This window comes from Pleurodeles waltl, chromosome 11 (genome assembly GCF_031143425.1).
Source record: "Pleurodeles waltl isolate 20211129_DDA chromosome 11, aPleWal1.hap1.20221129, whole genome shotgun sequence".
NCBI classification, from domain to species: domain Eukaryota; kingdom Metazoa; phylum Chordata; class Amphibia; order Caudata; family Salamandridae; genus Pleurodeles; species Pleurodeles waltl.
This window is the reverse complement of record NC_090450.1, coordinates 205,961,997-207,115,429: the sequence shown is the minus strand read 5'-3', so window position 1 is coordinate 207,115,429 and position 1,153,433 is coordinate 205,961,997. Positions and strand designations below refer to the sequence as shown.

The following is a 1,153,433-nucleotide window of genomic DNA, read 5'->3' as shown; positions in this document are numbered from 1 at the left end:
ACCATTCCGAATGGCAAGCACATATTGAGAATTGTATGTTTATCCTGAGGTCCCGTATGGGGAAAAACTGCTTGCAGCTCATTTATTTTTTGAGCTAACCTAAACGGAATTTCCTCCCTCTTGGTAGGTACCTTACCCATGATCGAATGTGCAGCAGCCGGGATAATGCCTGACGTAACTGCATGTGGTTGCACTGGGGCAGCACGTGCTGGGTTAGTATTTAATGTTTTCATAACAAACTGTACTAACAGTCTGTATATTGTCGTGAGCGCTATATATAGGCAGCGAACCTCAGCTACTGCTAAGGTTGCTACATCAGGGTGTGGTGCATATTTGGCCAATAAATGCCCGGTCGGGCCATCACTGCTCAGAGGACCTAACCTAACATGTAATATTTTATGTGGTAGGGCCCCATCAAGCCAGTTATTATGGTCTTGATAAGATAAAGGTATTTCTAGATATGCATAAGCTCTGTATTGTGCACGTGCATTTGCAGGTGTGTAGTGATGAAATGTATTTGTGTTCCCATCTGCTGCTGAAAAGGTGACCCAAGAATAAAAAATGTCTGTTCTGTAGGTTGGATGTACCACGACAACAAAAGTGACCAGGCCCCCTTGGGCCATTAGACCATTTGCCAATAAATGTGCAGTGAGGGGAGGTTGCCTATTTACTGCAATTGCTACCCGTTGTAGGCTCACCATATTAATGGTAGATATGTGTTCAGAGATAAGGACACCAAGTGGGGATTGGTCCTTTTAAGGTTCAAGCTTGAACTACCTACAGCTCAAGATAGGTATTACCTATTTAGCTGAGGAGGAAATCCTCAGTACCATGGATGTCTTCGTATATAGTATTGAGGTGTCTTTAGCTTTTAATGAGACAGAGATACTTAGGAGGATCCGAAAATGAGTGCCTGACCAAAGGTTGGCAGTGCCATGTCGCATAGGTTCCTATTATGCTAATGAGGCTACTGGATTTGGGCATCAGGATCAGATGGATTGTGGGTACTAAGTATGATTCCACGCCACATGACACCTAACCCAGGTTTTGCGGCTAACTAGCAGTGCCTCATCTCTCGCCGAGATGATTGTGGCAACCGGGCGCATGACAAGAAAGACTCCTCAGGGGAATCGTGGTCAATCAGATTTCATCCCTTTCTCTCAGTTAACAAATTCTCAGATAGGCAAAGACAACAGAGGCAGAATATAGTGCAATAAGAATTTATTGAAGTAACTGCATCTTAGATAAAAAAGCATGCATAGCTAGGATGATAAAACACAATAACAACAAGCATGTGACTAAAAGAATAAAAAACAAAAACAGTCCTACCATACTGTCACTAGGAGTGATCTATATTTCTCCTACCTACACTATGTTTGAGCACAGCGTAATAAGCCTAATCTGCCATTCGGGTTTCCCCCTGGGAGTACATCATCCCTCATACTTGGAAGAAGGAGCCTGTAGTCTAGAGAGACACCATCCCCGTGTGGATCAGGGGTTCGTCTGACTAAGCATGTAGCTGTAGCGAAGCAGTCTGCGATCAGCATTGAGTCATGGTCATCTGGATGGAATCTCCCGCTCAGTGCCAAAAATTAACGCCACCCCAGTGGTGGCATTAGTATGGCAAAACAAGGAGGAATGCTTTTATTCCCCCTCATTTTTTGCCTTTTTCTATGGGTGCTGCATTCTGCAGTCCACATAGAAAAAGCAAAATGACATGGACGATTGTTAACATGCAGGAAGGTGTCCCTTCCTGCACATAAATAATCATTCCAAATGACGCTTTGGTACTTCTATGTGTGCTGCATTTTGCACACATAGAAGTGCCAAATCGCCCTTATAGATTGTTTATGTGCAGGAAGGGACACCTTACTGCACATAAACAATCTATCCCCTAAACGCAGACACCCTTGCACTATGGTACAAGGATGCCTGTGTTGGCGCTAGGCAGCTTAATTCAGCACCAGCGCAGGGGGAAACGCACTGGTGTGCCGTACTCCTCTAAATACAGCCCACCCCTCTGTTTCAAAAGCGGTGCAGGGCGGCGCTACTATTTTTGGCACAGCACCAAGCTGTGCCAATTTTGCGTAAATCTGGGCCTAAAGGTGTTTGTACTAACTTTTGATTAATAAGGATTTCATTCCTAGTTAGAGATTGCTCATAAATTGTACTGTAGTGGTAAAGCAATAAAAAAATCAACCTATATATGTTTTTGTACACACTTTTTTTGTGTGCAAATTCATCACAAGACGAAAATATGGACAAACAGTCCACCATGTTGGGCTTCTTTAGCAAAGTGCATGAAAGGGTTAACACGTACTAAACATTCAGAACTAGACTTAAAAAAGTAAAATATGAAAGGTATGTTTTAAAAGAGGATTACAAGACTCAAAATTGAAAGGGAAAACATGCACTGTAGGTGTGTGTGAACCGTGAACCTGTGAAAGTTGAGAGCAACGTAAAGATACTCTATAGGAAAGGTTTTGGTAAATTATTAGGCTGGATTGTATGTGCTTAGATGGTAAGATTTGTTCTTTAAACTAATACTGAGTCAGATCTGTAGTACAAGACTGAGAAGCATACTTAAACACACTGGGCCCAATTACGACCTTGCCAGTCTTAAGGCTGCCAGGGTCGCGGTGGCAGTCTGACTGCCATAGAGACGTGGCCCAACCACTTTTGCGGCAGTCTACCGCCACATTATGACCACAGCGGTCATGCCGTGTTGGACCACCAGCTCTGCTAGGACACCGCGTCCTGATGGCCTGGCGGTCCTGTAGTCCTAATCTGCCAGGACAGTGTTGTAAGCAGCACTGCCCTGGGGATTACGACCCCATCTCTGCTAGCGGTTACCTGGCGGAGTCCATGGCGGAGACAGAGTGCAGGGTACCCCAGGGGGGCGCCTGCACTGCCCATGCACTTGGCATGGACAGTGCAGGGGCCCCCCTGGCCAACCCCATTGCGAAGTTCACTGTCTGCTGAAGTGCAAAGCCACAGTTTCTCAAGTGGATAACATTCTCCACTGGTCTCTGGAGGGGGCTTTGTGCCCAGAGTGCTTCATCCTGCCAAGGACTGAGGTAGTGGGTGCCTTTCTCCACTGGTTCTGGAGGGGGCTTTGTGCCCAGAGTGCTTCATCATGCCAAGGACAGAAGTAATGAATGTGATACTCCACTGGGTCTGGAGGGAGCTTTGTGCCCAGATTGATTCATCCTGCCAATGACTGAGGTAGTGGATGCCTTTCTCCACTGGTTCTGGAGGGGGCTTTGTGCCCAGAGTGCTTCATCCTTCCAAGGACTGAGGTAGTGGATGTATCTCTCCACTGGTTCTGGAGGGGGCTTTGTGCCCAGAGTGCTTCATCCTGCCAAGGACAGAGGTAGTGGATGTGATACTCCACTGGATCTGGAGTGTGCTTTGTGCCCAGAGTGCTTCATCCTGCCAAGGACTGAGGTAGTGGATGCCTTTCTCCATTGGTTCTGGAGGGGACTTTGTGCCCAGAGTGCTTCATCCTGCCAAGGACAGAAGTAATGGATGTGATACTCCACTGGTTCTGGAGGGGGCTTTGTGCCCAGAGTGATTCATCATGCCAAGGACTGAGGTAGTGGATGCCTTTCTCCACTGGTTCTGGAGGGGGCATGGTGCCCCGAGTGCTTCATCCTGCCAAGGACTGAGGTAGTGGATGTATCTCTCCACTGGTTATGGAGGGGGCATGGTGCCCAGAGTGCTTCATCCTGCCAAGGACTGAGGTAGTGGATGCCTTTCTCCACTGGTTCTGGAGGGGGCTTTTGCCCAGAATGCTTCATTCTGCCCGTGGCGGCCTCAGTAGCGTCAAAATCATTGGCGCTCACTGGCCTGCGGTGCTGCTGGCAGCGGTGTCTTGGCCAGCGGTGCTGCTGGCAGAGGTGTCCTGGGCAGCAGTTCTGTTGGCGGCGGTGTCCTGGGCAGCGGTGCTGCCGGCAGCAGTGTCCTGGGCAGTGGTTCTGCTGGCTGCGGTGTCCTGGGCAGCGGGGATGGTGGAGGCAGTGTCCTGGACAGCGGTGCTGCTTGCGGCGGTGTCCTGGGCAGCGGGGCTGGTGGCGGTCTTGTCCGCCGTGCAGATCTTCCCAGACTTGCCAGTTTTACTGTGCCCCTTCCCTATCTTGGATGGTGGTGCAGCTGTCTCCACACCCCCAACTGTACCCCTGGGAGTGGCTTTGGTGGCTGATTTCTTTCCCCTCTCCCGCTGGGCACTGGCCAACTTTTTATGCTTTACAGGTGAGGGACTATCCGTGCTCTTGCTCCTTGCCACACTGTCTGCTCTGCTGCCTGACGCACTCCAGAAGCCGGTTACTACTGGCACCACTGTTCCCGCAGATGTGGTGGCTGAGGTTCTCGGTTGGGACCTGGAGAGTCGGGCCCTAGGAGACTGAAGGGGTGGGGGAGGTGAGGGAAAGAGGTCAAGGTTGGACAGGAAAAGTTTCTTAGGAACACTGGGACGGGTAGATGGAGGGGGTTTGGGAGTGGAGGAAGAGGTAGTGGATGTAGGAGGTGTACGTTTGGTGACTTTGGGTGAAGGTGCATGGGCTGGAGGCTGTCGTGAGGTGGATGGCTGTTGGGTGGGTGTGTGGCTGCGTTTGTGTACCTTGGGAGGTGGCCTCACAGACACACTGGGAGAGGACACAGGGGACGTGTGAATGGTAGTGGGGGTGGTGACTGCACGTGAGTGTGGTGTGGTGGTGGGTGTGCTGGTGATGGACGTAGTGGCTGAGGATGTAGTGCATGCAGGTGTGAGTGGAGACGAGACAGGGAGGGAGGAGGGAGACGAGGAGGAGGGGGACACAGGGGACGCAGTGGATGTTGGTGTGTCTGCATGTGTGTGATGCTTGCGTGAGTGCCTGTGGGATGTGTGGTGCTTATGTTTGCCAGAGCTTCCCTTGTGTTTTGAGGTGTGTGCATGCTGGTCTGATGGTGTTCTTGGGATAGGCTGAGGTACAGGGGTTTGGGTCTGGGTGGAGGAAGTTGGAGGGGGGAGGCTAGAGACAGGGACAATGGCTGACATCTGTGCTGAGGCCAGAGTCTGAAAAGCTCGCCGGTGGGCTGCCTGACCAGAGTGAATGCACTCCAGGTATGCATTGGTTTGTTGCAACTGCCTCTCTTCACCCTTGATGGCATTCAAAATGGTAGACTGCCCAACAGTGAGGGACCTGAGGAGGTCAATGGCCCCTCAATGAGGGCAGCAGGGGTGACAGCGGCAGGGGCTCAGGTGCCTGGGGCGAAGGAGATGCCCACCCTCCTGGTTGAGCCACGGGGCAAACGCTGAGGGGCTGCTGGGAGGGCAGTGCTGGTAGGGGGTGGCGGCTGTACCTGTAGATGCGGGGGACACAGATGGGCCCGCCACCGCAAGGGAGCTCCCATCAGAGGAGGAGTCTGTGTCGCTGGTCTCAGCTCCTGTCCCCGCCGTGGAGCTCCCCTCGCCCTCCGTCCCACTGGTAAATTCAGACTCCGCAGTGTCGCCCTCCAGGGCCATGTGGGTTGAAGCTCCCTCCTGCTCCGATGCCACTGCTCCTCCTCCTGATGATACTAATGCACACAAGAACAGGGAGACCACAAAAAGGGGGGGAAGACAGAAGAAAGACATTGAGTGCATGCAATACCGCTACCATTGGCAGACACTACAGGCACAGAAGCCCCCTGCACTACGCCGTGCACTTGGAGTTCCCTATTCAATCCCATGGACATGGGTTACAAGGCTATGCCCGATTGCAGCACACATGGATGTCACAGGAGCCTGACTAGGTGTAGTTGGCACTGTACACAGGTGGGGTGGGGTGCCACATGGCCTGCCTTAAGAAGAGTCCTTGCCTACTAAACTCCCCCTGGCCTAGGGAAACCCACAGCCCACCTCCCCCACCCAGACAACTCCAATGCACGCTGAATCGGCAGAATGAGAGTGTACTCACCCCCTTGTGGCTGCTGTGATGCCCTCAAGCACCCATCGAACTCCGGGTACGCCACCACCAGGATCCTGAACATCAGGGGGGTCATGGTGCGACGGGCACCCTCCCACATTGGGAGGCCATCCCCAGCTGGGCCTCCGCCGTCTTCTTGCTCCAGCGGCGAATGTCCTCTCATCTTTTCCGGCAGTGGGTGCTCCGTCTGTGATAGACCCCCAGGGTCCGGACTTCCTTGGCGATGGCACACCAAATGTCCTTCTTCTGGTGGGTGCTGACCTACAGGAATAGTACAGGGGAAAAAGAGAAGTTATTACCGTCCACACCGTCACAGTAATTGGCCCGCATCCCTACCCTTGCCATGACGCACATGCACTCACCGTCGTTTCATGCATGCCTCATTCTCACCCCCCCTATCTTTCATCCACAACACTCCACACAGGCATTGCCCATACAGCATGCTCACAGTGTACTTACCTGTTTGTCTGGAGGACCGTAGAGTAGCGTGTACTGGGGGAGGACCCCATCCACGAGTTTCTCCAACTCCTCCGTGCTGAACGTAGAGGCCCTTTCCCCAGACACACAAGCCATTGTCTCTTCCAGACTGAGGTCACAGCAGCACTTGCAGTGTAGGTCCTCTCCTGTCGAAGATCAGGTATCAAGTGATTGAACAGAGAGAAAATGGCGGTCACGTCCGTGGCGGTGCGTACCGTCACCGCTGGCGTACATCGTCATTGGCTCCTGGGGCCCATAGGGTCCAATGTTAATCAATGCAGGATTGCGCCGTGGTCTTCGACCGCCTACCGCGACGGTGTACAACGCCAGCGCAGTTACCTCATATCCCATTGTCCCACTTTACAGGTCAGGCAGCTGCCATTTCATGGGCCCACATGGCATTTTTTGGACTGCATCACACATATCTAGGCCTTGCCTAAACACTCATACAGGCATATGTCGATTTGCTAATATTTCAGAGTAAGCTGTGTTAATGTACCTCACAGTTGGTTGGCTCTCTGCTTGCTGTTCTCCTCCATAGGCACCGTCTGGTGGGGTATGTGAGGAGATGGCAGCATCCTCCGGTGTACAGACCGCTGGTGGACCTGTCAACAATGGAGGAGCGACATGTGATCATCACCTACAGACTTGATCGTGCCACAATCCATGAACTGTGTGCCCAGTTGGAGCCAGACCTGATGTCAGCTATCCGCCATCCCACAGGAATCCCCCCTCAAGTGCAGGTGCTATCAGTACTCCATTTCCTAGCAAGTGGGTCATTTCAAACTACAGTGGCCATAGCATCAGGGATGTCCCAGCCTATGTTTTCCAACGTGTTGTCCAGAGTGTTGTCTGCCCTGCTGAAACACATGCGGAGCTACATCGTTTTCCCTCAGGTGGAGGATTTGCCTACAGTGAAAGGTGATTTCTATGCCCTGGAACATATCCCCAACATCATAGGTGCAATTGATGGGACACATGTGGCCTTGGTACCCCCCGCAGGAGTGAACAGGTGTACAGAAACCGGAAGAGTTACCATTCCATGAATGTGCAGATGGTGTGTTTGGCAGACCAGTACATCTCCCATGTGAATGCCAAATTCCCTGGCTCAGTGCATGACGCTTAAATTTTGAGAAATAGCAGCATCCCTTATGTGATGGGGCAACTCCAGAGGCACCGTGGGTGGCTATTAGGTGAGGACATGGACCCAATACAGTGTGAATAGTTGTCTGGGTGTGTACCTATGAGTTAGTGTGTGTCTAACAGTTGTCCCTCGGCATTTGCAGGTGACTCTGGTTTCCCCAACCTGTCATGGCTACTGACCCCATTCAGGAATCCCAGGACAAGGGCAGAGGAACGCTACAATGAGTCCCATGGGCGAACTAGGAGGGTTGTAGAGAGTACCTTCGGCCTCCTGAAGACCAGGTTCTGGTGCCTCCATATGACAGGTGGTTCCCTCTTCTACTCACCAAAGAAGGTGTGCCAGATCATCGTGGCCTGCTGTATGCTTCACAACTTGGCTTTGCGACGACAGGTGCCTTTTCTGCAGTAGGATGGTCCAGATGGAGGTGTTGTGGCAGCTGTGGAGCCTGTGGACAGTGAAGACGAGGAAGCAGAAGAAGAGGACATAGACAACAGGAACACGGTGATCCTGCAATACTTCCAGTGAGACACAGGTAAGAAGACAACACAGCCTGCTACATCTGATTTAATTCTACTACCTCTCTGTCAGAGTCACCAGATCCTCGGGGTTTGCGCACGTTCCCAACACGTCCTCTAATGAACAACTCCAAGACTCTGATAGACAATTCACGGAGACTGTGAGAGTTCAAGAGGGGAAGAGGGGATTAGGAAGGGTACTGCTGGGAAGGAGACCTTTAATGGGAAAAAAGGTTAGAACACACAATATAACCTGAAGTAAATATTAATAAACATAGTCAAATTAGTCAAAATATGAGCAATCTTGAATTACAGTTTTAAAAATGAACGGATTTTGTGATGATCAGATACCTGTAATGGAATCAAGATTAATTTGAAATAAAACTTTTCTTATTTAAGCATGAATTAGGATAACAAGAATATGCATAATAGGAGCATATAATATTGCATCTAGAACTTCTGATCCTATATATATTTTCCTTGAAATGTTTTTAACACAGATTACACTCTTAAAACACTAGAGAAGAAATATTTTTCAATGGGTTCAATAGTTCAAGAAATATTTACAATACTCGTCAACTCGAATTGTACCAAGCAATTATCCTGGAATGGTAATATGCAGTTCACAACATAAATAAACTCTGGTAAAAAATTGCATGTCCTGCCGACTTGAATACCACCATGCAAAGTCAAGAAATGGTTGCACAATAAATAGCGACAGGTTTTGAAATTATTTTAAATTGAATTATACATCGTGCCACTTCAAAACCTTCTTTTAAATGTCAATAAATAGTAACACACAATGTACCACAAGCTTTTAAAGCTTCATAAACCGCGCCTCTTGCCGATTCGTGATCAATCATGTATGTGTCAATAAATGCCAGCGCGCAATGCAACTCAAGATTTCAAAGCTTTTCAAACGAATCGCGCCTCCTGCTGATTTGTAAACCTCAACGCGTATGTTAATAAACGCTGGCGCGCAATGTAACATGAGTTTCAAAACTATAAACGAATCGCGCTTCTTGCCGATTCATAAACATTCATGTACACACTTTAACAAAAATACTCGAGTGCACTTTTTATGACTATGACCTTAAAACAAATTGTTAACATAAATAAACAATCAGATCTTAGAATGAGATAATTCTAGATAAAATAAACAGTATTGGGAATAAACCCAACTACCGTCTTACCACCCAGGAACAAGATGCACCAATGTAGATTTCAAAGCAGAACTGGGAGATCAAAAAGGCCACTGGAACTGAAGTTCTGGAAATAGCTGCTCTTCTGCACTGGAACCTCTGAATAGTGAGCACTGGGAGTTGGGCTGACTCTCCTTATATAGAGTCTTGGCCCAGCCCAGAACCACGCCCAGGCATGTTGCAGGGAAAGTCTCTGGAAGGCCCTGGAAAGAGGCCACACCCTAACCCACTCTGAAAACCTGTAGCAATACCTTGCAAAGAAACAGTATTTGTAAACATATTAAGAATAAGTGTTTAGGATTGAACTCTGCAATGCAAAAGGGTAAAATACAACATATCAGCACAATGCATGAATCATGTTATTTTGAAAGTGATGTTTTTTTGCATTTTTTGACGCCAATAGAGCGCGTACAATTCTGGTGTTGACACTCTCATCTGTCTGTCATTTTCACCCAGTGTATGGTCACTGAGTTGTCACTTTCCCTTACGATTTCACAGATGTGGGTCCCACTGTGTGACATCTGGTTTGTTTCCCCATGGACTAGAGCTGTGTGACATAGGTATGTTGACATTACATTTGATATAGCATTTTGCCACTGTTATTGCAAATACTAATTTTCGAAAGCACAGACTGACTCCAGATTTCTTTTGATTTAAGGGTGTTTATTTAAGCGCTCAATAGTGGAGGGGTTGTAAATGGTCAGGGGTGATGGTGGAGGAATTTCCATGGCAGAGTCCAGTCTATTAGTCTCACAGGTGCATTGTGCAAAGGGGCAGAGGAAGTGGAGCAGGGGCAGTTTAAGTATGGACAGGGTGACAAAGTGGGACAGAAGGATGACAATCAGGGTGGTCTCATTTCTTGGCGGGGGTCTTGGAATTGTTCTCTGTCTTTGTCCTGGATCTCAGGGACCGTTTGCGGGGTGGTTCTCCATCTGCAGGGGGTGGGGTGCTGGTGTGGTGTTCCTGTGGCGGTGCCTCCTGTCCACTAGCGCCGGCGAAGGTGGTGGGCAGTTCATCATCTAGGCTAGTGTCAGGGGCCCCTTGTTGTGCCACAGTGTCCCTCCTGGTGTTCACGAGTTCCTTCAGCACCCATACTATGGTGCCCAGGGTGGAATTGATGGATTTGAGTTCCTCCCTGAAGCCCAAATACTGTTCCTCCTGCAGCCGCTGGGTCTCCTGAAACGTGGCCAGTACCGTTGCCATCGTCTCATGGGAATGGTGGTAGGCTCCCATGATGTTGGAGAGGGCCTTGTGGAGAGTGGGTTCCCTGGGCCTGTCCTCCCCCTGTCGCACAGCAGCCCTCCCAGTTCCCCTGTGTTCCTGTGCCTCTGTCCCCTGAACCGTGTGCCCACTACCACTGCCCCCAAGTCCCTGGTGTTGTTGGGGTGGTGGGTTAGCCTGGGTTCCCTGTAGTGGTGAACACACTACTGATTGACGTGTCCTGGGGACAGAGGTATGGGCCCGCTGGGTGGGTGCTGTGCTGGTGTTTCCAGAGCGGGGAAGCTCTGTAGTGGCTTGTGCCAGTGTGAGGGGAACTGACTGTCCCGAGGTCCCAGATGGATCCAATTGGACAGAGCTGCTGTCATCACTGTGGGCCTCTTCTGTGGATGGAGTGGACATATCTGGACCCTCCTGTCCGGTGACTTTGGGTAGGGGTCCTGCAGGGGTGTAAAGACATGATTATTGCATCTGTGTGTGCCATGGTGTGCAATGGGTGGGTGACCCTGTACCCCAGTGCTTGCATTCCTGTGTAGGACCTTGTGTGATAATGGTTTAGGGGGTGTATGGGTTTGTGTAGTGGCCATGCATTGGTGATGGGTGTCCATCCATGCTTTGGTGTTACATGCAGCGCTTGGGTTTGGGATGTGTCGTTTGTGATATTGGGACATTTGTGAGGTGTTGGAGTGATGGGGGTGAGGGTGAGGGTGGGAGTATGTGATACCATGCAGGTAGGGTGGGGGATAAGGTAGTAAAGATTTGCCTTACCAGAGTCCATTCCTCCAGCTACTCCTGCGAGGCCCTCAGGATGCAGTATAGCCAAGACCTGCTCCTCCCATGTTGTTAGTGGTGGGGGAGGAGGTGGGAGTCCGCCGCCATTCCTCTGTATCGCGATGTGGTGTCTTGAGACCACGGAACGCACCTTCCCCCGTAGGTCGTTCAACCTCTTCCTGATGTTATCCCGTGTTCTGGGGTGCTGTCCCACTGCGTTGACCCTGTCCACGATTCTTTGCCATAGCTCCATCTTCATAGCGATGGTGGTGCGCTGCACCTGTGATCCGAATAGCTGTGGCTCTACCCGGATGATTTCCTCCACCATGACCCTGAGCTCCTCCTCAGAGAACCTGGGGTGTCTTTGCAGTGCATGGGGTGGTATGGGTGAAGTGTGGGGTGGTGTGTGTTGTGATGTGTGGGGTGATATTTAGAGGTGTGTTTTTGAGGTGCATGGATGTTGTGTGAGTGATGGTGTGGAGTGCCTGTGGATGCTAGTTTGTAGATGGTGGTGTCTCTCTCTGGCCCTCAGTCCCAATTGTTGACGTAAGGGTTTGTGGGTGTGTGTTTTATATTGTATTGGGTGTGTGGAAGTGGTGTGTGTATGTGTATCAGGTGTGTGTATTTGTCCAATGTGGTTGTGTTTTGTAAATGTGTGTGTATTTTGAGCACGGCAGTGTGTCGCCAATGGAATACCGCGGTTGAAAGACTGCCGCTTGGATTCGTGGGTCGTGATGGTGTGGGCGTATTCCTGTTGGCGTAACGGTGGAGGTTTTGTTATTGCCAGTTTATCACTGACATTTGGTGTGGAGTACTTGTGTGGGTGTCTGGATTTTGGAGGATTCCAAACTGTGGGTCATAATGACCGTGACGGAATTCCGCGGCGGTGTGTTGGTGGTCTTCTGCACGGCGGTAAGTGGCTTTTACCGCCAATGTTGTAATGACCCCCCATATCTGGTACAAAATAATATTTACTATAAAATGTGTATGATCTTCAAGATATTGCACATATGGAGGACGTCACACCTACATGAAGAGGTCAAATTGAAGAGATAGATCAATCCAGATCTGGAGAAATGAATGAACAGTACTGTATTGATCCTCTACATTCCAAAGAGATTATTGGAGATGCTATTGATCTCTTTCTGATGAAAGAAGCAAAAGCAGCTCCCCTAAGTGTGTTGGAGAAAGGCTTAGAAGCACGCTGTTATACACATATGTTTCCTTCTGGAGTAGGTGGTAGGTAGGATGACTGGCCTATACAAATACCAGCAGCAGAGTACAGATCAACTAGACTTTACTGAGAGGACCCTAGATGTCGCCAGTGTATTCCCTATATATTTCATCTACTATTTGAGAGCGACTTGTCTGGCTTATCTAATGCAACTAATCACATTCTGAAACAGGGGTGAATATTCAGAATCTGACAGCAATGGCGTTTGTTGAAACATTTCAGGGAAGATATGAAAATCTGGAATAAAACTTGATTAATTTGATGGCATGTCAACCAGGTACCAGCGAGTTTAGAGACTGTCGTCATGGTGAGCTGAAATACATGTTAAGAAACCTAGGAACACCTACCTGGTTTCTAACATCAGTTGTGCTGAGTATGCATGGGATGATCTCCGCGATTTCTTACGAGAAGCATATTCCAATATAAAAGACATCCATTTGAAGACGCCAGGAAAACTCTGCTCATTGGACCCAGCAAACATTTGCAGATATTTTAAGCACAGATTTGAAGCAATTGTGGCTTTCATCTGCAACAAAACAAATTCTCCTCTTGGCTAAGTGACTCATTTATTTTGAAGCACAAAGTACCAAGCTAAAGGTGCTCCACGCATTCATATGCTGTTATGAGTAAAGGATGCCCCAAAGTTTGGAACGGACACTGATAAGTGTCTCTTGTCTTTCATAGAAATGTATGTAACATGCACCATCAAAAAAAAACTGCTGACAAGGGATTGAGACAACAAGTTCTACAGTTTCAAAATCATAGGTGCGGTAAACACCGTCATTGAAAATATAAATCAAAAGCAAAATTTTACATGATATGTCGTTTTGGATTCCCACGACCTGTCATCCCAGATGGAATAGTGAACAGCTTTTTGTTAACAGTGAGACACACCCTAACAAGGAAATCACCAAAATACATACAGCCTCAAAAGAACAGAAGCATCAAAATATATAATTGACCACAACTCTGTTATTCTGAACATGTGGAATGCAAGTATGAAATGTGTTGAAGATAGCTCCATTGCTGTTGATTGCTATGTGACTTCTTATATAACAACGTCAGTGAAGACAGAGATGAAAAGGTGTGGGAGGAGAATTCTGAAGAAAAGATTCTTACCAAGAAATTGCACAGTTTCCATTTGAAAGTGCTTTCTCACAAGGAAATTTGATTTTATGACTGCACAGATAGGTTGAGCTTGGCAAGTTTGCTCTCCAATTCTAGAGGAATAGTGTGGGTAAGTCTAAGCCTTGAAAGCAGTCGTAAAGAGTATTGAGGTCTTTCCCAGAAATACAACACCTTGCTGATTTGACCACAACAGTACAGACATTCTAAAGACTAACTTGCTGGATACATGCTAACCAAGAAGGAGTCCCCATCTTGAAAACATGTATCTCTACAAAGTACTTCAGAATTATCCATAGAGAACAAATATAACTGAAAACAGACGAAGGAAGATTTGCATTCATTGGAGGTGACGGTTGTTTGGTGAGACACAACAAAGGACATTTAATCAACCACAGAAATCTTAGCTGGTAAACTCAAGAGAGACTAGAGTTTTTCTACTTGACACTTTTGCAACTGTTCAAGCCATGCCATACTGAATCATATTTACTTGAGGACTATGATGTTATAAAGACTCAATCAACAATGTGTAAGACAATATTTAGTGTTCTGTGTTTCCAATGTACTTGCAGATGTTGAAAGATGAGACTGAACAGGAAGAAAACACTGCTGCTGAGATAGCCAGGGAGAGTTTACAAAGCAGCTAAAGTTCTGCATCTGCAAATCCAGATCTTCTTGGAGAACCAGAAATTCAAAATGAAACATCAATAGCTATGAATGAGGTAGAGAGTACAATGCAACAAGGACGAGAGAAAACCATGGATTCCAAACAGTTAGTGGGACAGCTGAACAATGAACACAGAGAAATTTACAATGAAGTTAAAGATAACATAGAGCATGGATTTCTCCACGAGAAAAAGCAATGTGATTGTTCTTCATATAAATAAATATTACTATACATCAGTGGACAAGCTGGCACTGACAAAAGCTGTCTAATAAAGTTCTCACCTGTTATCTACAGAAGGCTACAGATTTAGATTTGTCATGTGCAGTAATAGCACCAACAGGATTAGCTGCACCTAACTTTAAAGGAATGAATCTACATTGACTACTAGTGCTACTTGTTGAATATGACTATAAATTGGAATATCAGACATTATCGGGTGACACTTGTCATGAGGTATCAAGAGTTGTGAATAAACCGAAGCTTTTAATCATTGATGAAGTCAGCATGGTATTGAACATAATGCTTGCATTCATACATTTAAGGATACAGCAGATTATAAGAACAAACTATGATGTACTTTTTGGAGGAAAGCATTTAATTGTGTTTGGTGACCTACTCCAACTTACCCCTATAAAAGGACAACCTGTTTTCAAAACACTTTTGCATAATGAAACAATACATTCCTTTGGAAGTATTGGGAATGTGAATATTTGGTTAAATTTTTGAACAAAGAATTAGTGAAGAATATGTGCCAAGCATCTGATCTGACATATGGAGATAAACTGGAGGACATGAGAGTGGGAGTGCTCACAAAAGAGGGAAAATGTGCTTTAGAAAGGCTCCTCATCAAGAGTCTATTCCCATCTAACGTTACAGCACCAGCACTAATGTTCGATTTCATTAAAGATGACAGATCATTAGTTTGTTTAATGGCAACACTTCAAGAGTGCTCAAACTGTAATGAAAAATTACTACAACTGGAGAAAAAAGAGATTTTGGAAATTACAGATATTGATAAAATGGAACATTAGGGAGTCACACTACTACTGGCAGGTAAACTACAATCAAAATTGGATTCTATAGAGGAATCAGTATCCAAGACAGCAGAATTCGGAAAGCATTTATGTGTCTGTAAAAATTTTGAATTTATTTTGCAATGTAATTTAAATAATGAAGAAGGCTTAGTAAATGGTGTAATGGGTAAAGTTATTGATTTCATTCATTTTCCCAACAGAGTTGAGGTTGAATATTTATCTATACATTTTGATCAGATAGACAATGTGAAAAAGATTGCCCAATGTATTGTACGGTTTTTGCTTATTAAAGGCATATATCAGGCAGCAACAGCTCCCACTCTCTCTAGTATATGCTGAAACCATACACATACCACAATGTTTAAGTGTAGATGCAGCTTTAGTTAATTTTGAAAGTTCTGTATTCATAGAAGGAATGTCATATGTAGCATTTCCGTGAATTAGAACATTGTCCGGTTTGTTTTTGGTTAACTTCGATGAGAAGAAAGTTAGTGCTGATACAAGCAATGTAAGGGAGTACAATCAGTTAAGGACTCTATACACTGCTCATTTAGGCCAGTACACTATTTGTGAGAAATGGATAATCTGTCATAAGCGGAAGATTACAAAACAGTTTACAGACCGTCAAGAACAGAAAATGCAGAAGGATAATACAGATGGTGCTAAGTAGAGAACATTGGAAAATGACAGTGAAATTGTAGGTCACCAGTTGAAAAAACAGTTCAGGTGTCAACTGCTATGCGAATGTTGTTCTCAGTTTATTGTTCCTTTTACCACATGTAGTAAATCAAATTGAACAAAATTCAGATAAGAGAATGCGTTCTGTACTAAATAATGTGCTGCAGCTTTTAATGGATGACAGAAGTCTAATACATTCTGCTTCAGGAATCTGACATCGTTTGAATACATGTATCAGATCAATAACATTTACTCTGAACACTCAACAAGATGCACATAGATTTTTTATGGACATCCTTGGAGGCTTGGAATAAGAATAGGTAAATGTTGATGATTTATTTGAGGTGAGTTACAAATGGAACCATGAATGTGAAAACTGCTCTTTCACATCTAGCACTGTAATCGATTCGGAATGATTTATCTAGGTTAAAGTTACCAGATTCTAAAACTCTGCCTTTTGACAATTTTTACAGAAATCCTACTCAAAATATGACATGCCCAAACTGCAGATCAGATGTATCTACATTTTTTGTACAAACACCTGGAAAATAACTTACAGTAATGCTACAACGATGCAGCGTTAGAAACTCAGATTACAAACTGGACAATTATCAGTTTCAGGAAGAACATTAACTACTTTGGCAATCATCTTTAATGAAGGAGTTAATGCAACCTCCGGATACTACACTGCCTATTTTTGGAGTGAAAATGGATGGACAGAATGCAATAACATCAACCTAAAATAAGAACAAAAACCTCTATTCGAACTACTGAAGTTGTATCTCTTCTTTCTTTAACCAGAGATCTGAGGAAGAATTCTGGTTAAAGAACTTGCACACAGTTTTGTATCTTCATGGTTCTCCTCTTTTTTAGACATTATTCAGCCTGTGAAGGCTTATGTTTTTTAACAAGATCTTCCAAAATCAAGCATCCTTGTATGTACCAGAAGGAGTTAATATAACAAGACAATAAAAAACTCTCTAATTAAAGTCTGAAATTGGACGGACATACTCCAATTACAGAAGTCTTCAGTTGAAACCAAAAACTGCCTTCAAAATTACATATTTGTCACCTTTTGTTTCTCCAACCAAACTTCAACGTCTTGATTGTGGATCAAAAGTACTGCCTGGGATTGTCGATAACACAAATCATTACTAGTTTAGACATAATTTGGGGTACTAGGGATGATGTTTGCAAAAGGTTCTCTAAAACTGAAGAATGATTCACCTTTATTTGTCAAATTGTACAAGACATATTTATATGAATAATACGTTTAAGATATGGTTGCTTTGATTACTGTAGTAAGTCTAGAAAATCACATATTAATGAACCACAGTGAGTGCAATGCATAGTATCACTTATTTGTAGTGATCTACTGTGCAGGTTGTTTTTTTTAAAAATCCATTGATTGGTTTTCCCCACTGTTCGAAGATGATTCTTTATAGAGACCATTGTTCACAATGGCAAAATATAAAAACAGAGAATAGCAAATAAGTGAAAATGATATTTTTACTACATTGTCATACAGTCTTACAGTTGAAGGAATGTGTATTGTTATGTTTGTGTAACTTTGAAGACTAAATACTAACATATCTTTATATTATTTTTTAATAGCAGCTGCAGATTACTGTTGTTAGATTTCTCAAAACACTTCTTGAACCACAGACGTATTGCTTAGAGATATGCATGGACAGTGTTTTTAAAGATAAAGTGCTCTTGCCAGACCTTCCCATGTCTCTCTTTCACCAAACTTCCAACTTAAACATTCGGTGTAATATAGGGGTTTTTCAGGTAGCCACACAACAACATACTCAATCATTCATGCACTTATTTATGCAGACATCCACACGGCCAATCACTTACCTACGCAGCCTCTCACAGAAGCAGTCTCTTGGTGATATAGACACTCACATACCTTATATTTCACTCATAGAATAGTTCACACCCCCACCCATTCACTAAAACAGCCTCTGACACGACCATTCACTCACTCATAATGCACTCATCCACCCTCTCAAACACTGATACAGTCCTTCAGAATCCCACTCACTCACATATACTCTCACTGTCACTCCCACGCTCTCACGTGTACAGGTACTCATACACCGTTTGACTAACCTATACAACCACTTACACAGCCACTAACTCACCCACACACCCACTCACACAAGCACTCACCCAGACAGTCACTCACACTAGCACTCACTCACCCTTAGAGTCCCTCACACAGACACTCACTTTCCCATACATACACTCATACAACCATTCACTCACCAATACAACCACTCACACAGCCATTCACTCACCTATAGAGCTACTCACTCTTTCACACACCCACTAACAGCAGTCACTCACCCAAACAGGCACTCACACAGGCATTAACTCAGCCATACATGCACTCATGCGCTCACTTTTGCATTTAGTCATACACTCAGTAACTTACCAATACACTACTCATGCACTTACTTATACACACACTCATGCACTCAGTCAATCACCCATATATAACTCTCACACACTCACTCACCCATACACCACTCATGTGCTCACTCAATCACCCAGACAGCACTCATGCACTCAGTCACTCACCCATGTACGCACTCAATCACCCATACAGCACTCATGCACTCATACTCTCAGTCAATCATCCATACACCACATATGCACTCATTTACTGACACATACATGCACTGATGTCCTCAGCCAATCACCCATACATGCACTCACACACTGACTCAATCAACCATACTCAACTCATACACTCACTCACTCATGCACTCACTCGCCCATTCATGCACTTATGCACTCAATCACCCATACACCACTCATGCACTCACTTACACATTCATGCACTCATACACTCAGTCAATTACCCATACATGCACTCACTCAATCACACATACACCACTCATACACTCACTACATGCACTCTTTCAGTCACCCATGCACCACTCACACACTCACTCACTCACCCAAACAGCCACTCATGTACCCACTCACTCACTCATCCAGCCGTTCATGCAACCACTCACTCACCCATACGTGCATTCAATTACACATCCATACATGCACTCATACACTCAGCCAATCACCCACACACCCCTCATGCACTCAGTCACTTACCCATACATGCACTCATTCAATCACCCAAACACCATTCATGCACTCATACTCTCATTCAATCTCCCATACACCACATATGCACTCACTTACTCACACATACATGCACTGATGTCCTCAGGCAATCACCCATACATGCACTCACACACTGACTCAATCACCCATACACTACTCATACACTCACTCACTCATACATGCATTCTTGCACTTACTCACTCAACCATACACACACGCATACACTCTTTCAGTCACCTATGCACCACTCATGCACTCACTCACTCACCCATATATGCACTCAAAGTACTCACTCACCCATAGAGCCATTCATGCACCCACTCACCCATACATGCACTCATGCACTCACTTACTCAAACATACATGCACTTAGTCAGTCACCCATACACCACTTATGCACTCAGTCACTCACCCATACATGCACTCTTACACTCAGTCAATCACCCATGCAGCATTCACCAACTCACTCACTCTTACATGCACACATACACTCACTCAGTCACCCATACACCACTCGTGCACTCACTTGCTCACACATTCATGCACTAACACAGTCAATCGCCAATATATGCACTCATGCACTCACTCACACATACATGCTCTCACTCACTCTCCCATACACACACTCATACACTCTTTCAGTCACCCATGCCCCACTCATGCACTGACTCACCCATACATGCACTTATTTACCCACTTACTCACCCTTAGAGCCATTCATGCACCCACTTACTCACCCATTCATGCACCCACTTACTCACTTACTCACCCATACATGCATTCATACACTGTCAGTCACACATACATGCACTCATGCACTCATTTATTCACCCATAAAGCCCTCATGCAGTCACTCTCTCGCCTAACCATGCACTCATACCCTGAGTCAATCACCCATACGCCTCTCATTCACTCACTTTCTCACACATACAAACACTCATACACTCAATCACCCATACATGCACCTATGCACTCACTTACCCATATATGCACTCACTCGCCCATACATGCACTCATACCCTCAATCACCCATACACCACTTGTATACCTATTCACTTACTCACTCATACATGCACTCATACACTCAATCAATCACCCATATATTCGCTCAAGAAACTCAATTACTTGCCCATATATGCACTCATGCACTTACTCATTAACTCATACATGTACTCATACACTCATTCAGTCAGCCATGCACCACTCACACACTCACTCACTCATACATTCAATGATACACTCTGTCAATTACCTATATATAACTCATACATTCATTCATTCACCCATATACCACTCATACACTCACTTTCTCACCCATACACCACTCACACGCTCACTCACTCATAAAAGCACTCATGTATTCAGTCACTCACCCATACATGCACTCATACACTCACTCACCCATACACCACTCATGCAATCCTCAGTACACCACTCGTATACTAACATATACACCAACACACTCACTGATGCACTCAGTCAATCATCCAGACACCATATATACAATTACTCACTTATCCATACACACACACTCATGCACACAGTCAGTCACCCATACACTATTCATGTACTCACTCGCTCACCCATACATACACTCATACTCATTCATGTCAGTCATGCACCACGCACTCACTCAGACACTCATACATCTACTCTGTCAGTCACCCATACATCATTCATACATTAACTCACTCACCCATACACCACTCATACACCCACTCTCTCACCCATACACCACTTACACACTTACTCATACACTCATGCATTCACTTACTCACCCATACACGCACTCATACACTCACTCACTGACTCATTCATCTACTCATACTGTCAATCACCCATATACCAGTGATGCACTCACTCAATCACCCATGCACCACTCATACACTCACTCACTCATACACACACTCTTGCACTCAGTCACACACCCATGCATGCTCTCAGTCATTCATCCGTACACAGTCATGCACTTATTTAGTCACCCATACATGCAGTCTTTCTTACATATATACAAATATACAGCTTATCTTTTTTTTAACCGTGATAGGCTGTTCTGAGAAGAACCAATTTTTTCCTTTTTTCTAGAGCTGTATTTTTTATTTTTTGTTTCTTTTAACTTTATGTATTTTTTTTGTATTTTTTGTGAAATAAAATGACAAGGATGTAGCGTCAAAAACAGTCCAAAAATTGGATTAAATTATAGCAAAAAGTAACAGGTGTTTAGTCTTGCTGAATCCAAAATAACATTTACACACTGCTCACTGGCTGTGAGGGTGGTGTTATGGTCAAGGCAATAAGTTCCACTCTCCTTAACTCCGGTGACATTATTGGCCTCTGCTTCTACACTTCTCCTGGCACTCTCTCTGCAGCCGCAGGTGGTGCAGCCCTGGAGGTGGAAGGTTGCTGTCCATCTTTCTCTTTCTGTGCCCTTCTAAAATTACTTTTATGATATAGTTTTTAAGTGGCAGAACATATAAGTTGTACCACATGAATATTTCTTGGCACTGCAACGCAAGAGAGTTTGATTGCACAATGTGCTCTTCACCAATGTTGGCACTGTTTTTGATTCACCTGATGGTATGGTGAAGTCCATACCATACTTTGTTTTTTAGCTAGTGGTTCCTCATCAAGAGAGTCTCCTGCTGCAGCCGGTAACTCCTGCTCCTCAGCCTCACTATGGAGTTCCTCCTCCTCTTCACTTCTCCCTGTTGCCATTTTATTTTATAAAAAATAACAAACAATATAATCCAACACAGTTCTGCACTTTGAAGTATGAGGGATCTCCAAGAATGATCCTAACAGCAAGTGGAATCTTCAAGAAGGAAGAAACATGTGGGAACTTCCTTTGAGGGTGAATGGAAATTGCCTCTTCCAATTCCATTTGCTTGTTTACAAGTCATATGATTGTCGCAAACACCGATGTCATTGTGCATAGCGATGTCGTCACAAACACTGAAATATACTTTAAGAGTGTTTAATAATAAAATTAGTTACAGAAATATGAGTTTCCATATTCTATTAAAAACTATGGATGTCAAGTAATAATTAGAAAATGTTTATATATGTGTATCACACTTTTAAAAAACACGCTAAGGTCGCGATTAACCGCATCACTGGAAACTACGTACCGCAATGCCCATGGTCGTCGCAAACAAAGGCATCATCGTGAACGATGGTGTCATCACAGAAATGGCCATTAAAGTTAAAAAATGTTTTAATAATATGCAACTGAATCTCTGAGCAGGCAATACCACCGTCTCCATGTGTTAAAGGGGAATGTCACAACAGAAACTTACATAAGGGTGATATGTGGAACACCCTTCATAACTTCAACAATGTCAAAATGTCCATGGCTCAAGTTACATTAGTAGAGCATTGCTACAACATCCACTCTCACACACATACATCCAATCACAGACTCACTCACTCAGGCAGTAAAACACTCATACACTTATTCACACTTCCACTAAGAGACTCATGCACCCACTCAAAGACCCAATGAGACACTCATGCACCCACTCACGCACCCATTCAGGCACTCATACACCCACTCATAGACCCACTCAGAGACTCATGTTCAGTCACAGACTCCTTCAGGCCCTCACACACCCACTTACAGACCCACTCAAAGACCTACTCAAATGCTCACACACACACTCAGAGCCTCCCTCAGACACTCATGCATCCTCTCACACACCTACTCAGACACTGATGCATCCACTCAGAGGCCCACTCAGCCATTCATGCACCCACTCACAGACCCACTCAAACCCTCACGTACCCACTCACAGATCCTCTCATACACTAATGCACCCACTCACAAAGCCATTCAGACACTGATGCACCCCTTCACAGACCACCTACTCAGAGACTCATGCATTCACACATACAGCAAGTCAAACTCATGCACCCACTCACAGACTCACTGACAGACTCATGCACTCACTCACAGACCTACTCAGAGACTTATGCACCCATTCACAGACCCACAAAAAATCTCATACACTTATTGACAGATCCATACACCTACTCTTACATCCACTTACCAATCTATACAAGCAGTCCCACCCCCATTTTAAAACCATACAGATTATAGTTACAAAATGCAATGTAAATATACTTAAAAAAACAAAGGTTACACGGTTGTCATAGTTATGAAATGGAATTTAAAAAAACATGAACATTCACTGAAAAAAACAAAGGTTACAGGGATATTATAGTTAGGAAATAGAATTTAACAAAAACGTATAAATTCACTGATGACACCAAAGGTTACGGGGACATAATTGTTAGGAAACAGAATTTAAAAAAACTTAGAAATTCACTGAAAAACCCAAAGGATACAGTGATGATATAGTTAGGAAATAGAGTAAAGAAAACCTTAGAAATTCCCTAAACGACACAAAGGTTAAAGAAACAATATAGTTAGACTCACATTTCATTCATACAAAACCAGTGAAAATCAACAGTTATAGTTACCTGAGCTAACTATAACTTGTGCCCTCATAATACACTGCTTGTGACCTCACATCGCTCATGACATGGTCAGTGACATCCCTGATGACATCACTTACAGGTAGTACATTTACCATTGAAATGGCCACAAAACTTACACTGACATCCAGTTTTACTAAAAATTCTATATAACACACAATCATAATGTGTGGAAATCGTATTTCAGTAAATAGGTATAATTTGTTCATCTTCAAAAAAAGTGTCTCGCTTAGAGCCTATTCAAATATTTGTTCCATCATACTTCAGAATTACAAAAAGTACTTTGTTTGTTCTTCCATAAATGCTTATATTTTTCAATATTTGTAAAGTTCATTTACATGTATTTACATTTTGCTACATGATAGATAAATACTGACATTCTGCAACCTTTACTTTCACTCCTTGTACCCCATAAAGATTGTCAGGTAGTTCACTTTACAAAATCCTCTCACTTTGGTTTAGATAAAAAAAATTTAACACCAAACTCCACAATAAAAATAGCAAGCAGCAATTTGAAGACATAGCCTGACATCTCACGTCTATCTTTCAATACAACCCAAATGTGACAAGATATTAAAATATTATTCCAGACAAAACAAATGCATTCCTAGGTAGGAGGCAATAAAAGAGCTTCCCCTTCTTACCAGTGGTGGCCTATTCTTCAAATGTGCTCCCCTGCATTCTTCCTGAAGGAAGACACAAATGCATACAGTGTGGACCACAAGGACATTCTTTCCCACATACTACTAATACTTTATATTGTATCACTGAGCCGCACTCTGCAATTCCTTCCCGTGCAAACTAAAGTGGTTGCAGCACCAGCCATATTCTTGGATAATTTTGGGAAGGCTGTGCAAGTGGAGACAAAAGGATACATTTGGGGTGGTGTCCCCTAATATCTGAGACGCCTCATAAGCCTTTAGAAGTGCATCGCAAAACTCACAGGTAGTATTGAAATAATGATGACGATGATGATAATAATAATAATATTATTAATAGTAATACTATTAATAATAATAGTAATAAGAAATTATGTATACTGTTCTATCAAGTACGTGGATGAAATAAATTATTATAACCCAATAGAAATTACGCCTGTTGTATCGTCCTCGGAGTCATGAAAGGCTCAATCTACAAAGCTAGCGTTCTAACCTCTCATCTGAAAGTGTTATTCGAAATTGAGCATTTTACCATTAAAATCGTCACAGAAATGGGTAGGTTTGTCTTAACTGTCCCTGACGCGGCAAGGTACTAAATGCCATTAAACATTTCTCAAAACGACTTCCTTTCACACGAAAGTGGCATAATTTATTGGTATAAAAGATCAACAAATATGTTTTTAATGCTAACAGCGTGCGAAACCTGGGTAGAGTTATTTCTGTTAAACAGCAGTTTGAAAGGTAGTGGGCCTTATTTAGAAGAGGTGGAAACCAAAATTGCGTTTATTTCGCAGTTTCCTTCTAATGAGAATTTAAATCTTGAGTGGGTTCTGGAAATCAGCAAAAATCTGGCATGCGAAATACCACCAGCCCGACAACATTTGCATCTATAACTTGCAACAAACCGGGCGACAGAACTGCATCTGCCGAATTTAGATTGCAAAATCCACAATGGAATTGGTGTCGTTGTGAAATGGCAATGCTATTGTGCATTACATGGTGCACAAGAGAGTAAGTAATGCTTCAAATAGCATAAACGATTATGGTATTTTTTTTATGGCACATAGATGTTAGTGTGCTATTGACTAACCCAGGGGCACTAGTTGGAAATGTGTCCTGGCACAGTAGTGAAAACTCTTATTTTATTGTTGGCTTAGGATTTTGCTATTTTCATCACTGGTCACGGGGAAGCGCATTGCTGCCGGGACCTTGCCGGGACCTTGATTGAAGGGCAGGAGCCCTTTAAATTACTTTCGCGTCCCGCCGTCGCGGGAAGCGCGTTGCTGCCGGGACCTTGCCGGGACCTTGATTGAAGGGCAGGAGCCCTTTAAATTACTTTCGCGCTCCCACTGTGCGGGCGGCGCCCGGGCGAAGCCCGGGCCAAGGGCGGGCCCGTCCTTCGCCCGTCATCAACCGGAAGAGGCCGGGCTGGGCCCCCCCCTAACGTCTACTCCTTCCGCCTGTGGTAATTCCATCTGGGTGCTGTGTCAGATACTGTGTGAGTCTGTTATTAAATATGGGGAAAAGAAAGACTAATGTTCAGAAGGGGGAAGCCGGGTCCAGCTCCCTTCAGTCCTCCATTACTAGTTATTTATCTTCTGTGATGGGGGCCATTGAATCTGAACTTGAACACGTAGAAGAAAGGATTGGGGCTGTTCAAAGTACTGTTCAACACCCCCCCTTGGAACCTATTGTTCACATTTCCACCTTTCCAAGAACTGGTCCTTTATCACTGATTTCGCCTCTGAATACCAGTCAGTTGGGCGTCGATATACTCCCCACTACCGACCGAATCAATACTTCTCCCTTTTTAGCTACTCCTCCTCTTGAAAGCTCTTGCTCTCAGGCCGATTCTCCTCCTTTGAAGAAGAGGAGAGCCGGGAAAAAGCCCAATAACACAAAAAAGGCCCTGGGCTCCAAAAAGAAACTACCTACCTTCCCGGCCCAAAGTGACCAACCCCCAATCTCCCTGGTCTCCTTCCCCGAATGCCCTCTGAGTAAGGATGCTCCTGAAGATTGTTCTAGTTTTATTGACCAGACACTCAAATCCTTTTGCACAACTCTAGAGGCAAAAATTACCACTCTGATCGCTAGGAAGCTTGATTGCTTTTGTAATGACGTGACCAGGTTTTTATCTAGTTTTTTAAAACCAGGTCCTTAATGTACGGGAATACATCATAGCCCTGAACCAGCCCATCAATCCACTCCTCCCTCTACTTTGGTACCCCAAGGTGTAAGTAATTCTTCGCTTGATCCACAAGCCGTCTCTGGTCAAGGAACTCATGTTGACAACCCTGTATTAGGGCCGACAAGGGAAGTTTATTCCTCTAGGACACATGACAAAGGTCCAAATAAACTTACTAACCATGCAGACTTTTTACATTTACCACCTGCCTGCAATCCGTACGTTCTGGTTCTCTCAAATGTTCCTCCTCTGGAGTGCTCCAAACAAGAAGATACCCACTCCCTAATTAGAAAAGCTGGTCACTGGTTGAACTCCAATTTCAAACCTAATTGTTTACATAATGATAAGATTCTCATGGCCCGAAGAGTGAGGAGGGTAGGATATTCCAAGGTATTGGAGGAGGGAGACTATGTCGTTTTAAATTTTGCTAATCCTCGTTCAGTAGACCTTTTTTTGACCAATTTGGGCCACTGTAATATGTCAACTAACAGGATTCAAATACATCCCCTGTGTCATTTTTACGACCCTGTGCTCCTACCAAACCGCACTGTCACTAATTCAAGTATTTACAGACCAGACCCAGAAAGGCTTCATTTACAGGTTACTATACCCTCTAGCAACCGGTTCTCGACTCTTAGTCACCTTGACGAGAACGATTGACTATCGGTGATCCACCCCTGTTCTTCTAACATGGAGAGACCGAAGGCTGGGAACGTCGACGTTGAATGTACCTGGGACACAGGAAAGCCTGAATTGGATCTGAAAGTTCCTATAAATACTAAAGTTCTACTGTCATGTCCTGTGTCTAGACCATTAACTCTGCTTAGCTGGAACATAGCAGGGCTGCGATCCAAATCTGACAATTCGGACTGGAAGAGCTTTATTTCCTCCTACGATATAATTTGTCTACAGGAGACCTGGTCCAAAGATACGTTCCTTCTGAACGGTTTCACCTCTCTGTGTCAGCCAGCACTAACCTCCCAAATGGGGAGAGCTAGTGGCGGCCTTTTAGTTCTTGTCTCCGTACATCTTCCGCTTTTAAATGTGTCTTTAATCTGGTCTTCCCTTTATTTTATGGTTGTCTTGGTCTCTATTAGTGGCCTAAAGGATATCCTAATTTTAAATTTTTACAATAACATCCCTCGGGGCCTCCTTATGGGTCATCTGGAAGAGGTAACGGACCTCATAGATTCTTCACATGTTTTGCAGAATAGTGATCTAATTATTATCTGGGTGGGCGATTTCAATACTCCTCTGTGCAGCAAAGAACACATGGACCTGTGTGCCTTTCCTGCTGAGGGCAGAGAGTCAGTAATTCATTTTAACCATACATCTGAAGGAGATGCCTTAAACCTTTTTAGTTGTAAATTTGATCTGGTTCATGTCACCGAGAAATTGGCCCCCGACGCCTGTAATACACCAACCTTTACAGGGAATTTGAGGGGGAGCATTATCGACTTCATACTTATCAGCTCCTCTGATTTTTATGTAATTCAAGAATTTAAGATTACGCCTCATTGTGCGAGCGATCATAACCCCCTTTGCATTATATTGGACCTAAAAAAATTCCAGGCACCCAAGAATAAAAGCTTGAGCGCTGCTACTGTTTATAATCCAAATTGTGGCATACGTCTAAAATGGGACAAAATAGATCCAAAAATTTTTAACCAGGAAATTGTAAGAAGTAGGTTTGACTCGATTCATATGTGTTTGTCCCAGCAGTTAGATTCTGACCGCATAGTGCGTGAATTTGAATCTTTAAGCACTGACATCTCACGCGCCCTGGCGGTGGACAGGCCCGCGAAAGGGCCGGTGGCCCACAGATGGTTCGATTCTGCATGCTCATCTGCCCACAAAAAACTCAAAGATGCACTTAAAGCAGTTCCTCTCTCCCGTCAATTAGTTAAAATAGCCAGAGCCGATTATAAGGCTGCCATTGACAAACGGAAATCAGAAATTAGGTCTAGGGCCTGGGGCGAACTTTTGGCTGCATCTGAGCAGAAGGATACTTCTAAATTCTGGAAAGTGATAAATCACTCTTACTTTTCTGGTAACCACTCTTTGGCCAATGACTGTCTTATTGCTGAGGACGTCTGGTTAACTCATTTTAGGAAAGTCTTCTGTTCAGGAACTTATGAGAATTCGCATGTAAATCCTTCTGCACTTTTTATTTTAGACTCCAAAACTAAGGCCCCAAACATTATTTTTGACCTCTATGAGGTCAAAAATGCCATTGATAGATCAAGGCAGGGAAAAGTTCCTGGCCCCGATGGGGTTCCCGCTGATCTTTTTAAATCAGAAATTGATCTTTGGGGTCCGTTAGTTACAAATGTGTTGAATAGTGTGGTAAATAGTAACGTGCCCCTCTCATGGAAATCAGCTTTTATTGTTCCTATCTTCAAAAAAGGAAATAGACAAGATCCTTCTTGTTACAGACCAATTTCTCTTATCGATTAGACGGCAAAGATTTTAGGTAGCGTGATCCTGTCCCGTTTAGAAGATTGGGTGTCCGAGGCCCAGATTTTATCCCCTATTCAATTTGGTTTCAGTCCTGGTGTAGGCACAGTTGAGCAAGTCTTAAACTTGCAGCTGATACTCAGCAAATACGTGACAGTCAAAAAAGAGTCTATTCACATGGCTTTCATTGATCTAACCAGTGCCTTTGATATGGTTAATAGGTCAAAGTTATGGCAAATTTTGGAAGCCTTAGGCTGCGATGCGCCTCTATTGGAGCTTATTAAACGCCTACACACAGACCTAACGATTTCTGTTCAGGCCGGCTCACCTGGGCAGAGAACCTCCCCCATCCCGTCAACTAGGGGTGTAAGGCAGGGATGTATCTTAGCCCCTTTTCTTTTTCTGATTTACATTAATGGGCTCTATGATTCACTGTTAAAATATGCAAAGGACATACCGAAGATGGGCCAGAGACAACTTCCAGTTTTATTATATGCTGACGATGCAGTTTTAATTGCTCGTACTGCAAACGGTTTACAGGGACCACTGGATGCATTTTATGATTTTATGTTGAACCTTGATCTGAAAGTAAATTACCCCAAGACTTTCGTTATGACTTGTAGCCCACGCAATACAAAGTCTAAACAATTTACTATGGGAGGGCACACTCTTATTAAGGTCAAATAATTTTGTTATCTAGGCATGTACATGAGTTCTTCCTTGTCCTGGAAGACACACATTCATTTTAAGCTCCAACAGCTGATAAGGAACAACAAAGCAATTTTTCGCTTTTCAAATAAATTAGGTCACAGACCCCCTGCACAGTTGAAAACTCTTTATAATTCCAAATGCACTGCATCAGTCCTTTATGGGGCAGGCGTCTGGGGCTATAATAAAATACCGTCTCTTCAGAGTGTTGAAAATAAATTCCTGCGCAGATTATTGTTGGTTCCAAAATGCACCGCAAATATAATCTGCCATGAAGAACTTGGTCAGTGCTATTTGGAGGACAGGGTCTTTATGGCCCCCCTACTGCTCTGGATCAGATGTTGGTCAACCCCTACGGCAAGTTTGGTCCAAGACTGTATCTCTGATTGTCTACAATTGGAAAATTCAAATAGGATTCCCTGGCTTATGTTCCTGCAAAACTCTTTTGAGAACCTAGGGCTTGGATACATGTTTGATGATCCTCATTTGTTAACCACAAACTCTAGGTCTGTTTTGAAGTCTACTTACTCCAAGCACATATCAGAGCAGAGATTTTATAGTTCCCTGAAATTGAAATCTTTTGATTCCTACTCTCGGATTGTGACTGTTCCATGCCTTGAACCCTATTTGACTTGGTTTTCAAGTTTTAGAATAATTTCTTTTTTAACACTTTTTAGACTTAGGGGGTGATTCTAACTCTGCCGCCCGCCGAAGTTCCCCCACCAAAATACCGCTCCGCGGTCGAAAGACCGCTGAGGGTATTTTGGGATTTGCCCTGGGCTGGCGGGCGGCCGCCAAAAGGCCGCCCGCCAGCCCAGGGCAAATCAACCTTCCCACTAAGATGCCGGCTCAGAATTGAGCCGGCGGAGTGGGAAGGTGCGACGGGTGCAGTTGCACCCGTCGCGTATTTCAGTGTCTGCTAGGCAGACACTGAAATAATTTGTGGGGCCCTCTTACGGGGGCCCCTGCCGTGCCCATGCCATTGGCATGGGCACGGCAGGGGCCCCCAGGGGCCCCGCGGCACCCCCTACCGCCATCCTGTTCCTGGCGGCGAACCGCCAGGAACAGGATGGCGGCAGGGGGTGTCAGAATCCCCAATGGCGGCGCAGCAAGCTGCGCCGCCATGGGGGATTCTAAGGGCAGCGGTAAACCGGCGGGAGACAGCCGGTTTACCCTTTCTGACCGCGGCCAAACCGCCGCGGTCAGAATGCCCTGCGGGGCACCGCCGGTCTGTCGGCGGTGCTCCCGCCGACCCTGGCCCCGGCGGTCTGAGACCGCCGGGGTTAGAATGAGGGCCTTAATCTAATTCATTTTAAGGTAGCTTTCCCCGAACCATGTTTCTGGAAAAAGGACTTACCACTTTGTCCCTGTGACTCCAAATCAACTCAGAGCACTTTGCACTTTTTTCTTTTTTGCCCTTTATATGCTGCTCCTAGAGGGGCCTTTATTTTACCCACGTTACGCCTTCTTAGACCCATTCATTATAAGGAAGCCCTACTATATCTTCAGAGATTGCCTGATATTCAAATTTGTCATCATGTATTAGACTTTGTCACAGCTTCTTTAAGAATTAGGAAAAGGCCTACTCCTTTTTAAAAAAAAATTATGTACGTATAGTATATCATTTTAAAGCTAATATTTGTACTTTTCTGACTTTGTGATTTTTAATCATGTCTAGTATATTTATCTATGTATGTCAAGGGGTTTCAGATTGGATGCTTATGTGGTGTTTTCAGCAATGGTTTTAAGTTTTATTTTATACTATTTATAGATCGGTAAATGTGTCTTGGTTTGTACTTTTATGGCAATTGCCGAATAAAGTAATTTGACTGACTGACACTGGTCACGCTGCATCAGATAGGACTTCCACACGAGGCAGCATGAATATATGCCCCCAGCTGCCAAGTTTCCAGTTTCTTAATTAGTGACATTTCCACATTTTTAATGGTTTTATGTGTGACCTTTCTTTGTAATATGTGTGACACTTTGAGTGACACTTTATTACCAGGAAAACAAAGTAGGAAAGTCAGGCATTATCCATTTTTCCAATAAATATTATGGGTCTTTTAAATCCCGATGAGAATGAGAAGTCAAACGATAACAACAAGGTTTGCACTTGCAAACTCGAGATTATCTGGATTATTGTGGTCACTGCTCCCTTACTCTTCACCTCCCTTACTCTTTAAAACGTGCATTGTTCACTTAAAATTCACAAGGCACACCGGGGTCTTATCCTTCAGTAAAGTGATATCAGCAAGATAAAAGATTGATGAAAAATGTCTGACTTCTCTGGAATATTTAAATTTTAAATAAGATAATAAAAAGACACACTTGTGACATGGGCATATAAGTATACCAAATGATGTTCATGCACCTCGTAATGGAGCTCGTAATATTATAAAAGTTTAATATTGTTATTATAAAGCTGTGTATTTGAGCATGTGTTTTATAAAGACTTTGACCACAGGAGCAGTAAAGTTGAAGAGTAGGCTTCTTACCTGTACAACATCATGATTACTTTGGCAGCTGCTCACATATGGTTCTGTGGCAGGCCATGTCGCACGTAGTGCGACTATAGGGTGGACAGCTTTCTAGCGTCGCTCCCCTGTCCGTTAGAAAAATGGTCTAGAGGGGCCTCCGTACTCGTGGAGGGTGGTCCACCTCTGGTTTATGGCCCCCAAGGTGTAAGGAGGGAGGAGTTCGACCCCCCCCCACCCACCCTACAGCAGGAGAAAATAAGGCCGGGAGGCGTGCATAGTAGAAGAGAAGGTCATACATGTGAAACACGAGGATAACATGCCTTTCTTTACAGGAAACTTACAAACCGTCGCAAAGCAGAGTTACAGGGCGATCCTAAAGCTTTAAAATTGATTAAAAGGCCTCCAGATGGTGATTCCTGGAGCCAAAGATATTCCTCAGGGAACTGGGAGCCTTTACGGCGGGGCTTGGGATGACGCGGCGGCGCTCCTTAATCCCGCAAGGGACAGTTGGAATCCTGAGCAACTGTGGAGACTGGCCGGGGTCTCACTCTGACTTGTCAGGAGCATGACAAACTAATAAAGTGGTAAACCACAATAAAGGAACGAGCTGGAAGATGCTAAGCACGTTGGTGCAGAGAACACCAGATGGAACAGCTCTAGCTTTCTCAGGATGGGTGTCGGCCAATATTAATAAACTCATCTCCGACACCGGGATCGCCCGTAAGCTAACCCTACCTGTGTAATCAATAAACTTGCGACATATTATACCCACAAATATTGTCCTGGCATTATTATGTTGCGTGCATGGTATTGTGACAAAACGCTAATTTTACTCACCCTAAAGGGCTAGGGGTAGCAGCGTTATGTGCTGGGGCCCCTATCTGGAGGGGAGAGGGTGTTTGCCTTGGAGCTCTAAATCATCAGCATTTGTGATCTAGAATCCAGGGGTCAGGCGGGATTAGTGGGTTGTATGGGAAGGAGTCTGGTGGAGGGTGTTCAGTGTCTCTCCTCAGCACTTTCTTGGTTCAGGAGTATCAGAGCCACTGCTGGGGAAGGCAACAGGGAGGCTGCACAGCACACGTGGGTGTCAATAAATAACAAATGGCTTTATTGCACTCAAAAAGTCGTCGCTAGCCCAGTGCTCTCCAGCGGGGCAGAGAGTCTGTCGGATTAATCCCAGGTGTAACTAAAAGACCTTCGTCTGTCAGTTTCATGCAGTGGAGGAAGAAGGAACTTTACAGGGAAAGTTGTATTTGCTCACTTTAGCCCTGCCAAGTGCAACACAGATGTGTGATAATGTCAAGTCCAGCACATATATTACTAATATACAGAGACTAACTCGAGATGCATGGTACATGACAGGGCTGTATGCCAGTTTGGCAACCAAGTTATTTACACATTTCTTTTATAGCTACTTGGGGACAGATTTACTCAGCTTTCAGGCAATGCAGCAAGGGAATTGGCTGCACTGTGTTGCAGGAAAGTTAGAAGAAATACTCCATATCTACTAAAATATTGTATATGTCTGCTCTCTCGTTGGTCTAGTGCACTTTTGGCAGCCCAACATCAACGCAGGAACCCTTGTGCCATGGGGCACGGGTGCCTGCATTTCATTCAGGAATGTTTTTCAGCAAGAAGGGATACCCCTCTGCATAAAAACAATCCTTAGAGGCTTGTTCTTCTTTGTATGTGTGCCGCAGAATGCCGCACACATGGAAAGAGAAAGCAATGAGAAGACAGGAATATATTTCCCCTTGTTGCGCCAAGAGTGAGTAGGGGCACCATTTCGCATAAACATAGGTTTACCGACTTTAAAAAATCTGGGTTTGCATCAAAATACATGAGTGGATGCACAGGATCCACCCATGTTTCACCTCCCTGATGCAGGGAGGGGCTGCATTGCGTTACTTTGTGGGTGAAAAGTGATGCAAGTCCACCAAAATATTGACTTGCGTGGCTTTGTAAATGTCCCTTAAGCATTGGCATTGTCTTGTGTCAACTTGCGTAACACAAATAAATGATTTGCTACAACAGAGAAATTCTTCTCTAGAAATCTACAACATACCTTACAGTATTAAACTTGTGGCCTTAATTACTGATTGGCAGATTTGGTACACTATCAAAACATGGCAGATAACTCGGTCATCTTATTATAAGTGCCATAGGCTTTAATGCACTTGTGATATGGTCGAGAGGACATCTGCCTCATTTGTGATGATTTATCCCACCACAAAACTCTAAATAAGGCCCTAGATCGTTAGACCTTTTCAGGATTGCCTATCTATCCCTATTTTCTGCCTGTTTTCTTGGGGTAGAACTACAAGTTAATGTCGCTGAAAAAGGTTGGGTTCACTGCTGCGCTCCGTGCAATTTGGGGCAGTGTTGAGGTGAAGCCATATGCACTGTTTCCTAGAGAAGGTAATTTATTAACAGGGTGATAAGTAAACTTGAAATAACACCAAACCTTCCTGCACATACAGCAATAGGTCAGTAAATGATACACATTCAATCAGTATGATTTGACATTTTACATGGTGCAAAAACCTTAGAGAAAATGATGTTCTAAGGAGCGCCTAAGATATATTCAAACCATAACACGCACCCTTTTGCACAGGGACCTTTTACAAAACAATTTAAAATAAAATAAACAAACAGAAATAGAAAGCTATAGAAGCTAAGATCCCAACATTATACGGAACAATAACAACTTATTTAGAAAATAAACATAATATACACTCTTCCTGTGGAGGCCTGCCAACAGAAACCATCCGCTTTGTATGTTACCAACTGGGTCAGGTGGTTAGCCATGTTTTTATTCTATGAGCAACTTTTATGATTCACATTATATGGTTGAAAAAACTGGTCATTTGTATCCACCCCGCCTATGTACTTACTGCAATCAAGTATCTAGGTATGCTTGTGGACTACTGGATGTCTGCCAAATGACCTCAAGCCGTGACCAGAGAAGTGCTCACCCGTTGAAGTGGGTGCAAATACTTCCAGCCTATCTGAAATTTTAACAGCAATTAGCTTGTTGCAATGCACAACACTGTGCTGTACTTTTTGGTGCTTCTTTAAAGCAAGCTCATGAGGGAATTCTTTGTGGTGCTTTCAAATTGTACCGCAAGCCACAGTGCCTGCTTTGGACAGTTTGCTGAACAGTTGAAATCCTGCATAGAAATCATCTATGTAAAGGCTTTAACCTTTATGAAGGTGTGGTTACACAAGCTCCCAAACATTCTTCAAATTGATCTGTAATATGAAAGGCCAACCTGCAGATTTTCTTTCAGAGTCCTTTCCTGTATGTACTTTCAGCCTGTATACATAAATGGTGGAGCTCTCACACAGCATCTACATTCTTGATGCTGTACTGGGCTCTTTTGGTTGGTGTGTACCCCCCGAACAGCAGCTGCACATTGTATAGGATCAACAACTTGTCAACTGCTATATTCATCCCAGGAATATAAATCTCTGTAAACCTGACAGCAAAATGCTCCAGGACAGGCTGAATTTTGAACAGTTTGTCATGGTCTGATGGTCTTGGGGCAATGCTATAGAATTATAACTGAAATGAAGCAAAAAACCTGTCTCTGCTGATAAGCTGTGTCGAGCGCAGTGATGCCCAAACTGTATGAATAGACCAGTAGGAGTGTACAGTTAGTTTGAGCACCATTCCCATGTACACTGTAAGGCCCAGAATTTGTTTTCAACTCCCCTTGTAAAGTAAAAGTCCACTGGTGTGCCTTAGAATGAGACCCACAAGTGCCTCCATGCTCCCTCAGAAACTGTTTGGCACACAAATTAGTTTAGCACACAATTTCCTCCAAGAAGTCAACATCCTGAAAAAGATTTAAGTAGTCAATAGGCACAAAATGTAGTATTGACTTTACAACAAGCTACTGCAGTGAATGGGGTAATTTGTGGATGAAATGAATTGAGGGGGCAGACAAGTGAGCACTCTCACTGTGCTTGCTCGACGCAACACCTGCCTGCAGTCCTGGTTGGACTACTCTGCCACAGTCTCTCAGCTGCTCAATTTGTGTTTGAGGATCACTGGAAGATGGGTCATCATTGAGTGGAATTCCACCAACTGAAAAATCACTTCTAGATTCTGCTCCATGACCCTCTCCCTCAGCTGCTGTCTTAGTATCAGAACCTGCCTCAGAGCTCACCTACATTATTTGAATTAGGGCTTGGGAAGCAGTCATCCACTAACACTCTATTGCTGTTAACTGCCTACAATGTTCCTTCTTAAATACTATGTCCTAGGTAGCATGCAGAGGTACTTGTAGAAATTAGGTACTTTTTGAAATGATGTGGGTGTGTCTATGTGTGTGTATGTGTGTGTGTGAGAGAGAGAGAAAGAGATGAGCTGAAAGTGAGAGTGCAATGCTATACAAATGAGTGTGTAGTGATGCATTTTTGTTCTGTGATACAAAGATGTTCTCCAAAGAAGCTAAGGGAGACAATTAAGAAAAAATACTACAACTTGCAACATACAATTAGGCGTCATATTGCTATAGTTGTCCCTGGCATGGAAAGTAACTATTTGGTGTGAGGACATTCTTCTTGTGAAAGAGCAGTACGCAGGTTACTCATGTAGGAAGCTGGCTCTGTATATACTATATCAAAGTGAGATATAGTGTGCACAGAGTCCAGGGGTTCCCCAGAGGCTTGACAGAGGCATTATAGATAATACTAACGCTCTATTTGTGGTAGTGTGGTCGAGCAGTTAGGCTTATCAGAGGGTAGTGTTGAGCATTTGTTGTACACACACAAGCAATAGAAGAAAAACACACTCAGGGGGTCATTCTGACCCCGGCGGTCATGGACCGCCGGGGCCAGGGTTGGAGGGAGCACTGCCAACAGGCTGGCGGTGCTCCACAGGGTATTCTGACCGCAGCGGTTCAGCCGCGGCCAGAAAGGGAAAACCGGCGGTCTCCCGCTGCCCTGGGAATCCCCCATGGCGGCGCAGCTTGCTGCGCCGCCATGGGGGATTCTGACACCCCATACCGCCATCCTGTTCCTGGCGGTTCGCCCGCCTGGAACAGGATGGCGGTATGGGGTGTCGTGGGGCCCCTGGGTGCCCCTGCAGTGCCCATGCCAATGGCATGGGCACTGCAGGGGCCCCCGTAAGAGGGCCCCACTTTGTATTTCAGTGTCTGCCTTGCAGACACTGAAATACGCGACGGGTGCCACTGCACCCGTCGCACCTTCCCACTCCGCCGGCTCAATTCTGAGCCGGCGTCCACGTGGGAAGGATGATTTGCACTGGGCTGGCGGGCGGCCTTTTGGCGGTCGCCCGCCAGCCCAGTGCAAATCCCAAAATACCCTCAGCGGTCATTCGACCGCGGAGCGGTATTTTGGAGGGGGGAACTCTGGTGGGCGGCCTCCGCCGCCCGCCAGGGTGAGAATCACCCCCTCAATGACTTTACTCCAGACCAATAGGTTTTTATATAGAAAAATATATTTTGTTAATTTATTTCTAGAACCACGCAATTCAGTTGGGAAACATCCTTTTTTATGACTTTTTTTTTACGAAGGTCGTGGTTAACGAAAGCGCAACAACGCTTTTTTTAACCACGACTTCGGTTTTTTGTGCCTTAACTACGTATGTCCTGAACAACGAACATGCGTGGTTAAGGTACAAAGAAGGGACTTGGCGAAGGTAAGTGGTGGGTTTAGGTGTTGGGGAGGGGGTGGGGGGTCAGGGGGTTTTAGGTTTTGGGGTGGGGTTGGGGGGGTGGGGCGTTTTTGGTTTGGGGGAGTGGGTGGGGGGTCACGGGGTTTTAGGTTTTAGGGTGGGGTTGGGGGGTGGGGCGTTTTTGGTTTTGGGGAGTGGGTGGGGGGTCAGGGGGTTTTAGGTTTTGGGGTGGGGTTGGAGGGGTGGGTCGTTTTTAGTTTTGGGGAGTGGGTGGGGGGTCAGGGGTTTTTAGGTTTTAGGGTGGGGTTGGGGGGTGGGGCGTTTTGGTTTTGGGGAGTGGGTGGGGGGTCATGGGGTTTTTCGGTTTTGGGGTGGGTTTGGGGGGGTGGGGCGTTTTTGGTTTTGGGGAGTGGGTGGGGTGTCAGGGGGTTTTAGGTTTTGGGGTGGGGTTGGGGGGGTGGGGTGAGGGATGTAGGGTGAATGGTGCCTATTGCTAATGATTTTATCAGGAATGCCTTTACAACGAAATATCGTTGTTAAGGCATTCGTGGTAAAATCATTAGTAGTAGCAACGAGGTCGGTAGTAGTTGTTTTTGCAGTCGTTGTTTCGTCGTATATTCAATTCAGTTTGCAGGTAAGTACATAAAATGAAACATTCTGTGCATAGATATAATCAGGTCTTTGAATGGACTCGATAATTCACAAAGGCACTCACCCCATGTGGTCCTTAAAATGGCAAAAAGCTATTTTAAAAATGGACACATTTCAATTTTCAACAGTTCCTGGGGGAAGAAAAGGTTGAACAGTTTACAGGTAAGTTCTCAACTTACAGTTCCTATCTCCGGGTTTTAGGTAGTCCGTCACTGGGGGTTCAAATTAACCCCAAACATCCACCACCAGCAACACGGGGCAGGTCAGGTGCAAAGGTCAAAGAGGAACCAAATTAACGTTGGCTCCTATGGAGACGGGGGTACTCTAAATCTGGTCAGCCAGCAGGTAAGTACCCGTGACTCAGAGGGCAGACCAGGGGGGTTTAGAAGTGCACTGGAGGGGCCCCAAGTAGGCACCAAACACACACCCTCAGCGGCACAGGGGCGGCCGGGTGCAGGGTGCCAACAGGATGTCAGGTATGCAATGCAGGTCTATGGAGGGATCTTGGGGGTTACTCAGAGGCTGCAGGCGAGATCCGGGGGAAGGGGGGTTGTCTTGGGCACACCACTGGTCAGACAGGGCAGAGGGCCACCGCCTACTGGTCGATGCTGCACCAGGGGTCAGGTTCTCCAAGGCCTGGGTACTGCGGGTGCAGTGTTTCCTTTAGGCATCTTCATCCGGAGCTCGTGGTCAGGAAGGTCCTCTGGATTCAATCTGCAGGCATAGTTATGGGGGGTTGGAGGGGTCAACCCAGGGTGGGCTCTTGGTTGCAATTGCCTGGGGACCCTTTCTTGCTGGGTGGACCACCTGGACATGGGCAGTGGGTGTCGGGTGCACAGGTGTCAGGACTCAAGCATCCAGAGTGAGGTGGGAGTCCTTGGTAGAAAGTTTCTTTGCGACATTGTCCTCGGGAGTTCTTGGTCCTTTTTGGTGCAGGGCAGTCCTCTGGAGTTGGCAGAGGTCACTGGGGCCACTGGACGCGTCGCTGTTCTTTTTGCAGGTTTTTTGAAGCAAGAGACAGGCCGATAGGGCTGGGTCCAAAGCAGTTGCCGTCTTCTTTCTTCTCTGCTGGGGTTTTCAGCTTAGCAATCCTTCTTCTTCTCATAGGTCGCCAGGAATATGGTGAGCTGGGTTCAGGGAGGCCCTTAAATTGTAGATTTAGGGGCGTGTTAGGGTCAGGGGACAGTAGCCAATGGCTACTGTCCCTGAGGGTGGCTACACCCCCCTTGTGCCCACTCCCTTTGGGGGAGGTGGGCACATTACTATCCCTATTGGTCCCTGTCCTCCAAACCAAGATGGAGGATTCTGCAGGGAGGGGGTCACCTCAGCTCTGGACACCTTAGGGGTGGTCCTGGCTAAGGTGATCACTCCTCCCTGTTTTCCCAAATTTTCGTGCCGGACTTGCAGCCAAAAGTGGGGCTTTGTCTGGGGGGCATGCATCTCCACTAGCATGAGTGCCCTGGGGCACTGTAATCTGAGGCTTGAGCCTTTGAGGCTCACCGCCAGGTGTTACTGTTCCTGCAGGGGGAGGTGTGAAGCACCTCCACCCAGGACAGGCTATGTTTCTGACCGTAGAGTGCACAAAGGCACTCACCCCATGTGGTCAGAAACTCGTCTGAAAGTGGCAGGCTGGCACAGACCGGTCAGTCCTACATTAGCAGTTCGGGCTAACATACAGGTGGCATCATTAAGATGCACTCTGTGTGCATTTTTCAATAAATCCTACGCTGGCATCAGTGTGGGTGTATTGTGCTGAGAAGTTTCATACCAAACTTCCCAGTATTCAGTGAAGCCATTCTGGTGCTGTGGAGTTCGTAATGACAAACTTTCAGACCATATACTCAATATGGCTTCCCTGCACTTACACTGTCTAAGAATGGACTTAGACACTGTAGGGTCATATTGCTCATGCAGCTATGCCCTCACCTGTGGTATAGTACACCCTGCCTTTGGGCTGTAAGGCCTGCTAGAGGGATGACTTACCTATGCCACAGGCAGTGGTTTGTGGGCATGGCACCCTGAGAGGAGTGTCATCTCGACTTTGTCTTTTTCTCCCCAGCAGCACACACAAGCTGCAAGGCAGTGTGTATGTGCTGAGCGTGGGGTCCCCAGGGTGGCATAATATCTGCTGCAGCCCTTAGAGACCTTCCCTGGCCACAGAGCCCCTGGTACCATGGGTACCTTTTACAAGGGAATTAACTCTGTGCAAGCTCTGGACATCCTGTTACGCACTCATTTTAGTTAGAATAAAAAACTCATATGCTATAATTGAACACAAGTTCTTCACAAGTAAAAGACAACAGAGAGCCACATAGGGCCCATAGGGTGAACAGAAAGGTAATCAAATGTTTTCTATGTATAAAAAACATATTATACAAAATAAAATCGCCCACTTGGCTAGAGGATTGAAAATGATGCAGGCCATATAATGGTGAAATGCGTACTATATCTATGGGTATGAGAGCTTTGTAGTTTGTGTGATCATTGAGTTCTCTGGGCTAGATTTATCAAGGGCTTGCATCATCAAGGTGACAGAAGGGCAACACAAGCACCTAAGTGAGATTTACCATGAATGACAAGTAAATCTGTAGTAACGCAAGGCAGCATAAGTCACTGCCTTGCTTTATTCTGCCTCGGAAGGCGATCCATGTGTGAAGCATGGGTGTCCTCATCCATCCATTCATGGTTTATGGTGCTTACCCATATCTACTAACACTAGTATAATACTGTTTCTATTGTTGAGTCACTCATGAATGTCTTGGATATGATGCTCACAGGGCTAACTGAAGACTACATCATAATGTGGGGGGGGGGGTTAACTACAGTATAGACCATGTTCCATCTCTAACGACTGTGTGTGGAGCACAGGATAACAAATCTTGTAACCTCTCACATTTTGATTACAAACCTTGTGGCGACAAATTGAACAAGCTATTGAAGACTCAGGACCTTGAACTTACTATAGATTTGGCTCCCGTTGAAACCCATAAACAGATAACATAAACAGGCAAGGGAAATGGCTCCCTGATTGATTTTATTGAATTATCTAAGACATGGCCCAGGAAGGTGTGCACGTTTTTTGTCATAAAGAGCCCCATAAGCGATCACAACCCACTGGAACTTAGATGATGGCATTTCCAACTACTCCATCAAGCTGGTGGACTTCCGACTTATGTATTTAGATCAATAGTGGCTAAACCTCCATCTGCTTCGACAGAGTGGGGTGCTGCCAACGCTGCAGACTCCAAATGCTGGTTAACAGTACTACGTCCCCCTCAGGGTGGCTGAAGTGTGGCAAGAATTTTTATGTTTCACAGCCATGCTGCTGTTGGTCTGGTGGTGGACTCCTGATGGCAGGAGTCTGCTGCAGGACCCACTCAACATTGTACAATGGCTGTGGCTATTGGGAGAATGCTAGCAGCATACACTAGATGTAGCTTGGCCAATTGTGAACACCTGCAAACCACACTATAAAACATACTCCATTTCAGACCATGATCCTTTGCTATTCCACTGCAGAATACCATTTTGCTGCTGAATTTGCCACTCAGCAGTCGGGTTATTGTTTCCTCCCTCTGTTCATTTTTAATTTGTTTCATTTTTTAATTTTTTTATCAACTTGTGGGCCATGGTTTCATTTATTTTGAGTTCCTCACTATGGCAGGGAGGAGGGCTCCATGTTTTACAGAGGGGGAATTGTCAGTCATGGTGGATGAAATCATCAGAGTAGATCCCCAATTGTTTAAAGCCAAGTACAAAATACAACCTTTTCTTAGAAAAGACAAATGTGGGCCAGAATAGTTGCCAGAGTGAATGCTGTAGCAAACAACCTGTGCACACAGGAGGACATTGGGAAGAGATGGAACAACCTGTAAGGGAGAGTGCATCACCTGGAGGCCCAGAGGACTGGTGGTGAATCACCTAGCCCCCTATTACAACTTTTTCTCTGGGAGGAGAAGGTCTTACAGATCCTACATCCTGAAGGCTTGACTGGAATCCCTGGTGGAGTGGAGACTGGCCAGTAATACTTCTCAATGGCTCAAGAAACAGAAATGTAGTGTTTGCTCTTAAGTTAGCTGTTGATAATGTGTTTTCCACCTTTGTAAAACCTATACACCCAAATTTAAATTTAGCAAGTCTGATATCATCAAAGTAGTAGCAGCATGGTACTATCTCCCGTTTCAGTACCAGGCAATATGTGTGGTCAATATGTGTGTTGTTCTTCATTGATCATTTTTTGCATTTGCTTATTTGTTTGTCTGAATGTATTTTGTTCTACGTAAGATGACAGTTCCAAACTCCATCTATTAGAGCACAAAGATATGGTGATTGTAAGTGTGTCTTCAGCTCTCAACATACTTCACCCTTGCTATTCTTTTGTATATGTGTGTACATCTACACAGCATATATTTCAATAGGAAAAGGAATGTTCAAATAACATTTTCCAGAGTGATGGTAATGTTAGGTTGAAATGACTACAACTACCATTTTTGTTTAAGATGCAGCTGTAAACTAAGGTCAGAATACAGAGTATGGTTGTCAATCATAATGACATAATTAAGTCCCATCATATGTCAATCAGGATGCACAGAGAGAATTACAGGAGTAAGCGGTTCACAGCTTTTAACCCACCCTGACAACATAATAACAAATGAACAATCATGTGATGTGAACAGTTATTATTAGTAATCAACCTGATGTGGATCCCGGGCTTAGTGTAAAGTCGGGTTAAAACCCCTATCAATGACAATGAGGTAGGTGAGGGGTCACATTGGGAACATCATGGGTCAGGGGGGTTGGGTAAGTTCTGAGTGGTAATCAGGTATTTCCTGATGCAGTGTCTGGTGTCACAAAGTGAGCGTAACAAGGTTTCCCAATCTGCTCCACAATAGGACATTTCCGGAGGGCCCTACTCTCTTCTCACCGTAGAGCTACTGTATTTGCCCGACTCCATTTGAGTGTCACTGCTCGCCACTGAGCTGTGCTGGGTAGTATCTGGGATTTCCAGTGCATAGTTATAAGTCTGTGGGCCAATAGAAGCACCGGGTCAGTGAACCGATTACTGGCTCTAGCAGATGGTCATTTTCGATAGAGGCCGAGTAGTGACCCCTCCATCAAGTGCAGGTTAGAGCGCCTAGTGACCCATTTTATTTCATTATGTATGTGTGCCCAATAGTCTACTACTGCAAAGCAGTCCCAGAACATATGTTTTATGTCAGCCCCTAGTTGTTGACATCGCGGGCATTTTGACGGAGAGTCGAACATGCGAGAGAGGGAAGCGGGCGTGAGATATGCTCAATGTAGAATGTTTTGCTGGACATACTGAAACTTTGTATTGTGCAAAACTGGCCTAGGGAATTCTCTCTCTACCCAGATCTCTTCGGGTTGCTACCAGGGGATCCTGTTTGGTTTGTGCAAATGCTCGGGCTAGCCATGTGACTAATTTGTGCCTATCAGGTGTATCAAATGTACTAATGGATGGAGATCTGGTTCAGTGTCAGTGATGCCCCATAGGTGGAGTGCTTCTGGTAATAGATGGACGTGTGCTAGAAAATGTCCGGCAAGTAACCCATACGCTTCCTAAAGTTGCTTATATTTCAGGAGGGTGTTCTCCTGAAAAAAAAGCCTCCATTGTGTCTACTCCCGCCACCAACCACATGCGTAGTCCAAAACCCTTTGCTAACAGGAGAGTAGCAGCGTCGCAAAGGATTCTGTCCAGCCAGACATGTAAGTCATGGGCAGCCAAATAATATAAATAATCAACCGTATTCGGGTATAGGGACCTGCAGCAGTCTAGGAGCGGCCAATGTCGGAGCCACTGTGAAAAATAGTTGGTGGACGATATCACTGGGAAGGTCAGAAGTGGGGGGTGCGAGCAATCTAATTGTGTGACTAGTATGCAGTGAAAGTCCCCCCCAGTATCCAAGAGATGTGGGCCCAGTGTATCAGTACTGTGGAGAGTTTAGAGAAAAAGGCAGACTGCGCTACACTAGGTTCATATACACTACCTAACAATACTGCCTTGCCATCCAGGAGATCCTCTACTAACACATATCGCCTTCAGGATCAATATCCGTTGAGAGGATGATGGAAGGAAAGCCCTAGGTGGACCCAGATCAAGGTCCTGTGTGCAAAGCCTGAGTACGTGGTACAGCATCAGTGACTTTGCCAGTTCTGTAATCAAATCTCCTTCCCTCCTGCCACATGGGTTTCCTGGAGGAAGGCAATCTGTACACCCTTTCATCTCAGGTATTGCTGCACTGCGTGCCTTTTGCAAGTGGTGCCCATCCCCTGAATGTTCCACGTTATTAGGTTAATTATTGCCTTGTGATTGAAGGTACAAATGATGGGCATAGCCCTGTGGCCCCCACCCACAGTGCAAAGCTTGTGTGAGATCCAAAAAATAAAAGGTTGTTATCACGTCACATGTTCTAACAGTTTGATTAACTTGCCTGCTGCAGTTTTTCGCTTCACTCCTGGGAAGGATGCTCTACGGTGCTGCACTGACAGAGTGTAGTCCTGTAAGAGATATACTTTATTGTCCTCATGATGGAGTGAGAATGTCATCTGGGCTTCTTGCAGGAGGGTCTCTTTGTCCCCATATTTCAGTATACGTGTGATTACAGGTCTTGGGGGAACCCTGGGGGTGGACGATGAGCTGGTACTCTGTGAGCACGTTGCACCAGCAAGAATGCCGACAGTTGGGTTGGGGCCACCTTTTGCACCAGCCATTGCTCAAATTACGATGTGGGGTCAGAGCCCTCTGCACCTTCTGGAAAACCCACAATGCAGATCTTATTTAGATGAGATCTCTCTTCTGAGTCTTAAGTTCTAGCCTCCAGCTCCTGTACTCTAGTCATGAGGGATCGTGTCTATCCTTCCAGCTCCTTGACTGTTGGGTCACAGGGTGGAGTTCGGTGACATCATGTTCCACCTGGGTGACCCTGCCTGACAATTTCTGTTGATCTTTTTGGAGAAGCCCAAGTTCTAGTGCCATTGTATCTTCCTTAGTGCTTAGTTCTTGCTTAGTGGCAGTTATGGCCTCCATTATTTGGTTTAGTTTGGTATCTGCGGTAGGTGACATCTCCGGCGAGGTGGGGGAGGATGAAGGACTTCAAAGTCTGGAGGGTTCGTATTGCTGAGATGCTGTGATGGAGGCCGAGTCTGCCCCTATGTCCCATAGCTTTACGGTTTGGTAAAACTGCTCAGTGATGCTCAAATGCCAGGGCCTGGCATTGCAAGTACTTGCTGTGTCTGTTGCAGGGCGCCCCAATGCGCATGGGAATCCAGGCCGGTGTCCGCAGGATAATGCAGCAGGACAGTGGTGCTGCGCTGTGTAACAAGCTCAGTGCCAAGTCGTGCAAAAAGCTAGACTGGGAACAGAATAGTTGCGTCTTCGCCATATTGTGCCATGGGAGGATGGTCAATCCTAGGTCTCCTCTCCACTGGTGAGGGAGGGGGTCAATCAGCTCCCCCTTTTGTATGCAGCGTATATATATCACAGGGGCCACAATGCAGTTTGTGGGGGGATGCAGGCCTCAGACGTTGCTGTCTAGAGGGGGGTGGAAAGAGAGGAATGTCACCCCAAGGAGTCATTTATAGAATAGCACTGCATCCAGCAGCAGGAGAGAGGAGGGGAAGGGCCCTTATTTCCAAGGTGTGTCCCAAGGTGTGTCTGATCTGCAGCTGAGAGGGCCTCGGTCCAAAGGCCTCAGGGAGGAGAAAGCAGAATACGTCACAGAAAGAGAGGAGAAGGGGGCCCAAGTTGGTGCTGCATGAGAAGTGCTAGGAACACTCCTCCACTTTACGAGCCTCAATCACGCTCCCATTGATGTGCTTATGATGGGGCTAGTAGCAGCGCCGCTCATCCCAATGGCGTAGATGGTCCTCTGGGTCCCCCTGTCTCCTTACCGCTTGCTGGCGTTCTGCGAAGAGCAAACTGGGTTCCATGCATTATTGTCAGGGAGACCAGATCCTCGGGGCCTGCGCACGTTCCCAACATGTCCACCACTAGACAGCTCCAAAGCTCCGATAGAAATATGACAGAGCCTGAGAGAGTCCAAGTGGGGGAAAAGGGGATTAGAAGGGAACAGCTAGGAAGACCTGTAGGAAGCAAAAGGTTAAACAACACAATATCAAGATATAATCACATTGACTTTCAATAGACTATGGTACTAAGAGTTCTCATACTGTAACCATGGATAACCTAAGAAGTGACTATAACTAGACCTCAAGAAATCTGGGTACCTGGAAAAAATCAAGAATGGGTTAATACAATGTTTCATATGAGCTTTTCATGAAATATCACATACTGCTCAGAAATACCATAACCTTCTAGAATAATGTTTCAGAACAAACATTGCATTTTTACATGAGGACAGACGGCTATCTGAAATCTTCCCTGGAAAACAATAGGAATTGTACTAGGGACTTAATGTGCACAAAGAATGTCACATTTTGAATTTAGCATCTTCACAGAAAAAAACACTACACACCAAAGTTTTAATTGCCATGAAATTGTCGCGCACACTGTTGCCGATCTGAACGTCAAGATTTACATGCTGGAAATTAATCGCGCACTCTGCCGATTCGAACAAAAATATGCAAATGCCATGAAATGATCGCGCACACTGTTTCCGATCTGAACATCAAGTTTTACATGCTAGAAATGAATCACGCACACTGCTGATTCGAAAAAGAATATGCAAATACCATGAAATGATCGCGCACACTGTTGCCGATCTGAACATCAAGTTTTACATGCTGGAAATGAATCGGGCACACTGCCGATTCGAACAAGAATATCCAAATGCCATGAAATGATCGCGCACACTGTTGCTGATCTGAACACCAGGGTTTACATGAGAGCAATGAATCGCGCACTCTGAAAGTTTCGTAAGTAGGCCCAAAATTCGAGAGTCTTTGAGAACGGGGTCGGGGGCCCAGCCCGACCTCCGCCTTACCGCCTTGCTCAAGGGTCACCAATATAATGCGGGGCAGGCCTGGAACATGAAGGTAGGCCTCCAGAACAGGAGCTCAGGAAGTTGCTGCTGCTCTGCACCGGGACCTCTGAATAGAGAGCACGTGAAGCTGGGCCGGCTCCCTTATATAGAGTCTGGCCCGGCACACAAACCACACCCAGTCATGCTGCAGGGAAAGCTTCTAGAAGGTCCTAGAAAGGGACTACACCCTAACACACTCAGTAAGCCTGCAGTAATACCTTGCAAATGAACAGTTATTGCCAACATCATTAATAGTGTTTTTCAAGGTTAAACTCTGCAATGCAAAAGGTTAACATACTGCATATAAACACAATGCATGAATTATGCTCTTGCATAAAGGCTGGGTTTTTGCATTTTTGTCACCCGTAGAGCGCACACTGTCATGATGTTGATTATTATGCAGTCTGAAGGTTCGTAGTGACCAGTACACCGATCCGTGCGGGTCACACGATCACCATACATTCGCGGCCCGGAGCGTGCTAGCTCGGGCTTCCAGACCCCAGACAGGAAGCCCGCCCCATCTGACTTCTGCTGTGTTTAAAGGCCGCAATTCTCGGTGTATGGCCTCCCCAATATGTTCTGCTTCGGGGCACACTCTCGCCACACAACCTGGGGCAAGGGAGGACAGGAAGTTCCACAGCTTCATGGGTCGGCCGTCGGAGTGATCTCAAAGCTGGTCTGCCATCTTGCACAACTGGCCATGCCCCCTCATGACTACAACTACCATGACGCCTTGTTTCTGTATCTGGAAACCATATGTGCACTGTGATGTTTCTCATCCTACTCCCTACCTATTCCTAAAAAATTCCACCACAGACTAATATGCTCATCACATTACAAGTTGTTCTGACAGAGAATGTAATATTATGTAAAGATATACTTAAACTCATGCGAAGAAGTGGTCAATGACATCTTGATATAAGTCAATTTTGTCCTCTTCACCACTGTCATCTTCATTTGCCATCTCAACATTCTCACCCGGTGGCTTTTCATGGTCTCCATCCTCTGTGATGTATGGGATGTTCTGTCGCAGGGCTATGTTGCGCAACATGCAACAGACTGGTGGTTTGGCACACCTTATCAGGTGAGTAGAGAAGGGCTCCATTGGCCTTATCCTGATAGTCAAATCTGGCCTTAAGGAGCCCAAAAGCCACTGGCCTCACTGAAGCCGACTTCCCCATTGTTGGATTCATCAGTGGTGCTAACAACCATGGTCAGCTAGGATAAGCTAAGTCTCCTATATGAAAGTAAAAAATATATTGAGCAATAAACTCTCATCTTATTGTTCATTCCTAAACTATAAATAAAGCAAAAAATCCTATTGTCATATTGTACTTACAAACAAACCAGGCCTTCTCAGGTCCAAGTTGTGACATTTGCAGGGGTATGCTGTTGTTCTGTAGTACAAAGGCTCATGTGTTGACCCTGGTAAATGGGTACACATGCTTGAGATGTACAAATCTGGTAAGAAGACAACTTATACTTTGACTGAATGGAAGTTCTTCGATTGCAGTAGACCTGTTCCCTGGCGTGTGCTGGCACCAAGGTAATACGTGTGCCATCAATTGTTCCAACACATGTTGTATGGCACCAAAAGCATAAAAATCTCCCTTCACATTTGCAAAATCCTCATGTTGTGGAAACTGGATCAAGCTGTTGATGTGTCTCATCATTGAAGAAAGGACTTCTTGTAGCACATCACTGTGGGTTGGTTGTAACATGCCGCCAGATACTGGCACAGTGTACTGGAAGGATCCTATGGCCACACAATGGAGTACTGTCATGAGTTTCACTACTGGTGTTATTGCTGTGGGATTCCTATTGTGAGGCAGAAGATCTGGTTCCAGCCGATGACATAAATCCAGAATAGTTTGCCTATTGAATCTGATTTTTTTAAATATTGTCTCTTTCTTCTATGGTGGCAAGGTCTGGAAAAGGTCTGAACAGATGAAGCTGTTGCCTTATACCTGTCCCTGGGTTCACATGTTTGCATTTAAGAAAAATAAATTTTCACTTAAAACGGTCATACAATACTTTGATAATCAACACACATCTCATATCTTTGTAAAATTGCAAATATTTTTGTGGCATATATGTACTCATCATTTTTTTTAATTGGTGTTGCAACTTAGAATAACATTTTTTTTACATGGCTGTTTTTTTTAAAAATAATGTATAAATAATACATTTGAACTGTATTATTTACACATTATCTTTTTAAATATTTTTTTCTAAAAATTCTGTCAACGGAATTAAAACATACACCATGTCACTATCAATTTTAAAAACAATAACGCATTACATTATAATGTGTTACATTTATAAAAAAACAGTGTTGTACATATTTTGCATTAGTAAGCAAACTAGCCACCATTTTCAGTGGTGGTGACGCACTTAATATTTCAAAATAAACTGGTTCACAACCAAAATTGCCGGCGACCTGACCTTACCATCAGAACATTGCCAATCCGATGACCATCAGTGGAAGTTGACGACGTAGTAGGTGTAATGCCCCATGACAGACACAACCATAAGCTAACGTGTGTGACAGCAATGCATGAAAGCCAATGGCTGTGTCTGTATTCGTCAACTACCACGTACAGCATGTATGCAGCGTTAGGAAAATAGCTCACTTGCCTTCTAACAGTGCAGCCAACCACACTGCCACCAGTCCTGCTGCTGTTATCCACCTCTGGGAGCGAGGATGCAGGGCAAAGCAGGTGAAAGAGCCCCTAACTTCTCCACTGAGAAGTTGAAACTCCTCACCACAGAGGTTCTGTCCCTGTAAAGCCAGCTGCATAGGAACCCAGAGGAACAGAGACAAGTTTGAATGGGAAATGTATTTCTAAATAACTTTTTCTTTCAAATACACAGGCTAATTTGCCTCTTTTAGTTCCTGGGTGAAGTGTTGTCACTGGAGTGTAGTCAACTCAATAATTTGGCTGGGAACATAATTATATAATTTACAAATCACATGCCTCCTACTTACAATGGCCAGTAGGCACTGTACCATAAGTATAAGTGAAAACAACAGCCATATGTTTAAATGAGAGAAATGTCAAGTGCAAGAAAAACTTTCAAGTTATGTACTTGCCAAAATAATTTTTTTCACTTTAAGTTTATCCCATTTTCAGAAAAAATTTGTATCTGTATTTTTTACCCATTTAATAGTGCCACATATGATCGATCAGTCAATCAGTGATTTCTAACGTACGGCTAATCACCTGTAGGGTCTCAAGGCGCTGTTTGCGGCCATGCTGCTCAATCGAAGAGCCAGGTCTTAAGGTCCTTCCTGCTTCAGTGATGTGGCCTCCCTGGGTTTCAGAGGTAGTGTGTTCCATGTCTGGGCTGCAAGGCAGGAGAAGGATTTTCCTCCTGATGTGCTTTTCCGGATCTTGGGAATGGCTGCGAGGCCGAGCTGGGAAGAACAGAGATGTCTATTGGGTACATAGAAGGCGAGGCAGTGGTTGAGGTATGCTGGTCCCATATTGTGCAGTGCCTTGTAGGTGTGGAAAAGGAGTGTGTGTGTGATGCACTTGTTGACTGGGAGCCAGTGTAGGTTTCTGAGGTGGGAGGAGATGTGGTTGTATCGGGGGATGTCCAGGATGAATCTAGATGCTGCATTCCGGATTCTTTGTATTCTTGATTTTAGTTTCTTGGTGATGCCGGCATAGAGTATGTTGCTGGAGTCCAGTTTGCTAGTGACAAATGTGTGGGTGACTGTCTTCCTTGTGTCGGAAGGGATCCACTTGAAAATCTTTCAAAGGATTCGGAGGGTGTGGAAGCATGACGATGAGACAGAGTGGACTTGGTTGGTCATGGGTAAAGAGGAGTCTAGGATAATGCCCAGATTGCGTGTGTGGGCTGTGGAAGCGGGGGCATTTCCCAGTGGAGTAGGCCACCAGGAGTTGTTGCAGGTGGAAGGGGTGGAGCTGGTTACGAGGATCTCCATCTTGTCTGAGTTGAGTTTGAGGCAGCTGGCTTCCATCCAGGCGGCGACTGCTCTCATCCCATTATGGAAATTTCTCTTGGCCTTTGCAGGGTCATCGGACAGGAAGAGAATCAGTTGGGTATCATCGGCGTACAAGACTATGTTTAGCCCGTCTTGTTTGATGATCTTGGCTAGTGGGGTCATGTAGATGTTGAAAAGCATGGGGCTGAGTGATGATCCTTGGGGCACGCTGCAGCATGTGTCTTTGGGTTCTGACATGATTGGTGGTAGTCTGCCACTCTGTGTTCTTCTGATGAGGAAGGACCTGACCCATTCCAGTGCTTTATCTTGGATGCCGGCGTTGTGTAGTCTGGCGCAGAGTGTGGAATGGGAGACGGTGTCAAATGCAGCAGAGAGGTCGAGGAGGATGAGTGCGCCGTGCGTCTGTGATCTTGTATGGTGTGTATGTCTTCGGTGGCTGCTAGGAGTGCTGTTTCAGTGCTGTTGCTGTGGCTGAATCTGGATTGGGATGGGTCTAGGATGTGGTGTGTCTCGAGGAATTCCGAGAGTTGCTGGTTGACAGTCTTTACTGGGAAAGGGAGCAGAGAGATGGGGCTGTATTTTTTCTGCTATCTCGGGCAGGCGGTTGGTTTCTTGAGCAGCGGGTTGATTTCGGCGTGCTTCCAGTCTGATGGGTAGGTATGGGGAAAGTAATGTCTTGTGCTGCAAGTACATATGACATAGGCTCTCAGTCACCCATACACGTCTTTCCCATTCCTATACACACACACTTGTTCATACATCACCAAAAACCATGCTATTATTGACATGCATATTTCCATACTGCCGTTGGTCACTGTATGTGGTTCAAAGCATTGCATCAGACTCTAAAACATTAGGCATTAAGCCAATGTAGCTGTGCATTGGTGTGTGTGCTAATAATGGACAAGTAGTCTTTAGTAGCTCACAATTATTTGTACTGCTCAGAAGTAGCTCCCACTACAGGAAATGTTTCAGATCCCGACTTAGATGATGTTTGTGGCCTGGATTTGTAACATGAGGACATTGAAAGTGTTGAGGGTAATCAGCGGTCACTACAAATTAGCATTTCCTAGGAAAATTAAAATGCTGATAAATAACTGTACTAACTTTTTAGAAATGCTTGTGAGAGATGTTACAAAAGTGTGTCACAGAAATACAGACAAAGTAAACCCCACAAAACATATTTTTCTTTCTTTTTTGATATCCATACAAGTCAACACCCATCAGGAGGAGGAGATATGAAAAAGGCCATCTCCAAGAAGATGCAAATCCTGGGGGTCTACAAGCGGCACAGGATTCACTTTCACTAGAGATGGAGGACCTATGACGCCGAACCCACAAGTCAAGTGAAGTCCAGCTCAGCCAGTCCTCCCAATGTGGCAAGCGCTTGTGCCAAACCCTAACCCCACCCTAATGCGGTGACCTATTCGGACCTTGATGGACAGTTCGGAGCCCAACAGCAGCATCAAAGGGGTAAGTGAGTTTATTGACTGGTTATTATCACCTAACTATTTTTTGTTACAGCACTGATTTATGGGATCACCATAAAGGTTACACACATCCAAGGTACAAGAGGATTTGTGGAAGCTGTAAGTTTTGCATAGGGTATGTGATGATGTGTTTTGTGTATTGATTTGTGATAAATGATGCCACTAGATTCCTTATCACAACCAAAGCACTGTTTTGAGCAGACATATGCATGTCTAAGAACAAAAAGCTACCTGTTTTTGTCTGTGTTATGAGGGACAGTTGTACCACACAAGCCCCAATTGAGGGTTCTGTAACGTGTGATGCTCTATCACAATTGTGAGTAGGTAATGTTGGCCCAATTACAGGTGACATGACATACAATGCACGTATGATACAATGTATGTTTCTGATTTCACATTGATGAGTTGTTATTTTAATCAAACAATACTAAGCATCCGGTCAAAAATGATGAGGAACATGAGTAAAATGGCAACATTTCTAGCAAAGACAGTTGATAAAAATATTTTCACTGTAAGATTCAAGTCAGTTCATGTTGACTGTAGCAGATTGGCATGAAGCCTTACTCCTTCACAAATGTGCATGTAGGCCAGTCTATTTCCACAAACATGAATTTAGTAGGCAAACATTCCTAATTGAAACCGACAGGAATGTGTACACATTGGTGACAGAGTTAACCGTACCCCAAACAACATTTTGTGTCCTTTGTTATGTCCATATGCTGAATCAACATTAGAGGAACGGGGTTATTGAAAGGGACTCCTGCAGATGGACAATGTGCATGGTACAATCTTTTTTTGCTTGATATTTAATTGTGTGACATGAGTTCACGATTCAAAACAACCTATCTGACCTATTGAGAGGTAATGAACAATTCCATGAGAAATTTGAGGTGTTTAAGAGAAATGATATAAATTGAGATGGGAGTAATGATGGTAATTTGCAAACCTGTGAGCAAATGGGTCCATGATATGTTCCCAAAATGCATGGAGTAATTGTGAAGTACACCTAAGTTTTACCACCTTGCAGCAGGTGAAACAATAAGTGTGAAATGTTTCCTTAATGTACCTCATGAAAATGTTTCATTTGGACAGATGTACTAAAATGTTGTCTGTGACTTTTCAGCATAATCAGGAGCAGGCTAAGGAAACATTGGCATGAAAGCAGGGAATCAGCTTGCCACTGTGTTTTGGGTGTAGAAATGTCAGACATGGACAGACACAGTGGCATGGAGGGTGAGGGGACTGGCAAAGAGGCAACCAGCTCTACATCTTTTTTGAAGGTCTCCACAGAAGACTAGTCCCTAGTGGTGGCAGACCCGACAGGACCTATACCATCTCCAACTACCCACATTCCCTTCTCCACAATCCCTCTTGCTCCCTCCACCATTTATCAATCCCACCTCTCTAAAAGGGGTGGCACCTCCTCTGCTGCAGGTACCTCACCCCTTGCCACTGCCACCCCAGCTGTGCTCAGTAAAGAGGCTATTGACCTCTTATGCAGTATCTCTGTAAGCCAGACAGCTATTCTGAATGTCATCTAGAGGCTTAGTTGCCAAATGCAACAGATTGTTGCTTTCCTGGACGCCTTTCATAGTTCCATGTCTGGCATGTAGAGATCGCTTGAAAAGATAGCCCCTGCACTGACAACTGCCTCCTAATCAGCCCCACCTTGTGCCCCTACTTGTGTCCCTTCATCATCCCAAATCCCACCTCCCACCGAAATCCCAAGGACACTCACCTCCTTGCATGCACCCACTACAAGAGACAAAACCAGCACTACCACACATAAACACAAACACACCACAAAACACAAGCATGCACCTATCCAACAGACACACACTACTGACGCTCTGCCCACAGGCACCACAACACCCACCACCACTACCACAACACCCACTACCACAGACACAACCACCACACCAACAACACCCAGCACCACAGACACAACCACTACAACACCCACCACCACAAACACAACCACCACATCCACACGCACAACACCCACCCCCCACCACCACAGACATATGAACCCCCAACCACCACCACACCGCAACCACCAGCACAGTCACAAACACCACAACAACATCCACATCTAGATCACGCTCATCCAAACATACACAGTCACACGCACAAACATACTCGCAAAACAACACCCACCAGACGCACAAGCACACAATCACCTGAATACAGTGCACCTACAACAGCACACACATCCAAACATACACACTCTCAGAAAAGCCCACACCCCAACACCCACCACACATAAATGCACAAACTCCACACACCTCCCATGACACACACACCGAAACATACACCACATACACCAGACCCACTTTAACCTGCACAACAGACCCACATACAACACCCACTCCAGCTCCCGCTACCTCCCATTCCCTATCCTCCACCACCTCTGTATCCCCTTCTCCTCCACCCACCTTTACTGAATACCTGGCCATGACCCCAAAGAAGTCCAAACCCACCCCTCCCGCAAAACATCATGGAGGTGCCTGTTCTGTCCACTAGATGCCCCTTACTAAGTAGGTTGTACTAGGCAATGTCCTTAGGAAGCAGGTTCTGGGCCTGAAGCCCACAGGTTCATTCATTGACACTATGGACAATTCAGTTTTTTAAATTTATTTGATTTACTAAGGAGGAATGTGTCTCATACTTTGATTACATTTAATTTCTTTTCACTAACTTTGTCCTGGCATTATTTTTAAATTATTAGTAATTGATTGCTGACAATGTTATGGATGCAGATATGAGTAACATGACATTATATTTATTTCTAACAGTGACAAACACTCAGCCCATATTGATACTTTTTTAGCGCCTCATTTGCGCCGCTTTTTGACGCAAAAGCAGCACAAACTTACAAAATACAATTGTATTTTGTAAGTTTGCGCCATTTTTGCATAAAAAAATAACGCAAATGCGGTGCTAAAAAGTATAAATATGGGTCAAAGTTTTTATTTTTGGCATACATTAATATTGGTCATTTGTGATGGACATGTTAATTTGTGTGCAAGCTTTCATCATGCTATCATGCTACTGGACACTTACACCAAGATTAAACATGTGCATATTTGTGTAACTTGTGAATAAAGATGTGTTTATTTTAAAATGATAAGTGTTAATAATAAACACATGCTTTACAAATGGTAAATAACACTTTTAAGTTAAACGAAATCTAATGGTTAACAGAAATTGCAAAAAGAAGGGGAAATGTGACATTCATGCATTTATGACTTATTTGAAGTTAAGAGGTGACATTGGTTGTATATTTTGTGTAAACTCACTTGTGTTGTGATATTGCATTTATGTAGTTCTGATGATTTGTACTCTTTATGTATATGATATGGTAGTTTAGGGAAAATTATTATACACACCTGTATGAACACATTTCGAAATAGGGATTCATGTAACGTTTTGTACAGGTGTCCATTGGAACAAAAGCAGTTAGCACCAAATTGGTGAGTATTAATAATATATAAAGGTGTGTTCCTTTACTCTTTTAAAACTACCACATTACACACATATTCATTGCACATCATTCTACTATTGCTTTCAAGATTTTTTTAAACATGCACGAGTCCAGAGCTAATGTACACAGACAATTCTGATGGCAACAGGTAAAACAGTCGCTTTCGTTCATTCTGGCAGCAACAGGGTTGATTCGCTTTGTGGTCCAGTATCAGCAGCAAAGTCAGGACTTGTGCGATCAGGTCAATGGCAGCAAGTGAAGTGGACAAAAGAGAAAATGGTAAGTTTCATAATTTTATCCCTTATAATCCGCCAACTCAGGTGTGGTGATTTAGCCACCACAGTTGTATCAGAGGGAAGGCACATCTTGATAGCAGTCGCTGCTTGCTTCGCTCATAAGGAGTGGGGCGGGTGTGGCGCACAGGTGGGTGGGGGGTCTAACATTTAATAAAAGAAAACAAAAATGAACACTTACCTCCCCTGACAATTGACCTTTTCAAAAGTAATTTGACATTCTGGGCTCCAATCTTGGTGAATGTGCTTCAAAGTGCAATTATTATTGGTCTCCCCAAATGCTAGTCCAGGGAAATAATCATCCCTATTTTTAAAAAGGAAGATAGGGATGGGATGGGAATTTAAAAATATAAATAATTTACTTTTAATGGTCATCTATTTATTTATTATAAATTAATTATCCAATAAATTATTATGATTTATGTTAATTGTTTATTTGTGTCTTTTTGAATATATTTTGTTAATTGAAATATATAATTGTGTTCTAACTATAAGTAATTTAAAAAAATCTATTTCATTTGTTTATATTTTTGTTAAACAATATAGTATTAATATTGTCAATGTACTATAATTCATTATGTTGTATTATGTATTAAAATACTTTTAATAAATTATGTGAACTGTTGTTAGATGTATTTTTTTGAAGTCTTAGATCCACACTCTTGTTGATGGATGGACTGCCGCACACTGGGCGATCCGACTGCCCCATCACAACCCTGGCGGGCAGACCTGCCATGGGACCGCTGTCCCTGCCGGTAACATGGTTGCTGATGGCATGATGACGGTCAGAGTTGTACTCAGCAAGGGCAGCACTGAACTCAGTGCCACCTGGATGATTACAATTCCCCTCACCTCCAGGCTTTCCATGGCGGTTTCGTCAACATGGAAAGGCTGGTGGTGAGGGTGTGATGGGGGCCACAGGGATTCCCCTGCACTGCCCATGAACATGGCATGGGCAGTGCAGGGCCCCCTCTGCCCAGCAACATCGGAATGTGCAATGACTGCTTTGCAGACAGTGCACATTTCGATGCTGCTGGTTGGCCCCCCTCTGCCCAGCAACATCGGAATGTGCAATGACTGCTTTGCAGACAGTGTACATTTCGATGCTGCTGGTTGGCCCTCTCTGTGCTACGAGATAGCACTTGGCTCCTTTAAGGGAGCAGCGTGCTATCTCGTAGAACTGCTCCTGCTGGTCTGACCGGCAGTACACTGTATTGCAAACATTGTAATAGGATGGGGGGAAGCCACCGACATGGCAGAGCCATCCTATCATGAGTTGGACGATCCTGCAGTGGGACCACCTAACCCATTATGAGGCCGTAACCCCTTAACTACTGTAACTTGGATTGGAGCTGGAAAAGTAAATCTAACTCTCGGAAATCCAAAACGTTCCCTACTGTTCCTTAGGCAGAAGTGTGACTAGTAATTCAAACCCCTCCAAAATCCAGCTCTTTTCCTGCTGTAGCTTTGAAAGGAGCATGAATAGTAAAACTAACCCCTCCGTAATCCTATGTTTCCCTATTGCTACTGATAACGCGTCCTTCTATGTTAATTTATACACATTAGTACTCGTTTTAGGCCAATGAATCTTGTGACCCAGTGGTGAGACACCGTAGGTCGAGATAACTGATCAATATGTCAAGCAATATATCAATAATGTCATCAATATTTACCATCACAATGCACTTTACTTTAGATAAAGACATTAATCAAATTGTCGGCGCAACCATGGCCTTTCAGCCATGAATAACCACACCTTTGATAGAATTTTATGAATTTTATTCCCTATTGATTACAATCTACGAGCAGATGAGTTAATCTCAATACCAGGAAGCATAAGAGCATAGTCACGATATGGCAACTGTGATAAGATTTCATTAATGCAAGAATCACAAACATAAGAACATAACACAGCGTGAACATAGATCAGAATACAGTGAATATCATATATGTCTCAGTTCAGCATAGCGTAACGTCAGTCATTTGTCTATTTGCGTCAGTCGAAATGGACTCCTGTCCTAATCACTAATTAGCATCAGCATGTTGGGCTTCATGCAAAAACAATTTAGAACACCAATTTAGAAAACATCTAACTATGGTCTCTATCAAAATGAGCAGTTGGTACCTAGAAAGGAAAAGCAAACAGACAAGTTACAAATTGCATTGTCATAATTACCCTCCAAGGATTAGGTCAGCACACAGGATCAGTCTTCGTCTTCAGGACATCAGTCAAAACGCCATCGGTCTAAACTTTGTCTAAAGGACAGGGGACACTTCCCTCATAAGGAGAAGTGTAAAGGGGCAGTCTATGGGTGAGGATGGTTTAATGAGTCTCAAAGTCACCAAACAGAGTGACAGAGTTTCTGGATAAAATCAATAGCGTTCCCTACCTAGTTCTTCTGACCCTTCTGTGACATGGGTTTTTATCCCTTTTTCATAATACCTTCCCCCAAAATTCTATTGGACATTTGCTATACCCTACTATCTTTAACCTATCAAATTATACATTAGGTAATTCGAATTGTCACCCCCGATAATTTATAACACTTTGATTGGTCTTCATAATTGACGTCTTCGGAGGTGGCTCATCCGGGGGTTACTTCACTCCTTGGCACGTCTTCTTGGGTCATGAGTTCCTTTGTCCATGGTTTAAACGTCTTTGTACATTACATTAATCTACATTTGTTTCAACTTTCTATATAAACTCATACTAAAGCAGCAAGCGTGCGGATGAGAACAGAATTTGTACTGATACATTGGGATGAGGAAAAGAACATTTGCAGGGTCATGGCCCTTTGCGAGTCAGCACGCTGAAAAACAGAAAAATGCTTTTAATATGAGAGCTAGGCAGCTAAACCCCACAGCTCGCGCTAATTTAAGGCCTATGAGATTTTCAATATAAATGCAATATCATAATCGTTAATATAACTTGATTAACCATAGCATTAATGATTCTATTAATGAGTTATTAGTTCGCATATATATTGGTAGCCAAACACATTATAATCATAATTCAAATGCACGTTTAAGCAAAATCACTATCATTATCGTTTTTTATGCAACATCGTTAAGCATTGATATGAGCATTTCATTTTAATATATGTTATTTAAACTACGCTCTCTCACTGCTTAGACTCGATTGGGGATTAGTAAATCTAACCACTCTAAAGCCCAAAACCTTCCCTACTGTTGCTTAGACTGGAGTGGGAACCATTAATCTAACCTCTCAGAAGACCAACTCTTTCCCTACTGTTTCATAGATTGGTGTGGAAAAGATCAATCTGACCTCTCTGAAGGTCACTGCTTTCCCTACTGTTGCTTATAGAGGAAATAGTAAATGTAACCCCTCCGACTTCCAACACCTTTCTTACCATTGCATAATTATGCATGTATATTATTTTTGCTCACACATAGTATTTATGAATTGAATTATACTGCTATCCTTGTGACATGGTAAGGTGTATATAACAAAAGAACCTACATAATATTATGAATATAAAAATATAACATAAAGAATTAACAAAAATATGAATTAAATAACTTACCACCCTATCCCCCTACACCAGAGGTCTCCAAACTTTTTAATGCCGTGCCCCCCCAGTTGAAAAATAAAAATCATTGGGCCCCGGCTCAGAATTTTTCACAATTATTTTATAAAAATGGCGATGTTTAAATATATCTAAATCTATTTAAACATTGCAGTTAATTCCTGTTACCTTTTTAAAACTGCAATAACATGCTTCTGCTTAAAACAAAGGACTGTTATCTGTATAATATTTATTTTGGGCAGAGTCTGGGGCCCCCCCTGGGATCACTTCAGGCCCCCCTAGGGGGGCCCGCCCCCCAGTTTGAAGACCTCTGCCCTACACCTTACTACTAAAATGTAAATTATTAATTAAACTTAAAAAAATATGTTAAAAAAATGATTCAAGAAATACGGCTACCTGGGTATCTCCTTTAATAACAAACTGTGCTGGCGAGACTAAGTTGACAAGGCAGCTAGCATTTTACAGCAGTCCGCCAATGCCATTTGTGGCTCAAGCACAAGATCGGCTGCCACTCACTGAGTGTGGTTCTAAAGTATATAAGCAAAAAGGTGTGGCAGCAGCAATCTACGGTGCTGAATTCTGGGGGAATGGTAACAGCAAACAACTCAGAACGATGGAAAACTCTTGAGATCATTACTACACCTCAGCCTTAGCACACGCTTCATCCTTTATGTTTGGAATGAGGCATGGTCCCCATTTCTGACATCATTGCCCTAGCCTTGGTCTTGTATTTACTGCGCTTAAATTGTAATCGCCATGGAGAGCCATAGTTGAGCGCAATACTTCAAGTATCTGACATAGGAAGAATTCATCATAATCCGTGGGCAAACAATGTAAGAAATTGCTTGATGACTCTTCGCCTTGAGCATCCCTGGTCAGTACCAGCTCACACCTCCAGTGCCACTTCTACTATTGTGACAGAAGTACTTTAAAATATAAAATTCAAGGCGCTCATCAGACTTGCACGCACGTCCAGTTTAACCCACAATTAAGTACACAAAGCATACCTTGGTTGACCCCGACCTCTTTGACTGTGAATGGGTGGCTAGGAGACTATAGCACAGTTTATAGTATTTTGCATGGAAAGCAAATATTTACGCACTAAATGATTTATTACATTGTTATAACAGTGTTTGGTCACATTCTGCACAGTGGCATTAGCACTGTACCCCAGGTCAGAATGCCGAATTGTCTATGAGTCCATGGCAAGTTACACCATGGGAGCCTGGTTCGTGACAAAAAAATAACAGAGAGCTTTCTTGACGGTCCTTGATTAGCCATGTTCACACTAAATCGGAGTCTGTTTTTACAGTTTAAATTGATGTACTTGTATATTGATTGTTTATTTTAACATGTTATTTTAAAATAATATGGCATAGATATGCAACATAAAAGACTGACCTGACCTCAATAATTTATTCTTCAATTCATAAAATATCAATAAATTAATTTTCCCTGATATGTTAACATCATTAATAACCAATTAAATAATTAAATTACATTAGTAAACTAATTAACATTACAAAATACATCATAACCTAATTAACTTCCCACCTTATCACCTACAATCCCAACAAACGCAATCACCTGAACCTCAAATCTAAATTACAAATTAAATGTAAAAAATAAACATTAATAAGGCACAATTTATAGTTAAATAAAGAAATAAGAATTAATAAATTATTAAATGTACATATTTAAATAATTTCATGAACAAATTAATTATTAAAAGATGAATACTAATAATAATGTAATTCATTTCCCACCATATTACCTTACAAACCCAACAAACACCTAGTAATGAACTTAAAAATATAAATAACACACAAATTCACAAACTATTAAACCAAATGTAACAATTAAACTAATACTAACAATTAAACTTATGGCCTAATTACAAGTTTGGAGGTCGGACCCCCAGAAAGCCATGTTGGCGGTCCCGAAAAGACCACCATGTTAGCGGTCTCCCATAAAGCCCTATTACACATTATAAAGGCAGGATCGCAAACCACCAACCAAAAAAGGCATTCAGGCAGCTGCGCAGAGACCTGGAAATAGGTGGTACAAATTCCTGCACCGACAGCCCCGCAACCGACCTTATTACAAGTCCAAAGTCACAGTGGCGTGAATCAATGGCCGTCAGCCAATGACTGTCCAAACCACGGCAGTCCACGGTCACCAAAGTAATATGCAACTGCACACTAGATGAATTTGAAAACAACACACATTGCAACACTCAACACACTTGCAAATCACACTATAAAACACACCCCTTCACACACCATAATCCTTTGCGTCTACAAGGCAAAATACACAAGCAACAGCAATCTATTTACCACACAGGACAGATACTAAGCACCACTTTTTTCACCATCCCATTTAACACCCTGCACATGCTTTTGTCCAGTCACACCCTATTGCACTACCTCTCTTTAGTGAGTCACTTGTAATACACTTTTTTTAATTCCACCATGGCACGTATTAAAAATCCCAGTTTCACCGATGAAGAGCTAACATTCATGGTGGATGAAATCATTAAAGTAGAGCCACAATTGTTCAGAGCCCAAGTCCAGCACACTCCTATCAGCAGGAAAATGAAAATGTGGGAGAGGATCGTCAAAAGAGTGAATGCTGTTGGCACCAACCTACGCACAAAGGACAACATCAGGAAGAGGTGGAATGACCTCAGGGGCAAGGTCCATTCCCTGGTCTCCCGGCACCATCTGCAGGCAAAGAAGACTGGCGGTGGCCCTCCCAGTGCCCAATTACAACTCCTCCCCTGGGAGAAGGTGGACTTGGTCTTCCTGCTTCCTGAGGAATTCATAGGGAAGTGGAGTCTAGTAAGTCACATCAAGAAAAATGTCACCAAAATGTTATGTCATACATGCTCACTGCCCACCTTGTGCCACCTACCCTGTTACTCCACTCACCAGCCCAGTGTCCTCTGCTCCAAAGACCTTTGTTAGTCAACTCCCAATTGATGTGTACTCACCTGGGAGTATAACATTTATATGCTGTGTGTAGTACAGGGACTGCCATGATGGCTAAGGCCAGGAGGCTCTGTAACTGGTACTCCACCGAGCCTGCCCAGTGCCCTCAGCAATAGAGACCCCTGATTGTCAACTCCCAATTGAAGTGCACTCAGCTGGGAGGATACCATTTCTAATCTGTGTGTAGTGCAGGGAATGACATGACTGCTAAGGCCTGAATGATCTGTTACTGTTATTCCACTCAGCCAGCCCAGTGACCTCTGCAACAAAGACCCCTGTTTGTCAACTTTCAATTGAAGTGTTATGACCTGGGAGGATGCCATTTGCACAGTGTGTGTAGTGCAGGGAATTACTTGACTGCCAATGCCAAGGGGCCCTATTCCCAGAACACGAACACATTGTCCTCTCGCCCAAGGACCCCTGTGATGACTCCAAAATGAAATATACTCACCTGGGGGGATAACATTTGTACAGTGTGTGTAGTACAGGGAGTCACGTGACTGCCAATGGAAGGAGACCCTGTTCCTAGAAAACCAAACACCAACGCAGTATCCTCCTGTCCAAGGACCCCTGTGTCTCAACTCTCTATTGAAGTGTACTCACCTGGGAGGATACCATTTGTACAGTGTGTGTAGTACAGGGAGTTACATGACTGCCGATGCCAGGAGGCCCTTTTCCTAGAAAACAAAACGTCAACACAGTGTTCTCTTGTCCAAGGACTCCTGTGTCCCAACTCTCTGCTGAAGTGCACTCACCTGGGAGGATAACATTTCTATACTATGTGTAGTACAGGGACTGACAAGACTGCTAAGGCCAGGAGGCTCTGTTACTGTTAACCGACTCAGCTAGCTCAATATCCTCTGCAACGTATACGCCTGTTTGTCAAATCCCAATTTAAGTATACTCACCTGGGAGGATACCATTTGTACAGTGTGTGCAGTACAGAGCGTTACATGACTACAACTCACAGGAGGCTCTCTTACTGTCACTCCAACCACCAGGCCAGAGTCCTCTTTTCAAAAGAGGCTTGTTTGGAAAATCACAAAAGAAGTGTTCTCACCTGGGGGGTGATATTTCTCAAGTGTATGAAGTAGAGGGAGTGACATGACTGCTAAGGCCAAGAGGCTCTGTCTCTCCAACTCCAAACACAAGCCCAGTGTATACCTGCCCAAATACCCCTGTTCGCTAACTCACAACGGACATGTAATCTCCAGGGAGGATCACACTTCTCTAGTGTTAGGGACTAGCTGGAGTGACCTGCAAGTAAAGCACAATGGGCCATGTTTTGCTAACTCCAATCACCAGCCGAGTGTACACTTCGCCCCAATGCATCTGTTAGTGAACTCTCAAAGGAGGTTTACTCACCTGGGAGGATACTATTTGTCTAGTGCTGAAACTAGGGGAGTGACCTGAATGCAACTACCAGGATACACTGTTCAAGTAACTCCAAATAGCAGAACAGTGGTCTCTTGTCCAAATATCCTAGCCTCATTACTCTCAAATCATGTTTAGTCACCTGGGAGGGGCCAAGATACAGAGCATGCCAAACTCAGGGATGTGGCTGGCCACCTATCTCTATCTTGAACTGTTAAGCTATGTTGAAACTATTGAGGACAGGAAGAACAGCTCACACAGTGTGCAACATAAATAATCAACAAGGCTTCAAGATGAATCACCAGAATGGCATTGGCTGCAGACACATTCACAATGCACAGACAACATAATGACTCCAGTCATATATACAACAAACCCCTGGTTTGGCCTGCATAACATTCAACTAGGCCTCAAAATGGTTAAAGCCACATTGTGCCCAGTCACTGTTTTGCCTGCACTGCTGGCAAGATGTAAATCTCTGCTCATCCTCCCAAGTGCTAATGAATTGCTAAATTCAGCATGGGTACCCTTCACAATAGGATCACCTTCAAATCAACAAACTTTGTCCACTTCCTATGTCAGAAGAGCAGCAGATACCTGCCAATGTCACAACTCTTAAATGCCCACATGAAGATGTCGGGGTGAAGGTACCTGTACAAAGACAACACAGGGAGCATAGATTTGAAAACATACCTATTAAACAAATCACATAGCAAGCATCTGGAAATGAAGGTACATTGCAATGAGACTAACACTAACAAAGCAACTGCATCAAGATGGGGATAAGTCAGAGGCTAAACTTAAAGCACCCTTTGCCTCAATAATGCTGAATATCAGCTCTCCAGTCTAGTGGCAAGATACTCAACTCCACACATTCTGACAACTACAGTCCTTTGTACAGTAACAGTCATTACATCACATGACATACTTACATTCAAGAAAATTAGTTATTAATGAAATCTTCCCACAGCTCCTTCTTCTTCACCACTATCATCCTCCCTTGGCATTTCAGGAGGCTCCACCGGTGGCACTGCAGGCAGCCCCTAATCTGGGATGTAAGGGATGTTCCTCCCAAGATCAATGTAATGGAGCCTGCAGCAGGCCTCAAAGATCTTACACAGTTTCCTGGGTGAGTAGAAGAGAGCTCCACTAGCCCGGTCTAGACACCTTAATCTGGCCTTCAGGAGCCCAAAAGCCCGCTCCACCACCCTCCTTGTTCTTACATGGGCCTAAATGAAGTGGACTTCCCCTGGCGTAGTTGGATTCCTCAGCGGCGTCAAAAACCAAGGACGGTTTGGATATGCTGAGTCTCCAGTTAAGGAATGGGACATATGTGCAACAATGAGTACCTCTCATCAGTAAATCCTCACCAGACATTGCACTCACACAAACAGGACAGATGTGACTTACCAACCAACCAGGCCCTCTCTGGGTACAGTTGTGACATCGGCACCTGGATTTTGCTGTTCCGCATAATGAAGGCATCATGGACTGAGCTTGGGAAGCGGGCACAGACATTTGAAATGTAGAGGTCCGCCAAACATATAACTTGGACATTGATAAAATGTATGTTTTTCTATTGCGATATACTTGTTCATTGGTATTCGGTACAACCCAGCCAACATGTGTGCCATTGATAGCCCCACCACATGTAGGATGCGTGCAAAACCATAAAGGTCAGCCTTCACCTGGGCTAAATCCCCACATCAGGGAAACTGGATGTATCAGCCCAGGTGTTTCAACATTGCTAAGAGGACATCTCTCAACACCATACTGAACATAGAATGGGACACACCACCAGTTTGGGCCACTTTATGTTGGAAGCACCCTGTGGCTAGGAAGTGCAACACTGACATGACTTGTACAATGGGTGGTATGCTGTTTGGATTACTAATAGCTGGCATCAGATCTGGCTCCAACTGATGACATAGATCCAATAATGTTTGCCAATTCAGACGATACAGCCTGAAAGTCTGGCAGTGGATGGTAGATTGGTGGTTGTCGCAATCTCCCTCTCCATTGGTTCCTAAATATGTCAGGAAATGAGTTCTGACATTAGTTATTGTGTCCACAGCAACATACATGAGGCATGTCAAGGTTAACATGTGGCAAGACAATTTATAAGGGCTAACATGGCAAACAGTACACATCACAGCTGTTAATAACACAAGGTTGAAATGTTACCCCCTTGGTTTGCCACACATGTACACAACATATATTCAGACTTAAATCTGAAATGTCCATTACAAATGTCCCTTGGAATGTGACTGGATGTCCTGAGCACAAAAATGACCATTGACAGGGGTAGACTGTTCCCCACTGTGAATTGCCATCTTTGCCCCGCAACATACAACAATGGTGTTTGAGTAGTAGAACCTACATGACAAGACAAGATGAGCAGATCTTTGTGCAAAAAACATTTTCTTAGTTGTGACGCAGTGTTAGTAACCCAATCCTGAAATTCATGCCACTAAAATGGTGCCTGCCTGACTTACCCCACTAGACATTTGGAACCACCCGCGACTGTTGGTGAAAGTCGTCATGGCGGTAGGCAGTTGCAACTGCGGTGTACAAAGCCATAGGCTAATGTTGTTACCAGTGGCGGTCAGTGGCCAATAGCTGTCTCTGCTGGCTGTGATGACCGTGTACTTGGCGGACGTGACCACCATTTTCTACAAAATCCCTCACTTGACTCATGAATGCTGCCAGCAAGACCTCCATTACTGAGCTGCTGTGAATCGTCTCTGGGAGAAACCGTGCCATATCCAGCAGGTGATAGGGCATCTGCCTTCTCACCACAGGAGTTGGAGAGGCTGGTGACTGAGGCACTACCCTGCATGGACAGCTCTATGGTGCATTAGAGGAGCAGGTAAATACCTCATGTGCACAGTTTTCTCTGTACTTCATCATCTTTCCATCCTCACAGGCTAGAATGTGCCCATGTGTGGCAAATTGAATACTAATGTTTCTGTAGGTGCAGTCTGTGTGACATAAACGGGAGAGTCAATGTGCATATACTGGTGACCAGTGGCACATGTTGAGTTCATTCACATTGTGGTGTGTACGTTCATTGTGTTCCATGATCCACCTTGTGTTGGATGCACATAACTAGGGGAGGTGACATTACAGCCATCCACTCACATCTCCTTCATCATGAATGTTACATATGTGAGGCTGCATGTATGTGCATGACAGCATGATCTGAGTATGCATCTTGTTTTTGTCAGTTGTGAGTAATGTGAGCTATGTATATTTTGCCACAGATATTTCTTTGCACATCTGCCCTTGCTAGACTGTTGTTTGTAAGGCATGTCATCACTCTCTCTTTGCCATAAATGGTTGCCACACACACCACATGCCAATTTACTGATGTCTACATGATGTACTGTTATGAATGGAGGTGATGGGAATGCAGAATCAAGTAGGTTCTGTCTGCTCAGCCTGCAGAGACCAGGGCCTGTCACATGTATCTCCCAGTGTGGGTCCCAGTCTAAGCTGTGATAGAGTCTCTGTGGCTATGCAACTGTGGCACTGTGCCCACTCCTTGTACACAAGCTGATACTGTCATGTGGCAAATATGAGGCTCTGTTGTAGAATGATGACCAGAATGCCTCATTCCTTTGATCAGATTGTTAATGGGTACAGGGGTGGTTTACTGATCTGTGACAGATGTGCACTTAGTATCATTGTCAATGTGTGTCTCTGACTCCTGAAAGGTACCTTACTCCCACAGCCCTGTTGTCACCTTCAGACAGGTCATATTTGTCCTGTGCAGGCTTACTGCATAAATGACAGTCCCACAGTGCAGACAGTCTGTTGATTCCTGGGAGCCCATGGTATGTGACTCAGTAGCTTGGTTACATAGCAGGAACTGGTCAACGCATGCCTTTCTTTGTTGGATGCCATCTCCGTAGGATGAACACAAATGCCAAAAAGCGTGTTCTGTAGTACAGGTAAATATCACAGAACCCCAACTCCTGAAGTGGCATGAGTCTGCACTGGTTATTGCATTTGTCCACATACATTTTGTGCCCACTATGCCAGTCCTTTGATTGTTACCCATGTGTGATGTTCTAGTGTGTACACTGGCAGTAGCCTGTAGGTACTGTATGCAGAGAGTCATTCTTACAGTGTGTGAATGTGCTGGTCCATTCATGCCTAAGGAGTCTTCCTTGCAGATGCCACAGAGGTGTTATTTGTCTCATAGTGGCTTACATCTCAATAAGGTTGCTAGGGCACATCCCACAAGCCTATCTAGTCATTGTAGGATCTGAGCAGAGTGGTGGGTTGGTCTGTAGATTGGCAAATGTATGTCTTGAGTCATGACCCTGCACTTATTGACTTGTATGTGTCACCATTGGGGACTACTGACGATATGGGAAAGTTCTAGCTTGATGTAACTGACCTGTATATGACTGAACTATTTGTGATATTTGTGATCATGATCTCTTGATTTGTTCTTTGCATCCATGCAGGTTAATGCCCATCAAAAGAAGGAGATATGGAGAGCCATCACAAAAAAGGTGCGGACCCTGGGGGCCCACAGCCGTTGGAGTGCCCACTGCAGAAAGAGGTTGGATGACCTGAGATTCTGGGCCCAGAAGATCACGGAGGCCCAGCTGGGGCTGTGCTCCTAACACGGCTTGGATACCAGTGGGACTATGACCCCCCCAATAGTCCACATTCTGGCAGTAGCCTATTCAGAGCTTGATGGGAATTTGAGGGCAGCACAGAGGCCACAAGGGGGTGACTCCAGGGCATATTCCTGCCTGTCCTGTTGCCAAGTGATTAAGATTCTGACTGCTCCCCTTGACTATTAGGGATGTGCCATGTGTCACACAGTAGAGGAGAGATTTTTTGATGTGCCTTGTCTGTTGGACCAGGGACCTAGGAAAAAACTGGGTGGAATCCTCACACCACTTGCTCTGAAAAGACCACATGTGGCTGTGTGCAGTTATCAATAATATACTGTTTGTTGTTGTAGTGTGTGTAATTTCTATGCAACAGACCACTACCCCCTGTTCCAGCCCACAGGTAAGTAGGTGATGGATCACTGTACTCGTGCCATGTGTCTGTGTAAATGTGTATGTTGGCATCTGCCACCCAGCAGCTTTTTACCTCACAGTATGACAGTTGCAGGTACCTCACTGCAGTCTGTTATGTGAAGATGTCCAACATACATGTGACAGGGCATACATTGTTCTTTGTGTGCAGCTATAGAGCACTACTTTCCCTTGGTAAGTGGGGCATGTCAATTGACATGAATAATGTGCCATCATTGTTGGCAACATTCCTTGTGACTTTATATCAACATGTGGCCCTTCTCTTTAGGAAACATTTGTAAGCTGCAGTTTCATGCATGGTTTCCGTATGTTGATGGGATGATGTCTGTGGGGCATATTTATACTCCGTTTGCGCCGAATTTGCGTCGTTTTTTTCGACGCAAATTCGACGCAAAACTAACTCCATATTTATACTTTGGCGTTAGACGCGTCTAGCGCCAAAGTTCATGGAGTTAGCGTCATTTTTTTGCGTGAACACCTTCCTTGCGTTAATTATATGAAAGGTAGGCGTTCCCGTCTTAAAAAATGACTCTCAGGCATGTGCGTGGTATTTATACTCCCGGGCAAAAATCACGCCCGGGAGTGGGCGGGGCAAAAAACCCTGCATTTGCGCCTCTTTTTAACGCCTGGGTCAGGGCAGGCGTTAAGGGACCTGTGGGCTCAGAATGAGCCCAGAGGTGCCCTCCCCTGCCCCCAGGGACCCCCCCTGCCACCCTTGCCCACCCCAGGAGGACACCCAAGTATGGAGGGACCCATCCCAGGGAAGAAAAGGTAAGTTGTGGTAAGTATTTTTTTTTTTTTTTTTTGTGGCATAGGGGGGCCTGATTTGTGCCCCCCTACATGCCACTATGCCCAATGACCATGCCCAGGGGACAGAAGTCACCTGGGCATGGGCATTGGGCAAGGGGGCATGACTCCTGTCTTTGCTAAGACAGGAGTCATGTTAATGGCGCCTGGGCGCCAAAACAAAATGGCACAAATCGGGTTAAGACGTTTTTTTTTTGCCTCAGCCTGACTTGCCCCATTTTTGGACACCCAAACGCCATTTTTCCCTACGCCGGCGCTGCCTGGTGTACGTGGTTTTTTTTCACGCACACCAGGCAGCGCCGGTCGGCTAGCGCCGGCTAACGCCATTCAATAAATACGGCGCCCGCATGGCGCTTCAGAATGGCGTTAGCCGGCGCTAATTTATTTATTTATTTATCAAAAAGTATAAATATGGCCCTGTGTTCCCTCACCTTTCTGTGCATAGCAAACTGTTTGTGGAAGAGTACATTTACAATGGGGGTACATTTCATGTTGTTCCATTGCTGGCTGGCACCTTCCCTCATGCTGCATACATGTCATTTGGCATGTACTGCTGCAGTAGTAATAAGGAACATGGCATGTGGGCCTAGAGTTTTTATCCACAGAGTGAATATCTTTGAGCTTGATGTGGCATTATGTGGAAAAATGCACTGCACATGTGTAAAGGTTAAGGTATTTGCCCGGACTGTTGGCATGCATCATGGAGTTACTTGCAGTTATATTTTAAACATAGGTGTTTGGATAAAGGCATACATCCACAGACAGACATCTGCCTTTGTATGACCATGATGGGGATGGTGATGTAACTTCCCATTGGGAAACATGATGTGGGCCTACTGCAAGTCCTTGCTACTTCTGTGTCTATCCAAAATGCAAAGGACTGATTGCTTCTACTGATGCACTAAGAGTATGTCATTATAAGGGGTGCCAGACATTAATCGTGATTACCCTGGGGCTTCCTAATTCCTTGCGTTGTGTTTTTGGGGACATCTCTCCCTGACATATTGGACATGATGTCTACAGTGTTCATTTACATGCCACATATGTGGCTTAACTGTACAACACTGATACTGCCTCCTTGACAAAAACCACTTGGTCAAGTGAAAAGTGTTGATATTTTCCCAGTGTGACATGGGTATTTCCATGTCACCTTCTCCAGGCTATTGTACTTTTGGCATCAACATGGCTGAAATTTGGAGCATCATTTCTTATTGTAGGGTTATAATATATGTGATAGATGGATGTGCGCATGCCCTTGTGTGGGATCTGTGGGAATAGACTTTGCACTGGCCTACATTTGTGTGCCAACAGGTAACTGAGGTCTGCTCCATGGGACAACGCTTTGTGGGTGATGGTGTCTCCAAATTGTGACTGCACAACTTCAGCCATGCAATTGTAGTTGTCTGAGATCCTTTTTTCCTGTGGGCAGCTGTTAACAGTTCAGATAGCATGCATGCATATGTATGGCCCATGTATGAATCAATTAAGTGGAGTTTGCTGCTGGGGCCTATTTGACATCATGATTATGTTTGCTAATCAGAGCTGTTGTTCAAGTGTGTTCATGGACATGTTATGACCCTATTCCTCTTTGTCTTTGCCGCATCAGCACATGCAAGCCAAGGCTTGGGGCAGAGCCAAGTGGTGAAGCATCTGGCAATGAGACGTAGGGTCAAGACACAACTGACACAGAGGGACCCAGTGGGCCGGAGGGCGAGGGGAGTGCCATGGGATAGACCAGAATATCCTCATCCTCATCATTTGATTCCTCCTCCAGTGGCAACTTTCTAGTGGTGGAGGACCCATCGGAGAATCCATCAGTTCCATCATTGTCCACCACCCCTGTTCTATTACCACCCCCCTGTTGCTCTCCACCCAGTTGCTCATGCCCGCTCACTCAAGAGGGTGGCTGTCTCTTTTGCACATGCACCTCTGCCCTAGCCCCTGTTACCCCTGCTTCTGTCAGTGAGGAGGCTATTGACCTTCTAAGAAGTATCCCTGTGGGTCAAACAGCCATTGTAAATGCCATCCAGGGACTGGCAACACAACTCCAGGAAAGCAACGCATTCATGGTGCAATGTCTGGCCTACAGAAATATTTTCAGGCTCTGGCCTCCTCACTGACGCAGCCAGTCACCCCCACCTTCTGTCCCCCTTCCACCTCCCTCTTCCCACTCCAAATTCCCCCTTCTCCTTCCTACCCAAAGCACACAGGGAGTTCCGCAGACATCCACCTCAACAGCCAAGAGGAGCACACACAAACTGAAGCAGCACAAAACACACTGGCATGCACACAAACAACAACCACCCAAAGACACAGATACAGCAGCAGTCACAACTTCACTTGACACCCCACCACTCTCAGCATCACATAATCCAAATCCAGTATACCCACAGGCACCACACCAATAGTCAGTGACACACCCACCACAACCATTAACTCCACATCCACCATACCTGCAGTCATCACCCGAACAGCCAAAAACCCACCCACAGACTCCTTCCCTGAATATTCCTTGCATCCCCATCCCAATTGTGCAAGTACTGTGTGCATAGTACTCTTTGTATATTTATCTCTCTGTGTATTGGGCATGCCATTTTGCTTGCTTTGTGCTGTGATGTGTGCGATGTGTGTGTCTATTGCAGAGCTGTTTCATGGGGGTGTTTGTGTTACATGACACATTGATTCATATGTGTGTTGTATGTGATGACAGTCCCTGGCCTTTGTGGAATGTGAGTGTATAAGTTTTTTTTGTATATGTGACTTTTGTGTGTTGTTGGTAATGTGTGGGTGAATGTTTTGAATGTTGTGTACCCTTTACTGTTCCTGTGGCAGAGATGTGTGGCCGTGTGTTTTTGTGTAGTGTTGCAGTGCATTGTGAGTGAGCTGCCCAAAGAGGGGTTATTGTGACTGTTTGGGACTGAGTACAGGATGTGACTTGTACTTGACATGTATTTGGTGCCCGTGGCTTGCCCACTTATGATGTGGATGACGGCGATATGATCTGTTATATGTTCTGATACGGGTATGTGTGTGTATGTATGGTCGGTGACGCCCATGGCTGCGTTGATTTTGTGCACCTTCGAGGATCACCAGAAGCGACAGAACAAGTGCGATGGGCTCCATGGTGGCATTGGATGAGTAATGCTGCCTGCAGGTGAGTGTCTCCCTTTATACTGTCTGTGTACGCCTTCTGAGATGGGGTGGTTGGACCGCCACTGTCACATTGGTGGTGTGCAACCTTGTATTATGTCCGGTGGAAACACTTGCTCCGCCGGCCTGCCAGTGAAGCCTTGTGACCATGTTGGTTTGTGCTGCCTAGCGGTGCCAGCAGAACCACGGCGGTCTTGGCTCCATAGGCCTGCTTGACTCTTAATACGACGATCCGACCGCCAACCTGACGGCAGTCTGACTCCCACCATGGTGGTTGAAGGACCACCAAACTTGTAATGAGGCCATTAACTTAATTACTAATCTATACTAAATACATTTTTTTTAAAACATTTATTACCACTATGTTAAAGTAACCACAAATAAATACAACAATATTCTTTAACCCCTTCACTACCAGGCCTTTCCCCCCTCATGTGCTAAGCCTTTTTTTGGCTGTTTGGGGCAGTTCGCGCTTAGGCCCTCATAACATTTTGTCCACATAAGCTACCCACACCAAATTGCATCCTTTTTTCCAACATCCTAGGGATTCTAGGGGTACCCAGACTTTGTGGGTTCCCCCGAAGGAGACCAAGAAATTTGCCAAAAAACTGCGAAAATGTAATTTTTTAAAACAAAAAGGGGGGAAAAGGGCTGCAGATGAAGGCTTGTGGTGTTTTGTCCCTGAAAATGGCATCAACAAAGGGTTTGCTGTGCTCAAATCACCATCTTCCCAGCTTTCAGGAACAGGTAGACTTGAATCAGAAAACCCAATTTTTCAAAACAATCACTGCTCCGGGACAAATTTCCTACCACCCAACATTCCCCTCAGTCTCCTGGTAAAAATGATACCTCACTTGTGTAGGTGGGCCAAGTGCCTGTGACAGGGAAGAGCCAACAACATGTGGAAATTGAGGGGGAACCAAACCGGGTCCAAAAGGGCAGTTTAAAAAAAAAACATTTTTAGGCTGACAAGTACAGCAGAATTGTTATTGGTATAGATGAGACAACGCTGGGTGGTAGGATTTTTGTGGATTCCTGCAGATTCTGGAAGGTTCCATCACAAAAATGTGGGAAAAATGTGTGATTTCCAGCAAAGTTGGAGGTTTGCAGGGCATTGTGGGTAAGAAAATGGTGCGGGTGCATGTGAAGCACACAACCCTGGAATCAACCAGATGTTTAGTATTCAGATGTGTCTAGGTCTTGTGGATTTTTTTACATGGCAGCGTCCCAAAGTCCAAAAAGTGCAGCCCTCACCATTCCAAGTGGGACGATTTTAAGAATTAGCCAAGCTCTCATGGCCCAAATGTAAAGCCAAAACCCAAAATAATCAAACGTCCTCTTGCTTGCAGTGGGAGAAGATGTTTCAGTGTGCTAGGGGAGAGCTGAAAGACTTTGGTTTTCATCCCTTCCCTTTCCAAAAGGATTCCAATTCATACCACATGAATTTACTGGGATGAGGTATTAATTGAACCATCTATAACAGTCATTGCTTTTTAGACATTTGTTTGAAGGAAATTGTGCTGAAAATGAATAATGCAATCACCATTTTCTCCAAATTATCTTGGAGAGGGAAACCCTTCAAAACTCCTGGGAAGTGTCTGACTTAGTTGACGTACCGTGAAAGTACTGAAATATTCATGACTGCCCTTTCAGTATTTATGTGAAAATGTGCTGTAAAATTCATTATTTAATTCATTAATCCGCTCGCACACACACCCGTACATCCACACATAATCCACCACTCACCAACTCATAGACAAAACCCATGCATGTCCACTGTCCACTTACTCATTGACTATTCACTCATCTTTCCTAAATTAGTCCTGATTAAGGAGAAGAAATATATTTATTTCTCATAGTTTTTTCCTCTTCCTGCAGCACACATAGACCAAGGAAAAAGCCTCAGAGGATTGTTTTTGTGCAGGGAGGTGTGCTTTCCTTGATGGATATAGTAGGCTGACCCCTTGCCCCATGCTGTATACTGTGGCAAATGTAACACCAATGTGAATGACAATTGAACAGGCCAATGAATGAGGAGGACTGACTGAAAGCCATGTTATGTGTGTATAAGTATATGTAGCTTAACTATGAATTTACAAGAGGCTGGTGAGACAGCTAGAGCTGTATCTATTCAAAACCTAAAAATTATTATGCCACTAAAAGTGTGGAAGAGAAACCCACAGATAGATGTAGAAAAACATGGTCTCCCATATCTAATGAACATAGGTTTACAAGTGGTAGGCCCAGAGAATACAAGCATAACAATAACCACAAGAGGGCCCTGCACTCCAGCTTAAAAGCATAAGGCTCCAGCTAAAAGTGATTTAAAAAGAATATGATATGTTCAACTGGGTTTATGGATTTAAGCACCAAGGAAAAACAGGGCCTGATTACGACTTTGGTGGTCTAAGGCCGCCATGGCGGCTGCAGGCCAACCGCTGCCATGTTGGTGGTCCAACCACCGTATTAAGATACATGCGGTTGCATGGTGAAAGACTGCAGCTGTCCCACCGACACCGCCAGCGATATTAGACCACAACAGTGGTGAAATAGGCCAATACGTCTGTCGGAGGGCGGCCGCCATTGTTCCCACTGGAACAATCATGATGTTGCTTTTCGCTAACATGACTGTGGCGTCCAACCACCACATCTGAGCAGGTGGAAATGGAGGGATATAAGGCAGAAACTCACCTGCAGGCAGCGTCACCCATCCTGTGCTGCCATAGCCGGTGCATCACATCCTGCTGCTGCTTGTGCTGCTTGAGGGTGCACAAAATCAACGCTGCCATGGACACAACCTACGGTAAGCCAAACACCTACCCGTTTCCTCTAAATATACAGAAAATCGACGGGCTGCCATTAACCCAGTACGTTGGCTGTGCTCTGTGGCCCAAATATACTTTGTGTGCCCCAGATAGGAGTTGTACATCACGTATGAGCCTATCACAGCCCCATGGTGACCCCTTTGGTCAGGTCACTAACACTGCACCACCACACGCTACAAAACTCGATATGCGTGCACATCCCAGTTTCAGGGATAGTGATGTGTCCATAACATTGTGCCACACAACAGCAACTCCTCGCCAATTTCACATCTAAAAATTGAAGTGACACCCTCACATTGTCCACATGCCATGGCCTGTTGTGACATAACATATACATCTGTATGGATGTGTCATTAAAACCAAACACACCTTCCCTGCAAAATCCTTGTCATGAACTCACACCTATCACCCACATTGCAAGAGAATGTAAGGTAAATGGGATGCACAATAATTTGTGTGACAATCATCCAAAGCTCACAATTTAAACTATCCCTGCAGAAGAGGTATGGCGGCATCAGGGGGACTCCAGGAAGTCTGCTGCCCTGAGGCACATTTCACTTTGCACGTGCCTCAAAACCATTAGTTTCACAGGAACTGTGGTTTGATTAATATCAGGGACAACCAATAATATAACCAAGTGTCATGCCCATGTGGCAAATGTGTAAGTGCAAGTCTAGAAACCAAATACAGCAGTAACAGCATGGGTCACACATTTAGATAAAGTAGGTGTAAGGTACACACATTAAATTGGACACATGTCCCTTCAAATGTATAGGAAGGTAGCACAATTGAGCACCCTCCATGTGTAGAAAAACAAACATCAAGCGTGCACACATAATACGAATGTCCAATCTATATGAGGGGAAAAAAGTAAGCCAATAGATGTTGACATTGGCCAAGCAAAGATGAAATGCATATCATATGAAACACCCCCAATGCAATTCCACCCCAATCGGATTACAGCCCACATATCCATCCATCAAACATTTCCCCTTGTCCTGGGTGACTCCAGGACTGGTTCCTAAGTCAGATCTTACAAACACAACTGTAGTCATATATCACAAATTATTCAAGAACAACATAAAGGTAGAAAAGTAATGGCAGGAACAATGTGTAGCAAAACAACCAACTGATGTTTATTTTAATAACTACAAAAATGGAGAAAAGGCCCATGGCCAGGGGCATCGAGTGGGCATTCCAGGCACCTCATTGTAACCTTTGGGTGGTGTTGGATCAGGATTGGAATGGGTGGGTTTCGTCTTGGGATGGGTGGTCATCACTTTGGGAGGAGTAGACTTCTTTTTGGGCTTGGTAGGGGTATTGCTTGTTTCAGGGAGGTCAGGTGTCACTGGGGAGGATTGAAAGTAGAAGGGATTGGTAGGTGAGTGGGTAGGGTCCTTTTTCCTTTCAGAGGGGGGCTCACTTGTACAATAGACCTGTACTGTACAAACAAAACTTATGGAAAGGTGGCAACTGACCTGTGGTAGTAAGGGGCCTGTCATAAGTCAATGACACACATTGCCAATGAGGGTCAATGGAAATAAGTACCAGGTCAGGTAGTTACCTCAGTCCCCCCTCCTAATGTGGTCAATGTAAAAACCTTCAGGCCACATCTTGCTTCTGAAGACTCATTCTGGCCACAACCAAGGACCTGCAGGACTACACAGGGTGGGCCCTGTGCCTCAGTTGCATATCCACAGTTACTGTGCACCAGCCTGGTTTATGTCCCATACTGTGAAAAGGCTTTTACAGGCATTGCCCTCTTCAGGCTAAGCATAGAGAACCTACATGAACATCATAGTTCCATCACTTCACTGCATGACAGAACATCCTGTGTCCATCCTATATGTGAGTACAGGGTTGTGTGGCAACCTGAAGGGCTCAGTGAGTTTAACATTGTTCTCATATGACAGTTTGCCAAGGCCTGATCTGTGGGACTTTACACATTGCTAACAACATGCTCAACTGACTCAAAAAGTATACATACACAGCTCATACTGTAATGCAAATACATTCACTGTGTCATTTACCATAATCAGATTCATCATTGTTTGGCTGTAAAGTTTACTTGCATATATAGATGAATGTAACTGAAGGAGGATCTAGGGCTTATCACACATCACACAACACAGTGGTCATCAACATATGTAATGCCCCCAATATGTAGATTCTCCTACACCAACATCAGTGTAGTGTGTTTCTGGTCACAAATACCAATTAACCACAGTGCACTGTACTCTGCCAGTGACTGTATTTTTGGCGGTCAGAATATACTTTACAATATCAAACGGCACAAGAGGAGCCGATTTGTGTTTTATGTACACATATATGTTGTAGACTCATGTCTAGATGACCATGATGATGTGTAATGGGTGTAATGTATTCCCAGTCAGTAATGTTGTGTCCCATGACTTTGGCCTTACTCATCAGATATGTTGGTCTGGACACAGTAATGCTTCAGCTAATTTCATTCCACAAATAGGTACCCTGGGAGAGGGAGGATGTGACAACCTACAGCCTACCTTCCATTTCCAAACCTCCAACCATGGAAGATTAAAGCAGTTCCATCTAAACAGGCAAACAATCAAAGATCTATGTTGTCAGTTGGAGCCAGATCTCATGGCTCAAAACAATAATCCAACACATGTACCACCCATTGTGAAACTCATGGCAGTATTACACTTCCTGCCGACAGGATCATTTCAATGTACAGTGGCTATATCCAGTGGTATGTCACAACCTATGTTCAGTGGTGTTTTAAAAGATGTGCTATTGGCAATGATGAAGTACGCTGACATCTATATCAGGTTCCCCAGATGCCAGAATTTAGCAAATGTGAAGGTTGACTTCTAAGGATTTGGTTACATCCCACATGTTGTGGGAGCCATTAATGGCACCTATATTGCATAGGTGCCACTGCATGCCAGAGAACAAGTCTGTCGCAACAGGAAGCACCGCCATTCTATCAACATGCAAGTTGCCTGCTTGTGAGATCAGTACATTTCAAATGTCTGTGCCCGATACCCAGGTTCAGCCCATGATTCCTTTGTTATGCGGAACAGCACCATACCCCAGCTGATGTCACAGCTGCAACCGGAGAAGGACTGGCTTGTTGGTAAGTTACATCTGTTGTGATCTTGTGTGTGCAATGTCAGATGCTACAATCAGGAAGTGGGTGACTCATTGTAGCACTTATGTCTCACTACAAATTGTCCTTGGTTGTTAACACCGTTGAGGAATCCAAGTACCCCAGGGGAAGTCCGGTTTAAAGAGGCCCATGGAAAAACAAGGGGGCCAGATGAGTAGGCTTTTGGGCTCCTGAAGGCCAGATTTTGCTGTCTGGACATAACTAGGGGAGCCCTCATCCACTCACCCAGGAAGGTGTGTCAAATCACTGTGGTGTGTTGCATGCTCCATAACATTGCCCTGCCAAGGAACATCCCTTAAATCCCAGAGGAGGGAGAGTATGCAGTGCCACTGGATGAGAATCTGGAAATGCCAAATGAAGATGATAGTGGTGAAGAGGAAGGAGCTGACTTGCGATAAGATCTCATCAACAGCTTCTTCTCATGAGTGTAGGTGTGGCACAAGATGTCATGACTTTGACTGTACAATAAACTCTTGTTGGGATGATGTGAGGAATATATTTTTTGGAAATGTTTGGAAGCTGAAGCTCTGGCAAATACTGGCCAAGTCTGATGAGGAAGCTTTTGACAAAATCACATTTTGGAGATGTTGCTTTGTTTCTGTGAGATTTATAACATGGACTGTGTTCTCCAGACGTTTGCTGTGTGAATTGTGTCATATGGATGGTTTCATAATTATACTCCTTGTTTTTGAGTTTGTGCAGGTACCTTCATCATGACATCTTCTTCGGGACATTTCTGAGTTGTGACATTGGCAGGTATATGATGCTGTTCGAGCACACAAAGTAGACATGGATTGCTCCTGGGAATGTATGTCAAAGATATTGAGTGTACAAGACCTGTGTCAAGACAGCTTGCACAGCACAGGCGAACATGCATTGGAAAAGCAAGCAATGCGTTGATTCCTTACTCGCAAGTGAGGCCGTGTGTTGATTCTTACTCTCCCTAGTAAGAGATGCATTGGTTTCCAAACCAGCAGCCTCGGACCCGTGCTGCTTTATTTTTGCATATTCCAGGTACTTTGTGTTAAAACCACACATATGGATTAAGTTTCTTTTTACTTTAAAAATTCATATCTTTGCTGTTGAATGTTGGATTTTTGTCATTTTGGCCTTGTTTGAATTTAATAAATAACGGCTATTTTTCTAAACTGGTGTGGAGTCCTTTTGTGGTATTTTTACTGTGTTACGAAGTGTGTGTTGGTACAATTACTTTACACATTAACTCTGAGATAAGCCTGACTGCTTGTGCAAAGATACCAAGGGGGTGAGCAGGAGTAATCTGAGCGCTATATTTCTCTTACCCTGACTAGAGTGAGGGCCCCTGCTTGGACAGGATGTAAACTGACTGCCAACTAGAAAACCCCATTTCTAACATTGTATGATTGTTATCTGGAAATGTGTATTTTATGTGCTTTGATTATTTTTCGCAATTAATTGAGTTTGTTCTTTGAGCTTTTGGTGAGTGAAGTTTAGACTTTTAATATAAGTAATTCATATATTATTTTTTATATCAGTCATATTTATGATTGGATTTTTATTTCATATTTTGAACTGTTGAAATAAATTATTATGGGGGTTATTCTAACTTTGGAGGAGGTGTTAATCTGTCCCAAAAGTGACGGAAAAGTGACGGATTTACCACCAGCCGTATTACGAGTCCATTATATCCTATGGAACTCGTAATACGGCTGGTGGTATATCCGTCACTTTACCGTCACTTTTGGGACGGATTAACACTCCTCCAAAGTTAGAATAACCCCCTATGTTTGTTATATATATAACAAAATGATTTGTCATGATGGTTAAGATTATGTTATATTTTTTGGGAGTTTTGTAGGTTAGTATTTATTTTATGATAATATACCTTTGGCTATTTTGATAAGTAATTTACTCCTTTGTTGTTTATGACGAGTTTGACTTTAAATTGTAGCATGTTGTAAATTCTTTTGGTTTGGTTGCTAAGTTTAGGGGCAATTAAGGTTACAGATTGCTCCATTTGCAGTTGTATGTAGCTTTGCTCTTTTAGTAATGCTTCTATACTTTTATAGAGTGTTGGTTAGGTTCTGCTTAGTGTGTATTAGACGGAATTGTGCCATCCTTCCACTGTGTTGTTTGTTTTAGTTTCCATTGGGAATGTGTTGTCATAGACATTCTACCATGGTATTTGGAATTTGGGTTGGCGTCTGTGCCCCGAGCAATGCAGTCTGCCAACCCAAGTATTTTCAAAATAATCTATTACAGGGCTTAATTAATGTTCATTTTGTTGGTAAAAAGGACTTTCTATTAGTAAACTGTAGTGGTTAGCTACCTCTGTGGGAAGGACATAGGATAAGGCTATTGCTATAATTTTTTTATTTCGAAGGTAAATTGACTGTTTGTGGCACATTCTACACTTATTGCAGATTATTGGTGGTCTCTCCATATGCTTTGATTGAAATGGTAGTAACGGCTGTGTGGGGGTGTTAGAAATGGTGTCTCTGGTTGGCAGTCAGTTTGCACTCTGTCAAAGCAGAGACCCTAACTCAAGTTAGGGTAAGGGAGATACACGGCTCAGATATCCCCTGCTCACCCCCTTTCTAGCCTGGCACAAGCAGTCAGGCTTATCTCAGAGGCAATGTGTAAAGTATTTGTAATACAGTGAAAACACCACAAAAGTGACACAACACCAGTTTAGAAAAATAGCAAATATTTTTCTGAATCAAACGACACCAAATGACAAAATCCAACATACACTCGCAAAGTTATGAATTTCTAAAGTTAAAAAGAGTCTTGATCCTTAGAAGTAAATGGATGCGTTGTTTTTATACAAAGTACCTGCTTTGCATAAAAGATAAAGCAGCACAGGTGAGCGTGGGTCGGAAAAGTCAGCAATGCACTGATTCCTGATTCGCAAGTCAGGCCGTGAGTTGTTTCTTCTCCGGTCGGGTAGGTGATAGGTCATTTTTCTATCCTGCAGAAGAGTGAGACGTCAATTTCTGGATCCACGCAGGCTCAACGTGGTTTTGACGCCCTCCAACGATGCGTGTGAAATCGTGGAGCATGGTGGTAAAGGGCCACTCTACGTGGGTAATGCATCAATTTTGGCAGCCGCAAGCGGGTGTTGCGTCGATTTCCCAGCTGCGATGCAGGTGGTGCGTCAATGTTTCAGCCGTGAAGCAGTCACTGCATCAATTTTTCTCCTGCTCAGCTCCGGTTCATAGACTTCATCCTTGGTTCCACCAGTTTCTCCTTTCAAGCGCCTAGCATTAGGATAGGGCAGCACTTGGTAGGGTAGGAGTCTCAGCAAGAGAGTCCCGGTGCTGGCAGAGAAAGTCTTTGATGGCCCTGAGACTACAAAACAGTAGTCCAAGCCCTCCAAGCCCTCGGAAACACATCACAAGCAGGAAAACCCAACAAAGTCCAGTCTTAGTCCTTTCTTATTCCTTTCTCAGTTAGAAGCAGCAACTGAAGGCCGACCTAGCAAAGCACACTACATGCAAAGGAACAGTGCTCCTCCTCCAGCTCTTCATCTATTCTCCGTGGCAGAGGTCCCTCTTGATCCAGAAGTAAACTAAAAGTCTGGGGTTTTGGGTCCACTACTTATACCCATTTCGGCCTTTGAAGTAGACAAGCTTCAAAGGAAAGTATCTGTTGTTCACAGGATCCTGCATTGCCCAGGCCCGGCCACAGACACACCCCAGGGGGACTGAAGACTGCATTGTGTGAGGACAGGCACAGCCCTTTCAGGTGTAAGTGTCAGCTCCTCCCTCCCCACTCCACTCAGGAGACTCATTGGGATATGCAGGACACTCCTCAGCTCCCTTTTTGTCCCTGTGTAGAGGGAATTGACAAACAGCCCAACTGTTAGTGTGACCCAGACATGGATTCCACAGGCAGAGGCACAGAATGGTTAAGCAAGAATATGCCCACTTTTTAAGCATGGCATTTTCAAACTGACAATCTAAAAAACAACTTTACCAAGAAATGTATTTTTAAATTGTGAGTTAACAGACCCTAAACGCCACATCTTTGTCTGCTCCCAATGGGAAACTGCACTCAGAAGATATTTCAAGGCCGTCCCTATGTTCACCTATGGGAGACATAGACCTTAGTGAAAATAGTGCAATAGTGAAAAACAAATTTGGCAGTATTTCACTATCAGGACTTGTAAAGCACATCCATACATGTCCTACCTTTTAAGTACACTGTACCCTGCCCATGGGGCTACCTCAGTCCTACCTTAGGGGTGACTTGCATGCAGTTATAGGGAAGGTTTGGGCCTGGAAAGTGGGTACACTTGCTAGGTCGAATTGGCAGTTTAAAACTGCACCCACAGACACTGCAGTGGCAGGTCTGAGCCATGTTTACAGGGCTACTCGTGGGTGGCACAATCAGTGCTGCAGGCCCACTAGTAGCATTCGATTTAAAGGCCCTGGGCACCTTTGGTGCACTCTGCTAGTGACATACTAGTATATCAAATATGCCAATCATGGAAAAGCCAATTAGAGTTACAATTTACACAGAGAGCACTTCCACTTTAGTACTTGTCAGCAGTGTTAAAGTGACCAGAGTACCAAAACCAGAAAAAAACAAAGTCCAGCACACAGTCAACAACACAGGAGCAAAGACAAAAAGACGACTGGGAAATCACGCTAAGGATGTCAGGTCTAGCAGGGGGTAAAGTTTTAAAATGGTTTGAATCATGGCTTGTTCAAAGTCTATGATTATTTTCAGTGAGTAGTAGTTATTTGCTTTATGTTTAATATGGATTAGGAATTTGAAGTGAGTCCTACTTTATTCTTTTGGTAATATGGCATATATAAAAGGAATATGTGTGTTTTGAAACTGACCATGTATGTGTATATCTGAGTGAATTGTTTGGGACACATTTTGAAGGTCCAAGCCATCATCCAGGTTTGACAATGGCTTAGTTTTAGTAAGTTATCTGCTGTAGAAAAAATTAGAATTCATCTATCACTGTTTTGGTTGACATATATCAGGCAGCATTCCTCAGTATGTGTGGTATTTAAGTGTTCAAGTAGTTCTATATCTTGGTATCTTCTAGGATTAGATGGGTATTGCTAGTCCCTTTATTAATTTGTGCAATTAAATGTTTTAAAGTGAACACAGGTGATGCTTGGCCTGTGACTTTAAGGAATATGGGCCTCATTAGGAGACCCCAGTGTTGACGGTCCAAAAAAAAGACAGCTATTTTGGATTGTCAAACACAGAACAGAACACAGGAAGGACCGCTGACCCCCCAACCAAAAATGGCAGACCGTCAGTGGCCCGGAGGCCCGGAAATAGGCTGTTTGAACGTCAGCACTGACAGACCCATGTCCAACCACGGATCGTAGTACAAGTCCAAAGTCGCAGTGTTGGGCACCCATGGTGGTCAGCCAATTGCGTTCTGAACGACGGCGGTTTGTGGTTACCAAGTAAAACACAATGGTTGGAATCGCCAACATTTCCACACTCAACACACCTGCAAAGGACAATATAAAACACACCCCTTCACACACCACAATCCTCTTCATTTTCACAGCAAGACCCAGCATTACAGAGTGACTTTTTCGCACACACTGCACAGAAACTAGGCACTGTTTTCTGTTTTTCACCATCCCATACAACACCCTGCACACACTTTTGTCCAATCACACCTCTTGGCACTATTCCTCTTTAGTGAGTCACTGTCACGTGTAACATTGTAATTTATTTCACCATGGCATGCATTAAACATCCCCGTTTCACTGGTGAAGAGTTAAGACTCATGGTGGATGAACAAGCCACAAATGTTTGGAGCCCACGTACAGCACACTACTCTCAGTAGGAAAATGGAAATGTGGAACAGAATAGTTAACAGTCAATGCTGTAGGCACCACCCTGCCCACAAGGGAGGACATCAGGCAGAAGTGGAACAACCTCATGGGCATTATCTGTTTCATGGTCTCCAGGCACTAGCTGCACATTAAGAAGACTGGTGGTGGCCCTCCCACTACCCCATTACAGCTCTTTCCCTGGGAGGAGAAGGTCTTGGCCAACTTGCATCCGGAGGGCTTGACAGGAATACATTGGAGAGTGGAGACTGGTAAGTCACAACAAGACAAATGTCACCAAAATGCCATGTCATGCATGCTCACTGCTCACCTTGTGCTATCTTCACTGTCATTCCACTCACCAGCCCAGTGTCCACTTGCTCAAAGACCCCTGTCTGGTATCTCACAATTGAAGTAGACTCAACTGGGAGAAAAATATCTCTTTATAGTCTTTGTAGTACAGGGTCTAATATGACTGCAGCTCCTGGCAGGCACTGTTTCTGTAACTCCAAACATCGGAACAGTGGTCACTTCTCCAAATACCCTTGTGTGTAAAGCCCCAATTGTGGTGTACTCACCTAGAAGGATTTGTATATTGTGTGTTGTACAGGGACTGACATGACTGCTATGTCTAGGAGGCATTGTTATTGTCACTACACTCAGCCAGCCCTGTGTCCTCTGCTCAAATACCCTTGTTAGTCAACTCCCAATTGAAGTGGACTAACCTGGGATGATAACATTTGTCAAGTGTGTGTAGTACATGGACTGTTTCTGTAACTCCAAACACCAGAACAGTGCTCACTTGCACAAATACATCTGTTACTGAACTCTCAAAGGGTGCCCTCACTAGGGGGAGAACATTGGTCAGAGGGTGTAGTAAAGTGAGTGACATGACTTCCACTTATAGCAGGCCCAGTATCTGTAACTCCAAACACCTGCAAAGTGTTCTCTTCTCTAAAGACCCTTGTTTGTCAATTCCCAAATGAAGCTTACTCACCTGGAGGAATAACATGTGTCAAGTATTGAGGATTAGTGAGAGTGGCAGGACTACAACTCACACCAGGCACTGTTCATCCAACTCCAAATACCAGCCCAGTGTTCTCCCCTCAAAAGACCCCTGTGTCTTAACTCTCAATTGAAGTGTATTCAACTGGGATGATAGCATTTTTAAAGTGTGTGTACTACAGGGAGTTACATGACTGCAACTCACAGGAGCCTCTCTAACTGTCACTTCAACCACCAGTCCAGTGTCCTCTTCTCAAAAGACTCTTGTTTGGAAAATCGCAAAGGAAGTGTACTCACCTTGGGGGATGAAATTTCTCAAATGTATGAAGTAGAGGGAGTTACACGACTGCTAAGGCCAGTAGGCTCTATCTCTCCAACTCAAAACACAAACCTAAATTCCCTTGTATGTTAGCTCACAATGGAAGATTACTCTCCTGGGTGGATCACATTTGTCTAGTGTTGGGAGCTAGTTGGAGTGACCTGAATGTACAGCCCAATGGGCCCTGTGTTGCTAACTCCAGTCAACAGCACAGTGTGCACTTGCCCCAATGTATCTGTTAGTGAACACACAAAGAAAATTTACTCTCCTGGAAGGATCACATTTGTCTAGTGTTTAGAATTAGGGGAGTGACCTGAATGCAACTACCAGGAGGCATGGTTCACGTGACTCCAAATAGCAGAACATTGGTCAATAGTCTTATGATATGTTTACTCACCAAGAAGGGACCAAGATACAGATCATGCTCAACTCTGAGATGTGGCTGGCCACCTATCTCAATCATGAACTGCTAAGCCAAGATGAAACTATTGAGGACAGGAAGGACAGCTCACAAAGTGTGCAACATAAATGATCCTCAAGGCCTCAAGATGCAACATCAGAAAGGAGTTGGCTGCAAACACATTCACAATGCACTGACCACATGATGACTATAATCACATATACAACAAAGTCCTGGGTCAGCCTGCATAACATTCCACTCGGCCTCAAAATGCTCAAAGTCACATCCTGCCCAGCCACTGTTTTGGCTGCACTGCTGGCAAGATGCAAATCTCTGCCCATCCTCCAAAGTGCTTATGAACTGCTAAATTAAGCAGCTGCTTGACCTAAATGGAATTGGCATGCTTCACTAATATTAGCTCAATACAACCAATACCATGGGTACCTGTCACAATAGGATAACCTGCAAATCAAATATGTATACAGGCTTTGCAAAATGTCACTGTAAACATTTGGAGGTAGATGTCACAATGCCACCTCTAACCCTGTATCTTTCACATCAACAGGCCGAGCTGCCACTGGGCACACAGAGGCTATAAATGAGACTGCCACTATCCCCATGGATGAAGCCCTCAGTGATGATGATGAAACTACTGGAAGTCTAGACATGGAAGATGGTTCTGGCCCATCTGGAAAATCTGGTCAGACCCCTACAGTGAGTCTCACGGTGCCCACATCAGGACCTACCATCCCGGTTGCCTCGACCTCACAGGCAGCCATTCGCCCCCACCAACCTCTGTGCCAAGGATAGTGGCAACCATCATGTGACCCCCAGGCCAGGATCCTACGTCACAGCAAAACACTGCAGACAATGATGAGCCTGGAACCAGTATTGGGGGCACCCAGTGTCAAGGGCACAGGACCGTGGGGATAGGGTGCATTAGAGGGATGCTGTGGGCTACCGGGGTGGGGCCACTGGGGATGCTCCTGGGCAGGACTCCACCAGCCAAGTCTTGGGGGTCTACTAGGAGTCCCAAGGAGTGATGGGCCAGGTAATGACCGAACTCCGGGAGATAAAGCAGCTGAAGAGGAACTTCCATAGGAATATGCTTCAACACTGGAGGCCACTAATACCAATCTGGCTTCCCAAAGAAGGTTGTTGAGGGATATTAGCAGTACCCCGATCAGGGATCATCAGCAACACTCTACCCCTCCCTTTGGCGCACTGGAAGGGAGCCCCTCCCAGGGGAAGAACCCGCCACAGACACCCCTGCCTCTTTAGCAGCAGCTCACCCCCCAAGCAAGTGGGGACATCCAGCTAAGAATCAAGGATGTGCAGATGGCCAGACACCAACCACAGCCAGCAACTGACCTCTTCCTGAAAGAGCAACTTTATGTGCCACATATTCACTGTGTTGACTGTCCTTCAACCACATTCTATTTCCTATGGGAGGAATACACAGGACTTTGGACTTCCAATGTTGTGGCATCTACAACAATGATTTCTTCCACTATGACTGAACCCTTCATTATTCTCTTCCGTCATGCCCCTTATTTTTATTCTATGCACAAATACACAATAAATACCACCTATCCCAAAGTTTGTGTCTGCTTGCTTCTGTTTCAATTGTTGCTATTTAAGACCATGTGAACCTAATGATGAAGACACAAGACACTAGTCCAAGGAGGGATGTGTTGCAGGTACAGTGTCTTGCTAAGGATTACAACCAACACATACAAACACATTGGTACAAGTGTCTGCTCACACCAAACATTTCATTTCCCTATATACTATATTTGCAGACTGTCATAGCCAAGAATGTCTGGCTCATATTGTAGCAGGGTAGATATACGGAGGTATAGTCCTCCAGACCACTAAAGGAAGGCCCTTGTCAGACATTGTCCTGTAGAATAGGCAAACAGAGAAGTGGATGATTTCACCAGCTTGAGCCTTATCACCAACCAAAACCAGGTAACCCCACATCACGTACACAAAGATAAAGACAGAGGCAGTACAACAGTCCCTGATTACAGGTCCATCATAATCCAATGAGCATGCATGTGGTGGTATGACACAAACATAGGTCAGTGTTATGGCACAGGCACTGTGGCCTGCAATGATAAAACATATCTACAGCTATATACAGGTTACATAAGAAGAGTGTTTAGCCTATGTGAAGGGTGAATGGCTCAATTTCACTTGATGACAACATATTTCATGGCCACATGATCAAACACATGAAGCAGTCCATCCACCACAGCACACTAAACAATTACAATGTGCACTTCAGCCCTTCCACCCACACACTTTCCAAGCTGGCTTAGCACATGTCTGTGACTCAAATTACCTGGAACAATCCTTGTCCACTTCCTATGTTGGAACAGCATCATATACCTGCCAATGTCACAACTCTGAAATGCACACATGAGGATATCGAGATAATGGTACCTGTACAAAGACAACACAAGGAGCATAGATTTGAAAACATGCCTATTACACAAAATACATAGCAATCATCTGGAAATGAACTTAAATTGCAATGAGACTGACACAAACAAAGCAGCTACATCAAGGTGAAGATATGTCAGAGGCTAACCCTTCAAACACCCTTTGGCTGAATATTGCTGAGCATTGGCTCTCCAGTGTTATGCCAAAATACTCTACTCTGCATATTCTGACAACTACAGTTCTTCGTACAGTCACAGTCATCACATCATATGACATACTTACACTCATGAAAAGTAGTTGTTGATGAGATCTTCCCGAACGTCAGCTCCTTTCTCTTCACCACTGTCATCCTCACTTCGCATTTCAGGAGGATCAGCCGGTGGCACTGCAGGCTGCCCCACCTCAGGGATGGATGGGAAGCTTTTCCTTAGGGCAATGTTGTGGAGCATGCAGCAGGACACAATGATCTTACACACTTTTCTGGGTGAGTAAGGGAGGGTTCCACCAGTCCGGTCCAGTCGCCTAAACCTGGCCTTCAGAAGCCCAAAAGACTGCTCCACTACCCACGTTGTTCCTAAATGGGAAACTCATTGAAGCGGGCTTCCCCTGGCATAGTTGGATTCCTCAGTGGTGTTAACAACCAAGGACGGTTGGATATGCTGAGCCTCTTGTTAAGAAATGGCACATATGTGCCACAATGAGTGCCTCTAATAAAAAAATTCTCACCAGACATTGCACACACACAAACAGGACAGGTTTGACTTACCAACCAGCCAGGCCCTTTCTGGGTACAGTCGAACCGGCTGGGGATCGTGCAGGGCCGCATAAATAAAACATCATTGACTGAACCCAGAAAACGGGCACACACATGTGAAATGTATAGGTTCAGCATACATACAACTTGGAAGTTGATGGAATGAAAGTTCTTTCTGTTGAGGTATACTTGTTCATTGGCATGTGTTATGACCAAGCCATTATGTATACCACATTGGCATGCATGCAAAACCATAAAAGTCAGCCTTCACATGGACAAAAATCCCCATGTCGGGGAAACTGGATGTAGCTGTCCAGGTGTTTCATCATTGCTGAGAGGACATCCTTCAACATCAGACTGAATATAGGTTGGAACACACCATCAGTTTTGCCCGCTGTATGTTTGATGGACCCTGTGGCTAGGAAGTACAACATTGACCTGACTTGTACAATGGGTGATATTCTGTTTGGATTACTAATAGTTGGCATCAGATCCGACTCCAACTGACAACATATATCCACTATTGTTTGCCGAATTAGATGATCCAGGAGTGTATGTGTCTTTCGTCCATGGTCTGATGGTCTGGCAGTGGACGGTAGACTGGTTGTCGCATCTTCCCTCTCCCTTGGTACATACATATGACAGGAAATGAGCTCTGACATTAGTCATTGTGTCTACAGCAACATATATGATGCATGTTAAGGTTAACATTGACAAGACAATTTATAAGAGATGGACATGGCAACACATCACAGCTAATAATGACACTAGGGTCACGTTACCCCATTGGTTTGTATCTGGACCTCAATGAAAAATTTGCATTGCAAATGTCACTCAGAATGAGGTTGGATTTTCCGAGCACAAAAACTACTTTGACGTTTGGGTAGACTGTGCCCCACTGTAAATTGGCATCTGTGCCCTGCAACATACTACAACGGTGTTTGAGTAGTAGGACCTACATGACAATACAAGATGAGCAGATGTGCAAAACAACATGTTCTCAGGTGTGTCGCAGAGTTAAAAACCCAATACCGCTTTTCATGCCACTACATTGGCACCTGCCTGACCTACTCCATGGGAAATTGGGAACGGCCCGCAGCCACCGGTGGAAGTCGTCTTGCCGGTAGGCGGTTGCAACCCTAGAGGACACAGCCACAGGCTAACATTGCTGCCAGTGGTGGTCGCGGGCTAATGGCTATTCCGCCGGCTGTGACGACCGTGTTTGTGGTGAACGTGACAACCATGTTTAGCAAAATCCCTCACTTGACTCCTGACACTACTGCCAGCAACACCTCCACTACCAAGCTGCTGTGTACTGCCTCTGGGAGCAATTATGCCATGTCCAGCAGGTAATACAGCCCCTTCCTTCTCACCATAGGAGTAGGAAAGGCTGGTGACTGAGGTCCTACCCCTGTATGAGCAGCTCTGTGGGGCACCAGAGGAGCAGGTAAGTGCCACATGTGTGTAGTTTTCTCTGTACTACATCATCCTTTTCCTCTTCACAGGCTAGAATGTGCCCATGTGTGGCATATCGAATACTCATGTGCCTATAGGTGCAGTCTTTGTGTTATCAATGGGAGGATCAATGTGCATGTATTGGTGGCCAGTGCCACGTGTTGAGTTCATTCACATTGTGGTGTGTCTGTTTATTGTGTTCACTGATCAACTTTGTGTTGGATGCACAATAACTAGGTGAGGTGACATTACAGCCATCCAATGTCACCTCTTTCCTCATGAATGTTGTTTATGTGAGACAACATGTATGTGCATGACAGCATGAGCTGTGTATGCATCTTGTGTGTCAGTTGTGAGTAATGTGAGATATGTGTATATTGCGACAGAGATTTCTTCACACATCTGCCCTTGCTAGACTGTTGTTTGTAAGGCATGTCATCACTCTCCGTGCCCTCCCGGTTGCCACAAACACCACATGTCATGCATGGAAGTGTTTGGAATGGAGTGTCCTGTAGGTTCAGTCTGATCATCCTGCAGAGACCAGGGCCTGTCACATGAATCTTTGACAGATGCGCACTTTGCATAATTTTCAGTGTGTCTCTGACTCCTGACAGGTCCCTTACTCCCACAACCCTGTTGTCACCTTCAAACAGGTCATATTTGTCCTGTGCAGGCTCATTGCAAAAATTACATTTCCACAGTGCAGACAGTGGGTTGATACCTGGGAGACCATGCTACGTGACTCAGTAGCTTGATCACATAGCAGAAACTGGGCAATGCATGCCTTTGTTTATTGGGTGCTATCTATGTGGAATGGACACACACATGTCCAAAAGCGTGTTCTGTGGCACAGACACATACCTCTGAACCCCACCCCCTGAAGTGGCTTGAGTCTGAATTTGTTATAGCAATTGTCCACACATGGACATGGTAGACACTTTCTGTACCCAACATGCCAGTCTTTTCATTGTTACCCATGTGTGATGCTTGAGTTTGTTCTCTGCCAGTAGCCAGTAGGGACTGTATGCAGAGAGCCATTCTCATAGTGTGAATTTTTTGGTCCATTCCTGCCTAAGGAGTCTACTTTTCAGAAGCCACAGAGGTGTGATGTGTCTCATAGTGGCTCATAACTCAGTCAGGTTGCTAGAGCACGTTCAACAAGATGACAGTAAGCCTGCTTGGTAATTATAGGGCCTGAGCAGGGTGGTGGGTTCGTCTGCAGATTGGGAAATGTATATCTTTAGTCATGTCCCTCTACTTATTGGCTTGTATGTGTGACACAATTGGGGAGTAATGACAAAATTGGAACGTTCTATCTTAATGTAACTGACTTGTGTGTGACTGAACCATTTGTGATGAAAATTGTTATTGTGACCTCTTGATGTTTCTTTTGCATCCATGCAAGTCAATACCGATCAAAAGAAAGGGATATGGAAAGCCATCGCCAAGAAGGTGCCGACCCTGGGGGTGCACAGCCAGTGGAGCGCCCACTGCATAAAGAGATGGGAGGACCTGAAACGTTGGGCCTGGAAGATTGCAGATGCCCACCTGGGACTGTCCTCCCAATGTGGGCGCAATGCCCATCGGACCATCACCCCCCTAACGGCCTGCATTCTGTTGGTGGCCTATCTGTAGCTTGATGGGCATTTGAGGGCAGCGTGGCAGCCACAAGGAGGGGAGTACAGGGCATATTTGTGCCTGTCATGTTGCCAAATTATTGAGTGAGGATCTAACTGCTTCCCCTGACAATTAGGGATGAGGCATGTGTCACACAGTAGAGAAGAGATTTTTTGTGTTGACATGTCATGTGTTTTGTACTGATGGGGCTTGCCTGTTGGACCAGGGACCTAGGAGAAAGCTGGGTGAAAACCTCACACCAATTGCTCTGAAAGGAACACGTATGGCTGTGTACAGTTATCAATCAAATACAGTTTGTGTGTATTTTCTATTCAGCAGACCACAACTCCTCAGTGTTCCAGGCCAGAGGTAAGTAGGCAGCGGATCACTGTCCTTAGCCATGTGTTTGTTTTGTGTAAATGTGTATAATGGCATCTGCCTCCCAGAATCCTGTTTTTTCTTAGTGCATGTTGGTTGCTGGTGTCTCACTGCAGTCTGTTATGTGAACGTACCTAACACATGTGACAGGGCTTACTAAGTTCTATGTTTGCAGCAATAGATCACTAATTTCCCTTGGTAAATTGGGAATGTCAATTGACATGAATCATGTGCTTTCATTTTTGCCAACATTCCTTGTGCCTACATGTCAGCATGTGTCCCTTTCTCTTTTGTAAGCTGCAGTTTCTTGCATGGTCTACCTATGTTGATAGGATTATGTCTGTATTTCCTCACATGCGTGTGCATGGCAAGCTGTTTGTGGAATAGTACATTTACAGTGGGGGTACATTCCATGTTGTGCCACATACTGGAGTGTGTCACCATTATTTATCGGCTGACACATTGGCTGACACATTACCTAATGCGTCATAGCATGTAATTTGGCATTCACAACTGCAGTAGCAATGAGGGACATGACTGGTAGGCCTATAGTTTTTAGCCGCTATGTGAATATCTATGACCTTTATGTGGCATCTGCTGGAAAATTGCCCTGCATTTGTGTAAAGGTTACGATATGTGCCCTGATTGTTGCCATGCATCACTGAGTGACTTGCAGTTATGTTTTAGACTCATGTTTGGGTGCAGGCATTCATCCACTGACAGACGTCTGGATTTGCATGACAAGATGGGGACGGTGATGTAGCTTCCCAATGGGCAACATGTTGTGAGCCTTCTACAAGTCCTTGCAACTTCTGTGTCTCATGTAAGGACTAATGGCTTCTACTGATGCACTCAGAGTATCTCATTGTAAGGGGTGCCAGACATTAGTGGTGATTATCCTGGGTCTTCTCCATGGGGCAGAGCTTTTAGGGTGATGAGGTCTCCTAGTTGTTGAATGGCTGTAGTGATTGCACAGCTTCAGCCATGCAATTGTAGGTGTGTGAGATCCATATATTCCTGTGGGCAACTGTTGATAAATCAAATAGCATGCATGCATATGGTATGGCACATGATTAGGCCACTTAGGTGGAGTGTATATCTGGGGCCTACTTGACATCATGGTAATATCTGCTAATCAGAGCTGTTGTTCAAGTATGATCATGGACATTTGATGACCCTATTCCTCTTTGTATTGGCAGCATCAGCATCTGGCCACGGGACCTTGGGTCAAGACACCACGGACACAGAGGGACCCAGTGGTCCGAAGGGTGAGGGGAGTGCTCCAGTGGCCACTCTCTAGTGGTGATGGATCCATTGTTGGATACCCCTGTACCATCTTTGACTGCCACCCCACTTCTATCTCTGCTCTCCCTTTTGCTCCCTACCAAGTTGGCCATGCCTACTCACCCAAGAGGGTGGGTGTCTGCTTTGCCGCAGTCACCTCTGCCCTAGCCCCTTTTACCCCTTTTGCCCTCAATGAGGAGGCTACTGACCTATGTCAGTCATTGTGAATGCCCCGAGGATTAGAAAGTCAGTTACAACAGACTAATGCATTCCTGGAAGGAATTCATGGTGCAATGTCTGGCCTACAGAGGTGTTTTCAGGCTCTGGCCTCCTCACTGAGAGCAGCCAGTCACCCCCCACCTTCCATTCCCCATCCAGCTCCCTCTTCCCATTCCAAATCCGCCATCCCCTACGTACCCAAATCACACACACAGATCTGCAGGCATTCACATCAACAGCCATGAGGAGCACACAAAAACGCTAGCACCAGAAAAACACACAGACACAAACAACAGCCACCCACAGACACAACAACACTCACAACTCCCCTGCCCACCGCCAGCATTGCACACACCACATCCAGCATACCCACAGGAAACACATATCAACAGTCAGTGAAACACCCACCACACCTATCATACCTGCAGACACCACCCCAGCAGACCTGCAGACATCCACCACAAGCACCACACCTGCAGACACCACAACTACAGATACACAGACATCCACTACATCCAGTCAACATGCAGTCACCACCCCAAAAGCCACACAAACATCCACCACTCTCACATCCCAAGCACCTCCACCTCCCAGTCCCCCAAGACACCCAAAAGCACTCGCTCACCCCCCAACAGACACCCACCACACACAAGCATACCTCCCAGAAGCATGCACCCATGACATCCACACCAACATAGCCTAGGACCACCCCCTCAATCTCAAAATCCCGACCCCCTTCTGATGGCCACCCCCATGTCTTTTAGAAATTATTTTTATTTGATCTTAACCTTTGCCCTGTTTCCTACACCCCCGTCCAAAACCCAGGAGGCTCCCACCCACCTCCCAGGTCATCCCTTCCACCTCCTAGGCCTCCCTTGACCCTCCTGCAAGCACCCATACCTCTTCCCCCAAGAAGAAGCCCAATCCTCACAAGAAGAAGACCACCCCCTCCCAAGCCCAACTCCAAACCCCCTCCCAAAACTGCCCCCTCCTCCCCCAGATAATCCCTGTGGTGCCTGTCTGCCTCCCTGATGCCCCTTCAAACAGAGGTTCCATGGAAGTTAACAAGCCAAGTCGGAGCACAGTGATGTGCATGAACATGTGCTTATGGGATGGCCAATGGCCTTGGACAATTTCTATTTTCTTTGCTATTAAACCCAATCAGTGAGTTTTCTTTGTGTATACATTTGTCTTGCAATTCCTTTTCTACCTTACTGTTGTTCCTGAGTGACTTGTGTTGTGTGGCTACAGTTGTGTGTGTTTGAGTCTGCTTACTGCTCCGTATGCTGTTGTTTGCAGTATCTGACTTTGCGGGCAGTGCCGGTGTCCCCCCAAGAGAAGGATATATGTTGAGTGTATGGACATGTGTTAATGCAACGGTGATGTAATGGCATTGTGTACTGTTTGCTGTGGTAAGTATTTCATCTTATGTTTTCCAATGGTGTTGAACTTGTCCCCCTGATATGGCTTATATATTCATCTGTTATGTGTCAGCTTGTATTTTGTTTGTGCAGACTTGGAGATATGCATGTTAGATGTGACAACAGTCCCTCACCTGTGTGGAATGTGAGTGTGTGAGTTGTGTTGGTAGATGTGATGCTTGTGTGTTGTTGGTGATGTGTGTGATAATGCCGTGCATCCTTCACTGTCCCTGTGACTGCGATGCGTGGCTGTGAGTTGTTTTGTTGTGTTGCAGTGCAGTGAGAGTGAGCAGCCCAAAGGGGGCGTATTGTGACTGTAAATGTGTCCGTCTTGATGTATGTTTCAGACTGTGTACGGGATGTGACTTGTACTTGGTGCCCATGGCGTGCTCCCCATATGATATGGACCACTGTGCTCCAATCTCTTTTTGAGTTTTCTGATACAGCTAGGTGTGTGTGTACTTACAGTCGGTGGCATCCACAGCAGCATTGGTTTCGCGCACCTTTGAGGATTATCAGCAGTGGCAGGACATATAGGATGGGCTCCATGGTGGCAGCAGATAAGTGAGGCTGCCTGCAGTTGAGTGTCTCCCTTTATACTGTCCGTTTCCACATTCTGAGATGTGATGGTTGGACCGCTACAGTCACATTGATGGTGTGCAACCTCGTAAAATGTCCGGGGGAAACAGGTTACTCCGGCCTGCTGGTGCAGCCTCGTGACTGTAGCGGTCTTTGCTGCCTGGTGGTGCCGGCGGAATCGCGGTAGTCCTTGCTCCATAGGCCTGCATGACTTGTAATATGGCAGTCTGACCGCCACCATGGCGGTCGAGGGACAACCAAACTCGTAATGAGGACCTCTATCTTTTATGATCATGGTTGTGGAAGCTAGTATTTCCTATAACCTGCAATACCTCTTTTCTATTTTTGTCACATTTGGGGGGTCGTTGTGTTCCCTTACATTACTTACAAGATCATGTTTTGTAGTGGCACTCCCATAGCATTCATTTGAATAATATTTGAAATATTTCCAATTAACATATTCCATTAATTGAATTTCTTAGTTGTAGGTGTAGCCCATGTGACATTCAATGCTTTCATTTCTGGGATGTGATGTATCTTGCTCTTTCTGTCAATGTGTCTGAAAGTAGTGTGATAGTATAAATAATTACAACTGTAAAAGTTTGATATGTTTGTTATTTTCATATAAATGTAGGCAACTATTTTTATAGTTAAAATGTATGTTCTTCTTAGATATTTCACACTTTTTGCAGCTTTTCCAATGAGAATGTTGTAATGTGAGTCAAGTGTTTTTTCAGTTTCATTTAAAATGTTTATTTGTTGGTAGTTTTTAGAGGATTGTAAAAATGCATACATACCTATTTTTGTGCTTTTTCTGGTTTGTGATTGGTACTGTTATTTGACAGGTTAGCAGTTTTCAAAGTTACAGTATATTTTAGTAAGATATGTAAAGAGATGGAAGATGGAGAGTGTTTTGTTAATCATTTGCTATTCACTTTAATAACACCTAAGTTTTAGTTTAAGTATAAGTTTTACTTTACAAGGCAGGTGTCCAGATGTGTATATTCCTTTTTTAAGAGTTTGGTCTGAGAATTCTGCAGTTTCCTTATCTTGCAGCTTTTGTCATTTTTTTAACTATTTGGGTGATGAAATTTGTGTGGCTTTTATATTGTTGATTTAATTGTTTGTTTGATTTTATTGGTTAAGTTTGTTTCTAGTTTGAATTTATAGATTAGTTTAATTTCAGTTTTCATTTTTTATCAATTACGTCCATCTATTGTAAATGCCAATTTAGGTTTTATTTCTAATGTTTAACAGGTAGTTCAATAGTTTTGAATATTAATTTATTTATATATATATTTGTTGATATTTATATTGTTGGTTAAATGTTTGTGATATATGTAAATAATTAATTTTGCTTATATTGTTACGTATTTCGTTAAATATTTGGGGTGAATTATAATTATTTTGGTGATGTAATATAATTTTTTTATTTAGATGTGTATATATTGTTTAATGTTTACTGTAAGTATTTGTTTAACATAAAAAGTAGTTTTTTATGCTTACTATTGATATACCTATATTGGCGATAATATTGTACTCAATATTGTGTAAGGCAATATTTTTACATATCATATGTTTATTTAACGGTGTCAATATTTGTGTTTCTGATATATGCGTTTTCTATATAGGTAAAATTCTATTTTTTTAACAATGATATTTATGTTCTCAAGATCTGTGGCTTTGTTAGTTAAGTTTTGGAAGACAATATTTTTGTTAGCGATTATTATTTTCTGATTTTTGGGGGTTTTGATATTGTATGCATTGATATTGTGTCGGTGATCCCTCCAAGGCTCAGTTATATGACCTCCTTTGTAAGCTGTAGGGACACAATCTTGGACAAGTAACGTAGGCTCTTACCTGGTAAGGCCCACAAAGTGGCTTTGCAAAGACGACATTGACTCTTCTCCAGAGCCTCAATCTCCCCTTCCGGAGCCTTAGCTAAACTGCAAACAGAGAGAGATTAAAACCTAGGAAGAAGGACCATTCTGGAATATGTTCTCCTGATAATAGCTGTCGACCTTAAAAGAAAAGTAGAAAGGCTTGTTAGTTCTATAACACTTCTTTCTATCATGTTCATCCCTTTTACCACATATGTGATTGGTTAAATAACTACTATGATCTCAACCTGAGATGCAGCTGACAAGGGAATTAGGCCTTAAAGGTGTGTGTTGGTATTTGGATACTTTTTGGCAACCACTAATATCTGAACCTAGTTGTCGAGCTGTGGTCATATCTGAATGTCATGGAATGCTAGAACACATAAACAGTAGTTAAAATTAATCTGGTTACCACAAACACACAACAGTTCAAATACAAATCATGTAACCACCATTGCAATCATTACTTATTAAGAAATATGTTTCCACTTTGTTGTGTTGCTTCGCACCATATAAATTAAACAACCATAATTTTTTCCAGTTTGTAAACCTTCAATGCAGGTTATTGTCTTTGCATCACGTCCGTGACTCCCATGCATTAATTAACAGTTTTTCTGTACTGAAAGTCTCACTCCCACTTTATAACTTCAAGGTGGGTTTTATTAGTGTTGTGCAGCTGCATTGTAAATAGTGCGTTATGCCCTCTTAAGAGAGTTAGGCTACAATGTAGATTGTTAAACAATGTGTGCTTCTTGGTTGGGTATCTTTTTCAGTGTTGAACTTCCTAGGAATTTATCTTTTGTACTTTTCCTTCTTTTTTGCAGGTTTGGGATGAGTCACTGTGGATGGCTGCTCCGAGTGACTACCTGCTACTCCTGGAAGGACAGCATCCTCTTTTCTCTGGTAAGCAGGTCGGAAACTTTGCTCCGGGTGAGACAGGAACGGCAAAGCATGCGATTGAGATTAGACCAGGTTTAAAATAGGCCTGTGTCTCGTTTGGTGCCTCATTGAGCTGGGCCTTCATAAGGGGCGTGGTTACGCAGAAGTTTATACAAGCAGGCATGTGGGCGCTAAACCAGTGCATCAAGCTGTTCTTGCAATTCCAATTGTCATCATAATAAGCCTAATAACCATGAATACATGTCTATAGCATTTTATATAAAATTATACAGGCTCTGCTTCATATACACTTTAGTTTTCTATGGTTACCACATGTGTGATACTCAGGGAATACAGCTAATAAAATGATGTCTTATCAATGCCGTCAGGGGCATGATTCGAATCTCGTGCATGATACTGGGTGAATAGCAATCGCGATAGGGAAGGCCATGACACACAACAAACTGCAAATTGAAATGACTTTCCCTGCAGTGCCCACCTGACCAGTAACAACTAGACCTGAACTTTACCCTGCCGGTGGACTCTGCTGCCATCTCTTGATCCCAATTGTTGTTCATGTGGCCCTGAACCGTTGTTGGTGCCTTACTGGACTATCACCCCTAAAAATGTATGAATTAGAACATTTTTGGATTCCAAGACCTCCGGAGGACTGGGACAAACCTGCCAAGTTGATCCTCCAAAGGCGCAACCTTGCTGGGCTTAAGAAATAGGTTTCCCCCACTGGGATTTCTCAACAGCAGCAAATCCAGGAAGGTATCTGAGCTAAAGAAGCCCTGTGCCTCATCATTCAAAACGTGCAGTCATGCTCCACTGGATGATTCAGCACTGAATGGTTTTCATTTCCAATTTTGCGACTGGGTCCCAAGGTAAAAGATCTGACCGGGTTGAACCTGATTGGTGCATCCAACCTGAGCTTCATCATGGTCAGCCTGAAATCACACGTAGATACAAATCTACCATAACCAGTTGACTCACCTTGGTGCTTAGGTGGTTATCTTACTATTTTTTACTTAAATCATATAAAATGTATATCTATGCAGGCCCCATATTGGATTTTTGTCATTTTTGTGTCATTTCATTCATTTAATTATTCTCTAGTTTTATAAATTGTTGTCTTGTGTTTTTTACTTTTTAACTGTTTTGGTGTTTCTGAATGCCATTGTCAGCTAATACAATGCTAACATCATCTGTGTTGTGGCAAGTTGACACCATAACATTGTCCTCTGATAGACTTACAAACATCCCTATAACTCACACGAACAGTGTGACACACTATCCAAACTAGACAGCATAAAAAAACTTCACCAGGAACTCACCACACTCATCAAACTTTGTCCAAGCAAAGATGGACCACGTCCATAAAAGTGCTATAGGACCAAACATGTCAGAGCCTGGAGACAGGGAAAGTCTGTCAGCCAGGAGCTGTCCAGAAGCCAGAAAACAGAAGGCAGTGATGGCTAGAAAAGCAAATTCAGCAGGTCACTATCAGGACCAAGGCTTGAACTGGTGCGATCTTATAAATACTTTTTAATTATGATTCATTCCTACTTAAGTTGTTCAAACTGTCAATTTGAAATCATCTATTCATGTATCTATGTACACATTTATATGTGTATTTTTTTGAATTAGTTTATTTGTTAACTTACAATAGCACTTTATTCAAAGCACATAAAAATGTAACAGACCGGTATGAAAAGATGACCAAAACGTTTGATACTCACATCTGATTGCACGTTCACATAAAATGTTCCCTTGCCTGTCTTTTAAAGACAGCCAGATAAGAGAATGTTTTAATGGGTACTGGTTGTTCATTCCTTAATTTAGGGGGCTAGGTGCCTGATGAACAAAGTGACTTTATGGCCAAAAAAGTTACATGTAAGGCTTTACCACTATAGATGGGCTTTCTTAAATGTACAAAACCAAACTGTAATTCTGTATCACATTATCGAATCGCCATTTGGGTTTCAGGCAAATTACATAACCAGTACTTGGAAGAGGCGTTGTTTCCAAATTCTGCTTCTTTAACTGATGTTTTGAGAATGAAATTAATTCACAAAACTTTATTATTTTACCATCAAATCTAAATTGGTGGTATCCATCCGCAAACGGAAAAGGATCTTTAAGGGTCTCTTTCCCTTTTGTGAAGTTGTTTTTCTTTTCGGAATACAGGCTGCTTAAAACACAACTATTGCTTTGCTTAAAAACCATCACAGTCATGATGGTCTGATGATCTCAGCATGCTATCATGCTTGTGACTCTAACCAATGGTAATGGGTCTCAATTTGTGACCTACCTAATACATAACAATTAAGTAGGTTGAATGACAACACACTACGAATCAGTATTTTGTGAAACAACCTATTAATACATAGATTGATTCACAAAACACAAATCTATTCGGTCGACACTGGTGTGCAAGTTTTATCCACTTTCACTAAATCCAGTTTAGTAGTTTTCTAATAAGAAATTACACATTGAAAATTGTGTACTTGATGGAATATATGACTTCTTCTTAGGAATCATTGTGGTCACTCCCAAGAAGAGAAAAGGAGTGAAGTCGAGACAAAGCACAAGGCGGGCAAGGAACAGTAAAAAGGTATAGTCTAGCAGGGCGCAAAGCAGTGTGCGGCTGTAAAGAAAACAAGAGACCAAAAAAAGGTAGCACCAAAGAATGAAGACATATACAGATGATGCACAGAACCTGACATTGACATTGTTACATTAAAGGGTAGTCAGCCAAGGTGATGACATTAAGAAATATTGCTGCAATTAGGAAGAGATGAAATATGCCAAATACAGGCATCTTGAATAATTTGAAGTGAATCTTTTAAGGAGATCCACTTTTAAGGAATGATCAAGGCAATAGTGTACCAAGTTTTGCAACAACAATATGATACTAGTGACGGATAAAAAGGTTTGATTTAGCAACTGCCGAGGTCTGTCCAGGAAAATATAGCGATTCATTACAAGATTATGAGCATAAAGTGCAAACGTAGCTGATAGGAGGAAAGAGGATAGAGGGTAGGAGAGACAGTGAAGAGAAAGTTGAAAAAGAAAATCGCCTATTTCATATTGAGTTTAAGGAAACCAGAAGACATCCACTCTACGCACTGATGTAAACTCAAAAGTAAGAGAAAGAAAGGCTTATTTGCGAGTCATCAGCTTAGAAGGGAGCCCCCATTCCTAGTAATAAAATTATAGAAAAAGCGGCATCATGTGTAGTGAGCACAGTCAGAGACCTTAAACCGGCTACAAGGATCCCAAATTGAATCAGAAGAGGAAACAGAGTTCTTAAAATAGGCAGTTGCAACACAAACTACTGACAATGCTCTAAGTGGTCAAATTAGTTCCTCGCAACTTAGCTTTTACCATGAGTGATTTTTAAAAGCCATCAAGAAAGTTATGGTAGGAATGTTTATTGTACGATATATTGTTTGAACTATGATGACTTTTAATTACATTGGTTCTATGTTGTCATGTTTTTTATGGATTATATAAGCTCAAAACATTTTGTTATAATTAAAAAAAAATTTGCTCTACAAATAAGAAGAAGGAAACCCAGATTACTGAGGGAAACAGACATAAGAACAAACTTTTCATAAGTTCCAAAACTTCATTCATTCTAGCCGCGGCTTCTTCCCATCATTGAAATAGGTTTTCAGGACAGTTTTGTCCTCTAGGTTCTCACCTTGCAGAGTGGAAGTAGTAGGTGTAATCCCTTTTACCCACTCCTTGACGAAAAGCAGGATGGTTTTGCTTCTGTCCTTGGTCATCCCTGCCGTGCTGAATGCTGTAATGTTATTAGTGAGCCCAGGATATCCCCTTTGTCCAAGTATAAAGGGGGATAGAGTGTATTTGTTCATACTTTCTGATGTCTGTAAATGTCATGAGAGAAAACATTGGCGGGCCAGGCAAGCTTTTTAAACAAATTTCAGTATTATTAAAAAAAGAGATTTTTAAAACAAACTCAAGACCATTGAAAAATGCAGTGAATAATATATTCCCCACACCACTTTCACTAGTTTGTAATGCCTCCTGATGCTGCCAAACATTTGAAAATACTAAAAATATAATTTAAGCAAAATGTGGGTTTTTTCTACAGCCCACCTTTCTCAGTGTTGGGGAGGGACATTTCAAGTATTTAACAAACTGCCTTGAAAAGGGCAGGGAAGGAATTTTTTTCACCCCTCCCCTAAACTCACCCAAGGGTTTGGATGTGTTTTATTTGACTGAGCCCTAGCCTTGCCCATGGGTAGAGTGTGTTCTTTGGCTGCTGCTGGGCTCGCACTGTGGTAAGGGGGGGGGGGAGTTTTCACCAAACCCACCTTGACCAAGAGCTTGGGTCCTCTGTATAGTTACTCCCCTGCATTGCCTGAAGGTAGGGGATATAGTCATTCCTCCCCAACCTTTTCCAAAGGAAGGAGATTTGTTCCAAAGGTGAGGCAGTATACTTCTAAACATTTAGGGGCAGCTAACAGTTGCATTGGTATCAATGGCACATTTGCAAAGAAGCAAGTGGGCAACTGTTAGCTGATTGGGTCATCCATGGCGCATCAAATGATGCAGACTACAACATAATATTCTTAATTATGAAGAGGAGTATTGGCAACTGTGAGTTACCCTGGCCTTCTATGGATTGTGGGTTGTGGTGAGCCATGGAGGACATGGCAGTTGTCCCGGAACCTTGTTTGAAATTGGGAACGGGCCCCGGGCATCTGTGAGGTGTCTCAGTCCTTCTTGGCTTGACAAACGTTGTGGGCCACAAAGGAATGCGACAGGGGTCATAAGGAGATTTGCCCATTCCTGACTATGGATAAGGCAGGTTCAAAGCCACAAAATTCCCCCTCCTTCTTCTAGGTACAGCAAGGGGCATTTAAGCAAAGACAAGGGGAGCAAGAAAAGACCTGGTAAGTCATAGCAGAATCTCTCTTAGATTTTGTTTTTAAATTCCCCTCTTGGTATTTATAATTCTGATTGAATACGTATAGCGCTTACTCCGCCTGACGAGGCGTAGGAGTGCTTTATGGTGAGTAACACTCTACTTTGAACCTAAGGTTAGCGGTTAGTCCTGTGGTTATTGTTGGTTATTGTAATTAGTCATGTGCTCTCAAGGAAAAAACATTCCATGCATTTACTTTGTGATAGATTATTTTAACCCCCTCGCTGCCAGGCCTTTTCCCCCCAGGTGCCAAGCCTTTTTTTGGCTGTTTGGGGCAGTTCACACTTAGGCTCTCATAACTTTTTGGCCACATAAGCTACCCATGCCAAATTTGCGTCATTTTTGTCCAACATCCTAGGGTTTCTAGAGGTACCCATACTTTGTAGGTTCCTTTGAAGGAGACCAAGAAATTAGGCAAAAACAGGGGAAATTTCATTTTTTTTAAAAACAAATGGGAAAAAAGGGCTGTAGAAGAAGGCTTGTGATTTTGTCCCTGAAAATGGCATCAACAAAGGGTTTGCAGCACTAAAATCACCATCTTCTCAGCTTTCAGGAACAGGCAGACTGGAATCGTAAAACCACATTTTTCAACACAATTGTGGCATTTTACTGCGACATACCCTATTTTTACTATTTTTTCTGCTTTCAGCATCCTTCCAGTTAGTGACAGAAATGGGTATGAAACCAATGTTGGATCCCAGAAAGCTAAACATTTCTAAAACGTAGACAAAATTCTGAATTTAGCAAGGGTCATTTGTGTAGATCCTACAAGGGTTTCCTACAGAAAATAACAGCTGAAATGAAAAAATATTAATTGAAAAGTGCCTAGCTGTAGATTTTGGCCTCTAGCTCAGCCGGAACCTAGGGAAACCTACCAAACCTGCGCATTTTTTAAAACTAGACACATAGGGGAATCAAACATGGGATGACATGTGGGGTTCTCACCAGGTTATGTTACCCAGAATCCCTTGCAAACCTCAAAATTTGGCCAAAAAAACACTTTCTCCTCACATTTTGGTGACATAATGTTCTGCGGTCTGAGAGGAGCCACAAATTTCCTTCCACATAGAGTTGCGCCAAGTCTCCCGATAAAAATGGTACCTCACTTGTGTGGGTAGGCCTGGTGTCCACACAGGAAATGCCCCTAAACACAATGTGGACACATCACATTTTTTAAAAGAAAACAGAGATGTTTTTTGCAAAGTGCCTAGCTATGGATTTTGGCCTCTAGCTCAGCCGGCACCTAGGGAAACCTACCAAACCTACGCATTTCTGAAAACTAGGCACCTAAGGGAATCCAAGATTTGGTGACTTGTGGGGCTCTCACCTGGTTCTGTTACCCAGAATCCTTTGCAAACCTCAAAATTTGGCCATAAAAACAAGTTTTCCTCAAATTTCGGTGACATAACATTCTGGAATCTGAGAGGAGCCACAAATTTCCTTGCACCCAGCGTCCTCCCAAGTCTCCCGATAAAAATAGTACCTCACTTGTGTGGGTAAGCCTAGTGCCCGTGACAGGAAATGCCCCAAAACACAACGTGGACACATCACATTTTCCCAAAGAAAGCAGAGCAGTTTTTTGCAAAGTGCCTAGCTGTAGATTTTGGCCTCTAGCTCAGCCGGCACCTAGGGAAATCTACCAAACCAGTACATTTGTGAAACCTAGACACCTAGGGGAATCCAATATGGGGTGACTTGTGGGTCTCTCACCAGATTCTGTTACCCAGAATCCTTTGCAAACCTCAAAATATGGCTAAAAAAACACTTTTTCCTCACATTTCGGTGACTGAAAGTTCTGAAATCTGAGAGGAGCCACAAATTTACTTCTAACCAGCGTTCTCCCAAGTCCCCCAATAAAAATAGTACCTCACTTGTGTGGGTAAGCCTAGTGCCCGTGACAGGAAATGCCCCAAAACACAACGTGGACACATCACATTTTCCCAACGAAAACAGAGCTGTTTTTTGCAAAGTGCCTAGCTGTGGATTTTGGCCTCTAGCTCAGCCGGCACCTAGGGAAATCTACCAAACCAGTACATTTTTTAAACCTAGACACCTAGGGGAATCCAATATGGGGTGACTTGTGGGTCTTTCACCAGATTCTGTTACCCAGAATCCTTTGCAAACCTCAAAATTTGGCTAACAAAACACTTTTTCCTCACATTTCGGTGACATAACGTTCTGGAATCTGAGAGGAGCCACACATTTCCTTCCACCCAGTGTTCCCCGAAGGCCCCCGATAAAAATGGTACCTCACTTGTGTGGGGAGGCCTAGTGCCCACGACAGGAAATGCCCCAAAACACAATGTGGACACATCACATTTTCCCAAAGAAAACGGAGCTGTTTTTTTCAAAGTGCTTAGCTGTGAATTTTGGCCTCTAGCTCAGCTGGCACCTAGGGAATCCTACCAAACCTTTAATTTTTTTAAACCTAGACACCTAGGAGAATCCAAGATGAGGTGACATGTGGGACTCTCACCAGGTTCTGTTACCCAGAATCCTTTGCAAACCTCAAAAGTTGGCTAAAAAAACACTTTTTCCTCACATTTCAGTGACGGAAAGTTCTGAAATCTGAGAGGAGCCACAAATTTACTTCCAACCAGCGTTTCCCCAAGTCTCCCAATAAAAAATGGTACCTCACTTGTGTGGGTAGGCCTAGTGCCCGCAACAGGAAATGCCCCAAAACACAATGTGGACACATCACATTTTCCCAAAGAAAACAGACCTGTTTTTTGAAAAGTGCCTAGCTGTGGATTTTGGCCTCTAGCTCAGCCGGCACCAAGGGAAACGAACCAAACCTGCGCATTTTTGAAAACTAGACACCTAGGGGAATCCAAGATGGGGTGATTTGTGGGGCTCTCACCAGGTTCTGTTACCCAGAATCCTTTGCAAACCTCAAACTTTGGCTAAAAAAACACTTTTTCCTCACATATCGGTGACAGAAAGTTCTGGAATCTGAGAGGAGCACCAGATGTCCTTCCACCCAGCATTCCCCCTAGTCTCCCAATAAAAATGATACCTCACTTGTGTGTGTGGCCCAGGTGCCTGCAACAGAAAAATGCCAAAAACCTGTAGAGATTGAGGGGTTAGCACAGCGAGTTGATAAGCACATATTTTTCTTTTATACATCTTTTGGACTGAGTCTGCTTTGAGGACCCACACAAGTGACGTATCATTTTACTTGGGAGACTGTGGAGAATGCCGGAGTGGTGATCCTACTAAGAAAAGTGAGGAAAATATGCGTTTTAAGCAAATTTTGAGGTTTGCAGAGGAGTCTAGGTAAGAAAATGTTGGGGGATCCAGGCAAGCACACCTCCTTGGACTCCTTGGGGTGTCTAGTTTTTAAAAATGTTTGCGTTTGGTAGGTTTACCTAGATGAAGGCCGCACCCGGGACCAAAAACATAGGTGCCCCCCCAAACACAGGTAGTTTTGCAATAGATCATTTTGATGTGTCCAGGTACTTATGTGATGTTCCAAACACTAAAATTGTGAAAAGAAACGTATTTAGGTTATGTTAAAAAGACCCCTCACCCACCAACCAAGTTGGTGGGATGTTTCATCATCGGGGTCCCACCCAAGACACCTAGCACGTCACGAGTGTGCTGCGACACCTGATTACAGCGGAGCAGGTTTTGTTGTTTTTACCACAGATACTGGTTGGATTTGGCATGAGGGTGAGTTATGGTTCAGTAGATCAAATTTTATTAACAAGAGATTTCACAAAAATGAAATGCACTGTTAATAACTGAAAGGCCAAAAAACTGAACCAATGACTCACAGCTCGTCAGCCTTAAAGCCACAACAAGGCACCAACCGCTTTACAGTCCTTCCACACACCTTTCATACATGACATGCACAAGACCATTCATGCCGCCAGCCACGAGCCCAGCACATTACAACACTCGCATCGACAGACAGCGCCACTCAAGAGCCCATCACTTACATACGCCCTCATGCCTGATATAACAATCACACCAGCTGATGGGAGTGTGTTGCAGTAGCCAACAGCAAGTCAATATTTACACCGCCAGCCAAGTGCCACCCCACGCACACTGCCAGCCAAGCGCCACCCCACTCACACCGCCAGCCAAGCACCACCCCACTCACACTGTTAGCTAAGCGCCACCCTATGCACACCGCCAGCCAAGCGCCACCCTATGCACACCACCAGCCAAGCGCCACCCCACACACACCACCAGTCAAGTGGCACCCCACATACATCGCCAGCCAAGCGCCACCCCACGCACACCTCCAGCCAAGCACCACCCCACGCACACCACCAGCCAAGCACCACCCCCACATACACCACCAGCCAGGCACCACTCCACACACACCACCAGCCAAGTGCCACGCCACGTACACCGCCATCACTTTTTTTTGTTTTTAAACAACAAAGAAACCACTAATTATAAATAAGTAAAAACCTACAAACACAAAAGCTCTAACTGAATACATGACAGTAATGACAACCGTGAAACTGAACATATGAAAATATACAACGGCAGTTTACGCTCACGGTATTTCCCAATAATTCTTCTGTGTGTGGTAGCTCCTGAAACAGCCATCCACACACAGGGCCGGCTTTGAAGGACAATCAGGGCAGTACATCCTAGTCTGCTTCCTGATACCTCTTCGAGCACAGACTCTACATCTCTTAGCATGAAGTATTTTTGGGCCGAGGGAGGAATGTGCTCAGCAAAGTGACAATCTTTCAATCTAGCCACATCCTCCACCACTGCTTCTCTAGGAACACTTGCCTGTTCAGCACAACGAGGCTCGCTATGATTGACTCCTGAAATTTCACAAATGTCATTCTTGATTCTGGAGAACTACCCTTGAACACAACAAAAGCATTCAAAGTTGCCAAGTGGAACAGGTGAACCGCTAATTTCTTATACCAAACATACAAATTACGAGCAGCAGTGTGAGGTTCCAACTTCTGATCTACTCTATCAACACCACCCTTGTGCTTTTGTAGACCAAAATGCACACAGGTTTGCTCACTTCAGCAACTTGACCCCAAACAGTCACAGGTGAAGTACTCTCATCATGGATGGTAGTTAGCATATACACATCCCTCCTGTCTACAAATTTTAGAGCTAGCATATCATCATTCCACAAGGCACTGCACTGTCCCTTCTCAAGTTTTTTACAGACAAGCTCTCTTGGATAGCCTTTCCGAATAGAGCAGATTGTGCCACAAGCAACAGTGTCCATTCTGAACAACTCCTTGAACAACTGAACTCCAGTGTAGAAGTTATCTACATATAAATGGTGACGTTTGTTAAATAGTCGTCTACCAAGTTCCCACACAATTTTCTCACTAACTCCAAATGTGGGTGGACACCCAGAAGTGGTCAACACTGGAAACCCTACCAGTGTAGACCCGGAAATTATAAACCTATTCTGTACTGCTTTCAGATAGCTTATACAATGTAATTCCATACCGTGCCTTCTTGCTAGGAATGTACTGCCTAAAAACCAAACGACCCTTGAACAGGACCAAAGACTCATCTACAGATATTTCTTTGCCTGGAACATAGATCTCTGAAAAACGATTTACCAAATGATTAAGGACAGGTCTAATCTTAAAAAGACGGTCAGAATCCGGGTGATCTCATGGCAAGGCTAAAGCATTATGTACAAAATACAACATCCGAAGAAGCTCATACCGGTTCCGACTCATGATTGCTGGAAATATAGCAGTTTCCATCAAGGGACTAGTAGATCAATATGAAGACAGTGATGGCTTCCTTATCAGCCCTATCAAAAAAGTTAAACCAAAGAACTTTTTCAACTCTTCCAGATTTGTGGGAATCCACCGGCTAGCTCTAGTGTGTGGCCTTAGTCTGGCAGCGTTGTCCCTCAACTACTGCTCTGCATACCAATTAGTCTGCTCAACAATCTCTTCCAAAAATATATCGTCCATAAACAACTCAAAAAAGTTGCCAGGCAAAAAGTTTTCCATAGTAACTCGACACCCTCGGAAACCAGTAAGCGCAGGCAATTGTGGCTGCTCCATGTTTGGTGCAACCCACATGTCGGGCCTTCCAATGGAAAGCCTTTCAGCCCCTGGCTGCTGCACCATTGGCACATCAGTGTCCTCCTCTAAAACAGGCACTTAATCAGCACTGAGAGTGGCTTCATCATCAGATGATTCCTCTCTGACAGAGAATTCACTTCCAGAATCTTTCACTTCCTCCTCTGCCTCAGGTGCAGAGTCAGTCCCATATTCGTGGTCAGAAGACGACTCAAAAAGCACACCAACAACCTGCTCAGCAGTCATCCTACAGCTAGCCATGATCCTTCCTACAAAAAGGAACTGAACAAATGCACCACCAACAACCAGCACTGTGTAATATATGTAACAAACAACGTGTAGCTTTAACACTAAGAGTTATAAACTCAAAAACTATACCGCTCATTTGCCTGAAAAAGCTTGACTTACCAGCAGCTACTCTGCACAGCCACAGCAATCACCAATGATACCTCACTAAAAAGAAAAAAAAGAAAATTACACATAAGACAACACAATAATCATTGTGCATAAATCTAAGGACAATTTCACACACGATCCTGCATTCAGTACACCACCTACAAACATGTAATTTATGCATGGCAACAATACTCCTTTGGAGTATATTTATTTACTTACCTCAAACATGCAACTACGCAAACCGCAAGACAACCACTGCCAAAACTGCAACAAGCCATAGCAAAGGAAGCAAGAGCTATGAACTAAAACAAAAAGGAGAAGCAAACTGTTATTATCATAAATGTAAATACTTCACCAGTTGAAAAACACCCCACCACCAACCATTTTTAAATTTCCCCTGGTGTCTAGTGTTCTCTGCTTGGGGGCAGATGGGCCTAAAACAAAAATAGGCCAATCTGCCTCCAAAGGTGGCAGAAATGCCATAGCATAGATTGCCCCCTTCGGGGGGCGACCCTTGCCCATGGGGCCACCCCCCCCACACAAAGCACACACATGATCCCTGGCTCTAAGTGGATTCTGCCCCCATTGGGGACAGATGGGCTATCTGCCCCAAAGAGGGTCAGAACTGCCCAATAGTGCTTTTTGCCCCTTGGGGGCAACCCTTACCCAAGGGGGCACCCCCCAACACAAAAAAAACAAAAGAAAGAAAAAAGAAAAAATCCCTGGCGTCTTCATGGTTTCTGCCACCCCGGGGGCAGAAGGGCCCAAGAAAAATAGGCCAATCTGTCCCCAAGGGGGGCACAAATGTCCTAGATTATGTTGCCCCCTTTGGAGGCAACCTCGACACACACACACACACACGATCCCTGGTGCTAAGTGGACTCTGCCCCCGTAGGGGGCAGATGGGCCTAAAACAAATAGGCCAATCTGCCACCAAGGGGAGCAGAACGGCCCAATAGTGCTTTTTGCCCCTTGGGGGTGACCCTTGCCCAGGGGCACGACCCAAACTCAGAAAGAAACAAAAGAAAGAAAACAAAAAAAAAAAAACTTGCGTCTTTACGGTCTCTGCCCCCCTGGGGGCAGAAGGACTTAAACAAAATAGGCCAATCGGTCCCCAAGGGGGGCAGAAATGGCATAGATTATATTGCCCCCTTTGTGGGGCAAACCTTGCCCGAGGGGCCTCCCCCCCAACACAAAGCACACACACACGATCCCTGGCGCTAAGTGGATTCTACCGCTCCTTGAGGCAGATGGGCCAAAAAAAAATAGGCCAATCTGCCCACAAAGGGGGCAGAAATGGCATAGATTATATTGGCACCTTTGGGGGTGGCAACCCTTGCCCAAGGGGGCCACCCCCCCACAGAAAGCACACACACAATCCCTGGCACTAAGTGGACTTTGCCCCCCTTGGGGGCAGATGGGCCTAAAGAAAATAGGCCGAACTTCCTGAAGGGGGGCAGAACTGCCCAATAGTGCTTTTTGCCCCTTGGGGGCGACCCTTGCCCAAGGGACTGCCCCCAACACAAAAAAATCAGCCAAAAAAAAATCCCTGGTTTCTAGTGGCTTTCTTCCCCCCTTGGGGGCAGATCGGCCTAAAAATAAAAGGCCGATCCACCCCCAAGGGGGGCAGAAACAGCATAAAATACATTGCCCCCCAAGGAGAATGACCCTTGCCTAATGGGTCGCTCTCTCACACTGCAAACACACATGCACACGCACTAATTCCCTGATGTGATCAGGCAGCAGGAATGCTAAAAGAGACACTGAGGGAAAGGAAAACCCTTTCCTTTCCCCCAATGCCTCTTTTACAGGGATCCCCCCCCCGCCCAGAGGTGAAACATACCTCCTTTCCTCTGGACGCGCTGGAAGCAAATGGCATCCAGTGCGTCTTTGCCCCCTTTCATGATGTCATTGGGGGGGTCAGGGGTGGAAGGGGAAACGATTCCCCTTCCAACCCTGATCTGGGGGAGTGGGGGACGGCCCTCTGGGGGAGCACTAGCACTTCCCCCAAGGGCCGGTACACGGATGTAATGGTTACATCCGTGGTACCTGAGAGGTGCTGCTACGGACGTATCCATTATATCTGTGGCGTACAAGGGGTTAATACCAGTTATGTGAGATCATTAGTTGGGGCTATGTGGTTTCAGATTTATGATTGGTGAGATGGATATGTTGGTGGAGATTAGGTAATGTTAGGTAGGAGGGATTGAGTTTTAAAGAAGGAGAGGTTGTGATCTATGCAGTGAGGTGTGGGAAAATTGCAGTTCTAATAAAAGGGATTAGGGCAGAAAGGCGTGAGACTGGATGGAGGCTAATCTCAGGAAGAGAAGGCATGCAGAGGATGGAATAAGAGAAGGGGGTCTCTCTGAAGAAAGGAAGAAGAGGAATCAAAGGAGGGGAATCAAGTGGGAGTTAGTCAAGGTAAATGTTTCATACTGGGTTTAAGGAGTATAGTGAGAGATTTTTTTCTGAGATAGAAAGCAACCAGATGCAAGCTGTAGAAAGAAACATCATCCCACACAAAGGGCTTGTCTGCAGAACAGCGTAGAGAAGCAGTTGAAAAGGGAAGCCACCCCAAAGCACTTCCATCTCTTATGTGTGATTGCATTCAACTACATAATTAAATATTTCTAAGAGGTAATCACCCAATATATCACTGTGAAAATACACATCAGAATCGAATAAGCAGCTACAGGGAAATGCACTATGAGGTAAAAGCAAAGCCTTAACAGCTGAAAAGACAAATAGAGACCCATTTACTATTTTTTCTTGATTACCACACATAAATTACTTGCAAACATGAGAGTTCAGACTCTGTCAAAGTTTCGAAATGTGAAAGAAATACACTTTTTCGAATTTTTAAGAGACTTTATCATATGTTATGTGATTTGTTGTATGATTTACATAGCAAATATTTTCAAGACTCAACACGTCAGACTCTAAGATTCAAGCCAGATACTTCGCTCGGCTCTGGCTCAGCTCATCAAACTCCAAGCAAAAGGCAGGTATATACCTCACTTAAACGTGTCCTCCTGAAGAGAAAAATAAATACACTGTGCTATTTAGTAGCTTAACACACAACAACTAAGTTTGATGGTCTCCAGCTGCCAGAAGCCATCTTACCTCTGTCCTTGAAGAGACTTGAAGCAGCATCCACCTACCTAGGCACTCATGGGCATTTGGGACCACATGTACAAAACATTTTTGCAGTCAGAAAGGCTGATTGGGCCTTTTCTGGCACTAAAAAGTACTTTTAGGTGTGTACAAAACCCAATTTGCAATTCTGTAACATGTTACCGAATCACAATTTTTCTTTGTGATTTGGTATTTTGAATGGGTGTGTTTAAGGCATCCCTTCCAAATACCACATCTGAATGGGATGTATGGATGTTCTGTGACCAATTTACGGTCGCAAAACATTCATATTTTACTGACTTCTAGCAGGAGGTGGTAACCCATTCGTGAAAGGGAAGAATGGAAAAAAAATATATTTTTACGAGCAGGCTGTGGTCCCTACTCTTAAAAAATCTAACTTCAAGGTTTCATTTTTTTCTTTTTAAAAGCATCCCATTTTCCTGCAAGGAAAATGGGCTGCATTTGCATTTAAAAAATATAAAAACGATTGCTTAATCAAAAAGGAATCACAGACATGGTGGTCTGCTGACGTCAGCAGGCCACCATCCCTATGATGGCTGCGATTTCTAATGAATCACAAATTGTGATCACCCTCATTAATATGCATGAGGTAGGACTATTTGCAACTCACTAGGAATCGCTAATGATACTCAAAAGAATTTCAAACATTAGGAATACCGATTTCCTAACTGCAATTCAGAGAGAATCGCAATTAGGAAATCAGTATTCATAATGTTAGTACATGTGGCCCTTGGCTCTCACTTTCCACAATGTACTGCCCTCAGACAAAATATTGCTTCCCCCTTGAATCCTGTACTGGATCAGCCCTTGGACCTTCATTGGTGTTCTTCTTTGCCCCTGGCTCTCTTCTTGCACACTGCACTGAACCTGTACACTCTCCTGTGCTCCCAGGCTCTGCATTCTTATGGGAGGTAGAAATGTCTCTAAAAGCAAATGGAGAAAACTGAATCATAAGCCAATGTAGGTAGACTGTGTTGTCCTAAGTATATTTGGGGCCCTGGGCAAGACATATTTGGGGGGCCCTTGTTGGCATCAACTCTGAATTTTATTACCTATTTTCTGCTAGATGAAGCCCACATAATACAAGCAAACTTGCAGAAATGGGTAGGTAGATAGGTAACTTTATTGCATGATTACATAAAATCGTTGCACAAAATACAATAAAACACATATAAAACGCATGTAAAATACAACTGTAACTCACGATTACATATATGTTGCACACTATGGGGCACAGAGAATAAAGGAATCCATGATGAAGGGACACAAAATATGGTGTAAAACAATAATGTTTACAACCGATATTAACTGCCACCTATAACTTACTGGCCTCTTTATCAAGCCCATCAGCACAAGATACTTAAACAAGGCGACTTATCATGTGTTATCATAAAATTCTAAAATCACAAAAGTGAAAGTGCACATGCCTACACAAGTATTCCCATCCATATTTCACCTCCTGTGATGAATCAAAAGAAATACATAGATTGTCTTTATCTGTCAACTCATTTTCCCTAAATAGTGGCTTCTCATATGCAATCTTGAGAATCTGGGATCACGGCAAATAAAGTGCAAGTATATGAGCAGTACTTATCGTCCAGACTCCCAAGTAGGGCAAATATTGCAGAATATATCCTATCTGCCTGGCCATTGGCCTTATTGCAGTGGAGCTATGCCAAGATTGAATAATTATCATATTGCACATTGACATGTTTATCTAAAATTCATTAAAATTACATGACATAGTGAACCACAGTAGAATTTCATTAATATTACATATATTATCTTAAACAAGTTAAAACAGACTATGAAGTAAAGGGAGGTAGAATTTAAAAGCTGAAGCCCCAAGACATAACTGCAGAACCAGAGCATTAAGACCACAACTGGGTAAAATAAAATTGTGTATGAAGGTAAAAGCAAGATAAGACAGAATGTGAAGAAGGAAGTGGTAAAACTTGAAAGTGAAAGTCCTGTGACGTGTCTGCAGCATCAAAGCCTTAAACAAAGAGACCAAAGACAATGATAGGTAAAATAAGATTAACATGCAGGTAGACGCCAATTCAACAGGAGAGTTTCTTTTTGGGCCAAACCACCCCTGTTTGTTCTCACCCTTTGCTGGCCGTATGCAAGCTGTAAAGCCTTTCCCACTCTGGTGAAGAATTTCACAAGGCAGGCCAGTTCCATAGGGGCCACTGCAATAAATATGTAATTTAAAGCTTCTTTGCATGTTCTCAGGCCATATTTAAAAAATAAGGGTTTTAGTAATTGACGTCTCTCCAAGCATGGACAGCAACATACAAGATGTATTGATTCAGTATGGTATTTACACAGGGTACATTCTTGCAAATAGCCCTGCAAGGACTTCCAAATGCATCTATAGTCCCAGGCAGGGAGAGTTAACAGACTCATTTGCAAGATGCTCTGGAACGCGTGAGCACCCAATGCTGCTTTCATATACAGTGGCCATTAGTGGGTGCGTAAGACTCGGCAAGGCCCTCAGCTCTGCTTATATTCCGGATTGTGGCAATGTCTCTTTCCCTTGATACTTGTACCCCCATTTCTTTCAAGGTCTTTTTTAGCAGAGGCATCGTTATAAGAGAATCTGTTACATAGGAGAGAGCCAAGTTAAAGGATTCCTCAGCACCCCTGAGATAGGTGGCTCAATTACTGGATTCATCTTTAAAGACTGCTTTCAAGGACCCCCTCAAACTGTTGGTTTTGGCCCTACAAACACAATGGAAGAGCTTAATTATGTCCATTTTACATTTTATATCCATTCTTACTATGTTAAATTCCAGGTATATCCCAGCCTGCCTGGTTGGTCTGGGAATCTGAAATATACTTTTATAGGCTCTCACCTGACAGTTCTCCAGGGGTGTTATAAGCCTCCAGGGCTAAGCAAGGTGTCCATAGGAAATTGCAGGTAGTAGTTTTGCCTTATTAACTCTCCTGATTTCCTCTGATGTCAGTGATTTGAGCCGGTGGTAGAGTTTTGTTAAAGCATATCTAGTTCATTCTGCTTTAGCTGTCAACGCCGCTACCTGATTTGAAGTTATCCCCATCCAGACTCCGAGATAATGATACTTATTTCCATCTCTATTTTTAAGAGGCCAAGTTTCCAATCTCTATGGTGTTTTTTGGCTTGGTGTCCAAAGACCAGAACCTTGGTTTTGGTTGTATTTGCCCTTAATGCGTTTTTTTTCTCGTTATAGCTGTGTAGTATGTCCAGGCTCCTTTTCAACCATATCTGACTCCCGGCAAGCAAGACCAGGTAATCAGCATGCTGGATTATGGGGAGCACAGTCTGACCGAGTTTTGGGGGAAATGTGTTTCCTCTGAGCAACTCCGCACCCAGGTCAGCAGTATACAGATTAAAAAGAGTGGGGGCGATGACACAGCCTTAGTACAGATTTTCTTGGTTACATGTGTGTCTGTGATCTTGATTCGCACCCAAGTGTCAGAGTATTCTGCGAATATATAGATGCTAGCAATTTTCTTGTTATCCCCCAGTGGCCAGTTTCTTCCAGAAAATATGGCACACAACACCATCAAAAACTACTATATTCTATAAAACAAGCAAAAAGCTACTGAGCTGATGATTTCAGTGCTTTCTGACCAAGGTACAAAAGAGCAAGAACATTGTCTAAGGTGGAGGAGCAAGGTCTGAAGCCAGTCTGGTATGTGGGTATGATGTTATTTTCGGTACTCAAATTTTCAAGCTTTTGAAGCAATACCCTTGCTAACGCCTTGCCATCCACATCTAATAGGGCTATTAGCCTATGATTTCCCAGTAGAGTGATGTCAGCTTTTTTGTAGATTGGATGCAATATTGATCCTTTCCAGGCCTGCGGGACCGCAGAGTAATGTAAATGATCATTAAATAGAGTGGTCAAAGGCTCAACCCACAAATCTTGGTCATCTCTGAAAATGCTCCGCGGAAGGCCATTCGGTCCAGGACCCCCATCGCATATAATGCTGCTGAGTACCACTTTCACTGATGTGGCTGTGACAATTAATGTTGTGTTATCTACACCCTCTAACTCATGTTGCAACCCAGAGGTGCTGTGGGCATCAACATACTCTAGATCAGTGGTCTCCAAATGTTTTAATGCTGAGCCCCCCCATTTGAAAAATACAGATCATTGGGCGTCCTCAAAACTTTCCACTATTATTTTATAAAGATGGCAATATTTAAATATGTCTAGACCTATTTAAACATTTCTATTATGTATTGTTACCTTTTAAAAAATGCAATAACATGCTTCTGCTTAAAACAAAGCCCTGTTTAACGCTTCTTTTGGCCAGTGCCTGGCTTTCCCCCTGGAATAACTTGAGGTCCCCCTAGGGGGCCCCACCCCTCAGTTTGAAGACTTCTGCTCTAGATCTGCATAAGTATTTCCCACTTGGCTTTCTCATTCACAGGAAGAAATCAGGCAGACCTTATTTACAGATGCATGTAGCAAAGAGTTGACATAGTCCCAAAATTCTATGCTTTTGCTTGGTGCCAACAGTGCACATAATCGGTTCCAGCATTCTTCAGTCTCCTTTAGCTTCGATTTCCATTTTATTTGCTTATACTCTTTCCTTAACTGCCTTCTAAGAGCTTCCATTGCAGGGGATTTATTCCTCCTGTATCACATTTCTATTTGCCTGCATTTCCTTTTGCTCTGTAAATATTCCCTGGATGCTAAAGAACTGTCAACTTTTCGCCTTTTACTCCTTATGTACCCATTCTGCCCTGGGCCGCAAAGAGTGACGTGTAGGTTCTTGATCATGTTTTCCCACTGGCCGGTGATCCGACCTGCCCGAGTTTTAAGATTTAATGGACCATTTGCCTGCTTCCATAGATCATATTTTGCTGTGCAAGCCTTGCTCCATCTGATGCGTTTTGTCAAGGGGCATAAGCTGGCTGATAACTGCTGTCCATTTGTCTTGTAGGACTGATGTCTTACTGCACCAAGCTCGATTTCTATTACCACAGGATTATGATCACTTTCAAATCTGTTGATCACCTTGTGACTTAGACATCTGCATATCATTACTAAGCTTAGAAAGATATAATCTAATCTGGAGATATTTCTGGAACGTCGGAATGAGTGTAACCACTACTGTGTCACTACAATTGGTTGTTCTCAGCTCGAATTCCTTAAAAAAGATTTCTAGGGCTAATCTTACGGGGTCTCCTGGATGCTCCATCTCCTGGCCAAGGTAGCAGATGTTGAAATCTCCTGCAATCATGTATTCGTGATCGGGGTGATTGTATAAAAATTCCTTCAGTAGGGACAAAATTGCATTAACCTTTGCCTGTGTTTTTATATACAAATTAATCACTGATATTCACTTTAACAGCTAAATATAATTTGACAGATGTTGCAAGACCTCCCGTATGTCTTCCAAACAGGTTTTTTCTTTTGTGCAGAGGTCTGAGTTGTTATGAAGCTTGGTATGGTTAATGGCTCCACCAAACAAGTTTCCTGAAGGCACACAATATCTGCATTATTTCCAAAGCCCTCAATGCTGGAACTAGCGATGAGGGAAGCCAGGCCAGCCACTTTCCAACTAATTATCTTGATCACATTTTTTGGATTGTGTGGTGGGAGACCTTTGTGATTAAAAATGCGTTTTCCCTTGGGTGGTCAAAGCTGCAGGAAGCCAGTCCCAGTCCCGCCCGCCTCACTCGCTATGATTGTTTCTTTCAATAGTGAGTTGAATATCTCTTGTGTTCCTTGTCAACTGTATTGACATTTGTTTTATCCACCCTCAATGGTTTTATCATCAGAGTTCCTCTCCGGGCACTAAATGGTTTTTTGAGTGTGCATAGTAATTGATTTCCCATAGACAGAAGTCGGGGTATCATTCTGTCTCTGGTTTGCTGATTTGTATGCCCCTGCTTTCCAGCAGCCCCCCATATTCAGATATTCTATCGACAATGCGCTGATCAGTCAATGTTGTCAATGTAGATTCTCTCTGGCTGATCCATGCAGAAATGTTGAAATTTATTGTTGAGAAGTCCCCTGTTGTAAGATTCGCAAGTGATGGTATATGGTGCAGCAGCTGCAGAATATTTTACCTGTTAAGTATATTCATAGCCCCTGTGATGCATATAGAGGGGTAAATATTATTGCCGGATGTTCAGTGTTTTCCTGAAGATTTACAATATTTATGTTTAGTTTCCCATTGTGCTCCTGCTCATGCTCTGATCCATGTGTGACAGGATTTTCTCGAGTAGTTATACAAAGAGGTAATTGGTAGTTTCGTTCTTTACTCAGAGCTTGCTCCTGGCCCATCAATGTTACCTCTGTGGGTGGAGTTACTTCTTGTGTGGGTTTATGTTCCTGATAGTCACATTTTTGCTTAGGCTGCTTTAATATAGAGGGACTTGCATTAGTCACCTCTGCAGTCCTTTCAGTTGTAACCCCAGCAAGTGGTTATTGGAGTCAAGTGTGGTTTCTTCGTGGCTTGGTCGCTGATTAGGGGATATCAGCATACTCTCTCCCTCGTGTTTTTGTGTCATGTTAGCTCTCCATTGTTAGCATGGATGTTTTTTGGGGGCATGCCTTCTGAGTTACCCCCTATGGAGCTCCTCTTTCCCTCCAGGCCAAGCTGATGTATATTGAGGATTTCCTCTTAGGGGTAGCACCTTCCATAAGTTCAACACTGCCCCTCGGTCTCAGGGAGCAGCTCTTGGCCATACACAATCTCTGACTCTCCAGTCTGTTAGGGTGCTTGGTTTGTCGTTAGAATTAAATCATCAATTTCCTTATCGCAGCCCTTGACCTTAGGTCGGGCCGTTGACACGAACAAAAGCACCTGGCTGGTGTTTGCTGTATGCCCTGCCAACTGAGAATTGTGGCCAATTTCCACATTATTGACAGTTCGAAATTTGTAATCTCCTTCACCGGCCAGTTATTCCTCGATTGACGGGGCAATGGGTGCTTGTGAGCAGATAGTGAGTACAGAAACAGAAGACGATCTCTGCTGGAAAATTGGGTAGGTCTCAAGCTGTACTGACATATTACCAGATGCATTTGCAACTTTCCCATTACGACTCAGTCTATTGCTTTCTTAATAACTTTGAGTGATTTTTTCATTTTTTTCTTTTGTCTTCTTGTTAGTTGTAACTGTTGATTATTCCCAATATCAGGCTCAAGTGGTGACTTGGAAGTTACTTCCAGACCTTGCTCTTTTGTGCTGTTTTCAACAATGATAGTGCCTGGAGAGATGTTCAGCATCGAATGTGCAGTAATAGATGGCCTGTTACTTAATTCCATCTCCCTGCCTCCTTCCTTATCCTCTGTGAATGTGAAAGATCCCCCTTTACTGGTTGGTTTGCTAAGTACTATATCCTGCTGCTTTTTTCCAGGCGTCCGACAGCTAGGCTTTTTATTAGTTTCATCAGCTATTTTGCAATGATGGATGAGTCTAGTTAAGAAATCTGGCAGGGTCGATAGCTTGTCTATTATTTCATCATTGCTGCTCCCCTCCACCGTATTGCCATCTTTCCCTCTGTTGTCCCACCAGATTAGCTTTCCGCTTAGTGAATTTAATTTGTTATCTAGCATGAGTACACTTTGAGCCAGCATGTGGGTTAGTTCTAGATGGATCTCCATTTTGTGTGACTGCCGAGTGAGTGTTTTAACTGCGGCTAAGAGAGAGGTGTTAATGGGACTTATAATACAGTCTGATCGGTCCGCTTCCCCCAACCCCTCTCGGGTGAATTTCCTCTGCTGTGTCCTCCCCGGAGGCCCCCCTAGATTCTGCTTCTCGGCCTTGCTCTCCTAAGCTTGTTTCTTGCAATGAACAGCCTCCGTGTGCTAATGTAGTGAGCATGACCTGGGGACCTTCCTTTACACGTTGTAGGGGGGTAGAGCAAAACCGACTATTGCCAAAGGTCTCTTGTGCGTAGGTTTGCACTGGCTGAGATTGCACTGTCCAAAGGACCTCTACCTCTATTTGAATTTGTTCTTACTTGAGGATGCAGCCTACCCCCCCCCATTCAACTGCCGAGATGTCGTCACCATGGGAGCAATTCTGGTTGCCTCGGTACTGCAGTGTATTTCCGTTGGGCTGGTGTTGATGCTAGATCTGTTATAATTGCTGTGGTGACTGCTCCTGCTTCTCCCAAAGCAGTATCTGCCAGTGCTATCACTACCCCACTTGTTGAAGCATCCAGGCTAGAGCCATTAGCGCAGCTAGCAAAACCTTGTGCTTGCTCAATTTGTGTTGGCATATTTAATGGATTTAGTTCCAAGATCAGAGTGGGAGGAGCTATCAGTGTGACTTGATTGCCCATGGGTTTAGTAGATTCCCTTACCCCACTCCTCACTCTTGTAAAGTAGTTGTGATTATATACTTTGTTAGAGTTCGAAACCTTACGCTTGGGATCTGACTTGGGATCTCTCTGGTCCTTGAGCCCATATACCGGAAGCTGACCTGCCTCCACATCCAGCGTGTTGTCATGCCATTGTGACTCTTAAGTTCTGTAAGTTCTGTGGAGCTAGCCAAGGCCCTCGTGGAGCTTGCAGGACTTGTGGGGTATCTACTCTCTTGGAGGTCACCTTCATCTTCCTTACCAGCTCCCATATTGAGCATGTTGGACCAGTCGAACTACCTAGTCCGTTATCCCTGAGCTGAGACTGTTATGTTGCTGCGAGTTGTCTCTTCAACTTGCTGCAAACCCTACGTATGGAGAAAATGTTATGAGCCGGTTTCCAGTTGCCCCCCGAATATTTTGAGAGCCTTTTGTTCTTTCCAATTTTTCAGTTTTTTTCTGTGTCCTTTGTGTCTCAGGTACCAGCCTCATGAATTCAAGACTCCAAGGGGACTTAATGTTGATGATTGACGTATCATTGACATTGTGGCATCAGCCTTCTGCTCCAGCTCCTGTTCCAGGGGAGGCGTAAACCAACTTTGCACAGGGTTTTGCACAGGGCTTTTACTCATGAATTTTGCACAGGACATATGCCCAAAAGTCCAACGAGGAGTCTTGTGTGAGATGTTACTTGATGTTGCTTTCTTGTTTCGGTGCTTGATTTCTTTCTTAAATGTTTGCCTTGCTTTTTGCCGGCGTTCTTTGGATTAGAAGAATATTGTATTTGGATAATAATGAACAATTTGTCTGCTTGTCCACTTGCCCACTTGCCACATACCACCAGCACTAGTCAAGCACCGCCTCACCCCCTGACATTCTGCTTCACTGCTTCACCTCAGGCGGGGGTATACAAGCACACTCAAGGCAATGTTTCATGCAATTGACTACTTGCAATGCTGCTGTCCTGAAGTCCTGAAGGGTCCTAAAAAAGGGCTCTAGCAAAGTCAATTGGCCCTTTGTGGCTCCTGTGGCTCCTGTGGCTTATGTAAACACGATGGCTGACCACGGTGCTCCACTGTGCCCTACTCCCTGTGCCCCCTCTGCTCCCTTTCTACCAGCCAGCTGTCCAGCTGTCCTGCCATACAGATTCCAAAGCAGGCCTCAAGGACCTCAACGGGACCTCAAAAGGACCTCAACAGGCCCCCCAGGGTTCAGCGGGGTCAACAAGGGGCGAAACGAAGCTGTGCCGTACTGGGGTGCTCAACGGGGTCACCCTGTTCAATGTGGTGGGCCCAAGGCAGAAGCTGCGTAGAGCGGCATGCTCAGAGCCCACTGGACTCGGAGCAGGACTCACTGCCCCAATGAACTTGTTATGGGCTCTGCGGGCTTGGAACTCAGCTCAACCGGGCACTGCCACCCATGCCAACACCTCCCTCAGGCCACGGGGGTACAAGGACACGGGACGGCTGGAAAAGAAGTAGAGCCACCAAACCATCTGATGTCAGCTTCCACTCCTGCCTCCACTCCGCTGCTTCGCTCCACTCGGCTGCTCTGCCACTCTGACATAAACTCCGCCCACTGTCCTCCGGCTTCCGGCTGGTCAAAGGAAGTGACTAAGGAGGAGCTCCATGCAATTCTGCAAATAAAGCCTAGAGAAAGACTTTACCGCCTCCTCCAGCTTGTGGGCTTTCTTCTGCGTGCTTCCTTTTTGTTGATCAAGTTCACTCTGAATGGCATGAACTGAAAACATTGAGCCTCGTACGTTTTCAGTAGTGGCCAGTGTGTTTGAGGAGGGCTAAACGCTGGAGAATTGGTCCGTGTGGCTAATAAATTCGAATTAATGGTTTTCACAGCCCTGACAATGTGAAATCATCTTCACAAAATATCTGACGGCCGTCAGATAAGATAAGATAAGATACTAAGTAATTCTGTAATTTCTTATTCCAGCCAAAGCTCTTAGCCAACTGGTACCCTTCCTTGAGTGTCCTGTTAAATCGTTCCACCATTCCATTGGTTTCAGGATGGCATAAGGCTGATTTTTTATGTACCACCCGATATGATGCCAGAAACTTTTCTACTTCTCTGGAACACAACTGCACTCCATTATCAGTTAATAAGATGGTAGGAATACCTTTTCTCCCTTGAAAGGCCACCTACAAACCAGCTAACTGCTCCTGAGTTGATATCTGACAAATACACAACTTCAGGCCACCTCATGAGCAAGTCCACTGCTGCAAAAAAATAAGGCTTAGCCCTCTCCCCTCTCAACGGACCCATTAGATCCAGAGCTATCTCTTGCCACGGTCCTCTCAGGAGCTCTCTACAAGTCATGGCCAGGCACCCGGTTTTGTGTATTTTGCCACTTTCCCTGTACTCTGTGTACTCCCAGATTTTCCTTTCAGTTTCAATGTCCAAACCCGGCCACCAAAAGTCAGATCTAACTCTCTCTTTAGTTTTGCTCACTCCTAAGTGACCTTCATTTTAAAAAAAAAATATTTTTTATTCACATTTTATCGTGGGTTAAATACAAACAATAATATGACTCAACAGTTTCTTGTCGTATTTTTTGCCAACGTTACTTGCTTCCACAGTGCACATTTGTATTTGCCATTTATCTTATCTATGTTACCTTGTCTCTATGAGTGTGTTTCGCTGTTCCACGTTCTCTGTCATGTGCTTGAGTGTAGCTTCTCCAGAAACCTCTGTCTTGTGATATGCTATCCCCCCTCTCCTTTCAATTGTCTTAACCAAACTCTTAACAACCTATTAACATGATGGCACGCGTGGGAGCATGCTAAGGATAGTTGCTGTAAGATGTGGGGCAGGCTCGTACCAGGGAGGAGGCCCGGCTCTCCTTACCATCTACATCCCTGCTTTGCCTCTCAGTGCATGTCTGGGGTCTCCCTGGTGTGTCCTGTTACTCTCCGGGCCCGATCGGTGAGGGGTCTGAGGGGGTCTATATCTCGGTCTGATTTCTTATTATATCTCTCCCTTCTGTCGTGGCCCTGTCCTTCCCTCTCTACTCGCTTGTCCCAACCCGTAATACGTGTCCTCTGTTTCTCATTATCAGGTCTCACTTGTCAACTGTCACCTTCTCTGCTTCTTCATCTCCCTTGACTATTTGTTCCCACTTCATCAGTATTTCTTCCCATGTCGGCGCAATGGGTGTTAGTCGTATGCCCTGCGCTTCTTCAATTTTAAGGGCTTGTAGCTCGGCTCTGGCCCATTTCAGCCCGTCGCGTCTCCATTCACTCAAAGAGGGGCTCCTGGGTGACACCCAGCCAAGTGCTATTAATTTCCTAAATAGTACCAGTGCCAGATCCAGGAAGCATTCCTTTATCTTCCCCACTACTAATCCTGTTTTCAGGCCTAGGAGGCACACAGCTGGAGTTTGGGTTACCTCGATCTCGAGCAACTCTTTCAGTTCAGATACCACCACTCCCCAGCCCCTCCGAATGTCAGGGCAGTGCCACACCATGTGGTCAAAGTCAGCGTCCACCTCATTACATTTAGGGCATACCTTGGGAGTTCCTCCGTATATTAAAGTCAATCTATGTGGGGTAAGGTACGTCCTATGTAAGTAGTTGAATTGGGTATATCTTAGTCGTGTGTTCCTTGATACGCCCCGTGGGTATGCTATTCCCTTCCTCCATTCCGAGTCCGTGAGATCCCTACCCAAAGCCCTCTCCCATCTCTCCCTTTGGGGTTGTTGTGGGTCCAGTACACTTTCGACCTGTGTCTTGTATAACTTCATTATTAAGTGAGTGTCATCTCCTGCTGTCAACAGTAGGTGCAGTACTTGGTGTGTGGCCGGTTCCGCGTTTACCGTGTCCCAGTGCTTCATTAAATTATGTGTTAGTCTCTGGTACAGGAGAAACTGTCCACTCGGTAACCCACCATTTTCCATCAAATCCGTGAATGTCCTCAAAACCCCGTTGATAAAGAGGTCCCCAATTGTCTCTACTCCTACTTTCACCCATGTGCCTAGTCCGGCTCCCTTTCGGTCCCCGCCCTTCGATTCCAACACGAGTACCGATAATGGTATTCCAGGCGAGTAAGCCGGTCCTACACCCACCCATCGTGTATATCTCCTCCAGCAGACCAGTGCCACGTTCGTCATTCTACTTTTTTCTTGTGGTTCCACCTTCCGGTGTATCATCTGTGCTGTGATGTCATCTCGGCTCATTTCGCCGCTCGTGACACATCTGTCCAGTCAGCTTCCTCCTGCCATCCACCTGGAGACCCACTGTAACTGGCACGCCAAGTAGTAGGATTCAAAGTCTGGGACACCAAGTCCACCCTCTAGAGTTGGCCTGCAGAGTATTGCTAGCGCTGTGCGCCTTCGACCTCCGTCCCATGCCAGTTCCCTGAGCAAGGCATTCAACTCCCTGAACCACGATGCCGGGATTGTCACTGGGAGGTTAACAAAATAGTAAAGGAAGCGGGGTAACATGACCATCTTAGATAGCGATATCCTGGCCATTATAGGTAGTTTCAACGTCAGCCAGAACCTAACTGAGGTCCGAAGGGAAGAGAGTGCCCTTCCCAGGTTCCCACCTCGAAGATCTTTAACATGGTGGTACACCTGTACCCCGAAGTATTTGATGGTTTGTGGAGCCCACACCATATCCCTAGGGCATGAGGATGGGCGGGCCAACCTTGCTGTGATAGGGAAGACAAACGTTTTGCTCCTGTTAAGTCGAAGCCCCGACATATTCCCGAAGCAGTCCAATATTTGCAGTGCCCAGGGCAGTCCCGTCTCCCCGTCCCCAAGATAAATCAGGACACCGTCTGCATAAAGTGAGATTAAGTGCACAGTTTGTCCCCATTCTACCCCCCTGCCCGCTCCTTCCATCCGAAATTGTGCCGCCAAGGGCTCAATAGCCAGGGCAAATAATAATAGTGACAGTGGACAACCCTGCCTGGTGCCTCTATGTATGGGATAGGGTTCTGAGATCGTCTTTCCAGTTCTTACTCGTGCCAGTGTGGATGTATATAACAGGTCCACCCATCTCACCCAATCTTCCCCTAGCCCCATCCTAAGCATCACTGTTCGTAAATAGTCTCATCTGACTGAGTCAAAGGCTTTCTCAAAGTCAATAGCTATTAGCGCACCAGTTGGGGGTCGTTCCGTATTTGGCATCTGCAATATGGCAAAGAGGTGTCTGAGGTTCAGTGACGTGCTACTGTTAGGGACAAACCCATTCTAGTCCACGTGGATCAGCCTTGATATATGCTGGAGCAATCGATTAGCCAGGACTTTGCTGAGGATTTTAAAATCGCTATTCAGCATGGATAGCGGGCGAAAATCAGTGACTGATGCCTCGCCTGATTTCAATTTGGGTAGGGGCACCACCAGTGCCTCTCTGAGAGAGTCCGGCAGTCGTCCGGCGCGCATTGCTTCTGCATATAGTTCTACCAGCTCGGGCGCCAACAGTGTCATGTATTTTTTGTAAAAGTCCATTGGGAGACCATCTGTGCCAGTGCCTTCCCAGGGTTCAGCTGTGTGATAGCCTCCCTTACCTCTTCTATTGTCACCGGTCCCCCCAGTTCGTCCCTCCCTTCGTGCACCAGTACAGCCAGTGGGAGCGGTCGTAGAAATGTATCTAGTCGCCCTTCCTCTATCTGGTTGGGGCTCCGGTACAAGTATGTATAATAATCCCTAAAGGCGTCCTTTATAGGGCCTGGTCTGAATCTATGCTCGCCTTTCGTATCCCGAATGCTCACGATGGGGGATCCCTCCCCTCCCGGTCTTACCAGCCAGGCTAACAGCTTACCTGCCCTCTTCAGTTTGTATCGATGCTAAATATTTCTGTGAGGAGTGGCACCTGAGCTGTTCTTCTACCTGGGAATGGGTCCTCCTTGCCTGCATATATTCTTTCTGGTTCGGTGTGCCTTGGCTCCCTGCCTTTTCTGCCTCATGTATGGTTACCTCTAATTTGGTTAGTTTGCGCTCTAAGGTGCGTTTAAGACCCACCGTTTGCCCTATATAGTAACCTCTTTTCGCTACCTTAAGTGTTTACCACTCTATATGCCTAGTAGTGGCTGACCCTTTATTAATTTTAATGTGGTCTGTCAGGAATTAACGTGTAGCGCCTCCTTGTAGGCTTGGTCTTCAAGTGCGGCAGGTGTTCATCTCCATAATGGTATGGCGGGCCTATCCTCTACCACTCTCCAGTTGAGTAATAGGGGATTGTGGTCAGATATTGTGCATCCCAAGTATTCAGAGTGGGTCATTCCCCGTGCTAGGGCAGCTGAGCACACCACTCTGTCTATCCTGGTGTATATGTGGTGTAGCCCTGAATAATATGAGTAATCCCTGTCCTCTGGGTGCTGTTCATGCCAGACGTCAATCAGTTCCCAGTCATGCATCCATTCCCTAAGTTTTTGGGCTACTTTATGGACCGCTGCTCCGGGTAATGGCGGGATGGAGTGGTCCAAATCTATGTTCGTTATGCTATTGAAGTCCCCCCCAGCAGTAACTCCCCGTGCTGCTGGCATGTGAGACGGCTCAACAAGCGCTGCATAAAGGGAATCTGGTCCTGATTGGGGGCGTAAATACTTCCCAGCACCAATGGGGTCCCTTGGAGTTTCCCTTCCACCAATACAAACCTACCCTCCTGATCAATGTCAGTATAGACCACCTAAAAGGGGACACCTGCCCGCACCCAAACCAGTGCCCCCCTCGCATATGCAGCGTATTTAGTAGCGAACACCTGCCCTCTCCATCTACGCCTTAGCTTTTCCACTTCTGCTGCTGTCAGGTGGGTTTCCTGTAGCATTGCTGCATGTATGCCTCTCCTCTTTAGATAAGATAGTATTCTGTGACCCCATCCCTCTGATGTTCCACGTTAGAAAACTATAGTCTGTCATTTAAAAGCATCAAAGAGGGTCAGCCTAACCTACCACCCCCGGTACCCCACATCCCTCCATCCGTTATTCTTGGTTGCTCAGTTATACTCTATTGCCCACAGGTGCCATCAAAACTTAAAATTTAAAATCCCAACTCCCCCTCCCCAGGGCACCTCCGAAAATGTAGGTAGCCCAAATAACCAGTGCAACAGTACAACTTTGTCATCAAAGTGAATATAGTTCTCGTCAGTCTAACTGAGTGGACGAGAAGCCGGCAGGGGGGTGGGTCCATGCCCGTTGGGGCCTTCTAAGTACTCCGTGTGCCCCATCACCAGACTAGGTCGAATGCAGTTACCCCAAGTCATCTGCTGTTTGCGGAGTCACCCTCGGAGGTCGCCCGGACCAGCCGGAGCCCTCCGCTGATGAAGATGTTGTGCCATCTGAGTCTCTCTCGTTGCTCCCTGTAGAGGATGCTTCTCTGCCCATAGCAGCCGCCACCCTCAAGGCTTCTGTCCTCTCAGACCCCCTCTGTGATTTTGTTGTTCCGGACCGGAGGCGGGTCCGGCGACACTGCCCCCGGGAAGCTCCCTGCGTCACTCTCTCGGTGTTGTCCGATTTCGTAGGCCGCCCTGCTCGTCCTCCACGATTCTCTATCCACTCCCATGCCGCCTCTGGATTCTGGAAGAATGTGGTCTTGTCCTCTGTGATCACTCTCAATCTTGCTGGAAAAAGGAGAGAGTACTGGATCCCTTCCTTTCTGAGGGCTCTCTTCACCACCATGAATGACGCTCTCCTAAGTTGGATGTCCATGGTAAAATCTGGAAAAAGAGTTACTTCTCCATTCGCCACCTTAAATAGTCCCGCCTCTCTGGCTCTCTGGAGCAGAATGTCTCTGTCTTTGTAGTGGAGCAACCTGGCGACCACTGCGCGGGGTGGCCTTCCTGGCGCCAGGGGTCTGGAGGGGACTTGGTGTGCCCTCTCTAACATAAAGAATGGTGTCAATTGTCCCGGTGCCTCCACAGTGCACAGCCATTCCTCAAGAAATTCTAGCATATTTGTGCCTTCTGCTCCTTCCGGGAGCCCTACCACTCTTACATTGTTCCTTCAATTCCTTTCCTCCGCATCTTCTGCCCTGCGCTCCAGGCGCATCACTCTGTCTGTGAGGCTCAGTACCGTGGCTTCTAGGTCTTTTTGTCTTGGTGTAATGTCTGCAAGTGGGGTCTCCATTTCCTTGACTCTATCAACAAGTTTCTGGTAATCCGCACGCAGGAGGCCCATTTCCACGGCCACCTGATTGATGTCATGCTTCAAGGTTGCTTTTGTGTCCTCAATTGCACCCAGTATTTTATCTAGGGCATCTTGTACTTTGGTTTGTGTGAGGTCTCGCAGGTCCCCTCCACCGTGATCAGCGTTAGTGATACGCTCCATTGCTTTACTCCCGCGCCGGCCCTTAGAGGTCATCAGCCCAGAGTGCCCCGGAGCCCGGGATCTTAACAGTGCTTGAAGCAACAGCCACACCTCCGCTGGACCCTTTTACCTCTAGATCCAGTGCCTTCAGTTCAGGTTCTTTTACTAGTGTGGCAGTGCCGGTAAATCCTCCAATGGTTACCCCAGTTGTTCATGCAAAACGTGTTCTCGAGTTTGCACTGTCCCATCATGTAGGCCCCCCGGGTCCGGACATGCCCCCTTCCAGGAATTGACGCCAGGTGCAGCCTAGGCCCAACTCTGCTTCGCACTCGATGAACTTGTCGTCTACGGGGCCCCCCTAACCTGGCATATAGCCTAATGTCTTCTCCGATGTCTTGTTGGTGTGCCCCATCAGCTATTCTCAACTTGTAGCTGAGTCTAGGCCTCGCAGTAAAGTCAGATTCATAGAGGGCCCTTCCCAGGTGTCCAGTTCCTCTTACCCCGGTGCACGCGGGATCTAGTAGGGCCCGAGATGTTTGGGGGCCTCCGCTCTTCTTCACTAGTGAAAAGTCCGGGTCAGGCAGGCCCAGCGCCAATCGCACGGTCCACCTGGGCAGGACTCCGCCTCCACCGCTTGGGCGGAGCGCAGCACGCCGCTCCCCTGTCCGCAGGTCCCAACTGAACCTGCTGCTCCTCCTCTCGGAGCGATGCGCCCTCTCCCCCTATCAAGGGGACGTGCAGCCAGCGCAGCCCCTCCTCAGTTCCGCAGCACAGCGTCTCCTCACCGTCACCAAGGAGACCAGCACTCGAGCCCCGCCTCCATTTTCTTCCTGGGCCCCAGTCGCGACGCTCCACAGCTCTCCTCCCGAGGGGTTCACACAAAACATGTTCTCAAGTTTGCACTGTCCCTTTGTTGAGGCCCTCCAGGCCCGGATATGACCTCTTCCAAGAATTGGCGCTAGGCCCCGCTCCGCTTCGCACTCGACAATCTCGTCGTCCACTGGGCCCCTATTATCTTTGCAGAGAGCCTAATGTCTTCTCCAATGTTTGGTTGGTGTGCCCCATCTGCTGCTCTCAATTTGTAGCTGAGTCTAGGCCTCACGGTGAAGTCGGATTCATAGGGGGCTCTTCCCGGGTGCCCGACTTGTCTCACCCCGGCACTTGTGGGAGCCAGCAGGGCCAGAAGTGTTCGGGGGCCTCCGCTCTTCCTCTCTGGTGAAAAATCTGGGTCCTGCAGGCCCAGCGCCGACCGCCTCCACCGCTCCGTCAGAGCGTAGCACGCCGCTCCCCAAGCTCACAGGGGCCGACCGCGCCCTCTGCTCCTCCACCCAGAGCTATGCGCCTCCTTCCCCTATCAAGTGGGCCCGCGAAGCCGACGCTGCTCCTCCTCAGCTCCGCGGCGTCACCAGAGAGACCGGCACTCGAGCCCCCGGCTCCAGTTTCTTTCTGGGCCCCGGCCGTGACGCTCCACAGCTCACCTCCTGAGGGGTCCCGGCGAACGGGAATCCCTCCCGCTCACTATTCTCTATTCCAGTGACCCCCGATGCACAGCACTCCGCGGGGTGGTCAAGGGATGGGGTTCGTTTTTGCGGATAATTAATAGGCCCCTCGGGAGCTGATGTATTAAGCGGCCGCCATCTTGCCCGGCCCAGCCACGCCCCCACTCCTAAGTGACCTTCATGAGCCATATTGATGCCTCTACTTCTCATACTCACAGGAACAACCAGACAATTGCCCCTAAACACTAACCAATCATGCACAGAAATTTCATCCCTAACCATCAAAAAATGAATAATCTCACCAATGAGTTTGCTTTTAACAGGCCACCCATTCACAGTATAAGGAATGATGGTCATCAAAATTGCACCATTCTTCACCACTGTTTTCCACTCTTATTTGCAGATAGCACCAACCACCCTGACACACACACTCTCTTCCACTCATATTGTATTATCCAAATTTCCATATCCATCATCAGTACATTCTGTGACTAATGTTGACAGTCCACAGTGCAATTTTATGCATAGGAACATACTCAACAAAGAATGTGTATTCCTGTATTTCCACCACCCATTTTCGAATTCTAGCTGACACACTATCTAACCCTTTTTGAAGAAGATTTCCTTTAGAGGCTTTTGATCAGTTATTACAGTAAATTACCTTCCCAAGATTGAAATATTTGAGGTTTTTTTAATTGACAAGCTCACTGCAGGGCTTCTTTCTCAATTACTGAGTAATTGTGCTCTGCCCCTCTCAATGCACATGAGTAGTGTGCTCCTCTCCGTCCTCAAGTTGAAGAAGAGCACCCAGACCCTTGTTTTTGGCATCAGTGACCACCTTGGTAAGTCTGTGTTCCTTGAACGCTTTTAAAATAGGAGCCTTCTGTAGTTTATTCTTTATGGATTCGGACTCCTTTTGACATCCATCACTCCAATGGAACTCTACACCTTCCTTGCACAAACTCATCTCTACAGTTTTACTAGACTTTTTTTTATACTCTTCCTGTAAAACTTTGCCATGCCCAAAAAGGACACAAATTCATCTTTTTTCTTAGGAGGACACAGCTTACATGTGGTTTTAACCAGCTCTGACTTGAGTTTGACTCCTGCAGGCTTGATAGTATTACCCAACTATGGTATTTCAGATTTTCTGGGTAAACATTTCTCTACATTTAACATCAAACCAACAACTCTCAATTTACAGAAAACAGAAAACATTCTCTTATTGTGTTCTTCCCAGTTGTTCCCATAAATGAGCACAGTGTCCTGGAAACACTGTACCCCTTCCAAATTTCCAAGCACTGACACCATTAACCACTTGAATCCGGAAGGCAAAACAGCGTCCTCAGAAATATAAAAACACTTATGCTCATAGGTGTTATAAAAGCAGTATGATTTTGAAACTCTGGATGCAATTTGATCTGATGATAGGTGGATGTGAAACTCCGTGTGGTGAAAAATCTCACATCACATACAGCGTACATCATTTCTGAAATGTCAGGTAATGGGAACTTGTCCACTATCACTTATTTGTTCAGCCCGCTTAAATCTACGCAAAGACAAATAGTGTCTGACAGTTTTTTCCACTGGGGTTATAATACCAGCTAGCTCTAATCTCTCTAGTTCCTTACTTACATGTTGTTGTATACTTTGTGGTATTTTCCTGACTTTAGGTGAAACCGGTACAGCATCTGGCCTAAGTTTGATGTAATGCTGGTATTTACTGACACATCCTATGTTCTTTAAGAACACCTCTGGGAATTCACTTGCAAAGACTGTACAGCCATTTATTATTTGCCTAACTCCCACCTGTGGTTGTGCATGTGGATCCAGAAAAACACCTAAATCTTTCTGGTGAGGCCATCCCAAGATGTTATCACCCCTGCATGCTACGTATACTCTTGCAGGTTAATTATCCCTTGATATTCCACAGTGCTGATAAAATAGCCCTGTATCTTGATTTACTGCCCTTCATACCTCCTGGCATAATATCCATGCTGCAGAGATTGTTTTCAATAAATATTTTCTTAAAAACAACATTATCTATAATGATTAGTCTTGAACAAGAGTCAAACAACATGTTAATATCAACATCGCTTACACTGACATTACCTGCTGGATTGTCTGATGCCTTGATTTCAACTTTTCCCTCATTGATATTTACAACATATTTATGTCGAACCACTTTAACTCCACTGTATTTATACATGCCCACTTTGGGGCTACCCATTTTTTCATCTTGACAGAAATTGAACTTAAAACACCAGCAACATTTTATGAACTGACCTTTTCCCCCCACACTTATGACATGCCATCTTCAATGCAGGACATCCACTGTTATGAGCTAAATTCCCCATTTGCCCACATCTGAAACATCTTCCTCTAAATCCATCTCAGATTTGATTTCAACATTAGTTACAGGTCTTGTTTCAACTGCTTTTACCACTTCTTCCACTGTGTCACTTTTGCATAATTTAAGCATGTGTTCCACCCTTTTTGCAGTGGCCAATACATCACTCAAAGGTAGACTATTTTTAGCCATAATTCCTCTCTAATGCAATCACATTTACAATGAAGTAGGAATGGGTCTCTGATGCAGTCTTCAAAAAATGCACTAAATTTGCAGGTGCATGCCAACTTTCTCAAGCTTGTAACATATTTCTCTACAATGTAATCATCTTTCTCTGCTCGTCTTCCAAAATGATATCTCTCTAAAATAGTAGTTTTACGAGGTAAGTAATGATTATCCAGTTTCTTGATGACCACTTCAAATTCATTTAGTCCTTGCTCTTCATATGGACTACATTTGGGTAAATGTTCTGAAACATCTTGTCCCTCTGCCCTACAAGTGTGCATTAAAAGCCCTAATTTCCATTCCACATTTAAGCTTTTACTGCAAACCCTTGCATAACTGTAAAACACGTTCTTCCATTTTGTGCCATTTCATTGGGAGAATCTCCACGGCTGATAAGGAAAAATGGTGGAGTAACATTATGCATTGTTCAAAACGATATTATAGAAATATTTTTACATTCAATTTTAACTGTTCCAACAGTATTCCACCACATATTTGAATATTAAACACAGTTGGAGCTACGGCACAACAACTTGACAGAAAGAGTAGAAACTTTGAGATTTGTTTTCTTTTTCAAGAGTTTGGTAAATCATTGATCACTGCGCTGCTAAAGAGAGACACCTTGTCACTACTGAACACGACTTAGTGGAAAAGTCTGAATATCCTAAAGTACATACCTATTTTATTCTCCACCAACTGAAATTACAACTTTGAAATCAAATGCACTTCCAGGATGGCGGCCCCCTATACAAATGCCTGAAAGTCTTCACTTTAATACTTAAATTATAATTGAGGATTCCCAAATGACTGACCTGGGTTAGCCACGAGGCACTCGATCCTTTAAAATGGCCACCAGACCTCCAACAATGAGTAAATCATATGAGCTCCAAGCCTGTCCTATTTTTGGAACGCCTGCCTATTTAAAATTATTGATTATAATCTTCTGTTATGTGTTGACTCCTGCACTGTTCACTTTAAGATGTCTCCTCCTCCTGTGGTGTTGGTATGACAGCGTCTCACCTAATTAAGGGCCTGATTATGAAATTAGCGGTCTGACCACCAGACTGCCAATACAGCAGTGGGAAAGATGCTGCTAAGCCGGCGGCTTCCCCACCACTGTATAATGATGTTCCTGCTGGGTCAGATGACAGAGACAGCGCAGCGGCATTGGCTGCGGCTCTAAGGAAGAGCCGAAGCCAATGCTGATGCACTGTCTGGACTGGCAGCACAGTCAGAATGTGTGCTGCTTCCATTTTAGACAGTGCATATTCTGCCTGTGCTGACATGGGGGCCTCAGCACTGCCCATGACGTGGACACGGGTGGTGCAAGGGCCACCCTGTGGCCCTGTCTCTACCATTCCACAAGCCTTTTCATGGTGGTGTCACCTACATGAAAAGGCTGACGGAAAGGCAAGTCATGATGTGTGCGGCAGTGCTAACATCAGCACTGCCGTGTATTACCGTGGCTTTCCACATCGTTTACATGTCAGGATCCAAGATCCTGGTGGTCTTGTGGAGGCCGCATCATAATCTGGCAGTTGGACCACAAAGGATGCAGTAGACAGACCACCACCACATATATGATGGCCCTAGGACCACTGTACTCATAATCGGGCCCTAAATGTCTTATGCTTGTGTATGCCACATGTGCAAAACAGACACCTTAACTGATTTCACAAAAAGCTTAAATGAGCACTGCAGTTCTACCAGCTCACCTGACAGCATTCAGCAAGCGCCAGTTATGTAACATTGATCTCAATGCTGCGGTCCCACCATAGATTGAACTGCTCCACCACACAGCTGTTCAGATACAGGCACAAATCAAAATGTTGATCTCAGTGATGCGGTCCCACTAGAAATTAAACTGCTCCACCGCACAGCTCTTCAGTCTTCAGTACTGGCACAGCTCTCCTTTTGGTGAGTTGGGGCAGACATCCCATCCTTGACACCAGTGTAACAAAATAACGAGTGGCATACACAAGAGTTTATGTAAGAAGACACAGGTTTGTTGCTGCCCCATCGACAGCTGAGAGCAACTCACAGCTCTGTTTAAATTCCCTCTAGCGTTCCAACATGTTCAACTTAGAACACGCTATGACTCACAATGGTTACTCATGTGAGCTATAGTCAATACCACAGAGAGGTGACATAAGATATCAAGATATCTTCATTGAAGGGACATGGATGTATGCGCATCCTAGGATGGAGAGTGATCTGTGAGCTTCGATATTACCTGTATTTTTACCAATAATGTTAGCCAATTTTGGGCATTTTGGCTCTTCCTGGAGTGCAGTATTAAAAATTGTACCTGCAGACCCTGAGTGCTTTCCTGTTGCTGGTGGCTGTACTCTCTACAGATTCATGTCAGGAGACTGTGTGGGAGAAGGGCTTGCCTGAAGAAAGGAGGTGGGCTTTCAACTTTAGTGCTATTCTTAAAAGTTCTGCCTTTCACGTATTTTACAATTCTAAAAGACATTTTCCCTTGACAATGACAGGCTGATTGTGACTCTTTTTTTGCTTTCAGTCAACTGAATTTACTTTTTCATATTTAAGCCTCAAATTAACAGTTACCTTTCATAACTAGCTTTCCCTATGTTGAAATCAGAAATGGATGTTACCCTACATACTTCCAGTAAACTGAAGCAAATTACTTCACTACCTCCTACTAAATCTGAGTCACAGGAAGAGTCAGTGAGAAAAAGTCGAGAAGAGATTCAAGCTATTTGTACTAACTCTGATGCTATTTGCTCTTATAATAAACAAATTCAAAGAGATTTAGCAGACTTGTCAATGAAAGTCTCTGATAATGTGATTAAAATTTGTGTTAATACGGCTGCAATAGCTCAATTGGCACCTCAAATTACACACATTGTGCCTCTGAAACATACGCCTTTCCGTTTAGAAAATAGAAATCGCCAATATAACTAGTCCATCTTTAACTTGCCAGAGAACACTGAAGGTCAGAACTGCAGAGCATATTTGGAAAACCTATTACCATCCTTACTGAAATTAAAATTCTCAGAGAAATTTGAAATGGATCTGGCGCATCTTGTACCCTCACAAGCCTAACCAGTTTAAACAGCATCAAGTCATATTCAAAGTGCTGCAATAACACCAACTCATTATAAGCAAAGCAGTCAGAGAAATTCCATCATTAATGATGGAAGGCAATAAAATGTATACGCATCAGGACTTTGCAAACAAAATGATAGCTCTACATAAACAGTTTCCTGATGTGCGCCCACAGTTTAGTGATGCAGAAATCAAACAAATATGAACTATTTGACCCTTCAGTCATGGGAATAAGGAAAATTATTTATCTTAGTATTTTTCTTCATCTGCATATCTGGTTGCATGCTTGAATCGTCATGCTCCATTTGCGATGGATTCTCAGTTTCTGTACTCAACACATGAGTTTCAGCCATCTTGCTTTTATAACCATGTATTATTTCTCCAGCAGGTATCTTGTTGCTCTGTTTCCACTTGGATTGCACCTTTCCTGTCTCAATGTTTCAATGAATGTTCTCTTCCCCTAGGGATATATCTGTTTTGTCTGTCTTGTTTTGCTGGTTATTATATATGGGTTACATCCTATCTTCCTCCTTTTTGCCACTTTCAGTCTTCCAACTTCTTATCTCTAATTTCATACTTCTTTCTGTTACAATGGCAGTACCTATACTTTAAATGTGGCTTTTTAAATGTTAAAGGCGTTTGTTCTCCAGTAAAGGTAAGGAAACATTTTGACTATTTACACAAATGTCAAGTTGATGTATGTTTTTTACAAGAAACACACATTGATGATAATATTATTGCTTATATTTAAAAAATTTGGATTGATAATATTTTGATATGGAGTTTGGTGGATGCGGTTACTCTGTCACAAACATGACGGGTATCCCAACCGCCGTATAACAATTCCATTATATTCCATGGAAATCATAATACAGCAGACAGGATCTTCGTCACGACCCATCCACCAAACTCCAAATCAGGCCCATAGTTTCATCACCTGCACAGGGATGTAAAAATGGTGTGGCTTTATTTTTCTCTCTGAAGTTACAAGCTATCAATTTGCACTGCAAATATGCTACTGATGGTTGTTACGTGTATGTTCAAACATTAGTTTACAAATACCCCCTCCATTTCCTTAATATCTATGCACCTACACAAGGTAATTCTAATTTTTAGAAAACAGTTTCTTCAGAAACTTTTCTTTTTGAAAGTGTACCTCTTTTCATAGAAGAAGACTTTAATATGATATCTGATACACTTTTCGGTAGAATTTTGAATGTGAAATTCTGTCCCCCAAGGTCACATACTCAGTTGAAAGCATTCCTAAAAATAATAAATTAATTGACACTCTATCACCCCACTGGTAAGGACTTCACTTTTCATTCTAATGCTCATTTTACATATTCCTGATCGCCTGTTTACTTTCCTCTAGAAACTTATGCCACTCAATCACCAATCCTAAAATAGAAACCCATAGCTGGTTGATACCATGCTTTAATCTCGTTTGACTTAACCTTCAAGGACATTTCCAAACATACCCCTCAATGGAAGATGAACACTGACATTGCATTAGCAGTAGCAAACAGAAACAAATTGTTATCTGCTATATCTGAATACTTACATAATAATCAGCCAGAGGATACTTCTCACATCACTCATTGGGATGCTTTTAATGCTTACATGAGAGGAGTAGCTCATATTATTATGGTACATGAGAATAAAAATGTCAACTTAACACTTAGGTGGTCATTATGACACTGGCGGTCATCTGACCGCCATGCCGGCAATGGCGGTCCTACTGCTGCAAGGCCGGCGGTAATAACTGCCAAATTATGACCAAAGTAGTGATTCCTCCCAGAGACAGCCAATGTCACCCCAAAAGCCAGTGTGGTATGACCACTGAACATGGCGGTAGCACTCTCCAGGCAGGTGGAAGACAAGGATCTGCCCACCATATCATGACATAGCAGACTGCCAGGATTTTCGGGGGCATTAGCAGCGACACCAAAAGCCTGGCGGAAACACATCATATAAAAGGAAACACTCATCTCCAGGGACACAGAGGAGTCAGCAGCCGCCATGGCACCAGAACTGGAAGTCTTCCCGATGCTGCACCACGCGATGGCAGGCCAGGAACACCAACGCTGAGGAAGATGCCGACGATGAGTACAGCCGCCCAGTACACCAGGGAGGGTGGAGGGGAGAGTGACACACACACATGCACAACACACATCATATACACATACCACATACCCAGGACCATCTGCAGAGAAATCCCACACCAATATAATCCAGAAGGAAAGAAAGCCAGGACACATGCGTTTGGTCTAATCACTGTAATACTTTGGGTATAGCGACCTCAAGATTGTAAATACAAATATTTAGAGGTAGGGCCATGGGCCAGACCAAGTGAATCACAATGCCACAAGGCAAAGTCCAAGGCTCAACTTTACTCCTGACAGCTCAGTCACTCCACTGGGCAGGGGCATCATGGTAATGGGAGACAGGCACCTGGGGGGGAAGGGGTGGTGGGGGGTTTCTTTTTCGCAGGGGGGGTCCTTGGGCTTGGGTTTGGGATGGGGCGGGTCCTTGCCCTTCTGGCTTGGGGGCAGAGGACTGGCCTTGGGACGGGGGGCTGGAGTGCCACCCTTCTTCAACTTAGAGGCAGGAGTATACTTAGGGGGCAGAACAGGAAGCAGTTTGGAGCTAGAGGTACTGGGCTGGGGTGGTGGGACATTCTTTTTTACTGGCAGGACGGGGGTGGGGTAGGGAAAAGGTCAAGGTGGGAAAGGAAAAGCTGCTTAAGACTGGTGGGGCAGGATGTGGGAGGAGGTACGGGAGTGGAGGTAGAGGGAGTGGTTGTAGGAGTAGGAGGTGTGCTGGACTTGGGTGCAGGTACATGGACAATGTGCATGTGTGAGGTGGATGGCTTTTGGGGATCTGAGTGGGAGTGTTTGTGTGTCTTTGGAGGGGGCAGACAGGGTGGGGGAGGACAAACAGGACATGTGGATGGATGTTGTGGTAATGTCTGCAAGTGAGGTGGGTGTGCTGCATGAGGTGGTGATGGTGGTAGTGGTGACTGCATATGTGTTGTGTAGGGTGCATGTCTGCGTGCCTGCTGTTGTGGTGACTGTGGGCAAGGCTGTGCAGGTGGCAGGATCTGGGACTATTGATGCTGTGCATGCAGTAGTGTGTGCTGATGTGACTGTGGGAGGAGGAGGAGGAGGAGAGGGGGCCAGTGGAGGCAGTGGCTGATGTTGTGGGTGCATCTGTGTGTTGGCTGTGTGTGTGCTTGTGGACTAAAGTGTGGTACCTGTGTTTGTCTGTGCGAGTCCTGTCTGTTGTTTTGGGTGCATGCTTGTCAGAATGTGTGCGTGCGATGGGTTGGAGGAGAGGAGACAGGAACTGGGAAGAGGTAGTTGGAGGGAGGACGGAAGAAACAAGGACACCGGCTGCCATCAGATAGGAGGCCAGAGCCTGAAACGATCTCTGTAGGGCCATTAAGCCACTGTAAATGCCCTCAGGAAGGCATTTCATTGCTGCAACTGGTATGCCAGCCCCTGGATGGCATTCACTATGGTTGACTGCCCTACAGAGATGGATCTCAGAAGGTCAATAGCTTCCTCACTGAAGGCATCAGGGCTGACTAGGGCAGGGACTGAGGTACCTGGGGCAAAGGAGATGCCCACCCTCCTGGGTGAGTGAGCACGGCAACTTGGTGGGGGGCTACTGGGAGGGGGTGCTGGTACAGGGGTGGCAAAGATGAAGTTGCTGGGGTGGTCCCAGAGGGGTCCGCCACCACCAGAGAGCTTCCATCAGAGGAGGAATTTGAGTCAGTTGTATCATCCTGTCCCACCGTGGTACTCTCCTCACCGTCGGTCCCACTGGTCCTCTCGGCGTCGGTGGACTCTGCCTCCTCGGTCCCATGGGCTGCAGCTCCCTCACTCACCGGTGCCCCTACTCCTTCGCAAGCTGATGCTAATGCACACATGGACAGGATGATAAAAAGCAGGTGGGAGAACAGGAGCACAGGGTGCATTACGGCACTAACAGCACAGATGGCATACACATCACTATCGATCACTGCGACTAAGAATGGGCAATATGGACCACAGTGGCATGCCATTGGCTAGGTACTACAGGAGGTAGGACCCAAACACTTCCATCTGCACTACTACTTGGACCAACTAAGCCCTGTCTGCCATGGAAATCTAGCAACCTAGCGAATCAAAACATGCATACCACCTACATGCCTAAGCAGGCCCGCCCAGCAATGTCTAAACTGGCATATTGGGGCATCCACTGACTAGAAGCCTGCATCCAAATCCCATGCCAGGCAACAAATGATGAATGTCACACACACTGTACACACCCCCTTGTGGCTGCTGTGATGCCATGCGGGCCATTAGGGGGGTCATGCTCCGATGGGCACCCCTCCCTCGTTGGGATGACGTCCCCAGCTGGGCCTCCACGGTCTTCCGGGCCCAGCATCTCATGTCCTCCCACCGTTTCCTGCAGTGGGTGCTCCACCGGCTATGGATCCTCAGGGTCCGCACGTCCTTGGTGATGGCATACCACATCTCCTCACTGATGGGCGCTGACCTGCACAGAGAACATAGTCAGAGGGAAACCATGAAATATACAATCCAGCCTCTCACACATATGGCCTACATACTGCATTTGCCCCTCATCAAGCACACATATGACCCATACCTCTTCATTCACATTGCCTGCAGCCATACCCCCCAAATGACACACTGCCAGCACACACATACATCTACATGCAGCCATGTTGCATGCAACGTACCCATGATGTACTCACCTGTTGGTCTGGAGGCCCATACAACTGCCCATACAGGGGTCGGACCCCATCCACGAGCCTCTCCAATTCCTCAGACGTGACAGCTGGGGCCCTTTCCCCTGTTGCACAGCCATGGCAGGTTCCAGACACAGGTTACAGTAGCACACGCAGTGGAGGTGTAGTCCAGTGGAAAGTCAGGAATCAAGTGAATTAGTAGGAAGAAACTGGCGGTCACGTCCTCGCGGCGAACACCATCACCGGCAGCTTTGATCAACATTGGTTCCTATACTCCATAGAGCCCCATGTTAGCCAATGAGGAATTGCACGGCGGTGCAGACCGCCTTCTGCCATGACATGACGCATAATGCTGGGGAAGTGAGGTCACTTCCACCGGCCCCTACACACAGGACAGGTGGTTGCCATTTCTTACTGCTAGTACTCATGTATTGAATTTAAAAGTGCATCATTGGTGTTGACTGAACACACCTAGACAATTTGGTGTCCAACATACATACATGCTCTGTGTACCCTGATGTTCTGTGCCCATAGGTCCTGTTGTCACACCCTTTTTATTTTTGGCTCACTTTGGTACCAACCACTGCAGAGGTGTACAGACCCCTTTTGGACTTGGCTACACTGGAGGACAGGCACACCATACTCACCTATCACAGAGCTGTGTGCACAATTGGAGCCTGATCTTCTAACTGCTATCCGTTGCACCACAGTTATTCCCCCTCTTGTGCAGGTACTATCAGTGCTCCATTTCCTGGCAACAGGTTGTTTCCAGGTGACTGTGGGCTTGGCTGCAGGAATGTTACAGCCAATGTTCTCTATTGTGCTCGGAAGGGTTTTGGCTGTCTTGCTCAAACACATGTGCAGCTGCATTGCATTCCCCCAGGTTGATGATTTTCCCACTGTGAACTCTGGATTCTATGCAATGGGACGCATACCACATGTGATTTGGGCCATTGATGGGACCCATATTGCCTTAGTCCCTCCCAGGGCCAATGAACAGGTGTACATAAACAGGAAGAGTTTCCTCTCTCTCAATGTCCAGATGGTGTGCCTTGCTGACCATTACATCTCCCACACCACTGCCAAGCATCCTGGATCTGTGCACCATGCCTTTGTCCTGAGGAATAGCAGCATCCCACAGCTGATGGCACAACTTCTGAGGCACAGAGTGTGGATCATAGGTGAGCTTGACTTCCCACCCAATGTATGTTTGTGTATGCCTAAAGGAGTCATACCCTATGCCATTGTGCAAGGCTAATATTTGTCCCTCACTTCTTCCAGGTGACTCTGGCTACCCAAACCTGTCCTGGCTCTTGACCCCTGTTAGAGAAACAGGGCTGAGGTACAATTATGCTCATGGGTGTACCAGGAGGATTGTTGAACGGACCTTCAGTCTCCTGAAGGCCAGGTTCAGGTGCCTCCATCTGTCAGGTGGATCCCTATGCTACTCCCCTGAGAAGGTCTGCAAGATTGTTGTGGTGTGCTGCATGCTGCACAATTTGGCCCTCAGACGCCATGTGCCCTATCTGCAGGAGGAGGGGGTGAAAATGCACCTGTGGCAGCAGTGGACACTGAGGAGGAGGAAGAGGAGGAGGATGTGGACAACATTCAGCAGTACTTCCAATGACATTCAGGTAAGACTGTTGAACTCTACATTTCTCCATATCAGTGTTGTGCTGTGTGGCTGTAGTATAATGCCAGTCACTACCTTTGCCTCCCAACTGACTGTCACCCATGCCTAACCCTACTGCAGATGTTGGTATGGTTACAACAGTGTAATGCTGTGAAGTGTATAGACTGCTGAGACACATATGTAGGATCTATTCACACATTACAGGACATTTGCACAGGATCATGCAGTTCAATACAGTTCAATACATTGTACAGTTCTTTCAGATAAAGCACCATTATTCAAGTTGTGTCCAAGGGTGTTTATTTATAAACCAGGTATACAATGCAAAGTGCAATAGGGTGGCGTGATGGTTGGGAAAGGTGTAGTGGGCCAGTCTGTTTGTAGCACAGGTCCAGTGTCCAAGGGGCCATGGGAAGAGGAGCAATGGCAGTTCAAAGTGAACAAGGTGACACAGTGGAACACAAGGGGGACATTCTGGAGGGGCTCATTTCCTATCTCTGGTCTTGGCAACTGTCTCTGGTGTCTGTCTGGGTCGCAGGGACCATTTGCGGGGTGGTTCACCTTCTGCAGGGGGAGTGGTGCTGGTGTCCTGTGAGTCCTGTGGCAGGGCCTCCTGTCCACTAGCTGCAGCAGATGTGGAGGGCTGGTCAGTACACTGGGGTCCGCTGGTGTGCTGTGTACTTACGCATGATGTTGGCCATGTCACCCAGCACCCCTACAGTGGAGGCCATGGTGGTATTTAAGGCCTGCAATTGCTGTATGACCTCCTGGTGGTATTCCCCTGCAGACACTGGTTCTCCTGCATGATGTTGAAGACCTGACCAATCCACTCCTAGGACTGTTGGTATGCCCCCAGGACTATTGTGAGTACCTCCTGGGCAGTGGGTTCCCTGGGCCTGTCCTCCCTCTGGCGCACAGCTGTTCTCTGAATCTCCCTGGCCCCCTGTGCCTGTGTACCCTGAATGGTGCGCCCACTACCACTGACACCAGGACCCTCATTGTCTTGCCTGTGTGGTGTGGACTCGGGTCCCTGTACAGGTGGGCACACTACTGATTGATGTGTCCTGGGGACAGAGGTCTGGGGACGTTAGCTGGCTGATGTGGTATTTGATTCAGGGGGGGCTGTAGTGGACTACCTGTGAGGTGGGGTAGCTGACTGACCAGTCGTCCCAAATGGGCCAGGGAGTTCACCAGATCCAGACCTCCTGAATTGCTATCATCACTAGGGGCATCTTCTGGTGGGGGACAGGGTAGCCGTGGCACCTCCTCACCGCTGACACTGGCTGGGGCACCTGTGGGGATGTAAGTGATATGTTAGGGTACTTGTCTGTGATATATTACACATTTCGACATTTCCCAATGATATTGGTGTTGTCCTCCAAGCTTTGGTAGTGTGTGGTGATAGATTATGGGATTGGTAGTTCTACATGCTGTGCATGCATTGGTGGTGGGTGTGCATGCAGAGCTGGAAGGGATGTGCTTGCAGTGTGTATGACATGCAGGGGTTGACATTTAGGTGTGGTAATTGGGGTGGAGCACTGTGTGAGATGAAGTGGGGTGAAGGGAGTCAGGATGAGGCGTTGAGATGGCATACAGTTATGAGGGGGGAGGGTAATAGGTTGTAAATGGTGACTCACCAGTGTCCAGACTTCCAGCTACTCCAGTGAGTCCCTCAAGATGCAGTATTGCCTCCCATGCTGTCAGCTATGAGGGAGGAGGTGGGGATCCACCACCAGTCCTCCTGATGTCGAACTGGTGCCTTGCTACAATGGAACGCACCTTCCCCCCGTAGGTCATTCCACCTCTTCCTTATGTTGTCCCTTGTGCGTGGATGTTGCCCCACAGCGTCCATTTTGTCCACGATTCTTCGCCATAGCTCCATATACCTGGCGATGGAGATGTGCTGTACCTGTGCTCCAAACAGATGTGGCTCTACCCTGACTATTTCTTCCACCATGACCCGCAACACCTCATCAATGAAACAGGGGTGCCTTTGTGGGGACATGGGTGTTGAGTGGTGTGTGTGTTGTGCAGAGGATGATGTGTGATGTGGTGGGGTGTGTGGTGTGTGGTGCGTGACGGTTGTATGGGTTGTTGTGGTATGTCTGTGCAATTGTCTATGGGATTAATGTGACAAGAAGTGGCGGTCTTCTCGTGTTTGCAACAGTTTATGGGTGTTGTGTGGGGGTATTTTATAGTGCCGTTGGTGGGGGTGTGTGTAATTGTGTCAGGTTTGTGTTTTTTTGTTCTGGCCAATCTTGTATTGTTTTGTATTTGGGTAGCCATTCCCGTTTTAGCGGTGTGCACCGCCAATGGTTTACCTCCGTTGAATGTCCGCTGTAATGATTCGTGGGTCATTATTAGGAGGGTGTTGTTCTGGTGGCGTAACGGTATGGGTGCCTGTTCTGACAGTTTATTGCGTTCAGTGGCTCTGGCAGATTAGTGGTTGTGGCTAGTTTCTGTCGGGTTTGTGTGTGTACCCAAGGGTAGGTCGCTCCCCCTGCCGCTGCAGCTCCTCCAGGTTCCTGAGTTCCTGAGACCCACCTCACAGTAAGTACCCCCCCACCTCCCAACCCCTCGCTCTGCCCTGCGCTACTCACCCTCTCTCCTGCTCCTGCTTCTTTTCTTCTTTTCTTCTTCTCTGTTCTTCTGTTCTTCCTCCTCGCTTCTCATCTGTAATCTTCTTCTGTACTCTTCTTTCCCCCGTCTTCACTCTACTTCTCTTCTTCCTCATCTTCTTCTGTGGTCTTCTGCCCTCTGTTCTTCGTTTTCTGTATCTTCTTCTGTATCTTCTTCTGTATCTTCTTCTGTGTTCTTCTGTGTTCTTCTGTGTTCTTCCGGTCTTCCTTTCTTCTCTCCTTCCGGTCTTCTGATCTTCCTTTCTTCTCTCCTTCCGGTCTTCTGTTCTTCTGTTCTTCTTGTCTTCTGTTCTTCTTGTCTTCTTGTCTTCTGTTCTTCTTGTCTTCTGACTTCGGCTCTTCTGCCTCCTCCGTCCTCTTCTCCCCGCGCCTGCCCTCCTGCTCCTGCCTCATCCCCCTCCCCCACTCGCATCCCCCTCTCTATCTCCCCTATCTAACCCGTTCACTATCTACCTCCCCCACTCCTCCTATCTACCTATCTCTCTATCTCTCTATCCCACTATCTAACTCCCTCACTCTCCACCTCCTCCTATCTTCCTATCTCTCTATCTATTTCCCTATCTATCGATTTCCCTATCTATTTTCTCTATCTATTTCTCTATCTCTCCCCCCCTCCCTCACCCCCTCTATTACCTATCTTCCTATCCTCTCACTCTACCTCTCACCCTCACCCACCTCTACAACCCCCCCTCCCCTATCTTCTCAACCCTACTCCTATCTTTCTCCCCTATCTCCTATACCTCCTAACACTCAACCCCCTCCACCCTTAAACCCCCCTCCCCCAGCTCTTCTCACTCTACCTGTCCCCCCCTCCCTCGCGCTTTCCCGCCGCGACCTCCTGCACGCCCCCGCCCCCCAGCTCCCATTCGCCCCCACCTGACCCCTCCCCCCTCCTACCTCATATGGCGGCCGCTGCGCGACAGTGGTAGCGGCCCTTGACCCAAGGGTAGGTCGCTCCCCCTGCCGCTGCAGCTCCTCCAGGTTCCTGAGTTCCTGAGACCCACCTCACAGTAAGTACCCCCCCACCTCCCAGCCCCTCGCTCTGCCCTGCGCTACTCACCCTCTCTCCTGCTTCTTTTCTTCTTTTCTTCTTCTCTGTTCTTCTGTTCTTCCTCCTCGCTCCTCGTCTGTAATCTTCTTCTGTACTCTTCTTTCCCCCGTCTTCACTCTACTTCTCTTCTTCCTCATCTTCTTCTGTGGTCTTCTGCCCTCTGTTCTTCGTTTTCTGTATCTTCTTCTGTATCTTCTTCTGTGTTCTTCTGTGTTCTTCTGTGTTCTTCCGGTCTTCCTTTCTTCTCTCCTTCCGGTCTTCTGATCTTCCTTTCTTCTCTCCTTCCGGTCTTCTGTTCTTCTGTTCTTCTGTTCTTCTGTTCTTCTTGTCTTCTGTTCTTCTTGTCTTCTTGTCTTCTGCTCTTCTTGTCTTCTGACTTCGGCTCTTCTGCCTCCTCCGTCCTCTTCTCCCCGCGCCTGCCCTCCTGCTCCTGCCTCATACCCCTCCCCCACTCGCATCCCCCTCTCTATCTCCCCTATCTAACCCGTTCACTATCTACCTCCCCCACTCCTCCTATCTACCTATCTCTCTATCTCTCTATCCCACTATCTAACTCCCTCACTCTCCACCTCCTCCTATCTTCCTATCTCTCTATCTATTTCCCTATCTATCGATTTCCCTATCTATTTTCTCTATCTATTTCTCTATCTCTCCCCCCCTCCCTCACCCCCTCTATTACCTATCTTCCTATCCTCTCACTCTACCTCTCACCCTCACCCACCTCTACAACCCCCCCTCCCCTAGCTTCTCAACCCTACTCCTATCTTTCTCCCCTATCTCCTAAACCTCCTAACACTCACCCCCCTCCACCCTTAAACCCCCCTCCCCCAGCTCTTCTCACTCTACCTGTCCCCCCTCCCTCGCGCTTTCCCGCCGCGACCTCCTGCACGCCCCCGCCCCCCAGCTCCCATTCGCCCCCACCTGACCCCTCCCCCCCCTCCTACCTCATATGGCGGCCGCTGCGCGACTGCGCAGTGGGCGCGCCGGAGGCACGCCAGAGGCAAGCCCGTCTGCGCCCGTCCGCGCCCGTCCGCGCCTGTCCCGCGCCCAGCGCCACGACCCCTGGACCCCAGCTCTCCCAAGCCCCGCTGACCCGCTACGACCCCACCACCCTCCACGCCCTCACCCAGGACGCTCCAACACTTGCTTCCAAGCTCACCCCAAACGCACCCATGGACCCTTCGCCTGCAACTCCTGCAAACGCACCTTCCACCACGCAACAACCATGACCACCAGCCCACGCGCCATCAACCAACTCAAGTGCATCCTAGTCAATGCTCGCTCCGTCCACAAACACGCCGTTGAACTCTGGGACCTCCTGGACTCCATAGCACCGGACGTCGCCTTCATCACGGAGACCTAGATGAACGCCTCCTCGGCCCCTGACATCGCCACTGCCATCCCCGAAGGCTACAAGATCTCCAGAAAAGACCGCACCAACCAGGTAGGAGGAGGTATCGCCATCGTCTTCAAAGACTCCATCAGCGTCACCACCTCCACCGAAGACACCCCTCTTGCCGCTGAACACCTGCATTTTCAGATTCGCACCGATCCGAGGACCACCCTCAGAGGATCCCTCATCTACCGTCCTCCCGGGCCACGCACCCCTTTCAGCGACGCCATCGCCGACTTCATCTCCCCGCACGCCCTCGCCTCGCCGGACTACATCCTCCTAGGTGACCTCAACTTCCATCTGGAACAAAACAACGACCCCAACACCACCACCCTGCTCGACAACCTCGCCAACCTCGGCCTCAAACAACTGGTGAACACCGCCACCCACATCGCCGGACACACGCTTGACCCCATCTTCTCCGCCAGCAAACACGTCTTCTTCAGCCACGCCTCCGCCCTACACTGGACCGACCACAGCTGCGTCCACTTCACATTCCGACACGAGACCCGCCACCTCCGCACCCAACCCATCCCTCGTCGACAGTGGAACAAGATCCCCGAAGAGCAACTCTTCTCCGCACTTGCCGCCAACCAACCCACCCTCACCACCGACCCCAACGACGCAGCCCTCAACCTCACAAACTGGATCTCCAACTGCGCAGACATCCTTGCTCCCCTCAAACGCATGCATCGACAGACCAACACCAAAAAACCTCTCTGGTTCTCTGACACCCTCAAAGAATCAAAGAAAACTTGTCGCGCCCTTGAGAAAGCCTGGCGCAAGGACCGCACCGCTGACAACATGACTGCCCTCAAGAACGCTACCCGCGAACACCACCACCTGATCCGCGCCGCCAAAAGGAACTTTTTCACCGACAGACTGGACAAAAACAGACACAACAGCAGAGAACTCTTCAGCATCGTCAAGGAGTTCTCCAACCCCAGCGCCAACGCCGTCACACCCTCACAGGATCTGTGCGAATCCCTCGCCACATTCTTCCATCGCAAGATTAGCGACCTCCACGACAGCTTCGGACACCAGACCCAACCAAACACCACCGAACCGGCATCTACGGCCATCACCCTCAACAACTGGTCCCACATCAACACGGAAGAAACCAAATCCATCATGAACTCTATCCACTCCGGCGCCCCTTCGGACCCCTGCCCACACTTCATCTTTAACAAAGCCGACGACATCATCGCCCCGCACCTCCAGACCGTCATCAACTCTTCTTTTTCTTCTGCTACCTTCCCCGAATGCTGGAAACACGCCGAAGTCAACGCCCTACTAAAGAAACCTACGGCTGACCCGAGCGACCTGAAAAACTTCCGCCCCATCTCTCTTCTGCCTTTCCCAGCCAAAGTAATAGAGAAGACCGTCAACAAACAGCTGACCACCTTCCTGGAAGACAACAACCTGCTCGACCCCTCACAAACCGGATTCCGAACCAACCACAGCACTGAAACCGCCCTCATCTCAGTCACTGACGACATCAGAACCCTGATGGACAACGGTGAAACAGTCGCCCTCATTCTGCTCGACCTCTCGGTTGCCTTTGACACCGTCTGTCACCGCACCCTAATCACCCGCCTCCGCTCCACCGGAATCCAAGGCCAGGCCCTGGACTGGATCGCCTCCTTCCTCTCAAACCGCTCCCAAAGAGTTTACCTCCCTCCGTTTCGCTCAGAACCCACCGAGATCATCTGCGGCGTACCCCAAGGCTCATCACTCAGCCCGACACTCTTCAATGTCTACATGAGCCCCCTCGCCAACATCGTACGCAAGCACGACATCATCATCACCTCCTACGCCGACGACACGCAACTTATACTCTCCCTCACCAAGGACCCCGCCAGCGCCAAGGCCAACCTACAAGAGGGTATGAAGGACGTCGCAGATTGGATGAGGCTTAGCCGCCTAAAGCTGAACTCTGAAAAAACGGAAGTCCTCATCCTCGGCAACACCCCGTCCGCCTGGGACGACTCCTGGTGGCCCACAGCCCTCGGCACCGCACCGACCCACGCAGACCACGCCCGCAACCTCGGCTTCATCTTGGACCCTCTTCTCACCATGACCAAGCAAGTCAACGCCGTGTCCTCCGCCTGCTTCCTCACCCTCCGCATGCTCCGCAAGATCTTCCGCTGGATCCCCGCCGACACCAGAAAAAACGTGACCCACGCCCTCGTCACGAGCCGCCTGCACTACGGCAACACCCTCTACGCCGGGACCACAGCCAAACTCCAAAATCGCCTGCAACGCATTCAAAACGCCTCGGCCCGCCTCATCCTCGACATACCCCGCAGCAGCCACATCTCCGCACACCTGAGACACCTGCACTGGCTCCCAGTCAGCAAAAGGATCACCTTCCGACTTCTCACCCACGCACACAAAGCCCTCCACGACAAGGGACCGGAATACCTCAACAGACGCCTCAGCTTCTATGTCCCCACCCACCTCCTCCGCTCCTCTGGCCTCGCACTCGCTGCTGTCCCTCGCATCCGCCGCTCCACGGCGGGTGGGAGATCTTTCTCCTTCCTGGCGGCCAAGACCTGGAACTCCCTCCCCACCAGCCTCAGGACCACCCAGGACCACTCCGCTTTCCGGAGACTCCTAAAGACCTGGCTGTTCGAGCAGCGATAACCCCCCCTTTTTCCCCTAGCGCCTTGTGACCCGCACGGGTGAGTAGCGCGCTTTATAAATGTTAATGATTTGATTTGTATGTGTCATAATCTGGCGGACGAATGTTCGTCTCTGCGGTGGTATGTTGGTGGCAGTCATCGTAGAAGTATTCGGTATTTACCGCCAATGTTATAATGAGGGCCTTAATACCTTAGAAAAACAAATTTTCAAAACTGAAAAGCTGTTCTTGTCATTTTTGGACATTCAAATAAAAACACAATTACGAAATTTGCCCTATGAGTATAATACTTTGCATACTAAAAGAGTAGGTCTTTTTTTGTTAAACAATTAATTTTCAATTCACTGCTAACAAATCTGGCTGCATATTTGATGATTATGTATGAATCAAAGAGGATAAAAAACAGATACATGCTACATGTAATACAGATGGATATTTATTTATTCCTGCCACGGAAATTAGTACTCAATTTCAGAACTTTTATTTACACCTTTACAATGAACACTCAGATATTCATTATTCTTCATTAGATAATGTCCTACTCAGTTGCAATGTACCATCCTTATCAACCTCGGATAGGACTACTTGATGCTATTTTTACTATAGAAGAGGCGTTAAATGCTATTAGATCTCCTAATGCTAAAAAGCACCAGGGTCTGATGGTATTCCAGCAAAATTCTACAAAAGCCTTTACAAATTAACTCTCCCCTCTCCTATTATCACTCCTTCAGGAATTGTTGCATACAGCTTCTGTGGAAGGTTTGTTTAATGAAACAGCAATAATTGTTCTTCCTAAACCAGAAAAAGATCCTACATTACTAATTATCACCCTGTTTCACTCATCAATCAGGATTGTAAACTATATGGCACAATTGGAAATGTGTATTTAGAATTATGCAAAAAATCTGTTTTGGCGATACTTTTATTACAATTGTTTAACCTTTGTATAGTTCGCCCATAGCAACTATTTTTGTTAACTGCATTACTTCCACCTCTTTTCAATTATTTAGAGGCACAAGACATGGATACCCTATTTCTTCTTTACTTTTTGTATTGGCAATTAAACCCCTTTTAATTCATATTGGTTCTTCTTGTTAAGTCACAGGGATCACCATCAATAATATAGGGCCAGACGTATCAAAGCTTTTTGCATTCGCAATCGGTGTGAACAGCCGTTTGCGAATGCAAAAATGCCCTTCAGTATGTATGAAAGGCATTCCCTATGCAATTTGAAGGAATCGCTAAAATAGCGATTCCTTAAAATTGCGACCCCGTTTAGAGAATCGCAAATTGCAATTCTCTAAATAAGAAATCGCAAATAAGGAATCCTTATTTGCGATTTCTTAAGCACATGTATCAAGCTTTTCCTTAATGTGAATTGGGCATTAAGGAATCGCAATTACCACCAAATACAATTTGGTGGTAACCATGTGCAAATTTAAAAAATGCATTAAAAATGCATTTTTTAAATTGACATGTAACAACCATATGCCCCTTTGGCATGTGTGCACCTTACATGTCCTAAAATAATTTTTGGGAGTGCAGCAGAGGGGGCCTTTGGCCCCCAGCACCCTGGGGTTTCCATTTCCGAAATTGAGAATTCCAGTTAGGAAAAAAAATTGCAAATATGGACCTACAGGCCCATAGGTGCGAATAGGGTCAGAATCGCTGTTTGCGATTCGGTAATAGCATTTGCGATTTTTAAGAAATCGCTATTACTGATTCACAAATATGATACATTCCATTTTGCGACACTGAAATAGCGATTTCTTAACAATCGCTATTTGAGAATCATAAAATTGATTCTTGATACATCTGGCCCATAGTTCTTAACCCCTTTAGTGTGGGCGTCAGCCACTGGCCAACGCCTGCACTACCTCCCTGGTGCGGTTCACGACCAGTGGCCGACACCGGGGAGGATTTTCTTTTCTTTTTTTTTAGCCCTGGGAGACACAGAAGAGCTTCCGTGTCTCCCCCCACCCCCCACCCGCCCCTTTGTGACATCGACGTCACATTGTTGTTTTCCCCATCGGAGCAGGAAGCAGCCGTAGGGCCGCTTCCTGCTCCGATGGGGAAAACGGCCACAAACGGCCTTCCCCACATTCGGGAAGGCCTCGTATGAAAGGAGAGACTCTCCCCTTTCATATGAGGCCTTCCTGAATGCATTTCCTGGCCCCCGATCTCAGCACAGCTGCGATCGGGGGCCAGGAAACGCCACTAGATGCCATGGATTTCACTTGGGGTTGTCGGCCCCCCTAGGAAAACGGGCTGCCCCCCCCACCCCCCCCAGGTCCATATTTGTAAAATTCTAATTTTTTTTTAAAAAAATAAGGAAATTGACAGGGTGTCGCCCATAGGCAGGGCGACCCCCTGTGGGGCCATATTTTTCAGTTTCAATGTAAAAGGCCCCCTGGGGGGGCGCGATCGCGCCACCCCCAGGGGCTAATTTAAAAATAAAAAAAATAACAAAATTGACAGGGGGTCGCCCATAGGCAGGGCGACCCCCTGTGGGGGCAAATTTTCTTTTTAGTAGTTGTAGGGTTTCCCTGGGGGCCATTTTGGTCCCAAGTAAACCCTACAACTACCCAAAAAAAATACATATATATATAGATATATCAATCCATGTAGATAGATATGTCTATCTACATGGATATATCTATAGATAGATCTATATATATATATTTATAGATCTACATATATATGTATATATATATATATATATATCTATAGATATATCCATGTAGATAGATATATCTATATAGAGATCTATCTATAATAGAGATCTATCTATCTATATATATATATATATGTATATATATATATACTGTATGTATATATATATATATCACTTTTGTAAGTGCATGTGCGGTTTCCCTGGAGGCTGCAATTGGCCCCGAGGAAAACCAGACCCACATATAAAAGTGATCTATATATATATCATATATATATAAATATATATATATATTTGCCAATTTGCCACCAGTTGTTTTGCAGTTGCAGCTTGTGTCTTCAAAGCAGTGCACATACTTCAACTGACGCATTTCATCTGTAGCTTTTAGGCAGCAATAAAAAAGTCAAGTAAGTCTTGTCATTATGTTTCTGCTACAAAAGGATCAGACTTTTGTCTAGTGGCAGTTTTAGTGCCATAAAGAAGCGCAGAAGGTTTATATGACTACTGCAAAGAGCAAATCTGTATTTTAAGTAAATAGCTGAGTACGTTAGTAAAGTCAGCCACTACCTGCGCTATAATACAAATGAAATGCATGTGCGGGGTGGATATGGAGAAATGAAGAGCCCGTTTGCTGGGTGGTAATGACGGAATCCGAGGAGGAGGACATGGGAGTGGGAGCACCAATAATGATTGTTGGACTGGGCGCAGGAGGTGCTAAAGACTGTGACGAATGGAATGTGACAAGGTGTTTGAGTGTCTTGAAAGAATGTGCTGATTGAGGGAAGAAGCGCAGGTAAGGTGGCCTCTACTGTTGCACGTATCACACACACACACAAGCAATTTTGTGACTGTCTATGTAGGCTAGTGTTTTAGAGCAACAGTTTAGCCAATAGCAGAGATGGCATCTTGATGGATGACTGCTGCTGACGTCACTCTGGTTATAGAGGACAGCTCTGACATAGGATCAGAGACTGAGACAGCAGATACTGAGACAGCATCTGAGGGATAGGACAATGGCATAGACTCTGGGAGTGATTTTTCAGTTGGAGGAGTCCCATTGGATAACTCCTTCCAGTAAATTGTGAGGGAGGTGATGAGGGCAGTCTTGTTGTCCCTTTTCAAGCACAGTCTGTGCAACAAGGCAATAGTGGGTTAGCCCAACCCAGAGAGCAGATCAATGCTGGGGCAAGCACAGAGAGGGTGCTCTCTTGGGAGCTCCCCAATTTAGTTCAGCCCCGAATTCCACTGCCCAAATTGTATTGTGGAGATATAAAAATTATCTATCACAAAACAAACTGGTTTTGTAAGGCAGGCACCTGTGTTTTTGGTCCTGGGTTCGGCGGCTATATAGGGAAACATACTAAACCCAAATATTTCTGGAAACTAGACATCCGGGGGAGTCCACAGAGGTGTGACTTGTGTGGATTCCCCAAAGTTTTCTTACCCAGAATACCCTGCAAAGCTGAAATGTTGAATAAAAACTCAATTTGTCTTGCATTTCTGTCACACAAACTACAGGAATATGCTGTGATCTACAAAATTCCTACCACCCAGTGATTCCTCACCTGTCCTGATAAAAACACTGCCCCACTTGAGTGCCTATCCCTAGTGCCTGCATAAGGAATGGATCACCACAGGGTCAACAGTTGCCTTATGTAAGTACCAACATTGACCGTTGTGTAATCTATTCCTGTCACGGGCACTAGGCCTACCCACACAAGTGAGGTACCATTTTTATTGGGAGATTTGGGGGAATGCTGGGTGGAAGGACATTTGTGGCTCCTCTCAGATTCCAGAACTTTCTGTCACCTAAATGTGAGAAAAAAGTGTTTTTTTGGCCACATTTTGAGGTTTGCAAAGGATTCTGGGTAACAGAACCTGATCAGAGCCCCACAAGTCACCCCATCTTGGATTCCCCTAGGTGTCTAGTTTTCAAAACTGTGCAGTGTTTGCTAGGTTTCCCTAGGTGCCTGCTGAGCTAGAGGCCAAAATCCACAGCTAGGCAATTTGCAAAAAACAGCTCTGTTTTCTTTGTCAAAATGTGATGTGTCCACGTTGTGTTTTGGGGCATTTCCTGTCGCGGGCACTAGGCCTACCCCCACAAGTGAGGTATCATTTTTATCGGGACACTTGGGGGAACGCTGGGTGGAAGGAAATTTGTGGCTCCTCTCAGATTCCAGAACTTTCTGTCACCGAAATGTGAGGAAAAAGTGTTTTGTTGGTCACATTTTGAGGTTTGCAAAGGATTCTGGGTAACAGAACCTGATCAGAGCCCCACAAGTCACCCCATCTTGGATTCCCCTAGGTGTCTAGTTTTCAAAACTGTGCAGGTTTGCTAGGTTTCCCTAGCTGCCTGCTGAGCTGGAGGCCAAAATCCACAGCTAGGCACTTTGCAAAAAACAGCTCTGTTTTCTTTGTCAAAATGTGATGTGTCCATGTTGTGTTTTGGGGCATTTCCTGTCGCGGGCACTAGGCCTACCCCCACAAGTGAGGTATAATTTTTATCGGGAGACTTGGGGCAACACTGGGTGGAAGGAAATGTGTGGCTCCTCTCAGATTCCAGAACTTTCTGTCACCGAAATGTGAGGAAAAGGTGTTTTTTTGGCCACATTTTGAGGTTTGCAAAGGATTCTGGGTAACAGAACCCGATCAGAGCCCCACAAGTCAGCCCATCCTGGATTCCCCTAGGTGTCTAGTTTTAAAAAATGTGCAAGTTTTTTAGGTTTCCCTAGGTGCCGGCTGAGCTAGAGGCCAAAATCTACAGCTAGGCACTTCTCAAACAACACATCAGATTTCAATGTAAAAATGTGATGTGTCCATGTTGCCTTTCCTGTTGCGTGCATTAGGCCTACCCACGCAAGTGAGGTACCATTTGTATCGGGAGACTTGGGGGAACACAGAATAGTACAACAAGTGTTATTGCCCCTTGTCTTTCTCTACATTTTTTCCTTCCAAATGTAAGACAGTGTGTAAAAAAGACGTCTATTTGAGAAATGGCCTGTAATTCACATGCTAGTATGGGCACCCCGGAATTCAGAGATGGGCAAATAACCACTGCTGTTCAGTACCCTATCTTATGCCCATTTTGGAAATACAAAGGTTTTCTTGATACCTATTTTTCACTCTATATTTCAGCAAATGAATTGCTGTATACCCGGTATAGAATGAAAACCCATTGCAGGTTGCAGCTCATTTATTGGCTCTGGGTACCTAGGGATCTTGATGAACCTACAAGCCATATATATCCCTGCAACCAGAATAGTCCAGCACACGTAACCGTATATTACTTAAAGAAATCTGACATTGCAGGAAAAAGTTACAGAGTAAAACGCTGATAAAAATTGCTGTTTTTTTCAGCTCAATTTCAATAAAAAAAATTCAGCTGTTATTTTCCGTAGGGAAACCTTGTAGGATCTACACAAATGACCCCTTGCTGAATTCAGAATTATGTCTACTTTTCAGAAATACTTAGCTCTCTGGGATCCAGTATTGATTTCACACCCATTCCTGTCACTAACTGGAAGGAGGCTGAAAGCACCAAAAATAGTAAAAATGGGGTATGTCCCAGTAAAATGCCAAAATTGTGTTGAAAAATTTGGTTTTCTGATTCAAGTCTGCCTGTTCCTGAAAGCTGGGAAGATGGTGATTGTAGCACCACAAACCTTTTGTTGATGCCATTTTCAGGGAAAACAACACAAGCCTTCTTCAGCAGCCCTTTTTTCCCATTTAAAAAAAAAAAAAAAAAAAATTATGTGTATTTTGGCTAATTTCTTGGTCTCCTCCAGGGGAACCCAGAAACTCTGGGTACCTTTAGAATCCCTAGGATGTTGGAAAAAAGGACGCAAATTTGGCGTGGATAGCTTATGTGGACAAAAAGTTATGAAGGCCTAAGCGCAAACTACCCGAAATAGCCAAAAAAGGGCTCAGCACTGGGGGGGGGGGAAAGGCGCAGCAGCTAAGAGGTTAAAGTTTTTGTGTATGCAGGCGATGTGCTGTTATATGTTAAGAAACCTATGCATACTATTCCTATTAAATTAGCTATCATTGGTGGCTATGTAATATTTACTTTAAACATATTTTTTACAGCTATGTTACATGCCATGGGCATTTTTTGGAATAACACAGCTATTAAATATCTTGGTATTTAGTTTGGAAATACAATAAAAAAATACAGTTGATTTCGATTTGCGAGAGTTACAGCGATTGGTGTTGTAAATGACAATGTCTTTTTATTTATGTGTTTTGGTTTGGAGTGTATGGTAAGTATGTGGAGTGGAGTGGAAATCTGTAGATTGTATTTAATTGTTACTTGTGGAATTGTGTGGTATGGAGTATTTATGTAGTGGACTTATGTGGCATGGTGAATATATATGGGTGATAGCTGTATAGAATAGATAGAAAGGAAGTTCTAGAGGGATATGTAGTTTATTTAGAAACTGGTGCAAGCTTCCCTCATACAGAAGGTACAAAGCAAGCTTCCCTCATACAGAAGGGACAATGCAAGCTTCACTCACACGGATGGTACAATGCAAGCTTCCCTTAAAGTGAAGGTACAATGCAAGGTTCCCACACAGAGAATGTACCATACAAGCTTTCCTCACATACAGCAGATGCAGTACAGGCAGCAGCAGTGCATGCTTCCCTCATACACAGCAGATACAGCACAGGCAGCAGTGCATGCTCCCTCACAGAGAAGGTACTATGCAAGCTTCCATCACAGGGAAGGTACAATGCAAGCTTCCCTCACAGGGAAGGTGCAATGCAACCTACAATGCAGGCTTCCCTCAAAGGGAGGGTACAATGCAAGCTCCCCTCAAAGGGAAGGTACAATGCAAGCTTCGCTCACAAAGAAGGTACAATGCAAGCTTCCCTCACACAGAAAGTACAATGCAAGCTTCCCTCACACAGAAGGTACAATTCAAGCGTCCCTTACACAGAAGGTACAATTCAAGCATCCCTCACACAGATGGTACAATGCAAGTGCCCCTCAAAGAGAAGGTACAATGCAAGCTTCCCTCATAGAGAAGGTACAATGCAAGCTTCCCTCACAGAGAAGGTAATATGCAAGCTTCCTTCGCACACAGCAGATACAGTAGAGGCAGCAGCAGTGTAAGCTTCCCTCTCACACAGCAGATACAGTACAGGCAGCAGTGCAATCTTACATCACACACAGCAGATACAGCACAGGCAGCAGCAGTTCAAGCTTCCCTCACACATATACAGCACAGCAGCAATGCAAGCTTCTCCCTCACACAGAGCAGATACAGCACAGGCAGCAGCAGTGCAAGCTTCCCTCACCCACAGCAGATACAGCACAGCTGCTGTGCAACCTTCCCTCACACACAGCACAGATGCAGCACAGCAGCAGTGCAAGCTTCCCTCACACACAGCAAATACAGCACAGGCAGCATCAGGGCAAGCTTTCCGCACACACAGCAGACACAGCACAGGCAGCAGTGCAAGCTTCCCTCAGACACAGCAGATACAGCACAGCAGCAGTGCTGCACTCGGGACTTGCAAGCAAAAAAATCAGGGCTTGATGAAATGTTCTTAATCCTTTAGTGTTAAAAATATTGTATAGGCCCAGCGGGAATGTTGTAATGGGGACCGCGGGAGTGTGGCCGCATTGGTGGCTGCACGGCGGTTACAGCTTCCGCCCGCCAATGTTGTAATGACCCCCTTAATGTTTAAGGATATATCACAACACTACCTGAAATGATTCAGGGCCAAATAACATAATATGTCACTTCCTGTAACATTATTTAACTCAAAGGGTGTATGATGTCACATCTGCTACCCCTAGCATTTTGTTGAATTGACGTCTACGCACTGGTTATTAGCTAGACTTTTGAATTAGTAACCTCTATTGGCCAGTTTTCTGCATTGTGAGTTTTTAACTTCAGGCCCCCTCCATGAGTAAGCCTTGGACTGCTCAACCTCACCACTCTGAGGTCACAGACTAAAAGGTTTTGTTGAAGCTCACTGTTATGCTCATTAGTTAGGTAAGCACCAGGACACAATTTGTAACAGGCACTTTTTGTCAAAATCCAAATTTAGTATCCTGTTTGCCCTGGAATTCCTGAGAAGTTCACACAGTAACAAGGTAACAGGTTGTGAGGGTTTGTGTGTTTTTACAAACTCCGTTAGAGGGGCACATGGAACCCAACTATGGTATGGATCAAAAATTGCAGGCTTTGTGATCATGGGCTGAAATGTTAGCTCTTGTTTTGTGTCTATGTAGAGGGTTGGGAGACACGAGCGTAAAACACTTGAGAAAGCATTAGCAATGTCTGGGCATTTACACCTGCAATGAGGGTGCATTCACAAGTCAAGTTGGAGACTGGGGTCTGCTGCTAAGAGGAACAATATTAAAATGAATATATCTTATGCTTAACACCTATATTGTTTGTAAACGTAACTGTGATTAACTATATATTTAGGTTTTGTAATTCAGGCCCAGCTCCATATAGCAGAGATTTTCTTATATAGTTTTTTTTGTAAATGTAAGTTAATCAGAAAACACCACAATACTAAGTTGTTATATTGCAGTGCATCACTAAGCGAAAAAAATACATACACACATTTATTACGGGCTGCCACTTGAGAAAATAAAATATGCAGTATTGACATATCACTTGAAAATGTATAGTGCTTTGAAGTACTTATAATAAGAGGCTGATGTGCCAGAGGTGTATCTAGGGTGACTCATTTTGGGCCATGCCAACACTAAATTAGTGAGTGCTCACTCTCTCACCTCTATGAGGCACTGTGCATGGTCAGTTCACCTGAGGCATAAGGACCAAAAGAAAGCACAAGAGAGATGGAGAAAGAACAAGGGAAGCAGGTTGACATTTCATAAATGCATTCACCATGGAGATTTGCAGTTTCTTCCATAAAATGGTAGCGTTTAAGTCTTGTTGGTATATGCATAAAACAATTTATTATTCTCAATAGAGTTTCAGGTTTTACAGTTCCATGCCATAGTAATTCATCCATTTCAGGTTTCTCCTTGCAATCTTGACATTGTCGTTCTGATAATTAAAAGAGGTCCCTAGGACTGCAACTGCCAAATACCAAAGAGAAAATATTGCACTGGATGAGTTACATACCTGGAACTGGGAAACTGGAGCGTTCTAGAAATATTGGCTTTGAAAGCAACTTCTAAGATTTTTGTCTTGACTGCACCAACAGACATGTCAAATTCTGACCAAAGTTCAGAAATGTCAACATCTGATTTAGCTCCAACGGGCCCAACTGCTAGTGTTGCCATGTCATTTGTGACACATTCAATCAGTTGATATTTTATCTACAACACTCTTAACTGTGGCATTCATAATTTAATATTTCCCATGGGCCTATGTGTACTTTCATACAAAGTGCATTTGATTAAGTCAGAGACCAACTGAAGGTGTCACACAGGACGTTAGGTCACCTGTTAAATATGGACTGCGTGCCACTCACCATAGTGTATTTTGCTCCTGATTTTGGAGCAAACCGGTATCTACGGACCTGAACCATTTGAAAGCCCAGTGACGCAATTCGAAGGATTGAAAAAGAGGATATTAGGATAATTTTAAAAATGTACTGCAACTTCCCATTAAGTCCAGCTTTTGCATTTGTACAGTACGGTAGTGGGTGTTTTATTTAGTGCCCTTCAAAAGATAGTTTTTAGAGAAGTAAAACATTTAAATACAATAAGAAATCACCCTTTGCTTGCAGTGGATGTGGGGTTAAATCAAAAACGTTTTAAGCTGTGGGCTGAATGGGCACTTGCCATGGGCCTCCACCTTTAAAGGGCCCCACTGAGAAGGTGGGCCCCTGTCCAACCTCTGTCTATTTGTGTATCTCATTCTCTTCTTGAATCACCATTGTCATTCTGGGAATTTTTGAGGTCCCAGGCAGGACATAATTGAGCTGTTTTATGTGTTCCCACTTTTGAACGTTTAATGTATACATTAGGAAGGATAGGCATTGTATGGGATTCAATTAGCGTAAAACAGGTAATAAAATTCAACATTGCTCCAAACAGGGAGCTTCAAAATTTGTCATGCCGGGGCCCCAAATATTACACTTGGTTAAATGGCCCTGAGTGTTAACAATAACCTTGCACACGTAGATCAAAATTAACAAGGTCTGGTGGCATGTGACTTCAAGTCACCAGACGTTTTGTTTCGAGGTTTGTACTTTTAATTACTAGCGCATTCTGGGAGTTGTAGTCTTGGTTAATTTCAACTGGACTAGAGTACCTGAAAAGATTTGTCAAAGGCTTGGACTGGGAAAGTGGTATGATGTGACATGAAGTAATCTGGAAACTGTCGTCCTTGTCCGACCTGATAAGGGGACATGGCTACTCTATTGCTTTATTCCCTAACAACGATAGCGTGTGACCACAGACCATTCTGAGGAAACTACATGGTAACAGTTTCAAAACAGAAATGTTTAGCTCCTGTGATGCTTCGGTGGAGGAGGGGGGTTGCTAAAAATGTTTAGAGGCCCAGTTTCAATTAAGCTTCAGAAAACAGAGGTAAAAAGAACCTTATGCGTGAATACTCCCACCTTCATATTGGAAAATCGGCTTGTGATTGTTCAATTTTTGTGAAAATGATAAGAGTCAATCTACGGCAAAACTGTGTTGCATCTATTGCCTCTTGTTTTGAAAGAAATGTGTGTGTGTGTGTGTGTGTGTGTGGCCTGCAGGCTCTGCCATGGACTTTATTGGACCCAATGGGTCTCCCTGTGTGCTGATTATCACAGGACGTCATTTTGGGACTTTAGGGGAGAAGGAAATCGGATTGTGTTTCAGTGCCAACATTATCACACTTCCTTTGATTGCACAGAGACAGTGGCAGGAGGAGGAGAAGGCCCAGAGGGGCGGGCCTCTTTATCAAAAAGTCCTGCGACCCTAGGTGTGGTGCGACAATGTCCAGGTGATAAGGAGCGAGGGGTGACAGCAAGCCTTATAATTGTTATCATCTGCTTCACGCTCTTCTAGCAAAGAAACACTCCATCCATTTGCAGACATTGCCTATGGAAATGTTACATCAAAACTAATCACACCAATTAAAATCAGCTTTTGTGCACAGGGAGAGAGAGGGCGCAATAGGCAAGTTGGAGGCTGGAGCAAAACTGATTCCCCTCACACACTCACACACTCACACACACACGAGAGCAATGAGACACAAAAATATGCCACATAAAGATATTTGTACTTTTTAAATCAATTCTGCAGCCCCTTTCATCGGTTAATTTAACGTCAACTGTTTTATATTTTATGTCCCCCCCCTCTCTCTCTGCTTCCTGAGATTGATTTAGACTCGAGGTGGAGGCATGAGCTATGTATCCTGATCCCTGCCTTGAGGGGTTTTGAAGCCCTGGAGCAACTATTCTCTCTGTATTTGGTTCTCTCTACCTTGGCCAAGCTATTGCATTTCTCCCTGGCGTGGAGAGCAGATAAGTGCCCAGCTTTCTCCTGTTTGTTGTTATTATATATATATATATTGCTCTGTGATGGTTTACACTAGGGACTTTTGGGGCGCAGCTCTGCTGCTTTTAAGCAAGTGCCAGCAGCAGCAGACGCTTAGCAAATGTCTCTCCGTCTCACTGATCATCACTTCCTTGTGAAAGAAAACAAACACTCTCACGAACACACCGGATGCAGAGACACAAGATGAAAAATAAAGTAAGTAACACTACACCAGGGGTTGAAACAGGCCTCCCAGAAAACAGCCTCTAACATTTTACCTCGATCTTTGAAACCATAGCATATGTAACCAGAAAATAAAATAATTTACAACCCTGATTAGAGAAACTGACTATAGCCACTTTAAACATCCAGCGCTCTGGTTAAATGGTCTTTGCCTACGGAAAAAGTAGTCCTAACCAGATGCTACATAGGCACAAGTGGAAGGGTACAAGTACTAGGGCCATGCTCCAGGGGAGTGTGCAACTGAGGAAAAGGCGGGACAAATAGCAAGAATTGACCACTAGCAAGCAAGGATTTGTTAAGAACACTGAAACAAACCAATGAAAAAGCAGAGAGCCCACAAAGAAATATATAAGTATATACTAAAGTATATACAAGAGGACGTACGCTTACGCTCAACCTAAAAATGACTCACTGAAATTATGAAAAAGTAGATAAATGGGCTTCCCTCAACCTATCATGGTGGGGGAGATTGAGACAATTAAAATGGTAATAGCTTGCAAAGCGTTATATCTATCATCAATATTGCCTGCAAATATTCCTTCTTCTTTTTTACAAATATTAAAAAAATCCTTTGCTAATTGTATTTGGAATAACAGGAATTCATGTATCAAATTCAAGCATTTACTAGCTGCAAAATTAGAAATGGGTCTTGATGTTCCAGATTTTAAGAAATATCATACCTGCGTTTTATCTCTGCAAAGTGTTTGATGGTTTTCTAGTTTGAATATTCACATAACAACATTGTAGTGTTGTCCATTTACCCACCATTTTTGCATTGGATCTTAAAAAAGCAAAGTTTTCTTCTCCAATTCTCAAAACTTCTAAAAATTATATGTTAAGTCTGGATGCAACTTTCGATAGTCGAATTCTATTATCTAAGAAGGATTTTTTATGCAGTAATCATTTGGATATACTAAGTACCCCGGTCTCTTGTTGGGACAAATTGACTCATGTTGGCATATGTTATATCTAAGATATTTTCCATAGTTTTATGTGTTTATCCTTTTCTGATTTACAATCTAAATATCAAATACCTGATTTGAATACCATAGATAGGTAATATTGTGTAGTGTGTTTATTAATGCTTACAATAGTTCTATAGCAGATTCTCAGGGTTCAGGTATGGAGCTGTTCTTTGGTGTGCATACACTCACCTGTCATATTGCTTCTAAAACATGTGAACAAATTAACTTTTGCAGACTCTGTCGATTTATTAAAGATATGTGCATTGTGGAATCCCATTTTACATAACTATTATTCTCTGCAAACATCGAACAAATCTGGTCAGGCATTATTTCAAATCAGTTTCCATTCTCTATTTGCCAGGCCAATGCTTTTTTATTAAATAATTGTTACTGTACACCTGTTGAGCTGTATAATGTAAAATTAATTATAAACCTGATTGTTGGAATTGTAAAACTGAACTAGGTTCATTCAAACACGATGTGTGAATGTCCAGCGACATGTAGCTATTGGTCTGAGGTTTGGTGTATAATCTCTAAACTTTTTAATATTGATCATTCCATAATCAAAATGGAATTGAATTTTCATTCAATAAGAATAAGCAGTTGCTCATATCACATCATCAATTTGGAAGGCTTTAAATATTTTTCTTAATAATAGCTAATTGCATATATTAATTTGTTGCATTAGATAGTAATTTATTATCCAAATACTTGTTTTATTCCTCTTTCTGTTTTAAAGATTATATACTATGATAATGTTGTTTAGCATTTTCTTTGTTCTTCTTTAAGATTTACAATAAGTTGTATGACTCTTTGCTGTTTTTTTATGTTTGACTCTATGTTCTTATACCACAAAACTCAATAAAATTATTTTAAACTGACAAGATGTTTCCATTGTGGCATGCTTTATATAAAAAGTAGATAAACAGAAAACTGCAGCATTTTGCATAAGGGCACCAGAGAGAAGGATGACTGCTGATGGCTGGAGTTGAGGAATCAGAGAGTCGCTGACAGTGCACCCACACACTTGCAAATTCTTAATGTGTTTGCATCCAAAATTCATGGATAGTGATGTGTTTTCTATGTTATAACACGGCAGCAGCTCACAAACACTATAGCAAGTAATCTTTGTAACCCCCTTCCCATTTCTCCTATGTGAGGTCCTGTTTCGATGTAAAAGAAACTGGCTATAGATGCTGCATGTTGTGGAAAGACAAACATTTCGCTGCAACATGTCTGTAATAGACTCCATACATCAGCCGCATTAAAATAAATTAAAGGAAAATGTATTTGAAACAATCTGTTTAAGACGTATTCCAGGCCATCGGGGCAAGTCAAGACTGCATAACAGAGCTTGCTCTTTCAGCGGACCCCATGAAAGGTTGGGACCCTGGACCCACTTTGACCATGCCTTAAAAACGCCTCTGCATAAACTCTTTAATATCCTACCGCTGTTTTCCTTAAAGGTCTTCCTTAAATGGCTAAGTGCTAGCTGTGGGAAGAGTCGAGGTAAAAAACGAACCCCCCTCCATCCCTTAGGCAGGATGTGTGAGGTGAAAAAAATAACTTCCCTGCCTTTGGATAAGGAAAGCGTTTTTTGTGTGTTTTTTTTAGGAGCAGGACACGATATTTCTTCGTGGCTGCTTGGTTAATGCCAGAGAGATTTGCCAGAGAGATTTTCACAAATCTTTGAAAACTAAGATGTGGCTACAAACTGTCCTGTTCAGGCCATGACTGGTAGGTGTGTGGTGCCGTTTTTTTTTTCTTTTTTGTTTGACTTGCTCCCCAACTTGTCTAAGAGGCCATGGAAGGATCAGCAGAAGTACTTTGGCACATGTCCAGCAATTCATGAATATTATTGCACCAGCTTTCCCGCGGTTTTCCTCTAGAAGTTTGCATACACTGAAAGGATGTGATGTAGAATATCTTGAATGTTTGGGAACTTGGTGCGTATGTGTGCAAAAGCACTGGATGGTGTTGTTTTTTCTAATAGCATCAAAACAGCTGGCTACTCGGTCTAGAAAGAAATCATTTTTTGCCATTAGTCCCTAAATACCCTAATACGTCCATGGTTCAAAATAATGTTAAGGGAGCGGGATGCTTCAGCCCATGAATTGCTGCAATAATCTGTGTCATATTTTGAACGAAGGAAAAGAACACCATTTTGCGTTACGTTTTGAGTCTACAGTTTTTTAAATAATCTGAGGGATCACTGGAAAAACTGGTGTAGTGTAATCATGAACGTCAATTCACCAAAATTGTCTTATTCACACGCTTACACATACACACTCATGCGCATTCTCACACAGACACACTGTCACCCGCAAGCACGCACACAGCCTATATTTGAATACAAGATTTTGTGACTTACCTTCTCTGCCAGCGAGTGTCATATTTCATGCTAACTGTACTCCAATTTGTATTAAACTAATACTGAATATTACAACATTATTCAGTATTAGTGTAATATAAAATTGACAAAAAACAAGGGAAGCGACTCCACCAACCGATGACAAATAGGAGGGGCTGTCCTTTTGTTCCTGGCACTGACTTTGCGATTTCTCGTGACCCCTGGCTCTGAGGCCAGGGCTCAAAAGAGACAAGACACCACTTAATGACGTCCATGAAATTAATTCATTGTTTTGCTGTGCCACTGTTGGGCGGTACTGCGGGTGACAGAGAGCTGTACCTTTACATCGACATCTGACTGCTTGTGCGGCGCGAGCAGAATCACATGCCAAGCAAAGGTAATTGCATGTAGGGATACCTGCTGCCTCGCCAGTCAAGCCCACTTGCGTTCTGGATAGCTTTTCCTGGAACCGTGGCTATAGAAATAAAAGAAGGCGTAAGCAGCGTTTAGTGGGGATGATTTTGGGCATGAAATACCTCTGAATGGCGTGCTTATCTTGAGCGCGGATCTGGATAGGATAACACTATAGTCATTCAGTTCGTGGAAGTGGGGTGGTTTTCCACTAAACGCTCGAATTGTCGAATGCGTCACTCGCAGCTATCTTCAACGTCATTCTGTTGCCAACTTGGCCTTTAGTCTAGAGCAGTTTCGCAAAAGCCACGAATGGAACCAGAACGGCCTTGACTCGGGTGCTCGGCCCTCTTACCGAAAAAAATTTCAGTAAGCAGCAGGGATTCACCGGGATATGGTATGGGCCAGCTCAAGCCTGTCTTCAATGCCACTGAATACGTTAATCATTCTCAGTGATCTCAGACTAGCGAAGGATGCTGCCTGGAAAAATAAACATTGCGTTAAGGGTAAATCGCATCCTGAAATTAATAAAAGGCATATAGAGGCTTGATTTAAAGGCCCAACCTTTAATTTATTTGCTTTTTAAAGATTCCCACCAGAAGCAGTGCGATCTGGTTATGTGTTTTGTTTGTTGATGACAGCGAAACTGAGTAGGTTGGGTGCTGTCTGAATAATACTATAGATCACAAATTAATATGTTGACAGGACAGGCATAGCCTTTCATGTTTCTGGGGTTGATGCAATGGTTATAATCTGGGGAAGATATCATTAGGTAAAATATCCACTAACATGACATTAGGCCATGAGTGTCCATTCTGGGTCGAGGGGAGCTGGACCCATATATTCAGGATAGTCATATAACAATTACTTACACATAATGAGTTTAAATGGAACTCATTTAACCCATTGGCTGCTAAGGCTTTCCCCCCTAGAATGCTAATCCCTTTTTTTGCTATTTGGGAATTTAGGGCCAGATGTAGCAAGCAGTTTTGCCCATTCTGTGTCCATGGGAAAATGTGTTCGTACATATGGCCCTTAGTGCTACACCTTCATTACTTTTTTCCATGTAAGTTATCAACACCAAATTTGCGTCCTTTTTTCCCAACATCCTGGGCATCCTAAAGGTATGCAGGGTTTGTGGTTTCCTCTGGAGTGGACAAAACAATAGCCAAAATAGAGCTAAATTTGGGGTTTTTTTTGCAAAAAAAATGAAAAAATTGCTCCGCAAGAAAGCATGTTTTTTCTCTCCTAAAAATAGTACAACACAAGTTTTGCTGTGCATGGATCAGCATCTTCCCAGCTTTCAGGAGCACACATAGTTGTACCAAAGAAACCTTTTTGTTTTACCACAGTTTTTCATTTTTCTATAAGTTAGTCCATTTTTCCTAATTTAAGTGGTTCCAATCGACTTTCAGTTTAAAGGTGGAAACAGGTAGAAAACATATGTGTTCACTGAAAGCTATACATTTGTATAAAGTAGACAACATTCTGTATTCAAAAAGGGCTCATTTGTGTAGATTCCTCAAGGTTTACTTGAAGGAAACCTAGGCCCATGTTTAAGAAAAGTGGGGCTTCATTACATGAAGCGTCACTTTTCTTGAGCCCCATTGCACCTCCCTAATGCCACCTACTGTGCGCCATATTAATGATTTGTCGCACCATGGAGTACGTTAGGGTCAATAGCGTCATAATATCTGACGCTGTTGTGGTACTTTGCAGGACTAGTGCCAAAAAGTTTGGTGCTAATCCTGCAAAGTACATAGAGGCCCATTATAAGCAATGGTGTGCCTCAATTTAATGCCTGCACTGAGTAGGCATTAAAAATGGCAAGAAAAATGGTGCAGTGGAATCTGATAGACTTCTCTCCGCAAATTTTCTGGGACTCCTAAAGGAGGAACACCCCCATTGCATACATTATAACTGGCTCAGGCATATTGTGGCGCAAGGGTTTACAAAGTGGCGCAATGCTTGCATTTGTAAATTTGGTGCAGCATTTTTGCCAGCCTAATGCCATATTAGCATAAACAAATATATGCTAATGTGGCTCTAGGTGGCGATAGGTCCTTCTTAAATTTAGACCTAACTGTTGAAATAAGAAAAATATTGAAATTAGTAGAATAAAGCAGCCATTCGTGACTGCACTTTCATATGTACTCTTCGAGTCATGATGAGGGATTTACAATACTGTACTTCCACTAGAGCCTTCTGGTTGTGGTGATATTTAGAGTTTGTAGGTTCTCCAAGAACCTGAAGTACCAGGAGCCAAACACTGAGCCTCACCTAACAGTAAATTTTCATTGCGTACAGACTTTGGAGCAATTCATATGATAAAATAAAAAAAATAAAAAATGGGTGTGAAGGAAAGCTATGAATTTCTGAAATGTACACAATATACTGCGTTTAGTACAGTGAATTGAACTGAATTTTGGGTTAGCCGTACTAGTGTGTGCTTTAAATCGTATTTTGACAAATGTTTCTTTCTTGCACACTGGCTTACGTTTAGAAGCCAAAAAATTCAGAAAAATCCAGTTGGTAATAACAAGTGTTCTACTATTCTGTGTTCCCACAAGTCTACTGATAAAAACAGTACCACACTTGTGTAGCTGGGCCTACAGCCTGAGGCACAAAGTGTCCCAAACACAAACACAACATGAAGACATCATGTTTCACCCTGGCAAAATCCACACAGAATCCACACATTTCTTACAATGTGAGTAGCTGTGGAGTTTAGCCGTAGTTTAGCCGACACCTTGGGAAACCCACTCAACCCATACATTTCTAAAAACTAGACACCAGGGAAAGTCAAGGGTGGTGTGACTTGGGTGGCTCTCACTAGATTTTCTTACCCAGAAGCTCTTGCAAACCTCAAAATTTGGCAAAAAGCACATATTTTCTTCATATTTGTGTGAGTGAAAGTACTGTGATCTGTAGGTAAATACTAACCATCCAGCACACCCCTATGTCTCCCACTGATACTTCTGTGTAGGAAAACCTTGTGGGGCCCACACAAGGCACACCACTATGGGGTTCCTAGAGTCAAGATTATAAAATATCTGGGGATGGTATGGTTTCCCTAGAGACATTGTACACCTTGGCAATAAATGTCAGAAAAGTCAAATATTACTGCACTCCCACCCACACACACATGCTGGGGGATTTGGCGCAAGGGTGAGTGATAAATTCACAATGTGAATTTTATTTAAAAAAATGAGTTCACAAAAATGGAAGCACAGAAATCACTGTTAATAAGATAATTGAAAAAAGTCCTAAAAATGTTCGATCTGCCCCTGGGGAGACAGAAAACCCAGGACATGTGGGGGGCATTATGGGGAGCAACCCTTTCCCAAAGGACCACTCCCCAGTGAGGGGAAAATGCCACTGAGGATTGTTTTTATAACGCAAGGTGTAACACAGGCACCCCTGCACCATGGTTCAAGGGTGTCTGCGTTGGTGCTATGCAGCACTCTCTGAGTCAGCGCAGAGAGAAAGCAGGAATGTGACATATCTTAATAACCATTGCACATTCCTGCTTTCTTCAGTTGACACAGCACAGCAAGTTGTCTTGCTGTGTTGTATCCAATGCTAGTAAATCTGGGCCTAGGAGTTTAGTTGAGAACTCAGGAATCAATTTAGGTTTAGGACAGGCAGGTTTGTTAGCTCTGACTCTACTGTAGAGCTGTGTCTCACTTGCCTGTAGCTCAAGCGCTCCGCATGAGTCTATGGAAGCAGCATGCTTTTACCCACCCACTAGTGAATTAGACACCTCAGATGCATTTGACGCAGCAGGTGCTCATACAGTGCTTCTAGGATCTCTGGCATGAGATGCCAGGACTCTGTGTCCATCTCCCAGCTCAGACTGGCCCGCTATCATTGTTGTTTTGTTTTATGCTAAGAGATCTTGAGGCCTTCAATCTGTGATACATCTGCGGCATATTTGATGAGGTATTGTCTTTTGGGTGACTTGACCTGCTGTGTGCACCTTAAGCCTGCAGCAGGCAATTGACTCCCCCACCGTCACTAAGTTTGCCTGCCCAGGGGAGGCAGGGGGTGGACGGGTGGCAAAATGGCAGGATGGTTGCTGGTGGTATTGGCAGCTGCAGAGTCTGCCAAGATGTAGCTGCTCTTAAGTTGCAAAATATGAAAGGCAAAGCTTGTGACGCTAGGCATAATAGGGCACAATTAAGTGCACCTCTGTATTCGAGTTGGAGTACCTGAGGTCACTCCTCCCAATTCAGATATTTTGGACCCTGCAAATACTTCGGAGGATACTTTTGATTATGTATACAGGCCTTGAAATTTTTTTTAAAGGCACTTAAAGCACTTTAAAAAAAACATGTTTAAGCACTTTTTAAGCATTTTTTAATTACGTTAAGGAGCTTCTAAGTACCAAAGTGATTCAAATATTGTTGAAGTAACTTGACAGATTTTATATCAAGCTGGTATTTCTTTGCAGTGGGAGGAGGTAGTAGCTGCCAACCTTGTACTAAAAGCTGAAGGGGTGGAGGAGGCAGATTCTGCATTAATACAGTACTAAGACTAAAACTGCCAGCTTTGTTGATGGAGAGATCTAATTATCAGTACTTCGTTGCTCGAGTTTTGTGTTGCTAAGAGAAGCTGTCTTAACAATATTTAGAATTACAGTGTATAAAAAGAGACTTTCAAATAAGTCAGAGAAATAAGAGGAGCTTAAAAGATTAGATTTTATTAAAATTGTTTGCTGCTAAAAGAAAAACTGTAGGACTTTACTTCCTAAAAGAAGTGAGAACACAAGGCCTGCTAGGAAAAAATTAAAGGAAAAGGAAGGAAGGATGGATTTATTTGTTGGAGAAGAAATAGGTACTTTAAAATAGTTGAGGCACTACAACTGAGTGCTTCTGACTCCCTGTCAGTTGCTTCAATTACCTGCTCCATAAATCATTTTTTAAAAGTGAATTTTAAATAAAATATTGAATCAGACTACTAAATCTACCCTTAGGGGCTGATTGTGAGATTAGTAGTCGTAAAAACCAGACGGCCCACTCCCGATGGGGAGACCGCCACGGTGCTGGCGGTCTCGCTACCATCTCCGATCCGAGTTTTCCTCTGGGATGACCGGCGGAAACCAAAGTTTTGTGCGTCGGCATTGGAGTCAGCTCCACATGGAGCAGAGTCCAATGCCGTCACACAGGGGGCCTCCCTAGCACCCTCGGAATGCACACTGTTTGCACAGCAGATAGTGCACGTTCCGGCGGTTCCTGGGAAGGGGGGGCTGCACTGCCCATGCTGTGGGCCTGTGCAGTGAAGGGGCCCCCTGTGGTCACCTGCAGTTGTTATCCGCCAGTCTTCTCATGGCGGTTGAAGCACCGTTAAAAGGCTGGCGGAGAACATGATTGTAATCAGCACGGCGCTGCTGACTACAGCGTTGTCGTGGCTGATTACACCACGACCGCCATCATTCCGACAGGATCAAAGATCCTGATGGAGATGGCGGTCTTTTGGTAGCCAGAGCGCCAGTGTTGTAATGTAGTTATTAGACCACCACAGCAGCGGTGGTCCGGCTGCCAGCAAGAGACTGGCAGTCTTGAGACTGCCAGACTCATAATGGAGCCCTTAATTTGAAAATTAGCAATCCTGGAACTGTGTCTTCAGGAAAGGATGAGCTTTTATATCAAACAAATCTATCTTTGAATCAATCAGTGAATCAATCCCCAAACTCCCAAGTAAGATTCTCTGACTAGTTAAGCGATTATAGTCTGCATTTTGACCCTTTGGAACCTTGGTTTGTCATCATCACCCTGGATTCAATTTGAGTGTTGTAAGAAATTGAATTATTAGTTGTGCAAGATGCGAGGCGAGCACAAGTAATAGGTCCATAATTTTCTCCTTATTGGGTACCAAGTACCTCATTAACACCTTAATTCCCTCAGAGCAGCAATAAGAGCAATCCAAGGACTATTAAGAGGACGTGGTGTGGGCTGGTAATCACCATTGCCTGGAATGCAATAACACAAAACAATTGTTTGTCCAGTCAGTGCATTATTTTGAAAAAAAGAAAAGCACATTTATTACACACATACAGACACTCCTAAATTCTGTGCATTGATTGACAAATACATACATAAGGTAGATGGAATCATCTTTGGGGACATTCTGAAACAACACTCAAGTCCCAATGGGTCATGAACTCCAAAATCACAATACGCTCAACTATACCAGATAGAACATCACAATATGAGGATTGCATTTTAAATAAAACATGTCTATTAGTTTTGCCAAGGGGTCACCACATCCTGAAGAATTACAGATTTATAAGCCTTATAGATTTGGGCTCAAAGGTGTTTTCAATTCTCCTATTGCTCAACATACTGGTATAGGTGAACTGATACCAGTCGAACAAGGTGGCTTTAAGACCAGTTATTTGAGATTAGATCATTCCTTCAATTTACTGTTGACAGCAAAGAACCTAATGGAAACTTGGCGTAATATGGTTTGTTGTTTTGTTGACTTCAAGGCTGCATTTGATTGTGAAATTCTCTGGGAGCAGGTAAAGAAACTGAACATTTCACTAGGTCTGTTAACAATTTCTGAATGAATCACACAACTGAATTCATCTTGAGTCAAATCAAATCAAGACGGCTTGCTTTTTAAAAAATGTTTTGTTAAAAATGGTTTACTCCAAGGTTGTATACTGGCCCAACTCTATTTTCCATTTATTTAAGAGATTTACCCACATCCCTATTAAGTGTCCATGCATTCACACCCAAAATGGGAGGCAGACGCAGATAACATGGTTATTATGGATGTAAGTGAGTTAGGGTTACAGAGGAAACATGATGCTTTCCAAATATTGTAAAGAAAAACAAATAACAATAAATATGGAAAATGCAAAAACAATAGTGTTTGGGATTAAAAATAAAAAGAATCAGTGGTTAGTCAATAACTTAGGAGTAGAGAAAGTTACGCCATAGAAATATCTTGGTATACATTTCACAACAAATTTAGTTTGGAAATTGCATTTGGAAACTGTCAGATCCTGAGCGTTACCAAGAATGGTAGTAATATCCAAGTGTTTTAGTGACTATGGAGTACTCTATTTACATTGAATCTTGCAAACATTTAAGACCATTCTACAAACAAAATATGTATATGGCCACAGGCCGATGGAAAGGCCCTACCCGCCCATCAAATAATGAAGCACTAGACTGCCATCAGTCCTGGGGCAGGAACCACCGCCACGCAAAGCCAGGCGAAAATGAACCAAATATAAGGAAACACTCACCGGAGGCTCACACAACACGCCAAAGCAGACATGGATAGAGTTGCAAATCATGCCCGTCCTGCTCCTTGCCATATACCTCCATGACCGAGACCACCGTCGAAGATGACGACGGTAAGTACCGCAACCTACAAAACAAGGGAAGAAAGGGCACAGTTACATACCCACCTACTCCACCCACCCCGCAAAACACCCACAATCCCTCACAACAGCACAAGCCATACACCCCAGAGCATGAGGTACTTACCTGACACAAGGCCAAGACAACCTGCCCAAAGTACACACATGTGTACAACACCCCCCCCCCCACAAAGAAACGATGAACCATGGATCCAGAGTGTGCCAGAACCAACACTAGCCACATAAACTTTTTATTAAGCTCCTGGAGCAACAGAAGTCCAACAGCAGGCCAATGGCCAGTCCATAGTTCAAAGTCCGATGGGCCCAAATGGCCCAAACTTGACTCCCACAAGTGCAAATGGTACTCCACCTCAAAGGGGCAACAATGGGGCATCCAGACACCTCAGGGAACAGGGGCAGGGGGTGGTGGGGGTGGAGACTTATGACTTGGGGGGGCTTGGCTTTACGTTTGTGAGGTGGAGGGGGCTTGGCTCTGGTATTTGAAGCTGGTGGATCAGCCTTGGACTGGCGTGTGGCAGATGTTTCTGGGCCAGCACGGGGTCTCTTGCTCACGGGGGAGTAGCACGGGAATGGGAAGGGTGGACAGGGGCGGGCTGTGACGTGGGAGGAGTGGACAGGGCAAGGAGGTGGGCACATTTAGGGATGAGATGGGGTGGGCCAGTGTGTTCAAATATGTCAACACGGGATAGGAAATGTTTTTTAGGGGCAATTGGGGTGGACCTGGAGGAAGGGGTGGGAGTGGAGGTAGAGGGAGTGGTTGTGACAGGTGTAGGTGTGCGTGACGTGGGTGCAGGTGACTGTACAGTATGCTGAGGTGTGGTGGATGTGTCTTGGGTGGGTGTTCTGTAATGTTTGAGTGTCTTGGGAGGAGGGGGGTGGATACAGTGGGACAAGACAGGCTGATAGTGTAAATGTATGTTGTCTGTGTGTCTGCAAGTTTGGTGAGTGTGCTGCGTGTGCCAACCAAAGTCGTTTTGGTGAGTTCAGGTGTGGTGTATGGGGTGCATGAATGGATGTCTGATTTTGTGGCAAGTGCCACACAGGGGTCAGCAGCAGTGAATGAGGGTGCAGTGCCTTTGAGTGTGCATGTAGAGGTGACAGACAGGGAGGCAGAGAGGTGCACACACTGTGGGAAGTGGATGTTGGTGTGTGTGCCTTTGTATGTTGGCTGTGTGTATGCCTGTGGTGGCAAGTGTGGTGCTTGTGTTTTTCAGTGTGCTTCTTGTGTGTTGAGGTGTGTGCATGGCTGTCAGAATGTGTGCTTGGGACGGGTGAAGGGAGTGGGGTGCTGGAAGGGGTAGAGGTGGTTGGAGGGGGAATGAATGACCAGGGACACTGGCTGCCATCAAAGAGGAGGCCAGAGCCTGAAAAGATCTCTGTAGGCCAGACACAGCACTGAAAATGCATTGACAATGGTTGTCTGCCCTACAGAGGTCAATAGCCTCTTCCGTGAGGGCAACATGGCTGACTGGGGCAGGGGATGATGTGCCTGGGGCGAGCGGGCATGGGCAACTCAGTGGGGAGCAAATGGGAGGGCAGCGATGGTATGGGGGGTGGCGGTAGATGACACAGAATGGGTGGGCCCACTAGGGTCCGCCAAAGCCAGGGAGCTCCCATCAGAGGAGGATTCAGAGTCACTACCTTCAGTGGTAGTTGCCTCCCCCATAGTACTTTCCTCACCCTCCAACCCACTGGTCCCCTTGGCGTCGCTCGACTCTGCCTCTGTGGAACCGTGGGCCACTGCATCTCACACTCCGGTGCCACAGCTCCCTCGCCAGATGATGCTGATGTACACAGACAACACAAGAGAACAGGGATGGGGAGAGAAAACAGGAGAGACACTTGTAAATAGCTTAATGGAGGTACGTAACTGGTCCACACATACACCGCCCTGAAAATATTCCACCATGCAGCACCTACCGCTATACATATGGCTACTCCCCTGACTATTGGCCACAGTCCTGCTCTACAACCATTTCCTACAGCACAGAGGGACCTGAAGTACTGCAGACCTGTCCCTTACAACCTGACTTCACATGGGGGCCATTATGTAAAATGACATCAGTCAGAGTCCCTGCCAATAGACAGCATACATACTACAGCACACTCACACATCCATCAAGGAGGCATACAATGGTTTCTGTACTCACCCCCTTGTGTCTGCTGTGCAGCCTTCAAGCGTCCATCCAGGTCCGGATACGCCACCGCCAGAATGCAGCGCATTAGGGGGGTAAGGGCCCGACGGGCACCCCTTCCTTGTTGGGAGGACTTCCCCCAGCTGGGCCTCGCAGGTCTTCCTCGCCCAACGCTGCAGGTCCTCCCACTGCTTCCTGCAGACGGTGCTCTGCCGGTTGTAGACCCCCAGGGTCCGCACCTCCCTGGCAATGGCATGCCAGAGTCACCTCTTCTGATGGACGCTGACCTATATGGGACACACAGAAAAAGTAACACAGAGGTCAGACAATGGCCATAACATACAGCTGACTATACGTCCCCTATGGGACGGACACTCACAACAAGAGCAGCAGGACCTCACACATGCAGCAGTCATGAATCCCACAACTGTACAGTGTCAAACGTGCACACATGATTACAGCCATCTACCACCATTACACACATCCATGACCCCCAATCCACCTACTCGCCTGTACCTCTGGTTGACCATAGAGCTTGGCCTACAGTGGTAGGACCCCGTCCATGAGCTTGTCCAGCTCCTCGTTGGTGAAGGCCGGATCCCTTTTCCCTGCCACTCGTGCCATTTCCAGGACCAGAGTCAGGACACACCAGCACATACAGTGGAGTACCTGCATGGACGTAATCCAGGAGTCAAGGGGGTGACAAGATGGTGTACGCTCCACTGCGGTGTGCACCGTCACCACTGCGGCAATCATGATACGCTAATATTCCCCACTGACAGCCATGTTAACCAATGAATGGTCGCACGGCGTTGAACACCGCCTTACACTATTACGCAAACCGCTAGCGGTATGAGGTCACTTCCAATACAACATTTCTGGATTACAGGGGGCAGACAATTTGGCCATTACTACGCAGTTATTAATTTCTCATTTGCCCCATGCAGGCCCTATTGTCCCCAACCTCTATAGGCATGAAAAAATATATATTTACTTACCACAACAGTCCTGATGTATCATTGAGGACGTCACTCCAGTTTAACATCCTACCATGCATATGTGTCATCGACTTGTATGCCAGCAGTGCTGAATATTTAACATGTTGGACAGATGTATGTGTTTTCCTCACATGTGTTCTCAACTCCTCCGTGGTACAGACACATGTGGCGAGGGAGGGACTCATCGGTGTACAGGCCACTTGTTGATTTGGGGACCATGGTGGAGCGTCACATCATTATCAATTACAGACTCAACCGTGCTACTATTCATGAATTTTGTGCATTACTGGATTCAGCACTGAGCCCGGCTAATCGGAATCAGCATGCCATCCCTACTGAAGTGCAAGTGCTCTCTGCACTCCATTTCCTGCCCGCAGGCTCATTTCAAGTGAAAGTGGGCATGGGTGCAGGTTTTTCACAGCCAATGTTTAGCATTATACTATCCAGATTCCTGAATGCATTTGTACGACACCTCCAGTCCTATGTGAGGTTTTCCCAAAGTGCTGACCTCCCTGCCAACAAGTCAGACTTCTATGCCTTTGCCAACATTCCCCATATGATAGGTGCCATAGATGGAACCCACATACCTCTCATCCCCCTAAGAGTAAGTGAACAGGTGTATAGAAACAGGAAGAACTTTCACTCCATGAACATTCAATTGGTGGGTACTGCAGACCAGTACATCTCAAATGTGAATGAAATGTTCCCTGATCAGTCCATGATTCCTTTGTGCTGGGGAACAGCAGTGTGCCACACAAGACGGAACAACTACAAGGGGACAGAGGATGGATCATAGGTAAATGTGTCTCACACTTTTTGGCACATAGCAGACAGTCAGGCTGTCTGCAACTGAGGGTTGTCAGTGACAGTCCTGTTTTGCCCCCTTTTGCAGGTGATTCTGGATACCCCAACATGCGTTGGCTCCTGTCACCAGTGTGGAATCCCAGGGCAGACGCAGAGAGGAATGACAGTGAGGCCCATGGACATACTAGGAGGGTGATAGAGCGCACAATAGGTCTCCTGAAGGCTAGAATCTGTTGCCTCCATATCTCTGGGGTTTCCCTGGCCTATGAGCCTGAAACGGTGTGTAGAATAGTGGTGGCCAGCTGCATGCTGCACAACATGGCTGTGAGGAAATCTATCCCCCTACTGGAGGAGGAGGGTGCTGTATATCCAGACCAGCTTCCTGTGAGATGGGATGAGAGTGATGGTGATGATGAGGAGGGGGAAGATGTACACTCCAGGAACCAACTGATCCTGGAGTGATACTATTTGATCATGTTGCTGTCTATGCAGCATACTGTTGGTATGCCTTATCCTCAATGGGGGTGTTGGGTCTATATACATTGTCACTGTGACCAGGTTTGCATGTCCTCCATAATACCAATAGTTCTTTACCCAACATAAAAAGTGGACTATTATTCAACAGTGGTGGTATAAATATTTCAGATAAAAGAAACTGAAAAGAATACCTTTAGAAATTGACTACTCGCTTGGGTTGTAATGAATGGAATTGTAACAGAAAATGGTTACAAATCAGTTGTCAAAAGGTGCTATAAAAAACCTAAAAATGAAACCAAGAAATAAGATAGATAGAGACAGTTAGGTAAACAACTGATGCACATATGTTAATATCAAAGTGCAACCCCACACTAGGAGTGTAAAAACACCAAAGTTAAAAAAAATATTATAAAAACAGACCATATTAGAAGCTCCTATATAGGAATGCAATATTTGTTACCAAGAAAAACGAACAATTATCAATGGATACTTACAGCTGAAAGAATGATTCTGTTAAGAGAAAACAAACCAAGAGTACAAGGACTGCATATATATGTCTCAAGGGAATGTTTACAATGTAGCAAACATATCAGAGGAGGTCGGTCAAATTGAAAGAGGTCCTGGAGATAGAAAAAACAAAAGCTAAAAAGTAAGAATATCAACATTCAAACTAGATGGAAGTGGAGGATATGGAATACAGTAACATAAATTATGTAAACCTATAGTCCCCCAGCAACACTCAGCCAGGGTATCTCATCATTCAACCCCAAAATATATGTGCCTAGTTTGAACACCAATCGTTGTTCAACTTGTAGAAGTGTTTTAGTTGGTGACTGTACAACTTCCAAGACAATCCACCAAAGATCGTCAGGAGTATGTTTGGCTTCCAGATATTGAATGCTAAGTTTCGTGGTCAAACGGCCACAGCGAATATTACTCCTGTGTTCATTGATTCTAATCTTGACTGGTCTCGACGTCATCCCTATATAGCGTAATCCACATGGACAACGGATCATGTAAATGCAGTTAGTTGTATTGCAGTTAGTGTGTCTGGTCAGATTCCACAATTGGTTCCAGTGTGATCATCTTCGTACGCTTTAACACTCCTAGTGTGGGGTTGCACTTTGATATTAACATATGTGCATCAGTTGTTTACCTAACTGTCTCTATCTATCTTATGTCTTGGTTTCACCTCTAGGTTTTTTATAGCACCGTTTGACAACTGATTTGTAACCATTTTCTGTTACAATTCCACTCGTTACAATCCAAGCGAGTGGTCAATTTCCAAAGGTATTCATTTCAGTTTCTTTTATTTTAAATATTTATACCAACACTGTTGACTAATAGTCCACTTTTTATGTCGGGTAAAGAAGTTTCGGTAATATAGAGGACAGCCTAGGACTCTGAACGGCTTAGTCCGTTTTCTGGCTTTATTTTTTCCCGGTGAGGTCATTTCCCCCTCAGCATTTGCGATTGTACGGCTTAATCTAGCACGTCCTTTATTTCCGGATTCACTGCGTCTTTCAGTTACATCGCGGTGATCGAGAAGTTCGTCGCAATAACATTTTTTCTGTGCCGGTGCATCGATTGGTATTGTTAACAAATAGTTTGTTTGCCCTAGATTACTTAAAGGGCTTATTTTATCGGCAACAACGAACGGGCAATAACTTTTTTTTAAACTACGATCGGCACATTATGTAATGCACTTTTTGACTTTGTTACTTTGAGCTGTTCCGTAAATAGGACATTTTCTATTATTACGCACGATTAGAATTGAGACTACTGGGTACTTGTTTTGCTTTTGTAATTTCATCAACATCGAAGTTACGTGTCATTTGTCCTTGGGCATATACCTCTTCTCCTTTTTGCAGAAACATGGCATGTTGCCTTAATGGTCTCAATTAGGAGATAGCATGACTCCAGACTAGGGGGTAAGCCTTCCTTTCTCAATTTTTGTATTTGTTGGAAGTTCTCTTCTTTTCCCATAGAAGTGCAGTTCAGATCTCGGTCTTATTTTATATTTTATATTATTATATATATGTATTGAATTTTTCTTTTTGTCACAGTCTTATACATATTCTAAGACAATAATGTGTACTATTAACAGAGTGTCACAGTGTTGTTTTGATTCCAGGTCTGGGAGATATACAAGAGTTTAGTGAATTATTGAGTGAGTAGATCCTCACTATTTTGATTCCTGTGCATTAACATTATTTGTTTTGTTGTTTAATGGAGAAGATTGTATATAGTTTTGAAGAAGCGCCAAGAGATCTGTTTAGACGAATGTAGGCACGAAACATGTTGACTTATTGTGTGGTGTCAGAGACAATATTCGTAACCACATTTTTGTAAGAGTTAAGGGCCATTACTTCGCTTGTACACTCTTGATGTTTTTAATCTTGACCAACATCCTCTGACACTAATTAAAAGAAGTTCTCGAGGAGGGTTGAGTCAATTTTAGTTTGCTATTTTGTTTTCTCTCCATGGTTTTGTTTGTTTTCCCCAGAAGTTTGGCCCAGTGACCCCATTGAGGGTCCCATCAGACATTGCAGTGCCAGTCTGGCATGGAACAAGCCTGATGATGATATCTGAGGGCCTTTGCTTCTGATGTTATTTTCTTTCAGACTATTTTGGAATTTTTTGGGAACAGTGTACCTTTTTGAGTAACATGTTATGAGTTCGGAGGACGTACACTGAACCAGCCAACCTCTGTGTCCCCTTTTTTTTGTGTGAGTTTCAAACTTGCCAATGTGTGCAATTCTTACTGTTGGGTTCCATTGCTGGCCGTGGGGGTCTGTATCGCCAATGGTTGTTTGACTTCCACTGACCGCTGCAGTGATTTGTGCATCATTCTTTGGAGGTCGGGGAGTTTTTGTGCTCAGCGGTGGTGGGGTGGGATGTCCTGCATTTTCGCCGACCAGGTCCTGGCAGTGACTGGTGGCTGGGAAAGTTTTGACGGAATCACAGTTTTGCATCTTTATATGGCGGGATTCGGTTCACCACCAATGGAGGGTTTCTGTTAATCATCGCCACAGCGGAGAACAGTGTTTACTGCCATGTTCATAATGACCCCCTCAGTGTTTGAATAGACTTTTGAGTTGTCCACGGTACAAGCGATAAGGGTAGAAACAAGATTGTTTTCCCGATACTTTATATCTATTTTATATCTATGAAATTGTTGCTGAAGGACTGGAATAGATTACTTTTAGATTGAGTAGATAAAATTGCTTAATATTTTAAAGGGGAGCTTTTAATCATCAGTCTGAAGTGGGCAGAGAGCATAAGAGGACAGATAAAAATATAATTGATATGCTGTTTTTGGATTCTCTCTCGCTAGAACTTGCTGTTACAATTTTATGCTCAGATTTCAATATGAAAACTGAAGTTTTGTCCGAAGAATATGATTTAAAACATTTACATTTAAAGGATTCAGTTTCACACCTGATTGATTCATTGTGTAATGATGAAGTGTTTCTTTATATCGCCAGCAGACCGGATCAAGGTAGGAGACTTGGAGTTTTAAAATATAGTTTAGGTATAAACCTAATAGTTGTTTGCACTGAGCTCACTAGGGAATTTGGAAGGCAAGAGGATGGTGCAAATGTGTTACTAGCATGAAATGTTCTAATGTAAGTGGATAAGAATAGGGAAAGGATAGATTTATAAAACTCATTTTATTTAAGCATGATATAACAAAACTTCAGAGAATATTGAGATTAATGGCTTCTATGCATTCCTTGGAAGGAGTAACTATGATTAGGAAGTTCCCATAAATTGTGGAACAGAAAAATAGTAAAGATGTATTCATTTGATCAAATTGTAAAACATGTTAAATGTTAGATTTTTAAATTGTAAGTAATGAATATTGAATTGTAAATGTTCTAATGTTTTATAATGAATATTGTTTTAGTTTAATAAACTACAGTCCAAATAAACTCACTCTTGACTGACTGACTGACTGTCTGACTTACGGTTAGTGTTGACAATTTTCCACTCAACTCTCCGTACAAGGTATTTCTGCCCAAATGTATTGGTCCACTGTAATAATGTTTCATAACGGCCACTGAATACCAAGTTGTTCTTATTACATGTGCCTGTCACCCTTATCTTGTCTAGTGTCCAAATTAGATGCATGATTTATATATTGACAGAAAGGGCACTTCGTCACAATGGCAACAGAGTTCCCTTCCCACCAATATAGTGGTCCATCTGCCACATTTACATGCAGGCAGACCTTAAGGTTAATCACAGTGGACACTACTCTGTCTCATCAGTGATTAATTCCCTCTGACGGCCTTTTGGAGTATGGCCATCGAAGAAGTGGCTCCACATCTGCCCACCTGATTTAGAGTTGTGGACATGGACATGTAGTCATTTGTTACTGTTCCCCATTGCCAGGTAAAATATGTCAGTGAGGAACAGTAAAACCATGCTAATGCTCTCCTCACATGGGAGAAGCCTCCAAAGGCAAAAGGGGCATTATTATAATTTCTTTTCAAGAAGAAAATTCATACAGTAAATCGTGACCGTGGCTTCTGCTAATGCCTTTATAAATGACTGCTTGCTTGGCAGTCATTTATACATATGCGGGCGGAGTAGTCTCGACCTGGCAGATGTAAAATCCTCCACCAGAATACTCTGTTCCCTAGAATATAAATCAGGCCCTAATTGTCTTGATGTTTTTTTTGTCCTTGCCATGTTTACTTATCCAAAATTTGAAGATACTATTGAAGCTGTCATAGAATATTGCTGAATAATTGTACACTAGTGGCATAGATTTACACACACTGACATCAATAAAGGTTTTTTAATGCCATTTTTTGGAAATTCAAGGAATCCAGGGGGAAGAGATAGAAAAATGTTAGAAATCATTAATGAAAGGAAGCAAGGAAGTCACAAATCTAAATGTTGCCAAGTTAACCAAGACTAAGTAGCATCTTTCACCTTCCACTTGGCCAACAAAGAAAAAGATGATTTTCTAAATCCCAAACAGCATACTTAGAAGGGAGGAAGAAATCCTTGATGCCTTTAGCATACATACAATGGTGAAAGTAACAGTATAATTCTGTGAATGAAAAAGATGTATCCAACATGAAAGGCTAACCAGAAATGCAATAAAAACAATGTAATCTCTCAGCATTCCTGACTCTCCATAGGTAACTTTGGTGATCCATAAAGGCATATGCAGGACAGTGATATTAGGGTAGGAATTCTGATTCTGCATGTCCCGATAAATACACATAAAGATCATTGCCCAGCTAGGCTTACTACTAAAAAGCACATTTTATTTTACATGTATGAAAGTACATATTTTAAGACAGAACAAATAAGAAGGTAGTTACTACTTCTCAGCAGGGATAGAACCACAAACCTTATTCTAGAGCTTTGCAAATATAATATTGCAAAACAGAAAGATCAGCAAAATCGAAATTATGTTTTATACTGCTCACGATCCATGAGGAGTAATAGCAGATCATTTTATTTTCCTCGTGCAACCACTGGGACCACTTCAGGTGCATAAATGATAATTCAGGCAATGGATAGCTAATGTATAACTAGGCTGCTCTCATATTTCTGCTGGAAAGACAGGTTGATAGGTTAAATCTACATTTATTACATCTATGATTTGAAGGCTATGAGCTAAAATCCTATCTAGGCCTACTTTGCTGTCCATCCTTTCGAGCTCCATCAATTAAATACCAAACACTTAGAAAATGGTAGCTGTTTAACAGGTTTACAAATGATACAGGTCTGAATTGAAGGCTGTTTATTACTTGTACTAGATTTACATGCAGCTGAGGGTTCATGACAACGCAGAGTGGGGCTGCGAGAGTGCTGTGGCAATCACACTCACATCCCAACAGTCCTTCACCCAAAAGTGAGCTTGGAATCTGAACCACTAAACCGGGAAATAGTCTCAAGTACAGTAGTCCTTCATTTTAGGGTTCATGTGCTGGTAGGAGGCTTTGAAAGGAAACTGTTCAGGAGATCAGTTGAAGTTGCAAAAAGGTACAGCAATGTTCAGGATTCCAATGGTTTCCTACATTTGGCACAACCATAGCAGTTCTAATCTTTATCGTCCTGTATGTCATTAACAGACTTTCGCTGTCTGCAGTAGGCCTCAAAGCTCCTATGATATAGATCCTGAAGCCATTCTGCACATGTTCTGTGCCAGCTACAACTCTTAGTGGCTTCTAGGCAGGCTGTGTTCTTCGGCTATCCTACATAGAGCACTCGACAAGGAGGGTACTTGTGCTATATATCAAAGTATTGTATTTCATCTCTGAGCAATTCAGTACCGCACTCTCCTGGCAGTGCGTTGAGAAGGGGCATCTGCTTCAATGTTCCTTTAATGTCAGGCTTAGGAGGGACAGCAACCTGTCATCCTGGTACAGCATTCTCCTCTTAGCTAGTGAAAAAGATCTTCAGGTAAAGTCAAGATAAAGGGTGGACACCTGTAGGATGTTCCACCTTAATATTGACTCAAAAATATTGTGCAATATTAGTACTATTTCCAAAATATTGTGGGATTCGGAACATCATAGGACATAATGTTACAGGTAAGAATGCTGCGTTTTTTAACGTTACATTTTTTTGTGCTTATAGTGTTGTAATTTAATTTTACCGTAAGCAATGTGTTTTTTCTTTATTTTTCTAAGCTATATTTGTATATGTTTTGAATTTGAATTTTTGTTAGTGTTATATGTATTTATTTTGTTAATGTAAGCTTCATATGATTTAGAAGGTTTGTATTAATTTGTAAATTTAATAATAATATGTTATAGTATTTTTTATGTAAGCTAATTCATATTTTAAAACTTTTAAACTGTAGAATGTTTTAGATTTTTGAGGTTGTTGGGTTTGTCAGAATTGGTGGGGTGTGTTTTCAAAATAAACTAACTAATTGTGTAATTTATTATTTGATTAATCATTAATAAATTAATCTATTAATTAGGTAAATCATTTCTTTAACATTGTTATGATTTGAAATGGGAGGTTAAGTTTGCTGGGGATTATGGGAGGAAGTTTAAATTCTGAAATAGTGATTTGTATGTTTTATTGACAAAAAAATGGAGAATTAAAGGCCACATGTACAAATGTTTGGATTTGCGATTTTCTAATTGCGATTCCAAGTGAATCACAATTAGGGAATCGCAATTCCAAATGTAAGAAAATCCACCGAGTTTCTTTTGCAATTCCCGATGGGTCGCAAATAGACCTGCCTCATTAATATTAATGATGTAGATCTCAATTTGCATCCCAGCTGGAATTGCAAAAATCACAGGGATGGTGGCCTGCTGGTGTCAGAAGACCATCATGTCTGTGATTGCTTTTAAATAAAGCAATTCCTTTTTAAACGCAGCCCGTTTTCCTTAAAGGAAAACATGCTGCGTTTAAAAAGAGAGAAAATTCAACATTTTAGTTTCGTTTTTGAAGAGTGGGACCACTGCCTGCTCTTAAAAAACGTATTTGCATGCGTTCACAAAGGGGTCTCTTGGAGACCCCTTCCCCTTTGCGAATGGTTTAGCACCAATTTGAAATTGGTGCTAACTGTGATTGTCTTGCAACCGCATTCACGGTCACGAAACAATCATACATACCATTTAGATTCAGTATTAGAAAGGGACACCCTGAGTAGGCTCTTTCCTAATACCGAATCTCAAAACCCAAAGTGCGACTCGGTAACAAGTTACCGAATTGCAGTTTGGGCCTTGTACATTCCAAAAAGCATGTTTCTAGTCGCAAACGGGCCGATTCTGAGGATCTGCATAAGTGCATATAGGTAAGTATAGAATTACTATTCTTAACTTCACATCTATACCACTTGAAGATATGTATAACATAGAGGTACATATATGTTGTGTTAAGTTAAGTAGACCTATACTTATATAGACTTACCTTCACAATATTTTGCTCCTCAATATTTATCTCAGAATTTTCTGGTAGCATGATATTGTGGAGTCACTATTCAGGTGGAATACCAAATGACTGACATATCCCTTCATTTAGTGACATTATAGTGACAATCCACACAAAGGGGGTTATTACAACTTTGGAGGAGGTGTTAATCCGTCCCAAAAGTGACGGTAAAGTGACGGATATACCACCAGCCGTATTACGAGTTCCATAGGATATAATGGACTCGTAATTCGGCTGGTGGTATATCCGTCACTTTACCGTCACTTTTGGTACAGATTAACACCTCCTCCAAAGTTGTAATAACCCCCAAAGTATTTTTTTCTTTGAGGATGTATCCTGTACCTGGAGCTAGAAAAAGAGTGACAATTCATGTGTTTTGGTCTCCAGAAGAACTCTAATGGCCTCATTACGAGGCTGGCAGTCCTAGAACTGCCAGGTCCGCTCTGGTGGTTGGACTGCGGCGACTGTGGCAGTCAGACCGCCACATTACAAGATTTGTGGGCAGACCCGTCTAAAGAATGTTGTCCCCGCCAGGATCACAGGAGCACAGTTAAGCCTGACTGGACTGAAATAAGTAATTGTAAGCATAATAAAAATTATTGTTCAGCTGATTATTTACATAGAATCCAGGACAGTTTTCAGAGATACTATGGGATAGTCCAACATGGAGGGCATGATTAGGATGCTGTAAGTGCTGCTTCTGTTGAGGGATTGTTGGCTAAGTAATACGAGAAGCTCAGAATGATCTGCATTGGTTGACAAAAGGATTAGCTTAGTTGCAAGACTCTGGGCTGCATTACGACCCTGGCAGTCTAATGACCGCCAGGATCACAGTGGCGGTTGAACTGCCACCAAAGCGGCGGTCTGAGCACCATATTACTGCCAGCACTGCCAGATTTTGTCTACATAACGGTCTGGCAGTGCTGGTGACCCTATTCCGCTAGATCAGTGATGCAAGCAGCACTGCCCTGGGGATTACGACCCCCTTCTCTGCCAGCGATTGCATGGTGGTGACTCCGCCATGAAAAGGCTGGTGGAGACGGGTTGCCGGGTGCCCCGGGGGGACCTCTGCACTGCCCATAAACTTGGTATGGGCAGTGTGGGGGCCACCCTGGCCAGTCCCACCACAATGTTCACCGTCTGCTTTGCAGACGGTGAACATTGCAACGGGTGCTGGTGCACCCTATGCACTACCACATTTCCGCCAGCTCTATTATAAGCTGGAGGCAATGCTGTAGGCCATTTCCCGCTGGGCCAGCAGGTGGAAATTGTGTTTCCGCCCTCTGACTCAGCGGGATACTCGTATTGGCCCGGCCACAATGGTAGCAACCTACCTGTCGGGACTTTGGCGGAAGGGCTTTTCCTCCTGCCAAAGTCATAATAAGCCCCTCTGTGTAGTCACACAAAGAGAGGAAAGAGGAATCAAATGAGGAAAGGTTAATATCGTAACAGATGCAATCGTTTCAACAAACTGTAAGAAGGAGGCTTAGGGGAGGTCTATATCAGTCAAATGAAAGAGATGGTCAAAAAAGAGGAATAGAAATCAGGATGAGGGGTAAAGTCAGGGAGAAGTGGCTCCCCCAAAAGGTTCAGGTTTCAGTTGCAGACGGCTAAGTCATTGGAAACTTGATTGATCTGTTTTGAGTGTGAATGTGTCTATCCAAGAAGCTTAAGCCAAGTATACCCAGATTTTTCAGGCTCAGTATTCTAATATCTAAAGTACTATTGTCCTTATTAACTAAAGTGGCCCTTATGTGAAATGTGTGATGAACAAAAACCCACTTTATGCCTCATTGATACTGGTGTTAGACAAACTGCTTTAAAGACCTCTGCATTCCCCTTTTGTGCCTCTATCAGGCATGTCCATAGATGCTGCTAGCATGTCTAATCAGTGAGTATCCCATTACATTACTTATCACATGTCCATTACTCTAACTCCCATTACTAATTAATCTGCCTTCTTGTTAAGTCCTACTTCTCTTATATTGTTAACCTTTCATATTTGATCATGTATTGCCTAACAAAGGCTCTAAGCTTCAAAAGAAAATAATTCACTCCAGAATGATCGATATTTAGGTCACATCATCTCTGCTGGTGAAAGGCATTTAACAGGAGATCAAATTGTAGCTGTTTGTAAGTTAACAAGAACCCCCCAACATTTTGTAGGAAGTGATGTGTTGTGTAAACCAAGCTGTGTTGTGTATCGTACTAGTGAATATTCCTGTCTCAAATTTAAAAAAATTGTGAAAAACTAAGAGGCATATTTAAGAGCAACTAGCGTCATCTACCGACACATTAGCATAATTTTGTTACACTAATGTTTCGTTAGATGGCCAAAATTCCTGCGCTATATTTACAAAGTGGTGCAGTGCATGCATTAAACCCAAGCTTAACACCATGGTAGCTATGGTACAGAGCAGACAGGGTTAGTTTAGAGGCAATGTATAAAGCATTTAAGCGGTGCTGAAACAGTGATAATGCCTTAACACAAGAAAAACCCCAAACCAATTTTGACATGTAGAGAACATTTAAATGAATACAATGAAACCAAAGCTACAGAAATCTAATAAAGGGACCCAAAGTTATGAACTTTTCCAGACTATTAAACATAGTGCCAAAAAGCTTTAGACCCCTACTGTGGCAGTCATGTGGTTGTGCTTGACTGGTACCAAGGTGCGATTTAAGGCTGATGATGATGGAGTCAGATACAGAGACTCAATCAGGTCAGAAGTTTTACCTTCAGACTTAGGGCCCGATTTAGAATTTGAGGGAAGGCTTACTCCATCACATAGTGGCGGATATCCTGTACACTGTATTATGATTTCCATAGGATATCATGGAACCATAATATGTAGGTGGAATATCCATCACATTTGTAACAGAGAAACCCCTTCCACCAAACTCTAAATCAGGCCCCTGGTCTCTAAAAAAGAAGTCAAAAATCATATTCCAGGCAACGCAGCAGACTGAGGCCAAGGAGAGCTTCAGGATGTTGGATAGCCATTGGACCGAAGTCCAAATGAAGCCACTGACTTTTTATGGTAGAGGTCAGAGTATGAGAAGCTTGTATTTCGGGTCTAGAATCCTCCCATGGCAAAGGGAGCATTACTTTTATCTTTTCAAAAAGAAAATCCCAGGTAGCGTCTTTTCAATGCAGCCCCGTACCAAAAAGTAAAATACATTGACAGGAACCATTGTGATAGCAGCTCCTGCCCATACCTTTATAAATAACCACAGAGTAGGCAGTCATTATTGTAAATCTGGCAGGCGAAGTCCTCTGTGTCTGGCAGATGTAAAGTACTTCGCCAGGTCAAAGGAGAAAACTCCATCCGTTATAAAATGGGTGAATGTATGGGAATGTCCATGTACCACCCGTGGAACACCTACCACAAGGAAGTGTAACGCGACGCAACTCAAGCCACTGCATTGCATTCCATTTTAAAAAAAAGCAATGCAAGGCCATGCAAATCGGCCTTTGCAGAGTTTTGTAACTCTAACTTGAAATTAGCATTTTGGCCATGCCAGAAAGTTGCACCACCACAATGCATAATGTATGTAAATCTGGACCTCAATATTTACCTAAGTATACAAATATAGATAGATAACATACAAAGTAGTTTTCAAGAATTGCACAAAATAAGTGATGTTTTTACTGTAGATGGATATAGTCTAATGTAACGGTTACAAGACATATTGTGAGGTTTTAGAATAAAAATTTATGAAATTGCAGTGGTAACTTATGGTATATTGATCTTACTGTCCATATTAGTTAGCATTTGTGTGTGCACTATTTATCACCTCACAAATATAAAAAGTACATGCTGTTCGGACACTCATACTTTCCCTGAACGTGAGGATAGTGTAAATAGTTTAGCTAATAGTAAGGAGATAAGATGTAAATATGATTTTATGAAGTATGAAGTCACTAGACTAATGTTAATTCGTTTTTTTGAAAGTTTACACAAAATCACAAAAGTTGAGCACGAGGGAGGAGTTGAGAATAGAACATTTCAATTAACCCATTTCCACGATTTCAGACACAATTGTAAGCATGGTGTGTTTACTATATTAATGATTATTGATTCTGGTGCACGAAGAATCGTTCTCATGTTGACAGCAATAAGTGGGAATTTCTATTATGTTTTACTTCTTTATCATTTTGAAGGGTGATATACCGGAATCAAGCATCCTCCTTCCTCCACTGAATTGTGCACTGTTTTAAACTTCTGCCCATTAGATGTTCATATTGTGCATTATTAGAAACACTGTCAGTTAAATATGCATATTTACGTAGGTAGCATTGCAACATTGAGATGGTTAGTAACCAGAGATACCCACAACTCAACCTTTGATTTAAACAGGTCACCTGGTACTCCATTTGGGCCTGGTGCTTTATTAGTCAGCAAGGTCATATTGGAATCTCTCATTTCCTCCCTATCAAACCTAAAGTTGATTTGTACCAATTGATGATTTATGGAGGAAGTGGGTTAAGGATCATCGTAGATGGATTCGAAATGCCTAACCCAAACAACTGGAGGAATGTGTGAACTCAACAAGGATCTGGGACGGGTGTAAATTAAGAGTAAATTTATGACCTTCCAACACAAGCCACTATCTCACGGGTGGGTGAGTTTATCACACGCTTCCCTACGCAAATGCTGTTTCCTTTCCTTTTTGGCTAGTGTATATAATGACCTACACCTGGAAGCTCAGGTGGGATCTCTAGTGTTAGATTTAAGAGCCCTCTTCAGCTCTCAATGTGCTTTGTTACAAGAATGGTCAGACCACCTTCATGGTGGGGGGTTCTCGCATTACCTTGCCTCTGTAATATTACTTTAACATCCCTACATATATGACTAAATGAGGGCAAAATCACACTGTCAAGAGCTCCTGCTTCCAAACAAACCCCAAACTCCTCTGCACTTTGCCAGAATAATTAGAAATAAAAATAATTTGGCTTTATCATGGCCCACTTTATTCTTTGAAGTTGATCCTTTAGAGATGGCAGGCCATCATACTTGGGGGTCTTAGTATTGGGCTCAGAGTGCTATTCAGACATGGCTAACAAAGTAATGTAGCCATTTTGGCTATCCCACTGCACCATGAATTCCTTAAGTAAATGAAGTAAGCCTAAAGAAACAGCAATAAAATCTATTACTGTTTCCTTGCCTTTGCCTGTGAAAATCGGTATACTCTTTGTCTCATCTACATTCAGGTCTGATTCAGGTAAGGTTAAGATATCCAAGTTAAAATCAGCTAACAGCGATTTCATCAAATCTCCCTTCTTGGAGTTCAAGCTTCACAAAAGTATAAGCTAAAACCTCCGATCAGCATCATGTCAACAGAGTCATCTCTAATGCCTTAAAAGAAACCTTTGAGTGATATAACATGAGTGTCTTTATCTAAGATAAATTTAGAATTATAAAAATTAAAAATGAGCAAGTTGCCCATAGGCTTAAACCTAAGTAGCAGAGAAGCTAAATACTGAGAACCAGTATCCACAGACCCAATATGACAGTTCAGTCTTGGTGCTGTTAAAATTAGCAAACCACATTTAGCCCTCCAGTGCATCACTGGAGTTGCTGGGACATAATAAGAACTGTTACCGTCCAACACAAATATGCTTTCCACATCCCACGTTTCCTGTAAACAGACTACATGGAACTCTTTATGAAAACTACACCACTGCCTGTCCTCCAACTTAATTCCTAGCCCAGCTTTGTTGCAAATAAGAACTCTGAATAAACTTGTGTCAGCCAAAGGAAATATAGAGACCGGAGGGTCAGGGGGAGCGCTAGTTCCTATTGAATACAGTGAGTCTTCGGAATCTAAATCGTTCGGAAGCTCAAATCTATTAGTAGTAGTAATGGAACCCATGACCCTCCCAACAGCCCTTACCAGTGGGTACTCCCTATGTATAAATCTCTCAGCTTGGGAGGGCTTTGCTAGGGATATATTTAAAAACCCTAAGGTAATACCACAAGGCCTGAGGCCTTATTTGTGTGGTGGGCTAAGTCCTTCAAAAATTACCAACTACAGAGGCATTATTAAAATTCACCACCACACAATCCTCCCCAGAAACATTAACATCCCTACTCACATATGTAACCCTTCTGACTATGTTTATATGATTCTAAAGGGGCAGTCCCCCAGTCTTGCATTGATGTAGCCGATGTGTAAGCGTGTTCTTCAGCTGTATAAAGCTTTGACTCCCTCTATTTTCATGTGGCAGCCCACAGTGGCCAACACCAATACAAAAGGGGTTGCTGCTGGTGGTAAATCCAAGATTAGAGCATCAAATTAAATGCTTCATCGTTATTCTGTTCACTCTCCACTAGAATGGGGTGTGTTGTACATCAAATGCAAAACAAAGTATGTTCTTGCATTCAAAATCGTGCGCGAATGGCACCATGCAGTTCGCATGAGCACAGACATCTTGTTTTTTAGTCTTTTCATGGTGCTGGGCCTGTTTTTAGAATCCTTCTATATCTTTTCAATCCTCTGCCCTCCTAATTAATCTACCCTTCATTTTTAATTATTGTATTAGTGTGTGTTTTTTTGTCTGTGTATTTTACATTTTTGTGTCTGTGTACTTTACAGTTTTCAAAACTTTTTTTGTGTTTTCAAGACTTTTTGTATTTTTGTTTATTTTTCGCATTCCTTCCTTCCTTCCTTCCGTCCTTCCTTCCTTTTCCTGCTTCTCTTCATTTTCTTTACCCCACCCCATCAAGCGCCATGGCTGAACAAGCAGGGGAGTGGTTGCGCCAGGCCCTCTAGTCAGCCAGCAGAAGCAGTCACCTACCTTGTGGGCGGCGACGCAATCAAGGGGTGCAGTCCTGGCACATCTTTTGTGAGGGAGAGGTGCAGCACTGTTTTTTTATGTGCAAGGCCCCCTCCCTCCATGGTGTCAGCAGACCTGGCACCAGGTACCCCCTGCAGGAGTGTCAGCAGCTCTGGAGGAGGGTGTGCAGGTGTGTGCACCCCACCAGTGAGGTCTAGCACACCACCCAGCAGCTGATGAACTGGTCGGTAGATATCCTCAACTGTGAGCAGGACCAGCTCAACCTGCTAGGGGTGGCGATTCCGGGGTTCGGTGAGTATTAATTCTCTTATTTGTTGTGTTTGTGCTCTACAATGCTAACTTTTTTCTCTGCATAGCATGTTGCTCACACTCAGAGGTAAGGTATGTTTAGTTTTCATTAAGACTATTATTATGTGATCCAGTTTCAGCTAGGCAGGTGCTCAGCGCTACCTAATCATACTCATCGGCACTCGCTTTGGCTGATCATTTAAGAAGCAGTGCATTGCAATGCAGACTCCTCTGTCTTCTTGTGATCATAGTGAATTAGTGATATCAGTGAGTTAGTGTTCTCTGTGACATTTATCTATGTAACTCGCACAGTCCCAACCAATTTCACACTGTATAGTACAGGTAGTATGCATCTATGCAACACAAAAAAGAGAGAATCATTTGGCCCATCCTAGGGGTTGAGAAATGAGAATGGAACCAAAGATTATTCATTGAAATGCATTAGTTCCAAGTCTACTTTTTGTAAGGGAAACTTGGAATAGGGATTTTAGGATTAGTTAAGCCAATTTAACAATAGTCAATACTGGTACCATAGGCGATCTGATTTAGATAAGTACAATGTTACTGTGTTTGCCTGTTATGATAATTTTGTGGAAATGTACCACTAACCTATTTTTTATCTTCTTTATTTCTTACATCAGCACCCAGTTGCACCCAAGGGCAAGATGAGAGGCAGTGCCAAGATGGGTATGGGAAGAACTAGGGAGTAGGAGGTGCCGACCACCAGCGCCACTGCCAAGGGCTGTGCTCATCCCAGCAAGTCCTATTATTTATTATAATTTTCCTAACTTTTACCTCTGCCCACTATTATATTACTTTTTATTTTGTCTTGTTTATTTTTTATATGGTTTCCTTTTTTTCCAATTCCCCTATCCAATGTTTAATTCCTGTTTTCCCTGCATTATCTTTTTCTGTCTTTTATTGACCATTATTATGTCACCCCTTTATTGCGCTTCAATTATTCTGAGTCCTCATCATGGTAGGCTATAGCTCTTCCCCTCCATTCCGAAATGTTTTTGCTTGGCTTGACTATCTAAAGTGGTATTTTTGATACCGCAGTGGTAAACGAACTGTAGTGATGTATTGTAATTGTTTTTTTAATTAAAAACATTAAGGGGAGGCATATCTCACATCGAAAAAATTTATAATGTCTTTTTCTAGCCACACAGAGTGCAACAGGCTTGTCAGGTGCCACTGCAGAAGCAGAAGGAACAGGGGGAGAAGCAGTGGCAGGGACAGGTGGTGGTAAGTCAAATTGCTTGCTTATAGACAATTACTATAATACTCACTAGCTACAAGGGCCTCGTTGTGAACCCCCCATTACCAGCTGCAGTGGTAGTTGCGTTATGGCCTCTTCTATCTGCAACTAAGCAAAAACTCACATAATGTACACTGAAAATGATGCCTTGATAAAAACAGAAAAGATCAGAAGGTTAAAAGAAAGGATGGCTGAAATGAATGAAAGGAAAGGATGTGTAGTTGGGTAAAAGGATGGGTGTGTGAGTATTCGTTAAATGGATGGATGGGTGAAAGGATGATTGAAAGAAAGGGTGGATAATGAATTTAGAATTTTGGTGAAAGGCTGGATGAGAAAAAACAAAGTTTAAATCATGGTTACTATGGGTGTGTGTAATAGGAAGAATGAAAGGAAGATTGAATAGTTGCTTGGATGAATAAACAAAGGAGCTCTTCTGGAAAGGGGCATGCTGCTCACCTACATCGCTTACTTTATTTTATGGTTATCAAGGCTATGGTTTACAGTGGGGGTATTTTAATTTGTGTTCTAATCCCCTGACTCATTGTGTTTATTAGGTGAGGCAGATCTGTATCCCACCATCATCATTCATCAACCACTTCCCTGCCCATGGCATTTCACCAACCATGGCTAAAGAAATGCAGTATGGTTCAATTTGTGACTGCATTGTTGGCTGTACAATGTGTGTCTGCCTCAGTTAAAGCAGCATTTGCAAAGTTTTCAATACATTGCAAACCAAACACTCAAGGTGTGTTTCCCTTCACCGACTCAGTCACCTCTTAGTACTTCACTCCTTTATTCTCTCCCAAGTTCTTCCATCCCAGCCTAACAAAAAAATGAAAAATACATTTTTGCCATTTGCCATCCTTTTATGGTCATGTGAAGTGTTTCCAAATATATTTCATGGCTGCCGATAACAGATTTATTTGAAGCCTGTTCATATTATTCCCTTTAGACTTTCATCTATACAGTGACCGAATAAGCCAAAGTTTAGGCAAATGATGAAATGATGATCAGTGACACCCCTCTATTCTGTAGCTAAAGCTCCAACTACCCACCGAATCCCTCTGCCTTACCCAGCAGTAGCATAAGTCAAGTTTCCTTTCTTTTCACAGCAAATTAATTTGCTGTAAATAATTTGTGGTTGTTGGTGAGGCCAGTGAATAAAGTGGTAATTGTATGTGCCTGATTTGATTTGAAGTCTGGAGCAAGGGATACCCTGTGATGAACATGCCAAATACATTCTATATATCCCGTTCCTTTCCTTATAGTACAGTGCATTGTTTTCCCCACTGTCTACTTACGGCAGGGAGGATAATATATCTGCATTTTATACATGACATGTGTGACGTATCTTATTTATTATTCATCTGACTCTTTTGAGTCAGGATAGAAACAAAGGGAAAGGCATTTGAAGAAGAGCAGGGCCATCGAATTAAAGATGGATAATTGTCAACTACAGCTGTCCCAGCTGTAGATAGTAGCAAAGTACCTGAATCACCAACAAGCATGCACCCATTAATATGGCACAACAACTTGTATTCCATAGTGCATAATGCAATACTCATAAATGAGAGGTAATTGATTTTTATTTTTCCACTAAAAGTGTGTGTTCAGTTATTAGAAAAGCCTTTAAAAGAAAAAATCAAGTTATTGTTTTTTTTTTAAATCAGGTGTTATTCTGCCTTAATTCTTTTCTACCAGACAGTCAGTGATTTTTATATGAGGCATGTGTGGGTAAACAAATTAAATTGCCCATGTGACTCTCCTACTCATAATCACATCAATTTCCAATGTTGTTAGGTGACTAGCAATGTACTTCTATTGTGCCACCTACTACTTACTTTGAAAGAAGTGTTTGCGCAGAGCATTGTTTACAATTCGTCTTTTTTATTTTTGTTTTTCTCAATATAGCTATTCCTGCTTGTCAACCGGCACCGCCCACCAGGCAGGAGATAGTGGCCCGTGTGTGGCTGCAGAGGTTGGAGACTATACAGGCTGAATACTGGCATCTGGTGGACCTGGAGGATGAAGAGGCAGAAATAGCTGTCTCTGACCAGGACCCAGTTCAGAAGCACACCAGCCCCATCCTCCAGCCTCCTGGCCATTACATCACCAGTGCCGCCGCTAGCTGTCCGGGGACCTGACTGCCATTGCTACCACTCCCTCCCACTCAGACAGGCAATTCCAGGTTTGTGTCCAAAACCAGCTCGACCACATTGAAAGTCGGCTAGGGAGCATAGAGCAGAGCCTGGACCAACTCTAGACCCATATGGCCAATGCCCTCTTTTTTGTTTTGGTGTGTGGGATTTATTGTAGGTAGAGAGGGTGGGGAGGGATTTGAAACTGTGTGTCACTATGGACTATCAGTGGATATTTTGGGGACTGGGCCATTTGTTTGGGGAGAGGGGTGGGCCTGTTGTGGGTGGAAAGGGAGGGCTTTCTATTAGTTAAAAATAAAAAGGGGATATTTTACTTCATTTATGCCTCAAATGTTTATTTGTGTTTGGTGTTTTAGTTTGCACTGCTGTTTTTAGTGTAGCCTGCTTTTTTAATCTGCTAAAAATGTGCATTTTATTTACTTATACCTTTGCTCTACTGCCCTCTGTAACTATATTGACCACTAGAGGATGATTGCCATTGCCTACAAAAACCTAGATACACACAAACAACATCTTCTTCCTTAGAAGTTAATTACTAACTAAACGAGTTCACTTGAATCCATTGTACTTCTTTTACCTGAATAGATGAAGTGAGGACTAATACGAACCTCAGTCTTCTTACTCGAGGGTTTTTCCCACGGTTGCATCTTAAGGGGGTGGAAGTAGTAGTAGCAGGCTAGTGTGCTAACAGGGAAACACAAGGTGCCACTCCCACTATACGATCTCCAACTGCAAGATTAATCAAAGGGTAATCCATCACTGTCAACTAGATTGAAAGAAAAACGAGAGTTAGTGGGTCATATATTACATAATAACTTTATGAAGACTGAGACCAGACTACTACAATTAGTGTTTTTGAAACACAACAAAAAAGACTTGATATGATAATAAAAACTAGCAATACCAGTTTCTTCTGAGCAATGGGGAACAAGTATTTGAGAACTAAACTAAATCCTCGAGTCAGAATAAGTTGGCTCAGAGTTGGGAGAGGTTGGACAAGTTTTAGAGTTTATGCAACAAACAACAGAAGTCCTTAATGATGATGTTGATTGGGCCGGTGTGGAATATTGCTCAGGTAATAGAAGTTCATACACTGAGTTGGTGTCACTTCTACCACATCTGCCCCAGAAGGTCCGTGATTCATTTATGGTGTACAATTAAGTCACACCTCAATAAATCACATAGCCCTTGGGAAGAGAGTTAGGGGCTCAATCAATGCTAGGCAGACAGTGAAAAGCAGGCTGGGGACCTGTTAGGGACAGGACACCCGTTCCCGCCAGCCTGTTCCTGGCGGTAAAAACCGCCAGAAACAGGCTGGCGGGAAGGGGGTCAGAATCCCCATGGCGGCGCTGCTTGCAGCGCCGCCATGGAGGATTCGCCCAACCGGGGGAAATCCGGCGGGAAACCGCCAGACCCGGTTTAAAGCTGCGGTCGGAATGGGCAATGAAGCACCGCCAGCCTGTTGGCGGTGCTTCAGTTGTCCGTGGCCCTGGCGGTCTTGGACCGCCAGGGTCAGAATGACCCCCAGGGTCTTGGACTTGGATTGTGGTGGTGCTGTAGATGTGGAAGTGCTGCTTCCAGGTTCCTCCCTGGAGATGGTGTGGCAGGTACATGTCTCCTCAAAAAGGTTGCGATCGGCACACCACTGGTGGAAATTTGTTTCTTCTCACTGACTGCTTCCGTGGGAGCAACTTTCTTTGGGGCCAATTTAAAGCTGTCAGTTGGCAGTGGCACTAAACTACACAAGCGGAAGAGATTTTAGGACTTTTCTGTACTGGCCTTCTCTTTGGCAGTACTACAGATGATATGACATCTCTTTTCTTGTGTACCTAAATTCAACCAAGCATGAAAAACATGTAGTTAGTGAAACTTGGCATTGTTGCAGGTTGAAATAGTACACACAAAAGCAATATTAGTGTTGTTGGTTACTTGTGTAATACATATCAATTTAATCAAATGTAAAGCTAAACCACATCACCACACCATAAAATGTAATTTCAAATCAGGCAGCACAGCATGCAGATATAGCTATTTGCCTTATCTCTATCTGTTTTGAGGGAGACAGCTGTGGTAGTCAGAGAGAGGTGTGTGGTTAAATAGAGTATTCCTTAAAAAAACCTATGGCGGCAAGGTGGTCCAGGGGAAATGGAGTAATCATTCAAAAATTAATTATGCTGCTGATTTGTGTGCAGTGCACTGCAGCCAGTGTGTCCAAGAGGAAATGGAATTATTATACAGCTAAAGAAACCGAATGGTGTAGTGCAGCTGCGCATATTTGGTGGATGGATGGATCGAGGAATGGATGTAGTTGGATGGATGGATCAAGGCAAAATGCAGAATTAAATAAAATGAAATAAAACATTTTAAAAAATAGATTTCTTTAAAAAAAAATACAATTAAAATAAAAAAACAAGAAGTTAAAAAAATAAATTTGCAAATAAAGTAAAAAATTAAATAAAGGTTTAAATTAAAAAATAGAATAAAAAAGTGAAATAATGAAATTAAATAAAAAAATTAAATATAAACTTGAAATAAACAAATAATAAATAGTGAATGATGTTTGTAAGTTAGCCTATGGCAAAGGCACACTGGATAGATGCACGAAACGGCTGCCTGTAATATGGTAAAACAACAGTAAGGAGCAACGTGGCACAAAGAACTCATGCAAGCCTATGGCAAAAGGACACTGACAGGATGGACAAAAATGGCCACCTGCCACAAGGTCAAACAATAGGGAGCAAGGAGGCATGGGGAACAAAGAACACAGGCAAGCCTATGTCAAAGAGACACTGGCTGGATGCAGAAAATAGCCACCAGCCACATGGTCAAACAACAACTGCGAACAAGGAGGCATGGAGAACAAAGACTAAATGCAAACCTGTGGACATAGACTACACAAAATGGCCCCTGGCCACACATCCTGGAGAACAAAGACACAGGTGGACGATGACAAACACAGACACTGTCCATAACGAGGCATGGTGATAACACTAAAGAAAACACTAACATTAATTCAGCAATGCACGAAATTTAACTGAGCTATAACATTTTCACAACAACAGTACACATCCTCCTATTCCATCAAATATTACCACATAACATATGTGCCTTTTGCAAAAAAAATAAAAAATGCAAATAATAGCCAACTTTTTTTATTGAATCCAATGCCACCCCTGCCCTAAATTAAGTTTCAAAAACCTATAGCACTGAAATATTTATTTCATGCACAGATGACCACTAGTATTAGGCCTACTGGCTAGATAGCCCTTTGCAAATCCAGGCCACATAGAAAAATAATATAGCAAATGTTACAAACATGTAGACAAGGACAGCCGTGGAACAATTTTCCTTTGCAAAAGATGAAAAATCAATGAAATGCAAAATAAATAACTAGGCCCTTACTTAAATTCCAGGCCATCTACCACTGTACATTTTTTTTACTCAAATTAAAGTACAAAGAAATACTGGTGCATGCCCAAGCAAACAAACAATGCCCTTATTCAATAGTTTTGGAACTTACTTGCGTGATTCAGAAAAACAAAGTCCTTAAATTAAAAGGTATACCATGAGACAAAGAGACTGATCCTTTCACCTGGAAATCCAAGTAAAAATTAACCGGGAGATGGATAAAGCACTGGGAGGAGCCTGCTGGATGGGAACAGGAAGTTGGAGTATCTGGGGCACTTCCTTCTTGTTTGAAAAAAAGAGAAAAAATGCTTCTCAATCTAAAAAAACAACTTGAAGGGTCCATTGGAGTAGAGAATCCACTCCAAAAACTACTTTTTGACTAGATTTAGATGTATCTTGTGTAGAAAATCTACTCTAGGTGCGTTTGCAAGCGGGACTGTTTTGGCCACTGTAGCAAACAGAAGCAGTGCGGGTAAAGCAAAGTCTCATGCACATGCCCAGAGAGAGTGCTACCAAACGCAAAATCGTGTGCGTTAGCTCACTAGTGGCCCTAGAGTATCCTGGTGCTCATGAGAGAGCACCAAAATCCGACCTCACGCACATGAACGAACTCTGCTCCTTGCCTGATTGCGGAATTCAGGAACATCATTTTGTAACCACTTTTAAATGTTTTAACCAGTTTAATAAAGACAATGATTACATTATACATTTTTCTTTTAATAAACTAGTGTTTTTATGTTGTTTTTAGATATACATAATAAAATATATTATAGCTGTGTTTGAGCACTTGTCTCTGTAAAGTGTTGTCCTTGGATGTTTTTGTTTAGAAAGTGTAGGACTTTGTCAGCTAGTTTGGCTTCCTAGTATAGTTCACTAGTGTCCAAAATCTACATTTGAATGTGGCTCTTGGACTGGTATCTGTGTTCAGAATTGTGCATGCATCCAACCCAAGCATCTTCAAAACAGTCTAAGAAGGGTAAGTTTTCCTTATTTGCGTGATAGAATGGTGATTCTAATAGTATGTCACAATGTGTTGTATTCTCTGTTGGTGGTACCCATGGTAGAGCAATTAGATTTTTTATTCAGAAGGCAAACTGAATATTGGTAGAGTAGGCAATATCTAGTACAGATTTTTGGAGATGTCTACATAAGGCTTGGTTGATATAGAAATAATTAGCTTGTTTTTCTGTGTGAGGATATATTTAAATCATTGTTCAGTTTGTTTCTTCAATCTTAGGATAAATATTTGTTATGGGTAGTGTAAAAAAGTGGATTTTTAGTCGTTGTGAGACCTCACCAAGCAATAAGGACTCTATTCTGTATCAGGACCAATTAGTTTACTTTGATTTCAATCTTAGCCCAGACCAGTGTTGATGTGGCACACAGCAGTCAGGATTAACTAAATATAAAACAAGTGTAAAGCATTAATCAAAATCAAAATAGTTAATAAGTAAGGAACACTGCAAAACAAAAACCCGGCTTCAATTTATAAAAGATAGCAAATATTTTTATCTTCAACTAGATATCAAAATGACAAAAATCTAATGAAGGAAATAGGATGTATGATTTTTTTCATGTTTTCATAAATCGCGGCAATTCACTCAAAAAGTTGAACAAATCACTGCTGTTCACGTATATTGGTAGCCTATGAGCCTTGAACATAAGGGTCCAGGTCAAAGTCAGACTTTGAAGCTGACACTGATTGACCACCAGTCAGATGCAGGGGCCATAACCGATGTGGAAAAAATTCCAATGGGCCATCCTAGCCACTCTTGTATCATTTCCTGGGGGACTGGCACCAAACAATCTCACAATGCATCTTTCTTCCCAAATCCAATATATAAGAACCTTTCTTCCCTTGGTCAGAGCTATAGGCACACCTCAGAGGAGCGCCTAGCATAATGAGCAACTCCCTCTAGTAACCCAGTCTGCAACAGCCCTGGGCCACCTGTCAGGAGGAGGTTAAGCCTCCTCCCACTAACAGGCCCTTTGTTCCCTGGCCCAGCGTGCCATTAACACCTCCTAGCAGAAGGGCAGCAAGCTGTCTCAGGTGGCAACTGCTGCAGATAATCAGAAACACCTATTAGAAGTTTGGGGCAAGGAAGTGGTGACTTTCTAAAGTCACCTTCATATTAACAGTTTACTTTAAATCTGACTTTAGCAGATTATCAGGTTCCATGTATCATTTAATTTGATAACTTAAAATGCTATACTTGGTGGTTCCAAATGAAAGGTAGTACTTAGTAGCTGGGTTTGTTAATGTCATAGTAGCCAAAGGGGCTTCCAGCCTTGCTACAGTTTTCACTGTCAGGACACGTAAAACATGTCTTTATTTTTAAAATTGTGTACCCTGACTTATGGGCATTTAGGCCCACATTATGAGAATGGCGGTCTAAGCTGCCTACACCCGCGGTGACGGCCACCAAAAGACCACAGGCGGTACAATAGCAGCCGTTGGGCTGGAGATTGTTATCTCCGGCCCAGCGGCTGCTACCACCATAGCGTTAGGAACGGTAAATTGGTGGGTTGGCTACAGCCAACCCGCCAATGTCATAATGTGGCGGTATGTACCGCCAGCCTGTTAGTGGGACTTCTGCCACATTATCACCTACCGCCGGGGTCATAATGACGACCTTAATTACTATTTTAGGGGTGAATTTAAAAAATAAAGTTTGGACTTAGCAAAAGGGCTATTTTGCCATGTTGAGTTGGCAGTTTGAAAGCTACCTGACTAGGTGACAGTGACAGATCTAGAGCAATGTTTTCACTATGTCACTGAAGTGCTGGCATTGTACGTGCTGCAGTCCACTAGTGCCATATAAGTCACAAGCCATGGGTACACCTTGTACCATATACTAGGGACGTCTAAATATCTCAATGCAGAAGTAGCCAATTGTAAATACACTTTGAAGGGTCAGAGCACCAGCACCGTGCCCTAGTAAAAATTGCCTTTTTTATTTTATTATTTTTGGAGATTTTTCACACAGAATTAAATACACAAAAATGAGAAATCAGTGACATAAATCAAGATGTTTCTGGTACAGTAATTACAGGCAAATACACAGAGAAAGAAATACAGAACATAGCCATCATTAAAAAACAATTGGCATAGCAGTAACTATAAGACTAGACTAGCACATTTAAATTTCAAATAGTCAGAACCAGGACCAATCCTTTAAATAAAAATGTACAATTTAAGGAGATATCCAGTCTGGGCTCAGCAATCCCCAGTGGATAATTATACAATGGTTTCTAAATCCGCATTTCACATTTCATCTCTGTATCCATCCAACTTTGCAGTGGAGCCCAAATCCGTTCCCCCTTTTTCCTTGCCCATTTTCCTTTCCGGGCATATAAGCTGTTCTCTAGGTTATACATTTCCAAGATACGAGCCAACCATTGATTAAAAGTATGGGGCAAGGATCCAACCAAGCTTCGGCTAGACATATACGAACTACCACCAAAGCAACAAATGTGAAGAGCTGACCAAATTCCAGAAACACCCCATCATGAACCCCTTAGCTAAGGGGTCAAAGTCATATCTAAGGAGAGAGCTGTGTTCATAGAACCAGTAATCTCTCCCTTGACTGGGTCTAAAGCAGAACAGGTACTAAACATGTGCAATAAATTTGCCTCCAGATTTTGACACCTGAGACAACACGTACCAGCACACTCTCCCCATTTAACAGACTTACTGGGGTGTAATACATGTCAAAAAGAGTTTTAAAATGTTGTGCCAACAGGCCGCCAACAGCAGTAGTGTGCGTCCAATTTCAAATGAATCATAGAAGCAGGAATCAGTGGTATCTAGATTTTTTGCAATTTAAAATCCTGTGCGTCCAAGTCATCCTGAAAATCACCAAATAAAAACTCAGAGATGGAAATAATTGTGCAGTTGGACGCCTTTGCTACAACGTCCATCAATGATAGACTTACCATCTCACTGGACCCGTTCCTTATTTAAAAAAAAAAAATCCCAGACCTGCAAATGTCAATAGAAGTCACATTTATCTAGCCCATAGTCCTGCTGCAATTCTTCAAGTGTACTTATAGTGAGCCCATCATAAAATCCCACAGCTTCCGCAGGCCATGGAAACCATTCCTAGCATCCTCCCCAATAAGCAATTCGTTGGTAAGGGGAATACCCTCTGCCCCATGACAATATCCTACTGACCCACCAAAGAGAGACCTCATATATTGTAAGGCGGCAGCCCATTCATAAAATCTGAAATTGGGGACAGCCCATCCACCTCTCCCTCTAGGAAGAGTCAAACATTTCAGCGATCTCCTGGCTTTTGTATATGACCAAACAACCCTGGTAGCTAATTGTCCATAAATTTAAACCATCAGGTTCCAAACTCAAAAGAAATTGCCTGGAATAAATAAAGCAACTTAGGCAACAGAAGCATCTTTATACCATTACATCACCTGATAATGGACAAATGCAGGTTATCCATCCTCCTCGGGTCTATTTTGGATTTGGATAATATCAGCATGAGATTACTCTCAACTAAATGATCAAGATCTGCTGTAATGTTAAAAGCAAGATACACTGCCTCTCTTATTGTTAAGCCCTGCACATTCTGTACAAACTGATTGGACACTCTCTGAGTTTTGCAGGGGTTCAGGGAATAACCTGAGTTCCTGCCTAAAATGGTTGCCTCATTTACAATCTGCTGTACCGTTTAGATTGGTTTGGGGCAACTACTGCCAGATCGTAGGTATATGCTAAGACTATAGTTCTTTTGTCAGAATGTAGCATGAGGCTAATCAGAGAATTCGATCCCAATTGCCTAACCAGTGGGTCAATATATAGGGCAAACAATAGAGGGGAGCACAGGCAGCCCTGTCTAGCTCCTGCTGAAATCTTAATAAAATCAGATTATCCCCCCATTATTTGAAGGCAGGCTGTAGGATTCTGATGGACCAACTGAATTGCAGTGATAAACCCTACTCCAATTCCAAACCATTTCATTAGAGCCCATAAATAGTTCCAAGCCACCCCATCAAATATTTTTTCAGCATCTAACAGGATCAGGACCATGGGTTTCTCTGAAATCTTGGCTGCATCAAGAAACGGAAATACCCCATGGACATGGTCCGTAGTTCCCTTTGCTGGAATAAACCTGTGTTGCCATGGAGAGACCACTTTGTCAATTATACCACCCAGCATTGCTAGAGTTTAGTATCACTATTAATGAGAGTAATAGGGTGATACGACTGTGGAGGCTTACCCTTCTTCAGAAATACAATGATGTAAGTTGAGGCCCAAGATTCTGAGATGTATTTCCCTGTTTGAACCTGAAGAAGCTGATCCATCATCACATTATGCAAGGTCTCAAAAAATACTTTATAAAATTCTAACGGGATCTTATTTGTCCCCATAGCCTTTCCTGACAGTAATGCCCTAAGTGCAGCGTAAATCCCTTCCCAGCTTGTGGGAGCAGTGATAAACAGTTTGTCCTCAGGCCCAGCTTTACAGCAGGAAATTAAAACTAAATATTTCTCAATCTCTATATCTGCCGTATCTGCACTATTTGCACTAGTGTCTTCCACAGAGTATAATGACTCATAAGAATCCCGAAACACCTTGAGAATACCGTCAGCATCCGTCACCGAGTCTCCACCCCATCTACAATTTCAGTTATTTCTCCCTGCAAACTTTTCTGCCTAGTACAGAGGGCAAGCAGATGTCCTACTCTCTCACTGACGTCATAGCACTTCTTTCTGTGAGCAAAGAACGTTTCTGTTGCCCTATTGGCAGCCACCCTCTTAACAGCAGCATTAACTACAGCCAACTTAACTGTACCAGTCTTAGATAGCCCACCCAGTGATATAATCAAAAAGCTGGGCTTCAGCTTCTCCATTTCCCCATAAAGCTTTTCAAAAGGTTGTTTCTCGTTCTTTTGACATTTCAGACTGAAACTGATTGTTTCTCCTTGTATTTCAGCCTAAAGAGCATCCCAGATCACCCCCGTGGAAGCACTACCGTGGTTATATTATAGAAATTCCAGGAGCCACTCCATCACATGCCTAATTTACTATTGATTGGAGAATAACCCCTTTTCGAAAGTCAAAGTGGGCTGAAACACAACTCGCCTCTTACTTATTATCTCCATAACTAGAGGATTATGGTCAGACATGACCCTTGGATATTTCTCGATACATGTCCCTTGCCTTAAGCTACAGGATACAAATGAATAGTCCAGACGGGCATGTTTTTTATGAGGGGAAGAAATAAAGTATAGCCAGGGTCAGATGGTTTGTTTTTATGTCAGACATCCACTAAACCATGATTATTCACAAGATGATGCAGAGCCCGGAAGACTCAAGGCTTCCAGCAGTGATAGCTACTAACATTAGTATTACTGTCTTCAGTCTACAGAAGCCCCCCTGACAGGTTAATATTCAGATCCCCACATAGTTCAAGAGGAGCTGTCCATAAGGCTACTTCATTATTTAGCCAGTTATACAAAGTGGGATCGTCCAGATTAGGTCCGTAAACTGAGCACAGTGTCATTACTTGCCCACACTTTGACATTTGGCCAGAGGGAGATTGCCTCACCACCTTGAAAATTCCCCAAAATAATATAGCCACCCCTGAGTATTTGTTTCTTGAGTAGTACAACCCCCCAGCTTTAAACAAATGATTCTAGTACTGCTCTCTTTGAACCAGCAATATGTGTCTTTTGTAGACAGAGAATATATGCATGAAGAACCTTTAGATTAAGATGTTTGGCAGTATTCTATCTTTTAGTCCCACCATTAGGCTCCCATATGTTAACTGAAGCAATATGCAGCTTCAAAATATATGCTATACAGAAGGATAAACCTACCAGCCTGCCTCAATAATGCCAACATGATAATATTATAAATTATATCACCTAGAACTTCCAGCATCAATAGTGCCTTAGTGCTGCTTTAAAAAAGTGAATTTTTGTGTAAGGGTGGTGGACAAGATTTTAAAATGGTGTCCATTAACCAGATAGTGCATTGTGTCAAGTTTAGTATGTTATTTGTTGTGCGTAACATGGTAAGAATGAATGTCTCCATTGTATGAGTGTTCTTAAGTAGTCATGAATAGCTATCTTCTCAAATCTCTCTGGGGTTCTTGTGGCTTGCCTTACATTTTTCTGATTCTAGTAATGAGCTTTTTTAAATTTTGCATTCAGGGCAACTGTCCCATTACTTACTCTAGAGTGTTAGGAAAGTGGACTCTAATGTATGATACAATAGCGAGTTACAAATCCATCATAAACCAGTATGCTTCTATAAAAAAGGCCCTGACGATGTGCTAAACATCTGAAAAAAACTATTTATAAAAAAAATCATAGAGTAGTGGAAAATTAAGAAACTACAATTCTCAAAATGTGTTTCGGTGATAGTTAACGGCAACTCCCATGTTCAAAAGATGTAGAAAATTGCATGTGCAAACTAAAATCAACTGGAAACAGGTTACCAGAAGGAAGATATAAAAGCACACCTAACATCCATTTCAAACTCATCCACAATGTACTTAGAGGTGGTGAGGACGAGCGCACTGATTTGGCTGGCCTTGTTGAAGATGTGGTGGGGGCAAGGGTCAGTTGGGGAGCCTGAGTGGATGGAGCTCATGGTTTTGCCGATTTCTTCGTCGTTGGTGGGGATCCAGGTGTTCAGTAGGTTGGTGTGGCAGGGTGTAGTAGTGTTGGTGGGGGCTGACGATGTGAAGCTGTCATGTATGTCTGCGATTTTGCAGTGGAAGTAGTTGGAGAGGGAGTTGCAGAGGTCTTGGGAGTGTGGAGGGTCGATGGTGCAGGATTTCAGTTTGGTGAGTTCCTTGATGATGGCAAAAAGTTCCTTGCTGTTGTGAGTGTTGTTGTCAATGCGTTCTTTGTAGAAGGACCATTTGGTGGTCCGGATGAGTTGGTGGTGTTTGCGCATGGCTGTTTTGAGGACAGAGAAGTTGCTCGTTGAGGGTTCTTGGCCCTGTTTGATCAGATAAAAGAGGAGGTGCATGCTTGATAGAGGCTAAGCAAGGCAGTCATATTTAGTTATGGAGTTGAAGCCTATGCTTGTGAGGCAAACTGAACGTAGTTACCTTATCCAAGTGCATGACCATGTTTTGTGCTCAGATGTCTCCTAGCACTAGGGAGTTCAAGACCCTATTGCAGCAGTAGGAGGCATGTCTTGGAGTGTCCTTACCATGGTATTTATACATTATGTGGATCCATGAAATTAAGGATCAATATGTATCTAACACTTTTCCAAGTATCCCAAGTGATTTATAGAGAACAAAAGTGCAATTTTACCATGTTGCACATTTTTCTAATGTTCTCAAATGTATAGATGGTATACATATACTTACATGCCCCACTCCGCTACAGAGTATTTATATAGAAATAGGAAAAAACATCCAGGCGGTGTGCAATGCAGATCACATTATTATTATAGTCATTGCTGCTCACTGTCCAGAGAGTACACATGACTCAGTCTTGTTTCATCATTATCCTCTGTACAATTGGCTTGGAAGGGGAGACATTGGTCATATTTATTTGCTAGGTGAGTATCACATTCCATAGTGTCTTGGCACCCATCCAAAAAATGTTGTACATATTACTTACACCCATGTTTGTATGTTTCAGGTATTGTCTCTTATGATAATTAAAAGAGTGGATTGATGGATCTGGGCTATGTGTGAGCCTTTAACGAGTTCCTAGATATAAATTATTTTAAATCCAGAGAATTCACAGAAAAATCCACACTGGAATTCTATACAAGACAAGGTTTACAGTACAAACCATGAAGTTTTATTACAATTTAAGAATCATTACAGAAGACAAACAAATGGTTAGTTAATCAATTCAAAATGCTCAAAATGCTAAAATAAAATGTAAATTGGAATTTCGAAGTGGGAACTGAGTACTAATCTAGACAATAGCCAGAGTCATATACAGTCAGTCACAAAGGAAATAAAAACGCATATTTTCATGAGGACTGCTCAATAAGACAGAAAAGAAGAAGCATGAGTAATATTTTAAGTACAGATCAATAAACAGGCTAATGTGGATCCTGCTCTCTAAGGGGACCAGGAAAGGATTTTAAGCAAATATTCAAGTGCTACAGTAATAAAGGCTTGACATGAAGTTATCTCTAGGGAGAGCAAGAGACAATCTCCCAAATGGAGAATTTTAATACACTTTGCATACTAGAAGCTATGGAAGATGATTCTGATGAGAAAGGGGTCTCTTTCCCTATTATCATACACCTGGACAAGACATTTGCCACAGTGGCCGGGACTATTGAATCTTCCAGTCATCATTAATTAAAATGTATCCGAAAACATGAAGACCCTGCACCCAAGAGGTTGGTCCTTTAAGGTAGATATGAGTTACTCAGGAACTGCAGAACAACACTTTATCAACATTTAAGATCATTTAATTAGATGGAAGTCAATAATGAGAGCTGGATTATGTTTCAAAATCTTTATTGAGTCTTTTAGTTATTTTATTAGCAATTCATAAAATTCTCTATACAATTACAGAACAATGCATGAAGCATGTTCCATAAAATCTAATTCCTATTCTAAACTAATTTAGAATGAAAAGAAAACATCAACAGAGCCCATAAAGAGCTCTATCCTCAAGAGATGAAAGCAGAAATGCTGTTAGAGAACTTCCCATAAAGAGAGGTTCAAGAAACTCAGAAAAGTCTCAATCAGCATAAATTCAGAAAATAATTAAGTAGCTCCCAGAGTGAATCTGAGATGCATCAACAAAGAGTATAAGTCAGAATGTATCTGAGTCAAAGTGCTCTCAAGAAAGTCTAGGATAGGGACTCTCACCTCGTATGTCCTCCTCTCCTCGTCTAGCCTGGGAACACGCATTTATACAATTTTGAAAGGTAACAAGTTTTGCAAGTCTTACAGAGATAACTTCTGATCTCAGCCAATGAGATGACAATGTCTTCATGGGAACAGGACAGCTTCTGTTAATTTTGCAAGTTTAACAAAAAAACTCCTAAACACAAGATACATTTAACTATTCTATGCTACATTATAAATATTTTACTCTTTAAGACAAAAACAAGTCAAGGTAAGTACAATACAGTCCATAATGCGATCACTGGCATTCTCATAACATTCAAGGACAGAGCGTACTCATAAAGAAACAGGTTTTTAAGGTTAATCTAACATTGCAGTATTTTTACATGGGTCAAATGGATGAAAAAGCTAAGACCTAACACTCTCTTTATTCATTCAACTGTTGCTATGAGACATTTGCGCCATGAAAAGATATACACTTAAGACCATGACACAGGTCAGAGCTAACAAAGAGGAAAGAGATAAAAAATGAAAAGTATATGTTTATCAGCAGTTTAAACTAAATACATATTTCTGTGCAAGCTTCAAGGACAAAGCCACGTTTATGTGCAGTAATTGGTTAGGGCTACAAAACATCTTGTACAGATTAATGATTATTACTAGCAAAAAACGTTGCCACACAATGTTCCTGTGGCAGAGGGCAGCGCACCTTAAAATACGATAATTATTTCTGAGGCAAGGTAGTAGCATAATATAAAGAATAATAACACAAAACTAAATTCTTTAATCGAAAATAACATTTACTGTTTTCACAGGTATTTTTCAGCATCTGAAAATTAAGAATAGTAATGGTTGACAGTGGATCCAATTCAAAATAAAATGTTAGGTTTTTTTAAATTCTAAAACACTAGTGATCTAAACCCAAGTTTGTGTTATGATCCTATTTTGGTGAGTTGACTCAGGGCCTCATTACGACTTTGGTGGTCGAACTAGCTGACCACCAAAGGTGCGGGGAGGAGGCCACCAGCCTTACCCCAGTCCCATTATGATGTTTCCACCGGACAGACTGGTGGAAACATCGTATTACAATGTTTCTGCTGGTTAGCCCAGTGGAAACAGTGCCACTCCATTTGCATTGGGTCCTTTAAGGGAGCCGAGCCCAATGCCAGTGCACAACAGCACCCTCAGAATGCACACTGCCTGCAGCACAGACAGTGCTCATTTCGAAGGTGGTGCTGGCAGGGGGGCCCCTTTACTGCCATGGATAGGCTGGCGGAAAGTTGACTTGTGATCATCACAAGGGCACCGCTGTGGCTGACCACGACTATTACCGCCGCCACCCCATTGGGGTCCATGATCCCAGAGGTGGCGGCGGTCCAACCACCAGGGTTGTAATCTGGCAGTCAGACCGTCAGGAGTGCAGCAGTTCCAACCGCAATTTTAGTGGTCGCAAGATCGCCAAACTCGTAATAAGGCCCTCAGTCTTTAAACTTGAAGAGCACACATTGAAATTAAACTCCCTAGAGAGCAACCAAATTAATGAAGACAACTGTCAGAGTGGTATTGTTTTCACCTTTGTACTTCTCTATCTTCTGCTTGACCTCAAAATAGTGTTTTCACTACATCAGAAATGTTAATTACCTGGTGTGTCATGGAGTTGAAGCCACTATGCATGTTTTTGTAATCAACCCACATATGTGTTAGTTCAAAAAATGCCTTGTGTTGTTTTTTTCTTAATTACAAGCATAGCATTTTCTAGCTTTCAGAAATTTTGTGGCAGAGATGGTTGCGTGCACCATTCAAGATGGTTCCCGGACTTCAAGCCTCCCGGTTGGCTCTGGCAGAATCCGATAAACACAGCATATTAACCTGATGTCACCTCTTTCGGTCCCTAGAATTTAAATTTGGAAGGTGGGCCCCTTACATTTAAGCATTTTATATGTTCCTAGCGTGCATTGTAAACAATCAGCATTTTGAATCACCTGACAGGAATTAATGAGATAACACAGCAACAGGAAATAATTACCTCTGCAAACTCAGAGGTATCAGCATAATCACATGCCTATTATTATTTTATACTAATGTGAACTTGTAGCAGCACTATATAAATATCTGGCAGACTCAGCTGAAAACATCAGATGGCGAACCACTTACTTTGTTTAGAGGCAATAGACAAGTTTTTCCTCTTCTGTGGGACGCTCCATAGTCTCATAATAATAACACTCTGAGGTTCTCTTACTTGTTCTCAATAGTAACTATTGTCCTGTGGATGCATACTCATATTGATCCTTGTTCTTTCCAAAGCGATGAATTTAGCGCATGCAGTAGGCTCTATTTCTCCATTAGAACCAGAGCCTCTTTTCGCAGGAATACTAATTCTTAATGTAGTCACTTGTGTTACAGAGCAACAGGGTAAGCAGCATTATGAGAACCACATCTTGTACTGAGACGCTCTTGCAATGTAAATAATTAAAGAGAGCCGATACAACAGTTTTGATGACCAATTCTCCTATATAGGTAGATCTTTGAAGCAGAAAAATAAAGTCATATCTATCCTCTCCTCTACCAAGCACATCACTCATCATCAGGCTGTCACCTGAACCTGGTCCCTAAGACCCTGTCAGTCCTAATGGAAAGCCCAACCGAACTAGGAACAGGGTTTCTTCCTTTAAAGTCTGGTGCTCTGCCAAAAGAATCATCTGCTTCACTCAAGTGATACTAGAAAGAGTCAGAATCACCTCCTAAATCACCTCCTTTCACTCAGGAAGACGTTGTGGAAGAAAACAGGGCTTTTAAACTTTTAGTTGTGGAAATAAATGGTTGTCTCTTATGTATTGAGGAGAAATTGTCCACTCATGACCAGCGTATCACAGTAATCGAGCAGAGGATTAGTGATATAGAAGATTTATTTCCTGATGTAGCCTTGCTGACAAAGGAAATTAATCTACTCAAATGGACCATTGATGATTTGGAAAACAGAAATAGGAGAAATAACTTACACCTATATGGAATTCCGGAGAATTCAGAAGGATCCAATATTATCTAGTTTTTGCAACAGATAACTACTGCAAGATCAAAGCCTTCTTAATATTCAAAGAGCACTTTGCCCAGGTCCTAAACCATTGGCTACTGTTTCTAACACTAGACAAGAAGCGTCATAATTCTTTTTATAGAGCACGCTGATTTAATGCGCATTCTCTCTGCTGCCAAGCAAGCAAATTCCTTCCAATGGTCTGGTCATAAGATTTTCCTCTCCCAGGATGTTTCTAAAGCAACAGCTGCAAGGAGGAAACACTTTCTTGAATTTCAACCACAACTAAAATCAATGAATTTACAATATGGTTTGATTCACTCTTGTTTTTTAGAACCACATAAAAGGGGACTTTTTACCTCTTTGAGGATCCAGCTTAATTGCATGACTTTCTTCGTCAGCCTTGACTCGAGGATATGTAGATTAGAGCTGCAGCTAAAACATAATTGTCACTCTTGTCACATTTATTTGCTTATCTGGCCCATCTAATGTTTTCTTCTTTTTGTGTTGTATTGTGTCTCTCTTGACTAGATACTCTGTTTTGACCTTTTGTTTCTTGTGTTCTTCCCATTGCTTTTCAGCCCCAGAGTATAATATGGAGTATGTCTTCTGCCGTTGTTTAGCTAGCCCATTGCTATTTTATGCTGATCCCTCTGCATCCTATGCCTTGTTGTTTCTGATAAGTTGATTAATACATTTTAATCCTTCCACTTACCAATTACTTGTTTAATGTTGCCATTATGTTTCTAGCCTGTGTCGTTCAACCTAAGAACTTTTTCTAAGTATTTCTTCTAAATGGTTACACATTTTATTTATTTTCCTTGTTCGTCAGGGTCGGGTCTGGGCCCATCCTTTCTGGTACTCCACACTTTCTACATCCTTTGGGATATTCCTCTTCTACCGTATGCTAACAATGCAACTAAGGTTCTTTCCTCCTGTGTTACTTTTTTGTTTGCCCTGTTGTTTGGGATCCTATTACCCCTTCTCCCTTTTCTCTCTATCTTTTTCTTTCACTCTATATCTCCTTTCAACTTTTTCTTTCACTACTGAAACTTCCTTTGTTGAAGTTAATGACGCCTGTATACTTTTTGATGTACATTGATGATTTCTTCTGGACAACACAAGATAAAATACTTACCATAACAAACAGTACACCATGCCATGACACCACCATTGCATTTCCAAAGAGTCAACATATACCCTTCTCCTGGAGGACACCAGCACTGCCCACAAAGTCAGATACTAAAAACAACACCAAATGAATCGCAAGCAGGCTGAAACACTCGCAACTGTAGGCAGACAGCACAAGCCACTCAGGAACAACATTGAGGTACAAAAAGGAATTGCACGACAAACGTATGTCCAAAACAAAACAACTGTTTGGATTTATTAACTTCAAAGCCAAAATGTCCAAAGCCATTGGCCAGTCCATGGTCAATCGACAATGCTCTCACTTGACTCCAAGCGGTCAGGGAACCTCCACAGGAAGGGGCATCAAGTGGGCAGGCAGGTACCTCAGGGATCATCTTTGAGGGGGGGGGTTGATTTGGGAGGGGTGGGTTTGGTCTTGGGTTTGGGAGGGATGGACTGCTTTTTGGGTGCGGTGGACTTCTTCATGAGGGGGAGTGGTATGGGTGCTCGTAGGGGGGCAGCCGTGACACGAGGAGGACTTGGAGGTGGAAGGGAAACATTTGAGGTGGGTCAGGGCCTCTTGGGTTTTGGATGGGGTGGAGGGAACAGGGGAAAGGTCAAGGTTAAACAAAAAACGTTCTTAGGGACATGGGGACGGTCAGCAGAAGGGGGTGGGGAGTTGAAGGTCGAGGGAGTGGTTGTCTGCTGTGTCGGGCTCAATGTCGTGGGTCCATGAGTGTGGAAGGTATGCTTGTGTTTGGGTGGTATCGGTTGCATGAGTGAGTGAGTGTATTTGTGTTTCTTGGGTGGCTGGGAGGTAGTGGTGCTAGGGGACGGAGTGGTGGATGTGTGTGTTTGTCTGTTGGGGTGATGCCTGCAGTAATCCTGGATGTGGTGGCCGTCTGAGTGTCTGTTGGAGCAGTATCTGCGTCTAGGGTGGGTGTGGTGGATGTCCGTGTGTCTGTTGGTATGGTGTCTGCGGGCATGCTGGGTGTGGTGGGTGTGTCACTGACTGTTGTGGTGGAGCCTGTGAGTATGCTGGATGTCATGTGTGTTACGCTGGGGGTGGTGGGGCTGTCTGGAGAAGTGGTGACTGATGTGTTTGTGGGTGTCTATTGTTTGCTTACATGCAGGTGTTTTTTGTGGTGCTTGTATCTGTGTGTGCTGCTCTTGTGTGTTGAGGTGGGTGGGTGGGTGCTGATTGGCCTGTGTGCTTTTGGTAGGTAGGGGAAAGGGACATTTGGATTGGGAAGAGGGAGGTAGAGGGGGAACGGAAGGTGGGGGATGACTGGGTGCAGTCAGTGTGGGGGCCAGAGGCTGAAAATATCTCTGCAGGCCAAACATTGCACCATCAATGCCTACCTGGACTGCATTTGTCTGGTGGAACTGGGTTGCCAATCCCTGGATTGCATTCACAATGTCTATCTGACCCACAAAGATACTTCTCAGGTGGCCAATGGCTCCTTACCAAAGGCAGCCAGGGTAACAGGGACTGGAGCGAATGTACCTGTTGCAAATGAGATGCCCACCCTCGTGGATGAACGGGAACTGCCAACTGAGTGAGGAGCAATAGAGAGGGTGGTGATAGAACGGGGGTGGTGGACAAAGATGGTACGTGGAAGCCCTGATGGGTCCACCACCACTAGTGAGTATCCACTAGTGGAAGAATCAGATGATGAAGAGGATGTTCTGGTCTTCCCCGCAGTTCTCCCCTCCAGGCCTCTGTGTCATGGTGTCTTGAACTGAGGCCCCATGGCCAGATGCTTCCCCACTCGGCTGTGCCCTGTCTCCTTTGCTTGCCAGTGCTGATGCTGCAAATTCAAAGGGAAATAAGGTCATCACATTTCCATGGTCACACTTGAACAAAAGCTCTGATTAGCAAACATCACCATGATGTCAAGTAGGCCCCAGCAATAAACACCCCTGCAGTGGCCCATACATGTGCCATACCATATGCAAGCATGCCATCTGATCTGTCAACCGTTGCCCACAGGAAAATCAAGATCTCACACAACTACAATTTCATGAAGTTGTGAAATCACAGCAAACATTCAACAAGTAGGAGACCTCGTCAGCTTTAAAGGTTTGCCCCATGAAGCAATACATATATACAATAGTAGACCAAAACCAACTGCATTCTCACAGATCCCACACAAGATCATTCACACATCTATTTGTCACATACATAATGACTCAACAATAAGAAATGATTCTCCAAAATCCTGCCATGCTGATGACAAATATACAATACCCTGGAGAAGGTGACATGGAAATACTTATGTCACACTGGAAGCAGTTCCACTATGCACACTTCACCAAGTGATATTTGTCCCAATAGATTCATGGAGGTAGTACTAATGTTGCTCAGATAGGCCACACATATGGCATGGAAATGGACACTGTAGACATCATGTGCAATATGTCAGGGAGAGATGTCCCAAAAATCCACAGAACAATGAATCAGCAAGTCCCTTACAATGACATACTCTGAGTGCATCAGTAGGCACCATTAGTCACTTGGATGTTGAGGGCTGAGATTTACAAGTACTAGTTGAAGGCCCTCAAAATGTTGCCTATTTGGAAGCTACATCACTGTCTCCATTATGGTCATGCAGACCCAGATGTCTGCCTGTGGATGAATGCTTGTACCCAAACACATGGGATTTAAACATAACTGCAAGTCATTCCATGATGCATGCCAACAGTCAAGTCACAAACCTTACGCATTACACATGTGCAGTGCACTTTGCTACATGCTTCCACATCAATGGCATAGAAATGCACATTGTGGCTCAAAACTCAAGGCCCACCTGTCATGTCTCTCATTGCTACTGCAGTTGGACATGTCAAATTACATGCTACGATGCCTGAGTGAATGTGTTAGCTAATAAACAACGGTGACACACTCCTGTATGTGGCACAACATGACATTTACCTCTATTGTAAATGTCTTATTCCATACACAGGTTTCCATTAACATATATGTGAGGGAATACAGACATCATCCCATCAATATAGGTGGACCATGCATGAAATAGCAGCTTACAAATGTTTTTGCTAATGAGAAGGGGGCATGTCCTGGCATGTAGGTACAAGGAATTGTGGGAACAGTGAAGGCACATAAATCATGCCAATGGACATTCCCCACTTACCAATGGAAAGTATTGATTTGTAGTTGTACCCAAAATACAATGTAGGCTCTGTTGCATGTATGATAGCCATCTTCACATTACAGACTGCAGTGAGTAACCAGCACTTGTCATACGCTGTAGACAACTAGGCTCTGGGTGGCAGATACCAATATCTCATTTACCCAGGCACATAGCTGAGGACAGTGATTCATCATTTACTTACCTTTGTCCTGTAACTTTGAGGAGTAGTGGTCTGTATAGAAGTTACACACACTACAACAACAAACAGCACTTGATTGATCAGTGTACACAGCCATATGTCATCCGTGGAGAGCAAGTGGCTTGTAAATTGTACACAGTTGTGCCCTAGGTCTCTGGGCCAAAAGGCAAGGCACATTAGTATTCAACAGATGACATGTCTATGCAATCACTCATCTACTATGTGACACATGGCTTATCCCTAATTGTCAGAGGGAGCTATCAGAACCTAACACATTCACTTGGCAGTGTGGCAGGCATGAACATGTCCTGTACTCACCCCCCTGTGGCTGCTGTGCTGTCCTCAAACGTCCATCAAGCTCTGGGTAGGCCACAGCCAGAATGTGGTCCATTAGGCGGATGATGGTCAAACGGGCGCCACGCCCACATTGGGAGAACAGCCCCAGCTGGAACTCAGCAATTTTCCAGGCCCATCATCTCAAGTCCTCCCACCTTTTTCTGCAGTGGGTGCTGCACCGGTTGAGGACCACCAGGGTCCGCACCTTCTGAATGATGGCTCTCCATTGTGCCTTCTTGTGATGGGCGTTGACCTGCACAGATGCAAAAGACAAATCAAGAGATCATAATCACAAGTTTCATCACAAATGGTTGAGTCACATACATGTCAGTAAGATCAAGCTAAGACTTTTCCATTTGTCAATACTCCCCAAGTGTGGCACGCACAAGCCAATGGGACATGACTACAGACATAAATATTTTCATCTGCAGACTAACCCACTATTCTGCTCATGGCCTACAGTGACTAAGCAAGCTTATTGACATCCATTAGCCCATGGTCTAGCAATCTGTACTGTGATGTGAGCCACAATGAAACACTACACATCAATGTGGCCTCTGAAGGGTACACTCCTTAGGCACACTCTGTGAGAATGACCCACTGCATACAGTCCCTACGGGCAAATGCCAGAGTACAAACTCTAACATTACATATGAGTAACAATGTGGGGACTGGCATGGTAGGTACAGAAAGTGTCTTCCCTGACCATGTTTGGACATGTGAACATGTGGACTAAAAAATGCAGACCTATGCCACTTCAGGGGGTGGGGTTCTGCGGTATGTACCGCAAAACACTCCATTGGACATATGTGGTCATCCTACTGAGATGGTATCCAACAAATAAAGGCATTCATTGTACAGCTTCTGCTATGTTACCAAGCTACTGACCCGCATACAATAGACTGCCAGGAATCAACACACTTTCGGCACTGTGGGACTGTCAGTTATGCAATACTCCTGTACAGGACATATATGCCCTGTGGGAAGTTGACAACAGAGCTGTGGGAGTAAGGGACCTGTCATGAGTGTAAGACACACACTGACAATTTTGCTAAGTGCAAGTATGGACTAAATTATTGCTTTACCTCTGTACCAATTCCTAATCTAATCAAAGGCCTGAGGGCAGGTTTTGCCACCAGAGCCTTATATTGGCCACATGACATGATCTTCTGGTGTACAAGGAGTGAGCACAGTGCCACAGTTGCATAGCCACAGGGACAGGCCCTGGTATCTGCAGGCTGAGATGACAGAACCTACATGACACTCCATTCCCATCACTTCCATGCATGACAGTATATCATGTAGCCAACAGCAATTAGGCATGTGGTGTGTCTGTCAACGTTAAGGGCAGAGTCACTCATGATATGCCTTCCACACAACAGTTTAGCAAGGGCATATGTGGTTTGAAAGATCTATGGCACTATACACATTGCTTGCGTGACTCTCAAATGAGTCACACCATGCATATTCAGCACATGCTGCCATACACATACATGTTGTCTGACTGATATTTACAACAATCATGAGGAAAGAGATGTCAGTGTCTAGCAGCAATATCTCCTTGCCTGGTTATGTGCATCCAAAACAAGGATGATCTAGGACCCCAAAAACTTCACACAACACATTGTGACTGAACTTAACATGTGCCACTGGCAACCAGTACCTGCACATGGTCCATCCCATTGATGCCCCTCAGACTGCTAAAACAGGCACATGAATAGTCAAAGTGGCACACACAGGCACATTCTAGCCTGTGAGGAGGGAAAGGATGGTAAAGAACAGAGAATATTGTGTACTTGAAGGACTTACCTGATCCTCTGGTGAGCCATAGAGCTGTTCATACAGAGGTAGGACCTCACTCACTAGTTTCTCCAGCTTCGCTGGAGGGAAGGCAGGGGCCCTATCACCTGCTGGATATGGCATGATTGCTTCCAGAGGCGGCACACAACAGCTCAGGTCATTGTGGTCTTGCTGGTAGCAGTGTCAGGAGTCAAGTAAGTGAATCTGTAGAACATAGTGGTCATGTCCGCCACATACGCGGTCGTTACTCTCGGCGGACACAGCCATTGGCCTGTGACCACCACTAGCAACAACATTTGCCCATGGCTGTATCCACCACAGTTACAATTGTCTACTGCCATGATGACTTCTGCCAGCAGTGGCGGGCAGTTCCTAATGTCCACAGGAGCTTGAAGTGCTGTATTGGGATACATAAACTGCATCACACCTGTAAAAATTGATTTTTGACCTCACAAACAGGCTTATCCTCTCTTGTCATATAGGTCCTACTATTCAAACGCCATTGTAGTATGTTCCAGGGCACACATGGCATTTAACACTGTGGAACAGTCCACCACCACCATTGGTCATTTTGATGGTAGGGATATCCAGTCACATTTTGAGGGGCAATGGTGCTGAACATCTTTGAGTTTGGTCCATATGCATGTTGTGACCACATGTGTGGAAAACCATGGTGGCCACATGTGACCCTTGTGTTCTTTGCAGCTGTGATGTGTACTGGTTGCCATGTCCAACCATTCAGAAATGCCTTGTCACATTATGTCATTGACATGCATCATGTATGTTGCTGTGGACACATTGACTAATGTTAGAAACCATATCTTTCCACACATCCAGGGAGTGGGAGGATGCGACAACCTCCTGACTACCGTCCACTGCAAGACCTTCAGACCATGGAAGAAATACACATCATCCTGTTGTACCGTCTGAATAGGCAAACAATAGTGGACTTATGTCATTAGTTGGAGCCAGATCTGATGCAAGCTATTAGTTATCCAACCAGCATGCCACCCATTGTACAAGTCATGTCAGTATTGCCCTTTATAGCCACAGGGGCATTCCAACATACAGTGACCCGACCTATGTTCAGTCTGGTGTTGAAGAATGTCGTCTTAGCAGTATTGAAACAACTGGACAGCTATAGCCAGTTTCCCTGCCATGAGGATTTATCCCATGTGAAGGCTGATCTTTATGGTTTTGCATGTAGCCCACATGTGGTGGGGGCCATTAATGGCACACATGTTGGCTTGACCCCACCGTAGGCCAATGAACAAGTATATCACAACAGAAAGAACTTCCGTTCCATCAACATGCAAGTTGTCTGTTTGGCAGATCTTTACATTTCACAGGTCTGTGCCCATTATCCAGGTTCAGCAAATGATTCCTTCATAATGCTGAACAGCACCATACCCCAGCTGATGTCACAACTGTACCAGGGAAGGCCTGGGAGATTGGTAAGACACATCTGTCCTTTTTGTGTGTCTGCAATGTCTGGTGCTAAAATCATGAACTGAGTGATTCATTGTTGCACATATGTCCCATTATTTAACAGGAGAATTTGCATATCCAAACCGTCCTTGGTTGTTGACGCCAATAAGGAATGAAAATAAGCCAGGGGAAGTCTGCTTTAATGAGGCCCATGGAAGAGCAAGGCAGATAGTGGGGCGGGCTTTTGGGCTCCTGGAAGCCAGATTTAGGTGTCTAGACCGGACTGGTGGAGCCCTCCTCTACTCACCTGTCATATCACTGTGGCATGCTGCATACTCCACAACATTGCTTTGCGGAGGAATGTCCCAGAGGAAGGAGAGCCTGCAGTGCCATCGCGTGAGCCGCCTGAAATGCAAAGTGAGAATGACAGTGGTGAAGAGGAAGGTGCTGACTTGCGGGAAGATCTCATCAGCAGCTACTCTTTATGAGCATATGTCATGTGATGTAATTACTGTGACTGTACAATGAACTGTAGGTTTGAGAATGTGTGGAGTCGAGTGTTTTAGCAACAACTAGGAATCTGATACTCTGCAATATTCATCCAAAGGTTGCTTGAAGATGCTGCTTTGTTTGTGCCAGTCTCATTGCAAAGTAATTTCAAGTCCAGTTGCTTGTTATGTGATTTGTGTAATAGGTATGGTTCCAAGCCTATACTCCTTCTTTTTTCTTTGTACAGGTACCTTCACCATGACATCCTCATGTGGGCATTTCAGAGTTGTGACATTGGCAGGTATCTGATGTTGTTCTGACATACAAAGTGTATATGGATTGTTCCAGGTAATTTAGGTCATAGATGTGGGGTGTATTAGAACTGTTACAAGGCCGCTTGAACAGTGTTTTTGTGGAAGGGCAGAAGTGCACATTTGGCTTGTTTATTGTGCTGTGTTGGGCCGATTGCATGAGGTGTGTCATCATGTGGGCACGAAATATGTAGTCAACAATTGTGAGCAAGGCATTCACCCTTCACATTGGCTAAAAACTATTCTTGTATGACTTGTATGTAGCTGTAGATGCGGGCCACAGTGCCTGTGCCACATCAGTGACATATGTTTGTGGCATACCACCAGATGCATGGTCATTGAATAATGATGGGCATGTGATTGGGGATCATTGTATTGCCATCTGTCTGTATCTTGGCTTATGTGATAATGGATTACTTTGGTGTGGTATGTGATAAGTCTCAAGCCACTGACATCACCCACTTTAAGACTTGTGTATTCTACAGGATAATGTCTGACGAAGCACTCCCTTCTGTGGTGTGGGGGGCTGTTCCCTCGGAATATGTACTTTGACTCAGTATGAGTCACACCTTCTATGTCACAAAGGCCCAGACATATGGACAGCTTATGTGCTGTACACTGGAATAAAATGTTTGTTGTGACCAGACCCTTGTACTGATTTGTTTGTGTTTAATTATTATCCTGAGTAGGACACAGTGTTTCTGTGACATGTCCCTCCTTGTACAAGTAAGTCATGTTTTCATCATATGGTTCACATGGTCTTACATATCTACATAGTGAAATGTTGAAATTAAGCAAGCAGACTATGAGTTTGTGATGGATGAATTTATTCCAGTGCTGATTCAGTTCATCAAATCTGGACAGTGAAAAAGAAAAGCAATAAAGGGAGGGTTCAGTCATGATGAATTAAATCATTGGAGTAGATGCCACTCCATTGGGAGTCCAAAGTCCAGAGTACTCCTCCCATTGGAACTGGTGGGTAATTCAGGATCAGTCAACAGAGTGAATGTGTGGCACACAAAGGAGCTCCTTTAGGAAGAGGTCACTTGCTGGCAGTGGTGGGTGTCTTGCCATCCGCACCTCCTGGATTCTTTGCCAGATGCCGCCACTTGGGTGGTGGCGTGGGGATCTGCTGCTACTGAGGCAAGGGTGCCTGTGTCTTGCTCCTCTGGCAGGGCCTTCCTTCCAGTGGCTGGAACTGATGAAGAAGGATCTGGTGTTAATGCACCAAAGGAAGAGGTAGAGTGGTGTTGTAGAGCCCTGCTCAGGTTGTTGTTAATGTCCCTCATTACCCTCTTAGGGAGGCCATGTTGACATTGTGAACTACCCACTGGGCACGCATATGCCTATGGATTTCCCTCTGTAGCTGCTTTATTTTCCAGAGTTCGGACAAGACCTGGCCCATCACACCTTGGGACTTCTGATAGACCCCACAAGACCTGGCTGATGGTGTCCTGGCCAGGAGAAGCGCCAATGGTCTCACCCCACTGGCCCACAATATCCCTCCCATGCATCCTACCCCATGACCCTGTGCCCTTGCCACAGGGGCCCTCTCCCACTGGGTCATGGGCCCTCATTGTTGGAAGTGTTGCCTTGCAACTCAGGATCCAGGACTGGGGGCACAAGATTGTTGACATTGTGCTCAAAACACAGGTTGAAGGTGAATGGTTACCTGTGATGTGGAAGCAACCAGTCTAGGAGGCGTTGATTGTGGCCGCAGTGAGACTCACTGGCGGTGTCTGGCCAGGTTACCCAAATGGGCCAGAACCATCTTCCACATCCAGACGTCCAGGAGTGTCTTCTTCACTGAGGGCTTCATCCATGGGGATAGTGGTGGTCTCTTCTTTGGCCTCTGTGTGCCCAGTGGCAGCTCAACCTATTGATGTGAAAGATACAAATGTCACTGGTTGTATTGTGACATCTACCTCCAACAATTTAGTGTTACATTAAGCACAGACCTTGTACAGAGATATTTTGCAGTTAATCTTACTGTGGCAAGTAGCCATGATATTGGTTGAATTGACCTAACATTTGTGAAGCATGCCAATTCCATCTAAGTCAAGAAGCAGTTAAATTTGTGCAGATCATTACCCCTTGGAAGGATGGCCCGAGAATGCCATCTTGCCGCTAGTGCAGGTAACACAGTGGCTAGGCAAGATATGTCTTTGGCCATTTTGAGGCCTAGTTGATTGTTATGCAGGCAGACCCAGGACTTTGTTGATTATGTGACTAGAGTCATCTTGTGCCCGTTTATTTATTTAAATTTTTTTTATTTGCGGGCAAATCAACCTTACATCTTAAATACAATTACTCATTATTTACAGCAAAACCCTAGGAGAGAAGAAACAAAGTCAAAAGCAGGCTGAAGAAAAAGAAAAAAGAAGAAAAAAAAAAGGAGGAAAACAAAAAGGGGTAAGCCGAAAAAAAAATCAAAAAACCCTCTCCTGGGTCTTCTACAGAGCTTTCCATACAATACAAAACCTCTCACATCCTTCCACCTGCAGATACCAATCTTAACTGAGGCAAAACACCTAAGATACAGCTGCAGAACTAACCCGTTTCTTCTCCCATCCCGAATACCAAAAATGTCCAGGAGGTAACGATTGCGCTTGAGGTCAGGAAGCAAGATCAGCATAAATAAACAATGGTACGATCTAATGCCCCTGGATCACACAGTAATATTTTCCAACCACTTAGTCAGTGCTGACCAGATCCATTCCCTTTGGAGCCACCCCACGTAAAGCCCTTAGCCAGCATATAGTACAAATTAAATAGCGTCTTATAGTGTTGGGTTTTTAGACTAGCTGAAAAAAAGTATTTTCTGCCATCTACAGTGACTCTTCCAGCCATACCCCTTCTTTACCAAGACGCATACCCCATTTTTCATTCTGGAGAGAGAGATCATGGTTCTGAATGTCTACTAATAAATTATAGAGTACTCCTATCCTATTCCTACGCCTAATTGCTTCTATTATCGAAATCTTATTCATAGGGCAGTTATTGGTTTCAGCAATAGAGAGAATCCCAGACTTGTAAAAACTTGAAAAAATGGTTCAGAGGCAAATTGTACTGGGCTTGTAATTCAGTAAATGATTTAAGTAGGGTGTTGGCATATAAATTGCCAATCATAGTTATCCCTTGCTGTCTCCAGATATCCAAAACGGGGCTTTGAAAAACAGAGGGAAGGAGTAGCAAAGCAGACAAAGGAGTATAAAAGTTAATCCGCCCGTATGCATCTGCCGTTTTAGCTGCACTCATATCGTGTAAGCAGCCTGTAAAACCTTACATCTTGTTTTTTTAAAGTAGCTAGGTTCTATATATTTCAGGAACCAACCTTTAGCCTTAAAGCCGAGCATAATTTCATAAAAAGAAGACTCTGCATAGTTACACCCATTTGTTTCTCCAGTAATGAATATATTTATGTGTTGCAAAAAGCACACATAATAATATAGTGTGAAATTGGGGACCGCCCATCTTGGGAGAGTCATATATCTCAGAGTCCTTCTGGGTTTGGGGTAACCCCACAAGAAGCTGATACCAATTGCCTCTACCTTGGCCAGCCAGCCTCTAGTAAACTCTACGGGAATGGATGGGAAAAGATATAAGCACTCATTACAACCCTGGTGGACGGCGGTAATTTGGGGAAAGGTACTACCAACAGGCTGTCGGTACCTTTTTTCCAAATTATGACATTGGCGGTTTGGCTCGAGCCAAACCGCCAATGTACCACTCTGTCCGCCAGGGTGGTAACAGCCTCTGGGCTGGAGACTACGGTCTCCAGCCAGGCGACCGTCACAATCCCACCCTCAGGATTATGACCCCGCCTACCACCATGGTTTTCGTGGCATGCGTACTGCCACGAAAACCATGGCGGTAGGCATTATAAGTGCCAGGGAATTCCTTCCCTGGCACTGATAGGGGTCTCCCCTGCCCCCTCTCCCTCCGCCTCCCCAGAGTCCTCCCCCAGCCTACCCCTCTCTCTCCCGACCCCCTGACATCCATACACCCACACGCGCACACATACACACTCATACACACATGCATACCCACATCCACCCACCCACGCATGCACACATACATACCCACACCCCGCAACACACACTAACATACATTGTCGCACACAAGCACTCACAACACACAACATACACGTACACTCACATTCATTCATTCACACACACATTCCACGTGACTTACACCCGCATGCACGCATACAAAAACAGACACACACACCCCACACACAACACCCCCACACACGCACACAACACCCTCACCCCCTCTCCTCTCGGAGATCCCGACTTACCTGCTTGCAGGAGGTCCTCCAGCAGGAGACGGGATGCGGCGCTGCTGCCAGCAGCATCGTCCGCCACCAAAACACCGCCAGGCGGTATCATGGCTCATGATACGGTAGGCGGTGTTTTGCTGGTGTGGCGCTACGGCTGGCAGCAGCACCACCTTACCGCCATCTGCCGACATGACCGTCAATGGAATACCGCCAGCCTTCTGGTGGTATTCCGTCGACGGTCAAAATGCAGTTGGCGGCTGGTAGCCACAGCAACGGTATGTTGGCGCCCATCGCCGTGGCGGTAGGTGGCATTTACAGCCAAAGAGATAATGAGGACCACAGTACCTTGGTCAAAATACTCATTTTTAATACATTGCAACAACATAGAAGAGGAAGGTTTAAGTGATTAATTCTATCTAAATCCCTTTTAATTTCAGCCAACAACATATTTTTCTCTACTAACTGATCTAAGGAGGAAGTGACTCTGATCCTCGGATATACACATCAGATACAACTTGCTTGTCCCGAAAGGTAGTTTGGCTTGAGCAAATGACCCGAGTCTTATCCTTATTTAATTTACAACCAGCGTATTTTCCAAACAACTTAGTCAGCCTTTCAATTTCATTGACAGCTCCCTCTGGGTCAGTTGTGGTCACTGACACATCATCAGCATAGGCAAAGACCTTATAGCTCTCTCTGTAGTGAACAACTGGCATATTATCTGTACACTCCTCCAGTTTGATTAGAAAGGGGTCTATACACAGTAGGAACAAAAACAGTGAGCAGGGACAACCCTGCCAGTTCCTCTAGAAGTAGATATTAAGTAAGATTCTGAGCCTGCTAAACACACCTGGGCAGTGGGGGCCTTGTTCATAGCTTTGATAGCTGTTGAAAACCTACCCCAATCCCCTTCCATTTCAAAACCTCCCATAGAAAAGCCCAAGAAACACGATTGAATGCCTTCTCAGCATCTAGTAAAATCAAGCCATATGATGTTTGATGTACTGCCACAAGATCAAACAGGGAAGTAATTCTTCTAATATGGTCAACTGCCCCACTGCCTGGAATAAACCTGTGCTCCCTTTTGAATACTAAAGGAGAAATAACCCTTGCCAGCCTGCTTGCTAGGATCTTGGCATATATTTTCCTGTCACAGTTCAGCAATGATATTGGTCTGTACGACCAAGGAGAACATGGAGGCCTCTCCTTTTTCTTAAAAACTACTATGCTAGCTACTTCCCAAGACAGTGGGATCTGATCTTGATGGGCCGCTAAGAAGGTTAATAACATATAATTCCACAGTTCTTGCAAGAGTGCCTTAAAGAACCCAAGTGGAAGGGCATCTGGCTCAGGTGCCTTTCCTGAAGCTAAAGAAATTGTGGCTTCAATTATTTCTTCCGATGAGATTGGAGTTTCCAATAGATATTGCTCCTCCTGACTAAGCCTACACAATTTTAACCCTCCCCAAAACTCCACAGCGTCCCTGTAGCTACCAGCTGCTTGTTCTAAATAATTGGAATATAACTCCTCATAGAAATCTCTAAAAACTTTCAAGATCTCCTTTGGTTTTTCCAACATGCATCCATGAGAATCCTTAATGGCTTCTATGTCCCTGCCTAACCCTCTTTGCCGTATTCGCCTTGCTAAAATGTTTCCTGTGGTCTCCCCATATTCATAACATTCAGTCCTAAACGTTTGATATTTGACTGCTGCTGCCTTACTAAGATGCTGATTAACCTTTGATTTCAATGCAGGTTGCTCAGCCTGAATTGTACTGGCTTCTCCCCCCTTCATTATACTTTGCATCAATTTCCCCTCAGCCTGCATAAGATCTTGATACAAACTCCTGACCTCTGCCTCCCTCAACAGATGTAAGCTAAAACTCAGAGTCTCCCCTCTGTTCCTAGCTTTTGATGCATCCCATGCTGTTCCCAGAGCAGCAGTGTTTCTATTATCATCTAAAAATTGTTTTAGCCAGACACGCATATGGTTTAAATAGCCTGGCTCAGCTAATAACTTTTTTTTCAAATTTCCACCTTGACAAGGCCTGAAAAATCCAGTTATCAGTATAACCAACAATAGTGGATTATGGTCTGATAAAATTCAAGGGGAAAGTTCTCTCTCCGCTTCAGAGGCTAGAGCTACTGAGGTAAAAAAATAGTCAAGGCGTACCAGTTTATTGTGAGGGGAGGAATAATATGTATAAACCAGGGTCCGGAGCTTTAAGTTTTTCCCAGACATCAATAAGAGCATGGTCTTTTATCAACCTTCTTATGGCCCTGAATACCTTGGGTTTACGTCCCTGATAGCTGCCAGCCGCTGTTAGACCCTCATTAACTTCAAGGTGGATGTTAAGATCCCCACAGATTACTAAAGGAAGTGACCATGAAGCTAATTCCAAGTTTAAAGCATCAAATACTTCAGCCTCATCGAAAGTTGATCTGTAGATGACCCAGCGACCATCTTTATCCAGCAAAAAGAAGCCTGGAATAGAAATAGAACTCTTAGCCAGAACTGCCATCCCGACGGTTGTCACTGTCTGCTGTGTGCAGGCTAAAAGTGTCAACCCTAAATCCTTTAGCACTTCCTGCCTTCCCCAAGGACTATAAGTGTCTTGTATACAGACAAAATCAGCTTGCACTGATTTTAAGCCTGTTGCCACCTACCTTCTCATTTTGGGGTTATTCAGACCACAAATATTGATGGAACATATTTGTACCTTATGACTCATGTGTTTGCTTCTGCATATCCATTATCCCCTCTGCCTTATTCTTACCTGCTTGTCCCTAAAGGGTTATCATCCATTGCCTTTTGCTAAATATTCTTCCTAAGGACACAAACAAACCAACTTGCCTGTACACACAAATTTGCCTGCTAACCTTGACCTTCTTTAACCCATACCTCCCCCTTAACCTCCTCTTACCGTCCCATGCTCCTACCCTACCCCACACTGTCTCCCTACCACCAACTCCCCACCCTTTGCCTCAGTTTCAACCCCTGCCACCCAATAGAGGACACAGGACCCAACAGGTCCCTCCCATGATAGATTCATGCTCCCCCCTTTTCTAGTCCCCCTGCACAATACCTTTTATTTTGTATTCATTTATATCAAAACAGTGCGCCTCATGTCAAACAATACCCTCACCCCCATAAAGTGCCACATGCTAATAACGTCAGTATGGTTAAATGAAAAACTTCACATGTCCCAACTTCCACCAAGCCTGTCTGCTATCAAAGTGAGTCCAGAAACTCTTTGGCCTTCACTTTGGAGAGAAAATAGTACGTCCTGTCATTAGCAACCAACTTCAACTTAGCTGGGTTCATCAAAAAGACTTGAGCCCCCTTATTCTGTAATGGTGAGATTAGTTGATGAAGTCTCCATATTTTCTCCACAGTGGCGTGACAAAAATCTGGTCTAGCAAAAAGGGTCTCCTCCCGTTCCTCCATGATACTTTGATGTTTCATTTGCAAAGAGATTGTCCCTGTAGCAGCTATGGAGTTAGCTGGAGTGTTTATACCCCCAAAGCCAGGGGGTGGAAGAGTAGTCCCAGTGCAAATCTTTAGGTGCCATAGATGTTTGATGAAGGCTAGGTGAGCACTGACAAAGGCTTCTCCTTTTTCTCTTTTACATGACAGTGGCAGCTTTGGAGTATTCTGGTTTGTCTGACCCCTTCATCCACTCAGAGCTTTTGCTTTTACCTTCACCAGGCGGTAGTTGTCTCAGAGCCAGCCTCCGACCAAGAGTTTTTCCAAACCCAAATTTTTCCCTCATCAGGGTATAAGTCTTCATCCTAGTCCAGCTAGATTGATCTGACAAGGGGAAAAATGTATCTCCCATATCTTTGTCCAGACCTAGCTTGGGGGGTCAGCTTCCCCTTAACCGTAGTTTCTTTGTTTCCCTGCTGCACTTACTTATATCAAGTCATGAACCCCACCTGGGGCCTTGGTCAGAGCTTCTTTAGAAACAGTGTCACTGTTCGCCCCAAACCCCTACACCCATCCTGTTCAACATTTGTGAGTGCTACCACAGAAGAGGTTAAGGTTGAGGTGGTAGGGCAGTCCCTTGATCCTTGGGAGACCTCCTTATGTGCTCCAGGGCCCTTGCTTTTATCCACATTATTCATCATGCTTATGTTTGACTTCAAAGTTGTGGTGCTACCTGCTACCTCCCCTGTTGCTCTGCATTAGGTAGATGAGACAGACTCAGATCTAGTTGTTGGTTTTTCTTTAAAAACTTTGTAAGTGGTGTGACAGCATGCTTTGTGATTATTGCTTCCTTTACCTTTTTTGGGCCCACCTGAGCCCCGGATATCCGCTCTCACGGTTTTGTATTCTTTGGAACCACCAGAGCCGCGAGCCTTCTCACGCTTCGCTGCTAACCTAGAAAGAGCCAACTTCGATCCTCTTGCAGGCATCCATGCAGCATGTCATCTGAGATAGGCAGTGAAACAATGTAGCAAGGATGCAACGGGATGCACTGAAAGATTAAGGAGGCAGCGCAGCTGGGGAGAGCTCCCTCGCAGCAGTCGCCAGTCCCAGTTAGCAGACCTGCTGGCTCCGAGCACGTAGATCACGTCAATAATGAGTACTGATTCGCGACAGATATGTAGCGGGCGAGAGTCAGGAGCTGAGGATCTGGGCCGAACAAGGAGAGCACCGACTGGTCATCTCAGACGGCTGCCATCTTGTAGATCTAGGTTTCTCCTGAAGTCATCATGTACCTAGTGCAGTGTGAATGTGTCTGCTGCCAATCCAATTCTGGTGATGCATCTTGAGGCATTTGGGATCATTGTTTTACACAATGGGGTAAGCTGTCCTTTCTGTCCTCAATAGTTTCATCTTGGGTTCGCTGGTCAAGATGGAGCTAGCTGGCCAGACACATCTCAGGGATGAACAGGATCTGTATCTTTGTCCTTCCCAGGTGAGTAAACTTCATTAGAGAATTAAGACACTGTGGCATTTGGGCATGAGAACACTGGGCTTGTGTTTTGAATTGGAGAGACAGAGCCTCCTGGCCTTGGCAGTCATGTCAGTCCCTCTATGTCATCCTCCCAGGTAAGTACAATTCATGTGTGATTTCCCAAACATGAGTCTTTGGAGAAGAGGACACTGTGCTGGTGCTTGGAGTGACAGTAAGAGAGCATACTGGGAGTTGCAGTCATGTAACTCAATGTACTACACTCACTATCCATATGGTTTCCTCTCAGGTGAGTACACTTCAATTGAGAGTTAAGACACAGTGGTCCTTGGACAAGAGAACACTGTGCTGGTGTTTGGAGTTACAGGTAAAGGGCCTGCTGGGAGTTGCAACCATGTAAATCCAGGTACGACACATATCATCCTCCCAGGAGAGTACACTTCAATTAAGAGTTACCAAACAAGGGTATTTGGAAAAGTGACCACCAGTCCAGTGGTTGGAGTTACAAAAACAGGGCCTTCTGGGTGTTGTAGTCAGGTCACTCTCTCTACTCAGCAATACATGACAAATGTTATCCCCACAGGTGAGTAAACATCATGGGGGAAATAACAAACAGGGTTCTTTGGAAAAGAGAGCACTGTGCTGTTGTCTGTAGTTACAGGAACGGGGCATGCTGGGAGTTGCAGTCAGGTCACGTTCACTACTCCCCAATGCTTGACAAATGGTATCCCCACAGGTGTGTAAACTTCGTTTGGGAATTGACAAACATTGGTCTTTGAAGAAGGGAACACTGTGCAGGTGTTTGGAGTTAGAGAAAAAGCACATCCTTGGAGTTGTAGTCAGGTCAGTCACACTACTACCCAATGCTTGACAAATGGTATTCCCTCAGGTGAGTACACTTCATTTGAGAATTGACAAACCAGCGTTTTTGTTGAAGAGAACACTATGCCGGTGTTTTGAGTTAGGGAAACAGTGCCTCCTGGGGGTTGCAGTCAGGTCATGCTCACTACTCCCCAATGCTTGACAAATGGTATCCCCCCCAGGTGAGTAAATGTTTTGGGAATTGACCAACAGTAATCTTTGGACAAGAGAACACTGGGCTGGTGGTTGGAGAGACAGAAACAGGGCCTGCTGTGAGTTGTAGTCATGTAACTCCCTCTACTACACACACTATACAAATGATTTCCTCCCAGGTGAGTCTACCTCAACTGAGAGTTCACAAACAATGGCATTTGGACAAGAGAACACTGGGCTGATGGTTGGTTTTACAGACACAGGGCCTTCCTGGCCTTAGTAGTCAGGTCACTCTCGCTACTTCCCACATTTGTCAAATGGTATCCTCCCAGCTCAGTATACCTAAATTGTGAGTTGGCAGACAGTGGTCTTTGGACAAGTGACCACTGTTCTGGTGTTTGGAGTTGCTGAAATGGTGCCTCCTCTGAGTTGCAGTCATGTCACTCTCTGTAGTAAACACGCTTGACCAATGTTCTCCGCCCAGGTGAGTCCATTTCAATTGAGAGATGTATTGTTACATATGACCACTGTGCTAGGGTTTGTAATTCCAGGAATAGTGCCTCCTGGGAGTTGCTGTCAGGTCACTCTCTCTACGTCCTACACTTGAGAAATTGTATCATTCCAGGTGAGTGAAGTTCATTTGTGATTTGCCAAACAGGGGCATGTGGACAAGTGACCACTGGTTTGGTGTTTGGAGTTGTAGAACAGTGCCTGCTGGGAGTTGTAGTCATGTCAGTCCCTGTACTACACACACTGTGCAAATGTCATCTCCCCACATGAGTATGCTTCAAATGCCAGTTGCACAATAGAGGTCTTTGGACTGGTGAGCACTGGGCTGAACAGTAAACGAGGCAAAAGGTAAGCTATAAGCATGCATGACATAGCATTCTGGTGACATTTTTAGTGTTGTGACTTACCAGACTCCACTGCCCCAGGTATTCCTGTCAAGCCCTCAGGATGCAGGATGACCAGGGTCTTCTCCTCCCAGGGAAAGAGATATAATGGGGCACTGGGAGAGCAATTTCCAGTCGTCTTGGCCTGCAGCTGGTGTCTTGAGACCAGGGAATGGACCTTGAGGTCGTTCCAACTCTTCCTAATCTCCTCCTTTGTGCGCAGGGTGATGCCTACAGCATTCACTCCATCAACGATCCTGTCCCACATTTCCATTTTCCTACAGAGTGGAGTATGCTGGACTTGTGCTCCAAGCAATTGCTGCTCTACTCTTATGATTTCATCCACCATGACTTTTAACTCATCCTCAGGAAAATGGGGATTTTTTTAACATGACATGGTGGAAAAAGGTGTGTCAGTGACTTATTAAAGAGGGTAAGTGCAAAAGGGTGATACTCGACAGAAGTGTGTGCAGGGTGTTCTATGGGATGGTGAAAAAAAGGTGTGCCTAATCTATGCAGTGTTTTGAAAATAATGTGCTCTTGCTTCTGTGCCTGGCATTGATAATGTAAAGGATTGTAGTGTGTGAAGGGAGGTCTTTTATAGTGTCCTTTGCAAGTGTGTCCAGTGTGGCAATGTGTGTCAGCTCTGTTGTTTTCAAATTCATCCAATGTGTAGTTTGGTGAACACAGACCGCCGTGGTTTGGCTGATCACCACGGGTGTCCACCACAGTGACTGTGTGCTTGTAATATAGTCAGTGGATGGTAACAGTGATGTCGGCGCTGGAGGTCGGACCACCTATTTCCAGCCCTCCATGCTGCTGCTGGCCTGCTTTTTTTGATTGGCAGTCGGCCGTCTTGCCAGTGTAACTCATAATGGAACGGTCTGAAAGACTGCCAACATGGCGGTCTTTTCAGGGCCACCAACATGGTAGTCTGGAGGGTCCAACCGCCAAACTCGTAATGAGTCCCTTAATTCTAACATGGATGCTCCTTTTTCTAAAATTACTAAACTGAAGCAGAGCTGGTCTCTCTTATTTTTAGCTGGGTGAGGCTGCCTCAACACAATTAAAATGATGATTCTTCCAGTCATCCATTTCTTTCTTATGATGCTATCTCTCAAAATTCCTGGTGAATATTTCATTGCTATTGATAAGCTTTCATCAAAATTTATGTGGAACTGGAAAACATCTAGGGGGTTATTACAACTTTGGAGGAGGTGTTAATCCGTCCCAAATGTGAAAGATATACCACCAGCCGTATTACGAGTTCCATAGGATATAATGGGCTCGTAATACGGCTGGTGGTATATCCGTCACTTTACCGTCACTTTTGGGACGGATTAACACCTCCTCCAAAGTTGTAATAACCCCCCTAGTGTTTCTCTAAATCGCCTGAAACTACCAAAATATTCAGGAGGTGTCAACTTCCCTATTTTCTCCCTTCATCATACAGCATTTAGTATTAAACAATGTCAAGGATGTTTTCAGAACTATCTGGAGCCTCAATCCAAATTATGGTGTCAGTTGGAATTAGCTTTGATCTCATAATCACATCTTCCTCGTCTCAACAAGCTAAATACTGGATACCTTTAGTGATTTTATACTTATGTTCTCTTTTTAACCCTTAGTTTATAGCCCACCTCTCCTTAAAAAAGCAATTTATACGGAGCCCTATCTGGTATAACATGCATCTCTTGAAAAAAGGAAAACTGCTATTTTGGTGTAATTGGCTGAATAAGGGTATTTTTATAGTTTCTCAATTAATTCTCCCTAACTTTGTAGATTGTCCCTTCAATACTCTCTCCTCCTCTTTTAATCCTTCTCCCAACTGCCAATATCATATTTTAGAATCTTTGCTCACAGACACTAGCAGCCCTTTCATCCTCCTCCATTCAAGGACTTGACACACAGGTGGTCATTACAACCCTGGCAGACGGTGTTAAAGGTGCGGAAATACCGCAAACAGGCCGGCGGACAAAAAAAGGGAATTACGACCCTGGCGGAAATCGCCAACAAAGACAGCCACTTTAACACACCGCCCGCCACGGCGGTACAGACAAACAGCCTTGCGGTCACCGCCAACAGACAGGCGGGAGACAATGTACCGCCCACACTATCACAACACACCAATCTGCCACCTTTTCCGGGGCGGATTCTCCGTGGATAAAAACACGGCGGAAACAGCTTTTGCTATGGAAAAACGCTCACCTGAACACACTCCACGGGGAACGACGACTCCATGGAGCCGGAACTCCAAATCCTACCTGCCCTTGTCTTTCTGCTCCTCTACGACCAACAGCGACGTAGGCGCAGAAGATACCGGTGAGTACTGCATCTACGACACGGGGTAAGAGGGGAGGCAAAAGTTAGGGGGACACCCACCAAACACCCCCACCCTCGCATATCACAACATACACACCAATGCAGTCAAAAATATCACAGTAACAACCCACAATCCCCCCGGAAGAATGCAAAGACAAAGCGAATTGCGGTCAAACATTGTAATGTGCCAATATACATGTCATACAAAAATATACTGGTATATATCTCTAAATCACTCATAATTATATATACAATACAAGAAGTAGTGCAGATATGTACAAAACAATGTCCGTGCACCAACAGTCTAAAAATGCATGGGCGAGGCCCACAATAGATACCTGCCCAAAATCGGAGAGAACACTGCCGGGGCATCAGATAGAAACACTACAGGCACCTCAGGGGGAAGGGAAGGGGGGGCACCTCAGCCGGATGAATGCAAAGCCAGATCCACGACGGGGCTCCATGCCCACTGTACCATCCTGGGGAGTGCAAAGCCACAGTCTCATGAGTCTTTACAGTGGGTGGTTTGCCCACTATGCCATCCTGGGGAGTGCAAAGCCACAGTCTCACAAGTCTTTACAGTGGGTGGTTTGGCCACTGTCCCATCTTGGGGAGTGCAAAGCCACAGTCTCACAAGTCTTTACAGTGGGTGGGTTGCCCACTGTGCCATCCTGGGGAATGCAAAGCCACAGTCTCACAAGTCGTTACAGTGGGTGGTTTGCCCACTGTGCCATCCTGGGGAATGCAAAGCCACATTTTCGCAAGTCGATGCAGTTCTCTACTGGTACTGGGTGGGACTGGTGCCCAGACTGGATGAGTCTCCCAGTGAAAGTTCATGTCCTGTCACTGTCCCAGCTGCACATGGGATAAGGATGCCTGATGTGGCGGTACATTCATTCCTACACGGTGCATGCCCTGTTCAGCGGTCTTCACCATGGCGGTCTTTGCCCTGTTCAGCGGTCTTCACCATGGCGGTCTTTGCCCTGTTCAGCGGTCTTCACCATGGCGGTCTTTGCCCTGTTCAGAGGTCTTCACCATGGCGGTCTTTGCCCTGTTCAGCGGTCTTCACCATGGCGGTCTTTGCCCTGTTCAGCGGTCTTCACCATGGCGGTCTTTGCCCTGTTCAGCGGTCTTCACCATGGCGGTCATTGCCCTGTTCAGCGGTCTTCACCATGGCGGTCTTTGCCCTGTTCAGCGGTCTTCACCATGGCGGTCTTTGCCCTGTTCAGCGGTCTTCACCATGGCAGTCTTTGCCCTGTTCAGCGGTCTTCACCATGGCAGTCTTTGCCCTGTTCAGCGGTCTTCACCATGGCGGTCTATGGACTGTTCAGCGGTGCTTTGCCATGGCGGTCTTTTCCCTGTTCAGCGGTCTTCACCATGGCAGTCTTTGTCCTATTCAGCAATGCTTAGCCATGGCAGTCTTTGCCCTGTTCAGCGGTCTTCACCATGGCAGTCTTTGCCCTGTTCAGCGGTGCTTAGCCAAGGCGGTCTATGGGCTGTTCAGCGGTGCTCTGACATGGCGGTCTATGGACTGTTCAGCGGTGCTCTGACATGGCGGTTCGGATACCGACATTGGTGTGTGGCATGACGAACTCCACACTGGACATTGGTGTGTGGCATGACGAACTCCACAGTGGACATTGGTGTGTGGCTTGACGTTCCATCATTGCCCAGTGGGGCTGTGGGATCCTGGTCCCGCCTGGGCTGTGACTCTGGCGGTGGTCTCCTGGCCAGTAACATTACTTGGGCCCTCCTGGGCAGTGACTCTGGCGGTGGTCTCCTGACCAGTAACGATACTTGGGCCCTCCTGGGCAGTGACTCCGGCGGTGGCGGTGGTCTCCTGACCAGTAACGATACTTAGGCCCTCCTGGGCTGTGACTCTGGCGGTGGTCTCCTGACCAGTAAAGATACTTGGGCCCTCCTGGGCTGTGACTCCGGCGGTGGCGGTGGTCTCCTGACCAGTAACGATACTTGGGCCCTCCTGGGCTGTGACTCTGGCGGTGGCGGTGGTCTCCTGACCAGTAACGATACTTGGGCCCTCCTGGGCTGTGACTCTGGCGGTGGTCTCCTGACCAGTAACGATATTTGGGCCCTCCTGGGCTGTGACTCCGGCGGTGGCGGTGGTCTCCTGACCAGTAACGATACTTGGGCCCTCTTGGGCTGTGACTCCGGCGGTGGCGGTGGTCTCCTGACCAGTAACGATACTTGGGCCCTCCTGGGCTGTGACTCTGGCGGTGGTCTCCTGACCAGTAACGATACTTGGGCCCTCCTGGGCTGTGACTCCGGCGGTGGTCTCCTGACCAGTAACGATACTTGGGCCCTCCTGGGCAGTGACTCTGGTGGTGGTCTCCTGACCAGTAACAATATTTGGGCCCTCCTGGGCTGTGACTCCGGTGGTGGCGTTGGTCTCCTGACCAGTGACGATACTTGGGCCCTCCGGGGCTGTGACTCTGGCGGTGGTCTCCTGACCAGTAACGATACTTGGGCCCTCCTGGGCTGTGACTCTGGCGTTGGTTGCCTGACCAGTAATGATACTTGGGCCCTCCTGGGCTGTGACTCTGGCAGTGGTCTCCTGACCAGTAACGATACCTGGGCCCTCCTGGGCTGTGACTCAGGCGGTGGCGGTGGTCTCCTGACCAGTAACGATACTTGGGCCCTCCTGGGCTGTGACTCCGGCGGTGGTCTCCTGACCAGTAACGATAATTGGACCCTCCTGGGCTGTGACTCTGGCGGTGGTCTCCTGACCAGTAACGATACTTGGGCCCTCCTGGGCTGTGACTCTGGCGGTGGTCTCCTGACCAGTAACGATACTTGGGCCCTTCTGGGCTGTGACTCCGGCGGTGGCGGTGGTCTCCTGACCAGTAACGGTACTTAGGCCCTCCTGGGCTGTGACTCTGCCGGTGGTCTCCTGACCAGTAAAGATACTTGGGCCCTCCTGGGCTGTGACTCCGGCAGTGGCGGTGGTCTCCTGACCAGTAACGATACTTGGGCCCTCCTGGGCTGTGACTCCGGCGGTCGCGGTGGTCTCCAGACCAGTAACGATACTTGGGCCCTCCTGGGCTGTGACTCTGGCGGTGGTCTCCTGACCAGTAACGATACTTGGGCCCTCCTGGGCTGTGACTCCGGCGGTGGCAGTGGTCTCCTGACCAGTAACGATACTTGGGCCCTCCTGGGCTGTGACTCCGGCGGTGGCGGTGGTCTCCTGACCAGTAACTATACTTGGGCCCTCCTGGGCTGTGACTCTGGCGGTGGTCTCCTGACCAGTAACGATACTTGGGCCCTCCTGGGCTGTGACTCTGGCGGTGGTCTCCTGACCAGTAACGATACTTGGGCCCTCCTGGGCTGTGACTCTGGCGGTGGCGGTGGTCTCCTGACCAGTACCGATACTTGGGCCCTCCTGGGCAGTGACTCTGGCGGTGGTCTCCTGACCAGTAACGATACTTGGGCCCTCCTGGGCTGTGACTCCGGCGGTGGCGGTGGTCTCCTGACCAGTAACGATACTTGGGCCCTCCTGTGCTGTGACTCTGGCAGTGGTCTCCTGACCAGTAACGATACTTGGGCCCTCCTGGGCTGTGACTCTGGTGGTGGTCTCCTGACCAGTAATGATACTTGGGCCCTCCTGGGCTGTGACTCTGGCAGTGGTCTCCTGACCAGTAACAATACTTGGGCCCTCCTCGGCTGTGACTCCGGCGATGGCCTCCTGACCAGTAACGATACTTGGGCCCTCCTGGGCTGTGACTCTGGGGGTGGTCTCCTGACCAGTAACGATACTTGGGCCCTCCTGGGCTGTGACTCTGGCGGTGGCGGTGGTGTCCTGACCAGTAACGATACTTGGGCCCTCCTGGGCTGTGACTCCGGCGGTGGCGGTGGTCTCTGGACCAGTAACGATACTTGGGCCCTCCTGGGCAGTGACTCTGGCGGTGGTCTCCTGACCAGTAACGATACTTGGGCCCTCCTGGGCTGTGGCTCCGGCGGTGGCAGTGGTCTCCTGACCAGTAACGATACGTGGGCCCTCTTGGGCTGTGACTCTGGCGGTGGTCTCCTGACCAGTGACGATACTTGGGCCCTCCTGGGCTGTGACTCTGGCGGTGGTCTCCTGACCAGTGACGTTACTTGTGCCCTCCTGGGCTGTGACTCCGGCGGTGGTCTCCTGACCAGTAACGATACTTAGGCCCTCCTGGGCTGTGACTCTGGCGGTGGTCTCCTGACCAGTAACGATACTTGGGCCCTCCTGGGCTGTGACTCTGGCGGGGGTCTCCTGACCAGTGAAGATGGTACTGGCGGTTGTGTCAGGACCGCCGGAAATGATGGCACACTTCTCCGCCGTGACACTCACAACAGGCTGGGGAGACTTCCTCAGGACCTTCCCCACCTTCTTTGGAGTTACAGCTGAGTCACCAATCGCCTTGGATCCCATTTCAGTTGTTGTCCCACCAGGAGTCTTGACACGGTCCCGTCGTCCACTCTCCAATTTCAGAGCCTTTACAGGGGGTGGTCTGACAGTGCCTTGGCTCCGGGTCCTACTGCCTGCCCTGGTGGACGGTGCACTCCAAAAACCTGGAACACGCACCACTGGTACTGGAGGCTTTTTGGCTGAGGCGCTACGACGGGACTGATGAATTGGAGGGGGGGTGGGGGCAAAAAGGTCAATTTGACATAGGGACAGTTTCTGACGGACACTGGGATGGGTAGCTGGAGGGGGTCTGGGAGTGGAGGAAGAGGAGGTGGTTGTAGGAGGTGTCACTTTAGGTGTTTTGGGTGCAGGTGCAGGTATTGGAGACTGTCGTGAGGTGGATGGATGTTGGGTGAGTGATTGCCGGCGTTTGTGTACTTTGGGAGGGGGCGTCACAGACACACTGGGAGAGGACACAGGGTTCGTGTAAATGGCAGTGTAGGTGGTGAGTGCAGGTGAGCGGCTTGGGGTGCTGGGTGTCCTGGTGCGAGTCCTAGTGCCTGTAGATATGGTGCATGCAGGTGTGTGTGTAGACGACACTGGGAGGGAGGAGGGAGAAGAGGAGGAGGGGGACAAAGTGGAGACAGTGGATGTTGCTGTGTCTGTATGGGTGTGATGCTTGTGTGAGTGCCTGTGGTGTGTGTGGTGCCTATGTTTGCTTGAACCACTTTTGGGTGTTGACTTGTGTGCATGCTGGTCTGTAGGTGTGCTTGGGATGGGATGGGGTACAGGGGATTGGGTCTGGGTGGAGGAAGTTGGAAGGGGGAGGCTGGACCCAGGGACAATGGCTGCCATCAGTGCTGAGGCCAGAGATTGCAGGGTTCGCTGAAGGGCAGCCTGACCAGAATGAATGCCCTCCAGGAATGCATTACCACGTTGCAACTCTCGTTTTACACTCTGGATGGCATTCACAATGGTAGACTGCCCAACAGTGAGTGACCTGAGGAGGTTAATGGCCTCCTCACTGAGGGCAGCAGGGGTGACTGGGGCAGGGCCTGAGGTGCCTGGGGTGAAGGTGATGCCCACCCTCCTGGGTGAGCGGGCACGGGGCCAACGCTGAGGGGCTGTTGGGAGGGCGGGGCTGGTAGGGGAGGTGGCGGCTGTACCTGTAGAAGTGGGGTGCACAGATGGTGCTCACATCGGCGGACGAGTCAGTGTCGCTGGTTGGTGATCCTGTGGCCGACGTGAAGCTCCCCTCGCCCTCCGTCCCACTGGTGCATTCAGAGTCTGTGGTGTGGCCCTCCATGGCCATGTGGGATGCAGCTCCCTCGTGCTCCGGTGCCACTGTACCTCCGCCTGATGATGCTGATGTACAAAAGGACAGGGAGAGCAGGAAAAGGGGGGGAGACAGAAGAAAGAGAGTTTTAGTGCATGGCATACCGCTACCGTTGGTGGACAAGACAGACGCAGCAGCCCCATGCATTACACCGTGCTCCTGGCCTCTGCACATGCAATTTCTGGGATATGGCCTATATGGCAATGGTAGAAATCTGCGCACATGGATGGCAAAGGGGCAACTATACCTCAACTTGCCACTCTTCTGAGCTGGGGTAGAGTGCCACATGGCCTATATTACGGAGGGGCCTTGCCTACCTAACTCGCCCTGGCCTAGGGACACCCACAACCCACCTCCCCCACCCAGACCCCTCCACTGCACGCAAAGTCCGCTGAATGAGGTTGTACTCACCCCCTTGTGTCTGCTGTGATGTCCTTAAGCGCCCATCCAACTCCGGGTAGGCCACCGCCAGGATCCGGAACATCAGGGGGATCATGGTGCGATGGGCACCCCTCCCACGTTGGGAGGCCATCCCCAGCTGAGCCTCTGCCGTCTTCTTGCTGCAGCGGCGAATGTCCTCCTATCTCTTCCGGCAGTGGGTGCCCCGTCTCTGGTGGGCCCCCAGGGTCCGGACTTCCTTGGCGATGGCACGCCAAATGTCCCTCTTCTGGTAGGCGCTGACCTACATGACATGCACAAGGAAAGAGGAACAGTCATTACCTACTGCACCGTCAATGTGAGTGGCCGCCTCCCAACTCTGGCCATGTGGCCCATTCATCCCTATGCATTTCTGTTCTTAGAACTCTGCCCCCTTACCTCTCCCACCCAGCCCTGTCCACCCAGGCCTAGCCCATCCAATGTGCTCCCTGTGTACTGACCTGTTGGTCTGGAGGACCGTAGAGTAGCATGTACTGGGGGAGGACCCCATCCACAAGTTTCTCCAACTCCTGTGCAGTGAAGGCAGGGGCCCTTTCCCCAGACGCAGCAGCCATCGTCGCTTCCAGACCGAGGTCACAGCAGCACTAGCAGTGTAGGTCCTCTCCTGTCGAAGGTCAGGTATCTAGTGACTGAACAGATAGAAAATGGTGGTGACGTCCGCGGCGATGACGTCCGCGGCGGGGCGCATCATCACCGGCGGCGCACCTGTTCATTGGCTCCTGGGACCCATAGGGTCCAATGTTAACCAATGCAGCATTGCGCAGCGGTCTACGACCGCCTACCGCGACGGTGTCCAACGCCAGCGCAGTTACCCCACAATTCCATTGTCCCAGTTTAGAGGTCAGGCAGCCGCCATTTGAGGGGCCCACATGGCTTCATTTACTACTGCGTCACACATACCGAGGCCTACACTCAAAACATATCCAAGAAGGGTTAATTGTCTGTTGTAGTCTTGTGTGTGACTGTGGGTATATACCTGGAGGAATGGTGACTGTTTCTTCGCTGTTGTCCTTCTTAGGCACGTCAGTTTGGACATATTGGAAGATGGCGGAATCCGCCGGTGTACTGACCGCTGGTGGACCTGTTGACAATGGAAGAGAGACATTTGATCGTGACCTACCGGTTTGACCGTGCCACAATCCAGCAACTATGTACCCAGTTGGAGCCAGACCTGATGTCACCAATCCGCCATCCGACTGGAATCCCCCCTGACGTGCAGGTGCTGTCAGTGCTCCATTTCCTTGCAAGTGGGTCATTTCAGACTACTGTGGCCATGGCATCAGGGATGTCCCAGCCTATGTTTTCCAACGTTTTGTCCAGAGTGTTGTTTGCCCTGCTGAAACACGTAAGGAGATACATCATTTTCCCTGAGGTGGAGGATTTGCCTACAGTTAAAGGTGACTTCTATGCCCTTGGACATATCCCCAACGTCATAGGTGCCATTGATGGGACCCATGTAGCTCTGGTCCCCCCCGCAGGAGTGAACAGGTGTACAGGAACAGGAAGAGTTATCATTCGATGAATGTCCAGATGGTCTGTTTGGCAGACCAGTACATCTTGCAGGTAAATGCTATGTTCCCTGGCTCTGTGCATGACGCCTACATCCTGCGGAATAGCAGCATCCCTGATATGATGGGTGAACTCCAGAGGCACCGGGTGTGGCTATTGGGGGACTCTGGTTACCCCAACCTGTCCTGGCTATTGACCCCAGTGAGGAATCCCAGGACCAGGGCAGAGGAACGGTACAATGAGGCCCATGGGCGGACTAGGAGGGTGATCGAACGCACCTTCGGCCTCCTGAAGGCCAGGTTCAGGTGCCTCCATATGACAGGTGGATCCCTATTCTACTCACCGAAGAAGGTGTGCGACATCATCACATGCTCCATAATTTGGCATTGCGACGCCAGGTGCCTTTTCTGCAGGAGGATGATCCAGATGACAGTGTTGTAGCAGCGGTGGAGCCTGTGGAGCCTGTGGACAGTGATGAGGATGAAGCTGAGGAAGAAGAAAACGACAACAGGGAGCCAGTCATACAGCAATATTTCCAGTGAGACACAGGTGAGTACATTTTCTGGTTTAACATTACATTAACTTTCACACGTCTACCTCTATCCTGTACCTACATTTCACTCACTATTTGTTAACTGAGTTGTCCCCTTCCATTTCAGTTTCACAACTGTGGTAACCTACGTGTCAACAGCTTGCACTCTTGAAGGGCTTGTGATGTGTGACATTGGTATGTTGGCCTTCCAATGGGTAACCCTTTTTGACACTGTAATTGACAATACAAAGTTCAAAATCATAGACTGACTCCAGTTTTATTAGTGTTTCAAGAGTGTTTATTGAAGTGCATAAAAATGAAGGGGGGTTGTGAAATGGGGATGGGTTATGGTGGAAGAATGTCCATGGCAGAGTCCAGTCTATTAGTCTCACAGGTACATTGCACATCTGGGCATTGGAAGTGGAGCTGGGGCAGTTCCAATCTGGACAGGGTAACAAAGTGGGACAGTGGGGGGACAATCAGGGTAGTCTTATTTCCTGGCGGGGGTCTTGCCATCTTGCTCTGTCCTGTTCCTGGATCTCAGGGACCGCTTTCGTGGTGGTTGTCTGTCTGCAGGGGGTGGGGTACTGGTGTGGTGGTCCTTTGGCGGGGCGTCCTGTCCACTAGCGCCGGCGGAGGTGGTGGGCATTTCATCGTCGTGGCTAGTGTCTGGGGCCCCTTGGAGTGCCACAGTGTCCCTCAAGGTCTTTTGAATGTCCGTCAGCACCCCTACGATGGTGCCCAGGGCGGGGCCGATGGTCCTGAGCTCCTCCCTGAACCCCAAATACTGCTCCTCCTGCAGACGCAGGGTCTCCTGCAACTTGTCCAGGACCGTTGCCATCATCTCCTGGGAGTGGTGGTATGCTCCCATGATGGAGGAGAGGGCCTCGTTGAGAGTTGGTTCCCTTGGCCTGTCCTCCCTCTGTCGCACAGCAGCCCTCCCAGTTCCCCCATGTTCCTGTGCCTCCGTCCTCTGGACCGTGTGCCCACTACCACTGCCCCCAGGTCCCTGTTGTTGTTGGGGTGGTGGGTTACCCTGGGTGCCCTGTAGTGGTGGACACACCGCTGATTGACCTGTCCTGGGGACAGAGGTATGGGCCTGCTGGGTGGGTGCTGTGCTGGTGTTACCAGAGGGTGGCAGCTCGGTGTTGGGCTGTGTCCTGAGACCCACGATGGTCCGGGCTGGTCATCAAGATCCAGTAGGGCAGAGCTGCTTTCGTCACTGTTGGGCCTCTTCTGGGGGTGGAGTGGTGTTGTCTGGACCCTCTGGTGTGGTGACGTTCCTTCGGGTTCCTGCGGGGGTATAAGTACATGATTATTGCATGTCTGTGTTTCATGGTGTGCAATGGTTGGGTGTGCGTGTACACCAGTGCAGGGATTCCTGTGTGGGGGCTTGTGTGCTGATGGTTGGGGGGTGTTCTGGCTCTGTGCAGTGGGCATGCTTTAGTGATGGGTATCCATGCTTAGTTGTGTCATGCAGGTCTTGGTGTTGGGATGGGTGTTTTGTGTTATGGGTACATTAGTGAGGAGTTGGGGTGATAGGGGAGGGTGTGAGGGTGGGGGTGTGTGATAGCATGCAGGTAGGGTGGGGGATATGATAGTTAAGATTTGACTTACCAGTGTCCGTTCCTCCAACGACTCCTCCGAGGCCCTCAGGATGCAAGATGGACAAGACTTGCTCCTCCCATGTTGTTAGTTGTGGGGGAGGAGGTGGGGGTCCGTCACCAGTCCCCTGTACCGCAATGTTGTGCCTGGATACCGTGGAACGCACCTTCCCCCGTAGGTCGTTCCACCTCTTCCTGATGTCCTCCCTATTTCTTGGGTGCTGTCCCACAGCGTTGACCCTGTCCACTATTCTTTGCCATAGCTCCATCTTCCTGGCTATGGATGTGTGCTGTACCTGTGAGCCAAATAGCTGTGGCTCTACCCGTAGGATTTCCTCCACCATGACACTGAGCTCCTCCTCGGAGAAGCGGGGGTGTCTTTGGCGTGACATGGGGTGGTGTGTGTGATGTGTGGGGTGGTGTATGTGGTGATGAGTGTGGTGAGTGTAGTGGTATGTGGTGTTTTGTGCATGGATGTTGTGTGGGTGATGGTGCAGTGTGCCTCTGTGTGATGGGGTTCTCTATTCTGTGCTGTCTCTCTATGGCCTTCTCTCTAATTTTGGGTCGTAGGGGTTTGTGGGTGATGTAGATGTGTGTTTTATATTGTGTTGGATGTGTGGGAGTGGTGTGTGTATGTGTATCAGGTGTGTGTATTTGGATTTGTCCAATGTGGCGGTGTTTTGGAGCTGTGTGTGTATTTTGAGCGCAGCGGTGTGTACCGCCAATGGAATACCGCGGTTGAAAGACCGCCGCGTGGATTAATGGGTCGTAATGGCATTGGCATGTTTCTGTTGGCGTGGAGGTGGAGGATTTGTTTCCGCATGTTTATCGCTGAACTTTGGTGTGGCGGTATTGTGTGGGTGTCTGAATTTCGGCGGATTCCGTGATGTGTGTCATAATAGCTGTGGCGGGCTCCCGCCGCGGCGGCGGTGTATTGGCGGTCTTCTGCACGACAGTAAGTGCCTTTTACCGCCAATGTTGTAATGACCCCCACAGTCTCCCCCTAGCTCTATCACAAATCCCTCCAAAGCAGCATTAATATAGGAAACAGTGGCAATTCTTCTGGCAGAAAGACCTTAATTCAAAATGGAACTACTATGGAAATCTGACTTACTTTTTAGTTCGCCTACATCCACATGACAGAAAATATGGGACAAGGTCCACTCCACTACACACCCAGCCAACCTCACTCAAAAATGACATTTCTTCTATAGTAGACTTTATTACACTCCAGCACATCTTTTTAAACTAACATTACTTAAAACAGATACCTGTTGGCATTGTGCTACTACTCCTGATATAACATTCACATGTTCTTTTTATGTCCTAACCTTTCTCAATTTTAGGAGCATGCATGGTCAAAGATAGGAGATATCTTGGGTAATCATACTGCAGTCTCCATAAATGTATTATTTTTAGATGGTTTGAGCACTTTATGGCCTCCCAATAAAAGGTCTCACAAACTAATCGACTTACACATGGTGATTGCTTACCAGGTGATTACTACCAATTGGAAATCGACAGACAATATTACTTATAAACAATGATGGAACTTGGTCTGTCACAACCATCGCTTGGATCATTGTAATCTACTTCGTACATCTATATCAGATAAACGAGAAAAATTGTGAGAACCATTAAAAAATGCTTTATTCTGTTGCAAATAATACTACTTAAAGACTTAAGTTTTAACCCCTTCGCTGCCAGGCCTTTTCCCCCTCCTGTGCCAGGCCTTTTTTTGCCTATTTGGGGCAGTTCGCGCTTAGGCCCTCATAACTTTTTGTCCACATAAGCTAACCAAGCCAAATTTGCGTCCTTTTTTTCCAACATCCTAGGGATTCTAGAGGTACCCAGACTTTGTGGGTTCCCCTGAAGGAGGCCAAGAAATTGGCCAAAATACAGTGAAAATTTCGTTTTTTTCAAAAAAATTGGAAAAAGTGGCTGCAGAAGAAGGCTTGTGGTTTTTCCCCTGAAAATGGAATCAACAAAGGGTTTGCGGTGCTAAACTCAGCAGCTTCCCAGCTTTCAGGAACAGGCAGACTTGAATCAGAAAACCCAATTTTTCAACACAATTTTGGCATTTTACTGGGGCATACCCCATTTGTGCAATTTTTTGTGCTTTCAGCCTCCTTCCAGTCAGTGACAGGAATGGTCATGAAACCAATGCTCGATCCCAGAAACCTAAACATTTCTGAAAAGTAGACAAAATTCTGAATTCAGCAAGGGGTCATTTGTGTAGATCCTACAAGGGTTTCCTACAGAAAATAACAGCTGAAAAAGAAAAATATTGAAATTGAGGTGAAAAAAACATCAATTTTTCTCTACGTTTTACTCTGTAACTTTTCCCTGCAATGTCAGATTATCGAAAGCAATATACCGTTACGTCTGCTGGACTCCTCTGGTTGCGGGGATATATAGGGTTTGTAGGTTCATCAAGAACCCGAGGAACCCAGAGCCAATAAATGAGCTGCACCCTGCAGTGCGTTTTCATTCTATACCGGGTATACAGCAATTCATTTGCTGAAATCTAAGGAGTAAAAAATTGCTATCAAGAAAACCTTTGCATTTCCAAAAAGGGCACAAGATAAGGTGTTGAGGAGCAGTGGTTATTTGCACATCTCTGAATTCCGGGGTGACCATAGTAGCACGTGAATTACAGGGAATTTCTCAAATAGATGTCTTTTTTACACACACTCCTATATTTGGAAGGAAAAAATGTAGAGAAAGACAAGGGGCAATAGTACTTGTTTTGCTAATCTATGTTCCCCCAAGTCTCCCGATAAAAATGGTACCTCACTTGTGTGGGTAGGCCTAGCACCCGCGACAGGATATGCCCCAAAACACAACGTGGACACATCACAGAAAACAGAGCTGTTTTTAGCAAAGTGACTACCTGTAGATTTTGTCCTCTAGCTCAGCCGCCACCTAGGGAACCCTACCAAATCTGTGCATTTCTGAAAACTAGAGACCTAGGGGAATCCAAGGAGGGGTGACTTGTGTGGCTCGGACCAGGTTCTGTTACCCAGAATCCTTTGCAAACCTCACAATTTGGCTAAAAAAACACATGTTCCTCACATTTCTGTGGCAGAAAGTTCTGGAATCTGAGAGGAGCCACAAATTTCCTTCCACCCAGCGTTCCCCCACGTCTCCCGATAAAAATGATACCTCACTTGTGTGGGTAGGCCTAGCACCCGCGACAGGATATGCCCCAAAACACAACGTGGACACATCACAGAAAACAGAGCTGTTTTTAGCAAAGTGACTACCTGTAGATTTTGGCCTCTAGCTCAGCCGCCACCTAGGGAAACCTACCAAACCTGTGCATTTCTGAAAACTAGAGACCTAGGGGAATCCAAGGAGGGGTGACTTGTGTGGCTCGGACCAGGTTCTGTTACCCAGAATCCTTTGCAAACCTCAAAATTTGGCTAAAAAAACACATGTTCCTCACATTTCTGTGCAGAAAGTTCTGGAATCTGAGAGGAGCCACAAATTTCCTTCCACCCAGCGTTCCCCCACGTCTCCCGATAAAAATGATACCTCACTTGTGTGGGTAGGCCTAGCGCCCGCGACAGGATATGCCCCAAAACACAACGTGGACATATCACAGAAAACAGAGCTGTTTTTAGCAAAGTGACTACCTGTAGATTTTGGCCTCTAGCTCAGCCGCCACCTAGGGAAACCTACCAAACCTGTGCATTTCTGAAAACTAGAGACCGAGGGGAATCCAAGGAGGGGTGACTTGCGGGGCTCGGACCAGGTTCTGTTACCCAGAATCCTTTGCAAACCTCAAAATTTGGCTTAAAAAAACACATGTTCCTCACATTTCTGTGGCAGAAAGTTCTGGAATCTGAGAGGAGCCACAAATTTCCTTCCACCCAGCGTTCCCCCACATCTCCCGATAAAAATGATACGTCACTTGTGTGGGTAGGCCTAGCGCCCGCGACAGGATATGCCCCAAAACACAACGTGGACATATCACAGAAAACAGAGCTGTTTTTAGCAAAGTGACTACCTGTAGATTTTGGCCTCTAGCTCAGCCGCCACCTAGGGAAACCTACCAAACCTGTGCATTTCTGAAAACTAGAGACCTAGGGGAATCCAAGGAGGGGTGACTTGCGGGGCTCGGACCAGGTTCTGTTACCCAGAATCCTTTGCAAATCTCAAAATTTGGCTAAAAAAACACATGTTCCTCACATTTCTGTGGCAGAAAGTTCTGGAATCTGAGAGGAGCCACAAATTTCCTTCCACCCAGCGTTCCCCCACGTCTCCCGATAAAAATGATACCTCACTTGTGTGGGTAGGCCTAGCGCCCGCGACAGGATATGCCCCAGAACACAACGTGGACATATCACAGAAAACAGAGCTGTTTTTAGCAAAGTGACTACCTGTAGATTTTGGCCTCTAGCTCAGCCGCCACCTAGGGAAACCTACCAAACCTGTGCATTTCTGAAAACTAGAGACCTAGGGGAATCCAAGGAGGGGTGACATGCGGGGCTCGGACCAGGTTCTGTTACCCACAATCCTTTGCAAACCTCAAAATTTGGCTAAAAAAACACATGTTCCTCACATTTCTGTGGCAGAAAGTTCTGGAATCTGAGAGGAGCCACAAATTTCCTTCCACCCAGCGTTCCCCCACGTCTCCCGATAAAAATTATACCTCACTTGTGTGGGTAGGCCTAGCGTCCGCGACAGGATATGCCCCAAAACACAACGTGGACATATCACAGAAAACAGAGCTGTTTTTAGCAAAGTGACTACCTGTAGATTTTGGCCTCTAGCTCAGCCGCCACCTAGGGAAACCTACCAAACCTGTGCATTTCTGAAAACTAGAGACCTAGGGGAATCCAAGGAGGGGTGACTTGCGGGGCTCGGACCAGGTTCTGTTACCCAGAATCCTTTGCAAATCTCAGAATTTGGCTAAAAAAACACATGTTCCTCACATTTCTGTGGCAGAAAGTTCTGGAATCTGAGAGGAGCCACAAATTTCCTTCCACCCAGCGTTCCCCCACGTCTCCCGATAAAAATGATACCTCACTTGTGTGAGTAGGCCTAGCGCCCGCGACAGGATATGCCCCAAAACACAACGTGGACATATCACAGAAAACAGAGCTGTTTTTAGCAAAGTGACTACCTGTAGATTTTGGCCTCTAGCTCAGCCGCCACCTAGGGAAACCTACCAAACCTGTGCATTTCTGAAAACTAGAGACCTAGGTGAATCCAAGGAGGGGTGACTTGTGTGGCTCGGACCAGGTTCTGTTACCCAGAATCCTTTGCAAACCTCAAAATTTGGCTAAAAAAACACATGTTCCTCACATTTCTGTGGCAGAAAGTTCTGGAATCTGAGAGGAGCCACAAATTTCCTTCCACCCAGCGTTCCCCCACGTCTCCCGATAAAAATGATACCTCACTTGTGTGGGTAGGCCTAGCGCCCGCGACAGGATATGCCCCAAAACACAACGTGGACACATCAAAGAAAACAGAGCTGTTTTTAGCAAAGTGACTACCTGGAGATTTTGGCCTCTAGCTCAGCCGGCACCTAGGGAAACCTACCAAACCTGTACATTTCTGAAAACTAGAGACCTAGGGGAATCCAAGGAGGGGTGACTTGTGTGGCTCGGACCAGGTTCTGTTACCCAGAATCCTTTGCAAACCTCAAAATTTGGCTAAAAAAACACATGTCCCTCACATTTCTGTGGCAGAAAGTTCTGGAATCTGAGAGGAGCTACAAATTTCCTTCCACCCAGCGTTCCCCCAAGTCTCCCGATAAAAATGATACCTCACTTGCGTGGGTAGGCCTAGCGCCGGCGACAGGAAACACCCCAAAGCGCAACGTGGACACATCCTAAATTTTGGAAAAAAACAGAGGTGTTTTTTGCGAAGTGCCTACCTGTAGATTTTGGCCTCTAGCTCAGCCGCCACCTAGGGAAACCTACCAAACCTGTGCATTTCTGAAAACTAGAGACCTAGGGGAATCCAAGGAGGGGTGACTTGCGGGGCTCGGACCAGGTTCTGTTACCCAGAATCCTTTGCAAATCTCAAAATTTGGCTAAAAAAACACATGTTCCTCACATTTCTGTGGCAGAAAGTTCTGGAATCTGAGAGGAGCCACAAATTTCCTTCCACCCAGCGTTCCCCCACGTCTCCCGATAAAAATGATACCTCACTTGTGTGGGTAGGCCTAGCGCCCGCGACAGGATATGCCCCAGAACACAACGTGGACATATCACAGAAAACAGAGCTGTTTTTAGCAAAGTGACTACCTGTAGATTTTGGCCTCTAGCTCAGCCGCCACCTAGGGAAACCTACCAAACCTGTGCATTTCTGAAAACTAGAGACCTAGGGGAATCCAAGGAGGGGTGACATGCGGGGCTCGGACCAGGTTCTGTTACCCACAATCCTTTGCAAACCTCAAAATTTGGCTAAAAAAACACATGTTCCTCACATTTCTGTGGCAGAAAGTTCTGGAATCTGAGAGGAGCCACAAATTTCCTTCCACCCAGCGTTCCCCCACGTCTCCCGATAAAAATTATACCTCACTTGTGTGGGTAGGCCTAGCGTCCGCGACAGGATATGCCCCAAAACACAACGTGGACATATCACAGAAAACAGAGCTGTTTTTAGCAAAGTGACTACCTGTAGATTTTGGCCTCTAGCTCAGCCGCCACCTAGGGAAACCTACCAAACCTGTGCATTTCTGAAAACTAGAGACCTAGGGGAATCCAAGGAGGGGTGACTTGCGGGGCTCGGACCAGGTTCTGTTACCCAGAATCCTTTGCAAATCTCAGAATTTGGCTAAAAAAACACATGTTCCTCACATTTCTGTGGCAGAAAGTTCTGGAATCTGAGAGGAGCCACAAATTTCCTTCCACCCAGCGTTCCCCCACGTCTCCCGATAAAAATGATACCTCACTTGTGTGAGTAGGCCTAGCGCCCGCGACAGGATATGCCCCAAAACACAACGTGGACATATCACAGAAAACAGAGCTGTTTTTAGCAAAGTGACTACCTGTAGATTTTGGCCTCTAGCTCAGCCGCCACCTAGGGAAACCTACCAAACCTGTGCATTTCTGAAAACTAGAGACCTAGGTGAATCCAAGGAGGGGTGACTTGTGTGGCTCGGACCAGGTTCTGTTACCCAGAATCCTTTGCAAACCTCAAAATTTGGCTAAAAAAACACATGTTCCTCACATTTCTGTGGCAGAAAGTTCTGGAATCTGAGAGGAGCCACAAATTTCCTTCCACCCAGCGTTCCCCCACGTCTCCCGATAAAAATGATACCTCACTTGTGTGGGTAGGCCTAGCGCCCGCGACAGGATATGCCCCAAAACACAACGTGGACACATCAAAGAAAACAGAGCTGTTTTTAGCAAAGTGACTACCTGGAGATTTTGGCCTCTAGCTCAGCCGGCACCTAGGGAAACCTACCAAACCTGTACATTTCTGAAAACTAGAGACCTAGGGGAATCCAAGGAGGGGTGACTTGTGTGGCTCGGACCAGGTTCTGTTACCCAGAATCCTTTGCAAACCTCAAAATTTGGCTAAAAAAACACATGTCCCTCACATTTCTGTGGCAGAAAGTTCTGGAATCTGAGAGGAGCTACAAATTTCCTTCCACCCAGCGTTCCCCCAAGTCTCCCGATAAAAATGATACCTCACTTGCGTGGGTAGGCCTAGCGCCGGCGACAGGAAACACCCCAAAGCGCAACGTGGACACATCCTAAATTTTGGAAAAAAACAGAGGTGTTTTTTGCGAAGTGCCTACCTGTAGATTTTGGCCTCTAGCTCAGCCGGCACCTAGGGAAACCTACCAAACCTGTGCATTTCTGAAAACTAGAGACCTAGGGGAATCCAAGGAGGGGTGACTTGCGGGGCTCGGACCAGGTTCTGTTACCCAGAATCCTTTGCAAACCTCAAAATTTGGCTAAAAAAACACATGTCCCTCACATTTCTGTGGCAGAAAGTTCTGGAATCTGAGAGGAGCTACAAATTTCCTTCCACCCAGCGTTCCCCCAAGTCTCCCGATAAAAATGATACCTCACTTGCGTGGGTAGGCCTAGCGCCGGCGACAGGAAACACCCCAAAGCGCAACGTGGACACATCCTAAATTTTGGAAAAAAACAGAGGTGTTTTTTGCGAAGTGCCTACCTGTAGATTTTGGCCTCTAGCTTAGCCGGCACCTAGGGAAACCTACCAAACCTGTGCATTTCTGAAAACTAGAGACCTAGGGGAATCCAAGGAGGGGTGACTTGCGGGGCTCGGACCAGGTTCTGTTACCCAGAATCCTTTGCAAACCTCAAAATTTGGCTAAAAATACACATGTTACTCACATTTCTGTGGCAGAAAGTTCTGGAATCTGAGAGGAGCCACAAATTTCCTTCTACCCAGCGTTCCCCCAAGTCTCCCGATAAAAATGATACCTCACTTGTGTGGGTAGGACTAGCGCCCACGAAAGGAAAGGGCCCAAAACACAACGTGGACACATCACATTTTTTTATAAAAAGCAGTGCCTACCTGTGGATTTTGGCCTGTAGCTCAGCCGACACCTGAGGAAACCTAGCAAACCAGTGCATTTTTTAAAACTAGAAACCCAGGGGAATCCAAGATGGGGTGACTTGCGGGGCTCTGACCAGGTTATGTTACCCAGAATCCTTTGCAAACATCAAAATTTGGCCCAAAAAACACTTTTTCCTCTCATTTCGGTGACAGAAAGTTCTGGAATCTGAGAGGAGCCACAAATTTCCTTCCACCCAGCGTTCCCCTAAGTCTCTCGATAAAAATGGTATATCACTTCTGTGGGTAGGCCTAGCGGCCACAAAAGGAAATGGCCCAAAACACAACGTGGACACAACATATTTTTTCACAGAAAACAGAGGTGTTTTTTGCAAGGTGCCTACCTGTGGTGTTTGGCCTGTAGCTCAGCCGGCCCCAGGGGGGGGGGGCAGAAATGCCCTAAAATAAATTTGCCCCCCCAACCCCCACCCTCCCCCGTCGGGAGCGACCCTTGCCTACGGGGTCGCTCCCCCTGCGTGACATTGGCACCAAAAAACAAATCCCCGGTGCCTAGTGGTTTCTGCCCCCTTGGGGGCAGGTTGACCTAAACTCAGCCAATCTGCCCCCAAGGGGGGCAGAAATGGCCTAAATACAATTTGTCCCCCAGAGGAGCGACTTTTGCCTGATGGGTCGCTCCCCATCTCTAAAAAAAAAAAAAAAAGAAAAAAAAAAAAATTCCCCTGGCGCCTAGAGGTTTCTGTCGCCCCCCACCCCCGGGGGCAGATCGGCCTAATAATAGGCCGATCTGCCCCCCGGGGGGGCAGAAATGGCCTAAAATAAATTTGCCCCCCCAACACCCACCCCCCCCCGGGAGCGACCCTTGCCTACGGGGTCGCTCCCCCTGCGTGACATTGGCGCCAAAAAACAAATCCCCGGTGCCTAGTGGTTTCTGCCCCCTTGGGGGCAGATTGACCTAAAATTGGCCAATCTGCCCCCAGGGGGGCAGAAATGGTCTAAATACAATTTGCCCCCCCAGGGGAGCGACCCTTGCCTGATGGGTCGCTCCCCATCTCTAAAAAAAGAAACAACAACAAAAAAAAAAAACACAAAAAGAAAAATTCCCCTGGCGCCTAGAGGTTTCTGCCCCCCCCACCGGGGGCAGATCGGCCTAATAATAGGCCGATCTGCCCCCCGGGGGGGCAGAAATGGCCTAAAATAAATTTGCCCCCCCAACACCCACCCCCCCCCCGGGAGCGACCCTTGCCTACGGGGTCGCTCCCCCTGCGTGACATTGGCGCCAAAAAACAAATCCCCGGTGCCTAGTGGTTTCTGCCCCCTTGGGGGCAGATTGACCTAAAATTGGCCAATCTGCCCCCAGGGGGGCAGAAATGGTCTAAATACAATTTGCCCCCCCAGGGGAGCGACCCTTGCCTGATGGGTCGCTCCCCATCTCTAAAAAAAGAAACAAAAAAAAAAAAAAAAACACAAAAAAAAAATTGCCCTGGTGCCTAGAGTGTTCTGCCCCCCCCCCCGGGGGCAGTTCGGCCTAATAATAGGCCGATCTGTCCCCCGGGGGGGCAGAAATGGCCTAAAATAAATTTGACCCCCCAACCCCCACCCCCCCCCCGGGAGCGACCCTTGCCTACGGGGTCGCTCCCCCTGCGTGACATTGGCGCCAAAAAACAAATCCCCGGTGCCTAGTGGTTTCTGCCCCCTTGGGGGCAGATTGACCTAAAATTGGCCAATCTGCCCCCAGGGGGGCAGAAATGGTCTAAATACAATTTGCCCCCCCCAGGGGAGCGACCCTTGCCTGATGGGTCGCTCCCCATCTCTAAAAAAAGAAACAACAAAAAAAAAAAACACAAAAAAAAAATTGCCCTGGTGCCTAGAGTGTTCTGCCCCCGCCCCCGGGGGCAGTTCGGCCTAATAATAGGCCGATCTGTCCCCCGGGGGGGCAGAAATGGCCTAAAATAAATTTGCCCCCCCAACCCCCACCCCCCCCCGGGAGCGACCCTTGCCTACGGGGTCACTCCCCCTGCGTGACATTGGCGCCAAAAAACAAATCCCCGGTGCCTAGTGGTTTCTGCCCCCTTGGGGGCAGATTGACCTAAAATTGGCCAATCTGCCCCCAGGGGGGCAGAAATGGCCAAAATACAATTTGCCCCCCCAGGGGAGCGACCCTTGCCTGATGGGTCGCTCCCCATCTCTAAAAAAAGAAACAACAAAAAAAAAACACACAAAAAAAAAATTGCCCTGGCGCCTAGAGTGTTCTGCCCCCCCCCCCGGGGGGCAGTTTGGCCTAATAATAGGCCGATCTGTCCCCCGGGGGGGCAGAAATGGCCTAAAATAAATTTGCCCCCCAACCCCCACCCCCCCCCCCCGGGAGCGACCCTTGCCTACGGGGTCGCTCCCCCTGCGTGACATTGGCGCCAAAAAACAAATCCCCGGTGCCTAGTGGTTTCTGCCCCCTTGGAGGCAGATTGACCTAAAATTGGCCAATCTGCCCCCAGGGGGGCAGAAATGGTCTAAATACAATTTGCCCCCCCAGGGGAGCGACCCTTGCCTGATGGGTCGCTCCCCATCTCTAAAAAAAGAAACAAAAAAAAAAAAAACCACACAAAAAAAATTGCCCTGGCGCCTAGAGTGTTCTGCCCCCCCCCCGGGGGCAGTTCGGCCTAATAATAGGCCGATCTGTCCCCCGGGGGGGCAGAAATGGCCTAAAATAAATTTGCCCCCCCAACCCCCACCCCCCCCCGGGAGCGACCCTTGCCTACGGGGTCGCTCCCCCTGCGTGACATTGGGGCCAAAAAACAAATCCCCGGTGCCTAGTGATTTCTGCCCCCTTGGGGGCAGATTGACCTAAAATTGGCCAATCTGCCCCCAGGGGGGCAGAAATGGTCTAAATACAATTTGCCCCCCCAGGGGAGCGACCCTTGCCTGATGGGTCGCTCCCCATCTCTAAAAAAAGAAACAAAAAAAAAAAAAAAACACACAAAAAAAATTGCCCTGGCGCCTAGAGTGTTCTGCCCCCCCCCCGGGGGCAGTTCGGCCTAATAATAGGCCGATCTGTCCCCCGGGGGGGTAGAAATGGCCTAAAATAAATTTGCCCCCCACAACCCCCACCCCCCCCCCCAGGGAGCGACCCTTGCCTACGGGGTCGCTCCCCCTGCGTGACATTGGCGCCAAAAAACAAATCCCCGGTGCCTAGTGGTTTCTGCCCCCTTGGAGGCAGATTGACCTAAAATTGGCCAATCTGCCCCCAGGGGGGCAGAAATGGTCTAAATACAATTTGCCCCCCCAGGGGAGCGACCCTTGCCTGATGGGTCGCTCCCCATCTCTAAAAAAAGAAACAAAAAAAAAAAAAAACACAAAAAAAAAATTGCCCTGGCGCCTAGAGTGTTCTGCCCCCCCCCCCCGGGGGCAGTTCGGCCTAATAATAGGCCGATCTGTCCCCCGGGGGGGCAGAAATGGCCTAAAATAAATTTGCCCCCCCAACCCCCACCCCCCCCCCGGGAGCGACCCTTGCCTACGGGGTCGCTCCCCCTGCGTGACATTGGGGCCAAAAAACAAATCCCCGCTGCCTAGTGATTTCTGCCCCCTTGGGGGCAGATTGACCTAAAATTGGCCAATCTGCCCCCAGGGGGGCAGAAATGGTCTAAATACAATTTGCCCCCCCAGGGGAGCGACCCTTGCCTGATGGGTCGCTCCCCATCTCTAAAAAAAAAAAAAGAACAAAAAAAAAAAACACAAAAAAAAAATTTGCCCTGGCGCCTAGAGGTTTCTTCCCCCCCTGGGGGCAGATCGGCCTAATAATAGGCCGATCTGCCCCCAGGGGGGGGCAGAAAAGGCTTTCCCAAAAAATTGCCCCCCCTGGGAGCGACCCTTGCCAAAGGGGTCGCTTTGTTGCGTGACATTCACGCGCAAAAACAAACTCCCTGGTGTCTAATGGTTTCTGCCCCCCTTGGGGGCAGATTGGCCTTATCAAAATAAGGGGGGCAGAAATGGCCTAAATATATATTGCCCCGTAGGGGAGCGACCCTTGCCTAAGGGATCGCTCCCCACCTAAAAAAAAAGAATTCATCAAAAAAAAAAAAAAAAAGGTCCCGGGTGCCTAGAGGTTTCTGCCCCCCCTGGGGGCAGATCGGCCTAATAATAGGCCAATCTGCCCCCAGGGGGGGCAGAAAAGGCCTTCCTAAAAAAATGCCCCCCTGGGAGCGACCCTTGCCCAAGGGGTCGCTCCCTTTTGCCAATTTCAAGAAAAAAAAATAAAATCCGGCTTTTGAAACCTGTGAGAGACTTCAAAGGGAAGGAAATACATTTCCTTCCCTTTGAAGCCTCTCGGGGCCTCCCCCATGTGATTGAAAAAGAAATGCAAAAGCATTTCTTTTTCAATCGCGCTGGAAGCTCTGCTTCCAGCGCGATGGGGGAGACCCTGTGACTAATCAGCGCGCGCTCGCGTGCTGACGTCACAGGGGGGGTTGGGGTGGTCGGGGGTGGGAGGGGAAGGGCTTCCCCTTCCATCCCTGACTTGGGGGGGTGGGGGGGAACCCCACAGAGGGAGCGCTCCCTCTGGTCTCTGTGCACAGGACGTAATGGTTACGTCCTGGGCACAGCAGCACTGTGCCTCAGGACGTAACCATTACGTCCTGGGCACAGAAGGGGTTAATATATTACATACATTCTATTGGTTGGTTAGTCATCCATGGATGTTTTCACCATGCAATATTTATCTTATTTTCTAAATATTGTTTCAGGAAGGTTTGTCTTTTATCTTTAACTGCACTACGTATGCCTTCTTTCTCCTCTTTTTCCCTCCTTTACATACCCAAAATTTATAAAAATTGTATCTGAAACATAACAATTATGTTCCATACATTTCTATTAAAAATAAATGGCCGTGCAAGTGGAACATGCACTTCTGTTCATCTACAAGGCCCTTCATGCATTATGTGTGTACTATATTACACAGCACAAGGAATTTTCAATGCAATAATGTTAATTTAGAGGTATGAATTTATATGAATATGTGTGTTTTTCACATATAATTAACTTTGTATTTTTTTATATTTACCCCTCTACGTACTTTAATGCTACCTTATGTGTTGTTATGACCAAAGGAGCAGAAGTGTCATTGTGACTGATGCCTGTTATTGCCTCTTTGCTGAAATGTTTAGGCAATCATTTCATCCATTGGGGTGAGTGTGCCTGTAGCCTCCACTCTGCTCTTCTTCTCCCCATAACTCATTTTAATGAAAACTCAAATCATTGCAACAATTTAAAATTTCCTCTGCGGGCCTGTTTGCCACTCCCACACAGCTGATGCAGTTTCTAATAGTACCCATATTACTCTTTGGTGGCTCTGGTACATAGAAAGATGACTTTAAAAGATTGCCATTCTTAGCAACATATTTTCCACCAGAAATTCCAATTTAGCATCACTGCCAACACCTAGAAGACCACAACCTCCTGGACCCCTCCCTATCTGGATTTCAAGCTAACCACTGCACTGAGAAAACCCCTGATTGCAGCCACAGATGACAGAGCCCTCCTGCACCACGGAGAAAGAGCAGCCCTGATCCTCCTAGACCTGTCCATCACATTTTACATAGTCTCCCACCATATCCTGATCAGCAGACTCTACCACATCAGCATTCAAGAAAACTCCCTCAAATAGATCGCCTGATACCTCACCAGCAGAAACCAAAGGATCATTGTCCCACCATTCACCTCAGAGTCCAAGAAGATGATCTGTGGAGTCCCTCAAGGATTGTCCCTCAGCTTGTCCCTTTTTAGCACCTACATGACTCCCCTGGCCGTCACCATCAGATCACATGGACTCAGCAACATCTCCTACGCCGACAACACACAGCTCATCCTCTCATTGTCTGAAGATCCCTCCACCACAAGAGCTAACCTTAACAGATGCATGATGAATATAGTGGACTGGATGAAGGACAACTGTCTCAAACTCAACACCGACAAAATGGAAGTCCTCAACTTTGGGAACAACACCTCTCCATAGACTGACACATGGTGGCTCACAGAGGTTTGCACCCCCCTGCCCCAACAGACCCACAACCTCAGCATCATCCTGGATAGCAAGCTACAGTATCTATGAAGAAACAAGTCTCATCCACCTGCTTCCACACCCTTCGCGTGCTCCGCAGGGTCTTCAAGTGGCTCCCAGCAGACACCAGAAGAACTGTCGTCAGGCCCTCATCACAAGCAGACTGTTTTACGGAAACAGGCTCTATGTAGGAATCACAGGATGCCTCCTGAAGAGACACCAGACAATACAGAACTCAGCAGCAAGACTCGTACTCACCCTACCCAGAAGAACCCACATCACATGCCATCTCAAAAATCTACACTGGCTCCTGATTTGGAAGAGATGCCAGTTCAAGATGCTAACCCATGACTTCAAGGCCCTGCACAATGAAGGACCACTATACATCAGCAAACACCTGACCTTCCACCAGCCAACCAGACAACTCTGATCAGCTTTTCTCTTCCTCGCAGACACACCATGGATCCAGCGGGCCAAAACCAGAGAATGCTTCTTCTCGCACCAGGCAGCCAAGGCTTGGAACAATGTCCCCCTGCACCTCAGGACCACACCGTCACTCCAGTGACTTAGAAAAGAACTAAGTACCTGGATGTTTGAATGCTCACTCTCCCACACAGGAGCCTACAGCTCCAGTGCCTCTAGACCCTCATGGGAGAATTGCTGTGCTCTTTAATTGTTTGATTGATTGATCTATGCTTCCTTTTACAAGCCTCATCTTCAGTTGGCGCATGACTTGACATATTTCAAGGTTTATGTCAGTTGAGTGAAAAGATCCAGACCTCAGATTATCTCTTCTCTAACACTGCATCTGACTCAATACCTGGTTAGCTGATGATATCAGCAAATGCTGGTCTGATATTCTAATTTACAACTTTTACCAAACTGCTAATTGAGATTGAGATTCAGGATTGTGCAACTGCAAATCATAACGATTTAGTATAGTGATTCACATTTTGTGAGTCATTATTTTTCACATATTTTGAACTGGTGATTTAGACTTACATACATTCGAGCTGTGATATTATAAATAATATTCCTGTTAGTGTTGAATAAGTAGCACTAACTTTTAAGTTAGGAACCAGTTACATTCTATGTCAGGGTGATGATGGTGCTCTTTGGGAATCTCAACAATGTCATTAATGGTAGATGCTTGAAAATAACAGCCATTGGAGTATTCGTTTGTGCACTTCCAATGGGTATTTTCATTGGTATTACTCTCTAAATGTATGTATGTGTTACCCATACGGCTTAGTAGATGTCTCCCTTTCTGAGAGCTTGTAGACATAGTACGGGTGGACGTTTTAGTATCTGGAATTATGTAAATATGACAAATAAAAATGTATAGGTTTCATTTTAAAACTATAAAGGGTCGTAAGGTAAAAACTAATTAATTAATAGCATGCAGCATTTTTTATTTATAATCTTCATTTTTTACTTGGTTTTGGATTGTGCAGAATTATACATGTTTTCTCCTTTTTTGAAATTGGTTGTCTAGTTTTCTCACTTTCAGTTCCGTATAGGGAAATATAGGTTTCTTTAGTTTTGGCTATAATTAGGTTAGGTTTTGAAATAACAGTGCTTTAGGTTATTTTGTTGTTGTATGACAAACTTAGTATTATACAGGAAGTAATGTGCTTCCCTGTCTTGAATGATGGTATAAATGCTTACTGGCTTTCCCTTTAGCAGCGTGATGGTCTCCTATCTGTGCAACAGGTTGCGTTTTTTGTCTTCATTATTTATACTCCTCTTGAGATAGTTGTGTTTTCTTATTGTGTAACATTTTTGCTTTTGAATTCAGTTCAGTGGGTTAAATTTATAGTTTGGTGTTATTTTTATATATTAACTTATATTGGAAGGCAGTAAATAAAGGGGCAGATTTAAGAGCTCCTAGCGCCTCCCTGTGCAACACTGGTGTCATTTTTTTAATGCTCATGTGACCCAACGAGGCCAAAGTTGCTGAGTCAAATTTGCAAAGTGGCGCAATGCATGCATTGCACCACTTTGTAACCCTTTGCGCTACATTATGCCTGCGCCTGTTAGGGGGGCCGAAAAAATGACTCAAAGAAATCTAAAAGATTTCTTTGCGTCATTTTTTGGGGCATTTTTAATGTCTGTTGAGAGCAGGCATTAAAAGGAGGCACACCATTGTTTACAATGGGCTTCAATAGTTTTTTTTTGCACTAATCCTGCAAAGCTCTGAACTAGCGTCAAAAATGTTGCCGCTAGTTCCCTAACTACTGCCATAGTGCACCGTATCTTAGATACGGCACACACATAGTGGCGTTAGGGGGGTCGCTAAATGGGTGCAGAGCCACTATTCTTAAATCAGTCCCAAAGTGTTATTTTTACTGTTCTAATAATTAAGGGCCAGATGTAGAAATCTTTTTGCACGTCGCAAACAGCGAATTTCGCTGTTTGCGACGTGTATAAAGCACATCGCAATGCACAAACCTCGTTTTGCGATTCGGTAACCTGGTTACCGAATCGCAAAACGGGTTTGCGTGTCGCAATCAGGAAGGGGTGTTCCCTTCGGAATTGCGAGTCGCAGTGCAATGCAGGATTGGTTTGTGACCACGAACGCGGTCGCAAACCAATCGCAATTTGCACCCTTTTCCAATGGGTGGTAACCCATTCGCAAAAGGGAAGGGGTCCCCACGGGACCCCATCCCCGATGTGAATGGCACTGCAAACATTTTTTCAGAGCAGGCAGTGGTCCTATGGACCACTGCCTGCTCTGAAAAAATTAAACGAAAACGTTTCATTTTTCGTTTTTGTAATGCATCTCGTTTTACTTTAAGGAAACCGGGCTGCATTACAAAAAAAAAATGCTTTATTAAAAAGCAGTCACAGACATGGTGGTCTGCTGTCCGCAGCAGGCCACCATCCTTGTGAGGGCCGCCATTCGCAAGGGGGTCGCAATTTGCGACCCACCTCATGATTGTCCATGAGGTGGACATTTGCGACCCCCTTGCGAATCGCAGATGGTGTCAGGGACACCATCCAACATTCAGATTCACGACTCGCAAATTGCGAGTTTCTCTGACTTGCAATTTGCGGGTCGCAATTCTAAATGTTGCTACATCTGGCCCTTGATCATTTGATAAATGTGCATTTTATTTCATGTTGTATTACGTAATTGTGTAATTTAAAAAAAATATTTGTAAAAATGTTAATGTAGTGGATATGTTTGTTATCAATATTTTGGATGTTTTACATGAGGTGCTTTGTGTTATCAATATCTTGAAATTCGATATTTTTATTTTCCAACTAATTTGTTTTTTGCCTTTTTTTCACAACAAATTTTATTAGGTTTTGCATACCTACATGGCCAGATTGTCCAGGGTGACATATCGAATGATGAATGCAAAATACCAGGTATGTAGAATAAAAGAACAGATAAGGAGTAATAAAAGAAAACCAACCACTTGCCCAGACCAACCCACTCTTCCCCACCACTCTCCACAGATTGACAGTGTAACTGCCAGTATTTAGTTCCTAGAAGTCGGGTTCCTATCCCCATCCCCCAAGCCATATCTATGAAGGTCCTTGTCAATCTCAGAGTCATGAGTGCCTATTGGTTCTAATACAATGTCTCTATAGTCTGCCCATCTTTGCCAAATTTTGTAGTGCTTCTGAAGCCAGTCTGATAGACAGCTACTTCCAGTCCAATGCTGTGGTCCATGCCTCTTTTCCAGTGCTTAGTTTGAGCCAGTGGTTTCCGGGGGGGGGGGCACCAATACTTATTTGTGTGGACTGGCACTTATTACTCAACATCAGACACTCCCTGAGACCAACAGAGGGAAAAACAAACAAAACAAACAACAGAGGAAGAGAAATACATAAAATCCATCACCAAGGGAGAAAGCAGACACCCTGTAGAGTGGGATTATGGGGGATGGAGTGCCTGGCAGTGAACTGAAGAAGCCTGAGGTGGATTCAGGACTGCAAACCCTTGCTATTCGTGGCTCTGACATGTTATAGTGCCAGCCACGCGGTTTGAGCAGGTCTTTGAGTACCAGCACTTATGAATTTACAAATAAAGCACTGCTCTATTACCACCAGTTGAGGCGGATTTTCTTCCTTCCATGTCCTAGCTATATCCCATTTGGCAAGAGTAAGACCCAAGAATAGAAGTGTGCATTTGTAACTATTGCCCCAAATATCTTCTATGGTGTTGGGGAGGATCATTTTTGGATCCCTTGGTATGACCCCTGAAAGGACCTTGCCCAAACAGGAGAGGACACTCCACCAGAACCCATCCAGGGCCGTACAGATCACCAACGAATATAAGAAGGTACCATCTGACCTTCCACAACAAAGACATATAGGGAAGACCACAAGACCCATGTGCCACAGTTAGGAGTGTGTGTAGTAGGCCCTGTGCCGGTATTTAAAGTGAATAAGGTGGAGGCGGGCTGAAACTGCAGCCTTCCTGGGTGCCCTTGGTGCCTCTGTTCGGTTGTTGCTGTCTAGTGTGTCTCGGTCCCTCTCCCAAGCCGCCTGAAGTGTTGGAACGGTGTTAATGTTGTTGGTGACTAAGGCTTGATAAATGTTGGTAATTTTATGGGATTCCAGAACACCCAGAATGAGTTTTCCATCAAGGGGATTTAAGTCTGGGTGGGTTGTGATGTGCTGTATGTATGAGGTGAGAATGTGGCGGAGTTGGAGGTAGCAGATAAATTGACTATGGTGTAGTTGATATTCTACCTATAAGTCTTGGTATGATTTCACGCTGTGCCCTGCATCATGTCCCCCAAAGTTGAGATCTCTATGGTGACCCATTTCGGGAAGCCCTCAAGTTAAGATACCTTGTGCAGCAGATGTCCCTGCCAAAGTGGTGTCTGCTCCGTCAGCTTCCCCCACCCCCCCATGCCTCATAGAGAACTCGTCCAGAGTTCCAGAACCACCAGGGTTGCAGGTGGTAGGGATCCTACACCACCTCATCGTATAAATATGTAGTTATGAGTATTATTCATTGCCTACTTCTCCAGTCATTCTTCCATACCAACAGTTGGTGTGATGTGGTGTACTAAAGAAAATACCACCTGCAGCAATACCCCCCCAATACATAGACAGGAAACACATCTTGAGGGACACACCAGCTGCTCAACCCCCCAAAGGAAGCCCCCAAGAATGGAGTTCATCTGCCTGACCTGAGCCTGGGGAATGGAATTTGAGTGGTTCTGTAATAGCTACAATAATGTGGGAAGGGACATCCTTTTAAAAATTGCTGATCTCCTCGTCAAGGACAACAGGAGAAAGGAGCAGGTGTTAACCTCAGCTCTTACCTGGGCCAAGGTCAGGAACAGGTTTCTATCCCATGATAAAGTCGGGTCTGGGGACACCAATAGTCCAAAGTATTTAAACCCCCCGGTTGCGAGGGTCAGACCTGGCTCACACTCGGTGGGTCCACCATACCCATTACCTGGGAAGATGTTGGATTTGGCATCATTCATATAGAGGCCAATGTCTCCCCAAATACAAGCATGAATTGCATGAGGCGGGCCCCATAGTCTCTGGTCCAGCAAGGAAGTAGAGACTATTGTCAGCATAAAGGGTGATTCTATCAAAGAGTCTGGAAACCCACTTGAATCCCTGCATCTGAGCAGCTATCCTGACCCATGCCATCAGGGGCTCCATGGCTAACGTAAACAACAGCTGGGAGAGAGGGCATCCCTGCCTTGTCCCCCTGTGAATCCGGTAAGGTTCTGACATGGCACCTGCCACCCTGACAACCGCCGACAATTCTGTTTACAAGACCCATACAGATGAGTTTTCTGGCGTTTTGAATAACAATATTTTTGTAGTCAGTATGTTTGTTATTTTCATGGTTGTACTTGATGTTGTGTCAAACAATTGTCTGAAGAGCCACTAAGTATCTCTGTGGGGGGCACTAGGAGGCAGCAATGGTCTTTTAAAATTTGCAGCACTTTAAAAAGTCATAACCTCCACCAACCTGAGCAGATAGCACCTGTGTAAGCCCTTTCTACATTGCTTACACTGCTATGATGAGAGGCAGGGAATGGCCTCATAGATTTTATTGGAAAGAGATGTCCAGACATCACTAGATGAGATAACCTGCTGCTTGCCAGATCTAGGATCACAGCTTAGCAGGAAAACTGATGATCTGCAGACAGAGCTCTCAGAAAGTTAAAGGTCATCTACAGAAATTTGTACACATCAGGTCTGAAAATCACAGTTTCAAATTCACTGGAAGTCAGGGCTCAGAATTTCTTCTTGTAAGGGTTGAAAAGATTAGAACCACAATAATAGTGGGTTCCACTGAACTGTTTATTTGTGAAGTTCATGATATAAATAGTCTTTGCTACTAAATAAGATATGATCTGCTGATTATACTTCTATGAACCCCAAATATTTCTCTTGCATCCCGTTGTCTTGGTCTCCAGTTACTTTGATGTCTTCTGATACCCTCCATTTTCTCAATGACCAGTTGACTTTTATTGAGTACCCTCCTCAGAACTTTACATCCCAGAATGTTATGCCAGAGTATATTACCCCTCCCCCCTAATTTTGACCTGGAGGTATGAGCCATCAGAATGCTATGACAATAATAATAAAGGAAATAAAGAGGCTTAAGTAAGACATTGGATACGTATGTGAATGAAATCCACTTCTGTCAGGAGTGGCCAAGGATAGAAAAGTTCTTTCAGAATCCTGAGTGTAGGTCATTGTGGGTCAGGATGGCCTTATTAACAGTCTGAAAGAAAGTATGATGATTCTTAAATGGATTCCTGCACTGCAGGCATATGCGTCAGCTTACGGAGCACTGTTTTTTCTTTTCTTCCCTTTCTATAACTTTTGCTCGGTTCCCTTTATCCATAAGACCACCACCCTAACAGCCCTTAGCCAACTATACAACCGTTTTCTTCTGTCTCCATCCAGAGAAAACTGTCTAGGCTGGGAGGCATTTAATATTCCTTCATCAGTCTTGTGTCTACGCTTCTGAATAGGATTAGGTGGTAAGAAGTGTTCCACTGTTTCTGTGCTCCAATGTTTCTCTTTCAGAACAAGAGTGGGACGGGATTGGGCACAGGGATAAAGAAGATGAGGAGTATCAGTTACTTGAGCATACATGAAGAAAGATGAAGAGGGAGGAGCTAGCCAACTGATACACACACAAATACCAAGAAAACTAAATTTGTTACCTACTCATCTTTTCTCAAACTTGTAAAAGGGTTTGTATTCTACAAGTTTATCTCAGGGGGTTGTTTCAGGTATCACATCACTAGAAAATGTGAATTGTGTGGGTGGCAGCTGGATCCAGGAACTCTTAGTTGAGTGTGGCAGTGTCTGTGCTGGAGTTTAGTGGTGTGGTTCACATATGTGACATGTTGCACCACTTTTCCAAAGGTATTGTGATAAATGCAATTCAATCAGATAGTTTTACCCATATTTCAAATGTTTTTGCAGACTTTTACCTAGCTGCCAGTGCTGGAAATCAAAAATGATTTTTACCACTCACCAGAGAAATGCATTGCTTTCATTCATGTTGCTGAGTTGCTTTCCTGTTGAATTACTTTGGCATCATTTAGTTGCCAAATATCCCCTTGTCCCCCCACACCCAAATATTAAGCAGACAATAGTTAGTTATGTCATCCTACAGAGCAAAAATGATCCTATGAAAATATGCAATGCAAGAGGGCTGCTCGAGAAGGCTGTTAATGATCTGGATTCCTGGGAAGCCGATGCATTTTATATTTTTGGTCAATTCATGAAGCTGATCACAAAAATACTGTTCGTAGGCACATTATAAGTCCATAAAAAACAATATACTTGCCCATTCTCATACTGAAAAAAAATAAAAAATAGGCTGATCAGAAAACAGTTGATCTCCTTCTCAAAGGAAAGAGATAGACACCTGTCTCTTTTCAAAAGGAGAATAAGTCACCTAAAGGCAGGTCAAAAAAAGTAGAATGTAGATTTTTGGTTGGTTGAGTGAAGAGAAGCTGCTTCTAGAAATAATGTACAAAGATTTTGAGAGATAGACACAGATTGTTGTGGACCTAGAGTAAGGTTCCAGTCTTCCCCAATGGGATCAGATAGTAGGGGCAGGTTTATTTTCACAGTATATGCAGAAAATGTAGGAACCAAGGGGCATATTTATACTCCATTTGCTCTGAATTTGTATCAGTTTTTTTAATGAAAATTGGGTGCAAAACTGACTCCATATTTATATTTTGAGGTTAGACACTTCTAATGTAAAAATATTGGTGTTTGCACCATTTTGTAGAAGCATGAACCTAGCTTGCATCAATGAGATACAAGGTATGCGTTCCCATCTAAAAATGCTGCTAATCCCATAGCCCCATATTTATCCCCCATGCTAAAATGACACACGGGTGGGAGGGGGGGCTAAATAACGGTGCAAAACGTGGGTCAGAGAAGGCTTTAGGGGACCTGTAGACTCATTTCCATGGTTAAACACCACAGGTGCCCTCCTCAAGCCCCAGGAGCACCCCCATCCACACCAGAGGGGCACCGGAGGATGGGGGCACCCATCACAAGTAAGTAGGGTAATTATAGGTAAGTATTTTCTTTTTTTAATTAAAGTGCCACCGGGGCCTAACTTGGGGCCCCCTGCATGGCACAGGGTGCAATGGCCATGCCCAGGGAGTACTGGTGCCATGTGCTGGCCATTGGGGTGGTGGGCATGACTCCTGTCTTTTCTAAGACAAGAGTCATGTGGTATGGGTGGATTTGCATCAGAAAATGATGCTAGGCTGGTCAGAGGCATTTCTTTTGCCTCTAACCAGCCTAATGTCATTTTTTGGTGCAAAACCCCCTTCTCCCATACTGCCGCAACCTCCCAGCTAACGTCATTTTTTTAACATTAGCCCTCCCTTTGCACCGGCTTGCACCATGCCATAAATATGGTGCCCAGCTGATGCTCAGGAATGGTGCAAGCCAGTGCTAAACTTTAGTTTAGTAACTAGGTAACTTTGCACCCAACCTTCACCAGGTGAAGGTTAGACATATAGGTGACTTATAAGTTACTTAAGTGCAGGGGTAAATGGCTGTGAAATAACGTGGACGTTATTCACTCAGGCTGCAGTGGGAGGCCTGTGTAAGAATTGTTAGAGCTCCCTATGGGTGGCAAAATAAATGCTGCAGCCCATAGTGATCTCCTGGAACCCCAATACCTCAGTACTAGGGAATTATAAGGGTGTTCCAGTATGCCAATGTGAATTGGTGAGATTGGTCACTAGCCTGTTAGTGACAATTTGGAAAGCAAAGAGAGCATAACCACTGAGGTTCTGGTTAGCAGAGCCTCAGTGAGACAGTTAGTCATCACACAGGGAACACATACAGGGCACACTTATGAGCACTGGGGTCCTGGCTGGCAGGGTCCCAGTGACACATACACTAAAACAACATATATACAGTGAAATATGGGGGTAACAGGCCAGGCAAGATGGTACTTTCCTACACAACCCCCCCAAACGAAGGACAATAAGACTAGCCATGACCTGATGAGTCTTCATTGTCTAAGTGGAAATATCTGGAGAGTCCATCTGCATTGGAGTGGGTACTCCTAGGTCTATGTTCCACTGTATAGTCCATTCCCTGTAGAGATATGGACCACCTCAACAATTTATGGTTTTCATCTTTCATTTGTTTTAGCCAAAGTAGAGGTTTGTGGTCTGTCTGAACAATGAAGTGAGTGCCAAACAGGTGTGGCCTCAACTTCTTCAGTGCCCAGACCACAGCAAAGGCCTCCCTCTCTATGGCAGACCAACGCTTTTCTCTAGGGGTCAACCTCCTGCTGATAAAAGCAACAGGTTGATCCTGGCCCTCCGAGTTGAGTTGTGATAAGACTGCCCCTACCCCTAATTCAGATGCATCAGTTTGAACAATGAATTTCTTGGAGTAACATGGGCTTTTTAGGACAGGTGCAGTGCACATGGCCTGTTTCAGCTCCTCAAAAGCTTTCTGACAGCTAGCTGTCCACAATACCTTCTTAGGCATTTTCTTGGAAGTGAGATCATTAAGTGGGGCTGCAATGGAGCCATAGTTTTTAACGAATCTCCTGTAATACCCAGTGAGGCCTAAGAAGGCTCTCACCTGGGTCTGAGTTGTAGGGAGAACCCAATCCATGATTGTTTGGATTTTCCCCTGAAGTGGTGCAATCTGTTCTTCACCTACCAGGTGTCCCAGATAAACCACTTTCCCCTGCCCTATCTGGCACTTTGAAGCCTTGATAGTGAGGCCTGCCTTTTGCAGGGCCTCCAAAACTTTCCACAGGTGGACCAGGTGATCATCCCAGGTAGAGCTAAAGACAGCTATATCGTCCAGGTATGCTGCACTAAAAGCCTCCAACCCTTGCAGGACTGTATTCACCAACCTCTGAAAAGTGGCAGGTGCATTTTTCAAACCAAAGGGCATTACTGTGAATTGGTAGTGCCCTCCAATAGTCGAAAATGCAGTTTTTGCTTTAGCATCCTCTGATAACTTGATCTGCCAATACCCTGCAGTCAAATCAAAGGTGCTTAGATACTTGGCAGATGCCAGTGTATCTATGAGCTCATCTGCCCTGGGTATAGGGTGAGCATCAGTTTTAGTTACCTGGTTGATACCTCTGTAATCTACACAAAACCTCATCTCTCTTTTCCCATCTTTTGAGTGAGGCTTTGGTACAAGCACCACAGGAGAGGCCCATGGGCTTTCAGAATGTTCAACCACTCCTAGTTCAAGCATTTTCTGAACTTCTTGTTTTATGCAGTCCCTGACATGGTCAGGCTGCCTAAAGATTTTACTTTTGACAGGCATGCTGTCTCCAGTATCTATTGTGTGCTCACACCAAGATGTGGTGCCTGGCACATAGGAAAAGAGTTCAGAAAACTGACCTAGGACATTTATGCAGATGTCCTTCTGCTCAGCAGTAAGACAGTCTGCCAAAACTACACCTTCCACTAGAGCATCTTGTTCTGTGGACGAGAAGAGATCAGGGAGAGGGTCACTCTCTTCTTCCTGTCCTTCATTGGTGCCTTGAGCAGGGTGAGATCAGCCCTGTCATAGTAGGGTTTTAGGCGATTGACATGGAGCACCCTAAGGGGACTCCTGGTAGTGCCCAGGTCAACCAAGTAGGTGACCTCGCCCTTCTTTTCAACAATGAGATGGGGTCCACTCCATTTGTCTTGGAGTGCTCTTGGGGCCACAGGCTCCAATACCCACACCTTCTGTCCTGGTTGGTACTGAATCAGAAGAGCCTTCTGGTCATGCCATTGCTTTTGGAGCTCTTGGCTGGCCTGAAGGTTTTTGCTGGCCTTTTTCATGTACTCAGCCATTCTGGATCTTAGGCCGAGTACATAGTCCACTATGTTTTGCTTAGGAGCTTTTAAAGGTTGTTCCCAACCCTCCTTTACAAGTGTTAGGGGACCTCTTACAGGGTGCCCAAAGAGGAGTTCAAAGGGGCTGAAGCCCACTCCTTTCTGGGGTACCTCCCTGTAAGCAAAAAGGAGGCAAGGTAACAGGACATCCCATCTCCTCCTGAGTTTTTCAGGGAGTCCCATTATCATCCCTTTGAGAGTTTTATTAAACCTCTCTACCAGTCCATTTGTTTGTGGATGATAAGGTGTGGTGAATTTGTATGTTACACCACATTCCTTCCACATGGCCTTCAAGTATGCAGACATAAAGTTGCTACCCCTGTCTGATACAACCTCTTTTGGAAAACCCACCCTGGAAAAGATTCCCAGGAGGGCTTTTGCCACTGCAGGTGCTGTAGTGGTCCTTAGTGGAATTGCTTCAGGATATCTTGTGGCATGGTCCACTACCACCAAGATAAACCTATTGCCTGAAGCAGTAGGAGGGTCAAGGGAGCCAACTATGTCAACCCCTACCCTTTCAAAGGGAACCCCAACCACAGGCAGTAGAATAAGGGGAGCCTTTGGAGTGCCACCAGTCTTGCCACTGACTTGGCAGGTCACTCAAGACTTACAAAAATCTTTTGTGTCCTCTGACATCCTGGGCCAGTGAAACAGGGGGACAAGCCTTTCCCATGTTTTAATCTGACCCAAATGTCCAGCCAAGGGAATGTTGTGTGCCAGAGTTAGGAGGAACTCTCTGTACTGCAGGGGAATGACCAATCTCCTGGCTGCTCCAGGTTTTGGATCCCTTGCCTCTGTGTACAAGAGGTTGTCCTCCCAGTAAACTCTATGTGAGTCACTGACATCCCCATTTTGCTGTTTGACAGCTTGCTGTCTGAGACCCTCTAATGTGGGACAGGTTTGCTGTGCCACACTCAGCTTCTCCCTGGCAGGCCCCCCTCCACCCAAATGCTCAGCAGTGTCTGCTGCCAGCTCCTCTGGTGAAGGTTCTGCACAGGGGGGAAATTCTTCTTCCTCAGAAGTTGAATCATCTGTAGAGGGAGGGATAGTGGGTAGGGATTTACCCTTACTAACCCTAGTTTTAGGGAGCACTTGGTCCATTGTTCCAGGATCCAAGTCACCCTGTCCTTTTTGCTTTTTGGCCTGAGCCCTTGTAAAAGCAAAAATATGCCCAGGAATGCCCAGCATTGCTGCATGAGCCTCCAACTCCACTTCTGCCCAAGCTGATGTCTCTAAATCATTCCCTAATAGACAGTCTACAGGTAAATCTGCGGCAACCACAACTTTCTTTGGACCAGTAACCCCCCCCCCAGTTACATAAATAACACCAAGGCTTTTTGATTTGATTAGAAGAGGATTTGGACCCACCACCCCCACCAGAGTGTTTTTGTGGGCCTGATGAAGACTCATTTTTAGATTTGTCCCCCCATCCTTCTTCTTGCCATCCTTGTCACCCCCAGTATGGACCTTTCTGTTCACTCTTGTTCTTGTTCTGACCCATTTGTCTGCCTTATTTCCCAATTTTTGGGGAGAGGTCAGAATTGAGTCTACTAGATATTGGTGTAACAAATCAGACACACAGTTATTCAGAATATGCTCTCTCAGGATTAGATTGTACAGGCTTTCATAGTCAGAAACTTTACTGCCATGTAACCACCCCTCCAAGGCCTTCACTGAATAGTCAACAAAGTCTACCCAGTCTTGTGAGGACTCTTTTCTGGTTTCTCTGAACTTAATCCTGTATTGCTCAGTGGTTAAGCCAAATCCATCCAAGAGTGCATCCTTCAAAACTGCAAAATTATTGGCATCACTTTCTCTAACAGTAAGGAGCCTATCCCTACCCTTTCCATTGAAAGATAGCCATAGGATAGCAGCCCACTGCCTTTGAGGGACCCCCTGTACCATACAGGCCCTCTCAAGTGCAGCAAACCACTTGTTAATGTCATCCCCGTCCTTGTAAGGGGGAACTATCTTATGCAGATTCCTGGAATCATGCTCTCTCACAGGATTGCTATCAGGAATACTGCTTCTGCCACCATGGGGTCCAACCCCCAACCTCTGTCTCTCCTTCTCTAAGTCTAGGGATTCCCTGTCTAGAGCCAGCTGTTGCTGTTTAAGCTTCAACCTGGTCTCTTCCACTCTCAACTTGTTGAGTTCCCTTTCTAACATGTTGTCATCAGGGTGGGTGGGTTGGGAATGTTTTGACACAGAAGAAATATTGGAATGAACAGAGGGAGACCTGTCCCTAACAGCTTGCACTCTAACAACCTGGCCTTCAGGAACAAAAACATCCCTACTATGATGAGAGCTTCTATTACTACCAGCATTGCTAGGTGGTCTGCTAAAGGGCAGATTTGGAAGAGAACCCTGTACACCTACCTCAAGGGGCTCCCCTGAGTCAGAGTGTGAGCTATCTACTAACTTCTCAGATGAAGTTCCACCCTGGGACTTATCATTCTCTATGAGCATGTTAAACAGAAATTCTCTAGAAGGGTTCTTTCCTACCACTAAACCTCTATCAATGCAGAGACTCCTTAAAGTTAAGATTGTCATATGTTGTATTGACCATTTTAAGAGAAGTTCCTACATCAGACATGATAGAAGAAGGTTTAGAGACAGTGAGTAGAGAGAAAAAGTTTCAGGACTTTTTAAAGAACAGAAAAAAAACTTTTTCAAACTTTTTGAAACTTTTAGAAAGTTTAGTAGTACTTTTCAGCACTTAGCAGAAAGTGTAAGAGAAGAAAAGCAAAACGTTTTGGTTAGGTGTACATACACTGAACTTGTTCTGTATATTTTTCTCTTATGAAAAGTACAATATGACAAAGTGGTAAGTAGTTACAAGTACTTATCCCACCGCTGCACAGCCAATGTAGGAGGCTGGCCTGGCTTGTAGTGGGTACCAGAGGTACTTACACCTTGTGCCAGGTCCAGTTATCCCTTATTAGTGTAGAAGAGGTGTTTCTAGCAGCTTAGGCTGATAGAAGGTAGCCATAGCAGAGCAGCTTAGGCTGAACTAGAAGACATGCAAAGCTCCTACTATACCACCGGTGTCATATGCACAATATCATAAGAAAACACAATACACAGATATATTAAAAATAAAGGTACTTTATTTTTATGACAATATGCCAAAAGTATCTCAGTGAGTACCCTCAGTATGAGGATGCCAAATATACACAAGATATATGTACACAATACCAAAAATATGCAGTAATAGCAAAAGGAAGTAATGCAAGCAGTGTAAAGTTATAGTAGATTGCAATAGGAGCACATAGATATAGGGGCAACACAAACCATATACTCCAAAAGTGGAATGTGAACCACGAATGGACCCCTAACCTATGTGAGCTTGTAGAGGGCCGCTGGGACTGTAAGAAAACAGTGAGGTTTAGAAAAATAGCCCACCCCAAGACCCTGTAAGGTAGGTGTAAAGTGCACCTACAACCCCCAGAGAGCACAGAAGTCGTGATAGGGGGATTCTGCAAGGAAAACCAACACCAGCAAAGCAACAACAGTGGATTTCCGGACCTGAGTACCTGTAAGAGAAGGGGACCAAGTCCAAGAGTCGTGACAATGTCGAGAGTTGGCAAATGCTCAGGAAATGCCAGCTGAGGGTGCAAGGAAGCTGCCACCGGATGGGAGAAGCTTGGTGCTTTGCAAGAACGAAGAGGACTAGGAACTTCCCCTTTGGAGGATGGATGTCCCACGTCGTGAAGAAGCTTGCAGAGGTATTCCCATGCAGAAAGACCGCAAACAAGTCTTGCTAGCTGCAAGGGTCACAGTTAGGGTTTTTGTACGCTGCTGTGGCCCAGGAGGGACCAGGATGTCACCACTTGGATGGGGAGACAGAGGGGGCACCCAGCAAGTCAGGGAGTCCTCACAGAAGCAGGCAGCACCCACAGAAGTACCGGAACAGGCACTTGGAAGAGGAGTGAACCAGAGTCCACCCGAAGTCAGAAAAGGGAGTCCCACGACACCGGAGGAAAACTCAGAAGGTTGTGCACTGCAGGTTAGAGTGTCAGGGACCCAGGCTTGGCTGTGCACAAAGGAAATCCTGGAAGAGTGCACAGGAGCCGGAGCAGCTGCAAATCACGCGGTACCCAGCAATGCAGTCTAGCGTGGGGAGGCAAGGACTTACCTCCACCAAACTTGGACTGAAGAGTCACTGGACTGTGGGAGTCACTTGGACACAGTTGCTGAGTTCCAGGGACCACGCTCGTCGTGCTGAGAGGGGACCCAGAGGACCGGTGATGTAGTCTTTTGTTGCCTGCGGTTGCAGGGGGAAGATTCCGTCGACCCACTGGAGATTTCTTCAGAGCTCCTGGTGCAGAAAGGAGGCAGGCTACCCCTAGAGCATGCACCACCAGGAAACAGTCGAGAAAGCCGTCGGGATGAAGCGATACAAGGTTGCAGTAGTCGTCTTTGCTACTTTGTTGCGGTTTTGCAGGCGTCCTGAGCAGTCAGCGGTCGATCCTTTGGCAGAAGTTGAAGAGGGAGATGCAGAGGAACTCTGGGGAGCTCTTGCATTCGGTATCTGAAGAATTCCCCAAAGCAGACACACTAAATTGCTAGAAAAGGAGGTTTGGCTACCTAGGAAGGAGGATAGGCTGGTAACACAGGTAAGAGCCTATCAGAAGGAGTCTCTGATGTCACCTGCTGACACTGGCCACTCAGAGCAGTCCAGTGTGCCAGCACACCTCTGAATCCAAGATGGCAGAGGTCTGGGGCACGCTGGAGGAGCTCTTGGCACCTCCCCTGGGAGGTGCAGGTCAGGGGAGTGGTCACTCCCCTTTCCTTTGTCCAGTTTCACACCAGAGCAGGGCTGGGGGATCCCTGAACCGGTGTAGACTGGTTTATGCAACGATGGGCACCATCTGTGCCCATCAAAGCATTTCCAGAGGCTGGGGGAGGCTACTCCTCCCCAGCCCTGACACCTTTTTCCAAAGGGAGAGGGTGTAACACCCTTTCTCTGAGGAAGTCCTTTGTTCTGCCTTCCTGGGCCAGGTCTGGCTGGACCCCAAGAGGGCAGAAACCTGTCTGAGGGGTTGGCAGCAGCAGCAGCTGCAGTAAAACCCCGGGAAAGGCAGTTTGGGAGTACCCAGGTCTGTGCTAGAGACTCAGGGGATCTAGAATTGTCTCCCCAATGCCAGAATGGCATTGGGGTGACAATTCCATGATCTTAGACATGTTACATGGCCATGTTCGGAGTTACCATTGTGACGCTATACATAGGTAGTGACCTATGTATAGTGCACGCGTGAAATGGTGTCCCCGCACTCACAAAGTCTGGGGAATTTGCCCTGAACGATGTGGGGGCACCCTGGCTAGTGCCAGGGTGCCCACACACTAAGTAACTTTGCACCCAACCATCACCAGGTGAAGGTTAGACATATAGGTGTCTTATAAGTTACTTAAGTGCAGTGGTAAATGGCTGTGAAATAACGTGGACGTTATTTCACTCAGGCTGCAGTGGCAGGCCTGTGTAAGAATTGTCAGAGCTCCCTATGGGTGGCAAAAGAAATGCTGCAGCCCACAGGGATCTCCTGGAACCCCAATACCCTGGGTACCTCAGTACCAGATACTAGGGAATTATAAGGGTGTTCCAGTATGCCAATGTGAATTGGTGAAATTGGTCACTAGCCTGTTAGTGACAATTTGGAAAGCAGAGAGAGCATAACCACTGAGGTTCTGGTTATCAGAGCCTCAGTGAGACAGTTAGTCATCACACAGGGAACACATACAGGGCACACTTATGAGCACTGGGGCCCTGGCTGGCAGGGTCCCAGTGACACATACACTAAAACAACATATATACAGTAAAATATGGGGGTAACATGCCAGGCAAGATGGTACTTTCCTACAGTTACATCCAGTCAGAATGCCCCCTCTCTGAGAAGATCAAGGCCTTGATCCTCACCATGCGCTCTTGGGGCCATATTTATACTTTTTGACGCAAAACTGCACTAACGCAGTTTTGCGTCAAAAAAGTTAACGCGGGCTAACCCCATTCCAACGCGCCAGCCGGGCGGCATATTTATGGAATGACGCTAGCCGGCGCTGCTGCCTGGTGAGCGTAAAAGAAAATGACGCGAACCGGGCAGCGCTGGCGTAGGGAATAATGGGGGTTGTGCGTCAAAAAATGGTGCAAGTCAGGTTAGTGTCAAAAATGTTGACGCTAACCTGACTCGCGTCATTTGATGACGCACAACCACCATGGAAATGACTCCTGTCTTAGCAAAGACAGGAGTCATGCCCCACTGCCCAATGGCCATGCCCAGGGGACTTCTGTCCCCTGGGCATTGCCATTGGGCACAGTGGCATGTAGGGGGGCCCAAGTTTGGCCCCCCTATGCCACTTAAAAAAATACTTACCTCTACTTACCTGTAATTACCTGAGATGGGTCCCCACATCCATGGGTGTCCTCCAGAGGTGGGCGAGGGTGGCAGGGGGTGTCCCTGGGGGCATGGGAGGGCCCCTCTGGGCTCCTGCCGAGCCCACAGATCCCTTAGCGCCTGCCCTGACCAGGCATTAAAAAATGACGCAAATGCGGCTGCGCGTCATTTTTTGAGGCCAGCCCCCTCCTGTGCGTCATTTTTGCACGGGAGTTTAAATAAGGCGCAAATGCCTTAGAGTCCTTTTTAGCGTGGAAACGCCTACCCTGCATCTCATTAACGCAAGGTAGGTGTCCACGGTAAAAAAATGACGCAAACTCCAAGAATTTTGACGCTAGACGGGTCTAGCATCAAAGTATAAATATGGAGTTAGCTTTGCGTCAGATTTGCGTAAAAAAAACTACGCAAATCCAGCGCAAACAGAGTATAAATAAGCCCTTAGTCTGGAAAGGCTCTGATAAGGTGCAGATTTCAGTAATAAAAAAAGAGGTTAAACTCTGGGCTAGGTTGTTATTTCCAGTCTTTGAACATTGTTATGTTAAGGCCACAGTCCCCTCACCATGGACCGGAAGTACCATTGACCATCCTTACAAAAAGGGTGATCATAGGTTACCTGTAAATTATTGACAAATCGCCCTGTTAGATGATGTAGGCAAGATCTTCAGTAGGTGTTTACTGGCCTGGCTTAATACCAGGGTGGAAGATAATAAAATCATACCCTTAGAACAGACGGGTTTTAGGAAAAATCATGGGACCCTAGAAAGGGTAACAGCTATGCTGCTAATTAATGAAAACTATGTGAGTAATAGAGTCTCTCCTATATATGCCACGTTCATCGGCTTCTCCATGGCTTTTGATAAAGTGGATCGCCCAACACTATGGAAGAAGTTGACTTTACTGCATTTAATTGTCACCCTCCACTCAACAACCTGGTGCCAAGTTTTGTAAGAGGGGTGATCTGAGGTTATCTGAGAGATTCCCGACCACAAATGGCCTAAAGCAATGGTGCTTACTTGCACTATTATGCAGGAGGAGCTGATGGCCGCCTCCCTTACCTGACCCTGGTTGCTGGATGACAACGTCAGCTTGGGGGACTGCACCCAGAGGGTCAGGTTGCCCACGGATTGAGGCGAGGTGCCTCCAACAACCATTGAAACTTTGCCTGGACCCCTGATGGGATTGTTCCTTGCATTCTGCACCCCGGTACAGCTAGAACAGCAAAGTCTTCCTTCAGACGCGCCCATGAAATTTGCGGGACACCTTCAAACAGCCTCGCAACCCAGGGCACCGTGAAGTCCCAGACATTCCTAGGACACACTGTGTCCCACTTCACTCCTGGAAGAACAACCTAGTGGGGGATTGTAGTACAGCAATACCCCAGGGTAGCAAAGGGGCGATACTGGGCAAGGGCAGATTTGGTGCAAGGAAAAGGAAAAAAATGGATACCAACAGTATGTCCAAACACCCACAAGGGAACATCTCTCGGTCTCCACATGGCCCTGTCATGGGTTCTACAGAGTCTGACAAGTTGGAAAAGATGGAAACTTTATTTGATGAATTTTTCAATAAACTGGATGCCACCCTGGATGGTAAATTGGACCCAATATTAGCAAAGCTGTCTGCCATTGAACAGAAACTCTCCAACTGGCCACCGTTTGTTAACACTCTGGGGCCGTCTCCCTTCAACTTCTGTACCCCTTCACTTCTCCAATCTGCAGCCCTTTCGAGGACAGTCCCAGTGTCTAGGGAGAGGAATCTGGTCACCTTAATTATATGTGGTGTAACACAAGAGGAGGGCTGGCCACACAATATGGCCTCAAAGGATTCGGGCAGGTCACCTAGCAACCGGGGCTTGCTCCCGGCAGTCAATAACATCCAGGGGACTCTGGTACCCAATGCCTCTGCTATTACAGGAGCTAGAGTGACTTTACCCACAAGACTAGCTAATATGAACTTGCCTCGGGAAGCAGCACCATAAATCATTGTTTTGGGCAACGTGTCCCTATTAAGATCGTGGGTGGAAAGCTGGTAGCATTCTTGCTTCTGTCCATTGCTCAGGTCCTGCCCGTCCCCCGACTTATATTGTAGCCCTCCCCCTTGGCTTTTTCTATAGATCAGTAGTGGCAGATGTGCCATCACTCTCACTTGGACAAGACCCACTCATGAATGTTGTGGGAGAATGGGGGGGTGGGTCCATAGCTGATGGCGGGGTGGCTACCTCCAATAAATTTGCTCCACTTGCCTCTCTGCATGCCTGTGATTGACCCGTGAAGTGGGGGCCTAATCGATCAGTAATCCACCTCTAGGCCCTCCCCAGAGCTCTCCTCAGAATATAGCTAAATCAGCGTGAGTCATGCATTTGTAGACTTTAGCTGGGACAAAGGGGAAGCTAACAGATCCTGATTTGGGGCTATGTGCTGATTGCCTAGCCATAGTCCATGAAAGAGGTCATCTGCCAGTTGGGTTGCAGGTCTGGTTAAAAACTTCACGGACCTGTAACATCACCCTATTACAGGGATCTACATCTCATCTTTTAGATCTTCAATTGTGTAAAGATAGCTTTAATATCTTTATTTTCAATGTTCATAATAGGACCTTGGGAAAAAATCAGGAGTCCCTCACCCTTACAGTTTTGGATAAACAGTTAAGTAACTTGCTGCAATAATAGTAGCTGGAGATTTCAATGTGACAATGAAACCTTTGGACATTTGCACTTTGTCATATCTGAGGAGGATGCATTATAGGACATCCCATAACTAGGCATCTCCAAGGTGAAGAAAGGCTCGGCCTTGGCATTGCAGTTGTTTGGTATTACTCTGAGAATTGGCATAAGGTCTTGTAATGGGAGGACCTCATCCAACCAAGATGGTGCTGTGACGTATAATCGACTATACAGCCCAAGAACCAAGAAGGATAGATTATATATTTTTATCGTTGAACCTCTCGGCTTATTTGGGTGACATGTCTATAATACAAAGGGGGGACAGCGACCATAACGCCCGGAACCTTGAACTGGTAAGCCTGTTTGAGTGTCATTTAGTAGAAACAAAGCCTAGTCTCCTGGGGAAAGTAGTTTTATCAAACAATAAGAAGGCCCTACAATGGAAGTATGTTCAGGCTCACCTAAAGATTTTAGAACAGGTATATGCAAACATGGGTAACACCATGGCTAAGATGGACCAACTACTTGCCTATGGTCCAGCCACCAGTCTCATTATAGTCAGTCACGAGGACCTATTTGCTGTCATGAGGGATCTTTTCTCTAGAGAGCTGTGGAAGACAGCAAGTTGTGGCTTAAAGCAGGCTTCATGGTACACCAACAAGTGTAGGGCAGCAAAAGCTCCACTTTTGGGCGGCATTAAAATCGGAGATCAGAGTAGAATTTCAGTGGCTCAGAAAAGGTATAAAAATGAGCTTAAGGTAGCCAGAAATGCTTGGAAGTTGGAGGTATTTGCAGATTTAGGGTCAGATTGATGGAAAGTGGTGCAGCACCAAGTGCAGTGCTACTTTCCCTTCGTCCCTTAGTACCCCCCCTACCGCCACCATGTGCACCATGGTGCGGGTAGGGGATAATAGTGTCATTTTTTATGATGCTATTGATGTATTCTGCAGGAGTAGCGCCAAAATATTGGCACTACTTCTGCAGAGTACATAGGGGTCCATTCTAAATAATGGAAGCCTCCTTTTAACGCCCGCTCTTGATCAGGCGTTAAAAGTGCTGTAACAAATGGCACAAGGAAATCTCATAGATTTCCTTGCTCCATTTTCCGGCTCCCCTAATGGGGGAACGCTCCCTTTGCATACGTTATGCCTGGCAAAGCATAATGTAGCGCAAAGGGTTACAGAGTGGCGCAATGCATGCATTGCGCCACTCTTTGAATACAGCGTGGGGATTTTGGCCTCGTTGGGCCACATTAACATCAAAGTAAATGACGTTAATGTGGTGCAAGGTGGCTCTAGGGGTCTATAAATATGCCCCTTAATGCTTGCAGCAAGGAAGGGGGACACTAAAGCATTCTGGGCTATTATTGGGAATGGCAGCCATTCTACAACAAGCTCTGTAGACTTTCACGTTGAAACACGTAAGTGGGTTGAACACTATGTAGAGCTGTATTTAGAAAATGGCAGTATGGGAATCAATGGTGGAAGAAGTGAAAGCCTCTTGATCCTTCTATCGGGGCATCCAGAGGTACTTGAAGTAACCTATGCCGACTCCCGGGAGGCGCAGAAGCAAATGGTATCAAAGCTCCTGGCCCGGGTTACATTCCATTAGACCTCCTTGCTACTGAACCTGACATTTGGGCTACCTACCTAAATCTACTAACCAAGGCAATTACGAGAGGGGAACCAATACCTGAATCTCAGCATAGTGCCGAGATCGGCCTCGATTTAAAGAAACACCAGGGGAGCGATCCCAGGAACTATAGGCTGATTGGTCTAATAAATGGACTCCAGAAAATCTTTTGTCAACAGGTCTTGGGAAAAAAATAGAGTGGGTCCAAACGAATAATATATTTTCAAACTTGCAAACGGGTTTCCAACCAAAAGTAAGCACAGTTGATCAAATATCAGGTTTACCCTGAATTATTGGAAAACAGTCTTGCTTGGAATAGGCCACCTTTATGTCATCTTTGTTGACCTTAAGTCAGCCTTCGATTTGGTCCTAAGATATAAGTTGTGGGAAGTTCTAGGGAGCAAGGGAGTACCATCAAAAAATTTAGATGCAATAATAAAAATTAATGAGAATAAACAAGCACGAGTGAGGAACCTGATGACTGGGGAACAAGCCAATACATTTAAAATAGAGAGGAGAGTGCGACAAGGCTACATTTTAGTTTCAACTCTGTTCTCCCTCTTCATTAAAGATCTTACAGAACAATGATGCCCCAAGGATTGGCACCACTAAAATACTGACACAGTTATGCGCAGACGACACCCTCCTCATCTCAAATACTCCACAGGGCTTGCAGGCAATTCTCGATAACATTCTATTGTTTTGTGCTGACCGCGGTCTATAATTGAAAGCAAGCAAGACAAAATATGTGGAGTTTAATCCCTATAAATCAGTCCATCCAAGATTATGTGCCCACAGCACTCAACTTGAGCAAGTATCCCACTTTGTGTATTTGGAGGTCACTCTCTCTAACAACTACAGCTGGAAGGCTGAAATAACTGGAAGTGCGCTGAAATTGCAGCAGGAGTCCGGGGCAATAATAAGGCTCGGAAAAAACATAAAGTCAGTAAATTTAACCCCTGCAATAGAATTATATAAGGTTCATACAAAAAGCTCTGCCCTTAATGGGCAGAGCTGTGGGGCCATTTTGCAACTAATAAGATATCTGTGATAGAGATTAAGGGCCAGATGTATCAAAAGTTTTGCACTCGCAAACGGTGCAAATCGGGAAATTCGGCCGTTTGCGAGTGCAAAACAGTACTCTGCGATGCATGAAATGCATTCGCAGACCACAAATAAGAAATCGCTAAAATTGCGATTTCTTGCGTTGCGACCTGTAAATTGCGAGTTGCAATATGAGAATCGCAATTTCCAGGTCGCAAGGCTATGCTGGAAAAAATCGAAAATTTCGATTTTTTCCAAAAATGGCATTTTGCACTTGCAAAATACCATGATTTGCAACCAGGTGGTAACCTGGTGCAAAATTTGAAAATGCAGTTAAACTGCATTTTTAAATTAAACATGTAAAGCACACATGCCCTTTTGGCATGTGTGTACCTTACATGTTTAAAAAAAAAAATTTGGGGTGCAGGAGAGGGGGCCTTAGGCCCCCAGCACCCTGGCCTTTTGCATTTCCAAAATTGCGATTTCTGGTTCAGAAATCGCAATTTTGGAAATCAAAAAATTTGCAGCTATGGGCCAACAGGCCCATAGCTGCGAATGGGGCCGGTATCGCAATTTGCGATTCGGTAATAGCTTTTGCAATTTTTAAGAAATCGCTATTACCGATTCGCAAATGTGATACATGGCCTTTTGCAAGTCGTTAAAAGCGATTTCTTAAAAATCGGTATTACCGAATCACAATGGGCCGTGATGGTACATCTGGCCCTAAGTGCCCTCATTACAACCCTGACAGTGGGTGATAAAGTGGCGGTAATACCACCAACAGGCTGGTGGTAAGTTCTGACATATTATGACCATGGCGGTGTTAACTCCCATAGACAGCCAATGTACCACACCAACTGCCACGGCAGAACCAACAGCCACCACGGCGGTAGCCGCAACAGCCAGGTGGAAGACAAACTACTGCCCACCATATTTTGACCCTGCAAACCGCCACCTTTTCCGGGGCGGTACCAACATCAACAAAAGCCTGGCAGAAACAGAGCTCAGAAGTGAAAGGACTCACCATTGGAGACACAGGGAAGAACCACGCCGTCATGGAACCCGAACTGCATGTTTTCGCTGTGATCTTCTACATTATGCTCCACCCGGAACACCAATGCCGATGAAGACGACAATGGTGAGTACAGCCACCTAGCACACAAGGGAGGGTGAGAGGAAAATGACAGTGACACACACACACACACCACACACACCCGACACACACACACCATACACACAACCAGCTGCACACAAAATTCAATGTGTCCCCGAAAAACTGCAGAATAATGCAAGGACAACAGTAATTGACCTAAGTGATTGTAATCAGGTCAACATCAAAATTAATAATTCGATTTGTCAATGAAACAGATATGTATACATGTTCAGAAACGGACACTGCCCAGTCCAATGTTCGAAGGGCCCACATGGCCACAGAGCACAGTCTAAGGCCCAACTTGAGTCCTAACCACATCTGGATAGTACACTGCAGGGGCATCAGTTTGCAAATAGGCAGGCACCTCGGAGGGGCACCTCAGCCGGATGAGGAAACAAGCCCGCTGGTTCTGGAGGGGGCATCATGCCCATTGCTTTGTCCTGGGGAGTGCAAGGCCACCGTCTCTGGAGTGGGTGTCTTTCCCACTGGTTCTGGAGGGGGCAACATGCCCATTGCTGTGTCCTGGGGAGTGTAAGGCCACAGTCTCTGGAGTGGGTGTCTTTCCCACTGGTTCTGGAGGGGGCAACATGCCCATTGCTTTGTCCTGGGGAGTACAAGGCCACAGTCTTTCAAGTGGGTTTCTTTCCCACTGGTTCTGGAGGGGGCAGCCCGCACGGTAGCCCCTAGAGGGTGGACTACATGGTGTCCACCGATGATGATGGCTGCACTGTGGTGGTGGTTGCAGGAGGCTCCTGGGCAGCCCCTGCACTCACTGATGGCTGCATGGTGGTGGTTGTTGGAGGAGGCTCCTGGGCAGCACCTGCACTCACTGATGGCTGCATGGTAGTGGTTGTTGGAGGAGGCACCTGGACAGTGCCTGCACTCACTGATGGCTCCACATCCACAGCTGGTGGTATTTGCCTGACAGTAGAGTGCCTTGTCTCCTCCTGTTCATGGGTCGGGGATCCCTTACCCTTCCTGGCAGTGGTGGATGGGCTCTTCCCCTCTGCCTGGTGGTGCAGGCTCCTTCCCATTCTTCACAGCTGGTGCAGGCTCCTTTGCCTTCCTCACAGCTGGTGCAGGCCCCTTCCCCTTCCTCACAGCTGGTGCAGGACTCTTCCCTTTCATCCCTGGTGGTGCTGGCTCCTTCCCCTTCAGTTTCGTAGGTCTGGTATCCTTACCAGCTCGAGTATGTGGTGCTACCACTGTCCCCGTGGACTGTTTGGCTGAGGTGCTGGGCTGTGTCCTTGGAACCCTGCCCAAATGTGCAGGAGGGGGGAGTAGGGAAGAGGTCAAGTTGGGAAAGGAAAGGCTTTTTAGGGAAGTTGGGGCGGGAGGAGTAAAGGGAGTGGAGGATGAGGGAGTGGTTGTTGGAGGTGTATGTCTGCAGGTGCATCAGCTGTATGCTGATGTGAGGTGGATGGCTGTTGGGTGTCTGGGTGCTTGCGTTTGTGTCTTTTATGAGGGGGGACAGACAGGGTGGGAGAGGACACGGGGATGTGTGCATGGATGTTGTGGAGGTGTCTGTCAGTGTGGTGTGTGTTCTGTTTGGTGTGGTGATGCTGATAGTGGATGTAGATGTAGTGCATGCATGTGTGAGTGTGGACATAACTGGGAGGGAGGTGGAGAAGGAGGAGGAGGAGGAGGGGGAGACAGTGGAGGCTGTGGATTTTGTCGTGTCTGCAACAGTATGGTGTTTGTGCCTGTGGTATGAAGTGTGCTACTTGTGTTTGCCTGTGCCACCCTTGTGTGTTGTCTTGTGTGCATGTTCATCTGTCTGTGTGCTTATGATCAGTTGGGGTTGAGGAGAAGGGGAGTGGGAAGTGGAAGTTGGAGGGGGAAAGGTAGAAACAGGGACAATGGCTGCCATCAGAGAGGAGGCCAGAGCCTGAATCGATCTCTGTTGGGCTGCCAAACTACCATGAATGCCCTCCAGGAATGCATTGCATTGCTGCATCTGGGATGCCAGCCCCTGGATGGCATTCACAATGGTTGACTGCCTTACAGAGATAGATCTTAGGAGGTCAAAAGCCTCCTCACTCAGGGCAGCAAGGCTCACTGGGAAAGGGCCTGAGGTACCTGAAGCGAAGGAGATGCCCACCCTCCTGGGTGAGCGGGCACAGGCAACTCGCTGAGGGGCTACTGGGAGGGAGGTTCTGGACCAGGGGTGGCGGCTGTACCTGCAGCTGGGGTGGTCACAGAGGTGTCCACCACCACCAGGGAGATCCCATCGGAGGCAGTATCAGAGTCTGTGTTGCCCCTCCAGTCCCCGCCGTGGTGCTCCCCTCGCCCTCCGTCCCACTTGTTCCCTCAGCATCAGTGGACTCTGCCTCCAGGATCCTGTGAGATGCAGCTCCCTCTGTTGCCGGTGCCTCTGCTCCTCCGCCAGATGATGCTAATGCACACAAGGACAGGATGACAAAACAAGAAAGGGGGAGAGAGACAAAGGATACACTGGGTCAATGACTGCACCAACACCACCACTGACATACAAAGCACCCTCACATACAAGGAACAGGCCTACGCACTATGCATTGCACTACCAGTGAAACTGATAGTCACCAAGTCATGAGGAGGAGCACACACCGCCAACTGCAGCACACCTGGGACCCATGCAGCCCAGTCTAGAAGTGAATACTAACAAGCTAGGTTACCTGTATTTGCCATGCAACCATTACCCTTCTGAGGACCTACGCTGCTATGTCTGGCATGGCTTTAAGGGCACCCACTAACACTCAACCACCACCCGGATACCACCCCACCAGCCATAAGTTGTAATGATACCCACCGTAATCACCTCCTTGTGGCTGCTGTGATTCACTCAAGCGCCCATCCAGCTCATGGTACGCCACCGCCAGTATGCGGGCCAGCAGGGGGGTCAGGGTCCGATGGGCACCCCTTCCTCATTTGGAGGCCATCCCCAGCTGGGCCTCAGGGGTCTTCCGTGCCCAGCGTCTCAGGTCCTCCCACCGTTTCCGACAGTAGGTGCTCTGCCTTCCAAAGACCCCCAGGGTGCACCCATCCTTGGCGATGGCACGCCATAATCCCTTCTTTTGATGGGCGCTGACCTGCAGGGGTAATACATACAGGAGAACTCCATTAAACAAAAAGTCCAGCCTGTCACACTCATGGTCCACCATACCAGATCCCCTCACCATTGCAACACACATAGGCCAGCTCACAACATGTTAACCGCCAACAGAACATCCCCCCATCCACCCTTACACAATGCCTTCACACACATCTCCATGCATTCATGCCACATGCATTGTGCCCACAGTGTACTCACCTGTTGTTCTGGAGGCCTGTACAGCACTCCAAACTGGGGTAGGACCCCATCCACCAGTCGCTCCAACTTCTAAGAAGTGAAGGCTGGGGCCCTTTCCCCGGTCACACGAGCCATGGTAGGTTCCAGACACAGGTCACAGCAGCACATGCAGGGTAGGTCTTCTCCTGTGGAAGTTCAGGAAACAAGTGACCAATGATAGAGAAAATGGCGGTCACGTCCATGGCGGTGTACACCGTCACCACCGGCGTAGATCCCCATTGGCCACTGTACCCCATAGGGCCCAATATTCCAATATTATCCACTGAGTAATTGCACAGAGGGTCACGACCGCCTACCGCCACGGCGCACAATGTCGGCAGAATTACCTCACTTCCACCTGTCCCTCCACACAGGACAGGCGGTCGCCATTTCAGGGGGGGTGAACAGGCCTATCAATAATTTCTGCAGCACAGGATAAATAGGCATATACTTTTAAATTACACTGTCCAAAAACATGATTGCACGATGTGAACTCCTGTTGTGGTATAGTAGTTCAAATTGTGACTGCCTACTCACTCATGTATCCCTTAGGTTCCTACCGCTGTGGATGAATAGGAGATGGAGACATACCCCCATGTACAGACCCCTGGTGAACTTAACTACACTGGAGGACAGGCACATAATACTCACCTATAGACTGAACGGGGCCACAATCTCAGAGCTGTGTGCCCAGTTGGAGCCTGACCTGATCTCAGCTATCCGTCATCCCACTGGGATCCCCCCTCTTGTGCAGTTTCTATCAGTGCTCCATTTCCTGGCAACAAGTTCTTTACAAGTGACAGTGGGCTTGGCAGCAGGAATGTCACAGTCAATGTTCTCAATCGTGCTAGCAAGAGTCTTGTCTGCCCTGGTAAAACACATGTGCAGCTACATTGCTTTCCCCCAGGTGGAGGATTTGGCCACTGTGAAGACAGGACTTTATGCAATGGGACATATCCTTAACATTATTGGGGCGACTGACGGTACAGATATTGCATTTGGTGCCCCCCTCCCCCTGGCAGAATGAACAGGTGTTCAGGTATCGTAAGAGTTTCCACTCCATGAATGTGCAGATGGTGTGCCTGGCGGACCAGTGTATCTCCCACGTCAATGCTAAATATCCAGGGTCGGTGCATGATGCCTTTGTCTTGAGAAATAGCAGCATCCCAAATGTGATGTTCCAACTACAGAGCCACAGGGTGTGGCTTATTGGTAAGCCTTAGTTCCCACCCAGTGTATGTTGGTGTATGCCTCTGCTGTTAGCCAAATAGGACAGTGTGGGGCTAAATGTTGTCATTCAATACTTGCAGGTGACTCTGCCTACCCAAACCTATTGTGGCTGCTGACCCCTGTGAGGTATGTCAGGACAAGGGCTAAAGAACGTTATAATGATGCACATGGGTAAACTAAAAGGACAATTGAGAGGACCTTCAGCTTCCTGAAGACCAGGTTCAGGTGCTTCCATCTGACAGGTGGATCCCTGTGCTACTCGCCCGAGAAGGTCTGCCACATAATAGTGGCATGCTGCACGTTGCACATCCTGGCCCTCAGATGCCATGTACCTTTTCTGCAGGAGGAGGAGACTGGAGATGCCCCTGTGGCAGCAGTTGATCCTGAGGACAGTGAGAATGAGGAGATAGAGGATGAGGATGTGGACAACAGAACATTAGTGATCCGTCAGTGCTTTCAATGACACACAAGTGAGACATTGCAACTTCATATTTCTATGACTATTGTATTCTGTGTGGAATTGCCCTGCTGGCATTACCCACTTGTTTCCTCTACTTACTGTCACCTATGGACTATCATTTTACAGATGTTGGTGATATGACAACAATGTTGTGACGTGATCACAACAGCCAGCAACAGGTCATTCATTCTATGCTCTCACTATGTACAGTTTATTTACAATGGATGTAGCTGTTTCAATCAATACAAATTTGCAATTCATGAAATACTAGTAGTCGAGTTTTATTCAGGGGTGTTTATTGTAGTGCTAAGAAATTGAGGGTAAAGTGCAATGGAATGTGGTGATGATGGAGGAAAGTGCAGAGTATTGTTCCAGTCCGTTTGTAGCACAGGTGCAGTGTCCAAGGGGACATAGGAAGGTGAGCAACGGCAGTTCAAGGTAGACAAGCTGACTGAGTTGGACACAAAGGGGGCAATCAGGAGAGTCAAATTTCCTAGCGGTGGTCTTGGCAAGTGTCTCTGGTTTCTGTAGGGGTCGCAGGGAACGTTTTGCGGGGTGGTTGACCTTCTGCAGGGGGAGGGATGCTGGTGGCATGTGGTTCCTATGGTGGGGCCTTCTGCCCACTAGCGGTAGAGGAAGTGGAGGGCTGTTCAGTTGACTGGCTAGTGATAGGGGCCCGCTGGTGTGTCATTGCCTTCCTCATGATGTTGGCCATGTTTGCCAGCACCCCTGCTGTGGAGGTCAGGGTAGTGTTAATGGCCTCAAATCCTCCATGATCCCCTGATACTGTCCCACCTGCATCCACCTGTTCTCCTGCAAGATGATCTGGCCCATCGTGTCTTGGGAATGTTGGTAGGCTCCCAGGATCTCGGAGAGTGCCTCCTGGAGAGTCGGTTCCCTGCGCCTGTCCCCCCCCCTGGAGCACAGCAGTCCTCCCAGTGTCCCTATTGGCCTGTGCCCCTGTCCGCTGAATGGTGTGCCCACTGCCACTGACCCCAGGTCCCTGATTGTCTTGTGGGCGAGGTGTGGCCTGGGGTCCCTGTACAGGTGGGCACACTGCTGAATGACGTGTCCTGAGGACAGAGGTGTGGGTATGCTGGATGGGTGCTGTGGTGTTGGTTCCTGATAGGGGAGGCTCTGTGGTGGTCTGTGAGTGAGCTTGGGTGACCGGCGGTCCAGTCGTCCCTGATGGGCCAGGTAAGTCCTCCAGATCCAGAAGTCCAGAGTTACCGTCATTGCAGGAGTCTGGCCTGGCTTATAGTGGGTGCCTTGTGGTACTTACACCTTGTGCCAGGTCCAGTTGTCCCTTATTAGTAGATTAGAGGTGTTATAGCAGCTTAGGCTGATAGAGGTAGCTATCGCAGAGCAGCTTAGGCTGAACTAGGAGACATGCAAAGCTCCTACTATACCACTTATATCATATAGCACTATATCATAAGAAAACACAGTACTCAGAGTTACTAAAAATAAAGATACTTTATTTTAGTGACAATATGCCAAAAGTATCTCAGAGGATATACTCCTTGGGAGGTAAGTAATATACACAAAATATATGCACACAAACCAAAATCAGGTAAGTAACAGTAAGAAAAGTAGTGCAAACACTGTAGAACACAATATAATGCAATAGGAGGAAATATGCCTAGGGGCAACACAAACCATATACTGCAAAAGTTGAATGCGGACCACGAATGGACCCCAGGCCTAGTGTAGTGTGTAGAGGGTCGCTGGGAGTGTAAGCAAACACTAAGGTTGTCAAAGATACCCCACCCCAAGACCCTGAAAAGTAGGAGTAAATTTACCCTACTGCCCCAGAAAGACAGTAAAGTCGATATAGGGGATTCTGCAAGGACAACAACTGACTGTAAAACACTAAAGACGGATTCCTGGACCTGGGGACCTGTAAAGGAAGGGGACCAAGTCCAACAGTCACGCAAGTGTCCAGGGGGGGCAGGAGCCCACTAAACCCCGGATGAAGGTGCAAAAGGGCTGCTTCCGGGTGGAAGAAGCCAAAGATTCTGCAACAACGGAAGGTACCAGGAACTTCTCCTTTGGTCAGAAGATGTCCCACAGCGTGCTGGAGGATACAGAGTTGTTTCCACGCAGAAAGCCTGCAAACAAGCCTTGCTAGCTGCAAGAGTTGCAGTTGAGGATTTTGGGTGCTGCTAGGGCCCAGGAAGGACCAGAAGGTCGCCCCTTGGAGGAGGAGAGAGAGGGGGCACTCAGCAATACAGAGAGCCCATGCAGCAGCAGGCAGCACCTGCAGAAGTACCTGAACAGGCACTTAGAAGATCTGAGGACGACGGTCGACTCAGAGGAACAAAAGAGGGTCCCATAACATCGTAGTCCAACTCAGCGAGTTGGGCAATGCAGGACGGAGTGCTGGGGACCTGGGCTAGGCTTGCAAAAGTGCACAGAAGCCTGAGCAGCTGCAGTTCACACAGTACACAGGATTTCTGTCTGGCGTGGGGAGGCAAGGACTTACCTCCACCAAATTTGGGCAGAAGGGCCACTGGACTGTCCAAGACACTTGGACCCAGCTCCTGTGTTCCAGGGACCACGCTCGTCAGGATGAGAGGGGACCCAGAGGACCGGTGATGCAAAAGTTTGGTGCCTGTATTAGCAGGGGGAAGATTCCGTCGACCCACAGGAGATTTCATCTTGGCTTCCAGTGCAGGGTGAAGGCAGACAGCCCTCAGAGCATGCACCACCAGGAAACAGTCGAGAAAGCCAGAGGATGAGGCGTTACAATGTTGCTGGTAGTCTTCTTGCTACTTTGTTGCAGTTATGCAGGTGTCCTGGAGCAGTCAGCAGTCGATCCTTGGCAGATGTCGAAGAGGGAAGTGCAGAGGAACTCTGGTGAGCTCTTGCATTCATTATCCGGTGAGATGCCCACAGGAGAGACCCTAAATAGCCCCCAGAGGAGAATTGGCTACAGAGAAAGGTAAGCACCTATCAGGAGGGGTCTCTGACGTCACCTGCTGGCACTGGCAAGATGGCAGATGTCTGGGACACACTGGAGGAGCTCTGGGCACCTCCCTTGGGAGGTGCTGGTCAGGGGAGTGGTCACTCCCCTTTCCTTTGTCCAGTTTCACACCAGAGCAAGGCTGGGGGGATCTCTGAAACGGTGTAGACTGGTGTAGGAAGTTGGCTCTGTATGTGCTATTTCAAAGTAAGGAATAGCATGCACAGAGTCCAAGGGTTCCCCTTAGAGGTAAAATAGTGGTAAAAATAGATAATACTAATGCTCTATTTTGTGGTAGTGTGGTCGAGCAGTAGGCTTATCCAAGGAGTAGTGTTAAGCATTTGTTGTACATACACATAGACAATAAATGAGGTACACACACTCAGAGACAAATCCAGCCAATAGGTTTTTATATAGAAAAATATCTTTTCTTAGTTTATTTTAAGAACCACAGGTTCAAATTCTACATGTAATAGCTCCTTCGAAAGGTATTGCAGGTAAGTACTTTAGGAACTTCAAATCATAAAAATTGCATGTATACTTTTCAAGTTATTGACAAATAGCTGTTTTAAAAGTGGACACTTAGTGCAATTTCCACAGTTCCTAGGGGAGGTAAGTATTTGTTAGGTTAACCAGGTAAGTAAGACACTTACAGGGCTTAGTTCTCGGTCCAAGGTAGCCCACCGTTGGGGGTTCAGAGCAACCCCAAAGTCACCACACCAGCAGCTCAGGGCCGGTCAGGTGCAGAGTTCAAAGTGGTGCCCAAAACACATAGGCTAGAATGGAGAGAAGGGGGTGCCCCGGTTCCGGTCTGCTTGCAGGTAAGTACCCGCGTCTTCGGAGGGCAGACCAGGGGGGTTTTGTAGGGCACCGGGGGGGACACAAGCCCACACAGAAATTTCACCCTCAGCGGCGCGGGGGCGGCCGGGTGCAGTGTAGAAACAAGCGTCGGGTTCGCAATGTTAGTCTATGAGAGATCTCGGGATCTCTTCAGCGCTGCAGGCAGGCAAGGGGGGGGTTCCTCGGGGAAACCTCCACTTGGGCAAGGGAGAGGGACTCCTGGGGGTCACTTCTCCAGTGAAAGTCCGGTCCTTCAGGTCCTGGGGGCTGCGGGTGCAGGGTCTCTCCCAGGTGTCGGGACTTTGGATTCAAAGAGTCGCGGTCAGGGGAAGCCTCGGGATTCCCTCTGCAGGCGGCGCTGTGGGGGCTCAGGGGGGACAGGTTTTGGTACTCACAGTATCAGAGTAGTCCTGGGGTCCCTCCTGAGGTGTCGGATCTCCACCAGCCGAGTCGGGGTCGCCGGGTGCAGTGTTGCAAGTCTCACGCTTCTTGCGGGGAGCTTGCAGGGTTCTTTAAAGCTGCTGGAAACAAAGTTGCAGCTTTTCTTGGAGCAGGTCCGCTGTCCTCGGGAGTTTCTTGTCTTTTCGAAGCAGGGGCAGTCCTCAGAGGATGTCGAGGTCGCTGGTCCCTTTGGAAGGCGTCGCTGGAGCAGGATCTTTGGAAGGCAGGAGACAGGCCGGTGAGTTTCTGGAGCCAAGGCAGTTGTCGTCTTCTGGTCTTCCGCTGCAGGGGTTTTCAGCTGGGCAGTCCTTCTTCTTGTAGTTGCAGGAATCTAATTTTCTAGGGTTCAGGGTAGCCCTTAAATACTAAATTTAAGGGCGTGTTTAGGTCTGGGGGGTTAGTAGCCAATGGCTACTAGCCCTGAGGGTGGGTACACCCTCTTTGTGCCTCCTCCCAAGGGGAGGGGGTCACAATCCTAACCCTATTGGGGGAATCCTCCATCTGCAAGATGGAGGATTTCTAAAAGTTAGAGTCACCTCAGCTCAGGACACCTTAGGGGCTGTCCTGACTGGCCAGTGACTCCTCCTTGTTATTCTCGTTATTTTCTCCGGCCTTGCCGCCAAAAGTGGGGCCTGGCCGGAGGGGGCGGGCAACTCCACTAGCTGGAGTGTCCTGCTGGGTTGGCACAAAGGAGGTGAGCCTTTGAGGCTCACCGCCAGGTGTGACAATTCCTGCCTGGGAGAGGTGTTAGCATCTCCACCCAGTGCAGGCTTTGTTACTGGCCTCAGAGTGACAAAGGCACTCTCCCCATGGGGCCAGCAACATGTCTCGGTTTGTGGCAGGCTGCTAGAACTAGTCAGCCTACACAGATAGTCGGTTAAGTTTCAGGGGGCACCTCTAAGGTGCCCTCTGTGGTGTATTTTACAATAAAATGTACACTGGCATCAGTGTGCATTTATTGTGCTGAGAAGTTTGATACCAAACTTCCCAGTTTTCAGTGTAGCCATTATGGTGCTGTGGAGTTCGTGTTTGACAGACTCCCAGACCATATACTCTTATGGCTACCCTGCACTTACAATGTCTAAGGTTTTGTTTAGACACTGTAGGGGTACCATGCTCATGCACTGGTACCCTCACCTATGGTATAGTGCACCCTGCCTTAGGGCTGTAAGGCCTGCTAGAGGGGTGTCTTACCTATACTGCATAGGCAGTGAGAGGCTGGCATGGCACCCTGAGGGGAGTGCCATGTCGACTTACTCGTTTTGTCCTCACTAGCACACACAAGCTGGTAAGCAGTGTGTCTGTGCTGAGTGAGAGGTCTCCAGGGTGGCATAAGACATGCTGCAGCCCTTAGAGACCTTCCTTGGCATCAGGGCCCTTGGTACTAGAGGTACCAGTTACAAGGGACTTATCTGGATGCCAGGGTCTGCCAATTGTGGATACAAAAGTACAGGTTAGGGAAAGAACACTGGTGCTGGGGCCTGGTTAGCAGGCCTCAGCACACTTTCAATTGTAAACATAGCATCAGCAAAGGCAAAAAGTCAGGGGGCAACCATGCCAAGGAGGCATTTCCTTACACAACCCCCCCCCAAACGAAAGAGGATGAGACTAACCTTTCCCAAGAGAGTCTTCATTTTCTAAGTGGAAGAACCTGGAAAGGCCATCTGCATTGGCATGGGCAGTCCCAGGTCTGTGTTCCACTATAAAGTCCATTCCCTGCAGGGAGATGGACCACCTCAACAGTTTAGGATTTTCACCTTTCATTTGCATCAGCCATTTGAGAGGTCTGTGGTCAGTTTGAACTAGGAAGTGAGTCCCAAAGAGGTATGGTCTCAGCTTCTTCAGGGACCAAACCACAGCAAAGGCCTCCCTCTCAATGGCACTCCAACGCTGCTCCCTGGGGAGTAACCTCCTGCTAATGAAAGCAACAGGCTGGTCAAGGCCATCATCATTTGTTTGGGACAAAACTGCCCCTATCCCATGTTCAGAGGCATCAGTCTGCACAATGAACTGCTTAGAATAATCTGGAGCTTTGAGAACTGGTGCTGAGCACATTGCTTGTTTCAGGGTGTCAAAGGCCTGTTGGCAGTCCACAGTCCAGTTCACTTTCTTGGGCATTTTCTTGGAGGTGAGCTCAGTGAGGGCTGTCACAATGGATCCATATCCCTTCACAAACCTCCTGTAGTACCCAGTCAAGCCAAGGAATGCCCTGACTTGAGTCTGGGTTTTTGGAGCTACCCAGTCCAGAATAGTCTGGATCTTGGGTTGGAGTGGCTGAACTTGGCCTCCACCTACAAGGTGTCCCAAGTAAACCACAGTTCCCTGCCCTATCTGGCATTTGGATGCCTTGATAGAGAGGCCTGCAGATTGCAGAGCCTTCAAAACCTTCCTCAGGTGGACCAGGTGATCCTGCCAGGTGGAGCTAAAGACAGCAATATCATCAAGATAAGCTGTGCTAAAGGACTCCAAGCCAGCAAGGACTTGATTCACCAACCTTTGGAAGGTGGCAGGGGCATTCTTTAAACCAAAGGGCATAACAGTAAACTGATAATGCCCATCAGGTGTGGAGAATGCTGTCTTTTCTTTTGCTCCAGGTGCCATTTTTATTTGCCAGTACCCTGCTGTCAAGTCAAAGGTACTTAGAAATTTGGCAGCACCTAATTTATCAATGAGCTCATCAGCTCTTGGAATTGGATGGGCATCTGTCTTGGTGACAGAATTGAGCCCTCTGTAGTCCACACAAAACCTCATCTCTTTCTTTCCATCTTTGGTGTGAGGTTTGGGGACTAAGACCACTGGGCTAGCCCAGGGGCTGTCAGAGCGCTCAATTACTCCCAATTCCAGCATCTTGTGGACTTCCACCTTGATGCTTTCCTTAACATGGTCAGATTGTCTAAAGATTTTGTTCTTGACAGGCATGCTGTCTCCTGTGTCCACATCATGGGTACACAGGTGTGTCTGACCAGGGGTTAAGGAGAAGAGTTCAGGAAACTGTTGTAGGACTCTCCTACAATCAGCTTGCTGTTGGCCAGAGAGGGTGTCTGAGTAGATCACTCCATCTACTGTACCATCTTTTGGGTCTGATGACAGAAGATCAGGGAGAGGTTCACTCTCTGCCTCCTGATCCTCATCTGTTACCATCAACAGATTGACATCCGCCCTGTCGTGGAAGAGCTTAAGGCGGTTTACATGGATCACCCTTTTGGGGCTCCTGCTTGTGCCCAGGTCCACCAAGTAGGTGACCTGACTCTTCCTCTCTAGTACTGGGTAAGGGCCACTCCATTTGTCCTGGAGTGCCCTGGGAGCCACAGGCTCCAGAACCCAGACTTTCTGCCCTGGTTGGAACTCAACCAGTGCAGCCTTTTGGTCATACCAAAACTTCTGGAGCTGTTGGCTGGCCTCAAGGTTTTTGGTTGCCTTTTCCATGTACTCTGCCATTCTAGAGCGAAGGCCAAGTACATAGTCCACTATGTCCTGTTTAGGCTCATGGAGAGGTCTCTCCCAGCCTTCTTTAACAAGGGCAAGTGGTCCCCTTACAGGATGACCAAACAGAAGTTCAAAGGGTGAGAACCCTACTCCCTTCTGTGGTACCTCCCTGTAAGCGAAAAGCAGACATGGCAGGAGGACATCCCATCTCCTTTTGAGTTTTTCTGGGAGCCCCATGATCATGCCTTTTAATGTCTTGTTGAATCTCTCAACTAAGCCATTAGTTTGTGGATGGTAAGGTGTAGTGAATTTATAAGTCACTCCACACTCATTCCACATGTGCTTTAGGTATGCTGACATGAAGTTGGTACCTCTGTCAGACACCACCTCCTTAGGGAAACCCACTCTGGTAAAGATACCAATGAGGGCCTTGGCTACTGCAGGGGCAGTAGTCGACCTAAGGGGAATAGCTTCAGGATACCTGGTAGCATGATCCACTACTACCAGGATATACATATTTCCTGAGGCTGTGGGAGGTTCTAGTGGACCAACTATGTCCACACCCACTCTTTCAAAGGGCACCCCCACCACTGGAAGTGGAATGAGGGGGGCCTTTGGATGCCCACCTGTCTTACCACTGGCTTGACAGGTGGGGCAGGAGAGGCAAAACTCCTTAACCATGCTGGACATATTGGGCCAGTAGAAGTGGTTGACTAACCTCTCCCACGTCTTGGTTTGTCCCAAATGTCCAGCAAGGGGAATGTCATGGGCCAATGTTAGGATGAACTCTCTGAACAGCTGAGGCACTACCACTCTCCTAGTGGCACCAGGTTTGGGGTCTCTGGCCTCAGTGTACAGGAGCCCATCTTCCCAATAGACCCTATGTGTTCCATTTTTCTTGCCTTTGGACTCTTCAGCAGCTTGCTGCCTAAGGCCTTCAAGAGAGGGACAGGTTTCTTGTCCCTTACACAGCTCTTCCCTTGAGGGTCCCCCTGGGCCTAAGAGCTCAACCTGATAAGGTTCAAGCTCCAAAGGCTCAGTTCCCTCAGAGGGCAGAACTTCTTCCTGAGAAGAGAGGTTCCCTTTCTTTTGCTGTGTTGCAGTTGGGTTCCCAACTGACTTTCCTGTTCTCTTGGTAGGCTGGGCCATTTTTCCAGACTCCAGCTCTACTTTTTCACCCTGTGCCTTGCATTGTGCTCTTGTTTTCACACACACCAGTTCAGGGATACCCAGCATTGCTGCATGGGTTTTTAGCTCTACCTCAGCCCATGCTGAGGACTCCAGGTCATTTCCAAGCAGACAGTCCACTGGGATATTTGAGGAGACCACCACCTGTTTCAGGCCATTGACCCCTCCCCATTCTAAAGTAACCATTGCCATGGGATGTACTTTTCTCTGATTGTCAGCGTTGGTGACTGTGTAAGTTTTTCCAGTCAGGTATTGGCCAGGGGAAACCAGTTTCTCTGTCACCATGGTGACACTGGCACCTGTATCCCTCAGGCCCTCTATTCTAGTCCCATTAATTAAGAGTTGCTGTCTGTATTTTTGCATGTTAGGCGGCCAGACAGCTAGTGTGGCTAAATCCACCCCACCCTCAGAAACTAGAGTAGCTTCAGTGTGGACCCTGATTTGCTCTGGGCACACTGTTGATCCCACTTGGAGACTAGCCATACCAGTGTTACCTGGATGGGAGTTTGGAGTGGAACCTTTCTTGGGACAGGCCTTGTCTCCAGTTTGGTGTCCATGCTGTTTACAGCTATGACACCAGGCCTTTTTGGGATCAAAGTTTTTACCCTTGTACCCATTGTTTTGTGAAGAGGCTCTGGGCCCACCCTCCTGTGCAGGTTTTTGGGGGCCTGTAGAAGACTCTTTACTATTTTTAATTTTGGTTGTCTCATCACCCTTCTGCTGGGGAGTCTTTGTGACCCCTTTCTTTTGGTCACTCCCTGTTGAAGTCTTGGACACCCTTGTCTTGACCCAATGGTCCGCCTTCTTTCCCCATTCTTGGGGAGAAATTGGTCCTAGGTCTACCAGATGCTGATGCAGTTTATCATTGAAACAATTACTTAACAGGTGTTCTTTCATAAATAAATTGTACAGCCCATCATAATTACTTACACCACTGCCTTGAATCCAACCATCTAGTGTTTTCACTGAGTAGTCAACAAAGTCAACCCAGGTCTGGCTCGAGGATTTTTGAGCCCCCCTGAACCTAATCCTGTACTCCTCAGTGGAGAATCCAAAGCCCTCAATCAGGGTACCCTTCATGAGGTCATAGGATTCTGCATCTTGTCCAGAGAGTGTGAGGAGTCTATCCCTACACTTTCCTGTGAACATTTCCCAAAGGAGAGCACCCCAGTGAGATCTGTTCACTTTTCTGGTTACACAAGCCCTCTCAAAAGCTGTGAACCATTTGGTGATGTCATCACCATCTTCATATTTAGTTACAATCCCTTTAGGGATTTTCAACATGTCAGGAGAATCTCTGACCCTATTTATGTTGCTGCCACCATTGATGGGTCCTAGGCCCATCTCTTGTCTTTCCCTCTCTATGGCTAGGATCTGTCTTTCCAAAGCCAATCTTTTGGCCATCCTGGCTAACTGGATGTCCTCTTCACTGGGGCTATCCTCAGTGATTTCAGAGGTGTTGGTCTCTCCTGTGAGGGAACCAGCATCTCTGACTATTATTTTTGGAGTCAGGGTTTGAGGGACCCTGTTCTCCCTAGATAGGATTGGTAGGGGGGAATTGTCCTCCAAGTCACTATCCTCTTCCTCTGAGTTGCCACCGTCAGAGGGGTTGGCCTTTTCAAACTCTGCCAAAAGCTCCTGGAGCTGTATTTTGGTAGGTTTGGGGCCCATTGTTATTTTCTTTATTTTACAGAGTGACCTTAGCTCCCTCATCTTAAGATGGAGGTAAGGTGTGGTGTCGAGTTCCACCACAGTCACATCTGTGCTAGACATTTTGCTTCTAAAAGTTGGAATACTTTTTAAGAATCTACAACTGGTTCTAGAATCTAATTCAAACTTTTACAAACTTTTAAACTCTAAAAGAAATGCTAAACAGGATCTAACACAAGGCCCTAGCAGGTCTTTTAAGAATTTAGAAAACTTTTCAAATTGCAAAAATCAATTTCTAATGACAATTTTGGAATTTGTCGTGTGATCAGGTATTGGCTGAGTAGTCCAGCAAATGCAAAGTCTTGTACCCCACCGCTGATCCACCAATGTAGGAAGTTGGCTCTGTATGTGCTATTTCAAAGTAAGGAATAGCATGCACAGAGTCCAAGGGTTCCCCTTAGAGGTAAAATAGTGGTAAAAATAGATAATACTAATGCTCTATTTTGTGGTAGTGTGGTCGAGCAGTAGGCTTATCCAAGGAGTAGTGTTAAGCATTTGTTGTACATACACATAGACAATAAATGAGGTACACACACTCAGAGACAAATCCAGCCAATAGGTTTTTATATAGAAAAATATCTTTTCTTAGTTTATTTTAAGAACCACAGGTTCAAATTCTACATGTAATAGCTCCTTCGAAAGGTATTGCAGGTAAGTACTTTAGGAACTTCAAATCATAAAAATTGCATGTATACTTTTCAAGTTATTGACAAATAGCTGTTTTAAAAGTGGACACTTAGTGCAATTTCCACAGTTCCTAGGGGAGGTAAGTATTTGTTAGGTTAACCAGGTAAGTAAGACACTTACAGGGCTTAGTTCTCGGTCCAAGGTAGCCCACCGTTGGGGGTTCAGAGCAACCCCAAAGTCACCACACCAGCAGCTCAGGGCCGGTCAGGTGCAGAGTTCAAAGTGGTGCCCAAAACACATAGGCTAGAATGGAGAGAAGGGGGTGCCCCGGTTCCGGTCTGCTTGCAGGTAAGTACCCGCGTCTTCGGAGGGCAGACCAGGGGGGTTTTGTAGGGCACCGGGGGGGACACAAGCCCACACAGAAATTTCACCCTCAGCGGCGCGGGGGCGGCCGGGTGCAGTGTAGAAACAAGCGTCGGGTTCGCAATGTTAGTCTATGAGAGATCTCGGGATCTCTTCAGCGCTGCAGGCAGGCAAGGGGGGGGTTCCTCGGGGAAACCTCCACTTGGGCAAGGGAGAGGGACTCCTGGGGGTCACTTCTCCAGTGAAAGTCCGGTCCTTCAGGTCCTGGGGGCTGCGGGTGCAGGGTCTCTCCCAGGTGTCGGGACTTTGGATTCAAAGAGTCGCGGTCAGGGGAAGCCTCGGGATTCCCTCTGCAGGCGGCGCTGTGGGGGCTCAGGGGGGACAGGTTTTGGTACTCACAGTATCAGAGTAGTCCTGGGGTCCCTCCTGAGGTGTCGGATCTCCACCAGCCGAGTCGGGGTCGCCGGGTGCAGTGTTGCAAGTCTCACGCTTCTTGCGGGGAGCTTGCAGGGTTCTTTAAAGCTGCTGGAAACAAAGTTGCAGCTTTTCTTGGAGCAGGTCCGCTGTCCTCGGGAGTTTCTTGTCTTTTCGAAGCAGGGGCAGTCCTCAGAGGATGTCGAGGTCGCTGGTCCCTTTGGAAGGCGTCGCTGGAGCAGGATCTTTGGAAGGCAGGAGACAGGCCGGTGAGTTTCTGGAGCCAAGGCAGTTGTCGTCTTCTGGTCTTCCGCTGCAGGGGTTTTCAGCTGGGCAGTCCTTCTTCTTGTAGTTGCAGGAATCTAATTTTCTAGGGTTCAGGGTAGCCCTTAAATACTAAATTTAAGGGCGTGTTTAGGTCTGGGGGGTTAGTAGCCAATGGCTACTAGCCCTGAGGGTGGGTACACCCTCTTTGTGCCTCCTCCCAAGGGGAGGGGGTCACAATCCTAACCCTATTGGGGGAATCCTCCATCTGCAAGATGGAGGATTTCTAAAAGTTAGAGTCACCTCAGCTCAGGACACCTTAGGGGCTGTCCTGACTGGCCAGTGACTCCTCCTTGTTATTCTCGTTATTTTCTCCGGCCTTGCCGCCAAAAGTGGGGCCTGGCCGGAGGGGGCGGGCAACTCCACTAGCTGGAGTGTCCTGCTGGGTTGGCACAAAGGAGGTGAGCCTTTGAGGCTCACCGCCAGGTGTGACAATTCCTGCCTGGGAGAGGTGTTAGCATCTCCACCCAGTGCAGGCTTTGTTACTGGCCTCAGAGTGACAAAGGCACTCTCCCCATGGGGCCAGCAACATGTCTCGGTTTGTGGCAGGCTGCTAGAACTAGTCAGCCTACACAGATAGTCGGTTAAGTTTCAGGGGGCACCTCTAAGGTGCCCTCTGTGGTGTATTTTACAATAAAATGTACACTGGCATCAGTGTGCATTTATTGTGCTGAGAAGTTTGATACCAAACTTCCCAGTTTTCAGTGTAGCCATTATGGTGCTGTGGAGTTCGTGTTTGACAGACTCCCAGACCATATACTCTTATGGCTACCCTGCACTTACAATGTCTAAGGTTTTGTTTAGACACTGTAGGGGTACCATGCTCATGCACTGGTACCCTCACCTATGGTATAGTGCACCCTGCCTTAGGGCTGTAAGGCCTGCTAGAGGGGTGTCTTACCTATACTGCATAGGCAGTGAGAGGCTGGCATGGCACCCTGAGGGGAGTGCCATGTCGACTTACTCGTTTTGTCCTCACTAGCACACACAAGCTGGTAAGCAGTGTGTCTGTGCTGAGTGAGAGGTCTCCAGGGTGGCATAAGACATGCTGCAGCCCTTAGAGACCTTCCTTGGCATCAGGGCCCTTGGTACTAGAGGTACCAGTTACAAGGGACTTATCTGGATGCCAGGGTCTGCCAATTGTGGATACAAAAGTACAGGTTAGGGAAAGAACACTGGTGCTGGGGCCTGGTTAGCAGGCCTCAGCACACTTTCAATTGTAAACATAGCATCAGCAAAGGCAAAAAGTCAGGGGGCAACCATGCCAAGGAGGCATTTCCTTACAACTGGCTTATGCAGAGAGGGCACCATCTGTGCCCTTCAAAGCATTTCCAGAGGCCAGGAGAGGCCACTCCTCCCAGGCCCTTCACACCTATTTCCAAAGGGAGAGGGTGTAACACCCTCTCTCAGAGGAAATCCTTTGTTCTGCCTTCTTGGGACCAGGCTGCCCAGGCCCCCAGGGGGTAGAAACCTGTCTGAGGGGTTGGCAGCAGCAGTAGCTGCAGTGGAGACCCCGGAAAGTTAGTTTGGCAGTACCCGGGCTCTATGCTGGAGACCCGGGGATGCATGGAATTGTCACCCCCAATACCAGAAGGGTATTGGGTTGACAATTCCGTGATCCTAGACATGTTACATGGCCATGTTCGGAGTTACCATTGTGACGCTACATATAGGTAGTGACCTATATGTATTGCACGCGTGTAATGGTGTCGCCGCACTCACAAAATCCGGGGAGTTTGCCCTGTACAATGTGGGGCCACCTTGGCTAGTGCCATGGTGCCCACACACTAAGTAACTTTGCACCTAACCTTCACCAAGTGAGGGTTAGACATATAGGTGACTTACAAGTTACTTATGTGCAGTATAAAATGGCTGTGAAATAACGTGGATGTTATTTCACTCAGGCTGCAATGGCAGTACTGTGTAAGAATTTTTCTGAGCTCCCTATGGGTGGCAAAATAAATGCTGCAGCCCATAGGGATCTCCTGGAACCCCAATACCCTGGGTACCTAGGTACCATATACAAGGAAATTATAAGGGTGTTCCAGTGTGCCAATGAGAATTGGTAAAATTGGTCACTAGCCTGCAGTGACATTTTTAAAAGCAGGGAGAGCATAAACACTGAGGTTCTGGTTAGCAGAGCTTCAGTGATACAGTTATGCACCACACAGGGAACACATACAGGGCATACGTTATGAGCACTGGGGTCCTGACTTGCAGGATCCCAGTGACACATAGGCAAAAACAAACATACATACAGTAAAAATGGGGGTAACATGCCAGGCAAGATGGTACTTTCCTACAGTTATCACTGGGAGACTGGATAGAGGTGGCACCTCCTCTCCACTGACATTGGCGAGGGGTACCTGTGGGGATGTAAATGATGTATTATGCTTCAAGTGTATGACATTTGTACTTCTGTAGCTTCCCCTCTATGGTTGGTGTTACCCTGCCACCTTTTGCTTGTGTATGGGGATGTATTGTGGTTATGTTAGTTTCCTTATGCTGTACATGCTTAAGTGATCGGTGTCCATGCAGGGCTGGGAGGGCTGTCCATGCATTGGTTTGGCATGCAGGGCTGGGCATTGTGGTTAGTCATATGTGTGGGTGCAGTGTGCAGGATGGTGTGGAGTGACGGGAGCGAGCGTGACAGGGTGTGATGGCATGCAGGTATGGGGGGTGATCAGTGGTAAATGTTGACTTACCAGTGTCCAGTCCTCCGGCTACTCCAGCGAGTCCCTCAGGATGCAGTATTGCCAGCACCTGCTCCTCCCATGCTATGGGCTGTGGGGTAGGAGGTGGGGGTCCACTGCCAGTCCACAGTATGGCGAGCTGGTGCCTTGCTGCTATGGAACGTACCTTCCCCCGTAGGTCATTCCACCTCTTCCTGATGTTGTCCCTTGTTCTTGGGTGATGTCCCACGGCGTTGACCCTGTCCACGATTCTCAGCCATAGCTCCATCTTCCTTGCTATAGATATCTGCTGTACCTGTGCTCCAAAGAGCTGTGTCTCTACCCTGACAATTTCCTCCACCATTACCTTTAACTCCTCCTCAGTGAAACGGGGGTGCCTTTGTGGTGCCATGGGTATTGTGTGATGTGTTTTGGTGAGGGTGTGTTGTGTAATGTGGTGGGGTGTGTGATGTGGAGTGCATGAGGGGTGTATGGCTGTATGTGGTGTGAGTTTCAAGTTATCTCTGTGCTCTTCTTCTCAGTCTCCTGGCAGTAATTGTTGTTTGTAAAGGGTTGTGGGTAATGTAAGCATGTGTTTTATAGTGCTGTGGGTGAGCGGGTGTGGTGTGTATCGTGGTCAGGTGTGTATTTTTTGTATCGGCCAATGTGGTGTTGTTTTGTATGTAGGTGTCCATTCAGAGCGCGGCGGTATGTACCGCCAATGTTTTACCGCCGTTCAATGTCCGCCATGGTGATCTGTGGGTGTGATGGGCGTTGTTTTGTTGGCGTAACGTTATGGGTTTTGGACCCGCACTTTTTCGCTGACCTTTGGTCTGCCGTGTGAGAAAGTAGCCTCTTTCTAGCATGGTTATCCCCACATTTGGCCTGTTTGTGAGTTTGTGTTTTTACTGTGTCAGTAGGATCCTACTAGCCAGGACCCTAGTGCTCATAGATAAAAACCTATATGTCAGTGGGTTTTGCCTCTCTCACTGGGATCCTGCTAGCCAGGACCCCAGTGCTCATAGTTTGTGGCCTAATGTATGTGTTGTCAGTAGTGCTTGACTGTGTCACTGAGGCTCTGCTAACCAGAACCTCAGTGCTTATGCTCTCTCTGCTTTTAACTTTGTCACTGTAGGCTAGTGACTTCATTTACCAATTTCAATTGGCACACTGGGCCCACCGTATAAGTCCCTAGTATATGGTACATAGGACCCAGGGCATTGGGGTTCCAGGAGATCCATAAGGGCTGCAGTATTTATTTAGCCGCCCATAGGGAGCTGAGACAAACCCTTACACAGGACTGCCATTGCAGCCTGCGTGAAATAGTGCACACACTATTTATGGCCATGTAACATGTCTAAGATCATGGAATTGTCCCCCCATTCCAAATCTGGTATTGGGGAGCCAACTCCATGCATCCTGGGGGCTCTGCTGTGGATCCCCAGTACTGCCAAACCAGTTCTCTGAGGCTTGCACTCCAGTTACAGTTGCTGCCACCTCACAGACAGGGTTCTGCCCTCCTGGGGTCTGGGCAGCCCAGTCCCAGGAAGGCAGAACAAAGCATTTCCTCTGAGAGCAGGGTGACACCCTCTCCCTTTGGAAGTAGGTATTTGTCACAGTGCCCTTTCCTCGGGATCTGCACGCTGCCTAGCAAATGGCCCACCTCCCGGCATCACAAACTCAGAAAGTTATTAGAACACTTAGGGGCTGATTCTAACCCCGGCGGTCTTCGACCGCCGGGGCGAGGGTCGGCGGGAGCACCGCCGACAGGCCGTCGGTGCCCCGCAGGGCATTCTGACCGCGGCGCTTTGGCCGCGGTCAGAAAGGGTAAACCGGCGGTCTCCCGCCGGTTTACCGCTGCCCTCAGAATCCCCCATGGCGGCGCAGCTTGCTGCGCCGCCATGGGGGTTTCTGACCCCCCCTACCGCCATCCTGTTCATGGCGGGAAAGCCGCCATGAACAGGATGGCGGTAGGGGGGGTCGCGGGCCCCTGGGGGCCCCTGCCGTGCCCATGCCAATGGCATGGGCACGGCAGGGGCCCCCGTAAGAGGGCCCTGCAAGGTATTTCAGTGTCTGCCTTGCAGACACTGAAATACGCGACGGGTGCTACTGCACCCGTCGCACCTTCCCACTCCGCCGGCTCGATTACGAGCCGGCATCCTCGTGGGAAGGGAGTTTTTCCCTGGGCTGGCGGGCGGTCTTTTGGAGACCGCCCGCCAGCCCAGGGAAAAACTCATAATACCCTCCGCGGTCTTCTGACCGCGGAGCGGTATTATGGGGGCGGAATTCTGGCGGGCGGCCTCCGCCGCCCGCCAGAATTAGAATCACCCCCCTAGTATTGATGGAGCCAAACAGGGGGAAGGGAAATTAGGATAGGGAACTGTAGGGAGAGAGATCTGAAAAAGAAAATGGTTAAAATAGATATGTAATACTCATTTATAACAGCATTAACGTGTAATTATACTCTTAGACAAAGGCATCTTCGTGGTTGTGAGTCAAGACCCTTAAGGCTGGGCGTGGCCCTTCTTTGAATCATAAAGCAAGAACATTAACTCACAATTATACCTATGGACAAAGGCATCCCTGCAATAGCAAGTTGAGACCCTTATGGTTAGGGCGTGACCCTTCTTTGAATTATGAGACAAGAACATGAACTCACAACATATCTGTGGACAAAGGCGTCTCTGCAATAGCAAGTTCAGGCGTGGACCTTCTTCGAATCATGAGGCAAGAACATGAAATCACAATATATCTATGGACAAAGGCATCCCTGCAATAGCAAGTTGAGAACCTTATGGATAGGGCGTGACCCTTCTTTGAATCATGAGACAAGAACATGAACTCACAACATATCTGTGGAGAAAGGCGTCTCTGCAATAGCAAGTTCAGGTGTGGCCCTTCTTCGAATCATGAGGCAAGAACATGAACTCACAATATACATATGGACAAAGGCGTCTCTGCAATAGCAAGTTGAGACCCTTATGGATAGGACGTGGCCCTTCTTTAAATCATGGAACAAGAACAATTGGTAAAATCATGCTACCTCAGGATGGCATGAGCTTTAGACAAAACTGGGCATGGCCCTTCTCTGAATCATAGAACAAGAACAATTGGTAAAATCATGATACCTCAGGATGGCATGAGCTTTAGGCAAAACTGTGCGTGGCCCTTCTCTGAATCATGGAACAAGAACAATGATCAAGCGACAATTATAGTTTTCACCCCAAGAACATCAAGCCTCTGCATTGGGGTTTCAACAAGGCTTAAACATGTATTTCACATATCACACCAAAAGAAATGAACTACAGCTTGCTTTCTATTCGTGAATAAAACGCCTTCATTTTGGTAACTGAAAACGCTTTTCACTTCAAGGCCTTAAGCACTTTCCTCCTCATGTTTGAAACGCTTTCTCTAATCCCAGAAATGCTTTGACCATCATGCTTTGAAGCACTTTGCTTTCCGTGTTTGAAAGGCTCTCTCTTAATGCCTAAAAAGCTTTGGCCTTCGTGCTATGAAGTGCTTTGCTTTCCGTGTTTGAAATGCTTTCTCTTAATGTCTGAAATGCTTTGGCCTTTGTGCTTTGAACCACTTTGCTTTCCGTGTGTGAAACGCTTCCTCTTAATGTCTGAAATGCTTTGGCCTTCGTGCTTTGAAGCGCTTTGCTTTCCTGGTGGATTTCTGTATGTGGCAGTATTCTGTCAGATTGGTGTGTGTGTGTGTGTGTGTCATAATATGACAAACAGATATTGCCACTGCAGCAGTATGTTGGAGGCCATCACCGCAGCGGTAAACAGGACTTACCACCAATATCATAATGAGGGCCAAAGTGCCTAAAATTTAAGTGTGTGAGATACTAGTGTAAATGTGTGTAACAAAAAGATATAAGCCTTGACTTGATGAATACCATCATCATCAATCCTCTATTTAGGCCAAACAGGCCATAAAAGTATGTAGCATATACAAACTATATATATATATATATATATATATATATATATATATATATATATATATATATATATACATGAGGATAAAATCATTGCAATACAATGTATAAAAGAGTACAAACCTGAAAATCTGGATATACCTCATGATAACATTTTTGCCCTAAGGACCCACATTGCTCCAAGAAACTTGGCAACGGCAGTAACCAGTGCCAAATGAATATCTGATCTATGAATACGAAAAGCAACAAGGGACCTACGAAACCCCCAACAACCTACAGGCCGGCTTAAGCCATTTCCTGCGAGGGATTGTATAAGCAGTACAAACAAATAAAAAATGAGGCAGATTTTCATTGGAGGCATTACAAGCTGGACAAGTGGTCACCCCCACGGATGACCAATGACTGGCAAATAATCTTAATGGTAAGGTTTCTACACGGAACTGGAAGTACAACTTCCTATCCTTGGGGGCAAGAACTGCATCCCAAAAAAGCCTAATTTTTGCACATATCTTTCTGATCAATAAAATTGTGTGCTAATTTGAAGTGAAGTGCTGCCCTCAGCTCCTCAGAATCTACTGCCCTTCAGTACTGTTTTTTAAGATCAGGTTTCGATGGAAAGGAAGCAATACTTGTAGAATCCCAAACCTCACTGAGCCCAAGCATGTATAGTGACTGTTTAATGTATCTGAGCCAAGGAATACTAAGGGAGCAATCAGCTTCCATTACGGTCTGCAGGGTTGCAGTATATGGGGCAAGTTCTGGTGTAGTCCAAAGCTGCCTCCACTACAAGTGAGGGCGTGAGCGGGCCTTATAGCCTATGTTCATAATACCCAGATCCTTGAGAAGAGGGAGCAATAGAGTGCTCAGAGGAAGAGAGACAAGCTTTCTTAGAAAAGTAATCTCAACAGTGGTTATTTCTTGAGCTTTGGCATTTCCCCATAGTTTATCACCATAAACAGCAGAGTTCACAGCCTTGGCTTCGTTGCTCTGGAGTACTGGGCAGATCGGTTTAGTGTAAGAAAGGCCAAAATCCTTAATTAAGACCCCTGTGATCTGTTTTTGCTTCAACACCTGCTTAGCCTTGTGTGGCTTCCAAGACATATTCTCCGATAGCATTAAGCCAAGGTAGCTAAACGATTTCACATGCTCAAGTGGAGTACCTCCAAGTATAATCTTCCCTTTAAAGGACCTATCAGGATTAAACACTATCATTTTAGTTTTGGCGTTTTTGATTTCTAATCCCTGAGCAGAACAGAATTCCTCAAAACTCATAAAGATTTTCTTTAGACCACTAAGGGTCTTAGATATCAAAAGAGTTTCATCTGCAAATAGCAAAACCAGGACTTTTATGTGTACCCAAAATTGGTGCATCTGCCTCCATCTTAAGTAAAGAAGAAACAATGTCATCAATGTATAAGAACAGAGTTGGAGCAAGAACACACCCTCAGCGTACTCCCCTTGACACTGGAATTTTATCAGTAAGCTGCCCCAAGTCACTCCACCTAACACGTGCATAGTTGCCCTCCAGGAGCCGAATTAGCAATGAGAGGATATGGGCGGAGATTGCCATCCCAGAAAGAATTTCCCACAACTTTTTGTAAGGGGCTAAGTGAAACGCAGATTTCAAATCAACAAAGGCAACATACAGATTCCCCTTACCACTAAAACCGTCTTCCAATATAGAAGCAGGAACCCAAAGACTTGATCAATAGTGGAAGTTTTCTGGCGAAAACCAGCGTGCAATGGACTAAGGATATCATGCTCCGACATCCAGTCCTGAATCTTCCTCAGAAGACACTGACAAAAAACTTTCTGCACACAGTCCAGTAGGCTAATTGGTCTACAGTTGCTGAGTAGGGCTCTGTCACCCTTTTTGAAAAAGGGAACTACAACAGCACCCTTCCACGACTCAGGAATTGGAGCCCTGGCACTATTTCATTAGATATGACAGTAATATATCTTGCCCAGGTTTCCATATACGTTAGGAACAAATCTGCTGGGACTCCATTTGGGCCAGACGCCCTGTTGCGCTTTAAGGTACCTAATGAGAGAAAAACCTCTGAAAAAGTAAACAATTTGTGGGGTAATGGACTCGGGTTTGGTCAATAGTGGTACTCAAGACCTTATCTGATTCACATACTTTACTAAGTTGATCATCCGAGTACATGTGGCGGAAGTGGTCTACCCATTCTGCTGCAGCGATGTTCGTTGTGACATTCGGTACACTATTATCAGGGCCACGAGAGGCCAAAGACCAGAATTGAGTCCAGTTTTTCTCACGTGAGGCATCATTTAATGCTGCCCACCACTTATCATCTTGCTCGTATTTGGCTTTACAAATAGCAGACTTTTAAGACTTCCTAGCACTATGGATAGCGACTGCATCCTTGGATCTAATGGCCTGAAGCAAAAGTTTGTTCGAAGCTCGACATTCCTTCTTGAACCAATGATGCTTCCCTTTCATCCTTCCACCACCTGTGTTAATGCCTACTATGAAGTGGGCCACAATACTCTGAAAACATTGGGCATGAGATCTAATTATTTGCTCACCAGTGGATACAAGGCCTGCCTCTATATCCGCCAGTGAAGTCCTCAAAGCAGCATTTGCAGAGCTTATAATTTCCAGCCCAGCTGATACCTTACTCCACTTTAGGTGGCGCTTATCATTAGTTATACTAATACCTAATGGTAAAATAGTGGGTGTATTAGTTGTGGACATTGGGTTACACAAGGCGAGCGTTTGGACCGAGAGTGATTATGATCACTCTTGGTTCTCTCAATAACTACTATATCAATGACTAGAGGCCACCATCTTAAGTCAACTAAACCATAGTCAATTCTACTTGTTTGGTTAACCTTATTATAGGTGTGATAACCCTTTGTGTCAGAATTTGTTCTGCCATTGAGTGTTCAAGCCCAAATTCGATGGTTAGGGTTTTCAACTGAACGGCAGCTTGTGACCACCTTTTAATGGGTGGAATGTCGAAGGGAGGGACAGACCATGCCCTAGCCTCCTCACAAGTAAACCCAAGATCATCCCATTCAAGAGGTTCAAACGTGACATTAAAGTCACCTGCAACAATGATTTTGAAGTACCGGAGACATTGCCTTAGGAATGTCTCCAGAATGCCGCGGGTATCAGAAGCCAAACCATCCCTAACCTCTCTTTTATAGATGTTAAGGATAATCACGCCCACGTATGCCCCAAACAGTACCTGGATGACTAGTATGTCAGGGGAGTCAATGGATAGCTGTGATATACGGCAGATTAATGATGTTCTGACCCATGTGATTAGGCCACTGGATGGTCTGCCCTTTTACTAGAAAGTGATGGAATGTTAAAGTTTAAATAGCCAGACCTGAATAATGGGTCAACTGCACAAGTTTCCTAGAACAGACAGAGGTCATGGTCTTCAATGAAAGAAATAAAAGCTGGAAGGGAGACAGCAGATCTTAAGCCTGCCACATTCCAGGAAGTGTAGCATACACCAACACTTTGAGAAGGTTTCCTGGTCCTAGATGTAGTATTACCATGATTGGCTAGTTGATCCTGAATTGGCTGCAGAGATCTATCAGGAGAGGAGGAGGAGATAGACACAAAATTAGGTGTAGGGGGAACATCAACAGTAGAGCTAATTATGTTGTATGAAGGGGAAACCCGAGATGGTAGGTCTGAAGGGACCTGGGCAGTACGACAAGTCAATGGTTCGCATTTAAGCCAGATAAGCTATAGCCCAAGTGGGGGGTGGGCCGAACCTTGCGGTGTGAAGAAAACCTAGGATATTTAAACTGAGTACTAGATTTCCTAGGGGGACTTGTCCTTGCATCTAGGGCCACCACATTCTCTACCATACTTTTGTCCTTAAATGTTAACTCAATCATATCATTATGTCTGTCAGAATCAGGCCTTCTAACTGCCTCAGTTATATCCTCACGAATCACAGAGTGACAACCTCTAACATGACAGATCCAATGAATCGCCTTATTGCTGACAGATTCTTCCCCTTCCCTGGGAGCTGCTGGATGTAATTTGGGCACATTAACCATCAAGACAGTGTTGCTAGTTTTGGTCCAGTCAGTAGTAGGCTGTACAATATGAGTAGAAACATTGGCATCCACAAATGCGGAAAATCTCCAGTAGGCTACTGATTCCTTAACCAAGCCCAGATCATTACATGTGGGGGCCTGTTTTGGGTTCTTAGTCCTGCAGCCGGCTACACAGTGGCCATCACAGGGAACCGAGCTGTCGGCGGCAGGACAGGTAACACAAGCATGATTCTTATTGCAAGTAGACAGAGGCAAGTTAGGCTACGGAGTCGGGAGGCCTGAGGAGCTGTGCGTGGAGCTATGGACATGATCAAAGACGGGCAACGCATCTTTTGGCAGTAACTGTCTAACCACAGATGTTAAAATATTCACCACGGATTTAAGCTCTGCCACCTCACACTTTAGATCTTGTGTGTGGGAAGCGTACTGGGCTTCAGACATAATAGGATTTATGTTTGCATCTGGTACCACACCTGTCATGGTACTTATGTCAGGATCATCATGTGGGTCTAAAACATCATTTAAAGGGCTGAAACGATTACTACTATGAAGGGCGTCAATAGCAACATCCATTGGTAGCATGTCCCCCTCCCCTGCCCTGTGGGAGCTGAATCCTGTATTTCACGTTTTATAAACATATCTGGAATTTTCTTATGATGCACCCCCAAACTAGCTGGAGAGCACACATTCTGGGTGCCTTCAAGGACATTTCTGTGGGGAGAGAATAATATGTCATCACATTCAACCAGGAGATTATCAATATTTTCATTACACAGTTATTTGCTGCTTCTTGTATTTTTTCTTATGTACCACCCTAGCCCCGCCCTCTACTGCCTTTCTTTTGCCCATTGATAATACTATATTCAATATGTGGGTGGGCACTTGTCAGTCAAATAGATCAATGAGGCAGATCCAATTATAAGTACAACAATATAGTGAGTTCAGGATAGTCTGCTTATAAAAAAAACAAATGTTACGGGGTGGATGTGCCAGGCATGTCCTGCGCTGCAGGAGAATGAAAGCGCTTATGAGCGTGAGTCAGTGCAGGTGTGCTGGTGTGCCTGGGACCACCTCCTGGGGCCCTGGTCCTGCTGGGATCTGGAGTCTCGCCTCGAGACTGGATTCAATACTGTTAGCGTCCTGTGCTGTGGGAAAATGAAAGCGCTTATGAGCGCAAGTTAGTGCTGGTGTGCCTGGGGCCGCCTTCTGTTATATTATGAACAGGTATCTGGCCTATTATTCTGTGTTTACCCCTTCTTTTTGAGCTGTTGGTGAGTCACCTCATTTTGTGAAAGCCAGATAGAAGCTCCAATGATTTTCTTTAGACTGGTTTATTCCTCACACCTCAAGTCTCTATCTCAATGTCTTTAGGAGCACTTTATTGAGCACATTGGGAGATTCCCCCACATATACCTTTTATTCCCTGGAAGCATGTTATCAGTATGCAGTTCACTCTACTCTCAATCAGAAAATAAATGTTTCCAGTAAGTCTTCAGTGCTTTCATTTCTGACATGCACCTGACGCGATTGGTACCAAACATCTTGCCGACATCCGATGCTTGCAGGTCTGGAGGACACACTGAGCTCCAACAGTGCTCAGTGTCTCAGGGGAATGCATTGGTAAAGACAAAAGATTAGGCTTTAATGTGCTACTGCAGGAAAGAGCAGGCATGGACATATGTCTTTTCCATGCGTTAGTGCATTACATCTGGAACTATTGGCTTTCCAAAGGTGTATTTTAACACAGTCTCACTACCAGTTGTGAAATGGTAGCCCCACAAACAATGTTTAATACTAGCCTAGTTGCGCCCCAGTTTGAAAGTCTCTTCTTTCCACTGCAATGGCATAAGATTCACTGTGCCAGCTGTTAGATTCTGATGGTAATGCTGGCTTTGATTACTTTCCCTATGAAAGCAAATATCATACAGGAGATTTAGTCAACAGAGCACCTCAGGCAGGGTGACTCATCCATAGCCCATCTACATGGAACTTAAATACTGCTTATATAATGCAAATTCATTTGCTTAACCTGACGACCACTAGTCTTGTTATTTTCTAGTCCCCTCTAGTCCCCTCTCCCCAGTGCAACTTTGCTCTGGTTCTTTGCAGGCTCTGACCTGCCCCTTCTCTCATTGCTGCCTTACTACTACCACTACAACTGCCACTGTCTCCCTCGTCCATGAACTCTGACTGATCTACCAGTCACAACTCTTCTGATTAGAGTGGGTAACGAATCAAGAGGATAGTAAAACAAACATACCTATGGGGTGGACTGTGCAAACACAAATGACCCTTCATGATATCCTTGGTTTCGACTCTGTGATGAAGGGCTGAGTAGAGATGCCTGTGAGGGGCCATTGCTGTTTGTTGTTAGTATGAAAGAAAAATGCAATTTTATGATTTCTGGAATCTTCTGAATCTATTTTCCACCACTTTGAACCGTGTTGTAAATTTGATATTTCCAAACATCTTTATAGCAACCTGAATGTAATGACAATGGAATCATTAAGGAAGAAGCTCTCTGCATGGTCTAATTTTAACAGTGAAAAAACGGTCCGCATCTATTTTTTGGTGCATTAAAAGTATAAACACTGATAACTCTAAATTTTAGAAATTGGAAAAACGCTGAAAAATACACAATCTATTTCACAAAAAATAAATACTGAAAACAAGTCATCCATGGGACATGTTTTATGATATTCATTATGTGCTGTATATTATATGTCATTTGTTTCACTGTGAGAATGTCCCGGTCTACTGCAACCACTGACTACTATTGGCACTTTGCCCCTTTTGCTGCTAGTTACACTTAAATCTTTAAAACTGCATATCTCCAGTTCCCCTTATTGGATTTGTGTAATTTTCATGTAATTTTGCATATTCAAATGTTCTCTATTTTTATTAATTGGAGTATGTAAGAAAATGTCTCTTTTTGTATGATCACCCCCAAAGTTTTAAACTGATGCTGTTGGTTTTTCGACTCTGAGAGAGCACTGAGGCCTGCTAATCAGACCTCAGTGCCAGTGCCCTGACCCCTAAAAGTATATGTTTGATTGGCTTATACCCACTTGATATAACTTTACGTATCTATAAAGGCAGTAGCGGCTCGCGGGCCGCAGAAGGGGTGAGGTGGGGAGGAGGCGCGCGGGGGGGGGGCGCTAAAATTAAATACAATTACATTTTTTTTAAAGAAAAAACTTACCTTTTTGCCTCTTTCCCGTGCCGCACTCCTCTTCCATGCAGGCAGACTGGCAGCCTGTGCAGGCTCTCTCCAGCTGGAGACAGCTTACAGCGCATGTGTGTTTGACATGGTTTATTATTGTTTTCTTTAAAAGGTTTAGCAGCTGCCGCTGCTGGCGGGAGGGCACACTCCTCCGCCCATTCGGATAGTAACACCAATCTGCCCTCAATAATTATTTATTCCTGGAGCCACCCAGGGGCTCAGCCATATGATCCTGGAAGATCTTTCTGTCTTTGAATTTCACATGGAAGTAGATCTAACCACCTGAGGTCCTTCTCACAGGTCACAAATGTGAAGTGCAGCAGGTTCATTTAGCCTTGTATCAGTTTGCAAGTCTAGTAGTATTCTTATATGGTGCCTTGGAGTGCTGCATTTATGTCTGGCACTAGCTGGTGGGTGGGGATGACTCCTGGACACTCCTTAACCAATGAGATAAAAGTTCCTAAAAACAGCCCTACCCACTTTCTCAGCAGTTCCTACTTATCCTACTGCAAACAGGCCCAAAATGCCATGTGCCAGAGCATTTTAAAAATGTCAAAATCCTTAGCAATGTAAAATTGGGCTCTGAGGATGGGGATGTGTTTGGGAATGTCAAAGGAAAATCACCACTGTTCAACCCACATATAACACTAAAATTACCTTGCCATTCTGTTCTCTCCCTTTCAAACACATCCCAAGTATTAGCCATGGTTTAGCTGATCTTTCAAGCAGGGTTTGACAGTGGGGTATCAACAGGATGTTCAAATATACCAATGTGGCTAGTCTGTGGTTTTTCAAGGGAATCATCTCTGCCCATTCAGGTCAGTCTTTTTTTGTTCCTTGGAGGCATTTAATACCTCTTTCACGCCTATTCTTCTAGGCTTGAGCACAGGCTGGGAACTGGCACAGGCTTATTGCAATTGTAATTATATTTATATTGCACTTACTACCACTGAAGAGATGTTGAAGCACTTTTTGGTGAGTAGCACGCTACTCAAGAACCCATGATGGATTAGTGGTGGAGTGGTAGAGGGAAATATAAATTGTTATTAGGAGTGGTGGACTTGTGAGCCTGTTGAATAAAATAAAGAAGGGAAAGTGGACGTAAGAGCTTGGAAAGGGTTATTTGGGTGTTTGTAGTAGTGAAAGAGGTTTGAGATAAGTCAGAGATTCAAGGTAGGGCAGATTTTGACAGAGTAATAGGCTGAGACATGGAACAGTAGTCTTGGTAGATTTTGTGAGATTATTATTATTATTAGTTTGGTTACCTCAGGGGTGGGAGGAAAATATAAGAGTTTGGAGATACATACAGACACATACACACATATAAAAGCTATTCATACATACAAATTTCAGCATGCTACTCATATGCAAAATAATGAGATATAAAATTGTGCTAGATAAAATCCTATATATGTGCATGTATAAATATTTACCAACTCATTCTTTCCATTTTTACTGCAAATCAAGCATTTTTAAAATAAAATTGTATATTTGTCCCCTAATATTTCACTAGTGAAGCACTCATAGATATGACTGTTGTAATCATATTTGCACACTGTGACAGATATGTGTTTTTGTAGGGAAATATTCCATAAGTATACACTTATCACCTTATGTATTATTAATGTGTTGATTTACTTATACATAGATATTATGTTAATCCATATGTATATACACACACATATATATATATATATATACACACACACACATATATATATATATATACATATATATATATATATATATATACATATATATATGTGTTTACCTATGTATTTTAAATATATGTATTTAATTTTCTTTATCCATCTAGTAAGCATAATATATATACATATTCAAACATAGATCGATAGATAGATAGATAGGTAGATAGATAGATAGATAGATACCAATATTATTTTTATAATTTTGTATATTTTATTAGCGTATTTTCTTTTTTAAGTATTTTTGTTTTTAATAAATACTTATTTACAATTTATGTACTTATATCTTTAAGTAATACGTGTATTGAATGGTTCATATTTAGAAACAATTTGTATATATTTGTGTTTATATATAGTGATGCATGTCATCTTAATAAATAGAGACCCCTAAACACGTACCCAAATAACTTATGCTATTTATGTAATGATCTATATACATATTCAGTATAATTAAAAGAAATGTGTATATTTTAATCATTAGTATTATGCACATTTGTTAGGCATAGCTATAAGAAAATACGTATTTTTTTAATCGTGCACTTATACAAAAAACACACATATTTGGGTACATGTAAATAATCAGAGTATAAATGTTTACAAATCAATGTAGGGCCCTTAAAGCAGGTGATATGTAGGTTTACGGCTTTATATGTAGGCATAGTCTGGCAGCAGAGTTTTTAATTAATTGTAATCTTTTCATAGTTGATAAAGTTGATGCGTGGTAGATGTTGTTGGTGTAATTAAGTTTAGACATTAAAAGAGAGATAGTAGTTTGGGCCTTGTGTGGACATCCTGGGTGAGGGGAGATGCTTTGCAGAGTTTTCATAGTATTGAAACTTGAGCTTGATAATGTATCTACTTGGGCATTCATTGATAGCTTGGAGTCCAGGATAGTTCTGAGTTCTTTTTAGTTCTTTAGAAACTTTAGGAGGTGGTCCCAGATCTTCAGGCCAGTGGGTGAGTGGATCACAGTTGTTCCAATAGCCACAGGTGAGTATTTTGATTTTGGACACATTCAATCTGAGATTGCTCCATGTCATCCACTGATCAATGGTTCATAGGCAACTGAAGATGTTTGAGTTTCCAATGGCTTTGGAGCTTTTCACTTTAAGAAGTATTTGCATGTCATCTGCGCAAATTTAACAGGTGAGCTGAAATTCATCGATGTTTGCAGCTAACAACTTCATGTAGATGTTAAAAAACATGGGTTAGAAGATGGATCCTCTAGGGACCCCTGCTTTTGTAGTGTCTTGGTTGGATTAGAAAGGAGGAATATGAATGACATTTGTTCTATTTTGAAGGTAGGATGTGCTCCAATCAAGACCACTCACCTCTTTGCTGGCTGGCTTGCACAGTCTTTGGATGAGAGTGTCATGATCAACTATGTCAAAGTCAAACGCAGCTGAAAGGTCCAAGAGAAGTAGTGCAGCAACCCCTTTGTGGTCTACCGATTTTTTAAGGTCATCCCAGATGGCGATTAGAGAGATTCTATGCTTCTTCCTGGATGAAATCCTGGTTGGAACTCGGAAAGCGTAGAGTTTTCTCCAATGAATTGAGAAATCTTGGTGAATACTGCTCTTTCTAATATTTTGCCAAGGAACGGCCCATTTTCAATAGGTATCTAGTTGTTTGGATTTTGAGGGTCCAGGTTTTTTTCTTTAATAATGGACATGTGTATGTCTTTCTTAAAATGTTCAGGAAAAACTCTTGTTGTCAAGAAATTATTGAGGATTGTATTGACTAGAGTAGCAGTAGAGGTTGTTAAAAGGATGTTCTTGAAGATTTGTAGTAGACAAAGGTCACAGGGGCAGTCGGCTAGCCTGCTTGTTTTTATCCATTCCACAAAGGACTAATATACTTAAAATTTATATAAAGATTGTTAACGAAGATTGGAAGTTATAAACAATCTTGCAATTACCACTTGCCAGAATGTGCATGTCTACACAAGTAGGAGTAGCACATGGTTATAGGGATATTTCGGCCCTGAAGACAGCCATTTGACCCTTTGGGCATTTAGGAGGATGGCTGGAACATGTAGACCTGAGATGTGGGAGATCATAATAATCTCCTCGCACATCCACCTGTGCTTTTAATCACACCTAAGACTCCCATTATTAAATATTGCCTTGGTGGGAGCCCTTAATGTAATTTTATATTCTTGATCCCTGTGAAACCAAACAAAACCTGTTCTACAGTGGATCAGACATTGTAACACACCCAGATGCATTAGGCATCATAAATGGGAATCTTATGAAGCAACATGCCACTAACTAGTGTTAATGGTGAGGGTCCTGTAAAAATCTGCTGGGTTTCCAAGCACATCTGAGTGAGGAGCACCACAGGATCTAGGACCTTGGTACTAGGCTCTCTTTCAGTGTTTGTTGAATTTGATAGGGAAGTGGAGCAGTCCTTCACCTTTCTCACTCACTCTTTGTTCTTTATTAAATAGATATCCAGCATGTCTTCTTTGCTTGTGTAATGATTTGCCAGTTTGTCAGTAAATTCGTGAGAGTAGCATTTTTTCCTTTTGTGCATTTAGGCTTACTAAATTCAGTGAGGATTTCACAAAATTCTTAATTTTACACAATTTGCATTCTGAATTCTGGTTGAATAGTAGATTGTTTCAGCTTTTTTTTATAGATGACTTGTATTTTATGTAGTGTTTGTGTAGGTGAACTTTATCTTGAGAGTTGCTTGTTTTGTGTCAAGTGAGTTGTAGCTTTGCAATTTGATTTTTTAAATCTTTTTTAGTTCTGCATTTATCAAAGGTGTTTGTCTTTTAGAATCCTTTGTTGCTTTTAGAGGAATTAGGATATTGAAACCTTCTGGGAGCCACTCATAGAGTTCTTTTAACTTAATTGTTTGTGTCAAGAGCTGCACTGGATGTTAGTTGTGTTTTTAGGTCCTCAAAATTAAATTTGTTCCAAGGTCGATATGTGCTTGCTGGTAAGGTGGCCTTAGGTGTAAAGAGTGGTAGCGTCCTATGTTGGAAAGCTACCAGATGGTGGTCTGACCACATAAATAAAGTAGTTCTTTAGAGGAGAGTAGTTCATGATTGGCAACATTGACATCTAGGATGTGTACAGTGATGGGTGTGGTTTTGGGGATGATCTGATGTTGGTTAGTGATGACAGTTTTGGGATGATACATGTTAGATTTGTCAAACCATATGTTTAGGTCACCAAGGGTGCATAGGTTGATGTGCAGTGTCAGAAGGTTTGAAACTGTGTCTAGAGCTGCGTCTATTAATGTTCTAGTGGTAGATGACGATCTTTAAAAAGGAAGAAGTGACAAGAGAAAGTTGGTGTAAGGTTCAGTCTGGTGATGAGGGCTTGAAAACCTTGCATGGAAAGAGCCGGAGCTTTGGTGAGATTTATTGTTCCCTTGAATATAACAGCTATTCCTCCTCCTCTTTTGCCTATACAATTATGAGTGACAGTTTGATATTGTAGAGGGACAGTTTCATGCAGTATAGGAACCATGTCAGCCACCATCCATGATTCAGTTATGAAGGGGAAGTCAGGTTGTGTGTCTGTGAGTAGGTCATAAAAGTGGTGCTTGTTTTTAGAAAGGAATTGTGCATTTATTGGTAGGTGGTTTAAAGACTGTGTCTTGGGGGTGTGAATTTGGTTTCTGGAAGAGTGAATCTTTTTCCTGGAAGAGTGAGTTATCTTTTCTGCTTGTAGTAGGTGCAATTTTGATGTTATTAACTGTATCGGAATAGCAGTAGTGTTTGTCTACATTGTTATCCTCATCCAACCAGGCTTAGGAGGCATTTTGTTGGGTCTGTGGGTTTAAGTGATGGTGGATAGTGGTTGAGAGTGAGGTGGTGGGCTGTGCAGTTATTTTGTGGTGTAGTCTAGTTGTGTAATAAACAAGAAAATACAAATTGTGAAGAGTGGTGTGTGGTTTATTTCATTTGGGAATGTTGAGGGTAGAAGGTGTATGTGTTAGGGGTGGTGGTGGAGCATGTGGATCATGTTTTAAAGCTCTAAATTGTGCAATGGATTAAAGGCAGGTGGATTAGTATTGTGTATTGGAGGTGTTTGTCTTTGATGTTAAAATGTAGGTGAAAATGTGGTTTATGATGTATATTATTTGTGTACAAATGAGGGTGGAAGTGGGTGTATGTATTTTGTAATGGAATGTAGTAAGTAATTTTGTGTGTATTTTGTTTTGTTTTTGTGGAGTAGTGATATGCGATATTGGTGTAGTGAGCTTGTGTGGAGGATTTTTGATCTAAAGTGCTGGTGGGGAGTGGATGTTGAAGGGGAAAGGGAGTGGTGATGTTCATTGGAGGGGAGTCTTTGGTAAGGCTGTAGATCATTTAGCCCCCTAAAAATGTCTAAGAGGCACAGAATGAATCCCTCGGCTTTGTGGTATTCAGGCAAATTAACATCTCAGAAACAACTATGCTGAAGGCAGAAGCAAAAGTGACGTAAAAATTATGACCCCCTCGAGATATGTAAATATAAGATGCTTATTCGGGAACATAAAGCATTGACTTTGGTAGAAAAATCGGCCTATTTCTCAGCTAAGATTGTCAGCTAACAACTCAGCCAAATGACATTTTTTAACTGCTAAAGCCCATTGTAATCCAATTAAGACCAGTACTACAGATGTGAGTCAAACCTTTTGTTGGCACTATTGATGGTCTATCGACTCAGTGCCATGCACTGGAAGGCACAGGTTCTACAGAGGCTGTTATACTGGTGTAGGGCGATGCTCAAATGGGGTCGAGGGTAGTGGCGGTGCCCAGGCACGAAGAGATTTGCGGCCTGCTAAGTCTCTGGTTGCAGCTGTCTGGAAAATGCTGCTGTCTGATCTACACGCTTACAGCAAAAGTCTAATTGCCTAGTGTCCCAGTGCCCACTGTTTGTTGTGTCCTCTACTGAATTTAATATGCTAGAGGGCATGCTACCATTCAAACTGGGCACACAAGGCACTACACAACACCGGACCCACCTACCTGAACACCAGACTCAACTTCTACGTCCCCACACGTCAACTCCGCTCTGCCAACCTCGCCCTCGCCATCGTCCCCCGAATCCAGCACAAGACCTCCGGCTGCAGATCCTTCTCCTTCCTCGCCGCCAAGACCTGGAACTCTCTCCCCACCTCACTACGCCAGACCCAGGACTTCCTCACCTTCAGGAGACTCCTCAAGACATGGCTCTTCGAACGCTAGCAGCCCCCCCCCCCGCCTGGCCCCCCAGCACCTCGAAACCCTGTCGGGTACATAGCGCACTCTATAAATTCAATGATTGATTGATTGATTGCTTATCTCTTATCCCTCTGTGCGTCGCTGGATAACTGTAAACGCATGCATGTTTGTCACACTAACACAGTTTCATTTCTGACTACCACTCTGCAAGTACTGTATAACCTAATGACGCCTGTATGGGCCTTCTACAGGGATTTTCTGGGAACTCATTGTTCTGCCATGACAAGGATATACAGCTACAAAGGGCCTGATTACAACTTTGGAGGAGGTGTTAATCAGTCCCAAAAGTGACGGTAAAGTGACGGATATACCACCAGCCGTATTACGAGTCCATTATATCCTATGGAACTCGTAATACGGCTGGTGGTATATCTGTCACATTTGGGACGGATTAACACCTCCTCCAAAGTTGTAATCAGGGCCTTAATCTTTCACATTCTTAGTGATAGAACATTGGCACCTCATTTAACTGTTAGAAATTGTTTGGGGGTGTTTTATTTTTTGCCTGGTAAACGCCAAATTGCACTGATTGATTCGAAACCCCTACCGATATTGTACTTGTCACTGATGTGTCAGAAGTGCTATAAGTATGTTATCAACAAACGAGGGTAGTTCTGTACACTGCCTGTGTTGCTTTTGGTGAAAATGATAATAAAAAATGGTTTAAAAAAATAATCAGACCTTTTGTGACAGCCTTGCAATCTTCTTTTAAGGAAAAGTAAACTTGATATGTCATGAGCTTTCCTCTAACATTCAAATTGATAAAACATCACCATCTAATTTGGATTCTCCTGTTAACGGGTGCAAAATCTAATTTGCTCCATGAAATGAGGATTCTCTCGCAGTTCACCGCTTCTCAGAACCGCTACTGTGCAAAGCATCTCCTCGTCTGGATCTCGCATCACCTCTGCTACATGATGCATCCTCAACACAGGACTCCATAGCTCTTCACGATCAGGATTTATGGTACTCCGGTTCAGCAGGCCTAACTGGGTCACTGTAGCTGGCCCACACTCCATCGTGGTTGGCCTGAACTTATGACTTTGTCCCAGACCAGATAACCTTAGTTGGCGATTGGTGCTTTTTACAACAACAACTATAGTGAAAACGCTCCTGGGTGGCTTATGTTCCAGTTCAGGGAAGACCTGGCCTGACAGTTTGGGCTGGATTGTTTCCATGAGGAACAGGGTCAAGACTGATTTGCATATGGCTGAGTCCAAATCGAGGTGGCATGGTGGGCACACAAATATGGATTGAGAAGTGATACAAGTGATTGCCAGTGGCTGGAATTAATTCAAGTGTTCCATCCATCACCTTGTTTTTTGTATTTGGAGATTCTTGGCGCTATTGTCACTGAAATCTTTAAATATGCATATCTCTGTTTCTACTGATTGGAGTTTTGTTGATTTGATCTTGGTTTATTTATTTAAATTTACTCTATCCTTTTAAATTGGTGTGGTATTTTTCTTGTGTTGTTTCCACTTCATTACTGTTGAAATGTGAAACATAGCCTCTAAGAGGGATGAGCAAAGGTAAATTTTGAGTTTGCTTTTGACGTCAGCCTGACAAGGATATAAGTAGCTGCTTTAGTAAGGTTTCACCCCCATCAACCAGTAACCCAATTTTTTACGCGACGTTTTTGGTAAACCGGTCACTATGTATAATAAAATCCCAATCCAAAAAAAATGAACAAGTGAAAACCTGTAGGTGAAATGAAAATAATGAGAAAAACTGACACAGACATAGCAGACTTGACTCGGACCCCTAGATGCAACTACCAAACCAAAAATACATATGAGTGGTGTCACACCACAAACAACCATGCTGAAGCTACACTCATGCCTGCCCCACCTTGGCCTGGTAGTTCTCCCTGAGAACTCATGATTATGGTCACAAACAACACAACGCCCAGGGTTCCCTGCCCTGGAATCACATATTTTAAATTTATTTTCACTGCAAACACTCTTCTTAGCCTTTGCTACAAGAAACCTTGACAGTAAAATTGCAAAATCAGTGCTTATTGGCAGGGCTCCATGTTTCTAGCCAATGCCTTTTACAAAATTGTATCAAGTGACTAGACCAGATACTAACCCCAAGTTGCAAATAGAGGAGGGTGCCCAAGCAAATTAATAGGGAGGGCCGAGCCAGAGCTGAACCACGGGTGTGGCTTGGCCCCAACAGTCCGTGTGCAAGCCGAACTATGAAAGTTGACATTATGTTTGACATGTATGTTGTGCTACAAACATAATGTTAAAATATGATTCAATCTCTTCAAAATTAAAAAAAAGTGCATTTAACATGTCAAAGCATTTTACCTTAGTACATCAGTTTATATCACTACATAGAAGAGACATTTATTGAAAGTGATCATTTTTAGAAACATTCATGGTTTACTCCCAACACAGTGCCATTAGTGAACTAAGAGGCAAGTCAATCATGTAAACCCTAAACGTAGCCTAGATTTCTTCATAGATGGAACAACATTATAGTCTATTAAATCAAATATAAGAATTGTGCAGCACACATCCTGAACTCAAGTATTCAAAAGAACATGTGTAATAACAAAGAAAAAGAAAGCTCTGTGAAATAATGTATTCGCCTACGACAGAGATCTTCAAACTTTTTTGTTCTGAGTCCCCTAAGGAAAATGTTTTGAAGATGTGCCCCTGTTCAAAACTTTATGGCAAGGCTTTGGGGAGCGGGAATGGTAAAGCTGATCACAGGGGCTGGGAATACAAGGGAGAGTAAGACAGTCATGGTTCTGGTGCAGTGGGACCCTCAACCCCCTGGGATCCTGTGGCACTTTACCTGCTTCACTAATTATAGCTACTGCCTTGCAAAACATGTACTCTCTTCACTGTGTTAAAAAAGTGGGCCCGATATTTTCCCATACCCCTTCTGTCATCTCCCTAAGGCCCAAGCTAAGCTGTCTTCTCTGCTTCAATATTCACCTCCCTTGGGCTATACTTAGGAGACCAAAAACATTGGCAGAGCAAGGGTGCACTAGGGCCTAATGTAAACAGGGAATGAAAGTAAAACAGCCATAATTGGGTTTAGTTGGCCCCTCACACCACTGGACCTCACTGTGATTGTACCTGCAGCACCAATAATACTTACAGTACTGCAAAACAGGCTTCATCCTCTGCCCTCTATAAACTTACTCTTACGCCTGTGGCTCAGAGGCTAGGTTGTCTTCCCCTTTGTGTAATAAAAAAGAGAACAAAATCCCACATCTTAGCCCACTTACCTGGTTCTAGGGCCCTGTTCCCTGGGTTACAAGGGTGACCTTGCCCTAATACTAGCAAGGAAAATGGGTCTCCAATCCACTTTTTGCTAGTATGACAGTCATAATTGGGGTACCACTAGTCCCAGTGCCACTACACCTGCTACATTAATGGTAGTGCCGCCCTTTCATAAAAAAACAGCCCTGTATGTTGCCACCTTCCTCAGGTCATCTCTCTAAGAAAGAGCTGTGTCTGTCCATTTGTAGATGAAAAATGCAGCCCCCAGATAGCACCCTCTCTTTGGGCCATGTCTTTGATGTTATCCATGGATCTCACTCTTTTCCTCTTTCTCTAGGGCCATTACTCTGAAGCCCCAGGGGTGCGGATGATCAAGGCTCTGTGTCTGAATGTGACACTGATGGCTGCCCTTTATCTTACCTGAAAAGATAACTGCGTGTGGAAATGGACAGGATCCGTGGAGACTGATGTGCCTATGTTTTTTTTAAATTTCACAAAACCAGTTCCTATACTTTTGTGAAACAGAAAAGAAACAGCCATCTCTAAATAGTTAATATGGACCTTGTGGTGCCTCTGGGTGAAAGTGAAAAAGGAAGGAATGGGACCTCAAGTGTTGTGAAGCCGAGGGAGGGACAAAGACCAAGATGCCTGCTACCTGTAAGAAATTTAAATGTGAGCAATTGGGTACTCAACAAATGTAGAGCTGTTTGGGATCCAGTATAAACCTTACGTGATGGAGTCACTCAAAGTTTCATGATGACAAGTGACATAAGGGTGTTGAGTTCCGGAAAATGTCCTGTTAATGGATATTTCTAAAAATGCTTGCACTAGGTACAGTCTGATTGCCCTTATTTTATCTTAAACATCAAACCCAGAGCACTGGAATGATACGATTCTGTGCTTTTTTTCATGTAATTATGGATCTGCCATATTTGCCACATAATCCATCATCTGGTGCATAAACTGCAGATTTTAGAAAAAAAAATGTTTCTAGCTTAAACGAATCAAAAGTTACTAACATTTGTGAGGTGTTCCTATGCAGTAGAGGGCCCCTTACAAAAGCTACCTGGTCAGTTTTCATTTGCTCTTTTGTGTATTTGGTTGTTAAACTGGTACTAATGAGGCAAAATCTTGCCCAAATAGTATTACTATGTGTAAAAAGTACCAAATAATGAAATAATATTATTAAAAAATATAAATATGTGTATGTCTGTGTGTGTGTATATATATATATATATATATATATATATATATATATATATATATATATATATATATGATCCCCTTTTCCCCACTGCGCACACAGGATTCAATTCTGTAACTCTAAAGCCTCATACACAGACATTGGAAGTTATTGCATTAACCAATTGAGGTTTAATAAGTCTTAATGTGAAATTACTTTTCATTTACGGTGTGGTTATTTTATCTACAATTATCTGCAGGTGAAAAAAACAGAAGAAAATAGTAATAAAATCGTTTCTTCTTTTTAAATCATATATTTGACCCTGCAAAGCACTTCAGCTGCAGCTTATAAATACAGACTGGAAACGCTGTACATAATCAAATTCGGGCTTCGAGGCCTTTTTCATTTATAAATTCTTACTGAAGCATTTGAGATCACCTGGAAATTGTCACGGTCCCCAGGGGACCACACCCCACAGTTTGAAGACCTCTGGCCTGGGATCATACAATTCTGTCAAGCAGGGAAGCTCATTCCAGGTTGTTTGGTTTCACGTTTTGTAATTCAGCCACTCTCGCTCACTTACATAAAAGATCACAGTTTTGCCTTTAACTCTTGGCTCACCGCCAGTAAAACCTACACAGAGGGAGGCGACCAGACTCAGGGGCCCTAGACCCATCTATCAAGTCAAGGAAGCATTTATTTGGGGAGTGTCAAGTCCCAGACACTCCAAACCCCTCCCCTCTAGCTAAACCCCAGGCAAAGTGGCAGAGTGCTTTGGTATCAAGTATGAAATTGTGGGCATTCCATTTACCAGGACCAGGTAACTGACACTGCCAGCTCCAGGTAGCTCCTTAATGTCTCAGGTAAGTTGCTATTATCACATCCTCTATAAACGCAATGATTTTGCCTGCACCATACTGGAATATGTTTTTTTTTTTTTTTTAAATAATTAGGTCGCTTTGCCGTACTATATCTATAAACCAAGCCCTTATCTTGTTTTGGAGAGCCTCATGGGTTTCATAATCAGAGGGATTTAGGACATTCGAAATCAAAATATTTCTCTTATCTTGACTTTCACTTTGGACCTGCCACTTCTGGCATGCAGCTTTTCTATTTTAAGAGGGAATTGGGTCCCACTCACTTCTGAGATATCGCTTTCATTCATTGTAATACTTTGCATATTGTTTACATCTGTGGTAGGAAAGGGCCTACTCCTTTCATAATGCTGGGCCCTGGGATAATGTCCTTAATCCGTGGCACACTGTGCCCATCCTTTCCATGATGGTGCCTATCTCTGTGATGCAACTAACCAAGATCATGATGGTACCGACGTCTGTCATAATACTTCTCTGACACCACGGTCGTAATTGTTGGTATATCGTGGGCAGCCATTTACTTGCACTACTAATTACCTTCAGGAAAAGCAGATGATAGAGGGTTGAAAACATATTTGATGGATTGAGGAATCTATTAACCCTTACATCTTCCTCTGTTTATGGTAAGTCACACCTCAAGGCTGTGTCAACATTCAGGGGCAGAATTACTAACATTTCACGCGATGCAGCACAGCAGGAAATGATCTACAATCATATGACGCACTATTGCTCTCTCCTTGTGCTGATGCATTGTATGCTGTCTAACATGGTGTGAGGGTGTCTGCGTTACAGGCAGGATTTTTTTGTGCAGGAGGGGACACCATCCTGCGTAAAAACAATTCTTAAAGGCATTTTCCTTTCTTTAGCCTGATGAGGAATACATCACACCTATAAAAGGGAAGTAACAAGGAGAAATAAAGATATTTCTCCTCCTTACCTGTGGGTCTGGGAGGTGTACCATTTTGATGCATTCCAAGGTTTACAACAGTTTGTGAATCTGATAATGCGCCAAAATCCATTTGTGTTCATACCATTACTCTACCCATGGAACGCCTCCCTTCCTCAAGGTAATGCAAGGCAGCGAAGCAGGCTGCCTTGCATTTACTTTGGAGGTACTAAACTATGGAGAGCAGCACAAGGAGGTTTTTGCGTGGCTTAGGAAATCCCATTAAAGGACTTGTGTTGCCATGTTACAACTTGCGTCCCTCAAGAGCAATGCAAGCCCAAAGTAAATCTGGCTCTCAATTTTTAAATAATAATGTATTAATTATTAATTTGATGCATGTAATACATATATTTACTTAACACTTGATATGAAGATGTTTGAAAAAAAACTACATGTATATATCGCCAATGAACATAAAAAGAATAGCTGCAATGCAATTCGCAGAACTGCACAATAAAGCCCACCTTTACTAAACAATGCGTTCAAGATATTTGGTCTTTGTCAATGGCACCAATAATATATATCCCTAAAAAATCATTAATCAATGCACTGTCTCCCAATCATCTATTCATTCATCCATTTGAGCCCTTAACTACGCAGTCTTCCATCTGTGCCCGTCTTATCTTTTTCCAATTCGCTCTTGGGCCCATCCACACATCCAGACTTACCTATTTATAAGAACGCATTTTCACTTATAAAAACACAGACCTGCTGGTTTTGTCAGTGCTTATGCAACACGTTTGCTTATCTCATCTGACTGCAATGTGCTTTGTATGATGTGTTACGGGCTAGCTTTGACTGCAGAGATTTATAAACTGAATGCCTCTTTTCAGGGAGCGCTACGTACGTCACAACTTAAACCATAGGGAAGATAATACATTTTATAATCTATAAATGTTCTGTGCATATACACTTAGACATGTTTGTCTCTGCATCTGATAATTAATCTATTTATTCATTATTTGTATGTTATTTAGCGTTTGTATGCAAACCTATTCGTCGGTGAAGAGCATTTTGTTAGTCCCTTTTCTGTACTATTTCTTTCTATTGAAAAATATGAACGAAATTATTAAAATGGGAAGAACTCTCACTGTATTTTAATTATGTGGCTGTGTTTCCTTAATTAATATAAGGGCAGACAAGGTTAATCTTGTTTTTGACAGAGACAGAGCCTCGAGACATTTCAGAATATGAACAGTGTTGCCTCAGTAAAGTGATAGGCTTCATGCAGCTCTAATAATAAATAAACCTACCATCCCACCACCAGAGGGTGCACGCGAGGCAAGATGTTGCAAACCCGAATTGTCCGGTATTGCGGTGAACTAGTCCGCTGAAGTTCACACGCAGAAAAACAATATATAGAGTACATCTGTGATGAGACTACAGTGACAGGAGGGGGCGTGGGTTAGTCAAACATTAAAAGCAGGCACAGAAAGGGCAAACTCGGCATATCGAGCCTGCTAGCTGTGACGTGACTCATCGGCATATAGACCATAGAGCTGGCGGATGCCGTCGGGGAAACAGCTGGCTGCTTAGAAGTAATCTTCTGAGCTCGAGGGCGCCTGCGCCGAGGTTCCTGATTGGTGAGTTTCTATTGCCTGCTGACTTTGATATTGTTTTATTGTAGGAGATGGCCGTAGAAGCCCGAAGACTTCTCAAAGTAGTGGCTCCTGTGCATTCTTGACCATGTTTTCTAATATTTTGCTTGTTCACGTTAATGTGTTTTTACATAGCCTTTGTACCGAACGTCTGCCTTTTCTAAGCGCTGTAAATAATAGTTGCTAATTTTACCCTATTGGATGATACTCATTTATCCACCTTTTAAGAACAAAAGCCGAGTCACACGTTTGAGCAGTGAGCGTTTAGTTTACGGAGTTCTGATGATGTAATTTCTAACAAAGGGAAAGTTGATAAAGCCAATAGGTCTGGCTGTCGTCAAAGACTAGTGAGGGTAAATACGTGAAAAATGTAAAATGTTCTGCTTTTTTAACGTTTTATTTCATTATATTCCCCGCATATTTTTAGTACACGGAGAACAACTGTAAAAATGGCTAGAATACAGGTTGTGAGCTTTTTATTTTATATATTTGTTGTTGCTACCATATGGTGTTTACATGATGGATTATGGTCTTCTAACGAGATATAAAAAGCAGTTGCATTGAAATATGTATTGATAATGCTTGGAGTACTTTGTATGATTGCTGTGTCGTTTGGTAAACCCAGGGCCCTTTGAGGAGGAGTTCTCCACAAATAACTAGTCCCACATAAATAGATGTATTCAAGCAGAAAATTATATGTGACTTTGCTTATCGACATTATATGTCCCCGGTGGATGTTCCAAGAAAGGTCAAAAGTAGGAGTGGGCAAAATAATAATTCTGCCAGTAAAGTTTTGCTAAGCTGACACACTCTGCAAACAATTTTCTAAGTTTGCCCCCTTCACAAATCTTCAACATCAAAGGAAGCTTAGAGCTAAAAGACATTTTGTGGGTAGATTGTTGAACCAAAATCATGTCTTAATGGAGAAAAGTTCTAAACAATTTAAGGTACAAAAATGATATTTTTTAGAGTATTTCCTTGCTCTTAAAATCTCTATTTTCAGTGATTTTTCCTTCGCTATTTTTAAATCTGGCCAATTGTATAAGGCTTGAAAAGTGGGCACTATTTAAAAAAATAACTTCCTAGTGTTGATAAATTACATTTTGGAAAATATCACACACCTAATGATAAATTTGTCTAGACTAGAGCATAATCCTTCATTTTTCTAATCCTTTTACTCATATACCTGTGCTTTTTAACAAAGAGAAAGGTGTCATAATCTATGAACCCAATTTCTGCCTGGATGTTTTTTCCCGAATTTCTAAAATTCACAAACATACGGCTGGAAAGCTACACCAATGAGAGTCTTCCATGGGTGCTTTCAGACTTCGTTCCCATGAAATGCTAGCTTTGTAATAGACGCCCTACTGCTTTACACATAGTGAGCCTGAGAAAGTAACCTCGAGCACAGTACATTCAGGAACTGTGGAACTGGACTATGTATAAATTTGTTTCAGCCCACATGGATGAGCTAAGATGGATGCCTTCTGCATGTTGGTAATGGGAATCTACACTGATGTTGCAGTTCCATGTCACATGGCTGACTATGATGGCACAATAACACCTTCTGCATTTTGTGGAGTGATTAGTGGATGAGCAAATCATCTTGCAGTATGAACTTTTATGTACCATTCCCCAGGCGGACTACCAGCATTCAATTCCTCAACCTTATTCTGAACACTCTTTGCAAAATTTCTCATGGACTCCGAGAGGTACAGACCTCTCTACCCTTAACCTTTATTCCAATGCTTTGCAGAGACTTAGAATTTTTTTCCCCTGACTCTAAAAAGAAGACTTTTGATCGATATTCTGGCATGCTGAAGCTCTCCCTTTTTACTTACATTTTGCCATTCTTGGCTAGTCATCTTTTGTCCCAGATGTGATTTTTTTGCCCTTTTTTCTTTTCCTATTTTTGTTAATGTGGTTAGCCCAGCACATGTTAATTTATGACTTGCTACTATGTAGGGTTTCTTTTGCCCTTGCTAGCTAAGTTTAGATGACTTTTGAATTCCCTTAATATTTAAAGAACTGTTAATACTCAAAAGAAGCTTGTATTCTGTACATCAGATTATACTTATGATGTTTTGTATTGCTTTTGTTAAATGTTTAGTCCGTTTGATGTTAGTTAATTTGAATATTTCCGTCGCATTGGTCAACCAATTGATAGAATGGTTCCCACCACCATGGCAGAAGAGCTTCCGGGAAAAAACAGTGATGGAAGGTCTACTCTGCCATGATTGCATGGCAGACGTGCCAACACTTATGCTTCTTCTAAAGATCGATCTCCAAGCAGGTATTCATCATCAGAAGATGTGTGTGGAGAGGGGAGCATTTGTTGACTTTTTGTGTCTGAGACCACCATGCCTGACATGGCAGTCTCAGAAAAAATGGACACTCGTGGGAGTGACATTGGAGACACCACCCTATATATGGCAGATCCTCCAGTGCCATTTTTACCGTTATCAGGTGTCCTAATAGCAGAGCTGGTGGTGGCTCCACTGCTGTTCTCCTGAGCTCTAAATGAGATTTGGGAACCAAGAGGAGGGTGGTCATGACATCTGCTGTGTATTGGTGTATGTCCCATTTTCTCCCTCCTCTTAACAAAGGCCTGTACTTCCAGATCTTGGGTGGTGCGCTAAGCAATACTATGCTATTGGGAAATGGCCTTAACAATGTGGGCTGATCCATGTGTGCCGTTTCAACGCAAGCGTAACAACACTTGCGTGAACCAGGACTCTGCAGGGACTCTGCCTTACCTCGCATATGCCTAAACCATGTATATGCGTGGTTAAGTCAGAGAGCGTTCTAGCTGTGCAAGTGGGTGGAGACAGAAACAGGAAGGATCAAGAGAGGTAAGTGGGGCTGGGGCCTGGTTTTAGGGCTCAGGGCGGTTGGGGAAAGGACAGTTTTCAGGGGGGGGCAGTTTTACAGATGAGGGTGGGTTGCTAAGTTCGGGGTAGTTATAGCAGGGGGCCAGAGAGCAGAGAGAGGAATAGGAAGGATTTGCAGAGGAAAGTGGGGCTGGGGCCATGTTTGAGGGGCATATTTTTTGGGTGTTGGGTGGTTTTAGGGCTCGGGAGTCAGAGTCGTTTTTTTTGACACAGGGCAGGGTTTTAGGGCTCCAGGCAAGGGGGTGGGGGTAGCTTTAAGGGGTGGGGCTGGCTTTAGGGCTTAGGGTGGCAGGGGAAGGGGAAGGGGAAGTTTTAATGGGTGGGGCTCAGTTGTAGGGCTGAGAGCGGGGTACTGTGGTCAGAGTAGTTATTAGCAGGGGCAGGGTTTTAAGCCTCAAGGCAGGGGGAGGGGAAGGGGTAGTTTTAAGGGCAGGGCAGGTTGGTTATAGGGCTCAGGGCTGGGGTCAGGGTAGTTTTAAGGGTAGGGTCAGTTTTAGGGCTCCGGTGGGGGGTCTGGGTAGTTATACAGGGTCAGTTTTAGGGCTCAGAGTGGTAGGGAAGTGACAGTTTTAAGGGTTGGGGCAGGGTGGATTGCAGGGCTGGGCTATCAGGTGTTAGGGTGCAGGGCGGGTGGGCCAGCGGTGTGCAATTTGCCATGCATATTCCCTTAGCAATCATGCTTTTACAAACAAAATTAATTGTAAAGGCATGCATGGTAAAGGTATGCATGGTAAAGCGGTCGCAGTTCTAACCTCATTGTTTAGGCATATGTTGTTCAGTCATGCATGATGCTATTACATGAACCAAAACAAACCTTAATTTAAAGAACACATTTCTGCCAGTTGATCTCTTGAATTTGCTTTGATGTTTTCTTATCATACTTAGCACCTAAACAATAAGTATATGTTGACTGTTTGAAAATTATTTGAATGATAAAAGCAGGCAGTCCAGAGTCCAAGTAATTTCCCAGAGTGGGGTTCGGCATTATGAGCCAAAGGCAAGCGTGACTAATACACCTCTTAAGAAGGATCTCCATGTAGTTAGGGCTTACAGATGTATTTCTTTGTAAATGTTCACATATTTTCGTATTTGTATTGTTGATCAATAAATGTCAAAAAAGTTAATTATAAAACCATGTTTTTGCCTCATCCAATGCTCGTCAAAATACTTTTAGTCAGATCTGGAAAGGTCAATAGAACATTTTCTTCAGATAAGCGCAGCAAGTTTAGATAAACGTTTCTCTAAACTAGCAAGAAGGCTTCCTGTCCTTTTCTCCTCCGGCCCAGCGGTCACTGTGACTGCTAAAAGCAGACTAGAAGGGGACATTATGGTAGATTGCGTCAGAACTGTTCTACTTCTTGAGTTAAGTATTTGGAGATCGAGAGATTCGTTCAGTAAAAGGTGATGTGTTATTTAATTTCAAAATGATAAAAACGAGCAAAGTGACAATATTGTAGAATGTTATAGATTCCATTTTCTGCTGTGTGAAAGTTTAGTAGGGGTCTATGTGATTGTTTTTGGTATCATCAGTGTTTATATTAACTTGAAAAAACTCTGAGTTAATGCATGTTTTTGCAGAAAGGAAGGCTTGCAAACACAAAACAGTCATTGTCTCTTTGTGTCTTTCTACCCATTGCTCTTTTGCAGACCTGCCGACTCACAAGGTGCCACCGTGTGTCACACAATTTCAGCCCCCTTCACACGATCACACGCTAAGGAGCCGAAATCACACAGTGGCAGGCAAGGCGAGCTGGAAACCACTGCAGAGAGTGGATTACCAGCTCGTCTTTTGATACTGCAATCAGGCGGTGTCCATTAAGTGGTGGGTGTAAAGACATCCCAGGTCATCACAAGTAGCCTCAACAACCTTTTGTTCTCGTTTTTTCTGGTGGAAGGAGGAGGTCAATGGGGGCAAGGGATGGGGGAAGAAGGTCGTCTCAGGTCATTCAAGGCATAAAGCCCCGTCCCCTTAAGCATCCCTCTCACACTTGTGTGCAAGTTGGCAGGTTTGCTTTCGTTGTCTATTTCATTCCCTTTTATTTCCTTCACTATCTCTTTTCTTCTGTCTTTGTTTTTTCAGTTTTTTGCTTTTTCTACCTCTGTATTTATTTCTGTTCCTCTTTCTTTCTATCTTTCAATATGTCTTTATTTTATTTCTATTTCTCCTATTTCTTTCGCTTTCTTTCACTTCTTCTAGCTTATTTTACCTTCTTTCTTTCCAAGCTTTTTCATTATTTTGATTATTTTCTATCGGTATTTCTGTTTCACTGTTTCATGCCTTTCATTTCTGTTTCTTGCCTTCTTTCTTTCTCTCCCTTCTTTTCCTTTCTGTCTGTTCATCATTTCTCTTAATTTCTTTATTTTGTTATTTTGTTATTTCTTTATTTCATTATTTTCTTTCTTTCTTTATTCCAAACTCTTCATATGGTAGTTAATTTTTGTGTCATGATTGCCTAACAGCTGTTCTCTGTGGAAAAGACTGCAGAGATATGTTTACTTGTGGACAGGTATGAAGTCTACCTGTACACCTCCAAACACATTATTGCTAATGGTCCTAGTAAGGAATGTAATGCAGATGCCAGTGCAAGAACTTTCTGATTTTCTTGTTTGTTGATATCAACTAATGGACTTCAGAGAAATTAGCCAGATAGTGGACGACTTCCAGGTCCCAACTCTCAAAACGAAACAATGCCATACTATGTACTGCATGACAGTGAGACCACATGCATCATTGAGGCTCTCACCTTTGAGAGGTAATTTGTAAACTATTGCAAAAGGACAAAACTGATCCTGGGTACCACTCAGGAAACCTTCTGTAATGCAGCTCTTGCCGATTAATATTGTGTGTTCACTGGCATACTCCAGAGTTGGTGTTTAAACTACTTGATCTTTTGGTACCCATGTCTAATCCCTAATTTAGGCCTTAGCTCAGGAGGGCTTTCAATGATCAGAAGCAGCTCTCCCTAAAGGGAAGTTTGAAGATCCCCTTTTAATTGACCAAAGGTCCAGCACAAGGCAGTTAGGCTTATGGTAAATGTATCCAAATGTGACCATCTATTGGATGCCCACCGGGGCCCCCATAGGCGACCTTTCACCCAAAAAATTAATTTAAGACACTTGGCTTCATAAAAGCCGGCTTAAAGTTCTACAATCTCAATCTATCATTGTACTCCTCTGTGCCGCCTGGATTTTGACTCTCATCATCGTTTGGTGTATTTTTTCTGTCACTCACCCTCTAGGCCCTAGTGGCAGTACCTTTACTAAATCTACTTAATTTTGGGCAAGAACACTTCAGCCATCATTGAGTGATGGTAAAGCTTTCCTCTCCTAGATGCATCCCTTACCTACTGTGAGTAGTGTAACAGTAAATAGTGAGGCACAACTCCTCATGTGAGCAGGCATGGAGATGTTCCTGTCAAAGCGCTTCTCAGTATACCCAACCTGCAGGCTAAGATAGTGATCTATAGTAAGGGAATACAATCTCTTAACAATTTATACACCCACTAGTACCCTTTCAATAACCCATTTACAATCCACCAAGTAATTGCAGATCCGCAACCAGCACCACTCTCTCCATCTTCTGCATCTTTACACCTCATGAGGATGGTTTTGCGACATGGTTTATCTGTCTTCTGGTGACTTGATCATGGACATCTAATCCTTTGATCACCTCAAATCTTGCTTTTCTTGTCATGCTGGGGCCCTTCCAGGGATGATGACAGTTCCCTACCACCCAAGTCAGACGTGGCAGATCTTAGGCTCAACCGAGCTGCCCCAATGGCAACATCTGCAAGCACCACTGTATTCCTTGTGGGAAGCAGTTGTTCAATCAAGCAACTGACACTAAATCAATAATACTGCCCCCAGTCCTACAAGAACCCATAAACCCATTAGTTCTTGCGTCATCCTTACTTCCTGGAGGAGATACATTGTCAACATCCTCCCAGCATCAGCAAGTAGTGCATCTGCTATAGTTTTTGAGCTTCCATGTGCAGATTTCTGCAGGGAGAATGGTTCTTTTTTTGTTGTTGCAGTTTTATATAACGTAAACTTAACCTGAATGTATTGGAGCACTTTACATGAGCACCAGTTACGTTATACAAAGAAACATTTATTTTTGGTAGGCACAGGGAGATTAAGGTGGTCATTATGACATTGGCGATCAGGTGTCTGCCGTGTCGGTGATAGCGGTAGTACCGCCTCCAGTCCGGCAGTAATGACTGCCAAATTCTGACCATGGCAGTGATCCCTCCAATAGATAGTCGATGTTCCACCCCAACTGCCAGTGTGGTATGATGCCTGAACACAGCAGTAGCAATCTCCAGGCAGGCAGAAGACAAGGATCCACCCACCATATTATGACATCGCAGACCGTCAGGATTTCCGGGTGGAAGCAACGCCACCAAAAGCCTGGTGGAAACACATCATATAAAAGGAGACACATCTCCAGGGACATAGAGGAGTCCGCGACTGCAATGAAACCAGAACTAGAAGTCTTCCTGATGCTGTACCACACCATGGCCGTCCTGGAGCACCAACGCTGATGAAGACGACAATGGTGAGGACAGCCGCTTAGCACACAAGGGAGGGAGGGAAGAGTGACATACACACACAGCACACCATGCACACACAACACACACCCAGAACTATCTGCAGAGTAAATCGACTGTAACAGAACCCAGGAGCAAAGAAAGCCAGGACAAACACCTCTGTTCCAACCACTGTTATCCCGTAGGATGAAGAGTCCAAATCCAAAAAAATATAGAAATACATATTTCCATAAAGAGCCATTGGCCAGTCCAAAGTCTGAAAATGCCCACAGGGCAAAGTTCAAGATCCAACTTGCCTCCTGACAACATCTGGACTCCACTGTGCAGGGGCATCATGTTGGAAATAGGCAGGCACCACAGGGTGCATGGGGTGGGGGAGCTTCTTTTTAAGCGGGAAGTCCTTGGGTTTGGGCGGGTCTTTACCCTTCTGTTTTGGGGCAGAGGAGTGGGCATGGGGCGGGGGGACGGAGTGGCACTCATGTGCCGTTAAGTGGCAGCTGAAGTCTTAGGGGGTGGAACAGGGCTAGATTTGGTGCTGGAGGTACTGGGCTGGGGGGACTTTTCTCTTACGGGCAGGACAGGGGTGAGGGAAGAGGTCAAGGCAGGAAAGGAAAAGCTTTTTAGGACCAGTAGGGTGGGAGCAGGGTACTGTGGTCAGGGTAGTTATTAGCAGCGGCAGGGTTTTAAGCCTCAAGGCAGGGGAGGGGAAGGGGTAGTTTTAAGGGCAGGGCAGGTTGGTTATAGGGCTCAGGGTGGGGGTCAGGGTAGTTTTAAGGGCAGGGTCAGTTTTAGGGCTCAGGGTGGGGGGTCTGGGTAGTTATACAGGCCGGGCAGGGTCAGTTTTAGGGCTCCGAGTGGTAGGGAAGTGACAGTTTTAAGGGTTGGGGCAGGGTGGATTGCAGGGCTGGGCTATCAGGTGTTAGGGTGCAGGGCGGGTGGGCCAGCAGTGTGCATTTTGCCATGCAAATTCCCTTAGCAATCATGATTTTACAAACAAAATTAATTGTAAAGGCATGCATGGTAAAGGTATGCATGGTAAAGACGCGGTCGCAGTTCTAACCTCATTGTTTAGGCATATGTTGTTCAGTCATGCATGATGGTATCATACAACAAATGCTATTACATGAACCAAAACAAACCTTAATTTGAAGAACACATTTCTGCCAGTTGATCTCTTAAATTTGCTTTGATGTCTTCTTATCATACTTAGCACCTCAACAATAAGTATATGCTGACTCTTTGAAAAGTATTTGAATGATAAAAGCAGGCCGTCCAGAGTCCAAGTAATTTCCCAGAGTGGGGTTCGGCATTATGAGCCAAAGGCAAGCGTGACTAATATACCTCTTAAGAAGGATCTCTATGTAGTTAGGGCTTACAGATGTATCTCTTTGTAAATGTTCACATATTTTCGTATTTGTATTGTTGATCAATAAATGTCAAAAAAGTTAATTATAAAACCATGTTTTTGCCTCATCCAATGCTCGTCAAAATACTTTTAGTCAGATCTGGAAAGGTCAATAGAACATTTTCTTCAGATAAGCGCAGCAAGTTTAGATAAACGTTTCTCTCAACTAGCAAGAAGGCTTCCTGTCCTTTTCTCCTCCGGCCCAGCGGTCACTGTGACTGCTAAAAGCAGACTGGAAGGGGACATTATGGTAGATTGCGTCAGAACTGTTCTACTTCTTGAGTTAAGTATTTGGAGATCGAGAGATTCGTTCAGTAAAAGGCGATGTGTTATTTAATTTCAAAATGACAAAAACGAGCAAAGTGACAATATTGTAGAATGTTATAGATCCCATTTTCTGCTGAGTGCAAGTTTAGTAGGGGTCTATGTGCTTATTTTTGGTATCATCAGTGTTTATATTAACTTAAAAAAATCTCTGAGTTAATGCATGTTTTTGCAGAAAGGAAGGCTTGCAAACACAAAACAGTCATTGTCTCTTTGTGTCTTTCTACCCATTGCTCTTTTGCAGACCTGCCGACTCACAAGGTGCCCCCGTGTGTCACACAATTTCAGCCCCCTTCACACGATCACACGCTAAGGAGCCGAAATCACACAGTGGCAGGCAAGGCGAGCTGGAAACCACTGCAGAGAGTGGATTACCAGCTCGTCTTATGATACTGCAATCAGGGGGTGTCCATTAAGGGGTGGGTGTAAAGACATCCCAGGTCATCACAAGTAGCCTCAACAACCTTTTGTTCTCGTTTTTTTGGTGGAAGGAGGAGGTCAATGGGGGTAAGGGATGGGGGAAGAAGGCCGTCTCAGGCCATTCAAGGCATAAAGCCCGACCCCTCAAGGACCATGCCCCTCTCACACTTGTGTGTAAGTTGGCAGGTTTGCTTTCGTTGTCTATTTCATTCCCTTTTATTTCCTTTTCTATCTCTTTTCTTCTGTCTTTGTTTTTTCGGTGTTTTGCTTTTTCTACCTCTGTATTTATTTCTGTTCCTCTTTCTTTCTATCTTTCAATATGTCTTTATTTTATTTTTATTTCTCCTATTTCTTTCGCTTTCTTTCACTTCTAGCTTATTTTACCTTCTTTCTTTCCGAGCTTTTTCATTATTTTGATTCTTTTCTATCGGTATTTCTGTTTCACTCTTTCAGGCCTTTCATTCCTGTTTCTTGCCTTCTTTCTTTCTTTCTCTCCCTTCTTTTCCTTTCTGTCTGTTAATCATTTCTCTTAATTTTTTTATTTTTATTTCTTTATTTCATTATTTTCTTTCTTTCTTTATTCCAAACTCATCATATGGTAGTTAACTTTTGTGTCATGATTGCCTAACAGCCGTGGTCTGTGGAAAAGACTGCAGAGAAATGTTTACTTGTGGACAGGTATGAAGTCTACCTGTACACCGCCAAAAACATTATTGCTAATGGTCCTAGTAAGGAATGTAATACAGATGCCAGTGCAAGAGCTTTCTGATTTTCTTGTTTGTTGATACCAACTTATGGACGTCAGGGAAATTAGCCAGATAGTGGACGACTTCCAGGTCCCAACTCTCAAAATGAAAGGATGCCATACTATGTACTGCATGACAATGAGACCACATGCGTCATCGAGGCACTAACTTTTGAGAGGTAATTTGTAAACTATTGCAAAAGGACAAAACTAATCCTGGGTACCACTCAGGAAACCTTCTGCAATGCAGCTCTTGCACCATTAATATTGTGGGCTCACTGGCATACTCCAGAGTTGGTGTTTTAACTACTTGATCTTTTGGTACCCATGTCTAATCCCTAATTTAGGCTTTAGCTCAGGAGGGCTTTCAATGATCAGAAGCAGCTCTCCCTAAAGGGAAGTTTGAAGATCCCCTTTTAATTGACCAAAGGTCCAGCACAAGGCAGTTAGGCTTATGGTAAATGTATCCAAATGTGACCATCTATTGGATGCCCACCGGGGCCCCCATAGGCGACCTTTCACCCAATAAATGAATTTAAGACACTTGGCTTCATAAACACCGGCTTAACTTTCTACAATCTTAACCTATCATCGTACTCCTGTGTGCCGCCTGGATTTTGACTCTCATCATCTTTTGGTGTATTTTTTCTGTCACTCACCCTCTAGGCCCTAGTGGCAGTACCTTTACTAAATCTACTTCATTTTGGGCAAGAACACTTCAGCCATCATTGAGTGATGGTAAAGCTTTCCTCTCCCAGATGCACCCCTTACCTACTGTGAGTAGTGTAACAGTAAATAGTGAGGCACAACTCCTCATGTGAGCAGGCATGGAGATGTTCCTGTCAAAGCACTTCTCAGTATACCCAACCTGCAGGCTAAGACAGTGATCTATAGTAAGGGAATACAGTCTCTTAACAATGTATACTCCTACTAGTACCCTTTCAATCACCCATTTACAATCCACCAAGTAATTGCAGATCCACAACCAGCACCACTCTCTCCATCTTCTGCATCTTTACACCTCATGAGGATGGTTTTGCAACGTGGTTTATCTGTCTTCTGGTGACTTGATCATGGACATCTAATCCTTTGATCACCTCAAGTCTGGCTTTGATCACCACAAATCTGGCTTTTCTTGTCATGCTGGGGCCCTTCCAGGGATGATGACAGTTCCCTACCACCCAAGTCAGACGTGGCAGATCTTAGGCTCAACCGAGCTGCCCCAATGGGAACATCTGCAAGTACCACTGTATTCCTTGTGGGAAGCAGTTGTTCAATCAAGCAACTGACACTAAATCAATAATACTGCCCCGGTCGTACAAGAACCTATAAACTCATTAGTTCTTGCGTCATCCTTACTTCCTGGAGGAGATACATTGTCAACACCCTCCCAACATCAGCAAACAGTGCATCTGCTATAGTTTTTGAGCTTCCATATGCACACTCCTAGATTTCTGCAGGGAGAATGGTTCTTTTTTTTGTTGTTGCAGTTTTATATAATGTAAACTTAACCCAAAGGTATTGGAGTACTTTACATGAACACCAGTTACGTTATACAAAGACAAAATCATTTTTGGTAGGCACAGGGAGATTAAGGTGGTCATTATGACATTGGCGATCAGGTGACCTCCATGTCGGTGATAGCGGTAGTACCGCCTCCAGTCCGGCAGTAATGACTGCCAAATTCTGACCATGGCGTTGATCCCTCCCATAGATAGTCAATGTACCACCCCAACTGCCCATGTGGTACGATGCCTGAACACGACGGTAGCAATCTCCAGGCAGGCAGAAGACAAGGATCCGCCCATCATATTATTACAAAGCAGACCGCCAGGATTTCCGGGGCGGAAGCAACGCCACCAAAAGCCTGGTGGAAACACATCAAATAAAAGGAGACACTCATCTCCAGGGACATAGAGGAGTCCGCGGCTGCAATGGACCCAGAACTAGAAGTCTTCTTGATGCTGTACCACGCCATGGCCGTCCTGGAACACCAACGCTGATGAAGACGACAATGGTGAGTACAGCGGCCTAGCACACAAGGGAGGGAGGGAAGAGTGACACACACACACAACACACCATGCACACACAACACACACCCAGAACTATCTGCAGAGGAAATCGACTGTAACAGAACCCAGGAGCAAAGAAAGCCAGGACAAACACCTCTGTTCCAAACACTGCAATCCTTAGGATGAAGAGCCCAAATCCCAAAAATACAGAAATACATATTTCCATGCAGGGCCATTGGCCAGTCCAAAGTCTGAAAATACCCACAGGGCAAAGTTCAAGGCCCAACGTGCCTCCCGACAACATCGGGACTCCACTGTGCAGGGGCATCATGTTGGACATAGGCAGGCACCACAGGGGGCAGGGGGTGGGGGAGTTTCTTTTTGGGAGGGAGCTCCTTGGGTTTGGGTTTGGGCGGGGACGGGTCTTTACTCTTCTGATTTGGGGGCAGAGGAGTGGGCATGGGGCGGGGTGCTGGAGTGCCACTCATGTGCCCATCAGTGGAAGCTGACGTCTTAGGGGGTGGAACAGGGCTAGATTTGGTGCTGAGCTACTGGGCTTGGGGGGCGATATTTTCTCTTACGGGCAGGATGGGGAGAGGGAAGAGGTCAAGGAGGGAAAGGACAAGCTTTTTAGGACCAGTGGGGTGGGCTGTGGGATGAGGTATGGGAGTGGCGGTAGAGGGAGTGGTTGTAGGAGGAGGAGGTGTGCTGGACTTGGTTGAAGGTGCATGGACAGTGTGCGTGTGTGAGGTGGATGGCTGTTGGAGGTCTGAGTGCGAGTGTTTGTGTGTCTTTGGAGGGGAGGCAGACAGGGTGGGGGAGGTCAAACAGGACATGTGGATGGATGTTGTGGTGGTGTCTGCAAGTGAGGTGGGTGTGCGGCATGGGGTGGTGATGGTGGTGGTGGTGACATGTGGTGTGTGGGGTGCTTGTCTGCGGGTCTGCTGTTTTGGTGACTGTGGGCTTGGCTGTGCAGGTGGCAGGTTCTGGGATTGTTGATGCTGTGCATGCAGTTGTGAGTGCTGATGTGGTTGTGTGGGAGGAAGGGGAGACAGTGGAGGCAGTGGCTGATATTGTGTGTGCACCTGTGTGTTGGCTGTGTGAGTGCTTGTGGACTGAAGTGTTCTGCCTGTGTTTGTCTGTGCAAGTCTTGTATGTTGTTTTGGGTGCATGCCTGTTGGAATGTGTGCGTGGGATGGCTTTGGGGAGAGGAGACTCGGACTTGCAAGTGGTAGTTGAAGGGGGGACTGAAGAAACAGGGACACTGGCTACCATCAGAGAGGAGGCCAGAGCCTGAAATGATTTCTGGAGGGTCGCCAAGCCACTGTGAATGCCCTCCAGGAAGGCACTGCCTTGCTGCATCTGGGATGCCAGCCCCTGTATGGCATTCACTATGGTTGACTGCCCTACAGAGATGGATCGCCTCCTCACTGTGCGCACCAGGGCTGACTGGGGCAGTGCCTGAGGTGTCTGGGGCGGAGGAGACACCCACCCTCCTGGGTGAGCAGGCAGGCAACTGGGTGGGGAGCTACTGGGAAGGCGGTGTTTGTACGGGGTGGCTTAAGATCCTGTAGCTCGGGTGGTCCCAGAGGGGTCCACCACCACCAGGGAGCTCCCATCGGAAGAGGAATCAGAGTCAGTTGTTCAGCTCCTATTCCCCGAGTGGTGCTCCTCTCGCCCTCCATCGCACTGGTCCCCTCAGTGTCGGTTGACTCTGCCTCCTGGGTCCCCTGGGCTGCAGTTCCCTCCCTCGCCAGTGCCCCTACTCCTTTGCCAGATGATGCTAATGCACACATGGACAGGATGATAAAAGGAGAGGGGGGAGAAAGAAAGGGAGCACAGGGTCAGTCACAGCACCAACAGCACAGATGGCATACACATAACTATCACTCACTGGGACTAAGAATGGGCAGTATGGACCACACTGGCATACCATTTCCTAGGTACTACAGCAGGTAGGACCCAAACACTGCCATCTGCACACCTACTGGGACCAACTAAGCCCTGTCTGACATGGAAAGCCAGCTACCTAACTATCACAAATATGCATTGCACCCAAAATACCTAAGCTGGACCACACAGCAATGCCTAAACTGGCATATTGGGTCATCCACCGACTAGAACCCTGCACCTAAATCCAATGCCAGGCAACAAATGATGATATGTCACATACACTCTACTCACCCCCTTGTGGCTGCTGTGTTGCCCTCAAGCACCCATCCAGCTCTGGGTAGGCCACCGCCAGTGTGTGGGCCATTAGGGAGGTCAGGTTCAGACGGGCACCCCCCCATTGGAAGGCCGTCCCCAGCTGGGCCTCCACGGTCTTTCGGGCCCAGCATCTCAGGTCCTCCCACTGTTTCCTGCAGTGGGTGCTCTGCCAGCTATGGACCCCCAGGGTCCGCACGTCCTTGACGATGGCACGCCACAACCCCTTCTTCTGATGGGCACTGACCTGCAGAGGAAACACAGACAGAGGGACATCATGAACCAGACAATCTAGCCTTTCACACATATGGCCTACATACTGCATTTGCTCCTCATCAGACACACATGACCTGTACCTCTGCATTAACACTGCGAGCAGCTATACCCACATCAACATGCAGCCATGTCACATGCAATGTAATCATGATGTACTCACCTGTTGGTCTGGAGGCCCATACAACTGTCCGTACAGGGGTAGGACACCATCCACAAGCCTCTCCAACTCCTCCTACGTGAAGGTTGGGGCGTTGCCCCTGTGGCACGGGCCATGGCAGGTACCAGACACAGGTCACAGCAGCACACACAGTGAAAATGTAGTCCAGTGTAAAGTCAAGAATCAAGTGAAGTAGTCGGAGGAAAATGGCGGTCACATCCACGACGGTGAACACTGTCACCGCCGGCATTGATCATCATTGGTTCCTCCACTCCAAAGAGGCCCATGTTAGCCAATGAGGAGTTGCACAACGATGCAGACTGCCTCCTGCCATGACACCCAACGTCAACAGAGTGAGGTAGTTGCCACCTGTCCTGCATACAGCACAGGAGGTTGCCATTTTCTACGCCTAGTACACATGTATTGATATAAAAGAGCATCATTGATGTCGACTGTACACACCTAGACAATTCCCGTGTCCAACATACAAACATGCTCTGTGTACTCTGATGTTGTGTGTCCATAGGTCCTGTTGTCACTCCCTTTTAACTTTTGGACCCTTGGGTACCAACCACTGTGGAGGAAGAGGAGGAGGAGGAAAGCACCCATGGACAGACCTCTTGTGGACCTAACTACACTGGAGGACAGGCAGTTCATACTCATCTATCGTCTGGACAGGGCCCCAATCACAGAGCTGTGTGCACAACTGGAGCCTGATCTGATACTTGCTATCCCTTGCACCACAGTAACACCCCCTCTTGTGCAGGTACTATGAGTGCCCCATTTCCCGGAAACAGGCTCTTTCCAGGTGACAGTGGGCTTGCTGGCAGAATGTCACAGCAAATGTTCTCTATTGTGCTTGCAAGGGGTTTGGCTGCCTTGATTAAACACATGTGCAGCTACATTGCATTCCACCAGGTAGATGAATTGCGCACTGTGAAGGCTGGATTCTATGCAATGGGACACATACCGCATGTGATTGAGCCAAATGATGGGGCCCCTATTGCCTTAGTCCCCCCCCCCAAGGCCAATGAACAGGTGCACAGGAATAGGAAGATTATTTTCCACTCACTCAATGTCCAGATGGTATGCCTTGCTGACCAGTACATCTCCAACATCACTGCCAAGTATCCAGGGTCGGTGCATGATGACTTTGTCCTGAGGAAAAGCAGTGTCCCACATCTGATGGCACAAATACAGAGGGACAGAGTATGGCTAATAGGTGAGTCTGAGTCCCCAACCAATGTATGTCAGTGTTTGCCTTCTGGAATCATACCCCATGCCATTGTGCAAGGCTAATGTATGTCCCTCACTTCTTGCAGGTGACTCCGGCTACCCAAATCTCTCCTGGTTCTTGACCCCTGTTAGGAATCCGAGAACAGGGGCTGAGAATAGGTATAATGATGCTCATGGGCGTACCAGGAGGGTTGTTGAAAGGACCTTTGGTCTCCTGAAGGCCAGGTTCAGGTGATTCAATCTGACCGGTGGATCCCTGTGCTACTCCCCTGAGAAGGTCTGCAAGATTGTTGTTGTGTGCTGCATGTTGCCCAATTTGGCCCTCAGACACCATGTGCCCTATCTGCAGGAGTAGGGGGGTGACAATGCACCTGTGGCAGCAGTGGACAGTGAGGAGGAAGAAGAGGAGGAGGTGGACAACATCACTTCAGCAGTACTTCCAATGACACTCAGGTAACTGTTGAACTAAACATGTTTCCATTTAAGTGTTGTGCTGTGTGGTTGTAGCATAATGCTAGTCACTCCCTCTGCATCCCAACTGCCTGTCACCTATGCCTTCTCTTAGCACAGATGTTGGTGTGGTTACAACAGTGTACTGCTGTGATGTGTACAGACTGCTGAGAGACATATGTAGCATGGAGCAACATATTAAAGGACATTTGCACAGGATCATGCAGTTCAATACAGTTCACTACATTTTACATTTCCTAAAGATAAAGCATTATTAATCAAGTTGTGTCAAATGGTGTTTATTAATAAATCAGGTATACAATGCAAAGTGCAATAGAGTGGGGTGATGATTGGGAAAAGTCCAGTGTAGTGGGCGAGTCTGTTTGGTGCACAGGTCCAGTGTCCAAAGGCCATAGGAAGGGGTGCAAAGGCAGTTCAAAGTGGACATGGTGACACTGTGGAACACAAGGGGTACATTCTGGAGGGGCTCATTTCCTGGCGGTGGTCTTGGCAACTGTCTCTGGTGTCTGTGTGGGTTGCAGGGAATGTTTGGGGGTGGTTCACCTTCTGCAGGTGGAGGGGTGTTGGTGGCCTGTGGGTCCTGTGGCAGGGCCTCCTGTCCACTATCTGCAGCAGATGCAGAGGGTTGGTCATTACACTGGCTAATTGTAGGGGCAAGCTGGTGTGCTGTGTACTCCTGCATGATGGTGGCAATGTCACCCAGCACCCCCGCAATGGAGGCTGTGGTGGTATTCAAGGCCTACAGTTTTTGCATGACCTCCTGGTGGTGTTTCCCCTGCAGCCTCTGGTTCTCCTGCATGATGCTGAGCACCTGACCCATCCTGTCCTGGGATTGTTGGTATGCCCCCAGGACATTTGTGAAAGCCTCCTGGGCAGTGGGTTCCCTGGGCCCATCCTCCTCCTGGTGCACAGCAATCCTCTGACTGTCCCTGGTCCCTGTGCCTGTGTTCCCTGAATGGTGTGCCCACTCACACCAGGACCCTCATTGTCTTGCCTGATTGGTGTGGACACGAGTCCCTGTACAGGTGGACACACTACTGATTGACGTGTCCTGAGGACAGAGGTCTGGGGGTGTTAGCTGACTGCTGTGGTGTTAGATTCTGAGGGGGGCTCTGTGGTAGACTGGCTGTGGGATGGGATAGCTGACTGACCAGTGGTCCCTGATGGGCCAGGGAATTCATACAGATCCAGGGCTCCTGAGTTGCTGTCATTACTGAGGGCATCTTCTGGTGGGGGTCTGGGTAGCCGTGGCACCTCCTCGAAGCTGACATTGGCTGGGGCACCTGTGGGGATGTAAGTGATGTGTTATGGTACATGTCTGTGACATATTCTGCATTCCCAACTTTCCCAATGACAAAGTTGTTGCCCTCCCTCCTATGGTAGTGCGTGGTGATGGATTGTGGAATTATTAGTTCTCCATGCTTTGCATGCATTAGTGGTGGGTGTGCATGCAGAGCTGGAAGGGATGTGCATGCAGTGGGTATGGCATGCAGGGGTTGCCATTTAGGTATGGTAATTGGGGTGTGCACTGTGTGGGATGAAGTGGAGTGATGGGAGTCAGGGAGAGGGGTCGAAATGTCATGCAGATATGGGGGGGTGATAGGTAGTAAATGTTGACTCACCAATGTCCAGTCCTCCGACTACTTCCGTGAGACCTTCAGGGTTGCAGTATTGCCAAGACTTGCTCCTCCCATGCTGTCAGCTGTGGGAGAGGAGGTGGCGGTCCACCACCAGTCCTCCTGATGGCGAGCTGGTGCCTTGCTGCAATAGAATGCACCTTCCCCTGTAGGTCATTCCACCTCTTTCTTATGTCGTCCCTTGTGCGTGGATGTTGTCCCACGGCGTTCACCCTGTCCACGATTATCCGCCATAGCTCCATCTTCCTGGCAATGGAGATCTGCTGTACCTGTGCTCCAGACAGTTGTGGCTCTACCCCGACTATTTCCTCTACCATGACCAGCATCTCCTCATCAGTAAACCGGGGGTGCCTTTGTAAGGACATGGGTGTTGTGTGTTTTGCAGAAGGTGATGCGTGGGTGTGTGGTGCGTGACAGATGAATGAGTAGTTGTGATATGTGTGTGCAGTTCTCTCTGAGATTGGCATTGCAAAGTGTAGCGGTCTTCTCATGTTTGGAAAGGATTGTGGGTGATGTGGGGGTGTGTTTCATAGTGCTGTTCATGGGTGTGAGGGGTGTGTGTATTTGTGTCTGGTGTGGGTTTTTTGTTCTGGCCAATGTTGTCTTGTTTTGTTTTTGGGTGGCCATATCCACCACGGCGGTGTGCACCACCAATGGTTTACTGCAGTTGAATGTCTGCTGTGGTGATTCGTGGGTCATTATTTGGAGGGCGTTGTTTTGGTGGCGTAACGGTATGGGTGGTAGTACCGACAGTTTATCACGTTCAGTGGGTCTGGCTGATTTGTGGTTGTGGCTGTTTTCTGTCAGTTTTGTGTGCATGTGCCATAATCTGGCGGACAGATGTTCACCTATGCGGCGGTATGTTGGCGGCGGTCACTGCGGTGGTATTTGGAATGTGCTGCCAATGTCATCATGAGGGCCTAAGTGTTTTGCCCAGAATCACAAGTTGTTGAGCTGATGGCAAGACTCGAACCTGGTTCCCCAGCTCCAAAGTCGGCAGCTCTGGCAGTTATGCCACATCCCCTCCCCACATCATAAAGCAGGGACATAATAGAAAGACAACGAACCAAGGGAAAACAATGTAAGAAGAAATCATGGACACAGAGGGAGAGGAACAAAAAGCAGAGAAGGAAAACCATTTAAACTTTCTCTGGGAACAGTAGAAATAATGGCAGATTTCAGTAATGGAGCAGTTCACAGAGAGGTTGAGAGACAGAGTCTTAAATAAATGGCCATGCCATTGAATGGTTGTGTCAATGATTGTTTGTTCCTTGTTTTTGAGATTCACAGAATAAGGATATATTTGATCTTTAGATTTTGGAATTTGAGTGTAAGCAATAACACTGTGGGTAAAGAAACACCGAATAGTTGAATGTATAGGAAGTAAAATGCTATAAAATGTTTTTGCACATTTTTTCTAGTAGTACAGGGAATGTTTCAGTCAAAAACATGGAACAGCAATGGGAGTTTCCTTTTCACCTAACTTTGCAAATGTAGCAATGGATTGGTGGGAAAAAGACATTGTATGGGGCCAAAATGGAATCATACTTGAGAAAATTAGTGTGGGTTAATCTTTATTGATGATGTATTGATCATACAGGATGAAAGTCAGAATTAATTCAAACCATACTTTGCAGTGTCAATCAAGAACGAATTTAAGTTGAGATTCATCCATATAGTAAGTGCTTCAAGAGTCATAGTTTTGAATAAAGATATATTTGTGAAAGATGGACAAGTAGAAACAACTCTTCCTGGAACATTCACACCAATGAATGATATATTACATGCAGAGGGCTTTCATCAGAAAAATTAGATATGGAGCATCCAGTACAATGATTTTTTTGTGCATTAAAAGAATTTGTTCAATATAAGAAGTATTAAATAAACAGGACAGCAATGCACATTAACGATTCATAAATCATGGGTACGCAAAGAGAGTAATTGAAAAACGATGGCTAACAGCACATGAACTGAATAGAAACAATCTGCTCATAACGAAAAATGGATAACTCATAAATGAATCATAGAATGATCCTAAAATCAGGATAATAAACATGTTTTTGATGGAATCCAGATAATTCAAACAATTTATGAAAGCCAACTGCAATTTTCTGAAACTTGTACCACAGATGGTAGGACTACTGGGAGATTTCCCAAGAGGAACATACAGGCAAGCCAGAAGTCTAAAAAACAAATTAGTACATAGCCTTTTGGAAGTAGTGGGAAAAGATACTGAGAAAAACTATTAGAAAAAATAGAAAGAATTTCTAAAATGCAACCATTGCAAAGTCTGTGAAATGGCAATATGAGCATTCATGTCAAGAGATGGAAGTAGAAAAAATAATAAAGACTGCAATCACATTTACGAGCAGATACACAGTGTATGTTCTCAAATTTCCATGCAACTTACTGTATGTGGATGCTACTACATGTTTGTTAAAAATGAGAATCCTAGAAAATACTCTTATGATAACAAAAAAACACAGGAACAATCCTTTTGCAAGAAATTTTGAAAGAGCCCATGACAGCAATTGGAAGAAGCTAACATTTTTAGGTACAGATAGGTTTGAAAATAAATTAAAGAAGGGGTAATAGAGAAACAAACTGCGGCAGCTAGAGTCCTACTACATACTATTTCTGGTGACTAGACACCAAATAATTTGAGTCAAGAAAAGACAGGAAGGCCAGAGGGCATAATCAAATAATGTGAGTAAAGACACCGAAGTCGTGCAAAGGAACGGGAGGATTCTCATAAACTGCACATCAAATTCAGTTTATCATGCTACTGAAAAAAACATCAGATGCATTTCGGTTCTCCTACCGTCCTGTAACCTTTTGTTCTTTTCAATGAATTTCTATGTCTTTTTAATGTTAAGTAATTTTAATTGCTATACATTAATCCAACCATCGCCGTGCACGGTCTTTAGCCCTGCATGATAGGGGTTGGCTGCAGGCCAAGCAGTCCACCCCCTGTAGCCACCCAACCACTCAACCCCATCAAACTTGGCACCTGCTTTGTTTATATCTGTAAGTGTTTCACTTTGAAGTTTAATTTCTGTAAAATGAGCATTGTGCCAGAATGACTCCTACTCTGTGTTTTTATCCGAGTAGAAACCATTTTGTGCAGAATGTCTACCCAACTGGAGTACTTTCTACTGGCTAATTAGTTAGTGCTAACTTGTTGGGTGAATGTATAGTGCATGTTCTAAACTACATCTGTGAAAGGAAATCAAGGCAATATCTCCAGTAATCTTGTGTGTCTCTAATGTTGCCAAGGTAATTGTTCCTCAAGCATCTTCATCAGATAACTTTTCAAGGTGGAACTGCATAGAAAACACACTTGGATGACTTGCCCTTTACAGAAGTGCTTCATAATGGGAACTTCGGGGCAGTCTTAAGGCCCCTACAGTCCCAGCTGGCTCCCTGCACACAGGGGAGCTGTTGGAAATGAAACTCCCTGTGGCTGGGAGCAATACTTTCATCTCTTTCCCTGTTCGCATGTCTGCATTTTGACAGCTCCCACTTGCTGGAAGTGGAGTGTTTGCTTTCGATGGCAGGAGCCGTCACAGTTCCCGCCAAGCATCAACAAACAGCTATCTCCCGAGGGTGGGCACCTCGGGAGATAGCTGAAGCCAGCCCTCGGGGGTGGCAGCAGTCCCTACGGCCATATTTGACACCTGGATGGGGGCCCCCTCCTTTGTTCTGCACGGGCCAACCCTAGGGCCGTACATGGCCAGGGAAGGGGGGTCCATGTAGCCCCCCTCCTTCTTTCTAAAAATGTAATTGACCCTGGGGAGGTGGTGGCCCCCGAGGCAGGGGTTCTGCGCGGACCCCTTCTTTAATGTTTATTTCAGCCCTGGGGAAGTGGTGGTCCTGGGGGAGGGGGGTTGGGCTGTCCCCATACATATTTTTTTTTATAGGCCAGGGGAGATGATGGTCCCCAGGTGCCAGGGAGTACACACGGCCCTCTTAATATTGGCATTGGCCCCGAGGAGGTGTTGGTGCCCGGGGGCATTATTAAGCCCTTGGAAGGGGTGGGACCATGTGCCTTCCTCTGCATGCCCCCCGGGACCTGGTCCATCCGGGGGCTACAATTACAACAAGAGCAGGAGACTGCACTCATTTGCTTTTTAAATTTACTGTGATATTCAAGAGTATTCACAAATTTTCCATGAATTTAAAAAATGCTTTTTTACCCTGGCGCAGTTATTTGTACACTGCCTTTTTTTTGCTTTTTTCTTTGGGACTTGGCTGAGGCCGAGTCCCAAAGTGGCTGCCAACACTTCCTGGTTGAGGTGTTGGCAGCCAATCAGATCTATTCACAAGATTAGGACTATTTATGAATTATTTGCACTTCTAGATATACAAATTCAGATTCGGATAAGAATGAAAAGTGAAATTATGCTTATCTTTCATCAGCTCTGTTTTTTCTAGATGCACAGTGACAAGCAGGAAGGAGATATTTTTGACAGAATGTTTATTTTTTGCACTCTTTAGATAATTATAGAAACAATAGAATCTTTCTACATGTTTCTACATATTCCAAGCTACTGCACTTAAAAAAAAAACACTTGTATTAAACTGATTCTAATATCTTTTTGCAACAATTATCTAGCAGTTTTTTTATATATATAACATTTTGCACTATAGATTATGGATGCAATTCATGAAGATAACTTACGTGTAGTGAAATTACTATTGCAGAATCTCTGCACCAGCACCGGAGTCTCCACACCAGCAGTGGAGTCTCCTCACTAAGGGCTGAATCTCCGGAACTCTGGAGCAAATCTCCACACTGCGCACTCTCTGCAGTGTGCAGTGCAGTGCGGAAATCCACCTGAGTGCGGAACTTCCGCAGCGATTGCAGAGATTCCACACTCCTAACTTTACTACATGTAAGTTACTTTTGTGAATTGGGTCCATAATCTTTAATGCAAAATTAAACACATAAAAAAGCTGTTAGATACCTTCAATGAATCAGGCCCTATATTTTTATTCTACATGTTTGCAAACATATACGTTTACATATGTTTCATCCAAAGTGGTCAGTGGGCTGCGCACTCCAATTGCTGGTGCGAACTTCGGGGCCGACCATCCTTATTCAAAATGTGGCTGCAACAAATGTGCCCCACTCCTAGGAGTTCATTTTCAGTGCTTTAATTGCCCAAATCGTTTCAAGTACACAATATCCAAATTGTTTCTCTTCTCATCACTAACACATTTCAAGCTCCTTCTTCTTCAGAGTGATGAAGATTTAAAAATGATGTAAGTCCCTTCTCTACCGTTCCTATTTATCCTTGTGATTTATCCAAGGATTTGCTGTTTCACAGGTATCGGCGGGTGTCGGTTCTAAAGGTCGGTGCAGGGTCATTTGGCCCTTGAAGTTATATGTGTTGCAAATCAAACACCGGGCTGATGATGAAATCCGGATCACTGACTGGCATTGATGGCATCGGGGCAGCGGTGCGTGCGGTGCCCACAGGTCAAGGTGCAGGCAGAGGCTTGGTGATGGCATCCTGCAGCGCCAGTGAGACCAGGGCTACAATGTGAAGTGGGGCTGTGCGACATGCGGTGTCTCCAGGTCGCATTGCAGGCAGTGTCATTGTCATTGCTGAAGCACTGCCATTGGTAGGCCCAAGGTGGGGGTACAACATGGGCGGGCTCTGTGCAGTGCCCACGGGTCGCGGTGTGATAGAGGCGTCCGTATGATGATGTTGGAGTTGATGGCGCTGGTATCGGTGGACCGGTGCTGTGGTGCGGGACGGTACAGCGCTCCGTGTACTTCATGAGCACTGTCCTCAGGGCACAGTGCAGGCATCGGTGTGGGTGTCAGCGTAAAGTGGCGGTGGCGGGGATACCACGGCTGCAGTGCGAGCGAGGCGATTAAAAGTGTGGGGCCCACTGGTCACGGTGCAAGCAGCGCCTCGGTGACTGGGTCAGGTGGCATCGTTGGTGAGACCACGGTTGCGGTGCAAAGCGTTGCACGGCTCCGTGCAGTGTTGTCAGGTCAAGGTGCAGGCAGCAGCATCATTGATGGCATCATGGTGATTTTTCTTCTGTTGCAGCACAAAACACACAGTTCTCTGTGCTGTAGGCTGATGACTCTGGAGTCTTTGATATCCCTGAGACTTCCAACAGAAGGCAAGCTCTACTTCAAGCCCTTGGAGAAACTTCACAAGCAGGATACACAGCATAGTCCATTCTTTGTCCTCTTTAAGGCAGAAGCACTAACTGCAGGCCAACCCAGCAAAGCATACACAGTAAAGGGGCAGTACTTCTCCTCCAGCTCTTCAGCTATTCTCATTGGCAGAGATTCCTCTTCATCCAGAAGTGTTCTAAAAGCCTGGGGTTTTGGGTCCACTACTTATACCCATTTCTGCCTTTGAGGTAGGGAAACTTCAAAGGAAAGTCTCTGTTGTTCATAAGCTCCTGCCTTGCCCAGGTCTGGCTCCAGACGCAATACAGAGGGGTAGAGATTGCATTGTGTGAGGACAGGCACGGGTGCACGTGTCAGCTTCTCCCTCCCTACTCTAGCCCAGGAAGACTCATTAGAATATGCAGGACACACCTCAGCTGCCTTTGTGTCTCTATATAGAGGGAATTCACAAACAGCCCAACTGTCAGTGGGACCCATACATGGATTTCACAGGCAGTCAGAGGCACAGAATGATTAAGGAAGAAAATGCCCACTTTCCGAAAAGTGGAATTTACAAACAGACAATCTAAAACCCAACTTTACCAAAAGATGTATTTTTAAATTGTGAGTTCAGAGACCCTAAACTCCATATTTCTATCTAATGGGAAGTTACACTCAAGAGGAATTTAAATGTAATCCCCATGTCAACCTATGGGAGAGGTAGACCTTGCAATAATGACTGAATTTGGCAGTATTTCACTATAAAGACATGTAAACTACACCAGTACATGTCCTACCTTTTAAATACATGGGACCCTGCCCATTAGGCTACCTAGGGCCTAACTTAGGGGTTACTTACTTGTAGTAAAAGGGGAGGTTTGGGCCTGGCAAGTGGATACACTTGCTAGGTCAAATTGGCAGTGCAAAACTGCACACACAGACACTGCAGTGGCAGGTCTGAGACATGTTTACAAGGCTACCTATGGGGGTGGCACAATCAGTGCTGCAGGCCTACTAGTAGCATTTGATTTACAGGCACCTCCGGTGCATTTTACGAGGAACTTACCAGTAAATCAAATATGCCAATCCTTGATAAACCAATAACCAATACAATTTACACAGGGAGCACTTGCACTTTAGCACTGATCAGCAGTGGTAAAGTGCGGCAGAGACAATAAACTTGACAAAAACAGAGTACAGCATACCATAAATACAGGAGGTCAGAAGGCAGGGGGAAACATGCCAAAAGATGCCAGGTCTAAAAATATCAATTTCAACTTCACCACAGACAATATTCAGGTTTGTACCTGTTGCCGGACACTACAGTCCTTGCACATTTGTTTCATCCAAAGCGGTCAGTGGGATGCGCGCTCCAATGTGCTGACCATCCCCATTCAAAATGTAGCTGCAACAAATATTCCACACTCCCAGGAGTTTATTTTCATTGCTTTAATTGCTGAAATCGTTTCAAGTACTCGATATCCAAATTGTCTCTCATCTCATCAGTAACGTGTTTCAACATCTGTCTTCTTCAAAGTGATTACGATTACAGTCTAATGTGAGGCCCTTCTATACTGTTCCTATTCATCCTTCCTCCTCTATGCAGGACATTATGATTGTCATAGTCCACACACTTACTCCCACTCCTGGCCCATCACAGGGCCCCTTTGGCACAGGAAGATTCTGAATCACCACTGCCATTGCCTCTGCAGGGCTGCTGCAAGGCGCATGGAAAGTACAAGCATATCCTAGCTAATAAGGTATTTTAGTGAAACTTGCACATGCCACAATTAGTATCACTTTCAGCTTCTCCGTGGACAGTATTCAAATTCATACCTGTTGCCAGGTGCCACAGTCCTTGTACATTTGTTTCATCCAAAGCAGGCAGTGGGCTGTGTGCTCCAATCTGCTAGTGAGAACATCGGGGCTGACCTTCTCCATTCTATATACAGCTACAACAAATACGCCACACTCCCCAAAGTTTATTTTCACCACTTTAATTGCCCAAACCGTTTCAAGTACTTGATATCCAGATGTTCTCTCTTCTCATCACTAACGCGTTTCAACATCCATCTTCTTCAATGATGAAGATTTCAAACGTCCCTTCTCTACCGTTCCTATTTATCCTTACTCCTCCACGAAGGGCATTATGGTTGTAATGGTCCATACACTTTTAAGTAATTACACGCTGAGTGATTGGGTTCAACCATTCGGATTTTGGGCTACCCGCGTTAGTACCAGTCAGCCTGCACAGTACCTTTCTTAGGGCATCAGCGATGCAGTGGCAGGTAGCACAGGCGTCCTATGCACCTTGTCTCCAGACACTTTTCTTCATTTATTGGTTCCTTTATTGGCAGGTATTTCCTGAGCACATGAATCTATTGGTAGGTCCTTTCTTTATACCTCAGGTGATTCATAGATTTCATGAAGAATCTGAGGTGATGTTGTCTGTTTTTCCCAGAATCCTGTTACCCCTGAAGAGCAAATTCTGCATTCTCTGCTTCTCTATTTGTCTGAATTGAACAGCTTCTTCTCATCACTGTGACAATGTTTTTGTCGTTTTTGCAGCTACTGTGCAAGGATTAAACCCTGCATCTGGACCTTTGAGCCACTGAATTGAATTAAATCTACAATCTTTTTGATATAGGAAGTTCCATGTAGGGTTCTGCCTGAACAGGTCCAAGGATAGTCTCCATGAGGTATGGAACATCCTGGGCTTAAGGCTGTTGGGGCCTGATTCACAAAAGTAAACCTACACCTTTGTAAGTTTATTATTTTTTGCAATTCACATAGGAATTTTACAAGAAGTATCTTCACCACTGCAGAGTATTTGCACTTGTGGGGGGGGGGGGGGGGGCTCCACACATAATGACCCTACTTGTCAAATTGCTTTCGGAAGTGCAAAAAATCATAAACTTACACAAAAGTGTTAGATAACCTTTGTGAATCAGGCCTAAAGTCTTTATATTATTGATATGTATTTACTAGAATCTTAAGCTGCTCCTTCTACTTCAGGTATCCATTACCCAATGTACCACGGTTCTCAGTATCAATTATCATTTAGCAAAGGTATTTTGTTTGCTGTCTCAAGATCCATGTTGGGCTGATTTGCTGTTTTTAAAGGTGCTGTTGGTGTGCATTCTGCTCGGGTGTTGTGGGTTTGATACATTTCCGAAGCTGCTCTTGGATATGTCTTCATATGCAAAGGCAAAAAGATGAAGAGGTAATGTCTAGATTAGGTCCTGCTAATTCCTTTACGCGATTCTTTCGTCCTTGTCCAGGCCTTTGCATTTTACTGTTAGATTACCTTAAGTGATCTATACATTAAGGTTCCCTCTTTTCTGCTTTACTGACGTTTACAGAATAGATATGAAGCCATCTATTTCCATGCATGTTGCAATTTTATAATATGGACACAAATGGGAAAATAGTGATTCTCCATGCTGTTAACCTATGTATTTATTTGCGTATTCATCCATTGTCAATACACGGAAAAAATGGAATGCTTACATTTCATAAAACCTTATAAATATACAGATACAAACAACAATAAAACCACAAGTACATTCATTCATCTCTTTGTCTGATAATCTAGTGGAACATAAATGCAAAAAAAATGAAGATTTTCCCAATAGGTTTGTTCTTAAATGCCAAACTGCTTGGAGAAACACTGTAACAGCAAAAGTCATACAAATATTAGAATTCGATTTACCTATTCTTAAAGCTTCATAGTATTGTCTTATTCCCAACGCTATACAAAAAGGTTTGTTCTCTCTGGATCTGGGTCGCTTATAAACGTGGCAGAAAAATAACACGTGCTTCATTTTAATGGAATCTATAACAAACAGATCATACTTTACAATCAAAATCAGAGGCCAGCCGCCTGCTAGTAAAAGTTGCTAGTAGGAGCATGCACAACCTGAACTTTAGATATATATGCTGCACAAAGGAGAATTGATATGATCCAGTCACTCCTCATAAACATAGTTGCTTTTCAAGCTTAAAAAACTGATAGCCTGTCTGGTGATGCAAAGTCACTTGTTTCTCCTGTACACGGCGCCAGGACCTACGTTTGATAATGCAACATTCATTTGTAGGGATAGACAAAGAATTTGATCAATACCCCTCAAACCCTAGATCTACCAAAGAGAACTTGACATGCTTAATCCAAGGGGTTTTTATCCCTTGAGAACTACTAAGAACGCCACACAGCTCCTCTTTGTAGGGTTGTAGGTCATGTGTCATCCAGATTATAATCTAGAACAAAATTAGCCTCTGTTTAGCGAACTCAGATATGGGTTTTAAAGCCTAATATAGTTGCATCGGCAACTGTGGTGGGCATTGCGTAAGCCTCAGCAATGCTCTCATGGAATGATTCTCAGATCTCAAAAGCTTTCCACAGCAGACTGCCACCACAGCTCCGAGCCATACAGGGCAGAACTAAGGGCCAGATTTAAAGAAAAGTGCTGTGAGGGAAGGGGCCATATTTACAAGGTGGCGCTAAGCCAAAAAAAGGCTTAACGCCACCTTGTAAATATGGCGCTGTGCTTAGCTCCATGGCAGTGTCACAAAAAGTGACGCTTCTGTGGCGATAGGGGCCTATAAATACGGCCTTAAGTGCCTGCGCTCTGTAGATTTCAAGAGCGGGAAAGACAGGGTGGGAGGCCGCAGACCTAGCAAACTTAATTATTGTGGAACGTAATTTTTCAAAATGAGTGTACATTTAGACATTTGCTCTTGCCATGATTGGAAGTATTATAGTTTAACGCCAAAATAGTCAAACTCCCTCACTCCTTCTAGTCTATGTTCTCCCACTGTTATAGTACCTCTAACTTTTTTATGATGATTAAATACCATGAATTTTGTCTGAGGCAATAACCTCTAACACATGATTGCAGCAAAATAGACCAAACTTTTGGAGTAATACCTGGAGCCGTTTCTGGTTTTTAGAAATTAATAAAGTGTTGTCTGGGAAGAAGAATGCAAGTACTTTCTAGACAGTTAATAAAGGAGAATAATTCTCACAATCGAGCAGAAAGTATGTGCAGCCATTAATAAAAAGAAAAAACATGATTGTCGCTCGGACTATCCCTGATATACACCTTTTTGTATCTACTCTCTCGGAACGTTTGCTATTTGGCCCCCAGCTTACCTGTGCAAAGTTGTGTTTATGCAGGCACTTTATTATATCTAGGAGATTGAGTGGACTTCTCATTTCTTTTAGCACCTGTGAGAGTTTTGTTGTCTGAACTGTGTCAAACGCAGCCCATAGATCATTAAAAGAAACATACATACTGTATTGCCATGGCTTATATCTACAACTCTCTACTTAATTCAGAGAAACTGAAAAGTCTGGGCATTGTAATAGTCTTTGATCTAAATAGTGTCTTTTATTGATTAAATAAGTTGTTTGTCTTGATCCAGGCAGTTAGTTTTTCAAGTACTTGTATGCAGAATAGTATCTGGAAATGATAGACCAGGCTGTTTGGTCGATAATAGCTAAGAAAGTTGAAAGACTTCTTTTCAAGTATAGGAACTATCTCTGCTGCTCTCCATGTAGGTGGTATTGGGCTACCTGCTATTAAAGCATTAGAAATAGCATTTATATAGAGCACTCATACATCAGATTTAGAAAGGCACTGGTCCACTGGGATCTTATGTAGACCTGGTGCCTTCCCTAATTTCTGAGCATTAACTGCTACTAGGGTATTGGTAAGGGAAAGGGTAATAATGTTATTCGAAATAGGTGTATGTTGAAAGAAAGTTGGGGTTACAATAGTATCAGCTGCTACCTCTTCAAAGTCAACAGAAGATAGGCCTTTGAAGTGTGAGACCTATTTCTTAGCCATGATATGTACTTCAGGTCTCTTACAGTCTTTCTGTTCCCCCCTAGGTCACTGTGTGTCAAAAAGTCTTTGGATCATTATGTTTGGCCACTTCTAGCAGGTTCTCCCAATTTTCTGTTTCCCAGACTATTTGGCTTCCCTAAGAGTCTTTCTAAAAGCTGCCCTCGTAGTTTGTATTTTCTCTGTGTCTACCACATGAATGGCATTCATAAGGTGTGATCTTTTTCTGAAAATCAAGGTTAAACAGTTCTCATGCTCCCTAGAATATTTCTTGTGGGGCGAAGGTCTTTACAAAAGGTGGTTAAACACGTTTTCACGTTTTTCCTGCAATCAAGATAGATGATCTACATTACTTTCAAAAAGCTTAACACTGGGATTATAGATTTGTAAATTGATTTTCTTACTAAGGAGCTTTTAATTATATTCCCCCATTTTATATATTTGTTGATTGTTAAATCATTAACTCTGGCTCTTCTTTTAGATAATAAGCTGCTTGAAACGCACCCAGACATGTATAGGGCCAGGGGTTTGTGATCACTTTCAAGTCTCAGGAGTACCATGTTATCAACCATTTCAGCCCACAACCCAACACCAATAAGTATGTAAATAAAGGGTGCTTCTAGACGTTCCCCTCTTAAAAGTTTGTGCTGCATCACTATTGGAGAGGGAGCGTCTGTTACATGCTCAAAACCTGTTTGATAAAGTAATATCAACAAATTGCAATGCTGCCCTTGTGAAGGGTAGTATAGGGGTTGCTACAATTCCTGTATAACCCAGTATCGTAAGTCCTCTTTTGCTAGACCCTTAGCCAGCCTAGACATCTCAAAAGATCTGTAAAGATTTCCCTCAATGATGGTAAAACAGTCTTTGTTATATAAATATAATACTTTGTTCAGATGACCTAAAGTTACAAATTCTGATGATTTGTTAATATTCCTATTGTATAAATTCATTAGAAAAATTGACTTTGTGCTTGGTTGAACAATTCTAACAGCAGGTTTGTTCAGAAAATCACAATGATTTTGTTTTATAATACAAGTTAAAGAGGTTACCCATATACACAAGCCTCCAGAAAAGAGTTCTAGGCCAAAGCTTAGAAACTTCTGATGGTTCATCTAAAGATAGAGCTGGTTGCTAAGGTTCTTGAAATAGACACACATCAAAGCCATTAATGAAATGCCCCAGTCTTTATCTCATATTTTTTATTTTAAACGCGAGATGTTCCAGCTAACCACTGAAACATTTCTAGAAATCAGACTCTCTGGTTCATCTTCTAGCACAAGAGAACTGTCCTATTAGCAGTGGCTATGGAAATGTTATCCAAGTTCAAATGGACATCTCAGGTCATATTATTGTAGTGCCCTTGGAGTGCAATGGGCATGTGTGCCCACTGTGCATGCCCCCCCAGACACTTTGGTTTTACAGAAATAGCTCCAGAAAATGTTGCGCCCCTTCTGTGATACCGATAGCACTGGTGCACATATAGCACCCATGCTATCACCAGAGGGTGTTCCCTCATTTGAATGGGGGCGTGACCCCATGCAAATGAGGGAATCCCTTTACCTCTGTGCCCACACCATATGAGGGCACAGAGGCAAAGAGGCTGTCAGGAGGGGTGCGACCTATAAGGTTATGCACTCTCAGTGCGCCCACTGATGGCAGCCCTGTGGAGAGGGGAAAAGTGGTCCCATGAACCCCCCAGACATCCCCTTGGCAGGCAGGTGCCGTCCTTCACAGCACCCGCTTGCAAAGGGATCTCTAATGCCCCTTAAAAGTGCAGGCGGGTTGCCACCTGGGCAGTGAAACATGGAGTGGTGTTGAAGCAGCAGCTCCGTTTTTCACATGAATGAGCTGCCACCAGAGCAGTGCATGTTTGCAGCTGCCCCCAGGGCAGCACATTCATGCTAATACAGCAATTTTTCCTTGTTTATGCCAAGCGCACCTTTTAAAAGGTGCACCTGGTGCAAACAGTAAAGATGCAGCCCATGTGTGATTCGACCCTCACTTTACTAAAATCAGTTGTAGTATCAATTGCATCCCTCATTGATATAGTGTGCTCATTTATTACAAAGCACCTATCAAGTAGGAAGCATTGGCCATTCCTATACAATTTAGGGTGGAAACAGGGATAGTGGATGATACTGAGCAGCAAAAACTGATGTAAATTGGGGTTACCAGGAGCCTGATTTAGAGTTTGGCAGAGGGGGTCACTTTGTCACAAATGTGACTGATATCCCCTCTGCCGAATTACAATTCCATTATAGCCTGTGGAACTTGTAATAGGGCGGATGGGATATCTGTCACATTTGTGATGAAGAAACCCCTCTGCCAAACTCTAAATCAGGCCATAAGTTTGGAAACCTATTGTACCAATCTTACTACATAGAAGATGGGCTTGTTATTGAAGGGACAGTCATGCTATTCTCTAAGGGGAGATTCCCTCTGTACTTGAGTCAGCAGTCTCATCTAGACACCCGTTCTGAGCAACTTTCTTCTACGTCTGCTGAGTGACTTTATTCTTCTAGGATGCTAGGTCCTCTCGCACTCCTTGCAGGAGTTCAGGTACTTTAATCACCTAAACCTCATTATTGATGAATGTACCATACATGTGTGCAGATTTGTGAGTTCCCAGATCGCGGGAGGTTGTGAGCCACAGTAATTTTATTATGAGTCACAGTATTGATATAAAATGATCTCCATCTGTCCTGTCAGATTTAATGTTTAAAGATTTATAAGTATATACTTTACATCTGCCAATATAAGTATGTACTAAACATCAGCCAATAGCTGCACAGCTTGAACCTTAAAGGACATGGCTAACAGCGCTCTTACGAGATTCTCAGGTTGATAAAATCCCATGGTGCAAGTATGTAAAAAGTTTTTCTTTTTAAACTTGGGTTGGGGTCTTATTGGGCGGACCACTCGCACCTCCCAAAAAATGCCCCCCAGAATTTGAAGGACGCATACTCGGAAAATTTACATATGTTAACCCTAGCAGCTGTCCCGTCGGGTAGTTTGACAGACAACTTCTTATCTTTTAAGTGTCACTATGAGTTTGAGCACTTTTTAGACATTACTACACACCCAGTGGCACGTGCACTTTATTTGAGACTTAGACTGGGATCTTTACCAGTGCGCAATCTTGCCGCTAGATGGAACCAATCGACTAGTTCGTCAAATTTTTGCCCGATGGGATGTAACACCAGAAACACTATTAGTCACCTTCTATTTCTCTGTCCAGCATTTAAAACGCAAAGGGCCCGTTGTATAAGGCCTCTTTGTAAGACAATGGGCATAAGAGACCCTCACTCGGCCCTTAGGATTTGTAGTACAAATACCCATGGGCTGGTGGCGTGTGCTGTGGTGAAGTTTTTAGCAGCTGGTTGGCGGCACAGAGCAGGTTTTATGAATTGACATCAAATGAACTAAAGAGTAGTGAATGCGTTTTTGCTTGCCTATTATTTTAACTTTTAGATTTTGAATAAATGCTTTTATTATATTCAACTTTTTAACATTGGGAGGAGATTTATAGGTTTTGAAAATGTTTAGATGTAATTGCTCAAGTTTTTTGGCGTGGGATTTTTACACTCCAGATGTTGATAACGTGAAATATTGTTTAGTTGGAAGATCCCACCATTTTTTTTACTCAGATTATTTATTAATCTGCCTTTATATATGTTCTTGTTAACTTGGTCTTATGTTTGTATTTGTTGCTTTTATGGTATTTGTGCAAAGTTACAGGTCTCTTGTATGGTGAACAGGCTTGTTAGCCAGAGGTATACAACAACTATTGATTGTATTTGTTCTACAAGCAGGACTGATGCTAAGACATCTGCTACTGCTGGCATTTGTTGCAGACATGACCTTTTGGAATAAACCTGAAACATAGTGGCAGAATGAATCAGTTCAAGACAATATAAATGTTTTTTCAATTCACATTTCTCCGTTCTCGTAGACAACATGAAATCCCCAACTTCAGCTAGGTTTAGAGTAGTACAATGTTGGGCTGAAGGTTCTATTTGTGTCTCTATAGATGCACTAGTAACCATAGTCCTGATTGGCCAGATGGCATTCACTCAGCATCCAGCTGAAGAGATTCAAAACTATGTATACAAGAAATCGGTTGGAGTTGGAAAAGTGGTGTCATTAGGTTTAATACAGTTGATTGCCTGCATGGGGATGCACTGACTAACGTGATGGTAAGTGGAAGGGATTATTTGGTCTATGGGGGGGGCCTTTTCTTACTTAAAAAAATTGTTGACAATTTTTGCTTATGCTTTTTCTCCTCCATTGTGCATCTATTACATGTCAGATATACTGCAGTTTTCTGCTGCGTGAGTGATATTCTTTTTTATAATTTGCGCACCACGAGGATGTCATGCAACATTTCTTTTCCCCATGGTGAAACTCTCCTGGTTGCACAAGTTAAGAAGTTAACACAAACAAAGGCACTTAATAAAAAAAGGACAAAATATCCAAAAGTAATATTTTCACATGAACACCAGTTTCACCTGGCCAAATAATTTTGGTGTCTAAAAATACATAAAAAGAAGATCTATTTTATGTATTGGTGTCATATTTCTTTCATGCTGTGTGACTTTCTTATTGGGTTGTTTTGGTACTTCTAGATGCTTCACTCGTGTTCCTTTGGTTAAGCCTGGCTGCTCTAAGCCACAGCTTTGCAGGGTTGTGCTAAGTTCTTTTTTTAAACAAATGAGTCTGACTGGACCCAAGATGGTATTTTGAGTGTATTTCATAGGCGGTCAGACAACCACACCACAGAATGCACCTTTTCCTTCACAGCTGTTTCCACAGCACAGGTTTTAAGGAAGGAGAGCGTGGGCCCTCCTTCAGTGATGGATTGTGGGGCTATTAGTCCCAGAGAGCCACAGCAGCACCGGTCCTTACTTGACAAGTGCCCTTCATTCGTGTTTGCTGATCACCTAGCGATATCGTGTTTACATGTGTTTTGAGTTTTAGCCAGCCAGCGATGCTGTTAATCATTAATGTCAGGCCAACAGCTGCACATTTTACATGTAAAGGATTAAAAAATACAGGGCTGAGGCTTCCTAATGAAGTCTAAATTCATGCATATGTGCACGTGTTTGTACTACAATGTGCAACTATAGCAGTTGTAACTTTATTTTGTCATAAAACACAAAATAAATAGGACACACACGGATAAACGAATCAAAAAATATTGTAGCTAAAACAGAAAGGTAAAAAATGAAACAAAAACATGAAAATGAGAGCCCCAAACATTATTTCGTGTGTAGGAGCGGGTCCTTGAACCCGGGGATGTGCCTGTTTCAATTATTTGCAGTGACCTGAAGCAAGATTGGGTTGGGTCAGACTCGACCTCTGATTTGTTCTCTTGTAAATGTGAGGTTCTTGTGTCTTACAGTATCCTCTGATTAGGGGTGACACTTTTGTTGGTACTCTGGGTAGGAAGAGTATTTTGAGTATCAATTTTTCCTGAAGTGTAGGTTTTTGGAAAAATACCATTTAGGAGGGATGTGCTCAAGATGCTGATCGAAGTTAGGCCTACTAACTTTACACACGATTTTGTATTTATAAAGTTGGCTGCGACCTGGATGGACTGTGAGGTGAAGAATTGTGATTTTATGCTTCCTCTGTTGTCTATAAGGCTGGAAAATTTCTTCAGGAAGAGGACTGCATATTTGTTGATTTCTCAGTGCTCTTAATTTGAATGTAGTGGCGTAAATACATTTTGCAAACAGAAGTTGTTTAGGGAATCAGGATTGCTGGAATCTTACATGTGCAAAATGCATTTGCAAATATAGAATTATGGGCCAAATGAACATACTCTTTTTTTGTGGTCTCAAAAAGTCTGATTCGCAGAATCATACATGTTTGTGACCACAGAAAAAGCCTTTTCTTATGTACAAAACAGTCGCTGCTCACGCTAATTGAAAGCGCGTGGGGGCCAGGGGAATTCAATTAAATAAAAATGTTTTTAAAAAAACACTTACCTCCGCTCCGCGTGGCTCCTCTGCCTCCTCCCGTCTCGCTGCACGCAGGAACAGGCTCCCAGCCTGCCCTGCTTTAATTCTGACACTGCTTAGAACAGTGTTAGGATTGGCTGGGAGCGCCCAGCCAGGGAGCTCCCAGGCAGACTGGGAGCCTGTGCAGGCTCTCTCCAGCCCAGCAACCATGTTGCTGGGCTGGAGAGAGCCCTGTGCGCATATGTGTTTGGCCAGCCCTAGACGTCCAGCCAAACACACATGAGCTCTGAAGGGAAGTGCTGGGCATTCCCCTTCTGTGCACTTCACCCCCATGGCCTCGCCCCTTTTTCCCCCAAAAACGATCATAAACATAGTTTATGATCGTTTATTGGAAAAAAGGTTTGAAGCTGCCGCTGCTGGTGAGGGGGCAAAGCTCCTCTGCCCTTATGGAGGAGCCGTCCCTGTACAAACCCTAAATTCGTATTACTGTATCACAATGTATATTTCCGACTAAATACCGACATCTAAGAACCCCATACCTTTTGTGTATGTTGCCAAAATTTTTTTTTAAGTGTAGGCAGTGGTCCTGTGGACCACTGTCTATTATTAACAACTTAAACTTGCACTTTACTTTTTTAACATCTCCCCCCATTGTTTTGTTTAAAATCAATCAGAGACTTGATGGTCTTCTGACTCCAGCAGGCCACCATCCCTGTGATAGCAATAACTCCTATTGTATTGAAATTTGCAACTACTCTTATTAATATTCATGGCATAGGTCAATTTGCAACCCACTAGGAATCAGTAATTTGCAAACCTGTAGTCACAGACTTGGTGGTCTTCTGTCCCAGAAAACCACCATCACTGTGATGGCATTGATTCCTAGTGGGTCAAAATTTGTTACCTACCTCATTAATTTTCATGAAATAGGTTGATGTGCGAGCCACCAGGAATCAGTAATTTGTAAACTGACCTACTAATACATAGGTCGGGTCTCAAATTGCCACACTGGTCACAAATTGGGAACAGTATTTCTATATCAGTGTTATGTACATCTGGCAGCACGTTAGCATGGCCACCTTTCTGGAATTGCACACATTTTTAGAATAAGAGTTTTTCACATCTCAGCTGGCCTATGTAGTAGGGTAAGTGGGCATCTGCAAACATATGGGTTTATGGGAAATCTGCATAGTTCTGCAAGTAGTCTCCTACGAAGGAAACACACATGCATTTACTCCTGTAAAAAAGGCAGGATTGAGAGCATTTTCCGGAGAACACTATAAGGCAGGACCCATATATTTCGTAGAGTTTTAGAGAAACATTTTCTCCATATAAAAACGAAAAAGCGAAATGTCCAAAAGCATGTTAATTTCAGGTTTAAGTATGCACAAAGAAATCTATGAATGTTGTAGAAATCTGTAAGAGCTCCTGGAGGTCCTTTGTGAATCCTAAAAATTCTTTAAGTGGGCTAAAAAGGTAGGAGTACTTATACGAGGGCAAATTTCCAGCTTCTTTTCTGGGGTTTGTGACATGGGTCCTGGGCAATTTTAAAAAATTGTTTTCGTGGTTGGTACATTGCTTGCTCTAAAAATGATTCCTCTTGCTCTACCCATTTTTCTAAGTTGTACTTATAGATTTTGGAAAGCATTTTAAAATGTGGGCGTATTCTAGGTGACTTATTCTCCAATGTTTTTATACTTCTCTGTATGAGCGTCTACCATTTTTGAGAGATTTGTTTACCATATGAATAGAAACTTAACTTTTGATATTGATTTAACATTTGGTGGCCCCTAGGTGTGCTGATGAATTGCCTCTGTGATACTTGCCTTGGTGAGACTGCCAAATTTTGAAACCCTCTGCTGTGGAGACCAGAGTTTTTTCCCCCATAAAGAAGCTCTCTCCTGCATGGCGGGCCAACTTTAGAACAAATATCTACCATGGCAGGTCCACCATGAAATTGTGGTATGGAGAAACTGTGTACAAAGATGTTTACTAGAAATGTACTCCTAAAATGGGCTGCATTTCAGGTATCCTCATTAAAAATCCAAGCACACAGTATGGACAGCTGTGACCAAGAAATAAATTCCAGCACACTCCAAGGCATGCATCAGTCCCAATTGTAGGTGCTCATTCAACCTGTATTCTGCTGCCACTAGTACCACTGCAGACGCTTGCAGGAATGGTCCTACGTTCCAATTGAGGAAGTCACACTTTTAAATGTAAACAAATCACAAAGAAATCCAAACGGTCACTTCAGAAATTCCTTCTTTATTTTCTATTAGAAAAACACCATCACAGCCAACACAGTTCATTCCTTTTGGTCATGGAACTTCTTCAGGGCTGTAAATATAATACACAGCATAATTTATAAGCCAAACTTTGTTTAAAATGAACAATTTCATGAAAATGCATACACAAGTCCAGTAGGGGTTGGTGTTTTTAAAAGGCAGTGGTGCAAAATGTGTAACAAAAATAAATATAAAAAAATAAAACAGGCACTCACCACTGGTCACCAGAGCCTAGAAGCACACTCTGGGCAGTGGAGACGACATATACTGTTTGTTTCAGTAATCCCATCCCTGCACTTTACATCACTGCAGTCTCCAATCACTGCTCTTAAAACAATCACTCTGTGCCTTGCTCTCATGCTGTTTTTTTTACTAATAAACAGAATGACAGCAAAGCAGGGATTGGTGTGAGCAGGGGGAACCCAGCACTCTAAAGGAGACTGGGACAGCTATCCTGTGTGTCCCACTTTCTCCTTAGCAGTGCAGTTTGAAAACCTGAAGTACGCATGTCTGGTTGGATACAATATCAAACCTGTCCAATCCGACATGCGCACCAGACTTCAGTTGCTGTCTGCCAATCAGTAGGATTGGCCACGCCCTGCGCTACCCAGTCACAGGCAGACAGACCACACACGAGTAAGTAAATTATTATATGCCAAGTTGGCACTTCCTATTGGCAATGCAACTTTGGGAGCAACAGGAGTGGTAGGTCAACACCCCCCTACCGCGTAAATGAAGAAACCGCAGCTGCACACATCCTCATCAAAGGGAAAGAAACAATTTAAATAAAGTGTCATCACAAAAAATCCTTCAACAGAAAAAAGTTCAATACATGAAACATAAACACAGAGAGAAATTTGAATTCAATCTCATCAATCCCAATGTGAGACCCTTGATTGTAATACATTGACCCTTATCTGATAAATTTGCAAATAGTCTGACAAACTCTTATTCCATTTGAGAAGTCATTGCCCCGTACATGCTAAAACCTAATCATAGCTATTAAAGAGCTCATGTTATGAACATTTTATCAGAATATAGTCGGGAACATACCAAGAGAACATTCATATTTATCACATCAGTCAACTTCTAATACAGTAACTTCAAGTCCATATCAGTTTCTACATGTGATCACATGATAAGGAAGGTGTAACAAAAATATGACATATATGTGTAATGTTTGTACCCCAATTTCACCACACATCCATTGTTGTCAGAGGAGGCAATCAATATCCATGAGTATCTTATTTCTGTATCACAAATATAAATTCTAACCATCCCAATGTGCCTTTCTAAGTCCAGAGGTGAGTAAGAGGGACAGGACTTATGTTTTGTTTATCTCAAGAAAAGCATAAGAGATCATGCAGTGGTTCCATTATAACTGTCTTTGAAACCTATCCAATTTAACATTTTGATATTTTTCAAGATCTCTTTAAAGTGCGTTTTTGCTAACAAAATTTATTGTAGATCCAACGGATACCTGTATTAAGGGTCTCTAAAACACAGTATATGCTTCCAGAATTAAACCATGCTGCCACTGAAAAACAGGCTACCACCTTTGTTCCAAAACCACCAAAGCAGATGATCTGGTTGACAGATGCCATGAACGTTCTCTATTTTTTGAGAACAAAATACATGTTCAAGATCAATCTTAGAGGGTGTGGAAAACATTGTGATCTTATAACTAATCATGAGATACTATTTACAAAGGGCCTAAAGAAGTCAATCCGACTCTTGTAGCTGCAACTTACCTATCTGTCATTTCCCCCCCACTATCACCAAGGCAATCTCAAAGTGACAGCAGCACAATCACTCTTCTAAATTGTCTGCTGTATGAAATCATGTACCCTCATCTGAAGGAAGCTTTCATCAAAATAACTAAATATTGCAATAATGTCTGAGTTGTCATTAATTGTTGCTAATTTTTTAATTCACTTATGTAGAGCTCAAATGTCAGCTTCAGAGTGTTAGAGAAGGGTAAATCCAAGAAGACGATCCCAGAGCTGTTTTATTCTCTGGTCAGATGAAAGAGATACCACCAGTCTTCACTCTTTATTGCAGTTGAATCTTCACATTTTGCCTTTTCTACGACAAACTCAAAATAGGGATGTCATTTGGAGGTTCCCCCTTGCTTCATAGCTTGAGGAAATGTTGTTTGTGTAGAGCGGCTTTCTGGGAATTTTGAGAATTCAACAGAGTATGTTTAATTCTCTCTTTCTGTTGACTTGAAGCCAATACAATTTCCATACACCAGAATGTCTCTGCGGGTAGGACAGATATGAGTCTGGCACTGTGTTTTCATAGCAGTTGGAGTTTATTTTTTTTAATTTTGAGAGAAGCCAAGTTAAATTTTGTTGCAAGAGTCGCGTCTTGAATTACAATGGTTCAGATAGAACAATATTTGTCAGAGAAGGGGAGCACTGCAGGAATTTTATGGATTAACTTCAGGGTGTTTGACACATTTGTAATCAGTATCATAAAGCGGAGAACAGAAGATAAATAGGACTCTTATTGAACTCACAGTTTTCTAACTGAGGAAATATTATGGGGAGAATATTTTGAAGAAGAGGGTCAGTGGGTAAGCGTGGTTGGATTGCAGCTTTCACAATAAGGAGTAATACAAATTCCAGGAAGGGTAAGGACGTAAGTGTATAATTCAAAGATTATTTGTTATGTAGATTGAATTGGGCTGTATCTTTTAACTTTTCTAACATTTTGTTAATTTTATTAATGTTGGTTCTGCAGTGCAGCAAATCATATATTTATATTTTTGAACGTTATATTTTTTTACCATGTTGAGGACTGATTCACAAAGAATCTACACTCATTAATCTGCAGATCACTACTGTTTGGGGATCACAAACCAGAATGGAATCTGAATGGAAAGCTGCACCAGGCCGAAGTTTCATGCATATCTACAGGGAGTGCAGAATTATTAGGCAAATGAGTATTTTGACCACATCATCCTCTTTATGCATGTTGTCTGACTCCAAGCTGTATAGGCTCGAAAGCCTACTACCAATTAAGCATATTAGGTGATGTGCATCTCTGTAATGAGAAGGGGTGTGGTCTAATGACATCAACACCCTATATCAGGTGTGCATAATTATTAGGCAACTTCCTTTCCTTTGGCAAAATGGGTCAAAAGAAGGACTTGACAGGCTCAGAAAAGTCAAAAATTGTGAGATATCTTGCAGAGGGATGCAGCACTCTTAAAATTGCAAAGCTTCTGAAGCGTGATCATCGAACAATCAAGCGTTTCATTCAAAATAGTCAACAGGGTCGCAAGAAGCGTGTGGAAAAACCAAGGCGCAAAATAACTGCCCATGAACTGAGAAAAGTCAAGCGTGCAGCTGCCACGATGCCACTTGCCACCAGTTTGGCCATATTTCAGAGCTGCAACATCACTGGAGGGCCCAAAAGCACAAGGTGTGCAATACTCAGAGACATGGCCAAGGTAAGAAAGGCTGAAAGACGACCACCACTGAACAAGACACACAAGCTGAAACTTCAAGACTGGGCCAAGAAATATCTCAAGACTGATTTTTCTAAGGTTTTATGGACTGATGAAATGAGAGTGAGTCTTGATGGGCCAGATGGATGGGCCCGTGGCTGGATTGGTAAAGGGCAGAGAGCTCCAGTCCGACTCAGACGCCAGCAAGGTGGAGGTGGAGTACTGGTTTGGGCTGGTATCATCAAAGATGAGCTTGTGGGGCCTTTTCGGGTTGAGGATGGAGTCAAGCTCAACTCCCAGTCCTACTGCCAGTTCCTGGAAGACACCTTCTTCAAGCAGTGGTACAGGAAGAAGTCTGCATCCTTCAAGAAAAACATGATTTTCATGCAGGACAATGCTCCATCACACGCGTCCAAGTACTCCACAGCGTGGCTGGCAAGAAAGGGTATAAAAGAAGGAAATCTAATGACATGGCCTCCTTGTTCACCTGATCTGAACCCCATTGAGAACCTGTGGTCCATCATCAAATGTGAGATTTACAAGGAGGGAAAACAGTACACCTCTCTGAACAGTGTCTGGGAGGCTGTGGTTGCTGCTGCACGCAATGTTGATGGTGAACAGATCAAAACACTGACAGAATCCATGGATGGCAGGCTTTTGAGTGTCCTTGCAAAGAAAGGTGGCTATATTGGTCGCTGATTTGTTTTTGTTTTGTTTTTGAATGTCAGAAATGTATATTTGTGAATGTTGAGATGTTATATTGGTTTCACTGGTAATAATAAATAATTGAAATGGGTATATATATTTTTTTGTTAAGTTGCCTAATAATTATGCACAGTAATAGTCACCTGCACACACAGATATCCCCCTAACATAGCTAAAACTAAAAACAAACTAAAAACTACTTCCAAAAATATTCAGCTTTGATATTAATGAGTTTTTTGGGTTCATTGAGAACATGGTTGTTGTTCAATAATAAAATTAATCCTCAAAAATACAACTTGCCTAATAATTCTGCACTCCCTGTATAGGAAGATTGTTGAGCACTCCCATCAGGACCAATTTCCCGCTGTGGGGAGATCTCCATTTCATAAAGCTCCACACGGGGAGATTAGAATCACCTGTGCATATTTTTTTGCCTACAGGAAACACATTTTTCCCTGTGGATCAAGCTCTTCCCCGAGCAAATCTAGAGGTAATGTATTCCTCATCCCACCCCACAAAGGGATCTATACTAACACTGTGTTGAATAAAATATTCTACCAATTCCAATGAGGAATATTTTACATTTATATTGGTGTTCTCAAACCCCAACACTAACTATGTCTTTAAAACACCCTAATTTCTGTGGGATTTGCAGATATAGATTACTCCATTCTTGTGATGAAGATCTAAACATCCTTATGACTTCCAGCAATACCTTTGTTAATTTGCAGCAGTCAGGAAAAAACTAAATTTGACTGTAGTTTATATTTGGGGCAATATTTAGATGTGTGAATAAAGGCCTGGGGCAGCAAGCAATGGTTGCTGTGGGTTCTGATCATTCAGAACAGGTAACAGGTTAATCACCACATATGATCACTCCCCAAGTTTTTGGACTGATGCAGCTGTTTTTTCCACTCTGAAGTGTACTGGTCCCTGCTGAACAGTCCCCAGCTCAGTGTTCTGACCCTTCAAAATGTATGTGCAATTGGCTAATCCGTGATTGACATATCCAACTTATCTGCAAGTCCTCAGTATATTGTACAATGAGGCCCCAGGCTAGTAAGTTAAATGTCACCATTGGTCTGCAAAACATAATGTGCTACCACTGTAATAAAATGGAATAATGGTTCTGGATCTGCAACTACAGATGGCTTTTATACTGACAAGACAATATCTCAAAATAATCTTTTTGCCAAGCCCAAGCCTTCCCTTTTAATATTTTACGTCACCCCTCAGGTAGGCCTTAGTAGCCCATAATGCAGAGTGCCAGGTGATAAAAAGAAAAACATGTTGGTTAAGCTTTACACGTCTTGAGAGTGAAAACTCAAAATTGTTGTTTCCACCTTAGTAAGTCTAGTGGCCCCATTGGCTAACATGGAGTTTCACTAGCAATTGTGCTAAGTGTTAACTTTCATTTGGAACCACCAAACCTAGCACTACAATGTATCAAGTTAATTGTTACATTAAATCCAACTTAATGCTGAAGTACCACCTTGAGTATGTATCGGATCACTTTTGTATAATACAAAAGGCAAATGTACTGTTTTTTCCTGTGCCGTGTCTAATACACTAAACATAATAAACTTGTGTTGAAAAAACGTAATGCTGAACTCAGATTTAAGGTAAGTGTTGATACCAAGATGACTTTAGGAAGTCACTGAGTCCTCCCCCCAAACTTCTACTATCCACTTCCAATTAACTTCAGCAGTTGTCACCAGAGACAGCCTGCTGCTCTCCTGCTAAAAGGTGTGAAGCACTCCCAGGAAGGATAAAAAAGGATCTTCTGGAGGGAGGAGGCATGACATCCTTCTTCCAAGGTGGCCCCAGGGTGGTTGCCACGGATGGCCCAGCTTTAAAGGGGCTACCACTTCTGAGAGGCAAATGTGAGTCACATCTTGGCTTGCCTGTTCCTTTATGTAAGTAAACATACTGGCACCTCTTTAACAGGGGGAAAACCCATTACAGAACTAGTTTTACAGAAGGGTTGCTCATTATACTGGACATATCTCAGGGATGTGCCCATGGCTCTGTCCCTGGGAAGAAGGGCCCTGGCATCTTAGATTTGGACAGAGAGATGAACTGTGGGATTGTTTAGTACTAACTTCACACAAACATATGTAAAAGTGGTTAGGGTTGCCCCGTGGGAATTGTAGCCCCATTGGTTAGTGAGTCCTTCCCAGTTAAAAACTCGAAATTGCCATGAAAGTATCACCCTGGCTTTCAACCTCAGAACACCACTGGCCTCGGAAAGAACAGAGGAAGAATTACACCTCCTAAACCTGTGGACTTCAAAAAGAAAGGCTGCAACAAGGAAGACTGCACCTGCTGCGCCTACAGAGGCAAGGCAGGATGTCAGGAAGAAAAGACTGATCCCAAAGGCTGGACTTGCTCCCTTTCATGCCAAGGACTAGTCAATTCATTACAAAGGCTAGATAGCTAACCTCTCGTTAAACTCAGAGACACAAAAGATAACAAAGCCCTGCACCTGCAAAGTACCCAGCTGACCAGTTTGCACTGGACTCACTATGGACTTGCTGATGTAGCCCGAGAGATTGAGTCCTAGACCCATTAGGTCCCCCTCAGGTCCTGGACCCTTGGCTAGTGCTGAAGTGTACTCTTAATCACCACAGAACTGAAACCTGCCAATTTAAAGCCAAAGATAACAGTTTCTGACCCCATAGTCTGAGGCTCATAGTATACTGGTCTTCACAATTTATAATTAGCCTCAAACACTGCTGAAAACTGAGGCTTTCACTGGTCCCACGAACTTCGCTGATCTGTCGGCTTGATTCAAGTTGCAGAGGACCCCACCACCCTCATTGATTATGAAAAGATACAAAAACCTTTCTAAGTACGAAGGTAACATTTTGATGTGGACAAATCTGGTGACTGCATCCAACCCTGATTCCATCGAGGATGGCTTAAAGCTTTGACTTTGAAGCTGACCCTCAAGTTCAAGGCTCATAGGCTACAATTACAAGTGAAAAGCAAAGACTTACAAACTATTCAAACTTTCCCTATACTATTTGGATTGAAAAACAGTGATTTCTGAAAAGCTATAAAACATGATAACTCAAGTTGCCATCATTTTGGTGTCTTTATGAAGATAAAAATATTCTCTACTTTTTCAAATTGGGGTGGTTTTTTTTATTGTTTTGTACTTATTGACTGTTTTGTTACTGAGAAATGCTTTACTCTTGTTTTCCTTTGAGTTAAGCCTGACTGTTTTGTATCTTACTAGCCACAGAGGGTAACCCAAGAAAACCTGAGGCGTCTGGGTAGAATGTATTACAAAACAGCAAGGACCCCCTAGGGACCACTTATAACCAGGAACAATCCCATCAGTCAACATTATCAACATATGCAGCATTTAGGAGGACATCCTTTATTATTTAAGCAAAATATATACTTTCCTCATATATATACACAATATATACAATCCCTCATCATGACAAGAAGAAAAAAGGACAGAACAAAGTGTGAATTAAAAAAGTGCTCGTGATTCAAGAAAGAAAAGAAAAAGGATAATAATCTCCCATTACACCAATCCAGAAAATACTTAAAAGTCTATATGGCAGCCTGTTGGTAATTCCTTCTACAACATTGAATCCCAGTGTTATTTTAAACAGAATTAAATCCACAATTGCGTCCTTCATCAAAGTAAACCAAATTCAGGCTAAAGCATCATTTTCGGCGTTTCGACCCCCTCTTGCTCTTGGGCCAACTCCCGGCTCCAAAAAGGGTCTTCATCAGGACTACACGATAGGGGACATCTAAAATTATCCAAAAGAATAGATCAACCTTTATGTATTCTCCCCAGTCGCCTAAAACTCTGCTGCATTGCCATCCTTCTCAGTACGCACCTACATTACTTCATATCTCATCAAATTATCCATCTTCACCATTTTCCTGCAGAATCCACCAATCTACAAAACATGAACATAAAGAACTGACCCCAAGTGCATACGATTGATTCTCCCAATTTTCTTCTTTATTTGGAATCACGCCCTAAATCTTCCATACAACACTCCTTCCACTTTAACTTTCTTGCCTTAAATAAAAGTAAACCGGTCACCTTGCTATATTCCATATATCTAAACATCCAAACATCCAGCCTATGTGTATGTACAACTTAGTAACTTCCTCCTATATCACACTGTATCTATCACACAGGGTTCCATCTACTAGCCCTTTTCACCATCAGATATCTTGTTACTCCAAAAACACCACCTTATTTAAATCAAAACCTAAATCCGCTTAAATTAGATCTTTGGTCATAAAAACAATTGGCCAATGGGGACAATATCTTTCTATTTTTAGTTTTCCACACAACCATCTGTGAAGCCTCCAACTACCTTCCCCCAACAAAGCAGGAACAAAACCTGCCTTAGGGAATCCTTAATTTGTGCACATATAACACTTACCGAGTCTTTAGTGAGAAAATAAATCCAGACCACCCAATCGGCCTCTTACCCTTCGGTTGGTAATATTATTGTATATACATTATTTCCAGGAATAATCCATACAAAAAACCTTTCTCTCCCCCAACTTTTTTTATGCCACAGCTACCCAGAGGTGAGCTAAGGTTTGATTTAAAGAAACCTAACTCATACCTGAATAGTGACAATGGGGGTCATTCCTATCTTGGCGGCGGGAACCGCCAGAAGACTGTACCGCGGTCGAAAGACCGCGGCAGTCATTCTGAGTTTCCCGCTGGGTGGGCGGGCGACCGCCAGAAGGCCGCCCGCCCGCCCAGCGGGAAACCCCCTTCCACGAGGATGCCGGCTCCGAATGGAGCCAGCGGAGTGGAAAGGGTGCGACGGGTGCAGTTGCACCCGTCGCGATTTTCAGTGTCTGCATAGCAGACACTGAAAATCTTTGTGGGGCCCTGTTAGGGGGCCCCTGCAGTGCCCATGCCATTGGCATGGGCACTGCAGGGGCCCCAAGACACCCGTTACCACCAGCCAGGTTCTGGCGGTCAGAACCGCCAGAACCAGGCTGGCAGTAAGGGGGTCGGAATCCCCATGGCGGCGCTGCCTGCAGCGCCGCCATGGAGAATTCCATAGGGCAGCGGAAAACCGGCGGGACACTGCCGGTTTTCCGTTTCTGACCGCGGCTGTACCGCCGCGGTCAGAATGCCCATGGATGCACCGCCAGCCTGTTGGCGGTGCATCCGCGGTCCCCTACCCTGGCGGTCTCGGACCGCCAGGGTGGGAATGACCCCCAATATCTCTCGGTGAGGTCTCGCAACCACCCTAAATATTACTCCACTTTTTTCAGAGGCACATAGCGTGCACAATAGTTTAATACTGTCATGTCGGATTGGGGCCAAGACAGGCTATTTTGTCCCATCCTCATCTATGCTCCCATAGACCTCTGGTGTCCTGACATCACATTGGACCAGTGCTTCTAATTGGGGAACATTCGGAACAACGACTCCGAAACCACGGCCTACGTTGTTAACGCAAACTGAACCATGCTTGAGTTAACAACGACTCCCTTTTTCTCTGCCTTAACCACGCATGTGATGAACAACGCACATGCATAGTTAAGGCAGACAAAAAGGGAGTCACCATCGGGAGAGGACGCTGTCAGGTAAGTGGGGCTTGGGCAGGGTTGGGAGTGGATTAAGGACTTGAGGTCAGGGTAGTTTGTGTTTTTAGGGGTGGGGGTATTGGGGTAGTTTTGGTTTTTAGTGGTGGGGGATTGAGGCAGTTCTGTTTTTAGTGGTGGGGATGGGGTGCTGGGGTAGTTTTGTTTTGGAGGTGTGGGGTTTGGATACTATTGTTTTTGGGAGGTGAGGGGTGGAGGATCAGCTAGTTTGTTTTTTGGGGGTGGGGTTCTTTGGTTTTTGGAGGTGGGGTGGGGAGGTCGGATAGTTTGGTTTTTGGGGGTGGAGGTAGTTTGGTTTTTAGGGGTGGCGGGGTCAGGGTAGTTTGGTTTTGGGGTGGGGGATCGGGGTTGTTTCATTTTTAGGGGTGGGGGTCAGGGTAGTTTGTGTTTTTGGGAGTGGGGGTCAGGGTAGTTAGTGTTGTGGGGGGTGGGGTAGTTGGCCTTTTCAGAACAATGAGCTCCCGTACACTTATACGGACTCACTAAGGCCCTTCCACCTTTTACGTGCCTACGATATACTTACCTTTTACTCCAGGACGAGACCTTATTTGAATACATTCATTACTTTCTGCGGATCGAGACACAGGATCGGACTCCCAACTTCTTAACACACAGGTGCCACCGTAACTTGCCTCTTTTGGATATTCCACTCTTATTCCACCATTTTAGCCTTGATGAAGTCATTGTTGTGACACGTGTTGGCTGTGCCTGTTTGACCATATTTCTGGATTTACGAAAATATATCCTTATAAACGACCTTCTGGAACACCAGAAAGAACACCGTATAATTTATTAACAAAGCTGCTACACGCAAGCTTTCACCTGTACTGTCTGACTCTATACGTTGTTGAGTGCTGTGGTCATATGTGTTGGTTTTTGGGAGTGGAGGATCGGGGTAGTTTGTTTTTTGGGGGTGGGGGCAGGGTAGTTTGGTTTTTGGGGTGGGGCATTGGGGTAGTTTTGTTTTTCAGGGTAGTGGGGTCATTGGTTTTGGGGGTGGTGGGGATTTGGGGTAATTTTGTCTTTAGGGGTGGGGTAGTTTTATTTTTGGGGTGGGGTTGGTTGTTTTTAGGGCGCGTGGGGGGTTAGGGTAGGTTTTAGGGCTCAGGGTAGGGGGTATCAGGGTAATTTTTAGGGGCGGCTGGGGGGTCAGGGTAGTTTTATTTTTGGGGCAGGTGGGGGGTCAGAGTAGTTTTATTTTGTGGGCGGGGGCCGGGATAGTATTATTTTTAAGGCAAGTTGGGAGAGTCGGGGTAGTTTTATTTTTAGGGCAGGTTGGGGGGTCGGGTAGTTTTATTTTTACGGCAGGTGGGGGGATCGGGGTAGTTGTATTTTTAGGGCGGGTGTGGGGGATGGGATGCGAAAAACGCACATGCCGTTCCACGCATACCTCTACTAGGCGTGCCTTTACAATGAAAAATCATTCTAAAGTCATGCGTGGTAAAGGCATATGTGGAAACAACGCCGTTGTTGTTCCCATCGCGTTGTTCAGGCATGCATGGTTGGTGCATGCGTTGTTCCATCATACATTCCTTCTAACTTGTAGCTTACTCAAGCCGTGGCTACTGCTGTCACATACCATTGTGTCCATGCTGGTGTCTGAGTTCCTTGAGGTGTTTCATGGGGCTGGCTACTTTGGCCACATTGGTTGATATTGGAGTCCACTGCTGCTTACAAGTAACAGAATCCAACATGGTTGTGACAAAGTACTCACCATATGAAATTGACATCTGCCATTTCTGTTACTCCTTTTTCCCAGTTCCATCATGGTTGATGCTTGGAACGGTATACTTCGTGTCAGATCAGTCACATTGGAGGTGTTTAAGGTCACTGTCAAAAGGAGCAGTGCATCGGGACGTTTTCATTTTCTTTTTGCTGGATGGCCCTCATTCCTTTAGCCCAAATTACATCCATGTTTGTGCCTTCTCCTATATTGTACCTCCTTTTCCTGCGGTCTTTTTCCAGCTTTCTGCCTGATTGCAGCTACCACTCTGAAACTGCTTAAATCAGTGTTTTAGACTACTTTTGTTCTAGAACAGTATCTGCCTTTTCCTGTGCATTCACTAATGATCCATTTCAGCTTGGAGGTTTCTTAGGAGTGTTGCTCCTCCCACTATTTAGATGGGGTCTTCTTTTAGGGAACACACAATAGCTCACGTTATTGTTTTATGACCAAACAGGGTTGTATCTGAATGGGCTCCCACTTAATTTGGTGTCTTGAGGAAAGACGGTTGACGGACACATCTTAGTTTGGAGGATGGTTACTCTGAACTCTAAACAAGGCCTACAGTTTAATTCTAAATAGAGGTTGCTTGAACAAAGCTGTTTCAGAAGGTCAAACTATTTCCTAGGCTTGCATTGGCTCTTTGTATCTGCAAGATGTTTCTTTTTTCCATCACTCCAATGGAATACAGAATTTCCTCGGACACCTGGATAACTTTTGTCGTCGTCTGTTGTCATAAAAAAGAGATGATATTTGCTGCTCAAACTAATCTCAAAACAAATTGCCTGGAGTAGAAGCAGAGTAGAGGATTATCATAAAGATAAAATGAGACAAAAATTGTAGTAACGTTTTTCTTTAGAGTGCCCCTTGCACACCCTTTCATCGTTGTGGTTCTCTGTTTAATGGGTGTTACAGCTCAGTGGTACTTTTTGTATCGACCTCAGAAGGATGAACAGCTGAGCCCAACTGCCAGAAATGAGCCAATAGGACGTTTATGCAGTAAACAGATTTTTACTGCGAGGCTGTAACATAATATGGGGGAGGTTCCACGTTTTAGCAGCCTGTGGAAAGTCTAACCGACCTACACCAGTGGTACGCAAATGTGTAGTTTCTTGGCTCCAACTTTTTTTATAAACATTTTGAGAATTACAGCCCGGTGCGTCAATACTCCCCATTTTATAACCCCCTCCGACCCAGCTCCAACATCGTTTGCTTGTGGAGCCTAAAACCAATGGCCCCTACCAACCCTATGCCCCACCGTCACTGTTCCATCTATCTGCCCCGTGAACCATAATTTGAACACATACCCGGCACCCAGCCCATTGGACATCCTGCAGCACAAAATCATCACGGATCCGGTGCCCAGTTTGTGAAACTTCCCTTTGTGTGAAGTCGGACAAAATTAGAAAACTTCTCCTAACTTTGTCAATTGTGAATTTTCCAGCTTTACTACCAGGTTCAGGGGCATATTTATGAAAACTGGCACTGCACCTAGTGCAGCGCCACTTTTCTTGCGTCCCTTAGCACCCCTAACGCCACCATGGTAGGGCAGTATTTATAACACAGCACACAATGGCTGTAGTTAGGGTGACTAGCGTCATAATTTTTGTATACTAGTCTGGCGCTTTGCAAGATTAGCCTAAAAAAGGATAACGCTAATCCTGCAAAGCACCCAGAAGTCAATTATAATCAATGGGAGCCTCTTTTTAATACCTGCACTTAGCAGGCGTTACAAATGCTGATAAAAATGACGCAAAGGAATCTCATAGATTCCTTTGCGCCATTTTTTCAGCCCTCCTAGCGTTGGGATGCCCCTATTGCATGCATTATGCCTGCCAAAGGCATATTGTGGCCCAAGGGGTTACAAAGTGGAGCAATGCCTCGATTGCACCACTTTTAAATATGGCACATCGTTTTTCCCCTTCCGGTGCCACCTTAGCGTACAAAAATGACACCTATGTGGCGTTGAAACGGAGCAAATCAAGTACAGTGATTCGCAATAATGCGGCGTGGGAAAAAGGCAAAAGGTTAAATCCTCTCTTTGAGTTTATGGGTCTCGGTTTTTAAGACGTTAGACATGACCGACGAGGCCACCGGCCGCGTAACCTTAAAAAGTCAGATTTACTGGAGACAAGCATCACATCAGCTTTACCTCTGTGCTCGTGACGTAAGTCTGCAGGGAGGCTTTGAAAAGTGATGAGATTTCAGACCTCAGAAGTGCCTTGTTGAATTTGTGTGCGTTTCTGATCTTCATAATCGCCTCCACTTGGACTCTGCGTGAACTTTCTTCCTTGGAGCAGCAACTCGCTGTTAATGAAAGAATATTGACGCCTCTGGTTTAGTGTTTAAGCTCAGTTAAAAGTGTTGAATTTAATCATACTTCTAACCACACTCACTTTTTATGCTTGAACCCGCTAGGCTCTGGAAATCATTCAAGTTAACTGTCTGAGTTTGTTCATCGGGGCAGTAGAGTGGAACTTGGTTTGGTCAATCTGAAATATAATCAGCACGCCTAATGTCTATGTTACTGGACTTGACTTGCACAGGTACCTGAAAATACTTAGGGGTTCATTACAAAAATGCGTTTTTTTGCTGGCTGTAGCCTCCAATTCCTGTCATTATCTATCAAGGCAACAAAATCCCGAGGAAATCCAGCTACCGTGAGATAATGTGCCCGAAACGGGGAATTACCTGGATGCTCAGTTGTATGGGTCCTTATACTAAAATATTCTTGATTCTATTCCCCTTACATTTGAAATTTACCTCCTGCAACTACCTACTGCTCTCACATTTGCAGACCCAGTCATTCAGACCCGGAAACACCAAGCTAGTCAGAATAGCCCACTTTGGTATTGGCCTAGGGATACCACTGTGGGCTAGTTATAATGCGGGCATGTCTGTAATCTGATGTACACAAAAGTAATACAGGATGGCGGGCCCACGTTTAACTGCTATGGTCACTTTAGGAGCTATGAAAGAGGAGATACTTTGGTATCCCAAACTTCAACCATCAGAGCTCGTAATGGGGAGAAACGATACCGACGAAAGATATTTTGTATCCTGCATTATAGGTATTAGGGAAATTGTTGTAGATTGTGTACATTTTAAAACACTTTTTAACTCTTCCAAGTATGAGATTATATTTAATGTACGCTTTTGCTGTTATGGAAGCCGTGTCCAAATAGAAAATAAAGAAACCCGTATGTGCTTATGTGAGTGCTTGGCATGTGCCTCGTCTTATTAGTTCATTAATTTTAGCAGAAATGAACACTGTTCTCAGTCCTCAGTAAAAGACAGCACACTGCAAATTACTATAACAAGATGACTATTGTAATCAGGGATAGAAACTTCTAGGTCTAGTTTTCATTTAAGAATTTCAGTCAACATTTGCAAAAACAAGCCCGGGGGTTGATAGCATACACTGGAAAGTTTATAATATTAGTAAACATTTTACGAATCTGAAGCACTTGAAACAGGTAATGCACATTTGGTCTGACTGATTCAACCATGCCTGCTCAGGACAAAAAAAGAAAAACTTTGAACAACCTATCAGGTTGGACAACCAAGTGCAGTAAAAAGCTAGATAGACTATGATCATAAGAAATACCATAAGGGGACCTCTAGAGGTGCTGAAAGCAGCCAGCTTAGTAAAAAACGTAAACTGCATGTGTCTCTCACACCACTTCATCCACCACAGTGACAAGTACTGTGTCTCATAACATGATAAATACACTTCGGTGGTCATCACACATGACGTAGAAGCACTTCCATCGGTCCAACACAAAATATCGAAAACAAAGACAACACCCTCCACACCACAAACTCTACACAGCATAACCTGCTGCCCATCCAGTCAAGGGCTACAGTGCCCCACCTAGGTTAGTCAGTGCTAAATAAATGCTGTAGTACAGTACAATGCAACTGTTTTGAGAGTGTTTTCTCAGTGGCTTGTCTAAGAGTGAACAAAACACTTGCAGTCTTTTATGCAGCATTTCTACATTGCAAAATGCCCCAAGGGCATTAAAACACTTTACCACAAAACTAGGATATTTATATTTTTTTCCTTTTTAGGCACAGGGAGATTATGGTCCTTATTTGACACCTGGTAGTCTTTACTCTGTTCACCAGGGTGGTGGCAGGCATTATGGGGGTCATTCCGACCCTGGCGGTCATAGACCGTCAGGGCCGGGGACCGCGGATGCACCGCCAACAGGCTGGCGGTGCATCCAGGCCAATTCTGACCGCGGCGGTAAAGCCGCGGTCAGAAAAGGGAAACCGGCGGTTTCCCGCCGGTTTTCCCCTGGCCTGAAGAATCCTCCATGGCGGCGCTGCAGGCAGCGCTGCCATGGGGATTCCGACCCACTTCCCGCCAGCCTGGTTCTGGCGGTTTTGACCGCCAGAACCTGGCTGGCGGGAACAGGTGTCGTGGGGCCCCTGAGGGCCCATGCAGTGCCCATGCCAATGGCATGGGCACTGCAGGGGCCCCCTAACAGGGCCCCACAATGATTTTCAGTGTCTGCATAGCAGACACTGAAAATCGCGACAGGTGCAACTGCACCCGTCGCACCCTTTCCACTCCGCCGGCTCCATTCGGAGCCGGCATCCTCGTGGAAGGGGGTTTCCCGCTGGGCGGGCGGGCGGCCTTCTGGCGGTCGCTCGCCAGCCCAGCGGGAAACTCAGAATGAACGCCACGGTCTTTTGACCGCGGTACGGTCTTCTGGCGGTTCCCGCTATGTCTGCCATTCGGTTAGACAGAAATCCGCCATGTTTAGCAATGACTGCCACCCAGCAGTAATCATTGTACCACCCACTGTACCAATATCACAGTGGTTTCTCTGAAGCAACTAGAAGTCTTGTGAATGGCCGCCTTCAGTTTTGATTTTTATCCCCCAAATGTTTTTCAAAAACAAACTCCCTAAGGGGCTGTTTGTATTTGAAAAACAAATAGCTAATGATCTTCACACTTCCATGTGTGTTGGGGTCATTATGTTTGGTTCTGCTCAAGATGGACAGAAAATAAGAACAGACTGTCTACTGTAAATAGATCAGGCATCTGAAGCCTTTACTCTGACAGCTAGCAGTTTGTTAGGCCATCAAAGTGACCTATTTATGGACAGAGCTAACAGGAGCACCTCCAGTAGTCTGCCGTCTCTAAATAGGATGATCAGACATTTTTAAAGAAATACCCTGTTTGCCAAATTCTAAATCAGAACCCAAGTCTTTTCCATGAATCTCAGGATGTTGTACTGAGACCAGGATTCGAACATGGTTCCTCATATTCCAAAGCCAGCCACTAGTTCCATCTCCTCCTTTCATATGCAATTGCACAAGGAGATAATCACATGATTGTCTCTTAAGGCACTTGTTATGTAATTTTATTGTAATTTGGATAACACGTATTTTAACATTTGTATAGCTGTGTAGGGTGTGCAGCTGTCCAGTCAATTTCTACATTTGTTCGTTGGTGTAGTAAGGTGCTCTATATATGAGCTGCTCTCCACCTAAACCTGGGAACTACCCAGAGTTCTCTACTTCTTCTTTACATTAGTTATGCAGCAGTGTAAACCTGAAATGGTATTGTTTCAATTTATACTGGGTGTTCTCTTACGTCTGGACAAAGCTAAACATCTCAGAAGAGCTATTATGATAGCAAAGCACGTCAGGGGTTGCTTGTATTCATTCCTGGGTGGCTTGGATGGTATTTTACCAATCCAAAGCTGTAAAACTGTGCCTGAAGTTGTAAAAGGCTTTCGTCATTTTACAGCTTGTCGTGGATGCCACTGTGTTAATCCTATGCTTAAAGACTTTGCTGTAGAAATGGCAAAACACTTTGTCCCTAGCTCAGCATAGATGGCATTTTGTTAATCCTATGCTTAAAATCTTTGCTAGAACAACAGACATTTGAGGTGAGTAGATTCACTGGTTTTGTAGGATGCACTATAAAGGAGCAGCTCTCCACCTAAACTTGGTAACTACCTAGAGTTCTCTGCTTTTTTTCATAATGTATGTGGCACTCTAAGCCTGAAAGTGTATTGTTTTTACTTATATTGGGGTGCCACTAGTCATTAGGCTAAGTGTTAGACTTACGACATAGGACGCAGGAGGAGGAAGAGGAGCAAGCCGTGAGCAGTAGCCATCTCCGCTGCAGGAGTCAGGAATCTGGTGGAGATGCCAGTGATTGGGGGCAAACCCTATCCTTGCTAACTGCTCACCAGCACCACAAGACAGCTCCATCAGACAGTGGTGAGCCTTCAGACAGCATGTGGTTGGTGGTGTTTAGTGGGGATTGGTGGAAGGGTGCTGAGGAGCTGAGGCAGATGCCTCAGAGCCCACCACACCAATCATGGCTCCAAAACCACACCTACAGAGAGTGGTCCCTGTGGTCTCAGTAAGACCGAAGGAGGGGTGATTGTGGTGGTTGGCTGCAGTGGTGGACACAGCAGGCCTAAGGTTTACTGCTCCTGGTAGAGGCTCGGTTTGCAAAGGCGGCCAGACCAGGTTTAGTTGTGGCTTGCAGCACAGGCGTCACCCTCCTCACATCGTGCCGGTTCAGTACGCTTACACTTGTCCCTCTGCTGCCCTTCCTACCCTGCCACATCGCTATTCAGTTGCTTACAAATAGAGTACAAGCTTGCCCACCATCCACCACCTCACATATTACCTGCTTAAACTTAGGATATCTGCTGAAGCACAAAGTGTAAAGTGAAAATATTAACATAGACTGCCTAGCAGTGTATTGCACCGTGCTGTGCACTTCTCAGCTTAGGAACAGTGAGGCTTAAGGTTGAATGATGGCTAAATGGCTGCAAGCTTTGTAGAAAACAGCTAGAAGTCAACGACTTGTACTTGGAGATATTAGGAGAGAGTCTCTAATTTTTACTTTTAATTTTATCTTTACATCTATTTCTACTCAAACTAGCTTGTGTAAAAACTTTGAGCAGCGTGCTCACGCCGCCCCCTTGCAAACTATCAATTGTCACAATATATGTAGGTGAGGCAGCCCTTGAGGAAGGAGCCGAACTTGTCTGAACCTATCTGAGATAGCAAAAAACAATAGCGAACAGCAATAGAGAATTAGAGAACCTGCGAAACTTAGAAGGCGGTAGAGTAAAAAAAATAAACAGCTCCTTATTTTTAGTTTCAGCAAGCAAACAGTGTAGCAATATAGCTCCAACCAAGAACTCATGTACCTGCTGTCTGGCTTATGTTCGCTGATGTTTGTTTGCTGAGAAGGCTAAGCTCACAGTTTACAGGTCTAGTGATATAAGCTCTGGAATTGTTCACTTGCCCAACTCCAATGCGCTCAGAGAGAAACAAGAGTGCAGGCTTTCAAGAAAAGAAAACACAAAAGAAAAAGGGGGGGCAGCCAGTACTCTACGTAGAGTTCCAACAATATCCCCTCTACTCTGTCAGGCCCCCCAACCAGGTGGACATGATGAGGACAAGATCTACCCTCCGCATATTCAAGTTTATTTGTCAGAGTCCACAGTTCTTTCTCCATGACAGAGACCCTCTGGTTAATGTCTTTCACTTGCAGCACTGTAGCCTCAGCTTCCTTGATATGGTCAGCATGCTCCTGTTGGTCCTCTCTGAGGAGCCCAACTTCCCCACAACTGTCACAATTTGTGCTTCTAGAGTTGTTTTGATATTCTTCATCACCTCTAGAATCATGGATATATGTGCCACCAATGTCTCAGATTGATCTACTGTTCCCTGTGGGTTTCCACAAGGTGCCCCATCCGTAAGGCCCTTCTTGGTCGCTTGTGGTTTGATCATGTTCACTATCAGATTCTCCATCCTACTACAACACAGGGTTACTGCTTAGCATCCTTTCGAGCCCCTTATCCCTTCACACAGAATAGACCTAGGGGTAAATGCTATATGGCAGGAGCCACCAGGTATTTAGTGCAGAGTCCATAGGTGAACATTTCCTCCAGGGTACCCCTGCAGCCGGTAGTCCCATGTTTGGAGCACTACACAGCATGACCATCCCAACAACAATGTCATTCTAATCCTTCCCACCCCCACCTCCAGGCAGGACCCAAGATTTGCATCTGCAGTGCTCTTGTCACCGTTGCAGTTCTTGGAGCCACAACCAGAGAAAGGGGCGGGGGAGAAGCAGGGAGGGTACTCTCGTAATTGCCAGGGTGTGGTTCCAGTGCACAAAGTTCATCAGAGGTGACAGCTGTGTTGAAGACCCCAGGCGGCTGCCCTCTTGCCATTGCTTCCCTCACCGCACATCCACGGGGGTCGACCTGCCCATTGTGGACCTTTTCTCACCAAAGAAGGGGGGAGGAAAGAATCAGTGCACCCACAGCTCTCACTCCAGACATTCAGGGAGCGCTCTTCTTGGCAGTTGATATGACTCTTGTACTGTTCCCCCATCTCCCACACTCCCAGGGGCAGCTGCAAGACAGTGGCGACTTAGGGCTTTGCTTGGGGGCCATCGCTTACCAGACAATCTGGTCTTTGGGCTCGGGCAGCCACACATTCACAGGCAGCGTCGCTCAGCCCTTCCAAATTGGCTCCACCGTCGGCAACCACTCTATCTAAAGCAACTGCCATCTTGAGGTGCAGACACAGGCTCCACCGCAGGCCGATTAACCCGCTGAGACAGCCAGAATCCAGTCATAAATGGATCTATCCTTGTCTAAGGTGCTCTGGTGGGGAGGGCACTGTCACAGGGGGCTCCACTCAGCCGTAGTCAGGATTTTGGCCACCATTTCCTCCTGCTGGGATGGGAAGTCCGGACTACACGTCCAACTCCTTTTCAGGCTTGGCCACACCCCCAAAATAAAAGCTCAAGTAGCAGATTGGAACAACACTTCAGGCAACTTTGCATGCCACCCAGTTCTTCTACCACACTGAGCCCAAGAAAGCTAAACTTTCTGCCTGGAAAAATATTGATGACTACTTTTAGCTGTGGTAACGCTTAGTCACCCATGAGAAGAGGATAATTCTGAAAAACGAGATACGCATGTGGATATTTTAAGTGCTTTAGCAACCCACATTGTGGGCATCAACCCAAAATTGTCAGCACTGAGTAACCTGATCGCAAGGGTCCAGTTGGACCCAGATGCTGTCTTTCACTCTTGCTTTTGCTCCAGCACAGTTAAGTCACTCACTAGGATACCACAAATGTTGAATGTTATCCTTGAGCGGATTCTAACACCTGCCCAGTAGATGGCCATAACTTTGAACCAACAGACTAAGATGGAATCTAGCTAGGTTTACGTTATACTCAATGGCATCCCTGAACATCCACTACATATTGATTCACATTGTGTCATCACCAGATCAGATTCTGGTGAAGCATCTGTGGGTCTAGCACCTGAGCAAATTATTGCCCTGGAACCCGTGCTGCCTGTCATCAAAAATGGCAATGACGGTGTTACCGCTGTACTCCCTTCTAATCCACAAGATGACACTATCAGTTCTTTTACCAATAAAACAGTGCCTGCAGCACAACACAGAGAGGCTGTAAATTCATCCACGGAAAGAGAGCATAAAAGGCTTCAGAAAGTAAGACACAAGCGACAAACTAGCTGCATCTTGCACTCCTGTGCAGTTTCTGTGCAGCTGGCTCCTCCTCACAATGATGCTTCAGGAGGCAAGCTCGACACCCCTCTGCCTGTAGCAAGCAGCTTCCTAATGAAACTAAAACATACTCACTGTTTCATTACAATCCAGCACCAAAAATTGACAGTAAAGTGGATACTGTCATGGGCTGGATACTGCCACCTTCGGATGACCAACACCCAGCTTCAGATTCAACACCAACTGTGCTCGACTTAAATCTCCAAATTTCAAATTCTTCCACTGGCAATATATCATATGAAACTTTTACCACCATTATTACTGGGTTTAACATGCCTGCTACACTGAGTGAAGATTTAAAACCCCTGACCTTGCAATTACAAAGGGAATGCCAACTCAACCAATGATTCTACAAGGGCCTTTCCATCAGTCCTCAGTGTCTAATGTTTCCTTTGTGTCCTCTCATCCATGCATAGACTCTGTAAAACAGTCAATTCATCTCTTACCCATGGGAGGACGTCACTTGACAACTACATTACCTGGGCAAATAAAACTGTGCTAGATAAGTGGGAAAACAGAAGCTTACATGCATATCCAATTTTCATACGACTAAGCTGAAGTTATTCCGCCCTATGCTTCGAGGGGCAAACATAATGTCCATAACAGGAGTACAGTTCTGAAACTGCTTGGGTCAGTGGCAAGCACTAGATATATTGACAGCATACACCTGGATTTCGGTAGCGATCAGGGACAACCCAGCCTCGAGTGGCGGTGACATCACCGTCAATACTTGGATTTCACTGGACCTAGCCAATCTTGTCTGGCAGCTGAAAGATAACTTTTTCATGTGGGGAACTGAGCTGGCACTTATGCTACCAACTCGCTAGCCTAGTCCGTTGTTGCCAAGCGTCAGTAACCCTAATGAATTAGAAGGATTACTTAGAGGAGCCATTAGCTCAGATTCTGCAATAGCCTACCTATAGCTCTGGCAGTTAGAAGGTTGCATACACAGGGCCACTACTGATATGTTATTTGTGTTATTTCTCAAGCACAGCACGTAGAAAGTGGCACCAGTAGAGCGCGAGCCCTTCAACTCCCCATACCCACACGAAGCAATGGTGGGATGTGCAGAGTGTCTCCTCTCTGTACCTCCCCCAGTAACCCTAGTGGAATGGGACTTGTGCGGCTCGCCCACCTTGCTCTTGCACACAGGCCCAGAGCCAGCTCCAGAAACGAATTGCGGTACTCCCACAAAACTTAACACCCAGGGTAATCAGAAAATTAATATTAGACTCACTCGAGAAAAGGGTAAAACCCCATTGTTAAGTAGACACGATTTAACATCATATCACACCAATAACACTAGCAATACCACAAAATTCTCTCTTTTGGTTGGGAACGTCACTGGAATCAAAGGGAAAATAGAGAACCAGACATCGACCAACTTTATGAGCTCTTCCATGATGTTATGTTTCCAGGAAACAAGGGTTGTGCCCCTTGTTCCTATTAATGCTTTTAAAACGATTAATTTACCTGCAGTTCCCTCCTTATCTAGACGTCCTTGGGTGAGTGGTGGGGGGGTTTGCTTGGCGATTTACATCTCATCTATGGTCAATGCCAAACACTTCTATATATAGTGAATACACCATTTTATCAGATCTTCGGCCTGGAATTTGTGCCAGGTCAGACTTGGCTTTTTTAATTTTCATAATAACATTCCAACAGCAGACAAAGGTTGTATATTGTCAAAGTTAGACCTTGAATTTGATTCACTCAGCTTTAGAAGTGGTAGTGGGCTGAGTTTGATGTGAGGGAGTGATTTGAGGGGCAGATTTACAAGCCCCTAGTGCCGCCTTAGCGTCACTAATGCAGCGTTAAGGTGGCCATTTCCCCACCCCATATTTACAAAGTGGCACAACGCATGCATTGCGCCACTTTGCAGCCTCTTGCGCACTTTATGCCTGCGTCAGGCATAATGTATGCAAGGGTGCGTTCCGATGTGGGGAGGCCTGAAAAATGGTGCAGTGAGATTTACAAGATTTCACTGCACCATTATTTTGTGGTCATTTTTAACGCCTGCTCAGGGCATGCGTTAAAGTAATGCATGCATAATAATAGATGGGTCTTCCTGTGCTTTGCTGCACTGGCGTGAACATTTTTGATGCTAGTGCAGCAAATCACCACAATATCGTCGAAAATGTTGACGCTGTTGTGGTAACGACAGCCATGGTGTGCTGTATTGTAAATACATCTCAACCATGGCGTTGTTAGGGGAAGCAAGGGGGATGCAAGAAAAATGGTGCATCTGGACAGATGAGCCAGTTTCTTGTAAACTATTTCATTTTGCTGACAGTGTATTTGGGGAATAACATTAATTATTTGTTGACTAAATTCAATATGTGCTTTGCTAATAAATATCGACCATGAAAAGTTCATTCTTGAGGACCTTTGACCGCATGGGCGCAGGATCCGGCATTTAAATTACTATCCACCAACTTGATAATAAAGGTAGGGAGATATCAACTACACAATCTCACTTTTAGCGATTGTTAGAAATTGGTTGTCTGGTTGGCAGAGGTATGCACCTTGTTCAAGCAGGAACCACAATCTTAGACAGGGTAAGTCCGATACACACCATAAATTAACCCATGCTCACCCTTGGCACAGAGCAGGCAGGCTTTACTTAGGAGGCAATGTGTAAAGTATTTGTGCAACACATAAAACAGTTAAACAGTGAAAACAACACATAAAAATAATCCACACCAAGTTAAAAAACAGAGCTTAATTTATTGAATAAAACATGACCAAAATGACAGAAATCCAATAAGTAGAAGTTGAAATATGAATTTTTAAAGAATAAACTTAGGTGTAGTGCTTGGAAGCATAAAGCACCAACCTGGGCTATCTGGTTGCGCTATACACAGTCAAATCTGAAAAGTCAGGCCCACGGGATGGAGCATGGGTCGGATACAGAGACCAGCCTTGGCCCTCTGAAAACTTTGGTTAGGGGCTGCATCAGCATCAAGGTAGGATGCGAGGAGCGATACAAGGAGCATCCATGTGTCGTCATCAAACCTGGCGATGTAGGCAGTATGTCGGTTCCAATCTGCACATATGAGAATGCGTCACTGCTGAACCCCTTATATGTAGGCAATGCGTCATTGTTGAGCTGTGCAGCCGGCGATGCTGTATCTCCTGAAGTGGCACTGTATCAGCTTTGAAGGAGATGCATTGGTTCTGACTGGCGCAATGATGGCGATGCAGGGATTTTTGAAGAGACAGCTAAAGAACCCACTTTCAAGGGCCAGGACTGAATTTGGCACCACATGGCAGGGTAGGACTCATAGTTGGCAGAGTCCAGAGGCTGTAGCAGGGTTGAGTGAAGTTTTTGATGTCCCTGGGACTTCAGAACAGGAGGCAAGCCAGGAAGCCCTTTGAGTCACTTTGGTTCTTGGGACGAAGCACTGCAGGTCCAGTCCTTCCCACTCCCAGGCAAGGAGGGCAGGAGGCAGCAGGGCAGGCACTGCAGAGCAGGAGTCCAGCAAAAGTCCAGCAGAGCCCAGTAAAGTGATAATTCCTTCCGCAGCACAGAAGTCCTTCTTCCAGGCAGAGTGTCCTCAGGTCCAGAAGCGTACTGATTTGGTGGGGTCAGAAGTGCAGTGGTGCCTTTGAAGTGAGGGAGACTTTAAAGAGAGGTCTTTGAATTACACAGAGTCCCAGCCCTTCCTGCTCTGTCTCCGGACAAACTACATGGGATTATTCAACCTTTTGTGGCGGCTCAGGACACAGCCCTTTCAGGTACAAGTGTCAGATCCTCCTTCACATCCTGTCCAGGATGGGTCATCAGGATGTTGATGGTCCATCAGTCACACCTAAGCTCCCTTTGTATGTTGCTGTCTGGAATGAATGCACAAGAGTCTAACTGTCACCCGCCAAGACACTTATTCTGAGACAGGCTAAAAGCACTAGATGATTTAAAGTAAAAAAATGCCAACTTTCTAAAAGTGGCATTTTCAGAATTACAATTTTACGATTTTAAGTTGTGATTCCAGAGACACTAAATATGTTGGTCCCATCGCTTCCCAATTGAAAATTACACTTATGAAAGGCAATAAGGCAATCCCAATGTTAGAGTGCCGAGAGTCCTAAATCCAACAAAAATTGAGTCGGCAAAACAGGAGGGCAAAAGGCAAAAACTCAGGGAAGCCAGACCAAAAATGCCAGGTCTAACAGCGATCATCATCCTCAAAGCTCTATTATGGATATTACAGACTGGTTGGAGCTGGTGTGCTTCACCAGGAGAATCACTGGCATTTCTGCACAAAGGACAACGGATATCCACTTTAAGTGAGAGCTTGTTAACATTGACATCTTCATATGCCAATTGGTTATGGGCAATCACACACTGTTTGAGGCCTGTCTAGATGCTGAGGCCAATGAAGTAAGCATAAAGCAAGCTTTTATTGCACTCTCAGAGGCAGTGGCAAGGTCATTATGTAGAGAAGTCTGTAAGGGCCTGTTAGAAATGGGGTCCTTGGTTGGCAGTCAGGTTACCCCCTGTCCAAGCAAGGACCCTCACTCTAGTTAAGGTAAGTCACACACAATCCAAATTATCCTCTGCCCACACAGTGTTTAGAAAAATATATATAATATTTATCTGGGTATTTGCAGATCAAAAACGATAAAAACGATAAAAGATGCAATAAGAAATTGTAGAGATATCACTGAAAAGTGATATGAAGTGTCTTAAGTCTTTAAAAAGCAAACAAAGGGGGTCATTCTGACCACCGACCACAGGAGCACCGCCAACAGGCTGGCGGTGCTCCCTCGAGCATTCTGACCGCGGCGGTTCAGCCGCGGTCAGAAACGGAAAGTCGGCGGTCTCCCGCCGACTTTCCGCTGCTCGGGCGAATCCTCCATGGCGGCGGAGCACGCTCCGCCGCCATGGGGATTCTGACACCCCCTACCGCCATCCTGTTCCTGGCGGGAGAGGATGGCGGTAGGGGCTGCCGCGGGGCCCCTGGGGGCCCCTGCAGTGCCCATGCCAATGGCATGGGCACTGCAGGGGCCCCCGTGAGAGGGCCCCGCAAAGTATTTCAGTGTCTGCAAAGCAGACACTGAAATACGCGACGGGTGCAACTGCACCCGTCGCACCTTCCCAATGGAGCCGGCGTCCTCGTGGGAAGGTAGATTTCCCCTGGGCTGGCGGGCGGCCTTTTGGCGGCCGCCCGCCAGCCCAGGGCAAATCTCAAAATACCCTCAGCGGTCTTGCGACTGCGGAGCGGTATTTTGTCGGGGGAAGACTGGCGGGCGGCCTCCGCCGCCCGCCAGTCTCAGAATCACCCCCAAAGTCTCTTTCAAGCACAAAGTACCTGGTTTGGGGTGAAAAATCTCTGCAAAGGGCCGCAGAGGAGGAGATGCGTGGAAAAATGGTGTGTGCGTCGGTTTCGCCCCTTCACACACGGACTTGCATCATTATTTTTCACGCGGGGAAGACGTGCGTCGATTTCTGGCGTGCGGACAGGTCTCCTCTGTGGGTCACGGGGTTTTCAGAAGCCTGGGGTCTGTGCGTGGAATCCTGGGCTTGTTGTCCGGCTGCGCGTCTTTCCGGTGGGCTGTGCATGGAATTTTCTTCCTCACGGCTGGTGCTGCATCAATTTTCTCTCTGGAAGTCGGGCGACGTTGTCTAGGCGGGCCGTGCGTCGAAGTTCCGGTCGCACCGCAGGCGTCGCGTCGATCTTTTCCTTGTGGAGTCGAGCGGCGTCTTTCCGAATCGGCGTGAGGTGAATTTTTCACTGCGGAGCAAGCTGTGCGTCGAATTTTGTGGCGCACAAGGAGTCCAGTTGAAAGATGAAAGGCTTTTTGGTCCTGAGACTTCAGGGAACAGGAGGCAAGCTCTATCCAAGCCCTTGGAGAGCACTTCTGCAGCAAGGCAAGAGTTCAGCAAGGCAGCAGGCCAACAGCAAGGCAGCAGTCCTTTGTAGAAAGCAGTCAGGTGAGTCCTTTGGGCAGCCAGGCAGTTCTTCTTGGCAGGATGCAGGTTCTGGTTCAGGTTTCTTCTCCAGCAAGTGTCTGAGGTGGTAGGGCAGAGGCCCTGTTTAATACCCAAATGTGCCTTTGAAGTGGGGGAGACTTCAAAGAGTGGCTTAGAAGTGCACCAGGTCCCCTTTCAGTTCAATCCTGTCTGCCAGGGTCCCAGTAGGGGGTGTGGCAGTCCTTTGTGTCAGAGCAGACCCTCCACCCTCCCAGCCCAGGAAGACCCATTCAAAATGCAGATGTATGCAAGTAAGGCTGAGTACCCTGTGTTTGGGGTGTGTCTGAGTGAATGCACAAGGAGCTGTCAACTAAACCTAGCCAGACGTGGATTGTAAGGCACAGAAAGATTTAAGTGCAGAGAAATGCTCACTTTCTAAAAGGGGCATTTCTAAAATAGTAATATTAAATCCAACTTCACCAGTCAGCAAGATTTGGTATTACCATTCTGGCCATACTAAAAGTGACCTTCCTGCTCCCTTCAGATCAGCAGCTACCACTTCAACAATGTATGAGGGCAGCCCCAATGTTAGCCTATGAAGGGAGCAGGCCTCACAGTAGTGTAAAAACACATTTAGGAGTTTTACACTACCAGGATATGTAAACTACACAGGTACATGTCCTGCCTTTTACCCACACAGCACCCTGCCCTAGGGGTTACCTATGGCACACATTAGGGGTGACTTATATGTAGAGAAAGGGGAGGTTTTAGGCTTGGCAAGTACTTTTAAATGCCAAGTCGAAGTGACAGTGAAACTGCACACACAGGCCTTGCAATGGCAGGCCTGAGACAAGGTAAAAGTGGCTACTTGAGTAGGTGGCACAATCAGTGCTGCAGACCTACTAGTAGCATTTAATCTACAGGCCCTAGGCACATATAGTGCACATTACTAGGGACTTATAAATACATTAAAAGTCCAATTGGGTATGATCCAAGGTTACCATGTTTAAAGGGAGAGAGCATATGCACTTTAGCACTGGTTAACAGTGGTAAAGTGCACAGAGTCTAAAAGCCAGCAAAAACAGAGTCCAAAAAGGGGAGGGAGGTAGGCAAAAAGTTAGGGGTGACCACCCTAAGGCTGTCAGGTCTAACAGGGCCCCAGTAATAAATGGGGTTGGTTTGATGCAGCATTCCCCAGGTCTCATAAAGAACTGATGGCCTCTCTTCAAAAGCTTCTGAGGTCAGATGCTTTAGAAGGACCTATAAAATGACAATTAAAGCAAGGCAAAATGCCCTTAGATTAAAAGCCTGTGATGATCTTCAGGAAGTTTCCTTCAAGAATGATCAGAAAGCCCTTTGGAGCATCATTAACCAACCATTTCTCAATTGTGTAGAACCTATTATTGAATCTGTCATATTTGACCTCAAGTGTGCTACACTTTTTGGGGAGGCCTACTCCACTAGTGATGACATAGGCAGTGATGGTGAGTCCTCAATCCCTGAAAAATACTGATCGTCCCCTTGCTGGAAGAGGTGTTAGTGGCCATTAGGTCCAGCCTCAGTCATAAGGCCCCTGGAACTGATGTTGTCCCTTTAGACCTCTTCAAGAGTAACAAGGATTTCTGGGCTTCCTTGGGAACCAACGTCATCAGAGCCGCCAGCTCTTCCACTAATATTCTGTCATGGCCTAACTCAGTCATCGTTCAGATTTTTTTAAAGGGGAATCAAGAGGGCACTCACCGCTTTAGCCCAATCTCTCTCCTGGACTCTACTGTGAAGATACTGTGCTTTTGTTTCTTTTCCTACCTCAAGACTTGTACAGAGGTGAGTGGCACTCTATCAGATATCAAGTATGGGTTCAGGAGAGGGTTTGGAATGGAAGGTCAAAGCATCAATCTCTGACTTCTCCTAGAGAAATCCACTATTACAAAACATGGGGCACTGCACTTGGGGTTGATGGATCTGTCTAGTCCCTTTTATCATGTCTCACACGCTAGATTGTGGAGCATAATGGAAAACCTGGGCATTGGTAAATTCATTACCATTGCCATCAGATAAATCTTCTGTGATTCTACTGCTGTTGAAAGGTTCGGGTTGGGGGTGAGTGCTCTGAGATGCTCAGGCATCAGGCAAGGGTCTGTCCTCACACCCTTTTTATTCTCCCTCTACATCAACCACCTGTGGAGGGAGCTAGTATTATTGTGCAGCAACATGCTCAAGATTGGAAAGCACCCAGTACCGGCCTTACTATATCTTAACAACACTATCATCATGGGCTGCACACCTGTGTCATTGCAGCAACTCTCGGATGCCTTTGCATCCTTTATGGAGAGGCTTGACATGAAGATAAACACAGATAAGTCCTTTGTAATGTCCAGTGGATACAGAAGGGACTTGAAACCAATGTTTATGCTCCATGCCACTCATGTTAAACATGGAGTTAATTTTAGTTATCTAGTTGTGACATTTAATTGCAGGGGATCTTGGCAGCTAGAAATCAGGAACAATCAGCTAGCAAGGAGTGCTAACACAATGATCTCCTTCACTGACAAATTTGGCAAACGATCACTTGACTAAATGGTGGCCATATATCACACAAAATGTGTTGGCATAGCAACTTCTGGAACAGGAATCTGGGGTATACAGGTGGCATCCCCCCTACACGTCAGGGGAAACAAATTCACATGCCACCTACTGGCTCTTCCACCACCCCCTGCTCTTATATCACTCATGGGGAATTAGGGCTTCAACACATTGAGTTAGAATCCAACCAATGATGCTATGGCGAAGGGTTTAGGTCAGTGAGACCCTCCACATTAGTAGAATGTTAATTGAGGACTGTTTGTCCCTGTCCTGAGGCCTAGAGATTCCACGGTTGAGGGGGAATTAGGGACTTGGCCATGGCTCTGGGCAGGTGGGATTTGTTTGAAGACCCTTTATGATCCTTGCCTACGCTACCCAAAAAACAATTAGGGCCATGTGTTATCTCCACTGGGAAGAGGAGCGATGGGCAAGAGTATTGGGACATCTTTACTGTGGCATTATATATGCAACTCAATCCATGTATGGACATCTGTACATTTTTGTTGCATTATGCACCTCACTATCAGCACTTTATCATTCTCAGGTTCCGATTAAGGGCCTGAATTAGAGTTTGTCAGGAGGGGTCACAAACATAACGGATATCCCATCCGCTCTATTACAATTCCATTGTAGTCTATGGAACTTGTAATACGGTGGATGGGATATCCGTCAGGTTTGTAACTGAGTAACCCCCGTCCAAACTCTAAATTGGGCCCTAAGTCGCTTCCATAGATTAGTCACCTTCCTCCAGTGTAACAATTTTTGCCACAAACATGCCCATCCAATCATAAATCTGAACAGAGCACTTTACATGTAATGTTTTTTTGTATTTTTTATTTCCACTACAGTTTTCTATTCTAAAGCCCCTATTGATTAATTAATCCTTGCGCCATTGCACAGAACACTACACTTTCTACAATCCGTTGGCTTAAAGGAGACCATGATTACTGTATACACCTATCTGAAGTTGCTGTGAAGGGTGAGGAAAGTGCTTGGGTAGTTTTGTATGTAGTTGCACCCCTTCTGTATGCTTTGATTTTAAATATGTAATTTTTGATGGTCAGTATGTGAAGCACTGTACTAATAGTAAACTCAGTACACAGATGAAATATGACTCTTGTCATAATCACACTTTTCCGGCGAGATGTAACAAATTATTCTACTCTGGCCCACCTATCTGACCTAAAAGTCAGTTGGCAGGCTCTCTAATTTACGTTTTCTTATGTATTGTATTTAGCAATAGTGTTCTATATGTACCCTGATTGTATATTTTTAATCAAGGATTTTACATGTATTTGTACTGTTTTTTCACACCCCACTGCATATGATTGAATGGTACTTTTGTGATTTATTTTATTATGACCCAATAAAGTTAAATTGACTATAGACTATTGACTTATACTGAGTGGTCCCTTGTGTCAGGAAAAAGCTAACCTTCTCTGAAAAGCTGTCATGATAGCTAAACACGTCTCTGTCAGGGGTTGCTTTTATTCATTCCATATTAGCTTGGACGGTATTTGACCAATCCAAAGCTGTAATACCTTGCCTGGGTTGGTAAAAGGCTTTTGTCACTTTACAAGTTGGTGTGGATGGCACTGTGCTAATCATATGATTAAAGACTTTGCTGTAAAAATGGCAAAAGATGTTGTCCCTTTCTAGCTCAGTGTGGATGGCACTGTACGAATCCTATGCTTAAACACTTTGCTAGAAAAGAAGACATTTGAGGTGAGTAGTTTCAAAGTGACTCTGGTGTTGTAGGGTGCTCTATACAAAAGATGCTATCCACCTAAACTTGGGAACTACCGTGAGTTTTCTGCTTCTTTTTTTGCACTCTGAGGCCGAAAGGGTATTATATATATATATATATATATAGAGATATATATATATATATATATATATATATATATGTCATCATCATCTCATCATCAACACAAGCTTTATTCGGTCAATATAACCATCAGAGCATATATATATATATATATATATATAGAGAGAGAGAGAGAGAGATAGAGAGAGAGAGAGAGATATTTATATTACCTAGTGGTGATTGACTAGTTTCTATAGAAAAGTAATTCTCTAATTTTTGCATAATTTATTTGACACGCTAAGCCTGAAGTGTATTGTTTTGAATTTTATATATATATATATATATATATATATATATATATATGTATTTGCGTTTCGGAAAACTCAGTCTCCTTCTTCACGGGTACTCCAAATTCCCCATAATTCCCTTTTTATTACATTACTGCGATTCACTACATAACAGCTAACATCAGCAATGGACTTACAAAGGTTGCTTCGCTATTCCGAAGTGTGTCGGCCATCTTGAAACATGTTTTACAATTACGACCCGCATCATCATATTCTTCTGAGTTAATCCAACCTTAGTGCGATATATCTCCATTTAACATTTAGCTTAGAAAACTGACAGTTCCCATTCTTCTAAAGATGGGTGATTCCACAATCATATATGTTGAATCCTCAACATATTTAAAACAAACAAGTGGGTTCTATTGCTGCAATTCATACATTTAAGTTAGGCATCCTATCCCTTAACATCTGATTTTTCAACTGTTTTAAACCTTTTTTGTAGGAATATGACAATCATACGATATCATAACAATATTTATACATATATTAGTACAATTAGGAATAACATCCCCAATATTTTATAACAACAATCATACCCCGGTGGGTTTTGTCGCCTGGCCTTTTCCTACTCATCCATTGTTTCAACATTATACCACGTAATATTACACTATGTATTTAATTTTTTAACAATATTTTCGTATCTTACTGTTTTTTCTTGCCCAGTAGGCTTCTTAAAGGATACAATTGCTCTTTTACTTTTATCTTGTTTCCATTTTGTCAAGTCCCCTTGTACTCCGGTTAATTACAATGTCTCTTGGGGTGATTACACTTTGTTCGTGCTTGGAATCACTTCTATTTCTGGACCTGTTTTTTTTGGGTGTCTCTGTTCTGCCAAGTGACCCCCTTCTTCTTTCCTCTTCCCCACCCATGATCCCTGTCTAAAAAAGTATTATTTGAGTGGAACCATGGTGTGGCTTGTGGGGGAAAAAAGGTTGCTGGTCTGAAATGAGGGAGAAAGCCATAGCGAGGTGCCCAGCCCTATGTCTGTTCATTTTGAGGGACAAGGGGTCCAACTGTGGATGGAGGATTACAACGCCCCTGTTGATTCCTCATAGTAGTCATATGACAGGCTCTGAGCAATATGTAAGCCTTGATTCACACAATGAAAAATTATGAACCATTGATTAGTCCTAACAATACAGGAAGTCCCTTAGGTGCGGTGCACTGTTGCTTCCTGTTTGGTACATTCAGCACTCTATGGCTGACTTAATCAACATTATATAGATACTGAATTGTTTATTGGTACCCTCACACAATCTTAAAGCAGTTCACAAACTGCTCTCTAGGACTTTTGTGTGCGGACACATTACTATTATTTTGCAACTTTGAGGTAAAAAAAATTGTTGCTTGGTATTATCACAACTGCACTCGAAAAAAGTGTAATGATGCTTGTAAAACACCTGATATTGAATTTCATTCCCCAGTCGGGTACACTCTTATTCGTTTATGGGAAGAAAAACTACATCTCCCATTAGGCCTTAGGGTGGTTCATTTAATTCCCTAGTCGAGTACACTCATACTCGCTCAAGACAAGGGAAGCTACATCTCCCATTAGGCCTTAGAGTGGCTTATGACTACTGCAGCTGACTTAATCAAAGCATACATGGATACTAAATTGTTTGGTACCGTCACACAATTTGAGTGCAGTTCACATAATTGGCCCTAAGATCTCTTGTGTGCTGGACACATTACTACCATTTTCCACCTTTGGGGTAAAAAAATGTTGCTTGGCATTATCACAACTGCACTCGAAAAAGTATAATGATGATTGTAAAACATGATTTCGAATTTGATTCCCCAGTCAGGTATATTCACACTCATTCACGGGAAGAGGCTTTAGGGTGGCTCATCATTACTGACACGATACATGCGCCGCAACAAGGAGAAGCCACCATTGGTTCCTGAATACAGCAGGGGCTTTGAAATTCCAAACCCGCTCTGGTTTGGCCATGTTAAGGGGCTGGGAGTTGGGTTTGTTAGTTGCAATTGCATGATGTACCTTTTGATGATGTGAGTAACGTCCACTTATGGGCACCCATTTCTATTTACCCGGGTTACGCTTTTTATTGAGTAAGATACGCCAGTGTAATGGTGACAGAGGGGGTTATGAGGGGATTTGGCTGCAAGAGCAGCATTTGAAACCAACGTATGTATGGGCCCTTAGGGAGGCAGTGGGCCGCCCCAGAGGTTGTGTAGCTTTTCATGCATTCAAATAATGCAGCTTGTCATCGGTGGTCTCATTTTCAACCCCACCATGATGCACCTTGTGGTTACTAGCCTCTGATCATCATGATATGGTGCCAACAGCTTTGAATTCCTACGATGTCAGGGGCGAGTATTAGTCATGCAAGACATGCACATTTAAACTGAGATGCTTCAAGCCCCATCCGTAGCATTTTGGTATCAGGATCTTAAATTACTTTAATTCTACCTACCATGGTGGCTCTGTTCATCATAAGGTGGGCTCAAATACGGGTCTCGATGAATAGCAAGTGAAAGTTGTGAGAATGGTACTAGCATTTGGCATGCTCCAGAGATAGTATGACATCCTGGGTATAAAATCCTGATATTCTTGAGTATCATACTTCCTTATGAGAATCTGTGTTCTCCCTACCTTTTTTCCTCAATTATGTACACAATGTGTGACTACAAAGGACATTGTCCCTGTATCAGACCAGGCGCAAACATCCCCTAAACTTTAGGATAAGGGATTTTGCAGAATTGTTTGGCTTATATAATGATTTTAAAAGTGATTGGCCTTCATTACAACTTTGGCAGGCGGCAACCGCCGCCCGCCAAGTTGTAACCGCCGTGCGGCCGCCAATGCGGCCACACTCCCGTGGTGGCCATTATGTCATCCCTGCTGGGCCGGCGGGCGGAAACAGAGGGGATGTCGGCCGCAACATGGGAGCCGGCTCCAAATGGAGCCGGCGGTGTTGCGGCCGTGCGACGGGTGCAGTTGCGGCCATGCGACGGGTGCAGTTGCACCCGTCGCGGTTTTCACTGTCTGCACAGTGAAAAGCTGTGTGGGGCTGTGCCAGGGAGCCCCACGACTCTCCTTCCCGCCAGCCTTTCCATGGCGGTTCCTAGCAAGCAGCATTGCCCTGGCGGATTAAAACTGCTGGGACCAACGTGGCGGAAAACTGCCGGTCCTGGCGGTGCAACCACGGCGCTTCCACCACGGTCGTAATCTCAGAGTTTGCACCACCAGCCTGTTGGTGGTGCAGCCTCCAAAACATTGTAATGAGGCCCTTAGTGTCTAATGGATCAGATAATTAACTGAATACAGAGAAGTAAGAATCATATTAATTACAGGATGCTTTTTAGAAAAGAACACGTGGTATTAAGGCACAACAGTCGCACCTTGTTTGCAGTGATTTGCTAGTGTACTTCACTTGCATGGTCACATGTGTTGGATATCTAGAAATACTGGTTAGAGAAGTGTGATCCTTTCTTAAATTACCAAGAATGCTGGTAGTATATATGCAAAAAAAAAATTTAAAACCTACGTTTTTTGTCTGAATAGGTCTTGACATCAATCCCATAACTCAGGTAGGACTTGGTTGCGGTGTAGGTTGGAGTTTGACCATGGTGTTTGCACACCTTACTAGGTAGGGATCCGCAGCCCTGTGGCCTGCCCCAGAGAATGATAAACTCATTGTGAGGGCAGAAACATGTCAGGGTTTGTGAGACAGGCTTAGCCATTATCCTCAGCTGGACCATCGGGTTGTTTTTAATCATACCTGTGGACATCACTATCAAAGGTAAAAATACTGTTAGACCGGAAGGTACTTTTTAATGATCTGGATCCCTTTACAGTCCAGTAGTTTATATCCAATAACACCATCTTGTGGAGCGCTACAAGGAGTCCGCCCTCGTGCCATAGTCTTACCAGAGTGGGGAGAGGAGGCCTGTGATAAAGCATGACAATATTAGTGTGTGAGACCTCCTCTTCCATAAAGGAATATCTTTCCTTCCACGATTCAACTAGTGTTCCTGTTACATCCCAGCTGGGTGATCTTAGGGCATTGGCCTATTGTATGCAACAACCTTTTGCATACAGCATGACACCACACTTGTGTGATAAAAGCCATAACACCACCCACAAGGAAAACATGACTGTCAATTGTGAGAAAACAGGGCTAATTGTAGAGGCCCCCTAACTTTTTGTGTCCCTTTTTCACTTTTTGTTGGTGTTTTCCTGACTCTGATGGTGCTCTGGATACTGCTAACCAGTCCCAGGGCCTGTGCTCTGTGTAAAATGAGTATGCAAATTAGGCTATGTCAACCTGCCTATAAGTCCATAGTATATGGTAGGGCATGTAGGTTTAGGGACCCCAGCATAGGTAGTGCACTCATAGGTGCACTGCTGAGGTGCCCAGGGTATTTTGAAGGCAGGCCTGCCTTGCTGGCTGCTTTTAAAATAAAGTTATATGCAAATTCGACTTTGGAATTAAAAGGACTTCCAAAGTCTTAAACTACCTTATTTGTACATATACGTCACCCCTAAGGTGTGCCCTATGTGCCCCTAGGGTTGAGTGCCATATAACTATAAGCAGGGACCTTATACAAATAGTTTTATAAGCTCTGGTGAGATAAAACAGCCTAATATGGTTTTCCCTCACTGAAGTGAACGGCCTCCATAGGCTAAAATGGGGAGACTTTATTTCAATTAACAAAGTCCCCTTAATTACCAGATACCTTGAGTTTGGTATCAAAGTGATTGCTATAATAAATCCCACAACTTACAATTGTTGGATTTAATATAACTAGCTCAGATAAAGAGTTTTGAAACTCTACCTGAAACTTGCCAGCTTCGGCTCTGTAGTGCCCTTCTCTGATTGGCCAGCCTCTGGCAGCCTGGCCAGGCTCCCTTGATGAGGTGTGAAGTGGCATGGGCCGAACACAGAGGATGTGCCTGGGGGAGGAGATCTGCCTCAGCAGATGATGAAGCAGGAAGAGGAAGAGGGCGGCCAAACTGGTCTTCAAAGGCAGGGAAGGATATTTGGAGCAGCCCAGCACCTCCCTCACATCTGCAACCCCAGACAATTATGTGCCCTCTTGATTAGATTAGGAGAGGGCAGGAAAGAGGTGAGCTTAGGATTTCTAGCCGCACCAGTGGGTGGGCTCAGCCAGATCAAACCTCAAAAAATCACTTTCAGCCATGTTGGATTTTTGAAGAATATTGCTCCCTGGGATTGATTTTTGCCACAATTCGCAGGAAGTGGTCATCAAAGGGAGAATGAGGCTGCCTGTGATTGGATACCCAGGGCCCCCCGGTTTTTCACCCAGGAGCAAGGATACATATGGCAGAGCAACACCCGCACCTCAGATCCCTACAAGGAAGAATATCAGAAGAAGAAGGACTTCCCTGCTGGACCCCTGACCTCACCTGGACCCTGCACTCTCAAGGAGTGCATCAGCTGCACACTTGGGTTTCACCTGGCTTCAATTGGTTCAAGGAGGAACTCCCTGTTTGCTACAGGTGAAAAATAGCTAACTAGAGTCCCCTGCCTCAAATCCTGAAGAAACTGACCAGCGGACCACTGTCCAGTGGCCATTTTGGAGTTTGAGCCAGGTGCATTCTGAGAGTTGGAGTCCGCACCCTCAAGGAGCAACTCAGAGCATCTATAACCTTGAGGTGAGCTGTGGACTCTGAAAGGACTTTTAAAGACCTTCTGGAAGAAGATAGGGACGTTTGGAGAAGATTGGTAAACTTTTTAGAAAAAGCTCTCTAAAGGGACTGACCCGCTGCGGTGAGTCTAGCCGGCTTGATTCAACCGCAACCCGGCGTGACTTGCAGGTTCATCCCACTAGAGAAAAGTTCCAAAAAGCGTGACTAAGTCCGAACATAGAAAGTTGAACGGGACCTCTTGCACAGTGTATCTGAAGAGGGCTCCCGGGACGTCGGATCAAGATTCAGGTTTGGCCCGTTCAAAAGATTTTCATCTTGAAAAATCGTATAAGTCCGAACGTAGAAATCTTCACCGAGGTCTCCAGCATTGCATATCCGAGGAAGGGCTCCAGGGAGGTCGAATCGGACTGGCGACTTCATCCTGCTGAAGAAAATCTTCAAGAAAACGACTAAGTCCAAAAGGTGAACTTTTGACAGAGGCCTCCTGCTTGCTGTAGCCGAGCAGAACTCCATCGTTGTCGGCCTTAAAGTTTGACTGTGCCTTGGTCGGGGTGACCAGATAACCAGATTGGCTCTTTTCATTTCTATGCGCTAGAAAACAGTAATTCATTAAAAATTCATAGCTCTGGTTACCCTTATCCGATCTTAATCATTTTGGTATTATTTTAAAGATAAAAATATAATCAATTCTTATAAATTGCTGTTGGATTTTCATTGTGTTTTTTGTTTTGCATATTTACTGTTTTGAGATTTTTAAATGCTTTACACATTTGCCTCCTAAGTTAAGCCTTGTCGCTTGTTGCCAAGCTACCAAGGGTTGAGCTGGGTTTAATTTATTGAGACCTAACTGGACCTAAGTAGAGGTTAGTGGCCTATTGCTAAGTGTAGGTACTTACCTGCCCTTGACAGTAATCCACTTTCCAACATCAATTGAAGAATAAAAGCTCCTAGTTTGGAAAAGCTTAGAAACCCCATTATCTTTTTCTTAGGTCATGCTGAATATACCCCAGGAAACTTGGGGTTACTTTGAGTAAATGATTTAGGTGGGCTGCTGTTCTCCACGAGGCCCCCTCAACACGTTTGTAACATGTGGGTGATACCCCTCCCCAGGTTGGGTCATCACAATGCTGGAGCAAATATCAGATTAGCCCACAGAGAGCATGGCGCTCTTGAATAACAAATGAGCCCCCTTAGCCAATCAGAAGGGTTGAATTTTTAAATTGCAACCCCACAATTCAGATATCTACAAAGTTTGAACTTTAATTTCCTATGAACTACTAAACAGAATTAGACCAAATCACAAAAGTCATGATTTCTTGGTAAAAATCTAGATGTCTGCCAAATTTTCTATACCTCTGTTCAGCCATTTGGCCTGCAGCTGTGTTTTAAATTCCCTGTGGAAATTGCGTTTTGGAACCCCTCTTTTTTTTCGCCCTTACGTGATGGATCACCCTGAAACTTAATGGAAAGGAACTGAGCCTTTTTAAAAAAAAAAGTTTCATGAAGATTCACCAAACGGCACTAAAGATTTTAGCATAACAATAAATCTGTTTCCTATGGTAGCTAGGTTCTAACTATAACTACACAGTGGTGACCACCACTGTGTAATATAGATATATTTTTTAAGAAACTGTGTTATTAGTAGTAAAGATTGTGAGTCAGCTATTGTCTTTTTAGTGGGACCCAAGTATACCATCTTAGCACTTGACACTCTCAATGTAGCAAAGCAGAACAGTGGAAGGCCTGCTCAGGGAATGATTGTCTGCGTTAGTAATCCCAGCACACTGATTCACAACAACAACATTCAATAAGTTATTGTGCAGACAATGTTTTCTCTTACAAAAAGGAAAAGTACTTTTACTACACACACTACTAATGGTATGCAGTAATTACTAATATGTACTTCCAGGTAGATGACAATACTTTTGGTGACACCTTCATGACACATTACACCTCTAATGAGAGCTGAACCCTAAAACCACAATATTCCCCCACCTTTACTAAATGCAACATCACAATATATGGGGTTGTCATTATCAGTAAAGCAGACCTACTGGCTTTGTGAGGGTATCACAATTCAGTGAAAGCACATGCTTCAACATTGCAACATCATTCAAATCAACGAGGTATTATCAATAAGCAATTTCTGTTACACCCCGCAATGCGAAACAATAAAGGTATACTACCATTCAATAGCATCCATTATAATGTTAGACTTTGCAATGTTAATCACCCATATAATGAATAAAAAACTAAATAATAACAGGTGTCCCAAAATCTAACAATTTAACTGTGCTAGAGTAAACCTTTCCCAAGGTTAGAAATTCACTTCTGTGACAGAGTTAGGGTGTGACTGGGGAAAAAGATTGTAGTGTGGCTGCTGACTACTGCAGCCCCCCAAACATGTGTTAAAACCTTGGTGGTGCCCCAGCTCTTCCTGGGGCATGGAAATGAGAGACAACTGCAAACTTGAGCGCTTTGCAAGACTTAAGGGGTGCTCCTAAGGCCCCGGCATGCATATTTTTATTAGCAAGTTCCCTCCTTCCCCAAGGTGGGATTCCTATACTTTTTTTGCTTTTCTTAGTAGCTTCATACAGGGGTTTCCAAATGTTCTGGGTTGCCAGTCCCACTGAGACTCCCACAAGCTTTTTGGGGGGCATTGGAGGCTGGCAGCAGAGCCCCAGTGCCTCCATGTTCCCGGCCTGCTCTCCAAGTGCCTTCCAAGACCAGTCTTGGAGCAGGCAACAGTCTCCTCTACTTCCACTTAAGGCAGGAGCCAACAATGCTTTTTTTGGTTCTCACTCACAGACAGGAGCAACTTACTTCTTTTGTTCTGACCACGCTGGCTGTGGGCAGGAGGCAATGTACTGATTCACCCCCAGACATGGACACGGGGCCAGATAATGGACCAGTCATTTGTCTCCTCTTGTCTTGGAGGGATGGGGTCTCTTGGGACTCCTGAAGTTTGTCTGGTCCCGGGGCTGGAGTCTGCAGAGCTAGAAGTTGGCTTGGGGAGGAGGGCTCATGCACTCAACCTCCTTATCAGAATGTAAAAATTACCCTCCCAAGGGAAATTTCAGGAAATCACAGTTCTGCACTATGTGCTTCATTTTCTGGATGGTTCCCCTGAGTGACCAGGATGTATACTGGGCCACATAGGGCAAATTTGCACAATATTCAGCTTGTTCTACTCCTGGTTGCTAGTTGTAGGCACCAGGTGCATTTTTTCATATCTTCTTACCTCATAAAGGTGTGAATTTATTGGAAGCATGGTTTGATTACTCATGCACCAGACCAGTTCTCTGCCTGGCACTTAGTGCTCCCTTCTGTGTGTGAGTGATAATGTAACTAAGTGAGATTGAGTGAGTCAGAGAGAGTGGGAAAAAGTGAGACTAAGTTGGAATAAGAGTGAATAAAAGTGAGCGCAAGTGAATGTGAGTTAGAGTGGCTGAGTGAGTGAGAATAAAGAAGAGTGAAGGAGGTAATTCTTGGTATATGATGTACATAGGCAAACTGCAGGCACATACGCTGTAATTCTTGGAGCTTGTGGAATAGTTGTGGCAAAATACTGGTGCTGACATACTGGGCATAATTATTGGTACAAGGGAACCTATGGCAAAATGCAGGCACTTGCATATTGAAGGTCATTCTTGGCATATGGGATTGGGCACCGATGGCAAAATGCTGGTGCTGGCATACTAGAGGTAATTTGTTGCCTATGTGACGCCAGTAGTAAAATGCTGGTGCTGACATATTGGAGCTCAATCTTGGCATATGGGACACCTGTAGCAAAATGCTGGTGCTACCATACTCAAGATAATTCTGGGCATTAGGGAGGACAACCATGGCATATAGGGCGGAGGACACAGGCAATCACAAGAAAATTCAGGCCTTGACATACTAGTGGTAATTTTGACCTATGACTCACCCAATACACATATATATATATATATATATTTATATATATATGCAGCCAATGGCAACATTCTGCCACTGTCATAGTGTATGTACTTCGTAGCATAACAGAGTGCCCATGGCAAATGGGACCCATTCATACCAAAATTCTAGCCCTGACACAGAGGTAATTATTAATGTACAGGTGCACCAGCTGTAATTCTGAATTAAATAGGGTCAGCTCCTTGGAAGTGTCTCTCTTCGGTGGCTTGCTACACCTTTAAAGTATATCAGAATGTAATAGTGCACTTTGAGAGACAGTGATTTTTGAGCGGTTTATGTGACAAATCTGCCTTAAAATGCACCATTTGAAGTTGTTTTTTAAAAACAAGTTTAGGGGAAAACATCCACGGAACCTTCCTAAAAGTTTGGTATGCTCGCTTTGCTTGTTCACTGGAATTCAGAGCACGTATTACACCACTCCACTGTCAAAGCAGCTTTTTGACTTTGTTCAACCCCTGTATGTAAGGGACAGGCATAATTTCTTTTCTTATTTGATTTCTTTTATGAAGCTGTGTGTCCCAGTGTGGGATGTCATGGTGATTTACATCACACTCACATATTGTACACAGAAAATTAATCATACAGGTGTGTAAATCAATTAATAGGAAATGACCACATAAGACAATGAGGGTTATAAGATGTAGACGTTGCATAACGTCCATACTGGTTGGTATTATGCGTCATGAATGCTCGGTCTTGTGAAACACAAACAAAAATTAAAGGATAACACAGTGGTTAGAATTGTCTTCACTAATGAGACTTTGGGCCTGATTTAGAACTTGGTGGAGGAGTATACTCCTTCACAATCGTGACGGATATCCCATCCACTGTATTACGGTCCTATTATATTCTATGGCGATCGTAATATGGTGGACAGGATATCCATCACGCTTGTGACGGAGAATTCCATGCGCCAAGATCTAAATCAGGCCCTTTATTACCTCCCAAAGACCCCTTCTAGCAATATCAAAATAAAGATTGATTAAAAATGCAATACGTTTCTATGCTTTGCAGTTTCCATGCAGCTCCTTGATGCTGGTTCAGAGCTCACTATGCTGTAGTACAAAGATTATAAACAACTAGGGCCACTGGAACTATGTGATTCAGCTGCCACAGCATTTTCCATGTAATTACGGATTTGCCACATTTGTCACTTAATCCTCCATCTACTGCATAATATGCAGACTTTAAGAAAAAAAAATGTGTAGCTCAGTCGGTTTAAAAGTTACCAAAAACGGGTGTTGACACTTGTTCCCGCACATTGGAAGGCCCTTCTTAAATGTTGACTGGTCATCATCCTTTTGTTAATTGCTGTGTTTGATTGTTAAACTGATACTAATGAGGTGAAACATTTGTCCAGACTGGGTTACAATGTTTTAAAGTATCAAATTAATAAAGTAATACCATGACAAATGTTGATTAATTTGTCTTTTCTTGCCCCAAAATCTAGTAAACCCTGCCGCATTATTTGGTCCTCCCAAGCTGCATAATTCTAGCAGCCCTGATTATAACTAAAGAGCTGCAAATAACAAAAGGACTTTTACATAAAATACAAATCTGATCTGCCAACTGCACGTTGTGGTTTGCAGCAGGTACATAAACTGTCTCTGCTAACCTATGCAGAGTTAAAACTGACTAGACAAAACACAGTTCTCTCTAGCGTGTATGCAAAAAAAAAAAAAAGGGATGTGCTGGGTAAATTACTTAATGAAATTTGGACCGGCGAGATCGAGGTGAAAATGGCCACAACACCTGACCTGGCCTTCCAAGAAGGACTTTCAGCCTTTTTTGCACTCTGCAAGCCCCCACCCACATCCTTGCCCCAATCTCAAAACAAAGGGCTATGTTTGACTAGCCTGCATGCTGCCCCAAAAAAACAATGACCTGGGCATGTGGGAATGGCGGCGGCCGGGGAGGACAATAGGAAACACTGTGGGCCCGTGACCGATTGCCCGCTTTACCAATCCGACCCTGCTTCTCAGTGATTCTGTAACCCAGTGGTCAATACAAAAAATCCACAAAAGGCAATTAGATTCTGTAAAATGAATCGTGTATCCAAGTTGCAAGATCCTAGATGCAGTAACATTATTACACAATTGTCTAGTCTGGATGTCATGACGCACGTAAAGTTATACCTACGGCTAATACTTTATGGTATTTTTTTAACATTTCCATATACATTTATCCATTATTTTATTATTTGTTCCACATTTATCTATTTTTATTTTGGGGTTATGTGAACAATAAAACTGCAGCTAGTATATTTATGCATGTATTGAACTGATAAACGTTCATTCATACTTGAATGCCTGATGAGTTTTGATGCAACAGATACTGACATGTAATACATACATACAATTACAATTTTAGCATTGGCACTCACACACATTTATATATGCAGCTGTTTAAGTTTCATTGGAAAACCTTCTCCCTTTTTGTAACTTCCTTATTTGTCAGCCTGCAGAAATATTGGTTTGCCGGTCTTGGCTGACAGTACTGAGACTCTTTTAAAAATTGCTGTTTTCTGCTTTATCCATATTTAAAGCCAAATACAGACATAGAAATTGATGGTTTTCTATCAGTATGTATCTGTATAAATACGTAAAAATGGAAACCTAGAAGCCTTACATATATCAGATAATCAAAGGTCACCACAATCTATCTGGAACATAGAAGAGTTCGGCCTGCTGGGAATCATAGTACACATCTATTGTGCTTTGGTACAACACATCCTCCATGAGTGTGCCACTACAGAACATACAGCAACAATTGCTGACCTTCTGTTGACTACAAGAGACCAGCACACACAGACTTGACACACCACCCTCACTTGCATGGACCACACAGAGCAGTAAGTGGCACCTTTATCCTGCTTCCTCTTAGTGCACTTAGCCCCTTGAAAAGCCACAGTTTTGGCAGTGGGGCTTCTGTTTCCAGGTTTCCAAGATCGCTCCTCTGGTCCAACCCCCATTTAATCCACAATGCACTGCCATTCTCCTCTTAAAACTTAGGCAAATAGGGCCTCATTATGACCCTGGGGGTCACTAGACCACCAGGGTCACGGTCGGACTACCGCCAAAGTGGTGGTCTGACCGCGACATTACGACCATGGCAAAAGCACTGCAGTTGGACCGCCGGCATCAGCAGGTTGCTGCCAGCATACAGCCTGGCGTCTCGGCGGGTGTAATCCACCAGGGCAGCCCTGCCATGGGGATTACAAGTCCCCTTTCTGCCAGCTTTTGCACAGTTTTAGCCCCGAGCAGTGGAAAGCACGATGGGTGCTGTTGCACCCCCCTCATCTCCACATTGGCGCTGGCTCGAGTGCGACCCAGCATCAATGTTAAGACCCTGTTCACCGCAGGGCCAGTGGGCTGGTGAACTCTTAATAGGGCCAGCGGTGTTCAGGCCGCAAAGGCAGTCTGATGGCAGTATAAGTTTGGCAGGCGGCCTCCGCCACCCGCCAAACTAGTAATGGGGCCCATAGTCTTCTGTGCAGCTCATATTTATTTTCTGAATTCAAGTCTACTGGCTTGGGAAGTGAAGCAAGAAGTGTCGTAGCAGAGCAAGGTTTTAACAATGAAAAATGAAAAACTGGGTGGATTTTCATAGACATAAACAACATCAATGTAACATCAACTACATTCACAATCTGTTCTTCCACAAAAAAAACTCACAACCTTTGGTTGCAATTTAGAGCATGTTCATGTTGCAGTTATTTTTCATGTACCCACATCCTCTCATCTACAACATTCTGAGGTGTGAAGCTTTCTTTATGATCAGCATAATTCCCTTTAACGTTTTCCAAAGTGTCGTCTGCCAATTTTAACTCAGGTAACTCAGTTAAATGTTCTAGCAGAGATGAAATTGAGGTAGAGAAAAGCTGATTGGAGAGAAATAAACAGAGATGATAGACATCTGTACAAAAGAAAGTTAACATGCCAATAGATGAATGCTTTGTGTTGCTATAAGGCAGTTCACCCAACCACAACATCATGCTCCAGTCCTCTTGTGCTAACATTTGATGTCTCAGAGGCTACTCAACACACTGATTTAGTCATTCCATCTGTCCATCTGTTTGAGGATGATATCTAGTGGAAGGATGAACTTCCATGTGTAACTCCTAACATACATTATCAGAAAAAGTAATATTGATTTAGTTAAGAGTCAAGGGTCCATTCAGTTGACTCAGCTTAAATGTATTAATATGAACATATATAATATCACCACTTTTTCAAAATCTTCACAAAGTAGACCAGCCCTACTCTTCCTTTTTATTGTGATGGTTAAGATATAAAATATTTTTGGGACATAATCCACAACTCCTAGAATAACTGTGCAAACTCGGTTCATCAGTAACTTGACAACATAGTTCATTGAAACTGTTTGCCAAGGTGCTGGTGATAGAGGCAAGGGTCTCAACAAACCTTTTGGTTTGCTATGAAAGCTCTTGATTTGGGCACAAATTGGGCATGTGTGCATATCATTTTTAATACCAGAAAATCATTTTAACCACCAAAAATATCTTCTTACTGCTGACAAAGTTTCAGCAATTCCAGGAACCCAGTATCCTAGGAATATTGAAGCCAGTTCACAGCTTGTTGAATTACCTGGACCAATAGCAATTATGCAGCCCTTTCATTATATTATAGGGGATCTCTTTCATTTAAATTTCATTATTATTTTAGCCAGATCTTTTTAGCTCTATACGTTAGCTAGAAATTGGACAATATTAATAAAAATGTGGGAAATGATTGCTGATCCCGTTTTGAGAATAAATTAATGTCATCCTATTTATCTTCTCCAACTTTTCTTGTTGTGATAAGATGTAAGATTTACGAATCTTGACACCTTGTCTAGAATTTATCACAGAATTGTAGAGAAAAGTAAATTCCATCTTAGTTATCTGGGAGTAATTGTGTGGGTTAACCTAAAATCTGTAAATTCTTATGATCTACAGTGTTCTTATAATCTCTGCAGTGTGTGTTGTACCTAATAAGTAAGGTCTTCATGCTAGTTCTCCTAATGTCTAAAGGTTCCTCATACGCAATTGAATAATTAACTCTGCTGTTGAACATTTCTAAAAAATATGAGCTTTTGGGTGATCCTTGAAAGCCTTTGGATTTTTCTGAAACAAAAACAGTGCCCACTGCATGATAAGAAGCATCCATCTAAAAAATGTGGCACTCTTCACTGAGATGTTGCAAAATAGGGCAACTAAAAAGACATTCCTTCAAAAAACAAAAGGCCAGATTTACAAAGCCCAAGCGCCTTCTTGTGCCACACTAGTGTCATTTTTTTAATGCTAATGTGACTCAAGGAGACAATTTTTTTACCACACCATATTTACAAAGTGGCACATTGCATTAATTGTGCCAGTTTGCGACCCTTTGCTGTACATTATACCTGCGCCAGGTATAATGTAAGCAAGAGGGGAGTTCTGGCAATAGGATGCCCACAAAAATGAGATTTCACTGCGCTTTTTTGGGTGGCTTTTTCAAAGCCTGTTCAAAGCAGGCATTAAAGTGGCACACCCATTTTTATCAATTGGCCTCTTTGCACTTTGCTGTGCTAGCGTCAACATTTTTTATGCTAGTGCAGCAAAGTGCAACAATAGCATCAAAAGTGTTGATGTTACTGGCCTAAAGTGCACCATGATGCACCATATTTTAAATGGTGTAATTAGGTGGGGCGGAGGTGACGCAAGAAAACTGTTGCATCAGCACTCATATGTCAGTTTTTTGTTAGTAAGCCCCAAAGTGCCTGATCTGCTTTGTTTAACCAGACAAAGGCTACTCCCTTCCTTAATAACTTGATAATTGTCCTTACAATTTCAGAAAACTGAATAACAAACCTAAGTTACTAAATCCCCCAAATCTCTGAATTTCCATAATTGAAGTAGGTGGAAACCACTGCACTATCACTGCTACTTCAATGTCATCTATCTGTAGACGTTCGATGTAAATGTATACCCCTAAATCTCCAATGTAGTGGTGTGAAAAAGGCCTTTATCCATCTTAGCACCGAGATGGAGTGCTCTCAAACATTACAACACTGACTTAACGTAATATGTAAGTCTCTCAGTTGTCAGAGTAGTTCAATATGTCTTATGGATAGACAACACGAAACAAATCCAAACTCCCTCCACCCCATCTAAACTTGGTTCAGAAGATATTTTCCCACTCATCACGCTCTCTGACTAAATCAAGAAGGTAATCCCCCATACCTTAGCATTTCTGATCTTGTCTAATAACACAAATATCAATGGCAGAGGATAAAAATGGTTAACTGGAAATCTAATAGGGCTCTGTGGTCTAAATGTTGTATATATTTTCTTTGGTACCAGGTTATTTACTGTGCCCCTTGGGAAGCCCTTGACTCTCATACGAATGCCAATACAGTGCGATACAATTCTCATGGGAAATATATTAAAAAGGTCATATTGAAAAAGATGGGGTTTATATTAAAATATTTTACATCCCAAAATGGTAAATATTGGAGCTGCAATCAAGAAACTGATGACATATTATCCTAAATAGTTTTAAAGATTGAATCCCACAATTGCCTGTGGGCTCACTGTGTTTGTTCCATTAAAAAAAACACAGGTCAGGGAAAATAGAGGGAAATGTGGATAGTTCTCAGCAAACGATCTTTAAAATCTGAACTGTGACTAGTGAGGTTTCTGGCCTCATACACATGAAAACGCAGGTCTCAGGAGCGGACGTGAGGCACCCTAAGGCACACTCGTCTTGCCAATGGGATTGTAAGGGGGTGAAAATGGACTTGATTGTTTCAAGCAAATGAGGTCTGAGATATAAATAGTGGCCTCGGCTCTTAGTGGTGTGCCGAGCCTGAGGCTAAAAGCCATTAACAATCTTTGGTTAACATTAGTAGGATGGGATCAGTGACACTAACCAATAATAAACTTTGTTCCTCGTGTTATCTACCCATCTTTAATGATGTAGAAGGCTATATTTATATGCAAATAAATGGGAGATAATGTGCACAGACAAAGATAGAATTCCACTAGTCTTAATTCCAACAACTTTAATTATTTCTATAGTAGTTAATTCTGGATGGTGCTGGTTGTTGACGGACCCTGCCCACTTAATAAACAAAGTAAATGTTGCCTTTATCACTACTATATGACCGCACAACAAATGTGATATATTAAGTCACCACAACTTTGATACACAGGTTTGTGTACTCTCATTTATTAGTTAATCCTCCAATTAACCTTCAGGTTTCAAATGGAAATTAATTCAACAGTATATCTGAAATGTTTTATACTTATATTCACATGTTATTATATCCTCAAGCCCATTGCCTTTCAGTAAAAGTGTCCATAGTCAAGGTCAAATTTAAAAGAAAGTGTTCAAGTTACTTACAGGAAATCCTTATTACCCTGATTAGGGGTCCTCTTCGTCCGAGGCCTAGCCTGTGAGGTTTAATCCTCCATGTGACAGGTGTAGCACTGAAGTCCTTCTTTTATTATATTTTTATATAGACTTCTCCCCCGTCTCCTCCTGTCATGTTACCAAGCTGTACCAAACAAGATGCAACAGGGAGGGAGGGAAGGAAGAGGACTGGGATGAGGAGGAGCCCTAATCGGGGTTATGAAGATTACCAGTGAGTTACAGGAACATTACCCCCTCATGGGGTCGTCTTTGTCCCAGTCCTAACCTATGAAGAAGTAACCAAGCACAAAGAACAGATGTCGCACTAAAGAATAGTATGCAAACAAATATATTTCATGTGCAGAAAAAATTAAACAAAATCACTTAACAGCAGCAAAAAAAACAGCTGAACCAAAGTAACCATCAAGATCCTCACAGACAGACGATAGTGAGTGTGGAACGTATGTGGGGATGACCAGGTAGCTCCCCGGCAAATTTCCAAAAGGGAAACCCCACTAGCCTCTGTCCAGGGTTGGAAACCACCCTAGTTGACCGCCCCTGGACATCCTCAGAGAGAGGCTTTCCAACAGCAGCATAAGCACGAGCAATAGCCTGCCTAACCCATCTACTCATATTCTGGGTGGAAACCTTCTTCCACTTAGAAACAGAGCCAAAAACCACAAACAAAAACTGAGACAACCTGAATGGCTTCTTACACTCCAAATAAATCAAAAGAGCCCTCCCTCCAGACATCTAGGGTAGAGGGAATGGAAGAGGAGGAATCAGGAAAAACAGGTAGCACCATCTCCTGTGGAAAGTGAAAAGAGGAAGAAACCTTAGAAACAAACTTGGGGTCCAAACTGAGAACCACTCAGTTCGGAAAAAAGTCAAGTTAGGAATACAGCCAGAAGAGCCCCATATTCCCCCAAATGCCTTACAAAGGTTATGGCAGCAGGAAAACCGCCTTAGCAGACAACCAGACCAACCCAGCAGTTTGCAATGGCAAGTGGGGCAACCTGTAAACCCCACAAAACAATGGACAAGTTCCAAGAAGGACCCATCTGCCGGAGAGGCCTCTTCAACCTGAAACTCTGAAGCAACCTCAACACCAGGGGGGACCAGGCAGAGAAGTCATCAGAAAAAGAGCCACAAGCCCAAAGAGCAGCCCACTGAGAAGAAAGAGTGCTAGGGGTTAAGTCTTTCACAAACCCATAGCTCAAAAAATCTAAGATCTTAAACAGATCAGTGAAGGCCGGACCCTCAGACAGAGCGCTGCACCAGGTAGAGAAAGATCCCCAATGTTTCCTGTAGGATTTCAGGCTAGACTGCTTACGAGAAGACTGAATCTCGAAAGCCACTTGGGTTGAACACCCCAACTGAATCAAGCCTACCCGTTCAATAGCCAAGCCATCAGACACAACCAAGAGGCCAACTGGTGCAACTTCAGTGGAATTTGAAGGGGAGAATTGCTGCGTGGAAGCACAAAGAATCAACCTCTGGCCAGAAACAGGAGGAGAAACCAATGACAGCGGGGCCAATAAGGTACAAAGAGGAACACTTGAGCCTGTTCCACTCAAACCTTTTGGAGAACCTTGGGTAGGAGGAGAATTAGAGAAAAAGCATACAGCAATCCCGGTGGCTATGAGATTGATAGAGCATCCATCGCTGAGGCTAGAGGAGATTGGAGCTCTGGGCAAAAGTGAGGGCATTGGGCATTGCTCAGGGAGAGATCCAGCCTAGGAAGATAAGTTCCTGCTGAAACTGTCTGCCCAGAAATTCACTTTTCCCTGTAATTACACTGCCCTCAGATCCAGAACATTCTCCTCTGCCCATGCACAAATCTGGGATGCAAGCTGATTGAGGGACCTGCACCTTGTGCCCTCTGTCTGTTCAGGTAAGTTCCTGATATTGATTGTCCCCCTGGACCACAAAGTTCTTACCTTTCAGTTGTACCTGAAAAATATCCAAGCCCCTCATTACTGGAATGGGTTCCCTCCAGTTTGAGGACTACTTACTCTCCCATTGAGACTAAGGACTCTCCCTCTCCAGGAAATCCAACACAGCACCCCCACCCTTCTCACTGGCATCTGTTGTCAAGTGAACTGGGGAAGGAAGCTGTAACTGAACCCCCCATCAACAGATTGTCCCAGACCAACCCACCAGGAGAGATCCAGGGAAACCTGATCTGAGAGAAGAATGATGACCCTGTAGTCCCTGGAGCTGGGATCCCAGTGACCAAGGATGTGGTTTACAATGGGCTTTAACTGAAACCTTGCCTAGGGGACCACAGCAGTGGAAGCCACCAACAATTCTTGCACTCTCAATCAGCATCTTGCAGAACTGTGTGAATGAGTTATTAAGTCCTTCGCCATCTGGAGGGAAAGTATCCTGTCGTCTGAAAGAAACGCAGCTCCTAGCTGAGTGTCCAGATGAGCTCCAATGAACGTCTTCATCTGGGAAGGAGTAAGGTGAGACTTTGGAAGATTCACCAGGATACCAAAGTCGCCCAAGACTTGGAGGAGAAATTCCACATCTTGTTGTGCCCTTAGAAAAGATGGAGCTGTCAACAACCAATCGACTAGAAACAGATAAAGAACAACACCTTTAAAATGCAAGAAAGCAACAAATGGAACCAATCCCTTCACGAAGATCCGGGGAGAGGAAGCCAGGCCAAATACCAGGACTTGAAATTGAAAGTTCTGTCCAAATACACAAAACTAGAGAAACACCTGACTCAACACATGTACTGGCACGTGAAGTAGACATCCTGGAGGTCCAGTGTAGCAAGAAAAACCCCCTCATGAGCAGAGGAATGACTGTTTTAAAGGACACCATCCTGAAATGTTCCGCAATCAGATACTTGTTCAAAGCCTGGAGATTGAGGATTGGTCGAAATGAACAGTCCAGCTTTGGAACTAAAAACAGGGTCAATTGGGGCATAGATTTAGGGCAGTGTTTGAGGTGTTACACCCCCCCAATACAGGTATTTTCAGATAAATAGTTGGGTACAAGTGCTTTCAGTTGGGTATTGTGAGATGTTAGTCAAATGTTACCAGAAAATGTTACATACACACAGACAAAATAGTGGTTATTTTACAAAATATTGTGTTTTCTCTCTTGGTACTTCTACCAATCCTCACCCTCTGTTTCCACTGCCCTTACGCCTCTCCCATGCACCCTGCATGCCATATAATGCAGTTAAACATTATATGCCACCCTGATTGTCGGAAAATCTGAAGCTCACCCCCCCAATCTTACTGACCAAGCTACGCCCCTGAGGAATGAGTAAAATCCCAAAACCTGCTTACTCTCTGGGACAGGGAAAATTGCTTGTTATTTTAGGAGTAGATCAATACCCAAATCAAGACTCAATAACTTTAAGGGATCCTTTGGAGAAGGAGTAGCTCTGAAAGGAGGAGGTGGAGTGCACTCTTTAAATTGAATCTAATAGCCATGTTCGAATATCGAAAGAACCCAGGAATCTGGCACTTCTCTCCACCATTGTGGAAGAAAATCCCTGTGGTGACCTCCTGCAGCCATATAGTCATTTTTGCTGTTGGACCTCAGGGGCATGGGAGGAAGAGTGTCGGGCTTTATGATTGGTGGTGGCCCCCAGACCACAGGCCCATCCTTGAAAGGTCCGGCGATCAGCAGATTGATAATAATCCTTACTGAAACCAAACTGCTTCTTATCCACCCCTTGCTTAAAAGGGTGCAGGATCTTTTTCTCCTTGGTGACCTTCTCAATCATGTCATTGAGCTCAGAACCAAACTTTTTTCGGGCCCAGAAAAGGCAGTTTACTAATCAAGTAGCATTAGCTTGCCTCGAGCTTCCAAGACTACAACCACAAGGACCACAAGGACCGTCTGTCAGAAATAGAAGCAACAGCTGCAGAAGTTGAGGTCAAGAGTGTCAAGAAAAACGTCCGATAGAAATTGTGACAAAAAGTTCATGTTGACCAGCAGGTCTGTAGGATCCTCTTGAGCCTGGAGGAAATCAAACAAGAAATGAAAATCCATCAAGAGAGCTTGTGTGGCATATGCTGCTTAAATGCTTGTCCAAATCCCATAGTTGGAGACAACATAGGCAAGTTTCAAAGCAGATTCTACCTTTTTATTCGCTGGGTCAGAAAGGACAGCATTCTCTGAGGCCAAAGAAGAAGCGGCAGACATTGATGCCAAAATGGTGTTCACCTTTGGGGTCTGAGGAAACTGGTCCTCTAAACCCTCCAGCAAATACCTCTTGTGGAGAAAGTGAAGAATAGTGGTTTCATCAATAGCACTTCATTCCTTATGGAGCATATTCTGAACAACCTCATGAAAGGACATACAGTCCAAATTAGTAGTGTTATACTGTGCCACCAGTACATCTTCAGCATGGACTGGCGGGTTGGGGGGACCCCAACTGGTCCCTACTATGTGTTAGGACCTCTTTAAGATGTTCAGACTACATATATCTGCACTTACAATACTCCTGTTCCTCTGCAACATCATCCAATCTCTGACTTTTGGCAGGGAATTCCTTTTCCCTTACTGCAGTATTCACAGTCTCCTTAATTAAAGACTGCAAATCTCCTCTTGAAATATACAACAGCTCTTCAGACTCCTCCTGGCCAGGAGCCTGTGAATGCTTTCTCTTCTCCAGATTCCTAGTCATATTACAGCAATCACCAGGAAGCAGAAAAATAGGCATCATCAGGCAACCTGATCTCTTCTCGCGATACCCGGTTGGTCAATATATAAACATCACATCCCTGTGGAGAGTGGCAAGAAGACACTTGCAATAATCTTGGAAACCATTATGCTGGCCCCCACTCTGCCTTCATGTTGAACGTGACCCCCGGAGCAGAGAGCAAGCGCGAAACCAGCAGGAAAATACTGACACACGCTAAAGCAGAGCGGAGCCCGGCTCCAACACAGAAAAAACATTGTGTCATAAGTAATGAGAGACGAAATAATAGCAAGTGCGAAAAACAATATACAAACATGCAATGTCAAATAAAAAATGAAGGAGACCGAAAAGGACAACTAGATAGCTCACCCACATTGCGGATAGAAAACCAAATAGGAGGAGGTGGGAGGGCCAATACATAAAAAGAATAGAAAATAAAAGAAGGACTTCAGTGCCACATCTGTCGCGGTGAGGGTCAGACCTCATGGGTTAGGACTGAGACAAGGAGGACCACATGAGCGGGATAATTAGGCAGAAAAGTGTCTGCATGGGTTTACCATAGGTTTTGTATTAAAAGGGTACCCAACCTGTACAAAATACTAAAACTAAATGTAAAACATTTCCTACTTTGTATGTGTGCTTTACAGGGCAGCACACATGCAAAGTCGGAAAAGAAGGGAGAAAAAAAGCATTTCTTCTCAAAAGAGCGTTATTTTTTGACGCAAACCCCTGTTGTTAGACCCGACAGCCTTAGGGTGGTCTTCCCCCAACTTTTTCCCTGCCTCCCTCCATGTTCTGACCTCGTTTCCACTGGTTTTAGGTCTCGTGCACTTAACCACTGCTAACCAGTGCTAAGGTGCTTGTGCTTCCTCCCCTAAATTATGGTAACATTAGCTTAACCCCAATTGGCATATTTAATTTAGTTAGACGCCCCTAGTAAAGTGCACTATCTGTGCCCAGGGCCTGTAAATTAAATGCTACTTGTGGACCTGCAGCACTGATTGTGTCACCCACTGAAGTAGCCCTCTAAGCATGTATCAGGCCTACCATTGCAGAACCTGTGTGTGTGAGGGCACTTCAGTGGGTACTTCAATGGCAACTCCAAACCTCCCAAGAGGGCAGAGCCCCCCAACTGTTGGCATACAACTGGGTTGGTGAGTGTAGCGCTTAGGAAGGAGGTTGTCCCAATTAACTTTAGGGTGACAGAGTGGACCCTTGTTTCCCTATAGGATAGAGAAATGGTGCCAAAAGCTCACAGGCCTGCAAATACTTCTAAGTATAGACAGTGGGTCACCATTAATGGTCAATGGGTGGATGCTTTGCGAGACACACAAGACAGCATGACACGTGTCAACTGGTGTCTTCAGAGCAGGTCCTACTGAACACATTCCACCAAGTCATAGTCGCCAGCAACTGAGAGCCATCTACCTGTGGCTCTGGTTACCTTTGAGTGGGGATGGTCTTTGGGTCTCTGAGAGATGCTGTGAGCCCTGCCATGCCTGCTGATTGTCTGTTAGGCCACGACATGGAGAACACTGCCTGGAAAGAAGTAGAGCTCAGGTGTTACTTGGAGATGAAGGAATTGTGTGAGTAGGTCTGCATGACCACACAGTCCATGCCTGCCCGAGAAGGGAGTCAAGGGTGTCTGGAGCCTGGAACAATGACCCACACATCTGCCAAGGAGAGGGGCAAGGGGCATGGGAAACTGGTCCCGGACATTCCCACATTACAAATTCATGGGGTTCCTGAGGAGGAGGCCCCCAAGCCAACTGGGGAGGACATTGCTGCCCTAGGTGACCTACCTGAGCTTGCCAGGTGGGAAGTTGAGTGTGGGCCCACCAGGGAGGAATTCTGCCAAGCACAGAAAGAGTGCCCCATTCTTGAGGCAACAGGCCTCAGCCCATGTAGCAGTTGAAGCCTCTGGGGATCATCTAATCTACTAGAAGAATGATCTCCTATATAGTGAGCTTAAGGCTCGTGGTACTTGGGCAGCCCATGTGCTGGTGGTCCCTGAGTGTTACGGCCTTCCTATTAGGTTTGGCTCATGACATACCCTTGGAAGGTCATTTGAGGCAAGACAAGACCTTCGTCAGACTTGTCTCCCACTTTTATTGGCCCAGAATGAAGACAGCCTCAGATGCATACTGTAGGTCCTGTCCTACCTGCCAGGTAAGTGGGAAGTCAGGGAAAAAGCACAAAGCTACCCTGACCCCACTACCAGTCATTGGCACTCCCTATGAAAGGGTTGGCATCAACGTCTTTGGACTCTTGAACCCAAAGACAGCCATAGGCACCAGGTTTGTCCTGGTTTTGCTTGACCACACCACCCGCTACCTAGAGGCAATCCCTCTGAGGTCAGTATCTGCACCTGTGGTGGCTAGAGCTCTGATGGGAATCTTTACCTATGTGGGGTTGCCGAAGGAGGAAGTGTCTGACAGAGGCACAAACTTCATGTCTGCATACATGAAGTTCATGTTAGTGTGGTATGACCTACAAGTTCACTATACCATATCACCCCCAAACAAATTGTCTTGTGGAAAGGTTCAACAAGACCTTAAAAGGCGTGATTATGGGTATACCTGAACCCATGAGGCATGCGTGGGACATCCTCTTGCCATGCCTTCTCTTTGCCTACAGGGAGGTCCCACAGAAAGGAGTAGGGTTCAGTTCCTTCAAACCCCTCTATGGCCATTCCCTTAGAAGACCTCTGAGCCTTGTCTAGGAGGGGTGGGAAGCTCCCAAAAGGCTCCCCTACCAGGATGGCGTCAGCTACATGCTGGCCCTCTGCAACTAGATGCATCGCCTCTGGAAAAAGTTAAAATCAATCTTAAGGCCAACCCAGAAGTAATGAAGCTCTGGTATGACCAGAGGGCCACTCTAGTGGAGTTCTGGCCAGACAATATGGGTCATAGAACCAGTAGAGCCACAGTCTCTCCAGGACCGCTAGAGTGGCCCATACAAGATCAAGGAATGCAAAGGGGAGACCACCTACCTGGTGGATCCCCAGACCCCTAAAGTCCTCTAACAGTGCCCCGTGTGAACAGACTCGAGCCTCAATTTGAGAGGCCCAAAGTGAGCATGCTACTTGTGACAGATGTGGAAGTGGAAGACAAGAGTGAAACTCTCCCTGACCTCCTCTCTGCACAAGAACACAAAGGGTTCCGAGGCTGAGACAGTTGGCTTCTCTGTTCTCACTCACCCCTCAACTCGCACATCTGTGCATCCACGATAGTGACATGGGAGACAGTCTCCCTGTAAAGAATAAAATTTACAGGTTGTCAGACAGGGTGAGAGCCAATATCAAGGAGGAAGACTCTAAGGTGCTGGCCTTAAGGGTGACTGAGCTCTCTAATAGTCCCCCTGTCCAGTCTTTTGGTGTTGGTACCAACCGTTGCCCCACCGGGCACCACACCAGCACTCCAGTTCTGTGTGGACTACAGAGGACTCGACTCAGTCACCAAGACTGATGACCGCCCCCTACCTTGAGCTGATGAGCTCATTGAATGGCTGGACACTGCCAAATTCCTCAGTATCTTTGATTTGACATCAGGGTGCTGGCAGGCCACCCTGTCTAAGGGAGCTAAAGAGAGGTCAGAATTTTCAATCCCAGAGGGCCACTTCCAGTTTCAGGTGATGCCTTTTGGATAAAAAAATGCCTCTGCTACCTTCCATAGGTTGGTAACAGGGCTCTGGCTGGTAAGGAGGCCTTTTGTGCCCTCTACCTACATGTTATTGGTGTCTATTATTCCACTTGAGAGGAACACCTTCACCACTTCCGCAAGGTGCTTAAGGCCCTGCAACACACAGGGGTGACCATCAAGGGCAGCAAATGTCAGATTGGGCAGGATTCAGTGGTGCATTTGGGACACCTGGTAGGTGGATGCAAGGTGCAGCCACTCCTGGTCTAGATTGAAACCATCATGGACTGGCAACCACCTAAAACCAAAACAGACGTGAGAGCTTTCCTAGGCGTCATTGGCTATTACAGAAGATTACAGAAGCCATACTGGCCATGGGACCATTGTTGGCTCCTTTAAAGAGCTGCCTACAAAGAAGCATTCCCGATTGGTGAGCTAGATAGAGGCTTGTCAGAAAACTTTTGACAACCTCAGAGAAGCCATATTCACAGCTACAGTACTCAAGACATCTGCCTTCTCCAAGCAATTCATCATGCAAACAGATGCTTCAGAACATGGCATAGGGGCTGACCTAGCACAGCTAAATAATGAGGGCCTAGACCAACCAGTAACCTTCATTAGTAGGAGGTTACTTCCACTGGAACAGAGGTGTAATGTCATTGAAAGAAAAGCTTTTGTTGTCATCTGGGTACTGAAGAAGTTGAGACCATACCTGTTTGGGACTCACTTCCTGGTTCAAACAGACCATAGACTCCCTCAGTTGGCTCATGCAGATGAGGGGTGAAAGTCCCAAAATGTTGAGGTAGTCCATCTCCCTACACGGAATAGACTTTACAGTGGAACACCATCCGGGTTCAGACCACACCAATGCTGATGGTCTCTCCTGTTTTTTTTGCCTTAGTGAAGAAAACTCCCAAGTGGTTGGATAGCTCTCCCCACTTTGAGCTGGGTGAACACTTGTTAGACCTGAAAGCTGTAGGGTGCTCTTCCCCCCAACTTATTGCTATCTCTCCACTTTCTGACTTCATTTCTGCTGGTTTTAAGACTCTGTGTACTTTAACACCATTAACCAGTGCTAAAGTGATTGTGCTTTCTCCCCTAAATCATGGTAATATTGATTTAACCCCAATTAGCATATTTAATTTACTTATAAGTCCATAGTAAAGTGTACTACCTGTGCCTAAGGCCTGAAAATTAAATGCTACTTGTGGGCCTGCAGCTGATTGTGCGACCCACTGAAGTGGACCTCTAATCATGTCTCAGGTTGGCCATTGCAGATCTTCTGTGTGCAGTTTTACACCACCATGTTGACCTGGCAAGATAAACCTCTTGACAGGCCTAAAACGTTTCTATACATTTGTCACCCCTATAATAGGCCCTATATGATCCACAGGGGAGGGTGCTATGTAGGTAAAAGGCAGGACATACACTGTTAAATTTGACATGCCCTGGTACTGAAAAACTCCCAAATTCGTTTTTCCCTACTGCAAGGCCTGTCCCTACTATCCCAATAATGTTGAGCTTATTTTATTACATCTTATGAGTGTAATGCCCAATCTGGAAGTGATAAGTTTGTCAAGTTTGGTGTCTCTGAACTCATAATTTAAAATCACAACTTATGGTGAAGTCGAATTTTAAATTTCAGTTCTGAAAATGCCACTTTTAGAATGTAGACATTTTCTTACTCTAGCCATTTGTTGCCTACTTCCTGTCTCTAAAATACCTCTGGGGTAGGGTAACAGCTGGGTTTGCGCATTCACTCCAGACAGACACACACAAAGGGAGCTTAGGTGCGACTGATAGGCCATCAGTGTCCTGGTAGGCCATCCTGGGCAAGATAGAAGGGGAGGGAGGGGCTGATACTTACATCTGAAAGGGCAGTGTCCTGACTCACACGAAGAGCTGCATACCCCCTAGTAGAGAGTCTGGATTCAAGTCAAAAAGGGAGGGCCTTTGTGCACTCCAAAGACCCTTCTTTGAAGCCTTCCCGACTTCAAAGGCACAACTGGGTATAAGCACTGGACCCAAGACACCACCAACACTTTTGGACCTATGGATACTCTGCTAGAAAGAAGGACTGCTCTGCTGATACAAGGACTGCCACTCTGCTGAGCTGCTACTCTGGTAGAATTCTGCTTTGCTGAGCTGACCTGCTGCCTGCTGCCCTCCTCCCTGGGAGTGAGAAGGACTGGACCTGCATCTCTCCATCCCAGAACCAAAGTGACTCCAAGAGCCTAATGGCTTGCCTCCTGTTTTCTGAAGTCTCAGGAAATTAAAAGACTTCCAACACTCCTGCTACAATTCCTGGACCCGTCTTCAACCAGCTCCTGACCCCAAGAGGCACCTCTCCAGTCCTGGGTGCTTAAAAGTGATTTTGTGTGTCCTGAAATCAAGCTTTTGGGCTCTTTGTGACTGTGAATGAGCCCGCTCACACTGGAACCCTGAAACTAACATGAAGAATCAGCGCAAGCCACAGCAAGTGCTTCAAGTATCGCCACTCATGACAGCGGAGCTCCAGCTCCCACGCCCACGACGCCTAGTTGATTCTTTGCTCCTGCGGACCATTGCCAGCGACGCACTCCTTGCTCCCAGTGAGCTTCTTCTCGACGCACTCCTGTCTCCCAGTGAGCTTCTTCCCTTCTGTGGGACTCTTGGTTCAATTTGTGAAGATAAAACTTCAGCAGGTCTTACTAGGGACTGTATCCAACCTACAATCTATTCCGGTCGGCCTGAACTTTTGGATTTAACCCAGTCTAGCGAGACCAGATAGCCCCTGATGGAGCCTTATGCTTTTAGGTACCATACTGCATTTTTTTCTTTAAAAATTCATATCTCAACTTCTACTTATTGGATTTTTGTCATTTTTGTCTTATTCACAAATTTAAACACTATTTTTCAAACCAGGTAAGATGTCTTTTGTGTAATGTTTTCACTTTTTAACTGTTGGAAGTGTTGCACAAATACTTTACACATTGCCTCTTAATTTAAGCCTGCATGCTCTGTGCCAAGTGATCACACAGTGAGCACAAGTTAATTTATGGTGTGTACCTGACTTACCCTGACTAGGACTGTGGTTTCTGCTTAGACAGGGTGCATACCTTTGCCAACCAGAAACACAATTAACAACACCTTGTTTTGAGTAGACAGGGTTTTCCTTACATAACCATGGGGCATATTCACATACATTTCACGCAGTGCAGGGCAGCAAGCACAGTTACAGCGCTGCTGTGTATGCATGAAAGAGAAACAGCAGAGATGCTCCATATCTACTGAGAAATTGCACATTCCTTCTCTCCCTCTGCGCTGGCACACTGTGTGCCTAGCGCCAACACAGGCACTCTTGCTGGAAAATTGGAAGAAAAAGATCTTGTTTTGATTTGCATCATTTTAGTGATGCAAACACAGTGCAAACTCTTAGTAAATATACCCTGGTGTGTATGTCCATTCACAAGATTTCTGCACAATTTGTCCAAGGTTTTACCTAGCGGAGATTGTGCAAGTGAAAATACACAGGGTGGTTCTCGCTGTATCAATTATAATGCTATTTCAGACGCACCCTAATTGCGATTTGCATGACAAAATGATTGAAGGGCTTAAAGTGCCTACTGAAAGAATTTGCAACATTCTTCTGTCTCCCTCACCACTACTATTTAACTTGTGTCAGAAGACAAAACCTTTTAAAGTGTGGCAGGCTTGCATCTTTGTTGCTTTCTGTAGACATTACAATTCATGTACCTTGCTAGCTGGAAAATTGTAACATATTAAACTGCAATAAAATATACTTTTAAACATCTGTATCCGTATTGCTGAGAATGGTCAAAGACTGAGCGTGCTCCAAAACCGACTTAGAGAGCACATGCAGAAAGCAAGATACACAATTGCAATTTTTAAATGAGGTAATGTGTTTTTACATTGCCTGGGGGCATCATGCTAACCCTACGTAGTGGAAACAATCCAGAAGTCCAGACTGCAACAGAGAAACATGCAACTTTGTGGCATGTGTACAAGTTACACTGCATCCTAAAGGTTGGTGGCTACATATTCTTAAAAATAGTCGAAAAATAGGATGAAAACAATAAGATGAAAAGTAGATGGTGGCGATTTCAGTTTTGGGTTCTCAAAGTAACCAAAGTGTTGCAAGAAATTACAGAAGCAGAATATCAGTAAGGTTAGACAAATGATCCCCTACAGGAGAGGTAGATCATAAAGGCACAACTTGCAAAACTGCAACACAGCTTTTATTAGGAAACTTTATTAAAGTCTAAGGGGGACATTCCAGCCTTGGCGGGCGGCGGGAGCCGCCCGCCAAGCGGGAACCGCCAGAAGACCGTACCGCGGTCAAAACACCGCAGCGGTCATTCTGGGTTTCCCACTGGGCTGGCGGGCGACCGCCAAAAGGCCGCCCGCCAGCCCAGTGGGAAACACCCTTCCACGATGAAGCCGGCTCCGAATGGAGCCGGCAGAGTGGAAGGGGTGCGACGGGTGCAGTTGCACCCGTCGCGAATTTCAGTGTCTGCTATGCAGACACTGAAATTCAAAGTGGGGCCCCCAGGGGCCCCACGACACCCCATACCGCCATCCTGTTCCTGGCGGCCGAAACCGCCGGGAACAGGATGGCGGTACGACTTTCCGTTTCTGGCCGCGGCTGTACCGCCGCGGTCAGAATGCCCAAAGGAGCACCGCCAACCTGTTGGCGGTGCTCCCGCGGACCCCGACCCTGGCGGTTTTTACCGCCAGGGTCGGAATGACCCCCTATGTGTGTCCTTTGAGTTACCATTAACTGTTCAATATTACATACATTGGGATATAACGTCAGCGTTGTTTTAATTACTCTGCATTTAATTTATAAAAGAGTCCCATGCATGAAATTACTTATATTTCTTTTTGTAATGGTGCTTATTATTTGTTCCCATAGTCAGTATATTTCATATTGTTGCCACCATATGTTGATAGAAGTATGGTAGGTAATTTGTCCAGCACTCTCATTTCACAAGAAGGGATATCTTTGTAACTGAGACAAACGGGGGTTGGGCACAAGCCACAACCCACATCCCTTAACGGAGGTTGTAAGTGGCTTTCAGTTAGCAAACAGCCCAGTGTAAATGGATCTACCTCCTTTGGAACTGTTAATCAATCCCACATATCTTTTTGAATAGTAGAAGTCCAAAGTGGGACTTTCTGATATCGAATAGGGAATATTGTGGGACAATATTATCATAGACAGTATATCAAGGGACAAAATAATGGAAGTTAAGCTTATATAGATTTTCTATACCTAACTCCACATATATGCCCCTTGACAACATGTATGTTTGTGTGTGTGTGTGTTCATGGGAAAAAACAAAGGGTTCAGGGACGTTATAGTTAGGAAATAGAATTAAAAAAACATAGCAATTCACTTGAAAAAACAAGGTTACAGGGATATTATAGTAGGCTCCCATTTTAAACATACACAACCATAGAAATTCACAAGTTATATAACTGCTTGCATGCACTGCTAATTACCCCACAAATTACGGGACTCTTGACATCTTTGATAGCATCATTGATAATATCAGTGTAATATTTGAAGTAAACTTTTTAACGAATAAACTGTGCATGGTGGGAGCACGAGTTATAGTTTCCTTTGGGCACGAGTTATAGTTACTTGAGATAATTCAAACTGTAACTAGCGAATTTCTATGGGTTTGTATGTTTAAAATGGAGCCTAAATATAAAGTCCCTGTTACCTTTGGTGTCTTAAGTGAATTTCTGTGTGTTTTCAATTCTTTTTCCTAACTATAACGTTCCTGTTTTGTTTTTTCTGAGAATATAGAGATATAGATATATATTACCTAGTGACGGTCACCATTTGGTAGTGATAGTTAGGACCATGTTTCTGTTTCCATAGAAAAAAGTGTTTTTGACTTGCCTAAATCTTTGGCACCATTTGATGAATCTTCATGAAATTTTCCAAAAAAAAGTGCCCCCGTGATTCTTGTTCGGCATGGAATGTTTTGGGGTGATCCATCAAGCAGGGGGCAAGAAAAAGTGGGGTAAAAAAAGTTGCGTTTCCAATGTTAATTTCTATAGGACCTTTAGACATGAGTACAGGCCGCACCGCTGGACGGGATTACACCAAATTTGGCAGAAAGCTAGTTTTTGGTATGCAGATTGTGCTTTTGCTTGTTTGGTGTAAATCCGTTCAGTAGTTTTTGAGAAATGAAAGGAAAAAATATATTTAGATAGCTCTGGCCGCGGCACCTTCGTGATTATTTCCTGACTAAATCACGAAAATTTGCAAATTTTCATGAATGCGCCTGCAGAAAGAAGTGCTGTAATAGGCTGGCCGCAACCTGACTAACCACCATATTATTTCACGGGACATGGTCCACAGTGGTGCAAATCTAATTGAAAGTGGCATATGGTGTTATGGTGAAGGTACCCTGACTCCAGAGGTGTTATATAGGTGTTTTTAGGGGAAAATTATAGGCTTAAAATAATTTTGCATCACTGTGTGCAATATTCAATGAAATTCATGAATTTTCATCACTTTTTGCAAATTATCTATAAAATATTCATGAATGTGAAAACATTTTTTTTTTAAACATAGACTCATTCATACACTAATTCATACACTCAGACATGCACTCAGACTGGTGCCCCCACCCACACACCCACTCAGACACTCATGCACCCACTCAGACCCACTCACAGACTCACACAACCACTTTCAGAGACCCACTCACACACGCACTCACAGATCCACTGAGATAAACAGGCCCTGTGGCCAACCTGCACTGAGCATTGCCAAAGGCTGTTAGTGGTGCGGTGTTGGGTGGTTATAAGGGCTTGGGTTGGAATAGCGTATAGTAAGTAAAATTACTTTATGTTAAAAAAACATGGAAATTCAATGAAAAAAACAAAGGTTACAGGGACGTTATACTTAGGTTCTGAATTTACTCACACAAAACCATAGAAATTCAGCAGATATTGTTAGAGTTATTTTAAGTAACTATAACTCACACCCTAAGGTAACGATAACTTGCGCTCTTGCCTTGCACAGTTTTCACATCAATCATTTTATTGGAACAGTTGCAGTAATAATTTCAAAGATGTCATACAAGATCTCATCAATGATATAATAAGTGAAGTAATTAGCTTTGCATGGTTAAGGCACGAGTTATAGTTACATTAGGGAGCAAGTTATAGTTACTTGAAAGAACTATAACTATAACTGCAGAATTTCTTTGGTGCTGAATTTCTATGGTTTTGTTCTTTAAATTCAGAACCTAACTATAACATCCCTGTAACTCCCCCCCCCCCATTGAGCCATAGATGGGCCTGGGGACTGCCACCTCCCAGGGCTGGTTTCTGGTATTTCCCAGGGTGCTCACCCTTGGGACATAGCTGTTTGCTCTGACTTGGCAGGAGCTTTGACAGCTCTGGACTTTCTGCATATAAGAGCTGTCAAACAGTAATTTGTCCGGATGTCGAGCTGACACCGAAAGTAGAACCTGGTTCCCCAGTTGCAAGGTCTGCAGCTATGGCTGTAATGCTACATTCTCTCCCCTAAGTGTAATATGTAATCAAGTGATCAACTGGATTTAAAAAAACATCAAGGTAGCAAATAATTTAAAAGTGCTTTGTTGCTATTTGAGAACTCAGAAAATATGTCCTCATTCAAGTTTTTTATGACTCTTGCCCCAGGATAACTATAACTTGTGCCCTCACCATGTACTACTAATTACCCCAGATATTACCTCACTCAATGCATTTTCTATGACATTATGTAACAATTGCAGTAAAATTATTAATGAAAAAACTGCGCATGGTGAGGGCACAAGTTATAGTTACTTGAAATAACTCTAACTATAGCAGCTGAATTTCTGTGGTTTGTGCGTATAAAATCTGAACCTAAACATAACGTCCCAGTAACCTTTGGGGTTCTAGTGAAAATATATATATATTTTAAGGTGCATGCATGTGGAATTAAGAATAGTAAATCTATTTTTCCTCCACATGCACTTACCTTTCATTATTTTGGCCACGATAATATGAATCCAAAATTTTCCTGGTCTCCATATTCTGTGGTACAATTGAAGTCCAAATTGTCCTTGCAACAGAGAGACTCTTGAACTTCAATTAGTTTGTCATTCACTGTACATATTAAAAACAAACACACATGTTGAGCCCCTAGTAAGTAAAAGGTAGACATTTGTAAGAAAAAGGATTGTTTCCAAACTCCTAATTGTAGTTAAACACAAACAGCAAGAAGAAAATGAGGGGACATCCTAAGAACAGACCAGCCCTTAATAAAGGTTATTTCATGAAAAAAGAGCAATTGGGGGAATGGGGGATCAAAACGGCAATACCAGGTACCTCAGCATTTGAATGATACATTTTTTGTTCTTTATTTTTATGATCTCCGCTGCTACACAGATGACACAAAACACATAGCATTTGATAATGCCATTTATTTCTCTTTTATACTGAGATGCAGAATTAGGGTCAGTTATTGGTAGGCCACATACATGCAATACAAATTAGGATCACCAGTGGGTTGAAGACAGCATTACATCCACCTGAATTATTAAGCCCACCATGCTTGTGGGCAGAGCACTAACAATGGAAGCCTGGGACACAGAAACCATAACAGTGGTCAGTGAACTGCTGTAGCTCCACCTGTTAAGTAGAGGCCTCATTCCTCTGAACTCCTGACCCCTGTCAGGAGTTCGAGGCCCACCTTCAGGCTTCTGCCTGTGCCTCATCTCTGGTGTCTAGTGGGAGAGCTATTCTTTCCTACTAGGCCGCCCTCTGCCTCTCTGTGTGCTCTCTCTTCCATGTGTGCCCCTTTTTGCTGTTCGCTCTCCACTGTGCTCCTTTTGAATTTGCTTTACTTCTTTGCTTTTCCCTCTACTCTTTCTTTCTCACTCTCGCTCTCTCTCTCTCTCTCTCCCTGCCGCTGCTGCTCCTGCGGCCACGCCCCCCTCCTCTCTCTCACACTGCACTCCCTCCGCTGTTGCCCCCGCAGCCCTCCCCCTTTTTTCATGCCATTTTCACCCAGCACCCGCCTACCAGCTGTCCTCTCCTCCCCTCCTCCCTACTTAATGGCAGCTGGTGCGCGGCCGTGCCGCTGGTCCGCTGAAGGTGCGCCAAAGCCTATTTGTGCCCATCTGCGCTTGGACCACGCCCAGCGCCGGAACCCCCGGCTCTTGCCCCCCCACCTCCGCTACATCTGTCTTCGCTACGATGCCACCACCCTCCACGCCCTCAAAACCCACCTCTCACCCACCTGTCATCAAGCCACCCCGCAGCTCACCCCCGGGCCCTTCTGCCAGAACTGCACTTTCACCAGCTTCCACGCCAGCGACCCACCCAACAAGGCAGGGCACAACCATCTCAGATGCATCCTACTCAACACCTGCTCCGTTCACAAACACGCCGTTGAACTTTGGAATCTACTCGACTCAGCTTCCCCAGACATCACCTTCCTGACCGAGACCTGGATGAACCCATCCTCAGTGCCCAACATCACGATAGCCACCCCGGACGGCTACAAGATCATTTGCAGGGACCGCTCCAACAAACTAGGAGGAGGCATCACCATTGTCCACAAGGACACCCTCAGGATGATGACCAGCACCAAAGACACCCTGGGCACCGCCGAACACCTGCCCCTCCAGATCCACACCGACCCAAACACCACCCTCAGAGGGACCCTGGTTTACAGACCCCCTGGCCCCCAACAACAGTTCAGTGACTCTATCACCGATGTCATCAGCACACACGCTTTCGCATCCACAGACCACAGACTCCTTGGGGACCTGAACTTCCACCTCGAGAGCACCAACGATAACCACTGTACCACCCTGCTCGACAACCTCTCCATCCTCGGCCTCAAACAGCTCATCACGACACCCACCCACTCCACAGGTCACACGCTTGGCCCCATTTTCTCCACCAGCAAACACGTCTCCTTCAGCCACTAGACTGACCACCGCTGCATCCACTACTCCTTTGAGAAATCCACAACACACCATCACTCACAACAGATTCCCCACCGCAGATGGAACAAGGTTACCGAAGACCAACTGATCACTAACCTCTCCTGGAACCCACCCATTGACACCACCGACACTGACAGAGCAGCACACAACCTCGGGCAGTGGATTGACAACTGTGCCAAAAATCCTTCCTACAGACGCACAGATAGAAAGGCCTTCTGGGGTACCATCGGCCTCCAAGAGTCTAAGCAAACATGCCAAAGACTCGAAAACAAGTGGCACCAAGATCAGACACTAGACAACCACACAGCCTTCAAGAACGCCATCCGCAGACACCACCAACTCATCTGAACCGCCAAGAGAACCGCCTTCAAAGAACACATAGACAATAAAACACACAGCCACAAGGAGCTCTTCAACATCGTGAAGGCGCTCTCCAAACACGGCTCCCACGTCAATGGCATTCCGCCATCACAAGACCTCTGCAACTCGCTAGCCACCTTCTTCTACCGCAAGATCACAGACATCCATGACAGCTTCAGTACTCTGACCCACCCGTCAACCACCTACACCACAGACTCACCACCCACCAGCCTCCTGCTCTCCTGGACTCACGTCAATGACAATGACACCATCAAAATCATGAACACCATCCACTCCTGCTCACTATCTGACCCCTGCCCTCACCACATCTTCAACACAGCGAGCTCCGTCACCGCCCCCCAATCAACAGTTCCTTTGAGTCCGCCACCTTCCCGGAGAGCTGGAAACACGCCGAGATCAAAGCCCTCCTCAAGAAACCCAAGGCGGACCCAAAGGACCTCAAGAACATCCGGCCCATCTCCCTACTCCACTTCCCAGCAAAAGTCATAGAGAAAATTGTCAACAACAACTGACCCGTTTCTTCGAAGAGAACAACACTCTGGACCCATCCCAATCCGGATTCCGCAGCAAACACAGCACCGAAACTGCCCTCACGCCACTGACGACATCAGAACCATACTGGACAACAGTGAAACCGCGGACCTCATCCTTATGGACCTCTCAGCCATGTTCGACACCGTCTGCCACCACACCCTAGGCACATGCAGGAATCCACGACAGAGCCCTGGACTGGATCACCTCCTTTCTCACCGGCAGAACTCAGAGAGTCCGCCTCCCTCCATTCTGCTCCAAAGCCACCAAAATCATCTGCAGCGTACCCCATGGTTTGTCCCTCAGCCCGATCCTCTTCAACGTCTACATGGCTCCGCTCGCTAACATCGCCCAATCTCACAACCTCAATATCATCTCATACGCCGATGACACCCAGCTGATCCTGTCCCTTACCAAGGACACCACCAAGACCAACCTCCATGTAGGAATGAAGGCCATCACCGAATAGATGAAGAACAGCTGCCTGAAACTGAATTCCGACAAGACTGAGGGCCTCATCTTCGGCTTCACCCCCTCTGCATGGGACGACTCCTGGTGGCCTGCCACACTGGGAACCACACCGACACCCACCGACCAAGCACGCAACCTGGGATTCATCCTGGACTCTTCACTATCTATGACCCAGCAAGTCAACGCCACCTCCTACTTCTCCTGCTTCAACACACTCTGCATGCTTCAGAAGATCTATAAATGGATCCCCACTGACACCAGAAGAACTGTCACCCAAGCCCTTGTAAGCAGCAAACTGGACTACGGCAAGGCCCCCTATGCAGGAACCATGGCCAAACTCTAGAAAAGACTGTAACGCATCCAGAATGCCTCTGCACACCTCAACCTGGACATCCCCTGCCACTGACACATCACAGCCCACCTGAGAGACCTACTTTGGCTCCCCATCAACATGGGAATCACCTTCAGTCTCCTCACCCATGCTCGCAAGGCATTGCACAACACCAGACCAGAATACCTCAACAGACGGCTCTTCTTCTACACCCCGACCTGACAGCTTCAATCCGTGGACCTTGCCCTCGCCACAAACCCGCGCATCTCCAGAACAACCACCGGCGGCAGATCGTTCTCGCACCTTGCAGCCAAGATGTGGAACACTCTTCCCACCCACCTGTGCCAGACCAAGGACCTCCCTACCTTCAGGAGACATCTCAAGACATGGCGGTTCGAGCAGTAGCAGCCCCCCCAGTGCCTTCAGACCCTCACGGGTGAGTAGTGCGCTTTACAAATTCCCTGACTGATTGATTGATTGATCATCAGTGGTCCAAAGTGGTGCTCCCGTGTCCCATGTCCTTGTTCATATTTTCGTTGTTCAGTCCATTACCACAATGGTACAGAACAAAGGCTATAAACAGTTGCTAGAGATAATGTCTAACTTTAACAATAGGTCTTGACATTTATGTTGACTTTGACTCACTTTTTCTCTGAAGCATTCATTTACTCAGCATCTTATTTTTGATTGGTGCTTGCATTGAAATAATGAAAAAATGCCTTTAAGAGAAAGATAAAGAGCCATGAAATACAGGACGATGGAAAAAAGAGGCATGATTTGGAATCAAGACCAAGCAGATTTAGTATTTTACAACCAAGGCGTTTGGCAGTGCTGGGGGGACTTGAACCATTGTAATTATTTTGTTTTTAGGAATTATCAATTGGTGGTAAACAATTGAAATAGCATGAATGATTTCTTTATCCATGCACGTAGGGCATGTGCATGAAGTAAAGGTAAATGCTATAGAGGAAACACAGATCAGTCTGGCGAGTTCGGATTGGCTTCAAGAGTTACCACCAGGAAATGCAACTACTCTACAATAGGCATTCTGATTTATTAATTGCAACCCAATAGTTGATAACATTGGTACCACTAAGTACCATCACTCTATTACTCCCTCTGGCTATGCTGGATAAGGCATGCTTAGAGTAGTCCTGGTAGGTGCCAGGGGTGGGTGAAAATGTATATATCAGTCAATGTTGCAAACCACAGATGCTAAGTCAACAGGAGGCAAATTCCAAATATCAAACCATACACCATACTTACATACACCCACATTCTTGTGTCAGGATCGTCTTGTTGATGCCAGTAGGCAAGATTTAAAAGGAAGTTGGAACATGTTAATGACAGCCTGAGCATGTGCTACAATGTGTGCCCTACTTTTAGTGTGTGATGAGGATATTCCATTGCACAAACACAAAGTGAATTAATTTGGACATTCTCTCAGTAATTCACATTATTCTTGTGATTCAGAGTTTAAAAAACACACATATTTTTAGAAGTCCACTCTCAAAAAGTGTTTTAGCTCGAAAATCCTGGTAAATGTAAGTATTTTTCCATAGAAAAAGCATTTTTTGACTTGTTTGTATCTTTGGCACCATTTGATGAATCTTCACAGAATTTTCCCAAAAATATGTCCCCTCTAGAATTTTGTTGTGCATGGAAAGTGTTGGGATGAATAAAAAAAAGTTTCCATGTTAATTCCCATACACTATTTTGACACGCCTGTAGCTCAAACTGCTTGACAGAATTACACTAAATTTAGCAAAAAATAAGTTTTTGGTCCGCAGAGCACCCTTTTTTATTTGGTGTTAATCCGTTCAGTAGTTTTTGAGATATTAAAGGGAAAACACATTCGTGTATCTAGGGCCAGAGCTCCTGCTGAGATCTGATTGGCTGTCAAACAGTTCAAACACAAAGTGTTGGCAGCCATCTTGGGGAGTCTTCTTCAGCCAAATCCCCCAAAAAGTATTGAAACAAGAAAAAATGAAAGGGTATATTTAGCTAACCCCCTAGCCATGATGCAGGGGTCCATAATAGGATGGAAGAGAGAAAAAGAGAGAGAGAAAAAGAGAGAGCGAGAGAGAGAGAGAGATTGTTATTGGAATGGTCTCTCAATACAGTGACTTCAAAGTGTCACACTAGCAAGTTGTTTGCTACAGAGTATCATTTTAACACACAGCATAACAGTCACCTCTGGCATACTGGTAAATCTCTTGAACTGTCACTCAGTAGGTTGATGGTTCAAATCCTGGTATCTCATGGCAGTTTGTCTGTTTATTTACTTGTGTTTTTAATGTTAAACATTCTTAGTGATGGACCATTTACGTCTTTTTCCCCATCACCAACTATATATTGAATGTCATAGAGATATCTGGACACTACATAGTAAAGAGTCACCCACCACCTAGTGGGTAAGCACTCAGTCCCTCACACAAAAGCTTGAGGGTTCCAGTCTAGGTGTGTCAGTTGTCATTTGTCAGCTTTAAATTCTTTTCAACTTCAAATAATTAAGGTGCATACTGAAAGGTGATCTCACTATTTGTACTTCTCCCAAAAAATTTTTTTCAGTTTGTCAGATCGTTTCTCATTCTAAGTGGTGCAGAGTTAGGTGGTTATGGGGGTTGGATACTGGTCCTTGCCACAGGCTAGGCCATGAGGCCAACCTTTGCCATGCATGGCTGAAGGCAGTGCATAACATGGGGTTGGGTGGTGATTGGTGGTTTACTAAAGGGTCTGGCTGTAGGCCAGGCCCTGCGGCCAACCTCCATGGCGTGCACAGCCAAAGGCAGTGTGTGCCGTGAGATTGGGGTGGTTACAAAGGGTGGCACGCAGAGCCTGGCCAAACGTATAGTAAATAAAATGACTTTACATTAAAAAAATATAGAAATTCACAGAAAAGGGTTGCGGGAATGCTGTAGTTAGGTTCTGTATGTACTTGCACAAAACCTTAGAAATTCAGCAGTTATAGTTAGAGTTATTTCAAGTAACTATAACTTGCGCCCTAAGGTAAGTGTAACTCGAACCTCGCCAGTTTTCTAAACAATAATTTTATTGCAAATGTTGCAGTAATAATACCAAAGATGGCAACGAAGGTGTCATCAGTGATTACAAATTTGGAATAATTAGCTGCGCATGGCGAAGGCGTGAGTTATAGTTCCCATAGGGCACAAGTCGTGGAAGGTGCAGGGTTTGGCCACAGGACCTGGATGGCCAGGCCTGGCGGCCAACCCTCCTGCATACACCCAAACTCAAGCTGTGCACAGACTTCGGCCATGCGCAGTATGAGTTTGGATATAGTGGGTGTTTCTTTTTTTAAATTTTCTCTGGATTTGCAAATCCTCAAGTAATCCATGATGGGTGGGTCCATCCATGGATCTGCAAATCGGATGAAAGAAAATAATTGGCCATTTTTTTAAGGGACCTCTCTATATGTCTTTTGGAGTCAGGATACCGGTATCCTGACCCTTTATGTGTTTTTTCTCTCAACTTTTCCCACCCGAGCTGATGTGACAAACAAAATGGTGGCGGCAACTTTTCTCTCAGGTTGTGGTCAGACAATCAGATTCTTCTTGTAGCGCTTGGATCCACGGATTGATCCGAAATGGATCTGCGGACAATCCACATCCCTATATATCTGTATTTTTTGGCCTTAAATTACTCTGAAACTACGGAACCAATTTACACCAAATCACCAAAAGAAGAGCAATGGTGCTTTATGCAGGGATTGTTGTTGCTGTGAAACAGAGTACTTTGTTTCTGTCAGCGGCAGCAGAAAGGTAGATCCAAACAATTACCTTTAGGGACATTTTGTTATGTGTTTGTGCAGGGTTGTAATCAGGCTAAGAGTCTTTGGGGAACACAACAACCTAACAAGTCATTTGTAGTCTTTTAGGACACATTTTTAAAATCAGTATTCTAAGTGTCTTCCTGTTGGTTTTAATACAGCTCATTCGGACACTGATAGAGTGTGCAGGGGTTGTAGATTGGTTTGTGGAGAATGCAAGAAATTGGATTGTTTGTTTGTAGTGGCAGAGGAGATAGGCTTATCTCAAAACAGTGTGTCAAATATTAACTTTACACCATCTTTCTCAGTCGTATGAAAATGAAGTTTGACATTCTCAGTAAAACATGCAGTCCAACAGGTGCAGCCTGTCAGTTGATTCCCTTGTGTTCAAGAACATCTTGAGCGCTAACAGTCTTACTTATGACAAACGTGTGGCACACCTAAGCCATCTTGATTGAATCAAACTGGTAAAGCTTAAAACATTTAATTTAGAAAGGGACAAAATGAGGGGGTTCATTTTGTCATATAAATTATGGTTAATACTGTAGAAAGAAAAATTAGGACACGTTTTAAGTGAGTTCTCAAATATCTTCCTCTTCTATTTCATTATAACATTTTGACATGTAACCAGGTTCCAGTGCCAGATCTCTCTCCCAAAACTGTTGTTTTCCCAATTTGCAAGATCTTTAGCACCCTCTGTAAGTCCTTAGTAAATATTGTGAATGCTGAATTAATTAATAATAAAATTACATTGATTAATGGTTAATAATTCACATGAATTGTGCTAATATATAGAAATCAAGTGTTTTAGAAAATGTGCCCACCAAACTGGCCACCATAACGTGTACGACATAAATAAATCTGCTATATTTGTGTGAGAGCCATAGCTAGATGGTTTCCAAATTAACTTTTGTCTACTTTTTCTATTTTGCATAAAGGCCAATCATGGCATTCAAATTAGAGGGTTAGTTAGTGTATCCATGTTCAACCAGTGTTATTAACAAAAGGATTGATTTTATTCACCTGTGAATGTCTAGATGTATGCAATTTCAATTGTTTAGTTATTGTTGATATTAATTTGTACAGTATCTCTTGAATGTTTAATGATAAATGCTTTGGTTAGATTGAGTTTTTTCTGCCGTTTTGGTCAACCTGTGATATTCATCTATGTTTATCAATTGGTTTTAAGATTGCTTTACATGCCCTTAGCATTGTTAATCTAGAGAAATAAACTGTCTAGCTTTTAGTAAAGGTGTGGTTATTCATGGTCACATGGCCATGGTGTGTCAAAGTTTACTGACTCAATGTTTTGATACTGACTTGTTGAACTAAGTTGTGCTGTTGTTAGTTGGGTCATAAACAAATCTTGTGCCCATGGTGGAACTCTCTTAACAGAGTCAAAAGGTCCATCAAACCTCTAACGCGTCCCCCTATAAATACAATTACCAGAGATCAAATAAAGCCAGATGCGCCCACAATGGTACCTAGGGACTGAAGTGCTAAAGAGGGGCCCGAAGAGATCCAGCATGAATTGTGGCAACCCAAGAGACCCTTCACCAAGCACATGACAGACTGCCATGGTAGACTATGGGGGTGATTCCAACCCTGGCGGTCGGTGATAAAGCGGCGGCCAACCCGCCAACAGGCAGGCGGTCACAAAAATGGAATTCTGACCCTGGCGGGAACCGCCAACACACCCCGCCACTTTAACACTCCGACCGCCACGGCGGGACAGACAAACAGCGCGGCGGTCACCACCAACAGGCAGGCGGCAGACAATGTACCGCCCACCCTATCACAACTCACCAATCCGCCACCTTTTCCGGGGCGGGAGGCCCTGCTGATAAAAACACAGCGGAAACAGACTACGAACGGGAAAACGCTCACCTCTACACACTCCACGAGGAAGGAGGACAGCATGGAACCCGAATTAAACATCCTACCAGCTATTGTCTACCTGCTCATCTACCACGAGTACGAATGCCGGCGCAGACGACAACGGTGAGTACTGCACCTACGACACAGGGTAGGGGGGAGGAGGAAAGGTTACGGCCACACACATACGCGACACACCCACCTCCCCACCCCCCCCAACTATCTACACACCAATGCAGAGCAACAAGTCAGAGTGACACCCCCCAAACCCCCCGGAAGAATGCAAAGACATAATTAAAATGATCATTAAAATTTATGTATAAAATAGGTTCATTGAAGTCATGGTAAATATGCAATATGAAATATACAAAATAAAGAATGAACATAGTGAAAATTATAAACATAGGCAATAAGTCCTGCACAGTTAGTTAAATTTCCATAGTCCGTGGGCCAATGTGTACAAACACATGGGCAAAGCCCACACAGGAGACCAGATACCATTGGAGAGAACACTGCAGGGGCATCAGATGATAAAACAACAGGCACCTCAGGGGGAAGGGAAGGGGGGGCACCTCAGCCACATGAGTCCACGACGCCAGATCCACGAGGGGCCTCCATGCCCACTGTACCATCCTGGGGAGTGCAAAGCCACAGTCTCTCAAGTCTCTACAGTGGGAGGGTTGCCCACTGTGCCATCCTGGGGAGTGCAAAGCCACAGTCTCTCAAGTCTCTACAGTGGGTGGCTTGCCCACTGCTACATCCTGGTGAGTGCAAAGCCACAGTCCATCAGATGGCTAACCGACTCCACTGGTATTGGAGGAGGCATGGTGCCCAGAGTGCATCGTGAACACCTGCTCGACACAGAACCGCCACTGTCAATGGGCCAGCGGTGCTGGAGACGGCGGGCCCAGTGGAGCGGTGCTTGACAGGAAGGGCCCAGCGGAGCGGTGCTTGAGAGGAAGGGCCCAGCGGAGCGGTGCTTGAGAGGAAGGGCCCAGCGGAGCGGTGCTTGACAGGAAGGGCCCAGCGGAGCGGTGCTTGAGACGGCGGGGCCCAGCGGAGCGGTGCTTGAGAGGAAGGGCCCAGCGGAGCGGTGCTTGACAGGAAGGGCCCAGCGGAGCGGTGCTTGAGATGAAGGGCCCAGCGGAGCGGTGCTTGACAGGAAGGGCCCAGCGGAGCGGTGCTTGAGAGGAAGGGCCCAGGGGAGCGGTGCTGGAGACGGCGGGGCCCAGCGGAGCGGTGCTTGACAGGAAGGGCCCAGCGGAGCGGTGCTTGACAGGAAGGGCCCAGCGGAGCGGTGCTTGAGATGAAGTGCCCAGCGGAGCGGTGCTTGACAGGAAGGGCCCAGCGGAGCGGTGCTTGAGAGGAAGGGCCCAGCGGAGCGGTGCTTGACAGGAAGGGCCCAGCGGAGCGGTGCTTGACAGGAAGGGCCCAGTGGAGCGGTGCAGAGACGGCGGGGCCCAGCGGAGCGGTGCTTAAGATGAAGGGCCCAGCGGAGCGGTGCTTGAGAGGAAGGGCCCAGCGGAGCGGTGCTTGACAGGAAGGGCCCAGCGGAGCGGTGCTTGAGATGAAGGGCCCATCGGAGCGGTGCTTGACAGGAAGGGCCCAGCGGAGCGGTGCTTGACAGGAAGGGCCCAGCGGAGCGGTGCTTGAGATGAAGGGCCCAGCGGAGCGGTGCTTGAGACCGCGGGGCCGTGTTCAGCGGTGCCTGTCTTGGCGGGGCCCTGTTCAGCGGTGCCTGTCTTGGCGGGGCCCTGTTTAGCGGTGCCTGTCTTGGCGGGCCGTGTTCAGCGGTGCCTGTCTTGGCGGGGCCCTGTTCAGCAGGGCCTGTCTTGGCGGGGCTCTGTTCAGCGGTGCTTTTCACGGCGGGGCCATGTTCAGCGGTGCCTGTCTTGGCGGGGCCCTGTTCAGCGGTGCCTGTCTTGGCGGGGCCCTGTTCAGCGGTGCTTTTCACGGCGGGGCCCTGTTCAGGAGTGCTTTTCACGGCGGGGCCCTGTTCAGCGGTGCCTGTCTTGGCGGGGCCCTGTTCAGCGGTGCTTTTCACGGCGGGCCCTGTTCAGCGGTGCCTGTCTTGGCGGGGCCCTGTTCAGCGGTGCTTTTCACGGCGGGGCCCTGTTCAGCGGTGCCTGTCTTGGCGGGGCCCTGTTCAGCGGTGCTTTTTATGGCGGGGCCCTGTTCAGCGGTGCCTGTCTTGGCGGGGCCCTGTTCAGCGGTGTCTGTCTTGGCGGGGCCCTGTTCAGCGGTGCCTGTCTTGGCGGGGCCCTGTTCAGCGGTGCTTTTCACGGCGGGCCCTGTTCAGCGGTGCCTGTTTTGGCGGGGCCCTGTTCAGCAGTGCTTTTCACGGCGGGGCCCTGTTCAGCGGTGATTTTCACGGCGGGGCCCTGTTCAGCGGTGCCTGTCTTGGCGGGGCCCTGTTCAGCGGTGATTGTCCTGTCTTTCAAGGGAGCCAGACCTGGCCAAGACTCCCCGCTTAGTCGCCCTCCAACCTTGCGGTTGCGGGGCCCTCCTGTGATGGAGTCTTGGGCCCGTGGGTGTCGTCCGTCACACCCGGTATGGGACTGGTGGGGCCCTCCTGGTCCGCTCGCCTGCTGCATGACTTCTCCGCCCTGCTGCCCTTGCCCTCCTTCGCTGAAGCTCTCTGGCCCTTGCCTCCCTTTGATGATGTGGCAGGTGACGGGGCAAGGCTACTGTCCTTGGTGGCAGCCGTCTCAGGCTTCTCGCGCCGGCCCTTAGTTTTTTTTGTCCTCTTCCCAGGGGGTGGGCTGGCTGTCCCCTTGCTGCTGGCCGATGTTCCTGCCCTAGGAGCTGGTGGACTCCAATAGCCCTGCACTATGGTCATACTAGATGCAGGGCTGGTGGTGGCTGAGGTGCTCTTTGGACTCTTACCAGATGGAGGGGGTGGGTCAGGTGATGCAAAGAGGTTAATTTTGGAGAGGAAAAGTTTTTTAGGAGCAATGGGAAGGGTAGGTGCAGTGGGTATGGGAGTGGAGGAAGAGGATGTGGTTGTAGGAGAGTCAAGTGTGCTGTCTTTGGGTGCAGGTGCTTGTGACGGAGGCTGTCGTGAGGTGGATGGCTGTTGGGTGGGTGGCTGCCTGCGTTTGTGTGGTTTGGAAGAGGGGGTGACAGACACACTGGGAGAAGACACAGGGGACGTGTAAATGGCAGTGGGGGTGGTGACTGCACGTGTGCGCACTGTACTGGTGGGTGTGCTGGTGATGGAAGTACTGGCTGATGGTGGTGTGCATGCAGGTGTGAGTGGAGACCTCACAGGGAGGGAGGAAGGAGACGAGGAGGAGGGGGACACAGAGGTGGTAGTGACTGTTGCCCTGTCTGCATCTGGATGTTGCTTGGTTGAATGCTTGTGGGATCTGTGGTGCTTATGTCTGGATGAGCTGCCCTTGGGTGTTGAGGTGTGTGCAGGCTGGTCTGATGGTGTGGATGGGATAGGCTGAGGAACAGGAGACTGGGACTGGGTGGAGGCAGTTAGAAGAGGGAGGCTGGAGACAGGGACAATGGCTGCCGTCAGTGCTGAGGCCAGAGCGTTGAACGATCGTTGATGGGCTGCCTGACCCGAATGAATGCCCTCCAGGTATGCATTGCTCCGATGCACCTCCCTTTCTACACCCTGGATGGCATTCAAAAGGGTAGACTGCCCAACAGTGATGGTCTGGAGGAGGTCAATGACCTCCTCACTGAGGGCAGCAGGGGTAACTGGGGCAGGGCCTGAGGTGCCTGGGGCGAAGGAGATGCCCACCTTCCTGGGTGAGCGGGCACGGAGCGAAGACTGAGGGGCTGCTGGGAGGGCGGGGCAGGTGCGCTGGGTGGCGGCTGTACCTGTTGTGGCGGTGGGCACGGATGTTGCCGCCACCGCAAGGGAGCTCCCTTCCGAGGACGTGTCGGTGTCGCTGACGTCTCCACGGGTCCCCGTTGTGGAGCTCCCCTCGCCCTCCGTCTCACTGGTGTACTCGGAGTCTGTTGCATGGCCCTCCGGGGCCATGTGAGATGCAGCTCCCTCGTGCGCCGATGCCAATTCTCCTCCGCCTGATGATGCTAATGCACACATGCACAGGAAGAAAAAGAAAAAGGGTGGGGGGGAGAAATGAAGACAGGTTGAGTGCATGCATTGGCAACACCGTTGTCGGAGAGGACAGACACAGAAGCCCCCTGCACTACGCCGCGCTATCGGGGTACACTATTCAGTTCTTGTGACTAGGCCTACAGGTCTATGGACGACAAATGCACACATGGGTGATGCAGGACCATGGATAGCTGTACTTGGCACCCTACAGAGGTGGGGGGCGGGGGCACAGGGCCATGTCTAACGGAGGGGACTAGCCTACAGAAAGCGCCCTGGCCTAGAGTTACCCACAGCCCTCCTCCCCAACCCAGACACCTCCACTGCGCGCAAAGATAGCAGAATGTGCTGATACTCACCCCCTTGTGTCTGCTGTGATGTCCTCACGCGCCCATCCAAATCGGGGTAGGCCACCGCCAGGATCCAGGACATCAGGGGGGTCAATTGGCGGCTGGCACCCCTCCTACGTTGGGAGGCCATCCCCAGCAGAGACTCGGCGGTCTTTCTGGTCCCGCGGCAGATGTCCTCCCACCTCTTTCGGCAGTGGGTGCCCCGTCTGTTGTGGACCCCCAGGGCCCGGACGTCCTTGGCGATGGCACGCCAAATGTCGATCTTCTGATGGGCGCTGACCTATGTGACATGTACAGGGTGGGAAAGGAAATATCATCACTTTTCTGCATGGTCGATGTGAGTGGCCCCCCCCTCCCCAACCTTGCCATGTCTCACATGTTATCATCTGTTGTGCGTTGCACTCCTCATTCGCTCCCCTCCCCACCATCTTACATCCACCCCACTCAACACAGGCATAGCCCATTCAACGTGCACCCTGTGTACTAACCTGTTGGTCTGGAGGACCGTAGAGTAGCGCATACTGGGGGAGGACCGCATCAACAAGTTTCTCCAATTCCTCAGATGTGAAGGCAGGGGCCCTTTCCCCAGTCGCAGCAGCCATAGTATCTCCCAGACCGAGTTCACAGCAGCACTTGCAGTATAGGTCCTCTCCTGTGGATGATCAGGTCTCGAGTGATTAATCAGATAGAAAATGGCGGTCACGCCCGTGACGGTGCGTACTGCGGCGGTGCGTACCGCGACCGCCGGCGCACATTGTGATTGGCTCCTGAAACCCATAGGGTTAAATGTTAACCAATGCGGCTTCGTACCGCGGTCTTCGACCGCCTACCGCCACGGTGTGCCACGCCAGCGCATTGACCTCACATCCCACTGTCACACTTCACAGGTCAGGCAGCCGCCATTTCCAGGGTCCACATGGCATCATTTCAACTGCTTCACACAGGCCTAGGCCGTGCATTGCCACTCATACAAGCCTTTCAATGCATTGCGATTCTTTTACTGTGCAAGCTGTGTGAACGAACCTGTGGTTTGCTTGACTTTCTGCTCCATGTTGTCCTTCCTAGGCACCGTCTGCTGGGACTTGCGAGGAGAAGGAAGAATCCTCCCGTGTACCGACTGCTGGTGGACCTGTCGACAATGGAAGAACGACATATTATACTTAGATACAGACTTGACCGAGCCACTATACATGAACTGTGTGCCCAGCTGGAGCCAGACCTGATGTCACCCATCCGCCAACCCACAGGGATTCCCCCTCTGGTGCAGGTTCTGTCAGTACTCCATTTTTTAGCAAGTGGGTCTTTTCAGACAACAGTGGCCATGTCATCAGGGATGTCTCAGCCTATGTTTTCTAAGGTTTTGTCCAGAGTGTTGTCTGCCCTGATGAAATACATGCGGAGCTACATTGTTTTCCCTGAGGAGGATGATTTGGCTACAGTGAAGGGTGATTTCTATGCCCTTGGCCATATCCCCAACATCATTGGTGCCATTGATGGGACCCATGTGGCTTTGGTTCCCCCCAAAGAAAGTGAGCAGGTGTACAGAAACATAAAAAGTTATCATTCTATGAATGTCCAGGTGGTCTGTTTGGCTGACCAGTACATCTCCCATGTAAATGCCAAGTTCCCTGGGTCAGTGCATGACGCGTATGTTATGCGAAATAGCAGCATCCCTTATATGATGGAACAGCTACAGAGACACCGTGTGTGGTTATTAGGTGACTCTGGTTACCCCAACCTCTCCTGGCTATTGACCCCAGTGAGGAATCCCCGGACCAGGGCAGAGGAACGGTACAATGAGGCCCATGGGCGAACTAGGAGGATCATAGAAAGGACCTTCGGCCTCCTGAAAGCCAGGTTTAGGTGCCTGCATATGACAGGTGGATCCCTAATGTACTCACCAAAGAAGGTGTGCCATATCATCGTGGCCTGCTGTATGCTTCACAATCTTGCTTTGCGACGCCAGGTGCCTTTTGTGCAGGCGGATGGTCCAGATGGTGGTGTTGTAGCAGCTGTGGAGCCTGTGGAGAGTGAAGAGGAGGAAGACGACGGGGACGACACAGACAACAGGGATACAGTCATACAACAATATTTTCAGTAGCACACAGGTAAAAATCAACCACACCATTTCACATTTACTTAAGGCCTCCTGCGTCTCTACTGTCTGTGTTTCCCCCCAGTTCCTTTTAACTGAATTGTGACTTTCCCTTCCCTTTTCAGAGCTGTATGACCGACTGCGTGACTACTGCTTTGTTTGCCCATGGACTAAAGCTTATTGACATTGGTATGTTGTCATCACCATGTAACTGAACATAATTGCACCGTTATGTGTACAACATTTGTGAAAAATACAAGCAGACTCCTGTTATTTTAAGTGCAATTAGTGATTTATTTCCAGTGCTAGATATAGGTACATGATTGTAAAACGGTGATGGGTGGGGGTGGAGTAATGTCCATGGCAGAGTCCAGTTCTCAGTCTGACAGGTGCATTGTCCATATGCCTGTGGAAGGATGGAGCAGGGGCAGTTTAAGGTTGGACAGGGTGACAATGTGGGACAGTGGGATGACATCAGGGGGTATCTTATGCTGGCGGGGGTCTTGGCATCCTACTCTGTCTTCTTGTGAGATCTCAGGTTCCGCTTGCGGGGTGGTTGTTCTTCAGCAGGAGGTAGGGTTCTGGTGGCCTGTCGTTGTGTGGGGGCCTCCTGTCCACTAGCGCCGGCGGATGTGGTATGCTGTTCCTGGTCCTAGCTAGTGACAGGGGCCCTTTGGGGTGCCACATGGTCCCGCAATGTGGTGACTATCTGGTTAAGGGCCAGGACGATGGTCCCCATTGCGGAACCAATGTTCCTCAGTTCCTCTCTGGACCCCATGTACCGTTCCTCCTGCTGTGCCTGGATCTCCTGGAACCTGGCCAGTACCGTCGCCATCGTCTCCTGGGAGTGGTGGTATGCTCCCATGATGGAGGAGAGGGCCTCTTGGAGAGTGGGTTCCCTGGGCCTGTCCCCCCCCCCTGTCGCTCTCCCAGTTCCCCTGTTTCCCTGGGCCTCTGTCCCCTGGACGGTGTGCCCACTACCACTGCCCCCAGGTCCCTGTTGTTGTTGGGGTGGTGGGTCAACCTGGGTGCCCTGTAGTGGCGGACACACCGCTGATTGACGTGTCCTGGAGACAGAGGCTTGGGCCCGCTGGGTGGGAGCTGTGCTGGTGTTCCCAGAGGGGGTTAGGTCTGCTGTAGCCTGTGGCTGTGTGTGGGGAACCGACTGTCCCGAGGTCCCCGATGGGCCGGGCTGGTCATCTGGGTCCAGGGAGACAGAGCTGCTGTCATCGCTGGGGGCCTCTTCTGGGGGTGGGATGGACATCTCTGTACCCTCCGTGGCGGTGTGGTGGCGTTCAGGTCCTGCAGGGGCATAAGGGTATGGTTATAGCTTCTGTGTGTGGCATTTCGTGTGATGGGTGGGTGTTCGTGTACCCAAGTGCAGGCATTCCCTTGTGGGGGCTTTTGTGAGGGTGGCTTGTGGGGGTGATGTGTGTGTGCAGTGGGCATGCTTTGGTGATGGGTGTCCATGCTTTGTGGTCGCATGCAGGGCTTCGTGTTGGGATGGGTGGGTTGTGATGGTGAGCCATTTGCAAGGAGTTGGTGTGATGGGGGTGGGGGTGAGGGTGGGGGTATGTGCTGGCATGCAGGTGGGGTGAGGGTGGGAAGTAGTAGTTAAGATTTGACTTACCAGAGTCCATTCCTCCAGATACTCCTGCGAGGCCCTCAGGATGCAGGATGTGCAAGACTTCCTCCTCCCATGTTGTAAATTCTGGGGGAGTAGGTGGGGGTCCGCCGCCAGTCTTCTGCACCGCGATGTTGTGCCTTGATACCATGGAACGCACCTTCCCCCGTAGGTCGTTCCAGCGCTTCCTGATGTCATCCCGATTGCGTGGATGCTGTCCCACCGCGTTGACCCAGTCCACTATCCTTTGCCATAGCTCCATCTTCCTGGCAATGGTGGTGTGCTGCACCTGTGCCCCAAAGAGCTGGGGCTCTACCTGAACTATTTCCTCCACCATGACCCTGAGTTCTGCGTCAGAGAACCTGGGGTGTCTTTGGGGTGCCATGGGGTGGTGTGGATGAGGTGAGGGATGTTGTATGTGTTGTAGAGTGTGGTGTGTGTGTGGTAGTCTATGGTGTTTTGTGCGTGGTAATTGTGTGGGTGATGTTGTGATTTGCCTCTGTGTGATGGTCTACTCTAAGCAGTGCTATCTCTCTCTGTCCTTGATTCGCAATTTTGGTCGTAGGGGTTTGTGGGTGATGTGGGTGTGTGTTTTATAGTTAATTGGGTTTGTGGGAGTGTTGTTTGTATGTGTATCAGGTGTGTGTATTTCAAATTGTCCTATGTGGTTGTGTTTTGTAAGGGTGTGTGTATTTTGAGCGCGGCGGTGTGTACCGCCAATGGAATACCGCGGTTGAAAGACCACTGCGTGGATTCGTGGGTCGGAATGGCATGGGCGTATTTCTGTTGGCGTGACGGTGGAGGTTTGGTCATCACCATTTTTTCGCTGACCTTTGGTGTGGCGGACTTTTGTGGATGTCGGGTTTTTGGAGGTTTTCACGTAGCGGGTCAGAATGACCGTGGCGGTTTACCGCGACCGCGGTGGTGTTATGGCGGTCTTCTGATCGGCGGTAAGCGCCTTTTACCGCCGAGGTCAGAATGACACCCTATGTGTCTTGGTGCAGACCAAAGTGAAAACACCTCATGGCACACAGCCAGTGTGCCATGTCCCCTAACACTGCATGCATTATATGTAAGTCATCCCTCTAGCAGATCTTCCATCTCTATGGCAGGGTGTGTTATATTACATGTGAGGGCATTTCTGCATGAGCAGATATGCCCCTGCTATGTCTTTGTCAATTTTCAGACATAGTAAGTGACCAGGAAATCCATTTTAAATGCATGTGCTGGACACTGGTTAATACAAGTTGCCCAGCTACTTGACGGCTTCACTGAAGATAGGGATGTTTGGTATCAAACATATTGTATTGGTGAACCCACACTGATGCCAGTGTTGGATTTACCAATGCCTGCACCCAGAGGGCACCTTAGAAGTGTCGCATGAAACCCTACCAGTATCTAATGTGCATGCTGACCAGTTTCTGCCAGCCTGCCACCGAGACACTGTTCTGGGCCACTAGGGTGAGAGCCCTCTGCTCTCAGGAGGTCCAGAACAAAAGCCTGTCCTGGAAGAGGGTGCAATGCCCCTTCCTACAGGATGACCTGCTGATTAGCCTTCCTAAGGTGGCAAGCCTTAGAGGGCTGCTGACTTTGAAAAGCGAATTTGACTCCCCACAGGAGAGGAAGCCACCCCCCTTCCAGAGCCCATTTGGCCCATGGACAGGCAGGAAAAGCAGCTAGTCAGGCAGGTATGCCACCCGCAACCAACACTGCTTACCGCTGGATAAAGGTGAACTTTGTGAAAGGAGCGCCTGGGTTTCTTCTCTGTGCTTTACTTGAAGATTAAAAAGTCTCGAAATAGTTATTGCTCTATTTGCAGTTGTTTCAAAAGTCTTAATTCACATGGTGAGTAGTATCCTTTGCAAATTCCCTGATTGATTGATTGATTGATGCTGTAATGCCTATGATTCATAGATTTCATTCAATGGGAAGCCCACAAAATGGATCCTAAATTGGTACTGATGAGGTGCAAACAATGCCCATAAAATGTTACCAAGTGTAAACATGATAAAATAATAAAGTAATACTATTACAATATGTGCTGCATTATGCTGCATAAGTTGCCTTACTGCATAATTTACTCAAACTGCTGCATAATCTGTCCCTCTCCTGCAGCATAATTCCAATGGCCACGATTATGAGTAGATAATAAATGTATGGATGATGTATGGATGATGGGTGTGTGTGTGGAATATGGGTGGGTTGAATGATTTTGTGTTGATTGCATGTCCAAAATGTGGGAAAGTATGTTTAAACCAGGCACTAAATCACAAACACTCAAGTAACTAATTCAGTTAATAAGTTACTGTCCACCATGTACAAAAACATTAACAAAGACAAATAGATTTAGCATAGGAAATCTGCATATTTTAGCAACAAAATAAATTGTATCTAGCCCAAACAGTTCAAAAGTTACTAAAAATGCAGTGACACGTGTTGCTGCTCAGTCGAAGGCCCTTTGCTAACCTGGACTGGTCCTCTTTCATTTGCTTATTTAAAACAAAGTAAATCATAAGCACCAACTTGTTTCCTGAAATCCTAAAATATTTTATAATAACCAAATATATGCATACTCTCTAAGTCTGTTTAACAAATGTACATTTTATTCACGGTTAAATGTGTGTATGTGTGTGTGTATGTATACATATGTGTGCATATATGTATATATGTATATATAGAAGTATGTATATAATGTGTGTGTGTGTATATACATATATATGTGTATATTATTCTATGCTGTTCATAGGTCATTGCGTAGTTCCTAAATAAGTTGTTAGATTAGATACGTATGAATCTCTTTTCATTTTATCTATCACAATGAGCAAATGTTAACTTGACTGTTTATCTGCAACCATTTTGCTATTGAAATATTGAGGAAAGATAAAATAATTTTAGAAAAGTACACAATTAAATTACCTTAACATATTGCATATCTTTAAAGTCTGTGTTTATACAACTTTAAATCTCAACTTCTTATATCCATTATTATATTACTTGCACATATATTTTCTTACTATGTATTTATGTATCTATTTATTACTTTAGTCCTAGTGTACAACAGAAAAACAATAATAAAGCACTCTCTTGTAAGCTTTACGAGCATCACCCTATACCTCTCTCAATCTGTCCCCCATCCTCACTCTCTGACTCAACCCAAACCCATTCTACTACTATAATCTCCAAAATAACCCTACCAAAACTGTTCCCTCCTCTCCCACTCCTGGCGCACCCCAAACCTCAGTTTACAACTATGATCTCCCAAACAACCCTGCTAAAGTCTCCTTATTTATCTCCCTAACTCCTTTCTACAGACTCTTCCCTCCTCCATCTCTCCTTTACTCATAAAACGCCTCATCCTATTACCATAAACTCCCAATTAACACTTCTGAACTCATACTAATACTCTACTCATATTTTCCTAAACTAATCCACCACTAATTCTTTGGGGTTCCGGATTAGGGTGCTACTCGCCAAAAAGTGCTTTGATGCCTCGTCAGGGGTAGTAAGCACTATATAAATACAATTACAATTACAAAAAGCATGATCGGCGCAACAGAATCTACCCTTGTGCCAAATTTGGTGTAATCCTATTCAGTGGTTCGGGCTGTAGGCATGTTTAAAGGTCCAATAGAAAAATGAATGGGGAAAACACATTTTGGGACACACCCTTTTCTCTGCCCCCACTTGACAGACCATCCCGAAAATTTCAAGACAGAAGCTGAACTTAGCAAAATATATGTTTTGAAAATTTTGCAAAGATTCATCAAATGGCGCTAAAGTTATTAGCAAAACAAAAAAACACATAAATATATATTGCAAAACAAAGCAGTTGGCAGTGAAGGTGCGCTCCAAACCGTCGCTGGTGCTCGCTACAGCAAGACAGCAAATACACTTAAAATCCCCAAAAATCGCTTTGCTTGGTAAAAAAAATCATCAAAACTCCCAGTTTGTGTGTTTTTAAGTTAATTTATTCTGGTTGATGCCAACCAACACGTTTTGGTCCCCTTGGGGCCTTTGTCATGGTTGTAAGTGCCATATTGTTCAATGTTTTTATTAGCAATACAATCAAAACTAACAAAGGACCAAAACCGAGTCATACAGATTATGGCGGCCATCTTACAGTATCACAGGAAACAATTCAAACCTCATCTAAATTCGAAAAAGTGCAACAACTATTCTTAATGCAAACTGAATATCACAAATTCATATCTGCAATCTTTGCTAGCAGTCACCATCAAGATTTGTTACGAAAATCATAATAAAAGCGAAAAAATAATCACACAATTAAAACAGATCATGCAAACATTACAGCATTCTATATTGCATAGTACCATATAATTTGTGATGGCCATTGCCTTCAAAGGGTATAATAAAGGGAGAAAAGAAAAAAAACAATTTTAACTTGTTTTATCTTTTTCACCATGCCTTATGCCAATTCTGCCCAAGTGGGCTTACACTTATATTGGCTACATATAATCCTACCAGACGGTATACAAAAACCATACTGTTCTCAGTTTTGCTAGCTCAACACAATCCATGATGTGTAATCTATCTAATTTTCCACACTTTCTGTAACTGGTCCTGTTGTAACTGCAAGAAAAAACAAAACAATTAAAATAATTTAAAAAACTATCTTGCATAGGAAAAAGAAAGAGAGGGAGACAGCCGAAACCTGAATTATATAAACACATGTAGTTCATTATCGACATTTAAACCTTGATGTTTCAATGAATCTAACCTCAAAATATATTGTGCTTCCAATTCCCGTAAAAAAAAATTCTGTTCTCTCCTCTGGGGCTCCTAGGAATAATATCCATTATAAAATACTGAAATCGATCAATATCCCCCTGATGTTTATTCCAAAAGTGTCTGGCTACTGGATAAGTGCTATTTCTGTTTTTGATCGCTCTTAAATGTTGCAAAATCCACTTGTGTGCCTTTAAGATGGTACTGCCTATATATAACATGTCACAATCACATCTCAACATATAAACTACAAACTCTGCCTTGCTCATCAAGTAGTGGTTAATCCTCAAATCCTGTCCAAAAGGTATTCTTACCAAGGTTTTATTCTTACCAGGTTTACATGCCCTACATTTATTACACATATAGAACACCGCCTTAGGTTTCATCCACATACTAGTTCTACTTCTTATATAATTCTTCACAAGTCTGTCCCAAAAGGATCTAGCCCTCCTGTAAGCAACCACGGGTTTACCCAGGATATAAACCGAAATTACTCCTCAACAGATGCCAATGTTTCTGGAGCATTTTCCTGATCGAAAAATGGTGTCTGTTGTCAGAATATTCTCACTGTATCCCCTATGTCTTAACCTTTCCTTCATTTCACAGCTTATCATCCTGAAATTATCCTCTGCATTGTAAACTCTGCACTCTGCACATAGCCTTTGGCCAAGCACAGTGGTAGTTGGCCACAGGTCTATATGCTACCCTATCCCAGTGGATCTCGGTCCCGTGGTACCCATGTTCCGGAGACAGACCTAATTTTTGTTTTTTTGGGAGGGGGGCTGTGTGGCCCTCCTCCCATGGCAGATCTCAGCTCCCATCCCCTGGGGCATGGCCTAATTATTTGATTTTTGTATGGGAAGAAGGCAGTGTGGCCCCCCTCCCCAGGGCTGATCTCGTCCCCCAGTGCCACATCCCCTGGGGCTTGGCCATGTGACCTGGGTGCCTTATGACTGGAGCTGTCAAAGCTCCCAGAAAGTCACAGAAAACAGCTAAGTCCTGGGGATGGGCACCCCAGAAAATAGCAGGAGCTGGTCCTGGATGGTGGTGGTCCCCTGGACCATCATTGGCTCCTTGAGGGGGGCCGCAGGCCAACTCCAGCACCAATAGCCCCGTGGAGGTGGTGGGCCTGAGGGACCACAACGGACGCCCTGTCTGTTTTAAAATTAGCCCCAGGGAGGTGGTTGTCCCCATGGCTGGGGGGGGGGGGGGCGGGCACCCCCGCATTTGATTAAAAATAGTGCCTCGTGGAGGTGGTGGTCCCGAGGGGTGCAGGGGGCAAGACAGCCCCTGCATTCAAATTGCAATATGTGCCCGGGGAGGCAGCAGTCCCAGGGCAGCAAGGGAGGCTGCCCACCCCCCTGCTTTTCATTAACAATAGAGCCCCAGGAGGTGGTGGTCCCTGGGGTTGCAGAGGGGCCAGCAGCCCTCCACATTCAATTTAGAATATGTGCCCCATGGAGGTGCTGGTCATCAGGGCTATAGGGGGCCTGGTTGGCCCCTGCATTCATTAAGGAATATGTGCCCTGTGGAGGAGGCAGTTCCCGGGGCTACAGGGGGGTCAGGTGCCCTCCTTCATTCAATTTGGAATATGTGCCCCAGAGGTGGCAGTCTCCGGGGCTGCAGTAGGGCCAAGCTTCCACCCCCGCATTTGATTAACAATAGTGGCCACGGGAGGTGAGGGTTCCCGGAGCAGCTGGGGTGGCAGTCATTCCCCTCTGTGCATTCCATAAAAAATAGTGCCCCGGGGAGGTGATGCTCCCTCTGGCTATGGGGGCACCAGCAGCATCCTCTCATTGTATTTGAATTTGTGCCCTGGACAGGTGGTGGTCCCTGGGGCTGCGGTGGGGCCAGGCAGACCTCAACATTCAATTTGGAACATGTGTCCCAGGGAGGTGTTGGCTCCCAGAGCCACGGGGAGGGGGCGAGCCCCCCCCCCACACATTTGATTAACAATAGTGCCCTGGAATGTGGCAGTCCCTGGGACAGCGGGGAGGGCAGGTGGCCCCCCTGAATTGTATTTTGAATGTGTGGCCCAGGGAGATGGTGGTCTCCAGGGCTGCCGGGGGGGGCAGGGTAGCCCACCTCATTTTAATTAAAAATGCCCCCGGGACCTGGCCCACCAGGGGGCTCTAGTTTAACAAGCACAGGAGCCAATGCTTGTTTTTTTCCCAGCTATAGCAGATTTTTAAAACCAATATACCGTTATGTCCACTAGACGCTTCAGGTTGTGGGGATATAAAGGGCTTCTATGTTCACCAAGAACCCAAGGTACCCAGAGCCAATAAATGACCTGCACCTTGCAATGGGTTTTCATTGTGTACCGGGTACACAGTAAATAATTTGGTAAAATATAATGAGTAAAAAATAGGTATCAAGGAAACCTCTGCGTTTCTGAAATTGGCACAAGATATGGACTTTAGGAGCAGTGGTTATTTGCACATCTCTGAATTTACTAAAAGGTGTATTACAGGGCATTCCTCAAAATGACTTCTTTCTTACTCATTGCTGTGCATATGGAAGGTGAAAATGCAGAGAAGGACAATTGGTAAAACACTTGTTCTGCAATTCTGTATAACCCCAAGTATCCTGATAAAAAAGGTACCTCACTTGTGGGGTTAAGCCTAGTGCCAACAACAGAAAAAGATCCAAAACTCAAAGTTGGCACATCATATTTTAACACTGAAAACTGTTTTTTTTTTTTTGCAGAGCTTCTAGCTTTGGATTTTAGGCTCTAGCTCAGCCGGCACCGAGGGAAACCTAACAAACCTGTACATTTGTGAAAACTAGACACAGAGGGAAATCCAAGATGGGGTGACTTGTGAGGCTCTCACCAGGTTCTGTCACCTAGAATCCTTTGCAAACCTCAAATTTGGCTAAAAAACACTTTTTCTGCACATTTTGGTGACGGAAAGTTCTGGAATTTGGGGGGAGCCACAAACTTCCTTCCATCCAGCATTCCCACAGGTCCCCCAATGAAAATGTTACCTCACTTGTAAGGGAGGCCAAGTGCCCGCAACAGAGAAGGTCCCAAAACGTATGTGGCCATAATGATAGCTAAGGTGAGTGTTTTCATCAATCCTGGGATTGGGAACCCTTTAGAGAAACCTATAAAACCCAGACATTTCTGAAACATACACATCAAGGGGAGTCCAGGGAGGTATCGCTTGTGAGGATTCCCCCATTTTTTTTTTCTCAGAATGCCCTGCAAAAGTAAAAAGTTGAATAAAAGCACTATTTTTCCTTGAATTTCTGTGATGTAAACTACAAGACTATGCAGGGATCCACAAACTGCTTACCAGCATTCCCCAACTTGTGCCGATAAAAGCACTACCACAATGGTGTGCCTAGGCTTAATACCGTGACAGGAATGGGTCACACAACAGTCAATGGTAGTCCTCACATGAAGGCTACTATTGACCGAGGGTTGATCCATTCCTGGTGCACACACTAGTCACAGGCACACTGGGATAACGTTTTTATTAGGACAAGTGGAGAAACGCTGGGTGGTAGGAAATTTGTGGATCCCTGCATAATCCTGTAGTTTGTGTGATACAAATGCAAGGAAAAATAGAGTTTTTATTCAATATTTTACATTTGCAGGGTGTTCTGGTTAAGAAAACGTTGAGGAATCCACACAAGCTACACCTCCATGGACTCCCCAGGATGTCTAGTTTTCAGAAATGTCTGGGTTTGGTAGGTGCCCACCTTTAAAAACTAGGTTGTTTTATGATAGATAATTTTCCTGCCTCCACAATATGATTTGGGCCTTTCTCTTTTGTGGTACTGTGCAAGGATGGGGGTTACCCAAAATGTGTGAGTCATCCAGTATATCTGCAAAGTGGGTTTCTGCACTAACCCCATGTTGAGCGTCAGGCCTTAAAGTATCTTAAGCTCCACCAGCGAAGTGGGAGTCCACTGGCAGGCTCTAGAATGGGGCCCTAGAGTGCCTTGATGCTCCCTCAGAAATTGTTGGGCACGTAAATTTGTTTGCTGCACAATTGGTGAAGGAAGTCAATATCCAAAAAGAGATGGATGTAGTCAATTGGCAAAAAGTTGGCGGTATCTACTTAACATCCAGTCTCACCAGTATAAGGTGGAATTTGGGGCTGAACTAAATTAGGGGGCTACCAAGAGAACATTGTGTCTGTGCTTGCTGCTGCATGCACCTGCTCTCTGGGTTGGGCTAACTCACTGTTCTACCGCTCCACATACTGTGCTTGCGAAGGGACAGCACGACTGTCCTCATCGGCTCCCTCAGAATCACTGAAAGAGGAGTCGTCAGATGGGTCTCGACCGACTGAAAAATCACTCCCAGATTCTGCTCCATTCTCCTCTCCCTCAGATGCTGTCTCTGTATCTGCTGTCTCAGTCCCTGATCTTGCCTCAGAGCTGTCCTCCATAATCCAGTTGAGGCTTGTGCAGCAGTCATCCAACGAGACGCCATCTCCACTACTGGCTAAAATGTCCCTCTAAAACACTAGCCTACGTAGAAGGCAGATATGCTCACAAAATTGCTAGTCGGTGTGTGTGATGTGTGCAACAGTAAATGTCAGTCATCTTGCCTTTGCTCTTTCCCTTATTGAGCAGGATCTCTGAAGACACTGAAAATAACAAAAAACACATACTATCACTTCACCTTGCCACATACCCATCATCACAGTCTTTAGCGCTTGTGGAACCCAGTCCAACAATCGTTTTTGGTGATCCCACTCCAATGACCTCCTCCTCGGCTTCCCTCACTACCACCCAACAAAAGTGCCCTGCATCTCTTCATAGCCCCCCTCACACATACATTTAATTTGTTTTAAAGCACAGGTAACGGCTGGCTTTACTAATCCACTCAGCTATTCACATAAAATATAGACTTATTTTTTGCAGTAGGCATCTAAACCTTCTGCACTACTTTATGACACCAAGCCTCCACTAGAAAAAAGTCTACTTATATATATATGTATGTAAACCACACATGCATTTCCAAACTGATCCCTCTCTCTCTCTCTCTCTCTCTCTCCCTCTCTCTCTCTCTCTATATATATATATATATACATATATATATATATATGTATATATACACACATGTATGTATTATAAAATATATACATATATATGAGAAAGAGAGAGATTTCCCCCACCCCTCTCTCTCTCTCTGTATATATATATATATATATATATATATATATATATATAACTTTTTTATAGCTGTGTTGTTTCCCTGGGAAGGCAATTGTGGTCCCCAGGGAAACCACACATCTATAAAAAAAAACATGGGGTCAGCCCTGCTCAAAGGCAACCCTCTGACAGTTTGTTTTTTTTATTATTTTTTTATTTTTAACCCCCGGGGTTACGATCATGCACCCCTGAGGTAAACAAACCTTTTTTTTAAACAGAAATTGCCTGGTGGGGGCCCACTCCCATGAGGGCCGACCCCCTCACCCCCAGATGACAACCCCGGTGTCTAGTGGGGTGGTTCCTGGCTGTGGATCCATTGTGGACCCCGGGTACCACCACCTCCCTGGCGCTATTGATGTTGGAGGGGGCTTCAAGGAGCCACTGATGGCCCTGGCGACTGCCATCCCCAATGGCCAGCTCCTGCTATGCCTGGGGTGTCCACCCGCAGGAGCTAGCTGTATGATGTGTCTTGGCAGGAGCTTTGGCAGCTCCTGCCAAGTCACATCAAACACTCCACTCACACTGAGAGAGAGCTGTCAAACAGCTCTCCTTCACTGTAAGATGAGGTTTCCTCTGTTTCCCTGCCTGGGGATATGCAGGCAGGAAAACAGAGGAAACATTGTTCTCACATAGGTGAGCTGCATCTCTAGCATCGCCCTCTCTGTGACAGCAATGCTGCCTCCCACAGGAGGAGGAGGTGGGGTGCTGGATGGGACCGCAGGGGCTTTCTGGCTCCCCCTGCGGTTCCCAACATTGTGACTGGGTGTCCTGGTTGGCTCCCAGGTCACATGGCTGGGCTCTGGGGAATGTGGTCCCAGGGGCCGAAATCAGCCCTGGGGAGGGAGGCTGCATTGCCCCCCTCCAACAAAAACATTAAAATTATTAGGCCAGTCCCCGGGGAGATTGGGCCCCCAGGGCCGAGATCGGTGTGCGGAGGGAGACCACACGGGAATTGAATTGGAAAAACCATAGAAAATCAATGTAAAAAACAAAGGTTATAGATAGGCTCACATTTCAAACGTACAAAACCATAGCAATTTGTGTCGCAAGGTACCTATAACTCGCTGACTTGTGCCACTGCCATGCACAGTTTTTTGTCAAATATTTTACTGTAAATATTACATTGATATTATCAATTATATTATCAAAGATGTCATGAGTGCTGTAATTTGTGTGGTGATTAGCAGCGCATAGTGTGGGCACGAGTTTTAGTTACCTTAGTACGAGTTATAGTTACTTGAGATAACTCTAACAGGTGAATTTCTGTGGTTTTGTACATTTAAAATGTGATCATAACTATAACATCCCTTAACCTCTGTGTATATATATATATATATATAGAGTGAGAGGGAGAGAGGTTTATCCTTACCTGTAAAATACTTACACATTTGTGGTAAAGGCATATCCATTGTAAAAGAAAATTGTTGTAAAAGACTTTCGTTGAAATGGCATTTTCATTGTAACAACAGCATTGTAAAGCCATTTGTTGTTATGACTTTTGTTTTTCTGACATACATCCCGTTTGTAATTAACAAAAAAAACACTGCTTGAGCTTGTTTATCTAAGAAAGCTCTGGCTGTTCTTCAAATGTACCTGACAACTGTACTGAAAAATGCACTATATGGTCTATATTTGTTTCAGAATGTTCTCTGAGGTAAAACCCTCTTCAGTGTCCCCTGGAAGAATTTGTGCTTCCTTTATTCACTCACTGAAATTACATGGGAGGCAGTGCTTAATTCGAGTCAGTGGTTGCAAGTATGACTCACCCACACTCATTTTTAGGTTGAACCCTACCAGACAGTGGAGCTGTCTGGTTGTGAGAAGACTTCTTGTGGGCATACTGAAAGCTTCCAGGGGAATGTATTCCATTCATTACTTACTAATGGCTTTGTAACTCACATTTTTTGGCTTTCTATTTGCTAGCTTTATTTGTTTTAAGCTGTCCAGCATGTCGTCATCCCTCCCGTAGGGCAAAGCTTGTTCACCAGTGTTCCTTGTATTCTTGCACGAGTTCTTGCTTTCTGTAAACAGGCCTTTAAATTTTGTTTTTGTCACATTTGTTGGGTGTTCAAAGATAGAGGTAAATGTCAGGCTCTGTCTACCAAGGGAACTTGGTGCTTACTTTTCTTTTTCTGACTTCAGAGTGAGAGGATCTATGTGATAATCTTGGTGGGTAATGGAAAAGAAAAGGTTTTTTCTTAGCATAAAACGGAACTTAAATGTCTGTAAATGAACTGTGGAAATATTTCAGAATATATCAGAATTATGAAAGCACAAATTAAGCACATTATTTTGAAATTCGGAAGTGTGATGAAAACAAATAATTTTATACAATCAAAACAAATCTGTCCACTAGGTGATGCCATTTCCACACATTATCATTTGTGCACTGTATAAGTTTATCAGTAAAGCTGTGTGTGCAAATGTAATGGTCATTTCCATTGAAAATATGTTCTCTGTAATGGCAGCATACTAACACACCATGCATACTCCACTATATGAAACTCTAATCCACTCTAAAACACTCTACTGCACTATACAACACTGTTTTCCACTCCACAAAACTCCATGCCATGACACTCCACTCCACTATTTGCCACTCTATGCCACTTCACTCTAGGCCACTCTAGTCCACTCTACGACACTCTATCCCACTATGTGATAATTCACGCTGATGCTTTAATCCACTTTCCTTCTGTGCACTCCACTCAACACCACTCCACTCTATGACACTCCACTCTACACCACTGAATTCCATACCACGCAACTCTACACCCCTCTGCCCTGTGACATTCTGTGACACTCTGTGCCATTCCACACTACAACACTTTAATTCACTCTACTCCGCTCTACTACACTACTCTCTGTGACATTCTACTGAAGTTTGGCGACTATACCCCACTCCACTCTATGCCACTCTCCTTCACTCTACTCTACCCCACTCCACTGTGTGACTCTACGCCACTCCACTCTATGACACTTCACTCTACTGCACTTTATTCCACTCTACACCTCTTCGTGACAATTTGCAAGACTCCAGTCCATAACACTCCACTTTTCACCAATCTACTACACTCTTCGTCACTCTAGTCCACTCTTCGCCACACCACGCCATGCCACTCTCCTCAAAACTAACTTTTAGCAATGCTGAACAACAGCCAAGCTTGTCTACAAGATGGTTAAAACACATTGGCAGTGCTTATTGCTCTTGTGTAGGGGAGACTTATTGGCTTTGCCAATGCTTATTGGGGAGAGGCGCTTCCCTTCTTCAAACATAGAGAGTGAGAAAAAGAGAGAAAAACACAAAGGGGGAAGAAAGAGAAAGGTGGAAAATAGTGACAAAGGGAGAAAGCAGCGATGAATAAAGAACCTACAACAGTAAGATAAAGAGCTGGTAGCATCCAATTACTGAAGAAAGAGGAATGAGGTGGATTGAAGTCTAAACATCCTTGCTATTTGACAACCCTTTTGGGCCTCAGTACTTAATATTTTACAGTTTAAGTGGTGCAGGCGAGTATTTACACCATACTGTGGTCCAAATTCCTCAAGGCCTCTCTTTACACCACACTGAACAATTGCTGAGTGGGACCATAACACACTTGGCCAGTGTCCAAATTGTCCAGTGTTGACCGTGCTTTCTCGGTGCATTCTACGGGAAGGTTGAGGCTGGACATATCAACATTGTGTCCAGGTCGCTAGCAGACACAACTTATAATCAGTGCGACTGGTATTATGCATCGGGGGGAGGCCAAATTATGCAGCTGGTGTGACTAGTTTATGCAGCAAGAAAAGGCAAATTATGCGCTGTAATGAAGCTTAGTTTGTGATCGTATTACTTCATCATGTTCTCATTTTTACACTTGTTAACAATGTCTGGGCCTAGGTTGCACCTTACTAGCATTGGTTTAAAGCCCAGGTATAGCACTAAGCAATAGGTGACCGGGCACCTTTTGCAAAGGGTTTTTCTACTGCGTGCAGCACGCGTCACTGCGTTTTTAGTAACTTTTAAACTGTGTGATCTAGAAAAATGTTTTTTGTTAAAATCTGCAGATTAGGCAGCAGATGATGGACTGTGGGGTAAATGCAGCAAATCCATAATTATGCGAAAAACGACGCTGCTGCGCAGTCTCTTAATTCTAGTGGCCCTGATCACAATAAAAGAAATTACCAATTTTGGTGCTCGACAGTGTGACTTCTTTTTCAGAGGCCACATGTCCAGGAAGCTCTCAGTTTGACTCATGAACCTACTCCACGGAAGATAAACATGGGCCAGATTCCCTAGATTGCACGGGTGGTGCGGCCGTCTTTTATCGACATTTCTTAATTGCATACAATTCACTGGAGCGGAGGTAATTTTGCACCAACATTTGCACTATTTTATCAAGTATAAAAAAGCATGTATGCAATTGCGATAGCGACTCCCCAACCCCTCCTCCAAGGACTTCTGCGGGGCTCTAGACCACGACTGAGTTTCGAAGGTTAGCGTCTCGGAATGGATTTAGGCTGGGTCGTCACGCTCGTGCAAATTGTCATTTTTGCACTAATTTGCCTGTGCTGTTTCTTTTGCACTCCTCAAGGATATACCCCCTCTATGTTGCAAGCATTATAGTGCATTACACTTATATCGCATCTACTGTATCGCCATACCCCTAGTACAACAAGGTAAGTATAACAGATACATTTCGTAGTTTTAAATAGACGATATTATGTTAAAATGGCAATAATTTTCTTGCCTGGACAACGTACTGCTAAGCGACGTACAGGAGCCAATATAATTGTACGTCGTTGTTATTTGCCTCTATAAAGTGTCATGCAACCTTTTTCCACTCTACCTGAAATTCCCAGAACACCGGTTAGAATATGTCAAAAGGGTGACCTGTACAAGAGTGCTGAAAGAGATGAGCACTAGGACCGGGCAAGCCTTCGCAAAAAGCCCAACAAAAGACTGGAATCGTTCTCACAGTACTGCACCTGTATGCCGGCCTTGATGTAAACAAACCGGTGGTCCTCATGTTGCAGCTAAACACAGCCCTGCTGCCTGGTTCCTATTCGTTGCTTTTCATGAGTGACTTAAAATCTAGACTGATAGGCTTGCAGAGCATCCTTAAGAGCCGGGATGTTTCATGACTGGTACCCGCCGCTGCTGATCTTCATCCTGGACCTGCCACCTTCATGTTACCGCTGGCGGTGAGTTATTACCGCTCTAATATTTTCGTGCAACCAATTACTGCTGTTAAATGCGCGGTGTCGTGTACCACATGAGTGTAGCTTTCCTGTACGTATGCAGCGCTGTGCCGGTCATTCGATAGCGATCATGTAATACAGTATGCAGCTGGTAACTAACAGTGAAGTGAAATATTTGCATAGTGGCACGACCGCCCCAAAGAACCTTCACCCGGGTCAATGAGATCTGATGCGGGGTAACCGCAGGGTGACGTCCACCGGTCACAATAAGTGGCAGGCAGGGGCGTAGCTTCAGGTGGGATGTGTGCGATGCTACACCCCCTCAAATAAATACATTTTCTGAAAAACAGTTGGATGCTTCAATTCGGCTATGATCTGCCGGATTTCACCAGGAATTTTTACATACATTCACACAAAAACGCACAATTACTATCGCTCTCTCAGTTTTTAAAGCTGTTAAAAATATTGATAATTTTACAAAATATTGTGTTTTTCCTCACTTAGGCCCAGATTTATGTTAAAGTAGCACAGCGCGGTGCTGCACCAAAAAATAGCAGCATCGCGACACTTTAGAAACACAGAGGTGCACCATATTTAGAGGAATAGGATGCACCCCTGCGTTTCCCCCCGTGCTGGCGCCCAAAAATAGCAGCGCCACGCCACCTTAGAAACACAGAGGTGTGCTGTATTTAAAGGAATACGGTGCACCCATGCATTTACCCCTGTGCTGGCGCTGAAATAAGCTACCTAGCGCCAACGCAGGCATCCTTGCACCAGAGGGCACGGGTGTCTGCGTTGAGGAGACAGATTGTTTATTGTATTGTATTGTATTTTAATCGTATTTATATAGCGCTTACTATTCCTGATGAGGCGTCGAAGCGCGCGGAGTTATTTAGGAGATGATTATGTGCAGGAAGGTGTCCCTTCCTGCACGTAAACAATCTATAATGGCGATTTGGCACTTCTATGTGTGCTGCAAAATACAGCACACATAGAAATACCAAAGCATCATTTTGAATTATTGTTTGTGTGCAGGAAGGTGTTCCTTCCTGCACGTAAACAATCATCCATGGCATTTTGCTTCTTCTATGTGTGCTGTTGCAGCACACATAGAAAAGGCAAAGAACAAGGAGGAATAAAAGCATTCCTCCTCATTTTGTCATGCTAATGCCACTCCTGTGGTGGCATTAGTTTTTGGCGCTGCCACATGTTTACAACAACTCGTAAATCTGAGGCAGCGTCAAAAGCAATTGGTGTTGCGGTGGAACGTCCACTGCAACACCCATTCCAATCCCTTCTGATGCAGAAAACTGCGTTGGAGGAGTTCATATTTACAAGGAGGCATAACGCCACAAAAAGTGGCCTTACATCTCCTTGTAAATATGAAGCAGTGCTTAGCGCCACCGGAGCTCTGGTGGCGCTAGAGGCTCTTAAATATGCCCCTTAGTACCCCTACCAATCAACATTCCTCTCTCTTTGCATTGCCCCACTGCAAGCTAGGGTAACCAGGTGTCCTTAATTTGCCCGGACAATCCCGGTTTCCCACCAGTTGTCCCAGCAGATTTCAGGAAATTTAGCTCATGTGTGGGATGTGATTTTTTTGTTTTCCAAGTAAGAGATAGCAGGTGTTATCAGAAAGCAATTTAACTAACAGGCATTAAAGTGGCTTTAAAAATTGCATTTTATTGGTGTTCTTAGTGCCTCTTCTGTAATTCTGTGCTGATGAGCAATGTCATTCTGTGCGCTCCTTGAAGTAAAATTGTAATCCTTCTATTTTTTGTGAAACATCCTGGTCTTTGGACTTAAAATTCTGGTCACACTACCTTAGGCCCCTGCCACGGACTCTGCTTTTCACATAATGTATTTAAACATTAAATGCCAGCCCGATTGTCGAGAATCTAAAGCCTCCCCCTCTCCAGAATCTTACTGACAAATTTACGCCCCTGGTGTTAACAGTGACTTTCGCATGCACAAACAGCGCTGTCATTCCATACTAGACAGTACAGTGCTATATAGGTCTCGCTTAGAATAATATAGCTCAACAAACTGGAACATGGTACAGATTTCTACATAACTCGCTCATGGACAGATGTTTCGAAAGGCGAAATTTAGTAGGAACAGGTTTGAAATTGCTTTATGTGACCGTTTGGATATATGTCAAGTTTATTGCTGGGTCTTGTTTGTATCCACCTGCTGGTGGAATTTTACACTTTGGTAACCTGTAGCACATAGGTTGAATTGGGCTGCATTGGGTTCTGTAAATCTGTGAGACATATGCGGTGTGTTTTATTTTGTGTTTTATATCATTTATAATGATTCTCCGCGTTATCACATGAGGGCACATGCTGCCGCCTCCTTCCTTAGAGACATTTTACCGTGGTCTGCGCCAACCCGCGACCATGACCTTTACACAGACAAGAAAACCTCGGTTACTAGATGTTTACATTGTCAAGTCGCTTGGACAGGCGCGAGCCTTCAGGGAAGCACAGGCGCTTAACTTCGCCCTGACGCAAGAACGTGCCTGCACCGTCAATGCCTCCCGCAAACCAGAACAAGCCGGTATGGGGATGAAAGGGCGACGCAGTATGGTGTTGCATTGTATAAAAAAATCACACACGACACTGAACGACAGACGGCGCAGCGGCAGTGCTCCTGTTCGAGGTGCCCATAAAGGCAGCAGCATGACGGCAGGATGAGCCAGGCTCGCCACATGCACACAAGGCTGCTGCCAGCAGCGTGCAGGTAAGCAGCAGGAAGGCACCCCGGCCGGGCATCATCAGTGTGACTTTTAGCCTCAGAGTGGTTAACTCAGGTGCCGTGCCCAGTGGCGTAACGAAACTTGAGGGGGGTGGGGGGCTCCAAGCACATGGTGGGCACCCCTGCCAAGCACACAGTGACCCCCCCACCCCCCCTTCTACACTCACTCAGGAGCTTGCAGGCCAGGGTACTGTGGTGAGGGCCCCCCTCCGGAGCTTCCCCAACCATTCCATGCCCCCCCCCCTCCCCACTGCGGGGGCTTTCGTTACGCCACAGTCCGTGTCCTCTTGGCATGCACCTGGAATGCCTCGAAGCCACCCCTTTTAAGTCTGTACGCACAGGGTGTCTGGGAAGGGAGTACTGCGGCATGGGGTAACTGGCGGTCATGCTTTGTGTCAGACACACGCTCTCCGTGCAGCCTCATTATGCGTTCAAGCGGATGTCATCTGTGACGAGGGGACGGGCCTGCGACGTCACTCTTATTGTTTGGTGATAGAGACTGTGATGCATTTTCTAGATCACTGGCATGCCTGCGTCTAACCGCACGATGGACCGATCTCTTTTCCCGCGCGGTGCTACGCACCCCTTCACGGTTAAAGGGCTTTGCCAGAATCCTCCCCCTAAACCTTTCAAAATGTCACTATTGTGGTCTGTTTGCCTTCCAAAGCTTCCGGACGTCAGAAGCATGTTATGCAAATCCCTGGCTACGAGGTATTTTTTGGTATCCGACATAAACTTTTGTTTTTCAAAAGCAATGTGGCACGTCTCATCTTTACTGTCGCGCCGCACCAAAGAGTTCTGGCGAATCCCAGGCATTTTCTACACGAGAGGGTGCCCTTAGACTACTGATAATAAATAATGTACAGGTGATGAAGGAAAACGTTTAAAACATGGGTTCTCTCAAGACAATAGGAAACAAGAAACGGCAACAGCAAATCATTGGATACTGGCAGGTCAGTTCAGTGGGTTAGTGCGTTTGTTAGTACTCTGTATATGGCGCACTTTCTTCAGAGCCTTCATTTTTTTAAGCTGATGCGTCCCATCAGGGCTTTAGGTGGGATAGGAAAAGCGAGGTGGTTTCGGTTAGGGGCGTAGCCTAAAAAGCATAACCAGACATTTTTTCCAGCAGGCGTGGGCTAGATAATTAGGCCGTGGATTTAAACATGTAAACTAAAACCGCGCGCCTCACACAGCGTGCTACCTGACTACCATTTGAATGCCTCTTTGTGAGCTCTCTTTCATTGCATGTAGCTATATTCAGGGTCAGACTGGGACTCAGAATAGGCTTGGGCACCTATTAAAGTGACCCCTTTCAGTGAATTAGACAGGTAAAAAAGTGGCTTATGTTTGCAAATTGGGGCTGTTTTGAACTTAAAAAGGCACATTCTGTGGGTGTTTTGCAGGGCATGGAATCCTGCCATGTATTAGGACCAATTTTTTGTTTTAACCTCAGGTAAATCAACGGTAAAAACAGGCCCAGCAGACTGACCTGTCCGACCAGCCCATGGGGCATTGCCTGGTTGCTCTATAGGCCAGTCCAACCCTGGATATATCATACAGCAAACGGTATGCTCCTAAAACAAGCCAACCTATTATCTTTGTCAATGCTTATTAGCAGTATCAGCTAAATGTGTAACAACGATTTTGTTGTGAATAAAGAGAATTGAAAGTGTTTCAGTTCTGAAAATATGAAAGTGATTGAACATCACTAAGGTGTGTGTAAGGGGTAGTAGTTTTCGGAGTATCTCCGTGTCATTTTAGTTTTTACGTTCACTCTGCTCTCCTCTGAAAATTCTCTGTTAGAAATTTACACCCCTTTTCCCTTCACATGTTTCCGAAATCTTCCATCTGCATATCTCATACCTCATCTCTTTCTTGTTGAGCACCATTTTTTCACTCTCTCTTTCATGTACTTCCTTGTATCACCTTCACTTGACTATCCCACAAACACACAACACACCAGTAAGCACCTCATTTTCTATTACTTTATTCCTGTCAATATTCCGACAGCTTGTAACTCTTTCACACAGAGTAACAATTACAACTAGCCCGTGTGGCCATTGATCTGTAGGATCTGCTGAGATGCCAAAGACTGGATGAGCATAGGGCTGACCACTGTAATGACTCATTGTCAGAAACTCACATTGTCTTCAGCCTTAACTCCAGTGCTCTGAGTTGCTGCCCATTATAAACACTCACACACAAACTTAACTCACAGTCACCCAAAAGCATCTAATTATGCACTATACTAGAGTAAGTCACCTAGAAGCGTCTTAGTTCACAGTACACACTATGCAAGAGTAAGTTACCTAGAAGCATCTCATTTCACAGTATGCACTATACAGGAGTAAGTTACTTAGAAGTGATTATTTCACAGTATGCACGATACAAGAGTAAGTTACCTAGAACCGTTTCATTCCACAGCACGCACTATACAGAAGTAACTTACCTAGAAGAGTCACATGTCACACTGAACACTATACAGGAGTAATATGCTGCATGACAAAACGTAGAGAAACACAACATCCTGAAAAAAGCAAATACTGAATAGGGAAGTCAATTAAGTAAAACATGAAATATAAAAGGAGTGCTTCACTGGCATTGAATACCTTAATCGTTTTTACAGTTATTCTTCAGAAATTGATCAGTGTGACTGTGAGCAAAGACACTACATTTATGCAGCAGGAAAAGACCAAATTATGCAACAGTGTTGATTAATTAATGCAGCAAGAAATGGAAATTTATGTGGTATAATGTGGCACCGTTTGTGAAAGGATTCATTATTTTTACATATTTACACATGGTAGCACTGTCTGGAAAACGTTTCATCGTATTAGTACCAGTTTAATACCCAAATAAAGCAATAAACAACTGAAAGATGACCAGTCAACCTTTGCTAGCATCTTTCATTGTGGAGGAGCAAGTACCGCCATGTTTTTAGTAATTTTTCATACATTTGAGCTAGAATTGTGTTTTGAGATATCTAGAGATTGTGCGGGAGATGATGGATTATGTTGCAAGTGTGGCAAATCCATAGATATGCGGAAAACTTTACAGCCAAAGAATCGCAAAATTCCATTGGCCCTGCCTGTAACTTAAGGAGCTGTAGATAGGGCCCAACAGGGGCCATTTTCGGTGTTCACTTTTAATTACCACGGGATCAGAGACCCAGAGGTACACACTCCATTTAAAGTTCTGGGATCAAGTGAGAGAGAGTTTCAAGCTCTATAAAATACAAGGTAGAGCAAATCGCTGCCTTGCGTTACGCTGTGTTGGGAACGCATTCTATGGGTGGCGCATGCACGTTCCCATCCATCCTCCGATAAATATTGGCATATTCCCAGATATATAAAGGCTTTTAAATCTGGAAATGTGTCAAATGGAATCCCTTCCTAACCAAGGCATAACAAGGAGAAAACCTTTATTTTTTCCTGATTATTTCTTCTCTCTACTTGTGCTACACTCTGCAGAACACGTAGAAAGGGGAAAATGCCTCAAAGGATTTTTTTGTGTATGTAGGTGTTCCTTCCTTCATCCAAAAAATCTTGCCTGTAATGCAGGAACAATTGAACCATGGTGCAGTGGTGCCTGTGTTGGCTTTAGGCAGCACTCAATGCTCCATCTCAGGGTGAGAACTATGGCTTCCTTAATTACATCAAATGCATCCTGACACTCCTTGGACCCTTTAAAATGGCATCCCTTCTTTATCAAGTTCCTTAACACGTGTACTTTTTCTGCAAAATGTTCTACAAACTTCGTGTAATATTCTGCTAAACCCAAGAATTATCTCAGCTGCTCTTTGTTTTGTGGTGCCGGAGCTTTTGCTATAGCATTCATCAACTTCTGCTTAGGCTTTATGCCTTGATGATTCAATGTATGTCCAAGATATTCCACCTCTTCCACGCCCAATTTGCACTTGTTCTTGCTTATAGTAAGTCCAGCTTCCTGCAACTTCATTAATACCTCTGCCAGTATTTAATCATGTGCCTGCTCGCTCTCTCCCCATACCTACACATCATCCTGGAATACCAACGTGTTCCGCACATTGTTCAGTATTCCTTGCATAACTCTTTGGAATACTGCCGAGGCAGATGCCAGGCCAAAAGGCATCCTCACAAATTGGAATGCTCCCTCGGTTGTGATGAAGGATGTCAAGTGTCGTGATTCTTCCGTCAGACACACCTGGTGGTACGCACTCGATAAATCCAGCATCGTGAAATACTTAAATCCTCTCACACTGGCCAACATCTCGTTTATTCTTGGCAATGGGAACCGAACGTTTAAAGTATTGTCATTCAGATCCCTCAAGTCCACGTACATGCGGATCCTGCCATTAGCTTTCCTTGCTATTACTGTTGGACTCAGCCATTCGGATGCTTCTATTGGTTAGATTATACCCCATCACACAACCTACGGAGTTCTTCCTTTAATTTATTCCTTAGTGATATTGGTACCACTCGTGCCTTATGTACTTTCGGTACTGCATCCTTTTTCAAAAGGATTTGGTGTTCAAAATCCTTGAGACAGCCCAGTTTGTCCTTAAACACCTCAGGAAACTTCATCACCCATTTTCCTTCCGTACTTCCTTTTGTTAACAATACTTGTTCCGGATGATTTGGATCTAACACCACCTTCTACGCCTGTTGCTCTCTCCATCCGAGCAATAATTGTCCTTGTCTTACTACGTATATTTTAGCTCGCGCTTTCTGGTCTTTGAATCCCAAATCTGCCTTGAAATAGCCTAAAACGGGAATTTTACCTCCACCATACCCTTCAGGTGACACGTCAGTGGGTTTAAGTTTGTTGTTTCTCAAATTTCCCCATTCTTGTTCATCAATTAGGGTAAATGGTGAACATGAGTCCGCCCACATGTGTTTGTTTTCCGTTCACCTCAATAATACACTCTGGTGGATTATATTCCTTGGTCCAATGCCCCTGCTGAGTGCACACCACCGTGGTTCCATCTTCCACAGCCAACACTTCTAATTCTTCTTCACTAGTACTACTTTCCGTCATTCCGTTTTTCTTTACTGTATTCACTGCCTTTTTGAATTTGTGTTCACTGATCATCCTGCACACTCTTGCAAAATGCCCAATTTTCCTGCATCTAAAACATTTGGGGCCAGATGTAGGAAAAATCCAAATTGCGACTTGCAATTTGCGAGTCCCTGCGACTCGCAAATTGCAAGTCGTAATTTGGTATGCAGAAAGGTGTCTCAGACACCTTCTGCAACTCGCAATGGGGTCGCAAAGACCCACCTCATTAATATTAATGAGGTGGGTCGCAGTTTGCGACCCCATTGCGAGTATGGGCACTCACGGGGATGGTGGCCTGCTGGAGACAGCAGACCACCATGTCCGTGACTGCTTTTTAATAAAGCAGTTTTTTTTTTCAAAGTGCAACCTGTTTTCCTTAAAGGAAAACGAGCTGCACTTTGAAAAAATAACCGAAACCTTTAGTTTCGGATTTTTTCAGGGCAGGTAGTGGTCCATTGGACCACTGCCTGCTCTGAAAAAATATTTTCTATTCCAGTCACAAAGGGGAAGGGGTCCCATGGGGACCCCTTCCCGTTTGCGACTGGGTTACCATCCACTTCAAGTGGATGGTAACTGCGATTCCATTTGCGACTGCTTTCGCGGTCGCAAATGGAATTGAATCACATTGCGAGTCGCAAATAGGAAGGGAACACCCCTTCCTATTTGCAAGTTGGAAATGCAATTTGCGAGTCAGATCCTACTCGCAAAATGCATTTCTGCATAGCAAAGAGGCATTTGCGCCTCGCAAACGGCGATTTTCGCTATTTGCGAGGCGCAATCTCTTTGCTACATCTGGCCCTTGGTGTTTATGGCGGGCTATTTTTTGCTTCTGCTAGATGTTTATTGCTTCCCCATCTAAAGCATTCTTTTCTTTTCCCATGACTTTCATCAAACTTATTCGTGCTCTTTTTCTTAGGGGTACCCCACCTCTCCCACTACATTTTGTTCTTTATTGTCCTTCTGTGTATTGATTTCTTTAACATATTGAGTTGTGCTTTCCAAATGTCTTGCGACTTCTACTGTTTTATCCAAAGTGGGATTCTTTAAACTTAAAAACTTCTCCTGTATTTTCATGTCTTTCAGTCTATTTATGAACTGATCCCGTATGATCTCATCATTTAAATCTCTGAATTTACAAGAAATGGCCAATCTACGTAGACTATTTACATACTGATCTATTGTCTCATTTGGTTTCTGAGTGTACGAAAAAAACCTGTGTCGTTCCACTACTATGTTTATTTTTTCCCCATAGTTTTCTTCCAATGCTGTCATGGCACTTTCATAAACATCTTCCTCTTGATCCGAGTCTCCTCCTGGTGTACTTTGTAATGGTAATGTTTTTAATACTTTTCTACCTTCTACCCCTAGGCAATGCTTTAAAATAGCTAGCTTCCTCTTTTCCACATACATTTCCCCACCAATGGCTTCCAAATATGTGACAAAAGCCTCTTTCCAGTCCTCCCAGGTCATGCAGGGTTTTCCTGGTAGTTCCAAAAATGCTGGTGGTGGAAATATAGCTTGTGTTGCCATTGTTCTCCTTTTAAAATATTTATACTTAAATTTTATGTATCTCCTTGTATTGTTTAATTTGTATCCACCCATGACACTATTATTATATTACAGTCCACTGTATTTCAATTAATATTTACTCTTGGCACATTTCCTAACATTGCCATCATAAATTAAGTTCAGACATAAATTCAGCTTAAGCAATGCTTCCTGCATTGCTTCACATTGTATTCAATTACTCGGCTAGGTTTATTATCTTTCTTCTTTTTTTTTTCCGTTGCCGCACAAGCGTTGCTAAGCGAACACGTGCATCGGCTATTTACACCTCGTTGCACGCGCGTTGCTAAGCAATTGCGCGCGTTTGCCCCTCTCACGTGTACCAGCCTCATGCATACGCATATGCGACTTCGGAGAAATGCGGAAAAGAAGGAAAGTCACCTTGTTCTTGTTCGTAGATTCACCATTTTTTTTCAATACTTCCTGGTCCGTATGCTCTGGGCTTCCCTAGTCTCTGTCCTCGCAACTCGCGCCACAATCGACGCTGCCTCCACCGGTCCAGGGTCGTCGCACGGCAGGTTGAACTCACCCTCATCGCCACTATTAAGTTCAATGACCACACAGTGAGATTCGTCTTTGTAGTCCAAATTATGTATTTATTTCACAAGACGACCCTGTTCCGGCTGTCTCCGTCTCCAACCGCCTTCCTTCTCTCTCTGCCATCCACATTCCAGAATCCTTGTTGCCCGGAGACAGTCGGAACCCCGCTTATACCTACGTAATACAACACATACTACTCCCCTAAGGTAGGCCCTAGGTAGCCTATAGGACAAGGTGCGGTGTAAGTAAAAGGCAGGGCACATACTTTTCAATTTTTCAGGTCCAGGTAGTGAAAAACTCCCAAATTCGTTTTTCGCTACTGCGATGCCTCCCTCTCTCATAGGATACAATTGGGGATTCATTAACACCTATTTAATATAACTCCTGATTGAGAAGGAGTAGGACTGTTGTGCTTGGTAACTATGGACTTGTAATAATAACTTTAATGGTAAAGTTGGATTTATGATTGCATTAAAAATGACACTTTTAGAAAGTTAAAAAACAATTACAAGAGCAACCCAGAATGTTCACGTGAACTTGGGTACAATTATCACATAACACATATTCACGTGAAACTCACTTCAAATTGATTTTATATATTGTAGCAGAAAAATATCTTGGCACTGACTTAACTACTCAACAATTTCTGAATGAAGATGGAAATTATCTGTCATAAACAAGTCAAATTGGACTACTAAAGCCAGTACCCACACATATATAACAACACACGTTTATTAGTATGAGAGAAACATTGCCATGACATAAAATATCCCTTATGTAATCAAACTGTAAAGAGGAGTAGTGAGAAAGTGCTCCCCAAGTGAACAAGAGACACCACAACCAAAAGGAAGTAAAAGGACTGCTTGTATTTCGGTAATCTCTGCTGTATCTCAAAAAGACAGCCACTTATTGGATTTTGGAGTACACTTGTCAATACAGTGCTTTATCAGTCACAGCACAACAAAGGAGGTCTGTCTAATTAGACTGTCAATGATGTTTCGACCCTAACGAAGGGTACCATGGTCTTATCAGGACAGCAATGACCTTGGTAATAGTAGTTGTCACAATGTGTATAATTCAAGGATCTCATCTTAGTAAAGGATAACGGTATACATGTCTAGACCAACATGGTGCTTTAACCACCTTAATATGTAGACGGGGCAGACCGGCAGCTCTTCCCGCAATGAGGAACGCTGTATACAATTTCTCCATATCGGAGTGATAAGAAAGTTGGCATTTTTTTGCTTGTAAGCCCTATGTGTCTGCTGTCTTCTCCAATACATGTCTGGTTTGGGTGACAGTTGGACTTTGTGCATTCCCTCTAGACAGTCTCACCCAAAGAAATCTGAGATGTGCTATTTACATTCTGATGGCCCACAACCAGGCTGATGGGTTTTCCTGAGCCAGATGGGAGGAAGTAGCTGACACGTGCCTCTGAGTATGGCTGTGCCTGCCCCCTCACAAAGAGCTGCATGCCCCCTGTAGTGTGTCTGAAGCCAGGGCAGGAAAGGGAGGACCCGTGTGCACTTCAAATCCCCTCTTTGAAACTACCCCTACTTCAAAAGCACCACTAGGTATAAAAACTGGACTTCTGACCCTTCCAAATCAGTACATTTCTAGAATTGAGGACATTCTGCTAGAGAGAAGGACTGCTGTGCTGCTGAAGGGACTGTCACTCTGCTGGACTTTGCTGGACTCCTGTTTTGCAAGCCCTGCCCTGCTGCCCTCCTTACCTGGCAATGAGAAGGACTGGACCCATATCTTCCCAAGAACCAAAGTGACCCCAAAGGATTGCTGTTTGCCTTCTACGCTGCAGTCTCAGGGACATCAGAGATTGCCTGCAACTATCTAAATGCACCTGTGCTCTGCCACCTGTGAGTCCTGCCCTGCCAAGTGGTGCCAATCCAGTCCTTGGCCCTTGGAAGTGGGTTCTTCTGTGCTGTAACTCTCGATGATTGGAACTGCACCATTGCCTCCGGGTGCGACACATCACCGCTGCTGCAGAGGAAAAAGACTTTGCAGCACCAGCTGTGCAACTCTGAATCACCACACTGCCAATGGCCTTGATGCTTTACCTTCGTATCACCTGTTTGCGTGGTTTGCCATGATGCATCGCATATGCAAAGGGAATCTGATGCAGCACAACTTCTCGAGGATCCACGACTGCGTAGCTGAACGATGACACATCCCACTGACTGTGCAGATCAGAATGGACACATCACCTTTGTATTGCCTCCTCTGCACCTCACATCCGATCTTCGATGTCAAGGCAATTCTCCACACAAGGTAGTGTTTCAGCAGGACAAGGTCGGTTCCTGTAGCTGGCCCTTGCTCCATCGCAGTCGGACTGAACTTAGGATTTACCCCTGTCTAGTGCGACCAGATGGCCTCAATGAAGAGCTTTTTAGCTTTTAAGCACTACAATGGCAGATATTCTTTAAAAATTCATATCTAGACTTCTACTTATTGGATTGTTGTTGTTTTGGTCTTGTTATGTTAATTAAATTAAGATCTATTTTTTCCAAACTGGTGTGGATATTTTTCCGTGTGAACTTTCACTATTGTACTGTCTTAAATGTTGTACAAATACTTCAAACAGCGCCTCTTAAGTTAAGCCTGCTTGCTCTGTGTCAAGCTACCAAAGGGCGAGGAAAGGTTAATTTTTGGTGTTCAACTGACTTACCCTGACTAGGATTGTGGTCCCAACTTGGACAGGGTGCATACCTCTGCCAACTAGAGGCCCAATCTCTATCAGTAACATAACGTAACACAACATAGTAATCATGACCGATGATCATATTAGCAATACCCTCAATCAGGAAGTGCAAGCTAATAAGGACCTTAACAGTTATAGCAACAATTTATCACAAAACAGTATAAATAATATTGCACCCAGACAGTATTAGGAGCAATGGCGCATTGGAGAGCATAAGCAATAATGACCCATTGGGCAACAATAGCAATACCAACACCTGGGAATAAATCAATAATTGTTGTAGTCTGGTTATTGCTTTAAACATTTTGGAATATTAAATAATAATGAATACACAAAAACAATATGAAACTATTAGAAGGACAACCCTCATTCGATATAGTAGTAATTGAACCTGAGCCACTGTAATACCTTAGTGACATCAGAGATCAGAGTTTTTGTGACACACTGGGACTTAGGTAATAATGGACCCGTGGGATTGTAGCAGTAACAAGGGCCCGAAGTAACAACCACCAAGACACTAAACCAATAAAATCTCCTAGGCCCTGTGTAGGAAAGTACCCTATTTTTGCCATGGTTACCCCCACCTTTTGACTGTTGTCAGTATGTCTTGTCTGTATGCCCTGAGATCCTGCTAACCAGTACCCCAGTGACTGTGCTCTCTCCCTTTAAACGTGGTTGCTTGGACTCCAAACACCCCACATTTGGCACACTGGTGCCCCCTTAGAAGTCCCTAATATATGGCACCCAGGTACCCAGGGCATTGAGGAACCAGGGGTTCCCCATGGGTGGCAGCATGTATAATGCCACTCATGGGAGGCCATGTAAAATGTGCCTGCAGGCCCGCCATTGCAGCCTGTGTGAAAAGGTGCACGCACCCTTTCACTTCAGGTCACTATAAGTCACCCCTATGGTAGGCCCTCCTAGCCCAGAGGGCAGGATGCAAGTACCTGTGTGTGAGGGCACCCCTAAATGAGCGGAGGTGCCCCCATTAACTCCAGCTCCATTTTCATGCACTTCATGAGTGCTGGGAGGCCATTTTATGTGCGTACCGGACATAGGTCACTACCAATTTCCAGCTTCATAATGGTAACTCCGAACCTGGGCATGTTTGCTATCAAACATGTCGGAATCATACCCCAATACTGTTGCCAGAATTGAAAGTATGATTCTATGCACTCTGGGGTCTTCCTAGAGGGCCCCAGCATTCTTCCTACCAGCTTTCTGGGGGTTTCCGGGAAGCACAAGCTGCTGACACCCCTCAGATGGGTTTCTGCCCTCCTGCTGCTTGAATAGCTCAAGCCCAGGAAGGCAGAACAAAGGATTTCCTTTGGGAGAGGGAGGCAACACCCTCTCCATTTGGAACTAGGTGTTACATGGCTTGGGAGGGGTAGCCTCCCCAAGCCACTGGTATGCTTTGAAGGGCACATTTGGTGCCCTCTTTGCATAAACTAGTACTCACCAGTTCAGGGACCTCCAGTCCCTGCTCTGGTGTGACAATGGAAAGGGAAGTGACCACTCTCCTGTCCATCACCACCCCAGGGGTAGTGCCCAGAGCTCCTCCAGAGGGTCCCTTGATTCTGCCATCTTGAATCCAAGGTGGGCAGAGGCCTCTGGGAGCCTCTGAGTGGCCAGATCAGGCAGGTGACATCAGTGACCCTCCTGACAGGTGTTTACCTGGCTAGCGACCAATCCCCCTTCCAAGGGTATTTAGGGTTTCCCTCTTGGGTGAGTCCTCAGATTGGATGGGCAAGACTCCAGCAGGACTCCTCTGCACTGTTTACTTCAACTTCTAGCCACTGGAACCGCAACTGGACTCCACAGGAACCTACAATCTGCAGCTACAGCGACGACTTCACCCTGTAACATTGTTTCTCCAGCTCCTTCCAGCAACTGCAACATTTCCCCAGCTGTGCATCCTCTGAGGGCAACAAGTCTTCAGCCTGCACAAGAAGCAAGAAGGAGTCTCCCTTGGAGTGAAAGAGTCACTTCCCTCATCCGTAGACACCAACTACAATGACGACTGGCTGCATGGATCGCCTCTCATCCTGAGCTGCGTTGAGCCTGCATCACGGGTGGTGGTCTGGAGTAGTCTGCTTGGTCCTCTCTGCCAGCTGTCCAACGTTGGCAGAGGTAAGCCCTTGCCTTCTCACGCAGGACAGTACCCATGTGCACTGCATCTCTTACATCTACCAAGGCTTGTTGGCATCTCCTCCAAGGAATCTTTAGGCTCCGTTTAGCCCCAGCCCCCAGCACTCTTCCCTGTGATGCACAGCCCACTGCGTGCTTCTCCTGCGACATGGGACCTCTCCTCAGGTGTGCTGCATGATCCTCTCTGCAACTCCTGGGCTTCTTGCCTGTGGGTCTTCTGTAGGGGCTGCCTCCTCATCTTTTGGCTCTCTGCACTGCCGAGGGTTGCCTGGGACTCCTCCTATGGGTTGAGTCCCCCTTGGACCTTGCTGGCCCCAGGCAGCTCTATTTGTTCCTCCAACTGCGTAATTTGCCTTTGCCCAGGCTTGGTGCTTTTTCCACTCCACAGACTGACTGCAGTCCTTCATCCGACATAGGACATCAACTGCATCACCCAGGAACTCTTGATCAGCTCCAGTGCTGCATTGCTGACTTTCTTCGTCTCCTCATCAACCAACTCCTGCATCCACAGACAGATGGGTAGTGGCTCCTGCTACCACGGACACTCCAACTGGACATGGACTTTGTCCCCTTCTTTTCCAGGTCTTCCACTTTCAGGATCCACCTTTGGTTTCTTGCAGTCTTGCCTGGTCATGCAATATCCTTCACTGAATGCTTGTGGGTTGGTTTGGGTAGAACCAGTAAATTACCTCTTTCCTCCTGGGCTTTGGGGGTACTCCAGTACTTACCTTTGGGGTTTCTTAGTACCTCCAGCTCCCCTCTACAGATTCCACTTGTTTGGGTGGGTACCCGAACTTCGCATTCCACTTTCTTAGTATATGGTTTGGACTCCCTCTAGGTCTTCAGGATTGCCTATTGCTTTTCACTTGCATGAGCAGAGGTGCCCCCATGAACTCCAGCTCCATTTTCCTAGACTTCGTGAGTACGGGGTCGCCTACTGGATATATGTCACTACCTATGTCCAGCTACACAATGGTAACTCTGAACCTGGCAATGTTTGGTATCAAACATTTCAGACTCATACCACATTACTGTTGCCAGATGTGGTTGTATGATTCCATGTTCTCTGTTGGCTCTTTAGAGGACCCCTAGCATTGCTCCTACCAGCTTTCTGGGGTTTTCTGGACAGTACAAGCTGCTGCCACGCCTCAGATGGGTTCCTGCCATCCTGCTGCTTGAATGTCTCAAGCCCAGGAAGGCAGAACAAAGGATTTCCTTTGGGAGAAGAAGGGAACACCATCTCCTTTTGGAAATAGGTGTTACAATGGTTGGGAGGGATAGCCTCCCTAAGCCACTGGTATGCTTTGAAGGGCACATTTGGTGCCCTTCTTGTGTAAACAGTGTGCACTGGTTCAGGGACCTCCAATCCCTGCTCTGGCGCAAAACTAGACAACGGAAAGGGGAGTGACCACTACCCTGTCCATCATCACCCCAGGAATGATGCCCAGAGCTCTTCCACAGGGCCACTTCATCCTGTTAACTTGGATCCAAGGTGGGCAAAGACCTCTGGGAGCTTCTGAGTGGCCAGGTCAGGCAGGTGACATCAGAGCCCCCTCCAGATAGGTGGTCACCTGGCCATTCCTGCTTCCAGGGCTATTTAGGGTCACCCTCTTGGTTGGGTCCTCAGATTCGATGTGCAAGATTCCAGCAGGACTCCTCTGCATCATTTACTTTGAGTTCTGGCCACTGGAACCACAACCGGTCATCACAGGAATCTACAATCTGCAGCTCCAGTGACAACTTTGCCCTGCAACATTGTTTCTCCGGCTCTTTCCAGCACTTTAACATTTCCCCTTCTGTGCATCTTCTGAGGGCAGCAAGTCTTCTGTCTGCACCAAGAAGCAAGAATGAATCTCCCTTGGAGTGAAGGAGTCACTCCCCTGCACCCGCAGGCACCAACTGCAACAACCACTGGCTGCGTGGGTCCCTTCTCCTGCAACTCAGCATGGATCCTGCAACACAGGTGGTGGTCTTGAGTGGTCCCCTCGAAAGGCTTTCCGACTTTGGAGGTGGTGAGTCTTTGCCTCTCCTTGCAGGATGCTACCCCTGTGCACTGCACCGCTTGCAGCTACCAAGGCTTGTTGGCTTTTCTTCCAAAGGATCTTCAGGCTCCCTGCAGCCCTGGCCTCCAGCACTCTTCCCTGCAATGCATATTCTCCTGCCTGCTGCGCCAGCGTTGTGGGACCCCCTTCCAGGTGTGCTGAGTGGGCTTCACTGCGACCCCTGTGCCTGCTGCCTGTGAGTTGCCTTTGGGTCCTGCATCCATGACATCTTGCTTTCCTGACTGCTGGGGGACACCTGTGACTCCCATCCATGGGTTGAGTCCCCTTGGACCTTCCTGGTCCTCGGCAGCGCTGCAAATTTTCTTCAGCATCTTTTGCCTTTGCCAAGACTTGTTGATGTATTTTCCAAACTACTGATGGGCTGTAACTCTTCTTCTGATGTGGGACATCGACTGCATCTCTTCTGGAACTCTTCCTCTGCTCCTGTGCTGCAAAGCTGCCTCCTGGTCCTCACCATCGGCCTGGTCCTGCAACTCCAGAAGGGTGGGTAGTGGCTCCTGCCCCAACCAGCCACTCCAACTGGAAATGGACATGGTCCCCTTCATTTGCGGATCCTCTTCTGAATGGAACCACTTCCTGTTTCTTGCAGTCTTGCTTGGGTCTTGCATAGTCCTTTTCCAAAGTTTCTCTGTGGGTTTGAGAAAAAACAAGTACTCACCTCCTCTCTCCTGGTCGCTGGGGGTCACTCTGGTACTTACCTTTTGGGGTTCCTAGTTCCTCCTGCTCCCCTCTACAGATTCCACTTACCTGGGTGGGGGTCCCTCATTTGCATTCCATTTTGTTAGTATATGGTTTGGGTTCCCCCTAGGGTCACTATTGTCTATTGCTATTGCACTGTTTTATATTGCTTTCTATGATCATTCCTGACAACTAAGGTGTGTATAATAGTGTGTTTACTCACCTGCTAATAGGGTTTTGTCTATATAGTATTTTAGTATTTGTGTCACTAAAAAAAGTACTTTTATTTTTGTAACACTGTGGTTCTTTCAAGTGTGTAAGTGCTGTGTGACTATAAGTGGTAGTGCATAAGCTTTGCATGGCTCCTAGATAAGCTGTGGCTGCTCATCCACAGCTACCTCTTGAGAGCCTGGCTTCTAGACACTGACTACACCTCACTAATAAGGGATACCTGGACCTGGTATAAGGTGATAACACCATAGGTCCTCACCACACACCAGGCCAGCTTCCTATTCCCTGTGTCGAAATGAAATCACAGCCACTGAGTAAATCACGCAAATCTGTGATTTATTTCATTCAAATACTCTCCTGATGCAGTTTTTTCCCTTAGCTATGCTGTGTAATTTCCGTTAGGCTTGACAAATCACTGAGTGTGAAAAACGTTGAATTGAAGACCACTAACAATGTATAAAGTCATATGATACTTTTGCATATTTTTTCACTTTTGATCTAATTTGTAAATGAAGAGAAAGTATTTCTTATGTAATAAATTGCAGAGACGCGCTTCTCCAAACTGTGAGAGGGGACTTGAAGTCCCAACAGGCCCCAGGGAAAGGGGCGGAGCACCATCACCACAAGGCAGTGCTATAAAAGCACAGAGAGATTCCTGCAGCGCGGGACGTGCTTCCACAAACTGTGAGAGGGGACTCGAGGTCCCAGCAGGCCCCAGGGAAAGGGGCGGAGCACCATCACCACGAGGCAGTGCTATAAAAGTACAGAGAGAGACTCGCAGCGCAGCACGCGCCCGGGCCAATGGTGGGCCCGTCCTTGCCAATCAGTGGCCGGAAAAGACTGGGTTGGGCCACTGCTCTGATACCTGGCAAAGTAGGATGAGTGTTTAAAGCCTACTACTGTTACTATCCCCCCTAATTTATGCCGGAGAGGCTGCTTTGTCTCTCCCCCCGCATCGGTAATTACTCAATTGGGTGAAAAGTATTTGTGAGACGGCTGGCCAAACTAACAGGATAGGTAGGAAGAGGACCCTGCAGAATGGAGAACAAGGCGCAGGGGGGAAGGGATCATCCAATTCAACGCTAGACTCCTTTGTTGCCCGAGCGGTTGGGGTGTTTGCAAAGGAGAAAGACCTGGCCGAGAGATGGCTTTCATTGGAAATAAGTGACTGGCAAGGGGTGCCACCCAATGTTGAGGTTTTGGAGTCTTCTAATAATGAAGATGGGCAGCCATTGGTAGGGTGGGGAGATCTGTCCAAATCCCTCCCTGGCAGTGGGGAAAATTGGGTTGCAGGACTTATCAAGGAATAGCAAGAGGATTCTATCTTATTCGCCGCCCGGTGGCAGTAGTCCCCCACCCAAGAGGAAAAAAACCTCAGAAGAAACCCGGGAAAAACTCTAAAGTGCCACTACCTGAAAATCTGAGCTGCTCTGGCACCCAGGAGGGCATTAATGCTGGCCAGTGCCTAGCTCCCGGTCTTGAGAATCTTCTGGCAAAAATTAAGGAGCTGATTGAGGCAAGCTTGGTCCTGGTAAAAGAAAAACTGCAGGCCTTGGAAGCTGCCGTTTTCCTTATGAGCGGCGGGGGGCCCGGATACAGTACCAACAAACCTTGAGTCTTTGGATCCCATGTGTCATGGTCCCACAGATGAGGAGGAGACTTTGTCGGAGGAAAATCCGGAAGCTCTGGAGAGAGATACCCTACAGCCCCTCTATCACTCTAATTTAGGGATCCCAGTAAAGTGCACATAGATGGTCCATGCAAATTTGTGGACAGATGCAAGGGAAAGGCAGACTTGGAGATGGAAGGAGATTTTGGAGTGGGACTGGAGAGAAAGCAGTGGTGTCTCAGGACCAGAGGCAAAATTTGTATCCTGACAATGGCCTCTCACTTGTCCGTTTGTTCCTGACTGTGCCCCCTATGTGTTGATAGTTACAAATGTCCTACCCTTAGTGCCGGGTGCAAGTGAATCCATTGATCAACTAAAAAACAAGAAAGGACACTGGTTGGGCAAAAATTGTGATTTCATTTGCAAGGATTTTAGGGATATTTTGTTTGTCAGAAGGATTAGGTGGGTGGGCCCCTGGGAAAAAGATGGTAAAGGCAATTGTATTATCGTGAATTATAGATACCCAGGGTTGGCACAACAACTTCTCTCGGCACATTACATGGCTCCCCAGACAAATGGAAAAATTGGTTTGGTCCCCCTGCATACTCAGCCCATAGATGGTTGTCGAGCCAGGAGATCTGGCAATCTGCACGAGAAACCGCAGCCATCTAGATTGGAATGCGGATTTACCAGAAGCCATGATCTGGAAGAGAATGATTGACGGTATGAATGGGGGTTTCTGGTAGCACAGGCGGAAAGGGGTATATTAGCTCCATTGTGGCCCTTAAATGCAACCTTAGGTTCTGGAGGTGTGGGTGAGATAACCTCCCAGATCCAGTTAACTTCCTGGAATGTGGCAGGGTATGACACCAAGCTCCAAGATGGGCAATGGGTTAAGTTCATGGTAGATCATGATTTCATTCTACTCAGGAGACTTGGTCGGAAGGAGAAGCGGTTTGGGATGGTTTTCAAAGGTTTGCAGTTCTGGCTGAGCGGTTTCTTGGCGGTCACCCAAAAGGGGGTTTAGTCACGTTGGCTCGGTCCTCCAAGATAGCAAAAGCATATCAAATAAATTGTAATCATCTGGGTCTCCTCATTAAATGGTTAGTCTTTCCAAACAAGTTTAATGTCTTTCTGGTAAATTTCTACAACACAGAATGGGACGCTGGATGCCAAATTGGGGCCCTTTTTTCAGTGTTGCAGATATGGAGGGGAAGATTGGAGGTGTGTGGTATGGAATTTTGTGCCATTGTTTCTCGGGACTTCAATGCGAAGATAGGGGGTACTGTGCAGCGGCAAATCCCTTTGAGCAGGACAACAGTGTTCATTTATCTGAGGGAATACAAGATGCAAGGGGAAGGTCCCTTATCAAGGGGGTCCAGAGTCTGGGATTGCTTAATATGTGTGACCTGGAGTCTGCAGGTGAATCTCAGGTACCAACCTTTGTGGGGAGTGGGGCCAGGACGATAATTGACTATATCTTTGTATCCTCTTCATTGAGAAATCTGCTCCAGCATGGTAAGGTCATAAGATTTTAGTGATCATAACCGTTTCTATAAACTTCCCATATAACTTGTGCACACCTGTGTTTGGAGGGCCGGTAGCTGTGAGACTAAAGGATCAGGGAAGGAGAATTGGATGGAGACAGGTGAACATGCCACAGGTAGTAGAGAGGGTGGTGAGCCGCCCCCCCCCACCGGGAGATGTAATTGATGCTGTGACTAGAGTAAATGAAGCCATTAAAGAATGTATGACCAAAACTGAAAAACCCACTTCTAAGCATCAGGGAGGTTGGTTCATTAAGCCCTGTTATGACACGAGGAAATCCCTGAAGAAGGCTTTAAAGGCAAAGCCGAGAGATAAGGCCTATGTTACCATTGTGACCATTGTGCAAGCTCAGTATAAATCTGTCTTAAAGGAAAGAAAACAGCAGCTCTAGGAGCATGCCTGGGAGGATCTGGAACGCGCGTCATGCACTAAGAATTCAGGCCTGTTCTGGGAGATTGTAAATAGGGGCACTTTAGGGACAGAAACGACTGAAGGGCTGGACTGTAATATCCTACCTGATGTCTGGGTGAGCCATTTCTGCAGGGTACCCAAAGGGAGGAAATGGATGATCTGCATGGACACACCCCTAATTTGGCTATGCAGGACAGCACTAGCCACAAAGCACCGGGACGGATGCCATTCCTATGGATCTATACAAATGCTGCCCTCAGCTGTGGGCACCCATACTGCTCAATGTCCTAAATGTGGCAGTCAGTGTAGGGATCCCTTCTTCTTGAAAATCAGCGTGTATTGTCCCCGTATATAAAAAGGAAAACCGGACTGATCCCAAATCCTTCCTCCTAATCTCACGCCTAGATTCCTCAGTGAAAATTCTGGGGTGAAAAGTTTTAGGACGCATTGAGGATTGGATGAGTGGGAATTATGTGCTGGGTAGGGTGCAGTATGGTTTTAGGGATGGGCTTGGAACTCATGAGAAATGTCGAAATTTGCTTATACTGATCGGTATATATATGCAGGCAAAGAAGGGGACCCCGTGTCTTGCTTTTATGGATCGTAGGTGTGCATTCAATAAAGTGAATCGTAGTAAGTTATGGGAAAGGCTAACCTTGATGGGCTTGGAGCCCCAAATTGTGGAATTGCTCCGTTACTTACATTCAAGAACAAATGCAACTGTGAGGTTTGTGACAGAGGGAGAATGCACAGAATCTTTTGGATTTAGAAGCGGTGGGAGACAGGGGTGTGTCCTGGCTCGCACCCTTTTTCTTTTATATACTAATGGGTTGCACAATTTCCTGGTGGAAAGATATAAGGATGTTCCCATCTTAAGTAGAAAGAGTGTCCCGGTCCTGATATATGTGGATGATGCAGTACTTATGGCCAGTACAATGAACGGTCTCCGTGAGATGGTTAAGGCGTATGACTATTTTATGTTTGACTTGAACTTGGAGGTAAATAGTAGTAAGCCACACTTCATGGTTTGTGGCAAACCACTGAGTAAAGTAGGTGCGGTAAAGATCAATGGCCAATGTATAAGTAGATCCCTTTCCATGGCTCCTCTGAACTCCTGACCCGTGTCAGGATTTCGAGGACCTCCTCCACCCACAGGCTTCTGCCTGCGCCTCATCCCTGGTGTCTAGTGTGAGAGCTCTGCTTTCCTACTAGGCTGTCTTCTGAGGCTCTCCTCCTTTTCTCTGCTTTGCTCTCTGTTCTGCTTCACTTCTGTCCCTTTGTGGTCCCTTTGCTTCGTGCTACACTCTTCCTTGTTTTTCTCTTCCTCTGCTCTCTCTCTCTCATTTTCGCTCCCCACTCTCTCTCTCTCTCCCCCGCCACTGCTGCACCTGCAGCCCCTTTCCCCTCCTCTCTCTCTCGCTGCACTCCCACCGCTGCTGCCCCCATGGCCCTCCCCCTTTTCTGCAGCCCGCCCCCTTTTTCACACCGTTTTTCGCCCCAGCTCCTGCCTCCCTGCTGTCCTCTCCTCCTCCCCACCTCCCTACTTAATGGCGGCCGCACCAAAGGCAAGCCCATCTGCGCCTGTCCGCGCCTGGACTGCGCCCAGCGCCAGAACCTCTGGCTCCCGTCCCCCCCCACCACTGTTGCGCACAGCTTCACTATGATGCCACCACCCAGTGCTTAATTTGTGCCGGTTGTTTCTGGTGCTGAGCACCAGCACTTATTTTTGCGGCCGGGGCTTATTTTTCTGCCTCAAGCATTTGCTGCGAGCAAAAGACACTTATGGGAAAGACGGAGGAAGGGAAAAAGTGAAAAACGTCACAAAGTTAGAAAGCAGAAAGCGGCAAGAGTGAGCCGAAGGGGCAGTGAGTGGCTTTAAATGGATTGAAGAGGGCTGAGAGAGCTTCAGGATTACGATGCCTCCGCATTCTGTGCTCGCACATTCAATTGCAGCAGCCGTGTGTCTCAAAGGAGAGCTTTGAGCCCTGGCACATTTTTATTTACAAATTAAGCACTGCTGCCACACTCCGCGCCCTCAACACCGGCCGCTCTCCCGCCTGCCTTCAAGTCTCCCCGCAGACCACCCGCAGACCCTTCTCCTGCCGGAACTGCACCTTCCACTATCACTACAGGATAAGAAGAACCAGTGTATCTACCCCCAAGGGGTGGGTGACCACTAGTGTGGAAAAAACTGCCCTCGCCCACTAATTGTGGCATGCTTCATCATCGGGCCACTGCTAACACACTCCTTCGTAAACCCACGTTGGAATGGAGCAGAAAGAGAGGGAAAAAAACAAACAACAGAACATAAAACTGTCTCAGGAAATGGGCACTTCCTTCATTTTATTGTGGGACTGCATGGACAGTATTAAAATTTGACCCCTGGTGGTGATCTCAGGATGCCATTACTGTTCACCCCAGTACCTGTTTATAAGTCAACATGTTTCGGCCATTTCCTGCTGCCCCTTTGGGACTGCACCTTCACCACCCACCAAGGCAGGATGCAACCATTTCAGATGTATCCTCCTCAACACCCGCTCCGTCCACAAGCATGCAATAGAGCTATGGAATCTACTTGACTGAGCCTTCCCAGACATCGCCTCCATCCCCCCAACAGACACACCAACAGAAAGGCCTTCTGGTTTAGCGCCGACCTCCACGAATCTAAGCAAACCTGCCGAAGACTCAAAAGAAAGTGGCACCAAGATCAGACTCTGGACAACCACACAGCCTTCAAAAACGCCATCTTCAGACACTACCAACTCATTCGAGCCACCAGGAGAACCGCCTTCAAAGACCGAATCAACAAAAACGCACACAGCCCCAAGGAGCTCTTCAATGTCGTGAAGGAACTCTCCAATCCCAGCTCCAACGCCAATGACATCCTGCCATCCCAAGACCTCTGCGAGTCCCTAGTCTCCTACTTCCACCGCACGATTGCAGACATCCACAACAGCTTCAGCACCCAGACCCCCTCTCTGGCAACCACCAACACCACAGATTCACCTCCGACCAACCTCCTGCTCTCCTGGAACACCGTCAACGACAACAGCACCATCAAAATCATGAACACCATCCACTCCGGCTCTTCATCTGACCCTGCCCTCACCACATCCTCAACTAAGCAAGCTCCGTCATTGCACCCCAACTACGGAAGATCATCAACAGCTCATTTGAGTCCGCCACCTTCCTGGAGAGCTGGAAACATGCCAAGATCAACGCCCTCCTCAAAAAACGCCAAGGCAGACCCAAATGACCTCAAGAACTTCCAGCCTATCTCCCTGCTCCCCTTCCCAGAAAAAGGCATAGAGAAGGACGTCAACAGACAACTAACCCGCTTCCTCGAGGGGAATGCACTCTGGACCCTTCCCAATCCGGATTCTGCAGCAACTGCAGTACCAAAACCGCCCTCATCGCCACCACCGATGACATCAGAACCATACTGGACAATGGCATAACCGCGGCCCTCATCCTCCTGGACCTCTCAGCCGCCTTCAACACTGCCTGCCACCACACCCTATGGTCACACCTCAGCAATGCAGGAATCCGTGACAGAGCCCTGGATTGGGTCACCTCCTTTCTCACCGGCAGAGCCCAGAGAGTCCGCCTCCCCCATTTCGCTCAGAGGCCACCAAAATCATCTGCGGCATACCCAGGGTTTATCCCTCAGCCCGACCCTCTTCAACGTCTAAATGGCCCCGTTCGCTAACATCGCCCGATCCCACAACTTCAACATCATCTCATATGCTGATGACACCCAGCTGATCCTCTCCCTCACCAAGGACTTCGTAAGACCAACCTCCACGAAGGAATGAAGGCCAACACCGAATAGATGAAGAGCAGGTGCCTCAAACTCAATTCCAACAAGATGGAAGTCCTCATCTTCGGCTCCACCCCCTCCTCATGATTTGACTCCTGGTGGCCTGACACTCTCAGAGCCTCTCCGACTCCCACCGACCTCGCACACAACCTAGGATTCATCTTGGACTCCACATTATACATGACCCAGCAAGTCAACGCCATCTCCTCCTCCTGCTTCACCACCTTCCGCATGCTCAGAGAGATCTACAAATGGATACCCACCGAAACCAGAAGAACAGTCACCCAAGCCCTCGTAAGCAACAAACTGGACTATGGCAATGCCCTCTACGCAGGAACCAAGGTCAAATTCCAGAAGAGGCTGCAACCCATCCAGAACGCCTCTGCATGCCTCATCCTGGACATCCCCCACCACTGCCACATCACAGACGACCTGAGAAACCTGCACTGGCTCCCAGTCAAAAAGAGAATCACCTTCAAACAACTCACCCACACTCACAAAGCACTGCACAACACCGGAGCAGAATACCTCAACAGACGGCTCTCCTTCTATACCCCGACCTGGGATCTCTGCTCCACTACCTCGCCCTCGCAATCCTCACAACCCCCGCAACCCTCGCAACTCTCCCATGTGTCCGCAGAACTACAACCGGTGGTAGATCATTCTCGCACCGCTGAAACGTAGAACACTCTTCCCACCCACCTGCACCAGACCAAAGATCTCCTTACCTTCAGGAAAGTTCTCAAGGCCTGGCTGTTCAAGCAGTTGCAGCAACCCCCATCCCTTCCCCCCCTCCCCACCGCCTTGAGACCCTCACGGATGAGTAGTGCAATTTACAAATTCCTGATTGATTGATTGTAGGAGCTACCGTTGAGTTTGCCTCAAGAGTGGGGAATAAACCCAAACAGCCCCTGCTTGAGGTATATAGACGCAAATGCCTTCTGGTCTTAATGGATGGGGCAGCACTCTGGGGCCACTGCAGAAGCAAGGTTCCCTTGTAAGAGGAAAATCACTTCTGTAGAAGGCTGATTGGTGTGGGACAAGATACCTCCGGTTTCTGCATACATGAGGAATTGAATTTGGAGTTCACAGACGATGTTATTAAAATGGCGCCCTTTATGCTATGGATTTCAATTTGGTCAAATTAGTGTGCCTCCCTAAACAGGGAAATCCTGCATGACTGTATGGCATGTGGTCACGCTTTAGATATTCCCTTGCTGTGATATATAAAAGAACTCCCTACATCCCTTGGCCGCCCAGAAATGTTTAATGCCCCAGAGTGTCTAACATACTGGAAAACGCTGGGCAAAGGAGAACCTTCTTAATATTCTAGGATCCAAGAAGGAGGCAGAAGCACTAACAAAACAATCAGTGAGGGATTTCCTAATGTTAAAGATGTCGGGTCCAGAGATTACTCTCCTGACGGTGCAGAATGTATGGGAAAGGACACTCAGTTCGTGCTTCCACTTAGGAGTAATTAGAAGTCATTTGTGCTTCCCGCTTGGACAATATGACCCGAAATCCATACAAATTTGCCCTTGTGATGGGGTGTCCTCACAGTCTTTGATCCATTTTACTTTGTTCTGTGATTTTTATGTACCATTTAGGTGACATTTTTTACTCCCCCTGCTGAGGAAAAGGGTCTTTGTGCAGTATCGACCAGCCTTTCTGTGGCTGGTTATGGTCCGTGATGTGCTGGTGTGGGGGAGGGTGGGGTCTTTTTTAAAGGGAGCCATAACTTGGCAGAATAGTGTACATTTTTTATTATTTATAGGATTTTATTTATTGAATTTTGGCTGAAAATGGAATTGGTAGCATTTTATGCTTTTAACCATGTACATTTTAGCTTGTTTAGATTATTATGTGTTATGCATTTATGTGATTTATGGTTGATACTATTTAACCGAATAATGAAAGATGGTAGGAAATTGCAGAGCTATTTCTCAGAACATGATAATGGGTGGCAAACTGTTTGCTCTTTGGGTTTTCAAAGTCTTGGGACGTGATCTACAACGTAAACAAACATTCAGAAGTACACAGAAATGTTGTGTAGTGGTCAAGATGTTGGGTAAGAAAGCTTTCTTGAAATGCTAAAGCGCCACTAGGCATTACCACAGTATTTGCTGACAGCATCTGTGAGATTAAAGCCAGCACAGGAGAAGTTGTTGCTCTCTCTTCTGAAAAAGCGAGGTGCCACTTACCATGCACTGGGGAACATATTAGCAGTAATGAAGCTGGGCACTATAAGCTTTAATATTCTGTCAAACACTGGAAAGACAGTCCAAGCAATAATGATTCCAAAAAACGTAAAGCAGGCACTTTGCTCCTACGGTACCTTACCAAGACTAGAGACTTTACTGAGTTTTTGCTGTTCCTCGAGCCACATCAGTTACTGATCGCTGCTTTCTCTTCAGGATCCACTTTGCACATATCAATAGTCCTCGAACTTTCACAATGCATTGCTGAGCCGCCACATCAGAGAACAGAGAAGCTTCCAGCATTATTTTGAGGGGATTGACAGCCAAACGACCGTTCTCCTCGTAAGACTTGGAGACGGCCCGAGTTTTCACTTGAACAGGAAATTATTATGTACCATATTCTTATTACTTGCTGCCAAAATCTCTTTGCATGATCGCAAATTTGGACATTACATGTGATACTCAATATGGATTATAATAGCTGGACTTCTGGCTGTGCTAAATTTGCCTGCAGGTTATTCAATAAAATCATAGAATACTGGTGAAAATATCCGTTACAAAGTCGCACAACTGAAAAACATGAAGCTCTACAACCCCACCGATGCTGACGATGGGTGCTGACAAATCTGGGCCAGCTTTATGGTTTTAGCTGTGCGAGTGGCCTTGCCTATTTGACCAATGTAATGTGCAGCGGCGGCTGCTCCGCTAAGGCGTAGTAGTGTCGCCCCATTGCTTTGTGCAGTGAAGAAAAAGGAAACATAAAATGAAATAACACAACGTTATTATCATTTTATTTTTCCTCGGGAACAAGGTTAGTGCTGGGCTGGACATGAGGAGGGCTGGAGGATGAGTGGAATGCACCATAAGTACACATGACCATTTAACCAGCTGTGTTGGGTCATGCGCACTTAGCATTTCTCTACTATATTGCGCAGCCATGTAGAGAAAGTGCCCAGGCTCCCTCTCTCTGTCTGAGCACCAAACCAGGCCGCGCAGACCAGTCATGATGCTGCTGTCATGCTGGTGACAGCTGTGTTGTGATTGGCTGAGGGGAGTCTGGAAGCCTGTGTGCTTCCAGGAGTCGAGGAAGAGAAGAGGCTGAAGGAGGGACCGTCTCTCCTGACGGAAAAGGTAAGTGGTTTTTAAAATGTTCTATTTATTTTTATACCCCCCACCCTACCACCCTCGTTGAGTAGTAGTCGCCACTGGTAATGTGCCTTGAATTTATTGAATAAACTGCAAGAAAATTGAGTAGAACCACAAGTCTGACTCTTATTTTTATTTTAACAATATTGAGCTCTCGAAAGTTCTTGTTCACCACCAGACTTGAGAAGCATAACCTGCCCACAGTTGTTGCTTTCACTAATGAGTGATGCATGAATGCATAAAGCGTTGAATATATATATTTTTCAAAAGGTGTGACCCATCTAAACATATGTAAAAATAAAGTATTATTTTACTTGCAAATCAGGTTTACCAAAGAAGGAAAAAGTGCCATCAAATAATACAAAAATGTGCTGGGAAGGGAGCGACACCGATGGGCTGTACCCCTGTATGCCACCTTCATATCGCTGAATGGCTCTAGATACCCTGTATTGAAATCCTGTTTTACTTTAAGTTCGCAAGTTCAATTGTAGTGATCCATCCTTTGTTTTTCCAGCTTCACAGTGACAAGCAAAAAGCTTGTTTAGGTAAATATAGAAAAGTTTGAATATTTCTGTGTGTTTCAACACATTCTGTGCTATTCCGCATTTTTTTTTTATAAAACCGAATTATATTAAACTGTCTCTAATATCTTTTTGCACCACTTATCTAACTGTTATTTATGTATTTAATTTTATTTTATTTTGCACTAGAGATTCTATTTTTATATTTCATGTTTGCAAACATGCCCTTTCTTTCATATGAAAAAGCTATGCACCAATAATTTAAGTGGTTTAGGGAAAAGGGTATGGTGTGACCATGTATTAAGCCCCCATGCAAATAAGGGAACGCCTCTCACAATAGAGCTGGCACTAGATGTACGTCATCACATCAGCATCACAGAACCGGCCGCAGAAGTGCTTGCTGCACCTTCTCTAATACCATAATGTAGTGGGGGAGGGGTGCACACAGTGGTAACTGAGGCCCGTTGTGCCTCAGAGACACTATGCATGATACTGCCCCTGAGTGGCAAACATATTGCTGCTGATGGCTCTGTCATTTGACCTATCAGATTGCTGTTTCCTCTTCTTCCAATCAGGTGGTTGTTCCTAGGTTTCATAAAGTTAGACAAGATTTCTCTGTTATTACAGTGCAAGCGTCCACTTGGTGTTCTAGATTCAGTAAGTCTTTGACAGCTCTTTAGTTTTAACAACTCTCATATTAATTCGTGCCATTATATAGGATTGTCTCTGCCTGCATTCACAAACTTTTATTTTCAGTGCAATGTCACCTTTAGGTAACTGCACACTTTATAAATTTGAATAGAAATCAGATAGTAAGTAGATTTTAGGACATAGATAACCCATACTTTCATAGAAAACCTAAAGATAAGTGTCAGAAATGGGGTCTCTATTTGGCAGAGGTTTGCACCCTGTCCAAGTAGATATCATCAGTCTAATCAGGGTAACGGAGTCACAAAGCTAAGAGAACCCCTGCTCACCCCCTTGGTAGCTTGGCACGAGCACTCAGGCTTATCTCAGAGGCAATGTGTAAAGTATTTGTACACACCGAATATAACACAGTGAAAACACCAGCAAAGATATGATTTTTTAAAGATTAAATTGATGTAAAGCACTTAGAAACACAATAGAGCCAACTGGGACTATCACAGCATGTTGACAGAGTCGTTCCTAAAAGTCGATGCCACTCACCAGGGCGTGCGGACAGGACAAGGAGTAACACGGAGCCCAGGTACAGTACAATTGGAAAACAAGGAAACAAAGACTTTGCACAGAGTCTGTGAGGTGAAGCATCGCTGTAGCCGGTGCAGCATCAGTTCCTTACTGCTAGCGGGGCGGTGAAGCGTTGGTTCCTTACTCTTAGGCAGGGGAAGTGAGGTGTTGGTTCCTTACGGTTACAGAGGAGGTGATTCAATGTAGGGGGCAAAGTGCTGGTTCCTTACAATCTGGCGCCGTTGATGAATCCAGCAGGTCAAGAACCAATGCGGTGTCCCCATCACACCACGGGCCCACAGGTCCTGCAGCGGAGTCAGAGTCTGGTATCACAGACGTCAGGGAGACGGCACTCGGGAGTCACGCTGTGGCGGGATTTCAGAAGTGCTGCTGCGGCATCGGGCCAGCGGCGGCGGTCATTGTCGCTTCTCTCAGTGGGACCATGGCTTCGGTTCAGGCAGCAATGCGGAGTCGGACAGAGGAGGCACTGGTTCTGATGTTGCTTTGGAGTCAATGTACTCAGTTTTTTCAGAAATACACCAGAACTCATTCCCAAGGGCCCAGGAACTGGATTTAGCACCACTTGGCGAGTCAGAACTTTCAGCAAGAGAGCTCAGGTGCTGGCATATTAAGTCTTTGACATCCCTGAGACTTCCAACAGGAAGCACGCTCAGTCCAAGCCATTGGAGAACCTTTGGAAGCAGAATGAAGAAAGCAAAGTCCAGTCCTTTCAATCCCTGGACAGAAGCAGCAAGCACCAGGCCAGCACAGCAAAGTAACAGACATAGGGGGTTATTCTAACTTTGGAGGAGGTGTTAATCCGTCCCAAAAGTGACGGAAAAGTGACGGATTTACCACCAGCCGTATTACGAGTCCATTATATCCTATGGAACTCGTAATACGGCTGGTGGTATATCCGTCACTTTACCGTCACTTTTGGGACGGATTAACACTCCTCCAAAGTTAGAATAACCCCCATAGTGGCAGTTTCTCTTACAGCATTTAGCTCTTCTTCCTAGCAGAATGTCTTCAGTCCAAAAGGATTCTAAAGTTGTGGTCTCAGAAGTCCAACATTTATTCTAATTTCGGCGTTTGAAGTAGGCAAACTTCAATGGAAAGTCTTTGTAGTGCACAAGACCGTGCTTTTCTTGCCCTGGCCCCAGACACACTCCAGGGGGTGTTAGAGACTGCTTTGTTTAAGGACAGGCACAGCCCTATTCAAGTGCAAGGGTCAGCTCCTCCCACCTCTCTAGCTCAAGAAGACCCATAAGGAAATGCAGGGCACACCTCAGCTCCCTTTCGGTGACTGTCTAGAGTGAATTCACAAACAGCCTATTAGACCTGACAGCCTTAGGGTGGTCACCCTAACTTTTTGCCTGCCTCCCTCCCTCCACTTTTTAGATACTGTGTTTCCTGGTTTTAAGCCTCCGCACACTTTTCTACTGCTAAACAGTGCTGAAGTGCATATGCTCTCTCCCTTTAAACATGGTAACATTGGATCATACCCAATTGGACTATTGAATTTTCTTATAACTCCCTAGTAAACTGCACTATGTGTGCCCAGGGCCTGTAGATTAAATGCTACTAGTGGGCCTGCAGCACTGATTGTGCCTCCCACTTAAGTAGCTCCTTAACCTCGTCTCAGGCCTGCCATTGCAAAGCCTGTCTGTGTAGTTTCACTGCCAATTCGACTTGGCATTTAAAAGTATTAGCCAAGCCCCAAAACTCCCCATTTTCTACATATATGTCACCCCTAAGGTATGCCCTAGGTAACCCATGGGGCAGGGTGCTGTGTAGGCATGTACCTGTGTAGTTTACATGTCCTGGTAGTGTAAAACTCCCAAATTCGTTTTTACACTGCTGTGAGGCCTGTTCCCTTCATAGGCTAATATTGGGGCTGCCCTCATACATTGTTTGAGTGGTAGCTGCTGATCTGAAAGGAGTAGGAAGGTCATATTTAGTATGGCCAGAATGGTGATACAAAATCCTGCTGACTGGTGAAGTTGGATTTAAAATTACTATTTTAGTAATGGCACTTTTAGAAAGTGAGCATTTCTCTGCACTTAAATCCTTCTGTGCCTTACAATCCACGTCTGGCTGGGTTTAGTTGACAGCTCCCTTGTGCATTCAGTCAGACACACCCCAAACACAGGATACTCAGCCTCACTTGCATACATCTTCATTTTTAATGGTTCTTCCTGGGCTGGGAGGATGGAGGGCCTGACACTTGCATGTTAAAGGACAGTAGCCTGCCCTCACACAAAGGACTGCCACACCCCCTACTGGGACCCTGGCAGACAGGATTGAACTGAAAGGGGACTTTGTGCACTTCTAAGCCACTTTTTGAAGTCTCTCCCACTTCAAAGCCCCTACCAACTCAGACACTTCCTGGAGAAGAAACTGGAACCAGAACCTGCATCCTGCCAAGAAGACCTGCCTGGCTGCTTAAAGGACTCACCTGTCTGCTTTCTGTGAAGGACTGCTGCCTTTCTGTTGCCCTCTTGCCTTGCTGCTCTCTGGCTGTGGTGAAGAAGTGCTCTCCAAGGGCTTGGATAGAGCTTGCCTCCTGTTCCCTGAAGTCTCAGGACCAAAAAGACTTCATCTCTACAAGAAGGACTCCTTGTGCGGTGAAATTCTACTCACAGCCTGCCAGAAACGATGCACAGCCTGCACTGTGGTGAAAATTTCACCGCACCCTGAACCGGAACGACACAGCCCGACTTCACTTTGAGAAGATTGACACAGCGCCAGGGTAGCAACCAGAAATTCAACGCACGGCCCACCGGATCGACGCATAGCCGAGCAGAACAACGCAGCCCGACTTCCAGAGAGGAATCAACGCAGCCACCTGCCGTGCGGTAGAAAATTCGACGCAACGCCCACCAAATTGACACAGCTCCTGTGACTTCGTCCTGCCAGCGCAGGAAATCTACGCATCGTCCCCGGGGCATCCGAAAACCCCGTAACCCGGAGAGGATCCACGACCGAACGCCGGAAATCGACACACAGCTGGCCCTGCATGAAAAATAAAGGACACATCGCTGTGTGCGGCCAGAGAAATCGACGCTCTTCCCTTTGTTTCTACGCATCTCCTCCTCCACGGTTCTTTGCGGAGATTTTGCACACAATTCAGGTATTTTGTGCTTGAAAGAGATATTGATTGCTTTTAAAAGACTTAAGACACTTTATATCACTTTTACAGTGATATCTGAACATATACTTATTGCATTTTAATTGTTTTGATCTGCATCTCATCAGATAAATATTATATATTTTTCTAAACACTGTGTGGTGTATTTGTGTGGTGCTATATGGGGTTGTTGTATGATTTATTGCACAAATACTTCACACATTGCCTTCTAAGTTAAGCCTGACTGCTCAGTGCCAAGCTACCAGAGGGTGGGCACAGGATAATATTTGGATTGTGTGTGACTTACCCTGACTAGAGTGAGGGTCCTTGCTTGGACAGGGGGTAACCTGACTGCCAACCAAAGAACCCATTTCTAACACAGCCCAACTGTCATCCTGACCCAGACGTGTATTCCACAGACAGACAGAGGCACATAATGGTTAAGCAAGAAAATGCCCACTTTCTAAAACAGGCATTATCAAACTTACAGTTAAAAAAACAACTTCACAAAAAGATGTATTTTTAAATTGTGGGTTCAGAGACCCCAAACTACACATCTTTATCTGCTCCCAAAGGGAAATTACACCTAAAAGATATTTTACCGTTTTACCCTGTGGGAGAGATAGGCCTTGCAATAGTGATAACCGAATTTAGCTGTGAGTCACTATCAGGACATGGAAAACACACCAGTAGATATACTACCTTTTGAATACACTGCACACTGCCCATGGGGCTGCCTTGTGCCTACCTTAGGGGTGACTTCCATGTAGTAAAAGGGAAGGTTTGGGCCTGGCAAGTGGGTGCACTGCAGTGGCAAGTCTGAGACATGTTTACAGGGCTACTCCTATGGGTGGCACAATCAGTGCTGCAGGCCCACTAGTACCATTTGATTTGGAGGCCCTGGACACACATGGTGCACTATACTAGGGACTTACTTGTAAATCAGGTATGCCAATCGTGGATAAACCAATCACCAATACCATTGAGACAGCAAGCACTTCAGCACTGGTCAGCAGTGGTAAAATGCCCAGAGTCCTAAAGCCAGCAGAAATGTAACTCAGCACACAGTCAAAAATAGGAGGTCAGAGGCAAAATGTTTGGGGATAATTCTGCAAAAAGGGCTGTTTCCAACAATTAGGAAGTAAAAATAATCCACTGAATCTACAGAAACAAACACAACCTCAACTCTTCATTACAGAAACCAAGGCATACTGTACAGAACATTCCTTGTAAACCTCTGATCCCACTGAACACCCAATAGTGCATCAAGCACTCCTTTTGCTAGGTAAAAACAGCACAGGATCATGCATTAGTCCCAGCAAATCAAACCAACATCAACTGGTGTCCTATAGGCATGATTTCTAGGGAAAGGCATCCAATCCTTTCTAGTGGTTCTCAAGAATCATAAATCTTATCCCCCTAAAGGAACAACATATCTTTCAGTAACCACCCTTATACTGCAGGAATGGTAATCAGGGTCCTAGTGAAGATTTTAGATGGTGAAACGTCTAGAGGAAGGGTTGTTGTAAGAGCTTCTGTGGTTTAATTTGTCTAGGAATACCATACTTTTTTCTCATGTTTGTCCTTAATGCAGAAGTCCTGCAGTCCCTATGGTTATAACTGTAGAAAAATTACCATTGGGTCTTTGCAGGAGGTTAGATTTTGTGGAAGTGACCTTTACTCGATTAAAGTTCATGAATGTGTATGTCTTTATACTTCAGGGAAGTCCAAGATGCCTTAGGTCCTTGCCTGGACTTTAACACAAATATTTCATTATTGTACACAGATCAGAATGTTGCTCAAACTTCTCTGTGTGGTCCATTTTTTTGTCAAAAGGAGTTCCTTTCTCTATGGGAAGCCCAAAATCAATTCTATTCACCCCAGTGACAATCTTTATTGTACAAATGGAGCTCCTTGATAGATCAGATGGGCAGTAGTTGTCAATCTTCTGTCATTGGTTTAGAGATATTCCACACTGGGGCTACCTTATTTTTGAGTAGAGATTTTGGGACTGTGTTCACATAAATTTGTGGAGTGGCTACGCAAGCGTCTGCCTAGAAACAGATGGAGATTCCTAGTGGTGGGCTGATGGGTTCTCAGTCTTGCAATCTTGGTCACTGTAATATTGAAATTATGTTTGTTTGTGTGCAATAAACACTGGTGCTACATGTAATTTTTTCTGTTGATGGGTGCTGCTCTATGGTAAATCTTCTTACGTTAGGACAATGATGAAGAAAAGTGACTATTGACTAATATCTTGCTTACATATTCAAGTTCCCAACACTAACTATTCTCTTATACATCACAATACCTGCGTCTCTCCCTCCTGACCTCTGGCATAAGGCAGAGCAGGACAGAAGTGTAGATGCTTGGAGAGACTAGACAAGAAGTGCTTTGAGAGGGGTCGCTAGTTGGCAGTGGTTTGCACCCTGTCCAAGTAGGGAGCCACACAACTAAGATAACCCCTGCTCACCCCGTTGGTAGCTTGGCTCAAGCAATCAGGCTTATCTCAGAGTCAATGTATAAAGTATTGGTACACACCCACACACAGTAACACAGTGAAAAAACCACAAAAGTACTCTACACCTGTTTAGAAAAATAGCCAATATTTATCTGAGTAAAACAAGACCAAACCGACAAAATTCCAAAATGCAGAAATAAATATATCACTTTTCAAAGGTTTATATAAGTCTTAATCCATAGGAATAAATGGTTGTATCCTTTTAGCACAAAGTACCTGGGGTGCATCAAAAACAAAGACGATGCAGGCCGCAGGAGAGGTGAGGCGCAAAAGAGCAAAGTGATCCGTCAGTTCCTTACTGGCTAGGGGAGGTTATGCATTGATTCTTTCCTCACAGGAAAGGCGAGGTGTTGATTTCTCGACATGCAGCCTCAGTTCCTTACTACAGTGTGGGCTGATGAGATATTGACACCCTGGGGAGGATGCACAGAAAATCCAGTGTTGTGTTGATGGAGCCATGGTGAACAGGTGCAGCGTCAATTTATAACCTTGAGACAGGTGCTGGGTCGACTCTCCAGGCACGGCATAGGTGCCTCAATTTTCTCAGCCATGGTGCATTGGGACCTCGATTTTCTCTTTCAGGTCACCAGCTTACACTTCCAATGGTCCTGGGGCTGGAGTTGGTACCACTTGGGACGTCAGGACTCTCAGCAGAAGGGCCCATGCACTGGCAGATGAAGTCTTTGATGTCCCTGAGGCTTCTTAACAGATGGCAAGCTCAGTTCAAGCCATTGGAGAACCTTGGAAAGGAGGATGTAGAAAGCAAAGTCCAGTCCTTTCACTCCCAGAACAGAAGCAGCAAGCCAGCACAATGAATCAACAGGCAGAGTAGCAGTCCCTCCTACAGCATCCAGCTCTTCTTCCTGGCAGGATGTCCTCAGTCCAGAAGGGTTCTAACTTTGGGAGATCAGAGTCTAGTACTTATACCCATTGCTGTCTTTGAGGTAGGCAAAGTTAAAAAAGAAGTCTTTGTAGTGCACAAGTCCCTGCCGTCAGAGGGTTGGATATTGCTTCTTGTAAGGACAGGTACAGTCCTATTCAGGTGCAGGTGTCAGCTCCTCCCACCACTCTAGCTCAGGAAGACACATCAGGAAATGTAGGGCACACCTCAGCTCCCTTTGTGTGACTGTCTAGAGTGAATTCACAAACAGCCCAACTGCCATCCTGACTCAGAAGTGTATTCCACAGACAGGCAGAGGCACAGAATGATTAAGTAACAGAATGTCCACTTTCTAAAAGTGGCATTTTCAAACCTATAATTCAAAACCCAACTTCACCAAAAGTTGTATTTTTAAATTGTGAGTTCCAAGATCCCAAACTTCATATCTCCATCTACTTCCAATAGGAAACTGCACGTAAAAGATATTTCAAGGCATACCAGAGGTTACCCTATGGGAGAGATAGGCCTTACAATAGTGAAATCTGAATTTAGCAGTATTTCACTTTCAGAACATGTAAAACACAACAGTACATGTCCTACCTTTTGAATACACTGCACCCTGCACATGGGGCTGCATTTGGCCTGCCTTTGGTGACCTTTTTGTAGTGAAAGGGAAGGTTTGGGCCGGGTAAGGGAGTGCACTTGCCAGGTCGACATTGCAGTTTTAAAACTGCACACACAGGCGCTGCAATGGTTAGTCTGAGACATGTTTGCATGGCTACTCATGTGGGTGGCACAATCAGTGCTTCAGGCCCACTAGTTAGTAACATTTGGTTGTGAGGCCATGGGCACACACAGTGCACTATACTAGGGACATACTAGTAAAGCAGATATGCCAATCATGGATAAACCAATAACCAATACAATTTATATAGAGAGCACTTGCACTTTAGCACTGGTCAGCAGTGTTAAGCACCCGGAGTTCTAAAGCCCAGAAAAACAGGTCAGAAAAAATAGAAAGAAGAAGGCAAAATGTTTAGGGATAACCCTGCAAAAGGGCCAGGTCCAACAACAGCCTTCAACTAAAAAGCCCAGGAAAGGAGCAAAACATAAAGGTAAAGTGTCAGGTAAATTTTCAAAAATCATAAAGTATTATTCTAGAAAAAACAAAGTGTGTATCTCTCAGTCTCTCAGTCTGGCAGATTAAGGTTCTGTAACAAGAGTGGTGGGGCGATGGGCAGAATTATCAAACCAAAGCTCCAGTACCAAATGCCCTGTCTGTCATTTGCCTTACAGGAAGCCATTTTTCTTGTTACAAACTGGCCCACCTAGCAATATAACTGAGACAATTTGCCCCATTCTCTGGGGCTTTGTCTTTGTTGTGATGGAGAAAGCTCCCTTGCATGGCTCTGGAGAGCATGTGCTCCTGCCTTGAAGTTCTCAAACCAAGCTGTAGTGTTTTTGACCTCTCTCCCACCCAACTCAGCACACAGCAATCATGCATGGGTTCTGTGGCTTATCCAAGATATGAAATACAACACTGAGTGGGATTCGTGGTTGGAAGGATGCAGCAGGTGAACCTCCCAATCCTTGGAGACCTGCTACTGTTATCATCCTGGGTTGAAGAATACTGATAGTGGTAACAACAAAATGATTATAGTGCACAGTCCATTTTTTAACAGTTACCTGCTTGGGAAGAGCAGCATAACAGCCTCTCTAGCACTGGAAATTATTTTCCCAGCGTTCTGTAACCAGGTCCTTCTCCCATCCATAAGAGGATTGATATTGCATCTGAAGGTACTACAGATGTGTAGATGTTGCATGTCCACGTGTGCTTGTCTATGGGCAGTGAATGCATGTGGAGCTTGAAGCAGTGCATGTTGCACAGTCGCAGTAGATTCCATTTTTACCAACCATACTCTTTATGGTACTGAATATGGAGGCTTGGGTGGTGAGCCTTGACACGAAAAATATATTTCAGGGATTCACTCAGAACATTAGGGATCTCCTTCAGTAGGTTGGAAAGTGGAGCGTTCTTCAATGTAACAAAGGAGACAGTGGGTCCTTTTGAAGTTAGGGAGTTCCCTTAGCCTCTTCCTGGCCCATTGTTTCCAGAGGATACCAGATATTGCAGTTAGGCTGCCTCTTTTACCTGTGTGCTCTTGTTTTGAGTTTCTCCTGAGAGAAGAGTCCAAGTTCCTCCCTCATCACAAAAACGATGGCTGAACCGGTTTGTGTAGAATTCACAAATGTGCAGAAGTCTAGAGAACCGCTCACAAAACTGAACTACCAGAACACCTAAGGACTGACCGCAACTTGGGTATAAAGATGAGCGAAAACATCCAGTCATTGTGCTAATATTTCCTAAGCAGAATCAGGGGCACTGGTGAAGCAGGGGGTGAGGGCAAATGGGCTAGGCCTCTCTGGCTTGCTCTTTTACTCCCAAGGTGCCCTATGCCTTGTGCATAATCTGACAAGGATATTTGCTTGCATTTTACAATTGAAATGCAAGCACTTTATTTGCCTAAGCAATACAAAGAGAGACTAATTTTTCAAATGATCTATTTGCATTTTAGAAGTAAAATGCAGCACAATTCTCGCTGCCTGACTGCCTTGGAAGAGCCCAGACAGGAGGAATATACAGATGGGCAATTTATAAGACTTTGAGGTCACCACAAAGTCACACAGACTGACATAAAGCAGTGCCAAATCTTGATATGAACTTTGCTTTCCTGTGGTGGTGAATACAGAGAAAGTCTTTAACTCTACATTGGGGCTTCCTATATACCGTCATGACCTGTATGGGTCTTGGCAGGGGGATTCTCATATGAACGAAACTCATATATACCTTCCCAACAGCACATGCCAAGACTGGAACGTTCATTTTGGAACCTCACAGCATTGAGAGGGGTACCTGGCAAGGCTGCCCGCTTTCTCTGGTGCTATTCAACATGGTGTTGGAACCCCTAGCCTCCATACTTAACCAGGGTAATTCTTTCTATGGCGTTCCTTCTGCACCACACTGCTCTATATGTGTCTCTGTGCTGATGATATGCTTCTTTAACTCTGCGGGAGTGCTCTGACATACAGAGAGCCAATGCAGCTTTTACTGAATTTGCTGAGGTGCCTGGGCTAAATAAATAGGAGTAAATCCAGTGCCTACTCTCTACATTCTCCGGAATCAGAGGACAGACCTCTAGTAGTAGGATTGGAGATACAGTGGGAACCACACTTTTTGTTACTTAGAAGTCCAGATTTACTACTCTGAAGCTCAACTGATCGTGGGTAACATATGGTGTGGCACCCGTCTCCCAAAGATACTCTATCGCCTTTTGACACACACCACCTCTGTCTTTCATGGGCAGTGCTGTCCTTTCAAAAATGGTGGTTCTCCCACAGTTATTATACTTTTTTGCTACCCTTCCCATCCGAATCCCTAGGGCCATTTTTCAGGAACTTGACAGGCTACTATTGACCCTGCACTGAATCAGTGAGAGACATAGGGGTTTGCTGCCCCATCTCTGATCCCCAGGTGCTGAGGGTGGACTGTTAGTCCCTGACTACAAGCTTTATTACAATTAGTCTGGGTGGCGCAATGAAGGAAATCGCCCAGGGGCATCCCGAATCTGTGGAGACTCTTGACTTGGATGCCTTACTTCAGCTACCTCTTTGTCCCTCTGGAAGATGACAGGATGGGAGGGTAGTGCACTGATTAACACGCTCAGCCTCATCTGTGTCCAAACACTCCTGCATACCCACTACAAACTCCCTTACGCCCACAAATTACCACTGTCAGCTTTAGCCATGGTCGACTCCTATGGTGACCGGGGCGGATTATGGGAGTGGATGGGATTAGGACTAATCACTCTGGCAGAGTAAAATCTGTCCCTCTGAATTGAGCAGAAACTTGGAGGGCAACAGTGACCACCTCCAACAAAGTGCAGACCTTTACCAATGCTTGGAAAATCCTCCAAATCGGCTGGCCAAATAACATTAGCAAAAACGACCTATGACAGCAGGCTTTCCAACTCCCTGCTCATTAAGAAACCATGAAAAGACGCTGAGGTTGGGTAGGTCATACCCTCCACAAACCTGCATCAAACACCACCAGACGAGCTCTCACCTGGAAACCATAAAGGAAAAGTGGAAGGACAAGAAGCACCTGGGGTCAGGGCCTTGAGGCTAACTGGAAGGAGATGGATTACACCTGCAGTCAGATTGAAAGAAAAGTCCAGAATAGAGATGGCTGGGAAGAATCCTGGTTGATGGTTTATATCCCAGAAGGTGTAGTAGGCATAAGTAAGTTCTCTGGCAGACCTCTATGAAAATGACCCGCTCAGAGACCCCTAAGCCCTTGTAGAGGCCTCATCACTCCCTACTCTATGGCTCCTTTAGGGCCACAATTAGGGCCCACTGGTGGCACAGCGTCGCTGAACCACCTGTACATTCCATTCTACAAATAGTGTGCACAACTTCCGGTAAAATTAAGACGATAATTTGCTTTACAACGTGCTGGGAGGACAGGCTATAACACCTACATACCTGCTGTCCCAGTGGACAGAAGATGCTACCTCCAATAACAAACAAGGGTTTGTAGTGAATCCTAGTTTGTTTTAATGGGATAGCAGGAGTTAGCTTAGCCGTAGGCTTGTAAACTCGTGCCCCCGTCACCTAGTGACTTTTAACCTACTTAGCTTGCTCTGTCTTAGCTCATTTAATTATTTATTTCCTCTAAGATGGCTGCCTTGTTTATAGTTAAGCCACTTGTTATGAGTTTTATTATCAGTGTCACTACGCCAAGGCGTCAAGCTCAAGCGCGAAAGACAAACAAACAGTAGGTGTTCACACTTAGGGATTTTCCCTCTCTATACTTTGATATTAATTGCCGTCCCAAGCATGCCTGTTATCTATTGTTTTAGAATACACCTACGTCAGGAGACCTTGTAGATCTGTATAAATACATCACACTTTAGACAGATAATCAGAGGGATTCCTACCAGAGGGCATCGCCACCATCGTTGATACCGATGCTGCAGTCATCTTGACGCTGACCCAGTCTTCGTGTCCCTGCGGAGTCTGAGATAGAGACCTCATTCCAAGGTAACGAGGGTTGGGGGCTCCTCTCATGGACACGGCCTTGGCAGATTAGGCTTAACAAACCCAGCTTTCCTTTAGGTAGGAGGTTAGGCATATTCTCATTAGGGTATTAGGGCATATTCCATCTTATATATACATATATATATTTCTTTCATATATTGCAAAATGGTGGGGGTCTTCATAACAATGACTCTCTTCTTCACAATACTGTTGCTTGGTATATTCATTATCCTAATCATTGCAGTTCATGCAACTTATCGCAAATTGCAGTTATGTTAAATAAAAACTATTATAACTTCACTGCATCTGTGTTATTGCCTTTTGTTTGTATGAGACATAATATATCTGTGAGAAAAAGGGTAATTTCCATTCAACCACGACAACCCTGAGATATCTTACTTTGAGTCCATGCGTAAGCGACTGCCACAAATCACCTTTTACTATTGTGTTTCTGGTGAGGTACTGCTAGTGAGCTGGTAAGGTTTGGACAACAGTCGCAACTAGTTGTGGGAAAAGACTTAGTCACCTACAAATGAAAGTACTGTCATCCTGAGACCAGCAGTCTTGCTCAGAGCAAGAGTCCAAACTACGCAGGTTGGTATAACATCCTTGAGGTCACTCCCTGTGCATCCAGAAATGCCAGTTTCACCTTATCCAATATTACTTGCCCCACAAAGCTTGTCGTACCCCGAAGAGGATAAGTGCAATGTTCCCTGAGGCACCTGTGACACTCCTCAGAAGTGTTGCAGAGGGAGCGGTTTTCTTTCTTATGATTTGGGATTGCCTGCCTTCCACACTAAGTGGGACACTGTAACATGCTACAATATTAAGGTTATCGGGCGACATATCCTATATACCCCAAAGTATTGCTTACAGGGTCTTTTTCCTGGACCTTAGAGAAAAAGCATTATATCGTCATCAGCTGGCCTGGAAATCCCCTGTGAACCATACCTCACATACTAACGAGCAGAGGTCATTAAATTGGCAGAATGCGAGAATGCACATCTAGGCAGAGAGGCGATACATGGGCTAAGGACACCAGAACAAGCACAAGCTTGGAACACCTTATTAAGGGACTGCCCCCAAATTGATGGCTTAAGAATTTTACTGTCAGTCTCTGATAGCAAAGAGGGGGCCTCAAACTGATATTGTAACATTCCCTAGCCAGCGCAATATCCCACATCAATAAGCATCACCCCTCTCACGACAATGGGGTTTCCCCTCCCCCAGACGCATACTCTGGAGATCATAAAGCGAAGTACACCACCTCCGTTCTTCTGAATCCCCTACCCTCCCATAACCCCAGCAGGTTGATAAGTTTGTTTAGTTTTTTGTGCCTTATTGTTCACATTTATTGATTTCCTTACTTAATGGTACAGTATCTCGCCTGCTGAATCACCTACGTGTTGCATGTATGCTGTAATTCTACTCTTTCTATTGGGATTTCACATGTTGAAACACCTTTCACCTTTTGCTATGATGCATTCTCATAGTTGATGTGCCATTTTGAGTGACGACAAATAGCATCGCAGGCTGTCATCATTTTGTACTTTAAATGGTATGTATGGAAACCAATAACATTATGTTACAAAAAACAAACTTTACTTTCCAGCAGGAAATATTTTTTGTGCTGGAAAGTCGTTCATTTTATAACACAAAATAACGCTATGCTTTGCTTTGCCTTACAATACATCAAAGGGGCATCCCACTGACAGAGTTAAAATGCCCAAATACTACTACCCATGGTTTTTGATGGATAACCAGATCTGCAAAGATTATCAGACTTATCTTTGTGCTAAAAAATGATACCTCCTTGAGGGAAGCCTAAAAAAGGAAGTGTTTTTATTTGTCGTTCCTTACGTTTCAAACATCACCTGTGCTGCACTGTACGACACATATTATGTGTGTAAAATCTTAAAAAATCTTTCCATATTATTTTTGACTGGCAGAATATCCATCCATTTCAAAACCTATGCCAGACATCACGCACACAGCTTTACACCAAGGTACAAATATGTTTGGGTGGGACCAAGCAGCCTGTTTGTGTGCGGGCACAGGGGATGGAAGCAGAAGTAGGGTATATTTAGTAAATATGGCTCTACACTGCTTTCTCACCCTCGTGCAACGTAGTACAGCAAATTTGGCTTGCACTATTATTTAATACATCTGTCCCATGGTGTTTCTGCCCGTAACACAGAGCAAACTGGAAGGGCACTGGTGGTTGTCCACAGTTGAGAGCTGCAAAGTGCACAATTGAAAAGAGACGAAGGAGCAGATTTACTAATAATTCATATAACATAGTGCAACAACCAACGTTGCTGTGGTGGACTGCATGAGAGGGAGAGAGCAGGACAGCATCTAATCTACTAACATATGATGTTTGCTCTTTTCCCAAGAGCTCTTGGACTTTTAAGCTGCCTAGCACCACAGCAGCCTTTGCACAATAGTGCAAAATGTGTCCATGATGTCTAGCATAGGCAGTTCTAACTGTTTAGTCAGCGTTTGCAATAGTGGCTTAAGTGAAATAATCTGCTTTGAATCTTGGCACTCTTATTTCTGTGATCCCTGGCAAATCATTTCACTTACTTGAGCCTCAATATCGTAAAAAGCAGAAGCACTGACTCAAGGGACAAATGACAAATATGAAATGTGGCAATTTACAGTCATACAGGTGAACAATAACAGTGATTAGGTGCAGTGTGTGTAAGAACTATAATATAACTACATTATAATTTGTGTTCTATTTGCTTTTTGACCATCTGCAAAGGGTAGTGGAGTTGTATGAACAATTGCCAACTCTCCCTTATGAGGAGGGGAGTTGGCAATTTTTTTATAAGATTTTTTTTTTTTTACTTTGTTTTAACTGTTTAACCATAACCAAACAACAGCAAAGCTATGTTTAGTAAAAATAGGGAAATAATTGAACACAATTTTGAGCAGTATAAAGGGTGTAACTCCCTTGATACTTGATAATGTACATACCACTTTCCTTTGCAGCCCTTTACCGTGAGAGGTTACTCTAAAGAATCCAGCAAAGACAGTAAGCAACTCCTCAAGGACAAACAGTACTTCTAGATTTTACAAAAACCCTAACTTCTTGTGTTGTCCATCTCATGTTAGAGTGTGATAGCTCTAGCCAAGAGAGATGACTGACTTCTCCAAAGGGGCATTCGTGGTGTCCTTGTATGAAGAAGACACTGCTCAAAAGAGACAGATGCTGCAAGAAGGTCAGGTGATCTGCATTGAGAGGCTGTGAATGAGGTTCAGAGGCATAGAATTGTCTCCTTTATGAAGGCGACATTGTCACCTGTGACTGAGGGTGTCCTGGAATTAATTGCAAAGAGAATTGCACTCTAAGACTAATGAAGTGCTGAGGCAACTTGACTATTGATGTGGTCTGACTTTCAAGAATCTTGAGTATTGAGAGAAACCAAACAATATCTGGAGGAGTGACACTGCTACAACCTGAGATTTGCACCCTGTCCAAGTAGGGCCCCTCACTCTAGTCAGGGTAAAGGAGTCACACAGCTAAGATACACACTGCCCTCCCCTTGGTAGTTTGGCTCAAACAGTAAGGCTTATCTCAGAGGCAATGTATAAAGTATTTGTACACACACACACAGTACAGTAACAGAGTAAAAACACCACAAAAGTACTCCACACCACTTTAGAAAAATAGTCAATATTTATCTGAGTAAAACAAGACCATAACGACAAAAAGCAAACATCCACAAGTAACGATACTCATTTTCAAAGATTGAATCTTGGTAAAGCACTAGGAGTAGGGTGTCACAGACATTGGTGACACAGCACTTGGGACTCACGCTGTGCTGGGACTTCAGAAGTGCTGAGGAGGCATTGAGCCTGTGTTGCAGGTCACGGTTGTTGCACTCAGTGGGGGCCACAGCTCCAGTGCAAGCAGCAGCGTGGAGTCGGATATCAGCGCCAGTTCCTAAGTTGCTCTGGAGTTGATCTGTTTGGTTTCTTTTGGGATGCACCAGTGCTCACTTCCAAGGGCCCAGGGACTGGATTTAGCACCACTTGGCAAGTCAGGACTGCCAACAAGAAAGCCCAGGCGCAGGCAGGTGAAGTCTTTGAGGGCCCTGAGACTTCTTAGCATGAGGCAAGCTCAATTCAAGCCCTTGGAGAACCTTGGAAATCAGGATATAGAAAGTAAAGTACAGTATTTTCACTCCCAGGACAAAAGCAGCAGGCCAGCACAACAAAGCAACAGTCAGAGTGGCAGTCCCTCCTACAGCATCTAGCTCTTCTTCCTAGCAGAATATCTTCAGTCCAGAAGTGTTCTAACTTTGTGGGGTCAGAGGTCCAGTATTTATACCCATTCCTGTCTTTGAAGGAGGCAAATATCTTCAAAGAGAAGTCTTTGTAGTGCGCATGACCCTACCTTTCCCTAGACACACTCCAGGGGGTTGGAGACAGCTTTGTGTAAGGACAGGCACAGCCCTATTCAGATGCACAGCTCCTCCCAACACTCTAGCTCAGGAAGGCCCAGAAGGATATGCAGGGCACCCCTCCTCTCCCTTTGTGTGACTGTCTGGAGTGAATTCACAAACAGCCCAACTGTCATCCTGAACCAGAAGTGTATTTCACAGAGAGGCAGAGGCACAGAGTGGTTAAGCAAGAAAATGCCCACTTTCTAAAAGTGGTATTTTCAAACTCACAGCTTGAAAACCAACTTAACCAATTGTGAGTTCAGAGTCTGCAAACTCCATACCTCTATCAGTTTCCAACGGGAAATTACACTTAAATTATGTTTTAAGTCAATCCCCAGGTTACCCTATGAGAGAGATAGGCCTTGCAATAGTGAAAACCGAATTAAGCAGTATTTCACTATCAGGACATGTAAAACACACCAGTACATGGCCTACCTTTTAAATGTACTGCACTCTGCCCATGGGGCTGCATTGGGCCTACCTTAGGGGTGCCTTACATGTAGTAGAAGGGGAGGTTTGGGCCTGGCAATTGGGTGCACTTGCCAGGTCAAAACAACAGTCTAAAACTACACACACAGACACTGCAGTGGCAAGTCTGAGATGTTTACAGGGGTACTCATGTGGGTGGCACAATCAGTGCTGCAGGCCCACTAGTAGCCTTTGATTTACAGGCACTGAACACACATGGTGCATTATACCGGGGACTTACAAGTAAATCAAATATGCCAATCAAGGATAAACCAGTCACCAATACCACTTAGACAGAGAGCACTTGCACTTTAGCACTGCTCAGCTCTGGTAAAGTGCCTCGACTTTTAAAGCCTGCAAAAGCAAAATTCAGCACAGGATCAAAGACAGGAGGGCAGAAGCAAAAAGACAGGGGAAACCACGCCAAGACCTGACAGGTCTTACTTATATGTGTGTATACATATGTATATATGCACATACTTTGTCACACACACACACACTATGGCCTGCATTACAAGTGGCCTCTTCGTTCTAATGGGGCCGGTAACAGCAATTACCTGCACCATGTGAACTTTGAGTTCTGAGGAACATTGAGCAAATCTTTTTACTTTAACGTGGAGATTTTGGCTTCTGAAAACAGCATACACCTTTGTAGGAAAGTGGGGAATGAGGATAGATGTATTGGACATGGAATTACAGGTTTCTTCCAGTAATTTCCTATTTCTTAGAGGACTCTCACGGTCCAATTCACAAAGGTACTTATGTGTAATAAAGTTACTACTGGAGAATCTCCACTCTTGTGGCAGAGTCACTGCACGTATGGCAGAATCTTTGCATTCAGGGTGGAATCTCCACACGACGCACTCTCTGCAGTACTCCATGTGGAGATTGCGCCCTGACAGCAGAGATTCCACCACAAGTGCAGACACTTATCCAAGAGTGCGGAGACTCCGAACTTGTAACTGTATTACTTGTAAGTACTTTCGTTAATCAGGCCCTCAGAGTCTAACTTGATATTGGTATGCACGTTATTGGTAACTCCAGGGCTAGGGAATATCTGTACCATTTACTTTGTCACTTACAATGAGGGTCTAGGCCCTAAAACGTAAGGATACGCATATATAGTTTAGTATGCATTTACTATTCTTGATTACACATCATCATTCCTTTATGATATACCTATTTAGTCAGAATTCCAGAGCCATATTTTGTCAAGATGATACTATTCTCCTTGATATTGTGGTGTACGACAAAAAAGAAACTCAGCTGTTTAAAGAGAAGTAATACTATTGGTGTAATAAGTGATGAAAAGGAACTTGAAGTGGCAACTGAAATAGACCAAGGCAGACATTAGCAGACCTGAGAGAGTGGGTTGGGCCCAGTTTTGCACTTCTTGTTCCCTTGTGTTTTCATTACAGATGGAATTACAAACCTTTGTGTGATCCTTTATGTAATAGACAATGGGTGAAACTTTAGCATTGTATCAGTGCGAAGTGGGTGTTCTCTGTTTTACCCCCTTGCAAACGAAAGAAGACTTTTGCCCTGCAACTGTACAATATAACAAAGCAAAGCAGACAGGTAAAAAAAGGCCTTTAAGGTGCTTCTAACCCTTGATAGTGCAAAAGCAGCTCTGGTGTCATTCTTGCTGCAGCTACATTCTGAACTTGGCCAATGAAGAAGTGACCTGCACAGGAAAACTGAAAGGATGGTCTACCGCCGCTTTACAGTCAGCGTCTGCCTTGTCGAGAGCCCATTTTATTGGTAAATGATGCACCTGGCACTCCGAGTGAAGGCAAGCCCTACTACAAAATGATGCCATGTGCCACATTCTGTTATGAAGCACCTGGAGTGGAGGTTTAGAAAAGTTGTTCACTCCGATTGGCATATTATGACAGAATCTTCCATGACTGCATGTAAAAAAGAGAATTACCTTTAAATCCTCATGAAAGACAAAATATGTCTATATGTTGGTGGTGGCTCACTATGATCAATCAATCAACATCTTATAGCCATGTTTTGATGGAATACAATTGAAAGATGACCACAGCTCTTCGGTTCTGGCTCCTGGGCCCTGGAGCATCTTATCTCTCTGCCTACACAGGATCTCAGACCTTTTAAAGTCTAGAAAGGTTCTGACAGTGCTGCTACTTGAAACTTTCATTCCACTCTAACTCATAGACCCAGTTTTAAATTGTGTTTTATTAGGTTCTTTCTAGATCAGGAGGTGATTATGTGTTTGATTTCTCACCTTTTGCGAACATACATCAGGCGCGTGGACCTGCCTCCTTCTCTGGATCACACCAAGAAGTGCTGCCAGAATCAAAGTTGATAACCTGCTATTTAAATTGTGTGTAGCGACGTCCGCCAAATAATTCATTATTACCTTACAAGGAGATAAGTTAAAGATCATCAGTACCACCCCTACCGCAGGGCAAGGCTCCCAGAAAAGTGGACCTTGCAATAGTTACCCTCCCATGAAAAATCAAAAGCAGACACAGATGCCCACTGATTACTGGCTGATCATATGACTCCTGTTTCCCATCTTTCAATATTAGCTCATCCATGGGATCTCATTGAGGCCAATACCCTACTCCAAGACCAGTAGTCAGAATGTGGCATGCACAAACAGATGGCTCTAATGCTGTTAGTTCTCTCAAATGAGTATGACACCATAGGTCACCAGATTTTATTGATGCACACCTGGGAATCACTGGAAAACCCTGTGATAGCACGTGACTGGTTAAGATTTCCTTAGGGACATGAGTCAATAAGATTGGATACATTTCTCAAAGTACAGAAACAAGAAGATTTTATGTAGGGCACCATGTTCTTATCATTTTCCCAGTTTCTATTCAAAGGATACATGTGACCCTTGGTCCTGGTTTTCTGACAATATTAAGGGGGTCATTCTGACCCTGGCGGTCTCGGACCACCAGGGCGCAGAACGACGGAAGCACCGCCAACAGGCTGGCGGTGCTTCAATGCCCATTCTTACCGCGGCGGTAAAGCCGCGGTCGGAAAACCGGGGCCGGCGGTTTCCCGCCGTCTTTGCCCCAGCTGGGCGAATCTGCCAGGGCAGCGCTGCAAGCAGCGCTGCCCTGGGGATTCCGACCCCCTTCCCGCCAGCCTGTTTCTGGTGGTGTACACTGCCAGGAAGAGGCTGGCGGGAACGGGTGTCCTGGGTCCCCTAGGGGCCCCAGCCTGCTTTTCACTGTCTGCCTAGCAGACAGTGAAAAGCGCGACGGGTGCAACTGCACTCGTCGCACACCTGCAACACCGCCGGCTCCATTCGGAGCCGGCTTCAGTGTTGCAGGCCGCCATCCCGCTGGGCCGGCGGGCGCTAACAATGTTAGCGCCCGCCGGCCCAGCGGGAAGGTCGGAATGGCCACAGCGGTCTTTGACCGCGGAGCGGCCAAATGGCGGTTCCCGCCTGGCGGGCGGCGACCGCCGCCCGCCAGAGTAGGAATGAGGGCCTAAGTCTCCAAGTGGAGCCTTTCAGAGATATTCCAGCATTTGCCTGCCAGAAATGGATTTCTGTGCAAAGTAGAATAACAGAAAAAATCATACTAATTTTCAGGAGATGGTTAAACAACCTATCATGAGCAAGAAGGCTAGAGGTCCCAGAACCTGGGAATTAATTTTAAATCCAATAGACTACACCAGACTGTAGAAAAAAGGCAGACAAGGGAGAAAGCAAAACCAATACAGGGTGGAGGAAATTCTGCAGCAAGCATCCCAGGTACAGAGCACGGGATCTGGCTGAAGGAAGGTAGGAATTGGACAGAAAAACTCCATTGCACAGACAGTGAGCTTCAGCAAATGGCAGCTTATATGCAATTCCCAGAAGCAGCACGTCCATGGGGGAGTCACATAACTGGGCTGTACAAGACTAATCACAGTTGTGTGCGTTTCCCATTTCTCACAAATCCTGGAGGAGAGAATCCAGTGCTGAGGAACAGCAGGAGTACTCCCATAAAAAGCAATGCACAGTGAATGCTAGGTTATATTGAAATACTTTGCAGTGCTTCATGGAACATGAAGTCCATGGAAGCAATTGCAGGTTTTTCAGTGCATACAAGATTGATAGGAAACCAGGCAAAAGTCATTCTGGGACTTTGGATAAGTCTTAGTGGTGACTTACAGGCTGCAGTTTGTCCATGTGCATCATCTTCCAGCAGCAGAAGGATAAAATTGTAACAGTATGCCCCCTGCCATGCCCTTCGTCAGGGCCAAGATATTTGTTTGGCTGAAGTAGGTTGAACACGAAAGCCACAGCAAGAGAATCCAATAGTGACCTGGGGTAACAAATGTCCTGCTATCTGTGAGTCATACAAGGAGCAAAACAAATTGTTAATACCCCAATGGACCTGGTGTCTTTGCCTTTGGTAACTTGACTGATATTTGAGGAAGCAACAGAGAAGTTAATTTTTGATGGCATGGATTCAATAATAAACACACCTGGATTTGTGGTAAGGGTTACACAATATAGACCTTCAATTTGATAGAGGATTTTTTTGTTCCCTAGTGAAAACAATTGGTGCATAAGCGCTAATCAGCTCTCTACTTTTTTTAAGCAAGCAGTATCATTGTGTTAATAGGCTTGTGAGATTTGCTAACCAATTTTCTTGAAATAAACATGGAAATGTCAGACTTTTCATCAGACTTCGACCGGTGAATCAGAAACAGGGTTTACATTTTTTTTCAAGTCAGTTGGCACTGGATGATCAGATGAAAACATAGAAGTCCCATAAGCTACATCTTTAGGGGTGTCTTTAGGCAAGACTGAGATTTCTGCTTTACTAGTGTTCTGTGGTGCATTCATGGCATCAGTAATGGTTTCTTTGTAAAGCTGTCCTTCCACCAAAGGTAGCTGGACAGCAATTTCTTCAAAACTTGAAGAACGTTCTTTGGAAAGGAACAGAACAGAGTCTACATTTTCATTCTTGTCTGAAATTTCAGATCTACCCTTCCAGTTGTTGAAAATTTCATACAACAAAACAAAGATTACAGTGCTTGTCATTAGATCTTCCAATACAGAATTTGGGTCTTTTGCTTTTGTAGCAGACATAGCATTCTTTATCACACGTTCTTCAGTCACATATTGCTGGTTTGCAGGAGTGCCTGGTTTTGGGTAGACAGAAGGTGTGATGTATCCAAGTTCAAATCAGGATCAGACACTAGTATGTCAAGGAGCTGTCTTTTGCTATTATTGGAGCTTGAGACAGGAAGCACAATGGAAGTGAATGCAAGTCAGTATTGGTAGTTGGGACTGCAAATGTGTCCAGTTCAAGGAGAAGACTATCATTCTACAGGACATGTTGTTCTGTCACATATTGCTGTCTCTCATGAGTCTTAAAATCAGACAGGCAAGAGCCATTGGTTTGGCCAGCTTCAAATCAGGATCAATAACTGGGATGTCCAGAAGATGCCTTTGGCCAAAATCAGGGCTGGAGATAGGCAGCATAGTAGAAGCCAGAACTAAGTTGAAATCAGTGGTTCTTTGTGTGCCCAAGTCTATGAAGAGACTTGATTTCCACACTGAGTGAGGGACATGTTCTAAAGCACCAATAGCCATGAAAGAGTCTGAAACAGTGGCCAGTATATTAGAAAATGGAGCAGCCTCTCAACCATTAATAATAGGAGGGAAAAGCTGATCTTGTTATGTTTTTGGAGTGGCATATAAAGAGGCATGAGTTTCTCTGAGCCAAAGCTGGTGAGCATATTATCTGTTCAAGTTTCCCAATTGTGCTGCAGTACTTTATATCAGTTTCTTTGTTACTGCTCCTAATCTGTAGATGAACAGAATTTCTGGTTCTGTCAATAGTGACAATGAGCAGGTGAAAACAGCCCTTGTGCACAATTTTTTGAATATGTTGAAACTTAATCATAATAAAAATCTTCTGCCTGCCAGAACTGTTATTTTAGTGTGCTTGTGTTTCCATATTCTTTATACAACTACACAAGTTAGAAATTGGGTTAACAGGGCTAGTAGGTGTTGAAGCTGAAGTACTGCTTATCAGATTGGTAGGAGCATCAGCAGTTTTAGATGAGCTATTGAGTCCCACATTGTTTGCTGAGCCCTTCGTCACAGGGTCAGTCATGCTGACTGGAGAGCATTGAATGACTTGTACATTTTAAGACAAGCCGGTGGCGATTTGGGGTACTGAGCAGTTAACCAAGCAGGTCTAGGGCACATCATAGAATACAAAGGAATCCCTGTTATGCCATCTTGTACAGTTTATTCTTGTGTATGTGAAGGGTTCTTTGTTATAGCGGTGTCCTGGAACTGAACATAGATACACTGGCCTGTGGCAAGGAATGTGCAGGCTTGTACAGAGGCTGAGTGTCATAACAGTGCTAGCACAAGCACTACCGGAGTCGTGGAAATATTCCTTGTTTGAGCTAACAAAGTCTGCAAAAACGTGTTGTATCCCTGTAGCTGTTTAACAGACAAAGAGTGAGGTCAAAATCATTAATATCATAATAGTTTAACCTTGATGCGTCTAAGATTGGCGGGTAATACTGAGCTAGCAATATAGGATTTTCTTTAACAAGTCTATCCTTTAGTCTAAAGGTTTTTTTAGACATTTTCAGAGAATGTTTGGAGAAAGGTTCCTTAACACATTTGAAAAACATTTTGCATCTGTGAGTGCCTTTCCTGCCACGGGACCTGGAAATTTTGAGGTCGTGCATTCTGTCAGGGACTCTAAGCGAAGCACCCCTCAGAGCCAAGTAATATCTGACTATGGAAGTGCCGATGCTGAAGAGCAGGCAAAGGCTTACAATAGGAAAGAATAGACACAAGCAGACTAAAGCAATGAAACAGGCTAGAGAAGGAAACATTCATGTGAACAAAGAGGTAACGGAACCAATAATAGATATGCAGGCTGGGTTACTTCTAGGGTTGTACACAGGTAAGACTCAGAACTTAACACACACTCACAGATTATTCTTACAGATAGTCACCCTCCAAACCTTACAGAAAGGAGGTAGCGGAAGTTGTTCTGTATCTGGACCTTAGGGCACAAACAAGGTTTATACTTAAATTCATGAGACACACCTTTTTGGGTCTAGCAAGAGACAAATTGGCTATTCCTAAGAAAGTAGAAATGTTGCATAGTGTCAGTTAAGGCACTTATGACCTGTAGCACAAGACAAAGGATAGCCCAACAATTGTTTTGTGGAAACCAGGAGCCAACCCTTACACAAAGGAATACACTTATACACAGGTGAGGTAAAAATATCACACTTAAAAAACACACAAGCCCAAGAGGAGAACACAGAGCAAGCACTAGCACAAGCAAGAGACAGGAACTTCAAGGGACTAGAGACTGCAAGAGAATCACTGAGTAGGGAAACATAAACAATGGGCATAATCTAGGATACAGAGGAAAAAATACAAGAGCTATTGCAGAAGCAAAAGGAATAAGTAGAGCAAAATAATAGGAAAAGAAGAAACAAACCAGGAACATTTAGAAAGGGAATAGCTCAAGGGCTCCAGACTGTAGAAAAATAGCGGACAAGGGAGTAAAGGGAAATCAATGTAGGGCTGGGGATGTTCTGCAGCAAGCTGCACAGACAGGACACAGGCTCTGGATGAAATAAGACAGGGGCTGAACAAGAAAACAGGCAACAAGAGGTCAGTTACACACAGGTTTAAACCACAATACACAGACAGGGAGCCTCAGTAAATGGCAGCTTATAAGCAGTTCAAGGCAGCAGCAAGTCCAGGGTGGAGTCACATAAATGGGCTGTGCAAGACTAGTCACAGGTGTGTGTGATTCCCATCCCTCACAAGTCCTGGGGGAGAGAATCCACTACTGTGGAACAGCAGGATTACTCCCATTGAAAGCAATGTACAGTGAATGCCATGTTACTTTGAATACTTTGGGTGCATCATGGAACCTGAATTCCATAGAAGCAAATGCAGGTCTTTCAATGGATACAAGATTGAAATGAGAACCAGCCAAAAGTCATGCAGAGACTTTGGAGGAGTCTTAGTGGTGATTGCCAGGCTGTAGTTGGTCCATGTAAGGTCTCTCAGAGGCTAAAGAATGAAATCGTAACAATTACTAATTAAACGTTCATTATTATCTTTCGGCTTCTGAGGGATCTTAGCAATCTATTATTTAATTACCCACTGTTAGGAATTGGTAAATTCAAAGTTCAGGCTGACTGTGATGGAGCGTGTGCCAGTTATGAGGACAAACATTGCCATGCTGAAAAAGCACCTTACATGGAGGGTTGCACCGACGTCGAAGTTTGGATGGGCAGAGCAGAGGAGATGATGTGAACGTGATGTGTCAGTTCCAATCCATGCAGTCTGGGATGTGTCATCTGCAAACCCTTGGTGATGAAGGTGATGCATCATAGCTGAGCCACACAGCCAGTGATGCGAAACCAATGCTTCGGCGCTGAGGGTGATGCACCCATTCTGAGCCACGCAGTTGGTGCTGTGATGTCTTTGTCCTCAGTGGCGATGCTTCAACGTCAAGGAGAGATGCAGTGGTTCCCACCGGCGAAGTGACAAGGATCCATGGATTTTGGGACAGAATAGCTGCAGAACCCACTTCCAAAGGCCCAGGACGGGATTGGCACCATTTGACAGGATAGGACTCACAGCTGGCAGAGTCCAGAAGCTGTAGCAGAGTTTTGTTAAGCCTCTGGTGTCCCTGAGACTTCAGAACAGGAGGCAAGCCATCAAGCCCCTGGAGTCACTTTGGTTCTGGGGCTGTAGAGATGCAGGTCCAGTCCTTCTCACTCCCAAGCAAGGAGCGGAGCACGCAGCAGGGCAGACACTGCAAATCAGTAGACCAGCAAAGTTCAGGAGAGTTTCAGCAGAGTGACAGTCTCTTTTAGAAGCACGGCAGTCCCTCTTCCTCGCAGAATGTCCTCAGGTCCAGCAGTGTACTGATTTGGTGGGGTTTGCGATCCAGTACTTCCCAGTTGTCCCTTTGAAGTGGGGGAGACTTCAAAGAGGGCATTTGAAGTGCACAAAGTCCTTGCCTTTCCTTCCCTGGCTCCATACACACTACAGGGGTTTTTGCAGCCCTGTCTGTTCCGGTCAATTAAACATTAATAGAGTGCAAAAAATCACCCATGAGGGTCTTGAGGAGCTGGAGCTGTATGCTGCTGGGTGGAGGTATGATCATTTGAACATCCATTCATTCTGAATCGCTGGAGTGATCGCATGGTCCTGAGGTGCTGGAGGAGGATGTTCCAAGCCTTGACTGGCAGGTGTGAGAAGAAGCATCCTCCGCTGTTGGCTCGACTGGTCCTTGTGGTGCCTGCGAGGGAGAGGGAAGCTGAACAGAGGTGTCTGGTCGGTTGGTGGAAGGTCAGGCATTTGTTGATGTATGCTGGTCCTTCATTGTGCAGGGTCTTGTAGTCGTGGGTGAGTATCTTGAACTGACATCTCTTCTGAATTGGGAGCCAATGTGGTTTCTTGAGATGGGGGTGTGATTTGGGTCATTCTGGGGAGGTCCAGTATAAATCTTGCTGCTAAGTTCTGCATTGTCTGGAGTCTCTCCAGGCAGCATGCTGTGATTCCTACATAGAGTGTGTTTCCGTAGACCAATCTGCTGGTGATGAGGACCTGCTTGACGGTCCTTCTGGTGTTTGCTGGGAGCCACCTGAAGATCTTGCGGAGCATGAGATGAGTGTGGAAGCAGGCTGGTAAGACTGTGTTGACTTGTTTCTTCATGGATAGCTGTGTGTCAACTCCTACCTCCCATCCTGCCATCAAGATATTAATGGCCCATCAAGCACATCTAAGTTCCCTGTGTGTGTGGTTGTCTAGACGGGATGCACGAGAGCCCAGTTGTCACCCACCCAGCTGTGTATTCAGAGACAGGCAGGAGCATAGAATGCTTAAATTAAGAGCTTGCCAACCTTCTAAAAGTCAGTGTAATCTCGTAGGAAGGCGTCCCAAGTAGATCAAATTGTAATTGGTACATGACTTGGCCTCACTGGATTGCGGGTTTAAGTGGAGAGTTCCAGCAGAGTCCCATGACATGTTCATTATATGTCCCAGAATCTACCTTTTTTGTAAGGGTTTGTGATTGTTTTATGCACACATAATTACTGAGTGTGTTGGTGTTGTCAGCTGGTCTCACTATGTGGATTCAGTGAAGTCGAAAATGTGAGAAAAGTGTGCCTGTGGCATTTTTCCTCCACAGCCAGTGTATCTCTTAAACAAAATGTCATCTGGACTGTCTGGAGCCCTATTTAAAACTCAGCGTGCTTGAGCATGACCCTTTGCCTTCTCGTACTTTAAGGAGACTATTCATAGTGGAGTTATGTGTGAGAAGTTGATGAGTATTATTAAGGAGTGTGGCGTCTCAGACATGTTGCGTGCTGTTTAGTGAATATTGCAGAGTTGATATAGGTCTTTTTTCCATAGGAGATACTTTGTAGGTGGTTGCTCTGGATGAGTGTGATCAATACCAAGTTCTTGTTTAGAAGTAAGATGATTTTTCTTTTTTTTGTGTTCGGGATTTAGTGTAATAATGGAGTTCACAATAAAATAACAGTGCGTATTTGTAAATTTGTGTGTGAGGGTGTGCTCAGGGTGTCCATTTTTACCTCTATGCAGAAATGTGGGTTACATTGATGTGTTGTTGTTACACTGACACAACTGTAGTGATAATTTCTTGAATCATTGTGTCTTTTTACATCCCAACTTTTGAAGGTGTAGCAGTGAGTCAAAGTGTATTGACATGGCATCCGAAGCTCTTTCAATTACGGTCTATGAAACACTGTATCTTTGTATGATCTTTCAGTTGATGGCATAGCACTTTAACAGTTGAAGTTGTAGTGGTTTGCTTATGTGTACCAACATGGCCACTGACATTTTTTTGGTTTGGTTTATAAAGCACTGAAAATATATTTTGTCGATCTAATAGTTTATAGTATAGGTACCTGTTCACATCGTTTCGTGGCAGCACCTTGTTTTATAGTCAGAAATGCGATTCTCAGTTGGGCTCCGGGCGATTTGAGTCATGCCAGAGCGCGTTAGGCATTTCATTTTTTATTTTTATTTTCAGAATAGTGGTTGGCTGCGTGCTACAGAATTAATTACGAAGAAGGAAGGTGCCCCCCAGTTATTAGGATTTGGCGCAGTGCTGGTGTTGTTTCCAGTTCCTTCTGATTTTGAGGTAACGTGTAGATTGGTGAAATCAGCAGACAGTAGATAAAAGGCACTACAGGAGTGAATGTAATTTTTATATTGTTTCCCTTCTGTGTATCCAAAAGTTGAGTCCTGAGGAGAACCCTTAAGATGTGTGGGTTCAAAACACGTCATCCTTAAAGAGCACCCAAAGTGTACAAGTTATTGGGCTAACAGGGAGAAGTAGAATTGATATTCTATAATACACAGTAACCCTGTTATTTGCCACATCACATGTACCACAGAGAATGTTGTGCCTTTGGACTAGGCTTTTTAGGAGCTGCAAATGAATTTAAAATATTAGGGATATTTTTTTGTCTTATTTTGAGAAATTGTTCAGAACCTGGATACAAGTTTTTATCAAGGTGTGTTAATTGTATATATGTGATGATATTGGATAAATGTATGTGATATTTATGTTTTTAATGCTACAAATGATATTTTTGAGTTTTCTAAATACAATTGTGTATTACTGTTGGTCTTCTGTGTTTGACATTATTGTTAAATATACTTGTTATAATTTTATTGATATAATTTGATAAAACAGTGGGAATTTCAATTCCTTTTTCGCTTTCCCACTTACATAGAACATATTGATGAGTCAATGTTGCCATTTCTTCTTGTTTCACCTTCTAAAGTGGAATTTTCAGATTTGCAACTTAAAATACAATATTACAATCACTTGTGATTTTAAACTGTGAGTCCAGAGACACCGAACTCAAAATGTCTATCTGGTTCCAATTGGAAATCCCACTCATAAAATATAATAGGGCCATCCTAATAATAACTTATGGGAGAGATAGGCCTTTCAGTAGCGAAAAACAAATTTAAGAGTTTTTCACTCCCTGGAGATGTAAAACATAAAGGATCATGTCCAACTTTTTAAATACACTGCACCTTACCCCTGCGACTGTGCAGGGCCTACTTTAGGGGTGACATAAGTAAGTAAAAGGTAGATTTTGGCTGGCAAGAGTGTGAGCTTGTCAGGTCAACATGGCAGTTTACGCCTGCACACACAGGCTGTGCAATGGCAGGGCTGAGACATGTGTAAAGGGCTACTAAATTGGGTGGTACAATAAGTGCTGTATGCCCACTAGTAGCATTTAATTTACAGGCCCTGGACACATGTAGTGCACTTACTAGGGACTTATAAGTAAATGAAATATGGCAATTGTGGATAGGCCCGTGTTACCATGGTTTATGGAAAGAGCACATGCATTTTAGCACTGGTCAGCCGTGTTCAAGTGCCCAGTATCCTAAAGCCTGCAAAAACGAAGTCATCAAAACAGGAGTTCAGAAGGCAAAAGTCAGGGGAAAACCACATCAAGAATGCGAGGTCTAACACTCATATTCCAGGCTCAGAGGGTTTAGGGAGCTATCATTAGAACACTTGTGTTTTTTACAGCTGTGGTCTGCCTTTTTGCGATTCTATAGAATCAGTTTTTTATCACCCATACTTTTTACTTACTCCTATTTATTTCCACATAACACATTACAAAGTGCAATTACCTAATAACTAGTCAGACCAGCATAAGCAGCACCTTGGTGACTGTTTTATAAAGTTACATTGTGACAATTCCATGTCCACGTGGCACATGAAACAAGCAGCAGTCCTTTGATCCAGAATGGACACTACCCTCAGCATGCATAATGAAATGTAATTGACACCGTTTGGCATTTACAGATGTGTGCGGGTTGGGTTGACAGTGCTAGGGGCAACAAACTGACAGCAGCAAATAGTAAAGTTAATGGCACCAGAATAGATCTATAGATGGAAAGGGATGTGGTGAACTTTCCCAGACTCTCAACAGTAGCAACCATAACCACTAGCAACCACCAGCAATCCCATCAAGTCCACAACCACCACAAGCTAGTCCACCATCACAGTAGACTACGGTGATATCTGATGTTCAATAATCCTAACAAATAATGGCAGTAGAAGGGATGAGCAGTTTTATTCTCAATATTGGTGGTCCAGGAGTTAATTAATGCTAGTGTTGATGGCAGGGAGTTGCACCAAATGCAGCCTGTACATGAACCCAGTACCAGGATCATGGGTTTTGGCTGTAGATGAACCCTGGTGTCATTGTCTGGCTCGAAGGGGCACTGGAGGAGCACCAGAAATGCCAGACAGTACACACCAGCGTGATACAATACTGGCTGGAGGGAACAGCTGTGAAGTGGTGTATACCAGATTCGCCCAGAGGTAGGAAACAAAACAAAGCAATGCTATCTTTGACTCTGACATTCAACATTCAGGATAAATTATGTACTATGACCAAGAGCAAAAGAATACCTGCACCTTCTCATTAAGGTGGCTTCTGTCTACTAATGCGTTGATGTAAGAATCCTAGTGGGTGTTAGTACCCAACTAATTCAGTAACTGAATAGCCCTAGCAGTAAAGTTACTTTTAACTATTCAAACGCAGGCCTCCAGTAACTTGTCTTTACTTTGCCACTGCAGCACCTGAAAAAGGAAGAGTTTACTAAAAAGAAGGACCTTCTGACCAAAGGATGCTTTCATGTCGCACAAGGCTCACCGACTCTATTCCACTTTAATAAAGCTGGTTTGGAAGACAAGTCACTTTGAATCATTGTCTACTCACAGTTCATGTGCAGTTAGTGGTCTGCATGGTGCTGTCTTCTTTAAAGCTGTTTATTTAAACATATCCAATCTAAATGTAAACACACTGCCATTATCTTTCATCAGTATGGCTTGTATAGTCTTGCCAGTGTGATTCCACTCTGCTACCCAACCCAATAAACAGGCTCTCATTGCTGGCACACAGCCATAAGCCAACAGCTATTAGTGTTGCACACATCGTTCCAAAAAATTGATTTAACGTACTCTGACCACCCAACTGGACGACACCCAGAAGGATATCTACTGCTGTAGAATCTAAAAATGGACAATGTGGGCAAGCAAAGAAGTACCTATTCTTCTTCAGTTAGAAATGTTTAATTTGTCTCAGTGTGATATTCATCCTTCTAGACTCATAGAGTGAAATACAAACACTGGTGGTGATACGTAGAGTGGTATGTCAGCCACTCATATGCTTACCCTAGTGGCATAAATTGCCTTATGGAAAATAAGCACATATTAATCTGTAATGCTGAAAATCCCTCCCCCTTTGGCCAAAAGTAAGGATGCTGGTAGCATCGACACAAGTACCATTGCTGAATCAGGGGGTAGGAGGGACCGGGACCACCAGCACCTAAAACCTGTTTCATATGGTGTGGCTGCAGCAACCATCACAAAGTCTAGGTTTATATGACGAACACAGCGACTACTGCCACAGCGACTGACAACAATGGTAGGTAGATGAACCTGAATCCACAGTCTCACCGGGACAGCCACCATGGGTATGTATGGACATGCTATTACACCTGAACTGCCTGCAGAACATAACATCTTGAGCTGTTGGTCATAACAAGGTATGCTTCTGTGAAAGCCTACCCTCTCTGCAGGACCCATCATACAATGTGGGGTCAGCATTTGTCCTCACTAGATTATCTATGACCATTTGCATACAGGATCAGAAAGGCAAGGAAAGCACCAGCCTCCCTACAGGGCCATGTATTAATGACATATTTGAGGCCAAGGAATGGGCCCTATCAATGCCCCTACACTGCTGTATCACAATCCAAGTTGCCATGCCGGTGACTCGAGAAAAAACAGACACACAAAATATTATAAGTTCTTCACAACATGGGTATTGATACCATTACTAGCGGATGCAGTACTAATCACCACAGAGGATAAACCACTTAAAAATAGAGATGCACACGCCTTTTATGGCCTTCTTCACATATTACAAAGCTAATATTTCTTGATAAACTGCCATTCCCATCCACTGATGAAACATCCGAATGAATCAAATTGAATAGTATTCATATTAAAATGCATTTACTGTTACGGTTAGTTGCAAACTTTGCACATTTCTGATTAATTTGCTTGAAGGTCACCAATTCACCATACCATTCCATACAGAGAAGCTGTCTGGCTCCCTGGTCCCCAATTGAAAATTGTACAGTTCCCAAAATCCCCTATTCACTGTAGCCACCCATATCAAAGAAGTCTTTGCACACATCGCCAGTCTCTGTAAGACAAAGTTCAACATCTCACCAATTGCCTGCATCAAGGTGTTAGCCCAAAAGTAATATACTTGTCTTTTACTCAAATATATCCCCAAACAAGATCTTCTGTCCAAAGGCAAGAAAGCACATACAGTGATTTATGTTGTCCCTATCAACTATCATAGTGAGGCATCACTGCCAAGCAGTACTTAAAATGTACTACTGAGTCTGCTAGAGCAACCTCCACCATCTAGGATACCTACCAAGGTAAAGGAGTGTTTTTTTTTTTCCTAGATGGAGAACATAAATGAATATAATTAAGGGGTCATACATTAATGTAATTCAGGTATCACTAAAGGTAGCAGCTCCTGCAAACCCTTTAGTACCCATTTAAAATCTCTTGTGGCATCTTATTTAGGGACACAAAAACAGAGGCAGAAACAGAAAGCAAACAGGACTCCCTAGCAATGTGTTTACAATCTGCAGTTTTATCCAGCCTTCCACTGAATTCTAGTGGCGTAGGAGATGGAGATGGGTAAGGTAATTTTCATCTCTTTGCACATCCTCAGTGAGTGGAAGAGAGACAAAAAGTTACCAAGGTGCCTGACAATGACACCACATCAAGAGGAAGCTGTGCAGGTGGAATGGCAGACCTCCTAGCTTTCCCCAGTCCTGCTGTGCTTTCCACCATGGACCTCAGTAAAGGCATTGCCTGAAAGTGGTGGGTCCAGATTTAACTGGCAGGGACAAACCTCAGCTAGATAGGGATGGCATGACAAGATATTTATTGAGCTTTAAGTTGTCTATGGAGACATATTTGAATGATCTGAAGAAACGTTGTTCTCTTTTCGATTGCGCTCAATATGTTGCTTGGGCGCAGAGTGGAGTCATGAGAATAGCAAGGTGGTTTGTATAGTGAAGAGGCATGAGAGTCTTCCATTTGATGGTTCCAGATACAAAAACATCAATTCTTTCACTTATTCACATATTTATTGACGGCGTGCATGTTGCCGTGTAGAAAAGTGATGTGAAGGTTGTTGGGTTTTTGTGACACTGGTGAATTCCATGTGGTCACATCCCTTCAAGGTTCCAGACAAGTGTTCAACATTCAAGATAGACCTAGTCTATACCAGAACCAAAGCACTTGTGTCACTACGGTTTTCTTCTACTGACTCTTTAGATGTCGCTGGTAGGCTAGGCATGGTCTGACAGCTTCTAGGTCAATGGGATTTAGAAATGCCTGATTTTGAAGCAGAGGCATTCAAAGTACATTAAAAGTATCCAAGGAGATCAAAATAAAATAAACATAGCTGTATGTGTATAATGCATTTGCATGAAAACGATTGAATCTGTTATGAATCTGTGATCATTGAGATATAAAAGTCCCTCATCCATTTCAGTGTAAGCACTCATAGGAGGTGGAATGATGCAACAAACAGCTAATAGCTTGAGGTAAAAGTGAAATAGTCCTCTGGGTTTAGCGAGATTCTACTCTGTATAGTTTAAATAACTGGCATCAGTAGGTCGACAGACAGATTCGTGTTCAAGTCTTACCTAAAAAAAAGCAATATTAATTTCCTGTAGCACCTAAGGTAGCAAATGTGACTCAGTTCTCAAGTGAGGACAAATGTTACCTCACCCATGATGGCAAAATCCTCGGACTGGACATCCTTCAGTGAGTGACCAAAAAAAGTGTTATTCTTTGGGCAGGAGCATTTATGGTGAAACTTGGTTGTGTACCTCCAATTATGACACGCTATTCTGCCATGAAACAATGTAAAGTGGAGAAAACAAAAAACACACAGCTACCGTGAAAAGTAGCCGCTCGCGCTTTGGTCACTTGTGGTGTTCTCGTGTTTCTGGTTTATAATTACGCCACGCGTATAGTGCGTAATTTCATGTAACAAGCATAAACTATCTGTCCAATTATGACACGCTATTCTGCCATGAAACAATGTAAAGTGGAGAAAACAAAAAACACACAGCTACCGTGAAAAGTAGCCGCTCGCGCTTTGGTCAATTGTGGTGTTCTCGTGTTTCTGGTTTATAATTACGCCACGCGTATAGTGCGTAATTTCATGTAACAAGCATAAACTATCTGCCCAATTATGCGCGATTAATCTGGTGTAACCGGAACTGAGGAGCTCACGGTGCCGTCTCCCTTTGCCTCTGTTTGAAATCAAACAGCATAGATAAATTGTCACATCAGCAATCTCGATACATTAACAGTAACACATGTCGAAAACGTCGAGGCAAAACATAAGAGTAAGGTGATCACGTCGTCTGAGGTCCCATATTAATGGTAGAAGGCGCCATATAAATACTCATAATATGACATAAACACCTAGCACGCGCCGTATAAAAATGTGTCCTTCTTAGTGCAGGGTCGTTACAGATTGTCTACAATACGTTACTCGTTGGTTGAGCATTCGCCATTTTTGAGTCCGAGAAATCGTTTTGCGCTCTCTCTAGAATCTGGGTCTTTCATGTTCTGTTTGTTCTGTCTCTTCTTTCTATCGCCCTTCCTTATTTTCCTTTCCTACCTTGTGCGTGTTTTCATATTCTGAAAATGTTTAAAAAGATAATAGGAAATACGATGTTTTAGTTAAAACACACTGCCAAAAAAATCAGGAGAATGTAAGAACATGCTCTAAAAAGAGAACATCAGATGAAATTAATGACCTCTGGCAGGTACTTTTTCTTCTGGCGGTTACATACAGTTCATCTCAGCCTTGGTATTGCTGCCTCCTGAGTATTTTGCAGCATATCTGCCCTTTTTAATTTGTGCCTTGCTGTGCAAGCAGATCACAGGCTCGATGCTGATAACCCTGGAGACATCACGTTTATGAGTCATGGAAAGGACACGGCTCGTGTCACCAGGGTCAATCTCAACACCATTTGATGATATTGAATTCACACCATGGTCGCTGCCGCGTGACACAATTAATGCTCCCTTACAATCAAAGGAATGGCAAAAAATACAGCGAGTTGTCATCTTTAAAATGGCTTTGAAAAAGAGGGAGTCTCGATTCAAAAGTTGAAGCAGTGAAAATGGTGGACACACACACACACATTTATATCAGAACAAAACCCTTTCAGGGTTAGAATGATGAATAAAAAGAAGAGAGAACTCTGGGTAGTTCCCAAGTTTAAGTGGAGAGCAGCTCCATTAAGGAACACCCTGCAACACCAGCAGGGCTGGCTTTAGGGCGGTGCAGACGCACCGGGTGCTCTCCGTGATTGGAGGGTGCTGACCTCAGGGGGGGCACTGTGTTTAGCAAAGACTTATGAAACTTGCAATTTAAAAGCACCTGCTGTACGTCCACTCTTCAGAAAAATAAAAATGTCAAGATACCTCTTGTGATAAAAGTTCTTGCTAGGGAGAATAATGGGAGTTTTGTCTAGCGGCAGCTTTGACTCACCATAAACAAGCATAGGGGGTTAGTATGCTTGCTGCAAAGGACAGCACTATATTGTATGAGGATAGCTGAGTGGATTAGTAAAACCATCCTTTACAAGTGCTTTAAAACAAATGAATGTATGTGAAAGGGGACTATGAAGAGAAGAGGGGCACATTTGTGGGGTGATAGTGAAGGAATCCAAGGAGGTGGTCATGGGGTTGGGGGCCCCAAAAAAGACTGTCGCCCAGAGCACCACCAGCACTAAAGCTGGCCCTGAACACCAGCAACACTCTAAATTTGCTCACCACAAATGTCTGTTTTTCTAGCAAAGTTTTTAAGCATAAAATTAGCACAGTGCCATCCACGCTGAACTAGATAGGCGCTGAGGCCCAGATTTATGAAAAAGTGGCACATCAGCTTTGATGCACCACTTTTTCAACGCCGCCTACCAGCACCTAACAACACCATTGTTGCGCTGGCGCACTATGGCGGTAGTTGGGGCAATAGTGTCAAAAGTTTTTATGCTATTGTGGCACTTTACTACACCAGTGTCAAAAATGTTGACACTAGTGTAGCAAAGTGCAAGGGTGGCCCATTGATTACAATGGGTGCGTCATGTTAACGCCTGCGGATGAGCAGGTGTTAAAAATGAGGCCAAAAATGGTGCAGTGCAATCTTGTAGATTTTACTGCACCATTTTTGCAGGCCTCCTAACACCAGAATGCCCCCCTTGCATACATTATGCCTGACGTAGGGATAATGCAGTGCAAGGGAGAACAAAGTGGCGCAATGCATGCATTGCGCCACTTTGTTAATATGGCGTGGCGAAACATGCCTCCTTTGGCCACATTAGCGTAAAAAAAAAATGCCAATGTAGCTCCAGGAGGCACTAGGACTTCTTAAATCTGGCCCAAAGTATTTTGTCATTGCTACAGTAAAACCCTTAAGCATATGATTGACATTGTGCCATCCTCACCAAGCTGTTAAATGACAATAGCCTTTTACCACTTCAGGCACAGTATTACAGCTTTGGATTGATAAAATACCATCCAAGCCAACCTGGAATGAGCAAAAGCAACCACTGACACATATTCTGCTACCATTATAGCTCATCAGAGAGATTTAGTTTTGTCCAGACAAAAAGGAACCCCACTGTAAGTCAGAACAAAACCCATTCAGGGTTAGAGTGACACATAACCTATGCAAAAAAGAAGAGAGCACTCTGGGTAGTTCCCAATTTTAGGAAGAGAGCAGCTCCAATAAGGAGCACCCTGCAACAACAGCAACACTCTAGATTTTCTCACCTCAAATGTCTGTTTTTCAGCAATGTTTTTAAGGATAACATTGGCACAGTGCCATCTACGTCAAGCTAGAAAGGGACAACGTACTTTGCCATTTTTACAGCAAAACCTTTAAGCATAGGATTGGCACAGTATCATTGTCACTGTGCTGTTAAATTTCAAAATTTCACCACCTCAGGCACAGTATTACAGCTTTGAATTGGTAAAATACCATCCAAGCCAACCTGCAATGAGAAAAAGGTTGCTCGCTTCCTTGCCATGTGTAGGAGGCTGGACTGGCTTGTAGTGAGTACCAGGGGGTACTTACACCTTGCACCAGGACCAGGTATCCCTTATTAGTGTATAGGGCGTCTAGCAGCTTAGGCTGATAGATAATGGTAGCTTAGCAGAGCAGCTTAGGCTGAACTAGGAGACGAGTGAAGCTCCTACAGTACCACTAGTCTCATATGCACAATATCATAAGAAAACACAATACACAGATATACTAAAAATAAAGGTACTTTATTTTTATGACAATATACCAAAAGTATCTCAGTGAGTACCCTCAGTATGAGGATAGCAAATATACACAAGATATATGTACACAATACCAAAAATATGCAGTATAGTATTAGAAAACAGTGCAAACAATGTATAGTTACAATAGGATGCAATGGGGACACATAGGGATAGGGGAAACACAAACCATATACTCCAAAAGTGGAATGCAAACCACGAATGGACCCCAAACCTATGTGACCTTGTAGAGGGTCGCTGGGACTGTAAGAAATCAGTGAGGGTTAGAAAAATAGCCCACCCCAAGACCCTGAAAAGTGAGTGCAAAGTGCACTAAAGTTCCCCAAAGAGCACAGAAGTCGTGATAGGGGAATTCTGCAGGAAAGACCAAAACCAGCAATGCAACAACAATGGATTTCCAGACGAGGGTACCTGTGGAACAAGGGGACCAAGTCCAAAAGTCACGATCAAGTCGAGAGTGGGCAGATGCCCAGGAAATGCCAGCTGAGGGTGCAAAGAAGCTACTACTGGACAGTAGAAGATGAGGATTCTGCATGAACGACAAGGGCTAGAAACTTCCCCTTTGGAGGATGGATGTCCCACGTCGTGAAGAGTCGTGCAGAAGTGTTTTCCTGCAGAAAGACCGCAAACAAGCCTTGCTAGCTGCAAAGCTTGCGGTTAGGGTTTTTGGATGCTGCTGTGGCCCAGGAGGGACCAGGATGTCGCCAATTGCGTCAGGGGACATAGGGGGCGCCCAGCAAGACAAGGAGCTCTCTCAGAAGCAGGCAGCACCCGCAGAAGTGCCAGAACAGGCACTACGAAGTGGAGTGAAACGGTGCTCACCCGAAGTTGCACAAGAGAGTCCCACGCCGCCGAAGGACAACTCAGGAGGTCGTGCAATGCAGGTCAGAGTGCCGTGGACCCAGGCTTGGCTGTGCACAAAGGAAATCTTCGTGGAGTGCACAGGAGCCGGAGTAGCTGCAAAACACGCGGTTCCCAGCAATGCAGTCTGGCGTGGGGAGGTAAGGACTTACCTCCACCAAACTTGGACTGAAGAGTCACTGGACTGTGGGAGTCACTTGGACAGAGTTGCTGAGTTCAAGGGACCTCGCTCATCGTGCTGAGAGGAGACCCAGAGGACCGGTGATGCAGTTCTTTGGTGCCTGCGGTTGCAGGGGGAAGATTCCGTCGACCCACGGGAGATTTCTTCGGAGCTTCTAGTGCAGAGAGGAGGCAGACTACCCCCAGAGCATGCACCACCAGGAAAACAGTTGAGAAGGTGGCTGGATCAGCGTTACAGTGTCGCAGTAGTCGTCGTTGCTACTTTGTTGCAGTTTTGCAGGCTTCCAGCGCGGTCAGCAGTCGATTCCTTGGCAGAAGGTGAAGAGAGAGATGCAGAGGAACTCTGATGAGCTCTTGCATTCGTTATCTAAGGAAATCCCCAAAGCAGAGACCCTAAATAGCCAGAAAAGAGGGTTTGGCTACTTAGGAGAGAAGATAGGCTAGCAACACCTGAAGGAGCCTATCAGAAGGAGTCTCTGACGTCACCTGCTGGCCCTGGCCACTCAGAGCAGTCCAGTGTGCCAGCAGCACCTCTGTTTCCAAGATGGCAGAGGTCTGGAGCACACTGGAGGAGCTCTGGGCACCTCCCAGGGGAGGTGCAGGTCAGGGGAGTGGTCAGTCCCCTTTCCTTTGTCCAGTTTCGCGCCAGAGCAGGGCTGAGGGGTCCCTGAACCGATGTAGACTGGCTTATGCAGAAATGGGCACCATCTGTGCCCATGAAAGCATTTCCAGAGGCTGGGGGAGGCTACTCCTCCCCTGCCTTAACACCTTATTCCAAAGGGAGAGGGTGTAATACCCTCTCTCTGAGGAAGTCCTTTGTTCTGCCTTCGTGGGCCAAGCCTGGCTGGACCCCAGGAGGGCAGAAACCTGTCTGAGGGGTTGGCAGCAGCAGCAGCTGCAGTGAAACCCCTGAAAAGGCAGTTTGGCAGTACCCGGGTCTGTGCTAGAGACCCGTGGGATCATGGGATTGTGCCAACAATGCCAGGATGGCATAGAGGGGCCATTCCATGATCCTAGACATGTTACATGGCCATATTCGGGGTTACCATTGTGAAGCTACACATAGGTAGTGACCTATATGTAATGCACGCTTGTAATGGTGTCCCCGCACTCACAAAGTCCGGGGAATTGGCCCTGAACAATGTGGGGGCACCTTGGCTAGTGCGAGGGTGCTCACACACTAAGTAACTTAGCACCCAACCTTTACCAGGTAAAGGTTAGACATATAGGTGACTTATAAGTTACTTAAGTGCAGTGTAAAATGGCTGTGAAATAACGTGGATGTTATTTCACTCAGGCTGCAGTGGCAGGCCTGTGTAAGAATTGTCAGAGCTCCCTATGGGTGGCAAAAGAAATGCTGCAGCCCATAGGGATCTCCTGGAACCCCAATACCCTGGGTACCTCAGTACCATATACTAGGGATTTATAAGGGTGTTCCAGTATGCCAATGTAAATTGGTAAAATTGGTCACTAGCCTGTTAGTGACAATTTGAAAGAAATGAGAGAGCATAACCACTGAGGTTCTGATTAGCAGAGCCTCAGTGAGACAGTTAGTCATAACACAGGTAACACATACAGGGCACACTTATGAGCACTGGGGCCCTGGCTGGCAGGGTCCCAGTGACACATACAACTAAAACAACATATATACAGTGAAATATGGGGGTAACATGCCAGGCAAGATGGTACTTTCCTACACAACCCCCCCCCCCCCAAACGAAGGACAATAAGACTAGCCATGACCTGATGAGTCTTCATTGTCTAAGTGGAAATATCTGGAGAGTTCATCTGCATTGGAGTGGGTACTCCCAGGTCTATGTTCCACTGTATAGTCCATTCCCTGTAGGGATATGGACCACCTCAACAATTTAGGATTTTCACCTTTCATTTGTTTTAGCCAAAGTAGAGGTTTGTGGTCTGTCTGAACAATGAAGTGAGTGCCAAACAGGTATGGCCTCAACTTCTTCAGTGCCCAGACCACAGCAAAGGCCTCCCTCTCTATGGCAGACCAACACTTTTCTCTAGGGGTCAACCTCCTGCTGATAAAAGCAACAGGTTGATCCTGGCCCTCAGAATTAAGTTGTGAAAGGACTGCCCCTACCCCTAATTCAGATGCATCAGTTTGGACAATTAATTTTTTGGAGTAACAGGGGCTTTTCAGGACAGGTGCAGAGCACATGGCCTGCTTCAGCTCCTCAAAAGCTTTCTGACAGCTAGCTGTCCACAATACCTTTTTAGGCATTTTCTTGGAGGTGAGGTCATTAAGAGGGGCTGCAATGGAGCCATAGTTCTTTATGAACCTCCTGTAATACCCAGTGAGGCCTAAGAAGGCTCTCACCTGTGTCTGAGTTGTAGGGGGAACCCAATCTATAATAGTTTGGATTTTCCCCTGAAGTGGTGCAATCTGTTCTCCACCTACCAGGTGTCCCAGATAAACCACCTTCCCCTGCCCTACCTGGCACTTTGAAGCCTTGATAGTGAGGCCTGCCTTTTGCAGGGCCTCCAAAACGTTCCATAAGTGGACCAGGTGATCATCCCAGCTGGAGCTAAAGACAGCTATATCATCTAGATATGCTGCACTAAAAGCTTCCAGCCCTTGCAGGACTGTATTCATCAACCTCTGAAAAGTGGCAGGTGCATTTTTCAATCCAAAAGGCATTACTGTGAATTGGTAATGGCCTCCAATGGTTGAAAATGCAGTTTTTGCTTTTGCATCTTATGATAACTTGATCTGCCAATACCCTGCAGTCAAATCAAAAGTGCTTAGATACTTGGCAGATGCCAGTGTATCTATTAGCTCATCTGCACTGGGTATAGGGTGAGCATCAGTTTTGGTTACTTGGTTGAGACCTCTATAGTCTACACAAAACCGCATTTCCTTCTTTCCATCCTTGGAATGAGGTTTTGGTACAAGTACCACAGGAGAGGCCCATGGACTTTCAGAGTGCTCAACCACTCCCAGTTCAAGCATTTTCTGCACTTCTTGCTTTATGCAGTCTCTGACATGGTCAGGCTGCCTATAGATCTTACTTTTGACAGGCAAGCTGTCTCCAGTATATATAGTGTGCTCACACCAAGAAGTGGTGCCTGGCACAGTAGAGAAGAGTTCAGAAAACTGACCCAGGATATTTATGCAGTGGTCTTTTTGCTCAGCAGTAAGACAATCTGCCAAAACTACACCTTCCACTAGAGCATCTTGTTCTGTGGAAGAGAAGAGATCAGGGAGAGGGTCACTCTCTTCCTCCTGTACTTCATCTGTTGCCATGAGCAGGGTGAGATCAGCCCTGTCATAGTAGGGTTTCAGGCGATTGACATGGAGCACCCTAAGGGGACTCCTGGCAGTACCTAAGTCAACTAAGTAGGTGACTTCACCCTTCTTCTCAACAATTGTGTGGGGTCCACTCCATTTATCTTGTAGTGCTCTTGGGGCCACAGGCTCCAAGACCCACACTTTCTGCCCTGGTTGATACTGAACCAAAACAGCCTTCTTGTCATGCCATTGCTTTTGGAGTTCTTGGCTGGCCTGAAGGTTTTTACTGGCCTTTTTCATGTACTCAGCCATCCTTGATCTGAGGCCAAGTACATAGTCCACTATGTCTTGCTTTGGAGCTTTTAAAGGTTGTTCCTCCTTAACAATTGTTAGAGGACCTCTCACAGGGTGTCCAAATAGGAGTTCAAAGGGGCTGAAGCCCACTCCTTTTTGGGGTACCTCCCTGTAAGCAAAAAGGAGGCAAGGTAACAGGATATCCCATCGCCTGCGGAGTTTTTCAGGGAGTCCCATAATCATGCCTTTGAGAGTTTTGTTAAATCTCTCCACCAGTCCATTTGTTTGTGGATGATAGGGTGTGGTGAACTTGTATGTAACACCACACTCCTTCCACATGGCCTTTAAGTAAGCAGACATGAAATTGCTTCCCCTGTCTGATACCACCTCTTTTGGGAAGCCCACTCTGGAAAAGATTCCCAGGAGGGCCTTTGCCACTGCAGGAGCTGTAGTGGTCCTTAGAGGAATTGCTTCAGGATATCTGGTGGCATGGTCCACTACCACCAAGATAAACCTATTGCCTGAAGCAGTAGGAGGGTCAAGGGGGCCAACTATGTCAACCCCTACCCTTTCAAAGGGAACCCCAACCACAGGCAGTGGAATAAGGGGTGCCTTTGGAGTGCCACCTGTCTTGCCACTGGCTTGACAGGTTTCACAGGACTTACAAAATTCCTTTGTGTCCTCTGACATTCTAGGCCAATGAAACAAGGGGACAAGCCTGTCCCAAGTTTTCATTTGCCCTAAATGTCCAGCTAAGGGAATGTCGTGGGCTAGAGTTAGGAGGACCTTTCTGTACTCCTGAGGAATCACCAATCTCCTGGCAGCTCCAGGTTTTGGATCCCTTGCTTCAGTGTACAAGAGGTTGTCCTCCCAGTAAACTCTGTGAGAGTCACTGACATCCCCATTTGCTTGTTTGACTACTTGCTGCCTTACACCCTCTAGTGTGGGACAGGTCTGCTGTGCCACACTCAGCTCCTCCCCGGCAGGCCCCCCTTCACCCAAAAGCTCAGCAGTGTCTGCTTCCAGCTCCTCTGGTGTAGGTTCTGCACAGGGTGGAAATTCTTCTTCCTCAGAAGAAGAATCCACTGTAGAGGGAGGGATAGTAGGTAGTGATTTACTTCTACTAGCCCTAGCTTTATGGAGCACTTGGTCCATTCTTCCAGGATCCAAGTCACCCTGTCCTTTTTGCTTTTTGGCCTGAGCCCTGGTTAAAGCAAAAATATGCCCTGGAATGCCCAGCATTGCTGCATGGGCCTCCAACTCCACATCTGACCAAGCTGATGTCTCTAAATCATTTCCAAGTAGACAGTCTACAGGTAAATCTGAGGCAACCACAACTTTCTTTGGACCAGTAACCCCCCCCCCCCCAGTTGAGATTCACAACAGCCATGGGGTGGCTAAGTGTGTTGTTATGAGCATTGGTTACTTGCTACTGGTGACCAAGTAGGTGTTGTTCAGGGTGGACCAGTTTCTCTATTACCATTGTAACACTGGCACCTGTGTCCCTGTAGGCCTGAACCTCAACACCATTTATTAGGGGTAGTTGCTTGTACTTATCCATGTTAAGGGGACAAGCAACTAAGGTGGCTAAATCAATAGCCCCCTCAGAGACTAACACAGCCTCTGTGGTCTCCCTAACAAGACCAACCCCAACTAAGTTACCAAAAGTGAGCCCAGCTACTCCCTTGGATTGGCTATTAGTAGGTTTGCTCCCACCACCACTGCTATTACTAGGGGCACTAGGTGTAGCAGCAGGGGTCGTAGTGGTAGGAGGCTTGGTGCTTTTCTTTGGACAACTGGGATCTGTTGTCCAATGGCCTTTTATTTTACATAAATAGCACCATGGTTTCTTTTCTTTGTTTTGATTTGAAGAGGATTTGACCCACCACCCCCACCAGAGTGTTTTTGTGGGCCTGATGAAGACTCATTTTTAGATCTGTCCCCACCCTTGTCAGAAGACTTACCATCCCTCTTCTTGCCATCTTTGTCACCCCCTGTATGAACGTTTCTGTTCACCCTTGAACTGACCCATTTGTCTGCCTTCTTTCCCAATTCTTGGGGAGAGGTCAGATCAGAGTCCAACAGGTACTGGTGCAACAAATCAGACACACAATTATTAAGAATATGCTCTCTCAGGATTAAGTTATACAGGCTTTCATAATCAGTAACTTTACTGCCATGTAACCACCCCTCCAAGGCCTTCACTGAATGGTCAACAAAGTCTACCCAGTCTTGTGAAGACTCCTTTTTGGTTTCTCTGAACTTCATCCTGTACTGTTCAGTGGTTAAGCCATAACCATGTAGGAGTGCATTCTTAAGAACTTTGAAATCATTGGCATCACTTTCTTTTACAATAAGGAGCCTATCCCTACCCTTTCCACTAAATGATAGCCATAGGATAGCAGCCCACTGCCTTTGAGGGACATCCTGTACAACACAGGCCCTCTCAAGTGCAGCAAACCACTTGTTAATGTCATCTCTCTCCTTATAAGGGGGAACTATCTTGTGCAGATTCCTAGAATCATGCTCTTTTGCAGGATGACTATTGGGAATACTGCTGCTGCCACCGTGGGTTTCTGAAACCCAATTTCTGTCTTCCTCTTTCTATCTCTAAGGACTGTCTATCTAAATCCAGCTGTTGCTTCTTGAGCTTCAGCCTGGATTGTTCCACTCCCAATCTATTGAGCTCCCTTTCTAACACTCTGTCATCAGGGTGGGTGGGTGGGACATGCCTTGAAACAGAAGAATGGTGAGAATGAACAGAAGGAGACCTGTCCCTAACAGATGGCACTCTAACAGCCTGGCTAACAGAAACAGCACTTCTACTATGATGAGAAGGAATACTCTTACTGTGATGTGAGACAACACTATTACTGTGATGTGACGCTACATCAGTACCAGCTATGCTAGGTGGTCTGCTAATGGGCAGGCTAGGAAGTTTCCCTTCTAAATCTTTTGCTAGGGGTGCCCCAGGGTCAGATTGGGAACCATCAGCTAATTTCTCAACAGAAGTGCCAACTCTGGTCTTATCTTGTTCAATGAGCATATTAACCAACAGTTCTCTACATGGATTCTTCCCTACCCCTAAACCTCTTTCAATGCAGAGACTCCTTGCTCCTTTCCAGCTAAGGTGATCATAAGCAAGTTTGGACAGATCAACAGTTTGGCCTGTGCCAGACATTTTTGACAGTGTTTAAGGGATAGAAAAAGTGAGAAAAAGGTTTTCAGAACTTTTGGAAAGACAGAGAAAAAACGTTTACAACTTTTTAAGAACTTTTTTAGAAAGTTTAGAGGTACTTTTCAGCACTTAGAAAAGAAGTGAGAGAAGAAAAGCAAAACTTTTTGGTTAGGTGTACACACACTGAACTTGTTTTGTATATTTTTCTCTTATGAAAAGTACAATAACAAAAGTGGTAAGTAGTTGCAAAGTACTTATCCCACTGCTGCACAACCAATGTAGGAGGCTGGACTGGCTTGTAGTGAGTACCAAGGGGTACTTACACCTTGCACCAGGCCCAGGTATCCCTTATTAGTGTATAGGGTGTCTAGCAGCTTAGGCTGATAGATAATGGTATCAAATCAAATCATTAGCATTTATAAAGCGCGCTACTCACCCGTGCGGGTCTCAAGGCGCTAGGGACAAAGAGGGTGGTTATCGCTGCTCGAACAGCCAGGTCTTTAGGAGTCTCCGGAAAGCGGAGTGGTCCTGGGTGGTCCTGAGGCTGGTGGGGAGGGAGTTCCAGGTCTTGGCCGGCAGGAAGGAGAAAGATCTCCCACCCGCCGTGGAGCGTCGGATGCGAGGGACGGCGGCGAGTGCGAGGCCAGAGGAGCGGAGGGGGCGGGTGGGGACGTAGAAGTTGAGCCGTCTGTTGAGGTATTCCGGTCCCTTGTCGTGGAGGGCTTTGTGTGCGTGGGTGAGAAGTCGGAAGGTGATCCTTTTGCTGACTGGGAGCCAATGCAGGTGTCTCAGGTGTGCGGAGATGTGGCTGTTGCGGGGTACGTCGAGGATGAGGCGGGCTGAGGCATTTTGAATGCGTTGCAGGCGATTTTGGAGTTTGGCGGTGGTCCCAGCGTAGAGGGTATTGCCGTAGTCCAGGCGGCTCGTGACGAGGGCGTGGGTCACGGTTTTTCTGGTGTCGGCGGGGATCCAGCGGAAGATCTTGCGGAGCATGCGGAGGGTGAGGAAGCAGGCGGAGGACACGGCGTTGACTTGCCTGGTCATGGTGAGAAGGGGGTCCAAGATGAAGCCGAGGTTGCGGGCGTGGTCTGCGGGGGTCGGTGCGGTGCCGAGGGCCGTGGGCCACCAGGAGTCGTCCCAGGCGAACGGGGTGTTGCCGAGGATGAGGACTTCAGTTTTTTCAGAGTTCAGCTTTAGGCGGCTGAGCCTCATCCAATCTGCGACGTCCTTCATACCCTCTTGTAGGTTGGTCTTGGCGCTGGCGGGGTCCTTGGTGAGGGAGAGTATAAGTTGGGTGTCGTCGGCGTAGGAGGTGATGATGATGTCGTGCTTGCGTACGATGTTAGCGAGGGGGCTCATGTAGACATTGAAGAGTGTCGGGCTGAGTGATGAGCCTTGAGGTACGCCGCAGATGATCTCAGTGGGTTCTGAGCGAAACGGAGGGAGGTAGACTCTTTGGGAGCGGTTTACGAGGAAGGAGGCGATCCAGTCCAGGGCCTGGTCTTGGATCCCGGTGGAGCGGAGGCGGGTGATTAGGGTACGGTGACAGACGGTGTCAAAGGCAGCCGAGAGGTCGAGGAGAATGAGGGCGACTGTTTCACCGTTGTCCATCAGGGTTCTGATGTCGTCTGTGACTGAGATGACGGCGGTTTCAGTGCTGTGGTTGGTTCGGAATCCGGTCTGTGAGGGGTCGAGCAGGTTGTTGTCTTCCAGGAAGGTGGTCAGCTGTTTGTTGACGGTCTTCTCTATTACTTTGGCTGGGAAAGGCAGAAGGGAGATGGGGCGGAAGTTTTTCAGGTCGCTCGGGTCAGCCGTAGGTTTCTTTAGTAGGGCGTTGACTTCGGCGTGTTTCCAGCATTCGGGGAAGGTAGCAGAAGAAAAAGAAGAGTTGATGACGGTCTGGAGGTGCGGGGCGATGATGTTGTCGGCTTTGTTAAAGATGAAGTGCGGGCAGGGGTCCGAAGGGGCGCCGGAGTGGATAGAGTTCATGATGGATTTGGTTTCTTCCGTGCTGATGTGGGTCCAGTTGTTGAGGGTGATGGTCGGGGATGTGGGTTCGGTGGTGTTAGGTTGGGTCTGGTGTCCGAAGCTGTCGTGGAGGTCGCTGATCTTGCGATGGAAGAAAGTGGCGAGGGATTCGCATAGATCCTGTGAGGGCTTGACGGCGTTGGCGTTGGCGCTGGGGTTGGAGAACTCCTTGACGATGCTGAAGAGTTCTCTGCTGTTGTGGCTGTTTTTGTCCAGTCTGTCGGTGAAAAAATTCCTTTTGGCAGTGCGGATCAGGTGGTGGTGTTTGCGGGTAGCGTTCTTGAGGGCGGTCATGTTGTCAGCGGTGCGGTCCTTGCGCCAGGCTTTCTCAAGTGCGCGACAAGTTTTCTTTGATTCTTTGAGGGTGTCAGAGAACCAGAGGGGTTTCTTGGTGTTGTTCTGTCGCTGCGAGCGTTTGAGGGGAGCAAGGTTGTCCCACTGGTAGCTTAGCAGAGCAGCTTAGGCTGAACTAGGAAACGAGTGAAGCTCCCACAGTACCACTAGTGTCATATGCACAATATCATAAGAAAACACAATACACAGATATACTAAAAATAAAGGTACTTTATTTTTATGACAATATGCCAAAAGTATCTCAGTGAGTACCCTCAGTATGAGGATAGCAAATATACACAAGATATATGTACACAATACCAAAAATATGCAGTATAGTATTAGAAAAAAGTGCAAACAATGTATAGTTACAATAGGATGCAATGGGGACACATAGGGATAGGGGCAACACAAACCATATACTCCAAAAGTGGAATGCGAACCACGAATGGACCCCAAACCTATGTGACCTTGTAGAGGGTCGCTGGGACTGTAAGAAAACAGTGAGGGTTAGAAAAATAGCCCACCCCAAGACCCTGAAAAGTGAGTGCAAAGTGCACTAAAGTTCCCCAAATAATACAGAAGTCGTGATAGGGGAATTCTGCAGGAAAGACCAAAACCAGCAATGCAACAATGATGGATTTCCAGACGAGGGTACCTGTGGAGCAAGGGGACCAAGTCCAAAAGTCACGATCAAGTCGAGAGTGGGCAGATGCCCAGGAAATGCCAGCTGTGGGTGCAAAGAAGCTACTACTGGACAGTAGAAGATGAGGATTCTGTGTGAACGACAAGGGCTAGAAACTTCCCCTTTGGAGGATGGATGTTCCACGTCGTGAAGAGTCGTGCAGAAGTGTTTTCCTGCAGAAAGACCGCAAACAAGCCTTGCTAGCTGCAAAGCTTGCGGTTAGGGTTTTTGGATGCTGCTGTGGCCCAGGAGGGACCAGGATGTCGCCAATTGCGTCAGGGGACAGAAGGGGCGCCCAGCAAGACAAGGAACCCTCTTAGAAGCAGGTAGCACCTGCAGAAGTGCCAGAACAGGCACTACGAAGTGGAGTGAAACGGTGCTCACCCGAAGTTGCACAAGAGAGTCCCACTCCGCCGGAGGACAACTCAGGAGGTCGTGCAATGCAGGTTAGAGTGACGTGGACCCAGGCTTGGCTATGCACAAAGGAAATCTTCGTGGAGTGCACTTCGTGGAGTGCACAGGAGCCAGAGTAGCTGCAAAACACGCGGTTCCCAGCAATGCAGTCTGGCGTGGGGAGGCAAGGACTTACCTCCACCAAACTTGGACTGAAGAGTCACTGGACTGTGGGAGTCACTTGGACAGAGTTGCTGAGTTCAAGGGACCTCGCTCGTCATGCTGAGAGGAGACCCAGAGGACCGGTGATGCAGTTCTTTGGTGCCTGCGGTTGCAGGGGGAAGAATCCGTCGACCCACGGGAGATTTCTTCGGAGCTTCTAGTGCAGAGAGGAGGCAGACTACCCCCACAGCATGCACCACCAGGAAAACAGTCGAGAAGGCGGCTGGATCAGCGTTACAGTGTCGCAGTAGTCGTCGTTGCTACTTTGTTGCAGTTTTGCAGGCTTCCCGCGCAGTCAGCAGTCGATTCCTTGGCAGAAGGTGAAGAGAGAGATGCAGAGGAACTCTGATGAGCTCTTGCATTCGTTATCTAAGGAAATCCCCAAAGCAGAGACCCTAAATAGCCAGAAAAGAGGGTTTGGCTACTTAGGAGAGAATATAGGCTAGCAACACCTGAAGGAGCCTATCAGAAGGAATCTCTGACGTCACCTGCTGGCCCTGGCCACTCAGAGCAGTTCAGTGTGCCAGCAGCACCTCTGTTTCCAAGATGGCAGAGTTCTGGAGCACACTGGAGGAGCTCTGGGCACCTCCCAGGGGAGGTGCAGGTCAGGGGAGTGGTCACTCCCCTTTCCTTTGTCCAGTTTCGTGCCAGAGCAGGGCTGAGGGGTCCCTGAACCGGTGTAGACTGGCTTATGCAGAAATGGGCACCATCTGTGCCCATGAAAGCATTTCCAGAGGCTGGGGGAGGCTACTCCTCCCCTGCCTTAACACCTTATTCCAAAGGGAGAGGGTGTAACACCCTCTCTCTGAGGAAGTCCTTTGTTCTGCCTTCCTGGGCCAAGCCTGGCTGGACCCCAGGAGAGCAGAAACCTGTCTGAGGGGTTGGCAGCAGCAGCAGCTGCAGTGAAACCCCTGAAAAAGCAGTTTGGCATTACCCTGGTGTGTGATAGAGACCCGTGGGATCATGGGATTGTGCCAACAATGCCAGGATGGCATAGAGGGGGCAATTCCATGATCCTAGACATGTTACATGGCCATATTCGGAGTTACCATTGTGAAGCTACATATAGGTAGTGACCTATATGTAGTGCACGCATGTAATGGTGTCCCCGCACTCACAAAGTCCGGGGAATTGGCCCTGACCGATGTGGGGGCACCTTGGCTAGTGCCAGGGTGTCCACACACTAAGTAACTTAGCACCCAACCTTTACCAGGTAAAGGTTAGACATATAGGTGACTTATAAGTTACTTAAGTGCAGTGTAAAATGACTGTGAAATAACGTGGACGTTATTTCACTCAGGCTGCAGTGGCAGGCCTGTGTAAGAATTGTCAGAGCTCCCTATGGGTGGCAAAAGAAATGCTGCAGCCCATAGGGATCTCCTGGAACCCCAATACCCTGGGTACCTCAGTACCATATACTTGGGATTTATAAGGGTGTTCCAGTATGCCAATGTAAATTGGTAAAATTGGTCACTAGCCTGTTAGTGACAATTTGAAAGAAATGAGAGAGCATAACCACTGAGGTTCTGATTAGCAGAGCCTCAGTGAGACAGTTAGTCATAACACAGGTAACACATACAGGGCACACTTATGAGCACTGGGGCCCTGGCTGGCAGGGTCCCAGTGACACATACAACTAAAACAACATATATACAGTGAAATATGGGGGTAACATGCCAGGCAAGATGGTACTTTCCTACACCATGCACTGCTAATAACTCCAGGTATTCCAGCACTCATGACAATGTTTTTTTTGGGTGCTGCATATTATATAACTAGATATTCCCTACCTAAACTTGGGAACTACCTGGAGATACTTGTTTCTTTCGTTAGGATAATTTATGCAGTACTGTGCTAATCCTGTGCTTAACCCCTTTGGTGCAGCGGACAAGCTGGTTACGTCTTCGGCCATGACGCTTGTGTGCTGTGGATGTAACCAGCTCGTCTTGCACCGGCCCGCGGGGGAGCAATATTGCTGCCCCCATGGGCTTCCCAACCCACTCCCCAGGGCAGGGATGGAAGGGGAATCACTTCACTTTCCGTCTCAACCTCTGACCCCCCCCAGTGATGTCTAATGACAGCGCGCAATCGCACGCTGACCTCATCAGAGGTCACCCCCATTGCACTGGAAGCTCAGCTTCCAGCGCGATCGGAAGAGAAATGTTTTAATTTCTCTTCCGATCGGGGGTGGGGGAGATCGATGAGACAAGAAAGGAAAGGCTTTTCCTTTCCTTTCATGTCTCTCTAAGCATTTCTGCAGCACAATCGCATAGCGATCGTGCTGCAGAAAGGTCCACTAGGCACCAGGGAGTTTTATTTTATAAACAATGAAGAGGAGCGATGCCTTGGGCAAGGTTCGCTCCCCTGGGGGGGCAAATTTATTTTAGGCCTTTTCTGCCCCCCTTTGGGGGAAGATCGCCTATTTCAATTAGGTCGATCTGCCTCCAAGGGGGCCGAAACCACTAGGCACCAGGGATTTCTTTTTTTACAGATGGGGAGTGACCTCTTAGGCAAGGGTCGCTCCCCTGAGGGGCAAATTTATTTTATTTTAGGCCATTTATGCCCCCCTTGGAGGGGGGCAGAAACCACTTAGGCACCAGGGATTGGTGTGTGTTTTGGGCTATGGGCAAGGGTTTCTCCCCATGGAGGCACATTACTGTTGGCGATTTCTGACCCCCTTGAGGGCAGATGAGCCTATTTTTGTAAGGCCCATCTGCTCCCAAGGGGGGCAAAAAGCCCACCAGAAACCCGGGAAGATTTAGTTTTCAAAAAATGAGGGTGGGGGTATGGCCATACCCCCACCCCAAATAAATTGGGACAAAGTTGTTTTGCAGATGGGGCAATTACCCCTGATCCCCTCCCTGATGGGGGGCGGGGGTGCAAAAAGCCTACTAGATGCCAGGGGAAAAAAAAATAGTGGGGTGGTGACTTCAAACCAGAATATGCATGGTTATGCCCCCACCCCAACTGAAGAGGCTAACAGTCTTTCAGCTCTCCCCCTGCACACTAAAATATCTTATGCCAACAGCAAGCAAGAGGACATTTGATTATTTTGGGTTTTGGTTTTACATTTGAGCCAGGAGAGCTTGGCTAACTCTCAAAATCGTCACACTTGGAATGCTGAGGGCTGCACTTTTTGGACTTTGGGACGCTGCCATCTAGAAAAATCCATGATATCTATACACATCTGAAAACTAAACATCTGGGTGAGTCCAGAGTGATGTGCTTTACATGCACCCCACACCATTTTCTTACCCACAATGGCCTGCAAACCTCTATCTTTGCTTGAAATCACACATTTTCCCCACATCTTTGTGATGGAACCTTCTGGAATCTGCAAGAATCCACAAAATCCCTACCACCCAGCATTGTCGCATCTATACCGATAAAAATTCTGCTCCACTTGTCAGCCTAATAACGTTTTTTTCCAAACTGCCCTTTTGGACCCACTTTGGTTCCTCCTCAATTTCGACATGTTTTTGGCTCGTCCCTGTCACAGGCACTTGGCCCACCTACACAGGAGACTGAGGTGAACGTTGGGTGGTAGGAAATTTGTGCCGGTGCAGTGATCCCACACAGAAATGTGGGGAAAATGTGATTTTTAAAAATAATTTTGAGGTTTGCTGAGGATTCTGGGTAACAAAACACTGGGGGATCCACGCAAGTCACACCTCCTTGAGCTCCCTCGGGTGTCTAGTTTTCAGAAATATCTGGGTTTGGTAGGTGTCCCTAGATGGCTGCAGAACAAAAAACGCAGGTGCCCCCGCAAAATCAAGTAGTTTTGTAATTGATAATTTTGATGTGTCCACCTAGTGTTTTGGGGCATTTCCTGTCGCAGGAAGTAGGTCCACCCGCACAAGCGAGCTACCATTTTTATCAAGAGACTTGAGGGAATGCTGGGTGGAAGGAAATGTGTGGCTTCTCTCAGATTCCAGAACTTTCTTTCACCGAAATGTGAGGAAAAAGTGTTTTTTTGCCAAATTTTGAGGTTTGCAAAGGATGCTGGGTAACAGACCCTGGTGAGAGTGCCACAAGTTACCCTATATTGGGTTCCCCAAGGTGTCTAGTTTTCAGAAATGTCCAGGTTTGCTAGGTTTTCCTAGGTGCCGGGAGAGCTAGAGGCCAAAATCCACAGCTAAGCACTTTGCAAAAAACAGGTCAGTTCTCATAAAAAAAATTGATATCTCCATGTTGTGTTTCGGGGAAATTTTGTGACGCGGGCACTAGTCCTACCCACACAAGTGAGGTACATGTTTTATCGGGAGACATGAGGAAATGCTGGGTGGAAGGAAATTTGTAGCTCCTCTCAGTTTCCAGAACTTTCTGTCATCGAAATGTGAGGAAAAAGTGTTTTTTTAGCCACATTTTGAGGTTTGCAAAGGATTTGGGGTAACAGAACCTGGCGAGAGTGCCACAAGTTACCCCATCCTGGGTTCCCCTAGGTGTCTTGTTTTAAAAAATGCACAGGTTTAGTAGGTTTTCCTAGGTGCCGGCTGAGCTAGAGACAAAAATCCACAGCTCGGCAATTTCCAAAAAATACGTCAGTTTTCAATGTAAAAATGTGATGTGTCCATGTTGCATTTTGGGGCGTTTCTCCTCGCGGGCACTATGCCTACCAACACAAGTGAGGTACCATTTTTATTGGTATACGTGGGGGAATGCTGGGTGGAAGGAAATTTGTGGCTCCTCTCAGATTCAAGAACTTTCTATCACTGAAATGTAAGAAAAATGTGTTTTTTTGCCAGATTTTGAGGTTTGCAAAGGATTCTGGGTAACAGAACCTGGTAAGAGCCCCACAAGTCACCCCATTCTGAGTTCCCCTAGGTGTCTAGTCTTAAAAAATGTATAGGTTTTTTAGGTTTCCCTAGGTGCCGGCTGAGCTAGAGGCCAAAATCCACAGTCAGGTACTTTGCAAAAAACAGGTCAGTTTTCTTTGGGAAAATGTCATGACTCCATGTTGTGTTTTGGGTCATTTCCTGTTGCGGTCACTAGGCCTACCGACACTAGTGAGGTACCATTTTTATCGGGAGACTTGGGGAAATGGTGGGTGGAAGGAAGTTTGTGGCTCCTTTCAGATTCCAGAACTTTGCTACTCTGAAGTGTGAGGGAAAAGTGTTTTTTGTGCCACATTTTGAGGTTTGCAAAGGATTCTGGGTAACAGAATGTGGTGAGAGCCCCACAAGTCACGCATCCTGGATTCTCCTAGGTGTCTAGCTTTAAAAAATGCACAGGTTTGGTAGGTTTCCCTAGGTGCCGGCTGGGCTAGGGCCAAAATCCACAGCTAGGTACTTTCCAAAACACATCAGATTTCACTGTAAAAATGTGATGTGTCCATGTTACGTTTCCTGACGCGGGCACTAGGCCTACCCACACAAGTGAGGTACCATTTTTGTTGGGAGACTTGGGGGAACACAGAATAGAAGAACAAGTGTTATTGCCCCTTGTCTTTCTCTACATTTTGTCCTTCCAAATGTAAGACAGTGTGTAAAAAGACGTCTATTTGAAAATGCCCTGTAATTCACATGCCCATATTACATATAATATATACATATAATATATATAATATATATATGTATTATATATACATATTATATATAATTACATATGTGTAATTCACATGACCCCAGAATTCAGAGGTGTGCAAATAACCACTGCTTCTCAACACCTTATCTTGTGCCCATTTTGGAAATACAAAGGTTTCCTTGATACCTATTTTTCATTCTTTATATTTCACCAAATGAATTGCTAAATACCCGGAATGCAATGAAAACCCATTGCAAGGTGCAGCTCATTTATTGGCTGCGGGTACCTAGGGTTCTTGATGAACCTACAAGCCCTAAACATCCCCGCAACCTGAAGAGTCCAGCAGACGTAACGGTATATTGCTTTAAAAAATCTGCCATAGCTGGAAAAAGTTATAGAAGAAAACGTGGACAGAAATTGCTTTTTTTACCTCAATTTCAATATTTTTTTATTTTAGCTGTTACTTTATGTGTAGGATCTACACAAATGACCCCTTGCTGAATTTAGAGTTTTGTCTACTTTTCAGAAATGTTTATTTCCGGGATCCAGCATTAGTTCCACACCCATTTCTGTCACTAACTGGAAGGAGGCTGAAAGCACAAAATCTTTACAAATGGGGTATGTCACAGTAAAATGCCAAAATTGTGTTAAAAAATGTTTTAATCTGATTTAAGTCTGCCTGTTCCTGAAAGCTGGGAACATGGTGATTTCATCACCACAAGCCTTTTGTTAATGCCATTTTAATGGAAAAAAACACATGCTTTCTTCTCCAGCCCTTTTTCCCATTTTTATTTAAAAAAACTAAATTTTTGCTGTATTTTGGGTAATTTCTTGGTCTTCTTCAGGGGAACCCACAGACTCTGGGTACCTTTAGAATCCCTAGGATGTTGGAAAAAAAAATGCACATTTTATTGTGGATAGCTTATGTGGACAAAAAGTTAAGAGGGCCTAAGAGCAAACTGCCCCAAATAGCCAAAAGAAAGTCTGGGCACTAGAGTGGAAAAGGTTGGGCAGCGAAGGGGTTAAAGAATTAGATGTAAAAACAGCAAAAGTCTTTGTCATGTTTAGCTGGTGTTGATGGTGCTGTGCTAATCCTTTATTTAAAAACTCTGCTAGAAAAATAGAGATTGAGGTGAGAAAAGTCAGTGTTGCTGATATAGGGTGCTCAATATAAGGGAGCCGTTCTCCACTTGAACTTGGGAACTACCTAGGGTTCCCTGCTTTATTTTTGCAGAATGTATACAGCACTTTAAGCCTAAAGAGGTATTGTTTTGGCTTATACTTGGTGTTCCCTTGTGTCTGGACAAAACTGTACCTCTCTGAGTGTTCTCTCTAGAGCGAGCGAAACATGTGTCAGGTGTCGCTTTTATTCTTTCCAGGTTGGCTTGGGCTTTAATTTAACCTCCAATGCTGTAATACTGGGCCTGATTTGGTAAAAGGCTTTTATCATTTTCACCTTGGCGTGGGTGGCACTTTGCTTATTACATGCTCAAAGACTTCGTTGTAAAAATAATAAAAGGCTTTGTCACTTTCTAGCTCAGTGTAGATGGCGATGTGCTAAGTATATGCTTAAAATCTCTGGTGGACAAACAGATATTTGAGGTAAGGAGATTCAGAGTATCACTGGTGTTGTTGGGTGTCCGTGTAAAAGAGCTGTTCTCCAACTAAACTTGGGAACTACCCAGAGTTCCCTGCTTTCTTTTTTGCAGAACGTATGCAGCACTTCAAGCCTTAAAGGGTATTGTCTTTATAAGATGTATATATATAAGTACTCATTCACACACACAGACATATTTGCTTAAAATGTTTAAATCTGACTTTGTACATATGTGTGCATTATATCTATATTTATATATATGTATATTAATACATATGGATAGTTATATAGATATATATATAAAGACAGATTTAAGCATTTTAAATTGCAATGAAAGGTCGTTGGACAAATTAATATGACTGACAAGTTGCAATGTTTTTCTGTTTGTTTCTGTGTTGCCTCCTGGCACATTTGGCAGATTTGGTGGTTGGGCAATAGGGGGGGGGGCAGGACAAATAGAACAGGGGCACGGTCCTATCTTGTCCCTCTCTAGAGACCCCACTTAGGTGATGTCACAGCTGGCTGCCAAACTATAAATGGCCTACCATACTTTTAGGTGCTTTTTTGAATTTATTTATTTATATATTTTTTGGAAACTTACAATTTTCAAAAAACGTACAATAAAACATATCAAACACAATATTATGCATAAAAAGCTATATTTCAACAGAGCAGGAAAAAATACCGTTACATTTAATAAGCTAGTATTTTGCAATGTACTAACCATTCTACAAGTTCATGAAGCAGAAGATTTAATCTTGCAGTGATACATTTTGGGTGAAGCCAATCAGACTCTTTCTATGAGACCACTCTCTGAAAATAAAATTAGCAGTCCCAAAATAGACATCTACAAGATGTGTCTTTGTTTGTAAGTCACAAAACCATCTAAAACATTTTGACCTGCACAAATGCTCTCCACAATTTTGATTACCACTATATCACTGAGGTAAGTATATATAGGGAAGTGTATGTTTACTACTTACATCTGCTTACCTTAACAGCATAGTGCAAGTCAATATTGTGGAGGCAATATTGTTGCAAGTTAGTATTAAAGCATCAAAATTACGCTTGCCACCCTCTTTTCTTACAGACATCAATGGACTCCTTTGAAGATCTCACATTAAATTACTTCAAGTATGGCATCAATCTTTGCCTCCTCTATATATTATATCAAAGACACACTCTAAGGGAATGCCTATTTTTGCATGATCACCCCAAAGGTTTTGGACTGATGCTGCTGGTTTGTCATCTCTGAGAGCGCACTGAGGCATGCTAACCAGAACTGAGTGCCAGTGCTGTAACCCTTTGCAAACTGTTGAATTGGCATAAGCTGACTTACTTATAAGTCACTGGTATACAGTACCAAGGGTACCCAGACCATGTAAGGCACTGATTGTGCGACCCAGTGTATGACAAAGTACAAAATGGCTCCCAGCCCGCCACTGCTAGAAGGAAGGGGAGTTTTCAAACTGCTAATTTGACTCTGCCATTTAAACCGACGGCAAAGCTTCTATTTCTCTTATCAATAAATATGCCTCCCCAAAGGAAAGCATATAGAGTCCTCGGGAGGGAGATGTATATTATTACATTGGAAATATATTTTTAATATGTAATAACAGCAAAAATGCCAAATTGTCATTTTTGCAGTGGAAAAGTTACTGGTCCTGTTAGCTAATACAGGGTTACAGGCTGACCTCTCAGTGCGGCTAACTTATGAATGGGACTAGTAAAATGGGTACTTCAGGGTATCAAATTAATCATGGCATTAAACCCAACTTGATGCCAGAGTTGGATTTAATGCACTTTTAAGGAAAGGCAACCTTTGCCACTCTGTTGCCCAGTTTTTCCAGTGGCATCACACAGTTGGTGGCAACCAGACAGACTTCTGCCCTCCTGGGGAGTTGTGCAAACGACTCCCAGCTTCAGAAACAATAGAAGCCTGCTACTGAGGGAGGTGTTACTTCCCCCTTGCAGGAAACAACGGATGGTGTTGGCGGAAATAGTGAGCTTAACAGACAAAGTCATCTATGGTGGGCAAATGGCAATCATACATTTTTGCTGTCCCTTTGTTCAGGTAAGCTACTGGCGGCAGGAACAGAGAGGGGAAACCAGTGCTCAAACCAGGTTTCCAGTGGGCGTGTAGCCTACAAGTAGCCACACCTCTAAAGTGGTCTACCAAGTGCCTAACATCCAAGGAAGGGTTCAGACATCTTGAGAGTCAGCAGAATAGTTCACTGTGGGATTGCTGGATGCAACATATAACTAATAGTCATCACAGGACGGGAAGGATCTTTTAGCCTCCTTGGCTAGTGATCGCATCATCCCCCAGGGTAATTTCTGGGCATAAATGTGGCACCCCTTGCACCCTGATCCTCCAATCATAATGGAACTGGAGAAAGGACCAAAGAAGGACTGCACTGCTGACTCCTGGACCTGGCGAGAGAGGCTGCACCGACTGCTGGTCTGCATTTGCCGCACCTTGGGTTTGCTAAGAGAGGACTGTGCCTGTGGTTCCTGGCTCATGGAAAAGTCTCTTCCTAGCTGCAGTCAAAAAAAGTGACTCAGGGTCAGTTGGCTGAGCCCTGGATCTAGCACTAGAGCCATCAAAGCTGACATAGCCCCTACGCCAAGTTACTAGCCACATTCTTTGAATCACTGCTGACCATTGGCTGGCAATCCAAGAGACTGACTATTGATGGCTAAAGGTTGCACCTGAGTCTGCTGGGCCTGGGAGTGGTGTCTGACTCCAGATTGATCCCCAAAGATGGACACCAGGCTTCACCAAAGGATACTGCTGGACCCGCTATGTAACGAGATCGGTAGTCCAGACACTGCTTGCCTTCTACTGGCTCGAAGAGGACTATGAGGGACACTGAGCCTTGTGGCCAAACTCATCCTGCCTTACCCAACGACCAAGGAATATCCGCAAGGAGGGGGACCACCATCGACTGCGCAGCACCCAATTCGTCCTTCAGCATCCTCAGCATCCTGCACATTCAGCATCAGGAGCACTCCATTGTAGCCTATGGTGCTCTTGATGTAAAGTGTGGAACTGGATTTGAGACTGGTTTGGTGACCAGGTAACTGTACAAATACTCTTTATTGCACCCCGACACCGATGTCAGACTTGCTCACCCTACTTGGGCTGTAATAGCTGAACGCAACTCTTTCAAATGTTTCTAAACTTTATGGTTACCAATGTTTGTTTGTACTTTGGACTAGAAAGCTGACATTTACGTTTTACCTAAAAATCTATATCCACAGATCCCTCCTATAGATGTCTTTCATCTTGGTGTCTAAAATTTCATAAAAATATAATCTATTTTTATAATTTGGTGTCAGATTTCTTTGGTGTTGCATGGCTTTATTTTGTTGGTTGGGGCTTAACACTAGGTCCTTTGTTTAAGCCTTGCTGATTGAAGCCACATCTACTCAGGGTTCAGCTAAAGGTTTACCAAACAAGCCTGACTGGACCCAAGGCAGTTTTGCGAGTGTGTTACACAGTAAGTTTGCACAACTGTTAGCGCACCTGGTCCTTAGTAAGTAAACTTAGAAGGGGACGCGTATAGGTCGATGAACCTTTTGGATCGCATCCTAGTCATGCAGTGACTACTGAATCAATAATTAATATCAAGAATCAAGAAACATTTTATAAGAAAACACCTTAGAACCATATACTCAGGAATAACCACAACTCGGAAAGGAGTTAACAATTTTTATTTCCCTATTGATTACAACTTTAAATCATCCTGTTAATTCAATCTTTATTTAATCAACTCAATTTATTAATTTATTAATAGTATATCATCACTCGAAGAAAACAAATGCGACAATGCAATTTCATAAACTACGAATACCAGCATCAATAGCAAAAGTTCACCAAAACAAGTTTGTCAGTCATTTGTCACTGTCAACGTCACCCTTAACAGCCTGCCTAACCAAGATTAGCATCGGTATGTGGGTCTTCATGCGAAAACAATTTGGAGAAAACATTAATTTTGAAAAATCTACCTAACGAGAACACTATAATCAGCGCAGTTGGTACTTAGAAGAAAAGGCCTAAAAATCGTCAGTCACATTCTCATAGCTACGTATCCAGGATGGATCAGCAACAAGACAGTCTTCGTCTTCAGGTCATCAATTAGTCAGCTACGGGTCAGGCTCACAGATTATGAGCCCAATTTCAGCACCTCGGACAACATCTCCTGACGTCATCAATTCTCCTCTCGCAGCTCTGAATTTTAGCCCCTTTTTGTTTACTGAATCTACTAATTTCAGTATTAATACGTTCACAAGCTGTGGATTGGTCCTACATACGATGTTCTCATCATCCGGCTCATCAGGTATCGAAATTGTTGCATGTTCCTATTCAGTCAGTGCCTGTATTGTTCAAGTACTGGGAAAGTACATTTAGCCTGCTCTACACATGATTGTATCAAATTGTCTTCATCATCTCCTGTCTGCCGGTACATTGCAGAAAATTCTAGCTAAGTAACTTTAACATTGAGAGGGTCATGGTCAGTGGGTGCTTCCAGTCCTTTGCAAAGCGTTTAGTATTTCAGCTCTTCGAGTGTGCGAGGCCCAGGGAAACTAGGCCTTTAGTCCAGCTAACTTAGCACTACAAATTAATGCAAAACATAGGTTATTATTCTCATTATGACATATTATAAAAAAAATTCCATATATTTTCATTATTTCATACATTTTCAGTCATTTTAATACACATGGTGATCACACCCCGAGGGCACATTTTCAAACGTGCACATTATTTTTCTATGATTAATTTCTCTACGCATTTTCTCATTAGTAATCACATATATATCACTAATAATTTTCCTAATTAGCATATCTGCTTCAACACAACCATACCATATAATACACCACAATCCTCACACACATAAACAGGAAAGTTAAAGCCATATGTATATATTATACTCCTCATGTTTGGTATGCCGATTTTTGTTATATATATTGAACTGGTGCTCTGTCCAAAAGCTAGAAAATACTTCAGTATAACCCAATTCATCCATCTATAGAAGATACCAAACCCACTTAGGCAATTAGGTACTTAAATGCACATTTATTAAAAAAATTGCACAACACAAAGCAGCAACCAAATTAGAAAAATAAAATGCTCAGACCTACTTTTAAGCTTTTCCCCATTTGTTTGTATTCTGTACAATGCAGCATACATGTAAAGGTAGTAGGAAAAAATAATTTTTCTTACTTTTCACCTACCTCAAGGAGGTGTATTTTTGGGTGCAAATCCCTGTCTACCATTGTTTGTTGACAGGGCTTTCTGTCAAAAACCATTGGTTCATGGTGTGGGAACACCCATGTACAATCTATTGGATACCCCGTTGATGCAAAGTAATACAAAGCAGCACAAAGCTCTACTTTTCTTAGGTTTAGGAAACTTTCAAGCACAAATAAGGTTTTACATCAGAAGGGCAACCAACACTTTGTGCCTATTTGTGTCAGTTTTGGTGACTTTGCACTTAGTAGTCCTTCCCAAGTTGGTAATCCCACAGATAACTGTGCCACACACTGTCCCATCTCTTTGATTAATACAGAGCTCAAAATATTAGTGAAAGCGTTGGTGAATCGCCTCTAGGTCACTCTGCGGGACCCATGCAGTCTAGGGCGACTTCATGTCAACCTGTACCACTCATCACTGCATCGGATGAGTTAATGTGGCACTGGCCAGCGGAGAGGATCCAGCTGAACCTAGCGCTTTATATATGGTGGACTTTGAGAAGCATTTGACACAGTTGGCTGGGTCCTCTGGATCCAGTCCTCCATTGTATGGGATGTAGTCTTCGATATTGCAAATATGTTCCACTTTTTTTATATAGAAGGCACAGTTTTGGTAATGGGTGATGGTGTAGGGTCATGTATGTTTGAGGACGGGACCTTTGTGGGTCCAAACAGACACAGTGTCAGTGCAACATAATCGCTAGAATAGAATGTAATGAAAGCTTGGTTTAGGATGTGGGAGTTCACAGGTACACACAGAGAAATAAAGATGTGTGATTTACAGCTCCATGTGTGGTGTAATCATTTGCTGGATGGAAAGGATGCTACAACTGGCGATGAGATAGGGGATAAGTTACCCCAAAAGAGAAAGCACTCTCTTGGAGATGTTGTGGTTGTCCAAACAAACTGCTTGTGCATACCCTGTGTGCCTTCGTTGAAGTGCTGAGTCAACATTTGGTGTATTTGGATTCAAAGGAGTGTTTGAATGGAAAGAAAGCTTCACTAAGAAGTCTATACATTGTTGGTCAAGAAGTTAAGACCAAGACTATACTAAAGTTACTGCGCTGCAACGCAAAATAAAGTTGTTCATTGTATGGAGCGTTGATGCTGAAAGCAGATACAGCCAGATTTACAATGTGCATTCAAGAACAATCATAATTTACCACATAAGCTGCTGGATAATAGCAGTGGCTACAGATTAAGTAAAAGTGAAGCATACTGTTATTACACTTGCCAGAGTCTTGATAAGGGGAGCATTATGACCTCAACACCGAATGGGAAGACCCAAGAAGAAGCACTAGGGTTGTGCTTACCGAGCTGTCCAATACCTGAAGCAGCACACCACTAAAGCTGCCAAGTGGCAGCTCAGAACAACTCCAGAGGTCTCCACGAGTAGCAAGGCTCCGAAGAAGGTAAAAACTCCAGAGACTATCCTGGATAACCCAGAGGCTGATCCATCATCGGGCCTCAGTGATGATGCAGATTTTCAGGGACAGCCAAAAGTATCTGAAAGAGCTCCACCCTCAATGCCAACCACTCCCATCAACAGTTACAATGCTATTGCCTTTCTGAATACACCACCACCTTTTGATACTGCCAAAAAGCTAAATATTGGCGATAGACGAACTGCATGGATAGAGACATTTGAAGATTCATCGACGCACTTGAAGAGACTGATAACAAAAAGATTATCAAGTACCTCAAAAATCTTGCCGGTGATGGTGTGAAAGCAATCCTAAAGAAAATGCATAGAAGTGACAAAGAAGTCATATACCATCAGATTAAACATACTTTAAACCTCAAGTTCGATCCAGTACCAGATGTTGATTATGAATTATACATTTTCAGTCAAGATCATCAAAGTGTTGGTGAAACTATCAATGAATTTGTGGAAAGACTTGCACTCATCAAACACTTTAACTTCAATGAATTTAGTGATGAAGAAGCTATGTGTCTTAGAGTTATTGATGGATGCTTGCCTGATTCATTCAGAGGACAAATACTGATAGAAACTCGTAGCCTGGAGCGAATGACGATAGCTGCCAGACCTCAGGAATGTGCTGAGAGGTAAGCTGCTGACTGACATGGAGGCTGGAGAGAATCTGTCATGATTGTGAAAAGTAAGCTGAAGCAAAATACGGTAGGACACATAGTGACATCCACACGTACAAATGTGTGTTTTAGATGTGGATTTTAGTTCCCTCCTCCAAAATGATCTTATTATTGCTGAGTATGGACTCTTTTTTTGCTTGGTAATTCAGTTCCTATACCAGCAGAGTTTCTAACACTAGGGTCTCGTAATCAAAAAGAAAGAAATCAATAAAAAATATATACTTGCACGTATACATACATACATAGAGCCCTATTCAGTCATTGATCTATTTGAGCCTCATTCACATTCTGCTTCCACCCATCACAGCATATAGCATGCGGTAGTGGGTCAGCCACTTCAGCCACTGGTTCTGTCGCGCTGTGACTGAAGGAGTTTTGCCTGATGACGTACATATCTGCCTGCTTGAAAATGAGCGTGGTTCATTCTAGGACTGTTGGGCCAGTACTTGTTTCCATTTTCTCCTTTTACAGCGAGATCAATTCCCTGTGAGCATACAAACTAACATTAATAAACGTTTGCCTATTTTGCTACTGTTTGTACTGTTATTGTTCCATCTTATTGTTTATTATTCAGTTTATAGCTTCTCTGACTTTGCAGGCCTTACCTAGTGCAGTTCCACAGATTCTGCCTTGCTCTTTCCCTTCTCAACATCCAGTTATTGTCTTGTGTATATTTAACCGCTCGTCCATAATGACCTTATTGTTGTTGAGTACAGTCTCCTTTTTTGCTTGATAATTCAGTTCCTATACCAGTAGAGTTTCTGACACTTTTCGTAATCAAAAAGAAAGAAATCAATTCAAAATACATACTGTAGGGGTTTGGGTTAGCCCTGTTCATTCATTGATCTATTTGTGTCTCATTCACATTCTGCTTCCACCCATGACGGCATAAAGCATGGGGTAAAGGGTCAGCCCACTTCACCCACTGGTTGTATTTCGCTGTGACTGAAGGAGTTTTGCCTGATGACGTAAATGTCTGCCTGCCTGAAAATGAGTGTGGTTCATTCTAGGGCTGTTGGGCCAGTACTTGTTTCCATTTTCTCCTTTTTCAGGTCCCTTTCATTTCTTTCCTTCTTTTTTACTTAGGTTTTTTAGAGTTGCTAGCATGCTTCTAGCAAGCACTACCATGTTGCTGGCTTGGCATTCATTTCATCTGCAGAACGCCACACCCCATGTGGACGCTGCACCAAACATGGTCAGTCATCTTTGAATGGTATGGTGCTTAGAGTATCATTGTTATAAAAATTCAGGATATTCACCACGTTTGGAAGCAACGTGTTGATCTTCTTCAGTGGGTAAGAAAGTGATACGCTCTGCACAACACCATTCCAGGATGGCCCCCAGTGCGATGTTTACTAGGTGTTGATCTTTGAATGGTATTGTTAGTAGTGTATGTAGGAAGTTGGCTCTGTATGCACTATTTCAAAGTAAGGAATAGTATGCACAGACTCCAAGGGTTCCCCTTAGAGGTAAGATTAGTGGCAAAAAGAGATAATTCTAATGCTCTATTTTGTGGTAGTGTGGTCGAGCAGTAGGCTTATCAAAGGAGTAGTGTTAAGCATTTGTTGTACACACACAGGCAATAAATGAGGAACACACACTCAAAGACAATTCCAGGCCAATAGGTTTTTGTATAGAAAAATATATTTTCTTAGTTTATTTTAAGAACCACAGGTTCAAGATTTACATGTAATACTTCAAATGAAAGGTATTGCAGGTAGGTACTTTAGGAACTTTGAATTAGCAAAATAATATATACAGTTTTCACATAAATCACATATAGCTATTTTAAAACTAGACAGTGCAATTTTCAACAGTTCCTGGGGGAGTAAGAGTTTGTTAGTTTTTGCAGGTAAGTAAACCACCTACGGGGTTCAAGTTTGGGTCCAAGGTAGCCCACCGTTGGGGGTTCAGAGCAACCCCAAAGTTACCACACCAGCAGCTCAGGGCCGGTCAGGTGCAGAGGTCAAAGTGGTGCCCAAAACGCATAGGCTTCAATGGAGAAGGTGGTGCCCCGGTTCCAGTCTGCCAGCAGGTAAGTACCCGCGTCTTCGGAGGGCAGACCAGGGGGGTTTTGTAGGGCACCGGGGGGACACAAGTCCACACAGAAAGTACACCCTCAGCAGCACGGGGCGGCCTGGTGCAGTGTGCAAACACGCGTCGGGTTTTCAATAGGTTTCAATGGGAGACCAAGGGGTCTCTTCAGCAATGCAGGCAGGCAAGGGGGGGGCTCCTCGGGGTAGCCACCACCTGGGCAAGGGAGAGGGCCACCTGGGGGTCGCTCCTGCACCGGAGGTCAGATCCTTCAGGTCCTGGGAGCTGCGGGTGCAGAGTCTTTACCAGGCGTCGGATCTTAGAAGCAGGCAGTCGCGGTCAGGGGGAGCCTCGGGATTCCCTCTGCAGGCGTCGCTGTGGGGGCTCAGGGGGGGCAACTCTGGCTACTCACGGTCTTGCAGTCACCGGGGAGTCCTCCCTGAAGTGATTGTTCTCCACAAGTCGAGCCGGGGGCGTCGGGTGCAGAGTGTCAAGGCTCACGCTTCCGGCGGGAAACGCAAGTTGTTTCAAAGTTGCTTCTTTGTAGCAAAGTCGCAGTCTGGGGTGAACAGAGCCGCTGTCCTCGGGAGTTCTTGGTCCTTCTAGATGCAGGGCAGTCCTCTGAGGCTTCAGAGGTCGCTGGTCCCTGGGGAGAGCGTAGCTGGAGCAGTGTCTTTAGAAGGGGGGAGACAGGCCGGTAGAGCTGGGGCCAAAGCAGTTGGTGTCTCCGTCTTCTCTGCAGGGTTTTTCAGCTTAGCAGTCCTCTTCTTCTTAAGTTGCAGGAATCTAGTTTCCTAGGTTCTGGGGAGCCCCTAAATACTGAATTTAGGGGTGTGTTTAGGTCTGGGAGGGCAGTAGCCAATGGCTATTGTCCTTGAGGGTGGCTACACCCTCTTTGTGCCTCCTCCCTGAGGGGAGGGGGGCACATCCCTAATCCTATTGGGGGAATCCTCCATCTGCAAGATGGAGGATTTCGAAAAGTCAGAGTCACCTCAGCTCAGGACACCTTAGGGGCTGTCCTGACTGGCCAGTGACTCCTCCTTGTTTTTCTCATTATCTCTCCTGGACTTGCTGCCAAAAGTGGGGGCTGTGTCCAGGGGGTGGGCATCTCCACTAGCTGGAGTGCCCTGGGGCATTGTAACACGAAGCCTGAGCCTTTGAGGCTCACTGCTAGGTGTTACAGTTCCTGCAGGGGGAGGTGTGAAGCCCCTCCACCCAGAGCAGGCTTTTGTTTCTGTCCTCAGAGAGCACAAAGGCCCTCACCACATGGGGTCAGAAACTCGTCTCTCAGCAGCAGGCTGGCACAGACCAGTCAGTCCTGCACCGAAGAATTGGGTAAAATACAGGAGGCATCTCTAAGATGCACTCTGTGTGCATTTTTTAATAAATCCAACACTGGCATCAGTGTGGGTTTATTATTCTGAGAAGTTTGATACTAAACTTCCCAGTATTCAGTGTAGCCATTATGGAGCTGTGGAGTTCGTTTTTGACAGACTCCCAGACCATATACTCTTATGGCTACCCTGCACTTACAATGTCTAAGGTTTTGCTTAGACACTGTAGGGGCATAGTGCTCATGCACCTATGCCCTCACCTGTGGTATAGTGCACCCTGCCTTAGGGCTGTAAGGCCTGTTAGAGGGGTTACTTACCTATGCCATAGGCAGTGTGAGGTTGGCATGGCACCATGAGGGGAGTGCCATGTCGACTTAGTCATTTTCTCCCCACCAGCACACACAAGCTGGCAAGCAGTGTGTCTGTGCTGAGTGAGGGGTCCCTAGGGTGGCATAAGACATGCTGCAGCCCTTAGAGACCTTCCCTGGCATCAGGGCCCTTAGTACCAGGGGTACCAGTTACAAGGGACTTACCTGGGTGCCAGGGTTGTGCCAATTGTGGAAACAATGGTACATTTTAGGTGAAAGCACACTGGTGCTGGGGCCTGGTTAGCAGGGTCCCAGCACACTTCTCAGTCAACTCAGCATCAGTATCAGGCAAAATGTGGGGGGTAACTGCAACAGGGAGCCATTTCCTTACAGTGTACATTTGTTTTGCAGTAGCAAGATGGTTTACAAATTGTTTCTGGATGCAACGGCCATGTTTGAACTTTTAAACAGTGATACATTGCACGCAGTACCATTTTATGATGTCCGCCCATTGTGATGATTAATATTTGGCTTAATTTATTTTTTGCGTGATCATACCTGCCATAGGAGGCAAAAATATTTTATTTTTATTTTTATTAATCTTGTATATGGCTTGATGAGTATGTGTGTTTTCTTGTGGTTGAATGCAAGAATGAGTCAATGGTTGCATGAATGAGTACATGAGTATAAGGATAAATGAATGTGTTATCAGGTAGTACTTAAACTCATCAATAACTGAAGAAGTACTTTCATTTATAAGCCAGACTTATTGGCCTTTCAATTCTTGATATGGTGGAACTTTGTTCAGTAATTTGAGATATGTTAGTGATTACAAGAGCAACAGGCCTTGATTGGAAAGGTCAGTGTTATGTATCTCTGTACTGTTGGGATTCACCAATCAGCCCTGATACCAAAATTCAGAGTTTCAGAAAGCATGATTGGTTGTTGTCATTTGTAGGCCCATGAGCGCTTCTTTGGCCACCCTAACAGATTATGGTAACAGCATCGTGGATTTTTTTGGATTCAGGCCATAGGTGACTGGTGGATTTCGAAAACAGCTGTTGAGGCAGCTGAAAAAGAACACTTGACTGGTCTTGGACAACCCATGACACTGTAAAAGACCTAGAAAAGATCAGGAAACAATTCAGTTGAATTCAAAATGTCGTTATTCCTTTGGGAAGTTGTGAATTTAATTTGCTATTTCTGCACAGTTCCGACAATAAGAAGTTTTAGAGTTTGTGGCCAATAACTTACATTTGACCTTCTTGAACCACCGGACGTTTACAGACTAGTAGGCTCTGACATAAGTTTCTGAGGGGCACATGAGCCACCACTAAATTGCACAGTAAGATGGTGCCGCTTCTACAAGCCATCGGACAATGAGCTATCCTTGAAATCAATGCACTGGTTGACAGGTAGCAGTGCAGGGCGCACCAAGATGTCAAAACGTGGTCAAATTTGTAAAACTTACAGGCCATAGTGTGCATCTGCTGTACCTTCTTTCTGCTGAATCTGAAATTGCAAGGTACAGGGCATTATCATCAGGGCCGGCTTTAGGGCAGTGCGAGCTTTGCACTGGATTGTCCTGGATTGAGGGCACTGACCTCAATTTACGAAACATGTGATTTAAAGGCACCTGCTGAAAAGTTCCTTGTGCGTCCAGCCTTCAGGAAGCAATTAAAATGTCAAGATACTTCTTGTGATGAATGTTCTTGCTAGGGAGAGAGATTGGAGTTTTGTTCAGGGCCAGCTTTGACTTGCCATAAAGTAGCGTAGGGGGTTATTATACCTGCTGCAAAGAAAATAACTATATTTAATGTGGTTTACTGAGTGCGTTAGTAAAGTAAAGCCAGACTTTACAAGCACTTTAAAACAAATTAATGTATGTGAAAGGGGGACTATGGAGAGATGAGGGGCACATTTGCCAGGTGGTAGTGATGGAATCCGAGGAATTGGTAATAGGGTGGGGGGCGCCAAAAAAGACTGTCGCACAGGGCGCCACGAACACTAAAGCCGACCCTGATTATCATAATAGAAGAGGGTCAGAGCACAGGCACCTGTGATCATGGTACAAACTGGGAAGGGAAGAATTTTGCACATTTGGAGCAATGATACGACACAACAAGATATTCTTTTTATCTGGGCCTCGAGAGACAAGTCCTTGTTAACTAGGAAGCCAGATAACCATAGATGGGATGCATCTAGGCAAATATAATATATATATATATATATATATATATATATATATATATATATATTTATTAAAAACACAGTTAAATTACACTTATGGTTACAAACTAATTCTGAAATCCACTGAGATTTGCCAGTTATAGCAGGTGTGCAAGATATGGTTGGAGGAGGCTAATCATAACTGCGAATTTTCAGGGGGTTTCAGTTTTATTTTGCCACCATAACGGCTCTTTAACTGTTCTAACTGATTTTCACATGTAATTTTAAATCTATATTAAAGCGTTATGATCCAAGCTAACCGTAACTTCATATTAGCTGTGTGTTTTTAGATGGAAAGGTAAATGTGTTTGACTAGTGGTTGTGTGGATATGTGTGGTAAATATGTAGGAGGTGAATGATTAAGTTTCCCCGTTGTGTTACAGGCTACCGAAATTCTACATGGCCATCAGAATTGTACATTGTGGGTTGGCAGCAGACTGACCACTGCTGTACATTGCTTTCAGTTGACTGCCACAGAGATATGCTGCAAGAAACAACCCTCTCACTGAACCTTTGTGAACCAAGCTTTCTCACTGTCAGCACTTTCTGTGAAGTAAAACTGCAAAAATATACAAACTTGTCAAAAACCAGGTCCATCTCAAATTCCAAACGCAGTAGTCCTGTGGCAGCTAAAAATTAACATTCCTTTATATTCATTGTTGGATTTAAAGATAAATTATCTTGTGAAATATAATTTATACCTCTGTCAATCATGATTCACAAAGCCATTTGTGCAAAATAATTTAAATTGAATGCAGAAATGGCTTGATTTGGAAGCAAAAATATACAGCTGGATTCTGAAATGTGTATTTTCACTCAAAACATATTTAATAACATTTTCCAGGAGTGGGGAGTGGGCCTGTCACAGCAGCAGATTGTCCTGAGAAGGTATTGCACAGCCACTAATTTAACATGTTTGTGGGTATTCACAAACTTTTACACAGCCAGTTCCTGCCCTTCATACAGTAAGATATTTACTACCACCAAGGGCAACAGTAAATCCTTATGGAATAGGAAAGGAAAAGACCCCACATTGTTGATGATCTAAGGTAATGTTTTCCTCTGTAGCAAAAATTATTTTGCCTTGTCTAATCTAATGCATGTACCTCCTTGTGGAATGTATTTCTTTTGGAATTGCATGTGCTATGCACCCTGGCTGCTATCCATGTAATCCTGGTATCATAATTGAGCTTCGTAACATGATGTACTTCCATTAACAAAACTCTAATATATCTTTCTTAAAAAAGCACCACCCAAGATCTTGACCCCTACCACTGTTTAGCCTAACTGAAAGTGGACATTCACCAAATACTTTCACAAAACAAAAGAACGTGAATGTTATCATGGACTCCAAACTCTCATGCCAACCTCAGGTCAACCAAGTGACCAAAAAGGGTTTCTTTCACGGTAAGAATTATACCCTGGATTTTCCCTCACATGATACTTTCTCATAGAGTCCAGGCCTTAAGATGTGTAGTTCTATCCAATGCCAGTAGGCATCTTTTTGGGCTCCCAAGAGACTTCATCAGCAAACTAAGTTGAATCCAAGGCGGTGTAGCCAGACAAGTGCTAAGCTTGAGTCGATCAACCCACTTCGCCCCCACCTTCATGGGCCCTTCACTGACTCCCTGCTGCTAAAGGAACTTAGTGAAAACTCTCTCCATTACCCATCAGTTGATCCATGGGACATGATCATTCACAATCCAAACTCAGGATCCACTGTCGAAGCAGGAGACTCAGATCTACGGTGGCTTTACTTTGTGGCTGACTCCATTTTCCCTTTTTAAAAGAAATCAAATGAGTAGATCATTCTCTGTAGAAACATGAAAGCTCTCTAATGCGTTTCTGAACAAAATCTGAATAATTTGCAATCTCAGAGAATTTAGAAGGGCTTTTAAAAAACAGGCAGTTTCTCAGAACTTAATTTGAACTGGGGCGCATACCTGCCGTAACACAATAGCAGCACACTTCCAAACTCCACGCGTAACACAAACACTTACCGAAAACGAAGTAGACACTTACTCGTCCACCTGGGAAGTGTTTTGGTCCTAGTAAAAAGGGTAGGAAAGTGCTGTATAAATCTGCACTTTATAAGGTCAGCTACAAAGTTGCCTTTAAAAAGGTGCTGTGTTTAACTTCAATAGATTAATCAGAGGGACCTTACAGGTTCACCAAGTATATAGGGTGCAATCAGGCATATCATAGCTCTCACCAACACCTGTGCATGCCACCAAAGACACCTACTCAATTCACAACACAGTAATAAGTATTTTCACATCATGTACATAAATACTTCTCTTCTATTTGTACATAGTTATTCATCGCTTGCATATTTGCATACAGTGGGGTGGGGCCTAACAAGATGGCAGCCTAGATATTTGAATACAGTATGCCACCTAGATATTTGGACACAGTCGGCCTGATTCACAAAGGTAAACTTACATTTTTGTGGACCTTTAGGGTTGTTTGCTATTCACAAAGATATTTTACTAATAGTATCTTTACAACTGCAGAGTCTCCACACTGCCCTATCTTTTTATGTGTGGAGACTCCACAATCATAAAGATGCTACTAATAAAAATATCCACATGAATAGCATAGAATTGTGAACTCACTCAAAAATCTATGTTTACCTTTTAGAATCGGGTTCTAACAAACTTTAAACATTCGTTTGAATTTTGGCTGTTTTTCTACAGAGCTATTACAATACTCTGTCAATATCTGCACACCTGTAGCCAATATATTGATTCTTACATTTGGAGAAATAATTATTGTTTAGGTCCTACACACAATCTGATCCCTGCAATAGATCAGTTGGGATGGTCGGGGGCGTGTCCTTAGCCTCTGGGTTTTACCTTTTCCTAAATACTTTAAATAGTGAAAACTTCAATGGAATGGGAAAAACACATATGCACCCCTGTTAGGTGAGATGAAATGGACAGCGCTGCTTCCCGCCAGGAAATAACCTTGTGACTGCTATGCTAAGACATTAACCAATAATTAAAACTTAGGTTTTTTTCTACTGTATAAAGTTAGTCACACATTCCGTTTGCATTGCCGGCGGAAAAAGAAACATATCCACTCCAAAATGAAGAAACAATTTAAAAGTGTGTGTTCCACAACTCCATGCATGATACCAAAACACTTCCGACATGCGCAACCCACACCCTTCCAAACACCCACAACAACAGATTAATATAAAGAGCATCCAACCTATGGCTCACTACACAATTAAGTGCCGTGACCAGTGCTCAGTTTCAGGCAGTGCATGCTGGTAGGGCCCACTAGCATTCCTTTTTGGGGACTGGCACATATTTTTCCTCATCAGACATTTCCCGAGATCAACAGAGAGGAAAAAAACACAAAAGGGGAAAGAAGGAGAAAAAGAAAAGAGGGAAAAACTGCCACAAAGAGAGACAGTAGGAACTTGCAAGAGTGAGATAAAGAGGCAGGGAGTGTCCAGTGGTGGGTTAACAAGGCATGAGGCACATTCAAGAGTACACAGCTTTGGTATTTGCAATGCCAACATTTGATTGTACTGACTGCAGGCTTCTGAGCTGAGCTTTGAGCACAGGTACTCATTGTATCACAATTTAAGCACTGGCAGTGAACGATATCAAGATAAGAGAACCATTCTGGTAATTTCACACAGCACAAAAACACTTCCCACACAGGCCACAGTGCAATTCAACACTCTTCCAAACAAGCACTCCCGCGTGGTGTTGTGTGCTACCAGTCTGATAATGCAATTCACCATCTTGTCATGGGTATAAAGCACAGTATAAAGGAAAGTACCACAGAGAGATTACAGCAGGCTAAAGCGCTTGCGCGCTTGACCCTTAAAAGCGACACACAAAGGAAGACCAGTAGTCAGCCAGCTGCAGGCAGGACCAGAATATGTGACTGAAGTATGCATCAGTGCATACAGCGGGGGCAGGAGGCAACCATGTGAATTAAAGACCAATTAATCTTCACAGGGGTGAGATACACCCTGTGCAGGATGTAATACTTTATTAGTTTGAACTGCACATTCTGGGAGACAGAGGCAGGGTAGGCCAGAATCATCATCTGCTCCGTGTCCCTGCATGCCTGACTCAGGTCTTCGCTTCTTCAGTCTTGGAGCATCAGGAAAGCGGGCTTGTGAAGCGCTTTGGTGAACCATGTAACCATGTGGCTTTCCATGCCCAGGAAATGTAAATTCTGAATAACCTGATGTGTGGCAGGTTCTGGCTGCATTAGCCCCCAATGTAGTCATATTGTGTTTATGAACGAGTTGTATATGAGTATCTGCCCTGGTGAGAGACTAGTTTGGTCACTCAGATCAGCAAATAGAATACGTTTAGTGTCAGAGAAAAAGTCACCCAAAGTATGGAGGCTTGCATCATGCCATGAGGCTAAACCTGCCAGCGTGAGGTATGCCTGCCCTCTGGGTGTAGAGAGCAGCAGTAGCAGATGGGCTTATGGCACTGAGGCACTAGTGAGACGGAGGCAGTGGCAAAAGCATCATAGTACCAAAGACAGAAGGTGCAAAGATGGGAGGGGCTTGTGAATTAGCAAGTGAAAGGGGTGCAGCAAGCGCTTTAACGGCCAAAGGGAGATGTCAGTGTTACAGTGTCATGTAAGTCATGCTCAGCAAACCACAGCACCACCCACAGCAGTTGTACAGCACGGTAGTAGTGCTCAAAGTCAGAGCCCCCAGCCCACCATTGTCAGGGGGCGGGTAAGGCTTTGCCGGCAAACCTCAATGGCGTCTGCTATACCAGATGAAGTAGCCAAGCAGGCGTTTGAGCGTGATGAAAAAGTACCTGTGCAAATAAATTGGGACATTAACAAAATAAAAAAACAAGTGCGGAAGCATCATCATCTTATACAGTGCAATACGTCCTGCACTGGCAATGTCAGGGTCATCGAAAACTAGATCTGCCCACAAAGGGAGGACACCACTCTGCGTAAGTTTTCATCCACCATTGCATTGTGGTCAATACAGAAGTGAAGGTAGTGGATAGTGTCCACCTGCCACTACACCACCTCCCCACCCAGCCGAAGGTCGGGATTCACTATCCCGACCGAGAAGAGAAAAATGCATGACTTGCTCCAGTTTACGCGCAGACCTGAGATGGCTGCAGAAGAGGAGGGCAGCCCCTCATTCGTAGGCAAGGCCTCAAAGATGTCTTGCATGTAAAGCAGCATGGAGTGAAGCAGCATGCACTCCATATCCCAGCAGGATCCCCCAATCACGACCCTGACCTGAATGCGTATACACCAGGGGCTCTTTAGCTAGCAAGAAAAGGGGGAAAGGGGACAATCATGGTGAGGACCAATGCATATAGGCTCAGAGATCGGCCTGTCAGTCTTGACTTGGGCCAGCAGTGGGGTGTATAAGAGCTTATTAAGTCTAAGTATGCGGGGACCCAGGCCGATCCGGGTAAGATTGGAAAATAGATAGCTCCCTTGCAAGGAGTCAAAGGCCTTCTCTAAGTCCAGTACCAGGCAGCCAGACTGTGGCCATCTGTCTAGTGCCTGTACCAGTACCTGGAAGAGTTGATGAAGGTTCTGAGATGTGCTGCCTCCGCATGAATCTATTCTAGTCCCTGTGGATCAGATGGAGGACCACCGGAGCCAGCTGGTGCACTTGAAGTTTGCAAATTACTTTGGTATCTGCATTTAGCATTGCCAAAGTCCAGTAGGATGCAAGGTTTTTTTAAATGTATTTCTTTATTAACATTTCAAATAATCATTGGTATGGGTATGTTGTAAAAGTGATAATTTTACAGCAATTGTTCCTTCTCATAGCATCTCAGGATACAGTCCTCAGGCCCAACTATATAACCATCAGCGTGACTCTCAGCTTTACCCTCAATAGGCAAGTTACAGTGTTCTTCAAAACAGCTAAAAAGTAGTGCAGCCCTGTTCAGTCCATTCCTAACAATAGAGTATGAAATAGGTATCACAATTCTGAAAAACTCTTTATCCAACATCATTAACTTCACCATGCACGGTGAACCATGTGTCCACCATAAGTCCCCCGCCCAAGCCCCCTCACCCCCCACAGCTTCCAAACACAGAGCAGATCAAAATATACAGAACTTTACAGCAGTAGGAGCTATCTAGCAGGGCTTTTCGGTTGTTAGACCATGGGGAGCCTCTTGGCTTTGCTTGTTTGTTTATCCCACTCCCTCTTTCCTCCCAACCTCCCCTCTGTTGTACACTTATGAACTCATCACAGTCTGATCGCCCTCTGTGGACTCCACCAAAGCCTGAGTCATAATGCTTCAGGATTACAAATCGTCCACTAACCTCTCATCCCTAAAGGATCGCTGCATATGTGCCTCTTCAGCGCCAGCCCATTCCAGCATGTCCCTTCAGTCTGACTGTGCAGGGGCCTTAGCAATCAACCAAGCAATTGCGATCTGTCGCTTAGCCACTATAAGCCCCAATATTGCAAAATGTCTACTTAGTTTCGTCCTCAGGTTCTCTGGAAGGAGACCAAGGATGCACTGTTTATTCATATGTTGGACCGCCCAACCTGTTGAGTATTTAATGAGGTGCAATACAGCCTTCCAGTAGACAACTGTATATGAACAATCCCATGTTATGTGTGTAAACTCTACAAAGGTTGCCCTAAACCAGGCGCAGCTCTGCAATCTGGCCGAATAAATTAGGTGGACCCTCTTTGGGATGAGATAGGCCATGTGCACTGTATAGTATTGGGTCAATTTAAACCTCGCACAGAGTGACACTGTGCATGCACCTGCATGCATTTTTTGCTAGTCCCTGGGTGCGAGGGGCTCTTCACACACCAGCTGCCAAGCATCTTCTATTTTTAGCAGAGCTAGTCACCTGTCTGCTCTCAATGCCCGGTATATATGTGTTATAAACCTATGACCACCCACCATTAAGAGCATGGTCACTACTGACTGTGTGGGTTCAAGGGCATCTAGACAGGAAGGCCACAATGGTCTTGCCGTCTATGCTGTCTTAGAGTATTGGAAAAACTGTCCATTCCCTGGAGCCAAGGTTAGATGGGTTGTGCCCTGGTTTAGGAATGGAAACGATCAGTACCTCCTGGCAGGACTGCAGAGGAAAGGAGCATGAGAGTGCCTCACCACACAGAGCAAAAAGGTGGGGCACCAGCAGTGTGGCATATGTTTTGTAAAACTCCTAAGGGAGCCCATCAGGGCCCGGAGTTTTGCCCGACACCAGCGACCATATAGCTTAATGTATCTCAAAGAGAAGTCACATTGCCCGCAGAGTGTCTCTCATTCCGGTTCCTGGATCAGTGAAAAAGTGGGATTTCTTGTCATGAACCACCAGCAGATGAGCTGGGAAGAGCAATGAATACTGTAGTTGGAGCTCCTGCAGCTTGCGCTTGATGTGTTGGAAGGTGTCCCTCTGGCGTTGCCATTGTGTAGTCTGGGAACAGCATGATGCAATGGTTGTCCACCATGAGGCGCCCCGTGACTCAGGCCACCCAGAGGACAGCATCTCTGTCCTTGAAGTGCAGTAGCTGGAGGACCACCGGATGCAGGGAGACCCCACGAGTGGGCAGCGATCATGCACCTTGCCCTTTCGATGGACTAAAAGTGTGATAAGGCATCAGGGGCATGAAGGAGTGAAGCCAGTCTTCCATGTAGGCTACAGAGTCCAGACCCTCTGCAGATCCTGTAAGGGCCCCTACGTGCAGTTTGCTCCTGCAGGAGCGCCCCTCAGTGTCGTCCATCCGAACCTCCAATTGCTTGACACAGTCCTGTAGTGCCTGCAGGCTTTTGTTGGCAGCCGTAAACACCATTTGGAGAGTAGCCACGTTGCATTCAGTGTCAGTCACTCTATCCGCCAACTTCCGGTGGTCTTCGAGAAGAATGTTAAAATCCACTGCCAGGGACAGTGAACTGCTTTGTTTTCCATGGAGATGCATGACCTTTCAATTGCCGCCAGTACTATGTCCAGCTTGTCCTCCATAGGCTGGGACACCACAGGCGCATCGCTGGGGAGGTTGGTCCACGCCTCCGCAAGCGTGCAATCATCAGTACGTGGGGTCTGGAAAAGTGCAGCAGATCAAAGACCCCACATTGCAGAGGGGCGCTGTGCCCTGCGGACAAAGGGGAGCAAGAAGAGTTGCCCAAGAAAGAGTCCAGGGAATATCCCAGGTCGATAGCAAGTAGACCCACCTACTTTCCAGTGAGAGGGTTCCAGTGAACCAGCTGTAGGTGTAGGTGTATGGCTAGGGTAGGTGTAGCAGGACAGGTAAGTTAATCTCCTGCCTACATCGTAGGAGGTCCTAAGAAGGGGCGACAGGCAAGCAAGAGCCAGCTGCTACCCCCACTGCCGGCAGCACAACTACTGTGTGCAGCGCCAGGGGTGTATGTCGGCCTCCAAGAGACCAAGGTCCAGGCACATACAAGCACTATGATGAAGCACCTAGGATCAGGCACTGAGTGCCCCCAGGCAACAGTCCCAACAGCAAGAGGAGAGGGCACCGGAGATATGGAACAATCTGTGGGGAGGGAAAGAATGCAGAAGGTAATTTGTGGCCCTGAATCAGGGGGCAGCTCCAAGGTCAGCAATCATGGTGAGAGCGCTGTCTTGTTCCCCATGGCCAGCTCTCAAAGGATTACATGTGCTATAGGCCCCAGTGCCAGCTCAGGCTCTCTTCGCTGTGGTTTCTGGGTCACAGGTCATATCATAAGTACCAGTGAGCCTCTGTGTAGCACAGCTCCTCCTGAAGTGTCCAGCAATGACCCCCCCCCCCCACCCGTGTGGACCAGGTTGGAGGGGGGGAGATAAAATCACTTAGATCCAGTCAAGTAAATTTTGGTGGGGGGTGGTAAGGCAGTCATGGCGATGCCCTTATGCCACCCGGAGCGATCCACTGTCCTAACCTTGTGTCCTGCTTACCTCATCTCTGCATCCTCCAACCCCCTGTGTTAAGGAGCATCCATTGTAGTGGATAGGTGGGCCCACAGCCAGCCACTTCACAAGAAGGGTGCCTGGAAGTGCAGCATCCATGCCATGTAAGTGAAGGCCTAGCTGCAGGGTCTCCCCTTCGGGCCGGCAATGTCAGGCCTATGAATGTCTCCGCTGGCTCCCTGAGGCTCCAAATAGAGCCAAAGGGTTCCGCTGAGTTTCCCCCACCAAAGACACTGAATGGGGGAGGCAAATGCCTACCACAGCAGCCGCCTGAATCTGGAGTGTAAGGTCTTGCCCAGGAGCCGAAGAGAAGTCAGTCCACCAACTTGGACTGTCGGCCCACTCCCCCCTTACCTTTGCATCATTTGTCTGAAATTTCGCTTTGTTAGGCAAAAAATTAAATCACACATTTTGCACACACCTAAATATGAAGATCAAGAACATTGACCTGCACATATGTCGACTCCACAATGTTAACTTCCAACATATCAAACTAAGCATGCACAGGGAAGTATTCAATTTTTTTTGTAACTCCACCACTACTTACCTTGAAGAAATATTGATCGTCTATATTGTGAAGTCAATATGAATATGGGGTGAAAATAAAAATAATGATATTTTGGTAGATGTTGACAGGGTTAGTCTTCAAGTTTGCTATTCTCTTCTACTACTGATGCACTAATACTCTAACTCTAACAACTGTTTTTGATATCATTTTCCATAAACAATAAATACAATAATATAAGCACAAATAAAATAAAACTAAGAATAGGATATATAGTAACACCTCTCTTACTGTAACCTCACTACTATTTAGCCTCCACAACCCCTTCCTATCTAATTCCCTACTCAAGAGACAGACACAGGCTATCTAATTGTGTCAGTGGTCTCTCTACTAGGAAACTCAATAGGTACTAGTGGTCAGTGCATCTCAAAAGGGTGTGGTCTGTCTGTAATGGTTTAGGTCCCTTCATCCTAAAGGATGGTAGCAGTAACCCATCCTAGGGTGGCATGCATCATCTTTGGGCCCCTTCTCACATCACAACTAAGCATGGAGGTGGTGTTGGCTATGGCTCTTCACAGAGGGGAAATATTGCAGTGTTAATCAAACAGGAGGGGGTCCTCTGTAGTGGTAGGTGTGGTGTTTGAATAAAAAATGCAGAGAAAAAGACTGTTAAAAATATCTCCTGGTGGATTTGCAGTATTTTAATCTTGTCCCCATCATTTTGATATTTAGTACTGTGGTTTGTATTTCTTGTCCCCAGTGGGCAGGGGTGACAATCCAATCCATACAATGAATGTAACATGTTTCTTCTAAACCACATTAGCCAGTGCTTAGATCGTAAAAAAGGATCAGTGCTGGTGCCTAAAGCTGTGCTCAGAAGCCGGTTGTCAGTCATATTAAATGTTAGTGCGTCAATACTGCATGGTGTTAAACCCACCTCAACCCTCTTAATCTAAAAACAGACATTCCTTTCTTTTTTGTCTCTCTCTTGTAGGTGCCTGCTTTCTCCTTTTGTGGCTGTTTTTCGATTTTTCTCTTCCTCCTTGTTTCCCCTTTGTATTTATTAACCACTCTTGCTACAGGGAAATGCCTCATGAGGAAAAATAGGTACCAGTCCCCCCAAAAAAGGACTACTGTGGGCTCTATGGCAACTGCTGGTTCAAATTAAGCACTGCAAGACCCTCAATAGAGGAGTGGAGGCATTCATCAGGATAAAAATCAACTCTGCTCATATATAGAAAATAAATGAAGGTCAGCAGGAGGTGAAGCACCAGCGGTAGTGAGCAAGGAGATTTATTTGTGCTCTGTCCATCTGAGCTGAGAAGAGGCATAAGCAGACCATCCGCCTGTAAAATCAAGCATTCTCTCAGCTCCCACTTGTGTACATTTCTTTCAATATTCCCTTCCCCCCTAGTGTCGATGCGAACCTCTCTACTAGCCAACAAGCGTCTCCCTCGCCCATAAGCCCTTGTTATATTGAAAGCATGATGAAGTGGCTCTAAGATGACCTGCTGGTGCTACAGACAATACCAAAAATCAATGAGCCATTTTCGACTGAAAAAGTATGCACATTGAACAAACAACCATGTATGGGAAATAAAACCGATCTTTCCAGGAACAAATAGCCCAACAACAGTGTTTTGCTTTAAAAGTCTACCATTCATTCTAAAGTGTAGGACAACAATGCTACTTATGTGTTGGAAGGTAGCATCATCCACAGACTTCAGCTAAAACACCTGACAAGTAACCCAGCTGATACCACACTGTCACGTTATCTGTCCACATTTTTAACAAGCATTTGCAATGCATTGGGACTCGCATTTGCTCGACTTCGAGCTATTAGCGTTGTAAAGTCCTAACAGGACTTTTATTGCCACATAAATCAAAAATAAAAAGTAATACAGTTTTACATAAGCAAGCCGATTTAAAGAGCCACGCCATGAGCATGAAGGAATACACAAAAGGAAACAGAAGTTCGCTTGCCATCAAACGTATGGACAAATGTGGATTTATCCATGTTACACTGTTGATGTCATTCAAAGCGCTCAACTACTGCCCATCGAGATTGCGCTGCGTAGGACATAAAAAAAAAGTAATCCAGAAGCCATACGGAAAATATGGAGCCTCATATGTTTTCAGTAGCTGGTAGGTGCACTCAAGGAGGGCTAAACACCAGAAAAGGCATGACGTATACATGCCTTTCACATATGAAAGCAAGCAATTTTTAAAAGGCAAGCCCACGAACCAACAAAACTGATGGGCGTGCGGTGAGCGTGGTTAAAAATCCACAGAGAGATTACAGCAGGCTGGAGCGCTTGCGCGCTCGACCCTAAAAAAAAAACACAAGGGAGCTCAGCCTCTCTGGCTGACAGGAAGAGGGTCAGAAGTCTGGTAAAAATAAACGTAGAAAAATATGGTTTGAGTGGCACATAGATAACCCCCAGGATGCGGCTGGCCCATCAAGTAGTGAGGCAGTGCATGACAGTGGTCTGACAAGTCAGTGTGTGGGTCAGATTTTTGGCTCTTTGTGGGCATGTTTTATGATCTGGTGGCCGCATTTTACTGATGATTTCCTTGATATTAAAACAGACATTGCTTGCAGCAAGCCCAAATCCATGCAGCCTGCCATACCTTGCAACACACCTGTTAAGTGTGTTTTACAATTACAAAATTGCCGTAATTTGAAAACATAACCACATGATTAGCTTTCTGATTCTCTATTAGGGGCCACTTTTATTTTGGTGCCCATGACTGTTTTCTGTCCCAGTCCGACCCTGGATAACCCCTTGCCACTGTGAAGTAGAAGTATTGGTACTGCTAGGGACAGCCCATTGAATTCTGACATGAGAATTCTCATTTAAACGCACACTTGTCTGTATAAGTAATCGGAAGCATTAATGAATTATCGTTTCTTTTTCCCATGTACGCTGAATGCGCAGGGCCAGCTACTGAGTTTTTGCTGCCCTAGGTGAAATTATCCAACTGCTCCATTTTCCATGCCCCGCAAAGTTATTTATGTAACACATGCATTGCACCATTAGCTAGGCCTGTTAGCAATAATACATTTTGTAACACACATAGACTTGATATCTCTCTACAAGTAAACATATTTCTGCTGCTACCCTTTGCCAGAGATTACACCAGTCATGCAATGATAACAATTGAATTAATAAATTACGAGAGTGCTTTAAGTTAAGCACTCTATATGTTATTATCATTTATATATTCATACAATATTATGTATATTAGCTGTACATTGAATATGGGATTTGTAATCATGTTATATTTTAAGTTATATAAATATTATCACATATAAATGCAGACAGAAAATTTAGCTGCCATTTTCAATTCTTAATTTATTTATTCGTCACATGTACCTCTTTAACATTTCAAGGAATAACCAGTCATAGACTCAAAGTGAAAGCTTTTTCAAACAGGCAGCTACCTTAGCACTTTTTTAAAACCTTTTCTTTCCCCACACATATGTAAATACGATGTGCTCCTTGTGTGTTTTTTAATTAAATGGTAGTGTTTGGTTAGGGGGAGCGTTGGATACGGATCACACCCAGACATGGGTCTCAGTAGCAGCCTTCTACTCTGATAATCACATTTACATGTTCTTTTGCCCCGGCAGTGGAGTGATGAAGCTATGATGAAATGGTTTCCTTTCCTTTAGATGAAACGATTTTTCCGCCCCCTTATCTCCTGTCACTCACACACATATCTGGATAGGTCAGTTTGTATGGTCAACCTTGCGAGCATGCTTCGTATGTCTTACCTCCCCCTTGTATTCGACATATAAACCTTTTTGTGCTGTGCTTCGAATAGTTTGTGCTGCATTGGTGTAACAAAACTTGATGGGGCTAACTGCAAAGTACATGGAGGTGAGCCCCCTCTGGACTTACTCAGCCGGGGAATGTGCTTAGGGGCCCCCTGGAGCTCAGGGCCCCTCCCCCGCACTACGGGGGCTGTGAGAGCCTGTGTTACACCACTGGTGCTGCTTTTATAACACTTTTTCAATGTGTTTATGAGATGGGATAATCTGGCTGGTGTGAATAATGCGTTGTGTGTATTAAACTGGGCATAGTAGATACACTTTGGAAGGTAATTGTTGGGGAAGGATTAATTGCGAACCATCCTTAGGGGCAGTAAGGGACTTACTAAGCCACCAAAAGCCACCTTGTGTGGCTCTGTTTGTTTGTGTACATCCAAGGTAATGCAAGCAGAGCATTTTGCTGTCTTGTGTTACCTTGTGACAGGGAGACATTCTATTGGTGGAGTGTGGGCATTCCTATGCATCCATCCATGAATTTTGTTGCATTCCCAGATTTACAAAGAGTACCTTTCTTTCTTTTTCTATTTGTGATGCATTCTGTTTCACACATAGAAAAATAAAAATGCCTTTAAGATTTGTTTTTCTGCAGCAAGCACAAAAACAAAAAAAAATCCAGTTCCAGCACAAAAACAATCCAGTTAGTGACACAGGCACCCTTCCACCATGATGCAAGAGTGCTTGCTTTGCCGCAAGGCAGCACTCATTGCACCAGTGCTAGGGGGTAGTAGAATCTTTGTAAATATGGTGCATTTTTTATGTCTTCCTTTCACACAACACAGAACAGGAAGTTGCCTTGCTTTCCTCATTGAGTGAAATGTTAGTAAATCTACACCGAGATCTTTTGCGCTGATGTTCCTTCACGTTCCCATGTAAATAAATGTTGGTTAATCAAAGGCACTTCAACCCACTCATGCTCATATTCTGCTGGGCTGCACTGGGCATACTGATTGGGCCACTCAAGCTGTCCCTGCAGCTCAACTTGTGCGCATAGTATGCAGAGAGATTCTTGGGTGGAGATGGATGGTTTCTGCGAGAGAGCAAAGCATGCTTACTTTCGGGTTTGTGATAGTGAAAGATTACACATTAAGCAGGGTGTCTTTGAATTAACCTATGGGAAGGAGGCTTGATGTGATGCAGGGTGTTTGTAAGAGGACAGGGAACGGTGTGCAGAACAGGGTGTATGATGGTGAAGTGTGAGAAAATGAGAGATAATAAGAGAATCGCTATTGATTAACGTATTGGGTGAAACAGTGGGGTGGAAGTACTTCTCAGTACTAGTGGGAATTAAAAGAGATGCAGTGGATATTGGGAGGACGGCGATTAATGTTTGAGATTGTGAGAGATGTGAAATACCATGTGCAATGGTGATAAAAAGATTATGTATTTATGTGAAAGAGATTGGAAGTGTTTTTTTGTTTTTTATATAAAAAACATTTTTTGAAGAAGCATCACCAACCAATACCATTAATGAAACAAACAGAAAACCAAATACTAATCGGTTAGATGGTATTTATGAAACTCTAAACAACTGTTTCAAGGTTTATTCTCCTTTCTTTCTCCTTCAGAAATTAACTATCTTTTGCCATTTCAATGCTGAGATTCTTATATTATTTGCAAGCTAAAATAGAAAAGGGAGATCATACCAATGATTCTGTGGCACTATTACCGTTAGATATGTGGAATAGAAAAGGAATGATAACATAAATGAAAAATTATAAGGACAGCGAAATAAGCATCATATCATATGGTCCAACTGCCTACTTGTATGTAAGCTTAAAAGTGGGGTACTGTGTGAAAAGGTCTGAGTATCAATGGGTCATAGTTCGGCTTACCTTTTTGTGATATAATCTGAGAGATATGCACAAACTGTTTGAAATGTCTTGATGTCAGACATTACATGTTCCTTAGTCTACTAGTCCATTAATGCATCCTTCCACTGGCCAGAAACAGCGAGACAGGCTTCTTTTCATTCCCCATTTGATGTTGATCCTGACATTAGCCATGCCAATATTCCCAAGGGTTTGTGTTGGCAACAGTGACATTTATCATTAATGTCGTGCAATGTTTTTTATGTCCATTTCCTAATGTATTTAAGAGACTATTGTATGTCAGAATTCAGCAAGAACATGACTGTTAGATACATATTCAGAGCGATTTCCATTTAGTGATGAACAATTAAGGCAGGCACCATTGGTGCACCAACCATTTGTTTTGTTTAGTGGGTAGGTAATACAGGTCATATATCATTTTGAATTGTTGTAGTTGAGAATGACTTATTCTATAAGACTATGTATGGTTATGCTATAAGACTTCATATGGTCAAGAGGTTGGGCTAGATCTGCTGAGGTTAGGCCCTCACCTATGTCTTATTGTCACATCACTTATCCAGATCCCCTATTTTACCTTTTGTTATAATATTGTTATATAATTTAGTTAGCCCTATACTAATTTTATGATATGTAGCCAATCTGTCAAGTATTGGTGTGTTTTTGAGTGTCTCTTTATTTTATCATCAAGAAGGATACTTGAAAATTGATTTATTTGTCAAATGTAAAATAAGCAGTGAAAGAAAGGATTGAATCTGTGTGCTTGATAAATTGCCCAATCATTTTCAGGCCATTTTCTTCTAATTAACTTCCCACCTGGCTCTTAATAAATCTAAGAGTGATGACTTATGATTTTTGGTAAATAAACATTAACCAATGTTATTTTTAAACATTTTCAAATATTATGCAAAATCAATTTCTAAATTGTCTTAAAACGTACTTGCTTAAAAAATTTGGATTGAGAGTACACTATTACCTATTATGATCGATTTTATGTATAATTAATATAATTAATAGTTAATCGAGGGTCCATTGAAGGCGCTCTTAGATAAAAGTTAACGCAATCTATTGACCAAAGTGCACCAACCATGTAGTTGGAACTCTGACAATGTAAACCCATCTAGTTTCTTTGCAAGTTTTAGAAAACGTATTGCTCTTCTAGGTTGTCTGTGTGCTTAGAAAAGGGGTTGATTACTGCTTGAAAGTTCTCTAAAGAATTGGCGAATGCACAAGGTTGATAAAGAAAATGTGAGAGTATTGATAGTTTAATCTGATTGCAATGGCCAGTAAGAGTCAAAGGTAAATTATGCCCGTATTTTAAAGACAGTTTTAGTCATTCATTAGTGAGTGTGGCAATTATGTTTTAAACAGAGTTGTTTTGTTAGAAAGAATGTGACATCCAGATAGACCTCTATCCTGCTGATTACAATGGTTACATTGCATAATTCGTGTTTTGGATAAATTCAGCTTGTATCTGAATTTTTAGCTCTGGTATTGCAGGGATTGCCTTGTCCAGGTTGCCTGTAAAAATAGCAGTATCATTGACATTACCTCCCGTCCCTCCTTCGCCTTCCTTATTAACCAATGAGGCCCCTTTGCCTCACCTACACCCCTCCCTTCTCCCTCTAAAAACTCCCCCTACCCCAACCCTCTCCTGTTTCTTTGCATCTATGTCTATGGATTTCCTTTCTTTTTCTCTTCAACGGCGGGGCCTGTCGGTGCTTCGGTGTGCTGTCGCTGCAGGTTGCATTGCTCCCGGCCTCAATTTCCTGGTTTGGCAGCATCTCCTGAGCGCGGCTCCTGTGGTGCCACGGCTTCTGGGCTGTTCCGTCGAATTAGGATGGCTCTGGTACAGTTGGGGCTGTGTTTCTGGGTCGGTGCTTTGCAAGGCAGGACGAGTGGTGAGCACAGGTTTTTTGGCCTGTTTTTATTCCTTTTTTGGGGTGATTCTGTTAGCCCTGCTTGGAGGGCCGTTTTTGCTGTGCTCCCATTGGTGTTTGACTTGGGGTTCTCTCCCCTTTTTATTGTTATCTTTGTTGATGTGGGCATTTGTGTTGAAATGGAGGCTAATCAAGGTATGAAACGGAGATGCATTTTGTCCTCCTCGTCTTCTTCCAAAGGGGAGGATATTCCAGTTCCCCAGAAGACACCCAGAGGTTCTGAAGCCAGAAATGCACTTCTCATATCTAGAAACGAGGTGCACGACATGACTGAGGTGGCAGTGTCCAAGGCCCTTTAAGTGGGGCCTGCGCAGGCTAGGTGTCCATCCAGGTCACGGAAATCATTGGCTGGGGGTAGCTCATCTTACTCCAATAAGAAGGCTCCTTCTACTTCCTCTGGGGGGAAGTATGTGTAACAGGAAGAGATGTGGGACATTCTGGCACATGTAAAGGAAAATCTGAGATTCCCTTCTTTTCAGCCAGTGGAGGCGGAGTCACACTTGTTTCCTCAGAATGTTACCTGATCTCGTTTTGCTATGCCTTTCCAGGGGCCTGTCAAGGATATGGTTTTTCCAGAATGAAAGGACGTGGACAAGGTTCAGGTTCAACGTTTCCTTCAGAAGTTGTATTTACTTGAATTGGGGTACCCTCTGCCTCCTTCGATCTGGCTGGATTCCATGCTGGCTACTTTGGTTGGGAAGACGGCGGTCAATCTGGAGGATTGTACTCCTACTGATGCCACTGATTGGAAAATTGACTAAGACCATAAACTGCGTTTGCAGCTGAAAATTTGGCTTTAAAAGTCAGTATATTTTGTGCCTATTGTGTGCAATACTTGGTTCAGGACTTTGATAAGCTTGTAGTGGCCTTGCAAGAGGGCTCGGAGTGTTCTGACTTGCTGGCTGTAATAGAACAGCAGGCTAGGTTACTGGCGAACATTTCTTCTGATGTTATCCACACCTCTGCTATGGCTTCAGGGTCCTTGAGTGTGGCCAGGAGGTCTCTGTGGTTGCATTAATGGAAGATGGACCCTAGGGAAAAGTCTTCCCTTATGAGACTTCCATTTGAGGGTCAGGCTCTTTTTGGGGATCAGTTGCCAGCCATGATCCCTAAGGCTTTTAAAGAGCGGAAACATGTTTTGTCTCAAAAAGTGGGTTCCTTGGCTAGCAAGAGGTGGAAGAAACCTGCCATGTGTTCTTCTAAATATGAGCCCAGGTCCTCTTCTTCCAGATAGCGTAGATTCCAGCCCAGCTTTTCTCCTAAATGTTCTGTTCCGCCTAAAAAGGGGGCCTCCAAGAAGGACTCCTGACAATCATTGTGCTAGGGGGATGGCCAGTTGGAGAAAGGCTGCGGCATTTTCTGTTGGCTTGGCAGGTGTATGTCACGGATTATTGGGTACTGAACAACTCCATAGAGTTCGGTCTGGTTCCTCCAAATCTGGCATCGGTGTTCGGCCGATGCCAGATCCTGTGGCAGGGGTCAGGAGATCAGCCCTGCTAGATGGGGTTCAGGTGTTATTGAGGAAAGGATCCATCTCCAGAGTGCCTTTGGAGGAACGAGGAGGAGGGGCTTATTCCTTCCCTTTTCTAGTTCAGAAGGTGACTGGGGGTTTTCACCCAGTATCGGATCTCAAGTGGATAAATTCTTGAATCAGGATTGTTCATTTCAGGATGTTGACTGGGCAGGCAATTATCCTTCTGATTGGTCCGGGAGATTTTTTTGGGTCTCTGGATCTGCAAGATGCCTTCCTTCACGTCCCTGTCGCAGAAGCCTCTCAGAGATTCCTGTGTCTTGCAATAAGGAATGATCAGTTCCAGTTCTGTGTTCTTCCTTTTGGCGTCTCCCAGGGTATTTACAAAGGTTTTGCCACCTCTGATGGCCGTCGTTCATGCAGAAGGAGTGTTCGTCCATCCTTATTTGGATGATCTTTTGGCGCAGGCTTCCAGTGAAGGTCCAGTTATGGGTTCATTTGGCAATAGTATTGCAGGACCTCCAGGGTCACAGGTTTTTGATAAACTGGAGTAAATCAGATTTGGGTCCCTCTTAGGACTTGGTTTTCACAGGGCTCGCTTTCTGACTTTTTAGGAGTTGGTTACTTTGTCAGAAAGGCTGTCAGCAATTGGGCAGCTTGTTGAAGCAGGTGGCTCCCAAGGCTCTCCTATTGTTACGACTGCAGAGTCACTTGGCTTCTGTGGTGTTTCTAGTGCCTTGGGCAGGTTTCATCTGCTTTGTCTGGTCAACTGGATTTTCTTCCATTGGTCTCCAGATTCTCGCAGTCTTCAGGCATGGATTCTGATGTCAGCATCCATCCGCAGGGGGTTGAAGTGGTGTCTGGTGCAGGGACATCTGCTGCGGAGAGTCCCTCTGTCTCCTCCAGTTCCAGTGGGTGTGACAACCAACGCCAGTCTCTCCGGGTGGGGGGTTTGGCTGGGTTCAGAGCAGGTTCAGGTGTTTTGGTCTCTCAGGGAGTCGCTGTGGTCCTCAAATTGAAGGGAATTGAAAGCTGTTCTTCTGGCACTAGTGCATTTGCAAGGGCTCCTAAGGGGAAAGATGGCACTGGTGAGACAGACAATTTGATAACCAAAACATACATCAACAGACAAGGGGGGACCAGGTCCAGGACTCTGAAGCTGATTGCAATGAACATTTTTGTATGGGCTCAGATTCTCTGTTCTGTCTCTCTGAGCCCTATACATTCGAGGGGTAGACAATGTCAGGGCGGATCTGTTGAGCAGGTTAGTTCCTCCCTTCAAGGACTTTTCCCTTCTGCCATCTCTGTTCACTGCTTTCTGGTGCAGAAGTGGGGTAATCGGGTTGTGGACCTGTTTGCGTCCCCAGGGAATGCAAAAGTGGAGAGATTCTGTTCCCGGTTTCAATGTCTTCTGACTTGGGCGGTGGACGTACTGACTTGTCGATGGCCGCGGGGTCTCCTCTATGCATGCCCCCTATGTTCAGTTACTCAGGTCTTTCCTGATGGGAGTCCAGAGAGAAAGGGCTCAGGGACTTTTGATTGCCTCGGGTTGGCTTCAAGCAAATTGGTTCCCTTTTCTGCAGTTGCTGACAATCGAGCCAGAGTGGGTTCTTCCAGTCCTCCCCTGTCTTCTGGTTTTTCCAAGCCTCTCCCTGGGGTCCTTGAAGAGGCTGCATTTGACGGCATGGAGTTTGAACAGTGGGGTTTGACTTTTCTGGGGGTGCTGGAACAGCTGGCTGTGACCTTACAGGCTTCTAGGGGGTGTCCACTCTACATTCTTAAGCTCGTCATTGGAAGGTGTTTTCATCTCGGTGTTTGCAACAGCAGGTGGATCCTACGGTGGCTTCTCTATTTTTGGTTATACAGTGTTTGCAGGTGCAGTGGGCTGCAATCCAGGCTTTTCAGGGTTCTTGGCAAAATTTAAAGGATGAAGGGATTTTGATGCCTAAGTTTTTTCAGGGGCTGTTGAATTTGTTTCTAGACCTGTTCACTCTTCTTAGTTGGAATCTCCATTTGCTATTGGCTGTCTTGATGGGTCCACCCTTTGAGTCTCTGGAGGAGATTGATTTGAAGCAGTTGACTTTCAAGACTTGTTTTTTGGTTGCTATTACATCTGCCATTCGTTAAGGTTTTTCTCAATAGGGTTGTCCTTGACCCGGTTCCCTCTTTTGTCCCTAGTGTTAATTTGGCTTTTTGTGTGAGCCAGGAGGTGATCCTGCCTGCTTTTTGTCCGGTCCCTTCCTCTGAGAGTAGGACAGATTGCATTGTCTGGACGTGCAGCAGGCTTTGTTATGGTACCTAAAGGTTTTTACTGCTTTCCGGAAAGGAGTTTCCTTGTTTGTGAATTTTGGTCCTGCTGGGAAAGGAGATAAGCCTTCTACTGCTTTTTTTGAGTCAGTGGATCCACTCTATGGTGTTGCTGGCCTACGATTTGAAGGGTGTGATACCTCCTCTGTAGATTCAGGCTTGTTCCACTCGTGGTATGGCCGCTACAGTGGCTGAATTGCAGAGCGCTTCTGTGGTGGAGATTTATAGGGCAGCTACGTCATCCACTTGCTCCACTTCGGTTCGGCACTATCGAATTGCTGAGTTTGAACTTTTGGAGATATTTTTGGGTCACAGGGTATTGTCCTCTCTGAAGGAATAGAGGTGTTTTCTGTTTCCTACCTGGATTGAGATAAAATTATTTCTATGTTGCAACTCAGTTGTCTGTCTCATGCTTTACTTGCTATGTCTCATTGGTTAATAAGTAAGGCGAGCAGAAGATAGGAAGTAATGCATCCATTACGTACAGTTAATGGCATTACTCCTAGTCCTACTCCCTTGTCATCCTTACAGTTCCGTCCCGCCCTCCAGGTACAAGAAAACTGAGTTGCTGTTTGGCTTGTTTCTGTACAGGAGGAGGTTGGGGCTGGAGGTGTTTTGAAAGGGGGAAGGGATGGGTCTTGGTGAGACAAAGAGGTCTTACTGGTTAATAGGAAGGCGAGGGAGTAAGATTAGGAGTAATGTCATTAAATCTAAGTAATGGACGCATACACTGATAGTTTACTTTTCCATTCTTTTTCTTAACAGATTCTGTTCTTGCCTCCTTTTTTAGTTCTGTAATTTACAGTTATTTATATATGTTAGGCCTAAGGGCAAGATTCATCCCTAATTAGTAACTCTATGTACATGAAATGGCTGTAAGAGCTTACTGTTTACTCATATTGCTGCATGCTGTGCTTTCTATTGGGCTAAAACCCAATGAAGTAAACCTCCTCATCATACTCATTCGGTGAGCAGTGCCACTTGAACATCCAGGAAACTCTGTCAAAATCCTTTTCTGCATCAATGAATATTGTAGTTGCAGACTTCTTCTGGGGTTTGTCTAATCCAGCTGAATGAGAATTTCATTGGTATAGCCACACATGTTTTCCCCCCTGGAAATAATCCCTGTTGTTGTTCACTGACCATGAAATCATAAATTCACTCAGTCTATGAGCAAGAATTTTTACATAATCCATAAGCATAATTGAATGTCAAGCATTTGAAATAATGAGAAAAACTCTGGAGAGTGAGTCATCAACAACCCTTTGGCCCTTTGATTATTTTGCCAGAGTGGTAAATACAGTAGGCATGGGAGTGGTGATGGGTAGTGAAGTGACACAGAGAAGAGTATATGTTATGCTGAAGGTGGTTGAGGGGTTCCAGGTTTAGCTAACAGAGTAAGACGTCAACTAGTGCGGGCCAATTTTTATTGCTTCCTTTAGGGCCTACCATAACAATGAAATGCCACTGGTTCAGTTGATCTAAACAAGATATTAAATGTTCTAGATTTATTGGGTTCTGGTTCCAAAAGGTTTCGAAATTCAAGTGTGTCTGTGGTTAAGCCATCTAACTTCTAAAGAAGCCTAATAGTTAAATTACCCCAGAACATATGGAGCATCTACCAAAAATTACAAAGGGTGTTGAAAAAACAAAACCTTCAATGCTTGCTTGAATATTTGAGTAGGTCTGACAAATATAAGGAGTTTGAAATTTCAGTACACCTTTGTAGATTCCAATAACATTTGAATCCCTCTCTAACTTCATTTTTTTTAGTATCTTAGATCAGAATGAGGGTCCATTACTCTTCTGCTGTGGGGCAGGTACTCACAATCTTCGTATACTGGTTTCTTATTGGCTTGCAACCTGTTCAAATGGCGATAACCTTCATGCTATAAACCCTCTCTTTGATCCTGTTCTCTGCTTACAGCCGTTATCATTGCATCTGAATGCACAGATTACAAATTATTTCGGCCGGTACGGGGTATAACACAGAGACTCAGAAATGTTGGGTACAATGCCACATGATTTTCCCAAATCAGGCCCAAATTTCCACACCGTTACCACCTGCTTAATGTAAGTGGTATATGTGTGCAGGGCTGCTTTCAGGCCCTTGCTGCTGGTGGAGCAGGGGCAGAGAGAGGTGAAATCAAGTGAGAGCAAAGCATTAATTGCTCCCCTCATGCTGCATTTAGATCTCTGATGGGGGCTTAGTAGCTACCTTCAGTCCTCGGCACTGTACTCAGAGATCCAGGTCTGGTGTCTCCACGCCTGCAATTATCAGGTCTAAAGTTTGCTGTCTTACTAATCATGTGACTGGAGAGACTAGAAAATATAAAAAGGTACCGAGCTGTATTCCCCACCCGATATTGTTGTATTTTGAGTTGTCGGCGCCGCGCGCTTAATAAAACACGCAGTGCACCGATTGGTATTTTTATATTGCTGTGCAGTTACGGAGGGAGCCTTTTCTCCATCTCTGCACGTGCGTCTCTCCCGGCTCCGTCACGTCCCCGGCAGCCCTTTATTTTCATTGGCTCATGTGGGCCAGGGCTAAACCACACAGCACACAACAGCAGGGGTTGCCGTGGCAACACCCCGATTCCAGTTTCCCAGTTGGTAGTGACCGCGTTCCCGTTAGCTCACGGGCGCGACACTACATCCCTCCCAAAATTTCACAACAAGTAAATGAAACATAACACCATCATAGTAAAACAAATATTAATTAACGACTTAGCTCCATCGACTTATAGTAGGAAATCACACAGCATCGTAGAGGGTGCAGGGTTGCTTCTCAAGGGATATCTCGACCGGAGATCTCTTCTCTCACGTGAGCTGGTGTCTCTGGAGTTAGTGTCAGAGTCATTGTCTTGTCTTTCACAGACACGGTCTGTGTTGTCAGGAGTAGGATCACTCAACCGGTGCTCCAGCTCTTCATCCTCCTCAGCCTCATCCCTTTCTGTTGTTAAGGGACCATGTCCTGGATTGGCACTGGGGACTTCTGATGGAGCTTGGAATCTCTTAAACCAAGATACATTCCGCGCAACTTGTTCAGGGCCTCTCTTTGCCACAAACATTGATCCTTGACGGCTGGTAACTATCCACGGCTTGTCTTCAAATGGCAGACGAAACTTGCTTCCAGAAAATTAGTCTTTTATGAGCACGGTGTCTCCTTCTTGGATATCCGACTGACGTGCTCTGCTACGCCTGCTTGCTCCATCGTTTGAATTCTTCCTCTTGGCATATTCTTTCCTTTCATTTATTGGACTGGGCTTCCAGGACTCATGATGGGGTATGACATCGGTCACTATTCGCCCCATTGATAAATGACCAGGAGCCACTCCAGTGGTAGAGTGTGGCGTCATACGATCGTCAAGGAGGAAAGAGTAGATAGCTCTCTCTATTGCTTCATTCTTAGCCATCGCAATCCGAACCACTTTATTTAGTGTCCTCATAAACCTTTTGACTTCCCCATTGGCTTGAGGCCACCGGGAAGTTATCTTTCTATGCTTAATGCCCAGTGACCGTAGGTATTCTCCAAACTCACTCCCATGAAACGGTGGTCCATTGTCAGTCTTGACCTCTTTTACTAGCCCATGAGATGCAATTTTTTTTTCCATCTTTGATATGACTTCGGACGCTGTCAAGGTTCGGACTGTTTCCACCTCGGGGTATCGCGAGTAATCATCAATCATGACCATCAGATGATCTCCGTTAGGCAGGCTCCCAAAATCAAGGCTCGTTGACACCCACGGTTTATGTGGTCGTTCCTCAGTTTCAATAGGGACTGGGAAGTTGGGAGTTCCAGTCGTTTGGCACCAATGGCATGACCGTATTAGCTCCTCTACCTGTTCATCCATCTGTGGGAACCACACTTTCGTCCTCAACCTGTTCTTCGTTTTCACCATCCCTTGGTGGCCAGCGTGTGCTAGCTGAACAACTCTACTTGTGAGGCTGGATGGGATCATGAGTCTGTGATCTCGGAGGAGACACCCGTCTTCACTGACAGTTAGTTCTTGCCTCACCCGGTGTAGTCCTTCCATGACCATTCTCGATTCCGGGGTTAGGGACTGCCACTGTTTCGGTCCAGTGCGCCAGTTATTGTTTTGTATCGTCTGTATAGCTCTTTGGAGGTTGTCATCTGATTCCGTGGCTTGTCGTATTGTGTCCATCGTGATGGGTAGTGGTCATCATCTCTCTGCTACGCATCTGACGTATTCCTCGGTATCACGAGCTTCGCGCTCTTCTCGCTGAGTGGCAGGTCTGGAGTGCCTGGAGAGGTAGTCTGCTGGGTTGTTTGATCCTGGGCGATATACCACTTTACAATTGTATTCCTGCAATTGAAGCATCCACTTTTCAATGCGTGGAGGTGGCTTGGATGCTGTGCCTTGGAAGAGTGATATTAAAGGCTTGTGATCTGTGGTGACGGTAAACGGGTGTCCGTAGACATATAGGTGGAAATGTTTACATGCCCAGTGGATTGCAATTGCTTCTCGCTCGATCTGAGAATATCTTTTCTCTGTATCAGTTAGTGAGCGGCTCGCATATGCAACTGGGGCCCAGTCTTCCGCATTGACTTTTTGGAGGAGTACAGCTCCTAGCCCTGTTGGGCTGGCATCTACGGCAATGGATGTTTCTCGCCGGGGGTCAAAGTATCGTAGGGTGGTGTCTTCTGACAACGCTTCCTTTGTTGCTTGGAAGGCACTTTCATGCTCAGGACCCCAGGACCATGTTGATGCCGCTTTAGTGAGGTCTCTCAACGGTTGTGTCAGTGACGTGAGGTTCTTAATAAAATGGCCACAGTAGTTTACTAGGCCCAGAAAGCTTCGGACTCCGGTTACGGTCGTCGGGGGTTGGGTATTTTTGATGTCTATTACCTTTTCCGGGTCAAGGGCAACGCCGCGTGACAATAAGGTGTATCCAAAGAATTGTATTGTTTCTTTGAGAAACTCACACTTCTCTCTATGGAGGGTGTATCCCGACTCATGGATCTGCTGGAGAACTCTTTTGAGAATGTCATGGTGTTCCTGGATGGTTTTTGCGAATATGAGTATGTCATCGCTGACATTTATAACACCTTTCAAGTCTATCAGCAACTCTCTTATTGTGTTTTGAAAGACTTCGGCTGCACTTGAAATCCCGAAGTTTAGTCTCTTGTAGCGACAGAGTCCAATATGGGTAGAGAATGTTGTGATATACCTGGACTCCTCTGCTAGGATGAGCTGGTGGTACCCTGACCTGAGGTCCAGTTTCGAGAACCATCTGGCTTCACTTAGTTCTCCTATTAGGTCATCGATGGTTGGTGTAATGTGTCGTTCTCTTTTTATGGCTAAATTTGGCAGTCCCATATAAACACAGATTCTGAATTCTCCAGGTTGTGTGGGCTTTTTGGCTACTACAATCGGAGACACCCATGGTGTCGGGCCCTCCACCTTCTCTATGACTCCTGCAGATTCTAACTTGCATAGTTCTTTCTCCACTAGGGGGCGTAAGTGAAACGCTATCCTCCTGTGTCTTAAAGCTATGGGTTGAACTGACTTGTCGATGTGCAGCGTGATTTCTTTATTTCGTAGACACCCTATGCTTCTAAAAACTGGAGCGTGGGACTCTAGTATGTCACTCAGGGACTCCATGTATATCTCGAAAGTGAAAGTGACGACGCACAGGGCTTCTGCGGTGTGGCACCCTAGTAGCGTTCGCTGTCCTTCTTCTGCTACATAGATGTAGGCTTCGATTTCTTGAGATCCGTGGGACACCGTAGCACGAAACTTTCCTTTCATTGTCAGCAGTCGCACTTGACCATATGCAAATACTCTGACTTGTGTTGGTGTGAGGGGTGGTACTGGGTTTAACTTTTGGTACGTCGCTTATGCCATGATGTTAATGGACGCTCCAGTGTCTATTATGACTTGCACTGGGCATCCAGCTACCTGTACTTGACACTTGGGCAGTTTTCTCTGCTGACTTGTGGCCGTGCTGATGGTGAAAATTGAGTGGACTATTTGTACTCCTTCCTCATCGTCATCCATGTCACTGCCTCTGGGTTGTGTCTCTATAGCCGTGTTTACTGTGGTTTGAGAATTTGTGCCCCTAGTCGTTCTACATACTTTGACAAAATGATTACATTTTCCACACCCTACACATTTCTTTCCTTTGGCAGGGCAGTTGATAAGGTGGTGGTTTGTCCCTCCGCACCTTCCACACGTTTTCGTCGACAGTAGTGTCTTTTGTGTCCTGGGCTTAGAGAACGCTCCTATCACTGCTGCCACTTGCTCCATCTTGTTTGGGGTCTGAAGGGCTGCTTCCATATGGGACGCTCTTGCCTTTGATAGCTCTTTGGTTCTCCCCATTCTGAGAATGTCTTGTAAGGATCGCCCTGACTCTTCAAGGATCTGTTCTCTTAGTTTGGATGACGCACAACCCTGTATGATTTGACCTCAGATTTCATCATTTTCATTGTGGAATGCGCATGTGGCTGCAAGCTCTTTTAGTCTCAGATAGAACATGTCAATAGACTCATCAGCGGTTTGTCGAGCTTGTCAAAATATGAACCTTTCATAGTCCACATTGACCATGGGTGCAAAATGCGTTTGGAGCGCTGCAGTGAGTGTGAGATGCGTCTTTGGCTCTGCTTCGTTTATTTTTTTCGCTATGCAGTATATATCTTTCCCTCCTAGGTGTACCACCATTGCTCTTTTTTGCTCATTGTCAGTTTTTGTGGCTTCGAAGTAAAACATGAGGCGCTCTACCCATTCGCTCCATCGCGCTGCCTGTGTGAATGGGGCACCTTCCACTATGAATGGCTCAATGGGGGGGTACTGTATTCGTTTTGTATTACTTGTTTTATCTTATTTTATTGTCTCTCTCCTTATGTTGTGATGTGGGCCCCCTTAAACTCTACTTGCTGTTTCATATATTGCACTGTCTTTGTCTACTTCTGTGCCTTTATATACTGCTGTTTGTCTGTTTCTGTGCCTTTAAAAGCTGCTGTTTGTCTGCTTCTGTATCTTTAAATACTGCAGTTGGGCAAGGCACACACAGCTTTGCACCTCGTTATGTATATATATTTGATTTAAAAAAAAAATGTTTTTTGGGCGGGTTCTGGGTTTGAGGGCCAGTGTTCTTACCGGCAAGTGTGCCTCATGTGTGGAGGTCTTTTCTTCATCTGGGGGCTGAGACCGGTCTTTTCTTTCTCGGCACGGCCGCCTCGCCACGTGTCCAGCCTCTTCCTACCGGTGGGCAACTCCCACGCTCGTCGCCAATGTTGTATTTAGAGTTGTCAGCGCCGCGCGCTTAATAAAACACGCAGTGCACCGATTGGTATTTTTATATTACTGCGCAGTTACGGAGGGAGCTTTTTCTCTGTCTCTGCTCGTGCATCTCTCCCGGCTCTGTCACGTCCCCGGCAGCCCTTTATTTTCATTGGCTCATGTGACCCAAGGCTAAACCACACAGCACACAACAGCAGGGGTTGCCGTGGCAACACCCCGACTCCAGTTTCCCATTTGGTAGTGACCGCATTCCCGTTAGCTCACGGGCGCAACACTACAGATATCACTCTCAGCTACTAGTAATGAGAGCCTTGGTTTCCAGCGTCAAGGAGTTTCTCTTCCAGGGGATCCTCATCAATAGTCATAAACATTGAATATTCCCGCCCTTGTGCGGGGACCCCGGAGCATATATATAAAATACATACATATTATCATGTGTAAAACAGCAATGCAGGCTATAATCATAAATAGGCTAAAATGCTTTATTTCTATGCAAGTTTTTTTTTTTTTTTTTTTTTTTATATTATAAAATCACAATAGATCATAAATATCTACCTAAGCCCCCAAAAACTGGACTTAGGGAAGTAAACAGCAGTAAATAGCAGAGAAAAATAGAAAAAACTACATTGAAAAACAATGAAGCATTCTTAGCCAATAGGCTGCATGCAGGTTAACACAGGAGAACCATAAAAACTTTGGCACCGTGCCTTTAAGACCCTGAGCACCTCCAGTATCCCACCATGCCTCAGGGGTGAAGGGAAGGTGACAGTTGGTTCACAGTTAGGTCAGTTCTTTTTTCCGGCTTCTTCTGAGAGGATCCTGGAGCATTGAGCTCTCAGTTTTTTCTGAGTTTTTCTTCAGAAAAATCCTTAAAAATAGTGTTTTTCCTATTTACTCGACAGATAACATCTTTTGTCTGAGTTTGGAAGTCTTTTTTGACAGAAAATGCCATCTCTTTTTGTAAAATGTCCTTCTTGTGGGAAGAAGAAAGCCCAGTCAGACCCACACTCTCTGTGTATTGTCTGCCTGCCACAGAGTCACTGTCCTGACACCTGCAAGTATTGTAAGAACATGTCAAGGAGGACTCTCAAAGACAGAGAGAAGATCAGGCTACATGGGCTTCAGGAGAGGAAAAAGTCAACATCCTCTTCACTTCCCAGACCTACAGCAGAAGGAATGGCCCGATCGACGTCGACAGGTAGGATTGTGCCTGTTTGTTCTCCATCGACGTCATCGGCACCACCGTCTCACCGGCATAGATCGCCGTCGACGGCGACCAGACCGACGTCGAGGGACAAAACGTCGAAGCATGGACACAGGGGTACATCTCCGTCAACGGCAGGCCGCCGTTCGGCGTCGAGCCATCTCCGGCGCTCCCGTTCGCCGTCGAGAACGTCTCACCCCTTGGCGTCGAAGGACACGACACCAAAAACACCTCGACGGCATGAACATCCGCCGTCGACCACTCGCCACTCAACGTCGAGACACACGACGGCGAGTAGGTCCAGGTCCCGCGATAGGCGATCGGCGTCAAGACACTCGACGGCAAGACCTCCGACGTCAAGACCTTCGACGTCGAGAACAGATCAGCCATCGCAACCTTCGACGTCGAGGATACAATCGACGTCGACACAACCTTCAGCTAACCAGGTCATCAGCGCGGCGGCGGACGGGGCGGATTTGGCTGCGCATGGGTATGCGCACGGAATCTGCGCTAGGAGGTCTTCCTGGCTACGGCTCACGGGTCTGAAACAGGAAGCACAGCAGCGCATTTTGAACCTCCCATTCAGCGGGAGTTCGTTGTTCGGTACCCACGCGGATGAAGAGATGGCCCGAATGAAAACGGAAGTCGACACGATGAGGGCAGTGGGCCTGATACGTAAAAAAGACTTCAGGCGGAGGTACAGGCCGTATGACAGACGACCATTCCAGCAGAGGGTTCAAACCCCTCACTGGTCTCAGAGGCCACAACAACGATAGGGACGTCCCCTGTTTCAGGCACGTAGACCCACAAGAGACCGAGGGTCAAGTAGACCTCAACAGTCTACAGCAAAGACACCATCAAAGCAATGAGGCATTGCTTCCCTCAGCACTGTGCACCACTCCGGTGGGGGGAAGTGTTACGCATCATCTTCGCGAGTGGCACTCCATCACAAAAGACAAATGGGTGCTCAATATTGTCGAACATGGCTATTCTCTCCTTTTCAAAAAACCTCCTCCACACTTGCCGCCAGCAAGGTGTTTTCCTTCTCATCTCAGCCTGCTACGCAAGGAAGTTCTCGCACTCCTACAAAAGAAAGCTGTAGAAAAGGTTCCTCCGGCACAAAAAGGAAAAGGGGTGTACTCCCGTTACTTTCTGGTGGCGAAAAAAGGTCAACAGGGCCTCTTCAGGCCAATTCTGGACTTACGGCTCCTGAACAAGTACATAAGAAAACAAAAGTTCAGGATGCTAGCCCTTCACCAGATTGTCCCGCAACTGCATCAGGGAGACTGGATGTGCTCCATCGACCTACAGGATGCATATTTTCACATCCCAATAGCAACCAAACATCGGAAATTTTTACGTTTCCAGATAGCGTCACAGCACTACCAATTCAGAGTCCTTCCATTCGGCCTGAAGTCTGCACCCCGAGTCTTTTCAAAATGTGTAGCAGTGGTAGCGGCACACCTTCGAAGACAAAAAATATTCGTCTACCCCTACCTGGACGACTGGCTAGTGAAGGCCTCATCTCCGGATCAGGCGAGAAAACATCGAGATATCGTTCTAAGAACTTTCGAGTCTCTAGGTCTTCAAATCAACCACGACAAGTCAACCTTGATTCCAACACAAAACCTCCACTACCTGGGAGCGATACTAAACACAGAGCTCCAAAGAGTGTATCCTTCGGAGGAACGACTTTTATCAATCCACAGGAAGTGTCAACAACTATTAACAGCCGATGCACCTACAGCTCGTCAGGTGACATCGCTTCTGGGCTCCATGGCTTCATGCATCTTCATTGTTCCGAATGCCAGGCTACGCATGAGGCCCCTTCAGGAGGCATTAGAGAACAATTGGAGCCAAAAGACTGGTCACTGGGAGGACAGAGTTCGACTACCAGCAGTGGCTTTTCAATCACTACAATGGTGGATGCACAGACCTCACCTGTCGATAGGTTCTCCGTTTCACCAGACAATTCCAGTCGACACTCTGGTAACGGATGCGTCTCTTCAGGGTTGGGGTGCTCATCTGGGTTCCTTCCAAGCTCAGGGTCTGTGGTCCGACAAGGAAAAGAACTATCACATAAATCTACTGGAACTCAGAGCAGTCCATCTGGCTCTCAAATCTTTCTCTCCATTGGTTCAGGGGAAATCTATCCTAATTCAGACAGACAATACAACCACAATGTATTACCTGAACAAACAGGGGGGAACAAGATCACTACCTCTGTCTCGAGAATCCCAAACGATATGGCATTGGCTCCTGGCCAGGGGAATGTCTATCACAGCGGTACACCTGCCAGGTCAGCAAAACGTAGAGGCAGATTTCCTGAGCAGACATCTGGAAGACACGCACGACTGGGTGCTACACGACGAAGTCGTCGAGGACATCTTCGGTCAATGGGGTCGACCCCAGTTGGATCTCTTTGCAGACGAAACAAACAAGAAATGCCCAGACTTCGCATCCAGGTTCTGCCGTCCGGGATCTCAAGGGAATGCCCTGTTGATCAACTGGTCAGGGACATTTCTCTACGCCTTTCCACCGATTCCCCTCATACCGGCAGTAATCAACAAATTTTACAACTCCAGAACCAGAATGATTCTGATAGCGCCACAATGGCCCCGCCAATTCTGGTACACGGACCTACTCAACTTATCGGAAAGACCTCACAGGAGGTTGCCGTGCAGACCGGATCTCCTGAGCAGAATGGAAGGGAGAATCCTACATCCCAACCTTCCCTCTCTGAGCTTGACAGCATGGCTCCTGAATTCCTACAGTATGGGCACCTAGGGCTCTCACAGGAGTGCATGAGCATCTTGAAAGAGTCAAAACGACCTTCCACGCGGCGTTCTTACGCTTTTAAGTGGAAGAGATTTTACATCTGGTGCTCTCAACAAGGTATAAATCCCATACGAGCTCAGGAGGACGTCATACTGTCCTATTTACTTCATCTGGCGAAGTCTGGTCTGCAGGTATCTTCTATTAAGGTTCATTTGTCTGCAATTACAGCGTATCGTAAGTCGCCTTCTCAGGCATCCTTCTTTACGATACCTGTAGTCAAGGATTTTTTAGAAGGCTTGAAAAAGGTTTTTCCTCCCATTCGGAGACCTTCTCCTCCATGGGAACTGAATGTAGTCCTGTCAAAACTTATGGGCCCTCCTTTTGAACCTATCCACAAGGCCTCTTTACAGCACCTTACGTGGAAGACGGCTTTTTTGGTGGCCATTACTTCAGCGAGGAGGGTCAGCGAAATTCAGGCTCTGTCTTGCAGACAACCGTACACGGTTTTTCACGATAATAGAGTGGTTCTGCGAACTCACCCATCTTTCCTTCCGAAGGTGGTGTCAGAATTCCATATCAATCAGACTATATCTTTACCGACTTTCTTTCCCAAGCCGGAGACTCCGGCTGAGAAAGCATTGCACTCTTTAGACTTGAAAAGAGTGCTGAAATTCTATTTGGACAAAACAAAACCGATTAGACATTCTAACCATTTGTTTCTAAATTATGGTCATTTAAGAACAGGAGAGGCAGCGTCTAAACGAACGATATCAAGATGGATTGTGTCTTGTATTGTTAACTCTTACCAACTGGCTAATAAGAGATTACTGGCTAGGCCAAAAGCGCATTCCACAAGGGGAAAAGCGGCTACTGCTGCCCTCCTTAACAATGTACCAATTTCCGAGATTTGTAAGGCTGCTACATGGAAGTCTGTGCATACCTTTACTAAGCATTACTGTTTAGACTCGGATGCAAGAGCGGATGCCCAGGTGGGGCAGGCCTCTCTTAGAAATCTATTTGCATGAATATATATCTTTTCCTGCACTTCTTTCAGACAGTCCGCAGAGTTTAGGGATGGGCTTGCTAATCTATTCAATGTTTATGACTATTGATGAGGATCCCCTGGAAGAGAAGGATAAGTTACTTACCTGTAAATCCTAGTTCTCTTCCAGGGGTATCCTCATCAAAGTCATAAACAACCCACCCTCCTCCCCGGACTCAAGTCTCCTGGAAGTGCAGGACAGATTATCTTTCTGATCAGTTACACAGATTGTCACCGTAAAAAAGTACTGACCTAACTGTGAACCAACTGTCACCTTCCCTTCACCCCTGAGGCATGGTGGGATACTGGAGGTGCTCAGGGTCTTAAAGGCACGGTGCCAAAGTTTTTATGGTTCTCCTGTGTTAACCTGCATGCAGCCTATTGGCTAAGAATGCTTCATTGTTTTTCAATGTAGTTTTTTCTATTTTTCTCTGCTATTTACTGCTGTTTACTTCCCTAAGTCCAGTTTTTGGGGGCTTAGGTAGATATTTATGATCTATTGTGATTTTATAATATAAAAAAAAAAAAAAAAAAAAAAAACTTGCATAGAAATAAAGCATTTTAGCCTATTTATGATTATAGCCTGCATTGCTGTTTTACACATGATAATATGTATGTATTTTATATATATGCTCCGGGGTCCCCGCACAAGGGCGGGAATATTCAATGTTTATGACTTTGATGAGGATACCCCTGGAAGAGAACTAGGATTTACAGGTAAGTAACTTATCCTTTCTTAGCTGTTGACTAAGTTCCATACTCAAGAGTTAACAGGATGTATCTCAGGCTAGACTGCATCAGTTGCGTCTTCCTCCGTAGTGTTTCACTAAACACTGAACAGCATTTCAACAGCCCTCCAGCTCTTTGCATCCATTTTATGTCAGTAAGTGAAACTACTGCTTGGGCCAAACTGACTCCAGGCCATAGTCTCAATCATCTTTTTATGTTTTCGAATTTTGGCACCACTAAGACAAAACGTAATATTTTGTAAAGTTTCCTGTCTCAGATTATTTCGAGGATATTTAGGTGCTTGCTAACCCAAGTTAAAATACGATTTATTTTTAACGAGTTAGCTTTAGTAGATTTGCATTTTTAATTTATTTCATCGGCATGAACACATACTTCTTAACTGTTTGAATTGTGCAACTTACTTTTGTCTCCCAGTTTGTTTTCGAAAGGAAGCCTGTTACCGAAATCGACCTGCACCGCGTCTTTTTCTCTGTTTGTGTTACTGTACCTACGCTTGCTTTTAATGGTTGCTCTAGACTGGCACCCACATAATCCTAGACGCCTTCTGCTGCTGACTGGGGGTACAGAAAAATCATAAGCATCTTCAGTCCTAACTTTCAGAACTTTGTCATTTTTAATAAATAGGTATTTGCACTGCACTAAACTCACCAGAATCCCACAAAGCGGCATTTACGTGTACTTACATGTACCCGAGAATCAACAGGCTGACTGCTGTGTTTATACTGCATCCTCTAGCCCTGACTTTTTCCTTTTTTTGCAGTTGAATTTACAGTCGAAATCAGTTCACCCGTGTGTGATTTGTTTATAGTAATCGATCTGCCGCATTTGCGAGTACACTGTTTTAAATCTAATTTACGCTACTGCCATTGACCAGTTTTGTAAAGACGTTTAGGCACATTTATCCACAGCTCCATCATTTAACTATCTCAGATTTCTGAATGATTGTCATTAGAAGTACACATCATACTGTCAGGAAAAATATCATGAGTGATGCCTTACAGGGAAAAATATTTTGCAGATTGAAAGATCAGCTCTCTGCAGTCTGTAAAGGAAACACCTCTGGCTGTAGGTGCCAGAATAAAATATGACATTTGCTCGACCAAGAGGCTTATCCATGCCCTTTTGCCAAGATATACATATTGTTGCAGCAATTCCAATTACAGCCCAGCAAAAGTTAAAGGTTTGCTATTATAGTCTGGATGGTTCTCATTTATTTTCAATCCCTTGAATGGGGGTGGGGGGTGAGGAATAGAGGGGGTTGGCAGACATTGCTTTAGATATTGGGACAACTTTCGATTTATTTTTGTTTGCACTTTCTTTTTTGGCACGCTTTCTGATAGATATTGGGAAATCTTTCAATTTACTTGAGTTGGCCTATTCTTCTGCGCAGTCAGGTTCAGTATGCTATGATGAAATACGTTGTAAGCACTTACAAGACCTCTGTGAGCTCCCTTACGGTGAAGATATTTTAAACTGTGTCCGAAAGGTTTCTCTAGCAGGGTACATTTATCTTTTTGGGACTGTTGGTGCAGAGTACAGATATTCATCTTTTAACAATAGACCACCTACAAGATTCCAGTAATCACTTAGGTTTCTTCTAGTAGTGCCCAAAAGCTAAGGTTGTTTCTAGTTATTCCCAATTACACCTGATACTTTGCTAGACACCAAACGTTATCTCAGGTGAGGCAAATGAATAGCAGAAGCTTAGATGATAGAAGTAGCATTTAGGTGGTCATTATGACCCTGGCGGTATTATAACCGCAGGGCCAAAACGACAGGAGCACCGCCAACAGGCTGGCGGTGCCTCCCGGTGTATTTTGACCGCAGCGGTAGCGCCGCGGTCGCACCGCCAGGGCCGGCGGTTTACAGCCAAAATGGCCCCGGCGGATGTAATCCGCCAGGGCAGCGCTGCTTGCAGCACTGCCCTGGGGATTACGACCCCCCTACCGCCAGCCTGTTTCTGGCGGTTTGCACCACCAGGAAGAGGCTGGCGGTAAGGGGTGTCCTGGGGCCCCTGGGGGCCCCTGCACTGCCCATGCCAATGGCATGGGCAGTGCAGGGGCCCCCTAACAGGGCATAGCAGACAGTGAAAAGCGCGACGGGTGCAACTGCACCCCAGTCGCACGGCCGCAACACCGCCGGCTCCATTAGGAGCCGGCTCCTATGTTGCGTCCTCATTCCCGCTGGGCCGGCGGGCGCAAACTTGGTTTGCGCCCGCCGTCCCAGCGGGAATGTCATTATGGGGGCCGCGTGAGTGCAGCCGCATTGGTGGCCGCACGGCGGTTACCGCCTGGCGGGCGGCAGTAGCCGCCCGCCAAGTTCGTAATGACCCCCTTAGTCAATATGCGAGAAATTCTAATTTGAGATACCTGTATTTATTTCATTCCGAAGAAAAGGTTGCTTTACTGCCTGGCCAGATGCTGGGAAGCAGGGTGTAATACTAAACATCAGCCCCTCGAATATCATTGCACACTAATATTGAGGACAGAATGTTGAGGGACAAATTATCAAAAGGTAAGTGCATATAGATCAAGGGTCTTCAGCCTTTTCTGTAGTAAAATCTACTTATGTTCAATGAAAATCATCCACAGCTACTAATATTATTAGAATTGTAATACTGACCACATCAGACAACTTTACATGTTGGTTTTAAATATATACTTTTCAGTTTTTGTGGGCTAGGCTGCACACAAGAGAACTACTATGGGTAGCTCAAGAGCTACTAGTAGCTCATGAGCTACTCATTTCAGACCCCTGGTGGTCTTAACTCCACATCTGCGTACTTTGAAGATGTTTGTACCACATAGGTACATCTATGTGGCGTTAGATAAACAAAATATCGACTTATTTACATGTTGGTATTTATTTAGGATATTCTGTCCCCAATATTGTGTCCCATCAATACACTAATAGTGTCCATATTTAGTGCACACTGATAGCAGTTCAGATAACTCAGTAGACTAATACACCCTTTGCAGAAATCTCCATTTGATCTCAAAGTCACAGGGTTGAAACCCATCTAGTCTAGTCCACCTTTTGTCTTCTTATGTCTCTTAAAGGAATACGAGTGAGTGAGATAAAAATAAATGCATGTTATTCAGTGTTAAGATACCGAAGGGGTGAATGTGTGCTTTACAAATATGCATTATTTTATTGATGAAGTCGACAGCTGTTGTTTGCTTCACATTCACCCCGCTAATGTTGATTATCGATTCTGGTTTTAAAACTCTACTCTGTAATCAATTTACATCTTAGATCAGACAGATCAGTGGTAATCAGTGTAAAATGTTGCTACATATTTGGTTAGATACAGGCTAAGTGAATACCATCCCTGCTTTGTAAACATCATTGGCTGCTTGCCTTGCACTATCAGTTATTTTTTATGGGGTTAATGCAACCTGGGTACTATCCACGTCATTGAAGCACTGCATATTTTATTTTACACAATTCTTCACTTAAGAGTGAAGGCAGGTATCCTTTTCCTTCCGATCCTTAAGCTCCTGGGGTACGGGACAATAAAAACACCTGCAGGTTTCTAACCCACTCCTTTGATACCTAGATAACATATGTGCTTTGCTAAAACACCTTTGACCACATTGGACCATAGAGGTCCTCATACTGTAGTCTTTATGTGCCAATGTATGGGGCCAGCTGTCTTCAACTCTACTCTGGAATGACACACTCCATGACCTTTCCCGCCGTGCTTGCAAGCTCTTCAGCCTGCCCTTAAGGCATCTAGTTCTCCACTTTCACTCTTACTTAGCCTAAGCAGTATTGGAACATCTTGTTCAGCTAATAGAGTTCTGCAAAATATGGAGAGTTTCCAGTATAAATAGTTGCAACTCACCAAAAGTACTCAACAATAGTAAAGTGCTTGTTTGAAATACATAAAAAGAGGCCCTCAATGACCCCAAATGTTGAGTGTTTTGTGATGGAAACATTTATTTAAAGGGTTTTGAGTACGTGTTGGATGGAATCTCTCATCAGAAAAGATGTACGATTATGTTCTAGGACATATTTTTAAGGCTACAAAATAATGTGCTGTTTCAAGCAGTGTTCTTTTGTCAAGCAGGAAGTGTACTACGCTGTTGTTTTCCACATTAATGCTGAAAGTTCCATGCTTATATTTTAAAAATTGGTACATATGCATTCACCAGTCCAGTTATCACTCCCTCTAACCCAGAGGTCTTCAAACTTTTTGATGCAGGGACCCCCTCTCAAAATTGTTTAGGTGTAAGGACCCCCTCCTGACAAAAATGTCTAAAACCTGGTACTCCTCTTCATCGACAATCATAAATGTCCCCAATTCCTACAGCCAATCATTTTTATGGTGAGGAAATTATATTAAACATTGTCTAGCAAGCCAAAGGTCAGTGTGTGTGTGGGGGTGTGGTCAAAGATGTGGCTAAAAACAAAGGTCCTAATTTATGAGGAATTGGCATAGGGCAGTGCCGCAAGTCTTTTTGTTACACTGCGTTAGTCCATTATAAAAGGGTAGCAATGGACCATATTTATGAAATACAGTGCATTCCTATCCTTTCCCCCTGCGCTGGTACACAAATTGCTGCCTGGCGCCAATGAAGGCAGGATTGTTTTTGTCCAAAGACAGATAGCCAAGGTCCATCTCTTTCTTCCTCAAAAATGCCCAGTTTTGCTGTTAGGCAGTGGGTAATCAATAGGTGTATGGACCAGTTTACCCCAACTCAAGAATGGAGATCCAAAGAAATCGAGAACCCACTTTAAAGATATCAAGGTTATTATAATATCTCAGTTCATATTCAAGAAAGGATGCATCGGATTCACATGTTCAGTTTAGGTGCATTTATTAATCTCATACACTGAAGATTTATTGGGGAATACTTGTATTCCAGTTGCAGATTACCGTTTACATTTGCAGATTTACACATTTGCATTCCATTCAAGAAGCAGGCGCACTGGCACGAAGGTGTCTTTAGCTGTTTGTGTGGCTTCCTTTCACGGCACAGGAGACTCAATAAATCAAAGTTCAGCTGAGGCATTTTAATTATCGGACAGAGGACGTGAGGCTGGGGTAATGCACGACCCCCTGCCCAAGACTCCACGGCCCCTTTGGGGGATCGCGACCCATAGATTGAAGACCTTTGCTCTAACCCATGAGGTCATTTCTCCCTCACCTATGTGACTCCTCCATATTGTAGTAGGAGGCAGCACACAGTACTCATCTCTGATAAAGGAGGTTATTTTTCACTGTTCTCTTCTTGATGTGTGATGCCACTCGTCATTAGCCTTGAAAAGTACTGCTGCCTGAATTAAGAGGAGGCTTGTTGGAAATGGCACTTTTTGCAGGGTCATCCCTAAACTTTATGCCTCCTTCCTCCTATTTTCACTGACCAGTTTTTGTTGGCTTTAGGACTCTGGGCACTTTACCACTGCTAACCAGTACTAATGTACATATGCTCTGTGTGTAAATTGTATTGTTGATTGGTTTATCCATGAGTGGCCAATTTTGTTTACTAGCAAGTTTCAGGTAATGTGCACTAGAGGTGCCCAGGGCTTGTAAATCAAATGCTAATAGTGGACCCGCAGCACTGGTTGTACCCTCCATATTAGTAGCCCTGTAAACATGGCTCAGACCTGCCACTGTGGTGTATGTGTGTGCACTTTTAAACTACCAAGTCGACTTGGCAAGTGTACCCAGGCCTCAACCTTCTCTTTTCAGAACATGTAAGGCACCCCTAAGGTAGGCCCTAGGTAGCCCCATGGGCAGGGTGCAGTGTATACTACGGGTGGGACATGTACTGATGTGTGTTACATGCCCTAACAATGAATTACTACTAAATTAGGTCTTCACTGTTGCAAGGCCTATTGTTAGTTTGAAAATGCCACTTTTAGAAAGTAGAGATTTTTAGTTGCTTAAATTATTCTGTGACTCTGCCTGTGTGTGGATTGTCTGTCTGGGTCAGTTTGACAGTTGGGCTGTTTGTGAATCTCCTCTAGACAGTGACACAAAGGGAGCTGAGGTGTAGTCTGCATATCCCGATGAGCCATCTGTGCTAGGAGAGGAGGGAGGAGTGGTCACTCACACCTGAAATAACTGTTCCTGCCCTCACACAATGCAGTCTCCAACCCCCAGGTGTGTGTGTATGGGGCCTGGCCTGGGCAAGGCAGGGTCTTGTGAACAACAGAGACTTTCCTTTGAAGAAGGCCTACTTCAAAAGTAGAAAGGGGTATAAGTAATGGACCCAAAACCCCTGAAAATCAGATCATTTCTGGAATCAAAAGGAACATCTGCCAAGGAGAAGTGCTGCCCCTGCCTGTGACTGTGCTTTGCTGGGCTATCCTGCAGTTGCTGCTTCTGCCTGTGAAAGGGGACAAAGACTGGACTTTGTTGTGCATTCCTGCTCATGAAGAATCTCCAAGACCTTGAGTTGATCTTGCCTCCTGTTTTGAAGTCTCAGGGCCATCAAATAATTTCTCTGCAAACAACTGGACTTTCTGCTGAGACTCCTGCCCTGCCAAGTGGTGTCCTATCCAGTCCCTGGGCCCTTGAAAGGTGAAGTTGGCAGACAAGAGCTGACAATCCACGCACAGGACGCGGTGTGTGGAAATTTACGACGGACCATCTGCAAGCGGCTGATAAAGGAAGTGCCGCCGGCGTCGCAGCTAAAATCACTGCTCCACATGCGTTGTGGCTGGAAAATTTACGCATCTCAGCTAGAGAAACAACGCGTAACACCCGCATGCAGCTGCTGATAACGACACAAACCCCACGCAGTGCGGTTTTCTAACACCGTGCAACAGGATTTTCAATGCATCGTCCTTGGACATCAAAGCCAACCTGACTCTGCACAGATCCAAGGTGCCCCGTCCGATAACCGGTGCATCGCTTTCTTGCGAGGGATAAAAACGATGCATCGCCGACCCAACCAGAGAAGAAACTACACACGGCCTCCCTTGCGAGGAAAGAATTGACATATCACTGCCTTTTCCGACGCAAGCTTGCCCGTGCGGCTTTATTTCTGACGCTAACCAGGTACTTTGTGGAAAATCATCTTTCCATTGTTTTATTTGGAATAAGACTCTTATTCTTTTGAAAATTCATATTTTTACTTGTGTATGTTGGATTTTTGTTATTGTTGGTCTTGTTTGATTTAGCTAAATACCTATTTTCCTAAACTGGTGTGGTGTCAATTTTGTAGTGTTTTCACTGTATTACAGTGTGTTTTAGTACAAATACTTGAAACATTGCTTCTGACTTTAGCCTGCCTGCTCGTGCCAAGCTACCAAGGGGGTGAGTGAGGGTTAATCAGCTGTGTTTCTCCTTTGCTCTGACTAGAGTGAGGGTCCTTGCTTGGACAGGGGGTAACCTGACTGCCAACCAAAGACCCCATTTCTAACAAGGTTCCTTCATGATATTTTAAGTTATTGCTTCCTGACATCTACTTACTCCTCTTTGATGTATGAGGCCCCTCCTCACCTCAATGGATTACAGTGTCAGAGGTCAGTCCTTGGAGCCTATGAGAGTCTGCATCCCTGATGTATGAGGACACTCCTTCCTGGTATCTGAGATCATTCCTTCCATGACACACATAGTTATTCTTCATGCAAGACCATGCCTACATGACATGCAAAATCAATCTCCACAGACTGGCAATGCCTCTTTCTGTATGAGACTGTTCCCCTCCTTTTGAGGACTACCCTACTTGATGTATGACGGTACTCTTCTTTGACATATGGGTTAACTCATTGCAGAAATATGATGCCATTCCACCGTAATGTCTTTGAGCCCACCATTACCCCTCTCTATGATCTATGCATCTCTTCTCCAAGACATAGGACCAGATTTATCATCACTTTGCACCAGTGCAGTCATTAAAAGTGACACAACGTTGGGAAACTGTTTTTTTAATACTATTTGTGCTGCAAAGCTGCCTAAAATTAATGCCAAATAGTGCTCTGCATCCATGGTTTTTGACACAATTCCCAATCAATAAACAATGGCTTTGCACCAACAAATGACACCTTCTTGAGGCAGACGCAAAGTAGGAGGAAAGTTTTTTTTCCAAAGCTCTCATGTATGCACTGTATGTGCACTGTACAGTGCCGCACACATGTAAAGTGGGAAAAATAGTCTATGAATAGTGTTTTGTAGTGGAGGGAACCATTTTTGTACAAACGCTATGCTAGATTGACACACTCACCTTTGCATTGTGGTGCAAAAGCATGTACATGTCCTAGGCAGCCAAACTGTGCACCAGTACTGGGGAACAGTGCAGCAGTTACATATCTTTGTGGCTCTATTCTGCTCTCGCTTTCACACATCTTTTGTCACTGCATTTCATGTATGAAATAATAGTAAATCTGCTCCCAATTCTTTTAAATTGATTTTTTAATGAACTAGTGCAGTGGTTCCCAACCTGTGGTCTGGGGACTACTGGGGGTCCACAAAACTTTCTAAGGGAGCCCACTACTGCTTAGAAAATTAAATAATATTAACATATTAGGTCCCCAGCTTTCAGAAAGGACTCAGTGTGGGGGGTCCTCGGATTCAAATAATGGCTTAGTAGGTGTCCCCGGGGTCCAGTAATGATAAAATGAGGGTCCACAGAAGTCAAAAGGTTGGGAACCACTGAACTAGTCCACTATCATTTTACTGTCATCTAGGTTGGGATAAATAGTAAGTGAACTATCGGATTATCGAAAGCATTTAATCTCAGTAATTATATTTCAGGTTCAGCCCAAAGTATGATTACTGATATTCATACTTAAAGTCAGATTTTCAAACTTTTCAGACAGTACAGCAACGAACTTTGCTGTACTGCATTGTGCAATGGAGCACAAAAAATGCAACATAGCCATATCCATCAATATTGGCCTGCTGATATTGATGGAATGTGACTTTTAAAATTAATATTAACATGAAAAGCTTGCAATATAATGTGTAATGAAGCCGCATAGAACATATGTTAACCTAGAAGAAAAATAATGTACGTGTTTGAAATGTGCCCACGGGGAGTGGCCACCAATGGATACAATGATTAATGAAACTGATTAATAATGGATTTAACAGTGTACTAATATATGACTTTGTATTAGCATTAAGAGTTATGTATTAGGGTTATGCTAAATTACTCATTAGGCCTTAGTTTAGCGAGGGTCTGGGCCTAGCTGCCTGGTCTCATATTAATTGTGTTTTTCTAACGTGCAATGTGCTGCTTTCCTGAAGGACACGAAGCTTTACTTTTCCAGAAGCTAGAGATATGTGTGTAGCCATAGTAAATTCTTTCTTATGGGACCCAACTTGCTCAAGGAGACATTCTTGCCGAATGCAACAGTGTAATTCTCAACAGGTGCAAGGTCGCCTGGACTAGGAGAAGAAGACAATGGAGCTACTGACTGGAGCGACAAGTGTAACTTTTCTTACCTGACATTTCACCCGTTGAAGACGTCAATCACAGGAGCCAATCAACTGCATGAGAACTGTTTTAGGTGAAAATTCTAGTAAGGTGGGTGATGGATTATTTGACAGAGATAACAATGCACCAAATTTTGCCCAATGGAAAATTAGAGACTTGTTCGACAACTTTGATATAACAGCGTGACCCAAGGAGAAATCAGCCATTACGGAGCCAGTACTGAGCTATCACTTTGCCATTCTTCATCATCCTTTTGCCATTCTGAGATACTTTGTCTTATACCTTAAACCATCCTCACCTTATTCCTTGTCCGATATGCACCTCCTCCTTATGAGGGAAGAGCCTTCTTGCTGTGCCCTACTGAGACTTACCTGTCTGTCCTGGCTGATGGCGAATCGACTGACACTGTATGCTGAAACATTTGGATGGGTAACTATCTGATGATAAATTGTAATTGCCTGTTTGCCTTTTCTTTCTAGGTACCAACTGCTAATTTGATAGAGGCCATAGTTAGATGTGTTCCAAATTAATGTTTGTTAAATTATTTTGCATGAAGCCCAACATGCTAAAGCTAATTCGAGGTTAGTTAAGGAGCTCACTAATATCGGGTGCAAATAGGCAAATGACCGACTTCTTGCTTTGTTGAATAATGTACTAACGATACTCTGCTAAAGATGATTCATGTTAACGTCGTGCTTTGTTCTAATGTTCATGACCTATGCCTTGATAAAGTCTTACTCGAGTTGACAAGTTATAGTGGTATTGATGTGCTTATTGATATTGCGACTAATAAATATGATACTAGAGTGTAACTAATAGGGAGTAAATATACTAAAACTTACTAGATTTGTGTGGTTATTCATGGCTGAAAGTCATGGTGTGTTTATTCTTATTAAATGTTATTGATTAGTTTGATTGATTAGTTACTGTGAATATTGATGAGGTTATTGATCTATTGATTGCAATGCTAAACAGATATCTCATTCTGGGAAGTATCCAAATGTGGTCAAAAGATTCATCTGCCTAAAACGTGTCTCCTTGTAAGACAAATTATTAAGGTTTTGACGTGTTATCAGTTCTGGTAGCAGAGGACGGTTTCGGCCCTTTGGGGCCCTAGGACGAGGGACCATTGTTTGAAAATTGTTTTTGAGATAATGCAAATTGGAAAGATGATGTGCCCATAAGTTCCAAATGACTTTCCCGGAATCTCGGAGCTTGCCGAACTGAGTTGGGGTATGTTCTCGGCGTTCTAGTGATAGTGCGAGTGACGTAGGGCTTGCACAGCTTATGCATAACGCAGGTGAATTGTGAGGTTTTTGAAAATTTTAGGCCAGGTGATGTTTTAGTAGGAGTGTGCGTACTCCGCAGTATGAGAGTAGGGAAGTCGGCGAACTTTGTGTGAGTGTGGTGCTTTGTGCTAAAAAATTGTCCATGTGGTTGTTGGTGATGTATGGACCCTGCGTGGTCTAAGACTCTGTAGTATACTGATGGTTTAAATTGTAATTTGCGCGGTTTAATAGGACAATCGGGCATGGTTGACGAGTTGAGTTTGAGTCAAAGTGAGTGAATGAAAACTTCGATGGAGATTTGGGGAGTTCTAAAGTGCACTCGTCGAGAGTAGAATTTGCAGGTCAAATTTGGCTTGTGAGTACAGGATCTGAGAAGGAGAGAGTAGCAGCCGAGGCTAAGCAAAATCTCTGTAAAGTTCAGAAGCGACTGTGTTACCCTTCCCTGTGGTAAACCGGCAAATTGGAGTTTTGTTAGTGCTCGCAATGTATTGCATTAGTTTGGTGTGAATCGAGAGTGAGGAAGACAAGACTTTGTCAGCCGCAGTTTGTGTGAGAGTGACGTTATTAGAGCCGCGCTGGGATAGGTCAGTTAGTAAGAAGGGTCACACACAGATTGGCTTCCGTCCGTGAGAGCCAATTGGTTGAGAAGGTGGGCGAAGTGAGTTCTGGGAATGAAAGTCACTTCCTGATTCAATTGTTAACAAAATAATAGACACAAAAATGACGTTTTTCGAGGCTTTAAAGAGCGCTTTGAGGGGAGATGTGTACATTACCGCGAGTGTAGGGGAGCCTACACCGCCAGAGGACATTCCGGCTTCTGCCATAATGGAGGAGGGGGAGTCGCGCCATGTCTTTGGCTAAAGCAATGGTGCAAAATGACAGAGAAAGAAGGGTGTTTGACATTTCCGGAGCACGAAACGTTCAATATAATGATTTTGGAAATTTTGCGGAGGGTGTTAACCGAACAAAAGCCACCTCCGAGGCCAGCACAGTTTGAGGCATTAGCAATTTGGGAACTAATGGCCATACGACAATGGCAACAGTAATTTGAGAGGAGAATGAGGAAAGCTGAAAAGACACTAGCGGAGGCTAAGTGGGATAGCAAGCAGAGGGTTTGAAGAAGAGAGATAATCAACGGAGTTTGGATGTTTCCAGCGATAACTCAAGAAGGTGGAACCCAAGGAGGGAAAGCCACTTGTAAGACGGATAAGGGTTCTAGCAAAGAAAAGGAGACTAAGAAGTCCTGGGCAGAGGCAGATGACTCAGATGATAATGAGTTCCTAAATCAGTTGCTACATGATCAACCACCACCATATGCCTTAGATGATAATAATCCAAGTACTAGTGCGGGTCCTATGAATTTGACGCAGAACCAGGGGATAACAAACATGGTGCAGGTAAATACTGTTGCAACACCAGTTCCGATACAGAATAGTGTCAGTGTGTCCACTGCTCCAGAGATGCAGACACAGCTACAGCCACCACCGGTTCAGAGGCTCTACCGTGATGTCCCAGTACAAGAGACTACTACGAATTTGATGGTGCCATCAGATCTGGTATATACAAGACCAAAGCTGATACAGACTGAGCCAACTCCACTTTTACTGCCTTGGGCACAGCAACAGATGGTCCAGAATTACACCTCGGTCACAGGGCCGCAGTCAGCCACAGCACCGATAATGAATCAGAATATGGGAGTTAATACTCAGCAGGGTTTTGGAAACAGGCAGACGCCAGCTGCAATATCGTTACCTATTACAGTTGGTCCACCAGTACCATTGTATGCACAGGTGAAGTCTAGTGTATGTGATCAGGGATTAATGACCCAGGAAATGACAAGAGGAGGGTTCGTAGGGAGCTCTCAAGGGATGACTCCAGTGGAACAGACAACAGAGAGATCTAGGTCTCTGTTAGACTTCAGTCCGATTGGGGTTCCTCCAGATAACATGAGACAATCAGGTTTGGGACTGCTGACTCCAAAGATCTCAAGTGCGCATGTACCGCAAACACCGATGATGCAGGCCGGAAATATCTCATTGCAAGGCTTAACTGCGCAACAATTTAATGAATGGTTAGACAAGTTAAATTCATCACAGACTACCCCTGCGACAGCAGAGCGGTCGGAAAAAGAAGAGTACCTGAATTTTGTGAGGTTGGGCAAAGAGGCAAATTAACTAGTTAAAGGGAGCATGGGAGTGACCATGCTAGAGTCATACACTGAAGCAGAGTTGAGGTATCTGTGCCCAAAAATAACTAAAGAAGTGAGCAAGGTGCACCAGAAGTTGGCAAACCTGGCAGATAAATATGGCATAGACTTGGACAATACAAAACATCTGAAGAGGAGTTACAGGTTAGACTTTGAGCCTAAGGATTTTGATCACATGAGGTCTACTGGGATGAAGGCACACCTTAAAGAAATACTGCAGAGTGCACAAGTTTGGAGAGCCTTAGAGAAGTGGGAAGGCAGATGGGCAAAGAAAAGAGATAAAAGGAAAAGTGACTGCCCGGAGCAGCAGCAGGCGAAACCAGTGCCAGATACCGGTACAATAAAGATGTTACCAATGAGAGAGACGGCAGGAGGGGTTCTTGTCCATGTACCATGGTCTAGAGGTGACATTCTGTCATTCACAAATGACTTTCCTAGGCTGAGGGAGAAGCCAATAGAGTAGTACCAGCAGACAGATAGGTTTGTGAAGCTTGCGAAGTGTCTTTGGGAAGACCTGAATACTCTCTTTGAGATTATATTTCCAGCTGATTTGTGGCTTGAGTGCAAGAGGAGTGTGGATTGGCCAACGCAGAACCAGCAAGGGATAGTGCCACAGGAGCACCGTATCCTGAGGTGATGAAGTACTACTATAAGGTGATTGAGTTCTTGAAGCAGAAGGTGTCCCCGCAAAATATTGATCGGCAAAAGATTGATCGAACAGCGCAGGAGGCCAAAGAGTCGATACATGCCTACTATGAGAGGATGTTGAAGGCGTTCAAGCACTACAGTGGTACAGAGGTCATAGAGGCGAAGGACATGAATCACCTTGTGTTCAGGTTTGTTGAAGGGTTGAGACTTGAGATTAGCCAGATGATTAAGAATCATTTGATCTGTTGGCAAGCAAAGTCAATTGACGAGATGTTGCAGTATGCGAAATACTGTAGTGATGAAATTGAGTTGAAGCAGAGAAAATTAAAAGAGAAAGTGATGGTGATGCAAATTAAGGCAGCGCAGGCAGGGATGCAGGGAAATGGTTTACAGCAGATGGTGCAACAGCTGCAAGGAAACGGGTGTTTCAGGCGCAAATTAGAGGCAGAGGTCGAGGAGGTTTTGTGAACCGTGGTCCAGATTTGAATACCGTAGTGGTTCAAAATGATGTGCAGGGGATGAAGAAGGTGTTACCTTGTCATGCTTGCAGGGGCATTGGACACTGGAAGCGGGAGTGCCCGATGATGGTGCAGGAGGGTGTTGTTCAACAAAGCAATGATGTCAATGCATTCCAGAATGTTAAAGGACCAAGAATGAGGGGTCCAATTCCGAACTTTCAAAACAACATGAGTCAAATGCAGGGTCTTCAACCCATGTAACAAGTGCAGATGTCACGTGTACAACCAGTGCAGATGCAGCAAATGCAACAGCAGGTTCCTTTGGTACCTAGACAGCAAATGCAGTTGCCCTTAGCACCAATGGGACAGCAACAGGTGATGCTTCCTCAACAGGTCACAAGTCAAGGAATGAGTCAAAATAACGCAGTACAACAGTTGCCATTGCGTGGTGAGAATGGAATAAACGATGAATGGTCGGAAGAGAGTTCAGATGGTGAGGAGTGTAGGCTTGCAGCGTCCTTAGAAGTAGATCAGAGAGGGCCCTATGTGCAAGGGAAGGTAATGGGTCACAAAGTCTCATTCTTGGTTGATACAGGAGCTACACGCTCTACAGTCAGGCGTGCAGAGTTTCCGAAATTGCCTCTTTCGGGACATACAGTTAAGGTAGTAGGAGTGGCGAATCAGCTCTTGACTAACCCGATCACAGATCCGATCCGGTTCAGGTTGAGATTGGTACTTTTCAGGGGTTGCACAGGTTCGTAGTCTGCGATTCGAGTCCCGTGTCCCTACTGGGAAGAGATTACTGTGCTAGACAAGATGTTCTATCACCTGTTCCAATGGAGGAATTGAGGTTCAGACAAACAGTGATGATGAAGGGGATGACGGTCAGATTTCAGATCCTGAAACGGAGACGACAGATGAGGAGTATCCTCTGATGAACTTCTTCCCAATGTTCACAGTGACTGATCTGCCAGCAGATTTGCAGGGGACAGTTAGAGAGAAAGTGTGTGACTTGAAAGGAAAGGAAGCTGGACTGATAAAAGGAGTAGAACCAGTTAAAGTCAGTGTAAAGCCAAATGCTGTGTTTCCCGAGGTACCGCAGTACCACATTGCGCAAGATGTCCTTATACAGGTAACACAAATAATTGCGGACTTTGTGAAGCAAGGAGTTTTGAAAGAAGTGATGAGCAGTCCATGTAATTCACCAATAATGGGACTGAGAAAGCTTTGTGGGGAAAGTTTGAATTGTCTGAGACTTGAGAAAAATAACGACATAGTGGTGAAATGTTGCCCAGTGGTGCCAAATCCAGCTGTGATCATGGTCCAGGTTCCATGCGATGCAGAGTGGTTCACAGTAGTAGATTTGTCCCAAGTGTTCTTTTCTGTGCCTCTTCACGAGGACAGCCAATTTCTTTTTAGTTTGAAATTCTTGGACAAGGTCTACAGTTGGTGTTGAATTCCCCAAGGGTTTTCGGAATCACCTTCCATCTTCAGTCAGATACTGAAGAAAGATTTGGAGTCATTGGAATTGCCTTTTCAATCGACTCTGGTGCAGTACATTGATGACTTGTTGATTGAATCCAAAACGAGAGATTACTGCAAGTATGATTCGGTTGATTTAGTGAACCACTTGGGAAAGAAGGGGCACAAAGTGTCCCCAAAGAAGCTGCAGTATTGTCAGAAAGAGGTGAAATACTTAGGTCATCTAATTGAGAAAGGGTCAAGGAAGTTATCCAGGGAAAGAGTGACTGCCGTATTGCAGATGAATCCCCCAACGACACGGAGAGATGTTAGAATGTTTCTGGGAATGGTGGGATACTGTCGCCAGTGGATCCCGAATTTCTCAGTCATCTCCAAGGCATTGGTGAGACTGACGGTTGAGGATGGGCCAGATATCCTAACACTGACAGAGAAAGAAATGAAGGCATTTATCGAGTTGAGGGAGTGTATGTGTAGGGCTCCAGCTTTAGGTATGCCTGATTGCACGAAGCCTTTTGTCCTGTTTTGTCATGAACGTGATGCATTTTCTTTGTCTGTCCTGACACAGGTCCATGGAAGTGTAAACCGACCAGTAGCATATTTTTCAGCTACTTTGGACCCAGTCGCATCAGCCTTACCAGGTAGTCTGCGTGCAGTAGCAGCAGTTGGTCAAAGCCTCACACAATGTGAAGGCATAGTGATGGGACATCCTTTAACAGTTATGGTCCCACACTCAGTTGAGATCTTGTTAACCTGTACCAAAACGCAGCACATGACAAATGCAAGACTGACGAAATATGAAACGATCATATTGGTGGTCACCAAATGTAACGTTGAAAAGATGTACAGTGCTGAACCCAGCAACTTTGCTTCCAAATGAAAATACAGAAGTTGAGGATGCTGATGATGTAGAACATGATTGTCTTGAGGTAACAGAAATGTGCACCAAACCGAGGCCTGATATTAAAGCTACCCAATTGGAAGAAAATGACAAAACTATCTTTGTTGATGGCTCATGCTTGAGAGACTCAGTAGAAGTACTGAGAGACGGATACGCTGTGTGTACAATCACTGGAATACTGGAAGCATCTTGGCTTGAGACAGTATATTCTGCTCAAGTGGCAGAATTGGTTGCTCTTACTAGAGCTTGCCACGCTGCTGCCGAATTGAGGGTAACTATCTATACGGATAGCGGATACGGATTTGGAATTGTTCATGATTTTGGCTCATTATGGTCACAGAGGGGTTTCCTGACCTCTTCTGGTTCTCCAGTGAAAAATTGTGAAAGAATGAAGGAGTTGTTGCACGCGATTCAGTTACCTCATGAAATTGCCGTCGTAAAATGCAGCGCTCATGTGAAATCACAAGACTTTGTTTCAATGGGAAATGGATATGCGGATCAAGTCGCAAGGTTTTGCGCATTGAACTGTATATCGTTCAAAGATCAGTGGGAATTGTTACCTGAAGCAGAAAATGAGACATGCACAGGTTACGCATCAGGGGCCAGATGTACAAAGCGTTTTGCATGGTGCAAACTGCGAAATTCACAGTTTGCGCCATGCAAAATGCGCATCGCAATGCACATTCCCATTTTGCGAGTCGGTACTGACTCGCAAAATGGAAATGCGACTCGCATATAGGAAGGGGTGTTCCCTTCCAATTTGCGATTCGCACCGCGATGCAGAATTGCTTTGTGACCACGAACACGGTCGCAAAGCAATTCGCAGTTAGCACCCATGTCAAGTGGGAGCTAACTCATTCGCAAAAGGGAAGGGGTCCCTATGGGACCCTTTCCCCTTTGTGAGTGTCGCCGAAATTTTTTTTTCAGAGCAGGCAGTGGTCCAGTGGACCACTGCCCACTCTGAAAAAATGAAACCAAATGGTTTAATTTTTTCTTTTGTATTGCAACTCGTTTTCCTTTAAGGAAAACGGGCTGCAATACAAAAAAAAACTGCTTTATTAAAAAAGCAGTCACAGACATGGAGGTCTGCTGTCTCTAGCAGGCCACCATCCCTGTGAGTGCAGGGAATCGCAAGGGGGTCACAAATTGTGACCCACCTCATTAATATTAATGAGGTGGGTCTTTGCGACACCCTTGCGATTCGCAGATGGTGTCATGGACATCATTCTGCATATGATTTTGTGAATCGCAAATTGCGAGTCGCTGCGACTTGCAATTTCTGAGTCGCAAAATCATATATTCCTACATCTGGCCCTAAGAGTGGTTGACACATAGGACGAATTGAAATTGTTGCAGGGACCTGCCAGCAAAGATGAGAAACGTTCTTGGGTTAGGATGCAATGTGTACAAAGACCAGATGATTTGTGGGTTTCAGACGAGGGGAAAATGGTTTTGCCGAACAGTCTTCTGTCACAGTTTGCAAGGTTTTACCATGAGCAAGCACATATTGGGAGAGATGCCATGATCAGGTTGTTCAAGATTGACTGGTTCAACTCAAAGTTCAGACAAGCCGCAGAAGTGATTTGTCACAGGTGCATCATCTGTCAGCAGCTGAATGCGGGGAAAGGGACAGTGATGAATTTGAGCTACATTGGGAGAGCAGGAGGTCCATTTAGCAGAATGCAATTGCACTTTATTGAGATGCCTGTGTACGGAGGTCTGAGATATGTGTTGGTAATTGTGTGCATCTTTAGTCATTGGATTGAAGCTTGCCCTACACGCAGAAATGACAGTCTCACAGTAGTGAAGCTGCTGCTTAGGGAATTGATACCATGTTTCGGGTTTCCGATCTCTTTAGAATCAGATAGGGGAAGTCACTTTAACAACAAGGTGGTTAAGCTATTGTGTGTAGCATTGAACCTTGAGCAGAAGTTGCATTGTAGTTACCGCCCTGAAGCATCAGGATTAGTGGAGCAGATGAATGGCACCCTGAAGTCGAAAATGGCAAAAATTTGTGCAGCTACAAATTTTAAATGGCCTGATGCATTGCTTTTGGTGCTAATGTCAATGAGAAATACGCCCAACAAGAAAACAGGACTGTCTCCTCATGAAATTCTCATGGGCCGAACTATGAGACTGCTCGCAGTGCCTGCAAATGCTCTATTGAATATCACGGATAATATGGCGTTGGACTACTGCAAGGGTCTGGCTGACGTGGTCCGCTCTTTCTCTCACCAGGTGGAAGCCACCACACTATCACCGATAAGTGATCCAGGTCACAACCTGAAAGCTGGTGACTGGGTTGTCATCAAGAAACACGTGAGGAAGTTGTGTTTGGAGCCATGTTGGAAGGGGTCATATCAAGTACTACTAACGACTACCACTGCTGTGTAGTGTGTGGGAATTCCAAACTGGATCCATGCCAGTCACACGAAAAAGGTTACGTGTCCAACTGATGAGGAAATTGAATTGTCGAAAGTAACAGCAACAGAAAAGGAAGTCTCAGGGCCGGAGAGTAATCAAAGGGAAACTGAGACAGAAGGAGAGCCCGTTGAGGATGGCTTGGTCACTCCAATAAGAGACGAAAGAGAAGAGACCAAAAGGGGTGACGGCGAGCCTATCTCAACTGAGGCACCAGGAGGACCAAGTCAGAAGAAGGTTCTCCCGGAAGCAGACAGATACGAACAAGAATTTGAGCCCCTGACAGACCCGGAAGTCAAAGGAGTTGAGGCGGAAGAGAATCAGAGTGTCCAGACTCCTCCTGAGCAAATTGCAGGTCCATCAAGAGAAAACACCTGTAAGGAAATGCCTCCTTGGCATGGTTGCCCCCTGACTTTTTGCCTTTGCTGATGCTATGTTTACAATTGAAAGTGTGCTGAGGCCTGCTAACCAGGCCCCAGCACCAGTGTTCTTTCCCTAACCTGTACTTTTGTATCCACAATTGGCAGACCCTGGCATCCAGATAAGTCCCTTGTAACTGGTACTTCTAGTACCAAGGGCCCTGATGCCAAGGAAGGTCTCTAAGGGCTGCAGCATGTCTTATGCCACCCTGGAGACCTCTCACTCAGCACAGACACACTGCTTGCCAGCTTGTGTGTGCTAGTGAGGACAAAACGAGTAAGTCGACATGGCACTCCCCTCAGGGTGCCATGCCAGCCTCTCACTGCCTATGCAGTATAGGTAAGACACCCCTCTAGCAGGCCTTACAGCCCTAAGGCAGGGTGCACTATACCATAGGTGAGGGTACCAGTGCATGAGCATGGTACCCCTACAGTGTCTAAACAAAACCTTAGACATTGTAAGTGCAGGGTAGCCATAAGAGTATATGGTCTGGGAGTTTGTCAAACACGAACTCCACAGCACCATAATGGCTACACTGAAAACTGGGAAGTTTGGTATCAAACTTCTCAGCACAATAGATGCACACTGATGCCAGTGTACATTTTATTGTAAAATACACCACAGAGGGCACCTTAGAGGTGCCCCCTGAAACTTAACCGACTATCTGTGTAGGCTGACTAGTTTTAGCAGCCTGCCACAAACCGAGACATGTTGCTGGCCCCATGGGGAGAGTGCCTTTGTCACTCTGAGGCCAGTAACACAGCCTGCACTGGGTGGAGATGCTAACACCTCCCCCAGGCAGGAATTGTCACACCTGGCGGTGAGCCTCAAAGGCTCACCTCCTTTGTGCCAACCCAGCAGGACACTCCAGCTAGTGGAGTTGCCCGCCCCCTCCGGCCAGGCCCCACTTTTGGCGGCAAGGCCGGAGAAGATAATGAGAAAAACAAGGAGGAGTCACTGACCAGTCAGGACAGCCCCTAAGGTGTCCTGAGCTGAAGTGACTCTAACTTTTAGAAATCCTCCATCTTGCAGATGGAGGATTCCCCCAATAGGGTTAGGATTGTGACCCCCTCCCCTTGGGAGGAGGCACAAAGAGGGTGTACCCACCCTCAGGGCTAGTAGCCATTGGCTACTAACCCCCCAGACCTAAACACGCCCTTAAATTTAGTATTTAAGGGCTACCCTGAACCCTAGAAAATTAGATTCCTGCAACTACAAGAAGAAGGACTGCCTAGCTGAAAACCCCTGCAGCGGAAGACCAGAAGACGACAACTGCCTTGGCTCCAGAAACTCACCGGCCTGTCTCCTGCCTTCCAAAGATCCTGCTCCAGCGACGCCTTCCAAAGGGACCAGCGACCTCGACATCCTCTGAGGACTGCCCCTGCTTCGAAAAGACAAGAAACTCCCGAGGACAGCGGACCTGCTCCAAGAAAAGCTGCAACTTTGTTTCCAGCAGCTTTAAAGAACCCTGCAAGCTCCCCGCAAGAAGCGTGAGACTTGCAACACTGCACCCGGCGACCCCGACTCGGCTGGTGGAGATCCGACACCTCAGGAGGGACCCCAGGACTACTCTGATACTGTGAGTACCAAAACCTGTCCCCCCTGAGCCCCCACAGCGCCGCCTGCAGAGGGAATCCCGAGGCTTCCCCTGACCGCGACTCTTTGAACCTAAAGTCCCGACGCCTGGGAGAGACCCTGCACCCGCAGCCCCCAGGACCTGAAGGACCGGACTTTCACTGGAGAAGTGACCCCCAGGAGTCCCTCTCCCTTGTCCAAGTGGAGGTTTCCCCGAGGAATCCCCCCCTTGCCTGCCTGCAGCGCTGAAGAGATCCCAAGATCTCTCATAGACTAACATTGCGAACCCGACGCTTGTTTCTACACTGCACCCGGCCGCCCCCGCGCCGCTGAGGGTGAAATTTCTGTGTGGGCTTGTGTCCCCCCCGGTGCCCTACAAAACCCCCCTGGTCTGCCCTCCGAAGACGCGGGTACTTACCTGCAAGCAGACCGGAACCGGGGCACCCCCTTCTCTCCATTCTAGCCTATGTGTTTTGGGCACCACTTTGAACTCTGCACCTGACCGGCCCTGAGCTGCTGGTGTGGTGACTTTGGGGTTGCTCTGAACCCCCAACGGTGGGCTACCTTGGACCAAGAACTAAGCCCTGTAAGTGTCTTACTTACCTGGTTAACCTAACAAATACTTACCTCCCCTAGGAACTGTGAAAATTGCACTAAGTGTCCACTTTTAAAACAGCTATTTGTGAATAACTTGAAAAGTATACATGCAATTTTGATGATTTGAAGTTCCTAAAGTACTTACCTGCAATACCTTTCGAATGAGATATTACATGTAGAATTTGAACCTGTGGTTCTTAAAATAAACTAAGAAAAGATATTTTTCTATACAAAAACCTATTGGCTGGATTTGTCTCTGAGTGTGTGTACCTCATTTATTGTCTATGTGTATGTACAACAAATGCTTAACACTACTCCTTGGATAAGCCTACTGCTCGACCACACTACCACAAAATAGAGCATTAGTATTATCTATTTTTACCACTATTTTACCTCTAAGGGGAACCCTTGGACTCTGTGCATGCTATTCCTTACTTTGAAATAGCACATACAGAGCCAACTTCCTACATTGGTGGATCAGCGGTGGGGTACAAGACTTTGCATTTGCTGGACTACTCAGCCAATACCTGATCACACGACAAATTCCAAAATTGTCATTAGAAATTGATTTTTGCAATTTGAAATTTTTCTAAATTCTTAAAAGTCCTGCTAGGGCCTTGTGTGTTAAGTCCCTGTTTAGCATTGTCTTTTAGAGTTTAAAAGTTTGTTAAAAGTTTGAAATTAGATTCTAGAAACAGTTTTAGATTCTTTAAAAAGTCTTCCAACTTTTAGCAAAGTAATGTCTGATACAGAGATGAATGTGGTGGAACTCGACACCACACCTTACCTCCATCTTAAGATGAGGGAGCTAAGGTCTCTCTGTAATATCAAAAAAATAACCATTGGCTCCAGACCTACCAAAATTCAGCTCCAGGAGCTGTTGGCAGAGTTTGAAAAAGCCAACCCCTCTGATGATGACATCACAGAGGAAGAAATTAGTGACTTGGAGGCCAATGTCCCTCCTCCAGTCCTAAATAGGGAGAACAGGACCCCTCAAGTCCTGTCTCCAACTGTGTTAGTCAGAAATGGTGAGTCCCTCACAGGAGGGTCCCACATTTCTGAAATCACTGAGGATGCTCTCAGTGAAGATGACCTCCTGTTAGCCAGGATGGCCAGAAGATTGGCTTTAGAGAGACAGCTCCTAGCCATAGAAAGGGAAAGACAAGAGATGGGCCTAGGACCCATCAATGGTGGCAGCAATATAAATAGGGTCAGAGATTCTCCTGACATGTTAAAAATCCCCAAAGGGATTGTGACAAAATATGAAGATGGTGATGACATCACCAAATGGTTCACAGCTTTTGAGAGGGCTTGTGTAACCAGAAAAGTGAACAGGTCTCACTGGGGTGCTCTCCTTTGGGAAATGTTCACTGGAAAGTGTAGGGATAGACTCCTCACACTCTCTGGAAAAGATGCAGAATCTTATGACCTCATGAAGGGTACCCTGATTGAGGGCTTTGGATTCTCCACTGAGGAGTACAGGATTAGGTTCAGGGGGGCTCAAAAATCCTCGAGCCAGACCTGGGTTGACTTTGTTGACTACTCAGTGAAAACACTAGATGGTTGGATTCAAGGCAGTGGTGTAAGTAATTATGATGGGCTGTACAATTTATTTGTGAAAGAACACCTATTGAGTAATTGTTTCAATGATAAACTGCATCAGCATCTGGTAGACCTAGGACCAATTTCTCCCCAAGAATTGGGAAAGAAGGCGGACCATTGGGTCAAGACAAGGGTGTCCAAGACTTCAACAGGGGGTGACCAAAAGAAGGGGGTCACAAAGACTCCCCAGGGGAAGGGTGATGAGACAACCAAAACTAAAAATAGTAAAGAGTCTTCTACAGGCCCCCAAAAACCTGCACAGGAGGGTGGGCCCAGAGCCTCTTCACAAAACAATGGGTACAAGGGTAAAAGCTTTGATCCCAAGAAGGCCTGGTGTCATAGCTGTAAACAGCATGGACACCAAACTGGAGACAAGGCCTGTCCCAAGAAAGGTTCCACTCCAAACTCCCATCCAGGTAACACTGGTATGGCTAGTCTCCAAGTGGGATCAACAGTGTGCCCAGAGCAAATCAGGGTCCACACTGAAGCTACTCTAGTTTCTGAGGGTGGGGTGGATTTAGCCACACTAGCTGTCTGGCCGCCTAACATGCAAAAATACAGACAGCAACTCTTAATTAATGGGACTAGAATAGAGGGCCTGAGGGATACAGGTGCCAGTGTCACCATGGTGACAGAGAAACTGGTTTCCCCTGGCCAATACCTGACTGGAAAAACTTACACAGTCACCAACGCTGACAATCAGAGAAAAGTACATCCCATGGCAATGGTTACTTTAGAATGGGGAGGGGTCAATGGCCTGAAACAGGTGGTGGTCTCCTCAAATATCCCAGTGGACTGTCTGCTTGGAAATGACCTGGAGTCCTCAGCATGGGCTGAGGTAGAACTAAAAACCCATGCAGCAATGCTGGGTATCCCTGAACTGGTGTGTGTGAAAACAAGAGCACAATGCAAGGCACAGGGTGAACAAGTAGAGCTGGAGTCTGGAAGAATGACCCAGCCTACCAAGAGAACAGGAAAGTCAGTTGGGAAACCAACTGCAACACAGCAAAAGAAAGGGAACCTCTCTTCTCAGGAAGAAGTTCTGCCCTCTGAGGGAACTGAGCCTTTGGAGCTTGAACCTTATCAGGTTGAGCTCTTAGGCCCAGGGGGACCCTCAAGGGAGGAGCTGTGTAAGGGACAAGAAACCTGTCCCTCTCTTGAAGGCCTTAGGCAGCAAGCTGCTGAAGAGTCCAAAGGCAAGAAAAATGGAACGCATAGGGTCTATTGGGAAGATGGACTCCTGTACACTGAGGCCAGAGACCCCAAACCTGGTGCCACTAGGAGAGTGGTAGTGCCTCAGCTGTTCAGGAAGTTCATCCTAACATTGGCCCATGACATTCCCCTTGCTGGACATTTGGGACAAACCAAGACGTGGGAGAGGTTAGTCAACCACTTCTACTGGCCCAATATGTCCAACATGGTTAAGGAGTTTTGCCTCTCCTGCCCCACCTGTCAAGCCAGTGGTAAGACAGGTGGACATCCAAAGGCCCCCCTCATTCCACTTCCAGTGGTGGGGGTTCCCTTTGAAAGAGTGGGTGTGGACATAGTTGGTCCACTAGAACCTCCCACAGCCTCAGGAAATATGTATATCCTGGTAGTAGTGGATCATGCTACCAGGTATCCTGAAGCTATTCCCCTTAGGTCGACTACTGCCCCTGCAGTAGCCAAGGCCCTCATTGGTATCTTTACCAGAGTGGGTTTCCCTAAGGAGGTGGTGTCTGACAGAGGTACCAACTTCATGTCAGCATACCTAAAGCACATGTGGAATGAGTGTGGAGTGACTTATAAATTCACTACACCATACCATCCACAAACTAATGGCTTGGTTGAGAGATTCAACAAGACATTAAAAGGCATGATCATGGGGCTCCCAGAAAAGCTCAAAAGGAGATGGGATGTCCTCTTGCCATGTCTGCTTTTCGCTTACAGAGAGGTGCCACAGAAGGGAGTAGGATTCTCACCCTTTGAACTTCTGTTTGGTCATCCTGTAAGGGGACCACTTGCCCTTGTCAAAGAAGGCTGGGAGAGACCTCTCCATGAGCCTAAACAGGACATAGTGGACTATGTACTTGGCCTTCGCTCTAGAATGGCAGAGTACATGGAAAAGGCAACCAAAAACCTTGAGGCCAGCCAACAGCTCCAGAAGTTTTGGTATGACCAAAAGGCTGCACTGGTTGAGTTCCAACCAGGGCAGAAAGTCTGGGTTCTGGAGCCTGTGGCTCCCAGGGCACTCCAGGACAAATGGAGTGGCCCTTACCCAGTACTAGAAAGGAAGAGTCAGGTCACCTACCTGGTGGACCTGGGCACAAGCAGGAGCCCCAAGAGGGTGATCCATGTGAACCGCCTTAAGCTCTTCCATGACAGGGCTGATGTCAATCTGTTGATGGTAACAGATGAGGATCAGGGGGCCGAGAGTGAACCTCTCCCTGATCTTCTGTCATCAGACCCAAAAGATGGCACAGTAGATGGAGTGATCTACTCAGACACCCTCTCTGGCCAACAGCAAGCTGATTGTAGGAGACTCCTACAACAGTTTCCTGAACTCTTCTCCTTAACCCCTGGTCAGACACACCTGTGTACCCATGATGTGGACACAGGAGACAGCATGCCTGTCAAGAACAAAATCTTTAGACAGTCTGACCATGTTAAGGAAAGCATCAAGGTGGAAGTCCACAAGATGCTGGAATTGGGAGTAATTGAGCACTCTGACAGCCCCTGGGCTAGCCCAGTGGTCTTAGTCCCCAAACCTCACACCAAAGATGGAAAGAAAGAGATGAGGTTTTGTGTGGACTACAGAGGGCTCAATTCTGTCACCAAGACAGATGCTCATCCAATTCCAAGAGCTGATGAGCTCATAGACAAATTAGGTGCTGCCAAATTCTTAAGTACCTTTGACTTGACAGCAGGGTACTGGCAAATAAAAATGGCACCTGGAGCAAAAGAGAAAACAGCATTCTCCACACCTGATGGGCATTATCAGTTTACTGTTATGCCCTTTGGTTTAAAGAATGCCCCTGCCACCTTCCAAAGGTTGGTGAATCAAGTCCTTGCTGGCTTGCAGTCCTTTAGCACAGCTTATCTTGATGATATTGCTGTCTTTAGCTCCACCTGGCAGGATCACCTGGTCCACCTGAAGAAGGTTTTGAAGGCTCTGCAATCTGCAGGCCTCTCTATCAAGGCATCCAAATGCCAGATAGGGCAGGGAACTGTGGTTTACTTGGGCCACCTTGTAGGTGGAGGCCAAGTTCAGCCACTCCAACCCAAGATCCAGACTATTCTGGACTGGGTAGCTCCAAAAACCCAGACTCAAGTCAGGGCATTCCTTGGCTTGACTGGGTATTACAGGAGGTTTGTGAAGGGATATGGATCCATTGTGACAGCCCTCACTGAACTCACCTCCAAGAAAATGCCCAAGAAAGTGAACTGGACTGTGGAATGCCAACAGGCCTTTGACACCCTGAAACAAGCAATGTGCTCAGCACCAGTTCTCAAAGCTCCAGATTATTCTAAGCAGTTCATTGTGCAGACTGATGCCTCTGAACATGGGATAGGGGCAGTTTTGTCCCAAACAAATGATGATGGCCTTGACCAGCCTGTTGCTTTCATTAGCAGGAGGTTACTCCCCAGGGAGCAGCGTTGGAGTGCCATTGAGAGGGGGGCCTTTGCTGTGGTTTGGTCCCTGAAGAAGCTGAGACCATACCTCTTTGGGACTCACTTCCTAGTTCAAACTGACCACAGACCTCTCAAATGGCTGATGCAAATGAAAGGTGAAAATCCTAAACTGTTGAGGTGGTCCATCTCCCTACAGGGAATGGACTTTATAGTGGAACACAGACCTGGGACTGCCCATGCCAATGCAGATGGCCTTTCCAGGTTCTTCCACTTAGAAAATGAAGACTCTCTTGGGAAAGGTTAGTCTCATCCTCTTTCGTTTGGGGGGGGGTTGTGTAAGGAAATGCCTCCTTGGCATGGTTGCCCCCTGACTTTTTGCCTTTGCTGATGCTATGTTTACAATTGAAAGTGTGCTGAGGCCTGCTAACCAGGCCCCAGCACCAGTGTTCTTTCCCTAACCTGTACTTTTGTATCCACAATTGGCAGACCCTGGCATCCAGATAAGTCCCTTGTAACTGGTACTTCTAGTACCAAGGGCCCTGATGCCAAGGAAGGTCTCTAAGGGCTGCAGCATGTCTTATGCCACCCTGGAGACCTCTCACTCAGCACAGACACACTGCTTGCCAGCTTGTGTGTGCTAGTGAGGACAAAACGAGTAAGTCGACATGGCACTCCCCTCAGGGTGCCATGCCAGCCTCTCACTGCCTATGCAGTATAGGTAAGACACCCCTCTAGCAGGCCTTACAGCCCTAAGGCAGGGTGCACTATACCATAGGTGAGGGTACCAGTGCATGAGCATGGTACCCCTACAGTGTCTAAACAAAACCTTAGACATTGTAAGTGCAGGGTAGCCATAAGAGTATATGGTCTGGGAGTTTGTCAAACACGAACTCCACAGCACCATAATGGCTACACTGAAAACTGGGAAGTTTGGTATCAAACTTCTCAGCACAATAGATGCACACTGATGCCAGTGTACATTTTATTGTAAAATACACCACAGAGGGCACCTTAGAGGTGCCCCCTGAAACTTAACCGACTATCTGTGTAGGCTGACTAGTTTTAGCAGCCTGCCACAAACCGAGACATGTTGCTGGCCCCATGGGGAGAGTGCCTTTGTCACTCTGAGGCCAGTAACACAGCCTGCACTGGGTGGAGATGCTAACACCTCCCCCAGGCAGGAATTGTCACACCTGGCGGTGAGCCTCAAAGGCTCACCTCCTTTGTGCCAACCCAGCAGGACACTCCAGCTAGTGGAGTTGCCCGCCCCCTCCGGCCAGGCCCCACTTTTGGCGGCAAGGCCGGAGAAGATAATGAGAAAAACAAGGAGGAGTCACTGACCAGTCAGGACAGCCCCTAAGGTGTCCTGAGCTGAAGTGACTCTAACTTTTAGAAATCCTCCATCTTGCAGATGGAGGATTCCCCCAATAGGGTTAGGATTGTGACCCCCTCCCCTTGGGAGGAGGCACAAAGAGGGTGTACCCACCCTCAGGGCTAGTAGCCATTGGCTACTAACCCCCCAGACCTAAACACGCCCTTAAATTTAGTATTTAAGGGCTACCCTGAACCCTAGAAAATTAGATTCCTGCAACTACAAGAAGAAGGACTGCCTAGCTGAAAACCCCTGCAGCGGAAGACCAGAAGACGACAACTGCCTTGGCTCCAGAAACTCACCGGCCTGTCTCCTGCCTTCCAAAGATCCTGCTCCAGCGACGCCTTCCAAAGGGACCAGCGACCTCGACATCCTCTGAGGACTGCCCCTGCTTCGAAAAGACAAGAAACTCCCGAGGACAGCGGACCTGCTCCAAGAAAAGCTGCAACTTTGTTTCCAGCAGCTTTAAAGAACCCTGCAAGCTCCCCGCAAGAAGCGTGAGACTTGCAACACTGCACCCGGCGACCCCGACTCGGCTGGTGGAGATCCGACACCTCAGGAGGGACCCCAGGACTACTCTGATACTGTGAGTACCAAAACCTGTCCCCCCTGAGCCCCCACAGCGCCGCCTGCAGAGGGAATCCCGAGGCTTCCCCTGACCGCGACTCTTTGAACCTAAAGTCCCGACGCCTGGGAGAGACCCTGCACCCGCAGCCCCCAGGACCTGAAGGACCGGACTTTCACTGGAGAAGTGACCCCCAGGAGTCCCTCTCCCTTGTCCAAGTGGAGGTTTCCCCGAGGAATCCCCCCCTTGCCTGCCTGCAGCGCTGAAGAGATCCCGAGATCTCTCATAGACTAACATTGCGAACCCGACGCTTGTTTCTACACTGCACCCGGCCGCCCCCGCGCCGCTGAGGGTGAAATTTCTGTGTGGGCTTGTGTCCCCCCCGGTGCCCTACAAAACCCCCCTGGTCTGCCCTCCGAAGACGCGGGTACTTACCTGCAAGCAGACCGGAACCGGGGCACCCCCTTCTCTCCATTCTAGCCTATGTGTTTTGGGCACCACTTTGAACTCTGCACCTGACCGGCCCTGAGCTGCTGGTGTGGTGACTTTGGGGTTGCTCTGAACCCCCAACGGTGGGCTACCTTGGACCAAGAACTAAGCCCTGTAAGTGTCTTACTTACCTGGTTAACCTAACAAATACTTACCTCCCCTAGGAACTGTGAAAATTGCACTAAGTGTCCACTTTTAAAACAGCTATTTGTGAATAACTTGAAAAGTATACATGCAATTTTGATGATTTGAAGTTCCTAAAGTACTTACCTGCAATACCTTTCGAATGAGATATTACATGTAGAATTTGAACCTGTGGTTCTTAAAATAAACTAAGAAAAGATATTTTTCTATACAAAAACCTATTGGCTGGATTTGTCTCTGAGTGTGTGTACCTCATTTATTGTCTATGTGTATGTACAACAAATGCTTAACACTACTCCTTGGATAAGCCTACTGCTCGACCACACTACCACAAAATAGAGCATTAGTATTATCTATTTTTACCACTATTTTACCTCTAAGGGGAACCCTTGGACTCTGTGCATGCTATTCCTTACTTTGAAATAGCACATACAGAGCCAACTTCCTACAACACCATAGAGTCAGAGGAGGGCGACGAATTGCCACAAGGAAGATCAAAGTCCAGAGAGACACTGAAAGGAGATAAGTGGCCAGAACTGCAAGTGACTAAGGGAAAGGTAGTTGTCGAAGATGTAATAGAAGAGGAAGTCGATACAATAAGGAGAGAAGATCTGAGTGAAGGAGAGTTGCAGGCTGATCGCAAGTTGAAAAGAAAGAGAGTAGCAAACATAAGGTACGCAGGTCCTGAATGGGCATATGCAACGTCAGCTGAGTGGTAACAAGAGTTCCTGGCATTCTGTTTTGATCGAGAAGTCCCAAGTCAGTACTTTGGAACCTGAGTCTGGCCATAGAAAGAGACCATGTTGATGTGAGAAAATTGAGTTGAAGAAAACTGAGAAAAGAGACTGATAAATTACTGGATGTGACACTGTTAGCCTGAATTGACTTTTGAAAACTGATTTTGACAAGCTGCTAACCTGAATTGACAAGGATCCTGGGAGTGAATGTGAAAACTGTAATTATTTGCTGCAGAGAGACTTTTGTTTGCTTTAACTTGCTGAAAGAAAAAAATATAAAAATAAAAGGGCTTTAACCATCCTCAGTTGGTTGTTGTTTGAACTTATACTACTTTGCTTTCTGATTCTTTACAGATCATGGCTAACACTAGAGATGATAATAGGGGAACTAGGCGTTGTAAATATTTGGGTGTTGGTTTGGGTGTTGTGTGTGTGATATTCATCATAGTTCTGATTGTGGGAATGCCATTGGTGGATAAGAGTGAAACTAACAATGCTACAGTTCCTGAGACCGCTGCTACACTAACAGCTTAGGAGAGGTTCGAGCAGGACACAAGATATTTACATGAGGGAACTAACGTAAAAGGGGAACTATCAACTAATGTTTTCAATCGCTTGCTGAGTGAATATGTTGACACTATGGATGTGAAAGATTGTTATGTGTGTACACAGATTCGTGTTTCAGTACAAGAGGGAGTTACCTACCATAGTTTGCCTCTAACATATGGGATAAGCTGTAGTTTATTACTAACATGATTCTATAACCAGGAGATCCAATACTTTTATTCGAATCATGATCTTGTGTTTTCTTATGTGCCTATCATAGAGGGTTTAAATAGTGTAGCTAAAAGCTATAGCATAAAATTAGTTAAGGGTTTCTTTGAAGCAAAATTAACAATTAGTACATCTTATGCACACCGCAATAATTTGACATGTTTTCTTACATCTGTAGAGAAAGGCTTTCTAGATCACACGGAAGATAGAAGGAGGGCATTGAAGGGGAAATTGGAGAAAGGATTGCAGCAGCAAGCTTTTATAAGTGGTGAGAGTTATAGTGCAGTTAGGGAACGAGGGAAATTAGCTTTAGATGCACTACACATAGGCAAGCTTTGCATGACTCGACCAAAGTCATATTAAAAAAAGTTTCTGAAATTGTCTGAATTACATCGTACTAGACAAAGGAGAGAGACTGCTGCTGGTGCAGTAGGAGACATATTTGGGGCGATAATTCCTTCAGTGGGAGTTATCTTAAGCTCCATAAAGATTCAGAAGTTGTCTACTATTGTGGATAACATGCTGACAAATTTTACAGGGGCTATACTCCTGATGAATACTGAACTTGCTGCGGAAAGAGCTATGACTCTTCAAAACAGGCTTGCTTTAGACATTCTTTTAGCGAAAAATGGCAGAGTTTGTAAAATGCTTAATGAGCAACATTGTTGTGCCTACATACCTGATAATAGTAATGAGATTAGACGTATGCTTACTAACCTAACAAGAGATAGTACAGATTTGAAGGAGCTGAAAGAACCTGGAGTTTGGGAAAAGGTTGGAAAGAGACCATTTAGCAGAATGCAATTGCACTTTATTGAGATGCCTGTGTACGGAGGTCTGAGATATGTGTTGGTAATTGTGTGCATCTTTAGTCATTGGATTGAAGCTTGCCCTACACACAGAAATGACAGTCTCACAGTAGCGAAGCTGCTGCTTAGGGAATTGATACCATGTTTCGGGTTTCCGATCTCTTTAGAATCAGATAGGGGAATTCACTTTAACAACGAGGTGGTTAAGCTATTGTGTGCAGCATTGAACATTGAGCAGAAGTTGCATTGTAGTTACCGCTCTGAAGCATCAGGATTAGTGGAGCAGATGAATGGCACCCTGAAGTCGAAAATGGCAAAAATGTGTGCAGCTACAAATTTTAAATGGCCTGATGCATTGCCTTTGGTGCTAATGTCAATGAGAAATACGCCCAACAAGAAAACAGGACTGTCTCCTCATGAAATTCTCATGGGCTAAGCTATGAGACTGCTCGCAGTGCCTGCAAATGCTCTATTGAATATCACGGATGATATGGTGTTGGACTACTGCAAGGGTCTGGCTGACGTGGTCTGCTCTTTCTCTCACCAGGTGGAAGCCACCACACTATTACCGATAAGTGATCCAGGTCACAACCTGAAAGGTGGTGACTGGGTTGTCATCAAGAAACACGTGAGGAAGTTGTGTTTGGAGCCATGTTGGAAGGGGTCATATCAAGTAATACTAACGACTACCACTGCTGTGAAGTGTGTGGGAATTCCAAACTGGATCCATGCCAGTCACACGAAAAAGGTTACGTGTCCAACTGATGAGGAAATTGAATTGTCGAAAGTAACAGCAACAGAAAAGGAAGTCTCAGGGCCGGAGAGTAATCAAAGGGGAACTGAGACAGAAGGAGAGCCCGTTGAGGACGGCTTGGTCACTCCAATAAGAGACGAAGAAGAAGAGACCCAGAGGGGTGACGGTGAGCCTATCTCAACTGAGGCGCCAGGAGGACCAAGTCAGAAGAAGGTTCTCCCAGAAGCAGACAGATACGAACAAGAATTTGAGCCCCTGACAGACCCGGAAGTCAAAGGAGTTGAGGCGGAAGAGAATCAGAGTGTCCAGACTCCTCCTGAGCAAATTGCAGGTCCATCAAGAGAAAACACCATAGAGTCAGAGGAGGGTGACGAATTGCCACAAGGAAGATCAAAGACCAGAGAAAGAGACTTGCTAAAGTGAGAAGCTGGTTTAGTAATATTTGCCATGGGATATTGGAAAAATAATACAGGGAATATTGATTGTTTTAGCTTGCATATTTGGATTATGGCTGTCATTCAAAATTAATAAAAGAATAACATTGAAAATGGTGAAAAATAATAAGGGAGAAAATGTTCAGAGCAAAATTGGAAGGGGCAAAGTTGAGGGAAGAAATTGAGATGCAAGAGCTCTAAGATGAAAATTGTAAAAGAAACGGTTTGTGTGATGACAAGAGACATCAGTGGAGGGATTGATGGAGTGTGACTTTTAAAATCAATATTAACATGAAAAGCTTGCAATATAATGTGTAATGTAGCCGCATAGAACATTTGTTAACCTAGAAGACAAATAATGTACGCGTTTGAAATGTGCCCACGGGGAGTGGCCACCAATGTATACGATGATTAATGAAACTGACTAATAATAGATTTAACAGTGTACTAATGTATGACTTTGTATTAGCATTAAGAGTTATGTATTAGGGCTATGCTAAATTACTCACTAGGCCTTAGTTTAGCGAGGGTCTGGGCCTAGCTGCCTGGTCGCATATTAATTGTGTTTTTCTAATGTGCAATGTGCTGCTTTCCTGAAGGACACGAAGCTGTACTTTTCCAGAAGCTAGAGATATGTGTGTAGCCGTAGTAAATTCTTTCTCATGGGACCCGACTTGCTCAAGGAGACATTCTTGCCGAATGCAACAGTGTAATTCACAACAGGTGCAAGGTCGCCTGGACTAGGAGAAGACAATGGAACCACTGACTGGAGCGACAAGTGTAACTTTTCTTACCTGACATTCCACCCGTTGAAGACGTCAATCACAGGAGCCAATCAACTGCATGAGAACTGTCTTAGGTGAAAATTATAGTAAGGTGTGTGACGGATTATTGGACAGAGACATCGTTTTGGTTATGCACCAAATATTGCCCAATGGGAAATTAGAGACTTGTTCGACAACTTTGATATAACGGCGTGACCCAAGGAGAAATCAGCCATTACGGAGCCAGTACTGAGCTATCACTCTGCCATTCTTCATCATCCTTTTGCCATTCTGAGAGACTTCGTCTTATACCTTAAACCATCCTCACCTTATTCCTTGTCCGATATGCACTTCTCCTCCTTATGAGGGAAGAGCCTTCTTGCTATGCCCTACTGAGACTTACTTGTCTGTCCTGGCTGATGGCGAATCAACTGATGTCCTGAGGACGAAGACTGACGCTGTATGCTGACCCATTTGGATGGGTAGCTATCTGATGATAAATTGTAATTGCCTGTTTGCCTTTTCTTTCTAGGTACCAACTGCTAATTTGATAGAGCCCATAGTTAGATGTGTTCCAAATTAATGTTTGCTAAATTGTTTTGCATGAAGCCCAACATACTAAATCTAATACGAGGTTAGTTAAGGAGCTCACTAATATCGGGTGCAAATAGACAAATGACCGACTTCTTGCTTTGTTGAATAATGTACTAATGATACTCTGCTAAAGTTGATTCATGTTAACGTCGTTCTTTGTTCTAATGTTCGTGACCTATGCCTTGATAAAGTCTTACTCGAGTTGCCAAGTTATAGTGGTATTAATGTGCTTATTGATATTGTGACTAATAAATATGATACTCTAGTGTAACTAATAGGGAATAAATATCCTAAATCTTACTAGATGTGTGTGGTTATTCATGGCTGAAAGGTCATGGTGTGTTTATTCTTATTAAATGATATTAATGAGTTTGATTGATTCATTTTTGTGAATATTGATGAGGTTATTGATCTATTGATTGCAATTCTAAACAGATATCTCATTCTGGGAAGTCTCCAAAAGTGGTCAAAAGATTAATCGGCTTAAAACGTGTCTCCTTGTAAGATAAATTATCAAGGTTTTGACGGGTTATCAATGTCATCCCGGCACTGGCAAGTCTGCGATGCACAACGCACAACTTCCACAATGCTGCAGAGGAGACTGTGCACTGTTTAGCATAGCTTTTTTACTGGAAGCACATCCTTCCACTACAAATGTGTGTGCCTACACAAACTTTAAAGGATCACACATTTTAGATGTGTGCAGTGCACTTCAGCACACATGTCATGCGTTTGTTTCCGGAACTTAACACATTAAACGGCTGCCTCAAGGACAAGAGTAGTATAAGGGGATACCTTCCATCAAGCTTTTGACAGGTACCAAGCCCCGTGGTGACGTAGGCAATGGTGCAGGCAATGATGTGAGTGCCCCGCTCCGTGATGACGTAGGCCCAGACGTAGGTGTAGATGTGTCACGTGGGTTGTGACATCATGGGGTCACGTGTTAGTCATGTGTCAGGGTCCTAGCCCCTGTGTCTAGGTCTATGGGCTGTGTAAAATGAGGCCCGTGCTGGTGTGCAACCTAGTTCAAAGCCTAAGAGGACAGGTCTGGACATGTCAGACATTCAGGACCAAGTGGCTGTTTGGGGGCCTCCTCACAGGGTGCAGCATTGGAAATGTAAGGCCAAACCTCCACACTGCTAGCTAATCCAAAAAGAGGGGCTGGGCAAATGCAGCAAAGGCCATGACATATGGCTAGCGTCACGTGTAACCCCATCAATGTACCAGAGCTATCAAGGAGAGCATATGACCGCTATGTGTTGTAGAGGCGTACGCTCTTTTTGAACCATAGAATACATATAAGGAGCCTGCTAGAGCAGCATGCCAAACTGTGAACCATTGCTGAAATATATTGTCAAGGCAATATGAAGAGATACAATCCCCTCACCAGAAAAGCCACCTCCTCAGAGGCCCAGAACACTACCAATAGATATTATCGGACCCTAACACCTCTTGTGTTGGATGAGAATGCACAGCAGACTGCCCCTAAAGATGGGGGTTCTGACGTTACGAGTTTTCAAGAGGAACTTTGCCGGCGGCTTGAAAAGCTCAGCCTCAAGGATTTGCCGCAACTGATATCCCCTATTAAGGTTGACAGCAGCAGCAGCGAAGCCTCAAAACACGAATTAAGTGATGCAATCAACTTCATTGACACTGAAGATGATGAAGAAGGTGTAGCACCACCAGATCTGCCAGTCTATGAAGACATGGGCTTTCAGGAGGACCCTGATCCAGAGGCAGTTGTTGTACAGCCGGCATGTGTAAACTCCGAAACCGCTTATACACTAATCGACCCATGCGACTCGCAAGATTTCAGAGCAGCCGCTGAGTGTAGCGAAAATGCTGAGGTTAGTGAAAACTCTATAGACAATTATCGTGTATACGCTGATATCATACTTTTAACTAATATATTGTTTTTTGCTTTCTGTTTGAACGGTAGAAAAAAACTGCAGAAAGAGATGCTCTAGAATGGTCTACGCCAAATGTTAACAACGTAAATTTTTACTGCTTATGCTGTTCCAGAGAGTCTGAAAGTATTACAAGCCAGAACAAAGAGCAGCATAAGAAATGTGTTTGCACCTACAACAGCACCGATTTTGAAAAGGAAACTCCAGGCGTACCCTTGGACGCCATATGGCCAGTTAAAGGTTTTGCAGTGACCGTTGTGAACGCTTGTGTTTAACATGACTATTATAACCTAAGTTACAGGTATAAAATTAACGAGCCACAGCAGGAGGCTCACAACTGTCTATACGAGTCGTACACTGTAAGAACAATTCAACACATATGTAGCCGGTTAGACCTGCACAAGGTATGTAAGTTGTTAAGGGTGGTGTAGGGTTGTCAGCTGTGAAGAAAGGGGTCCATGTTAATATGATTACGGTCTTGGCAGCACGGGCAATGAGATCCGATACGCTGTTGAGCCCTGCTCAAAACTCGAATGTATGCAGGAGCTGTGTACCTATTTTGACAAAAGTTTGATAGAAAGACGAATGTGTGATATTTATTATAAAAATAGATGAATGAGGTCTTTAGCCCCACAAAAGTTGTTTTAAAAAACAAGAAAATACAGAGGTTGTGGATAGCAGACCATAGCTGTGTTATTTACCACTACATACTTACTCACTTTTAGGACAAGAATCAGAGTGTCACGGTGCAAGATGTTTATGAGTTACACCCAGGATACATCTGTATTGGGAGATTGATATATGTGCTAGTTAAAGAAAGAATAGCTGAAATACACCCAGTGACTCTGCGTTATCTGAACATTTCAAAACCTCCTGCTACGTTGCAGTGTAACAACCCAGTGTGTATTAACAACTGGTGTATCAACGAGTGGCTACCCGCAACGGATAAATACTAGAGCACATACAAAGACCGTGCGCATGAGTTAAGACTTTCACCATTGACTGGGCTACACCGTGCTTTGGAACTCATGACTTAAGATGATTTCACAAATAAATGTTCTGTATTGTCCGACCTAGAACTGTATGAACTGTTGAATGCGGTCAGTATCCTGAGCGTCCAGAGTTATAGGCGGAGGGAGCGGGAAGTCATGTCTAGAGCTATTGTGTGTATAGCTATAAAAATATCAAAGCTTGTGACGCTGAGACCTAGTAAAAGGAACTGCTCTGAGTAATATGTGTAACATGTGGTGTACTATGTATACCAAGTCAAAAGGGCACACAGTGTCCAGCAGCGTTGACAGCTACAAGCTATGTACCGCGAAATGTCAAGTACACTGTGTTTATTTTGTGTTGATACACTTTTTTTATGTTTAATAAAACAATCTTACACAAATCAAACGTCTTTCATTTCATGGTTGCGGTGTGTGATAGCATGATGGGGGCTGCTTTAAGGAAGTTTCATTACGATACACTAGGGGTTGGAAGCTTTGGAAGTGCCAAAGCTCTGTTTAGAAGGGATCGAATTTTAATTGAATCTTTAAACCGATCAGGGTGAAGACTTGGTTATCGGGGGAAGAGGTGTATTCACTCTGCAAACCAGCCAGGAGATGTTTTAAGAGGAGGACCACAGTTGTTAGCGCGTAGCTAGATTATCAGTGGCAGGCTTACATAATCAGTCTTCAAGATCTAGCAAAGCATAACAACTGTGCAATGTATATATTAACAGTCATAGACGTATTGTCTAAGTGCGCCTGTGCAGAAGCGTTAAGCGATAAAAATGGTACCAGCGTCACCGCCACCTTTAAAGTCATCTTCGCGAGAGGTCGAGTACCTCAAAAACTACAAACAGACCCTGGAAAATAATTTTTAAACAAACCTTTTCAATAATTATTAAAGCAGCATGCTGTTCAGCATTTTGTAACGCACACCGAGGTCAATGCAGTGGTTGTGGAGCGTTTTAACAGAACTTTAAAATCAAAGATCTGGCGATATTTTACAGCCAACAACACCTACAGATACGTGAATGTTCTACAGGCTTTTATAGATGTTTATAACGCCAGTTACCATAGGACCATCAAAATGTCTCCTGTGGAGGTAATGGCTGATAACGTATTAATGGTGTGGAGAAATGCCTTGCTGCGAAGGTCAAGAAGCCTGTTTTAAAAGGAGGGGATCATGTCAGGGTTTCAAAGTTGAAGGGTGTCTTCACCAAAGACTACTAACAGACATTTAGAAATGAGATATTTGTAGTGGAAAGTGTGGAGTTTAAAGAAGGGGTATATATTTACAAGTTGAAGGACTACTACGGGGAAAAGGTAACGGGTGTCTGTTGCAACGAAGAGTTACAAAAAGTGCTCTACGATCTGATCAAGGTGTACAGGGTTGAAAAGGTTCTGAAAAGGAAAGGCAGTGGAGCTAATAGTGCTGTTCAAATGGCGGGGATGGCCAGAGAAATTTAACAGTTGGGTTTTGGACAGCTCGCTGCACGGGTGTGAGGTCGTGCTGTAAGAGCCTAGATAGAGACCTCACCTTTTTATATTACGCTACCGTCCAACGCCTCGAAGGACATGTTCCCCGACAATCAGATTTCTAATTATACAGTGAAACTGGCTAAACAGGTGGACCTCAAAGGGTCCTGGGAGGTGGCCCTAACGGAGATACAGTACCCTAGAATGTGGAATACATTTACAAAGCACGAGGCAAAATTTATCATAAAGTGCTCTCAAGACTTCTTGAGCTTCCCCCTGAGTTTCCCACATGGGTATTACACCACCGTCGCAGTGGTGGTCGACGCCATCAACAGAGCCATAGCCGGCATTGAAGAGTATGCAAATATACATCAGGTGTTGGATAACATTAGAAGAAAAGTGTTTCTTAAAGCCCCGAAGCTCAATACCAGATTTACCTGTACTGGTAAATTACAAAGAGTTTTAGGGACCGTACAGCATATGAAAAGACAGGTGGATCCAGAGCCTACGTGTCCCGATATTAATGGCAGATTTTATACACTCTACGTGTATAGCCACATCGTAGAACCTCAGAGGATAGGGGATAGCTATTTGCCGTTGTTGAGATGGGTCCCAGTGAACGGAGAAAATAACACAATGGTAAATTTACAACATCACAAACCTGACTACGTGACAATTTCCAAAAATCATTTTGACACTATAACCATCATGGTCTACAACGATCAGTCAGAGCCGGTGGCCTTTAAATACGGGAAAGTTATTGTTAAGCTTCATTTAAGGCCGTGCTGCGACAGTGCCTATTAGGCATTTGCGATGGTCATCGTGAAAACATCAGGGGATCCCTCTATGTACAGGGACTATTATAGAGTTCATGCCGGCTATCAAGGACCGCCTCCCTACTTTCAAGGGGCCCCTGTTATGTACGGGCCGGATTGGGGGGCTTCTTTCAGAGTTTGTTTAGAAGAGCCATGCCTTTTTTGAGAAGAGCGTACAAAATTTCAAAACATCACATTAAGTGGATACTACGAACATAGCCTATGAAGTTGTGGGCTCTGTTACATCAGCTGTCACCAGGCGGATGAACAAACAGCCTCAAGAAGGAGCTAGGTTGTTGTACAAGGCGCTTGCAGGTGTTAAAAGGAAGTGAATGGCTTCGAGGCGTAGGGGCCCATCAATGCCCTATAAAAAATAGAGAATTTCTTCAAAATGTCCACACAAAAGAAGAGTCGTAAGATGGAAGAGATCTTCCAAGAAGAACAAGAGAACACCCTCTAGTGCAAATATTTTTTAAATCAGCTATCATGGCCTTCATACACTGCACCTCCGGTGAATGCGCCAAATCTGAGCTAGATTTGTTTTCTCCTAAACCCACACAGACCAGCATTGAGAACAGTTTTTTCATGGAAGTATCGCCTCTAGCCTCTCTGACGCCTCTGGCGCCGATAGAGTTTTATATGTCGGGGTCTATGGATATGTATTTGGATCTAAACAACACTCTGCTACACCTCGTCTACAAAATAAGCACAGCGAATGGCACCAACATCGAAGCTGATGCTAAAGTGGCACCAATTGCCTACCCTGTCCCAACCATGTTTAATCAAGTAGATATTAACCTGGGAGATCTACTCGTCTCGCAAAGTGATAACATGTACTCCTACAGGGCCTACATAGAGAGTATTCTAAATTACAGTTGCTAAGCCCTGGACACACAGTTTTCAGCGGGGCTCTTCTACAAAGATACTCAAGCGCATTTTAAGGAAACGGCGTTGGAGGGGATCAACAATGGTTTTAAAAAAAGAGCCAGCTTTGCTGCCGGCAGTAGACAGTTTGACCTCCTGGGGCGCATACATTCAGGCTTTTCTTCCAAGATAAGCTACTCGTCAACGGTATAGATCTTAAGATCAAACTCAACTGCAATAAGGATGCGTTCTGTCTCATCAGTGGTGATATTGTCCTGCCCCTGTTTGTAAAGAGAGTCAAAGTGTCACGAGCGTCAGACTGGCCCACGCCGAATCTTTACAACTATCGAACGCCAAGTACCCCATTGAAAGAGTAGCTCTGAAGATATTCAGCATCCCCGCTGGTACTAGACTAATGCAGCAGCAAAATCTATATCTGGGGCAGCTCCCGAAACTCATCGTCTTAGGGGTTGTGGACAATACAGCTTTTAGCGGGCTTTATACCTCTAACCCTTTCAACTTCAAGCACTACAACATCAACTACGCCACTTTGGTCCACGAGGGAGCTGTTATCCCCGCAAAGCCATAAACCCCGAGTTTTGGAACATCCAGTTTTGTCAGGGAATATCTTGGTCTGGTCTCAATAACCGGGAAACATCTGCGTGACTCATGAGTCGTTGTTTCAAGAGAGGGGTATGGGGCCGGCTACACGCTGTTTGTGTTCAACATGACTCCTGACATGGAAGACGGTGACCACTACAACTTGATCAAAAAGGAAAACTAAAAGCTGAAATACACTTTACACAGGCGTTGGCTACCAGCGTGAACATGGTTGTATTCTCTTTATTCGACAGCGTCATTCAAGTCAATCACGACCGACAGATTATGTTTTACTATCATTAAAACTTTGTAAAATGTACACTGTGCAGATACGTGACTTCTAAAGCAGGTATAAATACACTAAGAAATACTTTATCAGGTGTATTTTCTAGAGATGGGCTACCTGGGAGATAGGCCCAGAAAGACCCAGCACCCTAGTTTTTAACACCGACCCGCATTACAAGGGTGGTACACATTGGGCGGCCCTGTTTCTGGATGTAGAGAAGGTTATAGTGTTTAACAATTTAGCGGAGTTCCCCGAGCATAACATTTATACAAAACCGATATTCAAATATATAAAAAAAGCAGAGCCCACGGTTGAGTACAACAAGCTGCATGTACAGGATTCTCTAGCCATCCCATACGGGGAACATTGTATATATGTTATTACTAAAATGTCTGAGGGTATGACGTTTAGAAATGTTTTAAATCTGTATTCCGCTGATCTAGTAAACAACAATGGTATTGTTAGGAAATATGTGAATGAAAACTTTATTAAAACAGAATACGGTGTTTGTCAAAAGTGTAAGGCCTTGTAATGCCTCTATTTGTACTGATGGTTGTCCACAATAAAAACATTTTAAACACAAATTCAGTCTTGCATTTTTTATTCAACCACCACACATTTTAAAACCATTTAAAAAAAAGATGACTGACAACTGTTGAAAAGTTAAAAGTGTTTATTACAAACAGTTTCACCACAAACATATACAGGGGTAAAGAACTAAATGATCAAAATCTTTCGAGACGCAAACTCCTCTGGAGCGTTTTGTGTAGATAGGGTTTTGCTGTGCGTGAGACCTCTGACCAGATTGTACATGTGTGATCCAGGCACCGGTTGTCCCTTGTAAACAAATTCACCCTGGTCATTCCAAGAGGTCAGATCTTTGGTTGCAATCATTTTACCGAGCAGCATTTGCGCTGCCCCTCTATACCTCTGACATATATTTTTTACAAGGTCTTCGACAACGACGTCCATGGGGGCTGGGGGTCCTGGGGCTTGAGGCGCTACTGGGTCTGCTGGCGGCTGTTCCGTGTCAGGGTATACAGAGTCAATTTTTTTTTTTCAGAGCTCAATTGTTTGTAGTACTGTAAAAAGTTTTGAAGGGCTCCTCAGTAAAGCCCCGCTTTGTCGTGTGGCTTTAAATCAGTTCAGTTCAAAATGGCTTTGATCTCATCATCGAGATGCTGCGTTTCGTTTCTGCATATGCCATAGACGTCGGTGGTAGAAGGGCCCAACTGTTCCAGCTGTTGACGAGGCACAAGGTAAATTTTTTGGGCATGCTCCATCAGGTCCTCGACAGGAGACCTGTAATTAGGGGTATAGCTATACCCAGCAGCGCCCCTAAAAAACCTCCAGACTGTTTGGCCAGTTTCCTTTTAGAAAGGAGCGACGCCCTTTTATTGCTGAGCTTCTTAATAATGTCGTGCTTCTTCAGCACGCGGAACTGGCTCGTTAATATCGGAACATTACCTTTTAGGCTGTTTTTTAGGGCTATTTCTAAAATGGCCGCCTCTAAATCGTAGGAAGCAGCGCACAGGATAGCCTTTCTTTTCAGGGGGCTGGCTGTGACCAGCATTTTTAGGAGGCCTAAATTACGCCGTAGCCGGGCAGACATGGTAGCGACCTTATATTACAAGGTTTAAAGTGTAAATGTTATAAAAGTCTTTTTAATGGGTCTTTTTATTGGCTTTGGGGATGGTTTTAGGCGTGTAAGCAACTGGGAAGTCAGGTGGGAGCATACCAGAGTGCAGTCTGTAGTCTTCTAGAGTACTGGGTTTGAAATCTACCAGTAAGTAGCCATGGGGTTTTGGACAACTGGACACGTTGTAAGACAGGGCAAATAGATACTTAAAAAGATCACCTGGATCTGTGACGATGGATGTGTTTGACAAATTGGTACGCTGTGCAAATTTTTCCCACAAGGAGTTGGGACAGAGCTTAGCTAACTGGCGTCTGGTGGCGTTAACCTTAATGAACTCAGGTCTCAGCGTAATACCCTCATGAGCTTGGTAATCATCAATGTACTTTTGCTTCGAGGGCTCATCAACGCACCAGCTGGGATACCCTGTTGCCTCCTGTTTGTCTCTGAGAAACAAGTTGATGTACTCAGAATAGAGTCGGGTTGTGGTGTGTGGAAAGTGCCAAATCTCCAGAATTTTACTGAGGTGGTACCCTTTCTCAAGGGCTGTCTGCACCTCAATCGTACACCATGTCCCCTCCAGCAGCCTTTGCGCATCACTATGTCTACATTCACTAGTCTGTTTACTTTCAGCGCATGTTCAACATAGGGGGAACAACAGCTTGCCGTTGACTCTGTACAGAAGCAACGGAAAGTAAAGCTTCAGCGGAGGGTGGATTTGACACTTAACAAGACCAAAGTACTGCTGCATTTAAACTTAAAGTTCCTATATATGATCCTAGTATGCCCCACCAGGCACAACTTCACCTTGTTCACAAACGGATACAAACTGGTGAAGTCGTAGTAGTGTATTTTCTCACCCTCACCAACGACCCAGTACAGCTTTATGGCGTTTGTACGACCGCTGAATAAGTCGTTGCAGGGTTCCAAAGGTGCTGGTAACTGCTGGCTTTTAATGAAAGCACTGAGTTCCTCATGTTTTGTTAGCTTGTCTAACCACTCATGTTTCCAGATGTTTTCAATATACTGCGACTTTGCCAGAGCACGACGACGCAGATGTTCAAATGTGGTGCCCTGCAGTCTATTAAACTCGTGGGGTTTGTAACAGCACGGACACCCGTGATAAAAGCAACCGTTGAACTCTAAGGCGGTTGGTGCCCTGTTAATTAACGCATAACCGTCTAGGTAGTAGCTGCCCAAGCGGTATTCGCCGCCCTGCAGCACGTGTTGAATGAAGATGTTCTCTTTCTCTGAGACGTACATGAAACACTGAATAGACGGGGTGGAGTAAGGTCTCTGTTTGCCGTTATAGAGGTCAGGCGGTACTAGAGCTATGGTTTCAGGTTTTAAAAACATGTGCTGATAGGTAGACATGCACATGGAAGCCAGCGTAATGTTCTTAAATGGTTCTAGGTATTCCACGATTTCTTTCCTCTTATGGGATTTGATTTTGATAATCCTGACTCGTTTCATCATCCCCACCACAACGTCTCTGAAAAGGTTGTACGCTTTTTGTAAGATCATGACATCCGCCTGACAGTAAGCTTTCAACTCTGTTTGAAAATGAAACCGATTTTCACGGTTTTCATCAAACCACTGTAGAAAGCTGTCTTTTTCAGACGACATCATGTACTCGATGCCGTAACTGTCGGGTGGAGGAATAGAACTGCTGTAATTCTGATTAGCCCGTGTGTTAAAAAAGTGAGGGAAATAACCTTTACATCCTTCAAAACCAAAGGCTTTTGGCAACTTGCTCAACTTCATGGGCAGAAAATTCAAGGTGTCTATGAACCTAATTTCAAAAGGCACAACCTTTAACAGCATCAGTTTGGAACTCTGGGTGATGAGCTCCACGGCCAGCTTTTTACGAATCAGGTCCCAGAGAATAAAGAACGAGTCATACGCTTTCGAGTTGTGAGCCTGCATTGTATACTCATAGTATTTCAGTTGCATGAACATGTTGAGGAGATCATTCACGCACAACCGGCCTTCAAACTCCCAGTTTTCATCAGCTGTTAGATGATGGGCATAATTGTAGTTAGGCTGGTGCACATCCGTCTCCAGCGTACACTCCATATTGAATACGATATAGTCTTCTGTTTTTTTCTTGGGAAGCCTTCGAGCATGAAACACTTATGCGCTATTGCAGCTACAAAATACGCTTTACACCTGGGACATTGTATACCTTTACAATCGTGGCCGTTGGCCTTGTAGCGCTCGCAAGACCGACAGTCTGATTTACGGACGCACTGTGCGTGGCTAATGTGTACTTTCAAGCAGTCTTGCGACCAACAAAACATCTTACACATTCAGCAGTTCACCTTCTGAGAGTTGTTGTCGATGCACCCGTCCCTCTGATACATTTTACAGTGCTTTTCACACTGGTGTTTGGTCAGGTTGTTGTATATGTGGTCGCAATGCTCGCACACGTACTTGGCTCCTAGAAAACCCTTCAGATTCAGGATACCGTAAAAGTGGTTTTCGTGATGTAGCACATAAAAGTTCTTGTTTTTCACATGCTCATCGGTAGTGAAGTACTTCAAAGAACCGCTGTGGTACAGAACTTTTACCATGACGGCAAAATGGTTCTCAAAAAGGCCTGGGTTCCCAAAACCAACCAACCTGTCTGGCGGTAGTTGAAGCGCCTAGTGGCGCCGCAATAGACATAATGATGTTGTCTGGGGTAGCTCGGTCCACCAACAACCCCGCAATGCTCACCGCCAGACACACATTGGTAGCTCCGGTGTTAAAGTCGAGCAACCATCGATATTTCTTGCCGATGATTTTACTGTACATGACGCTCTTTAAGGTTCTGGAACCATTACCCTCATGACCCCTAACAATAAGGGCGATGATTCTATAGGTCCTGGTCGCCAGGAATTCAGCCTTGCTCTGTAAAAGCTTAGACAGGTTTTCTAGAAATGTCACAGTGTCAAACACATCCCGAGATGACCATCTGGTGAACAGAGGACTGTTGAGACTCACATCATGTAACAATCGTTCTATGAGCATTTGTACGGCCTGGAGTATAGCTATAACACCCTGATCAGAGGAGTTTAGATGGTCTTGGTTAATGAACCTAAACTCCTCATAGTGCTCTGTAGCGTTAAACTTCTCTACAATACGACTGTACCTTCTGACACTTTCCAAAAACTCCGGTTCTGAATCCTCAGCTTGAGGACCGTCACAGGCTAGAGGGCTCCCTGGGGTATCATTCGGCAGTAGTTGACTTCGGTTCGTTGTTGGGGTATTTTTATGCCTCATTGTAACGCTTAGTCTGGCTTTCTTTAATTTTCTTATTAAAAGCTAACAGTTTCTAGCCCTTCTAGCCCACTTCTGTTTCTTACAAATCTAGCTGTTTTTAGGCAACCGACCACGGCCTATTTGAACAATAATTGGTGTATGTACAGGAGGTGTCCTTGCCATTTCACCTAATACGGGCGGGGATCCTTCAGGATGTTTGGGGTTGAGCCGGCTCTGAACTTTACCCCTTGAGGGTAATACCTATATTATCTCCTAACTTTATATTTTGGGGCTTTATGGGGAGTGGTACAGGTGCTGAGGGTGCTGCTTTTAAGAGTTTTAAACATTTGGGGGTTGGCTTTCGCATCTTTTTGATTTTGAGCGCTAGTAAACATGTAGAGCTTTACTGAGTACATCCTGGGTCTTCTTTTTATATTTAGACCTATGGACACCTTTTTGTTTTTACAAAAAGCAGATAGGACACTCCTTATGGGGTAGACAGTTGCCTGGTCACGTCGATATATTGACTATGTCTGCCGTGGCTGATTCAAAGGCTAGGACCACCTCCCTTCTACACCTTGCTAACTGCAGGATTAACGCTCTCAGGGATGGTCTGGAAGACCCAGTATCGACCCCCGACTTACCCAGTTTTGAGGTCTTGAGCTTCAGGCGTGATTTTAGTTTCCTAACGGCCTGTTGTATTTCTTTCAGGTATGTTTCTATGTTGGGGGTCAGGGCGCCACATTTTGTTCGCTAAGTGTGACCTTAGCTGTGTTCTTTATATTACCCATAACCACCCCGGGGATCTGATCACTGTAAACTGCAATAAGCCCTTTTTGAACTGGTGGGTTGGGACTGGTCAAAAGAACAGGGCCCCAGTGTGAACACCCCGGTGCTTGGGAGGCCTGATCATCACTAGAGGGCATTCTAAAACTCTGATTTTGTGAACTGCTACATCCTGTACTGCTATCAGGGTATATTGAGGAGGATGGTGAAGACCATTGTGTGCAGACACTTGGTGTCGGGCTGGTGGGATCGTATACTCCAGTGTGTGTAATTGGTGACATCAGACATGGGGAAGTTAAATGTTGGTCATAATAACTTAAGCCATCTGATGCATATGAAGCGCTGTGGCTGGGTGTGGGTGATTGAGACCCTGGTGATTGCAACCATCGGGGAGTGCATTAGAAGAGCCACAGGGCGTTGCTGTGGCTTCAGAACTCTCTACCAGACCAGCTAGTGCCTTTAGAAGTCCTATACACCCAGAATATGGATATTCTGTGGGGCTATCTGTTCTCATGCATGTGTCATGTAAATGGGGAGGGCTAGTTATACAAGCTGCCCGCACTGGGGTGTTGACAGACCTGACTATATTAGACTCCTCAAGCGTTGAATATTTAGAACGTGGTGGGCTATGTGGAACAGTATGAGCCTTAAAACATTTTTAAAAGACAGGTCTAAAGGCAAGGCTTGTAGCATGGGGTCTGCAGCCTCTTCTTGAGGACAACCGATTTATTTTAGGCTTATTGCACTGGTTAGGGTCCCAACCAGAGGTTCTACAATGTACAGGTTGGTGTGTGTCTTTGGCTATAAGCGTTACGCGGTCACATCCAAACCCTTGTACACAGGTAGTTACTGCTCGCGGTACTGGGCATAGCCTTTATTACTGTTGATGCTGTGTAGTTAAGGGCTGTACCAGGGCCATGACCGCTGTCTGTAGAGCCGATGCACTGTTTGTCCTGGGGTCCTGCGGTGTTCACTGATGCAGCTGGTGCCATGGAGTTTTGAAGGGTCACGTTGTTGTCCTTTAAAGATGATGAAGTCTCCTTAGTCTGATGGCTGACTCTTCCAGAACTCTATTGTGCTGACTCTAGGATGTGAAGATAACAAAATGCATATTAGGTGCTGCTTTAGCCGCTATATCTTGGGATGAAAGAGGTTTGAGACACCCTAAGTATTGAATTAATCTGGCACTACAGTTTCTCAAAACTCACCTGAAGTGTTCCGATGTGAGGTGCCTTTCTTTATAGGTGGACCTTCCTTAGACGCTGGGGATTTCCTTTTGTGGACCGTCTTTTTAATGCCCCCACCACATTTTGGGTCGTTACCACAGGAGTTGCTTGTACTGCAGTGGGGGGCTTTGGATAAAAAATAAAATTAAAAAAATGTTACATTTACAATATAATAATACACAGACTATACAAAATCTCTGAGGGTTCGTCCTATGTTGTTTTTATGGGGGCTTTTTAGGTTTTCACAGCATTTACATAAAGACGTCTTTTATTTACCCGCAAAAGCTGCATCCTGAAACATTGTGCTTGGACCATCTTGAGCCTGGAGAATTTGATGCAGAGCACCAACGGCAAGCTGCAGTTCTGCATCATAACCTGTAAAAGCGCCCAAACACATAGGAAGCCATTAATGGTAAGATAAAAAAAATAACAATCAAGACAGCTTTGTTTAGGACGCCTGATGAAACAGATCTCTGATATATAAATCTCTAGATAAATATACCTTGTTGCAAGGCCTCCATTTCCTCTGGGGACAGTGTTGGCTCTTGGGGATCCTACGTACAGAAGAGACAGTAAGGACTTTTAGCCCCTAATGCTTTTTGATGCTACATTCATAATTGCAAGGTAGCCACGCAAATAAATATTAGTTGAAGCGTTACCTATCCCCACAACTGTAAGCCTTATTAATTATCACGGTATACACACACTTTTAGAGGTATATACTAGTACATTTGTCACATTCAAGATGTTCAACATATACATTTTAAAAATGAAAGGGCTGTTTTAGGCTTGCATTTCTAAATTAATTGGCTTGCTCTAATACAAGCAATTTTTGCCCAGCCCCTCTTTTTGGATTAGCCTGCAGTGTGGAGGATTGGCCTTACATTCCCAATGCTCCGCCCTGTGAGGAGGCCCCCAAGCAGCCACTTGGTCCTAAATGTCTGGCATGTCCAGACCTGTCCTCCTAGGCCCTGAAACAGGTTGTACACCAGCAGGGCCTTCATTTTACACAGCCCATAGACCTAGACACAGGGGCTAGGACCCTGGCACATGACTAACACGTGACCCCATGAAGTCACAACCCACGTGACACACCTACACCTAAGTCAGGGACTACGTCAGCATGGGGCAGGGAACCCACGTCATTGCCAACGTCTTTGCCTTTGTCACCACAGGGCGTGGTAGCTTTCAAAAGCTTGATGGAAGGTATCCCCTTATACTACTGGCATGTTATGTTTTTGACACAAAGCCAGGTCTGGCTATCTTATAGTTCAGGCTCTGCCTCACAACCAATTGGGGTGTGCAATGATTCACCCAAGTAACTCCACTTTGACACAAGCAGACTGCTATTTGCTCTCAGAAAAGAGTATCTTTTCAGGTCAAACCTTTTTCACTAAAAGAAAATATCTAGTGATGATTTGCAACGTTTTGCATCTCTTTGCATTACTTTGTGAAGGTGCAAAGCCTTTGTAAATGCTGGCTTCATTTTCACGTAAGGAAATCTTGGGAAACAGAATAATAGAAACAGAATAAATTGGTTGAAAACTCCACCAAGACATATGAGGTTTCTCCACTCCAACATATGAGGTAATTACACCTTTGAGTATCAAGGAACATTTTTCCTCTTAAGTCACTATTCAAAGTTATTTGGTTTGCACAGGTGCCAATTTCTGACAACTAACACAGTATAACTGTTTTGTTGGGTTGTTCTGACATACTGAAATGCAACAAATAGCAGAAGCTTGCGACTATTTTAAACCTAATTTTGGGGCCAAGGCGTGGGACTGTAAAGCTTCCTATTCCAGTTACCTGGCCCTTTCGTGAAATTCTTTCATCTCTAGGAAAACCTCCTACTCATTAAATACAGCTGTATCCACGTGCCCTGCATCTCATCATATGTTTCAATCCACTTCCCTCTTTGTCTACATTAAATCCTTCACGTTCCACCTCAGAAGATTAATGTTTGCTTTCAGTATACAAAGCCAAACACAATTACAATAGACCCACCTGCACCTATCCCTAGACGTGGTGAGATTAAACCATCTGCATGAACACCAAAACATTAGTACTAATCAGCATGAAGGGAAACGCAATGAATAAAGGGTAAGTGAGTCCTAATCTGGAATCTAAAAATGTTAATCAGGCTGGTCAGTATTCTGGGATGATTCACAAAGCTTTCTCTGTGAAATGGGACCTTCTCCGGTGCAAGGTTTTTCAGATCCCCTTGCAAATTGACGGCGCTTATTCACAAAAAAATATTAAAATATTCATTGTATACATCTCTTTTTGAAGATATTTTCACCTTTATTTGCTGTTCACAAAGCTTGAAATGAAAAAATAGAAGTGAAGATACTCTGTACCAGAGTGCCTGTGTGTTTCTGAGAAGTAATGGTACTCTCAAATTGAAAGTATTAACTTTTTCTGGAGAACTGCAGGTAGTCTCCTTCTCAAAATAAAAAAAGTGCTGGTACTCATAACCGGAAAGAACCGGCCCATTTAAAGCACTGTTCCCATACGTAAACCTGGAAAGGTGCACCAGCTGTTTCTTGCTATGCTTCTGGGAAGGTCAAGTGGCTACTCCCAAAATATTGTCCTGTCCCTGTGCAGAGTTCTCCATATAGGAGAACTCTGGCGGTGGAATGATGCCTCTTGTCCAAGTGGATACTTTTTTTTAACTTAACAGGGAAACATTTTTCCCCATGGAGAAAACCTTTCCTGTATAATCCAAGCAAGTATGCAGTTATTTTTCCAATTTCTGTCTTGAGAGGGGAATTACTCCTGCCATCGGCTGGAGTAAATCTATGACAATTGCCTGGATCAAAAGGGGTCAGATAGAAGTCTGAGATAGCCTGCAAATGTCCACCTTTGTGCGTGTTTCCTAATTTCTAAAGGAAACCATGCCTTGATAAATCCACTTCCAGCCCTTTGAGTGAGATTTACTACTGCAGATTTTCTCAAATGTGGCAAAGAAACTTACACTTGTAAATTGTTTGGTGTCTACCCAGAATCCCTTTGTGAATTTCTGGCAGGCATATGAAGTTAAATTTAGTCAAAACATGTTTACTTCCTAATTTACCTTTGTCAATAGGACAAGATACGTTGCCTGATAGGTGTGCCCCTTGCCCTAACACAGGAACATTTGGCTTTTTTTTGCAGGTTAGCACATTCTTTTGGCTGACCTTCATCTGGCACCAATCTGGCACCAATACTGGGTGTGTTGTATTTGTGCATTGACAGAGGTTAGTCGTTGTCATATAAAAATATAGTAAATAAGGATCTATTTGTCGACAAACATGTCATTCCTCAAGCACACTAACCTCATCTGACAATGCTGTGCTATGTACAAATTGTAAAATAAATAAACCACATACATGCATACAAAGGTGCACTAGCCACATGAATGAGAGATTAATGATTTAAGCGTTTGTGCTTTTTGGTGCTCTTTGTTGCTGAGTATTAACAGCTGTTAATGCTCGCTTTTAAGAAATTTAAGAATGTAGCTGCTTTTAACTACCCAACCTGGAATTATGGGCTTGACGAAAGAAATAAAAATAAAAAGTGCAAATAACAATCACAAAGACTCTAGATGATGTTTTTAGTCTTCACTTCAGACTTGCACTACTTGCATAGTTAATGCCACCATTCTAAGTTCTCTGATTGGCTGAGTCAAACATATTTGTGTACAGGTGCGGCTCCTGCATTAGGGCAGAGGGGCGGCGTCCTACTAATTAAAATTTCCCAAATGAAAAATAAAATGGTAATAAACACTATTACCATTTTATTTTTTAGTAACTCCTTGGCAAACCCACGTCTCGAGCCAAAGATCAGGATGGGGTGGGTCTGCTGCTGAGTGGCAGCAGCAGAGAGGAGTGGTGGACTGGGCACTTTAAGTTTAAAGTGCGCATGTCTTTTTGGCCGGCTGTCTTGCGAAGGCCAGCCAGACTTGCACACTTTAAACCTCTCAGCCCAGTTTTGGACAGCTGAGTGGAGAGCAGGCACAGGCCTCCAGTCCCCCTTGGAGAGCTGAGGGAGCCCATTCCATCCAATCCTGACGCTGCTCTCATGCCATGACAGGAGGGCCAGTATTGGGTAGGGGACTTGTCTTTGCCCACGCTGAGGGGGGAAGAACACTGGGACCGGAGCGAGGACATGCAGGAAGGTAAGGTAGATGTCCTTTATTTCCTTTAAAATGTATTTTGTCTGTAACTGTAAATATATCCTTAAATCCCTGACATGCATTACATTAATGTTGTAAAGTTAAACATGTAGTTAACATTTTGTAGTGCATGCACCGTCCACCCATTTGCATGCCCCACCCCTCGCCATAGCTGGCAGCCACAACTGTTTGTGTAAATGCCATTTAAAAAAAATGTATCATCAACATAGTGAAAAATCTATCTATCTTTCTGTTTATCTATATATCTATCTATCTATCTTTCTATATTCAATGCAAAAACAAAGTTTAAAGTGATGTTATAGTTAGGCCTGGTAATAATCTTACTTTACGTTACAACACCATAGAAAGTAACTTGAAAAGCAATTGTTAAAGTGATTTTATAGTTAGGTGAAAATGTTAGTTAAAAACACAATTTTAAACAAAAAAAAACATGAAATTCACTAGTTATAGTTCACTGTGCTAACTATAACTTGGACCCCCGCCATGCACCTCTTCTGACCTAATACATTACATCGCCAATGACATGTTGAATGACATTGTTGATGACATCACTGATGACATCTCAAATGCCATAATTGATGACATCACTGGTGACATCACTGCCTACATCACTGATGACATCATCTGTCCCGCTGCTGCTCAATTTACTCTGCAATACCGTAATTTAGTTATAAATATACACATTTGTCTGTAATCACAGATTCCATTCTCAGCCTTTCCATCCTGGAAAAGATGTGTGTAAGTACTTAGATATATTTGAGCATTAGAACATGTTTTTTACAAAGGTTTTCTAGCCATACATTTGGAAAAGTTAATATAGCAGGTTCTCAGGCATAACCTGAAATTGTTTTGCGATAGTTTACCCACCTCAGGCGCTACTTCCAGCCCTGGACGTTTGTGCAATAGACAAGGCAGTCTGGCCATGGTAGTTTTGTTTTGCTTTCATTACCAACAATCACCACCAGGTGGAAAAAGAAACAGAAAAACTACTTTGCTGCACACATCACTTAGGTGTGCAGAACCTGGATTTTGCCATGTGAAGATAAACAGAATCTGGACCTGGTAGATTTTTGCTAAAGCAATTACCATTTACTCATTCAGAAAATTCAGTCTACTTGATTTACCTTTTTTTAAGTAAGTCTGTGCCAAGGAAGGAAAAGGCTATTTCCTGGGGAGTGTGCGTGTGTGTGGGTGTGTGTGTGTCTGTGTGAGACCTCTATAGGTAGTGTTGCCATGTCTTTCATGAGGACCAGAGTTGTGATTTTATTGTATTTTGCAATCCAGTCATTATGGCAGAGAACCCTCAAATTGAGTTGCTGCTGCATGTAACGGCACATATGCACTTTCAAAAAGTGTTGAAAGTGTGAAAATGAATGTGATGGCTTATACGGATTCCAACCATCTTTGGAGTGGTTTTGTTCTTATAGGTTAAAGTGCATCACACTATCTTTGTGGGGACTTGAACATAGCTATAATCACACACTATCTCAGCGGGGACTGAACATGACTACTGTCACACACTATGTTAAGACTCTCACACACTAGCGCTGCAGAGACTTGAACATGAATCACATCCTTGTTCTACTTACACTTGAACATGACTATAATCACTACAATCACACACTATCTCTACGGGGACTTGTGTTTCACTATAATTACACGCTATCACTGCGGGGACATGCTATCTCAGTGGAGATTAACCATCCCTCTCACACACTAGCCCTACAGAGACTTGACTATAATCACACACTATCTTTGGCAGGGCGTTGGCTTCATTATAATGACATAATATCACTGTGGGGATGTGAACATGACTATAATCACACGCTATGTCTGTGAGGATATAAACATGCCTAGGATCACACCACTTCTGCAGGGACTTGAACATGACTATTATCAAACACTATCTCAACTGAAACATGAACATGGCTTTCACACACTAACTCTAGAGAGACTTGATCATGTATATTACAAGCAAGCTCTACAGAGATTTAAACATAACTATAATCACACACTATCTCTGTGGGGACCTGTGTTTCACTATAATTGCACACAATTACTGCGGGGACCTCAACTTATCAATCATCACACACTATCTCTGAAGGAACTTTGGCATGACTGTAATCACACACTACGTCCGCAGGAACTTGAATAAGACTATCAATGTGTGGTATCTCAGCAATGGCTTGAACATGATTATCATCACACAGTATCTCTGCAGGAACTTGAACATAACTATCATTACACACTATCACTGCGGGGACATGAGCATGGCTATCATTACACACTATCTCAAGTGAGACATAAACATGACTCTCACACACCAGTTCTACAGATTCTTGAACATGACTATCACACACTAGCATTGACTTGAGCATAACTATAATCACTTCAATCACACACTATCTCTGCAGAGACCTGTATTTCACTGTAATTGCATGCTATCACTTTGGGGACTTCAACATGCCTTTTGTCACACACTATCTCTATGGGAACTTGAACATGGCTATAATCACTCGCTATCTCAGCAGAGATTTTACCACAACACTCACACACTAGCTCTAGCTAGACATGACTACAATCACATATACGATCTTTGTGGGACTTGAACATGACTTTCATCAGATACTACCTCAGAGGGAACCTAAACATCACAATTATCACATATATCTCACAGTTCTTGACTATTACTATAACTAATTGCCATCTCTCTGGTGACTAGTTTTACGTAGTCACATAGGAAGCATGATTTCTAGTGTTAAAGTTGATGAAAAACAAACCTGATATAATCCTGCCTCCGCCACCTGCCCACATTGCATGACTTCTGTCAGTCAAATAAATTGCATATTTACCATGTCCTCACCTCTAACATTTGTGAGCACTTATCAAAGGGTTAAATATTGGGGAGTCCTCTCTAAGTAGACTTATTTGGCTACATATTTCTGGTGAAAAATATGTTATCATCAACATTTGGCTTGTGTGTGTGTCCCTTAGGTCGGAGCAACTATCTACATACGAACAAACTATTATGTAAATAAGGTTCGGCACTGTGAAAATAGCCCTTTGCTTATTAATGTGTTCTGTTGCAACTATCGAGTAAGTCCCCACAAGGTTAGTGAAACGTGTTCAGGCCCTCATAAGGATGGTTCTGTGCGCCCAATTAAATAAAGCTATATATGCAAATTCGAAGCAGGATCCTGTATTATGATTTTTTTCTTAATATTTTTCTGTTATTAGCATATTTTAAAAACACTGGGAAAGGTTAGTCCCTAGGAGGCAGGTGTCCACACATAGCCCTCACAAGGATGGTAACACGTGTAGGTTTGTGTGTGTATGTGTGTGTCTGTGTCTGTGTGAGACCTATATAGGTAGTCTTGCCATGTATTTCATGAGGATCAAAGATGTGATTATATTGTATTTTGCAATCCAGTCAGTATGGCAAAGAACCCTCAAATTGAAATGCTGCTGCATGTAATGCTACATATGCAAGTGTGAAAATGAACATGATGGCTTATACGGACCATCTTTGGAGTGGTTTTGTTCTTGTAGCTTAAAGTACATTGACTACGCAATGTAGGAAATTGCACAGAAATGAGGGGTGTTAGCCCTTGAAAGATTCAGCCTTACAATTATGGTTTTTACTACTAATTCATACCAGACGTAGAGGTAGAACAACTGTTGTGATGGGCATTATGTTGCAAGCCATGTTATATGTTCTTAGGAGCCTACCCTGGAGAGACAGGGGGCAACCTACAGGAATGTGTTTATTCAACTTGACACAGTAAATGGACTGAGGGGTCATGTATGAATCATAAGAGATGCAGTCATTATGAAGCCAGCATTAGTATACGCAGAGGAGTCCGCCCAAGAGGGTCAGAGATTCTACCGTAGGAAGTAGGAACTGTGCGCCAAGTCTTGACATATATTCTGACTAGTTCACACCAAAAGAAAAAGAGGCAACCCATGGGGCTGTGCAATTGTAAAAAGAGGTATCCTGCATGGTTTGCAAATCGTGGTCTAATAACACTTGGTGACAATTGCAAGAGGAACACTGATGTGGCTGTACAATAATTGATGCAAAATTTTCATTTGTGATTCAGACACAAAACTTCGGATCAGGAAGACCTCAGTAAAAAAGCCAGGATTAACATAGAGTAGATTTGCAATTGTCAAAGAGGTCTGTAGGAATCCCCATTGGGAAATGGCTCCAGAAGACATTTGTGACCCAATTTTAGTCCAGTTCATCTAATTAGGTCATACGCTATCTTCCTTAATGTGGTCTTAATCTTAAAACATTGAGGGCCATATTTATACTTTTTGACACAAAACTGCGCCGCCGCAGGTGGGAGTCATTAATTTTTGACGCACATCGCGGCGTCAAGTCGTAAAGGAAAACGACGTTAACGCGGTGGAAATGACTGTGGGTCGATTTACAACACGCAACCCGGACATGCGCCGTTTTTTGACGCAATAGCGTAAAAAAAAAACATGAACACTGCAAGTGCACCAGAGGAGGGGCAAAATGGATCCCAGATGCCACTACAGACCCCAGGAAGATGACAGCAGACCAGTAACCAGCCAGGACGATCCATACAAGAAGCAGGACATTTATAGAAAGAAAAGAAAGTGTCACTTCAGTGCAGAGGAGCAGGAAATCCTGGTTAAAGAGGTGATGGAACACCAGCACCAACTGTTTATCACCTCAGAGTTGCCAATCAGTAGGAGAGAGGCCATATGGCAACAAATTGTTGACAAGATTAACAGTGTGGCTGAAGTACGCAGGACAGTCACAGAGTGTAAGAAACGCTGGCATGACTGCAAATGCAGGACAAAGGAAAAAATGGCCAGGAACAGGAAGGCAGGGAGGTGGGAGTCCAGCACACCAGAAGGCCCTGGACCACATGGATGAGATGGTCGCAGCCGTCATCCCTGAGGAGATTGTCACAGGGATTCAAGGACAGGACAGCGCACACTACCACGAGACAACACACATGCAGGGTAAGTCACATGGGGAATTAAAATGCAAGAATGTTGACTGTAAGCAGGGGGGGAAATACCTACTACACATTGCATGTAAGTCATCATATACATGGAGTGGCATGGGTAAAGGGGCACGGCAGGGGGGCATGGCCTGCACAGACAGAAGCTGGGGCACAGCATTACACTACACCAACAACAGTCCTTTGGGGGCATGCTGTCATGCCAACAATGGAGCAAAGGGAAAGCCTCGACAGGAGGGAAGGCCACCACGTCAAACTTACATCCTGGCACTCGTCAGCAAACATATCTCCTACATTAACTAGGGCCCTATTAGCAATCCTCTAGCCAAAACGACAACTGCAATGTAACTGCCACAACAGTTGACACTACCACCTCTGATCTGTGTGCAGCTATAGTAGCCAATGGCAGTAACCTCCCCATGGAACATACATTCCTAAATTAGGGGGTGAGGATGACATCTGCAACAATCTCCTGAAACAAGACAAAGGCCCCAGTACACGCAAATGTCAATGCCCATAGGTGTCACAAACATCAGCCAATGTAAACAACAATAGGAGTGACACAGCACTAAGGACACACCCATGCTGCATATGTCAGGGTCCTTCCCGTGCCTGGAAAACAAGGCAACATCACAAAAGTCATAATGCTCAGACAACAGCATTGAGGAGGGGACACATGGAACTGGTCACTGAAATACACCTGCACAGTCAGAGGGGGAAATAGGACACTGATAGGACTATCAGGGCAATCCAATGTAACACACATTACCCAACATCAGCAGGACACATTAACAATATCAACATCCATATCACATCAAAACATTGCCATGCATAGGATATGCTACATGTCAATTACAATTAAGTCAATGTGAACGATCAGGGATTGGGGCAGGTCCTGAGAGTCAAGTGTGCTGCCAGGACCATCAGAACACCCACAGCCAGTGAAAGGTCTCACCATGAGAATGGATATACACGGAGGGTCGAGTAGGACAAAAAGGTAGCTATTCTCTATTTGGCATAAAGGAACACCTAGAGGCGATGAGGCTGACAAGTCTGATAACTCAATAACATACATGTGACATACAGGTGGGCCATAGGCCTATAACAATGCCCATCTTAAGGACACAAGATATCAATACAAAACAAGATCACAAAGTGAATTCATCAAAAGGCAGGCACGACACGTCAAAATTGTCACAACACAGACACACTAATTGTACCCTGTTTCATTGCAGAGGAAGATGGATCACCTACCGATATGCCTGTCCCAGATTTCCCTGATGACATGGATGATGAGCCCATAAACATTCCCCAGGAGACCATCCAAAAGGTCCTTGAAACCCTCCAGACCCCACCTTCAGTCACAAGAAGGAGCACAGAACAAACAGCCAGCGCAGAGAAACCACCCACCACCCCAATTGCAAGACCTGCCAGCTCCAATACAGCTGAGGACTCTGACGACACTGGCACCAGCTTTGAAAGAACTGTAGTTGGAGTACAGCGGGAGCTGGCCAAGGAGGTGCAGGTGGGGATGCAAACTATGGCAGCCAGCCTTGAGGGGGTGCGCTCGTGCATGATGTCATCTGCAGATCAGGCAGCAGCTATGCAAGCCCTAATATCCATACTGCAAGGACTACAAGAAACTGTCAAGGAATTCACCACTGCAGTGAGGGAGTTGCCACAACACCTCACACCCCAAACCTTCCACTGCATGAACGAATGCAATCATGACTCCCTCAGGGCCAACCTGGCTGCCTACCATCGTGATGTGGCTGCTATTCTCAAAAACCAGCAGACCCTCCTTGCTGCAGTACTGCCCTTAAGACCTTCACAGGGAGCAGCGACCGGGATGTCTGACTCCACGTCTTCTAACACTGAGGTGTGTGTTGCCCCTTCACAACTAACAACAACAAGGACGAAGCAGGCAACACACACATCAGAAGAAGAAGACATGGAACAGATCACATTCACACGGAAGAGTACCCGGAAGCACTAGTCCCTACACCATGGCCTACTTTGACCAAGGTCCTATGTTTTGTCAAATGCCAGTCTTACAACAACTACTGTTCTGCTAGCCACTGTATAACTTGTCAGCATTGCCAGTGAATGTCTCTCTCCTACTAATCGGCAAATCCTGTCCCTCTGCACTGTCTGTAACATCACCCCAGCATGTCAGGAGCATTATCCACACCCCTTCTGTAGGATCACCATGTAAGATTGCACTAGAATTGACTCAGCAAACATGGACAATGTACATATTGCACTACAGCACCTACAGCACCTATCAATAAATTGCACTTGCACACCAAATATGTCTCTGTGTAATTTGACACATCAACTGTGCAGTAGATAACACAAATGTGCCTGGGTGACAATCATGTTGCTTGTCAATACAACTGTCCTGACATCATGTAGTCAGATACATCTGTGCAGTGGCCAGGATTGCATCATAGCCTGCCCATCCTGAGAAGAATAACTGATGAAGGGAGAAACCACACACCATCATGCTGTGTTGTACAGAATAATGCTTCATCAAGAGAAATCAAAGTCAACTAATAGTGGCTGATAAATGTTGTCACCATGCAATACTAACACAATGAACTATGCAGTCTAATCTAAGCAAACACTACAAAACACAGCATCAATCAACCTTCCTGAGTAAACATCCAAATAGGTAAATCATGCTGAAATTTAACACAAACGATCAATGTCAGTTATGAAGACAAGAAGACAAGAATGTTAACAAGACCTCATCTTCAAAGATGTCCCTGAACATCACACTGCAGTCCGACCTAAAAATGTCCCCACAATACCAAGTCTGGAAGCACACTTTGTGACGTAGAAAACATACTCATCGACACAAATCCTTTGTGATCCATGTCAACTCCGATTGGTGGTTCTAACAAATGGTGGATACTTACCAGGGTAGCACAGGGGTAGCTGCCATTTGAACACCTCAGTTTGCTTTTGTTTGTAGCATAGGACACAAATGTCAAAGAACAACAATCATCTACACTGATGGCAAGGCCATGATCAAGTAGCAGTTAACACATAATGCAAAGGGTTATCTATATATTTATTCATAACTAATCATACCAGAGGCAACTAAGGGAAAAGTCATACCTATACTAATCTAACCTGACTACTCATTACCCACAACTGTCCCTAACTAACCTAAGCTAAACTTACTCTTCACATATAACAAATCGATCTAAACATCAACCCCCCACCCACCATTATGAGACAGGACACATGCAGGACAACACATACTAACCTACACACATACTATACTATCCTAAACAATCATATATTTTTTTGTTCTTTTTTTTTTTTTTTTAAACACACAGGAACCCCAACATTGACCCCCCACCCACCCACCCACACACTTAATAAGGAAAAAGTAGAAAGATTCAGGACCCCCCACCCTCCTCCCTAACACTAACTAAGCTAACAACCTATACTAACCTAACACTAATCCCCCAAGCCCACTAATCATGATAACAAGGAAAGAGGAGGGAGGGGAGGGAATTATGTCCATTGAATATATCAGTCCTAGAGGTTGGCCCTCCGGAGGGTCCGCCTGATAGACCTGACCCGCTTCTTGATGTAGGCCACATCCTGGCTAAGCTTGTCCACCTTCCTTATAAATTTGTAAATTTTGCGTTCCAAAGCCTGGAATGCCGCAGGGTCGATTGGAGGTGCTGCTGCTGTTTGGGTCCCGGCAGAGGTGCTCTGTGTGCGTGTTGAGCCTAGCCCACTGGACTGTCCTGCAGCTGTCACACTGCAGGGGCCTGGGTGTGCTGCAGAGGCAGGGATAACTGTCCCCGCTGTGGCCACTTGGGGAGAACCAGTGGTTGTCGTGGTAGTGGCTGTAGTGGGCAACCTTGGGCCACCCTGTGGTGAAGCCCACCATGCTCCGGAGACCCGACCTGACTGGTATTTACGGGCCATCCGTCGGAACCCTGACTGCACCTGCAGGATGTGTCGGTACCTCATGGCACGCCTCTCAAATTCATGCCTCTGTGCGGCACTCATGTTTGCAGCTGTGAAGACAAAGGGCAACTATTTACCATAGGAACTGCATTGTGTGGAATAGCACACGTGGTCAATCTGACAATACATTTACTGTACTTGTAACAGCTCATATCACCATACAGATCATTGAAAGTCTCAGAGGAAGTAAATGGGAAGCCTGCATACAAAGGTCATCTCACACATAGCATATACAATAATCTACATGATGGGTAACAACTGGCAATAACTTGTCATCAAAGTACTTACAGTTGCAGCTAACAATCATGCTGCACCTCCTCCGCCTATTGCCTGGACTACATATGTCAGTGTATGTGATAACAATCACAAACAATCACAAACTTCAAGGTCTGCAATTTGTAATGGGATTTGCTAGTATAGAGCTCATGTGCCACAACTGAGTGTGTACACTAGGTTCAAAACCATATTTCATATAATCACAAGTATGTGTAACATACTGGTTGCTTCAGTCCTAGGTACCCTATTCACAAACCCATGCCTGTCTTTGAGGGGGGGTGGGAAGAACAACAAACAATCCCAAAATAGATGCACACCCAGGAGTGTATAGAAAGCTCAACATGTTTTTGCCTCCACACACACACCACCAGTAAGGGCTATCAACAAATTGGAGTCAGCTAAACCTTGTCCTAACCAAGGTCCACACATGTCAAAATGTACTGACCTAGGCCAACATCACATACTTCCAGTGAGGCATATTTTTCAACAGACACAGAGGAGCAAGAACACCCATGATCATGAATAGCATGCACACCTAGGCCGTTGCACTCTAGTCCCACACACTTCTAGTACAACTTGTGGAAGTAAATGCTCCTGGAAGATCCAACCTACAGTGTACTCAGTACATCGTTTAATAGGGAAGCAGCAGTTTTCAGACAAGCCATTTGCAGAAGCTATCTGGGAGAATGTCAGTCTGACATGCAGACTCAGTCCGAGACGAGTCCCAGTGCAACTCTTAATGTAACTAGTGTATTCCACATGACTCACCCCATTTCCCATAGCGGGCCCTACAGGAATGGCCTACAGACCTAAGATCAGACAAATGGATAAGCATTGGTCAACTCAAAATAAAGTGATAACTGAAATCCCACTAATGGAACAAGACTAATGATTGGGCAGCGCATCACACCTTGCAATCTGTTCAACACACAGTAGTCCATCACACATCACCAGCAAACACAAAACATACCACACATGTCAACACTCACTGTAGGTGTCGGGGTCCTCAAAACGAGCCACCTCTCCCACTGTGTACGATGCAGGTCCACCTGTAAAGCATCGAAGGAAGAATATGCTCAGAAACCGTGCACTGACAAACAATTTCAAATACAAACACAATGTGATAATCTGACATGAGTAATGAAACACTTTCAGACATGCTCATAATGCATGGAATATTTAATGGACAACATTTACATAGGATGGGTCTCCTGCTACAGTTACACACACTTCTACACACATGCAGTGGCCCGGACTGTCATGTGGTGGCAAACATGCACCTCCATTAGTGTGCAGCAACAATATAGGTGTGTATTCATCTCATCATGTGCATCCAAGAGAGACATCCAAAAGCTGGTTACTTGAGGACTGCATGACCTGTCAAACAGCCTATGTGGTCATGACACATTTGTGACAGTTAGGTACATGGTACAGAGGGCCAGGTACTTTGGCAATACCTCATGTTGTTACAGCTTCCTAAATTGATGTGTCCAAAGAATGGTGATTGGCACCAAACATAGATGTTTGTACCCTAGTCTATACCTTTGGACTGCCATCCCTAATCGGATTTTGGCACAAGTGACAATAAATACCTGTCTAATATGTTAGCTGAGGGCACCTGAGTCCTTTACAAATATGGTTCATGTTCAGATCTGGCATGTATCAATAAAATGTGAAGGAGCACATTTATCCCGAACAGGCATGGCACTTCCGTGAACACTTTCCCTACACACTAACCAGACACACATGAGACATATGTCTGGGCCACATTGCTCTCATCAATTGATGTGAAGGCAGCACTCATTTTCAGCATAATGTAGGGTTTCAAATGCCAGTCTAGCTATAGCGTCAACATATGTGGGTATGATGTTACTACATCCATACTTCACTGGCAATTGTGACCTGTAGAGTCCTGATTGCTACATTAATGTGTCGCTTGTCTGACACAAAGGCGGCACTACATTACATTCTGCTACAAGCAACCTGTATGTGTGGAAAACATGAGCTGCCTGACTGCTAGCATTTGTCATCCTTCACATAGTGCATCAATTACCCTGTATGTTTCCCTAGCATTACACACAGTCAGCTACTTATCTGGCAGATTGGGTACCAATCATCTCATGTCACTACACAGCTTTAAATTGTGGACATTTACATGATCTGTACTCACCAACATGGCCACCAATCATGATTCCCAGGTGGTCCAGCAGATCTTGCTCCCTGGAGATCAGGTCAGCCCAGCGGTGCTTCAATTGATGGTCATTCCGTTGGCTCCCATACAGACGCACCAAGTGATGGCGCACCTTCCCCCACCGGACTTTTCGGGCCTCCGTGTGATACCCCTGTATCACCCTACCCCCAGCCTCCAGAATCAGTGGGAAGAAATGGCAAACCAGCCATATGAACCACCCCAATTCCTCCTCACCCATCCTGGAAAGCCGTGGCCTACCAGACATTTAAGCATAGAAAAAGGGGAAAAGTAGTAGAAAAAAAGAAAAGGGGGAAATGGGGAAAGTTAGAGTGAGGAAATACAAAGAAAACTTAACAAATAGAAGAGCCCAACTATCCCCTATATAACACAACAGACTCCCACAGACAATAAATACAACACTCAACTGGACAAATTTATACAACACACACTCAGACAGTACAACAATATATTGATGACAAAACAACAAGTAAGATGGCACTCTGGACACAAAAGCACTAATACACAGGACAACACTTTGCACACAGCCACACAGTCTAGAATAATCAGAGACTGCAAAGTGAAAGTGAAAGTACACCCACTGTACAGAATCTGTAAACAGGATATCCTATTACATCACATCCTGCATAACATGGCCGACGTTTTTTTTCCATTATTTCATACAGGTTGTGCGTCATATTTTTTGACACACAGGAGTGCAGATAATGCAGAGTCAAAATATTTTTCATAATTGATAATTAATATTTGTTTGTGGCATAATGTACAGTTCTAGAGATGAAAATTAAGGTGCAACCAAATATGATATCTATTTATGAAAAATATTTTTGACTCTGCATTATTTGCACTCCTGTGCGTCAAAAATTATGACGCACAAGCTGTATGTGGGAAAATATGATGCATTATGACAAATATGTATTTCATTTGTCCAAATGAGTAATGGAATTTTGCATGACCAAACGTGCTAAGTGATAAACTTTGGGGTTAGCTATAGCAAATGTCCCTTATAGGATGTATAGAAGGTATTCACAGTGCAATAGTAATGATTGGCCTGAATGGATATTACACATAATTGCACACATCTGTAGGTAATTGCTGATTGCAACTTTCAAAATATGAAAGAGATACCAGGATGTATTCCTTAGCAAATTTGTGAGCACATGTATCAAGCTATTCCAAATAGCATAAAGGGCAATTAGGTAATGCAATTGTCGCCTAAACCTTTTTTGGGGGTAACCATGTGCTAATTACGAGTTAATGTAGCTAAAATATGTTTCACTATTGACATGTAGGGCACACATGCCCCTTATGCATGTGTGTGCTTCACATGTGCATAAAAAAATTCTTTTTGGGGTGCAGCAGAGGGAGACTTAGGCCCCCAGCACCCTGGGGTTTGCTGTTCCTGACTTGCAACTTTATCCAAGGTTTTCCCAAATTCAGTAATGCTAAACCATTGGCAGCAGGCCCATAGATGCAAATTGAGTATGATTCTCTGTTTGCTAATCTGCAATCCATTTGCCCATTTGACGTTTGCCCTATTAATTCTTTGGAGAATTCTGACATACCATTTAGCATTGATTTAATAGCAAATTCTCAACGTTCCTTATGTAATGATAGCAAATAGGTTGTTGATGTATGTGGCCCTTTATGCATTACCTGGTTTAGTGGCATGTTTCATTCTTCCTGCCAGGTTACAACTGGGACACTACTGTGATAGGCTGCTTGCAACCATTTTGTTGATTGGATGGTACATGTACATGTGTGTGGTCCAATGTTGATCCAGTATCAACTGTTAAGGTGTATGTTGTCACTGTAACGTCCAGGTCTCATCATGAGTTATTGGCAGCTAATCGTGTATCTAATGAGTATCGTTTGTAGCTAAATGTGACTAAAGTCATTGAGGACATGGTAACCTACACGTGGATGGTCCCACCCTGTCACTGAAGACGTGTAATGAGACTTTCAACTGGGCAACCGTGATGTGCTGAGTGAGAGAATGTCTCAGGTGTCTGGATCCGGCATGTGTCATTGCAACATTTGTACTCTAGTTGGCCTCTGTGGATGGAAATGCATCAGGAAACATCATAGCCTCTGTGCAGAAGTAAATGGCTGGTATTCAGCACACACGAGCCATCTCTATTATTTGAACAATGTTACTCAGCGTGTGAACTGTCAGGGTCCTCATATGTGTTGACTTTTCATGGACATTATCTGAGGTTGCTGCTTCTGCTGGAGGCCACGTACACCATCAAAGGCTATGGGCCAGGTACACTGTCACACTTTGTAGTTTAGGCATTAATGAGGCCCAGACAACGGATGGGCCATGATTTAGCTATTCAAGGGCACTGTCACAAATATGATACAAAGAAAAGTCAGATGATGCAATACAATGTATTTGAGTATATATTGATGAGGCAAATGACAAATTAGCCCCTGAGGAAAGAGAGGTTTTGGACAGCAAGTGTGGTCCATAGGTGGCCACCTGGTATCTTTAGGGTGACCCACGGACAGGTGCCAGTCAGGCTGACAGGATGCTGGGTCAATCAGGAGCCAGCTCTTTCACAAATTACATGATCAGTGGTCTGACTAGGACTGGTCAGAGGGAGGAGTAGACAGTTGACATGTCACACTGTGTATGTCCTGTGTTGTTTTGAAGGTGACACATGAACCCTGATAAAGTGTTACACGGCAACATTAGTAGCAATGCTTAGTGGTGTAATTGCCCAAATGTCTACATCTATGCTGTAGGAGGCATCAGCAGGGACGGGGCATGTAAATTTGGGTGGTGTGCATGGAGGGGATCACTGGTGTGGCCTCCATCAGTGTCTCACTAGTCCTGTCGGATGAGATTTGCTTTAAAATGGCCTACAGTACCTTTCACACAAGAATCAATCTACAGGTGATACCAGGCCTTAAAAACTCCAAGCCAGTGTATTATATGAGCTGAGTTCCATGCAGTGAGATGGTACTATGACAATGGTAGGCATAGGAAAGGGTGCGGCACACTGGATGACTCTTGTGAGTGTGTGTATGTAGATGAGGGAATCTCAGGGTACACATATCAGCATTCCAGGGACCTCTTCAGACAGGTGGGGTCTGACCAGGCGCATGGGTGTGTAAGGTTTTTAGAAAAGGGCTGACATGTAGATGGGATGTGATGTGCTGGATGCTTGTCATATGTGTGGCACTTGTGCTGTGTATGTTCTGCTTATGTGTAACTCTAGTGACAGATAGTCATTGCAAAGATTGTATGTAGTTGGAATTACTGCTGCCAAGAGTCTGGTAATACATTCCTGTTCCTGAAGCAAAAACCTGTCAACTGCCTGATGTATGAGGCCTGTTTTCCCCTAGTTGAGTGATGGTGTTTTAGTTGTGTGCCATCTGCTGCGATGAACCATGTTTCCTACATGTATATGTGTAATAGGTGTGGTCCTCAGCTATTGCCCTTCAAAGGTGAACTGTATAGGATGTCAGTCATTTACATTGTGTGTGTATGTGACCGTTGTATGATAGGCATTACATTTGTAGTGTATTTTTCTGTGTCCTGATTGTTATATCATTAATGCTCCATGAGACAACATTCTTCTTCTGATATTTAGAGCTAAAAGTGTGCAGAAATGAATAACCAGACCATGATGTGGTGTTTATTATCAGTGTTTATTTACAATAGTTCATTAAGTGGTGATGGTGATAATAATTAAAATAAATTGTTCACAATGTGTTGGCGCCTACGCACTCCAGCAGCCGTGTTTGGTTGTTCCCCCTCCTGTTGCAGGGCAGCATCCTCCTCTTCCTCGTCTTCAGGCATGTATGGGTCTGGTTCGAGGAGGGGAATGTTCCTTTTGACACAAATGTTGTACAAAATTGCACATGTGAGGATGATCCTACAGACCATCTCGGGGGAATATAGTAGGCTACCACCAGTGATGTCGAGGCAGCGGAACCTTGACTTGAGGATGCCGAAGGTCCGCTCGACAATGCTGCGTGTCCTCTTATGGGCCTCGTTGTATGCCCGCTCTGCAGCAGTACTCGGGTTGCCAAATGGTGCCATTATCCATGGCTGGATGCCATACCCCTGATCAGCTGAAAGAGAAAAAGAATGGGATCATGTTGATGTAGCTGGCACTATTGAAAAGACCTTTAATGGCAGTAGTTGTCTTGTGTTGTCTGTGACTCTTTTGTGTACTGATGTGACATCCTATACTTGTAGGCTATACCATCTGCATTGTGTTGTTTCCTTGGCTGAGCAAGTGTTTGTCTGCTAACCGTTTGTCAGCAGTATGTTTTGGGATTTTCAGTGCAGTGTGCCCTCCCTAGCATTGTGACTTGTGATACAGGTGTCCTTGTGTCTTCACTTGGGGTGAGTAGATAGTTAGCACCTTCATATGAAAGTACCCTGGACATCCCATACCTTTAGACTTAGGCAGTGTATTAATGTAAAGGTCATTGGGACACTTACAATTTGCAAGGTTACATTTCGGCTACCACACTCATTAATGTCTTCACATTAGGCTGTACACTTATTTCAGATGTGTGACACACGGCTACATACGGTTCAATGCTGACTTAAGAAACATGGCTAGTGATGTCAGGACCTCAGTGTGTTCCTGTCTAGATGTTGCTGTTGTGGTGTATGTGTTGTGTGTCCTAGAGGGTTGCTGTGCAGTGTGTATATAAGTAGGTTTTTGTACTTACCAACAAGTAGTCCATTGCCATACCGTCCATCTTGGAAGTGTTGGTTGATGGTGCAGTGACGGAAGATGAATGAGTCATGGACACTCCCAGGATATTTAGCCACGATGTTGGTGATCAATCCCTGGTGATCGACAATGGCCTGCACGTTGATTGAATGTGTGTGCTTCCTGTTGCGGTAGATGTGTTCAGTTGCAGCAGTGGCACAAGGCGTACATGTGTGCAGTCGATTGCACCAAGGACGTGTGGGAAGCCACTGATTGCGTAGAACCCCTGTTTAGTTTCCTGCTGCTTCTGCAGTGTGTTAGGGAAGCAGATGTGGCGGGTGTCAGTCGAATGATGGCATCCAGTACTTTGGGCAGAAATGCGGAGAATGATGGTTGTGATATTCCGCCTACCAGGGCACCAGTTGTTTGAAAAGAGCCACTTGCCAGCATGTGGAGTACGGCAAGCAGCTTTGTTTCTGTTGGTATGGTGTGGGGTGTCACCAAAGTGGGGGCCAACTGCTGTTCAATGTTGCACAGCAGCTGCTGAATGGCCTGCCAGTTCAGCCGGTACCTCTGTATGATGTCGTGTTCCCTGAGGCCCTGAAGGGTGGTTCTTGGGTGGAATATCCTCTCCTGCCTTCTGCGCTGCCTTTGGGGTCCCTGCTGGTGTTGTTGTAGCTGCTGTTGTTGCTGCTGGGCTCTGCGTCTGCATGCACGCTGGATTAGAATGACCTCCATGGCTCCCTGTTGCTGCTCTGCTGCTCTGCTGTTTGTTTTGTTTGTTCTGATTAAATGCAGGTGTGTTTGCCCCATTTTAACGCCTGCCCTGACCCAGGCGTTAAATTTTGACGCAAATCGGGCTGTGCGTCATTTTCTCGCTCCGCCTCCCGGCCGTGCGTCATTTTTGCTTGAAAGCATAAATATGACGCACGGCCGTTTAAGTCATTTTTTGGATGGGAACGCCTACCATGCATATCATTAATGCAGGGCAGGTTGCCGCATCCAAAAAATGACGCACACAGCGGAATTTTGACGTCCGCGGGCTCGGGCGTCAAAGTTTAAATACGGGGCAACGTTTGCGCTGATTGTGCGTCAAACGTTTTGACGCACAATCGGCGCAAACGGAGTATAAATATGCCCCTGACTGCCTTCCCTGCAGTTACTAAATCAAATTGAGTTGTAGATCTGAATATCTCACAACCGACATTTCTTTACTCTGATCAAGCTTGAAAGTAAAATTAGGATTCAAAATTGGCTCATGCCTCAAGGTAATTTAAAGTGTTTTTTACAATGAAATAAGAACAAAAAGATGTATGTCATTAGCCAAGGTGTTTTAAAGCAGTTATTTTTCAATTAGGAATTTGATTTTTGAAAACAAAAGCATTGTCTTCTAGCCTTCACTTTAAAAAAATCACTTTTTTGCTCTCCGGATGGCGTTGAATCACTAAATGCAGCTTTTGAAGCAAGTGTTCTCTTTCATCAGAACACTACTTCATTAAGAGGATGTTGCAGTGAATGCTTTTGGGGGCACCTGGTAACGATAAGCGCAAACATGGGTATTTTCTTTGGTGTCAGCACTGTGTATCTCTGTCACTGATGTTTACACTGACTCAGACACAAATTCAATTAGTCGCACTGGTGAACATATGTTTTGCTCCTAGCAGTAAGCACTTCAAAATTAGTCATGGGGAGTTTTCACCTCAATGTACATTTTTCAACCAAAACATGTTTTTCATTGGTATTTGCTGACCACTGACCATTTTCCTTTAGATTCTCTTGTTCTGTTTCCAAATTCTACTGAATGGTACCCCCTCCAGGAAGCAGAATCATTAACTTTTGTGATATTTTCTTTCATTTATACTTTTTTCATATTTAGATTTTACGGAGGGTGTCGCTTGCACCACTCATGGGAAACACATTGTATTCTATAAATATTTCAAGGAACTTTGGTTCAGCCTTTTTGGGACATCGGCTTCGTTGACTCACGAACCTTCCTTCGTTAATAGGCTTGACACATTGTCCATCACATCTTGGATCAGCCCAAAGAAGTATTTTAGTCTCACCTTCTTTTTGTTGGCTATTTCGATGTATCTCTCTACCTCCACTGAAAGGTACGAGGGACCATTTTACATATGAAAAATAAACTTTGTCACCCCACACATTTAGAACTTCATCTAATCCATGCAATGCATTTTTTTCATGCAGTGAATGCACACATCAACCTTTTCCAGTGTTGTGAACTTCAGTAGCATTTTTATAGCAGTTGTCAGCGATCAGGCACGATGGTCCGCACTAAAACTTGCATTTATTTCATTTAGAACAGCCTCAGCACTAAAGAGTAAACAATCTCTCTACAAGACAATTGCAGCAGGTGCATCTGGAGAATGGGCAGTTTTACAAAGAAACATCTTTGGGCAGTGTCCAGTTTCTTTATTATGAACATCACGATATGATTGGAAGGATCATACAATTTGAAATGCACTAAACAGTAGGCTGTAGAAGTTCACCAACTTTGTTCCAAATTAGAACATACCCACTCAATCAGCACACCAAGCAGAGTGTTATTTTGTGCATATTCACCAGTTGCCTGTTGTCCTTTTCGATAATGTAGTAAGTGGTCCCAAGACTGGAGTTGACTGAGGATGAATTTATTCACATGTACAGAGGTGCACGATGGTGGAGGGTGAACACCCAGGAGGTCCTCCACCGCCAGCACCAGTAAACTGCCAGAACTCAAGCCGTAACATTCTATATACTACATCATAGTATCCTTGCATTGGAAGGGCATAGGACTCCAATGCATGCTTAACAGTGTTGGGAACTACTACTGAAAACTACTAAAATATAACACACACCAGAATGTTGGTCTTACTTAAACTCTTCAAGAACATCTGCCTATATGAAGGCAGAATCAAATAGTACCCAGATGCTGATTACTTAGTCAAAGAAGAAGGTGTAGTTTCTCTGCCTTCATTCAGAGGAAGGGTAAAAGGGCAAAGCACTAAAGTCTTTAATTAATATTAGGTTTAGATAGTCACACACAAAGATACAAAATAAATATATTGTGGCCTGAGAAGGTAAGATGAATTAAAATTAAGTTACTCAAATAACAAGACAAATGGCAAAAAGACCTGCACAACAGAATTTAATTTAGAAGGTAAAAAAGTTCCATGAATTATATATGCATGCAGTGTTAGTTTTGAAGCACAAAACTAGCGATGGTGCAAAGATGCTTAGTGTTGTCATCAATGATATCAATGATGTAATTTCAGATGTTGCAGGATGTTATCAGTGGTGCCATAGAACATGTAATACATGATGTAACATGTGAGGTAATTACCACTGAATAGCAAGGGAATAAGTTCTAATTACTCAAAGTCATGAGTTATACTTACTTGAGGTAACTGTAACTGGTGAATTTGCTTTGTTACATTAAAGTGGTCCGTTTAGCCTTTCTTTTTTACATGAATTTCTAAGGTTTTTTATTTAAAGTAAGATAATACAATTTATAAGTATAATATCACTTTAATATTGGAGAGAAGCAAATGTACCACATCCTATGTGTTCCATAATAGTTGACTTTATCAAAGGCCTCTCTTTGTACATACACTGTCTAAACCCTTTGCTGTTAAATTGTTACAATCAATTGTCTTTGTGTCAACATTAAATTAATGTAAATTGATGTCTTTAGAAAATTCATAAACTGGTTATACCTAGTCACTGTAACCCTAATAGCGAGATGGCTTGGATTCTGCCAATTAATTTAATCTCGCCAGTCCGACAGCCAATAATGATGTCATCAATATACAAAAACTAATGTTTTCTCCTCTTACCAAATACTATTTGTGCAAACATGACTTTTTCTGCTCACTACAAGTAGTAGTTCTTTCTTGTTTCCTCCTGCAATTGAATATATTGATTGTTTGGTGGCACAAGATATTCGTTTTAATAGCATATTGAGAAAGATTTAGGGCCTCATTCCGACCCTGGCGGTGTAGCACCGCCAACAGGCTGGCGGCGCTACATGGGCAATTCTGACCGCGGCGGTAAAGCCGCGGTCAGAAAAGGGCAACCGGCGGTTTTCCGCCGGCTTACCCCTGCCCAAGGGAATCCTCCATGGGGATTCCGACCCCCTTTCCGCCATCCTGTTCCTGGCGGTTGTTACCTCCAGGAACAGGATGGCGGGAACGGGTGTCGTGGGGCCCCTGGGGGCCCCTGCAGTGCCCATGCCACTGGCATGGGCACTGCAGGGGCCCCCTAACAGGGCCCCACATAGATTTTCAGTGTCTGCGTGGCAGACACTGAAAATCGCGACGGGTGCAACTACACCCGTCGCACCCCTTCCACTCCGCCGGCTCCATTCGGAGCCGGCATCCTCATGGAAGGGGGTTTCCCGCTGGGCGGGCGGGCGGCCTTCTGGCGGTCGCCAATCCGCCCAGCGGGAAACTCAGAATTACCGCGGCGGTCTTTTGACCGCGCGGCGGTATTCTGATGGCGGGACTTTGGCGGGCGGCCTCCGCCGCCCGTCAAAGTCAGAATGACGCCCTTAGTCTGCGACACCTTATACATTTGTAAGTCAGTTAAAATATCATTCACAAAACCGGCTTTTATTTGGCAGGTCTGTTTTTTTCTCCAAAATTTGATGGTGGAAACACCCTTCTGTAGTAGTGCCCAATGTCTCTGTGGGCCCTCTGAGTCCAGTGTCCCACTCTGCAGCACAAGGATGTTAAAAATTCAAAGAACTACATTCAGTGCTTTTTCTCTAGCTACTTTTGAATTTGAAGCTTGCTGCTTTTATTCATAGGATAGTCCCTCTTTATGTTTCATTCTACCTTAATTATATGTTACGAATTCACAGAGGTTAGTATCACATGTTTAGCTTTAATTAACTAGTTTTGGAAATCTCCTTGGCCTACAAGACACTTTGGGGGTTGTTACAACTTTGGAGGAGGTGTTAATCCGTCCCAAAAGTGACGGTAAAGTGACGGATATACCACCAGCCGTATTACGAGTCCATTATATCCTATGGAACTCGTAATACGGCTGGTGGTATATCCGTCACTTTACCGTCACTTTTGGGATGGATTAACACCTCCTCCAAAGTTGTAATAACCCCCTTTATCTTTTTCTGTCATTGTTTGTAGAAGAGCCATCCACCTGCTTTGAGGTTTCTTCCTTCTATATTTAATTTCAAACAGAGGCATCAGAGATTTTGTTTTTCTATGAACCTGATCATGCATTTCTTTTGTTTTAGCCTTTGTTGACCTATGCTTTTTTGAAGATGAATGATATTTCCAGTATTCCAGTATCTGACGGGTGTTCTGGATAGCTTTGCAAGAGTGTTTTTTTCCCCTTGCTTGTTTTGTCTGCTACGTCTGCAACCACAGTAACTGTTGCATTACATTGCAGTATGCACACCCTCGGGTGATTCATGGCAGAGAATGGGTTGTCTCAGCCTTGTTCTTGCTCATTTTAAACATGTATAGTTTGTTTCATTGTGTAAACATGTCTATTGCAAATTGCTCCATTGCTCAAAACAGTTAGATACATATCCTAGTAAGTTTTTAATTTATATAGTATATGACTATGTTTGACCACCTGGTGTACCAGATATCAATCTACAAATATATTAAAAAATCTCAAATAATTACAGTTCAGGATAATATTTATCAATGCAAGGAGAAATGTATTGTTCACAAATATAAGCTCAATTGTATTGTTATTTATGTCTACTGAAAGTCATCTTTTCCATCTGGGATGTTTGTGTGCAAACATTGTGTAGCCAAAATAATGCTTCTTAAATTGTTCATTCTGTAGTTACATTTCAGTGTATCCTCGAAGTTGGAATCATGTTTGCAATCAAATGAAAGGAAAAATATGTCACTAGATTGTGGTAGGAAATAGTTATTGCCGCAACTAATTTGCTTAGAGTTGGTCTTTATTTTTGCAACTTTTCCCACAAATAGCAACAGAATGGATGGTTAGCAGTCTAAAACAGTTTACATTTTTCACTTTTCCAATTGAAGGTAGCCGTACTTTCTATAGTTCTATCTTTTTAAATCCCCTATTAAGTCACTTTGAAGTACATAATCAACTATTTAGTTATTAGATTGGGATAAAGCCTCTGACATACAGTAAGATTTTGTCTAAAGTCAATTGGCACCTTACTTTATCTGCTTGCTTTCTACTATTGTATCATTATTTCTGGTTTAAATTTTGATACATTTCTAAATCTGCAGAGAAGCTTATAATTCACTTGGAAAGGGTCCTTAAAAGCTTGCTGACATGTTTTTAACAGAGACAATAACAAAATCTACTCACATTTTAAGAGAAAAACTATCAAATGGTGCATATTCTAAGTAATGCCATGATTTTGCCGCTCTCAAGCAAGGTGTTGGTGCTTGAATAATTTTTCTAAAGTAGTGTTCCAAGAATGTTTAGTGTTTTGTGTGAAATCTTCTGGCTCCATGTCTAAGTGTCAGAGATCTTTGTTGATTTATGAAAATTTTGCTTACGTTTTCCTGCATGATGTTCTTGGGAAGGATTTTCAGACATGGAGCCTGATTTAAGTTTGGCAGAGGGCATTCCTCTGTTACAAATGTGACAGATATCCCGTCTGCTGTATTACAATCCCATTATAGCCTATGGAGCTCATAATAGAGGGGGCAGGGTAGCCGTCACGCTTGTGACTGAGTAACCCATCTGCCAAACTCTAAATCATGCCATAGTCATTTGGCACTTCTTGTCTTCTGTAACAAACCCAGCTTGAAGTCCTCTGATTGCACCAGAAGCGGATGAAACCTGGCCAAAACATCAAGCAAAAGTCACATCTGAGGCTCCAGATATTGTTTTACAAATTATTTTAGGGAAATATTCCACTTGCCCCCAGTCATCTCTTAACATTTTACCAAATTGGCATCCAGTCTCTATGTAAACAAATAAATGTGACAAATGTAGGTGTAACATCCACACCATTAATTTATTCTAAACTTGCTTTTCATAACTTTGTTGCATTGATGTACAAGTTGGATGCTCAAAATGTTGGGTGGGGCATTAACTTCCATTTGGTCTCTACTGCCAATGAATAGCTTATGATACCACGATTTTAGTTAAATTGTCAAATCTGGTTCCTTGTTGTTGTACTCTTAAAATAACATGTTTCACGTTCGCCATGGGTCTTTTTACATTGAAGAACAGTTCTCACTTCCTTTATTGCATATTTAGTATGCATATAAAGGGGAGTACTTGTGAAAATGTATATGGTGAAGTAAACGTTTTTTATTTCGCCTCTGTTAAGTAACTGAAAAAAATTTGTCTTCAGACAGCAAATCAGGCAAGAGGATATAGTAATACCCCAATAATTGTCTAGCCCCAGGCCACATTCAAGTAGAGTTTACCCCAAGAGCGTCTGGTAAACTTTGAAAGTGGTGTGACTAGAGTCTATATCCCTCATGCCGGCTACCCCTTCCATGCCCTGCTCTCTGATGAACAGGCATACACAAGCAGGCAGAAAAACTCAGATATGCTCATTAACATACACAAACACCCAGTCAAAGCCACTCTCTCACTCAATGCTTTCCTTCAGTGGCTCTGCATCTCCTGATCTATTTCCTATTGGCCCAGGTCATACTCAGATGCCGACAGCAGAAGGCTGTAAAAGAGGGGCAGCAGGCTCCAGTGCAGCAGCCACATAGTGCTAGACACTAGCATGGTTTAGTAGGCAGATAGCAGCTATTAAGTTATGTATCACCTCAATCATGCAAAAACTGAACTCCAACACATGAGCAGTATGGGGCTCAGAGGAGAGGGCAAAGAAATGCAACAGAAGCAAGGGCAGCGAAGAGCACAGGAAGCAGACTGAGAGCCCTCTGTGTCTTAGATATCCCAATTCCTCCTTTCATTGCCTAACCTAGAAGGCGGCAACATTTGGCCCACAGAACCCAGCACACATAATTTTTCCATCCACCCACAAGCCAGGGAACAATTGCAGCTTTGAGAGGCCTACCTGCTCTCACTTCTGCCTCACAGTCACTCACTGAACGTGCATGTTTTTGGTGTTATTCAAGTCACCTATATCACATGCCCAATGTGTCTAAGCGTTGCTCTGCTGCTCTTCTACTGCCAGACTGGAATGAAAGCAGTAGACCATATTGTCTCTCCTAACCTCCACGGTCTTCTGGGCACAGGGGAGTACTCTTGCACCTGCCCCTAACGACTGGCTCCTGAGGGCTTTCTTGGCCAACATGAGTCACTACGTTTTAATGCTGTGGTAAATTGTCCATTTTCCAGTTGCCATGCGCCAACAGAGGATTTTAAATAAGTTTTCACAATTATTTGATTGTGTATTGCTTAATTCCTCTCATGAGTTTAAGAAACCAAAGCACATGTCAGAAACTACACAAAAAAATAGGAGCGAGACCTTACTACCTCACCTAAGTGGAGGCACAACCCTGGATAAATGAGAAGAGAACTAAGCTGGTTTGCTTGACTTAGAAAAGCAAAATGTATGCAAAACATAAATTTCATTTTGTAGTGTATGTTTAGTGTAACCATCTGTTATTTTTATTGCAGGATACTATAAGAACAAAATGGGCACCAATGGTGAAGATATTGATGGTGACTCTGAAGATGACTTAAAAGTTAAGTTAAAAGTTAATTCGAAAAGAGAAAGACTGAATCCTAGCATAGACCGAGGATGGGCCTGGATGCTCGTGCTGTCCTCCTTCCTTATACATATACTTGTCATGGGCTCACAGATGGCATTGGGAATATTAAACATGGAGTGGCTTGAGGAGTTCAATCAAAGTCGAGGTTTGACGGCGTGGGTTAGCTCCCTCAGCATGGGCATCACGCTGATTGTTGGTGAGAATTAATTTATTTATTTATTTGCAAAATACCTTTACTGTTGGTTCTATTCTAGTGAATGCATTTAATACAGGGTGCCAACAGACCCTAATTACCTCTGACTCTATTACTACCTAATCTTTTCTTCCAGTAATTCCTGCTATATGGATCCATGAGAAGGGCAGAAGATAACCAGGTATTTTAAGAAATACAAAATTATTAATAGAGCATCTGATCACACTTAGAAGGCCATTACTATGTTAATGTTGTTGTTTCGCTTTTGAAAGTCAAGACATTTCAAAGTGATTGTAGTTGAAATCCCTACATTACCTTGCAATTCTAGATGCCATTGTACATGGCTCTTTTTCTTTGAGAACAGCAGTGATATCACAAGTTACACATATAGGCCCTCATTACAGGTTTGGCAGACGACCTCTGCCACACGGCCGGCCCTATTACAGGTTCACCAAAAGGCCGGTGGGCGGAAACTACATTTCTGACCACTTGCCCTGCAATGAACAGGGCCTTCACATTGCAGCCTGCTCGTAATCGAGCCAGTGGCAATGTGGTGGTGTGGCAGGTGCATAATTTGGGCAGTGGAATACGCAACGGGGCTGTGCATGGGGGCCCCTGCACTGCCCATGCAAAGTGCATGGGCAGTGCAGGGGTCCCGGACGATCCCATTCCACCAGCCTTTTCATGGTGGTTTAACTGCCATGGAAAGGCTGGCGATATGGGGACTCGTAATCCTCATAACAGCACTGCTTACAGCACTGCCCTGAAGGATTACACCCGCTGGGACTGCCAGGCTGCTGGCTGGCGGCAGCATGGCTGTGTCGGAGGTCTGACCATGGCGTCTCCGCCACGGCCGTAATATGGCGGTCCCACCGCCAGCCCTTTGGCGGCGGGACTGCCACCGCCAGTCCGTTGGCGGTGGGACCGCCACCGCAAGTCTGTTGGTCAGTAGACCATCAGACTCGTAATGAGGGCCATAATATTTGATTTAATTAGTAAAAGTGACTGCATTAAATCAATGTATACAGTACTATATATTGTGTTCTGTCTTATTTCCTATGCAATGTTTATGCTTTTTGTGATACCATTTGGTATGTTTTGTTAGAATTTAGCTTTGTACTTAACTCCTTTCCTTCAATGTCATTGGAGAGGAGGGGATCCATGACTACTGGATAAAGGTACCCCTATGGACTTAAATGTGCATTTCTCTGTTTTGCCTCATTCCCGTCACAACATCTACTTTTCTGAGGAGATTGCGGTTCATCTTGCACTTGACTAAGTTGGCCTCAAGCTGAAGGGTCACTCAATTTTATCATTATCTTTTAACTCCCTGTTTCCCAGGATGTTGCACCTGTCTTCAGGCCTCTACAGTTAAAAATGACTTGTAAGTTAGATAGGTAATCGTTTATATCAGCAGAATGATTTTTGGAGAAGAAGGTCATATTCCAACACAAACAACTAAAAAAACTGGGAAATAAGCTAAAAATAGATAAACGTACTCAAGATGTGTGTGTGTGTTTGTGTGTGTTTGTGTGTGAGTTTCCATGTGCGCACTGTGAGACCCCAGCACTCACACAATCTTATTTATTTATTGCAATTTATGTTGTTCTCTGTTGCACAGCTGCACTGCTTTGCATTTGTGTACTTCACAGACAATAGTAATTACAACACATAAAGAGATTTTAATAGTCGAATCAATTATGATAAAGAAAAATGGGCAGAAGTCAAAGACATTGTCAAATTTAAACAGAGTGCTGTCTCTTTTTATTAACAGCAGACATTACATACCATCTAGTAACAAACAAAATGATGGCATTTAGGAATATATCATGTACAAACAATATGTCACATGTGTATAATTGTACGGAAGACAGTGCAGATGTCAACTCAACACAGGGCTTCAGGCAATGGCCCCAAACTTCATGGAACAGAATCACTGTTTCTGAAATGTAATGGCGTAATTTCTCCAAAGCAATGAGGGATGGCAATGGATGACACTTCACCAAGCTTATTTCGGAAACCATTGCTGGGGAAGATTTCCAGCTGTTAAGATGTAAGAATGTAACTCCCATTACAGCATTAACAAACCCTTTTACTTGGACTATTAAATAAAAGAATGTGGAGAAATCAGTAAAAGAATAACTGACGGCAACATAATTATTTTCACAGTTTAAGATGAGTGGAGAATTTTGAGAGATGCTATCCCACAGATTTACTGGAGTAAAATTAGTGTGAGAGGGCTTTCATCTCCAGCCCAAAGCACTCTCTGGCAGATTTGGTTTCTGAATGTTCAAGGAAGTACTATAGCAGCAAGCTAACTTGTACTTTGAAAGATGGTCAATAAAGTAGAGGTCTGTGATTTTTAAGGTGGGAACAAATCTTCCTAGATTTAATTTGAATTACTAACTTCAAGCCATCGTTTTCCATCAGAAAATCTAAAATCTCTACCTACAAAGGAGGGTTTGGATTTCCAGACCTATGGAAATATCTCAGGACATTCTGGTGGTCATTCTGAGTTTGGCGACGGCCTCACCAACTGACTGCTAGTGCCGCCATGACACTGCCCTCTCCTATTACAAGTTCACTGCAGGACCAGCGGGTGGAAACAGTGTTTCCGCTTGCCGGCCCTGCAGTGAAGAGAGCGTTAACATTGACGCCGGCTCGGACTCGAGCTAGCGCCAATGTGGTGGTGCAGTGCGTGCAGCAGCACCCGTCGCGCATTTCACTGCCCATAATTCGGGCAGTGAAATGCGCAACGGGACTGTGCATGGGGGCTCCTGGCCCCCCCATTCCACCAGCTTTTCCACAGTGGTGTAAACCGCCACAGAAAGGCTAGCAGAATGGGACTCATAATCTGGAGGGCAGCACTGCCCTCGCAGATTACAACTGGCAGGACTGCCGGGCTGCAGGCTGACTGCAGCCTGGTGGTGTCAGTGGTTTGACCGTGGTGGCTCAGACGTGGTCAGAATGTGGCCGATCAGATTGCCACTATCGAGGCAGTCTGACAGCCACCCTGAGCCTGGCAGTCTCAAGACCGCCAAACTCAGAATTAACTCCTCTGTCTTTATGAGGCTCAATTCTGGTAAATGCTAATCATCCAAAATTGGCACATTGGGTCACCAAAGAAAAGGGAACCTCATCATAGCATCACTTGCAGTTGTTGCTAACAGCAGATAGTGTTAGTATTCACTCCTACATTCTACATCATTCAACAATCTGCAATGCCTCACAACCTTCAGCAAAGTTCCTGAAATAATCATCCACAGATTATAAACATCCTTGCTACATAGAATCTTTCCATACTACTGTATTACTACTATTACTACTGTATTGATACTATTTAACATGGTCGTGTGCCTAATGTATTCACAAGTCGATAATCTATTCTCAGCAGAAGCTTTGACTTTTCTCATAGCTTTTTGGTGAGAGACTTTGGCTTTAAGCCACATCCAGTTTTGAAACATGACTCTGCAACACACATCACATGTGTTCAGTCTTTACTTTGTTTAACATGGAGTACTACTTACACCTCAAACGTTAATGGTTTGTAAATGGTGCTCCACATAACTTTCAACATGCACACCCATATTTGCCTCCAGGCACCTCTATTTCCATTCTATGCACCCACAAGTGTAGACACAGGAACTCTATTTGTATATTGCTGTAGACCCTTTACAAATAACTTTATTTTTTTAGAATGTTATAGGGGTGGTGGAGTAATGTCAATAGACGTATCAAGTAATTTGAGATGCCAACAGTGATGCCATGATTCATGTGGTTTGTGAGGTTATAAGCAATGCATGATGGGAGCCAGTGGCATAACTTAAAATGATGGGGCCCCTGTGCACTTGAGTCTGCCATATCTCACAGGTATTTAATGGCCTTGGGTGAAACGGGGCACCCATTCAGGTTTGGGGGCCCTAAAGGGCTGGGGACACCCCTGCATGGCAGGGGCTGTAAGGGTCTGCAGTACGCCCCTGATGGGAGCGCATGTAATAGTTAGTTCAAAAAAACTATAACTGGTGAATTTCAGTGGCTTTTCATTTTGTAAACATTGGTTCTTATCTCATGTCAGACTCCAACTATAACTTCACTTCAACCCTGGGGCCTGGATTTACTAACACTGTTCGTCAGGTTTGCGTTACTTTTGAAATGCAAACCTGATGCAAAGTGTTACATTGGGATATGCATCCAACTCAAATGTGGATTTGCATTGGATAGTGTCCCGAAGTAGCACAATGTTGCTTAATGCCCAACCTCAAGGGCACCTAACCACTTGCTGTGCACGATCTTCAGCCATTCACAGCAGGGGTTGGAGGGAGGGTTTGTTCCCTAAGGGAGCTATAACTTGCGCCCCTGCCATGCACAGTTTTCTCATCAGTAATTTGATTGAAAATATTGCAGTGATAATATCAATAATACCATAGAAGATGTCATGAGTGATGTGATATGTGGGGTAATAAGCAGTGCATGGCGTGGGTGTGAGTTATAGTTACCTTAGGTCTTGAGATAACTATAACTACTTTGTTTCATTGGTTTTGTATGTTTAAAACATTAGGTTGTCACTGACATTTTCACCTAATTATAAAGTTCTTTTAACCTTTTTTTTGAGTGGATTTCTAGGTCTTTTTTAACTTAAATGTTTTATTACGTATGTAAAAAAAAACCCTGCTATGCACGGCTTTCAGGGGATTGGACACCAGGCCCTGCGTCAAACCCCCGCAGGCAGTCAGCCCCACCTGTGGGGCTGGCCAGAGTACCTGGCTTGCAGCAAACCCATTGACACAGCCCCCTCTCAGAGCCACTTTGGGCCCTTGGAACCCCATCCCCCAGGGCCTTTGTTTTATTAGGTGGAGGAGGGTTGCACAGCCCCAATCCTCAAGCTACTAAAGACCACGTGGATCCCATACCTCAGGGCCTTCTTTATTAATGGGAGTAGCGAACATAGTCCCAATCCCTCAGCCACTAGGGGCCCCAGGAACCCCATCCCCCAGGCCCAAAACATATTTATAAACAGGAAAGGGCACACTCTCCTCACCTTTCATTTCAGATGAGACAGAGGGGATAGGATCCCCACTGCCAACTAAGGATCAAGGAGAGGAGCTGCACACCTTCCTCCCCTTTTTATTGGCATTTGGTCTTGGGGGGTGGGGTTTCCGTAGAGTTGTTTTCAGACTCAGGGAGCAGGGCCATATGCCTCCTACCCTTTAATTTCACATTAACCCCTGAGTATGCGGTCCCTAGGGCCTCCCAGAGGCTGAGGAAGTGGGATCACACACCCTTTTCTCTTAATATTGAATTTAATTGCCCCTTGGGGTCTGGCCCACCCAGGAAGGGGTTTACTAACTTTGAAGCCATCAGACCTCAGATGGACAGGGTATCCCTACCCTGCCCTCTTAAGTCTTTTTTTACCTTTTTTTAGGACTAGGAACTCTCAAGTCCTAAGGTGGCTGCCGCCACATCTTTGTTGATGTGGTGGCAGTAAATCAGATCTCAGTATGAGATATGTGGGGTCTGCGGAGACTCCACAGCGTGATAAATTCAACGTTTTTGAGCATGAATTGCTCAAAAACTACTGAATGGATTTACAACAAATAAAAAAAAACAAGCTTTCTGAACCAAGATCTAGCTTTCTGCCAAATTTGGTGTAAATCTGTTCAGGCGTTTGGGCAGTTACGGTGCATAAAGGTTCCAATAGAAAAATGAATGGGGAAGATGTGTTTTTGGGACCATCCCATTTTCACTGCCCTTATTTGATGGACCACTCCAAAACTTTCCAGGTGCAAACTAGGCAAAAAAAGAACACTTTTTTGGAAAGTTTTGTTAAGATTCATCAAACAGCGCCAAAGCTATTAGTTAAACAAAAAATGCTTGTCTTATGAAAACACTATTCTATCCATAGCCATACAATAGTACCGGCCACGGAGAAAAATATATAAAAAAATGTTTTTTTCATTTTGACTTCAGTGGGCCCTTTCGTTTTTGCCCACATAACCCTGTAAGTCAGGACATACCCACCCCGCCCTTGGGGAAAGAAAAAGACCTCTGTAAATCACTGAAGGGAATTGCCAAGGCCTTTCTTAGGTTTCACCTGCACAGGGCTTGTGAAATCCATTGTATTCATATAAATCTTAAAAGGGGCTTGCATCCCACCACCTTGTTTTCCTTGCTTTTCATTGGTTGCTGGGCTTGCCACTTACTTTTCCTCTGTTTCTATTGGCTGTCGCACTATTTTTCTTGCATTTAACAATGCTTGTTTGCTCTTAACAGTTTCTCAAGGACCAAGTACTATGTTAATCCGCTTTGGTTTCTCCTTCGCTGGTTGTTTATTCTTTGATGGATTGAACTTCTTTAATTTGCTTGTTTTTTGTGTGTGTTTTTTTTTGTGTGTATGGATGGGTTTATTTTGTTTGGTTTTATTCAGTTCACTGTGAATGTCAGATATTTTTTCACTTTGCTCATGGGTGCACGTGTTTATTTTGATTCCACTCACTGCTGCGTTTTTCTGTAGGACACCTCAGTCTATTTGTTCAATTTTACTGTTTTATTTATTTTGTTTATTTGTTTGTACTGACTCTCCACTATGGCGACCTTTGTGTCTACAAACAGGTTTGCACACATGGCGACCTTTGTGTAAAGCAGTTGCCCATCTTTTATTTTTCTTCAACTTCTCTTTAAACTCATGGCGACCTGCGCTGAACGCTTTTGTTTTCTTTATCACTCGTATGTTTGACTTGTCGATGCACTGTGAGTTCTCCCATGTGAGCTTTCGTCTTTATTAGTGACTGTCCACTTGGTATGAATCAATGCACTTCGTGTACGTGCACTGACATTTTTTTACCTGGGGCATTCGTTTGGTATACTTTTATTTTGGTTTGATGTCATTTTTATTTTTGCACTGGGTTTACACCGAGGGGGACAGTATTTAACATTGTGTGTATGAGCTTGATCACAATACAATGGACACTGGTTTATCCGGTGAATCGGCTTGCACATTTTCATCTTTGTTTGCTGTCATGTTTACTCTTGTTTGTTCACTCTGTTACATGACTGAAAAGATTTCAGGTTGCTTATATGTGACATTTCCATGATTTCAATGCACATATGGGTGACATTCAGCTGCCAAATGTGTGACATTTAAGAGTAACACTTATTCACACAAAAAAAGAAACAATTAAGTCTATGGATAGTGTTAGAAATGGATGTTTTTGCAGGGTTATGCCCAAACTTTTCACCTTCTTCCTCCTATTTTTTCTGATTTCTTTTTGCTGGGTTATTGTCTCTGCACACTTTACCACTGCAGATCAGTGCTAAAGTGCAAGTGCTCCCTATGTAAATTGTATTGATGATTGGGTTATCCATGATTGGCATATTTGATGTATTGGTACGTCCCTAGTAAAGTGCACCAGGGGTGCCTAGGGCCTGTAAATCTAATGCTACTAGTGGGCCTGCAGCACTGATTCTGCCACCCAAATTAGTAGCCCAGTGAACATGTCCCAGACCTGCCACTGCATTGTCTGTGTGTGCAGTTTTAAACTGCCAATTCAACCTGGCAAGTGTACCCACATGCCAGGCCCAAACCTTCCCTTTCTACCACATGTAAGGCACCCCTAAAGTAGGCTCTAGTTAGCCCCCAGGGCAGGGTACAGTGTATGTTAAATGGGGACATGTCTTGTTGTTTTTTTACATGTCCTAACAGTGAAATGCTACCAAATTCTGTTTTCACTGTTGCAAAGCCTAGGTCTCTCATAGGTTAACACGGGCCGCCTTTATTACCCTGAAAGTGCAGTTTCCCTCTGAGAGCAGAAATAGATTTGGAGCTTGTGGTCTCTGAACTCACAATGTAAAAATACGTCTTTTGGTAAAGTTGGTTTTTAAATTGTTTGTTTGAAAATACCACTTTTGGAAAGTGGGCATTTTCTAGCTTAAACGATTCTGTGCCTCTGCCTGCTTTTTTCCATATCTGGGTCAGACTAACACTTGGGCTGTTGTGAATTCACTATAGACAGTGACACAAAGGGAGCTGGGGTGTAGCCTGCATATCCTGATGGCCCATCTGGGCTAGGATAGAGGGAGGAGTGGCCATTTACACCTGAAAGGGCTGTACCTGCCCTTACACAATGCAGGCTTCGACCCTCTGGTGTGTGTCTGGGGCCTGGCCTGGGCATGGTAGGATCTTACCCACAACAGAGACTTTCCTTTGAAGTAGTCCTACTTCAAAGGCAGAAAGACGTATAAGTAGTGGACACAAAACCCCAGACTTTTAGAATCTTTCTGGATCAAGAGCAACCTCTGCCAAGGAGACGAGCTGAAAAGCTGGAGGAGGAGTACTGCCTCCTTGCTGTGTGTGCTTTGCTGGGTTGGCCTGCAGTTGCTGCTTCTGCCTTAAAAGAGAGCAAAGGGTGAACTTTGCTGTGTATCCTGAGAGAGTTCTCCAAGGGCTCGGAGTAGAGCTTGACTCCTGTTGGAAGTCTCAGGGATACCAAAGAGTTCAGTTTCATTTGCCTGCAGCACTGGGAACTGTGTGTTCTGTGCTGTTCAAGAAGGAAAACCACTGTGTAACCGCTAACGACGTCGCTGGTCTGCACCGTGACCTGCCAACGCCACACGGAGCCGCACCACCCTGCTTCACACCGCAACACTTGTCTCACCAACGCCACCATCTTGTGCCACCAATGAGCTGCTGTTTGCACCATGACCTGTGGGTCCCGCACTCTGGCATCGCCTTGCTCACACTGCAGCGTAGGCATCCCCTTGGATGACGCTCCTGCTGACACCGACACCGCTGCCTGCACCAAGGCCTCTGGACACCACTCGTGAGGTACACAAGGCACCGTTCCATCCTGCACCACAGCCCCGGTCCACCGACACGAGCACCATAGACTCCAGAGTCCTTACCAGACATCCCTGATTACACTGCGACCCGTAGACGCCTTATAGAGCTCGTCCTGTGCCGCACTGGCGACTTGGGCCTACCGACAACAGCACTTCAGCAATGATGATGCCGCTGCCTGCACTGTGACCCGGTGATACCGCACGTCATACCGCCTTGCTTCACACCATAGCCCTGGTCTCACCAGCGCCGCTGGACACCGTCACCGAGCCGCTGCCTGCATCGTGACCTGTGGGCACCACATGTCACATTGCCCTGCTTCGCACCGGAACCCCGAAGCCATCCATGCCAGCGCTCCTGACTTCATCAGCCCGGAGTTCGATCTGCAACGTGTGTGACTTCAAGCGCCCAACAAGCCCCTCACTGACATCTGGAAGTGACACCACAACGCCAGCAACGCCACTCTCGGATCTCATCGTGAGGATCACGACACCCCAATTCCAAGGTTTTGTTTGAGGGTCTTCCCGACACCGTAGCTGGCCCACGGCACCGCGGCCAGCCTGAACTGTTTTATTTGTTGTTCACAATGGCAAGATAGCCCCAGATGGAGCTATTGACTTCCAGGAACTGTATTTTTAAGTAATTCTTGCTAAATTCCTATATCTATTTCTGGATGTTGGATTTTTATCATATTTGGTCTTGTTTTATATAGACAAATATTGGCTATTTTTCTAAAACCGGTGTGGTGTCCTTTTGTAGTGTTTCCACTAATTACTGTGTGTTATGTGCAAATGCTTTACACATTGCTTCTGAGATAAGCCTGACTGCTCGTGCAAATCTACCAAGGAGGTGAGCAGGGGTTATCTGAGTGGGTATCTCCCTTATCCTGACTAGAGTGAGGGTCCCTATTTGGACAGGGTGGAAACCGACTGCCAACTAGAGACCCCATTTCAAACAGATAGTGAGATATAGATATATATATATATATATATATAAAAATTAGGCCCTTTTGGCCAATAAGAAGCTGTAACAGAACGTTAAAGTGCTCCAAAACCTCTCTTCATATTAATCCCATAGGCCAAACCTAATGCATTTTCAATGCTTGTTAATTAATACTTGCGCTGTGGGTATTACTCCTACACCAAGCCATGCTTTGCAGTGTCGTCTTCTACCTGCAAAACAAATTTCTGTGTTTCCCAAATTAAACAGAGCTCATCTTCATTTTTGTACAAACACAAGAAAATGAAGGAAGTTTGGTATTAATAGTGAATGGGTAAATTGTTACAGGAGTTTCTTATTCTCTATATGGGATCTGCTTCTGCTCATATGGTTTAGCTAGCTCTAAAGGCATATATCTGAGGACTTTCTCTTACGTTCTGCGCAGAATGAAATAAAGCACAATATCAAATATCTGAGCTGCATCATGCAGAGCTGTCTACGCTGGAAGCGGCACATATGTAAACATAACTCATTTGAGACAGAGGTGATTGTACCATTGGTCAAATGCTGAAGTTTACCAGTTGCTTACTCCGAAAAAGCCACTGCCTCGTAGAGAATTCATAGGGGATCTCAATACTAGTATGGGGAACCTATTGGTAAAATACTGGAGCATAAAATTAAAGAAAAACAACAGAATAATATGATAACATGTATCCATGATAGTCAAGGTAATGAGCATTATGAACCCCCGCCACACTTTAGCCGTATTTAGATTTTCATCAACACCTATACAGCATTGACTCTGACTACCTGATAAGAGCTATTATACCTACAAACTGCTAGCATACCTCAATTAAATAAGACACACATCATGATGTTTCATGATGACCTCACACTAACAGAGGTCAGATTAGCTATTGATCCATTGACTTGTGGGAAATCAGTGGGAGTAGATGCAGTACCCCTTGAATTCTATAAAGTCTTTGTGGGTGTACTGGACCTTGTTTTCCTATACATTGTGTATATAGATCTGGGTCACAATATACTAGCTTTCTAAAAAAAAGGAAAATCGCCAGAAGAAGGAGGATCATACTGCCTATATCACTAATCAGTGAGCATGCCAAAATATATGCTCAGATATTGACCACATGCTGGGCTCCTGTAATAGAAACTATAATTATCACTCTACAACATGACTTCATACCTGGCAGAGATACCACTAACCATACAAATGTTGTGGTTTCTGTTTCTGATGCTTCCCATACATTAAGGCAAGAAGCCGCTATGATGCTCTTTGATGCTGAAAAAGCATTTGATAGAGTCCTGAAAGTACATTTAGGCCACAATAGGCACTATCTGCAAGAGTTTTTTGAAGCACATTCATAGTCTAAATCTGGCACCTACAACTAGATAAGTCTCAGGTGAAATATCAGAGCAAGTCAAGATCTGCAGTAGCATCCAACATGGTGCCATACACCTCTCCTTTTGATTTATCTAGAGCCATACCTTCATCATATAACAAGTAATCATAGAATAACTACAATTGTACTCAATGGGTTTTTATGCAGATGATGTTGCCATATATTCAGATGATGCACTACATACAAGAGTGCACATTGAAGACAAGGTAACTCAGTTAGGCACGATATCAATCAGCAAAAAACATAGATCATTCTTAATTATGCATCTGGGAAGAAAAACAACTGCCAATGAAAATACTTTGTATCTTGGTATTAACATTACTAGTCAGGTTAATAATGTTCTCCAACTTAATTATGAGGAATTTCTGAGACAATGTATAGCCAAAGTGTGCTGTTGAAAACAAATCCTCATTAGTATTTTTGGTTGATGTAATATCATCAAAACGAACAGTTTGCCTAAATGTCTTTATTTGTTTCAGGCTATCCCACTACAAGTACCAAACTCCTTTTTTCAAGCAGCTTTTATTTGGGGATACCAGTGGGCATGTCGGTCTGTTAGTAACATTGTTACCTCCACATAAGGGAGGCTGGGCATTACCAGATTTTAAGACATATTTTTGGGCAACAGTTGGCCTGCAAATTCATTGCCTTCAAATAGACATCCAAGATACAAAAAATCAATGTATATATCAGATAGTTATCTGCAAAAATATGGATTGCTTTCTGTGTGGCCCTACAGAGCATAACTGTTAAAAAAGTATGTTTATGGTCATCACTGATATCCAGAAAAATTGAATGAATAGTGTGAAAAAGAACAGATTCCCTCTGTTCCCTCATTTACACCTCTGAGGGGCAATCTGTTTCTTCCATCTGTCTTTCAAGATAATACTGCTGACGTATGGCATTACCAGGGACTTAAATGTTTTGGTCAAGTGTATGATAGTGATGCTAAATGATCTTTAACTAACCTTTACTAATTTACAATCAGAATTCAATTTGCCAAGTAAAAAACCTTTTAAAATACAAATACATGAATACACAAGTTGTTATTAAACTAAAAATATTGATTTTGTATATTCTGTAGCATTAACAGTGGTCTACGCTAATTAGGAGAATTGTACGCCGTTATGAACAGTTATGCCAAAGATGATTAGCCAGTTTTAGCGGATAAATGGCCTAACAGATCAAGATCATCAATCCAGCCAGGAGATGCTTTTGTCAAACCAAATCTAGTTATAGCCATCAATTTGAAATTTCAATAGTTTCAAATGAGATGCATGCCGTAATATACACCTGAAACTACTTCTAAGTGGAGAGTTTTTAATAATGATGATATCTTTGAGTGTCAAAGATGCAGGCTGATGTACATATATTTGCTAACTGTCCACAACTAAGTAGATACTCGACTAGTATTACTTTATGGCTAACAGATCATCTTCACACTGATATTGAGCTATCTATTGTTAATGTCATGTTGGGTATTCAACTATCAGGACCTAAATATTTAGCCCCATTTGCCGCTGTTGCTGTCACTGCTGCTCGATTATGTGTTGTATGACAATGAATCAGATTATTACTGCCCTCTAATAATGAGTGGTGGATATTGATGTCTCAGATCTAGGAAATCGAATATGCTATTTAAAAAACCAAGGAGAAGAAGGGACTAAGCGACTAAATGAGATCTGGCAATTATCATTTTGAAAGTGATATCTGTACATTAAGATGATATTCCTACTTGTTAATTATGTAATGATATTCAATATTTATGACATTCAAGCCTGTGAGTAGTGTGCACAGTAAAGACATTGTCAGAAGGCAAATTAAAATTAAATAGTATCAGTGTAAAATATGGCATGGTGCAAGAAAAACACTATAAGCACAACAATATCTTGGTGGCTGAGGAAAAAAACCTAGGGGGCGGCCCTGCCCTTCCTTTGCCTAGATTGAGTGGGCGTGAATGGGCCCGCCATTGGCTTGGTCTTGACCCAGGCTCTTCTCACGCTGCGGGTGTCATGGATGTTATATGTGTCATAACATATAGGCGGGTTGGAGATGTCAATGCCGGGAGACTTTAAGAAACGTTGTCTTCTCAGAACAAAAAGTATTCATTTTCCCCAGCAGATTGAATTTGCGTCTAGCGTTGTGGCATTCAGGGCCTTTTTTCTGTCCCTAAATAGACTGGAGCTACTGAGGGCATGGGATTTGGAGAAACATAGTACCCTGGCACAATAAAGTTCTTCCGCTCCCCGAAAAGAATTAGCATTGTGCACTGTGGGGGTCAGGGGCTCTCTTTGTGTCCCAGAATGTGGCCGGGGTGGAGGTACTGAGGCAGGGGGACTCCTAGAAAAGAAGCTTCTTCTTTTCCCCTAATAGATTATTTTAGTGTTCCTCACTGCAGGAGTCAGTGCCTCTTTATGTGTCCGAAGATACAGGCAGACTGGATTTGCTGAGGGTAGTGTACTCTAGGAAACATAGTACCGTCTGCTAATTAAAGTTCTTCCTCTCCCATAGCAGATTGAATTATTCAGTTTTATCCTTTTTAGGTTTCATCCTTACATTTGGGATAAGTTTGGTGTTAGTTTGTCCGTTTTATGCAATCTTTCTAGTTTCCACCGAAGAAGTGCCTGAGTCACGTTTTGAATCGTGTTTTGAGTTCACCAGTCTACAAGTTCAATGTATATTACGATTTAAACTTCATAGTGTGCACTTACACCCAGTGTGTCTCTTGGCACTACTTACTACATATTTAGAGAAGTAGAGTCTATTAAACTAAGACAGAAGTTGTTCAGAGAGCCACGTTTTGTGTCATTTGATGTTTGCCGCGAGGCCATACTAGCCTTACTAGTTACCTCCTCAGACTGACTGCTATAATGGATGCAACTGAAATGCAATGTTTCTCAAGACTCATAAAATAATAATTATTTTTTGAAAGTTGTGAAAGGTAAAGAAGATTCAAGACTTCATTAAAACTGCTAGACTAATTGTGGTGAGGTGATATCTTATGTGTCGGTACCGTAAACGGTATTACCAATACCACTGGAAGCAATAATTCCAGGATACTATTTTTCCAGGCGACTACAAGTTATTCATTATAGACCACTATTGGTGAATATTGGTGATATTGCTGCAGTGTCAAAGGGACATTTGCATCAGTGTCATCAAAGCTTTTCCCAGCCTAACATCAACCCCTAGCAATAAGAGTCGCTGATTCATATGCCATTGGCTGATTTGAGACTGGGTGAGACGTTCCTCCCATTGATCCATGGCAAAATGTAGATTTAGAATTAGAACCCAAGACAGACTAAAGAGGAGCTCGCAAGTAGGGAAGTAATCTGGAGGTAACATACATTCACGTTTATTAATTGAAACCTGGTTCTTGTGATGTGTTTAATTTATAAATTCTGAACTCCAAATGCCAAAATAAAATGAAAAAAAGAGTCATGAACAAATTACTATTACCAGACATAGAACAACTTAGAATCAATCTGTTGATGCGCGTAAAGTTGCTTATTTGACATACTATGCAAAAGGTAATAAAGGTGTTAGTATTTCTTTAGTGCTGTGTAAATCTATTGGGGTTCTATGGTATATGTAGCAATAGGATTGACATGGGAACTATGACAAGTTCACTGCCACTACATCAGAACCACAACACAGCAACATTGAGGCACTGTATTGTAAATACCACTGTCAGAGCTACTAACTTTGACTGTATGAAGACACCTTGCCTAATCGTTTCATAAAGTCAGCAAGAAAATATTCTCCTGGTTAACTAGATGACATTGAAATGAGTCCATCCTTTAGTAAGTATCTAACCCCCACTGCTCAAGGCTATCAGCTATACACAGTGGATGTTGATAATTCTATCCAACTCTCTGCAGAAGATCTACCTAGCTTTGCACAACCTTCAGTTGCGCACCAATGAGCTGGGCCTCACACACAGCTACAAGGCTTGCACCTACAATTGCAAGTATTTTAATTTTTTTCAATGTTCATATATTCCAGAACTGGACGCCAGATTTATCAAAGGTTTTGTGTAACCCTTGCATCACACAAGGGGACACAGGGTGACACAAAACCTTGAATGAGATTTAGCAAGCAACCTTGAGTGGCCCTGCATGGCTTGATAAATCTGGAATATGCAAGTCAGCATAAGTTGCTAACTTGTGTTATTCTGCCACAGGTAGACGTTCCATGGGTGGAGCATGAGTGTTTCTATGCATCTGCACATACATTTAGTCACATTCACAGATTTACCATGAGTGGTAGAACTGAAAGTGCATAAAAATGCTACTCCTTCCTAGGAGAGGCATAAACGAGGAGAAATATATGGATTTCCTTTTACTACGTGTGTTGAATTCTACAGCACACATAGAAGGAGGAAACACATCATGTTTAGTACCTATGGAATTGTAATAATAAATCCTCTTTAATTGTAAAGTCGATTTTATTGCTACAGTTTTGAAAATGCAATTTTTAGAAAAGTTGGCATTTTCTTGCTCTCAAGTTCGATGTGCTTGCATCCTATGCAGCCTGTCACCAATACACGTCCATCCGGGGATGAAAGCTGGGATTGTGCATTCCCTTTGGACAAGCTCAAACAAAGGACTCTTAGATGTGACAATGGGCCATCAACATTCGGATGGGTCATCCTGGTCAGTATGGGAGGGAGAAGCTAAGACTTACACCTGAATAGGCAGTGTCTTGCTTCAACACAAAGGGCTGCATACCCCACTGTAGTGAGTCTGGAGCCAGGGCAGGAAGAAACGACCTCTGTGCACTTCAAAGACCTTTCTTTGAAGTCATCTCCAATTCCAAGGCACAACTGGGTATAAGTACTGGACCTCTGATCCACCCATTCAGTATACTGCTAGACCTGTGAAGAACTCTGCCAAGAAGATGCTGTGCTTCTTCAAGGACTGCCAATCTGGACTGCTGCTCTGAAAGAACTGCCTTTCTGCTGTGCTGGCCTGCTGTCTTCTGCCCTGCTGAGAAAGGACTGGACCCATCTCACTTAAACCCAGAGTGACTTCAAGGGCTTGCTGGCTTTCCCCCTGTTCTTCTCAAGTCTCAGGGACACAAATTACTTCCAACTCATCACCTACAGTACCTGGACTTTGTTTGCTGTAAGTCTTGCCCTGCTTAGTTGTGTAAATCCAGTCCTGGGCCCTTGGAGGTGGGGATAAAATGCTACAAGTGCCATTACCTGCGCATCAGCCCCATTGCACGGTTTAGAACCGGGGCATCTCCATTGACATCAATGCATCGCCACTGCTGCCAGGATCAGGAGCACCGCATTGCCAACTGTGCGACGCATCAACTCCATTTCTATTGCATCTTCGACTTTGTGCGGCGCGGAGCCAACGCATCATGTACATCTTCAGGAATTTGCCACTGCTTTGCCTCCTTTGCTCCTCGCATCTTGTTCTCAATGTTGACGCATCTCCGAACCAAGGTGCTGTTTCAGCTGGCCAAGGTTGTTACCTGTATCCAACCTGCGGTCCATCATGGTCGGCCTGAACTTTAGATTTGACCCAGTCTAGCGTGACCACATGAGCCCAGTTGGCGCTTTATGCTTTTAAGCTCTACAGTTTTATTTATTCTTTAAGAATCATATATAAACTTCTACTTATTGGATTTTTGTTGTTTTGGTTTTGTTTTGTTCATAAAAATATAATCTATTTTTCTAAACTGGTCAAGGCCTTTTTGTGGTGTTTTCACTGTGTTACTGTTTGAAGTATTGTACCAATACTTTACACATTACCTCTTAAGTTAAGCCTGACTGCTCTATGTCAAGCTTCCAGAAGATGAGGACTGAGTAATTTAGGGTGTGTATCTGACTTAACCTGACTAGAAATGTGGTTCCTGCTTGGACAGGGTGCATACCTCTGCCAACCACAAACCCAATTTTTAACTGCCATAAAAATTATAAAGTAATGGAATTCACAAATTACGGGACTACGTTCATCTTGTGTCACAACCCAGAAGTATTAAGTAACAATCCACTAGTAGTAAGTCAGCCATGACACCCTGCACAGAGTACAAATTTTGCAATTTCAAACACATTTTCAAATTAGAACACTACACAATATAAAACATAATTAATTTCATCATACAACATAATCACTATTATATGTCCACACACCCAATATTTTACGCCAACAACAAAGCCACTATAATATGTCAACAAACCCATTATCATACTGTGTCTACCCACCATTATATGGCCACACACATACAATCACAGGGCCACACACCTAACATCATATTGGACTGCTTTGACTGCTCGCTCTCCATTACATGTCAGCACAGCCATCAGTATGTGTCCACAACTCTTCTAGGCAATCATGAGAGCCAGGTTCATGTACCCACCATACACTTACCATCAAATACCAATTCCAACCACAACCATCACTACATACACACTAATATGATTGCACAACCACCACTATACAACCACTCACCTCGCCAGACAATCAAACACGTCCATACTCCCACACCCACTAAACCATCATATGTCCACACATCCACAAGCAAATCCCCAGATAGCCATCACTATACACCTTCACAGCCACCGTTATATGTCAGCACACCTACTATCTTACATCCAAATTCTCACTGTCACACCCACCATTATATGCAAGCATACTGATAATCATATACTCGAACAGTAACAATTTACCAGCACTTTACAGTGCCATTCCAAGAGCTAAGGACCAGATTTAGAGTTTGGCAGACAGAGCACTTCATTGGGAATGAAACTGAGTACCCTGCGCACCAAACTCTTGGTCCGCCCACCTCATTTAGAGACTTTAAGATCTAAAATATTAATTGATGGAGCCCCTGTTGGTTCCATTGATGAAATATTACATCTGAAGCCCAATGGTGTAGGGGCTGTTGGAGGAAGAACATTAATCCATCTGCCCTATTTAGGCTTGACATTATAATGCTTTTTTCATTGTCCCTCACTTTCAGGCAAGCCTGGCGGTGAGGGATGAGAGAAAAACAATAATGACCCCCACAACATGGGAGAAAACTCCCAGAGTGTAGGTGGCATTAGTATCTTGTCCAATTTTGGGAGCTTGTTTTTGAAAAAAAAAAGTCAATTGTTGGACGTGCAGCAATCAAGGTCAATTGCATGAGTACACCGAACATGGAAATGAACTAGCATGATAGCACTTTCTTTCAATATACAGCTATGACCACATGGTCATCTCTAAATTTGGCATTTGAAATTTGTAACAATTACAAAGAGCCCTTTCATTACATTATCACTTCATCAATGGTTGCTCTGAGATCCAAAATCAGAAGACTGATGAAATGACTAGTAAGGACCCAATATATATTTCTTTCCATTAGGTCACTATGTATGAGATAAGATCTTGGTAATCATGCATTCACTCACAAAGGCCAACTTTCAAACTTAAAACAGCAGCTCATTGTTTCATTTGAAAACTAATGTTTCTTTAAATGTTACAGTCATAGTCAATGTTAAGTGAAACTGTGCTTTCTGAATTGGCCGCTTACTAACATTAAACTTATGAAACCTTGGCACTGGTAAAACATCAACTTAATGTGACAAATGAAAGATAAGATTCAAGCAGTTAGTGGTGTTACTCCTGCTTGAATGAGGTATAAAAGAGGACATTATAGTAAGATAAATGAAAAACAAATGTTTTCCAAATAATGATCTATGTGTTGCCCTAATTGTTTTTGTTGTTGAGAAATTAAGATTATGCCTTGAAAGAGAGGATTAAACGCTCGTAGTCATGGGTTAGAATTTAGATGGCATGCATCAATGGGTCGTTTAAAAATGTAACTTTAGTAGAGAACTTCATTGTAATGGAAAGTAAATACTGTATATGTTAGACCTCTGTCGGTGCTTATATGTGACAGCTGAATGGACTGATTTATGCAGAGAGCTATAAAGTTTGGTAATAGCAAGTTGTTTATTCATAAACTAATGACCTTTACTGGTGTGTTTTCAAAGCTCTGTAAAATTAAGAATATCAATAACAATCTTCAGATTTGATATCAACTTGAAATGAGATTTGACGTTTTCTTCTTATGTTCTTTTCTGAGCCACAGTGTGTTTCCCAAGTTTGCTTTATTTCAACCAAGAATAATGCAGTTCACAGGGGGGACCTATTCTCTAGAACACCAATTTCACAATACTGTTATGTATGTAAATTTGTAGAGTGCACTTATCACCAGACATTTGAGCAGGTGTGTGGGTGTGTGGTCTCAGCGTAATTATTCCAAGAGCCAGGTCTTCAGCTTCTTGCTGACTTCAAAAAGTGAGGAGGAGGCCCTGATGTATTTTGGGTGGTTGTTCCATGTTTTGCTTGCAAGGTAATAGAACGATCAACCTCCTGCTCTGCTTTTGTAAATGTGGGGGTGTGTGCTAGTGAGAGTGAGGCGAAGCATAGGTGTATGTCAGGCTTGTGAAAGTGTATGCAACTATTCAGATATGCTGGTCCAGTGTTGTGTAAGACTTTGTATGTGTGCATGAGGTGTTTCAATTGGTTTCACTTGTGAAGGAGAGCCATTAGAGCTCCTTCAGGTGCAGTGTCATGTGGATGTGGCACAGGAGGTCCCATAGGAGTCTTGTGGTGGTGTTCTGGATGGCCTGAAGTCTTTGTATGAGTTGCTTTGAGATTACGACACAAGATGTGTTGCCATTGTTGAGCCTGCTGTTGAGCCTGCTTGTGATAAGTGCTTGAGGTCCATCTGGTGTTCTGTGGCACCCACTTGAAGATCTTTCTTGGTATGAGTAGGATGTGGAAGCGGGAGGTGCTCACTACATCGACTTGTAACATCATGGTTGTTGTCTTAAAGTCATCTACTAAAATTGCTCCTGATCATAGTTTCCATCTTAACCTAGGCAATTATTGTTTCTCAAGTTTGAGCAGGATCCCCTTGCTTCCCAAATTTGTATCATCATTCTTGATGATGGAGTTCCTGTGGTCACTGACTTAGGACATGAATGCTTTGGATTTCATGATCTTTCCTTCTACCATTTCTTGTTTACTCTGGGAATCCCTTGCTTCTGTGGTCTTACCATTATCATGTCCTGCATTTTATGTGCGTTGTTGATCTTATCTCTAACTATGCTGTCTGCTTTATGTAAAATGTGGTTACGCATGCTTTTCAGTCAATACTAAACTTTTATCTGGTTTATTGATTTCTATTTGGGTGCTTGGAATTTAAATGACTTTTCTGTACCTTCAAGTCAACATTTTTCCTTAGATCTCTTCCTTTACTTTTCATTGGACTTATATATGTTGCCTATGTAAACTCTAGGCCTAAAAGCCTGCTCCAACTTCACTATTCTATGGAAGGGCGATGATGGATAAAGGGCAGTGACAATGTTTTATAATTATTTATGGGAGTCTTTTCTTGGATCCCACATTTTAGATCCCTTCAAATTGGACATAAGAAAGAAAGTGTTGGTTCATTGGTGCGTTAAGGTATAGGAGATATCCCCCAACAAACAAATTTCTTGTTTCAGAACTCAATATTAGTACACCTGTAGTGAATCCTAGTTTAATGGGAATCAGGAGTTAGCTTAGCCTTTGGCTTGCAGACTCATGCCCCGTCACCTAGTGACTTTTACCCTACGTAGCTTGCTCTGTTTTAGCACATTTATGTAATTATATCTTTTAAGATGGCTGCCTTGTTTTTAGTTAGGCCTATGTTTTCGTTTCACGTTATCAGTGCCACCGCACTAAGGTGTCAATATCAAGCGACAAAGATAAACAAACTGTATGTAGGGAATTGTTTATATAAATTACCATCCCAAGCATGTCTTGTTATCTATTGTTTGGGAACAGACCTACGTCAGGGGTCCGAGCAGATCTGTATAAATGCACCTCAGAGGGATTCCGGCCAGATGCCATCGCTGCTATCGGTGCTGCGCGTCACCTTAACACTGACCCAGTCTTCGTGTACCTACGGAGTCTGAGCTAGAGACCTCATTCCAAGGTAATAAGGGTTGGGGGGCTCTTCTCATGAACTTGGCATTGGCATATTAAGTTTAACACACCTAGCTCAATTTTAAGTTAGCGATTAGGTTCACATTATATGGGTGTTGGGACATGTTAGACCTGACAACCTTAGGGTGGTCACCCCTAACTTTTTGCCTGCCTCCCTCCACTTTTTGGACACTGTTTTTGCTGTTTTTTAAACTCTGCACACTTTACCACTGCTAACCAGTGTTAAAGTGCATATGCTCTCTCCCTCTAAACATGGTAACATTGGATCATACCCCATTGGACTACTTAATTTACTTATAAGTCCCTAGTACTGTGCACTGTATGTGCCCAGGGCCTGTAGATTAGCCTCTACTAGTGGGCCTGCAGCACTTGTTGTGCCACCCATTTAAGTAGCCCCTTAACCTTGTCTCAGGCCTGCCATTGCAAGGCCTGTCTATGCAGTTTCCCTGCCACTTCGACTTGGGATTTGAAAGTACTTGCCAAGCCTAAAACTCCCCTTTTTCTACATATAAGTCACCCCTAAGGTGTGCCATAGGTAACCCCTAGGGCAGGGTGCTGTGTGAGTAAACGGCAGGACATTTACTTGTGTTGTTTATATGTCCTGGTAGTGTAAAACGCCCAAATTCATTTTTACACTACTGTGGGGCCTGTCCCTTCATAGGCTAACATTGGGGCTGCCCTCATACATTGTTGGAGTGGTAGCTGCTGATCTGAAAGGAGTAGGAAGGTCATATTTAGTATGGCCAGAATGGTAATACAAAATCCTGCTGACTGGTGAAGTTGGATTTAATATTACTATTTTAGAAATATCACTTTTAGAAAGTGAACATTTCTCTGCACTTAAATCTTTCTGTGCCTTACAATCCACATCTGGCTGGGTTTAGTTGACAGCTTCTTGTGCATTCACTCAGACACCCCCCAAACACAGGATACTCAACCTCACTTGCATACATCTGCATTTTGAATGGGTCTTCCTGGGCTGGGAGGGTGGAGGGCCTGCTCTCACACAAAGGACTACCACACCCCCTACTGGGACCCTGGCAGACAGGATTTAACTGAAAGGGGACCTGGTGCACTTTCTAAGCCACTCTTTAAAGTCTCCCCCACTTCAAAGGCACATTTGGGTATATAAACAGGGCCTCTGCCCCTTCCAACTCAGACACTTCCTGGAGAAGAAACTTGTAACCAGAACCTGCATCCTGCATCCTGCCAAGAAGAACTGCCTGGCTGCCCAAAGGACTCACCTGACTGCTTTCTGTGAAGGACTGCTGCCTTGCTGTTGCCCTGCTGCCTTGCTGCTCTCTGGCTGTGGTGAAGAAGTGCTCTCTAAGGGCTTGGATAGAGCTTGCCTCCTGTTCCCTGAAGTCTCAGGACCAAAAGGACTTCTCTCTTGCAACTGGACTCCTTGTGCGACGAAAAATTGATGCACAGCTTGCTAAAACTGATGCACAGCATGTCCCGCGGTGAGAAATTCACAGCACGCCGAACTGGAACGACGCAGCTCGACTTCGCAAGGAAAAGATCGACGCAGCACCTGTGTTGCAACCGGAACTTCGACGCACGGCCCACCGGATCGACTCACAGCCGACCTGGGACGACACAGCCTGACTTTCAGAGGGGAAATCGACGCAGCACCTGCCAAGCGGGAGAAATTTCCCCGCAACGCCCACCGGAACGACACAGAGCTTATCACAAGCCCAGGATCCCACGCACAGACCCCGAGGCGTCTGAAAACCCCACAACCCGAAGATGATCTACGTCCCTGCGTGGAAACTAAATGACGCATCGACCATGTGCGGCCCGAGAAATCAACGCACACCCCTTTGTTTCCACACTTCTCCTCCTCTGCGGCCCTTTGTGGAGATTTTTCACGCGAACCAGGTACTTTGTGCTTGAAAGAGACTTAGGACAATTTATATCACTTTTCAGTGATATCTTTACATTTACTTATTGCATCTTTGATCGTTTTTGACCTGCAAATATCCAGATAAGTATTATATGTGTTATTGTATGATTTATTACACAAATACTTTACACATTGCCGTCTAAGTTAAGCCTGACTGCTCAGTGCCAAGCTGAGCGTGGGTACAGGATAATTTGGATTGTGTGTGACTTACCCTAACTAGAGTGAGGGTCCTTGCTTGGACAGGGGGTAACCTGATTGCCAACCAAAGACCCCATTTCTAACAGAACATATTTCACAACTTATGTAATTTCATGTCATTGCAAGATGGTGGGTGCCTTTGTATTAATGACTCTTGTATTTACCATTCTGCTTCTTGTATTATTCATCATCCTAATCATTGCAGCCCTATGCAACTTATCGCAGAATGCAGTTAAGTTAAATAATACCTATTGAAACCTTACTGCATCTTCTTCATTGCCTATGTTTGATTGAGACATGTTGTTCATGTGAGGAAGGGGTACTCTCCTTTTAACTATGACACTCTCTGAGATGTGACACCCTTGAGTTCATGCGTAAAGGCTGCCACAAATCACCTTTTACTGTTTGGGTTTTTGGTGAGGTGCTGCTTGTGAGCCGGCAGGGTTGGGACGACAGTTGCGACTTGTTGTAGGACAGGTATAGTCGCCTACAAACATAAGTACTGTCATCTTAAAACAAGCAGTCTTGCCTAGAGCAAGAGTTAAACTACAACATACCCCTTGAACCAACAATTGTGGTTTTGCATAATAGAGCTTCGTTGACATTGACTATGCTGAGTTACATTGATTGGATGATGACTGATAGCTGCTTATACTATAAGCTATTGATATCCTTTTCTTGTGGATTGTTATATTATTTGCTAACAGCCCTTCAACCCCTTCGACTCTGATCTTAGCTCTTGGGAAATGAGAAAAAAGAAATCTCTGGAAGGGGAGACAGATTATGACTATTTAACCTCCTTGTGTATTCAAAAACAAGTGCAACTCTTTGCCATCTTCATTGTAACCACAACAATTCCTGTGTCCTTGCGTTACAGTGTTTAGGTGTGTTTGACTATGTAGCTGGGTGTGGAGACCATCTGTTGAGCACATGGGACAGGTGTGTAGAATTTTATTGTGACTTCTCACAATTTAAGCTCACTTAGCTGACCTAGGATGACTTGAGGAGTGTATCACCCACCCACCATCCATTCATTACAATTATTGCTGAACAATTAGCGTACTGCGCACATACTAGCATTATTATATGTTGTCTAACCTTACACCTTCTTATACCAAACAATACTAATTTGAACTAGACTGGTAGATCACCACAGTAATTTAGAGTAAGTGCTGGCCTCTTCAGTGGCACGTTGTGCCTTTGGAGGTATTAAACTCTTTTCATGGCAAAGCTCTGCAGGGAGCTGCGTTGAGTCTGATCAGTAGGTCAGTTATTGGTTCTGGTAACTGACATAGACCTGTACTTCCACTTCCAAGGTGTATCCTATCCTGTACCTTCATCCAGAACACCATTTGTTCTGGTCATGGAGTGAGTCCATACTTAACCTGAGTGCCTCGAACTAACCAGGCCTACTTGATCTATGCCCATCTTCTGTATATAACTACTAGAAATTTGGACAACCCAATTAGTATGTTACTTGCAGTCTCAGTTGAAAGCGGGAGCTGTGTTTGAAAGGTGCAAGATGTACAGCAGGATGTAGTGCTATTGTTGAGATGCAGGAAATTGAGCAAAGTGGACCAACATCCTGTGACAGCCACCCATCTCTGCTCCACACGCAAAACGTCTGCATCTAGTGACAGGAACAAGAGGAAAAGACCTGCAGTCTCCCGGGTTAGGGATACAATTCACCACCAAACCAGGAGTAGAGCTGAAAACAGAGAGGATATTTGTATTATCTCTCACAAACATGTATCAGTCACTTGTAACAATCGATTTAGGAGAGCACTTTACATTCATGAACCTAAAAATGATGTCTGGCCATGGTGACCCCTAAATAATGGCTCAAAGTACTGGAAATATACTCGCAGTATGTAGATAAAGAAATCAAAAGAGAAATTGGCTTGGTAAACACAAGGAAGCCTGCAGTAGGAAGCAGTAGCAACTCAAATGCTGTGCTTGTTTTTAATGTCAATTAAATGTAACACATTGTAAACTGTTTTTAAAAAATATTTTTTATGTATTTTGAGTATATTATATAAAATATAACTGACTTTGTATATGCAAGGAATATTTCTATGAAGGTTTGGGAGTGTTTATCTAAATAAAAAACTATTACTATTACTTATTAACAAATTACAATTACAAATGCATCTTACTTTGAAATATGATTTATCCTTTTCATTTAAGAACAAATGTATTAAACTGAACCTAAAAAATTTCACGAAATGGCTTCTAAATTTATTAGACACATTATATGTTTAAAGCAACACATGCTCTTCTATCTATTTGATGTATTTCCCGTAATAAAAGATGGAATACAAAAATGGCATAATTCCATTATCCTCATACCCCCATCATTTAAACCCAGTGGATATTTCTGTTTTCCAAAGTTTTATTTTTTTGACAGATTTAACGACAATCAAATAAAGATTGTAAAGGTTCAATAATTTGTCTTCAGAAATTTAAAGCAATGTGTTGTTCCAAAGAAAACCCCATATTTAGTGTCGAAATTATCACTTTCACTTAAGCATTAAAGGGTTTATCTTAGTAACACCCAATGCTAGAAACTCAGGGACTGGCAAGCCAAAGTGTCACCCAGGAGGCACTCTCATTTTAATTGAAGGAACCAGGAAGTAGCCATTCATCAATATTAGGATATTTGTATATCACAATATTTGTAACTTCTAGCCTTCACTAGGTAAGAGTTTTGTGTTAAAACAGCTAAAACAGTGAGTAGATTTGTGATTTCAACCTTCTTAGCTTAGAGCGATTACAAGGACAATCTTTACCAGAAGTAACCCTACCACTTCTGTGGTTCAAAACATGGTTAAAAGTGTGGTGGAAAGTTTGGTGCCAAAAACAAGATGGAAAGACATCCAGCAACAGAAGGGGCAAGGCACCTACACATAAAGAAGGATAAAAGAGCAGAACAAGAATCCATAAAATACAGTAACAGAAACAAAATCATAATCAGCAGTAAAAGAAATTTGTAACAGGAGTCAGAACTCTACTTCACAATCTGAACCCATCATTAATCCCCTAGAGTTTAGATAAAATCAATAGGAAAATAAACTGTAGGATAACGCCGGGTGAATGGCAATCATCTCTGATATAGGGTATAAATCCCTTAGGGTGGCCTGTTTAGGCAATTACATATCAGTGCTTTAGCTGCCAAATGAATGCCCTCAGGGATGGCATAATATGTTTTACATGTTCAGTACTTTATGAATATTTTGCTAAGATATTTCAGGAGCTAAGCAAAATCATTGGAGCCTTGCTAGACCTGAAAAAAGCCTTGTATTATTTAGATACTCATGCAATACAAGCATATTAGCAAAGTATATTCAATATTTTATCTGTATTGTAACGTCTGTTGATTGATCTTTGATATTACAATGCTGAAAATCAAAGGATGTTCCCACTACAGAACACTGAAGAACATTTCAAAATTAGTATACACAATGAAACAAGAGCTTAGCAAAGTTTTTTGCAATTTGGATGGCTTTTGATTGTTATGAAAATAACATACTTTGCTAATTAGTTTGATTAGAATTTCTTTTTAAATACGTTTATATATAGTTGAAGCAAAATCTTTGTTTCTCTTGAAGGTTGTTCTCTTTTAACTCTGTAGCACTTTAAGAGTAGATAGGAGATTGACAGTTTTTCATGAATTATTTTTTACAGGGCTGGCTAGATTCTGCTTAGTATACATTTCAATCCTAAATGCTCTTTGATTAGGTATTAGATTGTATTGAAAATATTTTAGTTGCAGAGTTCACTTTTTAACACATTGCACATTGGTAATTCTTCTCTTTAGTAAGTGAACGCACTTAATTAATGTGTCACAAAGTTAAATCTTTTGAGGAGCACTTTTTCACTTTAATGTATACTAGGGATGTTATTGTTATGGTTAACACTTTATTCATATTGAAAATGCTATTTCTTGATGACAATAGAAACTAGAGGGGGCAAATGTAGGAGGCTGGACTGGCTTGTGGTGAGTACCAAGGGGTACTTGCACCTTGCACCAGGCCCAGTTATCCCTTATTAGTGTATAGGGTGTCTAGCAGCTTAGGCTGATAGATAATGGTAGCTTAGCAGAGCAGCTTAGGCTGAACTAGGAGATGTGTGAAGCTACTACAGTACCACTTAGTGTTATATGCACAATATCATAAGAAAACACAATACACAGTTATACTAAAAATAAAGGTACTTTATTTTTATGACAATATGCCAAAGTATCTTAGAGTGTACCCTCAGTGAGAGGATAGGAAATATACACAAGATATATATACACAATAGCAAAAATATGCAGTATAGTCTTAGAAAACAGTGCAAACAATGTATAGTTACAATAGGATGCAATGGGGACACATAGGGATAGGGGCAACACAAACCATATACTCCAAAAGTGGAATGCGAACCACGAATGGACCCCAAACCTATGTGACCTTGTAGAGGGTCACTGGGACTATTAGAAAATAGTGAGAGTTAGAAAAATAACCCTCCCCAAGACCCTGAAAAGTGAGTGCAAAGTGCACCAAAGTTCCCCCAAAGACAAAGAAGTCGTGATAGAGGAATAATGCAGGAAAGACACAAACCAACAATGCAACAACGGTGGATTTCCAATCTAGGGTACCTGTGGAACAAGGGGACCAAGTCCAAAAGTCACAAGCAAGTCGGAGATGGGCATATGCCCAGGAAATGCCAGCTGTGGATGCAAAGAAGCTTCTAATGGACAGAAGAAGCTGAGGTTTCTGCAGGAACGAAAAGGGCTAGAGACTTCCCCTTTGGTGGACAGATCCCTCTCGCCGTGGAGAGTCGTGCAGAAGTGTTTTCCCCCGAAAGAACGCCAACAAGCCTTGCTAGCTGCAAATCGTGCGGTTAGCGTTTTTGGACGCTGCTGTGGCCCAGGAGGGACCAGGAGGTCGCAAATTGGACCAGGAGGTAGAGGGGATGTCGAGCAAGACAAGGAGCCCTCTCAGCAGCAGGTAGCACCCGGAGAAGTGCCAGAAACAGGCACTACGAGGATGCGTGAAACGGTGCTCACCCGAAGTTACACAAAGGAGTCCCACGTCGCCGGTGACCAACGTAGAAAGTCGTGCAATGCAGGTTAGAGTGCCGTGGACCCAGGCTTGGCTGTGCACAAAGGATTTCCGCCGGAAGTGCACAGGGGCCGGAGTAGCTGCAAAAGGCGCGGTTCCCAGCAATGCAGTCTACTGAGGTGAGGCAAGGACTTACCTCCACCAAACTTGGACTGAAGAGTCACTGGACTGTGGGAGTCACTTGGACAGAGTTGCTGGATTCGAGGGACCTCGTTCGTCGTGCTGAGAGGAGACCCAAGGGACCGGTAATGCAGCTTTTTGGTGCCTGCGGTTGCAGGGGGAAGATTCTGTCGACCCACGGGAGATTTCTTTGGAGCTTCTAGTGCAGAGAGGAGGCAGACTACCCCCACAGCATGCAGCACCAGGAAAACAGTCGAGAAGGCGGCAGGATCAGCGTTACAGAGTTGCAGTAGTCATCTTTGCTACTATGTTGCAGGTTTGCAGGCTTCCAGCGCGGTCAGCAGTCGATTCCTTGGCAGAAGGTGAAGAGAGAGATGCAGAGGAACTCGGATGAGCTCTTGCATTCATTATCTAAAGTTTCCCCAGAGACAGAGACCCTAAATAGCCAGAAAAGAGGGTTTGGCTACTTAGGAGAGAGGATAGGCTAGCAACACCTGAAGGAGCCTATCAGAAGGAGTCTCTGACGTCACCTAGTGGCACTGGCCACTCAGAGCAGTCCAGTGTGCCAGCAGCACCTCTGTTTCCAAGATGGCAGAGGTCTGGAGCACACTGGAGGAGCTCTGGACACCTCCCAGGGGAGGTGCAGGTCAGGGGAGTGGTCACTCCCCTTTCCTTTGTCCAGTTTCGTGCCAGAGCAGGGCAAAGGGGTCCCCTGAACCGGTGTAGACTGGCTTATGCAGAATTGGGCACATCTGTGCCCAAGAAAGCATTTCCAGAGGCTGGGGGAGGCTACTCCTCCCCTGCCTTCACACCATTTTCCAAAGGGAGAGGGTGTAACACCCTCTCTCAGAGGAAGTCCTTTGTTCTGCCATCCTGGGACAAGCCTGGCTGGACCCCAGGAGGGCAGAAACCTGTCTGAGGGGTTGGCAGCAGCAGCAGCTGCAGTGAAACCCCAGGAAAGGCAGTTTGGCAGTACCAGGGTCTGTGCTACAGACCACTGGGATCATGGGATTGTGCCAACTATGCCAGGATGGCATAGAGGGGGCAATTCCATGATCATAGACATGTTACATGGCCATATTCGGAGTTACCATTGTGAAGCTACATATAGGTAGTGACCTATATGTAGTGCACGCGTGTAATGGTGTCCCCGCACTCACAAAGTCCGGGGAATTGGCCCTGAACAATGTGGGGCACCTTGGCTAGTGCCAGGGTGCCCTCACACTAAGTAACTTTGCACCTAACCTTTACCAGGTAAAGGTTAGACATATAGGTGACTTATAAGTTACTTAAGTGCAGTGTAAAATGGCTGTGAAATAACGTGGACGTTATTTCACTCAGGCTGCAGTGGCAGGCCTGTGTAAGAATTGTCAGAGCTCCCTATGGGTGGCAAAAGAAATGCGGCAGCCCATAGGGATCTCCTGGAACCCCAATACCCTGGGTACCTTAGTACCATATACTAGGGAATTAGAAGGGTGTTCCAGTAAGCCAATGTAAATTGGTAAAATTGGTCACTAGCCTGTTAGTGACAATTTGGAAAGAAATGAGAGAGCATATCCACTGAGGTTCTGATTAGCAGAGCCTCAGTGAGACAGTTAGTCACTACACAGGTAACACATTCAGGCACACTTATGAGCACTGGGGCCCTGGTGAACAGGGTCCCAGTGACACATACAACTAAAACAACATATACAGTGAAAAATGGGGGTAACATGCCAGGCAAGATGGTACTTTCCTACACAACCCCCCCCCAAACGAAGGACAATAAGACTAGCCATGACCTGATGAGTCTTCATTGTCTAAGTGGAAATATCTGGAGAGTCCATCTGCATTGGAGTGGCTACTCCCAGGTCTATGTTCCACTGTATAGTCAATTCCCTGTAGGGATATGGACCACCTCAACAATTTAGGATTTTCACCTTTCATTTGTTTTAGCCAAAGTAGAGGTTTGTGGTCTGTCTGAACAATGAAGTGAGTGCCAAACAGGTATGGTCTCAACTTCTTCAGAGCCCAGACCACAGCAAAGGCCTCCCTCTCTACGGCAGACCAACGCTTTTCTCTAGGGGTCAACCTCCTACTAATAAAAGCAACAGGTTGATCCTGGCCCTCAGAATTAAGTTGTGATAGGACTGCCCCTACTCCTAATTCAGATGCATCAGTTTGGACATAGAATGTTTTAGAGTAACAAGGGCTTTTCAGGACAGGTGCAGAGCACATGGCCTGCTTCAGCTCCTCAAAAGCTTTCTGACAGTTTGCTGTCCATAATACCTTTTTAGGCATTTTCTTGGATGTGAGGTCATTAAGAGGGGCTGCAATGGAGCCATAGTTCTTAATGAACCTCCTGTAATACCCAGTGAGGCCTAGGAAGGCTCTCACCTGAGTCTGAGTGGTAGGGGGAACCCAATCAATAATTGTTTGGATTTTCCCCTGAAGTGGTGCAATCTGTTCCCCACCAACAAGGTGCCCAAGATAAAGCACCTTACCCTGCCCTATCTGGCACTTTGAAGCCTTGATAGTGAGGCCTGCCTTTTGCAGGGCCTCCAAAACTTTCCATAGGTGGACCAGGTGATCATCCCAGCTGGAGCTAAAGACAGCTATATCGTCCAAACATGCTGCACTGAAAGCTTCCAGCCCTTGCAGGACTGTGTTCACCAACCTTTGAAAAGTGGCAGGTGCATTTTTCAAACCAAAAGGCATTACAGTAAACTGGTAATGGCCTCCAATGATTGAAAATGCAGTTTTAGGTTTAGCATCTTCTGACAATTTGATCTGCCAATACCCTGCAGTCAAATCAAAAGTGCTTAGATACTTGGCAGATGCCAGTGTATCTATGAGCTCATCTGCCCTGGGCATAGGGTGAGCAACAGTTTTGGTTACCAGGTTGAGACCTCTATAGTCTACACAAAACCGCATTTCCTTCTTTCCATCTTTGGAATGGGGTTTTGGTACAAGTACCACAGGAGAAGCCCATGGACTTTCAGAGTGCTCAACCACTCCTAGTTCTAACATTTTCTGCACCTCTTGCTTTATGCAGTCCCTGACATGGTCAGGCTGCCTATAGATCTTACTTTTGACAGGTAAACTGTCTCCAGTATCTATAGTGTGCTCACACCAAGAAGTGGTACCTGGCACAGTAGAGAAGAGTTCAGAGAATTGATCTAGGAGATTTATGCAATGGTCTTTCTGCTTAGCAGTAAGACAATCAGCCAAAACTACACCTTCCACAAGAGCATCTTGTTCTGTGGAAGAGAAGAGATCAGGTAGAGGATCACTGTCTTCTTCCTGTCCCTCATCAGTTGCCATGAGCAGGGTGAGATCAGCCCTGTCATAGTAGGGTTTCAGGCGGTTTACATGGAGTACCCTAAGGGGACTCCTTGCAGTGCCTAAGTCAACTAAATAGGTGACTTCACCCTTTTTCTCAACAATTGTGTGGGGACCACTCCATTTATCTTGGAGTGCTCTTGGGGCCACAGGCTCCAAGACCCACACTTTCTGCCCTGGTTTGTACTGAACCAAAACAGCCTCCTGATCATGCCATTGCTTCTGGAGCTCTTGGCTGGCCTGAAGGTTTTTACTGGCCTTTTTCATATACTCAGCAATCCTTGATTTGAGGCCAAGTACATAATCCACAATATCTTGCTTAGGAGCTTTTAAAGGTCGTTCCCAACCCTCCTTTACAAGTGTGAGTGGACCCCAACAGGGTGTCCAAAAAGAAGTTCAAAGGGGCTGAAGCCCACTCCTTTCTGGGGTACCTCCCTGTAGGCAAAAAGGAGGCATGGTAACAGGATATCCCATCTCCTGCGGAGTTTTTCAGGAAAACCCATAATCATGCCTTTGAGAGTTTTATTAAATCTCTCCACCAGTCCATTTGTTTGTGGATGATAGGGTGTAGTGAACTTGTAAGTTACACCACACTCCTTCCACATGGCCTTTAAGTATGCAGACATGAAATTGCTTCCCCTGTCTGATACTACTTCCTTTGGGAAGCCCACCCTAGAAAATATTCCTAGGAGGGCCTTTGCCACTGCAGGTGCTGTAGTGGTCCTTAAAGGAATTGCTTCAGGATATCTTGTGGCATGGTCGACTACCACCAAGATAAACCTATTGCCTGAAGCAGTAGGAGGGTCAAGGGGGGCAACTATGTCAACCCCTACCCTTTCAAAGGGAACCCCAACCACAGGCAGTGGGATAAGGGGTGCCTTTGGAGTGCCACCTGTTTTGCCACTGGCTTGACAGGATTCACAGGACTTACAAAAATATTTTGTGTCCTCAGACATTCTAGGCCAATGAAACAAGGGAACAAGTCTGTCCCAAGTTTTCATTTGTCCCAGATGCCCAGCTAGGGGAATGTCGTGGGCAAGAGTTAGGAGGAACTTTCTGTACTCCTGAGGAATCACTAATCTCCTGGCAGTTCCAGGTTTAGGATCCCTTGCTTCAGTGTACAAGAGATTGTCCTCCCAGTAAACTCTGTGAGAGTCACTGACATCCCCATTAGCCTGTTTGACAGCTTGCTGTCTTAGACCCTCTAATGTGGGACAGGTTTGCTGTGCCACACTCAGCTCCTCCCTGGCAGGCCCCCCTTCACCCAAAAGCTCAGCAGTGTCTGCTTGAAGCTCCTCTGGTGTAGGTTCTGCACAGGGAGGGAATTCTTCTTCCTCAGAAGTAGAATCCACTGTAGAGGGAGGGATAGTAGGAAGTGGTTTGCTTCTACTAGCCCTAACTTTAGGGAGCACTTGGTCCATTGTTCCAGGATCCAAGCTTCCCTGTCCTTTTTGCTTTTTGGCCTGAGCCCTGGTTATAGCAAAAATATGCCCTGGGATGCCTAGCATTGCTGCATGGGCCTCCAAATCCACATCTGACCAAGCTGATGTCTCCAAATCATTTCCTAGTAGACAGTCTACAGGTAAATCTGTGGCTAACACAACTTTCTTTGGACCAGTAACCCCCCCCCCCCAGTTGAGATTAACAACAGCCATGGGGTGGCTAAGTGTGTTGTTGTGAGCATCGGTTACTTGGTACTGGTGACCAAGTAGGTGTTGTTCAGGGTGGACCAGTTTCTCTATGACCATAGTCACACTGGCTCCAGTGTCCCTGTAGGCCTGAACCTCAACACCATTTATTAGGGGTAGCTGCTTGTACTTATCCATATTAAGGCCGGAGTAGCTGCAAAAGGCGCGGTTCCCAGCAATGCAGTCTACTGAGGTGAGGCAAGGACTTACCTCCACCAAACTTGGACTGAAGAGTCACTGGACTGTGGGAGTCACTTGGACAGAGTTGCTGGATTCGAGGGACCTCGCTCGTCGTGCTGAGAGGAGACCCAAGGGACCGGTAATGCAGCTTTTTGGTGCCTGCGGTTGCAGGGGGAAGATTCTGTCGACCCACGGGAGATTTCTTTGGAGCTTCTAGTGCAGAGAGGAGGCAGACTACCCCCACAGCATGCACCACCAGGAAAACAGTCGAGAAGGCGGCAGGATCAGCGTTACAGAGTTGCAGTAGTCGTCTTTGCTACTATGTTGCAGGTTTGCAGGCTTCTAGCGCGGTCAGCAGTCGATTCCTTGGCAGAAGGTGAAGAGAGAGATGCAGAGGAACTCGGATGAGCTCTTGCATTCATTATCTAAAGTTTCCCCAGAGACAGAGACCCTAAATAGCCAGAAAAGAGGGTTTGGCTACTTAGGAGAGAGGATAGGCTAGCAACACCTGAAGGAGCCTATCAGAAGGAGTCTCTGACGTCACCTAGTGGCACTGGCCACTCAGAGCAGTCCAGTGTGCCAGCAGCACCTCTGTTTCCAAGATGGCAGAGGTCTGGAGCACACTGGAGGAGCTCTGGACACCTCCCAGGGGAGGTGCAGGTCAGGGGAGTGGTCACTCCCCTTTCCTTTGTCCAGTTTCGCGCCAGAGCAGGGCGAAGGGGTCCCCTGAACCGGTGTAGACTGGCTTATGCAGAATTGGGCACATCTGTGCCCAAGAAAGCATTTCCAGAGGCTGGGGGAGGCTACTCCTCCCCTGCCTTCACACCATTTTCCAAAGGGAGAGGGTGTAACACCCTCTCTCAGAGGAAGTCATTTGTTCTGCCATCCTGGGACAAGCCTGGCTGGACCCCAGGAGGGCAGAAACCTGTCTGAGGGGTTGGCAGCAGCAGCAGCTGCAGTGAAACCCCAGGAAAGGCAGTTTGGCAGTACCAGGGTCTGTGCTACAGACCACTGGGATCATGGGATTGTGCCAACTATGCCAGGATGGCATAGAGGGGGCAATTCCATGATCATAGACATGTTACATGGCCATATTCGGAGTTACCATTGTGAAGCTACATATAGGTAGTGACCTATATGTAGTGCACGCGTGTAATGGTGTCCCCGCACTCACAAAGTCCGGGGAATTGGCCCTGAACAATGTGGGGCACCTTGGCTAGTGCCAGGGTGCCCTCACACTAAGTAACTTTGCACCTAACCTTTACCAGGTAAAGGTTAGACATATAGGTGACTTATAAGTTACTTAAGTGCAGTGTAAAATGGCTGTGAAATAACGTGGACGTTATTTCACTCAGGCTGCAGTGGCAGGCCTGTGTAAGAATTGTCAGAGCTCCCTATGGGTGGCAAAAGAAATGCGGCAGCCCATAGGGATCTCCTGGAACCCCAATACCCTGGGTACCTTAGTACCATATACTAGGGAATTATAAGGGTGTTCCAGTAAGCCAATGTAAATTGGTAAAATTGGTCACTAGCCTGTTAGTGACAATTTGGAAAGAAATGAGAGAGCATATCCACTGAGGTTCTGATTAGCAGAGCCTCAGTGAGACAGTTAGTCACTACACAGGTAACACATTCAGGCACACTTATGAGCACTGGGGCCCTGGTGAACAGGGTCCCAGTGACACATACAACTAAAACAACATATACAGTGAAAAATGGGGGTAACATGCCAGGCAAGATGGTACTTTCCTACACAACCCCCCCCCAAACGAAGGACAATAAGACTAGCCATGACCTGATGAGTCTTCATTGTCTAAGTGGAAATATCTGGAGAGTCCATCTGCATTGGAGTGGCTACTCCCAGGTCTATGTTCCACTGTATAGTCAATTCCCTGTAGGGATATGGACCACCTCAACAATTTAGGATTTTCACCTTTCATTTGTTTTAGCCAAAGTAGAGGTTTGTGGTCTGTCTGAACAATGAAGTGAGTGCCAAACAGGTATGGCCTCAACTTCTTCAGAGCCCAGACCACAGCAAAGGCCTCCCTCTCTACGGCAGACCAACGCTTTTCTCTAGGGGTCAACCTCCTACTAATAAAAGCAACAGGTTGATCCTGGCCCTCAGAATTAAGTTGTGATAGGACTGCCCCTACTCCTAATTCAGATGCATCAGTTTGGACATAGAATCTTTTAGAGTAACAAGGGCTTTTCAGGACAGGTGCAGAGCACATGGCCTGCTTCAGCTCCTCAAAAGCTTTCTGACAGTTTGCTGTCCATAATACCTTTTTAGGCATTTTCTTGGATGAGAGGTCATTAAGAGGGGCTGCAATGGAGCCATAGTTCTTAATGAACCTCCTGTAATACCCAGTGAGGCCTAGGAAGGCTCTCACCTGAGTCTGAGTGGTAGGGGGAACCCAATCAATAATTGTTTGGATTTTCCCCTGAAGTGGTGCAATCTGTTCCCCACCAACAAGGTGTCCCAGATAAAGCACCTTACCCTGCCCTATCTGGCACTTTGAAGCCTTGATAGTGAGGCCTGCCTTTTGCAGGGCCTCCAAAACTTTCCATAGGTGGACCAGGTGATCATCCCAGCTGGAGCTAAAGACAGCTATATCGTCCAAACATGCTGCACTGAAAGCTTCCAGCCCTTGCAGGACTGTGTTCACCAACCTTTGAAAAGTGGCAGGTGCATTTTTCAAACCAAAAGGCATTACAGTAAACTGGTAATGGCCTCCAATGATTGAAAATGCAGTTTTAGGTTTAGCATCTTCTGACAATTTGATCTGCCAATACCCTGCAGTCAAATCAAAAGTGCTTAGATACTTGGCAGATGCCAGTGTATCTATGAGCTCATCTGCCCTGGGTATAGGGTGAGCATCAGTTTTGGTTACCAGGTTGAGACCTCTATAGTCTACACAAAACCGCATTTCCTTCTTTCCATCTTTGGAATGGGGTTTTGGTACAAGTACCACAGGAGAAGCCCATGGACTTTCAGAGTGCTCAACCACTCCTAGTTCTAACATTTTCTGCACCTCTTGCTTTATGCAGTCCCTGACATGGTCAGGCTGCCTATAGATCTTACTTTTGACAGGTAAACTGTCTCCCGTATCTATAGTGTGCTCACACCAAGAAGTGGTACCTGGCACAGTAGAGAAGAGTTCAGAGAATTGATCTAGGAGATTTATGCAATGGTCTTTCTGCTTAGCAGTAAGACAATCAGCCAAAACTACACCTTCCACAAGAGCATCTTGTTCTGTGGAAGAGAAGAGATCAGGTAGAGGATCACTGTCTTCTTCCTGTCCCTCATCAGTTGCCATGAGCAGGGTGAGATCAGCCCTGTCATAGTAGGGTTTCAGGCGGTTTACATGGAGTACCCTAAGGGGACTCCTTGCAGTGCCTAAGTCAACTAAATAGGTGACTTCACCCTTTTTCTCAACAATTGTGTGGGGACCACTCCATTTATCTTGGAGTGCTCTTGGGGCCACAGGCTCCAAGACCCACACTTTCTGCCCTGGTTTGTACTGAACCAAAACAGCCTCCTGATCATGCCATTGCTTCTGGAGCTCTTGGCTGGCCTGAAGGTTTTTACTGGCCTTTTTCATATACTCAGCAATCCTTGATTTGAGGCCAAGTACATAATCCACAATATCTTGCTTAGGAGCTTTTAAAGGTTGTTCCCAACCCTCCTTTACAAGTGTGAGTGGACCCCTAACAGGGTGTCCAAAAAGAAGTTCAAAGGGGCTGAAGCCCACTCCTTTCTGGGGTACCTCCCTGTAGGCAAAAAGGAGGCATGGTAACAGGATATCCCATCTCCTGCGGAGTTTTTCAGGAAAACCCATAATCATGCCTTTGAGAGTTTTATTAAATCTCTCCACCAGTCCATTTGTTTGTGGATGATAGGGTGTAGTGAACTTGTAAGTTACACCACACTCCTTCCACATGGCCTTTAAGTATGCAGACATGAAATTGCTTCCCCTGTCTGATACTACTTCCTTTGGGAAGCCCACCCTAGAAAATATTCCTAGGAGGGCCTTTGCCACTGCAGGTGCTGTAGTGGTCCTTAAAGGAATTGCTTCAGGATATCTTGTGGCATGGTCCACTACCACCAAGATAAACCTATTGCCTGAAGCAGTAGGAGGGTCAAGGGGGGCAACTATGTCAACCCCTACCCTTTCAAAGGGAACCCCAACCACAGGCAGTGGGATAAGGGGTGCCTTTGGAGTGCCACCTGTTTTGCCACTGGCTTGACAGGTTTCACAGGACTTACAAAAATATTTTGTGTCCTCAGACATTCTAGGCCAATGAAACAAGGGAACAAGTCTGTCCCAAGTTTTCATTTGTCCCAGATGCCCAGCTAGGGGAATGTCGTGGGCAAGAGTTAGGAGGAACTTTCTGTACTCCTGAGGAATCACTAATCTCCTGGCAGTTCCAGGTTTAGGATCCATTGCTTCAGTGTACAAGAGATTGTCCTCCCAGTAAACTCTGTGAGAGTCACTGACATCCCCATTAGCCTGTTTGACAGCTTGCTGTCTTAGACCCTCTAATGTGGGACAGGTTTGCTGTGCCACACTCAGCTCCTCCCTGGCAGGCCCCCCTTCACCCAAAAGCTCAGCAGTGTCTGCTTGAAGCTCCTCTGGTGTAGGTTCTGCACAGGGAGGGAATTCTTCTTCCTCAGAAGTAGAATCCACTGTAGAGGGAGGGATAGTAGGAAGTGGTTTGCTTCTACTAGCCCTAGCTTTAGGGAGCACTTGGTCCATTGTTCCAGGATCCAAGCTTCCCTGTCCTTTTTGCTTTTTGGCCTGAGCCCTGGTTAAAGCAAAAATATGCCCTGGGATGCCTAGCATTGCTGCATGGGCCTCCAACTCCACATCTGACCAAGCTGATGTCTCCAAATCATTTCCTAGTAGACAGTCTACAGGTAAATCTGTGGCTAACACAACTTTCTTTGGACCAGTAACCTCCCCCCCCCAGTTGAGATTAACAACAGCCATGGGGTGGCTAAGTGTGTTGTTGTGAGCATCGGTTACTTGGTACTGGTGACCAAGTAGGTGTTGTTCAGGGTGGACCAGTTTCTCTATGACCATAGTCACACTGGCTCCAGTGTCCCTGTAGGCCTGAACCTCAACACCATTTATTAGGGGTAGCTGCTTGTACTTATCCATATTAAGGCCGGAGTAGCTGCAAAAGGCGCGGTTCCCAGCAATGCAGTCTACTGAGGTGAGGCAAGGACTTACCTCCACCAAACTTGGACTGAAGAGTCACTGGGCTGTGGGAGTCACTTGGACAGAGTTGCTGGATTCGAGGGACCTCGCTCGTCGTGCTGAGAGGAGACCCAAGGGACCGGTAATGCAGCTTTTTGGTGCCTGCGGTTGCAGGGGGAAGATTCTGTCGACCCACTGGAGATTTCTTTGGAGCTTCTAGTGCAGAGAGGAGGCAGACTACCCCCACAGCATGCACCACCAGGAAAACAGTCGAGAAGACGGCAGGATCAGCGTTACAGAGTTGCAGTAGTCGTCTTTGCTACTATGTTGCAGGTTTGCAGGCTTCCAGCGCGGTCAGCAGTCGATTCCTTGGCAGAAGGTGAAGAGAGAGATGCAGAGGAACTCGGATGAGCTCTTGCATTCATTATCTAAAGTTTCCCCAGAGACAGAGACCCTAAATAGCCAGAAAAGAGGGTTTGGCTACTTAGGAGAGAGGATAGGCTAGCAACACCTGAAGGAGCCTATCAGAAGGAGTCTCTGATGTCACCTAGTGGCACTGGCCACTCAGAGCAGTCCAGTGTGCCAGCAGCACCTCTGTTTCCAAGATGGCAGAGGTCTGGAGCACACTGGAGGAGCTCTGGACACCTCCCAGGGGAGGTGCAGGTCAGGGGAGTGGTCACTCCCCTTTCCTTTGTCCAGTTTCGCGCCAGAGCAGGGCGAAGGGTTCCCCTGAACCGGTGTAGACTGGCTTATGCAGAATTGGGCACATCTGTGCCCAAGAAAGCATTTCCAGAGGCTGGGGGAGGCTACTCCTCCCCTGCCTTCACACCATTTTCCAAAGGGAGAGGGTGTAACACCCTCTCTCAGAGGAAGTCATTTGTTCTGCCATCCTGGGACAAGCCTGGCTGGACCCCAGGAGGGCAGAAACCTGTCTGAGGGGTTGGCAGCAGCAGCAGCTGCAGTGAAACCCCAGGAAAGGCAGTTTGGCAGTACCAGGGTCTGTGCTACAGACCACTGGGATCATGGGATTGTGCCAACTATGCCAGGATGGCATAGAGGGGGCAATTCCATGATCATAGACATGTTACATGGCCATATTCGGAGTTACCATTGTGAAGCTACATATAGGTAGTGACCTATATGTAGTGCACGCGTGTAATGGTGTCCCCGCACTCACAAAGTCCGGGGAATTGGCCCTGAACAATGTGGGGCATCTTGGCTAGTGCCAGGGTGCCCTCACACTAAGTAACTTTGCACCTAACCTTTACCAGGTAAAGGTTAGACATATAGGTGACTTATAAGTTACTTAAGTGCAGTGTAAAATGGCTGTGAAATAACGTGGACGTTATTTCACTCAGGCTGCAGTGGCAGGCCTGTGTAAGAATTGTCAGAGCTCCCTATGGGTGGCAAAAGAAATGCGGCAGCCCATAGGGATCTCCTGGAACCCCAATACCCTGGGTACCTTAGTACCATATACTAGGGAATTATAAGGGTGTTCCAGTAAGCCAATGTAAATTGGTAAAATTGGTCACTAGCCTGTTAGTGACAATTTGGAAAGAAATGAGAGAGCATATCCACTGAGGTTCTGATTAGCAGAGCCTCAGTGAGACAGTTAGTCACTACACAGGTAACACATTCAGGCACACTTATGAGCACTGGGGCCCTGGTGAACAGGGTCCCGGTGACACATACAACTAAAACAACATATACAGTGAAAAATGGGGGTAACATGCCAGGCAAGATGGTACTTTCCTACACAACCCCCCCCAAAACGAAGGACAATAAGACTAGCCATGACCTGATGAGTCTTCATTGTCTAAGTGGAAATATCTGGAGAGTCCATCTGCATTGGAGTGGCTACTCCCAGGTCTATGTTCCACTGTATAGTCAATTCCCTGTAGGGATATGGACCACCTCAACAATTTAGGATTTTCACCTTTCATTTGTTTTAGCCAAAGTAGAGGTTTGTGGTCTGTCTGAACAATGAAGTGAGTGCCAAACAGGTATGGCCTCAACTTCTTCAGAGCCCAGACCACAGCAACGGCCTCCCTCTCTACGGCAGACCAACGCTTTTCTCTGGGGGTCAACCTCCTACTAATAAAAGCAACAGGTTGATCCTGGCCCTCAGAATTAAGTTGTGATAGGACTGCCCCTACTCCTAATTCAGATGCATCAGTTTGGACATAGAATTTTTTTGAGTAACAAGGGCTTTTCAGGACTGGTGCAGAGCACATGGCCTGCTTCAGCTCCTCAAAAGCTTTCTGACAGTTTGCTGTCCATAATACCTTTTTAGGCATTTTCTTGGATGTGAGGTCATTAAGAGGGGCTGCAATGGAGCCATAGTTCTTAATGAACCTCCTGTAATACCCAGTGAGGCCTAGGAAGGCTCTCACCTGAGTCTGAGTGGTAGGGGGAACCCAATCAATAATTGTTTGGATTTTCCCCTGAAGTGGTGCAATCTGTTCCCCACCAACAAGGTGTCCCAGATAAAGCACCTTACCCTGCCCTATCTGGCACTTTGAAGCCTTGATAGTGAGGCCTGCCTTTTGCAGGGCCTCCAAAACTTTCCATAGGTGGACCAGGTGATCATCCCAGCTGGAGCTAAAGACAGCTATATCGTCCAAACATGCTGCACTGAAAGCTTCCAGCCCTTGCAGGACTGTGTTCACCAACCTTTGAAAAGTGGCAGGTGCATTTTTCAAACCAAAAGGCATTACAGTAAACTGGTAATGGCCTCCAATGATTGAAAATGCAGTTTTAGGTTTAGCATCTTCTGACAATTTGATCTGCCAATACCCTGCAGTCAAATCAAAAGTGCTTAGATACTTGGCAGATGCCAGTGTATCTATGAGCTCATCTGCCCTGGGTATAGGGTGAGCATCAGTTTTGGTTACCAGGTTGAGACCTCTATAGTCTACACAAAACCGCATTTCCTTCTTTCCATCTTTGGAATGGGGTTTTGGTACAAGTACCACAGGAGAAGCCCATGGACTTTCAGAGTGCTCAACCACTCCTAGTTCTAACATTTTCTGCACCTCTTGCTTTATGCAGTCCCTGACATGGTCAGGCTGCCTATAGATCTTACTTTTGACAGGTAAACTGTCTCCCGTATCTATAGTGTGCTCACACCAAGAAGTGGTACCTGGCACAGTAGAGAAGAGTTCAGAGAATTGATCTAGGAGATTTATGCAATGGTCTTTCTGCTTAGCAGTAAGACAATCAGCCAAAACTACACCTTCCACAAGAGCATCTTGTTCTGTGGAAGAGAAGAGATCAGGTAGAGGATCACTGTCTTCTTCCTGTCCCTCATCAGTTGCCATGAGCAGGGTGAGATCAGCCCTGTCATAGTAGGGTTTCAGGCGGTTTACATGGAGTACCCTAAGGGGACTCCTTGCAGTGCCTAAGTCAACTAAATAGGTGACTTCACCCTTTTTCTCAACAATTGTGTGGGGACCACTCCATTTATCTTGGAGTGCTCTTGGGGCCACAGGCTCCAAGACCCACACTTTCTGCCCTGGTTTGTACTGAACCAAAACAGCCTCCTGATCATGCCATTGCTTCTGGAGCTCTTGGCTGGCCTGAAGGTTTTTACTGGCCTTTTTCATATACTCAGCAATCCTTGATTTGAGGCCAAGTACATAATCCACAATATCTTGCTTAGGAGCTTTTAAAGGTTGTTCCCAACCCTCCTTTACAAGTGTGAGTGGACCCCTAACAGGGTGTCCAAAAAGAAGTTCAAAGGGGCTGAAGCCCACTCCTTTCTGGGGTACCTCCCTGTAGGCAAAAAGGAGGCATGGTAACAGGATATCCCATCTCCTGCGGAGTTTTTCAGGAAAACCCATATTCATGCCTTTGAGAGTTTTATTAAATCTCTCCACCAGTCCATTTGTTTGTGGATGATAGGGTGTAGTGAACTTGTAAGTTACACCACACTCCTTCCACATGGCCTTTAAGTATGCAGACATGAAATTGCTTCCCCTGTCTGATACTACTTCCTTTGGGAAGCCCACCCTAGAAAATAATCCTAGGAGGGCCTTTGCCATTGCAGGTGCTGTAGTGGTCCTTAAAGGAATTGCTTCAGGATATCTTGTGGCATGGTCCACTACCACCAAGATAAACCTATTGCCTGAAGCAGTAGGAGGGTCAAGGGGGGCAACTATGTCAACCCCTACCCTTTCAAAGGGAACCCCAACCACAGGCAGTGGGATAAGGGGTGCCTTTGGAGTGCCACCTGTTTTGCCACTGGCTTGACAGGTTTCACAGGACTTACAAAAATATTTTGTGTCCTCAGACATCCTAGGCCAATGAAACAAGGGATCAAGTCTGTCCCAAGTTTTCATTTGTCCCAGATGCCCAGCTAGGGGAATGTCGTGGGCAAGAGTTAGGAGGAACTTTCTGTACTCCTGAGGAATCACTAATCTCCTGGCAGTTCCAGGTTTAGGATCCCTTGCTTCAGTGTACAAGAGATTGTCCTCCCAGTAAACTCTGTGAGAGTCACTGACATCCCCATTAGCCTGTTTGACAGCTTGCTGTCTTAGACCCTCTAATGTGGGACAGGTTTGCTGTGCCACACTCAGCTCCTCCCTGGCAGGCCCCCCTTCACCCAAAAGCTCAGCAGTGTCTGCTTGAAGCTCCTCTGGTGTAGGTTCTGCACAGGGAGGGAATTCTTCTTCCTCAGAAGTAGAATCCACTGTAGAGGGAGGGATAGTAGGAAGTGGTTTGCTTCTACTAGCCCTAGCTTTAGGGAGCACTTGGTCCATTGTTCCAGGATCCAAGCTTCCCTGTCCTTTTTGCTTTTTGGCCTGAGCCCTGGTTAAAGCAAAAATATGCCCTGGGATGCCTAGCATTGCTGCATGGGCCTCCAACTCCACATCTGACCAAGCTGATGTCTCCAAATCATTTCCTAGTAGACAGTCTACAGGTAAATCTGTGGCTAACACAACTTTCTTTGGACCAGTAACCCCCCCCCCCCCCCCCCAGTTGAGATTAACAACAGCCATGGGGTGGCTAAGTGTGTTGTTGTGAGCATCAGTTACTTGGTACTGGTGACCAAGTAGGTGTTGTTCAGGGTGGACCAGTTTCTCTATGACCATAGTCACACTGGCTCCAGTGTCCCTGTAGGCCTGAACCTCAACACCATTTATTAGGGGTAGCTGCTTGTACTTATCCATATTAAGGCCGGAGTAGCTGCAAAAGGCGCGGTTCCCAGCAATGCAGTCTACTGAGGTGAGGCAAGGACTTACCTCCACCAAACTTGGACTGAAGAGTCACTGGACTGTGGGAGTCACTTGGACAGAGTTGCTGGATTCGAGGGACCTCGCTCGTCGTGCTGAGAGGAGACCCAAGGGACCGGTAATGCAGCTTTTTGGTGCCTGCGGTTGCAGGGGGAAGATTCTGTCGACCCACGGGAGATTTCTTTGGAGCTTCTAGTGCAGAGAGGAGGCAGACTACCCCCACAGCATGCACCACCAGGAAAACAGTCGAGAAGACGGCAGGATCAGCGTTACAGAGTTGCAGTAGTCGTCTTTGCTACTATGTTGCAGGTTTGCAGGCTTCCAGCGCGGTCAGCAGTCGATTCCTTGGCAGAAGGTGAAGAGAGAGATGCAGAGGAACTCGGATGAGCTCTTGCATTCATTATCTAAAGTTTCCCCAGAGACAGAGACCCTAAATAGCCAGAAAAGAGGGTTTGGCTACTTAGGAGAGAGGATAGGCTAGCAACACCTGAAGGAGCCTATCAGAAGGAGTCTCTGACGTCACCTAGTGGCACTGGCCACTCAGAGCAGTCCAGTGTGCCAGCAGCACCTCTGTTTCCAAGATGGCAGAGGTCTGGAGCACACTGGAGGAGCTCTGGACACCTCCCAGGGGAGGTGCAGGTCAGGGGAGTGGTCACTCCCCTTTCCTTTGTCCAGTTTCGCGCCAGAGCAGGGCGAAGGGGTCCCCTGAACCGGTGTAGACTGGCTTATGAAGAATTGGGCACATCTGTGCCCAAGAAAGCATTTCCAGAGGCTGGGGGAGGCTACTCCTCCCCTGCCTTCACACCATTTTCCAAAGGGAGAGGGTGTAACACCCTCTCTCAGAGGAAGTCATTTGTTCTGCCATCCTGGGACAAGCCTGGCTGGACCCCAGGAGGGCAGAAACCTGTCTGAGGGGTTGGCAGCAGCAGCAGCTGCAGTGAAACCCCAGGAAAGGCAGTTTGGCAGTACCAGGGTCTGTGCTACAGACCACTGGGATCATGGGATTGTGCCAACTATGCCAGGATGGCATAGAGGGGGCAATTCCATGATCATAGACATGTTACATGGCCATATTCGGAGTTACCATTGTGAAGCTACATATAGGTAGTGACCTATATGTAGTGCACGCGTGTAATGGTGTCCCCGCACTCACAAAGTCCGGGGAATTGGCCCTGAACAATGTGGGGCACCTTGGCTAGTGCCAGGGTGCCCTCACACTAAGTAACTTTGCACCTAACCTTTACCAGGTAAAGGTTAGACATATAGGTGACTTATAAGTTACTTAAGTGCAGTGTAAAATGGCTGTGAAATAACGTGGACGTTATTTCACTCAGGCTGCAGTGGCAGGCCTGTGTAAGAATTGTCAGAGCTCCCTATGGGTGGCAAAAGAAATGCGGCAGCCCATAGGGATCTCCTGGAACCCCAATACCCTGGGTACCTTAGTACCATATACTAGGGAATTATAAGGGTGTTCCAGTAAGCCAATGTAAATTGGTAAAATTGGTCACTAGCCTGTTAGTGACAATTTGGAAAGAAATGAGAGAGCATATCCACTGAGGTTCTGATTAGCAGAGCCTCAGTGAGACAGTTAGTCACTACACAGGTAACACATTCAGGCACACTTATGAGCACTGGGGCCCTGGTGAACAGGGTCCCAGTGACACATACAACTAAAACAACATATACAGTGAAAAATGGGGGTAACATGCCAGGCAAGATGGTACTTTCCTACACAACCCCCCCCCAAACGAAGGACAATAAGACTAGCCATGACCTGATGAGTCTTCATTGTCTAAGTGGAAATATCTGGAGAGTCCATCTGCATTGGAGTGGCTACTCCCAGGTCTATGTTCCACTGTATAGTCAATTCCCTGTAGGGATATGGACCACCTCAACAATTTAGGATTTTCACCTTTCATTTGTTTTAGCCAAAGTAGAGGTTTGTGGTCTGTCTGAACAATGAAGTGAGTGCCAAACAGGTATGGCCTCAACTTCTTCAGAGCCCAGACCACAGCAAAGGCCTCCCTCTCTACGGCAGACCAACGCTTTTCTCTAGGGGTCAACCTCCTACTAATAAAAGCAACAGGTTGATCCTGGCCCTCAGAATTAAGTTGTGATAGGACTGCCCCTACTCCTAATTCAGATGCATCAGTTTGGACATAGAATTTTTTAGAGTAACAAGGGCTTTTCAGGACAGGTGCAGAGCACATGGCCTGCTTCAGCTCCTCAAAAGCTTTCTGACAGTTTGCTGTCCATAATACCTTTTTAGGCATTTTCTTGGATGTGAGGTCATTAAGAGGGGCTGCAATGGAGCCATAGTTCTTAATGAACCTCCTGTAATACCCAGTGAGGCCTAGGAAGGCTCTCACCTGAGTCTGAGTGGTAGGGGGAACCCAATCAATAATTGTTTGGATTTTCCCCTGAAGTGGTGCAATCTGTTCCCCACCAACAAGGTGTCCCAGATAAAGCACCTTACCCTGCCCTATCTGGCACTTTGAAGCCTTGATAGTGAGGCCTGCCTTTTGCAGGGCCTCCAAAACTTTCCATAGGTGGACCAGGTGATCATCCCAGCTGGAGCTAAAGACAGCTATATCGTCCAAACATGCTGCACTGAAAGCTTCCAGCCCTTGCAGGACTGTGTTCACCAACCTTTGAAAAGTGGCAGGTGCATTTTTCAAACCAAAAGGCATTACAGTAAACTGGTAATGGCCTCCAATGATTGAAAATGCAGTTTTAGGTTTAGCATCTTCTGACAATTTGATCTGCCAATACCCTGCAGTCAAATCAAAAGTGCTTAGATACTTGGCAGATGCCAGTGTATCTATGAGCTCATCTGCCCTGGGTATAGGGTGAGCATCAGTTTTGGTTACCAGGTTGAGACCTCTATAGTCTACACAAAACCGCATTTCCTTCTTTCCATCTTTGGAATGGGGTTTTGGTACAAGTACCACAGGAGAAGCCCATGGACTTTCAGAGTGCTCAACCACTCCTAGTTCTAACATTTTCTGCACCTCTTGCTTTATGCAGTCCCTGACATGGTCAGGCTGCCTATAGATCTTACTTTTGACAGGTAAACTGTCTCCCATATCTATAGTGTGCTCACACCAAGAAGTGCTACCTGGCACAGTAGAGAAGAGTTCAGAGAATTGATCTAGGAGATTTATGCAATGGTCTTTCTGCTTAGCAGTAAGACAATCAGCCAAAACTACACCTTCCACAAGAGCATCTTGTTCTGTGGAAGAGAAGAGATCAGGTAGAGGATCACTGTCTTCTTCCTGTCCCTCATCAGTTGCCATGAGCAGGGTGAGATCAGCCCTGTCATAGTAGGGTTTCAGGCGGTTTACATGGAGTACCCTAAGGGGACTCCTTGCAGTGCCTAAGTCAACTAAATAGGTGACTTCACCCTTTTTCTCAACAATTGTGTGGGGACCACTCCATTTATCTTGGAGTGCTCTTGGGGCCACAGGCTCCAAGACCCACACTTTCTGCCCTGGTTTGTACTGAACCAAAACAGCCTCCTGATCATGCCATTGCTTCTGGAGCTCTTGGCTGGCCTGAAGGTTTTTACTGGCCTTTTTCATATACTCAGCAATCCTTGATTTGAGGCCAAGTACATAATCCACAATATCTTGCTTAGGAGCTTTTAAAGGTTGTTCCCAACCCTCCTTTACAAGTGTGAGTGGACCCCTAACAGGGTGTCCAAAAAGAAGTTCAAAGGGGCTGAAGCCCACTCCTTTCTGGGGTACCTCCCTGTAGGCAAAAAGGAGGCATGGTAACAGGATATCCCATCTCCTGCGGAGTTTTTCAGGAAAACCCATAATCATGCCTTTGAGAGTTTTATTAAATCTCTCCACCAGTCAATTTGTTTGTGGATGATAGGGTGTAGTGAACTTGTAAGTTACACCACACTCCTTCCACATGGCCTTTAAGTATGCAGACATGAAATTGCTTCCCCTGTCTGATACTACTTCCTTTGGGAAGCCCACCCTAGAAAATATTCCTAGTAGGGCCTTTGCCACTGCAGGTGCTGTAGTGGTCCTTAAAGGAATTGCTTCAGGATATCTTGTGGCATGGTCCACTACCACCAAGATAAACCTATTGCCTGAAGCAGTAGGAGGGTCAAGGGGGGCAACTATGTCAACCCCTACCCTTTCAAAGGGAACCCCAACCACAGGCAGTGGGATAAGGGGTGCCTTTGGAGTGCCACCTGTTTTGCCACTGGCTTGACAGGTTTCACAGGACTTACAAAAATATTTTGTGTCCTCAGACATTCTAGGCCAATGAAACAAGGGAACAAGTCTGTCCCAAGTTTTCATTTGTCCCAGATGCCCAGCTAGGGGAATGTCGTGGGCAAGAGTTAGGAGGAACTTTCTGTACTCCTGAGGAATCACTAATCTCCTGGCAGTTCCAGGTTTAGGATCCCTTGCTTCAGTGTACAAGAGATTGTCCTCCCAGTAAACTCTGTGAGAGTCACTGACATCCCCATTAGCCTGTTTGACAGCTTGCTGTCTTAGACCCTCTAATGTGGGACAGGTTTGCTGTGCCACACTCAGCTCCTCCCTGGCAGGCCCCCCTTCACCCAAAAGCTCAGCAGTGTCTGCTTGAAGCTCCTCTGGTGTAGGTTCTGCACAGGGAGGGAATTCTTCTTCCTCAGAAGTAGAATCCACTGTAGAGGGAGGGATAGTAGGAAGTGGTTTGCTTCTACCAGCCCTAGCTTTAGGGAGCACTTGGTCCATTGTTCCAGGATCCAAGCTTCCCTGTCCTTTTTGCTTTTTGGCCTGAGCCCTGGTTAAAGCAAAAATATGCCCTGGGATGCCTAGCATTGCTGCATGGGCCTCCAACTCCACATCTGACCAAGCTGATGTCTCCAAATCATTTCCTAGTAGACAGTCTACAGGTAAATCTGTGGCTAACACAACTTTCTTTGGACCAGTAACCCCCCCCCCCCCAGTTGAGATTAACAACAGCCATGGGGTGGCTAAGTGTGTTGTTGTGAGCATCGGTTACTTGGTACTGGTGACCAAGTAGGTGTTGTTCAGGGTGGACCAGTTTCTCTATGACCATAGTCACACTGGCTCCAGTGTCCCTGTAGGCCTGAACCTCAACACCATTTATTAGGGGTAGCTGCTTGTACTTATCCATATTAAGGCCGGAGTAGCTGCAAAAGGCGCGGTTCCCAGCAATGCAGTCTACTGAGGTGAGGCAAGGACTTACCTCCACCAAACTTGGACTGAAGAGTCACTGGACTGTGGGAGTCACTTGGACAGAGTTGCTGGATTCGAGGGACCTCGCTCGTCGTGCTGAGAGGAGACCCAAGGGACCGGTAATGCAGCTTTTTGGTGCCTGCGGTTGCAGGGGGAAGATTCTGTCGACCCACTGGAGATTTCTTTGGAGCTTCTAGTGCAGAGAGGAGGCAGACTACCCCCACAGCATGCACCACCAGGAAAACAGTCGAGAAGGCGGCAGGATCAGCGTTACAGAGTTGCAGTAGTCGTCTTTGCTACTATGTTGCAGGTTTGCAGGCTTCCAGCGCGGTCAGCAGTCGATTCCTTGGCAGAAGGTGAAGAGAGAGATGCAGAGGAACTCGGATGAGCTCTTGCATTCATTATCTAAAGTTTCCCCAGAGACAGAGACCCTAAATAGCCAGAAAAGAGGGTTTGGCTACTTAGGAGAGAGGATAGGCTAGCAACACCTGAAGGAGCCTATCAGAAGGAGTCTCTGACGTCACCTAGTGGCACTGGCCACTCAGAGCAGTCCAGTGTGCCAGCAGCACCTCTGTTTCCAAGATGGCAGAGGTCTGGAGCACACTGGAGGAGCTCTGGACACCTCCCAGGGGAGGTGCAGGTCAGGGGAGTGGTCACTCCCCTTTCCTTTGTCCAGTTTCGCGCCAGAGCAGGGCGAAGGGTTCCCCTGAACCGGTGTAGACTGGCTTATGCAGAATTGGGCACATCTGTGCCCAAGAAAGCATTTCCAGAGGCTGGGGGAGGCTACTCCTCCCCTGCCTTCACACCATTTTCCAAAGGGAGAGGGTGTAACACCCTCTCTCAGAGGAAGTCATTTGTTCTGCCATCCTGGGACAAGCCTGGCTGGACCCCAGGAGGGCAGAAACCTGTCTGAGGGGTTGGCAGCAGCAGCAGCTGCAGTGAAACCCCAGGAAAGGCAGTTTGGCAGTACCAGGGTCTGTGCTACAGACCACTGGGATCATGGGATTGTGCCAACTATGCCAGGATGGCATAGAGGGGGCAATTCCATGATCATAGACATGTTACATGGCCATATTCGGAGTTACCATTGTGAAGCTACATATAGGTAGTGACCTATATGTAGTGCACGCGTGTAATGGTGTCCCCGCACTCACAAAGTCCGGGGAATTGGCCCTGAACAATGTGGGGCACCTTGGCTAGTGCCAGGGTGCCCTCACACTAAGTAACTTTGCACCTAACCTTTACCAGGTAAAGGTTAGACATATAGGTGACTTATAAGTTACTTAAGTGCAGTGTAAAATGGCTGTGAAATAACGTGGACGTTATTTCACTCAGGCTGCAGTGGCAGGCCTGTGTAAGAATTGTCAGAGCTCCCTATGGGTGGCAAAAGAAATGCGGCAGCCCATAGGGATCTCCTGGAACCCCAATACCCTGGGTACCTTAGTACCATATACTAGGGAATTATAAGGGTGTTCCAGTAAGCCAATGTAAATTGGTAAAATTGGTCACTAGCCTGTTAGTGACAATTTGGAAAGAAATGAGAGAGCATATCCACTGAGGTTCTGATTAGCAGAGCCTCAGTGAGACAGTTAGTCACTACACAGGTAACACATTCAGGCACACTTATGAGCACTGGGGCCCTGGTGAACAGGGTCCCAGTGACACATACAACTAAAACAACATATACAGTGAAAAATGGGGGTAACATGCCAGGCAAGATGGTACTTTCCTACACAACCCCCCCCCAAACCAAGGACAATAAGACTAGCCATGACCTGATGAGTCTTCATTGTCTAAGTGGAAATATCTGGAGAGTCCATCTGCATTGGAGTGGCTACTCCCAGGTCTATGTTCCACTGTATAGTCAATTCCCTGTAGGGATATGGACCACCTCAACAATTTAGGATTTTCACCTTTCATTTGTTTTAGCCAAAGTAGAGGTTTGTGGTCTGTCTGAACAATGAAGTGAGTGCCAAACAGGTATGGCCTCAACTTCTTCAGAGCCCAGACCACAGTAAAGGCCTCCCTCTCTACGGCAGACCAACGCTTTTCTCTAGGGGTCAACCTCCTACTAATAAAAGCAACAGGTTGATCCTGGCCCTCAGAATTAAGTTGTGATAGGACTGCCCCTACTCCTAATTCAGATGCATCAGTTTGGACATAGAATTTGTTAGAGTAACAAGGGCTTTTCAGGACAGGTGCAGAGCACATGGCCTGCTTCAGCTCCTCAAAAGCTTTCTGACAGTTTGCTGTCCATAATACCTTTTTAGGCATTTTCTTGGATGTGAGGTCATTAAGAGGGGCTGCAATGGAGCCATAGTTCTTAATGAACCTCCTGTAATACTCAGTGAGGCCTAGGAAGGCTCTCACCTGAGTCTGAGTGGTAGGGGGAACCCAATCAATAATTGTTTGGATTTTCCCCTGAAGTGGTGCAATCTGTTCCCCACCAACAAGGTGTCCCAGATAAAGCACCTTACCCTGCCCTATCTGGCACTTTGAAGCCTTGATAGTGAGGCCTGCCTTTTGCAGGGCCTCCAAAACTTTCCATAGGTGGACCAGGTGATCATCCCAGCTGGAGCTAAAGACAGCTATATCGTCCAAACATGCTGCCCTGAAAGCTTCCAGCCCTTGCAGGACTGTGTTCACCAACCTTTGAAAAGTGGCAGGTGCATTTTTCAAACCAAAAGGCATTACAGTAAACTGGTAATGGCCTCCAATGATTGAAAATGCAGTTTTAGGTTTAGCATCTTCTGACAATTTGATCTGCCAATACCCTGCAGTCAAATCAAAAGTGCTTAGATACTTGGCAGATGCCAGTGTATCTATGAGCTCATCTGCCCTGGGTATAGGGTGAGCATCAGTTTTGGTTACCAGGTTGAGACCTCTATAGTCTACACAAAACCGCATTTCCTTCTTTCCATCTTTGGAATGGGGTTTTGGTACAAGTACCACAGGAGAAGCCCATGGACTTTCAGAGTGCTCAACCACTCCTAGTTCTAACATTTTCTGCACCTCTTGCTTTATGCAGTCCCTGACATGGTCAGGCTGCCTATAGATCTTACTTTTGACAGGTAAACTGTCTCCCGTATCTATAGTGTGCTCACACCAAGAAGTGGTACCTGGCACAGTAGAGAAGAGTTCAGAGAATTGATCTAGGAGATTTATGCAATGGTCTTTCTGCTTAGCAGTAAGACAATCAGCCAAAACTACACCTTCCACAAGAGCATCTTGTTCTGTGGAAGAGAAGAGATCAGGTAGAGGATCACTGTCTTCTTCCTGTCCCTCATCAGTTGCCATGAGCAGGGTGAGATCAGCCCTGTCATAGTAGGGTTTCAGGCGGTTTACATGGAGTACCCTAAGGGGACTCCTTGCAGTGCCTAAGTCAACTAAATAGGTGACTTCACCCTTTTTCTCAACAATTGTGTGGGGACCACTCCATTTATCTTGGAGTGCTCTTGGGGCCACAGGCTCCAAGACCCACACTTTCTGCCCTGGTTTGTACTGAACCAAAACAGCCTCCTGATCATGCCATTGCTTCTGGAGCTCTTGGCTGGCCTGAAGGTTTTTACTGGCCTTTTTCATATACTCAGCAATCCTTGATTTGAGGCCAAGTACATAATCCACAATATCTTGCTTAGGAGCTTTTAAAGGTTGTTCCCAACCCTCCTTTACAAGTGTGAGTGGACCCCTAACAGGGTGTCCAAAAAGAAGTTCAAAGGGGCTGAAGCCCACTCCTTTCTGGGGTACCTCCCTGTAGGCAAAAAGGAGGCATGGTAACAGGATATCCCATCTCCTGCGGAGTTTTTCAGGAAAACCCATATTCATGCCTTTGAGAGTTTTATTAAATCTCTCCACCAGTCCATTTGTTTGTGGATGATAGGGTGTAGTGAACTTGTAAGTTACACCACACTCCTTCCACATGGCCTTTAAGTATGCAGACATGAAATTGCTTCCCCTGTCTGATACTACTTCCTTTGGGAAGCCCACCCTAGAAAATAATCCTAGGAGGGCCTTTGCCATTGCAGGTGCTGTAGTGGTCCTTAAAGGAATTGCTTCAGGATATCTTGTGGCATGGTCCACTACCACCAAGATAAACCTATTGCCTGAAGCAGTAGGAGGGTCAAGGGGGGCAACTATGTCAACCCCTACCCTTTCAAAGGGAACCCCAACCACAGGCAGTGGGATAAGGGGTGCCTTTGGAGTGCCACCTGTTTTGCCACTGGCTTGACAGGTTTCACAGGACTTACAAAAATATTTTGTGTCCTCAGACATCCTAGGCCAATGAAACAAGGGATCAAGTCTGTCCCAAGTTTTCATTTGTCCCAGATGCCCAGCTAGGGGAATGTCGTGGGCAAGAGTTAGGAGGAACTTTCTGTACTCCTGAGGAATCACTAATCTCCTGGCAGTTCCAGGTTTAGGATCCCTTGCTTCAGTGTACAAGAGATTGTCCTCCCAGTAAACTCTGTGAGAGTCACTGACATCCCCATTAGCCTGTTTGACAGCTTGCTGTCTTAGACCCTCTAATGTGGGACAGGTTTGCTGTGCCACACTCAGCTCCTCCCTGGCAGGCCCCCCTTCACCCAAAAGCTCAGCAGTGTCTGCTTGAAGCTCCTCTGGTGTAGGTTCTGCACAGGGAGGGAATTCTTCTTCCTCAGAAGTAGAATCCACTGTAGAGGGAGGGATAGTAGGAAGTGGTTTGCTTCTACTAGCCCTAGCTTTAGGGAGCACTTGGTCCATTGTTCCAGGATCCAAGCTTCCCTGTCCTTTTTGCTTTTTGGCCTGAGCCCTGGTTAAAGCAAAAATATGCCCTGGGATGCCTAGCATTGCTGCATGGGCCTCCAACTCCACATCTGACCAAGCTGATGTCTCCAAATCATTTCCTAGTAGACAGTCTACAGGTAAATCTGTGGCTAACACAACTTTCTTTGGACCAGTAACCCCCCCCCCCCCCCCCCAGTTGAGATTAACAACAGCCATGGGGTGGCTAAGTGTGTTGTTGTGAGCATCAGTTACTTGGTACTGGTGACCAAGTAGGTGTTGTTCAGGGTGGACCAGTTTCTCTATGACCATAGTCACACTGGCTCCAGTGTCCCTGTAGGCCTGAACCTCAACACCATTTATTAGGGGTAGCTGCTTGTACTTATCCATATTAAGGCCGGAGTAGCTGCAAAAGGCGCGGTTCCCAGCAATGCAGTCTACTGAGGTGAGGCAAGGACTTACCTCCACCAAACTTGGACTGAAGAGTCACTGGACTGTGGGAGTCACTTGGACAGAGTTGCTGGATTCGAGGGACCTCGCTCGTCGTGCTGAGAGGAGACCCAAGGGACCGGTAATGCAGCTTTTTGGTGCCTGCGGTTGCAGGGGGAAGATTCTGTCGACCCACGGGAGATTTCTTTGGAGCTTCTAGTGCAGAGAGGAGGCAGACTACCCCCACAGCATGCACCACCAGGAAAACAGTCGAGAAGACGGCAGGATCAGCGTTACAGAGTTGCAGTAGTCGTCTTTGCTACTATGTTGCAGGTTTGCAGGCTTCCAGCGCGGTCAGCAGTCGATTCCTTGGCAGAAGGTGAAGAGAGAGATGCAGAGGAACTCGGATGAGCTCTTGCATTCATTATCTAAAGTTTCCCCAGAGACAGAGACCCTAAATAGCCAGAAAAGAGGGTTTGGCTACTTAGGAGAGAGGATAGGCTAGCAACACCTGAAGGAGCCTATCAGAAGGAGTCTCTGACGTCACCTAGTGGCACTGGCCACTCAGAGCAGTCCAGTGTGCCAGCAGCACCTCTGTTTCCAAGATGGCAGAGGTCTGGAGCACACTGGAGGAGCTCTGGACACCTCCCAGGGGAGGTGCAGGTCAGGGGAGTGGTCACTCCCCTTTCCTTTGTCCAGTTTCGCGCCAGAGCAGGGCGAAGGGTTCCCCTGAACCGGTGTAGACTGGCTTATGCAGAATTGGGCACATCTGTGCCCAAGAAAGCATTTCCAGAGGCTGGGGGAGGCTACTCCTCCCCTGCCTTCACACCATTTTCCAAAGGGAGAGGGTGTAACACCCTCTCTCAGAGGAAGTCATTTGTTCTGCCATCCTGGGACAAGCCTGGCTGGACCCCAGGAGGGCAGAAACCTGTCTGAGGGGTTGGCAGCAGCAGCAGCTGCAGTGAAACCCCAGGAAAGGCAGTTTGGCAGTACCAGGGTCTGTGCTACAGACCACTGGGATCATGGGATTGTGCCAACTATGCCAGGATGGCATAGAGGGGGCAATTCCATGATCATAGACATGTTACATGGCCATATTCGGAGTTACCATTGTGAAGCTACATATAGGTAGTGACCTATATGTAGTGCACGCGTGTAATGGTGTCCCCGCACTCACAAAGTCCGGGGAATTGGCCCTGAACAATGTGGGGCACCTTGGCTAGTGCCAGGGTGCCCTCACACTAAGTAACTTTGCACCTAACCTTTACCAGGTAAAGGTTAGACATATAGGTGACTTATAAGTTACTTAAGTGCAGTGTAAAATGGCTGTGAAATAACGTGGACGTTATTTCACTCAGGCTGCAGTGGCAGGCCTGTGTAAGAATTGTCAGAGCTCCCTATGGGTGGCAAAAGAAATGCGGCAGCCCATAGGGATCTCCTGGAACCCCAATACCCTGGGTACCTTAGTACCATATACTAGGGAATTATAAGGGTGTTCCAGTAAGCCAATGTAAATTGGTAAAATTGGTCACTAGCCTGTTAGTGACAATTTGGAAAGAAATGAGAGAGCATATCCACTGAGGTTCTGATTAGCAGAGCCTCAGTGAGACAGTTAGTCACTACACAGGTAACACATTCAGGCACACTTATGAGCACTGGGGCCCTGGTGAACAGGGTCCCAGTGACACATACAACTAAAACAACATATACAGTGAAAAATGGGGGTAACATGCCAGGCAAGATGGTACTTTCCTACACAACCCCCCCCCAAACGAAGGACAATAAGACTAGCCATGACCTGATGAGTCTTCATTGTCTAAGTGGAAATATCTGGAGAGTCCATCTGCATTGGAGTGGCTACTCCCAGGTCTATGTTCCACTGTATAGTCAATTCCCTGTAGGGATATGGACCACCTCAACAATTTAGGATTTTCACCTTTCATTTGTTTTAGCCAAAGTAGAGGTTTGTGGTCTGTCTGAACAATGAAGTGAGTGCCAAACAGGTATGGCCTCAACTTCTTCAGAGCCCAGACCACAGCAAAGGCCTCCCTCTCTACGGCAGACCAACGCTTTTCTCTAGGGGTCAACCTCCTACTAATAAAAGCAACAGGTTGATCCTGGCCCTCAGAATTAAGTTGTGATAGGACTGCCCCTACTCCTAATTCAGATGCATCAGTTTGGACATAGAATTTTTTAGAGTAACAAGGGCTTTTCAGGACAGGTGCAGAGCACATGGCCTGCTTCAGCTCCTCAAAAGCTTTCTGACAGTTTGCTGTCCATAATACCTTTTTAGGCATTTTCTTGGATGTGAGGTCATTAAGAGGGGCTGCAATGGAGCCATAGTTCTTAATGAACCTCCTGTAATACCCAGTGAGGCCTAGGAAGGCTCTCACCTGAGTCTGAGTGGTAGGGGGAACCCAATCAATAATTGTTTGGATTTTCCCCTGAAGTGGTGCAATCTGTTCCCCACCAACAAGGTGTCCCAGATAAAGCACCTTACCCTGCCCTATCTGGCACTTTGAAGCCTTGATAGTGAGGCCTGCCTTTTGCAGGGCCTCCAAAACTTTCCATAGGTGGACCAGGTGATCATCCCAGCTGGAGCTAAAGACAGCTATATCGTCCAAACATGCTGCACTGAAAGCTTCCAGCCCTTGCAGGACTGTGTTCACCAACCTTTGAAAAGTGGCAGGTGCATTTTTCAAACCAAAAGGCATTACAGTAAACTGGTAATGGCCTCCAATGATTGAAAATGCAGTTTTAGGTTTAGCATCTTCTGACAATTTGATCTGCCAATACCCTGCAGTCAAATCAAAAGTGCTTAGATACTTGGCAGATGCCAGTGTATCTATGAGCTCATCTGCCCTGGGTATAGGGTGAGCATCAGTTTTGGTTACCAGGTTGAGACCTCTATAGTCTACACAAAACCGCATTTCCTTCTTTCCATCTTTGGAATGGGGTTTTGGTACAAGTACCACAGGAGAAGCCCATGGACTTTCAGAGTGCTCAACCACTCCTAGTTCTAACATTTTCTGCACCTCTTGCTTTATGCAGTCCCTGACATGGTCAGGCTGCCTATAGATCTTACTTTTGACAGGTAAACTGTCTCCCATATCTATAGTGTGCTCACACCAAGAAGTGCTACCTGGCACAGTAGAGAAGAGTTCAGAGAATTGATCTAGGAGATTTATGCAATGGTCTTTCTGCTTAGCAGTAAGACAATCAGCCAAAACTACACCTTCCACAAGAGCATCTTGTTCTGTGGAAGAGAAGAGATCAGGTAGAGGATCACTGTCTTCTTCCTGTCCCTCATCAGTTGCCATGAGCAGGGTGAGATCAGCCCTGTCATAGTAGGGTTTCAGGCGGTTTACATGGAGTACCCTAAGGGGACTCCTTGCAGTGCCTAAGTCAACTAAATAGGTGACTTCACCCTTTTTCTCAACAATTGTGTGGGGACCACTCCATTTATCTTGGAGTGCTCTTGGGGCCACAGGCTCCAAGACCCACACTTTCTGCCCTGGTTTGTACTGAACCAAAACAGCCTCCTGATCATGCCATTGCTTCTGGAGCTCTTGGCTGGCCTGAAGGTTTTTACTGGCCTTTTTCATATACTCAGCAATCCTTGATTTGAGGCCAAGTACATAATCCACAATATCTTGCTTAGGAGCTTTTAAAGGTTGTTCCCAACCCTCCTTTACAAGTGTGAGTGGACCCCTAACAGGGTGTCCAAAAAGAAGTTCAAAGGGGCTGAAGCCCACTCCTTTCTGGGGTACCTCCCTGTAGGCAAAAAGGAGGCATGGTAACAGGATATCCCATCTCCTGCGGAGTTTTTCAGGAAAACCCATAATCATGCCTTTGAGAGTTTTATTAAATCTCTCCACCAGTCAATTTGTTTGTGGATGATAGGGTGTAGTGAACTTGTAAGTTACACCACACTCCTTCCACATGGCCTTTAAGTATGCAGACATGAAATTGCTTCCCCTGTCTGATACTACTTCCTTTGGGAAGCCCACCCTAGAAAATATTCCTAGTAGGGCCTTTGCCACTGCAGGTGCTGTAGTGGTCCTTAAAGGAATTGCTTCAGGATATCTTGTGGCATGGTCCACTACCACCAAGATAAACCTATTGCCTGAAGCAGTAGGAGGGTCAAGGGGGGCAACTATGTCAACCCCTACCCTTTCAAAGGGAACCCCAACCACAGGCAGTGGGATAAGGGGTGCCTTTGGAGTGCCACCTGTTTTGCCACTGGCTTGACAGGTTTCACAGGACTTACAAAAATATTTTGTGTCCTCAGACATTCTAGGCCAATGAAACAAGGGAACAAGTCTGTCCCAAGTTTTCATTTGTCCCAGATGCCCAGCTAGGGGAATGTCGTGGGCAAGAGTTAGGAGGAACTTTCTGTACTCCTGAGGAATCACTAATCTCCTGGCAGTTCCAGGTTTAGGATCCCTTGCTTCAGTGTACAAGAGATTGTCCTCCCAGTAAACTCTGTGAGAGTCACTGACATCCCCATTAGCCTGTTTGACAGCTTGCTGTCTTAGACCCTCTAATGTGGGACAGGTTTGCTGTGCCACACTCAGCTCCTCCCTGGCAGGCCCCCCTTCACCCAAAAGCTCAGCAGTGTCTGCTTGAAGCTCCTCTGGTGTAGGTTCTGCACAGGGAGGGAATTCTTCTTCCTCAGAAGTAGAATCCACTGTAGAGGGAGGGATAGTAGGAAGTGGTTTGCTTCTACCAGCCCTAGCTTTAGGGAGCACTTGGTCCATTGTTCCAGGATCCAAGCTTCCCTGTCCTTTTTGCTTTTTGGCCTGAGCCCTGGTTAAAGCAAAAATATGCCCTGGGATGCCTAGCATTGCTGCATGGGCCTCCAACTCCACATCTGACCAAGCTGATGTCTCCAAATCATTTCCTAGTAGACAGTCTACAGGTAAATCTGTGGCTAACACAACTTTCTTTGGACCAGTAACCCCCCCCCCCCAGTTGAGATTAACAACAGCCATGGGGTGGCTAAGTGTGTTGTTGTGAGCATCGGTTACTTGGTACTGGTGACCAAGTAGGTGTTGTTCAGGGTGGACCAGTTTCTCTATGACCATAGTCACACTGGCTCCAGTGTCCCTGTAGGCCTGAACCTCAACACCATTTATTAGGGGTAGCTGCTTGTACTTATCCATATTAAGGCCGGAGTAGCTGCAAAAGGCGCGGTTCCCAGCAATGCAGTCTACTGAGGTGAGGCAAGGACTTACCTCCACCAAACTTGGACTGAAGAGTCACTGGACTGTGGGAGTCACTTGGACAGAGTTGCTGGATTCGAGGGACCTCGCTCGTCGTGCTGAGAGGAGACCCAAGGGACCGGTAATGCAGCTTTTTGGTGCCTGCGGTTGCAGGGGGAAGATTCTGTCGACCCACTGGAGATTTCTTTGGAGCTTCTAGTGCAGAGAGGAGGCAGACTACCCCCACAGCATGCACCACCAGGAAAACAGTCGAGAAGGCGGCAGGATCAGCGTTACAGAGTTGCAGTAGTCGTCTTTGCTACTATGTTGCAGGTTTGCAGGCTTCCAGCGCGGTCAGCAGTCGATTCCTTGGCAGAAGGTGAAGAGAGAGATGCAGAGGAACTCGGATGAGCTCTTGCATTCATTATCTAAAGTTTCCCCAGAGACAGAGACCCTAAATAGCCAGAAAAGAGGGTTTGGCTACTTAGGAGAGAGGATAGGCTAGCAACACCTGAAGGAGCCTATCAGAAGGAGTCTCTGACGTCACCTAGTGGCACTGGCCACTCAGAGCAGTCCAGTGTGCCAGCAGCACCTCTGTTTCCAAGATGGCAGAGGTCTGGAGCACACTGGAGGAGCTCTGGACACCTCCCAGGGGAGGTGCAGGTCAGGGGAGTGGTCACTCCCCTTTCCTTTGTCCAGTTTCGCGCCAGAGCAGGGCGAAGGGTTCCCCTGAACCGGTGTAGACTGGCTTATGCAGAATTGGGCACATCTGTGCCCAAGAAAGCATTTCCAGAGGCTGGGGGAGGCTACTCCTCCCCTGCCTTCACACCATTTTCCAAAGGGAGAGGGTGTAACACCCTCTCTCAGAGGAAGTCATTTGTTCTGCCATCCTGGGACAAGCCTGGCTGGACCCCAGGAGGGCAGAAACCTGTCTGAGGGGTTGGCAGCAGCAGCAGCTGCAGTGAAACCCCAGGAAAGGCAGTTTGGCAGTACCAGGGTCTGTGCTACAGACCACTGGGATCATGGGATTGTGCCAACTATGCCAGGATGGCATAGAGGGGGCAATTCCATGATCATAGACATGTTACATGGCCATATTCGGAGTTACCATTGTGAAGCTACATATAGGTAGTGACCTATATGTAGTGCACGCGTGTAATGGTGTCCCCGCACTCACAAAGTCCGGGGAATTGGCCCTGAACAATGTGGGGCACCTTGGCTAGTGCCAGGGTGCCCTCACACTAAGTAACTTTGCACCTAACCTTTACCAGGTAAAGGTTAGACATATAGGTGACTTATAAGTTACTTAAGTGCAGTGTAAAATGGCTGTGAAATAACGTGGACGTTATTTCACTCAGGCTGCAGTGGCAGGCCTGTGTAAGAATTGTCAGAGCTCCCTATGGGTGGCAAAAGAAATGCGGCAGCCCATAGGGATCTCCTGGAACCCCAATACCCTGGGTACCTTAGTACCATATACTAGGGAATTATAAGGGTGTTCCAGTAAGCCAATGTAAATTGGTAAAATTGGTCACTAGCCTGTTAGTGACAATTTGGAAAGAAATGAGAGAGCATATCCACTGAGGTTCTGATTAGCAGAGCCTCAGTGAGACAGTTAGTCACTACACAGGTAACACATTCAGGCACACTTATGAGCACTGGGGCCCTGGTGAACAGGGTCCCAGTGACACATACAACTAAAACAACATATACAGTGAAAAATGGGGGTAACATGCCAGGCAAGATGGTACTTTCCTACACAACCCCCCCCCAAACCAAGGACAATAAGACTAGCCATGACCTGATGAGTCTTCATTGTCTAAGTGGAAATATCTGGAGAGTCCATCTGCATTGGAGTGGCTACTCCCAGGTCTATGTTCCACTGTATAGTCAATTCCCTGTAGGGATATGGACCACCTCAACAATTTAGGATTTTCACCTTTCATTTGTTTTAGCCAAAGTAGAGGTTTGTGGTCTGTCTGAACAATGAAGTGAGTGCCAAACAGGTATGGCCTCAACTTCTTCAGAGCCCAGACCACAGTAAAGGCCTCCCTCTCTACGGCAGACCAACGCTTTTCTCTAGGGGTCAACCTCCTACTAATAAAAGCAACAGGTTGATCCTGGCCCTCAGAATTAAGTTGTGATAGGACTGCCCCTACTCCTAATTCAGATGCATCAGTTTGGACATAGAATTTGTTAGAGTAACAAGGGCTTTTCAGGACAGGTGCAGAGCACATGGCCTGCTTCAGCTCCTCAAAAGCTTTCTGACAGTTTGCTGTCCATAATACCTTTTTAGGCATTTTCTTGGATGTGAGGTCATTAAGAGGGGCTGCAATGGAGCCATAGTTCTTAATGAACCTCCTGTAATACTCAGTGAGGCCTAGGAAGGCTCTCACCTGAGTCTGAGTGGTAGGGGGAACCCAATCAATAATTGTTTGGATTTTCCCCTGAAGTGGTGCAATCTGTTCCCCACCAACAAGGTGTCCCAGATAAAGCACCTTACCCTGCCCTATCTGGCACTTTGAAGCCTTGATAGTGAGGCCTGCCTTTTGCAGGGCCTCCAAAACTTTCCATAGGTGGACCAGGTGATCATCCCAGCTGGAGCTAAAGACAGCTATATCGTCCAAACATGCTGCCCTGAAAGCTTCCAGCCCTTGCAGGACTGTGTTCACCAACCTTTGAAAAGTGGCAGGTGCATTTTTCAAACCAAAAGGCATTACAGTAAACTGGTAATGGCCTCCAATGATTGAAAATGCAGTTTTAGGTTTAGCATCTTCTGACAATTTGATCTGCCAATACCCTGCAGTCAAATCAAAAGTGCTTAGATACTTGGCAGATGCCAGTGTATCTATGAGCTCATCTGCCCTGGGTATAGGGTGAGCATCAGTTTTGGTTACCAGGTTGAGACCTCTATAGTCTACACAAAACCGCATTTCCTTCTTTCCATCTTTGGAATGGGGTTTTGGTACAAGTACCACAGGAGAAGCCCATGGACTTTCAGAGTGCTCAACCACTCCTAGTTCTAACATTTTCTGCACCTCTTGCTTTATGCAGTCCCTGACATGGTCAGGCTGCCTATAGATCTTACTTTTGACAGGTAAACTGTCTCCCGTATCTATAGTGTGCTCACACCAAGAAGTGGTACCTGGCACAGTAGAGAAGAGTTCAGAGAATTGATCTAGGAGATTTATGCAATGGTCTTTCTGCTTAGCAGTAAGACAATCAGCCAAAACTACACCTTCCACAAGAGCATCTTGTTCTGTGGAAGAGAAGAGATCAGGTAGAGGATCACTGTCTTCTTCCTGTCCCTCATCAGTTGCCATGAGCAGGGTGAGATCAGCCCTGTCATAGTAGGGTTTCAGGCGGTTTACATGGAGTACCCTAAGGGGACTCCTTGCAGTGCCTAAGTCAACTAAATAGGTGACTTCACCCTTTTTCTCAACAATTGTGTGGGGACCACTCCATTTATCTTGGAGTGCTCTTGGGGCCACAGGCTCCAAGACCCACACTTTCTGCCCTGGTTTGTACTGAACCAAAACAGCCTCCTGATCATGCCATTGCTTCTGGAGCTCTTGGCTGGCCTGAAGGTTTTTACTGGCCTTTTTCATATACTCAGCAATCCTTGATTTGAGGCCAAGTACATAATCCACAATATCTTGCTTAGGAGCTTTTAAAGGTTGTTCCCAACCCTCCTTTACAAGTGTGAGTGGACCCCTAACAGGGTGTCCAAAAAGAAGTTCAAAGGGGCTGAAGCCCACTCCTTTCTGGGGTACCTCCCTGTAGGCAAAAAGGAGGCATGGTAACAGGATATCCCATCTCCTGCGGAGTTTTTCAGGAAAACCCATATTCATGCCTTTGAGAGTTTTATTAAATCTCTCCACCAGTCCATTTGTTTGTGGATGATAGGGTGTAGTGAACTTGTAAGTTACACCACACTCCTTCCACATGGCCTTTAAGTATGCAGACATGAAATTGCTTCCCCTGTCTGATACCACTTCCTTTGGGAAGCCCACCCTAGAAAATAATCCTAGGAGGGCCTTTGCCACTGCAGGTGCTGTAGTGGTCCTTAAAGGAATTGCTTCAGGATATCTTGTGGCATGGTCCACTACCACCAAGATAAACCTATTGCCTGAAGCAGTAGGAGGGTCAAGGGGGGCAACTATGTCAACCCCTACCCTTTCAAAGGGAACCCCAACCACAGGCAGTGGGATAAGGGGTGCCTTTGGAGTGCCACCTGTTTTGCCACTGGCTTGACAGGTTTCACAGGACTTACAAAAATATTTTGTGTCCTCAGACATCCTAGGCCAATGAAACAAGGGAACAAGTCTGTCCCAAGTTTTCATTTGTCCCAGATGCCCAGCTAGGGGAATGTCGTGGGCAAGAGTTAGGAGGAACTTTCTGTACTCCTGAGGAATCACTAATCTCCTGGCAGTTCCAGGTTTAGGATCCCTTGCTTCAGTGTACAAGAGATTGTCCTCCCAGTAAACTCTGTGAGAGTCACTGACATCCCCATTAGCCTGTTTGACAGCTTGCTGTCTTAGACCCTCTAATGTGGGACAGGTTTGCTGTGCCACACTCAGCTCCTCCCTGGCAGGCCCCCCTTCACCCAAAAGCTCAGCAGTGTCTGCTTGAAGCTCCTCTGGTGTAGGTTCTGCACAGGGAGGGAATTCTTCTTCCTCAGAAGTAGAATCCACTGTAGAGGGAGGGATAGTAGGAAGTGGTTTGCTTCTACTAGCCCTAGCTTTAGGGAGCACTTGGTCCATTGTTCCAGGATCCAAGCTTCCCTGTCCTTTTTGCTTTTTGGCCTGAGCCCTGGTTAAAGCAAAAATATGCCCTGGGATGCCTAGCATTGCTGCATGGGCCTCCAACTCCACATCTGACCAAGCTGATGTCTCCAAATCATTTCCTAGTAGACAGTCTACAGGTAAATCTGTGGCTAACACAACTTTCTTTGGACCAGTAACCCCCCCCCCCCCCAGTTGAGATTAACAACAGCCATGGGGTGGCTAAGTGTGTTGTTGTGAGCATCAGTTACTTGGTACTGGTGACCAAGTAGGTGTTGTTCAGGGTGGACCAGTTTCTCTATGACCATAGTCACACTGGCTCCAGTGTCCCTGTAGGCCTGAACCTCAACACCATTTATTAGGGGTAGCTGCTTGTACTTATCCATATTAAGGCCGGAGTAGCTGCAAAAGGCGCGGTTCCCAGCAATGCAGTCTACTGAGGTGAGGCAAGGACTTACCTCCACCAAACTTGGACTGAAGAGTCACTGGACTGTGGGAGTCACTTGGACAGAGTTGCTGGATTCGAGGGACCTCGCTCGTCGTGCTGAGAGGAGACCCAAGGGACCGGTAATGCAGCTTTTTGGTGCCTGCGGTTGCAGGGGGAAGATTCTGTCGACCCACGGGAGATTTCTTTGGAGCTTCTAGTGCAGAGAGGAGGCAGACTACCCCCACAGCATGCACCACCAGGAAAACAGTCGAGAAGGCGGCAGGATCAGCGTTACAGAGTTGCAGTAGTCGTCTTTGCTACTATGTTGCAGGTTTGCAGGCTTCCAGCGCGGTCAGCAGTCGATTCCTTGGCAGAAGGTGAAGAGAGAGATGCAGAGGAACTCGGATGAGCTCTTGCATTCATTATCTAAAGTTTCCCCAGAGACAGAGACCCTAAATAGCCAGAAAAGAGGGTTTGGCTACTTAGGAGAGAGGATAGGCTAGCAACACCTGAAGGAGCCTATCAGAAGGAGTCTCTGACGTCACCTAGTGGCACTGGCCACTCAGAGCAGTCCAGTGTGCCAGCAGCACCTCTGTTTCCAAGATGGCAGAGGTCTGGAGCACACTGGAGGAGCTCTGGACACCTCCCAGGGGAGGTGCAGGTCAGGGGAGTGGTCACTCCCCTTTCCTTTGTCCAGTTTCGCGCCAGAGCAGGGCGAAGGGGTCCCCTGAACCGGTGTAGACTGGCTTATGCAGAATTGGGCACATCTGTGCCCAAGAAAGCATTTCCAGAGGCTGGGGGAGGCTACTCCTCCCCTGCCTTCACACCATTTTCCAAAGGGAGAGGGTGTAACACCCTCTCTCAGAGGAAGTCATTTGTTCTGCCATCCTGGGACAAGCCTGGCTGGACCCCAGGAGGGCAGAAACCTCTCTGAGGGGTTGGCAGCAGCAGCAGCTGCAGTGAAACCCCAGGAAAGGCAGTTTGGCAGTACCAGGGTCTGTGCTACAGACCACTGGGATCATGGGATTGTGCCAACTATGCCAGGATGGCATAGAGGGGGCAATTCCATGATCATAGACATGTTACATGGCCATATTCGGAGTTACCATTGTGAAGCTACATATAGGTAGTGACCTATATGTAGTGCACGCGTGTAATGGTGTCCCCGCACTCACAAAGTCCGGGGAATTGGCCCTGAACAATGTGGGGCACCTTGGCTAGTGCCAGGGTGCCCTCACACTAAGTAACTTTGCACCTAACCTTTACCAGGTAAAGGTTAGACATATAGGTGACTTATAAGTTACTTAAGTGCAGTGTAAAATGGCTGTGAAATAACGTGGACGTTATTTCACTCAGGCTGCAGTGGCAGGCCTGTGTAAGAATTGTCAGAGCTCCCTATGGGTGGCAAAAGAAATGCGGCAGCCCATAGGGATCTCCTGGAACCCCAATACCCTGGGTACCTTAGTACCATATACTAGGGAATTATAAGGGTGTTCCAGTAAGCCAATGTAAATTGGTAAAATTGGTCACTAGCCTGTTAGTGACAATTTGGAAAGAAATGAGAGAGCATATCCACTGAGGTTCTGATTAGCAGAGCCTCAGTGAGACAGTTAGTCACTACACAGGTAACACATTCAGGCACACTTATGAGCACTGGGGCCCTGGTGAACAGGGTCCCAGTGACACATACAACTAAAACAACATATACAGTGAAAAATGGGGGTAACATGCCAGGCAAGATGGTACTTTCCTACACAACCCCCCCCAAAACGAAGGACAATAAGACTAGCCATGACCTGATGAGTCTTCATTGTCTAAGTGGAAATATCTGGAGAGTCCATCTGCATTGGAGTGGCTACTCCCAGGTCTATGTTCCACTGTATAGTCAATTCCCTGTAGGGATATGGACCACCTCAACAATTTAGGATTTTCACCTTTCATTTGTTTTAGCCAAAGTAGAGGTTTGTGGTCTGTCTGAACAATGAAGTGAGTGCCAAACAGGTATGGCCTCAACTTCTTCAGAGCCCAGACCACAGCAACGGCCTCCCTCTCTACGGCAGACCAACGCTTTTCTCTAGGGGTCAACCTCCTACTAATAAAAGCAACAGGTTGATCCTGGCCCTCAGAATTAAGTTGTGATAGGACTGCCCCTACTCCTAATTCAGATGCATCAGTTTGGACATAGAATTTTTTAGAGTAACAAGGGCTTTTCAGGACTGGTGCAGAGCACATGGCCTGCTTCAGCTCCTCAAAAGCTTTCTGACAGTTTGCTGTCCATAATACCTTTTTAGGCATTTTCTTGGATGTGAGGTCATTAAGAGGGGCTGCAATGGAGCCATAGTTCTTAATGAACCTCCTGTAATACCCAGTGAGGCCTAGGAAGGCTCTCACCTGAGTCTGAGTGGTAGGGGGAACCCAATCAATAATTGTTTGGATTTTCCCCTGAAGTGGTGCAATCTGTTCCCCACCAACAAGGTGTCCCAGATAAAGCACCTTACCCTGCCCTATCTGGCACTTTGAAGCCTTGATAGTGAGGCCTGCCTTTTGCAGGGCCTCCAAAACTTTCCATAGGTGGACCAGGTGATCATCCCAGCTGGAGCTAAAGACAGCTATATCGTCCAAACATGCTGCACTGAAAGCTTCCAGCCCTTGCAGGACTGTGTTCACCAACCTTTGAAAAGTGGCAGGTGCATTTTTCAAACCAAAAGGCATTACAGTAAACTGGTAATGGCCTCCAATGATTGAAAATGCAGTTTTAGGTTTAGCATCTTCTGACAATTTGATCTGCCAATACCCTGCAGTCAAATCAAAAGTGCTTAGATACTTGGCAGATGCCAGTGTATCTATGAGCTCATCTGCCCTGGGTATAGGGTGAGCATCAGTTTTGGTTACCAGGTTGAGACCTCTATAGTCTACACAAAACCGCATTTCCTTCTTTCCATCTTTGGAATGGGGTTTTGGTACAAGTACCACAGGAGAAGCCCATGGACTTTCAGAGTGCTCAACCACTCCTAGTTCTAACATTTTCTGCACCTCTTGCTTTATGCAGTCCCTGACATGGTCAGGCTGCCTATAGATCTTACTTTTGACAGGTAAACTGTCTCCCGTATCTATAGTGTGCTCACACCAAGAAGTGGTACCTGGCACAGTAGAGAAGAGTTCAGAGAATTGATCTAGGAGATTTATGCAATGGTCTTTCTGCTTAGCAGTAAGACAATCAGCCAAAACTACACCTTCCACAAGAGCATCTTGTTCTGTGGAAGAGAAGAGATCAGGTAGAGGATCACTGTCTTCTTCCTGTCCCTCATCAGTTGCCATGAGCAGGGTGAGATCAGCCCTGTCATAGTAGGGTTTCAGGCGGTTTACATGGAGTACCCTAAGGGGACTCCTTGCAGTGCCTAAGTCAACTAAATAGGTGACTTCACCCTTTTTCTCAACAATTGTGTGGGGACCACTCCATTTATCTTGGAGTGCTCTTGGGGCCACAGGCTCCAAGACCCACACTTTCTGCCCTGGTTTGTACTGAACCAAAACAGCCTCCTGATCATGCCATTGCTTCTGGAGCTCTTGGCTGGCCTGAAGGTTTTTACTGGCCTTTTTCATATACTCAGCAATCCTTGATTTGAGGCCAAGTACATAATCCACAATATCTTGCTTAGGAGCTTTTAAAGGTTGTTCCCAACCCTCCTTTACAAGTGTGAGTGGACCCCTAACAGGGTGTCCAAAAAGAAGTTCAAAGGGGCTGAAGCCCACTCCTTTCTGGGGTACCTCCCTGTAGGCAAAAAGGAGGCATGGTAACAGGATATCCCATCTCCTGCGGAGTTTTTCAGGAAAACCCATAATCATGCCTTTGAGAGTTTTATTAAATCTCTCCACCAGTCCATTTGTTTGTGGATGATAGGGTGTAGTAAACTTGTAAGTTACACCACACTCCTTCCACATGGCCTTTAAGTATGCAGACATGAAATTGCTTCCCCTGTCTGATACTACTTCCTTTGGGAAGCCCACCCTAGAAAATATTCCTAGGAGGGCCTTTGCCACTGCAGGTGCTGTAGTGGTCCTTAAAGGAATTGCTTCAGGATATCTTGTGGCATGGTCCACTACCACCAAGATAAACCTATTGCCTGAAGCAGTAGGAGGGTCAAGGGGGGCAACTATGTCAACCCCTACCCTTTCAAAGGGAACCCCAACCACAGGCAGTGGGATAAGGGGTGCCTTTGGAGTGCCACCTGTTTTGCCACTGGCTTGACAGGTTTCACAGGACTTACAAAAATATTTTGTGTCCTCAGACATTCTAGGCCAATGAAACAAGGGAACAAGTCTGTCCCAAGTTTTCATTTGTCCCAGATGCCCAGCTAGGGGAATGTCGTGGGCAAGAGTTAGGAGGAACTTTCTGTACTCCTGAGGAATCACTAATCTCCTGGCAGTTCCAGGTTTAGGATCCCTTGCTTCAGTGTACAAGAGATTGTCCTCCCAGTAAACTCTGTGAGAGTCACTGACATCCCCATTAGCCTGTTTGACAGCTTGCTGTCTTAGACCCTCTAATGTGGGACAGGTTTGCTGTGCCACACTCAGCTCCTCCCTGGCAGGCCCCCCTTCACCCAAAAGCTCAGCAGTGTCTGCTTGAAGCTCCTCTGGTGTAGGTTCTGCACAGGGAGGGAATTCTTCTTCCTCAGAAGTAGAATCCACTGTAGAGGGAGGGATAGTAGGAAGTGGTTTGCTTCTACTAGCCCTAGCTTTAGGGAGCACTTGGTCCATTGTTCCAGGATCCAAGCTTCCCTGTCCTTTTTGCTTTTTGGCCTGAGCCCTGGTTAAAGCAAAAATATGCCCTGGGATGCCTAGCATTGCTGCATGGGCCTCCAACTCCACATCTGACCAAGCTGATGTCTCCAAATCATTTCCTAGTAGACAGTCTACAGGTAAATCTGTGGCTAACACAACTTTCTTTGGACCAGTAACCCCCCCCCCCCCAGTTGAGATTAACAACAGCCATGGGGTGGCTAAGTGTGTTGTTGTGAGCATCAGTTACTTGGTACTGGTGACCAAGTAGGTGTTGTTCAGGGTGGACCAGTTTCTCTATGACCATAGTCACACTGGCTCCAGTGTCCCTGTAGGCCTGAACCTCAACACCATTTATTAGGGGTAGCTGCTTGTACTTATCCATATTAAGGCCGGAGTAGCTGCAAAAGGCGCGGTTCCCAGCAATGCAGTCTACTGAGGTGAGGCAAGGACTTACCTCCACCAAACTTGGACTGAAGAGTCACTGGACTGTGGGAGTCACTTGGACAGAGTTGCTGGATTCGAGGGACCTCGCTCGTCGTGCTGAGAGGAGACCCAAGGGACCGGTAATGCAGCTTTTTGGTGCCTGCGGTTGCAGGGGGAAGATTCTGTCGACCCACGGGAGATTTCTTTGGAGCTTCTAGTGCAGAGAGGAGGCAGACTACCCCCACAGCATGCACCACCAGGAAAACAGTCGAGAAGGCGGCAGGATCAGCGTTACAGAGTTGCAGTAGTCGTCTTTGCTACTATGTTGCAGGTTTGCAGGCTTCCAGCGCGGTCAGCAGTCGATTCCTTGGCAGAAGGTGAAGAGAGAGATGCAGAGGAACTCGGATGAGCTCTTGCATTCATTATCTAAAGTTTCCCCAGAGACAGAGACCCTAAATAGCCAGAAAAGAGGGTTTGGCTACTTAGGAGAGAGGATAGGCTAGCAACACCTGAAGGAGCCTATCAGAAGGAGTCTCTGACGTCACCTAGTGGCACTGGCCACTCAGAGCAGTCCAGTGTGCCAGCAGCACCTCTGTTTCCAAGATGGCAGAGGTCTGGAGCACACTGGAGGAGCTCTGGACACCTCCCAGGGGAGGTGCAGGTCAGGGGAGTGGTCACTCCCCTTTCCTTTGTCCAGTTTCGCGCCAGAGCAGGGCGAAGGGGTCCCCTGAACCGGTGTAGACTGGCTTATGCAGAATTGGGCACATCTGTGCCCAAGAAAGCATTTCCAGAGGCTGGGGGAGGCTACTCCTCCCCTGCCTTCACACCATTTTCCAAAGGGAGAGGGTGTAACACCCTCTCTCAGAGGAAGTCATTTGTTCTGCCATCCTGGGACAAGCCTGGCTGGACCCCAGGAGGGCAGAAACCTCTCTGAGGGGTTGGCAGCAGCAGCAGCTGCAGTGAAACCCCAGGAAAGGCAGTTTGGCAGTACCAGGGTCTGTGCTACAGACCACTGGGATCATGGGATTGTGCCAACTATGCCAGGATGGCATAGAGGGGGCAATTCCATGATCATAGACATGTTACATGGCCATATTCGGAGTTACCATTGTGAAGCTACATATAGGTAGTGACCTATATGTAGTGCACGCGTGTAATGGTGTCCCCGCACTCACAAAGTCCGGGGAATTGGCCCTGAACAATGTGGGGCACCTTGGCTAGTGCCAGGGTGCCCTCACACTAAGTAACTTTGCACCTAACCTTTACCAGGTAAAGGTTAGACATATAGGTGACTTATAAGTTACTTAAGTGCAGTGTAAAATGGCTGTGAAATAACGTGGACGTTATTTCACTCAGGCTGCAGTGGCAGGCCTGTGTAAGAATTGTCAGAGCTCCCTATGGGTGGCAAAAGAAATGCGGCAGCCCATAGGGATCTCCTGGAACCCCAATACCCTGGGTACCTTAGTACCATATACTAGGGAATTATAAGGGTGTTCCAGTAAGCCAATGTAAATTGGTAAAATTGGTCACTAGCCTGTTAGTGACAATTTGGAAAGAAATGAGAGAGCATATCCACTGAGGTTCTGATTAGCAGAGCCTCAGTGAGACAGTTAGTCACTACACAGGTAACACATTCAGGCACACTTATGAGCACTGGGGCCCTGGTGAACAGGGTCCCAGTGACACATACAACTAAAACAACATATACAGTGAAAAATGGGGGTAACATGCCAGGCAAGATGGTACTTTCCTACACAACCCCCCCCCAAAACGAAGGACAATAAGACTAGCCATGACCTGATGAGTCTTCATTGTCTAAGTGGAAATATCTGGAGAGTCCATCTGCATTGGAGTGGCTACTCCCAGGTCTATGTTCCACTGTATAGTCAATTCCCTGTAGGGATATGGACCACCTCAACAATTTAGGATTTTCACCTTTCATTTGTTTTAGCCAAAGTAGAGGTTTGTGGTCTGTCTGAACAATGAAGTGAGTGCCAAACAGGTATGGCCTCAACTTCTTCAGAGCCCAGACCACAGCAACGGCCTCCCTCTCTACGGCAGACCAACGCTTTTCTCTAGGGGTCAACCTCCTACTAATAAAAGCAACAGGTTGATCCTGGCCCTCAGAATTAAGTTGTGATAGGACTGCCCCTACTCCTAATTCAGATGCATCAGTTTGGACATAGAATTTTTTAGAGTAACAAGGGCTTTTCAGGACTGGTGCAGAGCACATGGCCTGCTTCAGCTCCTCAAAAGCTTTCTGACAGTTTGCTGTCCATAATACCTTTTTAGGCATTTTCTTGGATGTGAGGTCATTAAGAGGGGCTGCAATGGAGCCATAGTTCTTAATGAACCTCCTGTAATACCCAGTGAGGCCTAGGAAGGCTCTCACCTGAGTCTGAGTGGTAGGGGGAACCCAATCAATAATTGTTTGGATTTTCCCCTGAAGTGGTGCAATCTGTTCCCCACCAACAAGGTGTCCCAGATAAAGCACCTTACCCTGCCCTATCTGGCACTTTGAAGCCTTGATAGTGAGGCCTGCCTTTTGCAGGGCCTCCAAAACTTTCCATAGGTGGACCAGGTGATCATCCCAGCTGGAGCTAAAGACAGCTATATCGTCCAAACATGCTGCACTGAAAGCTTCCAGCCCTTGCAGGACTGTGTTCACCAACCTTTGAAAAGTGGCAGGTGCATTTTTCAAACCAAAAGGCATTACAGTAAACTGGTAATGGCCTCCAATGATTGAAAATGCAGTTTTAGGTTTAGCATCTTCTGACAATTTGATCTGCCAATACCCTGCAGTCAAATCAAAAGTGCTTAGATACTTGGCAGATGCCAGTGTATCTATGAGCTCATCTGCCCTGGGTATAGGGTGAGCATCAGTTTTGGTTACCAGGTTGAGACCTCTATAGTCTACACAAAACCGCATTTCCTTCTTTCCATCTTTGGAATGGGGTTTTGGTACAAGTACCACAGGAGAAGCCCATGGACTTTCAGAGTGCTCAACCACTCCTAGTTCTAACATTTTCTGCACCTCTTGCTTTATGCAGTCCCTGACATGGTCAGGCTGCCTATAGATCTTACTTTTGACAGGTAAACTGTCTCCCGTATCTATAGTGTGCTCACACCAAGAAGTGGTACCTGGCACAGTAGAGAAGAGTTCAGAGAATTGATCTAGGAGATTTATGCAATGGTCTTTCTGCTTAGCAGTAAGACAATCAGCCAAAACTACACCTTCCACAAGAGCATCTTGTTCTGTGGAAGAGAAGAGATCAGGTAGAGGATCACTGTCTTCTTCCTGTCCCTCATCAGTTGCCATGAGCAGGGTGAGATCAGCCCTGTCATAGTAGGGTTTCAGGCGGTTTACATGGAGTACCCTAAGGGGACTCCTTGCAGTGCCTAAGTCAACTAAATAGGTGACTTCACCCTTTTTCTCAACAATTGTGTGGGGACCACTCCATTTATCTTGGAGTGCTCTTGGGGCCACAGGCTCCAAGACCCACACTTTCTGCCCTGGTTTGTACTGAACCAAAACAGCCTCCTGATCATGCCATTGCTTCTGGAGCTCTTGGCTGGCCTGAAGGTTTTTACTGGCCTTTTTCATATACTCAGCAATCCTTGATTTGAGGCCAAGTACATAATCCACAATATCTTGCTTAGGAGCTTTTAAAGGTTGTTCCCAACCCTCCTTTACAAGTGTGAGTGGACCCCTAACAGGGTGTCCAAAAAGAAGTTCAAAGGGGCTGAAGCCCACTCCTTTCTGGGGTACCTCCCTGTAGGCAAAAAGGAGGCATGGTAACAGGATATCCCATCTCCTGCGGAGTTTTTCAGGAAAACCCATAATCATGCCTTTGAGAGTTTTATTAAATCTCTCCACCAGTCCATTTGTTTGTGGATGATAGGGTGTAGTAAACTTGTAAGTTACACCACACTCCTTCCACATGGCCTTTAAGTATGCAGACATGAAATTGCTTCCCCTGTCTGATACTACTTCCTTTGGGAAGACCACCCTAGAAAATATTCCTAGGAGGGCCTTTGCCACTGCAGGTGCTGTAGTGGTCCTTAAAGGAATTGCTTCAGGATATCTTGTGGCATGGTCCACTACCACCAAGATAAACCTATTGCCTGAAGCAGTAGGAGGGTCAAGGGGGGCAACTATGTCAACCCCTACCCTTTCAAAGGGAACCCCAACCACAGGCAGTGGGATAAGGGGTGCCTTTGGAGTGCCACCTGTTTTGCCACTGGCTTGACAGGTTTCACAGGACTTACAAAAATATTTTGTGTCCTCAGACATTCTAGGCCAATGAAACAAGGGAACAAGTCTGTCCCAAGTTTTCATTTGTCCCAGATGCCCAGCTAGGGGAATGTCGTGGGCAAGAGTTAGGAGGAACTTTCTGTACTCCTGAGGAATCACTAATCTCCTGGCAGTTCCAGGTTTAGGATCCCTTGCTTCAGTGTACAAGAGATTGTCCTCCCAGTAAACTCTGTGAGAGTCACTGACATCCCCATTAGCCTGTTTGACAGCTTGCTGTCTTAGACCCTCTAATGTGGGACAGGTTTGCTGTGCCACACTCAGCTCCTCCCTGGCAGGCCCCCCTTCACCCAAAAGCTCAGCAGTGTCTGCTTGAAGCTCCTCTGGTGTAGGTTCTGCACAGGGAGGGAATTCTTCTTCCTCAGAAGTAGAATCCACTGTAGAGGGAGGGATAGTAGGAAGTGGTTTGCTTTTACTAGCCCTAGCTTTAGGGAGCACTTGGTCCATTGTTCCAGGATCCAAGCTTCCCTGTCCTTTTTGCTTTTTGGCCTGAGCCCTGGTTAAAGCAAAAATATGCCCTGGGATGCCTAGCATTGCTGCATGGGCCTCCAACTCCACATCTGACCAAGCTGATGTCTCCAAATCATTTCCTAGTAGACAGTCTACAGGTAAATCTGTGGCTAACACAACTTTCTTTGGACCAGTAACCCCCCCCCCCAGTTGAGATTAACAACAGCCATGGGGTGGCTAAGTGTGTTGTTGTGAGCATAGGTTACTTGGTACTGGTGACCAAGTAGGTGTTGTTCAGGGTGGACCAGTTTCTCTATGACCATAGTCACACTGGCTCCAGTGTCCCTGTAGGCCTGAACCTCAACACCATTTATTAGGGGTAGCTGCTTGTACTTATCCATATTAAGGGGACAAGCAACTAAGGTTGCTAAATCAATAGCCCCCTCAGAGACTAACACAGCCTCTGTGGCCTCCCTAACAAGGCCAACCCCAACTAAGTTACCAATAGTGAGCCCAGCTACTCCCTTGGATTGGCTATTAGTAGGCTTGCTCCCACCACCACTGCTATTAGTAGGGACACTAGGGGTAGCAGTAGGGGTTGTAGTGGTAGGAGGCTTGGTGCTTTTCTTTGGACAACTGGGATCTGTTGTCCAATGGCCTTTTACTTTACATAAATAGCACCATGGTTTCTTTTCTTTGTTTTGATTAAAGGAGGATTTGGACCCACCACCCCCACCAGAGTGTTTTTGTGAGCCTGATGAAGACTCATTTATAGATTTGTCCCCACCCTTGTCAGAAGACTTACCATCCTTCTTTTTGTTGCCATCTTTGTCACCCCCTGTATGAACGTTTCTGTTCACCCTTGTTCTGACCCATTTGTCTGCCTTCTTTCTCAATTCTTGGGGAGAGGTCAGATCAGAGTCCACCAAGTACTGGTGCAACAAATCAGACACACAATTATTAAGAATATGCTCTCTCAGGATCAAGTTATACAGGCTGTCATAATCAGTAACTTTACTGCCATGTAACCACCCCTCCAAGGCCTTCACTGAATGGTCAATGAAATCAACCCAGTCTTGTGAGGTCTCCTTTTTGGTCTCTCTGAACTTTATCCTGTATTGTTAAGCCATAACCATCCAGGAGTGCATTCTTAAGTACTGTAAAATTATTGGCATCACTTTCTTTCACAGTAAGGAGCCTATCCCTACCTTTTCCACTAAATGATAGCCATAGGATAGCAGCCCACTGCCTTTGAGGGACATCCTGTACAACACAGGCCCTCTCAAGTGCAGCAAACCACTTGTTAATGTCATCCCCCTCCTTATAAGGGGGAACTATCTTATGCAGATTCCTGGAATCATGCTCTTTTGCAGGATGACTATGGGGAATACTGCTGCTGCCACCATGGGTTTCTAAACCCAACTTCTGTCTTTCCTTCTCTAATTCTAAAGACTGTCTATCTAAATCCAGCTGTTGCTTTTTAAGCTTCAGTCTGGTTTGTTCCACCCTCAACTTATTGAGTTCCCTTTCTAACAATCTGTCATCAGGGTTGGTGGGAGGGACATTTCTAGATACAGAGGTATGATGGGAATGAACAGAAGGAGACCTGTCCCTTACAGAGGGCACCCTAACAGCTTGGCTGACAGTGTAATGTGAGAGCACATCATCTGTATGATGTGACTCCACCTCAGTACCAACTATGCTAGACTGTCTTGTAATGGGAAGGCTAAGAAGTTTCTTTCCTGAACCTTTTCCTGGGGGAGTCCCTGGATCAGATTGGGAACCATTAGCTACTTTTTCAACAGATGTGGCACTTTTAGCCTTATCCTGTTCTCTAAGCATATTAAGTAACAGTTCCAAGGAAGGATTCTTCCCTACACTCAAACCTCTCTCTATGCAGAGACTCCTTGCTCCTTTCCAGCTAAGGTGATCATATGCAAGTTTGGACAGATCAACATTTTGGCCTGTGCCAGACATTTTTAGAGAGAGTTAAAGTGATAGAAAAAGAGAAAAAAGTTTGTCAGAGCTTTTAGAAAGACAGAGAAAAAAACTTTTAAAACTTTTTAGAACTTTTTAGAAAGTTTAGAAGTACTTTTCAGCACTTAGAAAAGAGTGAAAAGAGGAAATGCAAAACTTTTTGGCTATGTGTATATACACTGAACTTGTTTTGTATATTTTTCTCTTATGAAAAGTACAATGACAAGAGTGGTAAGTAGTCTCAAAGCACTTATCCCACCGCTGCACAACCAATGTAGGAGGCTGGACTGGCTTGTAGTGAGTACCAAGGGGTACTTGCACCTTGCACCAGGCCCAGTTATCCCTTATTAGTGTATAGGGTGTCTAGCAGCTTAGGCTGATAGATAATGGTAGCTTAGCAGAGCAGCTTAGGCTGAACTAGGAGACGTGTGAAGCTACTACAGTACCACTTAGTGTCATATGCACAATATCATAAGAAAACACAATACACAGTTATACTAAAAATAAAGGTACTTTATTTTTATGACAATATGCCAAAGTATCTTAGAGTGTACCCTCAGTGAGAGGATAGGAAATATACACAAGACATATATACACAATAGCAAAAATATGCAGTATAGTCTTAGAAAACAGTGCAAACAATGTATAGTTACAATAGGATGCAATGGGGACACATAGGGATAGGGGCAACACAAACCATATACTCCAAAAGTGGAATGCGAACCACGAATGGACCCCAAACCTATGTGACCTTGTAGAGGGTCGCTGGGACTATTAGAAAATAGTGAGAGTTAGAAAAATACCCCTCCCTAAGACCCTGAAAAGTGAGTGCAAAGTGCACCAAAGTTCCCCCAAAGACAAAGAAGTCGTGATAGAGGAATAATGCAGGAAAGACACAAACCAACAATGCAACAACTGTGGATTTCCAATCTAGGGTACCTGTGGAACAAGGGGACCAAGTCCAAAAGTCACAAGCAAGTCGAAGATGAGCATATGCCCAGGAAATGCCAGCTGTGGATGCAAAGAAGCTTCTACTGGACAGAAGAAGCTGAGGTTTCTGCAGGAACGAAAAGGGCTAGAGACGTCCCCTTTGGTGGACGGATCCCTCTCGCCGTGGAGAGTCGTGCAGAAGTGTTTTCCCGCCGAAAGAACGCCAACAAGCCTTGCTAGCTGCAAATCGTGCGGTTAGTGTTTTTGGATGCTGCTGTGGCCCAGGAGGGACCAGGAGGTCGCAAATTGGACCAGGGGGTAGAGGGAATGTCGAGCAAGACAAGGAGCCCTCTCAGCAGCAGGTAGCTCCCGGAGAAGTGCCAGAAACCGGCACTACAAGGATGCGTGAAACGGTGCTCACCCGAAGTTACACAAAGGAGTCCCACGTCGCCGGAGACCAACTTAGAAAGTCGTGCAATGCAGGTTAGAGTGCTGTGGACCCAGGCTTGGCTGTGCACAAAGGATTTCCGCCGGAAGTGCACAGGGGCCAGAGTAGCTGCAAAAGTCGCGGTTCCCAGCAATGCAGTCTAGCGAGGTGAGGCAAGGACTTACCTCCACCAAACTTGGACTGAAGAGTCACTGGACTGTGGGAGTCACTTGGACAGAGTTGCTGGATTCGAGGGACCTCGCTCGTCGTGCTGAGAGGAGACCCAAGGGACCGGTAATGCAGCTTTTTGGTGCCTGCGGTAGCAGGGGGAAGATTCTGTCGACCCACGGGAGATTTCTTTGGAGCTTCTAGTGCAGAGAGGAGGCAGACTACCCCCACAGCATGCACCACCAGGAAAACAGTCGAGAAGGCGGCAGGATCAGCGTTACAGAGTTGCAGTAGTCGTCTTTGCTACTATGTTGCAGGTTTGCAGGCTTCCAGCGCGGTCAGCAGTCGATTCCTTGGCAGAAGGTGAAGAGAGAGATGCAGAGGAACTCGGATGAGCTCTTGCATTCGTTATCTAAAGTTTCCCCAGAGACAGAGACCCTAAATAGCCAGAAAAGAGGGTTTGGCTACTTAGGAGAGAGGATAGGCTAGCAACACCTGAAGGAGCTTATCAGAAGGAGTCTCTGACGTCATCTGGTGGCACTGGCCACTCAGAGCAGTCCAGTGTGCCAGCAGCACCTCTGTTTCCAAGATGGCAGAGGTCTGGAGCACACTGGAGGAGCTCTGGACACCTCCCAGGGGAGGTGCAGGTCAGGGGAGTGGTCACTCCCCTTTCCTTTGTCCAGTTTCGCGCCAGAGCAGGGCTAAGGGGTCCCCTGAACCGGTATAGACTGGCTTATGCAGAATTGGGCACATCTGTGCCCAAGAAAGCATTTCCAGAGGCTGGGGGAGGCTACTCCTCCCCTGCCTTCACACCATTTTCCAAAGGGAGAGGGTGTAACACCCTCTCTCAGAGGAAGTCCTTTGTTCTGCCATCCTGGGACAAGCCTGGCCGGACCCCAGGAGGGCAGAAACCTGTCTGAGGGGTTGGCAGCAGCAGCAGCTGCAGTGAAACCCCAGGAAAGGCAGTTTGGCAGTACCAGGGTCTGTGCTACAGACCACTGGGATCATGGGATTGTGCCAACTATGCCAGGATGGCATAGAGGGGGCAATTCCATGATCATAGACATGTTACATGGCCATATTCGGAGTTACCATTGTGAAGCTACATATAGGTACTGACCTATATGTAGTGCACGTGTGTAATGGTGTCCCCGCACTCACAAAGTCCGGGGAATTGGCCCTGAACAATGTGGGGGCACCTTGGCTAGTGCCAGGGTGCCCTCACACTAAGTAACTTTGCACCTAACCTTTACCAGGTAAAGGTTAGACATATAGGTGACTTATAAGTTACTTAAGTGCAGTGTAAAATGGCTGTGAAATAACGTGGACGTTATTTCACTCAGGCTGCAGTGGCAGGCCTGTGTAAGAATTGTCAGAGCTCCCTATGGGTGGCAAAAGAAATGCTGCAGCCCATAGGGATCTCCTGGAACCCCAATACCCTGGGTACCTTAGTACCATATACTAGGGAATTATAAGGGTGTTCCAGTAAGCCAATGTAAATTGGTAAAATTGGTCACTAGCCTGTTAGTGACAATTTGGAAAGAAATGAGAGAGCATAACCACTGAGGTTCTGATTAGCAGAGCCTCAGTGAGACAGTTAGTCACTACACAGGTAACACATTCAGGCACACTTATGAGCACTGGGGCCCTGGTGAACAGGGTCCCAGTGACACATACAACTAAAACAACATATATACAGTGAAAAATGGGGGTAACATGCCAGGCAAGATGGTACTTTCCTACAGCAAATATTCCAATACAGATGAGCCCCCGGAGCTTTGTGTTACAAGCAGGATGACAGTTACTTGCCTTAAATATATGGAAATGTAGTTTGCCATCATGTTATGGGATATTACTTGGGAAAATGATGAGTATTCTATCTTGATTTAGAATTGCACATTAATAAGATCTTCAGTGAGCGGAGTCCCCTTTTCGTAGTCTTTATGTATGCAGTGCCTAATGTTGACATGAATCTACGTGATAGTGCTCTCAGTAGTTCTGGGTCTCTAAAGCCACCTCAGATGCTGATTACCAAAGATAAGTGCCCCATTCTCCTATTCTGCACATTCCCTGTGATGTCAGACATTTATATGTCTTATTTGGTAGGTACAAGTAGCATGCTGCAGTCGCATCACATTTGTTAGTGTTAGTGCTTAGTCAGAACTGTGCAATGGTGCAAAATATCTGGTCATCCAAGCCACACTGCATTTTACGCTGGCAAGAGTGCAGGCCAGCACTGAGCCTGCAAAGTTGCAAGAATGGGAGATCCATGCGTAGGGCTGCAGGTTGACAGAAAAAATCTGTTGATTGTATTTTAATTTCTAACTTAAATACTGATTTTTAGTGGCTAGCTGATATAATTTAAAGATAAATCAATGTATACACACTTCATGATGGGTAGTAAAATGGAGAGAAATAGTTTATAATACTTCAATATAGTAGAATCCACATACTATTTATCTTACATAGTCAATGTTTTCCAACAGGTGTGAGAATGGTAGGATCAGTGTGGATCAAATTGAAACTAAGGTGTAACTGTAAAATTGCAATATTTACTCTTCCTGCTGACTATACATCAGTTACTCAGGGTGCTGAATGTTCAAAATAACTTATGCTCATATAATGGTAAAATAAATTATATCTCACAAAACAAATGACTATATATCAAAATAACATTTAATCAATACATATTACTACACCTCATGATGCATATAAAATCTAGAGTAGGACATTTTAGATGTGTTTCCTCTGGTACAATAATAGATCAAATATCAAAGACAAAGGACCTGATTTAGAGTTTGGCAGATGGGTTACTCCGTCACAAACATGACTGATGTCCTGTCCGCCTTATTACGATGTCCATAGGATATAATGGACATGTAATACTGTGGGCAGAATAGTCGTAACATTTGTGATGGAGTAACCCCATCCACCAAACTCTAAATCAGGCCAAATGTGATAAGGATCCTTATTTAGAAAACAATATCTACATATCAATGTTGAGAAACAAAACTACTCCAATGTCAAAAAGTCTCTAAATAATTGTGTATTCTGTAATAGATACATGAAGGCAGGGAACAGATAACATATTCTAGATACTGAATATGGAATTTCATGTCATAATTGTGATGCAAGTAATAACTTATTTTTACAAACTACAATATCAGTTGTTTTAAAATGAAAACATCAAAACCTTTGACAACACAAACAGGAATAATTAGCTGACCACTGTTTATCACACTAATATAGCATCAGAAGTATTTAATATAAAAGCTACTATTATTAAAATTTGATATTTTTTGTATAATCTATGTTTTCTACATTCAATCTTTAAGTAGTGTCTTGTAGCAATAGTAAATCTTGCAATTTTAATTTGATGGTTTTGATCTTTTTGCGATATGATTTGTTACCGTTCATAATATGTGGTAGATAAAATGGGTCTAACTTTGTCATAGACTGAGAAGTCAAACCATTTAAATATGTTAATTATGGAGGATTACATTTTTCTGGATCATTCTTTTAAAATTATGACATTTACTGGTTTCCATTTCTCTAGTTGGTCTCTGGTATGCCTGTGTTGTTTGTTAGATACATTAGTACTTCATAACATTACCTTTGACTGCATCAGCGCGTTAACAGCAGAGAAACTAACATTTTCTTGCTTGCTTGTCTGGGGACATCATTTAAAAAATACTGCCCAACTCACAAAACTCCTGTTGGAACAGTGAGACGTTTACACTTACAAGCTTTTACCTATGATTTCCATTACTTTTTAGTTGTCTTTTAACAATGGCAGACTTTGAGGAATACTTATTTACATAAACATTTCAGTGTACAGAAATTAATCAGGTCTACAGTTCAACAAGTGTAAATTAAATGCATAAAGATTTTCTCTTTTTTGTTTTTTTTCCCTATGGGGGGTGAAATATTTTGCTTTCACCCGATCATTTATAAATGTTTCACACTTTGAACTTGCTCTTGTCCATGATAGGGTACATCTCTGGCTTTACTGAGTGTGTGAAAATTAATGTACTTTCAAAGGTTTGCAAAACGTGCCCATATATTCTAAGGTTTTTTGGTGTTCATATGTTTTTGCAGGAGTTCCTGCCCAGGAATGCCCACAACCATTCATGTGAACAGCTTCATCTCCAAGTAAAGAAAGTTAGTTGAAGGAATATTAGCTTCAAATATCTTTGAACTTCCCAGTGTGTGTGTGTGTGTGTGTGTGGGATGGTGGGGGGTGGTATTTCAGTTATCCACCAGGGGTTCTGCTGCTGCTTTCTCAAAGCACTTATGCAGGAGTCTGAGCAGGGCCTGGTCTGAATTTATGCAGATCTGGGCCTGAAGAGGTGGTGGGCCCACTTTGGGACTTTTCCGATCCAGACTCCTACAATGATCGAGCAAATACAGAGAGATCTCTGTAACTTTTTTGGTGCTTTTGTGTTTTCTACGATGCAAGTGGCCACTTTTGTTGGTGGTGAGTAAGTCCATGCTGTAACTTCCTGGGCAGCAGTGACACTGAGTTTCTGTGGAGGAGAAGTATGGATCAAGCAGAGCTCTTTCTCCTGGACATGGCTGTGGCCAGGGTCGGCTTTAGGGAGGTGCAACTAGTGCAACCGCACTGGGTGCTGACCTTTAGGGGGCAGCGCTGACATCAGGGGGGCCTGTGTTTAGCAATGATTTACAATTTAAAATCACCTGAAGCAGAGTTTCATGTGCGTTCAGCTGTCAGGCAATAGTAAAAATGTCAAGATAACTCTTTTGATTAATGTTCCTGACAGAGAGAGATCAGAGTGTTGTTCATTGGCGGTTTTGACTCTGCCTAAAGTAGCGCAGAGGGTTAATATGCGATCTGTACTTTATGAGGATAGCTGAGTGGATTAGTAAAACCAGTCTTTAGAATGAGCTTTAAAACAAATGAAATGTATGTGAGACAGCGCCTACAGAGAGTTGAGGGGCACTTTTGCCAGGTAGTAGTGTGAAAATCTGAGGAGGAGGTCTTGGAGGGGCACCAAAATGATTGTCCGCTGTGGCCATGTCAGGAGAAAGGAGAGACAGGGTTAGAAGCTGTGGTGACTGAATGGATGCAGTTTAGCTGTGGAGGATGGGATTGCTTATAGGCTGCAGCATTAAGCTGAGCCCTGGTTTGGAAGTGACAAGGCTAGGACATTTTTAAATCACCTATAAAATGGAGCTGGCGTGCTCCCCTCTCCATATATACAAGGGTCCCAACAAAAGATCAGACATTGTGGCTCAAGAAGGAGAATCATAATGTTTTCACACTTAGGGCAAAGACCTTAAAGAGCCCTAGTTATGGAGGTCCAGAGACAGCAGTTGAGACAGATGTCCTTGGCACAGAAATAACTCTCCTTATGTACATGCTGAGAAATGTACAAGGTGCCAAATTGAGGATTGAGCTTAAAATTACTAAATCAAAGAACCACTAGAGGACAACAAGAGCATGGGAAATACAGTGCATAACTAGGAGAAGGTGTAACATTAGTATGGGTTCAAACGATGTGCCGTTGTCTCCCATCTGGAGTCCAAGTAAAAATACCTGGAAATAAGGTTAAATCTAAAAGACTCCGCATTTTGGGAGAACCACATTTTGACAATACCGAGATGTTAGAAACAGGATTAAAACATTCCTTTGCAAGTGAAGTCCTAGAGGTGACAGGAAATGTTCTAATTGCAAGTTTTTAAGGATTAGTAGACTTTCGACAAAAGGTTTCTCTTACAGGACTGCTGGTCTGCTGGAATGGTATGTGATTGTCGCAGTCTGTAACCCTGCACAACGAGGCTGCAGCTAAGAAGAGGAATCTGCGCTTTCAGGCCATCATTATCCCTTACTCAAGCCGCATAACTCTGCTGCGAAGGCAAGAAATATACTTCTATAACAGCTCGCCCTCCAACTAGACATCTCCCTATCGTATCCAGTCAGGTTACGAGCCTGCTCCGAGAGAAAGACATTTTTGTTTGTGAACTCCACTGTCAACCAAGAACATCTGGCGTCAAAGACGGAGAGCTACCTACATTAGGAGAGGGGTCGACATAAGATTGTCTACCTTGCCAGATACTATGTTATGGTTCCATTTCAGCGCAGCCCATCTTGTGCTTGGATATTCTGACACATATTCAGAGCTTTTAGCCCGTATACTTTCATAGTTATGGATTTTCAGATGCTATTGTTGGTATTTTGTCTAATTCTACTCTCCTTACCCCTAGTTTACAGCGGAGATGATGTATCAGGTAGAAGAACTTCTGAAGAAGTTATTATGCCAATTGGTTAAGACCTATTATTAGTCACAGGCAGATGAGTAGACTATTGCTAATTCTTTACGTCTCTTATGTAAGTGCTTGTGTGTAATGTAGATAATGTTACTTCGTTGAATTATATAATTTAAACTAAAAAAGTACCTTCAGAGTAACTGGAAACGGTAACAGCAACAGGGAGGCAGAGGCTAGCTATGCGAGTAAAGGTAGGATTAATTACAAAACATTAGATACCATCGATACAGGGAGGACCACTGGGGTGTGCTCCATGTTCCCAAACTGAGCACAACACACAGCCACAATTATCATCTGTTTACCTGAATGTGTCAGGGTGGCAAAATCGATTGATCACCTTGGCCTAAATAACAAATTAATAACATACTATAAACACTTGTACTCCAGAGGATGTCTATAAGATGGCTGTTTATCCTAGATGAAAATGCTTTTCTGATTACAAATCAGCTGAGGATGCTGTCACTCTTGCAAAACAAAACTTTAATGAACACAAAATCCAACATGTAATTTAGGGTAATGAGAAGAGGTAAGGTTCTGGAACTGGATGTGTTAAGGGTCAGATTTATCAGGAATACACAAATATGCTGGTGTCATGCATCGTCACATTGTTTGAAGACCTATAAAACTGGATATCTTGACACAATCATTGGGGATCATGGATAAGGTAATGGATACAATCCTACCAAAACCAATGAAAGGCCCATTGTAACCTCTTCTGAACCGTGATTAGAAAAAACTCACCAATGGCATTTCCAACTGGTTGCAGTCCCTGGACTCTAGATTGTGTTTTACTGTTCAGAAGGAACATGTCCTGACAACAAGTATTACATAGACACTGATGAAGGGCCGCCTGATCAGCACTTTGGACCACCCTAGCAAAGGAGAGAAAGCCCTGCTAAAACTGCACAATTAAAAAGCATTCAGCTCCTTTGGCCAAAAGTGGTTGAGAAAGATCACAAAGGGAGTGAGATAATTTCCTGGCTTCATTCCTATGATGAAAACATTAAATATTGAAGTAGGGAATATGAAAACAACGTGATATCACTTCAGACTTACCTGTCTGTGGAAGCAATAGAAAAGGTGGCAACTACCCCTGGTGCATTGCACTCTTCCGACTCAGCCTTTAGTTGTGATTAAAGGTAGAGTTGCAAACTAGACCAAATTAGTAGGTTCACAGACTAGTCTTACAGTAATATGTGCAGACAAAGGCCCAGATTTGCTAAGGCCTGCTTTGCGTTAAGAGGGCATTACGTGGGTGCATCAAGGCAACCTCCCAACGATTTTAAAGCAAAGCCCAAACTACTATGCTTGCTGGACCAGGCAATGTAAAAAATAAAAGCATACTTGAAGCAGGCATAAACAAGGGGAAATGCAAAATGGTTCGAGGCTATGCATCGCTCAAGGGAGCTTTGTGGGAGTGCCAGAAGAGGGATGACATTCATCAGGTCATCCTTAGTAGATACAATTCTGGACTGTTGTTTTCCCTTTATGCAACACAGTACTGCAGATGTGGTTGCTGCTCTGCTTTGCGTGATAAACTGGTAAATATGGGAAAATTTGGGAACATCAGGAAAATCAATGTGTTACTACCCCAGTAGCCCATGTTTTGTACACTCTAGTGCTGGGAACAGTAGAGGAACGCCCTCCGTCTGCATGCTACAAGGTCATTTGGAACAAATATGAAGTCTACACGTTGATGGGAGAATATCTGGATTGTGAACCGAAGCAGATGCAGGATCATTTCATACACACAATGTGCGGGTGGTTTCCAGTGTACCATAAAATTTGACTTAGATGGTTAATGTGGGCTGGGAAGTCACCCAGATTAATTTAGATCAAGAATATGGATGGGTATGTAAATTGAGCTTAGGGAGAATTCAGCTAGTCAATATGTTAGCCATACATAGCCGTGCGTGGCCGACTATGTATCGCCAACAGGAACTAATGAACTTGATGTATAATACAGGCATGATTATTAAATGCACATAAATACTTTAAAATGTACCATGTACTGTGTTCCCTGCGTCTTTCATTCCCTGGGATATGCACAGATAGTAAGTTGTGGTTGTGGTAGTGCCAAGCAGCAGATTTTAGTGGTAATGTGTAGATAATATGGAAAGTCTTGTATGAAGCAATTCAATTATGCTTATAGCCTGTCTTGGTGGACAGGAAATTGGAGTTGTGCTGCTCACATACCAAAACGTTCTCATTTCGCTGATGACAAGTTATTCTGGGTACTCCCCTTCATCTAGCCTGCTCCCCTTCAGTCATCTAAACACTTGGGGAGGAGGCTTGCGGGTGTGTAATAGAGTTCACCAAGCTATGTATTGAGACTTGTATAATGGACTTATCTCCTAGCTGTGGATACAGGTGTGAAAGTTTTTGCAGCTTGCCCTGGTTCTCGCAAACGGTAGCAAGAAAGTACTCTAGGAGAATGAACTCGTGAATAGGTACAGGTGCAATTTGAAAATGCTCCCTACGTAAGTAGCAATTCATGGGAAAGAGAAGTCGAATTAAACGTCTGGCGAATGTATACCGCTAATGATAGCAGGCTAGAAAAGAAACCCAACGGAAAATCCCTTACTATGTGTGATTAGAATTTTTTTATAAACTGTGGTATTTCGGGTAGGTGAAAATGCTGTAATCCTCTTCAAAAAATTATATTATTCTGTGTATTTTAATGGTGATTTCATTGTATGCCCAAAACATTAATGAATGTATTTCAAAAAAGAAATGTTGCCTACTTATGTGACTTTGAGAAAACGTATTTTCCTTTCTTGTTGCATGACAGGACCTTTTATTGGTTTGCTTATTACCACATGTGGATGTCGTACGACAACGATCCTTGGAGGAATACTGAGTGCCCTGGGCTGGATTCTGAGTGCCTACGCCACAAATGTGCTTTATCTGTTTATCACCTTTGGGGTCTTAGCTGGTAAGTCTGACTACTTACATCTGGTTCTATATTTATTGCAACCGTCTAGATGTGTGTCTCAATTTAGTGTTAAACAAACATTGATTGAAACTTAGGTTTTTTTGCCAGTTGTGCTTCTCCAGTCGGTCATCCACCAATGGACAATATTCATACTTTCAGTGGTGATTGCACGGCCTCTTATGCAAGACTATCTGATAGAGCAAATAAATCATTGACGTATGCAACACTACAAACCTATTATATGTATGGGTTAGATTATACTCCACAACAGAAGATAAGAGATATTGGAAGGACTTTGGAAGTTGTACTAAATGTTAAAACCTAAATTCATTATTTTTAGCCAAATCTTCAACGGAGGCAAATGCTGAATGTGGAGCTAATGTGATGAAGTCAAGCAATTAACTACAGATTTAACTAAATTGTAAACACCGTCAACCAAAGAGTACAGAGGGAGAATGAGAGTACAGATCTTTTAGTCCATTTCATAGTAAACGCTACATCCAGTCTCGCTGCAGCTTGATGACATCGCTGAAGTGCGACGTGAAGGAATCAAATGATTGGTGGCTATCCGTGGACCAATGGTTAGGAGAGAAGGTGGGAGAGATGGTATTCATCCGTATGCCAATAGATGGCCACGGCCAAAACAACTCCAGCGATTGGGCTTCAACTTTGAACACCGACTCCTTTCACAAATGTCATTAAAATAATAATACATTGAACTGCAACATAAAGTTAACTGGGTAGTATGCTACAATAATACAAGGAGACGGTTTCTCAAAAAATGGGAATTTATTTCACTATTGCTAACCAATTTAAGAGCAGAGAAGCAAAAAATACAAGGATGTTAACAACTGAAAACAAGCATTTTCAATGCAACGGGTCTCGCATTTGCTCAAGTTAGAGCTATAAGCGTTGTGAAGAAAAGAAACGCAGTGCAATCGCACTATGTAAAATGCGGCACGATCAAGGTGCGTGGAAAATAAACGAATAAAGTAGTCCGGACGCCATGCTGAAAACATCGAGCCTCGTATGTTTTTAGTAGTTTACCAGTGCTGTGTAGGCGGGCTAAACACCAGAAAAGGCATGACGTATGCATGCCTTTCACAAATGAAAGCAAGCGGATTTTAAAAGGCAAGCCCACAAACCAATGTAAGTGACTGACGTGACATAGGCTTGGTTGGAAGCCCAAAGAGAGATTACAGAATGGGACAAAGCGCTTTGCGCTCGCCCATAAAGACCAATGTGAACATTTGAGCAGAGAACTGCTCTTCAGTTGTGACACTATTGCTTTCCCAGGTATAACTGATGTCCGAACACATCTTTACTTTGTTTTACTATCTTGCAAAGTAATATGCTTTAAAAAATGTAGTTTTTGCCAGGTAAAGAAACATAAACAAACTGTTCAAAATATGGCGTGGAAATGATGATTGGTTCATGGAAATTTGCACCATAAACCGTCACATACTAATTTGGTAATCATATTTTTAAGCACTACTTACAGGGCGCATGCTGTAGCCATGCTCCAAACCAGATGGGCATTAAGGGAGGCAAGACAAATACAAAAGAAAGTGTGAATGTCTGTTTGTAAATTATTATAGTCGGTATCTTAGTGTTTGTTTTTGATTGACCCTCGCTTATGATATTAAGCTGGAAAAAATGCTGAAAATTTTCAATTTAAACCTTCTGTCTAAACTTACGAAGAATCAAATGTTGCCTCAGCGTTTGGTTCAGTTTGTTTCAGGCTTTTGACCGCGTACTTCCAATTTTCTTCCACCAAATCGTTTCTGTTACAATGTGGTCACTACGGGGCAGATTTAAGAGCCCCTAGTGCCGCCTTGCACCACCTTAACGTAATTTTTTACGCTAATGTGGCCCAACAAGGCGAAAATCACAGCGCCAAATTTACAAAGTGGTACAATGCATGTATTGTGCCACTTTGTAACCCTTTGCGCTAAATTATGCCTGCGCCAGGCATAATATATGCACAGGAGGCGTTCCTCCATTAGGGGAGTTGAAAAAATGGCACAAAAAAATCAAAAAGATTCCTTTGCTTCATTTATTTCGGCACTTTTAATGGCTGCTCAGAGCAGGCGTTAAAGGAAGCATGCCATTGTTTTTAGTGGGTTTCAATGGGCTTTTCAGGATTAGCATAAACATTTTTGACGCTAATCGTGCAGAGCTCTGAACTAGCATAAAAAATGTTGATGCCAGTTCCTCTAACTACCGCCATGGTGCTCCGTATCTAAAATACAGCGCACATAAGGTGGCATTAGGGGGGCACTAAGGGGCTCAAGAAAAGTGGCGCTGCACTGGGTGCAGCGCCACTTTTCTTAAATCAGGGCCCACATCTTTTATCTTTCTATTAAATTTATATTTAGGGACGTCATACAAAAACTTGCTCTTTGTTGATTATTGGTGAACTATTACCCGATCCTATATAAATCCATTCTAAATTTGCATAAGAATCTTATCTTACGGACCCTTTGACAGAGACTAGGGCCATCTGGGGCAAGATGGTGGAGAGCAAGAATGACAGACTGTGTAGTTATAAGAATGAATCTTTTGTCTCTATCTTCTGCTCATGCACAGTATTGGAAATGGCCCTATTTGCAGAGTTACCTCAACCTTTTTGCCTTCCTCCTCCCGTTTTTGCTAAATTCGTTTTTGTTGGCTTAAGAACTCTGAGCACTTCACCACTGCTAACCAGTGCTAAAGTGCATGTGCTCTCTTTTCTGAACATGGTAACATTGGTTTATATCTGTTTGGCAATTTAATTTACTCATAAGTCCTTTGTAAAGTGCACTACATGTGCCCACAGCCTGTCAATTAATTGCTACCAGTGGCCCTGCAGCACTGATTGTGCCACCCACTTCAGTAGCCCTTAAACATCTCAGGCCTGGCACTGCAGAGTCTATGTGTGAGGTTTCACTGCCACTTCGACTTGGCATTTAAAACCCCTTGTCAAACCTTAAACTCCCCTTTTATTATATATGTCACCCCTAAGGCAGGCCCTACGTAACCCAGGACATGTACGACTATTGCACCTGGAAGAGACTCTGCTGGAGTAAAGGCTGCTGTGCTGAAGGATTACCACTCTGCTGTGCCTGACTGTTCTAAGGAACTGATTCCCTGCTGCCTTCTGCCCTCTACCCGGCTAAGAGGACAAAGGACTAAGCCCCAGAGTGACTCCAAGAACTTTCTGGCTTGCCCCGTGTTCTCCCGAGGTCCCAGAGACATCAATGACCTTATGATCTGCTTAAACCCCAGCATTGCACCATGCTGTAAAAGTCAGCTCTCCACTTTGTGACAGTGTGATTTCTTGCCAACAGCACTGCTGAGGAGAAAGCATGGTGCTAATCTGGGCCCTTCACACCATTCCACTTGTGTGAGAACTCCATGCTATACATCTGCCTGACGATCATCTTTCTGGATTTGTGATCTGTGAACATTTACGAGAACTGTGATTCCCCTGTGAGGAATCCCTGGGGAACAGTGCGTCTGTGGTCGAGTCATTGGCAGAGTGAAGCATCGGACTGGTGAGCATAAGAGGGTCAGCGCTCCTTTCATGAGCACCTCTGGAGGTCTTGATCAGCGTTTGTGGCCCAGCCCACCAGCATCTTTGAGCTGTGCAGCAGCGCAACTTATCTCACAGCAACGCAGGCCCCATGTGCAAGTCCCGCCGACATTGCCCGTGACTTGTCACAGTCCCGCCTTTGTCTTTGGAGCCGTGCAGGAGCACGACTCCCCTTACAGTGATGTAGGCCCCATGTTTGGGCCTGCCAACACCCCAAACAGCTGTAATTTCCCTCCAAAGGTACAGGGGGCACAGGGATGCGTTGAGCCTCATTTTCCAACCTGTTCATTGCATCGTTCTAACACAGGAGAGATACTGTAAATGCTCCAAAAGGAGCCCAGTTGAATAAAGCACTGCCTTCATATTTAACACTGTAAAATTCATACCTCTGAATCTACTTACTGGATGTGTGTTGTTTAGGTCTTATTTTATATAGATGAATATTCCTTAATTTTCTAAACCTGTGTGGAGTCTTTGTGTGATGTTGTCATTGTGTTACTGTGTTTGTGTTGCACACATACTTTACACATTGCCTCTTATGGTAAGCCTGCCTGCTCTGTACCAACCTACCAGAGGTGTGTATCTAGCTCACCCTGACTAGAGTGAAAGGGTTCTTTCTGGCTAAGGTGCATACCCTAGCTAACCAGAAGATCCATTTGGAACACATGGTTATAGACATAGATTGAAAAAGGGATATGATACTATTGTTAAAAATAAAATTGGCATCAGATCCTGTCCAGCTCCGTTGATAATGTGCTTGAGTAGAATAGAAATGCAGTTGTTAGTGGGTTTTACATAATTTATGAACACCAGGCTTCTCTTCCTTTGTTCACAACTTTTTAGGATTTAAGCAATATTGTACAAGGGAAGGGCACTTCTGGTAATTTATTTACAAGAGTGGGGTCGGTTGGCCTGAAGCAAAGCTGCCCCAGTCAGTAGCTACCTGGAAGTGCCCTGTCCTTTGGATATTATTACTATTGTAGACCAGGCTCTTACATTTGTGAGGATGAAAGTCACAACATTGATTCATAGATGGTGTGTGTAGGAAGTTGGCTCTGTATGCACTATTTCAAAGTAAGGAATAGTATGCGCAGAGTCCAAGGGTTCCCCTTAGAGGTAAGATAGTGGCAAAAAGAGATAATACTAATGCTCTATTTTGTGGTAGTGTGGTCGAGCAGTAGGCTTATCAAAGGAGTAGTGTTAAGCATTTGTTGTACACACACAGGCAATAAATGGAACACACACTCAAAGACAATTCCAGGCCAATAGGTTTTTGTATAGAAAAATATATTTTCTTAGTTTATTTTAAGAACCACAGGTTCAAATCAATTGAAAGGTATTGCAGGTAAGTACTTTAGGAACTTTGAATAATCACAATAGCATATATATTTTTCAAATAAATCACATATAGCTATTTTAAAACTAGACACTGCAATTTTCACAGTTCCTAGGGGAGGTAAGTATTTGTTAGATTTTGAAGGTAAGTAAACCACCTACGGGGTTCAAGTTTGGGTCCAAGGTAGCCCACCGTTGGGGGTTCAGAGCAACCCCAAAGTTACCACACCAGCAGCTCAGGGCCGGTCAGGTGCAGAGTTCAAAGTGGTGCCCAAAACACATAGGCTTCAATGGAGAAGGGGGTGCCCCGGTTCCAGAGTGCCAGCAGGTAAGTACCCGCGTCTTCGGAGGGCAGACCAGGGGGGGTTTGTAGGGCACCGGGGGGGACACAAGTTAGCACAGAAAGTACACCCTCAGCAGCACAGGGGCAGCCGGGTGCAGTGTGCAAACACACGTCGGGTTTCCGATGTAAATCAATGGGAGACCAAGGGGTCTCTTCAGCGATGCAGGCAGGCAAGGGGGCGGCTCCTCGGGGTAGCCACCACCTGGGCACGGGAGAGGGCCTCCTGGGGGTCACTCCTGCACTGGAGTTCCGATCTTTCAGGTCCTGGGGGCTGCAGGTGCAGAATCTTTACCAGGCGTCGGGATCTGGGAAGCAGGCAGTCGCGGTCAGGGGGAGCCTCGGGATTCCCTCTGCAGGCGTCGCTGTGGGGGCTTGGGGGGGGCAACTCTGGCTACTCACAGTCTCGTAGTCGCCGGGGAGTCCTCCCTGAAGTGTTGTTTCTCCACAAGTCGAGCCGGGGGCGTTGGGTGCAGAGTTGCAAGTCTCACGCTTCCGGCGGGAAACGCAGTTGTCTTGAAGTTGCTTCTTTGGAAACAAAGTTGCAGTCTTTGGTGAACAGGGCCGCTGTTCTCAGGAGTTTCTTGGTCCTTCTAGAACAGGGCAGTCCTCTGAGGATTCAGAGGTCGCTGGTCCCTGGGGAGAGCATCGCTGGAGCAGTTTCTTCAGAAGGGGAGAGACAGGCCGGTAGAGCTGGGGCCAAAGCAGTTGGTGTCTCCGTCTTCTCTGGAGGGTTTTTCAGCTTAGCAGTCCTCTTCTTCTTAGGTTGCAGAAATCTGAGTTCCTAGGTTCAGGGGAGCCCCTAAATACAGAATTTAGGGGTGTGTTTAGGTCAGGGAGGGTAGTAGCTAATGGCTACTAGCCCTGAGGGTGGCTACACCCTCTTTGTGCCTCCTCCCAAGGGGAGGGGGTCACATTCCTATCCCTATTGGGGGAATCCTCCATCTGCAAGATGGAGGATTTCTAAAAGTCAGAGTCACTTCAGCTCAGGTTGCCTTAGGGGCTGTCCTGACTGGTCAGTGACTCCTCCTTATTTTTCTACTTATCTCCTCCGGCCTTGCCGCCAAAAGTGGGGCCGTGGCCGGAGGGGGCGGGCAACTCCACTAGCTGGAATGCCCTGGGGTGCTGTAACAAAGGGGGTGAGCCTTTGAGGCCCACCGCCAGGTGTTACAGTCCTGCAAGGGGGAGGTGATAAGCATCTCCACCCAGTACAGGCTTTGTTACTAGCCACAGAGTGACAAAGGCACTCTCCCCATGTGGCCAGCAACATGTCTCGGGTGTGACAGGCTGCTAAAACCAGTCAGCCTACACGGGTAGTTGGTTACAGTTTCAGGGGGCACCTCTAAGGTGCCCTCTGGGGTGCATGTTACAATAAAATGCACACTGGCATCAGTGTGCATTTATTGTGCTGAGAAGTTTGATACCAAACTTTCCAGTTTTTAGTGTAGCCATTATGGTGCTGTGGAGTTCGTGTATGACAGACTCCCAGACCATATACTCTTATGGCTACCCTGCACTTACAATGTCTAAGGTTTTGCTTAGACACTGTACGGACACAGTGCTCATGCACTGGTGCCCTCACCTATGGTATAGTGCACCCTGCCTTAGGGCTGCAAGGCCTGCTAGAGGGGTGACCTATCTATACTGCATAGGCAGTGTGAGGTTGGCATGGCACCCTGAGGGGAGTGCCATGTCGACTTACTTGTTTTGTCCTCACCAGCACACACAAGCTGGCAAGCAGTGTGTCTGTGTTGAGTGAGGGGTGCCCAGGGTGGCATAAGATATGCTGCAGCCCGTAGAGACCTTCCCTGGCATCAGGGCCCTTGGTACCAGGGGTACCAGTTACAAGGGACTTACCTGGATGCGAGGGTGTGCCAATTGTAGAAACAAAAGTACAGGTTAGGGAAAGAACACTGATGCTGGGGCCTGGTTAGCAGGCCTCAGCACACTTTCAAATCAAAACTTAGCATCAGCAAAGGCAAAAAGTCAGGGGGTAACCATGCCAAGGAGGCATTTCCTTACAGTGTGCTATCCAGGGGACTATATTATGTGGTAGCTAACAATACGTTTCAATCAATTTATAAATCAGCGAAGGCATAAACAGCCACACTCTAAGGTGAGTCTCATGTGAAAAATTGGCACTCACCCCAAACAGCACCTAGCCACCAACAATGCTGTTGCTTGATGCAGAAAAAGCAATAATATCAAATCAAGTGGCACTCAATGCAATAACTTCATTACATCCAATAAGATAACAGTAGATTGTTGATTTTCACAAGTATCCTTTATTGAAAAACTTCTTTCAACCCACATACAGTCAATGGATTTCATTCATAGCCCTTTCTTAGGGCATGTCACCAAAACACCATTATGTGATCAATACAGTAGTTGTCATTTCAAAGGACATGGCTGGCAAACAGAATATCCAGTGTCTCTAACTCAATAATATGTCTTCAATTGTTGTAGTATATTGCACATGGAGGTACTCTAGTCCATAATCTCCAATGCACATATCAATGTTGGCATTCCTCATGCAGAAGAAGCATACGGTGTCTTTTGTTGAAAGGCTCCGCAATTTTGACCTGTTGAAATGCAAGTGTAGTTGTGTGTCACAATAAAGAGCATATAGAAAAGGTGAAACACATTTTTGTCACAATATAAATCACTTATTTGTGTTGTCATGGTAATTTTAGGGATTGCAGTGAATTCTAAGATGATTTCAAGTGCTGAAAAATGCTAATATTCTGCTGAGAGCTGATGGGCAGTGTTTGAGAAAAAACATTTTCTCCCATGATTTGGTCATGTTAATTATCATTAGTGCTCCAGAGGCTAAAATGAAGACACATTTTCTTCGAGTTCACAAATGCCTTCCTCGGAAGAGAAAACATTGCGGCTTGGTGATGTGGGCAGCGGAGGAGTTCCTGCACCGGTCCAGAAGTCGCGGTCCGGCTTCCCGGGCATCCCTTTACCGATAGCGGCTAAAAAATTGCCAGACACCGTACTGGAGGGGAAAGCGACGGTCTTAAGGCCCGCGACTTGGACACGGGCTGTTGATTAGCTGCGATGCAGTAGACGCGTAGTAGCCAGGGTTTCCCTCCGGGGGAACAAGGGAAGTGTCAGCACATCATTAGCTGCACGGGAGACAGGAGGACAGTGTTTGAAGAAGGGTACAGGAAGATTTGGGGACGTTTGCTCCCCCACCGAAGTTCAGCCACAAAAATAGGTATTGGGACCCTGCAGGGGGGTGACTACTTTTCCTGACCCCGCTACTATTTTTTCCCCGAAATGGAACTAATGTTAATATTAGGATTCAGAGTATGAAGGCGGTGAACTTGGGCAGAAGGACAGGAGGAGGTGGAGTTGGGAAGAGAGGAGACCTCGGCTATTCTTTGAGAAGCAGCAAGAAAAGCCCAAGTTTAAAAAGGGGTTTCGTTCCTCAGGTTGCACCCCCCCTCATATAAAGAGCTGGAGAATTAGTGAATCCGCTGTGGTGGATATTTAGGAAGCGGGAGATAGCGACAGTACCAGGCATACAGGAGTGGTGGTGCCAAATTCGAGACACTTAGTTTCAGGCCCTAGGAAGCAAAGAATTACCCCGTCACTTAGAACATAGTTTAAAGTCCTGCCTGGCACGCAGGAGAAGGAGATGGAGGTAGAAGGTCACGGAACTCCTGATTTTAGTCCAGGAGGGAGTACTGAGAGTAGTCAGGTTCCGCAAATTGAGTTCTAGGTTTCCACTGCTAGGGGCAGATAACCTACTCCAGAGTAGCCGTAGGAGAGTTTCAAGCAAAGAGGATGATCCAAGACTCTCCAATGGGGTTTCTATTACGCATAAGCAGGATTCAGAGTTAGGAGGGAGGCAAGGCAGAGAAGGGGACTTGCGGCAGAAAGAGGCTGTTTCCCTCCAGGGCCAGGAGTCAAAGGATGAACCTCTTGTTAAATCATTGCAAGGATGATACGTGATCTAGCGGGGGAAGTTAGGGGAATACAAACCAGAAAGAGATTAGATGTTTATGTGAAACTCTTGGGCAGAAGCTGGATGATTTAGCAGAACAAATGGCTGCCCTGGAATTTGAAGTCTCTGATTTGAGGAGAGTTATGGAAGAGAATAGGGAGGCAATTCATCAGGTGAAACTGGGGGAGGAAAATCTACAAGTAAAGCTTGGAATGATGGAGAATAAAATGAGGAGGAACAATTTGAGACTCTTAAAAGTTCAGCCGGAAATGGAAAAGGGGATCTGAAAAGCTTGTTAGTCCGTTTGATTAAACAAGGCACCCAGGTTGAAGAGAAGGAATACGACTTATTAAAAGATATTCAGTGGGTGCACAGAGATCCTTTTAGGAAAACCACCAATAGGGATAAACTGTAGGAGGCTGGCCTGGCTTGTAGTGGGTACAAGAGGTACTTACACCTTGTGCCAGGTCCAGTTATCCCTTATTAGTGTAGAAGAGGTGTTTCTAGCAGCTTAGGCTGATAGAAGATAGCTATGGCAAAGCAGCTTAGGTTGAACTAGGAGACACGTAAAGCTCCTACTATACCACTGGTGTCATATGCAAAATATCATAAGAAAACACAATACACAGAATTACTAAAAATAAAGGTACTTTATTTTTATGACAATATGCCAAAAGTATATCAGTGAGTACCCTCTGTATGAGGATAAGTTATATATACAAGATATATGTACACAAACCAAAATTATGCAGGTAATAGCAAGAAAAGTAATGCAAGCAGTGTAGAATTACAGTAGATTGCAATAGGAGCACATAGGTATAGGGGCAACACAAACCATATACTCCAAAAGTGGAATGCGAACCACAAATGGACCCCAAACCTATGTGAGCTTGTAGAGGGTCGCTGGGACTGTAAGAAAACAGTGAGGGTTAGAAAAATAGCCCACCCCAAGACCCTGAAAGGTAGGTGTAAAGTGCACCTACAACCCCCAGAGAGCACAGAAGTTGTGATAGGGGGTTTCTGCAGAAAGAACAAACACCAGCAATGCAACAACAGTGGATTTCCGGACCTGAGTACCTGTAAGACAAGGGGACCAAGTCCAATAGTCGCGACAGTGTCGAGAGTGGGCAGGTGCCCGGGAAATGGCAGCTGAGGGTGCAAGGAAGCTGCCACTGGATGGAAGAAGTTTGGAGTTCTGCAAGAAAGAAGAGAGCTAGGGACTTCTCCTTTGGAAGACAGATGTCCCACGTTGCGGTGAAGCTTGCAGTGGTGTTTCCACGCAGAAAGACCACAAACAAGCCTTGCTAGCTGCAAGGGTTGTGGTAGAGGTCTTTGGGTGCTGCTGTGGCCCAGGAGGGACCAGGATGTCGCCACTTGGAGGAGGAGACAGAGGAGACACCCAGCAACTCAGGGAGTCCTCACAGAAGCAGGCAGCACCCGCAGAAGTACCTGAACAGGCACTTGGAAGAAAAGTGAAACGGAGTCCACCCGAAGTCACAAAAGGGAGTCCCACGACGCCAGAGGACAACTCAGAAGGTTGTGTACTGTAGGAAGGAGTGTCAGGGACCCAGGCTTGGCTGTGCACAAAGGAAATCCTGGAAGAGTGCACAGGAGCCGGAGCAGCTGCAAATCACGCAGGACCCAGCAATGCAGTCTAGCGTGGGGAGGCAAGGACTTACCGCCACCAAACTTGGACTGAAGAGTCACTGGACTGTGGGAGTCACTTGGACAGAGTTGCTGAGCTCCAGGGACCACGCTCGTCATGCTGAGAGGGGACCCAGAGGACCACTGATTCAGTCTGTTGGTGCCTGCGGTTGCAGGGGGAAGATTCCATCGACCCAAGGGAGATTTCTTCAGAGCTCCTGGTGCAGGGAGGAGGCAGGCTACCCCCAGAGCATGCACCACCTGGAAACAGTCGAGAAAGCCGGCAGGATGAAGCGATACAAGGTTGCTAGTAGTTGTCTTGCTACTTTGTTGCAGTTTTGCAGGCGTCCTGAGCAGTCAGCGTTCGATCCTTTGGCAGAAGGTGAAGAGGGAGATGCAGAGGAACTCTGATGAGCTCTTGCATTCGTTATCTGGTGAGATCCCCAAAACAGAGACCCTAAATAGCCAGAAAAGGAGGTTTGGCTACCTAGGAAGGAGGATTGGCTACCAAGAGAGGTAAGAGCCTATCAGAAGGAGCCTCTGTCATCACCTGCTGGCACTGGCCACTCAGAGCAGTCCAGTGTGCCACAAACACCTCTGTTTCCAAGATGGCAGAGGTCTGGGACACACTGGAGGAGCTCTGGGCACCTCCCCTGGGAGGTCAGGGGAGTGGTCACTCCCCTTTCCTTTGTCCAGTTTCGCGCCAGAGCAGGGCTGGGGGATCCCTGAACTGGTGTAGACTGGCTTATGAAGAGATGGGCACCATCTGTGCCCATCAAAGCATTTTCAGAGGCTGGGGGAGGCTACTTCTCCCCAGACCTCACACCTATTTCCAAAGGGAGAGGGTGTTAAACCCTCTTTCAGAGGAAGTCCTTTGTTCTGCCTTCCTGGGCCAGGCTGCCTGGACCCCAGGAGGGCAGAAACCTGTCTGAGGGGTTGGCAGCAGCTGCAGTGGAGACCCTGGAAAGGCAGTTTGGCAGTACCCGGGTTCTGTGCTATAGACCCGGGGGATCATGGAATTGTCCTCCCAATGCCAGAATGGCATTGGGGTGACAATTCTATGATCTTAGACATATTACATGGCCATGTTCAGAGTTACCATTGTGACGCTGTACATAGGTAGTGACCTGTGTACAGTGCACGCTTGTAATGGTGTCCCCGCACTCACAAAGTCCGGGGAATTTTCCCTGAACGATGTGGGGGCACCTTGGCTAGTGCCAGGGTGCCCACACACTAAGTAACTTTGCACCCAACCTTCACCAGGTGAAGGTTAGACATATAGGTGACTTATAAGTTACTTAAGTGCAGTGGTAAATGGCTGTGAAATAACGTGGACGTTATTTCACGCAGTGGCAGGCCTGTGTAAGAATTGTCAGAGCTCCCTATGGGTGGCAAAAGAAATGCTGCAGCCCATAGGGATCTCCTGGAATCCCAATACCCTGGGTACCTCAGTACCATATACTAGGGAATTATGGGCCAGATGTAGCGACAGTAGTCACAGCGACTCGCAAATTGCAACTCGCCCAAAATTATGCAGAAAGGTGTCTCAGACACCTTCTGCGACTCGCTATGGGGTTGCAAAGACCCACCTCACAATTATTAATGAGGTGGGTCGCAGTTTGCGACCCCAAAGCGAGTCTAGGCACTCACAGGGATGGTGGCCTGCTGGAGACAGCAGACCACCATGTCCGTGACTGCTTTTTGAATAAAGCAGTTTTTTCTTTTTTTTTTGCAGCCCGTTTTCCTTAAAGGAAAACGAGCTGCAAAAAGAAAGTTTTTTCAGAGTAGGCAGGGGTCCATAGGACCACTGCCTGCTCTGAAAAAATATTTTTATTGGCATTTACAAAGGGGAAGGGGTCCCATGGGGACCCCTTTCCTTTTGCGAATGAGTTACCATCCACTTCAAGTGGATGGTTACTGCGAGTTGGTTTGCGACAGCATTCGCGGTCCCAAAGCAACTCTGCATGGCAATGCAGTCGCAAATAGGAAGGGAACACCCCTTCCTATTTGCGAGTCGCAGCCTCAAATTGCGAGTCGGTACCGACTCGCAATTTGCGGTTGTGCATCGCGTTTGGCCTTTTGCGCCTCGCAAACTGCGTTTTTTGCAGTTTGCGAGGCGCAAAAGGCTTGCTATATCTGGCCCTATATGGGTGTACCAGTATGCCAATGTGAATTGGTAAATTTAGTCACTAGCCTGTTAGTGACAAATTTGGAAAGCAGAGAGGGCATAACCACTGAGGTTCTGGTTAGCAGAGCCTCAGTGAGACAGTTAGGCATCACACAGGGAACACATACAGGGCACATACTTATGAGCACTGGGGCCCTGCCTGTCAGGGTCCCAGTGATACATAGACTAAAACAACATATATACAGTGAAATATGGGGGCAACATGCTAGGCAAGATGGTACTTTCCTACATAAACCCAGAAAGATATTGGTTTGCTGCCATACATATGCCATTAAAGAACGGATCTTACTGAAGAAAAAGTCTCTAACAGCTGAGGGTATTAATTTTGAGATCAGATCGGATTTATCTACTGCAACTTTGAATAAACAGTAGGAGTTAGGGAAAAGAATTGATGTTTTGAAGCACTTAGGGGCTACAGCCCAGTTGAAATTCTTTGCATCTTTGAGGGTGATGGCAAACAATAAAATATATACTTTCAGAGACATCAGAGAGGTAGATGGTTTGATTAAGACAATGGATAAAGACTATCAGCCTTTGGGTTTAGGAGCATGGTTTATTTAAGGGTGACTCTGGGCCAGCAGGAGCCTCCCACGGCGAGGTGCCGTGTGAGGAGACAGGGTGGGTTCTCTCATCGTAATGGTGGTAGGTTTAGGGGACTGTAGGGGGAAGAGGGGGGTTGGGAGGTTGGAGGGGGGTGAAGAAGGGCACAGGGTGGGGAGCATGGGGGAAAACCAAAAACAAAATTGTCCTGATTCGGGTATATTTGACATGAAATGGTTGTTAATCTCTAGGGTTGTGGTTAGAGCGTGTGGGAAGGGAGGAAAAAGGGATGAAGGGTAACGAATTAAGGCTTCTTTCTTGGAATGTTAACGGTTTAAGAGTAAGGGCCAGGCAAAAGAGGTTAGTACAATATTGTAGGGATTCTCAAGCTATGGTGAAAATTTAGCAAGAAAAACACTTATCTAGTGAGGAGTGTAGTAAGCTGTTTAAGCCGCATCCTGGATTCAGCATATTCTATATCTTATTCAGGCGGGGGCAGTAAAGGGGTGGCTTTATTACAGGGAGGACTAGTGGATACAGCTGGCAGGTGGGTAATAGGAAAGTTACTGGCTTTTAATCAGGCTCTCATCCTAGTGGGGTATTATGCCCCAAACAGGGATGATGTTCAGGCCCTGTGAGAACTGTATCACCACTTGCTTCAGCATACAGACCCAATATGGGTGGGAGACTTCAATATAGAGCTGGACTATGATCTTGATATGTCAGAGGGGAGTAAGGCGACAATGAACAAGAAGATGCGATCCCAGGTAATTAATATGATGTCCCATTTTGGAGGGAGAGGATGGGAACAAGGTGGGGGTACACTTTAATAACAAGAAGTATAAACATCAATTCAGGATTGATTATGTGTTAGTTGATGGGAGGCTGTGAGAGAGTGCTGAAGAGATTTTGCACGTTGGTGTACAGTTATCAGATCATTCTGCACTGAGCGTGAGTTTCAAGCTCAGTAGGAATATTAGGCAGTTAAGGTGGACATTAGATAGGGCTCTCCTCCTAGATGAAGATATTGTGGCAGGTTTGAAAAAGGACAGGAAAGAGTATTTCAAGTTAAATGTTGGCTCAGCATCACCAGAGGTGGTTTGGGGTGCATGTAAGGCTTTTTTGAGAGGTAGACTGATGAGAGCAGCCTCCTTTAGAAGGAAAGTATACAAAAACAAGATCAGTGTTTTGGAACAGCACATACGATTAGAAGAAAAAGAGTTAATAGGTAAGGAGGGTCAGGAAGAAGAAAAGGAACAACTAGCTAAGGTACTCCAAGAATATCGAAATGAGGTTATAGTTGAATTAGATAAAAGAATTAAGAGAGATATGAGGTTAATAGGATGACTTTCTTTGAATATGAGGAAAACTGCGGGAAAATACTAGCCTGGCAAACAAAATCTAAGCTGGTGAGGAATAAAGTGGTGGAGATCCAGGAAGGAAATGTAGGGGTTTCCTGTGCAGGGAACGAGGAAATAGAAGAGTCATTTCGGGAGTACTTTCTGGATCTCTATACAGAAAGGTTAGAGGTACCTTCAGGGTTGGTCCAGGCTTGGCTGCGGGGTGTAGATCTTACTCCCCTGGAAGAGGAGGATTAGGATAGAGAAAACCTGAATGAAGGAATCAATCGGGCCAAAGTGGAAGAAGTGATTTCTTCCTGGAAATTAGGGAAGGCGCCTGGTCCAGATGGATTACCCCTTGAAGTTTATAAAGTTTTAGGTGACAGTATAATTAATGTTTTCTCAGGATTGTGTGACAATATTTTTAGGAGGGAGAAGCACTCCCCCCTTCTTGGAGGGAGGCAACGATTACCCTAATAATCAAGCCAGGAAAGACCCCTCAAGGTGTGACTCATACAGGCCTATCTCCCGATTGAACAGTGATTATAAAATTTTTGCAAAAGTTTTGGCAAAAAGATTGGGCAAGCTAGTGGGGAAATTGACCCATGTAGATCAAAAGGGATTCATAAAGGGTAAATACCTACATGAGCTAACACATGGTTTGATAGGGGCAATAGATTTGGCAAGCACATGTAAGCTACCCCTAGCTGTGGTGAGGATTGATGCCACGAAGGCGTTCAATATGGTTAATTGGTCCTGCTTGGTTACACTCTGTGAATACCTTAACTTGGGGAGTAGGTTTATAAGGATACTACAGTTGATATATCATAACCCAGTGGCAAGAGTTTTAGTTAATGGTTCCCTAACTAGTTCCTTCAGGATTGAGAGGGGAATGAGACAAGGATGCCCGTTATCCCCTCTATTATTCAATTTATATATTGATCCCCTGGCTTGTAAAATTAGAAACAATCCATTGATACTTCTGTTTCAGTATGGGAACTGGTGTAGGAAAGTAGCCTTATATGTGGATGATCTGAGGGTTTATACGAGTAACTTAAAACCATCCCTGCCTGCCTTAGAAGAATTGATAACGGAATTTGGGGGAATTGCGGGGTATGTGGTTCGTAAAGATAAAACGGAAGTCATGGCTTGGAATTTGCCTGAGATTATCCCTCTGGGGAGTGTTAAGATAAGTAGAGAGTTGAAATATTTGGGCATTACGATAACAAATGACTTGGGGGTGATTGCCGAAAGAAACCTTGTGAGAGTTATGACTGAGGCTTGTAAGCAGATGAAGAAGTGGGTTAACCTGCCTCTTACGATCCTAGGTAGGGTCAATTTGGTTAAAATGATGCTTCTGCCGAGAATGCTATTTATTTTTAATGCACTACCTTTGAGATTTGATAAAGAATGGATAAACACATTTCAAGGCAAGATTAGTAGCTTTATATGGGGCAATGAGTGCCCGTACAGCATGGAAAAAGTTAAGGCGGAGGAAAGAGAAAGGTGGGTTAGCATTGCCAGATCTACAATTGTATGTGTGGGCAACTTTTATAAACATATGAGGAGGGCTTGCAGTGGTGCCTTTACCTCTGAACTGGGGTTGCTCTTAAAGGTAATGAGAAGGTTGCAGAGGAGGGGTTTTTGTATAAATTTGGAGACCCACATTTTTTTAAGAAAGTGAGACTTGGCTAATTCGGCAAAAATCCCGTATGAGGTGAGAAGGGGTACTAACCTGCCTTATTATAGCAAATGGGCCCCCATATGGAACTCACCAGGATCACCTGAATGGACAAAAGATGCTCTAGCTGTTCCATTGTGGGGGTCCAGGTTGCGTCAATGGGGACATATGTGTACTGTAGAAGGTTTGATTTCCTATAGTGATCTTCTAAGGGGCACAGCAGGAAATGTATCCAAATTCAAATATCTGCAAATAAGGAACTGGGTGATTCAAATAAAAGGAGGAGTGGGCGGCACAAATCCAGTGGAGGAGTTATTACAGAAGGGAGAAATCGGTAAAAAAGAACTATCATGACGGTATTGGACTCTCCTGGATACGATAGATGGTGATTTTGCTTTGCCAGAAGTCACTTGGAAAGAACACCTTCCAGGAGTACAGACAACAGAGTTGTGGCAAGTATCTATAGCTATGTTGTATTCTGCAGTCAAACTGTCTTGTTTAAGAAGGAACCATTTATTTACAATTTACAGGGTTTTTTGGACCCCTGAAAAACTGTCAAGATTGAAGTCAGGCAATGAGATTTGCTGCCGGAAATGTGGTGCTGAATCTGTAGGGGATTTGCATATGTTTGTGGAATGTCTCCGTCTTCATCGGTTTTTGGACTGAAGGGGGTGACTGCATTAACCAGATTTTGCCTATGAAGTGTAAGGTAAGCCCCTCTCTGATTATCTTTGGCTGTATGCAGGGAGAGAATAGGATAAAAAAAGACAGTGCTAAGTTACTTTTTTGTATGATTTTGTTGGCTAGAAGAGAGATATGTTGGAAATGGATTAGCCCAGTGCCCCCAATGATTGTGGAATGGAAAGACTCATTAATGTATAATCTAGTATGTGACACTAAAGGGGGAGGAATTGGGGTTAAGACATCTGGATTTTGGGAGCCTTTAATTAACTGGTTTGCAAAGTAGCAAGTTGGTCCTATGATTATACACTTAGAAGTCCAAGGAACGACCTACTCAGCGTTCCAGAGGGTTACCCAGCCCAGAGATGGACTCTTCCCAGGTCTGGAAGTCTTATGCGATAAACTATACAGGCATTTTTAGACTTTTCAGACCATGGGACTAAGGGAATGAGGACAACAACAAAAAAAATGCCTTCCTCATCCATGTGAGAAAAAGAATGAAATACAGCAAAAACATATACCTCTAAAAGCAGCAGCAGCCAGTCATATGATTCTGAAGTGTTATACTGTAGCTTCACTACAGGATTCTAACGTACAACTAGAGCACTAACATTCGATATTTATGAAAAAAGTGAGGGACTCTTGAACATCATTTTTACTAGAATAGAAGTTTTGTAAGTTAACTCCTTCCGTTTGTAGCAGGTTAAAGTAAAAGAGCTTTAGGGAGTTAAGGCAGTTTTGAAACCAGCTGTTTCAAAGAAATGTAAGGGGGGGTTTGAATTTTTAGTTATTCAACACAAAATATATATTTTAAAGGGCAGGAAATAGTTATTGAGGGTGGTCATTTCTAGGCCCATGTGGTATTTCCTTTACATAAGTGTTGGAAATGACTTCTCTGCAGGGTCACCCCAAAACCTTTTGCCTTCCTCCGCTTTTTCTGACCCCATTTTTGCTAGCTTTAGGACTCTGGACACTTTACCACTGCTAACCAGTGCTAAGGTGCATGTGCTCTCTCCCTAAAAACATGGTAACCTTGGCTCATACCCAATTGGCATATTTAATTTATTTGTAATTCCCTAGTAATGTGCACTACATGTGCCTAGGGCCTGTAAATTAAATGCTATTAGTGGGCCTGCAGCACTGATTGGGCCACCCACATAAGTAGCCCCCTAACCGTGTCTTAGGCATGCCATTGCAAGACATGTGTGTGCAGTTTCACTGCCACTTCGACTTGGCATTTAAAAGTACTTGCCAAGCCTTAAAGTCCCCTTTTTCTACATATAAGTCACCCCTAAGGTAGGCCTAGGTAACCCACAGGGCAGGGTGTTATGTAGTTAAAAGGTAGGACATTTACATGTGTGTTTTATGGTAGTGGAAAACTCCTAAATTCATTTTCCACTACTGTGAGGCCTGCTCCTATCTAGTATTAGGACTGCCCTCATATACTGTGTGAGTGGTAGATTCTGATCAGAAAGGGATTACCGGGTCATATTTAGTATGGCTAGAATGGTAATAGAATATCCTGCTTATTGGTGAGGTTGGATTTTATTACTATTTTAGAAATGCCACTTTTAGAAAGTGAGCATTTCTCTGCGCTTAAAATCTGTCTCCAATCAACATCTGGGCTGGGCTGGGCTGGTTCACAGCTTCCTTGTTCATTTCACCCAGACAACCACAAACACAGGACGCTCAGTCACACCTGCACTCATCTGCATACTGAATGGTCCTTCCTGGGCTGCAAGGGTGGAGGGCCTGACACTTACATTTCAAAGGCTAGTGGCCTGCCCTCACACAGTGGACTGCCAAACCCCCTACTGGGACCTTGGCAGACAGAACTATAGTGAAAGGGGAACTTGCACTTCAAAACCACTATAAAAGGCATTTTTGGGGTATAAAACCTGGATCTCTGATCCCAACAATCAGACTCTTCTGGACGTGAACCTGCAACCTGTCAAGATGAACTGGCAGGCTGCCCAATGACTCATCTGGACTGCTTTGCTGAGAAGGACTGCTGCCCTGCTGTTGCCCTGCTGCCCTCTGACTTTGCTGAGAAGTGCTCTCCAAGCGCATGGATTGAGCTTGCCTCCTGTTTTCTGAAGTCTCAGGGCCAAAAAAAAGTCATCTTTTCAGGAAACTTCTTGTGCGCTGAAAATCGATGCACAGCCTGCCCGAAATGACTCACAGCCATGCAGCCGAACTGGAACGACACAGCCCAACTTCCTGAGTGAAGATTTGATGCAGCACTTGCCTTGCAACAGAAAATTCAACACACAGCCCAACAGGATCAACGCAGCTGAATCTCCGAGTAGAAATTTGATGCAGTGCCTGCCGTGCGACAAAAAGGTTTATGCCTCGCCCTACCGGATCGATGCAACACTTGGGACTTGTTCAGTGTGCCCAGGATTTCCCTGCATCGTCCCTGGGCATCAAAAGATCCCTGCATCGCAGTGAGCAACCAAGACTGCATGCCAAAAAACGATGCAAGCCCCTTGCAGTGCAGAAAGAAACAACGTATTGTCTGTGCCGCGTCGGAAAATCCAACGCACACCATATTTTTCCATTCATCTCCTTCTCTGCGGTCTCCATGCGTGTTATTTTTTCTGCAAACCAGGTACTTTGTGTAATCAAGAGACAACTGTTGATTTCTAAGATTGAAGGCACTGTTTAATCTTGCAAAAGTGATATCTCAACTTGTGCTTATTGAATCTTTATCATTTTTACCTTATTTTCACCAGACAAATGTCCTATATTTTCCTAATCCTGGGTGGTGTATTTTTGTGGTGTTTTCACTGTGTTACATTAGGATTTATTGCACAAATACTTTACGTATTGCCTTCTAAAATTAAGCCTGACTGCTCAGTGCCAAGCTACCAGAGGAAGATCAGTGAACGTTCTAGTTCAATATCAGCACTCTGTGATTTCCACAGATAGCTGCTAGATGAAGAAAGCATAGGTATGGATAGGTTAATAGTGTAATGCAGCTGTTCTTGAATCTAGCTATGAATCTTCTGCGTGGATATCGACTAGCTAGAATCCAGCCAGAATGCAGCATTTCAGTAATGTACGGCTCACAAATTTACTAGTAATGTTTGCTTTGTCAATGAGTTGTAGTTGAACTAGTCCACTGTGGGGTATTTTTACTAAACTCTCACACAATTTACCACAGCAACCACAAATGGTGTGCTGCGTTGCCCAGGAGGTAGAGAGCAGGAACCCGCCTGCTAAGATATGGTGCATTTCTGCTGCCTCAAGGCACCGGCGCACTGTGTGCTACCCAGTTCCAGCGCAGGTACCCTTGCATCATGGTCTGCATTACAAGCAGGATTGTTTTTGTGAAGGAAGAAATTCCTTCCTGCAAAAAAGCAATCCTTAGATACAAGAAGTAACAAGCTTTTTGCTGCAAACCCAGGTTTACTCACCTTAGTAAATCTGGGATTGCGTCAAAATCCATGGGTGGAGGCCTGGGAACACACATTCTCCAACTGTGGAATGTCACCCTGATGCACAGTAACAGAAGGCAGCACTATGTGCTCCTTTACATTACTTTATTACTTTGTATTCACTAAACCTCACAAATTGGCTTTGCGTGGCTTAGTAAATGCCAAAAAGTGATGTAACTCGTATGCAAAACCTTAGCAAAATGGAGCCTTTGTATTTATTTTTATCACATAAATGCATCATTTATTAAATACTCCATTGGTAAAACTAAATTAAATTTTAAGAAAAAATGTTAAGCTATGAATAGAACTCATTTATTGTGTAGCAATTTATTTGCATAAAGATGACTTTGTTGTTTTCATTGATGTGGTTTTTGTAATGATTTTAAATAATAAACTATGTAGTTGTATTAGCCTGATCCTGATGAACTATTAACGTCCGTTCACGGGTATTCTTCTTTCTGGTTCCAAATATGAAACTACAAAAAAAGTTTATATCTGTCCCTGAGATGAGATACGTTGTAATAAATCTTAGTCCGTCTCCAAACTACAGATGGCAAATAATTAGGTTTTTGGAAATTCTATAATTATGTGGATGTTCCTTTTATGCATTTTTTATGCAAAAAGGCTCCCAACATAATGAAATGGCATAGGATCAAACATTCTGGTCATCTTCGCGAGCATCTAAAAAAGTACCTTCAGTGTGAAAATGAGTTTTTAATGTTATGACGATTACCACTAATGGTGTCCTTCTTGCACCCCAACAGGTATCGGGAGTGGAATGGCGTACCTGCCTGCTGTGGTCATGGTGGGACAGTATTTCCAGAAGCGGAGGGCTCTTGCCCAGGGCCTCAGCACAACTGGCACAGGGTTTGGAACATTTCTGATAACTATTCTATTGAAGCACCTCTGCAACGAATACGGATGGCGGAATGCAATGATTATCCAGGGCGCAGTCTCTCTTAACCTTTGCGTCTGCGGGGCCTTGATGAGGCCACTAAATACAGTAGAGGAGATGAGCGAAAAGGAAATTGAAAAAGAGAAAGCTGAGGAACCTCAGAAAAAGATAAGATCGCTCCAGCAAGAAACTGTGAAACTGAATGGCATTTTAAACGACGAGGACCAAAAAGATGGAGATTGCACAAATCGAGACCTCATTGACAACTTACCAACAATACAAAGTAACAGTAAAGGTGGGGGAGGAAATGAAAAGACATGGAGGACCGTGTGTAAGCTCCGCCTTTTGAAGGAAATAAGCTACATGACCTCTGCCATCAAAAAGGGGTTTGAGGCATGGTACTCGAGTTACTTTGGAGCTGCATCACTGTTTACCAATAAAGTGTTTGTGGGCTTTGTCATTTGGGCCTTGTTAGCGTACTGTAGTTTTGTTATTCCTTTTATTCATCTTCCAGAAATAGTACAAATGTATGGACTATCGGAACAAAACGATATATTCCCATTGACGTCAATTATAGCAATAGCCCATATATTTGGAAAAATATTTCTTGGCATCATCGGTGACTTACCTTGCGTCAGTGCTTGGAATACCTTTCTTCTTGCCAATTTGACCTTTGGTATCTGTATTATCATTTTGCCTCTCTGCCACATGTATGCTGGTCTGGCCGTGATTTGTGCCATCCTTGGATTCTCTAGTGGTTACTTTTCACTGATGCCTGTCGTGACAGAAGACTTGGTTGGGATTACATTTCTGGCCAATGCATTTGGGATCATCATTTGCGCAAATGGAATATCTGCTCTCCTGGGACCACCTTTTGCTGGTAAGAAACTCCAGTGAAAAACAGACATGTTAATAATTTAGGTTGTTTCACACCTTTCCCGTTTAGCTTACACTAGGATTATAAACGATTTTGGTGTCAGAACTTCTTGTTGCATGGACTGCATGGTCCTTTCAGTGTTTTGTTGAAATACATGCGACTGTACAGGGTTCCTGATGGTTTTAATGCATACCCTAGGCTGTACTCTGTATAAATGTGCTCATCAGTTTGTAGAATATTTAAGGCAGGGCAACCTTCTCTCCACTCTTGTACTCACAGGCCCAAATTTACTATGATTCTGTGTCAGGATTGCATCGCTTTTGTGGTACAGCCATGACACAAAATAATTTTTGGCATTTATTAAGCCACGCAAACCCACTTTGTGTGGCTTTCCATGGTTTAGTAAATATAAAGTAACGCAAGGCCGCACATAGTGTTGCCTCGCATTAAATTGCCCCAGGTAACGTTACGTGGGTGGAGCGTATGCGTTCCCATGCATGGTCCCATTGATTTTGACACAAACACAGATTTACAAAGACTTGTAAACTATGATTTGCCCCATACTTGGCAAAGGCGTAACAAGGAGAAATATCTTTATTTCCTCTTTCTACGTGTGCTGCATTCTGCAGCACAAGTATAAAGAGGAATATGCCTTTATTGATTTTTTTTCCGCAGGAAGGTGTTTCTTCCTGCAGAAATACAATCCTGCCTGTAATGCAGATACCCTTGCACCATGGTGCAATGGTGCCTGCGTTGGCGCTAGGCATCACATAGTGCACCACTACATTGCGAGAGCAGAAATGGTCCATATCTTTGTTTCACGCAACACAGTGCAGAAATAATAGTAAATGTGCCACACAATCTGCATAATTAAAGCATATTTCCAAATCCCATATACCTCACCAACACCTCTGATATAGGTCAGAATCCAACATCACCTATTTCAAGGGAGCATTTCAAAAGGGCACCCAGGGGCATGAAACGCCATACAAATCCTGCACTACAAAACATTTACTGTGATATTCCTCATTCCCCTTCTTTTCCCAGTGTAAATGTGTATATCCATTGTTTAGCAAAATAGTATATTCTTTAGCATGTTAAGGTTTACTTATTGTTCAATTCCTCGATCGTAAAACAACCTGTACATGTTAAATACCATTCATAGCTGTGGATTTGTCCGATGTCTCCAGTAATAATTGCTTTGTTTCTTCTTTTCCTGAGGAAACTCATACTTAGGTTCTTAAGTGTTCCATATTACAACTAAAAATTAAACAGTAACTACAAAATACATATCACCACTAGCGCAGGGTCACAGTGCCCAGGGATCAAAGTCCTCCTTCCTCCTCCTCGCCTTCCTCTATATCAAGGCAAAGTATGTGTGGAATGTTTCAGGCTTAGGTGAAGTGATATCCCTTTCATGCAGTTTCTGCACTCAGTTCTATAGTCTTAGTCTAGGGTTAACCTTCTTACCAATGCAAGTGTTCCTTGCCAGTCATGGTTGGGCCACAGCATTGTGTAATTTATTTCTCCCCTCCTACAGGAGGAAGACACGCCAACTGCAGGTGGATGGACCCTCCGGGCTCAACTCCACAGGCAGCACACATGGGCATGCTCCTCAGATGCCTGTTCGTGGCAGCCTGTAGTGTTTGTGCAGTATCTGGTACTTGGTAGGCCCTGTTCTAGGCACATAGAGAGTTAATGGGATCAGAGATCATGTGGCCACCACAGGCTCTTCCCAGATGCCTGCATAGTAACTCTGATGCCACACACACGATGTAGGGTCAGTGACTTGGGCCGAGTGGGTCTGGTCAGGCGACGCAGACTGCTGCGGTCACACTTCTGATTTGCCATGGCTTGGTCCAATTTGAGGCACAACAGTTCAGATCATAGACGCTCAGTCCCCTCAGGCACACTTTAGTTTATTGCCACAGGCTAGATACTTCCAAGGTCACAGTTGCACAATCTATGAGGGAACACTTCAGGAGCGTGCCACAGGTTAGCTGTTTCAACAATAGAGACACTACTCTGGTCCAAGAGAAACCCAGTCTCTCCCTGAGATGCTGAACTTCAGAGTCAGCTGCTTCTATTCACGCTGTTAATCAGCTCCTCCTGTAAAAGTTGGCTCACTCCCTCACTCTTTTTCTAAAGGAGGTCAGCTTCCTGGCACTTCAGGACAGGAAGCTAGCTTTTCCTTCCAATTCAGACTGTGGCCCAGTTTTAAGAAGGCCTTGCGCTCCTTGCACCACATTAGCATCATTTTTTATGATGCTAATGAGGCTCAACAAGACCAAATTCGCCATGCCAGATTTACGAAGTGGCGCAGTGCATGCATCACGCCACTTTATAAAGCATTGCGCCACGTTATGCCTGGACTAGGCATAATGTATGCAAGGTGGATGTTCCCCATTAAGAGGACCCCAAAAATGGCACAGTGGAATCTTTGAGATTCCACTGCGCCATCTTTAGTGGCTATTTTTAAAACCTACACAGAGCAGGCATTGAAAGGGAGCACACCATTATTCTTAATGGGCCTCTATGTACCTTGCTTGAATTAGGACTGAAAATGTTGGCGGTAGTCCTTCAATGTACTACAGTTGCGTAAACAATTATGACTCCTTTGTCCTTCACCTGCACCATTGTGCGCCATATGTTTAATACGGTGCACACATGGTGACATTAGGGGAGTGGTAAGGGGCACAAGAAAAGTGGTGCAGCATACAATGCAAGGCTTCTTTTCTTAGATTTGTTCCTTTAAATGTTGTCCCCTCACTGATGATGGAGAATCCTTTTTGAGAGGAAGTGTAACTCTGGAAGATACCCAGTCCTTTACTCTCCCAAGCAGGTGCTCACCCAATTCCAGCTAGTTTATCTTAATAACAATGCTTTGGTATTACAACATCTATATGAGTAGGGACTGGCTACATCGGAGGTCTTGTTCCCAGACAGCCGTGTACTTGACTTTCCGACACAGGTCGCTAACGTTGATCCCATCCCATTGGACAATTATCTTTACTATCATGTTCAGGCCCTGTGTAGGACACACTATTCCACCTTTCCCCAAGAACGCCCTGCGTCATCCACATTGTCGATGTTCCTGACTGCACCCACTGCATGCTGCATGATGACCAGACATTATTGTCCAATCCAGACCCCAGTGACTCACCTTAAAGCCAAAGAGCAATGGGTCAAGGATTTGGGGGAGACAATATATGATGAGGATTGGACATACTGCTGCAACTTGAAGGGCAGTCACCCAATGGGCAGCTGCAACTGCTTCACTACAAAAACTTCCATCATATTTATCTTACTCCTCTACAGCTGTATATGCTACACGTCAGAACACACTTGCCTTGCCTGTCGAAACCTCTCTGTACTGCTTGAATTAAGTCGTGCTCTGTATGACGTTGTTACACTGGGTCTATTGCTTGCTTCAATATTTTGCATTCTGTTTTTCTTTTTCAGCCCTGTTTCAGCTTGAAACTCGGAAAAAAAACATAAATAAATAAAAAATAACTGTGGAAGAGACTATACTTGTTGCATTGCCTCCATCACAGGATGTTAGCAGTTCTCCCAGTCATTCGAGGATTTTCCATGACTACTCTTCTGAAAAGGAGACACAGAGTCTAAGTCTGTTTAGGGCAGGCCTCTCAACATTTATTCCCATTTGCGAACACTGGGAGAAAATGTGAAGTATGTCAAGGGTAGGTGTGCCAGTGCATAGGGCCACAAGATGGTCGCATCAGAATGAGACTCTGATTTCCAAGCTATTATTCTGACAAGCATTCAACAGTTAGATAGTCGATCAGCACATAGATCAACAACTGTTATATCAGAATCCCACATTGCGCATCCAGAAAAAAGGACTCTTGGCCCCAAAAAAAGATCAATCTCAAGAATATTAAGACAAGGCTGCCTGTATCCCCCATATTATTCATTGTCACTCTAGAGCAACTTGCTGCCATGCGGAGACAACACCACTTAGATAGGGCATGCAGTTTCACATCAATACGTCCTTTTATGTCACTATGTACTGATGACATGACTTTATTTATTATTATAATAATAACTTATAGTGATTAATTTCAGTTTGGAAGCAACTGGAAACACAATTCAAGGCCTCATTTAATAGACCTTGAATACTTAAAAATCCAATTCAATACTCACTTTATTCATTTTATATCAATATTTTAGATATGACACATTTGGAAAGTTGTACTTTCTCTGCCTAAGCCAAAAGGGCCCTTCTGCCAGTGTCCAGTGTCACCTCACTGTTGAATGGCTTCCTTGTGGTGAGATGGGATTGCTCCCAGACAATGGTCTAAAGGCTTGGGTGTGGAAATGTGTTTCCTCCTTGAGCAGGATGGCCTGGGGATTGTGCCCAGCCTCTTCCTGAGCTTCAAAGAATGCCTACTCTGTCACTGGCAGATGCAACTCACACCTCTCTTTGTCTTCCTAATCAGCTTGGCTCTAAACCTAGTGGGGGGGAGGAACTGCCCCAGAACTGTTTTGGAGTGATCACAAGAGAGGGTTTGCACCCTCTGGGTGGGTACACGGAGCTCTGACCAAGGAAAAATTAGTTCTGCCATGTTGCATTTAGGTAGAGAGGGACACTGTGGGATAGTTTACAGTGAAACACACAGGAAGTGTTGCAAAAGTGTGTAGAGTGAACCCTGAGTACCTTTACCCACATGGTTAGGGAGTGGCCAGGGGTTTCCCATCATCCACAGACTGGCATTGGGCATAAAAATGGACCTCACATACCTTTCCTCAGAACACTTCTAGACCTATGAAGGATCAAAAGAACTGTCCTGCTGTCTGAAGAACCTGGAGGAAGATGGGACCTGCTTGCCTTGACCCATGACCCCTATTGTGACTCCAAGAATTAGTTGGTGGACCTATTTGAGCAACTAGGACACAACAAGCATCCAGAGGCCACTTCCCTGCAACTGCCCAGTTTCCACTGGACCTCTTGTCAACCCTGCTACTGGCCTCTCCTAGAGTGAGTCCTAACCATTAAGTGGAGGTGGGACCCTCCAGGTCCTGTAGCCTTTGCTGGTGTTAGAATGTACTCCTTTTCCAAAACTGCAAGAGCTGCTACTCAGAAATTATTTAGACAGCTTTCTGCTTGGGAATCAATGGAGACCTGGATCACTGTCAAAGTTGTACACGTCTTCATCGAATAATCAGATGACCTCAGCTTGCTGGTTTTGCCCATCTTAAGGTGTTCTGTCTTTTAGTGAAGGTTGTAAGTCAAAACATTGAGAGCTTCATTGCGACCGATGCCGTGGCCTTCCTAGGCACAAACTTTGGACTTCATCCATTTGGCGCTTTCCCACCCACCTTTATCAATGACTGCACCGGGACCCTGCACTTCAACTACCCGCCATTGTCGAGCCTCACATCAGACACATTTGACTTGTAGAAGACCACTTTTTTCTTTAAAAGTTTTTAAATCCGAAGGTAAACTTTCCACTGAGACGAACATGATCCCTGTATCCGACTTGCGCTCCATTGTGGTCAACTTTAACTTTTGACCTGCTCTAGCGTGACCAGAAAACTGCAGTTGGCGCTTAGTGCTTTTTGGTGCTATTTTTCATTCAAACTTTAAAACTTCATATCTCTCATTCTGCGTATTGGATTTTTGTTGTTTTTGTGTCATTTAGTTTAATAAAATATTCACTATTTTTCTAAGTTGGTTTGGGATATTTCTTGTGGTGTATTATCACTCTATTACTGTTTTGCCCTTGACTACTTTGTGCCAAGCTACCAGAGTGTTGAGTACAGGTTTATTCAGTGGCTTTAGGCACGAGGAGGAAAACAGCGCAGACTAACATGTCAAACCTTAGCCCTGCAGTTCAAACAAGAGGGACTCATTGCCCCAACCTCAAGCTATACTAACACAACATGCCCTACTACCATAAATACTGCTGTTTTCCCAAAACCGACCATCCCATCTACTAAGGTAGGCACTGTGAAAATAGACTATCTGGGCATGAGACAAACTCTGTATTAGAGCCAAGTTTGATAACATATATATATGCTCTGGGCAATCTTATAGCGCACAACTAGCTATGATGGACCTCTCTCATCTTGCTCACATTTTCCAAGAGGACTGATTCCTCCCTATCAAATTTGTTTGAAATAGGCCACAGTCTACCCCATTAGACATTTTCTTGTACTCCCACAGGAAGCATGACAAGTTGCATTTGGCACATGTCCCCAATCCCCACTACCCTTTAAAACCTTAGCAATTGTCCTGAAGTTGCCCTCACCCAGACAACTGGCTTTAAAATTAAAATCACAATACAAAAGGAAGCACCTATCAGTATTCCTTCAACCATGGAGTGATGGGCTATGGAATTTAAATTTTGTTGCAATTAAACATGCACTCTCTGCCTTAATTGTAGTTCCAGACGAATTCTTCTAAAATTCTTACATTGAATATATCACTTTCCACATAGCTTATATAGACATGGGTTGAGGTAAGATTTCAAGTAGGACAAATGTTGGGCCTTGTTGGTGTGATTTCCACAACTGGCATAGAAATGGCAGAATTCTGATGCAACCTGTCTCTACTTTATCTGCTATCATGGGACATGCCACTAGTCACCTTACTGGGAAATATTAAAGGTGTGCCAATGGCCTTCGGACATCTCACCGCATCCCGACTGCTACTAGCAAAAATGAAGGTCACCATAAACTTTGACACCTCACCCAAAACTGATGACTGACTGAAAAACATAGTTTACTGTACTGAACAATTGGCAGCCTATGGGGTATGTTGCCCCCACCATTCAGTCCCAAAGCATCTGGGCCCCCCTAAAGTCATACCTACCTCAGTATAGCGTAGTCAACCCTCAGGAAGGGGGACATAGCAAAGGAACAACTGAATCTGCCTGACCTCATATAAACCCTTAGTATCTATCACTTTGTCTGTTATTTATCCAGTCACTATAATGCATGCCTGTACACTGCTCTACACCCTGGATGTATTGTCTGCGGAATATTGGTAGTTTGAGGAATGGGGTGGATCTCTAGTACTGATACATTATCAAATTGAGAGTGGGCTTTCATTATGTGTGTTTCAATTGGTAAGCCTGCCATTCATCCACACCTTGTAGCTTTGGTGTATTTTTCGTGGTATTTGGACAACATATCAAGTTGTAAATATAAGGAGATAGACATATTGACAAAAATGTTTTGAAGCAAAAATATTGTGATGCAGAAATATCATTGTCAGGAATATCATTTTTTCAGGTAAGTAATATAATTGTTAAGAATATTGTTGTTCTATATATCTTATCCAGTAAGTTAGTTTGTTGGTTTTTATAATTAATTCAATGTGTTTTAGTTTATTTATCAATTTTATGTGTTTGTATTGCCTTAATATATATATTTTTTTAATATAGTATGTCATTTTAAATGATTTTGAATTTTTAATTTAATTGTTAATAATATTTTATATTGTTATACAGGGCTGTTGGTTTTGTATGTGGGATAGTGTAAGAAGTTAATTAAGCAATAATAAATAATGAATTAAGTAATAATTACTTCTTAACTAATTAATTAAACATTTTTAATGGCCTCATTGAGAGTTTGGTGGTCTGCGGACAGCCATGGTGGCGGCGGTCCAACTGCCATCGGCTTGGCGGTCGGTCCACCGTATACGATGCATGCGGTTCCATAGAGAAAAGACCATCCCAGTCCCGCCGGCCCCACCAGGCAGTGCAGAAGGCCAGAGTGGCGAGACAGGCCAATCCGGGCAATTAAGCCAGTGTTTCCGCCGGACACATTATGATGTTGCCTACTGCCAACATGACCATGGCGGTCCAACCACCACTTTCCGGCAGGTGGAAACAGAGTGTATAAAGGAAGGAACTCACCTGCAGGCAGTGTCACACATCCTGTGCTGCCATGGAGCCTATCGCACACCTGCAGCCACTTCTCATCAATGGAGTCCAAAATCTGCCGTGAGAGCAACCGATGGTAAGAACACACACCTACCTGTGTCATTGAGCTCAACAACAGATTGTTGCGTCATCTTCCACATGATATGGGGGTCACGTTATGTGGACCAAGTACACTTGTCATTGTGTCCATTGTGCCTTTGGGCAGGTCACTGACACTGCACCACCACACTCGCAAAAATACACGTCTGCTCATAGTAGGCACAGGGACAGTGAATTATACAGAATATTGCATCACACAACAGCAACAGCAACACACCATCAACATCACATCTGCCAATTCAACTGAGACCCTCACATTCCTCACATGCCATGGACTGTTGTCTGATTGAAGACACATATGTATGGATGTATGTGGCATGGAACACAAATACCGCTACAATGAAACATCCCTGTAAAGGACCCACACGTACCCACATTGCAACACAATGGAAGGGCAATCGGATGCACAATATTTTGTGAGACAAATATCCAAAGCTTATAATGCAAACAATACCTGCAAAATAGGGATGGGGCATCAGGAGCATTCCTTGAAGGATGCTTCCCTGTGACACATTTCACTTTGCACATGCCCCCAAAACACCATTTACACAGGAACACACAATAGCAGAGCCAGGTGACATGCCTATCTGCATAATGTATAAGTGCAAGTTAAGGAAGCAAATACACCAGAAACAGCATGAGCCATACATCTAGAGTATCTGCAATGTGCACACTTCAGTTGGACACATGGTCAGTCAGATGTAAAGGAAGGTAGCACAATTGAACATCCTTCGTGTGTGGACAAATAAAACTCTATCTTCCACACATTTACAATCCATATACACAATACATGCTGACATTGGCCAACCCAAAATGAAATACATAACATAGCAAACATAACACAATGCAAGGGCACCCCAATTGGAATAACAAATATATAACCATACAGTGAACATCTACCCTTGTCCTGGGTAACACTAGCACTGCCTACAAAGTCTGATTTTGAAAATAACAGCAAACAGATCAGCAATCAGGGTGAAAAACACACACCTGTAGGCATACGACACAAGTTACTCGGGAACAACAAAAATATAGAAAAGTAGAGGCAGGACATGTGTACCCAACAAAACAAGAACTTGGGTTTGTTAACACCAAATGATGTAGATGAAAAGCCATTGGCCAATCCATATTAGTCCATGCACAGTACTGTGCCCAGTCTTTACTACAAGGGAACCTCCATGGGAAGTAACATCAAGTGGGCAGACAGGCTCCTCAGGAATCATGCCTGGGTGAGGTGGGTTGAATTTGGGATGGGTGGGGTTGGGTTTGGGTTTCTCTGACGGATGGGCTTCTTCTTTTGGGTGGAGGGGTATGGGTGCCTGCATGGGGCAAGTATGACAGGGAGGACTTTAATGTGGGAGGGATGGGTTGGGATGTGGTGGGGGCCTGTTGGGTATGGGACGGGACAGAGGGAACAGGGGAAAGGGCATCCTCAAAAAGAAAACTTTCCTTGGGAAAATGGGTAGGGTCATCAGAAGAGATTAAGTATTTGGAGGTTGAGGGAGTGGTGTGTTTGGGTGGTGCCTGTTGTGTCTGTGAGTGTGGGTGTTTGTATGTCTTGGGGGCTGTGAGGTGGAGGTGCTGGATGATGTAGGAGTGGTGGTTGTGTGTGTGTGTCTATTGGGTGGTGTCTCTGGGTATGGTGGATGTTGTGGATGTGTCTGTGTGCATTTGGGTGGTGCCCGTGGGTATGGTGGATGTGAAGGTGTGTGTTGGGGTGGTGTATGGGAGTATGGTTGATGTGGAGTTGTGTATGTGGATATTGTGCTGGGGCCGAATTCCAAAGTTAAACTTACACTTTTGTTCTGAGTTTAGACCAAAAGTGTGAGTTCATGATTGTTTGGCATTCACAAAGGTAAGTTGCGAGGAGTATTTTTATGTCTGCATTCGGGCGAATGATCTGCACTCAGGGCGGATGATCCGCACTCGGGCGGAATCCAATGACTGGCGTCAGGAAATGATACAGAGGAAACGCTAGACAGAAAGTCCATGGCAGGAAGTTGCAGGCAGCCATTTTCTTGTCATTCTGAGTCATCCTCCCCTGCAGACAGGATCCTCTGCCATCCAGCACCTTAACTGCCCCTAACATGGCTGAGGGACTAGATAAGAGAGCACCCCCTTCTGTGACTGAGAATTGGACATCTTAGCTGAGGGGGTACTGGACCATTACCTTCAGCTTTATGGGGGCCTGGAGGACCAGCGGAGCAAATCAGCATGCGCCCGGCTCTGGGAGCAGATAGCGCAGCGCTGCAGTGCAGTGGGCATTTACCACCATTAGGCCAGGACCTGCCTCAGATGCTGAGAGGACCTGAAACGTTGGGCCCAACTGAGGGCCCAAGAACTGTTGGGTCAGTCCTCCCAGCTCCACGTGCACCGGCCCCGCCTCATGCCACTGTACAGGATGGTCCTGACAGCAGCCTGGCCAACCCTCCATGCTCAGCTGGAGGAGTTGGAGTAGAAGAGACCTGGTAAGTACATGATCTCTATATTCTGTGTGGTAGCACAGTGTGAGTGGTGACTGAGCTGTACCAACATGTATCACATATCACCATGTACACATTCTGAACAATTACAGCAGCAGTCATGAGGCCAGTGCCCTATTGGAGCACATTGGAAGCACTGAGCTGAGTGCATCCTGGGATATGTAGCGTTATAAACACTACAGGGGATATAGCCATACTTCTTGCATTCATATGAAGTCATGCAATGCCAACACTATGACTGGTGAAGCATCCTGGGACTGGTAGTGTTCAAAACATTATAGGGGAAATAGCCATACCTCTTGCATGCATATGAAGTCATACAATGCCAACACCATGACTGGTGAAGCAAGGGCCTCATCGCTGCTGAGTGCAAGGGCAAACGGATGGTCCAATCACTGACCTGTGTGGGGTCAAGAGATCACGTTTTGTATCGCATGCTATAACCTGCATGCCTTTGTTGTGTCTTTCATTAGTGTGAAGTCCAATGTCATGTATCTTGGAGTAATGGCTGACTTTGGAATACCTCTCTCATACAAAATATTTCTAACATTTCCAAGGGTGAACAAATGCACATTTCTTCACAACAGTGGCTTGTACATCTCATGTAACATTTAGATAGCTGATCTAATTTGTCACACATGCCAACTGGTATATAGCAACACCAGGCAGTCTTGACCTGTCAAATGTGGAACATGCCATGTAGATTGGTTGATAGTTTCAGGAATCCACCAATACGTGTACCCACAGCTTAACAAAGGTCAGTGCCAAGGCCAGGTTTTTACATGTACGTCCATGTAAGCTTTTAAGTGGATTCAGACCTTTCTACACCTCAGATAACATGCAACAGTTTGAGACTACCAATTCTGCCGTTGACAGGGTTGTCATACTCATACTTTGGGGTGGACAGCCCCATCCAGACTCTTTCCATCTCCACTTGCAGACATACTTGTGAAAATGACAGGTAGCAAGGACTGGGAACCCTTGATCCAATTTAGCAAGGAAATATGAACTTCTTTCCAATCTTTCACACATACGGCTTTAATGGCCCCTGAAAATCTGGCCTAGATATTGTCATTTTTCTTAAGGATTGGCTTTGTAATACTGAGGGGCATACCACCCACAATTGTGACAAATATCCATGTGTGAGTAAGGTTTGGGCATCTCAATGAGAGTACACATACATTTGGGATCTAAGTCACCTGATATTGGTCAGTGAAATAAACGGAGTACAGAGTCACCACTTGCTTTGGATACTCATGTACCTTGCCTACATTTGTACACCTATTACATAATGTTCTCAATTCTATTTCAGTGGAAGCGGCTGGCCAAGAACACCAAAAAGAGGACCGCGGACAGAGACAGGCTACCTGGGCACGGCCTTTGTCTTCAACCAAAGAAAAGGAAGAGGAGGAGCAACCAACAACATCAGGAGGCAGAGGAGTGGACCCACCGAGACAGACTCAGCTAAGAGAGACCGGGTGGAGGCTGTAGAAACTGTTAGGGGGGTTTGAACTGGACACCTCTGTCAGGTGGAGAGGATTTCCCTCTCCCCTTGAATTCCACCAATTGGACCAGCTAGAGGTGACCCCACCACAGGAAAAAGAAACATCCGACTCCTCCCTACCACATGGTGTCCCTAGTCCATTGGAGAACCCAGCAGCCACCCCTGCCACCAGTCCCCCTCTGAGTGCCTGCTAGAGTCCCAGGAGGAGCTCCTATGTCCCCGACACCCCATATCACTCTTGTGGTACCTAAACCTCTCCCTGTGTTGTCACATCTGTGGCTGCATTCCAGGAAGGGATGGTGGCAGCTGAGGGGGAGCAGGCAATCTACAGTCGGATCCTACAGCATATCCATGAGGAAGTGCATGGGATCAGACAGGATATTGCCCAGAACCTTGCTGCCCTCAATGTCAGCATCACTTCCTTGGGTGCAGCCATCATGGCCCTGTCTCAGCGTCCATCCCATACAACCCCCCATGTCTAGTCTCCCTGTTCGCCCTTCCCACACTGTTTCTCCCCATGCCCCTCTTTAGTGCAGTATGTCCCAGTACCGTGGTGTGTCAGGTCCTATAAAGGCCAGTCAGGAGGAGGCCAACAGAGCAGAGGATCTAATTGTCATTATAAATGAGTACGACCACTCATACTATGTATGACCAGGACGGCTGACTGGACATCTTAACTGTGACTAGACTTTTGATTTTGCCCCTGCACATAGACTGATTACCCTGACGTTTCCTTATGTGTTATTTTTTTTCCAACCTTCTCCATGTCCCCTGCCCCTACTCCATGAAGAGCATTGTATGATTTTGTTTCTTCCTTCCCAATGGGCAGTTTTTATTTCTTTATATGAATATTTTTATGAAATATTAATATTTACCGAATCAACTTTGTTATGTAGTTTATTGTCTGTGCTGGAACCAAAGTATGGAAGTATACATATAGAGTTGTTTGGCTATGCCTTCCACATGACCCAAATGTACACCGATGGTTCTAGTGATGAACATAACCTACACACATTGTTGACACATATATGGCCTACAGTCACAATAAGCACCTGACCTTCATAAACTATTGCTCAACTCAATTTAAATGTGGAATGTGCCTTGTTTTCACATAGTGCTGTGCACACATATATCACATTGCTCAAGAGGGATCTCACTTGCGTCTTCTCGGGTGAGGTGGTGAGGCTCCTTGTGACAAAGCGCTTTTCCTTGGTATCTTAGTTGCAGGTGAGTGAGATTCCTGTACGGGGGAGTCTGTACCTGCACAAGGGGAGGCTGTACCAGCACAGGGAAAGGGTCTACCTGCACAGAGGAGGGTCTACCTGCACAGTGGGAGGGTCTACCTGCACAGGGGGATGGTCTACCTGAACTGGGGGGTCTACCTGCACAAGGGGAGGGTCTACCTGCACAGGGAGAGGATCTACCTGCACATGGGGTGGGTCTACATGCACAGGGGGAGAGTCTACCTCCACAGGTGGTAGGTCTACATGCACAGAAGATGGGTCTACATGCACAGGGGGTGGGGATCCCTACACAGGGAGGGGTTGTACCTGGACAGGGGGCGGTGATCCCTGTAGAGGGGGGATGCCTGGACAGGGGATGTCGGACCCTGTACAGGGTGAGGATGTGACTGTGCAGTAGAGGGACTGTGCAAAGGGTGTGTACCCATTGTGGATTGTTGTGGATCCGGTGCAGGTTCCCTGACCAGGGTTTAGGGGTGAGATGGTGCAGGTAGATGTCTTAAGTCCCCTCCATGCATTGACTCTGACGGATTTGGTATCATTTTAATTATGCCTTCCATCATCTTCATGGCCAATGCATGGAGTCTTGCAGTCTCTTGCCTCTGTATGACAATGATGTCATACATCCTCTTCCCCATGTTGTCCCAGGATCTATCCATCCTCTCCAACACCGGGTCATTCTATTTTGGCGCATGTCCTGAGGTGAGGCAGACATGCATGTCCGACAGTGTAGACCGACTGTCACAAATGTCCTGCCTCACATCTGCCTGCTGCTGGAAGAAATCAATCATCCTCCCACTCTCCAACATCATTATCTGCCAGTCCTCTCTGCCTGCGATGGTCTTGGAAGCAACCAGCATGTCCACCAACAGGGGGGGGTGAGAAGTGGGAGGTTGTGAGGAGGAGGAGAAATGTGCCTAGGGGCTACCTGCTCCTCACCTGGACTGGCATGCCCATCAGAAACTGGATTGAAGGCCTGGGAGACACTTTCAGGGTAGGATTGTGTAGGGGAACCAACAAGCCTGATCTGGATGTGAGGGCTGTGAAGAGGTGAGATTGGGGTAGGTGGAGAATGGGCAATTGTAGGAAGCTGGCCTGGTGTGTGGTGGGTACCCAAGGTACTTACACCTAATACCAGGACCAGGCATCCCCTCTTAGTGAAGTGTAGGCAGTGTCTAGAAGCCAGTCTCTCTAGGAGTAGCTGTGGATGAGCAACCAAGGCTTATCTAGGAGACATGCAAAGCTCATGCAATACCACTGTAGTCACACAGCACTTACACACATGGAAGAAAACACTCAATTGTACAAAAATAAAGGTACTTTATTTTTGGAACTCAAGACCACAATATACTAGAAGGGCAACCCTCCAATAGGAGGTAAGTAATACACTAAATAGATACACTACTAATCAGAAATGGGCATAGAAAAGGTTAGAAAACATTGCAAATAGTAATAACCAATTGTGACCCTGGGGGGAGCACAAACCATATACTAAACAAATGGAATGCGAACACAGGATCCCCACCTAGGTAAGTGGATTGTGTTGAGGGGAGCTGGGAGTACTAGAAAACCACAGAGGTAAGTAACAAAGTACCCCCAGCGACCAGGGAAGCAGGAGTAAATCACTGGATTTCCCCATACCGCCCAAAAGGAAGTAAAAGAAGAAAAGAAGTCAAGACTGCAAGAAAATCAGCGATAGATTCCTGAAGAAAAAAGACCTGTGAAGAGAGGCGACCAATTCCAAGAGTCACAGTGGAGCCCAGGAGGACTAGGAACTACTACCCACCCAGCTGTACTTGCAGAAGTTGGTCGACGGTGATGAAGAACAGGTCAGCACTGCAGCCCTGGAGCCGGAGAAGAGTTCCTGACAGATGCAGAAGATGTTCCACACTAGAGTGAAGATTGCAGACCGAGGTTGGTGCAAGAATTCCACCAACAAGCCTTGGCAAAGGCAAATTAGCCGTTAGTGTAAAAGTGGTGCTGACAGGGACCAGCAAGGCCCAGGAAGACTCAACCCAGGGGGGGAGCGGGTGACAGGGGACTCACAGCATTGCAGAAACTCCACAGGAGCAGTGGCAGCACCCACTGGACAGGGACACAGGAGTCGCAGAAGGAGTCCACGCAGCACTACAAAAGAGGATCCCACGCCGCTAGAGAACCACGCAGGAGGCTGTACTTTGTAGGAAAGGGTGCTGGCGGCTGGAGCTACACGTCACTTCAACATCCCTTGGAGGCGACGCAAACAAGCCTTGGGAGCTGCAAGGGACACTGTGCATGGCGTAATGTTCTGCGCAGAAGGCAAGGGCTTACCTTCATCAAAGCTAGATAGCTGGCAGAGAGGACCAAGAGGACTACTCTGGACCACCACCTGTGATGCAGGATCCACACAGTTCAAGATGAGGGGAGATCCACGCAGCCAGTCGTCGCTTTCTATAGGTACCTCCTTCAATCCAAGGGAGATACCTTCTTCTTCTTGTGTAGGCTGAAGAGTTGCTGTCTTCTGAGGATGCACTGCAGGGAAAATGTTGCAAAGCTGGCAGGAGTTGTGGAAACAAATTTGCAGAAGAGCCTTCTTTGTTGATTGCAGCTTTGTCAGTTCCTGGAGGGTCCAGTCACAGTACCAATGGCCAGAAGTTGAAGTGGAGTTTGCACAGGAATCCTGCTGGAGTTCTGCACGTTGAATCTGAGGACCCACCCAAGAGAGAGGACTGAAATAGCCCTGAAAGTTGGATTGGTCACCTAACCAGATAAGCACCTATCAGGAGGGGACTCTGACGTTAGCTCCCTGGCCTGGCCACTCAAATGCTCCCAGAGTTCCCTGCCAACCTTAGAAACAAGATGGCAGAACCCAGGGACACCATGGAGAAGCTCTGAGCACCACCCCTGGAGTGGTGATAGACAGGGGAGTAGTCACTCCCCTTTCCATCGTTCAGTTTCACACCAGAACAGGGACTGGGGGTCCCTAAACCGGTATGGACTGTTTTATGAACAGAGGGCACCAAATGTGCCCTTCAAAGCAAACCAGTGGCTTGGGGAGGCTACCCCTCCCAAGCCAGTCACACCTATTTCCAAAGGGAGAGGGTATAACCTCCCTCTCCCAAAGGAAATCCTTTGTTCTGCCTTCCTGGGCTTTTATCAGGTCAAGCAGCAGGAGGGCAGACACCTGTGAACCTGTTTAGGGCTGGCAGCAGCTGGGCTGCCTGGAAAACCTTGTATTACTGGTGGTAGCAATGCTGGGGGTCCTCTAAGGAGCCCCCAGAGTGCATGGAATCATAGTATTGGAGTATTGGGGTATGATTCCGACATGTTCAATACCAAACATGCCCGGGTTCCATAGGTAGTGACCTATGTCCAGTACATGCGTAAAATGGCATCCCCGCACTAACAAAGTCCAGGAACATGGATCTGGAGTTTGTGGAGTACACTCAGGTACCTGCACCCTGCCTTCTGGGCTGAGAGCGCCTACCACAGGGGTGACTTACAGTGACCTGTGCAGTGACCTGTAGTGAAAACGAGTGCATGCACCCCTTTCTCACAGGCTGCAATGACAGGCCTGCAGAATCATTTGCATGGGCTCCCTATGGGTGGCAGAATAACTGCTGCAGCCCATAGGGATACCCTGGAACCCCAGTGCCCTGGGTATCTAGGTACCATATACTAGGGACCTACATGGGGGGACCAGTATGCCAATTGTGGGAAAGAAAAGGTACAATTTACAGGAGAGAACAAACCTACTGGGTTCCTGGTTAGCAGGATCCAGTAGACACAGTGAAGAACACTGACAACAGGCAGAAAATTGGGGTAACCATGCCAAGAAAGAGGGTACTTTCCTACAGTAATCCTATGGGGTGTAGGAGGAGGAACCATGCCAACCACAGCAGATGTGGATTTAGTAGGTAATCTGCATGGGCCAACATATGTGATCAGGGGATTGCCCACATTGCTTGCAGTCTGGACTGATCTTCTGCCTCCTCTACTTCATCTTCCTCCTCCTCCTTCTCCTCTTGTGCTGTTTTCGCAGCTGACAAGGCAGCTTGGATGAGGAGTGGGTTCCGTCCTTCAGATTGCCCGTCACTGGTTGATGATGCTTCCTTCCAAATCAAGTCCTTCTCCTCCCCACCTATGAGATAGAGTTTGAAACAGACTACGTAATTGGCTTTCAGCATTATGTGGTGCAACAGAGTGATTGAGTCAATTAATCTTCACATCAACAGTTGTAATACATGTGACGTGGATTGTGTACGCTTGGACGTGATTGCTGTAATATTGAGGTGTATAATGCAGATGTACTATGCAAATGCAAACTCACCAGTTTTCAGCACAGGTCTGTGTGGTGTTGAGATCCCCCTAGATGTCAACTGCTGGATCGGGCTCATTGAATGTATTGCACAAGAACTGGTCTGAGCCAGCTGCTTCAGAAAGAAGTGACAACATGGTTACTGTTCAGCATGTATAATGTGTGATAATGCACACCTGCAACACACATCACTGAAGTTGTTGGGTATCTTTTACACATCAACTATGGGAGAGTGCTACAGTGGCAATATTTGCTCATTCCCTTCCACAAGAGTTTGGTTCTTGTTTATGGGTAGGGTATCAATAGATGACACTATATGGCTCACTTACCTGACAGACGGGGGGCAGTAGGTTTGACTGCTGCAGCCAGGATGTCTCCCAAACCCCTGGATGGTGTCATCTGAATCACTGAAGTAGTCCTGACAGCAACTGTAATGTAACATATGTATCCATTACTGAGTGCAAAGGATGGTGTTGATGAATCTACATGTATACGTCAGAGGTATGGACCAGTGATCTACAAATTACAGGCGGCCCTCATATCACTTAGGTATCACAATTATAGGCAAACATTTAATTGGCAGTTACTGAGAGCTAATGGACAGTAATAACTTGGTCATCCTGCACTGGCTACCTCTGCATAAAAACTACAATTTCAGTGGCATCATGCATCCTACATATGATGTGGTATCTGCTTATTTGTATATGAGTCTTCCAGAGCATGTACGATCTTTGCACATCAGATTTAGCCAGTATATTGACGAGTAAATGTATGACATACACAATTATCTAACAAGGTATAGATTACATTTATTTTGATACACCACCCCACCCCAACATTGCTAGGTTTGTACTGTAAGGCCAGCCATTTCTTCTCTGCATTTCTCATTTAGCCTATGTTTCCAATGTATGTGTACAGCATCATGGTCTATCTTATCAGACACTGCAAACGGTCATGTACAGCACACAACCTGTAGTCCTCTATTCAGGAGTTCATCCATTTGTGCTCATGGTGGCAAAGTTAAATAAACCTAGATCTAGGATCCCACAAATTGGTCAAGTAGAAAAGCTGGGCTGATCCCCCCCATTTACCGTTTTCACATTGTGCAGTTCAACCACTAGTGGCCAGATTTAAGAAGGCCCTAGCACCACCTTGTGCCACATTATTGTCATTTGTTTTGACGCTAATGTGACGTTAGTTTGGCAAAAATGCAGAGCCATATTTACAAAGCGGCGCAACGCATATATTGCACCACTTCATAAACCCCTGAGCCACTTTATGCCTGTGTCAGGCATAATGTATGCATGGTGGCGTTCCACCACTAGAAGGCCCGAAAAAATGGTGCAGTGAAATTTAACAGATTTCACTGCGCCAATTTTTCGGTCAATTTTAATGCCTTGTCAGAGCAGGCGTTAAAACGACGCACCCATTTAAATCAATGGGCATCTTGCACTTTGCTACACTAGTGTCAAAATCTTTGACTCTAGTGTAGCAAAGCGCAACAATAGTGTCAACATTTTTGACACTTTTGGTCTAACTACCTCCATGGTGCACTGTATGTTAAATTGCACAACCATGGTGTCGTTAGGTGCCCGTACGGAGGGCGCAGAAAAAGTGGTGTGTCAGTGCTGATGCACCACCTTTTCATAAATCTGTACTTACATGTGTAGGCTTCCCTCTACTACACCCAATTTGATAGCCACTATGATACATCCAAACTGCAAGCCTGCTGGTATCAGTACAATACTCACCAACATCATTACATTAGCTATTGTGTCCTGGGATTTAGTAAGCAAGTATCTATGTCATGAACTTAGAAACAGGATGTGCTTCCACCTCTACATGATGTACATGGGGACATATTTATGAGCCCCACAAGGTACCAGAGAATAAATCTGTGTGCAACTCTAGCTGCTCACCAGTAAATCATGTCTACAAGGCCAGGCCTCTTAGAATGTGTCAGGACTGAACAAGTCACTGTGTTGCCTTACTCTGCACCAGAGTCACATTCCATGTACAATGGGGATACTTGTTACACTTCCCCAGAATGATAAAACTATGTATACCTGTGAGAGCACAAATACCTTACACGTTTTGAGGAGAGGCATACAGTTTTGTTACATGTTCACTTGCTTCACTACCCAATCAATATCCACCTACATGAGGGACACTATGTACCCTTAGGTAAGTACTGTATATATGCATTATTGGCAGATCTATCATTGGCCAACATGTCAGGTTGTGGTATACTGTTGTGATTCATATAGGAGCATATGGGGATGAGTGAAAACAGTGAAATTAGGCACACCTCACATACTGCTGACATTTACACCACAGTTTAGGAGCATTAGCATTTGGAAGAGTATCTGCCATCCACCCAGTGTGTGGTGCCTGACCAGATGTCACACCCATACATGGCGCAGAGGTCACTGCAGGCTGTTCTTTTCTGGACAATGGCACAGGGCTACAATGATATGTGTGTGTTAAGTTAACATACTAGTTGGCACATTAGATACACAACATTACCTAGTTCATTTCACAGGTTTATCACTGTTCATGAACCCCATGTACTGTAACTATGACTTAACTGATAACAGTGTAGGACATGATGCCCTTCCGTGGCCATATTTATGTACCTGTTGGTAATGATGTATGGGTCTTTGTGCTCCATGAAATTGCCTCCCTGATTGTGCAGTGACCTGTGCTCCTGTGTGTCATTTTCCTATGGCTGTATGTTGCAACAAAAGGGAAAGGTCACCAGACACAACCAAGATATTTGCTTATGTGCAACCTGTCACAATACAATGCATTTGCAGCTACATGCGAGCAGCAGTGGTGAATGAATGAGGGACATTATCTATTACCATGCACCAGTGTCAAGTGGATGAGGCAGCAGTGATGGGCCACAGTTTGGGACTGAGGTATTGTAAATTGCAATTGCCATTATAAAGGATTCTAGAACTTGTAGTGTTGTGGACTTTTTGAGTCCCATGAGGGTGAGACACCATATAGATTGCACTTACTTGGGACAACATTCATGGACACATGTTTAGAGTATCACAAACATTACTCATTTGGTGTCGTTGTTAGTATAATTGCATTTTACCTGGCATCACATTGCGGGCATCAATCAAAGCAGCCCATGGAGCTATGTTGGAGAGGACATCTCTCTTAAGTGGGGTGAGTCGTGCTGCAGGCGATTGAGGAGATGACTGAGACTCAGCTACAGCAAACGCCCAGGCTTGCCCTCTTGGGGTGTGCTGAGGGACTCCCCGCTGCGCACAGGAGATTGATCGGACTGCTGCTGCTGCTGGCAAAGCATAGGGTTGCGATGTGTTTTGTGGGAATGGTTGCATGATGCTTCATATTGTCAGGACCAATTAATGACTTATTGGGACCTAATGCCTGAGGGATCTCAGCCGTGAGATATATGGGCCCCACTGCTCTCCTTTTTAGAGACCTGTTCGCTGACAACTTTATGACCTTAGCACCCTCAGGACTTGCGCAATAGCTTTACCCCCCTGCTGCACCACTTTATCGCTGGTTTCATATGTATGGGTGATCTGATGGCTACGCGTTCCCTATCTTCTCTCACAGTTTCTGCACTATCTTCTTCCTCTCCTCTCTTTCCGTCTCTATTCCTCTCTGCCTTGCACTCCCCACTGTGAAGGTCGTCTGTATGTTGTTTCTTCTACACATCGGGGGGTCACATTGATGCGTTTCCGATAATGATTGTGATTTATGATGTTGATTGCCTCCTCAGTGCGTATGAGGCTGTTGGATGTAAGACTCTAATGTTACTTATTTTGTATTTGGTCATGATCCATGTTTATGACCTCTCCGATGTGTTTGTTTAATGTTGTTCTCTATAAATGCCAAAATAAATATAATAAAAAAATAAAAAGTGGGGGAGTCAAAGGTAGACTCCAGTTTGTACACCAGAGAGGGCTCTAGCCACCTCTATCCTGGTGTACTTTTCCATCACCCTCCTCTTCTCACCCTGCCACTTCTTCTTGATGTCATTAACAGTCTGGATGTCCTCCCCAATCCAGTGAAGGCGTGGCCAAGAGCAGTCATAACGCTGCATTCTCTGGGGAACTGCTGCGGTAAGGTGGGAGACCATGCAGTTTCTTGTAATTCTTCACAACAATTTTCAGTATCATGGTGTTTTCCTCCTCTGTGTAATTCCTTTTCCTCCTGGTGGGTAGCATGGAGGCAGGATTTGTAGCAAAGATACAATGTGGTTGTGGTGAAACCAGTGTCTTGCTTCTGTGCTGCTTTTATCTGGCTTCTGGGTTGCAGGTTGGATTAATAATGTGCAGGTGCAAGTGGTCACAATAATTCCGCCCCTGAGTTGGATGCTCGGCCCGAGTGTGAATGCTCCTCTCCAAGTGTGGATCATCCACCCCAAATGCAGATCATCCGCCCCAAGCGCAGATCATCCGCCCCAAATGCGGACGTAATGATACTCCTTTATTAATGCCAAACTATCGTAAACTTACACTTTTTGTCTAAACTTAGACAAAAAGTGTAAGTTTACTGTTGTGATCGGGCCCGTGGTGTCTGAGGGTATGATGTCTGAGGTATGTGGGTCTGTAAGTTGTGAGTTGTCTGGGTCTATGGTGGGCGTGCTGGATGTGTCACTGGCTGTGGTGTTTGTGTCTATGTGTGCTACTTGTGTGTGTTCAGGTGGTTCATGCAGATGTGTCTGTGTGCTCGGGACAGGTAGGGGTATAGGGAATTTGGATTGGGAAGACAGAGGTGGAGGGGGGGAGGATTGTGGAGGGTGGATGCCTGCCATAGGGAGGAGTGCAGAGCCTGAAAAAATATCTGTAGGCCAGACGTGTCACTATGAATGCCTTCCAGGTACACATTCGTCTGTTGAAGTTGGCTTGCCAAACCCTGGATTGCATTCACAATGGCAGTCTGCCCCATAGAAATACTCCTCAGGAGGTCACTAGCCTCCTCACTCAGGCCAGCAGGGGTAACAGGGGCTGGGGATGAGGGGCCAGAGGTGAAAGAGACTCCCACCCTCTTGGGAGAGCTGGCACAACTAACTGGGTGGGGAGCAACAGGAAGGGTGGCGATAGACCAGAGGGTGGTGGACATGGATGGTACAGGAGCAGGTTCTGATGGGTCCACCTCTACTAGGGAGTCACCACTGGAGGTAGAATATGAAGATGACATGGTCAATACTGTGCCCTCGGTGGCACTCCCCTCACCCTCTAAGCCACTGGGTCCCTCTATGTCGGTGGTGTCATGACTGAAGGTACGGTGGCCAGATGCTTCCCTACTTGGTTCCACCCTGTCTCCTTCACTTACCTGGGATGCTCTTGAAAATACAAAGAGAAATAATGTCACTTCATGTTCCTGATCACACTTGAACAACAGCTGTGATTAGCAAACATTACCAGTAAGTCAAGTATGCCCCAGAAACAAACTACATCAAAGTGGCACCTACATATACCACACATGCACATTAACTATAAACAAGCCCGCAGGAAAATCAGAATCTCAGACAACTCAAATTGCACGAGTGAAGTTATGCAACCCGGTAACCATTAAACAAGTAGGAAACCTCATCACCTTCAGTGGTTTGCCTCATGAAGAATACCTCTGTTAACTGTAGTCATACAGTAGTAGGCCAATGCCAAGTTCATTCCCACATTCATTCCCACACATCCTATACAAGGTCATGCATACATCTATGTGTCACACACAGTACCACAACAATAAGAAATGATGGTCCAAAATCCTGGCATGTTGCTTACAGGAGTACAGTAGCCTGAAGAAGGTGACAGGTAACTACCTATGTCACACTGGAAACAAATCAACAATGCATACTTCATCATATGTAAGTTGTCCTAATGGGGTCATGGTGGTTGTACTAATGTTGCTCGGATGTACTTCACATGTGGCATATAAATATAGACTGTAGACAAAATATGCAAATTGTCAGGGAGACATGTCTCTAAATTCCACAAATCAGCTAGCCCCAGGGAAATCACCTCTACTGTATGGCTCCCGTTACAATGACATACTCTGATTGCATCAGTAGAAGCAATTAGTCCTTTGAATGTTGGAGAGGCTCACAGATTCTCAAGTCCTTGTAGAAAGCCCTCAACATGTGCCCAATGAGAAGTTATATCACTATCTCCATGTTGGCGCTGCAAACCCATATGTTCCTGTATGATTGGTTGTACCCAACCACATATGATTCCCACATAACTGCAAGTCACTACATGATGCATGCAAACAGTCATGTAATGGACCTTCCCCATTTCACATGTGCGAAGCACTATGCTACATGATGCCACATCAATGGCATGGAAATGCACATTGTGGGTAAAAACTGTAGTCCTACCTGTCATGTCCCTCATTGCTACTGCAGTTTTGCATGCCAAATGACATGCAATGATGGGTGAGGGTATGTGTGAGCCAGCAATCAATGGTGACATTCTCCTATCTGTGGCACCACATGAGATGTAGCATCATCACGTATGTCCAATTCCAAACACATGTTGGCATGCACATATATGTGAGGGACTACAGAAATTATACCATGAACACAGGTTGACTATGCATGAAACAACAGTGTAAATATTGTGTCAAAAATGAAAGAAACACATACTAACATGTAGGCACAAGAAATGTTGGCAACAGTAATGCCACACAAATCATCTCACTGGACATTCCCCACTTATCAAGGGAAAGTATTGATCTGTAGCTGTACCAAAAAAACAATGCATGCTCTGTCACATGTATGATGGCCACCTTAACATGACATATATTAGTGAGGTCCCATCGCTTGTGATACATTAAAGACAAGTGGCCTCTTGAGGGCAGATGCCAATTTACTCACTTGAGCAGACACATGGCTGAGGACAGTGATCCATCACTTCATTTTGTTTGGGCTGTAACACTGAGGAGTAGTGGACTGTTGCGCAGGATTTAGACCCACTACAACAACCAACATTACTTGTACCCAGCCATGTGTTGGCCCTGGAGATCACATTTGTTTTGGAGTACACTCAGTTGTGTCATAGGTCCCTGGGCTCATAGGCTAGGCACATCAGTATGCACCAAATTCAATACCTACACAAACAGTTACTCATCTTGTGTGTCACACATAGTCAATCACCAATCTTCAGAGGGAGATGTCAGAACCTAACACATCAACTTGGCTGTGTGAGAGGGAGGAATATGCCCTGTACTCATCTCCTTGTGGCTTTTGTGCTCCCCTGAAACGCCCATCAAGCTCCGGGTAGGCCACTGCCAGAATGGGAGTCATGCTCCGAGGTGCGCCCCACCCACATTGGGAGGACAGCCCCAGATAGACCTTAGTGATCTTCCGGGCCTAGCGTCTCAGGTCCTCCCACCTCTTCCAACTGTAGGCACTCCGCTGGCTATGGACAACCAGGTTCCCCACCTTCTGGGTGATGGCTCTCCATATCCCCTTCTACTGATGGGAGTTGACCTGTATGGATGCAAGAGACAAATAAAAACATTACAAACATAAGTATTGGCACAACTGGTTGTGTCACACACCTGTCAGCAACACAAGCACACAATGGGCAATTTGTCAACACACCACAAGTGTAAAGCACACATGCTGATAAGTACAGGGACATGACAACACACTTTTGGAGTTATCTATAGACTACCCACTATCCTGCATATGGCCTACAATGACTAAGCAAGCCTACTGACATTAGGTAGCCCTTGCTCCAGCAATATGTACTGTGATGTAAGCCACAATGAAAACTACATACCAATGTGGCTTCTGAAGGGTAAACTCCTTAAGCCTGACTTGGCAAACACATTTACACTCTGCAAGATTGACTCAATGCATACAGTCCCTACAGGCAACAAACATACAGTAGTACAGACTTCACTCTAAGACTTGAGTGACAATGAAAGAGCTGGCATAGTGGGTACAGAAAGTCTCTTGCCTGTGCATGTGCGGACATGGTGCCTACCAAATGCTGACTCATGCTACTTCAGGGTGAGTTTCTGTGGCATGTACCACAAAACACACTTTTGAACATACATTGATAGCCTACAGAGATGGTTTCCAACATACAAAGGTATGTTTGGTTCAATTTCTACTATGTAACCAAGCTACTGAGTCACATGTCATGCCCCCCCTGGAATCAACACATTATATACACTGTGGGTCTGTCATTTGTGCTACATGACTGTACTGGACAAATATGACTTATGTGAAGGTGACAGCCGACCTGTGGGAGTAAGGGACCTGTCATGAGTCAAAGACACACATTGACAATGATGCAATATGCACATATGGACTAGTTTATGGATTTACCTCAGTACCAATTCCTAATCTAGTCAATGGACTGAGGCTTTCATGGCACGTTTGCCCCTACAGCCTCACATTGGCCACATGACAGGATCTGCAGGTCTTCAGGCAGTCGGCACAGTGCCACAGTTGCAAACCCACAGTGACTCTCCCACAGCCTGGACTATGCCTCATACTGGAAGATAGATTTGACAGTCCCTAGTCTCTGCAGGCTGACCATACAGAACCTACATGATACTCACATTTCCCTCACTTCCACACTTGACAGTACATCATGTGGCCATCAGCAATGTGGTTTGTGTGGCAACCTGAAGGGCACACTGAGTCATGATAAGTTTGGCAAGGCCAGATGTGGGGTGAAAGATCCGTGGCACGATACACATTGCTTCCAAGATCCTCAAATGACTTAGACAATATGCATACACAGCTCATGCTGTCATGCACGTACATGTTGCCTAACATATACAACCATTATAAACAAAGAAATGCCATTATATGGCAGTAATGATTCATTGCCTAGGTGTATGCATCCAACACAAGGATGATCTAGGGCTCAAAAAACATCACACAGCACAACGTGAATGATCACAACATATAGTACTGGTCTCCAGTAGCTGCACCATGTACATCCTATTGATGCCACACAAACTGCAACAGCAGGCACACAAGAAGTCTAACTGGCACATAGAGGCACATTATAGCATGTGAGGAGAGAATGGATGGTGTTGAACAGAGTCATGTGTGCCTATGAGGTACTTACCTGCTTCTCTTGTGAGCCATAGAGCTGACCATATAGGGGAAGGACCTAATTCGCAAGCCAGTCCAGCTCCTCTCAAGAGAAGGCAGAGACCCTTTCACCTGCTGGACGTGGCATGATTGCTCCCAGAGGCGGCACACAGCAGCTGAAGTGGTTGCAGATTGCTGGCAGCAGTGTCAGTAGTCATGTGATTGATTTAGCAAAATGCTGCATACAGTCATCACCACCGATGGGCAGAGCCATTGGCCTGCGACCGCCACAGGCAACAATGTTAGCCTATGGCTGTTTCTGCTTTGGTTGGTACTGCCCACTGCACAAATGACTGCCACGGGCAACGCGGGCGGCTCCAGATGTCAAGAGGACTAGGTCAAGCAACCATCATTTTGTCAGTTTGAAATACTGTATATGGCCCTGTTAAATGCATCACAATCACGATAAATGTGTAGGATCATCACAAACATCCTAAATCAGTCTTGTTGTGTAGATGTAACTACACAACCACCTGTGTAGTGTGTTGCAGGGCAAAGATGGCATATGATGGCAGTGCACTGTCCACCACTGCTGAAGGTATTTTTGGTGGACGTAAAAGACTGTCACATTTCGAGGGCCAATTGAGTAGCAGATAGTTGGGTGTCACCCATATCCATGTTGTGGACACATGTGTTCAACCATGGGGGTCACATTTGACCCTTATGTAGTTGACAGCTGTGATGTGTACTGGGTGTCATGTTTTCCCAGTCAGAAATGCTTTGTTACATGATTTTGTTTGTATGCATCATGTATGTTGCTGTGGACACAGTGATTATTGTTCCAAATCATGTTCATTCACATGTAGGTGCCCTGCAAGATGGAGAATTCAACAACCTTCTGTCTACCGTCCATTGCCAGACCTTCAGACCTTGGAGGAATGCCACATCATCCAGCTTTATTGTTTGAATAGGTAAACAGTAGTGGATTTATGCCAACAGTTGGAGCCAGATCTAATGCCAGCTAACAGTAATCCATACAGCATACCACTCATTGTTCAAGTCATGGCAGTATTGCACTTCCTGGCCACATGGTCCTTCCAACATACAGTGGCTGTATCTTGTGGTATGTCCCAACCTTGTTCAGTCTAATGTTGAGAGATTTCCTCTCAGCAATATTGAAGCACATTGACATCTATATCAGGTTTCCCTGAAGTGAGGATTTAGCCAATGTGAAAGCTGACATCTATGGTTTGTACCACCTGCCTCATGTGGTGGGAGCCATTAATGGCACACATATTGGCTTGGTGCCACTGCAGGACATTAAACAAGTCTATTGGTACATCTCAAACGTCTTTGCCCATTTTCCTGGATCGGCCCATGATTCCTTTATAATGAGGAACTTTACCCTACCCCAGCTGAAGTCACAACTGCAACCGGAGAGGGCCTGGCTGGTGGGTAAGTCATGTCTGTCCTGATTGCGTGTGAGCAATGTCAGGTGCTACAATCATGAAGTCAGTGACTCATTGTTGCACTCATACCCATTCTTAAACAGGAGACTCAGTATATCTAAACCATCCTTGGTTATTGACGCCGCAGATGAATCCAACTATTCCAGGGGTGCTCTGTTTCAATGAAGCCCATGGAAGAACAAGGTTGACAGTGGAGTGGAATCTTGGGCTCCAGAAGGCCAGATTTCACTGTCTGGACAAGACGGGGGAGCCCTTATCTACTCACCTGGGAAAGTATGTCATCCCTTTGGAATGCTGCATGCTCCACAGAATTGCCCTGCAGGGGAATATACTGTATATCCCAGAGGAGTGGGAGCCTGGAGTGCACTGGGTGAGAATCCTGAAATGCCAACTGAGGATGACAGTGGTGAAGAGAAAGGAGCTGACTTGCGAGAAGATCTCATCCACAGCTACCTCTCATGAGTTTAATTATGTCATGTGATGTCATGACTATGACTGTACTATGTAGTGTAGTTGTGAGAATGACTGGAGTTGAGTGTTTTTTAAACAGTTTGGGAGTTGATATTCTGTAAAAATAATTCAAAGTCTTATTGATGAGATAGATTTTGACACATACCCACCTTGATGATGTTGCTTTGTTTGTGTAAAATTTCTTGCAATGTACTTTGTTTTCCAGATGCTTGCTATCTGACTTGCATCATATGTATGATTTAGTGCCTATACTCTTTGTTTTGTTCTTTGTACAGGTACCTTAATGATGACTGCTTCAAGTGGGCATTTCAAAGTTGTGACATTGGCAGGTATGTGATGCTGTTCTGGCATACGGAGTGGACATGGATTGTTCCAGGTAATGTAGGTAATGTATGTCACATATTTTGGGTGTAGGACATTTGTGCCAAAACAGCTTGCACAGTATTTGGATGGAAGTTCAGAAGAGCCCATTGGACATGTTTTGTGTCCTGTGTTGGCCCTGATGCATCATGTGTGTCATCGTGGGGTCAGAAAATATGTAGTCCTATGCCACCACCAAGTCAATTCCCTTTCACATTGGCTAAACACTCTTTTTGTATGACCTGTATATATATATATCTGTAGATGTGTTTCATCATTGTAGGCCACAGTGCCTGTGCAAAAACACTGACATATGTTTGTATCACACCACCAGATGCATGTGCACTGGATTATAATAACACTGTGATCAGAAACTGTTGTACTGCCATATGCCTGTATCTTGGAATATGTGACGCTGAATTACTTTGGTGTGGTATGTGATAAGGCTCAAGCTGGTGACAACCTCTTCAATGTTTGCCTATTCTACAGGACAATGTCTGGCAAATTCCTTCATTATGTGGTTTGGAGGACTGCACCTGTAAATATGTTCATTTACTCAGTATGAGTCATTCATTTATCATCATCTTATGGTTCACATGGTCGACATATCTACATGGCTAAATCAAAATCATCAGACAATGAGTCAGTGATGGGTGATTTTATTGTGAAGCTACGACTAACAGAAAATATATGTGACATGACATAAAAAAAAAGAAATGTGAAGTCCAAAGTCCAGATAGACAAAGGTGGACCTTAAGGAAGAGGATTATTGCTGGCAGTGGTGGGTGTCTTGCCATTCGCACCTCCAGATTCTTTGCTAGATGTCCCCGCTTGTGAAGGAGTGATCAGCTGCTACAGATGAAGGGGTGCCTGTGGCTGGTTGTTCCTCAGGCAGAACCTCCCTTCCTGTGGCTGGTGCAGATGTACGTGGGACTGTTGTTGAATTGTGGGCCTCCAATTGCTCACACATGTCCCTATGCATGTCCCTCTGTAGCTGCTTGATTTTCCAGAGTTGGGTCAACGCCTGATAGACCCCCAAGACTTTGCTGATGGTGTCCTAGCCAACAGAAGTCCCAGTGGTCTCACTTCGCTGGCCCACAGCATCCCTCCCATGTACCATACCCCCATGAGCCAGTGCCATTGGCACAAGATGCTCTCTCCAACTGGTTCCTGGACCCTCAGTGTCCAAAGTGTTGAGCTGCAACCAGGATCCAGAGGTGGAGGGCACAAGATGGTGGAAACTGTGCTGGGTACACAGGATGGGGGCAAATGCTTGCCTGTGATATAGAAGCAACAGGACTGCGAGGTGACATTGTGGATACTGTGAGACTCACTGTAGCCATCTGACAAGGTTGCCCAGATGTGCCAGGACCTTCCTCCACGTCCACAAGTCCAGGAGTGTTGCTGTCACTGAGGACTTCATCCAAGGGGGGATTGGTAGTCTGTTTGTGGCTTCTGTGTGCCCAGTGTCAGATCCACCTGTATGGAAAATCATACATTGTTACTGGTTGAATTGTGACATCTACCTTCAAAAGTTTTGTGTTACAGTAAGCCGAGACATTGGACATTCTTAAATTGTAGGTAATCCAATTGTCCCAAGTTACAATGGTATTAGGTGATTTGACATGTGTGAATCATGCTGAAACAATTTGGCTCAAGCAGCTGATGAGATGAACATATCAGGTGCACTTGGGAATATGACCTGGAAATGACATCTTGCCACCAGTGCAGCCAACACAGTGGAGAGGCAACATATTACTTTGACCAATTGGAGGCCTAGTTAAGTGGGATGCAGGCAAACTTGGGACTTTGTTGTCTATGTGACTGGAGGCATCATGTGCACAGTGCTGTGGCAATGTGTCTGCTGCCAAAACCAATCTGGTTATGCAGCTTGAGGCCTTAGGAATACTTGTTGTACACACTGGGTAAGGTATCATTCCTGTCCTCAATAGTTTTATCTTGGGTTAGCAGGTCAAGATGGAACTAGGTAGCCCGACACATCTCTGAGTTGACCATTATCTGTATCTTGATCACTCCAAGATTAGTAAACTTAAATTGAGAGTTAAAAAACAAGGGTATTTGAACAAATGCATACTCTATCTGGAACAGGGCCTTCTGGGAGTTGCGGTCAGGCCACTCCCTCTGCTTCCCAATACTTGACTAAGGGATATTCTCAGGTGAGTGAAGAGCTTTAGAGAGATTACAAACAGGTGTATTGTGCCATGTGCACACTAGGCCGGTGTTTGGAGTTAGAGAAACAGAACCTCCTAGGAATTGCAGTCCAGTCACTCTCTTCACTACACACACACTATATAAACTGTATCCTCTCAGGTGAGTACACTTCAATTGAGAGTTAAGACACAGGGTTAATTGGGCAAGTGTACACTGGACTGCTGTTTGGAGTTACAGAAACAGGTCCTCCTTGAAGTTGGTCAGGTCACTCCCTCTACTTCCCAACTCTTGATATATGGTAATCTCCCAGGTCAATAAATGTCATTTGAGAGTGCACAAACAGGTATATTTGAGAAAGTGAACACTGGGCTGCTGGTTGGATTAAGAGAAACAGGGCCTCCTGGGAGTTGCAGTCAGATCACTCTCTCTACTACACACACTATACAAAAGGTGTAGTCTTAGGTGATAAAACCTCGTTTGAGAGATCACAAACAGATATATTTGGGCAAGTAGACACTGGGCTGGTGTTTGGAGTTTGAGAAACAGGGCCTCCTGGGAGTTGCAGTCAGGTTACTCACTCTACTACACACACTATGCAAATGGTATCCTCCCAGGAGGGTACACCTCAATTGGGAGTTCACTAACAGATGTCTTGTGCCAATTGACCACAGGCTGGTGTTTGGAGTTGGAGAAACAGCGCTTCCTGAGGAGTTGCAGTTAGGCCACTCTTTCTACTATACCCACAACACACACCATGCAAATGGTATCCGTTAGGTGAATACACCGCATTTGGGAGTTCACTAACAGATGTATTGGGCCAAGTGATCCCTGGGCTGGTGTTTGGAGTTAGAGAAACACGGTATCCTGGGGTTTGCAGTCAGGTCTCTCCCTCTAATCCCCAACACTTGACAAATGTTGGGTGTGAGAAAACAGGGCTGATTGCAGAGGCCCCATAACTTTTTGCCCCCATTTTCCACTTTTTGCTGGTGTTTTCCTGACTTTAAAGGTGCCCTGGGTACTGCTAACCAGTCCCAGGGCCTGTGCTCTGTGTAAAATGGATATGCAAATTAGGCTAATTATAATTGGCTAAGTTAACCTACCTATAAGTCCCTAGTATATGGTAGGGCATGTAGGTTTAGGGACCACAGCATAGGTGGTGCACACCTAGGTGCATTGCTGAGGTGCCCAGTGTCATTTTAAAAGCAAGCCTGCCTTGCTGGCTGCTTTTAAATTAAAGTTATATGCAAATTCGACTTTGGAATTAAAGGTACTTCCAAAGTCTTAAACTACCTTATTTTTACATATAAGTCACCCCTAAGGTGTGCCCTATGTGCCCCTAGGGCTGGGTGCCATGTAACTATAAGCAGGGACTTTATAAAAATAGATTTATAAGCCCTGGTGAGGTCAAAACAGCCAAATTCGTTTTTCCCTCATTGAAGTAAATGGCCTTCATAGGCTAGAATGGGCAGACTTTATTTTAAATTTTAAAGTCTCCTTAAATGTTGCATACCAAGAATTTGGTATCAAATTAATTGTTGTAATAAATCCTACAATTTCCAGTTGTTGGATTTAATATAACTAGTTCAGGTAAAAAGTTTAGACTTTACCTAAAAAGTTGCCAATTTCAGCTCTGCATTGTTTTTGCTGCTGTGCTCTGATTGGCCAGCCTGCAGCAGCTTCTGCCAGGCTGCCTTGATGAGGTGTGAAGTGGCCAGACTTCACACAAAGGAATGTGCTTGGGGGAGAGAATCTCCCCTCAGCAGATGGTGAGGCAGGAAGGGGGAGGGCGGCCAAACTGGTCTTCAAAGGCAGAGAAGGACATTTGAAGCACCCAGCAACACCCCCACATCCTGCAACCCCAGACAATTAGGTGCCCTCTTGATTAGATTAGGAGAGGGCAGGAGAGGGGTGTGTTTATGATTTTTAGCCACACCAGTGGGTGGGCTCAGCCAGATGTAACCTCCAAAAATCAGATTCATCCATGTTGGATTTTTAGAGACTGTTGCCTTCTGGGATGGATTTTTGCCACACTTCCCAGGAAGTGGTCATCACAGGGGGACGACCCTGTCCCTGATTGGAGAACTAGGACCCCCCTGCTTTTCACCCAGGAGCAAGGATAAAACTGGCAGACCTGCACCCACACCTCAGATCCCCTCCAGAATTCAACAAGAAAGGAACTAAAGAAGAAGAAGGACTGCCCTGCTGGACCCATGGCCTGCACCTGGACCCTGCACTCAGAAGGACTGCACCAGCTGCTCACTTGGGCTTCACCACAAGAAGGACTTTGCCTGGCTTCAACTGGTTCAAGGAGGGACTCCCTGTTTGCTACAGGTGAAAAATTGCTAAACCAGAGTCCCCTGCACCAACTCCTGAAGAAAGCGACCAGCTGACCACTGTGCAGTGGCCAAAAAGGAGTTTGCGCCAGGTGCGTTCTGGGAGTTGAAGTCCGCACCCCCCAAGGACCATCACAGAACTTCTGGACCCTTGGGGTGAGCTGTGGACCCCAAAAGAACCTTAAAAGAACATCTGGGTGAAGCCCCAAAAGTTTGGAAAAGATTTGAGAATTTTGGGAAAAAAGCTCCAGAGAGGGACCGACCCGCCGCGGAAATTCTAGCCGGCTTGCCTCAACCGCGACCCGGCCTGACTTCGTGGTTCGTCCCGGTAAAGAAAAACATCCAAAAAAGAGACTAAGGGCCTCATTATGACCCTGGCGGGCGGCGGAGGCCGCCCGCCAGGATCCCGCCCTCCATTATACCGCTCCGCGGTCAGAAGACCGCGGAGGGTATTATGAGTTTTTCCCTGGGCTGGCGGGCGGTCTCCAAAAGACCGCCCGCCAGCCCAGGGAAAAACTCCCTTCCCACGAGGATGCCGGCTCGTAATCGAGCCGGCGGAGTGGGAAGGTGCGACGGGTGCAGTGGCACCCGTCGCGTATTTCAGTGTCTGCAAGGCAGACACTGAAATACTTTGCGGGGCCCTCTTACGGGGGCCCCTGCCGTGCCCATGCCATTGGCATGGGCACGGCAGGGGCCCCCAAGGGCCCCGCGACCCCCCCTACCGCCATCCTGTTCATGGCGGCTTTCCCGCCATGAACAGGATGGCGGTAGGGGGGGTCAGAATCCCCTCGGCGGCGCAGCGAGCTGCGCCGCCTTGGAGGATTCTAAGGTCAGTGGAAAACCGGCGGGAGACCGCCGGTTTTCCCGTTCTGACCGCGGCCAAAGCGCCGCGGTCAGAATGACCAAGGGAGCACCGCCGGCCTGTCGGCGGTGCTCCCGCCCCCGTTGGCCCTGGCGGTAGAGAACCGCCAGGGTCAGAACGAGGGCCTAAGTCCGAACGTAAAAAGTTGACCGGGACCTTCCAGCCATCGTATCCGAGAAGGGCTCCACGGACGTCGGATCAAGATCCAGGTTTACCCCGGTCGAAGGATTTTCATCTCGAAAAAACGACTAAGTCCGAAGGTAAAAATCACCACCGAGGAAACCGACTTCGCGTATCCGGACAAGGGCTCCAGGAGGTCGGATCCAACTCGCAGGTTCGTCCCGGGGAAGAAAAACATCAAAAAAGAGACTAAGTCAGAAGGTAACTTTTTAACCGAGGCCTCCCGCGACCTGTAGCAGAGCAGGGCTCCATCGCGGTCGGCCTGAAAGTTTGACTTTGCCCCGGTCCTGGTGCAACCAGATGACCCGATTGGCGCTTTTTGTTTCTAAGCGCTAGAAAATAATAATACTTTAAAAATTCATATCTCCGGTTCCCCTGAACCGATTTTAATCGTTTTTGTGTCATTTTAAAGATAAAAATATAAGCTATTTTTATAAATGGGTTTTGGATTTTTAAACTGTTTCCTGTGTTTTATTTAATTACTGTTTTGTGATATTTGAATGCTTTACACTTTGTCTCCTAAGTTAAGCCTTGACGCTCGATGCCAAGCTACCAAGGGTAGAGCTGGGATTAATTTACTGAGACCTAACTGTACCTATGTGGAGGTTAGTGGCTTGTTGCTAGGTGTAGGTACCTACCTGCCCTACCAATAACCCATTTTCCAACATAATTGGAAGCAGCGACGGGATCCTGTACTTGTGTTCAATATCACGTTACAGTTTTAGATAAAACAAATTAAAAATCCTTTAAATTGTCCTAGTGCAAAAATTGTTTTTAATTTTTAATTGTATTTTTTTTTAATTAATTTGGATTAATTTCAATTATTGAATTTTTGTAATTTTTCTAAATTCTTGTTACCAATTTTTGCAAAAAGTTTTTGTTGACACAAAACTAGGGAACCATGGAGCTTGATCTGGCTAGCCTACCCACACTGACAATAGTCCAGCTTAGGGGGTTGTGTATTGAAAGAGGGTTGCCTGCAACCACTGATCTCAGGAAGCAAATCCTGATCACATCCCTGACAGCATGGGCTGAGGCCCAAGAGGTAGAGTCAGAAGAAGCTCCAGAGGAGGGAGAAAGAAGGGAGGATGCAAGCTCTAACCACTCAGGGGAGGGAAAGCATCTGAGCCCAAGTGAGGATGAGGAAGAACGGTCCTCAGTAAATACAGTCACTAGGGGCAGATCCAAAGCTAGTGGTGGGAAGGGGGTCCTTTCAGGAGGAGAGAACCCATCCATCAGAGAAAGAGAGCTGGAGGCCCAGCTAGCATACATAGCTTTGGAAGCAGAGAAGCTGGCCCTAGAAAAGAAAAAGTGGGCATACAAAGAGAAAAGAGATGGAAGCAGCGATAAAGAAGCTGAGGTGTCCATGAGTGGGGGAGTTTGCCCCAGATTACCCAAGGGGGTAGTTCCTGCTTATGTAGAGGGGGATGACATAGATAAGTGGCTAGGGGCCTTTGAGAGGGCACTCCAAATGAGAAGGGTTAGGCCTCAATACTGGGGTTCCCTTTTGTGGGAGTTGGTCCCCAACTCAGGGAGGGATAGGCTTCTGACCTTAAGGGGGGAGGAGGCAGATTCATACCCTAGTATGAAGAGGTGCTTAGCCAAGAAGTTTGGTCTGACCCCAGAGCAATATAGAATGAAGTTCAGGGACTCCCAGAAGGTCAGTACCCAGTCGTGGGTTGACTTTGTAGACACCTCACTAAAGGCACTAGAGGGCTGGATTATTGGCAACAAAGTAAATACTTATGAGGGGTTATACAATCTGATCATGAGAGAGCACATCTTGACCAATTGTATCCAAGAAAGGTTACGCCAGCATCTAGTGGACTCTAAGCAGACCAACCCTAGAGAGCTAGGGGAGGCAGCTGATGAGTGGTTGAGAACCAGGGTGGTTGTCAAGTCCCAGGGGGGAGACTCCAAGAAGGGGGGGACAGGTCCCCAAAAACCTAAGGAGGGAGGTGGTAAGCCCACCACAGAGACTCCCTCTGTACCCCAGAACCCTAAGAAGGAGGAGAGTAAATCCCACTCCCACTCTGACAAGCAGAGACAGGGAGACCCAGGGTTAAAAAAACTCTTGGACAGTAGGGCTTGCTTTGACTGTCAGCAGACAGGTCACTTCAGAGGAGATGCAGCTTGTCCAAAGAAGGTGGTTAGCACTGGGCTGTCCAGTGTAGCCATAGAGGAGGATTCCTCAGATGATGAAGTCCTCTTAGCATTGAGCTGGGAGACAGGACCAGATGGTAAGCTGGTGATCCCTGAGGGGGGGAGTAGGCACTTCCACCACATTCAAGTGAATGGGATCCCTACCACTGGCCTGAGAGACACCTGTGCCAGTCACACTATAGTGAGTGACCGGTTAGTGACCCCAGACATGTATGTCCCAGGAAAGACAAAGAAAGTCAGGATAGCCACAGGGGAGGTCACCTCCAAACCTGTAGCCATAGTGCCCCTAGAGAGGGAGGGTATCCTTGACTGGATTAGGGTGGTAGTCAGTGCTGACCTTCCCCTAGATTGTATCCTGGGCATTGACCTCCCAGAGGTGAGTCTGGTCACAGATGGGGTGGTCGCCCAGTGCGCCCCCCCAACCCAAAGTCCTGGGGAGTCAGTCCCTACAGTTAGGAGACAGGGGTCCCCAAGAAAAGGAAAGAAGAAAAGGAAGGGTAGGCCACTCTTAAAGAGAGTTCCAGGGAGCCAAGGGCCTTCTGCCCCAGTAAGGGGGGAGCCCAGAGTTGGCAGTGGTGAGGCCTCACCTGACCCCAAGGAAGTCCTGAGTAGTCAGGCAGCTGTCCAGATGCAAGGTGTTGCCCCTGCACTGACAGAAGGGAGAGTGGAAGGAGGGTGTCTGCCACAGGAGGTGGTAGCCCCCCACTCTAGACAGCAAGAGGGGTGCCAGGACCCCAAAGATGCCCCTAAAGCAGCTCAGCCACCTGTCAGTGGAGAGCTTAGGGTGTGGTTCTGGGTACTGACAGCTGTCAGTAGCCTCTGCTGGGTGCTAGCCTTCCTGGCAGCACTGTACTTGGCCTGGGAGGCAGACCCCAGGGCCAATAGCAAAGTAGGCCCCCTGACCCTATTGGTCATGGTGGGGTTGCTCAAGTGTTGGGTGACCTCTTTGGGTAAGCTAGGTGTTGCCCTAGCAAAGTTTGGAGTAGGGGAGGTGGGCACCTCACTACCCAAGTTGGCAGAGAGAAAGGAGGAAGACCCCCCTAGAGGGAAGTTTCAGTTTGAGTTGGGTCCTTTTACTGTTGGGATGGCTTCACTACCCATAGGGAGTGACCCTGACAGGAGGATATAAGGCAGAGTAGGCCCTGCAAAGGGACAGCCAGTTTTCTTCACTGTCTTCCTCGCCTAACAAGCCAGGAAGACTCTCCCAGGGTTGGGCTGAGTCTCCTGGGCATGTGGGCTGGGGGGGGGTTGTGTGAGAAAACAGGGCTGATTGCAGAGGCCACATAACTTTTTGCCCCCATTTTCCACTTTTTGCTGGTGTTTTCCTGACTTTAAAGGTGCCCTGGGTACTGCTAACCAGTCCCAGGGCCTGTGCTCTGTGTAAAATGGATATGCAAATTAGGCTAATTATAATTGGCTAAGTTAACCTACCTATAAGTCCCTAGTATATGGTAGGGCATGTAGGTTTAGGGACCACAGCATAGGTGGTGCACACCTAGGTGCATTGCTGAGGTGCCCAGTGTCATTTTAAAAGCAAGCCTGCCTTGCTGGATGCTTTTAAATTAAAGTTATATGCAAATTCGACTTTGGAATTAAAGGTACTTCCAAAGTCTTAAACTACCTTATTTTTACATATAAGTCACCCCTAAGGTGTGCCCTATGTGCCCCTAGGGCTGGGTGCCATGTAACTATAAGCAGGGACTTTATAAAAATAGATTTATAAGCCCTGGTGAGGTAAAAACAGCCAAATTCGTTTTTCCCTCATTGAAGTAAATGGCCTTCATAGGCTAGAATGGGCAGACTTTATTTTAAATTTTAAAGTCTCCTTAAATGTTGCATACCAAGAATTTGGTATCAAATTAATTGTTGTAATAAATCCTACAACTTCCAGTTGTTGGATTTAATATAACTAGTTCAGGTAAAAAGTTTAGACTTTACCTAAAAAGTTGCCAATTTCAGCTCTGCATTGTTTTTGCTGCTGTGCTCTGATTGGCCAGCCTGCAGCAGCTTCTGCCAGGCTGCCTTGATGAGGTGTGAAGTGGCCAGACTTCACACAAAGGAATGTGCTTGGGGGAGAGAATCTCCCCTCAGCAGATGGTGAGGCAGGAAGGGGGAGGGCGGCCAAACTGGTCTTCAAAGGCAGAGAAGGACATTTGAAGCACCCAACAACACCCCCACATCCTGCAACCCCAGACAATTAGGTGCCCCCTTGATTAGATTAGGAGAGGGCAGGGGAGGGGTGTGTTTATGATTTTTAGCCACACCAGTAGGTGGGCTCAGCCAGATGTAACCTCCAAAAATCAGATTCATCCATGTTGGATTTTTAGAGACTGTTGCCTTCTGGGATGGATTTTTGCCACACTTCCCAGGAAGTGGTCATCACAGGGGGACGACCCTGTCCCTGATTGGAGAACTAGGACCCCCCTGCTTTTCACCCAGGAGCAAGGATAAAACTGGCAGACCTGCACCCACACCTCAGATCCCCTCCAGAATTCAACAAGAAAGGAACTAAAGAAGAAGAAGGACTGCCCTGCTGGACCACTGGCCTGCACCTGGACCCTGCACTCAGAAGGACTGCACCAGCTGCACACTTGGGCTTCACCACAAGAAGGACTTTGCCTGGCTTCAACTGGTTCAAGGAGGGACTCCCTGTTTGCTACAGGTGAAAAATTGCTAAACTAGAGTCCCCTGCACCAACTCCTGAAGAAAGCGACCAGCTGACCACTGTCCAGTGGCCCTAAAGGAGTTTGCGCCAGGTGCATTCTGGGAGTTGAAGTCCGCACCCCCCAAGGACCATCACAGAACTTCTGGACCCTTGGGGTGAGCTGTGGACCCCAAAAGAACCTTAAAAGAACATCTGGGTGAAGGCCCAGAAGTTTGGAAAAGATTTGAGAATTTTGGGAAAAAAGCTCCAGAGAGGGACCGACCCGCCGCGGAAATTCTAGCCGGCTTGCCTCAACCGCAACCCGGCCTGACTTCGTGGTTCGTCCCGGTAAAGAAAAAAATCCAAAAAAGAGACTAAGTCCGAACGTAAAAAGTTGACCGGGACCTTCCAGCCATCGTATCCGAGAAGGGCTCCACGGACGTCGGATCAAGATCCAGGTTTACCCCGGTCGAAGGATTTTCATCTCGAAAAAACGACTAAGTCCGAAGGTAAAAATCACCACCGAGGAAACCGACTTCGCGTATCCGGACAAGGGCTCCAGGAGGTCGGATCCAACTCGCAGGTTCGTCCCGGGGAAGAAAAACATCAAAAAAGAGACTAAGTCAGAAGGTAACTTTTTAACCGAGGCCTCCCGCGACCTGTAGCAGAGCAGGGCTCCATTGCGGTCGGCCTGAAAGTTTGACTTTGCCCCGGTCCTGGTGCAACCAGATGACCCGATTGGCGCTTTTTGTTTCTAAGCGCTAGAAAATAATAATACTTTAAAAATTCATATCTCCGGTTCCCCTGAACCGATTTTAATCGTTTTTGTGTCATTTTAAAGATAAAAATATAAGCTATTTTTATAAATTGGTTTTGAATTTTTTAAACTGTTTCCTGTGTTTTATTTAATTACTGTTTTGTGATATTTGAATGCTTTACACTTTGTCTCCTAAGTTAAGCCTTGACGCTCGATGCCAAGCTACCAAGGGTAGAGCTGGGATTAATTTACTGAGACCTAACTGTACCTATGTGGAGGTTAGTGGCTTGTTGCTAGGTGTAGGTACCTACCTGCCCTACCAATAACCCATTTTCCAACATTGGGTATTACATATCTGTAATCAGGCTGCATTTAGGTTTGATCATACATTTACATTTTGGGAGATACCATGAATCCTGGAATGTGTTGTTGGTATTGTGAACTTTACAGGCACCATTTACACATATGGCATGTGATGGGCCTTGGTAGCTGCGATCCTGGGTCCGATAATACACATCGGTAATACTAAAACTCAGGTACTCTGGATTTTGAATGTTGGTGAGGTACATAAACTAGACAGTGGCAAATGCTGAGCTATGAGCATGCATAACATTGCAGTTTTCTGACAGTTTTTGTGTTGTGACCTACCAGACTCTACCCCCTCAAGTATTCCAGTCAAGCCCTCTGGATGCAGGATGGCAAAAACGTTCTTCTACTAGGTAAAGAGTTTCAATGGATTACTGGGAGAGTCACCAACAGTCTTCTTGACTTCCATCTGGTTCCAGAAGACCCGGGAATTGACCTTGCCTTGGAGGTTGTTCCACCTCTTCCTAATGTCCTCCTTTGTGCACAGGGTGGTACCTACAACATTCTCTCTGTCGACTATCCTGTCCCACATTTCCATTTTCCTACTGAGAGGAGTGTGCTGGACTTGGGCTCCAAACAGTTGTGGTTCTACTCTTATGATTTCATCTACCATGACTCTCAACTCATCTTCGGAGAAATGGGGATTTTTTGAATGTGACATGATGGACAAAAAAGAGGGTGACATGCACTTACTTAGCAGGGGGAAGTGCAATATGGAGTGAATGGACAAAAGTGTGTGCAGGGTGTTCTGTGGGATGGTGGAAAAAGGGGTGCCTAATCTATGTAAAAATTGATAAATGCTGGTTGTGGTTCTTAGGCTCTGTGTGGAAATGCTAAGGATTGTAGGCGTATACAGTGGGAAGGTATTTGTTTGATAATTTATTTAACGTTTTGGAATTTAGGGCCACTTGTTCAAAGATCCGGTTTTGCGCCTCGCAAACTGCGAGTCGCAAAACCAGATGTACACCAGTGTACTTAACACTGTTGCGACTCCCAATGGGATCGAGGTAGGTCGCAATTTGCGACCCTATTGGGAATGGCCACCCTCACAGGGATGGTGGCCTGCTGGAGACGGCATACCACCATGTCTGTGACTGCTTTTAAATAAAGCAGTTTATTTTTATTTTTAAATGCAGCCTGTTTTCCCTAAAGGAAAATGAGATGCATTTCAAAATCAAAAATGAAAAGTTTTCTTTTCATTTTTTCAGAGGAGGCAGTGGTCCGTGGGACCACTGGCTGCTCTGAAAAATATTTTCGCTGCCATTCACAAAGGGGAAGGGGTCCCATGGGGACCCCTTCCTATTTGCAAATGGGTTAGCACCAGTTTGAAACTGGTGCTAACTGCAATTGTTTTGGGACCGCATTCGCGGTCCCAAAACAATCATACATACCATTTGGATTGGGTATTAGGAAGGTACTCCCTTGTCACGCCCCTTCCTAATACCGTTACCGAATCGCAGTTTGGGCTTTGTACATCCCAAAAAGCATTTTTCAAGTCGCAAACGGGCCGATTCACAGAATCGGCCTGTTTGCAACTTGAAAAGTGCTTCGTACATCTGGCCCGAAATTGTTAATATTTCTTTTGTTTTGTGTGTGTGTGTGTATATATACATGTATACATATATTTATATACATGTATATGCGTGCATATACAGATATATATGTATAATGTGCTTTTTCTAGTAGTTAATTTAAAGAATTAAACAAAAAATTATTTAGCGTAATATATAAAAAAAATTATTACATTATATAGATGTGTGTATATATTTAAACACGCACACACATATATGAATGTGCATTTATATAGGTCCATATTTAGATATAGTATTCAAAATTAGTGAAATGTATTTAATTTACATTATGTTAATGGTAAATATTAAAATATTTAAAATTCACTACTTTATACTATATGTATATGTAGAAAGACTATTTTTGTATGTTTTAACAATATTAGTATAAAACAATTTTTTTATATAATTTTGATCTTACTGTTATAAGGACACAAAATCAATATTTTTGTAAAGAATATTTTTGATACTATATATTCTGTTACCCGATATTGCTGATTCAGATATAAAGCCAGTGATGAATTTTTCGTTCTCTGTTTTGCAAAATGGCAATAAATAAAAAAGAAGGGTGCCAAGATTTTTTTTTTTTTCTTTTTCATAAACAAAATCCCACGTTGGATATTTGCTTCTAAAAAACAAAAAACATATTAAACTCTCAAAAAGCTAAATAATATGAAGAAAATAGTGTACTACAGCTTGAAGAATCCCAAAGTCCTATTCTAATTAAACAAACTCTTGGATCAAAAAAAGCCAGCCTGTTATGTCTTAGCTATTGTTGTCCTATTTACTGTCCCACTGTCATCATTCTGTGATGCCCATGATGCCATTAGGAGTGTGTGTATGTTTCTGTGTGAGTGTGTGTGTGTGTGTGTGTGTGTACGCACAAGTGTGCATACATGTGTGTGTAACCTTTGAAGTATGTACTAATAGGATGGTTCACCAAATCTCAATTCAGAGTGGACTGCAAGCCCACCTACTTAATGAATATTAATGAAATTGGTAACATATTGCAACTCAATCCAACTGGTGGACATCACAGAGATATGGCCAGCAGACCACAAAGTTTGTGATTGCTTTTCAATAAAGTTAAGCAGGGCATTCTACCTTAAAGAAATGGTACTGCATTTAAAAATAAATGTTTTCTTTCTGTAATCTTTTGTTTGAGAGCTGGTAGTGGCCACCTGAATCACTGCATATTCCCAGTACTTTTTTTAACATTAACAAAGGAAAAGAAGTTTCAAAGGAACCTTCCCTTTTGCTGATTCATTACCACCCCAACTCAGGAGCCCTTAATTTTTCAGTGTTGTGCAAATGGATTTCCGTTGCTAACCATTGATTGATATATCTCATACTGAATCTCTATTTAGAATGGTTTCCTACAACGTGGCCCTTAAAAATAGTAGTTCAGTATGGTATTGGAAGGCCAGTTTAGGAGTCTGAAAACTTTTACCAACTCCTAAAAAGCTTTATAACAGAAAAATATGTTTTGCATTTGCAAACAATGATTCTTAATGTTTGCTACTGTTAAAAAGTTTAGTATATATGCCCCTGCATTTTAAACCCTTTAAAATGGAAATTCTTTAATTAATTGTCTGTAACAATCTAAAAGTGGTAGCAGAAATGCGTTTATGAAAACTTGAAGGTGAACCCCCAAAGGAAAAAGAGTGTGTGTTACATGTACTTAATAATTGTTTTTACGTAGTTGACTTGTCACCTCACAGCCGCTTAAGAGTGTTGTCTGTCTGACCGACAACTTTCAACCACTGTATGAACTTTATAAGTGTGGCCTCCACCCTGTGTACTTTTATTCCAAAGTCCCTTGAATGAGGTCAATCAAGGGGCATTTTTGCATTCCATTTAGAGTGGGTGGCTGAGCACTAGTCTATGAAAGTCTATGAAGCATGTTAAGGTCACTGAACCAGCCACTGACCTCTTATGCTGTATACATCTGATTAAAGGAGGAAGGCTCTGTGTGAGTGGAGTGTGTTATATTAGGAAACTCACAAAGCACTGGCAATTGCTCGGGGTAGCATCCCAACCCATTATTCATTAGCTCACTATGCCATCTGGGTTTGGGCCCAGCTGTATCCAAATCAGCCTTAACCCTGCTCCTCATGGGGAAACGTCCAGCCTAAACTGCCAGGCCAGGTCCTCATCAAATGGGAGCACAAGCAACCTAGGACCGGTTGTAACAAGGAGACTTCAAAATGACATTTGGCTCAGAGGAACACAAAATATGGACTGAACAGAAATTGTTCAAATGACTTCCCGCCCAGACAATCAAGACACACTGATCACGTCTGATATACAACACGTACCAAATCTGCCTTTCCTGCATCACCCCAGATTTTTCACCTTATTCTGGACCCTAATTTTGCTACACTTAAAACTCTGTGCAGTTTGCCCCAGCTAATCAAGAGTAAAGTACCCGTGCTCACCTTTGACAAATGGACTTATCCCTGATTGACATATTAAACTTGTCAATTATAAATCCCTAGTATATGGTCTACAAAATGCACCCAGGGCCTGAGAGTTAAGTGCCACCTGTGGATTGAGACTCCTTTTGTGCCATCCACAGGGTTGGCGTATAAAACATAGCATTAGGTCTTTCATGTGTAGCCTAGAATGACTTCAGTAGCCTAAAAAACTGCTATTAAAGCTGTCAAAATAATAGTTTTTGACAGATAGGAAAACCTGCTTTTAAATATTAATAATTACCTGTAAGAACACCTTGTTTCCCACAAGGTAGGGTGCCTGACATTTAAAAGTGGATCATGTGGCAAATTAAAGTTGCCATGTTCCTAAAGCTTGTCCCAGCATGTTCCTCCAGTGACTCCCCCCAAAAGCTATTTTCACTGGCAGGGCTGTAGCTGAATCCTAGAAAATCTAGAATTACAGATTATAAACTTTAATCTATAACGTGTGGTAGTAAATGGCTAAAATAGTCATTCAAAGACAATTTTGCAGTTAGATTCAGATTGATTTTTAATATCTAGGAAAAGTACCTTTTAGAAAGGTGCTTTTTCCCTGCCTGAAGCTCTCAGGGGCTAGTCCGCATTAGCCTGGCAACATCTGCCTGGGTAGTGCTTGAACTTAATGAGGTATAAAATCTTCCCCAGGGCAGAACCAAACCTTAGTCCAGGTGACAGAATTGGCTTGCGGTGGGACATGTGATCCATATCAGCTCAGGAAAGACAGTAGGGAAGTGTCATGGAACTTCATTAATTTGAAAGGGATAGATGTGAAGCCTGCCCACTCATAGTTTAGTATGAAGGGAGACCTGAAGAAGAGGACGCCTTTGTTTGCCAGGCCCAAACTAACCAGGATGGCTCCAAACCCAGTGGTAGGGAAGCTACCCCAGTTTGTAATGGAAACAAGGGAGGGGCTGCTCATTTCTTTTCCCATACCCCTAGGTGGACACAAGCACTCTGCACAAGGGAGGAAGGGATCACTCATTTTGAAATTTAAGAATAAGGTGCCTTATCAGATTGTTTATTATAGGCAAACAGGAACTGCTGAAAATGTAAGTATGGTTACCTATGAGAACTTTTACCTCATTGGTTAGGGATTGGCCAGGAGTCACCCCCGCCTCCACTAGTTAGTACAAACCATAAAATGGCATCCAAAGGAACCCTCCTCAGAACACTTTCTGGACCTGCTGAAGATCATAAGAGGAACCCTAAAAGCTGTAACCTGAGATTAGCTCTAACGAACTGTACCTGCTCCTTCTTGTATCCAGGATAAAGACCTGGAACTCAAGTTTCAGTTGGCTGACCACCTGTATGACTACTGGGTCACAACAAGATGATATAGGCCTTTTTCCTGAAGTTATCAGTTGACCAGTATCAACTGGACCTGGGCAGGACCCTGCGGGTAGCCTCTGCTGCAGTAAATCCTTGCCCCTAAGGGCTGACCCTTAGGTCTCTTAGGTGTGACCCTGAGGAGCTGCTTCAGTAACCTGTAAACTTGGGGCTAAGACAATATTTGGACTTCCTAGACCTCCAGAGTGTCAACGGGACCTCACAGCAAATGTGTCTGATTTCGATGCAACTTCTTTCCATGGAACTTGAGGCTTGACCCAAAGGAGGATTCCGAGCTCCATAAAAAAGACTAAGGGCCTGATTACGAGTTTGGCAGTTGGAAAATCTGATTGCCAGATCCGTGGTGGGGAGACTGCAGTAGAGCTGGCAGTCTCCCCACCTGCCCTATTAGGAGTTTTCCAATGTTTTCCAAACCAAGGTTTCCCCCAGTCAGTCCAGTAGAAAACATGCAGCTGCATTGGACTCAGCTCCTCATGGACCCAAGTCCAATGTTATCACACAGAGGGCTTCCCTACCACTCTCAGAATGCGCAGAGTCTGCTTAGAAGACAGTGTGCATTCCATTGGTACTGGGGAGGGGGGCCCTGCGCTGCCCATACAATGTTGTGGGCAGTGCAGGGGTCCCCTTGTGGCCCCCAGCACTTGTTCTCCACCAGCCTTTTCATGGCAGTTGAACCGGCATGAAAAGGCTGGCAGAGAACATGGTTGTAATCAGAATGGTGGTGCTGACTTCAGTGCTGCCTTGGCTCATCACAAACAAGACCACCATCAGCCTGTGGGGATCAGAGATCTTGGCGGAGACAGCAGTCGGCCTTATGGTGGTCCAACCACCAGACTTGTAAGTGGGGGTCAGAACGCCACAGCCATGATGGTCTGACTGCTCCTGTGTGTCTGAGGGTCTGGAGACCACCACACTCCTAATCTGGCCCAAAGGGCCTCATTTTGACTTTGGCAGTCTGGCCATTCTACCTCCAAAGTCGCAGGGCCCCGTTGTATTACAATGTTTCTACCGGGCTAACCGGCGGTCGTGGGTAGTACAGCAATCCCCCGTGGCCCGCAGCACTGGCTTTCCGCCAGCCTTTTCATGGCAGTGAAAGGTTGGAGGGCTCCTCCTGCAAACTAAATGGAGGGTGCCCTTTCTCCCAAGCCCACCACCTACCACCTTTGTTGAGTGGTTCCCCTGAAGCTGGGGAGCCCCCTGCACCGCTGCCGGGAGTTATATTACACCACTGGTGCTTTGAAAAGTCCTGGACAAGCCTGGTACCATATCACTTTGTTTTGACAGGACAGGGGGTGAAGGGGGGGGTAAATCCATCATGAGTCTATCCCAGTTCAATGAAATGATAGAAAAAGTAATGCAAAAAATAAGAGTGAATGAGGAACTTATATATGGGGCCTTCATAGTGTCTAATCAAAATGATTGAGACACAATCTTGGCTGTCATGGACAGTGACCATAAGTTAAACCTACGGTCCTTGGACTTTCTCATTCTGCAACCATGTTCAGCACTCACCAAATCCCAAATAGAAATATATTTATTGGGCAGCAAAATATCTCTTCCTGGCTGCTGCATTTTCACCTCCCACAGTGGCAACTACTGTAAAGTGGCAATAGCTGCAACATGATATTGCAGTATTGAATAAGGCTCAGACAAACCGATTTATCCACATAGCTACTCTAAATTTCTATTTTGAAAACTCAGCACATTCCAGCAGGATTTCCATTTGTATTACACCAATAGTGAAAAATAGATTAGTATTATATTATTTACAATTGACATGATCAAAATGGCAAACAAGAATGAGCTGCCACTCTCAACAAATAGTATTATACTTATGCTACTACTCTGCAAATGTCTTTATTCATAAATCACCAAATCTTTATATGAATAATTGTTTCTGTAAAATACTTCCTTAACTAATTCACATGTAAACTTACATTTATTTGGATAACATAATTGCATCATAATATTTGCCCTTCACCTGTGTTTTCATCATGACAAAATCTATTTAAATGATGAGTTTTTTTTTTTTCTTCTTGATTTTCCAGGTTGGATCTATGATGTCACACAAAAATATGATGTTTCCTTCTACATATGTGGATTCTTGTACATGATTGGAATCATGTTTCTAGTGCTTAAACCTTGTCTCAAACCCAAGAAGAATATTGGCAGAGAAACCTCAGAAATGGCACCAATGTGAAACAATGGATAACAGCATCAACAATGTGCTAACAATTTTTAATCTGGTTCTCAAAACCAAAGTTCACAAGCCTCCAAGCAGTGTCACAGTTGCAGCAGCAAATCGGAATTTGTTTTCTACATCTAAGGGACCTAGGGCAATGGAAAGGGATTCTCAAACTTTGAATGGTCAGAAATCCATATTCGCAAGGGCATTAACTTGGTTGCAAAGACTGTCATCCAAGCAACCAAGCATGAATCTGTTCAACGATTAGAAACTACTGTTTTTTGTGGTTTTAATAGAATATAATTTTCAAAGTGACTAGCATATAATAGTAATAATTTCTTCAATTTCGTCAATTGCATTAGATATAGCCCACTACTGGCTGGTGGGGCATTAATGACCTCATCTTTGCTGTGTTGACTGAACTTCCCTTACCAGTCTTTATTGGACTATACATACTAAAATGGGTTGAAACTGCTGGCTGATTAAGTAGTCACAGAATAATGGAAATGAATAGTCATAGCTATAAAACACATGTTGGTCTATGAAGCAATAAGGCCTCCACATCACACATTTTCATTACATGTCCCACATCCTTATTGTGCTTGGGTCACATACCGTCTGTCAGTGGCAGGCGACAGAAGATATTGTTTGCTAATATTGGAATGGAATGGGACTCCTGAGCTGTCACTGGTTGCATATTTTTAATAATGACTGGAATTACAACCAAAATGTTATAGTTGCATGGAGGAGAGTGCCATTAAATTTAACCACTATTGGGTTACATTAGACTACGAGTAGGGATCGCATATCATGAATATCTAAATGATACGCAATCAACTAATTGCTAAGTTACATATATCATAGCATGTTGCCAACTACGAAAAGGTCAATGTTGGCTAAGCAAGCAGGTTAGATTTCCTATTGCGAGCAAAGACCCTAAAGTTCTAAGTTGAAGAAGACACAAATCCGCAGTGTCCCTGAACTGCTCTCGCCCTTGGGATTGTCTTAAACACTGTGCAGCTTATCAGAATGAGTCAAAACACTAGCTCACATTACAAACATAAGCCCTTTTTCTAAAGTTTTGTGGACGTTTAAGTGAATCACAGTTTTGACAATGTCTTAGCCAATTTTTTGTCATCTGATGCTAACTGCAAGAGTCCAGGGGGTCTATTTACAAGGGAAATGGTGCAGGACAGCAAAACAAGTGACCTTGCTGCGCTGCCCTGCACCACATGGAAAGGACAGGAATGTGCCATGTCTATAAGAGACGGTGGATTCCTGTTCTCTCACCCTGCGCTGGAGGACAGTAGGCTGCCTATTGCCAACACAGGCACCCTTGCACCATGGTGGAGGATGTAATCAGCCAGGGTGGCACTGAAGTCAGCGCCACCCTCCTGATTACAACCTTGTTCTCTACCAGTCTTTTCATAGCGGTTCCACTGCCATGAAAAGGCTGGCAGAGAAAAAGTGCAGGGGCCACAAATGGGCCATTGCACTGCCTATAGAGTGGGCAGTGCAGAGGCCCCCATGCCCTGCACCCTCAAAATGAGCACTGTCTGCTGTGCAGCCATTGCGCATTTCGAGGGTGCTGTGCCCCCTGCGTGTGGCAGCATTGACACCAGATCTATTGTGAGCCAGCAGCAATACTGTTGCACCTTTCCTACTAGGCTGATGGGTGGGAACCTTGGTTCCAGCCTGTCAGCCCAGTGGGAAAGTTGTAATAGGGCCAGTTGGGAGAATGCCTCCTTGACGGTGGACTCCTCATCACGGGTGTGGCGGACTGCTTTGCAGACCACCGAACTTGTAATCAGGCCCCAAGTCTCCTGCGAGTCATCTTTGTACATATGCTGCCATCTTATCTTTTATATACACCTTTCAGGGCTAATCTGAAATATTTGCACGCCTGTTGTTAGCTTCAAAAGCATCACCTATTCAAGCAGGAAGTTATCTGTTGCTAGAGGTTACACCTAGAATATTTTATATTTTTCTTCACTTCTCTCTCGAAACCTGAGTTAAAGTAGGAATATTGTAACTCTGGCTAGACTTCAAGTCAGAAACACAATTTACAGGTTTCAACATTACTAAAGAGTTGATTTTGAATGCTAAACTGTATATGTATGTCCAAAAAGTATGTCGGGATATTTACAAGTGGAACTAGGTGAAGAAATTTGATTCTAAGAATATTTCGTTGTTAGCAGTAGCTAAGCAAATATTATTGGTAGGAGAGAATGGGTCTTCTCGTATATTTTAGATATTTTGGACTGTGAAACAGCAGGATAAACAATGTGATAGCACACTTGCATGTGTGTTGCAGGATAAATACACATGAAGTTTGTTTATTGTGTGTTTATACACAAAGAAAATACATTTGTGTGGGGTTGTTGCTAAAGGACAAAGGTCAATGCTTATCATTATTTCACACAACAGAACACAGCAAGACAGCTTGCTGCACGGCACTGTGTGAAAGGGAGAGGGCAGGAATAAACCATATCAATCAAAATTATGGGCATTCCTGTTCTCTACCTGTGATTCTGCACAACCTGCTGCCTAGCGATTTTTGGGGGGTTAAGGAAATAAATACATGCTGCGGGAATGAAATGCACTTTCTTGCACACATTTTTAATTATATCCAAGCATCCATCAGAAAATAAATTCTTCAGAGCAGGCTAATTTACTACAACTGCTTGACACTGCTTAAGGGTTACTTTTATCTCTATTCCTCGTATCCAGTGTCACATTACCTAACACACAAGGTACAGAGAAAGTCAGAGCCAAACATTTTGCCAGGCTGATTCATCAATATGAACTGGACAGACATCCGATAAGTCCTTCCAAAATTTACCATCATCGAAGCACAGGTGTTTCAGTAGAAGATCTCCATCACTTTTGAATCTCACAAGTATAGAAATCTCTCTTCCAGAATGTGCACTTTGAAGCTGACTTCTGGAAATCGTAAAAATGGTTGAAGATATGGACTTTGTGATAAGCATTCTTATTTTTCCCATTCACATCACATACTCTAAAGCTGGTACTAAGTAAGAAGTAGAAGGAAGCACAGAAGGACAGATAATAGAACTGCTGAACAAACAGGCAAGACGTAGGAGATGGTCTCAATCTCAAGGGCACATGGCTGAGCACAAAGTACAAAGAGACTTCGGGAAGGATCTCTAGCACTTGTATATCGTGAAGGCAATGCACTGTCTCACACCTTAACGTCATTGGCATAGCAATGCATAGCGGTGCCTGCTGCGCTCAACCAGGGTCATGCCACTTTTTTGGGGGAGTTTACCATAGCGCAAACTATACCCGAAGGTATTGGAATGCTTTACACGAGCACCAGTTACATTACACAAAGATACATTGTTTTTTTATTTTTTTAGGCTAGGGGAAATTACGTGATTTGCCTGGAATCCCCAGATGTTTAGCCGACGTGGAGGCTCAAACCCGGTTACCCAATTCCAAAGTCGGCAGCTCTGGCCGTTAAGAAACATCCACTTAAATCTAAAAGCCAAGAAATCTGGAAGGTTGCAGTACGTGGCCATAAGAATGATTGCCATCACTTTGATTATAGTTGGAGATGATTTAGTATTTTTGAAAAAGCAGCCAGCCAGTCTGAATTTCCATAGTTAGGTGGTGACTAAACTAGTTAGGGATTAACCACTGCCATGTGAATGTGTAGCTCACTAAAAGGCAGTTATTTTAAGAGATTGTAACTGCAATTCACATACACGGGTCACTTTTGTCATTTGGGCCTCCAGGGATTATTTACTGCAGATGAGATGCCCAGATTGCAATGTGATTTAGCCGGGGTTGGCCCATAAACAAAAGACTGGAAGTAAAATTGGAATCAAGTGACCTTAGAAGCACCTTGGTGGAATTAAGGATTTTGAAATTAATTGCTATCCACCAGTGGATTAAGGAGAGAAAAACGGTCAAGGAGAAAGATTTTTCAATTCCAAGCACTACCCTGATTTGCTATGAGACAAAGATCAGCTGAGTATCTTCATACATGTAAAAGCAGCCCCATAGAAAATGGAGTAATTTGTCCAGGAGTTACAATATATTAATTAATTAAATAAAAACAGACACAAGATAAAGTCTTTTGGAGCACCACAACTGACTTATTTGGATTCAGAGCAAAAACGCAGGAGGACAACAGTTTCTTTCCTCTTAAGTGTGACTGCAGCCATTTCTCAGAGTTATTGACACCGATGTCTTTGGGAGCGTTAAACTGCCAGAAAAAGCATGTAGACTGAACAGCGGAAACAATGTTTCCACAGGTTACTCCCAAAATCAGTAGGACAGGAACAGAAGACAGTGGGTCATGATTGGGACCTTTCAGAGTATTTTCGGTGTCTTGCTCTTGGTGGAACTTTATTTTATTTTACTCACAGTTTGGCAAACCTTCTCACTATCTTTTTGATTATAATATGTTTCCAAGCTTTAATATTCTGGCATTCTCGCATGGAAATACGTATTTTTTATGTTTTGACCTAGTGGAAGTCCCCTGACCAGTGTCGTCTAAATGGTTTTTGGGGACTTGGACAAGACACATTTTGAGGCTCGCTGTACGAAACAACTTTGAATTATATTAAACATTTTCTTCTAAATAAAGCCTGCACAATGCCAACAAGCTTTCAGAAAAGGGCTTCACAAAAGAAATACAGTTGACCCTTGTCTTTCCAGGGCTCAAAAATCATTACGATTCCAATGAGCAAAAAGAGACTTATTCAGGGATAAAGGTAGGTAGAATGGAAAGAGAGAGTGAGATATACAAATAGACAGAAGTGAGCCATATAGAGAGAATGTTTACTTTTTCTGGGTGCCCCTTTTGCCCCTGCCTTAAAATGTCTCTGTCCCTGATTAAAGATAGATTGCTCTATTGTTGCAACAAGAGCCCAAAGAAAGATACTGTAACTTAGAGGTGGAAGCCCCTGACAGCTGGTTGTTGAGGAGAGAAGATGACACCGGGGACAAGGACCACGGAAATGTTGGATAGAGAAGTCATAAGCTATGTAGCCTGGCAAGCATTCCTAGGGGAAAAACTGTTTTTTAAGACACATATATAATTTGTCCCCACAAACCCTCCTGGAGACAGTCTGACTCACCACACTCGGTACACTAGTGAGCTAGTATTCACAGATTTTCCAAGTTTGTTTTTATGTCCCAGTCCACCACGCAGGGATATTTTCACGTCATGCTTTAGTGAACATAATAATGACACAGATTTTGCCTTTGAAGGGAGTCACACTTGGTTAAGTAGATACTACATGAGGGTTTTCTTAGCAACTAAAAGCCCACTAATTTGTGAGTTCGTTTATGTGTGGTTGGTGGCAGCAGATATCAAAGAAAGCATTCGGATGCGGAGCATGGGGCCCAGAAGCTCTCTGGGCTTGATATTGGCTCATGGGATAAGAGCGTTGCATGATGGGGTGTACTTTTGATATCCAAGAGCTACCTGTTCTCTGTGTCTAACAGAAGCCTAAGAACATCTTTTTAATGCATAAATGATTAAGTAAATGGATTTGTGAGTGTTGTTTTTGGTTCTCTGTAAACGTACTGACCTTGTTGCCACAGCCTTTGAATGCTAAGGCAACAGAAATTGTTGCAGTAGTAGAAAATATCCAATTACACATTTACTAAACTTCACGCAAGGGAGGGCAGCAAGCAAAGTAGCTGCCCTGCTTTAGATGGAAAGGAGAGAGCAGAAATGCTTCTATATTTACAAAGCTATGATCATTTCTGCTCTCTCCTTGCGCTCGTGCACTCTGTGCAGCCTAGCATCAATGCAGGCCCCTTTGCACCACAGTGAATGACACCTTCCTGCACAAAAAACAATCTTTAGAGTCATTTTGCTTTGTGTGCTGCAGAATGCAGCACAAGCGGGAAGAGGAAATAATGAGGAAAAATAAGATATTTCTTATCCTTCCACCTCTCTAGGGCAGGCATATCATTTTAGCTCATTCCCAGGTTTACAAGTCTTTGTAAATCTGGGAATGCGCCAAAATCCATAGGTGGATGCATGGGAATGCCCATGCTCCACCCATGGAACATCTCCCAAGTTGAAATGTAGCATAATGCAGCGTAAGCAGCTGACTTGCTTTACATTTCTTTACAAAGCTTCGCAAGGCCATGCAAGCCAGGACTTACATGGCATTTTAAATCTTACTGAAGCCTTTGCGTTCTCCTTGCACTCCCTTGCGTAACGCAAAGATAATGGAAATGCTTCATAAATATAGGCCCAAGTGTTAAGATGTGGAAGTAGATACTCAGAAAACAATATTAAGACAGCAGTTGCATGTTAGACTATCATAATCACCCATGGAATTTGACATATATTTTGTATTCTAAATATTGCTTACTAAAAGATCATCATTTGTGATTTTCTATTAATAACTCCATATTGTTGATATATTTGTACCCAATATTTCTGTCAGAGGGTATTTTGTTAACAATATTCTAATGTATTTTAGTATCAATATTCTAATATCATACATAAGGCAGGATGATATTTTGTCACTCAGTATTGTGACATACATCTGTCTCTAGGTGCTCTAATGGCAACCTTTTCTGTAGGACCTGACAAAGGGGGCTGTCATTGGCACCCTTCTTCGATTAAATGTGTCAGTGTAGTCAGCGGTACCCCTCCTTGTTAGGGGTGTCAACACCTTCACCTATAAAGTTGCCCATAAATCCTGTCTTTAGGACACAGGGAAAGATATTCACTTGATCCACACTAAGACTTGCCAAATTATCCTAGGGCTGATAAACTGAAAGAGATGGGCTCATTCTATGAAGAAGGTTCAAAAGAGCAGAGCCCGTCTCAAAAAGAGACCACTCGTCAGTGCAGTAACAAATGTTACTTCTGCTGTCAGGGCCTTCGGAGACTCTGCCGGTTGAATTCTAAAGCTCTTTTAATTGTCTCAAAGAGACTTAACCTAGTCACTTTTCAGTCATTTGCCATATGACAGCAAGAGGCTGGTCAGTTGTTCGAGATCATAGTTAAATTATGCCATAAGTTGCAGGCACTCCTCTTCCATGGAGTTAGCCCCAGATCTTGTGAAAGCTGTGTTTGAAGTTGGAAGGAAGAAATTGTCCTCAATTGTCATTGTCATATACTTATGAATACACTCAGAATCCTGTTAGATTTCTTGAACAGATTTTATTTTTACAAACCATCAAATTTATCAGTAAACTTCAAAAGTCAACACATGTTTTGCTCCAGGGAGTGGCAGAACCATGTGCCAAGTAGGACTTTAAAAGCAAAACCCTCCACCTGATACCAGCCGATGCAGGGTAGATTGACTCCCTTCTGCACGTCATAAAAATAGTCACAACCATCTGACTATGGGCCCCCTGAAGTCTACAAGTGGCCTTAGCTGGTAACCCTGCATAAAATGCAATATTAGAACATTGCGTTGTGTCAATGCTTAATTTGTGCTTGTTGTTTGTGGTGCCGAGCACCAGCATTTATTTTTGAGGGCCGGCACTTATTTTTTTGCTCAAGCATTTACTGCGAGCAAAAAAGACACATGGAAAAGACAGAGGAAGAGAAAAACGTAAAAGCGTCACAATGGGAGAAAGCAGAAAGCTGCAAGAGTGAGCTGGAGGGGGAGTGGCTTTAAATGGATTGAAGAAGCAAATACTGCGCAAAACTAACTCCAAATTTATATTGTGACGTTAGACACATCTAACATCAAAATATTGGAGTTTGCACTATTTTTTAGATGCATGAACCTGCCTTGCATCAATGAGATGCAAGGTAGGCGTTCCCATCTAAAAAAATGGTGCTAACCCTATAGCCCCATATTTATCCCCGTGCTAAAAGGACGCACTGGTGGGAGGAGGGGCTAAACAATGGTGCAAAGCTTGCTTTGCACCATTTTTTTAACACCTGGGTCAGACCAGATGTTAGGGGACCTGTGGACCCATTTCCATGGTTAAACACCATGGAATGGGTACACAGGTGCCCTCTTCAAGTGCCAAGAACACCACCACCAGAGGGACACCGGAGGATGGGGACCCCCATCCCAGGTAAGTAGGGTAAGTATAGGTAAGTATTTGTTTTTTAAAAAAGTGCCATTGAGGGCCCAACTTGGGGCCCCCTGCATGACACAGGGTGCAATGGCCATGCCCAGGGGACACTGGATCCTGTGCTGGTCATTGGGGTGGTGGGCATGACTCCTGCCTTTTCTAAGACAGGAGTCATGTGGTATGGATGATTTTGCATCAGAAAATGACGCTAGGCTGGTTAGAGGCATTTTGTTTGCCTCTAACCAGCCTAACGTCATTTTTTTGTTCAAAACCCCCTTCCCCCATAACGCCACCCCCACCCGGGTTAAAATCATTTTTTATGCTAGCCCACCCTTTGCAACGGCTTGAACCATTCCATAAATATGGTGATATAATACCTTGATCACTGCAGAACAGTTCACCTTCAGAGATTGTATCATTATAATAAGAACTGATCACCTACAACCAGAAAGCCAGAGAAACAGATTGCACCATCTGAATAGGTCATAGTACGATGCATCAATTAATCTTCTGTGCAGATACTTTATCTTGGTTATAAGACTGAGTTTTCTGGCTGCAGTCCCTTTATTCAGAAATTATTTCATAGTCACAAGACAAACTGTTCATCAAGAGTATTGATACTAATTCTAATGTGGTTTTTACCACATGCCAACCTGCTAAAAGCTCAGATAGGTTGGGCCAGTCTTGATTCAGCCAAACATTATTTGTGCTTAGTTTGCAAAAGAATATGTTTTTGGGCCGGAAGTTTGGTTCAGAAGCTTATTGCTGGCATTATCATAAATTGGGGTGCCGAATACAAGCCTTGATTGCACCTGATGCCTCTTTAATACACTACCAGGCAGTCCCTGACTTTCTATTTCACTCTTCATGTTCTTATTTACCTGCTTCTTCCCTTTGCACTGTTTTTGTGTCTTTCTCGTCCACCTTTTGTGTTTTTCTCTATCTTGCTTTTGATCAAAGTCTGTGGAAGAAACAACACGCTGGTCCCCAAAAGTCAGAGGGCTCCACTTGCATCTACATGCTCAAGCTAAGACCTGAGGAACATATGACGCTCTGGTTACACCTGGGGACTCCATTGTTTGATCCATGTTGAATTTTCAGGATGGTCACATGAGATTCATTTGCATATAATTAATCTAGATGGGAACACTCTAGTCATTTGTTATCTGGTATGGTTCAGATCCCCGTTGGCTATCACTGGAAACCACTGACTTTCACAAAGAGACTACCAAATTGCATTGCACAGAGAGATCACTACACTGAGTCAACGTTCAACAACAGACAAGGAACAAACAACACTTATAGATTCCAAGTTGCTCATGATAGTGGGCTGTTAAGCTAAGAGGAGTGACTTAGGTTATATGAGAAACAAAACAAGCATGTCAAAGCTAATAAATGTAATTCTTGCACTCAAGCACAATCAAAAGCAATAAAATAATCCTGCTGCACCACAAAAATAAAAAGGAGTGCTTTGTGTGTACAATGAATGGATTAGATAAAAAACTTAAAATGTTCAAGGACAGTGTATTTTTTAGATGTATAATACTCCCTTGTGCTTGCAATAGAGATTGAAGGATGCATCCTGACTACCTATAGAAACATGGTGAGACTAAAATGTACCTGTGGGCTGATCCGGACATGAGTGACAACATATCAAACAAATAGCTGAAGGTTCTTGAGCCAAGAAGCTAATCTCTAGAATATTGCTTACATTTTAAAGTTAAATAATTAGTAAAACAAAAATTTGGAAATAAAGTTGTGAAACCAAATTTTCCAATTTAGATGCAGACTTTGGGCCTCATCATGAGGCTGACGGTCTTGAGACTGCCACCCTCGCGGTGGTGGTCTGGACCGCCACTGCTGTGGCGGTCCGACTGTCACATTACGACCCTGGCGGTCATACCACCAGGTACCACTGTCTCCCCCTGGATCTATGATCTCAACGGACTGACCATGGCAGAGGTCAGAATCAGCCACACTGCTGCTGCTCCACCAGCCTTTTCATGGTGGTATCACCACCTTGAAAAGGCTGGCAGAGAACAGCTGCAGGGGTGCCACTGCACTGCCCAAGCACTTGACATGGGCAGTGCAGGGGTCCCCCTGCCCAGTGCACTCGCAATGCTCACTGTCTGCGCATTACAAGGGTGCTGGTGCCCCCTGCGCTGGCCGCATTGCTGCTGGCTCAATTACGAGCCGGTGCCAATACTGCCGCCACTTTCCAGCTTGTCTGATGGACAGAAACCTTGATTTCCACCCATCAGCCCAGCGGGAAAGTCATAATGGGTCAGGCGGGGAGGTAGCCAGTATGGCAGCAACCTCCCCGTCAGAAGTTCGGCGGATGGGTCATCCCGCCCACTGAACTCATAATAAGGCCTTCTGTGTTTGGCAATTAGTTTGAAAGTCTCAAGTTTGAACTGTTGTAGCTTTTTCCCATATTTAGGGCAGATTTATAATTCTTTCACACAGCACAGCGCAGCATAGACAGCAACCCACAATGCTTTGCAGCACTGTGTAAAAGGGAAAAGGAAAACACGATACAGCACATCCCTATACTTCCTTGCACTAGTGTACACTGCGCTGCATTGTGCCTTCATTGCTGGCAGGATTGCTTCTGTGAATGAGGGGCACCTTTCTGCACAAAAACAATCCTCAAAGACATTTTCCACTTTCTAGGTACACTGCAGAATTCAGCACATTTACAAAGAGGAAACAATGAGTAGAAGTAAAGATCATTCTCATCATTGCACCTTCCCTGGGAAGAAGTAGTATTTTGATGCATTCCCAGGTTTACCAATGTTGGTAAATCTGGAAATGCACCAAAATCCATGGGTGGGGCGTGGAAAGCCTTCCTGGGGCAGAGTAACGCAAGGCAGTGATTTGCACTGCCTTGAGTTACTCCAAATGTATCAAGCAACTCAGGGCAAGGGAAGGTGGCCTTGCATGGCTTGATAAAGATGACTTTGCTCTTGTGTCCCCCTTGTGCCCCTTGCGTGGCACAAGGGTGATGCAACACTATGACAAATATGCCCCTAAATTTTGTTAATAAGGCTTAACACATGCTGTAAACGTCCTTATTCCTAAGTCGCACCTCTAACTGTAAGGCTATCCCCAGCATTCATCCTAACAGTTATCTACAGTAACATCAACTCACAACTATTTAATATAACAGTAACATCTTAATTTATCCATATCCAAAGTCCTAACCTTAACACTGCACCTAAACCCAGACAAATCCGTTACCCTGTCCCAATCTATGACTTTATCCATTTTCCTAAACCTGTTTCTTCCCTTTAAATACTCTCTAACCATAATCCAATCACTAACCATGTTCACAATCCACGCTGCCTTTCTGTTGCTATCCCTGATGGTATACATAGACTAAAACCCACCTCTATCACTTATCTTTACCCTTATTCTTACCCTACCTCACACCTACCCATACCATAATGCATACACTTACCCTTACTGCAAAGCTAACCATCTCCCATGGGTATTTTACTATGTATTAGCTCTTAAATTTAATTGTTTTATGCCCAGTTGTTTAACTTTTGGTTTTCTAACTTTTGTTTTTTCTACCTTTTATTTGTAATGTTTTGGCTTTCTCACTTTCTAGTGTAAAATTCATGCTTGTTACCAGTTTTATTCAGCAGAATTAGGGCCTCCTATATTAGAATACAATATGTTACCCATGACTGTCACAATCAATATTGCACGTCAATCCTAAAAGGATAATGTAAACCATTATTTATGTATTAGTGTTTCAGGCACATCATTCAGAGAAGTATTTGTTGGATTAGGTTGTGGACTATTGCAGATCCTCTAACTTTTCTTTAGTCTCCTGACTGCTTGATGAAGACACACTCCATTTGCCGTAGGAGCTCCAGGACTATAATAGTTTTTTTTCACTTTGAATACTGTACCATTACCTTTACTGTATGCTTATTTTTATACAACCCTTTTTAGCCTGATAATCACACTTCCTAATCTATTGAATATATTGCCCTTTTTCTACTTCTATCTCAAGTAGGAGTGAAGAACACCGCTTATCTTGCACAATGCTAACCCAATATGCTATGCAATACACAGTTACCAATAATAAAAGGTTTACAGTGAACTCCATCACTCTACAACTTTTAATTGCTTCAGTACTACTGGCATTAACATCTGTATTTTTGAGGTTATTAGAGATCAGAACAGATCAGATCTGTTTGTTGGCCTGAAAGCGTTTCGCCACATCTCACGAGTACAGTATAATTTTTAAAAAGAACGCATGAACTTATGTTCATCAGTGTGTTATAATGTTTAAGTCATTAACTGTTTGTCACTCTGCTACAAATGAAGAGAGCATGTTTCTAAATGTGTACCAGGAAAGCTGTCAATTTTTCCACTCCTACAAGTATTTTTGTACTCGCAACTCTTGAATAAAATGTTGTTCTCGTAAATAGTCTGCCCATTTTTTTTATTTATTGTATGAGTAAATACTGCAAGAAAAATATATTTAAATTAATCTACAAATCTTCAAAATATTTGTTTAAGCCAAGGATCGCAGATGATAACCAAGAAATTGTCAGTCAATTTCAATTTTCGTATTTGTCAGATTTCTATTCACCATATATTGTTTTCCTTCTTTTTTATGTTATTTGTTATTCATTTAAAGTGTTTTCCATAATCCCCACATGTTGCCTGCTGCTCGCTCAATAGTGCTTTGCCCTTCATCATCACTGCCTTTAAAATGCAGGGGCATTTTTGGCGGATAAACTGACTGCTATAGTAAAATTGCTTAAAGGTAATATAATTTGTAATCACTGATTTTCTGGATGAACCTATGCAAGAAAATTTCCAAATGGTAAATATTGTTCTGAGATTGAGATTGCTTCAGATTGATTGTGATAATTGTTATACTCTATCGCTGACACCCGTTTTGCAGCGAAGGAGCTTTTTCAAGGTTTGTAATAAAACAGGGTTTCAAAAATAAAATATCTAAATATTGGAATAATACAATATAACTACAGAGACTTGAAAAGGGATTTTGTTTAAAAACATAAACATATTTGGGCATATTGTTATCTTCTAAACTACATTCTTGTAATTCACTTGAAGAATGTTAAACTGTATTTACATAAAGTAACAATTTGCTAACATATGCATTTAAAGATTTGGACAAGCTGATCACATCCTACTTTCTCAGTGATCATTAGTAAAAATACATTGAGGACAATACAAAAGAAAAGCTATGAATCTCAAACTGAAAGTGACCTTGTTGGTAACCGTTGAATGCTGCGAACTTGTAGAGTCCTGAAAGAAGGCATGTTGGTATTTTTGCTCAATGGAAAGCTCTCCCAAAATTACTTTGGCAGAAGTAGCCAGTCAGTCATTCTAAAATACTTCATTTGACTCAAAAGAGCCATATAAGCCACAGTCAATTAGATATGCATTGATCAGCTAAAAATATAAATAACAGTATCAAAGTAAATCACATATTGCAAAAATGTATAATGTTTCCGGATTCGAATAGCACTGAGAATAAAATTTAACACAGCATATATCGTCCCTTCACTCCCAAATCGTGCAGGTATGAGTATGCTAAATGACTAGACCTGATATCTGAAGATAAGGGAGGGAAATTCCTCTATCAAATCACCCTCCTGGCTGAAACTGATCCTAGCAGAGGTGCAGGCCTGGAGTCTGCTGAGGAGAGAGATTACACCTTTATTTACCCCCATATCTGACATAACAGCCCACAATTTGGATCTGTCAACTGTATCAAAAGCACAGGACAGATCCATGAAGGCTAGATGGACTCAGCCTTTTTTGGCCTTGGTATATTTTTGTACTATCAGAGTCAGATTGAGAGTCTGTTCAATTGTACTGGGCCCCAGGCGAAACCCAAACTGTACTTTTGATAAACAATACGTCTCCATAGCCCAGGTCTCCAGTTTTGCTAGTACCACTCAGCCTAAAATCTTAACAGAGATGTCTAAGAGGGAGATTGGAGGGTAGCACTGTGGTTCAGCCCTATCCCCCTTCTTAAAAATACGCAGAATAATTGCCTCTCTCCAGGTGTCTATCAAGGGGCCTGTCACAACAGATCTCAATACATTGGTAATTAGTGCCCCCCAAAATTCTGGTAGGGTTTATATACGTCGGCAGGAATTCTGTCAGGTCCAGGGGCTTTGTCAGTGGGACAATCTTGAAAAACCTGTAAAATGTCGGATACTTCAATTGAATTACTAAAGGCTGTAGCTAAAGAGATATCTAGTCCATCAGTGGAGCTGTTCACTACTTCCCGAGGGATGTAGCCCTCAATTGTAACCCCTTTGCTGCAAGGCCTTTTCCTCCGAAAGGTGCCATTTTTTTGGCTATTTGGGGTTGTTCGCACTTAGGCCCTCATAACTTTTTGTCCATATAAGCTACCCACGCCAAATTTGTGTCCTTATTTTCCAACATCCTAGGGATTTTAGAGGTTCCCAGAGTTTATGGGTTCCCCTGGACGAGAGCAAGAAATGAGCCAAAATACAGCTAAAATGTAGTTTTTTTCAAGAAAAATTTGAAAAAAGTGGAAAGAAGAAAGAAAGCATGTGTTTTTCCCCGAAACATGCATCAAGAAGGGTTTGTGGTGTTAAAATCACCATCTTCCCAGCTTTCAGGAAGAGAAGTCCAAATTTTTCAACACAATTTTGGCAGTTTACTGGGACATACCCCATTTTTACTATTTTTTGCTTTCAGCCTTTCAGTTAGTGACAGAAATGGGTGTGAAACCAATGCTGCATCCCAGACAGCTAAACATTTCTGAAAAGTAGACAAAAGTCTGAATTCAGCCAGGGCTCATTTGTGTAGATCCTTCATGGTTTTCCTACAGAAAGTAATACCTAAAATAAAAAAATATTGAAATTGAGGTGAAAAAAGAGCCATTTGAGTCCACGTTTTCTTCTATAACTTCTTCAAGCTCTGGCAGATTTTTAAAGCAATATACCGTTACGTCTCACTCTTCTTGTTGCGGGGATATATAGGGCTTGTAGGTTCATCAAAAATCCTAGGTACCCAGAGCCAATAAATGAGCTGCTGTAGGAAAGTACCCTCTTTTTGGCATGTTACCCCCAATGTCTGCCTGATGTCAGTGTGTTTTAATTGTGTTTCTGGGATCCTGCTAGTCAGGACCCTAGTGCTTATGGTTTATGGTCTGCTTGTCAGTATGTTTCACTGTTTTTGAAAGTATGCTTGACTGTGTCAATGACTGGAGTCCTGCTAACTCCAGTGCTCATGCTCTCTCTGTTTGTACATTGATCACTACATACTGGTAACCCAGTATTTCACTCCAAATTGGCATACTTGTCAACCCATATAAGTCCCTAGTATATGGTACTAGGTAACCAGGGCATTGTGGTTCCCGGGGATCCCTATGGGCTGCAGCATTACTTTTGCCACCCATAGGGAGCCCATACAGAGGCTTCTGCAGTACTGCCATTGCAGCCTGCGTGAAATGGTGCATGCATCCTTTCACACCCATTTTCACTGCACCAGGACACTTAAAAGTCACCTATATGTCAGGCCTACCAACCCAGAAGGCTGGGTGCAAAGTACCTGTGTGTGAGGGCACCCCTGCACTAGTAGAGGTGCCCCCACGTCATCCAGGACCATTTTCCCAGACTTAGTGAGTGTGGGGATGCCATTTTACACGTGCACTGGACATAGGTCAATACCTATGTCCAGCTTCACAGTGGTAACTCCGAATATGGCCATGTGAGGTGTCTAACAACTAGGAATTGTACCCCAATACTGATTCTAGTATTGGTTGCACAATTCCATGCACTCTGGGTGCTCCACTAATGACCCCAGGTACTGTCATACCAGCCTTCTGGGGTTTTCCAGGCAGCTCCAGCTGCTGACACCTCCAGACAGGTTTCTGCCCTCCTGTTGCTTGAGCAGCTCAAGCCCAGGAAGGCAGAAGAAAGGATTTCCTTTGGGAGAGGGGTGTTACACCCTCTCCCTTTGGAAATAGGTGTTACAGGCATGGGAGGGGTAGCCTCCCAGAGGCTCTGGAAATGCTCTGAAGGGCACAGATGGTGCCCTCCTTGCATAGTCCAGTCTACACCGGTTCAGGGACCCCAGTCCCTGCTCTGACATGAAACTGGAGACAGGAAAGGGGAGTGACTACTCCCCTGTCCATCACCACCCAGGGGTGGTGCTCGGAGCTCCTCCAGAGGGTCCCTGGGTTCTGTCATCTTGTTTTCAAGATGGGCAGGGAACTCTGGGAGCATCTGAGTGACCAGTGGCAGCAGGTGATGTCAGAACCCTCCCCTGATAGGTGGTTAACTGGTTAGGTGACCAATCCCCTTTTCAGGGCTATTTAGGGACTCTCCTCTGGGTGTTTCTTCAGATTCGGATTGCAAGACTCCAGCAGGAATTCTCTGCATCCTTTACTTCATCTTCTACAGACGGAACCACAGCTGAACCCTCCAGTAACTCTACAGCTTGCAACAAAGAAGCAAAGACGACTTCTGCAACATTGTATTTTCATCTCCTGCCAGCAACTGCAACAGTTTCCAGGTCATGCATCCTCCAAGGACTGCCTGTCTTCAGCCTGCACCAGAAGAACCAAAGGAATCTCCCGTGGATTGACTGATTCACTTCCCTGCTTCAGCAGGCTCCTCTCTGCAGCGATGACCGGTGGCATGCGTCCCCTCTCCAGATGACGAGCGTGGATCTAGCAGTACAGGTGGTGGACTAAAATGACCTTGACAGTCCAGCTGTGCAACTTTGGTGGAGATAAGAGCTTGCCTCACCATACAAGACAGTACCCCATGCACCGCTTGACTTGCAGTTGCCAAGGCTTGTGTGCGATCTTCCATGAAGTTTTTCGTGTACAGCACTGCTTTTCCTGAGAGGTTCTCTGGTGGTGTGGGATCCCTTTGTGTAGTGCTGCATGGGCCTCCATTTGCACCTTCTCTGTCCCCGTGCTATGGGACTCCTGTGCATGCTGCCTGGTCTTTTGAGGGCTCTCTGAATTGGTGAGAGCCCCCTCTGTCTCCCCTCCTGGGTAGAGGCCACCAGGTCCCTCCTGGTGCCAGGCAGAATCATTTCCTGCCAACCACGAGTTTTGCGTTGTTGGCAGACTCCAGCAATGCAAACCAGACTACAATCATCCATCCAGTGTGGGACAACTACTGCACCAACCAGGAACTCTCATCTGTCTTCTTGGGTGCATAACTGACTTTGGGGGTGATTCCAACCCTGGCGGTCGGTGATAAAGCGGCGGCCAACCCGCCAACAGGCAGGCGGTCCAAAAAATGGAATTCTGACCCTGGCGGGAACCGCCAACACAGCCCGCCACTTTAACACTCCGACCGCCACGGCGGGACACACAAACAGCGCGGCGGTCACCGCCAACAGGCAGGTGGCAGACAATGTACCGCCCACACTATCACAACTCACCAATCCGCCACCTTTTCCGGGGCGGGAGCCCCGCCGATAAAAACACGGCGGAAACAGACTGCGAACGGGAAAATGCTCACCTCTACACACTCCACGAGGACGGAGGACAGCATGGAACCCGAATTAAACATCCTACCTGCTCTCGTCTACCTGCTCATCTACCACGAGTACGAACGCCGCCGCAGACGACAACGGTGAGTACTGCACCTACGACACAGGGGAGGGGGGAGGAGGAAAGGTTACGGGCACACACATATGAGACCCCCCACCCCCCCCAACTATCTACACACCAATGCAGAGCACCAAGTCACAGTGACACCACCCAAACCCCCCGGAATAATGCAAAGACATAATTAAACTGAGAAACAAAATTTATGTATAAAATAGGTTCATTGAAGTCATGGTAAAATAGCAATATGAATTGTAAAAAATCAAGTAAGAACATAGCGAAACCGATAAACATAGGCAATAAGTCCTGCACAGTCACTTAAATTTCCACTGTCCGTGGGCCAAAGTGTATCAACACATGGGCAAAGCCCACACAGGAGACCTGAGTCCGTTGGAGAGAACACTGCTGGGGCATCAGATGACAAAACTACAGGCACCTCAGGGGGAAGGGAAGGAGGGGCACCTCAGCCACATGAGTCCACGACGCCAGATCCACGAAGGGGCCACCATGCCCACTGTGCCATCCTGGGGAGTGCAAAGCCACAGTCTCTCAAGTCTCAACAGTGGGGGGGTTGCCCACTGTGCCATCCTGGGTAGTGCAAAGCCACAGTCTCTCAAGTCTCTACAGTGGGTGGTCTGCCCACTGTGCCATCCTGGGGAGTGCAAAGCCACAGTCTCTCAAGTCTCTACAGTGGGTGGCTTGCCCACTGTGCCATCCTGGGGAGTGCAGAGACACAGGCCATCAGGTGGATTACAGACTCCACAGGTAATGGAGGAGGCAGGGTGGCCCGAGTGCAGCGGGAACACTAGCTCGACACAGAACCGGCACTGTCAATGGGCCAGCGGTGCTTGACAGGAAGGGCCCAGCGGAGCGGTGCTTGAGACGGCGGGGCCCAGCGGAGCGGTGCTTGACAGGAAGGGCCCAGCGGAGCGGTGCTTGAGACGGCGGGGCCCAGCGGAGCTGTGCTTGACAGGAAGGGCCCAGCGGAGCGGTGCTTGAGATGGCGGGGCCCAGCGGAGCGGTGCTTGAGACGGCGGGGCCCAGCGGAGCGGTGCTTGACAGGAAGGGCCCAGCGGAGCGGTGCTTGAGACGGCGGGGCCCAGCGGAGCGGTGCTTGACAGGAAGGGCCCAGCGGAGTTGTGCTTGAGACGGCGGGGCCCAGCGGAGCGGTGCTTGACACGGCGGGGCCCTCTTCAGCGGTGCCTGTCTTGGAGGGGCCCTCTTCAGCGGTGCCTGTCTTGGCGGGGCCCTCTTCAGCGGTGCTCTTCACGGCGGGGCCCTCTTCAGAGGTACTCTTCACGGCGGGGCCCTCTTCAGCGGTGCCTGTCTTGGCGGGGCCCTCTTCAGCGGTGCTCTTCACGGCGGGGCCCTCTTCAGCGGTGCTCTTCGCGGCGGGGCCCTCTTCAGCGGTTCTCTTCATGGCGGGGCCCTCTTCAGCGGTGCCTGTCTTGGCAGGGCCCTCTTCAGCGGTGCCTGTCTTGGCGGGGCCCTCTTCAGCGGTGCTCTTCACGGCGGGGCCCTCTTCAGCGGTGCTCTTCACGGCGGGGCCCTCTTAAGCGGGGCCTGTCTTGGCGGGGCCCTCTTCAGCGGTGCCTGTCCAGTCATTCAAGGGAGCCAGACCTGGCCAGGACTCCATGCTTAGTCGCCCTCCGACCGTGCAGTTGCTGGACCCTTCTGTGACGGAGTCCTGGGCCCTTGGGTGTCCTCCCTCACACCCGGGATGGGGCTTGTGGGGCCCTCTTGGTCCGCGCTCCTGCTGGCTGACTTCTCCGCCCTGCTGCCCTTGCCCTCCTTCAATGAGGCTCTCTGGCCCTTGCCTCCCCTGGATGTTGTGGCAGGTGAAGTGCCACAACTTTGGTCCTTGGGGGCAGCCGTGTCAGTCTTCTCGCGGCGGCCCTTGATTTTACGGGTCCTCTTTCCAGGGGGGGGGGCTGGCTGTCCCCTTGCTGCTGGCCGATGTATCAGTGCTGGGAAAGGGTGGACTCTAAAACCCGTGCACTATGGTGACACTTGAAGCCCGGCTGGTGGTGGCTGAGGTGCTCTTGGGACTCTTAGCAGATGGAGGGGGTGGGTCAGGTGGGGCAAAGAGGTTAAGTTTGGAGAGGTAAACTTTTTTATGACCAAGGTAAAGGGTAGGTGTAGTGGGAATGGGAGTGGAGGAAGAGGATGTGGTTGTAGGAGAGTCAGGTGTGCTGTCTTTGGGTGCAGGTGCTTGTGACGTAGGCTGTGGTGATGTGGTTGGCTGTTGGGTGGGTGGCTGCCTGCGTTTGTGTGTCTTGGAAGAGGGGGTGACAGACACAGTGGGAGAGGACACAGGGGACGTGTAAATGGCAGTGGGGGTGGTGACTGCACGTGTGCGGACTGTACTGGAGGGTGTGGTGGTGATGGAAGTACTGGCTGATGGTGGTGTGCATGCAGGTGTGAGTGGAGACGTCACAGGGAGGGAGGAGGGAGACGACGAGGAGGGGGACACAGAGGTGGTAGTGACTGTTGGCATGTCTGCATCTGGGTGTTGCTTGGGTGAATGTTTGTGTGATCTGTGGTGCTTATGTCTGGATGAGCTGCCCTTGGGTGTTGAGGTGTGTGCAGGCTGGTCTGATGGTGTGGATGGGATAGGCTGAGGAACAGGAGACAGAGACAGGGTGGAGGCAGTTAGAAGAGGGAGGCTGGAAACAGGGACAATGGCTGCCGTCAGTGCTGAGGCCAGAGCATTGAACGATCATTGATGGGCAGCCTGACCCGAATGAATGCCCTCCAGGTATGCATTGCTCCGATGCACCTCCCTCTCTACCCCCTGGATGGCATTCAAAAGGGTAGACTGCCCAACAATGATGGTCTGTAGGAGGTCAATGACCTCCTCACTGAGGGCAGCAGGGGTAACAGGGGCAGGGCCTGAGGTGCCTGGGGCGAAGGAGATGCCCGCCTTCTTGGGCGAGCAGGCACGGAGCGAAGGCTGAGGGGCTGCTGGGAGGACGGAGCTGGTGCGCTGGGTGGCGGCTGTACCTGTAGAGGCGGGGGGCCCGGATGTTGCTGCCACCGCTAGGGAGCTCCCTTCCGAGGACGTGTCAGTGTCGCTGGTGTCACCACGGGTCCCCGTTGTGGTGCTCCCCTCGCCCTCCGTATCACTGGTGACCTCGGTGTCTGTACCATGGCCCACCGGGGCCTTGTGAGTTGCAGCTCCCTCGTGCTCCGATGCCAATTCTCCTCTGCCTGATGATGCTAATGCACACATGCACAAGAAGATAAAGAAAAAGGGTGGGGGGAGAAATAAAAACAGGTTGAGTGCATGGTGGAGAGGACAGACACAGGAGCCTCATGCACTACGCTGCGCAATCGGGGTACATTACTCAGTACTTGTGACTAGGCCAACAGGTCTATGGACAACAAATGCGCACATGGGTGATGCTGGACCATTGATTGCTGTACTTGGCACCCTACAGAGGTGGGGGGCGGGGGCACAGGGCCATGCCTAAAGGAGGGGACTACACTACAGAAAGCGCCCTGGCCTAATGTCACCCACAGCCCTCCTCCCCCACCCAGACGCCTCCACTGCGCGTAAAGATAGCAGAATGTGCTGGTACTCACCCCCTTGTGTCTGCTGTGATGTCCTCACGCGCCCATCCAAATCGGGGTGGGCCACCGCCAGGATCCGGGACATCAGGGGGGTCAGGGTACGACTGGCACCCCTCCTAGGTTGGGAGGCCATCCCCAGCAGTGACTCGGCGGTCTTCCTGGTCCCGCGGCGGATGTCCTCCCACCTCTTTTGGCAGTGGGTGCCCCGTCTGTTGTGGACCCCCAGGGCCCGGACGTCCTTGGCGATGGCACGCCAAATGTCGACTTTCTGATGGGCGCTGACCTATTTGACATGTACAGGGTGGAATAGGAAATATCATCATTTGTCTGCATGTTAGGTGTGATTGCCCCCCCTCCCCAACCTTGCCATGTGGCACATGCTCTCATCTGTCGTGCCTTGCACTACTCATTCTCTCCCCACCCCACCATCTTACATCCACCATACACAACCCAGGCATAGCCCATTCAACGTGCACCCAGTGTACTTACCTGTTGGTCTGGAGGACCGTAGAGTAGCGCATACTGGGGGAGGACCCCATCCACAAGTTTCTCCAATTCTTCTGAAGTTAAGGCAGGGGCCCTTTCCCCAGTCGCAGCAGCCATTGTCTCTTCCAGACCGAGGTCACAGCAGCACTTGCAGTATAGGTCCTCTCCTGTGGATGATCAGGTCTCGAGTGATTAATCAGATAGAAAATGGCGGTCACGCCCGCGGCGGTGCGTACCGCGGCGGTGCGTACCGCGACCGCCGGCGCACATCGTCATTGGCTCCTGAAACCCATAGGGTTCAATGTTAACCAATGCGGCTTCGCACAGCGGTCTTCGACCGCCTACCGCCACGGTGTGCCACGCCAGCGCATTGACCTCACATCCCACTGTCACACTTCACAGGTCAGGCAGCCGCCATTTCAAGGGCCCACATGGCTTAATTTCTACTGCGTCACACAGGCCTAGGCCTTGCATTGCCACTCATAAAAGCCATTCAATGCATAGCGATTCGTGTACTGTGCAAGCTGTGGTTACGTACCTGTGGGTTGCTTGACTCTGTCCTCCATGTTGTCCTTCCTAGGCACCGTCCGCTGGGACTTGCGTGGAGAAGGAGGAATCCTCCTGTGTACCGACCGCTGGTGGACCTGTCGACAATGGAAGAACGACATATTATACTTCGATACCGACTTGACCGAGCCACTATACATGAACTGTGCGCCCAGCTGGAGCCAGCCCTGATGTCCCCCATCCGCCAACCCACAGGAATTCCCCCTCTTGTGCAGGTTCTGTCAGTCCTCCATTTTTTGGCAAGTGGGTCTTTTCAGACAACAGTGGCCATGTCATCAGGGATGTCTCAGCCTATGTTTTCTAAGGTTTTGTCCAGAGTGTTGTCTGCCCTGATGAAATACATGCGGAGCTACATTGTTTTTCCTGAGGAGGGTGATTTGGCCACTGTGAAGGGTGATTTCTATGCCCTTGGACATATCCCCAACATCATTGGTGCCATTGATGGGACCCATGTGGCTTTAGTACCCCCAAAAGACAATGAGCAGGTGTACAGAAATAGAAAAAATTACCATTCGATGAATGTGCAGGTGGTCTGTTTGGCTGACCAGTACATCTCCCATGTAAATGCCAAGTTCCCTGGGTCAGTGCATGACGCGTATGTTATGCGAAATAGCAGCATCCCTTATGTGATGGAACAGCTACAGAGACAACGTGTGTGGCTAATAGGTGACTCTGGTTACCCCAACCTGCCTTGGCTATTGACCCCAGTGAGGAATCCCCGGACCAGGGCAGAGGAACGGTACAATGAGGCCCATGGGCGAACTAGGAGGATCATAGAAAGGACCTTCGGGGTCCTGAAAGCCAGGTTTAGGTGCCTGCATATGACAGGTGGATCCCTAATGTACTCACCAAAGAAGGTGTGCCAGATCATCGTGGCCTGCTGTATGCTTCACAATCTTGCATTGCGACGCCAGGTGCCTTTCCTGCAGGAGGATGGTCCAGATGGTGGTGTTGTAGCAGCTGTGGAGCCTGTGGAGAGTGAAGAGGAGGAAGACGACGGGGACGACACGGACAACAGGGACACAGTTATACAACAGTACTTTCAGTAGCACACAGGTAAGAATCACCCACGCCATTTTACATTTACTTCAGGCCTCCTGCATCTCTACTTTCTGTGTTTCCCCCCAGTTCCTTTTAACTGATTTTTGACTTCCCCTTCCCTTTTCAGAGCTGTATGACCCACTGCGTGACTTCTGCTTTGTTTGCCCATGGACTAAAGCTCATTGACATTGGTATGTTGTCATCACAATGTAACTGAACATTATTGAACCGTTATGTGTAATACATTTGTTAAGAATACAAGCAGACTCCAGATTTTTGAAGTGCAATTAGTGATTTATTTTTAGTGCTACATATAGGTCCATGATAGTAAAACGGTGATGGGTGGGGGTGGAGTAATGTCCATGGCAGAGTCCAGATCTCAGTTTCACAGGTGCATTGTCCATATGCCTGTGGAAGGATGGAGCAGGGGCTGTTTAAGGTTGGACAGGGTGACAATGTGGGACAGTGGGATGACATCAGGGGGTATCTTATGCTGGCGGGGGTCTTGGCATCCTACTCTGTCTTCTTTTGTGATCTCAGGTTCCTCTTGCGGGGTGGTTGTTCTTCAGCAGAAGGTGGGGTTCTGGTGGCCTGTCGTTGTGTGGGGGCCTCCTGTCCACTAGCGCCGGCGGAGGTGGTAGGCTGTTCCAGGTCCAGGCTAGTGACAGGGGCCCTTTGGAGTGCCACATGGTCCCGCAATGTGGTGTCTATCCGGTTGAGGGCCAGGACTATGGTCCCCATTGCAGAACCGATGTTCCTGAGTTCGTCTCTGAACCCCATGTACCGTTCCTCCTGCTGTGCCTGGATCTCCTGGAACCTGGCCAGTACCGTCGCCATCGTCTCCTGGGAGTGGTGGTATGCTCCCATGATGGTGGTGAGGGCCTCTTGGAGAGTGGGTTCCCTGGGCCTGTCCTCCCCCCCCGTCGCACTGCAGCCCTCCCAGTTCCCCTGTTTCCCCGGGCCTCTGTCCCCTGGACGGTGTGCCCACTACCACTGCCCCCAGGTCCCTGTTGTTGTTGGGGTGGTGGGTCAGCCTGGGTGCCCTGTAGTGGCGGACACACCGCTGATTGACGCGTCCTGGAGACAGAGGCATGGGCCCGCTGGGTGGGAGCTGTGCTGATATTCCCAGAGGGGGTTGGGTCTGCTGTGGCCTGTGTCTGTGTGTGGGGAACCGACTGTCCAGAGGTCCCCGATGGTCCGGGCTGGTCATCAGGTTCTAGGTCGACAGAGCTGCTGTCATCACTGGGGGCCTGTTCTGGGGGTGGGATGGACAAATCTGGACCCTCCTGGCCGGTGTGTTGGCGTTCGGGCCCTGCAGGGGTAAGAGAGTATGGTTATTGCTTCTGTGTGTGCCATGGCGTGCGATTTGTGGGTGCCCTTGTCCCCCAGTGCTGGCCTTCCCTTGTGGGAGGAGATGTGAGGGTGGTTTGTGGGGGGGATGGGTATGTGCAGTGGTCATGCATAGGTGATGGGTGTCAATGGTTTGTGTTGGCATTCAGGGTTTGGGGTTGGGTTGGGTGGGTTGTGCTGGTGAGACATTGGCAGAGAGGATGTGTGCTGGGAGGTTGGGGGTGAGGGTGGGGGTGTGGGTTGGCATGCTGGTGGTTGGGGGGGGTGAAGTAGTTGAGATTAGACTTACCAGAGTCCATTCCTCCGGCTATTCCAGCGAGGCCGTCAGGATGCAGGATGTTAAAGACCTCTTGCTCCCATGCTGTGAAATCGGGTGGAGTGGGTGGGGGTCCGCCGCCAGTCTTCTGCACAGCGATGTTGTATCTTGACACCATCGAGCGCACCTTCCCCCGTAGGTCGTTCCAGCGCTTTCGGATGTCTTCCCGATTTCTGGGATGCTGTCCCACAGCGTTGACCCTGTCGACGATCCTTTGCCATAGCTCCGCCTTCCTGGCTATTGTGGTGTGCTGCACCTGTGTGCCGAAGAGCTGGGGCTCTACCCTTATTATTTCCTCCACCATGACCCTGAGTTCTTGGTCCGAGAACCTGGGGTGTCTTTGGGGTGCCATGGGGTTGTGTGGATGAGGTGTGGGGTGGTGTTTGTTGTGATGTGAGTGGTGGTGTGTGGTGATGTGTGCGTAGATGTGGTGTGGGTGATGATGTTGGGTTCCTGTGTGTGTTGTGGTTTGCGTTCCCTGTGCTCTCTCTCTGTGTATTGCGCCTTGTCTCTGATTTTCGATTTGTGGGGGTTTGTGGTTGATGTGGGTGTGTGTTTTATATGGTGATGGGTGTGTGGGAGTGGTGTGTGTATGTGTATCAGGTGTGTGTATTTCGAATTGTCCAATGTGGCTGTGTTTTGTAAGGGTGTGTGTATTTTGACCGCGGCGGTGTGTACCGCCAATGGAATACCGCGGTTGAAAGACCGCCGCGTGGATTCGTGGGTCGTAATGGCATGGGCGTATTTCTGTTGGCGTGACGGTGGAGGTTTGGTCATCTCCAGTTTATCGCTGCCCGCTGATGAGGCGGCCTTCCGTGGATGTCGGGTTTTTGGCGGTTTGCCAGTTGGAGGTCAGAATGACCGTGGCGGTTTACCGCGCCGCGGCGGTATAATGGCAGACTTCTGACCGGCGGTAAGGGCCTTTTACCGCCGAGGTCAGAATCACCCCCTTTGTCTCCTCACCAGTGGTTCTTCTTCTGCACCTTCATCCAGGATAGCAGGGGCTCCTGTTCTCCCTGGACTCTTCAGTGCTTCTTGGACTGGGTCCCCTTCTTCCACAGGTCTTCAGGTCCAGGAATCCATCGTTGGTGTCTTGCAGTCTCTTCTGGTTCTTGCATAATCTTCTATCACGACTTCTTGGGTGTTTTGGGAAACCTACTGTGATTTACTCCTGCTTTCCTGGGCACTGGGTTGGGTTCTATTACTTATCTTTGGTGTTTTATTACACTCCCAGCGCCCTACTACACACTACACTTGCCTAGGGGAGAAATCGACATTCGCATTCCACTAATTTAGTACATGGTTTGTGTTCCCCCAGACCCATTGCAACCTACTGTGATTTTCCCTAATTGCACTGTTTTCTGACTGTGTACTTACCTGTTTTTGCTTACTAGTGTATATATTGTGCATACTACTTACCTCCTAAGGGAGCATGGTCCCTAAGGTATTTTTGGCATTTGTGTCACCAAAATAAAGTACCTTTATTTTTGTAACACTGAGTATTTTCTTCCATGTGTTTGAGTACTGTGTGACTACAGTGGTAGTTCAGATTTGCTGCTCGGCTACAGCTACCCATAGACATCCTGGCTTCTAAACACTGACTACATTTCACTAATAAGGGATAACTGGGCCTGGTATAAGGTGTGAGTACCTTTGGTACCCACTACAAACCAGGTCAGGCTCTTACAGCTGCACCTTGCAATGGGTTTTCCTTGTACACCGGGTATATAGCAATTCATTTGGTGCAATATAACGAGTGAAAGTTAGGTATCAAGGAAACCTTTGTATTATTTCTAAAAAGGGCACACAATAAGATGTTGAGAAGCAGTGATTATTTGCACATCTCTGAATTCCAGGGTCCTCATACTAGCATGTGAATTACAGGGCATTTCTCAAATAGACAACTTTTTTACACACTGTCTTACATTTGGAAGGAAAAAATTTAGAGAAACACAAGGGGCAATAACACTTTTTCTTCTATTCTGTGCTCCCCCAAGTCTCCCGATAAAAATGGTACCTCACTTTTGTTGGTAGGCCTAGTGCCCGCAACATGAAACGCCCCTCAACACAACATGGACACATCACATTTTCCCAAAGAAAAGTGCCTACCTGTGGGTTTTCGTTTCTAACTCAGCCAGCACCTAGGAAAACCTACCAAACCTGTGCATTTTAAAAAACTAAACACCTAGGGAAATCCGCGATGGGGTGACCTGAGGGGTCTCTCACCAGGTTCTGTTACCCAGAATCCTTTGCAAACCTCACAATTTGGCAAGCCTAGTACCCCGCAACAGGAAATGCCCCTCAACACAACATGGACACATCACACTTTCCCAAAGAAAGTGCCTAGCTGTGGGTTTTCATCTCTAGCTCAGCCGGCACCTTGGAAAACCTACCAAACCTGTGCATTTTTAAAAACGAAGCAACTAGGAAAATCCGCGATGGGGTGACCTGAGGGGCTCTCACCAGGTTCTGTTACCCAGAATCCTTTGCAAACCTCACAATTTGGCAAAACAACACTTTTCCCTCACATTTCGGTGCTGCAAAGGTATTGAATCTGAGAGGAGCCCCAAACTTCCTTTCACCCAGCATTCCCCACGTCTCCTGATAAAAATGGTACCTTACTTGTGTGGGTAGGCCTAGTGCCCCACAACAGGAAATGCCCCACAACAGAACATGGACACATCACATTTTCCCAAAGAAAACTGACCTGTCTTTTGCAAAGTGCCTAGCTGTGGATTTTCATCTCTAGCTCAGCCGGCACCCAGGAAAACCTACCAAACCTGCGCATTTTTAAAAACTAGACAACTAGCGGAACCCAGGATGGGGTAACTTGTGGCACTCTCACCAAATTCTGTTACCCAGAACCCTTTGCAAACCTCACAATTTGGCAAAACAACACTTTTCCCTCACATTTCGGTGCTGCAAAGGTCTGGAATCTGAGAGGAGCCCCAAACTTCCTTTCACCCAGCATTCCCCACGTCTCCTGATAAAAAAGGTACCTTACTTGTGTGGGTAGGCCTAGTGCCCCACAACAGGAAATGCCCCACAACAGAACATGGACACATCACATTTTCCCAAAGAAAACTGACCTGTCTTTTGCAAAGTGCCTAGCTGTGGATTTTCATCTCTAGCTCAGCCGGCACCCAGGAAAACCTACCAAACCTGCGCATTTTTAAAAACTAGACAACTAGCGGAACCCAGGATGGGGTAACTTGTGGCACTCTCACCAAATTCTGTTACCCAGAACCCTTTGCAAACCTCACAATTTGGCAAAACAACACTTTTCCCTCACATTTCGGTGCTGCAAAGGTCTGGAATCTGAGAGGAGCCCCAAACTTCCTTTCACCCAGCATTCCCCACGTCTCCTGATAAAAAAGGTACCTTACTTGTGTGGGTAGGCCTAGTGCCCCACAACAGGAAATGCCCCACAACAGAACATGGACACATCACATTTTCCCAAAGAAAACTGACCTGTCTTTTGCAAAGTGCCTAGCTGTGGATTTTCATCTCTAGCTCAGCCGGCACCCAGGAAAACCTACCAAACCTGCGCATTTTTAAAAACTAGACAACTAGCAAAACCCAGGATGGGGTAACTTGTGGCACTCTCACCAAATTCTGTTACCCAGAATCCTTTGCAAATCTCAAAATTTGGCAAAAGAAAACACTTTTCCCTCACATTTCGGTGCTGCAAAGTTCTGGAAACTTCCTTCCACCCAGCATGCCCCAAGTGATAAAAATGGAACCTTACTTGTGTGGGTAGGCCTAGTGCCCCACAAAAGGAAATGCCCCACAACACAACATGGACACATCACATTGTCCTAAAGAAAACTGACCTGTCCTTTGCAAAGTGCCTAGCTGTGGATTTTCGTCTCTAGCTCAGCTGCCACCCAGGAAAACCTACCAAATATGTGCATTTTTAAAAACTAGGCAACTAGGGTCACCCAGGATGGGGTAATTTGTGGTGCTTCCACCAAGGTCTGTTACACAGAATCCTTTGCAAACCTCCAAATTTGGCCCAAAAAACATTTTTACCTCACATTTCGGTGCTCCAAAGTTCTGGAATCTGAGAGGAGCCCCAAACTTCCTTCCACCCAGCATTTTCCCAAGTCTCCTGATAAAAATGGTACCTTACTTGTGTGGGTAGGTCTAGTTCTCCACAACAGGAAATTCCCACAACACAACATGGACACATCACATTTTCCCAAATAATACTGACCTGTCTTTTGCAAAGTGCCTAGCTGTGGATTTTCATCTCTAGCTCAGCCGGCACCTAGGAAAACCTACCAAACCTGTGCATTTTTAAAAACTAAACACCTAGGGAAATCCACGATGGAGTAACCTGAGTGAATCTCACCAGGTTCTGTTACCCAGAATCCTTTGCAAACCTCAAAATTTAGCAAAAAGACACTTTTCCCTCACATTTCGGTGCTGCAAAGGTCTGGAATTTAAGAGGAGCCCCACACTTCCTTCCACCCAGCATTCCCCAAGTCTCCTTTGCAAAGTGTCTAGCTGTGGATTTTCAACTCTAGCTCAGCCGGCACCCAGGAAAACCTACCAAACCTGTGCACTTTTAAAAACTAGACAACTAGGGGGACCCAGGATGGGGGGACTTGTGGCGCTCTCACCAAATTCTGTTACCCAGAATCCTTTGCAAACCTCAGATTTTGGGGAAAAAACACTTTTTCCCCAAATTTCGGTGATAGAAAGTTCTGGAATCTGAGAAGAGCCACAAATTTCATTCCACTGAGCATTCCCCCAAATCTCCCAATGCAAATGGTACCACACTTGTGTGGGTAGGCCTAGTGCCCGCAACAGGAAATGCCCTAAAACATTATGTGGACACATAAAAATTATTAATTACAAAACTACCTGTTTTTGCAGGAGGGGCATTTGTGTTTTTGGCCCTGGGCTCAGCAGCCATCTAGGGAAACCTACAAAGCCCAGGAATTTCTGAAAACTAGACACCCAAGGCAGTCTAGCGAGGTGTGACTTGCGTGGATCTCCCAGTGTTTTCTTACCCAGAATCCTCAGCAAACCTCAAATTTAGCTAAAAAAAAAATCACATTTTCTCCACATTTCTGTGCGGGATCACCACGCCGGCACAAGTTTCTTACCACCCAAAGTGCCCCTCAGTCTCTCGATAAAAATAATACCTTACTTGTGTATGTAGGCCAAGTGCCTGTGACAGGGAAGAGCCAAAAACATGTCAAAATTGAGGGGGAACCAAAGCGGGTCGAAGAGGGCAGTTTGAAAAACTACATTTTTAGGCTGATAAGTGGGGCAGAATTTTTATTGGTATAGATGCAACAATGCTGGGTGGTAGGAATTTTGTGGACTTCTGCAGATTCCAGAAGGTTCCATCACAAAAATGTGGGGAAAAATGTGTGATCTCAGGCAAAGGTGGAGGTTTGAAGGGCATTGTGGGTTAGAAAATGTGAAGCACACCACCCTGGACTCTCCCAAATGTTTAGTTTTCAGATGTGTCTAGGTCTTGTAGATTTTTCTACATGGCAGTGTCCCAAAGTCCAAAAAGTGCAGCCATCACCATTCTAAGTGGGACGATTTTGAGAGTTAGCCAAGCTCTCATGGCCCAAATGTAAAACCAAAACCCAAAATAATAACTAATCAAATGTCCTCTTGCTTGCCACTGGAATAATATCTTTTTAGTGTGTGGGGGGTAGAGCAGAAAGACTGTTACCCCCTTCAGTTTTTTTTTAATTCCCTGGCATCTGGTAGGATTTCTGTCCCCCTGGGAGTGAACCAGGGGTAAGTGCCCCATCTGCCCCCCGGTGGGCAGAACAACTTTGTCTCCATTTATTTTGGGTGGGGTTATGGCCAAATCTTCTCTGGTGTCTAGTGGGCTTTCTGTCCCCCTTGGGGGGCAGATGGGCCCTACAAAAGTAGGTCGATCTGCCCCCAAGGGGAGTAGAAATGGCCAACAGTAATGTGCCCCCATGGGGAGGGACCCTAGGGCTTTCCCCCCCAAACAAAACACCCACACAAACACCAATCCCTAGTGCCTAAGTGGTTTCTGCACCCCTTGGGGGCAGATGGGCCTAATAAAAGTAAGCCAATCCGCCCCAAGTTGGGCAGAAATGGCCTAAAATAAATTTGCCCCCCAGGGGAGCGACCCTTGCCTAAGGGGTCGCTCCCCATCTGTAAAAAATAAAACAAATCCTTGGTGCCTAGTGGTCTCTGACCCCCCTTGGGGGCAGATTGGCCTAATTAAAATAGGCAGATCTGCCCCCGGGGGGGGGGGGGGCGGCAGAAATGGCCTAAAATAAATTTGCCCCCAAGGGGAGTGACCCTTTCCTAAGGAACGGTCCCCCAGTAAAAAGAAAATATATATATATATATGTCCCTGGTGTCTAGTGTTTTCTGCCCCCCTTGGGGGCAGAAATGGTCTAGAAATAAATTGCTCCCCTTGGGGAGCAGCCCTTGCCCAAGGGGCTGCTCCCGTCATGTATTTACATAATATAAACAAACATCCCTGGTGTCTAGTGGCATTCCCGCAGCACGATCGCTATGCAATCGTGCTGCAGGAATGCTCAGAAAGACATCAAAGGAAAGGAAAAGCCTTTCCTTTGATGCCTCTCTGATCTCCCCCACCCCGATCAGAAGAGAAATGAAAGCATTTCTCTTCCAATCACGCTAGAAGCAGAGCTTCCAGTGTGATGGGGTGACCTCTGATGAGGTCAGCGCACGATCGCATGCCGACATCATCAGGCATCACTGGGGGAGGTCAGGGGGGTCGGGGTGGAAGGGGAAGTGATTCCCCTTCCATCTCTGCCCAGGGGAGTAGGGTGGGAGGCTCACCGGGGGAGCCCTAGTGGGCCGGGTGCAGGATGTAACTCTTACATCCTCGGCATCCGAGCGGTACAGCCGAGGATGTAACTGTTGAATCCACGGCACACAGGGGGTTAAACGTTTTAGAGAAATATTCAACCCACACTTGGGCTGGAATAACGGTCTCTATTATGGCGTTATCCTTGCTGGGCCATGGGGTGGAGTTAACCACCCGCCTAAAAGCTTTCATATCTTTGTTATTACTTGCTTCAATTAGCTCAGCCCAGGCATTCTCCCTCAGTTCTTTCTTCCTGGTAACAAGGGTATCCTTATATATCTTTCTTGACAATCTAATAGTGGGCTTTTTGCAAGAGGACATGCTCATGGCCTTTTAAGGGCTTTGTGAGCAGACGTGCGTGCATGATTGAACCAACGAGGGCTCCTATCTTTATTAACACCCACAGGTTTTTTTTCTCCCCAATGCAACCATTACCTCTTCCTTGTTATTTATCATCAAGTTTCTATGAAAGCTGCTTTTATAAATGTTTTCCCACTTGATGAGTCAGTCCGTTAAGCCTCAGCTCTGGTTGCCGGAGCTCAGCCCCAGAACCCTTGTCCAAGCCCATCTGGGTTTCCAAGATTAGGGGATTATGATCACTAATACAATTTGGCGTCACACTAAATTTCCCTACAAAGGGGGTTAAATCTTTTGAGTAAACTATGAAATCAATTGTAGACTGAGCACTTCCTCCTAAATACGTAGGGATCCCCTTAACTTCAGGGGATGGAAAGATCATAAAGTTGGCAACAATCATTCTGTTGAGTGCATTCCCATAGAGAGAGTGTTTAAAATGCTGAATGGGATAATCATGATCCTCAGAGATCCCGCAAGAATCTAAAAATTTAGGTTCCCACAAATAGGCGTTAAAATCTCCTACCCAGATAATCATGAGTTCCTTCTTACTTTTGTCCTGTAGCTTATGCAACCTGGTCTCAAGACCGTCAATTACGCTAGTGTCTGATGAATCAAAAAGGTTGTTGTAATAATTAATCAGCAGAACATCAGATGATTCAGTTAATTTGAGGAGAAGAACCAAATAATGTGGTGTTATATCAGCAACACATACAGCCACCCCCCCATAAAAGTACAGACATAAATGTAACCAAACCCTCCCCAGCCCTTCATGATGATGACTTGACTGCTGGTAGCAAAACCATTAATATGGGGAGGGTCTAAAAGCCAGGTCTTTTGACAACAAATATGAGAATATTGACCGACTATCCTTAACCAATCAGGGTTGACTAAATTAGCCTTGAGCCCTGCCACATTCCAAGAACGATCCCAGGGGTTACAACAGAAGAAATGTTTACTTTTTCGGAAGGGTGCAAATTAGAAAGAGAAGTCAAATCAGGGACCAGTTCTCCATGGGATACATTTCCATTAACAGTCAGTCCAATTGCTCCAGAGACCCAAAACTATTGAACAGTGGCAATGGAAAATCAAAAGGCTTGGACTGAGGAAGGCTACACGCCTTCTGCTTATCTGACCCTTTGGAGCGAGAGTGTTGGGGCTGAAAAGGAATACCATTAAAGTATGCAAGCTGCTGTACTCTAAATCAAGAGTTGATGTCGAGAGGCGGTGAAAAAAAACTAACTAGTTGTGGGTTTCTGAAATTAATGATAATACAATCCCCTGTTGAAACTTTACTTGTTGAACCAATCCATAAAACCCTTCTCACAATAAACATTTCTATGGACAAATCTGAACTCCACCCTGAATGCTTCCTCATCGAGTGCATAACCGTATTTAACAGTGAGGTGTGGGACTCAGGGTGCAAAGGATCTGGCCTAGGCACATTTTCCAGTATTAAAATATATGGGGCACATGCCAAAGGGATGCAAGGATATGGGGCTTGAGTACTTGAAAACCCAGAGGAAATAACCTACTCGGGGCCCATACAGACTGGGATCTCCTCATGCTCAATTCTTTGCTGATTAATTTGTTTTTCACTACAGCCCTTAGATACAGAAGTAAGGATTCCGGGGATAGATCCCTGCACAACGTTTACTCCCCCTCTCTGATCTGGGGGGGCAATTAAGGCCCGGAGATGTGTCAACTCAGTGGTTTCAGATACTGATCTGTCCCCCATTGGCAATAACAGATCTGCTGTTTTCCCTGCAGCTAGAAGTGCATTAACATTCCCTTCTGGAGGCTCCACTTTTTTTAGAACCAGGGAGCACATTTGCCTTATATCCTTGAAATAATTATCAACTAAGCTAAGCTGGTCCTATGGTATAGCAGATGGCTTCTTATTAGCAATACGTTCACGGTAGACCTTCTTAGATGCCTTTGTTTGTGCCTTTTTCTTGCCTACCTTTGTACCTGTTAGATCCTCACGAGATAAAGTAACAGGACTTGGACAAGGCAACACTGAAATAAGAGGGGGTGCGAGAGAGGCAGCGGGAGACAGTCTAAGTGTCCCATACAGCGAGGAAGCTGGTCTGAATAAATGCACCTCTGGGCGCGAGAGAAGGCAGATGGGACGGCCTCCTGCCCCTACAGGTCCCTGGAAGTGTAGTCCTGGAGCACCCCGGCCCCTAGAATGATGGTCAGAAGCTTTTGAAGAAGTTGAAATGTTTTTCACATTAAAAAGGTGAATAATAGGTGTGTCATGATAGTCCCACATGATTATTAGTCTGGTGATTTTGCCCCATTAACAGATGAACGTAGGCTGTCTTCATTTTGGAGGACGCAATGTTTGCAACGAGGTGGAAATTACTTGTCATGGTCACCTGAGACAACCCCATAGGCACTGTCTTGTTGTGCAAAGTGGCGTAGAAAGGATGCTGTGGCCAAAATATACAAGCAAAGAAAATAGATCCCCAGCTCTTGGTTTGGGAGTAGAAACATCCAAAATGTGGATGCAATAGAGCCAATGCCCCTGGGCAGCGATGCACTGCACCTGTTGCAGCATTGATAACTACGCCCCAGGTTGTGCGAGATGCTGCCATATTGGTGTGAGAACTAATGTGCCAGGGAAATAGACCTGTGATATAAGTGAGCAGAAATTGATGCATTTCTTAGATACAAGGAAAGTGACAGATTGGCTTTTATTGAAAACAAATAAATCATGTTTGATTTTATTTAAAAAAAATCTGTTATTCATTAACTGATTTACAAGACACTGTAAGCCTAGAAATACATCAAAATCGTCTGCCTCCCGAGGGCAGGCACAAGGAGAAATATCTTTATTGCCTCATCTTCTCTGAACTTCATTCTTCTAAAAGTGGCGATGCTTGTTTAGTGTTATAAAATCCATATCACTTGTTGAGCATGTGGTGCCCTGCAGCCTATCACTGGTGCATTTAGATGTTTAAAGAATTTGCTTATGCTCTCGATACCTAATTAGAGCATTGGAATATTGGGAGCTCCAAGACAGTGAAGTGGCTCAGGGCTAATATTGGCCACTACAAGCCTTCTGCTTCAAAATTCTAATGTTTGTCTCAGTTTCCCCCATTTTTAATTTACAACATTCAACCCTCAGTGGGTGGAATGTTCTAATGGCCTTATACTCTTTTTACCTCAGGCTATACTGGTTGTTAAAGGTCCTCTCCCTCATAATAGCCTGGGTTCAGAGCCTTTAACAACTGCTAAATCCATCAGCAGCAGGCTATAACATTATTGGGGTCATTACAACCCCGGCGGTCAGTGTAATAGTGGCAGTAGTATTGCCAACAGGCTGGCGGTGCATACCGCCATATTATGACATTGGTGGTTTGGAATGTAACACACCGACCGCCACAGCGGTAACGACCGCCGGGCTGGAGACTATAGTCCCATGGCAATATGACCCCTCCCACCGCCATGGTTTCCGTGGCGTCTCTACTGCCACGAATACCATGGCAGTAGGCATTATCAGTGCCAGGGAATTCTTTCCCTGGCACTCATAGGGGTCTCCCCTGCCCCCCTCCCAGATTCCTCCCCCACAATCCCCCTCCCACTTACGACACCTCCAACAGCAACATACCTACATGCACAGACATACACACTTATATACACACCCATACCCACATTCACCTACGCATGCATACATTTATACACACACACAGCAACACCCACTAACCTACATTCTAGCACACACGCAATCACACGACACAACATACACGTACACTCACACCCAATCATGCACACATGCATTACACACGCCTCACACCCACATGCATGCATACAAAAACAGTCAAACACACACCCACAAACACACCACTCCCCCACCCCCTCCCCTGTTGGAGAACCCGACTTAACTGCTTCCAGGGGGTCCTCCGGCAGGAGACAGGAAGCAGCACTGCTGCCAGCAGCAGCATCCGCCAGCAGAACACCGCCAGGCCGCATCATGGGTCACCTTACTGCCATCCACTGCCATGACAGCAGCCGGAATTCCGCCAGCCATCTGGCGGAATTCCAGCTACGGTCATATTTTGGTGGACGGTTGGTAGCCACGGCGATGGTATGTTGGTGGCCGTCGCCGTGGCGGTAGGTGGCATTTACAACCAATGTTCTAATGAGGGCCTATATATCTAGTACTCATTGTAGTCTGTTGAATATTCTATGCAGTAGGGAAGTGTGAATAATGTCCAAGTAGTTTATTTGATTTAAGATAAGAAATGGGACCAGCTCCATTTGAATGCTTGATTAGTTTAGTACTAGGATTTTAAATATAATGTTAGAAGTTGTTTGCAGTGACAATTGGCTTTATTTGATAGGAAGAGGACAAAATCATAAAATATGCCCAGGTTCCTTAGGGCCAGATTATCAAGCCATGCAAGCCCACCTTGCTTGTCCCTAAGTGGCTTGATAAATCTAGAGTAATGCAAAGCAGTGCAAATTGCTGCATTGCATTACCCTGACCCAGGGAGGCGTTCCATGAGTGGAGCATGGGTTTTCCCACGCGTCCCATGGATTTTTACGCATTCCCAGAGGTACCATTACTGGTAAACCCGGGAATGCGTGAAAATGCTACTCCTCCCCAGGTGAGGCATAACAAGGAGAACTATCTTTATTTTTCATTGTTTTTGTAGTCTTTGTATGTGTGCTGCATTCTGCAATACACATTAAAAGAGGGAAATGCCTCTCAGGATTGTTTTTGCGCTGGAATGTGTCCCTTCCTGCACAAAAACAATTGTGCCTACAATGCAAGCACCCTTGCGCCATGAAGCAAGGGTGTCTCCGTTTGTGCTGGGCAGCCAAAAATGTGCCAGCACTAGGAAAGGACAGGAATGCAATGTATAATGTTAAATTTGGTGCATTTCTGTCCTCTCCCTTTCTTGCAGCATAGCAAGGTGGCTTGCTGTGTTTCGCTGCATGAAAAAAATTAAATATGGGCCCTAGTGTTCTGTTAGGGCTAGGGCTTTTGTCACAGAGGTATGAGAACCCTACAAACATGGATGTCCTTTTCTCACTTCCTACCAGCATTAGAACTCATCTCTAGGGCCCAAATATTCCCCTTAAGCACTGAGAGATGTGGTGCAGATTGTCACCCTATCCAGGTTGCTTTGCTTTCCTGATGATGGTCTTTAATTTAATTTAATTTATTTAATATATTCATTTATTGTTAAAACTGGCACCCTTAGGGTGGTTTTGCCCCAGACCTTTTGACTTTACCTCCTGTTTTGTTGCTGTAACGTTTTGTTGGCCTTAAGGACTCTGAGCACTTTACCACTGCTAACAGTGCTAAAGTGCATGCACTTTTCCCCTAAAACATGGTAACATTGGTGAATCCACAATTGGCATATTTAATTCACATGTAACCCCCTTGTAAAGTGGTATACCTTATACCCAGAACCTGTAAATTACATGTTACTAGTTCTCATGCATCACTGATTGTGCCACCCACTTAAGTAACCCTGTAAACATGTCTTAGGCTTGCCACCACAGAGCCTGTATGTGCAGCTTCACCGCCGCTCTGACTTGGCTTTCAAAACCTCTTTCCAAGCCTTAAACTCCCCTTTTATTGCATATAAGCACCCCTAAGATAGGCCCTTGGTAGCCCATAGGGCAGGGTGGCATGTAAGTAAAAGATAGGACATGTACTTTTAAGTCATTCATGTCCTGGTAATGAAAAACTCCCAAAGTCAGGCAGTCAATCTTTATTGTTTAGTTAATAAAAACCATAACAATGAGCACGTAATATTCAATAAAATCAAATAATGTTTTTTCAGTTATTAAAACCAAACGGACCACAATGTCTACAGACTAAAGTGCAAAATGCAGACATATAAACTCCTCCTAGTTTTAAAGACTAAAACCAGATTTCCTTATTAGGTCACCAATATACTAGAACAATTTGACACTTCAGAAGTAGGTATGCAGATAAAATTAACATCATTGCAGACCATCAGATTCTAATGGTTCACGCTGAGTTAATTTTACACCCAATTAGTAAGATTGCCACACTAAAATGCAGATGTGCAAACACGCTAACTATACATATAACCTAGTAGATCCTTAATAAACGTAAGGAACAGTCTCAACATAAATATCTGCTGTGATCCCATCATTTTGCTAGTTTAAATAAACAATTATATCTCTGCAAACCACTCTAAGAGATTTTGAGCCAACTCTAGTAGATTTGTTAGTTCCACTAAAATACTGATGTGCAACTGCTGGTCAGTCCGACTATGGACAAAGAATAACTGTCCTAATGAAATACTTGCAATAATCATATCACTACATTAGATAAACATTTGTGTCTCAACAAGACTGCTAAGTTTCAAACTATTTACTGATTTTTTCCCGCTAAAAGTGCAGATGTACAAAAATGCTAAAAATACTTGGTAGTCTAATCAGTCCTACAGAAGGCATTGTATAAAATGTTCTGAATAAATCCCTGCAGTGGTCCAATTACTGTAGTTAGACAAGAATTTGCTTCTCAACTTATAACCAAGATTTGTACAGCATAAAATTGTTTCCCTACTATGAAGTGCATATGCTTACATTTAAAAGGTTTTGTGCCGATAATGACAAGAACTTGATTCTTCATTTTTGTGAGACCTGCCCCACTCATAGGCCAGCATTGGGAATTCCTTATAATATTTTTAAGCTATAATTCTTGATCAGAGAGGAGTAGCTGTATCATGTTTAGTATCAGTGGAATGGTAGCGATAAATACTCTCTACTAGTAAAGTCAGATTTATTATTACTATTTTAGAAATGCCACTTTTGGAAAGTGGGCATTTCTCTGCCCTCATTGCCCTGTGTGCATACAGCCTATATCCAATACACTTCTGCCCTGGGCTAGGTGACAGAAACACTGGTGCATTCCCTTCAGACACCCACACCACAGGATACTCAACTGCAACTGCATTCATCTCCATACTGATGGGTCTTCCTGGGGAGGAGGTTGAGAAGGGCTACCACTTACATCTTAAAGGGTAGTGTCAGGCTGGTTACCACTCACTGATAGTCTGGAGCTGGGGCTGAGCTGGAAGAGGGACCTGTGCACTTCACAGAAACCTTTTGAAATCATCCCCCAGATCAAATGCACTTTTAAGTATAAGTACTGGGTATCTGACTCACTAAAATCAATAAACTTCTAGACTCAAGGAAACTCTGCTGGAGTAAAGACTGCTATGCTGGAAGATCACCACTTTGCGGTGCATGGCAGTTTCAAGGAACTGCTTCTCTGCCTTACTGAACTGCTATGCAACCCAAGAATTAACAATCACCCCCAAAGTGGCTCCAAGGGCTTGCTGATTTGCCCCCGGTTCTACGACAGATCTCCAGGATATCAAAGACCTCAAGTGCGGCTTTGTTGCAGCCTGCTGCTCATTTCATAAAGACTTCAGCGTGGATTAATTGTGGCCCACTGCTCATTTCATCAAGACTTTAGTGCAGCTTCGTTGCGGCCTGCTGCTTATCTCATCAAGTCTTCAGCATGGCTTCCTGCAGCCTGCCACTCATTGCATCAACACTTCAGCGCACCTTCGTTGTAGCCTGCTGCTCATTTATCAAGACTTTGGAGCAGCTTCATCGTGACCTGCTGCTCATCTCATCAGGACTTCGGAGTAGCTTCACAGCAACTAGCCGCCCATCTCATCAGGGCTTTGGAGCAGCTTCAGCGTGGCCTGTGTCACCAAGTGATGGAGACACACAATACCTGCTTGCCATCCCCAACCAGTGAGCCGCCATTGGGTGCAACCCTGCTTCATGCCCTTACACCAGTCCAACTTATATCACTTCTCCCCTTAACCTGTGGATTCAGCAGTGCATTCCTGGACCACGAAGGCCTGAGCGGCCTTAAAGCTTCAGCTGCAATCTCTGCATTCCGAAGGTAACACACCTTGTACTCTCTACCTGGGCCAGTCCAAAACAGGCTGATCAATCTGCACTGCCCTCCTCGCAGAAGGACAACCGTACTCTTATAAAATACCTAAAATACTTAAAAATGAGCCCCATACAAAGTGTGCTTAATGTGATACCTCTTAAAGGTGAATACTCATGGGTTTTTTTGTCGTTTGGACTTGTTGTATTGAGACAAATAATCTCTATTGTTTAATACACCTGTGTGGAGTCCTTTTTGTGGTGTTTCATTGTGATTGCTGTATGTGTGTTGCACAAATACTTTAAACATTCCTTTCTAAGTTCTAGGTTATCCCTGCCAGCTCTGCGCCAAGCTACCAGACGGTGAGCACAGGTTAATTTAGGTTTTGTATTTGACTTACCCTGACTAGGACTGTGATCCCTACGTTGGCAGTGTGCATACCCCTGCCAATTAGAGACCCGTTTTGTAACATTTATGAACACAAACTATTAGCCCAGAAGAGTATCTTAGGGTAGTACCACAAGGACAAAAGCTAAAACAGCACAACAGAAGAGTTTTTTGAGAGACCATGACTATGTATCTGCCGCAAGGAGATCGGCAGGCAAATCCAGAAGCAGGTTCAGAAGCCGAAGTAGCTGATGGCGTGAGTGAAGGGATTGTGTTATGCTTGGAAAAATTATAACTGAAGCACAGACTGTGTTGTTCATGGTAGACTATGTGCATTAGGCAGGCAGTTTTGAAAATCATGCATTCCTTAACCAGTATCCAGAGAAGAGTCAGCTTTGCTTGAGTGACATGGTCATATTTTGTCAGACCCATTGCTTTTCCTACTGTGAATTTCTGTACTATTTGTAGTTTTTTTTTTTGCACTCACGCAGGTAATCCGAGGGAGAGGCTGTTTCAGTAATCAATTTTGGATAGTACACAGTGTGTAGTGACTCTGGAATCAGTTGTTTTGGATTAAATGGAAGCGTTTTCTGTATGGGAGTTAGAAGCAGTAACTTTGTTAATCTGTGAATAAAAGGATACATTCTGATAAATTAGATCCAGAAATGTACATTTGCTGACTGAGCATTTCCTATTCAGGTATGGTTATAATATAAATATATATATATATTTTGTCCAGTAGAAGGCGTTCTGCCGAAACGCGTTGACATCGCATTTCAGGACTCTGTGTTACCTGCATAAAGAAATAAATTAATGAACTGAATTCGAGCTTGCTGGATATGATTTTGTTTCGATAACTGGGATCTAACCAACGGGATCGGTGCAGCCGTCAGATGGCCATCAGTCCATCCGTTGAAGATTTATATATATATATATATATATAGATATGTCAAACATCTTGTGCTGATGTTGCCGATTTAACTAGAGTATCAATCAATCAATCAATCAATCACGTAACTGATAAAGCATGCTAATCACGCGTCCGGGTCTCAAGGCACTGGGGGGGGGGGGGAGTTACTGGTCGAATAGCCATGTCTTGAGGCGTTTCCTGAAAGTCAGGAGGTCCTGGGTCTGGCGTAGGTGGAGCGGTAGGGAGTTCCAGGTCTTGGCGGCAAGGTGGGAGAAGGATCTTCCTCTGGCGGTGGTGCGGCGAATGCGGGGGACGGAGATGAGGGCGAGGCTGGCGGAGCGGAGCTAGCGGACGGGGGTGTGGAAGGTGAGTCTGTTTTTGAGATAGGCCAGACCTGTGTTGTGGAGGGCTTTGTGTGCGTGGGTGAGTAGTTTGAAGGTAATCCTCTTCGATACGGGTAGCCTGTGTAGGTCTCTGAGGTGGGCAGAGATGTGGTTGCGGCGTGGGACGTTGAGGATGAGTCGGACGGAGGCGTTTTGGATATGTTGCATTTTCGTTTGTAGTTTGGCCGTAGTTCCTGCATAGAGTGCATTGCCGAAGTCCAGTAGGCTGCTGACTACGGCGTGGGTGACTGTCTTTCTGGTTTCGATGGGAATCCACTTGAAAACCTTGCAGAGCATGCGGAGGATGTTGTAACAGGAAGAGGAGACTGCGTTGACCTGCTGAGTCATGCTGAGTGCGGAGTCCAGGATAATTCCCAGGTTCTGTACTTGGGTGGTGGGAGTGGGCGCGGCTCCAAGGGAGGTAGGCCACCGTGAGTCGCTTCAGGCGGAGGGGTTGCTGCCGAGGATGAGGATCTCTGGTTTGTCTGTGTTTAGCTTGAGGCGGCTTGATTCCATCCAGTTGGCGATGGCGTGAAGCCCATTGTGGAGGTTGTTTCTTGCGGTTGTGGGGTCTTTCATAAGGGAGATGATCAGCTGGGTGTTGTCTGCGTAGGATACTAAGTTGATGTGGTGGGATTGTGCGATGTTGGCAAGAGGAGCCATGTAAACGTTGAAAAGTGTTGGGCTGAGGGAGGATCCCTGGGGGACGCCACAGATGGTTTTGCAGGATTCGGGCAGGTAGGGTGGAAGGCGGACTCTCTGGGTTCTGCCGGAGAGGAAAGAAGAGATCCAGTCGAGGGACTTGCCGCGGATCCCGGCTTTGTGGAGGGGTGTTCGAATGGTGTGGTGACAAATGGTGTCGAAGGCCACGGAGAGGTCCAGGAGGATGAGCGCTGCAGATTCGCCTTCGTTGATCATGGTCCTGATGTCATCGGTGGCAGCAATGAGTGCGGTCTCCGTGCTGTGGTTCTTGCAAAATCCGGATTGGGAGGTATCGAGTGCTTTGCTCTCTTCCAGGAAGCGGGATAGTTGGCTGTTCACGATTTTCTCAATGACCTTCGCTGGAATGGGGAGGAGGGAGATGGGCCGGTAGTTTGGAGCCGGAGTGAATGGAGGCCATGGTGTTGATGGTGTCTTCATTGTTGACGTGGGTCCAGGAGCATAGAGGGTTGGTGTTGCTTGGGGCGTTGGATTCGTGGTTGTCTGTGGTTGGCTGGTGGGTCTGGGGTTTGAAGCTGTTGTGAATGTCTTCGATCTTTCAACGGAAGTAAGTGGCAAGGGAGTTGCAGAGCTCCAGTAATGGCAGGGGTTCATGGGAGCCCGGCCTGGGGTTGGAGAGTTCATTGATGATGCCGAAGAGCTCTTTGTTGTTGTGAGCGTTGGTGTCTATGCAGATTTTGTAGTAGGTTCTTTTGGTGGTGCGGATCAGCTGGTGATGTTTGCGGATGGCAGTCTTGAGGGTGATGTGGTTAGATTTGGTGGGTGCAAGGCGCCAGGTCTTCTCCATTCTTCGGTATTCCCATTTGGAGGCCTGCAGGTCGTGGTAAACCAGCTGGCCTTGGGTCTGTGGTGGATGTCTGAGGGTTGTTTGAGTGGTGCAAGGGTGTTGGCGCAGTCTTCTATCCATTGATGCAGGTTAGTGGCAGATGTGTTGGGGTCCTGGGAGGAGGTGCCTGGTCGAGGGTGGAGATTAGCTGTTCTTTCAAGATTCTGTTCCAATAGCGACGGGGGGTTGAGTGGTGAGGTGGTGAGTGACCTGCTTCTGGAAGGAGAAATGGATGCAGCGATGGTCAGTCCAGTGGAGTTCGGTGGTGTGGCTGAAGGAGACGTGGTTGCTAGCTGAGAAGATGGAGTCGAGTGTGTGTCCTGCGGTGTGGGTGGCCGACGTGACGAGTTGCTTGAGGCCGAGGTTGGCGAGGTTGGCGATTAGGTTGGTGGTGTTGATATCGTTGTTGTTTTCTAGGTGGAAGTTCAGGTCGCCAAGGAGGATGTAGTCCGTTCAGGTGAGGGCTTGGGTGCTAATGGTGTCGGCGATGTCATCGCAGAAGTGAGGTCGGGGGCATGGGGGTCTGTAGACCAGTGTTCCTCTGAGGGTGGTGTTGGCGTTGATGTGGATTTTGAAATGGAGGTGCTCGGCGGAGTTGATGGTATCGTGGGAGCTGGTGGAGACTCTGATGGTGCTTTTGTGGACTATGGCGATTCCTCCTCCTGGTTTGTTGCTGCGGTCTCTTCCAGTGATCTTGTAGCCTTCAGGTATGGCTACGTCTGGTTCTGAGGCCAAATTCATCCAGGTTTCGGTGAGAAATGTGATGCCAGGCGATGATGAGGTCAGTAGGTCCCAGAGCTCGATTTCATGCTTGTGGACGGAGCGGGTGTTGAGCAGAATGCAGCTGAGGTGGTTGTCTGTAGCTTTGTGTTGGAGCTTGGTGGTTAGGTTGCAGGTGAAGTTGCAGGCTTTGCAGGAGAAGGGTCCTTTGGTGTGCTTTGGAGTGGACTGGAAGCAGATGGAGAAGCGTCCTAGATTGAGGGCGTGGAGGTCATTGGCTGTGTAGCAGTGATTGGTGGTGCGGGGGCGTGTGGGCCAGGGGAACTGGCGCTGGGCACTGTCTTGGTGCGTACGGGCACAGACGGGCATTCATTTGGCCTGATATGTGTGCAAGAAAAGACATCTGAAGTGAGATGCAAGAAAACTAAGCATGTGGAACTATAGGCAGACATGATCACAAGAGCACACATATGCTTAATGTGTGTTCAATGGATGTCCAGTACCTAGCACCACAAGAAACTCTTCACACGGAAGAGGTTGTCTAACAATATATCGTATGGACAAAATATTGTGGCAAAATTATCGAGAACAAGAATATCGAGAAGGTAAGTGCAAAAAAGAAAGTACAGACTTGCTAGTCTTAGCTCATTCATTGTTACTGATGCTTTCACATTTATAAGGCAGCTTTGTCAGTAAGTTTGCAGACTGGTAGAAAAAAGATCTACTATATGCTCTTACTTGCCTAACTATTGAGACAAGGGTAGATTTTGCCAGTGAACCTCAAAAGAGAATACAATGTGGTCATACAATTAATAATAGGAGGCACTAGAGTGATTGATGAACTAACATTAAGACCCAAAATGAAATATATGGTGTGTCAAGTAGCAAGTGTTACCTCTTTAACACTGGTGAGATATGATGATCTTTTTTTGGCATTAGTCACATTTACCCTTTGAGTTTCACAAAACTACATTAATAAAATGGGCTTGATTTAGTATGAGGCAGGCAGGTTTCCAATTCACTGTTAATGCAATGGAACACCTCAGAAGTACCAGCAGAGGGTGGTCCACCTCATAAGAAGTTTCCTGCATTTGTAGTCTCATATTTTCCCCACTCAATAATTCCACTTATTTGTTGCTGTCTCCCCCATACTAGAAGCATGGTCAGGAAATATGTTCCTAAAGTGGTGTCATATTTGAAGGCCCTTCTTGAAAGTGTCTGAGCATTATCATAACTTTCTGCCTCCACCTCAGGGATGTTTTCTGCCCTTTCTGTGACAGCCTGTCTTGATTTACATGATTTACATAACATATTCTATGCAGAGGTGACTATGCCAGATATAGAACAACTGCCCTAATTTGGGAAGGGACGTACGTTTTTGCTGAGATCTTTCTATTTTCCATGATACAAAAGACTTAGAGGTATGTTTACTAATCATTGATGCACACAGGGCAGCAATCAAAGTGGAGAGAGAACTGTAATGCTCCGTAGTTACAAAGATATGGACCTTTAAATGACTATGTTTCCAACAGTTCTGAAGTCAGCCTTCTGATTTGACTGCTTATCCAGCTATTGATTTGACTTTTATGCACCGTGAATTATGCATCCTGCAGTGGAGCTTACTCTTGTAGTCTGTAGGTGCCAGAAAGCTGAAAAGTTTAACACATGGGGGCTGATTTAGGAGCCCCTAGAGCCTCCTTGCACCACATTAGCATCATTTTTTTTACACTAATGTGGACCAACAAGGCCAAAATTTCTGCTCCAAATTTACAAAGTGGTGCAATGCATGGATTGCATCACTTTGTGACCCTTTGCGGTACATTATGCCTGCGACAGGCATAATATATGCAAAGGAGGCGTTCCCCCATTAGGGGGGGCAAAAAAATGGTACAAAGAAATCTAAGCGATTACTTTGTGTCATGTTTTTTCTTCACTTTTAACATCTGCTCATAGCAGGCATTCAAAGGAGGCACACCATTGTTTACAATGGGCCTCAATGGGCTATGCAAGATTAGTGTCAAAATATTTGACGCTAATCCTGCAAAGCTCTGAACAATGGTAAAAAATTCTGACACTAGTTCCCTAACTACCACCATGGTGCGCCCTGCCTTAGATACTGCGCACACATGGTGGTGTTAGGGAGCGCTAAGGGGCGCAAGAAAAGTGGCGCTGCATTGGGTGTAGAGCCACGTTTATTAAATCTGGCCCATGATGTTTCAAGTTGAAAAATATTAAGGTGTTGTCACCATTACCCCTGCAGTTTTAACAGTTTTAAAATGGTTTTAATCTGGAATATTGTGTAGAAAATATTATTATATGTTAATAGCATAGCCAAAATATGGAGGCCACAAATAACAAAAGGTAAGTGCATTTAGAGAAGTACAGATTTCTACTATTCTTAACTACACATCTACGAACCTTGTAAAAAAAAAAATATATATATATATATATATAGTCAATCTGAATATATGTGAAGTTATGCGTATAAAAACGATACGTACTTACTGTCGATAATTTTGTCCTTGATACTATGACGACAATATTAGAATATAATTAAATTTCCTACTCATAATTCAGGACCCACACCTTTTATAACAATAATTACATAGAAGGAATATAAGACCATGATATTTTAAGTATTATGCTTATGATTTTTCGTGAACTTTTTCTTCATAGCCTGTATCAAGTCTACTTATGTTTCGGCCTTCTAGCCAAAATGTGAGGTCTTCTTCAAAATAAAATGAAACTCATTTTGGACATTAAGAAACGTTCTATCCCTGCAATCTTTTTTAAACTCTTGGGAGTATGAAGTGAAAGTTGGAGCTTCCGATCTCCACCTAATTGCAAGTTGCATGTTAAAAGCTTGATCATTTGGATTTTTGCCATGGATTGCAGGTACCTTAATGATTTACGGTCTCTGGCACTGTGCAGTTGTTGGGAAAAGGCCCTATCATTCAATGCTGATGTCGCATTGAGACACAAAGCATTTTCAGGGCATTTAATTATTTTGACAAGTAAGAGAATGCTGCAACTGACATGATGCATACTGATGCATCTCAAAAATATTAAACATAGGTGGATGTCCTTTGTTATCACACCAATGAAGCTGCACTTTTATCTTTTTATAACTGAGGCACAGACCAATCTCTTTGATGGATTAGCACGCACTGACTCAGTTGCAAGAAGGCGAAGATTGCTTATACCAATGGAAAGTGTATGCTTAAAAAGTGAGTTTTCGTTTTTTAGCAGCATTTATTTATTGAGATGTTTAGAAGGGAAGCACAGGTTCAAAAACAGCAATGGGTACGCTATATGAGTGACACATTGGTTAAAAGGCAAGCGGAACAGCAGAGTGCCTTATATGAGGGAGAAAACGTATGAGAGACACACACACCTGGACATCATTACAAAACTTTCAAACCATCCAGGAGGTGTGAAAAAACAGGGAAGGCGGAGTAAGGAATAAAGGAGGGACTAGAAGAAAGGGGTGGGCGATGCGGGTAAGGGGAAGGAGATAGGAAGATAGGGCGTAACAGGTTAGTTAGTTATTGACTCCCTTCTTTAGGTGCTGAGGGTCCACCAGGTCAAACATAAATGAGGTTGATTAGGTTAGATGGGGCAAGTATCACTGAAGTTAAGGCTCATAACTATGGGAAAGTGGCACAGCGCAGCAAGTCACCTTGCTGCGCTGCACTGTGTCACTGGGAAAGGGCAGGAATGTGCTGTATTTAAGGCATATGGCGCATTCCTGCCCTTTCGCCTTGAGCTGGCACACAATGGGCAGCCTACCGGCAATGCAGGCACCCTTGCACCATGGTGAAAGGGTGCCTGCGTTGCATGCAGGATTGTTTATGTGCAGGAAAGGACACCTTCCTGTAGAAACACAATCCTTGGAGGCTTTTTCCTCTTTCTATGTGTGCTGCAGAATGTAGCACACACACAAAGACGAAAAACAAATGATAAATAGTGATACTTCTCTTTATCACGCCTCCCCTGGGATAAAAGGTTTACAAGACCCTGTAAACCTGGGAATGAGCGAAAACCTTAGGCGTCATCAGGGGAGGCGCAATGAGAAGATATTTCTCCTCGTTGCACCTACCCTTTGGAGGCGTAAGGTTTTTGGCGCATACAAGGTCTGGGGATGCGTCAAACCCATGGGAGCTGAGGGGGAACAGCCACTGCAATGCCCATGGAAAGCTTACCCCGGGCAGAGTAGCGAAATGAAGCAACTTGTGCTGCGTTGCACTACTCCAGATTTATGAGGCCACTCAAAACCATGCAAGGTGACTGTGTGGCTGCATAAATCTGACTACGAGCCTTGCATCACGCATGTACCACTTTGCGTGGTGCAAATGTGATGCAATGCTTTCATAAATACTCCCCTGAGTTTTAGGTGTTTTTGTTATTTTGTCCTAGTCATCATCTGATCGCACCGGCTGCAATTAAATTACATATATTTGCACCAGCTACTGAAAATACTCTATTCCCCACAACAGTTTTTCTGGGAGTTAGAGGCTGTAGAAGGGCATTTTTTCAGGAAGTAATGTAGCGTTCTTGTTGGGATTTGGAAATTTGCAGGAAAAGGTCTTGTACATAGGAACAGTAGTCTTGAAAGAAACCTCTTCTCTAAGTGAAGTCGGTTTTTTAGGGTGGTTTCATGCATTGTCCGTGCTTAGAGCATGAAAGGCATATTTCACCATTCTCCTTCCTTAAGTCTGCAGTTAAGTCTTATTGTTCATTTGAGGTCGACTAAGCTTCAATCCTCTAGGAAGGAAACACTGTTCAACACGAGGGTTTTGCCAGTATGACAATGTTGGGAAGGCTATATTTGGCCGACTGTGCTCATCCATTTTCAACATCTGCTGATTTCTCTCTCTTTCAATTAGATTCACTTTCAGTTAACACATGATTCCCAATAGTTAAAGCTCTACAGCCGTGTGACACCATATAGGAGACCCCAATATAAAAGCAGATAGGAGGACAGTAGACAACAGTAGAAATGGGACGTGATCAGTAAAAGCAGCAATCCCTGTGGCGTTTTTTATAGCAAAGGGTTTGCACATGTGGGTACACGCCGGCCGCCTTGTAATGGCTAAGAGAAAATCAAACAGAGGTAATCCTTTTAACAAAAAAGATACTGCTAACATTGGGGGGAATATTTACTAAGAATTCATGTAAGGCCGTACATCAAGGCAAGTTGCTGCGCTGCATTACGTGCATGAGAGAAAGTGCCACATTTACAAAGCTATAGCACTCTTCATCTCTCTCCCAGCACTAGCGCACTTATGACTGCCATAGGGTCAATGCAGGTACTCTTGCAGTATGGTGCAGGGGTGCCTCTATTATGGGCAGGAATTGTTTTTATGCAGGAAGGGATGCATTCCTGCACAAAACAATATAAAGATGAATTGTCCTCTTTCTATATGTGATGCAAAATGCATCACACATAGAAAGAGGAAATAACATGGAAAAAAAGTTATTTCTCCTCATTATGCCTCTCAGTGACAGGCATACCAACTTCACACAATTCCATCTTTACAAACCTTAGCAAATCTGAAATTACATAAAATCCATGGGTGTATGCATGGGAACCCCCATGCTCCACTCATGGAACGCCTACCACTAAGAAATGGAACATAAAGGAGCACAAGCTGCCGCATTGTCTTACATTTTTTTACAAAGCCATGTAAGGCCGCACAAATCAGGCCTTGCATGGCATTGTAAATCCCAAATCAGCCTTTACATTTCTATGCGTCACGTTGCATAACTCAAGGATGACACACAGGCTAAATAAATCTACCTTTCAGTTTCAAGAATGTTTAATGGGACTAAACATGTTCCGACTTAGATATCTTGTTGTTGAGACAGAAAAGTCCCTCATCTAGTGACAGATATGCACCCCTGGCTTGAGACACCCAGCTACAGCGATGTCTGGATCCCTGGTACTGACTTTTAAAGTCATGGGCGAACACAGATCACGCCTGTGCACCAGGACATAGGCCTGCCTCCTGGATTGTGGTCTTGTTGGATCGGAAGTGGCACCCAAAGAGATATCTCTATAGTAATGAAATGCTACTGCTTTTACCAGGAGTAAGTAGCACAAATGTGGTAGTGGCAGCATACTATGTAGTAATGAGTAGGAATGAACAGGCCTTTTTACCTGTGTCACTGTAGTAAGGTCTACAGGCCTAGTCATGTAAAGTTTTGCTGATGTGTGCTCAACTCACCCTTTGCATACCTCAGTTAGCATGTAACACTGCAGTATGCATGTGGTTTCATGTTTGTGCTGTGTGATTGTGTGCCTGTGAGTGGTACAATACATGAAAGTTACTAGGTTCCATTTTGGGAGACCACAGGGCTTACTATAGTACTATGAGGAGGCAGAGGATTCCGCTCAGACAGGTTTGTAATATACTGTTTCCTTGTGGCCTGGATGGGACACACACTTGAGGAAGGAAGAGACAGGCTCTTCAGTACACTTCAAAGGGTGCTCTTTGATTCTGAGATAGGCCACCCGAAAGGCACACTTAAGAGGAAGATGGGGCTCATAAAATAATCACAGAGAGTAGTGCTGGGTCCCTGGGGTAACCTTTTGATGCACATATCAATGTGGGTGATATCCAGGTGTGAACCTCAAGGTATTCCCATGGCCTGTTTTGTGGGGCTTTCAGATATGGAGTCACTCCTGTAGTGACAGACTGCTTTTTAGAGGAAGAGCAGAACAGAGAAGTGGGTACTTCAAAAGGAAGCAGGGCTCCAGCACATACTTCAAAGAGTCAGACCCTGAATCACATTTGGTGACTCAAAACAGGCTATAAGATAAAAAAAATTATTATTATTATTATTATATTATTTTAGAGTGATAATTCACTCCAGTAATTGAAGACCCTAAACATCTTCTTGATTAGGAACTCCCCTTTTCTCACTTTAGAATCAAGTTACAGTAAATTACCTGCAGGATCTACTCCATTCTGTACATATCATCAGGGGTTGTGGGTTTTAACAGGTGTAGCTTTCTCCAATCCTGTTTCATACCTAAGAGAAAAACAGTAATCATGAGAACCCCTGAACACAGTAGATGTTGAATCTGTGTTCTCATATAGTAGGTCTACTGAGGTGTCTTCTTCCAAGACTGCATGAATCGTCTGTTGTGATGCAAGTTTTGTGGTTCTCTGTTTCCTTATTAAAGCTGCACATACTAGGTTTATAATTTAAAAAAATGTATATATTAAATAATCGGTATAGGAGTAGTTTCATTCACTCCCTTCTGCTGAACAAAGACACAAGATACCTTCTCTGTAGCCACTTTCCAAAGGAATCCTCCAGTCTTGTGTTCAGACCACCATCTGGTAGCTTTCCAACACAAGACACCAATCCTCCTTACACCTAAGGCCACCTTACCAGATAGCACATATCCACCTTGGACCAACCTGAATTTTCATGACCTTCAAACACAACTAACATCCAACACAGTTCTGGATACAATAAATTCAGTTCAAAAACGTCATATGTGGCTCCTGAACGCTTTTGATATCCTAATTCCACTTAAAACAACAAAATACACCAAAAGAAAACAAACACCTTGGATGAATGCAGAACGAAAAGAAAGATAAAACAACTAATTGCCAAGCTGCAATGCACTTGGATCAAAATAAACACTCAACAAACTTTACCTACACAAACACGACAGAATATACAAGTCATCCATCAAAAAGCTTTTGAAAGGTACTATGCAAACAGAATTCAGAATGCCAAATGTGCAAATGAAGAATTTTATAACACTCATCAAATTTCATAAACCTAAATGCACAGAGGGAAACCACCCTATTTCCTAAGAATTTACTGACAAACTGGCAAATCATTACAGAACCAAAGCAGACATGTTGGATTCCTATTTAAACCAAAAGAAAACCACCAGCACCAGTCCTTTTCCAACAATTGCCCCCTAAGTGAAGGCTAACCTAGCCTCTGCATTCCTTTAAACAGCTATCAGAAACTTACTTTATGGATCTTGTCAAAATAAGCAGGCCGGCCGGCCAGCCGGCTGCACCCCTGCCCCTTGTCCTCCACAAATCTTCAAGAACATCTTTTTGAAAATCTCTGCTCTGCCCCAGTCAGACCAATCGTTAGTTGACAACAGGACTTTTTCCTGAAGACCTGAAAAATACATATATACGCCCATTATTAAAGAAAACAAACCGGGTCCCTCAAGACCCAAACAACTACAGACCTATTGCAAATAGACCATTCCTCAGTAAACTATAGAAAGAGTAGTATTCACCCAGATGTCACAATTTATTGATGATAACTCCAAACTTTCCGACTTTCAAATAGGATTCCGTCCAGGAAGAGGCACAGAATCTGCCCTAATTGTCATCTGGGATTACCTTAAAAATACAGTAGACCACAAAGGGCTTGCTGCACTACTTCTCTTGGACCTTACAGCTGCCTTTGACACAGTTGATCATAACACTCTAATCCAAAGACACAGCGAAGCCAGCATAGAGGGACTACTCTCAACTGGATCTTATCCATCCTTAAAAACAGAACAAATGCCATCCATACTCCTCCTTTCTCATCCAAATCCTACATCATAAAAGCAGAGGTCCCTCAAAACTCTGTTACCTCACCCATGCTTTCAATCTCTACAAGAAGCAATCACTGGCAATGATTAATGAATTTCAGCTCACCTGCTATAACTCTGCAGATGACAACCAAATACTTCTTAAACTAGAAAGCTCAAAAGACATTCAAAAGTCACAAATCGGAGAAGTGAGCTATGGCCAACACCCCATTCCTTGAATACCTAGATAGTAATGAGAAACTCGATCATCAGCTCCCCCCTGCGACACAGGTTGTCATCAACAAATGGCGAGGTACACAATGGTGCATGAGTTGTTGGGTCAAGCCCACTGAGAAGGCCCCCATATGGCATGTCACGGTCACACAACAAGTGACCCGTCTAGAGGGGTTTGGAAAGTGGGAAATGATAGGCAGGCTACCCTGGGTGGTGTCATGGATGGCACAGTCCTGAAATCATTCCAGGGTCTTCAACAGGACTATCAACTACATAGTAGCCAATTTCACTGATACCTGCAGCTAAGACTCGCTATCACACCATACATCAAACATCTCGACACACTACCTGAGTTCAACCCTCTGGAGGGCAAACTCCTGCTGGGTGACTTGGGAGATCATAAAATCTCCAAAATATATTGCTCCCTTGTGATCAATAACACACACACTCCAGCGATTCTGGGAGTCTGGCATCAACGCTTTGGATGACGACGATTGGACCGAGGCAGTATGGCCGCCCCGGGAGGCAGCCATTCCGGCACGGCTTCACCTGATCCAACTAAAATACCTACATAGAGTCTGTTACAAAAGATGTAACCTGTGGCGTATGGGAGTAGTGGTTTCCCCACTTTGTCTCTGTTGTCAGACATCAGATGGCACAGTCATACACACTGTATGGGAATGACCCACACTGGATCACTTTTGGCAGGGTGTCACTGTCTGCCTTAGTGAAGTTGTTACGTGGACCATTCCATTAGACCCCTGGCTGACCTTATTGCACATCTCCGATGGTCTCGGGGGTAACAGATACAAGCGAGCACTTCCTTTCCTAGGCTTCACCATTGCAAAGAGGGGCATAGCTCCAGTGGGAAAATTGGATAGTACACCCTCATAAGTGAGTTTAAGTGAGGTTTGGATTACTGCATGAGGCTAGAAATACCTGTGATCCAGGCGAGGGGATGCCCACACAAACATTCTAAAATATGGCAGAGATGGTCCGACTACAGGGGTATAAAGTACAAGAGGCACTCATTATAACATGAAAAATAATAGTACTCATAAGTCAGTATACATATGTAATTTTTTGTCATATATTTCTGAAAATTAATAGGATTATTTCCAACATAATCCCCAATTACAGTATCACTGTCCAAATCCAAATAGTAGAATTAATTGATCTGTTGTTCCAAGATTGCTATGATCCAAAGTCCAAGTCCCGATTTCTCTAATCAAAGTTCAATCATATTCTTCAAAAGATGATATAACTTATTATTTAAACTTTAACAGCCGCATCCAAATTGAAAGCCAGTCCAGATTTTCTCAAATCAAGGTTCAATCATATTCTTCAAAGGATGATATAGCTTATTATTTCAATTTTAGCAGCCGCATCCAAATTGATAGCCTACAGGGGTATAGCATTTCAAAAGCATACCTAGAAGACAAGGTCAGGAATCATTAGGTCTTATGATGTGGTCAGGATCAAAATCAGATGTACACAATATAATTTTGAGCTTCTAGGGGTTGAGGTGGTGGGGTAGGGGAGGTGGGTTAATGGTTACCTGTGCTTAAGCCACGTTATTGTTTTACATTTGTCATTGCAAAATGTCTGATGTTTTCTACCAGCCTCGGCTAGCTCATGTAGAAAATACATTAAAATTTGTTATGAAAAAAAGTCACAAATCTTCAGTTGTCTCTGAGCCATTGATCAGTGGATGAGATGGAGCCATCTCAGATTGAATGCAACCAAAACTGAAACTGAATACTATGGTGATTGGAAAAATTATGACCCACTCTCAGCCTGACCTGGGATCAACTTCTAAAGTATCAAAGAAAGCAAGAAACCTCTGTGTTACCATGAACCCTAAGCTATCAGTGAATGCCCAAGTGGATAATATAGCACGATCAAGGTTCATTACTATGGAAACTCTGAAATGCATCTTCCCTTAACTAGGATTTCCAGACAAGATCCAAGCTACTATCTCCCTTGTACTGCCTATACCTGATTACGGCAACCCCCTCTACCATGGGCACTTCTATCAGCTATAGAAAGATTAAAACAAATTCAAAACTCTGCTAGCAGACTACTCCTACATATAAAACCACAGGCCTGCATCTCCCCTACCTTAATGGCCCTACATTGGGTAATGGTTACCAGAAGATCCACTTTCAAGCTGCTTTGTATCACCTATAGAGCAATACTTGGAAGAGGATCACTTATCATCGGCAAGAAAATCACAAAATGCACACAACAGAGAAGCCTTTGCTCCAGATTGGTGCCCTGCCTCAAACTCCCAGCATCCAATAAAAGAACATCATTCTCTGTTCAAGCAGCCAAACTATGAAATTCATTATCTCCAAGCATAAGATCCACAGATAACCATTTTATCTTTTGAAGATTACTCAAGAGCTGGCTCTTCCACTCATGAGTACCATATTCAAAAGACCAATGTACAGCAATTCTATCTACAAGGGCTTCGCTACTGACATATTGGGGGTATATAGATAGGTATATATATATATATATGTATGTATATATATATATATATATATATATATACATATATAATAGTAAATAAAATTGCAAAAACATTAATTTAGGGGCGTGGTCAACATGGCGGCCGGAGCGGACATGTGATCCGAGCTCCGCTCGCGGCCCACCATTTATTAGCGAAATTCTAGCATCCCTGCAGCTGTCCAAACACTAGAATCGGCTGCGCAGGGACACTGTGAGGCTCAGTTGTCGGTCGCCACCCTGATTGAGGATCGGGACAACTCAGAGGGGCAGCACTGCGCCGCGTGCGAGCCTAGACGAGAGGGGAAAGGCCTTCCCCCTCTGACGAGGCCCAACAACAAGAACAACGCCGGATCCTGGAGCGGCCGCATCGGACCGTGGTGAGGTGACGAGACGGGGCGTCAATCCCCCCAAATACAGGTATGACACCCCTCCTGGGGACTGCGAGGCGCTGGTGGTGATCCTCGCGCGCGGCGGCAACGGGGGCGTGCGGCACTCGGGTTTTCGTGCCGCGTGCAAAACACCGTAGTGGGGAGACAGTAGAAGACCCCCCAGCATTCCCCTTCACTTACAAGTATGGCCCCCAGGGAGAGAAGATGGATCGCGGCGAGGGGGCGAGGAGGAGCGGTAACCCCTAAAACACAAGCAAGGTCCTCCCCTGGGATAAGCGGGCGCTGGTGTTGTCTTTCGGGCGCGATAATTGGAAGGGCACTTGAGTGAAGTGGCGGCAGTTTCTGCAAGCCGCGAACAGCACATCGAGGCGAGAAGACGGAAGAGGGCCCCCTCGGCACTTCCCTTCACCGGCGAACCGGTCCCCACGACAGCAGAAGGTGGGGAAGAGAAGAGCATTGTAGAGATAAAGTGAAGGAAGGAAAGCGGGAGAAGAAAGAGGAAGAAAGGCAAGAGGAAAAGGAAGGAGGAGGTCAAGCAGAAAAGCAGTGGAAGGGAGAGCAGAGGAGAAGGGAAAGACGAAAGCGAGAAAAAAAAAAGAGAGAGAGGAGAAAGGAAGAGAAAGTAAAAGAGGAGGAGGGAAAAAACAAAAAACAAAAAATTGTCGATCACTCGTGACTACACAGCCACCCTGGCTCTCCCCCAACATTCAACAGTACCACAGCCTAACACATAAAGGACATGACCAGAGCAGAAGACGTGTGCGGAACGGGAGGGGAGAAGAAGGAAGGGAAAAAAAAAAAGGGAGAGTAAAAGAGAAACAAGACAAAACTGAAAAAAGATGGGGTGTGAGGCCCTGAAGTGAACTCAGTGGCTTGCTACGACACTCAAATGAAACACAACACACGGCAAGACCCCGACAACTGACGCTCTACCCAATAAACAACGCAACCATGACGAGTGCAGTCATGGGCAAAACAAAACCTCAGAAGGCACATTCAAACGCAGAGGCCGAGACCACCTCCCTCGAAGGAGAAACAGGAATCCAAACTGACGCTCTGCAAAAGATGTCTGAAACCCTGGCTGCTCACTCAACACAATTTGACAAAGTGCTGCAAGCGGTACTAGACACGAAGACCTCATTAGAGGGAAAAATAGACTCAGTGGTACTGGAAGTGAATCTCCTCCGCACCGACCAACGGAAATTGGCAGAGAGAGTCACCATCACTGAGTCGGTACTCAAAACGGCCCAACCGGCAATAGCCGAGATGAAGGCTCAAAACGAATGGAAAGTGACATAGCATCGCTACAATGCAGAGCTGAAGACGCTGACAGCCGCTCACGCAGGAATGATGTAAGGTTCCTAGGGGTCCCGGAACGAACAGAACTTCCAAATGCTGAACACTATCTGGAACGATGGCTCAGAGACACGGTGCTACCTCAGGCCACACCACAAACGCCGGTAATAGAACGTGCACATAAGGTCCCGGGTGGACCACCCTGGCCAGGCACCCCACCCCGCCCACAGATAGCAAGGTTTCTAAACTATAGAGACCGGGACCTAGTGTTGCAAAGCTTCCGAAATAAATGCCCTGTCCGTATGGAGAACGCCGAGATAACAGCATACCCTGACTACACGATGGAAGTCCAGCGCAAACGTGCCACTTTCATCAGAGTGAAACAGGTACTCTGAGACAAGAATATTGCTTACTCTCTTCTGTTCCCGGCTAGACTGAGAGTGATAGATGGCGACAGGACTCTTTACTTCCCATCCGCAGAAGACACTTGGACATGGCTACATGCCAAGGGTCTGGTAGACCCAGTGACGGAACCCAATGGACATGGTGAATGGCTGGTACAACGCCCCGGAAGAAAGAAGAAAACCAACACCAAGATCAAAACCCGACCATCAAAATCTCAGGCTGCAGATGCGCAGGCACAGGTCCTCAAAGTGGCAACTATATTCGCATCTGCGCAATCATTGACCAGAACTGAAAACAGAGATTCGGACTCAAACTCTTCACGGGATTGCCCAAGCCCCCCTTCTTCACCGCTCATGTTTGGCCCTGCTCTGACCCCACGTGCAGCAGACGACATATGAAACCGCACAGGCAAGCTAAGAAAAACTAGGACACAACATCAACAGAGACACAACAGAACAACATGAAGCATAATTGAACCAGGGCTGCTTGGGACTAATATAAATCAATATACACAGGACAGGCTAAACCCTTACGTAAGCAAGAACAGTAGATGATCGTTTGGAATGACAGGCAAGAATAGACTGGCTTCAAAGTGTCGGAAGCAGATACAAGGCAAACCCCCCCCCGAACAGCAAATAAGTGAATTATTTCAGACACCTCAATTAACCAAGCTGACGGAACAACAGCTGTCAGAACTAGAAAAACCCATTGCACTGGACGAGATCCAACAGGCGCTGAAACAAATGCCGCATAATAAAGCCCCAGGGGGGGATGGACTCCCAGCAGAGTACTATCAGGCTTTTGCAATGCAAATAACAGCACAATATTTAGAAATGCTACAAGAAGCATTCGAAAAAGGTCACCTCCCAGAATCACAGCGTGAGGCAATTATAGTGGTCCTCCACAAAAAAGGACGCAACCCACTAGATGTCTGATCCTACCGACCATTGTCCCTTTTAAACTCTGACTGTAAATTGCTAGGGAAGGTACTGGCAAACCGTCTTCTCCCACTAATGCCAATACCAATCCACCCGGATCAATCCGGTTTCATACCTGGCCATACCTTGCGACTAATAACCGAAACCCCAGAACTAGATTATACAAGGACGGCGGTTTCACTGGATATAGAAAAGGCATTTGACACACTGGGCTGTCCATACCTGATGAGATCCCTAAAAAGTATGGGCTTCAGCAATACATTCATAAGATGGATAAAAACACTATATGCAGATCCGAAAGCAAGATTGAAGACAGGCGAAACTACATCGGTGAGATTTGGAATAGGCAGAGGAACCAGACAGGGATGCCCATGTCACCGCTACTGTTCGCACTGGCAATTGCACCACTTGCAGCACGACTGCGACATGAAGCTCCAAAGTGGGGCATTCCTGATGGAGAAGCACATAAGGTTGTCTCTCTATACGCAGATGACGCGCTGATATATTTGCGCAATCGTTCGGAATCCCTGTAGGACCTATCACACCAGCTAAATACATTTGGAGATATATCAGGCCTACAGGTAAACTGGGCAAAATCATGTCTGTTCCCGATGCAATTCATACCAGACCCCCAAAGAGAGACAACCCCTACATATAAGTTACAATGGTGCTATACCACTTTCAAATATCTAGGGGTACAAATATATCATGACGAGAAGGACCTCAGTAACGTTAATTTAGATCGAATGATCAGGTCTATAAGAAGTTCAATGCCCTTTTGGTGCTCACTCCCATTTTCACCTATGGGAAGAGTAGCAATAGCTAAAATGATCATACTACCACAAATCTTGTACTGCTTCTCAGCATTACCACTTAAGCTCCCCAAGCGCTACTTTGCACCCCTAGCTAGCCTGCTGACAGAGTTGACGTGGAACACAGGTCGCCGCCAAGTAGCCCTAGCCAAGACTTACCTGCCACTGGAAAAGGGAGGGATGGGAGCATCCCAATTCTAATTATAATATGAAGCGGCAGAAATACACTGGGTCATGGACTGGTCATGCAACCAAAATGGCTCGAAGGGGCGAATGGTAAATACCGTGCTGGGGCAATCGGATGCGATAAACTGGCTCATTGGCCGGGACAAACCAGCGCATAACGGCAATATCTTGCTGGAAGTGGCGGACTGGATATGGCGTCGATATGTGATGTCGACAGGGCGCATACCACCATACTCACCTAGAATCCCACTACTAGCTACCCCAGGACTAAACAACATAGCACGACAATTCAAACTAGCAAACTGGGCCGATAAAGGTATTAACACAATTGGCGACATATTCAAAGAGGGACACTTCTTATCATATGAAGCACTGACGGACAGATTTAACCTAGGTAAGGGCGAATTCCTCGCATACAGGGCGCTACAACAAGTGGTGCGCAATACATGGGGAAATGGCAGCAATGAACCTAACACCGCACCAGTACTTCATGACTTGCTGACAGGGGCAGGCACACAAACAGATATATCCTGGATATACCGAACATTACAGAATCACCCAGAAGAGGTCCAAACACAAGCAAAAAGCAGATGGGAGACGGCACTGCTGGCACCTTTACCCACCAAAAAATGGAACACGGCACTGACAAACACAAAAGATGTATCGCAAAATGCCCGTTTTCGATACACGCAATTCAATTATTTACACCAGACCTACCTCACTCCAGCCAAAATAAAACGCATGTTCCCACAATCTAACCCGGAATGCCCGAGATGCGGGATACCGGAAGCAGATTTTTTTACACATGACGTGGAGTTGCCCACCGATACATCGCATATGGCAGGATGCAACAACACAAACAGCCACGTGGTCGAGATTACCCCTCCTCCCCTCTCCAGAGTCCTGACTGCTAGGGATACGCACACGAAAAGGGGAAGACAAACAAAAACACAGATGTGCTGACCTTGCATTCGTCTTACTCAAACGCTTAATCGCTATACAGTGGAAATCACCCTGCGCACCAAACATACACCGCTGGACACAAGAGATGCTGCACTGGACTAAAGCGGAAACACAAGTACTACATACACTAAGCGACAGTGGGGTGGTAATCAAGGGGGAAGATATATGGGATTCTATCATAGAACAGCTGGAACAAAAAGATGATACCCAACCCCCCTGAACCAGATATACGCCTACTCCAGGAGTAGATACACTTGAGCACCATTTCTCCGTGAAGCTTAGATAACATGAAAACAGAAGACTCATCTCTACAACTGGGCCGCATGCCCCCCCCCCCACAATACCAGCCCCTCCCCCCCCCCCTTGATACACCTCTCCCTCCCTCTGGGCTATTTCTCCACACATCATTGGACATAGACCGGTACCACACATGAGCAATATAACTTACCCATGGCGTCATCTGTTATTGTTATCTTTTTTCTTTTTTCTTCTTTGCTCTATTTTCTAATTGAATATACACTGAACGATCTGTTGATACATCATGTAAATTGCAGAGACACAACAAATGTAAAGATAAACTGATGTAAAAAAAAACAACAAAAAAAAACATTAATTTACAGTATACATGAAAAGCCTGAGTTTGTAAATACCTAGCCATGCAGGACACATGGGGGTTTTATCCAGTATGATTGCCTGTCTCCTGATTATTTTCCATATATATGTGTCATGTTAAAATCTATATGTATGTATACCTCTTATGTGTGGTCTCCCGCTGCAGATGAAAAAAACAAAAAAAGAAAAAGTTAACTAATCTCCCCAAACCTCAACAAACCACCATTTTATGATTTATCCTATTGCTCTTCCAAATATCCCCTACCCTGTCTGTCGTTGTTTTGCACACAATGCCTCCAGAATTTAGACCCAGCGTTATGCAAATCAGCCCTGGCCCTGCTCCAATGGGAACAGACCAGCCCAAACTGCCAAGCCAGGCCCTCGCCAAACACATGCAACCCTGGATTGGTTTCACCCTAGTTAGGGCTCATGAGCAAGCATAGGTCAGTTCCAGTGACACAAGCTCAGATTATCAAAAGTGTTAAACAACACAGTGCAGCAACCAATGTTATTGCTGGTCATTGTATGATAAAGGGAAAGCGGGAAATTTCCATATGTACACAGATATGGCACTCTCCTCCTCCCTCCCTAGCGCCAGTGCACAATCAGGCTGCCGATCTCCACGCATGCACTTCTGCACCACAGTGCAAGGGTGTCTGCATGAGTCTAGCATAGGCTTTGTACTAGAAGGGTACCCTTCCTGTACAAAATACTAAGCTAACACTAACTTCAAAATGTTTCTCATTTCAGATATGTGTAGTACAGCATAGCAGACAAATGAAGGAGAAAAGTTTGGAGAAATAAAAGCAGTTATCCTTTTTAATGGCTGCTTCGCAGTAGCATTCTTTTTTGGCACAAAATCCTGCCTATTGTTGATATAGTAGATAGGGTGTTCTGTCGAAAACAATGGGTGGTTGCATGAGAAAGCCCCTGTGCCAGTGCTTAATTTGAGCCCATGGTTGCCGGTGGGGGGCACCAGCACTTATTTTTGAGGACAGACACTATGGGGGTCATTACGATGCCGCCCGCCAAGATCTGACCGCCATGCGGCCGCCAATGCGCCCGCACCCCTGCCACGGCCATTTGGATATCCCCGCTAGGCCGGCGGGCGGAGCCTGGTTTCCGCCCGCCGGCCCAGCGGGGATCACGGCCGCAACATAGGAGCCGGCTCCAAATGGAGCCAGCGGTGGTGCGGCCGTGCGACGGGTGCAGTTGCACCCGTTGCGCTTTTCACTGTCTGCATAGCAGTCAGTGAAAAGCTGCATGGGTCCCTGTCAGTGGGCCCTCTGCACTGCCCATGCCAGTGGCATGGGCAGTGCAGTGGCCCTCAGGGGCCCCACGACTCCCCGTTCCGCCAGCCTTTTCCTGGCGGTGCAAACCGCCAGAAAAAGGCTGGCGGTCGGGGACTCGTAATCCCCTGGGCAGCGCTGCAAGCAGCGCTGCCCAGGCGGATTATCACCGCCGGGGCAAAAGTGGCGGAATACCGCCGGCCCCGGCGGTGCGACCGCGGCGCTACCACCGCTGTCGTAATACACCTGGAAGCACCGCCAGCCTGTTGGCGGTGCTTTCGTCATTTTAGCCCTGGCGGTCCCGTACCGCCAAGGTCAAAATGACCCCCTTAATTTTTCCATGTCAGGCATTTCCCAAAGACAACAGAGGGAAAAACAAACAAAAATGAAAAGACAGAGGAAAAGAAATGAAAAACATTCATCATCAAAGGAGAAAGCAGACACCTGTAAGAGCGAGATAACGCGGCAGGGGGTGCCTGGCAGTGAAATAAAGAGGCCGGACTTGGATTCGGAACTGCACACCCTTGCTATTCGTGCTCTGACATTTATTGCGACAGCCACGTGTGTCTGAGCAGTGCTTTGAGCACCAGCATGTCTTGTTTTACACAGAAAGCACTTCCCTGTACCACCCATGGAATTCCCTTTTTACACAGATTAACGCAAAAGAGCACTAGGTGCAGCTTTGAGATAGTTTAAGGGAACTTTCCAACACAAAACACGTTTTGCAGGGGAAAGTAAATTAAAAAACACAGTTTGCACAGGTTTGCTTCACTTTTGTGACACAAACCCAGCCAAAAAATGCTTGTTAATCTGGGCCAGAGTGTGCACAGGACCCATGTCTGGGCATACCCGTCCCACTTAAAGGCGACACACTAATGTGTACAAAAAAGTGATGGATGGAATGCTTGAATTATTCTCAGTCACTGTTAATTACTTGGGGACACATCGCAGTCCATTGTTATTTTACACACCATGCCACCTCAAGTTTGGACCAAAGCATATGCAAATCAGTGTTGACCATGCTCCATTGGAAACAGTCCAGCCTGACCTGCCAACCATGTCCTCCCCGAACCAGAACACAAGTAACCCAGGACTGGTTTCACCCTAGTTAGGGCTCATCAGACAGTTATTGCTTAGTTCTAGTGACACATTGTGAAAGGGACCCACATCTTCGTATACCCCTCCCACTTAGGGCAATAGGTTAAAGAGTACAACAAGGGGATGGTTGGAATGCTTGAATTAAACTCAGCAACTGGTAATTATTCCGGCTGCACTGCAGTCTGTCGTGAAGCCATTTTAGTGATGTTTGTGGACACTTTACTTTAGCAAGTAGGCCTGCTGTCCATGCCATTTAGCGTAGTAACGTTTCATTTTATTTCATTTTATTCTTTAGAAATTATAACATTTGTGGTGATGTTTTATTTTCCTTTCTCTTGCTGGCCTTTTGCTTAGGTAAAACATTTGCATTTCTTAGCACAACATTCTTTCACTCTGTGCTTTCTTCAAAACTGAAACAAGATAGGATTGTCGGCACAAGTAGTACACTGCATTGCTTACATTTCACAGAAACATATGTATTCTTACATGGGGACACTTTTATCAGAACACTCTGCTGTTTTATTATAAAAACATCTCTCTGTCCCCTGCACTTTAAAGGGAGTTTCCAGCCAGATGACCTCTACCGCATGCTGTCTGACTTCGCTATAGCTGCTCACTGAGCCCACCTGGCCTATTTGGGGATGGTGTCTCTATAGATGGCAGGCTCCTTCACTACTATTATACTCAGGTATGGGGTATGATGTCTTCCCGGGGAGTCCTGAAGGGCAGATTAGGGCTTATCCTGCTGTGCTCTAACATAGAACATTAGTAGCAAAGGAATAAATCACACATCTTCCATAGTGACAGTATGGTGGGGCTTTTCTTGTGTTTCACTTTTCTTGTCACCATTTTGCTTCTAGTATGTTTTATTATCCTAACTATTACAAGTTAGTTTATCTAGGACACAGTTAATTCAATAAACCTTATTGAACCATTACCTGCTTCTCTTTGTCTTTGCATGTGTGAGACAAATGTAACTGAGGGAAAAGGATTTCCCTGAGAAGTCACAATGTCATGTGCCCGGTTGCCAAAACTTACCCTTGCTCTTGGGCATAGGTGAGGTGCTGCTGACTAGCCCGAGACGGATCAGGCTGACAGTTGTCACATGGTGTGGGATCTAACTCAGTTCACCACAATTCAGGTGATGCTGCTCCCCAAATCCAGTACAATGAGAGCCGTGACAAGCCCATCATTGTTTTGCTCACCATGCCACTTCAGGTTTGCCCCAGCCATATGCAAATCAGTCTTCACCTTCCATCAATGGGAACAGTTCAGCCCAAACTGCCAGGCCAGGTGCTCCCTGAAACAGAGCAAAAGCAACACAGGATCGATTTTGCCCTAGCCTAGCCATTAGCCAAGAATAGTTTTGTTCCAGTGACACAGTGTGCACAGGAACCACATCTGGCCATACTTATCCCAGTTAGGCCAACACATTGAAGTGTACAAAAAAGTGATGGGTGGAATACTTGAATTAATCTCAGCCACTGGTAATTACTTGTGGGCACCCCAGTTCAACATTATTTTGCATACGATGCAACTTCAATTTGGATCCATTCATATGCAAATCAGTACTGCAGGCCAGGTCCTCCCTGACCCGAAACACAAGCAACCCACTACCAGTTCTGCCAAGTATAGGTTATTTCCAGTGAACCAGTGTGCACAGGACCATGACTAAACATACCCATCCCATTTAGAGTGACACACTAAAGTATACAAAAAGTGATGGATAGAATGATTAAATTAATCTCAGCCACAGGTAATTATTCGGGGACACATCCCAGTCCGTCATTATATTGCTATTCACATACATATTTTCGCCTCCGTTTGGACCCAGCCTTTTGCTAATCAGTCTTGACTGTGCAACCACTAAGAACAATCCAGCCAAACTGCCAGGCCAGGGCCTCCTTGAACAGACACCCAAGCATCCCAGAACGAGTTTCGTCCTAGTAGGGCTTATCAACCAGGTATAGCATGGTTCCATTGACATAGTGTGCACAGGACCCAAGTCTGGGTATACCCATCCCACCTAGGGTGTGACACAAACTATTAAAAAAAAGTGACGGATGGGATGCTTGAATTATTCTTAGCCACTGGTAACAACTCAGGCTGCATCCAAATCCAACCTTATTTTGCATACAATGCCACCTCATTTCGGATCCAGACATATACAAATCCTTCCTGATCCTAATCCAGTGGGAACAGTCCAGCTGAACTGCTAGAGCAAGTCCTTCCTGAACAAGAACACAAAAAACCCTGGGCTGGTTTCACCCTAGTTAGGGCTCATCAGCCAGGTAAAGCTCACTTATAGTGACACAGCGTGTACGGGGCCCTCTGGGCTGCACTCAAGTCCATCATTAATTTGCACACCATAGCACGTCAGTTTGGACCCACCCACATTCAAATCAGCCTTGACCCTGCTCCAGTCAGAACAGTCCAGCCTGGCCTGCCAAGTCCTCCCTGAACCATAACACAAGCAACCCAGGACTGGTTTGCCTTAGTTAGAGCTTACCAGCCAGGTATAATTTTGTTCTAGTAACAGTGTGCCTGGGTCCATGTCTGGGCATACTTGTCAAAGCCACTAGAAAAAACACCAGAAAATCTGGGGTTTGCAGGAGGTCCCATAAAGTCCCAAAAATGGTTTTGTTCCCGATCTGTTCCAGTAAGAAGCAGGCCCCCAAGTCATCTGGTCACCAGTCAGCAGATCTTGGTCAGTGAAAATTGATACAAAGTCAGTTATGCTGCTGTTGGGCTGAAGACTGGGGTAGGAATAGATCTTCTCAAAAGCTGAAATATTATATAGAGATGAGGGTGATGATTTGCTTCAGAAATTCTAACTGATTTGACAGGTCAATATTTTTTGAGTCTAGGTGAATATTAGCCAGTCTGTTAGTCTCTTAGTAAGCAAAAAAAAGCACTATCTGGAAAGTTCACATCAGCAGACTGCAGGGAAGAGGGATCTGTTCTGGGTCTGTTCAGCGCACTGGGAATGCTGACTGATGTAGATTTGTTGATACTTTGACACATTGTTTGATTATTGCTTGTAGTTGAATTACAGACTTTAACACATTTTTGGTTATTGCTTGCAGCTTAATTATTGAAAAGTTTGTCGAAGGAGGAGAGAAGGCAGCAGGCTAAAATAACAAAAGTATTGTTCATTAGCTGTAAAGTGGTGATTCAATGACTGCTTAGCACTGAAGAGCTTCATTGAATGAGGGAGCTTTAGTGAATCATTTCAGTAGTACATAAGTATTCTGAGCACTTAACACAGACCAGTGTTCTTTAACTTTCACACAGAAGGATTATTTTGTCTACTCATATATTTTAACCAACCGGATGTTCACACATGGATTGCATCAATGATACAACAACGTGACTGTAAATAGGAACCGCTCCCGTAGGCTGTACATAATGTGTCCTTACACATGCATGAACGCCTCAAAGCAACGAATAATTGAAAGGGGCTGTCTAAGCTAGGCCTAAAAGTAGGCCATCCGCCAGTTGCCGTATACAAACTTACACAACTACTAACTAATCAAATACTGCGCTTTGGTAAAGAGGCTGATTAATTAAGTCGGAGAGCCAAAGCCCCTCTATCTATACTGCCGTTTTCTCTTTTTTATGTAATGAGCTAATGTAAAAATGGAGCCTGTCTCTAGCCAGACCTAAAACAGAGGTTAAGGCCCTAAAAGGCTGTGAATCTATGGGTTATAAAAAAACACAAGCATTTCCAATGCAATAGGTCTCACATTTGTGAGAGTTAGAGCTATTGGTTTTGTAAATGCATAACTGGACTTTTCTTGCCACATAAATTGGTCAAGCCTGACGCACAATTTGGTCTTCACTGCCACATAACTCCTGTGGCCCTGCATAAAGCTAAAGCACTTCCATACACCCTTTCCTTCTATATGCAGGAAAAAATGAAAATGTTGCCATTTATCATCCTACTTTAAATCTGCCATGCTAACTAGAACAGAATGCCACTTTCATTGCCCAACCTTCAGAGTTGCTGTGTGACTAACAAACACGGGGGAAGGCTAGGAGCAGAAATATTAAAATCGCCATTGATGTTTTCCTAAATAATTGATGCATGTTGGATGTTGTGAAAGGGTGGGCATGCGCCTCTGGTGAAGAGGCAATGTCAAACGAAGAGTGAAAACATGAGCGCTTGAGTGTTTAAAGAGAGAAAATTAAAGATACCTCATACATTAAATAATCACTGCTTATTGAAAACAGTGCTGTGACCGCATAGATTTGAAACTGAAAAAAGAATCGCCCTTTCCAAAGGCAACAGAGTAGTTAGTAGGTCCTGATGGCACTTAGTAAAGGATAGGCCTTATGTTATTGCAATTACTGAAGAAGGGTGGAGGAGGCTGCAGGTGACCTGTCTGTAGCAGCAGGTCTTTTGTCTATTCTAAGCCCAGTTTTAATTAAAGCGTTCACAGTTAACATGTCTTGTAAATATTTTGGGGGTGCTACTGGATGGAGACAGCCCTGCTGTGAGGTGGTCCAGTATTCTGAGTCTGTGTCCCATACGAACCAGTAATTAGTCTTATCCAGTGAAAGGTTGTAAATGCTGAAAGTAACCAAGATAGTCATCACGGCCAGAAACAACGTGTTTCCAATCTAAAACATTTGTTTTCCACCAAAATGCGTATTACCTACTTGGATGCATGTTCTTTTTAAATGAAGGGCCATATTTATACTTTTTGACGCCAAACTGCGCTAACGCAGTTTTGCGTCAAAAAAATTAGCGCCGGCTAACGCCATTCTGAAGCACCATGCGGGCGCCGTATTTAATCAATGACGTTAGCCGGCGTTAGCCGCCGGCGCTGCCTGGTGTGCGTGGAAAAAAACGACATACACCAGGCAGCGCCGGCGTAGGGGGATATGGGGCTTGGGCGTCAAAAAATGGGGCAAGTCAGGTTGAGGCAATTTTTTCACCTCAACCCGATTTGCGCCATTTTTTTTCACTCCCAACCCCCATAGAAATGACTCCTGTCTTAGCAAAGACAGGAGTCATGCCCCCTTGCCCAATGGCCATGCCCAGGGGACTTCTGTCCCCTGGGCATGGTCATTGGGCATAGTGGCATGTAGGGGGGCACAAATCAGGCCCCCCTATGCCACAAAAAAAAAAAAAAAAACACTTACCTGAACTTACCTTAATGTCCCTGGGATGGGTCCCTCCAGCCTTGGGTGTCCTCCTGGGGTGGGCAAGGGTGACAGGGGGGGTCCCTGGGGGCATGGGAGGGCACCTCTGGGCTGCTTCAGAGCCCACAGGTCCCTTAACGCCTGCCTTTTGCAGGCGCAAAAGCAGCCGTACGTCATTTTTTTTGACCCGCCTACTCCCGGGCGTGAATTTTGCCCGGGAGTATAAATCCGACGCACATGCCTCGGAGTCGATTTTTTAGACGTGAACGCCTACCTTGCATCTCATTAACGCAAAGTAGGTGTCCACGCAAAAAAATGACGCAAACTCCATGGACTTTGGCGCTAGACGCGTCTAACGCCAAAGTATAAATATGGAGTTAGTTTTGCGTCGAAATTGCGTTAAAAAAAACGACGCAATTCCGGCGCAAACGGATTATAAATATGCCCCGAAGTGCATAAACCCTCCCCAACAATAAACAAATACATTTAAAATCACAGCCCTTGCTTTGTCCAATGGTGAAGTAAGAAAAACTATTTTGTGTAATTACAATTGTAACTGCAAAGCAGCGTTTGAGGCTTTTTTAAAGAATTGTGTTTTAAGTATAATTTATAAACAAAACTGCAATCATTGCTGTTTGCGTGTTTTCTATTGGCAAGTCTTATGTCCTGGAGCCTTTATAAAGCTATTTCTTTCCTTTCTGAATGAAAAACGCACACCCAACATGAGTATTCAAAAATGTTTATAATTCGCTTTGATGGCGGACCAACAGAAAGAGAACAATTTCGAAAGCTTGCGTTGAGTGAATATTTTTTGTGTAAAAAAAAATATATATATATTTGTAAAGGCCACAAACCGTACAGTTTACATTTTGCTGGGTACAACGCATGTAATGGACGGGTGCACATTGAAAGAGGCATGCAAAGATTTCAGAGAACAAGCTCACAGAGAGTGAGTGCTTTTTAGCCAGGAAGCAGTCCGAACCAAAACACGCATAGAGGACAGGAGCACAGAGTCGGAGTCCCAGGAAAAACAAAACCTTTGTCAAAGTTTGCGACGGGGGAGCGCTTTCTGGTCACTAAACAAAACACCATTCTTTGCTTTTCTAATCAACTTCATTATTGTTTTGTGACTAGAAAGTGATCACCGGAAGCAAACTTTGAAAAAAAACTTTTTTTTTTTTAGCTGGGATCCTGACTCCGTGCTCATATCGTGTGTGCTTGTTTTTGTCTGAATTGTGTTTGTAAAATGTTGAAATGTTTATTTCAAATAAGCTAATTAAAAGTCCAACAACTGTGTGTGTTTTCATCCAAACGCTAAAAAAAAAAAGGGGCAGCAAGGAGCGGAGGTGGTGGTGGGGGCCTAGTGGAGATTTAAGATGTAATAAAGTGCTATAAGTGATGTATTGGAAGTGTTGGGCATGTGGGGGAGGGAGTGGGGGAATGGCATGGGCAGATGAAGTGAAGGTGGGACAAGTAGCAAAGATTAATGGCTTAGAGGCATGGATTTTTAAAGGACACTGGCATAAATGGGATTAAAGAATTAAAGCCCACAAAGAAGTATATACTAAAGAATATTTAAGAGATCTTGAATGCTCGACCTAAAATAAGTACCAAATAGAGAGGAAGGACAGCTAAGAAATCCGGAGCCAACAACTAGATGGCAGAATAATGCACAGCATGTGAATCCATAAAATTCTTCAAGATGCAAACCTACTCCTACAGGTAAGAAACCATTTTGTTTCCTGCTGGGAGTGGGCAACTGCTTTGCAAGTCTCCTTAGCAGGAGGCGCCAACAAGTCCACGAGTGGGAATTCCACCCTCAAGTCCTCCTCTGATACTTCTGGCGTTTAGTACATTTGCAAATAGACCTCTTAACCACAGCAGAAAATGCCAAATGCCCAAACTTCGCCTCCAGGTTCCCACACCCACAGGCCAAGAGCAAAGCAATATGGATGAGTTGGTCTAGGATATTTGCTTATGCTTTTCCACCTCTCCCAGTGCCTCCATTTTTGTTTTGCAGACCTCAGCAGACATCTCTTACCCTCATTGTTTCCATGAGAGTGCGGCAACCATGGTTCAACAACACTCCTAGAAGTGTCAGTAATTCCCCACAAAGTACTGCCTAACAAACAGGACCTTCTCACCCAGAACCATGGAGAAAGCAGACCCCTGGTCTCTCTACTTTGCGATCTTGCTTCCGACATCATAGAATTTGGTTACCTGAATCTCGCACACCAGTGCATGGACATTCTTAGAGGCTGACAGGCCTACTACTCGTTACCAGTACACTGCTCAATGGAAAAAAGATGTTCACTATTGCCATTCCAAACACATTAATCCATTAGCAGCCACATTTCAAGACATTGCCTGCTGCTTATTTCATTTGCATACCTCTGGCTTAGCTTCTACATCTATAAGGCTACACTTAGTAATGGTAGCAGCATATCTACAAAACACACTCCCCTGTCCAGGATTCCAGTTATCATGGCTTTTCTGGAAGGTCTTAAGAGTCATTCCACCTAGAGTGCCAACAGCTCTTATGTGGAATTTGAATATTGTATTAACAAGATTGAGGGTTCCCTAATTTGAACCCCTCCACTCTTGCCCCTTCCAGTTTTTATCCTGGAAGGTAACATTCCTAGTCACTATCACTTCACTCAGAAGTGTCAATGAGCTTCAGGCATTACGTTTAGAAGAATCCTTCTTCCAGTTACATAGAGTTAGGGTGGTACTCCGTACAAGCCCTAAATTTCTTTCAAATGTGGTTTCACAATTACATCTTAATTGGTCTGTTGAACTGCCAGTCTTCTTCCTCCCAACCTGACTGAGTTGCAGAAAGGGTTTTCCATACATTAGATGTAAAACAAGTTCTCATGCAGTGTATTGGCAGGACTAAATCATTTACGAACACACAACAGCTATTTGTTGCTTTCTCAAAATCACGCAAACGTAGAGCCATTTTTAAATCGGACATTGCACGGTGGATTGTTAATTGCATCCAAACATATTATGCTAAAGTTAAGAGCTTTACCCAGACCTCCTGAAGCTCACACCATTCGTAAAAAAGGAGCTTCAATGGCCTTTATTAGGAAATATACCTATAGCTAACTTATCCACAGCAGCTAATTGGTCTACATTGCATTAATTTACAAAAATTACTATGTAGATGTGCTGGCCCATCAACAAGCCAATGTGAGCCAAGCAGTTACATACACTATTTCAAACAACTCTAAATCCCAAAGGCAAGCCAACGCTTATGGAGGAGGACTGCTTTTGATGGTCTATGCTAGGCATGTCTACCTACAGCCACATATGCCTCGAAATGAAAGTGTTTCTTACCCAGTAAGCATCTGTTCGTGGCATGTAGTGCTGTAGATTCACATGTGCCCAACCTCCTCCCCGGACACATGTATTTGTTACAGTTACTTTCATTGGTTATCACAAACTCCTTTAGCATGGGCATCTCAATATAGTACGCTCTGATTCACATTCCTTCCTCACCCGCCATGCAGGGAAAACATTGCAGTTAATGACCATGCGCATTACCAGCGAGAGGAGCCGTCACACTACTTTGTGACTCGAAAAACGTTCTCTGAAGAAAAATAACTTGCACACATCAGAGGCCAACACTAGATGGCAGGATTATGCTAAGCATGTGAACCTGCAGCACTACAAGTCATGAACAGATGCTTACTGGGTAAGTAACATTTTCCTTTCGGGGTTAAGTTTCATTGTGAAGAAAAACTGAAAGGGGAACTTCAGTGATATTTTTCCCACACTGGAATCAGCCCATCTGTGTGGGTGGATTTTGAAACTCACAAAAAAGTATCCTTTCGTGCCCTCCAACCATTGCCTCTATTCATCCCCAAAAATATGATTTAGTTGGTCTGGTCTAATGGAAATAATATTTGCCTGTAGTTCCCCTCTGCCATCTACAAACTACCCAGGCAAAGCAGTTTATAATTCTCCCATTACAGTGGGTGGTGAGCAGTTGCCACTTTACATTTTTCTAATGTTTTGAGGAGCATGTCTCCAGTTTTGGAGTCCAACCATGTAACTTTGCCATTATATTAATTTTATATAGTGTCAGCAACGCTCCTACGTTGCCCTCCCTCCCGTCCTTCAGACCCACACCTCGATGTTAAATTAGGCAGAGTTGATAAAGGAAAATGTTTGACCATTTTCTTCTTGATTGCATCACACTTGCGCTTGATGACGCAGAAATGAAGGTTTTACATTTATTAGTGCTTAAACATAGTGCTGCAATAATCAAGAGTGACTTTAACCGAACTAATAAAGATTGTACGGGGACAAAATGTGCCCTCAGAGTAGTTTGCCAACATTTATAAGCGTGCTTTATATAACGTGATGTATTAGAAGTGCACTAATCCGACATAATCATAAACGTGTGCTACGATTTGCTTGTTTGAAATGTTTTAGCTTAGCATAACTTTAGTGGAGGCTTCGGCCTAGTTGTCTGGTCTCACGATTTAGATGCTCGTATTTTTCCAATGTGCTAATAAACGTGTATTTCTGCTTGAAGCTGTACTTTTCCACTGAGATCGTTCACATGCTTATCTTAAGGTTTCGTGCCAGCCTGGCATTTTTTCTCTTTGCTCCAAGGTCAATCTGCAGGTGCGGACAATGGAAGCTCTGAAAATGAGTTAATTGGTATAAAATGTTGCAACTTGCGTACCCGTCTCCAAGGATAATGTATGCTTAAGTAAAAGCTTGAGAACTGTTGTTTTTGATTGGATAATTTGAAGCCAACCTATGAACCCTCCAATGGAAGATCCTACTGGATTTGAACTGTTGTCTATTTAAACCAGGTGCACGAAAAGAAAGTAGCCATTATAGCCATTACAGCCATTATAGCCATTGAAGCCATTATTGCCGTTACCCGCCATTTTGCAGCTATTATGGCCCACCTTGCTGCGATGCCATTTTGAGAGACTTTGATGCTTTCTCTAATCGAGAGAAAGAGACTTAAATGATTCTTACCCTAGAGATTTTAACTTTGATTTATCCCTTTGCATGAAGTGGTAGTTTTATCTTGCCGCCGTGAGGCAATTGTCCCGTCCACCTTGCCCCTTTGCCCCGTTCCATGCTGATCGAGAAACGGTACCTGTGAGACGAAGACTTCCTTGAATGCTGATTGAAATTGGTAAATATGAAAGGACATTGTACAATTGCATTGTGTTTCTTTTAGGTAACCAACTGCTGATTTTTGATAAGATCCCTAGTTAGGAGTTTTCCAAATTAATGTTGCTAAATTGTGTTTGCATGAAGTCCCACATGCCGATGCTAATTTGAGGTTAGATGAGGATTCCTTTTGTTGCACGATGCAATTTGAGACCTTGTTATGCTGACAAAATGTATGCAATTAGTTCATTACAGATTATAGTTTTAGTGATTTGCATTGCTATCATCGAATGCCTTGTTATTCAAATGCTGCATAGATTGCACCTGTTTCGTCGTTATGGACAGCTATTAATGTTCATTTACGTTTATCATTTGGTGTTGAGACACATCTATATTGTGCTAGCTTTGTTAATATAGGGAAATAAAATTCATTAACTTTGAATAAACTGGTGTGGTTATTCATGACCGGAAGGTCATGGTTCGCCGAAATGTATTCTGGATTAATTGTTAAGTGTTATGTTGATCAGGGCATTGCTTACGTTCGTTATTGATTATTGACTACATTAAATTGACTGATCTCGGGTGAAGAGAGTCCCACTTAGCCAAAAGATTCATCGGCCTAAAGAGCGTCCAAAATACAGGTAAATTATTAGTAAGGAACGCTCTATTAGTAGATGGTAGCAGAGGACGGTTTAGACTTTTGGGACCCCACTCGAGACATACATGGTGTTGAATTAATGGTTTAGACTTTTGGGACCCTACTCGAAACATACATGGTGTTGAATTAACGGTTTCGACTTTTGAGATCCCACTCGAGAAGTTGAATTAGATTTTCTTGGGTAAAACAGATTGACAGAATGATGATGGGCTAGGTCCACCGCGACTTTCCCGGGATCTCGGAGCTTGCGAATGGAGAGAATGGAGGTGTGAGATCAGCGTTGGCGGTACTGGTGACGGTATGAGTGAAGTTAGGGTTTTGCGCTTGCACAGCTTATTGCCGCAGATTGTTTGAAAAGGTTGCGAGGATTTTAGAGAATAGCAGAGGTGCGACTCCGAGTGTAGGAGTAGGGAAGTCGTCGAACTTCATAGAAATAGCGGAGGTGCGACTCCGAGTGTGAGAGTAGGGAAGTCGTCGAACTTCATGTGCATGTGGCGCTTCGTGCATAAAAAAAGGTCCACGTGGTTGTTGTTGTTGAGACGGGCCCTGCGAGGTCAAGAGACTCCGGAGTATGTTGAAAAGTGTATGAGACACTTGTTTTATGTTGTGGTCTGGTCGGTTTAGTAGGTTGATCGGGCGTGGTCAACGAGTCGGTACGTGTGTTAAGGGAGTGAAAGAAAACTTCGACTTCGGGCTCTGACAAAATTCTAAGTGCACTAGAATAGATCACTGACAAGTTGAGAGCAGTCTGCGGGTCAGATTTGCTTGCGAAAGTGGGGACCGAGAAAGATGGAATAACTGCCGAGGCTAGTGAAAAATCCCTAAGGTCCTGAAGCGATTGTGTTACCCTTCCTGTAGTAAACCGACAGATCTGTTTTATATTTTTGGTAGCTCGCGATACATGCTAGAAGTTGTTACGAGAGGAGCTGAGTGAAGGAGGATTAGCCGCGAGGCTTTGTCAGCCGCAGAGTGTGTGAGTGTGACGTCACTAGGAGCCGCGCTGGGATAGGTTGGTTGTAGAGAAGGGTCGCGCACGGATTGGACGCAGTCCGTGGGACTCGATTGGAAGGGGAAAGGCAAGCGAAGAGTATTCCGGGAATTAAAGTCACTTATTGATTACAAACTTTGTGAAATAAAAGACGAGAAAATGAAATTTTTTAAAGCATTAAAGAGTGCAATGAAGGGGGAGTCTTACATTAAAGCGAGCGTAGGAGAGGAGACGCCGCCCGAAGGTACACCAGCTTACATTGTAATGGAGGAAAAGGGGGTAGCTCCGTGCCTTTGGCTAAAGCAATGGCACAAGCTGACAGAGAAACATGGGAGCGTAGCGTTCCCGATCCATGGGACATTCAATATAAGGATCCTAGAGAATTTGAGATTCGCGATGTACGACATGAAGGTACCTCCAAGGCCAGCACAGTTTGAGGCTCTAGCGATTTGGGAACTAATGGCTAGACAGCAACAGCAAAATAAGTTCAAGACCAGGATAAGGAAGGTAGAAAAGACACTAGCGGACGCTAGGTGGGATAATGCACAGAAGGTGTGGAGGTCAGATGTATTGCAGGGGATAAAATTGTTTCCCGCAATTACTAAGGAAGAAGAGGAGACAGGTAAGAAAGCTACCTGTAAGACAAACAGGAGGTGTTCCAAGGATAGAGAGGACGAGGAAAAGTTGAGAAGAGAAGAGGAGTTAGAGGATGAGGAGTTAATAATGCAATTGCTGAACGACCGTCCACCACCTTATGCAGAGAGTGGACAAGGTCCAAGTACCAGTTCTGCCCCTCCGGCACCGGTACAGAACAGTGAAACTCAGAGTTCAGGAGCATCATCGGGATCTAAGGACCCGAGTTTACTGTTCACCCCGCAGATACCGCAGGTTAGGAGAATATATCCAGATGTGCCCATATTGAAACCAGCAGAAAATTATCAGCCGCAGGTCCCAAGGTACTACAGAAGTGACAACAGTACGGGAATGATTCTAGATCCAACCGTAATGGGAGGACAGAATGGTCACAACCCAACACTGGCACAAGCTGAATCAACCCAGTTTTTGATGCCACAAAAGCAGATGCAGGGGGGAAACGCACATGCTCAGATGACGGGGAGTCAAATGGGCATGCCGGCAATGATGACCCATAGTGTGGGAATGAACATGTCTCAGAACATGGGGAATGGACAGAACCCAGATGCGATATCACTACCCATTACTGTAGGTCCACCGGTACCTTTGTACAGTCAGCCTAACTTAGGTATGAGCGGTCAGGGATCAATGCTGCAGAATGGGACAGAAAGGAGGTGCATAGAAAACACTCCAGGGATAACTCCGATAGCGGCTCAGCCAACTGGATCTGGGTCCTTGATGGAGTTTAGTCCCATGTGTGCTCAGTCAACACTGGTGAGGTTGAGTCCCCCACTGATAATACCTCTATCATCGAACACTGAAAAGTTGCCGCAACCATCAATGGCAGTCGATGTGAATGCTACACTGATGGGGTTGAATGCGCAACAGCTGACACAGTGGTTCAACAGTCTGAATTCCACACAAAGCTCAGCCAGTGGGAAGGGAGAAGACTATCTGAATAGGGTCAGGTTGAACATGGAAGCACAAGAATTGGTGGAAGGGACTATGGGAGTGAATAGGTTAGAGTCCTACTCGGAAGAAGAGCTGAGGTATCTATGTCCCAGGATTACGAGAGAAGTGAACAAGGTACATAGAAGCTTGCAAGAAATAGCTGACAAAAACGGGGTTGATATAGACAAGACGAAACACTTGAGCAGGAGCTACAGGTTGGATTTCGGGACCACAGATTTTGAACACATGAGGTCAGCAGGCATGAAGGCGCACCTTAGAGAATTGTTGCAGAGTGCACAAGTGTGGAGGTGCTTAGACAAATGGGAAAGCAGATGGGTAAAGAGGAAGGAAAAGAGGAAAGACAGTGTCCCAGAGCTCAACGAGAAAAGACCACAGAGTAGTGATGCAGTAACCATGTTACCAATGAGGGAGACAGCAGGGGGAAAATTAATACATGTACCATGGCACAGAAGCGACATTCAGTCTTTTACGGATGATTTTCCCAAACTGAGAGAGAAACCGATTGAATGGTATCAACAGACTGATAGGTTTGTGAAGCTTGCAAAATGTCTTTGGGAAGATCTGAACACCCTCTTTGAGATTGTGGTTCCGGCAGATTTGTGGGAGGATTGCAAAAGACCTGTAGGTTGGCCGACAAGTGAACCAGAGAGAGACAGGGATACGGGTGCACCATCACCTATGGTGATGAGCCTGTACTACAAGGTGATTGAGCATTTGAAGATGAAGGTTGCCGCGAAAAATGTGGATTGGCAGAAGATCGATCGAACTGCCCAAGAGTCTAAAGAGTTGATTCATAGTTACTATGAGAGGTTGTTGAAGGCGTTCAAGAACTACAGTGGCACGGAAACAATAGAGGCGAAGGACATGCTTCATTTTGTGTTTAGATTTGTGGAAGGGCTGAGACCAGAGATAAGTCAGATGATAAAGTCGCATTTGATTTGTTGGCAGTCGAAACCGATTGATGAGGTGTTGAATTATGCGAAATACTGTAGCGACGAAATTGAGGTGAAACAGAAAAAGTTGAAAGAGAAGGTGATGATGATGCAACTTAAAGCAGCTCAGACAGGTCTGCAAGGTTTGCAAGGGTTGCAAGGGTTCCAACAGCAGGTACCGCACCCGCAGCCGCAGTTGCAGGGAAATATGACGTTTCAGCCACAGGCGAGAGGCAGAGGCAGAGGAGGTTTTGGGAATAATGGTCCGGATTTGAACACTGTTGTGACTCTGAATGGTGTGCAGGCATTGAAAAAGGTGATGCCGTGTCACGTGTGCGGAATCACCGGTCATTGGAAACGCGAGTGCCCGATGGTGGTGCAGGAAGGTGCAGGTGTTGGTCAGCAAAACAATGATGTCAATGCATTTCAGACAATGAGGGGACCGAAAATGAGAGGTCCAAACCCAAATTTCCAGACCATAAATCAGCTGCAGGGATTACAGCCCATGCAGTCGCAGCAAATGCAGATGCCCCGTATGCAGATGACGGAAATGCAGCCAATGCAATAGCAGTTTCCCATGGTACCTAATCAGCAAATGCAAATACCTTTGGCACCAATGAGTCAGCAGCAAGTGATGGTTCCTCCACAGGTCTCGGGTCAGGTAATGAATACAAATGGCACCGTACAACAGTTCCCATTACACAGTGAGGATGGAATAAACAATGTATGGGAGAGTGAAAGTTCAGGAGAGGAGGGAGATTGTGTGCTTGCAGCATCCTTGGAAGTTGATCAAAAGGGTCCATATGTAGAGGGAAGAGTCATGGGTCATCGTGTTTCATTCTTGGTTGACACAGGAGCCACACGTTCAACTGTTAAGAGCATTGAAGTACCAAATTTGCCACTCTCAGGGAGAACAGTTCAAGTGGTGGGAGTAGCAAACAGGCACCTGACAAGCCCAATTACAGATCCGGTACCAGTCAGCATTGGTAATTATCAAGGGTTACATAAATTTGTGGTATGTGACTCAAGCCCGATAGCACTGTTAGGGAGAGACCTATTGTGCAAATTGGGTTGTTCGATTATGTGTTCGAACGATGGAATCAAAATTCAGACGAGCAGTGATGGGGAAGAAGAGGATAGTGTAGAGGGGGATGAGATGGAAACTGTCGATGAAGAGTATCCTCTGATTTGTCTTTTCCCGATGATAACTGAAGAAGATATTCCAACTGAATTACGGGAAACAGTCGGAAAGGAAGTGTGGGATATGACAGGGAAAGAGGTGGGATTGATGAAAGGAGTGGAACCAGTGAAAGTGACTGTAAAGCCCAATGCAACCTTTCCCCAGACCCCACAATACCACATGGCACAAGACACCCTCATGAAAGTTGCCCAACTCATTGACGAATTTGTAAAGCAGGGAGTACTGAAAGAAGTGTTAAGCAGTCCATGTAATTCACCAATCATGGGACTAATAAAGCCGAGTGGAAAGGTCCGAATTGTACAGGACTTGAGGAAAATAAATGACATCATAATTAAATGTTGCCCTGTCGTACCAAATCCAGCTGTGATAATGTTTCAAGTCCCTTGCGATGCCGAGTGGTTCTCAGTCATCGACTTGTCACAAGCTTTCTTTTCGGTGCCTCTTCATGAGGACAGTCAATTTCTCTTTTGTTTCAAATTCTTAGACAGAGTTTACAGTTGGTGTCGAATTCCTCAAGGGTTTTCTGAGTCACCGTCAATATTCAATCAGATTCTAAAGAAAGACTTGGAAGCATTAGAACTGCCATTCGAGTCAACCCTAGTACAGTACATCGATGACTTACTGATTGCATCTAAGACAGAAAGTGGCTGCACAGCCGATACCATTGCCCTACTGAACCATTTGGGAAGGAATGGACACAAGGTGTCTCCTTCAAAGTTGCAGTTCTGTCAGAAGAAAGTGAAATACTTGGGTCACCAGATAGAGAAAGGGTCACGGAGAATAATGAAGGAAAGAATAACAAGTGTACTCCAAATGAGTCCACCAAAGACAAGGAGGGAGGTGAGGAAGTTTTGGGGGATGGTGAGCTACTGTCGCCAGTGGATTCCCAACTTCTCAACTCTAGCAAAGCCTTTACTGAAGTTGACCCAGAAGGATGCCTTGGATCAAATTGAGCTGAAAGGAGATGAGATGGATGCTTTTATTGAATTGAAAGAATGCATGTGCAGGGCTCCAGCTTTAGGTATGCCTGATTACACAAAGCCTTTCGCATTGTTTTGTCATGAACTTGATGCATGTTCTTTGTCTGTCTTGACTCAAGCCCATGGTGGCGTAAACAGACCCGTAGCGTATTTTTCAGCTACTTTGGATCCGGTCGCAGCAGCACTTCCAGGGTGCTTGCGCGCCGTAGCAGCAGTTGGTATCAGCCTCACTCAGAGTGAAGGAATAGTGATGGGACACCCAGTAACAGTCATGGTCCCTCACTCAGTTGAGATACTTTTGACCCGCTCCCGAACGCAACACATGACTGGAGCAAGACTCACAAGGTATGAAACGATAATTCTGGGCTCACCGAATGTGCAGCTGAAAAGGTGCACTACGTTGAATCCAGCAACCTTGCTTCCCGGTGAAAATGCTGAAATTGAGAACGCTGAAGACGTCGAGCATGACTGCCTTCAGGTGACTGAATTTTGCACAAAACCCCGGCCTGACATTAAGGATACTAAGCTTGATGAAAATGACCAAATTGTTTTTGTTGATGGTTCATGTCTAAGAGATGGGATGGGAATTTTGAAAGCAGGATATGCTGTATGTACTGTAACAGGTGTCTTGGAAGCATCCTGGCTCCAAGGAGTCTATTCTGCACAAGTAGCAGAACTTGTAGCCCTTACAAGAGCATGCCAATTGTCTACACTGATGAAAGTCACCATTTACACTGATAGTCAGTACGGGTTTGGAATTGTGCACGACTTTGGCCAACTATGGTCACAGAGAGGTTTCCTGACTTCTTCAGGATCCCCAGTGAAAAACGGGGAGAGAATAAGGGAATTGTTACACGCCATTCAAATGCCAGCCGAAGTTGCAGTGGTAAAGTGTAGTGCTCATACAAAAGGACAGGACTATGTTTCTCTGGGAAATGCATATGCGGATCAAGTTGCAAGATTTTGTGCCTTGAACTGTATATTACTCAGAGATGAATGGAATTCGATAAGTGAACCAGAACTCGAACCAGCTGAAGCATTTGCCTTGAAGGTCGTAGATACAATGGATGAACTAAAAGCGTTACAGAATAACGTCAGGGAGGATGAAAGAGATTCCTGGATTAAGTCACAATGTATAAAGAGACCAGATGAGTTATGGGTTTCAAATTAGGGAAAATTTGTTTTGCCAAATGGTCTCTTATCGCAGCTAGCGCGGTTCTATCATGGGCAGGCTCACCTAGGGAGAGATGCCATGATAAGATTGTTCAAAACTGATTGGTTTAACCCCAGATTCCGTCAAGCTGCAGAAGCAGTTTGCCATCGATGTGTCACTTGCCAGCAGATTAACCCAGGGAAGGGAACGGTTGTGAACGCGAGCCACATTGGTAGGGCGAGTGGCCCGTTTAGTAGAATGCAGATGGACTTCATTGAGATGCCTGTGCATGGAGGTTTGAAGTATGTGTTGGTGATTGTGTGCATTTTTAGTCACTGGATTGAAGCATACCCCACACGTAGAAATTACAGCCTTACAGTTGCAAAGCTATTGCTGAGGGAGTTAATACCACGTTTCGGATTCCCGATCTCTTTAGAATCAGATAGAGGAAGTCACTTCAATAACGAGGTGATAAAGTTACTTTGCGAAGCGCTGAACATTGAGCAAAAACTGCATTGTAGCTATCGCCCAGAAGCCTCAGGACTGGTGGAACAAATGAATGGTACACTGAAATCAAGAATGGCGAAAATATGTGCATCGACAAATTTGAAATGGCCTGACGCATTGCCTTTGGTGTTAATGTCAATGAGAAACACCCCTGACAGAAAGACTGGATTGTCTCCGCACGAAATTCTCATGGGCAGGGCTATGAGACTGCCTGCAGTTCCCGCAAACGCGCTTTTGAATATTACAGATGATATGGTGTTAGACTACTGCAAAGGTCTGGCTGACGTGGTTCGCTCTTTCTCTCACCAGGTGGAAGCGACCACCTTGCCACCGATTCAAGGTCAAGGACACACACTGAAAGCAGGTGACTGGGTCGTGGTAAAGAAGCACGTGAGGAAGTCGTGTCTGGAACCCAGTTAGAAAGGCCCTTTCCAAGTGATTCTGACGACAACTACCGCTGTGAAGTGTGCGGGAGTTCCCAACTGGATTCACGCCAGTCACACAAAGAAAGTGTTGTGTCCCACAGATGAGGAAGTTGAAGCGCTGAAACTGCCAGTGCCTGATAAAACAGTGCTAAGCGCTGAGTCAGAGCAAAACCGAACTGAAAGTGAACAGGCAGGAACAGAAGAGAGAGAAATATTCTCTGAGGACGAAACGACCGACTCACTTGGGGAAGACCAAGGAGAGACCTCAGACAGCGACGAAGCAGCTGAAGGTGACAAAGAGCCTGAAGCAGCTGAGGGTAGCAAAGAGCCTGAAGCAGCTGAAGGTGACAAAGAGCCTGAAGCAGCTGAAAGTGATAAAGAGCCTGACGAAAGTAACGGTGACGAAGGGCTCGAAAGAGGTGAAGAAGCAGGAGAGCCTGATCAGAGGAGGGCTTTCCCAGAAGCAGACGATACAGAAAAAGGAAAAGAGAACGTGATTGATTCCCCAGAAGGAGGGGACAAGGCAGGACAGAACGAAACTGTTCAAGCTTCCACAGAAAAGATCGCAGGTCCATCAAGTGGACACGGTGCAAAGAGGAGACTAAGTATATCGCCAATAAAACTAAGAACTAGAGAAAATTTTAACGACGGAGAAAGGCCAAAAGTAAAAGAGAAAAGAAAGGAAGTGTCTGTCGTGGTACCAACCTCAAGTGAAGGAAAAGACTTGGCCAAAGAGGAAAGTACCAGCGAAGCAGAATCGAAAAGAGAAGCAAAATTGAAAAGGAAAAGGATACCGAACAGGAGATATTCCGGTCCAGAATGGGCATATGTAGTCAATGACGATTGGACTGACGAATTTGTATCCCTTAGCCTCGAGAACGAAGAAGAAGAAGAGATACCAATAGAAAAGAAAAGTTTTATGGACGCTGTTGATTGAAAGGGTGATAAATGTCATTGCTTGCTACAATCTAACGTGATACAAACAACCAGCTGAGACATTGCTAAACCGAATGAGACACTTGCTGAACTGATAAAGACTGAGTTATTGCCGAATTGAGACAAATGCTGCTAACCGATAAGTGACTGGCCTCTTGAAGAACACTGTGTGAACATTGCGCTCGTTCAGCTTTGTAACTGAATTGCTAAATAGTTTCCTTATAGGTGCTTCTAGCTCTCTGATTCTATACAGATCATGGCTACACAAAACAGTAGAAAGAAATATTGTAAATATGCGTGTATAGGCTTGGTAATTGCATGTGTACTAATAATAATGGCAATCGTGCTTGGAATGCATGGTAAGGGTGAGAACGAGAAAATCGATGCTTCTACTTTTGCTCCTGTTACTGTCACTGAACTAACCGCATTGAGAAGACTAGAATTAGATGAGAGACACTAGCATGATAAGAAAGAACTTTCGTATAATGTTTTCTATCGCTTGCTAACAGAATATGTTGAGACTATGGATGCGAAAGATTGTTATGTGTGTACACAGGTACCGACATCAGTAAAGGAAGGGGTGACTTATCACCACATGCCTCTTACATACGGGATTACATGTAGTATAGTGACTTCTAGATTTTATGGTCAAACTAACATACAGTATTTTTACTCAAATTATGATGTTACCTTTGCATATGTTCCTATAATAGCGCGGCTAAGCCAGATTGCTAAAAATTGGGATGCTAAAATAATGAGGGAATTTTTCGAGCCAATGCAACCTTTTGAAACGGCTCACGCTCATAGGGAAAATCTTACCTGCTCGCTCTCTGCAGTAGAAATAAGCTTTTTAGATCGCACAGATGATAGAAGGGCACAAATGAATGCGAAATTAGAAAAAGAGCTAAGTAAGAGGACTTCAGTAGATCACTATGATTTTGCCGCAATAAAGACACAAGGGAGAATAGCTTTAGATGCTTGGCATGTAGGGAAATTTTGTATATATCGAGGTGAATCCTATTATGATAACATTTTCGTAGGAGCGAGTGAGTGTAAACATACGTTTATCTTTAAGGCCAAATGGACATTCATGATGAACGGACTTGACCCTGTCATACCAGGTGAATATTACATTTGTGGGTATAATGCCTATTATCGTCTTCCAAAGGGATGGTGGGGGAGATGTTATTTGGGTATAGTGTTCCCAAAGGTTTATCAACTGGATGACCTATCGATGATTCCAAAGACATCTGGATCCCATCGTATCCAGAAAAGAGAGACCGCAGCTGCTGTGGTAGGAGATATATTTGGAGCCATGATTCCTTCATTGGGAGTTGTGTTGAATTCCATCAAAATAAGAAAGTTGTCTACTATAGTGGATAACATGTTGACAAAGTTTTCAGGTGCTATAATCCTGATAGATGCGGAACTTGCAGCGGAAAGAGCTATGACTCTTCAAAATAGGCTTGCTTTAGACATTCTTTTAGCAAAGGATGGCGGCGTTTGCAAAATGCTTGGTGCGCGCCACTGTTGCACGTATATTCCAGATAATAGTGTGAAGATTAAAACAATGCTTGCTAATCTAACAAAAGAGAGTGCAGATTTGAAGGAATTGAAAGAACCAGGAGTGTGGGAGAAGGTTGGAAAAGGACTTGCTTCAGTGGGAAATTGGATTGGTGGAATTTGGAATGGAATATTACTAAAAATAATACAGGGAATATTAATAGTACTGATTTGTATACTTGGAATTTGGGGAATAAAAAGGGGAATAATAATGATTATGGAAAGAATTAAAAGAAGGAAGGAAGAGAAAATGATGAAAAGAATGGCAGAAGAATATAAAGCGAAAACTAGGGGAACTAAAAGGAAAAGAGAACTGACAGAATTTTAATGGAATAAAATTTGTGGGAATAGTTTGTGTGATGACAAGTAGTCATCAGAGGAGGGATTGATGACGCAGAAATGAAGGTTTTACATTTATTAGTGCTTAAACGTAGTGCTGCAATAATCAAGAGTGACTTTAACCGAACTAATAAAGATTGTACGGGGACAAAATGTGCCCTCAGACTAGTTTGCCAACATTTATAAGCGTGCTTTATATAACGTGATGTATTAGAAGTGCACTAATCCGACATAATCATAAACGTGTGCTACGATTTGCTTGTTTGAAATGTTTTAGCTTAGCATAACTTTAGTGGAGGCTTCGGCCTAGTTGTCTGGTCTCACGATTTAGATGCTCGTATTTTTCCAATGTGCTAATAAACGTGTATTTCTGCTTGAAGCTGTACTTTTCCACTGAGATCGTTCACATGCTTATCTTAAGGTTTCGTGCCAGCCTGGCATTTTTTCTCTTTGCTCCAAGGTCAATCTGCAGGTGCGGACAATGGAAGCTCTGAAAATGAGTTAATTGGTATAAAATGTTGCAACTTGCGTACCCGTCTCCAAGGATAATGTATGCTTAAGTAAAAGCTTGAGAACTGTTGTTTTTGATTGGATAATTTGAAGCCAACCTATGAACCCTCCAATGGAAGACCCTACTGGATTTGAACTGTTGTCTATTTAAACCAGGTGCACGAGAAGAAAGTAGCCATTATAGCCATTACAGCCATTATAGCCATTGAAGCCATTATTGCCGTTACCCGCCATTTTGCAGCTATTATGGCCCACCTTGCTGCGACGCCATTTTGAGATACTTTGATGCTTTCTCTAATCGAGAGAAAGAGACTTAAATGATTCTTACCCTAGAGATTTTAACTTTGATTTATCCCTTTGCATGAAGTGGTAGTTTTATCTTGCCGCCGTGAGGCAATTGCCCCGTCCACCTTGCCCCTTTGCCCCGTTCCATGCTGATCGAGAAACGGTACCTGTGAGACGAAGACTTCCTTGAATGCTGATTGAAATTGGTAAATATGAAAGGACATTGTACAATTGCATTGTGTTTCTTTTAGGTAACCAACTGCTGATTTTTTATAAGATCCCCAGTTAGGAGTTTTCCAAATTAATGTTGCTAAATTGTGTTTGCATGAAGTCCCACATGCCGATGCTAATTTGAGGTTAGATGAGGATTCCTTTTGTTGCACGATGCAATTTGAGACCTTGTTATGCTGACTAAATGTATGCAATTAGTTCATTACAGATTATAGTTTTAGTGATTTGCATTGCTATCATCGAATGCCTTGTTATTCAAATGCTGCATAGATTGCACCTGTTTCGTCGTAATGGACAGCTATTAATGTTCATTTACGTTTATCATTTGGTGTTGAGACACATCTATATTGTGCTAGCTTTGTTAATATAGGGAAATAAAATTCATTAACTTTGAATAAACTGGTGTGGTTATTCATGACCGGAAGGTCATGGTTCGCCGAAACGTATTCTGGATTAATTGTGAAGTGTTATGTTGATCAGGGCATTGCTTACGTTCGTTATTGATTATTGACTACATTAAATTGACTGATCTCGGGTGAAGAGAGTCCCACTTAGCCAAAAGATTCATCGGCCTAAAGAGCGTCCAAAATACAGGTAAATTATTAGTAAGGAACGCTCTATCACGCTTTGTGAAAAATAATAATAATGATGATAATAATAATTGAGCAAACTGTAAACGTGCGGTGTGCCTGGCTTCCGGGGATCGCAGGATCTGTGCAACCCCTGCGCAGAAAGGCAGAAATATTGCAAGAGAGCGAGAAATGCAGTACAGTTCTGACTTTCCCATTGCAGATGCACGGATTGTTGTAGAATTTAGCACACAACGTGAGTTTTGATTTTTATGTTATATCACTACATGGTAGTGTTCCTGTGCTGCCTTAAAGCCTTTCAAATGCTGCTTTACAACATATTCTAATTTACGTGATCGCTGTGAACTTTTCTTTAATTGCCAACTCTCTCAGGGGTGATTTTTTTTCCAGGTGGTGTCTTTTCAGCATACTCTGATGTTGGTAGTACATGATGGAAACAACAGATAAAGCTGTAAGAGCTGCAGTGGCATTTGGACAAATAGCTATTCTATAATAATGTATTGGCAGAAGCAATATACTTTAATAGAGACTCAAACAAAATATTGATGTAAGTCTTTCTCCACTTTTCTTGTGTTTCTTTGCACCCAATACTGGAAATATGTATGTGTATTCCCTTCCACAACTGTACACCTGAACATAGTGCTTGTTTGTTGACTATTCCTTTTGAGAAATTGCCTTGACGTCTGTCTGAGAGCACATAGCTTGTAAGCAAAACTTCAGCTGGAGAGGTTTATATTTTGGGGGAGTATAAATGGCAGATCATTTTTAGAAAAAGTGTTTATATATAAAACTTGCATTGTGAGTCAAGAGCAGTTAAGAGACCTCAGAAGTAAGTCACTATGTTTTGTTTTTCCAATGTAGTGCAGTTGGGAAATAGATACTTCCCTAACCTTTTTTCTGTTTTTCTCTCATGAAGCTGATTTACAATCTACTACTTCTGGCTGCTAGGTCAGAGAAATTACCCTGCACAGCTTTTACACAATAATTATAGTAATATTTCATTTAATATGTGCAATTCTAAAAGTCATATCTGGAGTATGAATCAGTTCTGGGTGCCTATATCGGAAGCTATGCAGAGCCTAGGAATTAATTCCAGATACCTCATCAACAGTACTAAACACAATTTGTCCTTTTCCTGTAGCCATTCCTAACACGTAAAGCCAACCACTACTCAGCCATTTAAGCATAGAAGAGTACTCTTAAACATGACACCATATAAAGAAATAGAGGTTATAAACTTCAGCTACATAAATTTATTCACTTGCGCACCTGTTCCTTCAAAATATATAGATCTCAATTTCTCTGGCTTTCTAGGCCTGTATTTTACGGGAGGTCAGAACAAAGCCTGGACTTCAGGACCATCAACTCTTTCCCTCTCTCTTTTAGATTGTCTAGACAATTATCTAGAAAAAGAGTTGTGCACCTCCTAGTCAGTTTGATCACTTTCTATCCTGCCATTGTAAGATATTTTTTCTCATATTTGGATCCTAAGTCGTGCCAAGCCAGGTTCTTTCAACCTCCGCCACGTAATTCACTCCTGTAGTGTGAAATTCTTTATATGTTTTAAACAGGATTGTCTTATTTCTTTAAAAATATTAATGTGGTCAATCAACTCTGCCATGCTTTTCTTCTCTGACTTGCCTAGTACTCTGTGTAGCAGGTCTTGAAATGTTGCCCAGTCTTTCCTCCTTGCTCTCAATCCAATTGTGGTACTGGCTAGATATTGTTACAAATGCAGGAATTTATGCAAGTTCTCATTCAGTGCTGTCTCCCGCTGCTCCTGTTGTGTCATTTGATATCTCACCCCAATATCCTGCAGCTTCGACCCTCTTCTTTGGTTTTCTTAACTGTCATCTTTACATTTCGGTATTAAGCAGTGCTTAATGTGAGCTGGTGGTTTCCGGTGCTGGGCACAGCGCTTAATTGACAACATCAGCACCTGTTACAATCAGCCACATGATGGCACTGTTTCTACTTTAGAGATCAGCATAAAAATAATTGTTAATACATTTAATATACTTTAAAAATGACACTACAAGGCACCCAAGCTATTCCTATAGCTTCCTGAATTGTCAGATTGTGTGTGATGGTAAGTAGATGTCTTGGTTCGGTCAGTGGCAGCACTTTTGGGGCAGTGCCCTCTTGTTGGGACTGTTCCAACATATGTGTTGACTAGTAGTCTAGGCAATCTTAAACTGCTCCACAGACTGCTGGGCCAATATGCAGAGCAGCACACATGATTATCCCTCGTCATCAAGGTGTGGCAAGCTGGAGAATGAGGAAGGACATTTTATGTTTTTATTTTATGTTGCTCGGTTCATGTGAGTCACAGCTGTAGGCTTCATCATGAGTGCTTTACTCTTTCAGGTTGAAGCAAGGGCCTCTCTTCCACTGTTTTTAACCCACATCTGCCATTCGGCAAATCAGGATACCAAAACATTGTGGAGCTCAGAGAACGGCATTGAGTTCCGTCCCATGTAGACAAATGTTTTGCATCTATAAAGACAGTTTGAAGAATGGGGAATTCAGAAGTGACTACTTTGCATCACATGTCTTGTGGGGGGAGAGGATCAAACTCAAACGGTTTGCACAGATGTGTAAAGAATGGAAAGGGAGTATGAGGGTGACCGTCACATTTACGTATGGTGCAAGAAGCAATCTTGGCTCAGCAGAAGATTACTCTGAGAGCCTTTGGTTGTGTTATTAAATGTGAAGGAAAAGTGATTAGGAGTGCCATTGATTTGATTATTATAATTTTTCCCCCAAGAAGACTGTATTCCCAAGTCTGGCTCTATCAAATGTAGATGCAAAAACCCAGAGGTTGTCAAAGAGCAGTCTTTCACAATAAAGTATGATAACTCTTTTTATTGTTGTTTATAGTCCTAGCTTCACGTGTTGACTCAAGTTCCAACAACAACCATGAACTCTCCAACATCATCAAGGAATTAGCCAGCCGTTCAGCTGCAACAAACTGCTTCACCCCCTTTCAGAAACTCTGCAACAACCTCGTAAATGTCTTCCACAATAAAATCGCCCAAATCTACAGGAACTTCAAACCCCAGCCCAAGGCCACCAACTGCTTTAACCAAACAAACAGCACCGCTACCACCGCAGTCAGCCGATTGATCGAATGGAACCAGCTCACCCCATAGGACATCACCTCCATCATGAATCTTGCCATTCAAGGGCCCCAACTGACCTGTGCCTCAGCACATCTTCAGCAGAGGCAGAACATGGATCTTTCACAAACTCGCCACTCTGTTCAACACATTGATAGTCAAGGCCACCTTCCTTGAGGACTGGAAGCATGCTTAGGTCAATGCCCTACTAACTAAACCATCAGCCGACCCCAGCAAACTCAACAGCTACCAACCAATCTCCCTGCTCCTGTTCTTGGCCAAAGTATTAGAAATAGCCTTCATCCAACAATTTTCCTCACATCTGGAACAAAACCATTTACTCCATACCACCCAGTCTGGATTCTGCAGCAACCAGAGCACTGAGCCAGTCCACATCATGGCCACTGAAGACATCTGACCCCTGCTCGACCAGAGAAAGACAGCAACACTGATCCTCCTAGACCTCTTGGTAGCATTTGACACTGTTTCCCACCACATTCTCATCACAACATTGCACAACATCGGCATCCAAGGAGTTACTCTAGATGGACCACCTCTTTCCTCATTGGAAAAATGCAAAAGGTTCACCTGCCACCATTCAAATTGGAACCCAAAAAAATAATCTGTAGCGAGCTCTAGGGATCTTCGCTCAGCCCCACTCTCTTTAACACGTATGTGACAACACTGGCCAGCATCTTCAAAACCAACGGGTTCAACATGATCTCTTACCCAGAAGACATTAACTCATCATCCTCCTCGCTAAAGAAACCACCAAGACCAACTTCCACCAGTTTCAAAAGTCGTTGAAGACCTAGCTCTTTGACTCATCACATGGACCCCTCCAGTGCCTGGAGACCTTCACTCGTGACAACTTGTGCTCCACAAATCAATTGATTGAAAACCGATAATCTGTTTTCTGCTGTCTTCCTTATAATTTGCACCGCAAGTCTTTGCCCCATCACCATATACTGAGAACTTCTGAATTTGCTTCAGGTGCACCAGCTTCCCTCTTACTGTTTACTGCTGGTTCCACCCACTCAGCACATGGAATATCTGACCTCACCCCTTTCCATTAAATCCAGACCGTGACTATTACCTGTTTTCAAATCAGTACATGACACCCACCATAAGCAGGGCCACTGGATTTATGCAATTTTGTGGCCGCAGAAATGTTCGCATAATCATACATTTGCCATATAATCCATTATCTGCTGCATTATCAGCATATTATTTTTGTTTCTGGCTTTAGCGGGTCAAAGGTTACTAAAAACGTAACAACACATGTTGCAGTGCAGTGGAAGGCCTTTTGCAAATGTTGACTGTTAACTTTTCCATTGCTTATTGCTTTATTTGGGTGTTAAACAGGTACTAATGAGGTGCACCCAGTGCCCAGACATTGTTAAGTATAAATGAAGTATTAATATAAAACAAAATGCTGCCTTACGCCACATAATCTGCCTTTTCGTACCACAAAATTTGGCCTTCTCCCTGCTCCATAATTCCAGTGGTGGCCCTGGTTATAATTGGAGAGAGACTCATGCCCTTAAACACACAAAGGAAGCCATGTTTAATTCCTACAGCCCTTTTCGGTTTCAGGCCACAAACTTCCTTTGCAAACCTGTGCTTTTTTTGTGTATACATCTTTTGCAAGCAGAGAAGCGTGTCACTCCTCATCAACCTAATGTACAAAGCACAATCTAGTTACTATTGTTATAAATACTTTTCAGAATATTCCCTTTACTCCTTTTCTTCATTATCATTACTTGCAGTCTGTCCTACCTCTTCTAACCTTCATCTTACATCCGCTTTTCTCTTGGAAATTCAATTATTTTGACCCTACTCTTGAAAGCACTATTATTTTCATCCTTACTAAGATGGAGCGTCGCAGTCAACTTACATCCTCCCAGATTAAACGTATGTACTCCTTTCAAGAGCTGCACTCCCACCATTGCTGCTCCTACTTTAATTTAATGTAATGCCAACTCTGTAAATTTGAACAGGCCATCTCGTATTACTATTCCTCCGTGTACTAATTAATTTAACTTGGTCAAATAATTTCTAACAGAAACCATTTCAGAAGCTTTGTGTTGTGTCATGTCCGGCTGTGACCTTTTTTGCAGACACTTTATAAAATGCCTATGATTGACTTGTAAACGTGTATGTAGAAATAAAGATGAATCTTTTGGATACTTAACTTTGACAGATCAAAAAGATCCTTCATATAACCAAACTGCGGCCAAGTGTTCCCACAGCAAAATGCAAACACACAGCTGTTGTGAGTTTATTCATAAATGTATACGGGGAATTGCACTAATTGGAGTGGGCCAAGTGTGGGGGTTATGGAATAAACTGAGGTGGGTTTGTCAGAGAAGTCATATGATTGCTTTAACTCCTTTTTATCTGACAGATGCATCTGCATCACCAACAGTGGTTCTTCGTGTTTCTACCTTCTTTCTCCATGTGATTTAATGTCTAGATCAAGCACTAAATAACATCCTTCTCAAAACAGAGGTGAGATTCTCATCCTGCATTAATGGCAATCAGTTCTGCTACACACTGAAGTCTGCCTCACAAACAGTGCCAAACTTAAAAACAGTTTCTATGTAATCAAAAAGTGATTGAAAAGAACTGTGTGTGCTTAGACAGACCTAAAACAGTTATGATCTGTGGTATTTAATAAGGAGTAAATAAACAGGATTAGAAGGGGATTAGTTCTGCTCATTTACACCCTGAAGTTATTTAAGGAAAATGCAATCTCCCTCTCAGAAGGTAGCCAAACCTCATTGACAATGTAATTGTTGTTGTCAAATCACACGACTCCAAATGACTGTATATGAGCACCATCCTACTTAGTATGTAGAAAGTTCTGAACTATTGACTCCAGACCAGTAGTTTCAAGTTGCGTGTTACTTTAGACTACTACCTTTTTAACACTGAGCATTAACTTTAAGCCTCTCTCTAGAACCCATGATGTTGTGCAGGGTAGGTTTCATAGCTATCAGTTCATCAGAATGTACATCTACCATTCAGTCAGAGAGGGATATATTATTCAGTGAAAGGGTAAAATCCCCCAAATGAAACGCAAAATATGCAGAACAAATACGTTTTTATGTCTAGACTCCAAAGTGTTTAACTCTCCATCTTTCGATCTTGGAAGGCCAGGCAGCATTCAAAAGTGTACTACAATCACTGGACGTTGAGTCTACACATTGGACTATCTTGTTGAACGTCCGGATAATCGATAGACTTAACAGTGCACAGATGCTATGTACACCCCAATTAGATACAGCTTGTTCACTGTGATATATGTAAAGGGTTTGTGCTGTTTATATACTACAGAACCACAAAGTAAGTAGAGCTACGCTCTTTAGTTAAATCAAAAGTCAAAAGCAAATTCACCTTGGCTTAAAAAAAAATTAAAAAAAATAAAAAGAAAGCCAGCGGAGGATTTTGTGTAAAGAGACATTAAGTCCTGAACTTCCAACTAGTGAACATGAAATAATAAAACACAACTAAAAATGTCAGATTTGTACGTTCAATAATCCCTAGTTGATCCATGTCAAGCTAGTCACCTGAAACGTATCTCATACTTACTGCTTTTCTGTACGCTGTTTGCATTTCTGGATCGGAAAAAGGAAGCTGATATTTATGTCCAATGGTTTTAAGCAATACAGGCCAGGACGTTCTATCTTTTGGTTCTGTAAGTGATATTCTGGTCGATGACGTGGTTTAATTTATCTGCATGGGTTTGGGGTGAGGCAGAAATTGATGGGTCAGAACATTATGAATGCTAATCACTATTCCTTGGGCATAATCTCAGTTGACTACAGGGCCTGGCATTTCAAGTAACACTTGGTCTATGGACTATTATGTACACTGACATTTAGGGGAGTGTTTTCTCTTTGGCGAAAAGAAATCTGCTACCCTAAATACTGTTTTATGCATACCACCATTGTATTTCAGCCTTTAGAGGCGTGATACTTCAGGTGCCAATAAACAGTTCATGTACAGACCAGTGAGGTTGATAGAACCCTGCAAGTCCCAGTTTCCATGTTTCCTTTAACTGTATTACTTTGCACATGGTTGGGGCCTCGGCTGGAGTGTTTTCCCAGGCAAGTATTCTTCGTGCTTTAGGCTGTTGATTTTTATTTTCTGGACCTTATGGTTTAATAGAATTGGATTCTTGAGCTCCTTCAAATTTCTGTGGACATTAGTGTGTTACGCATGCCGTCAGTCCCTTGACTTTAATTTTTTTTCTTTGGCCTACAACTTCTTCATTTCCTAGCGAGTAACTTTTGTTTGTCTTGAGGCCTAAAACTACAATCTGCTAGGATAAGTTCTCATAAAAGGTTCTGACAGTTTGTTTTGTATTACTTTCTTCCTTTGTTTCTAGCAGTGTTTTTAGTTTTTGTCATATATGCTTTAGAGTAACTTTCTTTAAAGAACCATTTTAGGCTGTCCACCTCTTTAGACTAGACACTGTTTTGAATGCTGCAAATTAAACGTGATTCGGGTGGTGAGCTGTGTGCAGGGTCTTGGGGTGCATAATTACTAAGGTATGACACCACTTTTGCAGTTGCCAGTTACATGAAATATCTAACAGCTGAACACCACATAGTGTTTATACAAGGAGCATAGTGCACACGCTACCTTGTTTTGTCATTCTTCGCCTTGGCCATCACCTTATTGTAAACACATTAGAGGTTCCAGATTGGTGGCTTGTATGATCCCAAGGCTGGAGTACAGGAATTAAGGTAATGTCTATTGAAACTTTTTTCGCCTTCGGGCCAAAAGCTATAACCGATGCGCCTCATGAATCAGAAGCCAGGTAATACATGCTCAAATCTTGAGTACACCCCAAACATTTTAAGCCCCCCTACTGAACCAGAAAACATTTCTTCCAGAGTTGTAGGGTTGCACCTGCCGTCATAACAGTACTCTTTCTATTTGTGGTGTTGCGGCGGGAAAAATGCTGATCAGTTTTTTGATGTTTAGGCTTACAAACAAGTTGGTGGATGGAAGAAATACAGTAAAGACAGCCCTAGCTCGAATGCCAGACTTCATTAAAAATATCTATCACAAGTGTATGCCAAATGAGATCCATGTTGGATTCAAATTGCACCAGTGACCTTTTTCACACCACGTCCCTGTACTTTTGTATGTACTTTCTGGTTTGCCAAGCTCCTATGGTAACATGCACATTCTACTTCCGTTGCACTCCTTTTTGTGCTATGTGTTGGACACATTTCCTTTTCCCTTATTTAAGCAAAAGACTTGCTAGGCTTAATAGTAACTTGACAGCAAAACCTATCCTAACCCAGCCTAGTGTGACAGTTCTGTTAAAGCATCCTAAAACGCGACATGTAGGTTTCAGTGCTGCGTAAGTTATCCCAAACCCCAGTTCTTAGTCTTTTTATGCTTGCAGACATGCCAACATGTTGTAGTTTTGGAGCTGGGTGTACTTCACAACTCAAAAGTGTGGCTGCTTTGCCATTTGGAAGGGCCATGTCTGGACCTGATAAATGCTTATGCTTCACTATGTTCTAATGAAATTTGATAACACTCCACATTTTTCGAGGATTACTATAGTTGTATAGGACTGATATCATGCAGGTCGTGGGATCCAGGATAATATTAACTGGGCATCTCTAGAAATTGTGCATCTGGACCAAAGCATTTTAATGCAAACACTGTACTTATTTAAAGAGTTCTATAAATAATTTCAAATACATTTTGTTCTGATTCCTTTGATCAGTTCCTGTATTTTTTCGTTTTTTTTAAATGTTGTTCTAAGACATTTTAAAATCAGATGCTCAGCTCTTCTAGAAAGTGGGTGTGGTGTATTGTGTTTTAGCTAGACTTTCACCTGATTCAAGTTAATGGTTTGTTAAACCGTAACTGAACTGATGCATTTAGTTTTACTTCTTAATGTATTTAGTGTCTTGAAATATTACGTCATGAACTAATTGTTGCTGTGGAGACTGGACTGCCACAACAGTGAAGTGGGCTATTTTACAGATTGAATATGTTAAGTATAGTTATTTTGAGTAAATTTAATTTGAATCTTGCCCCCCCCATGACCCAGTGTTATTTCTTATGTTGCATTTTGCTAGTTGCCACTCACCATAGAACAGCAAGGGAGGACCCTGGTCCGGGAGACAAAGTAAAAATAAACTATCGCAGTCGAAGCCCCTTCCAACAGGTGAAGCCTCGTTTTGAGAAAGGAGACATCAAGAAACCAAGTAGGGTGCTTCTATTGGATAAAGCTCAGTGGCCATTTGTAGGAAGTTGGCTCTGTATGCACTATTTCAAATTAAGGAATAGTATGCACAGAGTCCAAGGGTTCCCCTTAGAGGTAAGATAGTGGCAAAAAGAGATAATACTAATACTCTATTTTGTGGTAGTGTGGTCGAGCAGTAGGCTTATCAAAGGAGTAGTGTTAAGCATTTGTTGTACATACACACAGGCAATAAATGAGGAACACACACTCAGAGACAAATCCAGCCAATAGGTTTTGTTATAGAAAAATATATTTTCTTAGTTTATTTTAAGAACCACAGGTTCAAATTCTACATGTAATATCTCATTTGAAAGGTATTGCAGGTAAGTACTTTAGGAACTTTGAATAATTACAGTAGCATTTATACTTTTCTCATAAAACACAAATAGCGGTTTTAAAAGTGGACACAGTGCAATTTTCACAGTTCCTGGAGGAGGTAAAGTATTGTTATTTTTAGCAGGTAAGTAAATTACCTACAAGGTTCAGTTTTGGGTCCAAGGTAGCCCACCTTTGGGGGTTCAGAGCAACCCCAAAGTTACAACACCAGCAGCTCAGGGCCGGTCAGGTGCAGAGGTCAAAGAGGTGCCCAAAACACATAGGCTTCAATGGAGAGAAGGGGGTGCCCCGGTTCCAGTCTGCCAGCAGGTAAGTACCCGCGTCTTCGGAGGGCAGACCAGGGGGGTTTTGTAGGGCACCGGGGGGGACACAAGTCCACACAGAAAGTACACCCTCAGCAGCGCGGGGGCGGCCGGGTGCAGTGTGCAAACAAGCGTCGGGTTCCCTGTAGGTTTCAATGGGAGACCAAGGGGTCTCTTCAGCGGTGCAGGCAGACAAGGGGGGGCTCCTCGGGTAGGCACCACCTAGGCAAGGGAGAGGGCCTCCTGGGGGTCACTCCTGCACTGAAGTTCCGTTCCTTCAGGTGCTGGGGGGAGCGGGTGCAGGGTCTTTTCCAGCCGTCGGGATTTTAGAGTCAGGCAGTCGCGGTCCAGGGGGAGCCTCGGGATTCCCTCTGCAGGCGTCGCTGTGGGGGCTCAGGGGGGACAACTTTGGTTACTCACGGTCTCGGAGTCGCCGGAGGGTCCTCCCTGAGGTGTTGGTTCTCCGCCAGTCGAGTCGGGGTCGCCGGGTGTAGTGTTGCAAGTCTCACGCTTCTTGCGGGGATTTGCAGGGGTCTTTAAATCTGCTCCTCTGTAACAAAGTTGCAGTCTTTTTGGAGCAGTGCCGCTGTCCTCGGGAGTTTCTTGTCTTTCTTGAAGCAGGGCAGTCCTCTGAGGATTCAGAGGTCGCTGGTCCTTGGGAAAGCGTCGCTGGAGCAGGTTTCTTTGGAAGGCAGGAGACAGGCCGGTAGGACTGGGGCCAAAGCAGTTGGTGTCTTCTTTCTTCTTCTGCAGGGGTTTTCAGCTCAGCAGTCCTCTTCTTCTTGTAAGTTGCAGGAATCTAATTTCCTAGGTTCAGGGGAGCCCCTAAATACTGAATTTAGGGGTGTGTTTAGGTCTGGGAGGGCAGTAGCCAATGGCTACTGTCCTTGAGGGTGGCTACACCCTCTTTGTGCCTCCTCCCTGAGGGGAGGGGGGCACATCCCTAATCCTATTGGGGGAATCCTCCATCTGCAAGATGGAGGATTTCTAAAAGTCAGAGTCACCTCAGCTCAGGACACCTTAGGGGCTGTCCTGACTGGCCAGTGACTCCTCCTTGTTTTTCTCATTATCTCTCCTGGACTTGCCGCCAAAAGTGGGGGCTGTGTCCAGGGGGCGGGCATCTCCACTAGCTGGAGTGCCCTGGGGCATTGTAACACGAAGCTTGAGCCTTTGAAGCTCACTGCTAGGTGTTACAGTTCCTGCAGGGGGGAGGTGTGAAGCACCTCCACCCAGAGCAGGCTTTGTTTCTGTCCTCAGAGAGCACAAAGGCTCTCACCGCATGGGGTCAGAAACTCGTCTCTCAGCAGCAGGCTGGCACAGACCAGTCAGTCCTGCACTGAACAACTGGGTAAAATACAGGGGGCATCTCTAAGATGCACTCTGTGTGCATTTTTTTAATAAATCCAACACTAGCATCAGTGTGGGTTTATTATTCTGAGAAGTTTGATACTAAACTTCCCAGTATTCAGTGTAGTCATTATGGAGCTGTGGAGTTCGTTTTTGACAGACTCCCAGACCATATACTCTTATGGCTACCCTGCACTTACAATGTCTAAGGTTTTGCTTAGACACTGTAGGGACATAGTGCTCATGCACATATGCCCTCACCTGTGGTATAGTGCACCCTGCCTTAGGGCTGTAAGGCCTGCTAGAGGGGTGACTTACCTATGCCACAGGCAGTGGGAGGTTGGCATGGCACCCTGAGGGGAGTGCCATGTCGACTTAGTCATTTTCTCCTCACCAGCACACACAAGCTGGCAAGCAGTGTGTCTGTGCTGAGTGAGGGGTCCCTAGGGTGGCATAAGACATGCTGCAGCCCTTAAAGACCTTTCCTGGCATCAGGGCCCTTGGTACCAGGGGTACCAGTTACAAGGGACTTACCTAGGTGCCAGGGTTGTGCCAATTGTGGGAACAATGGTACATTTTAGGTGAAAGAACACTGGTGCTGGGGCCTGGTTAGCAGGGTCCCAGCACACTTCTCAGTCAAGTCAGCATCAGTATCAGGCAAAAAGTGGGGGGTAGCTGCAACAGGGAGCCATTTCTTAACACCATTTATACATTAATGACCAAAGCACAGGGTTTGATGTATTAAAGATGTATTTTAATTAATTACCCTTATGCTCAGTTATGAGATCAAATGCATATGTTGTGAGAGAGCGTAGTTTAAATATTACATATTAGATGTGAAATGCTTATACCTAACAATATTGCATACAAAAACGATCATAAAATATTATTTGCTTAAATGTATTCTTAGCACGATTATAAGTGTGAAGCTACTATTGTGCACATAAACTAATGTCAACTGTAAGAAATATTCACTTGCACAATGATTAATTGAATATATTAACGCTTATGAATATTGCATTTGTATTAAAACCCATAAGCCTTAAGTTAGCGTGAGCTGAAGTTTAGCTGTGTAGCACTCCTATTAAAGCATATTTTTCTGTTTTTCCATTGTGCTGACTCGCAAGGGGCCATGGCCCAGCATTTGTTCTCTTCTTCGTTTTATGTAACAATGCTAGTTTTTATCATCCGCATGCTAGCTGCTTTAGTATACGTTTTATACGTTTTGCAACAATATTAGAAACCTTCAAGGACACTTACCATGGAAAAGAGAACTTTTGACCTGAAGAATGTGCCAAAGAATGAAGTAACCCCGGATGTGCCACCTACAAAGACGTCAATTGTGAAGACCAATCAAAACGTTATAAATTATCGTGGGGTGACAATTTGGATTTCCTAATGTATAATTTGATAGGCTAAAGATAGTGGGGTATAGCGGTTATCCAATAGAATTTTGGGGGAATGTATTGCAAAAAAGGGATAAGAACCCATGACACAGAACAGTCGAGAGAATTAGTTATGGAATGATATTGATTGCATCCAGAAACTCTGTCACTCTGTTTGGTGATTTGAGACTTAGACAAAACCATATTCAACCATAGACTGCCCTTTACACTTCTCCTCCTTATGAGGGGAGTGTCCCCTGTCCTTTAGATGAAATAAACTGTTGGCGATCTAACTGATGTCCTGAAGACGAAGACTGATCCTGTATGCTGACTTATTCCGAGGAGGGTAAATATGACAATGCTAATGTAATTAGTCTGTTTGCTTTTCCTTTCTAGGTACCAACTGCTGTATTTTTGGATAGAGACCTTAGTCAGATGTTTTCCAAATTTGTCTTCAAAATTATTTTGCATGAAGTCCAACATGCTGATGCTAATTAGTGGTTAGGCTAGGTGATCACTTTGACTGACGCAAATATACGTGACTGATATTGTGCTATGCCGAACTGAGACGTATATGAAATTCTATGCACTCTGATCTATGCTCAGGTTCGTGGTCTTTGCATTATTGAAGTCTTATCATAGCCATTGTTTTGTGACTTTTCTCTTGTGCTTCTTGGTTTTGAGATTGACACTCTTATTATTAGATTTGCAATCAATAGGGAATAAAATTCACAAAAACCTCCAATAAAGGTGTGGTTATTCATGGCTGAAAGGTCATGGTTGCGCCGACAGATTAACAAATGTCTAAAGTAAAATATGTTGTGGTGGTATATGTTGATAATGTCATTGACATATTGCTTGACATATTGATTAGTTATCTCGTTGTACGGTGTCTCACCACTGGGTCAAAAGATTCATCGGCCTAAAACGAGTCCTAATGTGTATAAACTTGACATAAAGGGACGCGTTAACAGTTTTAAATTAATATTCTACAATTCCATTAAAATTAATATTGTATTATTGAAAAGACCACAGTGACGTTTTTTTTGTTGTTTTTTTTTAACAGCGGATACAAGATTACTGGACGTTTACACATAAGAACTCTTACTTATTAACAGAGTATTTAGCCTCTCAGGGGTGATGCCTAAAATGGATTAAAACGTTGCATTCAATTTGATGCCCTTCATTTTGGTTTTACCAGTGAATCATATTCTCGTAAATATCCTTTGAGGTTTGGAAAACGAGATAACACTGTACATACCAAGAAAAATAAAAAAAAACGATAGGTGGAATCCACGATTTCCTTAAGGCCACAGGTAATTACTCGTGCCCGTACCTGAGTCCATTGTTTTTTGCCCACCATACTGCATAGGATTCGATCCTGCTTTATGCCAATTAACATTGGTAATGCTCCATTAGGAACTGTCTAGCCCAGTGGTCTCCACATTTTTTTATGCTGCCCCCCCGTACCCCCATAGTTGAAAAATAAAAATCATTGGGCCCCCATCAGAATTGTTCACAATATGGCAATGTTTAAATATGTTTAGACCTATTTAAACATTGCAGTAAGTACTGTTCCCTTTTTAAAAATGCAATAACATGCTTCTGCTTAAAACAAAGCTCTGTAATCTGTATCATGATTCTTTTAGCCAGAGCCTGGCGTCCCCACTGGGATCACTTGAGGCCCCCCTAGGAAGAACTCTGGTCTAGCCTGAGGTGTCAAGCCAGGGTGTCTCAGAACCAGAAAACGAGCATCCCCCCCCACCACCACCGCTCACTAGACAAAGCGTTTTTTGTTTTGACAATAACTTTGGGGTGATTTGTAAAGCGGGGACCGAGGGAAAAAAGGGTGGGGGAGGGGGGCAAAATGCAGTTTCCCCATGCAGTTTCCAATAGGGATTTTAGACATGACTACAGCCCGAACCTCTGAACCGAATTGCATCAAACTTGGCAGGAAGCTAGATATTGGTTCAGAAAAGATGTTTTGGGTAATTTGGGGTAAATCCGTTTAGTAGTTTTTGAGTTAAGAAAAAACATTTATGTAGATCTAAGGATGCAGATGGTCTGTAGATCTCAGATGTCTCAAAATTAGATCTGATTAACTTCCACCACTTCAGTCTGAAAGTGGTGGCAGCCATCTTGGGGTCCTGGGAAACAGCTTCTATATTAAGGTGGAGGGTGTGCATGTGGCCACCCCCTTCCCTCCACCCAGGCTTGTGCTGGCCCCAGGGACCCCATCCCCCAGGTCCTAGCTGATTACAAAAAAGGAGAGAGGGCTGTGCATCATCTCCCCAATGCCATTTTCGGCCCCAGGGTCCCCATCCCTGTGGGCCTGGCCATGCATGACAAATGGAGGGTTGCGACACGACCTCCCCTCCCGGAGCCGATAATGGCTCTGTGGACCATATCTCCCAGGGTGGGGCTTCTGCTATGTCCCAGGTTGCCTACCCACTGGGACATAGTGTGTTTGCTCTCGCTTGGCGGGAGCAATTTTAAAGCTCCCGTCAAGTGAAAGCAAACACTAAGTGCGCTCCCAGCAGGCAGGGGCATGTAGAATGCTCTTACCTCTTAGGAGCGGACTTTTCATCTGTGTCCCTGCCCACTGTGAATAACAAAGGTTATAGAGACTTTATACTTAGGTGTTGTAATAATGGAAAAACGAATGTTTTAAAACCACAAAAAAACCACTGAAATTCACCAATTACAATTTACTGAGCTAAATATAACTAGTAACTACGACCAATTTATGACCTAACAAATTAAGTCACTTTTTGCTACCTGGAATCTCCCATTTTGAGTCTGATGCTGAGCGTAAAGGTCTTTAAAGGGGCCAAATTTGAAGCATTTGGAAAAATACTTGAGTAAGAGTGCACAGGTCATTCCAGTACAGGCAGAGGACTCATGTTGATATTGTCTTTACATGGACAGTTCCGGCTTCTATGCAGTTCCATTACATGGCTGCATTAGATATCCCAAAAATAATCTTAACTAAAGTGTTTTGAGTAGCTTGAAGTAAAGCCACAGAGTATTTAGGTGCATGGTTTTGCAGTGCAATAACCTGGAAAACACAATGACATGCACTTGTAATTACCTATGTTTATAATACCCGTTAGTGGGCATATTTTGGAAAGATTGACAAGCCTATCATTGGCAAGTTCCACAACCAAGAGAATCTGTGGAGTGAGTCCCAGATTTGTATCATTAACTATTCACTGGTTTCTGGCTCTGAGGGCAGGCATTGAAGGCTTGCTATGAAAGCAGATAAACGATGGAATCAAGACCATAATTAGTTTTGTGTTATCCGGTATTTTACATTAAGAAGAATTTAACTTTAACTATGCTGTCAGTTTCATCAATACCCATATCGAGAATAATGTGGGTACCATTGGCATTGAGTTTACACCGCAGACCATAGTTTGATAATAAGCTCTCTACTCCGTCCATGTAAGTGCTAGAAGAAGTGGGGTGGGAACACAGAGCCCAGTGTGCGTTAGACTGCATGTTAAAGGGGATTGCTTGGAACAGTGATTGTGCAGGTGTATTTGCTGCTGGCAGTTGATTAAGAAAGATCTTTTCCACTGCAGGACTTTTCCTCTCGCTCTAATGACATGTTTGAGGGAGACTAATAGTCCATTTTGTTGAATTGCAGAAGGACTCTTCTTTTGGAGTTCCAACTGGTTCTCCCAGCTATCCAGAGCAGCATGCTCTGCCCATGTTGAGGGCAGAGAGCAAGTAGTTTGATTTCAAATACATTTGTAACTATGAGGCATCATTAGTCTCCAGTACTTCTGCCAAAACATTGGTCGCTTTGGGCCTATAATTTGACTGCAGTGATTAAATCTAACAATGCTTTTTTTCAGGAGGTGAAGCACAATAGCTTACTAGTTTCATGATAGAAACTTTTTAAAGCTAGGCATTCAAAATGATCATCTTTTCTGCTGAGTGTATTTATTTTAATACATGCTACTGGTGTGATATCAAGCTCAAAGCTTGATGTTTGTAGGCCCTTTACTCTCGACATTACTTAACAAACTAACAGCTGATGAAAGGCGGAAAATTTCTTACAAGTACATGGTGCTTCAATACTAAGCCCGATGTGTGAATTGCTTGGGCCTTTCTCAATGTTTGTTCATAGATCAATTATATTTTTGCTGGAAGAAAGGGTCCAGAGGACCACAAAAATCCAGAGTGATCTGGTCAGAATCTGTCCTCCTATGTTTAGCGGTAAGTTGTAAACAGATTGGTTGAATTTCTGTCTGATTCTTTTCGGTTTTTGTAGAAATCTACTTTGGTCTGAAAATTGCTTTTTTGTTTTGTGAATTATAAGCTTTTATAATTGCAAGGTCTGCTGACAACTTGAATCTATGCAAATTTCCTTCTAGACTTTTATGTTTTAGAGTTAGTAGATTGATAGAGAAATAATCATCACATGTGATAATGAGAGTGTCCTTTTTTCATTGTAGGAGGGTCAGAACATTTAGCTTTCATTTTCAGTTACCCTGGGAAGTATCCAAAATAAAGTGGAGGCACAGGCTAATATTAGATGGGTGGATTATTAGTTTTTTGTAATGACTGAATTAAAGTCCCTAATTGTTGCATACTTAGATGTAGTCTGGGTTGTTTATGAATTTTTGTTTAAAGGAGTGTAGATTTGTGATGTAATCAACATATGGTCAGACGACGATACTTGTAAAATCACAGCCTTACAGTGAGTTAAATTAAAGAACCAAATCCATAGGGTCACCAGCTTTGTGTGTACTGTCCTGTGTGGTCTGTCTGATTTATGCCAAAGGTGCAGCGAGCATTATGTGAATAGAGGAAAAAAGCATGATATTCATACAATCAAGTGTTAAGGTCTCCTAAAGCAATATTTCAGAACCCAGAGATTGGAGAAATTTACAGAATTCATGGATTCCACTCAGGAGTTGGTAACTGAATTGGGGTGGGTGATCAAATACTGCTATGCTGCATGTGACATTTTGAACATTGCCTACTCCTCAGCACACAATTTGACAGTGAGAGGTCTTACTTGCAGCACGTCCTACCTACTCAGTCCCTTCAGTTGCCCTAAATAGTTACCCTTTAAACAACTCCCGGGTGATGATGCCCATGAGAGCAACTTAAATACGGAGTAGTGGTGTTTCAGGCACCACTCCACAGGCAGTGGGCTCCCTTGGTGGATGGGCTAAGGGCTGCCACTATGAACCAGGAAGCCAGTAGACACTCCTGTTATAATGTAAGGTACCTATCTTCCTCCTGCCACATGGTCAAGCAGGAACATGAGGTGTAGCTGACTCGCCGCAAGCACAGCTGGTCTCATCTATTTAACTGTAAATGTCTACGTCCAGGCTTCTTTTATTTTCATGCAAAACCCGACTTCAGAACGATTTCCAAATTGTAGGTATTCAGCTGTGGAGAGCGGAATATGCTATTTATTACCATTGTAGAATGTGGGAAGTGTCATGCCTCTTGAGAGGCGAGACAGCTCCCCATTTAATTCTGTTTGATGCACAGATGAAGTAAGCTTTACTTTCACAACACATCATTACACTCAAACCCAAAATAAGCTTTAAGCCCAGTAAATGCCCAATTAGACATAACCTGTTGTGTGTCCTAAGGGGGCTGTAGGCCCTAAATGGGTCTTCATGCAAAGGTTTCAAACTTTGTATTGGTGCTGCAGTTCCACCTGGCAGGCATATGTGAGGGTAATTCCGGCTACTGTACTCAGATGTGTAGTACCACAGTGGTACTGTTCATTAAAAAAACAGAGATGACAACTCAAGGGAACTTCCAGTGGCTCCACTGATCGATGCTGTAAAGTGTCTTGGGAAGATCTTTCATAACTAATGTCTTGTTGCTTTTACCCATGTGCCAGGAGGCATGTAAATAGAAAGAAAACGCCACCTTTACATATTTTTGAGTTTTATGTGATGAGTACAACACATGTATTACTATTAAAGGACCCAGATGCCATGGGCCAAGTGACACCCGACACTGTCAGGATGGTGCAAACTGAACAGGTGGAGTTACTTCAGCGAGGATGGTTGTACTGATCAGACACAACAGTACTAGTGACGAGAAGCCTCCACGGGATACCTTAATTACATATACACTCTGTCTCTCAAGTACCCCCTCTCACATTTGATCTCAGGAGCTCCACAATGACGAGACACTTTAATGTATCAATTAGTGGACCAAATGGCATAACCTCTTTTGAACACATAATGGTGTATGTTTAAATACAGAGTTTATATAAACAATTTCCAACCTGCCATACCGAAATAAAATCCTCTAAAGAATATTTCATGTCTACTGCGAGAGTAGATAAAACACAGGCTACTCATTTGTTGTCAGCAATCAGATCAAAGTAGAAAGAAACTCCTATCATTGTCCCAAAAAACCTTATTGACCATGATGAAGACCTCTATCAGCCGTTCGATGTAATAATCAATGGCTTTCTAATAACGAGAAGGAGATAGTGATGGGAGTATTGTATTAAATCACTTGTCAACAACCTAAGCCTGTCAGCTCCATTCTCAAAAAAGGAATAAGCCAAAGCGGAATACCATGGTGTCAACCCTCTTGACGTTCTTGTTTGACACTTACATGAAGTCAGTAAATCAACCTACATCAGGTGCAATTCAAGATGCAAGTGGGTGACACATTAACACTTATTTTGAAGATGTGACAAAAGCAATAATCAAGCTAACATGTGGATAATGGACAACTGTCTGGGCCTGAGCAGTACAAAACTTGACATTTTTGACTTTGGAGATGATATGGCTGAACCACTCCAATTCCAGTGGCTGTCCCCCCAGGGAACAGCTCCAATCCATCATTATAGGAAGTAAATAAATACAGTATATTTCGACTGTGATGTAAACTTCAAATTATCCATACTCTTCATCACCTTACCTTTCGTGCAGACTAACCACAGGATGGAACTGGCCGGGTTATTGGTTTGGCTTTTGTGCATGAAGACTGAAGGGAGAAATGTTCACCCTTCACTGGTAACAGGGATTGTTAAATCTTCAATAAATGTTCTTTATTGGCGGCTCCTGCTTGAAAGTGAGGCCACATTCAAGGGCTGTGCCCCATGCTCTAGACATTCTAGCTACGACTACATGAAGGGATTGACCTCCTCACAATGTCTCTTTAATATAGCCTTAGAACCCGCCGTAGCGGGCTCTACCGCCTATTAAAGGCCCGCTCCCCGCGTTAAATGCCCGAGCCGGCATTAGAAAACTAGGAACAATTCTGAGTTCAGTCTTGAACACTCTCAACCTATCTGAACACAACCTAATCGTAATCTTCGGAAAAGATCTGAAAGGTGAACTTTTCAAGTGATCAGGGGAGGCTGACTTCATGATGCAGTGACATCTTGTACCAGGTGGCCTAACAGTAGAGACTTGTGGACCATGGTGTACTGGACCAACATTCCTAGCCCCACCAATGCCCTAGAAAAGCAGAACCTCTCTTCCTCTGCTGTTGTAGTGACCATGAAAACCTAACTTTAACCAAATGAAGACGACTTGCTCTATATATTGTCACCTAGCGTTCAGCACTATTGTGCATGATGTTCTGATCAGGGCCATTCTAAACCTGCTATGAGACTACATATGTGAAATTATGAAAAAGACTCACGTAAATAAATGTCACATTAGGTGTCTTCTCTTTTAACAAAGAGGTTGTCTCCTTTTTGGTACTGCTTTGAAAATGCTTTGCCTTCTTTGCGCAAAAGTTCAATATAAAGCTGAAAAAAATAATTTCCCTTTAGTCCTTTGCCCATGTAGCCGTCTTTGAGCTTGCAAGTCATGAACTTCTCATAAGGGTACACACACCTGCACCTAGCTCGCATTCATTAAGTTGAGGCTCAGTGATACTTCTTTTTGAGTGACACATGAACCATTCATGTCTAAATTCTGTAGTAACTTCTTACTTTCATCATACTAAACAGTGTACCTATGTTAAATAGACTTTCAAATGGTTCCCTTCCATCCATGTTTAGGACATTCAGCTCACTGTGCGACATCTATCCCTGAAAAGATAATTAAGTAACATGTTCAAATGTTGCAGGAGAGAGCTTTTTATTACTCTTTGTTTACTGCACATTAAAAATGTGTTTTATTTTTAATCAAAGAGACTCATCTGTTTGCATCATTTAAATATAGAATTTTGTTCAATGAAATCACTTGTGACATCCCTTCACAACTGTAGGATCAGCGTCCAGATCTGAGGAGGAAGAAGGAACCACCAGAGAAGGATCTGAGGAAGAGGAGGAAGAGGAAGAGGAAGAGGAGGAGGAGGAAGAAGAGGAAGAGGAGACAGGAAGTCATTCTGAAATGTCTGACCAGTCTGCAGCTAAGTCTGTGAATTAAATATATAAAAAACCTGTAGACATGCTTCTGTTTATCAATCGGCAGAATGCCAAATGAATGTATTGTCACTGAGGCCCTCAATACAACATTGGCAGTAAAAGCCGCTTACCGCCGTGCAGAAGACCGCCAACACACCGCCGTGGCAGCGGAATTCAGCCACGGTCATTATGACCCACTGCTCGGAATCCGCCAAAATTCAGACACCCACACAAGTCCGCCACACCAAAGGTCAGTGATAAACTGGCGAAAACAAAACCTCCACCGTCACGCCAACAGAAATACGCCCACACTATCACGACACACGAATCCACGCGGCGGTCTTTCAACCGCGATATTCCATTGGCGGTACACACCGCCACGCTCAAAATACACACACATCTACAAAACACAGCCACATTGGACAATTCGAAATACACACACCTGATACACATACACACACCACTCCCACATACCCATTACAATATAAACCTCACACCCCCATCACCCACAAACCCCTACGACAGACTTACTGAGAGAAGGCCAGAGAGAGACACTACAAACAACTACCAAGCGTCCCCAGGCACACAATACCATCACCCACATAACTTCCACACAGCTCACACAACACACCAATAAATATCACCCCACTTATCACTACACACACCACCCCACACATCACCCACACCACCCCATGGCACAGCAAAGACACCCCAGGTTCTCTGAGGAGGAGCTCAGGGTCATGGTGGAGGAAATCGTCCGGGTAGAGCCACAGCTATTCGGATCACAGGCGCAGCACACCTCCATTGCTAGGAAGATGGAGCTATGGCGAAGAATAGTGGACAGGGTCAAAGCAGTGGAACAGCACCCAAGAAATAGGGATGACATCAGGAAGAGGTGGAACGACCTACGGGGGAAGGTGCCTTACGTGGTCTCAAGACACCACCTTGCGGTTAAGCGGACTGGCAGCGGACTCCCACCTCCTCCCCCAAAGGATGTTTTAGTAGAAGTTGAATCATTGTTAAAAGCAGCTTCATTTCCTTTACTGTACTATTTTCCTTTTTGTTCAATTCAATTTGCAGCACATCCATTTCTCTTTCAGCTCACCATCTATAAAATGGAACCTTTAAATGTTTGATGTGTGCTCCACTTGGCTTGAGAAAGCTTGAAATTCATGGAACTCAGCCATCACAAAAACCCTTTTGCTCATGTTTGTAAAAGTACCTGTAGCTGCCTCTGGACACAGGTCCACAGCACATGTGTACATGAACATGCGTTGCCTTGAGGCAGCTGTCACAAGACGGTAGTTATGCCATTGTTATTGAACAAAAAGCATAAACAATATCATAATATGACAAATGCTTTCTCTAAAAATAAATGTGAAATTTCAAAACTCAATAATACCCTACAGTCCTTAAGTTTTGAGGTAGAGAGTCATTGCGAACTTTAATGATGTAATGTGCAGACTTGGGTCAAAAAACTTGACTGCCTTGTCTGAAAGGTTTGGTTTCAGCTGTGGGTGCCTACAATTGTAGTCCCTTCATTGTGTCTCTCCCACGTGGCACTCATTGGACCTACCTTTAGATGGTTTTCCCAACATCTGAAAGTGTTGTGTAGGAAAATAATAGCAGGTTTAGAAAAGAAGAACATGGGTAGGGCAATGAGCCTGCAGTTGTAGCCCACTGCTTTGTCTTTTCAGGTTGACTTTGAAATAAAGGTGTACTACAATTTTAATTTCTGAAATAACTTTGAGCATGTCCCTATTTTTTAGGTACAAGGTAATGGAAAAACTCTGAAATCCTTCGTAACTCTGTTCTCAGTGAGGATCATTAACCTGAAATGTATTAGCTGAGTGTTATGAAGTGAAGCCACGTCTAATTGGACGCTGCAGATAGAACCATGGCACCCTATTCTGGCAGAGAAAAAATCTTCCACCTCTAAAAAGATGACCTCACAAGACGAGACAAGCAAATGAGCACCAAAAATGGCCATGAGGTGAACATTTCATCAGAATATTTTCCAGATATATCCGTCTCTAATGATGCTGAAGAACATATTGTTGCCTATGCTAAAGACAATACTGAGCCATGTAACCAAATCATCAAGAAGCCCCAAATTAATATTTTATTGCTTATGGTAAAGATTCCTCAAACCAATGACTTATAAAGGAGTTTTTGAGCTGGCATGGAAATTATTGGAGCTCAGCAAAACTAAGGCTCTAAAATGAATGTAGTCCTTAAAAGAGATCTTTGCAAAAGTGTGCAACAAAGCAAGCATTATCTGGACCAGTAGAGTGTGTAGGTGCACCATATCCCCACAAGAGGAACTGTTTTGTAATGAATGGGAAGTTTGTGGAAGGGACACAATAAAGGAAAACAACATTTCAGAAGCAGAATCAATACATGACAACTACAATTTCAACAAACAAAAGTGTCTGCCGAAAATCCCATTGTAGCATGTATTGGCACTATCTATGCATTACAAGTATACTTTTATAAACCTTTTCTCTATACAGGTGAATGGAAACAAGAACGTGATCAATACCGTTACTTTAAGCAAAACCAAATAATGAGCAGTTGGTAGGCACTTCTCATAAAACAAGTATTCGCAATGCAATGGGTCTCGCATCTGCTTGAGTTACAGCTATTAGCGTTATAAACTCCTAACCCGACTTTTCTTGCCACATAAATTGAAAATTGAAAGTTAAACACTTTCACATAAGGGAGCCGGTTCACAGCGCCACGGCTGCCATGAGCATCAGCGTGAAGAGATACACAAAAGGAAAATACGTTTGCTCGCAGATAAACCTATCAGCAAAAGTGCAAAAAGCCATGTAACAGGGGCGATGGCCAAGCTGGCAACAAAACCTCCCCAAGGAGAGACAAAGGTAAACCATTCACCAATGTAATCAAAGGCATTTTGAAGGGCAAGCCCAGGAACGAGTGGTAGTGATGGGCGTGAGGTGGGCGTTGTTAAAAGCCTAGATACACACCAAAACGTTGGAAAAGCAGTGCATGCGCGCTGCAATGCTCGACCTAAAAATAAAGCAGAGAGTGCACTTGCAATGCATTCCCTCCCTCTAAAGGAAGTCGTGGGAAGTTGGTGATTTATTTCTTAAGTGTGCAGCTGTTGGCAGTTCTGAACGATTTAGGTACAGATTTACTGCAGGAGCATTGGTTCAGCAGTAATTGCTTGTGTATTTTTAGACTGCAACGCAATTCATACTGTAAATCAACCCATTAATGGAAAAAATCCACTATTTACAATTTGGAAATGTCAGTTTTAAATATATATCCAACAAATAGGAGTCAGTGGCCAAACGCGCCCACGTCACATGAAATTAAAAAGTGAAGACAAGCTTAGAAGTTCTTCTTATACATGGATTATATTCATATCATGGTGTACCTAGCCTCAGCACTGAAATAACAAGAACAATAAAAACATTTGAACAGAGGGAAACGACCCCAAACCCAGTTCTGCATAACTGCAAAGAGGCCCCATATTGTGTGGGGATACTATAAGTCGTGCCTTGAACTTAGCCATACAGGCAAGCTGCATTCTAGGAATTGTAGTCTGATTTTTAAAACAATAAATGTGGGCGGTATGTAAAGTGGTATTAACTAAAAACCCAGATATGGATGAAGGTGCCTCTCATGAATTGGGCAGCTACGGTTATTTGTAAATGTGAAATCCTACAGCTCGCCTTATGGAAGAATGAGACACTCCCTGCTATCACTTAGCACAAGATCCTCTCTCCGCATGGTCTTGTCAAACAATAGAAAAGTGTCACCAAGAGTGGCATAATGTAGGTGGAGCTAAAGACATGGGGAAAATGTATCATCACCCAGCCCAAAATGTTGAGTTGGGATTTACTTTCCAACATATATCATGATTTGCATTAAAAGTTGCCTAAAGTTATGCAAGGTAATGCTGTGCGCTACTTTGGGCAAATGGGTGTTACATGAGTAAAACATGGACATTCCCATACAATTGCCCCTGGGTTTTGACTCAAAGTCCTATCTACTAAAAAGGTAGACAGGGCTATGCCCCTAAAAAATGTATGCCTTCTCAAGGCAGGCGTAAGGTTTGAGAAAAGTTTTCTTTTTAAAAATAAAAATTCAAACTCTTCTTGTGTGCTTGGGTGCTGCACTGTACAGCACATGTACAAAGTGGGAAACATATGAAAAAAAGTTTCTGTACTCTGAGGGTCCCCTTCTAGAACAAAACCTATGCTTGACAGAACACACACAGGTGCACTACGGTGCAAAGGTGTTTGCATTGGTGAATGGTAGCCAAAGGTGCACTGAACTGGGAGAGAGAAAATCAGCAAAAAATCTTTGTAGATACAACACTGTTTTTGTCTTTCCCATTGGTACTAGGCAATGCAGCAGTTTTGGATCCCGCGCTGCATTGCACCACAAAACAGTAATTCTGTCTCATGGTTACATGAATTTAGGCCCAAGCCAGTATCACTGGAATGAATAGGATGAATAGCGTTTTGCAGGTGAGAGCAACTGTGGATGGTCCACTGTGTGAGAGAGAGAGGGTGTGTAGGAAAGTACCATCTTGCCTGGCATGTTACCCCCATTTTTACATGTATGTAAGTTTGTTTTTGCCTGTCTCACTGGGATCCTGCTAGCCAGGACCCCACTGCTCATAGTTTGTGGCCTGAATGTGTGTACCTGTCTAGTGACTAACTGTGTCACTGAGGCTCTGCTAATCAGAACCTCAGTGCTCATGCTCTCTCTGCCTTAAATTTTTTTCACTATAGGCTAGTGACCATTTTCACCAATTTTAATGGGCACACTGGAACACCCTTATAATTCCCTAGGGTATGGTACCTAAGTACCCAGGGTATTGGGGTTCCAGGAGATCCCTATGGGCTGCAGCATTTCTTTTGCCACCCATAGGGAGCTCAGACAAATCTAACACAGGACTGCCACTCCATTCTGAGTGAAATAACGCACACATTATTTCACAGCCATTTTACACTGCAATTAAGTAACTTATAAGTCACCTATATGTCTAACCTTCACTTAGTGAAGGTTAGGTGCAAAGTTACTAAGTGTGAGGGCACCCTTGCACTAGTAAAGGTGCACATAGTTCAGGGCAATTTGCCCGGACTTTGTGAGTGCGGGGACACCATTACACGTGTGCACTACATATAGGTCAATACCTATATGTAGCTCCACAATGGTAACTCCAAATATGGCCATGTAAAATGTCTAAGATCATGGAATTGTTTCCCCATGCCAAATCTGGTATTAGGGTGGCCATCCCATGCATCCCCGGGGCTCCACTATGGACCCCGGGTACTGCCAAACCAGCTCTCTGGGATTTTCTCTGCAGCTACCGCTGCTGCCACCCCACAGACAGGGTTCTGCCCTCCTGGGGTCTGGGCAGCCCCGCTCCAGGAAGGCAGAACAAAGGATTTCCTCCGAGAGAGGGTGTTACACCCTCTCCCTTTGGAAATAGGTGTTAAAGGCTGAGGATGGGTAGCCTTTCCCAGCCTCTGGAAATGCTTTGAAGGGCACAGATGGTGCCCTCCTTGCATAATCCAGTCTACACCGGTTTAGGGAACCCCCCAGTCCCTGCTCTGGCACGAAACTGGACAAAGGAAAGGGGAGCGACCAATCCCCTGTCCATCACCACCCCAGGGGTGGTGCCCAGAGCTCCTTCAGTGTGTCCCAGACCTCTGCCATCTTGAGTCCCTCTGCACCGCTCTCTTCGACTTCTGCCTAGGATCGACCGCTGACTGCTCCAGGACTCCTGCAAAACTGCAACAAAGTAGCAAGAAGACTACCAGCGACATTGTAGCGCTTAATCCTGCCAGCTTTCTCAACTGTTTCCTGGTGGTGCATGCTTTGGGGGCTGCCTGCCTTCATCCTGCACTTGAAGCCACAAATAAATCTCCTGTGGGTTGACGGAATCTTCCTCCTGCTCCATCAGGCACCAAACGTCAGCGTCACCGGTACTCTGGGACACCTCTCATCCTGATGAGCGTGGCCCCTGGAACACAGGTGGTGGAGCCAAGTGACTCAGACTGTCCAGTGGTCCAACTGTCCAAATTTGGAGGAGGTAAGTCCTTGCCTCCCCTCTCCAGACAGTAATCCTGTGCACCACGTGAACTGCAGCAGCTAGGGCTTCTGTGCAGTTTTCTGAGGAATCCTTCATGCACAGTCAAGCCCAGGTCTCCAGTACTCCATCCCGCATTGCTCAACTCCCTGAGTTGACCCCCAGCTTCGTGGGACCCTCTTTTGTAGTGTTTAGATGACCACCATGCTCAGTCTTCTTGAACCCATGTTCAAGGACTTCTGGGGGTGCTACATTCTTGTGCATGGGCTCTCTACGTTGCTGAGGGCCCCCTCTGTCTCCTCTTTCAAGTGGCGGCATCCTGGTCCTTCCTGGGCCCGGGCAGAACCCTTTTTCTTCAACCATGACTCTTGCACCTAGCAAGGCTTGTTCGTGGTCTTTTGCCAAAGAAACAACTCTGCATCCTCTAGTACTCCGTAGGACATCTTCTGCATGAAGGAGGAGTTCCTAGCACCTTTTGTTGTTGCAGAATCTTCATCTTCTTCCATCTGGAGGCAGCCATTTTGCACCTTTATCCGGGGTTTAGTGGGCTCCTGCCCCCACTGGACACTTTCATGACTCCTGGACTTGGTCCCCTTCCTTTGCAGGTCCTCAGGTCTAGGAATCCATCTTCAGTGGTTTGCAGTCTGTTGTGGTCGTTGCAAAATCTCCTATCACGAGTTTAGTGTGTTTCTGGGGAAATAGTAGTACTGTACTCCTACTTTCAAGGACCTTGGGGTGGGTATCTTGGACACCCTTAGTGCTTTCTTACACTCCCAGCAACCCTCTACATACTACACTAGCCTAGGGGTCCATTCATGGTTTGCATTCCACTTTCTTAGTATATGGTTTGTGTTGCCCCTAGGCCTATTGCATCCTATTGTTTTCTACAGTGTTTGCACTACTTTCTGACTGTTTTACTTACCTGATTTTGGTTTGTGTGTATATTTTGTGTATGTTACTTACCTCCTAAGATATTTGTTGGCATATTGTCACTAAAATAAATTACCTTTATTTTTAGTAACTCTGAGTATTGTCTTTCTTATGATATAGTACCTAGATGATATAAGTGGTATAGTAGGAGCTTTGTATGTCTCCTAGTTCAGCCTAAGCTGCTCTGCTATAGCTACCTCTATCAGCCTAAGCTGCTAGAACACTACTAATCTACTAATAAGGGATAACTGGACCTGGCACCAGGTGTAAGTACCATCAGGTACCCACTATAAGCCAGGCCAGCCTCCTACTCTGTATGTGTGTGTGTGTGTGTACATATTTACACTACACAATCATTAGCAGGTGCAGTGACACAATGGTGTGTGGGGCACACTGCACTCAAATTCTGAATGACTTCTACTCCACAGCTGGAGAGCTAGGGGGCAGTACTGGGGTGGTATGGTGAGCAAAAGAACGATGGATTAAACCCAGATCTGTGACTGGGGGTGAGTGTTTGACAATGTTCAGCATTCCGTCCATCACTTGTTGTTTTTGCTTTGTCGCCCTAAGTGGGAAGGGTATGCCCAGACGTGGGTCCTGTGCTTCCCATGCCACTGGATTCAAGCTAGCCTGGCTGATGAGGGGTGAAACCCCGGAACCGGTCTCAGGACGCTTGTTTCCGGTCTAGTGAGGACCTGGCTTGGCAGTTCGGGCTGGACTGATCCCATGAGAAACAGGGTCAAGACTGATTTGCATATGGCTGGGTCCAAACTGGGGTGGCATGGTGAGCAAAAGAACGATGGATTAAGCCCAGATCTGTGACTGGGGGTGAGTGTTTGACAATGTTCAGCATTCCGTCCATCACTTGTTGTTTTTGCTTTGTCGCCCTAAGTGAGAAGGGTATGCCCAGACGTGGGTCCAGTGCTTCCCATGCCACTGGATTCAAGCTAGCCTGGCTGATGAGGGGTGAAACCCCGAAACCGGTCCCAGGATGCTTGTTTCTGGTCCAGTGAGGACCTGGCTTGGCAGTTCGGGCTGGACTGTTCCCATGAGGAACAGGGTCAAGACGGATTTCCATATGGCTGGGTCCAAACTGGGGTGGCATGGTGAGCAAATGAACGATGGATTAAACCCAGATCTGTGACTGGGGGTGAGTGTTGACAATGTTCAGCATTCCGTCCATCACTTGTTGTTTTGGCAGTACCCTAGCAGCCATTAGGGTCCCTTGCATCATGTTTATGCTGCAATATAGCTATTGGGTAGTTTCTCTGGTTTACTATGCATCACTCCTCACAGACAAGGAGAGCTGTTTCTGCTTACATTATTTCTTTGCACAATGTAATCAAAGAAATACATCCAGCTTCCCCTCATCTTGACTGCAGCAGTCCAAAAATAAAAACTCCTTTTCTCCAAATGTATTTGTTTCATTTTTCCATATGTTTTCACTGTGGCATTCATTACATTCTCATCCATATTCTTCACCCCAGTTATCAGGTGGTGAAGTCATACTCCATTGAGACAGGCGACGTTCACACATCCCTTGGAAGCTATGGGCAGGTGGGTGTTCCTTGCTTCCTCACTAGAAGTACATTGTAAAGGGTTTTGGGCCTCAGTTTTCCTCTGCCTCAAAAGTCAACACTCTGCTTGCTAGTATGGCTGGCTGTTCCTGTATGACCTCTGAGGAGTTAGTCAAACCTTGCCAAGTGCCACATCTGTAGGGTTAAAATAATGCATTTTAGTGTGTGTCCCTACCTCACCGCATTAAAATGCAACCTCATGCATGTTTTGATGCTCTGGCTTACTGGAGGCGCTTATCCCTGGATACAGAAAATCAACATCAGTGGTATGCACTATTGACCCCACTATACGTGGCCAAGCAATCATAGTATACAAAAAGTGTCTTTGTCACCCACACAGTCCATCATAGGTACCCCTGCCTCTGCCTGTGAATTCACATCATGGGTATGGTTCAAATGACTTTAGACAGGCTGGATGATTGGCAAGTGGCTCTTTCCAAAGTTCTTTTCCGTCTGGTCTCTGACTTGGTTTGGTTCTTCCTTTTAGCACCTGATCTGGTTTACAAGGCACGTGGCGGCACGTGGCGCCATAGTATATATATATATACTATATATATATATGAATCTCCAAGGACTCCTGTCCCAGTACGGAACCTTCACTTCCAGGCGAATCCAGAAAAACGGCACAATCCAGTACACAAACTTGCTATTAAAAAGGTTTTCTTTGTTCCATAATTATGAAGTGCAAATTGTGAGGTGCCACATAAAGAGACCTGGACTACGTGTTTCTGCAAAAGCATTCGACTGGCCCGTCCCATGGTGCAGTGCAAAACAGCAATTTAAAGGAACATACTCCATTTTTTTCTTGTATGTTTTTTTTACCTTTTCTAGTATACCCACACCATTAAGTAACAGTGCACACACACAGAACGTATAACAACAAATATTCACATCTTTGCTTCATGCAATTTTTCTCACTCGGTCAATCTTTTGCCTTTACAGGAGAAAAGGAAGTTTTCTTCTCTTTTAATCTCAATAATTGTCTGGTCCCTCCTGTTTACATTCCTATAATACAGTGTACTTGATCATTTGATCATGATGTAATGCATGTGAAATAAGATATGCAGAAAGTCTCTAAAGGATAATAGCTAATATATCTCTTTCCACAGTTGTCATTTCAAACAGATCAACTGTCCTCCCCATTGAGTCAGGCTGTCATCACATAATATTAATATCAATAAAGTATAATCAATAAAACTATGACAATACGACCCAATCAGGACCAGAATCCCAAAAGTAATTTAACAACAACCTGTGTTAGTGGAAATTACAATAATCCTGCTATATCCCATGATTTCAAAAGTAAATTGCAGCACTCCAAAATACTTTGTATCAGTATTTACTCTTCTTCAGAACAAGCCATCCTCATCACCAACGCCTTTCGACAATCACAGCCTATCCAGATTGTATTATGTTTATTTGCACTACATTTCTCAGAATGCTGCTTAATGGCAGAGATTGGAAGTATATATATGTAGGCAACATAAACAATGCACTCACTTGCCGTGATCAAGACTGTGATAGTCGAAACGCGTTGGTGATGAGGATGGTTTGTTCTGAAGAAGAGTAAATACTGATATAAAGGCCCTCATTACAACCCTGGCGGTTGGTGATGAAGTGGCGGTAATACCGCTAACAGGCCGACGGTAAAAAAAATGGAATTATGACCACCGCAGAAACTGCCAACACAGACAGACACTTTAACACTCCGACCGCCACGGCGGTAGCAGCAAATACCGTGGCGGTACCCGCCAACAGCCAGGCAGAAGACAATGTTCCGCCCACTCTATTATGACACACAAATCCGCCACCTTTCCGGGGCGGTACCAACGGCATCAAAAGCACGGCGGAAACAGTACACAGAAGGGAAACGACTCACCTCTCCACACACAAGGAAGAACCACAATGCCATGGAGCCCAAACTGCACATATTTCCAATGCTGGTCTCCCTCCTCCTACACCAGGAACACGAGCGGCGGCGAAGACGGCCACGGTGAGTACTGCACCTAGCACACAATGGAGGGGGGGGAATGAGAGTGACACACACACGCAACACGCAACACCACCACCCCCAACAACATACACACAAGTAGATGCAATAACATCACATATTCACACCCCACCCCTCAGGAATAATGCAAGGACAAAATGAATTGATTAAAGTGAGTGCAATATTAAAAATTTAGATAAATACATCCGTAAAACAATAAACAGTATGTACAATATATACAGATGGAGGGACAATGCCCACCCCAAAATGTCCGTGGCCCACAGAGACATAACACATAGGCCAAGGCCACACTTGACTCCTGCCTCAATATGGAGAGAACACTGCAGGGGCATCAGGTCGAAAACACACAGGCACCTCAGGGGGACGGGGAATGGGGGCACCTCAGCCGGAAGATGGTACAACGCCACTGCTCCTGGAGGGGGCTACATGCCCTCTGTGATGTCCTGGGGAGTGCAAGGCCACAGTCTCTTAAGTGGGTGGTTTGCCCACTGTTTGGTACTGGGAAGTGCAAAGCCACAGTCTCTCAAGTGGGTGGTTTGCCCACTGCTTGGGCCTGTGGAGTGCAAAGCCACAGTCTCTCAAGTGGGTGGTTTGCCCACTGCTTGGTCCTGGGGAGTGCAAAGCCACAGTCTCTCAAGTGGGTGGTTTGCCCACTGCTTGGTCCTGGGGGTGCAAAGTCACAGTCTCTCGAGTAGTGGGTGGTTTGCTCACTGCTTGGTCCTGGGGAGTGCAAAGCCACAGTCTCTCAAGTGGAGGCCTTCTCCACTGGTTCTGGGGGGGCTTTGTGCCCAGTGTGCTTCATCCTGCCAAGGAGGGGGTGAGTGGATGCCTTCTTCCACTGGTTCTGGAGGGGCCTATGTGCCCAGTGTGCTTCATCGTGCCAAGGAGGTTGTGAGTGGATGCCTTCTTCCACTGGTTCTGGACGGGGCTTTGTACCCAGTGTGCTGCATCCTGCCAAGGAGGGGGTGAGTGGATGCCTTCTTCCACTGGTTCTGGAGGGGGCATTGTGCCCAGTGTGCTTCATCCTGCCAAGGAGGGGGTGAGTGGATGCCTTCTTCCACTGGTTCTGGAGGGGACATTGAGCCCAGTGATGCAGATACTGGATGGTGCAAGGTCACAGTCTCTCACCTGGGTAACACACGTACAGGTGTTGCAGGGGCCAGGACACACTACAGCCGATGTAGGCACGACTACACACTGCTCGCCGGCGGTGACTGCTGCTCAGTGGATGGCAGTTGCACTGCAGGTGGCGGTGCTGTCAGTGTTGGGGGAGGCTCCAGCCCTTCCCCTGCAGCATTGGACGGCTGCCCACTGGGGCTGCTGCTGCTGGCAGTGGTGCTGCTGGTGGTGCAGGTGGCAGTGCTACCAGCGGTGCAGCTGGCAGTGCTGTCAGTGGTGTGGGGAGGCTCCAGCCCTTCCCCTGCAGCCGCGGATGGCTGAAGTGCCATGGCTGGTGTTGTCTGCCCAGATGCTGCTCCAGCCCCAGGCACCAGATCCATCCTGCCTGCGGCATCAGTTCCCTTTACATTGGCCTTGGCAGCTGTTGTCCCCTTCCTGCCCTTAGCAGATGGTGATGACCCCTTGCTTCTGCCAGCTGGTGTTCCCTTCCTGCCTTGCTGGCTGGTGTTCCCTCCTTCCCCTTGCTGGCTGGTGGTGCCTACTTCTTCTTGTTGGCTGGTGGTGCCTCCTTCATCCTGCTTTCTGGTGGTGCCTCCTTCGTCTTGCAAGCTGGTGGTGCCTCCTTTGTCTTGCTGGCTCATGTCCCCTTCTTGCCCTTGCTAGCAGGCGGCCCCTTCTTGCCCTTGACAGGTGGTGCAGGCACACTGGCTGCGCTGAAGGGTGCCTCCTTGGAGCCTCTCACACCTGCAGTAGCTGCAGGAACTACAGTGGCCGTAGACTGGGTGGCTGAGGTGCTGGCCTGGTTCTGCCAACCCTGGCCCGAGGTGAAGGACGGGGGGAGGGGCAGGGAATAGGTCAAGTTTGGAGAGGAAAAGCCTTTTATGGACACTGGAGCTGGAAAAGGGCGGAGGTTTGGGAGTGGAGGAAGAGGGAGTGGTGGTAGGAGGTGTCAGTCTGGTGTGTTTGGGTGCAGGTGCATGGGCTGGATGCTGTTGTGAGGTGGATGGCTGTTGTGTGTCTGAGTGCTTGCGTTTGTGTACTTTTGGAGGAGGGGTCACAGACACAGTGGGAGAGGACACAGGGGATGTGTGCATGGATGTGGTGACTGCCAGTGAGGGGTGTGTTGTGATAGGTGTGCTGGGTAAGTGGATAAGGATGTAGTGCATGCAGGTGTGTGTGTGGATGCAACTGGGAGGGAGGTGGATGAGTAGGAGGAGGGGGACACAGTGGAGGCAGTGGATGTTGGTGTGTCTGCATCTGGATGGTGCTTGTGTGAGTGCCTGTGGGATGAAGTGTGGTTCTTGTGTTTGCCTGAGCCACTTCTGTGCGTTGATTTGGGTGTATGCTGGTCTGAAGGTGGGCTTGGGATAGGCTGGGGTTGAGGGCTATGGGACTGGATAGAGGAAGTTGGAGGGGGAAGGCTAGAGACAGGGACAATGACTGCCATCACTGAGTTGGCCAGAGCCTGGAATGCTCTCTGTTGGGCCGCCACGCCAGAGTGAATGCCCTCCAGGTATGCATTTGTTTGTTGCAAATGCCCTGTAAGACCCTGGATGGCATTCATTATGGTTGACTGCCAACAGAGAGGGATCTCAGGAGGTCAACAGCCTCCTCACTGAGGGCAGCAGGGCTGACTGGGGTAGGGCCTGAGGTGCCTGCGGCGAAGGAGATTCCCACCCTACTGGGGGGCAGGCACAGGAAACTCGCTGAGGGGCTGCTGGGAGGGCGGTGCTGGTACGGGGTGGCGGCTGTACCTGTAGTTGGGGTGGGCACAGAGGTGTCCGCCACCGCCAGGGAGCTTCCATCAGAGGAGGTGTTGCTGTCAGAACTGTCCCCTCCTGTCTCTGTCGTGGTGCTCCCCTCCGTTCCACTAGTGCCCTCACTGTCGGTGGATTCGGCCTCCAGGCCCATGTGGGAAGCAGCGCTCTCCGTCGCCGATGCCTCTCCTCCTCCATTAGATGATGCCAATGCACACAAGGACAGGGTGACAAAACAAAAAGGGGGGGAGAGACAGAGGATACACTCGGTCAATGCCAGCAACAACACTACCGTTGGCGTACACAACTCACAGGGAACAGCCCTATGCACTAGGCCATGCACTACCAGTTACAATGCTAGTCACCAGCCCATGGGGTACAATGCCTTATGCCATTTGCTGCACACCTTAAACCCACAGGACCCTGCTCAGTAGTGGATGCACTAGCATTATTGGGGTTGGAGTACATCTGAGCTTGCCCATAATGGAACCTACCCTGCCATGTTCGCCCTGGCCTAGGGGCCCACACAGACCCACATCCCCTACCCAGGTAACACCTTAACACACGCAAAGTCATGATTCTGAATCTGTACTCACCCTCTTGTGGCTGCTGTGATGCCTTCAAGTGCCCATCCAACTCCAGATAGGCCACCGCCAGAATGCAGAACATCAGGGGGGTCAGGGTACGACGTGCACCCCTTCCTCGTTGGGAGGCTAGCCCCAGCTGGGCCTCCACCATCTTCCTTGCCCAGCAGCGCAGGTCCTCTCACCGTTTGCGACAGTGGGTGCTCCGCCTGTCAAAAACCCCAAGGGTCCGCACCTCTTTGGCGATGGCACGCCAAATACCCTTTTCCTGATGGGCGCTGACCTGCAGAAAACGATACAGCAGAAAAGGTATTATTCATACCATCCAGACTGTTAAAGTCATGGCCCACCATCTCCCTCCCATCCTCTTACGCACAGACATTGCCCACCGAATATACAGCACTCTGCTCAGGACCCCTCAGCCACCCCCCTACACGAGGCTTACACACACAGCACTCCATACATTCATGCCCCACGCATCGTGCTCACATTGTACTCACCTGTTTGTCTAGAGGACCATAAAGTAAAGGGTACTGGGGTAGGACCCCATTCACTAGTCTCGCCAACGCCTCCAAAGTAAAGGCAGGGGCCCTTTCCCCAGACACTCGAGCCATGGTCGCTTCCAGACACAGGTTACAGCAGCATTTGCAGTGGCGACCACGTCCGTGGCTGTGCGTACCGTCACCGTACATCACCATTGGCTCCTGGGACCCGTAGGCCCCAATGATAACCAATGATGTGTGGCATGGCGGTCATCGATCACCTACAGCAATGGTGCACAACGCCCGCGGAATTACCTCATTTCCACTTGTCCCTCCTCACCGGTCAGGTGGCCGCCATTTCAGGGGGCACAGGCCATGGCACCAAACTGCATCACAGCAGACATAGGCACATCAACGGACCTACACGTTCACATACTGTTTCTGTAAAAAAAAGAAAGGCATATTGATCTGAGTATATATTTGATTATGACCATCTGCTCACCGTTTTTCACCCTAGAGGTCAACCGCTGAGGTGAATAGGAGATGGTGACATACCCCTGTGTTCAGACCCCTGGCGGACCTGGGGACAATGGAGGACAGGCACATTCTCCTAACCTACAGACTTGATAGGGCCACAATCCAAGAGCTGTGTGCCCAATTGGAGCCAGACCTGATTTCAGCTATCCACCACCCCACAGGTATCCCCCCTCTAGCGCAGGTCCTGTCAGTGCTCCATTTCTTGGCTAGTGGTTCCTTCCAAGCGACAGTGGCCATGGCATCAGGGATATCACAGCCTATGTTCTCAGACGTGTTGACCAGAGTGCTGTCTGCCCTGATGAAACACATGCGCAGCTACATCGTATTCCCCCTGGTGGATGATTTGGCCACAGTGAAGGCGGATTTCTATGCAATGGGACACATCCCCAACATCATTAGTGCTATTGATGGTACACATTGTAAGGAAATTCAAAACGTAATCTAATATGTGCTTTTCCTTTGTAGTAGATTAACACTATAGAGTAGTGTAGTACTGCCGGTTTGGAAATGAAGACAATGTAGCAATGCAGGAATAGTAAACCACAAATTTAGTAGAAAGATCTGCACAGGGGAGAAACTCCATCCACACCAGCATCAAGCTCCAGGTCAACTGAACTTTCTAGGAACATTCTGATCATACCACAAGGAGGGTGAAGGGGAAACAGAAGATACCAATGGAGAAATATATAATACACATTAAAGAGGATAACAAGGGGAGAATGAGAGGGAAGGAGAATAAAAATAAAGCTAAGCTAACATACTACATTATACATTAGGTGCTACACAAGGGATTAAATACAACACTATCTTTCCCCTCAAAATAACAAACAAACAACAAAAAAACAAAATAGTACCATAATTCATGAAATTTTGACAATTCTGTTTAAATTCCAAATACGGCGGTCATCGACCTTAACAGCTCCCTTGAACACTTTAATAACCTTAAAAGTTTTACTATAATACAACTGACCACCAGCAGGTTTTCCAGGCAATTTGATCTTGACTGTATCACCTTCCTCCACACGTGTATTTGCAACAGACTTATGAAAATCATAAGTCTGTTTCCTCTTATTCTGCACATTCAACTCTTTTTCTAAAGCATTATTCTTAATCTTCTCATAACTAAACTGCTCCTTTACAAATTCCTTAATCCATGGTGGACTAATTTTGGTGTGAAGAATTCTTTTCTTAAACACAACAAATGGAGATTGATTAGTACTTGAATATGGGGTAAATCTGTACTCCTCCACTTTACCCTAAATTAATCCTTCCTAATTCACTCCCATCTGTTCTGCTAATTGGATAGTTTCCTTTAACGGTCTGTTAAAACGCTCAATCATACCATTGGTTTCTGGATGATACAAAGCGTATTTCTTATGCACAATACCTCTAGACATCAATTCACTCATCAATTTGGATGTAAACTGTACTCCGTTATCCATTAAAATATACTTAGGATCGCCCTCACGTCCAAACACCTCTGACAGAAAATTCACCACAGTTAGAGAAGTAATTTCTGAAGTGATCAAAATTTCTGCCCATCATGATAAAACGTCCATAACTACTAAAACATACTTAGGGACAGCCCCACATGACAAAGGTCCCAAAATATCAATAGCTACTTCATCCCACACTTCTTACAGAATTTCCTTCAACACCATGAGTTGCGTCCTAAGCTTCAAAGATTTATCGGACAGTTTACACTCTACGCAGACTCTGACTTTCCTCTCTAAAGATAAATTCATGCCTGGCCACCAGTACGCACTTCTCATTCTTTCTTTTGTCTTGCAAATGCCATTATGGCCAGAATGCGCAAGACCCATAAGGCGGTCACGTAAACTAGACGGAGGTATTAATTTGCAACCTCTTAACAATAATCCATTCTGCACCGATAGTTCATTCCAGACTTTCTTAAACTGTGAGTTGATTACATCACCGTTCCTCAAACAGTCTCCTGAGATCAACAAGTCCTTAACCTTCTGTAATTCAACGTCATTGCTCAACTCCTGTAGCCACTCATTTTCCGAGACACAGCCATCAGTGATGCTGCAAACTTTAACATCTTCATCCACCCACCAGGGCACTTCACCCTCATCAAGGTCCTTAGATCTCACTCTGGATAAACAATCTGCCATTCTGTTCTCACACCCAGGCACATACTTGACAACAAAATTTAAATCTTGAAGCCCAACCACCCACTTACATATGCGAGAAGAAATGTTGTCCAACCCTTTCTTTTCACACACTTCTCGTAAGGGCTTATGGTCAGTTTGCACTTCAAAACGTGTTCCCCAAAGAAACTGTTTAAATTTCCTGATAGCCCAAAATATAGCTAGCGCTTCTTTTTCAATCATGGAATAATTACATTCTGCTCCACGTAAGCCATGTGAAGCAAATGCAATCACATTGATTTTTCCATTATGCAATTGTTGCAGGACACAACCCAAACCTCTATCTGACGCATCAGTAGTAATACAACAAGACACACCAGGTTGGAAACTGCTGAGAGACTGAGCCAATGTCAATGCCTATTTTGAATCCTCAAACTCCTTTTGACAATCAAGAGACCAAACAAAGTCAGTCCCTTTTTTAAGCAAGTTCCGAATGGAATAGGATCTTTTCGCAAAGTTAGGTACAAATCTAGCATAGAATTCCGCCATTTCCAAAAAAACTTGAACATCCTCTTTTTTATCAGGAGGAGACATATTCACTATGGCTTTCACCAGATCCTCTTTAGGTTTAACACCATCAGCAGATATGGTATGACCCAGGTAAATGATTTCTGACCTGAAAAAACTGCACTTGTCACCTTTCAATGTAATACCCTTTGCTTGAAAAATTCGTAACACTTGCCGGACTCGTTCTTTATGTTGTTCTAAGGTGTCTGTGTATATGAGAACATCATCCTGAAAGAACTTTACCCCTTCAATGCCACCTAAAATGTTATTCATGAGTCTTTGAAAAACAGACGCCACGGAACAAAGGCCAAACGACATTCTATTAAACTTATAGACACCAAAAGGTGTAATGAAAGAGGTGAGCACTTTGGACTCTTCACATAACTGCACCTTATGGTAAGCGGAGCTTAAGTCCAAGGTGGTAAAGTACTTAGCTCTGCCTTGAAAACTTACCATCTCTGATATATTAGGTAAAGGAAACGTATCCACTATTATTTCCTTGTTGAGATTACGTAAGTCCACACACAATCTGATATCCCCAGATCTCTTAGTGGCTACAACAATTGGAGCAATCCACTGAGCAGCTTCAACTTTCTCAATAATACCTTGCGACTGCAACTTCTGAAGTTTCACTCTAACCTTCTCCTGTATCCCAAACAGAATGTTTCTGACTTTAGAAGCAATTGGAATGGCGTTCTCTTTCAAAACAATGCGATGTTTGTACCCTTTAATACAGCCTACTCTATTATTGAACACCTCTGGAAATTCACTCGTTAGTTACTCACCACAATTACTAATATTCTGTACTTGAACTTGTGGCACTGAGTTAGGATTCAAAATAATTCCTAACAACTTTTGATGCGGCTAGCTCAGTATAGTGTCACCCACCACAGGAACATATACATTACTCACCATTTGGTTACCTTTAAATGCAAAGGTTGCATCAAAATACCCCCTTAACGCTATAGGTTTTCCACCATAGCTGTACGGTGTAACGTTTGGATCCAGAAGAGATACCTTTCCCTGGAAGTTCCTCTCATAGTCAACTTGAGACACCAAGGTTAATTTCTCACCTGAGTCCATCATCATACAGATATCGATGCCATTTAGTTCCACTACATCCACAGGATAATCACACCTAATGCTAGATACACAGTTCACATCATTAACCACTTGCAAAATGAAGTCTTGGTCATCATCAACATCGCACTGAACTTCATTTACTCTCATTTTAACTTTACCAACAGACTTGCAGCACTTAGTAAAATGTCCCCTCTTACCACACTTGTTACAAGTGACATTGAGGGCAGGACACTCTTTGCTATTGGCCAAGTGTAATGGTGAACTACACCTAAAACATAACAGTTTATACTTGACGCTAGCATTAGTTTTGCTTTTGAGTTTGGTATCTGAAGCCTGGACCATGTTCACGCTCCCTTTGGATTTTCTCAAATTCTCAATACAATACTCAGAGTGTTCAATTTGTTTAGCAATCATCAACACTTCATGCAATGTAGGGTCACCCTTCGACCAAAGGGCTTCCCTAATTTTGTCACTTTTACATTCCAACATGAACTGATCACGAATACGATCATCCATACTTTCACCAAAATTGCACTGTGCTGCCAGTTTACATAAGTTAGTAACAAAATCCTCAACAGATTCCGAGTCATTCTGTTTACATTTGCCAAAATAGAAGCGTTGAAGTGTAATGGAAATTTTAGGTAAAAAATGTATATCCAATTTGAGTAAAATTGTCTCAAATTCGTTAAATGAAGAGTCTCCTTCTGCACCCTCGGAAAAACTGATGGTAGGTAACGTTTCCAACACTTCCTGACCTTCCGCTCCCAAACAATGTTGAAGTACAGACGCCTTTCTGTCCGCAGAGAAATTGCTGCCACAAACTCGAATGTACCTTAAAAAAACTTTTTTCCATTTGTGCCAAGGAATCGGAGAATCTCCAGGTACAGACAAAAAATAACAGAGGTAGCAAAATATTTTGCATAGTTCAGCAGCAAAGTTGCAATGTTACCCACGTATTATGTACTGTAATTATATGTATACTCATAAAACACATATATGAAAATGAAGGAAAAATAGTGTTTTACATGCTGCATAAAGATGTTAGGTAGCTACTGCCAAAAAAAACACAAAAGTGCCTCCAAAATAGGCGAAACAGCATGCTTGCTTAACTTCCAGCTGTGCAGGATACTAAAAACAGCGAAGTTCTCAAAATCAAATAAATTGATTACAGCATAAACACACGTTCACGTGTTCCATAATCCACACAATGTCGACATCGCTTTTACTCAACAAAGTCCCAAGATCGCTTGAACACGAGTAAATAAAATAGCGATACTGTTGCCAGGATACTGAAAGCGTAGAAGGCAACACGTGTTGATTGATGAAGCGTCGCAGTCTCCTGGTTGCCAAGTAACACTGCAGTACAAAACGCGTAGGAAGCAACGCGTGTTTATTGATGAAGCGACGCCATCTCCTGGTTGCCGAGGACGCTGCGGAGTGAAAACACACCCGCGAGCACAGAGTTCTAAGAAAGAGACATTGTCTCGTAACTACCGTGCAATGCTACCAAGGTTTGAGAAAAAGTATAACCGGTAGCAGTCGCGCGCAGCAAGAAAGTGTACATACAACTTATTACAGTACGACAAAAAGTAAAGAAAATTGTAGACGTTGGTAAGACACAAACGTGTCAAACTCCAATAAGCGTAAAAGAGGTCAAAAAAAAAAAACAGTACCTTGAAAAGTAATGGTATGTTGGAGTTTCTCACATGAACGAAGAGGGTCCAAATTCCATCCCATCCTCGTCGCCAAAATGTAGTACTGCCGGTCCGGAAATTAAGACAATGTAGCAATGCAGGAATGGTAAACCACCAATTTATTAGAAAGATCTTCATAGGGAGAGAAACTCCATCCACACCAGCATCAAGCTCCAGGTCAACTGAACTTTCTAGGAACATTCCGATCATACCACAAGGAGGGCGAAGGGGAAACAGAATATACCAATGGAGAAATATATAATACACATTAAAGAGGATAACAAGGGGTGAATGAGAGGGAAGGAGAATAAAAATAATGCAAGCTAACATACTACATTATACATTAGGTGCTACACAAGGAATGAAATACCACACTAGCTTTAATAAGACATATAAAACAAAAATGTTCAATGTAGAACCAGATAACTTTTTGTTTAGAAGGGTCTGCTTTCACAATGCTTATTTTCACACACTGGGGAGGGTTCAATAGTAGATGCTTGCATCAAGGAGTGATGATTATTTCTCTAAGAATAGCACTGTGAATGTGAAAATATTTGTTGTCATCACTAACAGAAAGAAGAAGTGCTGTGCTAACCATCTATTCATTTTTTTATTATTTAGAGAGGATAAATATCCTACTAATGAATTTACACTGTGAATTACCAGAAATATTTCACAGTTAAGACCTCTGTTTTGTGAAATACAGGCTTTGAAACAACTGTCAAGCATACAATAAGAAGGCTTACCTATGTTATAATATATCTATAGCCATATCTATCTCTCTCTATATATAATTATGTGTAGAATACCAACTTGTGGTTGTCAGTACGTAGTTATAGTTAGGACCTAGTTTCTATAGAAAAAGTGTTTTTTGACTTGGCTATATCTTTGACACCGTTTGATGAAACTCCATTAATTTTTCTTTTTAAGTGTCAAGTTGGGTCTTGTTATGCATGGAAGGTTTCAGGGTAATCCATCGAGTGTAGGCCCGAGAGAAAAGGGGGTAAAAAAAGGGTTTCCTGTATTAATTCCCATAGAGTCTTTAGACAAGCCTGCAGCCGAAACCACTGGAATAAATGACACCAAATTTGGCAGAAAGGTAGCTTTTGGACCGGAGATCACTCTTTTGTCATTTGGTGTAAATCAGTTCAGTAGTTTTCAAGATGTTAAGAAAATCCAAATTTGTACATCTAGAAGCCCAAATACTTTGCGAATAGTCCTGATCTCGTGTAGAGATCTGATTGGATGCCAACACTTCAACCAGGAAGTGTGGACAGCCATTTTAGGACTCAGCTTCAGCCAGGTACCAAAAATAAACACAAAAAAAGAAATGGGGACACAGTAGGAATATCCTAACTCCCTAGCCTTGGTCCTGGGGTACCCCTGGGACCTACCCAGCCCAAATAAACATCTTTTAAAAAAAAGTTAATTGTGAAATTTGCAAATATTCACAAATTTCCTGGTAAATAAAAAAAAAAAGTTGGGTGGGCCAGGTCCTGCGGCATGCTGACTTATTAAAACAAGCATTTACAATGCAACGGGTCTCGCGTTTGCTCAAGTTAGAGCTGATCGTGTTGTAAACTCCTAACCTGACTTTTCACCTATCGGGCAAAAGTACATTTATGTACATAACCCGAAAAAGTGAAATTAACTATGTAAAGCGCTCGACTTCTGCCAAGCGAGATCGCGCTCGTACATTAGAGAAAAAAGAATTCCACGAGCCAGATGGAAAACAGCGAGCCTCGCATGTTTTCTGTACTTGGTCGCTGCGCTCGAGGAGGGCTAGCCACCGGAAAAGGCATGACGTATGCGTGCCTTCAACTAATGAAAGCAAGAGGATTTTATTAGGCAAGCCGACGAACCAATAAAAAACACTGACGTGAAGTTGACAGGGCTCCGAGCCCTTTTCTAAATACTAAAGCGCCTCGCTGCGATACGCATGCGTGAGCGCACACAACGCAGGCTCGTCCCTAAAAATGGGAGGGGGCACACTGGGCCCCCTCCTAATGCTCTCAAAAGCCCCAAGGACCATCACCTTCTCAGGGCTACATGTGAAAAATATGTGGGGGCCCTGTGTACCACCTCCCGGGGGCTATATTTGATAAAGATGCAGGGGATTGCACAGACGCCCCCTCCCCGGGCCCTGGGAACCACCTCCTCCCCAGGGCTACATAAAGGAAAAGAATGGGGGGCCCCCTCCTAGAGTCATTTATGGCCCAAGAGACCACTACTCCCAAAGGCCGCCTCCTGCTACCTTTCAAGGAGCCCACGCTCAGGATGTATCTGTTTTCTTTGCTTGGAAGGAGCTATGAGATAACTATAAATCACACCCTTGCCATGCATTGCTAATTACCCAAGATATTACAGCATGTTACCACTACAATGGCATGATAATCGTTCTATTTTGTCATATCTGTCCCATTTCCTATTGAACATACTACTCCTTGTATTTGAATTACTACCAGAAGTACTGCCCCCCAAAGCACCTACTACATCACACTCTACTATTTTAACTTTCTCTGATTCCGGCACAAACTTCATCCATCTCTCTGATTGCTCCAATGCTTTTGCTGCAGTAATTACATCTTGTAATTTGGGGTCACCCATCACCCACAGTTGTTCCTGTATTCTTCTGCTTTTAACATGAACAATAATCTGATCATGAATCATCTCATCTGTCATTGTTCCAAAATTGCAATACATGGATAATTCATGTAATGCTGTGAAGAATTCGTCAAAAGTATCTTCCAACAGTTGTGTTCTACTATAAAACTTGAACCTATTCAGGGCTATACTTGCTGTAGGTTTAAATCTATTCTCTAGCTTTAATAATGCCTCCTTGAATACATCAGTTTCTCCTTCCTGTTGTCCTTGTATGACCACTTGCGGTATTGTTCTGAAGATCATTTGTCCTTCTGAGCCTAGGCAGTGTAATAAAATATTTTTTACTTTCTTGTGACATCTCATCATCATTAATATCCTTCATATAGTTTAAAAACTCTTCTTTCCACCTAGTCCATGTTATAGGTGGATCATCTTTGTTCTGCAAAAACTTAGCAGGAGGTTCAAACTGCATCTTTACAGTGATAACTTGAATATATAAATGAAAGTGTAATACAAATGTAAATACAGCCAGGTTCCAAATGTGAAAAACACTGAAACATTGCAGGTTTATATATTTGATATGCACACAATCCCTGTTAGCTCTTTAAATTTTAAAAGTCAATGAAAATTGCAGCATTATAGATGTATAAAAAACTTCCACCAAATTCCTTAGTACATTAGTTGCTTCCTTATTTCTCTATTATTTCTTTTGTTTTTATTTTATTTTATTGTTTTATTGTAATATTCAAGTCTCTTTTCTCTTTCTATGTAGGAAGTAACGCTGAAGAAAGAGATACTTTCGGGCAGCTCAGTGTTTAACAGCAGAATAAGACCATACGTCGCTCTCTTTTAAATTTTGACTTTTCACAATGATTCACACAGTTTTGAATATACAATTGACATTGCGCATCCCCAAAAAAATAAACGGAGTCAAGCGATGACCTCAGACGCGTATCGCGTTGCGCGTCTTTTAAAAAAACAGAGACATTCGACTGCTCTTCAGAATTGTGCAATGACGCACGTTGCTGGGTGCGGCTTTCAGAAAGTCACGAGCATGCGCACGTTGAACAAAGAAACCACGTAACTTAAAACTGAAGTTTTCATTAGCATTACAATTACGTGCTGATTCACAGCGACTGCGATATTTCAGTCTTACAGTCAGAGATACATTGCCACAGAGGTTCAGATAATCCTGTAATGCTTGTTAAGTGTCTATGGGTTCTAAAGGATGTGACACCACTCCTGTGCTGCTTTAATTAGATAGTAGCAAGTGTCCCTCCAACTTGACGCCACTTGTAAAGATCCAATCCAGAGAGTTGTGTAGTATAAATAAGTTGTCTTTTTTCACCAACAGCACAGTACTCCTTCTTCCAAGTCTCAAATACAGTAGTCTTAATGACCTAACCATTCCATTCCCACATTCTATATTCTATTACATAGTCCCATAAAGAAAGTTCTACAATTCTAGTACTCATAAATAACCTAGATCTTAAGTATGATAACATACAACAGTCCTGTCTTAGCTGTGTGGTTAACAGCACTTGAAAGTCCAGGCAAATCACTTTCAAATAATAGATGGAATATATATGGAATACAATGAGGAAATCTAGGGTCCTCTGAATATATTTTGGTTGACCTGTACTCAGCTGCTGGTATTTGCACTCTGTGGTCATCATTCCGCCTACCTATTGCATTTGGAAATAGCTGTGGAAAACAGCAAGTCTCTAAACTTTTCTCCCACACACTGATTGGAGCACGTTCAGTTTGTTTCATGGGACACCGAACAATAGAATCAGCCATAAATTCACTTATACCCACTTCAATCTTCAATCTATTCACTTGATGGTAACATTTCATCTTCCATACAACTTCCATCTGCAGCAACATTGACATATTTGTAATACACATTATTTTGTTTCAGGTCAAATTTAGCTTTTTTTTACTTTATTAACAAGCATTCATTCTTGTCTGACTTTTTGCTCTTTGTCTGCTCATCTTTCACTAGAAGAATAAGTTGTTCATCAGTATACCTCTCTACACCCACAGTTTCAATATTGCATTTGAAATCTAAAGGTAAGTAGACAACTCTACCTATAAGGCCTTTCTGTAGATCAGTCGGTGGTAGTTTCCCCGTCTTTGGTTCCGTACGAACTATTGTGTGAAAAGGGTGTAGAGACTGCATCAGTATTAATTCATGAATATTTAAACCTTGACATTCTTCTGAAATTGAAACCAAATCTAAATTTTTATTTATTGCTCTGGTAGGCATTTTGTTGTCCTCTAACTTATCATAGCAATTCTTATGTATAATTTGCCATATGTAAATATACAGTGAATTTTAGAAACTTATCTCTGTTCACTTGGTCAGTTTTTCAGAACAAAACAACATTTCGAATTTGGCTTTTGTAGTGAGTGGGTCGACAACAAATACAAACACAGTTTGGTTTCTCATTAGAAACTGCATTCAAATTTGCAAACTCTTGTGCAAAGTTATCAGTTCTAATACCTGTGTTCTGTTCCTCTACACCTGAACATACCAACTCCTCATTTTCCCTAGACGCCTCATCAGGATCAGAGAAACGTAACTGGACATCTTCACAAACATTTTCTACCTCTTATAAAGTACCATACAAAAGAGCTTCATGCCTTTCTTCTAAACACAATGAAGTACTTTTTACAAATATTTTAGAGTGATGAACAGCCAACATTCTGAAGTGATGAAAGCTGCTTATGCAGACTTTCCTGGACAGACACGCTAGTAAATGTCCCTGTAAATTAGTATATTTCCTAACTTTTCATGGGTCTACTCTTGCAACATTGCAATTTTCTGCTTCACACTTTCTTAATATATCAATTTATTCCTAATGAATACTGCGAATACTACTACAGTCCTATTTGTACACAGGGCATTTCTATGCCTTCCTTGTACCTCTTCAGCAATCTTTTAATCTACATTTGTAGGTACCATCTCTTTTTTAGACCATCTTTTACCTTATAGTACCAACTGGTTGTTTCAACTGCATGCACTGTGTTCTCTTGTAAGTAGCTTTCTTCATTAACCCCTTCTGTGCCGCGGACGTAGTGGTTACGTCCTGCGGCACAGTGCTGCTGTGCCGAGGACGTAACCACTACGTCCTCGGCACACAGCCCAGAGGGAGCGCTCTCGCTCCCTCTGTGGGGTTCCCCCCCACCCCCCCAAGTCAGGGATGGAAGGGGAAGCCCTTCCCCTCCCACCCCCGACCCCCCCCAACCCCCCCTGTGACGTCAGCGCGCGAGCGCGCGCTGATTAGTCACAGGGTCTCCCCCATCGCGCTGGAAGCAGAGCTTCCAGCGCGATTGAAAAAGAAATGCTTTTGCATTTCTTTTTCAATCCCATGGGGGAGGCCCCGAGAGGCTTCAAAGGGAAGGAAATGTATTTCCTTCCCTTTGAAGTCTCTCACAGGTTTCAAAAGCCGGATTGCTTGCAATCCGGCTTTTGAAACCCCACTAGACACCAGGGATTTTTTTTTTTTTCTTGAAATTGGCAAAAGGGAGCGACCCCTTGGGCAAGGGTCGCTCCCAGGGGGGCATTTTTTTAGGAAGGCCTTTTCTGCCCCCCCTGGGGGCAGATTGGCCTATTATTAGGCCGATCTGCCCCCAGGGGGGGCAGAAACCTCTAGGCACCAGGGACCATTATTTTTATTTTTTTTTGTTTTTGTGATGAATTCTTTTTTTTTAGGTGGGGAGCGATCCCTTAGGCAAGGGTCGCTCCCCTACGGGGCAATATATATTTAGGCCATTTCTGCCCCCCTTGGGGGCAGATTGGCCTATTTTGATAAGGCCAATCTGCCCCCAAGGGGGGCAGAAACCATTAGACACCAGGGAGTTTGTTTTTGCGCGCGAATGTCACGCAACAAAGCGACCCCTTTGGCAAGGGTCGCTCCCAGGGGGGGCAATTTTTTGGGAAGGCCTTTTCTGCCCCCCCTGGGGGCAGATCGGCCTATTATTAGGCCGATCTGCCCCCAGGGGGGGAAGAAACCTCTAGGCGCCAGGGCAAATTTTTTTTTTGTGTTTTTTTTTTTTGTTCTTTTTTTTTTTTTAGAGATGGGGAGCGACCCATCAGGCAAGGGTCGCTCCCCTGGGGGGCAAATTGTATTTAGACCATTTCTGCCCCCCTGGGGGCAGATTGGCCGATTTTAGGTCAATCTGCCCCCAAGGGGGCAGAAACCACTAGGCACCGGGGATTTGTTTTTTGGCGCCAATGTCACGCAGGGGGAGCGACCCCGTAGGCAAGGGTCGCTCCCGGGGGGGGGGGGGGTGGGGGGGCAAATTTATTTTAGGCCATTTCTGCCCCCCCGGGGGACAGATCGGCCTATTATTAGGCCGAACTGCCCCCGGGGGGGGGCAGAACACTCTAGGCGCCAGGGCAATTGTTTTTTTGTGTTTTTTTTTTTTGTTCTTTCTTTTTTTAGAGATGGGGAGCGACCCATCAGGCAAGGGTCGCTCCCCTGGGGGGGCAAATTGTATTTAGACCATTTCTGCCCCCCGGGGGCAGATTGGCCAATTTTAGGTCAATCTGCCCCCAAGGGGGCAGAAACCACAAGGCACCGGGGATTTGTTTTTTGGCGCCAATGTCACGCAGGGGGAGCGACCCCGTAGGCAAGGGTCGCTCCCGGGGGGGGGGTGTGCCGGTTGGGGGGGCAAATTTATTTTAGGCCATTTCTGCCCCCCCGGGGGACAGATCGGCCTATTTTTAGGCCGAACTGCCCCCGGGGGGGGGCAGAACACTCTAGGCGCCAGGGCAATTTTTTTTTTGTGTTTTTATTTTTTGTTGTTTCTTTTTTTAGAGATGGGGAGCGACCCATCAGGCAAGGGTCGCTCCCCTGGGGGGGCAAATTGTATTTAGACCATTTCTGCCCCCCTGGGGGCAGATTGGCCAATTTTAGGTCAATCTGCCCCCTAGGGGGCAGAAACCACTAGGCACCGGGGATTTGTTTTTTGGCGCCAATGTCACGCAGGGGGAGCGACCCCGTAGGCAAGGGTCGCTCCCGGGGGGGGGGTGTGGGGGTTGGGGGGGCAAATTTATTTTAGGCCATTTCTGCCCCCCCGGGGGACAGATCGGCCTATTATTAGGCCGAACTGCCCCCGGGGGGGGGCAGAACACTCTAGGCGCCAGGGCAATTTTTTTGTGTGTTTTTTTTTTTTTGTTGTTTCTTTTTTTAGAGATGGGGAGCGACCCATCAGGCAAGGGTCGCTCCCCTGGGGGGGCAAATTGTGTTTAGACCATTTCTGCCCCCCTGGGGGCAGATTGGCCAATTTTAGGTCAATCTGCCCCCTAGGGGGCAGAAACCACTAGGCACCGGGGATTTGTTTTTTGGCGCCAATGTCACGCAGGGGGAGCGACCCCGTAGGCAAGGGTCGCTCCGGGGGGGGGGTGGAGGTTGGGGGGGCAAATTTATTTTAGGCCATTTCTGCCCCCCCGGGGGACAGATCGGCCTATTATTAGGCCGAACTGCCCCCGGGGGGGGCAGAACACTCTAGGCGCCAGGGCAATTTTTTTTTTGTGTTTTTTTTTTTTGTTGTTTCTTTTTTTAGAGATGGGGAGCGACCCATCAGGCAAGGGTCGCTCCCCTGGGGGGGCAAATTGTATTTAGACCATTTCTGCCCCCCTGGGGGCAGATTGGCCAATTTTAGGTCAATCTGCCCCCAAGGGGGCAGAAACCACTAGGCACCGGGGATTTGTTTTTTAGCGCCAATGTCACGCAGGGGGAGCGACCCCGTAGGCAAGGGTCGCTCCCGGGGGGGGGGGGGGGGTTGGGGGGGCAAATTTATTTTAGGCCATTTCTGCCCCCCCGGGGGACAGATCGGCCTATTTTTAGGCCGAACTGCCCCCGGGGGGGGGCAGAACACTCTAGGCGCTAGGGCAATTTTTTTTTTGTGTTTTTTTTTTGTTGTTTCTTTTTTTAGAGATGGGGAGCGACCCATCAGGCAAGGGTCGCTCCCCTGGGGGGGGGCAAATTGTATTTAGACCATTTCTGCCCCCCTGGGGGCAGATTGGCCAATTTTAGGTCAATCTGCCCCGTACGGGGCAGAAACCACTAGGCACCGGGGATTTGTTTTTTGGCGCCAATGTCACGCAGGGGGAGCGACCCCGTAGGCAAGGGTCGCTCCCGGGGGGGGCGGTGGGGGTTGGGGGGGCAAATTTATTTTAGGCCATTTCTGCCCCCCCGGGGGACAGATCGGCCTATTATTAGGCCGAACTGCCCCCGGGGGGGGGGCAGAACACTCTAGGCGCCAGGGCAATTTTTTTTTTGTGGTTTTTTTTTTGTTGTTTCTTTTTTTAGAGATGGGGAGCGACCCATCAGGCAAGGGTCGCTCCCCTGGGGGGGCAAATTGTATTTAGACCATTTCTGCCCCCCTGGGGGCAGATTGGCCAATTTTAGGTCAATCTGCCCCCAAGGGGGCAGAAACCACTAGGCACCGGGGATTTGTTTTTTAGCGCCAATGTCACGCAGGGGGAGCGACCCCGTAGGCAAGGGTCGCTCCCGGGGGGGGGGGGTGGGGGTTGGGGGGGCAAATTTATTTTAGGCCATTTCTGCCCCCCCGGGGGACAGATCGGCCTATTTTTAGGCCGAACTGCCCCCGGGGGGGGCAGAACACTCTAGGCGCCAGGGCAATTTTTTTTTTGTGTTTTTTTTTTGTTGTTTCTTTTTTTAGAGATGGGGAGCGACCCATCAGGCAAGGGTCGCTCCCCTGGGGGGGGCAAATTGTATTTAGACCATTTCTGCCCCCCTGGGGGCAGATTGGCCAATTTTAGGTCAATCTGCCCCCTAGGGGGCAGAAACCACTAGGCACTGGGGATTTGTTTTTTGGCGCCAATGTCACGCAGGGGGAGCGACCCCGTAGGCAAGGGTCGCTCCCGGGGGGGGGTGGAGGTTGGGGGGTCAAATTGTATTTAGACCATTTCTGCCCCCCTGGGGGCAGATTGGCCAATTTTAGGTCAATCTGCCCCCAAGGGGGCAGAAACCACTAGGCACCGGGGATTTGTTTTTTAGCGCCAATGTCACGCAGGGGGAGCGACCCCGTAGGCAAGGGTCGCTCCCGGGGGGGGGGGGTGGGGGTTGGGGGGGCAAATTTATTTTAGGCCATTTCTGCCCCCCCGGGGGACAGATCGGCCTATTTTTAGGCCGAACTGCCCCCGGGGGGGGGCAGAACACTCTAGGCGCCAGGGCAATTTTTTTTTTGTGTTTTTTTTTTGTTGTTTCTTTTTTTAGAGATGGGGAGCGACCCATCAGGCAAGGGTCGCTCCCCTGGGGGGGGCAAATTGTATTTAGACCATTTCTGCCCCCCTGGGGGCAGATTGGCCAATTTTAGGTCAATCTGCCCCCAAGGGGGCAGAAACCACTAGGCACCGGGGATTTGTTTTTTGGCGCCAATATCACGCAGGGGGAGCGACCCCGTAGGCAAGTCGCTCCCGGGGGGGGGATGGGGGTTGGGGGGGCAAATTTATTTTAGGCCATTTCTGCCCCCCCGGGGGACAGATCGGCCTATTATTAGGCCGAACTGCCCCTGGGGGGGGGGCAGAACACTCTAGGCACCAGGGCAATTTTTTTTTTGTGTTTTTTTTTTTTTGTTGTTTCTTTTTTTAGAGATGGGGAGCGACCCATCAGGCAAGGGTCGCTCCCCTGGGGGGGCAAATTGTATTTAGACCATTTCTGCCCCCCTGGGGGCAGATTGGCCAATTTTAGGTCAATCTGCCCCCTAGGGGGCAGAAACCACTAGGCACCGGGGATTTGTTTTTTGGCGCCAATGTCACGCAGGGGGAGCGACCCCGTAGGCAAGGGTCGCTCCGGGGGGGGGGGTGGAGGTTGGGGGGGCAAATTTATTTTAGGCCATTTCTGCCCCCCCGGGGGACAGATCGGCCTATTATTAGGCCGAACTGCCCCCGGGGGGGGGCAGAACACTCTAGGCGCCAGGGCAATTTTTTTTTTGTGTTTTTTTTTTTTGTTGTTTCTTTTTTTAGAGATGGGGAGCGACCCATCAGGCAAGGGTCGCTCCCCTGGGGGGGCAAATTGTATTTAGACCATTTCTGCCCCCCTGGGGGCAGATTGGCCAATTTTAGGTCAATCTGCCCCCAAGGGGGCAGAAACCACTAGGCACCGGGGATTTGTTTTTTAGCGCCAATGTCACGCAGGGGGAGCGACCCCGTAGGCAAGGGTCGCTCCCGGGGGGGGGGGGGTTGGGGGGGCAAATTTATTTTAGGCCATTTCTGCCCCCCCGGGGGACAGATCGGCCTATTTTTAGGCCGAACTGCCCCCGGGGGGGGGCAGAACACTCTAGGCGCTAGGGCAATTTTTTTTTTGTGTTTTTTTTTGGTTGTTTCTTTTTTTAGAGATGGGGAGCGACCCATCAGGCAAGGGTCGCTCCCCTGGGGGGGGGCAAATTGTATTTAGACCATTTCTGCCCCCCTGGGGGCAGATTGGCCAATTTTAGGTCAATCTGCCCCGTACGGGGCAGAAACCACTAGGCACCGGGGATTTGTTTTTTGGCGCCAATGTCACGCAGGGGGAGCGACCCCGTAGGCAAGGGTCGCTCCCGGGGGGGCGGTGGGGGTTGGGGGGGCAAATTTATTTTAGGCCATTTCTGCCCCCCCGGGGGACAGATCGGCCTATTATTAGGCCGAACTGCCCCCGGGGGGGGGCAGAACACTCTAGGCGCCAGGGCAATTTTTTTTTTGTGTTTTTTTTTTTGTTGTTTCTTTTTTTAGAGATGGGGAGCGACCCATCAGGCAAGGGTCGCTCCCCTGGGGGGGCAAATTGTATTTAGACCATTTCTGCCCCCCTGGGGGCAGATTGGCCAATTTTAGGTCAATCTGCCCCCAAGGGGGCAGAAACCACTAGGCACCGGGGATTTGTTTTTTAGCGCCAATGTCACGCAGGGGGAGCGACCCCGTAGGCAAGGGTCGCTCCCGGGGGGGGGGGGGGGGTGGGGGTTGGGGGGGCAAATTTATTTTAGGCCATTTCTGCCCCCCCGGGGGACAGATCGGCCTATTTTTAGGCCGAACTGCCCCCGGGGGGGGCAGAACACTCTAGGCGCCAGGGCAATTTTTTTTTTGTGTTTTTTTTTTGTTGTTTCTTTTTTTAGAGATGGGGAGCGACCCATCAGGCAAGGGTCGCTCCCCTGGGGGGGGCAAATTGTATTTAGACCATTTCTGCCCCCCTGGGGGCAGATTGGCCAATTTTAGGTCAATCTGCCCCCTAGGGGGCAGAAACCACTAGGCACTGGGGATTTGTTTTTTGGCGCCAATGTCACGCAGGGGGAGCGACCCCGTAGGCAAGGGTCGCTCCCGGGGGGGGGTGGAGGTTGGGGGGGCAAATTGTATTTAGACCATTTCTGCCCCCCTGGGGGCAGATTGGCCAATTTTAGGTCAATCTGCCCCCAAGGGGGCAGAAACCACTAGGCACCGGGGATTTGTTTTTTAGCGCCAATGTCACGCAGGGGGAGCGACCCCGTAGGCAAGGGTCGCTCCCGGGGGGGGGGGGGGGGGGGGTTGGGGGGGCAAATTTATTTTAGGCCATTTCTGCCCCCCCGGGGGACAGATCGGCCTATTTTTAGGCCGAACTGCCCCCGGGGGGGGCAGAACACTCTAGGCGCCAGGGCAATTTTTTTTTTGTGTTTTTTTTTTGTTGTTTCTTTTTTTAGAGATGGGGAGCGACCCATCAGGCAAGGGTCGCTCCCCTGGGGGGGGGCAAATTGTATTTAGACCATTTCTGCCCCCCTGGGGGCAGATTGGCCAATTTTAGGTCAATCTGCCCCCAAGGGGGCAGAAACCACTAGGCACCGGGGATTTGTTTTTTGGCGCCAATATCACGCAGGGGGAGCGACCCCGTAGGCAAGTCGCTCCCGGGGGGGGGATGGGGGTTGGGGGGGCAAATTTATTTTAGGCCATTTCTGCCCCCCCGGGGGACAGATCGGCCTATTATTAGGCCGAACTGCCCCTGGGGGGGGGGCAGAACACTCTAGGCACCAGGGCAATTTTTTTTTTGTGTTTTTTTTTTTTTGTTGTTTCTTTTTTTAGAGATGGGGAGCGACCCATCAGGCAAAAGTCGCTCCCCTGGGGGACAAATTGTATTTAGGCCATTTCTGCCCCCCTTGGGGGCAGATTGGCTGAGTTTAGGTCAACCTGCCCCCAAGGGGGCAGAAACCACTAGGCACCGGGGATTTGTTTTTTGGTGCCAATGTCACGCAGGGGGAGCGACCCCGTAGGCAAGGGTCGCTCCCGGCGGGGGAGGGTGGGGGTTGGGGGGGCAAATTTATTTTAGGGCATTTCTGCCCCCCCCCCCTGGGGCCGGCTGAGCTACAGGCCAAACACCACAGGTAGGCACCTTGCAAAAAACACCTCTGTTTTCTGTGAAAAAATATTTTGTGTCCACGTTGTGTTTTGGGCCATTTCCTTTTGTGGGCGCTAGGCCTACCCACAGAAGTGATGTACCATTTTTATCGAGAGACTTAGGGGAACGCTGGGTGGAAGGAAATTTGTGGCTCCTCTCAGATTCCAGAACTTTCTGTCACCGAAATGAGAGGAAAAAGTGTTTTTTGGGCCAAATTTTGATGTTTGCAAAGGATTCTGGGTAACATAACCTGGTCAGAGCCCCGCAAGTCACCCCATCTTGGATTCCCCTGGGTTTCTAGTTTTCAAAAATGCACTGGTTTGCTAGGTTTCCTCAGGTGTCGGCTGAGCTACAGGCCAAAATCCACAGGTAGGCACTGCTTTTTATAAAAAAATGTGATGTGTCCACGTTGTGTTTTGGGCCCTTTCCTTTCGTGGGCGCTAGTCCTACCCACACAAGTGAGGTATCATTTTTATCGGGAGACTTGGGGGAACGCTGGGTAGAAGGAAATTTGTGGCTCCTCTCAGATTCCAGAACTTTCTGCCACAGAAATGTGAGTAACGTGTATTTTTAGCCAAATTTTGAGGTTTGCAAAGGATTCTGGGTAACAGAACCTGGTCCGAGCCCCGCATGTCACCCCTCCTTGGATTCCCCTAGGTCTCTAGTTTTCAGAAATGCACAGGTTTGGTAGGTTTCCCTAGGTGCCGGCTGAGCTAGAGGCCAAAATCTACAGGTAGGCACTTCGCAAAAAACACCTCTGTTTTTTTCCAAAATTTAGGATGTGTCCACGTTGCGCTTTGGGGTGTTTCCTGTCGCCGGCGCTAGGCCTACCCACGCAAGTGAGGTATCATTTTTATCGGGAGACTTGGGGGAACGCTGGGTGGAAGGAAATTTGTAGCTCCTCTCAGATTCCAGAACTTTCTGCCACAGAAATGTGAGGGACATGTGTTTTTTTAGCCAAATTTTGAGGTTTGCAAAGGATTCTGGGTAACAGAACCTGGTCCGAGCCCCGCAAGTCACCCCTCCTTGGATTCCCCTAGGTCTCTAGTTTTCAGAAATGCACAGGTTTGGTAGGTTTCCCTAGGTGCCGGCTGAGCTAGAGGCCAAAATCTACAGGTAGGCACTTTGCAAAAAACACCTCTGTTTTTTTCCAAAATTTAGGATGTGTCCACGTTGCGCTTTGGGGTGTTTCCTGTCGCCGGCGCTAGGCCTACCCACGCAAGTGAGGTATCATTTTTATCGGGAGACTTGGGGGAACGCTGGGTGGAAGGAAATTTGTAGCTCCTCTCAGATTCCAGAACTTTCTGCCACAGAAATGTGAGGGACATGTGTTTTTTTAGCCAAATTTTGAGGTTTGCAAAGGATTCTGGGTAACAGAACCTGGTCCGAGCCACACAAGTCACCCCTCCTTGGATTCCCCTAGGTCTCTAGTTTTCAGAAATGTACAGGTTTGGTAGGTTTCCCTAGGTGGCGGCTGAGCTAGAGGCCAAAATCTCCAGGTAGTCACTTTGCTAAAAACAGCTCTGTTTTCTGTGATGTGTCCACGTTGTGTTTTGGGGCATATCCTGTCGCGGGCGCTAGGCCTACCCACACAAGTGAGGTATCATTTTTATCGGGATACGTGGGGGAACGCTGGGTGGAAGGAAATTTGTGGCTCCTCTCAGATTCCAGAACTTTCTGCCACAGAAATGTGAGGAACATGTGTTTTTTTAGCCAAATTTTGAGGTTTGCAAAGGATTCTGGGTAACAGAACCTGGTCCGAGCCACACAAGTCACCCCTCCTTGGATTCCCCTAGGTCTCTAGTATTCAGAAATGTACAGGTTTGGTAGGTTTCCCTAGGTGCCGGCTGAGCTAGAGGCCAAAATCTACAGGTAGTCACTTTGCTAAAAACAGCTCTGTTTTCTGTGATATGTCCACGTTGTGTTTTGGGGCATATCCTGTCGCGGGCGCTAGGCCTACCCACACAAGTGAGGTATCATTTTTATCGGGAGACGTGGAGGAACGCTGGGTGGAAGGAAATTTGTGGCTCCTCTCAGATTCCAGAACTTTCTGCCACAGAAATGTGAGGAACATGTGTTTTTTTAGCCAAATTTTGAGGTTTGCAAAGGATTCTGGGTAACAGAACCTGGTCCGAGCCACACAAGTCACCCCTCCTTGGATTCCCCTAGGTCTCTAGTTTTCAGAAATGTACAGGTTTGGTAGGTTTCCCTAGGTGCCGGCTGAGCTAGAGGCCAAAATCTACAGGTAGTCACTTTGCTAAAAACAGCTCTGTTTTCTGTGATATGTCCACGTTGTGTTTTGGGGCATATCCTGTCGCGGGCGCTAGGCCTACCCACACAAGTGAGGTATCATTTTTATCGGGAGACGTGGGGGAACGCTGGGTGGAAGGAAATTTGTGGCTCCTCTCAGATTCTAGAACTTTCTGCCACAGAAATGTGAGGAACATGTGTTTTTTTAGCCAAATTTTGAGATTTGCAAAGGATTCTGGGTAACAGAACCTGGTCCGAGCCCCGCAAGTCACCCCTCCTTGGATTCCCCTAGGTCTCTAGTTTTCAGAAATGCACAGGTTTGGTAGGTTTCCCTAGGTGGCGGCTGAGCTAGAGGCCAGAATCTACAGGTAGTCACTTTGCTAAAAACAGCTCTGTTTTCTGTGATATGTCCACGTTGTGTTTTGGGGCATATCCTGTCGCGGGCGCTAGGCCTACCCACACAAGTGAGGTATCATTTTTATCGGGAGACGTGGGGGAACGCTGGGTGGAAGGAAATTTGTGGCTCCTCTCAGATTCCAGAACTTTCTGCCACAGAAATGTGAGGAACATGTGTTTTTTTAGCCAAATTTTGAGGTTTGCAAAGGATTCTGGGTAACAGAACCTGGTCCAAGCCCCGCAAGTCACCCCTCCTTGGATTCCCCTAGGTCTCTAGTTTTCAGAAATGCACAGGTTTGGTAGGTTTCCCTAGGTGGCGGCTGAGCTAGAGGCCAAAATCTACAGGTAGTCACTTTGCTAAAAACAGCTCTGTTTTCTGTGATGTGTCCACGTTGTGTTTTGGGGCATATCCTGTCGCGGGCGCTAGGCCTACCCACACAAGTGAGGTATCATTTTTATCGGGAGACGTGGGGGAACGCTGGGTGGAAGGAAATTTGTGGCTCCTCTCAGATTCCAGAACTTTCTGCCACAGAAATGTGAGGAACATGTGTTTTTTTAGCCAAATTTTGAGATTTGCAAAGGATTCTGGGTAACAGAACCTGGTCCAAGCCCCGCAAGTCACCCCTCCTTGGATTCCCCTAGGTCTCTAGTTTTCAGAACTGCACAGGTTTGGTAGGTTTCCCTAGGTGGCGGCTGAGCTAGAGGCCAAAATCTACAGGTAGTCACTTTGCTAAAAACAGCTCTGTTTTCTGTGATATGTCCACGTTGTGTTTTGGGGCATATCCTGTCGCGGGCGCTAGGCCTACCCACACAAGTGAGGTATCATTTTTATCGGGAGACGTGGGGGAACGCTGGGTGGAAGGAAATTTGTGGCTCCTCTCAGATTCCAGAACTTTCTGCCACATAAATGTGAGGAACATGTGTTTTTTTAGCCAAATATTGAGGTTTGCAAAGGATTCTGGGTAACAGAACCTGGTCCGAGCCACACAAGTCACCCCTCCTTGGATTCCCCTAGGTCTCTAGTTTTCAGAAATGTACAGGTATGGTAGGTTTTCCTAGGTGCCGGCTGAGCTACAGGCCAAAATCTACAGGTAGTCACTTTGCTAAAAACAGCTCTGTTTTCTGTGATATGTCCACGTTGTGTTTTGGGGCATATCCTGTCGCGGGCGCTAGGCCTACCCACACAAGTGAGGTATCATTTTTATCGGGAGACGTGGGGGAACGCTGGGTGGAAGGAAATTTGTGGCTCCTCTCAGATTCCATAACTTTCTGCCACAGAAATGTGAGGAACATGTGCTTTTTTAGCCAAATTTTGAGGTTTGCAAAGGATTCTGGGTAACAGAACCTGGTCCGAGCCACACAAGTCACCCCTCCTTGGATTCCCCTAGGTCTCTAGTTTTCAGAAATGCACAGGTTTGGTAGGTTTCCCTAGGTGGCGGCTGAGCTAGAGGCCAAAATCTACAGGTAGTCACTTTGCTAAAAACAGCTCTGTTTTCTGTGATGTGTCCATGTTGTGTTTTGGGGCATATCCTGTCGCGGGTGCTAGGCCTACCCACACAAGTGAGGTACCATTTTTATCGGGAGACTTGGGGGAACATAGATTAGCAAAACAAGTACTATTGCCCCTTGTCTTTCTCTACATTTTTTCCTTCCAAATATAGGAGTGTGTGTAAAAAAGACATCTATTTGAGAAATTCCCTGTAATTCACGTGCTACTATGGTCACCCCGGAATTCAGAGATGTGCAAATAACCACTGCTCCTCAACACCTTATCTTGTGCCCTTTTTGGAAATGCAAAGGTTTTCTTGATAGCAATTTTTTACTCCTTATATTTCAGCAAATGAATTGCTGTATACCCGGTATAGAATGAAAACGCACTGCAGGGTGCAGCTCATTTATTGGCTCTGGGTTCCTCGGGTTCTTGATGAACCTACAAGCCCTATATATCCCCGCAACCAGAGGAGTCCAGCAGACGTAACGGTATATTGCTTTCGATAATCTGACATTGCAGGGAAAAGTTACAGAGTAAAACGTAGAGAAAAATTGATGTTTTTTTCACCTCAATTTCAATATTTTTCTTTTTCAGCTGTTATTTTCTGTAGGAAACCCTTGTAGGATCTACACAAATGACCCCTTGCTGAATTCAGAATTTTGTCTACTTTTCAGAAATGTTTAGGTTTCTGGGATCCAGCATTGGTTTCATGACCATTTCTGTCACTGACTGGAAGGAGGCTGAAAGCACAAAAAATTGCACAAATGGGGTATGCCCCAGTAAAATGCCAAAATTGTGTTGAAAAATTGGGTTTTCTGATTCAAGTCTGCCTGTTCCTGAAAGCTGGGAAGCTGCTGAGTTTAGCACCGCAAACCCTTTGTTGATGCCATTTTCAGGGGAAAAACCACAAGCCTTCTTCTGCAGCCACTTTTTCCAATTTTTTTGAAAAAAACGAAATTTTCACTGTATTTTGGCCAATTTCTTGGCCTCCTTCAAGGGAACCCACAAAGTCTGGGTACCTCTAGAATCCCTAGGATGTTGGAAAAAAAGGACGCAAATTTGGCTTGGTTAGCTTATGTGGACAAAAAGTTATGAGGGCCTAAGCGCGAACTGCCCCAAATAGGCAAAAAAAGGCCCGGCACAGGAGGGGGAAAAGGCCTGGCAGCGAAGGGGTTAAAGAAAGGCTCAGTACCAGACATATGCTGCCATTCCCCTCTGAAAATTTAACAAAATTAATTTTTATTAACAAGTCTTTTTTTGGCTTGTTGTCTTCATTGACAACACTGTTTTATCCAGTGTTCTCATTCTGTTCAGTATCACAATAAATTGTCTCCGCTCCAGGGCAATGGCTTTATCAACTACACTCTCAATGTGTTTTGTTTCACTGCTTCCCTTCTCTTCTTATACTGCCTCACGGCTTGTACCAAATTCTATATTACTTTACTTTGAAACATTTTTGCTTGTGTTTCCTTGAATTGTTTCTGTCTTCCTGTTAAAGTATCTGTTTTCTTATATAGCATTTATTTGTTTTAATGTCACTAACGTCTTCTCCTTTCTCAACTGATTTTATATCTTTCTTTTTATTCAAGTTTCTTCACAAACCTCTTAGTTTTCTTACCAGCAGCTCTTTTCTCTTTAAGCGCATTCCCCGCAATATGTCTCTTTTCACTTTGAGTTCTGAGGAGATAATATTCTTTTCTTCTGTTTCTTTATTTTTTCAGTTTTTTCGGCATTGTAAATGTTACTTTGTAACTACAAGTCCAGAAAGCAAAGAAAAAAATACATTTAGGTTTACATTCTATACTATTAAATTACATAGTGTAAGCAATTAAGTAGCTATATCAGTATGTAACAGTCAGTCTACATCTGCCAGTTTGAATGTATAAATGTGTTTATGAGTTAGTGTATGGATAAGTGACTAGGTGTGTCAATACTTAAGTTCATATCAGAGTACGTATTTCAGTAAGTGTCTCAGTAAATCTCACTGTGTCTGTATGGGAGAGTTAATCAGTATGTTAGGTGATCTGTAGGTGAGTAAATGAGTGTGTGAATGGTTTTCTTAGAATCTTTCTCAGTGTGTCAGTTACTGTCTTGCTTCTGGGTTCATCAGTGCTTTTCCAAGACTATAACTGGTTGTATATGTGCAGCGGTTATGCAGTGTGTAACATTCACTGTAAATCTCTCACTTTACGTGCTAACTTACTAAGCGAGTAAGAGGTCAGTACTTGAGTAGTTTTCTCAGTGACTGGGTCAGTGCCTCTGTGGCTGTCTCACTGGATTTACAAGTAACTATGGGGGTCATTACGACCCTGGCGGACGGCGAAGAAGCGGCGGTAAGACCGCCAACAGGCTGGCGGTAACATTATTGCAATAATGACCATGGCGGTTACCGCCATGGTCATCCGACACTTCTCCGTTCCGCCCGCCAGGGCGGAGATGACCGCTGGGCTGGAGACGTGGGTCTCCAGCCCGGCAGTCATCACTATACCGCCGGCGGTATTTGGACCCGGCTGACCGCCATGGATTTCATGCGGTTTGGAACCGCCATGAAATCCATGGCGGTGAGCACTATCAGTGCCAGGGAATTCCTTCCCTGGCACAAATAGGGGTCTCCCCCACCCCCACCCGACTCCTTCCCCTACACCCCCGACCACCCCTGCCACCCCACAAAGGTGGCAGGACCCCCCCCTCCCCACCCCTACCCCCAACATCACACCACACATACACACCTGACACGCACGCAGGCACCACCAACACACATACACGCACACACACTGACATAAATGCCAACAGCCACACACACAGTCAGACACGTACACCTACATTCAAACATACACGCACATATCCAGACATACCTAGGGACATACACGCACTCATTCTCAAACACACAACACCCCCGCAAGCATACACGCACTCACACACCCCCTCTACATACACACACACCCCCATGCACCCACACAACACCCCCCACCCCCCTCCCCTAACGGATAATCAACTTACCTGGTCCGTTGATCCTCCGGGAGGGGACGCGATCCATGGGGGTTGCTCCGCCGACACCACACCATCAATAGAACACCGCCACGCCGAATCACAGGATGTGATTCGGTGGGCGGTGATCTGTTCATGTGGCGGTCGAGGTGGAGCAACCTCCACTTCCCCGCCGACCGCCGGTATGGCTGTTGGCGGCTCTCCGTCCGAAAAAGGACGGAGGGTTGCCAACAGTCATAATACGCCGAGCGGAAAACCGCCACCACTGGCGGTCTTCAGCACGGCGGTCCCTCAGCGGTCTTGGAAAAAGACCACCGAGGTCAAAATGACCACCTATGTCAGTGTATGACTGCCTATCTTAGTAAATCGATGGGTTTTGTAAATGGGTAATTGCTCTATGGATTACTGACTGTTTTGGTGAGTGTTGGGGTAACTGTATCAATCAATCAATTAGGAATTTGTAACGCGCACTACTCACCCGTGAGGGTCTCAGGGTGCTGCTACTTCTTGAACAGCCAGGTCTTGAGAAGTTTCCGGAAGGTAAGGAGGTCTTTGGTCTGGCGCAGGTGGGTGGGAAGATTGTTCCACGTTTTGTCAGCTAGGTGCGACAATGATCTACCGCTGGTTGTAGTTCTGCAGATGCATAGGACGGTTGCTAGGGCGAGGTTGGCGGAGCGGAGATGCCAAGTCAGGGTGTAGAAGGAGAGCCGTCTGTTGAGGTATTCTGGTCCGGTGTTGTGCAGTGCTTTGTGAGCGTGTGTGAGGAGTTTGAAGGTGATTCTCTTGTTGACTGGGATCCAGTGCAGGTTTCTGAGGTGGTCTGTGATGTGGCAGTGGTGGGGAATGTCCAGGATGAGGTGTGCAGAGGCGTTCTGGATGCGTTGCAGCCTCTTCTGGAGTTTGGCCATGGTTCAGGCGTAGAGGTCATTTCTGAAGTCCAGTCTGCTGCTTACGAGGGCTTGGGTGACTGTTCTTCTGGTTTCACTCCTATCCATTTGTAGATCTTTCGGCGCATGCAGAGGGTGTTGAAGCAGGAGGAGATGGCGTTGACTTGCTGGGTCATGGATAATGAGGAGTCCAAGATGAATCCTAGGTTGCGTGCGTGGTCGGTGGGAGTCAGAGTGGCTCCGAGAGTGGCAGGCCACCAGGAGTTATCCCATGCGGAGGGGGTGGAGCCGAAGATGAGGGCTTCCGTCTTGTCGGAATTGAGTTTGAGGCAGCTACTCTTCATCCATTCAGCGATGGCCTTCATTCCTTCGTGGAGGTTGGTCTTGGCGGATCCTTGGTGAGAGAGAGGATCAGCTGGGTGTCATAGGCATATGAGATGATGTTGAGGTTGTGAGATCAGGCGATGTTAGCGAGCGGGACCATGTAGACGTTGAAGAGGGTCAGGCTGATGGACGAACCCTGGAGTACGCCACAGATGATTTTGGTGGCCTCCGAGTGGAATGGGGGGAGGCGGACTCTCTGGGTTCTGCCGGTGAGAAAGGAGGTGACCCAGTCCAGGGCTCTGTCGCAGATTCCAGCATTGCTGAGGCGTGAGCGTAGTGTGTGGTGGCAGATGGTGTCGAACGTGGCCAAGAGGTCCAGGAGGATGAGGGCAGCGGTTTCGCCATTGTCCAGTAAGGTTCTGATGTCGTCGGTGGCATCAATGAGGATGGTTTCAGTACTGTGGTTGCTGCAGAATCGGATTGGGAAGGGTCCAGGGTGCAGTTCTCCTCGAGGAAGTGGGTTAGTTTTCTGTTGACAGCCTTCTCAATTACTTTTGCCACGAAGGGGAGCACGGAAATAGGCCGAAAGTTCTTGAGGTCCTTTGGGTCTGCCTTGGGTTTTTTGAGAAGGGCGTTGATCTCGGCGTGTATGAGAAAGTAGGTCTATTTGTGCTGGATACAGAAGTGCTGTGTAGATGTATAAGGGATTATGTAAATGCCTCTGTCACCTTCTGACTGTATGTGTAAGGCATTCTATGGTTTTGAAAATAGGTATATCAGTAGCTAAATCAGTTAGTAACTAGTTTAGTACCTGGGTGCATGGATATCTACATCTGTCTGTTACAGAGTTATGCCGGGATACCGAAATGGCTCTATGGCCCTAATTACGATCCTGGCAGACTTGAGACCACCAAGGTCGCTGTGGAGGTCAGACCACTGCCAATGTGCCAGTCCGGCCTCCACATTACAACCGTGGCGAATGTTCCACGGTCGGACCACCGGCACCGCCAAGTTTCTACCGGCCAACAGCCTGGCGGTGCCAGCAGTCTCAATCCGCCAGTGCAGCACTGCAAGCAGCACTCCCCTGGGGATTACAACCTCTCTCTCCGCCGGCAATTACGTGGCGGTTGCACCGCCATGTAAATGCTGGCGGAGATGGGGTGCAAGGGAACCCTTGGGGCCCCTGCACTGGCCATGCACTTAGCATGGGCAGTGCAGGGCCCCCCATGGCCAGCCCCATCACACTTTTCACTGTCTGCGTGGCAGACAGTAAAAAGCGCGACGGGTGCTGGTGCACCCTATGCACCACAACATTGCCGCCGGCTCAGTTATGAATCGACGTCAATGATGTGGGCTGTTTCCCGCTGGGCCAGCAGGTGGAAACTCTGTTTAATAGGGGTCGCAGGAAGGGGACCGCACTGGCAGTAACCCGACTGAGGGAGTTTGGCGGGCAGCCTTTTCGACCTGCCAAATTTATGAGGGGCTATATCGCTCTGAGTGAATGATACAGTGACAGCATAGGGGTGTAAAAGAGTATTTTAGTGCATGCATGAATGGGTGAGTAAATCTGTGTGAATGGTTTAATTTATGTCTTTCTTGGTGTATCAGGTATTCTCTTGCTAAACCAGTATGGTGGTCAGGTCATAGTTGCTTCTGTAAGTCTGACACCCAGTTTATAAGTACCTGCTTGTGTTTCTGAGTGGGTACAAAATATATATTATTTATTTATTTACTGTAATCAATTATCTACATCCACTTCCGTAACCCATTAATTTTCAGCAGCTTAATAAAATAACTATTGTTATTCTTGACATATTTTGCTTTTCCTTTGCTGTTCACTGTACTTTCCTTATTATCATTATGTACCCCCCACCCCTTTTATATTCCATTTTACTCTTCTGGTCATCCTACACACTTGCTTCCATCTTATATACACAGATACCTTTTCAAATACATTTTCTTTTTAAAGGTAAACCATAATTCACATACCTGTAAAATGTCTTTGCTGTTATGTAAAGTTTTTGGGCAGCATCAGTTACAATGTCATCTCACTGAAAATGTGAATTCACAAGCACAAGACTGGTATACCACTCTCAGTACAAAGGAACCATTAATGTCAACCTTTTCCACTTTGCTTTCAGTGATTCTAATGTAGAAAACAAATCACAACCTTACTTTCATATTTGACTTGTGTTATACCATTCATGAATGGTCAGTCTTTTTTAACTCTTTGTAATTCTCCTGTAAAGAAGCCATATTTGGTAGGGGATTTAGGTTGATCTGCGGGTCCGACGACACAGTGTGGCCCATCAAGTAAATTCAAGACAGATCTGTGGATCCACATGGGAGTCTGTAAATCCAATTTATAAATTGCATATTAACAATGTCATTTCTAATCTACTTTGTATAAATGACTGAATTTCAATCCAAACACTCCTTATTCAGCTTTATTTTTAATACCACTCTTCCTTCACGTGAACAGTCTAGTCCTTTTGTTTCCTTCTCCCATGCTCTTGTAGCTCTGGTTCCATAGTGACTAAGTTTTAAACATTCTATGCTAGCACTAGATCAAAAGTTCACAATACTTTCTGAGAGCAGTTGTAGGAGGCTGGACTGGCTTGTAGTGAGTACCAAGGGGTACTTGCACCTTGCACCAGGCCCAGTTATCCCTTATTAGTGTATAGGGTGTCTAGCAGCTTAGGCTGATAGATAATGGTAGCTTAGCAAAGCAGCTCAGGCTGAACTAGGAGACGTGTGAAGCTACTACAGTACCACTTAGTGTCATATGCACAATATCATAAGAAAACACAATACACAGTTATACTAAAAATAAAGGTACTTTATTTTTATGACAATATGCCAAAGTATCTTAGAGTGTACCCTCAGTGAGAGGATAGGAAATATACACAAGATATATATACACAATAGCAAAAATATGCAGTATAGTGTTAGAAAACAGTGCAAACAATGTATAGTTACAATAGGATGCAATGGGGAAACATAGGGATAGGGGCAACACAAACCATATACTCCAGAAGTGGAATGCGAACCACGAATGGACCCCAAACCTATGTGACCTTGTAGAGGGTCGCTGGGACTATTAGAAAATAGTGAGAGTTAGAAAAATAACCCTCCCCAAGACCCTGAAAAGTGAGTGCAAAGTGCACTAAAGTTCCCCTAAGGACAAAATAGTCGTGTTAGAGGGAGAATGCAAGGAAAACACAAATCAGCAATGCAACAACGATGGATTCCTGTCTGAAGGTACCTGTGGAACAAGGGGACCAAGTCCAAAAGTCACAAGCAGCTCGGAGATGGGCAGATGCCCAAGAAATGCCAGCGGTTGGTGCAAAGAAGCTCTTACTAGGCTGAAGAACTGTGAATACTGCAGGAACGACAAGGGCTAGAGACTTCCCCTTTGGAGGATGGATCCCCCACGCCTTGGAGAGTCGTGCAGAAGTGTTTTCCCGCCGGATGGACGCCAACAAGCCTTGCTACACGCAAATCGTGCGTTTGGCGTTTTTGGACGCTGCTGGGGCCCAGGAGGGACCAGGAGGTCGCAAATTGGATCTGCAGAGAGAGAGGACGTCGAGCAAGACAAAGAGCCCTCACTGAAGCAGGTAGCTCCCGGAGAAGTGCCAGAAACAGGCACTACGAGGATGCGTGAAACGGTGCTCGCCGAAGTTGCACAAAGGAGTCCCACGTCGCCGGAGACCAACTTAGAAAGTCGTGCAATGCAGGTTAGAGTGCCGTGGACCCAGGCTTGGCTGTGCACGAAGGATTTCCGCCGGAAGTGCACAGGGGCCGGAGTAGCTTGCAAAGTCGCGGTTCCCAGCAATGCAGCCCAGCGAGGTGAGGCAAGGACTTACCTCCACCAAACTTGGGCTGAAGAGTCACTGGACTGTGGGGGTCACTTGGACGGTGTCGCTGGATTCGAGGGACCTCGCTCGTCGTGCTGAGAGGAGACCCAAGGGACCGGAGATGCAGCTTTTTGGTGCCTGCGGTTGCAGGGGGAAGATTCCGTCGACCCACGGGAGATTTCTTCGGAGCTTCTGGTGCAGAGAGGAGGCAGACTACCCCCACAGCATGCACAAGCAGGAAAACAGTCGAGAAGGCGGCAGGATCAGCGTTACAGAGTTGCAGTAGTCGTCTTTGCTACTATGTTGCAGGTTTGCAGGCTTCCAGCGCGGTCAGCGGTCGATTCCTTATCAGAAGGTGAAGAGGGAGATGCAGAGGAACTCGGCTGAGCTCATGCATTCGTTATCTAAAGTTTCCCCAGAGACAGAGACCCTAAATAGCCAGAAAAGAGGGTTTGGCTACCTAGGAGAGAGGAAAGGCTACTAACACCTGAAGGAGCCTATCACAAGGAGTCTCTGACGTCACCTGGTGGCACTGGCCACTCAGAGCAGTCCAGTGTGCCAGCAGCACCTCTGTTTCCAAGATGGCAGAGGTCTGGAGCACACTGGAGGAGCTCTGGACACCTCCCAGGGGAGGTGCAGGTCAGGGGAGTGGTCACTCCCCTTTCCTTTGTCCAGTTTCGCACCAGAGCAGGGGCTAAGGGGTCCCTGAACCGGTGTAGACTGGCTTATGCAGAATTGGGCACATCTGTGCCCAACAAAGCATTTCCAGAGGCTGGGGGAGGCTACTCCTCCCCTGCCTTCACACCATTTTCCAAAGGGAGAGGGTGTCACACCCTCTCTCAGAGGAAGTTCTTTGTTCTGCCATCCTGGGCCAGGCCTGGCTGGACCCCAGGAGGGCAGCTGCCTGTCTGAGGGGTTGGCAGCAGCAGCAGCTGCAGAGAAACCCCAGGAAGGGCAGTCTGGCAGTACCAGGGTCTGTGCTACAGACCACTGGGATCATGGAATTGCACCAACAATGCCAGGATGGCATAGAGGGGGCAATTCCATGATCATAGACATGTTACATGGCCATATTCGGAGTTACCATGGTGAAGCTACATATAGGTAGTGACCTATATGTAGTGCACGCGTGTAATGGTGTCCCCGCACTCACAAAGTTCAGTGAATTGGCTCTGAACAATGTGGGGGCACCTTGGCTAGTGCCAGGGTGCCCTCACACTAAGTAACTTTGCACCTAACCTTTACCAGGTAAAGTTTAGACATATAGGTGACTTATAAGTTACTTAAGTGCAGTGTAAAATGGCTGTGAAATAACGTGGACGTTATTTCACTCAGGCTGCAGTGGCAGGCCTGTGTAAGAATTGTCAGAGCTCCCTATGGGTGGCAAAAGAAATGCTGCAGCCCATAGGGATCTCCTGGAACCCCAATACCCTGGGTACCTCAGTACCATATACTAGGGAATTATATGGGTGTTCCAGTAAGCCAATGTAAATTGGTAAAAATGGTCACTAGCCTGTCAGTGACAATTTGAAAGTAATGAGAGAGCATAACCACTGAGGTTCTGGTTAGCAGAGCCTCAGTGAGACAGTTAGGCACCACACAGGGAACATACACATGCACACCTATGAGCACTGGGGCCCTGTGTGACAGGGTCCCAGTGACACATACATATAGGCCACAAACCTATGAGCACTGGGGTCCTGACCAGCAGGATCCCAGTGACACATAACAACCATACTGAAAACATGGTGTTTTCACTATGAGCACTGAGGCCTGGCTATCAGGATCCCAGTGAGACAGTGAAAACAGTGACAAACACCCTGACATACACTCACAAACAGGCCAAAAGTGGGGGTAACAAGGCTAGAAAGAGGCTACCTTCTCACACAACCCCCCCCCAAACGAAGGACAATAAGGCTAACCTTGGCCAGTTGAGACTTTATTGTCTAAGTGGTGATAAGTAGAGAGTAGCTCTGCAATAGACTGGTTACTCCCTTTATCATCCACTATATGGTTACTTCCCTGTGGGGATGTAAACCACCCTGTTTGAAGTTTTTTAGCTAAGCAACAATGTGAAGATGTATTTTCAGAGTTTCTATCAGTAAGTTTTAGGTTAGAGCAGTGGGAATTGTCCACTGAACCTATTTGTAGTGATGGAAATGCCAGACAGGGATGCTGTCTCAGAAAAGCCATAGCTGGGCAAAAACTTTGCCCATATGGCTGGAAGAGAGAACAGGGATGCTGTTTCTCTTGGGTTGGAGCAGGGCAGGGATGCTGTCCTATCAGCTCCACACTAGGGCAGGGATGCTGTCCTAAGTGTTGTGAGGCAGTGCAGAGTTTCTGCACTAAAGTTTCTCTGGGAGGGTTGGAGGGATGCTCCATGTTAACTAAAATGGTGCTCTTTTTCTCACCAATGTTAGTTATCCCACAGAGAGGTACTTCCACCTCAGGGAGTCCAGCTTTGCCAGCTGATGATTCCCTTGGAACAGGTGCCACCCCAGGAGAGGTTTCTCCCACCACAGGAATAGTATCCTGAATGGTAGGGTGGTTAGGGGATACTGTGATACCCTTTTTACCTGTTGATGGAGAGGGATCCTGAGTTTTCAGGCCTTCTCTCCTTTGCTTTTTCATTTCACTTGAAATGAGAGGGAACAATTCCTCAGGGATGCCCAGCATGGCTGCATGGGCATAAAACTCTACATCAGCCCAACCTGAGGCCTCTAGGTCATTACCTAAGAGACAGTCTACAGGTAAGCTAGGTGATACCACCACCTGCTTAGGGCCAGTAACTCCACCCCAACTAAACTGAATTATAGCTAAGGGAAGAAACTTAGTGGAGTTATGGACATCAATAATCTTATACTGTTGTCCAATGATGTGTTGTTCAGGAGGCACTAGGTTTTCAGTCACCAAAGTGAAACTGGCACCTGTGTCCCTGTAGGCCAAGGCCTCAACACCATTTATTGAAACTGTCTGCCTGTACTTATCCATTGTAAGGGGACAAGCAGCCAGTGTGGCAAGGCCAATGCCACTAGGTGTGACAGAAACTGTCTTGGGACTGATTACATCAGTTTCCACTATGGACCCATAAGTGAACCCAACTACACCCTTTGCTTGACTGTTGCCAGCAGTCCCACCACTAGTACCACTACTGCTAGGGGCACTAGAGCTTGATGTATTAGTGGTGGTAGGCTCAGGGGGTTTACCTGGACAGGACTTATCCCCTGGCCTATGGCCTCTGTTTTTACACACAAAGCACCAAGGCTTTTTAATGTGTGCAGGTTGGGAAGAAGAGGAAGAATTTGTTTTATCCCCACCCTCTGAAGAGTGTTTAAGATTTGAAGTGGGATCTTTGGTTTTACCCTTATCCCCATGCTTATCTTGAGATTTTTCACCATCTTTCTTCTTATTGCCATCTTTGTCACCCCCTGTATCAACTTTTCTGTTCACCCTTGTTCTGACCCATTTGTCTGCCTTCTTTCCCAATTCTTGGGGAGAGGTCAGATCAGAGTCTACCAGGTACTGGTGCAACAAATCAGACACACAATTATTAAGTATATGCTCTCTCAGGATTGTGTTATACAGGCTTTCATAATCAGTAACTTTACTGCCATGTAACCACCCCTCCAAGGCCTTCACTGAATGGTCAATGAAATCAACCCAGTCTTGTGAAGACTCCTTTTTGGTCTCTCTGAACTTTATCCTGTACTGTTCAGTGGTTAAGCCATAACCATCCAGGAGTGCATTCTTAAGAACTGTAAAATTATTGGCTTCACTTTCTTTCACAGTAAGGAGTCTATCCCTACCCTTTCCACTAAATGATAGCCATAGGATAGCAGCCCACTGCCTTTGAGGGACATCCTGTACAGCACAGGCCCTCTCAAGTGCAGCAAACCACTTGTTAATGTCATCCCCCTCCTTATAAGGGGGAACTATCTTGTGCAGATTCCTAGAATCATGCTCTTTTGCAGGATGACTATGGGGAATACTGCTGCTGCCACCATGGGTATCTAAACCCATCTTCTGTCTTTCCCTCTCTATTTCTAAAGACTGTCTATCCAAATCCAGCTGTTGCTTCTTGAGCTTCAGTCTGGTTTGCTCCACTCTCAATCTATTGAGCTCCCTTTCTAACAATCTGTCATCAGGGTGGGTGGGAGGGACATTTCTAGATACAGAGGTATGATGGGAATGAACAGAAGGAGACCTGTCCCTTACAGAGGGCACCCTAACAGCTTGGCTACCAGTATAATGTGAGAGCACACCATTAGTATGGTGTGATTCAACCTCTGTACCAACTATGCTAGACTGTCTAGTAATGGGCAGGCTGAGAAGTTTCTTTCCTGAACCTTTTCCTGGGGGAGTCCCTGGATCAGATTGAGAACCATTAGCTACTTTTTCTACAGATTGGGCACTTATGGCCTTATCCTGTACTCTAAGCATATTAATTAACAGTTCTAAGGAAGGATTCTTCCCTACACTCAAACCTCTCTCTATGCAGAGACTCCTTGCTCCTTTCCAGCTAAGGTGATCATATGCAAGTTTGGACAGTTCAACATTTTTTCCTGTGCCAGACATTTTTTAGAGAGAGATAAAGTGATAGCAAAAGAGAAAAAAGTTTTCAGAACTTTTTGGAAAGACAGAAAAAAAACTTTTTAAACTTTTAAGAACTTTTTGAAAGTTTAGAAGTACTTTTCAGCACTTAGAAAAGAGTGAAAAGAAGAAATGCAAAACTTTTTGGCTATGTGTATATACACTGACCTTGTTTTGTATATTTTTCTCTTATGAAAAGTACAATGACAAGAGTGGTAAGTAGTCTCAAAGCACTTATCCCACCGCTGCACAACCAATGTAGGAGGCTGGACTGGCTTGTAGTGAGTACCAAGGGGTACTTGCACCTTGCACCAGGCCCAGTTATCCCTTATTAGTGTATAGGGTGTCTAGCAGCTTAGGCTGATAGATAATGGTAGCTTAGCAAAGCAGCTCAGGCTGAACTAGGAGACGTGTGAAGCTACTACAGTACCACTTAGTGTCATATGCACAATATCATAAGAAAACACAATACACAGTTATACTAAAAATAAAGGTACTTTATTTTTATGACAATATGCCAAAGTATCTTAGAGTGTACCCTCAGTGAGAGGATAGGAAATATACACAAGATATATATACACAATAGCAAAAATATGCAGTATAGTGTTAGAAAACAGTGCAAACAATGTATAGTTACAATAGGATGCAATGGGGAAACATAGGGATAGGGGCAACACAAACCATATACTCCAGAAGTGGAATGCGAACCACGAATGGACCCCAAACCTATGTGACCTTGTAGAGGGTCGCTGGGACTATTAGAAAATAGTGAGAGTTAGAAAAATAACCCTCCCCAAGACCCTGAAAAGTGAGTGCAAAGTGCACTAAAGTTCCCCTAAGGACAAAATAGTCGTGTTAGAGGGAGAATGCAAGGAAAACACAAATCAGCAATGCAACAACGATGGATTCCTGTCTGAAGGTACCTGTGGAACAAGGGGACCAAGTCCAAAAGTCACAAGCAGCTCGGAGATGGGCAGATGCCCAAGAAATGCCAGCGGTTGGTGCAAAGAAGCTCTTACTAGGCTGAAGAACTGTGAATACTGCAGGAACGACAAGGGCTAGAGACTTCCCCTTTGGAGGATGGATCCCCCACGCCTTGGAGAGTCGTGCAGAAGTGTTTTCCCGCCGGATGGACGCCAACAAGCCTTGCTACACGCAAATCGTGCGTTTGGCGTTTTTGGACCCTGCTGGGGCCCAGGAGGGACCAGGAGGTCGCAAATTGGATCTGCAGAGAGAGAGGACGTCGAGCAAGACAAAGAGCCCTCACTGAAGCAGGTAGCTCCCGGAGAAGTGCCAGAAACAGGCACTACGAGGATGCGTGAAATGGTGCTCGCCGAAGTTGCACAAAGGAGTCCCACGTCGCCGGAGACCAACTTAGAAAGTCGTGCAATGCAGGTTAGAGTGCCGTGGACCCAGGCTTGGCTGTGCACGAAGGATTTCCGCCGGAAGTGCACAGGGGCCGGAGTAGCTTGCAAAGTCGCGGTTCCCAGCAATGCAGCCCAGCGAGGTGAGGCAAGGACTTACCTCCACCAAACTTGGGCTGAAGAGTCACTGGACTGTGGGGGTCACTTGGACGGTGTCGCTGGATTCGAGGGACCTCGCTCGTCGTGCTGAGAGGAGACCCAAGGGACCGGAGATGCAGCTTTTTGGTGCCTGCGGTTGCAGGGGAAGATTCCGTCGACCCACGGGAGATTTCTTCGGAGCTTCTGGTGCAGAGAGGAGGCAGACTACCCCCACAGCATGCACAAGCAGGAAAACAGTCGAGAAGGCGGCAGGATCAGCGTTACAGAGTTGCAGTAGTCGTCTTTGCTACTATGTTGCAGGTTTGCAGGCTTCCAGCGCGGTCAGCGGTCGATTCCTTATCAGAAGGTGAAGAGGGAGATGCAGAGGAACTCGGCTGAGCTCATGCATTCGTTATCTAAAGTTTCCCCAGAGACAGAGACCCTAAATAGCCAGAAAAGAGGGTTTGGCTACCTAGGAGAGAGGAAAGGCTACTAACACCTGAAGGAGCCTATCACAAGGAGTCTCTGACGTCACCTGGTGGCACTGGCCACTCAGAGCAGTCCAGTGTGCCAGCAGCACCTCTGTTTCCAAGATGGCAGAGGTCTGGAGCACACTGGAGGAGCTCTGGACACCTCCCAGGGGAGGTGCAGGTCAGGGGAGTGGTCACTCCCCTTTCCTTTGTCCAGTTTCGCACCAGAGCAGGGGCTAAGGGGTCCCTGAACCGGTGTAGACTGGCTTATGCAGAATTGGGCACATCTGTGCCCAACAAAGCATTTCCAGAGGCTGGGGGAGGCTACTCCTCCCCTGCCTTCACACCATTTTCCAAAGGGAGAGGGTGTCACACCCTCTCTCAGAGGAAGTTCTTTGTTCTGTCATCCTGGGCCAGGCCTGGCTGGACCCCAGGAGGGCAGCTGCCTGTCTGAGGGGTTGGCAGCAGCAGCAGCTGCAGAGAAACCCCAGGAAGGGCAGTCTGGCAGTACCAGGGTCTGTGCTACAGACCACTGGGATCATGGAATTGCACCAACAATGCCAGGATGGCATAGAGGGGGCAATTCCATGATCATAGACATGTTACATGGCCATATTCGGAGTTACCATGGTGAAGCTACATATAGGTAGTGACCTATATGTAGTGCACGCGTGTAATGGTGTCCCCGCACTCACAAAGTTCAGTGAATTGGCTCTGAACAATGTGGGGGCACCTTGGCTAGTGCCAGGGTGCCCTCACACTAAGTAACTTTGCACCTAACCTTTACCAGGTAAAGTTTAGACATATAGGTGACTTATAAGTTACTTAAGTGCAGTGTAAAATGGCTGTGAAATAACGTGGACGTTATTTCACTCAGGCTGCAGTGGCAGGCCTGTGTAAGAATTGTCAGAGCTCCCTATGGGTGGCAAAAGAAATGCTGCAGCCCATAGGGATCTCCTGGAACCCCAATACCCTGGGTACCTCAGTACCATATACTAGGGAATTATATGGGTGTTCCAGTAAGCCAATGTAAATTGGTAAAAATGGTCACTAGCCTGTCAGTGACAATTTGAAAGTAATGAGAGAGCATAACCACTGAGGTTCTGGTTAGCAGAGCCTCAGTGAGACAGTTAGGCACCACACAGGGAACATACACATGCACACCTATGAGCACTGGGGCCCTGTGTGACAGGGTCCCAGTGACACATACATATAGGCCACAAACCTATGAGCACTGGGGTCCTGACCAGCAGGATCCCAGTGACACATAACAACCATACTGAAAACATGGTGTTTTCACTATGAGCACTGAGGCCTGGCTATCAGGATCCCAGTGAGACAGTGAAAACAGTGACAAACACCCTGACATACACTCACAAACAGGCCAAAAGTGGGGGTAACAAGGCTAGAAAGAGGCTACCTTCTCACAGCAGTATACTAGTTTCCACATCAACTTAAGCAAGTGTGGCTGACTGTTTGGAATTATAAGCATATCCCAAAGAACATTACTAGAAAGCCAAACACACATGTAGTTACTTTTATCTCAATATCACTACCTACTACAAGCCATCTGCATATGTACACCATCCAACCAAATGTGATCTTTTAAATTATAGGTGCTATCCTCCATTTTAACTGCCTTTCATCTTAAATCTGTCTCATTCAGCTGCAGCCTTCTCCTGTGTACTTCTCTTGCTTCCCTCCAAAATGCTCAGAATATTGATTGTGGGTCATCGGGGCTCATTTACAAGAAACTGGCACATCGTGATTGATGCACCAGTTTTCTTGCTCCATCCTGCGACCCATAATGACACCATGGGAGCGCTGTATTTACAATATAGTGCTCCATGGTGCAAAGTGTCCACCACAGAGTCAGAAATTCCGACACTGTTGTGGCCCATAGACAACAGCACAGTATCACCTTTAACGCCTGACCTGAGCAGGCGTTTAAAAAATTATGCTTTGCTGGTGCAGCATGGCACAGTGAAATCCTGTAGATTTCACTGCGCCATTTCTGCTGGGCTTTTAATGGGGGAACACCTACCCTGCATACATTATACCCGGCACAGGTATAATGTGACTCAAGGCTTTACAAACTGGGGCAATGGTGACATTGCACCAGTTTGTAAATATGGCGTGGGGTGGGGTGTGGACTGTTTTGTGCTGCCTTAGTGTAAAAAAAAGACATAATGCAGCACAAATTAATTGTAAATGACGTCCAAAGTTTCATGTTTTGGTCCAGAGAGAGTGCTAGAAAGAGTGGCATTGACAAGGACCTGGGTTTACCTGACGTAGAAATTATTTGAGTTGGCCAGAGACGGTTAAAGTGGCATCTATTGCTGCCTTTGGATGAAAACATTAAGGACTGCCAACATGCAGACTTCATGATTGTGGTTTGATTGTGAAGTTCTCATGAAGGATACCTTTGGTAAATTAATGGTACTTTCCCACACACTGCCTTGGTGTTTTTCAACATTTGCCAAAAGTAGAAGTAGAAGTGGTCAAACAAATACTGCCCACAAACAGATAAATCCAGGAAACATGTTAGTTAAACTGTTTCGGCATTCCTCAGAGACCACAACATGGGATGCATATATCACAACAATTTATGCTTTGATACAGATGGAATACATAGAAAGCATGGAGATCTTTTGAAAGAGAAAGGCAACAGGGTGTTTCTGAACAACTTGAAAGACAGCATCCTGGTCTATCTAAAGTAATCATCTACATATCATAAAAACAAATGCTATTTTCAGAGCCAATCCTTTTTTCAACCACTGGTGTCTTTAATTATTATGTTCCTTGTTTTTTTTTTTTATCTCATTCGAATCTGCAGATCCATCGAGGATTCAAAAACCAAAAGCACTCATCCAATACACAACAGAAACAATTAAGAATGTGTTTGGTAGTGTTTGCCTGCTTTCATAAATCTATAAATGGGTGTTTCAGTACCACTATGAGTCTCTGACTTTCTGAGTGGGTATGTGAGTGGGTGTGTGACTGTCGAGTGGCTCTGACAGTAGATGACTGAGTGTCTCAAAGGGTCAGTCAGTGGTTCTGTGAGGGGATGTGTTAGTGTCTGATTGGGTCTATGAGTGGGCCTCTCCGTGGGCATGTGACAGTCTGAGTGGGTCTGTGAGTGGGTGTTTGTGTGTCTATGAATGGGTGTGTGAGTGCCTGAGTGGATCTGTGAGTGGTTCTGTCAGTCAGCGTGTGAGAGTCTAAGTGGGTCTATGAGTGGGTTTTTGTGTGTCTATGAGTAGATGTGTGAGTGTCTCAGTGGGCCTTTTACTCGGTGTGTGTGTCTGAGTGGGTCTGTGAATGGGCATGTAAGTTTCTGTATGGGTCTGTGAGTGGGTGTATATGTTAATGAGTGATTCTGTAAGTGGAAGTGTGTGTCTGAGTGGGTGTGTGAATGGGTCTGTGAGGGGGTGAGAGTATCTGAGTGGGTCTCTGAGTGAGTTCGTCAGTGGGACTATGACAGTCTGGGAGGGTCTGTGAGTGGGTGTTTGACTATCTATGACTGGGTGTGTGAGTGTCTGAGTGGGTCTGTGAGTGGGTGTGTGAGTGTCTGAGTAGGTCTGTGAGTGGGTATGTCAGTGGGTGTATGATAGTCAGAGTGGGTCTGTGAGTAGGTGTTTTACTACCCATGAGTACATGTGTGAGTGTATGTGTGGGTTTGTGCGTGGGAGTGTCTGTGTGGGTATGTGATTGGGCATGTGAGTGTTTGTGTGGGGGTCTGTGAATGGGTGTGGGGCATGGAAGTGTGTGTGGGTCAGTGAGTGGGCAAATAAGTATCTGAGAAGTTCTGTGAGTGGGCATGGGAGGGTGCTTGAGTGTCTGAGTGGGTCTGTAGTGGGTGAGCGAGTGTCTGTGTGGGTCTGTGAGTGGGTGTGTAAGTGTCTGAGTGGGTCTGTGAGTGGGCATATAAGTGTATCAGTAGGTCAGTGAGTGGGAGTGTAAGTGTCAGAGTGGGTCTGTGAGTGGGTGTGGAGTTTCTGTGTGGGTGTGTGAGTGTTTGAGTGGGTCTGTGAGTGGGTGTACGAGTGTCTAAGTGGGTCTGTAAGTGGACATGGGAGTGTCTGTGTGGGTCTGTGAGTAGGTCAGTGACTGAGCGGGTCTGTGAGTGGGTGTATAAGTGTTTTAGGGGTCTCTGAGTGGGTGTGTGAGTGTCTGTGTTGGTCTGTGAGTAGGCGTGTAAGTGTCTGAGTGGGTCTGTGAGTAGATGTGGTTGTGTCTGCGTGGGTCTGTGAGTGGGCATATAAGTGTCTCTGTAGGTCTGTGATTGAGAGTGCAGGTGTCTGAGTCAGTCTGTGAGTGGGCATGAGAGGGTGTGTGGGTCTGTGAGTGGGTTTATGTGTGTCTGAGAGGGTCAGTGATTGGGTTTGTGAGTGTCTGAGTGTGTCTGTGAGTGGGCACGTCTGTGTGGGTCAGTGACTGAGCAGGTCTGTGAGTGTGTGTATTAATGTTTGTGTGAGTCTGTGGGTGGGTGTGGGAGTGTCTGTGTGGGTCTGTGATTGGGTCAGTGACTGTCTGAGTAGGTCTGTGAGTGGGTGTATTAGTGTTTGTGTGGGTCTGTTAGTGGGTGTGTGAGTATCTGTGTCTTCTGTGAGTGAGTGTTTGAGTGTCTGAGTGGGTCTGTAGTGGGTGAGTGCCTGTGTGGGCTTGTGAGTGGGCATGTAAGTGTCTGACTGGGTCTGTGAGTGGGCATATATGTGTCTCAGTAGGTCTGTGAGTGGTAGTGTAAGTGTCAGAGTGGGTGTGTGAGTGGGTGTGGAGTGTCTGTGTGGGTGTGTGTGTGTCTGAGTAGGTCTCTGAGTGGGTGTATGAGTGTCTAAGTGGGTCTCTGAGTGGGCATGGGAGTGACTGAGTGGGTCTGTGAGTGGGTGTGGAAGTGTTTGTATGGGTCTGTGATTGGGTATGTGAGTGTCTGAGTTGGTCTGTGAGTGGACATGGTCATGACTGTGTGGGTCTGTGAGTGGGCATATAAGTGTCTCTGTGGGTCTTTTAATGAGAGAGCAAGTGTCTGAGTGGGTCTGTGAGTGTGTGTGGGAGAGTGTTTGGGACTGTGAGTGGGTGTGTGAGTGTCTGAGTGGGTCGGTGATTGGGTTTCTGAGTGGGTTTGTGAGTGGGCATGTCTGTGTGGGTCTGTGAGTTGGTGTACTAGTATTGGTTGTGTCTGTGAGTGGGCATATAAGTGTCTCTGTGGGTCTGTGAGTGAGGGAGCAAGTGCCTGAGTAGGCATGGGAGAGTGTGTGGGACTATGAGTGGGTGTGTGAGTGTCTGAGTGGGGCGGTGATTGGGTTTGTGAGTGTCTGAGTGGGTCTGTGAGTGGGCATGTCTGTGTGGGTCTGTGAGTAGGTCAGTGACTGTCTGAGTAGGTCTGTGAGTGGGTGTAATAATGTTTGTGTGGGTATGTGAGTGGCTGTGGGAGTGTCTGTGTGGGTCTGTTATTGGGTCAGTGAGTGGCTGAGTAGGTCTGTGAGTGAGTGTATAATGTTTGTGTGGTTCTGAGAGTGGGTGTGTGAGTATCTGTGTGGGTCTGTGAGTGGGCATATAAGTGTCTGAGTGGGTCTGTGAGTGGGCGTGGTAGTCTCTGTGTAGGTCTTTGAATGGTCATAGAAGTGTCTCAGTGGGTCAGTGAGTGGGAGTGTATGTGTCTGAGTGGGTCTGTGAGTGACAGTGGGAGTGTCTGTGTGGGTGTGTGTGTAGTTGTATGATTTAGTGGGTCTGTGAGTGGGTGTATGAGGAGTGTCTAAGTGAATCTGTGAGTGGGTGTGTGAGTGGGTGTAGGAGGCTGGCCTGGTTTGTAGTGGGTACCTTGGGTACTTACACCTTACACCAGGTCCAGTTGTCCCTTGTTAGTGAATGTAGTAGTGTTCTAGCAGCTTAGGCTGATAGAGGTAGCTATAGCACAGCAGCTTAGGCTGAACTAGGAGACATGCAAAGCTCATGCAATACCACTTATAGTTACGCAGTACATATGCACAAGTAAAAACAGCACTCAGTGTTACCAAAAATAAAGGTATTTATTTGGGTGGCACAGTACCAAAAATATCTTAGAGACAATGCTCCTCCTGGAGGTAAGTATTATACACAATATATACACTAGACACCAAAATTAGACAAGGAAATAGTCATAGACCAATGCAAACAGTAGGAAATCCTAAAGAATGCAATGGGAGAAAATAGGTCTAGGGGCAACACAAACCATATACTAAAAAAAGTGGAATGTGAATCATGAATTCCCCCTAGACAAGTTTAGTGTGTGCAAAATTGCTGGGAGAGTAAGAATACAGTAAAGGTAAGTAAATTACCCCACCCCAGAGCCCAGAAAAGCAGGAGTAAAGTACTGCAAGTTTCCTTAGGACACACTACACCTCGTTTTGGGGATTTTGCAGCAGCCAACCAAGTCTGCAAAGAACAACTGCTGGATTATTGGACCTGAAGACCTGCAAAGGAAGGAGACCAAGTCCAGAAGTCGAAAGAAGTTCCAGGAAGGACAGGAGCGCATGCCAACCCAGAAGAGGGCGCAAAAGAAGAGTCCCCAGTTAGTAGAAGACGTAAGAAATGCACCCTAGGAAGATGCCAGCGGGTTTCTGCATGATGCAAAAGATGTCCCATGGCGTGAAGATCGTTGCAGATGAGATTTCATGTTGGAAGGCACCAACAAGCCTTGGCTACGACAAAAGTGCATTTTTCATCAAAATGGTGCTGGATGGACCCAGGAGGGACCTGGGGGCCTCAACTCTGTGTGAGGAGGAAGAGGGGGCTCTCAGAACTTTAGAGAGCCCTCAGGATGCCAGCCAGCACCCCCAGAAACTGCAGGATCTGGGTTCAAAGAAGGTGTAAAATGTGGTTGATGCAGCACAACAAAAGAAGGTCCCACACTGCCGGAGAACAGCTAAGCGAGTTGAGCATCACAGGGTGGAGTGCTGGGGACCTGGGCCAGGCTTCGCACAAAGGAATTTTGCAAAGAGTGCACCGAGGTCTCAGGAGACAACGAAGACATAATACAAAGGGGTACCGTCATTCATGGTGAAGGCAAGGTCTTACCTCCTCCAAGTTGCGTCAGCAGGACCTCAGGACAGTCTATGTCGATGATGTCTACCCTCTGTGTCCTTAGGAGCACGCTTGTTGCCTTAGAGGAGTCCCAGGGTACTGGTCGTCGCCTTGGAAGGTGCCTGCTTGGAGAAGGGGGGTGACTCCGTCACTCCACAGGAGATTTCTTTGGTCCTTCTGGTGAAGGATGAAGACAGGGAGTCCCCAGAGCATGCACACCATGGAAACTGTTGCAGTTGCTGACTTGGAGATGAGGTTGCTGAAGAAAAGTGTCTCTTGTGGACACTTTGTTGCAGTTACAGCGTTTCTTGGAGCAGGCTGCGGTTGATCCGAGGTCAGAGGATGCTGAAGTTGTTGCAGAGGATTCCTGAAGGAAACTTGCAAGGAGAATATGAAGAGAACTCACAGGAGAGACCCTAAATAGCCCTAAGAAGGGGATTGGCTTACATATCAGGTATGGACCTATCAGGTGGGGTCTCTGACATCACCTGCTGGCACTGGCCACTCAGAGCCCTGCAGAGTGCCCACATACCTTGCAAAGCAAGATGGCTGAAGTCTTGGACACACTGTAGAAGCTCTGGGCACCACCTCTGGGGTGGTGATGGACAGGGGAGTTGTCACTCCCCTTTCCTTTGTCCAGTTTGCCACCAGAGCAGGGGAGAAGGGGTCCCTGAACCGGTGTAGACTGGTTTATGCAAGGAGGGCACCAAATGTGCCCTTCAAAGCATTTCCAGAAGCTGGGGGAGGCTACCCCTCCCAAGCCTGTAACACCTATTTCCAAAGGGAGTGGGTGTAACACCCTGCTCTCAGAGGAAATGCTTTGATCTGCCTTCCTGGGACTGGGCTGCCCAGACCCCAAGAGGGCAGAACTCTGTCTGTGAGGTGACAGCATCTGTAGCTGCAGTGCAAGCCTCAGAGAGCTGGTGTGGCGGTACTGGGAGTCCATGGTGGAGCCCCCAGGATGCATGGAATAGGCTCCCCAATACCAGATTCGGAATGGGGGAACACTTCCATGATCTTAGACATGTTACATGGCCATATTCTGAGTAACCATTGTGAATCTACAAATAGGTATTGACCTATATGTAGTGCACACGTGTAATGGCGCCCCCGCCCTCACAAAGTCCATGGAAATGGCCCTGAACTATGTTGGGGCACCTTTGCTAGTGCAAGGGTGCCCTCACGCTTAGTAACTTTGCATCTAACCTTCAGCAAGTGAAGGTTAGACATATAAGTGACTTATAAGTTACTTACGTGCAGGGAAAATGGCTGTGAAATAGTGTGTGCACTATTTCACGCAGGCTGCAATGGCAGTCCTGTGTAAGGATTTATCTGATCTCCTTATGGGTGGCAAAAGAAATGCTGCAGCCCATATGGATCTCCTGGAATCCAAATGCCCTGGGTACCTATGTACCATATACTAGGGACTTATAAGGGGGGTCCAGTATTCCAAGAAATTGATAAATGAAGTCACTGGCCTACAGTGACAAATTGAAAAGCAGGGAGAGCATAAGCACTGAGGTTCTGGTTAGCAGAGCCTCAGTGACAAGGTTAGGCACTACACAGCCACAAACTATGAGCACTGGGGTCCTGACCAGCAGGATCCCAGTGAGACAAGCAAAACATACTGACATATAGGTTTTTATCTATGATCACTTGGGTCCTGCCTAGCAGAATCCCAGTGACACAGTAAAAACACACTGACACACACTCATAAACAGGCCAAACGTGGGTGTAACCATGCTAGAATGAGGCTACTTTCCCACAGTGGGTCTGTGAGTGAGCATGGGAGTGTTTGGTTGGGTCTCTGAGTGGGTGTGTGAGTGCATGTATCCTTCTATAAGAGGTGCATGAGTGTGTGTCTCTTAGTAGGTCTGGGAGTACCTCTGTGGGTCTATGAGTGGGTCTGTGAATGTGTGTTGTTTTTTAATTGACGGCAGGATCCGTGGATTCATTGCAGATTCACACGGGGCTGAGCTGAGCACTGCAGTGCATTGTAGGAACTTGCACATGGAAAACAACATTTTTTGCCAATTTCTTGCCCATCATATGTGCTTTTGCCAACCCTCTAACACACCCATGGGGTCAGGGTACTTCTACCTTGACCCCTTCATGAAAATCACAAACTACTTTTGAGGTCCCTGGTTCATTTCCCAATTCCCAAAACATAAAATGGTGGCTGCAACCTCCCTGTCAGGTTGTGGCTAGCCAATCACAGCATTGCTGGTGGCACGTGAATTCATCTGTCTAGATATACAATTTTGTTTTTCCTTTAATATCTCTGCAACTACTAAACTATTGAACGGATTTACACCAAACCACAAAAAGGGCTCTTTCTGGACCAAGAGCTAGCTTTCTGCCAAATTTGGTATAAATCCATCCAGCAGTTTGGGCTGTAGCTGTGCCTAAAATCACTATGGGAAATTGCACAGGGGAAAACGTGTTTTGGGAACCCACCCTTTTTCTCGGTCCCCATTTGATGAATCACCCCAAAACTTTCAAGACAGCAGCTGAAGTGAGTGGCAATTTGGTGAAGATTCATCAAAAGGCACCAAGGGCCTGATTACAACTTTGGAGGACGGTGTTAATCCGTCCCAAATGTGGCAGATATACCACCTACCGTATTACGATTTCCATAGGATATAATGGACTCGTAATACGGTAGGTGGTGTATCCGTCACATTTGGGACGGATTAACACCGTCCTCCAAAGTTGAAATCAGGCCCCAAATGTCTTGGAAAAACATAAAAATGCTTTTCTTATGGAAACTAGTCCTTACTATAACAGCCTATGATTATATATATATATATATATATATATATATATATATATATATTCATTGTAAAAAACAAAGGTTACCGGGATGTAATAGTTAGGCTCAGATTTCACTCGCACAAAAACATTGAAATTTGGCAGTTATTGTTACTTAGGGGGTCATTACAACCCTGGCGGACGGTGTTAAAGCTGCGGTAATACCGCAAACAGGCCGGCAGACAAAAAAAGGGAATTATGCCTGTGGCGGAAACCGCCAACATAGACAGCCACTTTAACACACCGCCCACCACGGCGGTACAGACAAGCAGCGCGGCGGTCACCGCCAACAGACAGGCGGAAGACAAGGTACCGCCCACAGTATCACAACCCGCCAATCCGCCACCTTTTCCGGGGCGGATTCACCGTGGATAAAAACACGGCGGAAACAGCTTTTGCAATGGAGAAAACGCTCACCTTAACACACTCCATGAGGAAGGAGGACACCATGGAGCCGGAATTACAAATATTCCCTGCCCTTGTCTTCCTGCTCATCTACGAACACCAGCAACGGCGGCACCGAAGACAACGGTGAGTATTGCACCTACGACCTAGGGGAGGGGGAGGCAAAAGTCAGGAACACACACACGCAACACCCGCACCCCCACCCTCGCACATTACAACACACACACCAATGCATTTCCAAACATCACAGTAACAACCCACAACCCCCCCGGAAGAATGAAAAGACAAAAGGAAATCAGTCCAAACATTGTAATGTATCAAAATACAGTTCCAAATATATACACAATCAAAATTATATACATTACGAGAAGTAGTGCAGGTATGCACGTATCAATGTCCGTGCACCACTGGTCCAAAAATGCATGGGCGAGGCCCACACTAGATACCTGTCCACAAACTGAGAGAACACTGCAGGGGCATCAGATAGAAATACAACAGGCACCTCAGGGAGAAGGGAAGGGGGGGGCACCTCAGCCGGATTACAGCACCACGCCAGATCCACGACGGGGCTCCATGCCCATTGATGTATCCTGGGGAGTGCAAAGCCACAGTCTCTCAAGTCTCTACAGTGGGTGGTTTGCCCACTGTTACATCCTGGGGAGTGCAAAGCCACAGTCTCTCAAGTGGATAACAGTCTCCACTGGTTCTGGAGGGGGACTGGTGCCCAGAGTGCTTCATCCTGTTAAGGACAGACGGAGTGGATGCATGTGTCCACTGGTTCTGGAGGGGGAATGGTGCCCAGACTGCATCAGGCTCCCTGTGACGGTTCCTGTTCCATCACTGTCCCAGCTGCACATGGGATAACAATGCTTGATGTGGCAGTGTTTTCCTTGTTCAGCAGTGCTTTGCCATGGCGGTCTTTTCCTTGTGCAGCGGTGCTTTGCCATGGCAGTCTCTGACCTGTTCAGCGGTGCTTTGCCCTGTTCAGCGGTGCTTTGCCATGGCGGTCTCTGACCTGTTCAGCGGTGCTTTGCCCTGTTCAGCGGTGATTTACCCTGGCGGTCTCTGACCTGTTCAGCGGTGCTTTGCCCTGTTCAGCGGTGCTTTGCCATAGCGGTCTCTGACCTGTTCAGCGGTGCTTTGCCCTGTTCAGCGGTGCTTTGCCATGGCGGTCTCTGACCTGTTCAGTGGTGCTTTGCCCTGTTCAGCGGTGCTTTGCAATGGCGGTCTTTTCCTTGAGCAGCGGTGCTTTGCCATGGCGGTCTCTGACCTGTTCAGCGGTGCTTTGCCCTGTTCAGCGGTGATTTGCCATGGCGGTCTCTGACCTGTTCAGCGGTGCTTTGCCCTGTTCAGCGGTGCTTTGCCATGGCGGTCTCTGATCTGTTCAGCTGTGCTTTGCCCTGTTTAGCGGTGCTTTGCCATGGCGGTCTCTAACCTGTTCAGCGGTGCTTTGCCCTGTTCAGCGGTGCTTTGCCATGGCGGTCTCTGACCTCTTCAGCGGTGCTTTGCCCTGTTCTGCAGTGCTCTGCCATGGCGGTCTTTTCCGTGAGCGGCGGTGCTTTGCCATGGCGGTCTCTGACCTGTTCAGCGGTGCTCTGCCATGTTCAGTGGTGCTTTGCCATGGCGGTCTCTGACCTGTTCAGCGGTGCTTTGCCCTGTTCGGCGGTGCTTTTCCATGGCGGTCTCTGACCTGTGCATTGGTGTGCGGCATGATGCTCCCTCATTGCCCAGCGGGGCTGTGGCTGCCAGGGCCCTCTTGGGCACTGACTCCTGCGGTGGTCTCCTGACCAGTGACGATACTGCTGCCCTCCTGGGCACTGACTCCGGCAGTGGTCTCCTGACCAGTGACGACGGTGCTGGCGGTGGCGTCCCGGCCGCCGGGGAGGATGGCGCCCTTCTCTGCCGTGCTGCTCTTACCAGACTTCTTCTGGCCCCTCACCACCTTTGGAGGAGTCACAGCTGACTCTGCAATCCCCCTGGGACCCTTGTGTGCAGTTTTGCCGCCAGGAGTCTTCACCCTGTCCCGTCGGTCACTTTCCAATTTGAGGTGCTTCACAGGGGGTGGACTGGCAGTGCTTTGGCTCCGTGTCACACTGGCTGCCCTGGTGGCCGGTGCACTCCACACACCTTGAACACGCACCACAGGTCCTGGTGTTTTTTTGGCTGAGGTGCTACTATGGGACATATGAATTGGAGGGGTGGGGGTGGTGGCAAAGAGGTCAATGTTGCTGAGGAAGTGTTGCTGACGAAGACTGGGATGGGTAGCTGGAGGGGGTCTGGGAGTGGAGGAAGAGCAGGTGGTTGTAGGAGGTGTAACTTTAGGTGTTTTGGGTGCAGGTGCAGGTACTGGAGGCCGTCGTGAGGTGGATGGATGTTGGCTGTGTGGGTGCCCGCGTTAGTGTACTTTGGGCGGGGGCGTCACAGACACACTGGGAGTGGACACAGGGGACGTGTAAATGGTAGTGGGGGTAGTGAGTGCAGGTGAGTGGGGTGTGGTGCTGGGTGTTCTGGTGCGAGTCCTAGTGCCTGTAGATGTAGTGCATGCAGGTGAGAGTGTAGATGACACTGGGAGGGAGGAGGGAGACGACGAGGAGGGGGACACAGTGGAGGCAGTGGGTGTTGCTGTGTCTGTATGTGGGTGATGCTTGTGTGAGTGCCTGTGGGTTGTGTGGTGCTTATGTTTGCCTGAGCTACTTTTGTGTGTTGAGGTGTATGCATGCTTGTCTGATGGTGTGCTTGGGATAAGCTGGGGTACAGGGGATTGGGTCTGGGTGGAGGAAGTTGGAAGGGGGAGGCTAGACACAGGGACAATGGCTGCCATCAGTGCTGAGGCCAGAGATTGCAGGGTTCGATGAAGGGCAGCCTGACCAGAATGAATGCCCTCCAGAAATGCATTACCGTGTTGCAACTCCCTTTCTACACCCTGGTTGGCATTCACAATGGTAGACTGCCCAACAGTGAGTGACCTGAGGAGGTCAATGGCCTCCTCACTGAGGGCAGCAGGGGTGACAGGGGCAGGGGCTGAGGTGCCTGGGGCGAAGGTGATGCCCACCATCCAGGGTGACGCGCACGGGGCGAACGCTGAGGGGCTGCTGGGAGGGCAGTGCTGGTAGGGGAGGTGGCGGCTGTACCTGTAGAAGTGGGGGGCACAGATGGTGCCGCCACCACAAGGGAGCTCCCATCGGCGGACGAGTCCGTGCTGCTGTTTGGTGATCCTGTGCCCGACGTGAAGCTCCCCTCGCCCTCCGTCCCACTGGTGTGTTCAGAGTCTGTGGTGTGGCCCTCCATGGCCATGTGGAATGCAGCTCCCTCGTGCTCCGGTGCCACTGTACCTCCGCCTGATGATGCTGATGCACAAAAGAACAGGGAGAGCAGAAAAAGGGGGGGGACGACAGAAAAAAGACAGGTTGAGTGCATGGCTTACTGCTACCGTTGGCGGACAATACAGACACAGCAGCCCCCTGCACTACGCCATGCTCATGGCCACTACAGATGCAATTCCTGGGATCTGGCCTACATGGCTATGGTGGACATCTGCACACATGGATGCCACAGGGGCATGTATACCTGTACTTGGCCCTCTACTGAGGTGGGGTGGAGTGGCACATGGCCTGCATTACAGAGGGGCCTAGCCTACGTAAGTCGCCCTGGCCTAGGGAAACCCACAGCCCTCCTCCCCCACCCAGACCCCTCCACTGCGCGCAAAGTCCCCAGAATGAGAGTGTACTCACCTCCTTGTGTCTGCTGTGATGCACTCAAGCGCCCATCCAATTCCGGGTAGGCCACCGCCAGGATCCTGAACATCAGGAAGCTCACGTTGGGAGGCCATCCCCAGCTGAGCCTCCGCCGTCTTCTTGCTCCAGCGGCGAATGTCCTCCCATTTTTCCGGCAGTGGGTGCCCCGTCTCTGGTGGACCCCCAGGGTCCGGACATCCTTGGCGATGGCATGCCAAATGTCCTTCTTCTGGTGGGCGCTGACCTACATGACATGTACAGGGGAAGAAGAGAAGTCATTACCAACTGCCCCGTCGATTTGAGTGGCACCCATCCCTACCCTTGCCATGTGGCACATGCATTCACAGTCCTTCATGTTCCCTGAACTCTGCCCCCTTCCTTCTTACAACCAACCCTCTCCACCCAGGCATAGCCCATACAACGTGCTCCCTGTGTACTTACCTGTTGGTCTGGAGGACCGTAGAGTAGCGTGTACAGGGGGAGGACCCCGTCCACGAGCTTCTCCAACTCCTGAGCAGTGAAGGCAGGGGCCCTTTCCCCAGACGCAGCAGCCATTGTCTCTTCCAGACCAAGGTCACAGTAGCACTTGCAGTGTAGGTCCTCTCCTGTCGAAGATCAGGTATCGAGTGATTGAACAGATAGAAAATGGCGGTCACGTCCGCGGCGGTCACGTCCGTGGCTGTGCGTATCATCACCGCCGGCGCACTTCATCATTGGCTCCTGGGACCCATAGGGTCCAATGTTAACCAATGCAGCATTGCGCCGCGGTCTACGACCGCCTACTGTGACGGTGTACAACGTCAGCGCAGATACCTCACATCCCCTTGTCCCAGTTTAGAGGTCAGGCAGCTGCCATTTCAGGGGCCCACATGGCTTCATTTACTACTTCGTCACACAAACCTAGGCCTACACTCAACACACATACAGGAAGAGTTTTGTGTTTGGTGTTGTGTTCTGTGTATCTGTGGGTACATACCTGGAAATTAGTTGACTCTGTGGTCGCTGTTGTCCTTCCTAGGCACCGTCAGCTTGGACATGTGAGAAGATGGCGGAATCCTCCGGTGTACTGACCGCTGGTGGACCTGTTGACAATGGAGGAGCGACATTCAATCATTACCTACAGGTTTGACCGTGCCACTATCTAGGAACTATGTACCCAGTTGGAGCCAGACCTGATGTCACCAATCCGCCATCCCACTGGAATCCCCCCTGACATGCAGGTGCTGTCAGTGCTCCATTTCCTTGCAAGTGGGTCTTTTCAGACAACAGTGGCCATGGCATCAGGGATGTCCCAGCCTATGTTTTCCAACGTGTTGTCCAGAGTGTTGTCTGCCCTGCTGAAACACGTAAGGAGCTACATCATTTTCCCTCAGGTGGAGGATTTGGCTACAGTTAAAGGTGACTTCTATGCCCTTGGATATATCCCCAACGTCATAGGTGCTATTGATGGCACCCATGTAGCTCTGGTCCCCACCCACAAGAGTGAACAGGTGTACAGGAACCGGAAGAGTTATCATTCGATGAATGTACAGATGGTATGTTTGGCAGACCAGTACATCTCGCAGGTAAATGCTATGTTCCCTGGCTCTGTGCATGACGCCTACATCCTGCGGAATAGCAGTATCCCGTATGTGATGGGTCAACTCCAGAGGCACCGTGTGTGGCTATTAGGGGACTCTAGTTACCCCAACCTGTCCTGGCTATTGACCCCAGTGAGGAATCCCAGGACCAGGGCAGAGGAACGTTACAATGAGGCCCATGGGCGGACTAGGAGGGTGATCGAACGCACCTTCGGTCTCCTGAAGGGCAGGTTCAGGTGCCTCCATATGACAGGTGGTTCCCTATTCTACTCACCAAGGAAGGTGTGCCAGATCATCATCGCCTGCTCGATGCTTCACAATCTTGCTTTGCGAGGCCAGGTGCCTTTTCTGCAGGAGGATGGTCCAGATGGCGGTGTTGTGGCAGCTGTGGAGTCTGTGGACAGTGATGAGGAGGAAGCTGAGGAAGAAGACATAGACAACAGGGAGTCAGTCATACAGCAATATTTCCAGTGACACACAGGTGAGAACATTTCTATCTTACCATTACATTCACTTTCACACTTCTACCTCTATCATGTCTGTCATTCCATAGCACTATTTGGTCACTGAGTTATACCTTTCCATTACGGTTTCACAGGTGTGGTTACCAACGTGTGTCATCTGCTTGCATCCTTCAAGGACTAGTGATGTGTGACATAGGTATGTTGGCTTTACAACAGAAAACACATTTTGACACTGTCATTGATAATACAAATTTACCAAATCACAGAATGACTCCAGATTGTTTTGTGGTTCAAGGGTGTTTATTTAAGTGCTCAAAAATGGAGGGGGGTTGTCAAATGGTGATGGGGGACGGTGGAGGAATGTCCAAGTCAGAGTCCAGTCTATTGGTCACACAGGTGCACTGCCCATATGGGCATAGGAAGTGGATCTGGGGCAGTTAAAGTATGGACAGGGTAACAAAGTGAGACAGTGGGATGACAATTAGGGTGGTCTCATTTCCTGGCGGGGGTCTTGCCATCTTGCTCTGTCCTGTTCCTGGATTTCAGGGACCGCTTGCGTGGTGGTTGTTCGTCTGCAGGGGGTGGGGTGCTGTTGTGGTGGTCCTGTGGCGGGGCGTCCTGTCCACTAGCGCCGGTGGAGGTGGTGGGCAGTTCATCGTCCATGCTAGTGTCAGGGGCCCCTTGGAGTGCCACGGTGTCCTGCATGGTGTTTTGTATGTCCTTCAGCACCCCTGCGATGGTGCCCAGGGCAGAGCTGGTAGCTCTGAGTTCCTCCCTGAAGCCCAAATACTGTTCCTCCTGTAGGTGCTGGGTCTCCTGAAACTTGGCCAGGACCGTCGCCATCGTCTCCTGGGAGTGGTGGTATGCTCCCATGATGGAGGAGAGGGCCTCGTGGAGAGTGGGTTCCCTTGGCCTGTCCGCCCCCTGTCGCACAGCAGCCCTCCCAGTTCCCCTGTGTTCCTGTGCCTCTGTCCCCTGGACCGTATGCCCACTACCACTGTCCTCAGGTCCCTGTTGTTGTTGGGGTGGTGGGTTATCCTGGGTTCCCTCTAGTGGTGGACACATCGCTGATTGACGTGTCCTGGGTACGGAGGTATGGGCCCGCTGTGTGGGTGCTGTGCTGGTGTTACCAGAGGGTGGAAGGTCAGGGTTGGGCTGTGCCTGTGCAAGGGGAACCGAATGTCCCGAGGCCCACGATGGTCTGGGCTGGTCATCAGGATCCAGTAGGGCAGAGCTGCTGTCGTCACTGTGGGCCTCTTCTGTAAGTGGAGTGGAGATGTCTGGACCCTCTGGTGTGGTGACGTTCCTTAGTGGTCCTGTAGGGATATGAGAGCATGATTATTGCATGTGTGTGTGAAATGGTGTGCAATGGGTGGGTGTGCGTGTACCCCAGTGCAAGCATTCCTGTGTGTGGGTTTGTGTGATGCTGGTTAGGGGGTTGTTCTGGGTATGTGCAGTGAGCATGCTTTGGTGAGGGGTGACCATGCTTAGTTGTGTCATGCAGGGCTTGGTGTTGGGATGAGTGGTTTGTGTTATTAGTACATTAGTGAGGATTTGGGGTGATAGGGGAGGGTGTGAGGGTGGGGGTGTGTGATAGCATGCAGGTAGGGTGGGGGATATGATAGTTAAGATTTGACTTACCAGTGTCCATTCCTCCACCGACTCCTCCGAGGCCCTCAGGATGCATGATGGTCAAGACTTGCTCCTCCCATGTTGTTAGTTGTGGGGGAGGAGGGGGGGGTCCGCCGCCAGTCCGCTGTACCACGATGTTGTGCCTGGAGACCACGGAACGCACCTTCCCTCGTAGGTCGTTCCACCTCTTCCTGATGTCCTCCCGATTTCTTGGATGCTGTCCCACAGCGTTGACTCTGTCGACGATTCTGCACCATAGCTCCATCTTCCTGGCTATGGAGGTGTGCTGCACCTGTGAGCCAAATAGCTGTGGCTCTACCCGTAGGATTTCCTCTACCATGACCCTGAGCTCCTCCTCCGAAAACCTGGGGTGTCTTTGGCGTAACATGGGGTGGTGTGGGTGATGTGTGGGCTGGTGTAAGTGTTGATGTGTGTGGTGATGTGTAGTGGTGTGTGGTGTTTTGTGCGTGGAATGTTGTATGGGTGATGGTGTTGTGTGCCTCTGTGTGGTGGGGTTCTCAATTGCTGTGCTCTCTGTCTCTCTGGCCTTCGTTCGTGAATTATGGTCGTAGTGGTTTGTGGGTGATGTGGGTGTGTGTTTTATATTGTGTTGGGTGTGTGGGAGTGGTGTTTGTATGTGTATCAGGTGTGTGTATTTGGAATTGTCCAATGTGGCGGTGTTTTGGAGATGTGTGTGTATTTTGAGCGCAGCAGTGTGAACCGCCAATGGAATACCGCGGTTGAAAGACCGCCACGTGGATTCGTGTGTCGTGATAGCATGGGCGTGTTTCTGTTGGTGTGACGGTGGAGGAATTGTTTTTGCCAGTTTAACACTGACCTTTGGTGTGGCGGAGTTGTGTGGGTGTCTGAATATCGGCGGATGTCCGAACTCAATGATTTTCTTATGCGATCACCTGACAGTTTGAAAAACCTCTGCGAAGGCGCATCCGCGGATTAGTCAATTAAAAAAAAAAGTTTTATGTATATGTGAGCCTCCAAATTAACTTCTACTATAAGAATTAACATGTTTGAGAGGTGTTAAATGGTTCTGTTTATGTTTACTGTATAAATAAGGTATTTCAATACTACGGTGAACCCGCAGGGTAGCAACTAAATGCGCAGAGTCGGTGAATGTCAAAAAAGGACTCTGGGGGTCATTCTAACCCTGGCGGTCGTCGACCGCCAGGGCTAAAATGACGGGGGCACCGCCAACAGGCTGGCGGTGCCCCGCAGGGCATTCTGACCGCGGCGGTTCGGCCGCGGTCAGAAGTGGAAAACCGGCGGTCTCCCGCCGATTTTCCGCTGCCCTTCTGAATCCTCCATGGCGGCGCAGCTCGCTGCGCCGCCATGGGGATTCAGACACCCCATACCGCCATCCTGTTCCTGGCGGTTCGCCCGCCAGGAACAGGATGGCGGTATGGGGTGTCGTGGGCCCCTGGGGGCCCCTGCAGTGCCCATGCCAATGGCATGGGCACTGCAGGGGCCCCCGTAAGAGGGCTCCACAATGAATTTCACTGTCTGCATTGCAGACAGTGAAATTCGCGACGGGTGCCACTGCACCCGTTGCACCTTCCCACTCCGCCGGCTCCATTCGGAGCCGGCGTCCTCGTGGGAAGGTTGTTTTACACTGGGCTGGCGGGCGGCCTTTTGGCGGTCGCCCGCCAGCCCAGTGTAAAACCCAGAATACCCGCAGCGGTCTAATGACCGCGGTGCGGTATTCTGGAGGGGGGAACTCTGGCGGGCGGCCTCCGCCGCCCGCCAGGGTGAGAATCACCCCCTCTGTCTGTCTATTTGTACATATGAACCACACCCAATTGTTAAAAAAACACACACAATACTGTCAGTTTTTCATTGTCTGCTGCTGAAGGAGGTTGAACTGTTTTAGCTCCTGAGGGAAAAGGACAGAAGCTAAAGGTCCAAGCATCTCTTAAGCCCCAAAGGATGAGGAGTAACATCAGGAATAAGGTGGGAGAAAGGAGAGTGATGTGTTTGTGGGACACTGTCCCCAGTGACGAGAAGAAAGTCTGTGCCAGATTTATCCAATGCAAATTTTGTGACAAGCAGCTTTCCAGGGGGACACTAAAGAAGTATAGTTATGGCACTTCCACCAATGTGAAAACACATATTAAGCTATCATGAACATCTTCGCAGGACAAGAGAGAGAACCACTGATATTTCAGCTCCTGCACCTTCAGCGTCAACTGCTGGACAAGCTCCTCCAAGTATCGCTATTGAACCTACGCGCAAGTAATTTAAGGAGATGGTTATTCATTGGGGCAAGTGCAAGAACTTGTCATCAAGAAGAATGAAAATGTCATCACAATGCTGGAAAACGTTAAGAGCCACAGTTGTTAAGTTTTTTTGTTTATTTTAGTGTTACAAAACAGTAGCCTTTCTAATATGCAACAGTTTTGCATATAGTTTTATTATTTGTAGTTTTTGAATTCCTATGTTTTTCCTAAAAATGGAAAAAAACACCAACAAATTAAAAAAGTTTCCTCTCAAAAATTGTAAAAAAGGTTATTTTTAGAACAGCCATATTTTCCACAAAGATCTATGACTGTGTTTTTATTTTTGAGTGGATATAGTACTGCATGTGTTAGTGTATGTGTTGGTGTATGAGTGTGTGAATCAGTGTACATATTAGTGTATGTATTGCTATGCTAGTAAATGCATGTGTGTGCCTGGGTGTCTGAGTGTATGTACCAGTGTGTGTCTGCGTGTGTCAGTGAATGCATCAGTGCGCCCCTAAGTGTGTCAGTGTTTTCATCAGTATGTGCGTTGATGAAGCAGAAAAAGAAAGACTAACAAACACTCATATATTATGAAACCAAATCGTATAAGGCAATGTGATTTTAGCAAAGAAAAATAATGCATGTGGGAAAATGTGCCCACGAGGTAGTTTGCCATTATTATAAACAAGCTTAATTAATCATGAAGAATTGACAACGTAGTAATCCGTCATAATTGCAAATGTATTCTATGATTTTCTTGTTGAAACTGTTATATGCTTAGCTTAAATTTAGCAGAGGCTGTGGCCTAGTTGCCTGGTCGCGAATTTAACTGCGTGGTTTTCACTTGTATTAACAAAAACGTGCTTAAACTTTAAGGATGTATTTTTCCAGTAGAATGACTAATACACTTATCTCAAGGTTTCGTGCTAGGCAAGTTTCATCCCCTTTGAAGCAAGGTCAGTTTCTGCAGGTGCAGACAATAAGGACACTGATACAGAAATAATTGGCAAACTTTGTTGCTACTTGTGTTCCAAAACTCCAAGGACACCTTGTGCATAAATGAGTACTAAGAGAAAGACACTATTCATTGGTCAAAGAGAAACCTCCCTATGAACCCTCCAATGGAAGACCCTGAAGAATTTGGAACGTTTTCTTACTTAAACCCACCAGACAAAGAGAAGTCAGCCATTTTCCTTGATGCCATTTTGAAGCCAGATTCAAGACGCCATTTTAAATGACATTTTGATGCCTTTTCTCTATCCCAGAGAAAGAGACTTTAAGAATTCTCACCCTAGAGACTTTAACTTTAACTTTACCACGTCTTGCCCATGCGATAACTTTTGCCCCATTTGCCTTGTTGCTGCAAGGAAAACTTGCCGTTAACTTTGCCCCCTTGAAATCTGCCCCATGCTGATCGAACCAGTACCTGAAGGACGAAGACTTACCTTGAATGCTGATTGTAATTGGTAATTATAAAATGATAATTGTATTATGCATTGTGTTTTCCTTCTTAGGTGCAAACTGCTTATTTTGACAGAGCCCAAGCTAGAAGTTTTCCAAATTTATGTTGACTAAATTCATTTTGCATGAAGCCCCACATGCCAATGCTAATCAGAGGTTAGTTGAGGCATTCATTTGATGCACCATGCTAAATTGAAATCTTGTTATGCTGACCGATGTATGCAATTAGTCAAATTCAGTTACTTATATTAGTGATGTGCATTGCTATAACCGAGTGCATTATAATCCAGATTTTGAGTAGATTGCGCTTCTTCCTTCACTATGGACAGCTAGTAATGTTCCTATACGTATATCATTTGATTTTGAGACTTACTTACATTGTATTAGCTTTGTTAATATAGGGAAATAAACTCATTAACTTTTAATAAACAGGTGTGGTTATTCATGACTGAAAGGTCATGGTGTGTCAAATTACTGATTATTATTGATTCCTGATTGTTGTTTGATTATTAATTAAGTATTGGTCATTGATTATAAATGGTTATTTATTATTGATTTGAGGGATCCGACTATTTTTGGATGAGGAGAGCTCAACCCGGTCAAAAGGTTCACCGACCTCCGGCGTGTCCAAGTATAAATAATTTATGAGGATGGGACACGCTATCAGCGTGGATGTGTCAGAGTGTCCATCAGTGTGTGCATAGATGCATCAGTGTGTGTGTCGGTATATCAGTGTGTGCATCAGTGTATGTATGGGTGTTTCAGTGTGTGCATCAGTGTGAGCCTGGGTGTGTCAGTGTAAACATCAGTGTGTGCTTGGGTGTGTCACTGTGTGCATCAGTGTGTGCTTGGGTATATCAGTGTATGCATCAGTCTGTGCTCAGTGTGCCACTTAATGCATCAGTGTGTGCCTGGGTGTTCCACTGAATGTATCATTGTGTCCCTAGGTGTGTCAGTGTATGCATTAGTGTGTGCCTGGGTGTGTCACTGTATTCAACAGTGTGTGCTTGGGTGCATCAGTGTATGCATGAGTGTGTCCCTAGGTGTGTCAGTGTATGCATTAGTGTGTTCTTGGATGTGTAAGTGTGTGCATTATTGTGCGGCTGGGTGTGTCAGTGTATGCATTAGTGTGTCCCTAGGTGTGCCAGTGTATGCATCAGTGTGTGCCTCTGTGTTTCAGTGTGTCTATCAGTGTGTGCTTAGATGTGTCAGTGGATGCATGAGTCTGTCCCTAGGTGTATCAGTCTATGCATCAGTGTGTGCTTGGGTGTATCAGTATGTGCACCATTGTGTTCGCCAGTGTATGCATCAGTATGTCTCTAGGTGTGTTAGTGTATGTATTAGTGTGTGGCTGGATGTGTCAGTGTTTGCAGCAGTGTGTGTCTGGGCATGTCACTGTATGCATCAATGTGCGCCTTAGGTGTGTCGGTGTATGCATCAGTGTGTGCCTTTGTGTGTTAGTGTATACATCAGTGTGTTCTGGGTGTGTCAGTGTTACCATTAGTGTGTGCTTGGGTGTGTCACTGTATGTATCAGTGTGTCCCTAGGTGTGTGAGTGTATGCATTAGTGTGTGCCTGGGTGTGATAGTATGTACATGAGTGTGTGATTGGGTGTGTCAGTGAATGCATGAGTTGGTCCCTAGGTGTGTCCGTGTATGCATCAGTGTATTCTTGGGTATGTCAATGTGTGCATCAGTGTGTGCCTGAATGTCTTAGTGCACCTCATACCAGTGTGCATATGGGTGTTTTATTGCATGCATCAGTGTATGCATGAGTATGTCCCTAGGTGTGTCATTGTATGCATCAGTGTCTGTGCGTGGGTGTGCCAGGGTGTGCATCAATGTGCAACTGGGTGTGTCAGTGTTTACTTCAGTGTGTCCCTAGGAGTGTTAGGCTCTGTATTTGTGTGTGCTTGGGTGTGTCAGTGTATGCATCAGTGGGTGTCTGGGTGTGTCAGTGTATGCATCAGTGTGTCAGTGTATCCATCAGTGTGTGTCTGGGTGTGTCAGGGTATTCATCAGTGGGTGCTTGGGTGTGTCAATGTGTGAATTAGTGTTTCCCTAGGAGTTTTAGTGTATGCATTAATGTGTGTCTGGGTGGGTCAGTGTGGAAAGCAGTGTGTGCTTGGGTGTCTCACTGCATGTATCAGTGTGTCCCTAGGTGTGTGAATGCATGCATTAGTGTGTGCCTGGGTATGTCTGTTTCTGCATCAATGTGTGTGTGGGTGTTTCAGTGTATGCATGAGTTTGTCCCAAGGTGTGTCAGTGTACGCATCAATGTGTGCTTGGGTGTGTTACTGTGTGCATCAGTGTGTGCCTAGCTGTCTGAGTGTATGCATTAGTGTGTGCCTGGGTGTGTCATTGTGAGCAACAGTGTGTGCCTGGATAGTTAGTGTATGCATTTGTGTGACTGGGTATGTTAGCGTATGCATCAGTATGTGCCTGGGTGTCTCAGTGTATGCATCAGTGTGTGCCTGGGTAAGTTAGTGTATGCATCAGCGTGTGACTGGGTGTGTCAGTGTGTGCATCAGTGTGTGCCTGTGTGTGTCAGTGTATGCATCAGTGTGTGTCTGGGTGTGTTAGTCTATGCATCTGTGTGTCCCTGGGTGTTTCAGAGTCTCCATTAGTGTGAGTGTAGATGCACCAGTGTATACATCATTGTGTGTCTGGGTGTGTCAGTGTGTCATTAGTGTGGCAGTTCATGCATTAGTGCATGCATGAGTGTGTCAGTGTGGGAATCGTTGTTTGGATGGTTGACTAAGTGTCTGCATCAGTGTGGCCTAGGTGTGTCAGTTGATGTATATTTGTATGCTAGTATGTGTTTATTTAGTATGTATTGCTGTTATACTACTATTAACTGGTTGTACAAAAGTATAGGTATGGATCATGCATGAATGATGGAAGATATAATTAGTCACCTATATTACAGGAAGAAAATACATCATTTAACCCGTGTTGAAAGAGACAAAATATAAATAAAAGTTTAAGTTTCCTAACATTTTTATATAATGAAGCTTCACAATATGTAATAAAAAGGTTATTGTTAATAACAAATTGTAACGAATTTATATAATTGTATAAAGTTATATAAATTATTTAACAATGTTATGCTCTTTTTTCCACTGCTCTCAGCTTCTATACTTTTGCACTATAAATGAAGTGTGTATAGATACTCATCCATGAACAGTGGGGGAAAAAGCAGTCATGAGGACCGTAAAAAAAAAACATACGTACATAGCAAGTTATTTCAAATTAACATTACTATGGATCACGCTCACTCCAAATATTTACCTAAATGTTTCACGTATGTTTCTTAAATAACATAGGGGGTCATTACAACCTCGGCGGTCTTTCAACAAGACCGCCGAGGGACCGCCGTGCGGAAGACCGCCAGTAGTGACAGTTTGCCGCTCGGTGTATTATGACCGTTGGCTGCCCTCCGTCGTGTTTCCGACGGAGAGCCGCCAACAGCCATACTGGCGGGTGGCAGGGACGTGGAGGTTGCTCCACCTCCACCGCCACGCCAACAGAACACCACCCAGCGAATCACATCCTGTGATTCTGCGCGGTGGTGTTCTGTTGGCGGTGTGGTGTCGGCGGAGCTGCCCCTATGGCTCCCGTCCCCTCCCGGCAGATCGACGGAACAGGTAAGTCGATCGTCCATTAGGGGAAGGGGGTGGGGGGGTGTTGTGTGTTGTGTGGGTGCATGGGGGTGTGCGTCTGTGTATGTAGAAGGGGTGTGTGAGTGCGTGTATGCTTGCGGGGTGTTGCGTGTTTTGGGAATGAGTGCATGTATATTTGTAGGTATGACTGTATGGATGCGTGCGTGTATGTTTCAATGTGGGTGTGCGTGTCTGACTGTGTATGTGTGGATGTTGGCATGTATGTCGGTGTGTGTGCGGGTATGTGTGTTGGTGGTGTCTACGTGCGTGTCGGGTGTGTATGTGTAAGGTAATGTCGGGGGTCGGGGTGGGGAGGGGGGCCCTGACACCATTGGGGGTGGCAGGGGTGGTGGGGGGTGTAGGGGAGGGTGTCGGTGAGGGGGTGGGGGAGACCCCTATCAGTGCCAGGGATGGAATTCCCTGGCACTGATAGTGCTTACCGCCATGGATTTCATGCGGTTCCTACAGCTGGAAATCCACGGCGGTAAGCCGGGTCAAAATACCGGCGGCGGTATTGTGACGGCCGCCGGGCTGGAGACCCAGGTCTCCAGCCCAACGGTCGTCTCCGCCCTGGCGGACGGAACGGAGAAGCAGCGGATGACCATGGCGGTAACCGCCATGGTCATAATACTCAAAAAAAGACCGCCAGCCTGTTGGCAGTCTTACCGCCGCTTTAACACCGTCCGCCAGGGTTGTAATGACCCCCATAATGTGTATAATAGTTTTACAATACAACTGATGTGTATGAATCAAGTGGTAGCTGAAATAATATATAAAGACATCACCCTTCATCGGCCACATGATGTCATTAGATCTGCTCTTCCATAAAACAAGAGTCGAGTATATCCACAATGTAAATCTTTTCATATTGTTTCGAGCTATTGTTTATACATAGGTTTAGCAGTGTACACTTTTCTGGTCAGTACATCTATGTGCTGGTTTGCAGTTTCTATAGTATGGTTTTTATTTAATTGTATCTGTTGTTTTCCTGCAAGACTGAAGGCCTGATTGAAGGCAAATGGTGCTGCACCCAGTGCAGTGCCACTTTCCTTGCACCCCCTAGCGGCTGCCTAACGCCACCATGTGTATCTAAGATACGCTGCACGATGGTGGTAGTTAAGGAACTAGCGTCAAACTTTTTGACGGTAGTTCAGCGCTTTGCAGGATTAGCATCATAAATGTTGACGCTAAAACTGAAAAGTCCATTGAGCCCCATTGTAAACAATGGTGTGCCTCCTTTTAACGCCTGCTCCAAGCAGGCGTTAAATGTGCCGAGAAAAAGGATGCAGAAAAATCTCTTAGATTTCTTTGCTCCATTTTTGCGGCCCCCCCAACAGTTCAGTGCACCATGGCGGTCGTTAGGACAAAAGAGTCAACATTTCTGACGCTATTAAGGTGCGTTGCTGCACTAGCATCAAAAATGTTGACACTAGTGCAGCAAAGCACAGGAAGGCCCATTGATTAAAATGGGTGTGTCATTTTAACATCTGCTCTGACGGACAAAATGGCGCAGTGAAATGTTGTAAATTTCACTGTGCCATTTTTTCGGGCCTCCCTGCATCTGAACACTCTCCCTACATACATTATGCCTGGGGCAGGCATAATGTATCGCAAGGGTTTACAAAGTAATGCAATGCAATCACTGCACCACTCTGTTAATTTGGAGAGGGAGAATGGCCTCCTTAACGCTGCTTTGGGGTGAAAAAAATGACGCTAGTGCAAGTTAGAGTGGGGCTTGTAAATATGCCCCTAAGTTCATTTCAAGATTTTAAATCCATTATGAAGACATCACCCCGGGTAGGTTGTATGGTGTTTTAACTTGTATTAAAAGTCATAGAAGTGTAGTATTACGGTTTTTGCATAGTAATCCTTGTTAGAACTTTGGTTCAAGAAACAGAAGGTAAGAATTTGGCAGTTTAAAGGGTAATCTCTGCTTGAATGTGAGGTTTCTATCATTATACTCTGTCCATCCAGTTTTAATTTGTAAGTAGTTGTTGTATTGTCCAGATGTGACATTCAGTCCTTCATGAAAAATAATGGCTAATCAGGTATATGTTTTTCCACAAATAGAGATATTTCCAGCTTTAAAATTAGGAATTTGAATTTATAAATTTCATTCAGATTATATACTTGCCAGTTCTTATGTTCAAAGTTGACGGTGCATCTGATTTGCATCTTGTGGAGGTATTATTCTGTGATGCATCTTTAAACAATTTGCCGAAACTGACAGTTTTAGAGGCTTGTAGAACTAAGTAGACAAACTGTTCTGAATCTATTTCTGTTTTTGAAGAAAATTAACAATTTCACACTCATGCTGCCATGAGTAACTCAGTCCAAATAGGTCATCAATAGCTACCATCTCATCTTCTAAGATACCAAGTATGATGATCAAGAATTCATGTGCATCTTCTTGAGTGTTTGTGTGAAGTGTACCGATCCAGTGCATACATTTACAAGATCTCCAATATGAGATGCAGAATATGTTTTAGTGCTGTCACTACACAAGCGTTCTAACAAGATAAATAGTGCAGAGCACAATCTTTTATTCTTTTTTTCTGTTTAATTGCAAATCAATTATTTTACTTATGGCTCCATTAAATAATCCTCCTTCGACATTTAAATGTTGATGCAAAATCCCCCTACAGTTCTTAAAAAGATGTAGACACTTTTCTAATCCCGCAGTTTCTCCAAAGATTCCAATTTTGATGGTAGTTTTTCATTCAACACTATTGTCACTCCACTGTGTTCTATTTTATCAATCGCTGTGAAATTCAATATTTGTTCTTTCTCCAGTTGTAGCAGCTTTTCATTGAAAGAGATTCATTCTTGGAGAGACAAACAATGGATTTTTGTTGTTGAATAAATTCACACATTACCTGTGCTGCAGATTTTTTGGTATGAAATATGTTCTTTATAGGTCGAGTTTCCAAACAACGTTTTCCTTATTTTTACAGTATTCCTACTCGAATATCCTTGAAAATATTTCCATATTGCATATCTGACGATTGACACATGTTTCTAATTAGTTCTTTGAATTATAAATTCAACCAAATGTTTACATTTCCAATGCTTTCTAAAGAATTACGCGTTTCTGCATGTAAGAGTGTCTTAAACACAGTCTGTCCTTTCACAGGGGTGAGTTGTAATAAATCACCAAAAACAAATACATGCTTTCCTTCAAAAATTACATCATACTCTGTCTTCAATATCTCTTACATTCTCAAATGCAGAAAGGCGAGCATTAAGTTTGAGACAATGCTCGCTTCATTGATGATTAAAAGTTTTAATTTCTTCAACACTCAGGAAACTTCGTGACAAGCTTCACCAGATAACTTTTGATGCTCCTGTTTCTTATTCTGTTCAACAGATAGCATAAGTAGATGATGCAAGGTCATTCCTTTGATGTTGTGTACAGTGAATCCAGTAGGTGCTGTTACAACACTTGACAAATTAGAGTCTGTGGTCTTCTGTAGATACGTGGTTTGAACTTGTATTAAAAAGCTTTTCCCAGTGCCAGCGTGTCCACTGACGTATAAAAGAATTAGCCTATAAATTGAACAGTTGCATTGATTGTTTTCATGTAAAAACCGTGCTCTATTTTTTCTTTCACTTCCATATATATTTCTTTCTGCTCATCATTTAAATGTCCTACTAACTGTTGCAAGTCAAGATTTTCTTCTAATGCTTATTGCATAGCTGTCTCCACCTCATTCACTGCTGTGGCAGCTCCATTCTCTATTATAGGCTATCCAAGGAGATCTTGACCAAGTGGTCTAGAACTCTGGCTACTTTGCAAACTATCTTTTGCTATCTCAGCAGCAACTGTTTCTTCATTTAACATTTCAAGATAATTGGGAAATGATGAATGCCATCTTTTATAGCATTGAAAGAGTCTTTGTTGCAGTGATATTGTCCTAGTAACTCTGTTTCACAATGCCAAGGTTTAAATAGCTGGAGAAGGGCTGAGTAGAACAATTCTTTTTTCTCAGCAGTTTGACTAGTAAGTTATCTATGGTTTATTAAGTTACCTGTAGCATGCCCCACCAAACAACTGTCACAACCAACTACAGCATATTTCCCTTCATTGATGTTTTCTGTTACAATATTTCTGTACCTATAGTGCTGCAGAGTTTCATAAAGGCACATATTTTCAAGTTGTGGGCTTTTCAGATAGTAGGTATCCAACATGTTTGTTCTTACAATATCTGTACTCTCTGGGTCAAATTCTGCTAATTACTGAATTTCTCTGTAAGATTTCAACACTCTGTTTCATGAGTTGGCAAGGTCTAGACCAGGGGTCTTCAAACTGGGGGGCGGGCCCCCCTAGGGGGGCCTCAAGTGATCCGAGGGGGGGGCACCAGGCTCTGGCCAAAAGAAAGATTTTGCAGATAATAGTGCTTTGTTTAAAGAAGAAACATGTTTATTGCACTTGTAAAAAGGTAACAGAACTTAACTGCAATGTTTAAATAAGTCTAGACTTATTTAAGCATTGCCAACTTAGTAGAATAGTTTTAAAAAATGTTGAGGGGGCCCTATGATTTATTTTTTCCCACTGGGGGGGCACAGCATTAGCAAGTTTGAAGACCACTGGTCTAGACTGACCCAAACAATTCTCTGACACTCCGAGTACAAGTTAGCCAAACTCAACCTGTCACAGCACTCATAGGAACTCATCTCCCTATGCGAGAGCATTTTCAAGCTAAAACTGTACAATTTCTTAGTTAGAGATTTTTCCTGCTGAAATCTCCCCTACGTTTTCTTCATCTCTGTTTTCTCTGATTTTGTGATGTATGAAGTGTCATAGCGAACAACAACAATGGAATTGTCTGCAACAAACTGTATGTCCATATTGGCATTCTATAATTTCAGAATGACAAGATTATAATCATTAATATATTTAGAGGCCTCGGATCTTTTCAGATTATTTGTATTCTTGGGTTATTTCCTTGTCAGAGCATGCCTTACTGCAGACAAAAAGCTGTTCACTCTTCCTATAGAAATGATAGGCCTTAGAAATCCAAAACAACATCTGGTTTCCTTTAATTCTGTATCTTTGGTGACAATACTTCCCACATCTATGTGTGTGGAAGCATAGAACTTTCTGTCAAAGGCTTTTGTCACTATTCTCATCTGGAATGGTGCATGTAACATACCATTCTATGAAAGACAATACACACTCATCAGTATCAGTTCCAAATGTTGGTGCATTCTTTATCTATTGGAGCATGTGTATGTGAGGAGCACCTCTTGATTGGTATTCTTTTCTCCAACAAAAGTCAGTAACTTCTCCAAGAGGAGGATTTGTTTTATTGCATATAAAACCGAGCATTAATTTAAACTTGTGCTAGAAATACCTACAGACATTAGCAGGATCCAAAGAGCAAAGTTTTCCTGCTGTCTTCAAATGGATATCATTAATTTAATATTAGAGTCTGCATCTCTTAGAAATCCTAGCAAATCATCCCAAGCATACTCTGCGCTACTAAGCGCTACAAACCAAGTAGGTGAACCTAAGTTCCGGAGCATACATTTAAGTTCTCCATGACAATGGTACCAGTATTTATTATTCTCATGTTGACATGATGTCAAATTAATTACGTTGTACTCTAGATTTTCAACCTTACCTTGTATTTTATCAACAACCTCCCTTGCAGAAAGATTTGAAGATTAAGTTCTGTCTTAAGAATGTGATTCACCGCATAAGTGAGCCCTGACAGGTCACGCTCAAAGAACAAATTAAATATATACGGAATACATTGTCGAAACTTAGAATCTTCTGAGTATACCCTTGTTGACCTGTATTCAGCTGCTGGTATTTGTACAGGTCGGACATCATAGCGGCCACCTACTCCTGTGGTAAATAGCTGTGGAAAACAGCCAGCTTCTAAACTTTTTTTCCCACACACTCATTGGAGCTCCTCTAGCTTGTTTAATTTGAAACAGATCAATAGCATCACCAACAGCTTCCTTTGAATGAAGTGGATGAATACTATAATGCTCATATATATATTCTGATTTCTCCTTATCCACTTTTTCTATTTGTCCACTTGATTGTAGTGTTTCATCATTGATATAACTTACTTCTCCAATAATGTCAACATTTGTAGAAAAATGTTATTTTCATTCAAGCCCAATGTGGCTTTTTTTACTTTATTCACATCAACTAACTCTTGCCAGATTTTTGTACTTTTTGTTGGCACTCCATGAACTAGGATAATAAGTGGTTCATCTACATCCTTCACAACACTCTTTTCGTAGTTCTGTTGGTGGCAGTTTTCCTGTTTTTGGCTCCATTTGAACAATTGCTTCAAATGGATGAATAGTTTATATTAGAACTGATTTATACACATTTAATTGCCCAAGTTGTTCTGGCATTGTTAGGAATTTTAATCTATTATGAATTGCTCTAGCTGGCGTTTTATTATCCTCTAATTTGTCATAACAATACTTACATATTCTTTCCTTTCTGTCTAAATCACAACGTACTTCAACAAATAGATATGCACCAAATTCCTGCCATTCATCATTATCTTCCTCAGTTTTAGAAAATACAACTACATTACGAGTTTGCTGTTTGTAGTGAGTGCGGCAAATACAAACGTACTCATGATTCTCCGAACATAGTGCAATGAACTGTGCTATCTCCATTGCATATTTTTCAGTACTAATCTCTATAGCTACTTCATGTACATCTCTTGTCACTACCTCCTCATTTTCTGGATCATCTTCTTCAAGTCCAAAGAAACAGAACTGAATGTCGTCACAAACTTTTTCAACTTCTGTCACACTACTATGTAACAGAGCTCTATTCAAATCTCCTAAACATAAAACTGGACTTTTTACATAATAAAGTCTCCTAACAAAATTGCACATTTTTAATGATGCACAGCTAACATTCTAAAGTGATGAAAATTGCTTTTGCCCACTTTCTTTGAAAGACATGCCAATGAATGTGAGTTAAGTTGTACTTTGTAAGTAAGCGTACTTTCTAACTTTGCATGGAACTGGTTCTTGAAGCATCTTCATTTTCGGCTTGAGAATTTTTCATGAAAACTCTCTTGGGAAACTTTTCAATTTATCAATTGACTCCTGACAGACACTACAAATACTGCTACACTTCCACTTGTTCACAGGAGGTTGTTTACGCATTCTGTGTACTTCTTCAGCTATCACTTGTTCACCATTCCCAGGAACTATCACTTCTTTTTCAATGGGAGTACCATCCTTTACTTCACAGCAACAGCCATTTGTGTCAACTGCAAACACTAATTAGTTTCTTTCCTGCACCCATTGTAAGACCCACACCTGTGAGCTTTAGGCTAAATCAATTATATGCCCAGTGCCTAATCAGTCTGCGATTTGTTTGTAGGCATGGATAGTGTGCCGAGGACTCATGTGCTAATGTTGTAAATACCCGCAGATTGGTCAGACATGAGTTGGCCTTTAACTAGTGACACTTTTGTGTTCCTTATTCCGCTACATTCTTGCATGAACCATTCACCTTGCTCATTTCATTGTGGGGGTTCGGCATAATCTGGATTTTCATTGTGAACAGCTATGTGGCTTCTACTGGTTCTTGATGTTGCGCAATGTTTTTACATTACATATTCATGGTAGTGCGCTTATTTTTTACATTTCCCCCTCAAGTTGATATTCCAACTACCTTATCTAAATCTCGGTCTGCCCATTTGGAACCAGGTGATACTTATTGCCATGGGAATCCACAGCTTGTGTTGGTGTCCTAATTGAAAACATCTCCCGCCTTAGTGCCTATTCTCCTAACACATGCTAGTATTGCCTGCATTACACTGTATATCAGTAGCAAGAACAAAGTCATTGGTAACAAAGCCCCCAATAGTGCTGAAAACCAACCACTAAAACAACTATCTGGGGCATCTCCTTCATCTATCATTTTAGTTTGTAAACTATGCAATGTCTGGATTGCTTCAGACAAAGTTAAATTCTCTGCATCATTTGCTGGAATAAACGTGCAGCATGCGGTACCTTTCTTTTCACAGACACCCACTTGCATAACTGTGATAAGGTCCAGTACATAACGGTGTTGTAGCAGCATGATCCTCAAGGCACACAGTTCTTCCTTTATTGCATTAAAGCCCTCATCTGTGGTGTTAATGACCTTGAGGAGTTCGCACCTTGTGATCTGGAGCCAATGAGCGGTTTCTTTAGCTTGGACAAATGGCAAGATGCTCCCAAAGAAAAGCTCAGTGTCATTGAACCAGCGGTATTTTTGAGGGATTTCATTCCAGGTGCTTGTGCCACAGTATTCCGAAGTTCTCTTCTTCCAGTTGTGATGTAGCAAGGTCGTTGGATGGCTCATGGGGTGCTTATGCAAAGCGAGTATACTTTTTCCAGGTATCACTAAAACTGGAGCGAGCAAAGTTACCATGAAACAAATTCCTCTCCAGTTAGGTGGTAACTGGGTATACAGTAGTTATCCACACTGCCAGAAGAAGCCCATAAGGCTGGAAGTTCACCCCTGCATGTCGGTGTGCAAGACTGTGACCTTGCAACCAATATTCTGACCTACGTCGGTGGTTCCATTTCCCCAGAACCATAATGAGACAGAGATTAGTTTCATGACAGTCTGAGGACTTTCAATGCTGTCTACCCAGGTACAGCGTGAAATATTGTCCCTGGCAGTCAGTGGCATTCCAAAAAGGCATGGCCCTACAGGATAATTCAATGCCTTGATGCCACTGATTATGAGCAAAGACTGACCCCCTGACTCTGAGCCCTGGACTGCGGACACTATCTGTGAGCATGGGGTTTGCAAAATAGCTGTTACATTCGGTTGGTGGGCATGTTACCCCTAGGAAACCTAGATCTAGGACTATCTGGGACCAATCTACAGTGTTTTCTCATGCGTGTTATTTCCTCTCCTATCTCTTGTCTGTGAGGATGTATAATTATTCCGGTAACATGTCGTATTTTGTGGCATTGACTAGGAAGCGCACTACTCTGACATGTGTCAGTTGTGTCAATTGCACTCTGGCCTTTATTCTACACAGGTATAGTAGACAGTGAGCTAGGTCTGGCGGTACTTCCTTCATGGAGTGAGGTCTATCTGAACTAGTAGCATGAAGAATTAAGGCGCACACAAAGCATGACTCATTCATGGCTTCTGCACCTATTTCGGATATGTGCTGATACCACATGTTGTCTGACAACTTAGCATGAGCGTTAGGAGTCACATTGCTACTAGAGAGCTCTCTTCAACGAAGAAAGATATTAGAATTTGGGGGTACTTTGTTAGAAAAGAGGAAAAAGGATAGATTTAGGGGATAAAGAGAAATACAAAAATAAATATCTTTGGTAATGTCCATTCAAATGATAGTGCAAGAATATAGTTGGAAGAGGGCCCTTTTAGGGTGACAACCTTCATCACCCCTCTTGTTTCATTTGAACTGTCCATTATTTTTGGTGAGCAGCTGGGTCGAGACGCACATGGCTGTGATGGATCCAAGGTTTCCTGCCATCCATTTTAAGAGCTGTTGGTGTAACTATGGTGACTATGTAGGGACCCTCAAAACATTTCTCATTCCATTGGCAAACAAAGTTTCATATGAACACTTGATCTCCTACTTTTACTTCAGTGAAGTCGACCTCAGTGTTGGTGTGCTTCTCTTTTCCTTTGGCTATCTGTTTGGAAACAAACTTTGCACAGTTTGTTAATTCGCACAAATACATATACATTGCATCACTCAGTGGCTGGGACAAACTCTCTCCCTGAATTTTATTACTAGTTGCAAGGGCTTGGACATTGATGAATCTCCCTGTCACTATTTTGTGAGGAGTCAAGTGATAGTCTGAGCTTGGAGTAAACCTAAGGGAAAATAGTGCTATTGGCAAGAAGTGTAGCCACTTTTTGTATTCAGGGTGGCGCACAACTTGCTGATCTTACTTTTCAAGAGGTCATTTAGGCGCTCTACAATTCCATTACTCTGGGAGTGGTATGTGGAGGACAATTTGTGTTTTATCCCTAATAGTGCTGTCAGGTGTTCAAAAATTGTATTAGAAAAATGAGTGCTATAGTCACATACCCTACGTCTCACATAGTTACATATTGGACTCCTTCCTTGCAGTACTGAATTTTCCCCTTTTCCATTTTGTATCCTCTCTGGGCAAGAGTGGTTAAAATAGATCTAGTGTCCCTTCTACACTGTTGCTCAGTAGGACTACAAGCCAATATGTGATAGACATATTGTAAGAGTGCTGTCACATTATAAATTTGACAGATCAATTTTTGTTGCTCTGTTGAACATGCTGGGGAATTCACAATATTATTGGGGCAAACAAGAGTACAAATACTGGGCCCGCAATATGAGAACGCTGTCTGATAGTGACTATCTGAATGTAGAGGAATGCTGAAAAAGGCATTCTTAAGATTGATAACTGAAAATTACCTGGCATCCTGCGGGATGTTTGTGAGGAAGATGGAGCGGTCTGGGACAATTGGGAGTTCAGGTATCACAATATTGTTCAACGGGCGCAGGTCTTGAACCATGCACCAAGTATTGCCCTTAGCATTCTTAACCAGATATAGAGTTGTGTTAAAAGGTGACAGTCCAGGGTAACTTACTCCCTGTTCCTGTAATGCCTCTATAGTGGGGCAGTGCCCTCCTCTGCCTCCTTAGACAAGGAGTAGTGTATTACTCTGGGTAAGATGGCACCTTCCTTCAATGTGATCCAGAATGGTGTGACAGTGGGGATGAGGCCGACAATGTGAGGACGCTTAGTCCACAGGACCTCTGGCACCTGTGACAGATCGGCTTCTTCTACTGAGTTCAAAGCTCTGCTTGGTGTAGGCTTTCTGACTTCTAGCACAGTCCTAAATGGTATGTCATCCTAGAAAAGTATAACTCTTTTCTTAGGTCTATCATCAAATTGCTTGTAATCAAGTATCTCCCTAATCATCTTTCCTGGCTCAAGGAAGATGACACATGCCCACAAAGCACCATTATGGTTGCTGGCTGTCAAGGCACCATAGGTAGCTATTAGTTCCAAACCCTCTGTCTGAGGAATTACTTCTGTTTCTGATAGTGCGGGGTCCTGTGCTTGCTGCCTAAAAAGAAATTATTTCAGCAATTGAACTTCCCTCCCCGAATGGCTCTGGTGTCTCTGCTATGATGGTGTATACTGCTGCAAAAATTGCCTCCTCATCAGGGGGTCATACTCTAGTCTGGTCTCTGCTGGAGGAGTCCACCGTTTGTACCAAGACACTGGAGGGTGGAACTCCAGGTGTGGAGCAAACCATGCTACAGTCTGGCTTAAAATGAATGGTCATATTAAATTTTGCAATCAAGTCTCTGCCTGACAAATTCGCTGGGGCAACTGGGGAAAACAGTAAGCAGCCGTCAATTTGTATCCCCCCTACTTCCATCTCTATGAGTTTGGTAAAAGGAACCCTTATAATTACCCCAGATAATCCCTGTGTGTCCATGGATCTGGTGGAAATCAGGAGTCCTCCATCTTTAATACAGGATTTTGTTGCTCCTGTATCTATGAGGAATGCATATCTATTGTCATTAATTGACCCCGTCACAGTGTGTTTGTCATCTGGCCTGTGTGTCACTGACAAGACTGGACACATAGAAATATTCTGCGGGCACTCTCATTGTGTGTATCCTCCTGCAGGAATTTCCCCCACTCACAGTCACTCCTCCTTGTCCATTTTGGGGTGGGCTTTCCATGGACGGTACTTGATAGTTCTGCTGAGGCAGTCCTTGCTGCGCTTGGGGCATTCCTGGCGACTGCACATTAGGTAAGGGTGTCAGGGGCACATATGTGATCTGTGGATTCTGCTGTGGCTGCACTGTCATATTTCCAGATGGACCATAAAATGTCATTCTTCCATTTTGCTGATCCCATCTCTTCATATTAAAGTCTTTAATAAGGTTCCCAAACCTTTAACAATAATAACATGCTTGATCCCTTCTTGGAGGACCCATCCTACCTCTTCCTACTACTCATTGTCCCCCTCTACTATTTCCTTGTTTCCTTATATCATTCTGCTGCTGCGGGTACTGTTGCTGGGTGACCTCTTTTCTCACAGATAGTGCAGTCATCTGAGGGGCCCCTGCCACTACAGCACTTTCCATTGATCCCTTCTTCGCTAACTTCTGCTGCACCAACGTGGCTCCCGCTTTCTCTGCTACTTCCTGTTTGCTTTTCTCCTTTTCCTGCTTCTTCGTCTTGCAAAAATGGATGATGTGTGCTTGAATTTCAGTCCAGGGCTTGGCTTCCATTGCCACTATGTTATCTAAGCTGTCCCTTATGTCAGAAAGCAATCCTTTCTTAACTACACTATAGGATAACAGGGCATTACCTTCTGTCACTTCCCAGCCCTGACCCACTTCCTGGGTCGACTTTTCTTTCATTTTATTGATGTACTGTGCGGGTTCCACATTTGTTGCATAGACTGAGTCATGAGTGATCTGATGTCCGGTCTATTGGGGTACATTTTCCTCAGCTGATTCCACACAACAGATCTGACCAGGTTAAATGGTGATCCATCACACCTGGTCTCAGTGAGTGTCACATTTCTGACTCCAGTCTTTTGAAATACTTTGTCTGTTTCGCCCCTTTTGAGGGACCTAAGCAGGCTTTTCATATCCCTTACTGCCAGGGTGATACCTGCAGTTTGCTTCTCAAATGATCTGATCCATTTCCCTGCTCCCTCTGTAAGCAGTGGCAACCGTTTTCTGGGGTTTTACTTCTCCATTTGTGGCCAAGGAGCATAATGTGGTGCCCCCAGGTCCCTAAAGTATCAGGAGAATCTGATGTAAAGGGGTGTTGGTGCGATGGGGATGATGCTGTCTAGTGTACTTCTGTCATACATGCAGACATTTCCTCATGAAAGGTTAGTCCCGATCTGGATCACCCTCACCATACAGAATCAGTCTTCAGCATTTGCCATATCGTGTGAGTCAAAGGACCCCTCTTCTAGCCAGGGGCTCATTTGTGGAGCTAACTGCTTAGTCCAGTCTACAAATGGTACAACAAAATGGCAACTATCCTCTCCTTCAGCGATGGTTTCACTGGGGTTGAGACCTGTGCTGCGTGAAGTCACTTGGGCACTCATTTGCTAGATTGGTCTGTTGTGGAGAGTCATCCGTACCCTACCCTCACTTAATCCCATTCCAGGGTCTGGCTGGCCATGGGTGCTTTATATTAGTAGCTGCTCGAGCTCTGTAACTTGGGGCTTCCTACTTCTAGGGAGCACATCTTGTTCTCTTCAATTTGCATCAATTGGGTTACGCAGTCTCCATGTGCCCTGTGTGCAATCTAGGTCAATGAGTGGTCTTTCTTGGAGACTGTAAATATGGTGACTTACTTCTTGGGTTTGGAGGAGTTCACCCATGCTCTCCACATGCTGGTGTATGGATTATATCCTATCCACTAATTTCCTCAGGCTCCTTTGTGTTTGCTCTGTAAAGTCATCATCATGTCCTTCTCTCCTTGCTCCACTTGTCTCTCTCCTGTCCTCACTGCATGATAGCCAGTCCTGCACACTCTCTGTTGAGACTACTACACCTCCCTTCTCTTTCTGCCAAGGTGGTGAACTACTTTCAGTCCTTCTGTGTTATTGTTCCCTTCCTTGGGATCCAAATTGTTCTATCGTCTCTACAGTCCCATACACATGGTCGCTCCACCCTGCATTCCCTACAACCCTTCATTGTGGGGTGGACACTTGTTCCCTAATTTCTCTACCTAAAGTGTCCCTTTTGCTGTCGAAATATGTGATTGTCAACGACATCCCCTGAACACTGCTCCTTGCTTTTCTCCTCTTGGGGAATGGTAGGTTCTAGACGCAGTACGAAGTGTGCCTCCAATTGCTCTGAAAATTGTGGATCCCCTATTCTAGTTTGCTGTCTGGGAGTGCTTGCCCCCTTCGGGTTTGGTATTTGTAGGGTTACCTTGAAGGCTGCTATAGGGTTTGTGAAGGGGTTTCAATTTTACGATTTTTGAATCCTGCCATGGCTTCTGCACTAATAGGTAGATGCAGGGCACTGTGGGTGCAGTGCTCGTAGGGTCATATGGGGGTGGGAAAACAGATGGGGTTGTTGGAGGTCTCTTCTTGTAAGGAGTTTTTTGAATCTTCACAAAATAATTTCCATAATGCGAAGGTGGCTTTTCTTTAATTTGGCTCCTGCAAATTTACTTCTGAGATAAGTGACAACATGCTTGATTGTTCGATCATTGAACGTTCCTTCTTTTGGCCAAGATATATATGCTTTTAGGTGGCTTTAAACCACTCCTGGTTATACTTTTGAAATTCTTTTCTTCACTGGGGAATACCTTCCTCGTATGTTGTAAGGGGGTCTCCATTTTCAGGTGTTCTTAATTTTTTACTTTTTACCTTTTCTGCTACCAGATCTCAATAATTTTAAAGTAGACTCACATGACCTTTCTGGTGGGAAATAATTTTAAGTACTTTTTGTACTTTACTGTTTTTATAATAGGCTTTCAGTTTTTAGTTCTGTCTACCAGGTATTATAGGGCACATTACAATATACATTTTTCATTACATGCAATGTACATTAGAAAAAAAAACACAGTTTGATATGTGTACAATCCCTCGCAGCAAGGTCACACTGTGAACAGACTTCATTCTACTGCATGTGGTCCCCTTCAGTCATTCAACAAACCAAACTTCAATAAACACATATCACAGGCAGTACCTTTTCAGTCTTACAAATTCACAAAGACTTACATTTTGGCTGATTGAGCAACACATGTATGCAATCCTTCAACAATAAAAAAGCAACAAATCGCATGCGGTACCCTTCCAGCCATACAAATTCACAAAGACATATATTTCTGCTGATTGCACAACAAATGTACGCAATCCTTCAACAATAAAAAACAACAAATGACATGTGGTACTCTTCCAGCCTTACAAATTCACAAAGAAATATATTTTTGCTGAATGTGCAACACATGTAACCAATCCTTCAACAATAAAAAACAAATCACATGCAGTATCCTTCCGGCCTTACAAATTCACAAAGACATATATTTCTTCTGAATGTGCAACACGTATGCAATTCTTCAACAATAAAAAACAACCAATCACATGCAGTACCCTTCCGGCCTAACAAATTCCCAAAGACATGTATTTCTTCTGATTGCGTGACACATGTATGCAATCCTTCAACAATAAAAAACCAACAAATTGCATGCGATACCCTTCCGGCCTTAAAAATTCACAAAGACATATATTTCTGTTGACTCTGCAACACATGTACGCAATCCTTCAATCCTTGAAGGTAAGGTCATTTTTAGGTTTTAGTGTAGGTAAGGGTTTTCGAGTGGTAAGGGCATTTTTAGGTTTTAGTGTGGGTATGGGTTTTTGAGTGGTAAGGGCATTTTTAGGTTTTAAGGGTGCGTATGGGTTTTTGGGTGGTAAGGGGTTTTTAGAGTTTAGGGTGGGTATGGGTTTTTGGGTGGTAAGGGCATTTTTAGGTTTTAGGGTGGGTGTAGGTTTTTGGTGGTAAGGGGTGTTTAGAGTGGATATGGGTTTTAGGATGGTAAGTGTATTTTTAGGTTTTAGGGTGGGTAGGGTTTTTGAGTGGCATATATATATATTTCAAATATATATATATACACATATATATAGTTTGTGTGTATATATATATATATATATATATATATATATATATATATATGCAGGGACGTTATAGTTAGGTTCAGAATTTACACACACAAAACCCTAGAAATTCAGCTGTTATGGTTAGAGTTATTTCAAGTAACTATAACTCGTGCCTTAAGGTAACTATTACCCATGCCCTCGCCATGCACAGTTTTCTTATCAATAATTTTCATGCAAATGTTACAGTGATATTATCAATGATGTCAAAGAACATATCATGAGTGATGTACTATCTCGGGTAATTAGCAGTGCGTGGCGAGGGCGTGAGTTATAGTTACTTTAGGGCACGATCCATTAACATGCCCACATCCCTCCCCCTGTGCACAGTCACCTACTCCTGCAAGGATTCACAATCCAATGCACCCACAGTGCACCTCCACATCCCATGCAAAATTAAACAAAGGGTGCCTGCATGGCCTGACAGGGGAATAAACAGCACAAAATAGGGCAGAGCTGTGCATCCATTTTCGAATTAGTACATGTAACATACATGTCCATTACCCCCCACAGGTAAGGCCAAGGAGTGCCAGCGCCCCGCATGGAGATAGAGGCCCCACTCAGGAGACTGGAGAGGGATGTATAGACAGTGAGGAATACCCTGGCCCATCACACAGTCCTGGACTGTCACGCTCCATCAGCCCCACCCAGGATACCACTGACACCCCTACCATCCAGCCACCACCATCAGCTCTGCCCAAACGACCCCACACCAGTGCCTCCAGGCCACAGACTGGCAGACCACATGTACAGAGGCCAGAGTCTCCACAAACCAACAGGCAGGATGATGATGGCCCCAGTACAAGTGGGACTGCCGGACCTGTGCAGGGGATACAGGCACAGGGGGCAAGGGCCAGTGGGAGGGCATCAGTGGCCCAGGGGGAGGCCAAATGATGGATGCTGCAGCCCAGAGGGTCCTGGGAGGATACCAGTATACCCAAGAAAGGATGGGCCAGATCCTGGCCACCCTGGAGCAGAATCAAAGGCTGCAGATAGCACAATACCAAGAGGCCAGGGAGCAATGGAAGCAGCTCAAAGCCACCATGCCCACCATTGCAGGGGTGCTGCAGCACCACTACCCTAGCCAGCCTGAGACCCCCACACACCTGGAAGCTCTTACCACTGCCCAGGACACAGACCTGCCATCCACATCTGCAGCAGCTACTGGACTGGTGGCAGTGCCAGAGGACACACAGGAGACCAGTACCCCTAGCCCTGCAGCCCAGCAACAATCACTCAAACGAGCCCCCAGACCCAGATATGGCCCTGGAACACCTGCCAAGACCAAGGCCCCCAGCTAAGAAGTGACTCTGCCCTGAACTGTTTCCTAAGTGTGCCACTGTGCTACCATGTTGACCCACCAATACCAACATACCAACTAGCAAGGGACATATGGACCAATACCCACTGCCACCAATCGCTGAGCCCATGTACCTGGCATGGATATGCACCATGAGCCCACTCCCTGTCACTGTAGAGCGCACTTATGAAATTGTGACACGTCATAAAACACATCTACACCAAACCGTATGTCCCCTGTCATTATGAGTATAGAATTGTGAGTGTGTATGTATTAGCCAGTCAATTCCATAATCATACCATTATTGTAGGAATGGTACCCCACACACAACAGTGTCTAAAGTAAGTCAAAATGTACATAATTTTGGTTTACCTGGCACATGCCGCTTCAGTCTTCAAGTGACAGTGCCAATGACTACAGAAATCAAATCAAATCAAATCAAATCAAATCATTAACATTTATAAAGCGCGCTACTCACCCGTGCGGGTCTCAAGGCGCTAGGGGAAAGGGGGGGTTACTGCTGCTCGAATAGCCAGGTTTTTAGGAGTCTCTGGAAAGCGGGGTGGTTCTGGGTGGTCCTGAGGCTGGTGGGGAGGGAGTTCCAGGTCTTGGCCGCCAGGAAGGAAAAAGATCTCTCACCCGCCGTGGAGCGGCGGATGCGAGGGACGGCAGCGAGAGCGAGACCAGAGGAACGGAGGAGGCGGGTGGGGACGTAGAAGCTGAGGCGTCGGTTGAGGTATTCCGGTCCCTTGTTGTGGAGGGCTTTGTGTGCGTGGGTGAGAAGTCGAAAGGTGATCCTTTTGCTGACTGGGAGCCAATGCAGGTGTCTCAGGTGTGCGGAGATGTGGCTTTTGCGGGGTACGTCGAGGATGAGGCGTGCCGATGCGTTTTGAATGCGTTGCAGGCGATTTTGGAGTTTGGCTGTGGTCCCGGCGTAGAGGGTGTTGCCGTAGTCCAGGCGGTTCGTGACGAGGGCGTGGATTACGGTTTTTCTAGTGTCGGCGGGGATCCAGCGGAAGATCTTGCGGAGCATGCGGAGGGTGAGGAAGCAGGCGGAGGACACGGCGTTGACTTGCTTGGTCATGGTGAGAAGAGGGTCCAAGATGAAGCCGAGGTTGCGGGCATGGTCTGTGGGGGTCGGTGCGGTGCCGAGGGCCGTGGGCCACCAGGAGTCGTCCCAGGCGGACGGGGTGTTGCCGAGGATGAGGACTTCCGTTTTTTCAGAGCTCAGCTTTAGGCGGCTGAGCCTCATCCAATCTGCGACGTCCTTCATACCCTCTTGTAGGTTGGTCTTGGCGCTGGCGGGGTCCTTGGTGAGGGAGAGTATAAGTTGGGTGTCGTCGGCGTAGGAGGTGATGATGATGTCGTGCTTGCGAACAATGTTGGCGAGGGGGCTCATGTAGACATTGAAGAGTGTCGGGCTGAGCGATGAGCCTTGAGGTACGCCGCAGATGATCTCGGTGGGTTCTGAGCGAAACGGAGGGAGGTAAACTCTTTGGGAACGGTTTGAGAGGAAGGAGGCGATCCAGTCCAGGGCCTGGCCTTGGATCCCGGTGGAGCGGAGGCGGGTGATTAGGGTGCGGTGACAGACAGTGTCGAAGGCAGCCGAGAGGTCGAGGAGAATGAGGGCGACTGTTTCACCGTTGTCCATCATGGTTCTGATGTCGTCAGTGACTGAGATGAGGGCGGTTTCTGTGCTGTGGTTGGTTCGGAATCCGGTTTGTGAAGGGTCGAGCAGGTTGTTGTTTTCCAGGAAGGTGGTCAGCTGTTTGTTGACGGTCTTCTCTATTACCTTGGCTGGGAAAGGCAGAAGAGAGATGGGGGCGGAGGTTTTTCAGGTCGCTCGGGTCAGCCGTAGGTTTCTTTAGTAGGGCGTTGGCTTCGGCGTGTTTCCAGCATTCGGGGAAGGTAGCAGAAGAAAAAGAAGAGTTGATGACGCTCTGGAGGTGCGGGGCGATGATGTCGTCGGCTTTGTTAAAGATGAAGTGAGGGCAGGGGTCCGAAGGGGCGCCGGAGTGGATAGAGTTCATGATGGATTTGGTTTCTTCAGTGTTGATGTGAGTCCAGTTGTTGAGGGTAATGGCCGGGGGTGCGGGTTCGGTGGTGTTATGTTGGGTCTGGTGTCCGAAGCTGTCGTGGAGGTCATGATCTTGCGATGGAAGAAAGTGGCGAGGGATTCGCACAAATCCTGTGAGGGCGTGACGGCGTTGGCGTTGGCGTTGGGGTTGGAGAACTCCTTGACGATGCTGAAGAGTTCTCTGCTGTTGTGGCTGTTTTTGTCCAGTCTGTCGGTGAAAAAGTTCTTTTTAGCAGCGCGGATCAGGCAGTGTGGTCCTTGCGCCAGGCCTTCTCGAGGGCGCGACAAGTTTTCTTTGATTCTTTGAGGGTGTCAGAGAACCAGAGAGGTTTTTTGGTGTTGGTCTGTCGATGCATGCGTTTGAGGGGAGCAAGGTTGTCTGCGCAGTTGGAGATCCAGTTTGTGAGGCTGAGGGCTGCGTCGTTGGGGTCGGTGGTGAGGGTGGGTTGGTTGGCGGCGAGTGCTGAGAAGAGTTGCTCTTCGGGGATCTTGTTCCACTGTCGACGAGGGATGGGTTGAGTGCGGAGGTGGCGGGTCTCGCGTCGGAATGTGAAGTGGACACAGCTGTGGTCGGTCCAGTGTAGAGCGGAGGTGTGGCTGAAGAAGACGTGTTTGCTGGCGGAGAAGATAGGGTCAAGCGTGTGTCCGGCGATGTGGGTGGCGGTGTTCACCAGTTGTTTGAGGCTGAGGTTGGCGAGGTTGTCGAGCAGGGTGGTGGTGTTGGGGTCGTTGTTTTGTTCCAGATGGAAGTTGAGGTCGCCTAGGAGGATGTAGTCCGGTGAGGCGAGGGCGTGCGGGAAGATGAAGTCGGCTATGGCGTCGCTGAAGGGGGCACGCGGTCCGGGAGGACGGTAGACGAGGGATCCTCTGAGGGTGGTCCTCGGGTCGGTGCGAATCTGAAAATGCAGGTGTTCAGCGGCGAGAGGGGTGTCTTCGGTGGAGGTGGTGACGCTGATGGAGTCTTTGAAGACGATGGCGATACCTCCTCCTACTTGGTTGGTGCGGTCTTTTCTGGAGATCTTGTAGCCTTCGGGGATGGCGGTGGCGATGTCTGGAGCAGAGGAGGCGTTCATCCAGGTCTCCGTGATGAAGGCGACGTCCGGTGCTGTGGAGTCCAGGAGGTCCCAGAGTTCAACGGCGTGCTTGTGGACGGATCGAGCGTTGACCAGGATGCACTTGAGGTGGTTGATGGCGCGTGGGCTTGTGGTCGTGGTAGTTGCGTGGTGGAAGATGCGTTTGCAGGAGTTGCAGGTGAAGGGTCCATGGGTGCGTTTGGGGTGAGCTTGGTAGCAGAGACCACATTCCCAAGCAAATGAGTCTGACTAACATTATGCAGTGCAGACAACAGCATCAGTGAACAGTACCTCATAGTCACTGGAAGTATAGGCGGATCAGCTGGTTCCTGGAGTTGACATCTTCCCCCTCTTCATCCTCACCATCGCCCCTCTCAGAGGTTGCAGGTCTGGATGTACAGCACCCTCCTCCTCTAGAAGGGAGATAGCTCTCCTCACAGCCAAGTTGTGCAGCATGCAGCAGGCCACCACTATTCTAAACACCTTCTTAGGGCCATAGCACAGCGATCCCTCAGCAAGATGGAGGCAACAAAATCTAGCCTTCAGGAGACCTATAGTGTGCTCAATCACCCTCCTAGTACATCCATGGGCCTCATTATAATTCCTTTCTGCATATGTCCTGGGATTTCTCACAGGTGTCAGGAGCCATTGCAAGTTGGGGCACCCAGAATCACCTGCAAAAATGAGCGAAAGAGGACCTTAACATAATGCCATAACTTGAATACAGGCTGGTTGTCAGCTATGTACAGATCCAGTGTCATACATACTCACCTATGAGCCATCCTCTGTCCCCTTGTAGTTGTCCTATCACGTGTGGTACACTGCTGTTCCTCAGGACAAAGGAATCATGGACTGATCCTGGAAACCTGGCATTGACATGTGATATGTACTGGTCAGCAGTACACACCAATGGTATGTTCATTGGGTGGAAGTTCTTTCTGTTCCTGTACATCTGTTCATTCACTCTTTGGGGTATGAGAGCTATGTGGGTTCCATCAATGGCACCTATCACATGGGGGATGTTAGCAAAGGCATAAAATCCAGACTGAATGGCAGGGAGTTCAGCCCTTTGGGAAAACTGGACATATGTGTGCATGTGTTGGACAAATGCATCCAGGAATATGGACAGGACGAGGCTAAACATTGGCTGGGAGAACCTAGCACCCATGCCCACTGTCACCTGGAATGAGCCCGTAGCCAGAAAATGGAGTACAAATAGCACGTGCACTTCAGTAGGGATGGCATGCTGATTCTGATTAGCCGGTCTGAGTACAGGATGCAGTAAGGCACATAGGTCATGGATTGTTGCACGATTGAGTCTGTAGGTGACAATGGCGTGATGTTCATCCACGGTTCCCAAATCAACCAGAGGTCTGTACACAGATGGGGCCTCCCATGCACATGGGTCTGTACCTATGGGGGGGAAGTACACATATGAGGGCCACACATACACGTTCAAAACAGGTTGTGAATGAACAGCTGGTGTCCAATACGTAGGTTACACACACAAGCTATGTATTATGTACAACGTTAGGCACATGTATGCAGAGATACCTCTGTTCTAATGGCATACCAGTGTGGATACATTTAATGAGATGGGTGCATGTGAGGATCAGTCACTCATGTGAGCATGCGACTAAGGGCTGGGATTTGTAGACCCTGAATGGGGCCCCTGACCAGGAAATATGTACATGGTGCTAGTAAAATGGCAGCCTCCTGCCATCCAGGTCTGAGGGAGTGGAAGGGACATCATTCCACTGGTGGTAGTTGTCATGGCGGAAGGGGTGTTCACCGCCGTGCACCCATTCATTGGCTTACATGGTTGTCAATGGGGAAACTGGGCATTTCATGATCGCCGGTGACGGTGCACACCGACCCAGAACATATGCCATGTCATCACAACCAATTACACTTGACTCCCGATTCCCATGCATGCAAGTACTCCACTGAGTGTGCTGCTGTATCCTGACTCTGGTTACTCCAATGGCGTGAGTCACAGGGGAACGTGCCCCGGCCTTTACCACGGAGGTTCTCAGGAAGCTGGTGGACAGAGTCCTACCCCTGTATGCCAAGTTATATGGGTGACCAGAAGAGCAGGTGAGTTGGTGGCTGTCTTGCTTGGATGTGTATGATGGTGGTGGATGCCTGTATGCATGTGTGCTCGATTTGTAACTGCACAGGTGTAGATTGTGTGGCATGTACTGTTTGTGAGTTGGTAAATTATTCTGTGAAGTTTCCGTCCCACAGGGGACGACATGTCAGCTGTAGCAGATGGCCATATCCTGACGTCTGTTTTAATTCTCTGTGTGTCCCATACAGGTCAGCGTCCAACAAAAGAAAGGCCTGAGGCAAGCCATCGCCAAGGAGGTGCGGACCCTGGGGGTCTACAACCGGCAGAGCACCCACTGCAGAAAGCGGTGGGAGGACCTGGAGTGTTGGGCCAGGAAGACCTGCGATGCCCAGCTGGGGAAGGCCTCCCAATGAGGAAGGGGTGCCCGTCAGACCCTGACCCACCGATGGCCCGCTTTCTGGCGTTGGCCTATCTGGATTTGGTTGGGCGCTTGAAGGCAGCACAGCAGCCACAAGGGGGTGAATACCAACAATGTTTACTATCACTTTGATGGATGTGTTTGGGTGCTGTGGTATGTATGCTGTCTAGTGCCAGGCACTCTGACAGGTGTGTTTCTGCAGTCCTGCCCCCATAGACACAGAAATAGTGTGGGACAGGTGTTGACAGTCCGAATAGGCCCATGGGGGTTGATCTTCCTGTACTCTAGGATTCTTTGTGGACCCATGGACTAGTGGGTGCTTTGGCTGGCCATGGGCCCCCATGTGTGTAGTCCACACAGTTCATCAGGTCCGTGTTTCATGTGGGAAATGAGTTGAATGCTGAGGTAGTGGCCACTAGTCAGGGGCATAGTCATGCTATTGTTGTAGGTGATGCGTGTAGGTGTTTGAGCTGGATGTTGTTGTGTGTGCACCAAGAATGTACATTCAATCTGGTATTTACAGATTTCTCTCATGTTTTGCCTCCCCACCCCTGTGCTCTTGTGTTCTTTGTGTACATAGGCATCATCTGGCGAGGGAGCAATGGCACCGGCGAGTGGGGATGCAGTGGCACACGGTTCCAAGGAGGCAGAGTCAGCGGAGCCCAAGGGGGCCAGTGGGTTGAAGGGCGAGGGGAGTACAACGGGGGAGGCAACTACCACTGGCAGTAGTGACTCTGATACCTCCTCCGATGGCACCTCCCTGGTGGTGGCGGACCCTAGTGGTCCCATCCATTCTTTGTCATCTTATGCCACCCCCATGCCATCTCTGCCCTCCCAGTTGCTCCTCACCCAGTTGCTCGTGCCCACACACCCAGAAGGGTGGGCATCTCCTTCGCCCTCTGCACCTCATCCCTTGCCCCAGTCAGCCCTGCTGCCCTCATGGAGGAGGCTATTGACCTCCTGAGAACCATCTCTGTAGGGCAGACAACCATTGTGAATGCCATCCAGGGGCTAGCATCCCAGATGCAGCAATGCAATGCATACCTGGAAGGCATTCACGGTGCCTTGTCTGGCCTACAGAGATCTTTTCAGGCTCTGGCCTCCTCTTTGACGGCAGCCAGTGTCCCGGCTCTTTCTGTCCCACCACCAACCACCTCTACCCCTTCCAGCAACCCACTCCCTTCACCCGTCCTAAGCACACATTCAGACAGCCATGCACACACCTCAACACACAAGAAGCACACAGACAAACATAAGCACCACACTTCCCACCACAGGCATACACACACCCAACATACAAAGGCACACACGGCAACATCCACTTACCCCAGTGTTTCCACTTCTCCTGCCTCCCTGTCTGTTACCTCAACATGCATACCCACAAGCACTGCATCCTCAGTCACTGCTGCTGGCCCCATTCTTGCAGTCACCACAATATCTGACAACCAGTCATCCACCCCAGACACCATACCTGCACTCACCACAACTACATTGACTGACACATGCAGCACACTCACCAGACCTGCAAACACCCAGACAACATCCATGTACACTGCCAGCCTGTCTTGTCCCACTGTGTCCAACCCCCCTCCTCCCAAGACACTCAAACGTGCACAAACACCCATTCAACACACATCCACCACACATCAGCATACTGTACAGGCACCTGCATCCACGTCCAAAACACATACAGCTGGTACAAGCACTCCCTCTACCTCCACACACTCCCTCTACCTCCACACCTTCCTCCATATCCACCCCAACTGCCCCTAAGAAACTTTGCCTCTCCTGTGTTGCCCTGTTTGAACCCACTGGCCCACCCCATCTCGTCCCTAAACGTGCCCATCTCCTTGCCCTGTCCACTCCTTCCTCATCCAAGTCCGCCCCAGTCCACCCTTCCTATTCCCATGCCCCTTCCCCATAGAGGAAGAAGCCCTGTGTTGCCCCAAGTCCCTCTGCCATCCCCAGGTCCAAGCCCACTCCCCCACCTTCCAAGGGCAAGCCCAAACTCCGTCCACCACCCAAACGTAAGCCAGGCGTAAGTTCCCACCCAACACCCCCTGCCTCTGTTCCCTGAGGTGCCTGGCTGCCCCATTGATGTCCCTTTACAGTGGAGTACCCTGTGCACATGTGGGAGTCAAGTCCAACCTAGTTGAGCCCTTCAGGGTATTCATCATGGACTGGTCAATGGCTTTATTTGGACATTACATTTTTCTATATTTATTAAAGTGTGAGCACCCATTAGCACTGTGACACAATATGGTGACGTGGTTCATCGTTTCATTGTGGGGGTGTGGTGTGCACATTTGTGTACTTTGGTGCAGGTCTTTGTTGCCTTGTATCGGGTAAGTACCTCTTATTCTTATATGAATGGTTTGGGATGGTGGGAGCGGTTGGGATTGTGTTACAGGATGGGTGGGTGTGTAACTGTGCCCTTTCTTCCCATGTATACTAGGTTGTGGTACTTACCGTCATCGTTTTCGTCGGTCGTGGAGGTATATTGCAAGGAGCAGGACTGCATTATTTGCAACTCTCTCTCCATGTCTGCTTCAGCGTGTTGTGCGTGCCTCCAGTGAGTCTTTCCTTTTATATTGTTAGTTTCCGCCACGCTTTGCGTGGCAGTGGTTCCCGCCCCGGAACTGACGGCGGTCTTGTGCTTCATTATTTGGTGGGCAGGTATGGCCTTTCCGTCGGCCCGTGGGCGGCCTCCTCTGTCCTCCACGCCACTCCATTGCTGGCGGTGTGTAGATGGACTGCTACTGGTTTCTCATATGCTTCATTTTTTGGAGGTCCGGACCGCCAGCCTGTTGGCGGTAGTTTCCGCCACCTCCGGCGGAGCGGTGTTTCCCACCATATTCATAATGACCACATAAATGTTTTAAGTTTTATCAGTTTGATTCAATCAAGATGGCTTCAGGTGTGCCACACTTTTGTCATAAGTTAGGCTGTTAGAACACTCCGAGAGGCTGCAGTAGAACACAGAGGAATCAACTGACAGGCTGCTCCTGTTCGAAATACATGTTTTACTGAGAATGTCTGACTTCGTTCTCATATGGCTGAGAAACATAGTGTGCATTTACCGAAAATATGCTCTCATCTTAGCTGCTGGAGCACCTTCCATAACCTCTATGGGAAAATAATGATAAACCAGTTTTCTATCAAACATGATTCATGAAATCCCAGCAGGGTAAAATCAACTTAGAACACACCACAATTCCAGAAATTGGTATGGTACCATCAACAAATGATATATATTGTAGCTAAAATTTGTTGTCACCCTTTATAGGTTCTCCTTTTTGTGACACTCAAAACCTGCCTTTCACTCCAATACATTTCAATGGGGTGCTATTATGTATATTGGTCCCAAGACAGCTGCCCGCATTTCCTGGTTGAAGTGCTGACAGCCAATCAGATCTCACCATAAGATCTGTGCTTAGACTCTGCCCAGATATACAAATTTGGTTTCCCTTTAATATCTCAAAAACTACTGAATGGATTTACACTAAATAAGTTAAACCGTGATCTGTGTGACAAAAGCTGCCTTTTGTCGAATTTTGTGCCATTCTGTCCAGCGGTTCAGGATGTAGTCATGTCTAAAGGTCCTATGGGAATTAACATGGGAAATGCAACTTTTTTGACACCCCCTTATTTTCGCCCCCGATTGACAAATCAACCCAAAACTTTACATACGCAACAAGAATCACTGGGCCACTTTTTTGAGAAAATTTTATGAATATTCGTCAAACAGTGTAAGTAGGCAAGTCAAAAAATGTTTTTCTATGGAAATATGGCCCTAACTATACCTACCTGCTGGTGACCGTCAGTAGGTTATGTATATAAAATAAAATTTTCGTGGTAAAGACTTGCATAGTAAAGGAATATGCGTGATAAAAACTTTTGTTGTAAATGAATGCTTGGTAATGACCATGCGTTGTAGTGACCGTGTTATAAAGGCATGGTGGTAAATGCATGTATAATTCTGTCATACATCTGCCTGGGTGCCTCTCTGAGACTTTGACTGCATGTGTGAGCGGCTCTATACTGTTCTGAATACCTATATCAGCTGCAATGTGGCCTGTACACTGTATACATCTGAGCTTAGAAGTCTGCAGGTGCTCATCTAACTCAGTGAAACATAGAAGGCCATGTATCACCTTTTAATTTCAAAGCACCTTGCTCTACAGTGTACGTAAAATCTAGCTGAATAGTCAACTTTCATTAGTAAAACAGCTCTTAAAGGATTAACAATCAGCCTTTCTAAATGGCAAGTCGAGGTTACACTAAAACTGCACAACTAGGTTCTGCAGTAGTAGGCCTGCGCCATATTTAACAAGTACTTGTCTGCATGTGAGAGTAGGTTATGTCAGTAATTGCCAGCATATCTGTGTGACTGTATTAGTACCTCTATCATTTTCCCACTCCCACTCTTTGACTGGATGTGTCATTGCCTTTATCACTTTCCTAATAGGTATATTACTTACAGTATGGCCTGGACACTCAATATATGTTTCAGCATAAGAGTCTGTAATTGGAAGTCTAAGGCAGTGAAAGTTGCTAGGACACGTTTTATCTTTTTACCCAAAAGAAATCCTGCTCTATGCTTTACCTACATTCATGTTTAGTGCACAGTTTTGTGTTTACTAGCAATAATTTCTTTCACCCTATAATGACAAAGTACTATCCTCTATAGCTGACTTATAAGCTAGGCAACACTTCAGGTCTGTGTGATAAAACAGAACTGTAATCTTTCTTTAATAATTATTATACATTTTATTATTGTATCTTATAACATGGCAGATTTTCTGAAGTGGATCTGGGGATCCTCGCTGGAGTACTAACTTAATTTTCCAAATATATTACAAAATACTACTATAAGCATTCCTTTTTAATAAAATAGCTTATACACAAATAAACACTTTTTTACATATTATTTTTCAGTAGAACTACAATTACAAAGTCACAGCCTAGTATTTTTTACCCCATGCCCCCATGTTTCACTAGCTCTGTTACCAAGGTAACCTATTTTGCAAGGTGCTGTTGGTGCAGTAGGTCACAATTTCATACCAGTTTTGCAAACTGCAATAATCGTTTCTAAAAGAAAAATGTCAGGTCTACTTCATTTTTTGAAATTATGCACAAACCCAAATACCTTCTACTTTCTCAAACCCCAATCTAAAATCAGTTTTCTTTTTTCAAAAAATTACTATCAATCTTCATACAGAAATTTATTTATAAAAAATAGTGTCTATCTGGGTATGAAAGTGGGTGTGAATTATTTTCAGAAGCAATGTGTATTACAGTAGGCTATTACTGATCCTAGTATTCTGAGTTAATATCAGACACTTGTATATAGAAATTAAAATGTGGGAAACAGAATGGGGTAGCGGAATTCAGGAAGTGAGAAAATACGTAAAGCAACTACATGTGCTGCAATCTGTTGAAAATAATATGATATAGCAAAGAGCAAAACTAAAAATAATTCTCTGACCTCAACATTGAATGGATACAGCTCATTCCATCAAAACGTTGTCCCTAGAGTCCATCACAAATCATAAGGCTCCTAAACATTAGACATGACGTGTTACTATAGGTCCCTGTAGTAAGAAGATAATCTTTTCCTGGCAGTCTGTCGTACCTTTAGTCACTACTAGAGGTCTATGAATTATGAAACAAATATTTTCCATGGTAGGCTGTAATAACATAGGCTGTTGCTAGAGTTCCCTGGAGTCACAAACAACTACATGACTGTCATTTGCTAAACATAAAATGGTACACCAATGTACAATATGAGAAATAATTTTCTGATGTGAACAGCAGAAAGATACAACTATTCCAATGAATACACAGTCCCTTGAGTCAAATAAAAGTCATTTCCATAGCAAGCTTTAGTACCTTAGGTCTTTACTAGAGATGCCTGGAGTCAGAAACAAAGCTTGCCTGTAGCAGGATGCAGTACCTTATGCTTTACCTAGGGTCACTGCGGTCAGACATATCATCCTTTAATCAGGTTGTTGTACCATCCACAGTTACATGATGTCCTTCAGGTGTCTATCATTACCACTTCAATGTCAGGATGTCTGAAAATGATGGAGAAGATGCCCTTTAATATCTGTTAATGCCAATGCTAAAACATAGAATGCACTTTGATTTTCAGCAGCTTCTATCATAGAAAGGGTGTGGTTTCAATATAAATTTGCATATTCACTTTAACAAGTCTGTTGATTGTTGCTTGTTTTATATCTCCGAAACACATATGGGTAATGCTGGCTTTTGGTGGTAATAGTCATTTTCATTTCTCTAAATGCATTGCTATGTGTTCTGGAAGAAGTGATGTTAAAATTATTAGCCAATACCTAGCACTGCTCACTATAAGTAAGTAACTCGGAAATTAATTGAAAGTAAGAGAGAAGATATCATGGAGTGATGAAGTTCAATTATATATATGACTAAATAATAAATATACTTTTTGACATAGCTTACTGCAATCTTCTGAACTAAAAAAAGTATGATGTGGCTCATTAATGAAATCATGGTTTCTGTAGGCAGACATAAATTATTTTCCGTAGCAGACTACAGTATCCAAATTCATTTTTGGAATTTCCTGATTAAGAAACAAAATTTGCCCAAAGTGAGCACCAGTATTTTAGGTCATTACTAAAGGTCCCTATTGTGAGAAATAAATCATTTATGTAGCAGAATGCAGTACCTTAGGCTGTTACTAGATGTCCCTATAGTTACAAACATTTTGAAGCAGGTTACACAAATCCAGGAGTCATACATATCTTTTTTGTAATCAGGCTGCAGTACAATTGAACTGTGTCCTACAAGTGCCCACCACAGCCCCATTCAAACTTAAGATACAAAATAATTATGGCCAGAGCAGATACCCTTGAATGTCTTTGTTGACAAAGGGAAAATGTTGGCTGAGCTTTTGTTTCCAGCAGGCCAGATCACAGACAGCACATGGCTTCTAAGTAAACTTACATATTCACCTTCACTAATCTCTTAATTTCTGCTTATTTCTTATTTCCTAACAAAATATGCTAATGCCAGGTTGTGATGATTATATAGTCATTATAATGGCTCTAAATGTCACCCAGCATTCTTAGAAAGTGCCAGACAATTCCAAGTAGAATCAAGCATGTCAATAAAGGAGAAGACATTAGAGAGCAGACTGTGCAGACTGTAAAGGAGGAATTGCTTTTTTTAGTTATTCGATAAAGCTAACATAATACAGTAATGTGCAAAAAAGAAATTATTTTGAGGTAGTAGGATGATACAATGTATCCAATTAAACCCATCCTTAATAGATAAATACAGAACCTTCTGCACCTTACTGTCTTACCATAGATCCCGGGAGTCAGAAACACATCTGTTTTGTAGCAAGCTGGACCATCTTAGAGTGTTACTAGAGGTCCCTGTTGTTTCTCTATGTGTGAGAGTCTCTCTTGATGTGAGAGTCTCTGTTAGAGTGTCTGTCCAATTGTGAGTTGGTGTGTCAGGGTAGGTCAGAGTATGAGAGCAGGTGTGAGAGTATCCCTGAGTGTGACAGTGGACGAGAGAGTGTGTGTATGGATTGGAGAGTGGGTGTGAGAGTGTCTTTCTGAGAGTGAGGGGGGTGTAATAGTCTTTCCCTAGGTTTGACAGTGGGTGTGAGAGTGTGTCATTGAGTGTGACAGTGGGTGTGAGAGTGTCTCTCTTGGTGTAACAGTGGGTGTAGGAGTGTCTGTCTGAGTGTGAGAGTGGCTATCAGAGTGTCTGTGCGTGAAAGTGGGTATGAGACTCTCTCTGATGTTGCAGTGCCGGCCTGGTGAGGAGCAATTCCCGATGATGATGCTAGTCATTCATTGTGATGCTTGAGGGCTCTCGCTCCTGAGATTACTGGTCTCCTAGTTTGGCAGCCTCATTGGAACAGTGTATTTCTTACCTATCCAGAAGAACAGTCACCCAAGCCCTCGTAAGCAGCAAACTGGACTACAGCAATTCCCTATACGCAGGAACAACAACCAAACTCCAGAAGAGGCTGCAACGCATTCAGAACGCCTCCACACACCTCATCCTGGACATCCCACTCCATTGCCACATCACAGGCCACCTCTGAAACCTGCACTGGCTCCCAGTCAACAAGAGAATCACGTTCAAGCTCCTCACCCAGGCTCACAAAGCACTGCACAACACCGGACCAGAATACCTCAACAGACGGCTCTCCGTCTGCGCCCTGACCCGGCATCTCTGCTCCCCCGACCTCGCCCTCGCAACTGTCCCACGCGTCCACAGAACTACAACCGGCAGTAGATCATTCTCACACCTCGCTGCCAAAATGTGGAACACTCTTCCCACCCACCTGCGCCAGACCAAAGACCTCCTTACCTTCAGGAAACTTCTCAAGACCTGGCTACCATGTTCGTTAATGCGTGTCTTAACGGGTCTGGATGTCATACCAATGTAACGTAAATCACAAGGGCATGATATCATGTAAATACAATTCCTAGTGTTACAATTGGTATGTTTTTTAAGACGCCAGATCCCTATGGGATCTAGATTCAGTGTTGTGAGGCGCCTAGTAAGACAACACACGTTACAATTACCGCAAGGATGATGACCTTCCACAGGGGGGAGACCCCATAGCGTCTTTTGAGTGGAAGATTCATATGAGATTCGTGGACGCGTGTGGACCACTATGTCTTTGATGTTCGCAGTATGTTTGAAAGCAAAAAGAGGCTTGGGTATATCACAGCCACCGCTAGTAAGAATGGACCACCTTTTACTAATCAGTTTCTTAACTGAATTAGATAGAGGAGTGTACGTGGACACACATGTCAATCTAGACTGGGGCCCCAGGGATGGCTTGGAAATTCCCCGCCCTCTTTTTTCCATCACAGAGTGATTGACCATTGCCTCTGTTTCACTCTCATTATTTTTAATCTTGGCCTCTGACTTCTGGATAGACTATTAAATAGATCATTTTTTCTGATTTTAGAGAGTAAATCTTAAAACACTTTTCACCTCTTTTTGATGTCCTCCTTTCACGCTCTCATGTAGGGTTGTGACATCATCTATTAAGATCTCCGGCAAAGAGCCCCCACATTTGGGGTGGTGCCCATCAGACATTGCAGTGCCAGTCTGACGAGGAGCGGCTCCGATGATGAAGCATGACACCCTCTGGGGTGTGTGAGGTTTTTGCTCCTAAAGATTAGGACTCCCTACCTAGTATCCTTTTCTTCTTTAACTGGAACAGTGTATTATCTTTATTCACGTAGCTACTGGGAGGCTGTACACTGGACCAATAATCCTCCCTATCCCTTTGTTTATTGAGCTGAATTATAAGCATCTTGGTCTGTATAGTTGAACCTACCAGTCACTATCAGAGTAGTACGGTTCAGAGCCCCCCTATCGGGGTGCCCGCCAGGCATTGCAGTGCCGGCCTGGTGAGGAGCAATTCCCGATGATGATGCTAGTCATCCATTGTGATGCTTGAGGGCTCTCGCTCCTGAGATTACTGGTCTCCTAGTTTGGCGGCCTCATTGGAACAGTGTATTTCTTACTTATTCACAATTATTGGGAGACTGTACACTGGACCATATAATCTCCCGGTCCCTCTATCCTTTTTTTGACTTAGACAGTTCTTCTGGTTCTGGTGGGTATTCATTTGTAGATCTTTCAGAGCATGCAGAGGGTGTTGAAGCAGGAGGAGAAGATGGCGTTGACTTGCTGGGTCATGGATAATGAGGAGTCCAAGGTGAATCCTAGGTTGCGTGCGTGGTCGGTGGGAGTCGGAGCTGCTCCGAGAGTGGCAGGCCACCAGGAGTCATCCCATGCGGAGGGGGTGGAGCCAAAGATGAGGACTTCCGTCTTGTCGGAATTGAGTTTGAGGCAGCTGCTCTTCATCCATTCGGTGATGGCCTTCATTCCTTCGTGGAGGCTAGTCTTGGCGGAGTCCTTGGTGAGGGAGAGGATCAGCTGGGTGTCGTCGGCGTATGAGATGATGTTGAGGTTGTGCGACCGGGCGATGTTAGTGAGTGGGGCCATGTAGACGTTAAAGAAGGTCGGGCTAAGGGACGAACCCTGGGGTACGCCGCTGATGATTTCAGTGCCCTCTGAGCGGAATGGGGGGAGGCAGACTCTCTGGGTTCTGCTGGTGAGAAAGGAGGTGACCCAGTCCAGGTCTCTGTCACAGATTCCTGCATTGCTGAGGCATGAGCGTAGGGTGTGGTGGCAGACGGTGTCGCACACGGCCGAGAGTTCCAGGAAGATGAGGGCCGCGGTTTCGCCATTGTCCAGTATAGTTCTGATGTCGTCAGTGGCGGCGATGATGGTGGTTTTGATACAGTGGTTGCTGCCAAATCCGGATTGGGAAGGGTCCACGGTGCAGTTCTCCTCGAGGAAGCGGGTGAGTTGTCTGTTGACAGCCTTTCCTCATGACCTTTGCCGGGAAGCGGAGCAGGGAGATAGGCCGGAAGTTCTTGAGGTCCCTTGGGTCCGCCTTGGGTTTTTTGAGGAGGGTGTTGATCTCGGCGTGTTTCCAGTTCTCCGGGAAGGTGGCGGACTCAAAGGAGCTGTGGATGATCTTCCATAGTTGGAGTGTGATGACGGAGTTTGCTTTGTTGAGGATGTGGTGAGGGCAGGGGTCAGATGGAGAGCCGGAGTGGATGGTGTTCATGATTTCGATGGTGTTGTTGCCATTGGCGGGGGTCCAGGAGAGCAGCAGGTTGGTCAGAGGTAAATCTGTGGTGTTGGTCGTTGCCGGGGGGATCTGGGTGCTGAAGCTGTCATGGATGTCTGCAATCTTGCAGTGGAAGTAGGAGGCTAGGGAGTCGCAGAGGTCTTGGGATGGAGGGATGCCGTTGGTGTTGGAGCTGAGGTTGGAGAGTTCCTTCACGACGTTGAAGGGCTCCGTGTGGCTGTGTGCGTTTTTGTTGATTCGGTCCTTGAAGGCGGTTATCTTGGTGGCTCGGATGAGTTGGTGGTGTCTGCGGATGGCGTTTTTGAAGGCTGTGTGGTTGTCCAGAGTTTGATCTTGGTGCCACTTTCTTTTGAATCGTCGGCAGGTTTGCTTAGATTCATAGAGGTTGGCGGTAAACCAGAAGGCCTTTCTGTCAGGGCGTCTGTTGGAGGGATTCTTGATTGCGGCGAGAGAATTGGCACAGGTGTCGACCCATTGCCTGAAGTTGCGGGCAGCTGCATCAGTGTCTGTGGTGTCAATGGGTGGGTTCCGGGAGAGGGTCATGATAAGTTGGCCATTGGTGACCTTGTTCCAACTGCGGTGGGGGATCCGTTGTGGGTGGTGGTGTGTTGTGGGTTTCTTGAAGGAGAAGTGGATGCAGCGGTGATCTGTCCAGTGGAGTTCGGTGGTGTGGCTGAAGGAGACGTGATTGCTGGCGGAGAAAATAGGTCTAGTGTGTGTCCTGCGGAGTGGGTCGGTGTCATGATGAGCTAATTGAGGACGAGGTTGTAGAGGTTGTCGAGCAGGGTGGTGGTGTTGTTGTTGTTGGTGTTCTCGTGGTGGAAGTTTAAGTCCCAGAGGAGTATGTAGTCTGGATGCGAGAGCGTGCGTGCTGATGATGTTGGTGATGGAGTCGCTGAACTGTTGTCAGGGGCTGGGGGGCCTGTAGACGAGGGTCCCTCAGAGGGTGGTGTTTGGGTCAGTGTGGATCTGGAAGTGCAGGTGTCCGGCGGTGCTGAGGGTGTCTTCGGTGCTGGTCGTGATCCTGAGGGTGTTCTTGTGGATGATGGCAATGCCTCCTCCTGGTTTGTTGGAGCAGTCCCTGCAGGTGATCTTGTAGCCGGCCGGGATGCCTATGGAGATGTCAGGCGCTGAGGAGGGGTTTATCCAGGTCTCGGTCAGGAAGGCGATGTCTGGGGAGGCTAAGTCAAGTAGATTCCATAGGTCTACTGCGTGCTTGTGGACGGAGCGGGTGTTGAGGAGGATACATCTGAGATGGTTGTGTCCTGCCTTGGTGGGTGGGTTGTTGGTGTGGAGGCTGGTGAAATTGCAGTTCTGGCAGGAGAAGGGTCTACGGGTGGTCTGCGGGAAGGCTTGAAGGCAGGCCGGAGAGCAGCCGGTGTTGAGGGCGCAGAGGGTGGCAGCATCATAGTGAAGACGTGCGTGGCAGCGGTGGGGTTACGGGATCCAGAAGTTCTGGCGCTGTGCGCGGGCCAGGTGCAAACGGGTGCAGACAGGCTTCCCTTTAGCACGCCTTCGCTGCACCAGCGGCGCAGCCGCACAGCGGCCGCCTTTAAAGGAGGTGAGGGGAGGAGAGGACAGCTGGAAGGCAGGAGCGGGGTGAAAAAGGGGGTGGGCTGCATGGGTGGCAGGAGTACAGCGCAAGAGAGAGAGGAGGGGGGTGGGGCCGCAGGGGCAGCACTGGCATGGAGAGAGAGAGGGGGAGAGGGAGAGAGCGAAAGTGAGAGAGAGAGAACGTAATGAGAGAAAAACGTAAAAGAGTGTAGCGCGAAGCAAAAGGATCACAAAGGGACAGAAGTGAAGCATAACAGAGAGCAAAGCAGAGTAAAGGAGGAGAGAGGCAGAAGGTAGCCCAGTAGGAAAGCAGAGCTCTCCCACTAGACACCAGGGATGAGGCGCAAGCAGAAGCCTGAGGGTGGGGGAGGACCTTGAACTCCTGAAAGGGTCAGGAGTTCAGAGGAGCCAGGGAAAGGGCTCTACTTACAAGGTGGAGCCACGGGAGGCAGAGCAGTGCACTGACCAGGTCAGTGACATTGCTCCAATAATAATAACATTCAATAAATGAGTTTTCAGTCTTTACTTTTTCCTTTTAAAAAGAAAAAGTACACTTATTACACACACACTACTCCATACAACGCAGTAATTTATAAATATACGTAAGGCTGGTGGAAATATCTGCTCATGACATTACATAATCACCTCTGACCACTTTAGGTGAAGATCAACAATCCACATGCCAAAACATCAACACTTTAGGAGTAAATAGAATAATAAAAAACTGGGCATTATGGGGCACTCCTCAAGAGCATACACACTCAACGAGCAGCTGTCCTGCTGCACTGGGGAAAGTCGCTGCCTTATTTTTCTTTTATCTCCGTTGCCGAACAGCCTGGCACCGCATGGCTTTTCTTTTTTTTCAGGGGCAAGCCCACCACAGATGGAGAGAGTGCAGTGGCATTTTCCCGTCCTGAACTGGCTATCTCGGGCTCAAGTTGGGATCCCAGGCCCCGCCTCCTTCTTCCTTCCTGCTCGGGGGAAGTGCGATGGTGCTCTCCTGTCATCGCCACCATCAGGGGCCCGGAGTTGGGGTCCCTTCTCCTCTTAATCAGTAAACCTGTCTGTGGATGGTGTCTCCAGGCCAACTGCATGCTGAGGAGAGGGTTTCCATGCACACCCCCTCCCACCATTTATCTTGTGTAATTAAAAGATGCTGGCAACCCCCAGGCCCTGGCCCCCTTAGGGCGTTTAGAAGAGCTGGGTTAGTGGAGCTCCACGTGCCCCAGGATCACTCTAGGGGTCAGAGGTCAAAATCCTTCTTCTAATTATATTTTGTGCCCGGTTGGGTTCATTTTTATGCATTTGGTCTCATTTAGCTCCTAGTGGCCATCTGGACCACTTTCGTTGGGCCTCATGGTGTCTCAGGTGGTGAACTTTGCAAGGAGCTGGTTCTACTGGCTCCCTGCACCAGCCTTAGTCCTTAGTTTACACGGGGCCTCATTCCTTCTTGGCGAATTAGCCCAGTCTTTCCCCCAACTAGTTCTTAGGGGGTGCAAGGGGGCCAGCTTCCCTAGACTGGGGAACAGCCCCATTGGCCTCTGGTCAAATAAAGTTAGAGGCCTTAGTCCAGATGGCATCAGGGGGTTCTTCCTTCCAACTATCCATGGGTTCTGCCTCCAGTCCAAGCGTGCAGCAGAGAGTCACAGCCAAGAGAGAGTTCTTCCCATGCACAAGGCTTTTAGGTTGGGGTAGAAGGTCTTAGAAGCAAGGCACGTCTGGCTTATCATGTGGTGCAACATCACCTCTTCACCCCTGTCCTAACCTTCTTGCACTGCCTGCTGGGGCACTTCAAAATGGTGTCACCCAGGAGTCACTAGTCACATCTGTTCTGGGGGCCTCAGCCCCAAACCTCACTGACATCACTGCCAGGGCCCTTCCTAACAAAACTTCAAAGGGAACCCCCTCCTAGGTTGGCTCCAGGGTTTTGGGTTCACTCCTTTGTTCAATGGACTTGGGAAGACACATCCCTGGTACAGTGTGACAGGTGATTGACTGATGTAGATCCTTCTTCTCCACCCTTTAGTCAAGTACTGTAAATTGCTCCCTTTGTATGGGGAGGCCTTTGTGCGCGCTGTTGGAGAGACACATAATAAAGTTGGCAAAGTAAGGTGACAAAAGGCCTGGGCTGTAATCTTGAGCTGAGCCAGAGACATATGACAGGCCTGAATGACCCATAAGCTATACAGATATCTTTTTGGAACTTGCAGAATTGATTTTCCTGCACAGGTTACACCTCACTTTGATATGTCACTGGTCTCTTTAGGCCAAAGGGAAGCGAACCTGCCATCTAAGGCAGCCTTCCCCATAGGTGTATAATGGAGTATCACTATAGACAAGAAGGTAAGTCACACTGACTTTCCCTTTGAGTGTACACATAGTTATGAGGCTTACCCCAGGTCAATATCCAATCCTGCAGCGTCCCCTCTATGCCAGGCTACATATGCCCAGTTACTGGGCTGTGCTTGAAAGGAGTCTCCCACATGCAGCCATCACACATATGCACATGTGTGTGTACACATGTAAACAGCCAAGTGCCCCTTATTTTTGCTGCATCGCAACTGCCTTATCTTAAATGGCGGACACTGGCGGTAAAACAGCGTAATCCATTTACCATGTCTTTATCGTGGGTGAGTCAAAGGGTGTAGGACTCACCCACACTAAAAAGGTCACATACCAGGTGGTCAAAAAGCAAAAATTCCAGGCGGATTTGATAGGCGGGATCCATTACTTTACATTTGTCTTCATCATGTTACAGATAAACAGGGATTGTAAGCTATGGCTAATGTTTGGAGAATTTGTGCCACCCAGAACCACAAGTTTAAACATGGAAACACAAGCAATTCATTCTTGCCGCCCTCCTATTGACCCGAAAAATCGATCTTTGTGTTAGTGTAAGGAAGGTTCGGTGCTAGGGAAAACAAAAGCAACATATAGGCTTCAAAGAAATTCTGCCTTTTCAACAAGGATTTTACCTGTCATAGTGAGTGACCTCAGACCAGAACTTTGATGCGATCATGCACCACTTCAAGGCCCCAAACTATTTTAACTTCCTTCCAGGTGACTTACAAATGCTCACTCTTTCTAAGGTTAATTTCTTATGAGGATGCAAAATAAAATCTACTGCAGTACCATAAAACCTGTCAAACTGAAATGTTGTCAGAACAAAAAACTGAAATCTCATCCATAAAGGCAGAAGTAGTCACAGAACAACCCATTCCTCCTGGGTCATGAATCCCTTTAATCAGATTATAAGGCTTCAAAGTTACAAAAAGGGTTTGATGGCCAAAATTAACAAGAGACCTGACAAAGGGTATCCCTGCCTTACTCCTGACAAAAAAGGGAAAAATGTCAGTTAATGTGTCATCGATCAAGAATTTGCTGTAACCAATCAATCAATCAATCACTGCATTTGTAAAGCGCGCTACATACCCGCGAGGGTTTCAAGGCGCTGGGGGGGGGGGGGTGCTACTGGTCGAAGAGCCAGGTCTTGAGGAGTCTTCTGAAGGCCAGCAGGTCCTGGGTCTGTCGTAGGATGGTGGGGAGAGTGTTCCAGGTCTTGGCAGCGAGGTAGGAGAAGGATCTGCCACCGGCGGTGGTTTTTCGGATGCGGGGTACTGTGGCGAGGGCGAGGTTGGCTGAGCGGAGGCTTCAGGTGGGGGTGTGGAAGCTGAGTCGGTTGTTGAGGTAGGTGGGTCCGGTGTTGTGCAGTGCTTTGTGTGCGTGGATCAGGAGCTTGAAGGTGATCCTTTTGTTGACGGGGAGCCAGTGCAGGCCTCTCAGGTGGAGTGTGATGTGGCTGCGGTGGGGGACATCGAGGATGAGTCGGGCCGAGGCGTTCTGGATGCGTTGGAGTCGTCTCAGGAGCTTGTTTGTAGTTCCTGAGTAGAGGGCGTTCCCGTAGTCGAGTCTGTTGGTGATGAGGGCCTGGGTAACGGTGTCGAGGGGGATCCATTTGAAGATCCTGCAGAGCAATCGGAGGGTGTTGAAGCAGGACGCGGAGACGGCGTTGACTTGCCTGGTCATGGAGAGAGTGGAGTCGAGGATGACCCCCAGGTTGCGTGGGTGGTCCGTGGGTTCCGGGGCTGTGTCTAGTGACGTGGGCCACCAAGAGTCGTCCCAGGCTGATGGGGTGGGTCCGAGAATGAGGACCTCCGTCTTGTCTGAGTTCAGCTTCAGTCTGCTGTCCTTCATCCAGTCGGCTACGGCCTTCATTCCTCGGTGGAGGTTAGCTTTGGCGGTGTGGGGATCTTCGGTGAGGGATATGATCAGCTGGGTGTCGTCGGCGTAGGAGATGATGTTGAGGTTGTGTTGTCGTGCGACGTGGGCGAGGGGGGCCATGTAGATATTGAACAGTGTCGGGCTGAGGGAGGATCCCTGTGGGACGCCGCAGATGATCTCAGTGGTTTTGGAGCGGAAGGGTGGGAGGCGGACGCTCTGGGTTCTGCCGGAGAGGAAGGATGTGGCCCAGGCCAGGGCCTTCTCTTGGATACCGGCGTCATGGAGGCGTGCTGATAGGGTGCGGTGGCAGACCGTGTCAAAGGCTGCTGATAGGACCAGGAGGATGAGGGCGGCTGTTTCTCCTTTGTCCATCAGGGTCCAGATGTCATCAGTGGCGGCGATGAGGGCGGTCTCAGTGCTGTGGTTACTGCGAAAACCAGATTGGGATGGGTCCAGGATGTTGTTGACTTCGAGGTAGCGGGTCAGCTGTTTGTTGACAATCTTCTCGGTCACTTTTGCCGGGAAAGGGAGCAGGGAGATGGGACGGAAGTTCTTGAGGTCCTTGGGGTCCGCCTTGGGCTTCTTCAGAAGGGTGTTGATCTCGGCGTGCTTCCAGCTTTCTGGGAAGGTTGCTGTCTCGAAGGAACAGTTGATTGTTTTCCGGAGGTGGGGCGCGATGGCTGCGCTGGCTTTGTTGAAGACGTGGTGAGGGCAGGGGTCCGATGGGGATACGGAGTGGATGGAGTTCATGGTTTTGATGGTGTCTTCGTCGCTGACGTTGGACCAGACGGTCAGGCGACAGGTGCGAGTGGTAGTCGCAGGGGTGGTGGACTCGTTGGTGGGTGCGGGGGGGGTCGGGGTTGAAGCTGTCGTGGATGTCGGTTATCTTGCGGTGGAAGAAGGTGGCCAGGGAGTCGCACAGGTCTTGAGATGGCGGGATGTGGTTGGTGATGGAGCTGGGGTTGGAGAGTTCTTTCACGATGCTGAAGAGCTCTTTGGTGTTGTGTGCGTTGTTGTCTAGGCGGTCCTTGAAGGTGGTCTTCTTGGTGGTCCTGATGAGTTGGTGATGTCTGCGGGTGGCGCTCTTGAGGGCTGTGTGGTTGTCTGGTGTTCGGTCGTGGAGCCATTTCTTCTCCAGCTTCCAACAGGTGTGCTTGGAGATCCGGAGGTCCTCGGTGAACCAGGCGGCTTTCTTGTTGGTGTGGTTGGTTGTAAAGGTCTTGAGAGGGGCGAGGGTGTTGGCGCAGTCGTTGATCCACTGTGTGAGGTTGGTCGCGGCAGTGCCTGGGTCGGTGGGGTCGGTGGGTGGTCTCAGGGCGAGGGCGGTAGTCAGTTGGTCCTCGGTGACCTTGCCCCAGCAGCTGCGTGGTAGCTGTTGGGTGCGGTGGTGTGTGGTGGGTTTTCTGAAGGTGAAGTGGACGCATCTGTGGTCGGTCCAGTGTGGTTCGGTGGTGTGGTTGAAGGAGACGTGGGGGCTTGCGGAGAAGATGGGGTCGAGCGTGTGTCCAGCGGCGTGAGTGGGTGTCGTTACGAGCTGTTTGAGTCCGAGGTTGGCGAAGTTGTCGATCAGGGCGGTGGAGTTGGCGTCGTTGTTGTCCTCGAGGTGGAAGTTCAGGTCCCTGAGGAGGATGTAGTCCGTGGAAGCGAGGGCGTGGATGCTGATGAGGTCGGCAATGGTGTCAGTGAACTGTGGGCGGGGTCCAGGAGGTCTGTAGATGAGAGTTCCTCTGAGGGTGGTGTTGGGGTCTGTGTGGATCTGGAAGTGCATGTGCTCGGCGGTGGTGAGGGTGTCATCGGTGTTCGTTGAGATTTTGATGGAGTCTTTGTGGATGATGGCGATTCCTCCTCCCACTCCGTTGGTGCGGTCTCTGCAGGAGATCTTGTAGCCCTGTGGGATGGCTATGGCGATGTCTGGTGCTGAGGTGGCGTTCAGCCAGGTCTCCGTCAGGAAGGCGATGTCGTGCTTGCAAGCGGAGCGGGTGTTGAGGAGGATGCAGCGGAGGTGGTTGGGTTCTCTGGCTGGTGGTGTGGAGGGTTGGATGCTGGTGAATCTGCAGTTCCGGCAGGTGAAAGGCCTCTGGGTGCGTTTCGGGGTGGTCCGGTAGCAGGGGTGGTCTCTTCTGGTGTTGAGTGCGTGGAGGGTGCTTGCGTCGTAGTGCAGTCTGGCATTGCGGAGGTGCGGGTTCCAGGGGTTCTGGTGATGGGTGCGGTCCAGGCGCAGACGGGCGCAGACGGGCTAGCCTTAGGCGCGCCTTCGGCGTGCCAGCAGTGCGCCCGCTGCGTGCGCCCGCTTCGCGGCCTCCATATGAGGGCAGAGGGAGGGAGGAGCAGCTGGGAGGTGGGAGCGGACGGCCAATGGGAGTGAAGGGGGCGGGGCAGCAGGGGCTCAGCAGCAAGGGAAAAACCTGGGGAAAAACCCAGGGGAAAACCTGGGGAAAAAACGGTGGGAAAAGACGGTGGGAGAGGGACAACAGAGCACAGGGGTACAGAAAGCAAAACACAGGGGCACAGAATGAAAAAAACGAAGTGGCACAGAAGCCAAGCGCATGGGTACAGAAAAAAGGGAGCGAGTAGTCAGGCGGCAAAAGCGGCAACGGAGGTTCAACCCACAGGGGGCTGCTTGGCAGATGGGGGGAGCGACCTGCCTGGTGACAGGGTCAAAGGTCGCTCTCTACCACCGCTTCGCGGCCTCCATATGAGGGCAGAGGGAGGGAGGAGCAGCTGGGAGGTGGGAGCGGGCGGCCAATGGGAGTGAAGGGGGCGGGCAGCAGGGGCTCAGCAGCAAGGGAAAAACCCAGGGGAAAACCCGGGGAAAAAACGGCGGGAAAAGACAGCGGGAGAGGGACAACAGAGCACAGGAGTACAGAAAGCAAAACACAGGGGCACAGAATGAAAAAAACAAAGTGGCACAGAAGCCAAGCGCAGGGGTACAGAAAAAAGGGAGCGAGTAGTCAGGCGGCAAAAGCGGCAACGGAGGTTCAACCCACAGGGGGCTGCGTGGCAGATGGGGGGAGCGACCTGCCTGGTAACAACTTGTGTACAATTATGTAATCCATGCCCTGAATTATGGACTAAAATATGTGTGCTGTAAAATCTTAAAAATAAATGAGTGGTTCAAACTACCAAAGGCTTTTTCCTAGTCTAGGTTAAATAAGAATAGAGATCACCCATGGTCTCTCACAAAAGATACCCCATCTATAAAAAAAATATAAATTGTTGGAAATTTTGCATCCTGGCACACCCCATGTTTGTTCCCATTCCATGACTGTGGAAACTTCAGGTCCTAATTTAAGAAACATTGAGCCTGATTTAGAGTTTTGCAGATTAAGTTACTTTGTCACAAACATGACGATATCCAGTGTATCATATTACAATTCTATTATAGCCTATGAAACTTGTAATACAGAGGACAGGATATCTGTCACGTTTGTGACGGAGTAACCCCCCTGCGAAACTCTAAATCAGGCCCAATGTTTTTGACAGTATTTTAAAGTCAACATTAAGTAAACGAATTGGATGCTAAACACTAATTTTAACATAATTTCTGTCACCTTTTGTTTTATAAAGTAGCTTTACACATCCCCCCTCTGAAGGAATTTGGGAGCAGTCCTTTCCTCATATAATTCTTAAATGCTTGAAGTAAATCGGAACCTAATGCATCCTAAAAGGTAGTATAAAACTCTACATGTAAACCATCTGAAGCAGGGGCTCCCCCTTTGGGAAGGGTTTGCATAGCTCTTTGTACATCTTTAATTAAAACATCCCTTTCTAGTTCTTCTCTGTCCTCTTCAGACAAAAACAACTTAAAATGTTGGAAGAAAAAAATCAGAATTGCATTGTCTGATTCTTTAAGGCCATTGCGTTCTTTATAGAAACTAGGAACATATTTTTGATACCTTCAGGTGTGGTATGTGTTAGAAATGAGGTCTCTAGTTTGCAGTTAGTTTACACCCTGTCACTTTGTCCAAGTAGGGACCATCACTCTAGTCAGGGTAAAGGATATACACACCTCAGATAACCCCTGCTCACAACATTGGTAGCTTGGCACAAACAGTCAGACTTATCTCAGAGGCAATGTGTAAAGTATTTGTACAAAACACACACAGTAACACAGTGAAAACACCACAAAAGGACTCCGCACCAATTTAGAAAAATAACCAATATTTATCTAAATTAATCAAGACCAATACAACAAAAATCCAACATACACAAGCAAAAATATGAATTTTTAAAATAAAAAGAGTCTTAATCCATAGAAATCAATGGATGCATTGTTTTAGCATAGAGTACCTGGCATGCACCAAAGATAAAGCTGCAAGCACAATGGTGCGTCAGAAAAGCAAGCTATGCGTCTATTCCTTACACACAAGTGAGGCAATGCGTTGATTCTTTACTCGCACTGGAGGTTGTGCATTGATTCTTTTCTCACAAGGGAGGCCGTACGTCGTTTCCGGGTGCGCAGCCTTGGGTCTGTGCAGGGATGTTGAAGACTTTGACGCCCAGGATCCATGCATGGAAATTTTCGACGCTCTGTGCAAAGAGTCCGTAGTGAGAACAGGTGCTGTGTTGTTTCTCCAGCTGGAGGTAGGCACTGCATCGAATTTTCCGCCATGAGACGGGCCGTGCATCAATTGTTCTAGTGCACCCACAGCTGTGTGTGGATTTTCCCCCACAGGTCCCAGCTTCCACTTCTAAGGGCCCAGGGACTGGATTTCCCACCACTTGGCAAGCCAAGGCTCTCAGTAGAAGAGCCCAGGCACAGGCAGATGAAGTATTTGATGTCCCTGAGACTTCATAACTGGGAGCAAGCTCAGTCCAAGCCCTTGGAAAAACTTCACAAGCAGGATTTAAGAGAGCAAAGTCCAGTTCTTTCCATCTTCAGGCAGAAACAGCAGCAGCAGGCCAACACAGCGAAGCAACAGGCAGAGTGGCAGGTCCTCCTCAAGCATCAAGCTCTTCTCCTTGGCAGAGCTTCCTCTTGATCCAGAAGTAATCTGAAAATCTGGGGGTTTGGGTTCACTACTTATACTCATTTCTGCCTTTGAAGTTGGCACACTTCAAAGGAAAGTCTCTGTTGTTCACAAGATCCTTCCTTGTCCAGGCTTGGCCCCAGACACACTCCAGGGGGTCGGAGTCTGCATTGTGTGAGGACAGGCACAGCCCTTTCAGGTGTATGTGTCAGCTCCTCTCTCCCAACTCTAGACCAGGTGGCTCATCAGGATATGCAGGACACTACCCAGCTCCCTTTGTGTCACTGTCTAGTGGGAATTCACAAACAGCCCATCTCTCAGTCTGACCCAAATGTGGATTCAAAGGGCAGGCAGAGGCACAGAATGGTTAAGCAAGAAAATGTCCACTTTCGAAAAGTGCCATTTTCAAACAGACAATCTAAAAACCAACTCTACTAGAAGATGTTTTTTTAAAATTTTGAGTACAGAGACCCCAAACTCCAAGTCTCTATTGCTCTAAAATGGATCCTGCACTTAAAAGATACTTAAAGGCAGTCCCATGTTAACCTATGAGAGAGATAGGCCTTGTAATAATGAAAAACTAATTTGGCAGTATTTCACTATGCAGACATGTAAAACACATTAGTACATGTCTTACCTTTTAAATGCACTGCTCAGTGCCCCTTGGGCTATCTAGGGCCTACCTTAGGGCTGCCTTACATGTAGTAAAAGGGAAGGTTTGGGCCTGGCAGGTGGGTGCACTTGCCAGGTTAAACTGGCAGTTTAAAACTGCACACGCAGACACCTCAGTGGCAGGTCTGAGATGTTTACAGGGCTACTCGTGGGTGGCACAATCAGTGCTGCAGGCCCAATATTAGCCTTTGATTTACAAGCCCTGGGCACCTCTACTGCACTTTACTAAGGACCTACTAGTAAATCAAATATGCCAATCATGGATAACCAATCATCAATACAATTTAGACAGAGATTACTTGCACTTTAGCACTGGTTAGCAGTGGAAACTGGCCAGAGTATCAAAAACAGCTCAAACAAATTACAGCACAGCATCCAAAAACAGGGGGTCAGAAGCAAAACGTACAGGGAAACCACACAAAGAGCTGCTAGGTCTAACAGCATGCTTATTACCCTGTGAGTCCAATATGACAACCCTACTACAAGCTTTAGCTTTCAAAAAGAAGAATCTAGAGCATGTTTCATTTTCCACAAAGAATTGAGCTCTACTGCAGAGAATCAAAACTTTGATGAAATCATTGTACAATGAGTATACTTTCTGCTTGCACAACAAATTATCAGCTTGTACATCGACTCTACAATCTTAAAGCTTGGACAAATTCTGGAGTCAGATTTGTAAACGGTTGATTCTGCATCTTTCACTACCTTTTGAATGGAAAAGCCTGAACTGCAAACTAAAATTCCTATTCTTGGATTTCGGTCAGAATTGCAGCCTGACCAGATTGAAGGGCCACAGTTTCACATTTCTTGTAATTTTATGTCCTTAGAGTGTTCTGGAATATACAGCAGGGCCCAGTACACTGCAGAGTCAAAATACTAACAGCAGCAGTTCAAAAGCTTGGGGTGAGTGCCACTTCCTACACATACATACAGACATACAAGGGAAAAGAGAGTGTCCTAATGTCATAATTTCAAGTTCTTTTAGTTTTTTTCCTCAGAGGCACAGTTCACAGCTCTTTAACAGTAGAAATAAATGTCAGAAGAGAGCACGTTGTAGTAATTAGTGTATAAAATACATAGACCCTAGGTTAGACGTGAACATGGTGGATTAATTTCAAAAGCAGATAAGATCAGGAAAGTGTAGGGACCAACAATGCCGGCCAAGTTCAGCCTCAAACAGTCAATCCAAAAATACAGAAAAAAGGACTGCTCAGACGCCACGTTCATTTTACAAATTCATATTCCACACTTTAAGCATTCACCTACTCCAACTCTAACTCCTACACGCATTCATTTGAATTACAGAGACAGACACTTAGGCCCGTATTTATACTCCGTTTGTGCCGAATTTGAGTCGTTTTTTTCGACGCAAATTCGACGCAGAACTAACGCCAACTAACGCCATATTTATACTCTGGCGTTAGACGCTTCGGGCGCCAAAGTGCCCGGAGTGTGCGTCATTTTTTAGCGTGAACCCCTTCCTTGCGTTAATGATATGCAAGGGAGGCGTTCCCGTCTTAAAAAATGACTCCCAGGCCTTTACGTGGTATTTATACTCCCGGGCAAAAATGACGCCCGGGAGTGGGCGTGGCCAAAAACGGCGCTTTTGCGCCGCTTTTTAACGCCTGGGTCAGGGATGGCGTTAAGGGACAAGTGGGCTCAAAATGAGCCCAGAGTGCCCTCCCCTGCCCCCAGGGACCCCCCCTGCCACCCTTGCCCACCCCAGGAGGACACCCAAGGACGGAGGGACCCATCCCATGGACATTAAGGTAAGTTCAGGTAACTATTTTTTTATATTTTTTTTTGTGGCATAGGGGGGCCTGATTTGTGCCCCCCTACATGCCACTATGCCCAATGACCATGCCCAGGGGACAGAAGTCCCCTGGGCATGGCCATTGGGCAAGGGGGCATGACTCCTATCTTTACAATGATAGGAGTCATGTTGATGGGGGATGGGCGTCGAAAATAAATGGCGCAAGTCGGGTTACGATGATTTTTTCGACGTAACCTGACTTGCCCCATTTTAAGACGCCCATGCGCCATTTTCCCCCTACGCCGGCGCTGCCTGGTGTACGTGGTTTTTCTCGCGCACACCAGGCAGCGCCGGTCTGCTTGCGCCGGCTAACGCCATTCAATAAATACGGCGCCCGCATGGCGCTTCAGAATGGCGTTAGCCGGCGCAAAACTTTTTGACGCAAAACTGCGTTAGCGCAGTTTTGCGTCAAAAAGTATAAATACGGCCCTTAGGGTCTGTGGATATTGCAGTTGTTCCTTTTCTATGATTGGACATTAGCTCCCTCCGTCTGTGGCTCCCTGGTTGATCACACTCTGGTCACCTGATCCAGTATCCTGGGGTGGGTACAAGATTGCTATGCTGAGCAGCTCTGAATCGGTTGAACTTTGGAACAGCACTCCCACACTGAGTTGCAACAGTCAGTTAGAGTAGCACTGCTGACAAGCTGACACACTAAACCAAAGGATATATTTGAGCAGTATGTTTGCATAAGACATAATTAATTGCTGAATAAAAAACACAACCAGATGTATCAATTCTCTTGTGCTAAGATCATGGAATACTTAGGTATTCTGTGAGTTTATACACAAAACTGCCAATGTCTTTTTGCAACTTATTTGGGTTAATAAAGTGATGGTTCCTTAATAGGGACTTCAGTGTGCAGCCTTTCCACCTTTGAGCCTTCACTTTCTGCCTCTTTCCTCTGCCCATGACTGCAAATTATTCAACTTTGCAGTGTTACTAAAAGCACAACCTTCATGTTTTCATGAGCACTGCCAGTGCACAGGTGAGCCTGCACCTGATGATAAAAGGAGGAAGGCTGCAGGGGCTGAAGCATGATCCTACTACAGAATACTGTTTGAAACAAAGCAATCTGTAGGTGGATGTTTGAATTGTGCATGTCCGAGGGGCATGATTCAACCACGATCCCCTCACTCAGGCACAATCTATTTTATTTAGCAGACATAATTTGCATGCCTCAAGCAGCACAGTACATCTGTTAAGCGGGGCAATCAGGATACACACCAGTGTATTGCTGAGGCCAATGAGAAGCCACGCAAAACAGCAGGGGCAGGATCCCAAACACTGTCTCAGCTTCTGATAGGCCAGAGCTTTTAGACCTATCAAGATGCTAGGAAAGGGTATAGAGTCAGTCTGCCCATGATTTAATCCTAGCCCTACGCTGGCTGTCTTCTCATTGAGAATTATGCCATGCTGGTTCTGATGTACTGGTCCGGATTCCTGCCCTGCTGCTGCCATGTAGGCTCTAAGTTGCAAGCAAAGGAAGCAAGGAAAAGCATAAAAGTATTGTTCTTCTGTGCAGGTGTGAGTGACTGAGAGTGAGTTTGTGTTAGTGTGTTTGAACATGTCAATGAAAGTGAAAGTGAGTGAGAATCAATGAGAGTAAGAGAGTGTGAAAGTGTGCATAAATATGCAAAACTGAGTGCCAGAGAGTGAGTGAAGGAGTGGGAGTGAGTTAGACGGTGTGAATGAAGGGGAGATTGTGAGAGAGAGTGAGAGTGAGACAGGGGTGTAACTATCAATGGTGCCTCAAGATCGGTTGCATCATGGCCCAGATGCCTGAGGGGGTCTACAGAATTTTATTTATTTAAGAAGAGTGCCTTCACACCAGGAGTTAAAAGCAGAGGCCTCTGTACATCAGCAGTTGTGAGTGCCAGTGAGTGTGAAACTGTAAGTATGTGTAATTGTATTTGCAATAGTGAAAATCTGTGAGTGTGTGTTCAGTACATTCATGTGTGACAGTCACTAAGAGTGAGTATGAGTGAGAATGAGGTAATGTAACCGAGCTAGAATGAGTGAAGAGGAGAGAGAGTGCTTTAGAGAGGGAGTAAGTATGAATGAGTGTGTAATTGTTATGTTGTCCTATGCTTGTGAGCCACTTATGGCATACTCTAGATAATACTTGGCTAATAGGGGGACACAAGGTAGCATGCTGCCGCTGGCACATTGCAGAAACAGTTTTGTATAATGCAGGGCACCCCCTGATATACTGGAATTAATTATTTACATATGGGGACACCCAGGGCAAAATGCTGGTGTGGGCATAGCAAAGGTAATTCTTGGTCTCAGAGAGGGCAACCATGGCCTATTCAGGTTCGAGGAAGCAAACCATGACAAAATGCTGGCTCTGGCATATTACATGTAATGTGTAATATATGGATAACATACAGTAAATAAGGAGTATCAATGGCAAACATCCGGTGCTGGCATTTTGATATACAGGCTGCACAAGGCCCGTTGTTTGATACAGAGAAATGGTGATTAGAGTTAGAGTTTTGAAGATGGATAGCCGTTGGTCATGCCTGAGCTGTCAGAGTTAAGAGGTGGAGAGATCTTAAGTTTTAACTGGATAATTTTGAACAGCATGGGGATGGTTCTTTAGAATTAACAATTTTCTTTGTATTCAATAATTGATAACGATGTGAATGTACTAAAACAGGACCATTATTGGAAGATATTTTGAACATAGTAACTATTCTTGAAATAAGAATTAGTCCAAAGTTACTGTGAATTAAAAGACTGGAAAATGAAGAACATTCATCATACATGAGAGACAATATGACTGTTTAGGAATAAGAGCGCTAATTGGTCATATGTAGTTTTGATTAGTGAGAGAATTTATGTTAAAAACAAAAAGCATTAATGGCAGTCTGCTTTTGCTATTGGGGAAAATTGCTTCTTTTGATGTTTAGAAATAGAGCATGATTTTTCAAGGGGTTTGTCAAATTATCATTTTGTTTTCCTGCCTCCTTTCCTTAGGAATGTAGAAAAGTAAACATTAAGGCCCATAATTATCTTTTTTTGAGCCTCATTTGTGTCACTTTTTGATGCAAAAGCTGCGCAAACTTACAAAATACAATTATATTTTGTAAGTTTGTGCCACTTTTGCGTCAAACAATGACGCAAATGCGGCGCAAAAAAGTATAAATATAGGCCTAATTGCTAACTGCTTTGTGTGCTTGTAAAGGGTAAACTTTAATTTCTCACTCGGAATTTCATACCTGTCATTTGGATATTTTCCTGCCTCCTTGTGATTTCATTTAATTTTACCAGGGATTTACTTCAGGTCATTACAGGTGCTTTAGTAACCATTGAACTGTTTGAATATATGCAATATGTGCAGATGAAGGTCATATCTAGCTACAGTATTAAAGATTAAATAATGCTATTTTAATTATGTAAATTATGTAAATTTACAATGAACAAAAATGAAATTATTGTATTTTGAGTGTTTTATTCTTATGTTTTATGATTGCAGTTATTTAAAAAATATATTTAAAGTCCCAGAGTTTACATTAATATGACGTTTGCAATAATCATTTATTTAACGCTGCCAATGCTCCATAAAATAAATACTTCGCTATGCCAATTCTACTGTAGTCAGTCGGTCAATATTTTTTCACATCAATTGCTAGTGATACCAATTAGCCATTTTTATGTTCATATTATCTACAATACGGTGCTCAATAAAAGTGTTTATAATTTATCTTTCTTAAAACACATCAAATATTTTGCTTGTGTAGTTGCCAAATCCTGACTTTTTAGTTTTCATAAATATTGACATCCTATTTGGCTTGTTAATAATGCACATTGATTATTTAAACAAGACATTTGGGGATTTGGTGGAAATTGTCCTTTGTTTCGAGATAAGATTTGGTAGAAAACAATTGGCTTGACCTTCTGATTAATTAACCCAGAAAAAAGTGACTTACTTTTGTTAACAATATTTCTAGTGAATAGTGTATCTTCCTGCAGATTCCTTACCTTATAGATATTCTCCATTTAGAAGAATGGGTCTGGAAACTTTCCCCTCTGCAACAGCTATCCAGCTCCAGTAAAGTAAAGCAAAGTTAGACGTTTGGTCTAAGTTTAGGCTTTTGGTCTTAATATAGACCAAAAGACTAAAGCTAGACCAAAAGTCTAAACTTAGACCAAAAGTTTAACTTTACTACGAGTAAAGGTAGACCTTTTGTAAGGAAATGCCTCCTTGGCATGGTTGCCCCCTGACTTTTTGCCTTTGCTGATGCTATGTTTACAATTGAAAGTGTGCTGAGGCCTGCTAACCAGGCCCCAGCACCAGTGTTCTTTCCCTAACCTGTACTTTTGTATCCACAATTGGCAGACCCTGGCATCCAGATAAGTCCCTTGTAACTGGTACTTCTAGTACCAAGGGCCCTGATGCCAAGGAAGGTCTCTAAGGGCTGCAGCATGTCTTATGCCACCCTGGAGACCTCTCACTCAGCACAGACACACTGCTTGCCAGCTTGTGTGTGCTAGTGAGAACAAAACGAGTAAGTCGACATGGCACTCCCCTCAGGGTGCCATGCCAGCCTCTCACTGCCTATGCAGTATAGGTAAGACACCCCTCTAGCAGGCCTTACAGCCCTAAGGCAGGGTGCACTATACCATAGGTGAGGGTACCAGTGCATGAGCATGGTACCCCTACAGTGTCTAACCAAAACCTTAGACATTGTAAGTGCAGGGTAGCCATAAGAGTATATGGTCTGGGAGTTTGTCAAACACGAACTCCACAGCACCATAATGGCTACACTGAAAACTGGGAAGTTTGGTATCAAACTTCTCAGCACAATAAATGCACACTGATGCCAGTGTACATTTTATTGTAAAATACACCCCAGAGGGCACCTTAGAGGTGCCCCCTGAAACTTAACCGACTATCTGTGTAGGCTGACTAGTTTTAGCAGCCTGCCACAAACCGAGACATGTTGCTGGCCCCATGGGGAGAGTGCCTTTGTCACTCTGAGGCCAGTAACAAAGCCTGCACTGGGTGGAGATGCTAACACCTCCCCCAGGCAGGAATTGTCACACCTGGCGGTGAGCCTCAAAGGCTCACCTCCTTTGTGCCAACCCAGCAGGACACTCCAGCTAGTGGAGTTGCCCGCCCCCTCCGGCCAGGCCCCACTTTTGGCGGCAAGGCCGGAGAAAATAATGAGAATAACAAGGAGGAGTCACTGGCCAGTCAGGACAGCCCCTAAGGTGTCCTGAGCTGAGGTGACTCTAACTTTTAGAAATCCTCCATCTTGCAGATGGAGGATTCCCCCAATAGGGTTAGGATTGTGACCCCCTCCCCTTGGGAGGAGGCACAACGAGGGTGTACCCACCCTCAGGGCTAGTAGCCATTGGCTACTAACCCCCCAGACCTAAACACGCCCTTAAATTTAGTATTTAAGGGCTACCCTGAACCCTAGAAAATTAGATTCCTGCAACTACAAGAAGAAGGACTGCCTAGCTGAAAACCCCTGCAGCGGAAGACCAGAAGACGACAACTGCCTTGGCTCCAGAAACTCACCGGCCTGTCTCCTGCCTTCCAAAGATCCTGCTCCAGCGACGCCTTCCAAAGGGACCAGCGACCTCGACATCCTCTGAGGACTGCCCCTGCTTCGAAAAGACAAGAAACTCCCGAGGACAGCGGACCTGCTCCAAGAAAAGCTGCAACTTTGTTTCCAGCAGCTTTAAAGAACCCTGCAAGCTCCCCGCAAGAAGCGTGAGACTTGCAACACTGCACCCGGCGACCCCGACTCGGCTGGTGGAGATCCGACACCTCAGGAGGGACCCCAGGACTACTCTGATACTGTGAGTACCAAAACCTGTCCCCCCTGAGCCCCCACAGCGCCGCCTGCAGAGGGAATCCCGAGGCTTCCCCTGACCGCGACTCTTTGAACCTAAAGTCCCGACGCCTGGGAGAGACCCTGCACCCGCAGCCTCCAGGACCTGAAGGACCGGACTTTCACTGGAGAAGTGACCCCCAGGAGTCCCTCTCCCTTGCCCAAGTGGAGGTTTCCCCGAGGAACCCCCCCCTTGCCTGCCTGCAGCGCTGAAGAGATCCCGAGATCTCTCATAGACTAACATTGCGAACCCGACGCCTGTTTCGACACTGCACCCGGCCGCCCCCGCGCTGCTGAGGGTGAAATTTCTGTGTGGACTTGTGTGTCCCCCGGAGCCCTACAAAACCCCCCTGGTCTGCCCTCCGAAGACGCGGGTACTTACCTGCAAGCAGACCGGAACCGGGGCACCCCCTTCTCTCCATTCTAGCCTATGTGTTTTGGGCACCACTTTGAACTCTGCACCTGACCGGCCCTGAGCTGCTGGTGTGGTGACTTTGGGGTTGCTCTGAACCCCCAACGGTGGGCTACCTTGGACCAAGAACTAAGCCCTGTAAGTGTCTTACTTACCTGGTTAACCTAACAAATACTTACCTCCCCTAGGAACTGTGAAAATTGCACTAAGTGTCTACTTTTAAAACAGCTATTTGTGAATAACTTGAAAAGTATACATGCAATTTTGATGATTTGAAGTTCCTAAAGTACTTACCTGCAATACCTTTCGAATGAGATATTACATGTAGAATTTGAACCTGTGGTTCTTAAAATAAACTAAGAAAATATATTTTTCTATAACAAAACCTATTGGCTGGATTTGTCTCTGAGTGTGTGTACCTCATTTATTGTCTATGTGTATGTACAACAAATGCTTAACACTACTCCTTGGATAAGCCTACTGCTCGACCACACTACCACAAAATAGAGCATTAGTATTATCTATTTTTACCACTATTTTACCTCTAAGGGGAACCCTTGGACTCTGTGCATGCTATTCCTTACTTTGAAGTAGCACATACAGAGCCAACTTCCTACATTGGTGGATCAGCGGTGGGGTACAAGACTTTGCATTTGCTGGACTACTCAGCCAATACCTGATCACACGACAAATTCCAAAATTGTCATTAGAAATTGATTTTTGCAATTTGAAAAGTTTTCTAAATTCTTAAAAGACCTGCTAGGGCCTTGTGTTAGATCCTGTTTAGCATTTCTTTTAGAGTTTAAAAGTTTGTAAAAGTTTGAATTAGATTCTAGAACCAGTTGTAGATTCTTAAAAAGTATTCCAACTTTTAGAAGCAAAATGTCTAGCACAGATGTGACCGTGGTGGAACTCGACACCACAACTTACCTCCATCTTAAGATGAGGGAGCTAAGGTCACTCTGTAAACTAAAGAAAATAACAATGGGCCCCAAACCTACCAAAATACAGCTCCAGGAGCTTTTGGCAGAGTTTGAAAAGGCCAACCCCTCTGAGGGTGGCAACTCAGAGGAAGAGGATAGTGACTTGGAGGAAAATTCCCCCCTACCAATCCTATCTAGGGAGAACAGGGTCCCTCAAACCCTGACTCCAAAAATAATAGTCAGAGATGCTGGTTCCCTCACAGGAGAGACCAACACCTCTGAAATCACTGAGGATAGCCCCAGTGAAGAGGACATCCAGTTAGCCAGGATGGCCAAAAGATTGGCTTTGGAAAGACAGATCCTAGCCATAGAGAGGGAAAGACAAGAGATGGGCCTAGGACCCATCAATGGTGGCAGCAACATAAATAGGGTCAGAGATTCTCCTGACATGTTGAAAATCCCTAAAGGGATTGTAACTAAATATGAAGATGGTGATGACATCACCAAATGGTTCACAGCTTTTGAGAGGGCTTGTGTAACCAGAAAAGTGAACAGATCTCACTGGGGTGCTCTCCTTTGGGAAATGTTCACAGGAAAGTGTAGGGATAGACTCCTCACACTCTCTGGACAAGATGCAGAATCTTATGACCTCATGAAGGGTACCCTGATTGAGGGCTTTGGATTCTCCACTGAGGAGTACAGGATTAGGTTCAGGGGGGCTCAAAAATCCTCGAGCCAGACCTGGGTTGACTTTGTTGACTACTCAGTGAAAACACTAGATGGTTGGATTCAAGGCAGTGGTGTAAGTAATTATGATGGGCTGTACAATTTATTTGTGAAAGAACACCTGTTAAGTAATTGTTTCAATGATAAACTGCATCAGCATCTGGTAGACCTAGGACCAATTTCTCCCCAAGAATTGGGAAAGAAGGCGGACCATTGGGTCAAGACAAGGGTGTCCAAGACTTCAACAGGGGGTGACCAAAAGAAAGGGGTCACAAAGACTCCCCAGGGGAAGGGTGATGAGACAACCAAAACTAAAAATAGTAAAGAGTCTTCTACAGGCCCCCAAAAACCTGCACAGGAGGGTGGGCCCAGAGCCTCTTCACAAAACAATGGGTACAAGGGTAAAAACTTTGATCCCAAAAAGGCCTGGTGTCATAGCTGTAAACAGCATGGACACCAAACTGGAGACAAGGCCTGTCCCAAGAAAGGTTCCACTCCAAACTCCCATCCAGGTAACACTGGTATGGCTAGTCTCCAAGTGGGATCAACAGTGTGCCCAGAGCAAATCAGGGTCCACACTGAAGCTACTCTAGTTTCTGAGGGTGGGGTGGATTTAGCCACACTAGCTGTCTGGCCGCCTAACATGCAAAAATACAGACAGCAACTCTTAATTAATGGGACTAGAATAGAGGGCCTGAGGGATACAGGTGCCAGTGTCACCATGGTGACAGAGAAACTGGTTTCCCCTGGCCAATACCTGACTGGAAAAACTTACACAGTCACCAACGCTGACAATCAGAGAAAAGTACATCCCATGGCAATGGTTACTTTAGAATGGGGAGGGGTCAATGGCCTGAAACAGGTGGTGGTCTCCTCAAATATCCCAGTGGACTGTCTGCTTGGAAATGACCTGGAGTCCTCAGCATGGGCTGAGGTAGAGCTAAAAACCCATGCAGCAATGCTGGGTATCCCTGAACTGGTGTGTGTGAAAACAAGAGCACAATGCAAGGCACAGGGTGAACAAGTAGAGCTGGAGTCTGGAAGAATGGCCCAGCCTACCAAGAGAACAGGAAAGTCAGTTGGGAAACCAACTGCAACACAGCAAAAGAAAGGGAACCTCTCTTCTCAGGAAGAAGTTCTGCCCTCTGAGGGAACTGAGCCTTTGGAGCTTGAACCTTATCAGGTTGAGCTCTTAGGCCCAGGGGGACCCTCAAGGGAGGAGCTGTGTAAGGGACAAGAAACCTGTCCCTCTCTTGAAGGCCTTAGGCAGCAAGCTGCTGAAGAGTCCAAAGGCAAGAAAAATGGAACGCATAGGGTCTATTGGGAAGATGGACTCCTGTACACTGAGGCCAGAGACCCCAAACCTGGTGCCACTAGGAGAGTGGTAGTGCCTCAGCTGTTCAGGAAGTTCATCCTAACATTGGCCCATGACATTCCCCTTGCTGGACATTTGGGACAAACCAAGACGTGGGAGAGGTTAGTCAACCACTTCTACTGGCCCAATATGTCCAACATGGTTAAGGAGTTTTGCCTCTCCTGCCCCACCTGTCAAGCCAGTGGTAAGACAGGTGGGCATCCAAAGGCCCCCCTCATTCCACTTCCAGTGGTGGGGGTTCCCTTTGAAAGAGTGGGTGTGGACATAGTTGGTCCACTAGAACCTCCCACAGCCTCAGGAAATATGTATATCCTGGTAGTAGTGGATCATGCTACCAGGTATCCTGAAGCTATTCCCCTTAGGTCGACTACTGCCCCTGCAGTAGCCAAGGCCCTCATTGGTATCTTTACCAGAGTGGGTTTCCCTAAGGAGGTGGTGTCTGACAGAGGTACCAACTTCATGTCAGCATACCTAAAGCACATGTGGAATGAGTGTGGGGTGACTTATAAATTCACTACACCATACCATCCACAAACTAATGGCTTAGTTGAGAGATTCAACAAGACATTAAAGGGCATGATCATGGGGCTCCCAGAAAAACTCAAAAGGAGATGGGATGTCCTCTTGCCATGCCTGCTTTTCGCTTACAGAGAGGTGCCACAGAAGGGAGTAGGATTCTCACCCTTTGAACTTCTGTTTGGTCATCCTGTAAGGGGACCACTTGCCCTTGTTAAAGAAGGCTGGGAGAGACCTCTCCATGAGCCTAAACAGGACATAGTGGACTATGTACTTGGCCTTCGCTCTAGAATGGCAGAGTACATGGAAAAGGCAACCAAAAACCTTGAGGCCAGCCAACAGCTCCAGAAGTTTTGGTATGACCAAAAGGCTGCACTGGTTGAGTTCCAACCAGGGCAGAAAGTCTGGGTTCTGGAGCCTGTGGCTCCCAGGGCACTCCAGGACAAATGGAGTGGCCCTTACCCAGTACTAGAGAGGAAGAGTCAGGTCACCTACTTGGTGGACCTGGGCACAAGCAGGAGCCCCAAGAGGGTGATCCATGTAAACCGCCTTAAGCTCTTCCACGACAGGGCTGATGTCAATCTGTTGATGGTAACAGATGAGGATCAGGAGGCAGAGAGTGAACCTCTCCCTGATCTTCTGTCATCAGACCCAAAAGATGGTACAGTAGATGGAGTGATCTACTCAGACACCCTCTCTGGCCAACAGCAAGCTGATTGTAGGAGAGTCCTACAACAGTTTCCTGAACTCTTCTCCTTAACCCCTGGTCAGACACACCTGTGTACCCATGATGTGGACACAGGAGACAGCATGCCTGTCAAGAACAAAATCTTTAGACAGTCTGACCATGTTAAGGAAAGCATCAAGGTGGAAGTCCACAAGATGCTGGAATTGGGAGTAATTGAGCGCTCTGACAGCCCCTGGGCTAGCCCAGTGGCCTTAGTCCCCAAACCTCACACCAAAGATGGAAAGAAAGAGATGAGGTTTTGTGTGGACTACAGAGGGCTCAATTCTGTCACCAAGACAGATGCCCATCCAATTCCAAGAGCTGATGAGCTCATTGATAAATTAGGTGCTGCCAAATTTCTAAGTACCTTTGACTTGACAGCAGGGTACTGGCAAATAAAAATGGCACCTGGAGCAAAAGAAAAGACAGCATTCTCCACACCTGATGGGCATTATCAGTTTACTGTTATGCCCTTTGGTTTAAAGAATGCCCCTGCCACCTTCCAAAGGTTGGTGAATCAAGTCCTTGCTGGCTTGGAGTCCTTTAGCACAGCTTATCTTGATGATATTGCTGTCTTTAGCTCCACCTGGCAGGATCACCTGGTCCACCTGAGGAAGGTTTTGAAGGCTCTGCAATCTGCAGGCCTCTCTATCAAGGCATCCAAATGCCAGATAGGGCAGGGAACTGTGGTTTACTTGGGACACCTTGTAGGTGGAGGCCAAGTTCAGCCACTCCAACCCAAGATCCAGACTATTCTGGACTGGGTAGCTCCAAAAACCCAGACTCAAGTCAGGGCATTCCTTGGCTTGACTGGATATTACAGGAGGTTTGTGAAGGGATATGGATCCATTGTGACAGCCCTCACTGAACTCACCTCCAAGAAAATGCCCAAGAAAGTGAACTGGACTGTGGAATGCCAACAGGCTTTTGACACCCTGAAACAAGCAATGTGCTCAGCACCAGTTCTCAAAGCTCCAGATTATTCTAAGCAGTTCATTGTGCAGACTGATGCCTCTGAACATGGGATAGGGGCAGTTTTGTCCCAAACAAATGATGATGGCCTTGACCAGCCTGTTGCTTTCATTAGCAGGAGGTTACTCCCCAGGGAGCAGCGTTGGAGTGCCATTGAGAGGGAGGCCTTTGCTGTGGTTTGGTCCCTGAAGAAGCTGAGACCATACCTCTTTGGGACTCACTTCCTAGTTCAAACTGACCACAGACCTCTCAAATGGCTGATGCAAATGAAAGGTGAAAATCCTAAACTGTTGAGGTGGTCCATCTCCCTACAGGGAATGGACTTTATAGTGGAACACAGACCTGGGACTGCCCATGCCAATGCAGATGGCCTTTCCAGGTTCTTCCACTTAGAAAATGAAGACTCTCTTGGGAAAGGTTAGTCTCATCCTCTTTCGTTTGGGGGGGGGTTGTGTAAGGAAATGCCTCCTTGGCATGGTTGCCCCCTGACTTTTTGCCTTTGCTGATGCTATGTTTACAATTGAAAGTGTGCTGAGGCCTGCTAACCAGGCCCCAGCACCAGTGTTCTTTCCCTAACCTGTACTTTTGTATCCACAATTGGCAGACCCTGGCATCCAGATAAGTCCCTTGTAACTGGTACTTCTAGTACCAAGGGCCCTGATGCCAAGGAAGGTCTCTAAGGGCTGCAGCATGTCTTATGCCACCCTGGAGACCTCTCACTCAGCACAGACACACTGCTTGCCAGCTTGTGTGTGCTAGTGAGAACAAAACGAGTAAGTCGACATGGCACTCCCCTCAGGGTGCCATGCCAGCCTCTCACTGCCTATGCAGTATAGGTAAGACACCCCTCTAGCAGGCCTTACAGCCCTAAGGCAGGGTGCACTATACCATAGGTGAGGGTACCAGTGCATGAGCATGGTACCCCTACAGTGTCTAACCAAAACCTTAGACATTGTAAGTGCAGGGTAGCCATAAGAGTATATGGTCTGGGAGTTTGTCAAACACGAACTCCACAGCACCATAATGGCTACACTGAAAACTGGGAAGTTTGGTATCAAACTTCTCAGCACAATAAATGCACACTGATGCCAGTGTACATTTTATTGTAAAATACACCCCAGAGGGCACCTTAGAGGTGCCCCCTGAAACTTAACCGACTATCTGTGTAGGCTGACTAGTTTTAGCAGCCTGCCACAAACCGAGACATGTTGCTGGCCCCATGGGGAGAGTGCCTTTGTCACTCTGAGGCCAGTAACAAAGCCTGCACTGGGTGGAGATGCTAACACCTCCCCCAGGCAGGAATTGTCACACCTGGCGGTGAGCCTCAAAGGCTCACCTCCTTTGTGCCAACCCAGCAGGACACTCCAGCTAGTGGAGTTGCCCGCCCCCTCCGGCCAGGCCCCACTTTTGGCGGCAAGGCCGGAGAAAATAATGAGAATAACAAGGAGGAGTCACTGGCCAGTCAGGACAGCCCCTAAGGTGTCCTGAGCTGAGGTGACTCTAACTTTTAGAAATCCTCCATCTTGCAGATGGAGGATTCCCCCAATAGGGTTAGGATTGTGACCCCCTCCCCTTGGGAGGAGGCACAACGAGGGTGTACCCACCCTCAGGGCTAGTAGCCATTGGCTACTAACCCCCCAGACCTAAACACGCCCTTAAATTTAGTATTTAAGGGCTACCCTGAACCCTAGAAAATTAGATTCCTGCAACTACAAGAAGAAGGACTGCCTAGCTGAAAACCCCTGCAGCGGAAGACCAGAAGACGACAACTGCCTTGGCTCCAGAAACTCACCGGCCTGTCTCCTGCCTTCCAAAGATCCTGCTCCAGCGACGCCTTCCAAAGGGACCAGCGACCTCGACATCCTCTGAGGACTGCCCCTGCTTCGAAAAGACAAGAAACTCCCGAGGACAGCGGACCTGCTCCAAGAAAAGCTGCAACTTTGTTTCCAGCAGCTTTAAAGAACCCTGCAAGCTCCCCGCAAGAAGCGTGAGACTTGCAACACTGCACCCGGCGACCCCGACTCGGCTGGTGGAGATCCGACACCTCAGGAGGGACCCCAGGACTACTCTGATACTGTGAGTACCAAAACCTGTCCCCCCTGAGCCCCCACAGCGCCGCCTGCAGAGGGAATCCCGAGGCTTCCCCTGACCGCGACTCTTTGAACCTAAAGTCCCGACGCCTGGGAGAGACCCTGCACCCGCAGCCTCCAGGACCTGAAGGACCGGACTTTCACTGGAGAAGTGACCCCCAGGAGTCCCTCTCCCTTGCCCAAGTGGAGGTTTCCCCGAGGAACCCCCCCCTTGCCTGCCTGCAGCGCTGAAGAGATCCCGAGATCTCTCATAGACTAACATTGCGAACCCGACGCCTGTTTCGACACTGCACCCGGCCGCCCCCGCGCTGCTGAGGGTGAAATTTCTGTGTGGACTTGTGTCCCCCCCGGTGCCCTACAAAACCCCCCTGGTCTGCCCTCCGAAGACGCGGGTACTTACCTGCAAGCAGACCGGAACCGGGGCACCCCCTTCTCTCCATTCTAGCCTATGTGTTTTGGGCACCACTTTGAACTCTGCACCTGACCGGCCCTGAGCTGCTGGTGTGGTGACTTTGGGGTTGCTCTGAACCCCCAACGGTGGGCTACCTTGGACCAAGAACTAAGCCCTGTAAGTGTCTTACTTACCTGGTTAACCTAACAAATACTTACCTCCCCTAGGAACTGTGAAAATTGCACTAAGTGTCCACTTTTAAAACAGCTATTTGTGAATAACTTGAAAAGTATACATGCAATTTTGATGATTTGAAGTTCCTAAAGTACTTACCTGCAATACCTTTCGAATGAGATATTACATGTAGAATTTGAACCTGTGGTTCTTAAAATAAACTAAGAAAATATATTTTTCTATAACAAAACCTATTGGCTGGATTTGTCTCTGAGTGTGTGTACCTCATTTATTGTCTATGTGTATGTACAACAAATGCTTAACACTACTCCTTGGATAAGCCTACTGCTCGACCACACTACCACAAAATAGAGCATTAGTATTATCTATTTTTACCACTATTTTACCTCTAAGGGGAACCCTTGGACTCTGTGCATGCTATTCCTTACTTTGAAGTAGCACATACAGAGCCAACTTCCTACATTGGTGGATCAGCGGTGGGGTACAAGACTTTGCATTTGCTGGACTACTCAGCCAATACCTGATCACACGACAAATTCCAAAATTGTCATTAGAAATTGATTTTTGCAATTTGAAAAGTTTTCTAAATTCTTAAAAGACCTGCTAGGGCCTTGTGTTAGATCCTGTTTAGCATTTCTTTTAGAGTTTAAAAGTTTGTAAAAGTTTGAATTAGATTCTAGAACCAGTTGTAGATTCTTAAAAAGTATTCCAACTTTTAGAAGCAAAATGTCTAGCACAGATGTGACCGTGGTGGAACTCGACACCACACCTTACCTCCATCTTAAGATGAGGGAGCTAAGGTCACTCTGTAAACTAAAGAAAATAACAATGGGCCCCAAACCTACCAAAATACAGCTCCAGGAGCTTTTGGCAGAGTTTGAAAAGGCCAACCCCTCTGAGGGTGGCAACTCAGAGGAAGAGGATAGTGACTTGGAGGAAAATTCCCCCCTACCAATCCTATCTAGGGAGAACAGGGTCCCTCAAACCCTGACTCCAAAAATAATAGTCAGAGATGCTGGTTCCCTCACAGGAGAGACCAACACCTCTGAAATCACTGAGGATAGCCCCAGTGAAGAGGACATCCAGTTAGCCAGGATGGCCAAAAGATTGGCTTTGGAAAGACAGATCCTAGCCATAGAGAGGGAAAGACAAGAGATGGGCCTAGGACCCATCAATGGTGGCAGCAACATAAATAGGGTCAGAGATTCTCCTGACATGTTGAAAATCCCTAAAGGGATTGTAACTAAATATGAAGATGGTGATGACATCACCAAATGGTTCACAGCTTTTGAGAGGGCTTGTGTAACCAGAAAAGTGAACAGATCTCACTGGGGTGCTCTCCTTTGGGAAATGTTCACAGGAAAGTGTAGGGATAGACTCCTCACACTCTCTGGACAAGATGCAGAATCTTATGACCTCATGAAGGGTACCCTGATTGAGGGCTTTGGATTCTCCACTGAGGAGTACAGGATTAGGTTCAGGGGGGCTCAAAAATCCTCGAGCCAGACCTGGGTTGACTTTGTTGACTACTCAGTGAAAACACTAGATGGTTGGATTCAAGGCAGTGGTGTAAGTAATTATGATGGGCTGTACAATTTATTTGTGAAAGAACACCTGTTAAGTAATTGTTTCAATGATAAACTGCATCAGCATCTGGTAGACCTAGGACCAATTTCTCCCCAAGAATTGGGAAAGAAGGCGGACCATTGGGTCAAGACAAGGGTGTCCAAGACTTCAACAGGGGGTGACCAAAAGAAAGGGGTCACAAAGACTCCCCAGGGGAAGGGTGATGAGACAACCAAAACTAAAAATAGTAAAGAGTCTTCTACAGGCCCCCAAAAACCTGCACAGGAGGGTGGGCCCAGAGCCTCTTCACAAAACAATGGGTACAAGGGTAAAAACTTTGATCCCAAAAAGGCCTGGTGTCATAGCTGTAAACAGCATGGACACCAAACTGGAGACAAGGCCTGTCCCAAGAAAGGTTCCACTCCAAACTCCCATCCAGGTAACACTGGTATGGCTAGTCTCCAAGTGGGATCAACAGTGTGCCCAGAGCAAATCAGGGTCCACACTGAAGCTACTCTAGTTTCTGAGGGTGGGGTGGATTTAGCCACACTAGCTGTCTGGCCGCCTAACATGCAAAAATACAGACAGCAACTCTTAATTAATGGGACTAGAATAGAGGGCCTGAGGGATACAGGTGCCAGTGTCACCATGGTGACAGAGAAACTGGTTTCCCCTGGCCAATACCTGACTGGAAAAACTTACACAGTCACCAACGCTGACAATCAGAGAAAAGTACATCCCATGGCAATGGTTACTTTAGAATGGGGAGGGGTCAATGGCCTGAAACAGGTGGTGGTCTCCTCAAATATCCCAGTGGACTGTCTGCTTGGAAATGACCTGGAGTCCTCAGCATGGGCTGAGGTAGAGCTAAAAACCCATGCAGCAATGCTGGGTATCCCTGAACTGGTGTGTGTGAAAACAAGAGCACAATGCAAGGCACAGGGTGAACAAGTAGAGCTGGAGTCTGGAAGAATGGCCCAGCCTACCAAGAGAACAGGAAAGTCAGTTGGGAAACCAACTGCAACACAGCAAAAGAAAGGGAACCTCTCTTCTCAGGAAGAAGTTCTGCCCTCTGAGGGAACTGAGCCTTTGGAGCTTGAACCTTATCAGGTTGAGCTCTTAGGCCCAGGGGGACCCTCAAGGGAGGAGCTGTGTAAGGGACAAGAAACCTGTCCCTCTCTTGAAGGCCTTAGGCAGCAAGCTGCTGAAGAGTCCAAAGGCAAGAAAAATGGAACGCATAGGGTCTATTGGGAAGATGGACTCCTGTACACTGAGGCCAGAGACCCCAAACCTGGTGCCACTAGGAGAGTGGTAGTGCCTCAGCTGTTCAGGAAGTTCATCCTAACATTGGCCCATGACATTCCCCTTGCTGGACATTTGGGACAAACCAAGACGTGGGAGAGGTTAGTCAACCACTTCTACTGGCCCAATATGTCCAACATGGTTAAGGAGTTTTGCCTCTCCTGCCCCACCTGTCAAGCCAGTGGTAAGACAGGTGGGCATCCAAAGGCCCCCCTCATTCCACTTCCAGTGGTGGGGGTTCCCTTTGAAAGAGTGGGTGTGGACATAGTTGGTCCACTAGAACCTCCCACAGCCTCAGGAAATATGTATATCCTGGTAGTAGTGGATCATGCTACCAGGTATCCTGAAGCTATTCCCCTTAGGTCGACTACTGCCCCTGCAGTAGCCAAGGCCCTCATTGGTATCTTTACCAGAGTGGGTTTCCCTAAGGAGGTGGTGTCTGACAGAGGTACCAACTTCATGTCAGCATACCTAAAGCACATGTGGAATGAGTGTGGGGTGACTTATAAATTCACTACACCATACCATCCACAAACTAATGGCTTAGTTGAGAGATTCAACAAGACATTAAAGGGCATGATCATGGGGCTCCCAGAAAAACTCAAAAGGAGATGGGATGTCCTCTTGCCATGCCTGCTTTTCGCTTACAGAGAGGTGCCACAGAAGGGAGTAGGATTCTCACCCTTTGAACTTCTGTTTGGTCATCCTGTAAGGGGACCACTTGCCCTTGTTAAAGAAGGCTGGGAGAGACCTCTCCATGAGCCTAAACAGGACATAGTGGACTATGTACTTGGCCTTCGCTCTAGAATGGCAGAGTACATGGAAAAGGCAACCAAAAACCTTGAGGCCAGCCAACAGCTCCAGAAGTTTTGGTATGACCAAAAGGCTGCACTGGTTGAGTTCCAACCAGGGCAGAAAGTCTGGGTTCTGGAGCCTGTGGCTCCCAGGGCACTCCAGGACAAATGGAGTGGCCCTTACCCAGTACTAGAGAGGAAGAGTCAGGTCACCTACTTGGTGGACCTGGGCACAAGCAGGAGCCCCAAGAGGGTGATCCATGTAAACCGCCTTAAGCTCTTCCACGACAGGGCTGATGTCAATCTGTTGATGGTAACAGATGAGGATCAGGAGGCAGAGAGTGAACCTCTCCCTGATCTTCTGTCATCAGACCCAAAAGATGGTACAGTAGATGGAGTGATCTACTCAGACACCCTCTCTGGCCAACAGCAAGCTGATTGTAGGAGAGTCCTACAACAGTTTCCTGAACTCTTCTCCTTAACCCCTGGTCAGACACACCTGTGTACCCATGATGTGGACACAGGAGACAGCATGCCTGTCAAGAACAAAATCTTTAGACAGTCTGACCATGTTAAGGAAAGCATCAAGGTGGAAGTCCACAAGATGCTGGAATTGGGAGTAATTGAGCGCTCTGACAGCCCCTGGGCTAGCCCAGTGGTCTTAGTCCCCAAACCTCACACCAAAGATGGAAAGAAAGAGATGAGGTTTTGTGTGGACTACAGAGGGCTCAATTCTGTCACCAAGACAGATGCCCATCCAATTCCAAGAGCTGATGAGCTCATTGATAAATTAGGTGCTGCCAAATTTCTAAGTACCTTTGACTTGACAGCAGGGTACTGGCAAATAAAAATGGCACCTGGAGCAAAAGAAAAGACAGCATTCTCCACACCTGATGGGCATTATCAGTTTACTGTTATGCCCTTTGGTTTAAAGAATGCCCCTGCCACCTTCCAAAGGTTGGTGAATCAAGTCCTTGCTGGCTTGGAGTCCTTTAGCACAGCTTATCTTGATGATATTGCTGTCTTTAGCTCCACCTGGCAGGATCACCTGGTCCACCTGAGGAAGGTTTTGAAGGCTCTGCAATCTGCAGGCCTCTCTATCAAGGCATCCAAATGCCAGATAGGGCAGGGAACTGTGGTTTACTTGGGACACCTTGTAGGTGGAGGCCAAGTTCAGCCACTCCAACCCAAGATCCAGACTATTCTGGACTGGGTAGCTCCAAAAACCCAGACTCAAGTCAGGGCATTCCTTGGCTTGACTGGATATTACAGGAGGTTTGTGAAGGGATATGGATCCATTGTGACAGCCCTCACTGAACTCACCTCCAAGAAAATGCCCAAGAAAGTGAACTGGACTGTGGAATGCCAACAGGCTTTTGACACCCTGAAACAAGCAATGTGCTCAGCACCAGTTCTCAAAGCTCCAGATTATTCTAAGCAGTTCATTGTGCAGACTGATGCCTCTGAACATGGGATAGGGGCAGTTTTGTCCCAAACAAATGATGATGGCCTTGACCAGCCTGTTGCTTTCATTAGCAGGAGGTTACTCCCCAGGGAGCAGCGTTGGAGTGCCATTGAGAGGGAGGCCTTTGCTGTGGTTTGGTCCCTGAAGAAGCTGAGACCATACCTCTTTGGGACTCACTTCCTAGTTCAAACTGACCACAGACCTCTCAAATGGCTGATGCAAATGAAAGGTGAAAATCCTAAACTGTTGAGGTGGTCCATCTCCCTACAGGGAATGGACTTTATAGTGGAACACAGACCTGGGACTGCCCATGCCAATGCAGATGGCCTTTCCAGGTTCTTCCACTTAGAAAATGAAGACTCTCTTGGGAAAGGTTAGTCTCATCCTCTTTCGTTTGGGGGGGGGTTGTGTAAGGAAATGCCTCCTTGGCATGGTTGCCCCCTGACTTTTTGCCTTTGCTGATGCTATGTTTACAATTGAAAGTGTGCTGAGGCCTGCTAACCAGGCCCCAGCACCAGTGTTCTTTCCCTAACCTGTACTTTTGTATCCACAATTGGCAGACCCTGGCATCCAGATAAGTCCCTTGTAACTGGTACTTCTAGTACCAAGGGCCCTGATGCCAAGGAAGGTCTCTAAGGGCTGCAGCATGTCTTATGCCACCCTGGAGACCTCTCACTCAGCACAGACACACTGCTTGCCAGCTTGTGTGTGCTAGTGAGAACAAAACGAGTAAGTCGACATGGCACTCCCCTCAGGGTGCCATGCCAGCCTCTCACTGCCTATGCAGTATAGGTAAGACACCCCTCTAGCAGGCCTTACAGCCCTAAGGCAGGGTGCACTATACCATAGGTGAGGGTACCAGTGCATGAGCATGGTACCCCTACAGTGTCTAACCAAAACCTTAGACATTGTAAGTGCAGGGTAGCCATAAGAGTATATGGTCTGGGAGTTTGTCAAACACGAACTCCACAGCACCATAATGGCTACACTGAAAACTGGGAAGTTTGGTATCAAACTTCTCAGCACAATAAATGCACACTGATGCCAGTGTACATTTTATTGTAAAATACACCCCAGAGGGCACCTTAGAGGTGCCCCCTGAAACTTAACCGACTATCTGTGTAGGCTGACTAGTTTTAGCAGCCTGCCACAAACCGAGACATGTTGCTGGCCCCATGGGGAGAGTGCCTTTGTCACTCTGAGGCCAGTAACAAAGCCTGCACTGGGTGGAGATGCTAACACCTCCCCCAGGCAGGAATTGTCACACCTGGCGGTGAGCCTCAAAGGCTCACCTCCTTTGTGCCAACCCAGCAGGACACTCCAGCTAGTGGAGTTGCCCGCCCCCTCCGGCCAGGCCCCACTTTTGGCGGCAAGGCCGGAGAAAATAATGAGAATAACAAGGAGGAGTCACTGGCCAGTCAGGACAGCCCCTAAGGTGTCCTGAGCTGAGGTGACTCTAACTTTTAGAAATCCTCCATCTTGCAGATGGAGGATTCCCCCAATAGGGTTAGGATTGTGACCCCCTCCCCTTGGGAGGAGGCACAACGAGGGTGTACCCACCCTCAGGGCTAGTAGCCATTGGCTACTAACCCCCCAGACCTAAACACGCCCTTAAATTTAGTATTTAAGGGCTACCCTGAACCCTAGAAAATTAGATTCCTGCAACTACAAGAAGAAGGACTGCCTAGCTGAAAACCCCTGCAGCGGAAGACCAGAAGACGACAACTGCCTTGGCTCCAGAAACTCACCGGCCTGTCTCCTGCCTTCCAAAGATCCTGCTCCAGCGACGCCTTCCAAAGGGACCAGCGACCTCGACATCCTCTGAGGACTGCCCCTGCTTCGAAAAGACAAGAAACTCCCGAGGACAGCGGACCTGCTCCAAGAAAAGCTGCAACTTTGTTTCCAGCAGCTTTAAAGAACCCTGCAAGCTCCCCGCAAGAAGCGTGAGACTTGCAACACTGCACCCGGCGACCCCGACTCGGCTGGTGGAGATCCGACACCTCAGGAGGGACCCCAGGACTACTCTGATACTGTGAGTACCAAAACCTGTCCCCCCTGAGCCCCCACAGCGCCGCCTGCAGAGGGAATCCCGAGGCTTCCCCTGACCGCGACTCTTTGAACCTAAAGTCCCGACGCCTGGGAGAGACCCTGCACCCGCAGCCTCCAGGACCTGAAGGACCGGACTTTCACTGGAGAAGTGACCCCCAGGAGTCCCTCTCCCTTGCCCAAGTGGAGGTTTCCCCGAGGAACCCCCCCCTTGCCTGCCTGCAGCGCTGAAGAGATCCCGAGATCTCTCATAGACTAACATTGCGAACCCGACGCCTGTTTCGACACTGCACCCGGCCGCCCCCGCGCTGCTGAGGGTGAAATTTCTGTGTGGACTTGTGTCCCCCCCGGTGCCCTACAAAACCCCCCTGGTCTGCCCTCCGAAGACGCGGGTACTTACCTGCAAGCAGACCGGAACCGGGGCACCCCCTTCTCTCCATTCTAGCCTATGTGTTTTGGGCACCACTTTGAACTCTGCACCTGACCGGCCCTGAGCTGCTGGTGTGGTGACTTTGGGGTTGCTCTGAACCCCCAACGGTGGGCTACCTTGGACCAAGAACTAAGCCCTGTAAGTGTCTTACTTACCTGGTTAACCTAACAAATACTTACCTCCCCTAGGAACTGTGAAAATTGCACTAAGTGTCCACTTTTAAAACAGCTATTTGTGAATAACTTGAAAAGTATACATGCAATTTTGATGATTTGAAGTTCCTAAAGTACTTACCTGCAATACCTTTCGAATGAGATATTACATGTAGAATTTGAACCTGTGGTTCTTAAAATAAACTAAGAAAATATATTTTTCTATAACAAAACCTATTGGCTGGATTTGTCTCTGAGTGTGTGTACCTCATTTATTGTCTATGTGTATGTACAACAAATGCTTAACACTACTCCTTGGATAAGCCTACTGCTCGACCACACTACCACAAAATAGAGCATTAGTATTATCTATTTTTACCACTATTTTACCTCTAAGGGGAACCCTTGGACTCTGTGCATGCTATTCCTTACTTTGAAGTAGCACATACAGAGCCAACTTCCTACATTGGTGGATCAGCGGTGGGGTACAAGACTTTGCATTTGCTGGACTACTCAGCCAATACCTGATCACACGACAAATTCCAAAATTGTCATTAGAAATTGATTTTTGCAATTTGAAAAGTTTTCTAAATTCTTAAAAGACCTGCTAGGGCCTTGTGTTAGATCCTGTTTAGCATTTCTTTTAGAGTTTAAAAGTTTGTAAAAGTTTGAATTAGATTCTAGAACCAGTTGTAGATTCTTAAAAAGTATTCCAACTTTTAGAAGCAAAATGTCTAGCACAGATGTGACCGTGGTGGAACTCGACACCACACCTTACCTCCATCTTAAGATGAGGGAGCTAAGGTCACTCTGTAAACTAAAGAAAATAACAATGGGCCCCAAACCTACCAAAATACAGCTCCAGGAGCTTTTGGCAGAGTTTGAAAAGGCCAACCCCTCTGAGGGTGGCAACTCAGAGGAAGAGGATAGTGACTTGGAGGAAAATTCCCCCCTACCAATCCTATCTAGGGAGAACAGGGTCCCTCAAACCCTGACTCCAAAAATAATAGTCAGAGATGCTGGTTCCCTCACAGGAGAGACCAACACCTCTGAAATCACTGAGGATAGCCCCAGTGAAGAGGACATCCAGTTAGCCAGGATGGCCAAAAGATTGGCTTTGGAAAGACAGATCCTAGCCATAGAGAGGGAAAGACAAGAGATGGGCCTAGGACCCATCAATGGTGGCAGCAACATAAATAGGGTCAGAGATTCTCCTGACATGTTGAAAATCCCTAAAGGGATTGTAACTAAATATGAAGATGGTGATGACATCACCAAATGGTTCACAGCTTTTGAGAGGGCTTGTGTAACCAGAAAAGTGAACAGATCTCACTGGGGTGCTCTCCTTTGGGAAATGTTCACAGGAAAGTGTAGGGATAGACTCCTCACACTCTCTGGACAAGATGCAGAATCTTATGACCTCATGAAGGGTACCCTGATTGAGGGCTTTGGATTCTCCACTGAGGAGTACAGGATTAGGTTCAGGGGGGCTCAAAAATCCTCGAGCCAGACCTGGGTTGACTTTGTTGACTACTCAGTGAAAACACTAGATGGTTGGATTCAAGGCAGTGGTGTAAGTAATTATGATGGGCTGTACAATTTATTTGTGAAAGAACACCTGTTAAGTAATTGTTTCAATGATAAACTGCATCAGCATCTGGTAGACCTAGGACCAATTTCTCCCCAAGAATTGGGAAAGAAGGCGGACCATTGGGTCAAGACAAGGGTGTCCAAGACTTCAACAGGGGGTGACCAAAAGAAAGGGGTCACAAAGACTCCCCAGGGGAAGGGTGATGAGACAACCAAAACTAAAAATAGTAAAGAGTCTTCTACAGGCCCCCAAAAACCTGCACAGGAGGGTGGGCCCAGAGCCTCTTCACAAAACAATGGGTACAAGGGTAAAAACTTTGATCCCAAAAAGGCCTGGTGTCATAGCTGTAAACAGCATGGACACCAAACTGGAGACAAGGCCTGTCCCAAGAAAGGTTCCACTCCAAACTCCCATCCAGGTAACACTGGTATGGCTAGTCTCCAAGTGGGATCAACAGTGTGCCCAGAGCAAATCAGGGTCCACACTGAAGCTACTCTAGTTTCTGAGGGTGGGGTGGATTTAGCCACACTAGCTGTCTGGCCGCCTAACATGCAAAAATACAGACAGCAACTCTTAATTAATGGGACTAGAATAGAGGGCCTGAGGGATACAGGTGCCAGTGTCACCATGGTGACAGAGAAACTGGTTTCCCCTGGCCAATACCTGACTGGAAAAACTTACACAGTCACCAACGCTGACAATCAGAGAAAAGTACATCCCATGGCAATGGTTACTTTAGAATGGGGAGGGGTCAATGGCCTGAAACAGGTGGTGGTCTCCTCAAATATCCCAGTGGACTGTCTGCTTGGAAATGACCTGGAGTCCTCAGCATGGGCTGAGGTAGAGCTAAAAACCCATGCAGCAATGCTGGGTATCCCTGAACTGGTGTGTGTGAAAACAAGAGCACAATGCAAGGCACAGGGTGAACAAGTAGAGCTGGAGTCTGGAAGAATGGCCCAGCCTACCAAGAGAACAGGAAAGTCAGTTGGGAAACCAACTGCAACACAGCAAAAGAAAGGGAACCTCTCTTCTCAGGAAGAAGTTCTGCCCTCTGAGGGAACTGAGCCTTTGGAGCTTGAACCTTATCAGGTTGAGCTCTTAGGCCCAGGGGGACCCTCAAGGGAGGAGCTGTGTAAGGGACAAGAAACCTGTCCCTCTCTTGAAGGCCTTAGGCAGCAAGCTGCTGAAGAGTCCAAAGGCAAGAAAAATGGAACGCATAGGGTCTATTGGGAAGATGGACTCCTGTACACTGAGGCCAGAGACCCCAAACCTGGTGCCACTAGGAGAGTGGTAGTGCCTCAGCTGTTCAGGAAGTTCATCCTAACATTGGCCCATGACATTCCCCTTGCTGGACATTTGGGACAAACCAAGACGTGGGAGAGGTTAGTCAACCACTTCTACTGGCCCAATATGTCCAACATGGTTAAGGAGTTTTGCCTCTCCTGCCCCACCTGTCAAGCCAGTGGTAAGACAGGTGGGCATCCAAAGGCCCCCCTCATTCCACTTCCAGTGGTGGGGGTTCCCTTTGAAAGAGTGGGTGTGGACATAGTTGGTCCACTAGAACCTCCCACAGCCTCAGGAAATATGTATATCCTGGTAGTAGTGGATCATGCTACCAGGTATCCTGAAGCTATTCCCCTTAGGTCGACTACTGCCCCTGCAGTAGCCAAGGCCCTCATTGGTATCTTTACCAGAGTGGGTTTCCCTAAGGAGGTGGTGTCTGACAGAGGTACCAACTTCATGTCAGCATACCTAAAGCACATGTGGAATGAGTGTGGGGTGACTTATAAATTCACTACACCATACCATCCACAAACTAATGGCTTAGTTGAGAGATTCAACAAGACATTAAAGGGCATGATCATGGGGCTCCCAGAAAAACTCAAAAGGAGATGGGATGTCCTCTTGCCATGCCTGCTTTTCGCTTACAGAGAGGTGCCACAGAAGGGAGTAGGATTCTCACCCTTTGAACTTCTGTTTGGTCATCCTGTAAGGGGACCACTTGCCCTTGTTAAAGAAGGCTGGGAGAGACCTCTCCATGAGCCTAAACAGGACATAGTGGACTATGTACTTGGCCTTCGCTCTAGAATGGCAGAGTACATGGAAAAGGCAACCAAAAACCTTGAGGCCAGCCAACAGCTCCAGAAGTTTTGGTATGACCAAAAGGCTGCACTGGTTGAGTTCCAACCAGGGCAGAAAGTCTGGGTTCTGGAGCCTGTGGCTCCCAGGGCACTCCAGGACAAATGGAGTGGCCCTTACCCAGTACTAGAGAGGAAGAGTCAGGTCACCTACTTGGTGGACCTGGGCACAAGCAGGAGCCCCAAGAGGGTGATCCATGTAAACCGCCTTAAGCTCTTCCACGACAGGGCTGATGTCAATCTGTTGATGGTAACAGATGAGGATCAGGAGGCAGAGAGTGAACCTCTCCCTGATCTTCTGTCATCAGACCCAAAAGATGGTACAGTAGATGGAGTGATCTACTCAGACACCCTCTCTGGCCAACAGCAAGCTGATTGTAGGAGAGTCCTACAACAGTTTCCTGAACTCTTCTCCTTAACCCCTGGTCAGACACACCTGTGTACCCATGATGTGGACACAGGAGACAGCATGCCTGTCAAGAACAAAATCTTTAGACAGTCTGACCATGTTAAGGAAAGCATCAAGGTGGAAGTCCACAAGATGCTGGAATTGGGAGTAATTGAGCGCTCTGACAGCCCCTGGGCTAGCCCAGTGGTCTTAGTCCCCAAACCTCACACCAAAGATGGAAAGAAAGAGATGAGGTTTTGTGTGGACTACAGAGGGCTCAATTCTGTCACCAAGACAGATGCCCATCCAATTCCAAGAGCTGATGAGCTCATTGATAAATTAGGTGCTGCCAAATTTCTAAGTACCTTTGACTTGACAGCAGGGTACTGGCAAATAAAAATGGCACCTGGAGCAAAAGAAAAGACAGCATTCTCCACACCTGATGGGCATTATCAGTTTACTGTTATGCCCTTTGGTTTAAAGAATGCCCCTGCCACCTTCCAAAGGTTGGTGAATCAAGTCCTTGCTGGCTTGGAGTCCTTTAGCACAGCTTATCTTGATGATATTGCTGTCTTTAGCTCCACCTGGCAGGATCACCTGGTCCACCTGAGGAAGGTTTTGAAGGCTCTGCAATCTGCAGGCCTCTCTATCAAGGCATCCAAATGCCAGATAGGGCAGGGAACTGTGGTTTACTTGGGACACCTTGTAGGTGGAGGCCAAGTTCAGCCACTCCAACCCAAGATCCAGACTATTCTGGACTGGGTAGCTCCAAAAACCCAGACTCAAGTCAGGGCATTCCTTGGCTTGACTGGATATTACAGGAGGTTTGTGAAGGGATATGGATCCATTGTGACAGCCCTCACTGAACTCACCTCCAAGAAAATGCCCAAGAAAGTGAACTGGACTGTGGAATGCCAACAGGCTTTTGACACCCTGAAACAAGCAATGTGCTCAGCACCAGTTCTCAAAGCTCCAGATTATTCTAAGCAGTTCATTGTGCAGACTGATGCCTCTGAACATGGGATAGGGGCAGTTTTGTCCCAAACAAATGATGATGGCCTTGACCAGCCTGTTGCTTTCATTAGCAGGAGGTTACTCCCCAGGGAGCAGCGTTGGAGTGCCATTGAGAGGGAGGCCTTTGCTGTGGTTTGGTCCCTGAAGAAGCTGAGACCATACCTCTTTGGGACTCACTTCCTAGTTCAAACTGACCACAGACCTCTCAAATGGCTGATGCAAATGAAAGGTGAAAATCCTAAACTGTTGAGGTGGTCCATCTCCCTACAGGGAATGGACTTTATAGTGGAACACAGACCTGGGACTGCCCATGCCAATGCAGATGGCCTTTCCAGGTTCTTCCACTTAGAAAATGAAGACTCTCTTGGGAAAGGTTAGTCTCATCCTCTTTCGTTTGGGGGGGGGTTGTGTAAGGAAATGCCTCCTTGGCATGGTTGCCCCCTGACTTTTTGCCTTTGCTGATGCTATGTTTACAATTGAAAGTGTGCTGAGGCCTGCTAACCAGGCCCCAGCACCAGTGTTCTTTCCCTAACCTGTACTTTTGTATCCACAATTGGCAGACCCTGGCATCCAGATAAGTCCCTTGTAACTGGTACTTCTAGTACCAAGGGCCCTGATGCCAAGGAAGGTCTCTAAGGGCTGCAGCATGTCTTATGCCACCCTGGAGACCTCTCACTCAGCACAGACACACTGCTTGCCAGCTTGTGTGTGCTAGTGAGAACAAAACGAGTAAGTCGACATGGCACTCCCCTCAGGGTGCCATGCCAGCCTCTCACTGCCTATGCAGTATAGGTAAGACACCCCTCTAGCAGGCCTTACAGCCCTAAGGCAGGGTGCACTATACCATAGGTGAGGGTACCAGTGCATGAGCATGGTACCCCTACAGTGTCTAACCAAAACCTTAGACATTGTAAGTGCAGGGTAGCCATAAGAGTATATGGTCTGGGAGTTTGTCAAACACGAACTCCACAGCACCATAATGGCTACACTGAAAACTGGGAAGTTTGGTATCAAACTTCTCAGCACAATAAATGCACACTGATGCCAGTGTACATTTTATTGTAAAATACACCCCAGAGGGCACCTTAGAGGTGCCCCCTGAAACTTAACCGACTATCTGTGTAGGCTGACTAGTTTTAGCAGCCTGCCACAAACCGAGACATGTTGCTGGCCCCATGGGGAGAGTGCCTTTGTCACTCTGAGGCCAGTAACAAAGCCTGCACTGGGTGGAGATGCTAACACCTCCCCCAGGCAGGAATTGTCACACCTGGCGGTGAGCCTCAAAGGCTCACCTCCTTTGTGCCAACCCAGCAGGACACTCCAGCTAGTGGAGTTGCCCGCCCCCTCCGGCCAGGCCCCACTTTTGGCGGCAAGGCCGGAGAAAATAATGAGAATAACAAGGAGGAGTCACTGGCCAGTCAGGACAGCCCCTAAGGTGTCCTGAGCTGAGGTGACTCTAACTTTTAGAAATCCTCCATCTTGCAGATGGAGGATTCCCCCAATAGGGTTAGGATTGTGACCCCCTCCCCTTGGGAGGAGGCACAACGAGGGTGTACCCACCCTCAGGGCTAGTAGCCATTGGCTACTAACCCCCCAGACCTAAACACGCCCTTAAATTTAGTATTTAAGGGCTACCCTGAACCCTAGAAAATTAGATTCCTGCAACTACAAGAAGAAGGACTGCCTAGCTGAAAACCCCTGCAGCGGAAGACCAGAAGACGACAACTGCCTTGGCTCCAGAAACTCACCGGCCTGTCTCCTGCCTTCCAAAGATCCTGCTCCAGCGACGCCTTCCAAAGGGACCAGCGACCTCGACATCCTCTGAGGACTGCCCCTGCTTCGAAAAGACAAGAAACTCCCGAGGACAGCGGACCTGCTCCAAGAAAAGCTGCAACTTTGTTTCCAGCAGCTTTAAAGAACCCTGCAAGCTCCCCGCAAGAAGCGTGAGACTTGCAACACTGCACCCGGCGACCCCGACTCGGCTGGTGGAGATCCGACACCTCAGGAGGGACCCCAGGACTACTCTGATACTGTGAGTACCAAAACCTGTCCCCCCTGAGCCCCCACAGCGCCGCCTGCAGAGGGAATCCCGAGGCTTCCCCTGACCGCGACTCTTTGAACCTAAAGTCCCGACGCCTGGGAGAGACCCTGCACCCGCAGCCCCCAGGACCTGAAGAACCGGACTTTCACTGGAGAAGTGACCCCCAGGAGTCCCTCTCCCTTGCCCAAGTGGAGGTTTCCCCGAGGAACCCCCCCCTTGCCTGCCTGCAGCGCTGAAGAGATCCCGAGATCTCTCATAGACTAACATTGCGAACCCGACGCCTGTTTCGACACTGCACCCGGCCGCCCCCGCGCTGCTGAGGGTGAAATTTCTGTGTGGACTTGTGTCCCCCCCGGTGCCCTACAAAACCCCCCTGGTCTGCCCTCCGAAGACGCGGGTACTTACCTGCAAGCAGACCGGAACCGGGGCACCCCCTTCTCTCCATTCTAGCCTATGTGTTTTGGGCACCACTTTGAACTCTGCACCTGACCGGCCCTGAGCTGCTGGTGTGGTGACTTTGGGGTTGCTCTGAACCCCCAACGGTGGGCTACCTTGGACCAAGAACTAAGCCCTGTAAGTGTCTTACTTACCTGGTTAACCTAACAAATACTTACCTCCCCTAGGAACTGTGAAAATTGCACTAAGTGTCTACTTTTAAAACAGCTATTTGTGAATAACTTGAAAAGTATACATGCAATTTTGATGATTTGAAGTTCCTAAAGTACTTACCTGCAATACCTTTCGAATGAGATATTACATGTAGAATTTGAACCTGTGGTTCTTAAAATAAACTAAGAAAAGATATTTTTCTATAACAAAACCTATTGGCTGGATTTGTCTCTGAGTGTGTGTACCTCATTTATTGTCTATGTGTATGTACAACAAATGCTTAACACTACTCCTTGGATAAGCCTACTGCTCGACCACACTACCACAAAATAGAGCATTAGTATTATCTATTTTTACCACTATTTTACCTCTAAGGGGAACCCTTGGACTCTGTGCATGCTATTCCTTACTTTGAAGTAGCACATACAGAGCCAACTTCCTACACCTTTGATCTAAGTTTAGACTTTTGGTCTAAACTTAAACAAAAAGTCTAAACTTAGATCAAACATCTAACATTGCTATGAGTAAGGTTAGACTTTAGGTATAAACTTAAACTTTTGGTCTAAACTTAGACTTTTGGTCTAAGTTTACCTTTGTGAATCGGGCCCTAAATTTATAATTGGTGAAATAATCTACGTGAGCACTAACCAGTATATTATTCAGAGGAATTAGTATGCTTTGAGTCTGTATGACCAAGCTGAAAGCTATTTTATCTCTTGCATGCTCCATAGTCAGCTCCGACCTATTTATGCAAAAACAAAATCAGTAACATTTTGATTATTTGTACAGGAAATGGTGACTAGTCTCACAAAAAACCTCACCTCTAATGTGCACCTCCGTGAAACCTCCACCCCCTGACCAAGCCTAGCCCCACCACTCACAAACTGCACCAGCCGCCACTGGTTTTCACCCAGGAAGAGGCACTAAATCGGTCTTAATCTCTGTCTGGGATCATCTTAAAAACTCTGTGGACCAGAACAGAGTTACTGCCCTTCTTCTCTTGGACATTTCAGCTGCCTTTGACATAGTGGATCATATGATACTCATTCAAAGACTTGAAGGAGCTAGAATAAAGGGCACAACTATCATTTGGATCACATCATAACTACACAACAGAACAAATACTATACACACACCTCCATTCTTTTCTAAACCACACAAGATTAAAGCAGGAGTCTATCAAGGCTCAATCATCTCATCTGTGCTTTTCAACAGCTACCTGAACTCACTACAAGACCTGATCAATGGTTTTGACATCACCTGCTATAACTTTGCAAATTATACGCAGATACTTCTAAAACTGGAAAGCCCAAAGGACATTAAAATATAAAACGTTTTTGATTGCCTCCAGGTCGTTGACCAGCAGATGACATGGAACTACCTCAATTTGAATGCCTACAAAACCAAAATACTCACCTGTGGCAACTGGAAAACCCATAACCCTCCCTGCACCTGGCTAGATGATCCAGGACCACCTCCAAACATTTCTAAGGTGGTGAAAAACCTCAGAACTACCATGGATGCCAAAGTGTCAATTAATCCACAAGTGGATAAGATAGCCAAATTAAGCTTTCTCACATGAAAACATCTTCCCTCACCTATGATTCCCACACAAGATTAAAGCAACTATCTCTCTTGTCCTATCAAAATTGTATTACACTAATGGTCTGTATCATGGCTCAACTTCTTTGACTATGAGAAGACTACAAAGAATTCAGAACTCTGCTGCTTGTCTCCTCCTACATGTAAAGTCACAAGCACACATCTCTCCTGCCTTGAGGATGGTACACTGGTTAACAGCTGCCAGAAGATCCTCCTTCAAGCTGCTTTGTACCACACACAAAGCAATATATGGCAAAGGACCACTCTTTATCAGGAAGAAAATCAGCAAATATGCAAGAATGCCCCCTCACCTCATAATTCCTACATACAAGAAAAAAACATGAGTGGAACATCTTTCTCTGGTCAAGCAGCCAAACTATGGAATCCCCTACCCGCAAACATAAGATCCACAGACAACCATCTCCACTTCAGAAGATTAGCCAAAAGCTGGTCTCTTCCTCACGTAAGAACCATACTCACAACCCAAGAATTACCACAACAGTATACTCAGACATGACAAACTATATCTATCACAATATGGAGAAGAGCTGTTGTTATTCAAGTACTCATCAATGTAATCTGAACTATGGGCCTGATAAGGACCTTCACGGATGAGATACTCTGTCACAAACCTGATGGATATCCCGCACGCCATATTACTAGTTTCATTATATCCTTCAGAACTTGTAAAATGACGGGCGGGATAGCTGTCATTTTTGTGAACCAAGTTCGTAATCAGGCCTTTGACTCCTGCTATAAGCAGCTAAATTTATATCAGGAAAAAATATATATTACAACACAGGATACACATATATATCAGACTATGTCAAAATTGCTACTACTATGTACATATAAGCGCATATATAGAAGGTTACTCCTGCTACTAATAACTACAATAAGTACCATGTGTATTTTTTTGTATTTATAAGTTAATGTGTATATATAAGTTCATTACAGTTATTTAAAACCATGAAAATGTACTACATGATAAATGTGGAAAGCAAATCATATAAATATTGCAGCTTCTGTGTACATATCGGTGTTTATATGGAGGGGTTTAATCAAGCAAACACAACTTTACCGAGCATCATATTTATACATGTGTGCATACATTATTTACATCTTACTATTACTATTAAAAAAAAAAGAAAAAATTCTGTCCTTCCCATCCCTTCTCCCTCTGACTCATCCCAATCCTCTGACTACTTTGAACTCCCGAACATCATTCTCAATCTTTCATCCTTCCTCTTAAACCATGCCGCCCAACTAACAAACACACATGGCCATTACTTACAAAACAACTCACAACTTCCCCTTTTCAAATCCACTCCTGTCATTCTATCTCTACCCAAACTCCACTAAACACACAAGACAGAAAAGCACAATTATAACACAAATAACGCGCAAGAAAAAAACAAAGCAAAACATTTTACTAACCTACTAATTATTAATCTTGGGTTCAGGAGTAGCATGCTACTTGCCACAAAATCTGATTCAATGCCTCGTCAGGGGTCATGAGCACTATATAAATGTATTTTCAATTTACAATTTGTTATGTCATTCTTGACATAAGGGGGCACCTATAACAAAATCCTGGTTCTGGCATACTGGAGGTAATTCTTAACGTATAGGAAGCCCCAAGGCATTTAAAAAATGATGAACTCATAGCAAGCATTACACCCAACTTTCAAAGATCACCAGATGCCATTGGTTATAAACTATACCATTTGGCACCAAGTTGTCACACCTTACTTGTTGGGAGTACCCACTTCCCAGATTTTTTGGAGAGAATCAGAGTGACTCATCACTCTGCTCTTTGCACTTAAAATAGCTTTTTGTTTGCATTAGGACCTGTAGGTCTTCCTTAGGGCTCGCAGTGTTGGTTATGTGTGCTTTGTGGAGCACCTGAAGGCAACAAGAATTTTTTTATGCTCCTACCACAACCCCTTCCTTCAGGGACCTGGTAGACAAAGCCAATTTAACAACACGCATGGTACTGTCAAATGGACTGCTTTCCACACACCATATCAATAGCCACATATACCACAGGGTCCAGGAAGCTGAGGCCAGCCTGAAAAATGTGCTTCCCCATCCCTCCTGGCCTAGTGGATGCTGCTCAATCCACAACTCATAGCTCACTGCCTCCAATAGTCATAAGCCAGTTTGGCCAAGCCCATCAGTCCGTAGACTGGAGGGAACTATATATCTCCTCTACTTTCCGTCCTTGACCGTCCCTGAAATCAGTGAACTCAAAGATGTGCCTTAAATACACAATTTGTAAATAATTAACCCCCAAATGTTTTTAGTGGCACTACCTTAAAACGCTAAGAACATCCGCACAATATTCCAAACCTAATGTGGTTTAAGGTGCACCTCTTGCCGCAAATGTCCCTGAAAGTGTACCACCCACGCAATACTAAAACAGTTTACAGAAAAAAAGTTTGCATTTTAAATTGCAAATGTGGGCCCCTTTTTGTCCCTGTCTGATTCATGCCATAAGCCATGAAAAAGACAAAGAACCATACGTTTTAAAAAAACAGAAGAAACCAGCCATTTGCCTATGTGCCATGCCACACGTAGCCCCCCTTTTCCTTGCTTTATGGTTACCTTGCCGTCTTCCATGGCCACCTAGTTCTCCACAAGGTTGTAGGTAGATGCAACTGGAGGATCCAGAGATGTTCCACCATTTTATATGCAGAACAGCGACGAGGGATATAAAGTAGTGCAAAAAAGTGGTGACATGGTGTGCCTATCGGTCTGGGATATTGGTTTAGCTGACTACTAATACCAGGAGTGTGATTAGAAAGACAATAATATTACTAGGAAGTTATTCTTTCTTTTTGTTACATAGTGTGAGTTTTCTTTATAGGTCAAGCGCTTCCGACCTGTTGCTATCTACTGTCTGGGCTTTAACCATGCCCATCTCACGCCCACCACTTTAATTTGAATGTGGGCTTGTGTTTTAAAACTCCATTCATTTTATGTTAAAGGAATGCATATGTTATGCCTTTTCTGGTGTTTAGCCCTCCTTGAGAACACTGACCAACTACTGTTAACATATGCAGCGTCCATGTTTTAGGCATGGTTTCTGGACTACATTTTTTTGATTGTCAGTTTTGGAGTGCTTTGCATGACTACTAGTTACTTCTTATTGTTTCAGTGTAGCGGTTAGACAAAATGATTAGGACGTATGTAGGAAGTTGGCTCTGTATGTGCTATTTCAAAGTAAGGAATAGCATGCACAGAGTCCAAGGGTTCCCCTTAGAGGTAAAATAGTGGTAAAAAGAGATAATACTAATGCTCTATTTTGTGGTAGTGTGGTCGAGCAGTAGGCTTATCCAAGGAGTAGTGTTAAGCATTTGTTGTACATACACATAGACAATAAATGAGGTACACACACTCAGAGACAAATCCAGCCAATAGGTTTTGTTATAGAAAAATATCTTTTTCTTAGTTTATTTTAAGAACCACAGGTTCAAATTTAACATGTAATATCTTGTTTGAAAGGTATTGCAGGTAAGTACATTAGGAACTTTGAATCATTTCAATTGCATGTATACTTTTCAAGTTATTCACAAATAGTTACTTTAAAAGTGGACACAGTGCAATTTTCACAGTTCCTGGGGGAGGTAAGTTTTTGTTAGTTTTACCAGGTAAGTAAGACACTTACAGGGTTCAGTTCTTGGTCCAAAGTAGCCCACCGTTGGGGGTTCAGAGCAACCCCAAAGTAACCACACCAGCAGCTCAGGGCCGGTCAGGTGCAGAGTTCAAAGTGGTGCCCAAAACGCATAGGCTTCAATGGAGAGAGGGGGGTGCCCCGGTTCTGGTCTGCTTGCAGGTAAGTACCCGTGTCTTCGGAGGGCAGACCAGGGGGGTTTTGTAGGGCACCAAGGGGGACACAAGCCCACACAGAAATTTCACCCTCAGCGGCGCGGGGGCGGCCGGGTGCAGTGTTAGAACAAGCGTTGGGTTCGCAATGGAAGTCAATGAGAGATCAAGGGATCTCTTCAGCGCTGCAGGCAGGCAAGGGGGGGCTTCCTCGGGGAAACCTCCACTTGGGCAAGAGAGAGGGACTCCTGGGGGTCACTTCTGCAGTGAAAGTCCGGTCCTTCAGGTCCTGGGGGCTGCGGGTGCAGGGTCTTTTCCAGGCGTCGGGACTTAGGTTTCAGAGAGTCGCGGTCAGGGGAAGCCTCGGGATTCCCTCTGCAGGCGGCGCTGTGGGGGCTCAGGGGGGACAGGTTTTGGTACTCACAGTCGTAGAGTAGTCCGGGGGTCCTCCCTGAGGTGTTGGTTCTCCACCAGCCGAGTCGGGGTCGCCGGGTGCAGTGTTGCAAGTCTCACGCTTCTTGCGGGGAGTTGCAGGGTTCTTTAAAGCTGCTTCTTGAAACAAAGTTGCAGTCTTTTTGGAGCAGGTCCTCTGTCCTCGGGAGTTTCTTGTCGTCGTCGAAGCAGGGCAGTCCTCAGAGGATTCAGGGGTCGCTGGTCCCTTTGGAAGGCGTCGCTGGACCAGAGTTCTTTGGAAGGCAGGAGACAGGCCGGTGAGTTTCTGGAGCCAAGGCAGTTGTTGTCTTCTGGTCTTCCTCTGCAGGGGTTTTCAGCTAGGCAGTCCTTCTTCTTGCAGTTGCAGGAATCTAATTTTCTAGGGTTCAGGGTAGCCCTTAAATACTAAATTTAAGGGCGTGTTTAGGTCTGGGGGGTTAGTAGCCAATGGCTACTAGCCCTGAGGGTGGGTACACCCTCTTTGTGTCTCCTCCCAAGGGGAGGGGGTCACAATCCTAACCCTATTGGGGGAATCCTCCATCTGCAAGATGGAGGATTTCTAAAAGTTAGAGTCACCTCAGCTCAGGACACCTTAGGGGCTGTCCTGACTGGCCAGTGACTCCTCCTTGTTATTCTCATTATTTTCTCCGGCCTTGCCGCCAAAAGTGGGGGCCGGGGCCGGAGGGGGCGGCCAACTCCACTAGCTGGAGTGTCCTGCGGTGCTGTGACAAAGGGGTGAGCCTTTGAGGCTCACCGCCAGGTGTTACAGCTCCTGCCTGGGGGAGGTGTTAGCATCTCCACCCAGTGCAGGCTTTGTTACTGGCCTCAGAGTGACAAAGGCACTCTCCCCATGGGGCCAGCAACATGTCTCTAGTGTGGCAGGCTGCTGGAACTAGTCAGCCTACACAGACAGTCGGTTAAGTTTCAGGGGGCACCTCTAAGGTGCCCTCTGGGGTGTATTTTGCAATAAAATGTACACTGGCATCAGTGTGCATTTATTGTGCTGAGAAGTTTGATACCAAACTTCCCAGTTTTCATTGTAGCCATTATGGTGCTGTGGAGTTCGTGTTTGACAAACTCCCAGACCATATACTCTTATGGCTACCCTGCACTTACAATGTCTAAGGTTTTGCTTAGACACTGTAGGGGCACAGTGCTCATGCACTGGTACCCTCACCTATGGTATAGTGCACCCTGCCTTAGGGCTGTAAGGCCTGCTAGAGGGGTGACTGACCTATACTTGCATAGGCAGTGAGAGGCTGGCATGGCACCCTGAGGGGAGTGCCATGTCGACTTACTCGTTTTGTTCTCACTAGCACACACAAGCTGGCAAGCAGTGTGTCTGTGCTGAGTGAGAGGTCTCCAGGGTGGCATAAGACATGCTGCAGCCCTTAGAGACCTTCCTTGGCATCAGGGCCCTTGGTACTAGAAGTACCAGTTACAAGGGACTTATCTGGATGCCAGGGTCTGCCAATTGTGGATACAAAAGTACAGGTTAGGGAAAGAACACGGGTGCTGGGGCCTGGTTAGCAGGCCTCAGCACACTTTCAATTGTAAACATAGCATCAGCAAAGGCAAAAAGTCAGGGGGCAACCATGCCAAGGAGGCATTTCCTTACAACGTACATTACAAAAACCGGCGTCAAGGAATATTTTCTGACAGACTGGCAAAAGTAGCCAAGGATCAGAGTGGTGTGTAGGGCAATCCTGCACTGCCCGACAGGCTGATCCGACAGGTCAGTGTGTGGATCAGTCTTCAAGCTGTTTGTGGGCCTTTCTTAGGTTCTGGTGTGCCAGTTTTACTGTTTATTCCCTCGACGTTAGCATGAACATTGCCTGCATCAAACACAGATATAGTCTATGGAACAGCAGTGTCTGAACAGCTTCTCAGAGCTTCCCCTTGGCATAGGCAGCGCTGGTTAAGAAGGCGAGGGAAAGGTAAAAAGGGAGGACTAGTGCAGTTTATGTCTTCCTCCATGTATGCGTGTGATGTACTTACAATTTTCACTTGAGGAACGCTGAAAGTGAAATGTTCAGTAAGCTTAGCGTGTGCAAGCGGCAGAGGTGCAGTGTTTTCTGATATTAAATGTTCTTGTTTATTATGTTACAGTAACTATTTCTTCCCAATCATCTCGTGCAACAGTATTATGCATATGCTGTACTGTGAATCATTGGACAAGCAGATGGTGAGGGGTTGTGGACTTTCAGCGGCATGCCCATAGTTTTGAACAAAAAATGTGGCGGGTTTTGGCTAAATTGTGGCTCTCAGCACCCTGATTGGCCAGTGGACTTCGGGAGCTTGAAAGAGCCCTTGGGCATGCATTAGCATGCAACACGAGGGGCTAGCATTATCCATATCTGGCACGGCACCCCTGACCTCTGCAGAGCCTTGCACTTCACTGGAAGCCTGGCCAAAATTAGCAGCTGTTTGCCAGGCGAGCTCATGGCAGCGTGAACAACTGTTAAATCTGCTTCTGCTGTTGTTAACACTGAATTTAACTAATAAATATTCATGTGTCCTGAATGTGAAATCAACATAGAAAATGAATTAATATAGAGCAATAATACACAACTTTGAAAATGCACCTACTTGAGTGACTGCCAGTCATCACGAAGTGTCCTTAATAACTACTTATTAATATGAAATGTTGTGCTCATGTTTAGATTATTGTAGTAGTATGTTATATTAATGGTCATTTATTATGTATTTGCTCTACTAATCATAGGCCTTAAGTTAGTGAGGTCTTGGGCCTAGTTGCACAGCCTCATGTTAAGTTGCACTGTTTAAACGAGTCACACAAAATGCCTGCTAAGAAAGTTAGACTTGTATTTTCCACCGCATTGACCAGATGCTAGTAGCTAAATGTCTTTCCCATGAGAACTGCTTGCTAGAACATGCTGAACTAGCTATTGATACTTTGTAGAATTTAGTGTGTGTAAAGGTGATGTTCCTAGGAATTAACAATGGATGCACTGACTGGAGTACAAGGTGATACAAAATCGTTATCTGACAAGCCCAACGATGGGAACAGGAGAAGAGGAGCCAGTCATCACCAGGTAAAAAACAGTTTGGTTCTATCTTAGATTTGAGGTTCTACTTTTATTGGATTGAATGTAAACGTAAGATTCTGTGACCAATAGCAACATGGGAAGACGTCCTAGGGAATCTAACTTAGCCAGACTGTAACAAGAGGAGAAAAACACACTTTTTCCTAACTGCACGGAGAGGAGAGAGCACACTTTTTCCTAACTCTGTTTCTGAGAAGGGACATTCTGATTATGTCCGTTCCTGAGACATTTCTATCTTGAACTTTATTGCTGAGTCCCGATGTCTTGTTGACTGAACAAATGTCCAATTGATGAGGACTGTTGCAGCTTTCTGAACCATATTGAGGCAGGGTAGAAGGTCATGTTATTGATCTCAATGTCATTTGCTTTTGTCTTTAGGTATCAATCGCTAATTTTGATAGAGCCATAGCTAAATGTTTTTCCAAATTTGTGTTGGCTAAATTGTTTTGCATGAAGCCCAAACGTGATATTCTAATCATAAGGTTAGTTAGAAGATTCACTGAGGATGCTTGCTAAATATTTACAACAGTTGATGTCTTTTCTTTGCAGAATCTAAATGTATGCTGTTTCTATTGCACAGTTATTCTTGAGATTGATTTGTACTGTAACTCTAGAATATGTAGTGATCCATACATTGATTAAATTGAGATTCTTTCAAAGATTCGGTCAACCAGTATTGTTTCTGTAGTTTTAGCCTTTTATTTTGAGATTAAGTTACGAGATATTAGCATTGTTAATATAGGGGAATAAATGTTCTAATTCTAGTGCATTGAAATTACTGACTCCCAAGATTATTGATCCCATTGATTGATATTGTTATTGAGTAATATTGCAATTTAATATTATGGTGTTTATTACTCTAAGCGGAGTCTAAAAGTTCCATCAAACCTTTAAAAATTAATGAGAAGAAACCAAATAAGGTCATACGCACTAACACTATTTGTCACATGTATACTACTGAGAGTGGACAAGGACTAAGGGGGTCATTACGACCTTGGCGGGCGGCTATTGCCGCCCACCAGGCGGTAACCGCTGTGCGGCCCCCATTATGACATTCCCGCTGGGCCGGCGGGCGCAAACCAAGTTTGCGCCCGCCGGCCCAGCGGGGATGAGGCCGCAACATAGGAGCCGGCTTCTAATGGAGCCGGCGGTGTTGCGGCCGTGCGACGGGTGCAGTTGCACCCGTCGCGCTTTTCACTGTCTGCTGGCCGGGGCCCTGTTAGGGGGCCCCTGCACTGCCCATGCCAGTGGCATGGGCAGTGCAGGGGCCCCCAGGGGCCCCAGGACACCCCTTACCGCCAACCTCTTCCTGGTGGTGCAAACCGCCAGAAACAGGCTGGCGGTAGGGATGTCATAATCCCCAGGGCAGCGCTGCTTGCTGCGCTGCCCTGTCGGATTATCACTGCCGGGGCTAAAGTAGCGGGAAACCGCCGGCCCCGGCGGTGCGACCGCGGCGGTTATGAGGGCCTCCGTACCGCCAGCCTGTTGGCGGTACGGACGCTACATTACCCCTGGCGGTCTCCGACCGCCAGGGTCGTAATGACCACCTAAGTGCACAGTTTTTCCTTATTAATCTAATTACAAATCTTCATCCTTCTGAAGCCATCGCTTGCACTCTGCATTGATTTTTGTGCACAATAATGATAATAACTACAGGCAATGGTTGGTTTTCTGTTTTGCGGTAGTCAAGGAATTAGGATTTTGTCTTTGAACCAAAGATTTTTTATCTGCTAGCGCTTCTAAAACAAGCATTGGCAAAGTCAATATGCATTTCCCTGGCAAGCTTCACAATAGTAAATTTAGTTTTTAGGTCCTGCACGCAAGCGCTCTGAACTGTTGTAAGTATTGCGGGCTTTTAATCACACCCACCGCACACCCTTCACACTCATATGTTCGTGGGCTTGCCTTTCAAAAATCTTTTGTTATCATTGGTAAATAAACGCTTTAGGTTCATCTTTCTTTGGGGCAGTTTTGTTACCGCCTAGCAGACTGCCCCTGTTACATGGATATTTGCACGTTTGTCGATATGTTTGACTGCGAGCAAACTTCTTTTTTCCTTTTGTTTCTCTCCTTCACACTCATGTTGGCCATGGCGCTTTAAATCGGCTCGCTTATGTCAATTGTTTTACTTTTCATTCTCAATTTAAGTAGCAAGAAGAGTCCAGTTAGGAGTTTACAATGTGAACATCTCTAAATCGAGCAAACACGAGACCTACAGCATTGCAAATGCTTGTTATTACAAGCATATGCTACAAAAGAAAAATAACACTTAAATGAGGCTGCCACATAGTTGTTTAAATTATTTTTACACGTAACTAACATTAAATGACATGGCCATTTAACTAGTGATGTGTTTTTATTTTAAAAAGTCTTTCAGCCATGCTAGACGTTTGTTTGTGAAGGCGACGAAAATAAATATCCACACATGCAAGCACACAAAATAAAGTTCAGACAAAATAAATAGCTGGTATTTCAGGTTAATGTACAAAGCAATAAAATAAAACTAATTTAAATCAGCCTTGCCTCTAGAGAGAGATTAACTGTGTAGTGACCAATGTTAACATGCTTTCAGCAATGACTCAAAACGAAGGGAGATGGCCCAGTGCCACAAGCTGTATGATCAAATTCCCTCGAAATTCCATTGGTAGTCAAAGCAATTCACTGTATGTGGCAAAAAAAAGTCCAGTTGTGTATTTACAATACCGATAGCTGTAACTCTCGCAAATGCGATACCTATTGCATTGCGAATGCTTGTTGTTACATAGTGTTGCACTCTGGGAGTTTGCCGTGTAGGCGGTGTTAATAACACAAAAAATGCCCAGATCCAAAGGGTGAGTCTGTGTTAGAGGGATTTGAACTCATAATCTGCAAATCGACGGGAACAAAAAACCGTGTGCTGGACTACTTGAGTGATGCGTGTCGGGTGGGTAGGTACAATGGTAGATAGGACATCCTGTTTAAACAGAGAAAGGCCCGTTGACATAAGATCTCTTGGAGTCGCTAATTCTGAAATGGGAAAACATTCATACAGAGTGTAACAAAACAACAACAAAAATAGTGTTGACTCACAGGCACGCAAACGCCAGTACCCAACACCATAAAAAACTATAAATCTTCCCATTGAAATTCCTTAAAATTACCGCAAGAGGGCAGACAAGGTGTAGACATAAAGTGACAGAGATCATCCAATGTCTGAGAGCGAAGAAGAAAACGTTATTTTAACATAGTCCTTTAAACTCGTTGTTACTCAATGTAGTTGTGAAGTAATTTTCATGGATAATCCGTTTTTTTTGTCTGTTACGGGAGGTGGTATTTCTTCCGATACAATATATCTATTTTTCCTTTTTCCATTTTATGCCACCGTTAAAATACAATTATTTTGTTTCATTTTACTTTCTTTTGGGTCTTGCTTTGGCCGTGTGCTAAAAAAAGATGGGTGTATGTGTGTGTGGTGGGGGAAGAGGGGTAGGTGGGGACAGTGCCCTCTTTGTGTCAGTTTGACTCAGAGCAGGAGAGAAAAAGACAGAAAAGGAAGAAAGAAGGAGGAGAGCAAAACAGTGACAAAGGGAGAAAGCAAGGATGAAAAAGAACCTGCAAGAGTGAGATAAATAAATAGGAAGTGTAAGGTGGTGAAAGAAAAAGCATGAAGTGTGAATCCAGACTTGTCAACTTTGGCATTTGACAAACCTGTCATTCTGCAGCACCTGAGGAGGGTTCTAAGACAAATAAAAAAAAACTTCCCCCAGGCAGAATTATGTTTTTGCAAGTTAAGCAATGGGGATAAGTTCAAGTCGGAGGTAGAGGGAAGTCAATAAACCAGACAGGGACAGTGTCCCAGATACAGTAACATTTTGCGTAGGGGTTATGTCACTTTTTTGGGTCCATCTCCGACACAAAATGTATTTTGGGATTTACTAAGCTATGCAAAGCCAAAGCCCAATTAAAATAGCTTTGCATGGCTTAGTGAAAAAAATTAAGGAACATAATGCAACATACAGTGCTTGTGTTACTTTGTGTCACAGGGGCGCTCCATCGGAGGAGCCTGGGCATTCCAGTGCATCCACCCATGGATTTTGGTACAAACCCAGATTAAAGTCTGTAAACCTAGGACTGTGCCAAAATTTTGCACCTACCTGAGAGAGGCGTAAGGATGAAAAATATCTTAATTTCTCTTCGTTACCTCCTTGCACGGGCTGGCTACAGGGACCCAGTGAGGCGTGCTGAAAAAAGTCCTTTAATCCTCATATGGTCTCTGTTGAAGATGCGGAGAGCAGGCTAACGCGATGCATTGGTGATGAAGATGAGGCCTCACTATGTGGATTCTTGCTGGAGCAGACTTCATCCTGACTTCTAAGGGCCAGGGCTGGATTGGCACCACGTGGCACTGTAAGACTCAAAGGTTGCAGACTCCAGGTGCTGTGGCAGGTGAGTTGGAAGTCTTTTGAGTCCCTGACCCTTGGAGTCACTCTGGGTGAAATGATGTGGTTCAAGTGATGTGGGTTCAGTCTTTTTCACCCAGGCAAGGAGAGGAGCAAGCAACAGGTCAGCACAGCAAGAAAGCAGTTCTTCCAGGGCAGCAGTCTAGCAGAATGGCTGTCCTTGTAGCAGCACAGCAGTCGTTCATCCTGGCAATCTATAGGTCCAGCAGTGTACTAAGTTGGTAGGCGTGGGCTCCAGTTCTTATACCCAGTGGTGCCTTTGAAGTAAGGGAGACTTCAAAGAGGTCTTTGAAGTGCACAGAGGTCCCTCCTTTCTGCCCTAGCTCCAGACTCACTCCAGGGGGGTATGCAGCCCTTTGGGGGCAGGACACAGCCTATTCAGGTGTAAGTGAGACAGTGCTCAGCTCCACCCACTCATTAAGCCAGTTAATGGCTTATTGGGGCACATCAAGTCACACCTAAGCTCCCCAGGCAAGTGATCAGAGAAGGCAGCAGGCACCAAATGGCTAAAGTAAAAAAATGCTAACTTTCTGAGAGTAGTATTTTCAGAATTGTAATTCCAAATCCAACTTCACCATAAATTAGGATTTCAAATTAGGATTCCAGGGACACCAAACTTGAAAATCTCTTGATAATTGGAAGTTACACTTATAAAATATAATAATAAGGTAATCCTAATGTTATCCTATGGGAGAGATAGGCCTTGCAGTAGTGAATAACAGATTTAAGGGGTTTCACTACCAGGAAATGTTAAGTGTAAAGATTATGGGGGTGATTCTGATTCTGGCGGGCGGCGGAGGCCGCCCGCCAGAATTCCGCCCCCATTATACCGCTCCGCGGTCAGAAGACCGCAGAGGGTATTATGAGTTTTTCCCTGGGCTGGCGGGCGGTCTCCAAAAGACCGCCCGCCAGCCCAGGGAAAAACTCCCTTCCCACGAGGATGCCGGCTCGTAATCGAGCCGGCGGAGTGGGAAGGTGCGACGGGTGCAGTGGCACCCGTCGCGTATTTCAGTGTCTGCAAGGCAGACACTGAAATACTTTGCGGGGCCCTCTTACGGGGGCCCCTGCCGTGCCCATGCCATTGGCATGGGCACGGCAGGGGCCCCCAGGGGCCCCGCGACCCCCCCTACCACCATCCTCTTCATGGCGGCTTTCCCGCCATGAACAGGATGGCGGTAGGGGGGGTCAGAATCCTCATGGCGGCGGAGCGCGCTCCGCCGCCATGAAGGATTCCCCCGAGCAGCGGTAAGTCGGCGGGAGCCCGCCGACTTGCCGCTTCTGACCGCGGCTGAACCGCCGCGGTCAGAATGCTCGTGGGAGCACCGCCAGCCTGTTGGCGGTGCTCCCGTGGTCGGTGGCCCTGGCGGCCACCGGCCGCCAGGGTCAGAATGACCCCCTATGTGTCCTAATGTTTAAATACATTGCACCCTGCCCTCTGGGCTGTCCAACGCCTCCCCTAGGAATGACTTATATGTATTACAAAGGACGGTTTGAGACTGGCAAAGGGTTTATCTTGCCGGGTCAACATGGCAGTTTAAAACTGCACACAGGCTCCTCGAAGGTAGGCCTGAGACATGGTTAAGGGGCTACTGAAACGGGTGGCACAATCAGTGCTGCAGGCCCACTCGTTGCATTTAATTTACAGGCCCTAGGCACATGTAGTACACTTTAATAGAGACTTATAAATAAATTAAATATGCCAACTGATTATAGGCCAATCAAACAATGTTTAGGGGAGTGCACAGAAGTATGAAGCACTGGTTAGCAATGGTAAAGTGCAGAGAGTCCCAAGTCCAACAAAAACAAATTCAGCAAAAAGTGGAGGGTGAAAGACAGAAGGTTTGGGAGTGATACTGCAGAGAGGGCCATTTCAAACAGTTAGTAAATGTGCCCCAGTGTCTGCTGGTCTGAAGCATCATCTGATCAACCAAGGTGTAATGTCAAAGCTTTCTAGATTCAGCTGTAAACTTGTGGCTTGGAGTGGAGAGCAAGCATCATTTGAAGGCATCTGAAGGGCAAGATATAAGGCACACACTGCAGATCAGTTGTTGATCAGTTAGGCTCCAGTCCGAAATCCCATTGTGCAAGCTGCAAAGTTATGCCACTGCTAACATTGTGCTCCTTTGATTTTTGTATTATTAACAGAACTCTCTCTGCACTTGTTAATTCATGAGGCCATGGTATTATTTGACAAAATGGTACATAAACAATAGCAGCCACCTCTCACCAGTAATTGGTGTTTCCGTCCACAGTGCCTGCTGGAATGTTCAGAATTGCAAATTTGCACCCATCATCGTTTAGTATGTAATGCACTTTGTTTCACTGAGAGGTCTCAGGAATATAACACGCTGTGAGTCCAGGTTAGTGCATACATTACTGGCTGGGAGGTTCTTACAAGGGTGACAGCTGCATACAGAGGACAGGGACACGCTTCTGTGTGTGTTGACTGGTACACAGCCATTTATCTCCTTTCTACACCAATCACCACTGTCTCCTCTCCTCATGCCTGCACTTCACCTGCACTGCAAAGGCCCCCGCTGCCTGTCCCACCCAGGAATACCCGTAAACACTAGTTTGCAGTACTGCATCAAAAGTTCAATGCAATCCACGATGCTACTGGAAACTTGTAGAACATAATCTCAAGATTGAAGATATGTTTCCCTAAACCTACTCACCCTCTGCTCTCAGCTGTGGGTATGTCACTCTATGATGAGCTGCGCCCTGAATTTCTATTACTAAAGTAGATGATCACAGACAAGCATACAGGCAAATACTACTCCATTCCTCTCCCCACTCAGCCTCACTTAAGACATCAAACCTTTGGCACCAACTCTCTCTCCCTAATGCCACCAGAACTAGACTTCACAAACTGAATCACAGACCAATATACACAAATACCTTGATTAGTACTAGGTCACTGATATTTAACTCCTTACAGACCAAGCTACTATGAGAAGTGTCATGATAAACTGTAGGTCGGCAACATCCAACTCAGCAGCCATCTCCCCCTTTGAACAACAATCTTGACTTGCATACTTTCACAGAAACATGGTTGAAACCCTCATCTGTGCCCTTCCTTGACCTACTTAACACCCAGCTACAAGGTAATCTACCTAGAAAAACGAATAAAACAGACAGTGAGATAGCTATTAATTGTAAAGAATCCTTATCTTGCAGACTAATAGGTATACTCCAACCTAAGACCTTTCAATCGCTTACTGTTAACATTGGCACATAACACCCTCTAAGGTATATCATTTACTGCCCCCTGGCAGGAATAACCTGTTTCTAGGAGAAGTCATAAACGTCATAGCAACTCAGCTTCAGTCAACCTAGTCAACCTATAAGCACATCTTTCTTTGAGATTTTAAAATCCCTTGAAGTGACACTGAAGTTAATTCCTCCAAAACAAATGATCTAATGCAACACAGCAACTTTTCTACCCACAAAAAAGTGGAAACATTCTTTGCAAAAAGTCTTTACAATGGCATATCTGTATCACAAGATAAGTATATTTAAGGTAAGATACATTTAAGGTAAGCTCTCTCGCTATATATATATATATATATATATATGTATATATATACACATATATATTCAATTAAAAAAACAAAGGTTACAGGGACTTTATAGTTAGGAAATAGAATTTTAAAAAACATAGAAATTCACAAGAAAAAAATAAAGGTTACAGGGACGTTATAGTTAGGTTCTGAATTTACTCATACAAAACCTTAGAAATTCACCACTTATTGTTATTTCAAGTAACCATAATTTGTGCACTAAGGTAACTATAAGTCACACGCTCACCATGCACTACTAATTACCCCAGATATTAGAGCAATCATTACATCTTTTATAACATCGGTAATACTATCACTGTTACATTTGTTGTAAAATTATTAATAGAAAAACTGCATGGTGGGGAGGTCTTCGAGCCTCCCCCACATATCAAAACTATTTTTGCCCCGGAGGGTTGGTGGTCCTCTGGACGCAGGGGACTGCGCGGCTCCCTGCTCATAATTTGTTGTAGCCCCGGGAAGGTTGTGGTCCCCAGGGCTGTGGGGGAAGCCATTGGGCCTCCCCAACATATCAAAAGCATTTTTGCCCCAGGGGGTGGTGGTCCCCGGGTCGCGGGGGTTACACGCCCCCCAGCTCAAAGTTCATTATAGGCTTCACACCCTGCTCATATTTTATTATTTGCCCTAGGGAAGTGGTGGGCTTCAGGGCTGTAGGAAGGCCAGGAAGCCCCCCCCCCTTATAAAAAAAAAGGAGCCCCTCAGGACCTGGCCCATCCAGGGGCTTTTTTTAAAAACAAGCATTTGGTTTTTGTTTGTTTTTTCTAGTGGATTTGTAACTTTGTCATGATTCTGTGGTAAAAACGTTTAAAAAACTGCCTTTTAGCCCTGGGAGGGCGCCTCTGCTACCCCAGCACCAGAGCTAAGGGGTCAGGGTGTTCATACCCTGGCCCCTTTTGTACTTTTTATTCTTTTTTTCTGGGACTCGGCTCAAACTGTGTCCCAAATGGCTGCCAACACTTCCTGGTTTGAAGGACTGGCAGCCAATCAGATTTCAGCACAAGATAGGCGGGGTCGCGAATCCTTCACGTCCCTGGATATACAAATTTGGATTTTCTGAAATTTCTCAAAAACTACTGAACGGATTTACATGAAATAACCAAAAGGGCTATTTCTGAACCAAGAGCTACCTTTCTGCCAAATTTGGTGTAATTCCGTCCAGGAGTGTTTGCGCTATCGCTGTTAAATTTTTCCTGTAGGAATTAACATTGGAAATGCTCTAAATTTTATCCCCTTTATCTTGGCCACGGCTCGACAGAGCACCCCGAAACTTTCCAGACAGCAGCTCATGTGACTGGCGAATTGTTTTGAAAATTTTTGTGGAGATTCGTCAAGATGAAGGCATGGAAAAACAGCTTTTTCTTTAGAAACTATGTCCTAACTACCTATGGGCTACCGCCACTAAGTTTTATATATATATATATATGTATATATATATATATATATATATATATATATATATATATATATATATATATATATATATATGAAAAAACAACAGTTAAAGCTAAGTTATAGTTGGGAAAACTGTATTTATTCTTTCTATACAAACCAACTGAAACTATATTGACTTTAGAAACCTAGAAACTCTAAACTTATAGTTACAACTTAAATTTATAATTTACTCACCACCAGTTCATACGCAATGCTGGCAACTCACTAGCCACACTACATTATCTATACCTCGCAGCTTCTTCAAGCACTGCTTATACTTCTTCAGATCACATAGAATAAATTGAGTGGACTGAATTGCTGAATTGAGTAGCACACAATAAAGTGGTGTAGAGTGGAGAGGCATAGACTGTAGTGACATAGAGTGGAATAGCATACAATGGAGTGACATAAAGGCCCTCATTCTGACCTTGGCGGTCTTTTCGCAAGACCGGCGAGTTACCGCCGCGGTAAAGACCGCCGACCGCGGCGGTATGCCGCTGCGCGTATTCCGACCGCTGGGAGCGTTCTGCCGGAATACCGCCAGCAGCCACACTGGCGGTCGGCGGGAAAGTGGAGACTGGTCAACCTCCACCGCCACGCCAGCAGAACACCGCCCCCAGAATTACGACCCACATTTGTGTGGCGGTCTTCTGTTGGCGGTCTTCTGTTGGCGGTCACGTCCCTATGGCTCCCGTCGCCTCCCGGAGGACCAACGCACAAGGTAAGTTGATCGTCCGTGAGGGGAGGGGGTGGGGGGGTGTTGTGTGATGTGTGCGTGCATGGGGGTGTGTAGAGGGGGTGTGTGAGTGCGTGCATGCGGGCGGGGGGTGCTGCTGTGCCTTTGGGCAATGTGTGTAGTTCGGCGGGTGCGCATGTCGGCATGTATGTGTGCGGGTATGTGCCCCCGTTGTGTATGTGTGTGTGTAGGGGGTGTGCATATGTGCATGTTGGGGGTGCGTGCATGTCGGGGTGCGTGTATGTGCATGTCGGGGTGGGGGGGACAGGGGGTTCGTACCACCTCTGGGGGGTGGCAGGGGGGTGGAGGGTGTGGGGGGAGGACTCGTGGGGGGCAGTGGGGGGTGGGGGAGACCCCTATCAGTGCCAGGGAAGGAATTCCCTGGCCCCGATAGTGCCTACCGCCATGGTTCGCATGGCGGTTCCCGACCGCCAAAAACCGTGGCGGTAAGCAGGGTCATGATACGGTTGGCGGTCTTGGGTCGACCGCCGGGCCGGAGTGTGCGAACTCCAGCCCGTCGGTCATGACCGCCGTGGCGGTCGGAGTGGGGAAGTGGCGGTCGATCGCGGCGGTGACCGCCGCGGTCAGAATGCCATTTTTTGGACCGCCGGTCTGTTCGCGGTCCGACCGCCGCCTCTCCGCCGACCGCCAAGGTAAGAATGAGGGCCAAAGTGTCATAACGTTGAATGGCATAGAGTGGAATAACGTAGAGTGAAGTGGCATACAGCAGAGTTGCATAGAGTGGAGTGGCGTAGAGTGGAATAGCATACAATGGAGGGACTTAGGGTGGCATAACATTAAATGGTATAGAGTGAAATATCGTAGAATGGAGTAGCATACAGCAGAGTGGCATAGAGTGGAGTGGTGTAGAGTGGAATAGCATACAATGGAGTGACGTACAGTTGACTGGTAAAGAGTGGAGTGCCGTTTAGTGAAACAGAATAAAGTGGAATTGCAAAGAGTTGAGTGCTGCACAGTGGAATGGCACAGAGTAGAATGGCATAGAGTGGAGAGGGGTAGAGTGGGGTAGAGTGGAGTGCTGTACAGTGGAATAGAGTGGAATGGCATAGAGTGTAATACCGTTAAGCGGAGTGATGGAGAGTGGTGTAGAGTTGAGTGGCAGAGAGTGGAATAATGTAGAGTGGAGAGGGGTAGCATGTAGAGGTATAGAGTTGAATAGGGTACAATTGTAGTGAATCCTAGTTTGTTTTAATGGGATAACAGGAGTTAGCTTAGCCTCTGGCTTGCAAACTCGTGCCACTGTCACCTAGTGACTTTTAACTTACTTAGCTTGCTCCGTCTTAGCCCATTTAATTATTTAATTAATCTAAGATGGCTGCCTTGTTTATAGTTAGGCTTTGCATTATCAGTGCCACCACGCTAAGGCGTCAAGATCAAGCAATAAAGTTACAAACAAACAGTAGGTGTTCACACTTTGGGATTTTCCCTCTCTATACTTTCGAGGGATTGTTTATAATAATTGCTGTCCCAAGCATGTCTGTTATCTATTGTTTGGGAACACACCTACGTCAGGGGTCCTGGTAGATCTGTATAAATACATCGCACTTTAGACATAATCAGAGGGATTCTGACCAGAGGGCATCGCCACCATCGCTAAAACTGATGCTGCACGTCGTCTTGACACTGACCCAGTCTTCGTGTCCCTGCGGAGTCTGAGATAGAGACCTCATTCCAAGGTAACGAGGGTTGGAGACTCCTCTCATGGACATGGCATTGGCAGATTAGGTTTAGCAAACCCAGCTCTCCTTTAGGTAAGAGGTTAGGCCTATCACATTAGGGTATTAGGGCATATTACATCTCGTATGTCTTTTACATGCATTGCAAGATGGTGGGGGTCTTTGTAATAATGACTCTCGTCTTCACAATTCTGTTTCTTGCATTATTCATTATCCTAATCATTGCAGCCCATGCATCATATCACAAATTGCAGTTGTGTTAAATAAAAACTATTGAAACTTTAGTGCATCTTTGTCATTGCCTATGTTTGTATGGGACATGAGATATCTGTGAGAAAGGGGTAATCTCCGTTTAACCACAACACTCCCTGAGATGTCTTATTCTCGAGTCCATGCGTAATGGCTGCCAAAAATCACCTTTTAATATTGTGTTTCTAGGGAAGTGCTGCTAGTGAGCCGGTAAGGTTGGGACAACAGTTGTGACTTGTTGTAGGATAGGCATAGTCACCTACAGACAAAAGTACTGTCATCCTTTAACCAGCAGTCTTGCCCAGAGCAAGAGTCCAAACTACGACACAATAGAGTGGCATGGAGTGGTGTAAAAATGAGTGGCATAGAGTGGAATAGCGTAGAGTGGAGTGGCATACAGTAGAGTGGCATAGAGTGAGGGGGCATAGAGTGAATATCATACAGTGGAGTGGAATGCATTGGAGTGGCATACAGTCAAGCCGAGTAGAGTGGAATAGCAAAGAGTGGAGTGGCGCACAGAGGAATGGCACAGAGTTGAATTAAATAGACTGGAGTGGGGTAGAGTGGAGTGCTGTAGATTGGACTAGCATAGAGTGGAGTGGCGTAGAGTGGAGAAGTGTAGACTGGAGTGGGGTACAGTGGTGTAGAGTTGAGTGGCATATAGTAGAATAGTGTAGAGTGGAGTGGTATTGAGTCTACTGGTATAGAGAGCAATAGTGTAGAGTGGACTACATGAGAGTGGACTGGCATTGAGAGGATTGGCTAGCAATAGAGTGGCATGGAGTGGAATAGCATAGAGTGGAGTGGAGTGGTGTGCAGTGAAGTGGCTTACAGTGGAGTAGACTCAAGTGGCATAGAGTGGCTTAGAGTGGAGTGGCGCAGAGTGACATAGCATAGAGTGTAAAAGAGTAGAGTGGTTCAGAATGGAGTGGAATAGAGTGGAACACGGTTGAGTGGAGTGAAGTAGAGTGGTGTAGAGCGGAGTGGCATAAAGTGGAATAACATAGAGTGGAGTGGCATACAGTGGAATAACAGACTGGAGTCATGTAGATTGGTATAGAGTGGAAGACCATAGAGAAGTCAGGTATAACGAGGAGTAGCCTAGAGTGGAGTGGAATACAGTAAAGTGGTGTAGAGTAGAGTGGTGTAGAGTGTAGTGGTATAGAGTAGAATAGTGTATAATGGAGTGGCATAGAGTGGTGAAGAGTCAAGTGGCCTAGAGTGAAATATTGCACAGTGGAGTGGCATACAATAGAGTGGCATAGAGTAGAGTGGCAGAGACTGGAATAGCATACAATGGAGTGACGTACAGTTCAGTGGTGTACAGTAGAGTGGCTGTGATGAGACATCCTCCTGAAACCCAAGAGCCAAGCAATACTCCTGAGATTGTTACCCAACCATATATCATTTTCTGTTCCTGTTCCATCCTGTAACTCACACCATTTATCTACTTTATAAAAAGGTTAAATTAAAAGACACAATTCGCGAATCCAATAGGCCTCCAAAGCCATACTTCTATCCCGTTCTCCCACAACTGGTGTCAAAAGTGAGATCAGAGGAAATAGAGGCTTGGATGTTCAAAATGGCAGAGGGACACCAGCAACTCGAGAAAAAAATGGAAAGGCTTCTATCAGCAGCCAAAGAGCATAGGCCAGGTTGAATAAATAGATAAGGTGACACAGTCCCAAAACAAGGCAATTGGCAGGTTGGCTGAAGTTCTAGGCCAGCAGTGGGGACATACCACACTTCCCTCAGTGGTGTTGCAGCAATATGTGGAGGGGGAAGACCCTGATTTCTTTTTCAATAATTTTGAGAGGATAGCCCAGGCAGCTGCATGGCCAGCAGATAGATGGGGACATTATTTAGGCCCTCTTCTGACTGGGGAATTGCAAATGGCATATCAAGCCACGAATCCAAGGGTTACAACTCCTATGGTACATAAAAAGAAGCCTCTGGGATCGCTTGGGGGTTGACTATGAAACATACAGGGTCCAATAAAGGCAGTTAAAGAAGGACTGCAAGAACCTCCCCAAGCCTTGTATTATCAAGTCAAAGAATTTAGATGATAAACATCCACTAAAGAAGAGATTATGGAACAAATATACTTGGAGCAGTTTCTTTTGTCATTACATCTTCCTATACAGAAGTGAGTAAGACAGCACAGTAATGTGACCCTTAAACGGTCGTAGAAATCGCTAGCACATATAGTTGCGCTCAAGACTTTACCAAAGGGAAGGAATAGAGCAGGTGGAAGTGTAAGACGTCAGTGTCAGCATGATGTTCAACACCACAAGAACTCTGGAGACTACATTCTGCACCTGTTGTGGTGGGACCCAGCCCTAGACCACCCTGGCCACAGTGCTTCCATTGTGATGAATTTGGGCCTATCACTCGGGTATGCCCAGAAAAAGAAGAGCCTATGGAGGTTGGGATGGCCTGCTCTTCATTTTACACCTAATCAGGGAGTAGGCCTACATATTGTTGTGCCAGGAAAGTAAATGGGGACCCAGTAGTGGCCCTCCTAGATTCCAGATGTCACCAAAGTGTCATTAGACCCCAATTCATTCCTGGAGGGATGCCTGAAATAGAGACAATGGTTGCTATCCAGTGCGTACATGGAGACAAAAAAAAAAACCTTCTCATCACCGTTAAGGTACAACATAAGCAAGGCCCGGTAGTTCGTTTACAAGTTGGACTGATACCCCAACTCCCTGAGCTGCTCATCGTCGGGACAGATCACTCCGACCTGGAATCTTTGTTGCAAAATACATGGATAGAAGGGGAAACCTGGTGGAAGGATGCACCCTTTTCCCACACAGAAGACAGTGAGTGGCCTGCATCGAGGAAACAGAAGAAAAGTAGAAAGGAGAGAATGGCAGACAAGAAAAAGGCTGCCTTATGGTTACCAATAGATCAGGAAAAATTAATCTGGGATTCCAAGAGAGATTTTTGAGCCGCACAAAGAGAGGAACCCCAATTCGGGGAAGCATGGTACAAGGCTAAAGATGAAGAAGACCCCCAGACGGTAAGCCCTAAATTGTTTACTCAACAAGGGTTGTTGTACCAGAAGGGTGAGACATCTCAACCAAAACAACTGCTCATTCCGACTCCCTTCAGAGAGAAGGTCCTGTTTCTTACTATTGGGGGGTCACTTTGGACCACAGAAAACAAAAAAGGCAGTAATAGAAAGATTTTATTGGCCAGGTGTCCACCATGCCATCCGAAGATATAGTAAAGAGTGCCCAATTTGTCAGGTATACACTAGTTCACTACCCCAGAAGGCCCCTTTGCATCCCCTCCCTTTAATTGATGAACCCTTCTCTCAGGTGGGGATGGACATTATAAGCCCTCTAATACCATCTAGGGGTGGTAACAGATAAGTATTGGTAATAGTAGACCATCCAATGTGCTATCCTGAAGTTTCTTCTTTGGGGCACCCAAATACCACTTGCATTGTGAAAGCCATGATCAACTTTTTTTCCTGGGTGGAATTTTTCAGGGAGTTCATCACTGATCAGTGGACCCCATTTACTTCAAAGCTAATGAAACAAATATGTAATTGGGTGTGAAACAGAATCGGACAGCAGCATATCATCCCCAAACGGATAATTTATTGGAACAATATAATGCCAAGTTAAAAACCACTCTGAAAAAGCTGGCAGACCTCGAGGCTCAAAATTGGGAGCAGATGATGCATTTGACCCTGTTCTCCATCAGATGCCAGGAACAAAGCAACACTGGATTCTCCCCGTTTGAACTCTAGTTTGGTTGAAAACCCTGTACATAACGTGAAATGGACAAGGAGGCGTGGGAACAGGAGAAAGACAGTTCTAAACCCTTACTAGAATATCTGATGGGATTAAAAACTCATTTGTGTCAGCTAAGAGAAATATATAAATTAAACCTTGAATATGCCCAGCAGACTCAAAACCTGCAGTATGATAAACGAGCAAAACTGCAGGAGTTTGTAGAACAAGTGCTTCTCATGTTGCCCTCCTCTGAAAACAAAATGTTAGGACGATGGCAAGGCCCTTTTACTGTGGTAGAAAGGGTTTCTCCTGTCATCTATAGAGTGGAGATTAACAAAGAAAGGAAAGAGTCTCAAATATATAATGTCAGTGTGCTAACAAAATGGGAAGGTCCCCTCCTTTCCTTCTTCAGCACACCTAGGGAACTGCCAATCCTGTCTCAGTCTTACCATGATCCAGATTTAAGCATCACTCAGAAACAAGAACTGATAGACAAAATAACTCTCTACCTAGAGACATTCTCCACTATCCCTGGAAGAGCCACTACAATATCCCATGTTATCAACACTAAACCTGAGGACAAAGTCAGATTAAAACTGTATAGGGCACCTGAGGCCCGAAGAAGGGTCATTGAAGATAAATTTCAGACCATGTAGCAATTGGGTGTCATCTAGACGTCCACTAGCAAATGGGATGCCCCAATTGTCCATTTCCATCTGAAACCAGATGGTTCAATTAGTTTCTGTATAGACTTCAGAGAAGTCAACAAGATTTCCCAATTTGATTCTTATCCCATCCCGAGAAATGAAATGATCTAAAAACTGAGAGGGACTCATTATATCCGCACCCTCAACCTATTTAAAGGGTATTGGCAGGTTCCCCGTCGAACTCAAGACAGGACAAAAACAGCTTTTTCAACTCCTTGGGGTCTGTACCAGTTCACTGTCCTTCCCTTTGAGTTGCATGGGGCCCCTGTCACCTTTCAACAGATGAAGAATAAGGTTCTAAAACGCCACGACCCATAAGCAGCCACTTATATTGACAACATTGTTGTATATATGGTCCCTCATGGGAAACTCATCTCCATCATTTGGTTAGCGTCTTGGCATCATTAGGTTCAGTAGGTCGCAAGGTGAACTCCGCAAAAAGTCACTTGTCAGCTAGGAAAGTAAAGTACCTAGGATATTTGATAGGGGAAGGCCTTATTCGACCTCAGAAAGAGAAGGTTGCTGCTATTCATAAAATACCTCTCCCAAAGTGTATGAGAGATCTTAGGGCTTTTTTAGGATTGGTGAGTTATTATAGAAGATTCATACCCAGGTTCTCTCAAGTTGCCTCTCCTCTATATGATCTGTTAAAAAAAGGAAAAGAAGCCGACACAGGGCTGCGTCATCCATCCCCCAATGTCTTAGAAGCATTTCATATGCTACAAACCAATCTCACCTCATACTCCACAGTCCCGACTTTTGAAGGCCCTTCATATAGCAAACGGATGCCTCAGAAATAAGTAGGGGTATTTCTTTCCCAAAAAGACAAACACAGGGATGAGAAACCGATTCTACATGAGTCGTAAATTATTTCCCCGAGAGGCAACCTACTCAGCAGTAGAGAAAGAAGCATTAGCCATCAAGTGGGCTATAGAGGCGCTGCAATATCAACTGGAGGGACGTGAATTAACCGTCTACACTGATCATTCTTTCCTAAAGTGGATGGCTCACAATAAAGGGAGAAACCCCTGGATGATCAGATGGTTTCTGGCCCTCCAACCTGATTGTTTCACTACATGCCATCATAAGGGACCTGAACAAGGAAACGTACATTTTTGGTTCAGATATGTGGAAGACTTATTTCTTCCAAGGAAGAAAGTAGTGGTGGACATATGTGATAGGACACCCTCCCCATCCTTCTCCTTACTTGAATTGGACATGGGGTGTCCTCCCGAAACCCAACACCGTCCCATGGAGTGACAGGACCCATGAGAAAACTACAAAACAGTATCATGGTGGGCGGTGACAGGAAAGCCACCAAAAGTGAGGACAGACTTCTTTCAACAGGGTCAAAGGGGTGGGGCCAACTCCCACAAAAGGCCTGCTGATTGGGCTAGAGAGGAAGAAGCTAGAACTAACATGGAATCGGAGGTGGAAGGAGAAAAGGACACGAACATCAGGACTGAAGAGCGAGGAGAGAGAGAGAGTGAGACACCAACACCGACCTGCAGGAAGGAGGAGGAAAGAGGTGCGGTGCCAACCAAATGAGGACTGGAGCAGAGGAGGTTCAGCCCTGGCAAACAGGAGACTGACATCCACGTGTGGTTCGAAGCAGACTGGAATGCGCCGCCAGAGACGCTGTTGCAAGCCACCACAGTCTGGGAAGGCTGTAGCTTGGGGGGTGAGTGCTAGGGACAAAGAGGTGAGACATGTGTAGAGAAAGGAGGGGGAGAAAGTTTGCACCCTTAAATACTTTTTGTTGTGAATTGCACTGCTGGTTGGTGGGTTATCTGAGTGACTCTTTATTTCCTTAGTATAAGGAAGAGTTGGTAACTGAAGGGCAGGGGATGCTCTGTGGTTGACTGAAACAGCTCATTTGTATCATTTACTTGGAAACCTGATCATCGTTATTGGTTTTCTTTCTCATTCCCTTAACTACCCAAAAGAATCCTTCCTCACCACACTCCTGGGGTCCCCTTGTCACTTCCTGAACACTCCTGGTAGACACAGAGGATAGCTAACAAATATTGACATATCTCACTCTGTGTTTTGGTGACGGGAAATATATAAAGAAAAGGCCCAGTATTTTCACCCCACTGTTCATTGTTCTTCTTTCCGGAGGGCTCTGACAGCAATCCTGCACCCTAAGATCTGCAAAATAAAAAGGGAAAACAGAATAAGTTCCACGTATGACCAGAAGGGGAAGTAAAGAACCAAGCAATATTCCTGAAATTGTTACCCAACCATATATCCTTCTATGTACCTGTTCCATACTGAAACTCATACCAACTATCTACTTTATACAAAGGTTAAAAAAAAGACACCATTTACTGATCCAATAAGCCTCCAAAGTCATATTTCCATCCCGGTCTCCCACAGTGGTGTCCAGTGAAGTGGAGTAGAATGGAATAGTGGAGAGTGGAGTGTGTACAGTGGTGTGGCATAGGGTGGACTGCATAGAGTGGAGTGGCATAGAGTGGAGGGGTGTAAAGTGGAGTTCCGTAGAGTGGAATAGCATACAGTGGAGTGGCACAGAATGGAGTGACGTGGAGCGGAATAGCATAGAGTGGAGTGGCGTAGAGTGGCATATAGTGGAATAGTTTAGAGTAAAGTGGCATAGAGTGGAGTGGTATAGAGGGGATTGGTATGCAATAGAATGGTGTAGAGTTGCATGGCTAGAGTCAAAAACGTTAGAGTGGCGTGGTGTGGTGTGGAGTGGCATAGAATGAAGTGGCATAGAGTTGAGTGGCCTAGAGTGGAATACCTTATAGTGGAGTGGCATAGAGTGGAGTGGTGTAGAGTGGAATGGCATAGAATTAAGTTGCGTAGAATGGTGAAGAGTTGAGTGGCGTAAAGTGGAATAGTGTAGAGTGCAGTGCAATAGAGTAGAGTGGAGTACGTGGGAGTAGCATACAGTGCAGTGGAATAGCGTAGAATGGATTGGATTTGAGTGACGTATAGCAGAGTGCTGTACAGTAGAATGGCATAGAGTGTAGTGGCATAAAGAGCATTGGCATGGAGTGGAGTGGTGTAAAGTACAGTGGCACAGAGTGGAATAGTGTAGAGTGGATTGGCATACAATGGAATGATATTGAGTAGAGTGGTGTAAGGTAGAGTGGCATAGAGTGGAATAGCATAGAGTGGCGTACAGTGGAGTAGAGTAGAGTGATGTAAAGTGGATTAATGTAGAGTGGAGTGGCTTAGAATGGAGTGGTGTAGAGTGGATTGGTATACAGTAGAGCTGCATAGAGTTAAGTGGCGTAGAGTTGAATAGTGTAGGACAAAGAGGCGTAGAGTGAAGTGGCATAGAGTGGAATACCGTAAATTAGAGTGGAGCAGAGTGGAGTGGTGTACAGTGGAATGACATGGAATGGAATGGTATAGATTGGAGTGGTGTTTAGTGGTGTAGAGTTGAGTAGCATAGAGTGGAATAGTGTGGAGTTGACTGGCATAGTGTTGCCTGGCATAGAGAGGAGTGGCTAGCAGTACAGTGTCATAGAGTGAAGTGGAGTAGGGTGGAATAGAGTGAACTGGGGTACAGTGCAGTGACATACAGTGGAGTGGCGTGGAGTGGCATAGAGTGGCTTACAGTAGAGCAGCATTGAGTGGAATAGCGAATAGCGGAGTGGTGCAAACTCGAGTGGCATAGAATGGAATAGTGTAGGGTAAAGTGAAGTAGAGTGGGCATTGAGTGAAGTGGGGTAAAGTGGAATAGCGTAGAGTGGAGCAGCATAGAGTGGAGTGGTATAGAGTTGAGTGTCATACTATAAAGAAAAGTGGCGTTGAGTGGTGTGGCGTAGAGTTGAGTGGCATACAGTACAGTGGGGTAGAGTGGAGTGGCATAGAGTGGAATAGCACACAATCGAAGGGCATAGAGTAGAGTAGAGTTGAATGGCATACAGTGGAACTGCAGAGAGGGGAGTGGCATAGAGTATAGTGGCATACAGAAGAGTTACTTAGAGTGGAGTGGTATAGAGTGGAATAGCATACAGTGGAGTAGCAAAGAATGGAGTGATGCACAGTGAACTGGTGCAGAGTGGAACAGCGAAGAGTGGAGTGGGGTATAGTGGAGTTGCATAGAATGGAACACTGTAGCGCAGAGAGGCATAGAGTGGAATAGTGCAGAGTGGAGTGGCGTAGAGTGGTGCAGAGTGGAATGTCATGTAGTGGAACAGTGTAGAGTGGAATGGCATAGAGTGTGATAGTGCAAAGTGGAATGGCATATTGTAGAGTGGCATAGAGTTGTGTGGCATAGAATTGAGTAGAGTGGACTGACGAAGAGTGAAGTGATGTACAGTGTGGTGGTGTAAAGTGGTATTCTGTAGTGTAGCGTAGTGTAGAGTGGAATTCCATAGAATGGAGTGCTGCAGAGTGGCGTACAGTTGGGTGGTGTAGAGTGGACAAGTGTAGAGTGGAGTGGCATACAGTAGAGTGGTGTAGAGTGAAGTGGAGTAGAGTAGACTGAAATAGCGTGGAGTGGCATAGAGTGTAGTGGCATTCAGTGGTATACCGTACAGTGGAGTGAAATACTGTAGAGTGGTGTGGTATAGAGCGAGGTATAGTGGAGTGCCGTAGAGCAGTGGTTCCCAACCTGTGGTCCGGGGACCCCTGGGGGTCCGTGAAGCCTCCTCAGGGGGTCCGCAACTGCTCAGAAAATTCAATAATATTAACAGATTCATAAAGCATATATAAAAAACTTGCTAAATGTACAATTTAATGTACAATTTAACATTTTAAAACATACTGTAAATGTCAAGGACTTTGAACTTGGAGGCTAAAAATTAAATTTGTATCCTCAGATTGATTCATGGGAGCAGTGCATAACAAAGAATATAGGGGGTCATTACAACCCTGGCGGTCTTTGACCTCCAGGGTTGTTTTGACGGATTTCACCACCAACAGGCTGGCGGTGAAATCCTGGGGATTACGACCGCGGCAGAAGCGCTGCGGTCGCTCCGCCGGGACCGGCGGTTTCCCACCACTTTTGTCCCGGCAGGAGTAATCCTCCAGGGCAGCGCTGCCCAGGGGATTACGAGCCCCCTTCCCGCCAGCCTTTTCATGGCGGTTTGCACCGCCATTAAAAGGCTGGCGGAAAGGGGATTCTAGGGGCCCCTGGGGGCCCCTGCCACGGCCCGTGCAGCCTTTCACTGTCTGCTGTGCAGACAGTGAAAAGCACGACGGGTGCAACTGCACCCGTCGCACAGCCGCAACACCGCCGGCTCCATTTGGAGCCGGCTCCTGTGTTGCGGCCCAGCGAGAATCTCATAATGGCCGTGGTGCGAGTGCGGCTGCATTGGCAGCCGCCCGGCAGTCAAACCTTGGCGGGCGGCTTCAGCCACCCGCCGTACTTACCTGCTCCTCTGGTGCACCATAGAGCTGTCCAAACAGGGGTAGGACCTCCTCCACTAACTTCTCCAGCTCCTCTGGGGAGAAGGCAGGGGCTTTATCACCTGTTGGATTTGGCATGATTGCTCCCAGAGGTGGCACACAGCAGCTCAGGTTGTGGAGGTCTTGCAGGCAGCAGTGTTAGGAGTCAAGTGAGGGATATTTCAGAACATGGCGGTCACATCCGCCACGTACTTGGCCGTCACTGCCAGCAGACACATCCATTGGCCTGCAACTGCCACTGGCAACAACGTTAGCCTATGGCTGTGTCCACCTTGATAGCAACCGCCTACCGCCATGTTGACTTACGCCAGTGGTCGCAGGCGGTTCCTAATGTCTAGTGGAGTAGGTCAGGCATCCGCCATTTTAGAGGCATAAAATGCGTTATATAGCTAATAAAAATGCTTCAGAACTCTGAAAATTTTGTTAATACCAATGATAATTGCTTGTCTTGTCATGTAGTGTTTGTCCTCAAGTTGGACACCATTTTTGTACATTGTCTGACACATGTGGCAACTTGCTTCGTGCCACAGCCCTCCCTACTGCCCACCTCCGGTAATTTAAGTTTTGGGACATCACGTCACAGTCCGAGTAGCAAGTATTACGCACAAATTCTTGCTGTCCAGATAGATGATGTGTCCACACATTTGCGGCAAAGCAAAGGGGAAACATGTTGATTCTGTTTCATTGACAGTGGTGATGGGTACTGTGTATTGTGTACTCAACTTATGGCATGCTTTGTCACAGTGTTTCATTTACATGCTTTAGGAAGTTGCCTCTCTATGTACTATCTCAAAGTGCGAGATAGTGTGCACAGAGTCCAAGGGTTCCCCTTAGAGGTTGATAGTGGCACAATTAGATAATTCTAATGCTCTATTTTGTGATAGTGTGGTCAAGCAGTAGGCTTATCAGAGGGTAGTGTGAAGCATTTGTTGTACACACACAGGCAATAATTGAGGAACACACCCTCAAAGATTAACTACAGGCCAATAGTTTTTATATAGAAAAATATATTTTCTTAATTTATTTTAGAACCACAAGATTCAAGATTTGAAGTAAATACATAAAATGCAAGGTACTCCACACAGGTAAGTAAGGAACTTTGAATTAGAGCAGTAACATTCACAGTATAGGTTAAAATGGCAATAAGCTATTTTAAAAGTGGACATAGTGCAAAACTCAACAGTTCCTGGGGGAGGTAAGTATGGTTAAGTATCTAAGGTAAGCAAAGCACTTACAAGTTCAGTTTCCTGGGCATAGGCAGCCCAACGTTGGGGGTTCAAGGCAACCCCAAAGTCACCGCACCAGCAACACAGGGCCAGTCAGGTGCAGAGGTGAAAGGAGGGCCCAAAACACATAGGCGCCTAAGAAGAACAGGGGTGCTCCGGTTCCGGTCTGATGGCAGGTAAGTACCTGCGTCCTCGGGGAGCAGACCAGGGGGGTTTTGTAGAGCACTGGAGGGGACACAAACAGGCACACAAAACACACCCTCAGTGGCACAGGGGCGTCCGGGTGCAGTGTGCAAAGTTGGCGTCAGGTTTGCTATTCAAAGCAATAGAGGGACCCGGGGGTCACTTAGGCGATGCAGGCAGGGCACAGGGCGGCTTCTTCGGCCAGCCATCGACTGGGCTAGGCAGAGGTTCCTTTCGGGCCTGGGGGCTGTGGGTGCAGTGCTTGGTCCAGGCATCGGGTTCTTTGTTCCAGGCAGTGACGGTCATGGGGAGCCTCTGGATCCTCTCTGCAGGCGTCGCTGTGGGGGTGCAGGGGATCGTCTCAGGTTACTCACGAGGTTGCAGTCGCCTGGGAGTCCTCTCTGCAGTGTTGGTTTTCTGAAGCTCGAGCCGGGGGCGTCAGATGCAGAGGGTGAAGTCTCACGCTTCCAGCGGGAAGGGTGAGTGCTTTAAATGTTGTTTCAAAGTTGCAAAAATGTTGATGTTGGTGAACAGTGCCGCTGGTCTCAGGAGTTTCTTGGTCCTTCAGTTCATGGCAGTCCTCTGAGGTTTCAGAGGTCGCTGGTCCCTGTCGGATGCGTTGCTGTGCAAGTTCTTTGAGTCTGGAGACAGGCCTGTAGGGCTTGGGCTAAGTCAGTTGTCGTCTCCGTCGTCTCTGCAGGGCTTTCAGGTCAGCAGTCCTTCTTCTTTGTGTAGGTTGCAGGAATTTGATTTCCTGGGTTCAGGGTCACCCCTAAATACTAAATTTAGGGGTGTTTTTAGGTCAGGAGGGCAGTAGCCAATGGCTACTGTCCTGGAGGGTGGCTACACCCTCTTTGTGCCTCCTCCCTGAGGGGAGGGGGGCACATCCCTAATCCTATTGGGGTAATCCTCCAATCTCAAGATGGAGGATTTCTCAAGGAAGGGGTCACCTCAGCTCAGGACACCTTAGAGGCAGTCCTGACTGGTAAGTGACCCCTCCTTGTTTTTCTCATTGTCTCCTCCAGCCATGCCGCCAAAAGTGGGGGCAGTCGCCGGAGGGGCGTGCATCTCCACTAGCTGGGATGCCCTGGGGTGCTGTAACAAAAGGCATGGGCCTTTGAGGATCACAGCCAGGTGTTACAGTTCCTTCAGGGGGAGGTGAGAGCACCTCCACCCAGTACAGGCTTTGTTCCTGGCCACAGAGTGACAAAGGCACTCTCCCCATATGGCCAGAAACTCGTCTGGTTGTGGCAGACTGGCAGAAACTGGTCAGCCTAGCACTAGGAGTCAGACTGGTATTCAGGGGGCATCTCTAAGATGCCTTCTGGGTGCATTTTACAATAAATCCCACACTGGCATCAGTGTGCATGTATTGTACTGAGAAGTTTGATACCAAACTTCCCAGATTTCAGTGTAGTCATCATGGAACTGTGGAGTTTGTGTTTGACAAACTCCCAGACCATATACTCTTTATGGCTACCCTGCACTTACAATGTCTAAGTTTTGCTTAGACACTGTAGGGGCATAGTGCTCATGCACATATGCCCTCACCTGTGGTATAATGCACCTGCCTTAGGGCTGTAAGGGCTGCTAGAGGGGTGACTTACCTATGTCACAGGCAATGTGAGGTGGGCATGGCACTCTGACGGGAGTGCCATGTCGACTTAGTAATTTTCACCCCACTAGCACACACAAGCTGTGAGGCAGTGTGCATGTGCTGAGTGAGGGGTTCCCGGGGTGGCATAAGACATGCTGCAGCCCTTAGAGACCTTCCCTGGCATCAGGGCCCTTGGTACCATGGGTACCATTTACAAGGGACTTATCTGGGTGCCAGGGCTGTGCCAGTGGTGGGAACAAAGGTACAGTTTAGGGAAAGAACAGTGGTGCTGGGGCCTGGTTAGCAAGGTCCCAGCACACTTTCAATCATAACTGGCATCAACAAAAGGCAAAAGGTCGGGGGTAACCATGCCAAGGAGGCATTTCCTTATACATGCCTAAGGTATGTTGCAAGGGACAAATAGAGTGATGGCTAAACTCATTACTTGTCCTAAATAGGTACCCAGGGAGGGGAAGAATCTGACATCCTCCTGTCTGTCCATTGCCAGACCTTTAGGCCATGGAAGAAAGACATTATCCAGATCTACCATCTGAATCGGCAAACAATTGTGGATCTCTCTCATCAGTTGGAGCCAGGTCTGATGCCTGCCATTCATCATCCAAATAGCATGCCACCCAGTACACAAGTCATGTCAGTGTTGCACTTCCTAGTCACAGGGTCCTTCCAAACTACGCTGGCCCTATCTGCAGGGATGTCCCAGCCTATGTTCAGTCTTGTTTTGAAGGATGTACTGTCAGAAATGTTAAAACACCTGGACAGCTACATTTGGGTTCCTCAACATGAGGATTTGGTCCACGTGAAAGCTGATTTCTGTGGTTTGGCACACATCCCACATGTGGTGGGAGCCACTGATCGAACACATGTTGCCTTGGTTGCACCGCAAGGCAATGAACAAGTCTATCATAACAGGAAGAACTTCCATTCTATCAATGCCCAAGTTGTTTGTCTCGCAGACCTCTACATATCACAGGTCTGTGCCCATTAACCGGGTTCAGTCCATGATGCCTTCATCATGGGAAACAGCACAATTCCACAGCTGATATCACAACTTTACCCAGAGAGGGCTTGGTTGATTGGTATGTCACATATGCCCTGTTTCTTTGTATGCAATGTCTGCAGCAAAAATTGTGATGAGAGGGACTCATAATTGTACATATGACCCATTCCATTACAGGGAACTCTGCATACCCAAACTATCCATGGTTAGGTTGTTGACACTGGTGAGGACCAAAAATACGCCAGGGGAAGTCTGCTTCAATCATGCCCATAGAAGAACACTGCGTGTCATGGACCAGGCTTTTGGGCTCCTAAAAGATTTTGGTGTCTGGACAAGACAGGTGGAGCCCCCCTCTTCTCACATGAAAAAGTACTTAAGATCATTGTGGCCTGCTGCATGCACCACAACTTTGCCGTGAGGAGAGATTTCCCACATATTCCACATAAGGGGGATCTAGAAGTATCACCAGGTGAGAATTCAGAAATTCCAAGTGACGATGACAGTGGTGAAGAGGAAGGTGAAGACTCGCGTGCAGATCTCATAAATCACTACTTCACTTGAGTGAAAGTATGTAGTGTTATGTGATTACTGTGACTGTAAGGGCAAGGTCAGGATGTGTTGAGTAGGGTATTTGTTTCCTATCAGCAGGGAATATGAAGCTAGGCAGTATACAGCCAAGGTTTGCTTTCTAAGTCAGACTTGTTTCTATCTTGATGATCTGCTTTGTTCGTGTCGGTTCCTTTGCAATGTGAATGGATCTATTGAAGTTTGGTGTGGGCATTCAGAGTTGTGCATTGGCAGGTAGCTGTTGCTATTCTGACATATGAAGTGGACATGGATTGATCCAGGTAATGTTGGTCACAGACATGGGATGTATGAGTCCTGTGCCAAAGCAACTTGGACAGTGGGTGGATGGAATTCTGAAGTGCACAATACACTTGTTTGATATGGTGAGGCTAGAGTGTGGATGGAATTCTGAAGTGCACACTATTCTTGTTTGATGTGATGATTTGGTCCGGTTGTCTCATGTGTGTGATCATGTGACCTTTAAACATGTCATCCAGTGAAATCTATGCATTCTCTCTTTACATTGTTTACAGTGATCCTGTATGAACTTTGTGTTGCTGTCGATGTGTTTCCTCATTGCAGGCGACATTGCCTGTGCCATAACACTGACATAGGTTTGTGTCATGCCACCAGATGCTTGCTCATTATAAAGGGATGGACCTATTATCAAAGCCTGTTGTACTGCCGTCTGTCTGTGCCATGGTGTATGTTAAGTTGGCAGACATGGTTTTGGTATGTGGTAACGCTCGAGCTAGTGACAAGATACCTCAATTTGTTTGGCTATTCTACGGGACAAGGTCCAACAAAGCCCTTTCTTCTGTGGGGGATGGTACCTTTGTGTTAACTAGCCTAACTCAAGATGGTTCTGCCATTCCTGGCTATGACAGTCCAGACATTTTAACAGCTTATGTGCTGTACTATGCACAAAAAATGTTTGGTGTGACCAGACACGTGTTCATTGTCTTGCTAATTCTCCTCAGCATGACTCTATCTGAGACATATCCCTCTTTTTATTACCATCTTATGTCTTCCTCGTGTGCATCACATGGGTTTACAGTTCAACCATTCAAAATGTTTACAAAAATGGCACTAGGTCATGTTTCTGTTATAGGTGTGTTTATTTACATATGTACAGGATATATTTCTGAGACTCAAACAAATAAGTGAACTGAAGGGATCAGTCATGGTGGTTGAAATCAAATTAGTACATGCCACATCATTCAAAGTCCAAAGTCCAGCGTCCTAATACCATGGAAAATGGAAAGTGGTAAAAGAACAATCACCAGAGTCTATCTGTAGCACACAAATGAGTTCCATCCGAAAGAGGTCACTTGCTGGCAGTAGTTGATGTCTTGCCATCCCCACCTCCTAGAGTCTTAGGTAGACAACTCTGTTTGTGGGGGGATCTGCTGCTACAGAGGTAGGGGTGTCTGAGGTGGGTCCGTCCCCTGACAGGGCCTCCCTTCCAGTGGCTGCCACAGATGTTGAAGGGGCTGGTGTTACTAGTCCAAAGGAAGGGGTGTGGTCTTGGTCACAGTCCCTGATCATGGATCTCCCTGAACACCCCTGTTAGGGAGGCCAGGGTGGTGTTGATGCGCTCCCAATTTTCCAGAGACTCATGATGTAAGTGCCTCTGCAGCTGCTTCATCTCCCTGAGTTCGGCAAGTACATGGCCATTACGCCTTAGAATTGGTGGTAGGCTCCCAAGACTTGGCTGATGGTGTTTCTTGCCAGGACCTTTCCCAGCAGCCTCATGCCACAGGCCCATACCATCCCTCCCACGTACCCTATCTCCACGTGCCTGCGCCCTTGGCACAGCTTGCCCCCTACCACTGGTTCCTGGACTATCATTGTCAGAGATGTTTTGCTGTGACTCAGGATCCTGGACTGGGGAGCATGAGATGGTTGTTACAATCCTCGAGACAGAGGTTCAGGGGCAACTGGCTGCCTGCAATGGTAAAGCAATGGGGCTGAGAGGAGTCAATGTGGTCACAGTGAGGCTCACTGGTGTAGTCTGACCAGGTTGCCCAGATGGGATAGAAACGTGCTCAACGTCCAGATGACCCGGAGTAGTGTCCTCACAGAGGACTTCGTCCATGGGGATAGTGGCAGTCTCTTGAGTGGACTCAGTATTCGCAGTGGCAGCTAGACCTGTTGATGTGAGAGATACAATGTTAAAGGGTGTATTATGACATCTACATCCAATAGAGAACTTGACATTTGGCTAAGGCCATGTACTCCTTGTATTTGCAGACTTCCCTTATGTGACAGTTACAGATCCTATCAGTTGTATTGACCTGGTATTTGGGTAACATATCAATTTCATTTTAGTCAACTAGCTTCAGAACATCTGAGTTTATTAGTACTTGGAAGGATGGTCATAGGCTCATTTATTGCCAGCAGTGCAGGCTTAACTGTGGCTGGGCATGATGTGGTTTAGGTCATTTTAAGACCTAGCTGACTATTATGCTGGCAGAGCTAGAACCTTGTTGTATATATCATAGTTGTCATCATGTATTCAGTGCATTGCAAATGTGTCTGCTGACAATACCATTCATATGATCCATCTTGAGGCCTTTGATCCGACTCAAATTAATTTGGCACAGAGGTTGAGCTTTCCTTCCTATCCACAATATTGTTATCTTGGCATAGCTGTTCAAGATAGAGCTAGGTGTTTAGCCACATCACAGAGTGTAGTTTGATCTGTATCTTGGTCCCTTCCAGGTGGTTAAACTTCATTTGAGAGTTCACAGACAGATGCGCAATATCATATGGACACTGGCCTGGTGATTGAAGTTACAGGGATGGGCCCTCCTGGGATATACAATCATGTTACTCCAAGTAGTACACACAGTATACAGATGTCATCATCCGAGGTGAGCACAGTTCAAAGGCTGAGCAGAGAGAGAAGGGTAATTGTAGCAGAGGACACTGTTGTGGCTGAGTGGAGTGACAGTAGCAGTGCCTCCTGGCCTTAGAATTCCTGTTAGTGCCTATCCTACCCACACAGTATACAGATGGCATCCTTTCAGGTGAGTACAGTTCAAAGCATGAGTAGATAGAGAAGGGTCATTGTAGCAGAGGACACTGTTGTGGCTGAGTGGAGTGAGAGTAGCAGTGCCTTCTGGCCTTAGCATTCCTGTCAGTGCTTGTCCTACCCATACAGTATACAGATGGCATCCTCTCAAGTGTATACATTTAGTTTGGAGGTGACAGTCAAGGTAATTTTGAGTATGATACACTGTTCAGGTTTTTGTAATGGTGAAACAGTGCCTGCTGGGAATTGTAGTGTTGTCAATCCTTGTACACACACTATACAGAGTTGTTGTTGCCCCAGGTGAGTCTAGGTCACAAGTTGGAAGCCAGACAGAGGTCTATGGACAGGTGGACACTGGGCTGTTGAGTGGTTTGACAGTAAAGTTGGCAAAAGCTAAGCAGTGAACACGAATGACAATACATTTTGGTGATATTTTAATGTTGTGACTTAATTGACTCCACTCCTCCAGGTATTCCTGTCAAGCCCTCCAGATGCAGGATGGCCAAGACATTCTCCTCCCAGGATGTGAGTTGTAAGGGAGGAGGCGGGGGCCTACCGCCAGTCTTCTGGACATGCAGCTGGTGACTGCATGCCATGGAACGTACCTCGCCCCTGAGGTCGTTCCACCCATTCATAAAGTCGTCCCTTGTGCGCAGGGTGGGGGCTAGAGCATTCACCCTGTCAACTATCCTTTGCTGCATTTCTATTTTCCTGTTGGTAGTGGTATGCTGGACTAATGCTCCAACTTGATGTGGCTCTACTCTGATGATTTCATCCACCATGACTCTTAACTCATCTTCAGTGAAACGGAGATTTTTCTGAAGTGACATGGTGAGGATTTTTTAAAAAGTGGTGGAAATGGGACAGATGACGGTGAGTTAAAAGGGTTGGGAAGTGCAAATGGATGTGATCGGATATAGGAGTGTTGAGGATGAGGGTTATCTGCTTTGGGAAAGTTGTGGGGTGCCTAATCTATGGTTTCGGTGATTTTTTGATGTGCTCTGGCTTGGGTGTTTGGTGTTGGAGATGCAAAGGATTGTGGTTTGTGAAGAGGTGTGTTTTATGTTGCCCTTTGCAGGCATGTCGAGTGTGGCAAAGTGTCAGCTCTGTTGTTTTCAAAGCCATCAAATATGGTGCTGTGTTTTACTTTGTTGACAGTGAACCGCTGTGGTTCGGACTGTTATTGGTGGACCACCATGGCTGACTGCCACTGCGACTTTGTACTTGTAATAGGTTTGGTGGTTGTTTGGCGGGCTGATTGTGCTGGTGGTCGGACTGCCTATTTCCTGCCCTCCAAAGTAGTGGCGGCGTAGGATTGGATATTTGTTCCTGCCTGTGTGACTCATAATACGACGGTCTGTATGACTGTAAACATGCCAGTCTTTTGGTGGCCGCCACCATGGCGGTCTGACCACCAAACTCGTAATCAGCCCCTAAGCCTGCTTCCCCAGTTCCAAAGTCGGCAACTCTGGCTCTAATGCCACATCCTCTCCTCACCCACTTTGTGAGGTCCCCCGAATCCTGAGGCTTTGGAAGACATGATATGAAGCCCACAGTTGCAGGCTGGGAGGGTCTGTCACCTGGACCTGTTTCCTCTCATATTCCTGGGCTCCTGGCTGCTGCTCCTTCTCTCTTAAACCCCAAAATGGAAGTTAACTGCCTGAGGGTTTGCAACTGCTTTTATGACAACTCTCTAGCTATCCACTCTAAGTTTTCAATCGATTTTCTTTTCGCTTTCCTTTATGGCCGCTCCTCCCTTTGTTTCTTCCTGATTTTCCCAATCCATTATTTTTCTGTCATGTGATGTTTGATGTAATTTTCTTTTCTTGTCCTTTTACTGTTTGATGACCAGTCTTGTTGAACGGTGTGTCGCAACAAAGCTGGGTTCCTTCACTTGTTTCCTCGCTTCCTCTACTTGCTGATCCTGAATGTTAGACCTGTCAGCCTTAGGGTGGTATTTTCAGAAACGTTTTGCCTTCTCCCGTCCTGTTTTGCCTAGTTTGTTTTTGTTAGCCTTAGGACTCTGTACACTTTACCACTGGTAGCCAGTTCTAAAGTGCTTGTGCTTACTCTCTAAACATGGTGAAATTGGCATACACCTAACTGGCATATTTAATTTACTTATATTTTTCTAGTGAGGTGGTATACCATCTATCCAGGGCTGGCAAATTAAAAGCTGCTGGTGGACCTGCAGCACTTATTGCCCCACCCACTTAAGTAGCCTCTCATTTCAAGCCTGCCATGTGCAGCCTATAGTGCAGTTGAAACTGCAAACTTGACTTGGCACAATAATCCCCTTGTCAAGTCTAAAACTTCCTTCTTCACACATATAAGGAACTGTTCATAGGGCAGGGTGCATTGTAATACAAAATGTGCACATGCACTAAGTTTTACGTGTCCTGGTAGTGAAGAGCCACAAATGTGCTTCTCACTACTGTGAGGCCTACCTCTCCCATGGGATAACATTGGGTCACATTATTACATTTAATAAGTAATGATGTTTGTTTGGGAGCAGGTAGAAATGTCATGTTTGGTGCCTAAGGAGTTAATAATTATATTAGTTATAATTTAGAACCCTCTTTAATTGTAATGTTGAATTTTAAGTCACAATTGTGAAAATGCCACTTTTAGAAAGTTGGCCTTTTCTTGCCCTAGCCATTTGGTGCATGTAGCCTGTTTCCTGGGTCACATGACTAGATGTTGTTGGCATTTGTTTATTCCTCACAGACAGCCACACTATAGAGGGACTGAGTGTTGGCAGGATGGCAGATTGGGACTAGGGCAGGAAGGCATGATAGTCACACACCTATGAGTGGAGGGGGGAACTCCTGGCGTTTCTTCCACTTCCAAGTGGGCACCAGGAATAAAAATACAGCTCTCAGTCCCACTCTTCAGTTTACATCTGGACCTGCTGAAGGACTCTCGGGAGGACTGCCCTGCTGCCTGTGGCCTGCTGTGTACTTCAGAAGAATGCCCTGCTACTCCATGGGGACTGTTTTTTGCCTTTAGCCTGCCTTTAGGCCTCAGAGGACTGCCCTGCTGCTTGAGACCTGCACCACTGTTTGAACCCAAGACATCCAGAATGACTCCAAGGGCTAGTTGGCTGGTCATCTGATCAGAGCCTCAGGGACAGAAAAGGCTTCAACCATGTAGAACTGCCACCTGGACCCAGCTTGAGTGAGTCCGGACCCTCCGAGTGGTGCTTCTCCAGTCCTGGACCTTTGGAAATGGTGCTAAAGGTGCCAAGATGGACAAAATCCAAAACTTGGGACTTATTTCTGCCAAAAAGTGCTCTGAAAACTGAGAGGAGACTGAGATCTAACTGCTCTCCGAGCCGCCCAAGGTGCATACCAGATGACCTGACTTAACAGTAACTCCCACTATGTTCTTCTCTGCAGCAGCAAATCCTTTTCAGTGGCTCCTTGCAGAATGGGTATCTGGCCTTAGGGAGACTTCGTCGGCTACAGCCTGCAACTTCATCCTGCTGGAGATTTTTCAACTTCCATAAGAGAAGGAGGCTGTCAGAACATATAAATCTTCAACACAATTTCATTCAGCAGCTCCCCACCTCGTCAGATACTGCCTGCTGCCTTGCCCCACTAAACTTTACTTTCTCAGGCATTTTTCTTGAAACATTCTTTTATGCCTGAAGGTAAGCGTAGGCTGGGCCCAATCCACTTTATTTATCTGAACCATGTTCGTCGTGGTCAGCCATAACATTCGACTTTGCCCCAGTTGTGCATTACTGGATGTCCGCAGTTGGTGCTTTGGGGCCAGATGTATCAAAGGATTTTACATGCGCAAACTGTGTGAATCGGTAAATTCCACCGTTTGCGAATGCAAAATCGCCTTTCACGGTGTATGACAGGCATTCGCAGTGAATTTTTAAGGAATCACAAAAATAGTGATTCCTTAAAGGTGTGACTAGATTTTGCGAATTGCAGATTGCGATTCGCAAATAACAAATAGCAATACAATGTATGAAGCGTTCGCAAATTGCGATTAGTGGCAAAATGGGTTTTTGCATGTGCAATTTACCACGAATTGAAACCAGGTGGTAAACTGGTACAACCTATATAAAGAGGCCCAGAATGCATCAGCCCTTTTCAACAATGGCTGCATTTTACGTCATGGCGAGGAGGATGAGGATCTTGGCAAGTTTGAGGAGAGGGAGGAGACAGGATCTCATTTTCAGAGTGCTCATTACCCTATTTGATCAGACAGAAGAGGAGATTTTTTGACAAGTACAGGTTGAACTTTCTCATTATACTTGACTTAATAGCTGATTTACAACCCCTACTGCAGCGACACACACAAAGAACCAATGCCATACCTACTCATGTGCAGGTATTATGCTCCCTGCACCTCTTAGCCTCAGAAAGCTATCAAGGGGTCATAGTAGAGGCTGGCGGTGTATCTCAAAGTGCGCTTTCACACTTCTTTAATGCATTCCTAAATGCTAACAAAACTTAATTTGCCCATAAAATTCCCCGACAACCCACAGGATTTGCAAAAAACTAAATTAGATTTCTACCAGGAAGCCCTATTTCCACACGTCATTGGCTGCATTGATGGGACACATGTAGCAATCTGTCGACCATCTGCAACAGAGTACGTACATAGGAATAGGAAAAGTACACATTCTGTGTACACCCAGGTCATATGCAATGCCTCCAACATAATAACTGATCTTGTGGCCTGATACCTTAGTAGCACACATGATTCATACATCTTCAGGCACAGTGGAATACACACAAGACTTCTTGCTGGGGAGTTTGGCGAAGGATACCTACTTAGTAATTTACCAGTGAACAATGTTGCATAACGTATATGTGTGTCACAGATAACAAAAACTCATATTACACTCCTGTCATTCTAGGAGACAGTGCATATGCAGTGCGGTCCTTCATCTTGACACCGAACTTCAATCCTGCCAGGACAAGTGAACGGAGATACAATGAGGCACACAGGAGGACACAAAGCGTGATTGAGAGGACCTTCGGCCTAATGAAGAGTTGTTTCCAATGCTTGCATAAGAGTGGGGGCGCACTGCAATACAGTCAGGAAACCACCTCCAAGATTGTGGCCACGTGTGCAATTTTGCACAACATCGCAACAACAAGAGGCATGATGATGACGACCCCTTGCCATCCCTTCACCCAGCTGACAGAACCAGAGTAGCAGATGGCAGGCAAAGACGTGCTGAGATTTCATGCAACTATTTCTGATGTAAGTAATGACAACACCACGTCTAATTTAATTTTTTGCTGTAGGTATCACATTTATTGCCTTGACTTCAGGACACGTATGTGTGAATAGGACATAAGTATTCAAAAGACACAATAAGGTCCCAGTTACAGTGCAATTCTACTGACATCATAGTATCAATCCATTGCTACATAATGTGCAAGGCTCTGAACTTCTCAACATTACTTTTTACGTCCACACACTCCACTTGAATGCTCAGTAGGCTGTGTGGCACCCCTTGTTGCGAGTTCAGAGACAAAACTGTGTCTGGAACTGCGATGCCTAGGATCCATCACAGGGGCTGTGACACCTCTGAGGCTAAAGAGCTCCTCACTATCCCCACCACCCAGATTGCTGTTTGCAGCACTCCGGGCTGTCTGCATTGTCTCCAATACATTGGTGACTTGCACCAACCCTTGTGCAACCTCCTCACTGCAATATGCCATTTCCACTTGCATGCCCACAGTACGTCGTGGCAGCAAAGCAGTTGTGTTAGTGAGCCAATTGACAGATCTGCTGAACCTATCCAACCTACCCATCAATTGGTGATGGTGCCTACGTTGGGTGACATGCTCCTGCTGCATTACAGTGCAGAGTTCCTTAATGGCGTTTGTCATCTCCCTTACATGTTCTGCTGTAGCTTGCTGTCCCTTATGCAGCTTGGTCATGTTGTGATTGAGAGACACCGACTGCCTGTGCATTGATCTCATGTGTTTACATTGCAGGTGCTACGTTTTCAACATGGTTGCCTCAAAACCCCCGACCAGTGATGGGCCCTCGCCTTCCTCTGTGCTCTGTCTGCCTTCTTCACAACACTAAGGGGAGTAGACTGGCGCTAGAACAGGGACTGCTGTGGGTGGTTCTACACTCTAAAGATAGTGTGGGTACATCTTCCTGCAATTCATCGGAGTCAAGAGTAAACTCAGGGTGGGGTTGCACTCTTGCCTGCGTCTGGTTGGTGCTGGTATGATGGAGTCACTGGTGTTTGAATCTGACTTTGGCTGACTTTCGACATTCACCCCTTTTCCACTTTCTGCTGCGTCAGGGCCCAAAACATCTGCAACAACGCACAGCATGTCATTCACGATGTTCACCTTGCCTTTGTATTCTTACAGTTGCTTTCATGATAAACATTTCCCCTGCCATAGTGTCTCTAATTGTCTGTTGTGTTGTTTCTCTGTTTGGTTTTACACTATACTGCTATTTATGTAGTAGATGTACTTTTGGGGTATGGACTACCACTCGCATAAGGCATTGTTGTATTGAATGGAATATGTGGCATGGAATATTTATCACAGTGCATAGTACCATTGCAATTTTCTAAGGGACATTTGTATATGCACATATGGTGATTCAAATCATTACTGCCCTTACCTTTGTTGGTGCCGGGTGTGCCGGAGGTGTCCATGTCAGTGACACCACCTACTGCTTCAGGCAGCAGTGTTGACTCCACCATGTCTTCCAAGGGGGTGGACAGTGTCTGGATGGGTGGTCCACCACCAGTGCTCCTTGCTTCCTTCAGCCTGCTTACTGCCCTCTCTTTGGCACCTGATTGCAACTCGTACCAGCCCTTGCGTATCTCCACCACCAGTGCTCCTTGCTTCCTTCAGCCTGCTTACTGCCCTCTCTTTGGCACCTGATTGCAACTCGTACCAGCCCTTGCGTATCTCCTCAACTGAATACTGCGCAACACCCACCTCGCACATTTTGGTCTGGATGTAAGTCCACATTTTCCTCTTCTCACTTTCTGGGACCTGTAGTGAGTGTCTGCCAAATAACTGGTCATTGTTCTTGACCACCTTTTCTGTGAGCACCTCCAATTCCTGCCCACTGAATTTAAGTTGTCTTTTTCTCCCTCCTGCGTCCTTGCCATTTCCATCAGTAGCCATTGTGTTCTCCTGGTCCTGGCTGACTCTCCTGAGTGCCTTCCTGGCGCTGTGCTGGGTCTTTCTGCCTACTCCTGTGGCTCAGGCTTCTGGAAACAGCATGCACTGACTCACTTCCTATTTGTGATGTCATCAACCTGCTCTAGTATACAGAAATAGCAATTTGCGATTTCCAAATACAGATTCGCTATTTTACCGAATCGCTATTTGGTTCTCATGCTAATTTTAAGAAATCGCAAAAAAATCTGCGATGGTGTGGTTACATCGCATTTTGCGAATCCCAGTTAGCGATTTGGCAAAAATCGCGATTTGTATTCGCAAATGCAAACCTTCATACATCTGGCCCTTGATCTTGTAGGCACTATTTTACACTTTACATTTTTTTAATTCATATTCCTAATTCTACTGATTGGATTTTTGTCATTTTGGTGTCACATAATTTATAAAAATGTGCTCCATTTTTCTAAATTAGTGTGTGGGATTTTTTTGTGTTGTGTTTTCACTTAAGTGCTGCAAAAATACTTTGCACATTGCCTCCAAGTGTGACTGCTTTTGTGCCAAACTACTACAGGGTTAAGCTCAGGTGAGTTTTTTGGCTCACCCTGACAGGGATTGTGGCTATTGCCTGAATAGGGTTATCTCTTCAACCCTGTGAAGACTTCATCACCAAGGAGAAATTTTCTCTTTGGCTTTTTGCTCCTGAGAATGTAGAAGCTTCTGGAGGGCTCATGCCTACAACACATAGCTTCCGAAAATAGTTGCCCTTACCTTGGATAGTGGAAGACCCAGATCTGGATTATGGGTTAGTGTCCAATTTGAAGAACTGGATTATGTGAATAGCCACAAGTAGTAAAGTTAGACAAAAATGTAAGAGTAAATTACACATGTAAATTATTCACAAGTGTAACTTACTTTTGAGAATAGCCCCTCAGAGGCAAGGTGCCTTAATAGATAACCCTCTCTAACTTCAATGTCCAGTCAGTGCTTTTATAAAATGGAAAGGATTTATATTAACGAGTAAGTAATACATTTGAAAAAAAGATAAATTAATAAAACCAAATTATAGCTCATTCTGGGTCCAAGTTACAAATGCAAATATCTACACTCACCTCTCTCACAGCCTTAAGCAAGCAAAAGGCATCCTTCATTCAGGTCTTACACATAATGAAGAACAAGGACCTAAGTTATGAAGATGAAACAAATGTTTTGCAGGTAGGTAGCACCTCACAGTTACAATCGGTAAAAAGGCGGTGCTCCTGACTAGAAACTCACTGCAATGACATTCACCACTACACAGTGTGGGATGAGATGGTGGTAGCCCTCTCACTGGGAATGGGTGTACACCTTAAAACGTGATTTACACGTAGCACCTTCAGTAGGCATGCATGAGTGTCAGTCTCAATGGGGAAAATACAAGGCTAACCAACAACAAGCATTTGTGATGCAATGGGTCTCGCATATTTAGAACAAGTTAATTGTCATCTTTTGACAACAGTGCCTACAAGCAAAAAGAAAGCATGAGAAGAAACAGAAAAGACGACTTGGCAAAATAAAATAAAGTTAGTTTTAAAAAATAAAACTTTGCAATTTTGTGCCATCTTGGAATGTTTTTGGCAGTCACAAACCTTTTGTTTGCGTGGCACTCAAAGTTAAAAACAACAAATAGTACCTTGATCACATCAGTAGCAGTGGATGGGCCCTAATCAAGTTGCATCAATTAGTGCTTGATCCCTGCACCACACAAAGAAATGCAAGTGATGCCAGACATGCCTTGACGAATTATGAGGCTGTAAAGAAGAGTGCCACACAAACCAACAAATGGTGAGTGACAGGCGGTCTCCAAGCCCTGTACTAAACACAAGAGAGTCTCGCAAGTGAGACGCATGCGCTAGCGCATGCACTCGCAGGCTCAATCCCTACAAAAAAGGAGGAAGATCAGGGTGGACTAGATTCACACCGGCATATGGACAGCTTTTTGTTCTAACAGATACGTGTACAATAACTCCTTACTTTTGTTTGATAGCTCTTTGGCTAGTGCATGGGTCTTTGAGTGGGTCTGTGAGTGGGTGCATGAGTCTCTGAGTATATGTGTGAGTGGATGCATCACTTTTTTGGTAGGTCTGTGAGTGGATGCAACTGGGCCTGTGAGTCGGTGCGTGATTGTCTGAATGGGTCTGATTGCATGTATGAGTGGGTCTGTGAGTGGGTACTTGAGTGACTAAGTGGGTCTATGAGTGGGTGCCTGAGGGTCTGAGTGGGTCTATGAGTGGGTACCTGAGGTTCTGAGTGGGTATGTGAGTGGGTAAATGAGTCTCTGAGTGCGTATGTGAGTGAGTGCATGAATTTATGAGTGGGTCTGTAAGTGGGAGCGTGAGCCTGAGTGGGTCTGTGAGTGGGTGCATGAATATCTGAGTGGGTCTGTTAGTGGGTGCATGAGTGTCTAAGTGGGTGTGTGCATGTCTGAGTGGGTCTGTGAGTGAGTACATGAGTCTGAGTAGGTCTGTGAGTGGGAGCATGAGTGTCTGAGCGTGTCTGTGAGTGGGCGTGTGAGTGTATGGGTGTGTCAGTAGCTGTGTGAGTGACTCAGCCACAAAGGAACCTCTTCTGCCCTTTTATCCAGCAAGAGTCCCAGACCCATCAAGGGAATCTTGAAGAACAAGAGCACGGAGAGTGGCCCTGCAGTAATAGCCAAAACCGAGCAAAAAGACATGCAGTGCTGTGGGGAGGAAGACCAGAGGCAAGTGGGGTGGGGACCGCACATGTGGGTTAAGAAGGAAGTAATCTGGGGGAGGGACGAGGGAGGCAGGTCCAGACCGGAGGATGGGGCAGTTTGGGGTTGACACCTAGTCTAAAGTGCAGGGCATCCAAAGGTGGCAGAGTCCTGGGTACCAGAGATGAATAGTCCAGAGCTCTAGGGTTGTAGCTTCAGATTACAGATGTGTACACCTTAACCACACACTCCATATGTGCCCCCCACATATCTTTATTACTCTACTCCTACAGTACTAGATAAAAAAATAAATTAAAATAAAATCAATAAAATTCAAAAACTAATTACATTGAAAAAATAAATAAATAAAAAATAATCTAAATTTTACTCTCTCGTAAGCTTTACTCTGTCTCCCCATCACCCTATGTCTCTATCAATCTATCCTCCATCCCCACTCTGACTCATCCCAAACCCATTATACTACTTTGATCTCTAAAACAACCCTGCCTAAGCTCTTTCCTCCTCTACCGCATCTAGCTCACCGGAAACCTCAGTTTACTTTAATGATCTCTCAAACAATCCTACTAAATTGTCCCTCACGTATCTCACATTTCACTCTTCCAAAATCACTTCTGCTTCTATGATCTCCCTAACCCCTTTCCACACTCTTCCCTCCTCCATCTCTCCTTTACTCATCCCCAGCCTTATCCTATTCTTATAAACTCCCAGTTAACACTTCTCGATTCTTCCCCTCCCCTACCCTTCCATTACTCTAGTCAATCAAACTAACAAGTTCACATATCCCCTGTTCAAATAAACTCATACTAATACTAATAGTGTACTCATATTTCCCAATACTAATCCACCACTAATTCCTCTTGGGTTCTGCAGTAGCGTGAAAAGCACTTCAACGCCTCGTCAGAGGTAGTAAGTGCTATATAAATACAATTACAGTTACCCAGGTTTTTAATTATTTTTTCCCTGGTGGACTTGCCAACTGCGTGATGTCACCAAGCATCGTTCTCACTTCTCAGGGTCACTCTGAGAGAGCGACAGCTGGCAAGCGATATGACACCCGAAGTCAAAGAATACCTATAATAGCAGGATACAATATTCAATGCATTTGTAATAAAGATTCAAATCACTGAAAGTAGCATGTATAACAAAGCCCCTGAAGTATCCCAGACTAGAAAAGATAGCTTCGAAGTCTATTGTTCAAAAATGAGTATTCTTCCAGCAAAAATCCTTCCAGAACTTAGCCAGGAACAAAAAAGCACCAGTTCAGGTTAGCGAAAATCCACAGTGCATTGCAACAAGAATTGACATGGTCTTGCTCTATGGTATGGTCTGGCCAGGAAATAGCAAAAAGTGATCATTACGATTCTTATTTTAAGGATTTTTGGGGCCCTGGGCAAGATAGAATTGGGGGGCCCTGTTGGGAACAACTTTGAATTGTATTGCCTATTTTCAGATAATTCAAGCCTGCATGGTGCCAAACGAACTTCCAGTAATTGGGGTAAATCAAAAACAGTTGAACTATGCCTTGCCAGGGCCCACAAAATCCTTTAGATTACAAGGGGGTGCGGAAGAGCGAGAGGCAGAGAGGAGAGAAGCTGACATACAGAAATAGAAAGAGGTGAGAGAGAAAGCGAAATAAGGTTTACTTTCTCAGGGGGCCTTTCGGAAGGTGAGGGCCATGGGCAATTATCCCCTTTACCCATGCCTTAAAACATTTCTGCGCTTATACCGAGACTGTGTGCTGTGTATTGTAACCACACCCCCTATAAGTGGAGATGTGAAGTAGGGGCTGAAGCTGCCGACTTTGGTCCTGGAGAGACCCAGTGATGTCTCAACATACCATGATTCTGAGCAAATCACTTAATTTCCCCATTTACCATAAAAACAAATATTGCACCTTGTGTAATCCTATGTGGCGATTATGTGAAGCGCACTAACATCCTTGTTTCAGGTTCATGCTCTACAAGGCTATAAAAAATAAATAAATAAAAACAAGAGACTCCTTTAAGCTCATGCCAAGACTTCATCTTATTTTTTTTTTAGTTCTGCATCTGCAAAGATAGCAATAGTATTGTTGCACTCAAGCGAGCTTCTCCAGTGTTTCTCTTACTGAAAAAAAACTTCAAGTTGTCTGTCTTTCCTTTTTTATTTATACATGCTTTCTTTTTGCAGTTCATGCCGAAAGGCTCACAAAGTAACTCTCTATGGCCTTCTTTGTATGGCTGAAGCTGTGGTAAAGGGGGCTTAGCATTTACATCTTCAGATGATGCAGTAAGGCTCTCTGCGCATCATGCCATTTATCAAACCATAGGTGGACCCCTACCTCTAGCATATGGGCCCACTTGCCCTGCAGGCAGACCTAAATGTATTGCTTGCAATGGTTGAAGTGTTTCTTCCTGAGCTTTATGACGTGGCTGGTCCAAGGGAAAAAGGCAAAGAAGCTGGCACCAGAGAACAGTCAATTAGTTTGCAGGTCGTCGCTGCTGCAGCCGCCAACTTACAACATTATACCTGTTGCCAAATAGGGTATGGCCTGCAATATTCTGTAAGCCTGACTTTGTCACTAACAAACTCCACCAATGACAGATGAAGTAGAAATGTTTTCTCTGCATGTGATTAGCCCACATACAGATTCCTCCTAAGGAGCGGAGAAGCGTCACCACGCTTTACACAAATAAATAAAATGGCATAATGCCATTTTCTTTTGCCCTCATGCTCAGGGCATGGGGCAGTCCTGCATCATGCAATTCCAGGATGACTGCTGCCCCTTTCAGTGTGCATGTCGCGTTGGCCGACTGTCTAGCTACGGCCAGCCTGACATGCACACTGTAGACCCAGCAATCCCAGGGCTGTCAAACAGCTGGGGGGGTTGCTGGCACAGGCCCCCAGCCTCAGAATGAGCACTGAGTTAGCATTCTCCCACCAGCCCTGGAGCTGCTCTCTCGCTGAAAACAGGAATCCCGTACCACAGAGCAGGAAAGAAGTCCTTCCATTTCTGCTCGTGGACGCGGGGAAGAAGTGCCGCACTTGGGGGGTGGGGGGTGCCGGAAATATGGTGAGTTTGGCACCATGGAGCCCTGCTATATTTTCAACATGCAGGTCTCCACTGCTCACAAAGCAAGTTGCTAGTTGCTGTATCAGTCTGGAAATTGAATCATTCGACTACAGCAGTAAAGAACCATGGCATTATTGGATACAAGTATTTTGCAATGAACTGCCTTTATCACAAACCTTTTTGAAACACTGAGCCGCAGTCCCAATTTCGGCATACTTTTACAGGCTACTTGGAGCATTATTCGTGCAAGCCCTGTCCTACTGACGCATTCGCAAATAAGCTCAGTCAGAAAGTGAACCAGCATTGTCCACAATTCTTGCAAATACTTGGAACATTGTTAACAGCTAAGAAATCCATGCCCTATCACCAGCATCACCCGCTGGTATTACATTAATCTAGGGTGGCTGAAAGACGGGAGGATGTTCAACACTGTAGAGTGCAAGTGATTCCTTTCTGAAGATAAGTTCGTAAAAACTGTTCACGAGTTTGTCTTTTAAAACCAACAGACTGGAGAGCTCAAATTCTGGTATCTTTTCAGAAAATACCACCCATGCTGCTCGTACCCGGGTGGTTACACCTTATGTCCCCAAAAAACTAAATTTTCAGACAATTCAAACACGAGCACTTTTAATCAATGGAAGATCACCTGACGAAAGAGAATTCTGGAACTCAGCATATGTTTATTGCGGTATGGGCACAGAGAATGCAACAGTGTGTGCGCGCGTGGGATACATTTCACTATCATGTGACAACACTGAATACCATTTTGGCAGATTCTATATTGAAAGATAGCACTTTATCACCAAAAGCTATGTATTCATTGCTTATTCTCTGTTTGTGTGTATTTGTCTCTTTTGTCAATCTAAAAAGTATTATGGCATTTAAACAATGCCTGTTTGTACCTTTGTGTTCCTGACTTCACAGCTGTTCTCCGTATGTCTGAGAAGCACCCCGCCCCTTGCACCCAGAAGAAAGCTCCAAATGAGGCTTTAAATTGGATGAGAGCATTGGTAAGGGTGATACCATAACCAGGATTTTAATGAGATGGATTACAACCAACATTGTTTGTTATTGTGGAAGGCAAGACACTGACATATGGCAATTTGCATTGACTCCTCCCGTGTAATTGATGAAGCTCTTGGCTACAGCTGGTGGTCTGTGGGGGTTTCCTTTGGGCTTTAATTGTTGTAGTATTTTTGCAGCTTTTGTGTGTTCTACCTTTTCTTCCACGGTCATTAAATTCTCCCTGAGGTTGCCATGGCACATAAGTACAAATTATGTTGTTAGTTCAGAGGATGGTTGCTTCTTTAGCAAATGCAGATTTTTGCAGTTGATGGTTGATAGACTGTTACATTCTGTAAATTTTTGGATAATACATGACTTAAATATTATTGGAAATCTTGTTTTTTTGCGAGTGGCAACATCTGTGCGGGGGATCACTAGCAGAGGTGTAAGTCATTGTGAATGTACACATTAAATGGCGTACTGGGATAAAGCGGAACGAGCGCACGCAGGTAGACTGCCTCGAGCCACACCCTCTCCGTGTATTGTAGCGAAAACGTGCAAGCCAGCAAAGGGCGGAGCCACCGTTCCACGCATTCATCCTGAACCGTATCAGAAAATCTCCGAGAGGGCTTTGACAAATGTAATACATTTCTGCTGCATTTGTCACACCATGATATTTACTCCGTTTACCTGTAATAACTAAAACATCATGTGGCTGTTAGATCTAAGAAGGTGACCTTTAGGAGCCGCATTCCTAAAATTAGCACTTGTAGGACTATACAAAGGTTTATCTACTAAACAGAATGGCATGCAAAATCCTATGCAGTGGAGATATGACTCAGAGTGCGACGGGGACACGCGCCCATCCGGTCTCGAGCCAAGAGGCGTGCCCTTTTCACACAAGGTGGATGATATTTAAAGGCTCACATCTTGCTGTTTATTGTCCTGGGGCAAAACAGCAGTCACTAGTCGTAGGCTGAAACAAATGAGTTCATTCAGCGTCATAACACAAATAAACAAGAGTAGCCAAAGCCAATATGTCTGCCGTTGTCAATGCTTGTTTTGTTTAATCACTTTTTGTAATACATCATTGTTGGATGAGGTGCTGGATGTTAATTGTTGATGATATTTAAAGGCTCACATCTTGCGTGTTTATTGGCCTGGGGCAAAACAGCAGTCACTAGTCGTAGGCTGAAACAAATGAGTTCATTCAGCGTCATAACACAAATAAACAAGAGTAGCCAAAGCCAATATGTCTGCCGTTGTCAATGCTTGTTTTGTTTAATCACTTTTTGTAATACGTCATTGTTGGATGAGGTGCTGGATGTTAATTGTTGATGATATTTAAAGGCTCACATCTTGCATGTTTATTGGCCTGGGGCAAAACAGCAGTCACTAGTCGTAGGCTGAAACAAATGAGTTCATTCAGCGTCATAACACAAATAAACAAGAGTAGCCGAAGCCAATATGTCTGCCGTTGTCAATGCTTGTTTTGTTTAATCACTTTTTGTAATACGTCATTGTTGGATGAGGTGCTGGATGTTAATTGTTGATGATATTTAAAGGCTCACATCTTGCGTGTTTATTGGCCTGGGGCAAAACAGCAGTCACTAGTCGTAGGCTGAAACAAATGAGTTCATTCAGCTCATAACACAAATAAACAAGAGTAGCCAAAGCCAATATGTCTGCCGTTGTCAATGCTTGTTTTGTTTAATCACTTTTTGTAATACGTCATTGTTGGATGAGGTGCTGGATGTTAATTGTGGAGAATAAAAAAAAAAACTAGCTAAAAACAAAAATATGCAGACATGTTGCTTATGAAAGAGCAGAATGTCATCACAGTGAGTTAGCCAGTGGCTTAAGTGGGCTGATCTTTTGCCCCATGCTGTATGCTGCTTGGGTGGAAGAAAAATATGAGTGACAACAATGAGTAAGACATCACGGATAAAGAAGGCCGACTGAAAGCCCCATGTAAGCAAGAATATAGCATACAAAATTTTAGTAAAATCAAAAGGTCTTGGCTAACGCTATACCAAAAGATCTGTCTACCAGCACACAAGATGGTTTTCAATTAAATGAAAAATCAAATTTAAAATTATCACATTACAGCTATCCAGTCACTTTTCCAATCACTTTGCGAGCAATCGAACATCTTAGGGAAATTAAAAGACACCTTGACATTAGTGTATGTTTTATTATTGATAATTCGTGCTGTCCAATTGAAAACAACAAAGGATACATGTGTAAATAAATCACAAAGACAAAACTTGATCTTCTTAGAACAATATGGCATATATTTAAAAAAATGAAAACTTAAATAAAGATATATGGGCAAAATGAGAGTAAAATGGTCAAAGCAACGTTTATAAAAATCAGCATTTGTTTTGAAGCACAAGTGTTTGAGAAGTATCGTCCAGCGTACATCTACCTTTCTTATTTTCAGTACTGATACGCAAAACAAATTAGCATTTCAGTGCAAATGTTCAGCTTGATGAAAACTGCTCAAGAGGTTGCAATGGCACAATTTGTATGGTTACACACAATCACTGATGGCCAACATCCACACTTACCCTCCCAAACATATTAGCACAACTTGTAAACCTCACATCACACCTAGCTCTAAATTCACATCCTAAAGGTCATTCAGGTATCTTCCTGAACTCGCTTCAGAGCTGAAACCCTTGACTGTGGTCTGGTACTGGCACTTATAGAATGGAGGATGATAAATCACATTGCTTAAAATATATTCAAAGCATATTAGATGACTCGCACAATCATAAAACACACATTGCGGCAATAAAGAACTCTGTAATAAAACCACCTATAGCCTCAGACTGAGGTTGTGGATGAACAGATATCAATGTCTCAGTAAGTCACCTTATTCAGCAAGGTTGGCCCTTCTATACGATCTGGCTGCCCACAGTGCCCACATTTAAGGATTCTAGCTGAATTTTTCTCACAGTCTGAGAGAACATATCCTAAACAGAGACAGTTGATCTCAGGAAGAAATACTTGGAAGTTAATTTGAGGAAGCATTGATAGCATTGCCTCCTTTCCACCTGTTGCCAGTGCTCTGGGAATCCATGGCACCCTCTATTGTTTTCACACCCACAATGTTATGTATCATTGAGATGTTATGTATGAAGAGCCCTCATAGAGTTTCATACATCAGGACAGATGGTACTGATGCTCCTACATTCCTTTGTGTTTCTTATGCGCATTATCCAGCTTCTATGGTTAGCATAATTAAGAATATGCATAAACACATTTTAATGGTGTACGCCAGTGTAAATTTAATGAACCATATTCAATTTTGTTTTAAAGTTATTATGATGGGCTCATGCTGTATTCACAAACATATCCGTCCGATTGAGGTCTGTGGGTAAGAAGCATTATTAATGCTAGTTTGTTGTAGAACTACGATTTATACCTAGAAAAATACCTAGACATTTGGCATTTAGTATTGGTTTCAACTAATTGTATTAAAATACAGATTTATAAGGAGAGTAAGAGAGAACTCCTTTCCAGGCATTACTACACCCTGCGCCACTAATATGTGTTTCCCCTTCACAGCATAGTATGGCTGTCTACCATTTGCTGTATAATCTATTTGAAAAATATAGCTCGATAACAGGGTGGGTGGATATACTACTGAGCTTGCAGTTTTTTTTGTTATCACTTTAGGCACAATATGGAACATCATTTGTTTCCCCACCTTTTCTTGTGTAGGTAAGGCTATTCATATTGTTTAAACTGTAAACAATTTCTTTCACTAGTGGTTTGGTTAGCTGATAATTTGATAAATATACCTATTTCATTATACT

The 1,153,433-nt window shown here is 45.4% G+C and overlaps 2 protein-coding genes across 5 annotated transcripts in view; one reads left to right on the top strand and one right to left on the bottom strand.

Moving 5' to 3' along the window:
* The first annotated feature begins 331,636 nt into the window (after nucleotides 1-331,636).
* On the top strand, nucleotides 331,637-848,463 carry SLC16A14 (solute carrier family 16 member 14). 4 transcript variants are annotated; one of them, XM_069213437.1, is made up of 6 exons: nucleotides 331,637-331,783; nucleotides 525,807-525,917; nucleotides 677,643-677,933; nucleotides 765,423-765,566; nucleotides 787,049-788,059; nucleotides 835,851-848,463. In XM_069213437.1, the coding sequence occupies exons 3-6, from the start codon at nucleotides 677,660-677,662 to the stop codon at nucleotides 836,000-836,002; spliced, it is 1,581 nt and encodes a 526-aa protein (XP_069069538.1). In that variant the 5' UTR covers nucleotides 331,637-331,783; nucleotides 525,807-525,917; nucleotides 677,643-677,659; the 3' UTR covers nucleotides 836,003-848,463. The 4 variants fall into 4 exon arrangements, with proteins under 4 accessions (XP_069069538.1, XP_069069537.1, XP_069069540.1 ...); XM_069213436.1 differs by lacking the exon at nucleotides 525,807-525,917 and having other exon boundaries at nucleotides 331,641-331,783; XM_069213439.1 differs by lacking the exons at nucleotides 331,637-331,783; nucleotides 525,807-525,917 and adding an exon at nucleotides 467,835-468,016.
* Nucleotides 848,464-1,151,783: 303,320 nt separating this feature from the next.
* FBXO36 (F-box protein 36) overlaps nucleotides 1,151,784-1,153,433 on the bottom strand; it is a 114,383-nt gene continuing 112,733 nt past the window's right edge. Inside the window, exon 5 of the mRNA XM_069213435.1 lies at nucleotides 1,151,784-1,153,433. This exon is cut by the window's right edge and continues 4,379 nt beyond it. The gene's annotated coding sequence lies outside the window, so the exon portion shown is untranslated.

Bases quoted from the DNA above. Each gene is read 5' to 3' on its own strand.
- SLC16A14 (XM_069213437.1), top strand. From the start codon at position 677,660: ATGGGCACCAATGGTGAAGATATTGATGGTGACTCTGAAGATGACTTA. The intron at 765,567-787,048 runs GTAAGTCTGACT...GCACCCCAACAG, and splicing joins CACCTTTGGGGTCTTAGCTG to GTATCGGGAGTGGAATGGCG. The intron at 788,060-835,850 runs GTAAGAAACTCC...TTGATTTTCCAG, and splicing joins CCTGGGACCACCTTTTGCTG to GTTGGATCTATGATGTCACA.